The sequence below is a fragment of the Mobula birostris genome, chromosome 27 (assembly GCF_030028105.1).
Source record: "Mobula birostris isolate sMobBir1 chromosome 27, sMobBir1.hap1, whole genome shotgun sequence".
NCBI classification, from domain to species: Eukaryota; Metazoa; Chordata; class Chondrichthyes; order Myliobatiformes; family Myliobatidae; genus Mobula; species Mobula birostris.
In genome coordinates, this window is record NC_092396.1 from 44,611,020 (window position 1) to 45,632,681 (window position 1,021,662).

Genomic DNA, 1,021,662 nt, shown 5'->3' on the forward strand with positions numbered 1-1,021,662 from the left:
GATTAGGTCTGGAATCCAAAAAGAAGCATAGAGCTTTGAGACCTTCCTGATGGGGGGGGTGGAAGTATATATTTACTCTTAATAATTTCTCCTTTGGCTCCTCCCACTTCCTCCAAACTAAAGGTGTAGCTATGGGCACCCGTGTGGGTCCTAGCTATGCCTGCCTTTTTGTTGGCTTTGTGGAACAATCTATGTTCCGTGCCTATTCTGGTATCTGTCCCCCACTTTTCCTTCGCTACATCGACGACTGCATTGGCACTGCTTCCTGCACGCATGCTGAGCTCGTTGACTTTATTAACTTTGCCTCCAACTTTCATCCTGCCCTCAAGTTTACCTGGTCCATTTCCGACACCTCCCTCCCCTTTCTAGATCTTTCTGTCTCTGTCTCTGGAGACAGCTTATCCACTGATGTCTACTATAAGCCTACTGACTCTCACAGCTATCTGGACTATTCCTCTTGTCACCCTGTCTCTTGCAAAAACGCCATCCCCTTCTCGCAATTCCTCCACCTCTGCCGCATCTGCTCTCAGGATGAGGCTTTTCATTCTAGGACGAGGGAGATGTCCTCCTTTTTTTAAAGAAAGGGGCTTCCCTTCCTCCGCTATCAACTCTGCTCTTAAACGCATCTCCCCTATTTCACGTACCTCTGCTCTCACTCCATCCTCCCGCCACCCCACTAGGAATAGGGTTGCCCTAGTCCTCACCTACCACCCCACCAGCCTCCGGGTCCAACATATTATTCTCCGTAACTTCCGCCACCTCCAACGGGATCCCACCACTAAGCACATCTTTCCCTCCCCCAATCTCTCTGCTGTCCGCAGGGGTCACTCCCTACGCGATTCCCTTGTCTATTCGTCCCCCCCAATCCCTCCCCACTGATATCCCTCCTGGCACTTATCCTTGTAAGCGGAACAAGTGCTACACATGCCCTTACACTTCCTCCCTTACCACCATTCAGGGCCCCAAACAGTCCTTCCAGGTGAGGCGACACTTCACCTGTGAGTCAGCTGGGGTGATATACTGCATCCAGTGCTCCCACTGTGGCCTTTTATATATTGGTGAGACCCAACGCAGACTGGGAGACTGCTTTGCTGAACACCCACGCCCTGTCCGCCAGAGAAAGCAGGATCTCCCAGTGGCCAGACATTTTAATTCCACATCCCATTCCCATTCTGACATGTCTATCCATGGCCTCCTCTACTGTAAAGATGAAGCCACACTCAGGTTGGAGGAACAACATCTTATATTCCGTCTGGGTAGCCTCCAACCTGATGGCATGAACATCGAATTCTCTAACTTCCGCTAATGCCCCACCTCCCCCTCGTACCCCATCTGTTATTTATTTTTATACACACATTCTTTCTCTCAGTCTCCTTTTTCTCCCTCTGTCCCTCTGAATATACCCCTTGCCCATCCTCTGGGTTCCCCCCCCCCCCTTGTCTTTCTTCCCGGACCTCCTGTCCCATGATCCTCTCATATCCCTTTTGCCAATCACCTGTCCAGCTCTTGGCTCCATCCCTCCCCCTCCTGTCTTCTCTTATCATTTTGGATCTCCCCCTCCCCCTCCAACTTTCAAATCTCTTACTAACTCTTCCTTCAGTTAGTCCTGACGAAGGGTCTCGGCCTGAAACGTCAACTGTACCTCTTCCTAGAGATGCTGCCTGGCCTGCTGCATTCACCAGCAACTTTGATGTGTGTTGCATGCATTTCCCAACATTGTATTTCATTTGCCACTTTCTTGCCCATTCTCCTAATCTGTCTAAGTCCTTCTACAGCCTACCCGTTTCCTCAACACTACCTGCCCCTCATCCAATTTTCTTATCATCTGCAAACTTGGCAACAAAGCCATTTATTCCATCATCTAAATCATTGATATACAGCATAAAAAGAAGCAGTCCCAACACTGATCCCTGTGGAACACTGCTATGCACTGGCAGCCAACCAGACAAGGATCTTTTTATTCCCACTTGCTGCCTTCTACCAATCAGCCAATTTTGTAACCATGCCAATAACTTTCCTGTAATGCCATGGTAAGGAGCCTCATGTGTGGTACCTTGTCAAAGGTCTTCTGAAAGTCCAAATATACATTTCCACTGCATCCCATCTATCTATCCTAAGTGTAATCTCCTCTAAGAATTCCAACAGATTTGGCAGACAAGATTTTCCCTTAAGGAAACCATGCTGACTTTGTCCTATCTTGTCCTGTGTCACCAAGTATTCCATCACCTCATCCTTAAAAATTGACTCCAACATCTTCCCAACCACTGAGGTCAGGCTAACTTGTCTATAATTTCCTTTCTTCAGCCTTCTTCCTTTCTTAAAGAGTAGAGTGACATTTGCAATTTTTCAGTCCTCTGGCACAATGCCAGAGTCCACTGAATTTTGAAAGATCATTATTAATACCTCCACAATCTCTACTGCTACATCTTTCAGAACCCTAGTATGCAGATCATCTGGTCCAGGTGACTTCTGTACCCTTAGGTCTTTCAATTTTTTGAGCACCTTCTCCCTTGTAATAGTAACTGCACTCACTTCTCTTCCCTCACACCCATCAACATCTGGCATGCCGTTGGGGTCTTCCACAGTGAAGCTTGATTTTAAATACTCATTTAATTAATCTGCCATCTCCTTGGCCCCCATTATTATTCTGCCTCATTTTCTAGTGGTCCTATATCTACTCTCATCTCTCTTGTATTTTACATACTTGAAAAAGCTTTTACTATCCACTTTATTATTGTTTGTTAGCTTGCTTTCATATTTCATCTTTTCCCTCCTAATGATTCTTTTAGTTGCTCTCTGTAGAGTTTTAAAAGCTTCCCAACTCTCTGTCTTCCCACTAATTTTTGCTTTGTTGTATGCCTTCTTTTTTGCTTTTACATTAGCTTTGACTTCCCTTGTCAGCCATAGTTGTACTATTTTGCCATTTGACTACTTCTTCATTTTTGGAATACATCCATCCTGCACCTTCCTCATTTTACCAAGAAACTCATGCCATTGCTGCTCTGCTGTCATCCCTGCCAGCTTCTTCCAATTTACTTTGGCCAACTCCTCTCTCATACCACTTTAATTTCCTTTACATCACTGAAATACTGCTACATCGGACTTTACTTTCTCTCTATCAAATTTCAAGTTGAACTCAATCATATTGTGATCACTGGTTCCTAAGGGTTCTTTTACCTTAAGCTCCCTAATCACCTCCGGTTCATTACGTAACACCCAGTCCAGTGTAGCTGATCCCCTAGTAGGCTCAATGATAAACTGCTCTAAAAAGCCATTTCAGAGGCATTCAACAAACTCACTCATTATCAACCTGATTTTCCCAATCGATCAGCATGTTGAAATCTCCCATTACTATCATAACATTGCCCTGTTGACATGCCTTTTCTATTTCCCATTGTAATCTGTGGTCCACATCCCAGCTACTGTTGGGAGGCCTGTATATAACTGCCATCCTATATGAATTCTCCCTGCCTTTGTCCATCCTATTTTGTTTATATTGTGTTTTACTGTGGCAGCAGTAAAGCTGGTCAAATATGCAGACTGCAGATAACTGCTCTGGGCCCAGTGATAGTTTTGGATTTCGGTGGAACAACATAAAAAGGGACTGGAGGAACTTAATGGATCGGACAGCATTTAAGGAGGGAAATGGAGAGTAGACATTTTGAGTTGAAACCCTTCACCTGGACTAATAAAGGGTATTGGTAAGATGGCAGCATGCTCGGACACAGCAGCCTCTATAGTTCCAAACAAAGTGCAAGTGTTGATCCAACAAATGGTGGAAATAATTGGCTTGGACATTTCTCTAGTGATCACATGACTCTGTTGGACATTGGTAATGTAGAATACTGCGAGTCCGGTTCGTTGGAAAGACTGATGGCAGGGGAGCTGCATTGCCTCGGTTGTTGTGCAAACAAGGCCTTCATGCCTTGGAGTCACCTATTGTTGTAACAGGCGAAAAAGATGCTGGAGCTGGCTGTGTGCTGCTGGATTCTGCACTGGGTTGGGAGTTGGCTGCTCCTGTTGGTGCTGCCATCCAGTGTTCATTCCGGGAAGGACAAGTTAGATTGCATTCATCTGTGGCTGAACTTAAGCAAAATGAGGAACTGCTACGGTTTGTTCTTGCAGAAACGTGGCTACAGGACAACATACAGCAGCAATTTACAGGCCATGATATTATTTTTAACTAGTTTTTTGCTGCTATCATAATTATATGTGCTATTTGTGCTGTGTGTGACCATTGGTATAGTGTATAGTGATATCGGGAACCCTCATCTCCTGAGGTAATATCAATGTAGCAGCTGTTCTATGAAATAGAGCTGTTCTTCAGTACAATATTCCAATAATACCTGTCATTGTTTAAATCCTACATTATCACCGCACAACATTTAATGTATCTGCACAATGTGTTAGAAGTACGTGCATTTGTTGCATTAGATATAAAAATAATAAATAAAGATGTTCTTATATTTTTGGGTTTTCAAACCCTCTAACAAATAAGATATTTAAATTCATTTTTCAGTATTTGTTGAGAATGTTGAAATCTTGGGCAAATCCCCATAAGCTTCTAGTACAAAAGGTTCATCCCTAACATGAGTTAAAATATTACAGAATGATAATATTTGTCGAAGACCCTCGAATATTCCTTCAGCAAAGATTTTTGAATGTAATATAGTTCTGTAATTAGCAAAACTTAAATTGTCACCTGGATAGCTGGCACTTGGTTGTTGTGTTTCACTAGATTTCAGTAAAAGGTAGATTGAAATGTTCAGGCTAACAAAATTCATTCTGCGGAAAAAAGGTGACAAACTTATATTTATATCAGTTCAACAAACTATGAAGGGATATAGACACCATCAGCACAAAGTCTCATGTTGTGTAATATATTGGACTCTCAAGTAGTGGAATGGTTAGTTCTGTATTTTACAGCACAGTGCACTGTCAAGCAGTTAACATTGAGAGAAAGATGTGTCATTGTTTGAGCTGCACTGTGGTTGTCTTTTTGCTCAATTAAACTCATATTGTCTCCATGGTTTCCCCCAAAACACACATTACTGAATGAAATGGACAAAGAAAGACAGTCGGCTCTTTGTGTGCCAAGTATCCTTGTCTTTTGGGATCTCCCACCGCATCTTCCCTCCAACAAAAATCTCGATCTGCTTGGAATAATGATAGGACCAACTCTTTCAAAAATTTCTCAAAGAACTGATGAGTTTATTGGTTGGTTGGGACAACAGATCAATCACATAAGAAGGTGGAGCTTAAACAACCTCCCAGTGAAACATATCGTACATCTTTCAGTGTTCAGGAAAATCAAAAACCATTAGTGCAGGAATATGGAAAAGGACCTGAGAAGATTTCTGCAGCCCAGTCTCTTCCTTATGCTGTACTTGTCGCATGTGAAGTCCATCCAAACAGGTACTCAACTGACCAGTCCTTTTGAACTAACTTGGTTCAGTAAATTGCACAGCAAGTTCAGAACTCTCCTATTAAATTAATTTAATAAAAATCTGCTTTCTTGACTTCCAGAGTTTACTCTGGCCAATTTGTTTTCTGGACATGGCTGCACCCGTTCTTAATTCCCATTTTAGTGGACTTACTTTATTTTCTATTTGCTTTTTTGACCGTTCATTCATTCAGAAATGTACCATTCTCTTTACTTCATAAAGGACTGCTGTTCAGTTTTTTAACAATTCCTCTTCATTGATTGAGAAGCATGCTGTGCAATTGTTCTGATGTAAAAAAAAGTTATTAGAATTAGAAACTACTTCACATTTCCACCAGGCTTCTGCACAGGCTTCAAATGTTTCCCTTCCTTCTCCCTCATAACTGGATATTGGTGGAAAATTAATACTTTCCACTTCTTTCATTTTTGTGGATCTTCAGGCAATGTTGATGGGACCATGAGAATATTGACTTTTTCATGGGTCCTATCCCACTGCTGACGATTCACTACTGAACTTGGTTTAGATTAGCTATAGATTAGAAAAGAAACAAAAATATGCATTTTCACAGTGCTGCAATCACTGCCAATCCCAAGGAATTCTACGGCCTATTAAATAATTTTTGAAACATAATCATTTTACATATCTCAAAAAACATACTGTGATAAAGATAAATTAATTTATTTTGTTGATGTTGATTAATCAATAATGAAAAGGTAGTTGGGACTCTAGGAATAACTATTTGGATTGTCCTCAAAGTAGTGCCATAAGCTCTTAATTTTTCCCATGGAGAGCTGACAGAGCCTTGATTTAATGCTTTAACTGAAGTAGAACAGTACAGTACTTCCTCATTACTGTAATTAAATCCTAATCTAGATATTTGAGTTTGAGTTTCTAGAATGAAATTTGTACCCATAACATTCTAAATGAGACATTAGGGCTCTGATATTGTAGGAAAGGCAGATGAGCACAGGGCATGGATCAACACATGGAATTATGACATTGTAGCCATTAGTGAGACTTGGTTACAGGAGGGACAGGACAGGCAGCTCAATATTCCAGGCTTCCATTGTTTTAGACATGATGGGGGTGGTGGCATTACTAGTCAGGGAAAGTGTTATGGCAGTGCTCAGTGAGGACACACTGGGGAGCTCATCTAGTGAGGCTTTATGGATGGAACAGAGGAATAAGAAAAGTATGACCATGTTAATGGGGCTATATTATAGACCACCCAACAGTCCATGTGATTTAGAGGAATAAATTTGCAGAGAGATCTCAGACTGTTGCAAGAAACATAAGGTTGATTTTAACTTTCCACATATTGACTGGGACTCCCATACTGTAAAAGACCTAGAATCATAGAAAAGTACAGCACAGAAACAGGTCCTTTGGCCCATCTAGTCCTTGCTGAGCCATTTAAACTGCCAACAACCATTGACCTGCACCAGTACCTTAGCCCTACATACCTCCACCATCCATGTACCTATCCAGACTTCCCTTGAACACTGAAATCAAGCTCGCGTGCACCACTTATGCTGGCAGCTCATTCCACACTCTCACACCTTCTGAGTGAAGAAGTTTCCCCTCATGTTCCACTTAAACCTTTCACTTTTCTCCCTTAACCCATGACCTCTGTTTTTAGTCCACCCAACCTCAGTGGAAAAAGCCTGCTTGCATTTACCCTGTCTGTACTAGATGGGATAGAGTTTGTCAAATGTGTTCCAGAAAGTTTCCTTTATCGGTACATAGAAATCCCAATGGAAGAGTGTGCAACACTTGATCTAATATTAGGGAATGAGATAGGGCAGGTGACAGAAGTTTGTGTGGGGGAATGCTTTGCATCCTTTAATCATAATGCCATTAGCTTCATGATTAATTATGGAGAAGGATAGGTCTGGTCCACAGGTTGAGATGCTAAATTGGAGAAAGGCAAATTTCAATGGTATCAGAAAGAATCTGGCAAGTGTGGTTTTCTGGCAAAGGTGTACTTGCTAAATGGGAGGCCTTAAAAAGTGAAATTTTGAAAGTACAAATCTTGGATGTGCCTGTCAGTAAAGATAACAGGTTTAGGGAACCTTGGTTTTCAAGAGATATTGAAGTCCTAGTTAAGATATTAAAAAAGAGAAGGTACATTGTGGGTATAGGCAGGCAGGGACTGATGAGGTGCTTATGGAGTATAAGAAATGCAAGAGAACACTTAAGAAAGAAATCAGGAGGCTAAAAGAAGGCATGAGGTTGCCTTAGCAGACAAAGTAAAGGAGAATCCTAAGGGATCCTGCAGATAAGTTAAGATCAAAAGGATTGCACGAGACAAAATTGTTCGCCTGGAATACAAGAACGGTAATATATGCATAGTCAGGAGATGGACACAGAGTGTATAAAAGTGAGGCAAAGCAGCAATGAAGTCATGGACCCTATACAGATTACAGAAGAGGAAGTGTTTGCTGTGTTGAGACAAGTTAGGGTGGATGAATCTCCAGGGCCTGTCAAGGTGTTCCCTCGGACCCTGTGGGAGGCAAGTGCAGAAATTGCAGGGGCTCCAGCAGCGATATTTAAATCATCTTTAGCAATAGGTGAGGTATCAGAGGATTGGAGGATAGCTAATGTTATTCCACTGTTTAAGGTAGACCCTAAAGAAAAACCAGGAAAATATAGGCCAATGAGCCTGACATTAATAGTGGGATAGTTTATTGGAAGGTATTTGAAGGGACCGGATATATGAGTATTTGGATAGACATGGACTGATTAGGAACATGAGGGGAAACTTCTTCAATCAGTGGATGGTGAGAGTATGGAACAAATTGCCAGCGGAAGTTTGTGCACGCAAACTCAATTTCAATTTTTAAGAGAAGTTTGGATAGATACATAGATTGCATGGATATGGAGAGATATTTTTGGGGAGCAGGTTGATGGGACAAGGCAGCTTAAATGATTCAGCATGGACTAGATGGGCCGAAGGGTCTGTTTCTCTGCTGTACCTTTCTATGACTCTATGACTTTATATCTGAATCATCCGTATCAATGACTCTATGACTTTATATCTGAATCATCCGTATCACTGGCAAAGACTGAAGCCATTGTCTTTTGTTTCCATAGCGAACTGTATTCTATAGCCATAAACCTGTTTTGGAAATTGTTTGAGAATCTGTGACATTGGCATGATATTTCACCCGAGCACAGACCTCAGACCACGTCACCACACTATCAGTAAGACCATCTCTGCAATGTGGCCTGACTCCACCCCTTCCTTTCATTTACTGAACTTTTTCGGTGTTCTTGTAGATGACTATTCCAAGGCATCTTGGCCAGTTTTCCACCCTCCATAAAGTAAAGCTTATCCAGAACTTCATTGCTTATATCCTAACTCTCAACAGGTTCTGGCAATTAACTGAACTCCATCAACAGTAGCTGACCAGCTCTGTAAATAGTGTGGTAAAATTATAACTCCTGTTTTGCCATGTGTAAGCAGCTGCTGCAACCGTGTGTTCCAAACTGATGGATCTGTTTTGTTAGATTACCTCTAACTGTAGAATGACTGTTGTAAAATGGAGAAAGCTCTGTTTGCCAGCTTTAAAGATTTTTTTTAAAACGCTACACTTACTGTAGTGAAATTTGCTTATTTCCCAAGGATGTGGCATGATTTGGGAAACAAGGGCATGCATTATGAAAGAGATTGTCCTGAAGATAATGCTTTTCAATGCATTGATCAAACTGAATAGACTCCGAGAAGCTATTAACAATGGATCTAAGGGGTGACAAATTAAATCAGTTTTAAACATTTTTCTGAATGTCCCAATTGAACTTCCCTCAGCCCCTGGAAACCTCACTAATAAATACTGAGGACACAATAAATGTCAAAGCCCTCCTTGTCATTCATGGGCTGTGTGGTCTGAGGAAAAGGATAATGCTTGATTTAAGCTCTGGCAGGTTTTTCATTAGGATTCCCACATAGCCCTAATAAAGGGACCACTTTATGCTTTACAACTCTATGCCCCATAGAATACCAGTAACAATAGGTTGCTTCTATTGTCAAAGAAAACCATTTCTACTTCTAGCAATTGCAATAAATTGAGGAATTTTATGGCAATTCCACTGGATATTTACATCCACTTCTTACAAACAGGTCACTTCCTTTATTTTCATTTTTACATCTGCTCTCACATTAATGTTAATCCATCATGTCTGATCATCTTATGATGGTCAGTCAGCAATGTAACATTCACAAAGGTAGAATATCACTGTAGGATATAAATACTCAGTTTTATGCCTTAGAATTGACTGTATTTCTATTCTATTCTAAAAATGGACCAGAGAAAATGCTTGTATGACAATAAAATGCAGCATTTTATTTTAGAAGAAATAACACCCTGCTTAGAATCAATAAATAATATATAAGCCACATAGACAGCCACATAAATAATACCTTTTTCACTTTTTGTTAATGATGATAGGTGAATGAAGCAGATTGAATGTACGTGAATAATGTTAATTATTTTATACCAATAATTCAATTGTGTTTTCTGTTGCTCCAAGTTAATCTGGTGGATTTCTGTGGACAGACCATCAGGGCTGATGGGATCATTGTCAACTCACACCAAGAAGCTCAGAAGTACTATTTTGTCACAGTCGGGACTGATTGTAGATTTACGATGCAAGCCGTTTCGCCAAAGGACAAAGTTCATTTCCAGTTTAGATACTTTTTGGTATATAGCCTGCTGAGAGAGTCTTCTATCCTTCAGCCCCTGACCTTGCCTCCTCACCTGCAGCGCAATGCAACAGGACCTCTATCCCTTCTAAACACCAGTAGGTCTGGGAGAAGAGTTACCTTGCCACTCAGAGGAGAGATCACTGACACATGCAATGCTGGATCATACGTGCAATTTTATGATGGTAAGGATAGAACTTCTTCACCAATTGGCTCTCTTTTATGTGGAAAGAACATCCCCAAGCCAATTTTATCAACTGGCAACTACCTAACTCTGAGACTGGTCACCAGAGGTCAACAGCCCAGGGTGGACTTTATTGGACATTTCACATCTTACAGGCCTGGTGAGAACTTCTCAGCTAACTTTTTTGTTAATATTGTCACCAGTATATTTTTTTTCTCTTTGGGTACTGTCACTATTCAATGAGGTTTACAGGAATAATTATTTCCTGCTTATCATTGCTGCCTGCCGCACCTCCAACAGTGCTCTTCGGTCAGCTGCGGAGTCATCAGTCAGGGACCACTGCTCACTGATGTTTCAAAATTTAAGAAATTATCTTGGTGTTTGTTCGTGATATATAGGCATTGCTGATAAGTCCAGATTTACTGCCCGGTCTACTTGGATGTAATAATAGAAGGAGGAATGATTTGGTTCTTGAGGTTACAGATTGTGGTCAAATACATGTCTTCTCTGATGATGGCCAACACAATTGCATGAATGCTCCTCCAGCCTGCGCTGTAAAATCAGCACTTCACTCCCTTTAATATTGCCAGGAACAGGGAGTTCTGCATAAGAACTGCATAAGGTTGTGAGGTCATGATCTTGCCTAGTTTTCCTGTGTTGGGAGGGTGACAGGTTTGTAAATTATAATGTGCACAGATAAGGTGAATAGTCACAGTTTTTTCCCCAGCTTAGGAGAATCTGAAACTAAAGAGCATAGATTTAGGACAAGAGCAGAAAGATTTAAAAGGAACCTGAGCTTTTTCACTCAGAGGGTGGTGAGTAAATGGAACAAGCTGCCTGAGGAAAAAGTAGAGGCTACTTAAATTGTAACATTTAAATAGGATAAGAAATGCTTAGTCCCTGAGGAAAAGTGAGATGCATCAAACGTATAGTGCAGAAGGTGAAATTATCAGAACAGATTTGCTGGAGACAAAGAAGTTTGGAGAATGGTTCAGATTTCTTCAGGTTGTGGTAGTCTGTGTCTTGTGGTGGATATTGATTGGAAACCTACGTCCGGAAATGAGATGGAGAAATTGAGGATGAAGGAGGCTATTTGGCCTGCAGAATCTGTACCAACTCTATGGCATAGCAATCCAGCTAGTCCACCAGAGAGAGAGAGAGAGAGAGAGAGAGAGAGAGAAAGAGAGAGAGAAAGAAAGAAATCATACAAACAGTAAAAGCATACAGCATTCAGAACAGAAGTGAGTGGATAGACACGAAGCCTGGAGCAGCTGGAGCAGACCGATTGACCTCAGGCTCAGTGCAGCGAAGAGCAGAGCAGTGAGCAGAACTGGCCCAGCCCTCACCTCCAGTCCCAACACCCTGCTTTTTCAATCCATCCGGCCTGGCCTTTAAATCATCCAAAAGCTCAATAAGGCTGAACTATTAACCTGTGGAGTGCTCTGCAGACGCTAACTATATATAAAGCAAAATTTCAAAGAAAACTATTGTCTTCTCTGTAACATTCTCTGATGTCTCTTTGGTACATTATTTAGTGTTTTGAGCACAATTACACAGAAACAGAGAAAAGTACAGCAAAGGAACAAGCTCTTCTACCCACTGAGTTTGTTTAAAATAATTAAACTAATTCCATCTCCATTCAAGTAGAAGGAAGGATAGGATTTAATTATTCCCATAAGTGTTTACTGGATGGATGTGCATGGGATGGTTCAAACTGGATAATTCAAGTGTATTCAAAATAAGCAAACAAATTGTAGAAATACTCAACAGGCCAGGCTGCATCTGTAGGAAGAAAAACGGTTCAGATCAAAGACTCTTCATTGGAAGGTCTTTGACCTGAAATGTTAGTTCCGTTTCTCTTCCCACAGATTTGGTCTGACCTGCTAAGTAATTCTGGAATTTTCTGTTTTTATCTGTTTTCTGTTTTGATTTTAACTTCTTTATTCACTTGCTTATAAGACTTGCCTGATCAGTACTGACTTCAGCTCCCAGCATTTCTAATGCATGATATTAGCTGCTTGTTAAGTATCCTCTTTGATGATGAATGATTGTGCAAAACAATTTAACAGAATAATTGAAGATTTTTTTGTTATACAAAATAAGGAGAGATAAGAATCAGAATGAGAATCAGTTTTATTATCACTGGCGTGTCGTTAAATTTGTTAACTTAGTAGTAGCAGTTCAATGCAATACATAATATAGAAGGAAAAAATAATAAATAAATAAGTAAATCAATTATAGTGTATGTATATTGAATAGATTAAAAATTGTGTAAAAACAGAAATAGTATATATTGAAAAAGGAGGTAGTGTTCACAGGTTCAATGTCCATTTAGGAATCAGATGGCAGAGGGGAAGAAGCTGTACCTGAATCGCTGAGTATGTGCCTTCAGGCTTCTGTACCTCCTATCTGATGGTAACAGTGAGAAAAGAGCATGCCCTGGGTGTTGGAGGTCCTTAATAATGGATACTGCCTTTCTGAGGCATCGCTTCTTGAAGATATCCTGGGTACTTTGTAGGCTAGTAGCCAAGATGAAGCCGACTAAATTTTCAACCCTCTGCGGCTTCTTTTGGTCCTGTGCAGTAGTTCTGCGCACCCCCCGCCCCCCCCCCCCATACCAGACAGTGATGCAGCCTGTCAGAATGCTCTTCATGGACCATCTATAGAAGTTTTGAGTGTTTTTGTTGATATATGAAATCTCTTCAAACTCCTAATGAAGTATAGCCGCTGTCTTGCCTCCTTTATAGCTGCATCAGAATGATGGGACCAGGTTAGATCCTCAGAGATCTTGACACCCAGGAACTTGAAACTGCTCACTCTCTCCACTTCCGATCCCGCTATGAGGATTGGTATGTGTTCCTTCGTCTTACCCTTCCTGAAGTCCACAATCAGCTCTTTCGCCTTACTAACATTGAGTGCAATGCTGTTGCTCTGACACTACTCCACTAGTTGCATATCTCACTCCTGTACACCCTCTCGTCACCACCTGAGATTCTACCAACAATGGTTGTATCATCAGCAAATTTGTAGATGTTATTTGAGCTATGCCTAGCCACACAGTCATGGGTGATGTATCAAGTAGAGCTGCAACTTCCAGGTTCAACTCACATTCAGTACTGACCTCTGTGTGGAGTTTGCACATTCTCATTGTGTTCACATTGGTTTCCCACTCATGTTCAGTCCCATTCCACATCCCATGGACAGGCAAAATAGGAAGGCAGTCGACTGACCACCGTAATTTGCACCCTGTGTAAGTTAACGATAAAATTGATGGAAATTAGTTAGAGAATGGGATTACACTGTAAATCAGCCAAATGTCCTCTTTCTGTGTTGTAATTAAGTTCAGAAATATTCCTACTTAACCCCGTTGTTGGAAATCTTCAGTTATTGGAATGATTTGATATTATTAAACTGGGACAGCAAGTTTGGTCCTCTGTGCATTTCACAACCAATTCATTATTTGGTCAAACTTCCATTTGAATACTTGAAATTGAAACTGTTTTTGTAAAGGTGCTGCTGAAGCTGACAGTTCCATGGGAAGATAGCTTGGAAGAGGCCTTTGAAAGGAAGCTCTCCAAGTACGCAGGACTGGTCAGCAACTGTCAGCAGGCTGGATGGAAAGCAAGCTGTCTCCCAGTGGAGGTTGGTTGTAGGGGATTCATAGCCCGATCTTTAGTTAGAGCCTTCAGCATTTTGGGCATCGAGGGAGTGAGGAAGAGGAGAGCCATCTGCAGTACCACCGATGCGGCAGAGAGGGCCTCAAGATGGTTGTGGCTCAAAAGAGGGGCGCCATGGAGTCAGAAGTAGCTAGCCATCTAGACACAAGCTAGGGCCTGATCAGCCCCGGCTGGGTCACCTGGAGGAGGTTGTATGATGTTGAAAGACCCGAAACACCCAATGATTCCAGGAACATCACTGAAGATGTGTCCAGAAGCATCAATACATGTATGTACACAGCAGTAAAGAGATTAAAGTAATTTGTGTATACAAGTTTGAATAACATGGACACAAGCTCTGGCCAATATGTAGACCCATAGATTGAGTTTTGAAGTATCTTTCCTAATTACAATCACCACCTCATAAAAAAAACTATCACTTTATCTTATGCATTATGTAAAACCACACATTTTCCCAGAAATCAGTCCAATGAAGTTTTGTTTTAGTCCATCCAAGGCATATTTTTCCTAACCATTCTATTTTTACTCAATAATTCTTTACTTGGAAGTGTAATAGGGGAAGGAAAAGATGGTGGCGCGACGCAGCTTGCATGGTCACTCCAGTGGTGATCTCTGTAATCTGTCAAATAGGGTGCCGTGCACAATTCTGATTTGATGGAGACAGATGTGAGAGAACGGAGGAACGTCTGGAGAAACTTATGAGATGCCTTTTTCGCTGCCGCTGTTACTGTGTGATCCTGAATCTCCGAAGGGGAAGGCCCTGAATTCTTGGCTTTGCTTGTTGCTCGGCGGCCGAGACGGGGTCAAAGCGCTCGGCTGAGATGGTGCTCGATGTCGAAGGGCTGATTGGAGGCTCAAAGTTTTCAGACGGACTCAGAGTCGGTTGGGGTCGGGGGCCTCCAATGCATCGACGGTTGTCGGTGCCTGGAGGTTTATGGCAGAGAGAGTTTCTACTTTCTGCTGCCTGCTATCGGGGACTATAGGGAGTCAATCGGAACTTTGAGACTTTTCTTTACCATCCCATCGTCTGTTCTTTATCAAATTATGGTACTGCTTTTCACTGGTGTAACTATATGTTATAATTATGTGGTCTTGTCAGTGTTAGTCTTTGGTTTGTCCTGTTTTTTTGTGATATCACTCTGGAGGAACATTGTATCATTTCTTAATGCATGTATGCATTTCTAAGTGACAATAAACGAGGACTGAGAGTCCTCAAAATCTAATATCTGAAACTTTCAAATACTTAATCACAGGTTTGAAATCTTCAGAGTGCAGTGGAGAGGCATATTTTCAATGCCAAAATGGAAACTGTATTCCGATGAGTCTGGTCTGTGATTCAGAAAGTATTGACAACTGTGGTGATGGCTGTGATGAGTCAGCATTTCTTCCAGACAAATGTAGAGGTAAGACCAACATATTTGGTTTGGCATAAGTTAATATTAGAACATCTGTCTGTCTACGTTTCAAATCCGATGCGGATGTTGTTGACCACGGTTTTCCATATAGATCTATCCTTCGTTTTTTGGATGACTTCCATTTCCTCGATGTGTAGCCACCTGGCTATGCTTTTGATGTACATAAGCCGAGGTCTTCCTCTAGGTTTACTCCGCTCAATCTTTCCAGAGAGTATGAGTTTTTCTAGTTCATCTTTCTGCATGATATGTCCTAGAAATCTGAGTTGTCTTTCTCTTATTGTTGGTATGAGTGATCGAACTGCTCGGGCTCTTCTGAGAACTTCTTCATTTGATGTATGTGTGGTCCATGATATTTTCAACATTCTCCTGTAGAACCATAATTCAGCTGCTTCTAGTCTCTTTTCCATTGCTGGAGAAATGGTCCAGCATTCACTTCCATAAGTCAGGATGGAATAAATGTAGCACTGCTGTATTCTGTTTTTAGTGTGCGTGCTCACCTTTCTGTCTGTTAATATGGGCTTCATTTTTTGGAAAGCTTCTTTCGCCATTGCTATTCTGTATTTGATATCTGTGTCGCACCTGCCATTACTTGTTATTAGGCTGCCAAGATATCTGAATTTGTTGACTTGTTTGATGTTTGTATTTCTGATCTTGATCACACATTGTGGGATGTTTGTCTTTCTGGAGATGACCATGCTTTCTGTCTTCTTGGTGTTGGTTGAGAGGCCTCTGTGATTACTTTCTGCTGCCACTATAGTGAGTAGTTCTTGAAGTTTTGTTTCTGAGTCAGCTATTAGTATGATGTCATCAGTATATCTGATGTTATTTATATTATGACCTCCAATTGTGAACCCTTTGATGTATTTGATACTTCTCAAGATATTTCACTATACAGGTTGAATAAGTCTGGCGAAAAGACACAACCTTGCCTGACTCCTCTCATGATATTCACACACTCACTCACTTCTCTTTCTATTCTGATAGTTGCTCTCTGGTCCCAGTATAAGTTTCTTAAGAAACGCATATCTTTCCCATCTATGTCAAGATCTTGAAGCATTTCCAGAAGATCTTGCTGTCTGACAGTGTCGAAAGCTTTTGTATAGTCAATGAAACATAGGTAGATGTTTTTTTGTACCTGGATGGCTCGTTCGCCGATCATCCGTAGCATGAAAATTGCATTTCTGGTTCCAGAGTTTTCCACAAAGCTGCATTGTTATTTACTGATTTCTGGTTTTATACAAGAAAATAATGCATATCTCTGTGCCAATACTGGATTAAACCTATAATATGGTTAGAAGCAGAAATAATTCTGAATGATCTTAATTTAACATGAAACAATTTATCTTTATTACCATTTTCAAAATAATTATTGCACCAGCTGAGGCAGTAGGTTAATCTCGATCTAGATTGCAATGATAAAGTTGTCTTCAGACTATTGGCTGTAAAGTCATCAATTAGTATAATCAACATCCAGCTTAGCACAAATCATCCTATATTATTTTTCTGTCCCTTAGTACCACTGGTATTCAAAGCTGTATCTAATTCAGTCCTGGTGTATTCAACTAAAGTGTTAATATCCCTCTGATGTAGAGACGGAACGGATTTGTAACTCTGAATGAAATATGTCTTCCTCATTCCAATTCTAAATGGTTAACTGCTGATATCGAGTTTGACCTTTCTCCCTGGCCAGACAAAGCATGCGTTCTAGCATTCACTATTTTAATCATTTCAATGGAATTCTTCAAGTCTCTAAAAAAACATAGGGCTTGGTGACTCAACTTTGTCTCACAGAACCACATATCTTTTCAGAAATCAGAAAGGTGAACCTTTGTCGTAGTCCATCCAATGCATGTAATTGCTTGCTGAGTAGCTATAAATTTTTTTTAGAGATGATTTGCTTAATAATTTGTCCAGTAACATATTTATAGAAAATACTTCATTTTGATTGTTAAATTATATTTTTTGTCTGGAAAGGCTTATTAATTTTTAATTGCATTTGCTTTCATTACAATTTTTAAAAAATAATTTCAACCTAATCTGCTTTATGCATAATGGATTGAGCAGATGGCAGCCATGTTGAAAAAGCTAGTGGCAGCACATTTGTCTCTGGGGCAGAAAGTTGTGAATTTAAGCCCGACTCCACAGACTTAAGAACCTGGTCTGGATTGTTTCAATTATATACTGAAGGACGGCTCCAATAATGAAGGTATTGCTGCGAACACGAGGAAATCTGCAGATGCTGGAGATTCAAGCAATGCACACAAAATGCTGGTGGAACGCAGCAGGCCAGGCAGCATCCATAGGAAGAAGCACAGTTGATGTCTCAGGCCCGAAACCCTTCGTCAAGACTAACTAAAAGAAGAGATAGTAAGAGACTTGAAAGTGGGAGGGGGAGGGGGAGATCCAAAATAATAAGAGAAGACAGGAGGGGGAGGGATAGAGCCAAGAGCTGGAAAGTTGATCAACAAAAGGGATACAACGCTGGAGAAGGGAGAGGACCATGGGACGGGAGGCCTAGGGAGAAAGAAAGGGGGAGGGGAGCACCAGAGGAAGATGGAGAGCAAGCAGGGGGTTATTGTGAGAGGGACAGAAAGAGAAAGAAGAGAGAGAGAGAGAGAGGAAAAAAAAGCGGAAATAAATAAATAAACAAACAAACAAGGGATGGGGTGAGAACAGGAGGTGGGGCATTAACAGAAATTAGAGAAGTCAATGTTCATGCCATCTGGTTGGAGGCTACCCAGACGGAATATAAGGTGTTGTTCCTCCAACCTGAGTGTGGCTTCATCTTGACAGTAGAGGAGGCCATGGATAGAAATATCAGAATGGGAATGGGACATGGAATTAAAATGTGTGGCCATTGGGAGATTTTGCTTTCTCAGGCGTCCTGGAATGAGAAGACTATAACTATAAGCCTACTGACTCTCACAGCTACCTGGTCTATTCCTCTTCCCATCCTGTCTCCTGCAAAAATGCCATCCCCTTCTCGCAATTCCTCCGTCTCTGCTGCATCTGCTCTCAGGATGAGACCTTTCCTTCCAGGACAAAGGAGATGTCTTCCTTTTTTTAAAGAAAGGGGCTTCCCTTCCTCCACCATCAACTCTGCTCTCAAACACACCTCTCCCATTTCTCGCACATCTGCTCTCACCCCATCCCCCCACCACCCCACTAGGGATAGGGTTCCCCTTGTCCTCACCTACCATCCCACCAGCCTCCGGGTCCAACATATTATTCTCCGTAACTTCCGCCACCTCCAACAGGATCCCACCACTAAGCACATCTTTCCCTCCCCCTCCCTTTCTGCTTTCCGCAGGGATCGCTCCCTGCGTGACTCCCTTGTCCATTCGTCCCACCCATCCCTTCCCACCGATCTCCCTCCTGGCACTTATCCTTGTAAGCGGAACAAGTGCTACACATGCCCTTACACTTTCTCCCTTACCACCATTCAGGGCCCCAGACAGTCCTTCCAGGTGAGGCGACACTTCACCTGTGAGTCGGCTGGGGTGATATACTGCGTCCAGTGCTCCTGGTGTGGCCTTCTATATATTGGCAAGACCCGACGCAGACTGGGAAACCAGTTTGCTGAACAACTACACTCTGTCCGCCAGAGAAAGCAGGATCTCCCAGTGGCCACACATTTTAATTCCACATCCCATTCCCATTCTGACATGTCTATCCACGGCCTCCTCTACTGTCAAGATGAAGCCACACTCAGGTTGGAGGAACAACACCTTATATTCCGTCTGGGTAGCCTCCAACTTGATGGCATGAACATTGACTTCTCTAAATTCTGTTAATGCCCCACCTTCCGTTCTCACCCCATCCCTTATTTATTTATTTTCCCCTTTATTTTCTCTCTCTCTCTGTCACAATTACTCCTTGCCTGCTCTCCAATCTTCCTCTGGGCTCCCCTCCCCCTTTCTTTCTCCCTAGGCCTCCCGTCCCATGATCCTCTCCCTTCTCCAGCCTTGTATCCCTTTTGCCAATCAACTTTCCAGCTCTCGGCTCCATCCCTCCCCCTCCTGTCTTCTCCTATCATTTCAGAACTCCCCCTCCACCTTCCACTCCCACTTTCAAATCTCTTACTATCTCTTCTTTCAGTTAGTCCTGACGAAGGGTCTCGGGCCTGAAACTTCGACTGTGCTTCTTCCTATGGATGCTGACTGGCCTGCTGCGTTCCACCAGCATTTTGTGTGTGTGTTGCCTGAAGGTATTGCCTTTTGATTGAGATGTTAAGCTGAGGTCCTTTCTGGTCTATTAAGGTCAAGATAAAAACATGAGTTGTCTTTAGTTTCCTGGTCACATTTATCCCATAAACAATCCCAGGTAAAAAGAGCGGCTTGCAAAATTTAAGTTGCAAACAAGGAGGGCACGTTCACATTGCTGTATGCAGATGAATAGTTGCTACTTTTTCACAAGGATTACATTTGAATAGTATTTCAAGGCTATAAACAACTTGGGATGACTCTGAAGTCAGGAAAATAATTAATGAAGTACCAAGTTCTTACTTCCTTCTATGGCGTTCTGTTTATGATATCTGAGAAGAGCCATGGATAGAGATTAACAAGGAATTTCACATAAAGTCATAAAAATCCCATCTGATCCTCATTTTCTAGCAAAAGGTTAATCTCTCCCCAGTAACTGATTTTTTTTCAGTAACTATGTATTCACTTGGTAATATTATCAAATGAAATGAGAAATACCTATACAGTATTATCTATAAGCCTCAGATCAAGAGTACGATGGAGCACTCATTTGCTGAATAATTTTTTATTCTTTAACTACTATAACAACATCTCTCAGGAATTTTGGACCTTTCATAATAGAGCAGTTTATCTGATATGAACTTCTGCTTTGAAAACAATATCAATTTCCTTCACCATGGCCAGATCTGTCTGGATTTCTGCTTTGGAGATCTTATGTCCAGTAAGATGTTGGAGCATTTGGATTCAGCGGCCTCATGGGGGCTAACCAAAGGCTTTTTATTTCTTTGTTAAATGTCTTTTTTATGATAGCAAGACAATGCTAGACTCTAAGAACTTCGCGTACTGCAGGTCTACCCCATCAGTGAGCTGTTCGTTGGTGGAAGTGCTGGACTGGGAACAAACCATGTTGTTGCCTGCGACAGGAAAACATCAAAAGCATTGGAGTTGTTGCGCAAAGGCAGTGTGCGGTGTAACCATGGGGGATTGTCTTGGATGTTTCTCTTGCAATCATGAGACCCTGTCAGACATTGATAATGTAAGATGCTGCAGGACTGTTTCCCTTGTTTAGTTGCCTCAGTTGCAGCAAAGACTAGGCCTCAAGCCACGAGCTTGCCTGCTGCTGCAGTCTAGGAGAAGAGATGTTGGAGGCGGTGTAGCATGGCATTGATGCTCTGTTAGGGAACTGGCCATGCCTCTTAGTGCTGCCCTCTGGTGTTTGATAGGTGATATGACATGCTGATTTGTGTGCATTTGCACACTGCCGAGAACTGTACCATCAATTTTTGGGACATGTCACTCAGGGACTTGGGCTACATGTATGTTTTGCTGCGTGACTATGATTTTTGCTATTTTGAATGTACTCTGTATGTTTTGCACCTTGGCTTCAGAGGAGTGCTATCTTTTTTGCTGTATTCATGCATTGTTGAATGAAAGTTAAACTTGAATTTAAATTTGATTTGATTTGACTATCCCAAGATCCATTGGAATAAAAACAGAAAGGACTAAAAATACTCAGTAGTTCAGGTAACGTCCTTAGGACATGAAACAGTGGGCGTTTTCCTCAGAATATCAAGACCTGCTGCGCTCATCCCCTCTGATAATGCTGTGCACTGTGCCAGGATCATCTGAAGGAGAGCTTCCAGGTGAGGCAACAATTCACTTGCAGCTCCTACAACCTTATCTACTGCATTCCACTTCTGCAAATTAGATGACCGCTTTTACTTTCCTTTCCCATAACTCCCCTCCAAACCCCATCACCCATTTTCATCCACTTCCATTTCCCATCCACACAACTTACCTTCCAGATCCTATTTGACACCTGGTTTCACCTGCCCTTCTTCGCTCCCTTAATGGTTCCATTATCAACTTCCTTACTGATCAGATTCCAGCAATGGTAACCATTATGTTCCAACTTATCTCCCTCCATCAGATATCTCTACCTTCACTCTCACCTCTCCTCACCTGGCTTCATCTACTCTTAAGTTTTTTTGTCTGGATCCACTTATCACTCACCTGCCTCTGCCTGGTTCCTTCTGACCAGGTTCCTCCTCAGTCGGTTTATCAAACCTCCACTTCTCCTCTTTGTTAGGGCATATTCTGGATTTAGGGTATATAGCAAATACTAAGTTCAACAGCAGCCATGCAGTTTGAATTTAAAATGCAGCTCAGAACAATGGGTTTCCTGGAGCTGCAAGTTGGGGTCAATTGCAAACAAGGAAAAACTCCTCTTAGATCTTAGATGCCTGCACAGAGTCGGTGGGGATTAACATTCATTTTTGGGTGTCTGAAATGTAGGTGCGAAGAGGATGGTGCTTGAAAACTATATGTAATTCAAAGGAAGCATTGTAGATACATTGTAAATATAGAATTGTTCTGCTGTTACGTTTGATCCTTAGCATAAAAAAAGTCATGTAGTATTGAGTCAAACAGGCCTCTTCTTCTAAGAGGGTCTCGAATATGATGCCTGTATACTCGATTTGCTAGAATAAAGGCTTCTATATCCACTAGCTTCAGTGTCTCTCTGGTGACATTGTTTACAGTTACATCATCTGGGGGCTCAACCAGGATATGTTTGTATCCCATCGTGTGGCCAGTGATCTCAGCAGTCTGAGTGAGTGAGTATTTTCTTACTGAGTGGGTGTGGGTGAGCACCCACACACGTTTCTGTTCAGGTCGGTGACCATGGGATCACAAAGTATCACACACATAGTGGACAGCTGAACTGGTGGATATAAAAGTCGTGTGGTATGTGTGCTTATGTCAAAGGCTAGACATTTTTGTGCTAATTTGGCGAGACAGGGCCACCTGTTGCGAAGGGTGGTTACTGACCATTTGGGACACAAGCGGGACGTGTGTATGCTCGTTCGGGGAACCGTGTAATAGCAGACGCATTTGTGAGTGTGATTGTGTGTTTTACAAATAAATCTGTAATCTTGATGTAACAGTATTAAATGCAAAGGATACAACAGCATTCTGAGTTCAGACACAAATAAGTGGCAGATTGCAGAGTATGTACTCTGTGGTTTTAAGTAAGTACTGTTCAATTTTTATCCATCATTTATATTTTGCACAGTGTGGGAATTACTGTGCAGATACTTGAGGGGAATTACTGTGAAGATATTTGAGGGAGAGGCTGTACCCTGATGTATCTGTCAGAATGGCACCGACTGAAGTCAGATAATGTTAGATCAAGAATCCTGATGACCCAAGCCAGTCTTTGACTTTGATTACAACCATCCATAAGCCCTTCACTCCTGGGGAGAAGCAGAGCATTTTATCAGAGTTGCCCTCACTTAAGGTCACCAGTGGGAATACAGAATTCTGTTGCAAGCTCAAGGAAATGATTGAAATTGACCAGATGCACCCTAAAGATATACATGTGTTGGTAAAAACAAAGTACCTGAGGAATATGTGGGACAGTATGACCCAGAGGGTGCAAGATGGTACACGGACAACTACTGGGAACACCCCAGGTCCTTGAGTTTGAGGGAGTGCAGATTCCTGTAGATTTTTGGGTATGCCCTAACAATAGTCATAGTCATACTTTACTGATCCCGGGGGAAATTGGTTTTCGTTACAGTTGCACCATAAGTAATTAAATAGTATTAAAACCATAAATAGTTAAATAGTAATATGTAAATTATGCCAGGAAATAAGTCCAGGACCAGCCTATTGGCTCAGGGTGTCTGACCCTCCAAGGGAGGAGTTGTAAAGTTTGATGGCCACAGGCAGGAATGACCTCCCATGACGCTCAGTGTTGCATCTCGGTGGAATGAGCCTCTGGCTGAATGTACTTCTGTGCCCAACCAGTCCATTATGTAGTGGATGGGAGACATTGTCCAAGATGGCATGCAACTTGGACAGCATCCTCTTTTCAGACACCACCGTCAGAGTGTCCAGTTCCATCCCCACAACATCACTGGCCTTACGAATGAGTTTGTTGATTCTGTTGGTGTCTGCTACCCTCAGCCTGCTGCCCCAGCACACAACAGCAAACATGATAGCACTGGCCACCACAGACTCATAGAACATCCTCAGCATCATCCAGCAGATGTTAAAGGACCTCAGTCTCCTCAGGAAATAGAGACAAATAGAGACAATGAAGGTACTATCCTAGATATATATGCACTGAATAAGGCAGGTACTATTATAGGCTCAGGAAAAGGAGAAATAATATGGACAAGACAGGAAAAGCAAACGTGTGTGGTCCACAGTGAGACAACAGCGCCAAGCAGGGAAGGGAGACAGGGCAATGTGTGGGATGTTAACAATATATTCCTTTCCCACACTACATATGAAATCTCTCTTTGCTCTCCAAAATCTTTGAATAGATGTTTCTCCAGTATGTCCATCTTTCATATGGGCATCCATCCCTGTCAACATTACCAAGCAGCTCTAACCTTTGGATCTTCCTCCATGGTGAAACATCCTTCTTCATATCCTGTACCTTGCACCATCCTCTTCCAGCTACCACTCTGTTGTCCTGCTCAGTCAAAAGATGTACCTTGATATACCACCTTCAGAGACTAAAGCATTTTGCAGTCAGATGAATTACTTTCCAAGTAGTCACTTGCAATGTAGAAACTACTGTAAGAACTTAAGGAAATGTGAACTGGGCATTCAGACCCTCTGATCAGCTCTGCTATTCAACAGGATCATGGCCCATCTTTTTTTAAACACAGACAAAATACTGAGGAACTCAGTAGGTCAGGCAGCATCTATGGGAAAAAAAGTATAGTTGACGCTTCGGACCAAAACCTCGACTATACATTTTCCATAGATGCTGCTTTACCTGCTGAGTTCCTCCAGCATTTTGTGTGTGTTGCTCGGATTTCCAGCATCTGCAGAATTTTCTCTTGTTTGTGAATGTATCTCAAACACTGTTTTCCTATCCATCACCATAACCCTGATTGCTTTAATATCCAGAAATCTATTGGTTTCTATTGTAAATGCAATCAATAGCTGAGCTTTAGTGATCTACTGGAATGACAAAGATGCATCAATCTTCAAGTGAAGGAATTTCTCCTCATCCATACTCTAAGTCTTAGAATTCTACACAAGCACAAATGCCTACTCACATCTACCTTGTCAAGCCCTCTAGACATGTTACATATTTAACTCTAAACTCTAGAGGATAGAGCTCTAGCCTTTTCAGTCTCTATGACCATCATGGGAAACAATCTTGCAAATGTTTGCTGCTCTTTTTTAGATAAGGATACCAACACCATACTCATTACTTAAGGTGTCGCCCTGTGTATACAATCAGAATCAGGTTTATTATTACTGATATATGTCATGAAATTCGTTGTTGGCTGCAGGGGATTGTAGACTCAGTCAGTTTCATCACAGACATACCCACCTGCCATCTGGGATGTCTTTTAGTGGTGATGCCTCAAAAAGGTGTCATTCATCATTAAAGGCACTCACCATTAGAGACTTTGTGTTACTTCAGTTGGAGAGGAGGTAAAAGAGCAACACTCATATTTTAAGAACATCAAGAAGAAGGCAAGACAGCAGCTATATTTCACTAGGAGATTGTAGAGACTTGGTTTGTCAACTAAAACACTTCTATAAATGTACCATGGAGAACATTCTGACATGGGGGGGGGGGCGGGGGAGGCGGGAGTGCTACTGCACAGGACCAAAAAAAGCTACAGAAAGTTGTAAAATCAGTCAGCTTCATCTTGGGTACTAGCCTCCATAGTATCCAAACCATCTTCAAGGAGCAGTGCCTCAGAAAGGTGACGCCCTTTATTAAGGATCCCCATCATCCAGGATATGCCCTCTTCTCATTGTTACCATCAGGAAGGAGGTGCAGAAGCCTGAAGTCACACACTCCGTGATTCAGGAACAGCTTCTTCCCTTCTGTCATATGATTCCCAATGGACATTGAACCATAAAACTACCTCACTTTTTTCCCTTTTTTAAATATATTTATTTCTATTTTTGCACTATTTTAATCTATTTAATATACATGTGTATACTTACTGTGATTGATTTACTTTTTTTCTTTCTATATTATCATGTATTGTATTGAACTGCTGCTGCTGCTAAGTGAAACTTTATGACACATGTTGATGATAATAAACCTGATTTTGATTCTGAACAACTTCTTCTCCACCATCAGATTTATGAACAGTTCATGAATCCATGAACAGTTCCTTGCTATTTGTCTATTGCGCTATTTATTGAATTTTTAACTTACAGTAAATTTTGTCTTGCATTGTACTGCCCCAACCCTTTTATACAAGCTGTCCTGCAATAAGATTTGTGCAACTATGTTTGCACAAACAATGATATGATAACTAGACATCTTTTTTTTTTGCTTTCCTGGTGTTGCCAGACAAATAAATCTTAGCAAATATACAGGGATATTATCTCCCCTCTTTAAAATTCTGCCATGGGTTCCTTGACATTCCATGAGAAAGTAAACATTGGTTTATTGTCTATGTAAGCAGCAATAATTTGTGTGGTACTTTTCTATGGAAATATAACACATCTGTAACTAACTGCATCTTGCACTTCTAAAAGACTTCTGATTGCATAAGTTAACTTGCCCTTATTTCATCACCCATTATTATCTTCTTTTGTAGATGGTACCTCCATCTTGTCAGCTTTCAATGAAACCAGCACTAGCACCATGGAGCGCAGTTCTCCGTCACCTTCTATCAATCTCAGTACTTTATGCCAGACACCAAGAAGACATCATCATCTTCTGTCAAACAATATTCCTTATCTGGACTCTGCTGCAGGTGATTTTAACTTGATCATTTTCCCCTTAAAGAAGTTTCTTGTCTCTCATTGGTCTTAAGTTGCATGAACTCTAATCCTGTGAGCTGGGCTCCCAACTTCTACTCAACATTAACTGCTGAGCTGATGTCATAGATTTGAGAGGAAGATATTACATTAAAGGTGTTACTATTATGCTGACTGGCGCAATCCCTAGCCTTGCCGCTGTTGGATTGAAATTCTACTCCTTACAAGTTAAATAAATGGGCAGATGGAATATAATGTGGAGAACTGATCGGCCATCAACTTTGTGAGAAAATGGCAATGGGTGACATTCTGAAAGACGTCAGTGTTCAGATGAATTGGATGCACTAAGGTGCATGTTATACTTCGTTACAGGAGCATAGAGTAGTAATGCCTAACTCCATCACTACGAGGCCCTGACAAGATCGCATCTGGAATATTATGTACAGATCTGGTCTATGAAACTACTAACGGATCTACATAGATAGAGTGAATGCAGCAAAAGTTCTCCAAAGAGATTTGCCAGAAGGATGTTGTACGTCTTGTATGAGGTGATATTAAACTCTCCTGAGTTTAGAGGATTGAGATGTTGGGACATTATGTTTGCATTTGTGTTAGTTGTTGGTATACCCGTACTTGGGGTACTGTATAGATCTGGTCATCCTGTGATACAGAAGATGTGGTTAAATTGGAAAGAGTGTAGCAAAGTTTTATGAGGATGTTGCCAGAACTAGAGGGAGAGGTTAGCCAGACTAGGTCTTTATTCCTTGCAATGTCAAGAACGAGGAGTGAACTTATAGAAATATTTAGAATTTTGAGAGAAATAGATAAGGTCAATAAGCTGGTTGTGGTGTAGTGGCATCAGCACTGTACTCAGAGTCGAGTGGTCCTGGGTTCGAATCCGGCTGGCTCCTTGCATGCATTGAGCTAGCAACTTGGCCTCGTAAAATGACAAAATGTTAAGGTTGCCATCCAATGCACCACAAGGGGTGGAGAGGAATAATAACAAAATGAGGTGGATACTGACTGCCTTTTCCCCAGGGTATGAGAGTCCAAAACTAGGGGGCATAGGTTTAGCATCAGAGGCGAAACATTTAAAACAGACCAGAGGTAACTACATTACACAGAGGGTGGTAACTATATGGAATGAGCTGCCAGAGAAAATGGTTGAACAGTTGAATGGGTATATGGACGTGCAGGGCTGAGAACAAATATGGACTGAACACAAGGAATTAGGACTATGCGGGTGAGCAGCGTGGCCAGCATGGACTTGTTGGGCCAAAGGGATCGTATCTGACCTGTACTGCTCTATGACTCTATAAGTTGACTCAAGAATGAATTTCTTCCAGGTGTGTTGGTTGAATATTTCTTGAATATTGACTTGAATATTTGAATATTTCTCTCTTTTTTTCCAGACAACAAATCATACGTTTCGCTCCTCACTCTCTACATCATCCTGGGAGTCATTGCAGGGGTTGCGCTGCTGTTGTGGTGTTGCTGGTCACCAGGCTGGTTAGTTTGGAGGCTCAGTATCTGCAGATTTCTACCATGCTGTATCTGCGCTGCTTGCCAACTCTGCACGCGCAGCTGCTGTCGGATGGACAGGAGCCGACTGGCCAAGGTCACTCCACAGACTGCAGTCCCCATACCTGTGTGATATCTGTTGCCAAAATTCCTCCCCCTTCCCCCTAAATGTATGTCATTAATAGCCTGACCAGAATTTGGTACTGCTGCAGCCTGATATTGCTAAGTTCCCGGGGGTACAGTTTGATTGTAATAATTTAGCCTAATTTATCACTTAGAGTACAATTCACTATATTTGTTATATTAACTGATGGGATTCCCTGTTTTTCAGGAGAGAACTGCGTAGATAGTCTGATTACTGTCATGTGATCTAAGCTGTAAGAGACTGCAAACACGAAGTTAGACTCACATTTTGGACTCCAGTTTCTTGCTTTGAATTGAATTGAATTGACTTTATTTCTTACATCCTCCACATACATGAGGAGTAAAAATCTTCATGTTATGTCTCTGTCTCAATGAGCAATGTGCAGTTTATAGCAATTAGTAATAATTAGTATGTACACAGGACAGTCAATATAGCATAGAAATACAATTGTATCAGTGTGAATTAATCAGTATGACGGCCTGGTGGAAGAAGCTGTCCTGGAGCCTGTTGGTCCTGGCTTTAATGCTGTGGTACCATTTCCCAGATGGTAGCAGCTAGAACAGTTTGTGGTTGGGTTGACGCCGGTTCCCAATGATCCGTGAGCCCTTTTGACACTCCTTTCTCTGTAAACGTCCTAGATGGTGGGAAGTTCACACCCACAGATGCGTTGGGCTGTCTGCACCACTCTCTGCAGAGTCCTGCAATTGAGGGAAGTACAGTTCCCATACCAGGCAGTGATGCAGCCAGTCAGGATGCTCTCAATTGTACCCCTGCAGAAAGTTCTTAGAATTTGATGACCCATGCCAAACTTCTTCAACTGTCTACACAGACCACGTGAGATCCTCGGTGATGTGGATGCCGAGAAACTTAAAGCGGTTCATCCTCTCAACCCCAGATCCATTGATGTCAATAGGGGTAGCTTGTCTCCATTCCTCCTGTAATCCACAACCAGCTCCTTTGTTTTTGTGACGTTGAGGGAGAGGTTTTTTTGACACTACTGTGTCAGTCAGAGTGATGACTTCTTCTCCATAGGCTACATCATTATTATTTGAGATAATAATGATGGTGTTTTTATTATTATTATTATTTGAGATAATAATTATTTGAGAATATTATTATTTGAGATAATAGGCCAATCAATGTAGTTTAGCAGATTGGAGCTGTGGGTGGAGACACAGTAATGGGTGTAGAGAGAGTAAAGATACAAAACAGAACTGAATCCTCTAGAAAATAGTGGATTGTGTAGAATTATGTTTAGATAGGATCATAAGGAAAGCTTTTGTAAATAAAAGTATTGAGTACCTAAAGTTGGGATGTTATGTTGAAGTGTGTATGACATTGGTGAGGCTTAATTTCGAGGATTGTATGCATTTCTGGTCACATACCTATGGATAAGCTATCAATAAGATTGGAAGAGTGCAGAGAAATTTTACAAGGATATTTCCAGCACTTGAGGACCTGAGTGGCAAGGAAAGGTTGAATAGGTTACGACTTTATTCTCCGGAGTCTTGGAGATTGAGGTGCAATTTGATAGAGCAAGACAGAATTATGAGGGATATAGATAGGGTAAATGCAAGAAGGCATATTCCACTGAGATTGGGTGAGATGAGAACTAGAGGTCATCAGTTAAGGGTGAAAGGTTGATTTCAATATTGAAGAGAAATTTGGACATGTACATGGATCGGATGGGTATGGAGAGCTATGGTCCAGGGGCAAGCCAGTGGGACTAGGCAGCATAATAATTTGGCAAGGTCTAGTTGGGCCAAAAGGCCTGTGTCTGTGCTGTAGTGCTCTATGACTCTTATCTTGTAGCTATATCTCCTTGTTCATGACTCTCTCACTAGCGAAAACATCCTGACATCTATCCTATCAAGTCCCTTTCGGAACTCACATGCACCAGTAAGGTCATCTCTTATTCCTCAAAACTCCAAGAAACATTGGCCCAAGCTATTTAGCCTTTCTTGGTAAGATAATGCTCTCATCCCAGGAATTAACCTGGTGAATCTTTTTGGAGCTGCCTTACCTTTTCTTAGATAAGGGGACAAAGGCTTTTACGCAGATGAGGGCTTTCCAACACCGTGTACAACTGTAACAAAACCTCCCCATTTTTAAATTCCAATTTCTTTACAATGAAATATTGTTTTCCTTCTTAACAACTTATTCGACCTTTCCCATTCTGACATGTCAGTCCATGGCTTTCTCTTTTGCCAAATGACACCACTCCTGGTTTAAGATGGCGCTACTGAAGCTGGGTGACAGCTGACTGGTAGTTCAAAAAGCAAGAAATACAACTAAAATCATCATTAATAACACCTTTTCTGAGGTAAACTGTGGTAGGCTATCAATGAATAGGTGAGTGAAGGATGAGCCGTGCTGGTACATTGCAAACGTGTTTGAAACAGTTTGAAAGGAGTTGGGATGGGGGAATTTCGATGTCTGTCCACCTAAACTGGGAGTGAGGTTGGATTGATCTAAGCGTTCAGCTGATTTGTAAAGGTCGAGAATGGCTTTGGGTGGGTGGTGAGGTCTAGGCCCAGAGCATATCGCTACGGTGGGGCCCGGGTCCTAATGCGAGGCATAACCCGCTGTTTGGACAACTGAAACGCTGGCCCAGAAAGACTGGAAAAGGAGGCTGTTGAATCTGGAGGTGAGAGTCGGGCCGATTCTGTTTGCTCTCCCGCGATAATTCACTCCTCTCTCCATGGCGTTGAGGCCATGAGATTGCTCCATCTCCTTCATGCTTCGTGCCTGCGAGCTTTGCGGGCGACTTGCCTGCTATATGATGAACTGAGACTGAGGCTTGGGCCTACTCTGTCTGCTGTAGGATACAGGTTTATGGACTCACATCGGTTTGGAATGCTGTGGCTTCCTTCTATTGTTTGCATGATTCATCTTTTTTTCTCTTTCTCTGTGAATTGGGTGTTGGTCTTTCTTTTACTTTAATTGAGTTCTTTTGGGTTTCTTGCTTTTTGGTTGCCTGTAAGCAGATGAATCTCATGGTTGTATAGAACCATAGAAACTACAGCACAGAAACAGGCCCTTTGGCCCTTCTTGGCTGTGCCGAACCATTTTCTGCCTAGTGCCACTGACCTGCACACGGACCATATCCCTCCATACACCTCCCATCCATGTATCTGTCCAATTTATTCTTAAATGTTAAAAAAGAACCCGCATTTACCACCTCGTCTGGCAGCTCATTCCATACTCCCACCACTCTCTGTGTGAAGAAGCCCCGCTTAATGTTCCCTTTAAACTTTTCCCCCCTCACCCTTAACCCATGTCCTCTGGTTTTTTTTCTCCCCTATTTCCTTGTATAATTTATAAAAATATAATTTACTTGTATAAATGTACTTTGAACTTTGAACTCTCAGCGTGAAGGAGCAAAACTCATGTTCCGTCTGAGTAGTCTCCAACCTGAAGGCATGAACATCTATTTCTCTTTCCAGTAGGAAATACTTTCCCACCCCTTCCCTCTTCATCTACTGCCCACTCTGGCCTCTTACCTTGTCTCATCACCTGCCTACCACCACCCCTGGGGTTTCACCGTCTTCCTCTTCTCCCATGTTCCACTCTCCCCTCTTATCAGGTTCCTTCTTCTCCAACCCTTTAACTTCCCCACCCCCTGGCTTCACCTATCACTCCTCCTTATTTGGCATCTTCCTCTTTCCTTTCCAACCCTGATGAAGGGTCTTGGCTCAAAATGTTGACTGTTTATTTATTTCCATAGATGCTTCCTGACCTGCTGAGTTCCTCCAGCATTTTGTGTGTTGCTCTGGACTTTCAGCATCTACAGTATCACTTGTGTTTATTACTTGTTGGACCTGCCTGCTAGTTTGATCTTATTCATACATTAGAACAACTAAATCTCTCTGCACTTCATTCACTTGCAGTCTCTCTCTATTTAGATAATATCCTGCCTTTTGATTTCTCTTATCTAAGTGCACGACCTCATTCTTCCCCACATTAAAATGCATTTGCCAGTCTTTTGCCCTCTCTGTCTATCTACATCCCACAATGCCGAATTACAGTGTTTTTGTTACAACTGCGCCTGTCACTATATTCCTATCATCAGCGGTTGGGAGAAGGAGCCGTCCTGCTGCTTACTCAGCTCACCCGGAGCACATTGAGCTCAGCCAGCTGTTCCTCAAGATGATGGCTGATACTTCATTTTAGTTCCAGTTTTTGCATTCATTATGCAATTAGTTAGAGCATTTGTAATAAAGCACGTGAAGTGTTTACCTACACTTTTCACCTTTTTCTCCCACTGAAAATGAAGACATGTTTATCACAGAGCATAAGGAGAGTGTGTTGAAGATATGCCAGGTGACATCAGGCAGTAGATGGGATGCTAAACTTCATCGCCTGGCAGTCAAGCCTGGATACCTGGTATTCATTGAGTAGAGTAGGCCTTCTTCTGGAGGGAATAGAGATGATCTTATTGAAATGAGAAAACTCACAGGGCTTGATCAGGTGAACATCGAGAAGAAAATGTACTTCACTCTGAGATTGGCCTTTCCGAAAACCATGGCCCCATTTAGCTATTTGTGTGTATGGAAATCGTCCCTTGGCAATATTCAAATTACAAGAATATTCTCATAAAATCCTGGCCAAAGTACATTGGCTAAAACATCAAAACACGAGTAACATAAAATTGTTATATCTATTTCTTCACAAACATTGCATGAATAGTGCTGTAATTGTGTAATTCCAACAATTTCTGCGTTTTTTTGGTTCAAACCCTTGCTGCATAGCAATTTGTTGTACTTGTCAAAACAGTTAACTTTGGTATTAGATTGCCACTACCACGGACTCTACTGCAGGGTCTACGCGCCCTCGCAGGCGGCTGAGCTATAGGTTCAGCAATTGCACTCGGGTGTGTGCATATTCCAGCTAATTACTGTTTCATTATGGTGGAATTTACGTTCTAGTCTTGTGAGACTTGACCAAAAGCACAGCAGCATTTACGTTCCCTGCTTACCCTCATCCTTGTCTGGGAAAGAGGACCCCATTTCAAAGACGCTGTTAGGGATTGGTATTCATTTGGCATTTAGTTATTGCTTCCATCCGTAGAGAAGGAGAGAGGGAGAGGGAGAGAACTGGCATGTCAGCTGCTATGATAAGTTCTCATTCAATGCTCACCTGACTCTTGGTCTTAACAACTGCATCATTACATCTGATCATGAAAGGCCATGGTCTAGTCAAGTATTGCCCCTGATGGTTAGAAAGGGTATTACTCAGTTGGCTCTGAGGGAGAGAGGGAGCGAGAAGGAGAGAGGGAGAAAGGGAGAGGGAGAGAGGGAGAATGAGAGGGGGGAGGGAGAGGGCAGAGGTAGAGGGGAAGGGGAGAGGGATGGGAAAGAAAGGGAAAAGGAGAGGGGAGGGAGAGAGGGACGGAGCATGAAGGTGACAGCGAAAGGGTGGGAGGGTAACGGGGAGGGGGAACGGAGGAGGGAAGGGGAGGGGAAGGGGAGGGGTGAAGGAGGGGAGAGGAGAAGGGGTGGGGGAGTGGGGGGAGACTGGGAGGGGAAAGGGGGAGGGGGAGAGAGGAGGGGGAGCTTTCAGTCTGTGGAAAAGCTGGAATGCTGGGCTTCTTTTGGAACAGTCTGCAGTCTCCACTTGTGGAACCCATTTAAACTCAGCGTAAGTCACAATGAATGAGCATTGGCCATCTTTTTCTGATCATTAACCTTCCTTACTGAATGACATGGATATGTAACAGGATAGAGTGGCAGAGCAGCACATTCTCACCGAGGTGACTGCTTCTCCATGAATAGCGGTATCATGAACACAGTTGTGGTAGGGAGAGGCACAGGCTGTTTCTGAGGCGAGAAACGCGACATAACAGTGCTATGTGATAGTGATGGTAAGAATCGGAGCAGATGGCAGTTGAATGCGTGGCTGAGGAGTTGGTGCAGGGAGCAGGGTTTTAGATTTTTAGATCATTGGGATCTCTTCTGGGGAAGGTGGGTCCTGTACAGATTGGATGGGTTGCACCTGAACTCGAGGGGGAGCAATATCCTTGCAGGTAGGTTTGCTAGCATGGTTCGAGAGGGTTTAACCTAATTTGCGAGGGGGATGGGACCTGGAGCGATAGAGCAGTGAAAGAAGTGCATGCAGTAAAGCCAGATCTAACATATAGAGAGGCTTTGAGGAAAGAGAAGCAGAATAAACGGTGTAAAGACAGTAAGGTAGAAGGGCTGAAGTGTGTGTACTTCAATGCAAGAAGCATCAGGAACAAAGGTGATACACTGAGAGCTTGGATACATACATGGAATTATGATGTAGTGGCCATTACAGAGACTTGGCTGGCACCAGGCAGGAATGGATTCTCAATATTCCTGGATTTCAGTGCTTTAAAAAGGATAGAGAGGGGGTAAAAAGGGGAGGAGGGGTGGCATTACTGGTCAGGGATACTATTACAGCTACAGAAAGGATGGGTAATGTAGCAGGATCCTCTTTTGAGTCAGTATGGGTGGAAGTCAGGAACAGGAAGGGAGCAGTTACTCTATTGGGAGTATTCTATAGGCCCCCTGGTAGCAGCAGAGATACAGAGGAGCAGAGTGGGAGGCAGATTTTGGAAAGGTGCAAAAATAACAGGGTTGTTATCATGGGTGACTTTAACTTCCCTAATATTGATTGGCACCTGATTAGTTCCAAGAGTTTAGATGGGGCAGAGTTTGTTAAGTGTGTCCAGGATGGATTCCTGTCACAATATGTGAACAGGCCGACCAGGGAGAATGCCATACTAGATCTAGTATTAGGTAACGAACTGGGTCAAGTCACAGATCTCTCAGTGTGTGAGCATCTGGGGGACAGTGACCACCACTCCCTGGCCTTCAACATTATCATGGAGAAGGATAGAATCAGAGAGAGCAGGAAAATTTTTAACTGGGGAAGGGCAAATTATGAGGCTATAAGGCTAGAACTTGCGGGTGTGAATTGGGATGATGTTTTTGCAGGGAAGTGTACTATGGACACGTGGTTGATGTTTAGAGATCTCTTGCAGGATGTTAGGGATAAATTTGTCCCGGTGAGGAAGATAAGGAATGAAGGAACCATGGGTGACAAGTGAGGTGGAAAATCTAGTCAGGTGGAAGAAGGCAGCATACATGAGGTTTAGGAAGCAAGGATCAGATGGGTCTATTGAGGAGTATAGGGTAGCAAGAAAGGAGCTAAAGAAGGGGCTGAGAAGGGCAAGAAGGGGGCATGAGAAGGCCTTGGCAAGTAGGGTAAAGGAAAACCCAAGGCATTCTTCAATTATATGAAGAACAAAAGGATGACAGGAGTGAAGGTAGGACCGATTAGAGATAAAGGTGGGAAGATGTGCCTGGAGACTATGGAAGTGAGCGAGTCCCTCAATGAATACTTCTCTTCAGTACTCACCAATGAGAGGGAACTTGATGACGGTGAGGACAATATGAGAGAGGTTGATGTTCTGGAGCATGCAAGGGAGAGGAGGTGTTGGAGTTGTTAAAATACATTAGGATGAATAAGTCCCCAGGGTCTGACGAAATATTCCCCAGGCTGCTCCACGAGGCGAGGGAAGAGATTGCTGAGCCTCTGGCTAGGATCTTTATGTCCTCATTGTCCACTGGAATGGTACCGGAGGATTGGAGGGAGGCGAATGTTATCCCCTTGTTCAGAAAAGGTACTAGGGACAGTCTGGGTAGTTATAGACCAGTGAGCCTTCCGTCTGTGGTGGGAAAGCTGTTGGAAAAGATTCTTAGAGATAGGATCTATGTGCATTTAGAGAATCATGGTCTGATCAGGGACAGTCAGCATGGCTTTGTGAAGGGCAGATCGTGTCTAACAAGCCTGATAGAGTTCTTTGAGGAGGTGGCTAGGCATATAGGTGAGGGTAGTGCAGTGGATGTGACCTACATGGATTTTAGTAAGGCATTTGACAAGGTTCCACACGGTAGGCTTATTCAGAAAGTCAGAAGGCATGGGATCCAGGGAAGTTTGGCCAGGTGGATTCAGAATTGGCTTGCCTGCAAAAAGCAGCGGGTCATGGTGGAGGGAGTACATTTGGATTGGAGGGTTGTGACTAGTGGTGTCCCACAAGGATCTGTTCTGGGACCTCTACTTTTTGTGATTTTTATTAACAACCTGGATGTGGGGGTAGAAGGGTGGGTTGGCAAGTTTGCAGACGACACAAAGGTTGGTGGTGTTGTAGATAGTGTAGAGGATTGTCGAAGATTGCAGAGAGACATTGATAGGATACAGAAGTGGGCTGAGAAGTGGCAGATGGAGTTCAACCTGGTGAAGTGTGAGGTGGTACACTTTGGAAGGACAAACTCCAAAGGAGAGTACAAAGTACGGATCTGGGCCACACCCTCCAAGTATCCGGACCTGTCTCTCGGTTTTTTTTTGTACTACCTTACTTTCCCTTTTCTATTTTCTGTTTATGATTTATAATTTAAATTGTTAATATTTACTATCGATTTGTACTCCAGGGAACGCGAAGTGCAGAATCAAATATCGCTGTGATGATTGTACGTTGTAGTATCAATTGTTTGGTGACAATAAAATAAAAGTAAAGTAAATGGCAGGATACTTGGTAGTGTGGAGGAGCAGGGGGATCTGGGGAAACATGTCCATAGATCCCTGAAAGTTGCCTCACAGGTAGATAGGGTAGTTAAGAAAGCTTATGGGGTGTTACCTTTCATAAGTTGAGGGATAGAGTTTAAGAGTCACGAGGTAATGATGCAGCTCTATAAAACTCTGGTTAGGCCACACTTGGAGTACTGTGTCCATTTCTGGTCGCCTCACTATAGGAAGGATGTGGAAGCATTGGAAAGGGTACAGTGGAGATTTACCAGGATGCTGCCTGGTTTAGAGAGTATGGATTATGATCAGAGATTTACTCTTTGGAGAGAAGGAGGATGAGAGGACACATGATAGAGGTGTACAAGATATTAAGAGGAATAGATAGCCAGCGCTTCTTCCCCAGGGCACCACTGCTCAATACAAGAGGACGTGGCTTTAATGTAAGGGGTGGGAAGTTCGAGGAGGATATTAGAGGAAGGTTTTTTACTCTAGTGCTTGGTGCCTGAGTCAGTGGTGGAGGCAGATACACTCGTGAAGTTTAATAGACTGCTGGACAGGTATATGGAGGAATTTAAGATGGCGGGTTTTATGGGAGGCAGGGTTTGAAGGTCGGCACAACATTATGGGCCGAAGGGCTTGTACTGTGCTGTACTATTCTATGTTCTATAACACTTGTTTTCCCCATGAGTACAGCTTCTGTCTCAGGTCAGGCATGTAACAATTCTCAATGCAGTGATGATAGGCCACAGAAACAGAAATATAAAGGGAGAAATAGCTAATTACTTTAAGGACTGCTTGAGATTGGGATGGATTTTGCGCAGGATTTGCTAGGTAGGGAGAACGATCTATTCTAGAGAGAAGAACTGGCAGGTGCTGAAATCTGAAGCAAATAAAACTGCAGGGGGATCTCGGTAGGTAAGGCAGCTTCTGTGGAGGGAAGTGGAGAGTTCATGTTTTGGGTTAAGAGCCTTCATCTTGCCTGAAAGGGTAGATGAGATCAAGCCAGTAAAAAGAGGTGAGGGGAAGGGATGGGGCAAGAACTGACAAGCATTAGATGAATGTTCTATACCTTTTGATAATCAGGAAAGGAGTTTTATTTAGAAAGGGGACACAGGAGATGTAGTGAATTCAGGAATACAGGCTGCAAACTGTTCTTCTGAGCTTCTGAACCCTTGTTACCTAGAAAATAAAACTGATGTCTTAACAATGTTCCAGGTTCAATCCATTATATGAGTTATTCCATGGTGATATAATGTGTTTTTCTCAGATTTAGCAAAAGCAGGGCATATCTTTACAAATTTGCCCATTTGCCTTCACCAGCCAATAGTACAGGAGTTCCTGCAGTTCAGAAACTAACTACCTGATCCTGTGCTTTGAAAGCCAGTCAGCATTCAAATGGTATTCTCCACAAATGAGAAGCAGGCACTCCCTGACGATTAGGGAAAGAAGATGAAGAATGTGGACACACACACAAAAACAAAGCTCCGTGGACAGAGACCTGGATCATGACACTGAAATTTTGGTGCTGACTTCAATGTACGTGGTGAGTGTTCAGATTCCAGTCACCCTCATTAAACCTTTAGAGACCACTTTGTGGCTTTATGAAGGTGCATTTTTTTTTCTAAATCCTTGAGTACAGCAAGGAAAGAGGTCAAATTACTGATGCAATAACCTAAAGAATGTGTGATCAGTCTTGTTAATTTTGGAATTACTAAACAGGACAGAACTATCTTTTTAAAAATTAAACCTGAAGCTGCAAAATTGTTGCAAAATAATAATTACTCCACAAATATCCTCTTCTCATTTTTACCCAGTGTAAGGTAATCCAGGAACATGAACTTCAGTCATCTCTCTGCAGAATACACTTAAAAGCACCCAGAAATGGCTTAGAACACTACATCATTATGAATTCAAGGAGGTCAGTATCCACAGCTCAGCAGAGTGTAGACAGGGAGGGAATGGATGATGTTCAGATGGACAAAACTTTAATGTAGGAGACCCCAGAGAGCATCGTATATATTTTTGGATACAGGAGAGGGGGTGAAGTCAGCAACAAGACAATATGAGTGGTTCATCCCTACACACATGCCAGGGATATCACCAAACAACTCTGGAACATCCTGAGGGAGAAGGTGAACAGTCAAAGGTTATGCTCCATATTCACAGTAAAATAAAGTTAGTAGAAAATGAGATGATGTCCTGCAGGCAGTGGTAAAGAAGGGAAAGAGTTTGAGAAACAAGACTTCAGAAATGGCACTTGTGGGAATATTCAGAGCCATTGAGTTTTCCAACATGGAAACAGGCCCTACAGCCCAAGCCAGTGTTTGGCCCATAATCCTCTCAACCTTTCCTATACATGTACCTCTCCAATTGTCTTTGAATGTTGATGTTGTACCTGGCCCAGCCTCCTCTTCTGGCATATACTGACCAGCCTCTATGTAGAATGGTTGCAGTTGAAATTCCTATTAAATCTCTCGTCTCTCACCTTAAATCTACACCATCTGGTTCTTCAATTCCCAAGCTTGGGGAAAATGAGTGCATTTACCTTCTTTATGCTCATCATGAGGGACCTCTCTATAGGGTGAACTCCTAGTCTCTTACACTCCAGACAGAGCAGTGGGAATGGTAGTCAGGGGAGTGGGGTGCTCCTCTTGCAGGATATGGGCATTCAGAGCAACCTCCAGAAGCCCTTATGACTACACCAACAAGAAGCGCATCCGGCTTCAGCTCCTTACAGGTCGTGTTAGGGAACTGGAACTGGATGAACTCTGGGTCATTTGGAAGGCTCAGGGGATGATAGGCTGGGGTAACAGGGACGCAGTTACACCCAATTTCAGGATACAGGTAGCTGGGTCATGGTCAGAGAGGGAAGGGGAATAGGCAGTCGGTGCTTGGTAGCCCTTTGGATGTTCTCTTCAGTAACAAGTATACCATTTTTGATACTATTGGGGAGGGGATAGGGGAATGACCTACCAGGGGAAAGTCACAATAATCAGCTCTCTGGCACTGAGTCTGGCTCTGTGGCTCACAAGGGAAGTGAGCAGGAGGAAATCCCATGGTAATAAAGGATAAAATTACAGGAAAGATTCTAGCATGGATAAAGCAGAGGCTGATTGGCAGCAGGCAAAGATTTGGCATTAAGGGAGCCTTTTCTGCTTGGCTGCCAGTCACTAGTGGTGTTCCACAGGGGTCAGTGTTGGGACTGCTTCTTTTTACGTTATATGTTAATGACTTGCATAATGGATTTTATGCAAAGTTTGCTGAAAAATATGAAGGGATGGAGGGACAAGTAGTTTTGAGGAAGTGGAGAGGCTACAGAAGGACTTAGGCAGATTAGGAGAATGGACAAAGAATTGGCAGATGGAGTACAGTGTCAGGAAGTGTATTGTCATGCACTTTGGTTGAAGAAATATTTTCTATATGGAGAGAAAATTAAAAATCTGAGGTGCAAAGGAACTTGGGAGTCCTTGTGCTGGATTTCCTAAAGGTTCATTTGCAGTTTGAGTCAGTGGTGAAGGTAGTAAATGCGATGTTAGTATTTATTTCAAGAGGACTAGAAAAGTATTTCCCAACCTTTTTTAGCCCAAAGTCCCCCTAAAGCATCTTCATACTTGCCAATGCCCCTCTTAGGCACAGTATACTTTCTGGCACCCTTATAGTGTAAAAACATGTCTACCATGAGAAAAATGATTCTGCTTTAAATTTTTATTTGTCTTTATATCTAGCTTACACGGTACCTAGGAGCTTGTACAGCCACTTCAATATTAATGTGATCCTTGAGCTTGATGTTTTTAGCAAGAGTTGAAATTCTGGTTCAAGTTGTGACAGCAGAAGCCTTAAGTCCCCACGTGTAACAATGTCCAGGCAGCTTCTGTTTTCTGTGAGTATGTGGTTCACTGCACGAAAGCCTCTTTCAACAGGATAGGAGGACAGAAATGCCATGAAGAGCAGTTTGGCTCTTCTCCAAAGACCAGGAAACTTGGTAAGACAATATAGCCACATACCACAAAAGCCAAAAATTTTGAAAAGCATTTTTGCTTCTTCATCATTCTGAATTTAGATAATGTCTTCTTGCAAGTTCTCTCTGTGTTCTTCCACCTTTCAAAGAAATGGGTTAATTACCCAGTCCAGAATTTCCAGATCGTTCAAATCTTTGAATCGATTCTGAAAATCCTTCTTCAGTGACTGCAGGTGTAAGCAGTGCTCTTGCAAATCAGCATCTATGAAAGAGAGTGCCATACTTTCTATGCATGGAAACTGTGAGAACAAGCTTCTCTCAACATTTTTCTTATATACTGTTGTCACAACCAGGGACTTGGCAGCACATCAGATTCGGCAACTGTGCTCGTGAATATGCACGTGTCAGCTAATTATTATTTCATTGTGATAGATTTAACTTCATTCTTTCCATCGTAGTGATTGTCGAGACTTGAATTCAGCACAGCCACATTTCACTGTTTGTATTCGGCCTTGCCTGAGAAATTGGACTGTCGAGTCAATTGACTCTGAAGACTAGCGGTATTCGTTTTTTATGAAGTTATTCCTTTCAGCTGCAGTGTAGGCTTCCTTTTCTGTTTGAGCGTTTTAGTTAAAGGCCCTGTTTGGTCTAGCTTTTATTGTTTTCTTTTCCCTTTTAACTCTGTTCGTATTAAAGTCTATGAACTATCGATCCGCTTCAGTGTCTCTCGTTCCGCACTTGGGCCATATCCAAACTTGGTGACACATATGCCATTAGCAATGCCTCGTTGTTCTGCACAGTTGCCTCATCCAGTTGTATTCTAAATTCTGTTTTTTTTTTGTAGCTCTGTGTATAGTTCATACTCAATGTCTTCACTCATTTTGTCAATAACAAAGCTATTAGTCAGAGAAATTGATTTTAAAATACTGGTATCCATTTTGAGAACAGCAGTAAGCACTTCTGATACAGCAAGCGTTATTAATCTTTCACCAATTGTATGAGACTTTCCACACTTTGCTGTCATTTTGGAACTATTTTAAGAAGCAATGAAACCACTATGAAGGTAATACTTAGCTTTCTTGGCAAATGACTCGTGTGTGCTACACTTTACATATGCTTCTTTCATCTTCTGGAACTGAGTAATACCATAAGTAGCCTTTTCAGGGTGTCTTTTATGGAAGTGTTCATGCAATCTTGATGGTTTCATGGCTTCATTAGACAGTCCAGTATTACAAATAAACACATAGGGCATTGCTGATCTGAGAGGAACAGAATAAAACCATACTCTAGATGTGTAACATTGTATTGACACTCTTTCTGTAGTTTCTATTTCTTAGCAGGATTAGAATTCATGGCTTCACCTGCCTTCAGACTCATAGAGATTGCATCGTATATATTTATCCACCGTTAACAGGGCTAAATTAAAACAAAAAAAAACACAAACTGGGAATGCCTATCGGATGCTGACCACAGCAGTGAGTTGACATGGAGGGAACGATGGCAACGGCACACAAAAGAATGGCGAGGCGAAGATGAAGACGATCACAACAGCAGAAATTATATTGACAAGGATTCACCAATCGGCATGTTAGTCAGGTTAGAGCTGGTGCTTCTCAAGATACCTTCATACTATTCCAGTTAGCTCAATTGACCAATCACATCAGGTTTCATAATTATAGTGCCATAGTTAGTGTGCCATTTCCGCACTTCCCCCCCCCCCCCAAATCTTAGGGGTGACCTCATTGAAATCTACCAAATGCTGGTTGATAGAGTGGATGTTTCATATGGTGGGAGAATCTAGGACTACGGCCTTAGAATAGAGAGGTGCCTTTTAGAATGGAGATGAGGAGGAATTTCTTTAGCCAGAGGGTGGTGTATATGTAAAATTCGTTAACACCGACAGCTGTGGAGGCCAAATGTTTACGTATATTTAAGGCAGACGTTGATAGATTCTTGATTGGTCAGGGCATGAAGGGATATGGGGATAAGGTTGAGAGGAAAAATGGATCGGCCAAGATAAAATGGTGGAGCAGACTCAATGGCCAAATAGCTTAATTGTTTCCATAATCCTTTGGTCTTATGGAAAACGGTAGTGATAGGGGATTCACTAGTTAGGGGAACAGAACAAAATAAATGGGATTTTACCTCCCAAGTTCAAAGGTCAGAGATGTCTCACGTCAAGTTCAAAGCATGTTTAAGGCAACTGGACAGGCAACTGGAAGTTGTGGTACACTTCAGTATCAACCACAGCTAGGAAAATGGATGCGGTCCTTAAGGGTGGATATGGGGGGTTAGGAAGGAAGCTGGAAAACAAGACTTCAAGGGTAGTAATCTCTGGATTACTGCCTGTGCCACACACCATTGAGGGTAGAATAGGATGACTTGCCTGTTGAATGTGTGGCTGAGGAGTTGGGGTAGGAGGCAGAGTTTTGGATTTGTCTATTAATTGTGATCTCTTAACCATAACCATATAATCATATAACAATTACAGCACGGAAACAGGCCATCTCGGCCCTTCTAGTCTGTGCCGAACTCTTACCCTCACCTAGTCCCACCGACCTGCACTCAGCCCATAACCCTCCATTCCTTTCCTGTCCATATAGTTGTCCAATTTAACTTTAAATGACAACATCGAACCTGCCTCAACCACTTCTGCTGGAAGCTCGTTCCACACAGCTACCACTCTCTGAATAAAGCAGTTCCCCCTCATGTTACCCCTAAACTTTTGCCCTTTAACTCTCAACTCATGTCCTCTTGTTTGAATCTCCCCCACTCTCAATGGAAAAAGCCTATCCACATCAACTCTATCTATCCCCCTCATAATTTTAAATACCTCTATCAAGTCCCCCCCTCAACCTTCTACTTTCCAAAGAGTAAAGACCCAACTTGTTCAACCTTTCTCTGTAACTTAGGTGATGAAACCCAGGTAACATTCTAGTAAATCTTCTCTGTACTCTCTCTATTTTGTTGACATCTTTCCTATAATTTGGTGACCAGAACTGTACACATTACTCCAAATCTGGCCTTACCAATGCCTTATACAATTTCAACATTACATCCCAACTCCTATACTCAATGCTCTGATTAATAAAGGCCGGCATACCAAAAGCTTTCTTTATCACCCTATCCACATGAGATTCCACCTTCAGGGAACTATGCACCATTATTCCTAGATCACTCTGTTCTACTGCATTCTTCAATGCCCTACCATTTACCATGTATGTCCTATTTTGATTAGTCCTACCAAAATGTAACACCTCACATTTATCAGCTTTAAACTCCATCTGCCATCTTTCAGCCCACTCTTCTAACCGGCCTAAATCTCTCTGCAAGCTTTGAAAACCTACTTCATTATCCACAACTCCATGTATCTTAGTATCATCTGCATACTTACTCATCCAATTTACCACCCCATCATCCAGATCATTAATGTATATGACAAATAGCATTGGACCCAGTACAGATCCCTGAGACACACCACTAGTCACCAGCCTCCAAACTGACAAACAGTTATCCACCACCACTCTCTGGCATCTCCCATCCAGCCACTGCTGAATCCATTTTACTACTTCAATATTATTACCTAACGATTGAACCTTCCTAACCAACCTTCCGTGTGGGACCTTGTCAAAGGCCTTACTGAAGTCTATATAGACAACATCCACCGCCTTGTCAACTTTCCTAGTAACCTCTTCAAAAAATTCATAGAATTTGTCAAATATGAACTTCCACGCACAAATCCATGTTGACTGTTCCAAATCAGACCCTGTCTATCCAGATAATTATATATACCATCCCTAAGAATACTTTCCATCAATTTACCCACCACTGACATCGAACTCACAGGCCAATAATTGCTAGGTTTACTCTTAGAACCCTTTTTAAACAATGGGACATGAGCGATACACCAATCCTCCGGCACCATCCCCGTTTCTAATGACATTTGAAATATTTCTGTCAGAGCCCCTGCTATTTCCACACTAACTTCCCTCAAGGTCCTAGGGAATATCCTGTCAGGACTTGGAGACTTATCTACTTTTATATTCCTTAAAAGCTCCAGTACTTCCTCTTCTTTAATTGTCATAGTTTCCATAACTTCCCTAACTGTTTCTCTTATCTTACCCAATTCAATATCCTTCTCCTTAGTGAATACTGAAAAAAGGAAATTGTTCAGAATCTTCCCCCAACTCTTTTGGCTCCACACATAGCTGTCCACTCTGATTCTCTAAGGGACCAATTTTATCCCTCACTATCCTTTTGCTATTAATATAACAATGTTAGGTCATGTTTGACAAATCTTCTCTTCTGGGGAAGGTATCACCTGTACAAAAGGGATGGGTTACAACTGAAGTTGAGTGGGACCATTGTCCTTGTGGATAGGTTTGTAGAGCTTTTGGGGAGGGAGGGGAATGAGAACCAGAGTGTTAGGTCAGATACTCTGCAGATGCTGGCGTCAAAGCAACACGCACAACACGCTGGAGGAACTCAGCAGGTCGGGCAGCATCCGTGGAAATGAGCAGTCAATGTTTTGGGCCGAGATCCTTCATCAGGACTGAAGAGGGAAGGAGCAGAGGCCCTATAAAGAAGGCGGGGGAGGGTGGGAAGGAGAAGGCTGGTAGGTTCCAGGTGAAAAACCAGTAAGGGGAAAGATAAAGGGGTGGGGGAAGGGGAAGCAAGGAGGTGATAGGCAGGAAAGGTGAAGAAGGAATAGGGGAAAGCACAATGGGTAGTAGAAGGAGGTGGAACCATGAGGGATGTGATAGGCAGCTGGGGGAGGGGGCAGAGTGAAACTGGGATGGGGAAAGGGAGGGGGAGGGAATTACCGGAAGTTGGAGAATTTAATGTTCATGCCAAGGGACTAGAGACTACCCAGATGGTATATGAGGTATTGCTCCTCCAACCTGAGTTTAGCCTCATCATGGCAGTATAGGAGGCCATGTATGGACATATCCAAATGGGAATGTGAAGCAGAGTTGAAGTGGGTGGCAACCGAGAGATCCTGTCTGTTGTGGCAGACGGAGCGGAGGTGCTTGACGAAGTGGTCCCCCAATCTGCGTCGGGTCTCACCGATGTAGAGGAGGCCGCACCAGGAGCACCGGATGCAATAGATGACCCCAACAGACTCACAAGTGAACACTCACAACAAGCTGGAGGAACTCAGCAGGTCGGACAGCATCCGTGGAAAAGATCGGTCGACGTTTCCATGGATGCTGCCCGACCTGCTGAGTTCCTCCAGCTTGTTGTGAGTGTTGCTTTGGCCCCAGCATCTGCAGATTATTTTGTGTCTAAGACTCATAAGTGAAGTATTGCCTCACCTGGAAGGACTGTTTGGGGCCCTGAATGGTGGTGAGAGAGGAGGTGTTGGGACAGGTGTAGCACTTACGCTTGCAGGGATAAGTGTCAGGTGGGAGATCCGTGGGGAGGGTCATGTGGACCAGGGAGTCATGGAGGGAATGATCCCTAATTCCTCCATTTCCCGCACTTCAGCCCTCACCCCATCCTTCCGTCACTACAACAGGGACAGAGTTCCTCTTGTCCTCACCTACCACCCTATCAACCTCCGGATCCAGCACATTATCCTCTGCAACTTCCGCCACCTTCAACAGGACCCCACCACTAAGCACATCTTTCCCTCTCTACCCCTCTCTGCTTTCCACAGACTCCCTGGTCCACACGTCCCTCCCCACGGATTTCCCACCGGCACTTATCCCCGCAAGTGTGAGTGCTACACCTGTCCCTACACCTCCTCTCTCACCACCATCTGGGTAGTCTCCAGCCCTTTGGCATGAATATTGAATTCTCCAACTTCCAGTAATTCCCTCCCCCTCCCTTCCCCCATCCCAGTTTTCCTCTGCCCCCTCCCCCAGCTGCCTATCACATCCCTCATGGTTCCACCTCCTTCTACTACCCATTGTGTTTTCCCCTATTCCTTCTTCACCTTTCCTGCCTATCACCTCCCTGCTTCCTCTCCCCCACCCCTTGATCTTTCCCCTTACTGGTTTTTCACCTGGAACCTACCAGCCTTCTCCTTCCCACCCTCCCTCCACCTTCTTTATAGGGCCTCTGCCCCTTCCCTCTTCAGTCCTGACGAAGGGTCTCAGCCTGAAACATTGATTGTTTGTTTCCACCGATGCTGCCCGACCTGCTGAGTTCCTCCAGCGTGTTGTGCGTGTTAGGTCAGATGATGGAGTAGCTGGTGTAAGGGAAGGTGCAATGTGCAGTGAATCTGTGAGGAAGGAAAGGACATACTGTAACTACAGCCAGCTGGATGTGTTTACTGTAATGCAAGAGGGTTTAGAAAAAGGGTGATGGACTTAGAGCATGGATCAATAGATGGAATTACAACGATGAGGCCATTACGGAGACTCGGCTGTTGCAAAGGCAGGATTCACTTCCAGATGTTCTGGGGTTTAGATGTTTCAAAAAGGATAGGGAGGGAGGTAAAAAAAAGGTGGGGGGGGGTGTGGCATTGCTAATCAGGGATCGTCTCACAGGGAACAGGGATTTTGTGGGTGGAAGTTAGAAACAGGAAGGGAGCAACCACTCTATTGGGAGTATTCTATAGGCCCCCAAAGGCAATCGGCATACTGAAGAGCAGATAAGTAGACAGGTTTTGGAAAGATACAAAAATAAGGGGGTTGTTGGCATTTAACTCTCCTTGCTTGGCACCTCCTTGGTGCAAAAGGTTTAGAAAGGGCAGAATTTGTTAGGGGTGTCCAGAAAGATTTCAATAAAGTTCAAAGGTCAAAGTAAAAATTATTATCAGAGTACATTCATGACAACACACATAACTCTGAGATTCTTCTTCTGCAGGCATACTTGGCAAATTTATGGAACAATAACTGTAAACAGGATCAATGGACAACAAACTACAAATGAAGATCTAAATAAACAGGAATAAATAATGAGCATGAAATAAGATTTTAAAAAAGTCCTTAAACAAGTGTAGTTATCCTCTTTTGTTCACGAGCCTGATGGTTGAGGGGTAGAACTGTTCTTGAACCTGGTAGTGTGAGTCCTAAGGTGATAGCAGCAGCAAGCAAAGAGCATGGCCTGGGTGGTGAGAATCTTTGAAGATGGATGCTGCTTTTCTACAGCAACATTTCATGTAGATGTGCTCAGTGGTTGGGAGGGCTTTACCTGTGATGTACTTGGCCAAATCCATTATTTTTTGCAGGATTTTCTGCTCAAAGGCATTGGTGTTCCCATACCAGGCCATAATGCAGCCAGTTAGTATACTTACCTCTACAGATCCATATAAGTTTGCCAAGGTTTTTGATGACATGCCAAATCTCCGCAGAATCTTGAGTAAGTAGAAGTGCTGCCGTGCCTTCTTTGCAATTATATGATGCGTCCAGGACAGATCCTCCTAGATAGTGACACCCAGGAATTTAAAGTTACTGACCCTCTCCACTTCTGATCCTCTATTGATTACTGGCTCATGGACCTCTGGTTTCCCTCTCCTGAAGTCTACAATCAGTTCCTTGGTTTTATTGACATTGAGTAAGAGGTTGTTGTTGCTACACCACTCAGCCAAATTTTCAATCTCCCTATATGCTGATTCATCACTACCTTTGATACAGCCCACAACAGCAGTGTCATCAGCAAACTTGTATATAGGTTTGGAGCTGTACTTAGCCACACAGTCACAGGTGTAAAGCAGGTAGAGCAGGGGGCTAAATATACATCCCTGTGGTGCTCATGTACTGATGGAGATTGTGGAGGAGATGTTTTGTCAATCCGAACTGACTGGGTTTACAAATGAGGAAATCCAGGATCCAATTGCACAAAGGATATTGAGGCTCAGGTCTTGGAGTTAATTGATTAGTTCTGAGGGGATGATACTGTGAAAAGCCGAGTCTAATTGATAAAGAGCATCCTGCATATTTGCTGTCTAGATACAGTATATGGGCAGGCCGATTAGAAGAGTGGCCTTACTATATCTAGTACTAATGAACAATGAACTAGGAAATTATAGACCGATGAATCTAATGTCAGTGGTGGGCAAACTAATACAAAGGTTTCATAGGCACAGGATCTACCAGCATTAGGAGAAGCATTGTGTGAGGCTGGTCATGCCTTTATCATTCTGATTGAGTCTTTTGAGGAGATAACAAAACACATTAAGGTAGGGTGGTGCGTGTGGTGTAAATGGATTTTTGTAAGGTTCACCTTTTTTTTTGTGATCTTCATAGGAGGCTCATTCAGAAAGTCATAAGGCATGAGATCCAGGGAAACAGCTTCGCAAATTTAAAAGTGGCTTGCTCACAGAAGGCAGAGTGGTAATGGTGAGTTTCTGTTTGGAGGTTAGTGACTGGCGGTGTTCTGCAGGGATCTGTTTTGGTACCTGTACTCTTTGTGATAATTATAAATGACTTGGATGAGGAAGTGGAAAGATGGTTTAGTAAGCTTGCAGATGACACATAGGTTGCCGGTGTTGTGGATAACATGGAAAGCTGTAGTAGGTTACAACAGGATTCAGAGGTGGTCTGAGATGTGGCAGATGGAGTTCAACCCAGAAATGTGTGAAGTGATGCGCTTTGGAAGCTAGTACGAGGTTCATGGCAGGATTCTTTGCAGTGTCAAGGAACAGGGCGATTTTGGCATCAGTCTGTTGGTCCCTCAGGTTGCCACACAAAGTTGATAAGGTGGTTAAGACCATACTGTAAGAGCAGAATTAGGCCATTTGGCCCATCCAGTCAATGCTGCCTTTCCATCATGGCTGATTTATTATCAACCCCATTCTCATGCTGTCCCCCCGTAACCTTTGATGCCCTGACTATCACCCTCTGCTTTAAATATACCCAATGACTTGGCCTCCACAGCTGTCTGTGACAATGAATTCCACTTATTCACTACCGATGGGCTAAAGACAGTCCTCTTCCTCTTGGTTCCAAATGGATGTCCCTTTATTCTGGGGCTGTGCTCTCTAGTCCTAGACTCCCCCACTATAGGAAACATCCTCTCCACATCCACTCAGTCTAGATATTTTAATATTGAATAGGTTTCAATAAGATCTCCCTTCATTCTTCTAAACTCCAGTGAGTAGAGGCCCAGAGCTATCAAACATTCTTCATACATGAACCCCTTCATTCCTGGAATCATTCTTGTGAATCTCCTTGTTTCATGTAGATGTGCTCAAAAGTTGGGAGGGTTTTTACACCTGATGGGCTGAATCCACTACCTACTAAAGGATTTTCTGCTCAATGGCGTTAGTGTTCTCATACCTCTCCAATGCCAGCAGATTTTTCTTAGCTAAAGGACCCAAAACTGCTCATAATACTCCTAGTGTGGTCTGATCAATGCATTATAAAGCCTTAGCATTACATCCTTGCTTTTATATTCCAGTCCTCTTAAAGTGAATGCCAACTTTGGACTTGGTTTTCTCACCACCAACTCAACATGCAAGTTACCCTTTAGAGAATCCTGCACGAGGACTCCCAATCCCCTTGTACTTCTGATTTTTGATTTTTCTACCCATTTAGAAAATACTCTCTGCTTGTATTCCTTTTACTAAGGTGCATGACTATATACTTTCCTGCACTATATTCCATCTGACACTTCTTTGCCCATTCTCCTAATCTATCAAAGTCCCTCTGCAGACTTGCTGCTTCCTCAGAACTACTTTTTTCCTCCACGTCTCTTCAAATCGTCTGCAAAATTGACAACAAAGCCATTAATTCTGTCATCCAAATTATTGACATATGATGTGAAAAGAAGCGGTCCTAACACCGACCCCTGCAGAACACCACTGGTCACCGGCAGCCGACCGGCAAAGACTCATTCTGCCAGTCAGCCAGTCCTCTATCCATGCTAATATCTTCCCTGTAACACTATGTGCTCTTTATTTGTTAAGCAGCCTCATGTTCAACAGCTTGTGAAAGGCCTTCTGAAAATCCACGTAAACAAGGTCCAGTGACATGAAGATGGCATATTGTGTGTCGGCCTTCATTGGTCAGGAAATTGAGTTCAAGAGCCACCAGGTAATGTTGCAGCTCTATAAAGCCCTGGTTAGATCACACTTGGAGTACCTGTTCAGTTCTAATCTCATTATAGGAAGGACATGGAAACATTAGGGAGAGTGCAGAGGAGATTTATGAGGATGCTGCCTGGATTAGAGAACATGTCTTATAAGGAAAGCTTGAGCAAGCAAGGGCTTTTTTCTTTGGAGTGAAGGAGGATGACAGTAGACTTTAGAGAGATCTATAAGATTATGAGAGGCATAGATAGAGTGGTAAGCTAGATTGTTTTCTCAGGGTGACAATGGGTAATAGCAGAGGACACCCACTTATGGTAGGAGGAGGGATTTTTGAATGTTAGGACAGTGGGAATTTTGTTGCAGGTCTAATCTGCAGCACCAGCCTTTACCCCTACTCTGCTTAGATTTTTCCACCTTGTAGTTGATGAAACAACTGACATATCTTCATGCCATTTATTGGAATGTTACAATTTTCCACTCCAAGCAAATGCGAGGTGCTGTGTGTTTAATAGATTGAATTCTCACAAAAATGAAACAGCAAACGCACACTCCACACAGTACATAGGTTAAGGAAGGGCAAAAGTTTCAAGTTCTGGCCATTGAATACAAACCCATTTACTGACAATCTGATCAGTTCCCAAGTTGTAAGTCTCCACAATTTTTGAGGGCTTCAGATGAAAATAACTTTGTAACTTTTACATCTCCTTTTGACAGCATTAGAAGATTTGCTAATTTACTTAATATTTCTGAATCCGTTTCTACCGATAGCTTTGTTATCTTCCCTTAAGTCACTGTTTTCTGCAGGTGCCTTCTCACCATTACACCTCCATGATATTATTTGCTCTGACAAACATTTACACACATTCTAATCATGAGCTAAAAATCATAGTATTGTGCAATGTTCTGTATCACTTTTCAATTCCAGTTATTTGAATGGCCACACCTAATGTATTAAACTAACCACAATGCCCTAATGTGATTCCCGAGTTCCCGGACCAATTGGGAGCCCATGTCCATGTACCTTTATCTTAATGCTGCTGTACCTGTCCTCGCCCAATGCTCACTTAGACAGTTTACTGTTTCTTCCTGCTCAGATAGACGTTTAGCCCATATTTGCTGACACCTGTTGGTAGTCAGTTAGTGTTATTACCTTACACCACTACTGTGGTCACAGTGTCATTGGCCCACTGTTATCTGACTTGTTTTGAGGTCCTCCACTGTTTCACGGCACCCACCTTATACACTGTGGCCACTGATTTCCTCACGTGTTCTCATTCTTACTACATATGAGGGATGAAATAAATCACCAACTGATCAGCATCTTCGTATGCTCTTTCTCCTTTGAATGCTACTTTAAAGCCTTCATTGTATTTCGCTTCATCATCTATGTTCTATCCTGCGACCCATCAACCTGCAAGAGGACGGCAGGTTTGGTAAAACCATGCACAGAAACCACCATCTACCAGAGACAAGAATCGTGACCAGAAATGACTTTGCTCAGAAACAATATCAAAGGTTTGTAGGTGGGCATAGTCGTGGAAGTATTCGGTATTTCCACTGAGATAGTGATGGCGAGTCATTTTCAAACTTTGGCTGTGGTGATGCTGACGGTGCACAGACTTCAGTTTATTCGTGAAAGTTACAGGTGATAATTGAGGTGACAATGTGTGACTTGGAGAGTCCCAGAACAAAAGAACCAGTTGAGTTTCTTTCTGCCGACAATGATTACTTATGCAAATAGGTTTGTTGATCCAATCTGGATGTTATCCCAGGTTCTTCTGCAAACTGGAATAAATCAATCATAGCATTCCATGTATGTAAAGGAACAGCAGCTCCAGTGAATTAAAAAGCTTTTATTGTTTAAATAAAATGCATTGAACACAGACAGCAATGATAGGTTCAAATGGAAATCCCAAGGAACCTGCTTAAGCACCAAACAATTGGCATTTTTGATATATAGTTACCAGGACTATTTTAAAAACATCTTAAAACAGTTCTGAACTCTTTATCAGTTACTTTTCTCACCAGGCCATGCCACCCAGACTGTTACAACCCCTCTGTGACAGCTTTGTACAGATGTGCTACACTTTGCCTGTTCTGCTTTCCCTGATGTAATAAACAAATATATTGCTGTGTGTAAAAAAAAAAGATAGCTTATGCCTACTCTCTGTTTCTGCCACAATTTCCGCAATCCTATTTATCATTGCACTCCAAAGTGAATCTTTTCTAATCACGAGGAGCACTCTTTCCAGGGCATTTCTCTTTATAAATGCCCAAGGATGCAATGATTTCTGAACACTTTTAAACTGACAAGTAACTGATTCTTGGTAAAATAGGACACCTCAGATAAAAACCTGAAAGATGACTGTTAGCACCTTGTGCACATCCCGTGCTCGCTTGTCACAGTGACTGAGGTAGGAGTTTTGTACTTGATGGTCCAAAATTAAGAAGTGGTGATTTGGGAAGTAACTGGATAAATCTGAAGCTGGCTCATTACCTTGGAATGAGCCATGAAAATTGCAGTTTGGGAGGTCCAACATTAGAATCATGTGTTGCAAAAAAAAATCAAGGGCCACCGTTGCTAAACTCAGTAACAGTTCTCACAACGTTCTGCTTGTTTTCCATAGTACTTCAGCTAGTCAGCTGCTTGCTCTATTATTAGCTAGAACTGAGCCAGAGATTAACCTGATCCAAAATAGAGAAACTTAAAAACTCTTTAAAAATCTATTCCTTCCCTATTCACATATTTAACCAGGCTAGCCTACATCTCCCTTGGCTTTAGTTGCTTCGTGGTGATATCTGTAAGGAATTTGTGTTTCTTCCTTTAACAGGGTGGGTTTTCCTTGGGGCTCTAGTTTCCTCCCACATTCCAAAGATATGCAGGTCATTGAGTTACGTGACTCTAAATTGCCCCTAGTGTGTAGGTGGATTGTAGAGTTGAAGGCACTGTAGAGAGGACACAGGTAGATTGAGTAATAAATCGAGCTTTTGGCACATTGACCATAAATCAGAACACTGAATTCAGGAGTTGGGATGTTATGTTGAAGTTGTACAAGATGCTGGTGAGGCCAAATTTGGAGTTTTGTGTCACCTTCCTATGGGTAAGGTATCAATAAGCTTGAAAGAATGCAGAGAAAATTTACAAATTTGCAACGATGTTGCTGGGTCTTGAGGGACTGAGTTATAGGGGACGGTTTAATGGGTTGGGACTTCATTCCTTGGAGAGTAGAAGAATGAGCGGAGAACTTATTTGTATATAACATTATATGCAGTGTAGAAAGGGTTAACGCATGCAGGCGTTTCCCCCAAGGTTGAACAAGACGAGAATTAGAAAGCGAAGTGGAACCTGAGGGAGGAATTTAATTGCTGTTTTAATTGCCACATTTAAGAGAAGTTTGGATAAGTGGGTACATGGATGAGGAGATTTGGACTGCTACGGTCTGGGTGCAAGTTGATAATTCTAGGCAGAAAAGCAGGCTGGAATAGTCTGTTTCTGTGTCTATGACTTTCTAACAGGTTACAGGAACAATCAGTGCTGGAACGAGATTTCTCTCCTGCTGTAGGAGCTGGGTGTAACTGATGGAACCGGACTATGTAAAACAACAGTGTGGCGTGAATGACTGTCATCAGATTTAAGTCTGATGGCTTCTCCTTGCTTGTAAACTGTTGAGTTGATGATAGTAAATGGTGCAGTACACTGATGGGCTGTAGAGACAGAGGTGGACACCTGGATCAAAGCACGATACCATGGAAATCATGCTGTTGCCAGATTTGGCTTGGGGAAAACAATGGAGCAAGATGAGTTAGATGCATAATAACTTTAGAGATATAAATTGTTTTTATGGCCAAGCTGCAGTAGAGTGGAAGACAGACTATTTCAAATCTGCCAAATTTTAATAAGTCTATTTTCTTTTTATTTTGAATAGTTCATATAGTTTTCCATCTTGAGGCTGACAGTGTTGAGTCCAGAAATTTCTCATGTTGGAGTTCTGTTTTATGGGATACCTTAAGCTACTAAACAGCGAATACTTTGTCTATTGGAAGTAAAAACTTCAATGGCCATTCAGTGTGCTTTACAGCACTCTCTCTCAACACTAAAGGGATGGTCATAGAATCATAATGATTCAGAAATAAAGTCAACTGTATCTGCACTTACCACATTATCTACACTAAATACATTTCCTCAACCTTTAGCCTTCCCCTAAGTAAAAGAATGTTTCTCGAGACAGGGGTTCTGGACCACAGGTTGGGAGAGAACAGACTTGAATCCAAGTCTCTCAGTCTGTGTTGTTTAACAACTTTGCAGCAGTTCCTGCCTTTGATAGAGGAAGTTTTAAATATATTGTGCATCTGGACCACCAACTGGGTTTTCACTGTCTCTATTAAATTACTGTTTAATAACATTCACACTGACTCCAAATTAAAGAAGCCTGGAAGTATGGAGATTACTTTGTTCAACTTTGAAAAGATCATCAATTAATACTTCAGTTTTATCCTTACTTCCCATTTGCCTAGGTCACTAAAACACCTCCAAAATGGACTATAATTTGATGTAACAATCTACATTGCAAGGCCTTTATTATATAAAAATACTGTATATCCTTCAAAGTTCTTTAGTGGGTTAATACAACAAACAGAATGTGGATATGGCTAGTCGGGCTGTTAGAATTATCATTAGTTCTGCCAGTGAATGCTTTGGAGGATGACGAATGCTCCCATTTCCATATTTAAAAAAGACAAGGAATCAATCTGCTTAAGAGTCACAGGCTTCTATCTGCTTGATTCACATTTTCTCTTCATTGTTTGGTTATAGGGACTGACCTGCAAGCACCACACACAATATACAAGCTCACTGGCTGCAGCCAGTCCGCCAACAAACTTATGGTAAATCACAGTGAGAAAGTATAGAATTATTGCATCAGTTTAACTGGGACCAAGTGTTGAAAGTAAATGATGCCTTTCAACACACGTAGAGCACCGGATTGTATCAAATACCACACACTACCCATCCATGTAGCGGCTTCACTGTATACTTTAACCACAGTGGAACTAAGAAATCAAATTAACAAAATATGGCTAAACAAAATGCTTAAAATCATTAGAAGTTGCATTTTACATATCTGTGTAACAATGTCTGGGGAGACACGAATTACTTCCCCAGTGAGAGAATATAGGAAAGCATTTTAAACTATTGTTTGTTTGTTGAAAGATTGTATTATGTTGCTGCTTTTACTCTGGAACCAGCCAGTATCACCTGCCAACAAAAAATAGGCTTCCAATGATTTGTGAAGAGTGACTTTGACCCAGGTACATCTTACTTTTATCTTTAGGAACCCTCCTTTTCCAACCCTGTCCCACCTGTCAGCTCATCAGATTGACTTAAAATAAAACATAACATCTGTCTAAGAAGGTTTACTGGATCAGAAGTGAAATTAGTTTCCAGGAAGCATTTCAAAGTGACCATGGAAGTGAGTCTTGTTTTCTAGCCTGCAGCATTAGTGCTCAAGTGAAAGTGATGTAATATAGGAGTGGAATTCTTCATATATATCTTTCTAAATCAGAATGAAAATTAATTACTGAAACTTTCTACTGTGAAGCCATAGGCATCTCACTAACAAGCAACAATGCGAAGAAAAATGAAGCCTTTATAAATTATTCTATTTTAACAAGAGTAAGATTATTAATTCTTTATGGCTTTCCACGCACACACAAAATCAAAGTGTTGCTGCAAATCTGCTGAATTTTATAGTAACATACTATTAAATTGGTAGCTGAAATACTGATTCTCTAATTGAGGAATCAGCTCTCATTAATACTGCAATTAATGGAAGAGAATGCCTTTGATTAAAAGAAACAGAAAATGATCAAATATTACAATAACATTCAAAGGATGCTGTACATATAATTAAATGAACAGATAAATATTAAGTACTAACATATGTTGCGTGTGTCTTTGTCTTAGGGAGGGAGGAAGATGGGGTGGGGGAGAGAGAGAGCAAGAGAAAGTGGAGGGAGGAAAAGAGAGCGAGACAGGATGGAGGGAGGAGAAGACAGCAAGAGAGCGAGAGATATCAGTAGTTCTAATAAAGCATTAACTATAAAAATGTGCTGTTTATGTCTCCAGCAAACAATTTTCACAAAAGGTTCACAAGATGGCTAGTTAATTAATGAATGAATTCAGAACAGGAACACTTTTAAAAATAAAATTTCAATCTTTCATTTAGTCTGAACATATTCTTGCACTTGAATTGGGGATGGTATTTTGGTAGCTGAGGTTCATTGTTTCCTTGCTACATATATGGCAATGCCTTACCAACAGTTCAAAAACAGCTCTCCTGTCTGGAAGATTGGATCTGAATACTGAATTTAATGCTGCCCTTTGCATTTACTGTACCTCGCTTAAAAAACAGAAACACTTTTCCCTTTAAAGCCTATTCAGATCAGGATTTCCACTTATACTAAATAAAACAACTCCCAAAGAGAACAAGATTCAGAAGATTCCATTTTGCTGGATTATTTTCCCCCTTTTGCTTTCTAAAGGAAGTGATTAACATCAAAACAATCAGAAGATTGGCAAGTGTCTGAGGTGTGAGTTGAAGTGACATTGCTATAGCTTGGTATCAAAGCTTTCATCACATTGTCTTGCAGGTTAATGCAGCTCATCCCATATATATAAACTATTGAAAAGCTAGTTAAGTATTTTGAAGGCAATGTCCTTTAATGGTTTGTTGTTATAAACTCTGCTATTTGCCAAATTCCTTTATTTAAAACTATAACTGCCTTGAACTGAGTGCCTTTGTGAAGGGCTTTAGAGATAGAGCAGTCAGGACCTTTGGATGAAGAAGCCTCTGACAAGGTCCAAAGCCACAACTGAACCTGTTTACAGCACATCAATTAACAAATACAGTTAATTCTATTTCTCATCTGGAATTTGGACTCACAACTTCTCGATCTCTATTGGGAAACCAACTTACAGAACAATCTTTAGTAATATTTTCTCCTTTTCTTTAAGATGTTCTCTTTCCAGCCCCCACCGGATTCCTAATCCTTCACTGACATTGCTTCTTTGCAATTCAAATCATCTTCTTCTGACTATTAAACCCTTCTGCACTTAATACCTGTCATTCCAACATATACACCAGAGGATCCAGAGCCAAGCTTCAGCACAATCTTGGATTTTAGCATTGCTGAACAATTGGTAAGTCAGTGATACACAAGGAAGAGTTGATAACCATGTTACTTCTGTCAGTCGGAATGGCTGCCCTTGGTACCAATTAAGATTATTAAAATTTCATGTACAATGATAAAGCTCCTATGAGGACCAGCCATTCAACACTTTCACACAAAACTTTCAGGTATCCAACTTGTGAACCTTTTCCTTAAATGAACTGGGACTAAATAAGTAGAGACAAAAGGGGCCAGTGTGCCTTAAAACCCAGAGACCTCAGTAGCAGAGAGATTCCTAGTTGTTCTTGTTGACCTATGTTCCAAATTTCAGTGCTAGAGCAACCTAAATCCATAGGATCATCAGCCTTGAAGGATAATGCCTGTGTTCTTGTATGGCTGTTGTAATACAAAATAAATCAATCTAAGTCGTCGAAACCTTCATTCATCAGAATAGAATTAGATGACATTGCGATGATTTTTTGGTTAAAATGGACTGCATTAAAGAACAGAAAACAATCCAATTTAATAGCAGCAAAGCACCTCTCCCCAGAAGTCTCTACTTTGCCTTCAGTGAATGTGAATGTCTACGATTGACACTCTTCAGCATTTACACCTCCCTCAGCGTGAACCCGCAGGTCAACCGGCTGAACCCGATGTTGTCCAGGTCGTTTATTTACAAGGACCACTTTCCTGATGCAGCCAGTAATTCCAGATGTGAACTTTCCCCCTGTGAAGTATTTGGCATCTGGAGCTCCACCTGCAGACAAAAAGCAAGTCTTAAACCTGGGAGAAACACTAGCTTTAAGTTCTGCTGAGCTGAACTGTGTGAGGAGCCAGCACAGAATTTAAATGAGAGATGTGGGATTCTTCTCTGAAACTGAAAATAAATTACATTAGTGAATAAAAACAATGTGCATTTTTTAATGCAGTGTAACCTCCCTAGGGAGCGTTAGGAATTATAATTTGGCACTAAGATATCGATGGACAGATAATGAAAGCTTCAGCCCGTAAGGGCCATTCAGGAGCAGGAAGTAGGGAGGTTTGGGCGAGTGATTCCAGAACCGAGGGCTTTGATAACTGAAGCACAGCTACCAATGATGAAATACACAGTGGCCGCTGCTGTAAGTTCATCAGCTTAGTGAAAGATCTACTCTGGATCGGCCAAACCCCTTTGGGCTTCCAGTGCATGGAGCTGTCCCCAACTGGATGACACGGACAGATATATTCCAAAGTGCAGGAGTACTTGCTGAGGGATGCATGGACCCATTACAAAGGGAATATGGGAAACTGCCACAGTGCTGTGTCTTGCTACAGAAAACAGAAGACCTGGTGCCTGTCCTTAACCTTTGAAAGAACACTGAGATTGAACTCTGTTCACATTGTGATGTGCTCGGTAGAATGACTGAAAGTGTTGCAATGTCTGCATTGTTTAATCGTATATTTTAAGAATGGAGGCCCTGACAGGTCTATCAGACAGATTTAAAATATCCATTAGCTCCATCTAAAGTGTAGCAGAAGATTTTCCTGTGTCCTGAATCACATTCACCTCGCCATGGCTAGTAAAATGAATTAACTGGCCAATTATCTCATAGCTGTCAGCGGGATCTTGCTGTGAATAGGATGGCAACAAGCTTGTCTTTGAACCCCACGATAATAACACCCTGAAAGTGATTAAGTGATGGCACAAAGCTTTAGATCAGGGGTTGAAACAGCTCTTGGAACCAAGTAGTGTGCTTTCCCAATCCATTAGGAAGGTGAAATGGGAGCACTCTCCGAGAATTTACAGCCACTTCTGTGATACCACAGACATGAGGCACAGATGACAGAGGATTACAAGTCTCCCCTGTGCACTGGTGGCCAGGATGCTTCACTCTCTGAGAGGAAGAATGAAGATTGAAGCAAGCAAGTCCCCCATCCTTCCCCCACCCACCATCTAACCGCGTTTTACATTGAGAGTATCCTGAGAAGTCGAGAGCAGTTGAGCATCGAACGAGAAGCCCCAACAAAGGACTGTGAGAACAGCTGAGAGATCGTAAGGGTATCCATGCCAGCCATCGGGGCATTGCATTCACAGAGTCCTTATATTATTAAGGATCCCACTCATCCATCCAGTATCCTCTTCGACTTCCTACCATCAGGCAGGAGACAACAATGCATAAAAACAAGAATGGTCAGGATGAGAAACAGTTTCCCCAGGCCGTTAGGCTTCCGAAGTCACTGCTGCATCATATTCAAAGCATCACTGGTTAATCTGTTCCGTACTTACAATACTTAATATTAATGCACTTTAGTTTGATATTTGTGTGTGATTGCTCTGTAGATTTTATCTGTGCCTTCATAAATTATCATGCGTGTTACTATGCTTTACACCCTGGTTTCTATATACATTATCTGGTTATATTTGTTATATACATGTATGTAGTTAAATGACAATAAACTTGACTCATTTGTAATGCCCAGGGTCTAAGAAAGGCCAGATTGATCTCTTTCCGAGCACAACACGGGAAAAGTTTTCTGTGACAGTTGGTCCAGTCACGGGGCTTTATGGTACAATTGGATGAATTGAATTGATGAAATCCATTCAATAAAACTTCAGGCTTACCCAGATAGATGCTCCCACTGGTGTTCACCATGACCTTGTCGCCTTTAGACTCTCCTCGCACAACCTTGCCACCATCCACTTGGACATACCCTGACTTGCCCTCGCTGTGGGAAACACAAACAATTACAGACAAAAAAATTTCTCCTGTGAAACATTCACAAAGTTCTTCTCTCCACAGATGCTGCCTGATTTGCTGGGCATTTCAGTGTTTTCTACTTTCCTTTTTTAAGATTTCGTATATCCATTTTTAAAATTTCCAGTAACCTTGATTCCAATCACTTTCTCAACCAACAGGGGAGATGCAAGTACAATTGAAAAAGTGCAGAGAAATTTTACAAGGATGTTGCCAGGACTTGAGGACCAAGAGTTATAGGGAAAGATTAAATATGTTAGGGACTTTATTCCCAGAACGTAGAAGATTGAGAGGAGATTTGATAGCGTTATACAAAATTATGAGCGGTATAGATAGGGTAAATGTAAGCAGGTATTTTCCACCAAGTTTAGGAGAGACTACAACTAGAGGTCATGGGTTAAGGGTGAAAGGTGAAATGTTTAGAGGGGATCATGAGGGGAAACTTCTTCACACAAAGGTAGTGAGAGTTGCCAACACAAACGGTGGATGTGGGTCTTTTTCAACATTTAAGAGAAATTTGGATAGTTACATGCATGGGAGGTATAAAGAGGTGTAAAGAGGCCTAGGCAGATTAATTGCCCGAAGGGGCTGTTACTGTGCTGCAGTGTTTTATGACTATGACGTCCAATATCAAGCTGTAGGGACCATGATGATCTCCAGCATCATTCTCATTAAGGCTGGGAATGATTGCTGTCATATTCAAAAACTGACTTACTGAGATTGCAATTAGGATCATTCAGAATGAAGATTGATATGAAAGATCCTTTCAAAATGCAAACTAGCTTTTTGAGGGATCCTACTTCTCCCGATTTTGTGATTTATAGTTTTGCTACATTTAAGGACCAGGGCTAATTTTGATGCTCAGCAAATTCCAACACAAAAGTTGAATGCACTCACAGCTTTAAATGGAAGGTGGTCTGTGGACAACATTGTAAGCTGAGCTCCTTCTGCTGTTAAACATGAAGCACATTGCTGCACCATTCAAACGAGGAAAAGCTGCACCCTAATCAAATCCCCTAAATCTAATTAATTGTTAAATTTGTAGATTATAAATCTTCAGTGTTGCAAACTGTGTCGTTACCTCAGAGCAGCTGTAATGGATTTGAATCAAATCTGATTTTCAAATATGTGAAAAGTTTTGTATAATTACATCATCTGCTTCCTTTCATATCCTCAGATGCTCCAAATTACTCCTGCACTTCTTAACGTGCAGCAGGCATTATTGTTGATTGGACGTATTAAACTTATTAAAAAGCAGTTTCTATTCTCTTACCGCACAGCAATTAATGTATGCCATTCCCCGTCATTGATTGGATCTTCTGAGAGAATATTAGCTTCACCACTTCCCAACTGGTAACTGTATGCACACAATAAAACACATAGAGAAGGTGATTACTCATCTGCACCGCAGCTCCAGCCAGTGACATTACTCCGTCTTCCGAGATAAAAACCTTTACACAGTGAGTGTCGGGGCCTTTACACAGAGAGTGTGAGTGTCTTTACACAGTGAGTGTCACACAGTGAGTGACGGAGTCTTTACACAGTGAGTGTCGGGGCCTTTACACAGTGAGTGTCACACAGTGAGTGTCGGGGCCTTTACACAGTGAGTGTCACACAGTGAGTGACGGAGTCTTTACACAGTGAGTGTCGGGGCCTTGACGCAGTGAGTGTCGGGGCCTTGACGCAGTGAGTGTCGGGGCCTTGACGCAGTGAGTGTCGGTGTCTTTACACAGAGAGTGTCGGTGTCTTTTCACAGAGAGTGTCGGGGTCTTTACACAGTGAGTGTCGGGGCCTTGACACAGTGAGTGTCGGTGTCTTTACACAGAGAGTGTCGGTGTCTTTACACAGTGAGTGTGGGAGCCTTTACACAGTGAGTGTGCAACACACATCAAAGTTGCTGGTGAACGCAGCAGGCCAGGCAACATGTCTAGGAAGAGGTACAGTCGACGTTTCAGGCCGAGACCCTTCGTCAGGACTAACTGAAGGAAGAGATAGTAAGAGATTTGAAAGTGGGAGGGGGAGGGGGAGATCCAAAATGATAGGAGAAGACAGGAGGGGGAGGGATGGAGCCAAGAGCTGGACAGTTGATTGGCAAAAGGGATATGAGACGATCATGGGACAGGAGGCCCGGGGAGAAAGACGGGGGGCGGGAGGAACCCAGAGGATGGGCAAGGGGTATAGTCAGAGGGACAGAGGGAGAAAAAGGAGAGTGAGAGAAAGAATGTGTGTATAAAAATAAATAACAGATGGCGTACGAGGGGGAGGTGGGGCATTAGCGGAAGTTAGAGAAGTCGATGTTCATGCCATTAGGTTGGAGGCTACCCAGACGGAATATAAGGTGTTGTTCCTCCAACCTGAGTGTGGCTTCATCTTTACAGTAGAGGAGGCCGTGGATAGACATGTCAGAATGGGAATGGGATGTGGAATTAAAATGTGTGGCCACTGGGAGATCCTGCTTTCTCTGGCGGACAGAGCATAGGTGTTCAGTAAAGCAGTCTCCCAGTCTGCGTCGGGTCTCGCCAATATATAGAAGGCTACATTGGGAGCACCGGACGCAGTATATCATAGTGAGTGTGGCAGACTTTGCACGGTGAGTGTGGGAGACTTTACACAGTGAGTGTCGGTGTCTTTACACAGTGAGCGTGGGTGTCTTTACACAGTGAGCGTGGGTGTCTTTACACAGTGAGTGTCGGTGTCTTTACACAGTGAGTGTCGGTGTCTTTACACAGTGAGTATCGGGGCCTTTACAGAGTGATTATACAAGCTGCCTCAATGGCTATCCCTGAGTGGCACTCATATCTATTGAGACAAAGTGCTTTGAGAGATTGGTCCTGCTTAAGCAGGGGATTAGACCCACTGCAATGTGCTTATTGAAGACACTAGGTCTTCAGCGGCTGCATCCTCACTGGCTCTCCACTTGGCCTTGGATCACCTAGACAATAGCAATACCTACATTGAGCTGCTGTTTGTTGACTACAGCTCAGCATTCAACATAACTCAGTTCTAATCAACAAACTTTAAACCCTGGGCCTCTAAACCTCCCTCTGCAACTGGATCTTTGACCTCTTCAACGGAGACCACAACTTGTTTGGATTGGAAAGAACTCCTCCTTCTCACCGAGAATCAACATTGATGCATCCATTGCTCTAATCTCTCTACACCCATGATTGTGTGTGCAGGCACAGCACAAATGACATCTATAAATTTGCCAATGACACAACTATTGCAAACGGGACTTCAGATGGTGACGAGGTGTTCAGAAGTGAGACAGATCAGCTGGTTGAGTGGTGTTGTAGCAGTAAGACCAAGGAATTGATTGTGGACTTCAGGGAGGGGAAGTCAAGGGAATACACGCCAGTCCTCATAGAGGGATCAGAAATGGAAAGGGTGAGCAGTTTCCAGTTCCTGTGTATCAACATCTCTGAGGATCTATCCTGGGCCCAATATATTGATGCGATTACAAAGAAGGCACGGCAGCAGCTGTATCTCATTAGGAGCTTGAAGAGAATTGACAAGGTACCAAAGATACACACAAATTTCCACAATGTACAGTGGAGAGCATTCTAACTGGTTGGATCACAGTCTGGTACGGAGGGGACACTACACAGGATCGGAAAAGGCTGCAGAAAGTTGTAAACTCATGGGCACTATCCTCCCCAGCATCGAGGACACTTTCATAAGGTGATGCCTCAAAAAGGTGGTGTCCATCATTAAGGACCCCAACACCCAGGACGTGCCCTCTCCTCATTGTTATCATCAAGGAGGTGGTACACAAACAAGCCTGAAGCCACATACTCAACATTTCAGAAACAGCACCTTCCCCTCCATCATCCGATTTCTGAATGGACAACAAAAACCTATGAACCTCACTATATCTTCCTTCTCTTTTTGCATAGTATGTTCAACTTGATTCTGAAGTCCGATGAAGCAGTGGAAGTGAGATATATAACACACGTCAGATTGTTAATACACGTGAGGACCAGATTGATTATCACTGTCTGTTGCTCACTATAATGATTGTCTCTGAAGAAGGGTTGCATCTTCTGCAATACAGAATGCAGTTACAAAATGAAATGTCATGCACAGACGAGCCATTTATTACTGAGACAATACCACCTGAGCAGAGATGTCCTCTTTTGGTGGGATATTAAATCAAAAGACACAGTTGATCCTAAAATATTCTATTCATCCTTTCAGGGAGTGTGCAAAGGCATCATTTATGCCCAAATCAACATCACCAGAACAGATCAGATGCCCCGATCCCAGGATTGTGAGCAGTGTGTGGTGTTTAATTTGGTGAACCTACATTTTTCCAACTTCATAGCCCTTCCCTGCATTGCATCAAACACTTCATTCATGGTGAGTTATCCTACAACTACAGCAGATTCCCTTGAAATGCCGATGATTTATGCCACCATGAGCATGCTGATGGGAAATGAGACCCATAATTGTTTTAGATCTATTGGCTTCACATGATGAGCTGGCCAATCAGATAAAACAGCTGATTGTTCATTGTCCACAGACAGGTGACCGATTGGCAACCTATGATCGATACTGTATCTAAGGTGAGTGGACCAAGGCTCTAGTTCTTTCCACTGGTCCCTGCCATTAGTTTGACTGATGTACAGGCAAACTAATGGTCTATTAGAGCTACATTGAGACTGATTGAATGACATTTCCTTCCAGAACTTGTGTTCAAGACTAGCGTGGTAGGACTCTTAAACCGCAATGGGGAACTGGGGAGTAGGAACTGGGGAGTAAGAACTGGGTGGCAGTGACTGAGATTATGTCCATGGTGCTTGGATGAAGGTCCCTGATCAACAGGAATGAAAACTGATCTTTGCAGGCTCATAGGGATTTCTATTCGGTGAGATTGCTCAGGGACTTGCTACTCTCCTATTGGTCGGGGTCCCCCCACCCTCCCATTGGTTGGGGTCCCGCTACCCGCCTATTGGTCGGGGTCCCGCTACCCTCCCATTGGTCGGAGGCCCTGTAGCCTCTGGCCAATTCCAGCCAAAAATAATAGCCCAGATGATTTGCAATCTATATACAGACCAAGCCCTGAAACAATCGGGCAGTTTGAACTCCAGGAAAAAGGAGGTGAGAAAGCAAATAACATGTTTACCCAATTACTTCAGGATATCTCAGAGCAAATAAAGTGCAGTTGAAATATAATGTAATGTAGTTGTCCACAAGGAATGATAATAACCATGACAACTGTTTAGTCAGCATTCTGGGACAAACTTAGCTGTTCTTTGGTTTGTACCATGGGATTTCTTGCATCAATCAAAGAAAGACAACAGGGGTCGCTTTGACATGTCTTTCCTAAACAGCAGCACCAATGAAGGACTTTCCCTCAGCAAGTCCCCAAGTGGTAGCCTATGCTCAGGTGTGTGGAGTGGGATGTGAAAATTCAGTCATCACATTCTGGGCTGATACCTTTGTTCAGTAGGCTGTGATCATGCACAAATGTGGATCTGACACACCTGGCCAGGCTTACCTGAAGAGCACGTGCCCATTCTGGAGTCCCAGAGTGACGTAGTCTTTTCCTTTTCCACTTTCCCCGTGTTTCTGCAGACAAAAGAAACCATGTTATTGACAACAGGTCCTTCATTCTCATTAAGCTGATGACACTATTGGTTGGGTGGCAGCGAAAAAAAAAGGATGGAGCGCAAGTGGTTCTACCCCTACAGTTTCCTGTACGTCACTGTAAGTTCCTCCCTTCCACTAATTACTGCCAACTTGGACGAGAACTTATCGCCAAGAAATAGTCTGAGCACAGGCTTGTTCTTTTAATTCTCCAACTCCAACCTGTTTAGTGATCGGAAATGTTGAACTGATCTCTAAATAATGGTGAAAATCAGGTGCATTTGGGATGAAGCAAATGGCAGTGTGAAAGAACCACTTGTCCTGACCCATCTGTAGTTCTGAAGAAGAGCCATATAGAGTAAAACTCTGATTTTCTGGCTCTCTCGAATGGTGCCAGGCTGGCAGATAGAGTCATAGAAAAGTTCAGCACAGAAACAGGTCCTTTGGCCCTTCCAGTGAGTGCCGAGCCATTATCTTCGGAACTATTGGATACTGCTCCTAGTTAATTCTCAAGCAGTGTTATTTCACTCTTCAGCACTGTGCATGACCAGAGTGTGGCCAGCTCAAGGTGACTACCATGATTTTAAGCAATGACTTTGGTCATTCAGTGTTATGGTGAGGTTACTTTACTTGTGGTGTTATCTAATTTGTGGAAACCCAGCCAATATTAAGTGTGTGTGTCTGTCTGTCTAACGGCAAACCTAATTAATATTTCATATTCATAAACATGCATATAAAGTGCAATATGAAAACTCTTAAGTACTGTGTCACTTCTCTCACGACATGGAGTTCAACCCAGGTAAGTGTGAGGTGGTTCATTTTGGCAGGTCAAATATGATGGCAGAATATAGTATTAATGGTAAGACTCTTGGCAGTATGGAGGATCAGAGGGATCTTGGGGTCCGAGTCCATGGGACACTCAAAGCTGCTGCGCAGGTTGACTCTGTGGTTAAGAAGGCATACGGTGTATTGGCCTTCATCAATCGTGGAATTGAATTTAGGAGCTGAGAGGTAATGTTGCAGCTATATAGGACGCTGGTCAGACCGCACTTGGAGTACTGTGCTCAGTTTTGATTGCCTCACTACAGGAAGGATGTGGAAACCATTGAAAGGGTGCAGAGGATGTTGTCTGAACTGGGGAGCATGCCTTATGAAAACAGGTTGAGTGAACTCAGCCTTTTCTCCTTGGAGCGACAGAGGATGAGGTGACCTGATAGAGGTGTATAAGATGATGAGAGGCATTGATCGTGTGGATAGTCAGAGGCTTTTTCCCAGGGCTGAAATGGCTGCCACAAGAAGACACAGGTTTAAGGTGCTGGGGAGTAGGTACAGAGGAGATGGCAGGGTAAGTTTTTTACGCAGAGTTGTGAGTGCGTGGAATGGGCTGCCAGCAACAGTGGTGGAGGCGGATACGATAGGGTCTTTTAAGAGACTTTTGGATAGGTACATGGAGCTTAGAAAAATAGAGGGCTATGGGTAACCCTAGGACTTTCTAAGGTAGGGACATGTTTGGCACAGCTTTGTGGGCTGAAGGGCCTGTATTGTGCTGTAGGTTTTCTATGTTTCTAAAATGAGTAATGCTTTTTCTTTAACCCCAGATAAATTTAGATTATGATTTCCCTGACATAACATTTGCTGATGTACTAAAGAAAATTGCAAATTAATTTGGTTTAGAAAATTAGGCATAATTATTTCCTTAATGAGCATGTTGTATCCCTTGACCTATACTCACATCACGCTGGAGGAACTCAGCAGGTCAGGCAGCATCCGTGGAAAAGATCGGTCGACGTTTCAGGCCGGAACCCTTCGTCAGGACTGTAGAGGGAAGGGGCAGGGGCCCTATAAAGGATGTGGGGGGAGGGTGGGAAGGAGAAGGCTGGTAGGTTCCAGGTGAAAAACCAGTAAGGGGAAAGGTAAAGGGGTGCCGCCAAAACAGACAGGATCTCCTGGTAGCCACCCACTTCAACTCTGCTTCCCACTCCCATTCAGCTATGTCCATACATGGCCTCCTCTACTGCCATGATGAGGCTAAACTCAGGTTGGAGGAGCAACACCTCATATACCGTCTAGGTAGTCTCCAGCCCCTTGGTATGAACATAGAATTCTCCAACTTCTGGTAATTCCCTCCCCCTCCCTTCCCCTATCCCTATTTCACTCTGCCCCCTCCCCCAACTGCCTATTACCTCCTTCATGGTTCCGCCTCCTTCTACTACCCATTGTGTTTTCCCCTATTCCTTCTTCACCTTTCCTGCCTTTCCCCTCCCTGCTTCCCCTCCCCCACCCCTTTATCTTTCCCCTTACTGGTTTTTCACCTGGAACCTACCAGCCTTTTCCTTCCCACCCTCCCCCCACCTTCTTTATAGGGCCTCTGCCCCTTCCCTCTACAGTCCTGACGAAGGGTTCCGGCCCGAAACGTTGACAGATCATTTCCACGGATGCTGCCTGACCTGCTGAGTTCCTCCAGCGTGTTGTGAGTGTTGCTTTGACCCCAGCATCTGCAGATTATTTTGTGTTTACGATCCCTTGACCTATGCTACCTATGACCCTGAGACGTCAGACTCCAATATTGTGTTGGACATCTTGCCTGCAGTGCCTTGGTGTTTGCTTCACAGTCACAGTCATGTGCATTAATTACTGGAAGTCACACTGGACAATTTCTGGGTCTTCTATTCAAGACTAAAACCACACAAAAGCTACCAACCTCGATATAAACTTCCCCTGTTCTCAGTTTGTGAATGCTCCTGTTGGGGAAATCTGAAATGACTCCATCTTTTCAATTGCTTTAACAGCACAGATGATCATACCCTCTGGAAAGTGGATGGGCTGTAGGCTGACCTGAGACTGGATGAGGAGCAGTGGCAGAGCGTGGCCACATAACATAGAAACATAGAAAACCTACAGCACAATACAGGCCCCTCGGCCCACAAAGCTGTGCCGAACATGTCCTTACCTTAGAAATTACCTAGGCTTACCCATAGCCCTCTATTTTTCTGAGCTCCATGTATCCATCCAGGAGTCTCTTAAAAGACCCTATCGTTTCCACCTCCACCACCATCGCCGGCAGCCCATTCCACTCACTCACCACTCTCAGTGTAGAATACTTACCCCTGACATCTCCTCTGTACCTACGTCCAAGCACCTTAGATCTATGCCCTGTTGTGCTAGCTATTTCAGCCCTGGGAAAAAGCCTCTGACTATCCACACGATCAATGCCTCTCATTATCTTGTACACCTCTAACAGGCCACCTCTCATCCTCCGTCGCTCCAAGACCGGGTATTACTCCACTCCGTACGACACAACTCCTTATCCCACTGGGTAAGATAAGGAGGCTGCAGCTCTTTCAGCAGGGATCGAAGTGACATAGTGTGCCACCTGCTGGCAGAACAGCCCATTACAGCTCTGAAAACAACCGACAAAAGATCTCTTGGCGTGGCTGTGTTTCAGGAGCATCTCAGGAGCAAAGGATATACTGAAATAATTTACAAAGCTGGACACCTCGACATCAGTACCTTCAAGCGTGTGTGACTGTAGTTTGGGTCAGTGTCTGGCATGAAAGTGTTGATGCTGGTGCTCTGAGTATATGGTTGAATAATCTTAGTGAAGGCTGTTGGTGTGAGCCCAGACTGCTACTGAAGGAGGATGGTTAAACCAAAGCTCTGAAGCATAATTCACTTACTTCCAGAAGGAAGCCATTTGGCCTGTTGAGTCAATGCTGGCTCTCAGAGCAATCCCATCAGTCCCATTCCTGTATTTATCTCTCTGTAATCTGTTTTCTCTCACATGATTTCCCTAGAACTCACCTACCCAACGGACAGGCTAGAGCAGCCACTTACCTCTCAGCGTGTTTTTGAAATGGAGGAAACCAGAGCACCCAGACAGAACTCAGACTTATTACAGAGAATGTGCAAACTCCAGGGACACAGCAGCCAAGGTCAGGGTCAAGCTGGAGCTGCTGGAGCTCTGAGGCTGTAGTTCTATCATTGTGCATAGTTGTCTGAACTTTGTGGAAGGACAGAGCTATGGGAGATTCCAGCTAGGGGCATCTCCTCATTTAAACAGGATTTCATGACCTGTGGATCACTGAACCAAACCCAGCCAGAGCAATCAGGAAGGGCTACCACAAGTGGCTCACATCAGGGTTGCAGGGTAATCTAAATTCTTGTAAAAGCCTGCTTGAAGGGGAGAGAACCTTAGCCCTCAGTGAGATCAGTCACCTCCTGTACAGCCCCACACCTGTGCTGCACTATCTTGACATTGGAGGTCAAGATCAAGATCACACTCAGCTTCCTACCCGCAGGACCTTTCCAGACCAATTCTTTTGATCTCTGCAGCATCAGGAAGGTTGCTGAAACACCTTCCTCAGGGAGAGGGGAACTCATGTAATGTCCATCGGCCTACAGGGGCAGTCAGAATGAGGTGACTATGTTGTGGGTATCCCCACGGTGCAGATGTTCAGAGACCCTACTCATGTAGTCCCTGGTACCTTCTATTTGCAGCACATGACTGACATCTGAGGAGAACTCTCCCACCTTCCTGCTGTCAATAGAGTAGCCATTCTTCATGTAGCATCTCCCTCCAGGAGCTGGAAGAGTGCTGCAGTCCTATAGAGCCCACCTGTGGGAGAACTTGCGATGGATCCATATTAATTAAATTACCGAAACTTAGGCAATGTTACACAAGGTAAATCAGGGACGGGAACCACGTAATCGGGCACCACTGTATCGTAGTGATTAGCGCGATGCTATTACAGCACAGGTGTTCTGGAGTTCAGTGTTCAATTCCAGCACTGAACGTAAGGAGTTTGTGCGTTCTCCCCGTGACTGTGTGGGTTTCCTCAGGGTGCTCCGGTTTCCTCCACAGTCCAAAGATATACCAGTGAGTAGGTTAATTGTATTGCCTTGTGATTAGGCTAGTGTTAAACAGGTGGGTGGCTGGGCTGCAAGGCTCAATGGGCCAGAAAGGCCTGTTCTGTATGGTATCTCTCAATAAAAAATAAAATTAATTGAAAATAGTAAAATTATTGAAACACAAGAAGGCAGCAGATGCTTGAATCAAAAACCAAACTGCTGGACAATTTGAGTTAAGTTCCTCGCCATACATATCAATGAGGATCTCTCGTGGTCTGTACATACCAACTATGTGGTGAAAAAAGCACAACAGCACCTCCTTCACCTCAGATGGTTGAAGGAGTTTGGCATGAGTCCCCAAATCCTAAGAACTGTCCACAGGGTCACAATTGAGAGCATCCTGACTGGCTGCATCATTGCCTCGTATGGGAACTGTACTTCCCTCAATCGCAGGACTCTGAAGAGAGTGGTGTGGACAGCCCAGCGCATCTGTAAATGTGAACTTCCAACTATTCAGGGTGTTTACAGAGACAGATGCTTAAAAAGGACCTGAAGGATCATTGGGGACCCGAGTCACCCCAACCACAAAAGGTTCCAGCTGCTACCATCCGGGAAATGGTACCGCAGCATAAAAGCCAGGGCCAACAGGCTCCGGGACAGCTTCTTCCACCAGGCCGTCATACTGATTAATTCACACTGATACAATTGTATTTCTATGCTATATCAACTGTCCTGCTGTACATATCATTACAAATGACTATAAGTTGCACATTGCACATTTAGACGGAGATGTAATGTAAAGATTTTTACTCATGTATGTGAAGGATGTAAGAAATAAGGTCAATTCAACTCATTTGTGGGTTGAGTAGCATCTGTGCAGACAAAGATGTGGTCAGATCACGACCCAGCATCAGGGCTGAGTGTCGAGAAGAGAAAGCCAGTACGGAGAGGCAAGAGGGAGAGATGAGACAGGGACTAGTAGAAGATAGGTGCAACCAGGTCAGGTGGGGGGGGGGCAATGGAAAAGGAGGGGGAAGGAGGAAGAGGCTGGTGGGTGCCAGGTGGAAACAGAAAAGGTAACCATATTTTTTTGTGGACGGAGCTTGGTGCGTGAGTGGAGGGGAAGGTAGGAACAGAGGCCGGAAGAGGATAATTTGAAGCAGATAAGGAAAGGATGTTAGATGGATCCAGATGGGGAAAGGGATGGTAATGGTAGACCGGGGAGAAGGCCAGTGGATAGGTGTGTGGCCAATGGAGAATTGGTGGGGAAAGGTGTCAAATCTAAGTAGTCATAGTGCTGGCAGGTGGGGGTGACTGAGATGTAAAGAAAAAGGTGAACAAAGTGAGACAGACCCTAAGTGGGCTAAAAGGAGTGGGAAAAGAGGAGTGGGTCACCTGAATTTGGAAAACTCAGTGTTGTAGGCATTGCCTAAGCTTAACTGATTACATTGGTGCGTGAGAATATAATCAAAGTACTTACCACACCCTGCCAGAGCAAGAGGCCATTGAGTGCTGTTGTGCGAACCTCCATTTCAATGGTTTCAGGGGCAGATGGGGAGCTGTGGACATTCATTAAATGGAAAGATATTAGAATTCTCAAGAAGCCTCTGCATCTTCCCCTGGTAAGCCCTGGACAGGAGAAAACCCCTTAGGTTTAAAGATTCATAATATTGACGGTTCAGCTCAAAGGCTGTCCTGGTCCCTCTTGAAGTTTCCCTTCACAGTCCCAGTCTTCTCCACAGGAGGCCACGTGGCTTTATTCATGGTTCACCCAGTCAAGTTTAGAGCATGGCTGGCAGGGGAGAATTTGTTCATCTCAGTCTGAATGTGTATCAGTTACCCATATGGCCTCTGTAGGAAGATGAAGGATCAAACCCATCTAGAGAATGGAACTTTCTAAAAATGCCTTCGCCAGGTTGTCCATCATATCCGATGATGACAGGAAACCTGTGGGAAAGCCTTTAAAGTGCGAAATCCGTTGCACTAGGCAGTTCCACTCTTAAACTTGGGTGCAGGTCCAGTGGGACGAGCAGTTGTCACAGCTGTGGTCTTTGCCAGGATAATATGAGGAAGAGGATGGGTTTCATTGGAATGATCACAGTAATTGGAACAAACCCTGGTCATAGAAGAAAGTATGATGATGTCTGCCAGAGAGATCAGGATCATCAAAGGGCAGAACTTTCCACAGTTTCTACATAGTCCGACAAAGTCAGTTCCTGCTGGGGCAAGGGTCAGATAACCAACACAGAGTCTTAGGGAGTCCTGAAAGTTTAATTTGCAGGTAGCAAGAAAGACAAATTTAAAGTTAACATTCATTCCGAGTGGACTACAATATAAAAGCAAGGATGTAATGCTGAGAATTGATTAAACCACATTTGGAGTATCGTGATCAGTTTTGGGCCCTCTATCTAAGAAAGTATGCATGACACTGGAGAGGGTCCAGTGGAGGGTCATACAAATGATCCCAAGAATGAAAGGATTAATGTATGAGGAGTATTTGATGGCTCTGGGTCTGTACTCACAGGAATTTAGAAGAACTGGGGGAGAATCTCATTGAAACCTACTGAATATTAATAAGCCTAGAGTGGATGTGGATAGAATGTTCAAGAGTTGAGGACCAGAGCCTCTGAATAGAAGGAGGTCCCGTTAGAACACAGGGTGGTGCCACAGACAGCTGTGAGGGCCACGTCATTTGCTATATTTAAAGAGGAGGTCGATAGCTTCTTGATTAGTAAAGGTGTCAATGGTTATGGGAAGGAGGCAGGACAATGGAATTGAGGGGGAAAATAAATCAGCCATGTTCAAATGGTGGCGTGGACTCGATGGGCCAATTGGCCTAATTCTGCTCCCATGTTTTCTGGTGTTATATTGACACCCTGTATGTCCAAATTCAGTTGAAGCCCAACCCTCCACACCCTCTTTATCTGAGAGATAGATAACTGTTCACACAGAGACCACAATGGCTCGATTCGCTATCTGGTTTCCAGATTCTCATCACGGGAGACCAGCCTCATGTCGTGCAGCCTGTTCAAATGCCACACTCCCCCACCCCATCCCACCCCCACACAGCCACGCACACAACCCCGTGCCCACCATCTCTGTGTGACCTTACCTGCGTGAGAACATTTGTTTTGGTAGAACGATGTATCCCCCACTGTGGAAGAGAGCTCCATACTGCACAGGTGAATCTGCATAGAAAAAATATTTAAAGATTACATTACGGTCCATCCTGATTGTAAAATCAATCATGCTTAGTGATTTTGCAGTAAATCACATACACACTCTGCCATCACATCCTCTGCATCCCATCTGCTTCATAATAGACTGCTGATAGAACCACCACACAGAAGGGCTATCCCGACCTAAAATATCTCCATTTGGTTTGAATTTTAGAATGTAAACCAACACACTGCACTTGAACCTGATCAAGTGAAACACCCACTACAGCCACTGTAATAACTCAGTAGGGCCAACAGGGTGGCTAACCTCTTTGAGACAGTATAACCAAATCTTCCAAAAAACAAAACTTCCCTCACATATCATGATAATTTTGAGCAGAGATTATCATTGAATAAAAAATTAGTACGAATAATTATGACTTTTTTGTAAGGAGAATGGATTAATCCTTTATTTACACATATACGTTGTTTTACTATTAATGAAAATTTATTAGAGACAGATTGAAATAAATGAAGAATTTTAGAAAATTTGTTCAAAATTATTAATATTAATCTTTTAAAAAGACAATTAAAAATAAATACATATGGAGGTGCTAAACTACATACAAAATTGATAAATGTTATTAACACTGAATATCCAGTTTTTAATCACAAAGAAGAGAAAATCTGCAGATGCTGGAAATTCAAGCAACACACACAAAAGGCTGGAGGAAATCAATGACTGCATTGGTGCTGCTTCCTGTACCCGTGCTGAACTCGTCAACTTCATCCACTTTGCCTCCAACTTCCACCCTATCCTCAAATTCACCTGGTCCATTTCTGACACCTTTCTCGATCTCACTGTCTCTGTCTCCAAAGACAACTTATCCACCATTGTCTATTACAAACCCATGGATTCTCACAGCTACCTGGACCACCGTCACCACACACTTTCCCTTTCCGCAGGAATCACTCCCTAAGCAACTCCCTTGTCCATTTGTCCCTCCCCACTCACGCAAGTGGAACAGGTGCTACACCTGCCCCTACACCATCTCCCTCACTACCATTCAGGGCCCCAAACTGTCCTTCCAGGTGAGGTGACACTTCATCTGTGAGTCTGTTGGGGTCATCTACTACATTCGGTGCTCCTGCATGGCCTCCTGTATATTGGTGAGGTCCGACGTAGATTGGGAGACCACTTCACCAAGCATCTGTGCTCCATCCGCCAGAATAAGCGGGATCTCCAAATGGCCACCCATTTTAATTCCACTTCCCATTCCTATTCCGATATGCCCATCCACGGCCTCCTCCACTGTCGTGATGAGGCCACACTTGGGTTGGAGGAACAACACCTTATATTCCGTTTGGGTAACCTCCAACCTGTTGGCATGAACATGGATTTCTCAAACTCAGAATCAGAATCAGGTTTATTATCACCGGCATGTGACGTGCAATTTCTTAACTTAGCAGCAGCAATTCAATGTAATACATAATATGGGAGAGGGAGAGGGAGAGGGAGAGGGAGAGGGAGAGGGAGAGGGAGAGGGAGAGGGAGAGAATAAATCAATTACAGTATACGTATACAGGTGTCCCCCACTTTTCGAACGTTCACTTTATGAAACCTCACTGTTACGAAAGACCTACATTAGTTCCCTGTTTTTGCCAACAAAAGGTGTTTTCACTGTTACGAAGAACGGCAGCGCAAGATAAAAAAAGCAGCGCGCGCCCTGAGCAGCTGCTCTGCCCCGGATTCAGAACAGCATTCTCGCTGGCATTGCTTAAACACGTGCCTGTGAGCAGCCATTTGCAAGATGAATTCTAAGGTATCGGAAAAGCCTGAAGGAGCTCGTAAGGGTGTTACACTTAGTGTAAAACTAGACGTAATTAAGCATTTCGATCGTAGTGAACGGAGTAAGAACAAAGTGAGTTTGGCTTGTGGAAGTTGATGAAGATGATGTTGAACAGGTTTTGACATCCCATGACCAAGAACTGATTGATGAAGAGCTGATGCAATTAGGAAGGGAAAGGATAACAATTGAAACCGAATTCAGCAGCGAAAGTGAAGTCGTCCAGGAACTGAATGTGAAGCAACTGCGTGAGATTTTCACTGCAATGATAAAGTACGACTTTAATTTTGAAAGGGTACGTCGGTTTAGGGCATATTTGCAAGATGGTTTGAGTGCTTACAAAGAACTGTATGATAGAAAAATGCGTGAGGCTCAGCAGTCAAGCAAGCCTTCCACATCAGCCACAGCAGACAACGAACCTCGACCTTCGACATCGAGGCAGGCAGTCATAGGAGAAAATGAGCTGCCTGCTCTAATGGAAACAGACGACGATGAGATGACACCCCAGTGTCCCACCACCCCAACCCCCAGGCCACAGACAGATACCGATTCGCGGAGAATGCAGCGGTAGCTGGGAGGCACACAGCACACCTTTAAGAAAAAAGCCGAAATAAACAAGCCGAAATAATTAGGTGCCACCTGGCACATAGATGTCGGCCCAGATCAGAGGTGATTGCTGATTGTGTCGCCTCTGATTTGGGCCGACAATTACGTGCCGGGCGGCACCTAATTAATTAGCATGTTTATTTCGGCTTTTTTCTTAAAGATGTGCTGTGTGCCTCCCGGCTACCGCTGAACCCCTACATGCTTCACGGATCGGTATCGGTCGGTGGCCCGGAGGGTGGGGGCCACTGCACCACCCAAACTCCGACGACGCAGCCTAACACACCATCATCAGTGTGCTTGGCCCTGTCTTCCTGATTCCCGTAAGTGATACTACACCGTACACACGTTATCTCTGCTTTATATAGGCTGTGTATTTTTATGTGTTATTTGGTATGATTTGGCAGCTTCATAGTTTAAAGGTTACTGGAGAGAGTGTTTTTGCCAACAGCGCTTGCATGAGATTTTCTGCTGAGAGCACTTGCGTGAGATTTTCACTATGGAGAACAGTGCCAGCAATGATTGTGGAAAAGTATTTCTACTTTATATAGGCTGTGTATTTATCATATCATTCCTGCTTTTATTATATGTTACTGTTATTTTAGGTTTTATGTGTTATTTGGTAGGTTATTTTTGGGTCTGCGAACGCTCACAAAATTTTCACATATAAGTAAATGGTAATTGCTTCTTCGCTTTACCACCTTCCGGCTTACAAACCGTTTTATAGGAACGCTCTACCTTCGGATGGCGGGGGAAACCTACATTGAATAGATTAAAAAACATGCAAATATTAGAAATACTGTATATTAAAAGAAAAGTGAGGTAGGGTCCAAGGGTTCAATGTCCATTTAGGAATCGGATGGCAGAGGGGAAGAAGCTGTTCCTGAATTGCTGAGTGTGTGCCTTCAGGCTTCTGTACCTCCTATCTGATAGTAACAGTGAGAAAAGGAAAGGGCATGCCTTGGGTGTGGAGGTCCTTAATAATGGACACTGCCTTTCTGAGACACCACTCCCTGAAGATGTCCTGGGTACTTTGTAGGCTAGTGCCCAAGATGGAGCTGACTAGATTTACAACCTTCTGCAGCTTCTTTTGGTCCTGTGCAGTAGCCCCCCCAACCCAGACAGTGATGCAGCCTGTCAGAATGCTCTCCATGGTACATCTATAGAAGTTTTTGAGTGTATTTGTTTACATACCAAATCTCTTCAATCTCCTAATGAAGTATAGCTGCTGTCTTGCTTTCTTTATAACTACATTGATATGTTGGGACCAGGTTAGATCCTCAAAGATCTTGACACCCAGGAACTTAAAACTGCTCACTCTCTCCACTTCTGGTCCCTCTATGAGGATTGGTATGTGTTCCTTCGTCTTACTCTTCCTGAAGTCCACAATCAGCTCTTTCGTATTACTGACGTTGAGTGCCAGGTTGTTGCTGTGGCACCACTCCACTAGTTGGCATATCTCACTCTTGTATGCCCTCCCGTCACCACCTGAGATTCTACTGACAATGGTTGTATCGTCAGCAAATTTATAGATGGTATTTGAGCTATGCCTAGCTACACAGTCATATGTATACAGAGAGTAGAGCAGTGGGCTAAGCACACACCCCTGAGATGCGCCAGTGCTGATCGTCAGTGAAGAGGATATGTTATCACCAATCCGCATAGACTGTGGTCTTCCGGTTAGGAAGTTGAGGATCCAATTGCAGAGGGAGGTACAGAGGCCCAGGTTCTGTAACTTCTCAATCAGGATTGTGGGAATGATTACTTTCAGTAATGTCCCCCAACCCCCCTCACCATTTCCCATCCCCTTTTCCCTCTCTCATCTTAACTCCTTGCCCACCCGCCGTCTCCCTCTGCTGCTCCTCCCTCTCCCCTTTTCTTTCTTCTATGGCCTTCTGTCTCTTTCACCAATCAACTTTCCAGCTCCTTACTTCATCCCCCCCAGGGGATGTTTTACCTATCTCTTGGCGTTTCTCTCTCTCCTCCCCCCACCTTTTAAATCTACTCCTCACTTTTTTTCCTCCAGTCCTGCCAAAGGGTTTCAGCCCGAAATGTCGATTGTACTTTTTTTCCATAGATGCTACCTGGCCTGTTGAGTTCCTTCAGCATTCTGTGTGTGTTGCTCAGATTTCCTCTTATTTTTCTTTTAAATGTTGTTATTGTACCTGCATCAACGATTTTTTCTGGCAGTTTGTTCCATATTCACATCACTCTCAGTATGATGAAATTGTGCCTCAAGACCAGTTTTAAATATTTTCCTTCTCACTTAACCTACAGGACGCCTTCTCACTTTTAATTTCATTTTCCTGGGGAAACTACTGCGCATTCTAAGCCCTCATGATTTTATACGTCACTCAGTCAAAATTATTAAGGGAACAGTATAGCCTTCATTATCATTTTACATATGTGGAATCTTGCTCTGTAAATTTCCACTCCTTTTGGGGCATCAGGTAAGGGTGCAAAATCTCACAAAATGGAAGTTTGTGACGAAAGATTTCCTCCATAACACTGTAAGAACTTTACAAATCAAACATTAAATATACCCTCAGTGACCACTTGATCTGGTACACCTGCTCGTTAATGCAAATGTATAATCAGGCAATCATGTGGCAGCAACTCAATGCATAAAATCAAGCAGACATGGTCAAGAGGCTCAGTTGTTGCTCAGAACAAATATCACAATGGGGAAGAAATGTGATCTAAGTAACTTTGACCTTGGACTGATTGTCGGTGCCAGTTTGGGGGGGGGGCAGAGTTTGAGTATCTCAGAAACTGCGGATCTCCTGGATTTTCACATACAACAGTCTCTAGAGTTTACAGAGAATCAGAATCAGGTTTATTATCACCAGCGTGTGACATGAAATTTGAATGGTGCAAAAAACAAAATAAAATCCAGTGAGTGGCATTTCTGTGGTGAAAAACACCTTGTTAATGAGAGAGGTCAGAGGAGAATGAACGTACTGGATCAAGCTGACAGGAAGGTGACAGTAACTCGAATAACATGTTACAACAGTGGAGTGCAGAAGGGCATCTGTGAACGTACAACTTGCCAAACCTTCTACTGCAGCAGAAGACCATGAGCAAACACTCAGTGGCCACCTTATTGTGTATATAAGGTATCTAATAAAGTGGTCACTCAGTATACAAAGAAAATTTGTGTTAGCCCCGCAATCCTGAAAAAGACGGCACTTTAACTACTCTGAACCCTAACATTACTGAGGTAAACTCTGCCTCCTCAAGAGCAACAGAGTAGTTAATTAACCGCAATCTAATTAATTGAAAGAAGGATGATGTCATTACATACTTCTCACAGTCTCAGGATTCTCTTGCAGCCATCCAATACTAAAGTGAATTCCTGTGGCAAATACAGCAACAAATTGCAATACAGCAAGATTTTGGTTAATTGGAGGAAAAAAAAACATAAATAGTTGGAATTATACAACATGTCAGGCAACATTTGTGAAGTAACACACATAAAAGTTGCTGGTGAACGCAGCACGCCAGGCAGCATCTCTAGGAAGAGGTACAGTCGATGTTTCGGGTGAAGTATCAAATTTAACAAATTCACATTATTCTTGTTTTGATGTTTGTGATTAATCAATGTAGTTTGACCAGGATTTTATGACATTTGAAATTAAATACTTTGAATATTCCTTGTATTTTGAATATTGCCAAGGGGCAATTTCCATTCACCAGAATAGCTAAACAGGTCTACGATTTTCAGAAGGGCTTGTCTCTGATTGAATCTGATACTATGTTGAGCTGAACTTTCAAATAACACTCTGTGTGCTACAGTTGCCGAGGAGATGTTGAACTGTGCATAATTAGGTACTTGGCAAGGGCCAATAAAAAGAATTTAGGTTTAAGCAGAGCAGCCATTGTGGGAGTGGGCCAGTGTTAGAGTGGGGAGTTCAGGCTTTGGCTCAGAGAGGCTTCGGTGAGGCAAGGGAGCCGGGATCAGCCATGATGAAATGGCAGAGCAGACTTGATGGGCTGAATGGCCTAATTCTGTCTTATGGAGGCGAGGCGAAGGCTGCAGGTAGATTTCTTTCTTTCTTCACAGGTAGAACAGTGGAGATGCCAGGCAGGAGAGTGGAATGCTTCTCTTGCGGGATGTGGGAAGGCAGGGTTCCAGTATTCTTGACGACTACACCTGCAACAAGTGAAAGCAGTTGCAGCTTCTTTCAGACTGCATTGAGGAAATGGACATCAGATCATCTGGAAGGCTCAGGGTTGACTGACAGAATATACAGGGAGATAGTTACATCCAATGTACATGGCAAAGGTAACTGTCGAGAGGGGGAGTGGGAATAAGCAGCCAGTGCAGAGTACTCCCATGGTCGTTCCCCTCCGCAACAGTTACATCACAATGGATACTGTTGGGGGGCGATGGACTAGCAGTGGGAAGCCACAGTGGTCAGGTCTCTGGCACTGAATCTGGCTTTGTGGCGAAGGGGAAGAAGAGGCAAACTGTACTAATAGAAAATTTATTGGTGAGGAGAACATACAGGAGGTGCTGTGGAAAAGAACGAGATTCCGGGTAGTACATTGCCTCCCAAGTGCCAGGGTCAGGGACATCTCAGATCGAGTCTAAAGCATTCTTAGGTGGGAGGGTGAGCAGCCAGAGATCGTGGTCAGCCTTGGTGCCAATAACATGGGTAGGAAGGGCGACAAAGCCCTGCAAAGTGAATTCAGCTAGTTAGGTGCTAAGAACAGGACCTCCAGGATTGCTAACTGTGCCGAGTGCTCGTGAAGCCAGAAATCGACAGATCATACAGTTTAACACATGGCTAAGGAGATGGTGCAGGAGGGAGGGCTTCAGATTTTTGGATCTTTGGGCTCTCTACCAGGGTAGGTGGGACCTGTACAGAAGGGACGGTTTGCACCTGAACCTTGTTGGAAGGTTTGCTAGTGCTGTGTGTGTGTGTGGGGGGGAGGGGGGGGAGAACCGGAACAGATAATACCATGATTGTTGAAAAGCTGTTGTTAAGCCTACATACAAAGACAGGAATCGAAAGGTTGAACATGGTGGAACTAAAGTTCTGAGTTGTATATATTTCAATGCAGAGTATTGTAGAAAAGGCGGATGAGCATTGGATCAGCACGTGGAATTATGACACTGTAGCCATTAGTAAGACTTGGTTGCATCAGGGGCAGGATTGGCAGCTTTCTGTTGCTTTAGGCATGACAGAGTGGGAAGGATAAAAGGGGCAGGGGTGGCATTACTGGTCGAGGAAAAATGTCACGGCAGTGCTCAGGACAGACTGGAGAGCTTTGTTTACTGAGACCACGTGGGTGGAACTGAGGAATAAGAAAGGTACAACCACATTAATGGGATTACATAATAGACTAGCCAACAGTCCATGGGATTTAAAGGAGCAAATTTGTAGATTGATCGCAACACAAGGTTGTGATAATAGGTGGCTTTAACCGTTCACATATTGACTGGGATTTCCTTACTGTATAACTGCTGGATGGGATAGTGTTTGTCAAGTATCTTCAAGATGGTTTCCTTCATCAGTACATAGAGGTCCCAACTAGAAAGAGTATGATACTAGATCTGGGGGATATGACAGGGTGGGTGACAGAAGTCTGTGTAGGGGAACACCGCATCAAGTAATCATAATGCCATTAGTTTCAAGATAATTATGGAGAAGGATAGGTCTGGTCCTTGGATTGAGATTCTAAATTGGAGGAAGGCCAATTTTGATGGTATCAGAAAGGATCTGGCAAGTGTGTGATGGGGCAGGTTGTTTTCTGGCAAGGTGTACTTAGTACGTTAAATTTTGTGAGGAGAGTTTGAATGTTCTTGTCAGATTAAAAGGCAAGGATAACAGGTTCAGGGAACCTTGTTTTTTGAAGGATATTGAGGCCCTGGTTAAGGAAAAGGAGGTACATAGCAGGTATAGGCAGGAAGTAGCAAATCAGGTACTTGAGGAGTATAAGAAATGCAGGAGAACACTTAAGAAGGAAATCAGGAGGGCTAGAAGGAGGCATGGGGTTGCTCTAGCAGATAAAGTGAAGCAGCATCCCAAGGGCTTCTACAGATACATTAAGAGCAATAAGATTGCAAGGTGTCTGGAAGATCAGAATGGAGCCGAAAGAGATGGGGGAAATCTGAAATGAATTTTTTTGCATTTGTATTTACTTGGGAGATGACACAATATAGCAGGGACACAAAGTAACACTGAGGTCACAGACCACATACAGATTACAGAAAAGAAGGTGTTTGCTGTTGAGTCAAATTAGGGTGATTAAATCCCCAGGGCCTGACAGGGTGTTCCCTTGGACTCTGTGGAGGCAGAAATTCCAGGGGCCCTAGCAGAGGTATTTAAAACGTCTTTAGCCACGGGTGGGGTGCTGGAGGATTGGAGAATAGCTGATGTTGTTCCATTGTTTAAGAAAGGTTAAGAGTAAGTCAGGATATTATAGGTTGGTGAGCCTGACATAAGTAATGGGCAAGTTATTAGAGGGTATTCTGAGGGATAGGATATGTAAGTGTTTGGATAAGACAGGAACCGAATAGGCATAGTCAACATGGCTTTGTGCATGGTAGATCATGTCTAACCAATCTTTTAGAGTTTTTTTTAGAAAGCTAGTAGGAAAGTTGATGAAAGAAAGGCAGAGGATGTTGTCCACATGGACTTTTCCGCAAGCCTGGTCCACAAGGCTTTTGACAAGGTCCTGGATGGAAGGTTGGTTAAAAATGTTCTATCACTTGGCATTTGAGATGAGGTAGTAAAGTGGATTAGCCATTGGCTTTGTGGGTGAAGCAGAGAGTGGTAGTAGATGGTTGTCTCTCTGACTGGAGGCCTGTGGCTAGTGGTGCATTGTAGGGATCAGTGTTGGATTTGTTGTTTGTCATCAACATCAAGGATCAGCAAATTTGAGGATAACATTAAGTTTGAAGGTGTAGGGGACAGTGAGCAAGACATTAAAGCTTACAGTGAGATCTGGACCAGCTGTAAAGATGGGCTGAAAAATGGCAGATGGAATTTATGCAAATATTAGGTGTTGCACTTTAGGAAGACAAATTGCCGTAGGTATTTCAAGGTAAGCAGTAAGGCACTCGAGGAGTGTGGTGGAACAGGCCCATAATTCACTGAAAGCAAATGGGGTCATAAAGAAAGCTTTTGGCAAATTGGCCTTTATAAATCAAAATATTGTGTATGGGAGTTGGGATGATATGTTGGAGTTGCATAGGACATTGGTGCAGCCTAATCTGGAGTATTGTGATCAGTTTTGGTCATCAGCCTACAGGACAAATGTCACAAGATTGAAGCAGTGCAGAGAAATTTTACAGGCATGTTTCCAGGACTTGAGAACTTCAGTTATAGGGAAAGGTTGAATTGGTTGGCACTTTATTACCTAGAGCACAGAAGAATGACGGGGAGATTTGATAGATGTATACAAAATTATGAAGGGTATAGATAGGGAAAATGTAAGCCGGCTTTTTCCATTGAGCTTGGGTGGGACTACAACTAGAGGTTATGGGTTAAAGGGGAAAATGAGGGGGGACTTCTTTACTCAGAGGGCAGTGAGAGTGTGTAATGAGCTGCCAGTGGAACAGGTGGATGTGGGTTCAATTTCAATATTTGAAAGAAATTTGGATTGGTGCATGGATAGGCTATGATCTGGGTGTTGGTCAATGGGACTAGGCAGATTAATAATTTGGCATGGACTAGATAGGTCAAAGGGCCTGCTTCTCTGCTGTAGTGTTCTATGACTCTACGACTCTATGAAGGTATTGTGGAGGATATAGCTAAGGCAACATAGCAGAGGTCAACCTTCACCCTCAATAGTTGACAAAGAAAATACGACAAAGGACTAGGTTTAATTCTAACAGATGCTTTGAAGACACTACTTAAAAGTGTTAATAATGCCCATTTGTGGATGAAGCTAAATGATTGTTTTCCCTGAAGCGAACTGCAAATATTGCCCACTATTTTTACTTTGTTACTAGTTCTATACTCATTCCATTTTCCTCAAATATTGAGCTGCGACAATATGAAGCATTTCTCCCAGCCATAACTTCTCAATCATAATGGAATCATTTTTGAAATGATCACTTAAGGAGATCCAGTTGCTCATGTAATGGAGATGGATTCCTGGGCGAGTGTAATGAGTCAGCTGGCCAACCAGCATTTGTGGTCTGTTGACAGCAGGTCAGTCAGAGATGGCACTGAGGGAAAGAAGAAAATCCACACGTAAATTGAATAAGGAATGCTCAGCATTACTGAAGGGAATTTTTTTTTAAATGGGAAAATCCAGGGAAAATAAGCAAAGAATTGAACTGGAAGTCCAAGCAGATAAGAAACCTCCTGGACTTCATTGCTGTGAATAAGTTGAGGAAAGAACCCTCATGAATTCAGCAAACATGCTGTTTCACATTTCCAGTCATTAGTTACACAAATATTGGAGATGGGGAGAGAAGGTTTTCCAGCCAGTTGAAAGTGGGAGATGATGAGGTAAATCCTCTTATTATGTGCAACCAATCTTGGCAACCCCAGATAAGACTAACCTACGTAAACATCAAGGGCATACTATGCATCAAAAAAGACAAACGTAATCAAATTTTGTTCCTGCTGTTGGGCAACATCTGGGCCTGAGGTATTTGCTAGAAATCCACTGTGTTTCAGGAAATTCCTCTCAGGCTTCATGCGTCATTTAACAAACAAATGCAATAATTATTTGTAACTAGGATTATGGAATCATGCTAAATTAATAACCATCCTGTTATATTAAAGTTCAACACATTGGTAAAGTTCATTGTCCACACTATCCTCCATGTGCCACAGAGGTGGTGGGTAACAGCAGGCATTCCTGTGTAAGTGCAAATAAATCTACTAACAAACCATTGTATCTGGTCACAAACCATAATATAACATAGACCATACACAAGAGAAACATAATGCCCAAGCTGAGCTCAGAACAAAGTGTGTGCTTTTGAGGGCCAGGGTTGGGCAAGCACATTTCACAAACAAGCAGCATTGTGCAAATAGTGACCCCGACACTAACAATCCTTCAGTCCAATGTTTTCTTTTGATTCAAAGCCAAAGTACCTGGTAAACACGAACTTCTAGATGCTTGCCGCCACCACTATCTTACATATATGAGTGAATGAGAGTGTGAGGTTGAGGTTGAGGTTGAGGTTGAGGGTGATAGAGATATAATGAAGATGGAAGAGTTTGTCATCGAAACTTTGGTTAACATCGATACCTGTACCCGACTGGAAGCCCAAGAAGAGTTTATCCGTCATAAACGCTGGGAAAGCACTAGATCCTTTTTTAAGCAACACACACAAGATGCTGGTGGAACGCAGCAGGCCAGGCAGCATCTGTAGGAAGAGGTACAGTCGACATTTCGGGCCGAGACCTTTCGTCAGGACTGACTGAAAGAAGAGATAGTAAGAGATTTGAAAGTGGGAGGGGGAGGGGGAAGATCCGAAATGATAGGAGAAGACAGGAGGGGGAGGGATAGAGCCAAGAGCTGGAAAGTTGATTGGCAAAAAGGATTCAAGGCTGGAAAAGGGGGAGGATCATGGGACGGGAGGCCTAGGGAGAAAGAAAGGGGGAGGGGAGCACCAGAGGAAGATGGAGAGTAGGCAAGGAGTTATTGTTAAAGGGATAGGGAGAGAGGAAAGAAGGGGGAGGGATAATAAATAAATAAGGGATAGGGTAAGAAGGGGAGGAGGGGCATTAACGAAAGTTAGAGAAGTCAACATTCATACCATCAGGTTGGAGGCTACCCAGACGGAATATAAGGTGTTGTTCCTCCAACCTGAGTGTTGCTTCATCTTGACAGTAGAGGAGGCCATGAATAGACATGTCAGAATGGGAATGGGATGTGGAATTAAAATGGGTGGCCACTGGGAGATCCTGCTTTCTCTGGCGGACAGAGCGTAGGTGTTCAGAAAAGCGGTCTCCCAGTCTCCGTCGGGTGTTGCCAATTTATAGAAGGCCATATCGGGAGCACCGGACGCAGTATATCACCCCAGCCGACTCACAGATGAAGTGTTGCCTCACCTGGAAGGACTGTCTGGGGCCCTGAATGGCGGTGAGGGAGGAAGTGTAAGGACAGGTGTACAATTTGTTCTGCTTACAAGGATAAGTGCCGGGGGGGAGATCGGTGGGAAGATCCTTTTTTATATTTATATACTTTGATGCTTAGAAGAATGAGGAGTGTTATTGAAGTATTTAAATCTTAAAGGGCTTCAACAGTGTAGATTTTGACATATTTCCACCAGTGGAAGAGTCTCAAATGAAGGGACATACTGTAATTAAAAGATAAAATCCTTTGACATGGACGGTACCAAGAATAGCTGCGAAAGGTGGAGGGTTGAGTATTGAGCATGGGGCGAGCAACCTCACCCTATTAAAAGCAAAAGCTACCGAAACGCCAACAGAAGCTCCAGAGACTTCATGTCTGGCGGGAGGAAGGAGACACCAAGAAGATGGGCTACATCTGGGGACAACCTGAAGACTGGCCCAGGACAGAGGACTCTGGTGAGCTACTGTCAGCTGCCAATGCTCCCGCAGATAAGAGAGGTCATTTTGAAGGGTGTGGCAGCAGGATCATTGGGGGATTTAAAATGAAAGTAGGCAACTTTTTTGGAAGATTGGGGAACTAAAGGTAATGTGGAAAGGAGGGGTAAATTAGCCATGATTATGCTGAATAATGAGGGAGGCTTGAGTGGATGAGTGGCCTTCAGCTGCTATTTCTTCGTGTCCTGTTACGTATCAATCTTCAGTAACCATCTCCTTAATGAAGCAGATACTGTACATCAATCACATAACTCAGCGAGATCAGCATTGCCTTAACAAAAACCTTTTACTGCTAATACCAATGTATTCTCTTGGACCGAGAATACATTATAAAATAACCTCGCAGATGCTGGGAAAGTTGGACTGTGATTGTAACCAATCTGTACCTTGCTGGCAGTATAATCCAGTGTATCCCATGGGACATAGGCACCGGTTCTTCTCACATGTCCCTCCGTTCATACATGGGTTCCCCTCCAGACAGCTGTCCTGGAAAATTTCACAGTGTACACCTGCAAACAGAAGAGACAAAATAATACTTCAGTTCACATATTAACCAGGGTTAAAGAAGTGCAGTTCGCCAACAGAAAGTGACTACTTTCTTCAAAGTGAAAAGTAAAAATGGCAGATGAACAGCAGTTCTTTCACTCCACTGGTGGATGCAGGGTAGGAAGAGAGCAGCAGATGTGTGCTGAGATCCCAGAAAGACTAAGCCTGCCAGCTCGATCTAAATCACAGTGGGATCTGCAGTTTGTCCAGTGTGACGAGAAGAGGGATGTACGTTCTGGGGGGGAGGAGGAGGGAATAGTTGAGACGAATGGTGGAGAAGTAGGAGAATGGTGATGATGAACGATTAGCCAATCAGAGACTGTGATGTGCAGGAAAGTGGACAGCTCAGCCAATCTGAAGGAAATGGAGAAGGTAGAGTGATTACAAGCCAATCAAAAGGGATGGGTGTTGGCCAATTACAGACTGGAAATGTCGGGGATTCGTAAGATGGCAGCTATTTGGCCAGGGGACAGGTTTGGGCAGTAATTCTGCTCATCCCTCTGGTCCACAAGTGGTATTGAAAGGAACACATCTACAACCTCCTGCCCTTTGACACCTCCCGTCTCCTGTTGGGTTTCCCAACCACTCGGGAAACCTGGTTTTGGCATTAACAGTTAAACCATCCCGGGAATTTGATGACTGCTGCTAATTGCATCTGTATGACTGATATCATTTTGTGCCAGTGATCTTCAGATACTCCAGTCTCCATTTATATGTGCATAGATTTGTGAAGAGGTGTGCACGCTTATCAGTGCAAGCTCCCCACCATGGGAAACATCCTTTCCACATCTACTCCGTCCAGGCCTTTCAACATTCGAAAGGTTTCAATGGGATCCCCCTCATCCTTCTGAATTCCAGCGAGTACAGACCCAGAGCCATCAAACGTTCTTTGTATGATAACCCTTTCACTCCTGGAATTCTCCTAGTGAACCTCCTCTGAACCCTCTCCAATGCGAGCACATCTTAGATGAGGAGCTGAAAACTGCTCACAATACTCAAGGTGAGGTCTCACCAGTGCCTTATAAAGCCTCAGCATCACATCCCTGCTCTTGTTTTCTAGACCTCTTAAAATAAATGCTAACATTGCATTTGCCTTCCTCACCACTGACTCAACCTGCAGGTTACCCTTTAGTGTGTTCTACACAAGGACCCCCAAGTCCCACTGCAGTCAGAATTAGACTCTGTTTTGTAATTATGTTTTCCATTCTTACCAATGGATTAAAGCTCTTAAAAAGTTATATGACAACATATCTTGTGATAGGGATGTTAAGAAGGCATATGGTATGTTAGCCTTCATTAGTTGGGGGGGTGGGGTGGGGGTGATTGAGGTAATGTGGCAGCTCTAAAAAACTCCGGGTTGACCACATTCGAAGCATTGTGTTCAGTTCTGGTCATTTTATTATAAGAAGGATGCGGACGCTTTACAGAGGGTGCAGAGGAGATTTATAAGGATGCTGTCTTATGAGGATAGATTTTCCGAGCTAGGGGTTTTCTCTTTGGAGTGAAGGAGAATTAGAGGTTACTTGATAGATTATAAGAGACATTGATCGAGTCAACCACAAGCGCCTTTTTACAAGGATAGAAATAAGAAATATGAAACAACATAATTTTAAGGTGACTAGAGTAAAATATGAGGGGAATGCCAGAGATTGTTTTATGCACAGAGTGGTGGGTGTGTGGAACACACTGCCAGGGACGGCAATAATAGAAGATAAATTCGGGGCATTTAAGATGACAAGAGAATGGAGAACAACGTGGGAGGGAAGGGTTAGATTGATCTTGGAGTAGGTTAAAAGGTCAGTGTAGCACTTTGTGCCGAAGGGTCCTTCACAAATTCCCACAATCCCTGACGTCCCTGTGATTTCAGTCCCTGAGGCCGATGTGAGAGCATCCTTTGGGGGGTGAACCTACAGAAAGCATCCAGCCCAGACAATAGATCTGGCCAGTACTGATTAACTGGCTGGGTATTTACTGATGTCTTTTACTTCTTGCTACGGGAGTCTGAGGCTTCAACTATACAGATGCTTAAGCAGAACGTGGTAACCTGCCTCAATGAGAATCGTCTAGTAGCACTTACATCCACTGTGATGAAGTGCTTTGAGAAGCTGGTGATGGAACATATCAACTCCTGCCTGAGAAGCATCTTGGATCCACTCCTATTTGCGTACTGTCACAACAGGTCAACAGTAGATGCCATTTCTTTCACTCTTCACTCAACATCGAAACATCCAGACAGTGAAGATGTGCAAATCAGGATGCTCTTCATCAATTCCAGCTCAGCATTCAATACTACCATCTCCTCAAAACAATAAGCTTCAAGACATTGACCTCAATACCTTCTTGTGTAATTGAATTCTTGATTTCTTCACTTGCAGAACCGTCAGTTCGGATTGGCAAAAATACCTCCTCCACAATGTCCATCAACACAGGTGCATCAAAAAGCAGTGTGCCTAGCCCCTTGCTCGACTCATTTTATACTCATGAATGTGAGGTTTAGCCCAGCTCTAATGGCATATTTAAGTTTGCCCATTGATACCACTGTCACTGGCTGAATCAAAGGTGTTAACGAATCAGTATATCTGGTTGGGTGGTGTCACATCAGCAACCCCTCACTCAATGTCAGCACGACCAAGGAGCTGATTGACTTCAGGAGGAGGATCAGTAACCTTAAATCCCACAATGTTATCATTTTCAGATGATCTGTCCAGGATACAGCACAAAGATGCGATTATAAGGAAAGCATGGCAGCGCCTCTACTTTCTGAGAAGTTTGTGAAGATGCGGCATGTCACCTGAAGCTTTGACAAACCTCTGTAGATGTGCGGTGAAGAGTATAGTGACTGGCTGCATCATGGCCTGGTATGAAAACAGCAATGCCCTTGAATGGAAAATCCTACAAATAGTAGTGGATATGGTCCAGTCCAATACAGGTAAAGCCCTCCCTACCATTAAGCACATCTACGTGGAGTGGTGTCACAGGAAAGCAGCATCCATCATCAGGGACCCCAACCATAAAGGCCATGCTCCCTTCTCACTGCTGCCATCAGGATGATGGTGCAGAAGTCTCAGAACTCACACCACCAGGTTAAGAAACAGTTATTACCTTTCAACCATCAGGCTCCTGAACCAGAGAGGACAACTTCACTCAACTTCACTTGTCCTAACCTGTGAATTCACTTTCAAGGACTCTTCGTCATCTCACATTTATTGGTTATTTATTACTGTTATTTCTTTTTGTATTTGCCTAATTTGTTGTCTTTGTAGATTGATTGCTTATCTGTCCTGATGGGAGCGGCCTTTCACTGATCCTATTGGTTTTCCTGTATTTACTCTGAATGCCACCAAGAAAATGAATCTCAGGGTTGTATATGGTGACAAAAACAGTATGTTGTTTGATAAATCATGGTGACACCCATCAAAATTTCTTATGTGAGATCTGTCTGTAGATTTATTAGAGCCCTATTATTCACCCGGATTGTCCAAACTAAGGGAAGTGGGAGCTCACCCTGATATTCACTTGTGCAGATGCACTGATACTCGTACTCTCCAGTCATCAGACACCTTCCACCATTCTGGCAAGGCTCACGGTCACATGGTGAGTTGTCATAACACTGATCCACGTTTTGGTTTTCAGTAAATGTGTAGGAGATGTCCACTTTCTTCCCATTGATCGACACCTGGTTAATAGCAGATAGGTTTTACACATTGTATGCAAGCACACCGTGACAACAATCAGCGTGCAACAATCCAGGTAGCAGCTGCTAGTTCTGAGACTTAAACCAGAAACGGTGACAAAGTATTTCGCTTTTAGTCCAATCATGACTTTAATCACTTTACTTTTCAACAAATGGGCAAGGAAAGATGGAGGAATAATGTTTGACCTGGAGTCGGAGGAACTTAGCGTCTGTAAAGGTAAATAGACAGTTGATGTTTCAGGGTGAGACTCTTCGCCTGGACTTTGATTTGTAATTGGGAAGATGAGTAACATTCTTGCCTCAGAGATGATGGGATATAATTATATCTTTGAACATCTACCATAAGGCTTATTCCAACAGATTATCCCTTTGACATCTGGTGTCACTTGAAGACTATTTTAAATATATCAGTACTTTTAAAAAACAGTGAAGAACTGAACAGAAGCATAACATCATACGAAGTGCCAGAGGAACGTCTTACAAGAGGAGTTCATCTGGGCTATGGTGTTGGTGAGGCAAAGTTGAATGGTGTGAGGAGGGGTATTTCACTAGGGCTGGATGAAGGTATTTTACTACGGGGGAAGAGAGGAGAGAGTCGGCTGAGACTCTACCAATGTGTCATTTACACTATGGGAGAGAGGGAAGAGGAGGGTTTGATCGAGATAAGTTTCTCTCACTCATCTGCACACAGTGTGTATTGAGCTGAAAGTAACTTCTCTAATCTTTGGCCCATGGAGTGGTGCTGCAGGCCAGGGGCAAAGGGAGAACATGTGTACAAGTAGGCTTTAACAAACGACAGCAAATGTTGCCATGTCCTTGCTTTAGAGACTCACCTTGGCAATACACCCATCAATTCCTTCTGTTACATTGATTGCTTTCGGAAGAATCTCTGACCTTGACACACCACCAAGATACATAGGGCTTCGAAGATTAAGGCCTTGGCTTTTCCCCGGAGAGACATTTCGGATCTCTTCTTCTTTGTCGACAGTCAATGAGCCATTCCTGTCATGTCGGTATGCTCTTAGCCGGTGCCATTTGTGGAGAGACACTGGGTTGACACTCTTCAGAATAGCTAGTCCTGTAAAAACCCAAACAGGGGCAGGCTTTCAGTAAGTGAAGGAAAGAACACCTGCACCCAAATTAAAGAGAGGAATCTGCCTGAGATTCAGGACCAGAAACCCTTTCCTAATGGGGGCATTGGGGTGGATGCACAAAGACTCTGCTTTCCTAAATACGGGAGCTCTCAACCGTGGGGCTTGAGCTCACAGCTAAGAGACTACAGCATCGTAGAGGCTGAACACAAGGATGTCCACCTCTGGTGTTTTAAGGATACCTGACCTTCTTTCCCTTCATGCTCTTTGAGGCAAGGGAGAGCGTGTTGTCCAATGGAACCCTCCTTGCACCAATTAACAGGTCTGTAGCATTAGCAATCAGACCCACACTTGGCAGGCTAGCAAAGCGGGGCTATAGCGCCACAACAGCAAAGTGGCAGTGATGCTGTTTGTCCATTAGATAGGCAAGTAGAGTAAGTTGCTGTAGACGTACTGAAGGCGGTTTGTGTGATGTTGGCGGGATCCAGAGAAACACCAGCATTGGATGATCTCTAGAAATGGGAGGGGCATATACCTTCTGAGCACTTCAAAGGGAGCAAAGTTCCAATGCTTTGTAAGTAAATGATTTCTGACCTTCCTTCAGACACACTGGGCTGTCCCAGGAGAACTGATACTAAACCAGTTGAATAGGTCCCAGTGGCCCATGCACAATCCTCACCAAACCAGAGATGATTCCCCAAGCTCTCTATTGTTTACAAACATCCTGGTCTTCTCATTCCCCTTCTCTTCCTTATCTCACTGCCAATAATGGAGTGGAAACAAGCAAATCCTGGATCAATAACCAGCATCTCTCCAAGGGATTGTCCATCTCATTGTCTTCCCCCAAAACCCCAAACTTCAGCCTCAAAGGTGGCATGTTTCCTTTGTACCATCAGTGTGACAATTTCCCAAGTGTATTGCCCTCTCCCTTAGAGGAGAATCTGACACCCCCTCCACTCCATCAATAATATAAAGTGGCTTCTACAATAGGAACTCAGCGCTCCTTGTACTGAACATCTTGCTGATGAATTGCGTTCCTTGTTACTACCCCTTGCTGTAGAAGTCCCACAAATTTCCACTGCCCCCCCAACCAGGTTCCATTCATTGCCACAACATTACTTCTTTAAGAAAATGGGACTTGCAAGGAAATCAACCGAAGGAGTTAAATGGCATTGCTCAATATTAAATAAACAATTTTATGCTGAAACGCTTGAACCAGATTAAGCTCCACCAACCTGATCCCAAGTCATAGCGGAATTCCACATGCCCATTGAGCATGGCAATAGAGATGAAATCGTTCATTTTCATCCTCTTCCCGCTGCTGTAGAACATGAGGCCCGTAGGTGAGCGAGGTTTGAACTCCAGCTCAATTGTCAACTCATTGTGAACATTTGTCAGTGGTGGATATGTCACAAAGGAATCACCCCCTCTGAAGGAAGGAGCTGTAATCAAGACACCTATGAAGAGACAGGAGGTGAATTTACTTTGTGAATCTGCATCTTACAAAGTATTAGATAAGGAAAGTAGATATTTAGTGGGTCTATAGATCTATTTGGGTTACCTGTTGTCCTAGCATTGGTGAAGCTAAAGCAGCTCACACGAGCCTCTGTTCCCCTTAGGAATCTTCATAAAGTTTGTTATTTTTAAGGCATTGCCTCCAGAGAAGGAATAAAATGGCAAAAAAAAACATTGTTCACTGAAGCCTTTAATTAGTTGGTTCTTCTTGAGTAGGCTGTTAAAACCTCAAGCATCCTAAAGTAAATGATGGAATCCTCAAATCTTCACATGTGCTTCTTTCAGTTTAGTACACTTTAACTTATGCTCCGATGTTACATTCTCTGAATTAGTCAAAGAGCTGTAGTCATGCAGAGCAGCATGGAAACAGACCCTTCATTAGTGAGAACTTGCCAACCACGCACTGGGGAAACTACATTACTTGGGCGATGACCCTGGTCTTACAGCTTCCAGCCTCTTCAATTTTCCATCTCACTCCCACTGTAGCCTCTGTGTCTTTGGCCTCCTACACTGAAGTTCAAGGAACAGAATCTTTAAGCATGTAAGGCTCTCAAGACTCAACAATCTCAAATGACCAACCTTCCCAATTTTAGCCAGCTCTCTTGAAGGTCACCAACCTATGATATCAGCACAGATGCTGAGTGCCACCAGCAAGCTCTGCTTTTACTTTCAATTTACCAGTCTAATGGAGAATCACTGCTCTGCAGCTTCGCTTCAGCTTCATGATTCTTCCCGACAACTTTTTACATGTTTATTTAGTAAAAATCCTCTCATTTCAGTCTTGACTCTACTTTCTTCTCAGAACAGAACATTCTAGATCTCTGTAATCTTCATGAAAAGATTTTTCCTGATTCCCCACTTAGCTTTATTTTAAGTAATGTTCACTCCTTCCTGATTCCTTTACCAGAGGAAATGATTTCTCTATGGCTACGTGGCTGACTATTTTCATTATTTTAAACAGCTTGACATTGAGGAAATTACAGTTCATGGTTGGGTAGATTTGAAAAGTAAAAATCTGTGGGTTCAGGAAAACTGAAAATAAAATAGCATGCTCTGGAAACTGTCAGTTGGTTGGCGAGATACTGAAGAGAAGTTTTGGTCTGACGATCTTCAATCAGAGCAGTTGTGAAATGTGAACTTCAGGATCCAGTGAGTCATCCTTTTATATCATGTTTATGGAACCTGCCCTCAGACTCCTGATTACTCAGAAGTTCAGAATGGATGACATCAAGAAATCTGAAGGGTTTTAGTTTCAATCGTGCTGTTTTATTTTTGGTTCTTAAACCTGTACAAAAAGTGCTAGCTTTGCTCGGGGCTTTGTTTTCTGAGCTGACCATAGGTGAAGTTTTCCATTGCCAATGCTCTACTTCAAACTAGCAAACTATACATGACAAATTAAAGTGAAGTAAGTGTAATTGAAATAATCTTATTTTCTTCCTGTCTAACATCTCAATACATTAACAATAAGAGAGAGACGACTGTAACCAAAGAGCGAGACTCACCATTCATACATTTTGACCCACTTTTACCAAGGTGGCAGCGGCAGGTGTAACCAAGGCCATCCGGTCTGTTCACACAAGTTGCATCTGGACCACAGGCCTCTGTAGACCCAAACCAGAAACAGGTATCATCAACTGCATCCATCAGTTCCATTCCCCCTCCTTTCTGGCCTGCTTTAGCCCACTTTATACATCAGTGCAACTCTTCAAGGTGAGCTTGAGCTTCAGAGACTGTTATTAGGTGTTTAATGTGACGTTTGGTTCTGCAAATGGATACCACCAACCCAACTAAGAACAATCGAAACATATCCAGGTTCTTCAAAACAGTGAAGCTCTTTCCCTGTTATCCTGCAAACCAATTCCCCACTGCAGGTTCCACTGGAAACTAATTAGCTATATGACTAGGCACATGAATTACTTTCAGTTCTCAGTCAAAACCTTGTCTGACCGTTATCAATAGAACTTGTGCAGCATTACCGCTTCCTTCATGGATGGAACTCTGTCTCCAACTTCCAACAGAGTCTCCAGGATCAGTTATTCTTGCATGCCTAACCTGTTGATCACACCGAAGGAGGAACATTCGCTTTTTAAGGTCTAATTTGAAATCCCCTAATCTTATCTATTTCATTTTACTGATTGCCTTCATGGAAAATTGACTTATCTCAGAGAATTTCTGTAATAAGGAAGAGACATTAAAGACAACTTCTATTCTAAACATGTATCTATCCAACATTTCTCAATTCTTATGGTGTTTTAAAGCAAATCCAATCAAGTTGTTTGATTATCATTCAGACCGTACAGTCACATGAGACAGTATTCCTCTGGGGTCAAGCTGCATAACATACATTCAAAACAGAAAGACAGAAAAAAAATCATACACATCGTTATGCAAGAAAACACATATATAGTCCCGGAGCGACAAGCAAATTGATGGTACGGCTCCCAGCAATCCAGCCCGTCATGACAGGAGTGCAGCACAGATGGGAGCTGCCAGCTCCCAACCAAGCACAGACTGCACGCTACACCGCCTCCAGCGTCGTCTCACCTGGACCGCAGCAGCAGGCAAGAATGCTTCAGACCTAGTCCTTACTACAATCGAGGCCACACTGCTGCCTCATCGCCTGTCTCTCCACCAAACAAGGGGAATAGGCCTGCGGCATCTCACATTATCAATGCCCGACAGGTTTTTGCGGTCACAAGAGAAACGTCCAAGACAGTCACGGTTACGCTGCACGCTGCTTTCGCACCACCAGCTCCAGTGTCTTCGAGTAGCAGGTGGCAGGACATCCTGCACCCAGGTCAGCTCTTCTGAACATGATCTGTCCCGTCCAGTGGCTTCCCCCTTCTCCGACCCAAGCGCCAGCTTCCCCTCCTGCCAGCTGAGCATCAGCTTCCCTTCTCTGACTTGCCTGCCGGCTGGCGGCTCTAAACAATGAACAGATCACTGATGCAGTCCACCTGTTGTGCCCATTGTTCTTGGAGTACAGTATAGTCTTACAATCTTAAAAAACATATTCAAAAAAGAGAAGTGCACCTTTGCTTGGCCCCCAAGAGGCTGCTGTCTTCAAATGTGCCGCCATCTTACCGCAAGCTCACAATTATTCCTGAAGTGTTGTTACTGCTCTGACAACAGTTGAGTTGTACATAATGAAAATCTATAAACCCCAAGGAAGCAAATGAATTGTTAATCAGGAGAATTTCCCTACTAATCTACGCAGGTCATGATTTACTATAAAACAGCATTTTTGAAGGTGCTATATACCCTTGGACTCTTCACTGTAATATGTGCTGCTGTGATTTCCAAAACAACAAAAAAAGTTTAATTTAGCGACGAGTCTCTGTGCCAAACTGGCATCACATCTTGGTGGTGGGTCAACTTTCTCCAGTCCTTGTCTTGGAACAGATGAAATGAAAAGGGTCAGTAAAACAATTCCCCTTCTGATATCACAGACCCAACGAAACTGAGGATTAATTTACCTATCTTGCCGTCAATGTTTCAGAAGTCACATTTACCTGGGTGACAGTGTAGAGCCTGTGAATATTCACAATTGCTCCCAGTAAACCCTTCCCTGCAGTGGCACACATAGCTGCTGGTCTCAGAGTCGACACATCGACCTCCATTCTGAAAGGAAAGTATTAATGTCCTTAATTTTGGCATAATTACCAAATATATTAACATTATTTATTCATACTCCTTATTTCAATAAAGCTTCATGTAACAAGGAGGACTAAATAATGACAGAATTAGTATAAATATGTTTCTAAAACCCATTTCAGAGATATGTTCATGGTGATTAACACCGGGAATTAAATGTTCTACACAGCACAAACTTCAGAAGGAATGGATTAAAGGGAAGAGGCCTTGGTGAGGTGGGGCATTCTTAAAAATAAAGAGAAGTAACAAGAATTGAAGTAGCTGAGGAAATATCAGGTGGTCGGATCATTAAATCAGTCCATTGGTTTATTACAGTCACATGTACTGAAGAACAGTGGGATCCATCCATACAGACAATATCAGTGCATTGAAGTAGTACAAGGGAAGACAATAACTGTTACAGAAAAAGTACAGTGCAGGCAGTCAATTAGATGAAAGGTAATTGTACAATACCAGTGGAAATGGGAGAAGACAAGGGATTAAAAAAAAAAGAACATTTTACAATTTCCCTCCACATACAGTAACTGTACGCTTTGGAGAAATGATCTGTTGAAAAATAATTACAAAGATAATGTAACAATCATGGGAAGAGAATCAAAACAAAATTTCCAAAGCAATGTAAGAGTAATTTTAAAACTGACAAGTGAACAGTAATCTAAAAACCAGATGAAGCCTGTACCTTGCAAGGATTGTCTTTGCAGACAGGGCAGTTGGATATTCCCTTGGCTTTCAAGTCTGAAGCTGAGAAGATCACCTCATCACCTTGAATGATCAGCTGGCGGATGCAACCTGTTTAGACCATAGAGTTAAATCAATGTATTCAATGTCAATCATCTGTGTTACTTAAATATTTGGCAAGCACCACAAGGTTTGTTTGTTGACAATTTCCATCACAATGAACGACCACCCAAAGCATAGTTCCCTCTAAGCTGTGCGCGTGTGCGCACGCACACGTTTTTCAACCAGTGCACAAAGGAAATTAATGTGGGCACAAAAGGTTAGTTACCTAAAATAATGTAGTAGTTAATAATTATACTTATTGAAAATGATCTTTTAGCTAACTGTTTCTGTTAACTAGTTAGTTGGTTTTTCAAATACCACAATGCACGTCACTAATTTACGTCACCTCACCTATTCTGTTCCGGTTTGTACAGCCAAGTGGCAGCCATGTTTTGGCGGACAGTGTTCATATCGCAAAGTTTACAAAGATCTGTTTCAAATCCTGTAGAGAGCTTACTAAGTTTTTATTGGAAAAAATATTGATTCACTATGTTGAATTCAAAAGAAGTGAAGGGCGTGAAGCGCAAAAGAACTGCATATTTGTTTAAAGTTGAATGGCTTAACAAAATAGTAGAAACTGCTACACCGAAAGCTCATGAGGTCATTAACGTTCAGCTATGAGAAATATTTATGTATGCTTTGGAAACTGGAGTTATCTGTTTGTATTGTCGTGATGCGAAAGTTGCTGGAGAACTTGCTAGCGGAAAGAAGTGGGATGATATTTGGAAACTTGACTTTTTGAAGTGTCATTTCGCAAGTAAATCGCATTTGGACAGTGTACAAAAGCTCAGGCAACAGAACCCGTCATTATCCGTTACAGGAGTGCTATGTATGTTACGGTTGAGTGCAGATGAGTGAGAGCGAAAACGACCAAACCCAGAGGAGATCAAAGTTGAGGTACAAGAATGGTCAGCTTTTGATTTCTCCGCAATTGCAAATTGTGTCTTCACATTTGGCAATGAACAAATTAATGCCTTATGTCTAAAATATCTTGATTTTCTAGCTGAAAATATTGTAATAGTTAGACAGTTTAATGATTTCAAATTTTCCGTGCAAGAAAAAATTAAATCCAAACCGATTTCAAATTTGCTCAAATGGTGGCATTTGTACTTCAAAATGAACAATTTTGCGACCTTGCACAGTTGATGGACATTGGGGGGACCTTTCTTGCGTCTAGTGCGGACTGTGAGCGAGGTTTTAGCCTAATGAATCAACTCAAAGACAAGCTGAGAAACCGCTTAGGTGAATGTCATCTGTACATGTTAATGAGAATCAAAAGCTATCAACAGGATGGAAGTTCTATTAGTCGAGATAGAATTTACAAAGAATGGGTAAATGCCAAAGACAGGAGAGAGAAAAAATAACTGAGTGACTTAAATATGATAAAAATTAAATATTTCCAACCTGATGGCATGAACATTGACTTCTCTAACTTCCGTTAATGCCCCTCCTCCCCTTCGCATCCCATTCCTTATTTATTTATCTATTTATTATTATGATTTTTTTTCTTTCCCCCTTTTTTCTCTCTTTTTTTCTCCCTCTGTCCCTCTCACTATAACTCCTTGCTATCCTCTGGGCTTCCCCCCCACTTTCTTTCTCCCTAGGCCTCCCATCCAATTATCCTCTGCCTTCTCCAGCCTCGTATCCCTTTCGCCAATCAACTTTCCAGCTCGTAGCTCCATCCCTCCCCCTCCCACTTTCAAATCTCTTACTATCTCCTCTTTCAGTTAGTCCTGACAAAGAGTCTTGGCCTGAAACATCAACTGTACCTCTTCCTATAGATGCTGCCTGGCCTGCTGTGTTCACCAGCATTTTTTGTGTGTGTGACTTAAATATGTATGTTATTTTGTTGTTATTCTGTGCAGTTTTATGTCAAATATTTTGTAAACCTACATAAACTGTCCCATGCGTGCATTCAGTATGCACATACTTTTGTCACAGGAAAAACAATTGCACAACCTAAGATTTTTGTGCACACTGACTACTAAAAATTAGAGGGAACATTGCCTAAAAGATGCACAATGCCAGGATTTATTGTCTGTTCTCAAGTGATTCTGAATTGAGGAAACAGTTGCAAGACAACCACTCTGCTGGTTCAGGGGCAACATGTCCGCAAGGCTGGGTGCAGCAGACTTCCTTCTCTGAGTAAAGTTCTCTTAAAACAGAGGAACTTTTACATATTTACTCAACTACTTAAGTCTAGATTCCCTAGCCTAGTTGAGATTTGACCTTGTGTCCCTGCAGTAATGGCCCAGGATGCTGGCTGCTAGTCCTGTAATTTATCCACCACACTATTTTGCCCAAAGAATCCATGTTTTCCATCTGAATGTTGCCAGTGGAATGAAGCCAGCCTTTACTGTTAGCTCTCAGCCTCATCCTGTGCATCTAATTCCCTGTACATGAATGGATAAGGGTGGGTAAGGACCACCGCCTGAGAGTTGGGAGATGATGCTCCATCATGGGCACAACCCTCCCCACCATTGAGGACATCTTCTAAACGCAGTACCTCAGGAAGGTGGCATCCATCATTAAAGGCCCTCACTATCCCCCCTTTCGTGACTTCTAGTAGAGATGAAGTGCAAGAACTTGAAGATCTACACTCTGCATATTAGGAACAGCTTCTCCCTTCTGCCATCGGATTTCTGGATAGTCCGTGAACCCCTGAATGTGACCTCACTATTCCTATTTGGCGTTATTTATTTACTTTTGTAACTTATAGTAATTATTATATCTTACACTGTACCGCTGCTACAACACATCAAATTACTTCACGTGTTTGTGAAACTGAACCTGATCTTGATTCACAATTAAACCTTGATCTTTAGGCATGAACCTTGCAGTTTCAACCTCACTCACTGGAGGAGAATCACTTCAGGTTTAGACATATGGGGCTTCTCAGCAGATTTTAATCGGATTTTCTTCAGACAACTTCTGAACATCCTTCTTACCCACAAATCCACTGTTACTTCCAGTTACTTTCGAAATGTTATCGAAGTTGGGGTATCCACCAACATACAGCTCTTCATTCAAATCCAGACCTCGGAAATTCCCCTACAATCAAAGATCAATGTATCATTTCAATGAAACTAGAGTGAAGCAAGACAGATGGGTCAATTTTATATCCAGTTAGTGCAGATTACTATCCAATCTGCTATCCCATCATATTTAACGTTCTGCGAGTATGGATTAGGAAAGGTTAAAGTGAAAAATTTACAGTGACTGTATGTTTCAAAACATGGAATTACAAATAGAATATGGAAAGAGGAGACAGGTCAGGAAACATCACAGGGAGTTGTGAAACTCCATGGGCAAGGAACAAACTCTGTCTACACAAACATCATGTGTGGTTCCAGTACCCAAGAAAGTCTTGAATGACAACCGTCCAGTGGTCCTGACCTCAAGCATCATGAAGACCCTAGAGAGGCTGGCTCTGGCTCACCTCTGACCTCAGGTCAGATCAGCCCCCGATCCCCTGCAGTTTGCCTACCAAGAGCACATTGGAGTTGACAATGCTGTCATCTACTGGCTGAACAGAGCCTATTTGAATAAGCAGGGCAGCACTGTGAGGATCATTTTTTTTGATTTTTCAAGTGCCTTCAATACCAGACAGCCCTCATTACTAGGGGAAAAGCTCCATTCAATGCAGGTTGGCACTTCCATTGTATCCTGGATAATGACTATCTGACTAGCAGATCATTGTATTGCTTCAGAGTTGTGTGTCAGACATGGCTATGAGCAGCACACTGGGGCCCCATGGGGGAGAGTATTGGCTCCCTTCCTGTTTACCCTGTATCCCTCAAACTTTAGATACAACACTGAGTCATGTCATCTGCAGAATTTTTTGATGACTCAGTAATAGTTGGATGTATAAAGGGAGGACAGGAGGATGAATACGGGACTCTGGTGGAGGACTTTGTCAAATGGTGTAAGCTGAATCATCTGCAGCTCAACATCAGTAACACAAAGGAGATGGTGATGGACTTTAGGGAGACTAAGCCTGCACTGCTCCCTGTTACTATTAATGGTGGCGATGTGGATGTGGTGAGGACCTACAAGTACCTGGGGGATGCACCCGGATGACAGACTTGAGTGGAGCACCAACACAGAAGCTGAGTACAAGAAGGGCCAGAGTTGCCTCTACTTCCTGAGGAGACTGAGGTCTTTTGGAGTATCTCTTTCACATGTTCTACCAGTCTGTTGTTGCCAGTACAATCTTCTATTTGGTGGTGTGCTGGGGCAATGGCATCAATATGGATGATACCAAGAGGCTCAATAAACTGATTAGAAAGGCTGGCTCTGTTATAGGAGTCAAACTGGACACAGTGGAGACTGTGGTAGAACAAAGGACCCTATGGAAAATGCTGGCAATTCTGGACAATGTTTCTCACCCTCTGCAGGCCACCTTGGCTGAACAGAGGAGCGCTTTCATTAAAGACTAAGACAACTGTGCTTATTGAAAGAGCACTATATGAGATCATTCTTACCTTCGGCCATTAGGCTCTATAATGACTCAACCTATAGCCAGGGAAGTGATGACTCCCTCCTGCTAGACTGTTGTTAACTCCTGTTTACCAGAGCCCTGTTTAAGCTCTGTTTACCACACCCTGCAACCGTGGACGCCCCGTGCAATACTACATCACTTCATATCTGGACAGTGTGAATGTGCACCCATTACTGTATAATATTACAGTAATTCTTGCACAATCACCTTATCAGTGTGAACTTGTAAATCTTGTAATCTTTGACTTGTAAATTTTGTACATCTTATTTTTTAAGGTGACTTTTTAAAAAAATCTTACCTCTCTTCTAATATTTGTATATCTGTGCACCTGTAATGCTACTGTGATGCTGTAATTTCCCTGGGATCAATAAAGTATCGATCTATTTATCATTCATTTTGAAAGGGGGCAGAGGAGGTATAAAAAGGATTGAATCCTTAGCTTATTAAATGGCCAACCTCCAGATAATAACTTCCCTATGTCTGCGGATCATCGTAGTTCCTCAAAGCACATTTTCAACTGCTCTTGTCCATGGACTTCTAGTCACAGAGTCTTCATATTTTGTGAAAATTTCAGGTCATGACTTGACTTCCAAACAGCTCCCTCTCCTACACCAGGAGGGCATTTCCCATTTCTGGGATGACTCCCTGCAGGGCCTCAAAGACTACAACAAATCTGACTGTGAATTGGAAGCATCTGTGTCCACCAATGCGTAGCAAAGCACTAGTAGATTTGGATGCAATACTTAACATGGCCAGTGTGCAACCTACCAGTCATGCAATCCTACAGCTTTATTATGGACTACACTATATAATGTAGCTCTCGAGTTTCACAATGGTGTCATTGTAGCCACAGTCTAAAAGCTATCTCCATCTTAAATAATGTCGTGTCAGGTTTCCACTCTCATTTTATAATTACTTTTTGTAATTTGCTATTAAAACATTAACACTGTAGAAAACATTGAGGTGGCTACCTAACAACATTTGTGGGACTCAGACACAAAGGTATTAGAATGGGGCAGTACTGTGGCCAGCTGATGGAGCTGCTGACTCTGCAGTGAAGAGGGCTTGCACGGCTCAGAAGGTTGCAGAGATTCGATCTGGGAATGTTTACAAAGTCATCATTAGGGGAAAGCATAATTGGTATTGGCATTGTCTTATTACTGTCACATGCACCGCGATAAGTGAAAAGCTTGTCAAACAGATCAATTCTGCTCAGTACAATGAAGCAGAACAAATCAAAACAATAACAATGCAGAATAAAGTAGAGACAGTGCAGGTAAACAATAAAGTGCAATATTGAGGTAGCTTGTCAGGTCAAGAGTCCACATTTTGTACAAGAGTGAAAATATCTTTGAGCTTGGTGGCACTGCTTTCAGGCTTGCCCAGTGGGAGATGGGCTTTTACAGGGTGGGAGGGTGAAGGCTGATGAGACAGTGGAAACAAGTATGACAATTGAAAAGAAGGCGTGTCTCCAAGGTGCTGAATATGTCCTTGAGCAGTACAGTGATGGGGGAACAGGACTCGAATCCTGCAACAGGTTACGTAGAGTGGGAGGTGAGAGGGCAGACAGTAGTGCTCTGGAATAGCCAAGTCTAGAGGTGGCACCAGCATGGTTGAGGAGGACGAGACCGCGCCTGTCTGCAAATGGAGTAGCAGCAATCTTGTGCTGCTCTTAGTTTTGTTCCTCTCCCCCTAGTTTAAACTTTGAATTTAAAATTTTTATTTGCTGATTTTTGAGGGGGAACAATACGTCAATGTCTATGAGGAACGGAAAGAACTTGTCTGAACCTAGTGACAAAGGTAATTGGAAAGGAAAGATGCAAAAGAAAAGATCTGATGAAATGCCACCATGGGCTGAAGATATCATTCAGACACTGAATGCAATTAAAGATCAGAATGGATCAATTAAAGACCAACTGGAAAAGAATAGTAATGAAATGAAGTCATTTCTGGGAAAACTTAAAGATTTGGAAACTCAAGTTATTACACATGAAGAGGAATTGAAGATAACTAAGCAAAAATTGTTTGAAGCTACAACCCGTTTCGAAAGATATCAAAATAAGATTATAGACCTGGAAACTAGCTCTCGCCAAAGGAATATACGAATTGTTGGGCTGTAAGAAGGAGCTGAAGATGGAGAGTTAATTGCTTACTTTGGTAAGCTTTTTCATACTTTATTTCCTACCATAGTATCACAGCCGTCTGCTATAGAAAGACCACACAGAGCTCTTACTTCGAAATTTAAAGATCCAAATAAGCCAAGATCTGTTTTGGTTTGTTTTCATCACTTTAAAATTAAAGATCAAATAATGCGACAGGCAAGAAAACAGAGAGTTTTTAGATTTAAGGAATCCGAGCTCCGTTTTTATGAAGATTATCCGAAGGAAGTAACGGAACAAAGATCAAGATTTGCTCTGGTAATGAAACAGGCTTATGATAAGAAATTGCTTCCTTCGTAAGTTTTTCTTCCTAATTCTCCTCCTCGTACATCTTTTGATCCAAAAGCCGCACTGGACTTCATTCAAACTATACCTGCCGCCACTACCGAATGAACGATCTGAAAGGTTGTTTGGTTATCTATATATTATTCGCATGGATGAGGAGCATTGACTGGCAGGCGATCAATGGGAGGGGCAATCACATCATTGATGGGGATGAATGTTGTCCCAGTTCATCTTTAGTTCAGGTTATGAGATTCTGAATTAGTGTCAGACTAAGAGAAAACTTGAAGTTTGGGGTGTACATTAGGGAAAAGAGAGGCAGCATGAAGTGGAGGGAATTACTGCTTGTCCATGACAGTCTCTGTAACCAGAAATCTGACATGTTAGAAATAAAGACAGGTGTTGAAGGAGTAGGTAGAACATCTTTTATTTTTCAGTGCTGATGATGAGGAACAGTGAGTAGGAAGGATAAATCCTCATGTTGTACCAAAGGCAAGCACCAGGGAAGGTGCTGAGTCCAAGCCCATATGAAACTCAAAGCCTCGACACAAAGCAAGTTCTGAAGTAGAAGGTGGGACGATGTTGCACAAACAGAGGTGTTACTACTAGAGGAAGCATTGAACTGAGGCCCCATCCATCCCCTGAGATGAAGGAAAAGATCAAATGGCAGAACGTTTCTGCAGTGACCTGGCTAACATTTACCTTCCAGCCAACCAGCTCTCAGAAATAATCAATGGTTTACGTTTGTGGGAGCTGGAAACTGCAGCTGCATTTCCCACAATAAAACACAAACGCCTGAGCACTTTGGCAGTTCTTTGGTAGCTTGTGAATTGCATTTGATAAGCTCCTTGATAAGCCCTCAAAATATCACAAGATGACTCTCTGTCCATTACTTACCCACTCTTGATTATAGAGCTTGGAACATGGGACTCTACAGCATAGTACAGGCATTCCAGCAAACAATGTTGTGCCAACCTCATTTCCCACTTCTCCGGATTGAGCTCTGTCTGCCACCTCTGAGCTCAGCTCTGCATCCTGTCAATATCCTGTTGACTTTCCACATTATCCAGAACTCCACCAACTTTCATGTCATCTGCAAACTTGCTAACCCACCCTTCCACTTCCTCATCCAAATTATTTATAAAAATCATAAACAGCAGTGTTCGCAGAACAGCACCGGTCACTGACCTCCAGGCAAAATACACTCCACTTACATGGACAGACCAATTCTGAATCCACAGAGCTGGGTTTCCCTGGATCGTATGCTTTCTGAATGAGCCCATCATGGGGAACCTTATCAAGTGCTATGGTTTACTAAAATTGATTAACACCACATCAACCACTCTACCTTCATCAATGTGCTTTGTCATATTCTCAAATAATTCAATCAGGCTCATGAGGCCTGACTTGTCCCTCACAAAGCCATGTTGACAATCCTAAATTAGACTATGCTCCTCCAAATGCCTACAAATCTTATCGCTAAGAATCTTCTCCAATAATTTGCCATTCACTGAAGTAAAACTCTGTGGTCTATAATTCTCCATGTTATCTCTACTCCCTTCTTAAACAAAGGAATAATACTTGCCACTCTGTCATCCTCTGGTGCTACACACAAGGATGCAAAGATCATCGCCCATCTCTTCCCTTACTTTCCTTAATAAATTGGGGTATATCCTGTCTGGCCCTAACGATTTATCTATCCGAATGTTTTTCAAAAGTTCCTGCACTTCCTGTTCTTAATGTTAACATGTTCTAGCATATCATTCTGTTTAATGCTGAACTCACAACTGTCAGATTCCCTCTCACTGGTGAATACTGAAGTAAAGCATTCATTAAAGACCTCTCTTAGCTCCTCTGACTCCAGGCATGGTTCCTCTTCCAACCTTGATTAGCCCTACCCTCACACTCATCATCATACTGTTCTTCACACATACACATAGAACGCCTGGAGGTATCTTAATTCTATGCACCAAGGCCTTTTCATGCCACATTGAAGCTCTCCTAAGTCCATCCTTTAACTCCTTCCTGGCTACCTTGTAAATTCTAGAGTCCTGTCTGAATCTTGCATCCTATATCTTCCTTTTCCCTCTTGACAGGATGTTCCACACCTCGTCACCCAACCATCCTTTCCATGCCTTAATGGGACAGAACCTATCGAGAATGCCATGTGAGTACTCCCCAAACAATGTGCACATTTTCATTGTGCATTTCTGTGAGTACCCCCATTCCCTATCTATGCTCACAAGTTCCTGCCTGATAGCATCATAATTCTCCATCCTCTAATTAAACACTTTCTCATACCATTAGCTCCTAGCCCTGTCTTAGGCTATGGTGAATGTCAGCGAGTTGTGGTTACCATCTCTGAAATGCTCTCCTGCCAAGAGATCTGACATCTTTGTCATTCATTGCCAAGCACCAGATCCAGTATGGCCTCTCCTCTAGTTGGCATGTTTACATATTGTGTCAGGAATCCTTCCTGAACACATGAAACAAATTCCAGCCCATCTAAACTTTCTGCACTAGGAAGGTGCCAATCAATATTAGGGAAGTTGAAGACCCCATGCCAACAACCCTTTTATTTTTGCACATTTCCAAAATCAGTCTCATGATCTATTCTTCAGTGTCTCCACTGCTGTTGGGGGTTCTATATGTAACCTCCCTTTACTGGGTATCTGTGGAAATGCAGCCCTTTAACCCTCGCTAACAACCACTGGACTCCACCGTGAGAAACCCATCTTTCTCAGGCTCTGTATGTTTAGGATGTATATGACTTTGGTGAGCTTGGAATGTCTTACCCACCCAAACCCTGGTTTGTATGACTGCTGTGTGATTTACTGACCCTGGCAATCACCCATCGGCAAGAAATAGCAGATTGTACACGCATACAGCTTTAAAGAAAGAATAAAGTATATTTATGAATGTTAACTTAACCAAAGAGTTATAAAAGAAAAGAAAGAAGAAAACAAACAAGGGTCAATTATAATTAAACAGAAAAATGTGCATGTAAGTTGAAGCTCATCTTGAAGTTGTCTGTAACTCGTCTGCTGGACCCACGGTCTGGCTGTAAGCACACAGCACCTTCCGAATGTTGCTCGACATCCATCTAGAACAAATGGCTCTCCCACGGAAGTGTTGGTCCTTCCTCCTTGAAACCATGCATCTGCACCAAACACCTTGTGCCACAGTGATGGCATCCTTGGCTAATATCCCTCCTGTCTTCTCCCTGCTCCCGCCAAAAGACCTCGACCCACACCAGTGTCCCCCACAAAAACTTCTCTGCCCAGCGTTGTCTAGGACCTTCTCCCAATTCTACCATCCTGATTGGCTGACACCACATTCCTAAGTTGAACAACAAAGCTCCCTTATCTCAGCTCAAACCCAAACAGGCTGAAAGCAGAACAGACTGTTCTTACAGAACTGTTAAAATGAAATACCTACAGCATAATAGTAAAAGTCTTAACCAAGACATTATATACTCTCAACAGGGTGATTGCTACCTTTCTGATATTGACTTTCAGCCACATTGACTCAGTGGACAATCCCTCCACAATGTTCTCCCTTTCTGCAGCTTTGATACTATCCTCAGTCAGCAATGCCACTCCCCCACCTCTGTTACCTCCTTTCCTGTTCATTTTGAAACATCTAAAGCAACCTCCCCCCCCCCGAACATTCAGCAGCCATACCTGCCTTTGTGGCAGCTAAGTCTTTGTAATCACCTCAACGTCGTAGTTCTCATGCTCAAGTTTCATCACTCCTGTTCCTGATACATCTTGCATTAAAAGAGATGCACTTGGGTCCACCTGACTGATAGTGATTTTCCCCTATAAACTGCCTGCTATTTCTCAGTCTCACTACACACTGCATCTCCTTGCATACCAACTGCCCCACCCTCTGCCCTATCACTGCAGTTTCCATCCCCCTGCCAAACTTGCCCACAAGAATATTGGTGCCCCTCAAGTTCAGGTGTAACTCATCCTTTATGTGCAGTTCATACCTTCCCCAGAAGAGATCCCAATTAACCACAAGTCTGAAACACTGTCTCTTGCAGCAATTCTTCAGCCCCATGTTCATTTGTCCAATCATCTTATTGTTATTGTCATCCTCACTGGCGCATGGCACAGGCAGCAACCCAGAGATTGCTACCCATGACATCCCACTTTACAGCTTCCTCCCTAGCTCCAAAACCTCATCCCTTTTTCCAGCTATGTCACTGATACCAATACACACCAGGACTTCTGGCTGCTCACCCTTCCCCTTTAGAATGCTGCGGTCCCGATCTGAGATGTTTCTGACCCCGACACCTGGGAGGCAACCTACCATCCAGTATCTTTTATCATGTCCATGGAATACCCTGCCTGCTCCTCAAACTATTGAATCTCCTTTCACCACTGCACTCTTCTCCCAACTTAGCCCTGAGTCACAGAACCAGAGATCTAGCTGCTGTGGCTTTCCCTTGGTAGGTCCTATACCACCCCCATCAGTATCCAAAGTGTTATTGAGGGGAACAGTCACAGAGGTGCCCTGCACTGTCCGTTATCTTTCCCTCTCCTGACAGTCACCCAGCTATCTGCCTCCTGCAGGTTAGGAGTGACTGCCTCCCTGTAGCTCCTATCTATCACCTCTGCATTCTCCAAAGGTTATCCAGCTGCAGCTCCAGTTCCCCGACATGGTTTACAAAGAGCTGCAGTTAGATGCATTTCACACAGATGTAGTTGTCAGGGAGACTGGAGGTCTCCCGGAAATCCCACGCCTGTCATGAAGGACACACCACTGATCCTGGACCCATACTGGACTAGGCAGTAGTAGATAAAAGTAGACAAAAATAAGGGAGAACTTACCAGAAACCTCCAACAGGATCCCACCACGAAACACATCTTTCTCTCCCCCCCCCCCACACACTTTCTGCTTTCCACAGAGATCGCTCCCTATGCAACTCCCATGTCCACTCGTCCTTTCCCACTGATCTCCCTCGCTACCATTCAGGGCCCTAAACAGTCTTTCCAGGTGAGGCAACACTTCACCTGTGAGTCTACTAGGGTCATATACTGTGTTTGGTACACTTGGTGGGGCCTCCTGTATATCGGTGAGACCTGACACAGACTGGGAGACTGCTTCGCTGAGCATCTAAGCTCCATCCACCAGAACAAGCCACCCATTTTAATTCCACTTCCCATTCCCATTCCGATATGTCCATCCATGGCCTCCTCTACTGTCGTGATAAAACCACACTTAGGTCGGAGGAACAACAACTTGTATTCCATTTGGGTAACCTCCAACCTGTCGATTTCTCAAACTTCCAGTAATGCCTCTACTCTACCCCACCCCCGTTTCCCTCTCTCACCTTATCTCCTCGCCCACCCATTGCCTCCCTTTGGTGCTCATCCCCCCGCATTTATTTCTTTCTTCCATGGCCTTCTGTCTGTTTCTCCAATCAACTTCCTAGCTCTTCCCCCCGCCTCCAAGTTTCACCCATCGCCTGGTGTTTTTTCCCCACCCCCACCTTTCAAATCTACTCCTCAGCTTTTTTTTCTCTAGTCCTGCTGAAGGGTTTCGGCCCGAAACGTTGACTGTACTTTTTTCTATGGATGCTGCCTGGCCTGCTGAGTTTTTTGTGTGTGTGGCTCAGAAACCCACCTTTTCCTCTCTCCTCACTGATGGTTCTTGGACAAAGCCACTCTAACACCGTACCACTCCAACAATAGCTGCTCCGTTTAAACATAACCTCTTTTTATTGGCCTTTGCCAAGTGCCTAATTACCCAAAGACCTCAAGAGTGTCAAGAGTGTCGAGTGACCCAAACTGGACTGTTTATTTTAAAAACATAACTCATGCTTAAAGTCCACAGGCCAAACATCTGCCGATTACAAGAGTGCTAAATGACCCGAAAATTACCAGTTAATCTGTTTTGTGTAATATTGGTTGGGGAAGGAATGTTGACCTGGACAACAGAACTTCAAATTGTTCATTGAATCATGCCTGAGTAGAGAACAAGGACCTAAGGATAAAGTCTTATCAGAAGGAAAGAGCTTCCAGTAATGCAGCTTTCATCCACACTCTGTGCTTTCGTGGTTGTCTCTGAACAGACAAGCACCAGATTCAACATTGCTCCAGTCTGCCTGCTTACACTGCAGGTGAACGAATCACTCAACACCCAGAATACAAATTCAGGTGGATCTAAATACCTGAGGGCCAAAGACCAAAACTAATCCTCTGAAAGAGTTCACACAATTTTCCATTTCTCTTACCTGAGAGCTGCCATTGGTAGGAGGATTGTTGTCCACGAGCAGGGAGCCCTGAGTTAAGTTCCGATACAACACCACGGTGTGATATTCTCCCAGACTGATGGGATTTGGATGGCGGATGGTAGCCATGCCAGATCCCACGTCAAACCTAAGGAGGGAGCATGTGCATTAGAAAACTGAACCCATAATTATCAGTGACTGAATGCCAGAAAGAGTACATAGAATGATTGACAAGGTTCACCAAAAGACCAAAAGACTCAATAAAGCAAAATCTGAAATGAACATGCATAGTTGCTATAACCAGAGATACACAAGTACTCTGTGAGTTTATTTCAAAATGGAAGAACGTTACTAACCCTTACGGGGAGCATCACACTCAGGAACAGGGTATGAGACAGTGGGGCCACGAAGTCCCACAGACTTGTCCTGCCAAAGTGCATGGTCAGAGCCGATCTGTGCTGGCCTCATCTTCTCTCCTGTGCCTTCAGTTCTGATTTTTCAAATAGTTATCTACCTCCACCTTAAATATATCCATTAATCTGGTCTGCATCACACCCTGGCAGGGCCAGAAAATTCCAGAGACTCACTACCCTGTGAGAGAAAAAATGATTCTATACACCACAGCTTTAAGTCTCTGGCTCCTTATTTTCTGGTTATTTCCCTTTGTTGGTGACTCCGAATAGTGAGAGCTTCTCTCAATATCTAGCCTGTCGAGCCCCTTATACGATGATAGGAACATCCCCCTTGTCTCGGGAACTAGCATGGTGAATGTCCTTCTGATTGCTTCCAATGCTAGTATATCCTTTTTTCCTGTAAGGAGACTAAAATTGAGCACGATATTCCACACCAACCTGACTGGGAACCCTGCGTTACTTTCTGATACAACAACTCACTGCAGTATTTTCTCTGAAAACCTCCCTATTCTTAAACTCCTACTCCTTTCCAATAAAGGCCACAATTTCCTTTACCTTCTTCTCAACTACTCATTGGACCTGTCCATGGACCTTTTGTGATTCATGCACTGGAACACGTTGAAATTCACTCACTTGCGATCTCCCTCCACATAAACAATGAACTGACCTTTGATTCCTGAAGTGCATGACCTCACATTAAACTCCATTTGCCCAGTCTTTGCCCACTCACTCAATTTATCTCATCACAGAAACACAATGTCCTCATTACAACATGCCCTCAATTACACAGTATATACTATGCTTTGTTCCCTCCTCCAGGTTATTAATGCAATGGTAGATACTCAAGGGGCGAGAGCCTATCCCTGGGATAATCCACTACTTACTTCGGTTCAACCTGAAATCATCCATGTATTCCACCTTTCTAACCGGGATAAATTCCTGCTGATCATTAGGGGCCATTTGATCTGTCTCTCAGCTATTTTCCATAGATAACTCCACCTTTGTACCATTACAACTGGTGTTAGTTAAGCTGCAGACAATGCCTTGGTCCTGAGGTGTTCACCCTCAATCTGCACACGAGCCTTTATCACTCTCATAGCACCTATCAACAGCTGAAACAACTAACTCTTACCTTCTCCAGATGTATTCAAAGTTCATTGACCTCCTTCATTGTTCCACAGCCCCTCACTTTCCTACTCCCCCCACCTTGCCTCTGAATTTACAGCACACCTCTCATGAAAAACAAATCCTGATAGCACCATCAAAGCTGCCAACTAAGGTTGCACACTTGTGGTCTAACAAAACGAGTTTTCTCTTGCAGAGGCCAATCATCAGCCTTCAGACACCACTCTTATAACTCCAGCTGAAACACAGCTCCATCATTACAGATTATGGCCAGGACCCAAACAATCCTTTCAAGTGAAGCAGAGGCTTACAAGACTTCTTCCAATCTCTACTGCATTGCATTCAATGCTCACAATGAAATCTTCTCTTCAGCAAATTGAGTGGCCACTTTAAAAAACACAAGGGTTCAGTCCACAGGCGTGAACCTGAGCTTCTGGTTGTTTGCCGTGCATTGTTACAGCTATGCCCATGGAAACCTGAGGATCAACACCAGTCTTCTGCCTTTTGGACTCAAGATCCAATTCTCTAACATTAGGTAACTTGCTCTTTCTTTGGTAACTCACTTTGTATGAAAACTGGCTGCTTCTACCTGTCATTTGTCTGCGATATTGGCTCCATCTGTGATATTCTGCTATTCCCCATAAGTCTGCCCTGCTGGGAATGTCCCACAATCCTGTGATTAGTAACACAAACACAGACAAAGCATAACCTGTTTCTTATCCAGTTGGTCTTGTCCTATCATAGATGTTTCCTTTGTCCTACCGTTCATCCACCACTTTCTCTGCAGCTGAAAACTGTTTTCCCTTTTCTCCAACACAGGTGAAGAGGCCTGACCTGAACCATTAATTCTATTTCTCTTTTCACATGATGCTGCCCGACTTTGAGTGTTTCAAACACTTTCCGTTTTTACTTCAGGAATGCATTATTGCAGCTTTTTAAAAATTTTGTTCTAAACATTTTTTCTCCCTACCACCAGCACACATCAGCTACACTGTAATTTGCACTGATTCTTTGATCAGACTGTTCCGACCGCACCTCTCAAACCTGCAGCCTCTGCACACAAGGGCAGCAAATGCATGGGAGAGAACAGCTTCTACAGACTCCCCTCCTATTCACTCAGCACCATGACTTTGAAACATGGTAATCTAACATTTCAAATCGTTTATGGTCACTGGGTTGAAAATACCTGCATTTCCTCCCCACAGCACTTTAAATGTATCATCGCCACCAGGACTGCAGTGATTCAAAGGCAGCAGATCCCCACACCTTCTCAAGGTCAATCACAAACGGGAAATAAATGATCACTTAGCTAGTGACTTAGCTTAGCTTGTGCCTTGTAAGGCATGAAAATACCCGATGCAGGCCTCTCATGGTCTGAGTCGATGTTCCCTCCCTCCCTAGCTAGTGACATAGAAACCCTCAAAACTTATTTAAATAGTAATGGAGCTAACTTCGAACTCTCTGAAGGAACGGGGAGAAAACTTTGGGGTCTTCAAATCAAATCAGAAAAAACATCAGCTGAGTACTAAGAAGGGTCCTAATGAAGGGTCTCAGCCCCAAAACGTTGACTGTTTACTCTATGCCTGACCCCCAAAATGTTGACTGTTTACTCTTTGCCTGACCCCAAAACGTCGACTGTTTACTCTTTGCCTGACCCCAAAACGTCGACTGTTTACTCTTTGCCTGACCCCAAAACGTCGACTGTGTACTCTTTGCCTGACCTGCTGAAGTTTTGTATGTAAGCTGAATCTGTAGCTCCGCTTCCCCTCACACTGATGAACTGGCACCTTCACTGTATTCATGAACATTAAGAGGATTTCTGAACCATTGGCTGGCTTCAGCATTGATGGATATCAGTGTGTGGCAGAAGGCAGCAACCTTACAAATCTGTTCATCACTCTACCCAAGGTTTTGAACATTCAAAATGTTTTACGGACATCACAATGTAACAAAGCTCCTTCCTCACCTGAATTCAGGTCTGCCTCCCACTAATGCAAAAGAGATGAAATCTGCTCCAGTTGTCTTCTTTTGCCCATTGTATATGATCATACCTGCAATGCAAAGAATGTGAGGAATCAATGGAAAAGTGACTTCCAGTTTTATTACAAATCCAAGAACATTCAAAAAGCATGGGTTGCATGTTTACAGCCTCCCTCAAGCCAATGACAATTTTCTGTTAATTTGAGATCATAGAATCCAACTGAGCAGAGCTGACCAAAGCTGAGCTAGTTCTGGAAAGAACTGTTCAATTAGCCCACTTTCCTGGTTTAAGGGAAGCTTAGCCTTTATCATCTGGATATTATAAGGAATGTCAGATTAGGAGATCAATTGGCTCTTAAGCCCATCCCACCAATCCATGAGACCACTTTATTGCTTATCCACTGCAATTTAGTTGAGTACTTGACAAGTTAGTCTGCTTTAATGGTAGCATCTCACCCCAGGCATGGATCCATAATTTAAAGTAGATGCTGCACTGGTGAATATTTTTAGTAATTTTAAACAATAATTACATGCACTTCTAACATAAAGCTCATGTTAACAAAAGCAATGAGCAGGCCTTGCAGAGATGCAGCACAAACTCACCAGAGTACAATAGGAGAGCTTGGAAGTAGAGGTGGGAAAAGAAGACAGAGAAATACAAAGGGACAGTAAGAAAAAGTGAATAGACGAGTTACAGATTTACACCTCCATCAAAGATTGCAATTATATACAGTGCCTTTTATATACAGTATTTAGCCAACTCTTTGTTCATGTCAATGAGTATTACAACCAGGGATTTTGATCAATTTAACTGAGAATTTTTATTTGTGAGTCACATACTCCTTTTTTCACAGCAGAGCCCAAAAAGGAATAATTGTAAAGCATGAAAAACTAAGATATCAAAAACTCAAATGTCAGCAGATCCAAAGGATTCATCTCCCCGGCACAGTAGTAGTCGGTTGGATAAGTCTCTATTAGCTTTGCACAACATGATGGAGCAGGATTTGCTCATTCCTCCTTGCAAAGTTGCTCAAGCTGTGCCAGGGGAGGGGCAGTGGACAGCAATCTTGAGGTCTGCCAGAGATGTTCGACCTGGTTAAGGTCAGGACTCTGACTGGATCACTCAAGGACGTCAATTCTCTTCATCTGCAGTTGCTCTGTGGTTGCTCTGGGTCGTTGTCCTGCTGAAAGACCAACTTCCTCCCCAGTTTAAACTTCCTGACAGAGACTAGCAGGTTTTCATCCAGGATTTCTCTGTATTTAGCAGCGTTCATCTTCTCATTACTTTTGATCAGATTTCATGTCCCTGAAAAGCATCCCCATAGCATGACGCTACCACACCATACTTTACAGTAGAGATGGTGTTACCTGGCTGATGTGCAGTATTAGATTTATGCCACATATATACCACCTGATGTTGAGGCCAAAAATTTCAACTTTAGTCTCATCCAACCACAAAACCTTCTTCCACATCTTACAGTATCTTCTAAGTGACATTCTGCAAAGTCTTGATGGGCAAGGATATGTTATTTTAAGCCAGGGCTTTTTACTTGACGCTCTTCCATAACCACCCTTTTTGTGCAAGGGCTTAGAGATTGTTGAGCCATGAACTTCATCTCCAGTTGCAGCCTCTGACTTCTGCAGCTCAGAGTGATCGCTAGCCTCTCTTACAGGTGACATTCTTCTCCAGTGACTAAGTTAAGAGGTCAGCCTGACCTAGGCAGTGAGGCTGTGGTTTCATATTTTTCCCACTTTTACATGATGGACTGCATTGAGCACCAAGGTATGTTCAGTGCCTTTGAGATGGTCTTGCCCCCTTCCCAAGACTTGTGCATCTCAATCATCATTCCCCTGACTTGTCTTGAATGCTGTTTTGTCTTCATTTTGGTTTGGTCTGTTGAAAATCTACTGCACTGTTGGACCTTACAGAGAGAGGGAGTGTTTATTCTTAAAAATTCACTGAAAACAGGTGATCCTCCACTTTTTTACATCAACAATTTGGGTAAGTTGATAAGGTACTATGCAATATTGCAGCTGAGGAAAGTTAGCGTAGTAATTACAAAGAGGATGAATGCTTTTTCAGCCTCACAATTTTGGTTTTAATTTTTAGTAAGTTGATGACATGTTTCAGAATTACTTCCTTTTGATTTGACATGATGCACAATGTTTTGTAGATTAACTCGAAAAATCCTACTTCAATATATTTTGAATTCAGGAGATGTGGCAGTACAATGGGAAGATAGTTGTGAGGACTGAATACTTTTTCAAGGCACTATACATCCAGATGATGACTAGGTGGTGATAAATCAGCAATGGTTGGTTGCAAGTGAAGGCACTCTGCCTGACCTGTTTTACGCTCTCACAGGACATAAGTATGTCCAACAAAGCCACGTCTACCTCCATTAAAATAAAGTGACTGGCAATGTAGTTCTGTCTCATGTGGAGGGGAGCTCCTGGTTCCATTCTCCTTCTATGTGGTACAGATAATGGGTTTGGAAGTTGCTGATGGAAAGCATGGCAAGCTGCCTCAGTGCTTATTCTGCTTACATGCTTCTCAAAAAGTACGAGGTGAATGTTCATAGTGGTGGAAGGGGTGACAATCAAATTTGGCCTGGATAACGTTTAACACCTTGAGTGCTTTCTAACTGCACTCGGACTGGAAAATGGAGAGGATTACATCACACTCCTAATTTGACACTCTCAAGTGTGGAAAAGATTTTGGGACTCAGGAGGTGACTCACTCAATAGAGAATACCCAAGCTGTGAGCTTCTACTGTGGTAGTCACAGTGCACAGGTGATTGCTCCTTTAAATTACCAGTTGACAGTGACCATCGACTCTCCCCCAGGATGTCTTGGGCAGGGATCTCAAAACAATGACAAGGAGAAGTGGTTAAATTCTTTTGACAAAGTTTGTGCGACTTCCAATGTTTGTAAATTGGATGTTGCTCATATTTAACAGTCCAGAACATTGTCCAGGTCCGACTGCACAGCAAATTGACATGGTTTATTATCTGAGGAGTTGTACAAGGAATTGCATGTTATGGAATCATCAGCAAACATCCTGTTTCTGTGGTGCGAAGAGTTTATCATTGAAACAGTTTAAATAATATGGAATGCTGCTTTGAAGAACTCCTGAAAGATGGGGACAGAGGTGATTGGTATCCAAAGGCCACAATCATTTGCTTTGGCTCTCAGTACAATTCCAGGAACTGGAGAACCTATCCCATCCCCCAACCCATTGAATTCAAATTTACAAGAGTTTGCAATGCCACACTTGGTCAAAAATTATCTTGATATCAGAGTCACCTCTTCTGTCCACAGTTAATCCAATACTGAGGTCTGTGAACAGGCGACTGTAGTGAAGATTAAATACAGCATCGGTTGCAAGCTGGTGAGAAAGTGCCGTTGCTGTCATCTCCATCATGCTGGGGTTATGGGATGTGTTGTTTTCATTATCATCTGTAAGTAATTCATAGCTGGGCAAGGTTGCATGTCAGTGTGTAGATGGCAGTATTGTAACTGGAACAGATTGAGGAAAGTCAGACTGAGATCCAGGATAATTAATCTCCACTGTCACAAAGGGGCCTTAGCTTTTGCTGTATACACTCTCTAGTTGATTATTGACCTTGTGTGTACCAGATTTATGGAAGTCTACATTTTATTATGGCGGTGACCACAGGAAGACACCAAGTTGGATCACCAGATTGGCATCTCTGAAGGCTGCAAAGTAGTCAGCCTCATTTTTTGTATTCATCAGCTGTGTTCTGCCATCACTGAAGATGCAGAGACATTCACCCTTCTTCTCTGATTTGTCATTTAAAGGTTCACTACCTTACGGCATGTTCTGAGTCAGAATCAGATTCATTATCACTGGCTCATATGGCGAGAAATTTGTTGTTTTGCAGCAGTAGTACAAAGTCAAAATTACTAAAAATTACAAAACTAATAAATAGTGCAAAACAAAAAGGAATAATCAGGACCATTCAGAATTCTGACGGTGGAGGAGAAGGAGCTGTTCCTGAACCACTGAGTGTGGGTCTTCAGGTTCCTGCATCTCCACTCTGATGGTAGGAATGAGAAGAGGGCACTTCGGACGGTGATGAATATTAGTACCTCGGGGTGAGGCATTTGGTATTGCAGTGGTCACTGACTTTGGCAATTAGCTTGCAGGCATTTCATCACCAGCCCAGGTGACATCCTCAGTGCGCAGTTGGTGGAGGGGGCATTTCCCGAATGGCAAGGGAAATGATGGATGCCACCTTTCTGAGGCATCGCTTCTTGAGATTCCTTGATGGTGGGAGGGCTGTGCTCATGATGGGGGGGCCCTTTTGCAGCCCCCTGCTGTCCTGTACATAGAAGCCCCCACACCAAGCTGTGATACAACCAGTCAGAATGCTCTACCATGTTGATCGCATGTGGCAAGACTGTAAAACATCAACCTGACCCATTGTGGATAGGCAAACAACAGGAATTCTGCAGATGCTGGAAATTCAAGCAACACACATAAAAGTTGCTGGTGAACGCAGCAGGCCAGGCAGCATCTCTAGGAAGAGGTGCAGTCGACGTTTCAGGCCGAGACCCTTCGTCAGGACTACCTGAAGGAAGAGTGAGTAAGGGATTTGAAAGTTGGAGGGGGAGGGGGAGATCCAAAATGATAGGAGAAGACAGGAGGGGGAGGGTTGGAGCCAAGAGCTGGACAGGTGATAGGCAAAAGGGATACGAGAGGATCATGGGACAGGAGGTCCGGGAAGAAAGACAAGGGCGGGGGGACCCAGAGGATGGGCAAGGGATATATACAGAGGGACAGAGGGAGAAAAAGGAGAGTGAGAGAAAGAATGTGTGTATACAAATAAATAACAGATGGGGTACGAGGGGGAGGTGGGGCATTAGCGGAAGTTAGAGAAGTCGATGTTCATGCCATCAGGTTGGAGGCTACCCAGATGTAATGTAAGGTGTTGTTCCTCCAACCTGAGTGTGGCTTCATCTTTAGAGAAGGCCGTGGATAGACATGTCAGAATGGGAATGGGATGTGGAATTAAAATGTTAAATAGGTGTTCTCTTTACAACATAGTCCTGCAAAGTGGCTTCTCCTGCTGGTCTTCTCACAAGCTGGAGGGGATCTGATTTATCAGCTGGAGGAGAATGGCAAGTGACAATCAGAAAAGGCTTCACAGCCTCTCTTTGGCCTGATAGGTGACCATGGGTCTCAGGTCACTCTCACCTGGTAATGTATCTTTTAGTTGCCATCTCTGGTGGTCTTGGTATGAGATAGGACGCATGCAGGGATCATTACAGAGGAGCCTAGAAATTGGTTTGAACAAGTGTTTTTTTGAATCTTGCAAATAAGTTACTCAAGTGTATCTCAACTGAAGCTTGTTAACAATGCGTAACGACTGCCATTCTCAAGGATGAAGCTCCAGAAGAGGTCATCAAAGAAGCAGCTGCACGTCGCCATGAAGATGTCGGGGGACTGTGATGACTTGTTTTATAGACAATTTTTCTTCTTGGGAGCCGGATCTGTGGTAGCCCAATTCGCAATGTGACAGTTCAATTATTCTATATTGTTATTGTTTTACCTTGTTTATCCCAACACACTGTGTAATGAGTTGATTTGCATGAACAATGTCCATGACAAGCTTTTCACTGTACATGATAATAATAAACTATTTCCAATTCCATCCATAGGACTGAGCAGACTACATTCATTAAAGGGAAAAAGTAGCTTTGGGCCAATTCACCGACTATATACCCCCATGTGTGAAGTGGAGGGGTACTGTCAAAGGGCAGATCTCATAGTCTCTTCTTCCTTCTCCTACAGAATGTGGGCCCCCTTAGGGACTGGAGAATTCCTCCACTAACTCTTGGTGATTTTCCTGATACAGGTGTTGAGAAAAGTAAATTCTCTGTAAATGGATCAAACATCACAAAGACTACAACTAAGAAAGCAACATCGTGTCATGGGCCACAACTTGGCAATTACTGGTGACGCGTTTACAACTGCTTGGAACCACAACTCACTACAATACAACTTCACTTCACTCTGATGACTTGAAACCGGGGAATTAGTCCATCTTATGTACTAACTTTAACAAAATTTCAGGCAATTTCTATCAATCAACAAAATTCTGATGATGTGCAGCAAAGTATTTTTGACGGTGGTAACACAAAGACTGTCTGAGGGGTAAATGGGGTAAGGTACCTGGCAAGGTGGGCAGTCTGCCTGGCAGCGACCATTACAAAACAGAATCACAAGACTTAGGATCGTCACTGACACCTACAAGTATTCTCCCAATGCACAAAATGCTGGAGGAACTTACAGGCCAGGCAGCATCCATGAAAAAAAGTACAGTCGACGTTTTGTGCTGAGACCCATCTGCAGGACTGCATAGATGCTGCCTGGCCTGCTGAGTTCCTCCAGCGTTTTGTGTATGTTGCTTGGATTTCCAGCATCTGTAGATCCCTTAGTCTCCTCCATTTTGCTTGATACTGAAAGAATAATCACTGGTTATATCAGTGAGTGAGCTCGATGGTCTGGTGGATGAGAAAGGAGTTATCCTCAATATCCAGGTCCATACCTATCCCTCAATCACTGCCTATAAAGAACAATGATCTGTTCACCAATTTCACTGAAATTGTAGCAACAGAGCATCAACTCACCGTGATACAAGACCAGCAACTGATGAGAAGTACTATCCACTCCACAGTCTCCAGCACTTACTTTTCAAAAGGTCTGGTGCTGGTAGATTCTACAGTGAGTGATGTTTTCTCACCAAAGTACAAGCATATTCAGTGGGCTGGAAATGAGCCATTGCACAGGAAACATTCACATGGTTGACTGTGGTATCAGTGGGGTTACAGTCTTCCATTCCTTCACTGACCAGATCGCACAAGAACGTGTCAGCTAGCTGAGGTGAAATGAATTTTGTTATCTAGACTTCATTCAGAGCTCTCAAAATACTTTTGGAGAAAACGGTGGTGGGGTAGAAAACTCTTACCATCAGCTGCATCCGGACGGAATGTTATTTTGATTTCAAACTCATGGTAGGCATCTTTTATGGTAGGCACAGCAATGTAGGAATGTCGCGTGAAGTATGGGATCTTGCGTTCTGTAATAACAGGAAGAAGGTACTGAAGTTTGGTGAAAAAAAAAACATCCTTAATATCCAACACTTAAACCTCTGTAACACCTCCAGGTCAGATCATCTCCAATCAATTCTTAACCTAGATACTGCAGGCTGACATTTCAGGGCAGTACTGGATAGAACTAGACTGCCAGAGTCTTTAGAAGATCCACCACACTATCCTCCCCAGCAGATGAGAAGATAGGAGAGTTCTAGGTGACACTCACCTCTCAACTCATACTGATATAACAGGAATCTGATTTTTAATGCTAATGGTGCCTGTTGGACCTCGCTATATGCAGGCTGCGGTGGATTCTTTCGACACAGCATTGAAAGCTCTCCACAGGTACTTCACTGTTGGACCTCACTTGTGAGCATGTGGAGGATGAGGAAGTTGCCAAAACACCATGTCATACAGGCCTGTTAAACCGTGACACAGGGAAACTCATCCTCACATAGAGTAAATCCCATTGTTTATTTATTCCATATCAGGTTGTGGACATCCCCAACAAGACCAGCTACCATCGCCCATCCTTCACAGCCCTGGTTCATTAGCTAGCTCAGCCATTTCAGGGCACAGTTGAGGTGGACCAGCAGTCGCAGATGGTGAAGACGGCAGATCTCCTTCCCTGCAGAACCCCAGCTGCACTTTCAGACATATTCCTACTCACTAGATTTTTATTCCAGGTTTAATTATTTGATTTAAATCTCCAGCTGCCAAGGTGTGATTTCAACGTATGCCCCCAAATCAATTGTCCAATCATCTGATTGACAGCGCAGTCAAACAAACAGATAAAGTGCAGCAGGTGTTCTGTTGTACCTCGCACTTTCAGCATTGCGTAGGCTGTCTCAGTTCCTTGTTCATTAGTGGCTGTGCAGACATACGTTCCAGTATGTTCAGGGCCAGCAGAAGGTATGGTCAACACGTTATTCTCAACGTAAGCCCCAGGGGGGAGGTCTCCCTCCAGCTGAAAGTAATCACAAACATATTAGAACAGGGTGAAGGCCTCCAAACAGGACAAACCTACCAAACCATCTCATTTCAAGCTGGATCAGACGCACATTTTAAGGTAGTGTTGCTTATCCTGAGTGGCAATATATCCAAGAACCAGATATAGAATGTGGTTTTTAAACCACATTCTGTTATGGAAAGATTAAATATATTCAGGTGACATTATCAATATCAACAAAGATCTTCAGTGGAAAATACCAAAATAATTTAGCCACAATCCTAATTGAAAACATCCTGGTAATGTAGTGATGCCCTGCTGAGATAGCTTCATTTGTCTGTATATTATCATCCATAAACTTAAGACCATAAGATATAGGAGCAGAAGTAGGCCATTCCGCCCATCAAGTCTGCTCTGCCATTCAATCATGGGCTGACCCAATTCTTCCAGTCATCCCAACCCCCTGCCTTCTCCCCATACCCTTTGATGCCTGGCTAATCAAGAACCTATCTAACTCTCTCTTAAATGCACCCAATGACTTGGCCTCCACACTGCTCATGGCAACAAATTCCACAGATTTACCACCCTCTGACTAAAGTAATTTCTCTACATCTCTGTTCTAAATAGACATCCTTCAATCCTGAAGTCGTGCCCTCTTGCCCTAGGCTCCCCTACCATGGGAAATAAGTTTGCCATATCTAATCTGTTCAGGCCTTATAATATTCGAATGTTTCTATGAGATCCCCCCTCATTCTCCTGAACTCCAGGGAATACAGCCCAAGAACTGCCAGACGTTCCTCATATTGTAACCCTTTCATTCCTGGAATCATTCTCGTGAATCTTCTCTGAACCCTCTCCAGTGTCAGTATATCCTTTCTAAGGAGTCCAAAACTGCACACAATACCCCAAGTGTGGTCTCACAAGTGCCTTATAAAGCTTCAACATCTCACCCGTGCTCTGATATCCTATACCTCTTGAAATTAATGCCAACATTGCATTCGCCTTCTTCACAACCGACTCAACCTGGAGATTAACCTTTGGGTATCCTGCACAAGCACTCCCAAGTCCCTTTGCATCTCTGTATTTTGAATTCTCTCCCTATCTAGATAGTAGTCTGCCCATTTATTTCTTCCACCAAAGTGCATGACCATACACTTTCCAACATTGTGTTTCATTTGCCACTTCTTTGCCCATTCTCCTAAACTACCTAAGTCTCTTTGCAGGTTCACTGTATCAGTTGTCGGAGCACTGGGAGAAAGTGCTTGGCCTATCATTAATAATATCAATGAATAATCATGGCAAAGACTTGGGCCTCTAGTAAAGATTCAGATTAATTTATTTATCACATTGTCAGTAAAAACATAGAGAGAAATATGTCATTTGTGTTAATAACCACCACAAATTAAGAATGCACTGTGGGCAGCCCACAAGTGTTGGCACACAGTTGACCATGGGGCAGCACGGTAGTGTAGTGGTTAACACAATGCTTTACAGTACAGGTGAACTGGACCGAGGGGCGAGGGGAGCAAGGGGAGGGGGGCAAGGGGAAGGGGCAAGGAGGGGAGAGAGGAGTGGCAAGGGGGGTGGCGAGGGACAGGGGCAAGTACAGAGGCCTGTAGACTGGTTGGCAAGACAGTAGTAGTAAGAATGGATAGGGTCAACACAGATCTAGGAAAAGGAAAATAGAGTTTAATAAGCTTGTTAATTTCTTGAAGCTGTAACTAGCAGAATAGAAAGGGAGAACCATTTGGTTTGATGTGCTTAGAACAAAGTCAGACGGCATGGTATTTGTGGGACTGGACTGAGGAATGAAGACACAGAGACAGAATGAAAGGGCCATCTTCTGGGGGGGGGTGGGGAGGCTGTGAACTGTGCTGGGTTGGGGGGGGGGGGTGCAGGAGCAATGCTGGAGCCCCAGGTGTTTAGGATCTATCTCAAAAATTTGGATGAGGGAATCGAACTTCACCTGACTTGGTGTTCGCCTTAATTACAACGGGATTTGAGTAGAAGAGTGGAAATCTCTGTCTAGAATAATATCCATAGGGAATGATATGAAACAATAAGTACCTTACTCCAGGTCACCTCTGGTACTGGGAAGCCCGAGGCTAGACAAGGGAAAACAGCCGTGGATCCGATGGCAACTTCTTTCAGTTCTGGGTGAGGGGCAATCATGGGAACGGCTATAAAAGCAGGGAAGTTGTTAATAACTTTATAACCCATAAACCAAATCTTTATACACATTCCTTGAAACATTGTACACATGTACTTTAAAAATACATACTAAATTGAATAATAATTTAGAGGAACATAGAAATGAAATCTTAGTCAGGCTGTTGCAGTAATCAGGAATAAATGGAAGTTTGAGACTGGCTTAGTTTAAGATTTATTCATATTTGTTCTTGGGATACAGCCAACGTTAGTAAATTCACATTTCATGCCCATTTCCTGATCTCCCAAAGGGCATTAACAATCAAACAAATGACAGAGAACTGGAAACAAGTCACATCTGGAAATAATAGTATTGCTGAATCACATCTGGGAATTTTCTTGGAACCATGCCTTTTCTCAGAATTCCAGGATGCAGTGCCCCAGTGGACTGGACAAAAAACCTAGAGAGTTCAAATCCCACCAAGTCAAGATTTGAAAGTGAATTCAGGAAATCTGCCAAGTTAGTGCAAAAACAGCACAGATCAGGGTGTACTTGAGTTAATAAAAGATGAAGGTGGGATGGCATCAATGAAAGTAAAGACTAGATGCTAAAAACCCAACTCTTCATATTTACGAAGCAGTTTGAAAAAAAATTGAAGTTCAGGATTAGAATTAGGTTTAATATCACTGGTATATGTTAGACCATAAGACATAGGAGCAGAATTAGGCCATGCTCCACTATTCCATCATGGCTGATCCCGGATCCCACACAACCCTATACACCTGCCTTCTCGCATATCCTTTGATGCCCTGACTGATCAGGAAACAATCAACTTCTGACTTAAAGATACCCACAGGTTTGGCCTTAACCACAGTCTCTGACAGAACATTCCACAGATTCACCACTCTCTGGCTAAAAAAATTCCTCCTTACTTATGTTCCAAAAAGTCATCCCTCAATTCTGACGCTGTGCCCTCTAGTTCTGAATATCTCCCACCATAGGAAATGACCTCTCCAATCCCACCCTATCTAGCCTTTTCAACATTTGGTAGGTTTCAATGAGATCCCCCTGCATTCGTCTAAATTCCAGTGGGTACAGGCCCAAAGCAGTGAAATGCTCCTCATATGTTAACCCCATTCATTTCCAGAATCATCCTTGTGATCCTCCTCTGAACTTTTACCAACGACAATACAGCCTTTCTGAGATAAAGGTCCAAAACTGTTGACAATATTCCAAGAGCGGCCTGACTAGTGTCTTATAAAGCCTCAGCATTATCTTCTTGCTTTTATATTCTATTCTCCTTGAAATAAATGCCAACATTGCACTTGCCTTCTTTACCACAGACCCAACCTGTCAATTAACATTCAGTGAGACTTGCACGAGGACTTAAGTCCCAATGTACCTCTGATGTTTGAAACTTCTCCCCATTTAGATAATAGTCTTCACGATTGTTCCTTATATCAAAATGCATTATCATTCATCTATCTGCCACTTTTTTGCCCATTCTTCCAATCTGAATAAGTCTTGCTGCAATCACATTACTTCCTCAGCACTACCTAACCCTCCACCTATCTTCGTATCATCCACAAACTTTGCAACAAATCCATCAATTCCATTATCTAAATCACTGACAAATATGTGAAAAGTAGTGGTCCCAATATTGACCCCTGAGGAACACCACTAGTCACTGGCAGCTAACCAGGAAAGGCCCCTTTTATTCCCACTTGCTGCCTCCTGCCTATCAGCCATTCCGCTATCCATGCCAGTGTATTTCCTATAACACCATAGGACTTTATCTTGTTAAGCAGCCTCATGTGAGGCACCTTATCAAATGTCTCCTGAAAATCAAAGTAAATGACATCCACTGCCTCTCCTTTGTCCACCCTACTTGTTACTTCCTCGAAGAACTCTAACAGATTTGTCAGACAAGATTTCCCTTTACAGAAACCATGCTGACCTTGACTTATTTTATCATTAGTCTCCAAGTAGCCTGAAACCTCATCATTTATAACAGACTCCAACACTTTCCCAACCACTGAGGTTAGGCTAACTTGGTGTTTCATTTCCTTTCTTTTGCCTTCCTCCCTTCTTAAAGAGTGAAGTGACATTTGCAATCTTCCAGTCCTCTGGAACCATGCCAGAGTCAAGTGATCATGACTAATGCATCCGTTATTTCTTCAGCAACCTCTCTCAGAGCTCTGGGATGTAGTCCATTTGGCCCAGGTGACTTATCCACCTTAAGGCCTTTGAGTTTGCCTCACACTTTTTCCTTTGTAATAGTAATTACTCACTTATGCTCTCTAACACTCACGGATCTCTGGCACACTGCTAGTGTTTATCACAGTGAAGACTGATGCAAAGTACCCATTAAATTCGTCTGCCATTTCTTTGTCCCCCGTTATTATCTCACCAGCATCATTTTCCAGTGGTCCAATATCAACTCTTACCTTCCTTTTACTCCTTATATAACTGAAAAACCTTTTAGTATGCTGCTTTATATTATTGACTAGATTGCCTTCATATTTCATCTTTTCCCTTCTTACAGCTTTTTTAGTTGCTTTTTGTTTTGCATTTTAAAAGCTTCTCAGTCATCCAACTTCCCACTCACTTTTTCTACCTTAAGCAGCCTCATGTGAGGCTCTTTCTTTGGCTTTTATGCAGTCCTTAACTTCCCTTGTCAGCCATGGTTGCCCACACCTGCCATTTGAGAACTTCTTCCTCTGTGGGACATATCTATCCCAGCAGCTTCAGTCACCTTTGCTCTGCTGTCATCCCTGCCAGTATCCTCCTCTAATCTACCTGGGCAAGCTCCTCTCTCTTGCGTCTGTAATTCTCTTTATTCATTTGTGATACTGATACATCTGACTTATCTTTCTCCCTCTCAAATTTAAGTATGAATTCAATCATATTATGATCACAGTCTCCTAAGAGTTCCTTTACATTAAGCTCCCTGATAAGATCTAGGTTATCAACACAACACCCAAACTAAAACAGTCTTTCTCCAAGTAGGCTCAAACACAAGCTGCTCTAAAAAGCCATCTTGTAGGCAGTCAACAACACACACAAAATGCTGGAGGAACTCAGCAGGCCAGGCAGCATCTATGGAAAAGAGACAACAGACGATGTCTCAGCGTGAAACATCAGCTCTTTACTCTTTTCCTGGCCTGCTGTGATCCTCCAGCATTTTGTGTGTATGTTTCCTGCGATGAGGGTGTTGTCCATTGAGGAAAGATTGAGTAAGATAGAGCTACACACTCTGGAGTTTCAAGGACCAAGTGACAGTCTTGTTGAAACATATGCCAGGAGATTACTTCCTCTGGTTGGAATGCTGAGACCCAGGTACACAGACCCACAAGAACATAGAGGTTAGATGCTTACTGATGAGATGAAGGGGAATTCAAAAGGTGACAAGTCTTTGTAATTCTCTGCCTCAAAGAACTATGAATTGATTATATTCAATCAGTATTCAATAACCTCACGGGCATCCAGTAAGTGAAATTTTAATTAGAAAGGAAGATAGCTTGGAAAGTCAAAGATTAACCACAATTTTATTGAATGGCGAATAGCTTCACAGGACCATATGGGCCTTGTTCGCTCCTGTTTGTTACTTTGTTATGAGGCCAAATGGCCTGCTTCAGTAGTGTTCATTCCATTTAATGCAACACACTCTAGAACAATACAGGCTTCACTTACTCTGTACATACAGAACCACCTCGGACTGGACAGATCCCACATCATTGGTGGCTGTACACCTGTAACGTCCAGCATCAGATTCCTTCACGTACTCAATTTTCAGCATTCCATTCCGAATAAGGACTTCAGGCGACATTGTTCCCTCCACCTTACTCCACCGGACGAAAGGCTGGGGATCTCCGATTGCTTGGCATTCGAATTCCACTGAGCCACCAACCATTACCATCTGCATGGATGTTCTTACGTTTATCATGACAATGGGTAGAGCTGAAAATGATCAGGGGAAAGGTTATTTTTATTCCAAAAACCTGTAAGGCCTGTATATAACTCTCAACAGGGTCCTTTTACCCTTGCAGTTCCTTACCTCTATCCACAATGATTCAACATCTTCGAATCCTATGTCACCTCTTTCTAACGATTTGATTTCATTTTTTTTCCCAACAAAGCCACACCACTCCCTCTGCCTACCTGCCCATCCTTGGACATTCGGCTCCCAACTATGATCTTCTTTCAGCCATGAATTAGTGATGCCCATGATGTTATACCTGCCAATCTGTAACTGTGCTACAAGATCATCTACCTTATTCCGTATGCTGCATGCATTGGAATAAAAAACCTTCAGTCCTGTATTCATCACCCGTCTGACAGTACGGAGGCACTAGCCTCACCACCAAGGATATCTTCAAAAGGTGATGCCTCAAGACGGCGACATCCATCATAAAGGACCCTCAACATACAGCCTCTCCTCATTACTACCATCAGGGAGGAGGTACAGGAGCCTAAAGATGTACACTCAACATTTTAGGAACTGCTTCTTCCCTCTGCCGTCAGATTTCTGAATTCCCCATAAAATCTTTTAACTCCATCTCACTGTTTTGCTTTCCGTTTGTACTGGTTTTTTTATATATATTATTGTAACCCAAAGTATTTTTATGCATTGTACTGCACTGTTGCCGCAAAATAGCAAACTCATGACAGATTTCAGTAATAATACATCTGAAGGCAGTGGTGCAGTGAGGGTGCCCAAGAAAGCAGAGTAGGAGGAAAACATGTACTAGGAGGAGTTAGCACAGGTCCTTCGGCCAGGAATTGGATCTGTAAGAAATGTTTGCATGTTCTCAAAGTTTGCTGTTTCCTCCCACATCTCACTGATGTGCTGGTTTGCCTGTTAACTGGCCACTATAAATTACTCTGAGTGGCAGGGTGAATGGCTAAATCAGGTGAGAGCTGATGGGAATAAGGGGAGAACAGGTTACAGGAAGAATCAGTTGTGGTGTAGAATGAGGGATGATAGCTGGATAGATTAGATGGCTTCCTTCTACATTGCAAGGAATTAAATTTTGCCACCCAGGTGCCAGGAGCAGGGACATCTTGGATCAGGTCTACAACACTTTAAAGAGGGAAGGATGAGCAGCTGCAGTCATGGTACATATTCGTACCAAAGACCTCGGTCAGGAAAGGATGGAGGTCCTCAAGAAAGAGTTAAGTAGAAAGCCAAAAAGCAGAACCTACAGGTAGTAACCTCCGGATTGCAACTTGTGCCACACGCCAGTGAGGTAAGAATAGGATGATTTTGCAGATGAATTCGTGGCTCAGATATTGGTGCAGGTTGGGTGATGGTTTCAGATTTCTGGATCACTGGGATCTCTTCTGGGGAAGGTATAACCTGTACAAAAAGGACAGGTTACACCTTAACTCAAGGGGGAGCAATATCCTTGTGGGCAAGTTTTCTAGAGCTGTTGGGGAGGGTATTAACTAACTTGGCAGGAGGATAGGAACCGGGGTAATAGGGTTAAGGATGGTATAGAACTAGATGCAATGTGTAGTGAGAGTGTGAGAAAGGACAGACAGATAATAGGGCAAACCTAAAGTCAGGGGATGAGTTAAAGTGTGACAGGGTGCCAAAATCAAAAAGGGTGATGAATACATGATTGAAGTTGTTATATTTGAATGTACACACTGTACGGAATACAGGAGACGATCTTGCAGCACAGTTCGAGATTGGCAGGTATGATGTTGTGGGCATCACTGAGTCATGGCTGAGAAAAGATCATTGTTGGGAGCTCAACATGCATATTGCATCGAAAGGACAGACAGGTGAACAGAGGGGATGGCATGGCTCTGTTGGTAAATAATTAAATCAAATTCTTAGAAAGAGTTGAACATAGGATTGGTAGAATAATTGTGGGTAGAGTTAAGAAACTGCAAGGTTTAAAAGGCCCTGATGGAAGTTATACACCAGCCCCCAAAGAGTAGCCAGAATGTAGGATACAAATTACAAAGGGAGATAGAAAAGGCATGTGAAAAAAAGGGCAATGTTATGATGGTCAGGGGGATTTCAATATGCAGGTCGACTGGGAAAATCAGGTTGGTGCTGAATACCACGAGAAGGAATATGTAGAATGCTTACAAAATGGCTTTTTAGAGCAGCTTGTGGTTGAGCCCACTAAAAGAAATGCAATTCTTGATTGTGTGTTGTGTAATCAACCAGATTTGATTAGGGAGCTGAAGGTAAAGGAACCCTCAGGGTCCAGTGATCATAATATACTGTAGCATTCAGCTCGCAGATTGAGAAGGAAAAGTAAAGGCAGATGTATGAGTATTAGAGTAGATTAAATGGCATTACAGAGGCATGAGAGAGGAGCTGAAAAAAGCTGATTGGAAGGGGAATCGAGCTGGGATGACAGCAGAACAGCAATGGCTGGAGTTTGAGGGAACAATTCGGAAGGCATAGTATAAATACAGTTGCATGAAAAAGTTTGTGAACCCATTGCAACTACCTGTTTCTCTGCTTTAGTTAATCATAAAATGTGGTCTGATCTTCATCTGAGTCATGATAATAGACAAACACAATCTGCCTAAACTAATAACACACAAAATAATTGTACTTTTCATGTCTTTATTGAGTACATTCACAGGAAAAAGTATGTTAATCCTTGTATTAAAAACTAGTCAAACTTCTTTAGCAGCAGTAACCTCTAGCTGTTGATCAGATTTGCAAATGGCGAGGAGGAATTTTAGACCATTCTTCCATACAAAACTGCTTCAGTTCATCAATATTTCTGGGTTACCTTGCATGAACAGCCCTCTTCATGTCCTGCCACAGCATCTCAATTAGGTTAAAGTCTGGAGTCTGACTGGGCTATTCCAAAGCACAAATTTTCTTTCTTTTAAACCATTCTGTTATTGATTTAGTTCTTATGTTTCAGATCCCTGTCTTGTTGCATCATCCAACTTCTATTAAGCTTCAGGTGATGAACCGCTACCCTGACATTCTCCTGTAAAATGGTTTGATACAATTTTGAATTTATTGTTCCCTCAACAATTGCAAGCTGTCCAGGCCCTGAGGCAGCAAAGCATTCCCAAACCAGGATGCTCCTTCCACCATGCTTCACAGTTGGAATGAGGTTTTGTTGTTGGTGTGCAGTGCCCTTTTTCCTCCAAACATAGCAATATGAATTTCTGCCAAAAAGTTCAACTTTTGTCTCATCTGTCCATAGGACGTTGTCCCAGAAGCATTGTGGAACATCCAGATGGTCTTTTGCAAACTTGAGATGTGCAGCGGTGCTTTTTTTGGAGAGCAGTGACTTCCTCTGTGGTGTCCTTCCATGAACACCATTCTTGTTCAGTGTTTTTCTTTTAGCAGACACATGAACAGAGACTTTAGCAAGTTCTAGAGATTTCTGCAAGTCTTTTGCTGTTTCCTGTGGGTTATTTTTCACCTCCTTCAGCACTGCACGTTGCGCACTTGGTGTGATCTTTGCATGACGTCCACTCCTAGGGAGAATAGCAACAGTACTGAATTTTCTCCATTTGTAGACGATTTCTCTTACTGTGGACTGATGAACTCAGGTCTTTAGAAATGCTTTTGTAGCCTTTTCTAGCTTCATGCATCTCTACAATTCTTCTTCTTCTAAGGTCCTCTGAAAGTTGTTTTGATCAAGGCATGGTGCACATAAACAGATCCTTTTTGAGAAGAGCTGGCTCTGTCAGTAACCTGACTTTGTGTCTTTTTTTAATATATATAGGGGAGAGCACCTCTACAATCCACACCTCCAATCTCGTCCCATTGACTGGAACGTCTGACTCCAAATAGCTTTTGTAGAAGGCATTACCCCAGAGGTTCACATACTTCCTTGAACCTAGACTGTGACTATTTAAATGGTGTATTCAGTATTGACAAGAAGTAGTACCTATTGGTTTAGGCAGATTGTGTTTGTCTATTATTGTGACTTTGATGAAGATCAGACCACACTTTGTAAGTAATTAATGCAGAAAACCAGGTAACTGCAAATGGTTCTCTTAACTTTTTCTTGTAACTGTACACTCCAAAGAAGAGGATATATCTTAAAACAGTGGTCCCCAACCACTGGGCTGCGCGGAAACGATATGATTTGACGATACGAGTCAGCTGCACCTTTCCTCATTCCGTCACGCACTGTTGAACTTGAACACCTCCCCCGCCCCCGTCAGCCAGTCCACAAGAATATCGTCAATATTAAACCGGTCCACAGTGCGCAAAAGGTTGGGGACCCCGTCTTAAAGGGATGATAATGTATCCAAAAGGGATTATAATGCATCCATGGCTGACAAGTCAAAAGCAGCGTAAGAGCAAAAGAGAGGGCATATAATACAGCAAAGATTAGTGAGAAGTTAGAGGATTGGGAAGCTTTTCAAAACAGAAGGAAACTAAAAAAGCCCGAACGAGAAAAAAAAGAAATATGAAGGTAAGCTAGCCACTAATATGAAAGAAAATACCAAAAGATTTTTCAGACATATAAAGAGTAAAAGAAAGGTGAGAGGGGCTATTGGACTGCTGGAAAATATTGCTGGACGAGTAGCAATGGGGGACAAGGGAACGACAGATGAACTTGATAAGTATTTTGCAACAGTCTTCACTATAAAAGACACCAGCAATATGCCAGAAATTCAAGAGTTATCAGTGGACAAAAGTGGATGTAGTTGTTTTTACTAAGGAAAATGTACTTGGGAAGTTGAAAGGCCTAAAGGTAAATAAGTCACCTGGACCAGGTGAACTGCACCCCAGGGTTCTGAAAGAGGTGGCGAAGAAACTGTGGAGACAGGAGTGATCTTTCAAGAATCACTAGATTCTTTAATGGTTCTGGAGGACTGGAAAACTCCAAATGCCTCTTTAGGAAGGGAGGAAGGCAGAAGAAAGAAATTATAGACCAGTTAGTCTGACTTCAGTGGTTGATTAAGTTGTTGGAGTTCAGTATTAAGAATGAGGTATTTGGAGGCACATGATAAAATAGGTGAAATTCAGCATGGTTTTCTCAAGGGGAAATCCTGTCCGACAAATTTGTTGGAAATTTTCAAGGAAATAACAGGCAGTATAGACAAAGGAGAGTCAGCCGATGTTGTTTACTTGGATTTTCAGAGGCCTTTGACATGGCGTTGCACATGAAGCTGCTTAACAAGATGAGCCCAAGGTTTTATAGGAAAGATACTAGCATGGATTGGCTGACTGGCAGGAGGCAAAGAAAGGGAATAAAGAAGGCCTTTTCAGGTTGGCTGCCGGTAACCCGTGATGCTTTACAGGGGTTGGCACTGGGTCTGCTTCTTTTTATGTTGTATGCCAGTGATTTGGATGATGGAATTGATGGTTTTGTGGCCATGTTTGCAGATGATACAAAGATAGGTGGAAGGGCAGGTAGTGTCGAGGAAGCAGAGAGTTTTCAGAAGGACTTAGACAAATTCAGAGAATGAGCAAAGAAGTGACAGATGGAATATAGTGCAGGGAAATGTATGGTCTTGCACTTTGGGAGGAGGAATAAAGACAAAGATCATTTTCTAAACAGGTAGGAAATTTAAAAATTAGAGTTTTAAAGGGACCTGGGAGGCCTCACGCAGGATTCCCTAAAGGCTAACTTGCAGGTTGAGTTGGTGGTGAGGAAAACAAATGCAATTTTATCATTCATTTTGAGAGGACTAGAACATAAAAGCAAGGATACAATGCTGGGGCTTTATAAGGCATAAGCCAGACCGCACATGGAGCTGTTTTGGGCCCCTTATGTTAAAAAAGATGTGCTAGCATTGGGCAGGGTCCAGAGAAGGTTCACAAGAATTATTCTGGGTTAACGTATGAGGAGTGTTTGATGACTCTGGTCTTGTACTTGCTGGAGTTCAATAGAATGAAGGGTGACCTCAATGAAACCCATTGAATATTGAAGGGCCTACCTAGACAGAGTGGATCTGGAGGGAATGTTTCTCGTGGAGTAGTCTTGGACCACAGGACACAGTCTCAGAATAGAAGGTTGCCCATTTATAACAGAGATGAGGATAACTTCATTAACCAGAGGGTAGTATACCTGTGGAATTCACTGCCATAGAAGGAAGTGAAGGCCAAGTCACTGGGTATATTTAAAGTGGAGGTTGAAAGGTTCTTCAATTATGGGAAGCAGGCAAAGGAACAGGGGTGAGAGGAAGAATAAATTGGCCATGGTAGAATGACACAGCAGACTCGATGGGCCAAAATGCCTAATTCTGTTCCTATGTTTTATGATTTTAGAGAGATAGACAGGTAATATCAGGCCAAGTTTGAAATTAAGGACAACAATTTTACTTTGAAGCAATGTATGTGAGCGTGAGTAGAGAGTGAATGGGAAGTGTAAGTTGCAACAACACCTGCAGCTTAGGCAGTGTGATACATGGCAGATTGTCCATTCAGATTGGCAGGACCAAAGGTAATGAGGCCAGGGAGGTGGGCTCAAGCAGAAGGTGAGCTAAGGGGAAGGTGGTCGGTTAATACTATAAAGTTGAAAGAGGTAGTAATGCTCCAGGAGCCCATTGCTGGAAGCTCATCTCGGTGTTGGACACAACTCTAAGTCTGTATGAGCTTTGATCTCGTACAAGACAATGGATGGAGGAGAGGAAAGCAACACACATCAAAGTTGCTGGTGAATGCAGCAGGCCAGGCAGCATCTCTAGGAAGAGGTACAGTCGACGTTTCGGGCTGAGACCCTTCGTCAGGACTAACTGAAGGAAGAGCTAGTAGATGGAGGAGAGGTCCTGACTGGTGACTAAAAATTATATCAGAAAGCACGAGGTATCAATGTAGCAGTGAAACATCCCCAGAACATGCACCATTATCAGTGCAGAATGAATGAAGTCTATCGACAGATTATGCCTCTCCAATCCTCATTCTGCTCATACAACAGATGGAGTATTGTCGATACACGTACCACTTCAAGACATTGAGGATTACAGCAAAAACCCATAAGGTAAGCTGTAGATGCCTAATGCACCAGTTCTCTAACAAGCACAATTAGTTGACCATCTTCCTGCTCTGTCACCACCTTCAGCTGGTTCCCACTTCTCCATTATTCTCTATACACCTTGAAACTGCCTTGTTTTCTTCATTCTCCAGCTCCATCGTACAGCATCCTCTCAAACTCCCATATCCCATTTCTCAGAAATCCTGATGATTTGATATCTGACTCATTGGGCAATGTATCACATAGACTCTTTAAAGTCACTGATCACAGGTTCTTGTGTACTTTTAAACCTTGTTTTTCACACTCAGCAGGTACACTTGATGACTTGTTATCCCAGTGTGTAACATCACTTAAAAAATTATAATGGCATATTTGGGCATTAAAAATCTGAGAAATCAGCCAGTCCTGCATTACTAAAATCCCAAGGGTGCTGGATTAGTGGATTTTCACACACATTTGTTGGTCCCTATGTTATTGCTTATCTTGGGGTGAATGTAATACATTTTACTTTGATAAAGAAAGAATCTATGGTTATTCTCTTTGGAGCAGAGGATGATGAGAGGTGATATGATAGAGGTGGAAAAGTTATAAGGAGCCTACATAGAGTGGACAGCCAGCACCTTTTCCCCAGGGCACCAATGGCTAATACCTGATGATATCCTTGCAAGAAGAGTGGAGGAAAGTTTAGGGGAGATAGCAGAGGTAGGGATTTTTCCACAGAGTGTGGTAGTTGCTTGGAACACACAGGGTTGGTGGTGGTACTATTGCATGTTCTGTGTTCTAAATTGATGAATGCCAAGCGTGGCCTGACATCAAGTTGTTATCAGTGGAATCTCATGTGTGTTCGTCAACAGGAATTTCTCTTCTAATTTTCCTCATATTAAACAGTGCTTTTCTGGCAGAGGCATTGTGAAACTGTTCAGTAGGCAATCTGTCACATCCAAATGCCTAACATAGCTTTCAGGCACATTCAGGCTAGAGAGAATTGAGATAAATATAATGTATAAAAGACTAAAGAAAAAACAAATGCTGCAAGTCTCAAAGAAAAATGAGAAACTGCAGGAAACACTCAGTAGGTCAGGCAGCATCTGTGGAAATGAACATCTTAGGTTGATGACAGCTCATCAAGACAAAATACAGCACCTCTTTTAGTGAATAAATTTTCTCAGACATACCTTGGATGACCAGTTTGGCACTGTCCTGTGCCCGTCCAAACTGGTTAGATGCTCTGCAGATGTAAACTCCTTCATTTCCTTCTTGTATGTTGTGAATTCTGAAAGAAGACCAACAATGGAATTTGATGTCAGAAACTTGCTATTTCCAAGTGAAATGTGTATGTGCAAAGCATAAGGCAATGACAACCTTTCATTACTCTGTTTTGATCATGAGTTGACTGGTACCCAACAGAAAAATTAACATGGTTGAAGAATGGTGTGGCCCTCCATACTATTATTTCCTGGTTAACTCACACTCAAATGTTAGTGCCAGTAACTCAGATGGAAAGAAGGAAAAAGCATATTCATATTATGCCTTTCTTTGCTTCAGTGTGTCCCAATGATTTCACAAGCAAGAAAGTATTTTAAAGTTATAGCACATCTGTTTATTTCCTCATAGCAAGACTGAAGTTAGCAATGACAAATGACCAGAGAACCTATTGTTTACTTGTGTCTGAGGGATGAATATTGGCTTTCACTGAGGATCACATTTGGAGCAACGCCATCTCTTAGAGTTGTCTTGGATACCACTGAGAATTCACTTTTATTGTTATATATGTTAAAGGAAAGGAAATCATAGTAAATCTTCATTGGCCACTGACTCGACATATCCAGTTCTGGACACCGCAATTCAGAATGTAAGGAACGGAAGCCTGACTATTCCAGATGGCCCCCTTGAGCCTGATCCACCATTCAATGAGGTCATTAATGATCCATTCTTGAACTCAGCACCCTTTCCTCTTCTCTCCCCACCTTGTTGAGAGCCTTTCAGTTTAGATTCATAATTAGATAAACTGATACTTTATTGATCCCAAAGGAAATCACCGTGTCACAGTAGCAATGCTCATTAGTTTTAGAAAAATAAACATGCAAACAGGCCCTTTAGCACAACTTCTCATGCTGACACTAAGATGCTTACCTTAGCTAGTCACATTTGCCTGTGATCCCTCAAAATCAGGGGTTCCAAACCTGGTGACCACGAACCCTTGCTTAATGGTATTGGCCATTGGCATAAAAAAACGTTAGAACCCCTGCTCTAAACCTTTGCGATCTATGCACCTGGTCAAATAGCTTTTAAATGTTGTAAATGCTCCCACCTCTACTACTTCCTTTGGCAGCTTGTTCCAAATATTCGCCACCCCATCTGAAAAGCTTGCCCTTCAGATAGATCCCCATTAAACATTTCTCCCCTGATATTAAACCTATGCCATTCTAGTTTCAGACTCCCCCAGCCTGAGCCTCATGACTATCCTATCTGTGCCCCTCATAATCTTATAAACCGCTATCAGGTCACTCCTCAGCCTCCTGCACTCCAAAGTCTTGGCTTGTCCAGTCTCTCATTATAACTCAAGCCCTTCAGTCCAGACAACATCCCTGCAAACCTTTTTAGCACTCTTTCTGGCTTAATTACATCGTTCCTACGGAGCGGAGACCAAACCACACACACCACTCCAAGTTTTGTCAGGCTGCATCCAGAGTATATTCAGTAACTCTGCCCCCACAACTCTTTGTTGTAGGGAAAGCCAAAGAGTTAAGAGTCTCAGAGAAGAAAAGCCTCCTCACCTCCTTCTTAAATGCACAAATTCTGGCTCTGAAAGTCTGTCTCAAGTTGTAGATAGCCCTGCTGGGGAATATCCTCTCAGCAGACTCTGCCAATTCCTCTTAGAATTCTTCTGTTTCAGCAACAAAACCTTTTACTGTTCTAAACTCAATGGCGACAACTCAGACCTAGAGAGAATGTCAAAGGCTTGTAGGAGTAAAGAGGAAGTTAAAGGTCGGGATCAGGGAATTAAGTGGAGAAATAGGGTAAGATTGAATTGTCTTTAAAGAAAAAGGATTAAATTGAGATTACAGATAGGTACTAAGCAACGAGATGTTATGAATGCATAGAGAGACAGAGATGGCTCCCAGTGGCAGGAAGATAATAGTGACTTTAATAGATTAAGCTAAAATGATCTGAAATGTCTTGCTTGAAAAGGAGTGGAAGCAGATTCAACAAGGACCTTCAAGAGGTATTTGAACACATTCCCATTAGAGTCAGAGTCAGAGTCATAAAAAAAACTACAGCACAGAAATAAGCCCTTTGGCCCATCTAGTTAGTGCTGAACAATTTAAACTGCCTGCACCCACCAACCTGCACTAGGACCATACCCCTACCATCCATGTACCTATCCAAACATCTCTTAAACATTGAAATCGAGCTCGCACTTGTCCTGGTAGCTTGTTCCACACTCTCACGACCCTTTGAATGAAGAAATTTCCCCTCATGTGTCCCTTAAACATTTCACCTTTCACCCTTAAACCATGACATCTGGTTGTAGTCCCACCCAACCTCCGTGGAAGAAGCATGCTTGCTATGCACCCTATCTATACCCCTCATCGTTTGTTATACCTCGATCAAATCTCCTCTCAATCTTCTATGTTCCAAGGACAAAGTCCTAACCTTATTCAATCTTTCCATATAACTTAGGTCCTCCAGACCTAGCAACATCCTTGTGAATTTTCTCAGTACTCTTTCACTTTTATTTACATCTTTTCTGTAGGTAGGTGACCAAAGCTAAACACAATGCTCCGAAGTAGGCCTCACCAACATCTATTCCTCTCTCCTGAATGCTGTGTTGCTCGGGCACCTCAAAACATTGCAATCTCTGTCGAGAGGAAACAAATGGGGAAGAGTTCCAGGGATTTAGATAGGAGGGGGACCCAGTGAAGGGAAATAGCAACGCATTTGCCAGTCAAGACCAGCTGTGACTTTAAAGCAGATTGACTGCTACAGATGCCTGCATCTGCTGCCTCTGAACTTTGAGGAGACGGGGACTGTAGGTTTCAGAACTGTTGCCAGAGGAGACTTGGCAATCTGCTGCAGTGCATTCTGCAGATGGTTCACATTGTTGTGATAGTAAACAAGGGAATAAACATTTAAGATGAAGGATTGGATATCAATGCTCTACTATTGCTCTTGATGGAGATGAATCGTGGTTGTTATTCAAACAACACTCATTCAGACTTCAGCCCTCCAAGTGGTTAAGTCACTCAGTGAAGGGGTTTCCTGCCTCACCGCCTCTTGAAGTCACATATTAATCAAATTTCTGAGAATTTAGTGATGCATAATACATAAGAATGTACAAATTGCACAGATGTGTCTTATAGATACCATATGGTGAATACTGATGTTTTACAAGCTGAGAAACTTTGTAACACAAGCTGCTCAGATAATTGAGCAAAGAATGAAACCTTTAGGCACATGATCTGCAGCTCAGTATGTGTAGGAGCTTGTCTAATAATAATTCCATGCAGCACCGAGGAATTTTTTCTGATATTACCTGCTTATGAAACATGAGGTGTTTTTGATGGGGCCATTTGTTAATTTGCCTTGCCAGCACTGAACAAAAGACACAGACTAATATTCACTGTTTTATATAAAACAGTGGAATATGGTCAAATACTTCAGTGCACTTTGTTGTAACCATGGCAAAAATTGCACTTTAATTCAAGCACTTACCTGTTTAGAAACAACAAAATTCTTATTTTTTTACAGTATAGCTGCAGCTCAATAAAAAGCAACTGTGTATTCACATTGTATTAAATAGATGATTGCTTCTGAAGGTGTGACGAAGGACATTTAGCTTACTTACATGAACACATCCTCCCTTAACACACCCACGCACAGTCTCTTCACACACTCACATGCACACATTACCCTCTTCTCCCACACACCCACGCACAGTCTCTTCACACACTCACATGCACACATCACCCTCTTCTCCCACACACACTTGCAGAATCCCTTTCACACACCCATCACCCTTCACACACTCACATGCACACATACCCCTTCACACATCCACACGCCCCCTTGTACAGAAACATTGTGGTCTCTAATTGGTTCAATGATTCCAAAGTTTTTGATCCACAATTTTATTCCAAGTATTAGTCACACAACTAAATATTTCTTTGTTGGACCTTTAGTTACTGTTCAACTGTTTTAATAACTCACTTGGTATTAAGCTGCTGTTTGATGTATGAAGCTCTCTTTAAAAGATAACCCCTGTCCCTGTGCCAACCTGAGTACCTGATTGTTGAAAATAACAGTCATCCTACCTCAAAACTCCTTTTGTGATTTTGTGATTTGGTGGCAGGCGACCTCCCTCCTTCAACCACTCGACCTTAGGTGCTGGGTGACCAATAACGGAGCAGGTGAATTCCACAGTACCACCGACGTTTTTCACCTCAATCTGTGGGGATACTCGTGCAGCCGGGGGAGCTGGTGTCGTAAACAGCACAGGAAAGAAGAGAAAATCAGTCTCTGGCCACTGTGACGTAGTGGTGTCTGAATGTAGAATGATGAATAGAGTGGCTGCTGAGATCCCCTCTCTCTAGAAGATCACCAGCAAGCCTGTGAGGACAGTTTCCTTAAGGTAGATACCGGCAGAGCATCCACACGTCAGAAATGTAACCTCTTACTACAGTCTATTAGACAGCACAGTGGTGCAGCTGGTAGAGCCAGTGGCTCAGTGCCAGCTCTGACTCGCAGAGTGTACTCTCACACCTGTGACTAGGCTGATTTCCCTGGAAAACTCTAATTTTCTTCTTCTTCCCAAAAACATGCAGGTCGTTAGTTAATTTAAACACTATAAGTTGCCTTTGAAGGTGCGTGGCAGAATCTGAAGGGGTGTGTGGTAAGAATAAAGAAGGATTAGTGTGAAGTTGGTGTAAATGGTTGTGAGATGGCTTGAATGCACACAATGGGCTGAAGCACCTATTGGTGCTGTTTGCTCTTGGGACCATGGGAACACCTAGTCTCTGGGCTAGCCTGACCTCATCCCATGTCTGTTCCGTGTATGTCAGCTTGGAGAATCCTTAGCAACAATCAACATGCACAAAATGCTGGAGAAACTCAGCAGGTCGGGCAACATCTATGGGGGAAGTGAACAGTCAATCTTTTTGGGATGAGACTCTTCATTGGGAAGCACAAAATGCGTTTTGATCCAGGTAGCCAACATCTGAAGTCTCATAGAACATAGAACAGTACAGCACAGCACAGGCATAGGCTCTTTGGCTCAATGTCTACATCCTTCCATTTTCCTCAAATTCTTGTGTCTATCTAAACATCTCTTAGAAGTCTCTAATGTTTCTGCCTCTACCACCATCCCAGCCAGTGCTTCCAGGCAGCGACCACTCTGTAAAAAATTTACCCCTCACATCTCCTTTGAAATTACCTGCCTTAAATGCATACCCTCTGATTTTAGGCATGTCAACCCTTGGAACAAACACCTTCTGTCTATTCTATTTATTCCTCTCATAATCTTATAAACCTCTATCAGAACTCCCCTCAGCTTCTGCCACTCCAGAGAAAAAAAACCCAAGTTTGCCCAACCTCTCATTATAGCACATGCCCTCTCATCCAGGCAACATTCTGGTAAACCTCTTCTGCACCCTTCCGCAGCCTCAACATACTTCCGATAATGGGGTGACCACAAACGTATGCAATTCTCCATGTGGTCCAAATGGAGTTTTATAACTGCAACATATTTGTAATTTGTAATCCAGGGAGCGGGAAGCGCAGAATGAAATATCATTATGATGATTGTAAGTTCTAGTATCAATTGTTTGGCGACAATAAAGTACAAAGTATAACTTCCTGACATTTGATCTCTAATTGGTTCAATGATTCTAAAGCTTTTGATCCACAATTTTAGGGAGCTATGAACTTGGACCCCAAAATCACTCTGCTCATCCACACTGTTAAGGGTCTTGCCCTAAACAATGTATTGTTGCTTTGCATTTGCCCTACCAAGGTGCAACACTTCACATTTGTCTGGATTAAACTCCATCTGTCATTTCTCAGCCCATATCTGCAACTGATCTATATTGCGCTAAATTCTTTGCCAGTCTTCTACGCTATCCACAACTCCACCAATCTTGGTATCATTTGCAAACCTGCTAACCCATCCATCTACATTTACATCCAACACACATCAAAGTTGCTGGTGAACGCAGCAGGCCAGGCAGCATCTGTAGGAAGAGGTGCAGTCGACGTTTCAGGCCGAGACCCTTCGTCAGGACTAACTGAAGGAAGAGTGAGTAAGGGATACATTTACATCCACCTCATTTATACACGTCACAAACAGCAGAGGTCCAAGCACAGATCCTGCTAATCAGACATCCGGCTAGAATAAGTCCACTTGAACACTACCCTCTGTCTTCAATGGACAAGCCAGTTCCGAATCTAAATGGCTAAATCACCATGGATCTTAAGGACCTTACATCTTCAAGATCAGCATCTCCTGAGGGACTTTGTCAAACACATTAATAAAATCCATGTAAACAACATGCACATCTCTACTTTCACCAATCACCCTCATCAAAAAACTCAATCAAGTTAGTCAGACATGACTTGTCCTGCACAAAGCCAAGCTGACTCTCCCTAATTAAGCCAGGGTTTTCCAAATGCTCATAAATTCTATCCCTAAGAATTCTGTCCAGTAACTTCCCTACTACTGACATGAGACTCACTGTTCTAAAGTTTCCAGGATCATCCCTGGTTCTCTTTTTGAACACTGGAACAACATTAGCTACTCGCCAGTCCTCCGAGACCTTGCCTGTGGCTAGAGAGGACACAGAGATATTTGTCAAGGCCCCAACAATCTCTTCACTAGCCACTCTCAATAACCTGAGGCATATCCCATCAGGTCCTGGGGACTAATGCCCTTTGAGGGACCCAACACCACCACCTCCTTTACCTCAAAATTCCCGAGCATATCAATAAGCTCAGAACTGACCTCCCTATCCTTCACGTCCTTCTTAGTAAATATTGATGTAAAGTACTCATTAAAGATCTCACCCACATCCTCTGCACCCAAGCAAATACTCCTCCTCTATCCTTGAGTGGTCTTACCCTCTCCCTATGCTCTTGATGTACAGTACCCTCTTGGGATTCTCTTTAACTCTACTTGCCAAGGACTTTTCATGGCGTCTGCTAGCTTTCCTTATTCCCTTCCTGAGTTCTTTGCTGGCTTCTTTACAATCCTTGGGGGCTCTGTTTGATCTTAGCTTTACATAATTTTCCTTTTTCTTCTTGACTAAATTCATCACCACTCTTGACATCAGAGGTTTTCTTACCCTGCCATCCTTGTCCTTCCTTCTTATTGGAACATACCTGCTCTGAACTCTGTGCAGTTGGTCTTAGATGTGGACTTAACCAAAAACAGCTGTTCTCAACTAATTCTATCTAGTTCCTGCCAAATGCTCTGGTAACCTGCCCTGGTCCATTTAATACTTACCCTGATCTATAGCTATTTTAAAACTTGAGTTGTGGTTACTGTTCACCCACTGAAAGATTGGTCATCTGTCCAAGCTCATTCCCCAACATCAGATCCAGTAGAAGCTCCTCTTCTTGTTGGACTATTATTCGAGGCCGGAGCTTCGGACGATGGCCCCTAACGGTGACTCCTCTGCTTGCATCTTCATAAACAGCTCTATTTCTATCTTTAGTACTTCTTTTTTCCTTTTCAGGGTTCTTTTGAAGACCCTGACCTGGAGTTGCATGCTGACTTTGGTTCTTTGCGGGAATGGGACCTGCTCTCAGGGCCTCACAACTGGCCACTTTTTGATATGCCAAGGATGCAGCCTAGAAGACTAGCGCGCCTTCAGCGTGCCAGATTTTCATGGCTCTGGAGGCGGGCGGATTTGAGGTCAGTGCCGCCACAGAAAACTGGTGTATCATAGGATATGGCAGATCATAAGCAGCGATTTTTGGGCACAGAGCTCGGAAAAGGCGACGCAACAGACTTTTAACATCATAAATCGGTGAGTTGTTTTGTTACATCTCCCCTCTCACTGTGAAACGGTGACACCTCTTTTTCCCTTATTCAGGAGAGCGAGAGCCTGTGGTATGTCGAATTACCAGGTGAACGAGTAGTCTTTGGGGTACTGTAAGTCTGTGTCTTTACTGATGCTTTGCAGCAGGCTCGAGTGCTTGGTGGGGGATGCCGATACTTTTTTTGCTGGTGGGGGGGGGGGGATGGTTGTTTGCTGCTGCTTATGCATGGTAGAGGGGTGCTGGGGTTCTAACATTTAACTGTCATTCATTCTTGGGGCACTCCTCTGTTTTCGTGGATGTTCATGAAGAAAAAGAATTTCAGGATGTATGTTGTATACATTTCTCTAACATTAAATTGAACCTACCTATTACATATTGATTTAAGAACCCATCCTGAAAATACCTAACACATTCTGCTCCATCAAAACTCTTTGCTCTCAGAAGGTCCCAGTTTATATTGGAGAAGTTAAAGTCCCATCAGTGCTTGCATCTGTTCCACGTTTGAGTTCTACCCATATAGTCTCAGTGACGGAGTCCTCCATTATGTCTCCTCTGAATGCAGCTGTAACACTGTCCTTGATCAGTACTGCAACTCCATTACTTTTACTTCCCTCTCTATCATTTCTAAAACATCGAAACCCTGAGACATTCAGCACCCATTCCTGTCCCTCTCTCAATTAAGTCTCTGTAATGGTCACAACATGATAGTTCCATGTACCGAGTCCATCGCCTTTACCCATAATACCCCTAGCATTAAATTACACACACTTCAAACTACCCATCGTATCATACCTATTACTTTGCTCCTGCCTGTTTTTTCATTACTGGCCCTGACATCTATCTTCCTCTTCATCCCTCCATTTTTCACCTGGTGCTCTGGTTCCCATCCCTGTCAAACTAGTATAAACCCTCTGACACCTTATCAACGATGTCTGTACATTAATGAGAATGTAGGTAAAAGGTCTGTAACTCACTTGTACAGCTGGCAGGCCTTTCAAATGCTTCCACTGGCCGTGCCTATGACTGGGTCCCAGTACAGAGCAGGTGAGGGAAGCAATCCTTTACACCTCCTTTAATATGTTGAGTAATGTGGCCCCATACATAAACTCTGAGCGTAACCAAAACACTTCACGTCTCACAGAACCACCGAGTGTCTGAGCAAACGCATTGGTTTTCCCAGCCTTTCCCGTTGCATGAGCACTCAAACTTGAATGACAATGTAGTAATCTTCAGCGTTCTGCAAATGCTGGGCATTTCAGTATGTGGACACGCTCATTTTCTGTTCCTTTCTGTGCTTTCCACTACATCTCATTAACAACCAAATTGCTAACAGGAACGATCTCTTGTTGGCTAAGTTGCACGTGGAAGTTCTCATGTCCAGTTGATATGTTTACCCATTAGCTATCTTTGATTACTTTGACACAAGTCCAAAAACCAAATGAAGATAACACTTGAGAATGTTGAATCCAAGAATCCAAGCAGTGATGGAATACATCATGCTGCACACAGTACATTCAGCCAGTTCCACTGGTGATAGCTCCTGAGCAGACCCACTTCCCCTCTTCATTTCCCACAGTATGTTTCCCCCTCTGTCATTTACCTACTTCCCATTTGAAAGTGACGGCAATGGGAAAGAAGATAAGATTGTGTAGAAAAGTGAAAGGATTAAGAGGTTGTACTCACATCTCACATTCACTGTTGCAACCGCATCACTTTCACCAACTCTGTTCTTCACCAGACACCGGTACTTGCCCGAGTCAGACACCACGGCGAGGTTAATCTGCAGGATTCCATTGCGTTTGATAGCCCGGTTAGGTAAGGTTCCATTTACTTTAGACCATTCATATGTGATTGGTGGGGTTCCTTGGGAAAGGCAGTGCAACCGGATGATCTCACCCACACGAACGGTGACAGTCTCGACATCAAAGGTGGCATACGGTGTTGCTAAGGAACAGGATAAATTAGTGAGGATACAATTAACACCTATTGTTATTTTGACCCTATGTATCTCAAAGCAGTGGTTAATTTAGGATTGAGATGAGCATGATCAATTTCACCAAATACAATCAAGTTGCCTTTACAACACACACAAAATGCTGCAGGAATGCAGCCAGGTAGGTTTTGGGCCAAAACCCTTCCCCCTGTTTATTTCCTTCCATAGATGCTGCCTGACCTACTAAGTACCTCAAGTGTGTGTGTGTGTGTGTGTGTGTGTGTGTGTGTGTGTGTGTGTGTGTGCGCGTGTGTTGCTCAAGATTTTCAGCATCAGCAGAATCTCGTGTCTCCAAGTTGCTCCTTCTATAGTTTGAAATCATTAAAGAACTTGAGCCAAATTGTTGACAGTTCCTTTCTCCCACAGGAGCCACCCAACTTGTTCACTTCCTCTAGCACATTGTTTGTTGCTTAAAACCAACAAAGATTACTGACAATCTCCTGCGGCATGTCCTGTTACCTCATTTCCCACAGTCACTGAGAATGCCTTTCCAGAGCAAACAGCCTCATGCTGTAACTAAGATGGACAAAGAGGGTTAAATAAGTGGGTCACTGGGTGGTGTGGCTCGATGGGACAGAAAGGTCTGTTATGCAATGTATCTCCAAATTAAAAGGAACTTTGACTTTGCATTACCAAGGCCACCTGGGGAGGTCTACCTGTCTTCAAAATCTTCTGCAGAGCGTCAGTGTTCACTTTAAGATTGCAGCATAAGGAAAATGTGCAAACTCCACAAAGTCTGCACCAGAGAACGGGATTGAACCTGGGTCACTGGAGTGGTGAGGTAGCAGCTCTATGACAGGTCCTCTCCAGGTTGTGAAATGCAGAGTTCCCAGGTTGCAGAAAACGTCTGCAGTCCCAGCAAATCCACCCCACTGATGATCCAAGCATTTGCTCATAAGCACCGATTGTACAAAGATTGTTAGTCTGTAGTTGGACAGGATCTTCAAAATTACTTTCTGAACTAGAATTGCAGCAACACATCAAATGCACTATATTATCTGTAAAATGGCTTTTCTCCATTCCCTGCTCACCCAGTTACTTCCAGAACTTCTCACCTTCATGCAATTCTAGCTGTTTACACAGTGCAGTTGACAGATTTAATATTTGCACACCTACCAAAAAATCTGGAACTTCTCATTTTCAAAGAGTGCTTAAAACATTCTAGCAAGGCTGTAAATGCTGGGAAAACTGCTGGAAATACTCACGTAGCTAGGCAGCAACTATTGAGAGAAAAAGAAAATTAACAATCCAGTCTGATGACCTTTCACCAGCTCTGGTGAAAGATTATCAACCCAACACATTAACCTTGTTTTTCTTCCACAGATGGTGCCTAATCTGCTGCGTGTTTGCAGTATTTGTTGGTTGTGTTCCGGTTGGGGGTGGACTTACTTTCGACATCCAGCATTATGAAGAGCTCATTGAATCCAGCAGAGTTGGAGGCATTGCAGATGTACTGGCCAGAGTCCTGCAGTCCTACGTGAGGAATAACCAATGCTCCATCAACAATCTTGTGTTGCCATGGCAATGGGGCCCGCAGTTTAGACCACTGAATAATTGGAGTGGGATAACCTAGAGACCAGAGGGAAAATCAAGGGTTAATTCAAACAAAGTGTCACATTTGAATTTTTTTCCCTTTTGTTCTGACCAGGCCTAGGCATTTAATACTAGATAGCTATACCCTTATCAATTCTGAGAGCTGTTTCTTTTTACAGAGGTTTTAAGTTAAAAACTAGTGTGAATCTCACTGGAAACATCAGGTAGCTAGAAAGTACAATTCCCAGGGTTGCCTCATTTACAAAATTCACTCAGACTAAAAGAATTTAAGGATATTAATCTGAGAGGGGAATGTCACAAGTCAGATTAAAGAATAAGTCAGAGAAGGGCCAAGAAGCGGCTACAAACTCACTCCTCTGATAAAGAGGAAGAAACAGTAAAGGAAAAATTTTATACATGTCCTGTTAAATTAATGTAGGAATGTAATCACTAAATGGTGGTGAAAGGAAGGGATACAGGGATTCTCGTCATTCCCACCCTGGAGTATAAATTCCCAATATATTTTAGCACTCCTGCAGTGGCGTAAACAAGTTTTATACCCTGCTCAACCCTTCCGGTGGCTTTTGAGAGTAACTATTGACCCATTCTGTATTCTACCAACTAATATCCCAGGTAGTTGAAATACCATCATGTCAATTCTGGAATGTGTTCTTCTGTTGATCATCACCTCAAATTAGTTACATCGTAACTAATTGTCGGCTGTCTGCCGATTTTGACGATGACAACTGTGTTTGTGCAGCTCATCTGATGTGTGTTTGGAGGTGACTATAGAGGCCAACTCGTAAACGGCATAGGTGTTCACAGTGGGGACAAGGGAGTTGTCCTGATTCCATTGGCAAGGCCATTGCTGCTGCTTTTCTCTTCTGTCGGGTGGTGTCCAGCTCTGCGTGACGCCCATCTTCTAAGTTGCTGTAAGCAAACTTAACCAAGGTGTGCCAGTCAGTTCTGTTGTGTACCTTATGGTCCAGATACCAGGGAGCAAGCCCACTATAAGCAATGCTGGCTTTCACAGTCTTTTTACCTCTTACGAGGTCCATTATGGTTTCTGCTCCCCTGTGATCACTGGCCATAGAGCAGCTGCTTAGGAAGTCAGGAGTCCTCCATGTGTTAAACATGTCCGTTCCAACCAAGCTGCGCTTTCAGGAGCACGGCTTCAATATTGGTAGCCTTTGCCCTGTTAAGGACTTCCAGCTTTGTGATACGGTCATTCCAGCAGATACCTATAACGGATCTCAGGCTGAGCACGTGAATCGCTCCAGCAATTTGAGTTGCCTTTTGTATATGGTCCACATTACACAACCGTACGGGAGGCTAGTGAGGACAACAGCCTTGTACAGGTTGATCTTAGTGGACATCTGGGCATTGTGCTGGCTTAGCACATTGCAGGCAGCCCAGGTGCTGACTAGACTTGCAAATCCTGTTCATTTCCTTATCCAGGGAATCATCACTGAAGCTGACACTGCCGAGGTGTTTAATTTCCTTTACTACCCTCAGCGTGTGCCTTCGATGGTGATGGAAGGTGGCACAGCAGCAGATCCAGAAGCACGCTGAAATAAGGCCTCTGTTTTGTGTAGACTGATGGTGAGGACAAATTGACACGTGTGGGCCATTAGAGTGCAGCAGTCCACATAGAGTGCTTCCAGGATGACTCTCTTAACTGTCCTGGATTTGGATGCAGATCAAATGATGATCCATCAAGTCTGTGCTCTCAGGACACCCCATGTTTAACACCCCTGACTGCATGGTTGAGTGTGCATGTGAAAAAGAGGTTGAACAGCACGAGGGCAGCACAGACCCTTGCCTCGTGCCATATGATACAGCATAGAAGTGGGATCAATAGTGATGAAATCAGCAAAGTCAGGCCTCCAACCAAAAAAGAAAGCTGATCAGGATTGGTTTGACGAAAATGAAGAGAACATCACCAGGATTCTGGAAGAGAAGGAAAAGGCATTTCTTGTATGGCAGAAGGACTTTTCTTCAATCCTGAAACATAATCACTTCAATCATCTTCAGAAGCAAGCACAGGCTGCAGTATGCAGAATGTGAACTGAATGGTGAGAGAGAAAGGCAGAGGAAATCCAGTACTACACTGATCAAAAAAAACTTTAAAGATTAAAACAATCTATGGGCCACACAAGTTGCACCACACCCCTTCTGTAAGCAGATGGCAGAGTCCATTCTCAGAGAGAAGAAGAATGCTTGTGGACAGGTAAAGAGTGCATTTCAGCAACTTGTTCAACAGGTTCTCTACCACAGACCAGGCTGCACTCGATCCAACCCCCCAGAAACTCTCTGCCAACAACCTCAATCTCCCTTCTACTGTGGCTGAGGTCAAATAAACCAATGCCCACTTAAATTCTGGAAAAGCCTCTGGAAGGGATCTTTAAATCAATGGGTCAGTTGCACTACAGACCCTACATGACATTCTGAAAAACATCTGGGAAGTAGAGAAACAACATAACCAATGAACTCAGAGACACTTTGATCATACCTCTTTTCAAGAACAAAAGCAGCAAAGCTGACTGTGATAACTATCGTGGTATCTTGCTGCTGTCGATCACCGGGAAGGTCCTAGCCCACATCATTCTCAACCGTCAAATCACCATCATATCAGAGAAGAAAATGCCTGAGACACAATATGAGTTCCACCCTGGAAAAAGCACCATTGATATGATACTCGTCAGGTTCAGGAAAAATGTATCCAGCAGAACCTGGATCAGTGTCTTCAATGGGATGCCCATGAAAATTCATCACTCTTGCTCGCCTCTTCGACGATGATATGACTGACCTTGTTCTCTCAAATGGGGAGGCCTCAGAGCTGTTCAATAACTAATTACTGTTTCCTTAATTACCATTTTATTAAAGTAGACATTTTTAAAAGTACTAGAAGTTTGCAAGATTACGATTTTTTCAAAGGATCCAAGCAAAGTGTTCAAAATATCAGAGACAGACTCAAATTAGGAAAATGGAAATACATAGGCAAAATAAACGGAGATTTCCCTGTCCAAAGGAGACGAGGAATTGGAACAATGGTTTAATGAAGCAAAGACATTCGTTGCATTTCTGACATGACTGCAAAAGATGTGTTTAAGGTAAGTGAACTAGGCTGACCCTTGAAATAGCAGCTAACATCTTGGAACCAATATCCTTTGCTTATTCCAATAATATCCTAATTTAATGTTGTAGTAAGAAGCAGAGAAACCCAGTCTGGATACACAGTGAAATTAAACATTGCTCTTACAACAGGAGTGTTTTATGTTTTCCTTTAAGTTTTGCATTGTTGTAGCAGTTTATTCTTGCAAATCATTTTAATCTTTTCTATTGAGATACACAAGACTTGCCTTGAGTGAAGTTCAACCCTTCAACGTAACTGAATGAAATATTCATCTCATGAAGGGTGAGCCTGCTGACATTCCAGACTCATTCTTGGACAGATTCACAATAACCTACGAGATCTAAGTAGGCTAGATAAGGAAGAAGCATTCAATAATATCCTAAGCTTTATGATCAACACCAGACATTGTCAATGTCATACACACCAGTAGCTGAACAACGCAGGGTAGCGGTCTGGCCTGCTGTGGTGGTTATTGAAGGTTCCTCTGCGGTAACCTGAGGAGCTTGAGGTGTGGAGGCTGAACGCTCGACTATGACCTCCACCTGTGCTTCTGCTTTTCCAAACATATTCGTGGACCTGCAGGAGTAGATTCCAGAATCCTGCAGCCGGGCAGAAGAAATCTGAAATGGGAAATTCAGTAACTGGGATTAAATAGGCACGAATGTTGTAGTTCCACGAGTCGTAAATCATTGAAAAATTAAGTAGCACACATTGAGTGTCTACTGTTGATCACTCATGGCAGTGGCCTGAGTGATCCTAGGGTAATGGACAATAATTAAGGCAAAGTAGCGGTGAAGTTTATTGGATCAGTGAGAGGTGGTTGAAGTTAGTTCCCTTTTTATAAGGTTCACATTGTCCTTATTTTTACATACATTGTCCTTATTTTTACATAATAGAGATTCTGGCTGTTGGAGGGAACAAGCTTTCCCTGTGGTGTAGGATGAGAAGCTGGGCTGACGTACTGCATTTCTGGGCTACTCTGCTGCCCCCAGTGCTAGGATAGTGAAACTCCAGTAATTTCCACTGTCAACATGATCTTTCATATTTAGTGGAAGAAATCGATATATAAATATGATTACAATTTAACAGTAAGAAAAAAAAGCAATTATAAGGTCAAAATTGTATAAATGTATATAATCAAAAGATATTTTAAACTAGGATTTAAAATGACATTTATTTCTTTGTGTTCTTTGCAAGGGATAACGGCTTTTCTTGCTGAAGTTATGCACATACCTTTGGAAATATCAGAGACCACAGATGGTGGAATCTGAAGAAAATAAACATGTCACAACAAACATTTCTGGTCGAGACTCTGCATCAGGACTGAGACTGTAGAGGGAACACTCTCAGTAGCAGTGTCACTACCCTAAATATCAAACAAACCTTTCCCTTCACAGATGCTGCCGAAGCCAACGAACTCCAGAGGTATGTTTTCATGCACATATTTCTGCCTGAGCATCCTCTCTGTTTATGCTGTGTAATTGTGCAACAAGTGTGATGCAAACACAGCCTGGATCTGTTGTAGATCATTAGGCAGCAAAAGGAAGATCCTTCAGAGGATTCTAAGGTAATACTGCCCAGAGTTCATAGATTCCCAACATCACAGAAATGGTTACAAATCAGAGAAATTAACCTGCTAAAACAGGGAATTGTGGTGTTTATTTCATCAGCCTGGTGTGATTCTGTACCTCAGGGTGCAACTGGACTTGCTGATTTATAAGAAAACACTGTGCAAGATTAATAACATTGTGCCAGTAATTGAGGCTCTGCAAAACCAGGAGTGATCTGCAGAGAGTATATGATGTTTGTGCAAAAGGTAATGGACATCTGTCTTGCATCAGCAGAATCTTGCTCATTTCATCCAACTCCAACTCCAATTTCATTACAAAATAAAGTAGCTCTTTGAACCTGTACATAATTATATGCTCTATGTGCACAATGACTTTAATTAACCCAGTGAGAGTACACTAAGCTAAATCATTATTCACAAGCATCTTGCTCATACTGATCATAGTTTTGCTCTGTGAGGACAAGATACAGCTGTAAATGGCCTGCATCTGTTTATGGTGCTTACGTCAGGGGGAACCAAATGCGATATTTGTACATTTATTGACAAAATGAAACAGGGTGGGAAAATGAGTTGTAAGGGGGATGCAAAGAGGTTTCAGGGTGATTGGGACAAGCTGAGACAGCGGACAACTTTACGACTGATGCAGAACTAATGTTGACTACTGTGAAGTTGTTCACTTTGATCGGAAGAAAACAAACAGTCTGAGTTACTTAAATGATATACGAAGTCTCCGGGCACCTCTGTACACCAGTCACTGACAGCAAACATATGCAGATACAGCAGACAGTAAACAAGGCAGGATGTATGTTGGATTTCCTTGCAAGGGATTCTGAGCACAGAAGCAAGGAAGTCATAAACAGTTATACAGGACCTTGGTGAGACCACACTGGGAACATTGTAAAATGACCTGGAATCCTCACTAAAGAAAGGGTGTGCGACAATGGTTCACCAGACTCACTGCTGGAATTCAGATTAGGACTCAGTACTCAAAGACAAAAGTGTGCTTTACTTGTCACATGTACATCAAAACATACAGTGAAATGTATCATTTGCACCAAAACAAATTAGCGAGAATTGTGCCAGGCATCCCGCGAGTGTCGCCATGCCAACAGAGCACGCTCACAACTTACTAACACTAACCATACTTCCTTTGGGAAGGTGGGAGGATATCAGAGCACCAGAGGAAACCATCATGGTCACGGGAAGAAGGTACAAAGTCCTTGCAGACAGCAGCAGGAATCAAACTCCAATCTTATAGCTGTCGCGATAAAGCGATGAAACATACAAAACTCTATTTGACAGTGGTTTATTACTTTGATATTGGTTTATTGTTTTCACATGTACCAAGGTACAGTGAAAAGCTTGTCTTGCGTACTGTTCATACAGATCAGATCATCACACAGTGCACCGAGTGAGGATAAGGTAAAACACTAACAATGCAGAATAAAGTGCAAGTGGATGCAGGGAAAATGTTTCCCCCAAGCTCAAATTTGTCAGAGACGATGTTGGAAGAAGTGGAAATGAGAATTAAGAATCGTAACCAAAATTAGAAAATAGCAGAAACACTCAGTAAGTCAGGCAGCATCTGTGGAGAGAGAACAGAGATAATGCTGCAGGTTAAAGATCACTGTCAGTATTAAGGGTCAATGTTTACTCACTGTCAGGATGGGATCGCCTTCCTTTAGCACCTGTCTCCCCAAGTTGTTCCTTGTCCTGCCATTAACCCGATGCCAGCTTATTGTAGGACGAGGCTCTCCCATACCTACACATTCCAGTGTAATGGAATTACCCACACCTAGCCGGACTGGACCTTGGGGAGAGATGGACACAGTGGGAAGCCCTGGAAGGAAGGAAAATTCCACTGATGAAACAGACACCAATAAGCATAGACAACTTTGTATAGTGCAGGAGGACTGTGCCACATCCCACTCAGACTTCAGATGAATCAATACATGAGAGTCAATTCATCCTACTGGCAGCTTATAGAAAATATCTATAACTTCAAGGCAAAATTACACCAGTACTCATTGCAAAATAAATGTCCCATTGCTCTAAACAGAAGCTTCAGCACTGACAAGGCAGCAGATGGCTGAACAAGCCAGGGAGAGGACAGATTTTCATACTACACAGACAAAAGAGATTCTGCAGAAATCTTGAGCAACACACAGAAAACAGGCACTGTGGTGGTGTAGTGGTTAGTGTGACGCTACTACAGCTTGGGGTGTTCCGGTCCGGAATTGAGAGTTCAAATCCGGTGTCACTCCGCACATCCTGCCCGTGGAATGTGTGGGTTTTTCCCCCCGGTCACCCAGATACCACCCGCCTCTCCACAGTGCAAAGTCGTACCAGGTAGGTTCACTGATCGTTGTAAATTGTCCTGTGATTAGGCAATGGTTAATCGGGTTTGTCAGGGGTGTCATGGTGGCATCGTTTGAAGGTCAGGAAGGACCGACTCCAAGTGTACTGCTAAATAAATACACAATGCTGGGGGAATTCAGTAGGTCAGGCTATCGGGGTGGGGGGGGGGGTGGCAAAATCAAACAGTCAATGTTTTGGGACAAGACCCTTCTCTCAGGATTGGAAAGGAAGGGGGCAGAAGCCAGAATAAGGTGGGAGAAATGGGGGGGGGGGGGCAGAGTGTACAAGCTGGCAGGTGGGTGTGTGGGGGGAGATGTTCTGAGAAGCTGGCAGGTGACGGGGTAGGTGGGTGGGAGAGGGGGGAAGTTGTGAGAAGCTGGCAGGTGACGGGGTAGGTGGGTGGGAGAGCGGGGAGGTTGTGAGAAGCTGGCAGGTGACGGGGTAGATGGGTGGGAGAGGGGGGAAGTTGTGAGAAGCTGGCAGGTGAGGGGGCAGGTGGGTGGGAGAGGGGAGATGTTGTGAGAAGCTGGCAGGTGAGGGGGCAGGTGGGTGGGAGAGGGGAGATGTTGTGAGAAGCTGACAGGTGAGGGGGCAGGTGGGTGGGAGAGGGGGGATGTTGTGAGAAGCTGACAGGTGAGGGGGCAGGTGGGCAGGTGGGTGTGTGGGGGAGGGGGAGCTGACAGGTGAGGGGGGCAGGTGGATGGGAGAGGGGGGGATGTTGTGAGAAGCTGGCAAGTGAGGGGGTGGGAGAGAGGGGATGTTGTGAGAAGCTGGCAGGTGGGTGGGTGGGGGAGAGGGAGCTGGCAGGTGACAGGCAGTAGAGGTAGGGGTATATTATACATATTTCAAATTTGCAGGATGCCCCAAATACCACAGGACTAATACACTACTCTCTGCAGCCGGGTATGGAAAAGACCCCTGATAGTATGTACAATGTGGTTGCAAACACCAGAATGAGATAAATAACTAATGTAGTTAAACTTTACTTGGGTTTCAAGCTGGGTACAGGTATCAATTATTATCGACGTTTCAATGACAAACTCTGCCATCTTCTTCATATATCATCATATATGCTGGGAAAGCACATGATCCTCTTTTTCAACTAATGTCGTTATTTTAGTGGGAATGAGTGGGGATAAGTGTGGTTGGACCCAGGTGGGAGGGCAAACCCTTACCCTCTCAAGGAGCCTGGGGTCCTTTATTTTGAACTGAGACAGTAGACAGCTCCTTGGCTTTGCATCTTACTGAAAAAGAGGCCCCAGAGAGCAGCAGCCTGTCAGTACAGCAACACAATGACTTCCACAACTACTGACAAGAGCTAGAGAAAACTACACATCAGCCTAAGCTCACACTAAAACTAGAAAGCAGGCACTTGGTGAGAGAACATACAAATGAGAGGAACATCAAAAACAGGCATCATTGTTGTGCCAAGAAAACTGTTGACAAATTGCAGAGATAAATAGATAAATGAAGCTTACAGCTTTACAATGGTTTTACAGCTTTGTACCTTGTACAACCAGGGTCGTTATTCTGAATGCTGATCCAAACCGATTGCGAGCCACACATTTGTACTGGCCTTGGTCTTGTTGGCGAATCCTACTGATGGTTATGACAGAGCCATCACCACTGATCTTTATATTGTCTGAAACACCAGGCAAACAGGAGAAGTGTTCGTTTCATATAGTATTATATTGCTTCAAACTTTCCTTGTGCTGTGTGCATTAATACTCTTAATTTTTCCAAGTAGTTAAGCAAAATAGCAAGGTGATGGCTAACAATTTATCAAAGTCCCCCCTCAGCTGCCAGAAATCTGAGATCAATGTAGTTGGTTTGTTTGAAGCCAGAGCAGAACAACAGGGTCTCTCACAATAAGCTATAGCAGTTCCTACTCTTTATAAAAATAATTATACCTAAACCATTTTACATTACTAATATTAAAAGCTCGTCCTTCAACTCCAACACGATACGTCCAGTTAGTTTTCATTTTTTGGACCCCACAGTACCAAAACTCACATAATAAACCCTTGCAACACACACAAAAAATGCTGGTGAATGCAGCAGGCCAGGCAGCATCTATAGGAAGAGGTACTGTCGTCGTTTCGGGCCGAGACCCTTCGTCAGGACATATAATAAATCCTTTCTCAAATTTCAGTAGGCAAGGAAAACATACGTAAACAGCAAACATCTCAATATCACTGATCAAAATTCATACCATAACTGCATTTCAAACCTGAAGGAACACTTATAAAGTTTGCTGGAGTGGAAATCACAGTTGTGGATAACTTTCTCTACATTAAAATAGGTTATTGTGAGTGGAACACAGTCCTGACATTAGAACATAGAGCGTATAGCATTGGAAAGGCCATTCGGCTCATGATGTGCCACACTTGATGCCAATTTATATTGAATGTCCTTCTCCTGCGTATCATTATGTCCCTCCATCCCCTTCATATTCAGTGTCTATCTGAAAGGCTCAAACTCGACCAACCTGCCTGCTTACACTATTACCCCTAGTAACCCTTCCAGGCTCCCACCACTCTCTGTGTAAAAAACTTGCCCCTCACGTAGTCTTTAAACTTCCTCCATCTAGCCATAAAAGCACATCCCCGGCATTTGACATTTGACATTTCTACCCTGCGGAAAAGATTCAGACTGTACCCCATCTATACCTCCCATAATTTATAAAACCTCTGTCCAGTCTCCCACCAACCTCTGACGCTCCAGGGAGAAAAACCCAAATTTGTCCAACCGTTCCTTGTAGCTCATATCATCCAATCCAAGCAGCAGCAAGCTGCACCTTATCTACAACCTTCTTATAATGTGGTGAGCACAGCTGCACACAGTACTCCAAACGCAGTCTAGCTATTTTATATAGACGCAATATGACTCTCCTTACTCTTATACTCAACACCCCTCCCAATGAGGATAAGTATGCGAAACACCGTCACCACCTTACCCACTCACATCACTACTTCCAGTGAACTATGCACCTAGATCCCCAGACCTCTCTGTATCTCAATGCTACTAATTGGTCTACCATCAAGTGTATACTTTCTCTTTTCCTTTGACCTCTCAAGGTGCAACACTTCACACGTGCCTGGATTAAACTCCATCTAACGCTTCTCTGCCCATATCTGTAACAGTATTCTTTGATAGTGCTTTACACTGTCCAATCTTGGTGTCATCCATAAAACCTACTAATCCACCTATCTGCAATTTCATCCAAGTATTTGATATATATCACAAAAAAAGTCCCAGCACCTTTCTTTACTGAGAAAGGCCTACAGGGAAGAAGTCATCACCCTGACACACTGGTGTCAAGTATAAAACCTCTCCCTCACAAAAACAAAGGAGCTGGTTGTGGATTACAGGAGGAATGGAGACGGGCTAACCCCTATTGACATCAATGGATCTGGGGTTGAGAGGGTGAACAGCTTCAAGTTCCTCGGCATACACATCACTGAGGACCTCACGTGATCTGTACCCACCAGCTGTGTGGTGAGAAAGGCACAACAGCACCTCTTTCACCTCAAACAGTTGAGGAAGTTTGGTATGGGCCCCCAAATCCTAAGAACTTTCTACAGGGGCACAATTGAGAGCATCCTGACTGGCTGCATCACTAACTAGTATGGGAACTGTACCTCCTTTAATCGCAGGACTCTGCAGAGAGTGGTGCGGACAGCCCAGTGCATCTGTAATTGTGAACTTCCCACGATTCAGGACATTTACAAGGACAGCTGTGTAAAAAGAGTCTGTTGGATCACTGGGGACCCAAGCCATCCCAACCACAATTTATTCCAGCTGTTACCATCCGGGAAGCAGTACCGCAGCATGCAAACCAGGACCAACAGGCTCCGGGACAGCTTCTTCCACCAGGCCATCAGACTGATGAACTCACGGCGACTTGAATGTATTCTATATTACACTGACTGTTTTATTTATTATAAATTATTATAAATTACTATGATTGTGCATTGCACATTTAGATGGAGATGTAACGCAAAGATTTTTACTCCTCGTGCATGTGAAGGACGTAAGAAATAAAGTCAATTCAATTCAATAACACCATTGGTCAGGAACACCCAGCCAGAATAACAATCTTCCACCCCCTACTCTCTTTCTTTTATGGGTAATCTAGTTCTGACTTCAAACTTGCTTTTCACCTTGGATTCCATGCATCTTCATCTTAGAGTCAACTTACCATGAGGAACCTTAGTGGATGCCTTACTAAAATGCATGTAGATAATATCTGCTGCCTTACCCTCATCAAGATCCTCAACCATTTACCAGTGGGCCACGCTTTTCCAAATGTGCAGATATCTTATCACTCAGCGTCCTTTCCAATAGCTTCCCTACCACTGACTCAACACTCATTGGCTATAGTTACCTGGTTTACCCCTATTTCCTTTCTTGAACAACACTGGCTACTCTTAAGTCCCGTGGGATCCAACCTGTTGCTAGTCTGAACACAAAGATCTATATCACAGTTTTGTCGAAAAATACTTTCCAAAGAAGGAGAATACCAAAAATATTGACCAGTTCTGGTTTGCTGGCTAGCCCATCGGGATTCAGTCACACGGGAATGATCCTTCAGAATGACAAAATTCCATTATAGCCAACACAATCACCTGCACGGTTGCCCCTCTTTCTGTAGGTGATGGTGAATCTCTGGAATTCTGTGGGGTTGTAGAGCTGTGTAACTGGAGGGATTTAAGGATGAGCTAGATTTCCTTTCTATCTTATGAGTTGGTTATAAGGTGCTGGCATAATAAAGGAGAGGAAGCTTGGGCCAGATCTGCCACAGTCAGCTAGAGGGACCAGTTGGCCTTGCTCCTGCACCAACTTCCTCACCTTCTGTTTTCTTGTTTGCTTTCCAGAATGTAATGCGTGGTTAAAGGAATAGCAGAGGATATGAGGGAAATGACAGTGCCCACTGCTTATAGACAAGCATTATTTCCAATGAGGTTTGGTCATTGATTCCACTTAAGTTTTATTAATTTCTTTTGCTGCTGACTAATGCACAGAAGGCACCTGGTGCTTTAGGATTTGGCACCTTGTGGAATTCTCACACTCAGCAAAAAGGGAAGAAAGCATACAACACTCTCTGAACTCCCCACCTGTGTCTCCATAATCATAAATACAATCAGTAATTTTAAACTAGGTTTGATTTACTCACTGGACCTCAGTGCGTAGTGAAATAAACTGAGACTGAATATGGTGTAATTGATGCAATAGGAATGGAATATTGTTATAATTTATTTGCATGTGTTAATTATGGAATTATACACTCACTGGCTACTTTATTAGGTATACCTGCTCATTATTGCACGTTAATCAACTGCTTGTTAATGCATGCAGACATAGTCAAGAGGTTCAGTTGTTGTTCAGACCAAACATCAGAATGGGGAAGAAATGTGATCTAAGTGACTTTGACCATGAAGTGACTGTTGGTATCAGACAGGGTGGTTAAAGTATCTCAGAAACTACTGATCCCCTGGGACTTTCATGCACAACAGTCTCTAGAGTTTACAGAGGATGGTGCGAGAAACAAAATACATTTAGTGAGTGGCAATTCTGTGGGAGAACACACTTTGTTAATGAGAGCAGTCAGAGGAGAATGCCCAGACTGGTTCAAGCTGACAGGAAGGTGACAGTAACTCAAATAACCACATGTTACAACAGTGATGTGCAGAAGAGCATCTCTGAACCAAACAACACATCAAACTTGGAAGTAGATGATCTACCTCAGCAGAAGACATAGAAACATAGAAAAGAGGTGCAGGAGTAGGCCATTCGGCCCTTCAAGCCCGCACCGCCATTCAGTTTGATCATAGCTGATCATCCAACTCAGAACCCTGTACCAGCCTTCCCCCCATACCCCCGATCCCTTAGCCACAAGGGCCATATCTAACTCCCTCTTAAATATGGCCAACGAACTGGCCTCAACTGTTTCCTGTGGCAGAGAATTCCACAAACATACACTCACTGGCCACTTTACTAGATACAGGAGGTACTCAATAAAGTGGCTACTGAGTTTATGTCAAATGAAGAGCAAAATACCAGAAGCTATCAATTTGAAATAAAACCAAACTTGTTGGAAGTATCCAGCAGTTTAGGCAGCATCTGTGAACTGAGAGCACAGTTAACATTTCAAATCAACCTCCAAAGTATTTCCAGTATTTCACACTTTTACTGTTGAAAACTGCAATCAAATGGCCTTCGGTAAATGATCCCCACATAAACATATTCCAAGCAATGCCCACCTCCTTTTCTAATAGCAAATTGAACATCAATGGTTCAGGGTGGTCATTTCAGTCTCTGAGCCATGTTAGTGCAGGAACAAGGTGGTGATTTTCAAGTGATGCTTGTAGAATTTCAGGGCCAGCAACGGCAATGCCCTAACAACTACTGCTATCAACACCTCCAACCCCTCAAAAATGAAACATTCTGCATTTAATTCCAGTACTGATCTGCTTCTAACAGAACTCTGCAGGGAAAGAAGCCATCTACCTGGTCGGTGTTGATGAGGCGTTTTCCACTCTATCGTGAACGGCCGAGCTCCCTCTGAAACGTGACACTGAAGGGTCACATCATTGCCTTCGATTTCTGTAACATCCTGTGGCCCGGGCATTATAACAGGTAATTGGTCCCCTGCAGCACAATACATAAAAATATAAAGTTAGTTATGAGGGGTATAGGTAGGGTGAATGCATGCAGGCTTTTCCTCCTGAGGTCGGATGAGGCCAGAACTAGAAGCCATAGGTTTAGAGTAAAAGGTGAAATGCTTAAAAGGAATCTGAGGGGGAGCTTCTTTACTCAGAGAATGGTGCAGGTGTGGAATGAGCTACCAGCAGAAATGGTAGATACAGGATGAATTGTAACACTTAAGAGGTATAGAAGATAGGTACATGGATGGGAAGGGTAAAGAGGGGTTTGGTCCTGGTGCAGATAGATAGGTCTATGCAGAAGCAAAGTCAGTATGAATAAAATGAGCTAAAGGGTGTGCTTCTGTGTTGATGTAGCCTGAGACTCTATCTGCTAACTGCTGGAGTTTAATGAAAATTTACAAACTCTTTGTACTGGAAAGAAGATGAATTTCCATCTCCGCGTCATGACAAATGCATCTGGGCTACTGAGTAATGAATTGAAATATCTGTGGCCAAGCAACAGCTGGCAAAATCTACAAGTAGCAACAAGAAATGCAACCAAATCACTTTTTCCTGTCTGATGAAGTTCAGGTCCATTACTTTCAGACAGAAGTCATATCACTACTGTCTCTTTAACTCTCTAGCTGAGTCACCTAATAAACCACAACTACCCCTTCTCCCATCCCCGTTCTTACCCAAATGCCCTGCCCAGTTTTCTGTTCATATACTTATCATATTCCCTTCTGGACTTTACGACTGAACCTGCTTCCCCTAGCTTCTGAAGCACCAGGTTAAAGATCATGATAATTCCCTCCAGGTAAAAACGTGTGCACATATTGTCTATTCCTTTTGTCACGGTTGCCTCCCTGGCAAACACAATCATGGTGCTATACAGAGCAGAAACCCTGCATTCTACCACATTCATATCAGCTGCTGCAGAATTACACTGGTCCCACTGACGTGCATTATCAGAGCCATAGTCTCCTATGCCTTGGTAATTCAAATGTCGTCAATATGTGTGTTAATGCCTTTGTATTTTTTTCTTTACATCACGGAAGAAGGTATGTCATGTCTTCTTATGCATTTCCCCCTTGACTTTTTTCTCCCACATGCTTACCATCCCCATCTACTGCCCAACAACCTATCACGGAGCAATTTACAATGGTTAGTTAACCTAGCAACTATCAAGTCTTTGAGATATGAGATGAAACTCATGGTTGAACCCAGGTTTCCAAGGCCGTGACCCAGCAATTCTACCAGCCGCATCACTGTGCCACCCGTATTTGCTATTTCAATATCGTAATAAGACCAAAAGTCATAGGAGCCCATCCAGTCTGCTCCACATTTTTCAAAACGGCTAGATTATTATCCCTCTCAATCCCATACTCCATAATCTTTGACACCATGTCTAAACAATAATCTATCTCCAATCTCCATTTTAAATATATTCAATGACTTAGCCTCCATAGCTGAAGTGGGAATGAACTCCACAGATTTATCATCCTCTGGCTCAAGAAATGCCCCCTCATCACTGTTCTAAATGGATGTCCCTCTATGATGAGGCTGTGCTCTTTGGTCCTAGACTTAGCCACTATAGAAACACCCTCTCCACATCTATTCTGTCCAGGTATTTCAATGTTCGCTAAGTTTCAATCAGATCCACCTCTTTTCTTCTGAACGCCAGTGGGTACAGGATCAGAGCCATCAAATGCTCCTCATACGTGGGTAACCCTTGGTAATTTCTCAGGTAAGGCCATGTTCGGCACAGCTTTGTGGGCCAAAGGGCCTGTATTGTGCTGTAGGTTTTCTCTGTTCTGCGTTCTACATTAAACTTTTCATTCCCAAAACCATTCTCATTCTCCACCTATCTTTGTATCATCTGCCAACTTGGCCACAGAGACATCAATTCGATCATTCAAATCACTGACATATAATGTGAAAAGAGGCGGTTTTAATAATGACCCCAGTGGAACACCACTAGTCACCGGCAGCCAACCAGAAAAGGCCCCCTTTATCCCAGTTTTTGCCTCCTGCCATATAGTCCATGAACCTCCGCCAATGCAGGTACACGTTTTCTCAGATAAAGGGCCCAAAACCGCTCACAATACTTCAAGTGCAGTCTAACCAATGCATCAGCATTACACTCTTGGTCCTATATTCTAGTCCACTTGAAATAAATGCTAACATTGCAAATGCCTTCCTTACCACTCACTCAACCTGCAAGTTAAACTTTAGGGAAAATCTTGCCTGATATATCTGTTGGAATGTTCTGAAGAAATAACAAGCAGGATAGATTGAGAATCAGTTGATGTTGTGCACTTGGATTTTCAGAAGGCCTTTGACAAGGTGCCACAATATTATGAGCCCATGGTATTACAGGAAAGATTCTCACAGGAACATAGCAGTGGCTGATTGGCTGGAGACAAAGAGTGGGAATAAAGGGAGCCTTTTCTGGTTGGCTGCCTGTGACAAGTGACCTTCCACAAGGGTCTGTGTTAGGAATGAATCATTTTACGTTATATGTCAATGACTTGGTTGACAGAATTGATGGCTTTGTTGCAACGTTTGCAGACAATAAAAAGATATGTGGAGGGGCAGGTAGGTCTGAGGATATAGAGAGGCTTCAGAAGGACTTAGACAGATTAGGAGAATAGACAAAGAAATAACATATGGAATACAGTGTGGGGAAGTGTATGGTCATGCACTTTGGTAGAATAAATAAAATGGTCGACTGTTTTCTGAATGGAGAGAATATATACAAAACTGAAACGCGAAGGAACTTGGGAGTCCTTGTGCAGGCTTCCCTAAAGGTTAATTTGCAACTTGAGTCTGCGGTGAGGGAGGCAAATGGGATGTTAGCATTCATTTCAAGAGAACCAGAAAATAAAAGCAAGAAGGTACTGTTGAAACATTATAAAGCATTGGTGAGGCCTCAATTGGAGTATTGTGAGCAGGTTTGGACTCCTTATCTCAGAAAGGATGTGCTGAAACTGGAGAGGTTCAAAGGAGGTTCACAAAAATTATTTCAAGATTGAATGGCTTATTATATGAAGAGCATGTGATAGTTCTCAGTTCTTGGCCTGTATTCACTAGAATTCAGAAAAATGATGGGTGACCTCATTGAAACCTATTGAATAGTGAAAGGCCTTGACAGAGTGGACGTGGAGAGGATGCTTCCTATGGTGAGAGAGTCTAAAACCAGAGGACACAGCCTCCAGATAGAGGAGAGTCCGTTTAGAACAGAGATGAGGAGGAATGTTTTCAGCTACAGAGCGGTGAATCTGTGTAACTTGTTGTCACAGGCAGTCGTGGAGGCCAAGTCTTCATGTATATTTAAGGGAGAGGTTGCTAGATTCTTGATTGGTCAGGGCTTGAAGGGATACGGGGAGAAGGCAGGAGATTAGGGCTGAGAGGGAAAGGGATCAGCCAATGATGACATGGTGGCCTATTTCTGTTCCTACATCTTATGGTCCTATGGAAATAGACAATTGAAGTTTTGGGTTGTGGCCCTTCAACTGGACACCACCAGGTAGATGGTGGTGCGTTCTCTAGCCATCACTGGTGTCACTTATCTTTTCATATCTGTTAATTACTTAAGGCTTGGGTGTACAGGGTAAAATTTCAAAATTTGCAAATGACATGGCAGATGGGAAAGTGTAGCAAATAGCAAGGAGGATGGCATTAGACTGCAGGAACGTTGGCGGAGTGAGCAGTGAAATGAACAATGAGTATAAGAATAGACATGGGTAATGCAGATTAAATGGACCAGTTTTAGAAGGCGTGCAAGAAAAATAAAGAATCCAGATACATATGGGCATAACCCTTTGTAAGCGAAAGGGCCTATAGTAATAGGTGGTAAAGCATATGCAGTCTTGGCCAACACAAACTTCTTGGAATGAATGGCCTCCATATTACACCCCTATGATTCTACAGATCTGTGAGTAACTGGTTTTCAATTCATTTTGAATCTTTAATTAAACCCCTTCCAGTCTCCAATTACACCTCTAACCTTTACAGATCATCAAATATTAATCATTTAATGCTATGCATCCCATGATAAAAGTAATTGTAGTTTGCTCCTGTGTCAGCTGTTATAAACCTCTCCATATTATGAAGTTACTGGACTTTGATTAGAACAGTTTATAACCCATTTTGTGCTCTTCAAAGTAATTACAATCCAACACTACTTATTGGCTTTGATGTGCTTTGGGGGGTGTTTGTGAAAAGTCTATTCGCAACAACAACTCACTGTCTGTGATGAAACACTGCTTAACAACCATAAACCCTGCTTCCCATCTAGCCCAAAACAGGGCCAAACAATAAAACAAATGGTGAAATCAAGAAGTGACAAATCAAACAAAAGTGAAAGAGAATTGATTAGGTTACGTACTGGATGTTGTGGAGATGAACGAGACCGGAAACGTCAGTTGCTCTGTTCCAAAGATGTTTTCGGCGCGGCAGATGTAATCCCCAACATCCTCAGGAGTCACCTGCAGAATCCGCAGTACTGAACCCTCCACCTGTTCACCAGGAAGAAAAGCACAAGGGTTTGCCACACTGAGCTGCCTTTATCAACAAACACAGTCCCACCGAATGGAGACAAGTTTCTGAGCAATGGGTTGTTACGCAGATAAATTTGATACTTGCATTGTGATTATCATATCTAGCCCATCCACACAGTGACATGAGCCAGATTCAAGATCCATCCGTCCTAAATAAAAGTTTTTCTTTTGAATGTGTTCACTCTTTCTGGGTCCTGGGTATTGTTGGGAAGGTATTAGTTGTTGTCTGCCCTTAACTGACCCTGGAACTGTAAGAACTGCTGAGCCTCTGGTGAAGGTACTTTCAGGTGGTTATTGGATATGTAACCAACATCTGTATGCAGCAAGACCAGGATAACATTTAGGTAAGGGCTGAGAATTAGTAAATAACATTCATTCCAGGCAATGGTCATCTCTGGTAAGAGAGAATCTAATCAACTGTCCTTGAGACATTTGATGCCATGACCATTGCTGAGTCCCTTGCCACCTACATCTAGAGATCACCAATGATCAGCCACATAAAGACAGCGTCTACAACAACAGGTAAGAGGCTGGGTATCCTGCGTAGTGAGCGATATCCCCAAAGCTTCTGCACTATCTAAGTAGCTCAAATTGTGGAGCAGACTCAATGGGCAAATAGACTAATTCTGCTCCTATATCTCATGGTCAATCAGCAGCCTGACGAACACTCACCACTTGCATGGACAAGTCCAGCTCCACAGCCCTCAAGAAGATCAACGCCATTCGGAATAGGCCGTCCACTTCATTGGTGCCTAATCCACAACCCTAAGTGCTCATTCTCTTGTTTGCTGTCAGACAATATCTCAGAATGTGCTGCAGTTATGCTACTCATAACCCATGACCCTTAGAGCCAAAGTGAAGCAGGTACATTGGAACACCACCATCTATAGGTTTCCCTCAAAGATACCCACAACCTATTTTAGAATTACAGCACTGGATCTTCGCCACTGGGTCCAAATCCTGGAAACCCCGCCCAAATAGTACTGTGGGAGAAGCTTCAGCAGAAAGATATACAGCAGTTCAAGAAGATGACTCACCACCATCTTCACAAGGATAATTAGTCCTTGACTATAAACATGGGCCAGTGATGCAAACTGAAGGCAAACAGTGGTTGTAGACAGGTCATAATCTGCATGGAGGTCAGTGACCAGTGGTGTGACCATGGGACACTCAAAGCTGCTGCGCAGGTTGATTCTGTGGTTAAGAAGGCATACAGTGCATTGGCCTTCATCAATAGTGGGATTGAGTTTAAGAGCCGAGAGGTAATGTTGCAGCTAAATAGGACCCTGGTCAGACCCCACTTGGAGTATGGTGCTCAGTTCTGGTCACCTCACTACAGGAAGGACATGGAAACCATAGAAAGGGTGCAGAGGAGATTTACAAGGATGTTGCATGGATTGGGGAGTATGCCTTATGAGAATAGGTTGAGTGAACTCGGCCTTTTCTCCTTGCAATGGCGGAGGATGAGAGGTTACCTGACAGAGGTGTATAAGATGATGAGAGGCGTTGATCATGTGGATAATCAAAGGCTTTCTCCCAGGGCTGAAATGGCTAGCACAAGAGGGCACAGTTTTAAGGTGCTTGGAAGTAGGTACAGAGAAGGTGTCGAGGTAAGTTTTTTTTACGCAGAGACTGGTGAGTACGTGGAATGGGCTGCCAGTGATGGTGGTGGAATTGGATACGATAGGGTCTTTTTAGAGACTCCTGGGTAGGTACATGGAGCTTAGAAAAATAGAGGGCTATGGGTAACCCTAGCAATTTCTAAGGTAAGGACATGTTCAGCACAGCTTTGTGGGCCAAAGGGCCTGTATTGTACTGTAGGTTTTCTATGTTTCTATGTTTCAATATTAAAGAAAGAAATAATTGTTCAGTGCTATTCACCATCAGTTCAGAGGGGTATGTTCATCTCTACACTGCATTGTACCTCAATTTCATAACATTTGGCACTTGGGAATTTCGGAGTGAAACAAGGCAAGTTCCTGTGCTGGTTGGAGAGCAACAACAGTACAAGTATTGCTCACTGTTTAATTTGCCTTAAAGTGCTGATGAGCGGAATCACACTAACACAGCTTTCCCACTTAATTCTGTCACAGTCACAGGCGGTACAAAAATCCACGGAATATTAAACAACAAAATGAATCCGCAGAACTTAACATAAGAACAACAGGTTTCAAAAGTTTTTGTTATTTATAAAATATAATTGTACTGATTTACATTTCACTATTAACTCTTTATTTGTTGCTATATTGTCTTATTTCACTTGTTTTAATTTTCAATTTGCAGAACTCCAACCAATTAAAATAAAATCTCATCTTCCTTGACAATGAAATGCTGTTATTCGCACATTCTTTCAGAATAAAGGGAACTCAGAGCTCATTCCTACCACTTGAAGTTGAGGCCAGATGTTGGGGTGTGTGAATGCACGGTTGGTCACCAGGGGCACAACGTGGGATTGACCAGAGGGAGGGACTCCGAACACTGCAAACAGTTCAGTAGCTGCTTTTGGTTGGTAAGTAGCCGGGAAATTGTGGGTTGGATGTTCTGGTTTATGTCTCTGATAATAACCCAAAGGTATAATGCAGGTTGTCACAATTACATACCAGGTGTCTATCGGTGAGAGAACCTGCCAACTTGTACCAAGTGATCATGGGCTCTGGCTGCCCTGTGATCTGGCAATGTAGCTCCAGCATGCCTCCTTCTCTTACTGAGGTGGGTGTGGGCTGCTCCCTCACTATCGGTGCACCTTCATAGTCTGCAGAGAAGAGATTCAGAAGAGTTATCAAAATCTGGAAAAATCAGACACTCCCATTGGCTGAACTGAATTGAATGAGGTCAACATAACCAACAGCGTTTGGTGCCAAAGTGAGGGCTGGCTCGTAGCATCCATGTTTCAAATTGTATTTGTTAAATATATCACCTCTAGACCATCTCATACTTCAATGCTCTGTTGACATCTGCAAACACTGAACTAGGTAGAATGTAAATTCAGCAAAAGGTTTGCATATCAGGACCATGGGTCAAAGAGGAACCTTCCATTTTCAGGTCAACTCTCTGGTGCACTGAATGACTGGCAGAAACACAGCGCCAAGAAATTGCTCTCCTTCTTGTAACCATGGTAAACTGAAACTAACCATTTTCTTGCTAAGTGGAAAGTTCTTAGGTGATACTAAACAAAAGTTTTTTTAAAAAATCTTTGCTTTTTAAATTCCCTTTTAAATCACAAATATTTAATTATAACTCCCCAAAATTGGTTTTAAGTAAACATTTTGCATCCGTTGGTGTCTACTACCCAGCTGACATGTCAGATCTAAAAATGCTGCTCTCCTTTGAGCAAAAGCATTTTCATTTAATCCTGCTTAAATTCCAGGAATGCAACTGTGATCCAGTGTCTATAAGCAAACACTGAGACCTAAAAATTTGATGGCATTATACATATTTACCATTTATGGTGGTTGTTACATCCAATATGGCAGCAGAGTGTGGAGAATTTATCCCTTATTAGGGAGAGTCAACATGGCTTTGTGCGTGGTAGGTCATGTTTGACCAATCTATTAGAGTCTTTCGAGGAGGTTACCAGGAAAGTGGATGAAGGGAAGGCAGTGGATATTGTCTACATGGACTTCAGTAAGGTCTTTGACAAGGTCCCGCATGAGAGGATAGTTAGGAAAATTCAGTCACTAGGTATACATGGAGAAGTGGTAAATTGGATCAGACATTGGCACAATGGAAGAAGCCAAAGATTGGTAGTAGAGAATTGCTTCTCCGAGTGGAGGTCTGTGACTAGTGGTGTGCCACAGGGATCAGTGCTGGGTCCATTGTTATTTGTCATCTATATCAATGATCTGGATGATAATGTGGTAAATTGGATCAGCAAATATGCTGATGATACAAAGATTGGAGGTGTAGTAGACAGTGAGGAAGGTTTTCAGAGCCTGCAGAGGGACTTGGACCAGCTGGAAAAATGGGCTGAAAAATGGCAGATGGAATTTAATACAGACAAGTGTGAGGTATTGCATGTTGGAAGGACAAACCAAGGTAGAACATACAAGGTTAATGGTAAGGCACTGAGGAGTGCAGTGGAACAGAGGGATCTGGGAATACAGATACAAAATTCCCTAAAAGTGGCGTCACAGGTAGATAGAGCGTAAAGAGAGTTTTTGGTACATTGGCCTTTATTAATCAAAGTATTGAGTATAAGAGCTGGAATGTTATGATGAGGTTGTATAAGGCATTGGTGAGGCTGAATCTGGAGTATTGTGTTCAGTTTTGGTCACTAAATTACAGGAAGGATATGCATAAGGTTGAAAGAGTGCAGAGAAGGTTTACAAGGATGTTGCCGGGACTTGAGAAACTCAGTTACAGAGAAAGGTTGAATAGGTTAGGACTTTATTCCCTGGAGCGTAGAAGAATGAGGGGAGATTTGATAGAGGTATATAAAATTATGATGGGTATAGATAGAGTGAATGCAAGCAGGCTTTTTCCACTGAGGCAAGGGGAGAAAAAACCAGAGGACATGGGTTAAAGGTGAGGGGGGAAAAGTTTAAAGGGAACATTAGGGGGGGCTTCTTCACAGAGAGTGGTGGGAGTATGGAATGAGCTGCCAGACGAGGTGGTAAATGTGGGTTCTTTTTTAACATTTAAGACAGATACATGGATGGGAGGTGTATGGAGGGATATGGTTCGTATGCAGGTCAGTGGGACTAAGCAGAAAATAGTTCGGCACAGCCAAGAAGGGCCAAAAGGCCTGTCTCTGTGCTGTAGTTTCTATGGTTCTAATTAATGTAACCTTAACAGCACTGCCCAATATGTCGGTAAAGGCAGGAAAATGAACACAAGCGCCAGAAGCTGAAACAGCCATTCATTTCCTTTGTTACATTAAACTGAATGCAACCATGGAATTACCAGTTGCAGGCCAGGTGAGCTTACCGTCTCCCTGGGTTTATTACTTGATCATCAAATTTGTCCTACACACTACACAAACATATGTTGAAAGTGAATGCTAGGAGCACAAAAAGTGGTGAGATCAGAGGACATTGCCAAGCACACATGACTAGAATGACAGATTACGTACAGGATGATGTGGAGCTGACCGAGAGAGAGAATTTGACCTCTTGCATTCCAAGGGTGTTTTCGGCGCGGCAGATGTAATCCCCAGTGTCAGCGGGAGTCACGCGAAGGATGCGTAGCACAGGACCCTGCACCTGAAGCAGCAAGAAGAAAATCACTCACACTGGGTCCAGTGCCCCTGCATGCACTGGGCACCTCAATACAAAGGCTGATTTGTTTTGTCGTTTACATTGGTCCCAAATGGTGACTTGTAGCAGTACACTGTTGCACTGTGGTTTAAAAGACCTAGTCCTCTTCCTCTGTATTCAGCACTCAAATATTAATAATTAAATACTACTCCAGAAGCAAACAAATGCGTCCAGAGATAATCCAAAGGTCAACAGGTGGCTAAAGTTAGGGGTTGCAAAAAGATCATGAAAAAGATTCTTCTAAACTAAGAAGGGTTTCCCTCTGTGTTGTTAAGGCTATCAGCCAAGGCTCAGCACTGTTGTGTGCTCACAGCAAAGAACAGACTCCAAGTTGAAGGTTACTATTATTGCCCGCACAAATGCTCCACCACAGGTTGCTACAAGCACCTTTGCAGGAAATAATGTGGTTCTGCCTTGACCCTGTCACTTGATCTTCATGATTGGTCTTCCCATCCCCTCCCCCAACACACACTCGCTGCCATTGTAGCTGTTGCCTCCAGTTACAATGGACGCCTTCTTCCTGCATTAGTTCCATGAAGCACATAGAACACAGAAGAGCAGAGTACAGTAACATGCTCTTTGGTCCATGACATTGTGCTAACTAATTAAATAGTTTAACTAATCCCTTCTGCCTACATAGTGCTGATATCCCTCCATTTCCTGTGCATTCATGTGCCTAAGAGCCTCCTAAATGCCTGCATCTTATTTGCCTTTGTCACCACCCCTGGCAGCACATTCAAGGCACCCACCACTCTGTAAAAAAAAACTTGCCCTGCATATCTCTGTTGACTTTACCCCCTCTCACTGCAAGTGCAAGTCTATAACACATAACAGCATCCCTCCCTTCTCCACCACTTCAATACATTATAACAACCACCTCATCATTTGAAGATCGTACACAATCCCACCTGGATCTTTCTTCAACAAGTTCCTTCATTCTACCAAGAAATAACAAACTATAAAGCCCACATTTTCTGATTTTGGATTAAATAACATCGGAAGAGGAAGTCCGCTGTCACTCACAACCTTGATTTACCTGGTGATTGGTTGATAGAAGACCAGCTGTCCTGTACCATGTGACCCTGGGTTCTGGTTGTCCCGTGGCCTGGCAGTGTAACTCCAGCATTTCTCCGGCTGTTACTTTGTCAGGAGAGGAGTAAACCCTCACTTTGGGAGCTGTTCCATGTGCTGTGGCGAGAGTGGACAGCAGAAGCAGATTTTAATGGAAAAATATACCAAAAAAAGACATCAGTGAAGCTGGATCTAATTGAACTGCAGACACACTCCTTGGCTTCATCATGGACAATTTTTCTCCCTCCTGGCTTGAACATCTTCTATCTAAATACAACAGCATCCATCCGTGTACTTTTCACCTTCAGTTACTGCTTTGAGCTTTGCACCTGCAAACAAGCCAGTTATTCTATACGAGGCAAGAGTTAACATGCTCACATGAAAAACCTCAAATCCTAAAAAAGCAAGGGCTAAACCTACTGAGAGTTGAAAGGTCATACATTACTCTTGCAGATTCAATTAGGGATTGTAGTGGATATGCATCGAAACAGGGAACTTAAACTTGCTGTAGGTGCAGTCTGTGAATCTATTTGTGTTCTCATCTGGGGGAGACTGAACTTGCTGAGAATCCCCCAGCACTTATTATATTGGCATTAATGTTTCTGATAACTTACATATTTCAGGCAACTTTTTTCTAAGATATTCAATTAACTTTTTTATTTTTGGAATATTTATTTCAATTCCACAGTTCTGAATGTTTCTAAGGGTTGGGGAGGGATAAGACAGCCTCCTCAAAGAGCAAAACTGCAGGAAAAAAGAAAGCATGAAGTTCTAACTTATTTCCTCACTTATCAACAGTCACTTTTCCAAAGTATTCCATATTTCTTTACAATGCAGGAAGTTGTTTAGTCCATGGAATCTGTGCAGCCTCAAGAGCAGTCTTCTTCTCCAACTAATTCTACTCTCACTGCATTCAAAGTACAAAGTAAATTTACTAACAATGTTATAAACACAAGAGCTTCTGCAGCTGCTGGAAACTCAGAATAACACACTCACACACAACTCAGCAGGTAGGCAGCATCTATGAAAGTGAATAAACAGTTGACATTTCAGGCCAAGACTGGAAAGGAAGATGGAAAGATGCCAGAATAAAAAGGTGGGGGAGGGGAAGGGGCAACAACTTAGAAGGTGATAGGTGGGTGTGAAAAGTCAAGGGCTGGAGAAGGAGGAAATGACAGGAGAGGAGAGGAGAAAGGGAAGAAAGGAGGGCACCAGGGGGAGGTGATAGACAAGTGAGGAGAAGAGGTAAGAGGCCAGAGTGGATAATAGAAAAAGAGTGAAAGGGGAAGGGAAAAGAAAAAAAAATGATCAGAAGAAGCAATCGATGCTCATGTCACCAGGTAGGAAGCACCAACCTCCTCCTCTCCTATTATATCGCAGCCACCCACAAAAAAAAAGGAAATACAATAGTTTTATAAAAAAGTGTACATAAACAAATACTGACAAACAGCCAATGTGCAAATGAAAATAATATTGAAAATATGAGTTTTAAAGAGTCTTTGAAAGTGATTCCGTTCGTCGTAGAATCCATACAGAGTAGTGGTGAATGAAGCTATCCACGTGGATTCAGGAGCCTGGTGGTTGTAGTGCACATTGGTCAAATAATGGGCACGGATTTGAAATACTTCTCTCCTTAAATATTACTTCAATTGATCCATGGGATGGGTTCCTTCCTTATATAACACTCTATTAAATCCTCTCTTCAAAGACCTCTGAAACTCGGTTCCCAACATTTAAAGCTGAGCACAGATGCAGTCAGAACTTGGTTATAAGGGCAAGGAGAACAGATGGTGAAAACCAAAGATTTTGGAAAATGACAGGTAACGTACTTGTCAAAGTGATGGAGACGGAGAATCTGACCTCCTGCATTCCAAGGATGTTTTCAGCGCGGCAGATGTAATCCCCAACATCAGCGGGAGTCATGTGAAGGATGCGCAGCACAGGACCCTGCACCTGAAGCAATAAGAGGAAAATCGCAACCTCTGTCACTCACACTTGGTTAGATTGGGTCGAGTGTTCAGAAATATAAAGTAGAGTTTGTTCCTTACCTGGTGATTGCTGGTTAGAGAGCTGCCTGCCCTGTACCATGTGATTCTGGGCTGTGGTTGTCCTGTGATCTGGCAGTGTAACTCCACTGTTTCTCCCTCAGTTACAGAGGTAGGAGAAGGGTAATCCATCACAGTCGGGGGCCGACTTTCTGCTGTGGGGGGTGGAGATGAGAGTGAGTCAAGCAGATCCAAAATTGTATGATATAGCTTTTGTTAGTTACACAGGAGGTGTCTGTAAATCAGCCCCTCAAACTTGCTCAGCCAATCAATAATATCATGGCTGATCCAATCTAGGCCACAATACTGTTGGTCATGGAGAAGTTATAATGCAGAAGAAACTGACAAATTCATATGGGTCAAGGACAGTAGAAGCAGACAAACCTATTGTCTTGGTTTTTGTTATGAGGTCAAAGGAATGGAGGCTGCCATTTTGTGAACTCAAGTTGCCTGGGTTGATCAATGTTTTAAAGCAGACTAAATGATGCTCTAGGTAATTTGCTGGACTAAATCATTTCCAAATAAGAAGCTATTTGTGAGATGTTCTTTGGTTAGGCATAATACGGAGTTTTGTGAATGGCGGGGTCTGTGTCTGCTCTGAGTGATTTGAGCTGGTTGTTGATTTACAACAAAGGGTCATAAAGAGCCATAAATTACCAGTTGTGACTTGCAGAAGAAGGCAATAAATGGATGCTGGCTTGGACCAGAGCCAATAAGGTGTTGTAAGTCAGTCAGATGACCCAAAGCCAATAAATTGAAATGCAACATTTGAACTAGTAAGGAATTAATGTAAAAGCAGAGGCTTGAAATACAAAGTAGAGATAAATTTGAAGGTTCATCATTGAAAGGAAAAACCCTCATGCCAGGTGCTAGGATAAGAAGGACCAATCATCTGGTAAACAGGAGATCCCTAGTTTGGTGTTATAAATTGGAAAAATATTCTAAGTGAGGATTGATATGAAGGGGAGAGTAGAGCTCGTGGTTTAAGTTGTTGGCCTCGGGTCAACATGGTTACAATGTTGTTTGTACAGAGACAATAACTGTGTGCGCTTTGATTCAGAGTTGCCTTATGAGCTTCCTAACCTAGTTTCGTTGGTGTGAATAGTCAACATATTTTGGTGTCTCTGGATGGGTGAAAAAGAGGTTCGGGACCCTAGTTTTGATTTGAACCACCACGAGGTCAGGATATTAAAATGGGAAAAGGGAAGTCCCAGGGGGTTTGGAGGATTGGAAAATGACCCGATTACGAGGAGTGGGTAGGAATGATTGAGATTGGAGGGTCAGGGACACTGGGGGGATGCATTGTAGAAAGCAGATAGTGAAAAGGAACCAAATAAATTACAAGATACATCTTATGGAACGTCTTGTTTAATGAACTTCAATAAAAAATAAATTACAACAAATAAACAAATAAATAAATAAATAAGCTATTATCGTGGAATATACGTGGGAAAATCTAAATGAAGTGAAAAGAGGGAAACATATTGGCAGAGCAATTGTGTAAATGTAGGGAAGCGTTAGAGAGAGACAGAGAAAGAGAAAAGAGCTGAAGAGAGAGGGGAAAGAAAATGAAACGCTGAGGGAGCAGGGTCAGGCGAATTTGATACGTGACTCAGTTTCAGGCTCAGTGTGAATGTGTAATGAGAGAAAATGAGAAAAGTGAAGAGGAATGGAAAGTGTCAAGTACAGAATTAGAGGAATGGAAAAGTCAGTGTCAGGATCTATGGACTGCTATGAATGTTCTGTAAAAATTGGCAGCTGAGAAGAAAGGCAGCATCGATCACACAAGTATTTAAAACAGCACAAAAAGCTGCAAAGTTAACTCTCAGCTCAAAGAGGAATGATAAGTGCATTTTAAATCTGGTTGTTGGAGGACAAATGTTGTCTCAGCTAGCAGTAAGTGTGGTAACAAAGGAAAATGTCACAATCCGATGCAGTGATTTACAGATCAATAACTGAGGGCTTATTTAGATACATAACTACCACTCTTCCACCTATCTGTTACCTTACTGCATAGCTGAACAGAATTATTAACCATAATGCAATTATTATTAGACATTGGGATGAGTTATCCAAGTTATTAAAGATCATGCGGATTTAGCTAATGATGTTTTGGAGTAAAGTTTGGAACTGGGGTCTGAACGTTAATGTACATCCTTGATTCGTATTATTTCACATATTGTTATTGTTCTGCTCTTTGTTCTGACAGTAATTCAATGTATTTTCCCAAGTGTTTATTGATGCAACTTAACCAACTTTAAGTGTTTGTGTGCTAAATACCATTCCCAATCCCTTTTTGGTGATTTTGCCTGATTTCATGCCATGATGTTGCCTGTAAGTATTATTAATTGTTGTTACATCAGAATCAGGTTTATTATCACCAGTATGTGACGTGAAATTTGTTAACTTAGCAACAGCAGTTCAATGCAATACATAATATAGAAGAAAAAATAATAATAAATAAGTAAATCAATTATAGTATATGAATATTGAATAGATTAAAAATTGTGCAAAAACAGAAATATTATATATTAAAATAGTGAGGTAGTGTTCATGGGTTCAATGTCCATTTAGAAATCGGATGGCAGAGGGGAAGAAGCTGTTCCTGAATCGTGTGTGCCTTCAGGCTGCTGTACCTCCTGCATGCTTGATACCATAATGAGGGACATTTTTTTTTATCACATTTCTTTTATATGCTTTTGCACTGACAATATTTTTTAAATATGCCAGCTATTTGATATAGTTTTATCTATGCTTACAGTCTATGGTATTTTGTTAGTATCTTTATCAGTATTATTTGATGCAGTCATGAATGTTGGTGTTCCTTTTGTACTGTATTCACTCAGACATATAAACAGTAATGTGATCCCCAGAACTTTCTGTGGATCCAAAGGTTAATGAATACTCAACAATATTATTTCTCCAATTGTCTATCCACAGACATTATGGAAGGACACACCAAGACACCTCGGAAAACTGTGATTCAGGATTAACCAGGGAAGATAACATAGGCATTCCAAGATTATTCACCCCACTCTCTTTTAAAGCACCAGACACAATTATATATACTTCAATTGGAACCCGCACAAAAAATTGTGAAATTGGCAACAATTTATTAGATATAACCTTATTAGGGGTTGTGCACAGGCCACATCATAAATGATTTTATGTTGCTCCTGCTAAGAGCTACAGGAAGATCCATCACCCGTTTTGTTATTGTACAGACTATTGGGGAAAATGTCAGACCTAATCTGACTCCCCCATGGCAGCTACCAGCTACACAATATCTGTCAAATGTGGGAGAAGAGTGCATGGTGAGCATAAGCAATCCCCTGTGTGGATACTTCCCATAGTATCAAAGATTCAGACAGTACAACCCCATGCCAATCATTAGGTACCAGTCCATTCCATGGTATCACAGATCCAGACAGTACAACCCCATGCCAATCATTAGGTACCAGTCCATTCCATGGTATCACAGATCCAGACAGTACAACCCCATGCCAATCATTAGGTACCAGTCCATTCCATGGTATCACAGATCCAGACAGTACAACCCCATGCCAATCATTAGGTACCAGTCCATTCCATGGTATCACAGATATGATATTCTAACCTCATTAACCACAACCCTGTCTTAGCCTTCGATGTCTTGGCAATTCAGATGCCCGCCGAGATGCTCATCAAAATTGTGAGTCTCTCTGCCTCCACCACCCTCTCCAGCATTGTGTTTCCAATGTCAACCACCCTCAGAGGAAAAAGTTTCAGATCACTTCTCAGCCTATTAACCCTTTCCCTAAACCTGTGCCTCCTAGTTTCAGCCACAAATTGACTTCCAAATCATCCTAGAACACTAAGGTTATTGAACAGTAGAGCATTTTGTTGTGCCGATCAATACTCCATGCTCCATCGAAACCTTTCCTCCTACTCAGTCAATAACATACCATCATTTAAAACAATGTGCCTGGCATCATCTGCCTCCTTTTTACTCTCACTCCTTCTCTTTTTCTCTATCCTTCACCCACATGTCCCCACATTGGCATTCCTCCCCCTCTACTCGATTCCAACCGCTCGTCATCTCCCTTCTCAACTGGACCCACCCACTGGCTGGCAATCATCAACACTCTTATTTCTGATATAGGCTCATGACCTGAAATATTGACTATTCCACTGTCTTCGCATATGCTGCCCAATGCGCTAAGAAAACATATGTGTCCAGAGACGAATTATTTGATAAGCAAAACTCCTGTTGTGCACAATTTCACCCGTACGGATAAAACCACATTAATATGTGATATACTAATGACAAAGAGGTAGCAATAGATCCAATTCCTGGGTATTGGTCTGATTGGATAATTTGCCATTAGCTCTGTGATATCCTTTAAAAGCCCAAACAGAATCACATCAGAGATTTCTTGGAACCCCAAGTCAGCAACATCCTTTGGACAGTTCTCACCTTTTCAATTCCCTCCTCCAAGATTAGGGCATGCTAACGTATTATTTGCTGCAGCCAATTTCCTGATAATGATTTCACTTGTAAGTGATCAGTAATGTGATCTAACCCAGTAAAACTGCTCTACCAGAAAACTTATAAATGAAACAAAAAAGAACACTAGTGGATCCAATATCTTGGCTACAGATTTGAAATGCTTTCACTCCTTATGTAATCCCTGAGATGGGCTCCTTCCTTTACAATAGTCATTAATTTTTGAATTGTCTCTGGGAAGACCTCCAAACCTTGTTTCCCAACATTTCAAGCTGAGCTGTTTTAACCCCAGATGTGGTCACAACTTGGTTATAATGTTCAGGGGTACAGTTTGTGCAAACGAAGGTTTTGGAGAATGATGGGTAACGTACATGTCGAAGTGATGGAGACAGAGAATTTGACCTCCTGCATTCCAAGAGCATTTTCGGCACGGCAGATGTAATCCCCAGTGTCAGCAGTAGTCACGTGAAGGATGCGCAGCACAGGACCCTGAACCTGAAGGAGCAAGAGAAAAACCACATCTTCCATTACTTACACACGCCATGACTCGATTCAATGCTCAGAAATACAGAGCAGAGGTCGTTCCCTACCTGGTGATTGCTGGTTAAAGAACTGCTTGTCCTGTACCATGTGATCCTGGGCTGTGGTTGTCCTGTGACCTGGCAGTGTAACTCCACTGTTTCTCCCTCAGTTACGGAGGTAGGAGAGGGGTAAACCATCACAGTCGGGGGTCGACTTTGTGCTGTGGGAGGGTGGAGATGAGACTGAGACAGATGGATCAAAATGGACAACACAGATTCTTTTTGTTACATTAGAGTATAAGGGTGAGGTGAAGGTGAAATGGCAGTTCAAGCCTGCTCTCCATTTCAGTAAGATTGTGCTCAACCTTGGCCTCAGTTCCAATTTCTTGTGCTCTCTTCATAATCATCAATTCTCCTGTAAGTTCAGATATCAGTGAATGTCCATCAATATATTCCAGGAATCTACCTCCACTGTCCCCTGAATGGAGAACACCAAGTCACTTACATTGCATGGAGATATTCTACTTCACTTCAGTCTGAACTAGTTTGACTCCTTATTCTGAAACTATTCTCTCTGTTTTAGAAACTTTTACTAGAGGAAACACCCTTGTACATATTCACACTGCTAATGTGCAGAATTTACATTCTGTATGAAACCTTTATCCTTCTCTCATAGTTCTCATCAACCTTCATGCACGAGATGGGACATCACTGACAATGCCAGTGTTTATTGTCTATCCTTAATTGTCCTTAAATCAGAGAGACAATCAAAAGTTAACTACGTCAATCACATTGGAATTGAATTTTTTTTCTGTTGTTGATATTTACAACAATTTGCTGCTTTACTGTTACTGTTGTTAATTCTAGCTTTTTAAACTTCAGTTTTGCTGAATTAGTTGAACTTATGTCCCACAGGTGCCATGGTGGAATCCAAACACGTCTCTGGATCAAAGCTCTGGGCTTCTGGATACTAGGCACAAGCCATGATACACCAGCAGTCATGTCTCATAGCCACAATCCCAGTGCTGGGGTTTCAACCTCTTGCTAAATGTTGCAGCATGAGCTCGGTTTTTTTAAGTGCCACTGATGCATTGCTAAATGTGTGGAGATGATGCATCAAAGTGTATTGCCATTTTTATCTCCCTCTGCCGTTAAGGTCTGACATTCATCCCAGTAATCACTACAGAAATAACACTGCATTTAAGAGATAGGCTCACAGAGAAAGTACAACATAGAAATAGTACCTTCAGAAGAAGACCGACCTGACCATACACATAGCCTAATCCTATATCAATCCTATCTCCACGCATTCTCCCAGCAGCTCACAGATCCCACGTTGTTTTCATTATTTAGAGATACAGTATAATAACAGACCTTCTGGTCCAATGAGCCTGAGCTGCCCAGCTATACCACATGACAAATTAACTGACTAACCCATACATCTTTGGAATATGGGAGGAAACCAGAGCACCTCGGGCAAGGTCAAGCGGTCATGGGGAGAATGTACGATTTCATTACAGACAGCAGTGGAACTGAACTAAGTGGAACTCTCTAATGGTGACACGTTAACTGCTACGCTACTGCGCTGTCCCTTCTGTACCATTTTTACACATGACTCTGTGCACAAACTCCTGGTGGGGCCACTTCCAATTTATTTTTGCCAGGTTTGTGAACTCCACAGAGGCTTGAATATATCTGCATGGCGTCTACATTTTATGCTTTCAAGCACAGTTTTCATAAACATCCGCTATGAAAGCTATCTCTCTATCCTGTTTATGCAATGCAACAATTCTGAGGTAGCTGCACAAATTTCATGTTCAGCAGCAATGACCTTCATTTGCAGCTAATTGTCTAGTCTAAACTCTGCAGACTAGTAAAACTTCCCCCTGCCAAGCTGGTATCGGTCTGACTGGATAATTTGCCATTAGCTCTGTAGTGTGAAACCATCCTTTAATGGCTCACATTGAATTCCATTAAAGGCTTCCTGAAACACCAAATCAGCAACATCCTTTGGTCAGTTCCCACACTTTCAATTTGTTCCAGCAAGATCAGGGGACGTTAGGAAAGTAGGGCATGCTGAGATATTATTTTCTGGGACCAATTTCCCAATAGGCATGATTTCACTGGTAAATGGTCACCAGTGTGATCTAACCCAGTAAAATGCATTTAATAGACAATTTATAAATGAAAAGAGAGGTAGCAATGGATCCAATTTCTTGGCTGCAGATTGGAAATGTTTTCCCTCCTTAAATATTTATTTAACTAGCTATTTGTGAGATGCACCCATTCGTTCTATAATAGTCTTTAATTTTTCAGTTGTCTCTTGAAAACACTCCAAACTAATTTCCCTAACATTTAATGCTGAACACACTTTTCATCCCCAAATACAGTCACAACGTGGTTATAAGGGTGAAGGAAACAGTTCCTACAGGCCAAAGATTTTGGAGAATGACAGATAACATACACGTCGAAGTGATGGAGACAGAAAATTTGATTTCCTGCATTCCAAGAACATTTTCGGCACGGCAGATATAATCCCCAGTGTCAGCAGGAGTCATGTGAAGGATGCGCAGCACAGGTCCTTGTACCTGAAGGAGCAAGAGGAAATTCACAGCCTCTGTCACTCACATTCATAAAAACTGGATCCAGTGCTCAGAAATATAGAGCAGAGGTCGTTCCCTACCTGGTGATTGCTGGTTAGAGAATTGCCTGTCCTGTACCATGTGATCCTGGGCTGTGGTTGTCCTGTGACCTGGCAGTGTAAGTCCACTGTTTCTCCCTCAGTTACGGAGGTAGGAGAGGGGTAAACCATCACAGTCGGGGGTCGACTTTGTGCTGTGGGAGGGTGGAGATGAGACTGAGACAGATGGATGAAAATGGACAACACAGATTCTTTTTGTTACATTAGAGTATAAGGAACAGGATGAGGAGAAGGAAAAAGGGTAGCTCAAGCCTGCTCCCCATTTCAATATATCCATGCTGATCCAACCTTGGCCTCAGTCCAATTTTTTTGTGTGCTTCATGATCTCCTGTAGTTCAAATATCAGTGAAATATCAATATAATCTATGATTCCATCTTCACTGCCCCCTGGACAGAAAATTCCAATTCACTTACATCAAGAGAAGAATTTCTACCTCACTTCAGTCTGAACTAGTTTGACTCCTTATTCTGAAACTATTCTCCCTGTTCTAGAAACTTTTACTAGAGGAAACACCCTTGTACATATTCATGCTGCTAATGTGCAGAATTTACATTCTGTATGTAACCTTTATCCTTCTCTCATAGTTCTCATCAACCTTCATGCACAAGATGGGACATCACTGACAATGCCAGTGTTTATTGTCTATCCTTAATTGTCCTTAAATCAGAGAGACAATAAAAAGTTAACCACATCAATCACATTGGAATTGCATTTTTATTTCTGTTATTGATATCTACAACAATCTGCTGCTTTTCAGTCACTGTTGTCAATTCTAGATTTTTAAGCTCCAGTTTTGCTGAATTAATTTAATTTATACCGCACAGGTGCCATGCAGAAATCTACGGGCTTCGGGATATCAGGCTTAAGCACAATACATACTTCATAGATGTTGTGGAGGTTTGACCTCTTGAGAAATGTTTCAGCACGAGTTTGATTACTTTAAGTGGAACTGAGGCATAACTAAACGCATGGAGCCAATGAATCAAAGTGCATTGTCGTTTGTTTCCCTTTGCTATTAAGGTCTGAAAGTCTTCAGAATAATGAGTGCAGCAGTAAAACTGTACCAAAGAAATAGAGTCATGGAAACAAGACCCTTAGCCCAGTTCCACCCCATCCATCCACATACACGAATACTGGACCAATCTAATTTTTTATTGCCACTCAGACCCCAGTTTGGCACATTTCTGTATTCGTACTTCTCCTAGTTCTCTAATTTATTTTTGCCAGTTTCACAACTTGAGCCTTCAAAAGAGCTCTATTTCATCATGTTTAGTTCTCCAATAAAAGGGCATCATTCTAACTGGCAACATACATAAAATTTGCTGGTGAACACAGCAGGCCAAGCAGCATCTCTAGGAAGAGGTACAGTCGACGTTTCGGGCCGAGACCCTTCGTCAGGTCCTGACAAAGGGTCTTGGCCCGAAATGTTGACTGTACCTCTTCCTAGAGATGCTGCCTGGCCTGCTGAGTTCACCAGCAACTTTTATGTGTGTTGCTTGAAATTCCAGCCTCTGCAGGTTTCCTCGTGTTTGCATCATTCTGACTGGCTCTGGGATCTGTAAACATCCTTTAAAAGCTCATATAGAATCACGTCAAAGGTTTCCTAGGATCCCAAGTCAGCAACATCCTGGGGTGGGCTGCATCCTTCCATAATACTCTTTGATAATTAAACTGTCCCTTGAAGGACCTCCGAAATGTGTTTCGGTTAAAGTGGGGCCCACCTCTGACCCCAAGTGCAGTCTCAACTTGGTTGTAACGGTGAGGGGAACAGTATGCACAAACCAAAGATTCTGGAGAATGATGGGTAACGTACATGTTGAAGTGATGGAGACAGAGAATTTGACCTCCTGCATTCCAAGGACGTTTTCAGCACGGCAGATGTAATCCCCGGTGTCAGCGGGAGTCATGTGAAGGATGCGCAGCATAGGACCCTGCACCTGAGGCAACAAGAGGAAATTTACAGCCTCCTTCCCTCACCCAGACTGGATCCAGTGCTCAGAAATATAGAGCAGGGTCATTCCCTACCTGGTGATTGCTGGTTAGAGAACTGCCTGTCCTGTACCATGTGATCCTGGGCTGTGGTTGTCCTGTGACCTGGCAGTGTAAGTCCACTGTTTCTCCCTCAGTTACGGAGGTAGGAGAGGGGTAAACCATCACAGTCGGGGGTCGACTTTGTGCTGTGGGAAGGTGGAGATGAGAATGGAGGTGATTGAAACTAGACAACAGAAGTATTCCTAGCTCTTGAAAAGCAATATGTTTCTGGTATTATTATCTAGAAGAACTGTACTATCTTTTCAAATAGTTAAACTGTCTCTCTGGTATAATGTTTTGTCCAGAGATATTTATTTAAGGAATATGTATTTCTAGTTGGTTCTGTTTATACTACTCTTGACATTGAGCCAGGACTAGGAACATAAACCTGGCTACGGAGTTGAATACATAATCTATGTTTATATTCCAATGCCATATAAGGGAGTGATTCACTGACACATGTGCTTTCAGTTCCATTCCAATCCACTGGGACAATTCCAGATCTATGATCATTGTCAGAATACAATTAATCATTCCAGCACTAATGGGAAAGAACAGAATGTGGTACAGGTTTGATCTTACAACCTGATGAAGATGTTCCACCTGACAATAATATTCTGACTGATCAAATACACTCAATCTTCTTTCTCAAGGATTTCTGTGTTCACACATCTGTTGATCTCAGTCATGAAGTGTGCACTGGCTGGTGTGATGCAGAATTTCAAAGATTAACAAGTGCAAGTGAAGAAACTCAGTTCAAAGTGATATCCTGATATGTTATCCACTGGTTCGAGAGACCCACGGGGTGAATTCAAGTCAAAATCTTAAATTGGATAGTTGGTGGAGAATGGAGGTGGTGCCATTAGGAGGCATAGTGGGGTAGGTAAAGGGTAGTGTGAGGCAAAATGGTGGCCAGATTATGGGCAGAGACTGGGTCACTGGCTGAGGGACCAGGAAGGGCACATGACAAAGAGTTAAAGAATGGGATGGCATAGCAAATGAGCTGGGGATGGGGGGGTGGAGGAAATGTGCGATTCAGGTACAGCTTCTTCCCCTCTGCCATCCGATTCCTGAATGGATTTGGACACTACTTCACTTGTTTAATATACAGTATTTCTGTTTTTGCACATTTTTACTTGTTTACTTTGTACATTGATTTATGTGTTTATTTATTATTATGTTTTACTTCATTTATTATTATTTTTTCTCTCTCTTTGCTAGATTATGTATTGCATTGAACTGCTACTGCTAAGTTAACAAATTTCACGTCACATGCTGATGATAATAAACCTGATTCTGGTTCTGAATTTGGTCTTTAATGGTACAATAATTAAATACTGGCGGGGGCTCCAGCACTACCCCCTCTGACTGTCTGGAAGAAGAGTAAATCTGGTGGGTTTGCAGCTGTATTAAAGCTGAGAGCTTCATTGGCGTTGAGAGGATAAAATGCCCTCTTCTCATTGTTATCATCGGGAAGGAGGTACAGAAGCCTGAAGGCACATGCTTAACAATTCAGGAACAGCTTCTTCCCCTCTGCCATCCAATTTCTGAATGGACATTGAACCCATGAACACTACCTCAATATTTTTTTTAATTTCTGGTTTTGCACTACTTGTGTAATTTAACTGTATCAAATATATACACACATACATTTACAGTAATTTAGTTTTTTTTATATTATCACGTATTGCATTGTACTGCTGCTGTAAAGTTAACACATTTCACAACACATGCCAGTGATATTAAACCTGATTCTGATTCTGATGTTACTGAGGCAGCAGGATGAACAAAAGCCACTGGGAAAAGCAACTGTCGCAATTTGTTTGGAGAGGTCCTCGAGGAACAAGAAGACTGTCATTTCTTAGCCAAAGAGCCGTATCATATCACAGCACAGACCTTTACACGAGGTTGGGTGCTGTGTGCATTGTGTAGTGTTATTTAAATTACCGGGCAGAGACCGATTAGAGACAAGGCCAATCCCTCCATAGATGGAAAAGCTTTACTGTCTCTGAAGTGAGGTTTTATTATTGACATGTTTTGTCTGTCTATTATTGCCACCCAGATCCCAATCCAACTAGATAATTTGCTGCTGGCTCCATGATCTTTAATCAGCTCATTTTGGAGTCATACCAAATGAGAACTACATCCCAAAGTCAGCAGCATTCTTTGGTAAAAGTTCACTTATCCAAAGAAATGCTCATTATTTTCACAGATATAATTGATTTTGGGAGAGAACAGTAACTTGGAGGGACATACAGCACAAACATGCCCTTCTTTATAAACCTTACTGGTTTGTGAATCATCCCTTTCACAATGTGTGAGGAACCAGAATGAGATTAATCTTTCAGTCCTGTTCCTACGCTCGTTAGTGAGTTGCATTTAGTTGCTGTAGCTCCAGATCACTCCAATTAGGTAGGTCCATCTACTACTCTAAATATCCTCCATAATATCCTGAGATGTTAAGGTTCAAATTTCTATCTCCCTTTGTACGGAAAAATTGCTTCTGAACTTCCCCCGAAGGACTCATTGTAGTTTTAGGATTGTTCTTATTCGTGATCCTTGCACTAGAGAAAAAAATAAACCATTTGATAAACATTTCACACACATTCACTGTCCTGAAGAAGGGTCTCAGCCCAAAAAGTCCACTGTTTTATTCATTTCCATCGATGCTGCCTAACCTGCTGAGTTCCTTCAGCATTTTGTGTGTGTTGCTTTAGATTTCAATCATCTGCAAACATTCTTGCGTTTATGATTTCACATACCATACTCAGATCAGCCCTCAAACTCCTGCATTGAAGGGGAAGCTAACTAACTTGTCCTCATAAGTTGATGCTTATAAGCTCCTGTGCCATTCTCCTTGATAACCACAGAAAATATAGGAAACACTCAGCAGGTCAGGCAGCACCCATACAGAGAGAAACAGAATTACTGTTTCAGGTCATTGACCTTACATCAGAGCCATTCCTCTGACCTTGTGCTAAACGCACACCCAATGTGGACTGATAAAGTGATAGGCAGAATTGACTGCAGCGTTCCAGTTGTGACCTGGTGAAAGATCCTCACAACTGAAGCACATCTTCTTCATTCCGTAATCCAGGTCCAGTACTTCCTGGATCACTGCTTGTAGCTTTTAATGTTTTTGCCTGGATTCCCAATTCTCTGCCATTACATTTCCCAATTTCTCACCAGATACTGACTGACATTTTTTTTGATCAAGGATGGTGCTATATTCCCTTTGAAGCTTGCCAGTAAATTGACAAACACTTTATCAATTTCTTTCTGTAGATTCTTGCATCTATCTGCACAAAAACTGGCCATCATTCCCAACAACTAAAGCTAGAATATCTCAAAGAGATGCTGAGGAACAATTGGCTACATACAGGGTGAGGTGGTGACAGAGAGAGCGAATTTGACCTCCCGTGATCCATGGATATTTTCAGCACGGCAGATGTAATCCCCGATGTCAGAAGGCATCATGTGCAGGATGCGCAGCACAGAACCCTGAACCTAGAGGGTTGAGAAGAAAATCAAGGGCTGATTTAAGTAGGCACAAACATATTGACAGCTATAACAGACAACAGTTATGCCATTCTAAAGAGGTTAGGGTAAATGACTGTTTATCTTCTGACTGAGGAATCACAAACGTGGTAAGAGCAGAGAACCCAGGTGTGGGTCTGCAACTTCAGTGTCACCCAGTGACCTCAGCTCAGTGTCACCCAGTGACCTCGGCAACTCTGTGTCACCCAGTGACCTCGGCAGCTCTGTGTCACCCAGTGACCTCGGCAGCTCTGTGGAGCGGAGTGGCTGGTTCAGTCCTGATTCAATATACATGGCATTTGTGTGTTCTCAGAGCCACATTGGTTTCTCCTGGGAATGAACGGGTTAACGCATGAAGTGTTTGATGGCTCTGAGCTTGTACTCACTGGAGGAAGAATCACATTGAAATCTACTGACGAGCCTAGATAGAGTGGGCGTGGAGAGTATGCTTTCTACAGTGGGTGAGTCTACGACAAGAGGGCACAGCCTCATAATAAAGTGATGTTCATTTAGAACAGAGATGAGGAAGCAGCAGGTGATGAATCTGTGAAATTCATTGCTACAGAGGCCAAGTCACAGAGTATATTTAAAGCTGAGGTTGATAGGTTCTCGGGTGTCAAAAGTTATAGGAAGAAGGCAGGAGAATGGTGTTGAGAGGATAACAAATCCACGATGGAATGGCAGTGCAAACTCGATGGGCCAAATGGCCTAATTCTGCCCCTATGTCTAATGGCCTTATGGGTGCCCTGGTTTCCTCCTGCATCACAAAGATATGCTGCTTGGTTCAATGCCTCATCGGAGTAGTTAAGAGGCAGCTCATGGGTGAGTGGGAATAATTCTCAGGCCTATCGAGATTAAGAGAGGCTGAGTGAGAATGATGGATTGCTTTGTTTGGGGTTAGACCGGAATCAATGGGTTAAATGACCTCCTTCTGTGTCAGAATAACCAGGTAAGTGAGACAGAGAATGAATGGAGAGTTGCACGGGGTAAGGATTTGTTTTTGGTACAGATTAGTAACAGACAGTGAACAAAACTGTATAGACACAGGACAACTACATTTTCAAAGTGCTGCTGTTGGTGTGACCTGGAATTGTTTCTTTCTCTGAATCAGCTTCAACGACAGGACATATGTTTGATTGTACACTTATTTTTAATGGCATAAGAGACTCCTCATAACAGGAATTGAAAGTTATCTCTGCCACCATCACTCACCTGGTGATTGGCTGTCAGAGAGCCGCCTGCCCTGTGCCACGTGATCCTGGGCTGTGGATAACCTGTGACCTGGCAGTGCAACTCCAGCATTTCTCCCTCGGTCACAGTGCTCGGAGAGGAGTAAACCCTCACTGTCGGCACAGTTCTTCCTGCTGTGAAGGACCAGAGGTTTCAATTGAAATGGGTCACAAGGCTGACATCAACTGAATCCTGGGATAATTCAAGTGTAGGGCAGAACCACATAGTTGAGTCACCTGGCAACTGGCTTCAAACATTGGCCTCATGACTGGTCTGTGCCAAGGCAAGGCCTGCACTCATTTATAGACAAATTACCCTTGGAAACGATCAACATGCAAAAATGCCAGAGGAAATCCACAGGTCAGGCAGCATCCACGAAGGGAAATGAACAGGTGACGTTTCCGACTGAGACATCAGAATTGTTTATTTCCCTCCACAGAGGTGCTTGATTTGTTGAGTTCCTCCAGCAGTTTGTGTGCATTGCTCAAGATTTTCAGCATCTGCTGATTCTTGTGTCTTGGATATAAGTTTTTGTTAGTTTGCAACCACACAGATAGTTCTCTTGTTCCACAATAATCCATGTTTCCACTTGGAGAAAAGTTATGTCCAGTAGGTTTGTGCAGTACATAATGTTATTGTCTAATTTTCCTCATAATAAACTTAGATTTTATTAACTTGTTACTTCCTACCTCGGGGATGACATTAAATTTATTCAGCTTGCTTATTGATTGACTAAATGACCCAACAGTATTTCCCATTTATTTCTCATAAACTTCACACTATTACAAGTTTTTTAAAATTAAACATGCCCTAATATTTCAAACATCCTCTTATGCCTACATTTGATCTCAGTTAATCTCGTTCACTCCCTCCAAGAACTGAATAAATTTCCCCTGCTTTGGTTGCAATGTCTTGACAGACCTTGAGTGATTCTGATTTAACTCCCTAAACCACTGTTAAGCTAAAAATTCACAATATCAGAAGAACAACCCAGCCTTCTCCTGCAACAGTCTCAAGGTTGACATGATGTCACGCAGATGCAATAATATGCAACACACTGGCTTCTCTCCCGTCACTAACCGTCCAAGGTGAGAAGGTGGGAAAGGGTTCACGTATCTGAAAGCAGACGATCCAGATTCAGGGAATGTAGGAGGTGGTTTAGAAGAGGTGTGAGGCGGTGGTTGGTATTCAGAACACATTGCCTGAGGGGGTGCTGCGGGCAAAGACTCTCACACCATTTAAGAAGTATTGTATATAAATAAGCACTTGAATCACCGAAGCAGAGAAGGCTGATCAAGTGCTGCTGATAAATGTGATTATGATAGATTGGTGTTTAAAAGTCAGCTTGGACATTTAGGGACAAGGGGCCTGTTCTGTGCTACGTAATTCTCTAACACTACAAGGAAGATTTTCTGGGATACATACGTGAAGCACTAGGTGTGACTGAAACAGACACTGCCACATCCTGCATCCCAAGGCTGTTCTCAGCGTGACAGATGTAATCCCCGGCGTCAGCGCGGCTTGCCTGTCGGATGCGCAGCATGGGGCCGTGAGCCTGCGGGTTCAGTCAGAGAATCAGAACACATTCACACTCCTTCTCCAAAACAACACCACCTCAACCGTCAGCCGCCACTGAGAGTAGAGGTACATATTAGATCTTGAATAAAGATATGAAGGGGAGAATCTCATAGCTGTTTTTTCCCATTGCTGCCCAGTGACACGTTATAGCACTTTGCAGTCTCACAGCATTCAAGAGTGTTGCACAATAAAGCGTAGCTAGTGCTGAAGTGTAGTAAACATGAAACTGACATGAGCACTGGGACGCATCACATTAATCACTTTTGCAGTTGGTGGTCCACAGATAAACTTTAGTTAGGGTACTAGGAATGCTCTCCTGTACTCATTCACAAGAGAAAGCTAGGAATCCTCCCCCCTCCTTTACTGCCCATTCAGAAATAATGATCACACTTCTCTACCTGGTGATTGGAGGTCAGATAGCCATGTGACCTGCGCCAGGCGATCTTAGGCTGAGGGTCTCCGGTCGCTTGACAGAGTAACTCCAGCTTCCCTCCCTCAGCTACTGTGGCAGGGGAAGGATGAATGCGAACCAAGGGCACAGATCCTTGAGCTGAGAGGAGAGGTGAAACAAACCATCAGAAGGTGGAACAAAGGAAAATATATTTCAAGATCTTCCGATAGGATGGAACCAAGGATAAAAGAAATCACACATCTTTGCACATAGGTGTTGAGTCAGAAATATTTCTGAATAAAACACGCTGAATAAATTCAAAGACCAGCAATGTAATAGGGAGTGGACTACGCTGCATTGATATTTAATTTCATAAATTACATTGTGTTTTTTCTAAATGACCACATTAATCATGGCACCAATTTGCTTCTACTGGTAGAGGCTTTGGTATGTAGAGAGGCACATTGATGGTTTTTAATCAAATCTTTATATGATTTCTAACAACATGAGAACATTGAATTTCGCCAGTCACTGTTTTACATCACAAATACAATATCATGGAATTACATGCAAGCTGTTGCGAGAATCTCAGCAGGTCAGACAGCATCTCTGTGTGGTAAGCAACTGCTGAGCTTTTGGCTTGAAACCAGGACAAAGCAGACTGCTTGTTGCACCAGAATCCAGTATCTGTAGTCTCTTGTGTCTCCGTGGTATCCTAGATCTGGGTATACATGTTCCACATTCATGGCTTTAGGATGACTGAAGAGGACAACTAGAAGGGAAGTGTACTGACTTAACATTGTAAGTGCAAACGCAGCTAGTTTGCATCAGGTGGAAACAGCTGCACCATTGGCTCTTCACTCAACCCTGGAACTTCTGGACAGCAAAGATATCAACAGAGCTCTACCAACTAAATAAAAGTACAGAGGGATAAGCAGAGCAGCCATTGTCAGCAGTGGGCCAGTGGCAAGAATAGAAGCAACAGGCTTTAGCTCAAAGGAGTCTTTGGCTCGGAAGAGGTGTTGGCTCTGTGTAGTGTTTGTTAAGGTTTCCATTTTATCTTTTTTCCCTCTCTTACTGCACTATTTAAACGACTGCGGTGTGTTCTTTGTGCCGGATGTTGGAGAACTGGGAGACCCAGAGTATCCCGGGAACTACAACTGAGTGAAGTGCATCCGGCTGCAGCTCCTTGAAGACCGTGTTAGGGATCTGGAGCAGCAACTGGATGTCCTTCGGCTTGTAGGGGCAAGTGAGGAGATTAGAGTTACAGAGTGAGGTGATCAGAGTTGCAGGGAAGTAGTCACCCCAAAGTTGCAGGAGGCGAGTAGCTGGGTGACCGTCAGGAGAAATGGAAATAGACAGTTAGAGCAGAGCACCCCTGTGGCCATTCCCCTCAAAAACAAGTATACCACTTTAGATACTTTTGTAGGGGATGACCTCCCGGGAGAATGCTACGGCGACTGGATTACAGGTACTGAGCATGGGTCCGTGGTGCAGAAGGGAAAGAGAGAGAAGAAGGGAGTGATAGTGATAGGGGACTTGATAGTGAGGGGAACAGACAGGAGATTCTGTGGACGTGAACGGGATACCCGGATGGTATGGTGCGTCCCAGGTGCCAGGGATAGGGATGCCTCAGATCGTGTCCACAACATCTTGGAGAGGGAGGTGGAGCAGCCAGATGTCTTGGTACATATTGGTACCAATGACATGGGAAGGAAAAGCAATGAGGTCCTGAAAGGAGAATTTAGAGAGCTACGTAGAGAGCTGAGAAGCAGGACCTCCCGGGTAGTAATTTCTGGATTGCTGCCTATGCCACAAGCCAGTGAGGGTAGAAACAGGATGATTTAGCAGATAAATGCGTGGCTGAGAAGCTGGTGCAGGGGGCAGGGCTTCAGGTTCTTGGATCGTTGGGATCTCTTCTGGGGGAGGTATAACCTGTTCAAAAGTGATGGGTTGCACCTGAACCTGAGGGGACTAATATTCTCGTGGGCAGGTTTGTTAGAGCCGCTGGGGAGGATTTAAACTAACTTGTAGTGGGGGTGGGAACCGGAGTGAAGAGACTCAGGAAAGGACGGATGGTAAAAAAGCAAAGATAGCCTGTAGTCAGATTGTCAGGAAGGGCAGGCAGGTGATGGGACTTGGTTGCAGCCAACAGGCTGAGTATCGAATCATTAGGGATGCAGAGTCAGAAAGGACAGCAAATACGGTACTCAAGGTGTTGTATCTAAGTGCGCATAGTATAAGAAATAAGGTAGATGATCTTGCTGCAATATTACAAATTGCCACATATTATGTTGTGACCATCACTGAATTGCGGCTGAAGGATGGTTATGGTGGGAGCTGAATGTCCAGGGTTTCACGTTATATCGGAGGGATAGGAAGGTAGGCAGAGGGGGTGGTGTGGCTCTACTGGTAAAGAATGGTAAAGAATCCCAACAGTGACTGAGGGGTGGACCACAGATTGCAACAGGCAAAAGAAAAGGGGAGTCAAAAGGACAATGTTATGGTCATGGGAGATTTTAACACCCAGGTCGATTGGGAAAATCAGGTTGGTAATGGATCTCAGGAGAGTGAGTTTGTTGAATGCCTAAGAGATAGATTTTTAGAGCAGTTTGTTGTTGAGCCCACTGGGATCAGCTATACTGGATTGGGTGTTATGTAATGAACCGGAGACGATTAGGGAAGTGAAGGTAAAAGAACCCTTAGGAACCAGTGATCACAATATGATTGTGTTCAACTTGAAATTTGATAGGGAGAAAGTAAAGTCTGATGTAGCAGTATTTCTGTGGAGTAAGGAAAATGTGGTGTGAGAGAGGATTTGGCCAAAGTAAATTGGAAGGAGCTGCTGGCAGGGATGTCAGCAGAGTAGCAATGGCGTGCACTTCTGGGAAAAAAGAGGAAGATGCAGGACTTGTGCATTCCAAAAATGAATACTCAAATAATAAAATAGTACAACTGTGGCTGACAAGTGAAGTCAAAGCTATTGTAAAAGCAAAAGAAAGAGCATACAACAAAGCAAAAATCAGTGGGAAGATAACGAATTCAGAAGTTTTTAAAAAACCTGCAGAGAGCAACTAAAAAATCATTAGAAGGGAAATGATGAAAATGAAAGCAAGCTAGCAAATAATATCAAAGTAGATAGTAAAAGTTTTTTCAAGAATGTTAAATATAAAAGAGAAATGAGAATGGATACAGGACCGCTAGAAAGTGAGTCAGGAGAAATATTAACAGGGGACAAGGAGATGCAGATGAACTAAATGAGTATTTTGCATCAGTCTTCACTGTGGAGGACACTAGCAGTATGCCTGATGTAATGTGTGAAGGAAGAGAAGTGGGTGCAGTTACTGTTATAAGAGAGAAGGTGCTCAAAAAGCTGAAAGACCTAAAGGTAGATAAGTCACCCAGACCAGAGGAACTGCACCCTAGGGTTCTGAGAGAGGTAGCGTTAGAGATTTCTAATGCTGGCATTAGAAATGATCTTTCAAAAATCATTGGACTCTGGCCAGAGGACTGGAAAATTGCAAATGTTACTCCACTCAAGAAAGGAGGAAAGCAGCAGAAAGGAAATTATAGACTAGTTAGCCTGACCTCAGTGGTTGGGAAGATGTTGAAGACAAATGTTAAGGAGGAGGTGATGGAGTACTTGGTGACACAGGACAAGATAGTACAAAGACAGCATGGTTTCCTTCAGGGAAAATCCTGCCTGACGAACCTGTTGGAATTCTTTGAAGAAATTACAAGTAGGATAGATAAAGGGGATGCAGTGGATGTTATATATTTGGACTTTCAGGAGGCCTTTGACAAGGTGCCACACATGAGGCTGCTTACCAAGTTAAGAGCCCATGGTATTACAGGAAAGTTACTAACATGGTTAGAGCATTGACAGGTTGGTAGGAGGCAGCAAGCGGGAATAAGAGGACCCTTTACTGGTTGGCTGCCAGTGACTAGTGGTGTTCCGCAGGGATCGGTGTTGAGACCACTTCTTTTTATGCTGTATATAAATGATTTAGGTGATGGAATAGATGGCTTTGTTGCCAAGCTTGCAGATGATATGAAGATTGGTGGAGGGGAAGGTAGTGTTGAGGAAACAGGTAAGCTGCAGAAGGACTTAGACATTTTAGGAGAATGGGCAAGAAAATGTCAAATGAAGTACAACATTGGAAATGCATGGTCATACACCTTGGTAGTAGAAATAAATGTGTGGACTGTTTTCTAAACAAGGAGAAAATACAGGAATCAGAGATGCAGAGGGACATCAGAGTTCTTGTGCAGAGCACCCTGTAGGTTAACTTGCAAGTTGAGTTGATGGTGAGGAAGGCAAATGCCATGTTAGCATTCATTTCAAGAGGTCTAGAATACAAGAGCAAGGATGTGATGCTGAGGCTTTATAAGGCACTGATGAGGTCTCACCTTAAGTATAGTGAAGAGTTTTGAGCCCCTCATCTTAGAAAAGATGTGCTCGCATTGGAGAGGGTCCAGAGGAGGTTCACAAGGATGATTCCAGGAATGAAAGGGTTATCATACGAGCAACATTTGATGGCTCTGGGTCTGTACTCGCTAGAATTCAGAAGGATGAGGGGGGATCTCATTGAAACCTTTCGAATGTTGAAAGGCCTAGACAGAGTAGATGTGGAAAGGATGTTTCCCATGGTGGGAGAGACTAGGACAAGAGGGCACAGCTTCAGGATAGAGGACGCCCTTTTAAAACAGAGATGCAGAGAAATTTCTTTACCCAGAGGGTGGTGAATTTGTGGAATTTGTTATCACATGCAGCTGTGGAGGCCAGGTCGTTGGGTGTATTTAAGGCAGAGATTGATAGGTTCTTGATTGGACATGGCATCAAAGGTTATGGGGAGAAGGCTGGGAACTGAAGAGGAGATAGAAAAAAAGATCAGCCATGATTGAATGGCAGAGCAAATTCGATGGGCCAGATGGCCTAATTCTGCTCCTATGTCTTATGGTCTTATGATGCATACATCAGGATGCTCTTTATCGACTACAGCTCAACATTCAATACCATCATCCCCTCAAAACTAACCAATAAGCTTCAAGACCTTGGCCTCAATACTTCCTTGTGCAATTGGATCCTCGATTTCCTCAATTGGCGACCCAGTCAGTTTGGATTGGCAACAACATCTCCTCCACGATCTCCATCAGCACAGGTGCACAACAAGGCTGTGTGCTTAGCCCCCTGCTCTACTTACTTAATACCTATGACTGTGTGGCTAAGCACAGCTCCAATGCCATATTCAAGTTTGCTGACGACACCTCCGTCTCAGGCTGAATCAAGTGTGGTGATGAACCAGCATTTAGGAGGGAGACTGAAAATCTGGCTGAGTGGTGCCACATCAACTACCTCTTACTCAATTGTCAGCAAGACTAAGAAGCTAATTATTGACTTCAGGAAGAGGGAACCAGAGTCCTCATTGGAGGATCAGAGGTGGAGAGGGTCAGCAACTTTAAATTCCTTGGTGTTATCATTTCAGGGGACATGTCCTGGGCCCAGCAAGTAAGTGCAGTTGTGAAGAAAGCACGGCGGTGCCTCTACTTGCTGAGGAGTTTGCGAAGATTCGGCGTGACATCTAAAACTCTGACAAACCTCCAAAGATGTGTTCTAAGAGTATATTGACTGGCTGCATCAGGGCCTGCTGTGAAAATGCCCTTGAATGGAAAATGCTACAAATAGAAGTGGATATGGCCCAGTCTAACATGGGTAAAGTCCTCCCCATCACTGAGCAGATCTACAGAGAGTATTGTCACAGGAAAGCAGCATCCATCATCAGGGACCTCAGCCATAAAGGTCATGCTCTCTTCTTGCTGCTGCCATCAGGAAGAAGGTACAGGCACCTCAGGACTCACACCACCAGGTTCAAGAACAGTCATACCCCTCAACCATCAGACTCTTGAAACAAAGGGAGTAACTTCGCTCAACATCACTGAAATGTTCCACAATCTATGGACTCACTTTCAAGAACTCTTCATCTCATCTTCTTGATATTTATTGCTTACCTATGATTTTTTTTTGTATTTGCAGAGTTTGTCATCTTGTGCACACTGGCTGAACATCTAAACTAGTGCAGTCTTTCATTGATTCTACTTCAGTTATTATTATTACTATTATGGATTTATTGACTACGCCCACAAGAAAATGAATCTCAGGGTTGTATATGGTGACATACATATACTTAGATAATAAACTTAATTTGAACTTATCGCACTAGAGAACTATTTATAACAGCGGAGTAGAAGCTGTCCTTGACCTGGTGGTACCAGGCTTTTGTATTGTCTGCCTGATTGGAGAGAATGTACAATGTGGATTGGGTCTTTGATTATGCTGGCTGCTTTGCTGAGGCAGTGAGAAATAGGGACAGAATCTACACTGGGGAGATTGGTTTCCGTGATGAACCGAGCTGTGTCCACAACTCTCTCCAGTTTGTTGCGGTCACTTGCAGAGCATCAATAAAATCTGGTAAGGATCAATGGGGACACCAAATTATTTTGACATCCTGAGGAAGTAGTTGCACTGGTGAGCTTTCCTGGCTGTGACATCAAAGTCATTGGACCATTATTAGGCTATTAGTGATGTTCACTCCGAGGAAGTTGAAACTTTTAACCACAACACCATTAAGAATATCTTTTCTCCAACAGAAATTATCTGAAATGTGTTTCTTGCTTGAAGCGTAGTCATTGAATTAGCATTCTAAAGTAATTGACATGATTAAGGAGTATTACTGTGGCAACAATAGGCTGGACTCTTGTCCCTCAAGCACCAGTACAAATAAGCTGGATAACTTTGGAGAGCAGACACTTACAGGCAAAGACTGTGACTTCGATGCGACCTTCCGAGGAGCCCACCACATTGGTTCCCACACACAGGTAGACACCGGCTTGGGCAGCCGTGATCGAGGGGATAATGAGACTCCCAATGTTAGCATGTTCAATCTTGGCCTGGAAAAATTAAAAGAACTTTGCAGTGGATGATCATACATTGCTGCATTTCTGCATAAGTACATGATGGAGTTGTTGTTGAGAATCCAGCATTTGTGTGTATTACCTGCCACCACCTTTCATTATAAAATTCTACATTCCAAGGTACAGACACAACTTCTCATCAATCTCCAATGGAGAGAGGAGTAACTACACCTTAGTCATAGAAATCTACAGCACAGAAACAAGCCATTCAGACCAGCTAGTCTGTCTCGAACCATTTAAACTGCCTAGTTCCATTGACCTGTACCTGGAACATAGCCTTCCATACTCCATCACCCATGCACCTATCCAAAATTCTTTTAAACATTGAAATCCAGCTCGCATACACCAGTTGTGCTGGCAGCTTGTTCCTCTGTCTCATGACTCTGAGTGAAGTAGTTTCCCTTCATGTTCCTAATAAACATTTCACTTTTCACCCGTAACCCATGACCTGTAGTTCCAGTCTCACTCAACCTCAATGGAAAAAGGCTGCTTGCATTTATTTTATATACCTCATAATTTTATATAACTATCAAATCTCCCCTCAATCTTCTATGTGCTAGAGAATAAAGATCTAATCTATTCAATCCTTCTTTATAACTCAGGTCCTTCAATCCCAGTAACATCCCTCTAAATTTTCTCTGTACTCTTTCACCCTGATTTAAAATTCCTGCGGGTAGGTGACCAAAACTGCACACAATTCTCCAAATTAGGCCTCACCACTGTCTTATACAACTTCAACATAACATCCCAACTTCTGCACAATACCTTGATCAATGAAGGCCAACGTGCCAAAGGCTTTCTTTATGACCCTGTCTACCTGTGACGCCACTTTCAATGAACTACGGACGCGAATTCCCAGATCCTGTTTTTCTACCACACCTGTAGGTGCCTTACTGTTCACTGTGTAAGACCTAACTTAGTTGGTCTGCCCAAGGTGCAACACCTAACACTTGTCTGCATTAAGTTCCAGCTGCCATTTTTCAGCTGGTCCTGATGCATGCTTTGACTGTCTTCCTCACTGACTGCTACACAGCCAGTCTTGGTGTCATCTGCAAATCTGCCAGTTAAATCTACCTCCAGCCAGAGAGGTAACCACTCTGTGGTTTATCTCACAAGGACAATGTCCCAGTATGCTCAATAGTTTGATTCCTGATTTTGTCTGAGGTCTTAACAACATCTGTCTCCACGATCCACTCCACTCTCTGCTCTGGCACTCTGGTTCCCATTTCCCTGCAACTCTAGTTTAAACATCTCCACCATGAGTACTAGCAGGTCTTTCTGCTAGGACATTAATCGTCCTCCAGTTTAGGTGCACATCATCTCTTCTGCACAGATCTTGCCTTCCCTGGAAGAGAGCCCAATGATCCAAAAAATCAGACACCTTCTCTCCTACACCAACTCCTTATCCATGCGTTGAACTGTTTGACCTTCCTACTTCTGGCCCGACTGGCATGAATCACATGCAGCAATTCTGAACGCTAGAGGACCTGTCCTTTAACTTAGCACTTAACTCCCTGAACTCTCTTAGCAGAACCTCATCCCTCTTCCTACCTATATGGCCTTCGACATCTGGCTGCTCACCCCCTCACTAAAAATGCTAATAACTCAATCTGAGATGTCCCAGACCCTGGCACCCTGGAGGTAACATACCATCTGGAAATCTTGTTCTCATCCATTGAACGTCCTTTATGTTCCCCTAACTAATGAATCCCCAAACACCACAGCTCGCCTCTTTTACCCCCACTACCCTTCTGAGCCACACAGTCAGACTCAGTGCCAGAGACCTGACTGCTGTGATTTGTCTCTGCTAGGTCATCCCACCCACCCCTCCCCCAACAATATCCAAAGTGGTATACTTGGGTGTAACTACCTCTCTATACGTCCTGTCTATCATCCCCTCAGCCTCTTGAATGATCCGGTGTTCATCCAGCTCCAGCTCCAACACTTTTAACGCTGTGTTAGAAGCTGCAGCTGAAAGCAGCTCCTGCAGATGAAGCTGTCAGGGACATTGGAGGACTCCCTGCCTTCCCACATCCCACAAGAGGTGCATCCCACTATCCTGCCTGGCATCCCTGCTGGTCTAACTGTGCACTTGTAAAGAACAAAACAATGAATAAACTGAAAACAAAATCTATCTACCTCTGCTGTGCAACTGTAATAACTTGATGAGACATCCTTCGCCACAACTCTCACATAGTACATCTGATACCTGCACGTGTTACCACCTCAGCTTGCTGCCCTTTCCAGCATGACGACACACCTAGCGCCAGAGTCCTAGAGTGGTCAGCCGAGAAACAGAGCCTTTGCTCTGGCTGTTCTGTGCTATCCTCATCTTCTGCCTTGCTTCATCTACTGCCCCTGGACCTCTCTTATCCATGCACCTATCCAAACTGCTCTGAAATGTTACAACTGAACTCATACCTACCACTTGTGCTAGCAGAAGATAGTCCCACATTCACACCATTCTCTGAGTGAAGCAGTTGTGAAATCTCTTGCACTACAGACTATATATCAATGCAGGCAGTTGTTGTACTTCTATTTTCCAACTTATTATGACCTCAAGTTGCATCAGATGAACTACTTTATTGGAGACTGCCTCGAATTTGACATAATCTGCTCTGGTGCCATGACCAGTACCTGCCCCATTTCACCATTGTTCAATCAACTCCCAACAAGTTTTGTCACACACACTAGAAAAGCTTCATTTCATCCACGTGTTCAGAATTCAGTCAACTAAAAGCAAAACAAATCATTTCAAAGCTACAAACATCCGCTAGCACTCAAATATTGTTGAGATATTTGACATTATAGTCGTCCTTGGCTGCAACTTCACCAGCCACCAGGGGGCATATTTGCTCAGGGTTGAAAGCCCATGTCACATTTTGGAGATCAGCTGTTCAGGATCAAATCTGCCTCAGACATGATACTAGCAGCCAAGAGAATAAAATATTCTAACATTATTTTCATAATTTATTTTCATTGCAACTTTATTCCATGGTTTTAAACAGAAACAAAGGTGATTTGCAGAAAAAAAAAATATTATGTGGCAGAATGCACGATCAATGCATGGACTGATCAGCCATTGAGACAGGGGGCTCAATGAATCAAGAAGAGACTAGCGGGGTTCTATGAAGTTGAAAATTAAATGAGAGCAGTGGTGGGCTGTGTGTTTGTGAAGCTGCTGCCTCATGATACCAGAGACCCAGGTTCAATCCTAGCTTTGGGTGCTGTCTGCCAGGAGTTTGCACGTTCTCCCAGTGTAGGTGTTCTTCAGGTGCTCTGTTTTCTATCTATATCCCCAAATATATGTGTTTGCAGGTGAATTGGCCAGTGTTAAATTCCCCCATTGTATGCTGATGGAATCTGGGGGAAGTTGATGTCAATGTGGGGAGAATAACAGAAATGGATTGAAGGTAGGATTGGTGTGACGGAACTCATGGGCTGAAAAGCATCATCTGAGCTGTAACCTTCTGTGACGACATGAATTGCATAGGAATTAGCCATTCAATTCAATAGGACCAAGCTGATTTTTATGTTCCATTTGACCTTCCTCTCATTCTTCCTCATGTAACTCAATTAGCACAAGCTGTCATTCACTTCTCTTCCTATCCTTTCAGTTGGGACCAGTGCAAAGCCTCATAGGACCTAGAACTGCCAAAGGTGCAAATGAAATTCCTGGCCAAGGGCTAGTCATGTTTTACCATTGTGATGGACTGGTCTTCATTTAGTTACCATCTAACCAATCAGGAAGAAGAACTTACCTACTATAAAACTCAAAGCTTTTGTGTTGAGAAAACGTTTTTTTTTCGAATGAACTCTGAAGCCTTTAAGAGTCATCAAATTCCAATGGAAATGTTCTGAGATTAAAGAGTTAATGGTAGGATGAACACTTACCTGTTTAACAATGAAGCTGTGATTTAATCATAAAACCACAATCGACTGTAAATTCTACTGAGGATCATTTTACACAAATACACACACATGCATGCTATTTATTATCTGAGCACTCAGGTGTAAAACACAGTACTCTGTTGACAACTTTACAGTGTAATCATCATTCACAGACATGGTTTCTAAACGCGATGGGGTGGGCATCGTTATCACACAGATTTCAGTGAATCTATTAACCCTGAGCATGAGATAGGTAACAAAGTATTAAACCAAATTAACAACGGTAACAAATCATTAAACCAAATGACAAAAGCCACTAAGTATTAAACCATGTAGGGAAGGCACAAAGTATTAAACATGACGTCTGTTAATCCAGGACTCACCACACTTCTGAAGTTTATTTTTAAGCACACAATCTGTGAGAAGCTCTCCAAGTGTTAGGGTAATTACAATGAGAAAGAACTGCACTGCTTGAAAAGTGAAGCTTTCAGGCCATTTCACTCGTTACCTCAGATGGATCAACTAATATCAGGCTGTCAAGTCTTGGTTCTACACTTGGAAAATAATCCCTCCGTCAAATGTAGATGTGGAGTTTGCATTTCAACATGGCTTCTCTGTTCATTAACTTTACCTCTACCAAATCACTAATCTAAATTCCTTCAGCAAAACTTTACCAACCATCTCACCAAACAGATTTCAAAGAACTAATAGTATGGAGACCTTAACCGGAGGTGGGAAGAGATGATTAGTAATTATATACTCTTGAATAAATCTGTCCTGTGTCCTTGGGTTGCAAATTGCAAGATTAGTTAATGTATGGACTTACTGATAAGCATTCCAATTATCCGACAAGAGATAAATGCAAACAAGAAGTTGTTGGAGCAACTCAACAGATCAGGCAATATCTACTGATGTAAGTGAACAGTTGACTTTTGGGAGATGGCCAGCTTAAAAGGTGAGGGGAAAGACCAGGGGAAAAGCTGGCAAGCGATAGGTGGATCCAGGTGAGGTGGGCAGATGGAGCAGGGAGGGTACGAAAATTTTTTAAAACGTGAAATAATTCTAGCTGATGAAAAGTACTGTGGTAAATCTGGTAAGCAGATCAAAGGAAATTGACACTAGTTGATCAATTATTATTTGTTAACTTATGTGAGTTATAAGTACTGTGCTGTGCACCTTGTTCTGGAGGCGGTATGCATGTGTACAGTTGGATGATAACAAAGTGAACAACGGTGACCGTGGACTGGTTGGGTCAAAGGGCCAACAATACCACAAGGGGGTTAAAATCAATCTGTAAACAGTACATTTTACAATGAAAGTAATGAATGCATTAAAGGAACAATTAAAGATTGTGTCAAGAGATTAAATGCTCCCTGGGTGTAACAATGTTGATAGAAGATTCTAGAGACAGTCTGTGAGAAGTCACTGAATAAACCAGAATCCCTTTACAAGACCTTTAGAGGCACACATGTTCTAGTTAGTGCTGTCCACCCAGTCAAAGGTTATAAACTCAAGGAGAACAACTATATATGAAGAGTAGCTGCTTTGATAAAGGGTTTTGGTAACAACCTGATTTTTTTCCCCTCTTCTGAGCCTCGGTAGCAAACTTTGACCCATAATACTTGAGTAAAGCTGTCACCATAAAGGTGCTACAGGAATGCAGATTGTTATTCCAGTTATCAGGGACTTGGCTGGGTTCCACATTTTGTCCCCCCAACACAATTCCACACAAGTTGGAAACAAGGGTAGTGTGCCTGTGAGAGTCTGAAATCTTCCACCCAGCAGATGCCCAGTTAAGAATGAGAATTATTTTAAATTTGTTAAAAATTAGAAGGGAATGAAAGTGTGAGCTAGCAGGGATACATGTCAGAAAATAGGATAATGCTTAATCTATTGTAGTATTTACACGGTCAAACAATTAATTCTACCCTATCAGACTACCAAGACAATTAATTCTATCCTATCAGACTACCAAGACTTCCTGCATACAAACTGAAGCTGAAATGGGAGAATTCAGTACAGAAAGTCCTACTGTGCTGTCTGAGGAGGCAGAAGAGTGTCTATGCGACTGCTTTAAGTCGACAGACCAGTACATGTTTAAGGAGTCAGCTGCCACCTATGACACTGCAACTGCAGATTTTATCAAACTTTTGAATAGACCTCTTGTACAATAGAATGGACCATTGGCCTCATAGCTACCTTCCTTTGGTTATCTGTACTGCATTTCCTCCGTAACTTTCACTTTATGGTGCATCGTTATTGTTTCACCTTGTTCTACTTCAATGTACTGTGTAATGAATCACTGTATCTGTATGAACAGTATACAAGACAAGCTTTCACTGTATCCTGGTAGAATCACAAACCAAATGCAATACCTGGGCCCACTGTGCATGGGCTAGGTTTTCCAGTACATGGGCCTGGTAACCTGCATCTGCCATCACCCCAGACCCTTGCTGCCTTCAATGCTGCTCTGGATATGGCAACTCACATCTGCACTGCTCTAGAAAAGCTCACATCAGGCTGGAGTGGAATGCTCTGAAAGCAGTGGGTTAATAATTGCTGAGCAAATTCTGGTGCCCAGAGCCGGGCAGCTACCTGCAGCTCTTGGATGTGCCTCTCCAAGTTCTCAGCACTGTAACCACTTTCCAGTGGAAGGAAACCAAATAAGGAGACAGCCTGGACAGAGAGGAGAGGAGAGGAAAACACAAGTGCAAACAGCAAACTCAGATCAGATGCAACAGGTCACCGAAGATAATAGATTATGGAACTATCCAGGCCATGTTGCTGAGGGACCTTAACACTGGCAACTCAGACATCTGATCCACAGTACCCATGCTAGGTCCTCGCACACCCTTGTACAGATTTGTAAAAGCCACATTCCAGTCTTCTTTTCCAAATGATCCATTATCTTCGCATCATGGCAGGAATCACAGTTCAGACCCACAATTACCTCCTTAAACTCTGACTTGATCAGCAGCAGAAGACAGGGAACAGCAGTTGCTGAGTGAGTGTACAAGGTGGTCAGGCTTGCAAGGTCACATCATATGTGCAAAGCCTACCCTTACCTCTGAAAGAAATCATTCATCAGCCTGCATGTTACGAGCCCGGTTCTCAGACAGACAAAATACCATGTAGTTTAATACTGAAAAGAAAAGACTCCAGGTCCAGTCCCTGGCTGCAGTGAACTGTCTGAGCTGGAACACTCAGCAGTGGACAGGACACTGGGGAGAATACGGCCTTCGATTGAGACCGGGCTGGACTCCCTTGTCTGCTTGCAAGCTGGTCAAGGGTCCTGTGACTATTTGCTGATGGTGGAGGTAGTTCAGATTACGGTCATCTGCCATCTGGCTATGTTCCTGTAGGATTGCAGTATCCACAGTAACAGGACAGGGCAATAATGAGGGCAGAAAAACTGGAAAAGTGAATGATACGGGATGGGAGATACGACTCTACCAAAAGAGGTTTAAGGCGCTCCTTCCCTCTGCGAGTCTGCAGGACATCCTTGGGCAAGGTGTAGCACCTGCTTTGATCCTCTAATCGGTATCTCGTGAAGCCATAGGAGCAGGTGGTTGTGGTCGTACGATAAGGAAAGCAAGTGCAATGTTAGCATTCATTTCGAGAGGACTAGAATATTAGAGCAAGGATGTAATGCCCAGGCTTTATAAGACACTGTGAGCATCTCTGGGCCCTTTATCTAAGAAGGGCTTAACATATAAGGAATATTTGATGGCTCTAGGCCTGTACTCACTGGTGTTTAGAATGGGGTGGGGGTGAGACCTCATTGAAACCCATCAAAAATTGAAAGGACTAGATAGAGTGGATGTGGAGAGGGTGTTTCCTATAGTGGGGGAATCCAGGCCACCCAGAGGGCACAACCTTGAAACTGACTGACATCCTTTCAGAACAGAAATGAGGAAATACTTCCTTAGCCAGAGGGTCATGAATCTGTGGAATTCATTACCTCAGATGGCTGTGCAGGCCAAGTTATTTGGTTAATTTAAGATGGAGGTTGATAGGTTCTTGATTGATCAGAGCATCAAAGGTTAAGGGACAAGGCAGGAGAATGGGGTTGGGAAGGATATTAAATCAGCCATGATGGAATGCAGAGCAGACTCGATGGGCTGAATGGCCTAATTCTGCTCCTATGTCTTATGGTCTTCTAGAGAGCTGGCTAGGTCCTGTGTGCCTTCCTGTTGCTATCAAGACATGGAGGTGCCTAACAAGGATTCATTCTGTGATACAAAACAAAGGGAGCTGAGCAAAACGAAACTTGCTTTAAGAACGTATGAAATGGGAACTGGAGCAGACAGAGTTTGCTCCACAGTTCAGGGACCACCAAAGCTGATCTAACCTTGGCCTCAGCATCACTTTCCTGCTCACTCCTCAACTCCCCTGCCATTTAAAGTCTGTTACCTTGCATCTTGAACATAAACAATAAATTCACCCTCACACTTCTCTGGAACAAGGAGCTCAAAGATTCATACTCTGAGAGAAAGAACTCCTCCTCAGTCTGAAATGGAGAACCTCTCATCTGAAACTAAGCCCCTCAATTCCAGACTCATCCAGCAGGTAAAATATTCACTCACTATCCACCCTGGCAGCTCCTCTGAGAATCACATGAATGATTCTTCAGGACTACATTATCTTTTTAATGGGCAGAAAGTCATTGACAATGCACCTCCATTTCCAGAGCTGGCCTCGCTGGATAGAATGCCTGATCTGAGAACCTGCTCATTGATTCATACCCATTTATAATGTCTTTTAAGTATATTGAAACCATCAAGGACTACTTTTTTATTAGCTGTAACAAATGAAACATTCATGGACACTTTGCTGTGTGACAAACTGAATATAATTCTTTAGGAATCTCTTCCTAAATTAAGGATTAGCACACTGCATTTAAATATAAAAGAAACATTATGCAACTGTAAAATACAAGATACGCATGTCATCTTCAAACTTTATTCAGTTGCCAAAGGAGGAATACTTACAGCCGCCCCACAAGAAGTTCTCCCCTTTAAATTGCAAAGAGTGCATTGTAAACATAATTACTTCCATGATATTGCTTATTATGAAACTGCTCAGCTTGGAAATTGACTGTGGATCACTTTCTTGTGTGCAGAACCAAAACAAAGTGCCCTTTATACTGCTCTGGATCAACACTCAAATGAATTCTCAGGATGCAAGAAATGGGACAACCAAAAGAATCCCAGCCAGAGACAGTCACACATGGTAGTGAATCAGAAGTATAAACTAAACAGCAAGTTGTTGATTAACTAGTGCCACATTTGGAAGTTTCAATGGCATGTTTCAAAACTGAAAATATCAAAGATCTATTAACTATAACTATCGACCAAAGCAAAAGTAAGTAAAAATTAAATTGTATTGCAAAAACAATATTAAAAAGGTTATCTTTTTACAAACTTGTTTCTGAATTTATGGAAATGTAAACACTGATATATCACACTCCACAACCTTTGGTACAAGAAATCATTTTTCACTTCATTGACTGTGATATTGTTCACACACCAATCGACAAATTACTAGAGCAATGTGTAAGCTGTCTTGGTTGAACTTCGTCAATGATTAAATATTGGAGGTGGTGGATCAGAAGGTTCAATGGAATGAGTGGGAAGGCATCAAACTTGTGCATTAGAGGAAAATCTTTCTTTCTCATGATAAATTAACTGTGCTCTTAATAAAAGATAATTAAAATTGCTTTAAACTAAACAAAGATATTGAATCATTTGTTTTCACGTGATTAAACAAGATTTTTGAGTTAATGTCATTGGTACCTGGGGTGGTAGTTCTCCTCCATGTTTCTTCCATGTGAGTGTTGGTGAAGGATGTCCTCCTGCTCGACAGTACAACCTTACTGTATCACCCTCTGGGACCTCTACCCGTTGGGGACTGACTTGCACCTGAGGCATGTTACCAACACCTATAAATAGGACACAGCTCTCTTAAACTAGATCAAAAAGCATAGATAAGGGTGAGCAAAATATTCCTCAAGAGGTTAGCCACATTAGAATGGCAGCAGATGCAGCACCTAATTTACTTTATCTAACTTTTCAACACCCTTACAGCATAGAATTACACTGAACATGCAGAACAGAAGCAGGTATGTCCAGACTGGCATTTATGTTCCACAAGTCTCCCTCTAACCTTCCTCATCCTATACTCATAACACTCTGTCCCTTCTCTCGCTCATGATTTTTCTTTGGCTACCTTAAGTATCTCCCAACTTCTCACATTAACCCTCCCTGTGGTACAAAATACCATAAATCCCAAGTTTTTGGGTAAAAATATTTCTCCCAAAGTCCTTATCTTTTTTTAGCTTCACGTACTGCAAGACTCCTGTTTTCCTCACCCTCATAAGCGAAAACACTGTCTCCCCATGACAAGCATCTCATGCCTTTAATAAGGCCACAAATATCCTTCAAGGATGAGCCTAACCTTCACTCTTTCAGAATAGATAAAACCTCTTGATACATTGCTGCAAGTCTTCATTGCGCCCTCCCCAGTGTACTTTTTACAATGTGCCGACCAGAAATGTATGCACAATAGTCGAGATCTAACCAAGGTCTGACACAAGTTAAGCAAAACCCCTCTACTTTTCAATTCTCCCGTCAACATAAATCTCACTGTTTTTATACCTCAGTGAACTGATGCTCTTATTAAGCAGCTGTCACCACTTTTCATGATTTGCATCTTTGCTGCCTAAAATTTTTGCTCTTCTATCTCATGAGATTATTCGATTCCTAGTTCCGAGTAATTTGTAGCGTTATATTTCTCACTGAAATCTTACACTTCACAGTGCACAGCGAAATTAATTTGCCAATTATTTTTTATTTAGAGATACAGTATGCTAACAGGCCATTCTGGCCAAATGAGCTCCCGCTACCCTGTTACACCCACGTGTTCAGTCACTGTAACTCACTAACATGTACATCTCTGGAATGTGGGAGGATTCTGGAGCATCTGGAGGAAACCCATGTGGTCATGGGGAGAACATTCAAACTCCTAGAGAGGCTGGTGGAATGGAGCCTAGTCACTGGTGCTGGAACAGCGTTACGCGAACACCTACGCTTTCATGCCTCCCACAATTATGTCCAATTTTCCTACACTTCAGTGTTCCTCAATAATAATCATCCTTGCTAATTCAGTGTCATCTACAATCAATATCTTAAAGGATACTACTGCAGGGTCACTATTGCTTTGATAGTCCAACACTGGTTTTGATTGCTTTAGTTTATTCCTCTTTCCTGCATCAAGTAACCCACCAAATGGTCCTTCCACACATGGTTACACTGAGGCCCAATGCACACTTGAAATACAACACCTCATCTTCTCTCTGGGCACACTGCAACCTCAGTATTAAATTCTCCTTTGTTAGAAAACTCGGTTCATTATGTCCATTTCAGAATTAGACATCTTTGATTGACAGAATGTTGATCTCAGGAGAAAGTTTGGAAAAAGAATTGCTGCATGTGGACAATGAAAAGATAAGGCATAGCTGGGGTCCATGTTTGATTTGAAGGAAATGAGTGGAGCCAGAAGAGAAGCTATTTAGGGTAAGAACAAGCCTGTCAGGGGATGAAAGTGACGGTGAAGGTGAACTAAATGGAGCTCTGGTGGAGAAAGAAGCAGAGGATTTTAAGTCCTTTCTGCTGGGGAGTGGAAGTGTATACATTCTGGCTTTTATTCTGATGGTGAGGAAGTGGGGGGGGTGGGGGGGAAATCAGAAGTTGTCAAAACGATGGACAGCAGGCAGTTAGTTGTCCATGATGTAGGCGGGAAGGGAATGGACAAAGGGAGACAGGAAGGAGTCAAGACATGAGAATACGAGTTCAGTGGAACAAGAGTAAGACAAGAATAAGTAGAAATGGGTCTACCAGGACACTCTTGTTGGTAGATGCTGATTACAAATAGAAGCAGGAAGTACAGGGTCGAGGCAATGTCAGGTTGGAGGCTGTGGAGGGGAGACCTCTTGAGACCATGAAATCTGTGACAATGTGGGGGATGATGGTCTGCCAGTTGTCAGTGGAGTCATAGTCCAGGGTTTGGTAAAAGGAAGTATCTGAGAACTGTTTTCTGGCCACTGCAAGGTAGAAGTCAGTCTACCAGAATATAACAGCACTGCAATGTGAGCTGCCTTAATGACTACAGCCCAATGGCACTCACATCTACAGTGATGAAATGCTTTAATAGGTTGGTCATAACTAGACTGAACTCCTGCCTCAGCAAGGACCTGAACCCATTGCAATTTGCCTATTGCCACAATAGGTCAATGGCAGATGCAATCTCAATAGCTCTTCACACAGCCAGGATGCCGTTCATCGACTATAGCTCAGCATTTGACATCATTTCTCCCACAATCCTGACTGAGAAGTTGCAAAACCTGGCCGTCTGTACCTCCTTCTGCAATTGGTCCTCAACTTCCCAACTGGAAGACCACAATCTGTGCGGATTAGTGATAATATCTCCTCCTCGCTGACAATCAACACTGGTGCACATCAAGCATGTGTGCTTAGCCCACTGCTCTACTCTCTATATACACATGACGGTGTGGCTGGGCATAGCTCAAATACCATCTATAAATTTGCTGACGATACAACCATTGTTGGTAGAATCTCAGGTGGTAATGAGAGGGAATACAGGAGTGAGATATGCCAACTAGTGGAGTGGTGCCACAGCAACAACCTGCTACTCAACGTCAGTAAGATAAACGAGCTGATTGTGGACCTCAGGAAGGGTAAGACGAAGGAACATATACCAATCCTCATAGAGGGATCAGAAGTGGAGAGTGAGCAGTTTCAAGTTCCTGGGTGCCAAGATCTCTAAGGGTCTAACCTGGTCCCAACACATCAAAGCAGTTATAAAGAAGGCAAGACAGTTGGCTATACTTCATTAGGAGTTTGAAGGGATTTGGCATGTCAACAAATACACTCAACATCTTCTACAGTTGCACTGTGGAGAGCATTTTGACAGGCTGCATCACTGTCTAGTATTGAGTGGAGGGATAACTACTGCACAGGACTGAAAGAAGCTGCAGAGGGTTGTAAATTTAGTCAGCTCCATCTTGGGTACTAGCCTACAAAGTACCCAGGACATCTTCAAGAAGCGGTGTCTCAGAAAGGACCCCCAGCACCCAGGGCATGCCCTTTTCTCAGTGTTACCGTCAGGTAGGAGATACAGAAGCTGAAGGCACACACTCAGCGACTCAGGAACAGCTTCTTCCTCTCTGCCATCCAATTCCTAAATGAACATCGCACCCTTGGACACTACCTCACTTATTTAATATACATTATTTCTGGGTTTTTTGCACGATTTTTAATCTATTCAATATACATATACTGTAATTAGTCCTGACGAAGGGTCTCGGCCTGAAACGTCGACTGTACCTCTTCCTAGAGATGCTGCCTGGCCTGCTGCGTTCACCAGCAACTTTGGTGTGTGTTGCTTGAATTTCCAGCATCTGCAGAATTCCTGTTGTATATTGTAATTTATTTATTTATTTATTGTTTTGATTTTATTTTGTTTTTTTCTATATTATGTATTGCATTGAATTGCTGCTGCTAAGTTAACAAATTTCATGTCACTTGCCGGTGATAATAAACCTGATTCTGATTCTGATTCTGCAGTGCATTTTATAGATGCAGAGACACACTACAACACTGGCAGAGGGAATGAAAATTTAGGCTGGGAGACAAGGTTGAAGAAAGGTGGAAGTTATTTGCAAAGTAAACAGTTGCCACTAGATTTGTAAATTTTAACCAATGTTGAATAGCAGACTGACTCTGGCATGTTCTGGATCCGAGTGGGGGATCAAGTTCCTTTATTAGATGTTTTATTAAAAGGCAGATGTCATACGCAGCCCACGACATCAGCTTGACAGCACATTACAGAGAATTAATGTCCGGCTTAGACTGACTGAGAAAATATTACAAATGCTGAGTGAAATACTACTGAGTATTACAGTGACAGCAAGAGGCATTCCCGATGTTGCATTAACATTTCAACTGACTGGCAGCTTGTGATTTTTTAAAGAATAGGTTGTTGCAATCTCCTAACCACTGAATACTGCCAAAGCTGGGCCTGTGCCAACTGTCAAGGAGGAGGAAGGCAGACCACTTTGGTTACTTAATTTGATCACATTATGGCAATCAGTCTACAAGATCAACACTACATAGTCCTTTAACAATGGGCCCGACAGACCTCATCAATCGAAGGGAGACATTTAATCCCCATTCCTGTAGTGTGGCTCTGCCTGATTACACAAGAATGTTTCTGCAAATGTGATGAGACCTTCTAAACAGTGGAGATATGATGCCCATGCACATGTTATCTACAGATCCAGTGAACACTGCTCATCACCCCATAGAATGGCACTGATAATGATCATATTTTAAAATATTGTACTCATTCAATAATTATTGTCTTTATTCAATGCTTTACATGTTAAATTTACGCTAGAATTTGAATTTACTGATTTGAAGTGTTTTGAACTCTCCCTGTAAACCACTTTTCCATATCTGACCGAGGTTTGGTTTGTTGAAACAAATTTCTACATGTTGCCTGCTGCAGCCCAATTTGCACCATAGATTCAGACAGCTTGGAGGCAGACCATTCATCCCAACACATCTATCAGTGGGCACCCATCCATTTTAATCCCATTAGCCTACTATCCTGAGGAAATTTAAGTGCTCAGCCTCCTAACTGCTGTCAGTGTCACCATTCTCTCAGGCAGAACATTCCAGATACTCAATAGCCTCTAAAAGATCCTCTTCAGATCTCGTGTCACTCACTTAACCTGAGCCCTCTGGTTTTATCTATTTCTAAAATGGGTCAAAGTTATCTGCAGTCTGCCCTTTCTCCACTTCTTGTAATTTGATACACCTCAGTGATGTTGCCTCCTAACCTTCCTCACTTCAAGGAAAACACACTCAGCCTCCCTAATTTCTCCTACTCATCAAACCTAACTGGAACTATGACCCAAATCCTGTTTGCCTTTCACCTCCTTGCTTGCACATCTACACAAGCAATCTGACAGCAGCACCCCACAATTCTTATCTCCATGCAACACACATCAAAGTTACTGGTGAACGCAGCAGGCCAGGCAGCATCTCTAGGAAGAGGTACAGTCGACGTTTCAGGCCGAGACCCTTCGTCAGGACGAACTGAAGGAAGAGTTAGTAAGATATTTGAAAGTGGGAGGGGGAGGGAGAGATCCAAAATGATAGGAGAAGACAGGAGGGGAGGGATAGAGCCAAGAGCTGGACAGTTGATTGGCAAAAGGGATATAAGAGGATCATGGGACAGGAAGCCCAGGGAGAAGGAAAAGGGGGGGGGAACCCAGAGGATGGGCAAGGAGTATAGTCAGAGGGACATAGGGAGAAAAAGGAGAGTGAGAGAAAGAATGTGTGTATATAATTAACGGATGGGGTACGAGGGGGAGGTGGGGCATTAGCGGAAGTTAGAGAAGTCAATGTTCATGCCATCAGGTTGGAGGCTACCTAGAGGGAATATAAGGTGTTGTTCCTCCAACCTGAGTGTGGCTTCATCTTTACAGTAGAGGAGGCCGTGGATAGACATATCAGAATGGGAATGCGATGTGGAATTAAAATATGTGGCCACTGGGAGATCCTGCTTTCTCTGGTGGACAGAGCGTAGGTGTTCAGCAAAACGATCTCCCAGTCTGCGTCGGGTCTCGCCAATATATAGAAGGCCAGATCGGGAGCAGCGGACGCAGTATATCACCCCAGCCGACTCACAGGTGAAGTATCGCCTCACCTGGAAGGACTGCCTGGGGCCCTGAATGGTGGTAAGGGAGGAAGTGTAAGGGCATGTGTAGCACTTGTTCCACTTACAAGGATAAGTGCCAGGAGTGAGATCAGTGGGGAGGGATGGGGGGGACGAATGGACAAGGGAGTTGCGTAGGGAGGGATCCCTGCGGAAAGCAGAGAGAGGGGGAGAGGGAAAGATGTGCTTAGTGGTGGGATCCCGCCGGAGGTGGCGGGAGTTAAGGAGAATAATATGTTGGACCTGGAGGCTGGTGGGGTGGTAGGTGAGGACCAGGGGAGCCCTATTGCTAGTGGGGTGGCGGGAGGATGGAGTGAGAGCAGATGTGTGTGAAATGGGGGAGATGCATTTGAGAGCAGAGTTGATGGTGGAGGAAGAGAAACCCCTTTCTTTGAAAAAGGAGGACATCTCCCTCGTCCTGGAATGAAAAGCCTCATCCTGAGAGCAGATGCGGCGGAGACGGAGGAATTGCGAGAAGGGGATGGCATTTTTGCAAGAGACAGGGTGGGAAGAGGAATAGTTCAGGTAGCTGTGAGAGTCAGTACGCTTATAGTAGACACCAGTAGATAAGCTGTCTCCAGAGATAGAGACAGAAAGATCTAGAAAGGGGAGGGAGGTGTCGGAAATGGACCAGGTAAACTTGAGGGCAGGGTGAAAGTTGGAGGCAAAGTTAATAAAGTCAACGAGTTCTGCATGCGTGCAGGAAGCAGTGCCAATGCAGTCATCGATGTAGCGAAGGAAAAGTGGGGGACAGATACCAGAATAGGTTCGGAACATAGATTGTTCCACAAAGCCAACAAAAAGGCAGACATAGCTCGGACCCATGCGGGTGCCCATAGCTACATCTTTAGTTTGGAGGAAGTGGGAGGAGCCAAAGGAGAAATTATTAAGAGTAAGGACTAATTCCGCTGGACAGAGCAGAGTGGTGGTGGAGGGGAACTGATTAGGTCTGGATTCCAAAAAGAAGCGGAGAGCTTTGAGACCTTCCTGATGGGGCATGGAAGTATATAGGGACTGGACATCCATGGTGAAAATAAAGCAGTGGGGGCCAGGGAAGTTAGAATAAAATAAAGTGGTGGGGGCAGGGAACTTAAAATCTTATCTCCATGCTTGACTTCTATTCTGGACTTGAACCTCATTTTTGTAACCTCCATCAGCCCTTCGAATCTGTGTCCCCTTCTGTTTGGGCCTTTACTACAAATGTATCTTCATTCACCCCCTTTCAGTTGCATTTGTTTGATGCTCTAGACCTTGCCCCTGATGGACTTCAAAACCATTTCTTTTGTTGCAGCTGTGGTAGAGAAAATAAACATTCAGGAGTGTGGGTAGGGAGCCAATGATACAGGCAGAATAGTCTCGGAGACCAACAAGCATTTGAATTTTTTTGGAAGTGAATTCATCCAGGTTAAGTGGAGAATATTTTATTATCTCCCTAACTTCTGCTTTGTAAAAGGTTACAACATGGGGAATAATCTTTGGGAACTCAAGGGACTGAGTCACACAGAGAGGGAGGATGGGGGTGTTGACATCCAGTTTCCAATTTGCTCCTGTTGCCATGGTATTCACATGACTGGTCAGTTAAGTTCCTGGCCAGTTGATGTTAGAGATCTGATGATATCAATAAAACTGAGAACCAAGGACACTTTCACTTGTTGGAGACGAACATTGCTTGGCAGTAGTAGGTAAGGATAAGTTAATAATAGAAGGTGTTAGTATCATGTGTCAACAATATTTCTTACTGTCCCCCAGCACAAGAATGAAGCCTGTTTAGAATTTTCGACATGCATCAAGGACTGCTTTGCTGTTTGGGATCTGGAAACACAGACCTCATTGAGGGGTCAGCAGTGGAAAGGGCAAGAAACTTCGTGTCAAGATCTTGGAGGATCCTTCCTGTGCGTGATAGACTGGTGCAATCACAAAGGCAGCTCTACTGCATCAGAAGATTCAGGAGATCTGGTATGTAACCAAAGACTCTAGCCAATTTCTACAGATGTACGGTAGGGAGCATTCTGACTGGTTGCATCACTGCCTGGTATGGAGTCTTCAATGCAGAGGACTGAAAGAAGCTGCAGGGGCAGTATATCAGCCCGCCCCATCATGGGAACAGCATTGCCACCATCAAGGGCATCTGCAAAGACGCTGCCTCAGTAAGTTGGCCTTATTGGCCCTGAAGACCCTCACACAATGCCTTTGCAGCAGCAGCTTTCCCTTCTGACATCAGATTTCTGAACAGTCTATGAATCCATTAACACTACCCCATTATTCCTCTTTTGCACTGTTCTGCTGCCAAATCAACCAACTTTGTGATAGAATGTCAGTGTTAATAAACCTTATCTGACTTTGAAGGTTATTGATAGAGCAGGTGAAGTTGGGTCTACGATACTGCCCTGTGGAAACTTAACTTGATTCTTACTTTGCACATAGAGAATTGCTGTGGCGATGTGGTGTCCAACACTGTTTGATGCTTTGCAAGAATACTCTGCTTCATCAGAATGCTCTGTAGCGACGATACGGAGGAGTCCACCCTGAATTACTGCATTTGGTGAAATAATATTACCTTGACCTCCTGGAAGATAGAAACACCCAATTATCATAATATCCACATTCCAGAGTTTCTTCCAACCTAGAAGGGAGCCGTGCTGGCTCTTAGACAAATCCGATTCCCCCACATTTTCCCTGTAACCTACTCTCTTATACGTCTTCCCAATTCACCTAACAGCCACCACTTACAGTGGCCAATGCACCCAACAATCAGCAACATTGTTGGGAGCACCCAGAGAAAAAAAAACATTTCACAGGAGGAACATGCAGAGGTCAGAATTGAACCTGGGTCCCTAGAGCTGGAACGCGGAGTTCCACGAGCTGTCCTGCTGATATCATCATGTTATGAACTAATTTATTTTACTGGTCACTCCGGGAGATTATTTAGACTTCTATACAGAAGCAGATTAAGATGACTGTATATTTCTGCCATTACTACCTATCACAGAATGACTACACCTTCATTCCCTCATGCAGTGAAGGTATAATTATGCAATTCTGAATGTGGAAATAGGGCTTAACAACAAAGATTATTTCCCATTTCTGAGACAAAAAGTAACCCTTGCCCTCACTGGGATTGAACACCAGCTTGCACAAATCAGCAGCTCTTGCAAAACTAATGCCAGCATGTAATTCAGGATTTTAAAAAGCATACTTCAAAAGCTTGAATGCTGGATAATTTGCAATTTATTTTCTGCCTTGACAGAACTAGTGTTAAAGAGGATCCTACATTTGACTTTTGCAGCATTTAAAACCAAAGGTGTATGTTCTGTAACAACATTCTACTTCCAAAATTTGGTTTTCAAATAAGTCAAATACTCCGCCAGCTGGGAGTGGTCCAAGTGTCTAAGACTAGAGTTTGGATTCGCATGAATTCCTTGGACATAGTTGTACAGGTTCCTGTATGTGTTAATTTAGGAATCCTTGAACTCTTCACTCTAAATTCCGAAACATGTAAGGACTTGTGCATTACCCAAGTCAATAGCATGTGGGACATTTGAATGTGAGCTGTGTGGTTGATTTGCTAACATTTAGCATGCATTGTAAATTGTACTTAGTCTGCGAACATGAAACCGTCTGAAATCTTTTAGTTTTAACGAGACGAGTGAACTTACTGTTTGATTTTTTTTCTTTCAATAAGGGACTGTTTTAGTGAATGGTCTCTGGTATGGAGGGACAAATGTATTTTAAAATACTTTATGAATGGCCCAATTTTAGCTAAATAAAGATAAGCAATCTACGTGACAATGCGCTGCATATTCTTACCATGAACTGGGCAGCCCAGGTTGAGAGTAAGATTAGGAGATTCTCTTGTACACTAGCTTCCTGCTCAAACGTACCATTACAGAAAAAGTTTGTAAACTGTTTGCAATTATCTGATTTTCTGTATTAATTGCTCAGATGAAGATCAGACCACATTTTGTAAGTCACAATAATAAACATAATCTGCCTAAAGTATTCACACATAAACAATTATACTTTTTGTATCTTTATTGAACACAATGTTTAACTATTTATAGTCCTGGCTGGAGAAAGTATTTGAACCCTTGTATTTAATAACTGGTAGAACCTCCTTTAGCAGCGATAACCTCCACTGAACGTTCCCTGTAGCTGCTGATCAGACTTGTACAGTAGCAAGGATGAACGTTAGACCATTCCTCCATACAAAACCGTTTCAGTTCATCAATATTTATGGGATACCTTGCATGAACAGCCTTCTTCAGCAACTCAATTGGGTTAAGGTCTGGACCCTGACTTGGCCATTCCAAAACATGAACTTTCTTCTTTTTAAACCATTCTGTTGTTGACTTACTGTTTCGGATCATTGTTTTGTTACATCATCCAAGTTTCAGGTGATGGACTGCTACCCTGATATTCTCCTGTAAAAAGCCTCGAAACAATTTTGAATTTGTTCCCTCAATGATTGCAAGCTGTCCAGCCCCTGAGACAGCAAAGCAGCCCCAAACCATGATGCTCCTCCTACAATGCCTCACAGTTAGGATGTGCAGTGCCCTTTTCCTCCAAACATAGCGGTGCGTAGTTCTGCCAAAAAGTTCAACTTTTGTCTTATCTACAACAGAACATCGTACCAGAAGCATTGTGGAACATCCAGGTGGCCTTTTTGCAAACTTGAGATGTGCAACAATGTTTTTTTTTGAAGGGCAGTGGTTTCTTCTATGGTGTCCTTCCATGAACACCATTCAGTGTTTCTCTGATAGCGGACACATGTACAGATAACTTAAGCAAGTTCTTTTGTTGTTAGCTTTGGGTTCTTTTTCACCCCGTTCAGCACTGCACATTGTGCTCTTGGTGTAATCTTTGCAGGACACCAACTCCTAGGAAGAGTAGCAACAGTACTGAATTTCTTGCATTTGTAGACAATTTCTCTTACTGTGGACTGATAATCACTCAGGTTTTTAGAAATGCTTTTGTAGCCTTTTCCAGCTTCATGCATCTCTACAATTCTTCTTCTAAGGTCCTCTGAAAGTTTTTTTGATCGAGGCCTGGTGCACATAAACAGGTCTTTCTTGAGAATAGCAGGCTCTGTCAGTAACCTGATTTTTTGTGTCTTTTTATAGGGCAGGGCACCTCTACAACCAACACACCTCCAATCTCATCTCATTGATTGGAACATCTGACTCCAAATAGATTTTGTAGAAGGCATTACTGCAGAGGTTCACATAACTTTTTGAACTGAGACAGATAGTTTAAATGGTGTACTCATTATTGACGAGAAGTAGTACAATTGTTTGTGTGTTATTAGTTTAGGCAGATTGTGTTTATTATTGTGAAGATCACAATCTGATGACGATCAGACCACATTTTATGAGTAAATAATTCAGAAAACCAGGTTCACAAAACTTGGTTATATGGCTTTTTTTTTCAGATAGCTGGGTCACCAGAAAAATAAAGAAGCCTAACAATTCCTGGTGCAGTGGCAGAAGTTCAGAGTCCAATCTAATTTGATACATAGAAAAGATAACTACTACAAAACTACTCTGACTGGTACGATATGTGATTATAAGAAAGGCTTAATTAAAGATGTGAAATGCTTTCATCGCTAACTTCACTGTTTGGAAAGATCAAAATAATGACGTAATAACATACCGAACCATTCCAAGGTGGGAGGAGGATTCCCAGTTGCAGTGCATCGGAACTCAGCAGTTTGTCCCTGTTTAACTCTAAGGATGGTAGGTTCGATGGTGGCTACAGGTGCTGTTGCTAAGGCAAGGTAAAACACAATTTTATTCTACATTAGTATTTTAATAGCAATATTTTTTCCAAGGACATTTGATTGTTTTGTTTTTCTGTCACTTGAATGTCTACAGCAGACAATGGCTGAGGAATTAGGAAGATCTGTTAATTGAGCAAGTAACATGATTCTATATCTCTATGACTCTAACATTCTTCTAACAATAAAAATAAAGAGTTTGAGGGGAGACTGGTCAAAAACATGGCACAAACACAGGAGATTCTGTAGATGCTGGAAATGTTAAGCAAAACACACAAAGTGCTAGAGGAAACCAGCAGTTGCTGGATTCCTCCCTTTAGCAGAATCAATCAGCACAGTACAACTGCAAACACTGGACTTTCTCACACTGGGGCCACAACATACCAACATTTGTACCAATTGTACCAAAAGATAGACAGAGGTGAAGGCCAGTGAGGTCCTCGACCTGAACCTCTTATCTTCATTTTTACACAAAGAAACTTAGGAGGCATATCCATAGATTAACATTTTAAAACTGCGCAATTATTGCTCTGCTAATAATTTTGTATTAACAGATATGTTCATAACTTCATAAAAGCTGAGACTCCTGTGACTCCATTCTTTCTCACTTGTTCAGAACTTTGTCTGAGGCCTTTCTGTCCATTCGATTTCCCAAGACCTCACCAGCGAACGCTTACCATGGACGTACAATCCCCTACATCTTTAACCCATATCAGGACATTCTGAGGGCACTGTTTCTTCCATAAGTACAGGCACAGTCAGTTCCTCTTCACCAGTATCCCCCTCACATGAAACATTTTCTTAACCTCCAGATGAGAGGTGTAGTTCTGGGAGCTCATGTGAGCTCAAGCTTTGCTTTATTGGATATATATAAAAAAAATTTATTTCACAAGACACTAAACAATGCAGTTGTTGGAATTTGGCGCAGAAAAAAAAATGCTGGCGGAAGTCATCGTGTCGGACAGCGTCTGTGGAGGCAAAGGGATAATTTACATTTCAAGTCCTTCCGGGGTCTTCTTTCTCTCTGGTACTATGTTGGTTCTACAACCTGCTCTCAGAACCTAATTTCATTAATGGTCTTGCCAATTTCCACCATTTTGTCACAAGGTCCGTTTCTGTCTTTTCCCTTTCCGGACGTGTCCATCACCAGGGTAGGCTGGTGACACACATCTGTGTAGGTTTACAGACATCCGTTGGCGCCTCAACTCTCAATCACTGTCACATTTGCTCCAGTGATAACAATTTCCACAAAGTGGTCTCTGATACATCTTCCTTCCACCTGCTCCACCTATACCATGGCTTCTCTTCACCCATAGTTGATAGGTCACTTGACTATTTTTATTCCATTTTCTGCTCTTCTGCTCTTACACCCCTCTCCTCCTGGATAGTGTAAAGACTTCAGTCTTCAGCTTCTATGGCGCCAGCCTCCAAATACAATTGATCATCCTTAGTAACTTTTCTTACTCACCAATAGTTAGATCTTCTCTTCCCCTTTCAGCATTCACACGATTCATTCTGTTTTATGGCATCTTTCCATGCAACCACAGAAAATGTAATACCAATTGTTCTACCTCCAACCTTCCCAACATCCAGAGATCCAAACTGAACTTCCTGCCACCCAGGTATCCACAGAACTTCCCATCATCCAGGGGTCCAACCAGAATGTCCCGTTTCTCTAAATTACTTGTAGCAGTTAGCAGTGAATCTGGCTAAATTACTCCTCTCATTATTGGTTTAAAATTCTCCTTCTGAGGATGGAGTCATGGTGATACCCAATTAAGTGCATTTTCATGGTTGTTCAACTAACTTGAAATCATTTGAACTGGGTTGAATAATTCACTCAGTTTACTGAATTTGGTTCACTCAACAACTTACACACAGTTGCAGAAAGAATTTCAACCTAGACTGTTTTCTGAGGGCCAAAATAACAAAGGAAAAGAGCTGAAGTCCTTCAAAACTGGCCCACGAATCCACATGATCATGACTGATCTCCACAGGCCTCATCTTCTCTGTGCTACTTTGTTATGTCTCTGACCTGTCAAAAATTGACCTATCCCCTTGTTAAAACGATCCAGTATCTGCAACCCTCTTAGACAGAGAAACCCAGCGATTCACCATCTTCTGTAAGACGCTGTCCCTATGCAACTCAATGATTGATCCCTAATCAAATATTCGCACACCCTTGTCTGATCATAACCAGTCAGGTAGAAGATGCAAAAGCATGAGAGCACCTACCACCAGGCTCAAAGACAGCTTCCACTGTGCCGTTAGCTACCACTGAAAGGTCCCCAGTACAATAATCCAGACTCTTTATGTTACAATCTATGCCATCATGACTTTGTACCTTATTGCCTGCCTGCACTGTACTTTCTCTTCAACTGTAACACTCTATTCTGCATTCTGCCATTGCTTTTCCCTTGTACTACTTCCGCAACGCACTAATGTGATGAAATGATCTGTATGGATGGCACGCAAAACAAAGTTTCTCACTGCACCTCGGTACATGTGACAAGAATAAATTAATTTGCCAATATTTTTATAACTTGGGTTCCTAGCTGCACATGCAGATCATATCAGTTACTTAGTCAACGTAATGGCTACAGACTTCCAAGAGTTGATCTTCTCTCAATTCCAACAAGTATCTTTGGAATTGGGATTTCCATCTTTGTCAATCCAGTTTGTTCCAGAGTACGAGGACATGCTGAATACATCCAGACCCTTGACTTAGGAGAAGATGGGGCCAGAGTACACTGGCGATTCTCTGTCGTCTGCAGGAAATTTTACCAGTTTTCCTCTTAAATATATTCCTTTTGAACTACTTTCAATGCAGTCTGCAGCATCTAAATTTTCTCATAACAGCAGACTATGAAAATTACCTCAATGATTTTCAGGTCATTCTGACGCATTTCAAATTATAGTTGGCGACTTTAACCAGGCCTGTTTGAAGAAAACCCTGCCCAATATTCACCAGCATGTAGCCTGTTGCACCAGAGATTCCAGCACACTATACCACTGGTACACTGTGATAGGAATGCCTATCATTGCTTTCCGAGTCTGCATTTTGGCAAGTTGGATCATTTGGCTGTACTCTTACTCCCTGCATACAAAGCCTGAAGAGCAAGGCTCCAGAGATCAAGACAACCAAGAGATGGCTGCAGGAGGCTGATGAATGGTTACAGGATTGCTTTGAGAGAGCGGACTGGGCCATGTTCAAGAACTCATCTGTGCTAAATATTGCGAAATAGGGGGCAGCAGAGCTTCACTTCCAGAAGAGCTCAATGCTTTCTATGCTCGCTTTGATCACCAGATCAGGGAGGAACCATCGCACAGCCCCATACCTCCTGATGATCCTTTGGTCTCAGTATCTTACGTTGGCGTGTGGGCTGCCTTCAAGAGAGTGAATCCAAGGTAAGCATCCTGTCCAGATGAAGTAGCCGGCTGAGTACTGAAGACTGGTGCCCACCAACTGGCTGGTGTATTCAGGGATATCTTCAACCTCTCGCTCCGGCAGTGTGTGATACCTACCCGCTTCAAGCAGGCTTCAATCGTACCAGTGCCCAAGAAGAGCATGGTAAGTTGTCTAAATGACTATCGCCCAGTGGCACTTACATCCACAGTGATGAATTGTTTTGAGAGGCTGGTGTTGAAGCCTATCAGCAACAGTCTGAATGGTGACTTGGATTCGCTCCAATTTGCCAACCCAAGCAAAAGGTCTGCAGCAGGTGCTATCTTGATGGTTCTTTGCACAACTCTGGAACACCTGAACAGCAAAGGTGCATACACCAGGATGCTCTTTATAAATTACAGCCTGGCATTTAACACCATCATCCCCTAAAAGCTAACAGTAAACTCTAAGACCTGGACCTCAACACCCCCTTGTGCAACTGCATTCTGGATTTCCTCACTTGCAGACCCAAGTCAGTTCGGATTGGCAAAAACGTCTCCTCCACAATCTCCATCAGCATAGGCACACTGCCCCCGATCTACTCGCTTTACACCTATGACTGTGTGGCTAAGTACAGCTCCAACACCATATACAAATTTGCTGACGTTACCACCGTTGTGGGCTGTATCAAAGGGGGTGATGAATCAGCATACAGGGAGATTGAAAATTTGGCTGAGTGGTGTAGCAACAACAACCTCTCATTCAATGTCAATAAGACCAAGGAACTGATTGTAGACTTCAGGAGAGGGAAACAGAGGTTCATGAGCTTATAATCATCCGAGGATCAGGGGTGGAGATGGTCAGTTACTTAAATTCCTGGGTGTCACTATCTCAAGAGGACCTGTCCCAGACAATAAATAAATAGATAGATAGATATTTTTGCGAAGAAAGCATGACAGCACCTCTGCTTCCTCAGGAGTGTGTGAAGATTCAGCATGTTATCAAAAACCTTGGCAAACTTCTATAGATGTGTGGTGTAAAGCGTGCTGACTGGCTGCATTATGGCCTGGTATGGGAACACCAATGTCTTTGAGCAGAAAATCCGACAAAAGATAGTGGATTTGGCCCAGTAGATCATGCGTAAAACCTTTCCAACCATTGGGCACATCTACATGAAACGTTGCTGTAGGAAAGCAGCATCCATTGTCTAAAATCAGCACCATCCAGACCATGCTCTTTTCTCACTGCTGCCATCAGGTAGAAGGTACAGGTGCCTCAGGACTCACACCACCAGGTTCAAGAACAGTTATTACCCCTCAACCATCAGGCTCTTGAATAAAAGGGGATAACTACATTCATTTAAGGACCCTGTTACAGGTGTCCCCCACTTTCCAAACATTCTCTTTACGACATTTCGCTTTTACGAAAGTACCTGCTTTCGCTAACCAAAAGAGGATTTTCACTTTTACAAAAAAAGATGCCCACTTTAAACTTGTGCTTACCCCGAGAAAGACTACCATGACCATAAAGCCTTGCGCAGTCAGGTGTGTGCGCATGCATGTACGTGCGCATGTGATTTCTTTCTACAACTCGCTTTTGGCTCAACCTTCCCAATTCTGTAAAGTGAAACTACACCGTACATACATTATTTCTACTTTATCTAGGCTGTGTATTTATCATATCATTCCTGCTTTTACTATATGTTAGTGTTATTTTAGGTTTTATGTGCAATTTGGTATGATTTAGTAGGTTATTTTTTGGGTCTGGGAATGCTCAAAAATTTTTCCAATATAAATTAATGGTAATTGCTTCTTCGCTTTACGCCATTTTGGCTTACGAACGGTTTCATAGGAACGCTCTACCTTCGGATAGCAGGGGAAACCTGTATATTGCTATTTCATGCTTGTTATTTATTGCTATTTATTTACTGTATATCTGCATTTGCAGTTTGTTTACAGTTCACAGTTACTAATGTTTACAGTTTCTGCTCTGTAGATTTGCTAAGAATGCCACAGAAAAAGAATCTCAGGGTATGTGGTGACACTCTGACAACAAAGTTTACTTTCAACTTAAAACTTCTCTACAGCTCATAAGACCATAAGACAAAGGAGCAGAAGTCGGCCATTCAGCCCATCAAGTCTGCTCCGCCATTTTATCATGAGCTGATCCATTCTCCCATTTAGTCCCACTCCCCCACCTTCTCACCACAACCTTTGAGGCCCTGGCTACTCAGATACCTATCAATCTCTGACTTAAATACACCCAATGACTTGGCCTCCACTGCCACCCGTGGCAACAAATTCCATAGATTCACCACGCTCTGGCTAAAATAATTTCTATTCATCTCTGTTCTGAATGGGTGCCCTTCAATCCTTAAGTCACGCCCTCTCGTACTAGACTCCCCCATCATGGGAAACAACTTTGCCACATCCACTGCCCATGCCTTTCAACATTTGAAATGTTTCTATGAGGTCCCCCCTCATTCTTCTAAACTCCAAGGAATACAGTCCAAGAGCGGACAAACGTTCCTCATATGTTAACCCTCTCATTCCCGGAATCCTCCTAGTGAATCTTCTCTGTACCCTCTCCAACGTCAGCACATCCTGTCTTAAATAAGGAGACCAAAACTGCCCACAGTACTCCAAGTGAGGTCTCACCAGCGCCTTATAGAGCCTAATCCTCCTTAATAATCTTACCATAGAACCATATAACATTACTGCACAGAAACAGACCTTTTGGCCCTTCTTGGCTGTGCTGAACCATTTTTCTGCCTAGTCCCACTGACCTGCACTTGGACCATATCCTGTCCAAGTTTTTCTTAAATGTTAGAAGTGAGCCCGCATTTACCACTTCATCTGGCAGGTCATTCCACACTCCCAACACTCTCTGTGTGAAGCACCCCTTAATGTTCCCATTAAACATTTCCACCCTCACCCTTAACTCATGTCCTCTGGTTTTTTTTCTCCCCTAGCCTCAGTGAAAAAAGCCTGCTTGCATTCACTCTATCTATACCCATCATAATTTTATATACCTCTATCAAATCTCCCCTTATTCTTCTATGCTCCAGGGAATAAAGTCCTAACCTATTCAACCTTTCTCACTTTCTCAAGTCCCATCAACATCCTTGTAAACTTTCTCTGCACTCTTTCAACCTTTTTAATATCCTTCCTGTAATTTAGTGACCAAAACTGTACACAATACTCCAAATTTGGCCTTATCAAAGCCTTATACAACCTCACCATAACATTCCAACTCTCCCTTTCTCTTCACCATTTACACCTCGGACTTCAACTACTGCACAGAGTCCTGTCATCTTCAGAAGTTTTCTGATGACTCTGCCATAGTTGGATGCATCAGCAAGGGAGATGAGGCTGAGTACAGGGCTACGGTAGGAAACTTTGTTACATGGTGTGAGCAGAATTATCTGCAGCTTAATGTGAAAAAGACTAAGGAGCTGGTGGTAGGCCTGAGGAGAGCTAAGGTACCGGTGACCCCTGTTTCCATCCAGGGAGTCAGTGTGGACATGGTGGAGGATTACAAATACCTGGGGATACGAATTGACAATAAACTGGACTGGTCAAAGAACACTGAGGCTGTCTACAAGAAGGGTCAGAGCTGTCTCTATTTCCTGAGGAGACTGAGGTCCTTTAACAGCTGCTGGATGATGCTGAGGATGCTCTACGAGTCTGTGGTGGCCAGTGCTATCATGTTTGTTGTTGTGTGCTGGGGCAGCAGGCTAGGGTAGTAGACACCAACAGAATCAACAAACTCATTTGTAAGGCCAGTGATGTTGTGGGGATGGAACTGGACTGTCTCACGGTGGTGTTTGAAAAGAGGATGCTGTCTAAGTTGCATGTCATTTTGGCCAACGTCTCCCATCCACTACATAATGTACTGGGTGGGCACAGGAGCACATTCAGCCAGAGACTCATTCCACCGAGATGCAACACACAGTGTTATAGGAAGTCATTCCTGCCTGTGGCCATCAAACTTTACAACTCCTCCCTTGGAGGGTCAGACACCCTGAGCCAATAGGCTGGTCTTGGACTTATTTCATAATTTACTGGCATAATTCACATATTATATTTAACTATTTATGGTTTTATTACTATTTATTATTTATGGTGCAAGTGTAACGAAAACCAACTTCCTCCGGGATCAATGAAGTCTGACTATGACTATACTCAATATGACTATACTAAAAAGGCCAATGTACCAAAAGCTCTCTTTACAACCCTATCTACCTGTGACGCCACTTTTAGGGAATTTTGTATCTGTATTCCCAGATCCCTCTGTTCCACTGCACTCCTCAGTGCCTTACCATGAACCCTGTATGTTCTACCTTGGTTTGTCCTTCCAAAGTGCAATACCTCACACTTGTCTACAGTATTGAACTCCATCTGCCATTTTTCAGCCCATTTTTCCAGCTGCTCTAAATCTCTCTGCAAGCCTTGAAAACCTTCCTCACTGTCCACTACATCTCCAATCTTTGTACCATCAGCAAATTTGCTGATCCAATTTACCACATTATCATTCAGATCATTGATATACAAACTTTTGTAGATGACAAATAGCAATGGACCCAGCATTGATCCCTGTGGCACACCACTAGTCACAGGCCTCCACTAAGAGAAGCAATCCTCCACTACCATTCTCTGGCTTCTTCCATTGAGCCAATGTCTAATCCAATTTACTACCTCTCCATGTATACCTAGCGACCGAATCTTCCTAACTAACCTCCCATGTGGGACCTTGTCAAAGGCTTTACTGAAATCCATGTAGACAACATCCACTGCCTTCCCTTCATCCACTTTCTTGGTAACCTCCTCGAAAAATTCTAATAGATTGGTTGAACATGACCTACCATGCACAAAGCCATGTTGACTCTCCCTAATAAGTCCCTGTCTATCCAAGTGCTATCTCTTAGATTCTATCTCTTAGTACTCCTTCCAATAACTTACCTACTACCGACGTCAAACTTACTGGCCTATAATTTCCAGGATTACTTTTCGATCCTTTTTTAAACAACGGAACAGCCTAAGCTCCAATCCTCCGGCACCTCACCTGTAGATACCAACATTTGAAATATATCTGCCAGGGTCCTTGCAATTTCAACACTAGTCTCCTTCAAGGTCCGAGGGAATACCCTGTCAGGTCCTGGGGATTTATCTACTCTGATTTGCCTCAAGACAGTAAGCACCTCCTCCTCCTCAACCTGTATAGGTTCCATGACCCCACTACTTGTTTGCCTTATTTCTATTGACTCCAAGCCAGTTTCCTTAGTAAATATAGATGCAAAAAACCCATTTAAGGTCTCCCCCATTTCTTTTGGCTCCATACATAGCCAACCACTCTGATCTTCAAGAGGTCCAATTTCATCCCTTACTATCCTTTTGCTCTTAATATACCTGTAGAAGCTCTATGGATTATCCTTCACCTTGACTGCCAAAGCAACCTCATGTCTTCTTTTAGCCCTCGTGATTTCTTTCTTAAGTATTTTCTTGCACTTTTTATACTCCTCAAGCACCTTATTTGCTCCCTGTTTCCTATACATGTCACACACCTCTCTTCTTTATCGGAGTTCCAATATCCCTTGAGAACCAAGGTTCCTTATTCTTATACTGCGTCCAGTACACTTCACCTGTGAGTCGGCTGAGGTGATATACTGCTTCCGGTACCCTTCACCTGTGAGTTGGCTGGGGTGATGTACTGTGTCCGGTGCTCCCAATGTGGCCTTCTATATATTGGCGAGACCCAACGCAGACTGGGAGATCGTTTTGCTGAACACCTATGCTCTGTCCGCCAGAGAAAGCAGGATCTCCCAGTGGCCACACATTTTAATTTACATCCCATTCCCATTCTGACATGTCTATCCACAGCCTCCTCTACTGTAAAGATGAAGCCACACTCAAGTTGGAGGAACAACACCTTATATTCGTCTGGGTAGCCTCCAACCTGATGGCATGAACATTGACTTCTCAAACTTCCGCTAATGCCCCACCTCCCCCTCGTACCCTATCCGTTATTTATTTATATACACACATTCTTTTTCTCTCTCTCCTTTTTCTCCCTCTGTCCCTCTCACTATACCCCTTGCCCATCTTCTGGGTTTTCCCCCCCTCCCCCTTTTCTTTCTCCTTGGGCCTCCTGTCCCATGATCCTCTCATATTCCTTTTGCCAATCACCTGTCCAGCTCTTGGCTCTATCCCTCCCCCTCCTGTCTTCTCCTATCATTTCGGATCTCCCCCTCCCCCTCCAACTTTCAAATCTCTTACTAGCTCTTTTTCAGTTAGTCCTGACGAAGCGTCTCGGCCCAAAACGTGGACTGTACCTCTTCCTAGAGATGCTGCCTGGCCTGCTGTGTTAACCAGCAACTTTTATGTGTATTGAACAAAATAAAAACACTTCTTCACCTTTGCTCCACAATAAACTGAGGTAATAATTGATCACAGACTGGTTTTGGATGAAGATGTGACTTGAGAATGTTAGCCGTGCAATCACGATGGGCTAGTCCGGCAACACGCAGGACAACTGCGATGGGCTAGTCCGGCAACACGCAGGGCAACCGCGATGGGCTGGTCCGGCAACCGCGATGGGCCGGTTCGGCAACACGCAGGGCAACCGCGATGGGCCGGTCAGACAACACGCAGGACAATCGCAATGGGCTGGTCCGGCAACCGCGATGGGCCGGTTCGGCAACACGCAGGGCAACCGCGATGGGCCGGTTCGGCAACACGCAGGGCAACCGCGATGGGCCGGTCCGACAACACGCAGGACAATCGCAATGGGCTAGTCCTACAACACATAGGATAATTGTGATGGGCTTGCCCTATAACACTGATGCAAGCTGGCAGCCTAAAAAAGCCATCAAGTTAATTTTGCACTCCCTGTGCCAGTTTGGCAATGGATGAGCTCACATAATTACAATGTAAAGAGAAGAGAGCACAGAATTACGACAAAAACAGCTGGGATTACAGCCAGTTTTTGGTTGGATTACAGCAACAGTGTAAAGAGTCAGTTTTTGTTATTTATGCTGATGGATGCAGTGAATGGTGGGGACAGTGACACATTAACTCTTCGTTCAACATCATTCAAACTCTTGTTTAATTTTTTCATAGGCAAATTGTTACTAGAAGTCACAGATTCTGTTTCTCCAACTATTTAAATGTTATCTGTACATTAATAATCTGCTGAAAATTTCAGAAACACTTTGCCAAAGTTTAGTAGGCAGTAACAGCAATGAGTCAATGTATCGAGCTCTGGGTGAATAAATGGACAAAAGCCATTTAGTGACACCGTAGTTACATGTTTAAAATTAATTGTGACATCTAATCTAACAATCAATCCATCATGATTTTCATACTTTAGCTGCTGTACCAATTAAAACATTTAAATTTAAAACTTCAAAGGCATTTGCCTGTATTTTCTAGAAACCGGAAGGGGCCATTTTCTCTCAAATTTATTGCACATCTACTCAGTTTGATCACTGTCCTAACTCCATTTAATTTAGTAAAGTTCGGACAACCTCAGTTTGGAAATCTTCAGTTCAGCTTCTGCCTCAGCAGTTCTGGCTGATTGCCACCAATGCTCGTACCTTCCACCATCAGCCCTGAGTGGCTCCTTCTGCTAAGAGTTCTCAACCACCATCCCCGGCCCCCGTCAACACTGTTTGTGGTGGATGGTCCACATGAGGAAATCATTTCCCTTCATCTAGCCATTCATATAACCACAAACATCCCACTTGGGTTACTCTTAAAAAAAACCCTAAACTCAAAAGAACAGGCCCCTAATCAAACCAGGCTGACTTTATTTGAACCCTTTAATTCCCATAACATTGATGTCAACACACGTCCTGATGCCTTAAGACAATATACAAATTCAGGAGGTGCCTATGGCAAAATGGGTTTAATGCGATAACTGTGAAGTGTTTAAAGACCCATTCAACTGGTGTCTTGCTGCTCCCTGACATAAACTAATCTACTTTTGTATTGTTCATGATGTTTAATTTGCAATTTGTCTTTCAACCCCACCCCACCTATTACCTCACAGCATTATAAACCACACTCTGGTTCAATAGCATTTATACAAAATGACCTTCTCCATGACCTTACCAACTTCACTCACACCACAAAAACAATCACAAAAAGTAAAAAAGGAATAAGTTAGGAATAAAATCAGGTGTGTACAAGAAAGGCATGCTGACCTATTGTCTGGTCTGAAATGAAAGCAAAGTGATGTTTTGTGGCCATGCACTGAGAAATCATGCCAGAAGTAAATCACGTTAAGGCTGTCTGCATTCTGCTTGCATGCACTGCTACAATAGCACAATGTGTGAGAATTAACTGGAGCCAAATCAAGCATCCTAGTTATATCTGTTATCAAAATGAAGATTGGTGTACGCTCTCCATTTGGAAATACTTCAAGAGCTGGCTGGAAGGAGCTGCCAGGTGTTGACTGGTCCTTTTCTAAATGCTTTTACCACAGGCCTGATGGAATCGAAGAGAAGATAATCTTTCCCAAAGCTCACATGGAGGTGGGATTTTGTGATGCAGCAGGATCGCCCCACAGTAATGGGTAAGGCGTCTGCTTGGGGGCAATATGACGTGGTTGAAGGAGGAAACTGCACCTTTGTTGATGGACGTAGGGCAAGTATGACAAGAAAGGCCTGAGTGGCCTTTTGTTTAGAGATGCACTGGAGATGTGAATTTGGTGGGGTAGTGAGTTGGATTCAAACTTGCTGGGCTCATCCTTTAAATGTTCCCCTGTCTTTTCATTTTATATATTTATATTGACATAAAGGTGGCTATTCAGCCCATCAGATCTATACTGGCTCCTGGAGAGCAACTGTATTCATGCCACTCCCCCTCTGCTCATTCTTTTATACCCTGCAACTCAAAGAACGCACACCAATTTCTCGAAGGGATACTGGAGAGAGATCTGTAAATAAGAAGGATTGAAGAAAAAAAATCATAATCACATGATGCTGACTTACGTTGACTGTATCCTACTGTTTCAAATGCCTGAAACTGGATCTGTGATGTAGCTGTGGAGTTAACAGGTCAGATTAAGTATCAAGTCACTTTGCAATGCATGTGAGAACATATCCCGTTCTTCCATAAATAATAGAAGACTTCAAACCGAACAACATGAAACCCACCACAATAAACTTGGTTCACACTCTGAAGTGTATGATGTAATTTCACTGAAATTTTTTAAGTGCTTTACTTGCAGCATTAACCTAGCAACCCAGACATTACAAAACTATATCAATACAGAATGCTGCAAGTATTTACAACTGGTTAATTTACCCCAGGTATTGGCCACACTGAAATATTTTGGAATTTGCTTCTCCTGCTCTTGTCTCACTGGACCAGGTTATATAAACTAACAGATGAGTCATGCTTCTTTTGAAGAGACATGGATTGGACATCACAGAATGTAATTGCACAGGGTCAAAGTTTGCCACAAAATAACACCAAACTTAGTTCCAAATAACAATAATTACAAAAAGGTCTAAACACATCAGCTTTGTATTCAGATCAAAATTACACACTGGTTTGAATAAAGAAACCAAGAGGTTAGAGATTTTGATCCACAACCGCAGTCAGGGTGTAGTGTATAGCACAAACCCATGGTGACATCAGTAAATAATGTCAACAACCATCAGCTAATTGTCAGTGCATTATCCCAGCTGACGTGACTCCATCATACTTGGGGAAAATCAGCACAAGTTCATGAAACAAAACTTGTGATTGATAATCATACCTGGCAGTTTTGACGCTGTAACTGGTACAATAAATTAGAGGCAGGGTATGTGATGTATTTGGGTTTCCAGAAGGCCTTTGATGACGTTTCATACAAGATGGCAGCGTGAAAAATGAATGCTGATGGAACTAAGGGCCATATAGAGGCAGAGATTGAAAAATGGTTGAAGAAAGGGATGGGAATAAATGAACCTTCCTTGGGAAGGCAGACAGTTATGCAGAGATCAGAGATGGGCCCCAGCTATTCTTAATAGGTATATTTGTATGATTTGAATAACAGAACTGATGTATATAAGTATGCTATTACACAGAACAAGGTGAGATTGTGAAAAGAACGCAAAGAGGCCAAATACCTGCCAAGTACAGTAATGACGAGGACATGTGAAAGCCTGTGCTTGTGTTGCTGTAGTAGCTAAACGTCTCACTGCACCAGTGGATACGCGCATTGGTGTGCATGACAATAAACTTGACTTTCACATTGAAATGTGAAGTTCTCCACTTCGATAAGGAAAAGAAAAAGGCGCAACAGAAAGGCTGACGTGCAAAGGAATCTGGCAGTCCTTGTACACCGGCCGCCAAAAGCACACATGAAGGTGTGCAAGTAGTTAAAATGATAAATCGTACATTAGACTTCATTGTAAGAGGCCCTGAATACAGGAGCAAAGATGTCACTCTCCCACAGCTGGAGAACCAGGCATAGCTTTGGGCTCCTTACCTACAAAAGGAAATACCTGGCACTAAGAGAGTGCAACAGAGCACTTGAGATTTACTATTCACTGGAATTTTGTCAGATGAGAGCAGATCAATTGAAATGTCTGGATTTCTGCCAGTACTCAACAAGCTGAATGCAGGGAGGATGTCTGTCCTGGCTGAGGGTTTTAAAACCAGAGGTTACAGTCTAAAGGTGTGGGGTAACTGATTTCAGTCTGTTGAGGAGAAATCTCCTGAGACAAGGATGGCGAAACTGTGGAATTTTCCATCACAGAGAGCAGTGGAGGTCAAGTTACTGAAAGAAAGAGATGGAGAGATTTCCAGGCTCAAAGACAAGAACAAGGAGGGAAGAAAGAGCATGTAGTAATAAGGCAGAGCATCACCTAGATCGTTTTGAATGGTAGAACTATTCAAGAGGCTGAATAGTTTATTCTGCTGTTATTTTTCTATGCATCTAGTTTCACAGATGCACTTAACTAGAAAGAGATAAAGTTAAACAGAGCATTAAAACTATGAAGCATTAATTCTTATCACAAATAAAGTACATTTCATACATATTCTTGCAGTAACTGATGAGTCTAAGGGAAGTACCTCTTACAGTGTTGCAATAACTAACTTTATTTTTCAAGTTAAACACCACAAAACAGAAAAGGGGTAAAATATATTTCTGCATGAAAAATGAAGCAACCCACCTCTCCAATAATAAGCACTGAAATTCACTTGCCATCACAGAATGGCAACAACAGGCTTTGAATGTAGTGTAGCAGAAGATAATTACATGGAAAAATTAAAAGCAGAAAATACTGGAAGCGTTCAGCAGCCTAAGCAGCATTTGTGAAAACATTCTTTGCAACTCCCACCACATTCAATGGGACCTCACCACCAAAAACATCTTTATCTGTGCCCCCACTCTCCATTTTCCACAGAGATTGCTCCCTCCCTGCTTCCTTTCCCCACTTGTCCCTCCCCACTCATTAACCTCTGATGTGATATACCTGCCCATTCACCTCTTCCTTCACCTACGTTCAGGTCCTGAAACAGTCCTTTCAGGTGAGGCAGCACTTCACCTGTGAATCTGCTGGGGTCATCTATTGCAGCGGTCTCCAACCACTGGGCCGCAAAGCTTATGCTACTGGGCCGCGAGGAAACGATATGAGTCAGCTGCACCTTTCCTCATTCCTTGTCACGCACTGTTGAACTTGAACGTAGGGTTGCCAACTGTCCCATATTCGCCAGGACATCCCGTATATTGGGCTAAATTGGTTTGTCCCATACAGGACCACCTTTGTCCCATATTTCCCCCGCTAAGGTAGAGCACTCCTATGAAACCTTTCATGCTGAAATGGCGTACAGCAAAGAAGCAATCACCATTAATTTATATGGGAAAAATTTTTGAGTGTTCTCAGACCCAAAAAATAGCCTACCAAATCATACCAAATAACACATAAAACCTAAAATAGTTCTAACATATAGTAAAAACATTAATGATATGATAAATACACAGCTTATATAAAGTAGGAATAATGTATGTACAGTGTAGTCGGGAAGATTAAGGCAAAACCGATTTGTGGGGAAAAAAAAATTGGTATGTACACACATGCGCACATCACATATGCAAACGTCATGCATGTGCACACAGGAGCCCGCGCAAGGCTTCATGGTTATGGTAGTCTTTCTTGGGGTAAACACAGGTGTCTCGTCAACACACACAAAACAGTGCTGGTGAACGCAGCAGGCCAGGCAGCATCTATAGGAAGAGGTATAGTCGATGTTTCGGGCAGAGACCCTTTGGCAGGATTTGTCTGCTAATTTTGTCCCTTATTTGGGAGTGAGGAAGTTGGCAACCCTAACTGTAAAAGACATGCTGAGGTGAGTTTAATCCTACTTGAACACCACCCCCCCCCCGCCCCGTCAGCCGGTCCGCAAGAATATTGTCAATATTAAACTGGTCCGTGGTGCAAAAAACGGTTGGGGACCCCTGATCTATTGTATCCAGTGCTCCTGGTGTGGTCTCTTCTACACGGGTCAGACATGATGTAGACTGGAGGGCCACTTTGTCAACTATGTCCGCTCCATCCACAAAAAGCAGAATTTCCTAGTGGCTATCCATTTTAATTCCTATCCCCATTCCCATTCCGACATGACTTAGACTCAATGGAGGCATGGCAATATATTGCCAAGTCAGAATGGTGTGCATCCTTCAGAAGGTAGGGCTCCCATGTACCTGCTGTACTGTCCTTGGTGGTACAGGTTGTGGGCTTGGGAGATGCTATAGAGTATCCTGTAACTGCATTACATTTTGTTGACAGGGTTGTCTACAGCCACCACCGGTGGTAGAGGGGATGTTGTTTAACAAGGCAGGTGGATTTTATAGAATAATTGGTTTGAGACAAAGCTCTTTGCCAAATTAATCAGGGGCTTACTACAGTACCAGCTGCAGTGGAATGAATAGCATGGATGGTTTGTGAAGCTAGACCAGCTTGTTGTATCAGTGCTGACATGCTGAGGAGACCATGAGATGGGTTCACCTCCCAGCTTGAGACACTTGATTCAAACCCTTCCACCGTTGTGACAAAAGAACTGGCATATGCCATCATTTGTAGACCTGTTTTCTGGAAAGACTGGCTTCAATCAATGAAAGCCTTTTCTAAAATCCTTTCTACAAATCTCCAAAGCAGGCAGGAAAGGCTGAATGAAAACAGCAAGTTTATTAAAATTAACACATAAGGCAGGATTGGAATGAATTGATTGGATAGATTCCAATTGAATGCATTGGGTCAGAATTGATTTCGTGAATGTAAATTTTTGTATGTAATTTCTTTTTCTTACCTCATTTTAGAGGAAAGGGTTTAACTTCAATATAGCTACCCAACTTTGTTCTGAACACCATTCAGCAACAGTAATAAAATGTTATTAAAATGTAAATTTCAGAGTATAACTAAACAGCTCTGTCAGAAACTAGTGATATTCAAAATAAGCTTCCACAGCTCTGGGAAAAGCAAAGTTGTTTTTAATTGGAATTCCCACCTCTTATCTCGTTGAATGTGGCTCTTCGCCTGTTATCAAAAGCTTGTAACCATCTTGATGTTGTGAAAAGTGGTGATCTTCGACTCCCTTTAACCAAGTTGCAACAAGGTATTCAAAAACTTGCTAGTTTGCAACAGTTGCAAGGACCTCACTAAATACTCAAAGTAACAATATTAAGCACTTTTTTGCTGTAGATTGAAAGAATATTATATTATAAATAAAATATCCTATTCAGAGCAATGAAATAGTTTTATTTTTCATATACACCTGTAACATTATATTTAGACCCAATGGAGGCTTCTTCTTCTTCATGTGCCTTGCGCATTACACGCTTGGGCGATCATGGCTCTCTACATCGAATGATCCCTTGCAGTGTCAATGTTATCTTGCACACTTAGATCTGTTAGTTCTTTCACAGCGTCCATATATTTTCTTCTTTGCCTTTCTCTTCCGCGTTTCCCAGGCATATGGTCTTGTAATATAAGGCATTCTACTTCTGCCTTTATGATGCCATGGCCCAGGAATTTAAGTTTCAACTCATTTAATGTTCTCATTAAAGATCTTTTTGCTTGGGCACATTGGGGTACTGTCTCATTAGTTACCCTATCTCTATGATATTTTCAGCATTCTTCTAAGAAACCACATTTCTGTTGCTTCTAAGTTTCTTTGGAGTTCTGGTGTTATAGTCCATGTTTCAGAAGCATTCAGCAAGATTGACCAGATGTAACATTTTAGTAGCCTAAGCCTTGTTGTCATAGAAATGTGTCTGTTGGTAAAATTGGGTTTCACTTTTTGGAAGTTGGTTTTGGCAATGGCAATTCTTCTTTTTATGAAGGCATTGGGTCTAAATATAATATATATGAATACTTACCATCTGTTAAAACATAAATATTTGCTGTATATTAGAATATTTAGAACAGTTGTCCAAAAATAACTTCAGCAACTAATGCAGACTGTGGAGGGCGGGGGTCCACAAGCATAAGAAGGTCGTGAACCACTCAGCTAGTCCACGTACTGGGATTGAAAGCTGCTGAAATTTACAGCTTTGTCCAACAAAATCTGGATTGTAAGAATGACATCAGAGTCAATTAATAACGTTTTATTCCAAATTAATCTCTATTATATTGCTAAAAATCAAAAGTCATCATTATTTATATGATTTTAGCTTGATGTACCAAGGCCAGATGGCACGAAAGGGATTAATGACAATCTAGGTTACATCCTAAGGCAGCAACTGAAAAGTTCAGAGAGGTGAAGCAAAGGTTTAGCTGTAACATTCAGAAAGCAAAGGATGAAGAGACAGACAGAGAGATGTTGTACTTCAAAGTGCAGTGCTGTTGCAGTTCAAAGTGCAAGGGAGAGAAGTTGTGAATGCCATGCACCATTGAAGAAGAGGATAATGAGTATTTGACAGTGTAGATCACAAACCTGACACGTGTAGGACAGCAGTGCCTTCGTCCATTGCAAGCATGTTGGAGCCCGTGCAGACATATACGCCAGCATCCTCTGGACGAACGTTACGTATGGTCAAGATTCCATTGAAGTCCACTGCAGTGCTTGGCAGTTTACCTCCAAGCTGACGGGTCCACACTAGTGTGTATGCTGGGGACTAGAGGTCACATCAATCATCACAGTTTGCTTCAGAAATGAGCAGCTGATAGGTGGTACATCTGACTGCTGAATATATGTTGCATACCTGACTCTTTGCTGTGCAGATGAAACTGACAGTGACGCCAGTTATCACAGTCTGTGTCTTTGGTTCTTCCACTGTCACAGTTATGGCTTTGAAAGAAGGGGCTGTGGAGAGAATTGGTCAAAGCATATCACAGACTTTTATCTACATGCAATCTCTATCTGGATTTTTTTAAAATCAAGGGTATCACAGTGAAAAGCCCAGTTCTGGACACACATAAATAGAAAATCTAGGAGTAGCTGTTCTGAGACAATGTAAACCAAGTTAAGCCTTTATTATGAAACTAGTGTAAATCAAAAAGAAACAATACACTGTTTCAGATAATAAATGTGAGAGGGAAAATATTAACTCAGAGCTGGTGTGTTTTGCTGGACAGCTGCTTCAGGCACTAAATTATATCACATTTAAATTGTACAGTTTTTAGCATGTACTTTATATACAACATCCATCAAGAACATTTAACATAGAACATAGAGTATTACAGCTCAGTACTGGCCTTTTGTCCCAAGATGCTGTGCAAATATTTAACTTACTCCAAGATCAAGCTCACCCTACATTTTTCTTTCATCTTGTGTCTTTTAAATGTCCCAAATGTCTCTGTCTCTAACACCATCCACAGCAGCATGTTCCACACACTTGCCATCTCTGTATGAAAAAACTACTTCTGGCATCCCTCTTTCACTTTTCTCCAATCATCTTGCATAACTATGTCCTTTTGCATTAGCCATTTTTGCTCTGGGAAAAAATTGCGCACTCTATCTATGCCTCTTACCACCTTACACACCTCTGTCAAGTCATCTCTCATTCTCCTTCACTCCAAAGAGAAAAGCCCTAGCTTGCCCACCCTTTCCCCATAAAACATATTCGCTAATCCTGGTAAATCTAATCTACACCCTCTCTAGCCTCAGGAGTAGTAGCCGAAGATTGGAAGTTGGCAAATGTTATTCCTTAGTTCCAGAAAGGTACTAGGGATAATCCTGGCAATAACAGAACATTAAACCAGAATAGGCACATTGCTTCTCCTCTGCCAGTCTATCATGTCTAATTTATTATCCCTCTCAATCCCATTCTGCTGCCTTCTGCTCATAACCTTCGACACCCTTACTAATCAAGAACATATCAACTTCACTTTAAATATACCCATTGACTTGGCCTCCACAGCAATCTGTGACAATGAATTCACAGATCCACCACCCTCTGGCGAAAGAAATTCCTCATCTCTGTTCTAAAGGGACATCCTTCTATTCCGAGGCTGTGCCCTCTGGTTCTAGACCCCCCCACTATAGAAAAACATCCACTCCATATACATCTATCTAGATCTTTACATATTCAAATAGTTTTCAATGAGATCTCATCTCATTCTTCTAAACTCCAGCAAGAACAGGGCCAGAGACATCAAACATTCCTCATGCATTAACCCTTTAATTTCTGGAATTATTCTCGTGAACCTCCTCTGCACCCGCTCCAATGCCAGCACATCTTTCTTTCATAAGGGGCCTAAAACTGCTCACAATACTCCAAGTGTAGTCGGACCAATGCCTTATAACGCCTCAGCATTACATTCTTGCTTTTATGTTCCAGTCCTCTCGATGTGAGTGCTATCATTGCATTTGCCTTCCTTACCATCAAATCAATGGGGAAGCTGAACTTCCGAGAATCCTGCACAAGTCCTCCAAGTCCATTTGCACCTCTGATTTCTGAATTGTCTATCATGTAGAAGATATCCTACATCTTTATTCCTTCTAGCAAAATGCCTGATCATACACATTCCCTGCACTACATTCCAGCGAGTTTTATGTCAGTGGTGAGTAAACTATTGGAGAAGATTCTTAGAGACACGATTTATGGGCATTTGAAGGAGTAATGTCTGATTAGGGATGGTCAGCACAGCTTAGTGAGAGGCAGGCTGTGCTTCATGAGGCTGATCAATTTCTTTGAGAAAGTTCCCCACACAGGTCACACTACACCCTGGAGCCATGAGGTTCTATCTAAGATTTAAATTGAGAAGGGGGTTTCAACACTCACATCAAACCGGAAGTAACTGAAATAAATGAATTGTATCTGGTTTAAAGGGACAGACCAGTCGTTAGCTTTCACTCAAAGTGCTCGGAGCAGAGCCCCTTAATGCACTGCGAGCTCTTCAGAAATATAATTGAGCCTTGGCTCTGACCACAACTGAAGAATGTATAGAACTATTTTAGCTAACAAATTCCCTCCCTTGGGGCTCATTAAGCTAATGTTAATAGCTGTCCACATACTGCCCAAAGTTTGTTTGGAGCATATTGACTACAATTTAGAAAGAAATATCACACTCTAGAGTATCTGTAACACACACTGCGACTTGAAGGCAATAATAAATTTGTTACTGTAGGTTTATGGCTACACGGTGAAAAGTACTCCCGCAGTTAAATAAATTTACAATATATATGTCATTTTTGTCAATGTTAACATCTGAAAAAAATTATCAGGAAGACGTGCAGTAACTAAAAGGACTATAGTTTTGTATATAATATAATTTGTAAAGTATAAAAGATTTGGCTCTTTTGTCTGCAGGGTAGAAACTGGGACACAGAAAAACATGTCTACATAAACCCATGGAGCAGTCAATCATTTTCAAACTCAATTGATTCTAACTTTAAAATGACATAGGAACAGATTATCATAATGCCAAAACGACAATAAGACATCAAATACCTGCAAGGAACAGATATGGAAAAAGACACAAGCTTGCATTCTCCCAGAAAAATGACCGAGATTGGTGAGGTTTGTTCCAATATTGCAGAGAGTTATTCAATGTGCAGTGTAAAGTTCAATTAATTTTACATCATTTTCTCAAACTCACCAGAAACAATGACTTCAACCTGACTTGAATTGGTGCGCTCTAAATTTCGGCATGTACATATATAAATCCCAGCATCAGATGGGTTGATTTCATGGATCAAAAGTTCTTCTCCTGAAAGTGAAGGAAGCAGTGGAAACTGATGAGGCATGTTGATACAGCATCAACTATACCAGCTCTTCCAAAATTCTATCAAGCTTTCAGTGGCCAGCTGCCTACAGCAGCAAAGGAAATTGTCTATACATCCAGTCAGCCAACTTCAATATCCAATTAGATCAATATTGTTACAAAAAATCTTATCCTTCTACATTTAAAAACAAACATTGCATTAGACAAGCAGATTCCTTTTCAAGACTTTTCTAAAGTTAATGGTTACTTGTGAGCACATTGACTGGAAAAATTCTGTCACAAGAATGCGCGCCTTAAGAGCATAATCTCTTGTTTTCCTATTTAGAGATACAATTTTCCTCAGGCTAGCACTATACTGAATAGTGGAATCCAAAGTAAAACATTCCTGGACCTTTCAGCAAATCAAGAGCAATATTTATGCTCAATAGCCAATTCGCCCTCTCATAGTCAAGGCAGGGCAGGAATAGTTCAACTAAAGACCAAAGGGGGGAAAGAAATGTAAGTGGGTAAGAAGGTTTGTCTCCTCTCATATCTCTGATTTAGGAATCCCCTCAATTATGGAAAATAACCATCACAAAAAAATGTTGCCTTCCTTATCAATTTCAAGAATTATCCTGGGCTTAATGAGCATTATCAAGAAGGAACAGTGATATTCTGAAGCCCAGATAAATCAGAACAATAAGAAAGGGAAAACTTTAATCAACAATTAAATTAGAAGATCAGAGTTTAACCAACAGTCCCAATACCAGTTTCAGCTAACTACAATAATTTATAATGTGCTCATAGATGCAGTATTGCAGTTTCAACTGATGTTTCTTTATTTGCTTCTTGGATAGAAATATCAGCATCTTTCACTTTGCTGAATACTATAGCATAAAGTACAGCAAACAACAGATATATGATAGTTGAACTACCCTCAGTCTGTAATAATGTGGGACTAGTGTAAGATTTGGGTAACTGGATGGTCAGCACAGACATGATGGGCCAAAGAGCCTGTTTCCGTGCTGAATGACTCTATAAAATGGATTTCCTTTCACCATTCCATTAGCAAGCTTCATATCAGATGGGAATGGCAGATGAGCTCATACCAGGGCACTGCTGAATTGCCTCTGTTCAGGCTGTATGTCTTTTTCTCACTGTTGGCCTTGTTGTCATTGCAAAAACCGGTACCACCATGCCTGCTAATGAAAGGATCCACCGCAAACAACCAACGCCTTTCTGAGTGCAGACTGCTGTCCTCATTGCACGTACTGCAGAGCACTGAATAAAGCCTTTGGATACACCTCAATGCATTACCTTGGCCTCTTTGCTGAACGCGGCTGGACAGGGCCCGACCGTCAGCTCTGCTCCAGTAGTAGTAGAAAGGAGCTTGGCCAATGACCTGGCACCTCAGACTCACTGTGCCACCCTGTTCCACTTCCACTCTCGGAGGGATGACACTAACCACGAAAGGATTGTGATCTAAAGGAAAAAGCAATGAGGTTCATTATCACTGACATGACATGACATGTGTTGGTTTTATGGCAAAAGTACAGTGAAAGGCACGAAAATGACTGTAAGTTACAATATAAAAAAATAAATAATTGGTGCAAAAGAGGAATGGTGAGGTCGTGTTCATGGGTTTGTGGAACATCCCAAAATCTGCAAATCACATTCAACCATTGAGTTTTTTTAAAATTACAGGATATTTATTTCTGCAAGTTGAGCAAAGACTAAATTATATCTGGCCATTGGAAATCCATAATATTTCCATCGGCTATATTTAACCTATTCACGAGCAGCAGCCACAGGAAATTCCAACCTACTCTTGAACTACTTTTAGCCTCTTTCTTACCATTTAGGTAATTACTATTGTTCAAGTGATCTAAACATTTCAATATTTCTATTGTACAATTTTCCAAATGTCCGACTCCCCTGATTAAAGGAACGGTGTTGGAGGATTGGAGAATTACTGGCATTGCTCAGTTGTTTGGATAGGAAAGGATAAGCTCAGTAATTATGGGTTAGTTAGGTCCCACGTGGCCATCTAGTTAAGAAAGAAAAAGCCCTCGGGATCCATGGGAGGGGATCTGCTAGCTCAATTCAAGCTGGCAGGAAGGAAAAGGTAATGGTTGATGGGTGTGACTGTGGCTGGAAGTTTGTGAAATGTGGCATTCCAAAGGACTGGGTATATTGTCCCTTGCTTATTGTGATATACATGAAATATCTGGACTGAAAAAGAAGGGAAGCCGAAAGAAAAATTTGTAAATGGTAATAAATTAACTGGTTGACAGAAAGGACATAAACTGTAAATTGCAGGAAGATATAGCTGGTCTTGTCAGTTAGGTAGCAAGGAGCAAATTTTAATTTAATTTAATCCAGGGAAATGCAAAATAAAGCATTTGGGTGGTGCAAAAAAGGCTAAGGAAGGGGAAAAGAACAGTAAATGGGATGGTGTGGAGCAATCATCCAAGGTCCTTAAACATTAGAGGACAGGACAGGTGGTGTGAAAAAAAGGCATGTGGGATGTATTATTAGCCATAAAATTTAACAAGCAGCTTAGACTCAAAATACAAACAATAGCAGTTAGACCAGAGCTTGACTATTACAGACAATTCTCCTCACGGTATTATCAGAAAATCTGATTGTATTGGCAAGGACACAGAGGAGATGTTGCCAGCATTGGAAAATGGTACTTAAAAAGCATTCAAAGCTGGATTTTTTTCTTCCAAAAGAGGGGACTGAGGAAAGATTCCGATAAGGTGCATAGAATTAAAAAAGACCTAGTGAAAATAAGTATTTCCCTAAAAAATATTGGAAATAATTGAAACATAGAAAAAATAATTTCGCCAAAGCCTGATAGGAGTCTGGAGCTCACTGTCTGAGAGGGAGGTAGGGGCAGAAATTCTCTTCACATTTAGAAATACTGGTCTGTATTTTTAAAGAATCATGACTAAATTAGGCCACTTCTAGTGCCAGAATGGGGGAATTTCAACATGTGCAAATACAATGGATTGCTTCATTGCCGACGTTTTCTGTGATCCTGTGCTCATGATACTGCAGACGCTAAAGATCTGCTTCAATTCTATCTATATGAGTGACTCTGAGTTTCCAGTCACCTCTCACAGCCTCACTTCCACTCTGGCTCAGGCCTCCTCTATAGTTCTAAGCCTAGCATGGACTAGAGCAGTGGTCCCCAACCACCGGGCCGCAAAGCATGTGCTACCAGGCCGCAAGGAAACGATATCATTTGGCGATATGAAATGATATGAGTCAGTTGCGCATTTCCTCATTCCCTGTCACGCCCACTGTTGAACTTGAATGCACGCGAGGTCATCTGTCGGTCATTAACCTACAACTACTCGATGAGTAAAAAACAAACATCACTTGAGTTTCTTTGGAAGAGGTGGTAGGGGATGTAAAAGGCTTAATGACGATGATATCACAGAACCAGCTGAGGCCGAGACTGCAAAAAAAAAAGAAAGCTTCTTTCAACAGAAAATACGACGAGTTGTACATAAAATATGGCTTTATTGCGACCGGTGACTCGCATGCTCCAAGACCCCTGTGTGAAATGTGGAGACAAGCTGTCTAATGAGACAATGAAACCCTGAAAACTGCTTTGGCACCTTGAGTCCAAGCACCCTGCACTCAAAGACAAACCCGTTGAGTTTTTTGAGTGGAAAAAACGTGAGCAAGCGGAACAGAAGCAAGTGCTGAGAGCCACCACCTCCACAAATGCTGCTGCTCTGAGAGCATTGTACTTAGTGGCTAGCCGTATTGCTAAGGCTAAGAAGCCTTTCACTGTTGGTGAAGAATTGACTCTGCCTGCTGCCAAGGACATGTGCCGTGAACTGTTGAGAGAAGCTGCAGCTAACAAGGTGGCACAGGTTTCTCTTTCAGCTACCACAGTTTCAAGGAGAATCGATGACATAGCGGAGGACATCGAAGCACAGCTGTTGGAACGGCTTAACAAGTCACCATGGTATGCTATCCAGGTCCATGAGTCTACCGATGTCGACAACAAGGCAATACTGCTGGTTTATGTGCGATATATATTTCAAGACGATGTGTAGGAGGATATGTTGTGTGCACTGCCGCTGCCAACTAACACAACTGGGGCAGAACTATTCAACTCTTTGAATGACTACATGTCAGGCAAACTGGACTGGTCATTCTGTGTTGGAATATGCACAGACGGGGCTGCACCTATGACTGGACGGCTGTCTGGTTTCACTACCCGAGTCAAAGAGGTTGCTCCTGAATTCCAGTCTACACACTGTGTCACACACAGGGAAATGCTGACTAGCCAAAAAATGTCACCTGATCTTATCAGCATATTTAGTGACATAGAAACATAGAAAATAGGTGCAGGAGTAGGCCATTCGGCCCTTCGAGCCTGCACCGCCATTTATTATGATCATGGCTGATCATCCAACTCAGAACCCCGCCCCAGCCTTCCCTCCATACCCCCGATCCCCGTAGCCACAAGGGCCATATCTAACTCCCTCTTAAGTATAGCCAATGAACTGGCCTCAACTGTTTCCTGTGGCAGAGAATTCCACAGATTCACCACTCTCTGTATGAAGAAGTTTTTCCTAATCTCGGTCCTAAAAGGCTTCCCCTTTATCCTCAAACTGTGACCCCTTGTTCTGGACTTCCCCAACATCGGGAACAATCTTCCTGCAACTAGCCTGTCCAATCCCTTTAGGATTTTATACGTTTCAATCAGATCCCCCCTCAATCTTCTAAATTCCAACGAGTACAAGCCCAGTTCATCCAGTCTTTCTTCATATGAAAGTCCTGCCATCCCAGGAATCAATCTGGTGAACCTTCTTTGTACTCCCTCTATGGCAAGGATGTCTTTCCTCAGATTAGGGGACCAAAACTGCACACAATACTCCAGGTGTGGTCTCACCAAGGCCTTGTACAACTGCAGTAGTACCTCCCTGCTCCTGTACTCGAATCCTCTCGCTATAAATGCCAGCATACCATTCGCCTTTTTCACCGCCTGCTGTACCTGCATGCCCACTTTCAATGACTGGTGTATAATGACACCCAGGTCTCGTTGCACCTCCATGCCAGCATACCATTCGCCTTTTTCATCGCCTGCTGTACCTGCATGCCCACTTTCAATGACTGGTGTATAATGACACCCAGGTCTCGTTGCACCTCCCCTTTTCCTAATCGGCCACCATTCAGATAATAATCTGTTTTCCTATTTTTGCCACCAAAGTGGATAACTTCACATTTATCCACATTAAATTGCATCTGCCATGAATTTGCCCACTCACCCAACCTATCCAAGTCACTCTGCATCCTCTCAGCATCCTCCTCACAGCTAACACTGCCACCCAGCTTCGTGTCATCCGCAAACTTGAAGATGCTGCATTTAATTCCCTCATCCAAGTCATTAATATATATTGTAAACAACTGGGGTCCCAGCACTGAGCCTTGCGGTACCCCACTAGTCACCGCCTGCCATTCTAATTCTTCCACATTGACGTTGAAGTTATCAATCACATCAAAACAAAAGCCCTTAACTCACGTCTGTTTGAGCAGCTTTGCCAGGAAATGGATGCAGAGCACAAATGCCTTCTCTTACACACTGAAGTCAGGTGGGTTTCAAGGGGGAGAGCCCTGGCCAGCGTTTTTGAGTTAAGAGAGCCGCTACAGAGATTTCTTTCAGGAAGAAAGTCACCACTGGCAGCACACTTTAGTGACGAGGAGTGGATAGCAAAACTCGCTTATCTGTGTGACATCTTCAACCTGCTCAGTAAACTCAATTTGTCACTTCAGGGGAGAATAACAACTGTCTTCAAGTTGGCAGAGAAGATGTCTGCTTTCACAGCCAAACTGGAAATGTGGGGACGGTGAGTGGACAGGGGCATATTTGACATGTTCCCAACATTAGCTGGGATTTTGGGAGAGACTGAGGCTACACCGTCTTTCTCACAGCTGGTGTGTGATCACCCATCTTTGCTGTCGACAGAATTCGAGCGTTACTTCCCAACCACAAATGACCCAAGATGTGCAAAGGAATGGATCCATGACCCATTTGTGAATGTCCCCGGTGAATCATCTATGTCAGCGTGGGAAGAAGATCAACTCCTCGAGCTAACAAATGATCGTGGGCTGAAAAGTATGTTTGACATAACATCTCTGCCGGCATTCTGGATCAAAGTCAAGGCTGAATATCCTGAGACAGCCGCGAAAGCACTGAAAACGTTCCTTCATTTCCAACATCCTATCTCTGCGAAGAGGGGTTTTCTACAATGAATGCAATGAAAACTAAATTGTGGAATAGACCGGACATAAGGAACCCCCTTCGAGTATCGCTGTCTCCCATCACCCCTCGATGGGAGGGCAATAAGCCCAGGACTCCCACTGATTCAGTGATATTGGTGTGTTGCAATGATTTTATATGTTCATATGAGGAAAATATGCGCTGTGTGTTTAATATTCAAACGTTACTTAAAATGTTATGATGCTATTGACTTATAAGTGACTTATAATTGAATTATTACTATATTCATGCGAGGAAAATATGTGCTGTGTGTTTAATATTAAATTCGTTAGATAAACCCTTTTAGAAGCAAAATTGAATGTATTAGCCACTTATAAGTGACTTACAGTTGACTTATCACTTATATTCCAGTTGTGATTAACACCGCCCCCACCACCCCATCAGCCGGACCACAAGAATATTGTCAATATTAAACCGGTTCGCGGTGCAAAAAAGGTTGGGGACCCCTGGACAGGAGGAGCAGGACACAATCCACTGTTCCTGCTCAGAACAGCCTTCCAGGCTCAACATTGAACTTAACAACCTCCATTTCCCACATCCTTATTCCAAATTTCTGGCCACTGAGCCAAGTTCTTTGGGTAATTTCAGATTATCATCCTTTATCTCCTCAGTACCCATACTCCCTTGCTCCTTTTAAAACCTCCAGATCCTCTAACTGGTTCAACAGGACCACTGTTTCACTTACCATGACGCAGCCAAGTATTTCTAGCATTTTGCTTTTGCTACTAGCACAAACTTCCACTCCTATCCAATAACTGACGATTCAGCGATGGAAAACTAGAGTCTTCCAAGTTGAGGAGCTGATCAGCATAGTTAACGTCCTGCTGTGGACAAGGCATTTTGCCACATTGTGCACTTCTATACAGCTCAGTAATGATAAAAGAATTGGTGAATTTAGAGACGTATGATCCAAAATCTCAATTGAATTAGTAGATTCCATGCTCTGATGTTTGTAAAAAGACATCGTTCTTGAAATGGCTTTTGGATACAAAGAATTACACGACAAATTCTTTGCAACAATGATGTGCACACAGATCAATAGAAAGCTTCAAATCTTCCCCTCTCAGACCTATTCATATACATACCAATCGGAAGGCACCTCTGTCCTGGAATTCCAGGATTTCCAGTATACCCAGGAGCACAGCTGAAACAAAACCCACAACGTTATTGGATGGAAAATCAGAAATCAGTAGCAGGTTGCTTATACCCCTCGAGGGTCAATTAAAACTGTCATTGACATGTCCTAGCACAATTTTTAGTGCATTTATATTAAGACTTGTATCTGTCTAATATATAAATGTAAATGACAAAGTGTGAGCTCAAATGATTTAAATGCTTAATTCCAGCATTGGTGTAGCACTAGAGAAAGCTTTACCCAAGACGAATATGCTAATATGCACACCACGGGATTAAGTGCAAACCCAAAGTATTCACTCAGGTTCATGATACATCCTGATCTTCTGTCAAAGCCCTTGATGGAGGACCACGGGCAAGGTTCAGAAGAAGGGGTGGGGAACAGGAGAGTAGCTATAGGTCTGAAAATCCACTGGGAGTGTGTTATCTCATTGGGTATTCTTCTTTATTAGGGAGAGGGGGGTTTAAACAAAGCTGGCAGGGGATGGGATCCAGAGTGATAGGGCTGAAGATGGGGCAGTTGGTATACATTGATGAGTCTGTGGGGATGGACAGGCAATGATGCGGTAAAATTGAAAAGGGTGAAGAATACAGGACTGAAAGTGTTATATTTTAATGCATGCAGTATATGAAATAAGGTAGATGATTTGTAGCACAGTTAGAGATTGACAGGTATGATGTTGCTGGCATCACTGAGGTGTGACTGAAAGAAGATCATAACTGGGAGATTAACAACGAAGGATACAACTTGTATCAAAAGGACAGGCAGATAGGCAGAGAGGGTGGGGTGGTTCTGTTGATAAAACATGAAATCAAATCCTTAGAAAGTGACATAGGATCAGAAGATGTGGAATCCTTGTGGATACAGTTAAGAAATTGCAAGGGTAAAGAGATCCTGGTGGAAGTTATACTGTATATGACAGTCATGGGGGATTTCAATATGTAAGTAGATTAGGAAAATCAGGTTGGTGCTGGATCCCCAAAGAAAGAGTTTGCAGAATGCCTATGAGGTGGCTTTTTAGAGCAGCTTATGGTTGAGCCCACTAGGGGATAGGCATTTCTGGACCAGATTTGACTAGGGAGTATAAGGTAAAGGAACTCTTGGGAGGCAGGGATCATATGATAGAATTCACCCTGCAGTTTGAGAGGGAGAAGTTAAAGTCAGACATTAACAGCATTACCGTGGAATACAGGGAATTACAGAGGTATGAGACAGGAGTTAGCCAAAGTTGATTGGAAGGGGACACTAGCAGGGATGATGATAGAACAGCAATGGCTGGAATTCCTGGGGGCAACTCAGAAGACACAGGATAGATGTATCACAAAGATGAAAAAGTATTCTAGAGGGAGGATGAGACAACTGTGGCTGACAAAGGAAGTCAAAGACAGCATAAAAGCAAAATAGAGGGCATATAATAGAGCAAAAATTATTTTGAAGTTAGAGGATTGGGGAGTATTTAAAAAAACAACAGAAGGCAACAAAAAAAGAGACAAGATGAAGTATAAAGGTAAGCTAGCCAATAGTATAAAAGAACATGTCAAACGTTTTTTAAGCTGTAAAAGGAGTAAAAGAGAGGCGAGAGTGCATATTGGAGATAGTAATGGTGTACAAAGTTACTGAGTATTTTGCATCAGTCTTCACTATGGAAGACGTTAGCAGTATGCCAGAAATGCGAGAGTGTCAGAGGGCAGAAGTGAGTGTAGTTGCTATCACTAATGAGCAGGTCTGGAGGGAGCTATGTTACCTGGACCAGATGGACTACACGCCAGGGTTCTGAAAGAGGTCCTGAAGAGATTGTGGAAGCATTAGTAATGATCCTCCGCAAATCACTAGATTCTGGAATGTTTCATGGAGGACTGGACAATTGCAAATGCCACTCCACTCTTTAAAGAGTGAGGGAGGCAGAAGAAAGGAAATTGTAGGCCAGTTAGCCTGACTTCGCTGGTTGGAAAGATGTTGGCGTATATTATTAACGATGAGGTTTGAACTTGGAGTCACGTGATAAAATAAGCCAAAGCCAGCATGGTTTCTTGAGGGAAAATCTTGCCTGACAAATGTGTTGGAATTCTTTGAGGAAATTACAGGCTGGATAGACAAAGGAGCATATGTGGATGTTGTTTACTTAAACTTTCAGAAGGTGCTGCACATGAGGCTGCTTAACAAGATAAGAGCCCATGGTTTTACGTGAAAGATATTAGCATGGATAGAAGATTGGCTGACCGGCAGGAGGCAAAGAGTGGGAATAAAGGGGGCCTATTCTCGTTGGCTAACAGTGACAATTGGTGTTCCACTTGGGTTGATATCGGGGCCACTTCTTTTTGCATCATACTGTATGTTAATGATTTGGATGATGGAATTCATGGCTTTGTAGAGGGGCAGGTAGTGATTAGGAAGCAGGGGGCGTACGGAAGGTTTTGAACAGATTAGAGAATGGGCAAAGAAGTGGCAGATGGAAGACAGTGTAAGGAAGTGTATGGTCATGCACTTTAGTAGAAGGAATAAAGGTGTATACTACTTTCTAAATGAGGAGATAATTTAAAAATCAGAGATGCTAAGGGACTTAGGAGACTTTGTGTAAGATTCACTAAAGGTTAACTTGCAGTTTGAGTTGGAGGTAAGGACAGGAAATGCAATGTTAGCATTTATTTTGAGAAGACTGAGATATAAAAGCAAGGGTGTAATGCTGAGGGTTTATAAGGTATTGGTCAGATCCCACTTCAAGCAGTTTTAGGCCCCTTATATAAGTAAGGATGTGCTGGAAATGAGGGGGTCCAGATGAGGCTCATGAGAATGGTCCCAGGAATGAAAGGATTAACATATGAGGAGTGTTTAATGGCTCTAGGCCTGTACTCACTTAAGTTAAGAAGAATGAGGAGGATCTCATTGAAACCTATCGAATATTGAAGGGCCTAGACAAAGTGGATGTACAGAGGATGAGTCGAGGACCAGAGGGCACAGCCTCAGAATAGAAGGATGTTCAGTTGGAACAGAGATGAGAAGGAATTTCCTTAGCAAGAGGGTGGTGAATTTGTGGAATTCATTGCCACAGGAGGCAGTGAAAGCCAAATCATAGAGTATATTTACAGTAGAGGTTGATGGGTTAGTCAGGGTGTCAAAGGTTATGATGAGAAGTCAGGAGAATGGGTCAAGAAAGATAATAACTCAGCCTTAATGGAATGGTGGAGCAGAGTCAATGGGCAAAGTGGCCTAATTCTGCTCCTCTGCCCTTTTGTCTTATGTTCTTTAGCTTGCTGACATGACTACTTGGACCTTTTTAATCAAAGACAGCTCCAGCCTCTAATTCCTCCATCTGGACTTCAGGAAGGTGAGAGAAGTAGCAGAGCCCTTGTCCACGGACTGATCGACTAGACCCCAGGCGGGGAGCAATTGAGAAAGTGATCTTGTTACCCAGGACTGAGCCCGGGGGGAGAGTAGGCTGCAGGGGAGTGGATGGACAATCAGGCCAACTTACCTTTCACAGTGCTGCCCAGTGTAGCCTGGTAGACAGGCTGAACACGTGTAACCACCCACACCATTGCTCTCACAGATGGGTGAGAACCTAGGAGAGAAAAACTTGTGAGACACACACCACAGAAACATCATTTCCACACAGTCAGATGCATTCAAATCTATAATGACCCACAAGCTGAGATTCGCTTTGCGCTGCTTTAACAATGACCATGTTAGGATCAATGACTGACAGTGGCAAAGGTTGTGAAGAGGGAGATGGAAGACATGGAGAGCATGGTCTGTCAGGATTTGGCAATGACTTTCTCACACCACTTGACTGCTGAACTACAGGGAGATAATTACATCATTCAGTCTCCTGCTGTAGCATCAGTGGTGAAAACAGAAACAGAAAGGAGTCAGTAGGTCAGGCAACATCCACAGAGAAACAGAGACTCTTACACAAGCCCCGTGGCTTCTGCGAGGGTGACACGGCCAAAGTCCGATCTGGGGGTAGAAGGGTGGGTTGGCAAGTTTGCAGATGACACAAAGGTTGGTGGTGTTGTAGATAGTGTAGAGGATTGTTGAAGATTGCAGAGAGACATTGATAGGATGCAGAAGTGGGCTGAGAAGTGGCAGATGGAGTTCAACCCAGAGAAGTGTGAGGTGGTACACTTTGGAAGGACAAACTCCAAGGCAGAGTACAAAGTAAATGGCAGGATACTTGGTAGTGTGGAGGAGCAGAGGGATCTCGGGGTATATGTCCACAGATCCCTGAAAGTTGCCTCACAGGTGGATAGGGTAGTTAAGAAAGCTTATGGGGTGTTAGCTTTCATAAGTCGAGGGATAAAGTTTAAGAGTCGCGATGTAATGATGCAGCTCTATAAAACTCTGGTTAGGCCACACTTGGAGTACTGTGTCCAGTTCTGGTCACCTCGCTATAGGAAGGATGTGGAAGCATTGGAAAGGGTACAGAGGAGATTTACCAGGATGCTGCCTGGTCTAGAAAGTATGCATTATGATCAGAGATTAAGGGAGCTAGGGCTTTACTCTTTGGAGAGAAGGAGGATGAGAGGAGACATGATAGAGGTGTACAAGATAATAAGAGGAATGGATAGAGTGGATAGCCAGCGCCTCTTCCCCAGGGCACCACTGCTCAATACAAGAGGACATGGCTTTAAGGTAAGGGGTGGGAAGTTCAAGGGGGATATTAGAGGAAGGTTTTTTACTCAGAGAGTGGTTGGTGTGTGGAATGCACTGCCTGAGTCAGTGGTGGAGGCAGATACGCTAGTGAAGTTTAAGAGACTACTAGACAGGTATATGGAGGAATCTAAGGTGGGGGCTTATATGGGAGGCAGGGTTTGAGGGTCGGCACAACACTGTGGGCCGAAGGGCCTGTACTGTGCTGTACTATTCTATGTTAAGTCAGGACCTTGAGACCTCTGATAGAGAAGCTTATGCTTCAAAATGATACAAATTGACAGCGCAGGACTGCATAAAATTCTTAATTGCATGTAAAGCACACTGAATGAGCTGTTAAATGTTAAGTGTTTGTTTAACTAGGTAACTTACTGGTTTTCTGGGATCGTCAGAGGACAAGCACAGGGTTGGCAATCCCCTGGAGTTCCGGTTGTGGCATCACCATAATACCCAGGGGCGCAGTGAGCACAGAGCTCCCCAGCAGTGTTATGTAAACAGTTCTATTTAAAGGAGTTAAAAAGAAAATTGCTTTAGTTAAGCCAATTTCATACTAGAGGCTGTAGCAGCGTATTAGTTATCAACACGTGTAGAGAACAAAGTACTCAGCCTATATCGATTTTGTATTGCGGTAAATCCATCTATTCAAGCTTCTTGTACCACGGGAAGCAAACAACTCATCCTCTGCCAATAGTCAACTAACATATCCCATCAGTGAGTTGCTCGATAGCCATGGAGCTGGACTTACTGCATACTGATGTTGTGTTGTCATCTGGACTTGTGTACCGTCGGACAGTGCATGGTCAAAAAAAAGTTCAAGTGATTGTCTTGGTTGTTTTTATTGTTATTGCAAAACCCTCTTGAACATTGGTACGTGCTACATGCAGTGTGCTGTGTACAGCTGGTACCATGTTTCATACCTTGCTGCCAGAGGAACACTGTTTCATTATTCATGTGTAACTGAATGATAATTGAACTTGAACACAGTTAAATTTCTCTTTGATGATACAGTGATGTTCCCTACAACTGGAAAAAATGAAGTGTAAATATTGCTGTCTTTAACAACATGTCCCAGCCAAGTGTCACTTCTTCCCCATGTCTCACTTCACTCACATCCTCAGTAAACACTCACTAAAGTTGCCTTTATACTAATGCCAAGGTCCAGTACCTGCACGTGGCATGACAGCCACACTCACAGAGAATAGGAACAGGCCTTTCACACCACCAACTCCGCACCAACCATTGAGCACACAACCATACTGCACCCGTCACATTATGTTCTTCACTGGAATCAATGTATTATTGTTGCACATACTGAAAAACTTGCCTCGCATACTGTTCATACTGATCAGATCATTATACAGCGCAGTGAGGTAGAACAAAGTAAAACTATAACAGTGCAGAGTAGTGTAAAAACTACAGAGAAAGTTCAATGCAGGTAAACAATAAGGCGCAAGGTCATAACGGGGCAGATTGTGAGATCAAGTACCCATTTTAACATACTAGGGAACCACCTGATTATCTAAGCAGAGCAGGGAAAAAGCTGGTCTTGGGCTTGGTGGAACATGCACTCAGGGTTTTGAAGCTTCTGAAGGAAGAAGAGGTGACTCTCATCAGCACTCCACTGCCTGCACACTTGACCACTTTACAACGACCAATTAAATGACTAACTCTCATGCCTTTGAAATACCGGAAGACTGTGGAGCCTCCACATGGATAGCAACACCGGATCGCAGCACAGAACATGGTTCATTAGAGCTGCAGCTTTGCAATATATTGATCAGCGCTCATTGCCAAAGCAGGGACTGGAACCATTATCAACAATTAAAGCAGCACTGCTTTGGTCCAATAAAGTTCACAATGCTTCATGAAGAAGCAAGCGTGATCTGAATCAGTCTCTCTGGGTCCTTAACCAGAGTTGTCACATCCCTGTTAAAAGCTTCCAGCTTCCTGTGTTGTTGTTGCACTCACTGCCCAGCCTTCCATCAGTGTGATCTTTGGTGAACCAGCACCATCACTCTCAATCAGCCTTCCCATCTACACATATGGAAATGTATTTTCACAAGATGCCCACGTGGAAAAAGTAGTCTCTCGAAATGAAGCTGGTCAGAGCTTGAGTTCTTTTTTGAGAAGAACATCGCTGTTTATTGAACATTCAGAGTACCCCTCAAGGAACTCCAGAACATATTTTATATTCATATTGGTCTTGAACAGTTTGGCATTTTTCAATGTAAAATTAATTTGAATACCAGTTTCCCAAAACTTTGCAACCTGGTATCCTGCAACACTGTGAAAATAACAGGCAAAACCTAGCTGGATTTAATTTTTACAGCAGTTTGTTTGACTTGCAGTGTTTTAGGCCTGCAATGGAAAGGTTGTGCTCTAAATCACAACCACGATACAGTGATACCGTGGAACCCACAAACAAACATCAAACCTCCCAGCTCAGAGCCTGCTTTATTCTGCAGCATTCCTACTGCTTCAAGCTCTTGGTCCCTGTGAACGACATTGAGTGAGGTATGACCGGGTTAATCAACACCTGTGGTAAGATTGAGTTAGACTAGATACACACCAAGAACTGTTCACAACTGGCTGGGTTAATGCTTCTTTTCTCATTACCCTGAAAATTCTCTCTTTGAAGATGCATGAGCTGTTAATCTTTGAAGGTTTTTGCTGCACCTGCTTTCTCTGCCTTGTCAAGTAGAGTTCTCAAGACCCTAAAAATAACTCAGGGCAACTAAAAAGCTCCTGTCTGGTTCTTTTTCATTATATTTATTACCTTTTGAAACACATCAATCAAAATACACCTCCTTCATTTACTTGACAAGCAATCTTCAGAAATTTAAACATTATTGAAATAATAATAAACGTCTGGTACCTTTTAACAGCTTGATGAAATTCTAATTCACTTTAGAGCCAGAGAGGATCCCAAGGTCTGCAACGAAATACTACCACTTCCAATAGGATTCCAAACTGCTTGGTAACAATACAGACTGGTCATCAAATCCAAAGCATCCTCCCTCACACATGTTTAGGGACTCATTGCTTTAACTAGCTAGACTACAGATTGCTTTTATGGGCCTCCCACTTAGCAGTCCTTTGCCTAATGGCTACACAGTGAAATGTAGGCCTGGAGTAAATAGGTTTCAATTATTTGTGCAACTATAAGGTTTACAGTACTCTGTAAAGAGGTTCCTTGTACCCAGAAGCTTTTAAAATCTCTACCATTCAGAAGATGGTAATTGTGTGACATCTTCAATCTGCTTCATAGCTAATACTTATTGGTACAAGAGGTCCATTGGAAACATGAGACAAGCATACTTGGACAAAGGGAAAATTTGTTATTGAGCACCTTGTACTAAATTACTGACACACTGAAGTGGACTGGAATTCATGGCTTTGTGGCAAAGTTTGCAGATGATACAAAGATAGGTGGAGGAGTAGGTAGTGCTGAGGAAGCAATGCGATTGCAACAGGACTTAGACAAATTGGAAATATGGGCAAAAAATTGGCAGATGAAACACAGTGTTGGGAAATGCATTTTGGTAATAGGAACAATTGCGCAGACTATTATCTAATTGGAGAGAAGATTAAAAAACATCAGAGGTGCAGAGGGACTTAGAAGTTCTCGTGCTAGACTCCCAAAAGTTTAATTTACAGGTTGAGTCTGTGGTAAAGATGGCAAATGCAATGTTGGCATTTATTTCAAGGGGTATAGAATATAAAAACAAGGAGATAATGCTGAGGCTTTATAAGACATTAGTCAGGCTGCACTGGAGTATTTAAATTTCTTGATTGGTCAGGGCATCAACGGATATGGTGAGAAGGCAGGTGTATGGGGTTGAGTGGGATCTGGGATCAGCCATGATGGAATGGCAGAGCAGATTCAATGGGCTGAATGGCCTTAGTCTGCTCTTATGTCTTATGGACTGTGAGACTACGTACCATGCAAGCACCAGTCTCCGGATGGCAAGTGTCTGAGTGTCCATTACAGTCGCACCGTTCACAGTGTCCCAGGTACAGACCTCCTCCAGTCCTTGTGTAACCAGGTGCACAGTCCTAGGAAAGAAAAATAAGAGATTCACATGCACTGCTTTTCTCAAGCATCCTTCTGGTTGCACTTTGTTCTGTCTAAGCAAGAAAAAGTAATCATAATGAGAAATCTGAAGAATACTTGCTAACTCACTGGGCATGGAGAATCCACCTGGAGATCAGGGTCTGGGCTGCAGTTTCAATGGTCTCATAGTTCAAAGTAAATTTATTATCAAGGCACTTATATGTCACCATACACAACCTGGAGATTTGTTTTCTTGCTGATACATCTTTCAGTAAAAGATGAATTAATGAAAAACGGCAAAACAACAAGACAGGTAGACAAGCAGTGTGCAACAGACAACATATTGTGCAAATCAAAAGAAAAATAAATAAATAAATAAGCAATAAATATCAAGAACGAGAGATGAGGAGTCCTTGAAAGTGAGTCCATAGCTTATGGGAACAGTTCAGTGATGGGGTGAGTGAAATTAACCCCCCTGATTCAAGTCTGATGGTTGTGGGGTAATAACCTGATGGTGTGAGTCGTGAGGCTCCTGTACCTCCTTCCTGAGGGCAGGAATGAGAAAGGAGCATCAACTGGCTGGTAGATCGCTGATGATGGATGCTGCTTTCCTGCAACACTTCATGTAGATGTGCTGAATGGTGGGCAGGGGATTTACCCGTGATGGACTGGGCCATATTCACTGCTTATTGTAGGAGTTTTCATTCAGGGGCAATGGTGTTTCCCGACCAGGCTGTGACGTAACAGGTCAATAGACTCTACACCATACATCTACAAAAGTTTGTTCAAGTTTTAGATACCATGCTGAACCTTTGCAAACTGTGAAGGAAGTAGCGGTACTGTTCTGCTTTCTTCAAAATTGCACTTACATGCTGCACCCAGGATAGGTCTTCTGAAATTATAACATGGAGGAATTTAAAGTTTCTGACCTTCTCCTGTTGAAGTCTGGCCCATGGACCTCATGAGGTCAATAATCATTGCCTTGGTCTTGCTGACATTGAGTGAGAAGTTGCTGTTATGGTACCACTCAGCCAGATTTTTATTCTCCCTCCTATGTGCTGATTCGTCACCAGCTTTGATTCAGCCTGCTGTCAATCAGCAAACTGAAATATGGCATTGGAGCTGTGCTTAGCCTCACAGCCATAAACATAAAGTGAGCAGAGCAGGGGCCAAACACATAGCCCAAAGGTCTTAAGGAATCTTATGTACAGGCATTTTTTCACTTCCTGAATCAGCTGTCACCCTTTCTATCATCTCTTTGAGAGTTGCATTTTAGTCAAAACGCAAAAAAAACTGCAGGCGCTGGAGGCCTTAAATAAAACTAGAGAATGAGAAAAATCCTCAGATCAGGTCATTTCTGTCTTTGAAGGAGTCTGTACTTAAGTACACCTGAACCGCAACATTAACTCTGCTTCTTTCTTCACAATTAGTCTAACCTGATTGAAGATTTTGTAAAGGTAAAGTGAGGAAACAAAGAAGCAAGTTAGTGGGGAATGCTGATGTCTCCAGGAAGATCATCTCTGCAGGTGGATAGTAACACAGTAATTCTCCAGTTTGACAGAGACTTCTCTCCCCTCTCGTCCTTTTCTCTCTCCACATCTACCCACTTCTTCCAACGACACACTGCCTTTACCCTGTGTCTGCACCCTTTTCCACCCACTCCATTCTGCCGTCACCTACATACTCCTCCCACTGAGTCCCCTCCCTCACGGTTTGCACCTGCTCTCCACGTTTATCTTACTTGACTCCATGATCCACCTTCCTTTCCCATCAGATTCCATCATCTACAGCCAGCATGATAGGTCGTCCACCATCACCTCCCAGCTTCTGTCACTATTCCCAATCATCCTTTCCCCATATGCCTTCCTCAAACAGATCCATCCACTGCTTGCCATCTCTTGCTCCACCTCTTCAGTCAGCTGTCCATTTTTCCCCATGGATACTGCCCAACTTGCTGAGTTGTTAGCTCCATACCTAGACCCATCTGCTGTCCATGATGGATATGCACCACACACACAAGTCACCAACACAGACTGTAAATTTATAGAACCATCCCAGAAACAAATAAAGAGGGTTACAGACAGCCAGCTCCCCACCTTTGAGGGCATTTTCAAAAGGTGGTGCCTTAAGGAGGTATTCTTCATGAAGAACTCTCATTATTGAGGACATGCCCTCTTCATATTACCACCATCAGGGAGGTACAGAAGCCTGGAGACCCACACCCAACAGTTTCTTCCCCTCTGCCATCAGATTTCTGCACAATCTATGAACCCGCAAACACTATCTGACTGTCCTCTTTTGCACTTCATTTATTTTTACTGTAACTTCCTGTTGTTTATTATGCTTGCACTGTCCTGCCACAACAACACATTTCATGACTTAGATCAGTGACAACAAACCTGATTCTGATAACCCTCAGTCCATTAATAAAACATTGATGACTGCAGGTCTACCAGAATCCAAAGTACCATGACTGTGGAGCTGGTTGTCAGTTACAGGTACAAAATCATGGCCTGGGGTGGCACTACAGTTACCTGACAAGACAAGCCGTGGTAGCCTGGTGGACAGTGACATTCCTCCACCTCTCGGGCCAGTGCTAGGCCGGTGTGGAAGGGCACCGCAATCTCCATGCTCACATCAGACAGGCTGGCTGAGATCATCTCTGTCGAATAGGTGGCTCGGATGAGAACTTCATCCAGATCGGCCAGGACCATCAGCAGGTGCTCCCTGGTGGCAGGCTGCTTATCCGGACGTTTCCAGAATTGCTGAGGGGATGGAAGAGAATCACGACTGGCACTGGGTTCCTGAGAAAGATGACCAACCCACCCCCAACACTCCCCTGAGCCCACACCACATCTGACCGTGCCCCCACACTCTCCCGAAGTCCAACCCACCCTCAACACTCCCCTGAGCTCCCACCACATCTGACCGTGCCCCTCACACTCTCCCGAAGCCACACTCCATCTGACCACTCCCCAAAGCCCACACCCCATCTGACCACCCCAGTGACCACTAACCTGATTTGACCATCCCCTCCTTAATTCTCTGTAACCTCACCCCTTTCACATGCCCTTTCATAGCCCTTCAATGCTTTACCTCCTCAGAGAAGTAATGTACAGCAGCCTATGAGAGACCACGTCACCTGGAGAAAACCCACACGGTCACAGGTAGAACATGCAAACTCCACACAGCCAGCACCGAGGGCCAGAACGAACTTTGGTGCCAGAGTTGTGAGATAGTCAAGCTACTGCCCAGATTGTTTTCACGTTTCCCATTTTTGACGTTTCCGGCAGTGGAACGTTGAAACAAAAAGCTTAAAATGAAAGTCTTTACATAGAAAATAGGAAACATAGAAACATAGAAAATTACCTCTTTGAACATGACTTCAAAGGTCCTGGTCTCTCCTGGCTGCAGCTGGTGAGTGTGGTGGGTGACTAATGTGATGTCATTACCCTGAAAGAGTAAAGGGAAAACACGTCCACATCGACATTCCATAGATTTCAACGGATGAGCATGGAAAAGGTACAATTCTTTAAGGATCCAACGTACGAAGGATTAACAGTGGTTCCTTTCATACTCCAAATATAGCAACCAACAATCTCTCTTTAGCAGGGAATGTTCTGCTGCGTCAATCCTCTTCGACAAGCTCAAATTTAGCGAGGGCCTTTTTGAAGGATTGCACCTACTTTAAGCACACAGAAGGAACAATGATGGCAAATATACCAATTGCTCGGCTTCATTTAGTGCCTGGAATGTCAGGATTGATTAAAAATGCTGCCACCTGGTAGGGAGAGAGGCTAACATTACAGATTAGCCCAACTGTGGAATGCCTCACATGGTTGACCAACTGCCCTGTATGTGCTCGAGCAAAGCAGGAAGGTAAAGGCTGGAGAGTAAGAGGCTGCAGAACCATCCACTGGCACTGAGCAAACTGCATCACAGTTTATATACAGCTATGGTGTAAACGAAAGCAATTCCTCAGTGTTTTGCATAGAATACTTTCTGTATGGAACAGACACAAAATGCTGGAGGAACTCAGCAGGTCTGGCAGCACCTATGGAAAAGGGGATAGTCAATGTTTCAGGCCGAGACCCTTTATCAGGACCTACTGTATGCCACTGGTGGAATGAGATTTGCCTTCCTACAGAGTAATGCACTGGTGTAAGGGGTGGATTATCCTTCCTCTGATGTGATTGCATCCTTTGCAGCACTAGGAGAGCTGGAATTACTTCTCACAGAGGGTGGTGTATCAGAGAAATTCTCCATGTTGCTGGGTTGTGGAGGTTGGATCATTTGTGGATATGTTAGGAAGAGATGGATACATTTTTTCAAAGATCAGGGAATGAAGGGCTATGTGTGACTGCACAAGAGGAACTTTGCAGCCCTGTAGCAGATCAAACATGGATATCTTGCATAGTAGATCAGGCCTGAGAGGCCAAGTAGCCTACTCCTGCTAATATTTTCTAGTGCTGTGCTTTTGTACTGGGATTAGGGAAGGATGGAATCATAGACTACTGCAGCACAGAAACAGGCCCTTTGACCCATGTAGTCCATGCTAACTTGTTTCTCTGCCTAGTGCCATCTAATCACACTTGGACCCCTCCACACCCGTCTCATTCATCCAAGCTTCTCTTAAATGTGGCAAATGACCTCACCTGCACTATCTCCCGTTGGCACTCATTCCACGCTCATACCACCCTCTGAGTGAAGTAATTCTCCCTCAGGTTCCGCTGAAGTATTTTACTTTTCACCTTTAAACTATGACCTTTAATTCTAGTCTTACCCAACCTCAGGGGTAAAGCCTGCTTACCCTATACTTACCATAACTATGCCCCTCATAATTGTTTATACTTCTATAAGATCTCCCCTCATTCCATTCTTTAGAAAATAAAATCCTAATTTGTTCAACCTTTCCCTCTAACTCAGGTCCTCACTCCTGGCAATATCCTTTCAAGCTTATTAATATCTTTCCCCTGGTTTGGTGACCAGAACTGTGCACACAATACTCCAAGTTTGCCCTCACCAATATCTTGTACAACTTCAACATAACATCCCAACTCTTATTCTCAATGCTCTAATTTATGCAGGCCAATGTGCTAAAAGCTCTCTTTATCACCCTATCTACCTGTGATGCCACTTCCAAGAAATAATGGATCTGTATTCCCAGATCTCTACACTCTGGGCAGGTCCCGGCGGATTGGAAGACAGCAAATGTCACGCCACTTTTTAAAAAAGGGTGTAGGCAAAAGACGGGCAACTATAGGCCAGTTAGCTTAACACCTGTAGTCGGGAAAATGCTTTGAAGCTGTCATTAAGGAAGAAATAATGAAACATTTAGAAAGGAGTGGTTCCATTAAACAGATGCAGCATGGATTCAGAAAGGGCAGGTACTGTTTGACAAACTTACTAGAGTTCTTTGAGGACATAATGACTGCGGTGGATGTCGTATACTTGGATTTCCAGAAGGTGTTCGATAAGGTGCCGCACAAGAGATTTATAAATAAGATACGGATGCATGGAGTCGGAGAAAGTGCATTGCCATGGACAGTGGATTGGTTAACCAACAGAAGGCAGAGAGTTGGTATAAATGGGTGTTCCTCTGGTTGGCAGTCAGTGGTGAGTGGGGTGCCAGAGGGGTTGGTGCTGGGCCCGCAGCTGTTTACCATTTACATTGATGATTTGGAAGAGGGGACTGAGTGTAGCGTAGCAAAATTTGCTGATGACACTAAACTGAGTGGAAAAGCAAATTGTACAGAGGATGTGGAGAGTCTGCAGAGGGATATACATAGGTTAAATGAATGGGCCAGGGTCTGACAGATGGAATACAAAGTTGGTAAATGCGAGATCATCCACTTTGGAGGAATAATAGAAGAGCAGGTTATTATTTAAATGGTGAAAGATTGCAGCATGCTGTTGTGCAGAGGGACTTGGGAGTGCTTGTGCATAAATCACAAAAAGTTGGCTTGCAGGTACAACAGGTTATTAAGAAGTCAAATGGAATGTTGGCCTTCATTGCTAGAGGGATTGAATTCAAGAGCAGGGAGGTCATGCTGCAACTATACAGGGCACTGGTGAGGCCGCACCTGGAGTACTGTGTGCAGTTCTGGTCTCCATACTTGAGGAAGGATATACTGGCTTTGGAGGTAGTGCAGAGGAGGTTCACCAGGTTGATTCCAGAGATGAAGGGGTTAACCTATGAGGAGAGATTGAGTTGCCTGAGACTATACTCTCTGGAATTCAGAAGAATGAGAGGGGATCTTCTAGAAACATACATGATTTTGAAAGGGATAGATAAGATAGAAGTAGGAAAGTTGTTTCCATTGGTAGGTGAGACTATAACTTGGGGACATTGCCTCAAGATTCAGGGGAGAAGATTTAGGACAGAGATGAGGAGAAACTGTTTTTCCCAGAGAGTGATGAATCTGTGAAATTCTCTGCCTGGGGAAGCAGTTGAGGCTTCTTCATTGTTTAAGATACAGTTAGATAGATTTTTACATAGTAGGAGAATTAAGGGTTATAGGGAAAAGGAAAGTAGATGGAACTGAGTTTCCGGACAGATCAGCCATGATCTTATTGAGTGGCGGGACAGGCTCGATGGGCTGGATGGCCGACTCCTGCTCCTATTTCTTATGTTCATTCTACCATGCACCTCAGAGCCCTACTACTACTGTGTTAGTCTGATCCTGGTTTGTCCTGCCAAAGTACAAAACCTCACTCTTGTCTGCACTAAACTTCATCTGCCATTTTTCACTCCATTTTTCCAGCTGGTCCAGATCACAGAGCAAGCTTTCAAATCCTTCCTTCCACTACCCCTCCAATCTTGACGTCACCTGGCAGATGCACCACAATAAACCATCACATACCATTTCTTGTCTCCCTTATTCCCTTACTTCTACTCTCTGTTTTGTTGTGCTGCCTTTCGCAGTCCCATAGTTCTTTAAGCCATTCCTTAAGAGCAATGGGAAGCTTTGAATATGATGTGGAGCCTCACTAATACCCCGGTTGTCCTGCATGTTGACCATGCATGCTCTTATCTTACTGTTCTAATGTGGACCAAAGCAGCAAATTAAATAATTATACACAAAATAACAAATAAATGCAACAGCTATAAAAAAGGGACTCAGAAACTAAATAATTTTCCAGTTACTCCTGAAGCAGCATTAAACAAGGCCTTATTTTCTCAGATGTCCAGCTGTTTGCCAAAACAAACCTGCAGAAACTGTCAGAGAAAACAATTTAAATAAGAAACCCTTAATCAATTAGAGGTTTATTGCATCTCAGCTGAGTGGTCTGTTGTTTGATGTCTGTGCCTCTCTCTGGGGTTGGTAGCTGATATGTACCAAATGTGAATAGTCACCTTTCCCCAACCCCCCAGATAAGGTCGGAACCCACTTCCCTGCTAATGTCAGAACCCCACCTTGCCATTCATGAGGAAGTTAACACACAGTAGAAATCTAAAATTAATTTTTCTGATCAATTCTTTCATGTCAACGAACTTGAATGAAGCATGGCAGTTGGAGTACTGCAGTGACGTACAATGATCTGGACATCTGCATCCTCGGCTGAGGCACCCCGGAACCCCGAGTCGTAGGAGAGGGTATATCGAAGCAGTCCACCATAGGATGTCACCTGATGAAAGAAAGGAAAAATTACAAGGTAGATTGGCACTCTTATTACACCACAGTGTTTGGCATTGCAAGAAAACACATTCTCCCTAGTATAGCTCTCAGTCAACAGTCAAGTTAGATACCCACGAAAAGATAGTGAGCAATTTTATAACTTGCTGAAACTTATACCAGGTAAACTCTGAGCTGTTGACTAGAAATTTATTACTTGCAGATTCTATTTATATCTTTCAGAAATTTGAAATTAACTAGTATTACAGAGCACTGCTCAGAACTGGATTAGCACCGTGGCTGGGAAGCAATTGTGGAACAGAGCACTGAAGGAGAATGGACTGGAATAGTGTCGGAGCACCCGAAGAGATTAACAACTTGCTGCCACTGGTTGAAGCCGCTCCTTGATCCAGTGTTTGGAGATGGTTTTGGAAGGAGGGCAGATAAACATGAGCTGTGGGATGTTTAAACAAACTTCCCATCATTACAATTCAATGACCAAAGAATATTTATAGAGAGGAAGATATTAATAGCAGTAATCGTAAGTTGCCATCGAAGTATACCACTGCTAATACAGTGACTAGCAGTAAATATAGAGAATCACAATCAGCAATGCACAGCACGAGCTCAGCAGAGAGAGTAGTTTCATCTCCATGAAGCCTCTGTTGAATACTGAATATTACTGTACATGAGTAGTCTGCAGGTTAAAGCCATCTTCTCTTTGGAAGTCTGAGAGCACGTGCAAGGCTGCCCCATTAACAAAATCATCTGATTTTTCTCATACACGACGAAATCTGCAGATGCTGGAATTTCAAGCAACACACATAAAAGTTGTTAGTGATATTTCTAGGAAGAGGTACAGTTGACTGTACCTCTTCCTAGAGATGCTGCCTGGCCTGCTGCATTCACCAGCAACTTTGATGTGTGTTGATTTTTCTCATGATGAGACAGAACCTCCTGATCAAAGTCCTTCACTGATTTTGGTTGAGAACTCCATCTAAATAAGTAAACGTTGAGTTAAACCACTGCATCTGCTCAACTCTGTTAAGAAATACCTCCATCTGCCACCGATCAGTGTTAATATGCATAATTTCAATGTGCTTTTATCTCTATGATACCAGCTCCAAATAGACAAAAGCGATTCCCAGCAACACATACAAAATGCCAGAGGAACTCAGCAGGTGAGACAGCATCTATGGAAAAGAGTAAACAGTCAACATTTTGGGCCCAGGCTATTCATCACGATGAAGGGTTTCACCCCGAAACATCAACTGATTACTCTTTTCCATAGAGGACGCCTGGCCTGCCAAGTTCCTCCAGCATTCTTTGTGTGTTGCATTGGGTTTCCAGCATCTGCAGATTTTCTCGTTTGTGAAGAAGCCATTCAGCCCAGCCGGCCTGCAGCAGTGGTCATTGTTCCATGAGGTCCGCTCCTGCTCTATCTACATCCACCGCCCAACCAGCAGTAGCACCCCACTAACTCCAGCTTTTCACCATTTCACAGGATTCTTTAGCAAAACCACATACATGCCTACACTGAAAACACTGCTATTTTTGTTATTTGTTTAGTCTTCTATAAAAATAAAAGTAACAAGCATCCTGTGTTTCAGCAAGTTACCATGAGTGGGGACAATAAACAGCAACCAGACTGGTTTACCCTCAGTAAGTGGTCTAATGTCAAAAAACACAGGAGGAAGGAATGAATTGGAAAAGACATCTTGAGTTATTTTAGCATAAAAGTTCTGGTAGGGCACTGACGAGATTGGAAGAGTAGGCTAATGTTCTCTCCACAATCTCAATGAGAATGAAACATGTTCTTAATTAACTTCCCAAATCGTACGTGTGAATGCGCAGTCCAGGGAGGGGTAGCACCTCTGGTGAAAGGGCTCGTCACGTCCATTCTGAGACAGTTCACTCACCTTTAGTCCCCATCGGACACTCAGATCTCACCTGTGGCTCCAAGTACCTGTTTGCATGCAACAGTGGCCACACCCCAGTACACCACTTTGATAGGAGGGCTAAACAAGGTGAGGGTGGCCAGCGGCCTCATACCCTGGTGAGATAGGGACATGCCTATCCTAGCATGTGAAGTCAGCTTCGGCAGACTGGGCAGATGAGAACAACAGTGAGATCCAACAACTCAAAAAGGTGTTCTGTAATGCTTCATGGAGAGTGATGGACATGGCAAGGCACAGAGGTAGGCATGGTCATCCACTGCAACCAAGGAAGACCCCAGCCAGACTTCCAAGGTGAAAAGAGTGGAACTGCCTCAGTACAAGAGCTTTCTGCTTTACAGACTCTCCTGAACAGGTCTCCTGTCATCATTGGAAAAGACGGACAACCAACAAACCATAGCTTCATATCAACATTCTGGCACTGATGTTCACCAACAAACCATAGCTTCAGATCAACGTTCTGGTACTGATGTTCACCAACAACTATCTTTTCAGTGATCTCCAAACGTGGAAGTCTGAAGGCCAAAGTTGCACGAGCAAAACTTGATATATGCTCTGATGTTTTGACCATCGATGTGCATTAGTTGTGAAAGCTGGAGGGCTCTGACATATTTTTTACCCCCAACCACAGAGGTTAATCCAACCAGTGCATCTCCCCTTAAAGAATATCATCCTAAATGAATTTCTCTTTAAAATGTTACTATTAAGATGAACTAGAAGCAGATGTATCACTCATAATTTAAACTCTTAACTGTGCAAAAAAAGAGGCTTTCAAATTATACCTCTGAAGATTACTGGTTACCTTGTTGCCCAGGTACTGGTGAGGTAGTCGCCAATAGAAAATGTTTTCAGGCAGGAGGCTGAAGCCCTTGTAAATCAGAGCATACTGGGATAGGGAAAGAGCGGAGACAAGATGACGAGAGAACATTTACACAAAGCAGCAGTCAAAGCTGTGGTCAGCAAAAGGCTCTGGAATTCTGTCCTTAGGATTTTTTGAAGCAAAGTCTTCTGTCCCCTTACCACCACCCACCGCCGCCCCCCACCCCCACACACACACATAACTGCAAAAACCTCCCCCTCACTTCCTGCTGACAAATTGAGCACAGGCATTTTTAATAGGAAATTATTAAAGCCAAGTTTCAAAAATTAAACTGTCATTGGGTATCAGAAGTAATGCATTTTGATATATGTGGTTAAGCAAAAAAATGCAAACAAGCAAGAGAATTACTTAATGGTGAACTCATAACTTTGAGAAAGGCTATCAGCCTCATATTCTGGCTTTTTTTTCCTCTTCATGGCCTCATGAACATTTCCCCCTCCTCCTCTCCTATTAGCAAGATGATTTTCCATTTCATCGTCTTTGCGTGATCAGCTGAGAAACCAATCTGCAACCCTGACTGAGTGTTTACCTAGAGTTACAATCCGCCAGGGTTTCCGTATGCCTGAGATGGAATGCACATCTAGCCAAGAGGAGATCGAAGAGTTGGGAAGACCTGTCTCCAGTCAAGGTACAACCTGTTTCTACAAATAATGCCTCCAAGGATCTAGGTGCAATCAAATAACTGGTTCAAAAATGAGATGCAAACACTGTTTTAAATGGGAAGAGAAAAGATTAAAGAGAAAATTTCTTTCAAATGGAGATCAGCCCTGGGTTTAAACAAAGCTATATCCTCAGTTCATCTTCCATTTCTACTCACTATGAACTCTGAAGTGCAGGCCACAGCTTGTTCTGTTGCCAAACTAACCAGGGGAAGACACATCCTTACTAGTCTGTGTGACGATTAGAAACCCAAAGCACCATAATTTCATCGGGTCACATAGCACGAAACAGGCCCTTAGGCCCAACCCAACTAAAATGAGCGGGTCTCTTTATCGCCCAAATCTCTCTAACCTTTTTCTAATAGACTGGTGCACCATGGTTAATTCCAATACAAGCTCAGCTTTTTTTGGGCATCAGGATTAGGAACTTGAAGAGATCCTTATCTGGTTATTCTGATAATCTGGTAGAAAAGGTGGCAGATGCTGCAGGCCTTTGAAGTCTGACAGGATCCCTCCCTGTGGAGGGTGGTTCAAATGGAAGGAGAGTAAGTTGATGAAAATAGTTTGTGTAGGCCGCAGGGTTAGTGAAACTCTGAACAAGGGGCTAAGTTGCCCAATTGTGTATTTTCAACCAGTGCAAGGGAAATCCAATTCAGTTTCTTTCTCGTGACTTTTCTCACTTTCTTGCGGAAAATCTTTGTGACCAGCATCCAATTAATTACACTCCAATAAATTCTAAATATCCTCAACAGACCAATGCCAGCTTTCAATAAACCCAAATGGGCCTAGCTTACACCTAGTGTTGCTGTGACAACCAGCACAATTAGTGATCAACAGCATTAACCCACCAATACAACACATTTTCAAGACATCCACCAGGTTAGGGTGGACACACCCAACAACCAACATTATTTCCAGTAGAAAATCAGGAAGTAGGGACAGGCTGACCTTCTATGTTCAGATCTGTTGAGAGCTGAGGAGGAGAGCTCTCCAGGTCTTCTCCCCAGCTCAACACCCGATAGGAACTGTCCACGATAGTTTGCACATGACATGGACACACTTCAGAGTCAACAGCAAACCCACATCCAATATTAGTGTAGCAAAAAAATCCAACAAAAACATGCTGATCAGCAGGGGATGGTTTCATGCTGAAACCACATGCGAAATGGATCACATCACACAAACACATTGCTCGGCTGATTGTTCTAACACCTTAGGCCAATGGAACTGGCATGGTTTCGTGGGCATTTGAGCAACAGCTGCAACTAAACTATTGGGGCGGTGTTCTGAGTTGGATGATCAGCCATGATCATAATAAATGGCGGTGCGGGCTCGAAGGGCCGAATGGCCTACTCCTGCACCTGTTTTCTATGTTTCTATGTTTCTAAACAGGTATCTCACCCAGAAATCTGTGGTCTGCAGTTCAAAAGGCTGACTGATTCACAGGGAAATGCTGGAAATCTGAACACCTGGGAATATTTGCAGGGACATACGAACATCAATGAAAATCAGTCAAGCTAAAACAGTCATGTTCTTTCTCTCTCCGCAGATGCTATCCACCCTGCTGTCTATTTCCAGCATATTCCCTCATGAAAAACTTTCTGAATACAGTCACATCATTGTCATGCAGAAGGTCACAAAGGTTCTGGAACATTTCATGCCGCTAACCACAGCTACCTTCTCCGTCCTTGGGCCCCAAAAAGAGGAAGAAATGAGATTTGATGATTCTTGATCTTGCAAAGAGGGAATCTTAGATGCACTTTTTATCTGTATGAAAAAATCAACAGCAATTGAAAGCGAACGCACATTTTTGCATCCAAACTTAATTTTCCTCAATTCATGGTTCAGGTGAGACAATGTTTCATCCAGTCTTACTGTTTACTCAAACGGGCAAGGCATGTGTGGGCCAGAACTGTGAAGGGGCTCTCTGTATGTCGAGGGAGCACTCACATGGCATGGGGATACTCAACAGTGGTGCCCCATCCACCTCAGTTATACGCTGTAGACTGACCACTGCAAAACTCAGAGCCTTCTGTCAATCCATGTCCAAATAACCTTTAAAAGTGGGATATGGATCCAAAACCTCGTCTGGCAGCTTGGTCCAGATAACTATACCATCTGTGCTCTCTGGATCTAGACTCCACTGCCCTGTGAAAAAGATCCTGGCTAGCCATCTTAATTATGCCCCTTGTAATTTTATTAACCCCTCTAAGGTCACCCCCTTCATCTTGCTACATTGCAGAAAGAATTACCTCAAACTATTGAATCCAATGATCCCTTCATTCCAGGCAATACACTAGTCAATCTCATCTGCACTGTCTTGACAGCTATCATATTCCTCCTGAAGCGGGGCAACCAGAACCATTTACAATTCTTTTAGTGCAGTCTAACCAAGCTTTGGTACAATACTAACGTGACATACCATGGGACGATGGAATCTGAGGCCACTTAGCCCACTGTCCTATACTATCCCTGCTCTCCCCCACAGGTTTTCCCTTTTAGTATTTATCCAAGAACCTGTTGGATAGCTAACATGGAATCTGTTTCAGACAGAGTGTTCATGAGCGAAGTGACCTGCTGCCTACTAAATTCTCAGCCAGATCTGCTTCTTACCCCTTGGTATTGCAGTTTGGTAGAGCTTCTTCACTATCAAAACCCTTCACCATGTTAAACAGCCTTCACATGATCCCAGACCCCTTCCATTTCAGCCCAAGGCGTGGACACTGAACATATCTACTGGCAGACCAGTAAATCATACGTCCCTCCTCAAAGGTGTGCACCTCTGCGGTTAAAGGAAGCTGTCTGCCCCATCATCTTCACCCACCGATAGTAACCTGGTAAACAGCTTAAGCAACAAACAATATGCTAGAGAAACTCAGCAGGTCAAGCAGCATCTGTGGGGGGAGGGGCAGTGCAAGTGGAAGGAATTTCCGTTGTTTTGATGCAAAACATTTCCTCCCCCTACCCCAACAGATGCTGCCTGGCCCACTGGGATGGAGACTAAAGGATACCGGCTCTTCAGCCTGATGAGGCAACCAAGACTGTGCTGCCTACACAGCTAGTTTCAATTTCCTGCGTTTGGCCGCACCTCTCCATGTACCTATCTGAAGAGCTTCTTAAATAACACCATTGTACCTGCCTCAAACACTTCCTTTGGCAGCTGGTTCCATAGAGTCACCACTCTATTTGAGAAGAAGTTGCCCCTCAGGTCTCTTTTAAATCTCACCCCCCCCCCCCAATCCCTCTCACTCAAAACCCATGTCCTCTTGTTTTGGACTCCCCCAGCCTGGGGAAAAGAATGCTATCATCCATCTTATGTGCCCCTCACATTTTTAAGCAATTCCTCCAACAGACTGCTGCTCCATATTCCAGCATCTGCACCCTCCTATGTGCCTTGTTAAAGAACTCTCTTCACCCTGCCATTTGGCAATGCAAGCCTAAAGAGCCCGACAGGACTCTCAGTCTATGGATGTGGAAACGCTACATATGAGCAACGCAGCATGTTGAATAAGACAAAAATGGAAAATGTTGAAACGTTCAGTAATTGGCTAACATTTTGCCTGGGGAAGGGAATTACTGTTATATTTAATTCACGTTAATTTGAACGTGAATCAAAACTATGAAATGTGTCTGAAATGTGCAAGGCTACCATCAGAAAACATTAAATTCTCTCTGCACCTTTCTTTTAATACAAGACAGAGTCAAATGGCATAGAAACAGGACCTTCGGCCCATCATATCCATGCTGATCATCAGGTACCTAACAATACTGATCCCAATTGCCAACACTTGGCTCTTGCACTATCGGTTTTCACGTGCTCATCTAAAAACAATTTAGATATTGTGAGAGTATCCACTTTCACCACCCACTGTGGCAGCGGATTCCAGGGTCCAAGGATCTTGTGGGTGCAATTTGCTGGTCCTCAGTTCCCTCATAAGGCTCTTGTACCTTACCCTGTAAGCTATGCCCTCTGCTCAAAGGTGCCGCTGCTGAAGAGAAAGGTTTCTGGCTATCCACACCAACTTTCCCCCAAATAATTTTGAAATCCTCAATCTTTACTGCTCCGAGGAAAACAAATGCAGCCCAAAACCTGAAACACTCCTATTGGTGGTTAATGTTGAACAAAGGGTGGAGGAACAATTGAATAATTTTCCTACCCATGGGATCCAAAACTAGGTTTGTCCAACACTGCCACAATGTCAGAGTATTCTTGCACAGAAACAGGCTCTTCAGACTAGCTGGTTCATGTTGATCAAGATGCCTATCTATGCGAGGCCCATATCCCTCTAAACTTCTCCTATCCATGTACCTGCCTCAACCACATCTTCTGGCAGCTCGTTCCATATACAGAGCACCCTGTAGGTGAAAAGGTTGCCCATCAGGTCTCTATTATCCTTCCCTCTCAATTTAAATCTACGCCTTCTAGTTCTTGTTTCCCCAACCCAAAAGACCGTGCACATTAACCTTTTCTATGCCCTTCATGATTCCATACATCTCTATAAAATAAACCCTCACTACACTCCAGTCACAAGTCCCAACCTGCTCAACCTCTTTCCAGTGCTATAATGGATTTCTCTGAAACTGCCACAGTGCTACACAGGACTGGATGTGAAACAAGGCCCCTTCCCAGCCTAAGAACCCCAGGTCAGGATACACAACTGCTCCTCCCTTTCTGTCATCATCAACAGAGGTGCTGCCAGGGCTGCACCTGCTGTAGGCTCTGCTCACACATGACTGCATGGCCAAACACTTTGTTGGTGACACGACACTGGTGGGGCTCATCACCAACAATGATGAGACAGCCTACAGAGAGGAGGTGGAAGAGTCTGAGGCCCAGTGCCAGGCAAATAACCTCTTTCTCAGTGTCAGCAAAGCAAAGGTAACAGTTACTGACTTCAGAAGAATTCGCACCATTAACCTATCCAGTTAAAAACAGCTATTTTCACCAAGCAGTAAGGTTGAGCAACACCTCTACTCACCACCACCACTACTTCATTATCTCCTCTGAGTCATCTTATGTAAAGATACTCTGCTGCCCAGCATCACTTTAGGGACGTACAATCAACCTGTGTATATTAACTATCTCTGTATTTGCAGTGCCTATAAAAAGTATTCACCCCCTTGGAAGTTTTCATGTTTTATTGTTTTACAATACTGAATCACAGTGAATTCAATTTGGCTTTTTTTTGACACTGATTGAAGTAAACAACTATCGTGTCAAAGTCAAAACCGATCTCTACAAAGTGATCTGAATTAATGACAAATATAAACTGCAAAATAATTGATTGCATAATATGATACAACAAATCATCACTAGCGCAGCCAATTGGTTTTAGAAGTCACATGATTAGTTAAATGGCGATCACCTGCGTACAGTCAAGGAGTTTCAATTGATTGTAGTAAAAATACACCTGTATCTGGAAGGTCCAGCTGTTGATGAGTCAGTACCCGAGCAAAAACTGCACCATGAAGACAAAGGAACCACTCCAAGCAACTCCGCGAAAAGGTTATTGAAAAGCACAAGTCAGGAGATGGATACAAGAAAATATCCAAGTCACTGAATATCCCTTGAAATACAGTTAAATCAATCATCAAAAAAGTTGAAAGAATATGGCACAGCTATAAACCTGCCTAGAGCTGGCTGTCCTCAAAAACTGAGTGACCATGTAAGAAGGGGGAATGGTGAGGGACGCCACTAAGAAATGACAACTCTGGAAGAATTACAAGCTTCAATGGTTGAGATGAGAGAGATTGTGCATACAATAACTGTTGCCTGGGTGCTTCACCATTTGCAGCTTTATGAGAGAGTGCCAAATAGAAACATAGAAAACCTACAGCACAATACAGGCCCTTCGACCCACGAAGTTTTGCCAAACATGTCCCTACCTTAGAAATTACTAGGCTTACCTATAGCCCTCTATTTTTCTACGCTCCATGTACCTATCCAAAAGTCTCTTAAAAGACCCTATCGTATCCGCCTCCACCACCGTTGCCGGCAGCCCATTCCACGCACTCACCACTCTCTGAGTAAAAGACTTACCCCTGATATCTCCTCTGTACCTACTCCCCAGCACCCTAAACCTGAATCCTCTTGTGGTAACCATTTCAACCCTGGGAAAAAGCCTCTGACTATCCACATGATCAATGCCTCTCATCATCTTATACACCTCTACCAGGTCACCTCTCATCCTCCGTCGCTCCAAGGAGAAAAGGCTGAGTTCACTCAACCTATTCTCATAAGGCATACTCCCCAATCCAGGCAACATCCTTGTAAATCTCCTCTGCACCCTTTCTATGGCTTCCACATCTTTCCTGTAGTGAGCCAACCAGAACTGAGCACAGTGCTCCAAGCGGAGAAAGTCACTGTTGAAAAAAACTCACATGAAATCTCAACTAGAGATTGCCAAAAGGCATGTGAGAGACTCTGAAGTCAGCTGAAACCAAATTTGAGCTTTTTGGCCAACAGACTAAACTTGTCATCAAAAACACACCATCCCTACCATGAGGCATGGTGGTGGCTGCATCATGCTGTGGGGATGCTTCACTGCAGCAGGCCCTGGAAGGCTTGTGAAGGTAGAGTGTAAAATGAATGCAGCAAAACACAGGGAAATCCTGGAGGAAAACCTGATGCAATCTGCAAGAGAACTGCAACTTGGGAGAAGATTGTTTTCCAGCAAGACAATGACCCCAAGCATAAAGCTGAAGCTACACAGGATTGGCTTAAAAACAACAAAGTCAATGTCCTGGGGTGACCAAGTCAGAGGCCAGACCTCAATCCAGTTGAGAATCTGTGGCTGGACTTGAAAAGAGCTGCTCATTTACGATCCCCATGCAATCTGACAGAACTTGAGCAGTTTTGTAAAGAAGAATAGGGAAAAATTGCAGTGTCCAGATGTACAAAGCTGATAGATACCTATCCACACAGAGTCAAGGCCATAATTGCTGTCAAAGATACATCTACAAATACTGACTTGAAAAGGGTGAGTAATTGCGCAATCAATTATTTTGTGTTTAATAATTGTAATAAATTTAGACCAATTCGCAGAAGTTTGTTTTCACTTTGACACAAAAGAGTCTTTTCTGTTAATCAGTGCCAAAAAAGCCAAATTAAATTTGAGGTTGTAAAACTATAAAACATGAAAAACTCCCAAGCCGGGTGAATACTTTTTATAGGCACTGTACATGTACTGAGTTTTTTTTAATTACTGCTTTCTTTATCTTATTATGTGTTTTTTTTTGTGCTGCATCATATCTGGAGTAACAATTATTTCATTTCCCTTTACACTTGTGTACATGAAATTACGCGAATAATCTTGAACCTGAGATGCAGAATCAGGTTTGTTATCACCAGCGTGTGTCATGAAATTTGTTAACTTAGCAGCATCCGTACAATGCAACACGTGAAAAATAGAAAAAATAAATAAGGAAATCAATTACAGTAAGTATAAATATGTATATTAAACAGATTGAAAATAGTGCAAAAACAGAAATAACATATATTTTTAAAGTGTTCACCTGATGGCTCTTCCCGAGGTTCGGGCCTGGCATGATGTGCCAATTACTTTGAGGCACCATATGGTCTGTTTGCCATTTTACAATGCCAGATATACTGACATTGAATACTTTAACCACTTGCCTCCTGATCCTCATGAACAGCATTGTCTTTGGAAAACAGCTCACCGCATAGCATGCAACCTAATGCATAATTTTGTTACTCCTTCAACCAAATGCAAAGATTTTCCTTAAAGAAGATTGTTCGCGATAATACAAAATTTCCATACCTTTTTGTGGAGGGTAGGATAACCAAGCAGAGATGGAGGAAGAGAAGAATATGAAAAAGCAGTTCTTGAATCGGATATGGAGGACATGGAAAGAGATGATTTTTTGTGAGAGACAGAGGGAGCAGTAAGTCCAGCTATCGACAGTCGAGATAAGGAGTGTGAAGACTGGGACAGATTCCTGTCACTGGAAGGGACAGGACTGTGTGGCTTGTGTGACTTCTCAGTGTTAAAGCTACTTATAATTGCCCATATTTCATCGTCTATACGCTTCTGTTCTTCCATATCAGGCATAGACTATAAAGGAATGAGTGGACAAGTCATCCATAACAGCTTCTTAATAACAAAGCAATTTTCCTACAGTTTACCATGACAATCTTAACAACCATCACGTGAAATCATCACACAGGCGATAGCGGAAAAAGTACGAGAGATTCCACAGCTGCTGGAGGAAGACCACAGGTCAGACAGCATCCACGGGGGGAAATAAAGTCAGTGTTTCAGGCTAAGAGCCTTCATCAGGTCTTGGCCTGAAACGCTAATTGTTTACTTTGCTCCCTAGATGCTGCCTGGCCTGCCGAATTCCTTCAGTATTTTGTGTTGCTCAAAGTGAACAAGTATGCAGTTTGTACACAAATGTTCACATGCTCTTATTCCTCTGAGTTTTGTGAATGTACAGTAAAACTCTGACAACCTAGCACCTACAGACTTCGCTTGTTTTCCTTTGGATGTTAGGTTCAGTTGTTCTATGACTCTATAATACATTTTGCAGCAAACTTGGTGCATGGGAACAAGGCCCTGGTGAATTTAAAGGGTGCACAGAAATCAGAGCCCTGGGGTATTTTTTTTTAAACAAAGCATGAGAAGCAGAATCAGCTGAACATGAACCTGAACAACGGAGTTTCAAATAGCTGGATCCCGGAGTTTTACTGTATTTATTCACAACTCTGCATCCAGAATCATACCCTCTCTCACTCTTGCCCAAAGAATTTCCAGTGCATGCAACAAAACTGTTTATTTTAGGTATTAAAGCAAAGCATTCAGAACAATAATGATGCCCAAACAAGACCATGCTAAGACAGCTTTCCCATGTAAAACAGGGAGTTCAAGTAACGTGTGCAACAGAATGGGAATGCTTGTCCACAACCCATGATTAGTGTGCAGGATACATGGTTCACTACATCCTGGAGAAATTAAAACCAGATCCTCAAGCAGGCCAGCTGATGTAATACATGCTCCATTTACAGCTCACGCTGAATGTTAGCTCACACCACCCTACACAGTGAAATGAAGACTTTGCCCTTCCCACACTTTTGAAGGTTGTTAAAAAAGACAATGAAAATTCAGTTACGGACAAGTAGTCTGATTAGACTGATGGGACTGATGTTACTAGGCTTCCCTTGCACTGCTTGCTCTACGGGCTGCAGAAAGACAAGTTTCATGCATTTTGGCTGCTACCTTCGAAGACCTTTCAGCCCTAGATCGTGAGGAAGAAGAGCCCAAGAGTCCCCAGATGGCTGCATCCTTTCTCAGCTGCTCCTCCGTTAGGGATGAGTCCTTCTATTAAATGTAATTCTCCATATTACTCAGCATCTATAAATCATGTTCAGCAAGATTCTCCACAGGCAAAATTCAACATTGTCACAAATGAATGAATTAAAGAACCGCAACGTTAGCAAGCTGAATTTCAGAATATGCAGCCTGACAATTGGTTTGTGGTTAGCCAGGATGAGGAGCTCTAATCATAGATCAATAACACATCAAGTTTAAAATGATCCATCACATGTGCACGTTTAAAGCATGCTGAATATTAATACACAACAGACTGGAAGTTCGAGAAATCGATATTCATGCCATCAGGTTGGAGGCTACCCAGACAGAATATAAGGTGTTGTTCCTCCAACTTAAGTGTAGCCTCATCACGACAGTGGAGGAGGCCATGGATGGACATATGGGAATGGGAATGGGAATGGGAAGTGGAATTAAAATGGGTGGCCACAGGGAGATCCTGCTTTTTCTGGAGCGTAGGTGTTTGGCGAAGTGGTCTCCCAATCTATGTTGGGTCTATCAATATACAGGAGGCCATACTGGGAGCACCGGATAAAGCATATGACACCAGCGGACTCACAGGTGAAGTGTCACCTCACCTGGAAGGACTAGAGATGCTAAAGGGTACTTTATTTTCCTCACTCAGCTGGTTCTCCTCATTTTTCTCCTTTGATCACTGTTCCCAATAGCTTTTGTGCTTGTCACTAGAAATTATGCTACTGTTCTTTGAAGAATTAGGACACTTTGCAACATGAAATTATTTATAAGTGCCAGATATTGCAGTTTAACTACATAGTTAAGAGGTACCAGCGTCCTATTCTCAAACATCAAAAAAGCCAAGGAGTACTGAAGAAAAGTCAGGTTTTGGAGCTGTTTACAAAGCAATCTCCTCAGAACAATAGGTGATTTCACTGGGGTATCCGGCAATACTTTTGTGCTTGGAAGCTTGCTACAACCATATTCACATGTTGATCTATTTTAAATCCAAACTTCCGTCTGGTCAAGGAGGTTTATTGAGACCCTCAAGTTACTCCAGCTGGCGAGGTGATCAGAGGACAATAACAAGCTGGGAGTGAAGGGGAAGGAAGGCAAGCACTAACATTTTAAGTTTACATTAAATAAGGAATACAACTAGGAGGAGAAAACAGCTAAAGCATAAAAATAAAAAGCGGAGAATAAAGTGAAAATGTAAAAGAGGAAAAAGTGGTTGAAGGGTGTCACTACAGGAATCAAGTGAGCTTGGGAGATAAGAGTTAAACATTGGGGAGACAGATCATTAAATTGTCAAATGGTCCTCATAAAATAAATGTTAAATTGTACAGTACTGCCTTGAACTATCTCTTGGCTTGCTAACTATCTCTGTGTGTTTACTGTTTAATACTAGATTTTGCCCAGAACTTGGCCACAGGAGAGTGTCATGCACCCAAGACCATTCTATTGAGAGTTCAATAATTTTCCAAAAACTACATACTTGTACCACTGTAATCAACCATGCACAGGCAAACTCAAGCAAACACAGCCATCACATCAGAGAGAAGGCATCACTCTACCTTATGCCCACGTCTAATGCGGGCAAAAAATTCCTCCTGCTGAAAAAAAGGGAGTAAGACACCGATTGTACATATTGAGCAGAGGGTTCACAGTAACAGACTCAAGTACAGCGAGAACAACTGGCCCACCTTTATCATTTCACATTCCTTTCACATTCTCTGGATGCACTAGATCCTTTTACAGCCAACAGGGCACTCTAGGTCTGGTCACTGTTGAAACATAGGGATTGCTACAACTTATTTGCACCTATCAAAGGCTCAGTAACAGCAACTTTACAATAACCAAATAATGTACAGGTAAAAAACTAGAGATGGCTGATAACACTCAGCAGATCAGCCAGTACCACAGCAGTGACACTTTAGGTTTACCTCTCAAATACTGCTTGACCTACTAAGCTTCACCAGTAACTTGTGTTTTGATTATAGAGCAGTTTAAATGATTCAGTCTGCTATTTAAAGATACACCAGAGTAGAGGGGATTATGGTTGGGGGCCTTGATTGGATGGTACCTTTGCATCCATATAGATTTTTTGTTCCTGGAATGGTGCTTGAACTCACAACTTCCTGTTTCCAATGTCTACCTTGGTACATTAGCAGGCCTTTCAACTTGAACCACTGAAATTTAGTATCACACTGGTGTGGCTGAAGTAGCTGTGGGCGTAGAATGTAAGATTAACCTGCTGAGGGGCAGACCATATTTTATGTTATTTATTTTGCTGTGAGAATTCTATTGTGGACAATTATAATTTTAACAAATTACCCGAGGCCTTATGTCAAAATACCGATACAGTTCCTGAAATTGATATCCTAGACTCATTCAAAGCAGTAGATTATTGGTGTTGCATTGTGAAGACAGGCACTGGCTTGTTTTGAAAGAACACTGCTTTGCTTCCCGTCTATCCATGCAAGACTTTTTCAATGTTCAGTCTAGTGATATTCACAGAATTTATCCCAGATAAAATCTAACCTTTGAACTAGAATCTAACCATTAAACTTTGGAATTTGGTAACTTGACCTGAATAAGGATCAAAGTTTTCAGTGAGTTCAAGAAGTCAAGCTTTAGGTTTCAAGGTATCAGCTTCCAGAAGAAGAGCAGAATTAAATGTATACACAAATTAACACTGAGACTTGAGATTAACCCTCGACTGAACTCAGTGATTCACACAGACAGATAATCTATGTTATACACTGTACTCTATTTTATTCAGCTGCAAGAACCTTTGCAGTGAGGCAGTGCTGTTCTCCTTTGAAGTGCACTACTATCATGTAATAAAGACCGTATGCTCAGTCAGATATACCAGTCGAAATACTATTCACAAGCATGCATGAAATTTTGAAAGTGCATATTACACCAGTAGCCTTGGCGGAGATTCAATCAGGCTGGGTGGAAAAGCACAACAGTAACTTTCTCTAGCTTCACAGAAGTGGGAAGGAGCTGAAGGTGGGAAGGAGCTGAAGGAAGAAAGGAAACTGTGGGAAGACGTTCAAGAACATAGGACACATGGACAGAATTTAGGCCTTTGGGCCCATTGACTCCGCTCTGCCATTCAATCATGGCTGATTTACTTTCCCTCCCAGCCCCATTCCCCTGCCTTCTCCCTGGAACCTTTGATGTCCTTACTAATCAAGGACCTATCAACTTCAACTTTAGATATATCCAGTAATTTAGCTCCACAGTCGTCTGTGGCAATGAATTCTGTACGTTCAACACCTTCTGGATAAAGAATTTTCTCCACATCTCAATCATGATCTTCAAGCACATACTAACCCTATTAAGTGGAATTTCCACAATACAATCCTTATAATGCCTCATAAAGCCTCATCATTACATCCTTGCTGTTGTATTCTAGCCCTTTCGAAATGAAGACTTCCCCTTTAGAAAACCGTGTTGATTTTGCCCTATTTTATCACATGCCTCCAAGTACTCCAAAAGCTCAAACTAAATAATAGACTCCAACTTCATTCCAACCACTGAAGTCAGGCTAACTGGCCTATAATTTCCTTTCTTCTGCCTCCCTCCCTTTGCAAAGAGTGGAGTGAGATTTGCAATTTTCCAGTGATTCCTGAAAGATCATGACTAATGCCTCCACAATCTTGTCAGCTACCTCCTTCAGAACACTGGAATGTAGTCCATCTGGACCAGGCGACTTATCTACCATTAGATTTATCAACTTCCCAGGTACTTTCTCCTTGGAGCAATGAAACTCACTTCTGCCCCAACACTTTCATATTTCTGATATTCTGCTAGTGTCTTCCACAGTGAAGACTGATGCAAAATACTTATTCAGTCCGTCCGACTGACATTTCCTTGCCCTCCAGTTACTACCTCTCCAGTGGTCTGTTATCCACTCCCATCTCTCTTTTACTCTTTATGTACCTGAAAACAAAAACTTTTTGTATCCTCTTTTATATTATTTGATAGCTTACCTTCATATTTCATCTTTTCTCTTTATGGCTTTTTAGTTGCCTTCTGTTGGTTTTTAAAAGCTTCTTAATCCTCTACCTTCCCACAATTTTTTTCTAAATTGTATGCTCTCTTTTTAGTTTTCAAAGTTCAAAGATCAAGATACATTTATTATCAAAATATGTATACATTATACAACCTTGAGATTCATCGCCTTGCAGTCAGCCGCAGAACAAAGAACCCATTGAATAAAAGACCATCAGACTCCCAATGTGCAAAGAAATAAAAAACAGATTGTGTAAACAAAAGTAAGCAAATAGCATTCAGAACAAAAGTCCATGAAAGCAAGTCTGTACATAGGCACAAAACCAAAGACCCTCAGTTCAACACAGAGCTAGCCCATCCCTCGCCTTGGGCCCCGACACCCTGACCTTTTCAATCTGGCCTGGCGCTTAACTCAACATCCAAACATGAGGTTCTATTGCTTTGACGTGCTCTGGGGCCTGGACTCCGCCACCTTGATTCGACCTGTACCCAACCTTTCCAATTCAGCCTGGTGCTTCCATCAGTTAAACCTTGGGGGTCTTCCCCACTGTCTCGCCTCAATTCTGCCGCATCAAATCACCTCCATACAAAGGGAAGTTAGATTGTTTAACAGAAGGAAGTGTAATTAACAAATTATTTTGTTGCCATTGGCCACCACAAGTAGGCACTGAACTTCAGCAGCACCATCTTAAACTGGAAGTCATGGGAGACGTGCTGTCTTTGACTTCCCTTGTCAACCTCATCCTCCCTTTAGAGTACATCTTCATCTTCGGGATGTATCTCCCCTATGCCTTCTGAACTTCCCCCAGAAACACCAGCCATTGCTGTTGTGCTGTCATCCCAGCTAGTGTTCCCTTCCATTCAACTTTGGCCAGCTCCTCTCTCGTGCTGCTTTCCTCTACTGAAACATTGATACATCCAGTTTTAACTTCTTCTGAACTGTAGGGTGAACTCTATCACATTATAATCACAGTCCCTTGAGGGTTCTTTTAGCATAAGCTTCCTAATTAAATCTGGCTCATTACATAACACCCAATCCAGAAATGCTGTTCCTTAGTGGACTCAAATGCTCTAAAGAGCCATCTTGTAGGTATTCTACAAATTCCCTCTCTTGGGATCCAGCACCAACTTGATTTTCCCAATCTACCTGCATTTTAAAATCCCCCATGAATAGTACAACATCACTCTTTTTAAATGCCTTTTCTATCTCCTGTTGTAATTTGTATCCCACATTCTGGCTATTGTTTGGAGGCCTGTATATAATTCCCATCAGGGTCTTTTTAGCCTTGCATTTTCTTAACTCTAACCACAAGGATTCTATATCTTCCAATCCTATGTCACCTCTTTTGAAGGATATGATTTCAATTTTTACCTACAGAGCCACCCCACCTCTTCTGCCTCCCTGCCTGTCCTTTCAATACAATCTGTGTCCTTGGATATTGAGTTCTGAACTATGATCTCCTTTCAGCCACAATTCAGAGATGCTCACAACATTATTCCTACCAATCTCTAACTCCGCTACAAGATCACCTACATTATTCCATCTACTGTGTACGTTCAAATATAACAACTTTATCATTCTTTTTGATTTTGGTCTTCTGTTACGCTTTAACAAATCCCATTGATAGCAATTCTACCTTATCATCTGCCTGGCCTTTCTCACGGTCTCACTACACAATGCATCTAGTTGTATCCCAACTGTCCCATCCTCAGCCCTATCACTCCCGTTCCCATCCCCCTGCCAAACTTGTTTAAATCCTCCCCACCACAAACTTACCTACAAGGATATTGGTCCCCCTTGGGTTCAGATGTAAATAGTCCTTTTTGTACAGGTCATACCTTCCCTAGAAGAGATCCCATTGATCCAGAAATCTGAAACCCTGCCCCTGCACCAATTCCTCGGCCATGCATTCATCTGCCAAGTCGTCCTACGCTTACCTTCGCTGGCATGTGGCACAGGCAGCAATCCAGAGATTACTATCCTGGAGGTCCTGCTTTTCGGCTTTCAACCTAACTCCCTATATTTCTTCTGCAGGATCCACCCCCTTTAGAATGCCATGAACGTGACCCAAGACATACCTGTCCCTGGCACCTGGGAGGCAACATACAATTCGGATGTCTCTTTCATATCCACAGAACCTGCTTTCTGCTCCTCTAATTATGGAAATCCCTGTCATTACTGCACTCCTCGACTTCTCCCCTTCCCTCCTGAGCCACTCAGAGCCAGAGACCCAGTGTCCCAGTAGGTTGCCCTCCCCAGTAGTGGTTTACTTATTATCAGGGGAATGGCGTAGCAGTACTCTGTACTCACTGACTATTCTTTTCCCTCTCTCGACAGTCACCCAGGTACGAGCCTGCTGCAACACAGGGGTGACTACTGCACAAGGTGCAGTTCCAGTTCCTTAACACGGTCTCTAAGGAGCAACTTGATGCCCTTCATGCATATGTAGTTATCAGGGAGACTGCTGGTCTCTCAGAGTTCCCACCGCCTCATAAGCAATTCCTCACCAGAGGATCAGAGGTTGAGAAGGTCAGCAACTTTAGGTATCTCGGTGTTATCATTCAGAGTATCTGTCCTGGGCCCAGCATGCAAAGGCAGCAATGAGGGAAGCACAGCAGCACCTGTACTTCTTTAAAATTTTGTGAAGATTTGGCATGGTATCTGAAACTTTGGCAAATCTCCATAGATATAGTGGAGAGAAAACTGACTGTCTGCCTGGTAAGGAACCACCAAAGTTCTTGAATGGAAAAGTGGATATGATCCAGTCCATCATGGATAAAGCCCTCCCCACCATTCAGTACATCTACATGAAGCATTGTTGCAAGAAAGCAGCAACAATCATCATTGACTCCCATCACCAAGGTCAAGCTCTCTTCTCTCTACTACCATCAGGAAGGGGGTACAAGAGCCGCAGCAGCCACCCCGCCAGGTTCAGGAACAGTTATAACCCCTCAACCCTCAGGCTCTTGAACCAAAGGGGATAATTTCACTTGCTGCATCACTGAAATATTCCCACAACCTATGGACTCACTTTCAAGGACTCTTCATCTCATGTTCTTGGTGTTTATTGCTTATTATTTATTTTTGCATTTGCACAGTTTGCAGTCTATTGTACACTGGTTGTATGCCCTAGTTGGTGTGGTTTTTCATTGATGTGTTATGGTTATTATTCTATTATGGATTTATTAAGTATGCCTGCAAGAAAATGAATCTCAGCGTTGTATATGGTGACATTATACGAACTTTGATAATAAATTTACTTTGAACTTTGATCTCACACAAAGAACATCCCACTATCTCTGGATCCGTTCTCAGTACACTATCTATAGGTACTTACAAACAGTAGGAACTACTAGAAACTTACTTAGAATCTCTACCTGTGCCTGCCCAAGCCTATTCTTACCTGGGCCTGTTGAACCATAGCTAGACTACTGTAACACTGTCCACTCGTGCGATGGTCACCCTGCTGCTTACACCTCCCTTCTTTTTGTTGGCCCTGCGCTGATTGCAGCCTGCCGAAAAACAGCCAAAAAGCACCTGAGTTCTTTTTAAACCTTACGCTGTGTCACCAATAAATGACCTCTCCCGTTGACTGCTGCCTGCACAAAAAAAGCCCTGGTAAATACCAGGCCAGGTATTTCAAGCTGGACCCTTGTTTCAGTCTGGAATCACTGACAAAATATTCATGGACCAGAAACCTGGCAAATCAATGCTGCAGTGGGATACTCCTCATTCACCATAACATACATGGTTTATTCACCATCTCCTTTATAAGATGTGAGCAGCACCTCACAGGTGGCCTGTTTTAATCTTTAAACTTTCCTGTCCAATGGACAAGGTTGTGTAGTTCTGTGGCCATACCTTGTCCCCTTGAAATGCTTCTGGAAGCTGCCAATAGTAGGACTCCTGGGTGTACTGCCCAAAACGTCCAAAAGAGAGCTGTGGCTGGCCCTCCCTCACAGTCACCGTGAATCCAGAGTTGATGTGTGTAGTGCGCTGGCGGCTCACCAAGGAGAAGTTCTGGAAGTTATTTGGTGGAATAAATGGGCTGGTGACCTGCAGAAGTTAACAGAAAGGCATCAGCAACAGTGACATGTGAGAATAGGAGACTAGATCCAGTAAGACATTCGCTCTGCACAATAACCATGAAGTTGAAATGGCTCAATGATGAATGAGACTTTAAGGAGAGGAACACACAACTCTTACCCCTTCATCTCTTTTCCTTTCTAGTCTTTCAATTTATCTCACCTTTGACAGGTAAAAGAGCTATTGGCAATAATGCATTGAGACAGATGACTTGGGGCTAAGGGAGTGGTAAAATGATAGTTCAGAATATCCACAGTGAACATTTTGATATTCCACTGGGAATATTTAATGCATGGGATCAGTGAGGTTAGATCTTCACAGAGACATAACCACACCTATCAAGACCATCGGCATCTGTAAAAATCCATCAGGGAGCTGGAAGGTACCTTTGTGCCTGAAACACTCTTTCTGAATGTGGCAATAACGTTCTTGGGCCTGTCAATACTGAGGTCTCTGCTTCCAGCCTTAGCCTCAATATTTTGAAAGGGGGCGCCACTTTGGAATGTGACTGAAGACAATCTCAGCTCATTGTGGCATCAAGTCAAGCGCTGGACTCCAGATTCTTACAGTTCCAAGCACTCAACTCCCATTATATACTGTATATCTTCAGCCTTCCAGAATCTTTCCTTCTTCACTTGTCCAGAACCATTTATACATGAAGCATACGTGTGGTCTTTTAATGGACCAGTTTCTACTCCACAGGTGAAGGCACTGTTGGAGGCAAGCGTGGCTAATTACAGAGGGGAAGTGATACTGGAAGAGCGAAGTCTCCAGCTGTAGTAAGTATTAACTCAGTCAACATTACACTTGCCTAGGACCCAAACCTAACACCAGTTACATGTTGACAGGAATTGAAAGGTTATCATTGCCCCAGGACTCTTGAGTACAGTGAGACTAATACGCTTCACCCGTGGCTGATGTTAAAGCCTCAGGATCCTCAGTTAACCTGCCATTGTGGATTGAATGTAAACATACCAGTTTCCTGTAGTACGAGGAGCTGCTGCATTTCTGGATCACCCCCATACAGAAACAAGGCAGGCATCCTTCTCTGTTGTCTGCACTCAGGAAGAAATAACCGTGTTTGCAGCTGTCACAGGTCTTCCCTTCCACGTTAGGCTGCAATGAGAAACAAATGATACGTCAACAAGCTGAACGTGAGCTCGTCAGATTTAATGTTACTGGGTCATACATACCAAACTTGAGTGGCATGAATGGGTGTGCATTTTGAGGTTCCTATCTCGTGGAGACAGTACCCAAACCAGACTGTCAGCACAATATCTAGTCAAGGAAGAATAATCTGTGCTGATTTTGTTCATTTACAGTCAAAAGAATATGGCAGCATACACTGGATGAATTCCTCTGCAGATAACTATTGGGATCTAATATACAGCTTTGCCCTGCTGCAGTAGTTCTAATTTGTTCTGTATTTCACTTAAGTACATAACTTGTTACTCAGAGTTCCTTTTTGTTTTATAAGTTTTTAACTATTTCCATTAAACTTTGGCGGATTGAGGCAGCCTTTTAATTGGGCCAAAATGTACTGGACCCAATGTGCCCTAATTAACCAGAATCCACAGTACTATTTATATTTATTTATAGATGTTGTGTGTGGTTGCCTGGCTAATATTATTTTTCATGTACATTAGACTCTTAAGTGACATTGACAAGATGTGGCTCTGCCACCTTCCTGAGCTGTTGCAGTCCTTCACGTGCACATGTCCTTATGACAAAGGAGCCTATCGAGTTTACAGACTAATCCAGTTCTCTCACCAATTTCCACTGAAGTGTATTCTACCCACATTCCCATCAAGAACCTCTCCCAAATTCTTTCAAGATTCTACTATTAATCTACACACTAGTGGCAATTTACTGTGTTCTATTAACCTACCAACCTGAACATCATTAGGATGTGGAAGGAAACCGGGAAACTCATAAGGTCACTGGCTGAATGCAATCAGGAAAACCCACCAATGCCTCTACCTTCTGAGGAGGCTGAGGAGACCTAAACTATGCACATCAATACTCACGACATTCTATAGGTGTGCACCAGAGAGCAACCTAACAAGCTCCATCATTGCAGGATATGGAAAGGCTACCTACCATCAAGGGCACAAATTCAGAAAGGTTTTGGAAAAGACCATAAAGCCATTTGACCATTGAGCCTGCAGTACCATTTCAGCATGGCTGATCCATTTCCTTCTCAACCCCATTCTCCCAGTGCCCTTTCACGTACTGACTCATCAAGACCTATCAACCTCCGCTTTAAATACACCCAATGACCTGGCCTCCACACTCACTGGCTAAAGAAATTCCTCCTCATCTCTGTTCTAAAGGGAAGTTCCTCTCTTCTGAAGCTGTCCCCTCTGGTCCTAGACTCTTTCACCATAGGAAACATCCTCTCCATGTGCACTCTATGGAGGCCTTTCAACATTTGAATACTTCAATGAGATCCCCCTCATTCTTCTAAATATGAGCGAGTATAGGCCCAGAGCCATCAACTGCTCCTCAAACGATAAGCTTTTCATTCTTGGAATCATTCTCATGAACTTCCCTGATCCATCTCCAATGTCAACATGCATAGACATTGCCTTATAAAGCCTCAGCATTACATCCTTGCTCTTGTATTTTAGTTCTCTTGAAATAAATGTTAATGTTTCATCTGCCTTCCTCACGAACCTTCAAATTAAACTTTAGGGAATACTGCACAAGGACTCCTTTGCACCTCGGATTTTTAATTTATTCCACATTTAGAAAATAAACAATGCTTTTATTCCTCTCACCAAAATGCACGACCATACACTTCCCAACACTATATTCCATTTGACACTTCTTTGCCCATTCTCCCAATCTGTTCAAGTCTTCCTGCAGCCTCCTTGTTTCCTCAAAACTCCCTGCACACTCACCTATCTTCATATCGTCCCAAACCTGACCACAAAGCCATCAATTCCGTCATCCAAATCATTGACATATAACATAAAAAGAAGCTGTCCCAAGACTGACCCCTGCAGAACCCCTCTAGCCACTGGCAGCCAATCAGGTAAGACTCTTTTCATTCCTATTCTTTGTCTCTTGTCAATCAGACAATACTCTACCTATGCTAGAATCTTTTTAGTAATACTATGAGCTCTTATCTTGTTAAGCAACCTCATATGTGGCACCTTGTCAAAGGATTTCTGAAAATCCAAGTACACAACATCTGATTCTCCTTTGTCTATTCTGTTTGTTATTTCCTCAAAGAATTCCAACCGAATGTCAGGCAGGATTTTCCCTTAAGTAAACCATGCTTTGTCCTACTTTATCCTGTGCCAAGTACTCTGAAACTACATCCTTAACAATCAACTCCGACATCTTTCCAACCACGGAGGTCAGTCTAACTGACCTAGAATTTCCTTTCTTCTGCCTTCTTGAAGAGCGGATGACATTTCCTATTTTCAAGTGCTCCGGAACAATACCAGAATCTATTGATTCTCCAATGATCATCACTAATGCCTCCACAATCTCTCCAGCTATCTCTTTCAGAACCCTGGGGTGTAGTCCATCTGGTCCATTTGACTTATTTACTTACAGATGTTTTAGTTTCCCAAGCACCTTCTTCCTAGTAACAGCAACAGCACTTGCTTCCACTTCTTAACACTCTCAAACTTCCAACATACTGCTAGTGTCTTCCACAGTGGAAACTGATGTAAAATACTTATTCAGTTTGTCCATTTCCTTGTCCCCTCATTACTACTTCGCCAGTGTCATTTTCTAGTGGTTCAATATCTATTCTTGGCTCTCTTACCCTTCATACATCGGAAAAATCTTCCGGTATCCTCTTTGATATTACTGGCTAGATTGCCTTCATATTTCATCTTTTTCCCACTTTTGGCTTTTTTTAATTGCCTTCTGTTGAATGGTTTTTAAAAGTTTCCCAATCCAGTAATCATTTTCCAATGTTCTATAGATTCAGGATCAGTTCCTGCGGATTGGAGGGCAGTCACTTTTTAAGAAAGGAGGGAGAGAGAAAAGAGGCAATTATAGACCAGTTAGTCTGACATCAGTGGTGGAGAAGATGCCGGAATCAATTATAAAAGATGTAATAGTGGCATATTTGCTTAGCAGTGGCAGGATAGGTCCAAGTCAGCTTGATTTACGAAGGGGAAATCATGCTTGACTAATCTTCTGGAATTTTTTGAGATTGTAACTATGAAAATGGACATGGGAAAGCCAGTGGCTGTAGTGTACCTGGACTTTCAAAAAGCCTTTGATAAGGTCCCACATAGGAGGTTAGTGTTCAAAATTAGAGCAAATGGTATTGGGGGTAGGGTACTGACATGGATAGAAAATTGGTTGGCAGACAGGAAACAAAGAGTAGGGATTAATGGGTCCTTTTCAGAATGGCAGGCAGTGACTAGTGGGTTACCACAAGGCTCGGTGCTGGGACCACAGCTATTTACAATATGCATTAATGATTTAGATGAAGGGATTAAAAGTAACATTAACAAATTTGCAGATGACACAAAGCTGGGTGGCAGTGTGAAATGTGAGGAGGATGTTATGAGAATGCAGGGTGACTTGGACAGGTTGGGTGAGTGGGCAGATGCATGGCAGGTGCAGTTTAATGTGAATAAATGTGAGGTTATCCACTTTGGTGGCAAGAACAGGAAGGCAGATTACTATCTGAATGGTGTCAAGTTAGGAAAAGGGGAAGTACAACAAGATCTCGGTGTCCTTATTCATCAGTCACTGAAAGTAAGCATGCAGGTACAGCAGGCAGTGAAGAAAGCTAATGGCATGCTGGCCTTCATAACAAGGGGAATTGAGTATAGGAGCAAAGAGATCCTTCTGCAGTTGTACAGGGCCCTGGTAAGACCACACCTGGAATATTGTGTACAGCTTTGGTCTCCAAATTTGAGGAAGGACATTCTAGCTATTGAGGGAGTGCAGCATAGGTTCACAAGGTTAATTCCCAGGATGGCGGGACTGTCATATATTGAAAGATTGGAGCAACTGGGGTTGTATACACTGGAATTTAGAAGGATGAGAGGGGATCTGATTGAAACATATAAGATTATTAAGGGATTGGACATGCTAGAGGCAGGAAACATGTTCCCGATGTTGGAGGAGTCCAGAACCAGAGGCCACAGTTTAAGAATAAGGGGTAGACAATTTAGAACGGAGTTGAGGAAAAACTTTTTCACACAGAGGGTTGTGGTTCTGTGGAATGCCTCAGAAGGCAGTGGAGGCCAATTCTCTGGATTCTTTCAAAAAAGAGCTAGATGGAGCTCTTAAAGATAGCGGAGTGAAGGGATATGGGGAGAAGGCAGGAAAAGGGTACTGATTGTGGATGATCAGCCATGATCACAGTGAATGGTGGCGCTGGCTCTAAGGGCTGAATGGCCTACTGCACCTATTGTCTATTGTCTCCAACTTCCCACTAATTTTTGCTCTTACATATGCCTTTTCTTTTGATTTTATGTTGGCTTTGACTTCCCTTGTTAGCCATATACTGCCTTTAGAATACTTCCTCTTCTTTGCGATATATCTATGCTGCACCTTCCAAATTTCTTCCAGAAACTCCAGCCATTGCTGCTCTGCCATCATCCCTGCTAGTATCCCTTTCCAATCAATTTTGGCCAGCTCCTCTCTCATGCCTCGGTAATTCCCTTTACTCCACTGTAATACTAATACATACATATCTTCACAAACTTCAGGATGAATTCTATCATATTATGATTGCTGCCTCCATATTATGATAGCTGATCCCTCACGGGCTCAACCTCAAGCTGCTTCAAAAAGCCATCTGGAAGGCATTCTACAAATTCTTCCCCTTGGGATTTCAACTAGAGCTGCAAGGAGATGAGAACTAAAGTGGCAGAACAGAAAGTGGGGACAGATGTTGAATGCGCAACTCTTGAGTCGCATAAATTTCAATGCAAAAAGTATTGTAGGAAAGGCAGATGGAAAGGCATGGATCAACACATGGAATTACGATATTTTAGCCATTAGTGAGACTTAGTTGCAAGAGGGGCACGACTGGTATCTCAATATTCTGGGGTTCTATTGTTTTAGACGTGATAGAGTGAGAGAGGTGAAAAGAGGAGGGGTTGCATTACTAGTCACGGCAGTGCTCAGTCAGGACAGACTGGAGAACTCGTCTTGTGAGGCTTTATGGGTGAAATTGAGCAATAAGAAAAGTATCACCTTCTCCGTGGATTGTCATTTTGTCGCAGTGGAGAAGCTTGTGTGGTCCTGTGATCCCGAGAGCGATGTCATCTGGAGCTATGCTCCTGGTAGGGTCACCCATGACGGTAAGGTCGAGGGTGAGGTCCCTGACAAAGAACAATCCAACCAAGACCTCAACGGTGGAACAGGCGGACGAAGTTACTTCAAACTCAACGGCTGTGAAGGCGGATGAAGGCTGCAACAAATCCATCAGCTCCAATCATCGTGGTTTCCATGCCATTGGAATCAGTTGGTTGATTTGTGAAGTATTGTGTGCTTCTTGGAGTGCAACATCAAGTACACATTAAACAAATACACGCACAGGCGTCTTCACTCTGTGGGCCACTTCTTCAGAATGAAGACCATCATCCTCGACCTCGAGGGATAGCCACGACGACGACGACGACATTATGAACCACCCAACAGTCCATGGGATTCAGAGGAACAAGTTTGTAAAGAGATCAGTGTGTTGCAAGAAACATAAGGTTGTGGTAGTAGGTGATTTTAATATTCCACATATTGACTGGGTCCCCCATACTATAAAAGGACTAGATGGGACAGAGTTGGTCAAATGCGTTCAGGAAAGTTTTCTTAATCAGTACATAGAAGTCCCAATGAGAGTGTGTGCGATACTCTGCTCTTTGGGAATGTGACAGGGCAGGTGACAGAAGTTTGTGTCCGGAAACATTTGGTACCTAATGATCACAATGCCATTCATTTGAAAGTAAAAATGCAAAAAGATAGGTCTGGTCTTCAAATTAAGACCAATTTTGATGATATCAGAAAGGATCTGGCAAGTGTGAATTGGGACAGGCTGTTTTCTGGCAAAGAAATCCTTGGTAAGTAGGAGGCACTCAAAACTGAAAGCTTGTACATGCCTGTCAGAATAAAGGGCAACAATTACAGATTTAGGGACCCTTGGATTTTGAGTGATATTAAGGCCTTGGTTAAGAAAATAAAAAGGAGGTGCATAGCAGGCACAGGCAGGCAGGAACAAATGAGGCACTTGAAGAGTATAAAAAATGCAAGAGAACGCTTAATAAGGAAATCAGGAGGGATAAAAGAAAGCATGAGGTTGCTCTAGCAGATAAGTTGAAGGAGAATCCCAAGGGATTCTATAGATATATTAAGAGCAAAAGGATTGTAAGGGACAAAATTGGTCCTCTGTAGAACAGAACTGTAATCCACGTGTGGAGCCAAAACAGATGGGGGAAGATCTTAAGTAGATTTTTTTGCATTTGTATTTACTCGGGATATGGACACAGTCTATACAAATGAGTCAAAGCAGTAGTGAGGTCATGGACATTATACAGATTACAGAGGAGGAGATGTTTGCTGCCTTGCGGCACATCAGGGCAAACAAATCCCCAAGGCTTGACAAGGTGTAAGGCAAGTGCAGAAATTGCAGGGGCCCTAGCAAAGATATCTAAATCATCCTTAGCGACACATAGAAACATAGAAAATAGGTGCAGGAGTAGGCCATTCGGCCCTTCCAGCCTGCACTGCCATTCAGTACAATCATGGCAGATTATCCAACTCAGAACCCTGACCCAGCCATCCCTCCATACCCCCTGATCCCTTTAGCCACAAGGGCCATATCTAACTCCTTCTTAAATATAGCCAATGAACTGGCCTCAACTGTTTCCTGTGGCAGAGAATTCCACAGATTCACCACTCTCTGTGTGAAGAAGTTTTTCCTAATCCCGGTCCTAAAAGGCTTCCCCTTTATCCTCAAACTGTGACCCTTCATTCTGGACTTCCCCCAACATCGGGAACAATCTTCCTGCATCTAGCCTGTCCAATCCCTTTAGAATTTTATACGTTTCAATCAGATCTCCCCTCAATCTTCTAAATTCTAACGAGTATAAGCCTAGTCGATCCATTCTTTCCTCATATGAAAGTCCTGCCATCCCAGGAATCATGAGGTACATGAGGTACTGGAGAATTTCAGGATAGCTAATGTTATTCTGCTGTTTAAGAAAGGTTCAAAGAATTAACCAGGAAATTATCGGCCAGTGAGCCTGACCATCAGTACTGGGAAAGTTATTGGAAGGTCTTCTATGAGACTGGATAAATGGACAGGGGTTGATTAGGGATAGTCAGCATGGCTTCGTGCATGGCGGGTCGTGGCTAACCAATCATAGAGCTTTTTGTGGAAGTTACCAGGAAAGTTAACAAAGGCAAGGCAGGGGATGTTGTCTACATGGACTTTAGCAAGCCACCTGACAAGGTCCCGCATAGGAGATTGGTCAAGAAGATTCAGTCACTTGGCATTCAAGATGAGGTGGTAGACTCGATTAACCTTCCACATGGAAGGTTGGTTAGGAAGGTTCAATTGTTAAGCACTAATATCCAAGTAGTAAAATGGATTCAGCAATGGCTAGATGGGAGACGCCAGAGAGTAGTGGTGGATAACTGTGTATCAGATTGGAGGAGAGTGTGTAGCGGTGTGCCTCAGGGATCTGTACTGGGTCCAATGTTGTTTGTCATATAATGATCTAGATGATGGGGTGGTAAATTGGATTAGTAAGTATGCAGATGATACCAAAATAGGTGGCGTTGTGGATAATGAAGTAGGTTTTCGAAGCTTTCAGAGAGATTTAGGCCAGTTAGAAGAGTGGGCTGAAAGATGGCAGATGGCATTTAATGCTGAAAAATGTAAGGTGCTACATTTTGGTAGGACTAATCAAAATAGGACATACATAGTAAATGGTAGGGCATTGAAGAATGCTGTAGAACAGAGGGATCTAGGAATAACGGTGCATCGTTCCCTGAAGGTGGAATCTCATGTGGATAGGGTGGAGAAGAAAGTTTTTGGTATGCTGGCCTTTATTAATCAGAGCATTGAGTATAGGAGTTGGGATGTAATGTTGAAATTGTATAAGGCCAAATCCAAATTATAGGAAAAATGTCAATAAAATTGAGAGAGTACAGAGGAGGTTTAGTAAAATGTTGCCTGGGTTTCAACTCCTAAGTTACAGAGAAAAGTTGAACAAGTTAGGTCTTTATCCTTTGGAGCGTAGAAGGTTGAGGGGGGACTTGATAGAGGTGTTTAAAATTATGAGGGGGATTGATAGAGTTGATGTGGATAGGCTTTTTCCATTGAAAATGGAGGAGATTCAAATAAGAGGACATGAGTTGAGAGTTAAAGGGCAAAACTTTAGGGGTAACATGAGGGGGAACTTCTTTACTCAGAGAGTGGTAGCTGTGTGGAACGAGCTTCCAGCAGAAGTGGTTGAGGCAGGTTCGATGTTGTCGTTTAAAGTTAAATTGAATAGATATATGGACAGGAAAGGAATGGAGGGTTATGGGCTGAGTGCAAGTCGATGGAACTAGGTGAGAGTAAGAGTTCGGCACGGACTAGAAGGGCCGAGATGGCCTTGTTTCCGTGCTGTAATTGTTATATGGTTATTAGACAATGGTTTTGCAGAATAAGCCAGAGGGTGGTATTAGATGGTTACCTCTCTGACTGGAGGCCTGTGACTAGTGGAGTGCCACAGGGATTGGTACTGGGTCCGTTGTTGTCTGTTACCTATAGTAACAATCTGGATGATAACGTGGTCAACTAGATTTGCAAATGACACCAAAATTGGGGGTGTAGTGGACAGTGAGGAAGACTACGAAAACTTGCAGTGGGATGTGGACCAGCTAAAAATGGCAGATGGAATTTAATGCAGATAAGTGTGAGGTGTTGCACTTTGGGAGGACCAACCAGTATAGGTCTTACACAGTGAGCAATAAGCCACTGAGGAGTGTGGTAGAATAAAGGGATCTAGCAGTACAGGTCCATAATTTATTGAAAGTGAAATCACAGGTTGATAGGGTTGTTAAGAAAGCACATTGGTCTTCATAGATCAAAGCACTGAATAGAGGAGTTGGGACGTTATGTTTAATTTATATAAGATCTTGGTGGGTCTAATTTGGGATACTGTGTGCAGTTTTGGTCACCTACCTACAGGAAAGATGAAAAAAAGAAAATTTATAAAGGATGTTGTCAGGACTGGAGGACCTGAGTTATAAGGAAAGACTGAATAGGTTCAGACTTTATTCCTTGGTAGGAATAAGGTTAGAAGACTAAGAGTAGATTTGATATACAAAATTATGAGGGGTATAGATAGGGTAAATGCAAGCAGGCTTTTTCCACTGAGGTTAGGTGGAACTATGACCAGAGGTCATAGGTTAAGGGTGAAAGGTGTAAAGTTTAAGGGGAACATGAGGGGAAACTTCTTCACTCAAAGGTCCTTGAGAGTGTGGAACGAGCCGCCAGCGACAGTGGTGCATGCCAGCTCAATGTCGACGTTCGTTTGAGAGAAGTTTGGAAAGGTACATAGATGGGAGGGGTATGGAAGACTTTGGTCCAGGTTCAGGTCAATGGGACAAGCAAGCTTAAATGGTTTGGTACAGACTGATGGGCTGAAGGGCCTGTTTCAGTGCTGTGGTTTTCTGTGACTCTATGACTCCAGTCTGATTTTCCCAATCTATTTACATATTGAAATCCCCCATGACTATTGTAACATTGCCCTTCTGACATGCCTTTTCTACCTCCCATTGTAATTTGTACCCCACATCCTGGCTACAGTTCGGAGGCCTGTATATAACTCCCACCAGGGTCTTTTTATCCATTCGGTTTCTTAACCCTACCAACAAGGATTTTATATCTTCCGATCATGTGTCACCTCTTTCTAAGGAATCGATTTCACTTTCTACCAACACAGCCGCACCAACCGCTCTGCCTACAAGCCTGTCCTTTCAATACAATGTGCATCCTTCCACGCGAAGCTCATAACTATAATTTTCTTCCAGACCTGACTCAGTGATTCCCACAAAGTCAATCCTACCAATCTTTAAATGTTATATAAGGTCATCTACTTTGTGTATTCAAGACAGTCAGTAACATCATGAAGGATCCCACCCACCCAACCTGCCCATAGACTACTTGACCCACTTCCATCAGGGAGAGGCTACATAGGTTTCACACAAGGACTCAGTCAGTCAGTCAGTGGGTGCCGTCCCGAATCTGTGGTCAGCGGCTATGCACCTCCACCTTCTTTGATCTTGTGACAGCACTGAGTACAGCCTCTCCTCCAGTTTGTTCTCGCTGGCCGCCTACCGCCCACAGCCGCCCCTGCTGAACTCGAGCCAGAGGCCGTGTCGGCCTCCAGCCACGGCCGCTTCTTTGAGCTCGGCCTTTCCTTAGGCGGAGGCCCTGGGCAGGTCCAGGCACACGGTGCAGCGCCCAAGTTCATCATGTCTGTCCTAACTGGGTGCATAGCTTACGATTCGTAGATATGTGGTGAGGCTTTAATCTCTTCCACGGAAGATGGCCGTTGGCTCACAAGGAGCTCATCCACCCTTTGTCAGGTGTTGTTTTTTTTAGTCCTGCTGGGTGTCCTCACACCCTCCTCACCAGACTAAGTCCGGTGGGGGGGCCGGCCCAAGTCGCCGACCACTTGACCACGGCCCCCAGCCGAGCACTGGGCACCCGCCCCCCACCGAATCTCTCCGAGCGCCCGACCGAAAAACACAAGGACTACCAGACTCAAAAAGAGTTACTTTCCCCAGGCAGTAAGGCTAATCAACATTTCCACCCACGAACCCACCCTCGACACCCCCAACCACCACAACTTTATAATTTCCTGTCAGTTATCTTGTCTTACGTCACTTTATGGTCATACAATCAATGTTTATAAGCCATCTTGTGTATTTATATTTATTGTGGACTTATTATTATTATTGTGTTCTTTATCCTATTGTTTTTTTATGCAGCATCGGATCTGGAGTAACAATTATTTTGTTCTCCTTTACACTTGGGTACTGGAAATGACATGAAACAAACTTGATAACTTGAACATACAAATTACACTCAGTCAGCACCAGAAGACAGGTTTCAACCTGGCGACAAAGGTACTACTAAGCAGCAGTACTCATGGGGTGTTGGTTGACCAGGCTGCTTTCTCCTGAATGTGCTCAATCACTCAATTATTCTTGCAGACAAAGATACCTTGCAAGTATTAAATAAGCCTTAGGGAGTCAGAAGATTATGTGACCTACTTCAGCTCTGATCAGCTCGCAGTCACAGTATTTATATGGCTGGCTCAGTAAAGTGGTAACATCTACAATGGGAGACTGTGCTCATGCTGAAGTCTTGGCAAGAGACCAATGAGAACTCTCCTAACCTCAACACTAAAACCACATGCAGAGCCACTGGCCTACAAGTGACACATACTCTGCCTGGGTACCTAAAACTCAAAGGTATCCAAAGTTATCCAAATCCCTTCTGTTACTTTTTCTTTCCTTGTGTTACACCTAGGTTCTCTCACACATCCCCTTCTTTTCTCTCCCTAACCTGGTTCTATCTACTATTCACCCACATACTCAACGCATTCTCATAACCCCTCCCACTACAGTTCCCATCTGCCAGACATCCCTCCCTTATCTAGTTCCACTCAATACCTTCCTTTCTTATCAGACACCACCATCTGCCGCCCTCTGTAGTCTCCACCTACCACCCGTGCCCCCCCCCTGGCTTTTACCGCGATCTTCACCCTGCTCCATCTGCCCATCAACCCTACTCACCTGGATCTACCTATCACCCCCCCCCCGGCCTGTATCGTGATCTTCACCCTGCTCACCTGCAGCTACCTATCACCCCCGGCCTGTATCGTGATCTTCACCCTGCTCACCTGGATCTACCTAGCACCCCTGGTCTGTATCGTGATCTTCACCCTGCTCCATCTGCCCATCATCCCCGCTCACCTGGATCCATCTATAACCTGGCAGCCCCTGTCTCAACTCTCCCCATCACTTGCTTACAGTGACTACCTCCCTCCCTTACTTTCAGTCTGGGTGCAGGGTCTCAATCCAAACCACTGACTTTAGGTTCCACAGGTACTGCTGACCAGCTGAGCTCCTTGAGCAGCTTTTTTGCTTACACCAGACCAAACAGCAGCTCCTGATGCTGAAATGGCACAAACTGCTTCACCGATCTGTGATGACAGATTACAGCAATTCCTTTCCTTATACCCCAGGAAAATATTGCTTCAAAATATATTCCTTTTACCAGTCCTAATATTTGAAAGTACATTGTGGAATGTATTGATATCAAATTGGAACATCTGAATCAGTCAGGTACGTGAGTTAAGGAGACACATTTTACCTTGCATGGGCAGCTTCCATCAGCATCACATTGAGTTTCAGTGCTGCCTCTCCAGTCACAAGTACAACGGTCTGCAAATGAGCAAACAATCAAATCAAACACTGTATGTTCATTTATAAGTTTATGAAGATTACAAAGGTTAACATAAGGTCCTAATTATCAACAGGCGGCATCAGTGCACATCTCTCTGGAGTGGAGAACAGCAAAAAAATTGCTCTTACTTTAAAATGAAAGTACAGATCGGAAAAGTTAACCTTAGCAGTTTAGGGGGAAAAAAGGATTAGAAATCAGTAAGTTGGGGTAGTAAGAAAAATTACTGAAAAATGTTGATGTTGGGAATGTGATAAATATTGGGTGTCGCCATTTGTCAAGGTGTGGGACGCCAGTAAAGTGAAAATAGGAAGAAGCAATGCTCACTTCTGTGTCAGACGTCACCCAGTCAAATCCTTCACCAGAAATTAACTGTGATATGTTGGGACAGCAAAGAAGAAATTCAAGACCATCAGAGATACTGCCTTTCAGATAGAAGTAGAAAGCTCGTTAACTGAAACCAGTTTGAAATGAAGGACCTCAAGATACCCTTGACCCAGAGGAGGGAAGTTACCTTGCATGCCCAGCCCATTATCTCTCTTAACCTACTTTAATTATGGGTCACTTATCTCACTCCCTTTTGGTGGGAATTTGCTGTGAACAAACTTGCTGCCACAACAGATATCCAAAGGTTGACAAATATGATACGAGTCTGATGGTTGTAAGTTTACAATCCTCATGAGCTTTCCAATGCAATAAATACCTTCTCACCCTTTTTCCAAAAAGACTTTGCACTTCCTGCTAATCTGAGAATTCTCCTTAATGTTTTCCTTTTGTTCTGTTCTGTGGGCTTTTTCCAATCCATTCTGCTATTTGACCTGATTTCCACAGTTCATGAGTTTATTCACAGCACAAATCAATAGATCTCTTGATACCAAGGGATTCCAGACACATAGGGGCAGCGCAGAAAAAAAAAACGAGTTTAGAAGATCAGTCATAATGCGGAATGCTGAAGCAGGCTCGTAGAGCCACAGGGCCTAATCCTGCTCCTATTTCTTAAATACTGGGTTAGTGGATGTTTTGTTATTTGATCTGCTGGTAAGCTACTTCAGACCTCTTGAGTTCCTTAGATCAGTGACAGTTTCCTCCCCAATGTCCTCTGTGACCATCAATCACTCGGCTGAATTTATACAGACATCCTAGGACTCTCCCATCTCCTTCCTTTGAGCTTCATTGGCAGAACTCCACACACTTGTGTAATGTCAGCTACAAAATACAAGCCATGGGAAGAATTGCCGGGCTTTGACACTTACTGATGCAATGTTCCCCAAATACGGGATTCCCAGTGTATCCTGGAGCACATCTGTAACAGGTATTGTAAACAAGTTAGAAACAGTTCTTCAGACAGAATGCAAAGCTATCTAGATGTCAACTTTACTGAGCCCACAGAAAAGTGTTAATGAAGGTGAGATTTTATTCTGGAAATGATAAACAGATCACAGCATGATTTATTCTATTTAAAGATCTGTATCAATGAAAAGGCCTCAGTAGCCAAGACAGGACGATCTCTGACAAAGGAATCCTGGGCAGTGACACAAGTTTCCACAGTTAAATACAGTGACTGTGGAGAATGCTGAGTCCTTGGACAGAAAGGTAAAGGAGTGACATTATTATCGAAAGCTCATCTGACCAAAATGACCTATGAAAGGTTTTCCAGTGCTATTGGTGTGCATAAGTTGTGTTCCAACTATTCCTAGTACACCAAATGCACTGTGGGAAACGAGGAATTTTGTCCAGTTCCAGAAGGTCTAAATAGAGTTGGAGTGAAGAGGATGTTTTCCATAGTGGGGGAGTCTAGGACCAGAGGGCACAGCCTCAGAATACAGGGATGTCTATTTATGACAGGGATGAGAAGGAATATCTTTAACCAGAGGCTGATGATCTCATTGCTACCGGAGGCCAGGTAATTGAATATACCTAAAGCAGAGGCTAATAAGTTCTTGGTAGGTCAGGGCATCAAAGGTTATGGGGAGAAGACAGGAGAATGGGGTTGAGAAGGATAATAAATCAGCACGATGGAAATGGTGGAGCAGACACTATTGGGGCCTACTCTGTTCCTATGTCTTATTGTCTGAACAACTATTGCAGGATGTAGGTCTGATGGCAAAGCTTTAGTTACAACTGGATTCTACAGGAGCTGGGAATGTCCTCTCCCGGATATTAGAATGCAATTTCATGGAGGGATCAGGTAAAACCTGAAAGGTAGAAAGGGAAAAGAAGCACTAACCATGCGAGATGTATTCATCCGGGCATGAGGATGAAGTGGGAGATAAAAACAGAATCATCAGGAAGGTTCAGAAGAAAACCAGATACAACAGATGGGATTAAATGGAACATCCTTCAAGGAACTGGCACCAACACCATGAACCATGCTGACCCTTCAGGGCTCACTGAACCACAATATATCAGCTTTAGCGGGAAGAATGTTCCCTCAATACCATTATTGTAGGCTTGGGTTGATGCTCCAATGTTTAGCTGCTCTCTTGCAGTTTATGGCCCTTAGACACGAATCTCTTATCTGTTTATGGTCATTATTTAATCATTACCAACAGCATAACTAGCAATTAGCCCTAAAGTACCATTAACTTGCAATTTAGTTGGAATGATTTTGGAAAATAACAAGCAAGGAACAAAGAACAATACTTCCTCAAAACTCAATGATAATTAATCAGCTCCAGTTTCACCATAATAACACACGAGGGTTTTTAAAGATTACCAGTTATTGATTTCACACAGCGGTAAAGGAGAAAGCAGTCATTTTATTCAGTCACCAACATAACACGTAGAGAACACAAGGTAGGAAATATGACAAGCAGAAGAGGTGAGCACAGCAATACCAGCACCAGCACCCACCAGCACTGGCACTGGCACTGGCACCAGCTACTGGCACCAGCACCCACCAGCACTGGCACTGGCACCAGTTACCAGCACCAGCTATAAGCATCAGCAGCAAAAGGGCAGGGGAATCAAGGCAGCAAATCAGAAAGGTGCAATAAATTGGATTGATCAGGGAACGAGATTGGCAAACAAATTTACTGTTCTGATGATGAATACTCGTCACACAATAAAACTTGTGGGAAATCGTTAACATTTGACAAAGAACCACCTAGACATAAAGCAATCTGCAAATTAAACCATTGCTCAGTCAACACAAAGCAAATCAGTGCAATGTCAATGAAGATTCCCGACAGGTGTATCACAGTGGGCACTGAGACCAGGTGCCTTGCACATTAACACCTGCCACAGTAAACCTTCCCCTGCAGATCCCTCCTCGAGACTGACTTTGCCCCTCAAGCACGAACAGCTGATCACTATTACACAATTATGCAAAGTAGAACTAAAGCACAAATTTCAACCACCATGTTTTACCATGAGACAATTTAGTCTTTTTCTCTCATTTCTATTGAACTCCACAATACTAAGCAACTGCTCACCAGTGTATCACAAATATCTAACCTCTGCTAGAAATCCAAATCCAAATCAAGATTCAAATGCAGAGAGATCCAAATCGGGGACATGCAAATTACAGCTCAGCTATTGAAGAAGTCCCTGTCCTCTACCCTATCCGAGGAATGCCAGCCTACAGCACAAGGTGCTGCTACTCCCTATTAATCCCTTTCATTTTGAGTTTCTCCTCTACAGAGTTTTTGGTGGGACTTCCTTTAAACTATTTAACATCTGTAGGGCTCCCCCACTTTGACTTGTTAAATTTAACTTGTTATGAGTATCTTTACTTAAACATATCTGTACTGATTGTTTTGTTGCCATCTCATTTATGCGCTGGTAATAATGGATTAAAATATTGTATTAAAAATTAGCTTTAATTCAATATAAAAAAGTTGTGTAGGGTCATAGTGGGTTAAGTGGTTATCAATTGTGGGTCTCGTAATAATCCACTCAACCATTAAGTTTGGCTCAGTGGTGCCACGATGAGTTACTACAGGGAGGCACTATGGTAGCATTGTGGCTAGCACAACATTATTACAGCTTGGGGTGTTTCAGTTTGGAGTTCAATGTCAGCATCCTCTGTAAGGCGTCTCTGTACCTCTTCCCTGGGTTTTTCCCGGGTCCTCCAGTTTCCTCTTTGCAAAGATGTGCTGGGAGGTTAATTGGTCATTGTAAATTGTCCCATGATTAGTTGAGGGTTGAATTGGGGATTTCGGAGGTCGCTGGAGGGTGCAGCTCAAAGGGCCAGAAGGGCCTATTCCGCGAAGTATCTGTAAATCAATGAATGATTGGCTAACTGACTCACTGACTGACTATGGTTTCAAGTAACCAAAGCCAGAAATTAAATGTCGTACGGAGGCAGTGATGCACTGCTGGAATTGATGTATCAGCACTTTTTACACAGCACAGCAACTCTTGCAGAGTCCAGAGCAAGATTTAATCTTCTCGTTGCTACCTGTGCCTAGGTCCTGATGAGCATTGTGTCAATCATCTGAGCAACAGCACCAGCCCACATAACAGCGGCCTTACTTCAGAATTCATTCGTTCCTGTCATGCGCTTTGCTTGGTTTTAAAAGGTCAGCTTTGCTATTCAATTGCATTTTTTTAAGTGATTCAACTCCCAGGGAACTATTCAGATATCCTAAATTGTGGGATCTGTCTCATAACTGTAATAAATGTATAAAGTCATGATCAGGAGCAACTTATGCTGGGCACATTATCAAATAATAACTATATGAAGAAAACAAGAGTACAGGGCTAGATGAAAACAGCTTTGTATCACACTACATTCAATCTCAGTTCACTAGGACCAGAGAGAAACATTTCTAGTACCAGACAGATCCTAATGATACAAGGATGCCCCAAAACTGTGGCATTAGCCCTAAATGCAGGAACAATATTAATGCTTTTTTCAGTGCCAGAGTTCCCAGCTAACCTGAATGCCACGAGTAATTTCCAAGTAAAGCACATTTAGAGAAAATCAGTTGAACGTATGCACAGCTGCAGATCCAGGACTGTGACGACCAAAACAATGGAGACAAAAGATAAGCATGCTACATAAGTCAATATAAAGGAATATATGCAACCTCTCAGTCTTTAGCAACGATTCTATTCAAATATGAGCACTCAAGACACATAAAATTCATACACACATGAACACACACTCACAAAAATACACACATGTATGCACATGCTCATACCTATAATATTTCATTCACTTATAAAGCCACCTGCACCCAGAGGTAATGAGGATAGCTTGAAGTCCAACTAGCCCAGGAAAGCAACTCTTCCGAGGAGTGTGGAAAGGATGGTAGAAACAAAACTACCAGTGCAGCAGCCACCCTAAATATCATAGACTCTTACCTTGAAGTCAGTGGCTTACCCTCTGCACCTGTATAGCCAACCAGAACAATTCTTGCACCGAAGGACAAGGAATAGGACTGAAGCCACAAACACCTTATTACATTAACTGTGGTAAACATCCTTGCTTTTTAATGAAGTACAGTGTTAGAAGCACACATGCTACAATTATGAAGATAATAATATACTTTATCAACCTTTTTCTGCATTTCATGCAAAATAATGATATGGTATTTTCTTTAACAAGGCAGATTAACAAATTATTGATCACGACTAGACTTTCCTGCTGATGTTCACTTTCCATCACTTGGTGATCAATCGCATCAATAAGAGCTTTAAACTTACCATTTATAAGGCACAACCAGGAACTCTCTCCGAATCACCTTTTCCCTGTGCTTAGACAATCAGTAGCCAAAAAGACTTCTTTGATTTTGAGGCAATGTCTCTGGATGTGTGCTGCAGAGTTGAAGCCTGGATCTGGAACCTCCCACACAGATCCAGGATTTCACAGTCCAATAGACTAGAGAAAATCAACAAGGTGCAGGCAGCAGCTGACCGGTCTACTTTCCAACTGCTCTAAGTGCCTTGATCATATAACCCGTCCGCAGCTCACAGGTATGACAGGAGCCCTAGGGTGAGGCAATGGCTGAGTAGGGGAGGGGTATCAGTTCTGGACTACTTCAGTCACAAGCTGAACAACTTTTTTCACAGCCACCTGCACTGAGTAGAACTGCAAAATAACAGCAATCATTTAAAACTTTGTACAGAGAAAAATTGCTCTTCAACACAATCTATTGCTGTTATTCTCCTTAACACACAGGCACAGAATGTAAGAATTATTGATAGTGCCCTATTTAAATGGCTTCAAAAGAAAAAAAAAGTTATTTAACTTCTTTAAGAGTAGTAATCATTCTTGTAAGGTTAACGTTACAGTCTATACTGAAGGACTAAGTGTAGATGAAGACTACACCACTCTCAAATTGATAACCATTGGACTGTCTGACCCTCCAGTCTGTGTCTCACTGATCCACTGGGATTATTTAATATCCTATAATCTCACAAATAAAAGACTGATAGTCTGATGAATAGCCCTTTGACACCGACAGCATTGCCTGCACAGCTTAACAGAGTGATTACCTACCAGCCCAGTGTAGGGGCTGCACAGTGACACAACTGGTCGACAGCTGTTCACTGTTGATTTGCACATTCTCTGTCAGTTTCCTGTCACATTGCAAAGATGATGGGGGTAGTAGAATAATGGGCCATTGGTGAGTAGTTGAGTAGTAGAATGTGTGGGGGAAGTGGAGGAGTTCATGGGAATGTGGAGACAACAAAAATAAGGGATTGCTGTAACTGGGTGCCTTTTTGGCCAAAGAACTTGCTTCAAGTTTTTTGTTTATTTCATACACATTTCAAAGCAATAAAATCAAATTGGACCCTGTTCAGAAAAATATATTTTGCAATAGTATGTCTCAATCATGTGGGCTGTATAGAAGGTTTGGGAGGATCAGATGACCTTTGACTCATGGTTACCAATCAGATTTCACTTGACTTGGTAACTTTGTCTTTATAAACAGGGTTCACTGGAAAGCACTGATGAGCCACTGTGCAAATGAGACTCTGATTTTCCTCAGCCTGTAAATCCTGGGCTATGGTATGCTCTCATAGCGAGAAGGTACAAAACACTGGACAGAAGCATTCAGGCTGGAACAAGCACACCCAAACTCTGTCGATTGAAATCATGAAGGCAGGTGGCTGAGGCCCCATTTGACTGGCAGCCTGGAGTCTGTACAGTCATTCACAACCCAGTGGGCATTATGTCACTAAGACTGGTTAACACGAGCGATAAGATATGTGCTCATTGGAAGGATATGGCCAGGAACCTCGTGACATCCTACAAGTCTCTGTGGAAGCAGCAGCCCAGAGGGGAAATTTGGACACATGCGGAGAGAGCTGGTCATTTCACTGAGCTCCATTCTCAGCTTGGAGCCCACCTACAATGGAACACAGCTTTAAGGCATTGCTCCAACAGAAAAGGACCACTAAGCTATATGATGACTCAGTGAAGCTGAGTCTGAGCAACTCTCATAGTAGTCCAGCTGGCAATATATAGTAACTGCCAAGTTAAAACCATGTAAATGTCCCAACAATCACAAATTTAAAAAGATGCTGAATAAATCAGGTTGTGGAAATGGCAATTTATTTCATTAGGAATTTTATTGACAAGGAAATGTTATGGAAAAGCACATGTCAATGTAAACACAATGTAGAAACATTCCTTCAATAGTAGTCCCAAATTCAATGTGCTCTAAACTTACAATTACTCCTTTAAGTTTTGAAATAATTATCTAGAGTACACAATACCTGAAAAGAAACAAAAACATTAAGCACCAAAAACAGAGAAACTCAGCAAATCAAGCTGCATCTATGGAGGAGAACAAACTGAGGCCATTCATCCAGATATAAAAGGGGACAAAGCTAGAAAAAGAAGGTAAGGGGAGGAATGCAAGCTGGCCGCTGATAGGTGAGACCAGGTGAGGGGGGATGGGTGAAATAAGAGACTGGGAAGAGATAGGTAGAAGAGGTAAGGAGGTGAAGAAGGAGGAATCCAATAGGTCAGTGGATCATGGAATAAAGGGAAGGAAAAGGGGAAACAGAGGAAAGTGACACCCATTTGGGATGGGATGAGAGGGTATCTGGAAATGAGAAACAGAAAAAGAGAGGAAGGAGGGAGAGAGAGGGGAGAAATTAGCAGGTTAAAGAAATTGATGTTCATGTCATCAGATTGGAGGCTACCCAGTTGGAATATGAGGTGTTGCTCCCGAGTTTGGCCCCATCATGGCAGTAGGGGAGGCCATGGGCAGACATGTTGGAATGAGAATGGGTAATCAAACTGAAAATGGGTAGCCACTGGGGGGTCCTGACTTTAGTGGAGAAAGTGATTGGTATGAACCCCCCCCCCAGCAGCTTATACTTCTTCCCTCCTCCCCCCCTTCTTATTCTGGTTTCTGCCCCCTTCCTTTCTATCTTTGATTTAGGGTCTTTGCCCAAAACATTGCCTGTATCATCCTTCCACGGATACTGCCTGACTTGCTGAGTTCCTCCAACATTCTGTGTGTTGCTCAAGTTTACCAGCATCTGCAGAATCTCTTGTGCTTACAAAAAACAGAATAGAAGTTAAGCTGGTTTCTGTCTGTCAAAGTGATTGCTGTTTGCTGCTTGCTGCTTGTCCGACTGTGTGAGTTTGGAACTGGCCAGATCATTAACGTACTCATACAACCCCTGCCCTTTGCAGCCTATGCCATTAGTTACTTCTATTGTTAAGGACATGAAAGGGCCCAAAAACAGACAGGAATTCATCTTTTACTTCTATTGGAATTTTCTATTAAATTTCAAATTTGATCTCTGTTTGCAACTTATTTTGTCTGCATCCTTCATCTATTGGCTCTGCCTGGTACCTATTGAAATATCACATCACATTGACAGCTTTGGTTCAATTAGCCAACATTTCATCTTGTTCATCTGCTTCACCAGTGTGTGCCTGCACTGAGTCCACCTACTGGGACACCTGAGATAGGATTCTATCCACTTTCTAAAATACAGGCCATCAACTTCCCTTTGCTGGGTTTAACAGGCTTTTGCCATCACTTGTTAATACCCTATTCAACACTTTCCCTTCCTTAACAAGGGGAGAAAAGCTTGTGATTAAAACTTGGCATAGCTATTTACATAGCTAAGTGGTAAGATTGTGGGCAGATGCTCTTTTCCATGTGTGCACATGGAGTTCCTTACTCTGAATAATTCTTTGAGCAAACATAATGCAGGAATGGAAAAAAATCAAAAATGGTGCTCAAAAAAGTACAAGATCAAGGAATTGAAGAGACACGAAAGAGAACTGCAAGACTGAGCAATGTTCAACCAACAAGGAACACAGCTACAATAGCACATCGAAGCCACAGAACCGATGTTTGGACGATGATTTAGGTGCCAAGCCAGCCAGATTGCAAAGCGCAGTATGTTGGGGCCCTAGGCGGCGACAGGCCATTCAGCTCGCTGATCAGCAGGGCATACTCAGTTCTACACTGAACTAAGGGTCTGTGGTCGGACTCTCTTTGTGTGAGTTGTTTTTGATATCTCTTTGCACACTGGGTGTTAGGCAGTCTTTTTTTAAAATGCATTCTTTTGAGTGGCTTTGTTCTGTGGCTGCCTGTAAGGTGACGAATCTCAAGGTTATATGATGTTAAAGGCATCTGTTAGTCTTCACTCTCCAGGGTGCAGGCCTGGGCAAGGTTGTATGGAAGACCAGCAGTTGCCCATGCTGCAAGTCTCCCCTCTCCACGACACCAATGTTGTCCAAAGGAAGGGCATTAGGACCCATAAAGCTTGGCACCAGTGTCGTCACAGAGCAATGTGTGACTAAGTGCCTTGCTCAAGGACACAACATGTTGCCTCAGCTGGGGCTCAAACTCACGACCTTCAGGTCGCTAGTCCAATGCCTTAACCACTTGGCCACGTGCCCACATGATGTATACATTGATAATAAATGTATCTTGATCTTTGAACTTCAAAAACTAAAGAGAGGGCATCTACTTTAGAAAAAAAAGTGCGAAGGTAGAAGATTGGGAAGCTTTTAAAAACCAACAGAAGGCAACTAAAAAGCCATAAAGAGAAGATGACGAATCTCAAGTTTGTATAATGCATACACACTTAGATAATAAATGTACTTTGTACTTTTGAACTCTGAAAAAGATGGCTTGGCTATGTCCCATCAGCTAAATGTAGAACATATCAATTGGTTTTCAGTTAATTAGTTGATAGGAGGACTAAGCCATGAAATAACACCCTTCATATCCTGTTCATTCAACATGTAGCTCCAGTTTCACTGGAGTCACCTGATCAAGATTTTATCACATTCTTGATCCAGTCATGACCTGCAGGGCTGAAGGCCATAATATAGGCTGAAGGTCCTACCTGCACCTGAGAGAATATTTGATTGCATCGTGGTACACAACAGTCCAAGAAAAAGTCATCCATGAGGCTTATCAGGAATCCCTTTCTGTGGCTACAGTTGTACATGATACATAGGAAGATGCTGATGTTTGTTGAAATCATTGCAGGCAATTATGTTTGGCTTCCTAAGCAATGAGTATCTCTTCATTGTCACTAATATTATGGTGCTCGCTTGCACTCCTAGCTCTTCCAATATAGATGCTGCCCTTCTGAACCTGTGGTTGTTGAGAACTTTATTTGATGCTGACCAGTAAAAACATGTTACAGTGTGAAATAGTGTCTTTGCAGTAGAAGGGAAAGTGAGGATATCGCTATAATCCGACCTTCAATTCCACTATCATCACTACGTACCCAAGAAATAACATGGGGTCACCAGAAACAAGAGTTGAATTGGATTAACCGCATCAATGCTGATAGAACAATGATAAGGCAGAGACTGATTTGTCTGAACAAGTGGCTCTTGAAACCCTTTTCACATTCGACAAGATTCAAATCAGTATTGAGTTGGACTATCCATCATTCACCTTAATAGAGAAACTCAGGAAGCTCACTCAGTACTACTCAAGATGTACAGCCACCTGCTGCTTCACAGGGATCACCCTCTCTCACTGGTACATGGTGGCCAGTGTACTCAATCAGGCCCTTTGACAGTCACAGCAATGACAAAACTTTTCAGAGAGGCAAGTAGAAGAGGGCTGGTAGGGGAAGGATAACTTCCTGCATTTCCTAAGACAAATAAGACTCCCATAGTGAGAATCCAAGTAGGCAATAAGCATTATGAACTGCAGATGAATGGAAGGTGAGGTTCTGTGCACACCCCTTTAAACTGCCCCTGAAGTCCAAGGGCAACAGTTTGGAATGGAATGAAATGAGGATTATGAAAAACCATTTAATTAAATGAGATAGAAGATGATTTTGTTTGCTGCCAAATGGCAAACAGCCTTAATTTCCTGAATGCACGTATCACTCAGGGATCATTGACTGAGCTCTTCTTCCAAGTTACAGTAGGTACAGAGCTTCTCACAGCCTTGTTGCAAAATCAAACAAAGGAGCAGACTACCAGAGGTCAGGTGCAATAACAAGGCAGTATTTGACCATCATGGAAGAAGCATACCTGTAGATTTGTAGTAATCAAAGGGAATGGGGGTGGGAGTGGGAAACCTCCAAAGGCTGGAATTAGGCCAAGCACAAAGGGAATTTGATATAGTTCTTGGAGTTCAGTTATCTCAGTTGCAGGAAAGTGCTGCCTGTGTCCAATCTTCAACAGTCTTCAACGTCCCTTCCTCTAATAGGAAATGTAAACTGGGGTGCACACTCACCATATATCATCCAATTCCATTCTCAAGTCCTCATATCAAGTCATCACTGAGGATTCAATGATGACTTCATGATGACTACATTCAATGGACTGTAATCAGACAAAGCGTTGCTTCACCACACTTTCTCAATGGCAACTGGAACAGGTGTTAGCAAGTGGTCTGTTCAAAAATGGACTGGTAAAGGATATAAGCCAACAACGTGATACCAAGGCATGGTCATCACTCACTGTCAATGAAGTTCACTTTCTCAACAGCCAGACAAGTTGACAACGGTTAGGAAAGTTGCACTTATCAGCTGTCCTTTCTCAATACGAATATATGATTGGGAAAATCAGAAAATCTTTGAAGAATTGAGACAAGTAATTAAAACTTCATGAAACTTCTTTGTATCACTGGAGCTAAGTAATAGTTACATTTGTCTGCTAGTTTCAGCAAGAAGTTCTTGAACAAGTGGATATAGTTTCAAGATAAGAAGACAGGTTTAGTCAGGTGAAGGCAAAATAATGATCCAAAATTACCAGAGAATAAAAAGCAACGAATGCTAGGATAAAAATGGAACTTGCTGATTATCTGATGATGTTAGACTCAATACCAAGCCTGGAATGTTGTGTCTGGTTGGGAGGTGACACATTGTTCTTTGAGATTATACTGAGTTTTATTGGAACAAGAAGCCTGAAGCTGACCTGTGATGCTGAGAACCTCAGAAGTATATTTTACTTTGTTAACGAAGATGTCATTGGTGTTTCTCAGACATCTCCCATTTTCCATGGATTTCCACCAAGGCTAATAGTCCTCTTAGCTGTGTTTCCACTATTTCTGCATCTCTGTTATCGTCTCCTCAACTCAAAGCCAGAGGATGTATAGGGTTCCTCACCTTCCTCATTACCAATCTCCACATCCAGTGGATCATGCTTTATTGTTTCTACCACCTGTAATGAGATTTTACCATAGGTCATATCCCCCACTCCATTTTCCTGTCAGCTCAAAGGGACCCACCAACCACTTCCTTTCTTGCGGCACATTCCCACACTTCCATAAGACCATAAGATATAGGAGCAGAAGTAGGCTATTTGGCCCATCGAGTCTGCTCTGCCATTCAATCATGGGCTGATCCAATTCTTCCAGTCATCCCTACTCTCCTGCCTTCTCCCCATACCCTTTGATGCCTTGGCTAATCAAGAACCTATCTATTCTGCCTTAAATGCACCCAATGACTTGGCCTCCACAGCCACTCGTGGCAACAAATTCCACAGATTTACACCCTCTGACTAAAGCAATTTCTCCGCATCCCTTTTCTAAATGGATGTCCTTCAATCCTGAAGTCGTGCCCACTTGTCCTAGCCTCCCCTACCATGGGAAATAACTTTGCCATATCTAATCTGTTCAGGCCTTTTAACATTCAGAATGTTTCAATGAGATCTCCCCTCATTCTCCTGAACTCCAGGGAATACAGCCCAATAGCCGCCAGACATCTCTCATACGGTAACCGGAGATGCAGCATCTGCCTTTTAACCTTGTCCCTTCCCATTACCAAGGATGCAACCAATCTTACCAGGTGAAGCTTGCACTTGTACAAGCATTTCACTTGTACTTCCAATTCAGTGTGTCACTTTCAGTGTTGACAATGTGGTTTACAGTTCAATGGAGAAATCAGATGCACATAGGGTAGCTGTCTTACATAACAGCTTTGTAAGAATGAATGTGGGCTTTCAGCTGCTTGTAGCTTTATTTCTAAATCTAAATCCCACTCTGTCTTTGGCCTCCTGCACAGTTGCCTGAGGGTAAACTCAAGGACCTCTCTAAGCCAGGGGTTCCCAAACATTTTTATGCCACAGACCCCCACCATTAATTCAGGGGGTCCATGGAACCCAGGTTGGGAATCCCTGCTTGAGGCACATCTCAGCCCTGAGACCTCAATTCATCAACTTCAGATAACCAACCTTTCCTGTTTATTTCCAAAATGGCCAGCTTTTGACTCTCCTGATCAATGGATATCTCCAGCATTCTCTTCTCTTTCAGTAACAGCTGTTCTGCATTTGTCAAGTCCAGAAAGTCATTTTTGTTTTGGTTTCTCTAAATACCTTAATTCATTTGTCTCGATTTCAGCCGTGAATAACTAGGTGGCGTCTATCAAAGACACTGCCTTTATTTATTTATCTTTCCCAATCTGCAATTAAAACAAATTTATTTTCACGCTTTTCCAGTTCTGATGAAATTCCATTTCTCTCTTCATAGATGTTATTTGACTTGCTGAGTATCACCAATATTTTCTATTTTTTAAAAAAATGAGTTTTCAAATATCTGCAACATTTTGCTCGAGGTCAAAATTAAGCCTTGGTGCGTTCAGACCAATGTGGCCTGAGAGTCTCTGTATTTGCACACATTGTATCCATGAGCACAGAGATGTGCCTAATTGACCACTATAATTTCAGATTGTTAACTCTACTAATAATCAAAGGAACAAATCTACAAATGATGAAATAAGATTTCACATTTAGTTTATAACCCTCCAACAGGAAAACTGAAACACTCAAGTAAAATGGGATGTAATGTTCATTCCCTTGGATGCACTGATCATTTCTTTGAATTGAAAACAGACATTTGTTGAAGTCAATAAATTATTACTCCAGACAAGTTTCTGTAGATATTCCAACAGGTCAAATAGAAAGGAACCAAGTGCATTGCTTGTATTTGAGGTAGATACCTGCACTGACTGACTGAGAAGAGCTACATTTTAGTTACATAAACTACATCACAAAGCATCTTCAAAACTTTTGACAATTACTTTGCATGATGTTTCACACAGACAAGCAAAAATGGACTCAGCTTATTCCCAGTAACTGTACCATACAGTGAGGAAAAATGATGTTCTTAATCACACAAGTTGGAAGATTCACTTCAAGCATTTTTCATAAAGGCGGTTACACAAAAAGCCAGCACAGAGGCACCTCAGTCCGGGATAATTTTTATCGGTATGGCAAGGCGACCAAGAGAAATATAGAGGGGCACATTCTTAACCTTTCTGTTCGTGTTGGAATAGCGTCCATATCCACCTTTCAGCAGCTGCAGGATGTCCAGCGCAGCTGCTTTTTTAGTCTTTTTTTTTCTGGTTCCTGTGGTTTTGTTTCTTGTGGGGCTATCATTGACACATATTTTTTCCTGTGGCCCAACTACTGGTTGGCTCTCGGACCTCTTCAGTGACCACACAGTTGCCGGGATCTCAGTGACATCCTTCGGCTGGGATCTCCCTTTGGCTGAGATTTTCTTGGCAGGCACTGCTGTTGGGGGGTGTCTCTTGCTTGCCAATGTAGGCTGTTCTATAACAGGGGACAATGTGGATACATCAGATCTAAGGAATGCCTTTCTCTTCCTGTGCATTGACGCACCTGTTGATGGGTCCTTGATCTTATGCTTTTCAGGTGCCTCAATATTACCTGTTGATGCACTAGAATGACGATGTTGTTTAGCTGTTGTGTTGCCACGTTTTGTTTCATCTTTGGGGTGTGCTGTTATTTTTTTGCCTGGTTTTACTTTAACATGGGACTGCCCGGGTAAACGTCCGCGAGGTTTTGTTTTACCTGTCTTAGAGCCGGGCTTTGTTACCCCTCTACCCTTAGCTGGGACCTCTGTGCGATTTACAGTTTCGAAATCTCCAGCTTTCGCTTTCTCCTTTGATCCCCGTGGATACGTTTTCATTGGTTTTTTCAGCACAGCTGTTGGGGCTAGTTGAGTACTCAATGTACTTGGTGCAATGGTGAAACCAGTCATATTTGCATGCAATGTTGATGAGACTCGGTCAAGTGTGAGTGCAGGGTTCTCTGTTCGGGGAACTTCCTTACCAACAGTTCTACCTTTACCAGACAGAGGTTTATTTTTAGCCCCAAGCTTCCTGCTCACTTGGGTTTTGCTCGTGGACTGCATAGGGGAAGCTGTTGTTATGACCTCTGCTTGTACACTTGGCATGAGATCAACACGATTAGTTTGTTTCTTGTGAAAGCGAAACTGTTTGCCTTTTCTGCGTTCAGTTGCACTTACAGAGGGAGCTTTAACAGAAGGCGTTGTGGAAACAACGCTTAACGTTTTGTTGTAGCTCCCATGAGATGCTGGCTTTAATTTCAAAATTGTTTTGGAAAGTGGCTTCTGGTGCTGTGGAGATATATTTATAGGAGAGCTGGTGGCAATCTTAGAGAAATCAGGTTGATCACTGTTGGTGCGAAATGCCCTCTTTTTCTTCAGCTCAGAAACTTCCTCTGCCAAAGCTGCAAATCCATCAATCAGAATTTCCAGTCGTACTTGCAATGCAGTCAACTTGTCGTCCACTTCTGTGTACTTCCACGTGAGGTCAGATATCAGCTTGTCTTTGGAAGGTGCTGCCAACATCTGGGTGAGGTTTCTCAGCTGATGGCTCAGATCATCTTGTCTTTTTTGTAAGTGTTTGAAGCTGTCTTTCAGATCCAAGCCAGTGTTTTCTAACATTACCAATCTTCTATTGAAGCCAATGACAGAAGTTTTCATTAAATGCCTGAAGTTAGAGGCTCGCTGTGACAAAGTAGTCCTTTGAGTTGCTTTTTTTCGCTTGGTGTCACTGACATTGGAAGTGTTTCCCACATTTGTAACATTCCCAGTTGTGTTTCTGACTGTTGAAGATACATCTGGCTTACCGTTAACTTGGAGACCAGCTGGTTCTGTCGTATTGCCAGTTACTCCGGACCCACCTCTGGTAATCTTCTGGCAGTCATCTGGAATCACCTTCTTGGACTCCAGTATCACTGGCTGAATCCAGACTTTGCAGAACTCTGTCAGATTTCTTTTTAAAGGATCAAAGGTCTTGGTCAGCAAACAAAGACATCTTTTCTTGCTTTAAAGAAATATCTAACATGGAATTTGACAACTTGGCCACTGTCTGGCAGCCAACTGGTTAGACAAAAAGGGTTTCATTTTAAGCAGATCTCTGTGTTGCTTTGATGGAGCACAAAGACTGGGTGGTGAAAACTCTATGGCTTACAACAAGACATATTTCAGCCAGGTAGTTTTCTGGATACAAACTTGTGCATAAAAGCTTTATGCAACATCTAGCATTGTCTGCAAGCTCTGACAGAGTAACCAACATGGAAGCCCCATGTTAGTGCACAGGTTTGTTAGCAACAGAAGCAGAGGCAGGAAGAGGTTGATTAGGCAGTGATTAAAGCAAAGATCCAGAACCAGTCTGTACATAAAGGCCAATGATCTTAATACATTAGACCTTCATACCAATTGCCACCAAGGTTAAAGCAAACGCCTAACCCAAATTAAGCAATAATTTGCTACTGCCTTCAGTTGAAAAGCAAACGTGGATCACGGTCACAGAAGGAAGCACTTTTAAGAATGTAGACAGAGATAATTGAAAATATAATTCACTGATGAAACAAATAGAATCTCAATAATACATGGCACCTGGAATCATATTTCCTTTCCATTACAACTGCAAAACTGTGTTCAACAGTACTTATTGCTCAGCACAGTTACAAGGGTGTGACTTTTTAACTAAAAAGCTAGACTTACAATGAAATGATTCTCAACAGAACACCAGATTTTGCAAAGGATTCTACACAGTACCCTCACAACACTGGACGTTTATAACCAATGGCTTCAAAACAGAATCCATTTTCTTAGATGTACTAAATGATGCTCAAAGCAGTAAACTTCAGCCATGGAGTGACTGCAATCTATGATGAGGGCTACTAACACAAACAAGTCAGTCTCCAACTGTAACCATGGCTCCCTTGACGGAGCACAAATGGAAAAGCAATTTCAATTGTGTAATGAAAATCTGGTCGAGGTTAAAACAAATATCTTCAGCACTTCAGGGCATTACTAAGATGATAGAACAGTATATTACAAAGAGTAGATTTTTTTATGTCTTAGTAAATTTCATTGAAGACTTTTACATTAATTTCTGTCAGTGTCACTGTCACTGCTTATCAGAAGAAAAAACTGAGCAGTTTAAAGAGTAATTCATTGTTCTTCAAAAGGTATTAAATGTTGTAGTGACAGAAAAGTCTAATGTTGGATTAGGGTGTAGAATTCTTATTTTCCTTGTAATTTAACTTTCCCATGTTTGCTTCTTTTTGGCAGGCTGCAATCATCGCGAGAAGTCATACATTGGTGAGGTAGCGCCAGGTTTACAAAGAGCTTGAGGCCTTTTGGAAATTTTTACCGGGCTGCAATCATAATGATCTCTTAGGCACTCTGGCAGGGGCCAATAAAAAGAAGTGAGGTGTAAATAATGTAGACAGTGTTAGAGTGGCCAGGCTTTGGGTCATCAGGCTTGGGTAAGAACAGACACAGGCTTCACAAGTTAGAGGCATAAAAAGTGTAGGGAGGATGGTAGTAAGGGAAGTGGAATGCTACTCCTATGAGATGTGGGGTACCTGACAGTCTTCCAGATGACTACGTTTGCATCCAACTGCAGTTCCTGACTAACAAGGTCAAGGGTCTGGAGCTGGAGCTGGATGTATTCAGGATCATCGAGGAGGTTGAAAACCTCAAATGAGACTTTTACTGAGATGGTCACATCTAGAGGGCAGACTTCAGATAGTAGCTGAGTGGTCACCAGGAGTAGCAAGGCCAGTAAGCAGTCAGTGCAGGGTTCCCCTCAGCAACAAGTATACCCCTTTGGATACTGCTGGGGGAGGGAGGATGGCCTATCAAGGCACTGAAGCAGTAACTGGGACAATGACACTGTGGCTGGCTCCGAGGCTCAGCAGGGAAGGGGAAAAATCAGGCAGAGCAATTGTGATAGGAGACTTGATAGTTTGGGGCAGGTGGGGGGGGGGGGAGGAGATTCTGTGGCCACAAAAGAGACACCAGGATAATGTGTTGCATCTCAGGTGTTAGGGTCCAGGATGTCTCAGAGCAGTTGGAAAAGATTTTCAAGAGGGAGGGGGAGCAGCCAGAGGTCATGGTGCATATTGGCACCAATGACATAGATAGAAATGGGGAAGAGGTCCTGTATAGTGAGTTAGGGAAGAGGCTGAAGAGCAGACCTCCAAGGCAGTAATCACTGGATTTCTTCCAGTACAATGTGCTCATTAAGGCAGGAATAGGTTAAAAATACAGATGAATGAGTGGCTGCAGAAGTGGGTGCAGGAGCACAGTTTCAGATTTCTGGATCTGAAACCCTGGATTGGGTTTCTGGATCTTAACCTCTTCTGGAGATGGTACCACCTGTACAAAAAGGACATGTTACACCTGAACCCGAGGGGGACCACCAGTATCCTTGCAAATAGGTTTGCTAAAGCTGTTGGGGAGGATTTAAACCAATTCGGCAGGGGGATGAGCATCGGAATGATAGTGCTGAGGATGGGGCAGTTAGGATACAAGTTGATGCAGTGTGTAGTGAGACTGTGAAGAAGGACAGGCAGACGATACAACAATATTGTGGTCAATGTGATGAACTGAAGTGTAACAGCAGGGCAGAATCAAAAAAAAAAGGTGATGAATACAGGACTAATGGTGTTATATTTGAATGCACGCAGTAGACAGAATAAGGTAGGCGATGTAGCACATTTCGATGTTGTAACGCAGGTATACTGTTGTGAGCTTTACTGAGTCATGGCTGAAAGAAGGTCAGAGCTGGGAGCTTAATATACATGGATGCACATTGTATTGAAAGGACTGGCAGGTAGCCAGAGAGGGCAAGGTAGCTTTGTGGGTTAAAAATGAAATCAAATCCTTAAAAAGAGGTGACATAGGATCAGAAGATGTAGAATCATCTCATAGGATCAGAGTCATTGTGGATAGAGTTAAGAAACTACAAGCATAAAGAGTCTTTGATAATAGTTATATACAGGCCTCTGAAGAGAAGTCCGGAAGTGAGATATAAATTACAGTGGGAGACAGAACAGACATGTAATAAGGGCAACATTACAATAGTCATGGGGGATTTCAATATGCAGGTATATTGGGAAGATGAGGTTGGTGCTGGATCCCGAGACAGAAAATTTGTTGTATGCCTACGAGATGGCTTTTTAGAGCAGCTTGTGGTAGAACCCACCAGGGGAAAAGCAATTCTGGATTGGGTGTCGTGTAATGAACCAAATTTGATCAGGGAGCATAAGGTAAAGGAACCCTGAGGAGACAGTAATATGATCCATCTTGGAGATGCAGCATGGATTCAGCGAAGGCAGGTCCTGTTTGATAACCTTACAGGAGTTCTTTGAGGATGTAATGAGGGGAACAGATGGGCATTATTTGATTGGATTTCAGAAGGCATTTGATAAGGTGCCACATAAAAGACTTATCCATACGATAAGGATGCATAGAGTTGGGGGTGATGTATTAGCATCGATAGAGGATTGGTTAACTAATAGAAAGCAGAGAGTTGGGATACATGGGTGTTTCTCTGGTTGGCAATCAGTGGTGAACGAGCGGGTCGGCGCTGGGCCCAGAACTGTTCAAGAAGTACATCAACGATCTGGAAGTGGGAACCGAGTGTAGTGTATCTAAGTTTGCTGATGATACTAAATTGAGTTGAAAAGCAAATTGTGCAGAAGATATGGAGAGTCTGCAGCGAGTTATAGATAGGTTAAGTGAATGGGCAAGGTTCTAGCAGATGGAGTGCAATATTGGTAAAATGCGAGGTCATCCACTTTGGAAGGAAAAATGAAAAAGTAGATTATTATTTAAATGGTAAAAAAAAATTGCAGCATGCACCTCTACAGAGGGACATGGGAGTGCTTGTTGGTTTGCAGGTGCAGCAGGTTATCAAGAAGGCAAATGGGACGTTGGCCTTCATTGCCAGAGGGACTGAATTTAAGAGCAGGAAGGTTATGCTGCAACTGTACAGGGTACTGGTGAGATCGTGCCTGGAGTACTGTGTGCAGTTCTGGTCTCCTTACTTGAGGAAGGATATACTGGCTTTGGAGATGGTGCAGAGGAGGTTGACCAGGTTGATTCCATAGATAAAAGGGTTAGACTATGAAGACAGATTGAGATGACTGGGACTGCAATTCAGAAGAATGAGTGGAGATCTTATAGAAACATATAACATTATGAAAGGGATAGATAAGATAGAGGCAGGAAAGTTATTTCCACTGGTAGGTGAGACTAAAACTAGGGGACATAGCCTCAAGATTCATGGGTGTAGATTTAGGACAGAGATGACGAGGAACTGCTTTTCCCAGAGAGTGGTGAATCTGTGGAATTCTCTGCCCAATGAAGCAGTAGAGGCCAGCTCAGGAAATATATTTAAGACAAGGTTGGATAGATTTTTGCATAGTAGGGGAATTAAGGGTTAAACGGAAAAGGCAGGTGGGTGGAGATGAGCCCATGGCCAGATCAGCCATGATCTTATTGAATGGCAGAAATGGCCTATTCCTGCTCCTATTCCTTATGTTCTTATGACAGAATTCACCCAGCAGTTTGCGAGGGAGAAGATAAAGTCAGATGTTTCAGTAATTACAGTGAAGTAAAGGAAATTACAGAGGCACGAGAGAGTTTCTGAAAGTGCACACTATCAGTGCTGATGGCACAGCAGCAATGGCTGGAGTTTCTGGGGGCAGTTAGAATGTGCATCTAGAATACAGATACATCCCAAAGATGAGGAAGTATCCTAAAGGAAATATGTGGCATAAAAGCAAAAGAGAGGGTATATAATATAGAGAAAACTAGTGGGATGTTGGAGGATTGAGAAGCTTTTAAAAGCCAAAAGAAGGCAACTCAAAAAGCCAAAGAGAGAAAAGATGAAATATGAATGTACGCTAGCCATTAGTGTAAAAGGGGACACCAAACTTTTTTTTCAGATATCTAAAGAGTAAAAGAGAGACGAGAATGAATATTAGACTGCTGGAATATAATGCTGGAGAGGTAGTAATGGGGGAGAAAAAAAAATGGCAGACGGACTTAATAAGTATTTTGCATCAGTCTTCACTGTGGAAGACACTAATAGTATGCCAGAAATTTGATAGTGCCTGGGGTAGGAGTGAGCATAGTTGATACTACTAAGAAAGGTACACAAGCCACCTGGACCAGATGCACTGCAACCCAGAGTTCTGAAAGAGGTGGCTGAAGGGATTGTGGAGGCAGTAGTAATGATCTTTCAAGAATCACTAGATTGTGGAATGGATCCAGGGGACTAGAAAATTGCAGATGTCACTCTATTCATTAAGAAGGGACAGAGGCAAAAGAAAGGAAATTATAGGCCAGTTAGCCTGACAGTGGTTGGGAAGATGTTGGAGTCAATTGTTAAGGATGAGGTTTTGGGGTACTTGGAGGTATGTGATAAGTAGGCCAAAGTTAGCATGGTTTTATAAAGGGGAACTCTTGCCTAACAAATCTGTTGGAACTCTTTGAGGAACTAAAAGGCAGGATAGACAAAGGAGAGTTAGTGGATGTTCTGGTACAGTGTTTTCCAGTCCTGATAAATGGTCTCCGCCCAAAATATCAACTGTTTGCTCTTTTCCATAAATGCTGCCTGACTTGCTGAGTTCCTCCAGCATTTTGTGTGTGTTGTGTCAGTGGAGGTTGTTTCTTTGGATTTTCTATCATGGATAGAAGATTGGCTGACTAGTAGTAGGCAAAGAGTGGGAATAAATGGGCCAATTCTGGGTGGCTGCCAATTACTAGTGATATTGTATACAGTTGGGTTTTGGGACCACGATTTGGATGAGAGAATTGACGGCTTTGTGGCTACGTTTGCAGATGATACAAAGGTAGGTGGAGGAGCCGGTAATGTTGAGGAATCAGGGAGTCTGCAGAAGGACTCAGACAGATCACTTGAACCTGGCTGTCTCATGGGTTACATCTTATCATTGGAACGTGTTTTCCAGCCTTATCTGCAGTGAGGGTATGAGAGGACCACAACTTTGTTTTTCTTTGTCCTTCTATCTTTGGTTATTCTTTGTTCTTGCAACACTTAATAAAATAGCTGTAACCACAAAGTCTTATGCATCATTCTTGACTTTGGAGGGAACCTTGAGATTAATATCACCAGATCCAACACCAACCTTGACAAAAAACCCATGAATATGTTGACACTGGGTGCACTAAAGCCCCGCAGCATCTACAGCTGGGCAACGATGCACCAGTAAATGAGATACAACTGCAGTGGACTACTGGGCAGAGGCACCCCTGACGCAATGCTGAGCTATTAACTTCAACGCGAGTACTCCCTTAAAACTTGCCCTGTGTATTTTGAAAAAAAGACATGCTACATTGAATGTCTAGCCTCCGCCCTGTACTTCATGGTGTGGCACCCCTCCCTCTGCTAATATTTACACATCCTTTACTTCTTGGCAGGGTGTGGGGCGTCCCAGGCTTTGAGCACTGAGGGCACATGGCAGATGTGACTGACAGCCTAAGGGGACAAGTGGATCAGATTCAAGCTCAGTAAACCTGTCAAATTCAGTGAGATTGTATCGAGAGGGATCCACACTGTTTTGTTCTTCTTTACCGATTTGTGCATGATGGGAACCTGAGTGGGCTGGGACTGCATCTTCTGTAGTTTCGGAGAACGAGAGGATATCTCAGGCTCAACAGGGAGTATGTTTACCTTGCTTTAGAGTCTGGTACCAACCAGTAGTTACACTCTCAGAGTATGGGTTGGGTTACTCAGAATGGAGCCCAGGAGAAATTTCTTCACACAGGGTTGGTGAGCGGGGAGGGCTGTGAAGGCTTTGTTATTTAGTTCATGCAAAACATATGTTGTTAGACAGTTAGAAATTAACAGTCACGGGATTAGAAACAGAGGCGAAGTTAAATATCAGGCACAAATGTAATGAACAGCAGGGCAGGTTTTAAGGGTCAAGTGGCCCTTTTGTCATGATTGGTGATGAACTGGAGAAAGAGGTTCCATGAAGATCTGTGTTCTTGGTGAGGAAGAAGAGCTGCATGTCACTGCCGAAGATGTGATCCACAATAAGCCAGTGCTGTAGTCAGGCTGTTCTATGGCAGATTCAGAATTGACCATGAAGTGGCAGACTGTGTTGTCTATCCTGTCTACAAGATGCAGATGAGTGAACAAGATCAGTCTATATCTCATTGGCGATGTGCTGGCTGAGAGCTTTGACAACTGAACATCAATAACCAGCTCTGCAATGTTCAAATTGGGTTTTGCCAGGACTGCATTGCCCCAGGTCTCACTGAGGCATAGTCACAAGTTCAAGAGGTGAGTGACTGCCCATGGCATCAAATAATATCAAAGTAGTTGATGTATGTTAAGAAGAAATCATCCTAGCCCAACTATCACTTAACCACTTCCTCAGTGCAATCCTCTAGAGTCAAACATCCCTATCTGCTCCAATTAAAGGTGGGAGATGGGCTGATCACTTATCAGTATTCAGAATCAGATTTAAAAGTTAGTAATTTTACAGCAGCAGGATGATGAAATACATGATAAATAAATAGAGACAAAAAACAGAATTAGAATATATATATATAGTTATGTTAAAATAAGTCATTAAAATACAAATAAAGAAGTAGTGGGGTGGTGTTCATTGAGAAATCGGATGGGAGAGGGGAAGAAGTTGTTCCTGAATCGCTGAGTGTGTAACTTCAGGCTTCTGTACCGCCTTCCTGATGGTAACCATGAGAAGAGGGCATGTCCTGGGTGGTGGGGGTCCTTAGTGATGGACTCAGTTCCATTTGCAACTTCCCTGATAATCAGTGTGGTCTGTGCTCCTTTAACCATAGACAGCTGCTGGATTTGGGACCTGAACAAGCCAGAAATAACTCAACAAGCAAGTTGATCCATAGCATCATGCTCAACCAGCCATCAAAAGGTTTGAGTGTGTTAATGAATGTAAACATTCAAAGCACAGTACTGGACAGAGATACTTGCTGGCCTTCCAGTAACAGCAACATCCCAAAAGCATGGAGAGAAAGACATAAATCTCTCAATTCCATATCAGCTGCCCCAGACAGCTAAATCCAGACAGTGCCCCGTCCACCTCTTCAGAAGTTTAAGGAGATGATCGAAGTTCTCAGAAATTTAAGATACGATAGAAAATTCTGACAAACTTCTATATATGTACAATGAAACGCATTCTGGCTGGTTGATATAGGACTCCAATGCACTGGAATGTAAGAGGCTACTGAAAGTGATTAACTGAGCCAAATCCATCACAGGTACAGCTCTCCCCACCACTGAGCAGATCTACAGGACATGATTACGCAGGAAGGCAATGTCATGCCCTTTTCACTAAACAAGAGAAAATCTGCAGATGCTGGAATTCCAAGCAGCATACACAAAATCCTAGAGAAACTGCTTGGTTCTGAAATGAAAAGCCTCATCTAGAGAACAGATGCGGCAGAGACAAGAAGGGGATGACGTTTTTACAAGTAACAGGTGTAAGAGGTACAGTCCAGGTAGCTGTGAGGGTCTGTGAATTTATAATAGACATCAGTGGATAAGCTGTCACCAGAGACAGAGACAGAGAGATCGAGAAAGGGGAGGGAGGTGTAAGAAATGGACTAGGTAAATTTGAGGGCAGGGTGGAAGCTGGAGGCAATGTTGATGAAATTGATGAGCTCAGCATGGGTGCAGGAAACAGCACCAATGTAGCGTAGGAAAAGTCGTGGGGGGGGGACCCTATTACTTGTAAAAACGCCATCTCCTTCTCTCAATTCCTCCGTCTCCACCACATCTGCTCTCAGGATGAGGCTTTTCATTCCAGAACGAAGGTGTCCTCCTTTTCCAAAGAAAAGGGCTTCTCTTCCTCCACCATCAATGCTGCCCTCAACTACATCTCTTCCATTTCACACACGTCTGCCCTCACCTCTTTCTCCTGCCACCACATCAGAGATAGGATTCCTCTTGACCTCACCTATCACCCCACCAGCCTCTGCGTCCAGCACACAATTCTCCCGAACTTCAGCCATCTCCAACGGATCCCACCACCGAGCACATCTCCCCCCCACCCACCCCCTTTCTGCTTTCTGCAGAGATCACTTCCTACACAACTCCCTTGTCCATTTGTCCCTCCCCAGTGATCTCCCTCCTGGCACTTATCCTTGTAAGCAGAACAAGTGCTACACCTGCCCCTACACGTCCTCCCTCACTACCATTCAGGACCCTAAAAAGTCCTTCCAGGTGACGCGACACTCTGAGTCTACTGGGGTCCTATATTGCATAAGGTGTTCCCGGTGCGGCCTCCTGTATATTGGTGAGAACCGATGCAGGTTAGGAGACCACTTTGCCGAGTACGCACGTTCTGTCTGCCAGAAGCTGGATATCCCAGTGGCCACTCATTTTAATTCCACTACCCAGTCCTACTCCAAAATGTCTATCCACGGCCTCCCCTGCTGTCGCGATGAGGCCAGACTTGGGTCAGAGGAACAACACCTTATGTTCCGTCTGGGTGGCCTCCAGCCTGATGGTATGAACACTGATTTCTTGAACTCCCCCTTTTCACCATTCCCCATCTCCTTTTCCCTCTCTCAGCTCATCGCTTTGCCTGCCCATTGCCTTCCTCTGGTGCTTCTTCTCATTTTTCTTCCTTCCATGGCCTTCTGTCCTCTCCCATTTCATTTGCCCCCTCTCCAGCCCTGTATCTCTTTCACCAATCAACTTCCCAGCTGTTTACTTCGCCCCTCCCCCTCCTGGTTTCACCTCTCACCCTGTGTTTCTCCCTCCCCTCCCCCCAACTTTTAACTCAACTCCTCATCTTTTTTTCCCCTGCAGTTCTGCTGAAGGGTTTTGGCCCGAAAGGTCGACTGCACTCTTTTCCAAAGATGCTGCCTGGCCTCCTGAGTTCCTCCAGCTTTTTGTGTGTGCTTGCATGCCCTTTTTCCATTGTTGCCATCAGGCAGGCAGTGTAGGAGCCTGAAGACCCACATCTTGAGATTCTTGAACTGATCCATAAAACACTAATTCTACCTCAGACTGTATTTCTGTGAACTTGAACTAATGCTCTTATGTTATTCCATTTAGTTTATTTTAGTTATCGTGTTGTTTAAGGGTTGTTATATTTTACCCTGAATATTATGCGTATTTTATGCATTTATACCCTGGGATCTGCATGCCCACGACAATAAACTTGAACCTGCATGATAAATTGAAACAATTAATAAGTAACGACAACTACTGAAAAATCATGCTTACAAAACTGTACAACTGCTTCCTCAGGGCAGAATGCTAGGATGGACACAGTGTGAACATAACTTTACAAAGGAAAGGCAGAGTGGTGAGTGTCTGGAACACACTGCCTGGGAGGGGATGGATGCAGAGTCCACTGACTGTATGTATGGTATGTCTAGATGAGTGTGTGAATCATCATGGCATGTACATCCTTTGGGATGAGTGCTGGAAAGGTGGGATCAATGTGGATGCATGCCTACTGGTGGGATGAATGGCCTCTTTCCAAGCTACAGGACTCAATGACTCTATGAAATATTCTTATATTACTAATTAATCCAACCTGAACATGTGTGTCCAATTCTGAGGACAGTACCTTATGAAAGGTGCTAAGGGGATTTACTGGAATGAATAAGAGATTTTAGTTAGGTGCTATGGTACTTTAAGCAAGGACCTTGAAAGGAATTTAAAATAGGAAATTATGAACGTAGCTAAGTGAGTGAGTGAGTGTCCATTGGTCAGAGGCCCAAGACAAGAGGCTAAATGTAAAGAACTTTATACTCAGCTTGCTGCTGCGATGCTTTAATGATTATTTTGGAAACATAACTGAATAATAACTTTATTGGATATTGATGTAGTAATTTGGGAATAGGCATTGCAAGGGGAAAAAAATAATTACTATTTCTGAAATGAGTTATGATGGGCTCTACGATTCTGTGATTTTCAACCTCCAGGTACTCCTTGAGATGCCAGGGTTGAGGAAGCTTTGACTAGAATGACCACTGAACAAACCTAACCAAGGCATGTGCTCCCTGTACAATCCAGTATCAAGCTCCAAACCATAGACCAAAATGGAAGCAATCAAGTTCCTCCTTCCTCCTTAAGCTGTCATTGTCGTCTACTGACCCAAGTTGGCACAACAATGTTTTACATGGAACTAGCCAGGTTTCAAGGCAAAGGAACAGCAATTTGCATACTGTTGCTCATGTGTTTATAGGTGAGATCAGGTAACATTAAAAGACAGTAAGGGAAAAGCAGTCACTATTTTACAGCACAAACTGGTTTGAGGAATGGAGGAGACCACTCAGAGTTGGCAAGAGTAGAGAGGAAAATTGGAATTCCCTGCCAAGGAATGGTTTATCAAGGACTAAACATTTATTTCAAACTCTCTGGGTGTGGAACTATATTTGGAATATAGCTAACCGCTGTGACTGAATTCTCAGCAGAAGTTTCAGGGAAAAGCACTGGAGCAGCTAAGTGAGATAATGGAAGGTCCTCAAAGCTTTCATAAAAAATCCACCTTCTTCACCACACCAAGGCAGCCTGTGACCATTCACATCATGTCACACATCAACTAAGACAGCAAACATCCTTGGCAACCCATCAAACATGATCTGCCACACCCATGACAAAGTCTTAAAGCCTTTTCAGCTGCTTGACTATGTACAGAACTGGAGTGAAAAGCCAATCACCCTCAACCCCATGAGGTCACCTTAGAAGGTGTGGCATTTCTAATATTCCTGCAGATCCAAATTCAGCTCTACAACTGAATAATTGCTTTTTGCAAACCTACTTCTCAGCTGCTGAGTAACATGAGTTACCCCTTTTTCATAACAGTGAGGCCATGTATGGATATTTAACTGGATTTCCACAAGTTAAAGTACAAGTTATGAAAGCTCCATGAGAGGCAGAAATGCACAGCGAACACACCACCACTAGAAGACTTCAGTCTGGCCACCTGAGAAAGCCCAGCCCACCAAGAAGCACCTGAAGAACAGCCCTCTGCAAGTACACAGGAGCTCCCACAAGCAGTTCCACTTACACCATGCAGAGCTCTGGCTTTTCCATATGTCTGGTTCTTATAAACGCCTTTTCACAGAAACTGAAAGGCTGTGCTGGTCAAATGAAAGCTCCATTTGGACTGAGACTTATGAGAAATCTGCTGTAATTTGATATGCAAGATTTCCCCTTTATTTTCAAGAGACCATTCAAATTCAGCAATGATCCAGAATTCTCAAAGCATTCCCATTAGTGGTGATTAATAAGAACAAATGAAAAAAATACTCTGAATTTTTTTTCAAAGCAGAAAAACAGAGCCAAACTGTTCTTCAGGCTCTGACTTTAGGGTGTGAGACCATCTGAGTGCCCCTTCTAGTAATCATCATATTTTGAATCAGAGCTTCTCCCAGGAATCTTCACAATTTAGCATGCTCAGTTCTGTTGTTTAAGGTTCAATAACAAATAATTTCCAATGAAAGTCACCTCAAACATAGCCAGTGGTAATTATATTTCAGATCAATAGCACTACTGATGTCATGAGCAATTCTACCCATCAACAGTCACAGAAGTATAAAGGTGTTTTAGTAATCATTGATTTATTCTCTCTGCAGGAAATTCCTTTCACTTTACCAGTTGATGAGATCTACGTTTTATTTTACCTCAATCTCCTGCATGCTCAACACACTGCAGAGCTGGGAGAAGCTATACATGAAGCTGGACATGCTTCTGAGAACTACTGGTGTCATATTCCTAAATGGACTTTTAGTGTTGAAGGGTTTTCAATTTCTTTAGAGGGAGTTAGCAGTGGAACTGGTGGCATAGACTCTTGACTATCGCTCAACTTTCTAACCAATAAGTGGGTTAAGATAAACTCAATTTTGATGGGGTTTTGTGTTATTAGGAAAAAGGGATGTTCATTCTGTTTCTGGTGATAGGGTTAGATTTAAATAAAGTAAAAGTGTGCTGAAACAATATCATTCCAAGCACTGGCAAAACTTACATTTAAAGTTGTTTTAACTTCCGACCAAATAAATTTCTACCCAAAAAACAGCCTGTAATTGAAAAGCTTAAGCATAATTTTAAACTTTTATACCGAATCTCCAAGTCAATGAGGAACAACGAGCTTCACTAACCCATAAGATTTCTGGTCAGGGAATAACAAAGTCAATTAACTCGGGGGCTCACTTTGTGGACAGTTAGATTGAACCCTTTCACCGGAGTCAAGACTAAACTCTAAGCTTGATGGGTGCTTTTTGTTCAGTTTTGGGCATTTTATGCCAAAGTCCTGAGGTGTACTATGCACAACATGACTAACAGTCGATGCCTAACTCAGGCTGAGCTTGCCCATATTGGAACTGGAGAAGGGGTCTTTATATCTGATTAGACGCTACTTTATGGAATTGACATATTTTGGAATTAGCTCCCAGTATTAGACGGAATAGTTGGGCCGTTAGGAATGGGAATTATTGTAATACACCATAAAAACTACCACATAAAAGCAAGGTGTGTCATGGTTTAGTGGATTATACCTTTCACAGTTCCTGCCTCCGAAGCCACTTGGGCAATTATTACACGTTGGCTTTCCATCTGAGTCCAAGAAACAAGTCGATGAAAACCTGAACAAAAATTAAAAGAGAGTTACCAAAGTAATAACTAACCCCTCTAGCTTTTGAGACAATGGGATATTTACACTGTGTTGTACGACAAGCAGCACAAGAATGAAGAGCATTTGAAAAATTTAAACATGTTTTTAGTGAAGTTCCTCCCCATTCAGCTGCCTGCAAACTGAAAAACTCTCCGCCTTGTGTTAGGATGCTGGCTCAATGAACTTTTCTCAGAATGTGTAACTGCTGACCCAAGTGGGTTGCTTCACTGCTCTGCAATCAACTGAGTACATAGAACAGTACCTTTAGCCCACAGTGTTGTGCAAAACTAAATAAATGAGTGATCAAATGGCCAACTAAACTAATCTCTTCTGTCTATACAATGCCCATATCCCTCCATTTTCCTCACATTCATGTACCTATCTAAACATGGGATGTTATGTTGAAGATGTACAAGATGTTGGTGAAGCCTAATTTGGAATATTGTGTGCAGTTTTGGTCACCTACCTACAGGAAAGATGTAACTAAGGTTGAGGGAGTTGAGAGAAAATTTATAAGGACTGGAGGACCTGAGTTATAAGGAAAGATTGAATAGGTTAGGACTTTATTCCTTGGAACGTAGAAGACCGAGAGAAGATTTGACAGAGGTATTCAAAACTATGAGTGGTATGGATAGGCTAAATGTCAGTAGGCTTTTTCCCCTGAGGTTGGGTGAGACTACAACTAGAAGTCATAGGTTAAGGGTAAAATGTGAAAGTTTAAAGGGAACATGAATGGAAACATCTTGATTTAGAGGGTTGTGAGTGTGTGGAACGAGCTGCCAGTACACATGGTGCTCGATTTCAACATTGAAGAAAAGATTGGATAGGTACAGAGACAGTAGGGGTATGGATGACTATGGACCCGATGGAGGTCAATGGGACTAGCAGTTTAAATGGTTCGGCACTGACTAGATGAGCCGAAGGGCCTGTTTGTGTGCTATATTTTTCTGTGACTCTATCTATTAAAGTCTCTACTGTTTTTGCCTCTACCACCGCCCCAGGCAGTGCATTCCAGAGTGCAGATGGACTGTCATTTTCAGCCCATGGTGGGGCAACATTGAAGACAACATCCAATGAAAATTAGTGAGGTAATTGGGCAAAACCCCGAGAAATTACTCCATACACAAGTACAGTTTCACAAATCCTTGCTCACCTCTCCAATCAGCTTAATCCCTACACCCAAACGCCATCAAATGTTGGGGTACAGATTCCCCTTGGCAGTAGCAGGTGCTGTGTTCTTTGCAATCTGCATATTTGTCTTTTCCACTTGTTACATTCTCTCTTCGGTTACAGTAAGAAGCAGTACCGACCAATTATCAGATAAAGGTTTGCTGACCACATTGACCATGATATCCACCTTACTAATCACACCAAAATGATCCACCTGCTGCTTTTAAATTTCCAGTAAAGCCAGCCCACAGGATTTCTCAAACACTATCATATCCTTGCTATAGCAAAGTTTCTGCTTTGTCCTTGATTACTGTGATGGTTCCAAGAGGCTCAACTATATCCCTGATTATGCTTGTATTTAACTTAATTCAATAGACGTTTTCCTCAAATCCTAGAGCAACACACAAAATGGTGGAGGAAGGAACTCAACAAATTGGACAGCATCTGTGGAGGGAGGCGGACTGTCAATGCTTCCATCCAGATCCTTCATCTGTTCTGAATGACTGAGGGGATATAACCAGATCAGGTAAGGGCCATGGGTGGGACAAGTGATAGGTGGATCTGGGAGAGGACAGTGGGACTCACAACACGCTGGAGGAACTCAGCAGGTCAGGCAGCATCCGTGGAAAAGATCGGTCAACGTTTCGGGCCGGAACGCTTCGTCAGGAGTGGTGGCAGAGAGAGGGACAGGGCCCTTAGGTCAGGGGTCCCCAACCTTGATCACACTGCGGACCGGCCAGCCGGGGGGGGGAGTAGCAGTCAATTACATCAAAGTTGCTGGTGAACCCAGCAGGCCAGGCAGCATCTCTAGGAAGAGGTGCAGTCGACGTTTCAGGCCGAGACCCTTCGTCAGGACTAACTGAAGGAAGAGTGAGTAAGGGATTTGAAAGTTGGAGGGGGAGGGGGAGATCCAAAATGATAGGAGAAGACAGGAGGGGGAGGGATGGAGCCAAGAGCTGGACAGGTGATTGGCAAAAGGGGTTACGAGAGAATTTCTTCCCGGACCTCCTGTCCCATGATTCTCTCGTATCCCCTTTTGCCTATCACCTGTCCAGCTCTTGGCTCCATTCCTCCTCCTCCTGTCTTCTCCTATCATTTTGGATCTCCCCCTCCCCCTCCAACTTTCAAATCCCTTACTCACTCTTCCTTCAGTTAGTCCTGACGAAGGGTCTCGGCCTGAAACGTCGACTGCACCTCTTCCTAGAGATGCTGCCTGGCCTGCTGAGTTCACCAGCACCTTTGATGTGTGTTGCTTGAATTTCCAGCATCTGCAGAATTCCTGTTGTTAGCAGTCAATTATGTTGGGTTTACCCCGAGAAAGACTACAATGACCATGAAGCCTTGTGCGGGCACAAGTGCACATGCGTGTACATGCCGATTTTTTTCTACAAATCGGTTTTGGCGATTCTGTCTGGGGGGGGTTAATCACGAATGCAATATAGATGATCAGTGGCTAATACACTCAATTTTGTTTCTAAAAGGGTTTATCTAATGAATTTAATATTAAACACACAGCGCATATTTTCCTCGCATGAATATAGCGATAAGTCGATTATCGGGGAGGACAGGGGAGCTTGAAGTAAGTGTTGAACGAACTTCCAGTAGAAGTGGTAGAGGCAGGTTCGATATTATCATTTAAAGAAAAATTGGATAGGTATATGGACAGGAAAGGAATGAAGGGTTATGTGCTGAGTGCAGGTCGGTGGGACTAGGTGAGAGTAGCATTTGGCACGGACTAGAAGGGCAGAGATGGCCTGTTTCCGTGCTGTAATTGTTACATGGTTATATAAGTCAATAGCATCATAACATTTTAAGTAACGTTTGGATATTAAACACACAGCACATATTCTCCCCGTATGAATATATAAAATCATTGCAACACACCAATATTGCTGAATCAGTGGGAGCCCTGGGCTTGTTTCCCTGCAACAACACAGTCCTATCGAAGAGTGACTGGAGACAGCGATACTCGAAGGGGGTTCCTTATGTCCAGTCTATTCCGCAATTTAGTTTTCGTTGCATTCATTGCAGAGATATGTTGGAAATGGAAGCAACGTTTTCAGTGCTTTTGTAGCTATTTCACGATATTTAGCCTTGACTTTGATCCAGAATGCCGGCAGAGATGTTATGTCAAACATACTTTTCAGCCTGCTGTCATTTGTAAGCTCGAGGAGTTGATCTTCTTCCCACGCTGACGTGGATGGCGCGCGGGTAATGACCTCGCATCCGTAATGGCTCAGCAGTGGGCATGACAAGGAATGAGGACATGTGCAGCTGACTCCTATCGCCAGATCATATCGTTTCCTCGCGGCCCGGTACCGGTCCACGGCCCGGTGGTTGGGGACCGCTGCCTTAGGTATCTTCGCATGGCCATTTCAACTCTGCTTCCCACTCCCATTCAGGTATGTCCATACATGGCCTCCTCTACTGCCAGGATGAGGCTAAACTCAGGTTGGAGGAGCAACACCTCATATACCATCTAGGTAGTCTCCAGCCCCTTGGTATGAACATAGAATTCTCCAACTTCCGGTAATTCCCTCCCCCTCCCTTCCTCTATCCCTATGTCACTCTGCCCCCTCCCCCAGCTGCCTATCACCTCCCTCATGGTTCCGCCTCCTTCTACTACCCATTGTGTTTTCCCCTATTCCTTCTTCACCTTTCCTGCCTTTCCCCTCTCTGTTTCCCTTCCCCCACCCCCTTATCTTTCCCCTTACTGGTTTTTCACCTGGAACCTGCCTGTCCTCTCCTTCCCACCCTCCCCTGCCTTCTTTATAGGGCCTCTGCCCCTTCCCTCTTCAGTCCTGATGAAGGGATCCGGCCCGAAACATCCACCGATCTTTTCCACGGATGTTGCCCGACCTGCTGAGTTCCTCCAGCGTGTTGTGAGTGTTGCTTTGACCCCAGCATCTGCAGATTATTTTCTGCTTAGAGGAGAGTGGGAATAGGCAGAGGCTGGGAGGGGAGAGTGAATAGGCAGAGGCTGGGAGGGAGAGTGAATAGGCAGAGGCTGGGAGGGGAGAGTGAATAGGCAGAGGCTGGGAGGGGAGAGTGAATAGGCAGAGGCTGGGAGGGGAGAGTGAATAGGCAGAGGCTGGGAGGGGAGAGTGGGAATAGGCAGAAGCTGGGAGGGGAGAGTGGGAATAGGCAGAAGCTGGGAGGGGAGAGTGGGAATAGGCTGGGAGGTGATAGCTACAGACAACAAAGGGATGCAGATGATAGAATCTGATAGGAAAGCAAAGTGGAAAATAGAATGAAATCAGGGAGGTGGTGTGGGCAAATGAGAACAGTGGAGGTACGGGAAGCCCTACTGGGAGGAGTGTGAGTGATGGGCAGATGGAGCAGGTGGATGATGGGAAAGAAACAGAGTAATGGTGGCTGGGTTGAGAGTAAAATAAACTGGATGGATCAAAAGGAGAGAGAAAAGGGACAGAGGAGTACCAGCTTGCCTAAAATTGGTGAACTTGGGTCTGAGATCATTGGGTTGTAGACCACCCAGGCAGAATATGAGGTGCTGGTCTTTTAGTTTATGTTTAGCCTCAACTCCTTATGGGCCAGTTTCAAATAGCTCTCAATTACGCTATCAAAGATTTACCTGCCTCCTCTTCAAACACCTCCAACAATCTAGTTTCCAAATGCTCCAGATTGGAGAATCCCAACTATGCTACATCCTCTGCAAAATGAAATTCCTATACACTGCTGTTTTAAATGACCAACCACTTTTTTGTAACTATAAAATAGAGTTGCTTATTTCATCACTATAAAAATCAAATCCTCTTTTGAAAATAAAACAAGTCAGAGTTCAGAACCCGTATCTGGTGGTGAACAACAAAGGTTAATCATACGGAAAGAGTAAGGACTGAGCGGCAAAAGTCAGCCATTATTTAGGTAGAGAACAAGGGAAATTCACAACCGATGCTCAATTCCAGTCTTCAACAAGAGACAGTATTCCGGCTCATTTCCTTCACTTGATTGATTAGTGACTGTGGAGATCGATTAAACTGATATTTGCATTTCTCTCCCCCTCCTCTCTTTTTCCATACCCCATTCTGGCTCTCCTCTCTCCCCTTTTCTTCTGCTAACCTGACTGTCACCTCCCTCTGGTGCCCTCCCTTTCCTTCACCCATGGTGCACTCTCCTCTCCTATCAGATTCCTTCTTCAAAAGACATTTACCTTTCCCACTTATCACCTCCCAGCTTCTCACTTCATCCCCTACCTTCTCCTTCACCTGCTTTCATCAATCACCTTGTATCTTGTACTTGTTCCCCTCCTCCGCCTTCTTAATCTGGCTTCTTTACCCTTCCTTTCCAGTCCTGTTGAAAGGTCTTGGCCCAAAATGTCGACTCTTTATACGTGCTGCCAGATTTGCAGAGTTCCTTCAGCATTTTGTATGTGTTACTCCAGATTTCTAGCATCTGCATAAACTCTTAATGATTTACATCAGTATAAATTGTAAACACGAGGAAATCTGTAGATGCTGGAATTTCAAGCAACGCACATAAAAGTTGCTGGTAAACACGGCAAGCCAGGCAGCATCTATAGGAAGAGATACAGTCGACGCACATTTTACAGTCCCATTCCCATTCTGATATGTCTATCCATGGCCTCCTCTACTGTAAAGATGAAGCCACACTCAGGTTGGAGGAACAACACCTTATATTCCGTCTGGGTAGCCTCCAACCTGATGGCATGAACATTGACTTCTCTAACTTCCGTTAATGCCCCACCTCCCCCTCATACACCATCCATTATTGCCCATCCTCTGGGCTTCCCCCCTCCCCCTTTCTTTCTCCCTAGGCCTCCTGTCCCATGATCCTCTCATATCCCTTTTGCCAATCAACTGTCCAGCTCTTGGCTCCATCCTTCCCTCCCTGTCTTCTCCTATCATTTTGGATCTCCCCCTCCCCCTCCCACTTTCAAATCTCTTACTAGCTCTTCTTTCAGTTAGTCCTGACGAAGGGTCTCGGCCCAATACGTCGACTGTACCTCTTCCTATAGAAGCTGCCTGGCCTGCTGCGTTCACCAGCAACTTTGATGTGTGTTGTATAAATTGTAGAAAGATTAGCTTTCTTTAAAAAAAAACTTACTGATCTGAGGTGGTTGTTCCTGGGCAGGGGCAAGGTTGACAGTCGTCTGGCCTTCCAATTGTGGCATCACCATAGAAACCCGGCATACACTGCTCACAGCTTTGGCCCTGGGTGTTGTGTTTGCATACCTGCAGTTAAATAACAAGAAAAACAAAACTCAGTCACTGATGAAAGCAGATCGTTAAGAACTATCAAAAACTATTCAGATGGAAGACTGTTTTATTGAAGCGTCTAAAATGTTAGTTCGGTTTCTCTATCTACAGATGCTGCCATATCGATCAAATGTTTTCAGTATTTTCTGCTTCATTTTAGATTTCCATCATCTGCAGTGTTTGGATTTTAATTACTATAATCTGACAGAATAATTGTTTTAAAAAATGAAACAAATTTTGAACATGCAACAGGAAATAACTATAGTACACCCCTTTAAACAGAAATCAATATCTTCATGTCCACTTTTTCAAATCAAAACTGAACACTCTACGAAGGGATACAGGGTTTGTTATAGAGTAGCAATTATTTGAGGCAATTTAAAAAAAATTGTACAATTGATCAGTGTCCAATCAATCCATGCCTGAAAGTTGTCTATGTGAAAGGACTGCTTCATTTGGGGCGGGGGGGGGGGGTTAACTTATTAACTCCCCAAGAGCTCAAAGGGAAGTTCACCGTCCAGTTGCAGTGATTCAGACATCGAAATCTCAAATGATATCACATAAACAACATATCATTATCCTGAACACAAGAGATTCTGCAGATGATGAAGAAACCCCTGAAACACTGACTTGTTTATTCCCTTTCCATAGATTTTTCCTGACTTGCTGAGTTCCTCCAGCATTTTGTGTGTGGAGATCTTTATCCAGGAGACTGTTTTGACAAAAGTAAACAGATTTCCCAGGATAATGATCTGAGGACAGATGAACAAGTGAAGCCAAAGTCACACGTCAAGCACAAAAAGAAATCAGCTGTAGAGATCAAGCCAGCAAAGAAACAACACTCCTCCAAGTTAGAGCACGCTGCACACGTAACACAAAAGAGCGTAATGTTTCAGAAACATATACCAGGCATTTTCCCGTCTCAACATCACAGTCGGAATGACCATTGCAACCACAACGCTCGCAGGTCCCCAGGTAAAGGCCACTTGCTTTCCGTACGTAGCCAACGTCACATTCCTGTGCATAAGAAAGATTGTTCAAACATTCTGCGGTTTTCTTTGAAAGTAAACAAAGCAACTCTTTTTTTAGAAAAGAAAGTATTTAACATTAATGCCATTACTTTTTCCTGTTTGATGAAGAATTCAAGCAACAAACTCCATCAACAACTTTTTTCCCCACAATTTCAGCGACTCCTGCTCTCATGAGTGTAGCTGCTGAAATTATGAAAAACAAAAAACAAGGATGTCTCGGAGTCACGAAAAACTTTAAGTAAATGCAAAAAGGTCTGTACCTGGCACGATGATCCTCTGTAGCCTTCTGGGCAGACACATTCCTCAACCTCTACAGCTTGTTTTTGCCCAGTTGGATGTGGGACTGCAACATCCAGAAGGATCTGGGAAATCCTGTAAGCAAACAACTGCAATTTATCCCCAAAAGCTGCTGGATTTTTGCAGGTGGAGCACTGTTTTCCCCGAAAGAGGAAACAGCACAGAAACCGAACAGAGCATAAAAAATTGGAGAATGAATTTCAGGACATGCAATTTTAATATCATTCATCAAGCTGCTTCACATCAGTCACCACACTTACAATTGATTTTAATCGTTTCTTTGAAATGCTTTAAAAATTGGACACTCATTAGAGCTTTGTGTTGGATTCGAAGGAGGCATTCAGCAGGTGTCAGCATGCACTAGTAACTGACATGAAGCCAGATGTTGCAGCAATAAACTGCGGCCTCTCAGCTCCTGCAATCCAGGTTAAATCCTCACCTCAGCTGCTGTGCATGCAGTGAGTTGGGCACCAAGCTGCAACACCTACTCAGGGATGTGTCCATACACTACCTCGCCTCAGTTGCTCCTTCAGAATAACTTGCTCGGATCATGAAAAGCTTAATATCAGCCAAAGCCATTAGGAGGTGTCCTCTGGTGGCAGGTTGTCCATCCACACGGCGCCATTCCGTCTAAAAAGGCAATCAGACTGAATTGTAAGTGACTGAAAACCGAGACAAGTGGCTAGTCTGTTCTTTCTTCACAAATCAAATGTTCAAGATAATGGAAAATGCAGCAAATTCCATCAATGAGCAATGTTGTTTGAAGTCCTTATCAACCTAAACATTTACTGTTTCCTTTGCTCTAGTTAATGCCCGACCTGCTGAATATTTACAGAGTTTCTGTCCTGATTACAGATTTCCAGCTTTCACTTTATCATGTGTCTGTTCTTGCTTGGGATCTGGTTCACTCTCCAGCCATTGTACATTGTACTTACATTGTACATTGTACATATAGTTCTAATGTGAGTCATTTAGTGACAGAGTACCCATCACTGATGTGCTGTAAACTTAAAGAAGTGATACCAAGTCAAATTGTATTACATTGTTACATGGTATTGGGGGTAAGGTATTGATGTGGATGGAGAATTGGTTAGCAGACAGGAAGCAAAGAATGGGAATAAACGGGACCTTTTCAGAATGGCAGGCGGTGACTAGTGGGGTAGCTCAGTGCTGGGACCCCAGTTGTTTACAATATATATTAATGACTTGGATGAGGGAATTAAATGCAGCATCTCCAAGTTTGCGGATGACACGAAGCTGGGTGGCAGTGTTAGCTGTGAGGAGGATGCTAAGAGGATGCAATGTGACTTGGATAGGTTGGGTGAGTGGGCAAATTCATGGCAGATGCAATTTAATGTGGATAAATGTGAAGTTATCCACTTTGGTAGCAAAAATAGGAAAACAGATTATTATCTGAATGGTGGCCGATTAGGAAAAGGGGAGGTGCAACGAGACCTGGGTGTCATTATACACCAGTCATTGAAAGTGGGCATGCAGGTACAGCAGGCGGTGAAAAAGGCGAATGGTATGCTGGCATTTATAGCGAGAGGATTCGAGCACAGGAGCAGGGAGGTACTACTGCAGTTGTACAAGGCCTTGGTGAGACCACACCTGGAGTATTGTGTGCAGTTTTGGTCCCCTAATCTGAGGAAAGACATCCTTGCCATAGAGGGAGTACAAAGAAGGTTCACCAGATTGATTCCTGGGATGGCAGGACTTTCATATGAAGAAAGACCGGATGAACTGGGCTTGTACTCGTTGGAATTTAGAAGATTGAGGGGGGATCTGATTGAAACGTATAAAATCCTAAAGGAATTGGACAGGCTAGATGCAGGAAGATTGTTCCCGATGTTGGGGAAGTCCAGAACAAGGGGTCACAGTTTGGGGATAAAGGGGAAGCCTTTTAGGACCGAGATTAGGAAAAACTTCTTCACTTAGAGAGTGGTGAATCTGTGGAATTCTCTGCCACAGGAAACAGTTGAGGCCAGTTCATTGGCTATATTTAAGAGCGAGTTAGATGTGGCCCTTGTGGCTACGGGGATCAACGGGTATGGAGGGAAGGCTGGGGCGGGGTTCTGAGTTGGATGATCAGCCATGATCATAATGAATGGCGGTGCAGGCTTGAAGGGCCCAATGGCCTACTCCTGCACCTATTTTCTATGTTTCTATGTTAACATGAAGGAATGGGCAGGTTTCCATGCTCTGCTCAACCTCCCAGCTACTGTGGGTGTTGTCTCTGTTGTCTAAGGACATGGATCCAATCCTGATCTCCCAGCTACTGTGAGTGTTGTCTCTGTTGTCTAAGGACTTGGATCCAATCCTGATCTCCACTGCACATTCTCTCGATGACATGCAGGTCTCCCTTGTTCACCTGCTTTCTTTGCTGGCAGTTTAATTTGCTGCCAGGGGTAATTTAAAGGAATCAAAAGGGAACATGCTGGGCATGCCATAGGCTCATGGAGCACTACAACACATAAATAAGCCCTTTGGCCCATCTAGTTGGAACCAAACTGTTACTGTGCCTGGTCCCGTCAACCCGCACTTGGACCATCACTCCCCCACACCCCTCCTATTCATATACTTACCCAAATTTGCCTTAATTATTGCAATCGAACCCGCATCCACTTTCGGTAGTAGCTCATTCCACATTCACACCACCCTGAGTGAAATTCCCTGTCAGATTTCCCTTCAACATTTCACCTTTCACCTTTAACATTTGGTCTAATTCTAGTCTCACCCAATCTCAACAAAAAAAGCCTGCTCGCAATTACTCTATCAATATCCTTCATAATTTTTTATACCACTATCAAATCTCCCCTCATTCTCTTACATTCCAGGGAATAAAGTCCTAACCTATTAAATCTTTTCCTACAATTCAGGTCCTCAGGTCTCGGCAACGAGGGAGGATGTGAGAGAGAGTAAGCTGCGTCACTATGAGGGCACGGGATGAGGGGAGTGCGATTGCTGTGGACGCTCAGCTGGGAGTCAGCATGGGAGCAAGGGCATCCCTTTGTATTGAAGTATGTTACATTATGTTATTTGTAATAAATGCACAAAAATCAGTCTTTCAACAAGCCATGTTGGCAGCTACACACTGGGTCTAGTCATCACTTACCCCGAACTTGAGGAATGGTGCTGATCAGTGTGGTATCATCCCAGAACTAACTGGAGAAGCAAATGTAGGAGATGCAGGTCGAGTGTCTCGCCACAAGCTTGAGGAAACGGAGCGGGAGCAGGATGTACTCTCTCCAGGCTCACTAACCCAATCCCAACTCACCTTCTCTTTAAACCATCTTTTGTTTGTCAGGATGTCTCCTGCAAAATTTAAAGCTACACCAAAACATTGTAGCAGTATATGAACGCAAACAAGAGGAATTCTGCAGATGCTGGAAATTCAAGCAACACACATCAAAGTTGCTGCTGAACGCAGCAGGCCAGGCAGCATCTCTAGGAAGAGGTACAGTCGACATTTCAGGCCGAGACCCGAGCAGTATATGAAGGCAGCTAACCCCGAACTTCTCACAGACATTATGTTTCTATGTTTACAGCAGATACATTTCACCAAGAATCCTTAGACCAAGGAAGCCTCTCTACAAAACACTGTCCTGCAACTCCAGAAGAGAATGTCACCACCCAGAACTATTTAATCTTTACGTATTACAATAAAAATAAATAGAACCATATTGAGATGCACACAGATAGCACTGGCTCATGTTCAATCCCCGCATTGATTTGAGTGTTAATCCAATTGTAAACCTGCTTGGGGGGGGCAGGTGAGGTCTCGGCCTGATGTCCCGCTCACCCAGGGAAAGTGTACCTGCAATACATTGCCTCTCCTTTCCCTGTGTAGTGATCGCCGTGTGGTCACCGTCTGGCCTGCTAGGCAGGAGGCCACTGCAAATGGCCTCTCCTACATTACTGCCTCCGTAGCAACACCTTCTCGTCGGTGCCCCCCGTTTCCACCGAGCTTGCTACGTCATGGCGTGACCGAATGTCCGGCGATATAACTGGATGGGTAGGCTGGGCTTATTAGCCTTGGTTGGCAGCCAGCCGAACAGAAGGACAACTCTGAATCCAAACCCAGGCAGGTGGGGCTCGTTAGCCTTGTCAGGCCATCCGCCCAGGAGAAGGACACTCCAACATAACTCCTACGACTTGAGGACCTCGCTGTCACCGTCCCAGCTTGCTAGGCTATAGCAGATGAGCCCCAGGTGTACAGGGTGGGGCCAGTACCGCGCACACTGCACTCCACCTAAAGTACCATTGTGCAGGCTGAAGGACACACCCACGTCTACGACCGTCCTCCCCGACCATTCATCAAGCCCTGCAGCGATGGGAAAGGGGCGAAAACGGCAGGAGGAAGATGACCCTGGAAGCCGCAGTTCCGATCCTGCATGACGGTGGTTCAGGTGTAGGGTTTGTCTGATGTTGATCCTGGGCACAATAATATCATTCGGCAGCACCCTGAATGACCAAGCAGCCTTCTCTAGGGACAGCACTGCCTGCTCCACACGGACAGGGGCTAGAAAAGGTGGCCTAACCAAAGCTCGTTTCCATTTCCCCCAGTTGGTTAGCCGCGGTCAACGGGCACCATCAAACGTGGTCGAACAACAAAAAAGAAAAGGTGCACCCCTGCCTCACAAGGGGTGCAAGGACTAAAGCTCACATGCTGGAACATCAGAACCATGCTCGATACAGCACACAGTGGTTGCCCAGAACGACGATCCGCTCCAGTTGCACATGAACTTTCAAGACTGAATGTTGACATCGCTGCTCTCAGTGAACTCCGCTTCCCAGAGGAAGACAACCTTCAAGAACGTGGCGCTGGCTACACCCTCTACTGGTCAGGCAAGCCAGAGACTGAGAGACGCCTTTCTGGTCAGGAACTCCATTGCCTCCAAACTTGAAAAATTGCCAACGGGTCACTGCGACCGCATCATCTCCATGCGCCTCCCACTTCGAACCAAGCAGCATGCCACACTCTTCAGCATATACGCCCCCACTCTTCAAGCGGATCCTGCAGAAAAGGACAAGTTTTACACTGATCTGTGCAACCTTGTATGGGGCGCCCCTGCAGACAACAAAGTCTTCATCCTTGGCAACTTCAATGCCAGAGTTTGCCAAGGTTCAGAAGCCTGGAAAGGAGTACTTGGCAAACATGGTGTTGGAAACTGCAATGACAGCGGGCGTATTGTTAGAGTTTTGCACGGAGCAGCAACTCACCATCACTAACACCATTTTCCAGCAGAAAGACAGTCTGAAGACAACCTGGATGCATCCTCGGTCCAAGCATTGGCACCTCATAGACTACATCTTGGTGCACCAGAGACCTTCAGAACATCTTACTCACCCAAGTGATGCCCAGCGCAGAGTGTCATACGGACCATCGTCTTGTCTGCTGCAAACTCAGACTCCATTTCAAACCCAAGCCAAAGAGAAGAGGCGCTCCAAGGAAGAAGTTTCAGGTTGGCAACCTCCAGTCAGCTGAAGTGAAAGCTGACTTTCAGACGAATCTTCAGTCAAGGCTTCAGGATCCCAGTTTCCCCACAGACTCCTCTCTAGAACTGCTTTGGGAACACCTAAAAACCACCATCCTGCAAACCTCTGAAGAAGTCCTAGGGTTTTCCACAAAGAAGAACAAGGACTGGTTCGATGAAAACAAGCAGGAGATCCAAGAATTGTTGGCGAAGAAGAGATCCACCCACCAGGCACACCTTGCTCAGCCATCTTGTCCTGATAAGAAAGCAGCCTCCCGCCTTGTATGCAGCAACCCCCAGCGCAAGTTTCGAGAGATTCAGAACGTGTGGTAGACCAACCTCGCAAAGAGAACTCAGCTTTGCACAGACACCGGTGACTACAGAGGGTTTTATGAAGCCCTGAGAGCGGTGTACGGCACTTCGCACCAGGTCCAGAGTCCATTGCGCAGTGCAGACAGTCAGGCGCTCTTCACAGACAAGGCGTCCATCCTGAACCAGTGGTCGGAACATTTCCAGACTCTCTTCAGCACCAACCGCATGGTCCAAGACTCATCAATTCATCACATCCCACAACAGCCAGAGAAAACAGAACTGGACAAGATTCCAACCCTAGAAGAGACAGACAAGGCCATACAGCAGCTGAAAAGTAGCAAGGCAGCGGGAGTTGATGGAATCCCACCTGAGATTTGGAAGCATGTGGGCCCAGCGTTACACACCAAACTCCACGAGTTCTTTGTCTGCTGCTGGGAACAAGGAAAACTACCACAGGACCTCCATGATGCAATCATCATCGCCCTGCATAAGAACATGGGGGAAAAAGTCCGACTGCTCCAACTACCGGGGGATAACTCTCTATCGCAGGAAAGATCCTCACAAGAGTGAGGATAACAGACTGGTGCCCATCATTGCAGAAGAACACCTCCCAGAGAGCCAATGTGGCTTCAGAGCCAACAGGAGCACCACCGACATGGTATTTGTTCTCAGGCAGCTCCAAGAGCAATGTAGGGAACAGAACAATGGATTGTACGGGACGTTTGTCGACCTTACCAAAGCATTTGACACCGTGAGCAGGGAAGGTCTGTGGCAAATCATGGAACGACCGGGATGCCCCCTAAAGTTCCTCAGCATGGTCATCCATGAAGATCAGAGCGGCCAAGTCAGACACAACAACGACCTCTCAGAACCCTTCCAAATAGGCAACGGAGTCGAGCAAGCTGCATCCTCGCGCCGACTCTCTTCAGCATGATCCTCGAAAGGGCCACAGAAGACCTTGATGACGAGGACAGTGTTTACATCTGATACCGCACTGATGGCAGCCTGTTCAAACTGAGGCGATCACTGTCCTACACCAAGACATTGGAGCAACTCATCCGAGAGCTACTCTTCGCCGATGATGCTGCCCTTGTTGCCCACACAGAGACAGCCCTGCAGCGAATAACATCCTGCTTTGCAGAGGCTGCCGAGCTCTTTGCACTGGAAGTCAGCTTGAAGAAGACAGAAGTTCTCCATCAGCCCGCACCTCAGGAAGATTACCACCTTCCCTGCATCACCATCGGTGAGGGAGAGCTGAAGACAGTCCACCAGTTCAGCTACCTGGGGTGCACAATCTCGTTAGATGCCAAGATCAACAAAGAGATTGACAATAGACTGGCAAAGGCAAACAGCGCATTCGGCAGGCTGTATGAAAGAGTCTGGAACAACAAGCGTTTGAAGAAAGGCACAAAGATCAGCGTGTACCGAGCCATTGTACTGACCACCCTTCTGTACGGCTCCGAGTCGTGGGTCACCAACCGTCACCACCTACGACTCCTTGAGCGTTTCCACCAGCGCTACCTCTGCACCATCCTCAACATCCACTGGAGTGACTTCGTCATGAACATCGAAGTCCTTGAACAGGCGGAGGTCACCAGCATTGAGGCCATGCTGTCGAAGAGGCAGCTACGCTGGGCAGTGCATGTCTCCAGGATGGAGGATCACTGCCTGCCCAAGATTGTGCTGTATGGCGAACTCTCCACTGGCCACAATGACAAAGGGGCACTGAAGAAGAGGTACAAGGACTCCCTGAGGAAATCTCTTGGTGCCTGTTACACTGACCATCGGCAGTGGTCTAATCTAGCCTCAGATCGCGAGGCCTGGCGACACACCATTCACCAGTCTGTCTCCTCCTTCGAGAATGCACACAGGACTGGCATTGAGGACAGAAGGAGAAAGAGGAAGAACCGTGACACAGCAACACCAAACCCAGAACAGAACTTCCCTTGCAGCCACTGTGGCTGGGCCTGCCTGTCCCGTATTGGCCTCGTCAGCCACCAGCGAGCCTGCAGCCTAAATCTTCATTTGCGAAGCCAAGCCTTAATGATGAAATCTGCTTCTCCTCCAAGCCTATGTTGGCGAAACCCCGCACAGTCACCAGCAGAGTATGCAAACTCCACCAGAGATCTGGATCGATCCCAACTTCTTAAGCTATTGACACAACACTCAAGTTGGTGGTGCTGATCTACCCACGTTGATTCATAGAAAGCTAGACAGTTGGAATCGGCCACTGGCTCTTTGGATCTGCTGTTCCCTTTTGATCATGACTGATTATCACATCTGTACACGGCTCTCATCTTCTGCCCATACCACTAACCAGTCTGCATTAAGAAATATAGTCACCTCCTCCTGGATATACTTAATGACTTTACCTCCACTGCCTTCTGTGGGAGAGTTTTCCGCAGGTTCACCTTGGGTGAAAAATTCTCTGATCTTGATTCTAAGATGCTGTGACCCTTGATTCTGGGCACTACAGCCATCAGGAAAAACCTCCCTGCATTTGATTTATTCAATTAAAATCTTTGATATCAACTTTCCTTTTCTGACATTCCTGTGATATTGATCTAATCATGTCAGACTTGCCAGCCAAAGAGTCACTCAGGTCCCTGAACAGAAAGCAGTAAACCTTCGGTGCACTCCAACCATGGTAAAGACAACCCTCCTCAGATTCGAAATGACAAACAGAACTCCAGATGGAACTACAGCCCATGTGTGTTCTATTGCCTGTTAACTAATCTAACGTCTCACATTCCAAGTTGGCCAAGCAAAAAGCCCAGGCACGTTTACATAGAAACATAGAAAATAGGTGCAGGAGTAGGCCATTCGGCCCTTCGAGCCTGCACCACCATTCAGTATGATCATGGCTGATCATCCAACTCAGAACCCTGCACCAGCCTTCCCTCCATACCTCCTGATCCCTTTAGCCACAAGGGCCATATCTAACTCCCTCTTAAATATAGCCAATGAACTGGCCTCAACTGTTTCCTGTGGCAGAGAATTCCACAGATTCACCACTCTCTGTGTGAAGAAGTTTTTCCTAATCTCGGTCCTAAAAGGCTTCCCCTTTATCCTCAAACTGTGACCCCTCGTTCTGGACTTCCCCAACATCAGGAACAATTTTCCTGCATCTAGCCTGTCCAATCCCTTTAGGATTTTATACGTTTCAATCAGATTCCTCCTCAATCTTCTAAATTCCAATGAGTATAAGCATAGTTCATCCAGTCTTTCATCATATGAAAGTCCTGCCATCCCAGGAATCAATCTGGTGAACCTTCTTTGTACTCCCTCTATGGCAAGGATGTCTTTCCTCAGATTAGGGGACCAAAACTGCACACAATACTCCAGGTGTGGTCTCATCAAGGCCTTGTACAACTGCAGTAGTATCTCCCTGCTCCTGTACTTGAATCCTCTTGCAATGAATGCCAGCATACCATTTGCCTTTTTCACCGCCTGCTGTACCTGCATGCCCACTTTCAATGACTGGTGTATAATGACACCCAGGTCTCGTTGCGCCTCTCCTTTTCCTAATCGGCCACCATTCAGATAATAATCTGTTTTCCTGTTCTTGCCACCAAAGTGGATAACCTCACATTTATCCACATTAAAATGCATCTGCCATGAATTTGCCCACTCACCTAACCTGTCCAAGTCACCCTGAATCCTCTTAGCATCCTCCTCACAGCTAACACTGCCGCCCAGCTTCGTGTCATCCGCAAACTTGGAGATGCTGCATTTAATTCCCTCATCCAAGTCATTAATATATATTGTAAACAACTGAGGTCCCAGCACTGAGCCTTGCGGTACCCCACTAGTCACTGCCTGCCATTCTGAAAAGGTCCCGTTTATTCCCACTCTTTGCTTTCTGTCTGCCAACCAATTCTCTATCCACATCAATACCTTACCCCCAATACCGTGTGCTTTAAGCTTGCACACTAATCTCCTGTGTGGGACCTTGTCAAAAGCCTTTTGAAAATCCAAATATACCACATCCACTGGTTCTCCCCTATCCAGTCTACTAGTTACATCCTCAAAAAATTCTATGAGATTCGTCAGACATGATTTTCCTTTCACAAATCCATGCTGACTTTGTCCGATGATTTCACCGCTTTCCAAATGTGCTGTTATCACATCTTTGATAACTGACTCCAGCAGTTTCCCCACCACTGACATTAGGCTATCCGGTCTATAATTCCCCGGTTTCTCTCTCCCTCCTTTTTTAAAAAGTGGGGTTACATTAGCCACCTCAGGAACTAGTCCAGAATCTAAAGAGTTTTGAAAAATTATCACTAATGCATCCACTATTTCTTGGGCTACTTCCTTAAGCACTCTGGGATGCAGACCATCTGGCCCTGGGGATTTATCTGCCTTTAAACCCTTCAATTTACCTAACACCAATTCCCTACTAACATGTATTTCCCTCAGTTCCTCCACCTCACTGGACCCTCTGTCCCCTACTATTTCCGGAAGATTATTTATGTCCTCCTTAGTGAAGACAGAACCAAAGTAATTATTCAATTGGTCTGCCATGTCCTTGCTCCCCATAATCAATTCACCTGTTTCTGTCTGTAGGGGACCTACATTTGTCTTAACCAATCTTTTTCTTTTCACATATCTATAAAAGCTTTTACAGTCAGTTTTTATGTTCCCTGCCAGTTTTCTCTCATAATCTTTTTTCCCCCTTCCTAATTAAGCCCTTTGTCCTCCTCTGCTGAACTCTGAATTTCTTCCAGTCCTCAGGTGAGCCACTTTTTCTGGCTAATTTGTATGCTTCTTCTATGGAATTGATACTATCCCTAATTTCCCTTGTCAGCCACGGGTGCACTACTTTCCTTGATTTATTCTTTTGCCAAACTGGGATGAACAATTGTTGTAGATCATCCATGCGATCTTTAAATGCTTGCCATTGCATATCCACCGTCTTAGACTGGTCACTAACTAGGCAAGGCGTAGAACGATGGGATCCTAATGCAGGCAAATAGGGTTAGTGGAGATAAATAAAAAGGTAATGTGCTGGGTCGATGGGCCCACCATGGTGGTGTCCAGCTCTGGGAAAAACATCATCGCCAATTTTAACTAACAACGCGGCTCCTCTCCATTCTAGTGTACATCGGGATAAAGTGACAACCTACTTCTTTAAAGGGGACTGTAATGGTGGTGTGTACACCCTGTTCCGGTCTCCTAGTGTAGTGCTCCAGGAATACGTTGTTGCCTCGTAGGATTACATCCGGGAGTCCGGTGACAAGTGAGGCACCAGGCGAGATTCTGTGTAGGACGGTGTATTGTAATTTCCCTCCATAGGAAGTAACCTACAGAAATTGATAAAAGAGAGAAAGTAATCAACAATATTTAAAAACAGAAGGCAGGAACTACCGAATGTAACTTGCTCATTTTTGTCTGATTTTTATTCATTACAAGGAGGTGGGATTTAGGGAATGATGGCTGTGCTGCTTTTCTTTTCTTTCTTGGTTTCGTGGCTAACTGGAGAATTGAAGAATTTCAGAGTTACATACTTTGATAATAAAATGAACCTTTGAGCCTTTGCTGGAAATCTCCAAATCCAAGCAGATGCCGAGCAGAAGTTGCCAAGGTAGCACCTCTGGGTACAAGGCATCTCAACAGAACAGGAAATAAACAAACATTATTCCTTCTCTATAAATGAGACATTAAGTGCAGAAACACTTGCACTGTTAGCTGGCATAGAAACAATTAAATGATATCCTGCACAGGCACTGTTTGTCATTCTTTCTCATAAGGTCTTTATTCAATTGTTGAAATCACTCGACTTTTGCCCTGGACAGGACCCAGAATGGGTGTACCAGTTCTCGATTCATCAGTTTTCTGATGTACAAATTTTCACTTAATCCTTCAGAAAAGCAGTGAAGTGATAGTGAGCAACAAAATATACAGGGCATGATAAATGCAAATAAGATACCTCAGTTACAGGAAACGAAGACCACCACGCAAGGCAATCAATTAACAGACTCTGTTATTTCTTTCACCATTTTCATATTTTGGCAATTGGTTTATTACTGACACATGTACCGAGATCTGAGACACAAAGACCAAAAGAAGGTGCAGAAGGTTGTGAATCTAGTCAGCTCCATCTTGGGCACTAGCCTACAAAATCCCCAGGACATCTTTAGGGAGCGGTGTCTCAGAAAGGCGGCGTCCATTATTAAGGACCTCCAGCACCCAGGGCATGCCCTTTTCTCACTGTTACCATCAGGTAGGAGGTACAGAAGCCTGAAGGCACACACTCAGTGATTCAGGAACAGCTACTTCCCCTCTGCCATCCAATTCCTCAATGGACATTGAATCTTTGGACACTACCTCACTTTTTTTTTAATATACAGTATTTCTGTTTTTGCACTTTTTAAAAATCTATTCAATATACGTAATTGATTTACTTGTTTATTTATTATTACTATTATTTTTATTTAATTTATTATTTTTTTTTTCTCTTTGCTAGATTATGTATTGCATTGAACCGCTGTTGCTAAGTTAACAAATTTCACTCCACATGCCAGTGATAATAAACCTGGTTCTGACTCTGAGAAGATCTTTTGTTTGCATGCCATCCAGACAGATCATTCCTTACATACACGAGGAAAAGTTATAACAGAATATAGAATATTCTGTTCTATATCTCTATTAGTTATTCTGTAACTAATCTCCAACAGTTACAGAGAAAGTGCCGTGCCATTGTCAAACAAGGTATGAGGGCCATGAGGAGGGAGATTGAGGAGTTACTTCACGTACAATTGGTCCGTTCAGGAGTCGTATAGAGCAGGATAGAATCTGTCCTTGAGTCTGGTGGTACATGTTCTCAAGCTTTGTTCCGTCTGTCCAATGGAAGAGGGGAGAAGAGACAATGACAAGGGAAGGGTATTTGATTATGTTGACTGCTTTCCCAAGGCAGTGGGAAGCGTAGACAAAGTCCATGGAGGGGAGAGTGATTTTTGTGATAGACTGGGCTATGTGCACAACACTGTAATTTCTTGAGACTGTGGGTACAGTAGTTGCCATATCAAGATGTGGTGCATCTAACAGAGAAGGCCATTCAGTCTGCCTACTCTGTGTTAGCTCTCACAGCAAAGTGGGGCTGGAACTAGACTGGGCCACATAGCCAGAAGCCATCAGCATTTTTGTGACTCTATTGTGCTGTAACTCGACTTGCAATGGCAACCCAAATTAGGAATTTTATTTACCTTATCACCTTTAAAACGCTCAGGCAGAACTAAGTAGTAGATGTCTCGAGGGATCGTGGCAAAAGCTGTAAAAGTCAGCTCATTTGAAGCACTGAACTGAATTCCTTCAGACGTCCTATGAGTGTCTGCCATATTGCTCAACGCATAAAGACTCTGCTCTTGGGCATCAAAACCTCCCCGCACCTTGTGAGGAACAAACAACACAATTCAGTAAAAGCAGAGAAAGAAAAGTGCTGAAAAGTTCATCTGCTCTAGGTATTTACAACTACTTTATGAAGTACTGGGCTGAAAAGTTCTATTACTGGGACACATCTATACAACAAAATCCTGCTTTGTGAGAGCTGTGTGCAGTGAGTGCAGCTGCTGGAAATCTGAAACAAAATACTGATAACACTCAGCAATCAGGCCATCAATGGAAAAGAAAAAAGTTTAGCTTTCAGATGGAAGACCAAATATCTCACTGTGAGCTGTCAAGTTCACTTGCAGTGTTCTGAAACAAGGCATGTTCGGTAACGTCCACTAGACTCAGAAACATGAAGGATTAGTCCAAAAAATTCCAGATTTTCCTGCATTGTGTATATCATTGCAAATGGCAATGTAGCTAGTTAAAGAATTTAGATAAAAATTTACTGCAAAACCTGAGTTTTTTGAATAATGACAATAAATCATTAAAAAAGAACATGGCAAAAGCTAACACTCAGTTTAATCCCCTGTAAGAAACACACAGCATCCGCCACACTGATATCACAAGCACCTCAGTACAAATTACTCACTGGGAAAAAGATGATGAAACACTTCTCGACTGGAGAGCAAATAACAATAACAGGACAAGCAGTTTTCCCCTGCTAACATCCTCCATACCTATCCTATGCCTCATTGAAAAATGCAATCAGCAACATACTGTAGTTGTAAACCAGATCAGATTCTGTTAAAATAAATCCAAAAATTTCCTGGAGAAACAGGAATCACTTCGCAACAGTTTTACTTGTGGACTAACCTGGTCTCTGTGCCAAGATGAACTGGCACAGTCTTTGCTGTTCCCCATGCAGAAACATTTCAGGCAGCCATCCACATTAGAGTCATCTAAATTGAAGGATCCCGTTTTGCATTCATTACATAATCTTCCAACAACATTGGGCTGTAAGAGAGCCAACACAGCAACAGCTTGATAATGGTGCACGAGACCTGGGCCTCTGGTACTTAGAGTCAAAAGGATGAGACACAACAGAAAGGTGCACTTGAAGGCAATCCATTTGTCATAACAAAATTGCAATGGCAAGACTTGATCGTCAAGTCAAGTGTAGTATCTCTGCATTTCACAATCAGAATATAACATGTAATATCAATGAGACAAAACAAATTGAAGGAACTTGTTCTGAAGGGTACAAATAATAGTCACAAGGATGTTACTGGGACTGCAGGGCTTGAGTTATAAGAAGGATGAATAGGTTGGAACAAAGGCAATCAAGGGTCGCCCTTACAGAGGTACATAAAGTCATGAGGAGAGTGGGTAAGGGATAGTCAGTTTTTTTTCTCCCAGGATGGAATTTTCCCAAGCAGGAGGAGGTAGGTTTGGAGCAAGGTGGATTATCGGAGGCTAGAGAACCACAGCCTCTGAAATACATATACAGCAGCAAGCATGCATGCAGAATCAGAAAACAATTTGGCCAAAGATGCAGAGGATTTTCAAATCTTTACTGGCATATAATCAATTTCGAAATTCAGAAAGCATCAATATAAAATACAGAGTGGGCTTTGTTTGAACACAGAGCCAGAATTCAAACAAAGATATGTAGATAAATAAACATGTTGAATTCATAGGTCAAATACTCTGGTCACAGAGTCCTACAGTGCAAAACAGGCCCTTCAGCCCATCACGTCACTGCAAACTATGAAGTACCCATCTATACTAACCCACTTATCAGCACATGGTGTATAGTTTTCCTTGCTTTGGTAATTAAATTGCTTATCCAGATGTTGAGAAACTATCTCCACTATTCTCTCTGAGAGAGCCTTTCAAACTCTAACCAAAATCATTCTCAAACCCCCTCTATCCCTTTGTCCTCATCTTAAAACTCAGACCTTTGGTTTTAGGTATCTCCATTGTAGGGAAAACTTTCTCACCATCTATCCCATCTTTGACTGTCATAATTTTATTCAACTCTATCAGATCCCTGGCCTCAGCCTCCTCCACGTTAAGAAAATCAAATCTAGCCTTTCCAGTCTCTCTTCACAATGGCAATGTTCTGTCCCATTGATGTAGTCACTGATTCAATGGCGATAACTGATTCAAACACATTTCTCAAAACTACTTCCGACAGGAACCTCCCACTGCTGCCAAAGCTCTGTATTGCCACCGTCTTCTCCCGTGGATGTCCAATACCACATTCCCCATTGTTCAAGAGCCGTGAGGTAATGTTAAAGCGATAAAAGACCTTAGTTGGACCCCACTTGGAGTACGGCGTTCAGTTTTGGTCACCTCACTACAAGAAGGATGTTGGTACTATAGACAGAAAGTGCAGAGGAGATTTACAAGGATGTTGCCTGGATTGGAGAGTGTGCCTTATGAGAATGGGTTGAGTGAACTTGGCCTTTTCTCCTTGAAACGACAGAGGATGAGAAGTGACCTAATAGAGGTGTATAAGGTGACGAGAGGCATTGACCGTGTGGATAACCAGATGCTTTTTCCCAGGGCTGAAATAGCTAACACTAGGGGACATAGTTTTAAGGTGCTTGAAAGTAGGTACAAAGGGGATGTCAATGAGAGAGCTTTTCAGAGAGAGCGGTGGGTGTGTGGAAAGCACTGCCAACGATGGTGGTAGAGGTGGATACAATAGGGTCTTTTAAGGAGTTTAGATAGGTACATGGAGCTTAGAAAAATAGAGGGCTATGCAGTAGGGAAATTCTAGGCAGCGTCTAGAGCAGGGTACATGGTTGGCACAACATTGTGAGCCAAGGGGCCTGTAATTAGCTGTAAATGTCTATGTTCATTCCCCCCAATGCCCAAGCATTATAACATACCTTGCACACACAATATCCTTCCAATTGATTTGTGAAGTCAGTTCCCTTGGGGTCACACTTTGCAATTTCACCTGCTTTATTACAGAACAAGGAACTTTACTTAGGATTATAACATATATGTCAGGGCAACAAGAACTGTAATTAGTTATGTTTTCAACGTGTTACCACCATTTCCTAAATATTAGTGAAGAAATTGACAGCTTTTCACTTACACTAGAATTCCAAAATGAAAGCATGCTGAGTTAATTTAAACTCCGATAACAGTGCTTACACTGAGCTTCTGACTGAAGGAATACAGTCCCTAGATCACTTACTCGCTGTGTGTGAGGTGTGTATGGCTCCCTGGAACTTACCACTTGGCGTGCATTTTCCACCTGGAGCCATTGGGTTTCCAGTGTAACCAGCAGCACAACTACAAAAAAACACAAACACAGGTTAAAGCAAAACCACTTGCTTGTCGCCAGCCCGGAGAAACAGACTGTGGTCGCAATGCACCTACGTTTCACATCGTCGCCCAGCGTAGCCAGTCCGACAGGCATCACAGGTGGGACGCCCGTCTGTGTCCAGGAAACAGCTGTCTGAAAACCTGCAGGCAAACACAGACATCAGTTAGGGCTCAGGAACACAAAACCCTCCGCAGATCTCAGCTGGATGTCATTTCTGAAGGAACAGCCTGCATCCTGAACCCTTAACGCAGTAGGTTAGAAAGCACAACTGTAGTGTCCTGCAGGGGGTAGGAGGAGAGGCATGCAAGGGCAGGGGGGCATAGAGGCTAGCAGGGGAGGTGGGAGAGGCGTGTGGAAGGGGTTGTGCAAGGGAACCGGGGGAGGAAGACACAGGAAAAGGGGAGGGGGGAGAGTGCCAGACGCTGATGGCAAGGGGAGAGGTGTGGGGTAAGGGAAGAATGGGAAAGAAGTAATGAGGCAGAATGGATAAGTGGGACTATGAGAGAGCTAGGGGGCAAGTGATGAGTGGGTACTCAATGAAACGAGATGGGAAGCATGGAAATATCCAGTTTTTGGTAAACTAACTTCCGGGGAAAGATGCAGATATTTAAGTTTTTGAAGCTCAGACTGATTAAGGCATCTGTCATTAATGAACATATTGCAGAACAACAAATGTAGAAAAGGCTAAAATGAGGAAACGTAAGGCGACTGAACAAAAACTATGTGATTAATGTGGCAACTATTTAATCTTCTCCTAATTCAGTGCTAAGCCATAAACCTGACACAGTCGAATGGACTGCATCCAATACACCAATTTGTTCCAGCTCTGCTGTTCTGCCAGGCTGCCTGCTGTGGAACACATACCTGCTGTTGGATTCAATGAATGGGCAGGGGCAGGGCATGCAGTCATTGGGAGTTCCTCGGGTGGGATTGCCAAAAAACCCTGGTTTGCACTTGTCACACTGTGGGCCCTCTGTGTTATGCTGGCAGTTCTGTGAGATACAAAAGCGGGAAGACATTCAGCCTTAGTACACAGAAACAGAATAACCTCCAAATCCTCCGTTCTTGTTAATATTCCTGGATCACACCCACATGAATCAGGAGTCATATATCCAACTGCAGACGTGCAGCAAGCAACGATGCTCGATCAAAGTGGTTAATGTCATGTTTCCATGCTGTACTCCATCTGTTAAGTAGCTGCCTGATCATTCAGTTTGTCTACAACCTCTCACAGCCTCCTTGTATCTGCAGTGCAGCTCGCATTCCCATTTCATTTTATGCCATCAGCAAACTTGGAAATATTACATGTGGTCCCCTCAAGCCAAGGAATTGATGTAGACTGTGAATGTCTGGCAGCCGAGCATTAACCCTGCACGTGCCACATTAGTCAAGCCCTGCCATCTTATGCTTTCTGTTAACCAACCTTAATTGTCACCCAATTGCAGCTACTCTAACTTTGTTAACCAACCTTTTGTGTGGGACCCTACCAAAAGCCTTTTGAAAGATCCAAGTGCACCACATTCACTGGTTCCCCTTAATCCACCACACCAAACTCATTTTATTCTCCCCACAAACCAATCAATTCTTCCTAGATCCTATCACTCACTCAGAGGTCAATTCACGGCAGCTAATTAACCTGCTAGCCCAGGCATCTTTAGGAAGTGGAAAACCACAGTAACTCTGGGAAACCCACGTGGCCACGGGGGGAAGCGTGCAAACTCCACACAGACATTCCCGCAGGTCAATACTGAAAGCTGGGTCTCTGGAGTTGTGAGGCAGTGCCACTACCAGTTGTACCATTGCTTTGCCACCCCTAAAAGAAAACAAAATTTCCTGACACATTTGAAGCTCTTACCAGACAGTACCCAGTAACCTTGTCACAGGTGCTAGCATGACCATTGCAGCTGCAGCCATCACATACACCAAGGTACGAGCCTGTGGCAATACGATTAAATCCAGAGGCACAGCTCTCACAGGAAAGACCCATGTAACTCTGAGGGCATCTGAAAGCAAAGATAGCATTGTTTGTGTTCATTTGGTCAACATTTAGTCAAAACAGTATACATGGTGTTTCCCCGCAAACACATTCGTCACTCAATAATTAATCACTAGTCCAGATTTTCCAAAAATATCTTGACAGACATAATAAAAGTGCAAATAAAATACAAACGTATTAAAGTAAGGTGAAGATAGGATCACACATTACCGTCAGAAAAGTTCACGACAAAACACTGCAACCTACAAAATCCAATTCTCCTTTTTTGCCTAAAATTCTCCAGTGTCAATAGCACAGAGGTCCCCAACCTTTCTTGCACCGCGGACCGGTTTAATATTGGCAATATTCTTGCGGACCGGCCGATGGGGGTGGGGGGTGGGGGGTGGTGGTGGGTGTTAATCACGACCGGAATACAGGTGATAAGTCAACTATAAGTCACTTATCAGTGGCTAATACACTCAATTTCGTTTCTAAAAGGGTTTATCAAATGAATTTAATATTAAACACACAGCGCATATTTTCCTAGCATGAATATAGTGATAAGTCAATTATAAGGGGGTTCCTTATGTCCAGTCTATTCCGCAATTTAGTTTTCATTGAATTCATTGCAGAAAACTCCACTTCGCAGAGATATGATGTTGGAAATGAAGGAACGTTTTCAGTGCTTTCGTGGCTATCTCAGGATATTCAGCCTTGACTTTGATCCAGAATGCTGGCAGAAATGTTATGTCAGACATACTTTTCAGCCCACCGTCACTTGCAAGCTCGAGGAGTTGATCTTCTTCCCGCGCTGACATGGATGATTCACCGGGGACATTCACAAATGGGTCACGGACCCATTCCTTTGCACATCTTGGGTCACTTGTGATTGGGAAGTAACACTCGAATTCTGTCGACAGCGAAGATGGGTGATCACGCACCAGCTGTGAGAAGGACGGTGTAGCCTCAATCTCTCCCAAATTCCCAGCTAATGTTGGGAACATGTCAAATATGCCCCTGTCTACTCACCATCCCCACATTTCCAGTTTGGCTGTGAAAGCAGACATCTTCTCTGCCAACTTGAAGACAGTTGTTATTCTCCCCTGAAGTGACAAATTGAGTTTACTGACCAGGTTGAAGATGTCACACAGATAAGCGAGTTTTGCTATCCACTCCTCGTCACTAAAGTGTGCTGCCAGTGGTGACTTTTTTCTTGAAAGAAATCCCTTCAGCTGCTCTCTTAACTCAAAAACCCTGGCCAGGGCTCTCTCCCTTGATAGCCACCTGACTTCAGTGTGTAAGAGAAGCGTTTGTGCTCTGCATCCATTTCCTCGCAAAGCTGCTCAAACAGGCATGAGTCAGGGCTTTTGCTTTGATGTGATTGATAACTTCAACAACGTCACTCAATACGCTGTTAAGATCAGGTGACATTTTTCAGCTAGCCAGCATTTCCCTCTGTGTGACACAGTGTGTAGACTGGCATTCAGGAGCAACCTCTTTGACTCGGGTAGCGAAACCAGACAGCCGTCCAGTCATAGGTGCAGCCCCGTCTGTGCATATTCCAACACAGAATGACCAGTCCAGTTTGCCTGACATGTAGTCATTCAAAGAGTTGAATAGTTCTGCCCCAGTTGTGTTAGTTGGCAGCGGCAGTGCACACAACATATCCTCCTACACATCGTCTTGAAATATATATCGCACATAAACCAGCAGTATTGCCTTGTTGTCGACATCGGTAGTCTCATCAACCTGGATAGCATACCATGGCGACTCGTTAAGCCGTTCCAACAGCTGTGCTTCGATGTCCTCCGCTATGTCATCGATTCTCCTTGAAACTGCGGTAGCTGAAAGAGAAACCTGTGCCACCTTGTTAGCTGCAGCTTCTCCTAACAGTTCACGGCACATGTCCTTGGCAGCAGGCAGAGTCAATTCTTCACCAACAGTGAAAGGCTTCTTAGCCTTAGCAATACGGCTAACCACTAAGAACGATGCTCTCAGAGCAGCAGCATTTGTGGAGGTGGTGGCTCTCAACACTCGCTTCTGTCCCGCTTGCTCACGTTTTTTCTGCTCAAAAAACTCAACGGGTTTGTCTTTGAGTGCAGGGTGCTTGGACTCAAGGTGCCGGAGCAGTTTTCAGGGTTTCATTGTCTCATTAGACAGCTTGTCTCCACATTTCACACAGGGGTCTTGGAGCGTGCGAGTCACCGGTCGCAATAAAGCTATATTTTATGTACAACTCGTCATATTTTCTGTTGAAGGAAGCTTTCTTTTTTTTTGCAGTCTCGGCCTCGGCTGTCTTTGCGTTATCATCATCGTTAGGCCTTTTATGTCCCCTACCACCTCTTCCAAAGAAACGCTCAAGTGACGTTTGTTTGTTACTCATCAAGTAGTTGCAGGTTAATGACCGACTGATGACTTCGCGTGAGTAATGTTCTCGCGTGCATTCAAGTTCAACAGTGGCCGTGACAGGGAACGAGGAAAGGTGCAGCTGACTCATATCGTTTCCTCGCAGCCTGGTAGCACATGCTTTGTGGCCCGGTACCGGTCTGATCACCTCGCATGGGTAATGACCTCGCATGCGTTCAAGTTCAACAGTGGGCGTGACAGGGAATGAGGAAAGGTGCTACTGACTCATATCATTTTATACCGCAAATCATACTGTTTCCTCGTGGCCTGGTAGCACATGCTTTGCGGCCCAGTGGTTGGGGACCGCTGCCTTACAGAACAACCCTCCAATCCTAAGTGTCATTCTAATGAATTATGTATGGTCCTTCAGGCTTCTGTACCTCCTCCCTGTTGATAGTACTGAGACAGCATGTATCAAATGGTGAAGGTCCTTAATGATTGAAGTTTAATCATGCAAGCTGGGACAAGGGAATTCTGACTGCAATGTAATTTCTAAAGTAACAATGAACTATGAAGAAAACCTTTCGTTACCTGCATTCCTCAACAAGTAGTGGTTTTCCCAGGGTTGTGAACTCCACACTGGTGGTATCCATGACAATGTCACTCAGGCCGACACTGGCCATCCTGTTGTCGTACTTTGTTCGAATAAGAATGCTGTCCAGATTAGCCAAAGTCATCATGAGGTCTTCCCGGGTAACTGCAGTGCCTGACTCATGCTGCCAGTGATCCTAAGCCAAACCATGAAATATTCATTGGCTTTAATTTAAAACATGAAATTGTTTTGAAGCAGAATAGTAATTGTCAGATTCTACATTTTGCTCCCTCATCCCGTTCAATAAAAACCATAGTTGATACCCCTCCCTCCACAATTCCTTTCCCATTCAATCTCCGTGCATCTTGCATCCAAAAAATTGTCAATTTCAGCCTTGACTGAGCCTTCCGTTCCCTCTGGGGAAGAAAATTATATAAATTCTGGCTTAAACGAATTTCTCTTCATTGCAAGATTGTCTGACCCATTTTCTTGACACTATCCCTCCTGCTTCTGCCCGTACACAACTATCATCAAATTCTAGGGATCATGCTAACGAAGCAGGTGCTCTAGGCATCTGTATCCTTCACTAAATATCGAAACCAAAAGTGCGCATACTACTTCTAGTACATATCGGTACAGCTGAGCACAGCTGGAGCAAGATTTCCTTGCTCCTGACCCGCCAATAGGGTTCAATCTCTAAACACCGTTCACTTCAGAGCGAATTAGATCCCAAGCACTAATCCTAAACCAAATACTAAAGATCAGCTGGCAGGTTTCAGTGATTACTGTGAACATATTATAGTAAATTATCCCTTTCTGTTGATGAATGGCTGAAAGAATTCAGCAAAATTGATGGGCAGTTGAGAGAGGGGATATATAGCAAAGGCACAGAGAAATTGGAGAATGACAGCCAGTGCTGCCTGATGGGTAAACGTGGACTCTTTCTCTGCTTATTAAGTCAGAGCCATATAGTGCAAACACAAATCTGGCTGCCTGTGCAGATCATCAATGAACCATCTATGCTAATTCACAACTTGATCTGTAGGTTTCCACGGCTCACTAATGCAATGTTTCTAGACCCTACAAAGTTGTGAGCATTCTGCCCCCACCACTCACCCAAGGACAAGATTTGATTAACAGCGATGGGTTCTCTTGGCCACTTCCCTTCCAGATGTCAGACTGGGATACTGGATATCTTAATTAGCTGAATGATCAGACACCCCCTGACAGCAGCAGAAAAGCTGACCACCATTTCTCAGGGTAATTCAAAAAGTTGCCTGGCCTGAACATCCTGGTGGCATTGAAAAGGACATCTTCTTTTGAGTGTTCCAGTGAATCCCCCGCCTGAGGAGCTGTAACATTGCCTGCATCATATCTGGATTTCCTTCCAGAGTAACACAATAAAACCACTGTGAAAGCTTCCAAACTGATATCTACAACCAAGCAGGCAGAAGACTGGGACTGGAAATTCTCCACTTACCTCAGTGAAGAGAATTTCTTTCTGATTGATGATATTGGGCTGAGTAGGTTTCTTGTCTTTGTAGATTAATTTTCTTCCATTTCCTGTTATAATGACATCGGGTTTTCCTTCAGGCTCCACCTGTCCTCTCGGCACACTGTAGCGAACCTTGTAGCGCAGGTAACCACCATAAGAATCGATCTGTGGAAAACAACCATGAAAACTGCTAGCATTTTGGGGTTTTAGGATCCTTCACTATGCGCAACACTGTTGCCTTTCAATGGGTGATTGAATAGACTTTGAAAAGTCCAATTCTGGTAGGATACAAAGTAAATCAGAGGGACCTCAGGAGTGATGATCTACAGAGAAATCTTAGCATGCAAATCCATAGCACAATGTGCAAACATAGGTGGATAAGGTACTGAAGAAAACATTCAGTATGCTTGCCTTCGTGGGCCAAGACATTGAGCTGGGATGTCTTGTTACAGTTGCACAAAATATTGGTTAGACTGTGTACAGTTTGGTCACCAGACCACGGGAAGGATATGATGGAAAAGAAGAGTGCTGAAGAGATTCATGAGGATGTTGCCCACAATGGAGGGCCGTATTAACAAGAAGAGATTGGGTCGGCTGGGTTTATTCGCACTGGAGGATGATCTTATAATGGTTTATAAAAGTGAAGAGTATAGACAGAATCCTTCTGTTAGGGCAGAGAAGTCTGAAGCTAGAGGGCACAGATTTAAGGTTGGGGGGGAGGGCAGTTAAATTTCAAGGAGATCTGAGAGGCAAGTTTTCCAAGGGTGGCGAATATTTGGAATGATCTGCCATAGGAGATGGTGGAGGCAGACACAAGTGTAATATTTAAAAGGCATTTAGATAGGTATTTGGTTAGGAAGTGAGTACAGGGACATAAGCCTAATGAAGGCAAATGGGATTAGCGTAGTTGAGTATGTTGGCTGGTGTGGATGAGGTACACTGAAAGGCCTGATTCTATTGTTTCCATGGTCAAAAGGTTACATATTTTCCACATTCATTCCCACTTCTCCCTTACGATTATGCAGCTCCCACTGTCAAACAATTCTTGCTCTCAGTTCTCATTATGTAAAATGCCTCCCAATAATATCATTTAAACTTGTAGATTGCTAAACAAATATCACACTGCAGAAGCTAACAACAGTGCCCACTAAGTGAGCTAGGCCTGTTAGTAGGAGAACGGAGACACATCCATGATATTTGTATCAGAATCAAGTTTATTATCATTCACATATGCTGTGTTTGTAGTTTTGTGGCAGCATTACAGCGTAAGAAATAAAAATGACTACAAGTTACAATAAAAAGTGAAATAAATGAAGAGTGCAAAAGAGGAATAACAAGTGAGTGTTCATGGACCATTCAGAAATGTGATGGCAGAAGGGGAAAAAAGCTGTTCCTAAAATGTTGATAGTGCACCTTCAGGCTCCTGTACCTCCTCCATGGTGGTAGTAATTTCCAAATTCAAGCAACTACTGGGCTGCCAAATAATATGTAAGAAGCGCCAGCAGTGTTACATTGTTTACTTTTAACCTGTGTCATAAATACATATTATTTGTTAATACATTCGTGGTAATATTACTTTGTGTGAGTTATACGTACTGTGTTGTGCACCCTGGTCCAGAAGAATGTAGTTTCATTTAGGTGGTATACACATGTATGGTTGAATGAAAATAAACTGAACTTGAAATTGAAAATTAGAGGTTTAGAACCCAGGCCCTGGTGTTAGATCTGATCACAATGTCAGTAAAGCAATGAGCAACCAGAACTGACAGATTAAGATAATGAAAGCACATCGTTTTAGAGTAATGACTGCCGCTGTCCGATGAATGACCAGAGAAGTGGAGAAGCCTGGTCACTGCTCAGTGAGTTAATAATGACTAGCAGGTCTGTTAGACAAACCTGCAAAGGACAACAGGTCTGTATCTCCTTCTCAAGGAGGTAAATTGGTTTGTGAGTAAAATCTGTCAGTTACTTGGGGATAAATTAGACACACAATTTCATGGGAAAGACATTCCATGCAAACTTTAGACTGAAGTACTGATATCAGTATGAACTTGCCTTCATTATGGATCATGCTGTTGACAAAACTACACTGAGAACCATCAGTACAAAAACTTCCAAAGAAGAAACTTTAGAATCTACAGACCAGAACTCATCCTGCATGAGATCCATGAGCTGGGAATACAAATCCCTACCTTCAACTGTTAACTTTAAAGATGCTTTTATTTTTGTTTGTGCTCAGGAATAATTGTTAAAAGAACCCCTGGAACAGCCATGTGAACCTTCGTCAGCAGGTTTTTTAACACAGCATCACGACTGAAATATCACACCACAGCACATCACCATCAATCAAATGGAACTCCGGGTTTGAGATGTCCTGCCCGTTATTGCCCAACAAAGCAGAAAGTTTAATCAAATTAGACTTCCCTTTAAGGCTCCAGTCTAGTGAAACTATTAGAACAAAATCTATTTTGACGTCAAGTTAAACTGGTGGGGTGTAAGAACAACACAATTACAGAAGGTCTCCAGGATCCAGCTGCCATATTTGTTTTCAATGTGCTTCACTTTTGATTGTTTTCTTTCCAAGAATTAACATCAGACTCCTTTCAAACAGGAGGTGTATGTGTAAACAAGAGCAGAGGCCACTGATCCCTCGAACCTGTTCTGCCACGTAACCTGACTATGGCTGACTTGACTGTATTCTCAACTCCACACACAGTATCCTCGCAGCCCCTCATTTATCAAGAATCTACCTTAGCAAGTCTCAGATTCTTTGCACTGCCCATTAAGGAAGGGAATTCCAAAGTCTCATCTCAGTCTTAAATGGATGGCTTCATATTTCTCAACAGTGATCCCTGGTCTATATTCTCCACAAGAGCAAACAGCCCCTTTCATTTCTCCCCTCTCAAGAGCCTGTATGTGTCCAAAATGCTTCAGGCAAGTCCCTTATCAATTTTCCAATCTCCAGCAGATACAAGACTAAACTTACCTCATAAGACAGCTTGTCCATTCCAGGTATAAGTATCTCACAAGCCCTGTTCTTTGCCTGCTTGCAGATGAGTAATTGTACTTTGTATTTTCTCTCTTCCACAGGAGCCCAACAACTGATTCTCTCTCCACTCTCACTACCTTCTCGTGAGAGCTGCTAAGATAGCTCCATTATGCCTCAAAATGCGTAAAAAGATAGCATTCTATTCAACTACCACCAATATCACAAATAAAACCACATAGATAAAAATGCATCAAGACAATTTGCAATATCTACCAAAAAGCCCATGATACACAATTTAAATAAAATAAGTATAATAGGAGCAAGAAATCAGCATTTCATCAATTGCCACAGATAATGACAAACTTCCAAACATTTCTACAAGAGTTTTAAACTGAATTTCCAGTAGGTAAACATGTGACGTGAACTCATTAGCAAAATGAGAGGAAATCATGAATACTTCAAAATTCTATCAAGCCAAATGTACCTTATTTCCCAAAAACTGCTTTGGCAGAATCCAGAAAGTCTCCTGGTTGAGGAAGCGTCTTGAAAGATCGACGAGCTGAAACTCTCCATAGTTGGGGTCCACCACCATTTGGGGGCTGGAGAGCGGAAGTGTTGCTGGCTGGGTCGGCACCGTCACATTCACGCCTGGAAAGAGAACACAATTGTACTTCAGTGACATCCTGAAAGCCCATTTTGTCAAAGGCAATCCTAATCCAGAATGAAGATATCAGCTGAATGGCTTTTACTGTCAGAAAGAAGGCACTGGGAGCTTGATGGCTGGCTTGGACCCAGTGAGCCAAAGGGAACGTTTTCATACTTCTCTCTCCACAATTCTAATCACTTACCCATAAAATTATCTTCTTCTGTAAAACGAAGATGTATCTGGTCTCTGTAGCGACTTGTAGGAACACAGTTTTTCGTAAGACCAAAGCAGAAACAGGGAATACACTGCAGTGTACCTTCCACATTGAAGTGACCTTCTGAACAGAATCCTGAAAAAGAAAATAATGCCTGAAATCAACTGCAACAGCTGGGGCACTGCACGCCTTTCGTGGTGAGGGGTTAATCAAATTAAAGCCTACACTTACCTAATTTGTGCTATTCTCAGAGTTACAGACAATCCCTAAGCAAACATACGAGGTCATCATTCAAACTTGCCCATCTTGACTGTATGAACACTGCTTGTTTTGCACTACTAATTTAACACACACACACAGACACACTAATTTAGTTTTTATTATGTATTGCAATGTACTGCTGCCACAAAAAACAACAAATTTCATGACATACACTGGTGATATTAAACCTGATTCTATTTCCTCATGGGTTATCAGGTAGTCTCTCTTTTTCTGTTTTACTAACCTCAACATTATTTCAACCACCATAATTTTTTGAAGGATTGGGTTGGGATAAGCCACAATATATTATTCACTGCAAAAGCTCCAACACTTTAAGGTAGCATAGTGGTTAGCGCAATGCTTTACATTACCAGCAGGGAGTTGTCTATGTTCTCCCTCTGATGCAGGGGTGCAGTGGTAGCCAGAGCAGTTTGAAACGCATCCGGCACCTCTTTAAGAAAAAAGCCGAAATAAACAAGCTAATTAGGTGCTGCCCAGGGTGATTTGAGTCTCTCAGGCTACGTCCACACTAGACCAGATAAATCCGTAACCGAAGCTTTTTCTCTTCGTTTTGACCCTCCGTCCACACTGAAACGGCGTTTTCCTCCCCCCAAAATGGAGCTTTTCTAAAATGCTCTCCGGAGTGTGTAAATCTGAAAACGCTGGTTGGGTGGTGTAGTGTGTACAGGGTAACCGGAGCTTTTTAAAAACGCTGTCATGACCTGCCGGCAATGCGGCATTTCATTGTTTTCGTGAACGCAACCTCCAACACCACAACAACAATATCTGACAGTAGATGTGTAACAGCCTAACGTAACATTGTATGGAAATACAAGATAACACTAATGCAGACATGTTTTATACATTTAACAAGGTGCTTTATTAATGTATTGCTTGTGCAAACATTCAATAGATGCAATTGTCACTACTTTTGTGCGCATGCGCCGGTCGTGTATGCAGTCTGGTACAGCCGTTCCGATCTATTCTTTTACTTTCTTCTTCTTACTTTTAATTTACATTATTTTTTTGTATTTTTTTTCACGGTAACATGTCGGAGCTGCACTCTCTCTAATATGCTGGTAGAGAGAGTTTTATTTGGGTTTTCTTTAGTGATGGAAATGGTTACATCCCGACACGCGGGACAGAAGCAAGGTCGCATTGTGTATTCCACGGACCAGCAAATTCCGGCCGGCTTAACGAACAGAGCGGCAGACACCCCCGCTGAAATCCGGAGGAAAACACACAGAGGATGCAGAAGGGGATCACAAAGCTGAGGAAAGAGGACCGGGTCAAGACAACAGAGACTTTTGGAGAAGAGGAGTTCGGTGGGTAATACCGTTCCGCCTGACCGGAAGTGCACTGACAGCGGTAAGCGGCGTGAAGGATTGGGGTGCTTACTGTTCTGGCTAACAACAGATGGTGCAATCCGGGGTATATTACGATCGAGGAACGTGTTTGCAGACTGGATATTGAACTTTTTACTGTTGGACTTCGGCCACATTCCACCGTGATACAACACTGGGCGGCACGGGAGGTCGTTCCTGCCTGTGGCCATCAAACGTGCAGCTCCTCCCGTGGAGGGTCAGACACCCTGAGCCAATAGACTGGTCCTGGACTTATTTTCCATCTGGCATAGTTTGCATTTTGCTGTTTCACTGTTGGGGTTTTTTGTATTGCTATACTTACGCTCTATTCTTGGTTGGTGCGGCTGTAACGAAACCAAATTTCCCTCGGGATCAATAAAGTATATCTATCTATCTATCTACTTCCAAAATGTCATTTTTAAGTAGTAGCTATGTTTGGCATAGACGTGAAAATGTTAAGGTCAAAAAAGGAAAATTGTAAGTTTCACTTTTACTCAGGTAAAAATAAAATCACTTTTGCCCCGTAACTCATTTTGTTGTACATGTTAAATACAGCAAAATAATACCGAAGGACATGGCAAAAGGCAAACAAATGAGGTAACAGCAAATTCCACTTTTGCCCAGAAACAAGCCTTATTGCATTTAGTTGTACCTGTCGTCCCTTTCATCGGCGAAGAGACTATGGCTGTAGAAAATGTTTCCAGGGTGACTCCTCTGTGGGAGTGGGGAGGATGTTGGTGGGGCCACCCGGGGGTCTGTGTGTCTGTATGTGTAGCTATTGCAGTGGCTGTGAAGCCAGTATTGTCGCGGTGAAAAGTACTGGGGGGGAGCCATCATATTCCTCATCATTGCAAATCCCTCTGCAACAGAGTTAGTCAATGTTCGTCGTCAGCCAGGTCATACTGTCCGTGAACTTCCTGTCAGTTGCCTCCATACGCTCCAATATGGAGGCAGTTTTTTTTTTAGTTTTAAGTCCTCCTGCGCGAGAGCCAATAACTGTCCATCATTTGGCAATTTCCTTTTAAGTTTTTCTAGTGTGTAACAGGACAAACGCGCACCAAGTATACCATTTCCTCTTCGCTTGTTTCCTGTAGATGTGTCCTGCGCATGCCCAGTAGGAGGAGATTCGCCCAAATACCCGTTTTAATGTGGATGGAGGTATTTTCAAAAACGCTTGATGTGGACGCCTATCGTTTTTACGCAAAACCGGCGTTTTCAAAATTATCCGGTCTAGTGTGGTTGTAGCCTCAGAAACTGCTGACCTCCTGGGATTTTTACGCACAATATACTCTGGAGTTTACAAAGAATGGTGCCAAAAACAAAAAAAAAATCTAGCAAGTGGTTGTTCCGTGAGTGAAAGCATCATGTTAAATCCACTCGCTGGATTTCTTTTTGTTTTTGGCACCATTCTTTGTAAACGCCAGAGTATGTTGAGCATAAAAATCCCAGGAGATCAGCACTTTCTGAGAGACTCAAATCACCCTGGGCGGCACCTAATTAATTAGCTTGTTTATTTCAGCTTTTTTCTTAAAGAGGTGCCGAACGCGTTTCAGAGCGCTCCGGCTACCACCGCACCCCTGCTCTGATGTCATGGGTGTTCTTCAAAGTTCAAAGACGTGCTAGTTGGTAGATTAACTGGCAATTGCAAATTGCCCTGTGATTAGGCTATGGTTAAATAGGGGGTTGCTTGGTGGCCTGGTTCATAGGGCCAGATGGACCTATTCTCTGCTGTACCTCAATAAATACAATTTAAAAATTACTGGGCAAGTTAGAATCATAGAGTCATAGAACTCTACAACACAGAAACAGGACCTTCAGTCCACCTAGTCCATGCTGAACTACAATCCTGCACCTGGACCATGGTTTTCCATACTTCACCCATCCACGTACCTATCCCAATTTCTCTCAAATATTGAAATCAAATCTGCATCTGCATTCTAACACTAACTTTAACCCTAATGTTGAAGTCAAACCCTAATGCAGTTCATTCCACACTTTCATTACCCTCTGAGTGATGATGTTCCAACTCATGTTCCCTGTAAACCTTTCATCCTTAACCCATGAACTCTACTGCTAGTTTCACCCAACCCCAGTGGGAAAAGCCTGCTTGCCTTTACCCTACCTATATCCCTCATAACTCTGTATACCTCTATCAAATCTCCTCTCATCCTCCTAAACTCCAGAGAAAACAGCCCAACTGATTCAATCTTTCCATATAACTCAGGTCCTCAAGTCCCGGCAACATCCTTGTAAATTTTCTTTGTACTCTTTCAAGTTTATTGACACCTTTCCTTAGGTAGGTGACCACAGCTGCACACAATACTCCAAATTCAGCCTCACCAATGTCTTACATAATATCCCAACTCCTGTACCCAATACTTTGATTTATGAAGGCCAATGTGCCAGCAGCTCTCTGTACAAACCGGCCTACCTGTGATGCCACTTTCAAGGAATTCTGGATTTGTATTTACAGATCCTTCTGTTTTACTTCAGTGCCTTATCATTTCTCCTTGCAAGTCCTAGCCTGGTTTGTTCTCCCAAAAGTGCAACACTTCACACTTGTCTGCATTAAATTCCAAATTACACTTTTTAGCCCATTTTTGCAGCTGGTTCAGATCCACTACAAGCTTTGACACCAGTCTTGGTGTCATCTGCAAATTTGCTGATCCAGTTTACCACGTTAGCATCCATAAGACCATAAGATATAGGAGCAGAATTAGGCCATTTGGCCCATTGAGTCTGCTCCACCATTTCATCACAGCCGATCCAATTTTTCTCTCAGCCCCAGTCTCCTGCCTTGTCCCTGTATCCCTTCATGCCTGACCAATCAAGAATCTATTAACCTCTGCCTTAAATATACATACAGACTTGACCTCCACAGCTGCCTGTGGCAAAGAATTCCATAGGTTCTCTGGCTAAAGAAATTTCTCCCCATCCTTGTTCTAAAAGGATGCCTTTCTATTCTGAGACTGTCCTCTGGTCTTAGACTCTCCCATCATAGGAAACATACTTTCCACATCCACTCTATCAAGATTTTCCATCATTCGCTAAGTTTCAATGAGGTCACGCCTCATTCTTCCGAATTCTAGTGAATACAGGTCCAGAGCCACTAAACGCTCTTTATATGATTAGCCATTCAATCCTGGAATCATTTTCATGAACCTCCTTTGAATCCTCTCCAGTTTCAGCACATCCTTTCTGAGAAGGGGCCCAAAACTGCTCCCAATACTCCAAGTGAGGCCTCAACAGTACTTTATAAAGTCTCAACATCACAGTCTTGCTTTTATATTTTCGTTCTCTTGAAATGAAAGCTAACATCACATTTTCCTTCCTCCCACAGACTCAGCCTGCAAGGTAATCCTTAGGGAATCCCGCACAAGGACTCTCAAGTCTGTTTGCACTTCAGTTTTTAGATGTTCTCTCCAGTTAGAAAATAGTCAACCCTTTCAATTCTTCTAGCAAAGTGCATAACCATACACTTCCCAACACTGTATTCCATCTCCCATTTCTTTGCCCATTCTCCTAATTTATCTAAGCCCTTCTGCAGCCTCTCTACTTCCTCAAAACTACCTTCCCCTCCACACATCTTTGCAAACTTTCCAACAAAGGCATCAAGTCCATCATCCAAATCATTGACATATTACGTAAAAAGAATCATCCCAACACAGAACCCCGTGGTCACCAGCAGCCAACCAGAAAAGGCTCCCTTTATTCCCACTCTTTGCCTCCTGCCAATCAGTCTCTGCTTTCTCCACACCAGGATCTTTCCTGTAATACCAGGTGCTCGTAGCTTGTTAAGCAGCTTCATGTGTGGCAGCTTGTCAGAAGCCTTCTGAGAATCCAAGTACACAACAGCAATCCATTCTCATTTGACAATCCTGTTTGTTGTTTCTTCAAAGAATTCCAACAGATTTGTCAGGCAAGATTTTCCTTTGAAGAAACCATGCTGACTACAGACTATTTCATCACGTGCCTCATACTACCCCGAGACTTCATCCTTTATAATCGACCCCAACATCTTCCCAACCACGGAGGTCAAACTAACTGGCCTATAGTTTCCTTTCTTCTGCCCCTCTCCCTTTTTGAAGAGTGGAGGAAAATTTGCAGTTTTCCAGTCTTCTGGAACCATTTCAGAATCTAGTGATTCTAGAAAGATCATTACTAATGCCTCCACAATCTCTTCAGGCACCTCTTTCAGAACCTTGAGGTGTCCACCATTTGGTCCAGGTGACTTATCTCCTTCAGACCTTTCAGTCTTCCAGAACCTTTGCTCTAGTAATGGCAACTTCACTCACTGACACAATACTGCTCACGTCTTCCACAATGGCCACTGCCCTACACACCGTCCTTACACATCTGGAGAAGGATGCTTATGTGAGAATGCTGTTCTTGGACAGTTGAGCATTCAACACCATAATTCCATCCAGGCCCAACGAGAAGCTCAGAGACATCAGCCTTGTCTCTGCCTTGTGCAGCTGGATCCTGGACTTCCTGTCAGATCGCCAGCAGGTGGTTAGAGTGGGCTCCCTCACCTCCAACCCTCTGACTCTCAACATAGGAGCCCCTCAGGGCTGTGTACTGAGTCCCTTTCTTTACTTCCTGTACACTGTGACTGTGTCACCACTCACAGCTCTAATCAGCTAATTAAATTTGCCGATGACACTACATTGATTGGCCTCATCTCAAACAATAACGAGGTGGCCTACAGGGAAGAAGTCATCTCTCTGACATAGTGGTGTCAAGAAAACAACCTCTCCCTGAATGTCGCAAAGACAAAAGAGCTGGTTGTGGATTACTGGAGGAATGGAGACGGGCTAACCCCTATTGACATCAATGGATCTGGGGGTGAGAGTTATGACAGGAATTCAGAGTTTCTATGTCCAGTGATTGATGGTCATCTTTAACAATTAACACATTGCAGTGGCATTGAACATTAGCAGCTTGTGAAGGGGTTTTACCTGAGTTGGATTTCAGAACAAGTAGTGCATCAGGGATTGCAAAAATCATCCCTCTGGCATTGATAGCCTCGCAGGTGTACGCCCCTTGGTCAGATTCTTTGACATCCCGAATGATCAGCGTGCCCTGTCCGTTTTGACTTGTCATTGTAACTCTGCAACAGGAAACCCCAGTGAGAAAAGGTTGCTGAGATAATGCAGTAATAATCACACGTGGTCACTGGGAGGTTCAATGCAAGTTCAAAGAGCTTAGCACAACAATTCCAAAGAGGATGGGAGTGTTCACAGAGAAGTCCATACTAACACAGGTGTTGTTTAACCACGTGTAAAATAAAGTGTAATCCACACAGGGAATTAGTTGCTTCCCATTTAACTGAGTTCTATGTGAATACTACAAATAGTTTCATTCAGTGGATTTGAGAGTGAGGCGAGAAGAGTGGGGTATGCAGAGAGAAGGGAGTACCATAGTAAGAGTTTGGGGTGAAAGGAACACAGGAGCTGAAGGGGCTTCAGGCCAAGAGCAAGAGGAGTGGGCAGTGGGGTAGGGGTACCAACGAAGGAGATGCAGACTTGGGTAATAGTGGATAGAAGAGTGGGGGGAAACAGAGTGGTCAACAGGGAGGGAGTGGAAGGGATGGGGAGAGAACAAAAGTGAACATGAGAAAAGACCCAGAGGGCAATTTAGAGTGAGGCAAGCTCATGCAGGCAGGCACAATCAGAGAAGAGAGGGAGAAAATTAAAGAGAAAACTTCGAATGAGGCTGGTAAATACTTCACGAGTGAGAAGGCTGTTAACTTCCAGCTACGAACCAAGCATTGGCTGGCATATGTAACAGTTTTGCCAAGCTGTAGTAATGCATTATATACCCAACTAATACTGTGGGTGTGTAACGTGCAGGACCCAAGACCCCGAGTGTGCTGTGTCTATATGCAGCATCAAGCTAACAATCAAAGTTTCAAAAATATATCAGCAGTGACTCGGAAAGCTAGACATACTGATAGAAAGAGGACTAGAAGCATGTAGCCCACAGATTTCGATAGTCTTAGCTCTGCTTCCAGGACACAGGTCAGACCCAAGGCGTGGAACAACAAGGCCTTATCACTGTCTAACATTTACCCGGTCAGACTGATCTCCTGCTGAATTCTGATTGCCCAAGACAATGAAAGAGAAATGAGTCAGAATATTTCTCTGAACTTTTTCTAACCATCTGATTCATCCTTTCACCCACCCAAGAAATTATGAACTGAAAAGTCTACTTATTGTAAAGTTTTTGTGTGGGATGAGACCATACTGCCCTTTTCTCTCTCCTGTAGAGAATGAGATAGAGTCATGGAGAACGACAGCACAGAAACAGGCCTTCAGCTCAGATAGTTCACACAGGCCTAGTTCTCCACGTAGTCCCTTCCACCTGCATCTGAACCATAACCCTCCACACCCCTCTCTCCACGACCTATTCAAACTTTCTTAAATGTTACAATTGAACAAATCTGCATGTCCGACCATCTTCCCCCACTCCGAGTGCTGAACTTACTCCGGTCGTCACTTACCAGCATTCTCACTGATACCAGATTTACATTTCTAACTGTGCTGCCTTGCGGCTGTAGAGTATTTACCTGCTGCTGGCAGGGATGTGACCCCAGTTTAGCCTCCAGGTGATGATGGGGGTGGGGACTCCAGCCGCCACGCAGGTGAGGGTAACGGTGGCACCACGCTTCACCATCACTGTTTCTTCTGGTGGTGTGATCACCTGAGGAGGGGCTGCGTGGAACAACATCCGTCATCAGTGAATTTCTTTTAATTTCAAGAATAGACTTTGTTCATAATAATTAAATAGATGGATAAATAAATAAACAGGAATAAACTGCAAGAAATGTGTACATTCATCGCCATTTCATCCAGTAGTGTAAATCAGCGAATAAATGGCATCCAGTAGTGCAAATCAGTGAATAAATGGCATCCAGTAGTGTAAATCAGTGAATACATGGCATCTAGTAGTGTAAATCAGTGAATAAATAGCATCCAGTAGTGTAAATCGGTGGCTAAATGACATCCAGTAGTGTAAATAGGTGAATAAATAGCATCCAGTAGTGTAAATCGGTGAATTTCTTTAATTTAAAAAATAGACTTTATTAATGACAAAGAATGTACAAGATGAAGGAACACTGCTAAAACCTTTACACTCACGGTGACTACATTGGGTAGAGTAAACTTCACAGAGAGAGAAAAAGACAAAACCAGATACAAACATAACCCATCATGTGACTCCGAGGTGATACCCCGTTCATTGTTTGAGGGATCTGCCCACCCAGTTACAGTATCAGGAGCCTAGACTGTAGTCCTTCCCCACAAAGCTTCAGTTCCCATTGGAAGCATTCCTTTACAGACACCTTGTTGTGCTGGAAGACCAATTTCAGGCAGACAAAAGGGAGTCTTTCACCGAGTTGATCACCTTCCAGCAGCACTTGATGTCTGTTTTGGTGTGAATCCCCAGGAACAGTCCTAATTTATGCAGCTTTGGGGATGAACCTGGATACAGACCCTTGCATCAGGTTCCACACCCTCTTAGCATGTCCAATCTGCAAAGAGGTTCGTGATTGATTTTTCCCAACACAACCATCCCAAGGCCAGCGGACATTGGGGGGTGACATGTAAATCAGTGAATACCCAGCAGATGCCTGTGAGAATGTAATACTCTGAATTACAACTGGCTTCACATGAGAACTCAGGGATCTACACAACTGTGGGGAATCAGCAGGAGAAGGAAAGGGAAAATATTGCTAACAACAGCATGACTGCTGTGTTGCAGAAAGCTGGCAGGGAAAGTCACTGGCTCCCACAGTAACTGCCATACATATCACAGTGTTTCTTCTCAGTTCTTCTGGCATTTGCAAGTGCTTCTTTGCCAGCTTGTATTTCCTATAAAATGAAGGCCAAACATTGAGGCAGAGTGCACAAAGATGGATATTCTCAGCAGTTAAATGGCAATCTCTTTATGAACTCCCTCTTTCAATTAGTGCTCAACACTGTTCCATGTATTGGATATCATGCTGAGTGGAGAAAATTCCACAACAGGAACCTGGGTCCTGCCTCCCCATCTATTCCCTGACGTTCTGCTTGCATTCCAGTGATGAAGCCTCTCTACTTTCCTTTGACTTACTTTTTAAAGCAATTCCCTGGCTCCCCCAACTAAACACAAACTCTCAACACTATAATCTAGGCTGCACTGTTTGTACCACAGTGCTGAAATAAGATCTTGAAAACTGGATCTTTTGATTATCAGAAACATCATGGAAACATAGCTTTCTCCACCTAATCAGTCACTAATTGCTTATGTTTTCCTGGAGACCAGTCTGTGGCTTTGGGCAGCGTCCCTTCAAAGACTTGGGAACTGTGGCTGATTCATACCATGAAGGGTCAATGGAGCAAGCCATGTGCTGGAATGTATGACTTCAGTGACATTCTGCATTGGTGGAGACATCTCTGACACACCTTGGAATGCTATTCCCAATCTTTTTTTCACACACCTCCATCACCTTGTTTTGATCCAGGTGCCTCAATTCCCCTTGCTTTGCTTCCTGATTAGGCTTTTCTCCAGCTTCTCTTTGGATACAGGGTAATTCGTCTATTTGGTGCACCCTTGACTGATCTGCACCAATAATTGTTCCCCATTTGTTTGTGCGAGCAGTAATTCTGACTGCCCTTTTCATCCTTGAGACTGGAGTTGAGAGTTCTTGAACTGCTGTGTCCTTTCACATCACCCTCCTTGCATCCCCACAAAGGCTCAGCACTGGTGCTTCAAGCTTCCCACCTCAGAGACCTGCTCTCTGCATCTCTTTCCCCTGCTCTGGGCAGTCTCTTACCTTGCTCCTTCTTATGACCTTGTCCCTTCTTGTGATTTAGATGCCTAAGAACTTCCCAAGCAAGACAGTCACCCATTTCTAGCTTGGGATCCACTCAGTCCTCCAAGTCAGACCAACCAAGTCCTCACCTCTCTCCTCACTGCCACATTCTGGAGGACATGACACATGTCTGGACTCTGTGCCTGGGTTTCTGATTTCAGTGTGTGGCTTACACTTTATGTGCAGCTTCTAGTGGCATCACGAGCTGTACCCTCCTCTCACCAAGCCGACAGTCTGAGCCTTTATCTGGGGATTGAATACCCCTCAGTAGAGCAGGTGGGCACCCCTCCAACAGCACACACTTCAGCCACAGGAAAAAAATGTTTCCGGAATTGGGCACCCACTGACTTGTACCTGCAGACTATCACCCAGGGTTCAATATTTTAGTTGTATTTTATGCACACTGTTTTAAGACCCCTGTTTATAAATCCAGATGTGCCCAGAAGACCTGGACAATTTGTAAGACCTGGTTGCACATGCAGCTGAAGAGGTCTTTAGCGAGGTGTCCATGGTTACAACAAACCTCTGGCTCCAGTTCTGGAGCTCTTCTCTCTCCATACAAAGAGGTTTTAAGGTGCTGCCCCTGGATTATAGGAATATTCCCTGGGATGACTTCGATTTCATCCCCTTGTTATCACTGAGTACAGGGATAGTCCCTGGGACAACCTCGATTTCATCCCCTTGTAGTCACTCAGAGAACAGGAATATTCCTAGGATCTACCTCCATGTCATCCCATTGTTATCACTCGGACTACAGGGTTATTCTTGGGATCGATCTCCAAGTCATCCCATTGTTATCACTTAGAGATTAGCTGCAAAACATTGGGTGTTTGGAAGGCTGGTGGTCTCTAGTTACAAACCTGAGGGTGAGGACAGGGAGAGGGTCAGCTCAATGAGACTCTTTAATTGCTGATTGATTCCTCTGTTGTGTGTCCTTGCACTCTCGCTGATCAGCTAGACGTTGTGAATCCACAGAAAGCTCATTCATATTTATTACCAGGAGAGGATGAAGGAAGGAGCCAAAGTCGGGAAGAGGAAGGGGGGAAGAGGAAGGGGGGCAGAGGTTGGGGGGCAAAGGGAGCAGGCATGGGGGAAGGAAGTGGGGGGAAGGAAGGGGACAGCTGGTCCTGAAGACAAGTACACAGTTGTGTAGGAAGTGAGTCCCTATGTGTACCTCAGTTCATAGATGTGACCTCCTGAAAAAGATCTCCAGTTCCACCACAAATTCTACCGCACCCACTCTTTTCCCTGCAAATTTCCTCAGTGAAAACTACCAACAGAATTGTCAACATGAGCAACCCTCTCAGTGCCAATCCTCCAACTCACTGCTAGAGGTTAAACGAGACCCCAATGCACGATAGCTGAGGAGACTCCACTCCGTAAACATAACGCCATTGCATGTTACTTACTGCATCCAAATTCATCTGAGCGATCTGGGCAGTCGGCCTCCTCATCACATTGGTAGCTGGCAGGAATACACAACCGGTCGGACACACAGACAAACTGCTCAGGGGCACACATGTCCCCAGGCCCTTTGGTAGCTGCAAGTTGGCAAAGACACATTTACAAGAATTTATTTACCAGAAAGGTGTCTGATTAAACTCTTAGCATTCAGTCTGGTCAGCTGACACAGGTTTTATGACAAGACCTGGGAGGAAAGCCCTGGGCAAATTTTGAGTGGAGAGATCCATTGCACGGTTCTCCATCACCTTAACCTTCAAGTAATGACATTAATGAACTCTGCAGATTCTGGAAAATTTCAGCAACACACACAAACTGCTGGAGGAACTCAGCAGGTCAGGGAGCATCTTGAGAAGTCTTGGGCCCAAATGTTAACTGCTTATTTCCCCGTAGACGCTGCCTGTCTTGTTGAATTCCTCCAGCAGTTCGTGTGTGCTGTTCATTATCAAGAATGTTGGCCCTGCCTGAAACTGCTTCAGATATCTGAGCTGAAACTTTAACTCAGAGCCTACAGAGCTGATGGGGACATTCAGCATTCATTTTAAAATGTCCACATCTGCAGTACGTTGCTACTTGCTTAATTGCCAAGTGCAGAAGTAGCAGCTGCTATCTCGTTGCCACCGCATTTTCTTCACCTGTACTCCATGAAATCGTACGAAAACATAAATAATTACAGTTCACTTTTAGTTGCTTGTAGAGGAAACACCCCATGTCTACCTACTTCCTTCTCCTATTGGACAGAAGATACAAAAGCCTGAAAGCACATACTATCAGGCTTCTATCTCGGTTATCAGACTCTTGTATGACGAGATGGAGTCTTTGCCTCACATTCTACCTCATTACGATCTCACTGCACTTTCTCTGTAGTTTTTACATTTTATTCTGCATTTATTGGTTTACCTCTATGTACTGTGTGCTCATTTCATCTGTACGAACAGTATGCAAGATAAGCTTTTCTATCTTGGTAAATGTGACAACAATGAGTACCAATAACGCAGGTCAAATAAATCTCCATTAAAATGGATCAAACTTAAGGTGATGGAGAAGGTCTGATGCTTCTGCTGGGTGCAAATCATTGAATCCCATCCAACACCCCAGCCCTCCAATATGACACTGGGCCACTGGGCCACCCCTGACCTGTATACATCAATATTCAGATCCCGAATAAACAAGGATGTCCAGGTTTGAGAAAGTTAACAACATACATCTCCGGGAGCAGGGGTAGGCGCTGCTCATTCTCCACTCACTCAGAATCATTAAAAGAAAACCTGCAATGCAGGAAAAGGCCCTATCTCAGTTGAAAAAAAATCTTTCCCAGCATTACCACATTTAGTCTGCCAATCAGTTCCCAAAGAATACGTTGAGAATGATGAGACATGACCAGGGCTTCAAAACTCCCACAGCTCCAGGAAGTGACTCTGACTTCTCCCACCGTCTGGGTGAAAGCATTTTGCTGTCACCCCTACTCTACTGCTTCCACCATTTGCTTCAACTTGAAATTGATCCCTACCCTCTGGAGCTTGATCAGAACAGGACCTTCCTATTTCATACGCCTCACCTTCTCTGTTCCAAATACTTACGACAGTATTCCTCATCAGAGTTGTCCCCACAATCATTGTCACCATCACAGCGCCACAACTTGACAGCACAGCGACCATTCTTGCACTTGAACTCATTAGGCTCACATGGTGATGGTGTTCCTGGGGATTAAAAATGAGAATATGAAAAACTCACCCCTTCGATTCTTATGCAGAGTTGTTCTTGTCAAGAAACTGCCTGGTACAATGCAATAAGATGAACTGGTGGCCACCCTGATTGTGTCCAGAGAAAGTACGGCTGTGCCCTTCCCTACGGGTGTAGTTCTTGGGTTCATTTGTTTCTGGGGCTTAGGGTGCAACAACTGGTTTTGGACTCCTGACCTGATAGGTCCTTTTTAATCCACATGCACTGGAACTGGTGAAGCCTGTTGTAACAGCTGGTTGGGAGCCAATGGCTACAACAAGTAGGCAACTCCAGTCAGAGTTATTGAGTCACTGAGAGATATATCAGGTTGTTCACCTTATCCAGTCATTGTGGACCAGCACCCACCCATTTACACCGATCCTACAACAATCCACCTTATCCAGTCTGTGTGGACCAGCACCCACCCATTTACACCGATCCTACACCAATCCACCTTATCCAGTCTGTGTGGACCAGCACCCACCCATTTACACCGATCCTACACCAATCTACCTTATCCAGTCTGTGTGGACCAGCACCCACCCATTTGCACTGATCCTACACCCATCCCACTTTATTCACCCTATATTTCCAACAGCACCCCAGGACTCTGTCACACCTGAGGCTATTTACAGTGGCCAATTAATCCATGAAACTGTATGTCTCCGGGATTTTGGAGGTAAACGACGAAACTTGCAGAGGGAGAATATGCGAACTCCACATAAGTAACAGGGAAGCTCAAGTTCGAACCCTCGTCCCTGAGGCAGCAGCTCTACCAGTTGTCTCACTCCCACGTTTCTTCTCTGTACATAACAGGATTTTAAGGTTGCTGGGACAGACCCTGTGACTACAGTAGTAACTATAGGTTTGACTGTGCACCACAGAATGATGATAAGCAACATACAGACCAACTAAACCTATTGCTTTGATCAGGAGTAAATGAGTGAGCAGTTTGGACACCAGTTTATCGCTGGATATATATTGGTTTGTGGAGAGGTTACAAACAGTAATACATATATGCAGCAAACTTGATACAGGGCCTTGAACCGAGACTTTGACTATCCCTCTGCATCCAGAGATGCCATCTGACACACCAAGTTCCTCAGGCGATTCGTTCTGTTGCTCCACTATGAGGTTACAGGAAAATGGGCATGTTTTGAAAACCCTCTGAACCTAACTGGGCCAAATGGCCTCCTCCTTTGTAATGTAGAAAACTGAGATACATGAGGAATATAGTGTGACTTCCAGCTGAGTTCAGGATTGTGGACTATTAATGGGCTCTCGATTCCTGGACTAGAAGGAAACAACTTAAGAGTTCCCTTTTTGCCCCTTGCCCCTCCAGCGAGACCCACTAGAGGTTTGTGCATCCGATGCCTAATGTCTAAAGATTCAATTTAGCTGTGAAGGTTCGCTCTGTCGGCCAATTCGGCAGCACTCAGGGCCCAGGCTTTGGAACAACTCCAGTGAAAATCAGCAGCTTCATGTCATTCACTGAAGCCCCTAGTGTCTCAATTTTAGTAAGTGCCATCCACCACCTCTGGAACTTGACCAGCACAAACAAACTCAGATCAACACAACTCATTACTTACGCAGTCAAGAGATAAAAGGAATATGTTACTCTGCTGTCTCTCAAAGGTGAATGGACTTGACCAGTCACACACACCCAAAACCAGGGGTGTCAAACTCATTTTAGGTCACGGGCCGGATTGGGAAAAATGCGACTTCATGCGAGCCGGATCAGTTGTGCACGTGCGCGTGCTCCCACAGCTTTCGTTGCCTTTGGGTTTTCAACCTGCTCCCATCTGTCTCAGTCTCTGCTTCAAGCACAAAGTGCTTCACTTCATGAATTTTGTTTCTTATGAAGAAGATCGCCTAGCAAGCATTATTTTTATGATTGATATTAACTTACAGTCGTAGGCTGCAAAAAAGTTGTGATGAGACAGTAAAAACGATGCTATTTTGGCTAAGATTGTTCTGGGAGCCACACCCTTTCCATTAATAAACCATTTGAAATCGAGCATTAGCAGACACAAATGTAGACCTAATGAAACAAATTGTAAATGTAGGCTACACAACTGCACCTAACTTTTATTAGCCTGCTTCCAGCAATCGAACTCAATGAACACAGTTAGTCTCTAATTTTTATTGAAGTGATCATATTTACAATAATAGAATAGTCAGAAAATGAATGACACTCAATATTTCATAATGCATTTTGCTTACATGTCGCAGTGCATTGAACAGTGTCACTTATTTTTCACTTGTTGCTTCCAGACACCTGACATCTCTTGGTTTTAACCAGCCTGTCAACATCAGGGACCAGTTTCTGGGCAGTTGTGATTTTCATACTGTCACTTAGATGTCCATGTGTCAGCTGCGAGTGCAGTTTGGATTCATTAATGTTCATTATGGAGAACGACCGCTCACAGAGATTTGTTGTCCCGAACATGCAAAGGATCTTTGAGGCAAAGTCTGTCATCTTGGGGCACATTGGTCCCAGGTATTGATAGAATGAGTCCAGACCCACAGTCTCAAATTTATATTTCAAAGCTGAGTTACACTGAACTTCAATTAGTTCCATTTGGGATTCCTCCGGCATGTCTGATGCTGTGTTGACAGCAACCAGTGAGCAAAATACTGAGAACTCCTTCTCAGGCTGAGTGAAGACTTGGAAATGATTCTGAAACTCACTTTTCAGCTGTGATATTTTGACCTTGTACCTGTCCAAGTTGTCATTATTCCCATGAGCGACACACACAGACCGCAAAGAGGGGAAATGAGTTGGGTTGCTCCAGGACAGTTGCATCTCCCTCAGGCCTAATTTAATTTGAAAGGCACGAATGCTGTCGTAGTATTCCGTAACAAGTTTGTTGCTGCCTTGCATGTTAACATTAATCACATTTAAGTGCTCTGTTATATCCACCAAAAGTGCAAGATCATGAAGCCAGTCTGGGTCATCCAACTTTGTCACTGGCTTCCCTTTCTCATTCATGAATAGTCCAATTTCCACACGTAATTGAAAAAAACGTTTGAGCACAACCCCTCTGCCCAACCAGCAGACTTCAGTGTGGTAGGGCAGGCCGTGTCCAATATTACATTCAGACAAAAGAGTGTCAAATTGCCAATGGTTGAGTCCCTTGGCTCTAATAAATTAACCATTTTGATTACTACATCCATGACATTGTCCATTTTCGGGCTCCTGCTACGGAACACCTCTTGGTGTATAATACAATGAAAATTCCAGAATTCATCGGTCTGAACGTTCTCTCTGAGTTTCCCAACAACACCATCCTTTTTCCCGACTATGGTCGGTGCGCCATCTGTTGCCACGCTGACAGCGTGACTCCAGTCAACCCCAAGGACTCGACGAGGCTGGAGAAAAAGTTGTTCGCTGTTGTGGTGTTTGTCATGGGCACCATCTCCACAAACTCCTGGGTGACAGTCAAAGATGCATCAACACCATGAATAAATATTCCCAATTGAGCTACATCAGTCACGTCGGTGCTCTCATCAATTGCAATAGAGAAGGCAATGAATGGCTTCACTGTCTTTTAGTTGACTGTTCAAATCTCCTGCAAGGTCCCCGATTCTCTCTGCCACAGTATTTCTTGACAAGCCGATATTACCAAAAGCCTGTCTCTTCCCAGGGCACACCAGCTCAGCCGCCGTCAGCATGCGTGCTTTGATGAATTCCCCCTCTGATTATGGCTTCGATGCAGCAGCTATTTTAATGGGAATAATATAGCTGGCCCTGACAGCTCCATCATGAGTCTCCCGACTTTTGGTGAACACTGATTGCTGTTTTTTCAGAGCTGCTTCAAGCTCGTTTACCTTTTGCGTTCTGAGTCATCCTGCGTACTTGTCATATTTTTCTCCGTGTGACGTCTCATAGTGTCGTTTGATATTGTACTCTTTTGCCACAGCCACTTATTGTGAGCATATCAGACACACAGGTTTGCCGTTGACCCCACAGAAGGAAAAACAATCTTTCCAAATATCGTTGAATATCCGACCTTCGATGTCAACTTTTCTTTTCTAGGAAAGCATTTTGAACCACAGCAGCAAACAGTCTCAGCCTTGCTACAGGTGTTACTTACCTGAGTACTCCGTGTGTTTATACTGTGTCTGACAACGTAAGTGGGGCCCTAGTGGTCTTCAGTGCAGGGTGGTAGGTGCTTACGCACAGCGGGTGGTTAACTGCCGCCTGTTGTTTTCTAAGCAGACACAACAAGCTGCCGGTACAGCAGGCGGCACAGACAGCGGTGGGACAGTGAGTGGCTGCCGTACAGATACATAATAAATGGTCGTGAATATACTTTTCTCCCCCCAAATCATCCCGTGGGCCGGATTGGACCCCTTCGCGGACCGGATACAGCCCGCGGGCCGGTAGTTTGACACCCTTGCCCAAAAGGAACGTGTCACTCTTTTTGCTGCTTTGTGACAATGACTGCACTTGACCAGTCACACACACCCTAACGAAGAAAATAGTTCAGTAAGACAGTCATTCTTGAAGAAACAGTAAGAAATTGCTGCATGTCAAATAATGAAATAGAGTAAATCACTCAAATGCTACAGAGGGAACATTTGCTATCTCGCTTTTTAAGTACCAGGTTTTTAACCCTTTAGTTAACCCAAAAGGTTATCCCTATTTTCAGATTTCAAGTCACAAATCAGATCAAGTCATAAAGCAAGAATAGATGTTTAGAAAGTAAATTCAAGAGTCTTGTGCCTAGAAGGCCGAAGATATAACAGCCTGTTAAGATTGCTGTCTTCAAGGCAGCAATTACTTTAAAGACAGCAATCTACACTGAAGTGGTCAGAGAGACAGTCAACAGTTGCATTATAAATGAGTCAACTTAGCTTCATTTCATGGGTGCAGAGCATCCAATAACAATTTTTTTGTGGCAGTTCTCCCTGCAGACTTCCCAGCAGGGGTGGCGTCAAATGCTACAAATTTGGAGCATGGCTAATTTCTGCTCTTTGGCCTTGGATTTTTCTCCTCTACTGCTCACTTGCCAGTGTGTTGCAATATTTATTATTCCCACCATCCAGAATTGACCTGTTTGTAATATCTTAGTCTAAAATGCAGCTACAAAACTCGTTGGAGAAGGTAACCTGTCCTCAGGCTGTTGCACTCCCATAAGGACACAGAGTGAATGAAAAAGTGCTGAAGAATTTCTGCTTCAGGTACTTACCACAATCTAGTTCATCACTGCCATCGCTGCAGTCTCTTTCACCATCACACAGATAGTCCCTGGGGATACACTGACCATTCTGGCACACAGCCTTGTCTATTGAACAGGGTCTCATAAAAGTGGCTGCAGTAATTGGTGCAGAAACTGTAGGAATCTGTACTGGCCTGTCAGGTCTGGTGATGACAAGCGCAGACGTGGTGTCTTCTGGTCCGACTGGCTGGACAATCGGAGGAGTGGGAATGGCATCAGTTGTTTCTGCTGCGGGATTTGCAAAAGAATGATTTAGACACTGGCAACAAAACTGCACCACTCCTAGTCGCAAAGCCACAAAGGCTAGAACTTTCACTACAAGTCACTTAAGGGTTACTCTCTGATGAATTATTCTTGATACTTTCACCTTGAACATGATCAATATTAAAAGTATTAATTCAACTCATGCAGTAATAACACATAACAGCAAACTGGCAGCTGCTTGCTTGTTTTGGCATTTATTGTACCCAGGCTGGGAGAGAGAAGGACCCCTACTCCGCTGCCTCTCCCTTCTCTGTTGTTTACTGAGGATTGAAGAAGAGCACAACACCAAAATCTCAGGACGCTTGCTGTGTCTTGAGCGGAAATGGGGGAAATTGTGATTAATCACTCCCAATCATACCGAGAAGATATGCTTTAAAAAGAAATTCCAAACATGAAAATCACCATAGCCTCTGTATTTTGTAAATAAATGGCTCTTTACAGAAGCCGATTTAAAAGTGTTACTGAAGACAGAAGGCTTCCTTTTGTCACGAACTGCATACAAAAATCCACCTGTTACTATAGTTACGCACTGTGGCTATCTGGAGACACAAGGAGACAAGGCCTAAGGCATTTAAAACAAAGTGGTACCATCTTGTGGCTCACCATCTTCTCTCTCAGTTGAAGTGCTTAATGCAACCCACTTGAAACAGTAAGATATATTCAAAGATTGGACTTATCAAGGAAACATTACTCCACAGAAGAGCACTGAGCATTGAAACTCTTCTGTTTGCGTGAAAATGTCATTAAGTTTTCTCCCTCAGAAGTTACGTGGAATTGGCACCATGTATTGCCCACTCCCACCTGCCCTCCAGAGGTGGAAGTGGGCTGCCGACATCAGATGAGGAGTGATCTTTGTGAGGGAGTCACAGGCTCTCTCTGGATCTGGTCACGATCAGTCAGATTGGCACTGATCTGCAATGCCAACAAATGGGAACCTCGAGGAAAATTTATACCCTATGGATGGAGGGAAATTCTATTTTTCTGAAAGGATGAGTAAGTCAAAAGATTATTTACAGTTCTGGTCGCCACAGCATAGGAAAGACTTAATTGACTTGTGAAGGTGGACAGTAGATTCAGCAGGATGCTATGTGGGACGGAGCTTGGTTAAGTGAAGATATTGAATAAGCCGGGGTTGTTTCCCTTGGAGAGAAGGAAGCTGGCGGGAAGGGGGAGCTGACAGAGATGTACAAAATTACCAAGTACGTAGATGAGGTGGATCTAAGGAATGTTTTCCACCGGAGTCGGGGGTCTGTTGGACTCAGGAACACACTGCCTGAATGCGATACTGGGGGTAGATAGTCTCACAATAGTTCAGTATCTAAGCCAGCACTGCAATCAACAAGGGAGGAATGCTGGGAAATTGCATTAACATTGGTAGATTGTGTATCGAGTTCTTTGGCAGCTGGACAAAACACAGTGGAGTAGCTTGGGTGCCACACTACAGGAGAATGTGGTACTTGTTCTGTATACTATGTTCCATTTCTGCTATAAGTTATCTGTTTGCATTAACCAGCTCAGTTTCTCTCTGTTAGTTCTGCCGTGCCTGGTTAACATGTTCCACAGTCCTATAACAATCAATGCCTAACACAAACAGATTTACAGACCACCCCCCCCCCCCCCACCGAACTGGTTTAATTCAATCATGGAAATCTCCTTCGTTCACTCCATTGCTCTCCCTAACCTTACCTGCAACTTAAAACAGCCATTTTCTGTATCACACCTACCCAGTTCTGATGAAAGACCTTTCCCTGAAATATTAAGTCTGAATTTCTTTCAAACTTATTGCCTGATCAACTGAGTGTTGCCACCAGTTTAACATAGATAGAACATAGAATAGTACAGCACAGTACAGGCCCTTCGGCCCACAATGTTGTGCCGACCCTCAAACCTTGCCTCCCATATAAGCCCCCACCTTAAATTCCTCCATATACCTATCTAGTAGTCTCTTAAACTTCACTAGTGTATCTGCCTCCACTGACTCAGGCAGTGCATTCCACGCACCAACCACTCTCTGAGTGAAAAACCTTCCTCTAATATCCCCCTTGAACTTCCCACCCCTTACCTTAAAGCCATGTCCTTTTGTATTGAGCAGTGGTGCCCTGGGGAAGAGGCGCTGGCTATCCACTCTATCTATTCCTCTTATTATCTTGTACACCTCTATCATATCTCCTCTCATCCTCCTTCTCTCCAAAGAGCAAAGCCCTAGCTCTCTTAATCTCCGATCACAATGCATATTTTCTAAACCAGGCAGCATCCTGGTAAATCTCCTCTGTACCCTTTCCAATGCTTCCACATCCTTCCTATAGTGAGGTGACCAGAACTGGACACAGTACTCCAAGTGTGGCCTAACCAGAGTTTTATAGAGCTGCATCATTACGTATCGACTCTTAAACTCTATCCCTCGACTTATGAAAGCTAACACCCCATAAGCTTTCTTAACTACCCTATCCATCTGTGAGGCAACTTTCAGGGATCTGTGGACATGTACCCCCAGATCCCTCTGCTCCTCCACACTACCAAGTATCCTGCCATTTACTTTGTACTCCACCTTGGAGTTTGTCCTTCCGAAGTGTACCACCTCACACTTCTCCGGGTTTTCTGCTTGATTTGCTGCTTAACTGAACGAGACTGAAAACAAAAGGTCAGCATTCTCCTAATTCCTAATTCCTACTCTCAACAGGAAAGCAGTTTTATGCCATTTCATTTATTAAAAAGTTTTGTATGTTTTATAAATTATGTTTACATATTAGATGTTATATATGTATTCATTCTATTTTATGCATTTTTTCTGTTTTATATATTTTATGAATTTTATCATAAATAAATATGCACTTAAATATATACAAAAGTAACAAATAATAAGGAAATACAGTTTATCATTTATCACCAGATAATGGCTTGTCATATAATGTAGAACTTCCAGAGGGAGGGTGTGCCACAACAAACAGATCTGTTACCATTCTCTGGGATACAATCCCTCAGTAGTAACTATGTACAGTGGATTGGGACACATTGGAACCAGTACAGTTTGGCCCAATTAGCCAAAGTTTCACAGAGATAGTTAAAAGGCATTAAGAAATGCAACAAACTACCATTTAACTGAGTAACAATTACTGTATTTCAGTTAAATACTGAACAAACTAGAACACTACCAATAGCTCTATAGCACTATAAATCTGTGTATTTGTTCCTAAAGCTTGAAACCACAGTGAGCAAAACAGTTCTGAATTGTCTTGCTGCTTATTTCTTGCCAACTCTCAGTAACAAAAATCACTGCTTTTGAACACAAACTCATGTAACTGATGCTATTTAAAAACTGTTTGCTATAAGCATGGTATAGTGTTTAATGGCCATGTGACTGACACTAATTAAAAACTATTCGGTAATAATCTCCTGCCTCAATTAAGCAGCATTGTGTCCCAAATAACCAAGGAATCCCTGCTATTTTCTCAATTTAGTTTTTGTTCTTTAAGAGTTCGCCCAAATAAACTGCTGCCCCAATTACCACTGGCCCAGGTATTAAATTCCAGATTCCTTCACCTTAAAAACTCATTGAACACTTACCACAGTTGTCTTCATCAGACATATCACTGCAGTCTGCTCTCATGTCACAGCGATAATCAAGAGGGACGCACTCACCAGACCCACAGGAAAATTCATTGGACTTGCATGGGCGAGGAGATGATATGATCTCTGAAATCGAATGGGGGGGGGGGTGGAAATGAAACTGATTAGACAAGAACAACAATAGTTATTACACCTTAATCTTGCTACATCCGAGTGTGTTCAGATAATCAAAAAGCTATTTTTAAAAGACGCTGGACTCTGGCCAAAATATTAAAACAAGATCACTGGATTGATGAAAGAAGCCATGAAGTAAAGCTGGAAGAACTCAGCAGGTCAAGCAGCATCTGAATGTAAGTGGATGTTTCAGCTCGAGGCTGAGTACAGCTGGATGTGGAGAGAGGTGGGGCAGAGGCCGGTGGGTGATTGCTGGAGCCAGATGAGATGATGGTAAAAAGAGAACCAGGTGGATAAGGGGCTGGGAGAAGTGAACAGAGGGAGAAGAAAACTAGGTGGATGGTTAAGTGTGTGTGGTGAGAGAACACTGAGGGTGTGGGTTACCTAAAATTTGGAAACTCTTAAATTGTAAGGTGCTCGAGTTGAACATAAGATGATGAAATTCACATTTGGCCTCTCTGTAGCAATGGAAAAGGCCGAGCACAAACAGGTCAGTGTGGAAATGGGAAAGGCAGTTAAAAAGTCTTTCAACTGGAAGCTTGAGGTACCTCCTGGATACAGGTGCCCAGAAACACAGTCCCTAATCTATACTTTGTTTCTGCCGAATATAGGAGGCCACATAACAACCACCAAAGGCACTAGATGAGGCGAGGAGAGGTGCAAGTGAACCTTTGCCTCACTTGGAAGGAACGTTTAGTTTTCTGAATGGCGGTGAGGGAAGTGATGATGGAATAGATGCTGTGCCTCCAACAGTTCCTGGTGGGCAAGGAAGAATGAGTGCTCACTGTGGAAAGAGGCTGGGGGGAGAGTGGAAGTTGCTACTGTTGGTGAGATCACCTTGGAACTAGGGGAAATGACAAGGGATCATACATTGTATGTGGAGGTTGGTAAGGACCATGGGAACTCTATTGCTGAGCAGATCTGCAGTAAACTGAGGAAATGTGTGTGAGGCCTCCATTAACAATAGTAGAGGAGAAGCCATGTTTCAGGAAAGAGGAAATTTCTGAAGAACAAGAGCAAGGAGACATCATCTTGAGAGTAGATACAGCAGTAACGTGAAAGGTTGGCTTCTTAGCCAGTTGAAAACCGCTTCAGCATTGCTGGTCATTGATTGGCCCGTTCGAAGGATAAAGCAGCTGTCTTCCTCTGGTTGCCTTCATGCCAAAGCAGCGGTTTCTGGTTCCAGGCACCTCAGGGGTATAAGAATAGCATGTGAGAAACCCACTCTCTTTCTCCTTTATCTCCAGGGCTCATCTTCACACTGAAGCCACAACCAGTGCTAAAGAACCATTGGGAAAGTACTGCAGATATAGGAGAGCCCATGCTCCCACTTAGAAAAGTACCTGTTGTTGAATGTTTAGTTTTGTAGTTGTATAACTTGAATTTGTTGAGTCTGAAGTGTTACTGAATGTTTATTGTCATAGTTTTTGTAACTTAGGTTAGTTTTGATGACTTACTAGACTTGAATGTTTGAGTCTTTCACTGTATCTTTGTAAATAAATGGTTAATGTGCTTACTCATAATCAGCATCTTCTGTCTCACCCACTGGGTACTTGAAATTGTTTCAACATTAGACCAGTGGAGAGGGAGAAAGTGAGTAAAAGGGATGGCACCCTTACAGGACACAGAGTGGGAGGAGATACAGTTGAGGTAGCTGTGGGAGATGACCCTGGTCTTCACCATCACCAAAGATTGGAAGAATAACCCTTCATTTTCTCCGCTTGGCCGGTAGATTTTGATCAGTATTACCTGCATCGGAATGAGGATAAATTCTGGCAATACTGGAAATATAACAACTAGACTTGCACCAATTTATTCCTTTTTCAACAAACCACGATAATTATCCAGAACCCATCTGTGTCCCCTTTGTCTCCTCTTTCATCTCCATCATTTGCCCTCATCTTGTTTTATGAAGAACATCGACACTGTTGCACACTGTCATAACAACACGAGCCTTTAGCAGAGCAAAACAATGCAAAATGCCTTACAGGGTGTAATCAGGATGTAACATCTCATTAGCGGGAGTTATCACAAAAAAATTGTTAAAGAATCGAACATAGAAGAGTGCAGCACAGGGACTGGCCATTCAGCCCACAATGTTGTGCTGAACCAGCTAAAAAGTAAACCAAAACTCCCCCAAAAACTGATCCCTCCTCCCTACACAATGCCCACCTTACTCACATTATGTGCCTATCTACGTCTCTCTTAAAAACCTCTAATGTATTTGCCTCCACCACCATATCATGGAGGGCATTGCAGGCATCCACGACTCTGTGGAAAAAATCTATGCATTACACCCCCTTTGAATCTACCTCCTCTCATCTTCAATGCATGCCCTCTGGTATTAGACATTTCTACCCTGGGATGAAGATATTCTCTGTCCACTCTATGCCTCTCATAAAACTCTATCAGATCCCCCCTCAGCCTCCTCCACTCCAAAGAAAACAACCCAAGTTTGTCCAACCTCTCACGTTAGCACAATCCCTCTAAACCAGGCAGCATCCTGGTAAACGTCTTCTGCACCCTCTCCAAAACCTCAACATCCTTCCCATAATGGAGGAACCAGAACTGTATGCAATACTCCAGATTTGGCCCAAAAGTCATAACCTCTTGACTTTTGAACTCAATGCCTCGATTAATAAAAGTAAGCATTCCATGAGCTTTCTGAACCACCTCTTTGACCTGTATAGCCACTTACAAGGAACTATGAACTTGGATCCTACGATCTCTCTGATCAGCAACACTGTTAAGGGTCTTGCCCTTAACAGTGTACTGTTTCTTTGCTATTACCCCATCAAAGTGCAACACCTCACATTTATCTGGGTTAAACTCCATCTGCCATTTCTCTGCCCATATCTGCAACTGATCGATATCACACTGTATTCTTTTCTGGTCTTCTACACAATTGACAATTTCAGCATCTTGGTACCATCCACAAATTTACTAATCCACCCATCTACATTTTCATCAAGGTCATTTATAAACATCACAAACAGCAGAAGTCCCAGTACAGATCCCTGTGGAACACCACTAAGTACAGACCTCCAGCTTGTGTAAGTCCCTTCAACCACTACCCTCTGTCTCCTATGTGCAATCCAGTTCTGAATCCAAGCAGCCAATTCCCCACGGGCCCCATGCATTTTAATCTTCCACATTAGCCTCCGATGAGGGACTTTGGCATGCGCCATGTGGACAACATCCACTGCCCTACCCTCATCAGTCTCTTTTGTCACCTTGTCAAAAAACCAAGTTGGTAAGACATGACCTGCTCCACACAAAAATTCTTAAAGATGCAAGTTTTAAAGAGACTCAGATTAAGCAAAAAGACAAGGCAAAGAAATCCAGAGATTAGATCCCTGGTATATTTGGGAATGATCAAAAGGCCAAAACTGGAGGAACACTGGATCCTTGGAGTTATGTAGGTTGGAAGAGATTAAATTTTAAAAGCCGTAATACCAAAATCTGTGACATTTAAAATATCATATAACCGCAGTACACACCCAAGCAACCCTTCTGCACAGATTGAAAATAATTTAGCCAAAATAGGAAAGAAATAATTTGCCCATTTCCTAATGTTATGCATTGCAGTTGGTCATCAGGAAAGTATTCAATCCCAGAACAGCAATTAGCAATCATAAGAAATGTTATACAAAAGATACAGTCACACCATTTATTTCCAAGGGCTCATACATGCTGTTCTTATTCTTCCAGGCTGGCAGAAGTGACAATGACTGACGTAAAGGTCAACACTCAAGTTGAGTTCAAGGGGTTGACTGCTGTTCCCACCAGCAATAGAAAATCAAAATAAATAAAGTAGCAGAAAGACAGGCATCGGGCCTATCAGGCTCACAAATAACACACAGCGTTTGTGGAGAAGTGCTGATGTTTTCCGGGCTTCATCCACTATTTATCTGCAAAATCATTTGAGATTTGATTTCAGCTTTACAAACGATCCATCATGAAATGATCTATTCCGGGCCCAGCATACAGGTGCAATCGTGAAGAAGGCAGTCCTAGAAATGTTACTGTCATAGAAGATATCGGACTCAACATGCCACCAAAGACGCTGATAAACTTCTGCAGATGTACAGTTGAAAGCTGTCTGGCTATTGTGTCAAGCCTGGTATAGGATTGAAATGAAATGTCTATTGATTGAATGTGAGAAGCTACAGAGAGTGGTGGCCTCAGCCACTTCAATCATGGACACAGCTCTCCACACCATCAAGGGCATCTGTAAGAGCCAATATGACAGCACGGTAAAATTAAGGAACACCAACATCTGGGCCATGCCCTGCTTTCACTGCTGTCATCAGACAGGAGGCGCAGGAGCCTGAATAATACACGGCACAAGGTTCAACAACTGCTTCCTCCTCACGGTCATCTTGAACCAAGCTGAAAAACCATGATTCTACCTCAGACTGTATTTCCTTCAACTTGTGCTAATATCACTATGTTTAATTTTGTTTACGATGGTGTGTAAATCTAGAATTTATGGTCATTTAAGTTTATGTAATTTATGTTTGTTGTATCATGCTGCTGTTGCAAATAGCTAATATTTTACAGTATTTATGACCCTGAGCATGTATGCCCATGATAATAAACTACTCAAGTTGAAGAGAAGCGTGGCTACCGCCTCTGTGGTGATCGCAGCGGAGACCAGTCGCCGATAATGGGTCAGTGTAGCAAGAGATTAACTCAAGGATTAGCAGTTGAGATGTTTTTAATAATTACTTGGGGTTATTTGAATATTCAAGGTTTTTATTTAATCTTTTCCTAACATTTTTAAAACTAATTTTTCAAACTTTTTATAGATTTGGAATATTTGAAAGATAGTATTTAACAAATTGGCACCATCATGTTTGACAAAATATACATTGGCTTTACAGGCAGTACAGAGGATATTCACCAAGTTGATTCTGAAGATGAGAGGGTTATTCTATGAGGAGAGACTGAGTCATCTGGGACTACTCTCACTGGAATTCAGAAGAATGGGAGTGGATTTTATAGAAACATGGAAAAATATTAAATGGATAGACAAGATAGAGACAGGAAAGTTGTTTCCACCGGTAGGTGAGAGTAGAACTAAGTGAATAGCCTCAAGATTCAGGAGAGTAGGTTTAAGACAGAGATGAGGGGGAATTGCATTTCCCAGAAACTTCGATCCACTCCAGTTTGTCTAACAGAGCAGCAGGCTGACAGCAGATGCCATCTCATCGGCTCTTCACTCAACCCTGGAACATCTGGACAGCAAAGATGCATATAACAAAGTGCTTTTCATCAACTACAGCTCAGCATTCAATACCATCATTACCTCAAAATGTATCAATAAGCTCCAGGAGCTTAGCCTTGATAACTCCTTGTGCAATTGGATCCTGAATTTCCTGACTTGCAGACCCCAGTCAGTTCAGATTGGCAACAAAATCTTCTCCACGACCACCATCAGCACTAAGCTGTGTGCTTAGTCCTCTGCTCTATTCGCTTTAAACTTATGACTGTGTGGCTAAGCACAGCTCCGATGCCATCTTCAAGTTTGCTGACAACACCACTGTCATAGGCCAAATCAAAGCTGGTGACAAATCAGCAGAAAGGAGGGAATTTGGAAGTGGTGCCATAACAACAGCCTCTGATTCAATGTCAGCGAGACCAAGGAGCTGATTATTGACTTCAGGAGGAAATCAGAGGCCCATAAGCTGGTCCTCATCGGAGGTGGAGAGGGTCAGCAGCTTTAAGTTCCAATGTTATTATTTCTGAGGACCTGTCCTGGGCCCAGCACACAAGTGCAATTACAAAGAAAGCACGGCGATGTCCTACTTCCTTAGGAGTTTGCAAAGATTTGGCATGACATCACAAACTCTGACAAACTTTCTATAGATATGTAGTGGAGAGTTTATTGACTGGCTGCGTCACAGCCTGATATGGAAATACCAATGATCTTGAACAGAAAATCCTATGAAAAGTAGTGGATCCGGCCCAGTCCACCACAGGTAGTGCACCCCCAACACTGAGCACATCTACATGAAATACTATTGCAGGAAAGCAACTCCATCATCAGGGACCCGCATCACCCAGGCCATGCTCTCTTCTAGCAGCTGCCATCAGAAAGGTGGTATAGGAGACTCAGGACTCCCGCCATCTAGTTCAGGAACAGTTATTACCCCTCAACTATCAGACTCTTGAACCAAAAGGTATAACCTCACTCATTTCACTTACCCATCACTGAAATGTTTCCAAAACCTGTGGACTCACTTTCAGGACTCTTCATCTCATGTCCTTGATATTTATTGCTATTAGTTCTATCTTCTTATATTTGTAGTTTGTTGTCTTTTGCACGCCGGTTGAATGCCCAAGTTAGTGCAATCTTTCATTGATTCTGTTATGATTATTATTCTGTAGATTTATTGACTGCGCCCACAAGAAAATGAATCTCAGGGTTATCTATGGTGACATACAAGTACTTTGATAATAAATTTACTTTGAACTTTGGTGAATCTAATTGAATATGTATATTTAAGACACTGTTAGATAGATTTATGGATAGTAGAGGAGCTGAGGGTTATTGGGAAAATGCAGGTGGTGGATCTAGAACAGCCATGGTGTCAGATCCACCACCAGGATCTGAGTCTTGGTGGTGAATCCAAGTCCACGGGTGTTCTAGCAAACCAGGCTTGACAGGCCAGATGGCCGACTCCTGCTCCTGTTCTGTCCTTAGAAACATGATGGCCAATGAGTTGAACACGGCTCAGCTATCTCTTAGTGCTTGTTTCGGAGGCCAAATTCCACAAAATCTCTCATCAATCCACACCACGAAATGTTTCTGCTTCTGCTAATAATCTGGTTGAACTAGTTCAACACAGATTTCCTCTGTGGCATGTGAAATAGAAAATTTAGATTCTGTGTGAAAGTCACCTGTAACCATTCATTAAAATGTTTTAAAAGTCATCTTTGATAGAAAAGGCCTAGAGGTGTTCAGGCTTGAGAAGAGCTAACGGGACTGACATCAATAGGCATCATGAGTAGCATGAACAGCAGGGCCCATTTCTGCGTTATTTTATTTGATTGTTCCCTGCTGACACAAATCAAGGCAGATAATTCTCTTGCTTTTTTATACCTGCCACCTCTCAGTTTAATTTCACTACTTCTGTCACTGGTGCAGAAATTTGCATTAAGAGACTTTAACTGTCGAAATTAATTTGACAATAAAAATCATTGAAGCTTATAGTGAAATACTTGGTTGACATCCAGTTCAATGGTAATCTTTGCAGATGGAGGAATCATATAGGCTTTACAATGAGCTGACTCAGGCTAACACTGAAAGAGGCCTGCGGTTCAGAGAAGGTAGTAAACCAAAGCTCTACTGGCCTATTTCTGTGGACACAAAGGATTCTCTGGCGCTTTCAAAGAGGATCAGATGCCATGGGTAATAAAAACAATAGAACACTTATCTGGAGTATATCCCCTTGCTACCTGTGAGAAAGATGATGGCCATGTGCTTGATTGCAAAAGAACTTCAGTTACTGTAAAACACATTGACTTCTCAGAGTATAAATTGATGCTCAATATAGTTATGTTTGATTCTCACTATTGGGTTGCTTAGGCACAGAACTACCTTGTAGGAGTGTTGTGAATGAATGATTCACTCGTCCGTGCTGGAAGACCCTGTGATGCATCTGTTATGGAATGGAATAAGGAATTGTATCTGTACAGCCACAACTGCTTTAATACACAACACTGGCACTGCATGAGAGAGGCACATTGATTTCACACGAAAAATATAAACAGGGAATGTCAGCATCTCTGGAGAGAGAATCAGAGTAAACGTTGCTGGTTGATATCCGTTCATGTTGGAGGTACAACTGGATTTAAAAGGAAGATAAAGGATAGGGGAGGCATGGTAGGTGGAAGTGACAAACAGAAGGTCATTGCCACTGAAAGTGTCTCCTGTGCTGGAATTTTAACAGTGGTTATATTTACTCTACAGCGCCTGCTGATTCCCTACTCATAGTCATCCTACTTTTGTAAATATAAAAAAGCATCAGTAGTTTTAAAGCTCAGAAATAACCTCCTCTGCAATATATGTGAAGCGGCAGCTATAGCCACGAACACACTTCCCCTGTTTGTGAAAGACTCTCAGCTACAGAAAGAGTGAAGAAACTCAGATCTCTAGACACAAGTGTGCTACCTTCAGTGCCAAATTTTCAACGCTACTGCTACTCTCTAGTTATATCACCAGAACCCTTCTCCTCTGCAGTTGATCTAGATCCTGGATCCCTTGGTAGAGCTGTAAAAGCTTAATCATTTGCTATTGCTTTAGAACACACCCAGGTGAGATCAGCACCAGTTGCATTATTTGAATTGACAATGCTTCATCCTAACAAAGTAACATCCTAGTGTTCCGTTTAATAGTTTCTTGACTATTCAGAGTGTGTCAGTCATTCTATAAAACACTGTAGATACCTTCACCAAGGTGCCGGAATGAGAAGCCTTGAAGTGACGTTTCATAAGGGCCGATGGATCCACTTTTAACAGCCGAGAAAACCACATCTTTTATCTCCACATCGTTACTGTTGCCATCAGATCCCACATCCAACTCCACGATCACACTTTTGCCCACTTCTCTGTAAGATTAAACAGAAACAAGTCTGGGATGATATGCCATGTACAATACTGCAGAAGAAAGCCATTCATTCCACGAGGTCCATGCTGGCAATCACGCTCCCCTTCCCTTATTTCTCTGCAATCGATTCTTTCTCACTTACACTAAGGGGGTAATTTACAGCATCCAACTGACCCAGCACAACTTTGGGAAATGGGAGGGTGCTGGAGCACCTGGAAAAGCCACACAGTCACAGTAAAAGTGTTCAAACCCGACCGACAGAGACAGGACCAGAAGTCAGGATTGCACCTGGAGCTGTGTAGCAACAACACTCACTGCTGCACCACTGTGCGTTCTCAATCGTGCAGCATGCAGCAAAACTGTATTAAGAATGCAATGATAATGAACTACTGCACCAAGACATTAAGGAGGACTGCAGGATTGCTGTTAACCGTTGCTATTTTATAGGACAATTTTGGATTAAGAATCTCTCAACCATCAGGATGCACCTGCCTACCACAGTTATCCAGAATTATGCAGCCTGATTGACAGTAGACTGCTTTTAATTCCCAACATGTTGCCAATAGGAAGACGTTTGACTAATTCAGCAATATGCAACTTCAGTCAGTTTATAAAGACTTAGGCATTGATATGCCTTTCAACTATTTCATGAGATTACAGTGGCTTTTCATTGTAACATTAACCATGTGAATTGCCTTTTATAGCACTGACAAATGAAAATCCACTGGTACCTGATTTTATACTTCTGACCAAATTACCATTTTCAAACCAATTAGCAAGACACAAATGTCTTTTTGCGAGATAGTGCACTGTGCTTTTATCACTCTTAGTATTAAGTAGCTGCTAAAATTGCTCCCAACTGGCCTAGTTCAGCATTAGTATACTGTCTGGACTAGCCCATCAGAGAGAAATGCCTCACTCTTTTCAGAACCCAAAAAAAACTGCAGAGACTGAAAATTTGAAATAAAGACATTAAATACTAGAAATACTTAGCAGGTCAGACAGTAAATGTGGAGAGAGAAAAAGAGTTAATATTTTCAATTGCTGACTTCCTGTTCCACTATCCTATAGAGTTCTGCCAATATTCTAAAACAGTCTTTCAAATTCCAATCCTCCTCAAGATTAAACCTTTGAAATTCTGAAACCATTATACATGTGTTAATCTGCAACTACACGACCAATAATAATTTTTTCCAAAATGAATACACAGAACTGTACACAGTGTTCCAGATGTGAGCTCTCCAGAGCTTGGCTTAGCTGTATCAAAATCTATTCCACTTTCTATTCTAAGAGTGCATACAAAAAATAATTTCATGACCCGTTCACTGTTTTGTGTTCCTGCACAAAAATCCTTAAACGTTCAAGGTCTTGAAAAAATTAACAGAAATAATAAATATTATAGTACTCATATTCATTATCAAGTTGGAGTATGGATGGGGCACATTCAGAGCATGTACTGTATGTTGTGTTCTGGTTATTGGGTTTTAATTCAGTTGAACACTGGGGTCACATAGAAGGATAATGTACTGGAGAACCAGATTCTGACTCATAGGACAAGGATTTTGATTCAAACCTGATCTAACCAGCTTCAAAAATCTTAATAATGCAATGAAGGGGGTGGTAAAACATGCAAGAAACTTCCTCAGAAAAATGAGGTAAGTTGGGAGTATTCTCCCTCGAGAAGGAAATTAAAAGATTTCATGGAGCTCTTCAAACTATTCACATTCCAAATTTCATTCAAGTTTGGTCATTTGATCCATCAAGACTCTGGTAGCTCTCAGAGTACTCCCACAAATCCATTTCCCTTTGAAGACTTCAGACAGAATAAGCAAGGAGAAATTATTATTCCACCGGGAGGGTCAGGACACAGTCAGAGGTGACGAGGAGAACATCTGTTATGCCATGATCTGGAATCCGCTGTTTGAAATAGTGCTGCAGGCAAATTAAATCATAATTTTCAAAGGGAAAATTGGATAACTGCTTAAAGAAGCAGCCAAGGAGTGGAATTCATTAGATTGTATTTTCAAAGAGCCGGTACCAGGTCAGTGGGGAAGTGAGCTAAATCCTCTCTAATTCCAAGATTTCCGAAAAACAAGAGAGGGAAAAATCAGCCCCACATGGTGGCAGAATGGTTACCAGATATCAACTGGCTAAACTGCAACATGGAGGAAATCAAAGAACTTGTTAACCTCGCAAACGGAACAAATATTAAACACAAGTCCTTCATAAAGTGGAAGCACATAATAAAATGTCAAGGCAGCCTGGACAACTTATTCGTTTCCCCCAGAAAGGAAGAAGTAACGTAAAGATTTTTACTCTTCGTGTGTGAGGGATGTAAGAAATAAAGTCAGTTCAATAGTGCCACACCAAAGGCCATTAGTTACACAACAGAGAGTGATCTAATAATAAATAACCCCAAAGCAGGATGCAATTTTTTCCACAGTTCAGCAAGGAGACAGGATATCAAAACAAAGAATTAAGAAAAAAGATCAAGTTTGCTGTTGCACAGTCAGGAAGCAGAAGGAGCCTGTTGCAATGTTGAGATAAGAGTTGCTGTGATTCAACTGAAAGATGGGAGGACCAGGGCTGGCACTGGCCAGCAATGAGGTTAGCGAGAATGGAAAACAAAACAGGATAAGTAAACTTGGTCAGTACAACTGGCGATAAGGCCGTGTAGAACGTTGGAACTTTTTAGGACTATTTTCGGGTGGAAAGGATCTAATAGACTATAAGCATACAGTACAACTAGAGTTAGGGGCAATGACCAGCAGAGCTCTCTGGGCAGTGAGTATTCAGGACTGGTTTCATCAGTTTAGTTGGTGTCCATCCATGGAAAACTGCCAAACTGTTCTGTCCTTGGACATGGCTCCATTATAACATCAGCCTTTATCTTTTCGGCCAAATGTTGAGAAAACATCATTCAGATGGAGTCAAGGGATTTGAGGTTTGGGAAGCGATTCACTGGTCCTAATCCTGAAGGGACTCACAACATTTAAAAAATCTGAGAGCAGAGGCTGAAATCTAAGCAACACATACAAAATGCTGGAAGTCCTGATGAAGGATCTCGGCCCAAAATATTGAATATACTCTTTTCCATAGACGCTGCCTGGCCTGCTGAGTTCCTGCAGCAATTTGTGTGCGTCATAAGGTAGCCATAAGAACTGGGGTCCAAAACAACATTTCCTTAGCCCCTTCCTTCCAGAGAGAGATAACAAATGAATAAAGGAATCCAGATGTTCTTCTGCACGAAACAACAAAAGAAATAAAAGGAGTATTGGGGCCATCTGGACCATTGAGACCGCTCTGCCATTCATTAAGATCATGGATGACCTGGCCATGGACCCAGTGCCACCTACCTGCCTTTTCACAACCCTTCATTGCCATACTATGTAAAAATCTATATGAATGTGTTTCAAATATACTTAATGAGGCAGCCTCAGCTTCACTGGGCAGAGAATTCGACAGATTCACCACTCTCTGTGAAATGCAAATCCTTCTCATCTCTGTCCTAATTTTACTCCCCGAAACCTTGAGACTATGTCCCCTAGTTTTTGTCAAACCTATCAGTGGAAACAACTTCCCTGCCTATGACCTACCCCCTTTTGTAATTTTACATGTTTCTATAAGATCCTCTCTCATCTTTCTGAATTCCAGTAAGTATAGTCTGAGGAGACTCGATCGCTCCTCGTAGGCTAACCCCCTCATCTCCGTAATCAAGCTGGTGAACCACATCAGCAACAACTCTAAAACTAGTATATCTTTTTCTTAAGTAAGGAGACCAGATCTGTATGCAGTACTCCAGCTGCAGCCTCAAGTACCCTGCATAGTTGCAGCATAACTCAAATTCAGGTTCTCTAGCAACGAATTCCAATTTCCACATGACAGTTTCATACCTGTTGCACCAGCAAACCAACCTCTTGCGATTCATGTACAATCCCAAGTCACTCTGCACAAAAGTACGCTTCAATCTTTCACCATTTAATAATAATCTAATCTTCCATTTCTCCTTCCAAAGTGGATGACCTTGCATTTACTAATAATATACTTCATTTGCTAAACATTTGCCCATTCACTTAACCTATCTATATCTCTCTGCAGGCTTTCAGCATCCTCTGCACAATTTGCTTTTCCACACAGTTTAGCGTTATTAGCAAACCTAGATTTTCAAATTGTTAATGCGTCTTGCAAACAGTTGTGGGTCCAGCATCTATTAATGTGGCACTCCATTTATCACTGATTGCCAACCAAAAATACCCTTTCTTCAGTCAGGGCACCAAAGGATATGGTGAGAAGGCAGGTGTATGGGGTTGAATGGGATCTGGGATCAGCCATGATGGAATGGAAGATCAGACTTGATGGGCTGAATGTCCTAATTCTGCTCCTATGTCTTATGGTCTAAAGACTCATTTATCCCAACTCTTTGCCTTCTATTGGTTAACCAATCACTCTATCCATGCTAATGCATGCCAACTCCATACACAGTGACTGGTACACCACAAGAATTAATGCTTATCCCTCTGCTCCAATCTCTCTACACCCTTGACTGTATGGCTAGGCACAATGCAAACACCAACTATAAATTCACCAGTGACACGATTGGTGTCAGAATCTCACATGGTGACAAGGAGGCATGCAAGAGCGAGATGGATTGGCTGGTTCAGTCCATAAGACTATAAGACACAGGAGCAGAATTAGGCCATTTGGCCCATCGAGTCTGCCCTGCCATTCAATTGCGTCTGATCCTTCTCCCCGTAACCTTTGATGCCATGTCCAATCAAGAACCTGTCAAGCTCTGCCTTAAGTACACCCAATGACCCAGCCTCCACAGCTGCCTAGGTTAATAAATTCCACAAATTCACCACCCTCCGGCTAAAGAAATTTCTCCACATCTCTGTTTTAAATGGAAGCCCCTCTATCCTGAGGCTCTGCTCTCTTGTCCTAGACTCTCCCACCATGGGAAACATCCTTTCCACATCTACTCTGTCTAGGCCTTTCAACATTCGAAAGGTTTCAATAATATCCCCCCCATCCTTCTGAATTCCAGTGAGTACAGACCCAGAGCCATCAAACGTCCCTCTTATGATAACCCTTTCGTTCCCAGAATCATCCTTTTGAATCTCCTCTGAACCCTCTCCAATTCCAGCATATCTTTTCTTAGATAAGGAGCCCAAAACTGTTCACAATACTCAAGGTGAGGCCTCACCAGTGCCTTATAAAGCCTCAGCATCACATCCTTGCTCTTGTATTCTAGACCTCTTGAAATAAATGCTAAACATTGCCTTTGCTTTCCTCACCACTGACTCTACCTGCAAGTTAACCTTTGGGGTGTTCTGCGCAAGGACTCCCAAGTCCCTTTGCATCTCAGATTTTTGGATTTTCTCCCCATTTAGAAAATAGTCTGCACATTTATTTCTACAAGCAAAGTGCATGACCATGTATTTTCCAACATTGTATATAATTTGCCACTTTCTTGCCCATTCTCCTAATCGGTCTAACCCTTTCTGCAGCCTATCTGTTTCCTCAACACTACCTGCCCCTCCACCAATCTTCATATCATCTGCAAACATGGCAACAAAGTCATCTGTTCCATCATCTAAATCATTGATATACAGCAAAAAAAGACAGACCTCTGTGAAACACCACTAGTCACTGGCAGCCAACCAGAAAAGGATCTATTAATTCTCAGTCACTACCTCCTACCAATCAGCCAATACTCTAAGTATGCCAGTAACTTCCCTGTTATGCCAAGGGCTCTTAACTTGGTAAGCAGCCTCATGTTTGGCAACTTGTCAAAGGTCTTCTGAAAGTCCAAGTCAAGTCGTCACTTTTTATTGTCATTTTGACCATAACTGCTGGTACACAGTAAAAACCAGACAACGTTTTTCAGGACCATGGTGCTACATGAAACAATACAAAAACTATATTTTTTGTTTTGGGGTGGTTGGGACTGGTGAACTCCAACAGGGGGCAGTGTAGCGTCGCATCCAGGCAGGTAACTGTACAGGCCCCCTCCCCGGGGTTCGATTGCACAAGTTTTGGACTCTTTTATTGTATGATTTTGATACCAGTTGTGCTTACAATCTTGTATGGGCTTTGAGCTGTGTGTGGCTGTGTTACTCTGTTTTGCACCTTGACCTCAGAGTAAAGCTGTTTTGTTTGGCTGTATTCATGAGTATTTATCTATGGTTGAGTGACAATTAAATTTGAATTGAATTGAATTGATGCCACAACAACAACCTCTCACTCAATGCCAGCAAGACCAATTATTATTGAGCAGGAGGAGGAAACCAGCGGGGGATCAGAGATGGAGAGGGTCAGCAACTTTAAAAGGTAGTGGATAAATTCTAATCCATCGTGGATAAAGCCCTCCCCACCAAAGAGCACATCTACATGGTGTGCTACTGCAGGAGAGCAGCATCCATTATCAAGGACCCACACCACCAGGTTCACGAACAGTTATTACCATGCAGCCATGAGGCTCTTGATCCAGACCAGATAACTTCACTCAACTTCAGTCGCCCCATCACTGAACCATTTCCATAACCTATGGATGCACTTTCAAGACTATTTATCTCATGTTCTTGATATTGTTTATTTATTTATTATTATTTTCCTTTTGTATTTGCATAGTTTTGTTGTCTTTTGCACTTTGGTTATTTGTGCGTCCTGTGTTTGCCCACAAGAAAACAAATCTCAGGATGATATATGTGATAATAAATTTACTCTGAACGTTGAACTTTGGTAAAGAAACTGCACTGTGGCAGACATACAGGATATACCAGAAAGGTGACAGAGAAAAGAATGGCAGTATTGTGAAGGATCCCACCCACCATGCTTATGGACTTATTATTCCACTCCCATCAAGGAGGAGGCTACGTAGCATCCATGTCAGGACCACCAGACTCAAAAACAGTTACTTTCCCCAAGCAATAAGGCTGATCAACACCTCCACCCACTAACCCACCGTATCAGCGAGAACTGCAGCGTAGGTTCACAAGGTTAATTCCTGGGATGGCGGGACTCTCATATGTCGAAAGATTGGAGCGACTGGGCTTGTATACTCTGGAATTTAGAAGGCTGAGAGGGGATCTTATTGAAACATATAAGATTATTAAGGGATTGGACATGCTGGAGGCAGGAAGCATGTTCCCACTGATGGGTGAGTCCAGAACCAGAGACCACAGTTTAAGAATAAGGGGTAGGCCATTTAGAACGGAGTTGAGGGAAAACTTTTTTACCCAAAGAGTGGTGGATGTATGGAATGCTCTGCTCCAGAAGGCTGTGGAGGCCAAGTCTCTGGATGCTTTCAAGAAAGAGATGGATAGAGTTCTTAAAGATAGCGGAATCAAAGGTTATGGGGATAAGGCAGGAACTGGATACTGATTGTAGAAACATACATAGAAACATACATAGAAAATAGGTGCAGGAGTAGGCCATTTGGCCCTTCGAGCCTGCACCGCCATTTATTATGATCATGGCTGATCATCCAACTCAGAACCCCGCCCCAGCCTTCCCTCCATACCCCCTGACCCCCGTAGCCACAAGGGCCATATCTAACTCCCTCTTAAATATAGCCAATGAACTGGCCTCAACTGTTTCCTATGGCAGAGAATTCCACAGATTCACCACTCTCTGTGTGAAGAAGTTTTTCCTAATCTCGGTCTTAAAAGGCTTCCCCTCTATCCTCAAACTGTGGCCCCTCGTTCTGGACTTCCCCAACATCGGGAACAATCTTCCTGCATCTAGCCTGTCCAATCCCTTTAGGATCTTATACGTTTCAATCAGATCCCCCCTCAATCTTCTAAATTCCAACGAGTACAAGCCCAGTTCATCCAGTCTTTCTTCATTGAAAGTCCTGCCATCCCAGGAATCAATCTGGTGAACCTTCTTTGTACTCCCTCTATGGCAAGGATGTCTTTCCTCAGATTAGGGGACCAAAACTGCACACAATACTCCAGGTGTGGTCTCACCAAGGCCTTGTACAACTGCAGTAGTACCTCCCTGCTCCTGTATTCGAATCCTCTCGCTATAAATGCCAGCATACCATTCGCCTTTTTCACCGCCTGCTGTACCTGCATGCCCACTTTCAATGACTGGTGTATAATGACACCCAGGTCTCGTTGCGCCTCCCCTTTTCCTAATCGGCCACCATTCAGATAATAATCTGTTTTCCTATTTTTGCCACCAAAGTGGATGATCTGTGGATGATCAGCTATGATCACAGTGAATGGCGGTGATGGCTCAAAGGGCCGAATGGCCTACTCCTGCACCTATTGTCTATTGTCTACACTGAACTACGTAAAACAACACAAAAACTACACTAGACTACAGACCTACCCAGGACTGCATAAAGTGCACATAACAGTGCAGGAATTACAATAAATAATAAACAAGACAATAGGGACAGTAGAGGGCAGTAGGTTGTTGTCACCCCAGGCTCTGAGTATTGAGGAGTCTGATAGCTTGGGGAAAGAAACTGTTACATAGTCTAGTCGTGAGAGCTTGAATGCTTCGGTGCCTTTTGCCAGATGGCAGGAGGGAGAAGAGTTTGTATGAGGGGTGCTTGGGGTCCTTCATAATGCAGTTTGCTGTGGATGCAGCGTAAGGTGTAAGAGTCTGTGATGGCGGGAAGAGAGACCTGATGATCTTCTCAGCTGACCTCACTATCTGCTGCAGGGTCTTGCGATCCGAGATGGTACAATTTCCAAACCAGGCAGTGATGCAGCTGCTCAGGATGCTCTCAATACAACCTCTGTAGAATGTGGTGAGGATGGGGGGTGGGAGGTGGACTTTTCTCAGCCTTCGCAGAAAGTAGAGATGCTGCTGGGCTTTCTTTGCTATGGAGCTGGTGTTGAGGGTTCAGGTGAGATTCTCCGCCAGGTGAACACCAAGAAATTTCGTGCTCTTAACGATCTCTACGGAGGAGTCATCAATGTTCAGCGGAGAGTGGTCACTCCGTGCTCTCCTGAAGTCAACAACTATCTCTTTTGTTTTGTTCACATTCAGAGACAGGTTGTTGGCTCTGCACCAGTCCGTTAGCCGCTGCATCTCCTCTCTGTATGCTGACTCATCACTCTTGTCGACAAAAAAGCCTTGCAGAGGGTGGTTAGCGGAGCAGGGAAGGTTATTGGGGTCTCCCTACCTTCTGTCCAAGACCTCTTTCAGAGTCGATGACTCCAGAAGACACGGTACATCATTAAAGACCCCTCACACCCTCTCCATGAACTCTTTGTTCTTCTGCCATCAGGCAAATGTTACAGGAGCATCAAAACTAAAACCACAAGGCTACTAAACAGCTTCCTCCCACAGGCAGTCAGACTGCTAAATAGCTGCTCCACCTGACTCTGCTTTGGACACTTTTAACTTGCACTGGACACTTACAACTTGATTTTAACTGACATGTGGCTGTTGTGTTTTACTATTTATTGTTATGTTTATTATTTAGTGTTGCGTTTGTTATGTTATGATTGCACTGCTCCTGAGAAACGCTGTCTCATTCTGCTCTGCAGAGCTGATATACGGTTAGAATGACAATAAAGTTTTTTGAATTGAATTGTTGATGAGACCCATCGTCCTGTCATCGGCGAACTTGATGATGTGGTTCGAGCTGTGTGTTGCAGCACAGTTGTGGATCAGCAGAGTGAACAGCAGTGGACTGAGCAGACAGCCCTGGGGGGCCCCCGTGCTCAGTGTGATGGTGTTGGAGATGCTGCTTCCAATCCGGACTGACTGAGGTCTCCCAGTCAGGAAGTCTAGGATCCAGTTGCAGAGGGAGGTGTTCAGGCCCAGCAGGCTCAGCTTTCCAATCAGTTTCTGAGGAATGATTGTGTTGATTGCTGCACTGAAGTCTATGAACAGCATTCGAACGTACGTGTCTTTTTTGTCCAGGTGGGTTAGGACCAGGTGGAGGGTGATGCCAAACATACAATATCCACTACATCCCATCCTACTTGTCATCTCCTCAAAGAATTCCAACAAATTTGTCAGGCAAGATTTTCCCTCAAGGAAACCATGCTGACTTTGTACTATCTGGTCCTCTGTCACCAAGTACTCCGTAACCTCATCCTTAACAATTGACTCCAACATCTTCCCAACCACTGAGGTCAAGCTAACTGGTCTATAATTTCCTTTCTGCTGCCTTCCTCCTTTCTTAAAGAGGGGAGTGACAGTTCCAATTTTCCAGTCCTCTGGCACCATGCCAGAGTCCAGTGATTTGAAAGATCATTACTAATGCCTCCACAATCTCTACCACTGCCTCTTTCAGTACCCTGGGGTGTAGTTCATCTGGTCTGGGTGACCTACATGTACTCTTAGGTCTTCCAGCTTTTTGAGCATCTTTACTTTTACTTTATTGTCGCCGATCAATTGATACTAGAGTGTACATCACCACAGTGATATTTGATTCTGCGCTTCGCGCTCCCTGGAGTACAAATTGATAGTAAATATTAAAAATTTAAATTATTTATCATAAATAGAAAATAGAAAAGGGAAAGTAAGGTAGTGCAAAAAAACTGAGAGGCAGGTCCGATTATTTGGAGGGTACAGCCCAGATCCGGGTCAGGATCCGTTCAGCAGTCTTATCACAATTGGAAAGAAGCTGTTCCCAAATCTGGCCGTACGAGTCTTCAAGCTCCTGAGCCTTCTCCTGGAGGGAAGAGGGATGAAAAGTGTGTTGGCTGGGTGGGTCGTGCCCTTGGTTATCCTGGCAGCACTGCTCCGACAGTAACAGTAACTGCACTCCCTTCTCTTCCCTCATACTCTTCAACATCTGGCACACTGCTAGGGTGTTCCAAAGTGAAGAGTAATGCAATAACTCATTTAGTTCATCGGCCATCTTCTTGGCCCGTTATTATTTCTCCAGCCTCATTTTCTAGTAGTCCTATATCCACACTCATCTCTTTTATTTTTTTTTACATAATTGAAAAAGCCTTTACTATCCCCTTTTATACTGTTTGCTAACTTGCTTTCATATTTCATCTTTTCTATCCTAATGATTCCTTTAGTTGCTCTCTGTAGAGTTTTAAAAGCTTCCTAATCATCTATCTTCCCACTAATTTTTGCTTTGTTGTATGTCCTCTCTTTTGCTTTTACATTCGCTTGGCTTCCTTTGTCAGCCACATTTGTATAATTTTGAAATTTGAGCATTTTTTCATTTTTTGAATACATCAATCCTGCACCTTCCTCATTTTTCCTATAAACTCACACCATTGCTGCTCTGCTGTCATCCTTGCCAGCATCTCCTTCCAATTTACTTTGGCCAATACCTCTCTCATACCACTGTAATTTCCTTTACTCCACTGAAATACTGCCACGTCAGACTTTAATCTCAAATCTCAAGTTGAACTCAAGTTGGGCTCAGAGTTTAAAGTAAATTTATTATCAAAGTACATATACTATACTGCCTTGAGATTCATTTTAGTAGTCATTCACTAGATCAAAGAAATACAACAGAATCAAGAAAACTACACAGAGTGATAAACATCAAAGTGCAAAAACGAATAAAGTAAATAAATATTATTTGAAATAGATTTGTCAAGTCCCTAGAGTGAGAGATGAGATTGTGGAATCAGCCCAGTGTTGAGGTGAGTGAAGTTAGCCTGAAGGGTAGTGACTGTCCAGGAACTCAGTACTATGGAACCTAAGGCTCCTGTACTTTGTGATGGAAGCAGGGAGAACAGAGCATGGCCTATACGGTGGGGGCTTTTGATGAAGGATGCAGCCTTCTTGTGGAAGCTGTCCTTCTAGATGTACTCAATGGTGGAAGGGTTTCCCTGTGATAGACTGGGCTGTGGGCTTTTCCATTATTGGGCATCAGTGCTTCCACACCAGGCCATGATAGAACCAGTCAGGACACTGTGCACCTACAGAAGTTTGTCAGGGGTTCTAAGAAAGTACAGGCACTGCAGTGCCTTCTTTGTAATGGCACTTATATGATGGTCCCAGGACAGATCCTCTGAAATGGTAATGCCAAGGAATTTAAAATTACTTATCCTTCTCCACCTCTGTTCCCCTCATGAGGACTAGTTCATGGACCTCCGGTTTCCTTCTCTTGTAGTCAATAATCAGTCTTCTGAATTGGCATGGGTTTTCAATCTTCCTCCTTCTGCCAATTTGTCACTGCCTTTGATTTGGCCAACAAAAGTGATAAGTTTTCAGAAAATTTAAATATGGTACTGGAGCTGAAATTAACCTCACAATTATAAGTATAAAGCGAGTAGAGCAGGGGACTAAGCACGTAGCCTTGTGGTGCTCCTGTACCCATGGTGATTGTGGAGGAGATGTTGCCAGTCCAAGCAGGGATAACCGCAGGGTAGCAATGGCAAGAGAAAATTGAGTATGCAGTTGCACAAGGTATTGAGATCTAGATCTTGGAGCTTATTAATTAGTTTTGAGGGGTGATAACATTGAATGCTGAGCTGTAGTCAATGAAGGGCATCCTAATTCAATGAAGAGCATTCAGATATTCCTGGGCTGAGTGAAAGACCAACGAAATGGCATCTGCCGTTGACCATTTGTGATGGTCAAGTCACTCCTTGGGCAGATGTTGACATATTTCATGATCAACCTCTCAAAGCACTTCATCACAGTGGATGTAAGTGCTGCTGGACGGTAGTCACTGAGGCAAGTTACCAAGTTCTTCTGCTGACTAGGGTTGTCAACTTTCTCACTCCCAAATAGGGACAAAAGTAGCAGTCAAATACGGGACACTTTTGTTTACCCCGAGAAAGACTATCATGACCATGAAGCCTTGCGCGGGCACCTGTGTGTGCATGCGTGTATGTGCTAATTTTTTTCTACAAATCAGTTTTGGCTTAATCTTCCCGAATCTGTTAAGTGAAACAACACTGTACATACATTATTTCTACTTTATATAGGCTGTGTATTTATCATATCATTCCTGCTTTTACTATATGTTAGTGTTATTTTAGGTTTTATGTGTTATTTGGTAGGTTATTTTTTGGGTCTGGGAACTCTCAAAAATTTTTCCCATATAAATTAGTGGTAATTGCTTCTTCGCTTTACGCCATTTCAGCTTACGAATGGTTTCATAGGAACGCTAAGGAACACTCTACCTTAGCGGGGGAAATACGGGACAAGGGCGGTCCTGTATGGGACAAACCAATTTAGTCCAATATACGGGATGTCCCGGCTAATACGGGGCAGTAGGCAACCCTAAGTATGACTGAAGCAATTGGGTACCTCAGACTGCCGAAGCTGGAGGTTAAAGATGTCAGTGAACACTCCAGCCTGATGATCATCACAGGTCTTCAGTACATGACCACGCATGGCCAGATGCTTTCCATTGGTTCACCCCCTTTACGTCATCACCATCAACCATGCATTTGTACTAATCCTGTATTTTACTCTCCTCACACTCTCGTTGACTCCCACCGCAACATTACCACATACCTACACACTTTGGCCAGTTAACCTACCAAGCCGTCCATCTTTGGGACTTGAAAGGAAACCAGAGCACCCAGGGGTGACTGTGCTGTCAACGGAAGAACATGCAAACAGCACCGGAGTTGGGTCGGAACCTATGGCCACTACTGTGCAAGGTAGCAGCTCCATCAGCTGCACCCTCTGCTCCACCCTCCGCTCTGTAGATTGCAAGAGAGTGAGGAGTGAGGAGTTTCACTCGGTGCTAGATTACCAGCTGAGGAGTATCAGTGGCAGTCAATTAGAACTGAGAAAAACAGAATTTTTTTCTTTCAGAGGGCGGCAATTTACTGGAATGTTCTACCCCACTGAGCTACAGGGGTTAGATGAGTAGGGGCCTTTCAGGGAGATAACATCCTGAAGGAGCAGGGAATTGAGTGCTTTGTGGAGCAAACACATTCAAGGAGCAGAGGTCAGGGTGAGATCAGCCATGAGGTTACAGAATGATGAGGCAGGCTCGAGGGCCTGAGTGGCCTACTCCTGATCCTTTGCTCTTGAAAAAAATTCAGAGGAATATCTCTGTGTGACTTCTGTTAGTCAGAGGAATATCTCTGTGTGACATCTAACTTAGTACAAACTGGAGATCAAATCAGGAGCCTCCATCCTGTCAGTCAGCTGGGTTAACTGTCAGGGGACCTGCTGTATGAAGAGAGTGGGTTGCTGTGATCAGGAAATCAGTGTTGAAACACGCTCTGCAGCATGTTAAAAATTAATGCTCTATCTCAAATGTAGCAAGAATCCAAAAGAGACTCTGAATTTGCCAAGCTGACTAAATAATACATGGATTGTCACCAGACAAGAGAGTGGGAGTGGGCCATCATTGGAAGTAAAGCGTGATCTATTCCTAAAGAGGTTTGTGTGACATAGCTTCAGCACGATGAGTGATGAATTTGGAATGCTGTGGTCAGTGGGATACTTTTCAGCTTTCCTCTTCTACATGATTAGAGAAAAATATTTGTTACGATCGGCTGGGTTCCAGCTGCAGAAAGCTGGCATTCTCCACATCTCATTTCCAAGATCCTCAAGGGAATTTCAAAACTTGTTCACAGTTTTTATAATTCACATACATTGCCAGTCTTCACCTTTCCCATCACCCCTTCAGTGGACATCTGTGGCACCTGCAGTCAGAGCTGCTGTCTCACAGCTCCCGTAACCAGGCTCAGTCCTGATCCGTCATTGTTGGTGTACAAACAGGCCCTTCAGCCCACCACATCTCTGTTGACCACCATGCCTATCTATAGTTGTGTGCCTGTATTAATTCCATATCCTTCTTTTCCCTGCTTATTCAAGTACCTGCCACCTGCCTCTTGAAATGTTGTTGCTATTCCATCTCCACCACCTGTTCTGAAAGCTCAATGTGAAAAATTACCACTCAAGTCACATATAAACCTCCTAGCTCTTAGCTTAAACCTAGTTTTATACATGTATAATCATGCCAGCCTAGTTTTATACATGCCAATCATGGAAAACAGACTCTGGACACCTACCCTGTCTCTGCCTCTCAGAACTTTAGACAGCTCAATCGATCCCCCCTTATACCTCCTATCATCCAATCTGCTCTGATAATGCAAGACTTCCAATCCAGACAACACCGCTGGGAATATTTTGTTTGCCCTCTTAGTCACATCCTTCCTACAGTGTAGTCACCAGAAATGCACACATAGCTCGATGTTCAGTTTAGATTAGATTAGAGTAGATTCAACTTTATTGTCATTGTGCCGAGTACAGATACAAAGCCAATGAAATGCATTTAGCATCTGACCAGAAATGCAAAGAATAGTGTTATTTACAAAATAACTACGAATAAAAAAAGTGCTACAGCACACAAATATAAAAGTACTGAGACAGTACAATACGGATACAATACTGCTTAGCGCTGTGATGAGAGGTTCAGCAGGATCACAGCCTCAGGGAAGAAGCTCTTCCTGTGCCTGCTGGTGCGGGAGCGGAGGCTCCTGTAACGCCTACTGGATGGGAGGAGAGTAAAAAGTCCATGGTTAGGGCGAGATGCATCCCTGATAATGCTTTTCCCCCTGCCCAGGCAGCACTTATGGTAGATGTTCTCAATGGTGGGCAATTGGGTGCCGATAATCCACTGGGAAGTTTTCACCACACGCTGGCGTGCTTTGCGGTCCGATATGGGACAATTGCCATACCATACTGAGTATGCTCTCAATGGTACAGCGGTAAAAGTCTGTCAGTATCCTGGGAGAGAGGTGAACTTTCTTCATGCTCCGCAGGAAATAAAGGCATTGTTGTGCCTTTTTGATCAGGATGGAGGAGTTCAGGGACCAGGTGAGATCCTCGGAATTGTGGACACCAACACTTTGCACAGCTGTATCATGATGTGCAACGACCCAGCCAATGAAGTCAAGCACCACATGCCTTTCTCACCAGCCTGTCTACCTGTATTCCACTTTCAGGGAACTATGTACTCCGAGTTCAACACCACTCCACAGGGCTGTGGCAATTATTGTGTATGCCCTGGCCAGGTTTAACTTCACAAAATGTATCACTTTGAGTGGCAAATTTGATTTGCCATCATTGACAACCCTTCTCAATGTCCACTCTACCTTCAATGTTGGTGCTATCTGCAAACTTGCGAATCATGTCGCCTAAATTCTGTTCCAAATCTTTAATACATATGACACGGGGCCAGCACTCCAATGCCCAGAGGCCTCCAATGTCATCCTCTGCCTCCTATCACCAAGCCAATTTAATTTCCAATTAGCTAGCTACCCTGAGTCCTGTATAATCTAACCTTCTGGACCAGCCGTCCATGTAGGACATTATCAAAGACCTTGCAAGAGTCTATGTAGATAATGTCTACTACCCTGCTCTCATCAATCCTCTTGATAATCTCTTTAAAAACAGCCAGTCAAATTCATGAGATGCAATTTACCCACACACAAAGCCAGGATGACTGGCCCTAATCGGTACTTTTCAAATGTAAATAAATTCTGTCTCATAATCTTTCACAATAACATTCCCACCACTGATGAAAAGCTCATCAGCCTGTGGTTGCCTGGCTGAGTTTGTATGTTCTCTATGTGACTGTGTGGGTTTCCCGCAATGCAGTCGCTTACTCCCACATCGTCGTAAATTTCTCCCAGAATTAATCAAACAAGAGGAATTGATGAGTAGGTGTGAGTAAGAGAAGGTTGCGGGATACTGGGAAATAGGAGAGGGAAAAGGAACTGATGTGTTGCTTGGATGCCCGGCATCTGCAGATTCTCTCGTTTGTGCATGTTGATGAGACAGCTCTTCAGCTGTGGATATGAGTGGAATAGTCTTCCTCTGAGTTGCTGTAGGTGTAAGACTTCACCTCAGTATCAGGTATCAGATATCAGGTAGATACGGTAATGTGACCAGAATCATGATCAATAGTTCTGCACATCTTCCTTCCTCTATATACCCAGGTGAACAGATGGGTACAACAGACTGTCAAACAGTGTATTCCACTATAATTTACATCTCGTTGCACATAGTAACCAGTGATGTCCTTACAACAATATAACCTACATCGCTTAGAACTGACCACTTTTAAATTCAGATCCTGAAGCTTAGTCACTGAGAGCCTAAGGGAAAACGTGGCGAGATGGGTGAATTGATCTGATCTTGGAAAGGGCTGGCTGTGATATAGAGGGCCAAATGGCCTCTTTCAATGTGGAATGATTCTGCGATTGAATCAGCCTCTACCACCACCTCCACTGAAATGCCAAATCACAGGGCCAGTGAAATGTTATGTACTGAAATAGTTCTGCATGGAAGGAAGGGTATTGGCAGCCCGTCAGGTAGATACGGATATGAAGGAAGGGTGTTGGTAGCCCGTCAGGGTAGATACGGATATGAAGGTGCAGGATGCCGGTAGCCCGTCAGGGTAGATACAGATATGAAGGTGCAGGATGCTGGTAGCCCGTCAGGGTAGATACAGATATGAAGGAAGGGTGTTGGTAGCCAGTCAGGGTAGATACAGATATGAAAGTGCAGGATGCCAGTAGCCAGTCAGGGTAGATACAGATATGAAGGTGCAGGATGCTGGTAACCAGTCAGGTAGATACAGATATGAAGGTGCAGGATGCCGGTAGCCAGTCAGGGTAGATACGGATATGAAAGTGCAGGATGCCGGTAGCCAGTCAGGGTAGATACGGATATGAAGGTGCAGGATGCTGGTAGCCAGTCAGGGTAGATACGGATATGAAAGTGCAGGATGCTGGTAACCAGTCAGGTAGATACAGATATGAAGGTGCAGGATGCCGGTAGCCAGTCAGGGTAGATACGGATATGAAAGTGCAGGATGCCGGTAGCCAGTCAGGGTAGATACGGATATGAAGGTGCAGGATGCTGGTAGCCAGTCAGGGTAGATACGGATATGAAAGTGCAGGGTGCTGGTAGCCAGTCAGGGTAGATACGGATATGAAAGTGCAGGATGCCGGTAGCCCGTCAGGGTAGATACGGATATGAAGGTGCAGGATGCTGGTAGCCAGTCAGGGTAGATACAGATATGAAAGTGCAGGATGCCGGTAGCCAGTCAGGGTAGATACGGATATGAAGGTGCAGGATGCTGGTAGCCAGTCAGGGTAGATACGGATATGAAAGTGCAGGGTGCTGGTAGCCAGTCAGGGTAGATACGGATATGAAAGTGCAGGATGCCGGTAGCCCGTCAGGGTAGATACGGATATGAAGGTGCAGGATGCTGGTAGCCAGTCAGGGTAGATACAGATATGAAGGTGCAGGATGCCGGTAACCAGTCAGGGTAGATACGGATATGAAGGTGCAGGATGCTGGTAGCCAGTCAGGTAGATACGGATATGAAAGTGCAGGGGCACTCCTGAGTGCAGCTCAGCAAGTGTTGTGTGTTAGTGTACTCTTTCAGCTGAGAAGTTAAAATACCCGGGATGGAAGCCAAGCCCAGCCAGACAGAAACATGAATTATAGTTTTATCTTTTCATGTTACAGGTTTTCAATGCACCTAAGTCTAGGTAACCCCTGGGTCATTATCTAAATCATAATAAATTCTTCCTGTTTGGCAGGTTCACTCACTCAGCAGGAGGGTATGTCGACAGAGAGATGTGAAAAGTGCAAACAGAACAACGTATGTTAAACACCTCCAAGGCCAATTCACATTGTGGCCTCTGATGAAATAAACTTCATCTCAGCACATTGTCAAAAACTCTCCAGGGCAGGGGAGCTCACGGTAATCCATTAGCTAATGTCATTGTTCAGAAAATTAACAACCCATAACAAGAAAATGTGTTTTAAAATATAAACCATCAGGGTAATTTGTGCTGTGTGAATTGTGAATGTCAGTAGAAATAATTGTGCAACTATTCAAGACCAGAAGAGAGACTTGGCTTAACTACAGCATCTGTGTGAAATTTGCACCTTTCTCTGTGACTGCCTGGGTTTCACCCAAGTGCTTTGGTTTCACAGAAGCATAGAAAACCGACAGCACAATACAGGCCCTTTGGTCCACAATGCTGTACTGAACACATAGTTACTTTAGAAATAACCTAACCTAGGGTTACCCATAGCCCTCTATTTTTCTGAGCTCCATGTACCTATCCAGGAGTCTCTTAAAAGACCCTATTGTATCCACCTCCACCACCATCGCTATTCCACGCACTCACCACTCTCTGTGTAAAAAAACTTACCCCTGACATCTCCTCTGTACCTGCTTCCAAGCACGTTAAGACTATGCCCTCTCGTGCTAGCCATTTCAGCCCTGGGAAAAAGCCTCTGACCATCCACACGATCAATGTTTCCTCCCACATTCCAGAAAAGTGGATCAAGTGGTTAATCAGCCAGTGTAAATTGCTCCTACATATGTGAATGGCAAAATGGGGGGGGGGAATTGATCCAAGTGCGAGGGAGTCGTGTGACAGGGAAATAATTGAGTATTGGTACTAATGGGATTACTATTAGAGCTTACATGAAATTGATGGACTAAATGGCCTCCTTCTGTAATACGTTAAGAAAATATAATTTGAAAATAAATTGTGACAGGTGCTGAGATTAATGTCTACCGTTTTAGTTTCATGCTTGGTATGCCTTCCTGTGGTTCTCATACAGTGAGACTGTGTCGAAATGACACTTACCTAATCCACACCACAGTGACTGACTGGTCTCCTGAGATCCTGAAGAATTCAGATTCAAGCTGTAAAGAGATGGTATTATTAGTGGTGAAGACGATATTACCAAGTCTGATGCTACCTTTACTTAAAACATTGAATTCAGTGAGCCTGTCATGTGTGATACCATCACAAGCTTTTACAACTGGCATGCTGACTACAGCAAGTTGCTCAGGAATTGCACTCAGTGCAAAGTCCAGATCAGAACTTTGCACTGGTTATCACAAACTGGGTTCTACCGCACTAGTTATCCTGGGCAACAGGCTGCCACTAGGCTACATCAGCCGATCTACCAACCAATGTAATAAAGAAAAGCACAACATATTTTAGAAAACAAATGCCACTGAAATTCATAGCCTTTGCATCAACTGCCTATCCTCCAATATACCAGGTAAGGTAGCAGCAAACTGGCTGGGAGCGAATGCTGTGCTGTTATCGTCAAAGATAAACCTAGGACTATTGACAGTAAGTCTAACACCTGTGGCAGGGAAGTTACAGGAGTCATTTGAGTGATAAGGTGTACGTGCATTTAGAAACACGGTTTAATTAGGGGTAGCCAGCATGGATTTGTACATGGGTGATCATGTCTTATGAACTTTTTTGAGCTTGTTGATAATATGGCAAAACAAAAGGTGATGAGGCAGGTTTGCAGCCATGGTTTATATGGAATTCAGTAAGGTCTTTTCCACATCGTGAGTTGCTCTGGATGGTGAAAGCACATGGGACCCAGAAGAGCTGGCTAACTGGATACACAACCAGCTTGATAGTAGAAAGACCATATGACCTGAAGACATTGGAGCAGGATTAGCCCATTTGGCCATTCCATCATGGCTGAGTTATTATCCTTCTCAATCCCATTCTCCTGCCCTTTCCCCATAACTTTTGACGTCCTGGCTGATCAAGAACCTATTAAATTCTGCTTTAAATATACTCATTGACTTGGTCTCCACAGATGTCTGTGGCACTTAATTCCACAGATTCACCATCCACCGGCTGAAGAATACCTCCTCATCTCTGTTCTAAGTGGGCAGGCTTCTACTCTGAGGCTGTACCCTCTGGTCCTAGACTTCGGCACTATAGGAAACATCCTCTCCACTTCCACTCTATCTAAGGCTTTCAATATTCAACAGGTTTCAGTGAGATCCCCTCTCATTCTTCTGAACTCCAGTGAGTACAAACACAGAGCCATCAAACATCCCTCATATATTAACCCTTTCATTCCTGGAATTATTCTCGTGAACCTCCTCTGGACCCTCGATGGCAGTACGTCTTTTCTTAGATAAGAGGCCCAAAACTGCTCACAATACTCCAAGTGCAGTCTGACCAATGCCTTATAAAACCTTAACATCACATCCTTGCTCTTATAATCTAGTCCTCTGGAAATGAATGCTAACATTGCATTTGCCTTTCTTACCACCAACTCAACCCGCAAGTTAACCTTTAGGGAAATGTTCACATGGACTCCCAAAGTCCCTTTACACCTCTGAGTTTTGAATTTTCTCCCCAAGTAGAAAATAGTCTATCCCCTTATTCCTTCCACCAAAGTGCATGACCATACACTTCCCAACACTATGTATATCCAAAGTGCATGATCATACACTTCCCAACACTGTGTATGACCAAAGTGCATGACCATACAGTTCCCAACACTATGTTCCACTATCCATGTTGGTGTCTTTCCTGGACTCTTATCTTGTTAAAACAGTCTCATGTGCAGCACCTTGTCAAAGGTCTTCCGAAAATCCAAGTCAACAATGTTAACTGACTCTCCTTTCTCTATCTTGCCCATAATTTCCTCAAAGAAATCCAACAGATTTGTCAGGCAAGATTTCCTCTTAAGGAAACCATACTGACTTTTACAAACAAGAGCAAATCTGCAGATGCTGGAAATCCAAGCAACACACACAAAATGCTGGGGGTATTCAGCAGGCCAGACAGCACCTATTGAAAAGAGTAAACAGCTGATGTTTCAGACTGAGACCCCTCATCAGGACTGGAGTAAAAAAGATGAGAAGTCAGAGTAAGAAGGTGCAGGAGGAGAGAGAGAAACACAAAGTAGTAGGTGATAGGCGAAACTGGGGGAGGGGGAGGGGGAAGGGAAGGGATGAAGTGGAGAGCTGGGAAGTCGACTGGTGAAAGAGATAGAGGGCTGGAAAGGCCTCTATCGATGTTCATGCCATCAGGTTGGAGGCTACCCAGACAGAATACAAGTTGTTACTCCTCCAACCTGAGTGTGGCCTCATGGCAGCAGTAGACAAGGCTGACGTCAGAATGGGAATGGGAAGTGCCCACTGGGAGTTCCCGCTTTTTCTGGCAGAAGGAGCAGTCTCCCAATCTATGCTAGGTCTCACTGATATACAGGAAATATAATGACTTTCGCCTACTTTATCACGCACCTCCAAGTAGCCTGAAACCTCATCCTCAATAATGGACTCCAGCATCTTCCCAACCACTGAAGTTAGGCCAACTGGCCTATAATTTTCTTTCTTCTGCCTCCCTCCCTTCTTAAGGAGTGGAGTGACATTTTCAATTTTCCAATCCTCCGGATCCATTCCAGAATATACTGATTTTTTAAAAGATTAATACTAGTGCCTTCACAAACCCTTCAGCTACCTCTTTCAGAAGCCTGGAATGTAGTCCATCTGATCCAATGACTTATCTACCATTTTTCATATTATTGGCTAGCTTACCTTCATATTTCATCTTTTCTTTCCTTATGGTTCTTTTTTAGTTGCCTTCTATTGGTTTTTAAAAGCTTCCCAAATCATCTAACTTCCCACTAATTTTTGCTTATTATACGCCCTTTCTTTCCCTTTTATGCTGACATCCCTTGTCAGCCACAGTTGCCTTAGCCTCCCTTTAGAATGCTTCTTCATCTTTGGGATGCACTATGCTGCGCCTTGCAAATTTCCCTCAGAAACTCCAGCCATCGCTGTTCTGCCGTCATCCCTGCTAGTGGCCCCTTCCAATCAACTGGCCAGCTGGTTGTACAGGACAGTGGAGACGCTGCAATTAAGAGTATTGTGTATAGTTTTGGTCATTCTGTGATAGGAACGATGTTATTAAACCAGAAGGAATGTAGAAAAGATTTACAAGCCAGAGCTTGAGCAATTGAGTTGTTGGGGGACTTTTCACTGGCTAGAACTTTACTCTCTGGAGCAAAGGAATAGAAGCAATGTCATATACATTTATAACAACATCATGAGGAGCATGGATCAGGAAAATGCAGTCATCTTTCCCCCAGGATTAGGAATCAAGAACTAAAGAGAACAGTTTTCAGGTGGGGGGGGGGGAGAGGAGATCTAATTGGAGCTTGGGAGGCTACTTTTTTATGACACAAACAATGTTATCTATGTGGAATGAATTGCCAGAGGAAGTAGTTCAGGCAGGTACAATAAAAGCTTTTAAGAGACAGTTGGACAGGTCCATGGATAGGAAAGGCTTAGAGGGCTGTCGGACAAACACTAGCAAATGGGACTATCTTGGTCAGCATGGGCCATTTGGGCAGAAGGGCCTGTGTCCATGATCTCTGATTCCAAATATTTTTAAACCAACAAATTAACATCTCATTCTCTGTAATATGGAGAATGATGCTATTAATCACAGCAGGTTACTAAACAGGGTAAAGTGTGCATCCCTAAAGTATCAGCAAGATTTACAGTGGCCAGAAAAAACAATGACCTTGTGATTAACGAACTAACAGAGAATTTACAGCACAGACTGGCCATTTCAACCAACTATTCCTCTGCATAGTTAGTGTTTATTTATCCAATGTTACCTTCCAGTTCCTTTCCAATCACATTTCTCCTCAAATGCATTGTTCCCAATCACTTCAGATCCTCCCACATTGTAAGGAAGTTCCACATTCTCATTACCGATAAACAAACAAGTTTCTCCTCATTCCTAACAGAACACTTGCTTCAAAGAACATAGAGCAGTACAGGACTGTTAAGTTTTCAATGTGGTACCAACCTATTGCCTACTCCAAGATCAATCTAACCCTTCCCTCCTACATAGCTCATAACCTTCCACTTTTCTTTGATCCATGTGTCTATCAAAATGTCCCTGATGTATTAGCTTCTGCCACCAGCCCTGGCCGTGCATTCCAGGTCCCATCACTGTGTGTAAAAATCCTACCTCTGACATCTCCCCTAAACATTCCTCCAATCAACATAAAAGGATAACCCCTGGTATTAGCCATTGTCACCCTGGGGAAAAAGGCACTTGCTTGTCCACTCTAAGTCTCTTATCATTTTATACAATTTTATCAAGCTCTGTCTTATCCTCTTTCGCTGCGGAGAGAAAAGCCCTAGTTTTATGATCCCATCATATTTTTGAGGAACAGAGTTCTGGAAATTCTGCTGCTAGGGTCACCTCTAGATCTCTCTTAATAATTCTAATGCCCTAATATCACTTGGAGTAATGTGAGCAGGTTTGGGCCCATTATCCAAGAACAGATGTGCTGAAACTGGAGACAGTTCAAAGGGAGTTCACGAAAATGATTCCAGAATTGAATGACTTGTCATATGAAGAGAGTCTGATGGCATTGGGCCTGTATTCACTAGAATTCAGAAGAATAAGCTGTGACCTCATTGAAACCTATCGAATGATGAAAGGCCTTGATAGAGTGGATGTGGAGAGGATGTTTCCTATGTTGGGAGAGTCTTAAATCAGAGGATACAGCCTCAGAATAGAGGGACATCCTTTTAGGAAGCAGATGAGGACGAATTTCTTTAGCCAGGGAGTGGTGAACCTGTGGAATTCTTTGCCATATGCAACCGTGGAGGCCAAGTCTTTATGCATATTTAAGGCAAAGGCTGAGAGGTGCTTGATCGGTCAGGGCATGAAGGAATACGGGGAGAAGGCAGGAGTTGGGGCTGAGGAAAATTGGATCAACCATGATGAAATGGTAGAGCAGACTCGATGGGCCAAATGGCTTAATTCTGATCTTATGTTTCTTCCAACATAATAGGCCATTCAGCCTATCAAGCTTATGCTGGATCTCAGTGCTATCCCACCTTGCAACCTATTCTCTTCCTATTTGGTTTTCCTGTCACTCTAGCTTACAGCAAACAACTGACCACTTGTGCATCTCTGGGATGCAGGAGGAAATCAAAGCACACTACATGCAAACACAGGAAGAAGAAGCAGTCTCCACACCGACAGGATCTATGGTCGGGAATGAACATCGATCGCTGGAGCTGTGAAACTCAGCAGTCCTCAGCCTGCCCTTTTCTGGGGAAGGCCCCAGTATGTCTGTTTTTTCCTTAATATTCACAGAATTAGCACAGCCTGGATTGATAATCCATGATCCTGCTCAACTCACCGTGTCTATGATTCCTTCAGATATTTCTCTGAAAGATGCAGACTCAAAATCTTCTAGTTCTGGAGTGTACTCGATTGAATTTGTGAAGTTCACCAACACCCGGTAGTAAACTGGAAAGAGAAAAACAAGAACCTTTATTGATCAATAAACAGAGACGTTGGCCATACCACAAACTGCTTGTGATCCGGACCACCCTCAGACACACCAATTATCAAAGTCCTGGTACAGACACAGTATTTACAGGGTTTAAGGGGATTATGCAACTCTACACTGACAAACCAGAGGACAGGGTGAAACTGAGGTTGCCAGTGCTGACCACCAACTAAGCCAAATCTTTCTCAATGGTTATGGAGAGAGAAACAGCATGAAAGTGAATAGCAAGATCCAAAATTGTACAATGAAAGAATTGATGATGTCATGGGTCACTTCAGTATTGGGGAAGTGGGTGGTGGAACAGCTCTGCTCCTCTTTCAAAGGAACCAGTTGCAAAGCCCTGGCTGAAAGAGGAATTTGTTTCAACCCTATAAGAGGAAAATTATTTCATTATGGGTCCAAACTCATATATCAACTTTTCCCAGCCCATTCTTACCATTTCCCCACCCTTCCAATCAGATCCATTTTAAGTCTCTTAAAGTACTTTTTGTGATTACCTTAAAATTGTATCTATTCTTCTCTTAAGTAGAAATCACTTAGCGCAGAAAGTATCAACAACAACCTCCATCAACCCAGTAACTCCCCTCTGAAACATCACTACATGAACTTCACCCCGATGGGCTTCTGTAAGCTTTCTGTTCAATTGTGGAATGTTCTTTGTCGACCAATTGCTCAGTTGTGAAGAAAGTCAAGAAATATGTTTCTAATGTCTAATCCCAGAGGACATGCATGTAAAGGTAGAGGGAGGAAGCTGAAAGGAGATGCGTGAGGCAAGTTCTTTTTGACAGCATGGTGAGTGCCTCGAAGGTGGTGCCAGAGACTGCAGCGGAGACAAGTACAATAGGGGCTCATGGGTAGGCACATGAATGCACTAAGTGTCGGCAGAAAGCTTTAGTTTAATTAATCATTTAATGACTGATTTAAAATTAGTTGGATACAACATCTAGGTCAAACAGCCTGTTCCTATGCTGTGCTGTTCTAGGTTAAAAGACCCTCTGTGTTATAGGCTGGGTCCCATGAGGATTCAGTAGATTAACAATGTCCTTAGATTACAAATGCTTCAAGGAGCCTCTTGACTGGAATTGGTTTATTATTGTCACATGTACCGAGATACACTGGAAACTGTCTTGGACACTGTTCATAGAAATCAAACTGCTACAGAGTGCACTGAGGTAGAACCGAGTAAAGCAAGAACGATGCAGAATAAAGTGAAACAGTGCAGAGCAGGTGCAAAATCATAATGAGGTGCATTGTGAGTGCAAGAACCTGTGACTCTCAGTAAGCAGGGTAAAGCTGTCCGTGAGCCTGGTGGTAGACATTTTCAGGCTTTTGCATCTCCTGCCCAATGGACCCGGGGGGGGGGGAATATCCAGGGTCGTGGGGGGTCTTTGATTATGCTGCCTGCTTTACTGCTGCAGCAAGAAATATGGCCAGTGTCTGTAGAGGGGAATTGGTTTCCGTGACATTCTGAGCTGCATCAAAACTCTCTGGAATTGCTTGTGGTCAGGAGCAGAGCAGATGCCATATGAAGCCGTTGCAGAGTCCATTTTAATTGTATCAGTGACAGTAAAAAGAGCCGATGCCAGTCACATAGACTGGTACCACCCACTGGAGCCCAGTACTGTGGCGAGGCTGCCTAACCAACAGCTGCTGGTCTGTGCTGACACTTAACAGCAGCTGTGGTTCAGGGGCTTGTTCAGCCTCTAAAAACAACAACTGTACCTTGCAGGAATGTACATTTATAGATTTATTCTATTTTGTATTTTACTCTCATACTTTTCAAGACACAGAAGTAAACAATCCTGGAGCATTCATATCTACCTCATTCCCCGCTTATTCATTCTCCTTCCTACCATGTTGAATCACCACAATTTGCCACTACATTCGGGATCATTTACAGAATCTAGTCACACTACGCACCCAGACATCTTTGGTGCATGAGAAGCAAGCAAAGTACCTGGGGGAAACCCATGAGTTCACACAAACAACTTTCAAACTCCACACAGACAGCACTGTGGATTGATATGAACCTGGGTGCCTGGGATTGTAAAGCAGCAACTCTCTCAGTCACATCACTCTGTTACCCCGAGACCAATGAGCAGAACAAATGGATTAGCTGGATTTGTGTGCTGGTCTTCCTGCCTCCAACTGTGACAGAGAAGAACTTTTCTGTCAGCAGAAATTCAATCTCGCACTCCTGGCAGCAGTAAGACATTCCCTCTTCTCCTCTCTCCCATCAGGTAGGCAATACAAAAACCTGAACGCACATAACACCAGGCTCAGGAACAACTTCCACCCACTATTATCAGACCCCTAGGTGGACCGCTTGTATGATGATATGGACTCCTGGCCCAACAACTGAGCCCGTTATGATACTGCACTTCATCATTTACCTGCACCGGACTTTTTCAGTAGCTTTTACACCTCATTCTGTTATTACTGGAACTTATTCCAGCTCAAGCACTGTGCAATGATTTGATCTGCATAAAGAGTATGCAAAACAATCCATTCATTGTATCTTGGTGCACGTGACAATAATAAACCAACACCTGTACCAACTTACACAAATGGCTTCATTGGCAACAGTTATTTCTAGGACATTTTGTACATATCCTCTCCACTCCACATTCACCAATTACGGTTGTTCAACACCTCCCTGGAGAGGTGTAAATGTTACTTGAGATTACTACCATGTGCTCCCAAAACTGGGCACTGATCACAACCAGATACGAGCCACAAGCTCGAAAACACTACACAATGCATCAATTCAAAATCTTCTGCTTTTGACATGTGCGGAACACTAGCGTACAATGTAATCTCTCAAAATAAATATCAGCATCAGTATGTTCTATTGAAGGAGATAAAATTATGAAGTGATTTTGTAAACAGAGATCCTTCCACAACTTGGGAGTCCAACGGCAGACTGGGTGTACACAAGCCAGCCGCTAACAAACCGGACCAAACATCAGTCCAGAGTAGTACTGCTGCTGCTGATTATTTTTTCGTCCACTGCCCCGGGATCGCAACAACACTGGCCTCTGGCCAACCACGTATATCCCATTCTGAAAACTGTCACCCAATTGGTTTACTCTCGCTCATCAGCAAAGTGATGGAGGTGCTGCAGCAGTACTATTAGGTGGCACTTACTCACCGGAAACCTATCCAGCGACGCTCATGGGATCGGAATTGGAATACTATCGTCAAACAGTGCAAAACCTAAGCTTTACAAGATATTCATACTGATCATTTCGAAACCCAAATACACCAAGGTAGTACAAGGACAAGCAGCAACATAATGTGGAATATAGTCCCAAGAAATTCTGTGGTTGCTGGAAATCCAGAACAACATACACAAAATGCTGGAGGAACTCAGCAGCTGAGGTAAAATCTAAGAAATTAATAATCAGTCGATGCTTCAGGCCATGGCCTTTCTTCAGGGCCGAAAAGGAAAGGGGTAAATGCCAGAATAAAAAGGTGGGGTGAGGGAAAGGAGGTCAACCAGAAGGTGATAGGTGAAGCCAGGTCAGTAGCACAAAGTGCTGGAAAGGAAGGAATCAGATAGGAGACGAGAATGGACCATAGGAGAAAGGGAAAGAAGAGGGACATCACAGGGAGGTGTTAGGCAGGTGAGAAGAGGTAAAAGGCCAGAGTGAGGAATAAAATAAGAGGGGAGGGAGCAAGGAAAATAATTTTTTTATTACCGGAAGGAGAAATTGATATTCATGCCATCAGGTTGATAGCTACCCAGGTAGAATATAAGGTGTTGCTCTTCAACCCTGAGGGTGGCCTCGTTTTGGCACTAGAGGGCCAACATGGCAGAATGAGAATGTGAATCAGAATTAAAATGTTTGGCCACTACCTAAATCATAGAAAAACAATGTGTAAAGTAGCGGTCCCAATACTGACCACTGAGGAACACCACTAGTCACTGGCAGCCAACCAGAAAAGGCCCCCTTTATTCCCACTCACTGCCTCCTGCCTGTCAGTCATTCCACTATCCATGCCAGTATATTTCCTGAATGCCATAGGATTTTATTTTGTTAAGCAGCCTCATGTGTAGCACCTTATCAAATGCCTTCTGAAAATCCAAGTAAATGACATTCACTGCCTCTCCTTTGTCTGCCCCGCTTGTTACTTCCTCAAAGAATTTTAGCATATTTGTCAGGCAAGATTTACTTTTACAGAAACCATGTCGAATTTGACTTATTTTATCATTAGTCTCCAAGTACCCCGAAACCTGATCCTTAATAGTGGACTTCAACACTTTCCCAACTACTGAGGTTCGGTTAAATGGCCTTTCACTTCCCTTCTTTTGCCTTCCTCCCTTCTTAAAGAGGGGAGTGACATTTGCAATTTTCCAATCCTCTGGAACCATTCCAGAACCAAATGATTCTTGAAAGATCATAACCAAAGCATATGTTATCACTTCAGCAACCTCTCTCAGGACTCTGGGATGCAGTCCATCTGGCCCAGGTGACTTATCCACCTTAAGACCTTTCAGCTTGCTTTGCACTTTTTCCTTTGTAATAGCAATGCTACTCACTCCTGCTCCCTGACACTCACCGACCTCTGGCACACTTGTGGGCATCACTAAGTCGTGCGTGAAAGGCAGTCATAGTCACTAGCTTAACATCAAAAAACACTGTGCCTTCCACAGTTACGAAAGATGCAAAGTATCCATTAAGTTCATCTGCCATTTCTTTGTCCCCCATTGCTACCTCACCAGCATCAATTTCCAGTGGTCCAGTATCAATTATCACCTCCCTTTTACTCTTTATATATCTGAAAAGTCTTTTGGTATCCTGTTTTATATTATTGGCTAGTCTGCCCTCATATTCCAACTTTTCTCTTCTTATAGATCTTCAGTTGCCTTATGTTGTATTTTAAAAGCTTCCCAATCATCCTACTTCTCACTCACTTTTGCTACCTTATTTGCCCTTTCCTTGGTTTTTACGTAGCCCTTAATTTCCCTTGTCAGCCGCAGTTGCCTAACCCTGCCGTTTGAGAACAACTTCCTCTCTGGGACTTATCTATCCTGCACCTTGTAAACTATTCCCAGAGACTGCCACCATCTCTGCTCTGCCGTCATCCTTGCCAGTGTCCTCCAATCCATCTGGCCAGGCTACTCTCTCATACCTCTGTAATTCCTTTCATTCCTTTGCAATACTAATACATGTAGCTTATGATAGCAGTACAATGCAATACATATTAATATAAAAATTATAAATTACAGTAAGAAATATATATAAAAATTCAATTCAGTATGTTGTGCAAAAAGAGCAAAAAAATAAGAAAGAAAAACTATATATATGTTAAACTCCCCAATAAGATCTGGGTTATTACACAACACTCAATCTAAGATAGGCTTTCCCTCAGTAGGCTCAAGCACAAACTGCTCTAAAAAGACATCTTGTAGGCATTCAACAAATTCCCTCTCTTGTGGTCTGACACCACCCAATCCCCTTGCATATTGAAGTCCCCCATTACAATTGTGTCATTACCCTTATTACATGCCTTTTCCAGCTCAGTTTGCAATCTCAACCCCACATCTAGGCTGCTATTTGGAGGCCTGATTCTCACAGTGATTTTTTTCACTCTTGCAGTTTCTTAACTTCACCCACAAGGATTTGACATTCTCTGACCCTATGTCACCTCTTTCTAAAGATGTAATTCTATCTCGTACCAACACAGCCACACCATCACCTCTGCCTTCCTGCCTGTCCTTCCGATACAAAGTATATCCTTTGATGTTAAACTCCCAACTATGGCTTTCTTTCAGCCACGACTGAGTGATGCCCACAACATCATACCAACCAATCCCTAATTGCGCCACAAGTTTGTGCACCTTATTCCAAACGCTATCTACATTTAAATACAGCACCTTCAGTCCTGCACTTAAATACAGCACCTTCAATCCTGCATTCTTTGCCCTTCTGAACATTGCCTCTGTGGTACAATTCAACTCTTTGCATTTGTACCCAATCATTGTCCTTCCTTATTTGTAAACCTGCCGACTCATTGTCAGCCCTATTGTACTGGTTCCCATCCCCCTGCTATATTAGTTTAAACCATTCCCAACAGCTTTGCTAAATCCGCCAACAAGAATATTGGTCCCCCTCAGATTCTTGCCCTTGAAATGAGGCAAAAGCTGTCCTTTAGCCCGGGGGTGCATGTTTTCAAGCATTTCTATCTTCTGCCCAAAGAAGAGAGGAGGAGGGAAGAGCTGGAGATTGAGAGGTTACTGATTATACAAGTTGCTTTTCCCAAGCAGTGAGAAGTGTAGACAGAGTCCATTTTCAAGTTGGACTTGAGCTACTCTCCACAGTGTTCTGTGGTGTTGAGCAGAACAGCTCTGTACCATACTGTCGTACATTCATATAGCATGAGTTCTGTGGTGTAAGTAAATGTCAGAAGGGCTGCTTCCATGTGCATAACTCTGAACTCGATGACAGATGTTTTCACAAGTTTCATCAATGACCTCTCTTCCTACAAGGTTAAACGTGGGGTCTCTGATGTTCAATTTCATTTAAAGCTCTTCATAAGATGAATATCTCATGCAGTAAGATCTGAACAATCAGACATGGTTGTTACTATCACATATCAACCCTTGCCAAAAAATCCCAAACACTGATCTTCTCTGACAAGGGAAAATCTAACCACAGTCATTGACATTACCAGACATCCCACCCTGCAAAAACTCATTTCAGGGAGGTATCACCACCATTTCAGGGAGGCAGCACCCGCAACCCCATATCCCCCCCCCCCACCCCGTCAACCTCCAAGGGTGTATGTAATACTTTGTTTAGTGATTTTGTCTAATCTGTAAACCAAGTTGGGTATATGCAGAAAATGTGACATTAAAATATGTATTTATATTATATTATATTATCATGTTTATTCTATTACAACTTTAAGCAAGTCTACAGGGAGTTTGGCCTCACCACATAGGACATCAATAACGTAGCTCCTTAGCAGCCAGCCAGCTAGTTTAAATAACAACAGGAATTCTGCAGATGCTGGAAATTCAAGCAACACACATCAAAGTTGCTGGTGAACGCAGCAGGCCAGGCAGCATCTGTAGGAAGAGGTGCAGTCGACGTTTCAGGCCGAGACCCTTTGTCAGGACTAACTGAAGCAAGAGTGAGTAAGGGATTTGAAAGTTGGAGAGGGAGGGGGAGATCCAAAATGATAGGAGAAGACAGGAGGGGGAGGGATGGAGCTAAGAGCTGGACAGGTGATTGGCAAAAGGGGATACGAGAGGATCATGGGACAGGAGGTCCGGGAAGAAAGACAGGGGGGGGGGGGGAACCAGAGGATGGGCAAGAGGTATATTCAGAGGGACAGAGGGAGAAAAAGGAGAGTGAGAGAAAGAATGTGTGCATAAAAATGAGTAACAGATGGGATACGAGCGGGAGGTGGGGCCTTAGCGGAAGTTAGAGAAGTCGATGTTCATGCCATCAGGTTGGAGGCTACCCAGACGGAATATAAGGTGTTGTTCCTCCAACCTGAGTGTGGCTTCATCTTTACAGTAGAGGCGGCCGTGGATAGACATGTCAGAATGGGAATGGGATGTGGAATTAAAATGTGTGGCCACTGGGAGATCCTGCTTTCTCTGGCGGACAGAGCGTAGATGTTCAGCAAAGCGGTCTCCCAGTTTAAATAACATTAGCTATGCTAATGAACGAATGACACCTGTTAAACTCACCTCAACATGTCTTTTACAGTCTTAACCCACCATGGGCAATAGAAAAGTCACTGTTGCAAACAGTGCAGCGAGAAACACTGTCATTATTTTGAGGTCAACTGTAAAGCCCGCCCACAGAGAAAACTGATAGGTCTACTTAGCAGGGGTCCCCAACATATTTTGCATCACAGACCGGTTTATTATTGACAACATTCTTGCGGACCGGCCGACTGGGGGGGGGGGGGGGGGGAGGGGTGGGAGTTGTTAATCACGACTGGAATATAGGTGATAAGTCAATTATAAGTCAATAGCATCATAACATTTTAAGTACTGTTTGGATATTAAACACACAGCGCATATTTTCCCCGTATGAATATATAAAATCATTGCAACACACCAATATCGTTGAATCAATGGGAGCCCTGGGCTTGTTTTCCTGCAACAAGACGGTTCTATCGAGGGGTGATGGGAGACAGCGATACCTCGAAGGGGGTTCCTTATGTCCTGTCTATTCTGCAATTTAGTTTTTGTTGCATTCATTGCAGAAAACTCCGCTTCGCAGCGATATGATGTTGGAAATAGAAGCAGCGTTTTCAGTGCTTTCATGGCCATCTCAGGATATTTAGCTTTGACTTTGATCCAGAATGCTGGCAGAGATGTTATGTCAAACATACTTTTCAGCCCACCGTCATTTGCAAGCTCGAGGAGTTGATCTTCCCGCACTGACATGGATGACGTGCGGGTAATGAGTTCACATGCGTTCAAGCTCAACAGTGCGTGACAGGGAATGAGGAAAGGTGCAGCTGACTCATATCGCCAAATCATATCGTTTCCTCATGGCCCGGTAGCACAAGCTTTGCAGCCCAGCACCAGTCCGCAGCCCGGTGGTTGGGGACCACTGTGTTATCTCATTTGTTGTATAATATCAAATCTGTTGGAATCCTTGAGGAAATAACAGACAGAAAAGGCAAAGGAAAGTTAGTGGATATTGTGTACTTGAATTTTCAGAAGGCCATTGACAAGATGCCGCACATGAGGCTGCTGAAAAAGATGGTTATGAAGGAAAGCTATAGTTAATTGGGGACCAATCTTAGCACGAAGAGAGACCAATCAGGATGCTCGCTCTCCCTCTCAAAAAAATCTATTTCCGAGATATTGTATATAACTTCCGGGTGTCAGGGACCCATTATCGATATCCGGGAGACTCTCGGATCTTCCAGGAGAGGTGGGATGTCTGCGTTACTGTCAATTGCATCAGGGCTACGGATAAAAGCAGATTCAGCTGGACCAGTAACATGCAGGGACTTTAAGAATCAGAGGCAAGGTATTCTTCATTGAGTTACTCACCATCTGACACCTCCAACTGTACCCCCAAACCCAGGATCTTATTCCCACGTTGTGAGCTCTGCCCTTGCCAGATGTGGGTCAATGGATTAAAAACCTAATGCAAAGATCACTTATCAATAACTGTGTTGAATCACATGCTGATTACAAACCAGACCGCCTCTCAGAGCCAGGAATAGGACAGGACAGTGGCATAGTGGTTAGCACAGCACTTTACAGTACAGGTGACCCAGGTTCAATCGCCACCGCTCCCTGCAAGGAGTCTGTGCGTTCTGTCTGTGACCAGACTGGCTTCCTCCCACAGATCAAAGACATACCGGTTGGTAGGTTAATTGGTCATTGTAAATTGTCCTGTGATTAGGTTTGGATTAAACCGGAGGTTGCTGGATGGCATGGCTCCAAGGAGTGGAAGGTTCTAATAATGCAAAGGCAATACTGGAGAAAACATGTACACTGTCCTTAGGTTCTCTTAAATTAGGGAATTATGTCGACTAAAAAAGTTTTTATAGAAAGCGATAAAGCTCTTTAACAGAGATAAGCACCAACAGCAGAAGCAGAGAGTAAAAGAACAATGGAAAAATTTAATGATTTCATGCAGATCATTCACGGAAAACATGCTCTTGAGATATAAAATTTATTTGGTGTTTGGAACACGGTCTTCTCTATATTGGACAGACTAAGCACACACTGGGTTTGGGGAATCACTTTGTGGGGCACAGTGCTCAGTCCATAGAAGTGATTCTGAGCATGCAGGTCTATGCCACATAATTCACCATCACCCTCCCTTCTCTGACCTCTCGTACAAAATAGGCGATGACTCTGTGCATACCTCCAATGGGAATTATCAAATATTCACGTTTAGGACCTACTACAGCTGAAATCCTCAGACACAACCACAGTAACTTCAGTAAGCAACAGTATTTTAAGATGTTTTAAAAATCTATTGATCCTCAAAATTGGCTGTCCCTGGACAGCAGACTCATGACCTGACAACAGCTTCCCTTTAAGAAAATGGAAGTGCGGAAGGCCTGTTGGGCTACAGTACGAGTGAAACTCGGAGACCTTAGACACCCATTGCTGGCGAATATGGTCATAGTCATACTTTACTGATCCCAAGGGAAATTGGTTTTCATTACAGTTCCACCATAAATAATAAGTAGTAATAGAACCGTAAATAGTTAAATAGTAATATGTAAATTATGAAGTAAGTCCAGGACCAGCCTATTGGCTCAGGGTGTCTGACCATCTAAGGGAGGAGTTGTAAAGTTTGATGGCCACAGGCAGGAATGACTTCCTATGATGCTCTGTGTTGCATCTCAGTGGAATGAGTCTCTGGCTGAATGTACTCCTGTGCCCACCCAGAACATTATGTAGTGGATGGGAGACATTGACCAAGATGGCATGCAACTTGGATAGCATCCTCTTTTCAGACACCACCGTCAGAGAGTCCAGTTCCATCCCCACAACATCACTGGCCTTACAAATGAGTTTGTTGATGCTGTTGGTGTCTGCTACCCTCAGCCTGCTGCCCTAGCACACAACAGCAAACATGATAGCACTGGCCACCACAGGCTCATAGAACATCCTCAGCATCACCCGGCAGATGTTAAAGGACCTCAGTCTCCTCAGAAAATAGAGACGGCTCTGACCCTTCTTGTAGACAGCCTCAGTGTTCTTTGACCAGTCCAGTTTATTGTCAATTCATATCCCCAGGTATTTGTAATCCTCCACCATGTCCACACTGACCCCCTGGATGGAAACAGGGGTCACCGGTACCTTAGCTCTCCTCAGGTCTACCACTAGCTCCTTAGTCTTTTTCACATTAAGCTGTAGATAATTCTGCTCACACCATGTGACAAAGTTTCCTACAGTAGCTCTGTACTCAGCCGCATCTCCCTTGCTGATGCATCCAACTATGGCAGAGTCATCCGAAAACTTCCGAAGATGACAAGACTCTGTGCAGTAGTTGAAGTCCGAGGTGTAAATGGTGAGGAGAAAGGGAGACAAGACAGTCCCCTGTGGAGCCCCAGTGCTGCTGATCACTCTGTCGGACACACAGTGTTGCAAGCACACATACTGTGGTCTGCCAGTCAGGTAGTCAAGTATCCATGACACCAGGAAAGCATCCACCTGCATCGCTGTCAGCTTCTCCCCGAGCAGAGCAGGGCGGATGGTGTTGACCGCACTGGAGAAGTCAAAAAACATGACCCTCACAGTGCTCACTGACTTGTCCAGGTGGGCGTAGACACGGTTGAGCAGGTAGATGATGGCATTCTCAACTCCTAGTCGGGGCTGGTAGGCGAACTGGAGAGGATCTAAGTGTGGCCTGACCATAGGCCGGAGCAGCTCCAGAACAAGTCTCTCCAGGGTCTTCATGATGTGGGAGGTCAATGCCACCGGTCTGTAGTCATTGAGGCCGCTGGGGCGCGGCGTCTTCGGCACAGGGACGAGGCAGGACGTCTTCCACAGTACAGGAACCCTCCAGAGCCTCAGGCTCAGGTTGAATACATGGCAAAGTACTCCACATAGCTGAGGGGTACAGGCTTTGAGCACCCTGGTACTGACACCATCCGGTCCTGCAGCCTTGCTACAGTCCCATATACAGTCTCTGGAAAATAAAAATGAAGATCTCAGAGCACAATTGCAGTACCAGATGGACATCAGGGACTGCTGTGTACTTTGCTTCATGGAAACATGTCTCACCACTGCCATTTCGGACACAGCACTGCAGCTCCGGAATTTTACCATTCACCACAAAGACAGAAGAGCTGTGTCCTTCATAGGTAGAGGAGGTGGAGTACACTTTATGATCAACTCATACGGTGCACAGACGTGGCGGTCCTGCCTCAATCCCGCTCAACTGACCTGGAACATCTAGAGGTCAAATGTCATCCATCTTATCTGCCAAAAGATTTTTCCACCATTATCCTGGTGGTATATGTTTCGCCCCTGGCCAACGTTATGCAGGCACTGGAGAAGCTGTGCACTGTGTTTAGCAGTCGCAAAACAGTGCACCTGGATACTTTCCCAACCATTGCGGGGGATTTCAATGAGGCCAGCTTTGAAGTCTCTGAACAACTACCACCAACATATCACCTGTGGAACCAGAGGAGCCAATTCAGTTGACCACTATTATACCACCATCAAGAACGCTTACTGTGCCTTTCCACGCCAACAGTTTAAGAAGTCCAATCACCTGGCTGTACTTCTGTTCCAGGAGTACAGGCAGAGACTGCAACGCCAGTGGTGAGGACCAATAAGCTCTGATCAAGGGAAGTGGGGGAGCACTTACAGACTGCTTTGAGTTGGTGGACTGGACAATATTCAGGGATTCATCTTCAAATCTAAATGAATACGCCACAGCTGTCACTGACTTCACCATAACCTGTGTGGATGAGTGCATACCATCGAGAACATACCAGACATCCACAAACCAAAATCAGTGAGTGAACCAGGAGGTCCATTGTCTGCTGAGGGCTAGATCTGTAGCATTCAAGACCGGTGAATCAGAATTATAAAAAAGTTCATTTACAACCTACAGAAAGCTATTTTATGAGTGAGAAAATTGTGATTGAAGTTAAAGACAGAATCGGGTGCACGTCGATTCTGGCGTGGTTTGCAGGCATTACTTCCTAAAGGCAAAACCTAACATGAATGGTTGTGATGCTTCACTCCAGGTGAGCTCAATGCCTTTTAAACATGCTTTGCAAAGGGAGAATAAAACTGCACCATGTGAATCTCTGCAGCATCTGATGACACTGTGACCTGTGCCTGGCAGGTCAATGGAAGAATACCTTTCAAGAGGGGGATCCCTCACAAGGTGCCAGGCCCTGATGGTGTACCTGGTAGAGCAATGAAATCCTGTGCCAACCAACTGGGCATCTTCAATTTCTCACTGCTTCAAAAGGGTAACAGCCATACCAGTGCCCAGTGTAGGGCTAGTTGCCCCAATGACCATCGCCTGATACACTTACATCTACTCTGATGAAGTACTTTGAGAGGTTGGTCATGGACAAAATCAACTCCTGCCTAACGACCTAACTAAGGATGGACAATGGATCCATGTACACTATGTCACTATATACAGATCTTCATTCTTTTCTTGTCTTTTGCTCTTTTTGCACGACACACTCAGATCAGATCGCCTCGGATCACAAGACCCTGCAGCGGATAGTGAGGTCAGCTGAGAAGATCATCGGGTCTCTCTTCCCGCCACTACAGACATCTACACCATACGCTGCACCCATAAAGCCAACAGCATTGTGAAGGACCCCACACACCCCTTTTACAAACTCTTCTCCCTCCTGCCATCTGGCAAAAGGTACCAAAGCATTCAGGCTCTCACGACCAGACTGTGCAACAGTTTCTTCCCCCAAGCCATCAGACTCCTTAATACCCAGAGACTAGACTGACATCTACATCATTTATTATTATATTGTAATTTGTCCTCTACTGTGCCTATTGTCTTGTTTATTATTTATTGTACTGCCCTGCATGGTTTTGTGCACTTTATGTAGTCCTGTGTAGGTCTGTAGTCTAGTGTAGTTTTTGTGTTGTCTTACGTAGTCTAGTGTAGCCTTGTGTTGTCTCACTTAGTCTAGTGTAGTTTTGTGTTATTTCATGTAGCACCATGGTCCTGGAGGAACGTTGTTTCGTTTTTACTGTGTACTGTCCCAGCAGTTTATGGTCGAAACAATAATAAAAAGCGACTTGACTTGACTTGAATAGAGAGCGAATGTTTCAGGCCAAGACCCTTCATTAGGACACCACTGTTGGTTCACACCTTGGGACCCAGAAAGCCCTGGTCTCCAGTACACTAAGTACATGTTGGAAGTAGGAAGACTTGCAGACCTCCATCATTCCCTGGGCAGATGGCTTGTCATTATCCTTGGAACTACAGATAAAAGGTGATTAAAACCAGGTTTCAACAGATGTATGCTCCATCATCATCCAAGGTTAATTGTGTATATTGTTTAAGGCAATACCCATCTATCTACAACATTAATTCCACTTCACATTCCAAAGTTACACAGAGGAATGGAAATTCCTTCAATGTATTGCCATGAATAGAAGGTACTTCTTTGAGCTTCCTCTTCATTTATTTTTCATTGGGAATGATTAGATTGACAATAATCGAAGCACATTTTACACTAAGCAATCATCAGTTACATTGACTGGCTAAGCTAAGCTTTGCAGTGCCAATCAAAAGCTCCACCAATATGAAATGGTTACTGCTAATATACTTCCCTCACTCCTGCAACACCCAGCAGCGAGGAGGCCAAGTCAGGAATACCACTTTCCCCAGAGAACTCAGTAATTCACTCTGAGCAGAGATCTACATTCTTTCAATGCTGCTGCATCAACAGCCTGGAATGTGCAAATGTGAGATGTCAAAGACTGCAATTGTTGCTTCAATGGACAACTACTGAGGAACAAGAAATACAGTGTTCAGTGTTACTCATGTACAAAAAAATCAAATAAAATTTTAATAGATGTACTAATTATACGAAAAACAACCTTTGCCTAGAATGTGGAGGAAGGGAATGGACAACAGTTTTGTGTCACCGAAATGGACAGAGAAATAGTCACATCTCTGATCACAAAGCATTGACTTTTGTCGAAAGGCCACCACCAGTTGCTGTGATCATGGGGCAGAGCCACTGCTGGCCATTGAAAGGTGGTGTCAAATCCGCGTATAGGAGGGAGATTGAACATCAGATAGAGTGGTGACACAACAACAATTTCTCACAGTGTTAGCAAGAACCAAGAACTGATCATCAACTACAGAGGGAAGGGGCCAGTGGTCCATGGTCCAGTCTTTATCAGGGTGATGGAGATACAGAGGGTCGGTAGCTTTCAATTTCTTTTGTGCAAATTTGGCATGTCACCAAAAACTCTGACAAACTTCTATAGATGCACAGTGGAGAGTACCCTGACTGATTGCATCACAGCCTGATAAGGGAACTCCAATGCCCAGGAATGGAAAAGGCTGCAGAAAGTGGTGAATACAGCCCAGTCCACCACAAGCAAAGCTCCACCACTATCTACCACATCTACATGGACCACTGCTACAAGAAAGGAGCAACCATCATCAATGGCCCCCACCATCCAATCCTTGCCCTCTTCTCACTACCAGTGGGCAGAAAGTACACAAGCATTAGGTCTCACACCATCAGGTTCAGGAACAGTTACTACACTACAACCATCAGGCTCCTGGTACTGACATGGATAACTTTAATCACCACCAATCTCAACCGATCCTACAACCTACAGACTCACTGTCAATGATTCTTTACAACTCATGTTCTTAGTCGTCTTGCTTATTTGCAGTTTGTCTTCTTTTGCACATCAGTTGTTTGTCAGTCTTTAGATGTTTACAGTATTTTTTGGAAATTCTATTGTATTTCTTTTTCCTTGTAAATGCCAGCAAGTAAATGAATCTCAAGACAGTACATGATAACGTACTGTCTTGGTAATAAATCTTTGATAATACTTTGATAATAAATTTACTTTGAGCAGCCAGCTGATAGCCAAGTCGCCTGCTCAAATGTCTGAAGGAACAGAGGGGGAAAGTGGATCTGCAGAGTATAACCAGTCACATGGAAGGACTGCAAGGGTGGAAGAAATAAATCAAATGTATGAACCCCTTTCCCCTTTAAGGAACAAGGCTAGATTAGATTCATGGAGCAAATGTGAATTCTAGGCTTATTTCAACTTCAGGGAAGCCCCAGCTCTTTGTAAAATCAATAACGGCAGTTAAGTCAGGTCAAGGTAAACCTATTGCCATATGCACAAGCTCATGTCTTGTACGCAGAGGTACAATGAAAAACTTACTTGCAGAAACATCACAGGCCCTGGAGTCATAGCGCACAGAAACAGGCCCTTCAGCACAAACAGTCTTAAGCTGACTATGACTCATGTCTAAGCTAGACTCATTTGCCCACATTTGTCTATCCATGTGCTTTTCCAAATAACTTTTAAGTGTTAATGTGTCAACCTCAGCCACTTCCTTAGACAGCTCATTTCAGATTCCTATGAAATCCCTCCCCTCTCACCCTAAATCTATACCCTCTAGCTATTGATTCCTAACCCTGGGAAAAAGGCAGCTTGTCCATGCACTCTATACTCATAACTTTATACATCTCTATAATATTATCCCTCATTCATCTATGCTCCAACTGAATAAAGTCCCAACCTCTCTCCACAACTCTGTCTTGAGTTCTGCAACATTCTCGTAAATATCTGGGGCACTCTTTCCAGTAGAGTGGCACCTCTCCTATAGCAGGGTGATGGAAACGGATCACAATATTCCAGATGTGGAGATGTGGCCTCACCAACCTCTTGTACAACTGTCAGCATGCCAAACATCTTCTTCACCACGTTCACAGAACCACATACTCGTTGTCCTAGTCCCCCCTGTTCTAAGCAGTTAGCATTAGAGACAGAACATTCACAAGAAAAACAGAAGTTATACAAGAAAAAGTACAATTAGAACAAAAAAAAAGTTCCATTGTCATGTGAAGTTGTCAGAGTGGTCACGATGTTGTTCTGCCAAGCCAAAGAGTTTCGGCCTGAAACGTCGACTGTACTTTTTTCCATGGATGCTGCCTGGCCTGCTGAGTTCCTTCAGCATTTTGTGAGTGTTGCACAGGTTTCCAGCATCTGCGGATTTTCTCTTGTTTGTGGAGTGATTAGGCTTATGCAGTTCCTGATCCTGTTGACTTCTGATCCTTTCAGACCTCTGTGCATTGTGCCCAGTGGTGCTTGCGGGAAGATAGCGCAGCCCAGACAGTGGGGATTTTTGAGCTTAAATTGCACTTTGATTACATACATTAATGACAGGTTGATGCTCATGTTCTGACCTGCATTAAGTGCTACAGCCCAACAAATATTTCCAAGTGATTCAGAATCGTTCTCTACATTCAGTACTTTACAACCAGTCATTTCAAAATTTGCGTAAATCACTGCAATGAGACATGGAGAAAATGAATACATCAAGGCAAGTCCACACAGCAAGAGTAACGTGTTTGAGCTATTCAAAGTTATTCCTGTTGCACCAGTAACATGGATCTCTTTCTGACATACCCAGAATTCCAGGTGTCAGCTACAGACTGCTGGAGATCATGTGCACAGAAATAACTGTAATCAACTCTATTACATATGACAACACCCCTCTTCACAATCGTGTTCCCTGTACACTCATGACTAGACTCTGATCGAACTCCAACCACAAGCTTGCAGATGGTACCACCATAGTGGGCCACATCTCAAATAATGATGACTCGGAATACAGAAAGGAGACAGAGAGCTCAGTGACATGATGTCAAGACAACAACTGTTCCCTCAACGTCAACAAAACAAAGTGGTCATTGACTTCAGCAATGGAGGAGTTGGGGTTGAGGTTGAGAGCTTCAGGTTTCTTAGGAGTGAACTAAGCCTGCCCTAGTACAATGACCTGTGATCAGTGAGCAAGAAAGCCTCCAGTTCCTCAGGAATCTAAAAAAATTAACAGGTTCCCATTGACTCTTACCAGTGTTTACAGATGCACCAGATACATTCAGCCTGGATCTATGGCAACTGCTTGGCACGTGACCACCAGAAACTGTACAGAGCGGTGGACACAGCTCAGCACATCACAGAAACCAGCCTCCCCTCTATGGACTCTGCCCATCCTTCTCACTGCCTCAGTAAAGTAGCCAACATAATCAAAGACCCCACTCACTCAAACATTCTTACCTCTCCCATCAGGCAGAAGGGAAAAAGCCTGAAAACATGTACCACTAGACTCAAAGATAACTTCTATCCCACTGTTATCATAGAGTCACTCACAGACCTCTTACACAATAAGATGGACTCTTTACCTCATAATGATATGGCTATGATCTTGCACTTTATCATTTACCTGCACAGCACTTTGTTGGTAGATTTTACACTTCAGTCTGCATTGTTCAACGCACTGTGTAATGATTTAATGTGCAAGAAAAGCTTTTCACTTGATCTTCATACATCACTCAAACTGACAGTCACAAACAATGTATAACTGCTTCTACTTGTAAGTACATGTTCGGCACAGCACTGTGGGCTGAAGGGCCTGAATTGTGCTGTAGGTTTTCTATGCTTCTACTTGTTTCAAGACAGGTCAAATCATTTCCAAAATCAAACTCTTGTCTTGTGAGGGGAATGCACAGAACAAAGGACAGTGTAGCACAGGAAATGGCCCTTTGACCCCGACCCCTTATGTCTGTACTAACCGTGATGCTAATCCAAACTAGTGACATCTGCCTGCACATGGTCTGTATCCCTCAATCTTCTGCCGGTTCATGTGTCTGTCTCAATTCCTCATAAACATCACAATCATATTTGTTCCACCACTTCCCTGGCAGCCTGTTATATACAGTGCCTACCACTCACTGTGTAAAACAAAACTTCCCTCAGAAATCTCCTTTAAATCTCTTCTTTCTCAATTTTTTTTCAATCTACATCCTTGAGTATTTCACATTTCTACACTGGGGAAAAACTACTATCTGCCCTCTCATAATTCTATACATCTCTATCAGGTCTCCCCTCAGCCTCTGATGCCCCAGATAAAGCAGTCCAAGTTTCCCCAGATCTCACAATCCACAAGCACAGTTGTTAGTCATACGCCCTATAGTTTTAAACAAGACAAAGGTATTTATAAATTACATATGTGGCCTGGCAGTGACTCAGTGCTAATAAGTGAAATTCAAACAGTTAAAGTAAGCAAATTGCAGCCAACTTACTCAAGACTATGCGAAGATGTCTAGTAACCCGATTTCAACACTAAACCGAGAAATAAATAATGATCAGGAACTCTCCAACCTTTGTTTGAGTGAGAAGACAATCCACTAGCACCTCACTTGACTAAACCTTTATTGTTCAAAGTTCAAGAGTCCTTCAAAGTGAGTCCATAAATTGTGGGAACATTTCAATGATGGGGCAATTGAATTTGAGTGAAGTTATCAGCCTGATAGCCGAGGGGTAGTAGCTGGTGGTGTGAACCCTGAGGTTTCTGTAACTTCTTCCTGATGGCATCATCAAGAGAGCACGGCCTGGGTAGTAGGGGTCCCTGATGATGGATCCGACTCCTCATCTCATGTTCTGGATATTTATTGTTTATTTATTATTATGACTACTTTCTTTCTGTATTTGCATAGTCTGTCTTTTTTTGCATACAGGTAGTATGTCCAGTTGTTGCAGTCTTTCATTGATACTATTATTAGATCTATTGAGTATGCTGGCAAGAAAAGGATTGTGTATGGTGACAAAGTAATTTCATTATCAATAAAGCTTTACTCAAATGAGGTCTTAGCAGATTATCCTAGTAACTGTCATAAATAGGAGGGAGGGAGATCCTGGAGATCTTCTCGGCATTTTTTCCTATCCTCTATATGGTCTTGCGGCCTGATGCTTTGCAGCTTCTGTACCAGACAATGATACAGCCAGACACGACACTCTCCTGTGCTCCTGAAGAGAGTTGTTAGGATGAGGGTGGGGAACATTGCATGCCCCAATCTCCTCAGAAAATGTAGATGCCGTTGTGACTCCTTGACTAAATGAGGTGGTGGTGGTGTTGGTCCAGATTCGATCATCTTTTATGTGCACACCAAGGAACTTTCTGCTCTTCACCCTCTCCACGGCACAGCCACTAAGGCGCAATGGAGATGGTCACCTGGCACCTTCTTGAAGTCCACAATCTTTTTTTTTGTCTTGTCCATGTTGAGACTCAGGATGTTGTTCTCACACCATTCGACAAGCCTCTCTACTTGTTCTCTGTATGCCGGCTCATCATTGCTGCTGTATCAGCAACAGCAGTGGGCTCAGCACACAACCCTGGGGACACCAGTGCATAGCATGATGGAGCTTGGCATGTTGCTGCCAACTTGGACTGGCTGGCTTCTTTCCATCAAGAAGTCCAAGATCCAGTGAAGGAGAGGGGTGCCGAGTCCCAACGAGGAGAGTTTACCCACCCCACAGCCTCTGAGGGATGAACATGTTTAAATGCCGAACTAAAGTCAATGATCAACATCCTGGCGTACGAGGCAAATATTTTCCAGATGGGAAACAGAGTGGAGGGCTAAGGCTACGACATCATCAGTGGACCGGTTTGAGCAGCAAGTGAACTGCAAAGGGTCCAATGTAGCTGGAAGGTGGGATTTTATACAATCATTTACCAACCACAAAAAGTACTTCATGATGGTTGTAGTCAGTGCCGTTAGGTGGCATTTGTTTAGGCCAGTTACCATCGCTCTGTTGGGCACCGGAATGATGGTGACCATCTTGAAGCCTGCAGGGACAGTGGAATGCTGCAAGTAGATGTTAAAAATGCCCGTGAAGAGCTCTGTCAGCTGGGCCGCACAATCCCTCAGCACCTGACCAGGTATGTTGTTTGGCTCCAGAGCTTTGCATAGGTTTGCCTTGGCCAGCATCCTCCTCACCTTAGCTGCAGCCAGATGGAGTACCTGTTCCTCAGGAGGAGGAGGGGGCTTTCCTCGATGTCACACAATTCATTCCTCAAATCTTGTATTGAAGGCATTCAGCATAAAAGGAAGGGAAGCGTTGGTGTTGTGGACATGTAATCCGTTATGATTTATATACCATGACACATGCACCCGATGTCTCCAGTGTCACAAAGGCTTCTGTGAATTTTGCTTTGCCTTCCTTGCGGCATGGGAGAGCACAGGATCTTGTTTCCCAATCTGAAGACAGTGTCCCAATCCCTAAACAGTGTATGAAGCTCTGCAGTCAACCATGGTTTCTGATTTCCCTGGCAGTGTGGTGTTTAATCACGGTTACACCCTCATTGCATTTTCCTATGTGGCCAGTCACCAAGCCCGCGTTTATCAATGTTAACCTGATGACTGTCATAGCTGCCTCCCTGAGTATGCTCCAATCCGTACTTTCGAAATAGCCCTGCAGCGCTGAGGTGGTATCTTCTGGCCAGCTCCTGATCTCCATGTAAACTGGTTTGACTCGTTTAAGCTATGGTCTGTATCCAGGGATTAACAAAATGCATATATATGGTCTGAGTATCAGAGGTGAAGGGAGAGACGGCCTTGTAGGCTCCACAAACGTAAACCAGGTCTAATATATTCTCTCCATTGGTCGCAAAGTTGACATGCTGGTGGAACTTTGGTAGGAGTATTTTTAAGTTGGCATGATTGAAGTCACCAGCAACATTGGTGTGAGTGGTTTTAAAGTTGTAGGTGGGTGTGAGTGATTTTGAAGGTGTAGATGGTGCTGTAGAACTCCTATAACACTTCCCAGCACTAGCATGGGGGGCAGAGGGAATGTAAACGGCAATAATCACAATGACAGTGAACTCCCTCAATAAGTAGAAGGGCCTGTACTTCATTAGAAACATTATCTGCGGTGAGCAGTGGGCTGCTACTACCGACCAATCGCACACCAATTCTTAGTGACGTAGACACACAGACCTCCTCCGCTGGTCTTACCAGAGGCCACAGCAGTTCTGTCCACCTTGAAGGAGATCAGGCCTTCCAGCTGCATGGCTGCATCTGGAGTGATGTCTTCGCGCTACGTCTCTGTCAGAACAAGTGTGAAGCATTCCCTCATCTCCTGCCTGGTTCAGACGGAGATGTAGGCAATCCGGCTGATTTTCCAACAATCAGATGCTAGTGAGTAGAATCATCAGGATCACGGGCCTGCAGGGATCAGCTTTAAGTCTCACTCAAATATTGGCGTGCATGCTGCGCAACTGCGTCTTCCCACACTGCTTCCAGCATCCACTTCCCCACAGCACGGCAAGGGCCTGCTCTAAGCATTACACCGTAACTGCTCAGCGCCTTCATTATCCCGCTCAATAGTGAGGCAGGTTTGCAGATTTTAGTGTTCTTTATGATTAGCAGTGTTTCTCAGTCATAGAAAAGATGAACAGGACAAGAAATTTCACCACAGATTAGAACCAAAGAGGCCACTGCAACCATGTGTACCGCCATCTTGTGATTTGTTCAAGAGGAGGTTCACAAGAATGAGCTCAGGAATGAAAAGGGGGAAGTATGAGGAATGTTTGATTGCTCCGGCCTGTACTCATCCAGAAGAATGAGGCAGGGGAACCTCAATAAAACTTACTGAATATTGAAAGATCTAGATGGCGAGCATGTTTCCAATTGCGGGAGAGTCTAGGACCACAGGGCACAGACACAGAATAGAAGGACGTCCATTTAGAATAGAGATGTTTTTAGCCAGGGGTGGTTGAATGTGTAGAATCCATTGCCACAGACAGCTGTGGAGGCTGTCACTGGGTATATTTCAAGTGATGGCTGATAGATCTTTAATAAGCAAGAGCATCATGAGTGATGGGAAAAAGCAGCAGAATGCAGTGAGAGGAAAAGTAAATCAGCCATGATCGAATGGCGGAGCGAGTGATGGGCTAAATCGCCTCATTCTGCTCCAACGTCTTCTGGTCTGCTTCCACAGTTTATTATTGTAAGTCCTATTTTCAAATTTTCAAAGCAAGACAATCTATTCCAGCCATCAGTCACTTGTGGATTTACAGGAAATGTAAGCCTTAAAATAACACAGACTGTGAATGATATCCACAATGTGCTGCTGGGGGCGGTGGTGAGATCAGATTATGAGATATCTAGATAGATATTAAAATAAGCAAGGTATAGAAGGATATGACCGTAATGTGGGCAAATGGATTAGTGTAAATGGGCAAGCAGGACATGCAGGGATATGCTGGGCTGAATGGCCTGCCTTTGTGCTGTACCACTTTATGACCTCAGAGGATTTGGCTAAACTGTTAACAGTTTGGTCAGTCCAGCCTCGCGTATCAGTCAGTCCGGCCTCGAGAACCGGTCAGTCCGGCCTCGAGAACCGGTCAGTCCGGCCTCGCGTATCGGTCAGTCCACACATCACCCACCAACTGATTCTCCCAAACCACTTCATGCCCTTCTGTGTGTGGCTCAGTCTGCACATCATACCCCCTGCAGCTGGTTCTGCTCGTCTGCCAGGCTGTCTTAGCCCTCCTTCTCACTGCTTTACACTGGCCGTCTCCCCGCTAAACTCTCAGTCCTGATGCAAGCCTAAAGTGTAGATCATCCCTCTGCCTCCAGTGGTGCTGCTTAACCCTCTGAACTCTCCCAGCCGTCTGATTCTGTTCCTGGTACCGGAGTCTCAGACATCTGGTGTGTGCGGCCAACAGTTTTCTCACCTTGGTAGCTTCTTAGCTCTGATTCCAAAGACAACGGCATCTCTATGACCACCAATATTCACCCATCTATCGCTACTGAGACTTCTGCTTCACAAGCAAAGTATGGTTGGTATCTGCCTTGTTATTGTCCACATACTCAGCTTGTCCTTACCCACCCTCTCAAAGTCTCCTTGTATCTTCACCACAACTCAAAGATTCAACAAAGTACATTGATCATCGAAGTGTGTACACAGAATACAACTCTGAGATTCGCCCTCTCGCAAGCAGCCATGAAACGAAGAAACACCATGGAACCCGTTCAACAAAACATCAAAAACCTAAGGCGTTAAAAAAGTAAGAACAAATTGCTTAAATGGCAAAAAGTGGACAACACAGAACATCAAACATCAAACCAGGAGTCCAGCTGTACTCATTTTAGTTCAGTTCAGTGTCTCACGGCTAGCCCACTGCAGGACACAGGGCAAAGCATCACACAGAACCACACTTGAAAGAAGAAATAGAAGTAGTTTTGTAAACTGTCTGACCCCCACCACCAGGACATGCTCTTTTCTCATTGCTACCATCAAGGAGGTGGTTCAGGAGCCTGAAAACACACAAATAATGTTTCAGGAACAGCTTCCTCCCTCCATCATCAGATTTCTGAATGTACACCACCTCAGTATTTTTGGCTCTCTTTTTGCACTATTTATTTAATTTTATAGTAATTTATCTGTTGCAATGTACTGCTGGGACAAAACAAGACATTTCCTGACATATGCCAGTGATATTAAACCTGATTCTGATTCTGAACTAGAAGGAAAGGTTAAATAGGTTGGGACTATTCCCTGGAGTATAGGAGTATGAGAGGACTACTTATAGATGTGTACCACATTATGAAGGAGATAGCTTTTCCCCTTGGGGTTGGGTGGCACTAGATAGAGAGGTCATATGTTTAGGGTGAAAGGTGAAATACTTCACTCAGAGGGTGTTGCGAATGTGGAATGAGTTGCCTGTGGAAATGGTGGACATGGGTTTAATTGCAACATTTCAGAGAAGTTTGGATTTCTATATGACAGAGAGGAATGGAGGGCTAATGTCCAGGTGTGGATAGATATCATGAGACAGGGAAACAAGTCAGCACGGACCAGGTGGGCCACAGGACCTGTTTCTGTGCTGTAGAGCTCTACGACTCCAAGTGAATTGATACCACACTCACTATTAGAACATTACAGCAATTCACTAAGATATGGTCAGTGGCCTCTATTTTCTCATGCTGTCCTTTCTGGAGTCAAGTTTGCCACCATCCAATATGCAGAAACAGTTCCTGGAGCTCAAGGATTCAGGAAGAAGATTCACCAACTGTCTCTTTCACAACTCTGGGAGAGACTTGGATGGTGTTGTAGCTGCAGACAGGGGTGTTGAAGAGTAATTAATTGCAGTCAAGGGCATGGGCACGGGGTAGTGGAGGTATAATTTGTCCATCTGTGCTGATCACCCCATTCTTGACTAAGCTGTTCCACCGTGAACACGATCTGTTATGAGTTAACATGATGCTTTCAGATCAGGTCATGCATAGCACATACCTCCGCCATACTGTTCAAGTATGTTTCTGGGGTACAGGGGCTAGCGACTCTTGTGCCTGTTCTATATACTTGGCATATGATTTCTTTTTGTGTTCTATCGCTGAGCAGCAGTGAACCATCTGATTGTCCTGTTGGAGTTCTCTTTGGGAACTAGTTGATCAGCATTTCTGATCTGGCTATTGTTCACGATTGTACTTCATAAATAAAAATAAGTGGAGATGAAAAGGAAGAGAGGAGTGAGATAATAATATGAATGTGACATACAGAACAGGCCATGGTGGAAATCAGAAAGAAAGGAGAACGTTGGAAATGTCCAAGAACATTTGGTCCACTACATTTATTCTGGCTCCTTGAGTAATCTCATCAATCCTCTGCGCCAGTTCTCTGTAATCTATTCCCACTCACATACTCACCAACTCTCCCATCATCCAAACACACAGGGACAACTGACAAGAGCCAACTCACCAACCAAACAGCACATCTTTCAGAAGTGGAGGGAACCAGAATTGTAAGTGGAAAACAAAATATAATCATCATATGATTAACGTAAGTAGTTTTTTGATGGTTGGGGCTGGCTGGATGGTTTAACAGTCTGTTATCATGCTGAGTAATGTGGCTTTATGACAAGATGGTGACCACACTCTACAAGTATGGGCTGTAAAGAGTAACGTACCTTCTTAGGATATGAACAACACATTGTGGACTCAATTTCCTCCTTTCCAAAGTTAGCTAAAGATTGTGACTTTTAACTTGATATGGAAGATAATGTTGACTTAAATCAGGGGAAAGAATTGCATCTGGTTTTTAATAAAATTTATTTCATTTTCATTTTTCTTTTAAGTCAAGTCAAGCAAGTCATAAAGATTAAAAGTTTTAAATGCAAAACAAGTAAGGAGGAAGGGAAGTATTTTGTGCGAGCTAGTCATGTGGAAGCAACGTTGGTTTAAAGTTTGGAAATGATATTGGAAAGTACTCAAGAACTCAAATTACTCAGCATAATGTCAGGAAATAAATTAAGCAACTTAACTGAGAAAGCAGATTCCTTTAGGACTTATTTCTCTGAAATATTATTCATCAGATTTTTTTTTCCCCACAGCAGCAGGATGACAGTAAAATTGTGAGTTTGTGTGTGTGTGTGTGTGTGTGTGTGTGTGTGTGTGTGTGTGTGTATATATATATACTTGCGTGCGTGTGCATAAACATGCATGCGTGCATCTCTGTCTCTGTATCACCTTATCCTGTTTCTCATTTCACCAGCCTATATCTTGTGCCTCCATCTTTGATTTCTAATGCCTCCTGGGCATCCCCTCTTTCAATCTGTTATACCCTTTGGCTAACAATCATTCTCAATACCAGCCTCTTGCCAATTTCGACTTCTTGAATATCTACAATTTTTAATTATTCCAGCTTTGGCCTTTATTTTTAGCTGCAAAGTCTTGAGCTCAGGAATTCCCTTTGCAAACCTCCCTGCTTACTTTTTCTCTCTTGTGGGGGAATTCTTCAGTCACTTTTGCCTGAATTGTTCTTTGGCTTTCTGTGGGATTTTATTTACTGATATAAAGATATCACTGGGATTTGAGGGACTTTTTTTTTACAATAATGGTGATGGGACTCAGGGACCTGAATTTAGAAAAATGTCGACGGATTCAAATTATGTAGAGGGATTCAGCCAGTTGTGACTGTTTTCATTGAAGCACAGAAGGATGAGAGGTGATCATATGGGGGTGAACATAATCATGACGGACATAGATAGGGTAAATGCACACAGTATTCAGGGAATCAAGAACGAGAGGGCATAGGTTTATGCTGAGGAGAGATTTAGTCAGAACCTGAGGTTGATCAGTATATGGATTGAGCTGCCAGAGGAAGTGGCTGAGGCAGGTATACAACCTCAGGTGCTAAGATAGGTACATAGATAAGAAAAGTTTAGAGGGATATTGGCAAAATGGGATTAACCGAAATTGGAATGAATTTTGGGCGGCACAGTATTCTGTTTCTGCAGTGTGTGATTCTATGACTCTATAACACTGTGAAACAACGCAAGATGTTCTACTGTTCCAAAGATGCTATAGTTTCCGATAACAGGTCAACAACCTGAGTTACTTTTCTCTGTAGGGGCTGCCTGACCTGCTGAGCATTCCCAGCTCCGTCTTCCACCCACAGCAATTTTCTCACATACAAGTTACTGCTGCTGTTTCTCAGCTCTCCTGTGTTACCAAATCTTTGTGTTCTACCAAGAAGCAGCCCAGAGCATCTCAGGACTGTATAAGCTGGAGTATGAGGCTTTCCTTAACTCATCTCATAAACCCTTAGTCTTATTCTGTGACCAACCTGGGCATAATAGAAAATCCTAAGCCTCAGGAACCCCAAGGTTTTAGGAAGCACCCATTCAGTGACCACGTTATTAAGTACTTTATCAATCCAAAAATCTAACCAGTCGATTATGTAGCAGCAACTCAATACATAAAAGTATGCAGACGTGGTCAAGAGGTTCAGTTGCTGGTCAGATCAAACAAGGGAATGGGGAAGAAATGTGATCCAAGTGACTTTGACCATGGAGTGATAGGTGGTGCCAGATGGGGTGATTTGTTCATCTCAGAAACTGCTGATTTCCTGGGATTTTCATGCACAACGGTCTCTAGAGTTTACAGAGAATAGTGAAAAGAATGAAACAACATCCAGTGGTTGGCCTTGTTAATGAGTGAGGACAGAGGAAATGGCCAAACTGGTTCAAGCTGACAGGAAAGCGACAGTAACTTGAATAACCACGCAGTATAACAGTAGTGAGCAGAAGAATATCTCTGAATGTGTAACATGTCAAACCTTGTGTGGATGAATGACAGCAATAGACACCACATACTTTATTACCTATATCTAATAAAGTGGCCACTGAGTATATAAAGGGGGCCTTCTTGTTATTTTATACGGAGCGTAGTTGATATCTGGAATACTATTCTATAGTAGGTGGTGGCATTGGGCAGAAATGCTACATTTAAGAAGCATTTTGAGAAATAGGCAAGGTTTTAAAACATACAGACCTAAAGTGGGCAGGGAAGACAAACTGGATGTGCTGGGCTGGAAGACTATACCATATGGCTGTGTGCTAGACGACTGTACCGCCTGTAACTGGACAACTGTGAAGGTATGACTCACTGTTTGAAGAATAGTTAAGGGCTCTGCTTCCACTATCATGAGGAAGTGTTCCAAATATTTTCACGACAAAAATCACCACCTTTACCCAGTTTGTTTAAACAGTGATCCCTGGTAATAGGTTCTCCTAGAGAAGGAAACATCTCCTCCACTCCCATCTTTCATGACAACTCAGGATTCCGGCTGTTTTAATTCAACTTCTTTCGCATTCTTCCTGTCTCCAGTGGAAACACAACACACCCTTAGTTGGGGAAACCTTTCCTGATCTTCTTCCAGTGCATTAACATTCTTTCTCAAACAAGCAGACCAACACCGCAAGCAATCCTCCCGCAGTGATCTCACCAATACCTGGAAAGATTAAACTTTCACTCCCTTCTATTTCTACTCCAATCGAGTGAGGCTTGACCTCATGTTGGATTGAAAGATAAATGGATCCATAAATTGCACATGGCAGTCATTAAAATCAAAGAGCCAGCACTAAAGGAAATAGTGCTTCTTTTGTTAGACTTCCCTGTGTTAAGAAAAATTGTTTTGAAAACTGTCAAACCACTTTTATCCATTTAGGCTTCAAGTACTAACAAAAAGCACTTCTCCCGAGCTTTAAAGAGAAATCACTAAGGAAGGAATCAATCAGGATGTTTGCTGCCAGATCTGTCTGCTGATGAGTTAACCTCACAGGTTGGACTTATCACCAATGGCCTCTACGTTTTCAAAGGAGACTGATGTCCTACTTTCTGAATTTGCATCAACTGTGCATTGGAATCTTGGTGTATTTAGGAGTCATTGATCTGAAAGGACTGTTTTGAAATGTAAGATACAAAACAATCATCTTGTGTGGGGTGGTGGGGGAGGCTGCAATCAGAGTGGGATTAGGCAAGACTTTCTCAGGGGGAGCGTAGGGAAAGTGAATGCGACTGCAGTTTGTTCTTCAACATTTAACCGCTGACATCAGGCCCTGTTGCTCATGTACACAAAAGAAACAGGATCCAACAACCCTATCCTTTGATATCTGCTTGTGGCAGATTAACACAGCCTGGTGGTCTATCACAGTTTAATTGCTCTTTTTTGGTCAGTTTGGACAGAGAAAGGTGCTGCTGAAGTTTTTAGTTAGCAATAAACTGTTTTTTTCCCTTTCCATCTGACATAAGACAATGGCAGACTGGAGCCATTTATCACCCTGCAGTGTTGATCATATGGCTTAATCCATTCCAGTGTGCATCAGATCCAGTGTTCTGTTTGTTCAGCAAAAGCTCACACAATCATGGCATTGTTATGGGGAACTCACTCCCCTTTCACCATGATTTTCATTTACCTGCTCTAAAGGAGTTCTTATGATCAACATTAACCACCTTGAAGAGTCAACGGCCAAAGCCCCACTAGGACCATAAGACAAAGGAGCAAAATTAGACCTTTTGGTCTCTCAAGTCTGCTGTGCTGTCCATCGTGCTGATTATTATCCATTTCAATCCCATTTACCTGCCTTTACCAGTCAACTTTTCTGGTCAAGAGGCAGCCAGTAAACCATGATTCCTCAGGTGACATCTCTCCAGATAGCCAATCTCTTCAATTATTCCACTTTTTCTACATCTTCACCTTGTTCGTTTTGTCGGGATTGTGTTTTGGAAATGGGTGGAGGCTGTGACGTGCAGTTTCGAATTCGGTTGTAGATTCTAGCACTCTGCTGTCCTCAGAGAGGACTGAGAGCATGAGCTACCCCCTGGAGAGGACCAGAAACGGCGTGGGGCCATGATCGCCTCCATTTCGAAGCGTCGAGGAAGACTGCAGCATTGAGGTGAATGCAGAGGAGGTCAGTGGACAGCAGTCGGCAGTCAGTAGCCAGGTTGGCGTCATTCAGTTCTGGCGTGCTGGTTGCTCTTCATGGAAGGACTGAGTGCAAGAAGCCACTCTCCTCAATGCTGTTGGGTGCTTTTGAAATTCGGAGATTTATGTGATTATTGGACTGTAGTTTATATTGGTCTCCAGTTTTCTTTCTTGTTGCTGACCGGTGGGAGGGCGATGTTACTTTTTGTGAGAGGGAAGAGTTGGGGATTTGAGGTCTGATGTTCCTGTGTGGGCGATCTGTTAGTTTTTGTGCGTGAGGGAGAAGTCTAGAGGTTTGATACCACTGTCACTGTTCTTTTTTGCGAGTGAAGGGGTTGGGGATTTGATGTTATTGTTAATGTTTTCTATGAGGGAGGGGTTGGAGGGTTGGGGTTTTTGACGCTCCAGCTGTCATTGTCTGGATGGGCAATCTGTTAGCTTTTGTGCGAGGGAGGGGATGGGGGGTTGGGATTTGTGAGTTTTATTTCATTTTCTTTTACATGCGAGCGGAGCGTGGGGGCAGTTGGGGGGGGTGAGGGGAAGTTGATGTCTTTTCTTTCAACAACCCCTATGGTTTTTCTGTATTTCATGGCTATCTGGAGAAGACAAATATCAGAGTTATATTGTACATGCATACTTTGACAAAAATAAAAATGAACCTTTTCTCCCCATAACCTTTGATGCCCCGACTAAGTATCAACAATGATGAGAACAGGTTACCTGACCCGAGATCAAGGTAAACCTTCCATGTTAAGAGCATTTTCCTGCTCTGCCTACATATACATGCAAACATCTGTCTGTATCTCACTTTGATATAGTGAATAACAGCTAAGTGGAGATTTCTAATGATTAATGACTTACAGAACTGCTTACTCAAGTTGCTGTTATTTTAGTCTTTAATAGCACCTTCACACTACCCGCCCCCCAAATCTGTAACTTGCTCAACCCCTTCTTCTATTCAAGAACTAGTCCCATGAATCTTCACTACATTCCATCTATAGATAGTATAACCTGTCGCAGCAAGAATGAACAAAGTAAAACATAATATTGCAGCTGTGGTCTCACCAAGGCTCGATTAATTGCAATAAGAAATTATTACATGAGTCATCAAATCCTTCAACAATGAAGACCGGCATATTGTTTGTTGTCCGAATTGCCTGTTGCACCTGTCATAATTTTACAGATTGTTCTCAGTCCTTAACGAACTGCTGCCACTACTGCAGTCAAAGATTGACCATAAGAGACAGGAGCAGAATTAGGCCATTTGGCCCACTGAGAGTTTCTCCCATTTGATCCTGGCTGATTTACTACCCCTCTCAAGCCCATTCTCCAGCCTTTACCCTGTAACCTTTGACACCCTGACTAATCAAGAACCTATTCACCTTCACTTCAAATACATCCAATTACTTGACCTTCACAGCACTCTGTGGTAATGAATTCCACAGATTCACCACCCCTGGCCAAAGAAATTACTCCTCATCTCTGCAACACACACAAAACACTGGAGGAACTCAGCAGGCCAGGCGGCATCTATGGAAAAGAGAACAGTCGATATTTTGGGCTGAGACCCTTCAGCAGAACGGGAGAACCAAAGATGAGGAGATCTCTATTCTGATGCCAAAAACATAGAAATATAGAAAACATACAGCACAATACAGGCCCTTCGGCCCACAAAGCTGTGCCGAACATGTCCTTACCTTAGAACTACTGAGGTTTACCCATAGCCCTCTATTTTTCTCAGCTCCATGTATCCATCCAGGAGTCTCTTAAAAGACCCTATTGTTTCTGCCTCCACCACTGCCGCCGGCAGCTTATTCCACACACTCACCACTCTCTCCATAAAAAACTTACCCCTGCCATCTCCTCTGTACCTACTTACAAGCACCTTAAAACTATGCCCTCTCGTGCTAGCCATTTCAGCCCTGGGAAAAAACCTCTGACTATCCACACGATCAATGCTTCTCATTATCTTGTACACCTCTGTCAGGTCACCTCTCATCCTCCGTCGCTCCAAGGAGAAAAGGCTGAGTTCACTCAACCTATTCTCATAAGGCATGCTCCCCAATCCAGGCAACATCCTTGTAAATCTCCTCTGCACCCTTTCTATGGCTTCCACGTTCTTCCTATAGTGAGGCAACCAGAATTGAGCACAGTACTCCAAGTGGGGTCTGACCAGGGTCCTATATAGCTACAACATTACCTCTCGGCTCTTAAACTCAATCCCACGATTGATGAAGGCCAATGCACCGTATGCCTTCTTAACCACAGAGTCAACCTGCGTATCAGCTTTGAGTGTCCAATGGACTCGGACCCCAAGATCCCTCTGATCCTCCACACTGCCAAGCGTCTTGCCATTAATGCTATATTCTCCCATCATATTTGACCTACCAAAATGAACCACTTCACAGTCATCTGGTTGAACTCCATCTGCCACTTCTCAGCCCAGTTTTGCATCCTATCAATGTCCTGTTGTAACCTCTGACAGCCCTCTACACTATCCACAATCTCCCCCAACCTTTGTGTCATCAGCAAATTTACTAACCTATCCCTTCTCTTCCTCATCCAGGTCATTTATAAAAATCACAAAGAGCAGGGGTCCCAGAACAGATCCCTGAGGCACACCACTGGTCACCGACCTCCACGCAGAATATGACCCGTCTCCAACCACACTTTGCCTTCTGTGGGCAAGCCATTTCTGGATCCACAAAGCAATGTCCCCTTGGATCCCACGCCTCCTTACTTTCTCAATAAGCCTTGTATGGGGTACCTTATCAAATGCCTTGCTAAAATCCATACACACTACATCTCTGGCTCTACCTTCATCAATGTGGTTCGTCACGTTCTCAAAAAATTCAATCATGCTCGTAATGCACGACCTGCCTTTGACAAAGCCATGCTGACTATTCCTAACCATATTATGCTTCTCCAAATGTTCATAAATCCTGCCTCTCAGGATCTTCTCCATCAGTTTACCAACCACTGAAATAAGACTCACTGGTCTGTAATTCCCTGGGCTAACTCTACTCCCTTTCTTGAATAACGGAACAACTTCCACTACGCTCCAATCCTCTGGAATCTCTCCCGTCCCCATTGATGATGCAAAGATCATTGCCAGAGGCATTTTGGTCCCAGACTCTTCTCAGATGTGGTACTTTGAAATACAGCAGTTGCTGAGTTGGAAGCCACGCACTGGAACAAGTGATAACCCATCTTTTTCCCTGAAGTTTCAAGAGTGACACAAACCTAATGTAACTTGGAGGAGAAAGCCCTGCCAAAGCTTATTTCTCAATCTTCCATTCACTTTTCAGATTGTGGTAAAGATCAGTCCGAGTCAAAGTGCTCTGAGCTGGTGGAGCTCGGCCTTTTCTCCAACCACTGCAACTTGATACCAATGGTTGCATTACTGAGCTTTTCAGAGGGCAATTAAAGGACTATGGTTGGAAAACCACATTCCTGAGTCCTGAGTCACCAGCACAGGCACAGACATTAAATGGAGGCCCCATCGACAGTCTAAAGTAGCATAAGTAATCCCCAGTGTCACTTATAACAGAAAGTTGTGTGGAGTCCTTGGTGCATTAAGCAGTCAATTCCTCAACCCTTGTGAGCAGTTATAATTACTTCAATGGTGTCTCTGTGCAAATCAGCTTCCTTACATCACCACAATCACTACAATCCCAGATTATTTTTATTTAATTATTAATGAATTATTTGAACATATTTGGATGCACTGAGGCTACAAACGATGCTGTGCAAAGTGCCTTCTGGGTTCATTGCCAACTCAAGGTGTGGGTTACCTTTAACTGGTATGACTTTTCATCAAATACATGTGTAAATTTTATTGAAAATGAGAAGTTATAAAACAGAAAGCAACTCCCTTGATATGGTTAAGTGTGTTCCATTTTATTTGAAATCTTTCCCAAGGACAGCTCAATTCAGCTACAGTCTGTTTTAAATTACTGTAAACATAAATCGTGGCTTATTGGCAACTCCTGAGTTTCTGGCCAGCCCATTTATAGAAGCAGCCAGCATCAGATAACAAATTGCCAACCACAGAATTTGTCATTTTGCTTGCAAAGACATTTTAACCTGCTCCAGCTCAGTATCCACTCCACCATTTGGGGAAGGAACCAGGATGAACGACTGGTCCCAACAGTAAGTGACTGAAGAAAGGGATGTTGGCCCAATGAGACAGGCAGCAAACCATGAGAGATTTTGCAGGATCCAATGACATTCACACAGAAGAACAAAGCTGTGATTTAACTGTCAATGTCTAACCAGCTGTAACACAAAATTAATTCCATGAGATTTGCTATGTTACCAACAACTCTAGCGAGTTTCTACAGCTGTACATAGAGCATTCTGACTGGTTGCAGCATTGCTGGGTATGGGGGGGGGGGGGAGAGGGGACACAGGACTGAAAGAGGCTGCAGACGGTTGTGAACTCAGTCAGCACCATTGAGGACATCTTCAAAAAGTCGGCCTCAAGCACCCTCACCATCTGGGGCTTGCCCTCTTTTCATTCCTACCATAAGAGAGGAGGCACAGGAGCCTGAAGATACACACTCAACACTCAGCATGACCTTCCTTCTCTCTGCCATCAGATTTCTGAACTGTCCATAAACCCATGGACACTATTCCTCTTTTGCATTATTATTCCATTTTTTAACTGCATTTTATTGCCACAGAAACAACAAACTTCTTGAGATATATATACCATGTGTGGGCACGTGGCTAAGTGGTTAAGGCATTGGACTAGTGATCTGAAGGTCGTGAGTTCGAGCCCCAGCCAAGGCAGCGTCTTGTGTCACTTAACCACACATTGCTCGCGACGACACGGATGCCAGGCTGTATCGGCCCTTGCCCTTCCCTTGGACAACATCGGTGTCGTGGAGAGGGGAGACTTGCAGCATGGGCAACTGCCGGTCTTCCATACAACCTTGCCCAGGCCTGCGCCCTGGAGACTGCCCCTTTCCAGGCGCAGATCCATGGTCTCGCAAGACTAACGGATGCTTTTATATACCAAAATAATAAATAAGTCACGTGAGAATGCAGTGGGGTGAGGTGTAAACACATAAATTAGTTGTCTGTTAGCCTTCAATAAAATCTACACACTATTTTGAAGTTCCTAGTATCTTCGAGAGATTATCAGGGTCAGGGTGACAACCCACCTGTGCTTACCCTGAAGGTACACAATTGCCCTGCAATGGCACTGTGCACAAGACTGAACTTGATCAGGAGTCCTGTTCAGAAGGACTCTGCCTCACCACAGGACTGGTTCAGTACGACAATGGCCTGCAAGCCACTAAGTAAACTGCCCCGCACTGGCTGCCTGCCAAAGCTTTACTGCAACGCTTCTGGTTGCCTGCAACACTCACAGATAATCTCACCAAGTTATGGCCAGGGGTGTAAAAGAGAGTTAGCATGTTAAACAGAGTCAACGAGCAGCCCAATGAACAAAATCTCCAGCGTGGCGCTCCATCGCTCACCACCTCTGAACTAAAGCAGTGATGAGAGTAGAATTACCATGTGCAGCAACTCTGTTTTAGGTTGCACAGCACATGTTCCAAGCCAGCAACAATGTCTACTCAGGTGGTGGTGGTCCTGTCCTAGTAATTCCAGAGAGGTTGGACCGATGCTGTCACAGACCCCTGAGAGAAACACTGTGGTTGATCCTCCAGCTGATACCCAGTGGGCGGTGGATATGGCTTTCTCATGTCCTGGAACTGGGTGGTTCTAAGTATCAAGGAAGCCGAAACATGTTGGAAGTTGAAGGAAATAAAAGGACTTGTAAAAGGTTTTCAAAATCATGCAGGATTTCATAGTGTGGATGAAGTGAATGATTCTTCCTGTCAGGGAATTCAACTTTGGGTCAACAGAATACAGACACAATGAAGACCAAGGGAAACTGCAGGGAAGGAGCTCTAGTCAGAGCGTGATGAGAATGTGGAACATTCTGCCACAGAAGACAAATAAAATCTATAGTAAAGGGGAACAGGATATACACATGAAGGTAAAAGCAATCGAAGGTCTCAGATGACATTGAGTCAAAGGAGGATTATGAGGACCATAGCGATTGGCAAAAACCTACTAGACTGAAACAGCCCATTTCTCCACTCTATATATTGTTCATTTGAGGTACTCACAACACCTTTAGTTTGTGAAAGAAGTGTCAGTGAAGTTAATATGCACAACATGCTCCCTCGTTGCATGCAGCATGCCACACTGCACACTGACCCAAGATGCACCTGCGTCAGAGGTAACAGAACAGGATGTTCTGGGAATAACAGGCAGCAGGTCCAGGAAAACTCACCGTATTCAGGGGGCTCCGGGCTGCTGTTCAGTTCTGCGACAACCGGGATCACTGCAGGATGAAATCGGCCATCCAGAAGGCAGACACAGACAAACAGGGGTGAAGAGCGTAAAGGAAACAGGCAAAGGGGAGGGGGAAAAGAAGGACAAAATGATTGAGGAAAGACAGATGATGGAAACAAAATAGGTGACAGAAACAGATTTAAAGAATGGGAGAGGGGAAAAGAAAAAGAAAAAGTAAAGGTGAGATAAAACATAAAATTTATCACAAATTAAAATTCAATCTCATTTGGAAAATGGATTCATTTTAGCTCATAGTAAGCAAAGTTTTGAACTGTTTACATGGAACTAATAAGGAGCATGAAAACTGAAACCTCACTGCTAGCACTGTTTCAGATGGGGGGGCAGCATGTTAACAGGACACGTGTTGATTCCTGGGCATCCCTCAAATCACTGAGCAAAAGCTGTTGTCCACAACAGAATCTAGCAAATTAATCTCCAAGCTGGGAAACTACAGAAGCACAGAAAGGACAACTCCCGTACATTCAAAGATCAAACGGCACCCACAAGTAAAGGAGGATCAATACAATGGAATACAGAAAATACAAGATTGAAACTAAAAAGGAAATTAGAAAATCAAACAGAGCATATACAAAAGTGTGACAAATCAATGGATGTCAATAATATTTTATCAACATGGAAAAATCTAAGGGATAACTACAGATAAATTGGGTGCAAATTGAACACCTTACGATAGTGTTCTTTGGGGATGGCATAGTAGCTTAGCAGTTCGCATCATGTTACAACTCCCATGACCTGGGTTCAATTGTGGCTGCTGTCTGAGGATTTTGTATGTTCTCCCCATGACTGCACGGCTTCCTCCGGATGCTCCGGTTTCCTCCCACATTCCATTGACATGCAAGGTAGGTTAATTGGTCAATTAGGTTTAACTTGGCAGTACGGATTTCATGGGCCAGAAGGCCCTGTTGTTGTGCTCTGACTGGAAATATATAAATAAACAGAATGATCTTCATTTAGAAAGGCACGGATCGATTTGGGACACTCAACAGGGACCTGTCAAGCACAACGACAGAATTTGCTGTGGCAGGAACAAGCAGAGGTGACAAGGACAATGTGTAAGTTGTCACCATACGGGACAGAGGCAGATCCTTCGGCCCTCATATCCCTCCATAAAAATCCCATTTGGCCACATTAGTGTCACTTCCAAAGACTCTTCAACTCGTTCTCAGTATTTACTTTTTTATTTTTTGCACAAATGTCCTCTTTCACACAATGGTTGTTTATCACTTTATTTATTTGTAGTTTCTCATAGATCTTATTGTATGTCTTTATTTTCCTGTAAATGCCTGTAAGAAAAAAGAAACTCAAGGTGGTATACAGTGGAATATATGTACTACGATAATAAATTTAGTTTGATACCCTTCTATGCCTTGCCTATGTAAGCGTCGGTACTCCATTTTCTGTGAATCTCCTTGTAGTCCTATGTCTCATATGTCACAACTGTGTGTTACGAGCTGTCTTCCTGCACTTACAGCAAACACACCAGCTGCCCACATTCCTCTGATCCCACAGCACACTATGTTTGGGTCAGGTCAACTCTATACACTACTGCAGACTGGAAGACTAAGCCTATTATCCCACACTCTGACACCATCAGGCAATCCACCCATGGTGACTGATAACCCATCCACATCACCCGGCAACCAGAGTTAAGAAATGGCATTGAGATTGCACTGACAGTGTTTGGTCCACTGATGAGAACAAGGAGGCGAATCCGTAATCAATGAGGGATCATGGTCAATGGAAACAGGCAGGGAAGTGTCCAGATAAGATTTATGAGAATGACCGCAGGAAGGAAGGAAGGAATGTTTGATGGCTCTGGGCCTATACTAACTGGAGTTTAGAAGAATGAGGGGGAAATCTCTTTGAAACCTATTGAATATTGAAAGGCCTCTAAAGAGTGGATGTGAAGAGGATATTTCCAACAGTGGGGGAGTCTAGAACCAGAAGGTCATCTTTTTAGAAAAGAGATCAGCAGGAATGTCTTTAGCCAGAGGGTAGTGGTACTGTGAAGTTCAGTGCCACATACGGCTGCAGACACCATGGTACCGAGTATGATTAGAAAGAGTGTCAAAGGTTACAGGGAAAAGACAGGAGAATGGGGTTGCAAGGGACATAAAATAGCCATGATTAAATGATGTTACAGACTCAATGGGCCAATTGGCCTAATTCTGCTCCTATGTTTTATGGTTTTATGTGGACATATGTAACATTGAATCAGCCACAATCCTACTGGATGGTATAGTATGTTTGAGGGGCTGAATGGCCTGCTGCTGCTCCAGTTTCTCACAGTCCAAAGCAGCAGGAGCTTCTTCGTCAGTCAGGGTTGTCCATCTGGAAAATTTCAGGCATGAAATCTCTTTTGTAGTTTCAAACCAGGTAATCGTGCAACTTTCTGCTCAAAATGTAAAACACTAAATTTTCATTTGGATCCATCGAATTAGAAAAACAGATACTCAAGCTTGGTAATTATTGGATCCAAACATGGAAAACAAAATGTAAGCCCTACTTTACATACAACATTGTGTCCTTAGTTAGGCATGATCATGAAAGCTGCTAATCTGAATGAAAACCACTTACGTAAACACATCATACTGTAGTTATACAGGCAGTCCCCAGGTTACGAATGAGATCTGTTCCTAAGTCTACCTTTAAGTCGGATTTGTACATAAGTAGGAACAGGTACATACAGTTCTTATTTAGTGTCAGTCAGTCAAATGTTGGTGTTAGTATATAGTATATATTTCACCTTTCTATGCATTAGACTCCAGTGACGATTCCCCACCACCTCCACCTCCCAGTAATGTCTCCGCGATGTGAATCCCTTCGATCCCAGTACACAAGCCTAGCTTGTGAATCTCTTCCCAGTGTCAGCGACGTCCCTTTGTGTTCTGGTACATCTCACACTCTTCCGACCCCCAGACACCTCCATTTCCCGATGCACCGTTTCAACATCCAGGGTGACAGATCGGGAGGAGTCTCGGGCAGCGCGGTCACGGAACCGGGAGGAGACTCGGGCAGCACGGTCACGGGACCGGGAGGGGAGACTTGGGCAGTGGGACCAGGGGAAGAGACTCGGGCAGCGTGGTCACGGGATCAAGAGGGGAGACTCGGGCAGTGGGACCAGGGGAAGAGACTCGAGCAGTGCGACTGGGGGACCGGGGGAAGAGAGTCGGGCAGCGCGGTCGCAGGACCAGGGGAAGAGACTCGAGCAGCGCGACCAGGGGACCGGGAGAAAAGACTTGAGTAGCGCAGCCGCGGGACCGGGGAGAAGGCCGCTGAGCCTCAGGCATAGTCAGATAGCCGACAGGAACTGTTTCTGGGGTTTTATCTAACTACAGTGGAAGGACAACCAGTATCTCCCCGAGATTTATCCTCCGGGACGGAGAGCGGATTTCCCGATCAACACACACAAAATGCTAGAGGCAGCATGTGTTCCGAGGGACGGACAGGCTTTATGGTAGTCCATTCATAAGTACGAGTTGTCCGTAAGTCGGACGTTCGTAACCCTTGGACTGTCTGTACTCTAATGAGAGTGATGCTGAAGTACTTGGGAAGGATGGTTTATCATTAAATCCTAAACAGCTTCACAAACTGCGCTTTCATTGCAAAACAGGTTTCAATCAGCCATTGCGTCACCCAGCACAGAAGTAGGTTGACCATTAGCCCCATTGATAATAATCCCGTTTTTATTCTCTCCCCTGTGCGCCCCCCCCCGCCCCCAGATCTACCAGTCGTCTGCACAGCAGTGGTAATTTACATTGGTGGATTAACCTACCAGCCTCTTGGGGAGTAAACAAGAGGCCCGAGAGAAACCAGTGTATCTCAGGGAGAATGTTCAAACTTCCCAAAAGGAGCATCGGGTGTCGTATCAAACCCTGATCACGTTGGCAGTGAAGTAGCTCTAGCAGCCATACCAACCATGTCTATGTGATGTGGCCATCACAAATACAAAATCATGTTTAAGTTATTAAACTGCAACTTGAAACGTTGATGCCTTTGACCCTGCTCAATCTCTAAACAATCTAACTCCAATGCCAGGTTTACTAAATTATGCACTATAGCTTTCTTTCAGCTTCACAGGAAAGTTATATATTTTCTGGAACACAGGAGATAATTATTGACCCTGTAACCAACACACCAGTCAACTAACCACAAGTACAAAAAAATTACAGAAGATTCACTTTATGAATAAGATAACTGGAAAGTTTAAGATTGCATGATTCCCATGACAGCTGGTTTTGTTTTGAGTAGATAAAATCAGATCAGTATTGTCAAATAGGAATCACCACACAAACTCTGAAATGTTATCACATCCGGCTGTTTTACAGAATAGTCTCATAATTTTTTTTTGCATCTAAATTGCTTAAAGGAAAAGTCTAGTAAGAACAATTGAGTGTTTTCAAGCCAGGAAGTGACACCTACTACATTCGTTTGGTAGAGGTGGTGTGGGCTGAGTGGTGTCTGCTGGGACAGTGCTTTTATAATTATAGCTTTTCACAACGAACGTTACCATGCTCTTCGTGCTGTCCAGTTGAAAGGCACTCTACAAATTCAAGCCTTGGAGTACCAGTCCCAACACTGATAATTAGCAGGATTGATTGATTTTCAGATTTAACTGTTCATACAGCATCTATTTATAACAAAACAATTCTGGAGTCCTGAAAACCCAGATTGTTATCAGTTCTAAGTGAAATAAAAACCGAGATTGCTGGAAGCCTCAGTCGGTCAGGGAGCACCCGTGAAAGAGAAAGAGTTAATGTCTCAAATGAGAATCTTTTGTCAGAACTCTACAGATCTGTGGTTCTGTCTTCGGTTTCCACTTCACCCCTCGCCCTGTAACCGTCTGAAAGCAAACCCAGAGATGAGCCTCAAACCACCCATTTCTGTCCCTGTAAATGATCAGGCTTTACCTCAGCTGCTAACACTGACACAACTTAGTTAAATGTAGACTTCATCACTCCTATTTTGTCTTAATGATTTGATCCTTGAAACTCAAGATCATCGCTGTGGCTAACCACATCTCCCTCCCCTCCCCCACTCCCACAACACCCCCCCCCCCACAAAACCTCCCTCACATCCCTCTCTCATTCATTCATTGTGAAATTCTATTCTGTAGTTCTGTGGTGGGGCAGCTTCAAATATTTCACCGCGAAACTGTACGAAATTGATCAAGCAGAGAGGATTTCCCCTTTTTTTTTACCTGGAATCAACCGAAACTCCAAAGGGTGAAATGGCAATGTATCGGCCAGGTGATTAATTGTTTCCCAGAAAGGTTCACCTTTGGTCTCCTTCCTGAAAAGGTTTCATACTACATGGTTACACTCCACGGGGAAGCCTGCTTTACTTGTGCGCTCAAAACACTTCAGTGGCAATTACAAGACAGCTGTTAAATTGAGATTAATGACAGCACAAATAAACCCCATTTCAATGGAGTTCATTTATATCTCACTGCTATTGAGACCCAGACAAAGACTTGATTGAAACCAACTAACTCTGCACAATACTCCTCTGGAACTTGAGGCATTCTGCAAATGTATAGGACATTTCACAGATCGTGTGTTCAAAACAAACCTAGGAAACGGTACAATAATCCCTCTTAAAAGTAATTAGCTCCTGTGCATTTCCTAGGTGATTGCTTCAACATACATATCTAATAGGCCGATCGGTGATGTAGTGGCATCCTCACAGGACTTAGAAGCCAATGGTCTTGGATTCGAATCCGGCCAGCTCCTTGCAACTACCAACTTGGCCTTGTAAAAGAACAGATGAATGCCAAAGAAATGGCATGGTTGGGCCACAAGGCAAGGAGAGGAACAACAATAGATCTAATTCTATGAAACAGTATGATTTCTTTAATAAAATCACATTAATCTTCTCCTCTGTTCCTACTCTGTCATTATTTCTTGCCACTGTTACACTCTGCAACGTCTCAAACCAGCCTTTGTAAAAGCTGGCTGCCATGAGTTGTCCTCCCTTCTGCAGAGATCCCAAGTTCAAACCCAAAATATCAATACTTTATGCAGCACATGCCTGTGCTCTTTATAAACCAGAGCATAAACCCAGTGCCTTCTGTGCCTAATACAGGTGAAATTAAATGGAAAATGAATAGGACACCATGTGTTTATACAAAAACAGTACGACTTTAAAAAGAATATCAGAATCCTTTGGTAGATTTTGGGTTATACATTACAGAGGAGAGATCAGAATCAAAGGAGATTTACTTGTGGCATCAGAGCACTACACATCAGCCAGTCTGCCAGCTCCCTGCTGGGCGGCCAGCCCATAAGCTCCCCGTAGAGCGGTCAGTTCATAAACTGCCCACTGACGAGTCAGGTCGTGAACTCCAGTCTCCGTGTGAATCAGTGAAAGTATACAGTGAACATCAGGTGAATAACGGACTTTATGAAGTAATTAAGCTGAAGCACCTCAGATCACAGACGTGCAGAAGTCTCCCATATCCAGCCCTGACAGGCTACCTTAACCCAGATAACTAAGCCTCTGTTTTGAAAACTTCAAATTGCTGTAATCCCAAAACAGAGCAATTCCTAATCAAGATAAACTGCAAGTCTGTAAATAAACTAAATTAACTCAGATTCAAAGTAAGACTGTTTGTGTTTTTTAGCCTGAAAAACCTTGCAGAAAGCGGTTTAACGGGGTTAATTTAGGTTGGTCATTGAGCTGCAGTCCGTCATTGGGTGATGTTCATTTGTTCTCCTCAGAGTTTTCATCACAGCTCCAAGAACCTCTGCTGCATGTATTGCAGTTCCAGGGTCAAACAACAGTTTGAAGGGTAAAGTGTTGAATTGCCAATAAAATGAAACCGAATTAGTCTGCAGGCACTTAGCATGATTTTTATTGATTTTTCCTCCACGGTTTGCTGAGTTCATTTGCTTTATAAACTCAACATCAAACCCTCACACGACCACCCCCTCATGACCTTCTCCCTCTGAGTCCCCAAGAGGCTAGGACACCACATATTGCGACTCCTCATTGCCCTCCTGTAGCCACGCTTGGTCTCTGAACTAGTATGATTGGTCTCAAAGTCTGACTACTTCTAAAGGGCCAATTTCAAAAGTTTCATGACCAGTCTCAGGCAGTCCTGTTATCGTCACACAGCTCTTATGCATTTTTACCATCTCACTTTGATTTACCGATAATTGATGACTACAGCCTACTGCTTTCACGGCCATTATTGTGAGGCTATGGAATGAATCTGAATTTGAACTGATCTCTTCCTCAATGCTGGGAAATGTAGTCCAGCTCTTGCTATTTTTAGGGACAGGAATTACAAGCATATGGAGAAGCACAGACATATTAGGGGTAGTCAGAATGGCTTTGTGAGGGGCAGTTCAAAGCCAGCACGGTAGCATAGCGGTTGGCACAACACTATCACAGCCTGCGGCGGAGTTCGGAGATCAATCCTGGTGCCCTCTATAAGGAGACTCTCTCGTACACCTACACCCTCCCTGTGGAATGTGTGGGTTTTCTCCAGGTGCTCTGGTTTCCTCCCACAGTCCATGCCTCAGGAGCCTGAGTTTTTCAAGGTGGTAACAAAATTAATTGATGAAGGTAGAGTAGTAGATGTTGTGCATATGGGTTTTAGGAAGCTGTTTTACAAAGGTCCCCATGGTAGAGCAGTCAATGCAGGGTGTATAGATTTTAGTAAGGTGATTAACGAGGTTTCTTATGGTAGCATGCTGGATGTGGTGCATGTAGATTTGAGTAAGGCTTTTGACGAGGTTCTTCATGGTAGAGCAGTCAATGCGGGGTGTATGATTAACACCTTACTAAAATCCATATGCACTGCTTCAACTGCTCTACCATGCAGAACCTTGTCAAAGATGTTACTAAAATCCATACACCCCGCATTGACTGCTCTACCATGAAGAACCAAAGGTCATCCAGCTGCGGTTCCAGATCCCTAATACGGTCTTCAAGGAGCTGCAGCTGGATGCACTTCACACAGATGTGGTTCCCTGGGAGATGCTGGTATGAAGAACACACCAGCTATTTACTACACTAGGTACCACAAGAGAAAAATGGAGGTGGAATCAGGACAAGTAAAGCACCAAATTATATTAATAGACTCCAGCAACTAGCTTCTTCTCCCTGTGTCACCAGGATTTGGGTAGAGGTAGTCTTCTCTTCTGCTCTGAACACTTAGTCAGCTGCAATACAGTTAAAGTATTCCTGAAGCTAACTCAAGTCTCTGTACAATTGCACTCATTACTTTAAAATGAAGCTACTTAATGTGAGGAATATTACTTTATATATGGGAGGAGGCAGAGACGCCTGCTAATGACCACAGAGAGGACAATAACCACTGCCCCAAAATTATGAAATATGAAAGCCCCTGGGGTACAGAAATAGACTTCAAGCTCTTCTGCGATATGAATTCGAGAGATGCATTCCTTCAAGCCCATCTCAACCATCGATAACACCTAACTCCTCATCACTCAGCTCTCATGCATTAGATACTAATATGCTACAGAACATCGCAACCATTGCCTTCTTTGTCTTTAAACCTTAAATCCTTTTCTATTTGGAAGCTCTCAGGTAAGTTTTCCACATCGCTCACACACACCGTCAATAAGCCTCATCATCAGCTGCACACTTCAATGTGCTAACCCCACCGCTCACACTCACCTCTGGGACAGCAACATTGAATGTACTGCATTTGGTCTGTGCTGAGGAGCCTGGATAAAGTGAGTACTTTAAGATGTTGAAAGGAAGGCATGCCGAAGGATAGGTATCAGAGCGATGGGTATAATTCACTGATGATGCAGTACATTAAAATCAACAAGGCCTTGAAAGCGTACATCTGGTGAGGACTATATGCTGACTTGCAAACCCTTATCAAAACCCTGAGAAAAGACAGCACGCAAGTTTGATGTATTCAAGATTTTATTTGAAAGAGAACACGGATGTGGAGAAAGCTAACAAGGAGCACGAGGCGGGAACAGTGGTGAGATCAAAGCATACATCAACGTTTTCCATCTTCAGCACAATATAAACATTCATTTGGATGTATGCTTCCAGAAAACAATCATTTCCCAACAAGATTATAGTCTGGGATAATGTTTCAACTATAAAATTGAATTGTGAAACAACATGAATAAAATTAAATGGTGATTGCAACATATTAACAATTAACCCACATAATTATCAGCAACACAGCTGGCAGAGTTTAGTTCAAAGGCATGGGGTGTAAAGCAACTCAAGCTGCTCCAGACTGAAAGGACAACTGATAATATCCGGTTTCACTCAGAACACACCACTCACATCAAAGGATGAGGATGCTGCCTGCAGAATGATTACTTTGATAAGTAGCCGAAACATCCCAAAGTATACCCGTTGTATTCTTCCCTGTAATTACTCTGCATGACAGTGCACCGGAGCATCATCAACCTTGCCAGCATCAGGGCTCAAGCTACTGGGGCTGGAGAGTGTACGGGTTGGTTTGCAGAGGCCAGATGATAAGCTCTCCCAAACTATCTGTCTGTTAGACTGTGCCTCAAGATTGAGGATGACTTATGCCCACTCCAGATTCTGTAGATTCTGAGGTGACTGATGTGCAACAGGTGAGACAGGAGGCAGACAGGGTGAGTCCAGTTGGGGAATTGCATTGTTATCATGATAGGACATAACCCAGCCAATGTTTGCAAAGAGTACATCGGGGTTAGAGGATATTGAAACTTTGGGCATGTTCCTTTGTAAATAATCTTTTAGACTGACGGGCAGAGAGATGTGCAGCATGTAATCTCATTTGTTGTATAATATCAAATCTGTTGGAATTCTTGAGGAAATAACAGACAGAAAAGGCGAAGAAAAGTCAGTGGATATTGTGTACTTGAATTTTTAGAAGGCTGTTGACAAGATGCCACACATGAGGCTGCTAAAAAAAGATGGTTATGAAGGGCTGCTGGTCAGATTGAAGCTGAGGGGCTTCAGGGTCCCTATGCCCACCATCCTACTAGCTAATGTGCAAGCCATAGAGAACAAGGTGGATGATCTTAAAGAGAGACTCACCTACTGCAGGGAGATGCAGAACTGCTGTGTATTCTGTTTCACTGAGACCTGGCTCTCCCCTGCCACCCCCGAATGTGCCATCCGACCAGAGGGATTTTCGATCCATCAGATGGACCGCACGGCGTCTTCGGGCAAGATGAGGGGAGGTGGTGTCTGCCTACTGATCAACACTGGGTGGTGCTCGGACACAGTGGCACTGACAAGCTCCTGCAGCCCGGACCTGGAACACCTGTCGGTGAAGTGTCGTCTCTACCATCTGCGACGGGAATTCACCTTGGTCATACTGACAGCGGTCTACATTCCCTTCCAGGCGGACGAGGAGTGTGCTCTGAACATACTGTATGCCAACATCAGTGAACTTGAGACCAGGTATCCGGAGGCTTTGCTCATTACAGCCGGGGACTTTAACCAGGCCAACCTCAGAAAGGTGCTGCCAAAGTTATACCAACATGTCTCCTGCCCCACTAGAGGCCCGAATATACTTGACCACTGCTACACAGCAGTCAAGGATGCCTACCGTTCCGTCCCACGACCTCACTTCGGAAAATCAGACCATCAGGCCATATTCCTCCTCCCGGCTTACAAACAGAAACTGAAGTTGGAGGTCACGGTGTCAAAAGTAGTGTCGTGTTGGACGGAGGAAATAGATGAGGTCCTCCGTGACTGCTTTGAATCGGTGGACTGGTTAGTATTCAAGGACCCGGCAGCTAACCTCGATGAGTATGCCTCAGTTATCACAGACTTTATTTGGAAATGCACGGAGGACTGTGTGTCTCGCAAGACGATCCGGGTATTCCCTAACCGGAAACCTTGGATGAATTATGAGGTCAAGTCTCTTTTAAAGGCTAGAGCTGCAGCTTTTAGGTCCGGGGATACCAGTCGCTGCACAGAATCCAGGCGTGAACTCCGGAAAGCCATTAAGGGCGCCAAGAGTGAATATCGAGCCAAGTTGGAAGCTCAGGCTAGCCAAAGGGATGCCAGTAGACTATGGCAGGGTCTAAATGAGATCACGGGGTGCAAAGAAAAGGCTGGGAATATCAATAACTGTGGCGCTTCTCTTCCTGACAAACTTAACGTATTCTATGCAAGATTCGAACAGAAGAGGAGCGTCCCACTCCCTCTGGATGAACCGAACCTGGTGGCATCGAGATTCATCGTCACTGAGGAGGACGTTAGAAGGGCCTTCCTGAAGATAAATCCAAGGAAGGCGTCGGGCCCAGATGGCGTCCCAGGACGGGTTCTTCGGGCCTGTGCAAGCGAGCTAGCTGGAGTGTTTTAAGAAGGCAACGATAATCCCAGTGTCGAAAAAGAGCAAGGTGGCATGCCTGAATGACTATTGACCTGTGGCTCTGACATCAATTGCTATGAAGTGCTTCGAGAGATTGGTTATGGCACACATCAACCACAGCCTACCGGTCAACCTCGACGCTTTGTAATTCGCCTACCGGAGCAACAGGTCAATGGCAGATGCCGTCTCTCTGGCCCTACATTCCTCCTTAGAACACCTGGAGAATAAAGATGCATACGTAAGTCTCCTTTTCATTGACTACAGCTCTGTCTTTAATACTATCATTCCAAATAGACTGATTCCTAAGCTCCGGAACCTGGGCCTTAGCACTCAGATCTGCAGCTGGATCTTCAACTTCCTCACAGACAGGACCCAGGCTGTAAAAATAGGGGACAAGCTCTCCTCTACAATCACTCTGGGCATCGGTGCCCCACAAGGCTGTGTGCTCAGCCCCCTGCTGTACTCACTGTACACCCATGATTGTGTAGCCAAGTTTCCATCAAACTCAATATATAAGTTTGCTAATGACACAACAATTGAAGGCCGTATCTCGGGTAACGATGAGTTTGAGTACAAAGAGGAAATTAAGAACCTGGTGGCATGGTGCGAAGACAATAACCTATCCCTCAACGTCAGCAAGATGAAGGGATTGGTTGTTGACTTCAGAAGGAGTAGCGGACCGCACGACCCAATTTACATCGGTGGTGCGCAAGTGGAACAGGTCAAAAGCTTTAAGTTCCTCGGGGTCAATATCACAAATGACCTGACTTGGTCCAACCAAGCAGAGTTCACTACCAAGAAGGCCCACCAGCGCCTTTACTTCCTGAGAAGACCAAAAAAATTAGGCCTGTCCCCTAAAACCCTCATTAATTTTTATAGATGCACTACAGAAAGCATTCTTCTAGGGTGCATCACAACCTGATATGGAAGTTGTCCTGTCCAGGACCGAAAGAAGCTGCAGAAGATCGTGAACACGGCGCAGCCCATCACACAAACCAATCTTCCGTCCGTGGACTCACTTTACACCGCACGCTGTCAGAGCAGAGCTGCCAGGAATATCAAGGACACGACCCATCCATCTTTTCATCCCTCTTCCCTCCAGGAGAAGGTTCAGGAGCTTGAAGACTCATACTGCCAGATTTGGGAACAGGTTCTTTCCAACTGTGATAAGATTGCTGAACGGATCTGGGCCGCACCCTCCAAATATCTGGACCTGCCTCTCGGTTTTTTTGCACTACCTTACTTCCCATTTTTCTATTTTTTATGATTTATAATTTAAATTTTTAATATTTACTAATTTTAACTATTTTTAATATTTAGTATTTGTAATCCAGGGAGTGTGAAGTGCAGAATCCAATATCGCTGTGATGATTTACGTTCTAGTACCAATTGTTTGGTGACAATAAAGCATAAAGTATAAGATATAGTACGGACAGAAACACTGGCAGAGGCAAAAAGTGGGAATAAAGGGGGCCTTTTCCAGTTTGCTGCTGGTGACTAGTAGCACTCCGCAGGGATTGGTGTTTTCACATTGAAAAGGAAAATAGATCAGCCATAATTGAATGGCATATCCGAATTGTTGGGCCAATTGGGAAGATACATACCAGGAAAGGTGGGTCGATACACAATGATTCATTATACTGATGAAGTGTAAGTGTAAACGGAGGCAGTGCGAGATGTGTGAGAAACACCAAGTAGGAAGGAGGAAGACAAATGGGAGACCAAAAGCATATTTAAGTTAAGAACGAAAACCTAGTTTTTGTTAATAGAACAGATTAGCTTTACTTGTCACTTGTACATGGAAACATCGAAACACACAATGAAATGCGTCATTTGCATCAACAATCAACCAACAGTTGGAGGATGTGCAGGGGGCAGCCCGCACGTGTTGCTAAGCTTCCAACACCAACACAGAACGCCCACAACTTACTAACCATGTGTCTTTGGGCTGTGGGAGGAAACCAAAGCAGGTGGAGGAAACCCACAGGGCACAGGGAGAACACAAAAATTCCTTACAGAATTGAGCACCAGTCACTGGCGCTGTAAAGTATTATTGCGTAGCTCTGTTAACAATATTGGAGTTATTCTTCATCTACACTGCAAAAGCATTTATTTAAGGTAAGTAGTTTATACCTCAGAAACTTAAATCTTCAATAAAATTTCTTTTTGAATAACTTTGATGTTCACTTCAGTTTCATTTGCAAGGTAACATCAGGCCGATCACAGACACAAAAATATTCATTCAATAAAGATTACAATCAAAATGCTATCACAAATTCAGATATTCATTGTCAAGCACTGTGCAACTCCGAGCACCAAGACAATGAAATCCCCATCAGGTGCAGATTACTTAAACCTAGACCAAGCTAAACAAAGATACAAGGTCTTCAGGGAGTGAAGATGGCAAGGAAATGAAAAAGATTAAACCCAAGATCCAAGGTCACGAGAACTGGATCTGTTATTTATAGAAACATAGAAAACGTACAGCACAATGCAGGCCCTTTGGCCACAATGCTGTGCCAAGCATGTATTTACTTTAGAAATTACCTAGGGTTATCTATAGCCCTCTATTTTTCTAAGTTCCATGTACCAGGAGTCTTTTAAAAGACCCTCTCATTTCCACCTCCACAACCGTCATCGGCAACCCATTCCAAGCACTCACCACTCTCTGTGTAAAAAACTTATATAACCATATAACAATCACAGCACGGAAACAGGCCATCTCGGCCCTTCTAGTCCGTGCCGAACTCTTACCCTACCCTAGTCCCACCGACCTGCACTCAGCTCATAACCCTCCATTCCTTTCCTGTCCATATATCTATTCAATTTAACTTTAAACGACAACATAGAACCTGCCTCAACCACTTCTGCTGGAAGCTCATTCCACACAGCTACCACTCTCTGCGTGAAGAAGTTCCCCCTCATGTTACTCCTAAACTTTTCTCCTCTAATTCTCAACCCATGTCCTCTTGTTTGAATCTTCCCCACTCTCAATGGATAAAGTCTAACCACGTCAACTCTATCAATCCCCCTCATAATTTTAAACACCTCTATCAAGTCCCCCCTTAACCTTCTACGCTCCAAAGAATAAAGACCTAACTTGTTCAATCTTTCTCTGTAACTTAGGAGATGAAACCCAGGAAACATCTTAGTAAACCTCCTCTGTACTCTCTCAATTTTATTGACATCTTTCCTATAATTCGGTGACCAAAACTGTACACAATACTCCAGATTTGGCCTTACCAATGCCTTATACAAATTCAACATTACATCCCAACTCCTATACTCAATGCTCTGATTAATAAAGGCCAGCAAACCAAAAGCTTTCTTCACCACCCTACCCACATGAGATTCCATCTTCAGGGAACTATGCACCATTATTCCTAGATCCCTCTGTTCTAAAGCATTCTTTAATGCCCTACCATTTACCATGTATGTCCTATTTTGATTAGTCCTATCAAAATATAGCACCTCACATTTTTCAGCATTAAACCCCATCTGCCATCTTTCAGCCCACTCTTCTGTCCTATATCTCTCCGCAAGTTTTGAAAACTTACCTCATCATCCACAACACCACCTTCTTAGTATCATCTGCATACTTACTAATCCAAATTACTACCCCATCATCCAGATCATTAATATATATTACAAACAATATTGGACCCAGTACAGATCCCTGAGGCACACCGTTACACACCGTCCTCCAATCTGACACAGTTATCCACACTACTCTCTGGCGTCTCCCATCCAGCCACTGCTGAGTCCATTTTACTACTTCCATATTAATGCCTAACGATTGAACCTTTACCAACTAACCTTGTCAAAGGCCTTACTGAAGTCCATATAGACAACATCCACCGTTTTACCCTCGTCAACTTTCTTAGTAACCTCATTCAAAAAATTCAATAAAATTTGTCAAACATGACCTTCCACACACAAATCCATGTTGACTGTTCCTAATCAGACCCTGTCTATCCAGAAAATTATATATACCATCTCTAAGAATACTTTCCATCAATTTACCCACCACTGACGTCAAACTCACAGGCCAATAATTGCCAGGCTTACTCTTAGAACCCTTTTTAAACAATGGAACCACATGAGCAATACGCCAATCCTCTGGCACCATCTCTGTTTCTAATGACATCTGAAATATTTCTGTCAGAGTCCCTGCTATTTCTACACTAACTTCCCTGAAACTCCTAGGGAATATCTTGTCTGGACCCGGAGACTTATCCACTTTTATATTCCTTAAAAGTGCCAGTACTGCCTCTTCTTTAATTGTCATGCTTTCCATAACTACCCTACTTGTTTCCCTGACATCTCCTCTGTACCTACTTCCAATCAGTTTAAAACTGTGCCATTGCAGCCCTGGGAAAAGCCTCTGACTATTCACACGATCAATGCCTCTCATCATCTTATACACCCCTATCAAGTCATCTTTCATCCTCTGCCACTCCAAGGAGGAAAGGCCGAGTATACTCAACCTATTCTCATAAGGCATGCTCCCCAGTGCAGGTAACATCCCTGTAAATCTCCTCTGCACCCTTTCTATAGTTTCCACATCTTTCCTGTAGTGAGGCAACCAGAACTGAGCACAGTACTCCAAGTGGGGTCTGCCCAGGGTCCTATATAGCTGTAACATTACCTTTCGGCTCTTAAACTTAATCCCACAACTGATGAACGCCAATGCACTGTACGCCTTCTTAACCACAGAGTCAACCTGTACAGCAGCTTTGAGTGTCCTATGGACTCGGACCCCAAGATTCCTCTGATCCTCCACACTGCCAAGAGTCTTACCATTAATACTATATTCTGCCATCATATTTGACCTACCAAAATGAACCACTTCACACAGATCTGGGTTGAACTCCATCTGCCGCTTCTCAGCCCAGTTTTGCATGCTGTCGATGTTCTGCTGTACCCTCTGACAGCCCTCCACACTATCCACAACACCCCAACCTTTGTGTCGTCAGCAGATTTATTAACCCATCCCTCCACTTCCTCATCCAGGTCATTTATAAAAATTTCAAAGAGAAGGGGTCCCAGAACAGATCCCTGAGGCATACGACAGGTCACCGATCTCCATGCAGAATATGACCTGTCTACAACCACTCCTTGCCTTCTGTGGGCAAGCCAGTTCTGGATCCACAAAGCAAGGTCCCCATGGATCCCATGCCTCCTTACCTTTCTCAATAAGCCTTGCATGGGGTACTTTATGGAATACCTTGCCAAAATCTGTATACACTACATCTACTGCTCTACCGTCATCAATGTGTTTAGTCACATCCTCAAAAAATTCAATCAGGCTCGTAAGGCACAACTTGCCTTTGGTAAAGCCATGCTGACTATTCTTAATCATATCAGCCTCTCCAAATGTTTATAAATCCTGCCTCTTAAGATCTTTTCATCAACTTACCAACCTCTGAAGTAAGACTCACTGGGCTATCTCTACTCCCTTTCTTGAATCTGTCCAACCCTCCAATCCTCTGGAACCTCTCTCATCCCCAATGATCATTGCCAGAGGCTCAGCAATCTCCTCCCTCGCCTCCCTTGCCAGAGGCTCAGCAATCTCCTCCCTAGCCTAGGGTGCATCTCCTGGAGACTTAGCCAACTTGATTCTTTCTAAAACCTCCAGCACATCCTCTTTCTTAATACCTACATGCTCAAGCTATTCAATCCACTGCAAGTCATCCCTACAATCGCCAAGATCCTTTTCTGTAGTGAATACTGAAGCAAAGTATTCATTAAGTACCTTTGCTATCTTCTCTGCTTCCATACACACTTTTCCACTGTCACATTTGATTGGTCCTATTCTTTCACGTCTTATCCTCTTGCTCTTCACATACCTGTAGAATGCCTTGGGGTTTTCCTGAATCCAAGGCCATGTCATGGCCCCTTCTGGCTCTCCTAATTTCTTTCTTAAGCTCCTTCCTGCTAGCCTTAATCTTCTAGATCTCTATCATTACCTAGTTTTTCAAACCCTTTGTAAGTTTTCTTTTCTTCTTGACTAGATTTTCAACAGCCTTTGTACACCACGGTTCCTGTACCATACCATCCTTTCCCTGTCTCATTGGAACGTACCTATGCAGAACACCACGCAGATATCCCCTGAACATTTGCCACATTTCTGCTGTAAATTTCCCTGAGAACATCTGTTCCCAATTTATGCTTCCAAGTTCCTGCCTGATAGCTTCATATTTCCCTTTACTCCATTTAAACATTTCCCTAACTTGTCTGTTCCTATCCCTCTCCAATGCTATGGTAAAGGAGATAGAATTGTGATCACCATCCCACCACAATTGCAGGCCGAATCTCGGGTAATGATGAGTTTGAGTACAGAGAGGAAATTAAGAACCTGATGGCATGGTGCGAAGACAATAACCTATCCCTCAACATCAGCAAGACGAAGGAATTGGTTGTTGACTTCAGAAGGAGTAGCGGACCGCACAACCCATCTTACATCGGTGGTGCGCAAGTGGAACAGGTCAAAAACTTAAGTTCCTCGGGGTCAATTTCACAAATAACCTGACTTGGTCCAACCAAGCAGAGTTCACTGCCAAGAAGGCCCACCAGCGCCTTTACTTCCTGAGAAAGCTAAAGAAATTTGGCCTGTCCCATAAAACCCTCATTAATTTTTATAGATGCACCATAGAAAGCATTCTTCTAGGGTGCATCACAACCTGGTATGGAAGTTGTCCTGTCCAAGACCGGAAGATGATGCAGAAGATCGTGAACACAGCCCAGCACATCACACAAACCAATCTTCCGTCCTTGGACTCACTTTACACCGCACACTGTCAGCGAAGTGCTGCCAGGATAATCAAGGACACAACCCACCCAGCTAACGTACTTTTCGTCCCTCTTCCCTCCGGGAAAAGGCTCAGAAGCTTGAAGACTCGTACAGCCAGATTTGGGAACAGCTTCTTTCCAACTGTGATAAGACCGCTGAACGGATCCTGACACGGATCTGGGCTGTATCCTCCAAATAACCGGACCTGCCTCTCGGTTTTTTTGCACTACCTCACTTTCGATTTTTCTATTTTCTATTTATGATTTATAATTTAAATTTTTAATATTTACTATCGATTTGTACTCCAGGGAGCGCGAAGCGCAGAATCAAATATCGCTGTGATGATTGTACTTTCTAGTATCAATTGTTTGGCGACAATAAAGTATAAAGTACCTTCAAAATGCTCTCCCACTGAGAGACCTGACACCTGACCAGGTTCATTTTCCATTAGCAGATTAAGTACTGCCTCTCCTCTTGTAGGCTTATCTACATATTGTGTCAGGGAACCTTCCTGAGTGCACCTAACAAACTCCACCCCATCTAAATCCCATGTTCTAGGGAGATGCCAATCAATATTTGGGAAATTAAAATCTCCCACCACCCCAACCCTGTTATTATTACACCTTTCCAGAATCTGTCTCCCTATCTGCTCCTCGATGTCCCTGGTACAATTGGGTGGTCTATATAAAAAAAAACACCCAGTAGAGTTATTGATCCCTTCTTGTTTCTAACACTCACAGAGACTCCGTAGACAACCCCTCCATGACTTTCTGCTTTTCTGCAGCTGTGACACTATCTCTGATCCCTGTCCTTTCTGAAAGATCTAAAGCCTGGCACTCTAAGTAACCATTCTTACCCCTGAGCCATCCAAGTCTCTGTAATGGCCACAACATCATAGCTCCAAGTACTGATCCATGCTCTAAGCTCATCTGCTTGTTTCATGATGCTTCTTGCATTAAAACAGACACATCCCTAACCATCAATCTGAGCGCATCCCTTCTCTATCACCTGCCTATCGCACTGTCTCCAAGCTTTCTCGATTCGTGAGCTAACTGCCCCTTCCTCCATCTCTTCAGTTCAGTTCCCACCCCCCAGCAATTCTAGTTTAAACTCTCCCCAATAGCCTTAGCAAACCTCCCTGCTAAGATATTGGTCCCCCTCGGATTTAGGTCCATTCTGTACAGGTCGTGCCTGCCCCAAAAGAGGTCCCAATGATCCAGAAATCAGAATCCCTGCCCCCTGCTCAAATCCCTCAACCACGCATTTACCCTCCACCTCATTCTATTCCTACACTCACTGTCGCGTGACATAGGCAGTAATCGCAAAGCTATTACCTTTGTCATCATGCTTCTCAGCTTCTTTCATGGTACAGATTGGTACCAACGATATAGGTAGGAAAAGGGAGGAGATCCTGAAAACAGACTACAGAGAGTTAGGAAAGAAGCAGTTCTCCTTCCCACTTCAGGATATCGTGGACACAATCAAAAACTTCCCAGACCCTGGTACCTGGGAGGCAAACTACAATCCGTGTTTCTTTTTGCATCCACAGAATTGTCTGTCTGACCCTCTAACTATAGAGTCCCCTATCATTACTGCCATCCTCTTCCTTTCCCTACCCTTCTGAGCCACAGGGTCAGACTCTGTGCCAGAGGCGCGGCCACTGTTACTTTCCCCAGGTAGGCCGTCTCCCCCAAAAGTACTCAAACAGGAATTCTTATTGTTAAGGGGGACAGCCACAAGGGTATTCTCTAGTATCTGACTCCTGCTCTTCCGTCTCCTGACTGTTACCCACTTAACTGTGTCCCAAGACCCTAGTTTAACTACTTGCCTATAGCTCCTCTCTATCACCTCCTCATTTTCCCTGACCAGACGAAGGTCATAGAGCTGTATCTCTAGTTCCCCAACCCGGTCCCTAAGGAGCAGCAGCTCGACACACCTGGTGCAGATTTAGCCATCCTGGAGGCTGGGAGTCTCCCGGACATCCCACATCTGACACCCAGTACAAAACATCGGCCTCAAAGACATAATTCCTGTTTCTATTCCTCACAGGTAACTTACCTCATCTCAAACTGTTATCGCCGAAGCCTAAATGAGCCAAGGCCCTACGACTCTGCCTCAGATCACTCCATTTAAGTACTGTATTTAGGTAAATACTTCTGCTTAGTGTGTAATATGATTGGCCATTACTTTGATTTTAGTATGAGTCATGACAACATAAGAAACAGCACTATCTACTCCTGAATTAGCAGATGGATGTAATTGGCTATTACCCTTCCTCAGTAACACATTTAATAAAGACAGATCTCACCACAGAATCACGTCAACTGGTACTACCTCCAGAACCCCCACTTTCATCAAATGCTTCTGCCATTCAGCTCAATAGTCAGTTCTGCCAGTGGTTCAGACTTCCAGTCACCATGGACACACTGGACAGGTGTTTGGTGACTGTAGCCAACACCAAAGGCAGGGGCATCATTTTTCTTAACTAATGGAGTGAGCTGCCAGAATCTATAGGGGCTTTAACACGTTTTCCATTAACTCTGATCATTATAAACAGCCTCTTTCTCTTCTCATTCTGCTTGTTTTCCATTACCATACTCACAGTCATAACAATCATTATCATCACATTGTCCCTTGCTTGGTACATAGCATATATCTGACAATCTGGCCTTCTTGAGAGGACACACAGAGGGTTTATGACCTGGCTACTGACAATGGTAGAAGAAACTAACTAAGATTCTTTGCCATCGTTTCTCCCTCTCAGCAATTCTACAAAATTACTCTGAGCAGGTTAAAGTCTCTGTTGCTTTGGAATGACAGTTGTGATGACGTCCCTTGAGGGGACGGGACTGAGGTACTGCAGGGCAGGTCAGGCTGCCATGAGTCCATCTGCTGGCTCATGCTTTCGGACCCATGTTCTGGTGTCTGGAGGACAAACCTGCAGCAGTTGCTCCAGAACAATGGCCTCATCAATCTTTTCCTTGGACTTCTGCTCTGGTTGAGACCCCTCAGGTGAAGATATGTCACAGTGGGTGACTCCCCTGGTGGTAGAGTAGTGGAATGGAAACGTTGAGATAGATTTCCGCCAAGATGTCAAATTTAGCCGGTAGCGCCTCCTTCAGGTCAGGATAGTTGTTGAATCTCTCTTCATCCATTGCAGTGTAGGCTTCAGGAGCGTTACCCATCAGTAGTGGCACGAGCTGGTAGGACCAATCCTCCTCTGGCCATTGCCATATCTGGACCATCCTCTCCAACCTGAGGAGATAGTTCCCAGTATCGTCACCTTGTTGACAAAATGTCATCTTGAGACCCTTCCACAGACTTTGGAGTCTCTTTCTAAGAGCATCACCTCTCCTCTGCTGGGTAGACAGAAAGTCTCCGAACAGATTTTGCAGGGTAGTTTGGAGGTGGTGTCACTTGAAGGCCCTTCAGATTCTGGCCTGAGTTTGGCCCTGGGCTGAAGTTCTTCCTCTGAGGTCTCCGCTATTTCCCCGGGCATCTGCTTTATTTTTAGCCTCGTGGGTTTCCTGACTTGGGACCGTAAACCTATTTTGCCTCAGGTTGAATACACCTCTTTCCAACCAGCCATCCCAATGCTGCCAACATATGTTGGATACGTGGGTGATGACCAAAGGAAAAATGACTGGAGTCGCTTAGCACTCTCAAAATTCAGTGAAAATAGTGGAAAGAAAACTGCCAATATTTATCAAAAGATATCTATCAGAAACACAATAATGGCTCCATATTTATTCTTGTCCAGTGTGAACTCCTGGCAATCCCTATCTCTCTCTCTCATATTCACAGCAAAGAGTTTCTACTAGGACATACCATATTTAATTACCCACAAAGTTAACTTAGTAGAGCTACTAGGACTTGATGTTTCAATCCCTATGGTAAGTTGGCACTCTCGATGTTGGCAGTGGGTTTGGAGTGGTGACAAGGAGGGAGGGTAGGTGCGTCATCGGGGTCATCAGGTGGGCACCCTCCTTCTTTGGCGTTTCGTTGATAAGCCCACGACGTCTCCAGAGGGCTCAACGGTGCTACCTGGCATCCCAGATACACCCCCCTCAGTTCCATACCCTCCTATCTTCATCTTGCAGCCCAGTTGTTGTCTTTGCTTTTAATCCAAATCCAGTTGCTGCTCTCTTCTGCTGCATTTGACAAGGACTTGATTGCTTGTTGGAGGGAGTGACCCCTCACCCCCATCTTTTTCAATAGACTGGTTGTAGACGTAGTAACGAATCCCCTGCATCCCACTTCTACAGGGAAAATCTTGGTCTTCCAGCCATTCTGGGCAGCTTCAGTTGCCAGTTCAGAGTACTTGGTCTTTTTCCTCTCATAAGCTTCTTCGACACCATCTTCCCATGGTACTGTCAATTCCACAACATATGCTAGCTTGGCTGTTGTGGACCACAGGACCATGTCTGGCCAGAGTGTTGTAGCCGCAATGTCTGGGGGAAACACAAGCTTTTTTCCCCAAAGTCCACGTCCATTTTCCAATCCCGAGCAACCTGAAAAATGCTTACATCTTTTGATGTGGACTACACATGAATTAGAATATGAAGCACCCCACAACGTAGTTACAATCATATTACAAAAGAAACAGAAGTATCGACCTTAAATACAGTATACAATTACACATTTACACTTTATTTCCTGTCAATCAATTAAAACTGAATTTGGCTGGCTCTACCTACCCATCACCCATCCCATGATCCCCTATCAGTTAAGACAGAGACAAAGTTGCATTTATATGGTACCTTTCAGAGTCTCAGGATGGCACAGGATGTTATTGATTCACAGACAATACCTCCTTCTTGTCAAAGGAAAGACCGTCCACTGTACTGTGGTACACACAACACATAGTTGTACCACACGGAACCACCACATAAAACTGTACCATACAGAATCTCCATACACAGCAGAACCACACTGAATCACTATACACAGTTGTACCATGGGTAGAAGATTGGCTGACTTGCAGAAGACAAAGAGGGGGAATAAGATGTAATTTTTTTTCAGTTGGCTGCTGGTGACCAATAATGTTCTGCAGGGATCAGTGTTAGATCCACTACTTTCACGTTATATGCTAATGATCTAGATGACAAAATTGTTGGCTTTGTGGCCAGATTTGTGGATGATACAAAGATAGGTGGAGGGGGCATGTAATGTTGAGGAAGCAGGGACTCTGCAAAAGGACTTGGACATTAGGAGAATAGGAAAAGAAGTGGCAGATGAAATACAGTGTCGGGAACTGTATGGTCATGCACTTTGCTAGAAAGAACAAAGTTGTAGACTATTTTCTAAACAGCAAGCAAATTCAAAAATCAGAAGTGCGAAGAGACTTGGTAGTCCTAGTGCAGGATTTCCTAAAGTTTAGCTTGAAGGTTGAGTCAGTAGTAAGGAAGGCAAATGCAATGTTAGCATTTATTTCGAAAGGACCAAAATATAAAAGTGAGGATGTAATCCTGATGTTTCATAAAGCACTGCTCAGACCACTTTTGGGGAATTGTGCACAGTTTTGAGCCTCATATACAAGGAAGGATGTGCCAACATTGGTGAGGGTCCAGAGAAGGCATATGAAAATAATCCAGGAATTAAATGGTGAATGCATGAAGAGCATTTGATGGCACTGCATCTGCACTTGCTGGAGTTTAGAGGGGGTATCACTGCCTCAAAACAGAAGGACATCCCTTTAGAACAGAGATGAGGAGGAATTTCTTTAGCCAGGGTAGTGAATCTGTGAATTCATTGCCACAGACAGTTGTAGAGGCCAAGTCAATGGGAATATTCAAAATGGAGGTTGATAAATTCTTAATTTGCAAGGGTGTCAAAGGTTATGGGGTGAAGGCAGGAGAATGAAGTTGAGAGCCGAGTCGATGAGCCAAATGGCCAATTCTGTACTTATGTCTTATGATAATAACTTAATCTCACTGTTGTCAATATCTGAGTTTCTGTGCTTTTTCCTCTCCCCTTCATAGTCCCTTTCAATAACGCTGTGCTCAACTTGAGACTATTTTGAACATGTGAAATTATGAAGAGTAAAACAAGGCAAGAGAGTTTTGCAAAGAAACGTGTTGAAACAAAATTCTTGTGAAAGTTTTCACCAATTTCCAACTTGGAGTGAAAATAAGGTAATTAATTAGTGTCTTCATTTGCATAAAGGTACTGACCTATGGTGTATTTCTCTCCTGGGTGGCCTGTTGTAATTGTCACAAGAAGGGACCAACATAACTTCAATAAAAATTTAACAAAATCAGGCATGACAAGTTACACAGGGCTGATCTTCTTTGTCACCCTATCTCCAGAAAGGCCAAAAGTTACTTTGCTTACTGAATTTATTTGTTGTCTTTAAAATATCTCAGGCGACTACTAAAGTAAAGACGTGTCCTGGTGCCTTTACAGAGGTATATTCAGATAAAAATTGTCAGTGAACCAAAGCAAATATTAGTCTGGGTGTATATTAGTTTGATATAAAAAGAGAAATTGTGTTTATTGGTGGATGCTTCGAGAATCAGAATGGAAATGAATAGCAAAAGAACAAAAAAAATGACACATACTTATTTTGTAGGGAATGGCTCAAGCCTAGAGTACACTGTTAGAGGTAACGGTGCAGGGAAATCCAACTGCTGTGTTCAATAGGGAGCAAAATAAACATTGGAGAGGAAAATACGAGCAGGGCTCTGCCGGGCAGGGTGGGGTGGACAGATCTGCTGGGTGGGCGAGCATGTGGGTGGCTCTGTTGCATGGGTGAGTTCATTATACCTTTACCTCTTTGGCCTTCAGGTACCCTGAGGATATTAAACTACAAGTAAAATAAGTTAGTCTGCTTATCACAGTCTGTCATCATTTGATTAAATTGTTCTCTCTCCTTGAGAGGATTGTAAAAATATTGTATAGCAGAGTTTCCATTTGAACAACTGCTAACTTGTGAACATTATGAAATAATCAATAATATTAGCCACAAAAGGCTGAAAGTAAAGCCTAGCCATTATAGCTAGTGTCTTTAAACAGTACAGCCATGTTTGTGGGCAAAGTTTGCATGTCACTAAGCAATCCACCATTTTCAGACCAGCACTGATCAGCTGTTCAAATGCATCAGCTGAGTTAGAAATAATACTGTAACATTTTGCCAGGTCTAAACTTTTAGACAACAGTCACAAGCATGCAATGTTTATCATGGAGAAACTTAAAACTATACTGAGATGCATCACTCCAGCTGTGCAGGCTTAACAACCACTTCAAAACAGTCACTTGGCTTTGCTGCTTGTGTCAGGGTGAGTGATGCACTTAGGAATAGCAGAGTCATCGAAGATGTATCGCACAGAATGCTTCTTTGGCCCATTTAGTCTACGCTGAAAACTTTTAAACTGCCTCCTCCCATCAAGCTGCACTGGGACCATAGCCCTCCTTACCATCCATGCACCTATCCAAACTTCTCTTAAAAGCTGAAATCGAGCTCACATGCACCACTTGCGCTGGCAGCTCATTCCACACTCTCACAAACTTCTAGGTGAAGAATTTTCCCCTCGATTTCCCCTTAAACTTTTCACCTTTCACTCTTAACCCATGATCTACAGTTGTAATCTCACCCAACTTAAGTGGAAAAAGCTGCTTGCATTTCTCCTATCTATACCCCTCAATTGTGTATAAGTCTATCAAATCTCCCCTTATCCTTCTACATTCCAAGGAATACGTACCTAACCTATTCAACCTCTCCTTATAACTCAGGTCCTCCAGACTCAGCAACATCCTTATTTACATCGTTCCTGTGGTAGGTGACCAAAACAGCACCAAATACTCCAAATTAGCCTACCAACGTCTTATACAACTTCAACATAACGTACCATCTCCGGTACGCAATACCTCGATTTATGAAGACAATGTGCCAAAACCTTTCTTTACGACCCTATCAACCTGTGATACCACTTTCAATGAATTATGCACCTGTATTCTCAGATCCCTTCGTTCATCTCCACTGTGTTGAACCTACCCTTGCTGACCTTATCTGAAGGCTGACTCACATTCAGTACCTGGGCCCCTTGCACAATATATTGTCAACCCCCTATTGTGAGCTACTCAGTGTTTTTTTTATTACACTGTCATTTTCTAATGGTGTTTATACGTCACTGACACTTCCTAGCAATGCACAGTTGGTGACACTCCAAGTAAGACGCAATTAAGAAAAATGTCCAGAAGAATGGTATCCAAAAAGGTGGATTGGAGGAGGAATTTAGAGAACAGAATTAAGTTCAATCAAGGCTTAGCCAGCAAGGTAGCAGTGAGATAAGACAGGAATCAGGTTGAATATTCAAATGTCATGAGCAGAGATGGACAGCTCTTGCTGTCAGCAGAAAGAAAGCAAGTAATAAGAAAGGCTGTTCTCATATGATCCCACTCTTTACCTCAGCTCCAGCACAAGAGAAGGTCTTCGCTCACTGAGTCCATCCAGACACTGAGGAAGCTTTGCAATGAGATAACTAAATTAATTCAACACACATAAAAGTTGCTGGTGAACGCAGCAGGCCAGGCAGTATCTCTAGGAAGAGGTGCAGTCGACGTTTCAGGCCGAGACCGTCAGGACGAAGGGTCTCGGCCTGAAACGTCAACTGCACCTCTTCCTAGAGATACTGCCTGGCCTGCTGCGTTCACCAGCAACTTTTATGTGTGTTGCTTGAATTTCCAGCATCTGCAGAATTCCCGTTGTTTGTAACTAAATTACTTACAAGCTTCCCCACAGCCAGGTGACCAAACAGTATGCTAATCTGTTTTAGTGACATGGATTGGGGGATGAAAGAGCTAATCCACATTAAATCACGCCATGTACAGATTGACAAGCTTGGCCAATACAACACGGTGCCACAGTGGAGACTCGCATCCAAATCCTGCAGTGCGACACTGAGTATTTCTAAAGTTAGAACTGAATTGGAAATATAAAGCAATGAGAAGAGGGAAAAGATTGTAGGGTGCCCAACTGAATCAAAAATCTTGGACATCAACAGCTCTCAAGAATCTACAGTGTCACTTGGCTGCCTTGAATTCACAAGCTGGTCTGGAAATGTAATTCAATCCTTGTCTCCTCATAAGATTTTTTCTCTGCATTAAATTGATGAACACCAAATCTGAAGACTTTCCCACAGACACCAAGCAACAAACGTATGTCATACATGTTCAATATATACACACAGAAATGGGTGTACCCAGAGAATTTAATATGTAGCAGCAACCATCATCATCAAATGACACGATACCCAAAATTCAAATGCAATTTATAACCGTCACCTGAAACCTTGGTGTCAGTGAAATAAAAAGATGTTCTGCATTTTTACTCTACAAAATAAGAAGGATGATGATGGATGCAGATTTTGATCTTGAAATACAGCTGGGACTGGGGATCTTGCCAAAACAGATTCTAATCACACGACTCCACAAAGCAGACATCCACTGACCCACTTGCTGAGGTGGAACTGTGCATCACAACCAGCACGAGATGACTCACTAGGAAGTCATTCTTAGTTCATTATGAACAGGACTAGATTTTTCTCTCATCACAAATACAACTTAGGGCTTCAAGAAACAATTCCATTTTTTTTTACCTGTTTTCTTTCCCTGTGGAATTGTTGGAAACTGTTCTGTGGTGTAATTGAACACATCTGGTGTGCTGCCCTCTTCAAAATCAGCACTGCCTTCTGTGGAAAATAAGAGGAAAACAACAAGATTAATTCCAGTCTTTGAAGGCCTCTGTTCTAAGTCCTGGATGGACAATGGCTCTCAGAATAAAATATCTGGGTTTTTGCACCAATAATCATGTAATTGTCATGATTCAAATGTATTTCTGATTTGCACAAAAGCCATCCACACAGTTTATACACTGTTGCACTGTACACTGCATGGAATGCAACCCATTTTACAGAATGCAAAAAAAGTAACTTTCATGAGTGGCCGTGACTAGATTCAAGTTACTGGTTTATTATTGTCACAAGTATATCAAGATATAGTGAAAAAACTTGTCTTGCATACAGTACACACAAATCAAATCTTCACACAATGCACTGAGGTAGAACAAGATAAAATAACAAGTCCAGAATAAAGTGTAACAGCTACAGAGAAAGTGCAATGCAGGTAAACAAGTGTGAGAATATAACGAGGTAGATTGTGAGGTCAAGAGTCCATCTTGTCAGACAAGGGAATCACTTCGTAGTCTTACAAGCTGTTCTTGAGCCTGTTAGTATGTGCTTTCAGATTTTTGTACCTTCTGCTCAGTGGAAGGGGGGAGCAGAAGAAAAGAGAATGACCAGGATGGGTGGGGTCTTTTGATTAAGCTGGCTGCTTTGCCAGGGCAGTGACAGTCTGATTGCCATGATGTCCCGAGCCACGTCCACAATTCTCTGCAGTTTCTTGCGATTGTGCATAGCCCAACGTAGAAGGGCAGCCTTTAACTCACTTGCCTCAGCATCGCTGCCCTGATCCCAAGTGTCAACAGAGAGACCCGCACTTATCACAGGCAGCTACACTTTATTCAAGTAATCAGCTGTGTTAGGGATAGCTAAAAAGGATACTATTCATCCTGAACTAAAATTACTCCAAATGATGCCTCCACCACAGACTTATTCCACACACTCCTCACTGCAAGTCTCTACAGCCACACAGCCTTAGATAGGGTAAATGCAAGCAGACTACAACCAGAGGTCATGGGTTAAGGGTGGAAGGTGAACATGAGGGGAAATTTCTTCGCTCAGAGGGCGGTGAGAGTTGGAACAAGTTGCCAGCGCAAGTGCTGGATGCGATTTTGATTTCAAAGTTTAAGAGCAGTTTGGATAGATACGTGGATGGTAAAGGTATCGAGAGCTGTGACTGAGGTGCAGGTTGATGGGAGTAGACAGTTAAATGGCTTGGATTGGTCAAAGGGCCTGTTACTGTGACTATGAACTGTGGAAAAGCTGATGGCTATGGCTTCAATACAGGCAGACAGGGAACAGGAAAGACTCCAAGCTGATGCTGAAGGCTGTTTCAATCCATCTTTCCATTTGCTACCTACCAGCAGACACAGTAAGGTCCTCATCGTCTGATGTTAGTGAGTACAACCTCTTCTCTCTATGGTGACTCTGATGCAACTCCGAATCCAATGGGATTGGGACTTCATCCAAAACCTTCGATGCATTTACAACCTGCAGGAAAACGGAGAAAAATGCAATTTATACTCAGACATCACCACAGTTAATCTTATATTGCCTCCACAGAAATAAACTGAGTAACAGACCTAACAGAGGGTCTCTCCAACAGGATGTCGTGTTCGAAGGCTCTAAGTGTTCACCAAAATGTCAGGCATTTTACCTTCTGGTTGTTTGTTGACTCACTGAATACACCTCACAAATCACAGCTAATTTTACAACTGAATAACCTGATTTGAGTGGCTGGACTATAGCATCCCAGTCGTATTTACGACAGAACAAATCGGAGCAGACACAAAACTACCAGGTGACTTTAGGTTCTCCGTGGAGAGCAATCAATAAACAGAAGTCGTGGAGGGTTGGGAAAGAAAGAGACACCTTTCCCTTACACAGTAAAGGAGAGTTGCAAAGTCCTCTCTGAAAAGCTGGGAGCTGATTCCATGTTATATCTTAAACGTGACCTGGGTGGATCATTGAGAAAAGGCGCTTACGGGATTGCAGACAAGGTCCAAGGAAAAGTACCAGCACTAGATCAGTGTCTAAAATGTCATTTTTTTCTTTTTGCTTGCTTATATGTTTGCATAAATACCTGTTTGTAATTTTTCAAAGGATTTCCAGTCATTTGTAGTATAACTAGTTCTGTTTTTTTTGCTTTTATGGGTAAGCCTACACCATGCCAGCATAAATCAAACTGTTTCATGGACTGTTCTTATCAAAAGAATTTTCTTATTTGTCCATTTTAAGCTAGTTTGAAGTATAAAGACAATTACAAGGCAAGGTTCTTTGAATTTCTCCAACTGTTTTTTTGTTCTTTCTTGTCGTGCTCTCTCTCTCCCCTCCTCTTTACGGTACAACGCGTTGCTTACTGTTATTTCTTATAAAGATCTAATAAAATAGATGCAATCTCAGGATTTATACCTCATTCTTGACTTCCAAAGAGGTGGTTCTTCACAACATCATCTCCAGATCCAACAGTTTGATGGGCCGAAGGGATATGGGATTCTATGATTCTCACAGATGGTTAGATGCCAGTAACTTCACTGACTTTATCTGTGGCATTTTGGTTTCCTGCACCAGTCCCCGTTTCCCTCCCCAGCTTCCCCCCCCCCCCAATACACGTCAGTAAATATTAATCACAGGAGTGCATTCTATGAGAAATACCTATCAAACCATCAACCAGAGCACACACTAACATCACCATGGTAACAGGGCTTCAAAGCAAAAGCAGTGATTTCCTCAATGACTCAATCATGCTGTTTGTGCACTCGTTGGACATGTACACACAGCGTCAAGTATTAATCTAAACAGGAGGCCTTGAATTCCATACCTCAATTAAGGCTATCTGCTGCATTTCGAGCCACATTCTTCCGGAAGTCTGCTCAGGGTGGGCCCATCCTAATACATTAGTTTTAATAGTGTTTAAAAAATGTACTCTTCTTAAAACTCCATCAAGGTGAACTGTTGAAGCTCAGTTAATGAGGTCAGGCTTTAAATTGTCTTGGCTTTTTTTTTGTATTTATTCATAAGATATGAGGTTGTTGTCAATATCAGCATTTACTGTCTATCCCTAAATGCCCTCCAAACTGAGGAGACATTTTAAAAATTCATGGTGGGTCAGGAGTCACATAGACCAGACAGTAATACCCTCATACAACTGATTATACACCGAGGTTAGAAGCCGGGTGGCTCAGATTGTGCAGAATCAAATCCACCATCTTTCAACAGGAAGCCTCAGAATTATTCCTCCAGTGTTTTCCATTCCAAATAAAGTTTAAAGTTTCAGCATGCCTTTGAAGTATACTGCAAGAGCACTAGGTGAAGCAAGCTGTCAAATCCATCTGCTGGCTGCTGTTACCCTCAGAACCACAACAGAGCTAAGCATTGGAGCTCATTTTTAATCAGACTCCTTTCTGCAGATTACAATGGAAGGAATTTTTTAATTCTGACAGTTTCCAACTTTGATGACATTTTGATTGCAGCTCTGAATTCATGAGAGAGCAGGATTTAGAAGGCAAAGAATTGTGAATGCTGAAAGTCTAAAGCAGGAACAAAATACACTTGAAACATTCAGCAGGTTAGGTAGTATCTGCAGAACATGGAATGTGTAAATTAGCCTTATTAAATAAAACAGAAAATGCTGAAAATATTCAGCGGATTGTGCATCATTATAGCTGAGATGAGGTGATTGTGGTCATCTTCAGTAAAGAGTAAGCACATTTTTGAAGCTCACAGTAACTTAACAATCATCAGCTCTATAATCATGTTCAAAGACCGCGCCCCAATCTTCTTCTTGGGCAGCTTCCAGGATGAGGGCAACTTGCTTCCGCTTTAGTTCTGAGGCCAATGTGGGGACTGCATACCCTTCCATCGATGAGACAAAAGGTGAAAAGTCGACATTATTGCATATGTTCACCACTCAACAGTGGTGATGAGCCAATTCAGGAGGTAGGTCATTGACCCAAAACATCAACTCAGTTTGCCCCTCTACAAATGATGCCTGACCTGCTGAATACCTTAGGCATTTTCCGTATTTATTTCATTACAACTGGCATTGTATGGATAAGAAAGTAACAATCTCATAAGGATCAGAGAACAAAAAAGTCTCATGTTTTGAAGGAGATCTTCAAAGAACCTGTGAGGATCAGTGACCAGCAGCAACAAACAACTTTAGCGACTACAAAGCCACCAATAGTTCCTATCTCTGTGAGAGTCGGATAAGCAGACAGTCAAACACAGGACAACTGGATGTCGTGTCGAGGAATACAGCAATACTTGGGAAACTGGACAGACAGCCAGTTGAAATACGAACAGGATACACCAGCAGCTTTGAAGTATGAACTCAGCATGAGTCTTCCACATCATTTATGTCATATTTTGAAAGCAGAGAATTACACTAGAGAGACAGACACTGAAAGTTGGCACAATCATTCCTACAGTTCTAATCAAAGAGTTCCAACAAACCCTGTGCAGATGAGAAATAATGCCTCTACCACCTTACTGATAACCACTAGCGGTGCACCTGAAGGATGCGTACTTAGCCCACCATTCTATTCTCGCTGCACTCATAACTGTGTGGCTTGTGATCTATATTTGGGCCGATTCAGTGATCTGGTGCTTTGCCGTCTCCAAGAGGTTTCTCTGAGGCTTTGGGTAGCCTCAAGGCCAAGAAGCCTGGAGACCATGATCAACTCCATTTCTCGCCAACCTATGCGCTGAGGACGATTGAAATCAGGGGCGAGTGCGAAAGGCGAAGGGGTGTTCTGCTCATTCTACTAGCCTCTCGCTTGCTGCTGCCGGAAGAAGGTCTCTGTGAGTGACGGTCTTTCACTCCCTCTCGCTTGCTGCTCCAGAATGAAGGTCCCTGTGTTCAAATGGCCTCTCTCTCCCGCAATGCTGTCAGAGGATGTGCCAGTCCTAGGTTTTGGGCAAGGTTTTTGGATTGGCCTCCATGGTTCACATTGTGACAAGTTTCTAGTCACTCCCTTTTTGCTGTCATTTTGGGCAATTTTGATTGGGGTGGTCTGTGGATAATGAACTGAGCTAAACCGAATGTGGACTCTTTCGATTTTGTGTTTGTCACTCGTTTCTTTTGTTCCCCCGTTGCCAGATTTGGTTTTTTTGTGCACGCGGTGGGGGGAAGGGGGTTGGGATGTAATGTTTTTCTTTGAGTGGGTTCCATAGTTTTCTTTGTTTCATGGCTGTCTGTGGGGAAGATGAATATACTGCATACATACTTTGATAATAAATAGTTTGAATCTTTGAAGGTGTACAGGAGCAAGATAGATCAGCTGGTTGAGGGGTATCACAGCAACAACCTTGCATTCAACATCAGTAAAACGAAAGATTGTGGGCTTCAGAAGGGATAAGATGAGGGAACACACACCAGTCCTCATAGAGGGATCAGAACGAAAAGAGTGAGCAATTTCAGGTTCCTGGGTGCCAACATCTCTGAGGATCTAACCTGGACCCAACATACTGATACAATTACAAAGAATATTTCATTAGGAGTTTCAGGAAATTTGGTATGTCACCAAACTCTCGCAAATTTCTACAGATGTACTTCTCCGCGGATTGTCACCTTGTCGCGGTGGAGAAGCTTGTGTGGTCCTGAGATCCCGAGAGCGATGGAGGCTTAAATCTTGCAGATGCTCCTTTAATTGTCCTGATAAAGCAACATGTGCTCATTCATGTAAAAACTATTTAAGTGCCCTGTGTTTGCAACCTGGAATGTACTGCCTAATGGTAGGGGTGGAGGAAGGTTCCTGCATGACAGAGATGGAGAGATGTGTGGTAAAGAAAAAGCTACAAGGGTATGGAATGGAGAAAGGAGCCCTAGGCAGAACTAGTCATTTGTTCTATCAGAGAGCCAGCATGATGCGATGGGATGGATGGCCTCTTGCTGTGCTGTGACCAGCCGACAAGTGTTGACACAAACTGGGAATATCAGTGACCCATGAGGGAACTGAAGACACACATTATGTGCCTGAGCCCACTCAGTTGTTTAAGACAGAGGCTGAATGCAGAGGAGGGGGCATGTGGCCAAGGTGGAGGTACAGTACTAGAGCCGAGCTTCAGGGTGACAGAAGTAAGGCTGGGGTTAGGGTAGAAGGACAAGTTTTTGTTTTTTTAAACAAAGTGGTCTGTCGCAATTTGTTCCTACCACAGTGAAGGAGATACAGGAGCCTGCAAACTCAGACAAAGTTTTAAAAGCAGCTTCTTCCCCTCCACCATCACCATCAGGTCTCTGAATGTCCACGAACACTACCTCGTTAATTGCCTTGTACACTTTTTCATTTATTTTTGCAACTTAGAATTAATTTTATGTCATGTACTGTACTCCAGCCACAAAATAGCAAATTTCACAACATATAATAAACCTGATTCTGACTTTGTGTCACTCCAGTACTGTTAGGTTTTTGGTGCCAGAGGAGGTTTGCCCTGTCTGGCCCTGGGCACTCTGTTGTTTCTGCCACTCCCAGGAGATTACAGAGCTATTCAGTTAGGCTTGGGAGTGCATTGGGTGTTTGGCTGAGGGAGTGAGTGTTTATTAGGGAGGAAAATGGGGCAGATCTGGTCTACCTTTATTGATTTTTCCTGGCTGTCAATTTTATGCACTGCTAGCCAACTCTAAACCCTGTTCTCCTCCAAAAGTGCCCTAATTCCTCCAAAAATACCCCAATTCCTGCCAATTAGCTACAATACAAAATGAGTAAATTGAAAATAAGAACAGGCATCCATATTCCTTCAATATGCAACTATTCCTTTGGCCTTTAACCCCTTCACTTGAGGCCTGCATTTGGTGGAACGTCAACTTGTGCAGTAGACATGGTCTGATCCACGTTGAACTGTGTGCAAGGCTGCTAGTCAGAAGAAAAAACAACCACAGCTGGATAACTTCAGTCTCAGAGCACAAACAATTCGTCCTGGCATTGTCAACCTAACTGAATCCCACATTTAATCTCCACTGGCTGCTCTTTAATAATAAAGTCTGTATCTGTCTTTGTTGGCAAATGTGCCTGCACAAAACATGGCAGAAATCCAACATGTGTATTGGAGCGAGAGCTAGTATATATCCACCGAGAAATCGCCCTGAGGTTAAAAGTTTGAATGTTCACAAAGCTGTAGAATGCCTTTCCCTGAACTTCCAGGAAAATTAAATGATCGATAATATTGGGTATCCCACATTCTCCACATACCCTGCTCCACCAGTCAGTTCACAGAACAATATCCTCAGGGCAAGGTTTTCAGCACTGTTAATAAATCTCCCTACAGTGGCGGTAACCCTCAGCATAAAGCACGCCTGCTGCAGTACTGTTCAGAGTAACTGCCACGAAGGCTGCACGCCCAAAATCAGTCAGAAAATACAATCAGATTCAGACTCAAACCGAGAAAGAGGAGATATATCTGCCTGCTTCGGAGAAACTCACAAATCAAGCACCCTGTCTCCATATTCCCTCATGGGTCATTGGTTGAGATTTGAAGAGGATCACACACACAAGGCTGGTTCTCAGGTTTCCGAGGGTGAGGCATGCCTCAGTCTAGCCAGGATTCAGTGATTACAGCGAGGGCCATGGAGGAGTCTGACAGCTGAGGACTGTTAGAGTGAGTTTTTTTGGGTAGATGATTTGTTTACACTTAAATGACTTTGGCCACCAGACTTCTATTTGACAAAGTACTGTGGATTGGATCCACAACAATACGCTCCCTAAAAATGTGTGACTACCAGATGCTTCTGGCGCTGTAGTTTGACCTGATGCTGTAGTTTCGAAGACAGTCTTATCTATACATTATAAATATTAATTGTCTTCTATGTTAGCACGTAAAATGCCAAATAAATGTATTGTGGATTTAATTGCATTCCTAAAGGCTGTGGATACCAATCCAGACATGTTGGCGTCGGAAGGAAAGGATGAAGCTTAGGTGGTGTGATATTTTGTATGTAGCTTCAATAGGAAGCATTGTCTATGCATTGTCTGTAACTTTTTAAGTAGCGATTGCCCTTTGTGTTTAGCATATAAATATCGAGCCCACATTGGGCTAGCAGACCTTTCTACCGAAAGCGTCTCCGTCCGTATGATGTCTGTTGTACCTTGTTGTGTTGAATAAAGAAGCTGCTTTGTATCTACCAGTAACTGTCCCTCCGGTGATTTCATCCACCCCACAACAAGAACCATGGAGGAGTCTGACAGCTGCAGTCTTCTGACTTCCCACAACTGTCCAAGAACAGGTTACATCAGAACAGGCAACCACTTGTCCAATGGGAGAGGCCAAAACAAAGCAGCTCCCCCAAGCTATTCTGATGATAATCAGGAAAAAATGCTCAAAACTCACAGCTCAGAGGCATGTTCCTTAAACCAATAGGACCATACAGTAGGTGAGTCACCTTACATTAACATGGTCCTCAATCCCTTCCAACCTACAGACTTCCTTTAGCAGTACCAGTGCCTCCAGGCCAACTATAATCCTGTAGCAATCAGCCCCACAGACTTCAGTCAGAGTGGCGATCTTTCACATCGGGACATTTAGCCTATAAATGTAAACACTTACCTAAACAGACACTCGACTTTTGTATTCTCTAGGGGGAGTAAAAAAAATCTCTACTTCAACATATATGCATCACATCCATTTTAAAGGGACTTCAGTGAATAATACTGGGCTGCAGGCTACTCCACACAGATCCACTCAGTGTCATTGTCACATGGGTTTACAGCTATCCAGAAATGTCTAGGGTCGGTCATTTTCACAACTTCAGCTTCAGTTACACCGGGAATGTGTTGCATGAAGGGAAGCTGTAAATTCAATCCCCACCTTCCACAGGTCACTATGAGAGACACACACTCTCTGTCTAATCCCTATCCAACCCTCCACAGGTCACTATGAGAGACACACATACTCTGTTCAATCCCTATCCAATCCTCCACAGGTCACAATGAGAGACACACACTCTCTGTTCAATCCCTATCCAATCCTCCCTATCCAATCCTCCACAGGTCACAATGAGAGACACACATACTCTGTTCAATCCCCACCCTCCACAGGTCACTATGAGAGAGACACACTCCCTGTTCAGGTCCAACCCTCCACAGGTCACTATGAGAGACACACACTCTCTCTGTTATAAATCACCTTGATCAGAAGGTTTGATGATGATGTTATTCATCTCAGGCTCTGCAGTAGTGACTTGCAAAGCATTAACAGCACGCAGAATGTCAAATGGGCTAACCCAAGCAGTGGGTGCTACTTATTGTATCAGCACACTCCCCACACCGAAAAGCCATCATTTAGAACGATCAGATGGAACAGGGAAATGGAATTTAGTAACATTGCATAATGCTTACTGTGCCTCTCTACATTTCATAAAAGCTAGTGACTTCTTGGCTGTAAATATTCCACTCCACAAGGAACGTTAACACCTTGGAGCCAACACTTGAATTCACTGAGATCATTGAGGTATTTTCAGCACGATTAAATTTAGGGTTACAACTCAGAAGTTCAATCATGTTGACTGCTCCATATTAAATTTTTGAAGCAAATTCTCATCCACCAAACTTGTCCCCCAGCCTGCAATTTAATGCTCAATTTATTTATAACCTTGCTTTATTACATTCTATTTTCAATTCAACGCGTATGAGTGGTGTCAAGATGACATCATTTACACAGATGAGAACATTAATTCATCAGTCAACACCACTGAAATTAGCTTTAAACAAAACATATCCATGGATGTGTAGATAATTAGAGGGCGATTTGCAACTACGAGAGGCTGTCAATGCTCATCCCATTCTCCAGATGACATTGTAGTGGGCTCTCATATCAAAGCATTGGTTAGATAAGTTATTTCAAGAGTCTGCTGTCATTGTTATAGACCCTTTCTACTTGCTGGGATGAGAAGATTGGTCAATAATAAATGGATAAAGAAGTTGGATCTGTTTCTTTGGAGGTTAGACCAATGAGGGATGATCTTACTGCAATACAGAAGATCCTAAGCATGGTGACAGGGCAGGGGTGAGGTACTTCCACCAGTGGGATGGTCTCAAACAAGCCAACGTGGCTACAATATTAAAAAAATGCCATCATTTTAAATAGAGGTGTGTAGGAATTACAGTTCATGGAGAATAGTGAATATCTGAAAATCTCTGCCACAGCGGGTCATGAAGGCTGGAGCACTGGGGGCACTTAAAGAGGAGGTAGAAACATTTCCAAAAGATTGAGGAAATGAAGGCGACGGGAATCTAGCACAGAAGAGAAGGAAATAAAGTTAAAAATAAACTAAAGTAAGATTTATTATCAGAGTACATACATGTCACCACATACAATCCTGAAATTCTTTATCCTGTGGGCATACTTAGCTAATCTATAGAACACTAACTGTAAACAGGATCAATGAATAACAAACTGTGCAAATGCAAATATAAATAAATAGCAATAACTAACGAGAGCATGAAATAGTCATGGTCATACTTTATTAATCCTGGGGGAAATTGGTTTTCGTTACAGTTGCTCCATAAATAATAAATAGTAATAGAACCATAAATAGTTAAATAGTAATATGTAAATTAAGCCAGTACATTATGAAATAAGTCCAGGACCAGCCTATTGGCTCAGGGTTTCTGACCCTCCAAGGGAGGAGTTGTAAAGTTTGATGGCCACAGGCAGGAATGACTTCCTATGATGCTCAGTGTTGCATCTCGGTGGAATGAGTCTCTGGCTGAATGTACTCCTGTGCCCACCCAGTACATTATGTAGTGGATGGGAGATATTGACCAAGATTGCATGCAACTTAGACAGCATCCTCTTTTCAGACACCGCCGTGAGAGAGTCCAGTTCCATCCCCACAACATCACTGGCCTTACGAATGAGTTTGTTGATTCTGTTGGTGTCTGCTACCCTCAGCCTGCTGCCCCAGCACACAACAGCAAACATGATAGCACTGGCCACCACAGACTCGTAGAACATCCTCAGCATCGTCCGGCAGATGTTAAAGGACCTCAGTCTCCTCAGGAAATAGAGATGGCTTTGACTCTTCTTGTAGACAGCCTCAGTGTTCTTTGACCAGTCCAGTTTATTGTCAATTCGTATCCCCAGGTATTTGTAATCCTCCACCATGTCCACACTGACCCCCTGGATGGAAACAGGGGTTTCCTTAGCTCTCCTCAGGTCTACCACCAGCTCCTTAGTCTTTTTCACATTAAGCTGCAGATAATTCTGCTCACACCATGTGACAAAGTTTCCTACCGTAGCCCTGTACTCAGCCTCATCTCCCCTGCTGATGCATCCAACTATGGCAGAGTCATCCGAAAACTTCTGAAGATGACAAGACTCCGTGCAGTAGTTGAAGTAGTAGAATAACAAGATAAAGAGTTTTTAAAGTGAGACCATCGGTTGTGCGAACAGCAGAAACAGAACAAGTGTAGTGTCCCACTTTGTTCAAGAGCCTAACAGTTGAGCCTGAAAGCTTGGCCTTCCCACACCAGGCCATAATGCAGCCACTTTCCACCACACACTTCTATAAGTTTGGCAAGGTTTTTGATGACATCCCAAACCTCTACTGACTCTTGAGGAGGTAGAAGTGCAGTCATGCTTTCTTTGCAATTATATTTATATGATGGGTCCAGTTCATGTCCTCTGACATAGTGATGGCCAGAAATTTAAAGCTTTTGATCCTCTGCACTTCTGATCCTCCAATGATTACTGGCTCACAGACCTCTGGCTTCCCTCTCCTGAAGCTCCTTGGTCTTATTTACAGTGAGCGATAGGTTGTTGTTATTACACCACTCAGCCAAGTTTTCAATCTCTCTCCTGTATGCTGATTCATCAACTCCTTTGATATAGCCCACACAGCAAACTTAAATATGACACCTGAAGCAGATCAGCCATGGTCATACTGAATAGGAGAGTGACGTTGAGGGGCCAAGTGGCCTTTTCCTGCTCCTATTGTGTTCATATGATCGCCAGACCAAAAGGGTTGTATAGCAATCTCGAAACTTTCATGGTTAAAGTCACATTTTACTCCAATGAGGACAGGGACTATCAATCCATTATTTGTCCATTGATATAATCCTACACTGTTGACTATGAGATTCTATCATGCATAAAATAGCATCTATTATAGGCATTAGACACAATATCATCTCTTTTTTGCAAATGAGGTAATCTGGGACAGTTTGAAGGAACAAGAAAAGGAATGTAGCCAATGCAACAAAAGCACTTGAAAGACAGGTAAAGGTTTTACAGGAGCCATGGGGTATGTGAGCAGCCCTGACAAATGGACAGCACAATCTCTATCATCCTCTAACCTGAGGTATACAGGAAAAAGAAAGAAAGCCAAAGGAAAAGTGCAGTTCCGCAGGCTTGGTGCAGCAGGGAGTTAAAGAGTTTGAGGATGCAAGACACTAATCCATCTTTAATACACGACCTAAGCACACAGCGATTCCTGGTCTCCACAAGAGTACATTTAATGACAATGCCAACACAGGATATACCTGATCTGACGAGGTGTCTTTTGGGAGTCTGGACCAGCACACACAGTGAGAAGCTACAAATTACTGGAACCACCCCCCCCCCCAAAATTAAATAATACAAGCAGCATTGCAAAGGATACACATTGCCAATGCAAGAATGCAGACTCAAGGCAACCAAGTCTTTCTTATCTGTAGATCAACAGACAAAGGAGGATGAATGCTGAAAAGAATTGGTTTGCCTGTCAGAACAAGCTTCTCTACTCAAGAATAGTATCCATCAATTACAGCACAGGCTCACTTGAAACACAAGTACTTCTATTCATCGCATCTCAGAACTAACAAAAAAGGTTTGCAGGCAAGCACAAAGCAGCCAACAAGACATGTATTACTCCCCCTTTCACACAGCTCATCATGCTGCAGTATATTATTACCTCCATAAACCCTCGTTAAAATTATTAGTAGACAGTGCTTTCACCAGACAGAATCAAACAAATGTAAACTGCTCACCATGTCTTACTCTATCGGTAAATCCCAGTCCTAGTTAGTTGCAATATTTCAACTTGTCACAAGTATTACATTGGCATTGTCACTCAATCACAACAACATCCAATTGTTGAACATTTTCAGTAAAACACATCATCTCATGGTGCTTCAAAGCAACTTTGCCAAAGGATGTTGACACCAAATCAAACAGGATGCCAGCAGACATTTTATTCAAAAGCTTTATTGAAAGAAGCAATTGTATAAGGGCCAGCATTTATTGCCCATCCCTTCTGATGAAGATGTTGTTTGGGCAGTAGCTCTGTGATTTAGACTATGGTGAAGGCTGGTGATGCATTTCCAGGTGTGAGTACTGTGTGATTTGGAAGGGAACTGCAGATGGCCGTGTCTCCATACACCTGGTGCCAATGTTGTTCTTGGTGACAAATGTCCAGGGTTCGTGAGGTGCTGTTAGAGTAGCCTGGTAGGTCACTGCAGTGAATTTTGTCAATTGTCTACACTTCAGCAACTTTGGAAAGAATAAATATTTAGCATGGTGGATTGGATAGCAATTAAATAGGTTGTTTTGCTCTGTTTGGTGTAGTTTCGTACGTGCTGGGGGAGCTATACTAATGCAGGAAGGTGAAGAACATTGCAAAATACTTCTAACTTTATAGATGGTGAAAAGTCTTCGAAGTGTCAAGAGGTAAACGGGTCTTTGATCTGCCTTTATCGCCACAGTACTGAGGGTGACCCGGAGGATCTACTGCTCAAGGCCAAAGACAAGGAGACTGATCGTGGTTCGACTCTCCTCGTCTGAGACAGTCAAGATCTGCACATTACTTGCCTGTTATCAACTTGCAGAGAAACTAAAGACAGAGGCTAAAATATTTACGGAGAAAAATCCATCAGGATCACAATTGCTGAATGTGTGGCAATAAACTCATTGACACAAAAAATAATGGGACTTACCCCGACCGTGTGTATCACAGGGTTGTCTGACCCAATGTACCTGGGTCCCACCAGAGTATATAGTCACTGTGACCCGATGACCCTGGGCCACACTACAACACAGGATCACCCTGACTCAACAATCTGATATCACATTGGCAAGTTCACCCTGGGTATTATTTAGCACAGGATAAACTCCGGCATATCAAAGAACAGGGCAAATTCAAGGCATCTCCCTTCTGGCACTTATCCTTGTAAGTGGAACAAGTGCCACATCTGCCCCTACACCTCTTCCCTCACTACCATTCAGGGCCCCAAAAAGTCCTTCTACATGAGGCGATACTTCACCTGTGAGTCTGTTGGGGTCACATACTGTATTTGGTGCTCCCGGTGTGGCCTCCTGTATATGGGTGAGACCCGACATAGATTGGGAGACCACTTTGCTGAGCACCTACACTCTGCCCCCCAGAAGAAGCAGGATCTCCCAGTGGCCACCCATTTTAATTCCACTTCCCATTCTCATATGTCAATCCATGGCTTCCTCTACTGTCACGATGAGGCCACACTCAGGTTGCAGGAGCACAGGTATTCCATCTGGGTAGCCTCCAACCTGATGGTATGAACATTGACTTATTGAACTTCCGGTATTGCGTCCCCCTTCACTACTCCTCATCCTCTTTTCCCTCTCTCATCTCCTTGCCCACGCATCACCTCCCTCTGGAGCTCCTTGCCCCATTTCTTTCTCCCATGGCCTTCTGTCCTCTCCTATCAGACTCCCCCTTCTCCGGCCCTGTATCTCTTTCACCAATCAACTTCCCAGCTCTTTACTTCATCCCTCCCCCTCCCAGTTTCACCTATCACCTTGTGTTTCTCTCTCCCTTCCCCCACCTTATAAATCTTGTCTTTTTTTCCTCCAGTCCTGCTGAAGGGCCTACTGTCGTGATGAGGCCACACTCAAGTTGGAGGAGTAGCAGTTTATATTCCGGCTGGGTAGCCTCCAACCTGATGGCATGAATATGATTTCTCAAACTTCTGGTAATTTCCCCCATCCCCACTTCACCATTCCCCAGTTACATTTCCCCTCTCTCACTTTATCTCCTTGTCTACCCATCACCTCCCTCCACCTTTTATTTCTTCTATGGCCTTCTGTCCTCCCCCATCAGAGTCCCCCTTCTCCAGTCCTGTATCTCTTTCACTTATCAACTTGCCAGCTTCTTACTTTGCCCACCCACCACCCCTGGTTTCACCTACCACCTTGTGTTTCTTCTTCCCCTCCCTCCATCTTCTTACTCAGACTCATCTTTTGTTCCCCAGTCCTGATGAAGGGTCTCTGCCTGAAACGTCGACTGTTCTCTCTTCCATAGATGCTGCCTGGCCTGCTGACTTCCTCCAGCATTTTGTGTGTGTTGCTTCAAGGACAGTGTCCCATTGAACCTGATGGACAGAGGCACACAAATCACAGCTGTGCAGTGTGCGTTGCATCCTGAGTAGTTCTGACTAAGGGAGGAACTGGCTCATTACAAAGACCCGCAGTAGGATTATCAACCCACAGAACTTGTGGGTGAATTGAATGCTTCTTTGAACGAAGGTGAAGGTTTGCAGTGTCAAGTTATATCAGGAACTCAAATCCTGGTGTAAGTGTTGAATCTCCGTCTCTGGCTGGGAACCAATACATTTGACAAGAAAAGGCAATTCTTGGATACTAAATAAAATCTCATCTTTGTTACAAGAGGCTGGGCAGCAAAACCTTGTTCCATATTCAGGTATAAATTTGCTAATAACACCCGACATTTTCCTTTAACTGAACTTCAACCAAGCTGTGATCCCTTAACCTATGAATGAACTAATAATTGAGCAATTGATTTGATCTTCCAAAATATTGTGAAGCAAGTCAAAAGTGAGATTTACTTAGTGAATCGACTTTAGAACTGGAATTTTGAGAAGTTCTAAGCATATGACAATAACTTTCTCTTCAAAGCAAATGGACCATTTCACTTATATCTGTCAACACATTAAACAATTGCAGCATTTGCACTTCCAGCCAAATTTTCTAGACACAGTGTGCAACTTTCCTACCTATTCTCAGGCAGTCCACCTCCTCTCACAGGCACAGTCCCACTGTCTAATGGATAATACCGTGGGAAAATTATTAGATCTTTGTGCAAACATCGCTAATTTCCAGCTGCTCCAGAATATGTGATAAAGCAGCCAACTCCAACTAATAATCAACTACGTTTTTGTAAGTGGACCCCAAGCAGAGGAACACACTATCACAGAGGAACAATAGGCAGCAGTCACTGACTCTTCTGTACAAAAGCAGACCTTGAAAAAAATTCTCCAGGTTCAGCCAGCCTAAATTGGACATAGCCCGACAACTTCCCTTGACCTCAGCCTTGTTCCAATTCATCAAATTTTTTTTAAGTTCTGGCAAGGAGAAGCAGCCTTGCCTATCACCAGAGAGTGGGTAGAGGGAGAGGGGAAGATAAAAAAAAGTCAACACACAATTGCTGAACTGTAGTTCTTAATGACGTGCAGGTCAACAAGAAAATTCTGAAGTACTCAGTTCTCAGGCTGCCTTTGAAGGTAGGTCAAAGTATAACTTGAATATTCTTCACTGAGAACAATTCTTGGCTTTGATAGTTCAGTGACGTGCATACAGCAATCCAGCCCATGAAGACCTGTGCAGCCACAGTATGACTACACTTCAAATAAAAAAATCTAATTGATCATAGAGATCTCTGGGAGAGATTGCAGGGTGAAAGGTTCTTTATAATAGCAAGCTTCTCTTTTAGTTGAAAAGCCTGAACATGTGTCCAGGCTTGCCTTGGGGAGAATAGCTCGAGCCAATACATGGGTTATAAGCCAACATGTACTTAGGGAAGGTGAGGATAGTGCAAAGGAAGACCTATGAAGAAAGTAACGGCTGACAGAATAGAGAGAGTTAACCAGTATGTTCCTTTGTTTCAGTTTCCTCTTCATAGACAGGAAGTTTCTATGATGTTGACTCAACAATAATAACTAAAGGATGGTTCCATGCAAGTTAAAACAAACCACACTCACTCAAACAGAGCAGCAAAAACACCATAGTGTCGATTTCTGAAATGCACATGGTCATGAGAGTTTGAGAAGCTGGGGACTACATTGCTTGATGCAGAAAACAAAGCCACCAATAGCAAAGATACCTAGTCTGAGTCCAGTTAAATTTCTTCTCAATTTTTCAGAGGTTATAATTGGGGGACAGAGACCGGGGTGATCTGATACAAATAATGGAGAGGGATGAACACACAATTCATTCAATGAGTAGAGGTGTCTGTAATGCAATACCTTTACATGGAAAATCCTACATGAGGCAGTAGATACGGCCCTGTACGTCATGGGTAAAGCCCTCCCGACCATTGATCACATCTACATGAGACACTGTCATAGGAAAGCAGCATCCCTTAATCCATGTCAGAAAGGTGCATCGGCTATTATTTATAATATTATTATGAAACTTAGGAAAGCTCCATTTGATAAGATTAGGTCAGATTGGGAACAAGAATTGGGATCTATTATTTCCGTGGATGACTGGGGGCAGATTTTACAATTAGTCAATACTTCCTCTATCTGTGCTAAACATTCCCTAATTCAATTTAAAGTTGTTCATAGAGCACATATGTCCAAAGATAAATTAGCTCGCTTTTATTCTCATATTAATCCTTTTTGTGATAGATGTCCGGGGCAAATAGCCTCTTTAACTCATATGTTTTGGTCTTGTCCTACTCTGGAAACTTTTTGGAGAGACATTTTTAATATTATTTCCAAGGTATTGAATATAGATATCTCTCCTCACCCTATTACTGCTATCTTTGGACTACATAAAATTTCCAGTAATCTTTCTCCTTCAGCCCGTAGAATGATTGCATTTCTTACTTTAATGGCGAAAAGATGTATCTTACAACATTGGAAAGAGCTTAATGTTCCAACTACCTTTTTTTGGTTTTCTCAGACGATATTATGCTTGAATTTGGAGAAAATTAGAAGCAATCTTTATGACTCTTCATTTAAATTTGAACAGACCTGGAGATCTTTTATTCAATATTTTCATTTAATGTAATATATACCCTTCTTGTTTTTTTTTTACTGTTTTTTATGGAGGTCGGGATTGAGGACGTGATTTTAAGTTTTTTAACTCTGTTTGGTTTCAAGTTAGCCCATTGCTTTGCTTTGCTTTTAGTTAGTTGCATGGTGGGGTTTTTTTGGGGCTTTTTTTTTCCTTTTCTCTATTGATATATATATAAAAATTAGTATACTATTATGTTACCTTGGTACGTTATGTTTAAATTACATTGTTTGTATTTTTTTTGTATTAATATCTCCCGTAATTTTATTATATTCTAACAGTGTATTAGTGCCTATATGGCTTACCTTTTTGTATACTTATTCAATAAAAAGATTTAAAAAGAAAGAAAGAAAGCAGCATCCATCACCAGAGATCCCCATCACCCAGGTCATGTTCGCTTCTCGTTGCTGCCATCATGACTCGCTCCACCAGGTTCAAATACAGTTACTACCCGTCAACCATCAGGCTCTTGAATAAAAAGGTTAACTGTACTCACTTGCCCCATCAGTGAAATGTTTCTGCAACTAACGACCTCACTTTAAGGACTCTATCTCATGTTCTCATTATTTATTGCTATTTAATTATATTTGCATTTGCACAGTTCTTGTCTTCTGCACTGTAGTTGCTCATTTATTGATCCTGTTACAGTTACTGTTCTATAGATTTACTGAGCATGCCCTCAAGAAAATGCAACTCAGGGTTATATATGGTGACATATATGTGCCTTGGTAATTTACTTTGAACTTTGACGAGCGGGTGGAGGCAGTAACCCTCCTTCCATTTTAAACACAAGTGAAGGGGTAGCTAAAGATACATAACCTACAGGCTGAGGACCAGTCTGTGTACTGGAACTAAAGCAGCTGTCAAGTTTTGGCTAGCATGAATGTGATGGGCTGAATGAGCTCCTTCTGTAGACAGCAACAGTTCTGTGAATGTTGTTGCAAAATTACTAGTTCATCATTATCCCTCAACTGTCAGGCTCCTGAACCAAAGGAGTTAACTTCACTCACACCATCTCTTAACTGTTTCCACAATCTATGGACTCACTTTCAAGGGCTCTTCATCTCATGTTCTTGAAAATTTCTATTTATTTATTATTATTATTACTACTACTACTTCTTTCTGTCAGATAACTTTGTAGCTCAAACCTAAATGTTACTTGACACCCATCTGCCAAAGCCTTTATTATGCTCATACCGTAAGAATAGTTTAAAATCTGACAAAAAAGAAAGGAGGCACAAGTGTCTTCCACCACTCAGCTCCAGTGACTTGGTTCAGTGAGCTCCTGATGTCTGGTGTATGTGGGATTTCCCCAACTATTCCAGCACCTTTCAAAACGTATACTGGTTTGTAAGTTAACTGGACACTTCAAATAGTTTCTGGTGCAGCAAGTACTGCTATCTGTGGGAAACTGATGGGAATGTGGGAAGAATCAAATGGGATTACTGATGAATTTGGATGCTTAATAGCCAGCAATGACAAAATAGGCCAAAGGGCCTGTTTCTAAGCTCCATAAAATTGCAAATGTCACTCCACTCTTTAAGGAGGAAGGGAAATAGAAGAAAAGACTGATTTGAGTGGTTGGGAAGATGTTGGAGTCCGTTATTAGGATAACATTCTGGAGGCACATGATAAAGTAGGCACAAATCAGCATGGTTTCCTTCAGAGGAAATCTTGTCTGACATATCTGTTGGGATCCTTCAAGGAAATAACAGGCAGGATAGATAAAGGGAAGTCAGTGGATGTTGCTTACTTGGATTTTCAGAAGGCCTTTGGCAAGGTGTCGCACATGAGGCTGCTTAAAAAGATAAGAGCTCATGGTATTACAGAAAAGAGAAGAGCATGGATAGAAGATTGAGTGGCAGGAAGATAAAGAATGGGAATAAGGGGGACCTATTCTGTCCGGCTGCTGGTGACTAGTGGTGTTCCGCAGGGGATCAGTATTGGGACCACCTCTTTCCACATTATATATCAACGATTTGGATGACAAAATTAATGGCTTTGTGGCCAAGTTTGCACACAATATGAAGATAGGTGGAGAGAAATGTAGTGTTGAGGAAGCAGAGGGTCTGCAGAAGAACTAACAAAAGATTAGGAGAATGGGCAAAGAAGTGACAGATAGAATATGGCATAGGGAAGTGTATGGTCATGCACATTGGTAGAGAAAATTTAGGCATACACTATTTTCTAACTGGGAAGAAAATTCAAAATTCAGAGGTGCAAAGGGTCTTGGGAGTCCTTGTGCAGGTTTCCCTAAAGGTTAATTTGTAGATTGAGTTGGCAGCAAGGAAGGCAAATGCAGTGTTACCATTCATTTCAAGAGGACTAGAATTTAAGAGCAACAAAATAATGCTGAGGTTTTATAAAGCATTGATCTGACCTCACTTGGAACGTTATGAGAAGTTTTCGGCTCGTTATCTAAGAAAAGATGGAGAGGATTCATGAGAATTATTCCGAGAATGTAAGGGTTAACATATGAGGAGCGTTTGATTGCTCTGAACTTGTAATTGCTAGAGTTCAGAAGAATGAGGGGGATCTCACTGAAGCCTATCAAATATTGAAAGGCCTAGGGATGAATCTAGGACCAAAGGGCACAACCTCAGAATAGAGAGACATCCATTCAGAACAGAGATGAGTAGCAAGAGGGTGGTGAATTTGTCGAATTCATTGCTACGGACAGCTGTGTAGGCCAAGTCACTGAGTATATTTAAAATGATGGTTGATGGGTTCTTGATTAAGGGAGAAGGCAGGAGAATGGGGTTGAGAGGGATAATAAATCAGCCAGGGCTCCATGCCACAAGGAATGCATTACCTCCAGGGACCTGGGTCATCCATGTTTGCAACCAACCAATGCCACTGAGATCCCAGCATGAATGAGGTCATCACTGCTGACCATTATGCTGATACGACTAAAAGTAGAGTCTGTATCAGTCATTGCCTAGAGTGGATCTACCTTTTTAGTTTACAAAGCTTTACACTGACATCGACTTTAGCTAAAATCCAGATTAAAATACGAACTCCTAGTTTAAAAAAGCCCTGGTGTAAAAACCAGGAGTTTTTAACATTCTACCTCAAGGAACAGGAACCAGAGAAGTTGAAGGTATATTTAACACGACCTACTTGGGGTGAGTGCACGATGGGAGTTACTTTAACGGAGCATGAAGCCCATTTCACACCTCAACAGACTCCCAACTGGCTGATTAATCACAATTTATGAATGTTTGCACATACAAATACAGCTTTATGCAGCAAAATACAATCTGAACATAGAACATAGGAAAAGGCCTCTTTCACCCATGATACTGTGCCAAACTAATCAAGCTTGTGACACGTAATTATATTAACCCTTTTTGCCTGCACATGGAGCATTCCTTCCATTCTTTTATACTTTATTGTCACCAAACAATTGATACTGGAACGTACAATCATCACAGCGATATTTGATTCTGCGCTTTCCGCTCCCTGGATTACAAATATTAAATAATAAAAATATTAAAAATAGTAAAAATGAATAAATATTAAAAATTTAAATTATAAATCATAAACAGAAAATAGAAAAATGGGAAGTAAGGTAGTACAAAAAAACCGAGAGGCAGGTCCGGATATTTGGAGGCTACGGCTCAGATCCGGGTCAGGATCCGTTCAGCAGTCTTATCACGGTTGGAAAGAAGCTGTTCCCAAATCTGGCCGTACGAGTCTTAAAGCTCCTGAGCCTTCTCCCAGAGGGAAGAGGGACGAAAACTGTGTTGGCTGGGTGGGTCATGTCCTTGATTATTCTGGCAGCACTGCTCCGACAGCGTGCGGTGTAAAGTGAGTCCAAGGACGGAAGATTGGTTTATGTGATGTGCTGCGCCGTGTTCACGATCTTCTGCAGCTTCTTTCGGTCTTGGACAGGACAACTTCCATACCAGGTTGTGATGCACCCGAGAAGAATGCTTTCTACGGTGCATCTATAAAAATTAGTGCGGGTTTTAGGAGACAGGCCAAATTTCTTTAGTTTTCTCAGGAAGTAAAGGCGCTGGTGGGCCTTCTGGGCAGTGAACTCTGCTTGGTTGGACCAAGTCAGGTCATTTGTGATATTGACCCCCGAGAAACTTAAAGCTTTTGACCTGTTCAACTTGCACACCACCAATGTAAATTGGGTCGTGTGGTCCGCTACTCATTCTGAAGTCAACAACAATCCCTTCGTCCTGCTGACGTTGAGGGATAGGTTACTGTCTTCGCACCATGCCACCAGGTTCTTAATTTCCGCTCTGTACTCAAACTCATCATTACCCAAGATACGGCCTACAATTGTTGTGTCATCAGCAAACTTATATATTGAGTTTGATGGAAACTTGGCTACACAATCATGGGTGTACAGTGAGTACAGCAGGGGGCTGAGTACGCAGCCTTGTGGGGCATCGGTGCTCAGAGTGATTGTAGAGGAGAGCTTGTCCCCTATTTTTACAGCCTGGGTCCTGTCTGTGAGGAAGTTGAAGATCCAGCTGCAGATCTGAGTGCTAAGGCCCAGGTTCCGGAGCTTAGGAATCAGTTTATTTGGAATGATGGTATTAAAGGCAGAGCTGTAGTCAATGAAAAGGAGCCTTACGTATGTGTCTTTATTCTCCAGGTGGTCTAAGGAGGAACGTAGGGCCGGAGAGATGACATCTGCCGTTGACCTGCTGCTCCGGTAGGCGAATTGCAAAGCATCAAGGTTGACCGGTAGGCTGTGGTTGATGTGTGCCATAACCAATCTCTCGAATTCTTGGCAATTGATGTCCTCTCGAGTTTCTTAAACATCTCCATCCTAACTGTCTCTACCACCACACCTTACAGCACATTCCAGAAACTCTCCACTGTGTAAAAAAATTTGCCTCTCGTCTTAAATACATGCCCTCTAGCATTAGGCATTCAGCCCTGGGAAAAAAGTGTTGGCTATCTACTCTGTCTTTGCCTCCCTTGTTATGAACATCCATCAGGTCTCCCCTCAGCCTTGGCCGCTCCAGAGAAAACAATCCATTTTTGTCTGAAGTCCCCTTATAGCACGTGCCCTCTAATCCAGTCAGATCCTGGAAAACATTTCTGCCCCATCTCCAAAGCCTTGGCATCCTTTTTGTAATGGGTTGGCCAGTACTGAATGCAATAATACAGACGCACCCTAACCACATTTATATAAATCTGTAATATCACTTTCTGACTCTTTGAACTCAGTTCCTTAACTAATAAAGTCAAGCATGCCATTTGCCTTCTTTACCACACTACTGATTTGTGTGACCCCTTTCTCCAAGCACCCTCAGTATATCAACACTACTAATGGCCCTGCCATTAACTGTATAATTTTCCCTTTACATTTGATTTCACAACCTACCTTAGAGCAAATTTTTGATAATTTACTTAGCTGTTTGGCAGAGTTTCTTAATTATTACTCCCATTTGAAAAAACACAGCTGACAGTTTATTACATTAAGGATGTTCTGCTAACATAAATGTTTAGGCTGTTATGGAAAACAGAGGGCAATTCGGTTAATAATGAATGTTAGCTTCAAGGAGAAAAATTTTGTCAGCATTCTTTGAAAGAGAATGTTAGAGCAGGGTCACTCTCCCAATCAGACATACCAAAGATGAGTATCAAGAGAACAGATCACCTACACCATTGAAAGTTTAATAGCCCAGTCTCTGGGTTTGTATGAAAATATTAAACACATCATTAACATTCATTATTTACAAATCCCAGTCAGAGGGTAACTGGTTTCTGAATCTGAGTATAGAGAAGTTACATGCAAGGACACATTCACATCAACTAGCTCAGAAAGATTAGCTGAAAATCTTGTTGCATTTATTTTGGAGACGGGGTAGAGAAATGGGCCATTTTACACAGCTGGAGATTTTAGCTGTTGTACTTCACTGTCTCAGCAATGTGGCTGAAAATGTGTTCTGTTTTATTCTTGCAATTTTTGGAGTATGCTCAGTCCTCCTCCACGACCACCACTCGGTCTCACTCTGCCCGCCTGTTTAATGCTCTGTTTGCAATGGGGCTGAGTAGAGAGCCAGCCAAAGTACTGGAAGCACATCCTTGAAAGATGTATTTTACAATAGAGCACAAGTACATCTTTTTAAACAAATAAATGTTCATCCAGTGACTACCCCTAATCTAAGAATGCTTCCCCAGAGTTCCAGTGACAAATTTCTTTTTTTAATATAATTTTTATTGAGTTTTCAAAGTAATTACAAGAGAAAACAATATCTACCCTCCCCCCTCCCCTTAACCCTCCCCCACCAATATATACTCCTACCTAAAGAGAAAAGAAAAAAGAAAAAAAAGAGAACCACCTGAATATTGGAAGGTTTGCACATGCTCCATGGGATTAAAAATAAATTTTATATATATTTGTTACTTTCCCCAAGGAACCAAGATCTTTATTATCGGAGCTGTAAATAAGGGCTCCAAGTATTCAAAAATGTTTCATATTTGTCTCTTAAAATCTAAAACATTACTTAGCTTCTCAACTCTCATAGTTCCCTGGGGAATCTCTTTGAACTTCACCATGTTGCTATGTGTTTCCCTCCCAATCATCCAGGCAAAAAGAAAAAAAGATAAGATACAAAAAAAGAAAAAACAAAAAACCCCCCCACTAACGTTGTGAATGAAAAAGGTACACAACACTACCCCCCTCCATTTTGCGGGTCGTGGCTATTGCCACACTTGCGCACATGAATAACATAGCGATTGGTCAGTATTTCTTCCAGCTCCCCCGTAACAAAAAATTGTATATATATATTTTAAAAATTGTCATTATTCCCAGCTAATATTCCTCAAATTTTAACCTTTCTTCCCCTCCCTCATATAATTAATAATATATTTATATATTCATCCACCTTAAAATCCAACAGGCCTAATCCTTGATCCAGTCTTCATCTTCAATCCATCTCGCTCCCTTAGGTTTGTTCTTGTACCTGGTGAATATTCAAAGAATCTCGCACTAACTCCTCCGCTTTCCGGTAATCGTCAAAAAATCTTTTTTGTCCACCAGCCAAAAAAATCTTCAAGGTTGCAGGATAACGTAATATAAATTGATAACCGTGATCCCATGGGGCTTTTTTCACTGGATTAAATTTCTTCCTTCTCTTCAAAAGTTCATAACTTATATCAGGGTAGAAAAAAATTTTCTTCCCTTCTACCATCAGTGGCGCTTTTCTCTTCTTGGCAGCTTGGGCAGCCGCCTGCAGAACCCTTTCTTTGTCTTGAAATCTGAGAATTTTATTAAAATTGATCATGGATATTGGTCATCTTGTGGTTTTGGTCTTAGAGCTCTATGCACCCACTCAATTTCAATTGATCGGTCTTCCTCTTTCATTTGCAAGGTTTTCGGGATCCATTTTTGAAAAAATTCTATTGGATTATCCCCCTCTATACCTTCTTTAAGACCAACAATTTTAAGATTATTACGTCTACTAAAATTTACCAACACGTCCACTTTCTCCAAGAGCCGATTTCTTTCCGTGTTCCAGACAATCACATCATTTTGTTTTTTCCACTCAATCGTTAATATGCTCCATTGTTTTTTCCATCTTCTGAAGTTTCTTATCCATCTTATCCTGTCTTTTCATAGCTTTATCATAGCACATCTTCACGTCTCTAAGCTCTGTTCTTAATTTTCTTAGTTCAGCCGTTAATTGCAATAAAGCCTCTCTTATGTCTCCGTCGTCTCCTTTACTTCCAGTCTCTTCCAGTTCTTCCTCCTCTTCTTCATCTGTATTCTCTGCGGTATCCAATTCTGAGTCTGAGTCACTTTCAGTTGCAGTGGCCGTCGGTTCTTGTAGTTTAAGTTGTGTCGATTTGCGCATGCGTACTTCTTTGCGCATGCGCATTTCCGGCATCTTCTTCCGAGAGATCGCTACCGCCGCCATTGCTCCCTGTTCTTCTACGCCAGAGATAAAATGCGTCTCCTCCGAAGGAGATCCAACCTGAATCCGAGGTTCCATTGCTGCAGTAGGCCCTTTTTTCTTCCCATCTCGTGGCGACTTTACAACAACAGACTTCTTCTGTTGCAGTTTACGAGGCATATCGTAGAGTAGTCTTACAAAGTTTATAAGTAGTTTTCCGAAAGTTTTTATTAACTTTTCTTTGTTTAAACGGTACTTTGCTGATTTTTTACGGGCGAGCTGGAATTATACGTCTCAATCCCACGTCATCACATGACACCCCCCCTCAGTGACAAATTTCTTGAAGTAAGACCTTCAAATCACAGGGTAAAGTGCAATGTGCCCCTAGCACACTATGCGGAAATAATAAAACTAGGAAGTTGCTCCTAAGAATTAAGTGCAGATATTGGATTCAGTTAATTGATTGGTTCTTTGCCAGTACCTGCAGAGTAATGCAGTACCAGCAGAGTAATCACAGATCATGGGCTGCTCTTGATATTTGGTATTAGCCAATCCCTGTTGGTAAAACAGCCTGATAAAGGTTAAACTGCATTCAATCACCTCTGAGCAGAGCAAGATGAAATGAGCACCTCGCAGGGTGTGAAAAGAAATTCCTCCCAAACATGCCAACTGTTATGGGCAATCCCCAATATACTTTAATCAATGAAAACTACTGCTATCACCCAACGTTTACGATGATGCTGGTCACTGAAGACCAGCAACTTTATCCACATTCAAGACTGCCCACAGAAGCTGGAAATGGAACAGTGGGTGTGACTGCAAGCAAGTGTAGATGCAGGGCTCTTGAGAGGTTCCGAGAAGATTAACTATGATCTTGCTTGGGATAGAGCATCTCGGTTACTAGAATGTGGATGCAATGAATTTGCTTTCCTTAGACACGAGGAGGCTGAGGGGAGAATGAAATTATGAGGGGCTTTAGATAGGGCAGATAGTGAGAAACCTTTTGCAAATGCTCTAAAACTGGAGGGTACTGGTTTAAGGTAAGGAATAGGAGGTTTAGAGGGCACTCTCCACTCAGAGGACAGTTCGAATCTGGGATGCACGACTTGAAGAAATGGTGGAAGCAGAGACGCTCCCAACCTTTAAGAAATAACTAGATAAGGCATTGTGGGCAAGTGGCAGTAAAAAGGAATGATGTAAGTGAGACATAGTGGGTTGAAGGGCCTGAACGTCGGCTGTGAGACTCGGGCCACAGCCTCACGCTTCAGTAAGAACAGCAAATGATGCCCTTTTCTAATTTTACATCTATCTCAAGCTATTCATATAGAAGCCCAAGTAATTCCCTCTCGATATAACAACTGGTCACCAACACACCGATAGTCTTTGTTATTTCAGCAGGAGCTTGTTAACTAAAACCATAGTCTGAGTTCTGAGTCACATTATTCTCCAGGATGATGAAATACAACAGGCATGCCAAAGCTCTTTTTAAACAAAAAGCTTATTTACCGAAGTTATCAAAAAGTTTCCAAATTACTATCCCCAGCAGGAATATGAGTGCATGACTAAGGAATTCAGCCTCCATACTTTGAACTTGATGATACAAGCAAGCAATTCAGCATTTTAAAGCTATACGAAATATCCAAGGCAGTAGATGACAGAACAGTGCGAATGTTCACAATTACTCCATAAAACAAGACGCTCTTCAGTTTTATTTCTGAGCCCGAGTTCAAGTAGAGTGTTAATTGAGGAGATACGAAGAAATACTTGTCATCTCTTCATCAGTAGAAATGCAAATGTAGAAAAATCAAAAAGCTGCAGGTGCTGGAAACCTGGAATAAGGTTCTGATGAAGGGTGCTTGGCTTACAATACTAGTTCAACTTCTCTTTGACATACAATTACTGACCTGCTGAGTGCTTCAAGTATTTTATGTTGATAGCTTTATTGCCAGTACAATTACCTTAATAAAAATTCCTGCAGGGACTGAACTGAACTGAACCTTGCTTAATTCTGCTTTATACCATTGATAAAAGACACTAGAGTGTGATCAACAAACAGCAGGCAGCAACAATGGAGCGGCAACAGAAGAGGGACACCAAGTCTGCAAACACAAAAAGCAAAGATCATTGATAAAAATAAACTGGAAACTACTTGCTACTGACGACAGAATTATTCGCTCCAACCTTTTCATCCTGGAAGGGTTAATTAGAGGTCCTCACCTCAAATGAAGAATCATGTTTCCTAGATATCTTAAATCATCACTAGGGATGAGCCAAACACTTTATATATCAGGGTTTCTCCACACTACCTTGTATTTTTACTACCCAGTTCTGTGGGAATTAACTCTAAGCGTTATTATACCTTTTAAAGCAAAGAACAGGACTGCTAATCTAAACATCAGAACGAAAACTAATCAATGCCATCAGGAGGAAAAATAAAACCCAACATAAGGCAGAACTAAGCAGGCCTCATTTCATATAGGTCTTGCACCTAAGAAGTCTCAGCCAATCCCACCAGACGCTCAGCAGTTGTTACAGGGAGAATGTTGGAGGCTTTGGAGACAATGCAGAAGAGGTCCGCCGGTAGTTGCTGCAGCGAGAGTGTATTACACATAGAGTGGTGGAGACTCCCAGAATTCGTGTGGGGGCGGGGGGGAGTGTAAGCAGATACAATAGCAACATTTAAGAGGCATGTAGACAGGTACATGAACAGGCAGAGAATGGAAGGATATAGACCCTAGGCAGGTAGATGGAATTGATTTAAATCAGCATCACAGTCAGCCCTGGCTGAAGCACAAGTAAAGCAGAATCTCACAAAACAGTAAATTCATTAAGGAAGCAGCTGATCTCTTTTCTCCCACCACCCACACCCGCCCCAAAGTTTAGTAAAACAGACACCATGGCAGAATTGTCAAGAGTGATAGCCCTTAGTTGCAGGTAACAGATTAAAACCAAGCCTCTTGCAATGACTAGTATAAAACAAAACAAATAGCAGAAAGCAATATAACTGCAGATGCTAGAAATCTGGAAACAAAGCAAAGATGATACCGGAAATACGCAGGTCCGAAACATTTGTGAACAGAGAAACAGAGGCAATCATTTGGGTTTCCAGACCGGGAAAAAAATAATTCAAAACTGGTTCAAAAGTAGTAAGGATTAGAAGAAGGAACAAAGGTGCCTTGCTGGCGTCTTTAAACCAGTTGCTTCGTGTAGTTGGGGCTCATCGGCCATTGTTGGCTGTTTATCTCGGAGAAGGAAAACTGATCTGAAACCTCCGCTGTTTTACAGCTATACCCGTATTGAGTTTGCAGTCCTACACTGAGCTTAACGCTGACCGGCAACTCCTGCCGGTGCTAAGCTGCGTCGTTCTCTGGTGTTCCTGGTGTTCTGGTGATCAGCTGTGTGGGGAGGGGGAGCCTGCTGTGTTGGCAACAGTTTGCTCTCCATCGTAATGCCCTGGCCCGCTTATCAACTCAACATAGCTACGACGCAACAAGCATCGTCAACCCCAGCCAACGGAAGGCCTTAGGGATCATGAGGCAGAAATATTACTTATGTATCACAAACTGGTTCCTTACCACATCTGGAATGTTCCAGATAACAATTACATTTTCTTTGAAAAAAATTACCTCTCACATCCCCTGTAAAACCTCCAACCTCTCACCTGAAATCTATGCTCTCTGGTTTAGATAGCTTGAACCACCATTCCACTTGGTGCTACTCTCATTCGAGACAGACATGTGGAGAACTTGAGATTCCCAGGTAAAGCCATTCTGCGAAGTACAGCAGCTACTGAGAGGATGGGTGTCCAGCTTCCTGACTCAGTCTTGTGGGCAATTTTTGTCTTTCTCTGAGGAAGATGAGCACAGCTCTCATTAATGAAAGACACATAGCTTTCATGGATTGTAGGTGAGTGCTGGAATCTAGCCGGGAGTTGATTGGAATGTGTGGAAAATAGGCCACTGGGAATTTTAGTGGGGAATAGGAACAACATAAGCTTGATGGGCTGAATGGCATCCTTCCATGAGGAAATATGGAAGTAAATACCATGCTGCACTCTCGGGATTAAATACTCGTTTCATTGTGAAGCAGCAATGTAACTCCACTTCCAGGTCAGCATCTTACATTGAGAGCATCCTCTGCACCGATGCTCAAGTTACTGTGCTGCAAAACACATGCATTCAATCCGTGAAGGTGACCAGGGCTTCTACTTTAATTGAACATCGGGATCCACCTTCCAATAAAACCCAAGGCAAACCCTGGCTACAGCACCTCATCTTCCACCTTGGCATGAGACAGCCGTCTACGCTCAAAACTGAACTTAATCATTCTAGAAAGCCAGATTTTTTGGTTTGTGTCCGAACAGTCAGTCCACTGCTAAGGCCATCAAACCATTAACTGTTTGTTCCCTCCTTACAGACACTGCCTGAGCTGCTGAATATGACCATAAGCCATAGGAGCAGAATTAGGCCATGTGGCCCATCGAGACAGCTCCACCCTTCAATCATGGCAGATCCATTTTCCCCTCCCTTCCTCAGCCCACTCACCAGCCTTCTCCCCATGACCTGTGATACAGTGTCCCATCAAGAACTTATCAAACTCTTCCTTAAATACACCCAATGATCTGGACTCCACAGCTGCCTGCGGTAATAAATTCCACAAATTCAAAATGCTCTGGCTAAGGAAATTTCTCTGCATCTCTGTTTTAAATGGATGTCCCACTATTCTGAATCTGTGTGCTCTTGTCCTAGACTCCCCAACCATGGGAAACATCCTTTACAGGTCTACTCTGTCTGAGCCTTTCAAAATTTGAAAGGTTTCTATGAGATCCCCCCTCATCCTTCTAAATTCCAGTGAGTACAGACCCAGAGCCATCAAATGTTGCTCATATGATAACCCTTTCATTCCTGGAATCATCCTTATGAATCTCCTCTGAACGCTCTCCAATACCAGCACATCTTTTCTTAGATGAGGAGCCCAAAACTGTTCACAATACTCAAGGTGAGGCCTCACCAGTGCCTTATAAAGCATCATCATCACATCCCTGCTCTTGTATTCTAGACCTCTTGAAATGAATGCTAACATTGCATTTGCCTTCCTCACCATGACTCTGCCTGCAAGTTAACCTTTAGGGTGTTCTGCGCTAGGACTCCCAAGTCCCTTTGCATCTCAGATTTCTGGATTTTCTCCCTATTTAGAAAATAGTCTGCACATTTATTTCATGACCATGCATTTTCCAACATTAAATTTCATTTGCCACTATTTTGCCCATTCTTCTAATCTAACTCTTTCTGCAGCCTACCTGTTTCTTCAACTCTACCTTCCCCTCCACCAATCTTCGTATCATCTTCAAACTTGGCAACAAAGCCACCTATTCGATTATCTAATTCATTGATATACAGCATAAAAAGAAGTGGTCCCAACACTGACCCCGGGGAACACCACTAGTCACTGGCAGCCAACCAGACAAGGATCCTTTTATTCCCACTTGCTGCCTCCTACCAATCAGCCAATGCTCTATCCTTGTTAGTAACTTTCCTGTAATACCATGGGCTCTTAATTTGGTAAGCAGCCTCATGTGTGGCATCTCATCAAAGGCCTTTGAAAGTCCAAATATACAACATCCACTTCATCTCTCCTACATGTAATCTCCTCAAAGAATTCCAACAGGTTCATCAATCAAGATTTTCCCTGAAGGAAACCATGCTGACTTTGTCCTATTTTGTCCCGTGTCACCAAGTACTCCATCACCTCATCATCAATTGACTCCAACATCTTCCCAACCACTGAGGTCAGGCTAACTGGTTCATAATTTCCATTCTGCTGTCATCCTCCTTTCTTAAAGAGTGGGGTGACATTTGCAGCATCTCTTTTATCTCAGTTTTCCTGCAGCTGTGGTGTTTTGTACCTTGATGGTACACCATCCCAATGACAGACACTGCTCAGTTCCTTGAAGTGAACATTTGAAGAGTGAGAACGGGACACCCCTGTATCCGTCTCTTACAAGAAATCCTGGGACAGCTGTGGGATGTCTCCACACAGACAGAGTGGTGCAGCCAGCAGAGCTGCCGCCTCACAGATCAGCCGACCCAGGCTCAATCCTCAGCTCCAATACCGTCTATAAGCAGCTTGTATATTCTCCATGGTTCCAAAGATGGACAGTACATGCTGGAAGGTTGTCTGCCATTTTAAATTATTGCTGGTGTGTGAATGAATGTTAATGGGAATTAAAAGGAATGTGGGGAAATACATTGGAATCAGTGTAAAGGGGTGTTTGATGGTCTTGGTGGGCTGAAGACTCTGCTTCTGAACTGTGAGACTGAATGTTAATAAGAATTGTGATCAGGTGAAGTGCTCATCATGAAAACATTCAGAAAGGATGGAAACACATTGTGGGATTGGTCACACTGATGATCACCTGAAATTACTGAAAGCAGAGAGAGCAACGAAATATGAAGTCATTCACATTGTGTGGCAGTGACTACCAGCCAGGGCTGTGGCAAACACCGACGATCACTTCTGACTGGCAGAAGCTTTGCTGCAGCCCCACACACCCTACAACGTAACTTTGACCCAGCACAACCTATCACCCATCACCTTGTACTCCCCCACCTCCCTCCGTCCTGCAACACCAGGGCAGCAACATGCGGTAATAAAATGCAACTGACGCTTTGTGGAACAATCAAAAATAATTCATTAACGGTCTTAAGGTCAGCCCAATACATATTGTCATGTGAGAAATTAGCAGGTCCGTTAGCTGTTAAAGCAATACCAGTATTTATCCACTATTGCTTTCCCACTGGCTTTGATTGAAATCATATCGCCATGCTTCTGATCACTATCAATGTGGTCAGGAAGCCTCAGCACTGGACAGTACTTGGTGCACAAGTGACAGGTTCACCACTCTCTGTATCGTGTCCACTCCTATCTGCACAGTCACTGTCATCAGAGGGCAGGAAAGGTCAGGGAAATGGTCGGGTCTAGGAACAGAAAGCCCTGACAAGCAGCCAGCTTGTGACCTGGACAAGAGCGAGAGGATGAGGCAGTGATCAGCAGATGGAAGGCGGCATGCTTCCCCGGGAACCATGGGTGAGAACTCCTCCATCTTCAGCTCCAAGGAGTGCAAGAGACAGCATTCACCATCCAGACAGCTCTCAAAAAGAGGGTATGCTCGCGCTCCACAACCCCAGTGCTGCATAACACATGACACACGTGTTCCACAAGCCCAGTCCTATGTAATACAGAACATATTCCATGAAACCAGCCCTGTGTACCTGCACAATACTTCATGTTCTACAAAACCCATCCCACATAATTACAGGGCTTCCACGCTCCCAAGTGCGCAGGCGCCGGTCGTGCCTGCAGCCTGTTACAGCCGTTCCCACCAGTATTCTTACTTTTTTCTTCTTGCTTTTTAACTTACGTTATTTTTTGTATTTTTTTCCCCTCGGTAACACGTTGAAGCTGCACCCTCTCTAACATGCTGGTAGAGAGAGTTTTATTTGGGTTTTTAGTGCTGGAAATAGTTACATTCCGACACGTCTCATTAGCGGGACAGAAGCATGGTCGCATTGTTTATTCCAGGGACCAGCTGCTTGCGCTAATGCCGACCGGTTTAGCGAGCAGAGCGGCAGACACCCCTGCTGAAATCTAGAGAAAAACACACAGAGGATGCAGAGGGGGATCACAAAGTCGAGGAAAGAGGATCGAGACCGGGTCGAGACAAAAGAGACTTATGGAGAAGAGGAGTTCGGTGGGTAATAAAATGGACGAGTTCACGGCGCTAGCCAGGCATCAAAGAACATTTCGGGAGTGCAGTGTTATGGGTTTTACTGGAACGGGGCTGCACGAGGACATACCCGATCAAATCTTTTCCATGGACGGCTCCCAGACCGTTCGGGCTGACTGAAGTGCACTGAGAGCGGTAAGCGTAAAGGAGTTGGGTGCTTACTATTCTGGTTAACAACAGATGGTGCAATCCGGGTCATATTACGATCGAGGAACGTGTTTGTAGACCGGATATTGAACTTTTTCTGTTGAACTTCCACCATATTCCACTGAGATACAACACCGGGTGGCATGGGAGGTCGTTCCTGCCTGTGGCCATCAAACTTGCAGCTCCTTCCGTGGAGGGTCAGACAGCCTGAGCCAATAGGCTGGTCCTGGACTTATTTTCCATCTGGCATAGTTTGCATTTTGTTGTTTGATTGTTTGTGGTTTTTGTATTGCTATATTTATGCTCTATTCTTGTTTGGTGCGGCTGTAACGAAACCCAGTTTCCCTCGGGATCAATAAAGTATATCTATCCAACCACAAAATCAGTCTCTTCTGCAATGCAGGACACACATGCTCCACAAACCCACTGCTGTGTAATGCAGGACACACATATTCCACAAACCCACTGCTGTGTAATGCGGGACACACATATTCCACAAACCCACTGCTGTGTATCGCAGGGCACACACATTCCACAAAACCAGTCCTGTGTAATGCAGGTTACATACATTCTACAAAACCAGTCCTGTGTAACGCAGGGCACACACATTCCACAAACCCCTGCTATGTAACGCAGGACACACACATTTCACAAAACCAGTCCTGTATAACACAGGACACATGCTCTATAAGCCCAGTCCTGTGTAGCACAGAGTTCTTGCAATGCTGACACTGGTTTCCCCTATTTCAGTTCTGAACTCCTGTAAGTACTGCGTAGGAATTCCACACAAATTCTGTACAAGCACGAGGACTGAAGACAGAAATTCATCTTGCGACAATGGCACAGAAATCTAAGAATACAATATGACCCCTTTTTTGGGTCTTAGTCAGCATGAGTCAGAGAAGTAATTTATAATTTACAACTTGGCACATTGTCTTGTGTTACTGCCAAGTTAACTGCTGCCTAATTCACCTAATGTCCTTCTAGGGTGGTTAATTCATAACCACTCCATCACGACAAGTTCTGTCCATGAATAAAACTAAATATGGGCCACAACTCGAAGATCAGTTCACCAATTTAAAAAAAGCACAAAAACAAAATGGTGCACGCCTGGTTTTTACTAGCTGGAGTTTAACCAGAGAGGATCTACAACTGAGGAATCCCTACGCCTGTCTTCCTTACCTCAGACCTGCCACTCAATCCCCATCACAAGGGCAGGACACTTTCTCAGCTGGTTACCCTCATACCCCTGAATTAGAAGATTCTGGGCCCAGGTGACAGAACCAGGCCCTTGTAAGTCCATCGTGCCCACTGCACACTAATCCCACCTACCTACCTCTGACCTGTTACGCCTTGGCAATTCAAGAGCTTCTCTAGATGTTGCGAGAGGATCTGCCTCCACCATCTTCTCACAACAGTAAGGTCCAGATTTCAACCACTGTCGGAGTGAAAACAGATCCACCCCAGTGAACCTCTGACCTCTCACTGTAAATCCATGCCCCTTTGTCTCAGACACCACCACCATGGCAAGAGTCTTATCACCTCATTCCCCAGGTCCTACCCCAGGGATGTCTGTTCTCTTCCACACTGAGGGACTGGTCTACCACTAGAGGTGCCCGCATTCACTGTTTACCACCTGCAGTGAATACAGAATATCCATTGGGATCAGCTGTAAGAAGAACATGAACCTTCTCCTGCTCCCCCTCCCCCCATGGTGCCCTGATTGATACTTATCTTCAATTAACTCCTCTGCAGGACCTGCAGTGCAGTACAATCTGTGCGATCTTCATGTATGGAAAAAAAGATGGCCCTGCGTCACAAGGGAAAACCTTGTGAATTGACTGGGAAGTGTTTAGAGATATGTTAAGTCAGCGGTCCCCAACCACCGGGCCGCGAGGAAACGATACAAGTCAGCTGCACCTTTCCTCTTTCCCTGTCTCCTACTGTTGAACTTGAACATAGGATTGCTAACTGTCCCATATTTGCCAGGACATCCCATATAGAAACCATAGAAACAACAGAAAAACTACAGCACAGAAACAGGCCTTTTGGCCCTTCTTGGCTGTGCTGAACCGTTTTCTGCCTAGTCCCACTGACCTGCACACGGACCATATCCCTCCATACACCTCCCATCCATGTATCTGTCCAATTTATTCTTAAATGTTAAAAAAGAACCCACATTTACCACACCGTCTGGCAGCTCATTCCATATTCCCACCACTCTCTGTGTGAAGAAGCCCCCCCCTAATGTTCACTTTAAACTTTTCCCCCCTCACCCTTAACCCATGTCTTCTGGTTTTTTTTCTCCCCTTGCCCCAGTGGAAAAAGCCCACTTGCATTCACTCTATCTATACCCATCATAATTTTATAAACCTTTATCAAAGCTCCTCTCATTCTTCTACGCTCCAGGGAATAAAGTCCTAACCTATTCAACCTTTCTCTGTAACTGAGTTTCTCAAGTCCTGGCAACATCCTTGTAAACCTTCTCTGCACTCTTTCAACCTTATTAATATCCTTCCTACCACCACTAGTCACAGGCCTCCATTCTGAGAAGCAATTCTCTACCACCACTCTTTGGCTTCTTCCATTGAACCAATGTCTAATCCAATTTACTACCTCTCCATGTATACCTAGCGACTGAATTTTCCTAACTAACCTCCCATGCGGGACCTTGTCAAAGGCCTTACTGAAGTCTATGTAGACAACATCCACTGCCTTCCCTTCATCCACTTTCCTGGTAACCTCCTCGAAAAACTCCAATAGATTGGTCAAAGATGACCTACCACGCACAAAGTCATGTTGACTCTTTCTAATAAATCCCTATCTAAATGCTTGTAGATTCTGTCTCTTAGTACTCCCTCCAATAACTTACCTACTACCGACGTCAAACTTACTGGCCTATAATTTCCCGGATTACTTTTTGATCCTTTTTTTAAACAACGGAACAACATGAGCCACTCTCCAATTCTCCAGCACCTCACTCTTAGACACCGACATTTTAAATATATCTGCCAGGGTCCCTGCAATTTCAACACTAGTCTCCTTCAAGGTCCGAGGGAACACCCTGTCAGGTCCCGGGGATTTATCCACTTTAATTTGCCTCAAGATAGCAAGCACCTCCTCCTCCTCAATCTGTACAGTTTCCATGATCTCACTACTTGTTTCCCTTCATTCCATAGACTTCATGCCAGTTTCCTTAGTAAATACAGATGCAAAAAAACCATTTAAGATCTCCCCCATTTCTTTTGGTTCCGCACGTAGCCGACCACTCTGATCTTCAAGAGGACAAATTTTATCCCTTACAATCCTTTTACTCTTAATATACCTGTGAAACTCTTTGGATTATCCTTCACTTTCAAGGCAACCTCATGTCCTCTTTTACCCCTCCTAATTTCCTTCTTAAGTATTTTCTTGCACTTTTTATACTCCTCAAGCACCTTACTTACTCCCTGTTTCCTATAGATGTCACACAACTCTCTCTTCTTCTTTATCAGAGTTGCAATATCCCTTGAGAACCAAGGTTCCTTATTCCTATTCACTTTGCCTTTAATCCTGACAGGAACATACAAACTCTGCACTCTCGAAAATTGGGCTATATTGGGCTAAATTGGTCTGTCCCATACGGGACCGCCCTTGTCCTGTATTTCCCCCGCTGAGGTACAGCATTCCTATGAAACTGTTCGTGCCGAAATGGCGTAAAGCAAAGAAGCAATTACCATTAATTTATATGGGAAAATTTTTTGAGCATTCCCAGGCCCAAAAAAAACCTTACCACCATTCAGGGCCCCAAACAGTCCTTCCAGGTGAGGCAACACTTCACCTGTGAGTCGACTGGGGTGATATACTGCATCCGGTGCTCCCGATGTGGCCTTTTATATATTGGCAAGACCCGACGCAGACTGGGAGACCGCTTTGCTGAACATCTACGCTCTGTCCGCCAGAGAAAGCAGGATCTCCCAGTGGCCACACATTTTAATTCCACATCCCATTCCCATTCTGACATGTCTATCCACGGCCTCCTCTACTGTAAAGATGAAGCCACACTCAGGTTGGAGGAACAACACCTTATATTCCGTCTGGGTAGCCTCCAACCTGCTGGCATGAACATCGACTTCTCTAACTTCCGCTAGGCCCCACCTCCCCCTCGTATCCCATCTGTTACTTATTTTTATGCACACATTCTTTCTCTCACTCTCCTTTTTCTCCCTCTGTCCCTCTGAATATACCTCTTGCCCATCCTCTGGGTCCCCCCCCCCCCCGTCTTTCTTCCAGGACCTCCTGTCCCATGATCCTCTCATATCCCCTTTGCCAATCACCTGTCCAGCTCTTGGCTCCATCCCTCCCCCTCCTGTCTTCTCCTATCATTTTGGATCTCCCCCTCCCCCTCTCAAATCCCTTACTCACTCTTCCTTCAGTTAGTCCTGACGAAGGGTCTCGGCCTGAAACGTCGACTGCACCTCTTCCTAGAGATGCTGCCTGGCCTGCTGCATTCACCAGCAACTTTGATGTGTGCTGCCCAAAAAAAAACCTACCAAATCATACCAAATAGCACATAAAACCTAAAATAACTCTAACATACAGTAAAAGCAGGAATGATACAATAAATGCACAGCCTATATAAAGTAGAAATGATGTATGAACAGTGTAGTCAGGAAGATTAAGGCAAAACCAATTTGTGGAAAAAAACCGGTACGTACTCACATGCGCACACAGGTGCCCGCGCAAGGCTTCATGGTTATGGTAGTCTTTCCTAGGGTAAACACAAGTGTCCCGGGATTTGACTGCTACCTTTGTCCCTTATTTGGGAGTGAGAAAGTTGGCAACCCTAACTGCAAAAGGCATGTTGAGGTGAGTTTAACCCTACTTGAACAACACCACCCGCCGCCCCCCCCCCCCGCAGGTGGCTGGTCCGCAAGAATATTGTCAATATTAAAATGGTCCGCAGTGCAATAAAGGTCGGGGACCCCTGTGTTAAAGACACCACACAATACAAGACACCTTTTCTCCATTCTCGACTGGGTAACCTGTTCCAGATCTCTTCAGTGCTGTTCGAAAGCTGACTGCCATATCTCATATAGGCAGACTTCAGTAGTCCCTGCTACATGAGGCAAAGCCTTCTGTATAATCTGACCCACCTGACAATATCATTGCTGTACCTGCAAATCCAGCACAGAGAGCTGGAAATACACGCTCTAGTTTTCTGTGAGATGATGCAAGTACATCTTTAATCCAAAGTCAAAGGCCCGGTGTATGATAATCAACCAGAGGTAATCACATTACATAATTCATTACCCAAGTGTGGAAGATAATCTCAGTGTAGAAGTCTAGAAGGTACCCAAAAGCTTCCTTAGAAATGAAATATTCTACTCAAAGGCTAATTTTTTCTCACAGCTCAGGCTAGAATTTCCATCATTTTAACAGGAATTCACAGCTGGCTTAGTTAGTTAGAGCTTTCCAAATTAATTCCACATCTGGCATCCAGCAGCTGGACACCACATTCCAAAATGCGTGTCAGAAACTGTCCAAAGAATGCCGATATTAGGCTGTGGTAACGCAAACCAGGCAGAAACCCCACACCATCATCCTTATTCGCTAAACTTCAGGGGGAGGAAGAAAGATACAAAAGCAGATGAGACCAAACATCTTTGCCTGAAAGATAAAGAAAGGCAATAATACTTGACAATCAGTACAGAAAAGTGCCTGTTTTCCTACACAAAACTGCATCATGGCATGAAATTGTCACACGGATTGTTCAGGCTACATTAGTAAACATGTTACATGGTCTACATAATCAGAATAATAAATTAGTAACCACGACGACTGAAAAATAGATCTTGGAATATTAGCAGTGTCCCTGTAACAAAGAAAATGCACATTTGTACAGAATGAAATTGCTTAACTTGAGCTAGAAGTAGATGCTGATGAACTGTAATCAGTCAGAGAAAAGGTAAGAGCAAAATCAGTGTCAGGAAAACATTCCAGAACCTAGTTTGATCTCAGACACGATACGGTATTACAATGTATTCTTACATGTTTTGCAGCAGTGTTGATGCCATTACATCAGTATTGAAGACTAAAAAAAGAGTAGAGACAGTGAGGTTGTAATTTGAGAGGTTGGTTCACTGGGATCCATTGCGTCAACTGAAATTTGTGTCTAGTACCGTGAGTTACAGATTGTAAATTCTAATCAGTGGTGATGATGAAATCCAATTGTGTTGACATCCTGGATGTTATCACAGTGAATTAAAACTCATGTTAAGAAAAAGGCATTAGGATCTGTCCTTGGGGAACAAAACGATCCATTCCTATCAGGCAGACTTCTCTAAAACAGGAAAGCAAGGTGCATACATAGCACATTATGGTCTTCAGATGGTGAATGAGCCAACTGCATGTTCCTCATAGTTATTTCTAATACATCCTTCCAACGTGGGAAACCCATAGGTTCACAGAGAGAATGGGTGAACTCCACACAGACAGCCCGAGAGATCAGGAATGAACCCGGATCACTGGAGCTGTGGGGTAGCAACTCTACCAGCTGTGCAACTGTGTTCCAGCAGCCCTCTGCACCTCCTTGTGCTTCTCTGTGTATCGTGGGTTTGAAATGGGGAATATTCATACATGGACATACATCGTGTGTGTGCACATGCACTATGGAACAGGTATTTTTGCTAGGCTCTTTGGATAAAGGTAGGGTGCAAATTTTGTAAAGTAGGCAGCATGATTTGTTCATCAAACAGCGTCTTAATTCATCTTCACCGCATCGTCCAAAAGCCTTGTCAGCCCTGGGTTCCCTTACAGTTGCTGAAGCCCAGGAGCTCTGCTTCATAGTAGTTCAGATACACAATTCCCTGAAAGTGGCGTCACTTAGCTAAAGAGAGCCTTTGGCAAATTGACCTTCATAAATCAAAGTATCGATACAGGAGTTGGGTTATACAAGATGATGTTCACTTATCTACAGGAAAGATATTAATATTATTATTAATAACAATAATAATAAAATGGACAATGATGATAGACCGGAGTTAAAGGGAAAGGTTGAAAATGTTAGGATTTTATCCCCTGTAATCTCCCTAAATGAGGGGAGATTTGAAAGGATATACCAAATTATAAGGGGTATAAATAAGGTAAATGCCAGCTGGCATATTCCACTGAGGTTGTGTGAGACGAGAACTAAAGGTCATAGGTTAAGAGTGAAAGTTGAAATATTTAAGAGTAAGCTGAGGGGGAACTTCTTCACTCTGAGGGTGGCACAAGCGTGTAAGTGGTGGCTGCGGGTTTGATTTCAACACTTAACAGAAATTTGGGTATGTACGTAGATGGGAGGGTTATGAAGGACTATGGTCCAGGTGTGGGTTAATTGGATTAGGCAGAATAATAATTCAACATGGACCAGATGGACTGGAGGGCCTGTGCGTGTTGTAGTACTCCATGTCCATAGATATCCCCAAAGTTGAATGAGCAATTAAGAAGACATATGGTGTGTTCACCTTATTGAGGGATTGAATTCAAGAACCGAACTCGGATTACTCTGTTCAGTTCTGGTCGCCTGACAGAAAGGATGTTGAAGCTTTAGCAATTCAGATTGATTTATTTATCATATATACATCAAAACATAGTGAAATTTGTCATTTGCGTTAACAACCCAACACCCAATGATGTGCTGGGGGGCAGCTGGCAAGCGTCCCTACAGAAAATGCCTACAGTGCTCAGCAGAACACAGAATACCACAAAACAGAACACACAAAGCAAAGCTTCTCACACACCCACATACATAAAGTTCCAGGTACAAATATATTATCAAAGTGCGTATACCATGTGCAACCTTGAAACTCATCTTTTTGCAGGCAGCCACAAAACAAAGAAACACAATAGAACTTACAAGAAAGCACCACAAGTATCCGATGTGGAAAGGAGGACAAATGGTGCAAGTGGGAAAAAACAAGTAATACATTGAACATGAACTGCAGGCTCCCTGAAAGACAGCCAACAGACTGTGGGGTCAGTTCAGCACTGAGGCAAGTTCAGCTGTCCTGCTCCCATCGGCTGCAGGACAACCACTGCTCCCAAAACTGGGCAGTGTGGGACCTGTGCACTTCTTGCCCAATGGGGGAGGGGAGAAACAGTGGGGGTGGGTGGACTGGTCAAATGCAGGCAGACAGCACCGAAAACCAATTCATTTTCCGCTCTAGGTCCTCGGTGCTCTTATCTCTTATTAGCACAGAGTAATGCAAAGCTGAGCTGAGAAGTGGCAGATGGAGTTCAACCCAGATAAGTGTGAGGTGGTTCATTCTGGTAGGTCAAATATGATGACAGAATATAGTATTAATGGTAAGACTCTTGGCAGTGTGGAAGACCAGAGGGATCTTGGGGTCTGAGTCCATAGGATGCTCAAAGCTGCTGCGCAGGTTGACTCAGTGGTTAAGAAGGCATACGGTGCATTTTTCCTTCATCAATCGTGGGATTCAGTTCAAGAGCAGAAAGGTAATGTTAAAGCTTTATAGGACCCTGGTCAGACCCCACTTGGAGTACTGTGTTCAGTTCTGGTCGCCTCACTACAGGAATGATGTGGAAACTATAGAAAAGGTGCAGAGGAGATTTACAAGGATGTTGCCTGGATTGGGGAGCATGCCTTATGAGAATAGGTTGAGTGAACTCTGCCTTTTCTCCTGGGAGCAGAGGAGGATGAGAGGTGACCTGATAGAGGTGTATAAGATGATGAGAGGCATTGATCATGTGGATAATCAGAGGCTTTTTCCCAGGGTTGAAATGGCTAGCACGACAGGGTACAGTTTTAAGGTGCTTGGAAGCAGGTACAGAGGAGATGTCAGGGCTAAGTTTTTTTTTTTACGCAGAGAGTGGTGAGTGCGTGGAATGGGCTGCCGGCAACGGTGGTGGAGACGGATACGATAGGGTCTTTTAAGAGACTCCTGGACAGGTACATGGAGCTTAGAAAAATAGAGGGCTATGGGTAACCCTTGGTAATTTCTAAAGTAAGTACATGTTTGGTACAGCATTGTGGGCCGAAGGGCTTGTATTGTGCTGCAGGGTTTCTATGAAACTGAGCAAGGGTACACTTTCTGTTCTCGGGCTTCGAAGCCGCATCTGCCGCCAGCAACAGCCGCACCTGCCGTACCTGCATTCTCACAAGTTAAATTTACTGAATCCTTCAGGAGATTACACAAGCACTGTTCCATTTAGATGGTTCAACAGTACATTTCTTAAAGGGAAATTACAGACTGCAGATTACAATGATGGTAATTCGTAAGAAGTACATCTAGCAGAGTACATAGTTTTGCCTACAAAACACTGCCATACGTCATCAGCACCATCCAGGCTCCAGAGTCATGGATTCACAGGCAATGAGCCTTCAGTTCATCCAGCAAACTTGCAGAGATTCACAAACTCGGGGCTCTGGCCATCAGACCTTGACTTTGGGACTTCTGATTGACCTTTGGCATCGACGCAGGATTTGCCAAGGATGAGGAATGAGGCCCCTGGATGTGGACCTGGAATCCAGGCCTCAAACCCCAGACTCACCGATAAAAGAACCGCGGACACTCGATCGTGAACTCTAGTCTGACAACTCATATACCTAGAGGGATCACTGGCCCTCATTCCTCTAGCCCATATGGAAATCTGATTCTGGAACACGCCAACGATTCCAGCCCTCACCTTTGCCGGTCTGTCGGCCCAATCTCTGACCACGTCCACATCACTAACCTTCAAATGCTGAGCAGTAGCTGAGACTCTGGCTTGTCCTCTAATTCTCCCCACATCCCTGTCTCTAAACTCCAACCTGATCCCTAACCGTCTGTGCCCAAAACAATCCCTATGAACCGAAACTCAATAAAACAGCTAGGCCTGAGTCTGAAGAGGATGCAGAGATTTACTGGAACACTGCCTGGATGGGAGAGTGTGACTTGTGGAGGAAAAGTTGTAGGTGGAGTTTCTCTCTTTAGAAAGGAGGGGGATGAAAGATGACTTGGTAATTAATAAGATGATAGAGTGATTAGCTAGTTCCTTTTTCCCAGGGTGGAATTGACTAATACAAGGGCATAGTTTGTCATCAGGTGACTGGAGGAATGTATGGGGGCGGGGGGGAGTTGTCAGAAGTAAGTTCCCAAGTTCCCCCCCCCCAACACAGAGAGTAGTGGGCATGTGGAATGCTTTGTCAGGGGTGGAGGAGGCGGCAGATACATGAGGGATATTTAAGAGACTCTTAGATATGCATAGGAATGAAAGAAAAATGGAGAGCTCTGTGGAAGGTGTTAGATTGATCTTGGGTTACATTAAATGGTCAAGACAAAATCATGGGCTGAAGGGTCTGTACTGTTCCATGTCCTATTTAAATCAGAAAGCTGTTAGCACTGATGTTAATAGGTTCAGCAAAAAAAGCCCTCCTGGTACCCTACACAAAGGAAGGAAGTTCTACTGAGGACATCCTGCCAAACGTTAACTTCCACATTCTTTGGGACTGAGACTGATGATTCATACACAGCCTGAAAGACTGTTTAAAATCATGTTCCAACAGGAAAATTCCATCACAAGTACAAATTTAACTTGGAATGGGAAAAGAAAACCGTGTGGCGTGTAATACAGGCAGCTGCTTCATTACTAAAAGAAAATGGTTTGACGAAGCAGAGAAAGGGCTGAGAAAAGGAACCAGTCAGTATTTTCACAAGGTTTTATGATATATCATACATCCAAAGTCCTGGATTCTTCAGCAGACTCCTTACTTTCCGACTCCTGTACACAGCTGACAGCTTTTCCTCATGCCATAAACCTCTCCATTTCATTAACTTCCTTTAGCATCTTCTTCAAAACTCTTCATGACTTCGACCATTCATTTTCAGTGAACACACTGCTGCGAGGAGTTCTTGCATCAAAACCACTGCATAAACTTCAGATGGTTGCAGATTATGTCATTTACGTCTTGGAGTTAAGTGGCAAAAAAATCAAAGAGACATTTTGCAAGAGTGCAGGGAATGAAAGGAGTGGGACTGCTGTGACTGTTCCTTGGGACCCCAGAGAGTTGGTGGGCAAAATGGCCTTCTGTGTTATCATAACCAACTCATTTTAGAAATGATGTTAAAATATAGTGCAGTATATTCATTTTCAAATGAGTGCCAGACTAGCACACACATTGTGGAAGTCCACCCTCTCAACCGCTACTTGAAAGAACAGCCAGAAACCACAGCAGTCCATCACTGTGGGTATAGATAGATAGACATATTTTATTGATCCCGAGAGAAATTGGGTTTCGTTACAGTTGCACCAAGAATAGAGTATAAATATAGCAATATAAAACCATAAATAATTAAATAATAATATGTAAATTATGCCAAATGGAAAATAAGTCCAGGACCAGCCTATTGGCTCAGGGTGTCTGACCCTCCAAGGGAGGAGTTGTAAAGTTTGATGGCCACAGGCAGGAATTACTTCCTACGACGCTCTGTGTTGCATCTCAGTGGAATGAGTCTCTGGCTTAATGTACTCTAGTGCCCACCCAGTACATTATGTAGTGGATGGGAGACATTGTCCAAGATGGCATTCAACTTGGACAGCATCCTCTTTTCAGACACCGCCATCAGAGAGTCTAGTTCCATCCCCACAACATCACTGGCCTTACGAATGAGTTTGTTGATTCTGTTGGTATCTGCTACCCTCAGCTTGCTGCCCCAGCACACAACAGCAAACATGATAGCACTGGCCACCACAGACTCGTAGAACATCCTCAGCATCGTCCGACAGATGCTAAAAGACCTCAGTCTCCTCAGGAAATAGAGACAGCTCTGACCCTTCTTGTAGACAGCTTCAGTGTTCTTTGACCAGTCCAGTTTATTGTCAATTCGTATCCCCAGGTATTTGTAATCCTCCACCATGTCCACACTGACCCCCTGGATGGAAACAGGGGTCACCGGTGCCTTAGCCCTCCTCAGGTCCACCACCAGTTCTGAATGTCAGAGAGTCAAAGCATAGCAACTGCCCTCTTTCCTGCATTTTCTAAGGAATAACTTTCTCTGTGACTGATGATGCAGAGGGAATGGCAGAAAACTTTTCCAGAACTCCACTGGACTGAAAAAAGCTGCTGTTGTATGGAGAATGTTGTTTTCCACAGGATAACATCTGTGTAGAACAGCTGGAGGTGACTGTGAATTATGCTGAAACAAAATGTGGAACTTATGTACAAACAGAATTGTGGAGGCAGTTGTGTGCATCTGGGGAGCCCAACGTTTGGGAATTCAACAGGAACAGCTTGTATTCCATTCTGAACTTTTAGTTCTCCCACTGACCATTTTGATATGCTGTGTGGGAGACGCTTACTCATTTAAACTAGGTCAAGTATAGGGGCCCCGTTGAATGCTGAACGCCAAGGAACAAGGTTGCAAGCTAGCTCTATCGCCTAGTGAGTGGCTGAGGTGGCACATAGTCAACCAGAGAAGCAGACTGCTAGCCTGGGTTATGACTGGACACAAGGCAGACTCAGTCTTCAGAGTCCTCCTCACATTCACTGCACGTTTTGCCAACTTTGACCATGCTCCTTCTGGAGACAGAGTTATACCAATCCAAAATGGAAACCAAGGACACCAATCAAACAAATTTCAGGGCATTTTTCTGTGAACTCTTCAATTTCATGCACAATTAAAAAACTTATATTTCACAAAGATACCATCACATTGTCATGGCATTGCAGTCCCATTGTAGGAGTCCGATGTGCATGATTTACAACCTTGTGGAACATGTCCAGACTGCACAGATGTGAGGGTCACCAAATTATCGGGAGGAATTGGCTCGCTCACATTTGTCTGGCTTTGACTCAAACTCATATCCCAGGAGATAAACTTTTGTAAGGACAGTTGTAAACTGGGAACAACACAGCTCACAATACATTCCCATCACCAGCTTCAGGCTAGTCCATATACAATCCCCTCACCTATCATTGCCAGCACTGGTGACAACCTTCACCCTCACCTTAGTACTGCTTATCACCCCTCTATCTTTCAGTCTAGTTGAAGGGTCTCCACACGAAACATCGACAGTCTGTTTCCCTCTATAGCTGCTGAGATCCCCCAGCAGTTTGTTTCTTTAAACTACAGGTATGCTGAAGATTCCCTCCCAGTGTGACAGCAGCATTTTGTTGGGTGGAAGAGCATGAAGCTACTCACAGAGTTACCCATTGAAGCTCCGAAACTCCACGAGGGCATACTTTAAAAAAAATTCTTTTCTAATACTTGGTCAAGAAAGGTGGCAGCTGAAGGGAACTGGGCATATTTTCTTTGGACTGAAGCACAAATCCACACCACTGCTGTGGCACAAAATTTGACTGCAGAACAGCAGAAAGATGAGAATTACCACCAGATGAAGCAAATTCAATCAAATATGTCAGGAGCTAAGGAAATACTTGATAGGCTTAAACTAGAGTGTACAGTATGCTCCTCCAACCTTCCAAGTAAACTTAGACCTCCTTGACCAGTGAATTACTATCCTCTGATGCATGAACTTGCGAAGTCAAAACAGACTCCAACAACATTTTTTAAACAAACGTATGTCTACACATGGAGAAATAATCACTTTAGAAATAGTAATCAGTTTCCAAATCGCTTACAGTCTGTCAAGTGGCTCCCTGCTCTATGCTATTCTAATAGAAAGCTGTCTTTGTTTATGCACCACAGAACATGTGACTTCAAAATTGATTGCTGATTGGAAGGATCAATGTAATTTGTTAGCTAATATCTTCTTTCAGGTATTCAAATACTTCAATATGCTAGTAAATACATGTTAATGCTTTTTGACCATGATACATATTTATATCTATTTGGGAGGCTGCACTTGATATACTGTAATGGAGAGGGTTACTGTGGGAAGTGCCTACACCAAGCCTATGTAGGTGATGAGGATTCAGGGTGTACATCGAAATAGAGGAGTACCAGAAGGCTGTAGGAAGATTCTCCTCATTCCTCTGGATGTTCCAGGTTCCTGGCAAATTCCGAAGACAAACTGTTCGGCAGGTTAATTGGCGATTGTAGAGGTGAGTGGTGGAATTCAGTGCAGTTGATGGGACTGCTGTTAATGGTTGTGGGCATGGTTGGCCAAAGGGCTGTATCTCTGTATAACTCACAGCAATCCCATCACCCTCTTTTCCTGTGTGCTTCCTTGTAATGCATACTCACTCACATGCCCTTTATAGACCCTCACTCTCTGGAACATGTCCTCTTCTTACTATCATCAAGCAGGGCTTAAGGGAACGTGTCGATCCACACTCAAGTGTTTTAGAAACAGCTTCTTGCCTCTGCCATCAGATTTCTGAACAGTCCATGAACATGAGTTTGCTTCTGTCTCCTTATATTCCACCTGAGTAGCCTTCAACCTAATGCCATAAATATCGATTTCTCCTTCCATTTAAAAAAATACCACCCCCCTCCCCTCTTCTCATCTGCCTTTCATCTCTCCCAGGTCCCCTCTTCCTTCCCTTTCTCCTGTGGTCCATTCTCCTCTCCTAACAGATTCCTTCCTCTCCAGCCCTTTACCTTTCCTACCAACCTATCACCTTCCAGCTATCCTCCTCTGCCTATCCCCACGCTGGCATCTTCTCCCTGCCTTTCCCGTCCTGAACAAAGGTCAGCCTGAAATGTTGGCTGTTTATTCATTTCCACTGATGCGCCTGACCTGCTGAGTTCCTCTGGCATTTTATCTGCGCTACCCTGCACCGCTTATGTTTGTCACTTTTATTTATGTCTTATACTGTACTGCTACAGCAAAACAAATTTCACAACATATGTCACTGATAATAAATCTGATTCAATATTCATCCCGCAAGCAACTTCACAAATACAAACAAAAATCAGGTTATCTGATTATTATTGCATTGTTGTTTGTTTGCAGAAACTCAATTGTGCTAAACTGCCACACTTTTTATTTATAGATACTTCTCAGTTACAGGCCCTTCTCAGCCCAATGAACCTGTGCTGCTCACGTGATCTATTGACCTGTACGTATCCGGGATGTTCAGAACCCACAGAGGAATTCAACACAGTCACGTGGAGACTATACAAAATCCTCATTCCAAACAAAAGTTGTGTGCTTGATGAGGCTAAAATGCAGTAAGTGGGAACTAATTCAAGTGCAAAGTAGCTGACTGTGTCTATACCTGCCATGATGCCAGGCAAGTCTGCTTTCTCATCTGGGTCCAGCGTGGTTCTCTGTATGCGCACATCACAATCAGTGTCCAGAGTGATACCTGTGTGTGTGCACGTTACAATCTGCGTCAAGATAATTCCCTGTGTGTGCACTTGTCACACGGTCTCTTAACTGCAAGGTACAACCAAAGTGAAATGAACTAATCCAGACAGCTGGTGGAGCGGGTGGGGGTGGAGGTGGGGAGTAACGGCGACTGATGAGGGAGGGAGGGAGGAAGGGAACCAGAGTGCATACATAAACAGAGCCCAATCCTTCGAGATCGCCACGATGAACCACAGCTCACTTTTATTCAGTAACTATCTGCATGCTGAGAGTCATGATTGTGCTCTGACACCAAGTATTTTTTTACCCCCACCAAGATCAACGTTCACTGGGCTGAGGCTTGGATGTGTGGTTCCCAAGGGCCAAGATTGTTAGGGCTAAGTTACTTCTAAGCTATAGATTTCCATTTTACCAAAAGGAAACCCATTGCAGGCTCACTGCATATCATGGATTTCTAATACACACAATACTTCTGGTTGAAAAGTCAATGATTCTGCATGATTATCATTATGTTTGCTTTTCCAAAGCCAAACAGATGCATGCTCTACAAGTGAGGTATTTGTTCATTACACTCTTTCAAAGGTTTTTGTCTGATCTGGCATGCCTAACAGAAGAAAAATCTTGTTCCACGAGCAAAGCTGCCCACCATTGCTGGGAAGAAAAATTGCCTCTTGTCAATCAGGCTTACTGATGATAGCTGGCTGTGGCTGTCATTGTAAGCAAGGTCCGAGTGATGGAAGTCCCCAGGTCAGAACAGCAGTGCATGGAATAAAGGGGAATGTTATCCAGTCAACATGGCATTTGGCAAAGCACAGACACAAGTTATACCAAAATATTAGGTCATACTTCTTTAGTTCTTGCAAGTGGCTGCCACAAACATGTATTGGCTGTAACAGAGAAGCTCTGGGCACTCTCTCTGATGGAGGCAAGAGGCCTCTCAGCAGTAATGCATTTTTTTCAGGCCCAGCAGCTTGAAACTTCAACTCTGTTTCAGAATCAAAATTGGCTTATTATCACTGACATATTTTGTGAAATTTGTTGTGCTGTGGCAGCAGTGCAAGACAAAATATTACTGTAAGTTACAATAAAAATAGTGCAAAAGAGGATTAGTGAGCTAGTGTTCATGGACAATTCAAAATCTGACAGCTGTTGCTAAAATGCTGAGCGTTGGTTCTGGAGGTCCTCTCCGATGATAGTAATGAGAAGAGGGCATGTGCAGGGTAATGGTAAAGTTTCTAACGATGGATGCTTCTGCTTTTTGAAGATGTCCTCAACGGGAAGGAGAGCTGTGCCCTGACAGAGCTGAGTCTACAATCCTCTGATTAGGCTAGGGTTAACTCAGTGGTTACTGGGTGGCATAGCTCAAAAGACCGGAAGGGCCGATTCCGTGCTGTATCTCAATAAATTAAATAAATAAATTCTATCGTCATCAGCAAACAAAAGCTATCTGATTATCAAACTGCTGCACAAATTACCTCGTGTGGAAATTTCTCTTAGCGGTTGCTGAATCTCCGGAATTCTCTGTCCCCGAGGCTATGGAGGCTGGATCATTGAACATGTAATGTAGTGGAAGATAAACCTTACAAACCATGGAATTGATTGTTAAGAGAAGGGGGACTGAGCCAAGTAAAGACTAGCTATGATTATATTGAATGGCAGAATAGCCTAAAGGACAGTGGCTTACTTCTACCAGTGCAGCAGGAGCTTGAGACAAACAATATGCCGCATCTAGTCCTAGCTCAGATTTCTGTCACACTGTCCATCTAGGCCCAAAAAACAAAGGCAGCCCTAATTCACATTTTGGGACAATGAACTCTGCAACAGAAGGAAATCCTGACAAAGGGTCTTGGCCCGAAATGTTGACTGTACCTCTTCCTATAGATGCTGCCTGGCCTGCTGCGTTCACCAGCAATTTTTGTGTGTGTTGCTTGAACTTTGCAATAACTTTCCACTAAAATATTTTAAAAATATTTCAAACTATATCTAGAAACAGAAAATAAATTGATCTTGAATGAACTTTCATCCAATAATGAGCTTGATTGAATGAAGTTTGAACACATGGTACAATTCAAGACTCAGAAGCTCAGTCGTTACAGATGCGGGCTATCAGGAGGATGTTTTACTATACCACTGTTAAAACATTTGAAATGCCAAACCAACAGGCTGTAATTAAAGACAGACTTTAAAACACTGCACAATAGGTCAGCTGTGCAATAAAATTAACTTCATGTTAAATGTATTTCCCTTTATAATTGTTGCAGTTCCATACGGTGGTCAGGAGACTGGGAATCCAGCATATTTTGCTTTTCACTGAACATTAGACAATTCCATTTCAGGAACAGCAAGGAGTCAATTGTTAAGGATGTGGTTTCAGCATACTTGGAGGCACATGACATATAGGCTGAAGTCAGCATGGGTTCTGTAAGGGAAACTCTTGCTTGACAAATCTGTTGGAATGCTTTGAAGAAATAACAAGCAGGATAGACAAAGGAGAATCAGTGGATGTTGTGTACTTGGATTTTCAGAAGGCCTTTGACAAGGTGTTGCACATGAGGTTGCAAAAAAAAAGTTAAGAGCACTTGGTATTACATGGATAGAGTACTGGCTGATTGGCATGAGACAAAGAGTAGGATTAAAGGGATCCTTTCTGTATTAGTTGCCGGTGAGTACTGGTGTCCCAGAGGTTTGTATTAGGATGTTGTATGTCAATGATTTGGATGATGAAATTGATGGCTTTGTGGCCAAGGTTGCAGATGATACAAATATAGATGGAAGGGTAGGTAGTGTTGAAGAAGCAGAAAGGTTGCAGAAGGACTTAAGACAGGTTAGAAGAATGGGCAAAGAAGTGACAGGTGGACTATGATGGAAAAAGTGCATGGTCATGTACTTTGGTAGAAAAAATAAAAGCACAGACTATTTGAGAAAATTCAAAAACTTCAAAGTGCAAAGGGATTTGGGAGTCCTCGTGAAGGATTCCCTAAAGGTTAATTTGCAGGTTGAATCAGTGGTGAGGAAGGCATGTACGATGTAAGTATTCATTTCTAGAGGACTAGCATAAAGAGTTAAAAAGCAAGGATGTTAAAGGCACTTGTGAGTCCTCACCGGGAGTATTATGAGCAGTTCATTTAAGAAAGGATGCACTGGCATTGAAGAGGGTTCAGAGGAGATTCACAGGAAAGATTCCAGGAATGAAAGGGTTATCATATAAGCAGCGATTGAAAGCTCTAGGTCTGTACTCGCTAGAGTTTGGAAGAATGAGGGGAAATCTCATTGAAACCTATCGAACGTTGAAAGGCCTAGATAGACTGGATGTGAAGAGGATGTTTCCTTTGTTGGGGGAGTCTAGGACCAGAAAGCCCAGCCTCAAAATAGAGGGCCATCCATTTAGAACAGAGATGAGGAGGAATTTCTTTAGCCAGCCGGTGTTGAATCTATGGAATTTGTTGCCATAGGCGGCTGTGAAGGCCAGGTCACTAGATGCATTGAGGCAGAGGTTGATAGGTTCTTGATTAATTAGGGCATGAAAGGTTATGAGGAAAAGGCAGGAGAATGGGATTGAGAGGGAAATGGATCAGTCAAGATGAAATGGTGGAGTAGACTCGAAAGTAACCTAATTGCGCTCCTATGTCCTATGCTTTTGTATGACCAGACATATTCTCCCTCTCTGTTGCACTATTTCACTTGCAGTCCAAGTCCACAAGGACTCCAGAGTTCAATAGCAAATTGCACCGGCAACCGAATGAGAAACACATGTGAATATGCTCTGTTTGGGATTACCACTCCAGGCTACTTGGTATCATTCCCCTTTGTGGCATTCAGCATGTACCGTACAATCTTCACACTTGTGTTCAGATACATCATGCACCTGGTAGCTCAAGAGTTGGTCATTCAGATTATAGACATTTATGTCTTCAAAACAAAATCAGTCTTCACATTATAGGACATAGAAATCTACAGCACATTACAGGCCCCTCAGCCCACAATGTTGTACCGACTACGTAACCTACTCTAGAAACTGCTACAATATCCCTACCGCATAGCCCTCCATTTTCAAAACTCCATGTACCTATCTAAGAGGCTCTTAAAGGACCCTGTTGCATCCACCTCTACCATCATCTCTGGCAGTGCATTCCACACACCCACCACCCCTGACATCACCTCTGTATCTACGTCCAAGCACCTTAAAGCTATGCCCCCTGTGTTAGCCATTTCAGCCCTGGGAAAGAGCCTCTGACTATCCACACGATCAATGCCTCTCATCATCTCATATGCTTCTATCAGGTCACATCTCAACCTCCATCACTCCAAAGAGAAAAGGCCAAGTTCACTCAACCTATTCTGTTAAGGCACGCTCCCCAATCTGGGCAACATCCTTCTAAATCCCTTCTGCACTCTCTCCATAGTATCCACATTCTTCCTGTAGTGAGGTAACCACAACTGAACACAGTATTCCAAGTAGGGTCTGACTTGCATAGCTGTAATATTACCTCACGGCTCTTGAACTCAATCCCATGGTTGATGAAGGCCAACACACAATACGTTTTCTTAACAACATTATCAAACCTGCGCAGCAGGTCCTATAGATTATAGACCCCAGGATCTCTCTGATCCCCCACACTGTCAAGAGTCTTACCATTATTATATTCTGCCTTTAAATTTGACCTACCAAAATGAACCACTTCACACTTATCTAGGTAGAACTCCATCTTCCAGTTCTCAGCCCAGTTCTGCATCCTACTTTCGTGTCATTCTAACTTCAAAGTAAATGAGACAAGGCAGCAAGTTTGCAAGCTCAGATATGAAAAGCATAACAGCATTAAGGCTTGCCAAAAGATACCCTGCTGAATAGAGTGAGCACTTGGGAGTGGAAGGAACTGCTGACAGGTTGTACTCATAGCCAACTTATTTAGTCTAGGAAAATATGCAATTCTACACAAAACAATCTGTGCTTCAAAGTAAAAGGAAATTGCATCAGGTCTCTGCAAAGGGAAATTCTTTATTTGCTCTCCACAGTTCGAGTCGCAAAGATAAAAAAAATCTCCAAACAAAAAGTCTCTTTAAGAAGTCAGCTCCATGCCAGTCCGGTGGCTCCCATCCATCTAACACGAAATAGATTTGGTCTTGTATTTTCACACCAAATGAATGCAGTGCTGAGGCAATGCCTCCTAGTCATGAAAGGGAGGAAGGAAAAAAGTTAGTACAAGGTCCAGACTAATACATGAAGAATGAAATCACATCAGGTCACAGAGCTGCACAGACGAATAGGTGTGAACAGAGTTTCAGCAATGTACAACAGAATCACAAAAGTTTATGACAGAGCAGTCCACGAAGCCGATTGGCCCATCCCACAGGTAGATTCCCCACAATCTGCCACTAATGAAGTTTACATCAGAGGTTAATGATGATCCTACAGCAAACAGACAAAAGGAGTGCTGTACAACAGAGAACATTGCAATTGTTATTATGAACTCGTTTGCATGTGAAATACTCTATGTTCATTATACCGAATAAATTAAAGGCAAATGCAATGTTAGCATTCATTTCAAGAGGTCCAGAATACAAGAGCAGGGATGTAATACTGAGGCTTTATAAGGCACTGGTGAGGCCTCACCTTGAGGTATTCTGTACAGTTTTGGGCTCCTCATCTTAGAAGAGATATGCTGGAATTGGAGAGGGTCCAGAGGAGGTTCACAAGGATGAATCCAGGAATGAATGGGTTATCATACAAGGAATGTTTGACGGCGCTGGGTCTGTACTCATTGGAATTTCGAAGGATAAGAGGGGATCTCATTGAAACCTTTCGAATGCCGAAAGGACTAGAGAGAGTAGATGTGGAAAGGATGTTCCCCTGGCTGAGAGAGTCTAGGACAATAGGGCAAAGCCTCAGGATAGAGGGGCATCCATTCAAAACAAAGATGCAGAGAAATTTCTTTAGCCAGAGGGTGGGTGAATTTGTTGCCACATGCAGCAGTGGAGGCCAGGTCATTGGGTCCACTGAAAGCAAAGATTGATAGGTTCTTGATTGGACACGGCATCAAAGGTTACTGGGAGGAGGTCGGGAAAGGGGGTTGAGGAGGAGGGAAAAAAAAGGATCAGCCATGATTGAATGATGGAGCAAGCTTGATGGGCCAAATGGCCGTATTCTGCTCCTGTGTCTTATGGTCTATAGTCTAAGTACCTAAACTTTGTTCACTGGATTTTGTAAATGTACCCAAATATAATTGGCAGTGATGCTTAATTCCCCAAAGAGCTGAACCCCTTTCGTGCAGGCTTTGAAAGTAGCTTCACAGGTTGATAGGTGACCAGGCTTGCCTTTATTAGTGGAAGCTTTGAGTTCAAAACTCAGGAAGTCGTGTTGCAGTTTTATAAAACTCCAGTTAGGCTGCAGCTGGAATAATGCATCCAGTTCTGGTCATACCATTATAGGAAGAATACCGTGACTTTGGAGAAGGTGCAAAAGAGGCTTACCAGATGTTTCCTGGATTAGAGGACATGTGCTAAAACAAGAGTTTGGACAAACTTGGGTTGTTTTCTCTGGAGTTGCGGAGGCTGAGGGGGTGGGATCTGACAGAGGTTTATAAGATTATGAGAGGAATTATTAGAGTAGACAGGCAATATCTTTATCCAAGGGTTGAACTGTCTAATGCCAGAGGCATGCATTTAAAGTGAAAGAGGGTAGTATCAAAGGAGATGTGTGGGTACCTGGAATACGCCTGGGGTGCTGGCAGAGACATTTAAGAGGCATTTAGATAGGTGCATGAATATGAGGAAAATGGAACGATATGGATACTGCGTAAGCAGGAGAGTTCTGAGTTCTATGCACGACTCAGCATCCTGGAATGTCACAGTCTGATGGATTCATCACTTTACAGTAACACTTTGGAGCACCTTGAGCTAGACCTAACCTATTCATCAAGTATTTACAAACTAACTTCTGTCTCAATGAACTTTGAGCACAGTCTCAATGCACACAACACTAGGGAAATCAAATGAAGCAGCCTCTCTCAGTAATCACCATTGTGTCTGCAGCTGAGTGGCCAGGTATAACAGATTTCTGGGTCAATACCACGACATTCAACAAAAGGCAGAAATGTTGATTTGCCTGACCTATCGAAGCAGAAAATGAGAGCTCCGGTTCGGACCATTTGTTAACACAGCATGCCCTACCTTGATTCCTGCTGTACTAGATATGATCTTTGAAACTTTCTTTCCTCATGAGCTGATGGAAACAGAGCATTTTTAAGGCACAAATACAGAGATGTCTGATAAGAAAGTGGGTGAAAGGTTATTGTGGGTAAAGAGGAACAAGAGGACAGATTACCCATTTAGTAAATGGTGGCAAAGCACTGTTATTTCATGCTTATATGTAATTCAACATACCACAAGCAAATGACATGTTGTAAGCCTTGTGTTCAATTACTAAAGTTGCAGCTTTTGAGCTAACTGTATCAAAAAGGAAAATTGGAAAACATTTAGGTCAGTAAGAGTTGGAAAGCTGTGGGAGAGTGTAACAGCAGGCTGGACAAAAACACAGGCCTTTACACTTCTTGAACAAATTCCTATTTGGAAAACACAATCGAGTAAATGGTTTCAGTAAGTTACCAGGTAGTGGGAGAGGATGCCATGGAGAATAAAAAATTCCCCTCTCCTCCCTCAACGCCAATCTTAAAAAGAAAGGTTGAGGGCCAGACACCGCTGAGAAAGCCCTGCAGTGAGGTCCTGGGATTAGAATAATGGCTATTCAACAACCACAACCATCTGTCTAAATGTGAGGTCCAAGTCTAGGCAATGGAGAGGTTCCCGTGACACAAATCTGCTGGAGAAGCCCTGCAGGTCAAGTAGCATCTGCGCAAGGAATGAAACCGAATCAGGAACAGGAAAGTGCAAAAGAGGAATAACTAGGATCCATTCAGAAATCTGATGGCAGAGGGGACAAGGCTGCTTCTTAATTATTGAGTGTAGGTCTTCAGGGTCCTATACCTTCTCCCCGTTGGTAGCAATGAAAAGAGAACATGTCCCAGATGGTGACAGTCCTTGGTAATTGATGCTAATGTTTCGGGCTGCGACCCGGTATCAGGACCCTTCACCAGGGAAAGGGAAACTTTGCCTAAAGAACAGAAGAGTCTCTAAAAAAAAACTGCAAAATCTCAACCAGCACCAGAATGGGGAGAAGGGTAATAACCGTTTAAAAATCCTGAACAGAAATGGCAGTGAACTCAAGACAGTATGAATCATCATCGAAAACAATGAGGGAGTTATAATCAGGAAACGAGACATTCGAAACTAGCAACAACCTTATAACTTAAAGAAGTGACATGCTTAGTTACCAACATTTATTCCAATCTGCTAGTTCTCATCTTTAACCCATTCTTAGTATCCACTGTTGTCTGAAGCCTCCACCACAAACATCCTGTAGTCTCCACAATTCATCGCTAGCCCATTATTTCATCAGAAACAGATGCCATCACTGATAGTGATGGTGATTGTTTAAATAATCTCTACACCACAGCTCAGCTCTCTAACATGCTCATCACTCTTGAATTCCTCAGGCCAGTCAGGGTTCAGGGTTCAAATTTTCCTCTCATGTCTTGAGAACAAATTTCAGGATGATTCACCAATGCAGAGCCTCAGTTACTGCCTTTTGGACAAAACCATGCTTGAGGCTGTGAGGCTGCTCCAGCTACTATGCTTCATGTCTGCGAGCTTTGCAGTGAATTGTCCGGCTAATATGATGAACTGACACCGAGGCTTTGGGTCTACTCTGGGCTGCTCCAGGGATTCGGATCGAAGGACTCAGTTTGGTTTGGAATGCCGTTGTTTGCATCATTTCTGTTTTTTTCCTCTTTCTTTGTGCACTGGTGTTGGTCTTTATTTTTTTTAATTGGGTTCTTTCAGGTTTCGTGCTTTGTGACTGCCTATAAGCAAACAAATCTCAAGGTTGTATAATGTACACCTCCTTTGATAATAAATGTACTTTGAATCTTGAATCTTTTGAAAATAGATTGATCATGTCACCATTTCAATACCTGGAGCCTAGACCAATATTCATCTCTCAACCACCGCTAAAACAATCAAGCCATCACAAGTACAAAACCGTAATGTCCTTGCTCAAGAGATGGAGGTTCAGACCTGATCTCTGCTGCTGTGAAGGGTCTGCACATTCTCTTTATGACCACCTTGATTTCCTCTGTCTGCTCCTTTTCCCTCCTGCACCCCAAAAACATGAGGGTTTGTAGGTTAATAGCCACTAAGCTGGGGTGAGTGGTAGAATCTAGGGGGAAACTGATGGCAACATGGAGGTATAAATGTGATTATGTAGGATTGATGCAAATGAGGAGAGTACGGACTGTGGGTTGAGCCCTCTGTCTTGTAGAACTCAGTGAGCACGCTCCTGTCCGTAGGAACTTGTTGCAAGCAAGACTTGCTGACACATTTTCCACATTGTACCTTCAGCTGCAGTGCCCTGGATCAGTGCGAGGAACTTCGCAAATACAATTCACACAAGAGATAGGAATTACCCAGATAAATGGAAATGAAACATTTAGAATTATTACAGTGAATTATGAAACACTGTTAACCCTCATTTGTGAATTTGCTTCAAGCTCTATATCTGGAGAGTGTTTACATGAGAACAAATGAGCCAAGTAATCTTGTGCCCACAGGCTTGTGTGTACCCATGAACCTCCAAACTTCCCGTAAAATCTGATGTCAATTAGCGCTGACTTAAGAAGGAAAACTTTTTTCCTGAGACAAGAGAATGCAGGTGCAGGCAGCCAGGTTCAGTTTTATTGTCATGTGCACAAGTACATTCATGCACAGCTACAATGGAAAATCTTACTTGCAGCAGCACCACAGCCACGTAGCATTAGAGGCACATTTACAAAAAAACATAAATTATACAAGAAAGAACACAATAAATGAAAACAATACACCCAAGAGTGTCTGCAGATGCAGGATACCTGGAGCAACATACACAAAATGCTGGAGGAATGCAGCAGGGCAGGCAACATCAATGGAGAGGAGGCCTCATCTTTTTGCCAAGCTTGGCTTTCTAAACACAGCAGCTGCCACTTGTAAAGATCAAACCGTGTTGTTAAATTTCCAACTTATATCCTTTGTTTAGCTCCTGGTCATAAATGGAAGCCAGTCTTCAGTTCTTAAACTGTAAGTGGAAAGCAATAATCAGTTCGAAGTTTGGAAACACATTTCATGAGCTAACCAGAGAGAGTGATTCAAACTTGCTTCATGGAAATGGCAAAAAGTGTTTGTGAACAAGATCTTAAAGATGGACTAATAAGGATATTGCATAATATGGTTATTGATGCATTGTTATCGTATGTGTATGGAAAGTTCTAATGGTGACAATACTTCGAGGTTTGGGAAATGTGTCTAGCCTGAGAATGAAGACGTAACTACTCTAATGAGAAAATCACACAGAAACACCTACAATGGGAAGCCCTGAATCAGTCCTTTGGGCATTGGATCAAAGAAAGTTTTTGTAGCACTGGTACTAGAATGGTTGGTGGAGTGATTGTCTGTTCCCAAGAGGATTCTTGGTCACTGTCTTCTACTCAAAGCAGATATCTGTAGGAAGAAGTTGGGTTAGAAATCTTTACTTAGCAAATGAGATATGTGATGGTATTGACTTCTTGGACCAGCAGGCCTCTTCTTTTCTAAATGTAACAGCTGCCTCTTGTAAAGATCTAACAGTGTTTTTAAACTTCCAACTAACATCCTTTTATTTAGCTTCTGGTCGTAAATGGGAATCAGTCCTCAGTTGTTAAAATGTAAGTGGCAAGCAGTAATCAGTTTAAGTTTGAAACACAGTTTTGCAAATAAGCTCTATATATAGCAGACACATTGTCTGTAGAAAGCAGGATATTGGATCACTGCATCTGGCTGCTAACTGCTAAAGAGGTGCAGTGTAGAACAATGGCTTATTTAATTTGGCTTGCTTCAAAACAGACAACACTGGCTAGATTGCTTAGCTCAAGGAAGCTTACAGACCAGATGGAGACAATCACTTAGTATATCGATAACTGATGTACAAATAAATTGGGAGTTTTATGTACTCAGGAAGTTAGTTCACAGCATTAATTGAGAGCAGCTAGGAACTGTGTCATCAAGAAGCATTTAGACCATTTGATCATTTGTGTAAAAAGGATATCTGAAAGAATATCAGGTGTGTGAAGATACCTAAGTGGTGATAAATGTAAAGAGCAGTTAAGATTTAGTCGGAATAGGGTAAGGAACCATCAAGAAACACAGGGCAAACAGAGTCCATTTCTCTGTCTTCAATTTCTACAACAGACAATTCAGTTGCTTACATCAACGTTTCCCAACACCTCCGCTAAAGTACCTTCATACTTGCCAACAACCCCCTTAGACACAATATACTTTCTGGTGCCCCAATAGTGTAAACACGTCTACCATATGCTAACATGAGAAAAATGATTCTGCTTTAAATTTTTATTTGTCTTTAAATCTAGCTTACACAGTACCTGTGCACTGTACAGCAGCTTCAATGTGATCCTTAAGCTTGATGGTTTTTTGCAAGAGTTGAAATATTTGGTTCAACTTGTGACAGCAAAAGTCTTAAGTCCCCACACGTAACAATGTCCAAGTGGTTTCTGTTTTTTGTGAGTATGTGGTTCACTGCACTGAAGTTTGCTTCAACAAGGTAGGAGGATGGAAATGCAATGAAGAGCAGTTTGGCTCTTCTACAAAGACCAGGAAGCTTAAAATGACAGTGTAGCCACATACCATAAAAGCCAACATTTTGAAAAGCATTTTTACTGCTTTGTCATTCCAAATTTTGCTATTTTCTTCTTGCAAGCTCTCTTCCTGTTCTTCTACCTTTCAAAGAAATGCATTAATTACCCAGTCCAGAATTTCCAAAACGTTCAAATCCTTGAATTGATTCTGAAAATCCTTCTTCAGTGACTGCAGATGTAAGCAAATCACTGTCTGTGAAAGACAGTGTCATACTTTCCATGCAGGGAAATTGAGAACATTCTTCTCCCAATGGTTTGCTTACATACATTGCCAATTTTCTGAGAAAAGTGGAGACTGCACTTTTGCCTGGACTAAATTGAAATTCTCACCCTGCAGTTTCATATTTATAATGTTCATTTTGTCATACAGATCGTCTAGCTATGCCACATCTCCACGTAGATGTTCAATCTTGATTCCTAAGCTCTTGTCAAATTTGAGCAACAATTCAACCAGTGTCAAAAAGATCAAAAAAACGTTTCAAGCGGTAGCCTTTTGACAGCCAACACAGTTCAGTGAGAAGAAGCAAGCATTCAAACTCTTCATCATTATTTTAGCATAACTGGCAGATATTCTGTTACTTATGGATGAACTTCTAATTTTGTTGACAGCAGATACTACAACAGTCAATGCTTGAAAAAAGTCACTGGCTGGGGTTTTTGGCTGTGATTTGTTGACGATGAATATACAATAGATTGCAAACAGACTTAGAATTTATTTTTTCATAAATGCCACTAAACCAGCAATGCTCAATCTGTTGCTCAAGAAATCATGTTCCTAATTGCAATACTTTAATGCCCAGTATACATTTTGAGCTTGTTGCATATTGATTCTCGGTTGATATTTGTTTTTAACTTTTTACAAAAGAGAATCTCTTCATAAACGTTTCCACTTTTGATAAACCGTACATATGCTATTAGCAATGCCTCATTGCCTTACACAGTTGCCTCATTTGGTCGCACCCCAAGTTCTGTTTTTTGTAGCTCTGTGCATAGTTGATACTCAATGTCTTCACTCATTTTGTCAGCACAATGAGCTATAGAATTATTACTCAGAGGAATTGATTTTAAAATACTGGTATCCATTTTGAGAACAGTGGTGAGCACCTCTGATACAGCAGGCATTATTAATCTTTCACCAACTGTATGAGACTTTCCACACTTTGCAATCATTTTGGAAGCAGTGAGACCACTATCAAGGTCATTTTTAGCTTTCTGGGCAAATGACTTGATTGTACAACGCTTTTCATATGTTTCTTTCTTCTTCTAGAACTGAGTAATACCATAGTAGTCTTTTCAAGGTGTCACTTACAAAAGTGTTCCTGCAACTTTGGTGGTTTCATGGCTTCATTAGACATTTCAGTATTATAAATAAGACATGGAGCGTCACTGATCTGGTGAGAAGGGAATAAAACCATACTCCAGGTGCGTAACATTGTATTGACACATTTTCTGTAGTTTTTGTTTCTCAGCAGGACTAGAACTCAAGGCATCACGACTCAGAGATCACGCCGTACATAGTTATCCATCATTAACGAGGCTAAATTAAAAATTTTAAAACGCACACTGGGAATGCCTATTGCATGCTGACAATGGCAGTGAGTTGACAGTCGGTCAGGTCTCATGCTTCAAGTTAGGGTGCCGCTTACGGCCACCCACCCCACCCCTCCAAGAACCTTGAAGATGCCCCGAACTGAATTCTACCTCTCTAACCTCCCTTAGGACATGCAACCGCTCCCGTGGGGAATCACTGGCCTCCATTGTTGCTATGTCTTTTTAGCTTATAGGAACTATACCTTTGTTTTGGAAACCCTTTGCGTTAGAAATTATTTGTAATTTTAAAATGTCTAATAAAACAGAAATCCTCAGTTTTAAATGTTTTTTTAAGAATGTTGTTTGGATTTAAGCGAGTATCACCGAAAATAAATGAACTGTGTTTTAAACAATAAACAGCAGATTCTGCAGATGCTGGAAATCTAGAGCAACACAAAAAATACTGGAGGAACTCAGTCCTGATGAACGGTTTCAAACAGAAACATCAAATATTTATTCATTTCCATAGATGCTGGCTGATCTGTTGAGTTCCTCCAGCATTGAGTGTGTATTCTCTGTATGTTGAACTATTTTTAGAAGTGTTCTTTTATCTTTAAAAAAGACGTGGACTACGGCGCCCCACCAAGTAATATAAAATGGCCCACATCCTGGTTCTGGTAGTTGTGCAGGCAAATGCTGGTCGAGATTATGAAAATGTTAATAATATATCAGAATAATGGGATATATGCTGAATGCTCCTCAAATTGAACATGATGGATATTTTGTTCTTCAAATGATGAAGTGATAGAACAGAAAAGGATGCAGATAAGACAGACCAAGCCCCCCAACCCCACCTCGGCTCTACGTCCTGCTGGACTCGGACCAGCACAATTTGTACAAGATCCTAACAATGTAGCAATAATTCATACCCGGAGACAACAAACTTGCCCCGTTTCAGACAGAAACCGAGCACCCCTGTGGGGACCATATGCTTGTGTGACAGAAGTTGGTGATCCACTTCTTAATCCCGATTCCCTCCAGGCACACGAGGTTGTACCATAGTGGTACGAATAAAACTCATACAACAGATACTAGGGATTGACGAAATGAAAGCATACAAAGACAGGTTCCTATACAAGAAGCCACTGCAGCTTCCCAGTACAAACTTCCCATCTGGTTTTTTCACCTTTGACTATTCAGAGTATGCAGGCAGTGTGCGCCATGCCACCAGCTGAAGGTGAAGGAATTCTGAAGTAGTTACTTTAGACATCCTTTCGAGCAGTATTCTCAAATGTGCACTGTGATAGATCCGCAATGAAAATCCAGAAAGATGGATCCCATCAATTATAACCACTGCTCCAGATTATAAAAGATTTTCTTCTAAAAATCAGAAATCGAAATTGAACCACATGAGTTGCAAGCGCATCCTTTAGGGAATCATACAATTCAATTTGCCCTAGGGTTATGCATAAAACAAGCAAATACACAGAACCAGTCTCAATATGTACTGACTCTTAGCTAAGTTAGGAATGCAGTAGAAAGAGTTCTTCTCATCTGATCAGCTACTGGATGGAGAACACACAGAGGTAAACTGCTTCCACATTTGTCCATGAGGAAGAATATTTATGAATTATTATTGACTAGACTATGATTTAGATGATGGAATAGATGGCCTTGTCGCCAAGTTTGCAGATGATACAAAGATTGGTGGAGGGTGAGGTAGTGTTGAGAAAACAGGTAGAATGCAGAAGGACTCAGGCAGATTAGGAGAATGGGCAAGGAAAAGGTAAATGAAATATAATGTTGGAAAATACACAGACATGCACTTTGTTAGTAAAAATAAATGTGCGAATTATTTTCTAAACAGGGAGAAAATCCGAAAATCCAAGATGCAAAGGGACTTGTGTGTCCTTGTGCAGAACACCCTAAAGGTTAACTTGCAGGTTGAGTCGGTGGTGAGGAAGGCAAATGCAATGTTAGCATTCATTTCATGAAGTCTAGAATACAAGAGCAGGGATGTGATGTGAAGGCTTTATAGGGCACTGGTGAGGCCTCACCTTGAGTATTGTGAACAGTTTTGGGCCCCTCATCTTAGAAGAGATGTGCTGGCATTGGAGAGGGTTCAGAGGAGGTTCACAAGGATGCTTCCAGGAGTGAACAGGTTATCTTACGAGGAATGTTTGATGGCTCTGGGTCTGTACTCGCTGGAATTTAGAAGGATGAGGGGGGATCTCATTGAAACTTTTCGAATGTTGAAAGACCTAGTCAGAGAAGATGTGGAAAGGATGTTTCCTATGGTGGGAGAGTCTAGGCCAAGCGGGCACAGCCTCAGGATAGAGGGGCATCCATTCAAAATAGAGATGCAGAGAAATTTCTTTAGCCAGAGGGTGGTGAATTTGTGGAATTTGTTGCTACATGCAGCTGTGGAGGCCAGGTCGTTGCGTGTACTTAAGACAGAGATTGATAGGTTCCTGATTGTAACACAGCATCAAATGTGATGGGGATAAGGCTGGGAAATGAGGTTGAGGAGAGAAAAAAAGGATCAGCCATGATTGAATGATGAAGACTCGATGGGTCAAATGGCCTAATTCTGCTCCTATGCGTTACTGTCTTATGGTCTAAATTGATGATACAAGCCTATTTCTGGCATCCCAAGGCAACCCACCTTATCGGAAACCTAATAAGTATACATTTATGATCACTGACCATTGTATGGATTAGTCTCCATGACTTCTTGTAGTGGGGCCACAACCATATCACTCAAAAACTCCATATTCCACTACGCTGGCACCCCCGCCTGCATACTTTTTGACTGAGGCTCTTCCTCCAGTGGTAAAGGTTTTCAAGCCATGTGTGAACAAACAGGCATACAAGTGGACTACAGCACTCCATTCCATCCTCAATCGTGGCAAAGTGGCATGGTGGACAGAGGAATCAAGAGATTAAGGAGACCTGGTAACCGGTTGACCTTTGAGGCACAGGAGGCTATATTTGTGCCTGAAGTACAATTGTCCATAAACAAAGTGCCAATTGGGAAAAATCTAATCTAATCTAAATGTAATCTAATCTAAAATTGGAGCACACAAGAATGTTTTACATTATTCCTTGATGTACAATGTCCACCTGATTACACCTCTGATCACTAACCATCGTTCACTCAATACAACTTACCTTAAGGGTCTGAGAGAGCTCACAGGAATTCAAGAGAAAGCAAAAGAACCTGACAAGACAGTTTGGAGACAACAAAAGCTGACTGGGTCCAAGGAAGGAAATTCCATAAGAATAATTCTGCCTCAAATGGGAACCTCCTTCTCTTGTGACCTAGGTTATCAACAATAGTCTGTGGTAATTGAGACCTAAGAGGGGAAACAAGAGTGTAAGTAAAAAAAAAACGTCTTCACAGATAACACCAATCCTGCCCAAGTAGCATTTAACCCCCAGAATGAGTGCAACCCTTAGAATGACTGGTACACAGGTCCACCATGGGACTCCAACAGGAAGCGGAGGGGGGGGGGGGATCGAGATGTACTGAAAAGGTAAAACAAATGTTTAGATCTGAAAAGCAACAAAAACATTCCTGTTCACTTGAGGAAGGTCTCATAGATACAGTGCCCAGGGATAATACATCCAGAATGTGTTGTTTTCCCAAGTAAGGCAGATTTAAACACCAGGAAGAAATGTTGGTTTTGCTGGATTTTACTTTTAATATTTGTGTTAATAATATTGTTCAGTGCTGCCTTTCCCAGACATCCTGCTGAGTCCATCTTCCCACCGCTCAACAGGGATAGAGTTCCTCGTCCTCATCTACCACCTGCATTATTCTCCACATCTACAAAGGGATTCTAACACCAAACACAGCATTACCTCCCTCCCACTCTCTGCAGTTATCTCCCCCTCCATGATTTCCTTGTCTATTCGTCCCTCCCCGCGAATCTCCCTCAGGGCACTTATCCCTGCAAATAGAACCATAGAACATTACAGCACAGAATCAAGCCTTTTGGCCCTTCTTGGCTGTGCCAAACCATTTTTCAGCCTAGTCCCACTGACCTACACCTACACCATATCCCTCCATACACCTCTCATCAATGTACCTGTCCAAGCTTTCCTGAAAAGTTAAAAGTGAGCCCGCATTTACCACTTCATCTGGCAGCTCATTCCACACTCCCACCACTCTCTGTGTGAAGAAGCCCCCCCCAACATGTTCCCTTTAAACTTTTCTCCCTTCAACCTTAACCCATGTCCTCTGTTTTTTTTTCTCCCCTAGCCTCAGTGGAAAAAGCCTGCTTGCATTCACTCTATCTATACCCATCATAATTTTATACACCTCTATCAAATCTCCCCTCATTCTTCTACACTCCAGGGAATAAAGTCCTAACCTATTCAACCTTTCTCTGTAACTGAGTTTCTCAAGTCCCAGCAACATCCTTGTAAACATTCTCTGCACTCTTTCAACCTTATTAATAGCCTTCCTGTAATTTGGTGACCAAAACTGTATACAATACTCCAAATTCGGCCTCACCAGTGCCTTATACAATCTCACCATAACATTCCAACTCTTATACTCAATACTTTGATTTATAAAGGCCAATGTACCAAAAGCTCTCTTTACAACCGTATCTACCTGTGACGCCACTTTTAGGGAATTTTGTATCTGTATTCCTAGATCCCTCTGTTCTACTGCACTCCTCAGTGCCCTACCATTTATCTTGTATGTTCTACCTTGGTTTGTCCTTCCAAAGTGCAATACCTCACACTTGTCTGTATTAAACTCCATCTGCCATTCTTCAGCCCATTTTTCCAGCTGCTCCAAATCCCTCTGCAAGCTTTGAAAACCTTCCTCACTGTCCACTACACCTCTAATTTTTGTATCATCAGCAAATTTGCTGATTCAATTTACCACATTATCATCCAGATCATTGATATAGATGACAAATAACAATGGACCCAGCACTGATCCCTGTGACACCACTAGTCACAGGCCTCCACTCAGAGAAGCAATCCTCCAGTACCACTCTCTGGCTTCTTCCATTGAGCCAATGTCTAATCCAATTTACTACCTCTCCATGTATACCTGGCGACTGAATATTCCGAACTAACCTCCCATGTGGGACCTTGTCAAAGGCCTTACTGAAGTCCATGTAGACAACATCCACTGCCTTCCCTTCATCCACTTTCCTAGTAACCTCCTCGAAAAACTCTAATAGATTTGTTAAACATGATCTACCACGCACAAAGCAATGTTGACTCTCCCTAATAAGTTCCTGTCTATCCAAATACTTGAAGATCCTATCTCTCCGTACTCCTTCCAATAATTTACCTACTACTGACGTCAAACTTACGGGCCTATAATTTCCCAGATTACTTTTAGAACCTTTTTTAAATAACGGAACAACATGAGCTATCCTTCAATCCTCCGGCACCTCACCCGTAGATCCCGACATTTTAAATTTATCTGCCAGGGTCCCTGCAATCTCAACACTAGTCTTCTTCAAGGTCTGAGGGAATACCCTGTCAGCTCCTGGAGATTTATCTACTCTGATTTGCCTCAAGATAGCAAGCACCTCCTCCTCTTCAATCTGTATAGGTTCCATGACCTCACTATTTGTTTACCTTAGTTCCATTGACTCCAAGCCAGTTTCCTTAGTAAATACAGATGCAAAAAAAAACATTTGCGATCTCCCCCATTTCTTTTGGTTTCATACATAGGCGACCACTCTGATCTTCAAGAGGACCAATTTTATCACTTACTATCCTTTTGCTCTTAATATACCTGTAGAAGCTCTCTGGATTATCCTTCACCTTGACTGCCAAAGCACCCTCATGTCTTTTTTCAGCCCTCCTGATTTCTTTCTTAAGTATTTTTCTGCACTTTTAATACTCCTCAAGCACCTTATTTGCTCCCTGTTTCCTATACATGTCATACATCTCTCTCTTCTTCTTCATCATCAGAGTTCCAATATCCCTTGAGAACCAAGGTTCCTTATTCTTATTCACTTTGCCTTTAATCCTGACAGGAACATACAAACTCTGCACTCTCGAAATTTCTCCCTTGAAGGCTTCTCACTTACCAATCACATCCTTGCCAGAGGACAACCTGTGCCAATCCACGCTTTTTGGATGCTTTCTCATTTCTTGAAATTTGGCCTTTTTCCAGTTTAGAACCTCAACCCAAGGACCAGATCTCTCTTTATCCTTGATCAAGTTGAAACTAATGGTGTTATGATCACTGGAACCAAAGTGCTCCCCTACACACAGTTCCGTCACCTGTTCTAACTCGTTTCCTAATAGGAGATCTAATATTGCATCCTCTCTAGTTGGTACCTCTATATATTAATTTAGAAAACTTTCCTGAGCACATTTTACAAACTCTAGCCCGTCTAGACCTTTAACAGTATGGGAGTCCCAATCAATATGTGGAAAATTAAAATCCCCTATATCACAACTTTATGTTTCCTGCAGTTGCCTGCTATCTCTCTGCAGATTTGCTCCTCCAATTCTCGCTAACTATTGGGTGGTCTATAATACAACCCCATTAATGTGGTCATACCTTTCCTGTTTCTCAGCTCTACCCATATGGCCTCGGTAGACAAGCCCTCTAATCTGTCCTGGCCTGAGCACTGCTGTAACATTTTCCCTGACTAGCAATGCCAACCCCGCCCCCCCCCCCCCCACCACCCTTCATTCCTCTGCCTCTATCACGTCTGAAACATCGGAACCCTGGAACATTAAACTGCCAGTCCTGCCCTTTCTGCAGCCAAGTTTCACTAATGGCTATAGTGTCGTAATTCCGTGTGTCAATCCACGCCCTCAGCTCGTCTGCCTTCTCCACAATACTCCTTGCATTGAAATAGACACACTTCAGAAGATTATTACCACAACACACAACCCTTCTATTTGTGACTTTTATTTTCAGCCCCGCTCCACTATCTGCTCTGGCACTTTGGTTCCCATCCCCCTGCAAATCTAATTTAAACCCTCCCCAAAAGCACTAACAAACCTCCCTGCAAGGATATTTGTCCCCTTGTAGTTCAGGTGTAACCCACCTCTCTTGTACAGGTCCCACCTGCCCCAGAAGAGGTCCCAACGGTCCTGAAATCTGAAACCCTGCCCCCTGCACTAGTTCCTCAGCCACGTGTTCATCTGCCAGAGCATCGTATTCTTACCCTCACTGGCACGTGGCACAGGTAGCAATCCTGAGATTACCACCCTCGAGGTCCTGCTTTTTAACTTCCTACCAAGGTCTCTTCAGGACCTCCTCACTCTTTCTTCCTACGTCATTGGTACCGATGTGCACCATGACATCTGGCTGATCACCCTCCCACTTCAGAATGTTGCGTACGCGGTCAGAGACATCCCTGACCCTGGCACCCAGGAGGCAACAAACCATCCGGGAGTCTCCGTCACGACCATAGAACCTCCTTTCTGTACCTCTAACTATCGAGTCCCCTATCACTACTGCCAAAGTGCTACACCTGCCCATTCATCTCCTCCCTCACCTCCATTCAGGGCCCCAAATAGTCCTTCCAGGTGAAGCAATACCTCACCTGTGAATCTGCTGGGGTTATCCATTGTGTCCGGTGCTCCCAATGTGGCCTCCTCCACATTGCTACGACCTGTCATAAATTGGAGGACCACTTTGTCAAGTACTTTTGTGCCATCCACCAAAAGTGAAATTTCCCAGAGGCCAACCAGTTTAATTCCTTGTCCCATTCCTGCTCTAATCTGTTGGACCATGGCCTCCTCTTTAGCTATAAGTCCACTCTCAAGGTATAGGAGCTATACCTCACATGCTATCTGGGTAGCCTCCACCCTGATGGCATGAACATCAATTTCTCCTTCCGGTAAAACTTACTTCCTTCCCCATTCCTTCTTCTTCTATTCCCCACTCTGGCCTCCTACCTCTTCTCACCTGCCTACTACCTCCCTCTGGTGACCCTCTTTCTTCCCTTTCTCCCACGGACCACTCTCCTCTCTCATCATATTCTTTCCTCTCCAGCCCTTTATCTTTCCAACCAACCTGGCTTCACCTATCAACTTCTAGCTTGTCCTCCTGCCCCTCCCCCGACCATTTTATTCTGGCATCTTTCCCCTTCCTTTCCAGTCCTGATGAAGGGTCTTGGCCCAAAATGACAACTGTTTAAGCATTTCCATAGATGCTACCTGGCCTGCTGAGTTCCTCCAGCATCTTGCATGTCTTGCTTTGGATTTCCAGCATCTGCAGGCTTTCTCCTGTTTAACATTTTAGCTCTATTTGTCACAAGTACATCGAAACATCACAACATAGTGCACTGCGTCAGTTCACAACAGTCTGAGGATGAGTTGGGGACAGGCTACGGGTGTCACCAAGTATCCAGCGCCAGCATTACACGCCCATAAATTACTAACTCTTACGAACCCGTAAGACTTTGGAATGTGGTGTACTGTAGCGAGCACCAGGTTTCAACTGATCTCCTCATGTACACATGCCTCCAAGTGTGGCCTCGACCTCTACCAAAATAAGTCAGGGGCTCTGTTCCTTGTTAACTAAATGCTATGTGTGTCTTACAGTGCAATGAATGTTGCTTTTGAGGAGAAATTAATTGAACTAGTTCTGTACTCGCTTGTTTACTATAAGAGATGACGTCATTGAAACTTACAAACTTCTTACAGCACTCAACAGTCTGGATCCTGAGAGTGAAAAATTCAGAATCAGGTTTAACATCACCGGCATATGCTGTGAAATCTGTTGTCTTTACAGCAGCTGTACAATGCAATACATCACAAATAGAAAAAAAACTGAATATACATACACACATATACACACATATACACACATATACACACATATACACACATATACACACATATACACACATATACACACATACACATACACATATACACACATACACATATACATACACATATACACACATACACATATACACACACATATATATACATACACATATACACACACATATATATACATACACATATACACACACATATATATACATACACATATACACACATATATATACATACACATATACACACATATATATACATACACATATACACACATATATATACATACACATATACACACATATATATACATACACATATACACACATATATATACATACACATATACACACATATATATACATACACATATACACACATATATATACATACACATATACACACATATATATACATACACATATACACACATATATATACATACACATATACACACATATATATACATACACATATACACACATATATATACATACACATATACACACATATATATACATACACATATACACACATATATATACATACACATATACACACATATATATACATACACATATACACACATATATATACATACACATATACACACATATATATACATACACATATACACACATATATATACATACACATATACACACATATATATACATACACATATACACACATATATATACATACACATATACACACATATATATACATACACATATACACACATATATATACATACACATATACACACATATATATACATACACATATACACACATATATATACATACACATATACACACATATATATACATACACATATACACACATATATATACATACACATATACACACATATATATACATACACATATACACACATATATATACATACACATATACACACATATATATACATACACATATACACACATATATATACATACACATATACACACATATATATACATACACATATACACACATATATATACATACACATATACACACATATATATACATACACATATACACACATATATATACATACACATATACACACATATATATACATACACATATACACACATATATATACATACACATATACACACATATATATACATACACATATACACACATATATATACATACACATATACACACATATATATACATACACATATACACACATATATATACATACACATATACACACATATATATACATACACATATACACACATATATATACATACACATATACACACATATATATACATACACATATACACACATATATATACATACACATATACACACATATATATACATACACATATACACACATATATATACATACACATATACACACATATATATACATACACATATACACACATATATATACATACACATATACACACATATATATACATACACATATACACATATATATATATACATACACATATACACATATATATATACATACACATATACACATATATATATACATACACATATACACATATATATATACATACACATATACACATATATATATACATACACATATACACATATATATATACATACACATATACACATATATATATACATACACATATACACATATATATACATACACATATACACATAGGCACACACACACATGCACATATCACTAAAAAGTTAAGTTAAATAACTAGTGCAAAAAAAAATCAGCGAGGTAGTGTTAATGGGTTCAAAGTCCAGTCAGAGGGGAAGAAGCTGTTCCTGAATCATTGAGTGTGTGCCTTCAGGCTTCTGTACCTCCTTCCTGATGGCAGCAATGAGAACAGGGCATGACCTGTGTGATGGGGGTGCTTAATGATGGACGTCAACTTTTTGAGGAACTGTTCCTTGAGGATGTCCTGGATACTACGGAGGCTCGTGTCCACGATGGAGCTGACCAAGTTGACAACTCTTCACAGCTTACTTCGATCCTGTGCAGTAGCCCCTGCCCCCACCATACCACATGCCGATGCAGCCAGTAAGAATGCTCTCCATGGTACATGTGTAGAAATTTGCATGTTTTGAGTGACATACCAAATCTCCTCAAACTGCTAGTGATATATAGCCGCTGTTGTGCTTTCTTTGTAGCTGCATCAATATGCAAAATAAACACTGGAAATCTAAAACTGGGTGGGGTTTGGATTGAGCTACAGGCCAATTTTAGTCCCTTCTCCCAGGGGGTTTCACGACAACATGGCAGTATCATGGTAATCACAACTGAGTGTCGACATTCTGGGTTATTTCATTAACGCAGCTTAAATTTCACCGTTAATTTTGTGGGATTTGAACTCCTATTTAAGTGTTTTTAAGTTCAGGCCTCTGGATAACTACTCCTTATCCACAGTTCAGCAATTCACACATTCACCAGACCCCTAATAGAGCACAGCACTCTTAGAAAAACCGGGAATGTATACCAGAGCATAGAAATAATGGGGGCCTTACGCTGGATATTGACATTTTTCACAAACTTTGGATACAAAGTGCATAGCGTTGATAGAGGTAAGGCACCATGTTGAGAACTGTGGTGCTGACAGAGGCAAAGCAACTTTCTAATGACACAGAGACTGCCAGCTCTTTCCGAGTTACATTCATATTCACTTACCCAAGCTGGAGTCAGACATCCCAGTGGCTGCACAGACTCACACAATCAGCAGGCAGACTGACTGGGACTGAGCAGTAAAAGAAAACTACTCACAATGTCACTTTTCAGCAATCTGTGTACATTGCCAACACTTAGGCCACAATTAAAATGCATTAAAACAGAGAAAAAATCCATAACTAAAACAAGGAATGGATTCCAAGTTTCATTTGGTCTTGACTTTGCCCTCTTTTCAGAGTATGGTGACAAACAGTTAACCAAAGCAAAGTCACTGTGCACAAATGGAACAGTCACTTGTGCTTTATGACACCCACTGCACCCTGTCACTTTACTTGTCGTTCCAAGATGCCACAAAGGCACCAGCACCACCCCGCCCCGCCCCCAGTTCATCGACAAACTGGGCACAAAATTACAACAACTAAGCCACAAATTGTGCTGGAGATCTTAGGAGAAAGCAATGGCACATGATCTTTCACCTGATGCCTATATTTTACCATGAGGAAAAAATAATCAGCAGAACAGGGGTGTGTTCAACTCACAAGGAAACCATGCCCTCAAGCCCAGGACATCCTCAGAGTAGTCAGATCTCAACACTCAACTCCGATTTAGAAGAGCAGCCACTGGATGAATATTATTGAATGAGGGCCATTTCAGTGCAACTGTTTCACTTTCTGCCTATAGACTACTTTGATCGTAATTGCTCCAAACAGTTAGCTGAGAGTAAAGCTATACCACTGAAATACAAGTAAACAAGCAAATAATCCGAGTATTTCTGACTGAATACTCCTGGTAAATTGATTTGTTTGCTGGCTGCTTAAAATGCACTCTGTATTTACTTCAGTCTGTTCCCATAATCCAAACAAAAACTACATTCAAGGGAAGCAATCTGCAGGATATGACAGCAGTATTCCAAGATGGGAATAACACATTTCCAAAGTGCTATCTTTGGGTTATTGATCAGCTGCTTCTGGGTCAACATATCCAAAGTCTGATAGGAAGTAGCAGAGTTGTCAAAGTCCAGCATACAAACACAAACTTTCACAGTAAACATCTGCTTTTCACAGCAGCTGAGAATAAGCAGTCCTTGATTTCCAAAGATTTCCAACACTGCATCCAATCTCAGAAACACAAACTCACTTGGGGTCTGGAGACTGGAAGATGGGCCAGCAACATGTGCTCTACGGGATATGATGGGAGCTGTTCCCCATAGTCTCAAAGAACAGCAAGACCGGAAGCCAAGTTAAGGTCACAGCTTACAACAATAGACTGCCTCAAGTTTTAAGCTCTTCTACTCAAAATGGCTCAAATTCTTTGACTTAATGCAGTTGATTTAATGGGTGGAGTTAAAATGGTACCAATAGGCTGCCTCTTTGAGCTCATCTGTGGAAACAGCTTAAATTCCTCTCTTTAATGTTTTTTTTTCCTTTTCAAGATGGTTGGGGTCCTACTGAGGTCCTGATCTGGAAGTGGCACTCAAAACTGCATTTTTTGGGTTTTGTTTTTAAATGGCAGATGAGTTCCTGTTCTTGCCAGCCAACCATTTTCTGGCATTCTTCCAGCGTGGCTTGGAAGATGGTGCCGCCAGGGTGCGGCCCTATGAATGACCAACTCCCGGCTGGTTTTGCCGACTGAGGTGTCGCAGGAAATGAAACGTCAGGAACTCACTGTGGCGGATAGACAGTCAGAGGCCTCTGTAGTCGAGCGGTCACTCTCTCGCTCTCTCTCGATGGTAAGGAGAGTTTGCTGTTGATTCTCGAGTTGGAGAATCTCAAAATAAAAAGGGACGCAACAGACTGTAATATCATGACAGCGACTGTCAGTCTCCCTCTTTGCAGTGAAAATGAGTGATATCACTCTGTCCCTCGATAGTGAGAGAAAGCCTGCACTATGTTGAACTGTCAGGTAAACAATAGTTTTTGTTGACTGCAGATCATGGTCTCTCTTTGGGTGTTTTACTTTTGCTTGGTGGGCGGTGGGCACTGAAGCTTTTTGCTGAAATGGACGGGGAGGGGGAGGTTGATGCTGCTTGCGCGGGGGAGGGAGAAGAGGGGGCTTTGGGGTTCTGATGGTTTTCTGTTGTTCATTCTTTTGGGGTTCTTCTGTTCTTCATGGACGTCTACAAAGACTAAGTATTTCAGGTTGTATACTGTATACGTTCTCTGATAAAACAGAACCATTTGAATTCCAACTTCACCCAAAAAATTCTTCTCTACACCTCACTTCCACATCAATGGAGACAGCAAACCTAGCTGGAGCACAGAAGGTGCCTGCACTGTAATAGCCGGACCCCAGAGACGTTCCCACTTCCTCTTCCAATATCCGCAAACCTATGATTGTTGCCTGAATGAATTAACTACCTCTGGGAAGATGAAATCTGGAAATGAGCTGGTGAGACAGCAGAACAATTCAGTGTATGAATTCAACCACTGTTCAACACCATAAAGTCTACCACTTGAATAATCTACCCAACAACATATTTAAACGTTGCAGTACTGTTTGACTGATCCATTGTGACAGAGTCCAAAAGCAGCCTGCAGGTTGTGTGTTTAAGCCACTGAGATGCTGAAACTTTTGATCTGATCTTGTCTGGTCTGGCCTAGCCTGCTAAGCCCACCATACAGAGCCAACCAGACTCAAATAGAAATACTGGCTTTAAACCAAGCACTACCAGGAATCAACTCTCACCTCTCCTCAATGATTCTATTGAGGCTGGGATTCTACCAACATTTGAAGAAACAGAACAGTTAAAAGGAAAAACAAATGTTAAGTGAAAATTGAGAACTGACAGGAAAGGAAGAATCAAGTAGACACAAGGTGGCCTGCTTCACCTTGAAACTGATTGACAGAATGCAAAGAAGAACAAGTACTCTTTTTTCCCAGTTGGTGCATTGGCAGTGCAGCAGAAATCAGTGTGGAATCCCAGACTTTCACAATTTATATCAATAGTTTAGATGATTACACCAAGGTGTGAATGATAATTTACTCCTGCCTGTTAATGAAAGGGAACGAATGCCAGTGAGGGGACAAGTAGTTCAATGCCTGTACGAGAGGTAGCATTGCCAACCGTACCACACTCCATCTGTGTAGCAGCTGAGATCTTAATGTTTTGAAATGCACACGATGAACAGGTATTGAATAGACAAGCCGAAATGTTATGTTGCATTTGAACAGGAGATCGGTGAGTGTGCATTTAGAACGCGATGTATGTTGAGTTCGGATCACCCTGCGATGGGGAAGTGGTTGTTGTCAAAAGCACAGATAAAGAAGTGGTGAAGGGGTCTATCAGCCTTACTGCTTGTAACTATTTTTGAGTCCGATTGTCCTGGCTATGATGATACATAGCTTCCTCCTTGATGGGAGTGGGAGAAACAGGGTGGGGGGGGGGGGGTCCTTCATGGTGATACTGCCATTTTGCCAGCACCTTTCTGTATTTGTGTCCTTGATGGCAGATATGCTGGTGCCAGTGAAGCGTTGGGCAGTTTTGACTACCCGCTGTAGAGCCTTCCTGTCCGCCACAGTACAGTTTCTGTATCCTGCGTGTCAGTGATGTAGCTTGTTAGGATGGTCTCTACTGTGCATCCTTGCAACCTGTGGGTGATATCGGGAACGCGTTGCCAGAGCAGATGTACAATTACTACATTTGAGAGGCATTCAGACACACACGCAAATAGCAAGTCATAGGCAGGTACACGCACAATGCAGACAAACAGGATCCTTGTAGTTGGCTAAAGCGTCAGCATGGACATAGTGAGATGAAGCACCCAGTTCTAGGCTCTATAATTCTAAGTCTAAAAAGTTGGCTGGGCTTCAGGAAAGTTGTCCATTCCAACTTTGTTCATGTCTGTTAGAAACAGGGACAAGGCAACACCATACAATTTCCAGAGTTTATAGGAATCAATTCTAGCTCTCCTTACTCAATCATTCTTTTTCCCTCTTTTGCAGAAAACTACAAAAAAAACACAGCAATTGGATTTTTGGTAAAATAAAACTCAAAATGAAAGCTTTACATTTCTCACTTTACAAGTGAGCATGAAGAAGCAGGGCTTTGATAACTCCTGGCAAAGTGTAAAGTTTTACGTGCAGGGCTGCACAGTTCCCTACAACACAAGAACAGTAAATCAAGCAGTGAAAAGAAATGTATCAACATGTTGGTACCAGTGACATAGATAGGACAAAGGAGGAGGTCCTGAAGAGAGATTTTCAGGGGTTAGGAAGGAAGCTGAGAAGCAGGACCTCCAGGGTAGTAATCTCGGGATTGCTACCTGTGCCACGTGCTAGCGAGGGCAAGAGTAGTCGGATCAGGCAGATGAATGCCTGGCTGAGAGACTGGTGTAGGGGGCAGGGCTTCAGATTCTTGGATAATTGGGATCTCTTCTGGGGAAAGTATGACCTGTTCAAAAAGGACAGGTTACCCCTGAACCCGAAGGAGACCAATATCCTGGCGGGAAAGTTTAATACAGCTGTTAGGGAGGGTTTAAACTAATTTGGCAGGGGGATGGGAACCAGAATGATACAGCGGAGGAAGGGGAAAACAGAAATAAATCTAAGATAGTGAGCAGTAAAGATGTCAGGAAAGACAGGCAGGTGATGGGGCAAATTTGTAGCCATTGGGATGAGTTGCACTGCAAGAAAGTTGCAGTGAAATCAAAGCAAAAAGTTATCAAATACTGGTCTTAAGGTGTTGTACTTAAATGCATGCAGCATAAGGAATAAGGTGGATGATCTTGTTGTACAGTTACAGATTGGCAGGTATGATATTGTGGCCATCACTGAGACCTGGCTAAAGGATGCATGTCTCTGGGAGCTGAACGTCCAAGGATACACGGTGTATCGGAAGGAAAGGTAGGCAAGGGGGAGGCATGGCTTTATTGGTAAGAAATGATATTAAATCATTAGAAGGAGGTGATATAGGATCGGAAGGTGCAGAATATTTATGGGTTGAGCTAAGAAATAGCAGGGGTAAAAGGACCCTGATGGCAGTTATTTATAGGCCTCCAAACAGCTGCAGGGATGTGGACTACAAATTACAACTGGAAATAGAAAAGGCTTGTCAGAAGGGCAGTGTTATGATAATTGTGGGGGATTTTAACATGCGAGTAGATTGGGAAAATCAGGTCAGCACTGGATCTCAAGAGAGAGAATTTGTAGATCATAACATAACATGATTGAGTTCACTGTGAAATTAGAAAAAGAGAAGCCGAAATCTGATGTGTCGGTATTTCAGTGGAGTAAATAAAATTACAGTGGCATGAGAGAGGAACTGACCAAAGTTGACTGGAAAGGGACACTGGCGGGAAAGACAGCAGAGCAGCAGCGGCTGGAGTTTATGCAAGAAATGAGGAATGTGCAAGACAGGTATATTCCAAAAAAGAAGAAATTTTCGAGTGGAAAAAGGATGCAACCGTGGTTGACAACAGAAGTCAAAGCCAAAGTTAAAGCAGAGTTAAAGGAGAGGTCATACAAGGAAGCAAAAATTAGTGGGAAGAGAGAGGATTGGGAAGTTTTTAAAACCTTACAAAAGGAAACCAAGAAGGTCATTAAGAGAGAAAAGATTAACTATGAAAGGAAGCTAGCAAATAATATCGAAGAGGATACTAAAAGCTTTTTCAAGTATATAAAGAGTAAAAGACAGGTGAGAGTGGATATAGGACCGATAGAAAATGATGCTGGAGAAATTGTAATGGGAGATGAGGAGATGGCAGAGGAACTTAACAAGTATTTTGCATCAGTCTTCATTGAGGAAGACAGCAGTATACTGGACACTCAAGGGTGGCAGGGAAGAGAAGTGTGCGCAGTCACAATTACGACAAAGAAAGTACTCAGGAAGCTGAATAGGCTAAAGGTAGATATATCTCCTGGACCAGATGGAATGCACCCTCGTGTTCTGAAGGAAGTAGCTGTGGAGATTGCGGAGGCATTAGCGATGACCTTTCAAAAGTCGATAGATTCTGGCATGGTTCCGGAGTACTGGAAGATTGCAAATGTCACTCCGCTATTTAAGAAGGGGGCAAGAAAGCAAAAAGGAAATTATAGACCTGTTAGCTTGACATCGGTGGTTGGGAAGTTGTTGGAGTTGATTGTCAAGGACGAGGTTACAGAGTACCTGGAGGCATATGACAAGATAGGCAGAACTCAGCATGGATTCCTTAAAGGAAAATCCTGCCTGACAAACCTATTACAATTTTTTGAGGAAATTACAAGTAGGCTAGACAAGGGAGATGCCGTGGATGTTCTATATCTGGAGTTTCAGAAGGCCTTTGACAAGGTGCCACACATGAGGCTACTTAACAAGATAAGAGCCCACGGAATTACGGGAAAGTTACATACGTGGATAGAGCGTTGGCTGATTGGCAGGAAACAGAGAGTGGGAATAAAGGGATCCTATTCTGGTTGGCTGCCGGTTACCAGTGGTGTTCCACAGGGGTCCGTGTTGGGGCCGCTTCTTTTTACATTGTACATCAACGATTTAGATTATGGAATAGATGGCTTTGTGGCTAAGTTTGCTGATGATATGAAGATAGGTGGAGGGGCCGGTAATGCTGAGGAAACGGAGAATCTGCAGAGAGACTTGGATAGATTGGAAGAATGGGCAGAGAAGTGGCAAATGAAGTACAATGTTGGAAAGTGTATGGTTATGCACTTTGGCAGAAAAAATAAACGGGCAGACTATTATTTAAATGGGGAAAGAATTCAAAGTTCTGAGATGCAATGGGACTTGGGAGTCCTCGTACAGGATACTCTTAAAGTTAACCTCCAGGTTGAGTCAGTAGTGAAGAAGGCGAATGCAATGTTGGCATTCATTTCTAGAGGAATAGAATATAGGAGCAGAGATGTGACGTTGAGGCTCTATAAGGCGCTGGTGAGACCTCACTTGGAGTACTGTGGGCAGTTTTGATCTCTTTATTTAAGAAAGGATGTGCTGATGTTGGAGAGGGTACAGAGAAGATTCACTAGAATGATTCCGGGAATGAGAGGGTTAACATATGAGGAACGTTTGTCTGCTCTTGGACTGTATTCCTTGGCGATTAGAAGAATGAGGGGAGACCTCATAGAAACATTTCGAATGTTAAAAGGCATGGACAAGGTGGATGTGGCAAAGTTGTTTCCCATGATGGGGGCGTCTAGTACGAGAGGGCATGACTTAAGGATTGAAGGGCGCCCTTTCAGGACAGAAATGCGAAGAAATTTTTTTAGTCAGAGGGTGGTGAATCTATGGAATTTGTTGCCACGGGCAGCAGTGGAAGCCAAGTCATTGGGTGTATTAAAGGCAGAGATTGATAGGTATCTGAGTAGCCAGGGCATCAAAGGTTATGATGAGAAGGCAGGGGAGTGGGACTAAATAGGAGAAAATGGATCAGCTCATGATAAAATGGCAGAGCAGACTCGATGGGCTGAATGGCCTACTTCTGCTCCTTTGTCATATGGGTAGCAACCTCAGGAACACCACTCTCTCAATTGAGACAGCCAACCTCAGCAGACATGTACTCGGTCAGACCTCGTACAGCAACATTTTGCTAGATTAAAATCCATAATTGCATTCCTAACTGCATAGAGGTCCTGCCACATCATTACATTTCCATCAGGAAAGGATGACTAAAGCACTCAATTTTTCCACAGAGACACAAGAGATTCTGCAGATGCTGTAAATCTTAAGCAACACAGACTAAATCCCAGAGGAACTCAGCAGATCGGGCACATCTACGGAGGGAAATAAACGGTCGATTTTTTTGGTCAAGATACTCCATCAGGACTGTTTCCTCCTATTCTCGGACAGTCAGGCCAATGGACACTCAAGTACTGGCTGCACTTCTATTTAAGACGAGTTGGAATTCCCAAAAGTGAGAAGGGACAGGAGTTTGGGGTTGAGAAGGATAACAAATCAAGTGACAGACTGGGCCGAGTAGCCTAATTGTGCTCTGATGTTTTATAGTATACAAGTTTTCCACTGTGATATAATAAATCAATACCAAAGCTGCTTGCCCTAAGACTCTTTTAAATACTCTAAAGAAAGGAAGAAGTAAGAAATATGAATGTGTAATTTACACCATTAAGCTGCCCTGTGCACACCATAAGATGTAGTAAGAGAATCTCAAGGCCATTGTCTGGTGATCACACTCCCTGCACAGTGAAGTTCATGTTGCTGAACAATATAAAGTGGAGCCTTGAGATTGGCTTTACAGTGCACACCCTCACTCGTACTGCAGTGCCTTGCACTATCTCGCAGCACAGACCAGGCTCAGTCTCAATGCCTGGTAATTCTGGGATATCTGAGCGTGTACTTTGAACAGTTACTTGTGTGACGAGAGCACACATAGATTAAGATGTTAGCTGTCCTGTGCTGGCACCAGTGGAATCAGCAGTTGATCTGCCACCTGTCTTCAGGTGAAAGAGAGATAAGGAAAACAATGGAGCAGCACTTGGAGATGTTAATGAAGAGACGGGAGAGCTGTCAAGACTGGCTCCTCTTTGAACCCTGAACTGTTTGAAGTGATGGACAGGCGATACCCCAGCAGGGGGATAAAAAGGGACGGGTTCGCTAAGGCAGGACACACACGACACCACGAGGTAACGAGACCCTGGAAGCGGTGTGCCTCCCACAAGTCGGTGGGAGTCTTTGGAGGGCTGGTCGCGGGACCAAGCCAGAGACGCACAGGGTGGAAAGATACGATTGGCGGGAACCTGGTGTGCGTCCGCCCTTGCCTGGGTGCCGGGTTCACTGCTGAGGAAAGATCGTATCTGGAAACGGAGGGGTCACAGTCGGTGACCTCAGAAGACATTACAAAGGGCTCGCCCGAAAGCTGACTGCGAAGAATATCGAAGGTCTGTGTGGAAGCCGTTTGAATATTCATTCGTTTTTTGCTCTCTCTCTCTCCTTCCCCCCACTGTCCATTGCCACGGCAGTGATTACTGTGAACTGAACTGAACTCAGTTGAACTGAACTTTGCGTCACTTTGAAACTGGTCGTTTACCCCTAGACGACAATAGAGCTTGATTGATCCTGTTATCCTAATTCTGTGTACATGTGTGTTTATCATTGCTGAACTGTTGCATTTATTATTCTTTTGATTAGAGTACTGTGTTGCTTGTTTCTTTAATAAAACTTTCTTAGTTCCAGTAATCCAGATTCCAACTGAGTGATCCATTTCTGCTGGTTTGGCAACCCAGTTACGGGGTACGTAACACTTGCAGATGCGATGCTCACTGCCTCCCCGGCCCACACTTTTCACTTAGGAACCTGCAAACCTTGCCACCCATGTTTATTTACTGCGTAAGGTAAAGGGAGGAAATAGCTGTCTACAGACCACCTTTTCTGTAAATTTCCAAGTCTCCTCAATTAGCTCTGCTGCCTTACCATTTTTTGTGGCAAGTTTTTTGCTATCTATCTGAAATTACATGTTACATGTTTGGATATAGTCTCTTCCTCCTCGTTGTAGTCATTCCATATTTATCCTCTTCATTCCACTAACCATTTTACAGAGTTACAAACAATCTGCTCTCACTTCTCATCTTCAGGTTGAATCATTGAAGGATATGACATGGAAGAAGACCATTTGACCGATCATGTTTGTGGTGGTTCTTCGAAAGAACATTCCAATTCCCTTACCTTTCCCCATCTGCATGCTGCTTCCTCCTTCTCCACTCCCCTTATCAAAATTACTGTTAAATGTGCTTCAAGACAAAATTTGTATGATCATATTGTACAGTGGACATGGATCTTCCCTATTTTTTCTGCAAATTATCTGCTGGTTATCTTCAATAATCAGGGACCTCTGTTCACTAAACAGAGCTTCACCTTATTTACTGAAAAACACAGGCATGCTTGATAACATTTCTCTTGAAATGAACAATCACCAACCATCTCCATCCCTGGTATTGTCCCACTTGCCCCCCTGACCAGAATCAAACACTTGAGTGAACCTTTCTTCATTCCATTATTTTGGCCACATTCCTAAATGTCAGACCAGAACCATAAGACATAGGAGAAGAATTAGGCCAGTCAACTCAACAAGTCTGCTCCTCCATTCCATCATGGCTGATTTATTATTCCTTTCAACCCCATTCTCCTACCTTCTCTCCATAACCATTGACTAATCAAGAACATATGAACCTCAGCTTCAAATATACCCAATGACTGGGCCCACCGTCACCTGTGGCAATGAATTTCAGATTCACCACCCTCTGGCTAAAGAAATGTTTCCCCATCTCCCTTCTAAGTAGAGGTCCCTCTATTCTGAGACTATGCCACCTGGTCCCAACTCCCCCACTATAGGAATCATCCTCTCCACATCCACTCCATCCAGGTCTTTCAGTAATCGATAGGTTTCAATGAGATTCTCCCCATCCCCATTCTTCTAAACTCCAGTGAGCACAACAGCAGAGCCATTAAATGCTGCCTTCATTCCCGGGGTCATTCTTGTGAACCTCATCTGGACCGTCTCCAATACCAGCATATCCTTCCTTAGATAAGGAGCCCAAACCCACTCACAGTACTCCAAGTGCGGTCTGACCAATGACTAATAAATTCTCAGTATTACATCCTTGCCTTTGTATTCTAGTCCTCTTAAAACAAATGCTAATATTGCATTTGCCTTCCTTACCACTGACTCATCCTGCAAGTTAACCTTCAGGGAGTCCAGCAGGAGGTCTCCCAAGACCCTTTGCACCTCCGAATTTTGAATTTTCTCTCCATTTAGTAGAGCAGTAGAAAATAGTCAATGCCTTTATTCCTTCTGCCGAAGTGCATGACCATGCACGTCCCCACACTGTACCTATCTGCCATTTCTTTGCCCATTCTGCTAATCTGTCCAAGTCCTTCTCCAGACACCCTGCTTCCTCAGCACACCTATCCCTCCACCTACCTATGTATCATCTGAAAACTTGACCACAAAGCTATCAATTCCTTCACTGACATATAATGCGAAAACATGTGGCCCCAACACCAACCCCTGCTGAACACCACTAGTCACTAGAAGCCAAATTGAAAAGGCTCTTATTCCCACACTTTGCCTCCTGCCAGTCAACCTTCAATCCATGCTAGTATCTTTCCTGCAATACCATCGGTTCATATTTTGTTAAGCAGTCTCATGTGTGGCACCTTGTCAAAGGCCTTCAGAAAATCCAAGTACACAACATCAACCGATTCTCCTTTGTCTATCCTGCTTGTTATTTCTTCAAAGAATTCCAATAGATTTGTCAAGCAAGATTCCCATGAAGAAAACCATGCTGACTTTGGCCTATTTTGTCATGTGCTTCCAAGTACCCTGAAATCTCATCCTTAATAAGTCTCCAACAACTTTTCAACCACTGAAGTCAGACTAATTGGCCTACAATTTCCTTTCTTCAGCCTCCCGCCCTTCTTAAAGAGTGGAATGGCATTTGCAATTTTCCATTCCCCCAGAACCATGCCAGAATCAATTGATTCTTGAAAATTCATTAGTAATGCCTCCATAATTACTTCAGTTCCCTCCTTCAGAATTCTGGGGTGTAGTCCATTTGGCCCAAGTGACGTTACCTTCAGACATTTCAGCTTCTCAAGCACCTTTTCCGAAACAAAAGCACTGACACTCACTTCTGTCGCCTGACACTCTTGCATTTCTAGCATTCTGCCAGGGTCTTCCACAGTGAAAATACTGAAGTTTGTCACAAAATACTTACTAAGTTAGCCTGCTATTTCTTTGTCCCCTGTTACCATCTTGTCAGCATCACTTTTCAGCTGGAGAAGTAGCAACGGGGGACAAAGAAATTTTGCAAAGAAAAGCCTACATGTTTTATAGACTTTTCTGTCTGCAGCATGCTCCCTCATGCTGCAGGGTATATTATGTCTGCTTGGATACTCTTGAAAACTCTACACTGCATGTTCAAACCCGTACACCCACTACACATGCCTAATCTACACTCGGGGTTGGGAAAAGGGAGCTATGGGGCAAACTGCTTGGCAAGGAGTCAAATTCCCACAACAAAGCAAACTTTATCTGATGAATCTTGCCTCGTTAAAGTGAAAAGATTAGACAGGTTTCGAAAGTGATAACATGATAATGTTCCTTGCGATTGATGGCAGACAGTACAAAAAAATTCTAGTATTTTCAGCAAATAATTTTATATCAGATGTCCCTTGCATTCCCACCCAATTCCTATCCCTGCCCAAGGGACCAGATGTGTAGCACTGCTGTACGTCCCTGAAGGCAATGGCACTTAGTCAATTGCAGAGAAAAAAATACTGCTTGAGGAACTCAGCAGGGTGGGGGGGGGGGGGGGGGGAGGGTGTGTGTGTGTGTGTGTGCTGTCAAAGTTTTGGGTCAAGATCTTACATTAATGTCCTAATATAGGATTTTGACCCCAATGTCAACAAATCCTTTCCAATCTTCCCCCACCTCCACAGATGCTGCTTGATCCCGAGTATCTCCAGCAGTTTTTCCTCCATAATCTGCATTCGCTTCTGTCTCTATCCTTAGCAGAATACCATCACCGGACCTTAAAAAAAATGTACTTCTCAAATAAAAAGCATCCCTTTCCCATCCCAGAATTACCTATTGAGGTATAACCACTGACAAGACCGCAGAAACATACGTGTGCACCACTGCACTGTGAACCGTCAGCAGAGTCAGGCGCAGGAATCAGAGACGTGGCCCTTCATCCGTTCATCAGGATTGTGGCTCAACTCACCTCATGCACTTTCTGCTTCATGTCCAATTCCCGAAATTCCAGAAACTGGCACAGGGTTAAGAAGATTAGGGAGTTAAATGGATGGATCGAGGATTGGGGTGGGAGAAGTGGGTGTAAGTTCACGGGAAAGTGGCACCAGTACTGGGGAAGGAGGGAGCTGTACCATTGGGAGAGGGCCTGGACCTGGACCTGCCGAATCACAGAACCAGGGATGTGGATAGGGCTTTAAACTAAATAGCAGGGAGTAGGTTCAACAGATTGGAGAAGTATGAAGAAAGTAAAAGAGAAAAGTAAATAAAAGTAGAAGTGTAAAAAAAGAGAAAAGTAAGGGTGCAGTGCAGAGAAGTCAGGTGCAAAAGAGACAAAGATCACTAGATTTTAAAGGCACAAGTGTAAGGGGACTTTATCTGAATGCCCATTGTATTCAAAAAAAGGTCAGTGAATTTGCACAAGTCAGTACAAAGGGGAATGATTTACTGGCCATTACAGATATGTGGTTGCAGGGTGGAGAGGATTGGGAATTAACTATCAAAGGATATCAGGTACTACGGAAGGATAAGCAGGAAGGTAAGGGAGGTGGGGTAGCACTCTTAATTAAGGATGAGATCAGGGCGATAGTGAGAGACAATACAAGGTCTAAGGAGTAGACTGTTGAATCCATCTGAGTAGAGATTAGGAACATAAAGGGAAAAAAAAATCACTAGTGGGAGTTGTCTACCAGCCACAGAATAACAACGTTACAATGGCACAGGCAATAAACTGCGCCATTGAGGCATATAAGAATAGAACAGCAGTTATCATGGGCGACTTTAACTTGCACGTAGATTGAGTGAAACAAGTTGGTCGAAGAAGTGTTGAGCAGGACTTCATAGAATGCATACGATAGCTTTCATGAACAGCATGTTACTGAACCTACAAGGGAACGTGCTATCTTAGATCTGGTCCTGTGCAATGAGACAGTATGATTGAGTTTCTCATACAAATGGAGGGTGCAATAATTCAACCGAAAACCAGTGTATTATGCCTAAACAAGGGAGACTACAACAGGATGAGGGAGAAGTTGGACAGGGTAGACTGCGAACACAGGCTATATGGTGGGACGGTTGAGGAACAGTGGAAGAATTTCAGAGAGATTTTTCACGGTGCTCAACAAAAGCATATTCCAGTTCAAAGCAAGAACTGCAAGGGTAGGGAGAGCCAGCCATAGATAACTAAGGGGTTAAAGGAAAGGCATCAAACTAAAAGCTCTTATATACAAAGTTGTCAGGAGTAGTGGGAAAATGGAAGATTGGGAAAATGAAAAGCAACAAAGAACCACTAAGCAAGCAATAAAGAAAGGGAAAATAGATTATGAAAATAACCAGCACAAACTATAAAAACAGACAGCAAAAATTTTCATAATTATATAAAGCAGAAAAGGATGACCAATGTGAACGTAGGTCCCCTGGAGGACGAGAAGGGAGAATTAATATTGGGTAATAGGAAATGGCCAAGGCTTTGAATGACTATTTTGTGTCAGTTTTCACGGTGGAGGACACATCTAACGTGCTGAAGAGAGAGGATGTGGATGCGGTGGGAGATGGGGACCTCAATACAATAGCTGTCACTGAAGAGGCAGTGCTGAGCAAATCTGTGGGCCTGAAGATAGCAAACACAAGGAATTCTGCAGATGCTGGAAATTCAAGCAACACACATCAAAGTTGCTGGTGAACACAGCAGACAGCATCTCTAGGAAGAGGTACAGTCAACGTTTCGGGCCGAGACCCTTCATCAGGGTCTCGGCCTGAAACGTCAACTGTACCTCTTCCTAGAGATGCTGCCTGGCCTGCTGCGTTCACCAGCAACTTTGATGTGTGTGGCCTGAAGATAGACAAGCTCCCTGATCCTGATGGAATACATCCCAGGGTACTGAAAGAAATGGCAGAGGTTATAGCTGAGGCTTTGGTGATAATTTACCAAGATTCTCTGGACTCTGGGCAGGTCCCAGTGGATTGTAGAAGGTGAATGCCACAGCACTGTTCAAAAAAGGATGTAGGCACAAGGCAGGTACCTATAGGCCAGTTAGTTTAACATCCATAGTTGGGAATATGTTTGAAGCTTGTAGTGCTGCCCAGGAGCAAGCCAGTCATTGATTTGGAGCATTGTCTGGTGTCTGACAATACAGAACACACTTCTGCCTGTATAGTAGTGCAATCGCTCAAGTCAAGTAAGCTGTTCTCCCAAGGATTGTCTATTGGTGAGTCCACAGGTGGCTGTAGAGGCCATTCTGGGATCCACATATTCTGGTGCAGTGCAGGCAAGAGTAAGTGGTGACTGTGGTCAGTGGCTGAGTCTTTTGGTTGCCTGTGTATATAGTTACAACTGTGCTCTGTGTCTTTGAGCTATCAGAATTGATTCTCCTGCCTATTCCTGCCACTCATTTCGCGTGTGAATTTAAACATCTGGAAGGTTAACTTGCAACACTGGACCTACTAAACAATGATGTCTTGTCTCCAGCAAAGCTTGAGTATTATTATAAAGCTTGCATTACAATGGTAACAATTTGCCTTGGTTTATTATTGTCACATCTACCAAGATACAGTGAAAAATTCATCTTGCATATGTTTGTACATATCAAATCGTTACACAGTGCATTGAGGTAGAACAAGGCGAAACAATAACAGTGCAGAACAAAGTGTAATAGCTACAGGTAAAGCGCAGGTAAATAATAAAGATCATAATGAGGTAGATTGTGAGGTCAAGAGTCCATCTTACCGCATGAAGGAACGATTTAACGGTCATTTATAAAACCAAAGTAGTATTCCTTGAGATTGGTGATATGTACATCTGGAAGGTTAATTTGAAAAAATAATCCTACTATATTCAGAGAAATGTTGTGTGCAGCAAAGCTGAGTTATGTAATAAAGCTTCAAATGCAATGGTTAACAAGTTGCCTTGATTTGCTCTGGTGAAAATTGTAGATTGCTTCATTCACAATGCTTGATTGACTTTTAAAGACTTAAAGTCACATTAGGATTTGTGCAGTGGGAATATTTGCCAATAGCTTATAGTATTGAAGAATCTTGGTACATCAGGTCATCTGCCTTTCAATTGTGCAGTGTTTACTAAAGCAGAAGACTTGCTAGTCACTCTTTGTTGCAGTGTGGAAAGCCTACTTAGTCAGAGTTATAGAGATACAGGAAGGATACATGCCTTTAGCCTGTTGGTAATACACCAGCATTGAGCTCCCTTTTTTTTTAAACACTAATTCTACTTTATTCTCCATATGTTCCCATTGAATTCGTGCCTACCTACCCGGGCAGTTTATTGGCCAATTAACCTTCTGACCTATATGGCCCTGGGATGAAAGAAGAAGCTGGCCCACCTGGGAGAAAACCTTGTGGCAACAGGAGAACATGCAAACTCCACACGGACAGTGCCCGAGGTCTAGATGGAACCCAGGTCTCTAGCACTGAGGCAGTGGTAATTAATTCAGATCACTTTGTAGAGATCTGTCTTCACTTTGACACAAAACAGTAATTTTCTGTTCATCGGTGTCAAAAAAGACAAATTAAATCCACTGTGATTTAATGTTATAAAACATGAAAACTTCCAAGGAGGGGAGGGGTTTATAGGCACTGTATAATTGCATTGTTTGACTACAATGAAGGCACCATGTAAATGCACAATTGTTACTGCATGTAGAATTTAAAAGTATTCTCATGTTATCTGAGCCATTCTGAAGGTGAGCATCAGTCACCTGGCCTCCTGCCTTCAATGTTGTTTCTATAGGTGGTGTTGATGTATATAGCGCCCCCTCTGGCCACTAACAGCTATCTATGTGTAACAAGAAGCTGAAGGAAATTGAGGATTTCTTTTAAAATCAAAGGCTTGTCTTTGGATTTCATCTCAAATAGACTGTCCAGGTCTCTAAGCAATAACACCTTGTGAAACTTAAAAGACATTGTTTGGATCAAAACCTGACCTCTCTTATCGAATCCATAAGAAATAGTTCATGGCCTGTAAATTCCACGCATTCTCCAAGCATTGATCCCCTCTTGAAGGCGAATAGAGCTCGGGGGATGGGAGGCTGTGGAATCTTGATAATGATGCATATATAGAGCATTGCAATCAGAGATAAAGCATGGCCTTGCCTCTACAATGACACCCTGCTTGCCACTCAGTGAATAACTTTGATCTTTCCTGGTTGCTAAGAGGGTGGACGAGCAAACTAGTGTGATTTATAAGCAGACTCTTAGTGTGGGGCTGTATGACCCTGTTAACTTTCATCAGTGGACTGTGTCAGGGTTTGGGTAACACAGTTGGTGGGGGAGGGGAATAGACTTGGTTAACTATTGAAACTGACTGTTTAATGTTCTGATTCCCTTGTAAAGTTTCACATTAAATCTCATGGTCTCTTAAAAAGTAACCTGTTGCCTGGGGCTCCATTCAGTGTTTTCAACAGTTAACAGTTTACATACCAAGCTGACTGAAGCATGTACTGGGAATGCCCAGACCCAGCATTTGACAAGTCCTCATGAAGGGTCTCAGCCCAAAACGCGACTGTACTCTTTTCTATAGATGCGGCCTGGCCTGCTGAGTTCCTCCATCATTTTGTGTGAGTTGCTTGGATTTCCAGCATCTGCAGATTTTCACATTTGTGATTTGAAGGGTGTGAGGGTTTGGTGGAGCACGGCTTATTTCTACTAACTCTTTCCCCTTGGTTCCATATAAGGGGCACACAGATTGATTGGTGAGTGCTATCCCAGCACTTGGGCAAGTGCTTGAGCCAGGCACCTCCTTGGAAGAATGGCTCACTTACCCATGCAGTTGGAATCGAAGTCCATCTCCAATGACGACTGGTCACCAAATGACTTGCTGAGATTTTTACTCATCGTTGTGATTTTAACTTAAATATTTCAGACCATAATGTGTATCCAAACATGACCCATTTACAACAATGCCTCTATTTTCTTGAGGGTAAGGTGGTCTGAGATGTCACCAAACACTTTAGCAAACATCTCCTGATGTTGGAAGTATCTTACCGTTTGCATTATTGTCTGATATCGCAACTGGAATGAGCAGGAATGAATGTAGGAAGCTGTAAGGGACACAACTCTCCCAGCCAACAGTGGCATATACATGAGGTGCTATCTCACAAAGGCAACATCTGCAATCAAAAAGATCACAACAGTCTGGATCCTGCCACCTTCTTGTAAATACCATTGGGCTAGAGGTACAGAAGCCTGAAATCTCTCACAACCAGGTTCAAGAACAGCTGATTCAACCATTCAGTTCTTGAACCAACTGGCAGAGCCCTAATTGCTACCTCAGTCTACCAACTATTACTTTGCACTACAGTCGACAATTGTGTTTTTTCTTGTGTGATTTTGCATAATTTATGTATAATTTGCTTTTCTTGAGAATGTTGTATCCGTAATGCTATGTGCCTATGATGCTGCTACATTTAAGTTTTCCTTGTATTTGTGTAAAGGATTGCATTTGACAATATACTCAACTTGACAGCGGGGAAACCAGCTGTGTCAAATCACTGTTCGCAGTGCAGTCAATGACCTGGCCCAGCAGTGAACAGAAGTTGCAATTCGCCAACTCCTTTTTTTTTTCCTGACACTTCCATTTTTTGTTTACTTACAAAGCATGTGTTATGTTTTGTAGCTCCAAAACTTAAAACTAATCAAATGAAAAACAAGGGAGACTGAGACATGCATGTAAATTGTGAGGTGGCATGATGACGTATACCATTCACATACTTTTACATACAACCCGGAATGCATTCTGTAAACAACAAAGAATGCTTAATCAAACACTATATGTACAATATTACTCAAATATTACTGAAATATTAAATACAAAACACTCCTCCTTGCTTAGCTATAAACTCCATCTCAATAGAGAACGCAACTCAATTCAGATATACATAACATATTGTTCTCTAGTCATCCATATATACCTACACACAGTATACTATACAATACCATGACTATATATACATCCACAGCATAGTAAATTGCCCCATTCAAGCCTAAAGATTTCATCACTGTGGAATGTTTCATCATTACAGACTCTTGCGGGATAACATCATTCCTGACAAGGGGTGGGGGGGGGGGGGGGGTCACAGTGTTTGGGAGCTGAGACCTGTGGCTGTGAAACAATCTCAGGTTCTGCAGTGATTGTAGGAGCTGACTGACACTGAAGCAAGTGGTATGGCAGCTGTCACACCTTTCTTCTGGGCATGCTGGCATCACAAGCTGCTCGATCTGCTGATCTATCCCGTACCATCAGACAAAGCTTCCAGCCAACACATTCATGTTGAGCACGTCTAGATGACCAGCATGTCGCTCCTCCGACACTTTAGCTCTCAGCTTGGATGGTGCAACAATTCTCAATCCTTGAATAAAGCAACCACCATTGATGGCAGGTTCATCCTGGCATGGGTAAAATTGAGGGGACTGGAATTTCTGCTGCACATTCCAGCCATCTTGGGTGGCCATGTAGACCCGAGTCAGTGTGGGGTCTTTTCTGGTTTCCCTTTGGATCATCTCTGCCGTAACAGAGAGAATTCCCATTTGCGTTAGGGAGAATATGTCAAGAGGAGTGTCATCTTTTGTAAATTTTTCTGTTATTTCCAAGGGCAAACGGGACAGTCATACAGCATTTCCATAACTAAGTACACTCTTCAATTCCATCTTATAATTGTGTCCTCCAAGAAACATTTTATTCTCTGTATTTATGTTGCTGCTATTAATGGAACACCATTCTGTGGGTTGAAAATGGACACTCGCAGTTGATGATTAATAATGAGAGTAAACTCTGTCCCATACAAGAATTGGTTGAAACATCTTATACCTGAAATCAGACACATGGCCTCTGTCAATCTGTGCATAATTTTTTTCTGCAGCAGTAAGGGAATGCGATGCAAAGACTATGGGGTGTTCACTTCCATCACTCATAACAAGAGACATGAATGCACCTATTCCAGAAGGTGAGCCCTGCTGGCTGATGTGGATCATGACATGTCAGTACAGTGTCTGATGTCACCATTTCCTTTACCTTTTGGAAAGCAACCTCACTGAGCTTTGCCCATTACTTTTAGCAAGGTGCATAAGAAACAGGAGCAGGAGTCGGCCACCTGGCCCATCGAGCCTGCTCTGCCATTCAATAACATCATGGCTGATCTGAATATGGACTCATCTCCACCTACCCACCTTTTCCCCATAAACCCTTCATTCCTCTACTATGCAAAAGTCTATCCAACCTTGTCTTAAGTATATTTACTGAGATGGCCTCTACTGCTTCTTTGGGCAGAGAATTCCACAGACTTACCACTCTTTGGGAAAAGCAGTTCCTCCTCATTTCCATCCCACATTTACGCCCCTGAATTTTGAGGCTATGCCCCCTAGTTCTAGTCTCACCTACCAATGGAAACAACTTTCCTGCTTCTATCTTACCTATCCCTTTCATAATTTTGTCCGTCTCTGTAAGATCTCCACTCATTCTTCTGAATTCCAGTGAGTAAACTGTGGTGTTTAATGCTCAAGGTGATGGTATGCCTAAGATAACTGCCATACTTTCATATCTATTGCTGAAGAATTGAGGTTTTCTATTTGGGCGGCCAAAAGAGCACAGCACGTGGAATATAGAATGTGGAAACTGAGAGAATACACACCAGTCCTCAGAGGGATCAGAAGTGGAAAGAGTAAGCAATTTCAGGTTCCTGGGTGTTAACATCTCTAGGACCTAACACACTGATGCAGCTATAAAGAAGGTAAGACAGCGGCTATATTTCATTAGGAGTTTGAGGAGATTTGGTATATCACTAAAAACGTTCATAAATTTCTACAGCTGCACTGTGGAGAGCATTATAATTGGCTGCATCACCAACTGGTATGGGAGGCCTACTGCACAGGATCAAAGTAAGCTGCAGCAGTTGTAAAATGAGTCAGCACTTGCCTCCTTAGTATCCAGGACATCTTCAGGGAGCGGTGCCTCGGAAAGGCCCTCTTAGGAAGGAGGTACAGATGCCTGAAGACACAATCTCAATGGTTCTGGAATAGCTTCTTCCCCTCCGATTTCAGAATGGATGTTGAACGCCACCTCACTACTTATCTAGCTATTGTATTTACCGTAAAGCAGTTTTTTTTCTCTGTTATCATGTATTGCATTGTACTGCTGCCGCAAAGTTAACACATTTCACAACATACCAGTGATATTAAACCTCATTCTGCAAAAAAAAAAAGGAAGGATATCCATTTTGGTGTTTAGAACAGAGGAACAGAGTATTTGGTAAGTGCTGAGAGATTGGATAACGTTGATGTTACAATGGATCTGGGTGTGCTTGTACAGATCACTGAAGGCAAACGTATGAGCACTGCAGGTGATGCAGGGGAAGGGAATAGTATCTTGGCTTCTGGTGAAAAAATCTAATTGCATAAGATCTCGAAACAATTGCACCCCCAGTACTGGGTACAGTTTAGGCCTCATTACCAAAGGAGTGGTATACTTGCCACAGAAATTGCGGGCTTCATTACCAAAGGAGGGGTATACTTGCCACAGAAAGTGCAGCAAGATTCACTGGAATAGTTTCTAAGGAAAAGAGCCTCACAGCATAGAGAGAGGCTGGGACCATAGTCTTCAGAGTTTAGAAGTCAAAGAAAAGCGCTCATCCATCCATACAAAATTTGTAAAGATCTAGACTGATGTGCTGCAATGAGATCTTCTCTGACCGAGATATGTGTACATACACATGTACATATATACGTACGTAAACACACACACACACACACACAATACTTTGTAATTCTCCACCATAGAAGGCTGTGGAAGCTCAGCCATTTGACACAGATCCACAACTTTCTGTATATTTGGGAATGAAAGAATGTGAGATAGTGCAGGAATACAACATTGAGGACCAGCCATGATTTTGATGACTGTATGAGGTGGTGGGAAGGCTAATTCCTGAAGTGTGTGACAGGGATTTTACCTCCTCTGCAATGTTCCCACAAAATCCAAGCTGCCTTTTCAGCGGGACTAACATTTCATGGCATGGGTTAAGAACAGAAGGTACACTGGCTCACACTTATCACTCAGTAACCATCACTAATCCTTTGGCTGGCTGGTGACGCAATGGCATCAGCGCCAGACTCTGGAGCGAAGGCTCCTGAGTTTGAATCCAAGTCGGGCTACCCCTGAGCATGCTTTTCATCCGTGCTGGGTTGAGCATCGAGCTAGCCATTTGGCCTCATAAAAAAACAGGGGTTGAGTCAGGAACGTTCATATCGTGACCCGGTTAATCTGAAAGGAGATCAATCCTGACACCACGCGCCAGGTAAGAATGGCTGGCTGGCTGTCTGGTGCGACACGCTTAAAAAAACCTAACCATTTAGCAGTGCTTAACATGCACTCAACAGCTATCTGCAGTTTGACTGACATCTCCTCCAATGGCAAACAGACTTCATAGAAGTCAGGAAGGAAGTAACGGACAGGCATTACATGCTTGGAACCCTGGCTGCAATAAAAGGATTCAGGTGTTCTCTCCAGTTCTGTCCCCACTTGGTCAGAGAGCCACAAACACCAGTTCAAATGGCTCACGCTGGAAAATGACCCTCTTCCATTATTTGCATGAGGGGTATTTGTGCACTGCTGCCCATTCACAGAGGCACCAGACATCCATCAACACAAGGGATATAACTTAACCACAGTATGCTCAGTAAAAGAAACACTAATCAATTGAGCTTCATTCGAGAAGTGCACAGCTATTGTGTATAGAGGATGTTCTGTACACCCTGACACTTTGGCATGCTCTCTTCTCAGTGACCCTGAAAACAAGCTTTTACTTATTTACTGAACCCCAACAATGATCAGGGTCACCTCTTGCTTTCACCAGCTTATATGATATTCACAATGGACTCTGATAAATTGATTTTTTCTGAATGTTCTTGGACCAAATTCCTTGGAACATAGTCTCCTTTTCAACAAAACAAAAGCCTTTGAATGGATACCAATCAGATCTTGTTGATCTTTATGTACTGCAGACAACAGCTGGGATAAACTCTAACCATCCGAGAGTTGATAGACTGTCCATTAAATCGGCATTCAAATCCATGACTTTACTACAACTTTCAAACCACTGCCTTCCCGATGTTCATGTGTTATGAACAACTGTTAGTAATCCGTATGCAGCTGTTCCAGCTCCCCCATTATAAAAAAACAGACTGGATAAAATGGAGAATTTCGAATTGCAACAAGATACTTTTCAAATGCTTTATAAACCACAAACAGAGCAGATTAAAATTTCAACACAGGTTAATCTATAGCAAGAGAGCCATATAAACACATCCCAAACCATAAAAGGATGGAACATTGGTTAGCGCAGAACAAAAATCCCACGATGATTTACATGGGGGGGGGGGTAAGGTGCTACAGGGAGATTCCAATTGGCCTGATGAGTGACAAAGGGATCAGTCATGTGAGGCAGGCTGCCTCATCCTCACTGCCAGACAATTTCTAGACAAAAATCACCAGTCGATCCGTGGGTGGCAATGACATCTTCCTCTTCATTTAAGAAGCATATTTACACAGGCTGCCTGTTGCCTTGAGCAGAAATGAGCATGTTTGAGGAGAGCATACAATTTGTAAGCGGAAAAGGTTTTGCACACCAGTGAATAACCTGAAAAGCAAGTGCTGCTGGCCCATCACAGATAAGTGGTACGGATAGATCAGTGATTTGAAAATGGTAATGTGTATAAGGCCACTCTCTCTGGCTGCTCAAATGCAGTGGCTAGGTTAAGGAAACAACCAAGTATTTGGAAGCACAAAAATACAACCCTCCCCCCCCCCAACCCCACCTTGCAATATTTAGAAAATGGCACGCGCTTACTCCACTGCTGTCAATTATGCAAAGACCAAATGAACGGATGTTTTAGAGCAGAAAGTTTGCATTCTAATATGCAGCTATCTTGCACAAGAAGGTCATGGTATATAAAGAAGTGAATGTATCAACTTCCTTCCATCTACAGGTGAGATTTCAAATAGGAAAGTACGTGCCTGGATTGAGAGAAAAAAAAATCACTGGTGTGAGTTGTCTATAGGCCACCGAATAATAACATTACAATGGCACAGGCAATTAGCTGAGAAATAATCTGAGACACGTAAGAATGGAACAGCAGTTATCGTGGGGAGTGTTGAGGAAGTCATACTTCCCCAATACTGGTGCCAATTTCTCATGAATGAAAACCACTTCTCCCACATAGATCCTTAAACCACGCACTTAACTCTCTAAACCAGGTATCTATTGTCTTCATTGTTAAAAATCCTTCCTGGATCCCTAACTGAATGTCATCTCCAACAGGAAGCAAGATGAACATCAAGAAAACCAGAACATATTGCTGTGGTGTCGCGCACGAGTGCAGAGATGTGCAGCAGCTGAGAAACAGGGCAGTAGTTCACCAGGAACCAATCCTGACTTGGGACTAATGTCACATTACCAATTTTGAGGGAACAATTTAATGAAAACTCACTCAGGAGTAATCCAATCTCATCTCGAACATGAGCACAGTCCCAACTGGGGTCATGACAGTGCCAAAGGCACTGAATCATAAACTGATCACCATTGTTGTGCTTGCATTTTGCCTGCATCCAAACTTCCTTGCAGCTACACCTGTATATCCAAAGGATCCAAAGTTCTGAGACAAGGTCAACGTAGCTGTCTGAACAGAATGGTAGGGAGTGTGGTTTCAAGGAGTCCTAGTATGGACTCAACACCAGGAACAAAAAGACACTGGGCATCAAAAGGGAAACAAGCCAATGGCTGGAGCCCTACCTTTCAAAAAGAAGGTGGCATGGTTGTTGGACAACAAGTTAGTGTCTGAGGTTCAGCCATCTCCAACTGCTTCCTCAACGGCCTTTCTTCGCAGCAGAAATGGAAATTTGCCTTCATGATTCCACAGTCTTCAATCCATTCACAACTCCTCAGCAAATAATCAGCCCATATCTGCATCAGCTTGGGAAAGCAGCCAACATAATCAAGGTCCTCTTTCACCCTGGTAATTCTCCCCTCTCCCATCGGAAAAAAAGACACAGAAGTCTGATAGCATGTACCAGGCTCTAGGACAGCTGTCATCAGGCTCTTCCACATGAAGATGAACTCAATCTCTTAATCTAATTCATTGTGGCCTTTTGCACTTCTGTCTACCTAGACTTCGCTTTCTCCAGCTGTAACATTATATTCTGCACTCCGTTATTTTCCTTCTTTAATGTTCGGATAGAAAGATCTGAAATAATATGGTTAGATACTGGACAGATATCCTGGGATGAGTGGCTCACCTCCTGATTCCACAAATCCTTTCAATCCGTGAACTTCCCACTATTCAGGACATTTACAGAGACAGGTGCATAAAAAGAAGGATCACTGGGGACCCGATTCACCCCAACCACAAACTGTTGCAGCTGCCACCAAACAGGAAACTGTACAGCAGCACAAAAGCCAGGACCAACAGACTGATACAATCCTATTTCTATGCAATACTGACTGTCCTGTTGTACATACTATTTATTACAAATGACTATAAATTGCACATTTAGAAGGAGACATAAAGATTTTTACTCATGTAGGTGAAGGATGTAAGAAATAAAGTCAATTTAATTCCAGCATTACCAGGGTATAAGTGTCACAGAATGCATTTTCCTTGCCTGTCACTTATTCTTGCACCAACAACTCAATAAACTTGACACTTTTCAGGAAAAATTAGCCTATCGAAAACTCTTGAGTTTTGTTTCCCTCCACCAGACACAGAATAGTTGTCAAATGAAACTTCTACAGAATGTCTGAACTATACCAGCAGCATTTACCAAACCCACATAAAGGAAGAAGGTGTGATGCATATGGGAATACCACCTACTCCAAACCACATGCCATCCTGACTTGGAAATACATCACCTGCCCTTCATTGCTGCTGGTTTCAAATCCTGCAACTCCCTCACCAGCAGCTCTGTGGGAGGGAGCACCTTCACCAAAAGCTCCCTCACCAGCAGATCTGTAGGAGCTCCTCCACCAGCAACTCCCTCACCAGCAGCTCTGTGGGAGTTCCTTCACCAGAAACTCCCTCACCATCAGCTCTGTGGGAGCACCTTCACCAGAAACTCCCTCACCAGCAGCTCTGTGGGAGCACCTTCACCAGAAACTCCCTCACCAGCAGCTCTGTGGGAACTCCTTCACCAGAAACTCCCTCACCAGCAGCTCTGTGGGAGGGAGCTCCTTCACCAGAACTCCCTCACCAGCAGCTCTGTGGGAGCACCTTCACCAGAAACTCCCTCACCAGCAGCTCTGTGGGAGGGAGCTCCTTCACCAGAAACTCCCTCACCAGCAGCTCTGTGGGAGGGAGCTCCTTCACCAGAAACTCCCTCACCAGCAGCTCTGTGGGAACTCCTTCACCAGAAACTCCCTCACCAGCAGCTCTGTGGGAGCACCTTCACCAGAAACTCCCTCACCAGCAGCTCTGTGGGAGGGAGGTCCTTCGCCAGAAAGACTGCATTTCCTCACAGTTTCAGCTTCCCACAAACACAGCAATTAAGGATGGCCAATAAATGTTGGACTTGTGAGAAAAACCTGCATCCTGAAAAATAAAGTGAGAGACTATGAATTTGTCAGGAACGAATTGGACTTTGCTTCCTAAGAATTTCATAGCTTGGGAAATAAATTTTCAGTCCCTCATCTACACCACCTTTTTAAACAAATGACAAATGATCCTTTCATTTTGTAACATCTACTCCAGGAGTTCAGGACTGACAGAATACAAAAACTACATATAAAATCATTGGTCGACGTTTCCACGGATGTTGCCCGACCTGCTGAGTTACTCCAGCGTGTTGTGAGTGTTGCTTTGACCCCAGCATCTGCAGATTATTTTGTGCTATAAAATCATCACCATCTCTCCAGTGACCAGACTTTTTTTTTGAAGATAGCCTCTTCCCAGCCTCCTGGAGGACTCGGCCCACATCAGCAACCACACCCTGCAAAACACAACTACCCCAACCTTTCGGAAAGTGCAGGTCATGGCTCTGTATCCACTGGCAACCAATATTGTGTCAGTTACTGAGAGGAATAGAGAAATGGTTCAGGCTCTTTGGCCTTGGGCTTGCACACAATAAGATCACTAGCTGTCCACACCTCAACTCCATCAGCCTAATTTAGTTTTGCAGTTCTGGAGACCTTATCCACACACTCTTATTTCATTATGATTGTGAAGGTAGGAACAGATGTGCAACAAAGATTACTAAACAAGTCAAGGTCTAATGGTGATTCTGGCTCATGGGACAAACTAGTCTCATACTTTTCAACAATACAGAGGTAGGTCATTCAGTCCATGAAATCAATTCCACTTCTCAGGGCAATCCCATCAGCGCCATTTCCACATTCATATCCCTAGAAACTATTCACTCAGCTCCACTCCATTACCCTGATGTAGTTGGGGCAGGAGAACTTATCAAAGCCAACTGCTCCACTGTGTCCATGTTTAATATTTAACAAAACTAGGCAAATGCAGCACAGCAAATCTACAAGGGATGATTTTGCAGACTTCATGTCGTTACATTTCATAAAATAGAAATAACCAAATTAAGTACCAACTAAACCTCAGGGATGACATAGTCCTCCTTTTAGCCATAATTCAGAAGTATAGTCCATGCTCCAGGCTGAGACCCAGCATCAGGACCTGCTGAAGGGTCTCGGCCCAAAACATCGACGATATGCTTTTCCATAGATGCTGCCTGGCCTGCTGAGTTCCTCCAGCATTCTGCGTGTGTTGCTCAGATCTCCAGCATCTGCAAATTGTTCTTGTTTGCAATTCTCTACAGTAAATGTAGCACTTCCCGTCACCACAAGAAATTCGGCAATGTAGTGAATGGCCCAATATCCACTGTTGACACAAAACCATGGGCCAGGACTCTGGAAATGGAATCTTTCATACTTGCTTGTGAGGGAAAATGTTAATTAGACAATGGAATGGTGAGCCCAGACATTACAGCATGCCCACAGCTCTGGACAAAAGCGTTATCAGATCAAATCTCTGGAATTACTTCCCCACCCCACCCACAACCACTCTGCGACTCAGAAGCAAGGAAGGTTGTCTGAGTCAGAGTCTGGGGGCCAGGCAGTGAGAAACAGCAGTGAACTGTCATCATGTCTGCGCTGGAAATAAACCCAGGAACTGAAATACTCCAAAGGTTTATATTCTCACTAGGTCTATAAGTTTCCAGTGAGCAAGATAATAGCATAGATTTGGGCTACAATTACAGTTGTTTAAAAAAAAAATCACTATTTCCATTACAAGTTTGGATTTTCAGGAGATGTTCTATTTGACTTCTGAAGTGACTGCAGGCAGTAAGTTTAATACAACAGAGTAGAAAGAGCCCGTTGCAATTTGTTGTAACCTCAATAAACCAGATCATGGAGGACACAGATAGCTGCACATGCTGAGGTGGGAGGGGCAACAGGCTCCTGGATTGCTGAAGGGCAGGAGGCCTCCAGCTGGGTGAGCCCTGCAAGGAATAGGTCGCTGGTTCAGGCTGGGATACAGATCAGGCCAGGTCTGTGATAGTGAGTGTAGGACAAATGCAAAACATACTTCGGCCTCTTAACCAAGGCCAGGCACTGGGGTATTTTCACAACTGCTGCAATACATACTTCCTAATGAACAATGCAGAATTCTGCTGTCCTGTTAGCATACATCACTACGTTGTGAGCTTGGTAAGTCAAAAACACCACTTACTTTAGCTGGGCCCAAGGCCACACAACAAAGAAAGCAACACCAGTAATTTTACAACTTTAAATTTTTTCTCAGCAGTCACCGTGGTAGTACAACAAACACAGGCAGCTCACGGATGCACAGCTCCAAATGATCTGTCTTGGACACTACAGCACATTACAGTGCTGTGCCAAACTTTTAACCTACTCTACAATCAACCTAGCACTTCTCTCCGACATAACCCATAAATCCATGTGCCCACGTAAGAGTCTTTTAAATGCCCCTAACATTATCAGCTTGGCCAAGGGCCAGTGTCCAATCCAAAAAGCTAACACTCCCACAGCACCCAGCTGAACACTCAGCTTTGGTTACAGCTCAAACCTTCGAAAGGGGACTTACACCCAAAGATCAATTGTCAAACGCACATCACTACACTATAGGTGGCAGGCCAATCGGAGAAGTGGATGGGTATGAGAGATGAAATAGATTATATGAAAATCAGTAAAAGCCAGCACAGACTTAATGTAAGAAAATACAAGATATGTACAAACGTTTGTAATATCAGAAAATCGGTCCCTTTAACCCAACATATTATCTCTATATAGTTACACTATTTCTTTAAAATCTTGTCCTGTTTCCTAATCCAAGGCTTCCCTCCTTCACTGATTACCACAATATTTTCCCAAACCTTTGAAAAGATTCCTTGTCCTACAGAAGACATAGGTGCAGAAATAGGCCATTTGGCCCATCGAATCTGCTCCATCATTTCACCATGGCTGATCCATTTTCCATCTCAACTAATCAAGAGCCTACCAACCTCTGACTTAAATACACCCAATGACCTAGCCTCAAAGTCCACACATCTGTCTGGCTAAAGAAATTCCTCCTCATCCCCATGCTAAGTGGTCATCCCTTTATTCTGAGGCTGTGCCTTCTGGTCCTAGACACCCCAACTATAGGAAACATCTTGTTCACATTCATTCTATCTAGGCTTTTCAATATTCAACAGGTTTTCATGAGCTCCCCCCTCATTCTCCTAAATTCAAGTACAGGCCCAGAGCCATCAAACACTCCTCATATGCTCCTCTTTCATTCCCAGAATCATTCTTGTGAACCTCCTCTGAACTCCTTCCAATGTCAGCATATCCTTGCTTTTATATTCTAAGTCCTCTTGAAATGAATGTTAACATTGCATTTGCCTTCCTCACCACTGACTCGACCTGCAAGTTAACCTTTAGGGAATCCAGCATGAAAATTCCCAAGTCCCTTTGTTCCCTGTTTAGAAAATAACATACACTTTTATTCCTTCTAATAAAGTGCATGACCATACACTTCCTGATACTGTATTCCATCTGCTACTTCTTGGACCATACTCCTAATCTGACTCTTCATCTCATGCTCTCGGTGTTTATTGTTTACATATTATTATTATTCATTTTGTATCTGCACAGTTTGTCTTCTGCACTTCGGTTGAACACTCCAGTTGGGTGATCTTTCATTGATTCTGTTGATGGTTATGATTTTATAATTTACAGAGTATGCCTAAAAAATTGAATCTCAGGGTTGTATATGGCAACACATGTGTGCTTTGATAATAAATTTACTTTGATCTTTGAATTAAAAGATTCAGCTTTAACTCCTGAAGCAAGACAGGTTACTAAAAGAAACCATGAGGAAGAGTGCAACAACAACATTGCATTTGTTTGGATAATGGTAGAACTATGTCTGAAAACAAATAAACTAGATGAACCCACCGGTGAAATGTTTTGCAATGAGCCCTTGCAGCAAAACTTTGCCATATACCTGCCACAGTTGCAGATACATTTAAGAGCATTTTGAAAACAATATGCAAGTTCCTTGCATGCATGACAACAAATAAACACTTAATGGAAGCCCTAAAATAATCTAAAGATTAGTTTGAAGTACAGGTGTCCCCCACTTTTCGAACGTTCGCTTTACGAAACCTCGCTGTTACGAAAAAAGCAGCACGCGCCCCGAGCAGCCAAACTCCTCCCCCGGAACTGCATTCTAGCCGGCATTGCTGAAACATGCGCCTGTCAGCAGCCGTTTGCAAGATGAGTTCTAAGGTATCGGAAAAGCCTAAAAGAGCTCGTAAGGGTGTTACACTTAGCGTAAAACTAGACATAATAAAGCGTTTTGATCGTGGTGAACGAAGCAAGGACAAACAACAGGAATTCTGTAGATGCTGGAAATTCAAGCAACTTTGAAGTAAGGACAAAGTGAGTTTGGCTTGTGAAAGTTGACGAAGATGATGTTGAAGAGGTTTTGGCATCCCATGACCAAGAACTGATAGATGAAGAGTTGATTCAGTTGGAAGAGGAAAGGATAACAATTGAAACTGAATGCAGTAGCAAATGGACTGAGAGTGAAGCCGTCCAGGAACTGAACGTGAAGCAACTGCGTGAGATTTTCACTGTAATGGTAAAGTACGACTTTAATTTTGAAAGGGTACGGAGGTTTAGGGTATATTTGCAGGATGATTTGAGTGCTTACAAAGAACTGTATGATAGAAAAATGCACGAGGCTAAGCAGTCAAGCATACTGTCATTTTTCAAGCCTTCCACATCAGCCACAGCAGACGACAAACCTCGACCTTCGACATCAAGGCAGGCAGACAGAGAAGATGACCTGCCCGCCCTGATGGAAACAGACGACGATGACATGACACCCCAGTGTCCCACCACCCAACACCCGAGCTGCAGACCGTTACTTTGCCGCAGAGAATGCAGCGGTAGCCGGGACGCACCCAACACACCTTTAAGAAAAAAAGTCGAAATAAACAAGCTAATTAATTACATGCCGGGTGGCACCTAATTAATTAGCTTGTTTATTTCAGCTTTTTTCTTAAAGATGTGCTGGGTGCATTCCGGCTACCGCTGCAATGCTGCATTCTTCGCGGATCAGTATCGGTCCACAGCCTGGAGGTTGGGGACCACTACACCACCCCAACCTCCGACGATTCAGCCTAACACACCATCATCAGTGTGCTCGGCGCTGTCTTCCCAATTCTGGTAAGTGATACTACACTGTACATACATTATTTCTACTTTATATCGGCTGTGTATTTTTATGCGTTATTTGGTATGATTTGGCAGCTTCCTAGCTTAAAGGTTACCGGCGTGTTTCTGCCGAGAGTGCTTGCGTGAGGTTTTTGCTATGGTGGACAGTGCGGCAATGATTGTAGAAAAGTATTTCTACTTTATATAGGCTGTGTATTTATCATATCATTCCTGATTTTACTATATGTTACTGTTATTTTAGGTTTTATGTGTTTTTTGACATGATTTGGTCATTTTTTTTGGGTCTGCGAACGCTGACAAATTTTTCTCATATAAATAAATTGTAATTGCTTCTTCGATTTACGACATTCCAGCTTACGAACCATTTCATAGGAACACTCTACCTTCGGATGGCGGGGGAAACCTGTATCCTGTTTACATTACATGATTGGAACAAGAATGGATTACTGTAACAATTGTCAAGAAAAGCAACTGAAATTAATCATTTTTTTCTAAACAGTAATAAAAACCATAAAAACAAAAGAACAAAAAAAAAATCAAAAAATGAGCCCCAGTGACATCCAATTTTTTTTCTCTGACGAGAGCACACATACACACTTAAGAAAAAAGTTGTTGAAGTCTTAGGAAATCTCGTTTAAAAATACTCTACGGACCTTGAAAGATTCATCTTCCATTTGAAGTAGAAGACTACAGGTTATAAACTTGCACAATCTAAAAGCAGTCGTAACCAATAAGGGATTAATTAGCTTGAGGAAACTGAAACTCAGTTCCTGGATAATTCTGCATTAAATATAATTATTTGGAGCTCTTAATCAAGTTTGTTCGTATTATTTTAAGATCTTATCTGTACAAGCACGAAATGCCGAACATGATCTATGTAAATGCAAATACCCACTGAAATGAGACTCATCACAACAGGCAGATATAAATTCAAACGCGTTACCACATGGAACTGAATTAGTAACTGCAAACGAGTTACACTTTCTAGACATACCACTGATCTATTTAAAATCAATAACACAATATACCATTTCTAAAATATTACTCTATTTCAAAATGTGAAATTCATGGCCATAACAAAATTCTTTATTTAACTTTAAAAAGAGTTTAAAGAATTCAAAGAGATAGACAAAGATTCATTTCAACTGAACACGTCTGATTTTCCATTCCACATTAATTTCTGATGTAAAGTTAAACTTATCATCTTACTTTTCAATCCTCAGGTTATTTTAACCTCCCTTTCGCATATATTCCAACCAAATCTCTCACACCAGGCATTGACATGGTGGCTCCTGCACCAGGGTCTCACTGTGCTGCTTCCAGGTTTCAACCAGGACCACCGAGGAAATGAAGTGCTACTTTGAGTCCAAGGTGTTCCAAAGCATACAAACTCACTGTCAGCCCGAATTAAAAGAACATGGGTCGAGGCACACTCCACACTTGAGCACATAATCCAAGTGTACACAGAGTAGTTCTGATTAGATGCCACATGAATAAAAATCTGAGGGTTTGAAGAAAGCCTTAAATCAGGGTACTTTTTAACTCTAGTCTACGCGCAGTCACTAGGTGCTCTCTGGGTGTAAGGCTGCCTTCAGTAAGAGTGCCTTTGAAACCATAAACAGTCTGAAAAACTGATCTGGTTCATGAACATCATCCGAAAGAGGAAATCTACTGGCCACACTCAGCCTCGTCTGCATGTGACTCCAGACTGACCCCGGTCGACTCCTTGATGCCACTCCAGTCCATGGCAATTACAGTTGGACAAGTTCCAGAATTGCCACTGACACCCACATCCTGGGAATCGGGGTTCCCAACTTTTTTATGCCATGGACCCCTACCATTAACCAAGGGGTCCAAGGACCACCAGGTTGGGAACTCCTGCTGGGAATGAATATAACATAACTGGCTTTGATATTTCCTCCACATCATCAATCCTTCATTGACTACGAGGAACTCAAATGTCCTGACATCATGAAAACCACTTGAATCTTTTTCCTTGTGGTTAAAAATATAGTGGTAATAATCATGCAATCACTCAGGTCAAGTATGATGGCCCCTGAGGGGGTGGTCAATTGGTGGGTCCTCTGCTGGCTGTAGAGGCTGATCTGGGATCCACATATTCTGGTGCAGTGGTGCCTGTGGCTAGTGGCTGGGTCTTTTGGCTGTTGTCTCTCCTTCCTTAACTGTTGCTTGCTCTCTGAGGCACAGTGGAGGTCATTCTCACGTAGTACAGCTCCCTCCTGAACAGATTTCCTCCAGGTGTATCTACTGAGTGCAATGTCTTCCCAGTTTCTAGATATAAAGTTGAATTACTTCAGGCTGAATTTGATGCTATTCTTGAAGAGTTTTCTGTGCTCACTGGCCTTCATTCAACTGGGAGTAAAGGACCTGTTCGAGGAGACACGAGTCTGGCACCCAGAAGACGTGACCTATCCATTGGAGTTAGTATTGTTTTATTGTGGCGGAGATAAATTGATTTATCATTTATGTGTCAGCTGGTTAAAAATATAAAAGGTGCTCCATGATAGAAGCCATATCCCTGTTTTAAACAGACCATTTAAATCATGGTTCTGCCTTATTCTGATATCTAAATTTAAATCAAAAATATAACAGTAAAATAGATTTGAAACATAAGCAAATTTTACTTGGGAAATAAGTATTTTTTTCTCTGTATTCTATCCAATTCCATATCAGAAGCCCTGATGCACATTTAAGCAGGAATGGCTTGTCCCATCCCTTCAGGAGTTTGCTTTTCCTGCTGGCTCCCACTCCACAAAGCCAAAACTGGAGTTCTGACTCACACTGCACCAGTTCTGAAAGCAAGTCCAGTAAACCACCCTCAGCTATCATCCCATTCGTGTTCCGTGGTCAAGAGAATCTTAATTCATCAGCAATATACCCCCAAATACAATAATGTTCCCAAACAGCTAGAGATTAGAAATATAACTGGGTTTTGGCCAAAGAAGCTGATCCAGTTTATCCCCTCCTTCGACAGGCAAGAACAAATGATTGGAAAATGAACCACAGAACAACAACCCACCAGCAGTCCACTCTGGCACAGCTGGTATAACAACCCAGGACTGCCTGTGCAAGTGAGGGAGAACAGATCACCAACAGTTCAAAGGAAAATGCTTTACACAAAGTGATAAAATTGCAGCACAACTACAACTTAAACTGGTTGTTGGTACCATGCATTTATAGCAGGAGCCAATACCTGTGCAAGGGGAATGGGATCGAAGAAAGTTGGAGGGGAATCTGAGCTTCAGTGTTTTATTAGAAGCAAACATCAGGTGTGTCCTTCCTAAGACCTGGGCACAAGTGCCAAATTGAGAGGCAGTACTGAGAGACTACCACACTGTTGGAAGTTATGTTTGAGATGTCACACCAAAGTTCCTTCAAGGACAGAGGTGCACTGGGGTCCCAATAATCACAATTACCAATGTAGAACACCTGGTTATCACACTGTCCGTGGGATGTTGCCACAGAGACATTGGCTCCACACAAGAGTACAAACACTTCAGAGCTTATCATAAACTTTGGGTCCTTTTGGGAAGGATTCAGAGCGTTCTCTTGAAATACTTTGTCAAAAACCCCTACCAAATGGTGAAACCAATTGATATCCTGCCTCTGGCTTTGCCTATCAAAGTACATATATTCTGAGTAATCACCGAAATCTTTGAGCAAGCCCACCATATAGAGAACTTCCTCATGGTAGGTGTCAGCTTGTGTATTAAATTAAAACCCAGCCCAAACGCAAGCTGACCATAACCAGACCCCAGCTAACCTGAAAATGGGACTAACTCCATTTCCTACACAGGAGCCAGGAAGCAGAAAGACATGTCCCTCAGCACATCTGTATCACCATTGATCAAGATCAAACATCATGTGTAGCAACAGAAGACATGTTCCCTGCTCCAGCTGTAGATTGGCAAGGCTTGACTTGACCCATAGTTGACACACTGTGCTGGAATCCATGCATTTGGGTCAATTACTTTCCAATACATGCCTTTCCATCTTCCTGAGTCTATTTTATTGCTACAATCCTTCCTTCCCTTGAATTATAGCTACAGTTAAGACATGTAGGCATCAAAGACATAGGTAGGAAGAGTGATGAGGTTCAGTAAAGCAAGTTCAGGAAGTTAGGTGCTAAGTTCAAGGTCAGGACCTCCAGGGTTGTGATCTCAGGATTGCTACCCATGCCACATGCTGAGGCCAGAAATAGGGAGATCATACATTTTAACATGTGACTAAGGAGTTGGTGTGTGTGTGTGTGTGTGTGTGTGTGGCGGGGGGGGAGGCCATCAGATTTTTGGATCATTGTGCTCTCTTCCAGGGAAGGTGGGACCTGTACCCAAACTGAAGGGGGGGGGGCAACATCCTGGTGGGAGGTTTTGCTAATGCTGCATGGTCATGGTCGGGGGCGGGGGGGAACTAGAGTTGCTGGGGGATGGGAAAACAGATAGTGGAGAGGCTGTAGACACACATGTAAAAACCTCAGATAAAGTCAAGAATCAAAAGGTTGAGCATGGTGCAACTAGTGTCCCTGAGCTGCATGTATTTCAATTCAAGAAATTCTGTAGGAAGGGCAGACAAGCTCAGGGCATGGATCAACACATGGAATTATGATACTGTAGTCATTAGTGAGACTTGGTTGCAGGAAGGTCAGGACGGAGAACTCAGTATTCTAGGCTTCTGCTGTTTTAGACATGATAGAGTGGGAGGGATTAAAGGGGTAGGGCAAGCGTTACTAATCAGAGAAAATGTCATGGCAGTGCTCAGTTAGTTCAGACTGGAGAATTCATCTAGTGAGGAGTAAGAAAGGTATCACCATGTGAATGGGGCTATATTATAGATTATACAGCCTGTGGAATTTAGAGGAACAAATCTGTAGAGATTCCAAACTGTTGCAGGAAAGACTAGTTTGTAATACATAGATAGATACTTTATTGATCCCAAAGGAAATTACAATGTCACAGTAGCATTACAAGTGTACAGATATATAAATATTAGAGAAGAAAGAATTTTGAAAAAGTTACCTTAAAAATAAGATGTGCAAGATTTCCAAGTTCACACTAATAAGATGGTAGTGCAAGAATTACCATAATATCATACAATATTGGCTGCACGTTCACACCATCCAGATAAGAAGTGATGGTAGTATTACACAGGATGTCCCTAATTGTGAGGTGTGGTAAACAGAGCTAAATAGAACTCTGGTAAACAGAGGTTAATAACAGTCTACAGGAGGGGGTCATCTCTTTCCTGGCAATAGGTTGACTCATTATAGAGCCTAAAGGCCAGAGTAAGAATGACCTCACAGCATTCTTTGGAGCAGTGCAGTTGTCTTAGTCTATAACTAAAAGTGCTCCTCTGTTCAGCCAAGGTGAAATGTGGAGGGTGAGAAACATTGTCCAGAATTGCCAAGACTTTCTGGAGGGTCCTTTGTTCTACCACAGGTTCCAGTATGTTAGGTGATTTTAACTTTCCACATACTGACTAGGACTCCCATACTGTTAAAGGGCTAGATAGGATAGCATTCATCTAATGTGTTCAGGAAAATTTCCTTAATCAGTACATACAAGTTCCAATAAGAAAGAGTGCAAAATTTGATCTACTAGGGAATGAGACAGGGTAGGTGACAGAAATTTGTGTCGGGGAACACTCTGCATGTGGTGATCATAATGCTATTAGTTTTAAAGAAATATGGAAAGATTAGGTGTAGTCCATGGGTTGAGATTCTAAATTGAAGAAAGGCCAATTTTGATGGCATCCCAGAAAGGATCTGGCAAATATGGATTGGGACAGGCTTTTTTCTGGCATTGGATTACTTGGTATTTGGGAGGCCATCAGAAGTGAAATTTTGAGAGTACAAGGCTTGCATTTGCCTGTCAGAATAAAAGGAAAAGATTACAGGTCCAGGGTACCTTGGATTTCAAAAGATATTAAGGTCTTGGTTAGGAAAAAAAAGAGAATCTTGCGGGATTCTACAGTTATGTTAAGAGCAAAAGAACAAAACTGGTCCTCTGGAAGATCAGGATGGTAATGTATGCGTGGAGCCAAAAGAAATGGGGGAGATCTAAAATAGACTTTTTGCATCTATATTTACTCAGGAGATGGACAGAGTCAACAGAAGTGAAGCAAAGCAACGGTGAAGTCCTGAACCCTATACAGATTACAGAGCAGGAGGTGTTTGCTGTCTGATAAATCCACAAGTGTTCCCTTGAACCCTACGGGAGGCAAGTGCAGAGGCAATAGCAGTGATATTTAAATCATCCTTCGTGACAGATGAGGTATCTGAGGACTGGAGGGTAGCTACTGTTGCTCTGCTCTTTTAGAAAGGCTTTGAAAATAAAGCAGGAAATTACTGCCTGGTGAGCCTGACATCAGTAGTGGTAGTTATTCTAAGGGACCAGATTTGGGTACTTGGATAGACTGGGATACCATGCTCCATGCATGGTAGGTCATGTCTAACCAATCTTAAGAGTTTTTTGTGGAAGTTACCAGGAAAGTTGACAAAGGCAGGTGGTGGATGTTGTCTTCATGCACCTTAGCAAGCCATTTGACAAGGTCCTGCATGGGATGTTGGTCAAGAAGGTTCAGTTGCTTTGCATTCAAGATAAGATAGTAGATTGGATTAGACATTGGCTTTGTGGGAGAAGCTAGACAGTGGTAGTAGATGGTTGCATCTCTGACTGGAGGCCTGTGGCTAGTGAGTGTCACAGGGACTGCTGTTGAGTCCTTTGTTGTTCAAAATCTATATCGATGATTTGGATGATAATGTGGATAAATGGATCAGCGAATTTGCAGGTGACATCAAGATTGGGGTTGTAGTGGACAGAGGAAGATTATCATGGCTTGCAGCAGCTTCTGAACCAGCTGAAAAATGGCCAATGTAATTTAATGCAGACAAGTGTGAGGTATTGCACTTTGGTAGGACCAAACAGGGTAGGTCTTAGACAGTGAACAGTAGGACACTGAGGAGTGTGGTAGAACAAAGAAATCAGGGAGTACAGGTCCATAATTCATTGAAAATGGCAACATAGATAGATAGAGTCATAAAGAAAGCTTTTGGCACAATAGCCTTCACAAATCAAAGTAATGAGTACAGGAGAAGGAATGTTATGTTGAAGTTATATAAGACACGGTGATGTCTAATTTGAGGTATTGTGTGCAGTTTTGATCACCTACCTACAAGAAAGATGCAAATAAGGTTGAAAGAGTGCAAAAAAATTACAAGGATGCTGCTGGAACTGGAGGACTCTAGTTATAAAAGATTGAGTAGGTTCAGACTTTATTCCTTGAAACACAGAAGAGTAAGTAGAGATTTGATAGAGGAATACAAAATTATGAGGGGTATAATTAGGGTTAGCCGGCTGGTGGCTTAGTGGCATCAGCGCCGGACTTTGGAGCAAAGGCTCCTGAGTTCGAATCGAGCTGGCTCCCTTGCACACTTTCCCTCTGGGTTGAGCGTCAAGCTAGCAACTCGGCCTCGTAAAAATAAGAAAGCCTGCTAAAACAAAATGCCGTCATGACCGTGTCCCGATGACTCCACTCAGAGTTGAGGGCTTTCTTCTATAGATAGGGTAAGTACAAGCAGGCTATTTCCACAAAGGTAGGGTGCGACTACAACCGCAGGTCATGAGTTAAGGGTGAGAGGTGAAAAGTTTAGGGAAGCTTCTTTACTCACAGGGTGGTGAGAGTGTGGAATGAGCTGCTAGCACAAGTGGTGGATGTGAGCTCAACATTAAGACACGTTTGGATAGGTACATGGATGGGAGGGCTATGGTCTGTGTACAGGTCAATGGGACTAGGTTAAATGGTTTGGCATGTACTAGATGGGCTAAAGGGCCTGTTTCTGTGCTGTACTTTACTACAGCTCTAAATATCACTGTTGAACACTAAACCCAATTCAAATCTATTCTCATGCAAAACACAACATAGTTTACTACAAAGTACATAAATTACCCACATCTTTGGCTTTCTTTAAAGGCTAGTATGTCCACAGCTTCATAGCATTATATATAGCTTCCATACATTCCTCTATTTAACTATATTCTTACAATAGCTTTGTATACCACAAGTATTGAAGTATGAAGCAGATGTGCTTGTTGAATTCTGGAAGGTTTAACTCCAGAAACTTGGAAAGCTGCTATCAGCATTGTTTTAGCAATTGTTCTCCTTCCTGTTCAGATACCTGAACACTTCACCTTTTTTTTAAAAGAAACAAGCCACCTCAATACAAGTAGTTGCTTAATTTAGCTTGTAGCACCCATCTCCCAGTCAAACGTTTTTGAGCGAATGCAAATGTACATACAGTTCTTTAAAAGTGGCATGCCAGGTTGAGAAAGCAGTTATAAAAAGCCAAGGGCTTTATAAATAGTGTCTGAGAACATGAGAAATCTTAACAACCTGGGATATAGTGTCCAATTATGGGCGCCACAGTTAGGAAAGATATAAAGACTTAAAAGTGCAGAAGAGATTTGCTAAAATGATTTCAGGGGTAAAGAACTTTAGTTATGCGGAATATATGTTGGTGGTGGTGGGTGGATTTGATTGACCTATTTAAAATCATGATGGGTCTGGCAGAACAGACAGAGGGAAACTGTTCCCATTGGCAGACAGCAAAACACACAAAGTGCTAGAGTAAAATAGCAGGTCAGGCAGCATAATGGAGGGAAACAAACAGTCAGCATTTCAGACTGAGATCACAAAACTTGTTCAATGCTCTCCATGGATGCTACTTAACCTGTTAAATTCCTTCAACATTTTGTCTGTGTTGCTCAAGATTTCCAACATCTGCAGAATCTTGTCTCTCCATTGGCAGAGTGGTCAAGAACAAGAGGGCATGGGATGAAGGTGAAGACTAATTTGGATCTGAAAATCAACACCAGTGGTCACAGTGGGGGCAGGTTCAATTCTACTGCTCAATAGATGTGGGTAAGTATCTGAAAGGAATGACTTTGCAGGGCAATGGAGGGTGGTGAAGTGGGATCAGCTGAATTACCAGTAACTGGTATAGACTTGTTAGGCCAAATGCTTGTGTGATTCAAGCCAATAATGAAAACTGACAGTTCACTGCTGTGCTGGGGAGAACCTTGTGGACAAGTGATCAAAACACATCCTGAGCACATCTTCAGCTACATACCCAGGGCAGCCGAATAATGCTTACAATACATCCTTCTCCATAATTGTTATGTCTGGTACTTGGGCCGAGATTCTACATTGGCGAAAGGCCAATTTTTATTGGCATCAGAATGATCTGGCAAGTGTGGATTGGGTCAGGATGTTGTCAGGCAAAGTTGTATGTGGTAAGTTGGAGGCCTTTAAAAGTGAAATTTTGAGAGTAGAGTTAGTATGTTCCTGTCAGAATAAAAGTTAAAGTTTACAGGTTTAGGGAAACTGGATTTCAAGAGATACTGAGGCACTGGTTAAGAATAAACAAAGGTGTATAGCAGGTACAGGCAGGTAGGAACAAATTCAAAGATTCAAATGAGGTGCTTATGAAGTACAAGGATTCAAGAGAACACCTAAGAAAGAAATCAGGTTTCCCTAGCAGACAAGGTGAAGGAGAATGGGATACTAGATAGGTTAAGAGCAAAAAGATTGCAAGGGAAAAAATTGGCCCTCTGGAAGATCAGAATGGAGCCAAAACAGATGGGGGAGATCTAAATCGGATTTTTTGTGCCTGTATTTACCCAGGAGACGGACACATAATCTGAAGACTTCATGGACCCTATACAGGCTACCGAGGTGTTTGCTGTGTTGAGGCAAATTAGGGTGGATAAATCCCCAGGGCCTGATAAGGCATTCCCTCAGACCTAGTGGGAGGCTGATGAAGAAATTGCAGGGGCTGTAGCAGAGATATTTAACATTTCCTTTAGCAGTGAGTAAGGAGCCAGCGGATCGGAGGATAGCCAATGATGTTACCATGCTTAGGCTCTAAAAGCAAGCAGGGAAATCATAGGCCAGTGAGCCTGACATCAATAGTGGGCAACTTATTGGAAGGCCTTTTAAGGTACCAGATACAGTACATAAGAACTTAGGTACACAGGGTCCGTGCTGGTCCATTGATGTTTGTCATCTACATCACTGATCTGGATAATAATGTGGTTAACTGGATCAGTAGATATGCGGATGACATCAAGACGGGGGTGTGCAGTGGACAGCACAGAAGACTATCAGAGGCTGCAATGGGATCTGGATCAGTTGGAAAAATGGGCTGAAATATGGTTGATGGAGTTTAACACAAACAAGTGTGTTACACTTCGGGAGGACAAAGTAGCAAAAGAATACAATTGTTCTCTAAATGGTCCTGATCAAACCACAAATCATAGCTGGTCAATCTTCAGTCTGAATTTTGCAAGCTACTTTCCTCTTGTTTTCGGGAAATACTGAATTTGATGCTGCTTTCATACTTTCACAACACACAGCTCACTGGCAAATACATTGTCCCCGCCCTGGTACCTGCAAACTCAATCCCATTCCAGTTCACTCGGGAGGGACTAGCACCAACCTACTGCAGGTACATTCTTTATGCTGGGCAATGTAAGTCTATTTGGAGAATACCCAAATCTTCACTGTCACTGCTCTTATTTCTTGCCAATCAGCTCTCTGCATGTGAGAATGCAAATGTCAACCGTTATTTATTTAACTGCATAGCAGAAGGTGCTCAAACAGCTAAGTTGCCAACTCTTTCAAAATTTCCAAAGGAACGGAATGATGACCTACCCCTGTTCCTAACACTGCCAAGAACTCTGACTTTCTAAGGCACAATACAGCCCAAAGTGTTGTACAGTAAAATTAGATTTTCTAAAAATACAGCATCTATGGAAAGAGATTCAATTACAGTAACTCTGAAAATGGCTTGTTCCAGCTCTTGGTCATAGGCCTCTGTTCAAAGAGTAGGTGTAAATGGTTTAATAAGCACCCCACTTTTTTTTCCCTTTCATTCCTAATGGTGGAACAGCTGAAATCCGTCTTCAGTCAATATCTTTTAGATTCCTCAATAAAATAACTGTTGATGTGCACAAAAGGAGGAGCTCATCAATATAATGGGAATTTTCAATTGTTTTCTCACACAACCTCACTATCAGCTCCGTCAACACATTTTGCCTCTCATCCATTCTCTCCCCAGCAATGCCTCAGCAGACACCAGTCCTGGAGCAGGAGTCTACATCAGATCATGTCTATTCGATGAAGCTCAAAACCAGAAATAATCTCACATTTCTAGTAGGGAGCATCAGCCACTCAGGTCTGAAAGGAATTCTGTATTTCTCAGCAGCTGAAGGGTCTCAGCCCAAAACGTCAACTGAATTCTTTTCCATAGATGCTGCCTGGCCTGCTGAATTCCTCCAGCATTTTGTGTGTGTTGCTTGGATTTCCAGCATCTGCAGATTTTCTCGTCTGCATTTCTCAGAGTGTAGGGCAACGATAATGCTCTGCCCTAATCTGTGGGTTGAATGTGTGAGTCACAGTTATCTAACTTCCAGCTTTTTGATTTGCCTTTCACCATCACAATCAAAATTAAAACAAGACAGACGATTGAAAATTAAAGGACTACCAAGATTAGTCTCAGTGCATCTTTACCTATGCCATTCCTTTCCCCACTTTGGCGAGAGGGTTTTAATTAGTCTAGAAAACATTAATACTATTTATTACTTCTCCAGTTCCTGACCCACAGTCATTCCCCATGCAGCAATCCAGATGCTATGAACTTCTCACCATTCTTATCAAACCCCTCAATGGCTCCACATCTCCCCATTTACAAAAACTCCAACCTTACAATCCTCCAAGGTTTCTGTACTCCTCCATTTTACTAAGGCAGGGGAAAGTGCAGAATTAAATGCAGGTGTGATACACATGAAGGCCTTAGTGTGCAGCAGAAGAAATGTGGAGTGTGCAACGGTATTGGAGGACAGGCGGCCAGCTGTGAGAATATTGGTGCAGTCAAATTTATTGTGGTTATAGGCAGCATAGAGAGACAGGCAGAGACAGAGTGTAATGTTTCTAAGAAATTGTTCTAAGAGTCAGAAATGAATCCAAGCCTGTGGCTCAGTGGTAAACGAAACAGCCTGACTGCACTCTGTTAAGTACAAATTAGGTTAAGGAAGGGAAAAGAATGACTTTTCCATATTTCTGACAATGGCCTGATTCATTCAGTACAAGATGTCAGGTGATGATTATTGACCACAGGGGCAGTCAAAAAATGACACGACGCAGTGGTGTGGGAATCTTCACTGAGCGTATCCAATCTAGCCCCATCTACATGGGCAATTTCTCACACAACGGCAGATGAGACAGGGAGCAAACCAAGGGATTGGTGATTCCAGCTGGGGAAATTGGCAAATCAAATACGAAGAGGGAAAGATAGAGAGAGCATAATGGCCATCCATTGCACCAATTCCATCAGCCTGCTGAAACAAAACTGGGAAGAGGGAATGAAATTGTTCCACAGTCTAGCACTGTGATTCACTTGAAAGAGTTAAACCAAAGAAATATACTCTGAAACAGGTTCACAGAATCTGTAAAGCAGACAGTACTTCCCGCTACAAGTCACCTTGTAGGGTCCCCGCTCCCATCATAGCTGGGTGATGGAAGCAACTGAGTGCAAAGATATTTCGACTCTAACCCAGTAAGGAGCAGCAAGTCCCGTGTTTGAGTGAGTGTTTCGAGTCCTATGAGTATGAAGCTGTACGACGCTAAAGAATATATATATATAACACCTCAGTTTAAAGTTTCTTCATTTGTTATTAAACCTTTATGCGAGTTATTCTTTTGAGGTGCAATCGAAGACATCAATAACAAAAAATCTTTCTGCAGAAATAACGGAGATCGACTCATTTAGACGAAACTATGAATAGGTTTAAGACATAGCAATGGTTCCAACTTGGATAAAATTAGCCATTGCTGCTATCTGGTAGCAGTTTTACACAAATACACTCTGGAAACTGATGCGAAATCGGGCATACAGCTGATCCAACCTCTGCTAAAGTATCCGCATCGCTCGGCTCCCTGGGACAGGCTGAGCTCAGAGTTTCTCCAACTTCTGGAGAAGTTTGCAAACTTTGTGGATTGTTACTGGAGGGGAGCCCGCTGTCCCTCGGGCGCCACGTTAACTGCCCTCACATGCTCGGGGAAGAATGGAAAGCGACCCCCTTGTACTCACAGCGAAGGAGAGCAGAAGTACGTGAATGAGGAGCCGCCAGCCAACCGGCCACGCTTCGCTGCCTCGCATTTTTCTGTGCCCGGCGCCCTCCCGCTCTCGCTGCCACCGTCAACTTGTTCAGAGTCCCTGGATCGGAGCAGCACCGTCCCTGAGCTGCTCTATTCACCACGGTGCAACCACAAGTCCGCACCGCCCCTCCAGCCTCTACTCTAGGCAGTGGCAACGCCCGCCCGTCCGTCCGCTCCAACCCCTGCCTCAGTAGGGTCAGTACAAAGCCCATCATGGATTCACCGGAATGGACCCGCTTCGAGTCCTACTCTCCGGACTGGATTTTCAGGAACGGGATCACAATCCCAAGCACGCTGACTTCCCATTGGTGTTTGTTGAGATGAAGTCTGGCGGTAGCTCTCGGGGAGTGTGGCAAATGCCGCCTGGAAAGTTCAACCAAGGTCCTCTGCATACTCATGACACCTGTGGCAGACTATACGGGAGAGATCACCTCCTGCACCTCCTTCAGCTTTTAGACAATGTCACAGCTTCCACACCACCCGCGGTCGCCTTTCAGATCAAGGTTGTCTCTCGTTGTGCTCAGAAGCATCTAAAGAAGTGTTTCCACTGCTTTTTGAGAAAGAGGGTTGCACAGATCCAATTCTGTATGAGAAATAAACGTTGCTTTATCTATGGCAACAATAAAGATCTGGGTGTTCACAGTACTCTTCTGGTTGATATCTGTCCAATACCAGTGTAGCAGAATCGGAGGGAGAGGGTTCAGTCCTGACATCCAGTACTATGTATGTGGAGTTTGCATGTCCGCTTTATGACTGCACAGGTTTCCGCCCCTGGCTCATTTCTACCCACTTGCAAAGACTTGCTACAGTAGTTGCTGAGGTAATTGGCTGTTGTAGCACTGGAAAAACTCAGCAGGTCAGGCAGCAACTCTGGAGAGGAATAAAGAGTAGATGTTTCAACCCAAGACTCTTCATCAGGATTGGAAAGGAAGAGGAAAGGAAGTTGAAGGAGTCAAGCAGGAAGGTGATAGGTGAAGCCAGGTGAAGTGGGAGGGGGAATGAGGTAAGAAGCTGGCAGGTGATAGATGGAAAAGGTAAAGGATTGAAGAAGAAGAAGAAGAACAGAGTGAACCATGGGAGAAAGGGAAAGAGAAGGGGCACCAGAGGGATTTGTTAGGCAGGTGAGGAGAAGATAAGGCATAAAAAGGGAGCCAGAACAAGGACTGGAAAAGGAAAAAAGGGCAGAAGTTGATTACTGCGTTGATGCTGCTTCCTGCACCCTTACTGGGCTCATCAATTTCATCAACTTTGCCTCCAACTTCCACCCTGCACTGAAAGGGGAGGGATGGTCTATTTCTCACACCCCTCTCCCCTTTCTCAATCTCTCTGTCTCCATCTCTGGAGACCTGACCTAGATTCGGGGACTGCTTTGTCTAGCACCTTCACTTCGTTTGCAACAGGAAGGACTTCTGGGGGCCAACCTTATTAATTCCCCTCCCCAATCTAATTCCAACATCTCAGTCCATGGCCTCCTCTACTGCCACGATCAGCCCACTCTCAGGTTGGAGGAGATACAGCTCATGATCAATCTGGGTAGCTTCTAAGCTGATGGCACTGACTTCAATTTCTCCATCTTCTGGTACTTTCTCCCTCCTTTCTCGTCTCTCCTTTAAAAAATCCACATTCTAGCTCCCCTCTTACCCCTTCTCATCTCCACACCTGCCTACCATGTCCCCCTGGTGCCTTTCCTCCTTCCATTTCTCCAATGCTCCACTTCCTCTGCTATTAGGTTCCTTCTTCTTCAGTATTTTACCTTTTCTATCCATCACCTTCCAATTTCTCACTTCAACCTCTTTCCCCCAACCACCTACCTTCCCCATCACCTGTCTTCACCTATCCCCTTCCTGCTTGTACTCCTTCCCCTCCCCCAACCTTCTTATTCTGGCTTCTTTTCTCTTCTTTTCCAGTCCTGATGAAGAGTCTTGGGCCAAATATTTACCCTCCAATCATCTCCAGAGATGCTGCCTGGCCTGCTGAGTTCCTCCAGCATCCTGTGTGTTGTAAATTACCCTCACTGTGGGTGTCTGGTGAGAGAGGCGAGTGGCATTGATGAGTATGTGAAACAGAACAGATTGTAGAAAATTAAGTGGGCTACTGGGACGATGGACATGTTCTGCCAGACAGCATAGACTCGATAGGCTGAATGGTCTGCTACACTGCACGGAAATGCGAAACAAAGTGTCAACTAGGCATAGGCATAGGTGCAGAAGTAGGCCATTTGGTCCATCAATTCTGCTCCATGATTTTATCTGACTGATTTAGAACATCGGACATAGAAAACCACTGCACAGTATAGGCCCTTCAGCCCACAATATTGTGCCAACCTTTTGATCTACTTTCAGATCAATCTCATCCTTCCTTCATACATCCCTTTCATTTTTATTTCTTGTTTTATTTTCCCTCTCGACCCCATTCTCCTGCTTTCTCCCCATAACCTTTGACACATTTTGTTATTATACAGCTACCCACCTCTGTTTTAAAAATACCCAATGCTTTAAATATACCCAATGACTTGGCCTCCTCAGCTATCTGTGGCAAGGAATTCCACAGATTCACCACTAAAGATTCCTCCTCATTTCTGTTGTAAAGGGACACTCCCCCAACCCATACCAGATGACGATGTAGCCTGTTAGAATGCTCTCCACAGTTCTTCTATAGCAATTTGCAAATTTATTTGGTGACATACCAAATCTCCTCAAACTCCTAACGAAATATATCTGCTGTCATGCCTTCTTAATAACTGCATCAACATGTTGGGCCCAGGATAGATACTCAGAGATGTTGACATGTAGGAAGTTGAAATTGTCTATTCTTGCCATTTCTAAGCCTTGCTGAGGACAGGTGTGTGTTTCTTGCCTTACCCTTTCTGAAGTCCACAATCAATTCTTTGGTCTTATTGGCACTGAGGGTGAGGCTATTGGTGTGAAACCACTCAACCAGCTGATCCAACTCACTCCTAGACACTTTCTCTTCACCATCTGAAATTCTGCCAACAATGGTTGCTAGCAGACTGAGACAGGCAGAATTTTGGTCTGTAAACTTCAAGGGTTAAGAAGAAGAGGCAAAAAAGAATGGAATTACCAGTCAGCGTGCACTTCTAAACATGCATATACTTCGTTAAGAGGTTGAGGAGATTTGGTATGTCACCAAAGACTCTAGCAAATTTCTATAGATGTACTGTCAAGAGCATTCTGATTCATTACATCACTGGAGAGTTCTATGCACAGGATCACAGGATGTTAGACAGGGTTGTAGATTCGGTCAGCTCTGACATGAGGACATCTTCAAAAGACAGTGTCTCAGGAAGGTGACAGCCACCATTAAGGTCCCTCACCATGCAGCATGTACCCGCTTCTCATTACTGCCATCAAGGAACCTGAAATTCAAAGTTCAAAGTAAATTTATTATCAAAGTGCATATATGTCACCAAATACCTACAACCCTGAGGTTCCTTTTCTTGCAGACATTCACAGCAGATACAAAGAAACAGCACAGAATCAATGAAAAAGCACAAGAAAATGGACTAACAACCAATGTGGAATAGGCAACAAGCTGTGCAAATACAAAAAAAATAATAATGCTAAATAAATAAGCAATAACTATCGAGAGCATGTGGTTCTAGAAAGTCCTTGAAAGTGAATCCACAGGTTGTGGGAACAGTTCCGTGTTGCGTTGAGTGAAGTTATCTCCTTTGGTCCAAGAGCCTAATGGTTGAGGGGTAATAACTGTTCCTGAACCTTGTGATGTGGGTCCTGAGGCTCCTGTACTGTCTTCCTGACGGCTGCAGCGAGAAGGGAGCATAGCCTGAACGGTGAGGATTCTCGATGATGGATGCTGCTTTCCTACAACCCTGCTCCTTGTAGATGTGCTCAGTGGTGGGTAGGGCTTTACCTGTGATCGAGTAGGCTGTATCCATTACTGTACTTTCTGTAGGCTTTTCTTGTATAAGAACATCGGTGTTTCCACATGAGGCCATGATGCAACCAATCAGTATACTCTCCACTATTTTGCTCCACTGACCACTATATTTATATACTGTATTTTTTATTGTAACTCACTGTATAGCAACTTTTTTTTATGTATAGCCACCAAACAATATATCATGACCCTTGTCAGTGATAATAAGCCTGATTCTGATGTACCTGACCTGACCTGACCTGTTAGTGGAACTCTGCAAATTATGTAAGGCTACAGATTCATCTGTTAACATGAAGGAGAAGAACCTAGTCCTTCCAGTGTTCACTAGGCAACACACAACATGTTACTGGCATTACTGTTTGATAGTTTTAGTGCAGTAGGTGTGAACTTTGCTCCCACCCAGGCTGATTTACAGCCCATAGGTTGATGGGGCTCCGCGGTGGTGAAAACCATACAAGGCGGAGGTGGATTGAAGACTTGGCTTTGTGAGCTGTCGAAGATGGTTAAAGAGGGAGGAAGCCTGAGCACTCATGTAAAGGGAAGCAATGTGACTCCAGACCCCAACCTCGACTGCTGGGGTGGGGGTGGGAGGGAAAACAGAAGTGCTTTCCTGATCAGATCAGCATCAAAATGGCATCTGGTTTCTGCTCATGATCCATCGAGCATATTTCAAGAAATTCCCCATTCCCTGTGGTGGCTTCTCGGATGATTAGGTTAAATCCATGACTCTTGAAATGAAGTCATGTCTGACCATAATTAACTTGAGTGTTGATTTATCACTCCATTCCTATGGATACCAAATTATAGAAGCTGGACCCCACCCAATGCTAAGGACACTCCAAGTGATCTCATTTAGTTAGAGCTGGTTAAGGAAACCAAGATTCCCATTCCTGCTTCATGTGTAGATCTTAGACGAGAAGGGGAGTTTGGGTGTGAACATTGGCTGGCACATGGACCTCTACCCCAGCAACTTAACCCCAGAAACAGAGCAGAGGACATTGCAGATCACCTATCATCGGAATAAGAGTCTCCGTTCCTTCCTCCGGTACTTAAAATTTTTTAAAATAATTCAGGAAATGTTAGTGGTGGAATCTTTCTACCCTCCATTTAACTTCTTACTTTAAGTTATTCTTTACAACTGCTTTCCTGACACTGCACAAACATAGCTACAATATCAGCAGCAGGAAGCCAGAAAAGTTATATTTTAAGTTGGTACCATCTATTTTAAGCCCTGACTGGATTTCCTTTACACCTATTTATTTTTCTCTCCTTTTTGAACTTCAGGTCCCATTAGAATATCTGTCTGACATATTGTTTCCTAGCCTAAGCACGAGAAACCCACTGGCTCTTAATTGATGGTTTAAACTCGGCAATACTCAGTGACACCCCAGGGTGAAACCCAGTCCGATTTCCCCATTGAAGTACAGAAGGCGTGCCTCACAGTAGGGGTGTTAGTTTTCAGCTGAAAAGCTCAAATAAAACTTTGCCCAAAAGTTACTTTTCAACAATACCTTAAATCATATTATTAAGATAATATCACATTGGCAGCTTTTGGAGTCTACAGAATCTCTCCTACTCTCTACCTAAAACACTTACAAAGCTTTTAGTTGCTGGTTCCAGTTTAAACCTCGGTTGAAGATCAAATTATGATCCCACCCAGCAGCCTGGGATGTTTTACAGTATGGAGTTGAGTATTTTTACCATGCACAAGTACAGTGAGGTACAGGTACAATGTTGCAGCTTGTTTGCTGCAGCACCATGGGCGTGTAGGTAAAGAGAAAGCACAAAATATAATTTGCGTTAATCAGGCATAAATTATACAAGACAGAGGAAAAAAAAGTATGCAAAAGCAAGAACTTAATTTTTTAAAATCTTTTTCAGAGACAAGCCCATGGTAGTGCAAGAGGTGGCCTGTAGTGTTCCGATACGTTTAGAGTTAACATAGAACATAGAATAGTACAGCACAGTACAGGCCCTTCAGCCCACAATGTTGTGCCGACCCTCAAACCCTGCCTCCCATATAAGCCCCCACCTTAAATTCCTCCATATACCTGTCTAGTAGTCTCTTAAACTTCACTAGTGTATCTGCCTCCACCACTGACTCAGGCAGTGCATTCCACGCACCAACCACTCTCTGAGTAAAAAACCTTCCTCTAATATCCCCCTTGAACTTCCCACCCCTTACCTTAAAGCCATGTCCTTTTGTATTGAGCAGTGGTGCCCCGGGGAAGAGGCGCTGGCTATCCACTCTATCTATTCCCTGAATTATCTTGTACACCTCTATCATGTCTCCTCTCATCCTCCTTCTCTCCAAAGAGTAAAGCCCTAGCTCCCTTAATCTCTGATCATAATGCATACTTTCTAAACCAGGCAGCATCCTGGTAAATCTCCTCTGTACCCTTTCCAATGCTTCCACATCCTTCCTATAGTGAGGTGACCAGAACTGGACACAGTACTCCAAGTGTGGCCTAACCAGAGTTTTACAGAGCTGCATCATTACATCGCGACTCCTAAACTCTATCCCTCAACTTATGAAAGCTAACACCCCATAAGCTTTCTTAACTACCCTATCCACCTGTGAGGCAACTTTCAGGGATCTGTGGACATGTACCCCGAGATCCCTCTGCTCCTCCACACTACCAAGTATCCTGCCATTTACTTTGTACTCTGCCTTGGAGTTTGTCCTTCCAAAGTGTACCACCTCACACTTCTCCGGTTTGAACTCCATCTGCCACTTCTCAGCCCACTTCTGCATCCTATCAATGTCTCTCTGCAATCTTTGACAATCCTCTACCCTATCTACAACACCACCAACCCTTGTGTCGTCTGCAAACTTGCCAACCCACCCTTCTACCCCCACATCCAGGTCGTTAATAAAAATCACGAAAAGTAGAGGTCCCAGAACAGATCCTTGTGGGACACCACTAGTCACAATCCTCTAATCTGAATGTACTCCCTCCACCACCACCCTCTGCCTTCTGCAGACAAACCAATTCTGAATCCACCTGGCCAAACTTCCCTGGATCCCATGCCTTCTAACTTTCTGAATAAGCCTACCGTGTGGAACCTTGTCAAATGCCTTACTCAAATCCATATAGATCACATCCACTGCACTACCCTCATCTATATGCCTGGTCACCTCCTCAAAGAAGGCTTGTTAGACAAGATCTGCCCTTCACAAAGCCATGCTGACTGTCCCTGATCAGACCATGATTCTCTAAATGCCTATAGATCCTATCTCTAAGAATCTTTTCCAACAGCTTTCCCACGACAGACGTAAGTCTCACTGGTCTATAATTACCCAGACTATCCCTACTACCTTTTTTGAACAAGGGAACAACATTCACCTCCCTCCAATCCTCCGGTACCATTCCCGTGGACAACGAGGACATAAATATCCTAGCCAGAGGCTCAGCAATCTCTTCTCTCGCCTCGTGGAGCAGCCTGGGGAATATTCCCTCAGGCCCCGGAGACTTATCTGTCCTAATGTATTTTAACAACTCCAACACCTCCTCTCCCTTAATATCATCATGCTCCAGAACATCAACCTCACTCATATTGTCCTCACCATCATCAAGTTCCCTCTCGTTGGTCAATACCGAAGAGAAGTATTCATTGAGGACCTTGCTCACTTCCACAGCCCCCAGGCACATCTTCCCACCTTTATCTCTAATCGGTCCTACCTTCACTCCTGTCATCCTTTTTTTCTTCACATAATTGAAGAATGCCTTGGGGTTTTCCTTTACCCTACTCGCCAAGGCCTTCTCATGCCCCCTTCTTGCTCTTCTCAGCCCCTTCTTAAGCTCCTTTCTTGCTACCCTAAATTCCTCAATAGACTCATCTGATCCTTGCTTCCTAAACCTCATGTATGCTGCCTTCTTCCACCTGACTAGATTTTCCACCTCACTTGTCACCCATGGTTCCCTCACCCTACCATTCTTTATCTTCCTCACCGGGACAAATTTATCCCTAACATCCCGCAAGAGATCCCTAAACATCGACCACATGTCCATAGTACAATTCCCTGCAAAAACATCATTCCAATTCACACCCGCAAGTTCTAGCCTTATTGCCTCATAATTTGCCCTTCCCCAATTAAAAATGTTCCTGTCCTCTTTTATTCTTCCTTTTCCATGATAATTATAAAGGCCAGGGAGCAGTGGTCACTGTCCCCCAGATGCTCACCCACTGAGAGATCTGTGACCTGACCCGGTTCATTACCTAGTACTAGATCTAGTATGGCATTCCCCCTGGTCGACCTGGCCACATATTGTGACAGGAATCCATCCTGGACACACTTAACAAATTCTGCCCCATCTAAACCCTTGGAACTAATCAGGTGCCAATCAATATTAGGGAAATTAAAGTCACCCATGATGACAACCCTGTTATTTTTGCACCTTTCCAAAATCTGCCTCCCAATCTGCTCCTCTGTATCTCTGCTGCTACCAGGGGGCCTATAGAATACCCCCAGTAGAGTAACTGCTCCCTTCCTGTTCCTGACTTCCACCCATATTGACTCAAAAGAGGATCCTGCTGCATTTCCCACCCTTTCTGTAGCTGTAATAGTATCCCTGACCAGTAATGCCACCCCTCCTCCCCTTTTTCCGCCCTCTCTATCCCTTTTAAAGCACTGAAATCCAGGAATGTTGAGAATCCATTCCTGCCCTGGTGCCAGCCAAGCCTCTGTAATGGCCACTACATCATAATTCCATGTATGTATCCAAGCTCTCAGTTCATCACCTTTGTTCCTGATGCTTCTTGCATTGAGGTACACACATTTCAGCCCTTCTACCTTACTGTCTTTACACCGTTTATTCTGCTTCTCTTTCCTCAAAGCCTATCTGTATGTTAGATCTGGCTTTACTCCATGCACTTCTTTCACTGCTCTATCGCTCTGGGTCCCATCCCCCTTGCAAATTAGTTTAAACCCTCCCGAACCATGCTAGCAAACCTACCTGCAAGGATATTGCTCCCCCTCAAGTTCAGGTGCAACCCATCCAATCTGTACAGGACCCACCTTCCCCAGAAGAGATCCCAATGTTGTGCAAGTTACTTCAAGATCCTGATGTTTGTAGGAGAGTAACACACACAAACAACTGGAGGAACTCAGCTGGCCTGGCAGCATCTATGGAAAAGAGTACAGTTGACGTTTCAGGCCGAGACCCTTCAGCAGGACTGGAGAATTAAAGATGAGGAGTAGAGTTAAAGGTTGCGGTGAAGGGAGAGAGAAACACAAGGTGAGAGGTGAAACCAGGAGGGGGAGGGGTGAAGTAAAGATCTGGGAAGTTGATCGGAGAAAGAGATACTGGAGAAGGGGGAGTCTGATAGAAGAGGACAGAGGGCCTTGGAAGAAAGAAAAAGCTGGGAGTGAGGTATACCAGAGGGAGGTGATGGAGATAAGGTGAGAGAGGGAAAAGGGGATGGAGAATGGTGAGGGAGGGAGGACATTACTGGAAGTCTGAGAAATCGATATTCATACCATCAGATTGGAGGCTACCCAGACGGAATATAATGTGTTGTTTCTCCAACCTGAGTGTGACCTCATCATGACAGGAGAAGAGGCCATGGTTGTGGGAGAGTAGCTATTCCTGAACTTGGTGGTGTGGGACATCAAGCTCTGTACCTCCTGCCTAATGGTATCAATGAGAAGGGGTCATGGTAGGATTATCGATAATGAAACTTTTCCTATTCTCTGAAATAGCACCTTTGACTGGAATCATAAGAATTGAGGAGTGTTTTTTTTTACCTTACTAAATAACTAATGTTTGGTATTTGTGCAGGTCTGGGAAATTGGTTTAAAGGTTACTTACATGTGCATAATTATTTTAAACAGTCAGAAGTGGAAATTGGCATTCACAGCCAAGCAATGCTTGCTGTGTTTTGTACTTTCTGACTCGCTCCAAACTCCATCAAGTACAGAACTAACTCTGTTGTCTGAAGCACTATCATTGTGGAACTGCTGATTGTAGAGTGTGTGCAAGACGGATCATTGCACTATGTGGTTTGACAGGTAGGACACTAAGCTGGGCATTTATTGAATGGAGGTAACCTTAAATCGTGGAAGTTTCTCTTATTAGTTCAGCCAGATGTGATTAAAACTCAATTACAGTTGTGGCAGGCACAAAAGTTCACTCAGTCAACAATCAATCCTCAAATCAATTTAAGTTACCAATTACAGTATTCGGGACTTGCTCGCTTGGCACCATTTAAAGCAATGGTGAGATGTGAGTTCATGACTACAGTCCCTCTGAATCAAATTCCCAGTTTAGTTGTGACATTAGGGAATGCCTTTTTGATTCAGCATGTTATTTTTAAGTTAGGGAGTTAAATCTATCAGGAATCTACATCACTATTAACAGTGTAATGTGCGTGGGGCAGGTCATGTCTGATGAAACCGACTGAGTTTTTCCAGGAGGTGAGCAAGGTGCTTGATGAAGGTCAAGCAGTGGATGTTGTATACATGCATTTTAGTAAGTCATTCAAAAAGGTCCTGTATGCACAGTGACTTAGCTGAATGGATCCAAAATTGGCTCACCCATAGAAGACAGAGAATAGTTGTAGGTGGATCTTATTCTGTATGAAAGTCTGTAACTAATGATGTTCTACAGGGATGTGCATTGGGACTTCAGTTGTTTGTCACATATATCAGTTATTTGAATGACTATCTGGTAGGATGGGTGAACAAGTTTGCAGATGGGAAGGGAGGAAGGCGAAAGAAAGGAAGTTATAGGCCATTAGCCTAACCTCAGTGGCTGGGAAAGTGTTGGAGTCTATTATTAAGGATGAGATTTCAGGGTACTTGGAGACTAATGAAAAAATAAGTCAAAATCAGCATGTTTCTGTAAAGGGAAATCTTGCCTGACAAATCTGTTGGAGTTCTTCAAGGAAGTAACAAGCAGAGTGGGCAAAGGAGAGGCAGTGGATGTCATGTACTTGGATTTTTAGAAGACATTTGATAAGGTGCCACACATGAGGCTGCTTAAAAAGATAAAATCCCTTAGCATTGCAGGAAAGATACTGGCATGGATAGAGGAATGGCTGTTAGACAGAAGGCAGTGAGTGGGAATAAAAGGAGCCTTTTCTGGTGGGATGCCAGAGACTAGTGATGTTCCTCAGGGGTCAGTACTGGGACCACTACTTTTCACATTGTTTGTTAATGATTTGGATAATGGAATTGATGGCTTTGTGGCAAAGTTTGCCGATGATACGAAGATAGGTGGAGGGGTAGGTAGTGCTGAGGAAGCAATGCGATTGCAGAAGGACTTTGACAAATTAGAAGAATGGGCAAAAAAGTGGCAGATGGAATACAGGGTTGGGAAATGTATACTAATGCATTTTGGTGAAAGGAACAATAGTGCGAACTATTATCTAAATGGGGAGAAGGCTCAAACATCAGAGGTGCAGAGGGATTTAGGTGTCCTCATGTAAGACTCCCAAAAGGTTAATTTATAGGTTGAGTCTGTGGTAAAGAAGGCAAATGCAACGTTGGCATTTATTTCAAGGGGAACAAAATATAAAAGCAAGGAGATAATGCTGAGGCTTTTTAAGACACTAGTCGGGCCACACTTGGAGTATTGTCAGCAGTTTTGGGCCCCATATCTCAGAAAGGATGTGTTATCATTGGAAAGAGTCCAGAGGAGGTTCACGAGGATGACTTTGGGGAATGAAGGGGTTAACATATGAGGAATGTTCGACAGCTTTTGGGCTGTACTCACTGGAATTTAGAAGAATGCATCAGGATCTCATTGAATGTAGAAAGGACTAGGTAATGTGGATGTGGAGAGGATTTTTCCTATGGTGTGGGTATCCAGAACTGAAGGGCGCAGCATCAAAACTGAGGGGCCACATTTTAAAACAGAGGTAAGTAGGAATTTATTTAGCTACGGCTTTATTAGTAGTGAATCTGTGGAATGCTCTGCCACAGACTGCGGTGGAGGCCAAGCCCATGGGTATATTTAAGGCAGAAGTTGATAGTTTCCTGATTAGTGGCATTGCAGTCTGCATAGAAGATTGTCAAAAGATGCAACAGGATGTAGTTCAGTTGCAGTTATGGGCAGAGAAGTGGCAGATGGAGTTTAATTTGGTCAAGAGTGAGGTGTTGCACGTTGAGAGGTTAAATATAAGGGTAAAGTACATCATTAATGGCAGTGTTATTGATAGCACTGATGAACTGAGGGATCTTGAGGTTCAAGTATGTGGTTGGACAGGTTGATAGGGTGGTAAAGAAGTTATATGACATACTTGCCTTTATTAGTGCAGGCACTGAATTCAAGAAGGATGTGGAGGCTTTGGAAAGGGAGGAGAATCCATGTTTCCTGGACTAGATGGCCTGTTCCATAAGGAGATACTAAACAAACCTGATGACATGATGTAATGGGTCACCTAAATGTCTTCTCATGTTATTCAACTGCCTTGGTATGTGTGTGTTATTCATATATTGCCAATAAGGCCAATCCAATCCTTTCTTCTGGATTTATTAGACAGATTGTTGGCATTGAAGGCTGGGGTTGATAAGAGGCCCAACGTCTTCGCCCTCACACTTCATAAAAATGGCAAAAAAAGGCAATTGATCAAGGTAAAGAAGGTCTGGAAATTTCCTAGACAAGTAGGTTTAAAGGATATCCCAAGGCATTTTACATACATTAAAAACAAGTGGTAACTAGAAAGTGGACATAGGGGCCAGAGGAAGTGTGCAAGGTAGAATATGAGTAAATGACATCTGAATTCACCAAGGAGGAAAAATAACATCAAACATAGAAAATTACAGCACAGTAACAGGCCTTCTCCCACTCTGCTGTTGGTATGGAGCTCCAGGATCTGAATATCTATCACAAAGAAACAGTGATATATTATCAAATCAAGGTGGTATGTAATGTTAAGGGAAGTCTACAGATTGTGGTGCTCCCTATCGCTACTTTCCTGGTTTCAGGCTGCCAGGGGTTATTGTGTAGGTTAAGAAAATGGTGGCATTGAAGCTTTGGTAGAAGGAAAGAATGTTGAAGGAGATAGAAGGGTTGTCAATCATATGATATAGATAAAGACCTGGATTAGTGGCAGATCAATCGACTCGCACAGAGAGAGAGCTTGGCACAGGTCAGGGAGAAGAATTTTAAAAAGGAGTATTTTGCGGGTCTCGGCACATTAGCGGCGGACCAATCGATTCACAATTCATTAGCAGGTGCAAATAAAAGAAGGGTCAAAGTGGAGCAGCCACTGTGTGAGTGGACCAGTGTAGGAGTCGGACCTTGAGGCTTTGGCGAGGAGGCACAGGTAGGCAGCATGTAAGGCTGTTGTAGTGGCTGAATAAAAAGTCACTAAATACAGCTAATTAAGTAAAGTCGGGATGATGCAGGATCAGGTGATGTGAGGTAGCAGCATTATGTGGGTGCTGATGGACCCCATTGTGGTTCCTGGTGACCACATCTGCAGCACATGTTGGCTGCTCGAGGAAGTCAGGCTCAAAGCTGATGACCTGGAATCTGAGCTTCAGACACTGCAACACATCAGGGAGGGGGAGAGTTACACAATGTAGTCACACCCATTAGATTAGCTGCCTCACATTCGGTCTGTGGTTAGGGACAAGAGGGTGTGACTGCGAGTGAGGCAGGTTGTACAATCCAAGAGACAGTGCTGGAGGAGCCTTAGCCCTTGAGCTTGTCCAACAGCTTTGAGATCCTTGCTCCCTGTGTGGATGAGAGTGGGGGCTGCAGGAAGGATGAGCAACCAAACTGTAGTTCAGGGAGCCATTCAAGAGAGGGGAGAGAAGAGAAGTGTAGTGGTAATTGGGGATAATATAGTTAAGGGATTAGAGGTGACCTGATAGAGGTGTAAAAGATGATGAGAGGCATTGATCGTGTGGATAGTCAGAGGTGTTTTCCCAGGGTTGAAATGGCTAGCATGAGAGGGCACAATTTTAAGGTGCTGGGAAGTAGGTACAGAGGAGATGTCAGGGTTAAGTTTTTTACTGAGAGAGTGGTGAGTGCGTGGAATGGGCTGCCAGCAACGGTGGTGGAGGCAGATACGATAGGGTCTCTTAAGAGACTCCTGGACGGGTACATGGAGCTCAGAAAAATAGAGGGCTATGGGTAACCCCAGGTAATTTCTAAGGTAAGGACATGTTCGGCACAGCTTCGTGGGCTGAAGGGCCTGTATTGTGTTGTAGGTTTTCTAAGTTTCTCTGTTTCTATGTTTCTAGGGGAATAGACAGAGTTCTCTGTTGCGAGGATAGAGCATCCCGAAGGCTGTGTTACCTGCCTGGTGCCTGGGTTCAGGACATCTTATCTGACCTGCAGAGGAATTTGCAGTGGGAGGGGAAAGATCTGGTTGTCGTGGTCCATGTGGGTGCCAACGACATAGGTAGAATGAGGAAAGAGGTTCGCTGAGGGAATTTGAGCAGCTGGGGACTAAATCAAAAAGCAGAACCAAAAAGCTGGTTATCTCTGGATTACTACCTGAGCCACATGCAAATTGGCATAGGGACAAGAAGATTAGAGAGTTAAATACATGGCTCAAGGATTGGTGTGGGAGAAGTGGGTTTCAATTCATGGGAAATTGGCACCAGTACTGGGGAAGGAGGGAGCTGTACTAATGGGATGGGCTCCACCTGAACTGTGATGGGACCTGGATCCTAACGAATCGCACAACTAGGGCTGTGGATAGGGATTCAAACTAAATAGTGGGGGGTAGATTCAACAGATTGGGGAAGTATGGATAAAGTAAAAAAGAAAAGTGTGGATAAAGATAAAGAAAAAGCAAAAGATAAAAAAGAGAGAAGTAAGAGTGGAGTAAAGAAAAGTCAAGTGCAAAAGAGAAAAAGATCACTGGATTTTAAAAGCGTAATAAGTATAAGGGCACTTTATCTGAATACCCATAGTATTCGAAATAAAGTCAGTGAACTTGCACAAATCAGTACAAAGGGGAATGATTTAGTGGCCATTACAGAAACGTGGTTGCAGGGTGGAGAGGATTGGGAATTAAATATTAAAGGATATTAGGTAAGACGGAAGGATAGGCAGGAAGGTAAGGGAGGCGGGATAGCACTCTTAATTAAGGATGAGGTCAGGGCGACAGTGAGAAACAATATAATGTCTAAGGAGCAGACTGTTGAATCCATCTGGGTGGAGATTAGGAATAGTAAAGGGAAAAAAATCACTGATAGGAGTTGTCTATCAGCCAACGAATAATAATATTAAGTGGCACAGGCAATAAACTAAGAAATATCTAAGGCACAGAAGAATGGAACAGCAGTTATCATGGGGGACACTAACTTGCATATAGATTGGGTGAAACGAGATGGTCGAGGCAGTCTTGAGGAGTACTTCATTTGTGACAGCTTTCTTGAACAACATGTTACTGAACCTACAAGGGAACGTGCTATCTTAGATCTGGTCCTGTGCAATAAGACAGGTAAAATTACTGATCTTGTAGTCAGGGATCCTCTTGGAGCAGTGATCACAGTCAAATTCAGTTTCTCACACAATTGGAGGGTGCAATAGTTCGATCAAAACCAGTGTATTATACCTGAACAAGGGAGACTACAATGGGATGAGGAAGGATTTGGCTAGTGTAGACTGGGAACACAGGCTATATGGTGAGACAGTTGAGGAACAATGGAAGACTTTTAAAGAGATTTTTCACGGTGCTCAACAAAAATATATTCCAGTAATAAGCAAGGACAGTAAGGGTGGGGAGAGCCAGCCTTGGATAATTAAGGAAAGAAAAGAAGGCATCAAGCTAAAAGCTCGTACGTACAAAGTTGCGAAGAGTAGTGGGAAGCTGGAAGACTGTGAAAATTTTAAAAAACAACTAAGTACCACTAAGCAAGCAATAAAGAAAGGGAAGATATATGATGAAAATAAACTAGCATAAAATATAAAAACAGGTACTAAAAGTTTTTATAATTATATAATGCGGAAAAGGATGGTTAAAGTGAACGTGGGTCCCTTGGAGGACGAGAAGTGGGAATTGATATTGGGTAACGAGGAAATGGCAGAGGCTTTGAATGACCATTTTGTGTTGGTCTTCACAGTGGAAGACACGTCTAGTATGCCAAAGGGAGATGTTATGGATGCGATGGGAGGTGAAGACCTTGAAACAATAGCAATCACTAAAGAGGTAGTGCTGAGCAAACTTGTGGCCTTGAAGGTTGATAAATCCCCTGGTCTTGATGGAATTAGATCAGATTATGAGGACACTCAGTCCTCGTTTATTGTCATTTAGAAATGCATGCATTAAAAAATGATACAACGTTCCAGAATGATATCACAAGAAAAACACAGGACAAACCAAGACTAAAACTTACAAAACCACATAATTATAACATATAGTTACAACAGTGCAAAGCAATACCATAATTTGATAAAGAGCAGACCATGGGCATGGCAAAAGAAAGTCTCAAAATCCCGATAGCCTCATCATCTCATGCAGGTGGCAGAAGGGAGAAACTCTCCCTGCCATGAATCTCCAAGCGCCGCAAACTTGCCAATGCAGCATCATTGGAAGCACCCGACTGCAGCGGACTCTGAGTCCGTCCGAAAACTTCGAGCCTCCAATCAGCCCCTCTGATACAGCCTCTCTGAGCACCATCCTCTGCCGATAGCTTCAACCCCACCCCGGCCACCGAGCAACAAGCAAAGCCGAGGACTCGGGGCCTTCCACTCCAGAGATTCTGGACCACACAGTAGCAGCAGCATGAATTCAGCAAAGGCAGGTCCTGTTTGGTAAACTTACTGGAGTTCTTTACGGATATAATGAGCACAGTGGATAGAGGGGAACAGATGGGTGTAATTTACTTGGATTTCCAGAAGGCATTCGATGAGGTACCACATAAAAGACTTATCCATAAGATAAGGATACATAGAGTTGGGGGTGATGTATTAGCATGGATAGTGGATTAGTTAACTAAGAGAAGGCAGAGAATTAGGATACATGTATGTTAAGCTGGTTGGAATCAGTGGTGAGCGGTGTGCTGCAGGGGTCGGTGCTGGGCACGCAACTGTTCACAAAATACATTAGTGATCTGGAAGTTTGCTGATGATACTAAATTGAGAGGAAAAAGCAAATTGTGCAGAAGATATGGAGGGTTTGCAGAGAGATATAGATAGGTTAAGTGAGTGGGCAAGGGTCTGACAGATGGAATACAATGTTGGTAAATGCGAGGTCATGCACCTTTGAAGGAAAATGGAATATCAGATTACTTAAACTGTGAAAGATTGCAGTATGCTGCTCTGTAGAGGCACTTGGGAGTGCTTGTGCATGAATCATGAAAAGGTTGGTTTGCAAGTGCAGCTGGGTATCAAGAAGGCAAATGGAAAGTTGGCCTTCATTGCGAGAGGGATTGGATTTTAGACAGGTAGGTTATGCTGCAACTGTACAGGGGAATGGTGAGACCGTGTCTGGAGCACTGTGTGCAGTTCTGGTCTCCTTACTTGAAGAAGGATATACTGGCTTTGGAGGCGGTGCAGAGGAAGTTCACCAGGTTAATTCCAGAGGTGAGGGGGTTAGACTATGAGGAGAAATTGAGTCGCCTGGGACCCTACTTGCAGGAATTCAGAAGAATGAGAGGAGATCTTATAGGAACATGTAAAATTATGAAAGGGATAGAGGCGGGAAAATTGCTTCCACTGGTAGGTTTGACTAGAACTAGGGGACATAGCCTCAAGATTCTGGGGAGGAAATTTAGGACGGCAGTGACGAGAATCTGCTTTTCCCAGAGGATGGCAAATCCGTGGAATTCTCTGCCCAATGAAATGGTGAAGGCTACCTCAGTAAATATATTTTAGATAAGGTTAGATAGATTTTTGCATAGTAGGGGAATTAAGGATTATGGTGAGGTAGGTGGAGATGAGTCCGTGGCCAAATCAGCAGGCAGAACAGGCCAGATGGCTGACTCTGCTCCTATTTCTTATGTTCTTAAGACATAGACGTAGATAAGTTCATAGATGATAGTAATATTGTTGGGGTGTTGTGGATAGTGAAGAACATTACCAAAGGGATCGATATGTTGCCGTTTGGAAAACTAAATGAAAGGGGACAGTACACTGCTAATGGAAGGTCCATTCACAATGTTGAAGTACAGAGGGATATCAGAGTCCAAGTTCATAACTCCCAGAAAGTGGCTGCATGGATTGACAAGGTGGTAAAGAAGGCATATGCATTCTGGTCTTTATTAGTTGAGGATTTGCAGTCAAAAGTTGAGAGTTAAGTTGTAGCTTTTCACAACTCTGTCAGGACACATTTGGAGTATTGCATTCAATCCTGGTCGTCCCATTATAGCAAGATTGTGGATGCATTGGAGAAGGTGCAGAAAAGGTTTGCCAAAACGTTGACTGAATTTGAGTGCATACATAACCATATAACAATTACAGCACGGAAACAGGCCATCTCGGCCCTTCTAGTCCATGCCGAACTCTTACTCTCACCTAGTCCCACTGACCTGCACTCAGCCCATAACCCTCCATAATAATAAAGGGAGTCTGGACAAACGTGAGCTGTTTTCACTTGAGCAGCAGACGCTGGGGGAGACATGATAGAAGTCAATAAGTTTATGAAATTCAGATATAATGAAGAGGGCAGGTAATATTTTCCCAGGGTCGTAATGTCTAATACTAGAGGACATGCATTTGAGGTTAGACTGGAAACGTTCAAAGATGTGTGAGGGACATTATCTTTACAGAGTGAGGTGGGTGTCTGGACCCAGCTGGCAGGGGTGGTGGTGGAGCTAAATATGAGAGAGAAATTTACGAGTTTCTTAAAGAGCATGCAAGAAGGGAGAAAGATGAGGTTCATAAGACAGAATGTGCAGAGAATTGGAGGGAGAAAAACACTGTGTAGGCAGAAAGGATTGGTTTAGTTCGGCATTTAATTACCAGTTTCAATAGTTCAGCACAAAATGCTGGGCTGAAGGTTGAACTTGACAGAGACCACTCTCCTCGCGGGAATATTTGGTAGAGCTGTTGGGGAGTGTTTAAGCTAGTTTGACAGGGGGATGGGAACCAGAGTGGTAGGTCCGAGATGGCACAGTTGGTGTACAGGAAGATGTAATGGGTAGAGATTGAGAGGAAAGATAGGCAGTTGACTGGGCACAATTGCAGTCAGTGGGATGGTTTGAAGTGTGTCTATTTTAATGCAAGAAGTATCAGGAATAAGGGTGATAAATTTAGAGCAGGGTCAGTACATGGAACTTTGAAGTTGTGGCCATTACAGAGGCTTGTCTCTCACAAGGGCAAGAATGGCTACTAGATGTTCTGGGGCTGCTAGATGTTTCAAAAGGGACGGGGAAAGGAGGTAAAAGAGGTCGGGTTGTGGCATTGCTAATCAGGGATACTATCATAGCTGCAGAAAGGGAGAATATCAACTGAGCCAGGGTCAGACACAGGTCAGGAGCAATCACTTTGTTGGAAGTATTCTATAGACACTCCCTCCCCCTTACTACCACCAACAGCAACAGAAACACCAAGGAACAAATCAGGAGGAAGATTTTGGAGAGGTGCAAAATTAACAAGGTTGTTGTCACGGATGACTTCAACTTCCCTAACATTGATTGTCACCTCCATTGTGAAAAGGGCTTAGATGGGACAGAATATGTTAGATGTGTCCAGGAAGGATTACTGACACAGTATGTAGACAGGCTGACTAGAGGAGAGGCTATACTGGATCTGGGGCTAGGCAATCAACCAGATCAAGTGTCAGTTCTCTCAGTGGCTGAGCATTTCAAAAAGAGTGAACACTTTCCCTGACATTTACTGTAGCCGTGGAGAAAGACAGGAACAGACGGTGTGCGAAAGTACTTAATTAGGGGAGGTGGAATTATGATGCTATTAGACCGGAACTTGGGAGCATAAATTGGATGTACTCGGGGGAATGCACAACAGAAATGTTATGTTTAGGGAGCAATTCCACGGGGTTCTAGATAGGTTTGACCCATTGAGGCAGGGAAAGGATGGAGAGGTGAAGGAACCATGGCTGACAATAGATGTGAAATATGTAGTGAAGAGGAAGAAAGAAGCTTACTTAAGGTTTAGAAAGTAACTATCAAACAGGGGCCAAGAGAGTTCCAAGGCAGCCAGGAAGGAGCTAAAGAATCTTAGGAGCTTAGGAGTTGGTGGTGCCTAATGGCAACTCCTCTGCTTGCATCTTTGAAACAGCTCTATTGCCAACTTTAATAGATCAATTTTTCCCTTTCAGGGTTCTTTTGAAGACCTTGACCTGGAGTTAAATACTGACTTCGGTTCTTTGCGGGAATGGGACCCGCTCTCGGGGTCTCACAACTGGCCTCTATCGGACATACCAAGGACGTGGCCAAGAAGATTAGTGTGCCTTCAGAGTATCAGGATTTTGTGGCTCTGCAGGTGGGTGGACTCGAGGTCGGTGCCACCGTCTGGTGTGTCATGGGAGACAGAAGATTGTAAGCAGCGTGCTGGCTGTGTGCCCAGAGACCTGAGAACTTTGAGCACAGAGCTCAGAAAAAGCAACTCAACAGACTCCTAACATCGTAAATCAGTGAGTTGTTTGTTATGCCTCCCCTCTCGCTGTGAAGTGGGGACACCTCTTTTTCCTTTATTAGGGAGAGAGAGAGCCTGTGGTATGTCAAATTACTGGGTGGATGAGTAGACTTTGGGATACTGCAAGTCTGTGTCTTTATTGATGCTTTGCTGCATACTTGTGTGCTCGGTGGAGAAGGGGGATTTATTGCTTTGCTGCTGCTTATGTGTGGTGGGGAGCAGGGGAGTGCTTTGGGATTCTAACATTTAACTGTCATACATTCTGATGGTTGCGAAGAAAAAGAATTTCATGATGTATATTGTATACATTTCTCTGACATTACATGTACATTTGAAACCTTTGAATAATGGACTTATGAGAGCTAGAAGGGGGCATGAGAAGGCCTTGGTGAGTAGGATTAAGGAAATCCTAAAGGTGTTCCACATTTATGTGAAGGAGGGTGACTAGAGTGAGGGTAAGACCGATCAGGGATCGTCGAGGAAATATGACTGGAGTTGCAGGTGGTAGTGGATGCCATTAATGAATACTTTGCTTCGGTATTCAGCAGTGAGAGGGACCTTGACGTTTGTGAGGATAGTGTGAAACAGGGTGGTATGCTAGAATATGTCAATATTAGGAAAGCCAATGTTCTGGAACATTTGAAAAACATTAGAATAGACATGTCACTGGGGCCGGACAGGTTATTCACGGGTTGCTAAGGGAAGAGAGGGAAGAGGTTGCTGCACCTTTGGCGATGATCACTGGCCACAGGAGTAGTACCAGCTAATTGGAGGGTGACAAATTTTATTCCTTTGTACAAGAAAGGGAATAAGGATAACCCTGGGAATTATAGATCAATAGGTATTAATTCAGTGGTGGGCAAATTGGAGAAGATTCTTAGGGAGAAGATTTATGAGCATTTGGAGAAGCATAGTCTGATAATGATATTCAGTATGGCTTTGTGAGGGTCAAGTCATGCCTCACAAGCCTGATTCAATTCTTTGAGGATGTGACAAAGCACATTGATGAAGATAAAGCAGTGGACATGGTGTATATGGATTTTAGTAAGGCTTTTGATAAAAAATCCCCATGTTAGGTTCATTCAATAAGTCAGGAGACAGGGAATCCAGGGAAACATGGCTGTGTTGATACAGAATTGGTTTTCCCTCAGAAGGCATTGGGTGGTTTTAGATGAAGCATATTCTGCCTGGAGGTCTGTAACCAGTGATGTTCTGCAGGCTCCTGTTCTGGGACCACCGCTTTTTATGATCATTATAAATGATTTGGATGAGGAACTAGAGGGGTGTGTAAGTAAGTTTGTAGATGACACTAAGGTTGGTCCAGTTGTGTATAGTGTGAAGGGTTCTCATAGATTGCAATGGGGCATTGATAGAATGCAGAGCTGGACTGAGAAGCGGCAGATGAAGTTTAGCCCAGAAAAGTGTGAAGTGATTCATTTTGGAAGGTCAAATTTGAAGGCAGGATACAGGGTTAATGGCAGGGTTCTTAGCAATGCTGAGGAACATAGGGACCTTGGGGTCCCTGTTCATCAAACCCTTAAATTTATGTTGCAAGTTGATAGGGTTGTTAAGAAAGTGTATGGTGTGTTGGCCTTCATTAGTCAGGGAATTGAGTTTGAGAGCCGCGAGTTTATGTTGCAGCTCTATAAAATCATGAATAGATCACACTTGGAATATTGTGTTCAGTTCTAGTTGCCTCATTATAGGAAGGTTTCGGAAACTTTAGAGAGGGTGCAGGGGAGATTCACCAGGATGTTGCCTGGAATAGAGAGCATACAGTATCTAATCCGGGTAGGTTGAGCAAGCTAGGGATTTCCTCTTTGCAAAGGAAGATGAGAGGTGAGTTGATAGACATGTACAAGATGATAAGAAGCAGAGACTGAGTGGATACCCAGAGACTTTTTCCCAGGACTGAAGTAGCTAAAATGAGAAGGCATCATTTTAATGTAATTGGATGAAAGTATAGGGGGGAATGTCAGAGTTCAATTTCTTTACACAGAGAGGGGTACATGCATGCAACACCCTGCCAGGGGCGGTGGTAGAGGAAGATACATTAGGAACATTTAAGAAGCTCTTAGGTAGGTACATTGATGATAGGAAATGGAGGGCTATGTAGGAGGAAAGGGTTAGATTGATCTTTGAGTGGGTTAAGAGGTCAACATAGCACTATGGGCCAAGGGGCCTGAACTGTGTCATAATCTGCCTTGTTCTAGAACTCCAGCAGAGGGGATGTTCCTGAATTGCTGAATGTGTTTTTCTGACTCCTGTACCTTTTCCCTGATGGTTATAATGAAAAGAGGTAATGTGGTGACTCCTTAGTTTCCTTAGGCAGAATTCACCCAGATTGTTAAGGGTTAAGTTCGTTGTGTATGTTATGTTGTATGTTATTATGTTTTTGGGCAGGTTTTTTCTTTTAGATTAGATTAGATTAGATTCAACTTTATTGTCATTGTGCCGAGTACAGATACAAAGCCAATGAAATGCAGTTAGCATCTGACCAGAAATGCAAAGGATATTATTTACAAAATAACCATGAATAAAAAAAGTGCTACAGCACACAAATATAAAAGTACTGAGACAGTACAATACGGATGCAATACTGCTTAGCGCTGTGATGTGTGGTTCAGCAAGGTCACAGCCTCAGGGAAGGAGCTCTTCCTGCGCCTGCTGGTGCGGGAGCGGAGGCTCCTGTAGCGCCTACCGGATGGGAGGAGAGTAAAAAGTTTGGGTGAGATGCATCCCTGATAATGCTTTCCGCCTTGCCCAGGCAGCGTTTATGGTAGATGTTCTCAATGGTGGGCAACTGGGTGCCGATAATCTGCTGGGCAGTTTTCACCACACGCTGGAGTGCTTTGTGGTCCGATACGGGACAATTGCCATACCACACTGAGATGCAATTGGTGAGTATGCTCTCAATGGTACAGCGGTAAAAGTCTGTCAGTATCCTGGGACATAGCTAAGCTTTCTTGATGCTCAGCAGGAAATAAAGGCGCTGTTGCGCCTTTTTGATCAGGATAGAGGAGTTCAGGGACCAGGTGAGATCCTTGGAAATGTGGACACCAAGGAATTTGAAGCTTGATACATGCTCCACTACAGCTCCGTTGATGTAGATGGGGACGTGAGTGTGGCTCCCAGCATGCCTGAAGTCCACAGATGATCTCCTTGGTCTCCTGGGTGTTAAGGGCCAGGTTGTTGTTGGCACACCATGCGGCCAGGTACTGGACCTCGTCCCTATAAGCCGTCTCGTCGTCTCCTCTGATCAGGCCAACCACCATGGTGTCGTCTGTGAACTTGATTATGGAGTTAGAACCATGTACAGGAATGCAGTCATAGGTGAAAAGGGAGTACAGAAGAGGGCTCAGCACACAGCCTTGAGGCACGCTGGTGTTCAGGTGAGAGTGGAGGAGGAGAGGCTGTGTGTGTGTATACACACACACACACACACACACACACACACACACACACACAGTTGCCATTTGTTGGCGGGTTCAATAAAGTGTACATTAAAAGCAATTACACGTGTCTATTTTTGTCAACACTCCTACATTGGTGACCCTGACATTCCTCCGGATGATTCTGGAGTGATTTCACTTGTTTTACAGTCATGACTGCAAATGCTGTTGCTCTCAAGCTCCCTGAATTCTGGCAGGAATGTGCCGCTGTTTGGTTCACTCAGGCGTAGGCTCAGTTCGCAGTGTGGGAAATCTCACCAAATGACACAGAGTATCACTACGTCATCACAGCATTAGACAGCTCTACAGCGACCAGGGTGACGAGTGTCCCACAGCAACCCTGGGGAGTCAGAAAGTACACGACTCTTCAGCAACTCCTTCTAGAGACTTTTGAACTTTCTGAGTCTCAGTACGCCCGTTAGCCCCTCTGACTTCCCAGCTTAGGCGACTCCAAGCCATTGGAGTTGATGGCCCACATGTTGTCCCTCCTTGGCAGGTATCAGCTATGTTTCATCTTCAGAGAGCTTTTCTTGTAACAACTATCAGGTGAGGTGCCGTCAGCTCTGGCTGGCTTTCCCCTCAAAGACCTCTGGGCTCCAGCGAGAGAGGCTGCCAAGGTGTTTTCCGTCACCAAGAAGACCTGTGTGACCAAGTGGCTTGATGACTTCGCCTGAACATGAGACAATTGCTGTGGCTCAATGACGGTCTCTTACCTTGTGTTTCTACCACTTGAGGCTTGGGCCAAGAGCTAAGAAGTACTGCCCAGCCTGTGAGATCAAGGAGTCAGGAAACGGAAAGGCTGGTGCCTGTTAGCTGCTAAAGGCGCCGGCAGGTCAGGCAGTTTGTTGTTCGTTACAGATCTCGTTTCTGGGCACCATTTCCTCTGTGACACCGGTACTCAGGTGGGTGTCCTGCTCACGGCTAAATTGGACATATGAATTGGGGAATATGGACCGTCTCTTGATGCTGCGAACGGCAGTGCCATCCGAACTTCTGGTAAACGTACAATGGCGTTGTGCTTTGGTGGGCAGAAATCCTGCTGGAATTTTGTGTAGGCAGCTCCATCTACACCCCTGCTAGGGCTGACTTCCTCTGTGTCAGCAGCCTTCATGTTGATGTCTCGATTTCCTCCGTCTCCTTGCTGAGTTCCCGGACCTGACCGAGCCCAACTTCTCCTCCTCCGCCGCTAAACACGGGGTGGAGCACCTTATCCTCACCACTTGCCTGCCTGTTCATGTCCGCACCAGGCGCCTCGACCCAGAGCAGCTAGCTGTCACCAAGGCTGAGTTTATGCCATGGAGTGCTTAGACATCAGGCAGTCCAGCAGTCCATGGGCTTCCCCTCTCCATATCGTGAAAGCTGGGGGACGGGGCAAGTAGTGTCCACGTGACGATTACCACCGCCTCAGCGATGCCATGACCCCTCACCAATACCCGATCCCGCACTCTAGATTGCTTTTCCCGCCTGGCAAGGAAAATCATTTTCTCGAAGATGGATCTCGTTCACGGTTATCACCAGGTCCCTGTCCACACGAGTGACATTCCTAAATCCGCCGTTTGGTTTGGTTCAGTTCCTTCGAATGCCATTGGGTTTGAAGAACGTGGCCCAGACCTTTCAGCGCCTCATGGACAATGTTCTCAGGGGTTTGCCATTCCTGTTTGTTCACCTAGATGACATTTTTTTAGCAAACTCTTCCAGGGATGAACATCTCTTACACTTGAGAACCCTTTTTGAACACCTTTGTCAGCACGGTCCTATCGTCAACCCGGGGAAGTTCCAGTTTGGACTGTCCGTGCTCGATTTCCTTGGACACCACGTCAATGCAGCAGAGGCAGTTCCCCTGCTGGCTAAAGTTGAGGCCGTTAAGTGCTTCCCTCGGCCAGTCACCATTAAGGCCCTGCAGGAGTTTTTGAGTATGGTGAACTTTTATCACCATTTTGTCCAGAGAGTGGCTCAGCTCAGCTCTACGAGACACTTAAGGACAAAGCAGCCAAGCGTGTCGTGGACCGGACAGAGGAAAGGTCCAAGATGTTCTTGGACACTCAGCAGGCATTGTCTAATGCAATGCTGCTGCACACCCCTCCCAAACATGCTGATCGCTCTTACCACGGATCTGTCAGATTGTGCAGTCAGCGTGGTGCGCGAACCGTCGGTCAATGGCGTTTGGCAGCCTCTCGCCTTTTTTAGCCGTCAGCTTCACCCCCGTGAGTGCAAGTTCGGCACGTTCAACTGTGAGCTTCTCAGCCTGTACTTGGCTGCGTGGCGTTTTTGTTTTCAGCGAGAGGGCTGTCCACATGGCTTTTGTGGATCATAAACCTCTAACATTCACCATGGCCCAGGTCTCTGAACCTTGGTCTGCTCGACAGCAGCGCCACCTTTCTTTTATTTCAGAGTTCACCACAGACATCCAGCATGTCGCGAGGAAGCGTAACCTCGTGGCTGACAGCCTTTCCTGGTCCTTCACTGGTGCTGTCCATTTGGGTGTGGACTACATTCAGAAGGCGGCAGACCCGGTTTCGGTCCCGAGCGTGCGGGAGCTGTGTTCAGCAGGTACAGGGTAAAAATCGGTGGACGTTGCTTTTGGTGACAGTGGCGTTTCACAACTGTGTGATGTGTCGACAGGGCGACGCAGGCTGGTTGTGCCAGTGAGCTGGCGGCGGTGAGTTTTCGATGTGGTCCACAGGCTCTTTCACCCGGGTCAGAGGGCATCGCAGAAACTGGTGACAGAAATGTTTGTGTGGCACAGGCTTAAGAAGAATGTCAGGGACTGGGCTAGTGCTTGTTTGGCATGTCAACACACAAGGGTGCATCGACGTGCCACGGCTCCTTTAACTCCCTTCGTGGTCCTTGAGCGGTGTTTCGACCACATGAATGTGGACTTGGTTGCCCCTGACCTGCGGGTTTACTCACCGCCTCACCATCGCTGTCATCCATTTCAGTTGTGAAGATGGCATGAACATTCGTTGGCTCATCAATCACTTGGTTCAGTGTCCCGTTCGACTTCTCTTCAGACCGAGGAACGCAGTTTACGTCCGAACTTTGGTGAGCGGTTGCCCGTGATCTGGGGGTCAAACTGCACCAGACCACAGCTTATCACCCTCAGGCCAACCGTCTGTGTGAGCTGTTCCACCATTCAGTGAAAGCCGCTCTGCGTGCTCCTTCCTTTCATTAGGCAGAATTCACCCACACTGTTAAGGGTTAAGTTAGTTCGCTGTGTATGTTACGTGTTACGTTATACATTATAACGTTTTGGGGGTGCGGGTTTTTTCTTATATATGTACAGACTGCCGTGAGTCATGTTGGGCCTGACGACAGCCCCTAAGACAGACCTACAGCCCTTCTCTGCCTCATTTTCAGGCAACTGCTGCGGGTGCCGGGAGAGTTTCTCCCGACATCCATGGTCCCATGGCCCACCTCACAGCAGTGGTCGACTTTTATCGACAGCACAAAACTTTCGCTCCAGTGCCCACGATGCAGCATGTCCTGCCATGGTCACACCTGCTGCCGGGTCTGTGGGAGGCAACGTATGTGTTTGTTCATCATGACGGACATCGGGGTCCCCTGTGACTGCCTTATGACGGCCCGTTCTGCATGTTGGAAGTGGGGGATAGTTTTTTACGATGGACTTTGGAGGTATCCCGGACAGTGTTTCTATGGGTCATCCCAAGCCTGCCCATTTGGACCTGGTCTCTCCAGTGGAAATGGCACGGCCCCCATGGAGGGGACAGCCTCCCACCTCCAGAGCTTCTGACATTGACTATTCTTCCTACCCGGCTCCTGCCCGTGAAGGCAGGAGTAGGTTCGCACAAGTTTTGTGGGGCTCTGCTTGTTTAACTTTGTCTTCTTGGGTGAATTCTGAGTGGGGTGTGTATAGGACTCCTTCATTAGGCAGAATTCACCCACACTGTTAAAGGTTAAGTTAGTTCTCTGTGTATGTTACGTGTTACATTGTACGTTATAACGTTTTGGGGGTGCGTTTTTTTTCATATATATATATATGACATGGCCATTTGTTGGTGGGTTCAATAAGGTGTACGTGAGAAGTAATTACACTCGTGTCGATTTTGGTGGACACTCCTACAGTATGTCTCAATGGTGAGGCTCCTTAAAGATGGATGCCGCCTTTCTGAGGCACTGTCTTTTGAAGATGTCCTCAATGGTGGGGAGGGTTGTACCTGTGATAGAACTGGCTGATTGAAGATGTCCTCAATGGTGGGGAGGGTTGTACCTGTGATAGAACTGGCTGAATCTACAACCTCTTGCAATCCTGTGCATTGGAGCCTCCATACCAAGTCGTGATCCAATCAGTCAGAATGTCTTCCACCGTACTCGGCAGAAACGTTTTTTGGTGACACAACCAACCTCCTGAAACTCCTAATGACGGAGAGCCTTTGTTGCAGCTTCTCTGTGGTTGGGGCTGAGATGTTGATGTCAGTCAGCCAGCTGGTCTACTATATGCCTCCTCATCCTGAGCTCAGATTCTGACCCTGCAGTCTCCAACCTGTATAACGAATATAAACTAGGGGGCACAATTGCAAAAGGAGTACATAAACGTATACTGTAGATCAAGCTATATATGCATAGTTCATTCTATGTGGCAGGACATTGTGAAAATGATTTTAAAATGTATGAATTCCTGTGCCAGAGGCAGAGTTACATGTGCAAAGATGTCCCAATAACTCTTTCTGAATGGCTTGGGGATAACAGGAGTATTCTGTGCAGATCTGTGTGCTACCAGTTAGGAGAGAAGCAAAGGATTTATAGAAGATGCAAAAACAATGTATGGAAGTGGATTCAGGAATGAGGAACATTAGATATGTGGAATGACAGGAGAATGACTGAGCTGGAATGGTCCCTCTCACAATAGAGGGGAACAGTTGGAGTTATTTAAGATTACAAATAGGATAGGTAAAGAGGATGGAGTGGATGTTGTATATTTGGACTTTCAGAAGGCCTTTGACAAGGTGCCACACGAGGCTGCTTACCAAATTAAGAGTCCATGGTATTACAGGAAAGTTAGAGCATTGGCTGATTGGTAGGAGGCAGTGAGTGGGAATAAAAGGGTCCTTGTCTGGTTGGCTGCCAGTGACTTACTGGTGTTCCGCAGGGATCGGTGTTGGGAATGCTTCTTCTTATACTGTATATCAATGATTTAGATGATGGGATAGATGTCTTTGTTGCCAAGTTTGCAGATGATACAAAGATTGGTGGAGGGGCAGGTAGTGTTGAGGAGACAGGTGGGATGCAGAAGGACAGATTAGGAGAATGGGCAAAAAAGTGGCAATGAAATACAATGTTGGAAAGTGCACTTTGGTAGTAGAAATAATTGTGCAGACTATTTTCTAAACAGGGAGAAAATCCAGGAATCTGAGATGCAGAGGGACTTGGGAGTCCTTGTGCAGACCACCCTGAATGTTAGCTTGCAGGTTGAGTCAGTGGTGAGGAAGGCAAATGCCTTCTTAGCATTCATTTCAAGAGGTCTAGAATACAAGAATAAGGATGCGATGCTAAGACTTTATAAGGCACTGGTGAGGCCTCACCTTGAGTATTGTGAGCAGTTTTGGGCCCATCATCTTAGAAAAGGTATGCTGGCATTGGAGAGGGTCCAGAGGAGGTTCACAAGGATGACTCCAGGAATGAAAGGGTTATCATACAAGCAACATTTGATGACTCTGGGTCTGTACTCGTTAGAATTCAGAAGGATGAGGGGGGATCTCATTGAAACCTTTTGAATGTTGAAAGGCCTAGACAGAGTAGATGAGGAATGGATGTTTCCCATGGTGGGAGAGTCTGGGACAAGAGGGCACAGCCTCAGTATAGAGGGGTGCCCTTTGAAAACAGAGATGCAGAGAAATTTCTTTAGCGAAGGGGTGGTGAATTTGTGGAATTTGTTGCCACATGTAACTGTGGAGGTCAGGTCGTTGGGTGTATTTAAGGAAGAGGTTGATAGGTTCCTGACTGGACATGGCATCAAAGGTTACAGAGAGAAGGCTGAGAACTGGGGTTGAGGAGGAGATAGAAAAAAAGGATCAGCCATGACTGAATGGTGGAGCAGACTCGATGGGCCAGATGTCCTAATTCTGCCTCTATGTGTTACAGTCTTATGGTCTAAAATCAGGGTGTATGTGAAGTAAATCAAAGGAAACAATTCCCACTGAGGTTCAGAAATTAGAGGCAAAGGACAAACACACTTCGCAAAATATTCAACAGTGCCTAGAGGAAACCTTTTCTTGCACAGCAATTGGCAGGTGTCTGGAACATTCTGCTAGGGAGAGTAGTGAGATGAATTCATCTGGATATTGCAAAGAAACACCAGAGAGGAAAGGATTTGTAGGGCTGTGGGATAAGCTACAGTGTAGAACCAGTATAGATCCAGCTGACTGTAGGGCCTCCTCCCAACCTGTAATCATCCTTTAATCAGTGATTTTATCATAGAGAGTCCACAGGGCACATGCTCTCTGCCTTCCCACCTCCCAGCAACCGAAAACATGTTGACCTCAAACTTCCTTCAGTTCTGCTGAGGGGTCATTGTCCTGAAACATTGGCTATTCCCTTTCCACAGATGCTGGCTGACCTGCTGACCGTTTCCATCATTTTCTATTTTTGTTTTGCAGTCCCAGTGCTTGTGTAAGAAGACCTGGAGCTGAAAGGGCAATATAACAAGGCATTGAGTCTTACACTTGTATATCATGTCACAGGGCTTGGACGACAGGGTCAAGGTTTACCAGACTTGGTTAACCGATGTTGTGTGTTTCAATGTATCAGCCAAGGAATCCTGGAGTTATATTTGGGGGGCTGGGGTTTACAAAGCTCGTGAAACTGTGATGGAGCTTTGGATCTGCAACCAGGCCAGTGATATTTTTTGCACAGAGCTCAGAGATACCATCCTGGCCTCTAACCCAGGAAGGTCTGGGTTCATCGTCAGGTTCTGCAAACTGGACAGCGGAGCATTGCTGACATTTCAGAGGGAGTGAGACTGCTGGGCTTTCCTTCCTTTAGATGAAACTTCATCTGAGTTGTTCCCCCTCCAACCCCGCTGCTCTTGGGTGAGGCAATATTTGAAGAAGGGGGACAGTTTTTGTCTCTCACAAGCAACACTGCCAATAAGGTAACTGTGCAGGTTGTATCAATGCTGGGTTCAAAAGGCTGTGAGTTTTCCACATCATTTACCACGAACATCATTCCAAAGATTCTTTTGCCATCAGTACTTGAAGTGTCTTGAGGTTGAGGTATATAAACTCGCAATCTTTCTCATTTCCCATTTTTGACCCAAGTCACAGAGGATTGTGAATTACTCCCACTCAGGGTTCACCTCATATTTCAACTGAAGTTTGAAGACAAACTCTCACCTTTCTATGAAATTCTGCAGTCTGTTGCAAAAGAAAACTTTTCAGAGGAATTTTCTCAACCTGGCTGTGTTCCTATAGATTAAAAGACCAGCATTCAGTGATAACAGTCATTGGCAAACAGAGATACCTCAGTCCAGTTTACAAGCAAACTTCAAATGGAAGATATCAGATGAAAATTTCTCATGGAACTGATAGCTGTACACAATAGTCATTATATTACATGTTTGCATTTGTTGGGGTTTCATTGCTCTGTCTAGTAAAGTTTCCAAAACAATGCTAGCATTGTGCTTGGGTAACTCCAGTGGTGGGATTTGGCCACACACGTAGACACACCGTTGGCCCATCCCTGCAGATTGGCTTGTCTAGGTCCTATCAGACTGATCCCACTTTATACGAGAGCTGCCCCACTCCAGCCTTCAATGCTTGTTTCAATACAGGCCCTGGTCAGCCAGCTCAAAGCTGGCATTGTGTTGTAGGGCACAATCCTGATTAGCTGAAGGCTGCCTGGATCCTGGAACTGTGAACTGGGAGTGACAATGACATCCATTCTGAGGTTGTGCCCTTTCGGTCTAGGCTCATCCACGATCGGAAACATCCTCTCTACATCCATTCTAACTAGGCATTTCAGTATTTGATTGGTTTCAATAAGATTCCCTCCCGCTTACTATTCCAGACATCCCACCCTGTAAAAACTCATTTCAGGGAGGTAGCACCATCAATTTGCGGGAGACGCCCGGAACTTCCGGGAGAGGTGGGACGTCTGCAATAGAGTAGCTCCTTAGCAGCTAGCCAGCTACTTTAAATAACGTTAGCTATGCTAATGAACAAATGACACCTGTTAATCTCACCTCGACATGTCGTCTTAACCCACCATGGGCAATAGAAAAGTCACTGTTGCAAACAGTGCAGCGAGCAACACTGTTATTATTTTTGACCCCTATTAGGCAGGGGTACACTTTAGGGTAGCCTGGGGTGACGTACGTTTTATATTTTCTTTTTTTGAAACACTCTCTCATGGCGCACATGTTCTCTCTCTCTCTCTCTCTCTCTCTCTCTCTCTCGCGCGCGCTCACTCTCTCTGGCTCTCTCAAAACTGAAAGCCAAGTGCTGACGGAAAGGATCCTCCAATATGAAACGTAACAGAACATAAGCATTGTTAGGAAAAAAAAGTTCTGATGAAACATTTGGATGCTTTGATTATTTTGAATGTCCCCAAATAACAGCAGTGATTCATAGCCCATGTAATTATGACACAATTTGAAAAGAAAGCTTGAAGAGCAGGCATCTCACCCTGCAAAAACTCATTTCAGAGAGGTAGTACCATCAATTTGACGGAGACTTCCGGGAAAGGTGGGATGTCTGCAACAGAGTAACTCCTTAGCAGCTAGCCGGCTAGTTTAAATAACGTTAGCTATGCTAATGAATGAATGACACCTGTTAAACTCACCTCAACATGTCTTTTACAGTCTTAACCCACCATGGGCAATAGAAAAGTCACTGTTGCAAACAGTGCAGCGAGAAACACTGTCATTATTTTTAACCCCTATTAGGCAGGGGTACACTTTAGGGTAGTCTGGGGTGACGTACGTCTTATATTTTTTTTTGGAACACTCTCCCACGGCGCACGCTCTCTCTCTCTCGTGGTCGCTCTCATGCTCATTCTCTCGCTCACTCTCTCTAGTGCGTTCTCTCACTCTCTCTCTCGCACTTACTCTCTCTCTCTCTCACTCGCTCTCTCTAGCGCGCTCTCTCGCTCTCTCTTGCTCTCTCTCTCTCTCACTCTCGTGCTTGCTCGCTCTCAAAAAGGTTGATTTCCGGGATATTGTATATAATTTGCAGGCATCAGGGAGCCACTATTAATATATAGGAGACTCCCGGAACTTCCGGGAGAGGTGGGATGTCTGATAGTCTTCTAAACTGCAGTGAGTACAGGCCCAAAGCCACCTCAAGCTCCTCATGCATTAACCCTTTCATTCCTGGAATCATTTTTGTAAACCTCCTCTGAACCTTCTCCAATGCCAGCTCATCTGTTCTTCGATAGGACCTAAAACTGATCACAACACTCTAAGTCAGGGGTCTCCAACCTTTTTTGCACTGCGGACTGGTTTAATATTGACAATATTCTTGCGGACCGGCCGACCCATGGAGGGATGGGGGTAGGGGTGCCAACGGACAAGAACAGCAGTCAAATATGTTGTGTTTACCCCGAGAAAGACTACAATGACCATGAAGCCTTGCGCGGACACCAGTGTGCATGCATGTACATGCCGATTTTCCCTTACCTACAAATCCATTTTGCCGATTCTGTTCAGGGGGGGCGGGGTATTAATCATGACCGGAATATAAGTGATAAGTGGCTAATACACTCAATTTCATTTCTAAAAGGGATTATATAATGAATTTAATATTAAACACACAGCGCATATTTTCCTCACATGAATATAGTGATAAGTTAATTATCAGGGGAGCTTGAAGTAAGTCTTGAATGAACTTCCAGTAGAAGTGGTAGAGGCAGGTTCGATATTATCATTTAAAGAAAAATTGAATAGGTATACGGACAGGAGAGGAATGGAGGGTTATGGACTGAGTGCAGGTCAGTGGGACTAGGTGAGAGTAGTGTTCAGCACGGACTAGAAGGGCCGAGTTGGCCTGTTTCCGTGCTGTAATTGTTATATGGTTATATAAATAAGTCAATAGCATCATAACATTTTAAGTAACGTTTGGATATTAAACACACAGTGCATATTTCCCCCGTATGAACATATAAAATCATTGCAACACACCAATATCGCTTAATCAGCAGGAGCCCTGGGCTGAATACTTGTTTTCCTGCAACAAGACGGTCCTATTGAGGGGTGACTGGAGACAGCGATACTCGAAGGGGATTCCTTATGTCCAGTCTATTCCGCAATTTAGTTTTTGTTGCATTCATTGCAGAGATATGTTGGAAATGGAAGCAATGTTTTCAGTGCTTCTGTGGCTATCTCAGTATACTTAGCCTTGGCTTTGATCCAGAATGCCGGCAGAGATGTTATGTCAAACATACTTTTCAGCCCGCCGTCATTTGCAAGCTCGAGGAGTTGATCTCCTTCCCGCGCTGACATGGATGACGTGTGGATAATGACCTCCCGTGCGTTCAAGCTCAACAGTGGACGTGACAGGGAATGAGGAAAGGTGCAGCTGACTCATATCACCAAATCATATCATTTCCTCGCGGCCTGGTAGCACATGCTTTGCGGCCTGGTGGTTGGGGACCGCTGCTCTAAGTGCTGCCTGACCAATGCCTTATATAAGCCTCAGCATTACATCCTTGTTTTTATATTCTAGTCCTTGAAATGAATGCTAACATTGCATTTGCCTTCCTTACCACTGACTCAACCAAGAAGCTGACCTTTAGGGAATCCTGCACTAGGACTCCAAAGTCCCCTTGCACCACTGATTGCTGAATTTTAATCTGTGTAGAGAATAGTTAACACTTTTATTCCTTCTACCAATGTGGATGGCTATATACTTACCAACACTATATTCCATCTGCCACTTCTTTGCCCTTTCTCCTAATCTGTCTCAGTTCTTCGACCTTTCCTCATATCATCTGCAAACTTGACCACAAAGCCATCAATCCTATCATCCAAGTAATTGACATATGATGTGAAAAGAGGCAGACCCAATACCGACCCCTGCAGAACACCACTAGTCACCACCAGCCAGCTGGCAGAGGCCCACTTTATTCCATAAGACCATAAGATATAGGAGCAAGATTAGGCCATCTGCCCGTCACGTCTGCTCAGCCATGTCATCATGGTTGATCCCTTTCCCTCTCAGCCCCATTTTCCGGCCTTCTCCCTGTATCCCTTCATGCCCTGACTAATCAAGAACCTATCAACCTCTGCCTTAAATATACCCAATGACTTGGCCTCCACAACTGCCTGTGACAACGAATTCCACAGATTCACCACTCTCTGGCTAAAGAAATACCTCCTCATTTCCATTCTAAATGGATGTCCCACTATTCTGAGGCTGTGACCTCTGGTCTTAGATTCCCCCATGATGGGAAGCCTCCTCTCCACATCCTCTCTATCGAGGCCTTTCAACATCTCAACATGAGATCCCCACTCATTCTTCTGAATTCCAGTGAGTGCAGACCCAGCGTCATCAAACGCTCCTCATCTGATAAGCCTTTCAATCCTGGAATTGTTATTGTAAACCTCCTTTGAACCCTCTCCAATGTCTGTACATCCATTAAGGGGCCCCAAACTGCTCACGATATTCCAAGTGAGGCCTCACCAGAGAAATAAGGGGATTTGTTCTTTTGCAGATTTATTTAGTGATGGTCGATTGATGTCTTTTGAAGAGTTAATTAGCAAATATTCTCTCTCTCATACACATTTCTTGCTATATTTACAGCTTAGACATTTTTTACAAAAATATGTTTCTACGTTTTCATATATGCAAGAATCTGATTTGTTGAAAACTATTTTGAATATGAATTCCTTAGTGAGAGGCTCCAGTGGTAGAATTTATAATTTATTTTTACTACAAAAAGATAACCTCTCGCTAAAGATTAAACAAGATTGGGAGAGGGAACTTAATATGACTATTGTTAATGAAGATTGGTTGCAAGTTCTAAAAATGGTTAATTCTTCTTCGATATGTGCCAATCATTGTTTAATTCAATTTAAAATTGTTCACTGTTATTATTTAACAAAGGAGAGGCTATCCAAAATATTTCCTAATACAGATATTTATTGTGATAGGTGCAAAAATGAAGTAGCTACTTTATCACATATGTTCTGGTCATGCCCGTCATTGAAATCTTTTTGGAAATCTTTATTTTCTACAATTTCTAAAGCTTTGAAATTTAGTTTACAACCTGACTGCACCTGACTACAACATTGACTGTTCTATTTGGAATAGTTCCGCATCATATTCAGGGTATTTCATTTTCAAACCAACATGTAATTGCATTTGTTACATTGTTGGCAAGAAGAGCTATTTTATTGAAGTGGAAAGATACCTCTGCTCCTACACTAACTCAATGGTTTTCCCAAGTAATGTTATGTCTTAGTTTGGAAAAAATTAGTAGAACTTTCGATCCCCGATTTGATTTTGAGAGAAGGTGGGGCTCTTTTGCTAAATATTATCATTTAATTTGAATTAATTTACATGGTTTCCTTCCAATTTTATGTTATATAAATGTGATTTGGTGGTTGTTGTTTTCTTTTTCTTCTTTTATATATATAAATGATAGTAAGACGTATTGCTCCGGGAGTTGGTTCCTAATATTTTTTTTTCTCTTTTTTTTGTCTTATAGTTAGTGGGGTTTTTTTTAGTTAGTTGGGGTTCTCTTTTTTCCTTCTTTTTCTTTTATACGTTTTTTTTCATTAGCATATATAAAGGTTTTTTTCGGCTTTATTAATTATATATACTAATTTGTTGAATTTCTGTATTTTATAGCTGTAGAAGATTATATATCAATAAAAAGATTTAAAAATGAAATGAAATGAATCAAAATGAATACTAGCATTGCGTTTGCCGTCCTCATCAGTGACTCAACCTGCAAATTAAACTTTAAGGAATCCTGCACGAGGTCTTCCAAGTTCCTTTGCACCTCAGATTTTGAATTTTCTCTCCATTTAGAAAATAGTCTGCACTTTTATTTCTTCTACCAAAATGCATGACCATACACTTCCCAACATCATATTCCATCTTCCACTTTTTTGCCCTTTCTCCTAATCTGTCTAAGTCCTTCTGTGGCCTCTCTGCTTCCTCAAAACTACCTGTCCCCTCCACCTATCTTCGTTAATCATCAGCAAATTTGGCCACAAAGCCATCAATTCCATCATCCAAATAATTAACATGTAACGTAAAACAAAGTGGTCCCAGCATAGACCCCTGTGGAACACCAGCATTCACCAACAGCCAAACAGAAAAGGCCCCCTTTATTCCCAATCTTTGCCTCCTGTCAGTCAGCCAATGCTCTATCCATGCTAGTATCTTTTCTGTAATGCCACAGGCTCTTAACTTGATAGACAACTTGTGTGGCACCTTGTCAAAGGCCTTCTGAAAATCCAAGTACACAACATCAACCGATTCTCCTTTGTTTATCCTGCTTGTTATTTCTTCAAAGAATTCCAACAGATTTGACAGGCAAGATTTCCCCTTTAGGAAACCATGCTGACTATGGCGTGTGCATCCAACTACCCTGAAACCACATTCTTAACAACCAACTCCAACATCTTCCCAACCACTGAGGTTAGACTAACTGGCCTATAGTTTCCTTTCTTCTGCTTTTCTCTCTTCTTGAAGAGAGGAGTGACATTTGTAATTTTCCTCTGGAACCATGCCAGAATCTATTGATTCTTGAATGATCATTACTAATGCCTCCACAATTTCTTCAGCTGCCCCTTTCAGAACCCTGGGGTGTAGACCATCCGATTCACCTTCAGACCTTTCAGTTTCCCAAGCACCTTCTCCAACTATACTTCCAGTTTCAGATGATTCTGGTGATTCTCAGGGACTTCTGGTTAGTGGCTAATGAAACAAGGAAACCGACTAAATAGTTTCTTAATCTCTCTTTTTCTGGTAAATGATCATCACAAACAATAGCCTGTAACCTCCCTTTGAACTTGAAGGCAATTCAATGTGGCAGAACCAAGGCAAGGTGAGGCAATGGGCCCATCGCCCAGAGCGAGGAAGACCGGAGGTTCGATCAATTTAAATGCCAGTCTGAATTGGAAAAGTCAGGTATGGGCTGAATCAAGGCAGCAGGCTCCAGGCCCCAGAGCATACTAGATTATGAAGACACGCAGTCCTCTTAGATTAGAAGTGACTGAACTCGATGCTTGGACATCTAGGTCCGGAGTGAATGGAAAGGTCAGGTACAGGTCCCAGAGTGAATCTGCTTGGATGGCGATCTAAATGCAGGGCCGAATCGGAGAGCTAGGGTGCAGGATGAATCCCATTTGCGGGCTCCAGGCCTCAGAGTGCATTGAAGTGACTGAACCAATGTTTGGACTATGATTTAAGCATGAGCCAGTTTGAAAAGGTCAGGGTGTTGGTGCCCAAGGCAAGGGATGGGCTGGTTCAGTTCGCTGCTCCGATCTGTGCTTAGGGATTGGGATTGGACTTCAGTTCAGAATGCTATTTGCTTGTGTTTATTGCTTGCATGATTTGTCGTCTTTTCCCTCTCTGCATGTTGAGTGTTTAATGGTGTTATTCTTTTTAAGGGGCTCTTCTGGGTTTGTTTCCTGGCTGCCTGTTAGGAGACGAATCTCAAGGTTGTATAATATGTACAATCTTTGATAATAAACATACTTTAAAACAAAATTTAAACACTTCTGGATCCTGACACTCTTGAATTTCTGGCACACTGCTGGTGCCTTCCACAGTGAAGATGGATACAAAATACTTACTAAGTTCTTTGTCCCCCGTTACTATCCCTCTAGTGCTATTTTTCTGCAGTCCGATATCCACTCTTGCCTCTCTTTGACTCTTCATATATCTGAATAAATCTTCTGCCATCCTCTGTTATATTATTGGCTTCATTCTGGAGGCCCAGTCACCAGCGGAAGCAGGGCACAGCGGATTATTGGGAGTAGGCTAGTGTTGAGAGGGTCAGGCCTTGGCTCAAAAGAGACTTTGGCTCGGAAGAGGTGTTGGCTCTGGGTAAGTTTCTGTTAAGGTTCCCTTTTTCTCTCTCTCTTGCTGTACGAGTGTAGTAAATGGTTGTGATGTATTCTTCATGCCGGATGTTGGAGTGCCAGGGAACTATGTCTGCATGAAGGACATCCGGCTGCAGCTCCTTGAAGACCGTGTTAGGGATCTGGAGCAGCAAATGGATGACCTACAGCTTGTATGGGAGAGTGAGGAAATCATTGATCAGAGTTACAGGGAAGTCGCAGGAGGTGAGAAGCTGGGCGACTGTCAGGAAGAAATGGAAATGTATATAGGCAGTTAGCGCAGAGCACCCCTGTGTCCATTCCCAGCAAAAATAAGTATACTGTTTTGGATACTGTTGTGGGGGACGACGTCCCAGGGGAATGTCATGGAGACCAGGTTACTGGTGCTGAGCATGGGTCCGTGGTGCAGAAGGTAAAGAGGGAGAAGAGGGGAGTGGTAGTGGTAGTGATAGGGGACTCAATAGTCAGGGGAATAGACAGGAGATCCTGTGGACATGAAAGTGACACCCGAGTGGTATCTTTTCTCCCAGGTGCCAGGGTCAGGGACATCTCAGATTGCGTCCACAGCATTTTGGAGAGGGAGGAAGAGCAGCCAGATGTCCTGGTACATACTGGTACCAGGGACATGGGAAGGAAAAGCAGTGAGATGCTGAAGAGAGCATTCAGAGAGCTAGACAGAAAGCTGAGAAGCAGGACCTCCAGGATAGTAATTTCAGGATTGCTACCTGTGCCAAGTGCTAGTGAGGGTAGAAACAGGTGACTTGACAGATAAATGTGTGGCTGAGAAGCTGGTGCAGGGGGTAGGGGTTCAGGTTCTTGGATCACTAGGATCTCTTCTGGGGGAGGTATGACCTATACAAGAGGGACGGGTTGCACCTGAACCCAAGGGGGGCCAATATTCTCGTGGGCAGGTTTGTTAGCGCTATACGGGAGCGTTTAAACTAATTTGGTGGGGTAAGGGGGTGAGAACTAGAATGAAGGGACTCAGGATAGGACAATCGGTAAAAAAGCAAAGATAGACAGCAGTCAAACAGTCAGAAAGGGCAAACAGATGATAGGACAAAATTGCAGCCAGCAGGATGAGTATCAGTGCATTAGGAATGCAAAATCAAAAAAGGTAGCCAATGCAGCACTCAGAAGTGTTATATCCCAATGCACGGAGTATAAGAAATAATGGATGATCTATTACAAGATTGTCAGGTATGATGTTATGGCCATCACTGAATCGTGGCTGAAGGATGGTTGTAGTTGGGAGCTGAATGTCCAAGGTTACACGTTATATCAGAGGGATAGGAAGGTAGGCGGAGGGGGTGGTGTGGCTCTGCTGGTAAAGAATGGCAACAAATCAGGAGAAAGATGTGACATAGGATTGGAAGATGTTGAATCCTTGTGGATTGAGTTTAGAAACTGCAAAGGTTAAAGGACCCTGATGGCAGTTATACACAGGCCTCACAACAATGGCTGGGAGGTGAACCACAGATTACAACAGGAAATAGGAAAATCATGTCAAACGGACAATGTTGCGACAGTCATGGGAGATTTTAACATGCAGGTCAATTGAAAAAATCTGGTTGGTAGTGAATCTCAAGAGAGTGAGTTTGTTAAATGCCTTCAAGATGGCTTTTTAGAGCAGTTTGTCATTGAGCCTACTTGGGGATGAGCTATACTGCATTGGGTATTATGTAATGAACCAGAAGTGATTCAAGAGTTTAAGGTAAAAGAGCCCTTAGGAGCTAGTAATCAAAATATGATTGAGTTCATCTTGAAATTTGATAGGGAGAAAGTAAAGTCTGATGTAGCAGTATTTCAGTGGAGTAGGGGAAATTACAGTGGTGTGAGAGAGGAATTGGCCAAAATAAATAGGAAGGAGCTGCTGGCAGGTATGACAGCAGAGCAGCAATGGCATGAGTTTCTGGGAGAAATGAGAAAGATGCAGGATAGATGTATTCCAAAAACGAAGAAATATTCAAATGGCAAAATAATAGAACTGTGGATGACAAGGGAAGTCAAAGATAATGTAAAAATAAAAGAGAGGGCGTGCTACAAAGCAAAAATTACCAGGAAGATAGAGGATTTGGAAGCTCTTAAAAACCCACAGAGAGCAACCAAAAAAATCGTTAGAAGGGAAAAGATGAAATATGAAAGCAAGCTAGCAAACAATATCGAAGTGGATAGTAATGCAAACACGAGGAAATCTGCAGATGCTGGAATTTCAAGCAACACACATAAAAGTTGCTGGTGAACGCAGCAGGCCAGGAAGCATCTCTAGGAAGAGGTATAGTCAACGTTTCGGGCCGAGACCCTTCATCAGGACTAACTGAAGGAAGAGCTAGTAAGAGATTTGAAAGTGGGAGGAGGAGGGGAAGATCCAAAATGATAGGAGAAGACAAGAGGGGGAGGGATGGAGCCAAGAGCTGGACAGGTGATTGGCAAAAGGGAAATGAGAGGATCATGGGACAGGAGGCCTAGGGAGAAAGAAAAGGGGGAGGGGGGAAAATCAGAGAATGGGCAAGGGGTATAGTGAGGGGGACAGAGGGAGAAAAAGGAGAGGGAGAAAAAGGAGAGAGAGAAAAAGAATGTGTGTATATAAATAAATAACGGATGGGGTACGAAGGGCAGGTGGGGCATTAGACCATAAGACAAGGGAGCAGAAGTCGGCCATTTGGCCCATCGAGTCTGCTCCACTACTCTATCATGAGCTGATCCATTCTCCCATTTAGTCCCACTCCCCCGCCTTCTCACCATAACCTTTGATTCCCTGGATACACAGATACCCATCAATCTCTGCCTTAAATACACCCAATGACTTGGCCTCCACTGCCGCCCGTGGCAACAAATTCCATAGATTCGCCACCCTCTGACTAAAAAAATTTCTTCGCATTTCTGTTCTGAATGGGCGCCCTTCAATCCATAAGTTATGCCATCTCGTACTAGACTCCCCCATCATGGGAAACAACTTTGCACGTCCACTCTGTCCATGCCTTTCAACATTCGAAGTGTTTCTATGAGGTCTTCCCTCATTCTTCTAAACTCCAAGGAATACAGTCCAAGAGCGGACAAACGTTCCTCATATGTTAACCCTCTCATTCCCGGAATCATTCTAGTGAATCTTCTGTGTACCCCCTCCAACGTCAGCACATCCTTTCTTAAAAAAGGAGACCAAAACTGCCCACAGTACTCCAAGTGAGGTCTCACCAGCGCCTTATAGAGCCTCAACATTGTATCCCTGCTTCTATACTCTATTCCTCTAGAAATGAATGCCAACATTGCATTCGCCTTCTTCACCACCGACTCAACCTGGAGGTTAACCTTAAGGGTATCCTGTATAAGGACTCCCAAGTCCCGTTGCATCTCAGAACTTTGAATTCTCTCTCCATTTAAATAATAGTCTGCCCGTTTATTTCTTCTGCCAAAGTGCATAACTATACACTTTCCAACGTTGTATTTCATTTGCCACTTCTTTGCCCATTCTTCCAATCTATCCAAGTTTCTCTGCAGACTCTCCATTTCCTCAGCACTACCGGCCCCTCCACCTATCTTCATATCATCAGCAAACTTAGCCACAAAGCCATCTATTCCATAATCCAAATTGTTGATGTACAATGTAAAAAGAAGCGGCCCCAACACGGACCCCTGTGGAACACCACTGGTAACCGGCAGCCAACCAGAATAGGATCCCTTTATTCCCACTCTCTGTTTCCTGCCAATCAGCCAACACTCTATCCACGTATGTAACTTTCCCGTAATTCCATGGGCTCTTATCTTGTTAAGTAGCCTCATGTGTGGCACCTTGTCAAAGGCCTTCTGAAACTCCAAATATAGAACATCCACTGCATCTCCCTTGTCTAGCCTACTTGTAATTTCCTCAAAAAATTTCCTTTAAGGAATCCATGCTGAGTTCTGCCTATCTTGTCATATGCCTCCAGGTACTCTGTAACCTCATCCTTGACAACCGACTCCAACAACTTCCCAACCACCGATGTCAAGCTAAAAGGTCTATAATTTCCTTTTTGCTTTCTTGCCCCCTTCTTAAATAGTGGAGTGACATTTGCAATCTTCCAGTCCTCCGGAACCATCCCAGAATCTATCGACTTTTGAAAGATCATCGCTAGTGCCTCCGCAATCTCCACAGCTACTTCCTTCAGAACACGAGGGTGCATTCCATCTGGTCCAGGAGACTTATCTACCCTTAGACTATTCAGCTTCCTGAGTACTTTCTCTGTTGTAATTGTGACTGCGCACACTTCTCATCCCTGCCACCCTTGAGTGTCCGGTATACTGCTGATGTCTTCCTCAGTGAAGACTGATGCAAAATACTCGTTCAGTTCCTCTGCCATCTCCTTATCTCCCATTACAATTTCTCCAACATCATTTTCTATCGGTCTTATATCTACTCTCACCTGTCTTTTACTCTTTATATACTTGAAAAAGCTTTTAGTATCCTCTTTGATATTATTTGCTAGCTTCCGTTCATAGTTAATCTTTTCCCTCTTAATGACCTTCTTAGTTTCCTTTTGTAAGGTTTTAAAAACTTCCCAATCCTCTGTCTTCCCACTAATTTTTGCTTCCTTGTATGCCCTCTCCTTTAACTCTGCTTTAACTTTGGCTTTGACTTCTCTTGTCAACCACGGTTGCATCCTTTTTCCATTCGAAAATTTCTTCTTTTTTGGAATATACCTGTCTTGCACCTTCCTCACTTCTCTCATAAACTCCAGCCACTGCTGCTCTGCCGTCTTTCCCGCCAGTGTCTCTTTCCAGTTAACTTTGGTCAGTTCCTCTCTCATGCCACTGTAGTTTCCTTTACTCCACTGAAACACCGACACATCAGATTTCGGCTTCTCTTTTTCTAATTTCACAGTGAACTCAATCATGTTATGATCACTGCCTCCTAAGGGTTCCTTCACCTCAATCTCTCTAATCACCTCCGGTTCATTACACAATACCCAATCCAGTACAGCTGATCCCCTAGTGGGCTCAACAACAAGCTGTTCTAAAAAGCCATCTCGCAGACATTCTACAAATTCTCTCTCTTGAGATCCAGTGCCGACCTAATTTTCCCAATCCACTCGCATGTTAAAATCCCCCACACTCATCATAACACTGCCCTTCTGACAAGCCTTTTCTATTTCCTGTTGTAATTTGTAGTCCACATCACTGCAGCTGTTTGGAGGCCTATAAATAACTGCCATCAGGGTCCTTTTACCCCTGCGATTTCTTAGCTCAACCTATAAAGATTCTGCACTGTCCGATCCTATATCACCTCTTTCTAATTATTTAATATTATTTCTTACCAATAAAGCCACACCTCCCCCTCTGCCTACCTTCCTATCCTTCCGATACACCTTGTATCCTTGGACGTTCAGCTTCCAGAGACGTGCATCCTTTAACCACGTCTCAGTGATGGCCACAATATCATACCTGATAGCTACAATATCATACCTGCCAGGAGGGAGGTACTATAAGCCTACTGACTCTCACAACTATCTGGACTATTCCTCTTCTCACCCTGTCTCTTGCAAAAATGCCATCCCCTTCTCACAATTCCTCCGTCTTCGCTGCATCTGCTCTCAGGATGAGGCTTTTCATTCCAGGACGAAGGAGATGTCCTCCTTTTTTAAAGAAAGGGGCTTCCCTTCCTCCACCATCAACTCTGCTCTCAAACGCATCTCCCCCATTTCAAGCACATCTGCTCTCACTCCATCCTCGCGCCATCCCACTAGGAATAGGGATCTCCTTGTCCTCACCTACCACCCCACCTGCCTCCGGGTCCAACATATAATTCTCCGTAACTTCTGCCACCTCCAACGGGATCCCACCACTAAGCACATCTTCCCCTCCCCCCCGCTTCCCGCAGGGATTTCTCCCTACACGACTCCCTTGTCCATTCGTCCCCCCCATCCCTCCCTACCGATCTCCCTCCTGGCACTTATCCTTGTAAGCGGAACAAGTGCTACACATGCCCTTACACTTCCTCCCTCACTAACATTCAGGGCCCCAGACAGTCCTTCCAGGTGAGGCAACACTTCACCTGTGAGTCGGTTGGGGTGATATACTGCGTCCGGCGCTCCCAATGTGGCCTTCTATATATTGGCGAGACCTGACGCAGACTGGGAGATCGTTTTGCTGAACACCTACACTCTGTCTGCCAGAGAAAGTAGGATCTCCCAGTGGCCACATATTTTAATTCCACATCGCATTCCCATTCTGATATGCCTATCCACGGTCTCCTCTACTGTAAAGATGAAGCCACACTCAGGTTGGAGGAACAGCAGCTTATATTCCGTATATTGACTTCTCAAACTTCCGCTAATGCCCCACATCCCCCTCGTACCCCATCTGTTATTTATTTATATACACACATTCTTTCTCTCTCTCTCCTTTTTCTCCCTCCGTCCCCCTCACTATACCCCTTGCCCATCCTCTGGGCTTTTCCCTCCCTCCCCCTTTTCTTTCTCCCTAGGCCTCCTGACCCATGATCCTCTCATACCCCTTTTGCCAATCAGCTGTCCAGCTCTTGGCTCCATCCCTCCCCGCCTGTCTTCTCCTAACATTTTGGATCTCCCCCTCCCCCTTTCAAATCTCTTACTATCTCTTCTTTCAGTTAGTCCTGACAAAGGGTCTCGGCCCGAAACGTCGACTGTACCTCTTCCTATAGATGCTGCCTGGCCTGCTGCATTCACCAGCAACCTTTATGTGTGTTGCTTCAAAGTGGATAGTAAAAGTTTTTTCCAAGTATGTAAAGAAATAAAAGAGTGACAAGAGTTGGTATAGGAGCATGAGAAAATGAGGCTGGAGAAATAATAATGGGGGAGAAGGAGATGGCAGATTAACTAAGTGATTATTTTACATCAGTCTTTACTGTGCAAGACACCAGCATTGTGCTAGATATTGAAGGGTATGAGGGAAGAGAAGTGAGTGCAGTTACTATTACAAGGGAGAAGGTGCCCAAAAAGCTGAAAGGCCTAAGGGTATATAAGTCACCTGGATCAGATGAACTGCACCCTAGGTTTCTGAACGAAGTAGCAGTAGAGATTGTAGCGGCATTAATAATGATCTTTCAAAAAAGTCATTGGACTCTAGCATGGTGCCAGAGGACTGGAAAATTGCAAATGTCACTCCACTCTTTAAGAAAGGAGGAAGGCAGCAGAAAGAAAATTATAGACCAGTTAGCCTGACCTCGGTGGTTGGGAAGATGTTGGAGTCAATTACTAAGGACAAGGTGATGGGAAACTTGGTGACATGGGACAAGATAGGACAGAATCAGCATTGTTTCCTTAATGGAAAATCTTGCCTGATGAGCCTGTTGGAATTCTTTGAGGAGATTACAAGTAGGATAGATAAAGGGGATGTCAGCAGGCCTTTGGCAATGTGCCGCACATGAGGCTGCTTCCCAAGTTAAGACCCCATGGTATTACAGGAAATTTATTGGCATGGTTAGAGCATTGGCTGATTGGTAGGAGGCAGTGAATGGGAAAAAAAAGGATCCTTTTCTGGTTGGCTGCCAGTGACTAGTGATGTCCGGCAGGGGACAGTGTTGGGACCACTTCTGCTTATGCTGTATATCAATGATTTATATTGTTACGTAACCGGCAACAATGAATATTAATCAAAACAGGTTATATAAAAACAACCAAACATTTATTAAGCACGGATAAACAATAAAAAAAACAAACGAAAACCTTAACCGGAAGTTAACCGCTATGCAGCTGTTCAATAAATCTTCACTCACTACTGGTTCTTAAAGTGTTAAATGCGAAAACAGTTCTTAAAGCGGTAAAGTCAGATACAGTTCTTAAAATGGTAAATTCGAAAGTCCAACAGATTTATACTTTCAATTGGGAGAGACTTCTCTGGAGAAGGATTTCTTCATAGATGCGACTTTCTTGTTGGTTCTGTCCAAAGGATTCACGATGCAGGAAATAAACGGCTTAAAACAACTGACCTTAGTTTCTAGAGAGCAAATCCCGCATGAACTTCCTTGCTCTTTTGGCAAGAGTTATCATAGATGCAGGTCGCTACTTCTTCAATGAAGACCCAATAAGGTCAATCCTTTATTAAACTGCCGAACATTCCCGACTTATTTTAATCCTTCATATCCTGTATTTCGATGAAGTCTTCACTCTCGAATATTGCTGGAAAAAGGTACATCAACACATCTAGCAAAAATTGTCAGTCCAGCACTCTTGTACCTTGCAACAGAACGTAACACTCCATTTTAAAAATGAAACTGTGTCATAAAAACAAATATGCAACAGAAACGGAGACACAGACGCACGTTCTAGCTGGAAAACTAAAAACTAAAAGCTAACTGCATCATCTGAAGTCTTCCCTTATATACCCGTGGTGAACATGTCATCACGTGACCTCACATCGGCGGGAAAATTACATCAGGTGACCTCCAAAAGACAATTACATCATTCTCACAAGATCTCCTTGAGGTATGTAACACCTCCCTCCAAAAAAAAATTTCGGTCTCTTAAAGAACAAAATTTTAACAATTAACAATTTACAAAAAAAAATACAAAGGTATAAAATTTACAACATACACAATATATACAGTCTTATCTTTCAGCACTTTACAAACTAATATACAGTAGGAGTGTTACAAATGTTAAAATACCACTCCATTAAAAACTTTTTCATTGTACATTTAACATCTAGATAGACAATTAGCGATCACATTATCTTTACCCTTAATATGAGTGATCAAAATATTGTACTCCTGTAACATTAAACTGTATTATTAAATTGGAGTTTAATTTCCTTAACCCTTTTCCCTGACAGTCACAGTGGCATGACCAAATTCACTTTTAGCTAAGTTATTAGTTAAGTTAGCTTTTGAAAGTCTCTCAAACAGTTTCCCCACCGCAGTAATATGTGCTTTCCACTTAGTATTTCCTGTAACTAAATCATCAATATCAGCATCTGTATCTTTTAATCCCTGAATCACACTATTAATCATCCTCTGGAAAAATACCTGGTGCATTCTTCAGCCCAAATGGCAGAACATTATATTCATATAACCCAGATGGGGTTACAAATGCTGAAATCTCTCTACCTCTATCTGTCAATGGAACACACCAATAACCTTTTAACAAATCAATTTTTGTAAGGAATTTGGCCTGTCCAACTTTATCCACACAATCATCTACTCTAGGGATTGGATGTGCATCAGTTTTTGTCACAGCATTCACCTTTCTGTAATTCGTACAAAACCTAATACTATTGTCTGGTTTAGGCACTATAACACATGGTGAACTCCAATTCGAATTAGAATGTCTAATAATATCATTCTCTAACATATACTTAATTTCTTGTTCAGCAAGTTCACATTTTTCCCTGTTCATTCGATATGGATGTTGTTTTATGGGTTTTGCATCTCCAACATCTGCATCATGTGTAGCTACGGTGGTTCTTCTAGGGATGTCTGGAAATAAATCTCTATATTTAAAAATTAACTGTTTCATCTGCTCTCTCTGCTCTGGCTGTAAATGAGCTAATTTTTATCAATACTTTCTAGAATTTTCGAATTTGGTAACCTGGCTGAAATAATGTTGGGTTTAAAGTGAGTTTCAGATGAATCCTCCATTAAGTTTTTATCAAGATCAGACTCATCATTGATCACAACATTCATAGTAGCAACCTCTCTCTCATAATACGGTTGTATCATATTTACATGACACAGCTGTGTTATCTTTCTTTGATCTGGGGTTTTTACCACGTAATCCACATCATTTACCTTAGATTTAATCTCATAAGGACCATCCAATTTAGCTTGTAATGGGTTCGTTTGCAGTGGTAAAAGAACTAACACCTTATCCCCAGGCTTAAATGACCTCATCCTAGCTTCCTTATCATACCAAGTCTTCATCTTCTCTTGAGCTAATTTTAAATTTTCCTTGGCCAAGCTACAAGTTTTATATAATCTTTCTTTAAATTTTAAAACATAATCTAGCAAATTAGTGCATACCTCTTTATTAATCCACTGTTCCTGCAACAAGGCCAAACGTCCTCGAACTCTATGCCCAAACACAAGTTCAAAAGGACTAAAACCTAATGATTCCTGTACTGCCTCTCGTACTGCAAAAAGTAGTAAATGTATACCTTCATCCCAGTCCTTTTCATTTTCCACACAATATGTTCTAATCATAGTTTTTAATGTAGAATGAAATCTCTCCAAGGCTACTTGTGATTCTGGATGATAGGCTGATGAAATAATCTGTTTTGCTCCCAGTTTATAAACTATCTGCTGAAACAATCCGGACATAAAATTACTACCCGGATCCGATTGTATTTCCTTAGGCAACCCAAAATAAGTAAAGAGTTTTATAAGAGCCTTTGTCACAGTTTTGGCTCTTATATTTCTAAGAGGTACTGCCTCTGGAAACCTAAACACTGTGCACATAATAGTTAACAAATATTGATGTCCAGTTTTAGTTTTTGGCAAAGGACCTACACAGTCTACAATGAATTTTGAGAACGGCTCACCAAATACTGGAATTGGTTGCTGTGGGGCCACTGGAGTAACCTGATTAGGTTTACCCACAATTTGACACATATGACACGTTCTACAAAATGTTGCCACATCTTTTCTTCAACTAGGCCAATAAAAATGTTTAGAAACTTTGTTCATAGTTTTCTTTACACCTAAATGACCACCCAAAGGAATACTATGAGCCATAGTTAAAATCTGACTTGGATAAACTTTAGGAACTACTACCTGATGATTAACCTCCCATTCCTCACTAGCAGGAATTGTAGGCGATCTCCACTTTCTCATTAATACCCCCTTTTCAAAATAATATCCAACTGGTACTTTTTCAATTTCACTATCTGGAAGAGCTTGCTCCTTTAATTTAATTATCTCAGGATCTCTACCCTGCTCTGCTATCATCTTCTTCCGAGATAAAGACAAATCTTCCTGGTCAGACTTACCACCAAAACCCTGATCAAATAATGTAGGTAAGAAAGTTTCTGATACATCCTCAAAATTCAAATCTTGATTTGAACTGTCATAGGTAATAACCTCATCCTGTACATCAGTCTTTTTAGCCATAGCTCTTGTTACAACACAGGAAGAATCTGTGTTAGAATCCCTCTGTGGTTCCTCAGAATTTGGATTTATTGTTAAATGCACTTCAGGAAAAACTTGTCCATCTGCTAAGTCATTCCCTAAAAAAAGAGGAACATCATTCACAGGTAAACAGGTGGATTGTAGTCCTACTTTAACAACCCCTGTAACCAATCCTGACCTTAAATTTACTCTATGTAAATGTACTGGCATAAGGGCAATCCCAACTCCTTTTATATAATTTACCTCACCAATGTCAGACTCATCACTAAACTTTAGCACACTGTCTAATACTAGTTATTGAGAAGCTCCCGTATCTCTAAGTATTCTTATTGGTACTAAATTGGATCCTTCTTTCAAGGATACAAATCCTTCTGTTATAAAATTTTCATATCCCCTCTTAACTTGGTCAGACTCTGACACATCTTCATTAGTATTTTCTGAACCCTGTGAATTTACAGGTGTTTCAATATGCTACACACAAGCATCTGGGACGGTATCTTTCCCTTTCTTTTTCAACCGAAAGCAGTTAGCTACTACATGTCCAGGTTTCTTACAATAATTACAAATAATACCAAAATGTCTTTCCTTCACATGTCTCCCTTCATCCTTACTTTTCTCACTAACTTCAGATTTAATTTCTGGTTTACCTTGACTCTCTGTGCTATTTTTTCTTTTAAAAATTCTACCTGGAGAAAAATTATTCTTATGAATTAAAGCATATTCATCAGCTAATTTAGCAGTCTCCTGCAATGTAGCAGTGTGCCTTTCATTTAAGTATGTTCTCACTTCAACAGGAATGCTTCTTTTAAATTCCTCCAGTAAAATCAACTTTTTTAATTTATTATACTCCCCATTCACATTTTTAGAGGAAACCCATCTCTCAAAACACACAGATTTCTCACAGGCAAATTCCACATAAGTTTTTTCCATCGATTTCTTCAAATTTCTGAATCTTTCTCTATACGCTTCCGGAACCAACTCATATACCTTTAATATACGCCGTTTAACAATATCATAATCCAGTGCTTGATCAGCATTTAAAGCTGTATAAACTTGTTGTGCTTTGCCTTTAATTACACTTTGTAACATCACTGGCCATTGCTCTTTTGGCCACTTTAAACTCAAAGTAATAGTTTCGAAATGCTGGAAATATTTGTCCACATCAGCTTCATTAAACGGAGGAGCCAAAATAACCTCGCAACTAGCAATAAACTGTTTCTTAGAACCAGAAGACTGATTCCTGGATTTTAATTTCTCCATCTCTACCTCAAATTTCCTTTGGTTTTCAGCTTCTCTTTCTTTAAATTCCCTTATTTTATGGGCCTCTCTAGCCTTGAATTCCTTCTGTTTATTTTCAGCTTCTAACCGACTTCTTTCCAAATCAGCTTCTAATTGTTTTAACTTTATTTGTTCAAGATGTAACTGCATTTCCAGATTACTCATTGGAAACCTATCTAACACCTCATCATCAAACGTTTTCAAAGTAATATAATGCTCAGCGATTTTTCTTTGTATTAAAGCCTTTGTGGTATTCTTCGTAATTTCTTTAATATCCAGTCTCCTAGCAATCTCCAATACCTCAGGTTTTCTTGCATTCACTAAAGACCCCGGGTCAGGCGTGTACATAAACTCATCGATATTCATTGTTGCCGAATACCACTCACACACCAATCAAACTAAAAAAATCGGATATTTCTCTTTTCCAAATCAGAATGGCAATTACCAGCACTTAAACTCAAAATCGGAACATATCCCGGACGAGCCCCCACAAATGATGTTACGTAACCAGCAACAATGAATATCAATCGAGACAGGTTATATAAAAACAACCAAACATTTATTAAACACGGATAAACAATGAAAAAAACAAACGAAAACCTTAACCGGTAGTTAACCGCTATGCAGCCGTTCAACAAATCGTCACTCACTACTGGTTCTTAAAGCGTTAAATGTGAAAACAGTTCTTAAAGCGGTAAAGTCAGATACAGTTTTTAAAATGGTAAATTCAGAAGTTCAACAGATTTATACTTTCAATTGGGAGAGACTTCTCTGGAGAAGGATTTCTTCATAGACGCGACTTTCCTATTGGTTCTGTCCAAAGGATTCGTGATGCAGGAAATAAACGGCTTAAAACAACTGACCTTAATTTCTACAGAGCAAATCCCGCATGAACTTCCTTGCTCTTTCGGCAGGAGTTATCCTCGATGCAGGTCACTACTTCTTCAACGAAGACCCAATAAGACCGATCCTTTATTAAACTGCCGAACATTCCCGACTTATTTTAATCCTTCATATCCTGTATTTCGATGAAGTCTTCACTCTCCAGTACTGCTGGAAAAAGGTACATCAACACATCTAGCAAAAATTGCCAGTCCAACACTCTTGTACCTTGCAACAGAATGTAACACTCAGTTTTAAAAATGAAACTGTGTCATAAAAACAAATACGCAACAGAAACAGAGACATAGACGCACGTTCTAGCTGGAAAACTAAAAACTAAAAGCTAACTGTGTCATCTGAAGTCTTCCCTTATATACCCGTGGTGAACATGTCATCATGTGACCTCACATCGGCAGGAAAATTACATCAGGTGACTTCCAAAAGACCATTACATCATTCTCACAAGATCTCCTTGAGGTAGGTAACTATATGATGAAGTAGATGGCTTTGTTGCCAAATTTGTAGATGATACAAAGATGGTGGAGGGGCAGGTAGTGTTGAGGAAACAGTTAGGATGCAGAAGGACTTAGACAGATTAGGAGAGTGGGCAAAAAAGTGGCAAATGAAATACAATGTTGGAAAATGCATGGTCATGCACTTTGGTAGTAGAAATAAATGTGTAGACTATTTTCAGAATTGAGAGAAAATCCAAAAATCTGAGATGCAAAGGGACTTGGGAGTCCTTGTGCAGAACACCCCAAAGGTTAACCTGCAGGTTGAGTCGATGGTGAGGAAGGCAAATGCAATGTTTGTATTCATTTCAAGAGCTATTGGATACAAGAGTGGGGATGTGTTGCTGAGGCTTTATAAGGCACTGGGGAGGCCTCACCTTGAGTATTGCGAATAGTTTTGGGCTTCTCATCTTAGAAGAGATGTGCTGGCATTGGAGAGGGTCCAGAGCTGGTTAACAAGGATGATTCCGGGAATAAAAGAGTTATCATAAGAGGAACGTTTGATGGCTCTGGGTCAGTACTCGCTGGAATTCAGAAGGATGACAGGGGGACATTATTGAAGCCTTTCGAATGTTGCAAGGTCTAGACAGAGTAGATGTGGAAAGGATGTTTCTTATGGTGGGGGAGTCTAGGACAAGAGGGCACGGCCTCAGGATAGAGGGGCTTCCATTTAAAACGGAGATGCAGAGAAATTTCCTTAGCCAGATGGAGGTGAATTGTGGAATTTGTTACCTCAGGCAGCTGTGGGGGCCAGGTCATTGGGTGTATTTAAGCCGGAGATTGATAGGTTCTTGATTGGACACGGCATCAAAAGTTACGGGGAGAAGGCTGGAGAATGAGTTTGAGGAGGGAGAGAAAAGGATCAGCCATGATTGCGTAGCAGAGCAGCCTTGATGGGTCAAATTACCTAATTCTACTCCTACGTCTTATGGTTATATTTCATCTTTAAATTTGTTGCTATTTCTGACACCTTTCTTTACATCTGGTAATTTCCTGGATGCTACCCAAAGTTCAGGTTTCCTAAACCTCTGATCTCCAGGCACCTGGAATTAACTCTGTCTCATAGGTCACTCTTACCCTCTCACAATTCTGTCTGATCCTTCTGCTGTGGCAGGTGCAGGGACACCAAGCTGCAGCCTCAGTTTTAGATAGGCAGTGCACTTGTCACTTATCATCGAGGACACCAGAAGGATAGGGAGCATGAGAGGAAGGATTACTACATTGCACTCCCTTACAGCAAAGAATGAAACCATTCAGCCTATCAATAAATGAAAACCAATTAAAAACTGCAGATGCTGGAAATCTTAAATAAAACAGAAAATGCTGGAAACTCTCAGCAAGTCAGGCAACATCTGTGAAGAGAGAAACAATTTTCATTTTAGATCCAGGATCATTCATCAGAACAATGAAGAGACAATGTCGTTCATTGACTGAGGAGATCAGCTGAGGTCAGCTGAGAAGATCATCGGTGTCTCTCTTCCCGCCATTACACCACACGCTGCATCCACAAAGCAAACAGCATTATGTAGGACCCCATGCACCCCTCATACAAACACTTCTCCCTCCTGCCATCTGGCAAAAGGCACCGAAGCATTCGGGCTTCCATGACCAGACTATGTAACAGTTTCTTCCCCCAAGCCATCAGAGTCAATACCCAGAGCCTGGACTGACACCCACCTACGGTGCCTATTGTCTTGTTTATTACTTATTGTAATGCCTGCACTGTTTTGTACACTTTATGCAGTCCTGGATAGTCTAGTGTAGTTTTTGTGTTGTTTTATGTAGTTCAGTGTAGTTTTTGTACTGTTTCATGTAGCACCATGGTCCTGAGAAACGTTGTCTCGTTTTTACTGTGTACCAGCAGGTATGGTCGAAATGAGAATAAAAAGTGACTTGACTTGAGGTGGGGCAAAGTTAAGGTGGTGATAAATGACAACTCCTTTGCTTGCATCATCGGAAACAGCTCTATTTCCATCTACGATATCTTTATTTTTCCCTTTCAGGGTTCTTTTGAAGACCCTGACCTGGAGTTACACGCTGACTTTGGTTCTTTGCGGGAATGGGACCCATTCTCAAGGTTTCAGCACTGGCTGTTGTTCAGCACGTCAAGGGTTCGACCTGAGAGTCCGGCTTGAATTCGAAAGCCTAAGATCTTGGGGCTCTGGACACAGACGGATCGAGGGTCGGTGTCATGACAGGAAACCCATGTGTCATCGGGGGAGTCAGGTTATCTGCTGTGGGCCCAAAGACCGAAGATCTTTGCGATCTTTGGGCACAGAGCTCGAAAAAAGCGATGTAACAGACTTTTAACATCATAAACCAGCGAGCTGTTTGTTATGTCTCCCCACTTGCTGGGAAAATGGAGACATCTCTTTCTCCCTTATCAGGGAGAGAGAGAACCTATGAGATGTCGAATGCTGGATGAAAGGTAACTGAAAGTCTGTGTCTTTGTTGTTGCTTTGCTCATGCTCGAGTGCTTGGTGAGGGTGCCATGGTTTGCTTTTTTTGTCACTTGGGGGAAGGGGGTTGCTGCTCGCTGCCGCTTACGTGTGGGAGGGAGGGAAGCTGGGGGGGGGTACTTTGAGGTTCTTACGTTTATCTGTCGTTCATTCTTTGTTTTCGTGGATGTTTGCAAAGAAAAAGCATTTCAGGATGTATATTGTATATATTTCTCTGATATTAAATTGGACTCTTGAATTCTTGAAATATTCACTGTTTCTCTTTCTACGTTCAACCTAACCTGCAGGGTGTTTCTGGCAATTTCTGATTCTATTCAGCCCATTGAGTTAATTGCAATTGTCAGAGTAAACCTTTCACCCCGCTTCCTAACATGTTTCCCTGCAGCCTCTTTTCTGTCACATCCCATCAGCACCCTAACGATTCCCCTACCATCCACCAATGTATGAAATAATTCAACAAGTCACAGCTCTGGCAGGAGGGAGGAAACCAGAGCACCTTCAGTAATGGAGAATATTCAAATTCAACACAGAGAGCAGCCGAGTTCAGGATTGATCCTGACCTCTGGAAGTGTGAGACAGGAGTTTTACCTGCAATGTCATGGTGCCGCCATCAAGGGTAAGGCATTTATCATTAATCATCAGCGCAGGATTACTGATATCTGGTTGATTAAAGCTGATGGAACTGTAGAGCTGGACACAATACTCACTCAAGGGCAGACAAAGACCAAGTCCTCTCCCTGTGTCTGACAGCAGGGTTTACTGCGAAAGAACAGAGTGTCAGCAATATTTTGGGAGAAGGTGAAATCTTTGCCTTTCCAGTATGTGCGAGTTCTTTCTTGCCCTTTTGGAAAGGTCTTGGCTTTGGTGCTCTAATGTTTGGAGGAGGATTTTTGCCAGTGATTTGGTAGATAATATATTGAATTGTGTAAGGGAAACAGGTAGGGAACTTATGGAAACTATGATGATTAAAGAAGAGGAAATATTGGCACTTTTAAGGAATATAAAAGGGGATAAGTCTCCGGGTCCTGACAGGATATGAAATAGCAGGGGCTCTGACAGAAATATTTCAAATGTCATTAGAAATGGGGATGGTGCTGGAGGATTGGCATATTGCTCATGTTGTTCCATTGTTTAAAAAGGGTTCTAAAAGTAAACCTAGCAATTATCGGCCTGTAAGTTTGACATCAGTGGTGGGTAAATTAATGGAAAGTATTCTTAGAGATGGTATATATAATTATCTGGATAGACAGGGTCTGCTTAGGAACAGTCAACATGGATTTGTGTGTGGAAGGTCACGTTTGACAAATCTTATTGAATTTTTTGAAGAGGTTACTCAGAAAGTTGATGAGGGTAAAGAGGTGGATGTTGTCTATATGGACTTCAGTAAGGCCTTTGACAAGGTTCCACATGGAAGGTTAGTTAGGAAGGTTCAATCGTTAGCTATTAATATTGAAGTAGTAAAATGGATTCAACAGTGGCTGGATGGAAGACGCCAGAGAGTAGTGGTGGATAACTCTTCGTCAGGTTGGAGGCCGGTGACTAGTGGTGTGCCTCAGGGATCTGTACTCGGTCCAGTGTTGTTTGTCATATACATTAATGATCTGGATCTGGTGGTAAATTGGATTAGTAAGTATGCAGATGATACTAAGATAGGTGGCGTTGTGGATAATGAAGTAGGCTTTCAAAGCTTGCAGAGAGGTTTAGGCCAGTTAGAAGAGTAGGCTGAAAGATGGTAAATGGAGTTTAATACTGATAAATGTGAGGTGCTACATTTTGGTAGGACGAATCAAGATAGGACATACATGGTAAATGGTAGGGCGTTGAAGAATGCTGTGGAACAGAGGGATCTAGCAAAAATGGTGCATAGTTCCCTGAAGGTGGGATCTCATGTGGATAGGGTGGTGAAGAAAGTTTTTGGTATGCTGGCCTTTATAAATTGGAGCATTGAGTATAGGAGTTGGGATGTAATGTTAAAATTGTACAAAGCATTGGTAAGGCCAAATTTGGAGTATTGTGTACAGTTCTGGTCACCAAATTATAGGAAAGATGTCAACAAAATAGAGAGAGTACAGAGAAGATTTACTAGAATGGTACACACATCAAAGTTGCTGGTGAACGCAGCAGGCCAGGCAGCATCTCTAGGAAGAGGCACAGTCGATGTTTCAGGCCGAGACCCTTCGTCAGGACTAACTGAAGGAAGAGTGAGTAAGGGATTTGAAAGTTGGAGGGGGAGGGGGAGATCCAAAATGATTGGAGAAGACAGGAGGGGGAGGGATGGAGCCAAGAGCTGGACAGGTGATTGGCAAAGGGGATATGAGAGGATCATGGGACAGGAGGCCTAGGGAGAAAGAAAAGGGGGAGGGGGGGAAACCAGAGGATGGGCAAGGGGTATAGTCAGAGGGACAGAGGGAGAAAAAGGAGAGTGAGAGAAAGAATGTGTGTATAAAAATAAATAACGAATGGGGTACGATGGGGAGGTGGGGCATTAGCGGAAGTTAGAGAAGTCGATCGATGGAAGAGCTCTTGTACTGCTAAAGGCACCTAGTGTAGGCATCTAGTACCTAAGAACTGTGTTAGAACTAATTTCTATATCCTAACAACACACATCAAAGTTGCTGGTGAGCGCAGCAGGCCAGACAGCACCTCTAGGAAGGGGTACAGTCGATGTTTCGGGCCAAGACCCTTTGTCAGGACTAACTGAAAGAACAGCTAGTAAGAGATTTGAAGGTGGGAGGGGGAGTGGGACTAAGTGTGTAAATGTAGGAGGGGACTATGTTGAAAAATAAATGCGCTACCTTAGGCCATGAACTTATCAATCACCCCTCGTACATGTATTGTGGAGAGCATTCTAACTGGTTGCATCACTGTCGGGGATGCGGTGGGGTGCGGGGCTACTGCACAGGATTGAAATAAGCTGCAGAGAGTTCTAAATACAGTATAGTCAGCTCCATCATGGGCTCTAGCCTCCATGGTATCCAGGACATCTTCATACTTAATGTGATTCATGTTTCCTTACTATTATTATGTATCACGTTGTACTGCTGTTGCAAAGACAACAAATTTCACGACATATGCCAGTAACATTAAATCTGATTCTGATGAGAATGACCCTGAGTTAACATATGAGGAGTGTTTATGACTCTGTGCTTGTACTCTCTGGAGTTGAAGAGAATGAGGGGGGCATCTCATTGGAACTGATTGAAAGGCCCAGATAGGGTAACGTGGAACGAATGGCTAGCATGACAGGGCACAGTTTTAAGGTGCTTGGAAGTAGGTATAGAGGGTAAGTTTTTTACGCAGAGAGTGGTGAGAGCGTGGAATGGGCTGCTGGTGACGGTGGTGGTGGCGGAAATGATAGGGTCTTTTAAGATTCCTGGATAAGTAGATGGAGCTATGGGTAACCCTAGGTAATTTCTAAGTTAAGTACATGTTCGGCACAGCATTGTGGGCTGAAGGGCCTGTATTGTGCTGTAGGTTTTCTATATTTCTTATAGTGGGGAAGTCTAGGACCAGAGGACTCAGCCTTGAAATAGACTGAAGGACATCCCTTTAGAACAGATGAAGAGAATTATCTTTTTAACTAGAGGGTGCTGAATCTGTGCCAGTTATTTGGTATATCTAAAACAGGGTTTGATACGTTTTTGCTCAGTAAGGGTTTTAAATGTTACAGGGAAACGGCAGGAGTATGGGGTTTAGAAGGATAATAAATTAACCATGATGAAATGACGGTGCAGACTTGATGGGCCAAATGGCCTAATTCCACTCCCTATGTCTTATGGTGGATTGTACGTCCTCTCTCCATGCTGTACCTCTCTGTCACTCACCCAGAGAGTGGTTGCTGTCTGATGGGCACTGTCTGAGAGCTGGTGAAAGCAGGCTCGGCCATCTTTTACAAAACATCCGTAACTGTACTTGGGAGCACGAAGGTGGAATGCAACACCCCAAAGGTGGGAAATGGGATTACTATAGACGGTCAGCACAAGACAGATGGGCTGTAGGACTTATTTCTTCACTGTCTGGACCTCTGCTCGGAGTCCTTTCCCCACAATGCTTTGCAGTGTTATTAGCTTCACTCTTGTGCCATCTGCAGGTGAGCTGTGTGAATTCATGCTCAGATGCCCAGATTCCTCTCCACAACTATCTCACAGGTGGCTCGAGCTTCTCTTTGATTCACACTGGTGTTAGTGGAGGTGAAAATAATGAATGCTATCAGTGAATTAAATCAACTCATGCTCTGAGAATGAAGGGTTGTGCCGGAACAGGTTTCTGAGGGTAAAAGCAAATCTAAAACAAAAACATAATTTGCTTGGAATGCCTAGCAGTCAGACAGCATGGGCCAAGAGAAAATAAAATAAATATTTCAGGTTGATGACCTGACATCAGAAAGGATCAGAACTCTTTCATTGCAATACAGTGATTTGCATTGTTTTTTACTGTCACACTTAAAAAGATATAGAGAAAATCAGATCATTACACAGTGCATTGAGGTAGAACAAGGTTAAGCAATAGCAATGCATGACTGGAAATTACAACCCCTCTCTCTCTGTTAAGAGGGATAAGGATAGGACTGGCTACTGTTGCAGTGGCTTCACAGGGATCTGGTGTCAATGGCTGGACTCATACAAGCAGGACGGTGAACCATTCTGTGACAATGGCCCAGATCCTTGAGGAAAAGGTGGAAGTATAAGTATCAGGAGAGTGTCCCAGTTGTGTGGCTCGGTGTGGAAATGCAAGCATGTGTGCATGGGACCTGGTCTGAGGGGAATGTGGTGACAGAACCAATCTGCAGATGCTGGAAATGATAAGTAACATACACAAAATGTGGAGGGGACACAGCTGGTCAGGAGGCATCTATGAAGAGAAATGAACAGTCGACATTTCAGGACTGGAGAAGAAACTAGAAGAAAACGGTTGGGAGAGCGGGAGGAGCACAAGCTGACATGAGTCCAGGTCCCAGCTTTTCCCTTTCATCCCCTCTCTCTCACCGACACACCTGGTCTCATCTATCACCTGCCTATTACACCCCTCTCCTTCCCTCACCTTCTTATTTTAGCTTCCACTCCTTTCCTTTCCAGTTCAGATGAAGGGTCTCAGCCTGAAACGTAGACCCTCCATAGAACCTGCCTGACTTGCCGAGCTTCCCCAGCATTTTATGTGTGTTGAGGGGGAATGTATCCCATTCCTATTCATCAGAGTTAATTTATGTCAGTGGAATTCGGGAATTGCATAGTTGCTATTGCTATGGAGCTGTTCTGTGATGTCACCAATCAGCTTGCTTCTTACTGAAAACACAGGATATTGTGACATCACCAATGAACTTAAATTTCAACTGTAATCTCACTGCCTAAGTGACCATGGAAGCTTCAGCCTTTTAATGTTCAACCACATTGTTGTTGACTGTCCTTTCTTTCAGCTGGAGGGGTTGGTGTTTGCAGGTGAGGCTTCAGCTCTGCTTTTGCTTATTTTGGTTGTTAGTTCCTGCAATTGGGACTAAATTCTGTTCAGATGATGCAGGTTTTAATAACCAGTCTTCCATAAGATCTCCACTCGAGATAAATTGCTGAGGAGCCTTACACCTGGTGCTGAGAAATACTTCTGGCTCTCAGGTTTTACTCTGGGAGGCACAAGAGACTGCAGATGCTGAAAACTGGAGCGTCTGGTCCCTGACACAGCCCTGGAGCTGGCTGTCAATCTAAAACCCCAGCTCCCCCTCTGTCTCCACAGGTACTGCCTAACCCACTGAGGTCCACTTTTTACTCTGAGAGAGGTACCTGAGTGCAGAGTGGACAAAGCCTTTGCCAATCATATTCATTAAGGTCCAGTACAAGTTCAGATAGGATCCAATGCCCTTATTTACCTCCCCAAAACTGGACAGTATCACAGGAGAATGGGGTGCCACGATAGCATAGCAGTTAGTGTGACGCTATTATAGCTCAGTGCATTGGAGTTTGGAGTTCAGTTCTGATGCTGTTTGTAAGGAGTTTGTATGATCCATGCCATGAATGCATGAGTTTACTCCGGGTGCGTGGATTTCCTCCCAGACTCCCAAGAGGTACCAATTAGTAGGTTAATTATTCATGGTAAATTGCCCTGTGATGAGTTGGGCTGCTGGGCAGCGTGGCTCTGTGGGCCGGAAGGGCTTGTTTTGAGCTGATCTCTAAATAAACAAACAGACAGATTGATAAATAGACAGGTAAATAAATAAATAAACAAATAAAGACAGCACATGCTTGGGGTAGCACATTAAGGAGTGCAGTTTTGGAGGGGCGCTCTTTAACCCCAGCTAAGTGCAGGACTTTTGGCTCCTAACAATGACCCTGCCACTGTCACACATCTCACTTGTGCCTGTGGGATCATGCTGTACACAGACCACTGTCTCAGAAACAGAATAAAACACGTAAAATGCTGGAGACTGTTTATCACAATTCTTTATTAGAATCAGAATCTGGCTTATTATTACTGACAAAGGTGACGAAATGTGGGGTTTTGTGACAGTAGCACAGTGTAAGGATTAAAGATTACAGTAAGTTACAATAAAATAAGTAAATAATGCAAAAGTGAACCAGTGAGGTAGTGTCCATAGGTTCATGAACCATTCAGAAATCTGATGGTCTAGGGAACAGGCTGTTCCTAAAACGCTGAGCACGGGTCTTGTCCGTAACAGGTGTGACTGCCCAACTTTCACTTGTAGTAATGTGCTTCAAACTTTCCCGAGGACAATAAACACAACATGAATCTCGTTTACAACTGTTTCATGGACAGGACTTGCGAGCATTTGGAGAAGCATTGTCTGATTAGGGATGACTGACATGACTTTGTAACAGGCTGGTCGAGCCTAATTGAGGAAGTAACAAAGCATACTGATAAAGGTAGAGCTGTAGATATGGTGAACATTTATTTTAGTAAGGCATTTGACAATGTTCCAAATAGTAGACTTACTCAGAAAGTCAGGAGCATGGGATCAAGAGATACTTGGCTGTGTGCATTCAGAGTGAGACTGACCATGGAAGGCAGAGGGAAGTAGTAGATGGAGCATATTCCTCCTGGACATTGGTGACCAGTGGTGTTCCACAGGGATCTAAACTGGGCCCCCTGCTCTTTTTGACTTGGATGAGGAAATGGAAGTGTTTGTTAGTAAGTTTGCAGATAACGTGAAAGTTGATGGTATTGTGGACTGTTTAGAAGGTTGTCATAGGTACAATGCAACATTTACAGGATGCAGAGTTGGGCTGATAAGCGGCAGATGGAGTTCAACCCGGAAAAGTGCAAATTCATTCACTTTGGAAGGTCAAATTTGAAAGTAGAGAACATGGTAATGATAGGATTCTTAGCAATGTGGAGGAAAAGAGGGATCTTGGCGTCCACATGCATCGATCCTTCAAAGTTGCAGTGTAAATTGATGGGGTGATTAGATTAGATTAGATTATGGGGACACTCAGTCCTCGTTTATTGTCATTTAGTAATGCATGCATTAAAAATGATACAATGTTCCTCCAGTATGATATCACAGAAATACAAGACAGACCAAGACTAAAACTGACAAAAACCACATAATTATAACATATAGTTACAACAGGTCAAAGCAATACCGTGATTTGATAAGAGCAGACCATGGGCATGGTAAAAAAAATTCTCGAAGTCCCGATAGCCCCAACATCTCACGCAGAAGGTAGAAGGGAGAAATTCTCCCTGCCATGAACTTCTAGCGCCGCAAACTTGCCGATGCAGCATCCTGGAAGCACCCGACCATAGTCCAACTCTGAGTCCGTCTGAAAACTTCGAGCCTCCGACCAGCCCTCCGACACCGAGCACCGAGCACCATCTCTGCCGAGTGCTTCGACCCCGGCCCTGGCTGCCAAGCAACAGGCAAAGCCAAGGATTTGGGGCCTTCCGCTTCAGAGATTTCAGATCACACAGTAGCGGCGGCAGCGAAACAGGCATTTCAGAAGTTTCACCAGATGTTCTTCCGTGCTCTCACGTCTGCCTCCATCAAACCAGAATTGTGCACAGCATCCTACTTGACAGATAACAGATATTCATCACCGGAGAGGCCGCGCGTGCTGCGTCGTGCCGCCATCTTCTCCTCCCGCCATCAGGGCTTAAGAAAGTATTTCATGTGTTGGCTTTTGGAGGACTGAGTCAGGGGGTTGAGTTCAAGAGCTATGAGATAATGTTACAACTCTCAAACTGTTACACCACACTGGAATGTTGTGTTTAGTTCTGTTTGCCTCATTATAGGAAGGATGTGGAAGCTTTGGAGAGGGAGATTTACCAGGACGCTGCCTCTATTGAAGAGCACGTCTTATGAGGATAAGCTAAGTGAGCTAGGGGTTTTTTCTTTGGAGTGAAGGAGGGTAAGAGGTAACTTGATAGAGGTGTACAAGATTGTAAAAGGCATAGGTTGAGTGAACAGCCAGTGGCATTTTACCAGGCATAGACGAGGGGCATAACTAAGGTGTTTAGAGGAAAGTATAGGGGGAATGTCAGAGGTAGGCTTTTTACATAGCGAGTGGTAGGTCCATGGAATGCCAGTGGTGGTGGTAGTGGTAGATTCATTCGGGACATTTAAAAAATTCATGGATAAAAGAAAAATAAAAGGAAGGGTTGGATTGATCTTGGTGTGGGCTAAAATGTCAGCACTACATCATGGGCTAAAGAGCTTGTGCTGTGCGGTACTGTTCTATGTTCTACACTTGGTGGCTGTTTTATTAGGTATATACTGTCAACTTATTAGTGGTGACTGAGTGTACGTTTGTGGTCTTCTGCTACAGTAGTCTATCTAATCCAAGGCTTGCCATGTTGTGCATTCAGAGATGCTCCTCTGTACAGTACTGTTCTTTGAGTTACTGTCCCCTTCCTGTCAGCTTGAACCAGTCTGGCCATTCTCCTCTGATCTCTCTCAATTTTGCCCACAGGACTGCTGGCCATTGTATGTTTTTTGTTTATCGCACTATTCTCTGTAAATTCCAGAGACTGTAGTACATAAAAATCCCAGAAGATCAGCACTGTGATACTCAATCCACTCCAGCATTCCATCATGGCTGACATGTTACAAAGGGAGATTGGTCCTGAGGGGGACAACAGACTGGGTGGCTGGAAGGAAAGACAGCATGGTGATGAACAATTATTCTGTGGTCAAAGTCACTTAGATGACATTTCTTCGCTCTTCTCATCTCTGGTCTGAACAATAACTGAACCTCTTGATCATGTCAGCATGCTTTAATGCATTGAGTTGCTGTCACATGATTGGCTGATTAATTATTTGCATTGTTCTACATTCAGTGACCACTTTATTAGGTACACCTTCCTGTTAATGCAAATATCAGAATCAGAATGAACAGAGCATGCAATACCCACAGGTTGGGTGCTGAGTTCATAGCTCAGCTTATTGTTTACTCAGTGCTGGGGGAACCCCGAAGAGCTCATCAGATTTGAAAGTTCAGTCTGTGCTTTCGAGCACAGACAGGTTCCTCTGCTGCTGAGCAGGTATAGTGACCATAAAAACATAAAACATCGGAGTAGAATATGGCCATTCAGACCATCAGCCCACTCCAGCATTCCATCGTGGCTGACATGTTACAAAGGGAGATTGGTCCTGATGGGGTCAGTATACAGGGTGGCTGAAAGAAAAGGCAGCACGGTGACGGATTTCTTACACTCAGGTTGCAATTTCCTTCCAGTCCGTAATTTGCGAAAATACCTTTTCAATATGATGTGATGTTCAAGAAATCATGCCAGAATTACAGAGCATGGAAATGGGTCGTTTGGCCCATCAAGTCTGTGCTGACCTTCATTTATACTAACCCTCACAATTCTAATTCTATTCTCAAAACACTTTCACCAACTTCCCTCAGATTCAACCACTCCACACCAGGAAAACTTTAATGTATATGTTTGCTTCATGAAGAACTTCTTTGGTCTCTCACAAGATCATTGCCAGAGGCACAGCAATCTCCTATCTCACTTCCCACAGAAGCCTGGAGTATATCTCGTCCGGTCCCACCGACTTATCTAACTTAATGATTTTCAAAATCTCCAGCACATCCTCTTCCTTAATGTCTCTATGCTCAAGCATTTCAGTCCACTATAAGTCATCCCCACAATTGCCAAGTTCCTTTTCCCTCGGAGAGCATTCTGACAGGCTGCATCACTGTCTGGTACAGGAGGGGCTACTGCACTGGACTGAAAGAAGCTGCAGAGGGTTGTAAATTTAGTCAGCTCCATCTTGGGTACTAGCCTACAAAATACCCAGGACATCTTCAAGGAGCAGTGTCTCAGAAAGGCAGCATCCATTACTAAGGACCTCCAGCACCCAGTGCATGCCCTCTTCTCATTGTTACCATCAGGTTGGAGGTACAGAAGCCTGAAGGAACGCATTGTGCGTTTCAGGAACAGCTTCTTCCCCTCTGCCATCCAATTCCTAAATGGACATTGAACCCGTGAACACTATCTCAAATTTTTAAATATATATTATTTCTGTTTCTGCACGATTTTTAACCTATTCAATAATTGATTTACTTATTTTCTTTATTATTATTATTATTATTTTATTTTCTCTTTTTCTTCTATATTATGTATTGTATTGAACTACTGCTGCTAAGTTAACAAATTTCACGACACATGCCGAGCCAATGATAATAAACCTGATTTTGAATACTGAAGTAAAGTATTCATTAAGTACCTCTGCTACCTCCTCTGACTCCATGCACACATCTTCACTATCGCACCTCATTGACCCTATTCTCATACTGCTCATCCTCTTGCTCTTCATACTTGTGGAATGCCTTGGGGTTTTCCTTAATCCTGCTCAATCAGGCCTTTTCATGGCCCCTTCTAGCTCTCCTAATCTCATTCCTAAATTCCTTTCTGACAACCTTGTAATTTTCTAGAACTCTATCAGTATTTAGTTCCTCGAACTTTCATAAGCTTTCCTTTTCTTATTAACTAGATTTTCCACATCCTTTGTACACTATGGTTCCTTTACCCTACCATCCCTTCCCTGCCTCAATGCAACATACCTATGCACAACGCCATGCAAATGTTCCCTGAACATTTGCCACATTTCTGCCGTGCATTTCCTAAGAACATCTGCTCCCAATTTATACTCTCAAGTTTCTGCCTAATAACATCACATTTCCCCCACCCCAATTAAATATTTTCCCAAATTGTCTGTTCCAATCCCTCTCCAATGCTATGGTAAAAGAGATAAGAGTTGTGATTACCACCTCCAAAATGCTGTCCCACTGAGAGACTGACACCTGAACAGGTTCATTTTCCAATACCAGATCAAATACAGCCTCCCCTCTAGTTGGCTTATCTATATATTGTGTTATACTGCATTCTTATCTACATACTGCTCCTCGATGTCCCTGGTACTACTGGGGGGTCTATAAAAAATATCAGTAGAGTTATTGCCCCTTCCTGTTTCCGATTTGTACCCACACTGAATCTGTAGACAATCCCTCCATGATTTTCTCCTTTTCTGCAGCCATGACACTATCCCTGATTAGCAATGCCACGCCCCCACCTCTTTTGCCTTCCTTCCTGTCCTTTTTGAAACATTTAGAAACCTGGCACGCTCAATAGTCATTCCTGCCCCTGAGAAATCTAAGTCTCTGTTATGGCCACAACATCATAGTTCCATGTATTGATCCATGCTCTAAGTTCATCTGCCTTGTTTATGATACTCATTGCATTAAAACAGACACATCTCAAACCACCAGGTTGAGTGCATCTTTATCATCTGCCTATCCTTCCTCACAAACTCCCTACGAGCTGTCGCTACTTGTGCGCCAACTACCCCTGCCTCTTCACTTCGGTTCCCAGCCTGCCAGCAATTCTAGTTTAAACCCTCCCTAATAGCCTTAGCAACCCTCCCTGCCAGGATATTGGTCCGTCTGGGGTTCACATGCAGCCTGTCCTTTTTGTACAGGTCACACCTGCCCCAGAAGAGGTCCTAATGATCCAGAAATCTGAATCTCTGCCCCCTGCTCCAATCCTTCAGCCACACATTTATCTGCCACCTCATTCTATTCCTATTCTCACTGTCGTGTGGCACAGTCAACAATCCTGAGATCACTGCCCTTGTGATCCTGCCTCTCAGCTTCCTTCCTAACTCCTTGTATTACGCTCTTTAGGACCTCCTCCCTTTTTCTACCTACATTGTTGGTACCAATATGTACCACGACCTCTGGCTGCTCACCCTCCCATTTCAAGATATTATAGACATATTTAGAAACATCACGACCCTGGCATCTGGGAGGCAAACTACCACCTGTGTTTCTTTTTCACGCCACAGAATCGCCTATCTGTCCCCCTGACTAAAGAATTCCCTATTACTGCTGCCATCCTCTTCTGTTCCCTACCCTTCTGAGCCACAGAGCCAGAGACATGGCTGCTGTTGCTTCCCCAGGTAGGTCCCCGCACTCCCCGCCCCCCTCACTTTCCCTAACAAGCCAAAGGTCATCGAGCTGCAGCTCCAGTTCCCTAACTTGGACTCTAAGGAACGGCAACTATTGAATATCTCAGAACACCCAACTATTGAATATCTCAGAACACCCAAACAGACAACACGTGAAGCAGCAGCACCCTACACTCTTTTCCAATCTAGTGTATTGCATTTGTTGTTCACACTAGTCTGCTCAGCACCAGGAAAGCACTGATTATGCAATCACTTTCTGGAGTACCCGGGTTTAGACTACAGGGACATTGCCCGGATTTGAAGGCTTGATCTAGAAGGAGAGTATGGCTGGATCTGTTTTCTCTAGTGTAAAGAGGAAGAGGTAGGGTGGTTAGCCACAGTCTGTTTCCATTAAGAATATCTTCAAAAGGTACTGCTTCAAGAAGATAGCATCATCACTTGTGACCCTCAGCATCCCAGAGATGCCTACTTCTCATTATTGCCATCAGGAAGGAGGTTCAGAGCCTGAAGGTGCAAACTCAACATTTTAGAGGAGCTTCTTTGCCTCCACCATCCAATTTCTGAATAGTCCATGAACCCCAAAACACTACCTCACTATTTCGCTCTCTATTTGCATGATGTATTGTAACTTATTCATTATATTGTAACTTATTGTAACTTTTATGCATGTCATTGTACTGCTGCAACAAAACAACAAACTTCATGACAATGAAGGGCCTGTTTCTATTCTCTGCAGCTCTTTGACTTTAAGGAGTTGATTTTGCTTCCCACGTTAATTCTACGCCAACTCCTCTCTGCTCTCTTTATCTGCATCTCCCTGCACTGTGACAACAAGATTCAATAAAAGCTGGAGGAACAACATTTCTTCCTTCGGTCTGGATGAGTTGCAGCCTTCTAGATTTAATATCAAATTCTCCAACTTTGGATAACTTACCTGCTCTGTCTCCATCAGATTCAGACAATTCTGCCTGTAATCATTTTGACTCAATTTCTTTTTCTATCTGTGTACAAAAAATATCCAGACATAAAAAATGCAAAATTCAGTCACCCATTCTTACCGCACCCAGGAAATCCCCTTTGTTCCAACCTCTTCCCACATACTTTCCCTCCCAAATCTAGCCTGTTTCCTCTTTCCCTTTCTGATGATGGCCTATGGACCTGAAACTTTGACACTTTCTCTGCACAGATGCTGCCTGATCCTCTGAGCATTTCCAACATTCTTTATTCTTTATTCAAATATCCCCTTTGTGGCTTGGAATACTTTTTTTAATCAGGTCTTGTGATGCAACCTGTGTCAGCTTATTAGATTTAAGTATTATATGAATTTATGTACAGTTCTAGCTGTCAATTCTGAAGTTGTGATGCATCAGTCAGAGTTACTGTGAAGATAATACATATTTCACGTGAATAATGGAATTAATGTAAAAGTTGTAGCCAAACCATAATGATATGTCATGAGATACAATCGTAAATTCCATTCTGGAAACGCTAAGGTTATAACAGATACTGCTTCACCCACTGAGTTTATTTTAGTCACAAGTCTTATGCTTAGTGCTTATGCATTCCAACGCAAAACAATGTCAAGTGATTATTACTAACTTACACAAACTCTGCATATTTCTACTTACCATAATATCTGCTCAGGTACATTACGATGGGTGAGGGGGGTGTGGGGAGGTGGGTGCCTCGTACAAATGATCACATGGAACTGAGAATCATAATCACTGACATCTGTCATGAAATTTGTTATTTTGTGGCAAAAATGCAATGGAAGACTTAAAAATTACTACAGGTTATAGAGTATTTTTTATAGCAAAATGCAAATAGCGTTGTTCCGAAGTCTGATGGCAGAGGGGAAAAAGCTGTTCTTAAAACAAAAGAGTATGGGTCTTCAGGCTTCTGCATCTTCTGTCTGAATGGTTGTATGTAGAGAGAGCATGTCCCCAGATAGTGAGGGTCTTTAATGCTCAATGCCTGCGGTCATACCCCTCAACAACAGGTATACCACTTTGGATACTGTTGAGGGGGGGTGTGATCTAGCAGAGGAAAGTCACTATGGTCAGGTCAGGTATCTGGTGCTGAGTCTGTCTCTGTGACTCAGAAGGGAAATGGAGAAAAAGCGAGCTGTGGTGACAGAAAATTCGTTAGTTAGGAGAATAGAAAGGAGGTTCTGTGAAAGAGAACAGGATTTCCACATGATATGTTGCCTCCCAGGTGCCAGGTTCTGGGACATCTTGGACTGTGTCTTCAGCATTCTTAACTGGGAGGGTGATCAGCAAGAGGTGGTGGCCCATCTAGGTAGCAGTGACATAGGTAGGAAGAGTGATGAGGTTCTGCAAAGTGAGTTAAAGGAGTTAGGTGTGCAGTTAAAGGGCAGGACCTCCAGGGTTCTGATCTCAGGGTTGCTACCCATGCAATGGGCTAGCGTGGCAAAAAATAGGAAGATTATACAGTTTAACATATGGCTAAGGAATTGGTGTAGGAGGGAGGGCTTAAGATTTTTGGGTCATTAGGATCTCATCCAGGGAAGATGGGACCTGTAGAGTTGAGACAGGTTACACTCGAACTGGAAGGGGACTAATATCCTAGCTGGAAGACTTGCTGGGGGGGGGGGGGTTTAAACTGGAGTTGCAGGGGGATGGCAACCGGAGAGCCAGACTAGATAGTGCTGAAGTTATAAAGATAGATGCTTTTAAGAGCTCAAAGTCAGGAATCAAAAGGTTGAAAACGGTGCGACTAATGTTCTGAGCTGCGTGTATTTCAATGCAAGAAGTACAAAAGAAATAGGTTGCACTTGAATCTGAGAGGGACCAATATCCTTGTAGGCAGGTTTGCTAGAGCTGTTGGGAGTGGTTTAAACTAATATGGCAAGGGGATGGGAATCAGTATGATAGAGCTGAGGATGAGCCAACAGGTTTACAAGTAGGAGATGTAATACGTAATATAAATGTAAGGAAGGATAAGCTAATGATTGGGGTTAACTGCAGACAGAGCAAAGAGTTAAGTTGTACCACCAAGGCAAAATTCACAAGGGCGAAGAGTTCAGGACTGAAGGCGCAGTATTTAAATACATGTAGCATTTGGAATAAGGTGGACCAACTTGTGGCACAGTTAGAGACTGGTCGGTATGATATTGTCGGCATCACAAAGTCATGGCTGAAAGAAGGTCATAGTTGGAAGTTTGACATCATAGGATATACTTTGTATCGAAAGGACAGACAGGAAGGCACAGGTAAGAGATGGAATTACATCTTTAGAAAGAGGTGACATAGGGTCAGAGAATGTCGAATCTTTATTGATGGAGTTAAGAAACTGCCAGGGTAAAACAAAACATTATGGGAATCATATATAGGCCTCCAAATAGTAGTCAAGATGTGGTGTTGCAAAGAGAGCTGGAAAAGGCATGTAATAAGGGTAATGACACAATTGTAATGGGGGTCTTCAATATGCAAGGGGATTGGGAATATCAGGTTGGTGTTGGATCGCAAGAGAGGGAATTTGTTGAATACTTATGAGATAGCTTTTTAGAGCAACGTGCTCGAGCCTATTTGGGGAAAGGCTATCTTAGATTAGGTGTGTGTACTAAAATAGATGGCACTGGTCAGCTTAGCATAAAGGAACCCTTAAGAGACAGTGATTGTAACATGATTGAATTCATACCGCAGTTTGAGAGGGAGAAGCATGCCATGTGTATCAGTATCGCAATGGAATACTGTAAAGGGAATTAGAAGATGCATGAGAGAAGAGCTTGCTCAGGTGGATTGGAGGGGGATACTGGCAGAACAGATGTGGCAGAAACTTCTGGGAATAGTTCAAAAGACACAGGATAGATATGTCCCACAGAAGAAAAAGTTCTCAAACAGCAGGGCTAGGCAACCATGGTTGACAAGGGAAGTTATGAACTGCACAAAAGCCAAGGACAGGGTATTTAAGGTAGCAAACATGAGAGAGAAGTTGGATGATTGTTAAGTTTTTAAAATCCAACAAAAGGCAACTAGAAAGCTATAAAAAGGGAAAAGATGAAATATGAGGGCAAATTAGCCAAAAATATAAAGCAGGAAACTGAAAGGGAGGTGAGAGTTGATATTGGACCACTGGAAAATGATGCTGGTGAGGTAATAATGGGGGACAATGAAATGGCAGATGAACTTAAGTACTTCCCTTCAGTCTTTAGGATGGAAGACACCATCTGTCTGCCAGAGGTCCGTGAGTGTCAGGGAGCAGGAGTGAGTGCCATTGCTATTACAAAAAAATTATGCTAGGCAAACTCAAAGGTCTTAAGGTGGATAAGTCACATGGACCAGATAGACTACATCCTAGAGTCCTGAAAGAGGTTGCTGAAGAGATAATGAATGCATTGTTCATGATCTTTCAAGAATCACTTGATTTTGGCATGGTCCCGGGGCAGAGAAGATTGTAAATGTCACTTTAAGAAGGGAGGAAGGCAAAAGAGAGGAAATTATAGGTCAGTTAGCCTAACCTCAGTGGTTGGAGAAGTGTTGGATTCCATTATTAAGTACAAAGTTTTGGAGTATTTGAAGTCTAATGATAAAATAAGTCAAAGTCAGCATAGTTTCTGTTAAGAGAAATCTTGCCTAACAAATCAGTTAGAGTTCTTCAAGGAAGTAACAAGCAGGGTGGACACCTCTTGGCAGTGGATGTCATTTACTTGGATTTTCAGAAGGCATTTGATAAGGTGCCACACATGAGGCTGCTTAAAAAAAATAAAATCCCATAGCATTACAGAAAAGATACTGGCATGGATAGAGGAATGGCTGACAGGCAGAAGGCAGTGGGTGGGAATAAAGGGGGTCTTTTCTGTTTGGCTGCCAGTGACTAGTGGTGTTCCTCAGGGGTCAGTATTGGGACCGCTACTTTTCACATTGTTTGTCAATGATTTAGGTAGTGGAATTGAAGGCTTTATGGCAAAGTTTGCAGATGATATGAAGATAGGTAGAGGGGTAGGTAATGCTGAGGAGGCAATGCGATTGCAGCAGGACTTAAGAAAATTGGAAGAATGGGCAAAAGAGTGGCAAATGGAATACAGCGTTGGGAAACGTATGATAATGCATTTTGGTAAAAGGAACAACAGTACGGACTATTTTTGAATGGGAAGAAAATTCAAACATCAGAGGTGCAAAGGAAATTACGAGTTCTTGTGCAAGACTCCCAGATTGACAGGTTGAGTCTGTGATAAAGACGGCAAATGCAATGTTGGCATTTATTTCAAGGGGAATACAATATAAAAACAAGAAGATAATGCTAAGGCTTTATAAGATACTAGTCAGGCCACACTTGGAGTATTGTTAACAGTTTTGGGCCCCATATCTCAGAAAGGATGTGTTATCATTGGAGAGAGTCCAGAAGAGGTTTATGAGGATAATTCCAGGAATGAAGTGGTTAACATGTTAGCAGCATTTGGAAGCTTTGGGCCTGGACTCACTGAAATTTAGAAGAAAGCATGGGGATCTCATTGAAACCTACTAAATTGTGAAAGGACTAGATAAGGTGGATGTGGAGAGGATGTTTCCTCTGGTGGGGGTATTCAGAACTAGAGGGCACAGTCTCAAAATTGAGAGGCAGCCTTTTAGATCAGAAGTAATGAGGAACATTTTTAGCCAAACGATGGTGAATCTGTGGAATGCTGTGCCACAGACTGGGGTGGAGGCCAAATCCATGGGTATATTCAAAGCAGAAGTTGATAGATTCCTGATTGGTCAGGACCTCAAGGGATATGGCGAGGAAACGGATGTATGGGGTTGAATAGGATCAGGGGTCAGCCATAATGAAATAGTGGAGTGGACTCGATGGGCTATGATCTATTTCTGCTCTTTTGATTATGGTCTAAGTACCATAGGAACGACAGATGAGCTGAGGGCATGGATCAACATCTGCAATTATGACATTGGAGCCATTAGTGAGACCTGGTTGCAGGAGGGGTAGGAACAGCAGCTCAATATTTTAGGGTCCTGTTGTTTTAGATTTAACAGAGCGAGAGGGATTAAAGGAGGAGGGATAGCATTACCAGTCGAGGAAATGTCATGGTAGTGCTCAGTCCAGACAGTCTGGAGAACCTGTCTATTAAGGCTGGGGAGTGGGGCTGAGAAGGGGAGAAAAAGATCAGTCATGATTGAATGGTAAAGCAGACTCAATGGGCCAAATGGCCTAATTTCTGCTGCTACGTCTTATGGTCTTAGTATGGGTGGAACTGAGTAAAAAGAAAAGTATGACCACATTGGGTTATATTACAGACCGCCCAACAGTCTGAAGGATTTAGAAGAACTAATTTGTAGAGAGTTTGCAGACTGTGCAAGAAACATAAGGTTGTTATAGTAGGTGATTGTAACTTTCCACATACTGACTGGGATTCCCATACTGTAAAAGGACCAGATGGAATAGAGTATGTCAAACTCTTAAGGACAGTTTTCTTAATCACTACATAGAGGTCCCAACGAGAGAATGTGTGATACTTGATCTCCTGATTGAATTGACTTTATTATCTACATCCTTCATATACATGAGGACTAAAAATCTTTCAAATGTGCAATATGTAATTTTAGTAATTTATAATAAATATTATGTACAACAGGATAGTCAATATAACATAGAAATACAGTTGTGTCAGCATGATTTAATCAGTCTGATGGCCTGGTGGAAGAAGCTGTCCCGGAGCCTGTTGGTCCTGGTTTTAATGCTGCGGTACCGTTTCCTGGATGGTAGCAGCTAGAGCAGTTTATGGTTGAGGTAACTCAGGTAACCAATGATCCATCGGGACCTTTTTACACATCTGTCTCTGTAAATGTCTTGAATAGTTGGAAGTTCACATCAGATGCGCTGGGCTGTCCGCACCACTCTATGCAGAGTCCTGTGATTAAGGGAGGTACAGTTCCCATACCAGGCAGTGATGCAGCCAGTTAGGATGCTCTCAATTGTGCCCCTGTAGAAAGTTCTTAGGATTTTTTTTTAGATTATGAGGACACTCAGCCTCGTATATTGTCATTTAGAAACGTATGCATGCATTAAGAAATGATACAATGTTCCTCCAGAGTGATATCACAAAAAAAAGGACAAACCAAAGACTAACACTGACAAGACCACATAATTATAACATATAGTTACAGCAGTGCAAAGCAATACCATAATTTGATAAAGAACAGACCATGGAAATGGTAAAAAAAAGTCTCAAAATTCTGATCAACTCCCGATAGACCCCGATAGCAGGCGGCAGAAGGGAGAAACTCTCTCTGCCATAAACCTCCAGGCACCGACAACTGTTGATGCATTGGAAGCACCCAACCCCAGCCGACTCTGAGTCCATCTGAAAACTTCGAGCCTCCGACCAGCCCTTCGACACCGAGCACCGAGCACCATCTCAGCCGAGCGCTTTGACCCCGTCCCGGCCGCTGAGCAACAAGCAAAGCTGAGGAGTTGGGGCCTTCCCCTCCGGAGATTCAGGATCACACAGTAACAGCGGCAGCAAAAAAGGCATCTCAGAAGTTTCTCCAGATGTTCCTCTGTTCTCTCATGTCTGTCTCCATCAAATCAGAATTGTGCACGGCACCCTACTTGACAGATTACAGACATCACCACTGGAATGGCCGCGCAAGCTGCCTCGTGCCGCCATCTTCTCCTGAGGGGGCCCATACTAAACTTCTTCAACCGTCTGAGGTGAAAGAGGTGCTGTTGTCACACAGCACCTGTTGTCGTACAGACCACGTGAGATCCTCGGTGATGTTTATGCCGAGGAACTTAAAGCTGTTTACCCTCTCAACCCCAGATCCATTGACGTCTATAGGGGTTAGCCTGTCTCCATTCCTCCTGTAGTCCACAACCAGCTCATTCGTTTTTGTGAAGTTGAGGGAGAGGTTGTGTCAGGGTGATGACTTCCTCTCTGTAGGCTGCCTCATTACTATTTGAGATTAGGCCAGTGAGTGTAGTGTTATCAGCAAATTTAATTCGCAGGTTGGAGCTGTGGGTGGCAACACAGTAATGGGTATACAGAAAATAAATTTGGGGACTTAGTACACAGCCCTGAGGGGCACCTGTGCTGAGGGTCAGAGGGTAGAGGTGAGGGAGCCCACTCTTACCACCTATTAGGGAACATGACAGAGCAGATGACAGAAGTTTGTGTAGGGGAATACTTTGTATCTAATAATCATAATCCCAGTAGTTTCAAAGTAAATGTGCAAAAATATAGGTCTGGTAAATGGATTGAGATTCTAAATTGGAGCAAGGCCAATTCTGATGATATTAGAGAGGTTCTGGCAAGTGTGGATTGGGACGGGCGGTTTTCTGGAAAAAGTATACTTGAAATTTGAGGTACAAAGCTTGTATGTGCCTATCAGAACAAAAAGATAAAAATTACAGGATTAGGGATCCTTGGTTTTCAAGATATATTGAGTCCCTGGATAAGACAAAAAGGAAATGCATTGACAGGTAGGAACAAATGAGGTGCTTATGGAGCATAAGTTAAAAAAGAGAACACTTAAGAAAGAAACCAGGAAGGCTAAAAGAAGGCTAAAAGTTTGACTTTCCAGACAAGGTGACGGAGAATCGAGTCTACAGATATGTGAAGAGGAAAGGGATTGCAAGCAACATCATTGGTCCAAATGGTAATCCATACATGGAGCTACAAGAGATGGGGGAGAACTTAAATGCATTTTTTTGCATCTGTATTTACTTGGGAGAAGTGAGGCAAAGTAGCATCAACTTCATGGATCATACGCAGATTACAGAGGAGGAGGTGTTCACTGTCTTGAGGCAAATTAGGGTGGATAGATCCCCAGGGCCTGACAAGGTGTTCCCCCTGAACCCTGCAAGAGGCAAAGGCAGCAATTGCCAGGGCCCTACAGAGATATTTAAACCATCCTTAGCAAGAAGTGAGATACCAGATGATTGGAACACGCTGTTCATGGCTCTAAGAATAAATCAGGAAATTATAGGCTGGTGAGCCTGACATCAGTAGAGAGAGAAAGTTATTGGAAGGTATTCTAAGGGACAAGATATATGAGTATCTGATAGACATGGACTGATTAAAAGTAGTCAACATAGCTTCATGCAGGGTAGGTTATGTCTAACAAATCTTACAGAAATTTTTCAAGGAAGATACCAAGAGAGTTGATGAAGGTAAGGCAGCATCCCGATTGGCCGTATTGCTACCTGGTATGGGAACTGTACTTCCCTCAGTCGCAGGACTCTGCAGAGAGTGGTGCGCATCTGTAAATGTGAACTTCCCACTATTCAGGACATTTACAAAGACAGGTGTGTAAAAAGTTTCACTGAGGACCTGAGTTGCCCCAATCAGAAACTGTTCCGGCTGCTACTGTCTGGGAAATGGTACTGCAGCATTAAAGCAACGCCCAACAGGCTCCAGGACAGCTTCTTCCACCAGGCCATCAGACTGCTTAATTCATGCTGACACAACTGTATTTCTATGATATATTGACTGTTCATATTTAACCACCTTGTTACTGTCCTGTTGTACATACTATTTATTATAAAATACTATAACTTGCACATTGCATATTTAGACGGAGACGTAATGTAAAGATTTTTACTCCTCATGTATATGAAGGACGTAAATAATAAAGTCAATTCAATTCAATTCTGTAGATGTTGTCTACATGAACTTTAGCAAGGTATTTGACAAGGCCCTGTATGAGATTGGTCAAGAAGGTTCAGTCGCTCAGCATTCAAGATGAAGTAGTAAATTCGATTAGACATTGACTTCGTGGAAGAACCCATAGAGTGGTAGTAGATAGTTGCCCCTCTGACTGGAGGCTGTGACTGGTAGTGTGCTGCAGGGGTCGGTGCTGGGTTCATTGTTGTCTGTCACCTATATCAATGATTTGGATGATAATGTGGTTAACTGGATTAGCCAATTTTTGGATGACACCAGGTTTGGCGGTGTGGTGAACAACAAGGAAGACTATCATGGCTTGCAGCAGGATGTGGATCCGCTGGAAAAATAGACTGAAAATGCCAGATGGAATTTAACGCAGACAAGTGCGAAGTGTTGCACTTTGGTCAGACCAACCAGAGTTGAAGCGTGTGGTAGAACAAAGTTATCTGGAAATACAGGTTACTGTACAGGTCTATAATTGTTTCAAAGTACTGTCACAGGTTAATACTGTCATAAAGAAAGATGAGATGGATGTTATGTTGAAGTTTTATAAGACACTGGTGAGGACTAATTTGGAAAAGTGTGTGCAGGTTTAGTGACCTACCTAGAGGAAAGATGTGAATTGCTTTGAAAGTGTAGAGAAAATTTACAAGGATGTCAGTGTATTGAGGGATAGTGCCATAAATATACAATACACTGTATAACTAGGCAGAATGTTAATTAGCAAACTAGATCTGTCCTGAACTGCACATTGAACAATATGTTATAGCTGAAGGTGGCCCCTAATCTCATTCTGTGGTTTTCAATGATCACTGATTACCTTAAACACTCATCTGTTGTGTTCCCCTGCAGAGGTTCAACAGGATAAAATCTGAACGTCTCAGACCCAATGATTGGTTTCACAAGTATCATTAGAGGCTAAATTATGAAAAGGTTTATTTCCTGAAGACTAGTTCCTCATTTGATTTAAAATCTGATGTATTCACACAATACAATAACTCCCTGGTAATCCCTAACAAGCTGCAGTCTGAACGTCCATCATCGAGTAACAATTCTAGCTTTTTCATGGGTTTGCTGAATTAGAATGTGCTACCTGATGTCGTGAAGCTCATTTACTTCACAGCATCTAATTCTCTTGCTCTTTCAACAAACTTTCCCATTGACTATTGTTTCCCTGATGTTGCAGAGAAGTTATAGCTATGACTTGGTAAATGGTGCTCCCAGACACACGAGCAGGTATATAAGGTTTCAAGTAATCCCTTGAAAGGTGTACTTTACCTCAGCACAATGGCTTATTTAGAATGTAACTAAGAGAATGCTCAATGGTAAAAATGAGCACAGACAATAAACCCGCAGGTTGTATTTGTTTGCATATTGCAAAGAACATAGAAACTTGAACATTACAGCACAGTACAGGCCCTTCAGCCCATGATAAGGTGCCGACTCTTTAACCTATGCTAAGATCAATCTAACCCCACCCTCCTGCATAGCCTTCCATTTTTCTGTCATCCATGTGGCTTAAACGTCCCTCATGTATCTGCCTCTACTGCCAATCCTGGCAGGGTGTTCCATGCATCCACTACTCTGTGTAAAAACCTTACTTCTGACATCTACTCTATACCTACCTCCAATCACCTTAAATTTATGCACCCTCACATTAGCCATTTCTGTCATGGGAAAAAGTCTCTGGCTAATCACTCAAGCTATGCCTCTGATAACCTTGTACCCATATATCAAGTCACCTCTCATCCTCCTTCTCTCCAATGAGGGAAGCCTTAGCTCACTCAACCTGTCCTTATAAAACATGCTCTCTAATTGTCAGCATCCTAGCAAATTTCCTCTCTAAAGCTTCCAGATCCTTTCTATAATGAGGCAACCAGAACTGACAAAATATTGACTTAACCAGAGTTCCATTGAGCCGCAACATTATCTTGTCACTCTTGAACTCAATTGCCCGACTAATGAAGACCAACACACAATATGCTTCTTAAAAACCCTGTAAACTTGCGCAGCAAATTGGGGAGATCTATGGACATAGACCTCAGATCACTTTGTTCCTCCACACTGCTTAGAATCCTGCCATTAACTCTGCATTCTGCTTTCAAATTCAACCTTCCAAAGTGAATCATTTCACACTTTTCCAGGTAGAACTGTATCTGCCACTTCTCAGCCCAGCTTTGCATTCTGTCAATGTCCCTTGTGACCTACAACAACCTTCTAATGTTCCACTAACCTTTATCATAGAGTCATTGAGAAGTACAGCACAGACACAGGCCCTTTTAGTCCATGCTGAAACCATTTAAATTGCCTTCTCCTATTGACCTGCACTGGGCCTATAGCCCTCCAAATCCCTTCTCTTAAATGTACCAATCCAAACTTCTCTTAAATTTTAAAATTGAGTTCACATGCTCCACTTGTGCTGGCAGCTCATTCCACATTCTCATGACCCTCTGAGTGAAGGAGTTTCCCCTCATGTTCTTCTTAAACTTCTCACCTTTCACCCTTAACCCATGACCTCCAGTTGAAGTCCCACCCAACCTTAGGGGAAAAAGCTTACTTGCATTTACCCTATCTGTACCCTTCATGATGTTGTATACTTCTATGAACTCTCCTGTCAATCTTAATTGTCCTAAAGAATATATTCCTAACTTACACGATCTTTCTTATAACTCAGGTCCTCCAGATCCAGCAATATTGTTATAGATTTTCTCTGTACTCTTTCAACCTGGTAGGTGACCAAAACTGCACACAACACTCCAAATTAGGCTTCACCAAAATCTTATACAACTTCAACATAACAACCCATCTCCTGTACTCAGTCATTGATTTATGAAGGCCAATGTGCCAAAAGTTTTCTTTACGACCCTTTCTACCTATGATGCCGCTTTCAATGATCCTTTTGTTCTACCACACTCCTCAGTGTCATACCATTTACTGTGTAAGACTTACCTTGGTTTGACCTACTGAAGTGCAACACCTTGCAATTCTTTGCATTAATTTCCATCTGCTATTTTTCAGCCCATTTTTCCAGCTGAGGCAGATCCCTCTGCAAACCATGATAGCCTTCCGCACAGTCCATCACACCCCCAGTCTTGGTGTCATTGGCAAAGTGCTTGATCCAGTTAGCTACATTATTGACCAGATCATTGCTGTAGATGACAAATAACAAAGGACCCAGCACCCTGCAGCACACTACCAGTCACTTGTCTCCATTTAGATGGGCAACCTACTCTATGGGTTCTTCCACAAATTCAATGTCTAATCCAATTTACTACTTCATCTTGAGTGCCAAGCGACTGAAGCTTCTTGACCAATCTCCCATGTGAGACCTTGTCATATGCCTTACTAAAGTCTATGTAGACAACATCCACTGCCTTGCCTTCATCCACGTTCTTGGTAACTTCCTTGAAAAACTCTATGTATAAGATTGGTTAGAAATGACCTACCATGCACGGAGCCACACTGACTATCCTTAATCAATCCATGTCTATCCAAATACTCATATTTATAACACCTTCCAATAAATTTCCCACAACTGATGTCAGACTCACCAGCCTGGTTTCTGTTTAGAACTTTTTTTAAAACAGCTAACGTTGGCTATCTCTTTAGAGTCATCTTCAACCTTACTAACCCACTGTTCCACTTTCCTACTCAAGTCATTTATAATAATCACAAAGATTAGGGGTCCCAGAACAGATCCCTGCAGAACACTACTGGTCGCTGATCTCTAGGCAAATACACCCTGCCCATAACTGCCCTCTATCTCCAATTCTGTATCCACACAACCAGATTTTCCTGCATTCCATGCCTTCTAAACGTTTGTAACTTTTTGACTGAGCCTACCATGGAGAAACTTATCAGACACCTTACAAAAGTCCATGTACACCATATCTATTGCTTCATGACAACATCAAAGAACTTAATTAGGCTTTGAGGCATAACCTGCCCCTTCACAGAGCCATGTTGACTATCCCAAATCAGATGATGCTTCTCCTAATCCTTGTGAATCCTGTCTTTAAGGATCTTCTTCAATAATTTGCAAACCACTGAAGTAAGACTCACTGGTTTATAATGCCCAGGTTTATTCATACTCCATTTCTTGTACAAAGTAATAATACTTGCTTCCCTTCAATCCTGTGGCCAGTGAAGACCCAAAGATCATCACCAAAGGCACACTTTCCATAGTAACTTGGGGTATATCCCATCCAATCCCAGAGAGTTATCTATCCTAATGTTTTTCAAACGTTCCAGCACATCTTTTCATTTAACATTGACATTTTCTGGCATATCTGTGTGTTTTACACTGTCCTCATAAACGTCAAGGTGCTTCTTACTGTTGAAGACCGAAGCAAAGTACTCATTCAGGACCTCCTCATCTCCTTGACACATTTACTCTTCCACCCCGATCAGTCCTACCCTCACTCTAGTTATCCTCCTGTTTTTCTTACATTGAGAAGTCTTCAGAGATTGGAGATTGGAGACGTCTCTGAGCCTGGCACCAGGAAGGCAGCATATCATCCAAGAGTCTCTTTCACGTCTGAAGAATCTCCTGTCTGCTTCCCTGACTGTTGAATCTCCAATCAACACTGTACTTCTCTTCTCCCTCCTTCCCTTCTGAGCCACAGAGCCAGGCTCAGTGCCAGAGACCTGGTCGCTGAGGATTTCCCCTGGTAATTCTTCCCCCACCGACAGTGTCCAAAGTGGAATATCTATTATTCAGGGGAATAACCACAGGGGTACCTTACACCTTTGGCTTATTCCCTTTCCTTCTCCCAAAAGGCACCCAGCTTAATGCCTCATGCAACTTCTGTGTGACTACCTCTTTGTAGCTCCTATCTATCGCATCTTCATTCTCCCATGTAAGCTGAGGTCATCCAGTTGTAGCTCCAGTTCCTTAACTTGGTCCATGGGGAATTGCAGTTGGATGTATTCACATAAATGTCATTATGAGGGAGACTGGATGTCTCCCATATCTGACTTGAACAACACACTATTCACCCTGGAAAACATTTTTCCCACTCTAGCTAGTCCTGATTGACAAAGAAAGAATGAAATTTACCAGAAACATATTTGTGAGATGGTTTATGCTCTCTGAAGGCCATGGACCTGTGGCAGTGGAGAGGATTATGGGTAATTTCAGCTCCTAAGCTCCACTTCACTTCCTGCTGGAACAATGCCATCAGTTTCCTGTTCACTGATCTTTCACAACAGCCTGAATATATGTTTCCCCTCTGTCTATCCAGCTCCTCTTCCAAGGCACTTGGTAACTGTCCTCCCACTGCTCCTAAAGGAAGTGAATTCCTGATCAGAACAGAGGATGGACGAAATGAATCCCTGTGAGATTAGGACCATTGTTTCTATTCTTGAACAACACTTGCCTCTCGCTAGTCCTCTGGGACCTTGCTGCTGGCAATAAAGACACAAAAATATTCATCATCACCATAGCAATTTCCAATCTTTCTCCTTTCAATAATCTGGGATTGATCCTATCTGGTCCTGGGGACATATCCGCCTTGATGTTCTTCACTAGATCTAGCATGACCTCGTTCCCGATCTCAAAATATGAAGGCATTTCCTTCTCCTTAGTAAATACCGTTGCAGGGTCCTTGTTCATCCCTTGCTGATATCCTCTGATACCAAGCATAAATTCCTTCCTTTATGCCTGAGTGGTCCAAGCTATCCTGTTGTTTTGTAAGTACTTGGGATTCTCTTTAATCCTACTTGGATCCTACACAGCTTCTGTGTTTCCTGATGTCTGGGAAAAGTTGCAAAGCAGAGCAGGTCAGAGCGTATAACTCTCAGTAATTTGGACTTCACTGGTTGTGCAGTGATCCTACCACCTGGTGCAGTGCCTGGAAGCAGGAAGGAGAGGAGATGGGAGACCAACACCCCTGTCCTGCCCTCAGTTGTTGGATCCACACTTTGCATTTGTGTCCTCACTCTTACGCAGTGGATGGCTGGTATATAAAGCACAGCTCTATTTACTTGAAGAGGATCACTATCCTATGTTCACAGGTATATGTGGGGAAGGTTATTTTCTTTGATTTTAATCACTGTTTTTCATCAATGTCCAGTACATTAGGTGTTTTATATTTAATGAAACCTATAACACATTTTATTGAACTCCAAAACCTAAACACAAAAGCACACTAAAAATCCTTACATCATCACATCAGACCAGCCTCTTAAAATGACACACCAACTCAATACCAGTGATTGTGAATTATGTACATTTCTCCCAGCTACATTACCCTATACCCCCTCCCCCACAAGAATTTAATAATACCAGCATTGTGAGTCTGCCTGGAGCTTGGACGAGCTGTCCAGCTTGAATCCTATGTTCGGTGGGTGGAGGAACTACAGAGGCTTATCCAGAGGGGCGTTGTCACGCTCATGGTCATGCTGTGATGCCAGGGGCATGGCAGCAGAATACCCCAAATCTTGGTGGGCCGGTTTAACGTGATCTACCAAAATATGTTCAGGTTTACATCTCTTATCAATGATAAAACTCTCTTCTCCCTTTTCCATCATAAGGGGGCCTAAAGGGATGTTGGTATGTGTCATAGTGGACGAAATCAAATGAGGGGGAAATAAGGTCCACAGGGACCCAAGAGTGCTGTAGGCCACGATGGGTGTCTTTCCATGTTGGTAAACTCAGCCTTTGTAGTTGCCAGGATTTCTGGGTCCATGGAGTCGCGGACCAGTTATGGGAATTTGATGCTTGACCCCATGTTTTGTGTCTGCCCTGGAGAATGTGGGCTTCGTGAGGTTTTGGCATTCGCCAGCAGTTGAGTAAACTCACACACGGTGGTGCATGCGCTTGATAGAGTCGTTGTGGGGAACTTACTGTGGGAGCAGGTTAACAACCCAAAGTCCTTGACCTCCACATCTGGCAGTTCTTAAGATCGACCAGCAACCCTTGGTCACACAGGAAATCTTCGCTGAGCAGAGGTCTAGCCACTTTAGCCAGGATGAAGTCCCATGTGTGACGTTGCCCTCAAAAGCGGAGTATCATCCATTGTGTCCCGTAAATCTGGATCCTGGCTTCCAATGAGATTTCGTCGCTCTTTGCCTTCTCATCAACAGGTGATGCCGGCAGCACACGCAGTTGAGCACCCGTGTCACATAAGAAGCATTGCCCTGAAAAGGTGCCCGTAATGTATGGTGGACGACCCTCGCAGGTGGAACCAACGGGGTTCACAGACCTCTGGTGTCCCAGTGCGCAGGCCTTGTCGAAGCGGCAAGGCAATCAGCACTTTCTAGTGTTTGTATTAAAATGAGCGTAGTAAAAACACAGGCCGGGCACCATCTGCTTCGCAGCCGCAGGCGCCCTTCTGATGGGGGTCTTGCTGATCGGGCTTATTGAGGTACAGAAAGGAGGAGGAATGATGCACCAGCTGAGTGAAGACTACAACCATTTTAGCAAGCTCCATAATCACAGTCGCATTGCCGAGGCCTATGCGAACTGGACCAGGCATTTGCTGCATGAAGAGTTCTTTAAAAATAAAACAAGGATGGTGATTTCCCAGGAGAGATAGCATGAGCTCCAAAGGCCTAACATCACCAAGACTGGGTAAAGAGAGCAACTGTTTGGCACGCCCAGACTCCGATAGACCAAAAATCTGTAAAAGGCAAGTTTTCAGCGATCGGTATTTATCATGTACAGGCAGTTGTTTAGACAGACTCATCACTTGCAACTGCTGGGCAACACTATCAGGTAGTAGAATTTGGTGTTGTTGGCGATGATTTCTCGCAGAGCAAACTGGGCATCGGCTTGTACAAACTAAGCAGAGTAATTTTGCTACCAAATCTCCGGCAGTTTCAAAGCGACTGCATTAGCCGACATATTCAATAACTATGGATCATCCTAGAGCAATGGGGTCATCAATGTAGGTCTTCACAAATAAAACAAAGTCAGGTGTTTTTTGTTTAATGAAGCCCGTAACACATTTTATTGAACTGCAAAACCTACACACAAAAGTGCGCATAAAATCCTTACGTAACCATGTCATCACAAGGATGATTCTGGGAATGAAGGGGTTAACATATGAGGAGTGTTTGACAGCTTTAGGCCTGTACTCACTGAAATTTAGAAGAATGTTGGGGGGCGGGGGGGAATCTCATCGAAACCTCCTGAATGTTGAAAGGACTACGTAAGATGGATGCGGAGAGGATGTTTCCTATGGTGGGGGTATCTGGAGCTAGAGGGCACATCCTCAAAATTGAGGGGTGACTTTTTAGAACAGAAGTAAGGAGTCATTTTTTTAGCCATACAGTAGTGAATCTGTGGAATGCTCTACCACAGACTGCGGTAGAGGCCAAGTCTGTGGGTGTATTTAAGGCAGAAATTGATAGTTTCCTGATAGGTCAGGACTTCAAAGGATATGGCAAGATGGCAGTTGTGTGGGGTTGAGTGGGATTCGGGATCAGCCATAATGGAATGGTGGAGCAGACACGATGGGCTGAATGGCCTAATTCTGTTCCTATGTCTTATGGTCTTATGCTCCTATCACTTCAGACCAGCCTCTTAAAGTGATACCCCCAACTCAGTGTTGGTGGTTGTGGATTTTTACATTTTTCCCAATTATGTTACCCTACAAGTAACCTTAAGTAACAATTTCATTTTATGCTTTATATCCTTTTGAGCTGTTATTAATTTCCTGGGACCCCCGGGCAGTGAGAGGACAGGTGGTTTATGACTCGCCTCCACCGCAGGCCTCATGGCCAATAGGACCTGCAGGGCCACAGGAAGTACTATAAGTGTTGCCATGGAAACAGGGCCGAGCTGAATTGATCTGGGACAACCCATTAACTGGGACCAGACTGGTTTCGTTGTCTTCTTGATATGGAATAGGAGGCTGAGGATTCCTTCATGTTTAAATATCTGAACTATTTCGGAATCAGAATCAGGTTTATTATCACCGCATGTCATGAAATTTGTTAACTTAGCAGCAGAAGTACAATGCAATCATTATCATCATCATCATCAGGTGCCATGCCCAGTTTGAGCTTTGACTGCCATGGCCCACACACTCCTGTTTCGGGTCAAGTGGATCAATTCATTGGTGTTCATTTCCAGTCATCATTTGACTTTGTCTCCATCATCATCATTTGTCTTTGTCTTCCTCTTGCTTTCTTCCCTCCAATCTTTCCCATTATTACCGTGCATTCTAACTCCTTTCCTAATCACATGTCCAATGAAGTTACATTGCCTTTTCATGATCTCATACATTATTTCTCTTTTTGTGTTTGCTCTGTTCATGACATCCTCATTAGATATTCATTTTGTCCATGATATTCTTTGCATCCTCCTCAAAAACCACATCTCTGCTGCTTCAATTCGTTTCCTCATGTTACTAGATATTGTCCAACATTCTGAGCCACATAACATAACTGGATAAACGTAACATTTCAGTACTCTGAGGTGGTTGTCACACCTAGTTTCGTTTTGGTCAGTATACTCTTCATTCTCGTAAAGGTGTTTTTTGCCATCCCTTTATACTATATATTGTCGCCAAACAATTGGTACTAGAACGTACGATCAGCACAGCGATATTTGATTCTGCGCTTCATACTCCCTGGATTACAAATATTAAATATTAAAGATATTAAAAATTGTTAAAATTAGTAAATATTAAAAATTTAAATTATAAATCAGAGGGATTTGGACCAGCTGGAAAAATGGGCTGAAAAATGGCAGATGGAGTATAATACAGACAAGTGTGAGGTATTGCACTTTGGAAGGACAAACCAAGGTAGAATATACAGGGTAAATGGTAAGGCACTGAGGAGTGCAGTAGAACAGAGGGATCTGGGAATACAGATACAAAATTCCCTAAAAGTGGCGTCACAGGTAGATAGGATCGTAAAGAGAGCTTTTGGTACATTGGCCTTTATTAATCAAAGTATTGAGTATAAGAGCTGGAATATTATGATGAGGTTGTATAAAGCATTGGTGAGGCCGAATCTGGAGTATTGTGTTCAGTTTTGGTCACCAAATTATAGGAAGGATATTAATAAGGTTGAAAGAGTGCAGAGAAGGTTTACAAGGATGTTGCCGGGACTTGAGAAACTCAGTTACAGAGAAAGGTTGAATAGGTTAGGACTTCATTCCCTGGAGCGTAGAAGAATGAGGGGAGATTTGATAGAGGTATATAAAATTATGATGGGTATAGATCGAGTGAATGCAAGCAGGCTTTTTCCACTGAGGCAAGGGGAGAAAAAAACCAGAGGACATGGGTTAAGGGTGAGGAGGGAAAAGTTTAAAGGGAACATTAGGGGGGCTTCTTCACACAGAGAGTGGTGGGAGTATGGAATGAGCTGCCAGACGAGGTGGTAAATGTGGGTTCTTTTGTAACATTTAAGAATAAATTGGACAGATACATGGATGGGAGGTGTATGGAGGGATATGGTCCGTGTGCAGGTCAGTGGGACTAGGCAGAAAATGGTTTGGCACAGCCAAGAAGGGCCAAAAGGCCTGTTTCTGTGCTGTAGTTTTTCTATGGTTCTATGGTTTCTATCATAAATAGAAAATAGAAAAAATGGGAAGTAACGTAGTGCAAAAAAACCCAGAGGCAGGTCTGGATATTTGGAGGGTACGGCCCAGATCCGGGTCAGGATCCGTTCAGCAGTCTTATCACAGTTGGAAAGAAGCTGTTCCCAAATCTGGCTGTACGAGTCTTCAAGCTCCTGAACCTTCTCCCGGAGGGAAGAGGGATGAAAAGTGTGTTGGCTGGGTGGGTCGTGTCCTTGATTATCCTGGCAGCACTGCTCAGACAGCGTGCGGTGTAAAGTGAGTCCACGGACGGAAGATTGGTTTGTGTGATGTGCTGTGCTGTGTTCACGATCTTCTGCAGCTTCTTTCGGTGTTGGGCAGGACAACTTCCATACCAGGTTGTGATGCACCCTAGAAGAATGCTTTCTACGGTGCATCTATAAAAATTAATGAGGATTTTAGGGGATAGGCCAAATTTCTTTAGTTTTCTCAGGAGGTAAAGGCACTGGTGGGCCTCCTTGGCAGTGAACCCTGCTTGTGTTGGACCAAGTCAGGTCGTTTGTATTATTGACCCTGAGGAACTTAAAGCTTTTGACCTGTTCCACTTGCGCACCACCGATGTAAATTGGGTTGTGCGGTCCGCTACTCCTTCTGAAGTCAACAACCAATTCCTTCGTCTTGCTGACGTTGAGGGATAGGTTATTGTCTTCGTACCATGCCATCAGGTTCTTAATTTCCTCTCTGTACTCAAACTCATCGTTACCCGAGATACGGCCTACAATTGTTGTTTGATGGAAACTTGGCTACACAATCATGGGTGTACAGTGAGTACAGCAGGGGGCTGAGCACACAGCCTTGTGGGGCACCAGTGCTCAGAGTGATTGTAGCGGAGAGCTTGTCCCCTATTTTTACAGCCTGGGTCCTGTCTGTGAGGAAGTTGAAGATCCAGCTGCAGATCTGAGTGCTAAGGCCCAGGTTCCGGAGCTTAGGAATCAATTTATTTGGAACGATGGTATTAAAGGCAGAGCTGTAGTCAATGAAACGGAGCTTTACGTATGCGTCTTTATTCTCCAGTTGTTCTAAGGAGGAACGTAGGGCCAGAGAGATGGCATCTACTGTTGACCTGTTGCTTCGGTAGGCGAATTGCAAAGCGTCGAGGTTGACTGGTAGGCTATGGTTGATGTGTGCCAAAACCAATCTCTCAAAGTCATTCAGGCATGCCACCTTGTTCTTCTTTGGCACTGGGATTATCGTTACCTTCTTAAAACACAAGGGGATCTTAGACTGAAGCAAGGAGCAGTCGAAGATGTCAGCGAACACTCCAGCTAGCTCACTTGCACAGGCCCGGAGAGCCCGTCCTGGGACGCCATCTGGGCCCGTCGCCTTCCTTGGAATTATCTTCAGGAAGGCCCTTCTAATGTCCTCCACGGTGATGATGAATCTCGATGCCACCAGGTCCAATTCATCCGGAGGGAGCGGGACGCTCTTCTGCTTTTCGAATCTTGCGTAGAATACGTTAAGTTCGTCAGGAAGAGAAGCACCACAGTTATTGATAGTCCCAGCCTTTTCTTTGCACCCCTATTCATCCCTATTCTTCTTTTGATGTCCATGTTGTAATTGCCATTTGATGTCACCCAGCTTCCTAAGTAGCAAAAGTTCTGTACTTGTTTTATGTCTTCCCTGTTTATTCTCAGCCTGCAGATAGGATTCTCCTTCTTTTTGGATATCACCATACATTCTGACTTTTTGCAATTGATAGACCCATTTTTGCACTTTCTTCAACAACTATATCAATTAAGTTTTGTAGTTCTTCCTCCGTACTTGCAATTAACACAGTGTCATCCGCATATCTGAAATTATCGATGTTTTCTTTTTTTTTAATACTTTATTTACAATTTTCAGTTTTACAAAGACAAAATAAATTGAAGACGTACAAAACAATACAAAGGAAATACAGCTCAGGTGGAGCACAGACAAAACAAATCAAAAACAAAAAAAAACAAAAAGGCTGCCAAACAATTTACAAGATTACATAAATGAACTTTCAGATAAAGAGTTGACACAATAGTGACATCAGGGAAGCAATGTAAAGCAAAATGAATAAAGAATCTGGTTAGGCACCACACCCGCTCATGAGACTAGACGGGTCAAGGTCACGATGTATGTGAGGTAATATGACATGAGCCAATAAGGGTCCCCATATTCTCTCAAATGTATTCTGTGTACTGGGTTTGTGCAGACGCAATCTTTCCATTTGTATAATAGACAACATCTCCTTGAGCCAGTGTGCTAAGGTGGGTGGAGTAGTAGACTTCCAGGTCAAAAGAATAAGTTTCTCAGCCACCACCATTCTGAGATGCAGAGCAATCTGCATGTCGTGCGGCAACTCAAGAGTCTCTGCAGAGCATCCAAAGATGTCGAGGTCGTGATTGGGTTGCATGTCTCCAGAATAGACTTTTGAGAGCCACTCAAAAATTGCTGTCCAGAAGTTGTATAATGTAGGGCAAAACCAGAAAAGATGAGCTAGTGAGCCCTCAGCAGAGCGGCACTTATCGCATTCAGGAGACACAGACGGGAAGATGCCATTCAGTTTTGTTTTTGAATAATGCAATCTATGCATCACCTTGTACTGGATTAACCTGTAGCGTGAATTAATAGAACAACAGTGAACCCGGGACATTGCCTCCTCCCAAAGTTCCGCTGTTATCTCTGAGTTCAAGTCCCTGGCCCAGGCTTCCCTAATAAAATCTGTAGAAACCAAAGGAATAAAGCAATTCACAAATTTTGATATTAACTGTTTGGAGTCTGGAGGGAGCAAGAGGTTTTCAAGAAAGGGATGGGTGGTGGAAGTAGGCTCGAAGTGTGGGTACTTTTCCTTAACGTAGTGTCTGACTTGGAGATAGCAAAAAAAATGTGAATTTGGAAGGTTGAACTTAGTTTTTAATTGTGTGAGTGATGCAAATTGGCCGTCAATGTACAGATCGAAGAAAGTTTTGATACCCCTCTCTCCAGACTGCAAACACCCCGTCTAATTGTCCAGGCTTGAATGAATGATTTTGACAAATGGGAGCGTGTACGGAAACTCTGGGAGCTTGGTGAGCCACCTTTATCTGGTTTAATATTCATAAAGAATTCTTTAAGGTAAAGTTTTGTTGGATTAGCTTGTCTGTTGAGGCATAAGTGGAAAGCAGAAGAGCAGGAGTGAAGAATATTTAACAACAGAGGCTTCCAGCTGTAGCCATGAAGGTTTTTCTTGGGTCTCAGCACCTCCACATTTCCAGTATGTAAGAGCCCTGGAGGTAACTGCTCAGTAGTAATGTTTGAAATTTGGCAGATCAAGACCGCCCTTCTTAAGAGGTTTGTGTAGGTGAGCCTTAGATATCCTGTGTGATTTGTAGCCCGACACAAAGGGCAATATGATAGAGTTAAGTTTCGTGAAGAAGGATGCATTTAAATATATAGGCGGGTTTTGAAAAAGATATAGAAACCTGGGTAGGCTCACCGTTTTAATCACATTTACCCGTCCAATCATGGATAAGGGCAGTGTCCTCCAGGACTCGATATTTGTTTTGAGTTTTTCTAATGATTCTATAAAGTTAAATTTGAAAAGATGCTTTGGGTTCTTAGTCAGTTTAATCCCCAAGTAGGTGAAACAGTCCTTCTCTACTCTAAAAGGCAACTTTTTCAGGAAGTCTTCAGTAAATTGATCCACTAAGGGCATGAATTCGTTCTTTCCCCCATTTATGGTATAGCCAGAAATACTCCCGAAGGAATTTACGTATTCTAGTAGGATGGGAATAGAGACCGCGGGGTCGGCTAGACAGACAAGGAGGTCCTCCGCATACAGAGTCACGCGGGTCTCAATATTGCCCAACTTAATACCTTTAATGTGTGTGTGGCCCCTGATGTCAATTGCCAGGGGCTCCAGCGCTATGTTAAACGGCAGGGGGGAACAATGGGTCCCCTTGGGGAACACCACATTGCAGAGAGAACGGATTGGATTTATCCCCATTTGTGAGAATGAAGGATTTTGGATTAGTATATAATATTTTGACCCATTTTATAAAAGTGTCGCCGAATCCAAACTTCTTGAGTATTGCAATTAGGTAGAGCCACTCTATCATATTGAATGCCTTGTGGGCATCTAGAGACAGTATAGCAGCTCTATCATCTTTCCCATAATCGGCATACAAGATATTGAGAATTTTGTGGACATTACAGAAGGAGTACCTGCCCGGGATAAATTCCCGTTTGGACCGGGTGAATGCTATTTACTATATGCTTACGAGCCGATTTGCTAACACTTTTGTAATTATTTTCAGACCATAATTTAGCAGTGCAATGGGCCTATAGCTTCCAGGGTCCGTTTCGTCTTTATCTTTTTTTTAATAAAACACAGATATTTGCTTCACTGAGAGAGGGTGGGAGCCTCTTGTTTTTAAAGGTATCCCGAACCATTCTCAGCAAAGTCGGTGTAAGGACATCTTGGAAGGCTTTGTAGAACCCTGGCGGGAACCCGTCCAGTCCAGCTGCCTTGGAAATGCTGTGATGGCATCCTGTAACTCAGATAGCCAAAAATCCAAATCCAAATTCTCCATGAAAGCTGCATCTAATTGTGGGAAGTGAAGCGGATCAAAAAATATATCAAAATTTTCCTGTGTAGCTGTTGATTTGGAGGTGTAAATTTCTGAATAGAACTCATTTGTTAATATCCTTTAAGTCTGTAAGCATCAGGCCAGATTTGGATTTTATTTTGTAAATGGCTAGTTTTGCTTGTTCTCCTTTTAACTGCCTTGCCAATAACTTCTGTGGTTTGTCACCAAACTCAAAATGTCGTTTAAGTAGTATGTTGCCAACTTGTTCCCCTAGAATGGAGATGTATTCGTATTTTAATTTGAGAATGTTATTATAATCTGATTGGAGCAAAGAGTTTTTGTAAGCTTGTTCAGCTGCTAGTAATTCTTTCTCAATCACTTCCAATCGACCTTGCTTTGCCCTTTTCAGTGTTGCTTCATAAGAAATAATTTGTCCTCTGATACACACTTTAAGTGTTTCCCATAGTGTTGAGTCATTCACCTCGCTGGTGTCGTTGGTCTCAAGGAAATGTGAGATGTGCGTCGTAATGTATTCTTTAAATGCCCAATCCTTGAGCAAAAAGGGATTAAAGTGCCAGTTATAGGCTTGCTTAGGGAGGGACAGTTGAAGATTAAGATTGACAGGACTGTGGTCAAATATTATTATGCTGTGATATTTGGTGTTGTCAATATTAGAGATTAATCTGTAGTCAACTAAAAATAATCGATCCGTGTATATGATCTGTGTACATGGGAATAAAAAGAATAATCACAGTCAGATGGGTGTTGTAGTCTCCAAATATCCACCACCTTCTTCGACTTCATCGAGTTAAGAGTTTGCACAGCAAGAATATTGGGTGGGAGGGGGCAGAGGAGAGCCTATCTAAATACTGGTCCAGGTAGCAATTAAAGTCACCCCCCACCCCCGATCAATATGTGGCTTGAATCGTTATCTGGGATCAAGTCAAACACCTTACGGAAGAAACCTGGATCATCTGAGTTTGGCCCGTAAACATTTACCAGTGTAAGGGGAAGTAAATTGATATGCCCAGTTAAAATTATAAACCTGCCATTTGAACCAATTGTGGATGAATGAAAGTGAAAAGGCACAGTATTATGGAAGAGAATGGCAATGCCTTTGGCTTTGGATGTGAAAGGTGCCTGATAGACCTGTGAAATCCAATTAGTTTCCTATGCTGAGTGGCTTTAATGTGAGTTTCTTGTAAGAATATAATGTCAGATTTCAATGATTTCATATGTGCGAAAACTTTACCTCGCTTTATTGGGTGACCTAAACCACACACATTCCAAGAGACCAAGGACATTTAGTCAAGAGTATTATTCATTTGTGGTACCTTTTGCATTGTAATGAAACACAATCTTAACATTCAGTCTGGCAGCCAACAAAAACCAACAAAAAATAACATGAACAGTTAACAAATATGTGAACAAAACCCCCACCCATTGCTTCCCCAAACGAAGCAGAGTTGCCCTCATCCAAATCTGGGACCGCCGGACAAAAGCGGAGAAAAACACCTCCAACTAACAGCCCCTCATTAGCACACATAATAAAGAACAAATTAAGGATAGAAAAAAGAACTGCCATGGTTGAAGTCTGCTCAGAGCACATTTAGACTCTCTTCATTTATGTTGTGAAAAATAGCCTTTCAAAGTTTTTGGTCTACAAAAGTCTTGGCTTCAACCGGGTTGCTGAATACTTTTACTTGCCCTTGGCGATGAACACGGCGCCTGGCCCGGAAACGTAGCGAATGCCAGACCTCCTTCTCTCTCAGCAGTTGCAGCACCTCACGGAAACTCCGCCGTTGCTCCATAATCTCCACAGTGTAATCGGGGAAGATTAAGATTCGATGACCTCTGTAATCCATCAAGAGTTGCCTCCCGAGCCACAGAATCTTTTCCTTCTCCTGTGCGAAATGCACCTGTGCAATTATCGTGTGGGGCCTTGAGCCTTTCGGTGGTTTAGGCTGTTGTGCGCGGTGCGCTCTATCGATAACGACCGGCTTGGTGAAGTTGTCATCCTCCAGCAGCTTGGGGATCAGGTTAGCGACAAATTCAGTCAGCCTCCCTTTCTCCTTGCCTTCTGGGATGCCAACAATCTTTATGCTATTGCGTCTGGATCTCCCTTCCAGATCTGAAAGCTTGGCCCGCAGCCTTTTATTTCCTTGCTGCAGCTCAGCGACTGAAATTTCCATGGCATAGATTGCTGCTCGTGGTCGGCAATCTGATTTTCGGTGCTCGACAGTCTCTCAGTGAGCACTTGCTGGACGGACAACAGACTCTGGAAACTGTGCTCAAACTTGTCAAACGGCTCATTGAAGGACTGCAAAAGCTTGTTTGCCGTTTTCTGCCAAATAAGAGGAAGCTTGTCTTCCTCTTCGGCTGACGACATGTCTGGAGGGTTCTTACTCACTTGGTCCCGGCTAACATTAGCTACAGCATTGGCTAGCGGGCGAGTGGCTCCCTTTCCACCTCGTGCTGTTTTACTGGACATGTTCATGTTACACTTTTTGGTGGCGTAAAAGTGAAACAAACAACGGAGTTCTTGCAACAAAAATTGAGAGTCAAGCGTTGAAAAAGGCAGTTTTAACTCGTAAAGTTTGGTGTGTCATGTGGAGCTTGAAAAAACACGTCTATACTGCACTCATCTCACTAGCGCCCCCTATAGATGTCTTCACCGCCAAATTTGATTCCCAAGATGTCTCTTATTTTTTGTAATATTGTTTCACTGTACACATTAAATAAATCAGGGGAGAAAACACACCCTTGTCTAACACCTCTCTTGATTCTCCTAAACTTACTCACTTCTCCATCTATTCTTACAGCGGCAGTTTGTTCCTAGTACAGATTTCTGATTAGGCGGTGGTCTTTTGAATCTAGATCTAGAGTTTCCTGTAATATTTCAAATAACTTATTGTGCTTCACTTTATCAAATGCTTTTGTGTAGTCGATGAAACAAACAATTTTTTTTGCACTTGAATATCTCATACTGATAGTATCCTTAACATCAATATTGTGTTTCTTGTATCTTTGTCTTTCACAAAACAACATTGTTCTTTACCTATCTCAGCTTATATCTTACTTTTAGCTCTAGTCATCAAAATTCTTAGAAGTATCTTGGTGATGTGACTCATTAAACTTATGGTCCTATGTAATTCACATTCTTTTGCTCCAGGTTTCTTAGGAAGAGTGATAAATCTTCTGGTATTATTCCAGTCTCATAAATGTCATTGATTAAATCAGTAAGATTTTCAATTCCATAATCTTCAAGGGTGATAATTTGTTCTATTACTAACTTATCAGGAACTGCTGCCTTTCCTTTCTTCATCTTATTTATTGCATTACGAACTTCAGATTTTAAAATACTTAGACCTTCAATGTTTTTCTTAATTTCTGGTTTTTCGCCTCGATCATCTTCAAACAATTCCTGAATATACTCAGTCCATCTGTTCATAATCTCATCTTTTTCCATGATAATGGTACCGTCTTTTGCTTTCAAACATCCACCTGAAGAACAGAGGAACTTTTTACCAGTGATATCCTTGATCTGTTGATGTACGCTTTTTGGATCAGTAATAGGGATTCTTTCTACTTGCTCACATTCCTGGTTTAACCACTCTTCTTTGGCTTTTTGACATAAGATTTTAAGTTTTTTATCTAAGGACTTACATTCTATAGGATTTGCTTTCTTCCATTAGATTTTTGATTTCATCTGTCATCCATTTATTCTTGGCGCTTTTTTCTTTTTTAGGAATCACTGACTTTGCTGATTCTACCAAGGCATCCTTTAGAGAGTTAAACTTCATTTCTACATGATTGCTATCACCTTCAACAGATTCTATTTCTAGACTTTGAAATCTATTCCTTACTTCAATTGTAAATTTTTGTCTTAAGTTTTCCTCTTTAATTAATTGTGAGTAGTCAAGGGATTGTTCAGGTTTTTGCTTATTTAGTTTTTTAAGTTTTACTTTTACACGACATACTACTGGGTTATGGTCACTATTACAGTCTGCACCTGGACATGTTTTGTATTGAGTCACTGAGTTTCTAAATCTTTGGTTTATAGTAATAAAGTCAATTTGATTTCTAGTGTTATCACCTGGACTTTCCCAGGTCCACAAGTGTCTTGCATGGTTTTTAAAGTTGGTATTCATAATATAACCATATAACAATTACAGCACAGAAACAGGCCATCCCGGCCCTTCTAGTCCGTGCCGAACTCTTACTCTCACCTAGTCCCACCGACCATAATGACCTGATTATTCATTTTGCACCATTCTACCCATTTCTCACCCCTTTCATTTCTTTCCCCAGTCCAAATTTTCCTATGGTATTTCCATCAGCACCTTGTCCTACTTTAGCAATTCAATACATGATAATATAAAAAGGAAAAAAGGTAAATCAATTACAGTAAGTATATATATAGTGAGTAGATTAAAATAGTGCGAAAACAGGAATAACATATATTAAAAAGTGAGGTAGTGCGTTCATGGGTTCAATGTTCATTTAGGAATCATATGACAGAGGGGAAGAAGCTGTTCCTGAATTACCGAGAGTGTGCATTCAGGCACACCCAAGGCAAAAACAACAAATGCTGCAAGAATTGAGCCATTCAGACAGCATCAAAAGCGAAACCAGTTGATGTTTGGGTCAGAAGTAACATTCAGTCTGTTAACCATGTTGTCTTTGTGAATTCAAAGTACTCCCTCAAGATCCTAACACTTGGCCAGTCGTACCTTTTCTTTTGCAACAGCCACAAAGTAGTCGAGGAACCCAGCACATCAGGAAGCTGTATGGTGAGGAATAAATTGTGATGTTTCAGGTAAAGACTCTTCATCAGGATTTGAAGGGGAGGGGGAAGAAATCAGAATAAGAAGGTCATGGGAGTGGAGGGAGCACAGTACCACTGGCAGGTGATAGGTGAAGCTAGGTGAGGGGGAGGGGGATGAAGTGAGAATCTGTTAGGAGAGGACAGTGGATTATGAGAAAGGGTGAAAGAGAAGGTGCACCAGAGGGAGGTGATGGGCAGCTGACAAGAAAAAAAGGGGGAAGAGGAAAGCTAGAATAGGGAATTGAAAAAGAGAAGGAGGGAGGGGGCAAAATTACCAGAAATTAGGCAAATGAATATTCATGCCATTAGGTTGAGCTCACCCAGATGGGATATGAGCTGTTGCTCCTCCAACCTGAGAATGGACTCATTTTGACAATAGAGGAGGCCATGGGCTGACGTGTCGGAATGGGAATGGGAATTCAATTGGAATTTTGGGCTATTATTTAAGAAGGGATGTGCTGGCAATGGTGAGGGTCTTGAGGAGGTTTATAAGAATGATCCTGGGACAGGAAGGGTTAATGTATTAGGAGTGTTTAATGGCTTTGGGCCCATACTTGCTGGAGTTTAGAAGAATGGGTAGATATCATTGAAACCTGTTAAATACTGAAAGAATAGACATGGAGAGGATGTCCTTGACTTCCTAGGGAAGTCTAGGACCAGAGGTCACAGCCTCAGAATAGGAGGACGTCCCTTTAGAGCAGAAATAAGGAGGAATTTCCTTAGCCAGAGGGTGGTGAATTTGTGGAATTCATTGCTACAGACAGCTGTGGAGGCCAAGTCATTGTGTATAGTTGTTATGGTGAGCCAAAACAACCATCACCTAATAGTCAGCTGACAACCAATCCCAGGCTGACTTTCACTGATTTGTCGCTGTTCCTAACAACGTCTCAAATGTTCTTCGATAAGCTGTTCAAATAGTCATGCTCTGGATGCACTTTTGAGTTTTTAGCTGTGTGGTTTTATTGAGAGAAGGTTTATTTTGTGTTCCAGCTTTGGGTCTTATCAGTAGTTGTAGGCGAGGGAACACAACATATTGGTGACGAGGATGGGAGGATGGGAGAGGATGAGTGATGATATCTGGGCTACTAGAAACTGTTGACACTGTTTTGTTTGACCAGAAGTATGGAACAAATTCCACCATGGTCACTTTGGCATCAATCAAATGAAAGCCCTGGTGAGAAGCTTTGTGTACTGGCTGGGCATAGACAAAGATATTACGTCGTACACAAGCAAGTACTCAGTGCTCTAAGGCAGCAAAGAATCCAAGTAGAGTTGATCCACAACCATGGCCTCAGGCAAACAGACCTTGGAGTTGAGTACATATTGACTTTGCTGGCCCAGTCAATGGGTATACTTACCTTTTCCTGGTTGTCGCCTATTCTAAATGGCCAGAGGTATTACCTATGAAGTCAAAACTACAAAGGTTACCATCCAACAGCTGCTGCAAATCTTTAGCCACTGTGGTGTGCCAGAAATGCTTGTTTCTGACAACAGTACTCAAATCAGTTCACAGCAGTTGCTGCATTTTCTGCTAGAACAGTGGAATTATCCACATCTGCTTACCCTCATATCATCCATAGTCCAATAGCCAAAGAGAGGTTTGTGAACACATTCAAATGGTCGTTTCTGAAATCAAGAGAGGAAGGAGCATCGGCCAAGTATCTCAACACATTTCTGCTGACTTATAGAATTAAATCACATCCAGGCCTCGAGGGAAAGTATCCAGCTGCAGGGTGGGCCAGAACCCTGAGTATCAGGTCAGGTGGGGAAAGTGTATAGTTATCGTAGATGGGCATCCTTGGCATCGGCATATCAACAAGTTGCAGCCACGTGTTCCTGAAGGTACATCAGGCATTTCATCAAACGCAGAACTAGAGCTTCATCTCCTCCTGGAAGTGTTCAACTTACCCCGACCGAACCAACCGCCAGCACCAGCACAGCCGCAAGCAACATTGTGATGAGAACAGGACAGCCTGCAACCACAAGTAAGGACTGACCGCCAGTACCAGTTGGTTGTTCCAATCCAAATCAACCCTTGGCTCAATTCCTACAGGTAATCACCTTCAACAGTGAGGTGTTGCTGCAAAGCTCAAACAGCTAACTCCTATTGGTCAGCTGACAACCAATCTGAGGATGACTGTCACTGATTGATCATTCCTCCTAACAACATCTTGAATGTTTATTTTGGTAATCAGTTTAAAAAGTCATGCTCTGGATGCATTGTTGAGTGTTTTGGCTGTGTCGTTTTACTGAATAAAGTATTATTTTGTGTTCTGGCTTTGTTCTATCTCCTGGCTTCAGGTCTTATCAGTAGTTACAGGTGAGAGAACGTAACAGTATTTAAAGCGGAGGTTGAAGGTTCTTCATTAGAAAGGGCATCAAAGGTTATAGAGAGAAGGCAAGGGAAAAGAGTTGAGAGGGATAATAAATCGCACCAACAGAGTGGACATCCAGTGTTGAAAAGACAACAGACTGTAAATACAAAAAGAAAGAAAAACAAATGATGATAATAAATAAATCAGCAATAAATGTCGAGAACATGAAATGAAGAGTCCTCGACAGTGAGTCCATTGGTTGTTGGAACATTTCAGTGATGGGGCAAGTGAAGTATAGTTCGAGTCTGATGGTTGAAGTCCAATAACTGCTCCTGAACCTGATGGTGTGAATCCTGAGGCTCCTGTATGTCTTCCTGATGGCAACAGTGAGAAGGGAGCATGATGGTGGTGGGATGGGGGAGGCCCTGATAATGGATGCTGCTTTCCTGTGACAAGGCTCTGTGCAGATATGCTCAGTGGTGGAGAGGGCTTTACCTGTGATGGACTGGGCCATATGCATTATTTTTTGTAGGATTTTCTCTTCAACGGTATTGGTGTTTCCATATCAGGCTGTGGTGCAGCCAGTCAATATGCTCTCCACCACACTTCCATAGAAGTTTGTCAAAGTTTTAGTTATCATGCAGGATCTCTGTAAACTTCTAAGGAAGTAGAGGCATAGCAGTGTTTTGTTCATAATTGTGCAAGTGCTTGGCCCAGGACAAATCTTCTGAAGTGACAGCACTGAGGAATTTAAAGTTGCTCACCCATTTTACCTCTGATCCCCCAATGTGGACTGGCTCAGGGACCTCTGGATTCCTGTTCCTGAAGTTAATAATCAGCTCCTTGGTTTTGCTGAATTGAGTAACAGGTTGTTGTTATTGCACCACTAAGCCATATTTTCAATCTCCTTCCTATATGCTGATTCATCACCAATTTTGATTCAGCCTGTGACAGTGTTGTTGTCAGCAAACTTGAATATGTGCCAACAGAGCTGTGCTTAGCTATACGGTCAAGTGTAAAGTGAGTAGATCGGGGTTAAACATGGAGTCTTGTGGTGCATCTGTGCTGATGGAGATTGTGGAAGAAATGTTGTTGCCAATTCAAACTGACTGGGGGGACTGCAAGAGAGGGAATCGAGGATCCAATTGCACAGGGAGGTATTGAGAGAAGGTCTTGAAGCTAATTGGTTAGTTTTGAAGGGATGATAGTATTGAATGTCAGGCTGTAGTTTATAAAGGGTATCACACATCATCTGCCAGCTTGTACTCCTTCTCCTCCCTTCACCTTTTTAGTCTGGCTTCTTCCTTCTTCCTTTCCAGGACTAAGGAAAAGCCTTAGTCAGAAATATCGATTGTTTATTCCTCTCCATCGATCCTGTCTGACCTGCTGAGTTCCTCCAGCATTTTGTGTGCGTTGCTCTGGATTTCCAGCATCTGCAGACTTTCTTGAGTTCCTTCTGCAAGTTTTGCATTTCCTTTTACTTTGACCTCTCACTTGTTTTCCCAGGTTATCCCGGCACCTGTGGTTTCTCCCCTTCTCCCTTCCCATGGTATTGTGTCTGGGTTTCCTGCTGTGTGATATTCCGTATCTGATCTGGCATTAGCCATAAACCTTTCTCTAGTTGATGTTAACCTGCCTCTTGCACATCCAGTTACATTACTTCTTCTTGCCATGTTCCTTCTGATTGGACTATGTGCCAAGTGTACCTGACTGATCTTGTTTTTAAGGCCCGCTGGCTGCCTTCTTGCACAGGCTTTAGTCCCAGTTTATCCCAGTCAACTCCTTCTTCAGATTCTTGGAAATGGATATCTCCTAGTTTTCCATTAATCCTTGCCATAAGACTTAGGGCATTGGACTCTCCCATTCCATCATGGCTGATTTATTATCCCTGTCAACCTCATTCTCCTGCACCTTCATTGTTGCTGTCTGCTTAGAAACTATGCTGAGAGTAAATGCCATGATCAGTCTGTGCAATTCTTTTGTTTTCACAGTTGTCCTGTAAGAAGATGAAGGAGCTTCTTCTCACCCTCCTGCTTGCAGTCACCAGTAAGTCTCAGACTAACTTTCCATGATTTGTGTCTGGGGCATTAAAATTTAGTCTGGTTTAAGCCCCCCATTGTCATTTTCAAAGTAGTTCTCCTGCCATTTCACACAGGGAGAATATTGACTTTAGCCTGAGAAAGATTTCTCAAAAAAAAGTAAGACCATATGACGTTATAAATGGTATTTAATATACTGTATGTTTTATGCTGTAAATGTTGTCATCTTTTATTTTAAGGGTAACTGGTGAAAATCATAAGTGGGTGGACTTGTGCCTGTGGATAATGGAGAACCTTTGGGATGACAGGAGGTGAAATGCTCAAGTCAAGTAAAGACTATGTCATTTATTATATATATGTATATAATGTACAGTATATAGCCATATAATGTATATAGAAATGAGATAACGTTTCTCTGAACCAGAGAGTAAAACACAGTAGCGCACATAACACATGATAACTTAGAAGTTAAGGATAAAATCTACAGAGGAACCACACATAATTAAAAAACTAAAGTGCATTAATATTAAATATTGTAAGGCACGAAACAGATTAACCAGTGACACTTCAAATATGATGTGGCAGGGAGTTCAGAAGTCTAATGGCCTGGAGGAAGAAACTGTTTCTCATCCTGACTCTTCTTGTTTCTATGCATCGTAGTCTCCTGCTTGATGGTAGAAAGTCGAAGAGGACGCAATACGCAATACTCCTGATAAATGCCCCTCATGGAGGATAGGGAGACCCCTATGATCCTCTGAGCTGTTCTCACAGTCCTTTGTAGGGACCTGCGGTCCGATGCTCCCAAACAGATGGAGATGCAACTAGCCAGGATGCTCTCAATGTGCTCCTGTAGAACGCAGTAAAGATGGTGGGGGCGGGGTGGAGCCTTGCTTGCCTCAATCTTCTTAGGAAATGGAGATTATACTGTGTCTTCTTGTTCAGGGAGGTGATATTAAGGGATCAGGTGAGGTCATCTGTGATGTGAACTCCCAGGAACTTGGTGCACTTCACTCTCTTCACAGAGGAGCCATGTATTCGCAGAGGGGGATCGTTTGTTTGCACCTTCCTGAAGTCCACAGTGATTTCCTTTGTCTTCTCCATCTTCAGGCTTAGGTTGTTCTTCTCACGACAATCCACTAGTTGCTCCATGACCTCTCAATTCTCCGTTTTGTCATCATTCTTCATAAGACGAACCTCCGTTCTGTCATCCGCAAACTTGCTGACACGGTTTTGAGCTGGATCCTGCGACACAGACATGCATCAGCAGCGGGCTGAGCACACAGACCTGGGCGGGGGGCACCAGTGCTCAGCAGAATCGGACTGGAGCCATTGCTACCCATACGGACTGACTGTGGCCTTATTGTTAAGAAGTCCAGTATCCAATTGCAGGGGGAAGTGTTGAGACCCAGCAAGACAAATTCCCCACTAGTTTTTGGGGTATGATGGTGCTGAACGCTGAAATGAAGTCTAAACAGCAGTCTGGCATATTCCAGGAAGGACAGGACAGAGTGGAGGGCAGAGGTTATTGTATCATCATTGGATCGATTTGAGCAATAAGTGTACAGGAAAGGGTCCAATGTAGCCGGGAGAAAGGCTTTAATGTGCACCATGACCAGCCACTCAAAGCATTTCATAATGGTTGATGTTAATGCCTCTGGATGATAGTCATTTAGGCAGGTTACCGTCACTTTCTTTGGCACTGGGGCAATGGTTACTGCTTTGAAAACCCAGGAGACAATGGATGTCGAATATATACGTAAGCACCTCCGTCAGTTGTGCTGCACTGTCTTTCAGAACCTGACCTGGTTTCTTATCAGACCCCACAACTTTGCGTGGGCTGATTCTGACCAGGATCTTCCTCACCTCAGCTTCAGCCAGACGGAGTGTCTGCTCCCCTGGGGGAGGGGTGCCTCCCTCATCAACACTTTGTTCTGTGCATCAAACCGAGTGCAGAAGACATTCAGCCTCTCAGGGAGTGAAGCATCCGGGTCACTGATGCGCAGGATGGACTTGTAGTCTGTAATCCTCTGAATTCCCTGCCATATGTGCCTCATGTCTCCGGTATTGGAGAAATGGCTGTAAATTCTCTGAGAATGCTCCCGTTTTGCCTTCCTGATGGAGGAGGAAAGCACAGTTCTTGCTTCCCTGAGACCTATCACATCCCCGATCTAAAGACAGCATCACAATTCCTCAGCCATACACGGAGCTCTGCAGTAAGGCATGGCTTCTGATTTGCCCTCACCCTGATGCTTTTTCACCTGTCCAAGCCATCACCATCCCCAGGTGAACCAAACTGTTGGCAGGCATTATGGTTTCAGTGTTACTTCCCCATCAGAAAGACCAACAGCAATGACACACAGCAGGTACAATATAGCTTCTAAAACTGGCAAAGTTCAGCTGCTGTTGGTGGGCACTTTGGAAGTGTAGTGGTTAGCGTGGCCCTATTACGGCTCGGGGGTATTCCAGAGATCGGAGTTCCATTTTGGCGCCATTCTGTAAGGAGTTTATATACGGCCTCCCTGTGGAATGCATGGGCTTTCTCTGGGTCCTCAGGTTTCCTCTGCAGTCCAAAGGAAAGTTAATTTTCAACCTCTCACTGCTATGAGTGGAAGTTCCCACTTGCTTCAAAAAGGCAACAATTATACCAGTGCCTACGAAGAATAATGTGTGCAGCCTTAATGACTATTGCCCAGTAGCACTCACATTGACAGTGATGAAATACTTTGAGAGGATGGTCATGACTACACTGAACAACTGCCTCAGCAAGGACCTGGACCCCTTGCAATTTGCCTATCACCACAATAGGTCAACGGCAGATGCAATCTCAATGGCTCTCCACACTGCTTTAGACCACCTGGACAATACAAGCACCTACGTCAGGATGCTGTTCATTGACTATAGCTCAGCATTTAATACCATCTTTCCCACAATCCTGATTGAGAAGGTGCAGAACCTGGGCCTCTGTACCTCCCTCTGCAATTGGATCCCCAACTTCCTAACCAGAAGACAACAATCTGTGTGGATTGGTGATAACATATCCTCCTCGCTGACGATCAACTTTGACACACCTCAGGGGTGTGTGCTTAGTCCACTGTTCTACACTACGTACACATGTCTGTGTGGCTAGGCATAGCTTAAATACCATCTATAAATTTGCTGACGATACAACCATTGTTGGTAGAATCTCAGGTGGTGACAAGAGGGCGTACAGGAGTGAGATATGCCAACTAGTGGAGTGGTGCCGCAGCAACAACCTGGCACTCAATGTCAGTAAGATGAAAGAGCTGATTGTGGACTTCAGGAAGGGTAAGACGAAGGAACACATACCAATCCTCATAGAGGGATCAGAAGTGGGGAGAGTGAGCAGCTTCACGTTCTGGGGTGTTAAGATCTGAGGATCTAACCTGGTCCCAACATATCGATGTAGTCATAAAGAAGTCAAGACAGCAGCTATAGGAGTTTGAAGAGATTTGGCATGTCAACAAATACACTCAAAACCCATAGGGAGAGAAGCAGAAGAAAGGAGACTATAGGCCAATTAGTCTGACCTTAGTGGTTGGGAAGATGTTGGAGTTGATTATAGGATGAGGTCTCAGAGTATTTGGAGGCACATGATAAAATAGTCAGCATGGTTTCCTGCCGAACAAATCTGTTGGAATTCTCTGAAGAAATAACAAGCAGGATAGCCAAAGGAGAATCGGTTAATGTTGTGTACTTGGATTTTCAGAAGGCTTTTGATAAGGTGTCATACATGAGTCTGCTTAACAAGCTATGAGCCCATGGTATTGCAGGGAAGATTCTAGCATGGATAAAGCATTGGCTGATTGGCAGGAGGCAAAGCGTGGGAATAAAGGGAGCCTTTTTTGGTTGGTTGCTGCTGTTGGGACCGATTCTTCTTACATTATGTGTCAATGATGTGGATGATGAAGCTGATGACTTTGTTGCAAAGTTTGCAGATGATACAAAGATAGTTTGGAGGAACATTGAACCTCCTTGTTTGAAGAGCCTTCAATTTGTCTCAGCTGTTTGTCCTGCATACTCCTTTTGAGATTAAGTTTGAATTCCAAGCATGAGTACAACAGACGACGCAGGAACAGCATAGCTGGTGAGTTGATGGTTGTGGAGCGTGCTGCATTGTAATCTGCAAGGAGGAAAGTGGTGAGCGTTTCAGCCGTTGGAGTCTGTTCTGCTGACATTGCTTGCAGTGTGTTCTTCAAACTCTGGACAAAACTTCTTGCCAAGCCACTTGTGGCTTGATGGTACCATTCAGTTGTAATATAAGACCATAAAATATAGGAGCAGAATCAGGCCTTTCAGCCCATCGAGTCTTCTTAGTCATTTGATAATGGCTGATCCACTCCCTCTCAACCCTATCCTCCTGCCTTCTCCTCATAATCTTCCATGTCCTGACTAATCAACAACCTACAACTTCTACCTTAAACACACCTATTGACCTGGCTTCCACAGCTGCCTTGGGCAAAGAATTCCACAGATTCACCACCCTCTTGCTAAAGAAATTCCTCCTCATTTCCATTCTGTGCCCTCTGTTCCTAGATTCCTTACTATAGGAAACATCCTCTCCACATCCACTCTATCTAGGCCTTTCAACATGCAATAGGTTTCAAAAAGATCAGCCCTCATTCTTCTAAATTTCAGTGAGTACAGGCCCAGAGCCATTAAACACCACTCATACGATAAGCCTTTCATTCCTGGAATCATTTTCATGAACCTCCTTTGAACCCTTTCCAACGTCTGCACATCCTCTCTCAGCAACGAGGTTTCTCGCAGGTCGTGTTTAGAAGGAGACCTTCGTGGGCATTCAGGCTCATTCCAGTCCAAACAGCTGCAGCAGCAGGCCCCGGTGACAAGTTTCTTGCAGATTGACACTGCTTGCTTAAAAGTGCAGAAGGAACAAAGTACAATTTCTGGATTGCTGCCAGTGCCATGTGCCTGTGAGGGTAGAAGCAGGATGATTTGGCAAATTAATGCATAGTTGAGAAGCTGGTGCAGGGAGCAGGGCTTCAGGTTCTTGGATCATTGCGATCTCTTCTGGGGGAGGTATGACCTGCTCAAAAGTGACGGGTTGCACCTGAACCTGAGGGGGACCAATATTCTCGTGGACAGGTTTGTTAGAGCTGTTGGGGAGGGTTTAAACTAATTTGGCAGTGGGGTGTGAGCCAGAGTGAAGGGACTCAGGATAGGATGGATGGTAAAAAAACAAAGATAGTGCGCTGTCAGACTGTCAGGAAGAGCAGACAGATGATAGGACATAATTGCAGCCAGCATGGTGAGTTCAGTGCACTAGAGGTGCAGCATCAAAAAGGATAGCAAATACAGTACTCAAAGTGTTATATCTCAAAGCACAGAGCATAAGAAATAAGATGGAGGATCTTGTTGCATTCTTACAGATTGTCAGGTGTGATGTTGTGGCTAGTATTGAATGAAGGCTGAAGGATGGTTGTAGTCAGGAGGGATAGGAAGGTAGGCAGAGTGGATGGCATGGCTCTGCTAGTAAAGAATGGCATGAAATCAGTACAAGGATGTAATATAGGATCGGAAGATGTTGAATCGTTGTGGGTTGAGTAAAGAAACTGCAAGGGTAAAAGGATGTTGATGGCAGCAATATACAGGCCTCCCAACAGTAGCTGGAATGTAGACTACAAATTACAACAGGAAATAGAAAAGGCATGTCAAAGGGATAGTCATGAGAGATTTCAACATGAAGGTCGATTCGGAAAATCAGGTTGGCAATGGATCTCAAGAGAGTGAGTTTGTTGAAAGCCTAAGAGGTGGCTTTTTAGAGCAGTTTGTTGTTGAGCCTAGGGGATGAGCTATACTGGATTGGGTGTTATGTAATGAACCAGAGGTGATTAGAGAGCTTAAGGTAAAAGAACCCTTAGGAGGCAGTAATCGCAATATGACTTAGTTCAACTTGAAATTTGGTAGGGAGAAAGTAAAGTCTGATGTAGCAGTATTTCAGTGGAGGATAGGAAATTACAGTGGTATGAGAGACAAGTCGGGCAAAGTAAATTGGAAGGAGATGCAAAATACTCATCAGTCTTTACTGTGGAAGTCACTAGAAGTGTGTCAGATGTTAAAGGGTGTGAGGGAAGAGAAGTGAGTGCAGTTACTATTACAAGGGAGAAGGTGCTCGAAAAGCTGAAAGACATAAGGGTACAGAAGTCACTCAGAGCAGATGAACTGCACCCTAGGGTTCTGTAAGAAGTAGTGTTAGAGATTGTGGAGGCATTCGCAAAGGTCTTTCAAAAATCATTGGACTCTGGCATGGTGCCAGAGGACTGGAAATTGTAAATGTCACCCCAGTCTTTAAGAAAGGAGAAAGCTGCAGAAAGGAAATTATAGACCAGTTAGCCTGACCTCAGTGGCTGAGAAGATGTTGGAATCAATTGTTAAGGATGAGGTTATGGAGTACTTGGTGACACAGGACAAGATAGGACGAAGACAGCATGATTTCCTTAAGGGAAAATCTTGCCTGACAAACCTGTTGCAATTAAGCCTCAGCATTATATACATGTTTTAGCTTCTAGTCCTTTCAAGGTGAATGCTAATGTTGTATTTGCCTTCCTCACCACCGACTCAACCTGCAAGTTAACCTTTAGGGAATCTTGCACGAGGATTCCCAAGTCACTTTTCACCCTGGATTTTTGAATTTCCTCCAGTATTTAGAAAATAGCCTATGCTTTTATTCTTTCTAGAAAGTGTATTCCATCTGCCACCTCTTTTGCCATTCTCCTAAGATATGTAAGTCCTTTTGCAGCCTCCTGCTTCCTCAGCACTACCTGCCCCTCCGCCTACCAATGTATTGTCTGTAAACCTGGATACAAAGCCATCCATTGACATAAAATATCAAAAGTGGTCCCAAATGTAGTGGTAGCTCATAGTGGCATTCCCATACCACTCAGTTAGCCACTCCCACACGGGAGGTGTTCACATACTGTACAAGCTGGGTTATCAATAAAATTCAGTTGAGTTACCTGCATGCTGGCATCCTGGTGAGTTCTGCACTACCCCTTTATAACTAACAAAACATTGTGTCAGAAGTGGTTGAGCGTTGATGAAGTGTTTCTACAGATCATGTGAGATCCCCAACAAGAAAAAAATTACTGTAACTCTGTTCTTGTTCATACAGTATATATCTGTGAAAAATATCCAGAAATTTATCAACCTAATCTGCCTATTCTAGCTGTTAATTGCATGTAGCATGAGGCATGAACTGGGAAAGCTCCGGGTTGCTAAGCAACACCTTCAGGCTACTCCCAAAAGTGGATACATTGAAATAACCGCAGGTCATTAGCCCAGGGATGTGCACAGAAACACAGCCACAGCAGAGAACTCAGGGAAAGTCAGTCAAACTCTGAGGGAGAGAAAAGAAGACTTCCGTTGTACAAATAAATACGTAAACAAACAGGAATATAGAGTAAATACTTACCCAATACATTTGACTACACTAAACCAGGGGACTTTGAGAGATGGCTTAGACGTTTTGAGAGATTTAGGGTCACTCAGGCTTCAGAAGAGCCTCAAGTAAGCATACATGGGTGACGAAGCAGCTGGCATCGTGGTTGGATTAGGAATGACAGGCTCAGAAACAGGAGTACAAAACAGTGCAGGGCAAAGTCAAAGAATATTTCATAGGAAAGCAAAATGTGATACATGAGAAGGCAAAGTTCAACTCCAGAAAACAGTAGCCAGATGAAAGTGTAAATGACTTCATCACAGTACTGTACGCTCTGTCAGACAAGTGTGCATATGGAAATCTGGGAAATGAGCTCATTAGAAACAGGATTGTTACCGGGCTATTAGACATCAAACTGTCAGAGAGGCTTCTGTTGCAGGTAATTCTCACACTAGAAAGAGCTATTACTATCGTCAGGCAGAGTGAGAATATTTGTCAGCAACAGGCAGAAGTCAGGCAAGAAAACAATGCTGAGGAAAGGCTAGAAGCTGTACAAAAAGAAGGGTCAAACAAGATGCAGTCAGAAAGATTACAGGAAGAGGTGAGAGTAGAGCTCAGCTCAAATAAACAGATGTGAGGTAAAATGTCCAACTGCAGGAGATGTGACAAGTCTCCATTCCACGTCAAAGAGCTTTATCCAGCAAAGGAAGTGAGTGCCAGCAATGCAATAGAGTTGGCCACTATAAAAATCCGGGTCACTCAAAAGCAGTTCTTCAGGAGATCAAAGGCGGCCATGAAAGAGCTTTCCTTGGGGATTTAGATTCAAATAGACAAAGCTGGTGTGCTATGGTTCAGATGCAAAATGAGGCAGTGACATTCAAAATGGACGCTGAGGCAGATGTCGCAGTCATCCCTGAATGTATGTACACAAAACTGGTAAGAAAACAGGCATTAAGCAATACTGTACCCAACAAGGAAAGTGCTCATGGGGCCAGGGAACCATAAGCCCAGTGTGAAAGGAATCTTTACTCCTTCCATCCGTAAAAAATGAGGAAGAGTTAAAAGAGGATGTCTACGCTGTTCAGAATCTCTTCTTAACACTACTAAGATGACATGCCATTGAGAAGCTGAACCTCATTACAAGGTTGGATTTGCTAAACGATGTTCAGTGGCAGGAGAAATACCCAGAACTGAGCCACTAGTATACGGTTCTTTAAAGTAATTCTTGAATGTCTCGTTTATTTCCTCTGTTGAAGATACTACTCCACGTTTAGCACATCTAATCGCTGGTATAGACCTTTTAGCTTCCTGTTGTTTGAGTGTTAGTGCTAAAAGATGGCTCCGTCTGCTGCCTTCTGCGTAATACTTATGTTTGGTTATATGGATCATATATTCTGCCCTGCTTCTTAATAAATCATTTAATTCTGCTTGTTTTGTTTTGAGCTCATTTTCTTTTGTTATGGTGTATCTCCTTTTGAGATCATTCTCCAAAACCTTACATTGTTTTTCTAGGGTGGTAATCTTTTGAAGCCGGCTTTTATGTAGGTAAGAACTGAACCATGTAGCGTTATTTCGTAAGAAACCCTTGATGGAGGCCCAAATCACTGTCACATCTGAGACACTATTTTTATTTAAATTTATGTCAGCTTTGTTCTCAGTTGTGATAGAAATTAGTCATTTTTTAGAAGGGTGGAGTTAAGCCTTATTTTTAATTTTGCCATAATTAAAAGTAGATATGACTGGGTTGTGATCAGATAGATGTCTGGGCAAAAATTCTATTGAGTGTACTAAAGGCAGCAGACCGGAGAATATAAGAATGTAATCTATCCGAGAGAAAGTCTTATGTCTTGTGCAGAAGAAGGTATAGTCTTTAGCAGATGGATTATGCACCCTCTATACATCCGTTAAATTTAAATCTGTTAGAAAAAGGTTAAGTGCTTTGGAAGCAGATTCTTGAGAGTTTGATATAGTTGAGAAAGATTTATCGAGGTTAATGTTTACCAAAGCATTCATGTCCGAACCAACATATAGTTGGTAGTCACTTAACTTCAGTGATTGTGAGGTAATTGAGGGAAAAAATTCAACCTTGAATATAGTTGGGGAATATAGGCTAATGAATGCAACTTTTTTTACCCTGAATGGATGTGCAGCAAAAAGCTAGATGTCCTTTCTTGTCGGCGCCCGTCCTTTCAATTGATACATTAATACTACGTCTCATTAGTACTGTGCTGTACTGTTCTATGTTCTATGTTCTATGTTCTACAACAGTGTATAGCAAGCTGCTTGATCTGCTGATCTATCCCAGGCCACCAGACAAAGCTGAGAACCAAACCTCTCATTTTCACTTCACCAAAATGACTGGCATGTAGCTACTCCAACATGTTAGCTCTCAGTTCAGATGGTACAACTCCCAATCCCCACATAAGGCAACATCCATCAAAGATGTTCATCCCTGCACTGGTAAAAATAGGGGAAGTAGAATTTCTGCTGCACATTCCAACCATTCTGAGTTGCCATGTCAACCTGAGACAGTGTGGGGTCTTTTCTGGGTTCCCCTTGGGTAATCTCTGCCATAATAGGGAGACTTGATTTGCGTCAGGGGAATGCATCAAGAGGTGTCATGAATGTAATTCCCACAGGAGTTGTCTTTTCTCCAGTTCTTAGTTAGATATCTGCAGGTTTCGCTTCAGTATCTTTGAAATATCTTTGAAACTCATTTTGTGGAGTAACTGGAGTAGTCAAGCCATAGTCCAATTCCATTTTAATTAATTTGCCATTCACTTCTAGTTTAAGCCATGTTGCTTGTCTCTTGTTAGTTTTCACAACATAAATCTCAAAGCTTCTCAGTCTTGTGTCACTCTCATCATTATCAGATTTTTCATCAACAGCATGCAGATTAGTGTACTTTTGAAACTGCAACTTGATTTTTTATCTTTCTCTTCCATTTATTTTTGTCTGCCTGACATGCTCTTTGTATGTGTCCTACTCTGTTGCATTTGCTGCAAGTTTGGCCTTTAAACCTGTATTGGACTAGTGTATGTGAGCCCACAATTTGTTCAGCCAGGCAGGTTTTTGTTTAGACATTGCAATTTTGTTCATGTTCATTTTCATTCCTATCTGCAACTCAATTGTGTCTGTCTGCTGTTTCCATTGATACAGCTAAAGGTTTCCCCCGCTATCCAAAAGTAGAGTTTTCCTATGAAACCTTTCGTGCTGAAATGGTGTAAAGCGAAGAAGCAATTACCATTAATTTATATAGGAAAAATTTTTGAGCGTTCCCAGACCCAAAAAATAACCTACCAAATCACACCAAATAACACATAAAACCTAAAATAACACTAATATATAGTAAAAGCAGGAATGATATGATAAATACACAGCCTACAGTGTGTATAGTAAGCCTTAATTGTGGCTATTAGGCCTTGGTCACATGGTTGCAGCAACAATGTCGTATTCGGCGGTAAGAACGCAACACGAATGTTACCGCCATACTCGGTAATGCCAGGTGGATGTGCAGCACAATTATCGACAATCACAAAACACCTATTATTGAAGTTATTTTCTCTACAGTATTTATCAACAAAAGGACTAACGTATCCACTCATGTACTCAGAAAAAAGCACCTGGGTATTCCAACCACTTGGATGTGAACGGAACACAACAGGAAGTGTTTTCTTCTCAACGCCTTTAAATGCCCTCAGATTTTCTGAATGGTACACTAGTAGAGGCTTAAGGACAGCATCACCAGTGGCGTTAATAATAGGTATTAGGGTAAACCTGTCCTTCGATGCCTTGTGTCCCTTAGCCTGCTTTTCTTCTATAGAAATAAATGTCTTGCTCGGCAATTTTTTCCAATAAATTGCAGTTTCGTCACAGATAAACACTTGCTTATACGAATAACCACCTTCTGTAATTATTTTCTTCAGTTCTTCTGGGAAATTTTCGGCACCTTCAGTATCAGTTGTAACCTTTAGCTATGAAGCTGCCCTCGCCTTAAAAACCAATCAAACCACCCATGACTACCTTTAAATTCCACTTAATGGAATAACTTAACGGAACACTATGCTTTGTACATCCTTCAATCCACTCAAGCAATAGACTTTCCATTTTATCCATTACTGGATGCTGACTAAAAGAGACCACTTTGCTACTAGCGGAACCAATAATAACCAGCAGCTTTCAAGATTCTTTCTCTCTGTGTGTAAATAGTACGAATGGTGGATGCGGGCAAGTTCAACGCACGCACAATGTCTTTATTTCGTTCACCACGATCAAAACACTTAATTACGTTTAGTTTTACGCTAAGCATAACACCCTTATGAGCCCTCTTAGGCTTTTCTGATACCTTAGGGCACATCTTGCTAACGGATGCACAAAATAAATTGAGATAAAGCACAGATGCTCACAGACACAGTTCAAGGCTATGGCGGCTTGATGCTGAGTGTAGTTCCCGGGGAAGGCGCGTGGTGGCGCCACTCTCACTGCTCGGGGTGCGCGCTGCCTCTATAACGGATCGCCGCAAAACAAACGCTGAACGCTATTTTCACTTTTCGTCTTTTTTCATAAAAGCGAAAATCCTCTTTGGATTTCTTCCAGTTAGCGAAAACGGGTACTAATGTAGGTCTTTTGTAAAAGCTAGGTGGCATACAGCGAACTTTTGAAAAGCGGGGGATACCTGTATTTCAAATCTCTTCTAAATGTGAGTTTTGTTTCAGTTTAGGGACGATTTTTGAATGATTTATTGTAAGATTCCACAAAGTAAACAATCTCATTAAGTCCATCCCTGAAGTAACAATGCTTAAACAATCTCTTCAATTCAGCCATGTCAACTGAAGTGGGCTTCGCTTCCTTTTGATTCCACTGATGAAGCCCGAAGTATTCTGCAATTGGCTGCGGTTTCAGTTCTGAATGTTCCTGCATTACCTGCACAATAACAGCAAAGCTCATTTGGGTTGGTTTGGTTGGAGTATCCAAACTTCTAAGCAAACTGTATGCTTTTCCGCCAATTGCACTCAGCAACATTGGCACTTGTTTTTCATCAGCTGTATCATTTGTTTCAAAATGCTGTACAATTCACTCAGTATACATCATCCAGTTATTTGTTGTGCAATTGAATATGTCTATGTTTCCAATGTGGATAGCCATTTCTGCTTTTTATTTACTTATTACCCATGACTTTATCATTGCTTGTTAGTTTCGTCCATTTTCTGCCTTTGTTTTAGCTCGAACTTCTCTCTCCACTTCCAAAGAAAAACATGCTGCACTTCAGTTAGGTAGTTATCTTGGGTTAACTTTAAAACTTCCTCATCACCACTGTTTTGTAACCCAAAAATTAACTGAAAGAAAAACACAGCAGCTGGGATTCTTACCTACTTGGATTTTCTCCTCCTTCCATCTTTTTCAGTGAGGCGCCCAGAAATGACTTGGTAGCGTTATGACATATGCCATTCGCGCACTTCTTACATAATGAATTACATAATCCGTAATGAATTATGTAAACAAAGACTGCTTGATCAAAGAATATATTTACCATATTACTCAAATACTACTGAAATACTGAATATACTACACTGCTCTGTTTTCCTGTGATGAGATATGGAACCAAAACTCTGGCTGGACATTTAGGTGGACATATTAGATCTTGTGGAAGTGATCATTGAGAAGAGGGGAGTCTTCTTTGGACTTTATTTATCCCCCAGTCAAAGAGAATATCTATTGGACCCACACACACTAGAAATCCTGAAGCAAAAGCTGAGAATGCTAGACATGCTCAGCAGGTCAGGCAGCATCCCTGGAGAGAGAACAATCATGTTTCAGGACCTCCCATCTCCCTCCCTCAAGTGTTGGCTGACCTGATATTGATATTGGTATTGGTTTGATATTGTCATGTGTTCAGTGAAAAGCTTGATTTGTGGACTGTTCATACAGATCAAACCTTTGATTGAGGCAAAACAAGTTAAAACAGTAACAAAGAAGAATAAAGTGTAAAGGTTACAGTTAAATTACAGTGCAGCTAATCAGTAAAATACAAGATTATAATAAATTAGATTGTGAGGCATTTTATCATGTAAGAGGTCCTTTCAAGAGTCTGATAACAGTGGGACTGGTGGTTCATGCTTTCTCTCTGTTTTAGTTCTGAAATCTATCCATTATCTCATTGTTGCTTATTGGGTCTTGCTGTGCTGAAATTGATGGTGACTGTACTTCTGCCAGCTTTAGTGATACTGTAAATGTGTTACATAAAAACTTACCTTCCCATAGCCATTATCCATTTCTGTGTTTTTCATTACATTATTACTTCTCCAAGTTCCAAAACAGCAGTGATGATGTTAGTGGACAGGATAGCACTCAGCGATGATTTCTTTTGCTTGCAGCCTATGCTTTTGAGTTCAGTTGTGGAGACCCCGTCTACAGACCAGACATGGATGAAAAGAGTAACAATGTAGTTCCATTCAGCTGGCCCTGGCAGGTAAATCAAGTCATAGACTTCACCTATGCAGCAAAGTAACTTTCTGATAGTGCCAACAACCCTGTGTGTTTGTTGTGCATAGGTTTCATTACAAGCAAAAAAAGGAATTTCCTACTTTCATATGTGTGGAGGAGCCCTCATTGACCCTATCTGGATCCTGACTGCTGGCAAATGTATTAAGTGAGTATTGTCTGAGGAGACTGTGGCTTTCCACCTTTGGTATGTCCCACTTCCCGCACCTGGCCACAAATAAGTTGTTTGTACATTCTTCTAATTGTACTTGACACTAATGTTACATTCTTGTCTTTAAAGTGAAGGTACTAAATATCGCGTTGTACTGGGGAAGTACGATTTGACACTGACTGAAGGTTCAGAACAATACATCGAACCGATCAAAATGATAGCTCACCCGATGTTTAATCCTAAATGTATCACTTGTGGGTAAGTCCAGACCTCATTATTTGCACCAATTTTCCATGAGCTTTTTAAAAGTTCGACTGTACAAATGTGCAAACTAGGAGCAACTTTAGGCCTGTACTGCTAATTAACTCTCATCAGACCCAATTTATCAAATACCTTGTTACCTTTGCCCTATGAGAGAAAACAAATCAACCAATCAACCCCCCCCCCCCACCACCACCCACTGCCTTCAACTCCAGTAGATACATACCTGACCAGGTCAATGTTCCTCGTGAAGATAGCCTTCCCTTTCCAAGTATTCATCCATTACATCTTCCATTGCAGTCACATCCTTCCATAAATAAGCAGAGTGCCATACACTGTAGCCCAGATAATGCCTCACCATTGTTCAATATATTTCCCTCCTTTTTATTCAACTCCCATAGCAATAAGACTGATGTTCTGTTAGCCCAGTACCTGTGCGGGAGCTTTCTGACAGTCATACTGCACTGGGACAGCCAGAGCACTGAGCATTTCAGAGAGTGGCAGGCATCATTTGCCAAGAAAAAAGCTTCATTATTTTTCTCTGCTGATGGAACCAGCTGATGGTTGGTTCTGGAATCACAGATGCATTTCGATCAGTTTTGAGAATGAAAAGTTGTAGCAATGACAGGATTTGAAGTTTGCAGTGAGAGACACTGGAGATTGTGAGTATAGGCAGGACTGTGAACATGTATCCTCAACCATCCTGGGTTGTGATTGCTAAATCACATTACTGTGCTGTATTGGACACTAAGGGCGGTCAATATTCATGGAGAAATGTATTGCCCATTAAGTATTAAATTTAACACTTTTAAGTGTGATTAAAAATTTCTTTTCTTGTCTTGCTGATATTCTTCTGCCCGCTCCCAAAATTAGATTTTAAAAGTGGTCTTAGAATGCAGCACAGGATGAGTGAAAATGGATCAATACCTGAATTCACTAGACACTCACTTACTTCTCTTATATGATTAATGAAAATAAAAGTTTTGTGGGGGTATAAAACCAACTGTTGAATCACTTGTTGTCTAACCAAAGGAGTGTTTCTCCCACTACCTTTGGAATAGATAATACTTCTGGTCTCTGAATCACGCAATAAAAGCCTGGTCATTAGCAGTAAGAAAACTATTGGATTAGGGTCAAGACTGACACCACCAATAGTGGATCCTTCATTTCACAGACACACACATGCACAGCTACTTTACTTTGTTAACACACGGATACAGTGTATACAGAGTCATACAAGAACAGACGGATAGTTTCAGATGTATACTTGCATCCGTTCACACAATCATACACACAAATCCACATAAATATGTCCACTTCAAGAATAGAAATTAAACAGTCTCTCCTCCAACACACCACTTCCCCCTCTATAGGATACGTTGATGTTGCGATTATCTGCCAATTTATCTTAAGCTGATTGAACCTAAGGTTAGGGTGTGTGTAGCTGAGCAATAAGAAACATATGAACATGATGGGAGGTGTATGGAGGGATATGGGCCGTGTGCAGGTCAGTGGGACTAGGCAGAAAATGGTTCGGCACAGCCAAGAAGGGCCAAAAGGCCTGTTTCTGTGCTGTAGTTTCTATGGTTTCTATGATAACAGGTTTATATTACAGACCACCCAACAGTCTGAAGGATTTAGAGGAATTAGTTTGTAGAGAGATCACACAAAAGAGACTGTGGCAAGAAACATAAGGTTGTTAAAGTAGGTGATTGACTGGGACTCCCATACTGTAAAATGATTAGATGGGGTAGAGATTGTCAGTTGTGTTCAGGAAAATTTCCTTAATCAGCACATAGAAGCCCAACAGGAGAGTGTGCAATACTTGACCGGCTATTAGGGAATGAGACAGGACAGTTGCCAGAAGTTTGTGTAGAGGAACACTTTGCATCTAGTGATTGTAATGCCATTAGTTTTAAAGTAAATATGGACAAAGATAGTCTGAGTATTTTGGTTAGACATGGACTAATTAGGGATAGTGAGCATGGCTTTGTGCGTGGTAGGTCATGTCCAACCAATCTTATAGAGTTTTTCGAGGATGTTACCAGGAAAGTTGATGAAGGCTAGGCTGTGGATGTTTTCTACATGAACTTCAAAAGGTATTTAACAAGATCCCGCATGGGATGTTGGTCAAGAAGGTTCATTTGTTTGGCATTCAAGACAAGTTTGTAAATTGTATTAGACATTGGCTTTGCAGGAGAAGTCAGAGAGTGGTAGTAGATGGTTGCCTCTCTGACTGAAGGCCTATAACTAGAGAAATGTCGCAGGGACTGGTGTTGAGTCCATTGTTCTTTTTCATCTCTATCAACAATCTGGATGATAACGTGATTAACTGGATCAGCCAATTTGCAGATGACACCAAGTCAGGGGTGTAGTGAAGGCCAGAACAGATTAGATATAGCAAAGTTACTTTCCATGGTAGGGGAGTCTAGGACAAGAGGGCATGACTTCAGGGATGAAGGACGTTCATTTAGAAAAGAGATGCGGAGAAATTACTTTAGTCAGAGTGTGGTAAATCTGTGGAATTTGTTGCCATGAGCGGCTGTGGAGGCCAAGTCATTAGGGGCATTTAAGGCAGAGATAGACAGGTTCTTGATTAGCCAGGACATAAAAGGGTATGAGGAGAAGGCAGAGGAGTGGGGATGACTGGAAGAATTGGATCAGCCCGTGATCGAATGGCAGAGGAGACTTGATGGGCTGAATAGAAACATAGAAAATAGGTGCAGGAGTAGACCATTCGGCCCTTCAAGCCTGCACCGACATTCAGTATGATCATGGCTGATCATCCAACTCAGAACCCTGTACCTGCCTTCTCTCCATACCCCCTGATCCCTTTAGCCACAAGGGCCATATCTAACTCCTTCTTAAATACAGCCAATGAACTGGTCTCAACTGTTTCCTGTGGCAGAGAATTCCACAGATTCACCACTCTCTGTGTGAAGAAGTTTTTCCTCATCTCAGTCCTAAAAGGCTTCCCCTTTATCCTCAAACTGTGACCCCTCATTCTGGACTTCCCCAACATTGGGAACAATCTTCCTACATCTAGCCTGTCCAATCCCTTTAGAATTTTATATGTTTCAATAAGAGCCCCCCTCAATCTTCTAAATTCCAGAGAGTATAAGCCTAGTCGATCCAGTCTTTCATCATATGAAAGTCCTGCCATCCCAGGAATCAATCTGGTGAATCTTCTTTGTACTCTCTCTATGGCAAGGATGTCTTTCCTCAGATTAGGGGACCAAAACTGCACACAATATTTCAGGTGTGGTTTCACCAAGGCCTTGTACAACTGCAGTAGTACCTCCCTGCTCCTGTACTCGAATCCTCTTGCAATGAATGCCAGCATACCATTCGCCTTTTTCACTGCCTGCTGTACCTGCATGCCCACTTTCAATGACTGGTGTACAATGACATCCAGGTCTCGTTGCGCCTCCCCTTTTCCTTATCGGCTACCATTCAGATAATAATCTGTTTTCCTGTTCTTGCCACCAAAGTGGATAACCTCACATTTATCCACATTAAATTGCATCTGCCATGAATTTGCCCACTCACCTAACCTATCCAAGTCACCTTGCATCCTCTTAGCATCCTCCTCACAGCTAACACTGCCGCCCAGCTTCGTGTCATCCGCAAACTTGGAGATGCTGCATTTAATTCCCTCGTCTAAGTCATTAATATATATTGTAAACAACTGGGGTCCCAGCACTGAGCCTTGCGGTACCCCACTAGTCACTGCCTGCTATTCTGAAAAGGTCCTGTGTATTCCCACTCTTTGCTTCCTGTCTGCCAACCAATTCTCTATCCATATCAATACCATATCCCAATACCGTGTGCTTTAAGTTTGCACACTAATCTCCTGTGTGGGACCTTGTCAAAAGCCTTTTGAAAATCCAAATATACCACATCCACTGGTTCTCCCCTATCCACTCTACTAGTTACATCCTCAAAAAATTCTATGAGGTTCGTCAGACATGCTTTTCCTTTAACAAATCCATGCTGACCTTGTCCGATGATTTCACCGCTTTCCAAATATGCTGTTATCACATCTTTGTTAACTGACTCTTGCACTTTCCCCACGACCGATGTCAGGCTTACCGGTCTATAATTACCCAGTTTCTCTCTCCCTCCTTTTTTAAAAAAGGGGTTACATTAGCCACCCTCCAATCCTCAGGAACTAGTCCAGAATCTAAAGAGTTTTGAAAAATTATCACTAATGCATCCACTATTTCTTGGGCTACTTCCTTAAGCACTCTGGGATGCAGACCATCTGGCCCTGGGGATTTATCTGCCTTTAATGCCTTCAATTTACCAAACACCACTTCCCTACTAACATGTATTTCCCTCAGTTCCTCCATCTTATGAGACCCTCTGTCCCCTACTATTTCCGGGAGATTATTTATGTCCTCCTTAATGAAGACAGAACCAAAGTAGTTATTCAATTGGTCTGCCATTTCCTTGTGCCCCATGATCAATTCACCTGCTTCTGACTGTAAGGGACCTACATTTGTCTTAACCAATCTTTTTCTTTTCACATATCTATAAAAGCTTTTACAGTCAGTTTTTATGTTCCCTGCCAGCTTTCTCTCATAATCTTTTTTCCCTTTCCTGATTAAGCCCTACTTCTGCTCTTATGTTTTATGGTCTTATAGTGGACAGCGAAGAAGACTGTCAGAGCTTGCAGTGGGATTTGGATCGGGTGAAAAGTGGCAGATGGAATTTAATGCAGACAAATGCAAGTTGTTACTCTTTGGGATACTCAATGTGTAGGTCTTACACATTGAGTGGATGGTCACTGAAAAGTGTGGTAGAACAAAGGAATCTGGGAATACAAGCCTATGCTTCATTGAAAATGGCATCACAGCTAGATAGTGTCATAAAGAAAGCTTTTGACAAGTTGGCCTTCATAAATCAAAGTCTTGAGTACAGGAGTTGAGGTGTTACATTGGTGGGGCCTAATTTGGAATATTGTTTGGTTTTGGTCAGTTACCGACTGAAATGATGTAAATAAGATTGAAAGAGTACAGAGCTGGGACTGGAGGACCTGAGTTATAAGGAAAGATTAAATAAGGTAGAACTTTATTCCCTAGAATGTTGAATATTCTGGGGAGATTAGATAGAAGTATACAAAATTATGAGTTGTATCGATAGGGTAATTACAAGCAGGCTTTTTCCACTGATGTTGGGTGGGACTACAACTAGACGTCAAGTTAAGGTGAAAGGTGAAATGTTTAAGGGGAACATGAGGGGAGAATTCTTCACTCAGAGGGTAGTGAGAGTGTGGACTGAGCTGTCAGCACAAATGGTGGGGGGTGTGATTTTGATTTCAATGTTTAAGAGAAGTTTGGATAGGTACGTGGATGGGAGGGGTGCAGGTCAATGGGAGTAGGTAGTTTAAATAGTTTGGCTCTGACTAGATGGGCCAAAGGGCCTTTTTCTGTGCTGTAGTTTTCTATGACTCTGAAAGAAAGGACGTATGACAGGGTGGTTGGATTTACCATTTTTACTTGCTAGAAGCCTCACAGTTAAGATGGATGATCCGAGTGTGGATCAACATATGGAACTGATATTGGAATCACAGTAAGGTGGTTGAGGGAACAACAGGTCTGAGGTATATAGGCATGTCAGACCAGTGTGTAAGACGGGGTCTGTGTTGCACTGCTGATGAAAGAGAGTAACTACAGGAGTAATTAGAGAGAATGTTCTGGAGTGTTCAGCCAGGGAGGCTGTATGGATAGAACTAAGGAATACAAGTGGGGAGATCACATTGATAGGGTTATAAATACAGACTTCCAAATAGTTAGCAAGAATTAGAAGATATATAGGCAGATCATGGAAAGGTGTAAAAACACCAGACTGTAGTAATGGACAGTTTTAACTTTCCCAATATTAACCAGGATTGCTATAGAGCAAGGGGCTTGGATGGAGATGAAGTTGAAAAATACATTCAGAAGGCTTTTCTGACACAGTATGTGGAAATACTGCTGAGCAGGGGGGTGTATCTCAGGGAACAAGGGTGGGAAAGAGAGTGAAATTTCTGTGGATGAATCCTTGGAAACAGTGACCATACATATCAAAGTAGTCATGAACAAAGATAATCTTGATCCTTGAGCTCAGGCCCTAGACTGAGGGAAGGTGGATTTTGACTGGACCTGACAGATGTAGACTGGGAGCATCTGCTGGGGGTCGGAGGACAACAAGTGGAATAGTTTGAAAGTGAGATAGTAAGTGTTCAGGGCCAGATTGTCATGCTGAGAGGCAAAGATAATGGTAAATTTAAGGAAATTTGGCAACAAAAGATATTGAAGGTTTGATCAGAAAAGAAGTAGGAAGCATGTGTCTTATAGGAAATGGTATCAACTGAAGTATAGAGGACAGAATTTGAGGAAGACCAAAGGAGTGAAAAAGGGGCTATGAAATGAACTTGGTGGGAATCTGAACCAGGTTTATGTTGTGAAAATAAACCTGATTCTGATTCTACCTTTGGTGAATAAGAATACGGAGAATCCAAACAAATGTTCTAAATGTACTAGAGCAGTACTCTACTACTCTTAAATGTACTCTTTCCTTGGTAGCCAGTGACTAGGGGGGTAATCTACGTGTGGAGCCAAGGGTCCAAAATGAATACTCGTCATGCGTATTCACCAGAGAGAGGGGCATAGAGGATGGAGAGTTAAAGGGGAAGGTGTCAAGCGGTCAGTGATGTTCTGGATAATGTCTGTAGCAGGAAGGAAGAAATGTTAGAAGTAGGAGATCACATTAGGGTGGGTAAATCCCTGGGACCTGGTGGAATCTAAAGGAAAAAAAGAAGGGAACAGAAGGAGCCTTTTCTGGTTGTCTGCTGGTGACTAGTGGAGTAACACAGGAATCAATGTTGTGACAGCTTGTTTTCATGTTAAATATCAATGATTGAGATGACATAATTGATGGCCTTGTGGCCAAGATTGAGGACAATAAGAAGATAGGCGGATGGGCAGGGAGTGTTGAGGGAACAGAGACACTGCAGGAGTACAAACACGGATTAAGAGCAATATAACGGAATACAGTGTCTGTGAGTATATGGTCATGCACTTTTGGTAGAGGGTATAAAAGTGTAAACCACTTTCTAAACAGAAAGAAAATTGAAAAATCTGAGTTGCAAAGTAGCTTGGGTGTTCTCGCAAAGATTTCCTAAAGGGTAACTTGCAGGTTGAGTCAGTGGCGTAGAAGGCAAATGCAATCTTAGCATTCATTTCGAAAGGACTAGAATATAAAAGTAAGGATGTAATGCTAAGGGCCTATAAGGTACTGGTGAGGCCTCTTGGACAATTGTGAGCAATTTTGGGCCACGTATTTAACAAAGCATGTGCTGATATTGGAGAAGGTACAGAAGCGGTTCACAAAAATGATACTGAGAAAGAAAGGCTTATCATTTGAGGAGCATTTGATGGCTCTGAGCCTGTACTCACTGGAATTTAGAAGAATGATGAGAGAATCTTATTGAAACCTATCGAATGTTAAAAGCAGGATAGACAAAGGAGATGCAGTAGACGTGGTGTACTTGGATTTTCAGAAGGCCTTTGGCAAGGTGCCGCACATGAAGCTGCTTAGCAAGATAAGAGCCCATGAAATTACAGGGAAGTTACTAGCGTGGGTGGAGCATTGGCTGGTTGGCAGAAAACAGAGAGGGGGAATAAAGGGATCCTATACTGGCTGGCTGCCAGTTACCAGTGGAATTCCACAGCGGTCGGTGTTGGGACCGCTGCTTTTTACAATTATGTCAATGATTTGGACTACAGTATTAATGGATTTGTGGCTAAATTTGTTGATGATACAAAGGTAAGTGGAGGAGCAGGTAGTGTTGAGGAAACAGAGAGCCCGCAGAGAGACTTAGATAGTTTAGGGGAATGAGCAAAGAAGTAGCAATGAAATACAATGTTGGAAAGTGTATGGTCATGCACTTTGGTGGAAGAAATAAATGGGCAGACTATTATTTAGATAGGGAGAGAATTCAAAATGCAGAGATGCAAAGGGACTTGGGAGTGTTTGTGCAAGATACCCTAAAGGTTAACCTCCAGGTTAAGTCAGTTGTGAAGAAGGTGAATGCCATGTTGGCATTCACTTTTAGAGGTATAGAATATAAGAGCAGGGATGTGATGTTGAAGCTTTATAAGACACCTGTGAGACCACACTTGGAGTATTGTGTGCAGTTTTGAGCTCCTTACTTTAGAAAGGATATACTGACATTGGAGAGGGTTCAGAGAAGATTCATGAGAATGATTCCAGGAATGAAAGGGTTACTGTAAGAGGAATGTCTGGCAGCTCTAGGGCTGTATTCCCTGGAGTTCAGGAGAAGGAGGGGGGATCTCATTGAAACATTTTGAATGTTAAAAGGCCTGAACAAATTATATATGGCAAAGTTATTTCGCATGGTAGGGGATTATAGGACAAGAGGGCACTACTTCAGGATTGAAGGATGTCCTTTTAGAACTGAGATGTGGAGAAATTACTTTAGTCAGAGGGTGGTAAATCTGTGGAATTTATTGCCACGAGCAGCAGTGGAGGCCAAGTCATTGGGCGTATTTAAGGCAGAGATAGATAGGTTCTTGATTAGCTAGGGCATCAAAGGGTATGGGGTGAAAGCAGGGGAGTGGGGATGACTGGAAGAATAGGATCAGCCCATGATTGAATGGCAGAGCAGACTCCATGGGCTGAATGGCCTACTTTCCTATAGCTTATAGTCTTATGAATGTTGAAAGCAATGTTCCCTCTACGGTGTGCACGTATGCACAAAGCAATTTAAACTGCACACGAAAGGATGTCATCCTCTATCTTATTGGCATGTTAAATATATTTCATGATTGTACACAATCACATTTCCTTTTCCGGTTTCTGAAGTGGAAGCTGTTGACAATGTGGAATTTGTGATTATTTGTCTGCAGATTTTTCTGCAGAACTGGCTTATTTTTACTGTTTTTATTGAAGAAATTATTGATTCACTATGTCAAATTCCAAAGAAGCAAATGGTGTGAAGTGAAAAGGAATTGCTCATTCATTTAAAGTGGATTGGTTTAATGAAACAGTAGAAACTGCTACACCAAAAGCTCATGAGGTCAGGAATGTGCAGCTACGAGAAATATTTACATACAATAATGAAACTGGTGTTACCCGTGTGTGTTGTTATATAGTATATGAGAAATAAGACTAATTGATGTGTATTATTTTACTTCTTTTAAACAATGAACAACAAACTGGACTGCTAGTTTATTATCCTTAGAATAGCTTCAGTTTTACTTCCACTTAAAAATTCAGTGTGTGCATGTCACTGCGCAAAAATTGCACAGTATAAGACTTTTGCGCACACTGGTCATTACAAATTAGAGGGAACATTGGTTGAAAGGCCAAGATAGAGTGGATGTGGAGGAGATATTTCCTATAGGGGAGCCTAGGACCAGAGGGCACAGATAAAGTGGATGTGGAGAAGATATTTCCTATAGTGGGGAGTCTAGGACTAGAGGGCACAGCCACTTAGAACGGAGATGAAGAATTACTTTAGCCAGAGGGTGGTGAATGTGTTGAATTGATTGCCACAGGTGGCTGTGGAGGCCACGTCGTTGGGCTTATTTAAGGCAAAATTTGATAGATTTTTGATTAGTTCGGGCATGAAAGGTTATGGGGAGGAGGCAGGAGAATGTGGTTGAGAGGGTAAATGGATCAGCCATGATGAAATGGCGGAGCAGAGTTGATGGCTCTAATTCTGCTCCCATGTCTTATGGCCTTGTGGTTTTTTGGAGATTGCTGGGTCTCTGATGAACATTTTCACATCTTTGTTAGCCATGAATGAGGTACAAGAAAACTAGAGAATAGCTTATTATCACAAACAACAGGAATTCTGCAGATGCTGGAAATTCAAGCAACACACATCAAAGTTGCTGGTGAACGCAGCAGGCCAAGCAGCATCTGTAGGAAGAGGTGCAGTCGACGTTTCAGATCGAGACCCTTTATGTTCCCTATTTAAAAATAAACAGGAATAAGTTTGGAAAACTGCTGGCCAGTGATTCTTTCATCAGTAGTAGGGAAGTTGGTGAAAAATCTGAGGAACAAGAATCAAAATCAGAATCGGGTTTATTTTGTGGATATACGTTGTGAAATTTATTGTTTTGCAGCAACAGTACAGAGCAAGATATAAAAAACTGGTGTAAATAATAGTAGAGCTACTAGGACTTGATGTTTCAATCCCTATGGTAAGTTGGCACTCTCGATGTTGGCAGTGGGTTTGGAGTGGTGACAAGGAGGGAGGGTAGGTACGTCATCGGAGTCATCAGGTGGGCAGCCTCCTTCTTTGACGTTTCGTTGATAAGCCCACGATGTCTCCAGAGGGCTCAACGGTGCTACCTGGCGTCCCAGATACACCCCCCTCAGTTCCATACCCTCCTGTCTTCATCTTGCAGCCCAGTTGTTGTCTTTCCTTTCAATCCAAATCCAATTGCTGCTTTCTTCTGCTGCATTTGACAAGGACTTGATTGCTTGTTGGAGGGAGTGACCCCTCACCCCCATCTTCTTCGATAGACTAGTCGTAGATGTAGCAATGAATCCCCTGCATCCCACTTCTACAGGGAAAATCTTGGTCTTCCAGCCATTCTGAGCAGCTTCTGTTGCCAGTTCAGACGACTTGGTCTTTTTCCTCTCATAAGCTTCTTCGACACCATCTTCCCATGGTACTGTCAATTCCACAACATATGCCAGCTTGGCTGTTGTAGACCACAGGACCATGTCTGGCTGGAGTGTTGTAGCTGCAATGTCTGGGGGAAACACAAGCTTTTTTCCCCCAAGTCCATGTCCATTTTCCAATCCCGAGCAACCTGCAGAATGCTTACATCTTTTGATGTTATATGGTGCTCTGGAGGTTGGCCTGCTGGTACAAATGGTGTAATGTGGACATTTCCTGCTGATGTTTGTGGGAGAGCATTTGTGATGATTCGCCTCTGTTCCAAGACTGATGCCAGCTGTCTGAGAACTTGGTTATGCCGCCAAATGTACGCTCGTGGATGAGGCTCATGGTGCATCCTGTTAAAATGTGCCTTAGTGATCCAGGTGCTTGACAAAGAGAGCAAGCGGGATCTTCTCCCCAACACTGGTTCAGGTTCTGGGGTGTGGGTAGGAGGTCATAAGTGGTTCTGATGACAAACTTAGCCGATATCCCTCCATCTCCCAGACGTCATGCAAGCTAAGTTTCCTCTTTTCCAGCGTCTCCCAATTAGACCATTGGCCCTGCTTGGTCATTGAGACGGCCCTGGCGTGTCGCTCTGCCTCCTCCTGTCTTCTCAACTCCTCCACCACGAGTCGTCTCTTCTGCACTGATGTTGCCTTGTGCCATTGAGGAGCTTTTGGGACAAGCCCGAGCCCAGCTCTCCCATGTTGGACTTGGCCAACCATATCCCTGAAGCGAAGAGCAGACTTAGCACTCTGATAAATATGTAGTGCAAAAGACAAATAATGAGGTCATGTTCATGTGTTCATTGACTGTTTAGATATCTGATTGTGGAGGGGAAAACTGTTGTTAAAATATTGATTGTGGGTCTTCAGGCTCCTGTATCTCCTCCTTCCTGGCAGTAATGTGAAGAGGATGTTGCCGCCAGTTAACTGAACTTTGAAAACACACACTCGATCTTCAATCACACTTTACTTGTGTACAAGGAGAACATCATGGTCCCTTTATCACATTGTTCTAAAGTATGAACAAAGGAATGCCATTTTTATACAGAAATTGTCTAGTGGATACATATATTAACCAATTGGTAACCTTGTGTAGATCCAAATTTCTTACTTGCATAATCAATCACCAATCACATTACGATAAAATCGGTGTTATTGGCTAATAGAATCTACATGTTAAAGACCATTAATACTTCAGAGTTAGTCAAGTAACTGACCAATATTTAAGTGTCACCCTAGAATTCTTCATTTCCATCCTTTCCTTGTCTTGGTATGCCAATTGTCTATAGTCCCCTTCCATGTAAAGGAAGCTATGCCCTGCTGACTGCATACTATCTGTAAACTATCCTTTCCTTTCCTCAAAGTACATTTATTATCAAAACATGTATACCATGTACAACCTTAAAGTTAATCTTGCAGGCTTCCACAAAAAAAGAAATACAATAGAATCCATGAAGAATCCCACACAACAAAGATCATCAAACATTCAATGTGTGAAAAAGAACGAATCGTGTAAACAAATAATACACAGAACATGATCCGCTGCCACAGAGCCCGTTCAGTGCTGAGGCGAGTGGAGCTGGTCAGGAACCAGGTGAGTGCAGACCACAACTGCAGAGCCCGCTCAGTGCTGAGGCGAGTGGAGCTGGTTCAGGAACCCAGTGACTGCAGACCGCAACTGCAGAGCCAGTTCAGTGCTGAGGCGAGTAAGACATGAAGCAGTAGGCTGAACACCGATTTGTCCTCCATTCGGCCTCGACACCTTAATCTTTCAATCTGGCTTTGTGCCAGATCATCAGTTCATTTTTCAACCTTGGGCCGATCTGGTCCAAAGTTTCAATTCAGCCTGAAGTCTGCTTCAGTCGTGGGTATGGCCGTACGCGCATTCTGAGAGTCCAGTTTGCCAAATCCTTCAGGATACCACAAAAACACAGGATCATTCAGATGTTTCAAAAACAGGACTCCCAAAGGTAAATTACAGGCTGCAGATTGCAGTGATCGTTGATAAAAATATATATTTAATTGAATAGTTAGTGCTTTTGTTAGGTATTGGCAAAATGTCACCATATGCCACCAGCACCATTTTGACCCTTGCCTTTCTGTAATTTCCACAAGGGCATGTTGCAGATGGTGAGGGTCTTTAAATGATAGATGTGCCAGATCCTGTAGATGTGCCCATGATAGAAATGGCAGAGTTTACAACTCTCTGCATCCTTTTGCAATCCTGTTCATTGAGCCTTTAAACCAAATTGTGATACAACTAGTCAGAATACTTTCCAAAAAACATCAATAAAAATTTGCAAGAGTCTATGTTGGTATACCAAACTCCTCAAACTGAAGCAGAGCCACTGGTGATTGTGGGTCAGAAAGGGTAAGATGGGGGAGCACAAACCAATCCTCATAGAGGGATCAGAAGTGGAGAGGGTGAGCAATTTCAAGTTTGTGGGTGTCAAGATCTCTGAGAATCTAACTTGGTTCCAACATATCGATGCAGCTATAAAGAAGGCAAGACTTTATAGCTTATATAGCTTATATAGCTTATAGCTATAATATTTCATTGGGAGTTTGAAGGGATCTGGTTGGTCACCTAAAATACTTGAAAACTTCTATAGGTGTACCATGGACAGCATTCAGACAGGCTGCATCACTGTCTGGTATGGGGGGGTGTTACTTGTGTTCATGATGGAACTGACTGAGTTTACAACTTTCTGCAGCTAATTTTGATCATGAGCAGTGGATCCCCGTCCTCCATACTAGAGGGTGATGAAGCAGTTAGAATGATCCCCACTTGCATGTCTTGAAATTTGTGTGTGTTTCTGGCGACATACCAATTCTCCTCGAACTCTTAATGAAACACAGCTTCTGGTATGCCTTTTTGTAACTGCATTGATATGTTGAGCCCAGGATACATCTTCAAGAACTTGAGATTGCTCACCTTTCCACTTTTGAAACCTCGATGAGTACTGGTGTGTGTTCTCTTTATGAAGACAACAATCATTTCTTTGGTCTTACTGACAATGAGTGCAAGGTTGTTGCTGTGGCACCACTCAACTAGCTGATCTACCTTGACGCTGCATGGCTTCTCATTACCATCTGTAATTCTGCCAACAATAGTTGCGCCGTCAGCATGTTTATAGATGCTGTTTGAGCTGCGCCTAGCTACACAGTCATGGATGTAGAAAGAATAGAGCAGTGGATTATGGAATGATTGTGTTAACCGCTGAGCTATAGTCAATGAACAGCGGTAAGTCTGACTATTGTCCAGGTGATCCAAGGCTGTGTGAAGAGCCAATGAGATCGCATCTGCTGTAGACCTGTTGTGGCGATAGGTATACTGCAGCAGGTCCAGGTCCTCGCTGAGAAAGGAGTTAATTTTAGCCATAAACAACCTCTCAAAGCACGTCATCACTGTAAATGTGAGTGCTACTGGACGAAAGTTGTTGAGGCAGCTCTCCTTGCCCTTCTTGGGCACTGGTATGATTGTTGCACTTTTTAAGCACATGAGAGCTTCTGACTGTAGCAATATGAGATTGAAAATGTCTTTGAACACCCGCTGGTTTGTTGGCACAGGTTTTCAGGGCTTTACCACGTGCGTCATTGAGCCCTATCGCCTTGCGAGAGTTCATCCTCTTGAAAGACATTCTGATGTTGGCCTCCAAGACAGAGATCACAGGGTCACTGGATGTTGCAGAGGTCCTCATAGCTGTTGTTTTATTCTCCCTTTCGAAGGCGTTGAGCTCATCTGGAGTGAAGCATTACTGCCATTCATGATGTTAGGTTTTGCTTTGTAGGAAGTAATGGACTGCAAACCCTGCCAGAGTTGATGTGCATCCAATTCCACCTCCAACCTCACGCGGAATTATTCCTTAGCTCTTGAAATACCCTCTACAAGTTGTACCTGGTTTTCTTGTTTCGTCCTGGGTCATCAGACTTGAAAACCACAGATGTAGCCCTCAGCAGATAGTGAATCTCTGGGTTCATCCACAGTTTTTGATTTGTATATGTATGGTCTGTTCTCGAAGGCACACACTCATCCACACAAGTTTTAATGAAGTCAGTGACAACTGTGGCTTATTCAATCAGACTTGAAGATGAATCCCTGAATGCAGTCCAGTCCACCAACTCAAAGCAGTTCTGTAAGCACTGCCATGCCTCCCTTGTCCATACCTTCTTGGTTCTCACTACTGGTGCTACGATCTTCAGTCTCTGTCTACACTCAGGGAGTAGCTGTACAGCCAAATGATCTGACTTTCCAAAGTGTGGGCGTGGGATGGAACAGTAAGCAGCCTTGATAGTAAGATAACAGTGGTCCAGTATGTTAGTTCCTCTGGTTCCACATGCAATATGCTGGTGATAATTATTGACAGACTTTTTCAAGTCTCTGGTTAAAATCCCCCAAAATGATGGGAAAGGTATCAGGGTGCACTGCTTCATGCCTATTGATAATGTCGCTCAGTTCATCTAGATCTTGTTCTCTCAATTTTATTTACATCTTTCCTATAGGCACATGATCAGAACTGCACATAATACTCCAAATTAGGCCTCACCAATGTCTTATACAACTTCAACATAACATCCCAACTCCCTGTATTTAATACTTTGATTTGTGTAGGTCAATGAGGCAAAGACTCTCTTCATATCCCTATCTACCTGTGTATCCCTTTACATCCCTATCTACCTGTGTTGCCACTTTCAATGAATTATGGATCTGTATTCCCAGATCCCTCTGTTCTACCACACTCCTCAGTGCCCTGTTCACCATTCAAGTCCTACTCTGGTTTGTCCTTTCATAGTGCAACATCTCTCACTTAAATTCCATCTGCAATTTGTTAGTTAATTTTTTCAGCTGGTCTAGATCCTGCTGCAATATTTGATTACCTGCAAGGTGTGATCCGCTGATTTGCTGATCCAGTTTACTACACTATCATCCAGATCCTTGATTAACTCACAAACAACAATAGACCTGGCACCGAAACATGTGACACACCAGGAGGCACAGGCCTCCTGTCAGAGAGGCAACCACTCTCTGGCTTCACCCTCAAAGACAACGCCTAACCCAATTTACCATGCCTCATCCTCAACATCAAGTGACTGAACCTTCTTGACCAACCATGTGGGAACTTGTCAAAAGCCTTTCTAACGTTCATCTAGGTGAAATCCACTGCCTTGCCTTCATCCACTTTCCTGGTAACTTCCTTGAAAATCTCTATAAGATTGGTTAGACATGACCTACCATGCAACAGCCATATTGACTATCACTAATCAGCCCTTGCCCATCCAAATACTCGTATATCGAATACCTTAGAACTTACACACTACTGATGTTAGGTACACTGGCATATAATTTCCTGGCTTTTTCTTAGAGTCTTTCTTAAACAACGGAGCAACATTACCCATCCTCCAATTCTCTGACAAGTCTGTTCTAAAGACATTTAAAATATCTCTGCTAGTGCCCCTGCAATTTCTTCACTAGCTTCCTACAATGTCTGAGGGAACACCTTGTCAGGCCCTGAAGGTTTACCCAGCCTAATTTGCCTCAAGACAACAAACACCTCTTCCTTTGTAATTTGTATACTGTCCATAACCTTACTGCTGTTTTGCCTGTCTTATAGAGACCCTATGTACATCTCCTAAGTAAATACAAATGCAAAAAATTCATTTAAGATACTGTAACTCCTGTCTCCATCGGCTCCATGCATGGATGACCACTCTGATCTTCAGGAGGACCAATTTTGTCCCAGACTATCTTTTTGTTCTTAATGTATCTGTAGAATCTTTGGGATTCTCCTTCACTTTGCTACAGCAACGTCATGCCTTCTTTTAGTCCTTCTGATTTCCATCTTAAGTGTTTTCTTGCATTTTTTATGTTCAAGTACCTCATTTGCTCATTCCTCCCTATATCTGATATGCACCTTCTTCTTAACCAAGGTCTCAATATCTCTGGAAAAACCAAGGTTCTCTAAGCAACACTCACAACACACTGGAGGAACTCAACAGGTCGGGCAGCATCCATGGAAACGATCAGTCAACGTTTCGGGCCGGAACCCTTCATCAGGACTCCCTAAACCTGTTATCCTTGACTTTTATTCTGACAGGAACATACAAACTCCGTACTCTCAGAATTTCACCTCAGAAGGCCTCCCACTTACCAAGCACACCTTTGCCAGAAAACACCTGTCAGAATCCATACTTTGCAGATCGTTTCTGATACCATCAAAATTGGCCTTTCTCCAATTTAGAATCTCAACCCTTCTGTATAATTATCTTGAAACTAATGGCATTATGATCATTAGATTTACAGCGTTCCCCTACACAGACTTCTGTCACCTGTTCTGTCTCAGTTCCTAATAGGAGATCTAGTATCACACTCTCTCTTTTTGGGAGCTCTGTGTATTGGTTAAGGAAACTTTCCTGAACACATTTGACAAAATATCCCATCTAATCCTTTTACAGTATGTAGAATATATATAATATATATAATATGTCAATCAATATGTAGAACGCTAAAGTCAACTACCATCACAACTTTATGTTTCTTGCAACAGTCTGCAGTCTTTCTACAAATTTGCTCCTCTAAATCGCACTAAATATGGGATGGTGTATAACATAATCCCATTAACATGGTCATCCCTTTCTTATTCGTCAGTTCCACCCATATAGCCTCAGTAGATGAGCCCTTCTGCCTGTCCTGTCTGAGCACTGCCATGACATTTTCCCTGACTAGGAATGCTACCGCTCCCCCTTTAATCCTTTCCACTCTATCATGTGTAAAACAAAGAAACCCCGGAACACTGAGCTGCCAACCATGCACTACCTGCAACCAAAACTCACTAATGGCTGCAAGGTCAATTCCTTGTGCTAATCCATGTCTTGAACTCCTTCATCTTTCATATAAAATAAACACAACTCAGAATATTAGCCCCACCATGCTCAACCTTTTCATTCCTGACTTCGTATGTTAGTGTTCAACAGAACCACAGCTATTGCATGCCATACTTGGATTCACCAGCCGAAGCACTGAGAGTACAGATGTTCCATGATTGTTTAGAGGTGATTACAGAAAGTCTGAGAGAGCAGCTCTTGGCAAGCTGAGCCAGCAGATGATGTCTCTCCCTGTGTTCCGCAGCAGCTAGTGATCTTTTGAAGGTGACTCTACAGAGAAACGGACCATTCAGCACAGCAGGCCTGTGCCAAGCTGCAAGCATTTGTGTGGTCTTGCATTTCTTTCTCTCACATTCATGGCTACTTTCCCTTTAGCTGCATGCCACCTTTAGAATAACTTAAATAACTCTCATGCATCCAATTTCTCTTCCTCCTTGTATCCCAGTGCATGGAGGAGCAGTGCTATAGCAGAGGAGGAACGACACTGTTCCTCCCTATGTGGGGTGGAAAGTGAGATGGACTTGATTCCACCAGACATGTAACCTGGATATTTACTCTCCTGACCTTGGAAGTTGGATCTGGCATAGGAGAGGAGAGATCCCTGTCTCTACTGGGGAGCCCCATCATGGACGTTATTATTTCTTGTTCATCGTGCAGTTATGGAGAGGGAAAGCTGGCAAAGTTTGTGTTTGTTCTCCCATTACCCTTGTGTGGCAGACTCTTATTCCCAAGAAGATACTTGGTGTCATTGGCTGGAGAGGTCCAGTGATTCTCTGCAACCACAAAGGAACAGTGATGTATTAAATGAATTGGTTTATTATTGTCACATGTACTAAGATACAGGAAAAATCTGTCTTGCTACAATTTGTACAGATCAAATTATTACACAGTACATTGAGGCACAGTAACAGTAGAGTCTAACAACTGCATACAAAGTGCAGTGCAGCTAAACAATAAGGTGCAAGATCATAACAAGGTAGATTACAAGGATTTGGGACGTGGAAATTTGGAGGTGAAAATTCCCTTCTGGTGCTGCAAGTTGTTGGGGGTGTAACTGATTATCTGTGCTGTGATAGTGGAACCCACTGTCTCACTGCTCTCAGGCCTGAACCTGAACCTGAACTCAGATACTGTCTGTGCAGGGTGTACACATTCTCTCGGTCACTGTGTGAGTTTTCCCACACCCTGACAATGAGCTGGTAGGTTAATTGTTGGTGAAAATTACCTGCCAGCTAAATAGGTGACTAAAGTGGCAAACAAGGGTGAGAGACCATAAACTGCAAGGTTGGCGGGGGGATGGTAACACTAGGGTTGACCTCCTGGGATCTGCCATGGACCTGATAAGCCGAATGGCCTCCTGTGCACTTTGGTGAATAGCTGTAGGCACTGGCCCTTTTCAACTTTGTTTATTGCCACACAAAACACCTGTGTGTGCTTTTTAATGATCTGTAAGTTATATCCCCACATTGTCTGAATAGAAATAGAGCTGAAAGCATATATAACAGAATGTAAGCTGCACATTTTTGCTTGTAGGTTTGATTTAGCTTTATTAAAGCTCTCCTGGCCTGTGGTCTTCACTGACAAGATCAGACTATCATGCCTTCCTTTAGCGGGTGAAGAGCTACCAAATAACTACACATGTGTCGTGAGCGGATGGGGAAAGCTCAATGGTACAGTATGTAATTCTTAATTGCCTTTGAAAGACAAACATTAAAGACTGTTAACATAAGGAATCAGAATCAGGCTTATTATCACTGACAAATGCTATAAAATTTGTTGTTTTGCATCAGGAATACTTTGCAATACATAAAAAATTCTATAAGTTACAATAAGGAATATACACACACACACACACACACACACATTTTTATATATATATATATATATATATATATATAAGTAAGTAATGAAAAATGGGAGCAAAATATTGAGTTTGTGTTCACGGGTACATGGACTGTTCAGCGATCTGATGACGGAGGGGAAGAAGCTCTTCCGAGAATGTTGAACGTGTGTCTTAAGGCTCCTGTACTCCCTCCCTGATAGTACTAATGAGAAGTGACATGTCCTGGATAGAGAGAGTCGCCAAAGATTGATACTGCCTTCTGAGGCATCACCTTGTGAAGATGTCCTCGATGGTGGAGAGGCCAGTGGCCATGATGGAGCTGGTTGAGTTTACAACCTTCTGCAGATGTCCTGGGTGGTGGGGTTCCTGATGAGGGCTGCCGCTTTGCTGTGACAATGCTTCATGTAGATGTTCTCGATGGTGCACAATAGAGCCTTTGGTGATATAGCATATCTCTTCAAACTCCTATTGAAATATAACTGTTAGTGTACGCTCTTCTTAATTGCATCAAAATTTTGGACCCAGGAAAGATCTTCAGAAGTGCTGACACCCAGGAACTTGAAGCTGCTTACCCGCTTCACTGTTGACCCCTCAGTGAGGAGTGGTATGTGTTTTCCTGACTTCTTCCTGAAGGCCACAATCAATTTCTTTGTTTTGCTGATGTTGAGTTGTTGTTGTTGTGACTGAGAATATTACCAGTTCCAGTTGTGGCAACTACAGAAGGCAGCTGGGGTTCCCTCTCTTACAATCACCATCAAAACAAAAGGATTAGCGGACACTCAGCCGTGACCTTTTGCTTTACCATTCAAAAGGAACATAGACCATCCGCCATGTCGTTATCATTTTTCCCAACAAAATATTTCATCCAAAAATCTCTGACTATTTTTTAATATATTTAGCACTTGATACGCTTCAGCACTCTTGTAGAAAATTCCAGAGGTTCACTTCTTGAAGGGTGGAGAAGTTTCTTTCATCTCACTGATGAATGGGTGACATTCTGGTCTTGTGTCCAGGAGAAATATTATTGATGCACATTTGGATGATCTGAGTTGGATGATCAGCCATGATCATATTGAATGGCGGTGCAGGCTGGAAGGGCCGAATGACCTACTCCTGCACCTATTTTCTATGTTTCTATGTTTCAGTGTGCACCTCTCACTCTTCTCAACTCTCGAGGGTATAACTTAGCCTGCGTAATTTCTCCACATACAGGACAAACCTGCTAACACAGCAATCAACCTGGCGAATGTCTTCTGCATTCCCCTATCACAAACAAGCCTTTCTGTTGGCAGGGAGACCAGACCAGTACACTTTGCTCTAGCTGCAGCCTCAATAGCACAAAGATAATTGCATTTACTCACTTATTGCAATGCTCACTTACTGAAATCCTCTAGCAATGAAGTCCAACAAAAAACATGTCTTGCCTACTATAGTTGCAAGACAATGTTCAGTGATTTGTGGACAACACCAGTTTTCTTCACACCATCATCTTTCAATCTCTCACCATTGAATATATTCTCAGCTTTTCAATATTTTGTGCCAACAATGATGCATTCAGATTTTCCATGTTATACTATATCTGCCATATCCTTCACTTAATCTGTCCACATATACTGTACCTGAAACTTGCTCTGCATCTTTCTCACAACCCATGCTGACACCCAGCTTTGTGTCATTAGCAAACTTGAGACAGGCATTGTTGAGACTGTGATCGAAATTACCAGCGAGACACTGAAAGCTGATGATATAGAAGTATTTATTCAGCACAACAAGCTGGCATCATTCTGGAGGTGCTCTCATTAGAGGCTCACAAACCCACAGGTACATCACATTTTATACCCGTAAGATCAAAGGTAACAGTAGCTGATACAATACAATTTCAATAGTTACAATGATATTGTTTGCTTCAATACTTTAAGTTAGCAAATGGTTCCTTTGAGATACAGAGTGGAAGCACATTGTAATTGATTAGGCGCCTCTGAAGATCCAAGCACCTTTAGGAGAAACTAATTAACACAAATATTCTAAACATTTTAGATGACAGAGAGCCAGTCACCCAAAATTAATGTTGTTAGGGCTTTTTCTGAGTACACAAATATGGTAAGTAAACAAAAGGTAATGATTACCTGTACCTGTAACCACCTTTTATTTGCTAAGTGATAACATCCTTCTGGTCTGTCAGTTTGTGCTCAAGTCATAACGGTGCAACGCCTGGTTTGATGTGATCCAATTAATATAGCACCATTGTCTTAACCTTTGGCTCTTGCATAAACAATCGCTTAGTTTGTGGAGTAGCCTGTGCTTTTAACTTCAATTTACCACTTGCAATTTACAAAAAGAACTGAAGGCTAATTGTAAGCTTCCTGAACTTACTTATATTTACAACAAGAACTGAAGCCTGGTTCTTGTTTGAATTAATATCTGCTATATTCATATAACTCCAGAATACTAACAGGCTCTTGGTCACATCATCCTTGTTACTGATACAGATGGGGAGCAGCTGGGACCCCATCACCAGTCCCTCCACGCATAAACCCCTAGCATCAGTCCTTCACACCCACAGGGCATGACACCACAACGTAAAAATGACATGTGTGTTCAGTCTCTGCTTCCACTCATTAACTAATTGTCAGTCAACAGCAGTATTTGCTCCAAATCTTCCTGCTTAAATTTTGTTTAATAATCTTTTGTGCACCACCATGAGTTCTCCCTACCTAGTTCCAAACATGAACAATTTAATTGATCTGTCAAGCCTGATTTTTCTTTCAGTAGCACATGGCAACTCAGACCAAAAGTTTTACTTTTCATGTACTCTGTTGCCACTTGTTTAATAAAAGGTTCTAGCATTTCCTCTGTGACTGATGACTGATGCCTCACTGGGCTTCTGCCACTGTTTTTTTCCTCTGTCATTTTTCAAGTACTCCTGTTACATTTGTTACCTTCTGATCAATGGGAATCATTCTAGAATTCTCAGAAGTCTCTGACAACTAGTGCATCTCCACAGCAACCTTCTTGAGACAGGATATCTGGTCTTGGAGATTCATTGGCCTCCTGTCCCCTTTGATTTCTGCAGCACCATATTTTTACTGACCCTAATGCTTGTCAACTCCTCTTTCACTCACACCTTCTGTGAACACAGACACCAAGTACATATTTAAAGTCTCTGCAATCTCTAATGTGCCCACCTTCTCATTCTGCAAGAATGCCATGTTACCTTTGCTAATCTTTACTTTGCTATTCATCCGCAGTAGGTTTTCCAGTCTGTTTCTTATATCAGTCACTCTGACGTTTTACTTTCTCATACCTTATTGATATCCTGGCCCTGCTTTGGTGATTTCTGATATGTTCACACTCCTTGGATTTACTGTTCATTTTGACAAAGTGCCAAGCCTTTTCCTTTGATCTAATGCTGTTTATAAGTTCCCTCCTGACTTGGGGTTCCGTGCCTATAATGGATATATATTTATTTTAAACCATGTATTTTTTAATGATTACTGTTGCTTGTACAGTACTATACAAAAGTGTTGGGCACACATATATATAGCTAGGGTGCCGTAAACTTTTGCACTGTACTGCAGTAATTTTATGTATTGCACTGTACCACTTTCTCACATTTCATGATATATGAGAATGATGATAAACCTGATTCTGTTATGGGTCTCTATTGTGGACTGAGAGTGGGAAAGGGGCAGGGAGAGGGGAATCGTGGTTGGGAAAAGGGGAAAGGAGAGAGGAGGGAGCAGGAAGCATCAGAGGGACATTCTGTAATCATCAATAAACCAGTTATTTGAAATCAGATAATACCTTTTGGGCTGGGTGTGTCTTCACTCACGCCACCCACTGTCTCTGGCACGCTTTCTCTGCCACCCGTCCCGCACCCCTCCTGAGGTGCTCCACCCTCACCATTCTCAACACCCTTTGCTCCTGCCAGATTTACGAACTCACTGTCCGCTCCATGTTTACAAATACAGGACTGTGCAAAAGTACTAGCTATATATATGTGCCTAAGACTTTTGCACAGTACTGTAAATCAATGTGTCATAATGTTATACATTTTACAGCACAGATGGAGGCCTTTTGACCCAACTGACACATGCTGTCAGGTTGCCTACATGAGCTAGTCCCATTAGCATGCATAGCCCATATCCCTCTGAACCTTTCCTAGCCATGTACGTCTATGGAATTAAACAGGCCCTCTAGGCCACAATGTTGCACCAACCTAATTAAATGAATAAGAAATGGCCAACCAACACTAATCCCTTCTGCCTACACAATGTCCATATCTTTCCATTTCCTGCACATTCATGTGTCTAAGAACCTCTTTAATGCCTCTATTGTATTTACCCCCACCACCACCCCAGGCAGTGTATTCCAGGCATTTACCACCCTTTGCTTAAAAAAACCCCTGCTCCACACATTTTTAAACTGTCCCTCTCTCATCTTAAATGCACACCCTCTGGCAATAGACATTTCACCCTTGGGAAAGAGATGCCATCTGACTACTCCATCAATGCTTTGTATAATTTTATAAACTTCTATCAGGTCTGCCCTGAGCCTTCCCTGCTCCCGAGAAAACACTCTAAATTTGTCCAACCTCTCCTTAGAACATATTCCCTCTAATCCAGGCAGCATCCTTGTAAAACTCTTCAGCATCCTCTCCAAAGCCTCTGCATCCTTTCTATAATGGGGAGACGAGAACTCCAAAGTTGTAACTGTACCCACCTCCACCATTTCCATATTCCCCCCACCTTCTGTGTGAAAACCTGGGCACTCAGATTCCACTTTCTATCTGGTTTTAGACTCCTCTGTTCTAAGAAAAAATGCTACGTCCATCATGATTTAAAAGATTTCAATAAAATTGCCTCTCAAGTTTTTTTGCTGCAGGCAGTACAGTCCCAGACTCTTGTTATAACTTAATCTCTCTAGTCCAGGCAACAGCCCTGTGTACCTTTTCTATATCTTCCCTAGCTTATCACATCCTTCCTATGGTGTTTTGACCAGTGCTGTACATAATGAATTAAATCATTTTTAATCATTATCCATGTGATTCACTCTACCAGGAGCAAGTTATGTTGACTAAGTGTGATAGTGACGAAGATTGCAGATGACACTAAAATAGCTGGTGTCATATACGATGAAGATGGTTATCAGAATTAACAGATTGATCTTGATCAGCTATGTAAGTGGACCAAGGAATGGCAAGTGGAGTTTAATTTGGATAATTTTTAAGACATTTAAGGGAACTTAGATAGACACATGGATGTATCTATCTGGAGAAGGTTCAAAGAAGGCTCACAAAAATGATTCCATGACTGAACAGCTTATCATATGAAGATCATTTGATGGCTCTGGGTCTGTACTTATTGGAATTCAGAAGATTGAGGAGTAACATAATTGATACTTATTGAATGGTGAAAGGCCTTGATAGAGTGGATGTAGAGATGATGTTTCCTATGGTGGGAGAGTCTTAAGACCAGAGGACCAGAGGGACATCCATTTAGAATGGAGGTGAGGAGGAATTTCTTAAGCTAGAGAGTGGTGAATCTGTTCAATTCATTGCCACAAGCAGCTGTGGAGGCCAATATTTATGTAAGGCAGAGATTAATAGATTCTTGATTGGTCAAGGAATGAAAAGATATGGGGAGAAGGCAGGAGATTGGGCCTGTGAGAAAAAATGGATCAGGCATGATGACTTGATGGCTTAATTCTGCTCCTATATCTTATGATCTTATGGTAGGGAAAACCGAGGCATCTGAGCTGTATAAAGTGAGGGTCAGGTTGATCATGGAGTAGGTTTATATAGACTGGCACATCATTGGCCAAAGGGTCCATACTGTGCTGTACTGCTCCATGTTTTATGTTGTAAGTGTGCTAAGTGTTGTTGTTTGGACAACATGGATGGATGATGGAGAACTTTCACAGAGAATTTTGGCCCCCTGTGGAGTGTTGCAGAAAAGAGGGATATAGGAGTACAAGTACATCACTCCCTGAAAGTGACAACACATAGAAAGGGTAGTGAAGAAGGCTTTAGGCATGCTGGATTTCATCACTCTGGGCACTGAGTAAGAAGTTGGGATGTTATGTGGCAGTCATACAAGAAACTAGTGAAGCCATATTTGGAATATTGTGTTCAATTTTGGTCATTTCAATATTGGTCACCCTGCTATAGCAAAGATGCTAGGAAGCTGGAAAGAGTGCAGAGGATGTTGCTGGGATGAGGGACAAAGTTATAGAGAAAGGTGAGCAAGTTGGAACTTTTCGCAGGAGAATGAGGGGTGATCTAATAGAAGTGTACAAAATTATGAGGGGCATAGATAGGGAGAGTGCTCACAGTTTTTTCTCCCAGGATTGAGGAATCAAGAACTTGGTGGCAGAGATTTCAGGAGAGAGAGGACAGATTGAGTATGAACCTGAGAGACAACTTCTTCACCCAGACAGATCAGTATATGAAATAAGCTGCCAGAGGAAGTGGTTGAGACAGGTACAGTACATTAAAAACATTTAAAAGTTACCTGGACATTGACGGGAAGTGGGTCAAACCCACACAGATGGGACTATAATGGACTATTTGGTCACTATGGACTGTTTGGGCTGAAGAACCTATATCCAAGCTTTATGACCGTTAGTGCTCTGCATACGTTCTACCTGAAAGGGTGCCGAACACAGAAACTCTCACAGCTTTTAGGAAGTATCTAGATGAGCATGTGAAACAATCATGCTATGGACCAAGTATTGATAAATAGGACTAGTGTCGATGGGCACTTGGTAGTCAACATGGAGATGGTGGACTGAAGGGGTTGCTTCTTTGTGGATGATCATGTGCTTCCATGTATTATCCTGGGATATCACAGAGGAAAGAACTGGAGGAACTCTGGAGAGTGACACCAGGCCCAGCTCTTTCCCATCATCGGGCACTCGATGGGTCAGAGTACCCATCAGTGTCTCCACATCCTGCTCAGTTGCATTATTTGCTGCCCCTTCAAATCAGGTCTCCTATTTACCGCCACTAAAACACTGATTTCTACAGATAGATCTATGGGTTTAGGATTGCTGTCATCTCAGGATTATTTAGTGAATAATGATCAATTCACAAAAAGAAGGGGCTGGTGAAGCACGTAACTAGATGAGTTGAGGTCGTTCAGTGAGTTTGCAGTTTAATCCTAACTTCTTGTGCTGTTGTGTTGAGTTCTCACATTCTCCCTGTGACCATGTAGATTTCCTCTGGATGTGCTAATTTCTTCCCACATTTAATTATTTTACTTACTTAACTCCCTCACCCCTTCAGGAGAATAGGTTGCTGTCAGCAGCTCACCTGTATCTTCTGTTCTGGGCCAGTCTTTCAAGCTGGCAAAGCCAGGTTGGTAATGGATCTAAAGAAAGTGAATGTTAAATGCTTAGGTGATAGCAGTTTGTTGTTGAGCCTACGAGGGGATCAGCTGTACTGGATTGGGTATTATGTAATGAACTGGAGGTGATTAGGGAGCTTAAGGTTAAAGAATCCTTAGGAACCAGTGATCACAATAGGATTCCTGAAAGTGGTGTGCCCCCCCACTAGTTGGTGGGAGTTCTTGGAGGTCTGTTCGCGGGACCAGCCATAGATGCACAGGGTAGAAAGGTACGGATCGGCGAGAACCTGGTGTGTGTGTCCACCCTTGCCTGGGTGCCGGGTTCACCGCAGAAGAATGATTGTATCTGGAACGGAGGGGTCATAGTCGGTGACCTCAGAAGACATTACAAAGGGCTCGCCCGAAAGCTGACTGCGAGGAATATCGAAGGTCTTGAGTTCAACTTGAGAGATTTGATAGGGAGCAAGTAAAGTCTAATGTAGCAGCATTTCAGTGGAGTAAAGGAAATTACAGTGGTCTGAGGGAGGGGTTGACCAAAGTAAATTGGAGAGTTGCTGGCAGGAATGACAGCAGAGCAACAATGGCATGTGTTTCTAGGAAAAAAAGAGGAAGGTGCAGGGTAGATGTATTCCAAAAAGGAAGAAATACTCAAATGGCAAAATAGTAAAACTGTGGCTGACAAGGAAAGTCAAAACTAATGTAAAAGCACAAGAGAGGGCATACAACAAAGCAAAAGTTAGTGGGAAGACAGAGGATTGGGAAGCTTTTTAAATCCTACAGAAAGCAACTAAACTTTTTACACGCTTCCCATCCGGTAGGCGCTACAGGAGCCTCTGCTCCCGCACCAGCAGGCTCAGGAAGAGCTTCTTCCCTGAGGCTGTGACCTTGCTGAACCTCACATCACAGCGCTAAGCAGTATTGCATCCATATTGTACTGTCTCAGTACTTCCATATTTGCGTGCTATGGCACTTATTCGCAGTTATTTTGTAAATAATACTATTCTTTTGCACTTCTGGTTAGATGCTAATTGCATTTCATTGGCCTTGTATCTGTACTCAGCACAATGACAATAAAGTTGAATCTAGTCTAATCTAATCTAAAAGGATCATTAGCAGGGAAAAGATGAAATATGAAAGCAAACCAGCAAACAATATCAAAGCGGTTAGTAAAAGCTTTTTCCAAGTATGTAAAAAATAAAAGACAGATGAAAGTGGATATAGGAACACTAGAAAGTGAGGCCAGAGAAATAATAATGGGGGACAAGGAGTTGGCAGATGAACTAAATGAGTACTTTGCATCAGTCTTCACTGTGGAAGATGCTAGCAGTGTGCCAGATGTTGAAGGGTGTGAGGGAAGAGAAGTGAGTGCAGTTACTATCACAAAGGAGAATGTGCTCAAAAAGCTGAAAGATCTAAGGTTACATCAGGTCACCTGGACCAGATGAACTGCACCCTAGGGTTCTGAATGAGGTAGTGGCAGAGATTGTGGAGGTATTAGTAATGATCTTTCAAAAATCATTGGACTTGGGCATGGCACGAGAGTACTGGAAAATAGCAAATGTCATTTCACTCTTTAAGAAAGGTGGAAGGCAGCAGAAAGGAAATTATAGATCAGTTAGCCTGAACTCAGTAGTTGGGAAGATGTTAGAGTCAATTGTTTATGATGAGGTTATGGAGTACTTGGTGACACAGGACAAGACAATACAAAGTCAGCATGTTTTCCTTAAGGGAACTGGTTGGAATTCTTTGAGGAGACTACAAGTAGGACAGATTAGTCATAGTCATACTTTATTAATCCTGGGGGAAATTAGTTTTCGTTACAGTTGCTCCATAAATAATAACTAGTAATAGAACCATAAATAGTTAAATAGTAATATGTAAATTATGCCAGTAAGTTATGAAATAAGTCCAGGACCAGCCTATTGGCTCAGGGTGTCTGACTCTCCAAGGGAGGAGTTGTGAAGTTTGATGGCCACAGGCAGGAATGGCTTCCTATGACGCTCAGTGTTGCATTTCCATGGGATGAGTCTCTGGCTGAATGTACTCCCGTGCCCACACAGTACATTATGTAGTGGATGGGAGACATTGACCAAGATGGCATGCAACTTAGACAGCATCCTCTTTTCAGACACCACCGTCAGAGAGTCCAGTTCCATCCCCACAACATCACTGGCCTTACGAATGAGTTTGTTGATTCTGTTGGTGTCTGCCACCCTCAGCCTGCTGCCCCAGCACACAACAGCAAACATGATAGCACTGGCCACCACAGACTCGTAGAACATCCTCAGCATTGTCCGGCAGATGTTAAAGGACCTCAGTCCCCTCAGGAAATAGAGACGGCTCTGTCCCTTCTTGTAGACAGCCTCAGTGTTCTTTGACCAGTCCAGTTTATTGTCAATTCATATCCCCAGGTATTTGTAATCCTCCACCATGTCCACACTGACCCCCTGGATGGAAACAGGGGTCATCGGTACCTTAGCTCTCCTCAGGTCAACCACCAGCTCCTTAGTCTTTTTCACATTAAGCTGCAGATAATTCTGCTCACTCCATGTGACAAAGTTTCCTACCGTAGCCCTGTACTCAGCCTCATCTCCCTTGCTGATGCATCCAACTATGGCAGAGTCATCCGAAAACCTCTGAAGATGACAAGACTCTGTGTAGTAGTTGAAGTCCGAGGTGTAAATGGTGAAGAGAAAGGGAGACAAGACAGTCCCCTGTGGAACCCCAGTACTGCTGATCACTCTGTCTGACACACAGTGTTGCAAGCACACGTACTGTGGTCTGCCAGTCAGGTAATCAAGAATCCATGATACCAGGGAAGCATCCACCTGCATCGCTGTCAGCTTCTCCCCCAGCAGAGCAGGACGGATGGTGTTGAAGGGTATGTAGTGGATGTTGTATCCAGTATTTGAACTTTCAGAAGACTTTGACAAGGTGCCACATGTGAAGCTGCTTAGCAAGTTAAGAGCCCAAGGTATTACAAGTTACTGGCATGGTTAGAGCATTGGCTGATTGGTAGGAGGCAGCAAATTGGAATAAAAGGATCCTTTTCTGATTGGCTGCCAGTGACTAGTGGTGTTCCTTGGGAGTTGGTGTTGGGACCATTTCTTTTTATGCTGTATATCAGAGATATAGATGGCTTTGTTGTCAAGTTTTCAAATGATACAAAGATTGGAGGAGAGACAGATAGTATTGAGGAAACAGGTAGGATGCAGAAGGACTTAGACAGATTAGGAGACTGAGCAAGAAAGTGGCAAATGAAATACAATGTTGAAAATGCTTGGTCATGTACTTTGGTAGTAAAAATAAATGTGCAGACTATTTTCTAAACAGGGAGAATCCAAAAATCTGAGAAGCAAAGGGACTTGGGAGTCCTTGTGCAAACACCCTAAGGGTTAACTTGGAGGTAGAGTCGGTGGTGAGGAAGGCAAATGCAATGTTAGTATTCACTTCCTGAGGTCTAGGATACAAGAGCAGGGGCTTTATAAGGCACTGGTGAGGCCTCACCTTGAATATTGTGAACAGTTTTGAACTCATCTAAGAAAAGATGTGTTGGCATTGGAGAGGTTTCAGAGGAGCTTCACAAGGATGATTCTGGGAATGAAAGGGTTATCATGCGAGGAATGTTTGATAGCTCTGGGTTGGTACTCACTGGAATTTAGACGGATGAAGGGGGAGCTCATTGAAACCTTTCAAATTTTGAAAGGCCTGAATACAGTACATGTGGAAAGGATGTTTCCCGTGGTGGGGGAGTCTAGCACAAGAGGTCACAACTTCAGGATAGAGGGGCATTCATTTAAAACAGAGAAGTGGAGAAATTTCTTTAGCCAGAGGGTGGTGAATTGTGGAATTTGTTACCACAGGCAGCTGCGGAGGGCTGGACGTTGGGTGTATTAAAGGCAGAGATTGGTAGGTTCTTGATTTGACATGGCATCAAAGGTTATGGGCAGAAGGCCGGGGAGTGGGTCTAAGGAGAGGAAAGAAGGATCAGCTATGATTGAATGGCAGAGCAGATTCATGGAACCATAGAACATTACAGCACAGAAACAGGCCTTTTGGCCCTTCTTGGCTGTGCCAAACCATTTTTCTACCTAGTCCTACTGACCTGCACCTGGACCATATCCCTCCATATACCTCTCATCCATGTACCTGTCCAAGTTTTTCTTAAATGTTAAAAGTGAGCCCGCATTTACCACTTCATCTGGCAGCTCATTCCACACTCCCACCACCCTCTGTGTGAAGAAACCCTCCCTAAAGTTCCCTTTAAACTTTTCCCCTTCACCCTTAACCCATCTCCTCTGGTTTTTTTCTCCCCCAGCCTCAGTGGAAAAAGCCTGCTTGCATTCACTCTATCTATACCCATCATAATTTTATATACCTCTATCAAATCTCCCCTCATTCTTCTACGCTCTAGGGAATACGGTCCTAACCTATTCAACCTTTCTCTGTAACTGAGTTTCTCAAGTCCCGGCAGCATCCTTGTAGACCTTCCCTGCACTCTTTCAACCTTATTAATATCCTTCCTGTAATTTGGTGACCAAAACTGCACACAATACTCCAAATATGGCCCCACCAATGCCTTATACAACCTCACCATAACATTCCAAATCTTATACTCAATACTTTGACTTATAAAGGCCAATGACCCAAAAGCTCTCTTTATGACCCTATCTACTTGTGACGCCACTTTTAGGGAACTTTGTATCTGTGTTCCCAGATCCCTCTGTTCTACTGCACTCTTCAGTGCCCTACCATTTACCTTATATGTTCTACCTTGGTTTGTCCTTCTAAAGTGCAATACCTCACACTTGTCTGTATTAAACTCCATCTGCCATTTTTCAGCCCATTTTTCCAGCTGGTCCAAATCCCTCTGCAAACTTTGAAAACCTTCCTCACTGTCCACTACACCTCCAATCTTTGTATCATTGGCAAATTTGCTGATTCAATTTACCACATTATCATCCAGATCATTGATATAGATGACAAATAACAATGGACCCAGCACTGATCCCTATGGCACACCACTTGTCACAGGCCTCCACTCTGAGAAGCAATCCTCTACTACCACTCCCTGGCTTCTTCCATTGAGCCAATGTCTAATCCAATTTACACCTCTCCATGTATACCTAGCGACTGAATCTTCCTAACTAACCTCCCATGCAGGACCTTGTCAAAGGCCTTACTGAAGTCTATGTGGACAACACCTACTGCCTTCCCTTCATCCACTTTCCTGGTAACCTCCTCGAAAAATTCAAATAGATTGGTCAAACATGACCTACCACGCACAAAGCCATGTTGACTCTTCCCTGATACGTCCCTGTCTATCAAAATACTTGTAGATCCTATCTCTCAGTACTCCTTCCAATAATTTACCTACTTCTGACGTCAAAATTACTGGCCTATAATTTCCCGGAGTATGTTTAGAGCCTTTTTTAAACAACGGAACCACATGAGCTATCCTCCAATCCTCCGGCACCTCACCCGTAGATACCGGCATTTTAAATTTATCTGCAGGGCCCCTGCAATTTCAACACTAGTCTCCTTCAAAGTGAGAGGGAATACCCTGTCAGGTCCTGGGGATTTATCTACTCTTATTTGCCTCAAGATAGCAAACACCTCCTCCTCTTCAATCTGTATAGATTCCATGACCTCACTACTTGTTTGCCTTATTTCCACTGACTCCATGCCTGTTTCCTTAGTAAATACAGGCGCAAAAAAACCATTTAAGATCTCCCCCATTTCTTTTGATTCCATACATAGCTGACCACTCTGATCTTCAAGAGGACCAATTTTATCCCTTACTATCCCTTTGCTCTTAATATACTTGTAGAAGCTCTTTGGATTATCCTTCACCTTGACTGCCAAAGCAACCTCATGTCTCCTTTTAGCCCTCCTGATTTCTTTCTTAAGTATATTTTGCACTTATTATACTCCTCAAGCACCTTATTTGCTCCCTGTTTCCTATACATGTCATACAAATTAAAGAGGCTAGGCGTGAGGAGGTTAGTTCACTACAGGGGGATGGGAACCAGTGCAGAGAGACGGAGGGGTGTAAAGTAAGGGTAGAAGCAAAAAGTGCTATGGAGAAAAGTAAAAGTGGCAGGCTGACAAATCCAGGGCAAGCATTAAAAAGGGCCACTTTTCAGCATAATTGTATAAGGGCTAAGAGAGTTGTAAAAGAGCGCCTGAAGGCTTTGTGTGTCAATGCAAGGAGCATTCATAATAAGGTGGATGAATTGAAAGTGCAGATTGTTATTAATGATTATGATATAGTTGAGATCACAGAGACATGGCTCCAGGGTGACCAGGGATGGGAGCTCAACGTTCAGGGATATTCAATATTCAGGAGGGATAGACATGAAGGAAGGGGAGGTGGGGTGGCGTTGCTGGTTAAAGAAGAGATTAACGCAATAGAAAGGAAGGACATAAGCCGGGAAGATGTGGAATCGATATGGGTAGAGCTGCGTAACACTAAGGGGCAGAAGACGCTGGTGGGAGTTGTGTACAGGCTACCTAACAGTAGTAGTGAGGTCGGAGATGGTATTAAACAGGAAATTAGAAATGTGTGCAATAAAGGAACAGCAGTTATAATGGGTGACTTCAATCTACATGTAGATTGGGTGAACCAAATTGGTAAAGGTGCTGAGGAAGAGGATTTCTTGGAATGTATGCGGGATGGTTTTTTGAACCAACATGTCGAGGAACCAACTAGAGAGCAGGCTATTCTGGACTGGGTTTTGAGCAATGAGGAAGGGTTAATTAGCAATCTTGTCGTGAGAGGCCCCTTGGGTAAGAGTGACCATAATATGGTGGAATTCTTTATTAAGATGGAGAGTGACATAGTTAATTCAGAAACAAAGGTTCTGAACTTAAAGAGGGGTAACTTTGAAGGTATGAGACGTGAATTAGCTAAGATAGACTGGCAAATGACACTTAAAGGATTGACAGTGGATATGCAATGGCAAGCATTTAAAGGTTGCATGGATGAACTACAACAATTGTTCATCCCAGTTCGGCAAAAGAATAAATCAAGGAAGGTAGTGCACCCATGGCTGACAAGAGAAATTAGGGATAGTATCAATTCCAAAGAAGAAGCATACAAATTAGCCAGAGAAAGTGGCTCACCTGAGGACTGGGAGAAATTCAGAGTTCAGCAGAGGAGGACAAAGGGCTTAATTAGGAAGGGGAAAAAAGATTATGAGAGAAAACTGGCAGGAAACATAAAAACGGACTGTAAAAGCTTTTATAGATATGTAAAAAGGAAAAGACTGGTAAAGACAAATGTAGGTCCCCTGCAGACAGAAACAGGTGAATTGATTATGGGGAGCAAGGACATGGCAGACCAATTGAATAATTACTTTGGTTCTGTCTTCACTAAGGAGGACATAAATAATCTTCCAGAAATAGTAGGGGACAGAGGGTCCAGTGAGATGGAGGAACTGAGCGAAATACATGTTAGTAGGGAAGTGGTGTTAGGTAAATTGAAGGGATTGAAGGCAGATAAATCCCCAGGGCCAGATGGTCTGCATCCCAGGGTGCTTAAGGAAGTAGCCCAAGAAATAGTGGATGCATTAGTGATAATTTTTCAAAACTTGTTAGATTCTGGACTAGTTCCTGAGGATTGGAGGGTGGCTAATGTAACTCCACTTTTTAAAAAAGGAGGGAGAGAGAAACCGGGGAATTATAGACCGGTTAGCCTAACGTCGGTGGTGGGGAAACTGCTGGAGTCAGTTATCAAGGACATTTGGAAAGCGGTGAAATGATCGGACAAAGTCAGCATGGATTTGTGAAAGGAAAATCATGTCTGACGAATCTCATAGAATTTTTTGAGGATGTAACTAGTAGAGTGGATAGGGGAGAACCAGTGGATGTGGTATATTTGGATTTTCAGAAGGCTTTTGACAAGGTCCCACACAGGAGATTAGTGTGCAAACTTAAAGCACACGGTATTGGGGGTAAGGTATTGGTGTGGGTGGAGAGTTGGTTAGCAGACAGGAAGCAAAGAGTGGGAATAAACGGGACCTTTTCAGAATGGCAGGCCGTGACTAGTGGGGTACCGCAAGGCTCAGTGCTGGGACCCCAGTTGTTTACAATATATATTAATGACTTGGATGAGGGAATTAAATGCAGCATCTCCAAGTTTGCGGATGACACGAAGCTGGGTGGCAGTGTTAGCTGTGAGGAGGATGCTAAGAGGATGCAGGGTGACTTGGATAGGTTGGGTGAGTGGGCAAATTCATGGCAGGTGCAATTTAATGTGGATAAATGTGAAGTTATCCACCTTGGTGGCAAAAATAGGAAAACAGATTATTATCTGAATGGTGGCCCATTAGGAAAAGGGGAGGTGCAACGAGACCTGGGTGTCATTATACACCAGTCATTGAAAGTGGGCATGCAGGCACAGCAGGCGGTGAAAAAGGCGAATGGTATTCTGGCATTTATAGCGAGAGGATTCGAGTACAGGAGCAGGGAGGTACTACTGCAGTTGTACAAGGCCTTGGTGAGACCACACCTGGAGTATTGTGTGCAGTTTTGGTCCCCTAATCTGAGGAAAGACATCCTTGCCATAGAGGGAGTACAAAGAAGGTTCACCAGATTGATTCCTGGGATGGCAGGACTTTCATATGAAGAAAGACTGGATGAACTGGGCTTGTACTCGTTGGAATTTAGAAGATTGAGGGGGGATCTGATTGAAACGTATAAGATCCTAAAGGGATTGGACAGGCTAGATGCAGGAAGATTGTTCCCGATGTTGGGGAAGTCCAGAACGAGGGGCCACAGTTTGAGGATAGAGGGGAAGCCTTTTAGGACCGAGATTAGGAAAAACTTCTTCACACAGAGAGTGGTGAATCTGTGGAATTCTCTGCCACAGGAAACAGTTGAGGCCAGTTCATTGGCTATATTTAAGAGGGAGTTAGATATGGCCCTTGTGGCTACGGGGGTCAGGGGGTATGGAGGGAAGGCTGGGGCGGGGTTCTGAGTTGGATGATCAGCTATGATCATAATAAATGGCGGTGCAGGCTCGAAGGGCCGAATGGCCTACTCCTGCACCTATTTTCTATGTTTCTATGTTTCTACATCTCTCTCTTCTTCTTTATCAGAGTTCCAATATCCCTTGAGAACCAAGTTTCCTTCTTCTTATTTCACTTTGCCTTTAATCCTGACAGGAACATACAAACTCTGCACTCTCAGAATTACTCCTTTGAAGGCCTTCCACTTACCAATCACATCCTTGCCAGAGAACAACCTGTCCCAATCCTCGCTTTTTAGATCCTTTCTCATTTCTTCAAATTTGGCCTTTTTCCAGTTTAGAACCTCAACCCGAAGACCAGATCTATCTTTATCCATAATCAAGTTGAAACTAATGGTGTTATGATCACTTGAACCAAAGTGTTCCCCTACACACACTTCCGTCACCTGTCCCAACTCGTTTCCTAATAGGAGATCTAATATTGCATCCTCTCCAGTTGGTACCTCTATATATTGAGTTAGAAAACTTTCCTGAACACATTTTACAAACTCTAACCCATCTAGACCTTTAACAGTATGGGAGTTCCAATCAATATGTGGAAAATTAAAATCCCCTACTATCACAACTTTATGTTTCCAGCAATTGTCTGCTATCTCTCTGCAGATTTGCTCCTCCAATTCTCGCTGACTATTGGGTAGTCTATAATACAACCCCATTAATGTGGTCATACCTTTCTTGTTTCTCAGCTCCACCCATATGGCCTCGGTAGACAGCTCTCTAATCTGTCCTGCCTGAGCACTGCTGTAACATTTTCCCTGACTAGCAATGCCACCCCTCCACCCTTCATTCCTCTGCCTCTATCACGTCTGGAACATCGGAACCCTGGAACATTAAACTGCCAGTCCTGCCCCTCCTGTAGCCAAGTTTCACTAATGGCTATAATGACGTAATTCCATGTGTCAATGCACGCCCTCAGCTCGTCAGCCTTCCCCACAATACTCTTTGCATTGAAATAGACACACCTCAGAAGATTATTACCACCACACACAACCTTTCTATTTGCAGCTTTGCTTGAACTTTTAACATCATTTATTTTCACCCCAAGCACACTGTCAGCTCTGGCACTCTGGTTCCCATCCCCCTGCAAATCTAATTTAAACGCTCCCCAAAAGCACTAACAAACCTCCCTGCAAGGATATTGGTCCCCGTGTAGTTCAGGTGTAACCTGTCTCTCTTGTACAGGTCCCAACTGCCCCGGAAGAGGTCCCAATGATCCTGAAATCTGAAACCCTGCCCCCTATACCAGTTCCTCAGCCACGTGTTCATCTGCCAGAGCATCCTATTCTTACTCTCACTGGCATGTGGCACAGGTAGCAATCCTGAGATTACCACCCTCGAGGTCCTGCTTTTCAACTTCCTACCAAACTCTCTATACTCACCCTTCAGGGCCTCCTCACTCTTTCTTCCTACGCCATTGGTACCGATGTGTACCATGACATCTGGCTGATCACCCTCCCACTTCAGAATGTTGTGCACACGATCAGAGACATCCCTGACCCTGGCACCCGGGAGGCAACAAACCATCCGGGAGTCTCTGTCACGACCACACAATGTCCTTTCTGTACCTCTAACTATCGAGTCCCCTATCTCTACCACTCTCCTCTTCTTCCACCCTCCCTTCTGCACTGCAGAACCAGACTCAGTGCCAGAGATCCAGCTGCCGCAGCTCGATGGGCCAAATGGCCTAATTCTGCTCCTATCTTGTCCTTAGGTGTAGCCCATCTTCAAAGATCTTCCTTCTCCCAGGGGTGGGGTCTTTGGAGCTTCAGTTGGTGTTTCTGTAGCTCTGGGCTTTTACGGGATGGGGTTGCTAGCCCCACACCTATGTCTGCTTCTTTTGCAGATGGGTTTGGGATCATCCATGGCAGAATTCACATTTCGTTATTTACTGTGACTTGCTCCTGATGTGCAGACAAATCATGGAACCTGGAGAGGAATCGAGATCAAGATTAGGGAATAAATTAGTATTTATGTAATGGATGCTACATGGACAGCACAAGTCAATGGGCCAAAGAGTCTATATTTGTGCCATATCATTCTCTGACTCTTTGTCACTGCTGCATAGAGGCTGCTACAGCTGAAAGATGAATGCTCAACCTCAATGGAAGTTGGTTCAACATCCTCCTGGATGACAGAGAGAAATGATGTTGATGTAGAGTACAGCTCTGAGTGTTCTCCTTCCGTTTGTTCAGTGTGAAGGCTTCTGAGTCTGGCTCTTGAGCTAGAGGGGAAAACTTCACTTCGCTTCATTCTCCACAGCACTGAACTGTTCCCACAACTTATGGACTCACTTACAAGGACTCTTCATCTCATGTTCTTAATGTTTATAGTTTATTTATTTATTGTTATTATTTTCCTTGTTTTTCTTTGTACTTACTGTGAAAACCCATAAGAAAATGAATCTCAGGGTTGTATGTGTTGACATATATGTACTTTGATAGTAAATTTACCATGATCTTTGAACTTTGAAATGGGAGAGTAGTACTCAGCTGCTCCAGACCTTTTGATCATATTTGAATCTGTGCTCAGTTATACCTATCCCATTTGCACTCAACCCATTTGGATAAACTTGCTAAAATGTTAAAGTAGATAACCACTTCTAGGCTTAGGGAGGTCTGCGATTGTGTCTTTGCACAAGTTCAAATTCCACTTCGAAAGTATGTGTTTTCGATCATAGGACCATTAAGACATAAGAGCAGAATTAAGCCATTCAGCCCATTGTCTGCTACGTCATTTCATCATGGCTGATCCAGGATCCTACTCAACCCCATTCACCTGCCTTCTCACCATATCCTTTGATGCCCTGACCGATCAGGAATCTATCAACATCCGTCTTAAATATTAGATTAGATTAGATTAGATTCAACTTTATTGTCATTGTGCCGAGTACAGATACAAAGCCAATGAAATGCATTTAGTGTCTGACCAGAAATGCAAAGAATAGTGTTGTTTACAAAATAACTGCGAATAAAAAAAGTGCTACAGCACACAAATATAAAAGTACTGAGACAGTACAATACGGATACAACACTGCTTAGCACTGTGATGTGAGGTTCAGCAGGATCACAGCCTCAGGGAAGAAGCTCTTCCTGTGCCTGCTGGTGCGGGAGTGGAGGCTCCTGTAGCGCCTACTGGATGGGAGGAAAGTAAAAAGTCCATGGTTAGGGCGAGTTGCATCCTTGATTATGCTTCTCGCCCTGCCCAGGCAGTGTTTATGGTAGATGTTCTCAATAGTGGGCAATTGGGTGCCGATAATCCGCTGAGCAATTTTCACCACACAGTGGAGTGCTTTGCAGTCCAATACAGGGACAATTGCCATACCACACTGAGATGCAGTTAGTGAGTATGCTCTCAATGGTACAGCAGTAAAAATCCGTCAGTATCCTCAGACAGTGATGAGCTTTCTTCATGCTCCGCAGGAAATAAAGGCGCTGTTGCGCTTTTTTGATCAGGATGGAGGAGTTCAGGGACCAGGTGAGATCCTCATAAATGTGGACACCAAGTAACTTGAAGCTTGATACACGCTCCACTACAGTTCCGTTGATGTGGATCAGGTCGTGATACACACGGACTTGGCCTCTACCTCAGTCTGTGGCAGAATATTCCACAGATTTACTACTCTGGCTAAAAAAATCCTCCTTATTTCAGTTTTGGGGTGGTGCCCTCTTGTTCTTGATACCTCCAGCAGAGGAAACATCCTCTCCACATTCACCCTATCTAGTCCTTTCAACATTCAGTGGGTTTCAGTGTGATCTCCCTACATTCTTCTAAATTCCAGTGAGTACAGGCTCAAAGCTGCCAAGCACTGCTGAAATGTTAACCCCTTCATTCCCAGAATCATTCTCATGAACCCCCTCTGGACTCTCTCCATCGACAGCACATCATTTCTGAGTTATAGGGCCCAAAACCGTTTATAATATTCCAAGTGGGGCCTGACTAGTGTCTTATAAAGCCTCAGCATTATCTCCTTGCTTTTATATTCTATTCCCCTTGAAATAAATGCCAACATTGCATTTTCCCTTTACCACAGACTCAACCAGTTATTTAACATAGTTCACGATTATTTGCACTATTGTTTTGTTTGCTTTTTGATTCTGTACAGCGAGAGCTCAGGGAAACCGGCATCAAATTCCCTGTATGTGTCCACATACTTGGCGATAATAAAGGATTCTGATTCTGATTGCACAAGGACTCCTCAGTCCCTCTGCACATGTGATGTTTGAACCTTCTCTCCATTTAGATAATAGCCTACACTATTGTTCCTTTTACCAAAATTCATTATCATACGTTTCCCAGCACTGTATTCCATCTGCCGCTATCTTGCCCATTCTTCCAATTTGTCAAAGTCCTGCTGCAGTCACATTGCTACCCCACCACCTATCTTTGTACCTTCCGCAAACTTTGCCACAAAGCCATCAATTCCATTATTTAAATCATCGACAAACAATGTGAAAAGTAACAGTCCCAATACTGACCCTTGAGGAAAACCACTAATCACTGGCAACCAACCAGAAAAGTCTCCTTATATTCCCACTCCCGGCCTCCTGCCTGTCAGCTTTCCATGCCAGTTTGCCTTTCCCCGCTTTGTATTACATTTAACAGACATAATTTTTTGATTATTGCACATGGTCCTGTCACATTCCTCTCTACAGACAGATCTACTTCAATCTAAGGAATTGCCTATAGCTGTCAAAACTAACTTGAGTAATCAGAAATTTCATTTGAGCGAAAGTATTGTCCTGATCACTTATCACAGTCAATTTTGTTAAGCTTTCAGCTGCTTGGTGAGGTCATGACACCTCTGAACTTGTAAAGGTAAACATCTGCCTGCAGCTCAGCACTGAATGCAGAAACTTCTTCGTTTTAGTTGGACAAATTGCAATTGTGACAATGTCCTCTGTGTCTGCAGCCTTTAGGTGATCTGTAAAGCTTTTTGCACAATTTTACAGTTTCCATTTGTTGAAAAAAGATACATCTTAGTAATGTATAGGCATCCTATTAGTTGCTGGGACACTGTGAATAATCTGTGCCAACGTAAGAGTTGATGGAACGTAATACTTGGTGAAGAGTAAATCAGGTGAGATTTAAATTGAGTGAGCACAGCAGTCATAACTGACCTCCCAGTTGTCCATGGTGAACATAGCTGAGTGAAATCAGGGATTGACTCACCTCAGACAGCCCATCACAAGTTGCTGATTTGTAATGCAGAATTTATTTATTACTTGAGATATAGCATGGAAAAAGCCTTCTGGCCCTTTGAGCCACGCTGCCCAGCAATCCCCCGATTTAATCATAGGCCAATGTACAATAATCAATTAACCTAGCAAACCGGTACATCTTTGGACTGTGGGACGAAACCGGAGCACCTGGAGGAAACCCATGTGGTCATGGGGAGAATGTACGAATTCTTACAGGCAGCCGTGGGAATTTAATGTGATTTTATTAGTTTTGCGTTGGCCATATTGGTCACATTGTCCACTCTGTTTGAATAGTCACATTGACTGCATATTTGGGGAAACTGGGAAATGTATCTGTCATTCAAAGGAATGGAGAAATTATCAGAAAGTTCCAGTCAAAGCAAATTATTTAGGACAAGGTGATTGGATACAATGAAAGTAACTTATTTTTATGGAAGGATGGATTTTTTATGGAAGATTTTGACATGGAATCAAGCCTTTTATGTGTGAACTGGTTGAAAGAAGTCTTCCCAGTGTAGTCCCTCAGTTCCTGCACGGAATTTGAGGCCCTGCTGGTCCTTCCTAAGGGGAAACTGGAGTTCTGAGGGGAAACTCACATATTCACATGGAGAATTCTCATGAAAATTGTTCACAGACAGTGCCCATGTCTCTGGAGTTGTGAGGCAACAGCACTACCTGCTGTGTAACTGTGCCGTCAATTTGTGTTTCATATGACAAATAGGAAACACAAATATTTCATATTTCATATGTTAAAATAATTGCTTTAAGTGAATTGACTTTCTCAGTTACTAAACCTCTCGTTCTTCCCCAATATACTTATCTTCCGTATAGACCTTACCACTGGAGCAGTGTTGTGGTGTTTCTCCTGTGGCTGCCTCTGAGCTGCTACAGTGTTGTTTCCTTTCTGTGGTGGGACCAGTCGTAGTCCCTGGTGGACCTCTATGCTGAGCTCCGTCCCTGGCAGAGCAGATTGCACCTTGGGTGGGTGTTAAAATCAGAATCGGGTTTATTATTTCTGTCATATGCAATGGGATTTGTTGTTTTGTGGCTACAGTGCAAGACATAAAATCATTGCTATACGTTATAATAGAAAAAGATAAACAAACAAATAAATAGCATCAAAGACAGTTAGTGTTCATAAACATTTCAGAAATCTGATGGCAGGGGAAGAAGCTGTTTCTAAAATGCTAAGGTGTGCATTTTCAAACTCCTGTACCTCCTCCCTGATGGTAATAGTGAGAAGAAGGCATGTCCTGATTGCTGAGGGTCCTTAATGACTGATGCGGCCTTCTTGGGGCACTGCTTTTGAAGGTGTTCTCGATGCTGGGGAGGTTAGTGCCCATCATGGAGCTGCCTGAGTCTTTAGCCTCTTTATATCCTGTGCATTGGAGGCTTCAGATCAGGTGGTGGTGCAGCCAGCTAGAATGCTCTTCATTGTACGTCAGTAGAATTTTACAAGATCTTTTGGTGACATACAAATTCTCCTTAAACTCTTGATGAAGTATAACCAGTAGTGTGCCTCCTTTGTGAATTCATCAATGTGTTGGCTCAGGAAGCTGCTCATCCTTTCCACCACTGGCCTTTCAATATGAACAGATGCATGCTCTCCTCACTTCCCCTTCATGAAGTCTGCAATCAATAATTCTTTGATGTTGCTTACGTTAAGTGCAAGGCTGTGGTTGTGAAAACAACCATCCCGTTTATCTACACTCAGAGGCCATAAGACAAAGGAGCAGAATTAGGCCATTCAGCCCATTGAGTCTGCTCTGCCATTTCATCATGGCTGATCCTGGATCCCATTCAACCCCATATGTATCAACTTCCACTTTAAATATACCCACAGACTTTGCCTCCACCACAGTCCGTGGCAGAGTATTCCACAGATTCACCACTCTTTGGCTAAAATAATTCCTCCTTACGTTTGCTCTAAAAGATCTCCCCCCAATTTTGATGCTGTGCCCTTTAGTTCTGGATATCCCCACCATAGGAAACATCCTCTCCACATCCACCTTATCTAGTCCTTTCAATATTCTGTAGGTTTCAGCAAGATCCCCCTGTATTCTTCTAAATTCCAGTGAATACTGGCCCAAAGTTGCCTAACACTCCTCGTATGCTAACCTCTTCATTCCTGGAATCATCCTCGTGAACCTCCTCTGAACTTTTACCAACGACAACACATCTTATCTGAGATAAGGAGCCCAAAACTGTTGACGATACTCCAAGTGCGGCCTAACTACCATCTTGTATAGCTTTAGCGTTATGTCCTTGTATTTTTTTATTCTATTCCCCTTGAAATAAATGCCAACATTGTCCATTAAGGAATGGGATGGCAGAGGGGAAGAAGCTGTTCCTGAATTGCTGAGTGTGTGCCTTCAGGCTTCTGTACCTCCTACCTGATGATAAAACGGTTGACAATATTCCAAGTGCAGCCTGACTAGTGTCTTATAAAGCTTCAGCATTAAGTAGTAGTCCCAATACTGACCCCTGAGGAACAACACTGGTCACTGGCAGCCAACCAGAAAAGGCTCTTTATATTCCCACAAGCTGTTTCCTGCCTGTCAGCCGTTCCTCTATCCATGCCAGTATATTTCCTGTAACACCATAGGATTTCATCTTGTTAAAAGACACTTTTTTAAATGCCTTCTGAAAATCTATGTAAATGACATCCACTGTTTCTCCTTTGTCCACCCTTCTCCTTTTTCCACCCTGCTTGTTACTTCCTCAAAGAATTCTAGCATACTTGTCAGGCAAGATTTCCCTTTACAGAAACCATGCCTAGTTTGACTTATTTTATCATTAGTCTCCAAGTACCCCAAAACCTCTTCCTTAGTAATGGACTCCAACACTTTCCCAACCACTGAGATTAGGCTAACTGGCCTATAATTTCATTTCTTTTGCCTTCTTTCCTTCTTAAAGAGTGGAGTAACATTTGCAATCTTCTAGTCCTCCAGGAGCATGCCAGAATCAAGTGATTCTTGAAAGATCATAACCAATGCATCTGTTATCTCTTCAGCAACCTCTCTCAAGACTCTGGGATGTAGTCCAAGTGACTTGTCCAACTTAAGACCTTTCGGTTTGCTGAGCACTTTTTCCTTTGTAATAGCAATGGCACGCACTCCTGCTCCCTGACACTCACGGACCTCTGGCATACAGCTAGTGTCTTCCACAGTAAAGACTGATGCAACGTACTTATTAACTTCATCTGCCATTTCTTTGTCCCCCATTACAACCTAACCAGCATCATTTTCCACTGGTCCAATATCATCTCTCACGTCCCTTTTATTTTTATATAACTGAAAAAACTTTCAGTGTCTTGCTTTATATTATCGACTGGTTTGCTCGCATATTTCATCTTTTCCCTTCTTGTATCTTCTTTAGTTGCCTTTTGTTGAATTGCAAAAGCTTCCCAATTATCCAACTTCCCACTTTATTTTGCTACCTTATATGCCCCTTTTTTGGCTTTTAAGAAAGCTAGGGCTTTACTCTTTGGAGAGAAGGAGGATGAGAGGAGACATGATAGAGGTGTACAAGATAATAAGAGGAATAGATAGAGTGGATAGCTAGCGCCTCTTCCCCAGGGCGCCGCTGCTCAATACAAGAGAACATGGCTTTAAGGTAAGGGGTGGGAAGTTCAAGGGGCATATTAGAGGAAGGTTTTTTACTCAGAGGGGTTGGTGTGTGGAATGCACTGTCTGAGTCAGTGGTGGAGGCAGATACACTAGCGAAGTTTAAGAGACTACTAGACAGGTATATGGAGGAATCTAAGGTGGAGGCTTATATGGGAGGCAGGGTTTGAGGGTCAGCACAACATTGTGGGCTGAAGGGCCTGTACTGTGCTGTACTATTCTATGTTCTATGTTTTATGTTTATGCAGTTCTTAACTCCTTTGTCAGTCACGGTTGCCTAGCCCTGCTGTTTGAGAACTTCTTCTGAGAGACATATCTATCTTGTGTCTTGTGAGCTATTTCCAGAAACTTCAGCCACCTCTGTTCTACCATCATCCTTGCCAGTATCCTCTTCCAATCCACCTGGGCAAGCTCCTCTCTCATACCCCTGTAATTTCCTTTATTCCCTTGCCATACTGATACATGTGATTTATACTTCTCCCTCTCAAACTGCAATATGAATTCAATCATATTATGATCACTGCCTCCTAAGAGTTCCTTTACATGAAACTGACTAATATTTTCCGGGTTATTACACAACACCTTTAGTAGGCCTTTTCCCTGGTAGGCCTGAGCACAAACTGCTCTAAAAAGCCATCTTGTAGGCATTCAACAAATACCCTCTCTTGCAATCTCAACCCCATATCATGGCTACTATTTGGAGGCCTATATATGATTCCCATCATGGTTTTTTACTCTTGCAATTTCTGAACCACCCATAAAGATTCAACATTCTCTGACCCTATATCACCTCTTTCTAAAGATGTAATTCCATCTCATACCAACAGAGCCACACCACCACCTCTGTCTTTATTAGGTGCACCTGTACATCAGTTCATTAATGCAAATATTTGATCAGCCAATCATGTGACAGGATCTCAATGCATAAACGTGGACATGGTCAAGAGGTTCAGTTGTTCACAACAGTCCATCAAAGTGCCTTTTGCAGGGGCAGTCGGAGAGCCAAAGTAAAATTAAAAGATACCCATTTTTGGATTTGGTTAATAACTGGGCTGTGAAATTGAAACTGACTGAGGAAGACATAGTTGGCCAAATTTGCTTGCTTCCAGAACCAGAAGTAGACCTATTCCTCCTTTTCAGCTTAAAGGAAGCATTGCAATTTCATCAGTGTTGATCACAAATGAATATTTAAATAATAAATGGGGTCTTATCTGAAGATTTTTACTGATGGCTCAGTGGACCCAGAGAGCAGTAGGGCAGGGTTTGGGATGTATGTGTCTCAACTTGGAGTTAAGATTGGTCACTGGGTTTCAGATAGTGTTTCTGTCTTTGCAACAGAATTATTAGCAATCCTCTGGGCCTTATGGTGGATAGAAGACTCTCGACCATGTAGGGTTATCATCTGTTTGGGTTCTGCTGCTGCCTTAGAGTCTATAAAAGGGAGTAAATCAAAAGCTTGTCCTGACATAGTTATTGAGATTCTCTTAGTGTTGTTTAGAGTAGGCAAGATGGGTTGTGCAGTTAGATTTTCATGGATATCTGGGCATGCTGGGGTGGAGGGAAATGAAATTGTGGATGGCATTGCAAAGTCTTCCTCACAGAGCAGGCTAGTAGAAATTAGAGTTCGCCTTGGCAGAGCAGAATTGAGAAGTAGGATTCAAAAAGGTATGGAGAAGAAGTGGCAGGAGGATGAGAAAAATGAATTAAGGGGCAGGCATTATTTTTCTAGTCACCCACTAGTTTAAAAGGTCTCAGACTGTTACCTTTAAAATCGTAGAGATAAGGTGAAATTTACAAGACTCAGGTTGGGGCATTGTGGGCTAAGCTATTATTTAAAGATAATAGGAAAACATCCTACTGGATTATGTGACTGTGAGAGTCTAGAGACAGTCCAGCATGTTTTGCTGAGCTGTAATCGATACAGAATTGAAAGAAGCATGTTGTTCAAGAGGCTATCTGGCTTAAATGTATTTTGGTTTTCTATTAAATCTTTGTTTGGCCATCAAGAGAATCAACATCTGATTGAAGAGTCGATCATTCAGTTTATACGTGAGACTAGGTTGTATTCGAGAATTTGAGTTCCTTGAAGTTCTATAATTAATTATACATCCTGCGGAGGGCTGTAATACACCTAGATGCATCTAAACAGCCGGAAATAGTAGAAGAAGAAGAAGAAGAAGGTTCAGTTGTTGTTCATTAGAATGGGGAAGAAATATGATCTGAGTGGAATGCTTGCTGGTGCCTGACTGGGTGGTTTGAGTATTTCAGAATCTGCTGATCTCCTGGGATTTTTAAGTACAACAGTCTCTAGAGTTTACAAAGAATGGTGCAAAAACAAAGAGACATTCAGTGAGCAGCATTTCTGTGGGCAAAAACACCTTGTTAGAGGTTAGAGATATTGATATATATAGATATTGATATATATTGAGATATTGATAGAGATAGAGATATTGTTAGAGTTATTGATAGTGAGGTCAGAGGAGAATGGCCAGACTGGTTCAAGCTGACGGGACAGTGACAGTAACTCAATTAACCATGTGTTACAACAGTTGTGTGCAGAAGAGCATCTCTGAAGTGGATGGGTTACAGCATGTGAAGGCCACTGAGTGTATCTTGCTCCTGTAAGCCGCCTCTTTGCCATCCATGATTCTCCCAACAACAGTGGAGTTATTGGCAAATTTATAGATAGCATTTGAGCTCTGCCTAACCACAGAGTCAGGAGTGCAGAGAGAGTAGAGCAGTGGGCTAAGCACCTGTGTTGATTGTCAGTGAGGAGGATTTGTTATCACCGATCTGCACTGATTGTCGTCTCCTGAAGCTAGGCACTTTCCTTGTGAATTTGTGGTGGGAGGAAAAATCATTTCAATCCCAAGGAAGGATATCTCGTGGGGTTGAAGAAGACAGTGAGTGTGATATCTAGATCACAAATCTACAGGTCCAGTTGTGTTGACTAGTTCACATAGTCTGTTCTTTGAGGGCTGCAAATTCAGAGGCAACTCTCTGTTTAATGCAGGAATAGTGTCTCCTTCTGGTGGAGAGTAATCAGATCCCAGATGGGATCTCCTGTTCCTGCAGATCAGTAATCTGCTCATGGGTGGTAGTTACCACTTCCCAGTGAATAGCAGATACCACTCTATTCTTATTATAACTTGGCTATCTTCCCTCTAGCTCTCAGTCCTATTTTCCATCTCCCAGTGAATAGCAGATAACACTCTATTCTTATTATAACTTGGATATCTTCCCTCTAGCTCTCAGTCCTATTGCAGGGTCTTGACCTGAAACATTGACAGATTCTCTCCCCCACATATGCTGCCCAGTCTGCTAATTTCCTCCAGCAGTTTGCTTTTTTCTGCATCTGTAGTCTCCCGTGTGGACCTGCCTCTTGATCTGTGTGTTGAATTGTCTGCCTTCCTCTGGGCCTGATGGGTATAAACCTGCCTGTTTCCGAATCCATTGTATGCATTTATAGAGGAATTTGCCCTTCTTTGGGCATGTTTCTTCTGCTTCTCCTTCTTCTTCTGCTTAAGTCCATCACCCCTACTAAGGCACAGGCCATTGATAGCAACTTGCCAGAGTCTTGGGCTAGTCTTTCAAATTGTTCCCAGATGTAGCCTATTTTCTTTGTATCCTTCCTCTTCCAGGGATGAGATCTTTGGAGCTTCTGTTGGCATCTCTGTAGCTGTAGATTTGTTTGGAATGGGGTTGCTAGCCCCATGCCCAACACTCCTCCTTTCACAACTGGGCTTGGGATTGTCAATGGTGGAGTTCTGTATCTGGTTACCAAGTGTGAATGCGCTGCAGATTGTGGAACTTCTTGGGTTGTTGAAGGTCTCCTTGTTCTTCCCTTTTTTTCACCAAGGAATCTTTTGTTCACTGTATTAACTCCCAAAATTTGATACAGTCATTGAATCAAACCTGATTTTGACAGTGTGTGGCAGCAGTGTGTGGAAACACCACTCAGTTTACATCTCTCCTTTTTAATTACACCACTTTCAAAGCTGGGCTCATCCAGTCCCCATGATAGAAATATTCCTTTCCATTTGGATTGATGCCCAGTGACGCCAAAGGAAGCTGATGACACCATCGTTTGGCTTCTGTTGTGCCTTGTGCTGTTCTTGGCCCTGTGCTTATCTTTGGTGCTGACTACATCGCAGCATCGTGAAGGTCACGGTGATGTCACAGGAAAATCGCTGCACCTCACAGTGAGATGAGAATGGAGAACATGTGGAGGTGCCACAAGCTTCTGCTTGTTGATGTTCTGTCTCTTTAAACTCAGAAAAGGAGCTTGGCTGACAGTTAAGGTGTGGTGGGTGAGGAAATAGGTTGTGAGGGTAGTGGACGTAGATAGTGGAAGTGCGGTGGGTAGTTTATAGTGGATGTGATCTTGTGTGATACTGTGTAACCTACTGTTTAATGGAGGGAAAATCATACCTTTCAAGAAGATGGCCCATGGGATGCAGCTGACCATCCCACTGCATTCATAACTTTGGGACCCAGATTACTGAAAGCCTGGACACTAACTTATGGTTAAAACTTGCACAGGTTTCACATTAGGGTGTCCCGAGGCTCTCACAGTAACATTATCTGACAATGTTTCATATTGAGCCATGCAAGAAGACATTTCTCCCAGTCACTTAGAGTGTCAACAAAGGAAGCCCATTTTAGAGCTGCTTAAAGGAAGGGAGAGTGTTGGAGATACAGAAAGAGTGAAGGGGGATAGCAGAAGTTGCTGATGGCTGCCAGCATTGAGGGAAAAGAAATGGTGATGCAGAAGGGGGAGAACTGGAGACAACAGACCTGGAGTCCTGAACTGGCAGCTGAGACGGGTGGTGTGGTTCTGGCTACACATGGCAGGAATGGTCAGCAGCTGAGAGGAGTGATTTAGTTCTGACGACATATGAAGATCTTGAGAGGCAGGATTTAAGAACATTTGGAGAGGCATAATATGATTAGGAATAGTCAGTATGGCTTTGTCAAAGGCAGGTCGTGCCTTATGAGACTGATTGAATTTTTTGAGGATATGACTAAACACATTGATGAAGGTGTATATGGATTTCAGCAAGGCATTTGACAAGGTAACCCCTGCAAGGCTTATTGAGAAAGTAAGGAGGCATGGGATCCAAGTGGACATTGCTTTGTGGATCCAGAACTGGCTTGCCCACAAAAGGCAAAGATGGGTCATATTCTGCATGGAGGTCGGTGACCAGTAGTGTGCCTCAGGGATCTGTTCTGGGACCCCTAATCTTCGTGATCTTTATAAATGACCTGGATGAGGAAGTGGAGGAATGGGTTAGTAAATTTGCTGATGACACAAAGGTTGGAGGTGGTGTCGATAGTGTGGAGGGCTGTCGGAAATTACAGAAGGATATTGATAGGATGCAAAACTGGGCTGAGAAGTAGCAGATGGAGTTCAACACAGATAAGTGTGAGGTGATTCATTTTGGTAGGTCAAATATGATGGCAGAATATAGCATTAATGGCAAGATTCTTGGCAGTGTGGAGGATCAGAGGGATCTTGGGGTCCGAGTCCAGAGGACACTCAAAGCTGCTGCGCAGGTTGACTCTGTGGTTAAGGAAGCATACGGTGCATTGGCCTTCATCAATCGTGGGGTTGACTTTCGGAGCCGAGAGGTAATATTACAGCTGTATAGGACCACACTTGGAGTACTGTGCTCAGTTCTAGTCACCTCACTACAAGAAGGACGTGGAAACCATAGAAAGGGTGCAGAGGAGATCTACAAGGATGTTGCCTGAATTAGGGAGCCTTGTGAGAATAGGTTGAGTGAACTCGGCCTTTTCTCCTTGGAGCGACGAAGGATGAGAGGTGACCTGATAGAGGTGTATAAGATAATGAGAGACATTGATCGTGTGGATAGTCAGAGGCTTTTTCCCAAGGCTGAAATGGCTAGCATGAGAAGGCACAGTTTTAAGGTGCTTGGAAGCAGGTACAGAGGAGATGTCAGGGGTAAGTTTTTCACGCAGAGAGTGGTGAGTGCGTGGAATGGGCTGCTGGTGATGGTGGTGGAGGTGGAAACGATAACGTCTTTTAAGAGACTCCTGGACAGGTACATGGAGCTCAGAAAAATAGAGGACTATGGGTAATCCTAGGTAATTTCTAAGGTAAGGACATGTTCGGCACAGCTTTGTGGGCCGAAGGGCCTGTATTGTGCTGTAGGTTTTTTGTGTTTCTATGTTTCTATATGACGGGAAAGGCCAGCAGCTGAGACAAGCAAGGCATGGCAGGAAAGAAGAAGATGCCCCTCAGGAACGTCTCAATCCAGTGGCTCCAAGCTTTAAAGTTTGTGGAGTCATAGAGTATTACATCAGCACCACAATGGCTCTTGGCCCAAACATGTCCATGACAACTATCAAGCACCTATCTTCACACCCCATTTACTAGCACTTGGCCCATAATCTTCCAAACTCGGTGATTCAGGTGCTCATCCAAATGCTTCTTAAATAATGTGAGAGTCACTTCTGTCACTTTCACCAATGGTGTATTCCAGATTCCAATCACCCTCCAGGTGAGTAAATTCTTCCTCAGATCCCCTCTTCCTCTTAAACCTATCCCATCAGTCTTACATATGTTTGTAGTGGGATCAAGTTTATCTACCTCAAATAATTCTGTATACCTCTATTAGTTCCCCTCCTCTGCTCCAATGAAAATAAATACAGCATTTCCATTCTCTCTGCTGACTGATACATTCCATTCCAGGCAACATCTGGGTGAATCTCCTCAGTATCCTCTCCAGTACAACGACATCTTTCCAACAGTGTGGTGACTAGAACTGCACACAATTGCCTAGCCAGTTTTTATGAAGTTGTGCCAAGACCTCCCCTCTCACATTCTATACCTGGTTAATGAAGAAAAGCATTCAATATGTCTTCTTCACCATCCTTTCTACCCCTGCTGCCACCTTTAGATCACATGGTCCTGAATCAGAAACACCGAGCAGTTGGTCAAAGTGGTGATGGAAGGTAATGAGTCATTTTGTAAATGAGCACAGGTAGGTGCACAGTACTGACCTCCCCTGAAGCACTGATGGAGCAATGGGGGAACCTTCTATCAGATTGGCTGCATTTACCAATACAGAGCGTACAGGGAGCAAAAAAGGAATAGGACACCATGAATATGCCAGGGAAAGAAGCAGTACAGTACATGGGACTCATTCGAAGGATGAGATATCAGTGTAGCTTCATTCCTTCTACCTGCTCTTTGAGAAGCTTCTCTGAAGGTAATGTAACAATAATTCAACCTTAAGGAAAAGCAATGGTGAGATTGTTCACACATCTGGTGTTGCCTAAACCTTGTGACTAGATATCACTGGTATTCCTCAGAGTCTGAGTCTCAGGGCAGAAAATTTCAGGCAAACTCCCAAGGTCATTTAGAGTAAAAAGAAATCTGGAGATGGTATCTGTAAGAGGGCTGGATCTGAGGAGGTCAGACTGGTCAGCTTTCCATAATTGGCATTTCACTTGTCTCGTATAAACTATAATCTCTAGATTTCAAAGTGTGCAGGGAATTTGGAAGTAGCCTGTTCTAACACCAGAATTGTTCACCAAAGGACACCAGAGGTGATATGCCTCTGACTACATTGACATATGTCAGTAGTGTCAGTAGATTTGGGAACAGCTTCTTTCCAACTGTGATAAGACTGCTGAATGGATCCTGACCCGGATCTGGGACGTACCCTCCAAATACCCGGACCTGCCTCTCGGTTTTTTTTGCACTACCTTACTTTCCATTTTCTATTTTCTATTTATGATTTATAATTTAAATTTTTAATATTTACTATCGATTTGTACTCCAGGGAGCGGGAAGTGCAGAATCAAATATCGCTGTGATGATTGTACGTTCTAGTATCAATTGTTTGGCGACAATAAAGTATGAAGTATAGGGTATAAAGTATAGTGACTGTGTGCCAATTGGATATAGTCAACTCATATTCATTCAACAGCTGACTTCATAAACAGTGTCCTTTAGAGTCTGCTACCAAAACCATGAACATCACTACACACACCTCTGCTACCCTGAGACCATCACCAACAAAATTCTTCTCATTCAGTACATAGGACATAAAACAGTAGAGCACAAGAACAGGTCCTTTGACCCATAATATCTTGTGAATCATGATGCCAAATAAAATTAATCCTATCTGCTTGCACATGATCCACCCCCCCTCCATTCCCTTTACGCTCGTGTGTCTGCATAAATGCTTCTGAAGCACCACTGTCATATCGTATGTAGGACACAGCTCCCATCTCTGCTTCCAGCCCCAGATGCTGCACCTCTTGTAATCCCTGTCATGAAAATCTGTCTAATGATCTGATGGCTCCTTTATCAATTAGTCATGCAACCCATTCTGAAATTCAGAATAAGTTAAACATGCCAAAGGAACATCAGTGAGTGTTGAGAGGGATTAAAAAAACATATTCCTAGTCTTCATGCGTTTAGTTTCTTTTCCTTATCCCAAGTAGAATCGGTCCTATTAGATGATGTGAAACGTGCATTTCATGCTACGTACGATAGTTATAATTGCATTATCATTGAATTTATATTTTTAATGAAATTTCACTCTCATTGCTTCAGGTTGATTGTTTCATTGATTCAGATCGGCACTAACCCTGATTCTAGTTCTCTCCCCCCTCCCTCTGAGGTTGCACTTTGTACAAACATTTCCTGACAGGCTCCTGGAAATAGAAGGCCCCCCCCCCCACACCATAAAAGATAAAGTTGCTGGTTAAGCCACTTGGTCCTTTTTGAAATATGCATCCAGTTAAATTTATGGAAATTGACTTAAATCTCAAGTTTTAAACAAAGCTCATTTCCAAATTCTGAATATTAAAAACAAATCATCAAAAACCTTTACACATGAAAAAAGTAGGAAGGAAGCTACTTTAATTGTCACCAGGTAAGTATACCTGGGCCTAGGGTTTCTGAGTGCTGAGATAGATAGATAGATATAGTTTATTGATCCCGAGAGAAATTGGGTTAATTGGCTCTCATCATTCCACATTAATTTCACTTTGTACTAATGTCAGACTACCACAGGAGCCCTCAGAAAAGTCCCCATTTAAAAAATTTGTTGATTGACTATGCATAAAATTCTCTTACCATAAGACCATTAAGATGTAGGAGCAGAAATAGGCCATTCAGCCCATTGAGTCTACTGTGCCATTTCATCATGGCTGATCCTGGATCCCATTCAACTCCATATATCTGCCCTCTCACCATATCCCTTGATGCCCTGACCAAGCAGGAATCTAACAACTTCCACTTTGAATATACACTTGGACTTGACCTCCAGCGCAGTCTGTGGCAGAGCATTCCACAGATTCACTACTCTCTGGCTAAAAAAAATCCTCCTTACTTCACTTCAAAAAGGTCTCCCCTAAATTTTGAGGTGATTTCCTCTGATTCTGGATACCACCACCAGAGGAAACATCCTCTCCACATCCACCTTATCTAGTCCTTTCAACATTCGGTAGGTTTCAATGAGATCCTCCCGCATTCTTCTAAATTCCAGTGAGTACAGGCCAAAAGCTGCCCAATGCTCCTCATATGTTAATCCTTTCATTCCTGGAATCATCCTCGTGAGCCTCCTCTGGACTTTCTCCAATGACAATACATCCTTTCTAAGATAGGGCCCAAAACTCAGAATCAGAATCAGAATCAGGTTTATTATCACTGACATGTGATGTGAAATTTGTTAACTTAGCAGCAGCAGTTGAATGCAATACATAATCTAGCAGAGAGAAAAAACAATAATAATAAAAAATCATAATAATAAATAACCAAGTAAATCAATTACATATATTGAATAGATTTTAAAAAGTGCAAAAACAGAAATAGTGTATATTAAAAAAGAAGTGAGGTAGTGTCCAAAGCTTCAATGTCCATTTAGTAATCGGATGGCAGAGGGGAAGAAGCTGTTCCTGAATTGCTAAGTGTGTGCCTTCAGGCTTCTGTACCTCCTACCTGATGGCAAAATTGTTGACAATATTCCAAGTGCGGCCTGACTAGTGCCTTATAAAGCTTCAGCATTATCCCCTTGTTTTTATATTCTATTCCGTTGAAATAAACGGCAACATACAATCACATTGCTTTCTCAGCAAACTTTGCCACAAAGCCATCAATTCCACTACCTAAATCATTGACAAACGATGTGAAAAGTAGTAGTCCCAATACTGACCCCTGAGGAACAACACTGGTCACCAGCAGCCAACCAGAAAAGGCCTTTTATATTCCCACGCTGCCTCCTGCCTGTCAGCCGTTCCTCTATCCATGCCAGTATATTTCCTGTAACACCATAGGATTTCATCTTGTTAAGAGACACTTTATTAAATGCCTTCTAAAAATCCAAGTAAATGACATCTACTGCCTCTCCTTTGTCCACCCTGCTTGCTACTTCCTCAAAGGACTCTAACAGACTTGTCAGGCAAGATTTCCCTTACAGAAACCATGCTGACTTTGATTTATTTTATCATTAGTCTTCAAGTACCCTGAAGCCTATAATTTTCTCTCTTTTGTCTTCCTCCCTTCTTAAAGTGTGGAGTGACAATTGCAATTTTCCAGTCCTCCAGGACCATGCCAGAATTAATGGCAATAGAAAAACACACACCAGCAGCAAGAAAGGCAATGTATGAAATGATAATCAAGAGTACAAACACTAATTATAAAATGTTCATACAGTAATTTGCTTTGTAGGAACATTGGATGGAGACTTGATCTACTCAGCATTTTGATGTTGTTTCACTTGATCTGACTGGTTTATCTGTACATAAAATCCATCTGCTTGGCTTGCATTTGTAATACTCCATCTTAAAAACAATCTGAGCGCTGAACCCTCTCCAGTCCAAAAACAGCATTTTGCTTGAGAAAATTCCGCTGGCCGTCTCCCCTTTGTGTGATGGTTGACATTGCTCCCTGAGCTGCCGTGATCAATTTTCAAGGGCTCTGAATTCCATCTGCTCTCTGTCCAACATATCAAACCTATTAACCATCATAAACTATTCAGTTATATCATCCCTGAACCCCTCTACTCATGGGTAAAAGTCATTCAGCATGGGAAGTGTCCCTCAAACCATGGCGTCCCCACTGATCATGGAATACTCATTTATGCTTATCCTATACTCATTACATTATTTTCTCCCCACATTCCCATCAGTTCCTATACACTAGAGACAACTTTCAATGACCAATTCACCTAACAATTCATATTGGGATGTGGGAGGAAACTGGAGCACCTGGAGGAACCCACCTTGACCCAGGAAGAGCGTGTAAACTCCATACAGATAGTACTGGAAGTCAGGATAGTACCTGCTGAAACAGCAGCTGTTGTGCCAATGTGCCACCCTCTTTCTGTTTACACTTCTAGCACAGGTAATCTTGCATTATGTGGATACCTTGCAGCCAATTAAAAATTTCAAACCAATGCATTTGAATTCATTTCTTGGGCCACAACTAGTTTTCTGTTTTAACCTGAACTGACGACATATGTTTGTCGTTATGTAGGGAAAGGGCCTAAACCACGCAAGTTACTACAAGCTGTTCTACCCGCAGTCGACTATGACACCTGCAGCCGGAGTGACTGGTGGGGCACTAAAGTGATGGACACCATGATTTGTGTTGGAGGTTACTCCAAGAATGCATGTGAAGTATGTCATTAAGTCTATACCTTTCAGTCAAATTGTATTTGTATATGCATTCATCAGACCTTTTTTTCTCAGAACTCCATGATTAAGCTTTTACTAGCAGGTCATAGAAACAGAGCAGTCAAAATCTAGTCCCTTAGATTGTTGTTGAATCTTACTTCATTTTAACACTAAATTCAAATCCAAAGATTAAAAGGGAATATCATTTGGTTGTACTTCTGTGAAATTGAACGCTGCAGTGATTCAGAGTATTGCAAACTTTGGCAGTAGTGATGTACAAAAGTTTTACTGGGATCTTGCCCATATTCTTGTTCCTGGAATATGGAAGGAGTTAATCTGGCAAGAAGTCTTATTTTCCCAGCAACATCCTCCAGGAGGAAGTTAATTTCCTGGCACAACATCACACTCATGGAAATTGGAATAATTTTGTTGTCAATAGTTGGATATCTTAAATACACCACTGAAGGGGAAAGACATGACTTAGACAATAGATCTGTTTTGTTATCAGTATGTTTTAAGTACACAGGGGAGAGTGCAGAAGAACTGAATGATGGAATGTTGTAAAAATAGATGAGCAAAGGTATAATAATCTATGAAGACGAAGCAGGAGTAGCTTATTTGGCCATTCATGTACGATACCCCATTCACTGCTCTTCTACCACAGTAACAGGCATTTTAGACCATGATGTTGTGCAGAACTAATTCAGCTAATGCCACCTAATCCATTTCTCCTGCACATAATCCATCTCCTTACATTCTCTACGTCCAAGAACCTCTTAACACCACTATTCTATCTGACTCCACCACCACACCTGGCAGTGCGTTCCGGGTACCCACAACTCCAAAGGATATTGCCTTGCACACCTCTTTGAGCCTCCATCATCTCAACTGAAATGCATGCTCTCTCATACATTATCAGAAATACAACAGCTAAAAAATAGCAGCTGTCTACTCTCTCATAATCTTATGACCTTATGTCAGGCCTCTCCTCCATGTCTACTGCTCCAGAAAATAAAACAAGTTTGTCCAAACTCTCCTTATAGCATCTGGTAAACCATTTCTGCACCGTCTCCAAAGCCTCCATATCCTTTCTATTGTGACCCAATAGAAAACGATACTCCAGATGTGGCCTACCCAGAGTTTTATAACTCTGCCATATATCTTCCTGACTCTTGAACTCAATGCCCAACAAATAAAGGCAAGCATGTCGTACACCTTCTTTACCACCTTATTGACTTGTGTGGCCACTGTCAGGGAGCAATGGACTTAGACTCCAAGCTCCCATAAATATCAAATGCTGTTAAGGATCCTGGCATTAACTGTGTACCTTCACTTTAAATTTGATCTCCCAAAGTGTGATACATCACACTAGGCTGGATTAAACTCTATCTGCCATTCTCTGCCCATATTTGCAGCAGGTCTATATCCCGCTATAACCTTTGCCGAACTTCTACGCTCCCCACAATGTGGCAACTTCTGTGTCCTCTGCAAACTTACCAACCCCACCATCCAAAACATCCATATGGGCTCAGCGGCCACTTTATTAGGTATACTGTGACACCTGCTCATTAATGCGGCAGCAATTTAGTGCCTAGGAGCAGGCAACCATGGTCAAGAGTTTCAGACCAAACATCAAAATGGGGAAGAAATGTGATCTAAGTGACTTTGGTGATTGTTGGGGCTAGATGGGGTCATTTGAGTATCAAAGAAACTGCTGATCTTCTGGGATTTTCATGCACAACAGTCTCTAGAGTCTACAGAGACAGAGTTAGAAACAAAAAAAAAATCCAGTACGTGACCGTTCTGTGGGAAAAATACACCATATTAATGAGAGAGGTCAGAGGCCAGAAATCAGACTGCTGCAAGCTGATAGGAAGATGACTGTAACTCAAGTAAGTACACATTACGACATTGGTGTGCAGAAGAGCATCCCTGAACACTCAGCGCAAAGAAAGTTGATGTGGCTGGTCTGCAGTAGCAGAAGACCATGTAAGCTTGAGATGAAATGCAAGGGGTAGTAAATTCAACACTAAAGCTTTTGCAATGATTTGTGAGCAGTGAACTGGTGTACCAAGTGGAGCTGCTGATTCACAGCTCCATTTCCGTCCTGACACTGAGAGCTGTTTGCGTGCAGTTTGCAAGTTCACCATGTAACTCCATGGGCTTCTCTAGAGTGCTTCAGTTCCCCCCTAACCTCAAAGATATGCTGGTACGTTAACTGGCTACTATAGATTACTCTTGGTGTGGCCAGTGCAGGGAAATCAAGGGTCCTTGAAATCATAAATCCTGGCTGTCATCCGCCCTGCAACTGGTCCAATATAGAGGACCAGCCCTTCACGTTATCATAATGTGTTGCCTTCATCAGTCGTCATTCCTGGATCTAGTATAAAATTCAGTTAGGTTGCAATTGTGCAACCAACTAGCTAACAACAAAACCGACTCATTCTTAATCCTTTCCAGCCCACAAATGCCCACAAGGTTTTACATTTCCTGTATTAGTGCAGCAGAGCAGTTCTGGAATCTGCAGCTGACAAGGAGATGGAAATGTAGTGGATGTGATTGTGTCAGAGAGATTGCAGATTAAGGTTTGCCAGAATGTTGTCTAAATTGAAGGACTTCAGTTATTGGGAAAGACTGGATAAGTTGGGCTTGTTTTCCTGGAGTGAAGGAGGCTGAGCAGTGACTGGATAGTCAGGTTTTTCCCAGAGAGTGGTGATCTGTGGAATTCTCTGCCCAGGGAAGCAGCTGAGGCTTCTTCACTAAGTATATTTAAAATACAGTTAGATAGATTTTTACATATCAGGGGAATTAAGTGTTACGGGGAAAAGGCAGGTAGATGGAGCTGAGTTTACAGACAGATCAGCCATGATCTTATTGAATGGCGGGGCAGGCTCGATGGGCTGGACGGCCTACTCCTGCTCCTATTTCTTATGTTCTTATGTAAAATTATAAGAAACTTACATAGTCTAGATAGTGAGAATCTTTTTCCAGTGGTAGGGGTATCAAAAACAAGAGGGTATAGGTTTATGTGGAGAGGGAGGAGACTGAAAAGGGGCTGTGAATGGTAGGACTTTTACGCAAAGAAGTTCTATAAGCTGCTGTATTTCAGCAGAAAGAATTGTTGCTTCTTCTGCTGACCAGAAATTGTTGACACCTGGAATGTGCTTTGTGTGAGGAAGCGGTGGTGTCAGATACAATCACTGCATATAAGAGACAGTTAGACAGGCAGTTAAAGAGGCAAGTCATAGAAGGATATGGTCCTAATGTAAGCAATGGGATAAGTGCAGATGCAAAAATATCAAGGGTATAGTGTGCTGATGGGCCCCTTTCTCTGTGATATGATTGTATGCCTCCATGACTTGGAAGAGCTTATGGTACATTTGAAGCCATTTAGACTGATAGGAGTGCTGTGAGTGAAAGGGAAAATGTTGCCTGCAGGCCGGGAGGGATTTCAACAGGTACAAGTGGAATCATGCAGGAGATTGTCTTCATGATTTGCTGTCCCTGAGAGTGGGAGAGAAAACCTGCCCAATTTGATGACAACTGCCAAGCCTGCTATCATGAACAAGGCACACAAGAAACTCAGCAGGTCAGGCATTGTCTAAGGGGGAAATAAATCGTCAAGATATCAGACTGAGACCCTTCATCAGGCCATCTGGCTGTTATCATGAATTCTGGCCAGTCGGTGACTCTTACTCATGTTCTGCACTGGGTCTGGCAGGCGTAATTAGAAATGGGCAGTCAGTGCTGCCCTGGCTACCAATACCCTTGACCCACGAATGAACAACAAACATTGCGCAATTGAGGCTTCTGTTCAGCAGAGGAAGTAAGAAGGTGCCAGAAATATTATAACATTCAGATTTTCTGGAACTTATTACAAATTAAGTGGGAGTGTGAACATCCGGAGATTGTGGTTCATATAGGTACCAATGACATAGGTTGGAAGAGGAATAAAGTTCTGCTCAGTGAGTTCAGGGAGTTAACTGTTAAGTTAAAGGACAGGACCTCCAGGGTTGTGATCTCAGGATTGCCATGTGCTAGTGAGGCCAGAAGTAAGAAGATCGTAAGTTCAACACATTGCTAAGGAGTTAGCGCAGGAGGGGGGGCTTCAGATTTTTGGATCATTTGGTGTCCTTTCAGGGAAGTTGGGACCTGCGCAGAATAGGTGGTTTGCACCTAAAATGGAAGGGGACTAATATCCTAGTGAGAACATTTGCTAGTTCTGCATAGGGGTGGGTGGGTGGGTGGGGGTGGGGAGGTTTCAACTAGAGTTGCATGGGACAGGAACCAGAATGCCAGAACAGATAGTGCCGAAGTTGCAGAGGCAGATGTTGTTAAGACATAGAAACATAGAAATATAAGACCTCATACAAAGTCAGGAATCAGAAGGTTGAGTGTGGTGGGACTAATGTTCTGAGTTGTGTATATTTCAATGCAATAAGAATTGTAGGAAAAGCCTGGATCAACACTTGGAATTGAGATATGGTAAATATTAGTGAGACTTGGTTGCAGGGGGGGAAGGACTAGCTGTTCAATATTCCAGGGTTCTGTTGTTTTACACAAGATAGAGTAGGAAGGATTAAAGGGGAAGGGGTGGCGTTTCTAGTCAGGGAAAATGTTATAGCAGTGCTCAGTCAGGACAGACTGGAGAATTTGTCCGGTGAGGTTTTATTTGTGCAACTACATTAATTTGGCTATATTATAAACCACCCAACAGTCAGCAGGACTTAGAGGAAAAAACCTGTACGGAGGTCGCAGACTGCTGCAAGAAACAACATTGTGACAGTAGGTGATTTTAACTTTCTACATATTAACTGGGACTCCCATATTGTAAAAGGACTAGGTGAGATAGAGTTTGTCAAATATGTTCAGGAATGTTTCCTTAATCAATGCATAGAAGTCCCAAGGAGAGGGTGTTCAATACTTATCTCCTATTAGGGAATGAGACAGGCAGGTGACAGATGTTTGTGTAGGGGAGCACTTTGCATTTAGTGATCATAATGCTATTAGTTTCAGGGTAAAAGCAAAAGGATAAGCCTGGCCATCTAAGTTGGGGAAAAAAAGGCCAATTTTGATGGTATTAGAAATAATCGGGCAAATGTGGATTTGGACAGGCTGTTGTCGAGTGAGGTTTTGAAATTACAAGGGCTTTCTATAGATACATTAAGTATCAAAGAATTGCAAGGGACGAAACTGGTCCTCTGGAAGATCAGAATGGTAATCCATGGGTGGAGCCAGAAAAGATGTGGGAGATCATAAATGGATTTTTTGCATCTCTATTTGCTCAGGAGATGAACACAGAATCTATAGAAGTGAGACAAAGGAGCAGTAAGGTCATGGAACCTATACAGATTACGGGCGAGGAGGGTTTGATGTCTTGAGGAAAATCAGGGTGTTCCCTCGGACTCCATGGGAGGCAAGTGCAGAAATTGCAGGGGCCCTAGTAGAGATATATTAATCATCCTTAGCGACAGGTAGGGTCCAGAGGATTGGGGAGAGCGAATGTTGTTCTGTTGTTTAAGAAAGGTTTTAAGAATAAACCAGAAAATTAAAAGCAGCTGAGCCTGATGTCAGTAATGGGAAAGTTACTGGAAGATATTCTAAGGCACCTGATATATGAGTAATTGGATAGACAGACTGACCAGGGATAGTTAGTATGACCTTGTGCATGGTAGGTCATATCTAACCAATCTTATAGAGTTTTTCAAGGATGTTACCTGGAAAGTTGATGAAGACAAGGCAATAAATGTTGTCTACATTGATGTTAGCAAGGTATTTGACAAGGTCTGTGCTGAACCATTTAAACTGTCTCCTCCCATCAACCCGGCCATAGCCCTCCATACCTCTTCCATCCATGTATCTATCCAAACTTCTCTCAAATGTTGAAATCAAGTTCGTGTGCATCATTTGCACTAGCAGCTTGTTCCATACTCTTTTGACCCTTTAAGTGAAGAAATTTCTCCTCATGTTCTCCTTAAACTGTTCACATTTTACCCTTAACCCATGACCTCTGATTGTAGTCTCACCCAACCTCAGTGGAAAAAGCCTGGTTGCATTTACCCTATCTTTACTGGTCATAATTTTGTATACCTCTATCAAATCTCTCATCAATCTTCTACGTTCCAAGGAATAAAGCCCTTACATATTCAATTTTTACTTACAACTCAGGTCTCCAGTCCTGGCAACATCCATGTAAATTATCTCTGTACTCTTTCAACTTTATTTATATCTTTCCTGTAGGTCTGTGACCAAAAACTGCACACAATACTCCAAATTATGCCTCATCAGCATCTTATACAACTCCAACATAACATCCCATCTCCTGTACTCAGTACTTTGATATACGAAGGCCAATGTGCCAAAAGATTTCTTTACGGCCCAATCTACCTGTGCTTGTACTTCCAATCAATTATGGACCTGTACTCCCAGATCCCTTCGTTCTACCACATTCCTCAGTCCTACTGTGTAAGATCTACCCTGATTGGTGCCAAAGTGCAACACCTCTGCATGAAACTCTCTTCCATTTTCAGCCCACTTTTCAAGCTGGTTCACATCCCACTGCAAGTTCTGATAGTCTTCCTCGCAGTCCACTACACTCCCAATCTTGGTGTTGTCATCCAGAAATTTACTGATTCCGTTAACCACATTTTCATCCAGATCATTGATATCAATGGCAAACAGCAATGGACGCAGCACTGATCCCTGTGACACTCACTAGTCGTAGGCCTCCAGTCAGAGAGGCAACCATCTTCTACCACTCTCTGGCTTCTCCCATAATGCCAATGTCTAATCCAATTTACTACCTCACCTTTAATGCTTAGCGACTGAACCTTCTTGACCAACATCCCATGCAGGACCAATAACTTTCCCACTACTGATGTCAGGCTCACTGGCCTATAATTTCCTGGCTTATTTTTAGAACCTTCCTTAATAGCAGAACAACATTAGTTATCCTCCAGTCCTCTGGTACCTCATCTGTTACTAAGAATAATTTAAATATCTCTTCTAAGACCCCTGCAACTTCTGAACTTGCCTCTCACAAGGTCTGAAGGAACACCTCGTCAGACCCTGAGGATTTATCCACCCTAATTTGCTTCAAGTCAGCAAACACCACCTCTATATTCTGTATAGTCTCTGGGGATTATCCACCCTAATTTGCCTCAACACAGTAAACACCTCCTGCTCTGTAATCTGTATAGGGTTCATGACCTTGCTGTTACTTTGCCTCACTTCTGTTGACTCTGTGTCCGTCTCCTGAGTGAAGTCAGATGGAAAAAATATCCGTTTGTGATCTGCCCTATCTCTTTTGGCTCCATGCATAGATTACCATTCTGATCTTCCAGACGACCAATTTTTCCCTTGCAATCCTTCTGCTGTGAACGTATCTGTAGAATCCCTTAGAGTTCTCCTTCACCTTGTCTTCTCGAGCAACCGAGTATAGAGAGCTTGGTAGGAAGTTGAAAAGCAGGACCTCAAGGGTGGTAATCTCAGGATTGCTACCTGTGCTAGGTGCCAGTGAGGGTAGGAATAGGATGCTCTGGAGGAGGAACAAGTGGCTGAGGAACTGGTGTAGGGGGCAGGGTTTCAGATTTCAGGATCATTGGGACCTCTTCTGGGGCAGGTGGGACCTGTACAAGAGAGACGGGTTACACTTGAACTACAGGGGGACAAATATCCTTTCAGGGAGGTTTGTTAGTGCTATTGGGGAGGCTTTAAACTAGATTTGCAGGGGGATGGGAACCAGAGTGCCAGAGCTGACAGTGTGGCGGGGGTGAAAATAAATGATGTTGAAGGTTTAAGCAAATCCGCTGATAGAAAGGTTGTGACTGGTGGTAAAAATCTTCTGAGGTGTATATATTTCAATGCTAGGAGTATTGCGGGGAAGCCGGATAAGTTGAGGGCGTGGATTGATACGTGGAATTATGATGTTGTAGCAATTAGTGAAACTTGGCTACAGGAGGGGCAGGGTTCCGATGTTTCAGATGTGATCGAGGCAGAGGAATGAAAGGTGGGGGAGTAGCATTGCTTGTTAGGGAAAATATTACAGCAGTGCTCAGGCAGGACAGATTAGAGGGCTTGTCTACTGAGTCCTTATGGGTGGAGCTGAGAAACAGGAAAGGTATGGCCACATTAGTGGGATTGTATTATAGACCACCCAATAGTCAACGAGACTTGGAAGAGCAAATCTGCAGAGAGATAGCAGGCAACTGCAGGAAACATAAAGTTGTGGTGGTAGGAGATTTTAATTTTCCATACATTGATTGGGACTCCCATACTGTTAGGGGTCTAGATGGTTTAGAGTTTGTAAAATGTGTTCAGGAAAGTTTTCTAAATCAATATATAGAGGGACCAACTAGAGGGGATGCAATATTGGATCTCCTGTTAGGTAACGAATTAGGGCAAGTGACGGAAGTCTGTGTAGGGAAGCACTTTGGTTCCAGTGATCATAACACCATTAGTTTCAATTCAATCATGGACAAGGATAGATCTGGTCCTAGGGTTGAGGTTCTGAACTGGAAGAAGGCCAAATTTGAAGAAATGAGAAAGGATCTAAAAAGCGTGGATTGGGACAGGTTGTTCTCTGGCAAAGATGTGATTGGTAGGTGGGAAGCCTTCAAAGGGGAAATTTTGAGAGCGCAGAGTTTGTATGTTCCTGTCAGGATTAAAGGCAAATTGAATAGGAATAAGGAACCTTGGTTCTCAAGGGATATTGCAACTCTGATAAAGAAGAAGAGGGAGTTGTATGAAATGTATAGGAAACAGGGGGTAAATCAGGTGCTTGAGGAGTATAAGAAGTGCAAGAAAATACTTAAGAAAGAAATCAGGAGGGCTAAAAGAAGACATGAGGTTGCCTTGGCAGTCAAAGTGAAGGATAATCCAAAGAGCTTTTACAAGTATATTAAGAGCAAAAAGATTGTAAGGGATAAAATTGGTCCTCTTGAAGATCAGAGTGGTCGGCTTTGTGCGGAACCAAAGGAAATGGGGGAGATCTTAAATAGGTTTTTTGCGTCTGTATTTACTAAGGAAGCTGGCATGAAATCTATGGAATTGAGGGAATCAAGTAGTGAGACTGTGGAAACTGTACAGATTAAAAAGGAGGAGGTGCTTGCTGTCTTGAGGAAAATTAAAGTGGATAAATCCCCGGGACCTGACAGAGTGTTCCCTTGGACCTTGAAGGAGACTAGTGTTGAAATTGCGGGGGCCCTGGCAGAAATATTTAAAATGTCGCTGTCTACGGGTGAAGTGCCGGAGGATTGGAGAGTGGCACATGTTGTTCCGTTGTTTAAAAAAGGATCGAAAGGTAATCCGGGAAATTATAGGCCAGTGGGTTTAATGTCAGTAGTAGGTAAGTTATTGGAGGGAGTACTAACAGACAGAATCTACAAGCATTTGGATAGACAGGGGCTTATTAGGGAGAGTCAACATGGCTTTGTGCGTGGTAGGTCATGTTTGACCAATCTGTTGGAGTTTTTCGAGGAGGTTACCAGGAAAGTGGATGAAGGGAAGGCAGTGGATATTGTCTACATGGACTTCAGTAAGGCCTTTGACAAGGTCCCGCATGGGAGGTTAGTTAGGAAAATTCAGTCGCTAGGTATACATGGAGAGGTGGTAAATTGGATTAGACATTGGCTCGATGGAAGAAGCCAGAGAGTGGTGGTAGAGAATTGCTTCTCTGACTGGAGGCCTGTGACTAGTGGTGTGCCACAGGGATCAGTGCTGGGTCCATTGTTATTTGTCATCTATATCAATGATCTGGATGATAATGTAGTAAATTGGATCAGCAAGTTTGCTGATGATACAAAGATTGGAGGTGTAGTAGACAGTGAGGAAGGTTTTCAGAGCCTGCAGAGGGACTTGGACCATCTGGAAAAATGGGCTGAAAAATGGCAGATGGAGTTTAATACTGACAAGTGTGAGGTATTGCACGTTGGAAGGACAAACCGAGTTAGAACATACAGGGTTAATGGTAAGGCACTGAGGAGTGCAGTGGAACAGAGGGATCTGGGAATACAGATACAAAATTCCCTAAAAGTGTCGTCGCAGGTAGATAGGGTCGTAAAGAGAGCTTTTGGTACATTGGCCTTTATTAATCGAAGTATTGAGTATAAGAGCTGGAATGTTATGATGAGGTTGTATAAGGCATTGGTGAGGCCGAATCTGGAGTATTGTGCTCAGTTTTGGTCACCAAATTACAGGAAGGATATAAATAAGGTTGAAAGAGTGCAGAGAAGGTTTACAAGGATGTTGCCGGGACTTGAGAAACTCAGTCACAGAGAAAGGTTGAATAGGTTAGGACTTTATTCCCTGGAGCGTAGAAGAATGAGGGGAGATTTGATAGAGGTATATAAAATTATGATGGGTATAGATAGAGTGAATGCAAGCAGGCTTTTTCCACTGAGGCAAGGGGAGAAAAAACCAGAGGACATGGGTTAAGGGTGAGGGGGGAGAAGTTTAAAGGGAACATTATGGGGGGCTTCTTCACACAGAGAGTGGTGGGAGTATGGAATGAGCTGCCAGACGAGGTGGTAAATGCGGGTTCTTTTGTAACATTTAAGAATAAATTGGACAGATACATGGATGGGAGGTGTATGGAGGGATATGGTCCGTGTGCAGGTCAGTGGGACTAGGCAGAAAATGGTTCGGCACAGCCAAGAAGGGCCAAAAGGCCTGTTTCTGTGCTGTAGTTTCTATGGTTTCTATGGTAACCTCTTGCCTTCTTTTAGCCCTCCTAATTTCATTCTTAAGTGTTCTCTTGCATTTCTTGTACTCCTTAAGTTCCTCACTTGTTTCTTCCTGCCTCTACCTGCTATGCACCTCCTTTTTTTTAACCAGGGCCTCAATATCTCTTGAAAATCAAGCTTATCTAAACCTTTTCATCTGACAAGCACGTACAAGCTTTGTACTCTCAAAATTTCACATCTGAGGGCCTCCCACTTACCAAATATGCCTTTGCCAGAAAACTGCCTGTCCCAGTCCACACTTGCCATATCATTTTTGATACGATCTCAGCCTGAGGAACAAATCTATCTTCCATTTTTAATTTGAAACTAATGACATTATGATCACTAGATGCAAAGTGTTCCCCTACACAAACTTCTGTCACCTGCCCTGTCTCATTTCCTAATAGAAGATCAAGTATCGAAAACTCTCTTGTTGGGACTTCTATGTACTGATTAAATAAACTTTTCTGCACGTCTTCACTCAGAAGGTAGTGAGAGTGTAGAACGTACAGCCAGTACAAGTGGCGGATGTGACTTTGATTTGAACGTTAAAGAAAACTTTGGATACATACAGTACATGGAATTTACTATGGAGGGCTATGGGCTGGGTGCAGCTCAATGGAACAAGACAGTTTAATGGTTTGGCGTGGACTAGATGGGCTGAAGAGCATGTTTCTGTGCTGTAGTCTTCTATGACTCTATGAATTTATGAATGACCCTCAATCATCTGTGGAGCCACATTTCTCCATCCAAGTGTTGCTCTAACCTCTGCCAGTTGTTCATAGACCAGTACAGCACAATTCAGCACAGTATAGGCAGTTTGGTCTACAATTATGATTGAAAGCTGGAGCACAAACCCCAAGAGGTGACCAGAGTTGAACATCCTGCCTTTCCTGAAATGTACCAGGAACCTCATTGCTCTGGGAGTTCCTCCAGTCATGAAATGTGTTACAGAAATGCAGATTGTAACAAAGTTTCCCTATTCTTAGTTCCAATTCTTTTACAACAAAGGACAAGGCCACTCCACCCTTCATCTTTGTTGCATTTCAGTGTAATCTTAGATAACCATTTACTTCCTACAACCTTTTCTCCCACTGGTTTCATGAACGAGCTACTAGAGGAAGCGGTAAATCAGACACAATTGTGACATTTGAAAACACTTGGGTAGGTACATAGATAGGAAAGGTTGAGGTGGATATGGGCCAAATTCAGTTGGATAGAACTAACTCATGTAGGCAACTTGGTTGGTGTGAATGAATTGGATCAAAAGCCCTGTTCCAATTGTATCTCCATTAGCACTGTCCCTCATCTGCCAATCAATCGCCTGCCCCTGTAGCTTCACACTATTACACTGGAGGTAATTTACAGCAGCCAGTTCGTCCATCTGTTCGCATATTTTTGGCATTTGCAAGGAAACCAGAACCCCTGCGGTCACATGGAGAAAATACAAACACCATACCTGAGGACATGAAACATGACAGTCAGCTTGCTGGGCCTTACCAGTGGTGATAAGTCACTTATTGTGGCATCAGCTGTTCCTCCTGAGAAATGAGAGGAAAGGAAGAACTTTGAGATTAGATTAGATTAGATTATGAGGACACTCAGTCCTCATTTATTGTCATTTAGAAATGCATGCATTAAAAAATGATACAACATTCCTCAGAAAGATATCACAGAAACACAGGACAAACCAAGATGAAAACTGACAAAACTACATAATTATAACATATAGAAGGGAGATACTCTCCCTGCCATGAACCTCCAAGTGCCGCAAATTTGCCAATGTATTGGAAGTACCTGACCGCAGCCGACTCTGAGTCTGTCCGAAAACTTCGATCCTTCGACCAGCCCTCCAGCACCGAGCACCACATCTGCTGAGCGCTTCGACGCTGCCCCAGCTGCCGAGCAACAAGCAAAGCCGAGGACTCGGGGTCTTCCCCTCTGGAGATTCTGGATCACACAGTAGCAGCAGCAGCGAAGCAGGCATTTCAGAAGTTTCACCAGATATTCCTCTGTGCTCTCACATCCATCTCCATCAAATCAGGATTGTGCACGGCATCCTACTTGACAGATAACAGATATCATCACCAGAGTGGCTGCTGAGAGCTGCGTCGTGCTGCCATCTTCTCCTCCCTTCCCGACACTGAGGAAATATGTGCTCATATTTCTGGATTCCTACATGTTCAATTCTTTGTAGACAGTTTATGTGAGTCTTGTATGCTGCCCAGATTGACACAGCCTGGCAAAGTGCCGGGCTGCCACTTGCTGAATGCTTAATCTGCTCATCATCAGAAGGTATAAGGTAACCAGATCTGCACTCAGAAGGCCAACGGTTCCCTGCTGCTTCAGTTCTCCCTTGCTGGCTAGTGGAACATCTGCTGGGGAACACTTGATTTGATGACTTGCCTCAGAAACCCGGACACAGACATGATGAAAGCCAAGTTCCCAAGCTCAACTGAACAAATCGATCAAATACTGAAAGACACATTCCAAAGTACGATGGCTCTGGGAGCTTCATAGTGCCTAGAGCTCATGATTGGGTTATTCATTCTTCTCTGTATATGCTGCACTCTGAACATAGAAGAGACTGGCCTCAGAGTTTCCTGAGGAGGCGGGAAGGGAGCAGGGCGATGAAGAAATTTGACCGTCTGACTGTTTTCTTCCTACCTGTGTATAGTGAGACGAGGACAAAAAAGAGGTAGTCACAGGAAGGAATTCCTTTGAGTCAGTGGACTGGGCCACATTCAAGGACTCATCAGAAGATCTGAAAGAAAAAGCCACAGTTGACATTGACTTTATAAAGACAGTCATGGATGAGTATGTTCCCGTAAAATCATTCCCTGTCTTCTCTAACCAGAAGCCCTGGATGAATCAAGAGATTTGAAATATGCTAAGGAATGGATTGGTTGTCTACTTGGACAACATTTGACAAGATTCTGCATGAAAAGCTGGTCAAGAATGTTCAGTCACTCAGCATTCAGGATGAGATAGTAAATTGGATTGGACATTGGCTTTGTGGGAGAAGCCAGGGGGTGGTACTAGAGGGCTGCCTCTCTTACTGGAGGCCTGTGACTAGTGGTGTGCTGCAGGGATCAATGCTGGGTCTGTTTTTGTTTGTCATCTATATCAATGATCAGGAATATAATGTGGATCAACAATTTGCAGATGACACCAAGACTGGAGGCGTAATGTTCAGTGAGGAAGGCTATCAAGGCTTGCAGAGGGATCCGCATCAGCTGGAAAAATGGCAGATGGAATTTAATGCAGACAAGTGCGAGGTTTTGCACTTTGGTAGGACCAACCATGGTAGGTCTTACACTGTGAATGGTAAGGCACTGAGGAGTGTGATAGAACAAAGGGATCTGGGAATACATGTACATAATTCATTGAAAGTGGTGTCACAGGTAGACAGGGTCGGAAAGAAAGCTTTTGGAACATTGGCATCCATAAATCAATGCATTGAGTACAGGAGATGGGATGTTATATTGAAGTTGCACAGGGCATCGGTGAGGCCTAATTTGGAGTACTGTGTGCAGTTATGGTCACCTACTTACAGGAAAGATGTAAACAAGGTTGAAAGAGTACAGAGAAAGTTTACAAGGACGTTGCTGGGTCTGGATAGATAGGGTAAATGCAAGCAGGCTTTTTCCACTGAGGTTGGATGGAACTACAACTGGAGGTCATAGGTTAAAGGTGAAAGGTGAAAAATTTAACAGGAACACAAGGGGAAACAGCTTCATTCAGAGGTTCGTGAGAGTGTGGAATGAGTTGCCAGCACAAGTGGTGCATGTGAGCTCGATTTCAATGTTTAAGAGAAATTTGGGTAACTACATGCATAGTAGGGGTATAGAGGACTATGGTCCTGGTGCAGGTCAATGGGAGTAAGCAGTTTAAATAGTTTTGGCATAGACTAGATGGGCTGATGAGCCTGTTTCTGTGCTGTACTTCTCTATGACTGTATGACTGGTGATCCAGGAAAGTATACCTCTTACAAAGCAGAACCAAGCAATGTATCTGAGAACAAGGTTTTGGTCCCTGATACGTTCAATGCCTCTTATGCTTCCTTTGAATGAGAGGACATGGAGGCAACTTCATGAACTCCCGCAGCACCTCATGACCTTGTGATCTCAATTTCTGAGATTGAATGAGAGTATTCTTTAGGAGAGTGAATCCATTGAAAATATTTGATCCTGACAGCATACCTGACCTATCCTAGGCTGGAGCACCTACAGACATCTGCAACCTCTCACTTTAGCAGTTTGAAGTACCCATCTGCTTCAATCATACCAGTGCCCAAGAAGAAAGTGCTAACATGCCTCAGTAACACTCCAATAGTCCAGTAGCACTCCATCAACTGTAAAGTTCTTTGAGAGGTTGGTCATGAAGCACATCATGGCTGAGAAGTGACCTGGATCCACTCCAAATTGCTGACTCTTTCAACAAGTTTACAGCAGAAGTTGTTCAATTAGGTATTCACTCAGCTCAGGAATACCTGGACGATGAAGATGAATATACCCAGATGTGTTTCATTGACAACAGCTTAGCATTTGACACTATCACCCCTCGAAACTCATCCCTAAGCTTCAAGACCTGGTCCTTGATGCTTCCCTGTGCAAATACTTGATTCTCAATTTCTGTACCGATAGACCCCAGTCAGTATGAATTGGCAACAACATCTCTTCCACACTCACCATCAGCACGGTTGCACCAGCAGGCTGTGTGCTGAACCACAACTTTACTCACTTTTTACCTATGATTGTGTAATGAAGTACAGCTCCAATGCTGTATTTAAGTTTGTTGATGACTTCACTGGTGTTGGCTGAATCAAAGGTGGTGATGAATCAGTGAGACCATAAGACACAGGAACAGAATTAGGCCATTTGGCCCATCGAGTCTGCTTGGCCATTTCATCATGACTGATCCATTTCTCCTCTCAACCCCGTTCACCTTCCTTCTCTCCCATAACCTCTGACACACTGACTTATCAAGAACCTATCAACCTCCACCTTAAATGCACCCAGTGATCTGGCCTCCACAACCAGCTGTGCCAAAGAATTCTGCAGATTCACTACTCTCGATCAAAAGAAGCTCCTCCTTATCTCTGTTCTAAAGGGACATCCCTCTATTCTGTGTCTGTGTTGTCTGATCCTGGACTTACCCCACCAAAGGAAACATTCTCTTCACGGCCACTCTATCTAGGACTTTCAACATTCAATAGGTTTCAGTGAGATCCCCCTCATTCTTCTATATTACAGCGAGTACAGGCTAGAGCTATCGATCTCTGTTCATATAATAACCTTTTCATTCATGGAATAATTCTCATGAAACTCCTCTGAAACCCTCTCCAATGTCAGTGCATCCTTTCTTAAATAAGGGGCCCAAAACTGCTCAAAATACTCCGTGAGACCTCAGCAGTGCCTTATACAGCCTCAGCATTACATCTTTGATTTAATCTTCTAGTCCAACGTGAAAAGAATGCTAACGTTTATCTTCCTCACCAACGACTCAACCTGCAAATTAACCTGCTTGAGCACTTCCCAAATTATTTTGCACCTCGGATGTTTGAATATTTTTCCTGTTTACAAAATAGTCTATGCTTTCATTCCTTCTTTCAAAATGCATGACCATACCCTTCTGACACTGTATTCCATCGGCCAACTCCTTGCATGTTCTCCTTACCTGTAAGACCTTCTACAGCCTCCCTGCTTCCTCAACTCTACCTGCCCTTCCACCTTTCTTCGTATTGTCTGAAAACTTGGCCACAAAGCCATCAATTTCATCGTCCAAGTGGTTGACATACAATGCAAGAAGAAGTGGGCCCAACACAGACCCCTGTGGAATACCACATCACTGGCAGGCAATCCAGAAAGGATCCTTTTATCCCCACTCTTTGCCTCCAGCCAATCAGCCAATGCCCTATCCATGCTAGAATCTTTCCTGTAATACCCTGGACTCTTACCTTGTTTGTGTACGTGTGTGGTGTGTGTGTGTGTGTGTGTGTGTGTGTGTGTGTGTGTGTGTGTGTGTGTGTGTGTGTGCGCGCGCGCGCGCGTGCACGCGCGACCTTAACTCCTGGTGGAATCGTCGGGCGCTGTCATGACAAGCCCATCTCTCTCCAGGTTTTTTTTTCGGGGTCAAGTTGTTAGCTTGACTCTCAACCCAGGCACGGATGGAGAGCGTGTAAGGGAGCCAGCCAGATTCGAACTTGGGTCATCTCGCCCCGAAGTCCAGTGCTGATGCCACTATGTCACCAGCTGGCATTTATGTTGTTTAGCAGCCTCAAATACAGCACCTTGTCAAAGGCCTTCTGAAAATCCAAGTACACAATGTCTACCGATTCTCCTTTGCCTATCCTGCTTATTGTATCTTCAAAGAATTCAAATAGATTTGTCAGGCATGATTTTTCCTGGGGAAGTCATGCTGACTTTGGCCTATTTTGTTATTGACCTCCAAGTACCGGGAAATCACATCCTTAACAATTGACTCCAACACCTTCCCAACCACTGAGGTCAGGCTAATAGGCCTATAATTTCCTTTCTTCTGCCTCCCTCCTTTCTTGAAGTGGAGTGACATCTGCAATCTTACAGTCCTCTGGTACCATGCCTGAATTTAGTGATTGTTGAAAGGTCATTAGCAATGCCTCCAAAATCTCTTCAGCCACCTCCCTCAGAACCCTGGGTGTAGTCCATTAGGTCCAGATAACTTATCTACCTTCAGACCTTTCAGCTTCCCAGACACCACCTCTCTAGTAATAGCAACTGCACCTTGGCACTTTCAAACTTCTGCCATACTACTAACCTCTTCCACTGTGAAGACTGATGCAAAATACTCATTCAGTTTATCTGCCGTTTCCTTGTTTCCCCCATTGCTATCTCCCCAGCGTCATTTTCCAATGTCCAATATCTACTCTCGCCCCTCTTTACTCTTTATATATCTGAAGAAACTTTTGGTATCGTTTTAGTTATGATTGGCTAGCTTACCTGCATATTTCATCTTTTACTCCTTATGGTTTTTATTAATTACCTTCTGTTAGTTTTTAAAGATTTCCCAGTACTCTAACTTCTTACAAATTTTTGCACTATTATATGCCCTCTCTTTTGCTTTTATGTTGGCATTGATTTCCCTTGTCAGCCATGGTGGCATCATCCTGCCTTTACCATATTTCCTCCTCTTTGGGTTTTATCTATCCTGCACCTTCCAAATTGCTCCCAGAAACTCCAGCCATTGCTGATTTGTTGTCATCCCTGCCAGTGTTCCCTTCCAAGAAACACACAAAATGCTGGAAGAAGTCAGCAGGCCAGACAGCATCTACGGAAAAGAGCAAATAGTCCACATTTTGGGCCAAGAATCTTCATCAGGACTGGAAAAAGAGATGAGAAGTCAGAGTAAGAAGGTGAGGGAGGGGAAGAAGAAGTACAAGGTGGTAGGTGATAGGTGAAACTGATGGGGAAAGGTGAAGTAAAGAACTGGAAAGTTGATTGGTGAAAGAGATAAAGGGCTGACGAAGGGAGAATCTGAGAGGAGAGAGTGGAAGACAATGGAAAAAAGGGAAGGGGGAGAAGAACCAAAAGATGGGCAGGCATGGAGATAAGGTGAGAGACCGAATTACTCCCTACATGACTCCATTCTCTATTCGTCCCTCCCCACTGATCTCCCTCCTGGTACTTACCCTTGCTAGTGGAACAAGTGCCACACCTGGCCCTACAGCTCCTCCCTCACTATCATTCAGGGCCCCAAAAAGTCCTTCTAGGTGAGGTGACACTTCACCTGTGAGCATGTTGGGATCATCTACTGTATTCAGTGCTCCTGGTGTGGCTTCCTGTATATTGATGTGAACCGATGTCAATCGGGAGACCGCTTCGCCGAGCACCTATACTCTGTCCGCCAGGAAAAGTGGGATCTCCTGGTGACCACCCATTTCAATTCTACTTCCCATTTCCATTCTGAAATGTCAGTCCATGGCTTCCTCTACCACTGTGATGAGGCCACACTCAGGTTGGAAGAGCAACACCTTATATTCTGTCTGGGTAGCCTCCAACCTGATGGCATGAACGTAAATTTCTCTAACTTCTAGTATATGCCCCCCCCAACTTCACCATTCCCCATTCCCATTTCTCTCTCTAATGTAATCTCCTTACCTGCCTATCACCTCCCTCTGGTGCTCCTCTCCTTTTTCTCTCTTCCATTGTTTTCTTCCCTCTCCTATCTGATTCCCCTTTCTCCAGCACTTTATCTCTTTCACCAATCAACTTCCAAACTCTTTACTTCGGCCCTCCACCCCCAGTTTCACCTATCACCTACCACCTTGTAGTCCTTCCTCCCCTCCCCCACCTTCTTAATCTGACTTCTCATCTTTTTCTCCAGTCCTGATGAAGAGTCTCATTGACTGTTTGCTCTTTAACATCGATGCTGCCTGGCCTGATGAGTTCCTCCAGCATTTTGTGTGTGTTGTTTGGATTTCCAGCATCTGCAGATTTTCTCATGCATGCCCCTTCCAATCAACTTGGCTGGCTCCTCTCTCATGCCACTGTAATTCCCTTTACTCCACTGTAATACTACACATCTGACTTTAGCTTCTCCCTCTCAAATTGCAGGTGAATTCTATCATATTATGATCACTGTTTCCTCAGGATTCCTTTACCTTAAACTCCCTAATGCTATCTGATGCATTACACAGCACCCAGTCCAGATCTGCTGGTCCCCTAGTGGGATTCACCACAAGCTGGGAGGTGGGAACTGAACTGAAGAGACGGAGGAAAGGGAGGTTGTCTCACAAATAGAGAAAGCTTGGAGACACTGCGAAAGGGAGGATAGGCAGGTTATAGAGAAGGGATGTGCTCAGACCGATAGTTTGAGATGTGTCTATTTTAATGCGAGGTGTATTATGAACAAAGCAGATGAGCTTAGAGCATGGATTAGTACTTGGAGCTATGATGTCATGGCCATTACAGAGACTTGGATGGTGCAGGGGCAGGAATGGCTACTTCAAGTGCCAGACTTTGGATGTTTCAGAAAGGACAGGGAGGGAGGCAAAAGAGGTGGAGGCGTGGCACTGTTGATTAGAGATAGTGTCACGGCTGCAGAAAAGGAAGAAGTCATGGAGGAGTTGTCTATGGAGTCTCTGTGGGTGGAAGTCAGGAATAGGAAGGGGTCAATAATGCTACTGGGTGTTTTTTATAGACTACCCAATAGTAACAGGGACATCGAGGAGCAGATAGGGAGACAGATTCTGCAGAGGTATAATAATAACAGGGTTGTTGTGGTGGGAGATTTTAATTTCCCAAATATTGATTGGCATCTCCTTAGAGTGAGGGGTTTAGATGTGGTGGAGTTAGTTAGATGTGTTCAGGAAGGTTTCTATGTAGATAAGCCTACAAGAGGAGAGTTTGTACTTGATCTGGTATTGGGAAATGAACCTGGTCAGATGTCAGGTCTCTCAGTGGGAGAACATTTTGGAGATAGTGATCACAATTCTATCTCCTTTACCATAGCATTGGAGAGGGATAGGAACAAACAAGTTAGGGAAATGTTTAATTGGAGTAAGGGGGAACATGAGGCTATCAGGCAGGAACTTGGAAGCATAAATTGGAAACAGATATTCTCAGGGAAATGTATGGAAGAAATGTGGCAAACGTTCAGGGGATATTTGCGTTGGGTTCTGCATTGGTACATTCCAATGAGACAGGGAAAGGATGGTAGGGTACAGGAACTGTGTTGTACAAAGGCTATTGTAAATCTAGTCAAGAAGAAAAGAAATGCTTACGAAAGGTTCAAAAAACTGGGTAATGATAGAGATCTAGAAGATTATAAGGTTAGCAGGAAGGAGCTTAAGAAGGAAATTAGGAGAGCCAGAAGGGACCATGAGAAGGCTTTGGCAGACAGAATTAAGGAAATCCCCGAGGCATTCTACAAGTATGTGGAGAGCAAGAGGATAAGACGTGAGAGAATAGCACCAATCAAGTGTGACAGTGGTAAAGTGTGTATGGAACCAGAGGAGATAGCAGAGGTACTTAATGAATACTTTGCTTCAGTATTCACTCTGGAAAAGGATCTTGGTGATTGTCGGGATGGCTTACAGCGGATTGAAAGCTTGAGCATATAGGCATTAATGAAGAGGATGTGCTGGAGCTTTTGGAAAGCATCAAATTGCATAAGTCACCAGGACTGGATGAGATGTACCCCAGGCTACTGTGGGAGGTGAGGGAGGAGATTGCTGAGCCTCTGGCGATGCTCTTTGCATCATCAGTGAGGACGGGAGAGGTTCCAGAGGATTGGAGGGTTGTGGATGTTATTCCTTTATTTAAGAAAGGGAGTAGAGATAGACCAGGAAATTATAGGCCAGTGGGTCTTACTTCGGTGGTTGGTAAATTGATGGAGAAGATCCTGAGAGGCAGGATTTATGAACATTTGGAGAGGCATAATATGATTAGGAATAGTCAGCATGGCTTTGTCAAAGGCAGGTCGTGCCTTATGAGCCTGAATGAATTTCTTGAGGATGTGACTAAACACATTGATGAAGATAGAGCCATAGATGTAGTGTATATGGATTTCAGCAAGGCATTTGATAAGGTACCCCATGAAAGGCTTATTGAGAAAGTAAGGAGGCATGGGATCCAAGGGGACCTTGCTTTCTGGATCCAGAACTGGCTTGCCCACAGAAGGCAAAGAGTGGTTGTAGATGGGTCATATTCTGCATGGAGGTCGGTGACCAGTGGTGTGCCTCAGGGGTCTGTTCTGGGACCCCTACTCTTTGTGATTTTTATAAATGACCTGGATGAGGAAGTGGAAGGATGGGTTAGTAAGTTTGCTGATGACACAAATGTTAGGGGTGTTGTAGATAGTGCGGAGGGCTGAAAGAGATTACAGCGGGACATTGATAGGACGCAAAACTGGGCTGAGAAGTGGCAGATGGAGTTCAATGCAGATAAGTGTGAGGTGGTTCATTCTGGTAGGTCAAATATGTTGGCAGAATATAGTATTAATGGTAAGACTCTTGGCAGTGTGGAGGATCAGAGGGATCTTGGGGTCCAAGTCCATAGGACACTCAAAGCTGCTACACAGGTTGACTCTGTGGTTAAGAAGGCGTACAGTGCATTGGCCTTCATCAACTGTGGGATTGAGTTTAAGAGCAAGAGGTAATGTTGCAACTACATAGGACCCTGGTCAGACCCCACTTGGGGTACTGTGCTTAATTCTGGTCGCCTCACTACAGGATGGACATGGAAACCATAGAAAGCATGCAGAGGAGATTTACAAGGATGTTGCCTGAATTGGGGAGCATGCCTTATGAGAATAGGTTGAGTGAACTTGGCCTTTTCTCCTTGGAGCGACAGAGGATGAGAGGTGACCTGATAGAGGTGTACAAGATAATGAGAGACATCGATCATGTGGATAGTCAGAGTCTTTTTCCCAGGGTTGAAATGGCCAGCACGAGAGGGCATAGTTTTAAGATGCTTGTAAGTAGGTACAGAGGAGATGTCAGGGATAAGTTTTTTGCGCAGAGAGTGGTGAGTGTCTGGAATGGGCTGCCGGCGCAGGTGGTGGAGGTGGAAACGATAGGGTCTTTTAAGAGGCTCCTGGATAGAATCTTGGAGCTTAGAAAAATAGTGGGCTATGGGTAAGCCTGGGTAGTTCTAAGGTAAGGACATGTTCGGCATAGCTTTGTGGGCCGAAAGGCCTGTATTGTGCTGTAGGTTTTCTATGTTCTATGTTCTAAGCTGCTCCAAAAAGCCATTTTGGAGGCATTCCGCAAATTCTGTCTTGGGATCCAGCATCAGCTTGATTTTCCCAGACTATCTGCATATTGAAATCCCCCATGACTCAATTTTCATTTGCCTTTTTTACATGTTTTTTCTATCTCCCATTGTAATTTGTAGACCACATTCTATTCAGAGGCCTGTAAATAACTCCCATCAGGGTCTTTTTACCCTTGCAGTTTCTTAACTTTACCTACAAGGATTCTACATCTTCCGATCCTATTTAATTGATGGAGGATTGGAAATCTGAATGAACTCACTGAAGTCAGCAAGACCAGAGTTTATTATGGACTACAGGAGGAAAAAACTGGAGGTGCATAAGCATGTCTTCAGCAGGGGATTGGAGGTGGCGAAGGGCCTTACTGTTAACCTATCAGAAGATCTTACCTGGAACCCACACAGAATGCCATCATGAAGAAGGCACCGCTGCACCTTTACTTGCTCAGAGGTTTGCACACAGAAAGTGGAGCATACAGCCCAGTCCATCACAGCAAATCCCTCCCCACCATTGACTACATTTACATGGAGCAGTGCTACAAGAAAGCAGTATTCCTCATCAAACTCCCCCAAAGCCTGAATAAAAGCTCACAAAATATAGAATTTCAGAGTTTTTACAAGCATTATGTCACCACCACTTTTCTAAAACAAACAATCTTGGTTCTTTTGTCCAGTAGACTCCGTTCCTGATTGGGTAATTTTTTATTCAGCTAATGCTTGTCTCACTTCACTCGGATTTGAAGCCTTAGTCTCAACCTATGTGCTTGGTTACGCTTCCTAGAGCTCTTCTGAGGTACCTTGCTCTGTGTATCAGCTTACGGATGGAACCTCATCGAACCTCCACTGGAGGTCCTTGGTTAAGTATCTGAACTGGTGGATTTCTTCCTTGCCACCTGCACAGGCAGTGAATATAAAAACCCATCTCTATTTAAAATTTCTCAAGGAATGAACATTTTTGTTAAAATACATGAAGGAATAAACCAACACACGTTCGTGTTTAGTGTTGCATTTATCTGTCCTGTATTAAATGAGTGATTGAATCGTACAGCACAGCACCAGGCCCTTTTCCCCACCATTTACTAGCTCTTGGCCTGTAATTAGCTATGTGTTGGTGACCTAAGTTCTCATTTTGATATTTTTTGACTGTGGTGAGGGTCTCTGCCTCCACCACCCCTTCAGGCAGTTTGTTCCAGACTTCAATGATTTCTCCTTCAAATTTCCCCTCTTAGATTTCCCCCTCTAACCTCACTTATTATCTTAAACCTATGGCCTTCTGGTTTGGGACATGTCTGCTTATGGGAAAAGTTTTATACTGCATGCCCTATCTATCATCTTCACAACTTTATATAAATCTACAAGATCACTTCAGAGCTTCCACCCACTCCAGGGAAGGTGAACTCAATCTCTACTGTCCTCATCCCAAGCAGCACCCTCTCCATTCTAATTACAAACTTCCTATTGTGTAGTAAACCAGACTGTCAACAATACTCCAGGCAATGGCCTTATTAATGCTTTATAAAGCTGCACCTTAAACTCCCAGCTCTTATATAAGGGATATAAGGTATATTACAATAGGTGGCCAGTGAATGCAATCTCACTGGCTCTCTACGGCCTTGGATTACCTGGACATAGTAATACCAGTGTCAGGGTGCTATTTATTGACTACAGCTCAGCATTTAACACAGTCATACCCTCAGTCCTAATCAACAAGCTCCAAAACTTGGGCCTCTGCACATCCCTCTGCAAATGAATCGTTGACTTCTTCGCAGGAGACCATACTCTATGCAAATCAGAAATAACATTTCCACCTCGTTGACTATCTGCACTGGCGGACCTCAAGTTTGCATGCTTAGCTCACTGCCCTACACTACACACCTGATCGGGTGGCTAGGCACAGCTCAAATCTCATCTATAAATTTGCTGATGACACAACTGTTGTTGGCAGAATTTCAGATGGTGACAGGAAAGCGCACAGGAGTGAGACAGATCAGCTGGTTGAGTGATGTCGCAGCAACACTTCAGGAATGAGAAGTCGAGATAACACCGGTCCTCTTCAAGGGATCTGAATTGGTAAGTGTGAGCAGTTTCAAGTTTCTGGATCAACATCTCTGAGGATCTATCCTGGGCCCAACAGTTACAAAGAAGACAAGACAGTAGTTATATTTCATTAGGAGTTTATTGGTATGTCACCAAAGACTCGCTAACTTCTACGGATGTGGTGTGGAGAGCATTCTAACTGATTGCATCATTGTCTGGTATAGTGGAGCTACTGCACAGCATCGAAAGAGGCTACAAGAAAGTTGTAAACTCAGCCAGCTCCATCATGGGCTCTAGCCTCCTCAGCATCCAGGACTCTCTCAAAAAGACAGCATCCATCATTAAGGATCCCCATCACCTAGCATATATCTTTCTCTTTGTTACCATCAACGAGGATTCTGATTTCTGAATTAACAATGAACCCATGAACACTAGCTCAATACTTTTTCCTCTCTTTTTGCACGACTTATTTAATTTATTATTCATATACAGTATATGCTTATTGTAATGTATAGTTTTTATTATTGTAATCTACTATTGCCACAAAACAACACATTTCACAATGTATGCCAGTAATATTAAACCTGATTCTAATTCGGATTCTTTATGATCTTACATACTTGTACTGCCACCTTCAGGGATCTATGGATTTTTACATCAGGTTCCCTCAGTATCCCAGAGACCTTTTTATGTTCTGGCTTTACTAATCCTCCCAAACTACATCACCTTATCAACCGATCAATATTATCTTATGACCTCAGTCATAAGTCAGAGCACTAAGGATAGAAGTTAGAACGTTATGTTGCAGTTCTACAAGATCTTGGTTGTGCTGGATCTGGCATATTGTAAACAGGAGATTCTGCAGGTGCTGGAAATCTTGAGCAACAAACACAAAGTGCTGGGGGAATTCAGCAAGTCAGGCAGCATCTTTAACTAACCTATTGCTACACCTCTCAATATCAACAATTCCAGCAATTTTTCAGTCAACTATCAACTTACTAATCATACTTCTTGCATTCCCAATGTTAATGTATGCAGAAATTGTAAGGGACCCTGAATTCGCTTCTCTGGTACACTACTAGTTAAAGGCTTCCAATCATGAAAATAATCTTCTCACCATCACACTCTGTCTCCTATTACTGAGGCAATTCTGTATCAATTTGCCAACTTGCCCAGGACCCAAGTGTTCTAACTATACGGACTGTCTCCCTTGTGAGAACATGTGAAAGGTCTTACTGAAATCCTTGCAGACTATATCACCGCCTTATCAATACAGTTCGTTACCTTTTTGAAACACTCAGTCAAATTCATCTGTCATCTACCTTTGCTTACTTTGCTGTAAATACCTATTGCTGCTGTTATTGAACACAGGTTCTTTGTTGTCTTTCAGTTCTTTTGGACATCATCTGTGGCTAATAAATATTTCAAGATTTAAAACTCTTCTCTTGCTAGAAGTTATGGGTAGATCTCATGGCTGAGTTGGTGGTGAGGGAGGCAAATGCAATGTTCAAATTCATTTCGAGAGGATTAGAATATAAAAGCATGGATGTAATGTTGGGGCTTTATAAGGCATGGGGCCTCATTTGGAGTATTGTGAGCAGTTATAGGTCCTTATCTAAGAAACGATGTACTGACATTGGAGGGGGTTCAAAGGAGGTTCACAGAAATGATATCATATGAGGAGGCTCATCATATGAGCTCTGGGCCTGTACTTACTGGAATTCAGAAGAATGAGGTGGGGTCTCATTGAAACCTATCAAATGTTGAAAGGCCTCAGAAGAGTAGATTTAGATCGGATTTTTCCTATGGTGGAGGAGTCTAATACCAGAAGACACAGCCTCGGAATAGAAGGATGTCCACTTAGAATGGAGATGAGGAGGATTTTCTTTAGCCAGAGTGTGGTGAATCTGTGGAATTCATTGCCACAGACAGCTGTGGAAGCGAAGCCATTAGGTATATTTAAGGCAGTGGCTGATAGATTCTTCATTAGTCGAGGCATGAAAGAGTACAGGGAGAAAGCAAGAGATTGGTGCTGAGAGGGAAATGGATCAGCCATGATGTAATGGCAGAGCAGATTCGATGAACCATATGGGCCATAATTCTGCTCCTATATCTTATGGTCTCATATGGTCTCATCAATTTCTGAAGCCCTGAGGATTTATTCTTTTTAAGACCACCAAGACTTCCAATAAGTCCTCTATTTTAAGGTTTTAACCACATCTTCATCAGTTGCCTCAGGTCTGGTGTAAGAGGATTGGGAAAAGGCTAATCAACCCCAAGTATATTGTCCACAGCGGATGCCTGAGCTGTAACTTCCTTCCTTCTCCTGGCCTTTGTTCTATAGTTCCAACCTCAAAATCCATCCATTTCAAATTTCAGGTTTTAACTAACATGATATGAATAACTGTTTCTTAATTTCGTGCCGATTGACTCGCTTAGGCTCGCTTGTTGTGGAATCTCTCCTCAGGAGAATTAGTTTCTTTATTCAATACTAACAGTATGGGTGGATATATAGTGAATCTACGCTCTGAAAGTAATCAGGAAGCATCACTTATTATTTATATGCTTAATGAATTGGTGATAGTTTATACTATGTGGCTCTCAGTTGTGATTCTGGTATTGAATGAAGACTCTGGGTTAATTAAAGGTTTTTAAGTTTACAGTAGTAACTTCTAGGTTAGACTCATTGTGAAATGTGCAGGGAAATTTTACAACTCCAGGTGATGCTTCTGCAGACATCCCACCTCTCCCAGAAGTTCCGGGAGTCTCCCGCATATTGATAGTGCTTCCCTGTCACCCGCAAATTATATACAATGTCCCAGAAATCGATTTTTTTGAGAGTGAGAGAGTGAGAGGGAGAGAGAGAGAGAGAGAGAGAGAGAGAGAGAGAGAGAGACAGAGAGAGAGAGAGAGACAGAGAGAGAGAAAGGAGACGGACAGACAGACAGCAGACAGAGCGAGTGACAGACATAGCGAGATAGTGACCGAGACAACATCCTGATTGGTCTCTCTTTGTGTGCTAAGTAGACCTATCAGTTTTCTCTGTGGGCGGGCTTTATAGTCGACCCCTCGCTCTCTCTTTCATTGTCCGGTTTAGTGTCCTGCACCACCATTGCAGAGTGTTCCAACAAAAGAAAATATAAAACGTACGTCACCCCAGACTACACTAAAGTGTACCCCTACCTAATAGGGGTCAAAAATAATGACAGTGTTGCTCGCTGCACTGTTTGTAACAGTGACTTTTCTATTGCCCATGGTGGGTTAAATGACTGTAAAAGACATGTTGATGTGAGTTTAACAGGTGTCATTCATTCATTAGCATAGATAATATTATTTAAAGTAGCTGACTAGCTGCTAAGGAGCTACTCTATTGATGTCCCACGTGATGAGACCAAGCTCCCTGTAGACTTACTTAAAATTGTAATAGAATAAAAAAAATGACTCCATGATAATATAATATAATATAATTGTGAATCTTATGAATCTGATGTCTTGCAAAATTAACAAATTAATTGATACAGACCACTATGAGGTTGAAACTTCTGGCAAAATGTTCAAATCTGCCAAGCAAGCCACATCACAGTACAAGGAAGTTTGCAAAAGAAATAGAAAAGCTATTTGCATTAGCATTTAGCTATTAGCATTGAGACTGCCAACAAAATACACAACAAGGAATGTGTGTGTAAATAGTTTCAATATGTGATGAAATAGATTGTTGTGCTCTTTCATAATCAAATGTCCTGTATACATACACCCTTGGAGGTCGACGGGGGCGGTGGGGATATGGGGTTGGGGGTGCAGGGGTAGTGGTGCTACCTCCCTGAAATGAGTTTTTGCAGGGTGGGATGTCTGCTTCTGTTAGCTTCAACTGCGGGCAGGTCAGATCAGACAAATGTCAACTAATTCTCCATAATTTTCAATCCATCCTGATTTTCTGTTTAGGATCTAAAACCATAGGGAAGTTATTTACAATGCTCTGAAATATCCTCTTGGCATGAAATTTGCCACTGGCTGTCTAAGTATATGATAAAAGAGCACAAGTTCCCAAAAGTGTGGCATGTCAATTATTCTAGGTAACAAGTGTACTGCAATCGAATGTCAGGGTGGGCAACATTTCTCAAAAAAAACATAATGACAAGATTTTTTTTACTTCAGGGTGACCCAGGCAGTCCTTTGAATTGTTTTGGTAGTGATGGCAGGTGGTATGTCAATGGTATAGGAAGCTACTTGGGACCTGTTCAATGCAACACAGCAAAGAAGCCAAGTATCTATACCCGAGTGTCTGCCTTCAATGGCTGGATCAATGATGTAAGTCCACCCTTGAAATTCTTTGTATGATAGTGACTGTTGTGCTTCAAATCAAATGTGAATGCAAAACATACCAGTCTGAAATTCTGATATGGTGCCTCACTCTGGGGTAGACTAGCCCTCGCAACTGGACACCCTCATAATTTGTGCAGAAGAGCCTTCTATATGAATGAACTTACCTGTGGTACACAGATACGACACGATAGAGAAGACTTCACTCACAACACGCTGTAGGAACTCGGCAGGTCGGGCAGCATCCGTAGAAAAGATCGGTCAACGTTTCGGCCAGAACCCTTCGCCAGGACTGTGACTTCGACAGTCCTGATGAAGGGTTCCGGCCCGAAACTTCGACCGATCTTTTCCATGGATGCTACCCGACCTGCTGAGTTCCTCCAGCATGTTGTGAGTGTTGCTTTGACCCCAGCATCTGCAGATTATTTTGTGTAATAGAGAAGACTTCACAGTGAGTGGAAAGGTACTCACTCCTGATGTAGAAATGGTGTCTACTATAGAGAAGACATTATTATTATTGATAAGTTCTATGACACAGTGATCCTACACTGCAGATAACTTGTTACCAAAGGCAATGTCTTATCTCATAGGTGGTGTAGGTGGTAATTAGTAGTTAGCATTTGGTTTATTGTTGTCACATGTACGCATTCAGATCATTTCACCAAATTTCTACCTCATCCAGGTAGTACAAAGAAAAACAATACTAAAGTACAGAATATAATGTTACACTTACAGAAAAAGCATAGTGCAGGCAAACAACAAGATGCAAGGTCTATGGTGAGGTAGATTGTAAGATCATGAGTTCATCTTATCATACAAGATGTCTGTTCAATAATCTTAGAACAATGAGAGAGAAGCTGTCCTTGAGACTGGTAGTTCAATGTTTTGTATCTTCTGCCCAGTGGTGGTATTCTCTCAAATATCTTACCAAAGAGAAACATCACTTTTAGTAATGAGCTCCCTCAATAGTGCTACATAGAGATCTCCATAGAATTGTAGAGATATCTTTTTAGTAAAGCAGGTTTCCCAAGTCCTATATAAATAGCTGTCCCAAAATATAGAGAACAGTATGAAATAATATATTTACATGCTGGGACGATGCATGAACTGGAGGGGAGTTTTCAGTTGCTGGAGTCATAGAACTATTGGCAATTTCCTTCAGTATATTCTGTAGATATTATGCACTGTGATAAAGGGAGTGAATATTTAGGGAGATTAAGCTGGTTGGTTGAACTAATATAGTTTTGCTGGAGTTTCCTTATCCACACAAGTGCTTGTGCCTTGTGAATGGTAGAAAGTTTGGGAAGAATTGGGATGTGAGCTAGCTTAATATCTGACCTGTTCTTACAATATCATTGCAGGTGGATTCAGTGATGGTGGAATCATTAAGTGTTAGGGTGGCGGGGAGGGCGGGGGAGAAGGGGAAGGACAGATAGACACACTCTCTTGGAAATAGAGCATTTTTTGCACCTGCGTGGTATAAAAGTCTATTGCCACTATTCAAACCAAGCCTGTATGTTGGTCATATCATTTCCAATTTTCATCATCTGTTGGACTTTGTTTTTGGACTTTGGCAATAGCTGTGTTCTTCTCCTTCATTCCAAATTTTTTAAGATTGTGGATGTTCCTGGAGATCCTTCCGCCACTTTTTCAGGAATCTGGGCATATGGGTAAGATTCTAACTGGATAGTTGTCACCGAGGAGAATGACATGGAAGATAAGGAGTTTTAGGGGGAAGTATGTGTGTAATCCAGAAGAGGCCAATATAAGGAAAGAAGAAGTGTTAGATGCCATGGGATGCATAAGGGTTGCATCAGCCATACTAGTCACATCTGGACATTCAGTTCAGTGGAGCTTTCATCTGATTGATTAGCTGTGGGGTCTACTGTGTGTAATTCTGCTGTTTAATATTATATTTTTTATTGTGTATTTCAATATCAGAACTTTGCCAGGGTGCCGTGTCATTTAAAGCACTATAATGTTCCTATTGGTTAAATTTCTCCCTGGCTTGGAGCAAATATGCAGCTCACATCTTGCAGTGAAATGTATGTTGGCTGCTGCAGCTGGCCTGGTGTGTGTGGCTGCTCAGCTTTGAGCTGCTGGAGTTCCCTTAGCAAGATTGTAACACCACGCAATACAATGGAGGGAGATCCATAAGGTGCACATGTGCACCTGGATTAGATAGACAGCCTGCCTCGGATGCTTTTGTGCTTTGGATCAACCTACCATACAGGACCTTGTTAAATGTCTTACTAAGGTCTATATGGACAATGTCCACCATTCTGCATTCATCAGCCTTCTTGGTTACCTTAACATATATAACATATAACAATTACAGCACGGAAACAGGCCATCTTGGCCCTTCTAGTCTGTGCCGAACACTACTCTCACCTAGTCCCACCGACCTGCACTCAGCCCATAACCCTCCATTCCTTTCCTGTCCATATATCTATCCAATTTAACTTTAAATGACAACATTGAACTTGCCTCAACCACTTCTGCTGGAAGCTCATTCCACACAGCTACCATTCTCTGAGTAAAGAAGTTCCCCCTCATGTTACCTCTAAACTTTTGCCCTTTAACTCTCAACTCATGTCCTCTTGTTTGAATCTCCCCCACTCTCAATGGAAAAAGCCTATCCATGTCAGCTCTATCTATCCCCCTCATAATTTTAAATACCTCTATCAAGTCCCCCTTCAACCTTCTACGCTCCAAGGAATAAAGACCTAACTTGATCAACCTTTCTCTGTAACTTAGGAGATGAAACCCAGGCAACATTTTAGTAAATCTCCTCTGTACTCCCTCAATTTTATTGACATCTTTCCTATAATTCGGAGACCAGAACTGTACACAATACTCCAAATTCAGCCTCACCAACGCCTTATACAATTTCAACATTACAACTCTTATACTCAATGCTCTGATGAATGAAGGCCAGCATACCAAAAGCTTTCTTCGCCACCCTATACACATGAGATTCCACCTTCAGGGAACTATGCACCATTATTCCTAGATCCCTCTGTTCTACTGCATTCCTCAATGCCCTACCATTTACCATGTTTGTCCTATTTTGATTAGTCCTACCAAAATGTAGCACCTCACATTTTTCAGCATTGAACTCCATCTGCCATCTTTCAGCCCTCTCTCCAACTGGCCTAAATCTCTCTGCAAGCTTTGAAAACCTACTTCATTATCCACAATGTCATCTATCTTAGTATCATCTGCATACTTACTAATCCAGTTTACCTTCTCAAAAAAAAATTTAAATACACAAATTCTATCCTTTATAATTTCCAATAATTTCCCTACCACTGACATAGGGCTCACCAGCCTGTAGTTACTTGTTTTCCCTCTGCTGCTCTTTTTAAATAATGGAAAAATATAAAGCTATACTTGGCCTTCTGGTAACTCAACTCTGGCGACTGAAGGTATAAGAGATTACCATCAGAGATCCAACAATCTCTCCCTGATTCCCATAGTAAACTGGGATGGATCCCATTCAGGTCTGGGATTTATCAACACCTATACATCTCGTGATATCTCATACTTCCTCTTTTGTTGTATTGATCTCTTCTGAATTAACTGTGTACCTCTCCCTGAAGTTATTTTCCATGTCCTTCTCCTTGGCAAGAACTATTCATTTAGAATCTTACTCATGTGGTTTGAATTGATTTTTATATCAGTCAAGATAACACTTGAGAAAGCTTCCTGATTGTGGGATCTTCCACATTCTATTATTCCATGTTTTCATGAACAATCCTAGCTGAGCTGAGGCTCTTACGTTCACAAAATTGAGAAAGAATTATAGCTGTGAGTGCTGATGCTGTGGATAATCACAGCCCGATCTGACTTCAGCAAAGTGGGTGCAACAATGACCAAGTCTATGGGTTGTCTGCATGGATAGAGTTCTAGACTGATAAGTTGTACAATTCAGTCCAAGTAGCTTGATAACTGCACCAGTCATCAGGAGAATGTGCCTTTTGGATCCAACAACAGACAGAAATAAAAATCACACCTACTTCCTTTTTTTTTCTCCTAGACAATGACAAGTAACTAAAGCATGGAAACAAAATGTTTCAAGCAGTCACATGCCTTTGATCAACAATTAAATTGGCCTGGAGATTTCTTGGTGATTTCCACAGCAGACTCGCCTGCTCCGCGTTATTAAGAAGAATGTAAAGAAATACTTTCGACAGCTTAAACATGATTTTCTGGTTCAAATGAACTGCACCTTTATTATGTTTGATTGTAATTTACTCTTAGAGCAGTTCTTGTATAGTTTTCAAGTGCCAGGATTTATTTTATACTAACCTCACATCAACATTTTACTTCTTTAGAAAGAAATGGGAATAGCAAATAGCAGTATCCAGATTTTGGATGGGAAAATGAATGGGTTGCTGCTGTATTTGCTAGCTGTTTATTTAAAAAGCAACGTTAGTACTACCTGTGCCCTTACTGAATCACCACGGATTGTAGCTGCCAGGCAACAACAAAATGGCCAAGTAATGATTGAGCTGGTAGTTACCACCCGAGGTGATGGTTATCAACTCATAGAGTGGGTTTAAACTGTGCCCCCAATGTCACAGACGGATCGTGCTGAAATTTGATCATAAATGAATAAATGTGGTTTATTCTTCTTTGTATTCTCACAAATTCTTTGAATGAATTACTGTTCAATCTGGTTTGGGTGTAATAATACCTGAAAGATATTCAAGCTTTTCCTCATGAAGTGGGGGTGTCTGGGACTGGATGCACAGTATGTGACTTCTTAAAAAATGAACGTACTCAGAAGGAGATACTGTAGGTAGTGTCTGTTAATGTGAATCCAAAGCCAAGAGGCAAAAAATAGAAGAATAAGACAACAAATAGAAAATCAAAGTTCACAGTAAATGTTATTATCAAGGTACCTACATGTCACCATATACAACCCTGAGATCTAGTGGGCATAGTCAGCAAATCTGTCGATAGCATCTATAAAAGGATCAGTGAAAGATCTGCCAGAGTGCAAAAGACAACAAACTGTGTAAATGCAAATATAAATAACAGAACATGAGATAAAGAGTCCTTAAAAGTGAGATAATGTTCGAACTAGCGACCTTCAGATCACTAGATGAATGCCACGCGCCAACAATAATGTTCTACAAAGTGAATTCAGAGAGTTACGAGGTTAAGGAGCTGGGTGTCCAAAGGGTTACCGTGGATACTGTTTAGAAACAGGATGATGGGTCGGATGAAGGTGAGGGCTGGAGCAATGTTGCAGGATGATGCAGATACTTGGATCACCAGGACCACTCCTAGGGAAGTAGGGCTTGTACAAGGAGGACAACATGCACTAGAACTGGAAGGGGACCAATATTATAGATAGAACATAGAATAGTACAGCACAGTACAGGCCCTTCGGCACACAATGTTGTGCCGACCCTCAAACTCTGCCTCCCATATAAGCCCCCACCTTAAATTCCTCCATATACCTGTCTAGTAGTCTCTTAAACTTCACTTGTGTATCTGCCTCCACCACTGACTCAGGCAGTGCATTCCACGCACCAACCACTCTCTGAGTAAAAAGCCTTCCTCTAAAAGTCTTCCCCTTGAACTTCCCACCCCTTTCCTTAAAGCCATGTCCTCTTGTATTGAGCAGTGCTGCCCTGGGGAAGAGGCGCTGGCTATCCACTCTATCTATTCCTCTTATTATCTTGTACAACTCTATCATGTCTCCTCTCAACCTCCTTCTCTCCAAAGAGTAAAGCCCTAGTTCCCTTAATCTCTGATCATAATGCATACTCTCTAAACAAGGCAGCTTCCTGGTAAATCTCCTCTGTACCCTTTCCAATGCTTCCACATCCTTCCTATAGTGAGGCGACCAGAACTGGACACAGTACTCTTGCAGTATTCTTACAATATTCTTGCAGGAGGGTTTGCTGTTGGGGAGATTTTGATGTAATTTCACAAGAGTGAGTTGCAGAATAGGTGGGGAGTTGGATTGAATATAGAGAGTAAACCAAGTAGGTCCAATGGGAAGATTAGATTGAAAAATGATAAGCCATAAATTAATGCAGAAGCATGACCAGTAAGACAAGTGAACTGAGAGCATTATTCATCACATGGAAATATGATATTATTGCAATTACTAAATCACTTTTGTTAACACTTTTGGTCAGCTGGTAGCGCAGTGAGATCAACGCCGGGCTCGAGAACGGAGGTTCCTGAGTTCGATCCAGTGACAGACCGTGCCCATGCGCGTTCTCCATCCGCGCCTGGTTGATGTCGAGCTTGCAGCTCAGCCTCGTAAAATAATACTACGAAATATCTGTGCGAGGAGTGGTGCCCTCCACAGCCTTTCGAACTGCTCCTTGTAAGGCATGAAAATGCCCGACGCTGGCCTCTCAGGTCTGAGTCGACGTCATCATCATCATCATCATCATTTGAAAGAAGAACAGCGCTGGCAGATCAATGCTTCGGGATGTAAGCAGTTTCACGTTTGAGAGGCAGGGAGGCACTACCATATTGTTTAGAAAGAATATTGCTACAGTACTTGAGGAGGATTGAACCCAGGTCTCGGCATGGTGAAGCAGTCGTACCTGTACCTGTACTATGGTGAATCAGTGGTACCTGTGCCAATGTTGTCAGTTAAGTTCATGGTTACAAGTGTAGAGATATCAAAGGCTGAGCACTAGGTCTTCATGAATTCAACATTCCCAGTGAGCTACATCTTGAAAGGTTCTTCTAGTCAGACCAGATGACTTGAAGTCCAAAATAAGAAAGGGATTATCAATTTACTGGGGTTATATTAGAGACTCTCTCAGCAGTGGCTGGGAAATAGAGGAGCAGATCTGTTCACAAACCACAGAGAGGTAAGATATGGTAATTTTTATTTTTCACACAGTGCCGCCTCCACAAAGCAACAAATTTCAGGACATACCTCAGTGATAATAAATTCAATTTAAATTCTGCTTTGGGAGGTGACCTTGCCAGGATGTACCTCAGGCTGAGGTCAATGGATGGTCTCATTCTTTTCATTCCAGTAATGTTCAAAAGTGACATTTTGACAGAACAACTTGGATTACCAGATCATTTCAGGAGATTCTTACAAACCAGTGTTCCTGTGTCCAGAGTTAAATATAAGCCTAGGTGACCAAAGATGGCAAAATCCCCCCTAAAGGATTCAATAAAATAAATGGATCTTTACAAAATACCTTCAGCATTTCAAGGTAGAATAAATTCTACATTATCTAATATTAAATTTAGAAACTTTCTCAACACTGAGAGACCATTTGGCCCATTCAATCCATGTAATCACATTAATTTCATCATTCTCTGTCTCATTATTAACCTGTTTCTACTTGCTTTCTCTTGCATTGTTGGCCAGGAAAAATTTACAAGTCAGTGAACAGGAATGAGGCAAGGGCAGTGGAAGCAGACAAAGCAAAAGTCTTTGTTCTTGGCATGTGGTGGCAGGAATAGAGGTGGACATTTTGTGAGACTGTCCTTGCAGTCGCCATTTTGTGAACTGTTTGGTGAATTGATTCTTGCTTTGGGATAACAATCAGAGCAGCAGAACATGGGCACAAAAGTTTCTGCTAATGATCTGCTAAACCAGAGACCATTTTCAGATAAGAAGTTGTAAAATGGCAGGTTTGCAGAAAGAACAGCCTGTGATAAAATGGCAGGTTTGCAGAAAGAACAGCCTGTGATCTGGTCAGCTGGACCCAGTGTTTGGCTTGAACCTGTCTGAGTTCGATAGAACAAAAGCAATCACCTAAGGAACAATGCTGAAGGAAACTGCTGTAAAGCAATAGTACTTGTAGTCCTTGGCTACACCGATGTATCCAGTCAGATGACTTCGAGCCAACAGAACTAAAATATCATCGATTGATCTGATAAGTAAAACAGTAAAAATGGAGGATTTTAGAGACCAACCATGGCGGATGTGGAGGACCCCACAAAAGACATGTGGAGATCACATCAGGACCACGAGAAATACCTGACCAGCACAGACTCTTTCTCCTGGGTATTACCTTTTCTCTTCTTTGTTCATGGAAGGTCAGGAAAATCTAGTAAGTGTGCACATAAGTACTTAGTTGTGTAGATTCACGTGCTTGTGAACTGAGCCAATAAAGATATTTGTCCAATATAGATTCTCCTATGCCACACTGATTATTATTATTGAGGATAATCCTTGCATCAGCCATCAGCATACCCATCACTCCACCTAAGCTCTGTTGCCAGCCTCCTGTACTAATAGTTTACAGTTGTCATTTAACCCACCAATGTGACTTTACAACATGGGAGGAACTGAGATCTTCATGGTCACTGAGATGGTGTGCATACTCTTCACAGACAACACCTGAAGACAGGATTGAACCTAAGCTGTTGGAGTTATGGGCCAATGGTACTACCCACATTAACTGCTCCACTACACCATCATATAGGGACCCTGTAACAGTGAGACTGGCCAGTGGCACTACCCACATCAACTGGTAAAATATGAGTGTCTCTGCTGAGTACAGCAGTGTCTGCTAAGAGAATCACATCTCGAGAAGCCCAGATTGTAACAGTTGGAGCATGATTCTGTCACACAGTGACTGAATAGCCACTTCAGAAGCCTGCTCCATTTCCCATTAATCACTTGGTATTAAGAAAGATAACAACTTCCACCTTGAATACTCCTTGTACATCCATCCCACCATCTTAGTAATTGTGGTTACACTCTTTGTGGCAATGACATCCTTCTTCAGTTGGGAGGAGACCTTCATGCAAGATAAGGTGGAAACCTGATATGCTGGATTTGGTTTTCCTGGAATGAAGGAGGATTGGCTGGGGACTTGAACACAAATAGACTGGAGAGTCAGAATCATTTTTTTCATTGTGGGGGTGTCAAAACAAAGGTATTGGAGGAGTTTTAAGGAGATTTGAGGGATAAGTTTCATACAGGGAGTTGTTCATTACTTGGAATGCACTGTCAGAAGAGAAGGTGGAATCAAATACAACCATTATAGTTAAGAGGCATTTAGATGCATACTAAAATCGGCAAAGTACAGAAGGATAGAGTTGTAATGTAGACAAATAGGCTTAGTGCAGATGGGCTGTTGAGTCAGTTTCCGTGCTGTATGACTTTGTGACCATAAAAATTCAGTACTGAGTCTCACTAAGGCTTTGTAAAGCTGCAACAAGGCAACAGTCTTGCTGCACTCAGATGGTTAAGACAAAGGAGAAGGTTATGGACTTCAGGAGCATTTGCACCACTAACACCCCTCACCCACTTCCCCTCCCCTTACATCGGCAGCAGAACAGAGGAAACTGCAAGTGGTTTCAAACTTCACATCACTCACAAACTCTCATGGTCCCTGAACACATCCTACATAGTCAAGAAAGCTCACCAACACTTCTACTTTCTGAGGAGGCTGAAGAAAGCTAGATTTTGCTCATCCACACATCTCTGACGGTGGTGTCTGAAAAGAGGATGCTGTCCAAGTTGCATGCCATCTTGGACAATGTCTCCTATCCACTACATAATGTACTGGTTGGGCACAGGAGTACATTCAGCTAGAGACTCATTCCACCGAGATGCAACACAGAGTGTCATAGGAAGTCATTCCTGCCTGTAGCCATCAAACTTTACAACTCCTCCCTTGGAGGGTCAGACACCCTGAGCCAATAGGCTGGTCATGGGCTTATTTCCTGGCATAATTTACATATTATTATTTAATTTTTTATGGTTTTCTATTGCTATATTTATACTCTATTCTTGGTTGGTGCAACTGTAACGAAACCCAGTTTCCCTCGGATCAATAAAGTATGACTATGACTATTCACAGTCAATCACCCTGACAAGCTGCATCACTGCCTGATATGGAAACTGTACTGTGGCAGACAGGAAAGCTCTACATCGAGTAGTCAAAACTACCAGCACCATCCTACCAGCCATCAAGGACATATATACAGAAAGGTGCTGGAAATGGGCCAACAACATCATGAAGGATCCCAGTGACCCTGCTCATAGACTGTTTGTCCCACTTCCATCAGGGAGGAAGCTATGTAGCATCCACACCAAGACTATCAAACTTAAAAACAGTTACTTTCCCCAAGCAGAAAGGTTGATCAAAACCTCCACCCACTAACTCCACCAGTACTTTATTATTTCCTGTCAGTAACCTAGTGTTACTCTACAATCAATGTACTGTATATATAAAAGCTATCTTATGTATTTCTATTTATTGTTTTTTATATTATTGTTGTGTTCTTTATCTTTTATGTAATATTTTGTGATGCATTGGATCTGGAGTAACAATTATTTTGTTTTCCTTTACACTTGTGTACTGGAAATTACATTAAACGATCTTGAATTTGGAATCCTCTTGCACCGAAGTTAAAGATACCATTTGCTTTCCCAACTACTAGCTACACTTTTTATTTGTGACTTGTACACAAAATTGCCTAGGACTGTTTGCATTTCTCCCTTTTCCAATCTAACACGATGGCCCCACGAGCCCCACTCATGCCTGCCTCTTCCATGGCTATGAAGAACAGTTCATGCTCGAAGCTTTGCCCAATAATACTCCCCAACTCTTCCCTCCACTACTTTGACAACTGCATTGGTGCTGCTTCATGCACGCATGCTGAGCTCGTCAATTTTATCAACTTTGCTTCTAAGGTTCAAGGTTCAAGGTACACTTATTATCAGAGTATGTATGCAGTACACATCTCTGAGAATATCTTCTCCGGACAGCCACGAAACAAAGAAAATCATGGAAGCCATACGAAGAAAAAAATCGATCCCGCCCATGGGCAAAAATAAAATCGTGCAGACGGCAACAAAAACATCAAACCCCCCAAGCCCCAAACTGCATCCTGTGCAAAAGAAAAACAAGCGGATTGCGCAAACAGCAACAAGAAAGAAAGAGTGAAACTGAAAGAGTCCAAATGAGCTACAGTTGAATCCATAAATCATAGAACCCAGAACTTCAGTATCATCCTCAAAGCGTGGGAGAGAGAGACCACCTAAATGCAGGAGCCTTCCCTTAGGAACAGTGAGCCTGTCACCACAGACACCGTTCCCTGGCAGCAGCGAATGAGAGACTGTCACACATAGACACCCTCTGGCAGCAGCGACTGAGAGACTGTCACACATAGACACCGTCCCCTGGCCACAACGAATGAGAGACTGTCACACATAGACACCGTTCCCTGGCAGCAGCGAATGAGAGACTGTCACACATAGACACCCTCTGGCAGCAGCGACTGAGAGGCTGTCACACATAGACACCGTCCCCTGGCAGCAGCGAATGAGAGACTGTCACACATAGACACCGTCCCCTGGCAGCAGCAAATGAGAGACTGTCACACATAGACATCGTCCCCTGGCCACAACGAATGAGAGACTGTCACACACAGACACTGTCCCCTGGCAGCAGCGAATGAGGGACTGTCACACACAGACACCCTCTGGCAGCAGCGACTGAAAGACTGTCACACATAGACACCCTCCTTTGGCAACAGTGATCGAGATGCTGACAGATGGTATTGAATACTCACTCACCTTCCGCATTCATCTCAATATCTCAATCTTCCTTAATAATTTAATTGGCGAAATTGGTGAGAAATGGAGTTGATCATGGGCTCATGCCCCATCTCTAAGCCTCTAGGCCTTGTGGTTGCTTGTCTTTTGGAAACTTCATGGGGACGACAAAGCGCCAGATCGCTCAATCTTCAAGCTCCAACAGTACCAGAACCACATTTAAAATAAAAAGAAGACGTAGAAGAAGTGAAGGAGACAGTTTTGTGGACTACCTGGAAGATGTAACCAGAGGTCATGTTGTTCACTAGCACCATCTTGGCCGGCTTCAAGGGTGGAAGAAAACTTAACTTTCACCCTGCCCCTAAATTCATCTGATCTCTCTCTCCTTTTTTAATCACTTTGTCTCCACCTCTGGAGACAAATGATCAAACAACATTTTTTGGTAAACCTATAGATTTTCATGCTTGACTATACTTCCTCTCACCCTATCTTCTGTAAAAATGTGATTCCCTTTTGTCTGTTCCTTCACCTTCACCTCATCTGCTCCCAGGACTTGGTTTTCCTTTCCAGGACAGCAGAGATGTCCTCCTTCTTCAAAGAATGAGGTTTCCCTCCCTCCACTATTGATGCTGCCTTTACCTGTATCTCTGCACTCACCCCTTCTTCCCACCACCTTAACAGTGACAGAGTACCTCTTTGTCTACCTACCACCCCATCAGCCTTCGCATCCAACACATCAGCCTCTGCAACTTCCACCATCTCCAAAGGGATCCTGCCACCAAACATATCTCTACCTCCCCTCCCCCTCGACTTTCCTGCAAGCGGCTAAGTGCCACACCTGCCCATTCATCTCCTCCATCATCTCCATTTAGAGCTCCAGGCAATCCTTCCAGGTGTGGCAACACTTCACCTGCAAATCTTCTGGGGTTGTCTATTTCGTCCAGTTCTCCCGATGCATTGGTGAGACCCATTGTAAATTGAGGAACTGCTTTGTTGAGCACCTCTGTTCCCTCCACCACAACAGGATCTTCCTGGTGGCCAAACTTTTAATTCCAATTCCCATTCTCACTCTGACATGTCAGTCCATGGCCTCCTTTTGTGCCAAGGTGTGGCCGCCCTCAGGGCAATACCTTATATTTTGTCTGGGTAGCTTCCAACCTGATGGCATGAATATCGATGTCCCCTTGCGGTAAAAAAAATCCCTCCCCCTATCTTCCCCCCACCAATTTCCTCTATTTCCCACTCTTACCTCTTCTCACCTCTCCCTGGATCCCTTCCTCCTTCCCTTTCTCCCATCAGATTCATTCTCTAGCCCCTGACCTCTCCCACCACCTGGCTTCACCTGTCACCTTTTATCCTCCTTCCCCTCCCCCCACCTTTTTATTCTGGCATCTCCCCCTTTCATTTCCAGTGCTGATGAATGGTTTTGGACTGAAACATCAACTGTTTATTTATTTCCACAAAAATATCTGACCTGCTGAGTTCCTCCAGCACTTTTATGTGCTGTTTTGACTATTTGTCTTTGATTTTAAAATAAATGGCCTTTTGTATTCCACTCTTCATGGCCCATTCGCAGTGCTTGGCACGAAGAGGAGATACGTTTTGTACACTAAGCAGTCCTTCTGACACATGGGTGAAATGTGTTCGGCACCAACAACCATCTCAACATTTGAGACAACATGAGGGGCATGAATACAGTCATTGTGGGTCTGTACTCAGTCTGTTGTTTTTCACACATCGCTCTGAACCAGAGTGGAGCACCCCGATTATAGTCTCTCCCTAGTACAGAACAAAGTACCACTGATAATGTTATTATCTCTGATAAGGAGCAGAACACTCTGGGAACACTATGATGTTACTTTACAGTCAGATATTGAATCGTAACTTCAGTTGTTTTTCAATTGAAATTGCATGAGAAATTAAAAAAAGCCTCATGTAGATTGAAATCAAACATTTGCAGTAATGTGAGACTGGATGATCAGAAGGTGAAGCTGGCATCTATTTCTTCCTAATTGAAGACAGCAACATGTTGATCTTGATGACTTTTATTATATCAAAATTCAACAAATATAAACTACGAAAAAGCATGGCTTTTACCTTGGCAGAGCTGAAGACAGATATGAAAAATATAAAGCAGCAATCGAGTTACTGGAAATGATGATTGCCATGATGGAAGACCCAAAGATACTAACAGGGCGACTGCTTATATATATATATACTCCCAGGTTAGCAGTCGGTGCAGGCAGGATGCACACAGATTTCACATTCATCAGATCGCACTGCTATCTTCACTGTAGAAGGAAAGAAAAGAAATATTCATTCTATCATAATCCAAATGTATGTAACCCTTAGTGGATAAAGAGTATTAGTGGATCACACACATCAAATGCAGGCGGAATACAGCAAGTCTGGCTGCATCTATGGAGGAGAATAAACAAACCATGTTTCTGGCTGAGATTCTTCATCAGGCCTCATCATGTTACTCTGGTTTGCTGAGTTCCTCCAGCATTTTGTATGTTTCTCAAGATTTCCAGCATCTGCAGAATCTCTTGTGTTAGTGGGTCAACAGCCTGAGTTACAGTTCTTCTCAGTTTTAGTCATTTTTGAAGTACAAAACTGAGCAAGCTCAAGTCAGTCTCCTTTATGTTTCTCAAATTCTGTAGTCACTGCTCTCCACATTTGCATCCTAGAACTATCCCTCTCTTGCGCTTCCTCCTGGCTCATCCTCTGGCCTCTGAGCTCCGCAGAACTCCTCTCTAGATCTTCACTATATACTATCCCTGACTTTACCCACTCCTCACAAAGTGCAAGGGCTCTCAATCTTTCATCCCTTGCACAGATGGTGAGACCCAGTCTGTGTCACCTCATCTCCAATCTCTCAATCGGGGTGGCATGGTAGCGTAGTTATTAGCACAACGCTTTACAGTACCAGTGATCTGGGTTCAATTCCTGCCACTGTCTGTAAGGAGTTTGTATGTTCTCCCTACATGTAGGATTTCCTCCAGGTGCTCCAGTTTCACCCCACAGTCCAAAAGTGACCAGTTGGTGGGTTAATTGGTCATTGTAAATTGTCTCACGATTAGGCTAGGATTAAATCAAGGGATTGCTGGGAGGGCCAGAAGGGCCTATTCTGCACTGTATCTCAATAAATAAACACTACCTTTGAAAATCAAAGATCTGCAGATTTTCAGAACAAGAAAATGCACTGCAAATTGATATCCGTTCTTTTCTCTCTTTCTCAATTCTAAAGGAGGGTCTTTAATCTGAACTGTTATCTCTCTCTCTCTCTCTCTCTCAGCTGAAGTTGTCTGATCCACCGAGTGTTTCAGCGCTCTCCCTTTTTACTGTAGTATCCCTATTCCGCAGAACCTCTGGCCTCTTCTGTCTTGAGGTAATCTTTATGTCAGAATCTTGGAAAAATCCTTCTGATATCTGATTGGGGAAAAGTATAAATTCCCCTGAAATATTTCACTGCAACAAAATTTCACTCACCCAGTCTGAAGAAAACCTGATCAGCATCTTTCGAGGTGCAAATTGGTTGCAACACCTTTGGTAGCTCAGAGGAAGCGCAGAGCCCAGTTGAGGTGGAGCTGGCAACAGCTGGGTTATATTTATCCAGAGTGCCCATCACTGCCCACAGCTGCTTCACATCTTCCAAAGGGAACGTATAGTTTCCTTCCTATGGAAATGGAGAAATGGCAAGTCTTAGTTGTACCCAACAGCCAGACATGGAACTGAAGCTAAAAAAGACATATACAACCTCAGCTTTTGGTAAAGTATGATACAGCCAATGAGGCAATCTGCAGTTTGGTCAATATACAGAGTAGCAAATACTACAATTAATTTGTGTACAGCAAGATTCAACTATTCAATTGTTGGCCAGATAGTGGGTTTTAAGCATTTGTGAGGGCACTGGAGAGTTTTGTTGGAAGTTTGTCCTCAGTCACTCTTAACAGACTTGTAAGAGAGGTTGATGCGCCCTCAGTTTAACATTACATCTAAAGAATGGTTCTGCAGCAGTGCCACAGTCTCACTGGAATGCTTCAAGGAAGCTTCAATTATACTGGTGCTGGAGAATAATGAGGTAACCTGCCTCGATGGCTATCACCCAGTAGCACTTACATCCACTGTTATGAAGTACTTGGTAATGAAACATGTTAATTCCTGCCTTAGAAGCAGCTTGGATCTACTCCAATTTGCTCACCTCACAGCAGATGCCATTTCACTCAGACGGGGAACATCTGGACAGCAAAGATGCATATGAAAGGATGCTCTTTATCAAGTACAGCTCAGCATTCAATACCACGAATCCTCAAAACTAATCAACAAGCTTCAAGACCTTGCCTCAATATTTCCTTGTGCAATCGGATGCTCAATTTCCTCACTTGCAGACCCCGGTCAGTTTGGATTGGCAACACCATCCGCTTCACAAACTCCCTCAGCACAGTTGAACCACAAGTTTTACACTCCAGTCCCTCCCCCACCCCGCTGCTGCATTCACTTTACACTTATGACTGTGTGGCTAAACACAGCTCTAACGCCAGATTTAAGTTTGCTGACACCACCACTGTTGGCTGAATCAAGGTGGTGACGAATCAGCAAATAGAGAGTGAATGAAAATCTGGCTGAGTGGCGTCATAACAACAAACTCTTACTCAATGTCAGCAAAACCAAGGAGCTGATTATTGACTTCAGGAGGAGGAAACCAGAGATCCAGAAACCAGTTCTCATCGGGGGATCAGTGGTGGAGAGGGTCAGCAGCTTTAAATCCCTCACTGTTACCATTTCAGAGGATCTGTCCTGGGCCCAGAGTGTAAATGCCTTTATGAATAGAGCATGTCAGTGCATCTACTTCCTTAGAAGTTGGCGAAGATTCGGCATGACATCTAAAACTTTGACAAACTTCTATAGATGTGTGGTGGAGAATATATTGACTGGTTGCATCACGGCATGGTACGGAAACACCAATGCCCTTGAATGGAAAATCCTACAAAAAGTAGTGGATATGGCCCAGTCCATCATGGCTAAAGCCCTCCTTATCTTTGAGCACATCTACAGGGAGCAGGAAAGCAGCATCCATCATCAATGACCCCTATCACCCATGCCATGCTCTCTCCTCACTGCTGCCATCAGAAAGAACGTACTGGAGCCTCAGGACTCACACCACCAGGTTCAGGAACTGTTATTACCCTCAACCAACAGGCTCTCGAACCAGAGGGGATAACTTCACTCAACTTCACTCGCCCCCATTACTGAACTGTTCCCATAACTCATGGACTCACTTTCATGGACTTTTCATCTCATGTTCTCAATATTTATTGCTTATTTCTATCTTTTTTTTGTATTTGCACAGTCTGTTGTCTTTTGCACATTGGTTGTTTGTTCTGTTGGGCATGGTCTTTCATTAGGTCTGTTGGGTTTCTTCAATTTTCTGTGTATGCCCACAAGAAAACTCATCTCAGTTTGTATGTGGTGACATAGATATACTATAATAATAACTTTATTTTGAACTTTGAACCTTGAACTTTGCTAAACAGGGCTCTGTGGTGAAATGTAGGCCCACAGCCTTTTGCTACAACTGTCACTGATACAAGCTTTTCATTCACTGACTCAGGCAACAACAGGAGGAAATTCTGTTAAAGGTCACATCACGTTGTCACAAACTGCAGCCCAACATTCGGAGGTTATAGAAACGTTAAAAGCTTTGGTTTAAGTGTGTCCATAATTGCGATCCAATAACTGTAATGAGTGTGTAGCACTGCATCAGGAATATCAGAGCTGAGGAGACCTGACAGAAGATTATAAAATTATGAGGCAGAGATAGGATAGATAGTCAGAATCTTTTTCGAAGAGTAAAAATGACAAAAACTAGAGGGCATACCGCAGGTTTAAACGGAAGTTTAAAGGGAATGTGTGGGGCGAGTATTTTATTCAAAGAGCAGGCTGCCAGGAGTGGTGGCATTCAAGAGACTTTGAATAGACTCATGAATATGCAGAGAATAGAGGGATATGGATCGAAGAGATTGGTTTAATTTGGTATCATAGTCAGCAAAAGGCCTGATGCTATTCCTGTTTTATATAACCTTATTCATGATCTAATCACTGAAGAGTACTGTGCTGTGCCATTCCATATTCTATGTTCTAAGTCAAAGGTGCAGGGGTCTCTTCCCAAAAATCAAACTGTCAGTATTGTAATATTTAGTCTAACAAGAAACATTCATCCTCTGAAGGGGAGCAGAGTTTTGTGTCAAATAGGGTTGCCTTGGTTGTGTCAGGAACCCTCTAAAAGTGAGTCAAATGAAGTAATAGAGCTCCTCACCCAAGCCAGACTGAGGTTTCATTTGGCATGTGTAGATCAGATCTCATTTAGACTGTACCCACAATCTATCTCTGAATCTGCAAAATCCTGGCACTCACTGCCTGTAGTTTGCAGAAACGCTGCAATCCCTAATGCAAATATATAAAGGAATTAACAGCTGCAGCTCCAGCTCCATGCAGAATTCAGTCAACAGTTTTCACAGAGCCCAAGGCTTGACCTTAAAGCAGTGGAAATCACCCTGAGTGTGTTGCATAACAAGCACGCAGGGCTGGGCCGACCATTTTACTCCCAACTTCATTAAAAACAGAAAATGCTCAGCAGTTCAGGCAGCATCTGTGGAGAGAGAAAAGTCATGGATTTGAAAGGTTAACACTGTTTTACCTCGGAAGATGCTACCTACATCATTTTCTGTTTTTATTATTTTAGTTTCCAGCATCTGCAGTAATTAGATCACTTGTTGTTTATTGTTCCTTTCCACGCTTTATGACGCATTGGGTGGCAGTCTTGCCATTTCTTTAGCATTTTTGTCTGTTTTGTTTTATGAGGCTGAGTTGCTAGCTCGATGCTCAACTGAGCACAGATAGAAAGCATGCAAGGAGTCGGCCAGATTCGAGCCCAGGACCACTTGTCTCGAAGTCTGGTGCAGATGACACTACACCACTAGCCGGCTATTCAAATCACCTGCTCTAATACAATACTAGTACTGCAATTACTTTCAAAGTCATCAATTTATCATGTGTCATCGTGAGTAAGTAAAGGCATCCGTTAGTCTTGCGAGACCATGGATCTGCACCTGGAAAGTCTTCACTCTCCAAGGCGCAGGCCTGGACAAGATTGTATGGAAGACCAGCAGTTGCCCATACTGCAAGTCTCCCCTCTCCACGACACCAATGTTGTCCAAGGGAAAGGCATTAGGACCCATACAGCTTGGCACCAGTGTCGTCACAGAGCAATGTGTGATTAAGTGCCTTGCTCAAGGACACAACACGTTGCCTTGACCACTTGGCCACGTGCCCACATGTGTCACCTTTTCACTGTTATTATGGGCCAGGATCCACAGCAGGCTGAAGTCCCACAACAACATGTTCAAGGAAAGCTACCATTCAGTTCTTGAACTAACTACTACAGTCTGACACTATGGACACTTATATCACTCTGCACTAAAATGAACATTTTTTGTTGCTCTAAATGTGTTCTTTCTTGTAAAAACTATGTGCAATTTATGCCTAAAATATGCTTTTCTTGGGAATGCTGCTTATATCTACCTGTGATGCTGGTGCAAGTAAGATTTTATTCATTAATCTATACAGCACTAAAGGTCCTTCCGGCCCTTCGAGCCACACTGTCCCAGCAACTGTCTGATCACAGGACAATTTACAATAACCAATTAATCTACACCGCATGTCTTTGAGCTGTAGAAGATAATCCAGAGCCCCCAAGGGGAAACACACATGGGGAGGATATGCAAAGTCCTTACAGATGGTGTCAGAATTGAGCTCCAAACTTCGACTCCCAAGCTGTAATAGTATTGAGCTAACTGCTCTGCTACCCTGGAGCCTCATTGTACGTTCATACATGTACTCGTGCAAATGCCTATGAACTCAACTTTCACTTTGAGCTTGCTGAAGAAATGCAGATTTTGAGATGATTTCATGTGGAGACAGAAAATTGAAAGAATTATTTTCCTCTACCGAAACATCTCAGCTATGAACTTCTGAGGCAACTTTGATGGGTGAGTTAATGTGAATCCTAAGATCCCTCTGTTCCTCCACACTGCTCAGAATCCTGCCATTAACTCTGTATTATGCCTTCAAGTTCGACCTTCCAAAGTGAATCACTTCTCAGCCCAGCTCTGCATCCTATCAATGTCCTATTGTAAACCATGATGACCTTCTACATTATACACAATACCACCAATATTTGTGTCATCTGTAAAGCTACAAACCCACCCTTCCACTTCTTCATCCAGGTCACATATAAAAATCACAAAGAACAATTGAAACAGAGTATTCATTAAGGACTTCCCCTACCTCCTCTGATTCCAGGCACATGATTCCTCTTTTATCCCTAACCCTAGTTAGCCTCCTGATCTTCATGTACCTTTAGAATGTCTTAGGGTTTTCCTTAATCTTGCTTGCCAAAGCCTTCTAGTCCCCCTGACTCTATTCTTAAGCTCCTTCATGGCTAGCATGGTTCCTTCACCATGACTCAATGGGACAAACCCATCCAGAACCCGATGCATGTGCTCCCTAAACAGCCTCCACATTTCTGTTGTGCATTTGCCCGAGTACATCATTAAGCTCGTAAGTTCCTGCCTACCAGCACCATAATTCCCCCAGTTAAATACTTCCCCCTTTCCTATCCCTTTCCATGGTTATGATAAAGGTCAGGGAGTTGTGGTTGCTGACTCTGAAATGCTCACCCACCATCACCTGGGCAGGCTCACTGATGAAGGGCAGTTGACGAGTAACCTGGGAAAACATAGTTTTCTTAACTTCCGCTAATGCCCCACCTCCCCCTCGTACCCCATCCGTTATTTATTTATATACACACATTCTTTCTCTCTCTCTCCTTTTTCTTCCTCTGTCCCTCTGACTGTACCCCTTGCCATCCTCTGTTTTTTTTCCTTCCCTCCCCCTTTTCTTTCTCCCTGGGCCTCCTGTCCCATGATCCTCTCATATCCCTTTTGCCAGTCACCTGTCCAGTTCTTGGCTCCATCCCTCCTCCTCCTGTCTTCTCCTATCATTTTGGATCTCCCCCTCCCCCTCCCACTTTCAAATCTCTTACTAACTCTTCCTTCAGTTAGTCCTGACGAAGAGTCTCAGCCCGAAATGTCAACTGTACCTCTTCCTAGAGATGCTGCCTGGCCTGCTGCGTTCACCAGCAACTTTGATGTGTGTTGCTTGAATTTCCAGTATCTGCAGAATTCCTCGTGAAAACATAGTTTTATTGTTCATAGGTTCCATGTTGTCTCTGCATTTACCTGGGGTAGGTGGAGAAGTCAGTCAGGACAGTACTCCCTGAGAACTGCCTCGAAGCAGTGAGATCCCACGTAATTGTCAAAAATACTCCTGGCACATACTCTCATTGATCTCTAACTGTGTTGTAGCTGCATCACAATCATTTTGAAAGTGATGATGGGCTGCCAAGTGAACACCATTAATGCACACTACTAACACCATTTCCCTCCTTCCCCATGTACTGTTTCCTTCCATCCCCACCATTAAAAGTTTGCCTTTGAATTACATGAGTAATTATTTAAAAATATTTCTTTAGCAATGCCTTTTAACATCCCGGTGTCACAGCAGAACAAAAATATAATTTGTAATATATTTTTAATTGTATAAGTAATTACATTTGCTACAGTTGAATTAAAAACATCTGTACACTTACTTGAACCATAACATTTGCCAAAATATTTGGCAAGCAACTGAGAGCTAAAGCAAGAGAGAAAATAAGTTTCATGGTCAGCCACAATCCAAAGTTTAGCTGGAGATCTCTGTGAAAAGTTTATTCATGAAAGATGCAATCTGGCAGCTTTTAAGGCTCTGGTTCATGGTGAAAAGTCACCTGATGTAAGACAATTAGTGTAAACATAATATATGACATTGCACTCCTTACACTGTGACACCCACACATAAAATTTAATTGCCACCGGATAAGCTGCGTTCTCCCAATGCCATTAATCAATAACGAGATTTGTCACCGTTCCAACATGAGAGCAAACCCCTGTGATGAAGAATTTGGTGCAGGAGGACTGCAGGGAGAATGGCAATGTCCTTGGAATAGATGCAAAATGGGGATCTGATGACACACACCACTCAAGGTTCTCGCGGTGGGTTTTTGCTTTTATCACTGAGGGTGTTTGCCAGAAGATCTTTTGCATTTTCCATCAGCCCCACATGGCCCCAGCGCCTATTCTAAACATCAGAGGTTCATGTGAAATGAGTATTGAGAGTTTCAGCATCACCTTGACTGCCACAGGAGTAATACCAGAATACTTTCCCAATAATGCTAAACTTTCATTTGATGTGGGATGTCAGCAAAGACAGCTGTCACTGCTTCCTCTGCAGCTGTGATATTTTTCCATCTCTCCCCTCCTTGATCCTCAGTCAGAATCAGAATCAGGTTTAATATCACTGGCATATAGAAACAAACATAGTAACATAGAAACCCTGCAGCACAATACAGGCCCTTTAGCCCACAATGCTATGCCAAACATGTCCTTATCTTAGAAATTACCTAGGGTTACCCATAGCCCTCTATTTTTCTGAGCTCCATATACCTGTTCAGGAGTCTCCTAAAAGACCCTATCGTATCTGCCTCCACCACCGTTGCCAGCAGCCCATTCCACACACTCACCACTCTCTGTGTAAAAACTTACCCCTGACATCTCCTCTGTACCTACTCCCCAGCACCTTAACCCTGTGCCCTGTCGCGTCAGCCATTTCAGAATTTGTTGTGATGCAGCAGCAGTACATCATAATAAAAACTGTGAATACAGTTGGGGTCATATACTGTATCCAGTGCTCCCAGCATGGCCTTCTGTATATGGGTGAGACCCGACGTAGATTGGGAGACCACTTTGCCAAGCACTTATGCTCCATCTGCCAGAAAAAGCAGATCTCCCAGTGGCCACCCATTTTAATTCCAGTTCTCATTCCCATTCTGATATACCTATCCACGGACCCCTCCACTGTCGTGATGAAGCAACACTCCGGTTGGAGGAGGAACACTTTATATTCTGTCTGGGCAGCCTCCAACCTAATGACATGAACATCGATTTCTCGAACTCCCAGTAATGCCACCGCACCTTCACCATTTCCCAATCCCTTTTCCCTCTCGCACCTTATCTCCTTGCCCACCCATCACCTCCCTCTGGTGCTCCCACCCCGTTTTCTTTCTTCCATGGACCTCTGTCCTCTTCGGTCAGACTCAACCTTCTCTAGCCCTGTATCTCCACCAATCAAATTCCCAGCTATTTATTTCAACTCTCCCCCTTCAGGTTTCACCTGTCACCTTGTGTTCCTCTTTACCCCTCCCCCACCTTTTAAATCTACTCCTCAGTTCTTTATCCCCAGTCCTGCCGAATGGTCTCAGCCCAAAACGTACTCTGTTCCATAGATGATGCCTGGCCTGTTGAGTTCCCCCAACATTTTTTTGTATGTTGCTTGGATTTCCAGCATTTGCAGATTTTCTCTTGTTTGTGAAAGGCAGTGAGGTAGTGCTTATGGGATGTCAGTTTCAATCTGCACAGACTGCGGTCTTCCATTGAGGAAGTCGAGGATCCATTGCAGAGGGACATACGGAGGTCTAGATTTTGAAGCATTTTGATTGTAATTGTAGGAATGATTGTGTGAAACACTGAGCTGTAGTCAATAAACTGCAGCCTGACGAAGTATTAGCATTGTCCAAGGCTGCATGAAAAGCCAGTGAGATCGCCTTTGCTGTTGATCTGTTGCGGCGATAGGCAAATTGCAGTGGAGTCAGGTCCTTGCTGAGACAGGAGTTGATTCTAGTGATAACCAATCTTCTCAAAGTATTTCATCACAGTAAATGTGAGTGCAACTGGACGATAATCGTTAAAGCAGCTCACCCTGCTCTCCTTGATTGTTGTTTTTTTGAAGCAGGTGGGAGCTTCCAACTGTAGTAGAGAGATTGAAAATGTCTTTGAACACACTCGCCAGCTGGTTGGCACAGCGTTTCAGAGCCCAACCAGGTACACCATTGGAGCGTGTCGCTAGCAAGAGTTCACCCTCTTTGAAAGACGTTCTGTCATTGGCCTCTGAGACAAAGATCATAGGAGCACCACCTGTTGCAGGGATCCTCATTGCTGTAGTTTTATTCTGCCTCACAAAGTGAAGCACCACTGCCATGATATTAAGTTTCTCTTTGTAGGAAGTAATGGCCTGCAAACCATTCCGGAGTTGACGTGCATCTGATTCCGCCACTAACCTCAATAGGAATTGGTTTTTTTCGCTCTTGAGATAACTTTTTGTAAATCATTCTGGGCCTTTTCATATAGTCATGAATCACCAGCCTTGAATGCCACAAATCTAGCCCTCAGCAGATTGTGACTGTCCTGGTTCATCCACAGCTTTTGATTCTAGTAAGTACAGTATGTTCTCGTAGGCACACGCTTATCCACACAGGCTTAAAGAAGTCAGTGACAACTGTGATGTATTCATTCAGACTTGAAGATGAATCCCTGATTACAGTCCAGTAAACTGACTCAAATCAGTCCTCTAAATGCTCCTCTGCTTCCCTTGTCCATACCTCCTTGGCCCTCACTGCTGGGGCTGCCATCATCAGTCCAGACCTCCTTGGCCCTCACTGCTGGGGCTGCCATCATCAGTCCAGACCTCCTTGGCCCTCACTGCTGGGGCTGCCATCATCAGTCCAGACCTCCTTGGCCCTCACTGCTGGGGCTGCCATCATCAGTCCAGACCTCCTTGGCCCTCACTGCTGGGGCTGCCATCATCAGTCCAGACCTCCTTGGTCCTCACTGCTGGGGCTGCCATCATCAGCCTCTGCCTATACTCAGGGAGTAGAAGTACAGCCAGGTGATCAGACTTTCCAATGTGAGGGTGTGGGATAGCTTGGTAAATGTTCTTGATGATGGTATAACAGTTGTCCAGTGTGTTGGCTCCTCTGGTTCCACGAGTGATAAGTTGGTAGTAATTATTTAAACTTTTTCAAGCTGGCGTGATTTAAGATTCCCCAGAATGATGGGGAAGGCATTAAGGTGCACTGTTTTATGGCTGTTGGTTACAACACTCAGCTTGTCTGAACTCTAGGGCCTGAAGTGGGATGTACACCATTGCCAAGATGATAGCTGAAAACTCCTGTGGCAAATAATCTGGGTGACACTTGATTGTGAGATGTTCCAGGTCAGGTGAACAGGACTGGGACAGAACCATGAGGAGTTAATCATAAAGTAGACTCCACCTCCTCTACCTTTGAAAGACTCAGCAGTAAACCATAAGGCCATAAGATACAGGAGCAGAAGTAGGCCATTTGGCCCACTGAGTCTGCTCTGCCATTCAATCATGGGCTGATCCAATTCTTCCAGTCATCCCCACTCCCCTGCCTTATTCCCATGGTCTTATGGTTGTAAGATTAAGCATTATTAGCAGTTTGTCACCACTGGAAAAAATTTATTGCAGCATTTACTACTTCCCACAACGCCTTATCAGCTGGGGTTCAACATCATCACCTGGCTAATTGCTTTACCATCTGTAGTTTATTAGTTGGTTGGATTTATCTTTTTTGAATACGTGGTTATGTATTTTAAATGAATCTAAGATGTCCGTCGTTAGTTCGGTGTTAACTATTGTTAGACATAATAAGAAAATATTTGGAGTTTGTTATTTATATATCTTTTGTTATGTCTTCTGGTGGTGGCAATGCATTACTTTGTAAGCAAAGGCTGCTAACTGGAGACGGGGGTCAAGGGTCATTAGAACAGCATGCTGTCTGTCTATTGGAGAGTTTCCGGGCTTTTGGAAGAGGAGAGTGGGTCTATTAGATTAGTTTTTTTTCAACTGGGCAGTCCTGTGAGTTTTTTTTGTCAATTATCTTGTTTTTCTTTCTGATCAAGTCATGCTTTGTTTTTTCTTCGAATTTAGTTTGTGCCTGCGCATTAGCTTACTTTATAAAAATTTTAAATTAAATTTTAAATATAGATTTTAATAAAATTAATATAATATCTTGGAATCTGAATGGTATGAACCAACCTATTAAGTGCAGAAAGATTTTTAAGAAATTAAAAACACTTCATGCAGATATTATTTTTGCTCAGGAGACTCATATCCGTAGGCAGGATGAAAATCGTTTTTATTAAATTTTGGAAGGGACCCTTATTTCATTCTTTATCAGTAAATAAAATAAGAGGGGTATCTATTTTTATTAATTCTAAAATCCCTTTTGTACATTTCAACATGGTTACTGATTTAATTGGAAGATATTTAATTGTTACTGGTCTGTTATGTGGTCAAAAGTTGGCTTTGGTGTGTGTTTATGCACCAAATATAGATAGCCCTGAATTTTTTTAAGAAGCTATTTTCTGTGCTGCTGAACTTAAATGAATATATGTTGATTATGGGCAGTGACTTTAACTGCTGTCTCAATCGGTCAATTGATAGATCATTCACCAATCCATCGCTTACTAATAAAGCTGTGACTTGTATTAATTATTTTTTATTAGAATACTGTCTGGTCGACATTTGGAGATTTGTGTACTCTAAAGATAAGGATTTTTCTTTTTTTTCCACATGCATACCATAAATACTCAAGAATTGATTATTTTTTGTTGGACACGTATTTGGTGCCCTCTGTTACTGATTGTGCGTATGATGTCATTGCGTTGTCAGATCATGCACCTATGAAATTAACTTTGAAGCTTTCTGATAAATACTGAAGGTACCTCAGTGGAGATTTAATGCTACATTGCTACAAGATTCAACCTTTGTAAGTTTTACAAAACAGCAAATTTCTCTATTTTTTGAATTAAATACAACTGAGGAAATGTCAAATTTAGTTATTTGGGACACGATGAAATCTTTTATTAGGGGACGGATAATTTCATACACAGTAGGTTTAAGAAGGAAAACCAAGGCGGAACTTTTAGTGATTACTAATAGGATTAAAGAAATAGACAAAGTTTATTCAGTAATGCCTAGGGAAGATCTCTATAAAGAAAAGGTGGAACTCCAAACACAGCATGATTTGCTTTTGACATTTCCCATTGGGCAGCAACTTCTTAGATCTAAAAGTCAATTTTATATACATGGGGACAGGTCAGGCAAATTATCAGCTGGTCAATTAAAAGCAAATTTGGCTAGAAGACAGATCCTGAAAATTCGAAGATCTGATAGAACCGAAACGGTAGATCCTTATGAAATTAATAAGGTATTTATGGATTTCTACTCTAACCTTTATAAATCTGAATTTTCAGACAACATTACTTTTATGACAAGCAACACACATCAAAGTTGCTGGTGAACGCAACAGGTCAGGCAGCATGTCTAGGAAGAGGTACAGTCGATGTTTCAGGCCGAGACCCTTCGTCAGGACTAACTGAAAGAAGAGCTAGTAAGAGATTTGAAAGTGGGAGGGGGAGGGGGAGATCCAAAATGATAGGAGAAGACAGAAGGAGGAGGGATGGAGCCAAGAGCTGGACAGTTGATTGGCAAAAGGGATATGAGACGATCATGGGACAGGAGTCCCAGGGAAAGAAAAGGGGGAGAAGGGGAAAACCCTGAGGATGGGCAAGGGGTATAGTGAGAGGGACAGAAGGAGAAAAAGGAGAGTGAGAGAAAGAATATGTGTATATAAATAAATAACAGATGGGGTACGAGGGGGAGGTGGGGCATTAGCGGAAGTTTGAGAAGTCAATGTTCATGCCATCAGGTTGGAGGCTACCCAGACGAAATATAAGGTGTTGTTCCTCCAACCTGAATGTGGCTTCATCTTGACAGTACAGGAGGATTCATTACTTTTCATTACTTTTATGAATATATTTTTGCAAAAATTGAATATTCCTAAAATTTCTATCCAAGATATGAATACATTAGATGCACCTACTCAACAAGAGGAAATAGCAAGGGCTATATCCTCTTCCCAACCAGGTAAGGCTCCGGGACCAGATGGATATACAGTGGAATTTTATAAGGCTTTCACTGAAATATTTACACCTTATTTATATCAATTTTTCACTGATTCTATATCATCTGGGAATCTCCCGAAAACTTTTTATGAAGCATCAATCTCACTAATTCCTAATCAAGAAAAAGATTTATCTGAATGCACTTCCTATTGTCACGTGACCAGCAACAATGAATATAGAATTGAGTCAGGTTTTAAAAAACAAACATAAACATTTATTAAACTCTGCTCAAACAACAGCGAAAAGAATTCAAGTGACTAACTTAACTGCTATACGGCAACTCTGGAATGGTTCTTAAAGTGGTAAATTTGAACACAGTTCTTAAAGTGGTAAATTCAAACACAGTCTTAAAATGGTAAATTCGAAAGTCCAAGTGATTTACACAGTTAATAAGGAGAGATTTCTCTGGAAGCGGATTTCTTCGAAGACTGACGTTACTGCTGATTCTGTCCAAAGGATTCACGACAAAGGAAATAAAATGGCTTAAAGGATCTGACCTTTTCCTGGCGAATGAACACTGCAAAAAAACCTTCCTGTTCTTACAGGGGTTATCTCAGATGCAGGTCACTATTTCTGAACGAAGATTCAATAAGGTCGATCCTGTATTAAACCACTGAACGACACCTTTACTCGATCCTTCAGGCTCCCGTACTTTAGTCTTCACTCTCCAATACTAGACTTACAATAGAAAGTAAAACTCCACTTTAAAACAAAACTGCGTCATGAGACGAATACACAACATAACGGAGTAACTGATGAATTAAACAACGAACTAAACTGCGCAACAATGGGGTTTTCCAGTTTATATACCTGTTGAGAACATGTCATCATGTGACCTCACACTGGCGGGAAAATCACATCACAAGACCATTACATCATGCTCACAAGATACTCAATTACATCATGGTCATAAGACAGTCACAAGATACCCACAGGGTATGTAACACTATAGATAGACCAATCTCTTACTGAATGTGGATTTTTAAACTCTTTCTAAGATTTTGGCTAATAGACTTGAGAGTATCTTAGCTAGTGTTATTTCCAATGATCAAACTGGATTTATTAAAAATAGATATTCACATTCTAACATTCGAAGATTATTAAACATTATTCACTCCTCTCCATCTAAAGAATCTGAATGTGTTGTTTCTCTTAATGCAGAGAAAGCTTTTGATAGGGTGGTAAACACGAGGAATTCTGCAGATGCTGGAAATTCAAGCAACACACATCAAATTTGCTGGTGAACGCAGCAGGCCAGACAGCATCTCTAGGAAGAGGTACAGTCGACATTTCAGGCCGAGACCCTCCAGTTTGAAGGGTCTCGGCCCGAAACGTCAACTGTACCTCTTCCTAGAGATGCTGCCTGGCCTGCTGCATTCACCAGCAAATTTGATGTGTGTTTTAATAGGGTGGAGTGGTTTTACTTATTTGAGATTTTGGAAAGATTTAGTTTTGGTCTGGGATTTATTTCCTGGGTCAAATTGATCTATCAAACTCCTATGGCTGCAGCTATAACTAATAATCAAAAAGCTCCTTAGTTTAGATTATACAGAGGTGTCCTCTTAGCCCTTTATTATTTAACTTGGCTTTAGAACCCCTTGCTATTGCTCTTAGAGATTCCAATATTATTCAGGGTATTAAAAGAGGGGACAAAGTACACAAGGTTTCATTGTATGCAGATGACCTGTTAGCTTATATTTCAGATCCTAGGAAATTTATTCCTTCTATGCTATCTATATTTTCTGAATTCAGTAGTTTTTCTGGATATAAATTAAATTTATATGAAGGTGAGTTATTTCCCATTAATAATTACTCAGATCAATATCATCAAGTACCTTTTAGTATTGCTAAAAATTACTTTACTTATCTTGGTATTAAAATTACTAAAAATTTTAAGGACCTGTATAAATATAATTTTCTCTCATTAATTGATTACACCCAACAAATGCTTTTTAAATGGTCACCTGTGACGTTATCATTAATAGGTTGAATCAATGCTATTAAAATGATAGTTCTACCGAAATTCTCATATACATCTCAGGTAGCTCCTACCTTTGTTCCTAAAACGTTTTTTGATAGAATAGATTCTATAATCTTACCTTATATTTGGAATAATAAAAATCCTAGATTGAGTAAACCTTTATTATGGAAATTAAAAAAGGTTGGTGGTTTGGCTTTGCCAAATTTTAGAATGTATCATTGAGCAATTAATATTCGATATATTACTTTTTGGATTCATTACTCAGACACACATGAATGTCCTTCATGGTTGGATTTGGAGGAAAACTTGGTGAAGGGGTTCTCTTTGGCCTCTTTACTGGGAGCTCCTCTTCCCTTTTTGTTTTCTAAGATTAGTAGACAAGACTTTAATCCTATTATTAAACATACTTTAAGAATTTGGTTTCAGTTTCGTAGATTTTTTGAGTTAAATAATTTTGTTCTCTCTAGTAATATCCATTTTAATTATTTTTTTTAAACCATCAATTTTGGATAAGACCTTTTTAATTTGGAAAACCAAGGGAATAACAACTTTTTCATATTTGTTTTTACGGGACTGTTTAATGTCTTTTTCTCAGTTAATAGATAAATATGGTTTACCTAATGTACATTTCTTTAGATATTTACAAATTAGGAATTTTTTACATGGTTTGCTGCCAAGTTACCCTTCTGCTTATCCACCTAATATGACAGATGCTCTTTTTCAGCTTAAACCACTTCAGAAAGGGTTGATAGTTATAATTTATAAATGGATATTGAGTTTACGAATGATATCTAACGATAAAATTAAATGTACTTGGGAATTGGAAGTTCAAGAGTCATTGTCAGATAATCAATGGAGTAAAATTCTTCATTTGGTTAATAACTCATCTATTTGTGCCCGTCATTCCTTGATACAGTTCAAGGCAGTGCATTGGGCCCATATAACCATATAACCATATAACAATTACAGCACAGAAACAGGCCATCTTGACCCTTCTAGTCCATGCCGAACTCTTACTCTCACCTAGTCCCACTGACCTGCACTCACCCCATAACACTCCATTCCTTTCCTGTCCATATATCTATCCAATTTAACTTTAAACGACAACATCGAACCTGCCTCAACCACTTCTGCTGGAAGCTCGTTCCACCCAGCTACCACTCTCTGAGTAAAGAAGTTCCCCCTCATGTTACCCCTAAACTTTTGCCCTTTAACTCTCAACTCATGTCCTTTTGTTTGAACCTTCCCCACTCTCAATGGAAAAAAGCCTATCCACGTCAACTCTATCAATCCCCTTCATAATTTTAAACACCTCTATCAAGTCCCCCCTCAACCTTCTACGCTCCAAGGAATAAAGACCTAACTTGTTCAACCTTTCTCTGTAACTTAGGAGATGAAACCCAGGCAACATTTTAGTAAACCTCCTCTGTACTCCCTCAATTTTATTGACATCTTTCCTATAATTCGGTGACCAGAACTGTACACAATACTCCAGATTTGACCTTACCAATGCCTTATACAATTTCAACATTACATCCCAACTCCGATACTCAATGCTCTGATTAATAAAGGCCAGCATACCAAAAGCTTTCTTCACCACCCTATCCACATGAGATTCCACCTTCAGGGAACTATGCACCATTATTCCTAGATCCCTCTGTTCTACTGCATTCTTCAATAAATAATCAGAGGACATGAGTTGAGAGTTAAAAGGCAAAAGTTTAGGGGTAACATGAGGGGGAACTTCTTTACTCAGAGAGTGGTAGCTGTGTGGAACGAGCTTCCAGCAGAAGTTGTTGAGGCACATACGATGTTGTCATTTAAAGTTAAATTGGATAGGAATATGGACAGGAAGGGACTGCTTATGACTGGGTGAACCATACAGTCCCTCGTTTCTGCTCATCATTTTTCCCTGTGTGGCCATGCACTTCTTCGAAAGCAGCTCGGAATGGACAATGTTTTCAGGAAGCTCTCTCCAACTTTCTCCTTGCAGGCTCCCACTAGCCTCCTCACAATAGAAGTATCTGTCCCCACGAGAATTGATGCTTCGTCCCTCCTACTGGGTCCAGACAAACTGTCGTATGGATGGTCATTCGTACTAAGACCCCAGATCTCTAGCTCACTGAGTGGCGTCAATGGCAAATGTGTCAGATACCGGTGGTAAAACGAACAGTACAGCAGAGTAACCTGAAAGCCGGTGTCAAGTATGGCTCTAGCATAAATACCCTTAATCTCTAGCGATACACTGGAGCTTGGCCCCACTAAGCCTTCAGGAATAGTTTTTTTTTGCTTTAGGGTGTTCCTTGACATATTGCTGGGAACATGTTTCTCCTGAGACGCCAGGCCGTTCCTTCATTGGGTCTCTCCTGGGCTCACTCTCTGAGGATTTTCCTGTCCTTCATACTCCCGCCTGAAGTGTCCCTCTTCACCACAGCTATAACAGGCAATACCAGCCACTCCCCTTCTTGTGGGACCCTGGCCACTAGCAGCCCTCTGTGTAGTCCATCCCCTCAGGGGGTTTGCCTCCCTATCAGCTCTATTGTACTAGGGAGGGTGCACCTGCTGATAACAACTGGGACATCTCAGTCCTAAACTCTGCCACAAGCTCCTTCACCATTCCCTGAGCTGGGTTATCAGTGGTCACCTCAGCCAAGGGGACCACTACCGAGGACTGTACCCAGTGGATGGAGGCCTCCCGTGCCTCCATTGCATTCTCCTACTCTCTTACTTCTCTGATCAGCTCAACAAACGAAGGAGGGGGGCGCGTCTTACAAGACATTCGGAGAAACCAAACGATCAGGTCTGGTGAATGGGCACCTTGTGCCTCTTGATCCATTCTTAACTGATTCATCTCGGCCATCTGAATGACCCCTCTACACTGCAAGCAATTTAGCTGCCTCTCTGGCCAAAAAGTGTAGGCAGAAACTTCTCCCCCTTCCCCTGAAAGCTGTTCTGAAACCCCGTCATAATCTCCAATGGGATCCCCATTGCGCCGAACACCTTTTTGAGTGCTTGCGTGTAGGCTACAGCGGTAGCAAAGGGGTTTTCTGTCTTTACAGATCTCACTACGTCAACTGCTAGCCCCTTCAAACTTTCAACCAATCGCTGTCTTTTTTCATCATCAAAGCACTGCCACTCATCCAGCAACTGAGAGGTCTGCTCTGCCCAAGTTTCATGCTCCTCCTCCCCTTTAGGGGTGAGCTTCATTCCTGAGAACAGGCTGAGCCTATGATAGCTGGGATTTTGAACCTGGGGATTTTGCCATTTATTTGCCAGAGAGGCAGGGGCCGCTACCAACTGAGAATGCTCAGCCCTCTCTGGAGGACTCATTAGACATTCCACATAAGACCACTCCTTCCCCTCGCTCTGTAGAAACGAGAGCAACTTGTCTTTAAAGTTTCTGTCCCCAGCTATGGGAAGCTCAATTTTTGATTTGGCACCCTTACTGACACTCCCCTCCTCTCAGGAGGTATGGACAGCTCATCTACACTCCCCTCCTCTCGGAAAGTATGAACAGCCAACGCCCGCCTCTCCCAGTTCCGATTCGGCACCCTCACGTACACTCCCCTCTTCTCGGAAGGTATGGACAGCCCACAGCCCCTCTTTCCCAGGGCCCCAATAGTACCAGGCAGTACACTCCCATCCTTCCGGAAAGTATGGACAGCCCACGGCCCACCCTCACCCAGTTCCGATTCGGCACCCTCTTCTCGGAAGGTATGGACAGCTCGCCTACACTCGCCTACACTCCCCTCCTCCCGGAAAGTATGGACAGCCCACAGCCCGCCTCTCCCAGTTCCACTGCTGTTATGTCACCGCTAGTCTGAACTAGAACAAAGTCTTTGCCTGTCATTTTATTAAACCTCCGTTCCACCCCTGAAGCATCCATAACCACGTATCGTAATCACTTTACCAAACAATAGTTTAACACAGACTTAAACACACGACCCACTGGATCAATGCTCAGGGCAACCACATAGCATCCAGCTAAATCGATCCCGGATGAGCCCCCACAATGAAACATCCCGGTTTCCTTGGCTGCGTAAATCTAGGGAAGACATCCAAACTCATGAGATTGAGGAGTGCTCGACTCCACCCCAAACCCCACTTTGTGTGGGTGCTGTGTCATTCGTTGCCCTGGTACAAATTAATGCCATGAGAAAACAGACAGCACACTGAATACAATTAAAGGAATTATATTTATGAATCTTAACTAAAGGGTTAGTAAGGAATAACAAAAAGAAATGGGCCCATTCTAATTAAACAGTGAAATGTGCACAGGTTGGTGCTCATCTTGAACTTCTCTATCACTCACGCACTGGGCCCTCGGTCAACATGAAAGCACACGCCACCTTCCAAATGTTGCTCGCAATCCATCTCGAATAAATTGGTCTCCCACCGGATCGTATGCTACCGGTTCTCCCCAGCATTTTCTCTCTTCATCTCCTTTCAAAAAAAAACCCAAGCCCCACCTTAATGTCCCTCACCAGAGAAACCTCCCCTTAATCCAACCATCCTAATTGGATGGCACACAATTCTCCTCTCTCTCATCTTCAACAGTAACGCAAACAAGCTGAAAACAGAACAGACTGCTCTTACAGAACTGCCACAATGAAATACATACAGCATAACAGTAAAAATATAATGTTTGGTTGAATGTTTTACTATTTGTCTGTAAATAATTGGTTAATATATTTATTCAAAACCAATGTCTTCTGTCTCAAATGTCTTAAACATTTGGTACAATAAACACTGTCTCAGTGTTTTCAGCACCAAACTCGGGAACCTGCTTCCTCTTAACATTTGGTGCTATGAACAGGGTTTGGGGATTGAAAGGAAAATGAATATCATCAGAAGGTTAATTATGAGAGGGAATACCCTTGTGAGCAATGTGGGGTCCCAGGGTGGACTGACATCAGCACGGGATATCAGAGTCTCACCAACTTACTGGTGGGCTACAGGATTCCCGTAGACTGGTCAGACAAGTTGGACTTCCACGGGGTGAAAATTGGACACTACTATACTAAAGCAGGTAGGGTTCCCCAAGAGGAAGGGGTGCCAGTGGGGTGCCTTCTGCCTGCTTGCAGCCATCGTAAGGCACCAGTGTGAGGTGTTCACACAGAGAGAGCAGGAGATAGCAGGTCTTAAGAATGAGGTGTAGGTGCAACGTAATGCTGTGTCATCATGGGGTAAAATGATGGCACATTTCCCCTGAGCCGCAGAGTTAGAAGACAGGAGTCTGGAGGCAGCCTGTTGGTGAATGAAGGTTCAGCAATTAGAGGTACCCTGGTAGGCAACTTGGCAAACCGGATCCTGTTAAGGTCTGAGCCTTGATGTGTCAGGGTAATGTGCCCATGTGTGAGTGGGGTATGGAGATTTCTGGCTGGATGGTGAGGATGGGGAAGAGAGGGTAGAGTGGAGTCCTAGGAATGATCACTCGCTTCCTAATGCAGCAGAAACAGTACAGACCAAGCCAGCGATGATGCAGTCCCATACCCGCCATGTGTTGAGGTGGTGGAGGGGTGGGGGGGGGAAGGAATATCAGCCTGCAGTCTCTTCCTCAGAGAAGGGGGGGGGTCAAGAATGTGTGGGGAGTGGTAGAATGGGTGCCTTAATGACAATAGAGATTAGGGAATTCTCCGCTAAAGGACTGGCAAGATTAAGGGTACAGACAGAAGCCTGGGGATATGGGATGAGTGGGGTACTGAAGTGAGCCTATCTAATAGAGAGATGGGTGTTTTAGGGGCCTATTGTCCCAAAACATCATCAATTATGCCCTGAGAATGGTACTCACTTCCCCCAAGGATAATGCATCCGTATGGAATCAGGTGGCAGCAGCAGTTAGGTACCCTTCTCCCCTTGCATGGGATTTAAAGCCCTGGGTGGAGTGGAGCACAGTCGAGGAAGGGACCAAAACCCTTCACCAGTGGGCTCTAATTACTGGCTTTTCCAGCATAGTGATCGCTCGCCAGGGGATTCTGAACTAGCACTTGTCATGATGGGGCATTTAGTTATGACAGCGGCTCTCCACTTGAAAGGAGTAGTGCTATCTTTAATGGACCCAGGGATCAAACATCCTGTAAATGCAGCCATTCAGTTGTTGTGGGGCTTGGATTATATAGTAGGGACATGCAGCCAGGTATGGAAGTTGGATAGGCTGACGGGGAGTGGGGGGTGGGGAGGGATCCTGCATGACTCGTAAGGAAATGCTTTTGGCATTGCTTAGAGCTGAAGTCTTGAAGGAGCAGGTTCCCACTCCCACCCTCTATGCAATGCGGAGGGAGAACCAGCAGGAGAAGAGAGGTTAAGGGGGTGTTAAGGGGGAAGGGTAAATCTTCAAGCCCGATAAAGGGTCCTTTTATCTGCTGGATTCTTTGCATTCTGTTCAGGATTCCCCATATCTCTTGCTAGAGAGTATTCAAAATGTGGGCCTTCAGTGTCAGTAGTTGGGCGTCACCTTCCTACTCCACGCCTGTTGGGAGAGTGTAATTTGGCTTGCACCCCTTCTCCTTACAATTACGTGTGAACGTTTTGAGTTTGGGAGAAATTTGGGTGAGGTGTTTGCCACATATGAGTTTATGAGTATATGAGTACAAAGTCAGTCTTGTGTTGTTAAATCTGTATTGGAAGGGTTTTTGAATGAATCCTAATTACAGAGGAAGAGGTGACCATTGAAATACTTTGCTACTTGAAGTGCATTTACAGGAGATCTTATCTTTTAAGAGAGCTGTGCCTTTGGCTGTGTAAATGTGTTCATGTGTTGGGGGCCCCCACCCTTCTGCCTTTTCTTTTTCTTTGTTCTTTGGAAAAAAAGTGTTAGTTTTTCACTGTGGGAATTAACTGTCTGTTCTAAGTCTTGCAGTTACTTGCTAAATTTCTGAAAGAAGAAAAGTACAAACCTGGATTTTTGTTTGTCCTGTTTTTAGTTTGTTACTTTATCTGTTTCCCTTGGAATTGGTTTTAAGGAAAATCCATATTCCATACTGACCATGTGGAATCCTATTTAAGGTGATGAAAATCTTTATTCCGGATATAAGATGCCCTCATTTCAGAGGGAAATGAGCATTTGGGGAAATTGCTTATTGGTGGACAGTTAAATTAGGAATTTGGAATTCATATTTTGGAAGATTGGGAGCAATCCTAAAAGTCGTTGTTTTTGCTAACACAGATGGTTTTATTTCTAAATACCCAGTGACTAATCAGGAGTTTGTGTCTCCCTGCATTACAGAATGGCAAAGTGGTGGATGCTAATGGCAGTGCTGATGATGCTGACGTGATGGAGATCCTATAATAAGTTCCTCTGGATAATATTTGAATTTTCAAACAGATCCAACGTGTTGGATTGCTGGATTTGTATAAGGACCCCGAACCACACAGCAGAAGGGATGCCATTAATATTGATCCATTTCAATGACAAGGATAAAACTGCCGGAGGTAATTGTCCAGCTTCCCGGATTTTGGTATTCTACTCCGGGAGGGAGTAGTCTATTCCACCCAACCTTGCCCATAGTATGGTAGCAGCCTAAAGTAACTTGAGCCTTAATAATACCCTGTGGAGTAAATGCTTCAAAGGCTGGTATTTCCCTATGTACGATTTGTTTATTTCAAAGATCCCGAATCTGAAAATGATTCCCCACCCAACAGGGAAGGGATAGGAATGTTGGTTTAGGTGATATGATAATCACAGTTCATAGTCATAGTCACAGTTATAGTCATACTTTACTGATCCTGGGGGAAATTGGTTTTTGTTATAGTTGAACCATAAATAATTAAATAATAACAAAACCGTAGATAGTTAAATAGTAATATGTAAATTATGTCAGGAAATAAGTCCAGGACCAGCCTATTGGCTCAGGGTGTCTGACCCTCCAAGGGAGGAGTTGTAAAGTTTGATGGCCACAGGCAGGAATGACCTCCTATGACGCTCAGTGTTGCATCTCAATGGAATGAGTCTCTGGCTGAATGTACTCCTGTGCCCAACCAGTACATTATGTAGTGGATGGGAGACATTGTCCAAGATGGCATGCAACTTGGACAGTATCCTCTTTTCAGACACCGCCGTCAGAGAGTCCAGTTCCATCCCCACAACATCACTAGCCTTACGAATGAGTTTGTTGATTCTGTTGGTGTCTGCTACCCTCAGCCTGCTGCCCCAGCACACAACAGCAAACATGATAGCACTTGCCACCACAGACTCATAGAACATCCTCAGTATCGTCCAGCAGATGTTAAAGGACCTCAGCCTCCTCAGGAAATAGAGACGGCTCTGTCCGTTCTTGTAGACAGCCTCAGTGTTCTTAGACCAGTCCAGTTTATTGTCAATTCGTATCCCCAGGTATTTGTATTCCTCCACCATGTCCACACTGACCCCCTGGATGGAAACAGGGGTCACCGGTACCTTAGCTCTCCTCAGGTCTACCACCAGCTCCTTAGTCTTTTTCACATTAAGCTGCAGATAATTCTGCTCACACCATGTGACAAAGTTTCCTACCATAGCTCTGTACTCACCCTCATCTCCCTTGCTGATGCATCCAACTATGGCAGAGTCATCCGAAAACTTCTGAAGATGACAAGACTCTGTGCAGTAGTTGAAGTCCGAGGTGTAAATGGTGAAGAGAAAGGGAGACAAGACAGTCCCCTGTGGAGCCCCAGTGCTGCTGATCACTCTGTCGGACACACAGTGTTGCAAGAACACGTACTGTGGTCTGCCAGTCAGGTAATCAAGAATCCATGACACCAGGAAAGCATCCACCTGCATCGCTGTCAGCTTCTCCTCCAGCAGAGCAGAGTGGATGGTGTTGAACGCACTGGAGAAGTCAAAAAACATGACCCTCACAGTGCTCGCTGGCTTGTCCAGGTGGGCGTAGACACGGTTCAGCAGGAAGACGATGGCATCCTCAACTCCTAGTCGGGGCTGGTAGGCGAACTGGAGGGGATCTAAGTGCGGCCTGACCATAGGCCAGAGCAGCTCCAAAGCAAGTCTCTCCAGGGTCTTCATGATGTGGATGTCAATTGAGGCCGCTGGGGCGTGGCGTCTTCAGCACAGGGACGAGGCAGGATGTCTTCCACAGCACAGGAACCCTCCGAAGCCTCAGGTTCAGGTTGAAGACATGGTGAAGTACTCCAAATAGCTGAGAGGCACAGGCTTTGAGCACCCTGGTACTGACACCATCCAGTCCTGCAGCCTTGCTCAGGTTGAGACGTTTCAGCTGAACAGGTTCCAACAGTTCCAACGTTTAATCACTGTTCCAACCAGTCATTAGGATACAGCAAGTGTGAATGGGAACAGTGCCCTGGGATGACTGCTATGCCGAATGTTGCTGTGAAGGTGGGCTCTCCTGAGACACCAACTGGCACTTACTGGATATGCGGCTCCCTGGTCCTGTGGCTCCTCACGGGGTGGTATGTCTACTGTTGTCTGGAATATGTACATATTCACCTCAGTGACCTGGATGATCACCTTATCAGAGGGAGGCAGAAGTTTTTGGATGATGGCCTTTCCCAGTATGGTAGGGTCAGACTGTCCCGGGAACTGATATGGATTTTCTTAGGTTACCTGCTTGCAAAGAAAGGTGGCATTTGTGCTGTTATTGGTCAAGAACGCTGCACTTACATTTGTGTCGAGTTGGGAAACATCACTCACATTTGACAAACCGGTGTATAAGATTAAGTGGGGGACCAACTCCATATCGATTACACTCTGAAGGAAGGCTAGTAGCCTTTTGGGGTGCTAGGAGGCTGATGGACTACCATAGTACACTGAGGGGTGACTATTTGGTTTATCATACCAGGTGTTGTACTTTTGTGCTTTATATGTAGTTTAGTGGGGTGTTTGTAGGGGTCTGATGGCTGGATTGTCACCATTTTGCATCTTTTGAGGAGTGGAATATAATGTGAAGGGTTAGTTTACATGCCGTTTGAAAGCCGCTTTCACTGTGCCGGCTGTTGATTGGCCCTTTTAAGAGCAGTAGCTCTTTCCCATTGGTTGTCTTGCACCTGTGTCTGGTTCCAGGTGACTCAATGGTACAAGAATAGCAATTGTAAGAGACAGGCTGGCTTTCCTTTTCTCCAGGGGCTGAACTTCACACTGAGTTGGCGACCAGTGCTGAAGAATCACTGGGAAAGTATGCTGCAGATATCGGCGGGCCCACATACACACTTAACTAAGAACCTGCTGGATGTTTAATTTTGCAGTTGTGTAGCTTGGGGAGACTTAATAGAGGATCCAGTTAGAGTTCTTAACTGGAAGAAGGCCAAATTTGAAGAAATGAGAAAGGATCTAAAAAGCGTGGATTGGGACAGGTTGTTCTCTGGCATGGATGTGATCGGTAGGTGGGAAGCCTTCAAAGCAGAAATTTTGAGAGTGCAGAATTTGTATGTTCCTGTCAGGATTAAAGGCAAGGTGAATAGGAATAAGGAACCTTGGTTCTCAAGGGTATTGCAACTCTGATAAAGAAGAAGAGGAAGTTGTATGACGTGTATAGGAAGCAGGGAGTAAATAAGGTGCTTGAGGAGTATAAGAAGTGCAAGAAAATACTTAAGAAAGAAATCAGGAGGGCTAAAAGAGGACATGAGGTTGCCTTGGCAGTCAAAGTGAAGGATAATCCAAAGAGCTTTACAGGTATATTAAGAGCAAAAGGATTGTAAGGGATAAAATTGATCTCTTGAAGATCAGAGTGGTCGGCTATGTGCAGAACCAAAGGAAATGGAGGAGATCTTAAATCGGTTATTTACGTCTGTGTTTACTAAGGAAACTGGCATGAAGTCTATGGAATTAAACAAGTAGTGAGATCATGGAAACTGTACAGATCGAAAAGGAGGAGGTCCTTGCTGTCTTGAGGAAAAATAAAGTGGATAAGTCCCCGGGACCTGACAGGGTGTTCCCTCGGACCTTGAAGGAGACTAGTGTTGAAATTGCAGGGGCCCTGGCTGAAATATTTAAAATGTCGCTGTCTACAGGTGAGGTGCCAGAGGATTAGAGAGTGGCTCATGTTGTTTAAAAAAGGATCGAAAAGTAATCCGGGAAATTATAGGCCAGTAAGTTTAACGTTGGTAGTAGGTAAGTTATTGGAGGGAGTACTAAGAGACAGAATCTACAAGCATTTGGATAGACAGGGACTTATTAGGGAGAGTCAACATGGCTTTGTGCGTGGTAGGTCATGTTTGACCAACATATTGGAGTTTTTCGATGAGGTTACCAGGAAAGTGGATGAAGGGAAGGCAGTGGATATTGTCTACATGGACTTCAGTAAGGCCTTTGACAAGGTCCCGCATGGGAGGTTAGTTAGGAAAATTCAGTCGCTAGGTATACATGGAGAGGTGGTAAATTGGATTAGACATTGGCTCGATGGAAGAAGCCAGAGAGTCGTGGTAGAGAATTGCTTCTCTGAGTGGAGGCCTGTGACTAGTGGTGTGCCACAGGGATCAGTGCTGGGTCCATTGTTATTTGTCATCTATATCAATGATCTGGATGATAATGTGGTAAATTGGATCAGCAAGTTTGCTGATGATACAAAGATTGGAGGTGTAGTAGACAGTAAGGAAGGTTTTCAGAGCCTGCAGAGGGACTTGGACCAGCTGGAAAAATGGGCTAAAAAATGGCAGATGGAGTTTAATACTGACAAGTGTGAGGTATTGCACGTTGGAAGGACAAACCAACGTAGAACATACAGGGTTAATGGTAAGGCACTGAGGAGTGCAGGGATCTGGGAATACAGATACAAATTTCCCTAAAAGTGGCGTCACAGGTAAATAGGGTCGTAAAGAGAACTTTTGGTACGTTGGCCTTTATTAATCAAAGTATTGAGTATAAGAGCTGGAATGTTATGATGAGGTTGTATAAGGCATTGGTGAGGCTGAATCTGGAGTATTGTGTTCAGTTTTGGTCACCAAATTACAGTAAGGATATAAGTAAGGTTGAAAGAGTGCAGAGAAGGTTTACAAGGATGTTGCCTGGACTTGAGAAACTCAGTTACAGAGAAAGGTTGAATAGGTTGGGACTTTATTCCCTGGAGTGTAGAAGAATGAGGGGAGATTTGATAGAGGTATATAAAATTATGATGGGTATAGCTAGAGTGAAAGCAAGCAGGCTTTTTCCACTGAGGCTAGGGGAGAAAAAAACCAGAGGACATGGGTTTAGGGTGAGGGGAGAAAAGTTTAAAGGGAACATTAGTGGGGGCTTCTTCACACAGAGAATGGTGGGAGTATGGAATGAGCTGCCAGACGAGGTGGTAAATGCAGGTTCTTTTTTAACATTCAAGAATAAATTGGACAGATACTCGGATGAGAGGTGTATGGAGGGATATGGTCCGTGTGCAGGTCAGTGGGACTAGGCAGAAAATGGTTCGGCACAGCAAAGAAGGGCCAAAAGGCCTGTTTCTGTGCTGTAGTTTCTATGGTTTCTATGGTTACCTGTTGAAGTGTTACTGAACGTTAAGTATCATAGCTTTTCTAATTCAGGGTGATTGAGATGTTTGGTCAAGTGTTTTACTGTTTGTAAATTAATAGTTAATATGATTATTTGCAATCAGTGTATTCTGTCTCATTTGCAAAACCCGTGAACCTGCTTCCTTGTAACATCAGTTTTATAAAAACCCTGTTGGAACATATTTGGAGTATTGTATTCATTCCTGGTCACCTCATTATAGGAAAGATGTGGAAGCTTTAGAGATGGTGCAGAGGAGAATGTTGACCAAGATTTTGACTGGACTAGTAAGCATGTCTTATAAGGATAGTTGATCGAGCTACATTTTTGTTATTTGGAGCAATGGACGATGATAGAGTTGTACAAGATGATTAGAGGCATAGACAAAGTGGAAGGCTGGAGACTTTTTCAGAGGTATCATTTTAAGCTGAATGGAAGAAAGTATCGTGGGATATCAGAGGTAAGTTTTTTTTACACAGAGAGTCACGCGTGCATGGAACGTGCTATCAGGGGTGGTAATAAAGGCAGATACATTAGGGGAATTGAAAAAACTCTTGGATAGGGACATGGATGATCAGCACATGGAGACGGCCCATATAGGCTGATAGAAAAATAGAGCCTGTGTACGAGGGAAGGGTTGGATTGATATGTTAACTGATTGGTGCAACATTGTGGACCGAAGGGCCCATACTGTGCTGCAGTGTTTATGTTCTATATTCTATGTTGTATCAGTTAGTACAGGAGGTATTATTTCAAGATCATGAGAATATTAAAGCATGGATGTAATGCTGAGGCTTTATAAGCAATTGATTAGATCACATTTGGAGCATTGTGAGCAGTTTTGAGCCCTATTTCTAAAAAAGGATGTGCTGGCATGACGAGAGTGCAGAGAAGCTTTACAGGAATGATCCGGGGGATGAAAGTGTTAACATATAAGGATCATTTGATCTGGGCTGTATTCACTAGAGTTTGGAAGAATGATGGGGGATCTCATTGAAACCTACCGAGTATTGAAAGTCCATGATAGAATGGACATACAATGGATTTCTCCAGTAGCAGGAACAGGAGACCAGTGAGCACAGCCTCAGAATAGAAGGACGTCCCTTTAGAAAAGAAATGAGGAAAAATTGCATTTGCAGAGTGTACTGAACCTATGGAATTCATTGCCACTGATAGCTGTGGGGGTTGATTTAAAACAGTGATTCATAGAGTCTTGATCAGTAATGGTGCCAATGATTACAAGGAGAAGGCAGGAGAATGTGCTTGAGAGGAAAAATAAATCAGCCATGATGAGGTGGTTGGCGGAATTCTGCTTCCATGTCTTATCGTCCTCTGGTCTTCTGGGAACATGAAATGACTGTCAGTCCTGCTCGGTCAGCGATCACAGAAGAAACTGCAGCCATACCTTGGACTCTGTTGATGTTGGACATGGCTTCTTCCTTTCCTCCATGAACAGAATCCATCCTCCACCCCCAGCCCGTTCCCCAACCACAGCACCAAGGACTTTCTTCCTAACAGGGGTCTGCACTGAACATTTGTTGCAGCTTGTTCGGTTTACCTCCCAGTGAGAGTGAATATTCATTTTTGGCGCCATTACTCCATCACTTCTGCTCAATGCAGCATACTGTAGTGTACTGTGGTGTACTATAGTCTACTGTAGTGTACTGCAGTGTACTGTAATGTACTATAGTATACTGAAGTGTACTGTAGTGTACTATAGTGTATTGTAGTGTACTGTGGTGTACTATAGTATACTGTAGTGTACTAGAGTATACTGTAGTGTATTGTAATGTACTATAGTATACTGTAGTGTACTGTAGTGTACTAGAGTATACTGTAGTGTATTGTAGTGTACTATAGTCTACTGTAGTGTACTGTAGTGTACGGCAGTGTACTGTAATGTACTATAGTATACTGAAGTGCACTGTAGTGTACTATAGTGTATTGTAGTGTACTGTGGTGTACTGTAATGTACTATAGTATACTGTAGTGTACTGCAGTGTACTGTAGTGTACTGTAATGGTGGCCCCTGGAGAAGGAATAGGAAAAGGATAGCCAGCAGGTATCCTGGTGACACCAGAATTTGCCAAGGAATCAGATTTCAAATGGTGCTGATTTGAAATGAATTGAGAATTGTGAACTGGGTTGTGTGAACGGAAGGACATCTACTGCAGCAACACACACAAATTCCTGAAGGAGCTCAGCAGATCAGGCAACATCTGTGGAGGAACTGGACTGGTTCAATCATGTTGATTTCTCCCTGTTAGGCAATTATAAACTGGTGTGTTTGATGAGCTTTATTACATTGAACTGATTGGTAAGTATAATAAGAAAAAATACTGGTTTATAAACAGAGAGAAAAGAGAATTTTTATTATAGCCGCACCTGGGGTACTGACTCTGAAGTGAGGATCGTGGTGTCTTTCTAATCCAGCTTCCATCACACAGTGCAGACTAGGAGCAGGAATTGGCCAGTCGGCTCTCAAGCCTATTCTATCGTTTGGTAGGATCAGAGCCAAATCCGTGCCTGCATATTCTCCCTGATCCCTTCATTGGAGAAAGGTTCTCAGCCTCAGTATCTGAGCTCCCACAGCTCTTGAGATTAGAGAATTCCAGAGGTTTATCAACTGCCATTTTACCACATCGTCCTTTCTCCTTGCCCATTTACTTTATTTGCCAATGTCGCTGTGCTGCCCCCTGACACTTCTATCAAAGGTAAAATGGGCACCTCATGATTATTCTCTTTATTGAAGGCATCTGTATATATTGTGCAGAGCTGGAGATGCCCAGGGTAGCAGTCAGTCAGTCTGAGGAGGACATGTTTTCTGTTTATTGATCAATTATTTCTTCATCCAGAAATATAAAACTCAACCCCAGAGACTTTTATTATAACCTTTCATTTTAATAATTCCATACAACATAGAAAGAAGACATTCTGCTCATCATGTCTATGCTAGTTTACTGAGGGATCCCATTTCCCCTGAAATTTTCCCCAAAACACATTCCCATCAATTCCTAGCAGCTAATGGGAAATTTACAGCAGCCAATTAACCCAATCAAATCACTTTAAACAGATGGGGATGAAGCCAGAGGACCCACAGAAAACCCACGTGGTCACAAGGAGCAGTTGTAAACTCCACACAGGTCAGGATTCGACCTGGGACTCTGGGGTCACCTGCCAGATGTACTACGCACTACATCACCGCACTGCTTTGTGGAGCTTTATCCAATTCCAAAAAAGTCATTAGAAATTTCCCTATTAAGGCAGATATAAACTGGCAGGACAAATCATAGAGGTGAGTGTGGTAGTGAAGGCCATCACTTGGTGGTTGTCTGATCAAGGGGATGGTCACAGGATTAGCATTGTCACAGCTCTACCTCTCTGGCTGCAGGGTCCCATGTGATATTGCAAGTCATATTGCAGCGATCACTCTGCATACTAACAGACTCTAGTACTATAAACAGAAGACTATACTGTACGTGATGTAACTATTCATCAAATGATCCTGTCAGCTACATTCATTCAATTATGCAGCTTTACGGTACTTTTGAAATATTCACCGAGTCACAGCCGGTGCAGGCAGCATAGGCGCAGATTTCACACATGTCAGCACTCTTTTCTAATAGCTCTGTAAAAAGGAGAGAGGGAAATAAGCTTCATCACAATCCAGCAATAAATGACTTCCATGAGTTTACTACAGGAAAGTCACGGTAGGAAATATCATAGCTCCATTAATTTGAGACATGAAACCCAGTGTCAGTGAACAGCAAGTTGAAACCGTAAAGACAATCACACAGTTTCATAAAGCTGAGTTTCCCCATGCCAAGCTGCTTATCAGGAATTCTGGATGGATACTTAAACTGGGTTTAAATCGAAAAATAATGAAGTCTGCCAGTTGTTCTTGCTGAACTGAGTTAGAAAGGACTATCAAAGTAAATAGTCCAGCAATTTTGACCATTACATTGATTTTTCTTTGTGTGTTTTTATATTTTCAGAATCCTTTGATCACTTCTCTTCCCTTGCTAATTGAAAAACTCCCCCCTTGCGCATTTTCCTGGTACATTTACTACCTCTGAGTTCCTCTCTAGGTCTCCGTTGTTTACAATTCTCCCTCTCTCATGTACAAGATCTCAGGACGCTCACTGGTGGGTGCTGTCTGTGGGTCACAATCTACTCCCTTGATGCACTGTCAATTACTCCAAAAGACTGGAAGTAGAGTAAATACTGAAAGGCTTTTATTAGCAGTAAAATGTGACCTCCAGCATGCTGAGTACCTGCCCTGGACTGAGAGGAGGAGCAATGGCACAATCGCCTTTATTCAGAGGTCTGTGGGAGGAGCCATAGGAGCAGTCAGCAGAGGGGTGTGTCCAGACAAGTAACCCGGATACAACATATATATATGATTTACCACATCCCTTGCGCTGTCTGTGGTTCACAATCTACTCCCTTGTGCTGTCTGTGGGTCACAAACTATTCATTTCATTGCTAACAATATAGTAATGGTGGTGTTCATCCTGTTCCCTTAAATGCTCTAGTCTTTGGTGTCTTGTAGAAGGGGAGCTTTTGTGTCAAAGAAACAGACTTGGTGATACTGTCTGACTGAATACACTTTCATATGAGTTGCAAAATGCAGATACTAACTGGTGAGGATTTTCTTTCTCCAGCTAACTTACCAGTTAATCACAAAATACTTTATAAGTTATAACTCAATTCATAAATCAAATCCAGAAAATACTCAGCAGGTTATGTAGCATCCATGGAAAGAGAAAGAGAGTTAAAGTTTTGGCTCAATCATTTTGCACTTCAGTCATACACTGAACAATGTCTAGAGCCTGTCCAGGGCCAACCACATAGATGTCATGGCCAGGAATGCTGAGCAGTGTCTCTATATCCTCAGGAAGCAAAATTAATCTGGCAAGTCCCCTTTGATCCATACCAATTTTTATCAATATACTATGGAAAGACTCCTAGTTTGATACAGCAACTAATATGACCATGACTGATATGCACATAACTAATATGCACATGACTGCAAGAAACTGAGGAATCAGCTCGGCACATCATGGACACCAGACTCCCTTCCAAGGACTCTGTCTATATATCCCACTACCTCAGTAAAGCAGCTAGCATAATCAAAGATCCCATCTGTTCTCTTTCCTCTCTGCCATTGGGCAGAAGATATAGAAACCTGGGGCTCAAGGATAGCCTTTCGAGTCATAGAGAAGTACAGCACAAAAACAGGCCCGTTGGCCCCTCTAGTCCATGTCAAAACCATTTAAACTGCCTACTTCCATTGATCTGCACTGGACCATAGTTCTCCATACCCCTACTCTCCATGTACCTATAGAAAATTTCTCTTAAATGTTGAAATCAAGCTCGCATGGACCAATTGTGCTGGCAGCTCATTCTACACTCTCATGATCCTCTGAGTGAAGAAGTTTCCCCTCATGTTCCCCCAAAACATTTCATCTTTCACTCTTAACAAATGATGTCTAGTTGTAGTCCCACTCAACCCCAGTGGAAACAGCTTACTTGCATTTACACTATCTATATCACTCACAATTTTGTATACCTCTATTAGATCTCCTCTCAATCTTCTATATTCTGAGGAATAGTCCTAATCTATTCAATCTTTCCTTATAATTAAGGTTCTCCAGACCTGACAAGATCCCCGTAAATTTTCTCTGTACTCCTTCAATCTTATTTATATCTGTTCTGTAGGTAGGTGATCAAAGCTGCTCATGATATTCCAAATTAGGCCTTAGCAAGGTCTTATACAACTTCAACATAACATCCCATCATCTGTACTCAATACATTGATTTATGAAGGACAATGTGCCAAAAGCTTATCTACCTGTGATATAACTTTCAATAAATGATGCTCCTGTAATCCTAGATCCCATTGTTCTACCACATTCCTCAATGCCCTACCATTCACTGTGTAAGACCTACCCTGATTGGTCCTAGTGAAGTACAATACCCACACTTGTCTGCATTAAATTCCATCTGTCATTTTTCAGCCCATTTTTCAAGCTGATCTAGATCCCTCTGCAAGCCATGATAGCCTTCCTTGCTGTCCACTACATCCCCACTTTTGGTGTCATCCACAAATTTGCTGATCCAGTTAACCACATTATCATCCAGATCGTTGATATAGATGGTAAACAGCAATGGACCTAGCACTGATCCTTATGGCACATCACTAGTCACTGGCCTCCAGCCAGAGAGGCAACCATCTAATACCACTCTCTGGCTTTTCACACAAAGCCAACATCTAATCCATTTTACTACCTCATCTTGAATGCTGAGCGACTGAATCTTCCTAACCAACTTTCCATGCAGGACCTTGTCAAATGCCTTTGCTGAAGTCCATGTAGACAATATCCACTACCTTTTCTTCATCCGCTTTCCTGGTAACTTCCTGGAAAAACTATGTAAGATTGGTTAGACATGACCTACCCCACATGAAGCCATGCTGATTATCCTTGCCCACCCAAATACTCATAAATCCAGTCCCTTAGAATGCCTTCTAATAACTTTCCCACAACTGATGTCAGACTCACCTGCCTATAATTTCCTGGTTTATATTTAGAGCCTTTCTTAAACAGCAGAACAACATTGGCTATCCTCCAATCCACTGGTATGTCTCCTGTCACTAAGGATGATTTAAATATCTCCGCTAGTGCCCTGCAGTTTCTGCAATTGCTTCCCGTAGGGTCCGAGGTAACACCTTGTCAAGCCCTAGGGTTTTATCCACCCTGATTTGCCTCAGGATAGCAAGCACCTCCTCCTCTGGAAACTGTACAGGGTCCGTGAAGTTGATGCTGCTTTTACTAATTTCTATAGACTCTGTGTCCATCTCCTGAGTAAATACAGATGCAAAAAAAAAAATCTGTTTTGGGGTCTATACATGGATGACCATTCTGATCTTCCAGAGGACCAATTTTGTCCCTTGCAATCCCTTTTCTCTTAACATATCTGTAGAATCACTTAGGATTCTCCTTCACCTTGTCTGCTAAGGCAACCTCATGCCTTCTTTGGGCTCTCCTGATTTCTTTATTAAGTGTTCTCTTGCATTTCTTATACTCCATAAGAACCTCATTTGTTCCTACCTGCAATATGCCTCCTTCTTTTTCTTAACCAGGGCCTCAATATCTCTTGAAAACCAAGGTTCCCTACACCTCTTTACCTTTTATCCTGACAGGCTCTGTACTCTCAAAATTTCACTTTTGAAGGCCTCTCACTTACCAAGTACATCTTTGCCAGAAAACAGTCTGTCCCAATCTACACTTGCCAAATCCTTTCTGATACTATCAAGATTGACCTTTCTCAAATTTAGAAACTCAACCTATGGACCAGACCTATCTTTGTTGCATATTACTTTGAAACAAATTGCATTGTGGTCACTAGATGCAAAATGATCCCCCAGACAAACTTCTGTCATCTGCACCATCGCATTCCCTAATAGCAGATCCAGTATCACACACTCTCTCATTCTGGGACTTTTACGTACTGATTAAAGAAACTTTCCTGAACACATTTGATAAACTCTATGCCATATTGTCCTTTATTCAGTATGGGAGTCCCAGTCAAAATGTGGAAGTTAAAATCATCTACTATAATAACCTTATGTTTCTTGCAATAGTCTGTGATCTTTCTACAAACTTGTTCCTCTAAATCCCTAGAATTGTTAGGTGGTATGTAATATAGCCCCATTAATGTGGTCATACCATTCTTATTTTTCAGTTCCACCCACTGTAACAAGTAGTTCCCTAGTATGATAAGTTGGACTCTTGACCTCACAATCTGCCTCACTATGGTCTTGCAACTTATTGTTTAGCTGCTCTGCATTTTCTCCTAGAAGATTGAATAGAATAGAAGACTTGCTGACAGGCAGGAGGCAAGGAGGGGGAATGAAGGTTATTGTTTCCTGATTGGCTGCCAGTGACTAGTAGTGTTCCACAGTCGACAGTATTGGGACCGCTTCTTTTCACATTATATGTCAAAGATCCGATGATCTCGATGGCTTTGTGGCCAGGACTGGCAGATGATATAAACATAGGTAGAGGATAGTATTGAGGAAGCATGGAGTCTGAAAAAGGACTTGGACGGATTAGGAGAATGGACAAGGAAGTGGCAGATTGAATACAATGTATGTTCATGCACTTTTGTAGAAGGAATAAAGGGGGAGAAAATTCAGAAATGAGAACTGCAAAGGAACTTGGGATTCGGTGTGCAGGAGTCCCTAAAGTTAACTTGCAGGTTGAGTTGGTGGCAAGGAGGGCAAGTGCAATGTTAGCATTAATTTCGAGAGGACTAGAATATAAGAGCAAGGGTGTGATGCTGAGGCTTTATAAGGCATTGGTCAGACTGCACTTGGAGTATTTGGATCTTTTATCACAGAAAAGATATGCTGGTATTGGACAGGTTCCAGAGGAGGTTCACAAGAGTGATTCTGGGAATGAAAGGATTAATGCATAAGGAGCAACACACATAAAAGTTGCTGGTGAACGCAGCAGGCCAGGCAGCATCTCTAGGAAGAGGTGCAGTCGATGTTTCAGGCCGAGACCCTTCGTCAGGACTAACTGAAGGAAGACTCTTCAAAATGGAGAGGATGCTTCCTAGAGTCTGGGATCAGCCTCAGAACACAAGGATGTCATTTTAGAACAGAGGTGAATAGGAATTTCTTCAGCCAGAGGGTGGTGAAGCTGAGGAATTTGTTGCCACATATGGCTGTGGAGGCCAGTTCACTGTGTATATTTAAAACAAAGTATGATATGTTTCTTGATTATGGGAGAAGGCAGGAGAAAAGGGTTGAGAGGGATAATAAATCAGCCGTAATGAAATTGTGGAGCAGACTCGATAGGTGGACTGGTCTAATTCTGCTCCCACGTCTTCAGGTCTTATCACTTCTGTTCTGCATTGTCATTGTTCTACCTCAATGCTCTGTATAATGATTAGATCTGTATCAGAGTGCAAGGCAAGCTTTTCACTGTATCTCAGTACACGTGACTGTAGTAAGACCAACCCATTCCAAATTCCACTCACCCAGCCTGAGAAAAACTTTATCAGCATCTTCCAAGGTGCAAACTGATTGAAACACCTTTGGTAGCGTAGGGCAAGGGCAGAGCTCGGTTGAGATAGAGCTGCCAGTAGCTAGGTTACTTTTATTCTGAGTGTCCATCAACATCCACAGCTTCTTCACATCCTCCAGAGGGAACATGTACTTTCCTTCCTTGCAGAGACAGAGAAACATGGCAAGTATTAATTGTACTCAGCAGTCTGACATGGAACTGTAGCTGAAAAGATGCAAGATGCCAGCATTTTCATAATACTACACAGCCAATGAGGCAACTGGGGGTGTAGTTAATGTCACAGAGTGGGAAATACTGCAGTTAATTTGCTTACGCAAAGATCCAGTAATTAATTGAAACCTAATAAAACTACAGATGCTGGTGCCTGAAACAAAAACAGAAGAATTCAGCTGGTCATTTAGCATCTGTGGAGAGACGAAACCAGTTAATGCCAGGTCAGGAACACTACCTTAATATTAACAGAAGAGTACTGGAGACCCAGGACTACAGAAGGATTGCACGCAGCAGCTTCATGTTCAGCCTTTTTCCGGGTGTACAGATATTCTTAGAGATGCAGAATTTAGGATTAAGTGTGGAATGATCATAACAGAAGTAATGAGTGGATCTGCAAAGAGAAGCTTGCCATGGGTGCCCACACTTGGGAGCTACTTTGCCAATTCGATTAAAAGAAGTTGCATTCATGACCCACCGATCACATCCTCAGGCACTCAGGGGATGTGTGAAGAATTGAGACAAATATGTTGTCCACCATCAACCTGCTTCTGGGCTGTGAGTTGATTTGGAAAGCCGATGAGTATGCTAGGAAAACATGGTTTCATTGTTCTTGAGGTCAATGTACCTCTACATCTGGCAGATGGGAAGTCAATGCCTTTGCCAGGGCAGTGGTCCTTCAGAACTGCCCCGAAGCAGTGAAATCCCACATCATCATCAGAAATACTCCTGTTTGTGTTGTAGCTGCATCACAATCAGTTAAAAAGTGTTGGAAATGGGCTGCCAAATGAATGGAATTAATACACACACTCTCTCTCTCCCACCTTCCTTCCCACATTCTCTCTCTTCCCATCTCCATCATTAAAGGTAATATATATTTTCCTTTGGATTACACAGAAGGTGATTTAAAAATTGTTCCATAGCAATGCAATTAAAGTCCCAAATAATTTGTAATTATACTTATTTGTTGTATGATTGTAATCACATTTGCTGACTGTATGAAGCTGAATTAAGAAATAATGTGTACTTACTTGAACCATAACATTTGTCAAAATACTTGTCAAGCAACTGAGAGCCAAAACAAGAGCGAAAGTAGTTTTCATGGTGAGCTGCAACCCGAGGTTTTGCTGCAAGGTTTATTCATGTAAAGTGCAATCTGGCAGCTTTTAAAGCTCTGGTTCATGGTGAAAAGTCACCTGATGTAAGACTATTAGTGTAAACATAATATATGACATTACATTCATTACACTGTGACACCCACATATAAAATTTAATTGCCACCAGATAACCTGTGTCATCCTGGTGCCATTAATCAATAACAAGATTTGTCTCAGTTTCAAAATGAGAATAGGTGTCGGCGAAGAACTTGGCTCATGAGGACTGCAGGGGGAACGACAATGTCCTTGGAAAAGGTACAGTACTGTAACACCGCAAACACGAGGAATTCTGCAGATGCTGGAATTTCAAGCAACACACACAAAAGTTGCTGGTGAACGCAGCAGGCCAGGCAGCATCTATAGGAAGAGGTACAGTCGACGTTTCGGGCCAAGACCCTTTGTCAGGACTAACAGAAAGAAGAGATAGTAAGAGATTTGAAAGTGGGAGGGGGAGGGGGAGATCTGAAATGTTAGGAGAAGACAGGAGGGGGAGAGATGAAGCTAAGAGCTGGGAAGTTGATTGGCAAAAGGGATACAGAGCTAGAGAAGGGAGAGGATCATGGGACAGGAGGCCTGGGGAGAAAGAAAGGGGGAGGACAGCAACAGAGGAAGATGGAGATCAGGCAAGGAGTTATTGTGAGAGGGACAGACAGAGAAAAAAAAAGGAAAAAGAGAAAGCAGGATCTCCCAGTGGCCACACATCTCAATTCCATGTCCTATTCACATTCCAATACGTCAATCCATGGTCTCCTTCACTATCAAGATGAAGCCACACTTAGGTTGGAGGAACAACACCTTATATTCTGTCTGAGTTGCCTCCATCCTGATGGCATGAATATTGATCTCTCCAACTTCCGTTAATGCCCCTCTTACCCCATCCCTTATTGTCTGTAACACCACCAGGATCTACTGATGCATGCTGTTCTGTTTTTTTGTTTGTTTCCCCTTTTTGTTCTAAATGAGGACTTGAATTTTTCAGCAGGCCCACATGGTCATAGAATCTGTTTTCCCACAAGAACCCATGTTAGCCCTCCTTCCCAGCACACTGAACAGATACATCATTATAGAATTAATGGTAAGACTCTTGGCAGTGTGAAGGATCAGAGGGATCTTGGTGTCCGAGTCTATAGGACACTCAAAGCTGCTATGCAGGTTGACTCTGTAGTTAAGAAGGTATACGGTGCATTGGCCTTCATCAATCGTGGGATTGAGTTTAAGAGCTGAGGGGTAACATTGCAGCTATATAGGACCCTGGTCAGATCCCACTTGGAGTACTGTGCTCAGTTCTGGTCACCTCACTATAGGAAGGATGTGGAAACCATAGAAAGGATGCAGAGGAAATTTACAAGGATGTTGCTTGGATTGGGGAGCATGCCTTATGAGAATAGGTTGAGTGAACTTGGCCTTTTCTCCTTGGAGTGACGGAGGATGAGAAGTGACTTGATAGAGGTGTACAAGATAATGAGAGGCATTGATCATGTGGATAGTCAGAGGCTTTTCCCCAGGGCTGAAATGGTTAGCATGAGAGGGCATAGTTTTAAGGTGCTTGGAAGTAGGTACAGAGGATATGTCAGGGGTAAATTTTTTACACAGAAAGTGGCAAGTGCGTGGAATGGGCTGCATGCGGTGATGGTGGAGGCGGAAACGATAGGGTCTTTTAAGAGACTCCTGGTTGGCTACATGGAACTTAGAAGAATAGAGGGCTATGGGTAAAGCCTAGGTCATTTTAAGGTAAGGACATGTTCGGCACATCTTTGTGGGCTGAAGGGCCTGTATTGTGCTGTATGATTTTTATGTTTCTATGATTGAGCGCCAACTTGAACTTCAAATCTGCTTTAATCTTTCCCCTTGCACATCAAAGCTGTGCCCTCTATTTTTTGACATTTCCATCCTGACTATCTTCCCTACCTACATCATTCCATAAGGTTTCTCCTCATCCTCCAGTGCTTCAGCGAAAACAATCCAAGTTTTCTCAACCTCTCCTTTTATCTAATATTCCATGCAACATCCTGATGAACGTCTTCTGCAGCCTCCACATCCTTCCTGTAATGCAGCAACCAGAACTGCATACGATGACAAACAATGGCTGAATTAAAGTGTTACAGAGTACAGTTCGAGTTCATGTTCAAGTTTAATTGTCATTCAACTATTCACACAGATACAGCCAAACAGCGTTCCTCTGAGGCCAAGGTGTAAAACAATATGAACAATTACACACAGCACACAGCACACAGCACACATAATTATGACAGGAGAAAAATATGCAGTTGCAAAAAAAAAATAATAATATAGCCCAAGTCCCTGAGTGTCATGGCCTGTAGATTGATGGTACAGGGATGTTTTACTGGAGCCATGTTTCTGTAAGAACAAGCATGCAGCAGTTCCTTATCTCACACAAGTATAGCCACAGCCAAACTTAATCCAGCTTGTCTTCCACTGAGCAAACATTGGAGGATAGTACTGACAGGAGGAGCCAACCCTCAGCCAAGTATGAAATCCAGCAGTACCCAACTAGCTCCAGCATTTTCTTCCCTGGAGGCCGCAATAGTTGGCTCAAGGCAAGAGTGCCCAGTCTGCACAACAACCGAGGCCATGCAGCTCCCCCAACGTCAGTCTCACCACTGAATCAGTGAATCAGACTCACGGTATTCTACATTACCAATGTCCAACAGGGTCTTGCGATCACAACAAAAATGTCCAAGACAATCAGCTGCACTATTCGTTTGACCACGCAACACCTATGTGCACCGCCTCTGATGCCTTCTTCCCTGGTAGCTGAACCAGGCAGCGACACGCTGTGCAACCAGACCTGCTCCAGCGCCATTGAGCAACTTGCTCGTTGGGTAGACCTGCAGTACTTGTTCTTCTTAATATCCAGCAGATTCTTGCACAAAAGACATAAAAGATGAACAATTACACCTTTGTTTGGACCCAGAGAGGCCACAGTGTCTGGGTGTGCTGCCATCTTCCTGCAAACTGCCATCTTCCAGCTGCAATAGGACATCCGGATTTTTCTACTCAATACACCAACCAATGAAGACAAGCACATACCTTCTTTGCAAAGTAGCACAGTGCGATCACCCGAATCAAGCATGATGATCTCCTAAGGGGGTTGTCTATTGGTGGGTCCTCAGGTGGCAGCTGAAGCCAATCTGGTGCAGTGGGACATGAGTCAGTGGTGGGTCCTCAGGTGGCAGTTGAAGCCGTTCTGGTGCAGTGGGACATGAGTCAGTGGTGGGTCCTCAGGTGACAGCTGAAGCCAATCTGGTGCAGTGGGACATGAGTCAGTGGTGGGTCCTCAGGTGGGATCCACACGTTCTGGTGCAGTGGGACATGAGTCAGTGGTGGGTCCTCAGGTGGGATCCACACGTTCTGGTGCAGTGGGACATGAGTCAGTGGTGGGTCCTCAGGTGGGATCCACACGTTCTGGTGCAGTGGGACATGAGTCAGTGGTGGGTCCTCAGGTGGGATCCACACGTTCTGGTACAGTGGGACATGAGTCAGTGGTGGGTCCTCAGGTGGCAGTGGAAGCCGTTCTGGTGCAGTGGGACATGAGTCAGTGGTGGTTGTGACTATGGGTTACATCTTTCAGTTTTTCAGTCTCTCCGTTTGAGCTGCTGCTTCTTCTCTGTGGTCAATCTCATGTAGCACAAGCTCCCTTTGCAAAAGATTTCCTCTAAGTGTATCTATTGAATGAAAAAAATATCTTCCCTGTATCTCAAGTCCTGAAGTCCTGGCAACATCCTTGTAATTTTTCTCTGCAGTTTTTAGTTGTAAAGTTGAATTTCTTCAGGCATCGTGATGTTATCTTTGAATCATTTCCTTTGCCCACCAGGGCTTACTGAACCCCCTTCATCTGTTTGGGGACATGTAAGTTAAACACCCTCTGGCTAAAGAAATTTCTCTGCATCTCTGTTTTAAAACGATGCCCCTCTATCCTGAGGCTGTGCCCTCTTGTCCTAGACTCCCCCACCATGGGAAACATCCTCTTCACATCTACTCTGTCTAGGCCTTTCAACATACAAAAAGTTTCAATGAGAAACCCGCTCATCCTTCTAAATTCCAGTGAGTATAGACCCAGAGCTATCAGACATTCCTCATATGGTAACCCTTTCATCCAGTAATCATCCTTGTGGACCTCCTCAGAACCCTCTCCAATGCCAGCATATTTTCTTAGATGAAGAGCCCAAAACTGTTCACAATACTCAAGGTGAGGCCTCACCAGTGCCTTATAAATCCTCAGCATCAGATCCCTGCTCTTGTATTCTAGACTTCTTGAAATGAGTGCTAACATTGCATTTGCCTTCCTCACCACTGACTCTACCTGCAAATTAACTGTTAGGCTGTTCTGTACAAGGACTCCCAAGTCCCTTTGCATTTCAGATTTTTGGATTTTCTCCCCATTTAGTCTGCTCATTTATTTCTACCAAAGTGCATGATCGTGCGTTTTCCAACATTGTATTTCATTTGCCATTTTCTTGCCCATTCTCTTAATCTGTCTAAGTACTTCTGTAGCCTGTTTCCTCAGTACTACCTGTCCCTCTACCAATCTTTGTACCATCTGTAAACTTGCCAACGAAGCCATGTATTACATCATCCAAATCATTGACATACGGCATAAAAGGAAGTGGTCCCACTGAATCCCTTTATTTATCCTACTTGTAATCTCCTCAAAGAATCCCAACAGGTTCACCAGGCAAGATTTTCCCTGAAGGAAACCATGTTGACTTGTCCTATCTTGTCCTGTGTCACCAAGTACTCCATCACCTCATCCTTAACAATTGACTCCAACATCTTCCCAACCACTGAGGTCAGGCTAACTGGTCTATTATTTCCTTTCTGCTGCTTCCCTCCTTTCTTAAAGAGTGGAGTGACATTTGCAATTTTCCACTCCTCCACACCCATGCCAGAGTTCAATGGTTTTTGAAAGATCATTACTAATGCCTGCACAATCTCACCCACTATCTCTTTCAGAACTCTAGGGTACAGTTCATCTGGTCCAGGTGACTTAAGTACCTTTAGCTTCAGCTTTTGATCACTTTCTCCTTTGTAATAGTAAATGCACAAATTTCCCTTCCCTCACATCCTTCAACATCTGGTACACTTCTAGTGTCTTCCACAGTGAAAAATATTCACTTAGTTCATCTGCAATCTCCTTGTTCCCTGTTATTATTTCTCTGGCCTCATTTTCTAGCATCCTTTCTCTGGCCTCATTTTCTAGCATCCTATATCCACTCTCATCTCTCTTTTACTATCCACTTTGCTAGCTTGTTTTCATATTTCATCTCTTCCCTCCTAACGATTCTCTTGGTTGCTCTCTGTATGTCCTATGAAGCTTGACTGTAGCTTGTGGCAGTAATAGACTGTTTTGTAGTTCTAGAAATAAAACTAATTGAAAGAAAACATAGGAGAGCTGGGGATAAATTGTGTTTAGTTCTGTTTCTTCGTGAGGAGTGCACTTTTGACATGGTGGCATGACAATATATTATATGCCAGTCACATAATTATACATCTAACCTGTAATTAATTATTTAAACAAAGAATGCTTAATCAAACACTCTATCTACAACATTACATGGAGACTGCCCGCAGGAATGTCTTCACTGGGAGAAAGATTTCAGCTCTTTGCATGTATAAATATTGACTAGCCAACGTGCTCCACGCCCTCTGGAGTGCCACAAGAAAGAGAATGTGCTGACCATAATATCTGAATCCCATTCACCCACGTTGGGCCCTTATGTCTCTTCACCTTTCCTACCTATGTATCTGTGCAAACTACTTTCAACCTTGTAAATATATCTGATGTAATATTTCTTCTAGCACCAGATCTCCACCCTCTGTGTGAAAATCTCACCCTTCATATTTCCTTTAAGTTTCTCTCCTCTCATCTTAAACCTGTGTTTTAAAAGCCCGAGCCATGGGATAAAGACTGTCTACAATCGATGCCCCTCATGATTTTATGAAGCTCCATAAGGTCACTTCTCAGCCTCCTACAATCCAGGGAGAACAAACCCAGCCTATCCTCAGAGGTACTGCCCTCCATTCCAGGGAATATACACTTCTGCACTCTGTACTACCACATCCCTCTGGTGTGATAACCAGAACTGTACACAAAGCTCCAAGTGTGTTCCAACCAATATTCAGTACACTACAACTTGATGTCCTAACTCAATGCCCCAGGTTCTAAATGTTTTTTCACTACCCTATTGACCTGTCTTACAACCTGCAGTGAGCTATGGACTTGCGCCCCACTGTACTTCAACATTCCTTAGGACCCGCCATTTACTGTCTGTGATCTATCAAAATGTACTTCCCAAACCACATTACCTCACTTATGTCTGCATTAAAGTCCATTGCCACTGCTTCCTCCAACTTTTAGTTGATCTGTACCCCACTGGACAAGTCTCAGAGGGTACTGCCTATTTGACAATGACAAGCTGGTGTGTTTCAGAACCTTTATTAAAATGATTAACAAATTTAACAGATGAAAACTTGCTTACAATTTCAATTACAAAAGCTTGCTTAGGATTGCCTCCAAGTGTCTCCCCAAGTCAGCCTGAATATTTTCCTCAGTCCCTGGATTGGAGAGATGATCTCAGTTTCAGTGTTGATCATCCTCCGTATCTGAGCTCCTTTGGTTGAAGAATCCCAAGGTTTCTGTCTTCTCCCCTACCACGTTAGGCAGAAGATACAAAATAATAATAAAAGCAATAACTTTATTTATCAAGTACTTTTCATACAGATGATGTAGTTAAAGGTGCTTTACGATGAAGTGTTAACCGATTAAAAAATTTCATTCCAAGTTTCCTCAGAAATTGAAGTCTGTAAGTCTTGTTCCCAAAGATTTTTAATTTTATCTTAAGGAACACTTCTCATTCCCAGCAACATATTGTAAATATTAAATATAGATCCATTATAAAAAGGTTTCAAATTAAAAATTACATCTAGTAGTTTCTTATCAGAACTTTTAGGAAATGTACATTATTGAGACCACAAAGAGTCTCTTATTTGTACGTATCGAAAAAAGTGAATTTTTAAACTGGTTAACACTTCCTCGTTATGCGCTTGCCACTCTCTCCCACAATTTAAAGTGGTCCATAGGGCCCACATGACCAAGGATAAGTTGTCTTGCTTTTATTTGGATATATCTCCGTATTGTGATAAATGTAATAATGGAGAAGCTTCACTCATTCATATGTTTTGGACATGTCCAAGTCTTGAAAAATATTGGAAAGAAGTATTTCAAACCTTCTCGGTACGTTTAAATTTAGAGAAGATTTGGTGTTCAATCTCTGAATCTAATCAAGACTTTCAAACATCGTGGGGACCTTTTTTGAACTATTAATTTGCCGTTAAAGCACAGATGATGGCTAATAATATACTTTTTTTCTTTTTTCTTCTTTACTAATCAGCTTCGGTCTTGGTAGTGGGTTAGATTTTTTTTCCATATAATAAATTTACTGTATTTCAATATTATGAATTAATCAATCTGTATGAATAAAGAGTAAGGAGTTTGTATGTGCGATACAGTATAATGTATTTGATATATTTCTTTTTTCTTGAACTCTATTCTCCTATGTAGAAAATTAATAAAAATATTGAAAAAGAAAAGTGCTTTACAATGGGATAAAGTACAAATATGAAAATAAAATAAAAAATAAAAATAACCATGGAAATAAAAAACAAAAAGATGTTAGTTAAAAGGAAGGTTAAGTAATGAGTATGGAGTTGGTGTTTAAAAGTATCAACACAGTCAACATCCCTTATAGTTTTAGGTACTGAATTCCACAGTTTAGGAGCATAGTTCAAAAAAGATGACCTGCAATTACCTTTTGAAGGAGATTGTTTAAACTTAAGAAGATCTGAGAGCTTGAGCTGGATTATAAAACAAAAATAATTCTGTGATGTGTCTGATCCCAGACCATTAGTAGCTTTAAAAACAAGTAAGAAAATTTTAACATCAGTTCTAAAAAATATAGGAAGTCAATGCGGTATAGCTAATATGGGAGTGATATGTTCCTTCATCCTGTTTTATTTAAAGGTAAGGCAATGGTGTTCTGAATGAGTTGAAGTTTGTCAATAGATTGCTTTGGAAGGCCAATAAAAAAGTGCATTGCAGTAATCTAGTCTATTTGATACAAAGGAGTGAATTAGTTTTTCAGCATCATTACGTGACAGGAATAGACGTACGTTTACAATATTTCTTAAATGTAGAAACGCTGCTCTGGTCACTGTCTTTATGTGGTGTTAAAATTCAAATCTGAATCAAGGATAACACCAGGCTTGGTACTTCTGATTTTACAAGGGGAGCCAAGTTCCCAAGTTTATCAAGAAGTTTATCTCTTTTCACTTTGGGACTAACCAAAACTGTTTAAATATTATTTCATTTATTTCTTGCTCATCGATTGGTTTATTGCAGCCGGACCAGAAGTCAGAGAAGACAGGGTGTTATCATTATCATCAGGTTTATGCTCTCTAAGGATTTCCACTAATGGCAGCATGTATTAGGAAAAGAGCAGGGGACCAAGACACCTGAGCAATGGCGAGACATTTGAGCAAAACTAGTTTAAGGCACTACCAGAGAGGCCAGTCCAGTTCCGAAGGTGATTGAGGGGCCACAGTATTTAATACATATTGCTGAAAGAGCCAACCATTTCATTTACTGAGCAGGCTAGGTCACATGGGTCAGATAAACAAACAGGCTCAGAGAATTTAAGTCGTGTTACAACATCAAGAAATCATTCTTAACTGTAATTTCTTCCTGGTCTTGGTTACAGGCAGGGAGGCATCAAAAAGTGACAAGCATTTTCAGAGATAGTGGTATTAATTAGAGACATTAATAATATTTAACCCTTCTGTCATTACTAAATCGAGTGCCTTTCTAAGTCAATGGGTGGGCTCAGTGACATGTTCGGTAAGATCTAGGCTGTCTAGTAAGCTCATGAATTCACCTTCCACAGAGCTTGCATTTGAGAGGTCATTAATATATGAATACTGAAATCATAAGTGATGACAATCCTGTCATAGTTCAATATAATAGAGTATAAGAATTCTGAGAATTCCTGGAGAAAGCAGGCATTGGATTTAGGAGGGTGATAGATGATAATGCAGAGGACAGGATCTGAACCATGAATTTTAACTATATACATTGACACTTGGTATGCTAGCACTGTCATAGCTGGGGGACTCAGTTCAGATAACTGAGAATTCATTTGCCTGATCTTCTAAATGTGAGATCCCTAACAAACATGGCTTTTATCTTAAATGATTTTATAACCTCTACAAAACTTGATTGTTTTACTTTATTCTAGCTCAATGCACTGTGTAATGAGCTGATCTGTTTAAACAGAATGCAAGACAAGCTTTTCACTGTATCTTGGTACATGTAAAAATCAAAAACCGATACCAATACCTGTCCATGTCACTGTGTTGTCCCCTGGCTCTTGTACCATCACCTCTCTGCCTACCCTTTTATTGAGACCCTCTGTGTGTGCTGTGCAGAGATGAAGGCCCCCGTTCATGCTGGTGGTGCCAAGGCAGCCTGAGGGTAACATTGTCCAATCATTTCTCCATCCTAGAAAGTCAGTGAAAGTTCAGATGCTAAGACCTGAAACAAAAGCAAATGCTGGAACAACTCAGTCAGTCAGGCAGTACCTGCAGAGGGAGGAGCCAATGTCTGGATTCGGGGAGCCTTCCTCACAACTGATTGGAGAGTGGAAGGGTGACAGATGCACCCGCCCCCCCATCCCCACTAGTTCTGTTTGAAAACTGTAACCTTTCCACACTCGCCCAGTTCTGAGGGAGCATCCCTGACCTGATACAAGGACTAGTTTCTCTTTCGACAATGTTGCTGCCAGTATGAGCTCTTTCATCACTTCCGTCGTCACTTCTCCATCTTAGTACATAACCCCCAAATCACAGAGACCTTTGTTTTAAAATACAGTCTCTTGGGAGGTATTTTACTGAATACTTTATTAATGAACATGATAATTCATTTTGTAATTCTGAGCTTTCCCTGAAGTTTAGTAAGTTTGGATTTTCAACATTGTTGGGTGAGACTAAAATTAGAGGCTAAAAGTTGAGGGTAAAAGGTGAAATATTTAAGGGGAACCTGAGGGGAAAACTTTCTCACTCAGGGGGTGGTGCGAGTGTGGAATGAACTGCCTGCGGAAGTGGTAAATGCAGTTTCAATTGTAATATTTAAGAGAACCTTGGATAGGTACATGGATGGGACTAGGCAGAATATCAGGTCGCCATGAACTAGATGGGCTGAAGGGCCCTTCACTGTACCTCCTGACTTTATTGGCATAAAGCAGCAAGCTACCAAATAGAATTCAAAGGTATGTAAACAGAAGGACAGGAAGTTAGTAGATTTTAAATTGTATTGCTGATGTGAAACAGAAATGTGGCCACACTGTCAGTGGCAGAAATAGGTCCAAGTGGATCTGAATGTCAGACTCCAGAAATATTAGCAGAAGACTATCTGGGTGAGATTATTAATCAAGTGGTCCTCAAAATCAAGTGCTGGATTCCTTCCTTTCTGCAGCTTTACCATCACAGCTGCTTGACTCCCCCAGTTTCACAGCCACTGCACGCAGGTTGTGAACAGATGTCACAACTGTCAGCTTCTTGTGCTAGGCTCCCTGTAAGAGAAAAAGAAGGAAATAAACTCAGTCGCATTCAGAAAAGTAGCACCTTCCAGGGTAAAGAATGTCACTGGACTGCTATCGTTACACAGATGTATGGAACAATCAAACTATGGTCGATGATAACATGACTTTCATGAGTTTCAAGTTCCCTCATGGAAAAACAAATCAGTACAACAACTGAGTAATTCAATCTGGATATTTTAAATGAGGTTAAATTATTTCCTTTATAAACCTCATTTCCTTGGATCGCCCTAGCATTCTCCCTCTCTTGCACATTTTCATGGTTCAGTCACCAGTCTCTTGATTCCTCAGTACTCCTTTCTTGTCCACAATCTTCCCTTTCTAATCATACTCACTCTTCCACAACATTAGATTCAACTTTATTGTCATTATGCCGAGTACAGATACAAAGCCAATGAAATGCATTTAGCATCTGACCAGAAATGCAAAGAATAGTATTATTTAAAAAATAACTGCGAATTAAAAAAAAGTGCTACAGCACACAAATATAAAAGTACTGAGACAGTACAATACGGATGCAATACTGCTTAGCACTGTGTGAGAGTGATCTCATCACTCTCAGCCTCCCCTTTCTTATACAGCCATTGGGACTTGGCTCAATAGCCCTCGTACCAACATCCTTAGTTATCTTTGAAAATCAAAACTGCCCCTTTGAATTAAAAACAGAAATACCCTTTCTACAATTTAAAAAACAACTTACTTCCTGTCCTTCAATCCTCCAATGAGGATTCATCAGCTTGAAATGTTAACTTTTCTCCAACCACTTTTGCCGCCTGACTTGCTGAGCATTTAAAGCATTTTCTGCTTTTGCAGAATCAAAATCAGAAGCAGTTATATTATCTCTGACATATTTCATGAAATTTGTTGTTTTGTAGCAGCAGTGCAGTGCAAAGCATAAAAAAATTCGCTATAATAAACAAACAAATAAATAGTGCGAAAGAGGAATCGCAAGGTGGTGTTCATGGGTTCCTGGACTGTTCAGAAATCTGTCAGCAGAGGAGAAGAAGCTGCTCATCCAAGTTTAATGTAGCATGGGTGTAATTGGGCAGTAAGGTCTCATTGGGCTGCAAGGGCCAGTTGCAGGTCAGGTGGGATCTGTGGAGAGAGAAACTCTAAAGTTTCAAGTCAATGACCATGCTCCTGAAAACTCACCCAGTCTGAGGAAAACCTGATCAGCATCTCTCGAGTTGCAAACTGATTGAAATGTCTTTGGTAACTCAGAGGAATGGCAGAGGCCGGTTGAGGCAGAGCTGGAAACAGCTCGGTCATCTTCAGCCAGAGTGTCCATCAATACCCACAGCTGCTTCACATCCTCCAGAGGGAACATGTAGTTTCCATCCTTGCAGAAGCAGAAAAATAGGTTAGTTTATCCAAAAGTCAGATGTGAAGCTGTAGCTGAAAAGACAGAAGAAGTGACTTGTATTTTGACAGCCCCACACACACAACCTCCACTTTCACAGAATTCTTTCTAACCAGTGAACCAGTTTATGGTTGAGTCAGGAGGAAGGTGGCTTGCACATGGATGAAAGAGAAGTAGAAAACTACTTAGGAAGGAAGGGTTAGATAGATCTTAGAGTGAGTCAAAGGCTCTGCACTGTGCTGTGTTGCTTAGTGTTGGAAATGCTGCAGTTAATTTTTGCACAGTGAGTTTGAACTATTCAATTAGTGTGCAGATAATCACTAATAAATTGTATTGGACACATCAGCAAAAGTGCAGTACTCTTGTTGCAGAAAGCTGGAAATATTAGTTGGGATTATTTTCTTGAGTTCGTTTGCATAAACACTTGCTGCAATCAAAAAGTACACTTTCACTGCCTGTAAAGGGATTAAATGCTGCCACACCGTGCAGAGCCAATATTTGCACTCCGTGACTGTGACTGTGCCAAATCTCCAATGAAACCACACCCTGACTGTATTGTGCAACAGTCACACAAAGCTGGGCTGTTCAGTTCACTCTCAACTTAACTGAAAACAGAAAGTACTGGAAATTCTCAGGGCATGCAGCATCAGTGCAGAATAAAAAGAATCATCAATCTGAAATAAGACCATAAGACATAGGAGCAGAATCAGGCCATTCAGCCCATCAAGCCCACTCCGTCATTTTATCATGGCTGGTCCCGGATCCCATTCAACCCCATACACTTGCCCCCTTGCCATATCCCTTGATGCCCTGCCCAATGAGGAATTTATCAACTTCCACTTTGAATATACTCACGGACTTGGCCTCCATCGCGGTCTGTGGCAGAGCTTTCCACAGATTCACTGCTCTTTGGCTAAAAAAATTCCTCCTTACCTCTGTTCTAAAAGGTCACCCCTCAATTTTGAGACTGTGCCCTCTAGTTCTGGATACCCCCACCATAGGAAACATCCTCTCCACATCCACCCTATCTAGTCCTTTCAACATTCGGTAGGTTAAACCTCCTTCACTTTCCACAGATGCAAATTGCTTCAGTCTTTTGTGGCATTATTTAATTATTTCTGGCATCTGCTGGAAATTGCACTTGCATTGCTCTTCCTCTCGTCACGGAGCGCAGCATAAAACAGGCTCTTCACTGCTGACCGCCGTTTCACATGCCTGTGTTCATTCCATATCCCTCTACACTTGTTCATTCAACTACCTGTCCAAATGCATCTTCAAAGCTGTTACTCTTCCTGCCTCCACCACCTCCTCTGGCAGCTCATTCTAGGTAATAACTACAGTTGTGTGAAATATTTTCCACTAAGATCCACCTTACTCTTTCTTTCTCTCATCTTAAACCTTTTCCATTTTGCTTTAGACACTCCTACCACCTGGCTAAATACATTATCAATGCTCCTCATTATTTTATATCACTCATCACCCTCCTTCACTCCAGCAAAACAGTCCTAACCTATCCAATCTCTCCTTATAACTCAACATCTCCAATCCCATCAATATACCCATGAATCCATTCTACACCCCTTTAGTTTAATTATATTCTCCTGGTTTTGGTGTGGCCAGAACTGCAAGTGCAGACTAACCTATGATTTCTGCAACTGTCGCATGGCATCTTCACTGAGGTCAAGTACAGACAATTTCTCTTCTTATTTGGTCTTGTACATCTTCAAGAGGAAGTTCATCTATGGTCAATAGCATGGACTTGATAGGCCAAAGAGCCTGTTTCTGTTTTGTATCTCTCCATGATCTTTTAATGCTGCAGTATCCACTCCCGTTCTTCCCTCACACAACCTGCCAGCGTTTCCATTCCTTCGAGTCGCTGACCTTCCCACCTCTTTCCTACCACCTGGCTAAATACCTGGTTATTCTTTAGAATGTTTCCCTTTGACCAAACTTTACTCGTCCACGAATCTCCTCAAATGATTGGCTGTCAAACTTTGTTCCAAACTCTTACAAAACAAGGACATGTTATAAATATAAATGGTTGATGCAAGTTCGTTCATGCCTCTGGCTTTATATACAACCCATGCACATGAAGAACTGTTCAGGAGATGGACAACTCCAGGGTTCTTGGCAACTTCTTCCATGTGGGATGGCTGTATTTCTGATTTGTGAAGTGTTTGGATTAGTAGGGGGAGCCCTATTTTAAACTGGGAGAGATGCTGTAAATGTAGAAGAATGAGAGAACATTCATCTCTGGTGCATTGCTGCCGGTGGATGTCAGCAACTCTGCTGTTCATTCACTTAACGGTGTGACGGGATCCTGAAGTACCCCTATGAACTGTGCTTTTGAAAAGAGAGAGAAAGAGAGAGTCACTTAACACCAACAGCTTGTTTGTAAAAGAGAGAGAGAGAGAGAGAGAGAGAGAGAGAGACGAAGACTAACGGTTGGACTGTCACTTTAAGACACTGGAAGTAACTTTGGATTTCTACTGAGTTGGAGTTGGAGACAGCACCGAGCAGCTCGTAAGTTGCTATGGTGACCGAAGGCGGTGTTATTTAATGGACACTCGATGTTGTGATTTTCGGCAGGTTGTTGATACTTCTTCAAGGACTTTTTGCCTGCTTGTGCATTTCTTCACAGAGAGAGGAAGGAGGGATTATTTGAATGACAGTTGATGCTCAGCACAGGAAGATAAAATAGGAGGTCAGGTGGTAGACATCAGGCACATGTTCTGGACACTGAATGAGCATTGTTGTGTCCGCAGGAAAGGTGGGTTTTGGAGGATTGATCAGGTGGATCGATCCATCGCTCTTGCAGTGGAAAGAAGGGAAAAGGGGTTGACTGGTGGGGAGTTGTCCATGTGTCCACCCTCGCCTGGGTGATAGCTCCACCACAGAAAACTGGTCCCCTTTGCTAAAGTCACAGTTGGTGACTTTTAAAGGATTTCAAAGGACAACAAGAAGATCGACGGCATCAGCTCACCTGAAGACTCAAATCTCTCCCTCTCTCTCTCTCCATCACTACGCAACTCAATACCACAAATTGAATTGAACTGAACTTTACTCATCATTGTAAGACTGTATCTTTTTACCCCTAGACTTAAAGAAGCTTGGTTTTTCATACATATATTTCCATACTTACTGATATGCTTACTTATATATATAATCATTGCTAACCTATTTGATTTATGTACATTTATATTGCCATATGGCGTAGTTACTAATAAATATTATTAGTTTATAGCAATACTGGACTCCAAAGTGTTTTCCATCTCTGATGGTTGTTTATTCCCATCCTGGGTCCCTCACAAAATTGGGGCCTGCGTCCACGATATCAACAAATTGGTTGGGAGGCTGGTTTGAATTGATTGGGGAAAATCCCTTTTGATCTGGTTGTGTGGAAATACAGCAGAAATGGACGTTAGTGTTGAGGAGTTTCTGTTGGAACCAACCTGGGAAGCATTGGATGATGCTATGAGGGTTGTGCTGTTGGGAATTGCTCAAAAGTTAAAACTAAAGGTGACCACAAAAATGAGGAAAGCTCAGATGCAGACGATAATAGCCCAGCATTATGTAGCTAAGGGAAAGTTTGATGAGGAGGCGTTAGAGTTGTTCGTGGAAAGTGAATCTGCTGAGGATGAGCTTCAGCTCATGTTGGGAAAATTAAGAATGGAGCATGAATTGAAAGTATAACAGTTCAAGAGAGAGGGTAGAGAGGCAGCAAAATGGAGGGGAGAGGCAGAAGGACAGAGACAGTTTGAAAGGGAGAAATGGCAACGTGAAGATCACGTGGCAGACAAGCAGAGGCTGTTCAAGCTGGAAAAGATAGCAGCAAAGAGGTTTAGCGTTGGACCCTGATGATTTTTACAGCTCGGAAGGGCTTGTTTTGTGTGATAAATTTAAAAGTTGTGATCTTGATGATGTGAGGGCATACCCAGATGCAGAGGAGGCTGCTAAGGGTTTCATAAGAAAGCAGACGAAGAGGTTTTAACCTACAAGGTTGAGCTTACTCCAGAAAAGAGTTTGCCAGAGAGTAGCTGGGAGGTTCGGGGTGACCTTGAATTTGAAACTGGGACAAGTGATGACAGCCCAGAAGAGGCAGCTGTTCCAATTGAATGTGTTCAGGTTGTGGAAGTACCTGTGAGTTCACAGGATTCTGAACCTTGTGTTAAAGCTCAGTTAAAGTCGGAGGTGTCTCACTTGGTTGAAAAGGAATGCAGTTTTTTTGTGTCAGATGATCTTGGTTCAGTGAATAAGGGGTTAACCTTGGGACCAGTGGAATGTGAGGATTCTCAGCCAGTTGTATTAAATAGTGTTTTAAAAGTTGATGAAGAGGTGGAAATTGGTGAGGTCAGTGTTGCTGAAAATAATGGGAAAAGTGCTGTTCCTGGACTTTTGGATAAAGTGCTGGAAAAGGTTGGATTGGTTGCGCGACCTTTGACCCTGATTGCAGGACAAAGGCCTGATGAAAAAGGATGCGCTACTCTGTTGAATTTTGTTTGGACATGTGGACACCTGCAAGCTTATGGTGTTGAGGAAAAGAAGAATTGTTATGGTTTTGGAGTGGAAGATAAAGAGATTGTTTGGCCTCTTCCATAATGTATACATGATTCTCATAAGCCTGGTGATGGTGCAGAGTTTAGTAAACAATGGAGGAATGTTGATACCTCTCCAAGGTAAGGTTGATAAAGTTGTTCAGCTGATGAGCAAAGCTGCAGTTGAGGCCTATGATAGCAAAACCAGAGGTTTAAATTATGATGTTGTGACACAGACTTTTCTACCTTCCAGATTTCAGCAGGACTTAGAGGGTAGTACAGCTGATAAGAGTAAGGTGTATGAGAAAGGCTTGTCTTTATTGAGGAAGGAATTTATAGAGGAACAGAAGCGAGATTCTCAAATGGGGGCTTTAAAGGAGATAGCTCTCACAGGAGAGGAGATTCAGGGAGAGTCAGTGGGACATTACCTTAAAGATGGGGTGTTGGTGAGGAAGTGGAGACCAGCCACTGTGCCTGCAAGTCACGTGGTGGTTTTGAACGTTTACAGAGCTGAAATTTTAAACATGGTTTACAGTATGTCTTTAGGTGGACATCATGGAGTGACAGAGACAGTGAATAGGATTATGAAGGAATTTTACTGGCCTAGTTTAAGAAAAGATGTGAATTGTAACAGGAATTGCCATACCTGTCAAGTTGAGGGCAAATCTAATCAGGTTATTCAGGTAACACTACTTAAACCGATATCTGCTTTTAGTGATCTTTTTCCTTGGGTCATAGTGGATTGTCTAGGCCCATTGCAAAAGACTGCAGCTGGTTGTCAGTATGTGTTAACAATTGTGTGTGCTGTGTCTAGGTCCCCTGAAGCTGTGTCTTTTGAATACACCGAGGCCAAGACTGTGGCGACAGCATTCAGTAAATTTTACACACTGGTAGGTCTGCCCAAAGAAATTCAATTTTCCCAGGGCTGTAACTTTACTTCAAGAACATTCCAGGGGATAGTTAGAGAATTGGAAGCTAAGCACATTGTGTCATCTATATATCACACAGAGTCCAAGGGAGCCTTGGAACGGCTCAACTCAACTCTTAAGACTATGATTAAAGCATATTGTGTGAGAAATGGGAAAAATTGGGATGAGGGGGTTCCCCTCCTCTTATTTATTGCTGGAGATCCGATTCAGAAAGCATTGGAGGGTAGTTTGTTGAAACCTGTGTTCAGTTACAGGCCAAAAGATCCTTTGACCCTACTCAGAGAACTCTGGAAGGGACTTAGTAAGCTTTGTGTCCTTGCATAGGGAAGTTTACAAGGTGATTGAATCAAAATAAGACACCTGTTTGCTAGAATTGCAGTTGGGAGAATTGTTATGGAACAAAATGGAGTCATGGAATCTGATAATGGAGTGAAAAACCCCACTAAATCTAGTCTCACCCAGATGTCAGAATTCCATTGTTTTGGAAAATATTACTGACAAGGTCCATCAGATGGACCTTAGACTGGAAAAACAAGTGAAAGGACTAACTGGCATTTTGAAATGGTGCCCAGGTGCAGTGCATCAGGTCACTATAAATTCAGCCCTGCCTATCAAACAGCATCTACACAGAGAGAACTTTGGAAAAAGTAAACTGGTTGAAGAAGAAATTAAGAACAAGAAAGAACAAAGAAAGAGAATGGATGTCTGTATTGATAGAGTGGGGAAGGCTAAATACCTTATTAAGATTGACTTGTTAACAGGATACCGGTGTGTTCCTTTAACAGAGAGGGCTAAAGAGATATCAGCATTTGTGACGCAGTCTAGACTGTATGAATACAATGTTTTACACTTCGGGATGAAAAGTGCTCCAGAGACATTTCAAAGAATGATCAATTCTGTGATTGGAGGGTTAGAAAGCACAGGGGTTTATATCAAGTGGTCTATATTTTGGGGTATATGGGGTGTCAGGGAGGGGTAGCACCTCTGGTGGGGGAACATGTCGCGTCCTTTTTAGGGCGGTTAGTCCACCTTTGGTCTCCACCTGGCACTCAGCTCTCACCTGTGGCTCCCCGTAGCTGTTTGCATGCGACAGCGGCCACACCCCGGGCAACGGCTTCGACAAGCCGGCTAAACCAGGTGAGGGTAGCCGACGGGTCTCAAACCCTCGGTGAGATAGGGAGTTGTCTATCCCAGCATGTGAAGACAGACTCCGGCAGATTGAGCGGACCAGACCAATGGAAGGTCCAATGGTCAAGAAAGCGGTCTCTGCAAGCGTCGTGGAACGTGTAGAGCAGGACAAGACACAGAAGACGTCCTGGTCATCCACTGCGCCTAGTCCCATCTCCAGCTGTCTAGACTCTGTCTTGCCACTGGACCCAGATGGGAATTGGGAAGAGAGAGTGAGGCTGACGCTGCACAACTCTCCCTCAATTAAATCCAAATCATGCGCTAGTCTCGACACCATCATAATGGTATCGAGGTCCTCATCAACGTCAACGATGGACGAACAACAACAACAACAGTGGTCTGGAATGACACGTGGGAAGAGCATATTACAGCTGTAGAAAAACGGTTTGACACACTTTCCAAGGCCAATCTTACTGTGAACCTCGCTAAAAGTGAGTTTGGCCATGCCACAGTTATATATCTGGGTTATGTGGTGGGACAAGGCCAGGGTTCAAGCTTTTGCTGAAGTTCCTGTTCTGACCGGCAAGAAAGCTTTGAGAAGGTTTTTAGGAATGGTTGGGTATAATTGTAGGTCAGGTAAGAACTTTGCTGACATCGCTCTCCCCCTAACAAAACTCCTCAGGAAGAGTGAAAGATTTGTACGGAATGACCTTTGCCAGGAGGCACTTGAACGTCTGAAAACCATCCTGCGTTATCATCCTGTGCTCAAAGTACCTGATTTTTTCAAAGCTATTTTCTATAGCAACAGACGCTAGTGACGAAGCTGCTGGGGCAGTGTGGGGGAGTGTGACGGGATTCTGAAGTACCCCTATGAACTGTGCTTTTGAAAAGAGAGAGAGAGAGTTATTTAACACCAACAGCTTGTTTGTAAAAGAGAGAGAGAGAGAGAGAGAGACGAAGACTAACGGTTGGACTGTCACTTTAAGGCACTGGAAGTAACTTTGGATTTCTACTGAGTTGGAGTTGGAGAGAGCACCGAGCAGCTCGTGAGTTGCTATGGTGACTGAAGGCGGTGTTATTTAATGGACACTGATGTTGTGATTTTCGACAGGTTGTTGGTACTTCTTCAAGGACTTTTTGCCTGCTTGTGCATTTCTTCACAGAGAGAGGAAGGAGGGATTATTTGAATGACAGTTGATGCTCAACACGGGAAGATAAAATGGAGGTCAGGTGGTAGACATCAGGCACGTGTTTGGACACTGAATGAGCATTGTTGTGCCCGCAGGAAAAATGGGTTTTGGAGGATCGATCAGGCGGATCAATCCATCGCTCTCGCAGTGGAAAGAAGGGAAAAGGAGTTGATTGGTGGAGAGTTGTCCATGTGTCCACCCTCACCTGGGGGATAACTCCACCACAGAAAACCGGTCACCTTTGTTAAAGTCACAGTCGGTGACTCTTAAAGGATTTCAAAGGACAACAAGAAGATCGACGGCGTCAGCTCACCTGAAGACTCAAATCTCTCCCTCTCTCTCTCTCTCCATCACTACGTAACTCAATACCATGAACTGAACTGAACTTTACTCACCATCGTAAGACTGGATCTTTTTACCCCTAGACTTAAAGAAGCTTGGTTTTTCATACATATATTTCCACACTTACTGATATACTTAATAACATATATAATCATTGCTAACCTGTTGGATTTATCTACATTTATATTACTATACTGTGTAGTTACTAATAAATATTATTAGTTTATAGCAATACTGGACTCCAAAGTGTTTTCCATCTCTGCTGGTTCTTTATTCCCGTCACGGGGTACGTGACAACGGGTTTTAAGCCAATGCCTTTCACTGGGACTGCTCCTCTCAATCTCAAGGCTTGCTTGGATTCCAGCTCAGTATGAAAAGAAAGTTGGTAAATTTCAAACAAGTAATTAATCATATTTCTACCTTATATTTAAGAAGTAAAGACGCACTTACCCTCAGATAATTAATTCCATATTAATCTGCTTTGCAGTGTCCCTAAACTGGAAATGTACCCCTGTGATTGTATCTCATCTCTCAAAATGTGCTCACTCTCTTATAACTCGAGTGCATGTGCTTTCCCCACCATTCAATATGATCATGCTGTGTTGCCTACTCTGCCCCATTCTCCACAACTGATTTCACCTCTTGATTCCCTTAATATCCAAAAAATTATTGGCTTCCATCTTAAGTATTTTCAGTGACTTTGGACTTTCAGAAGCTTCCAACTTTGGTATTGTGTGGCAAGTATTGAATATCCTCTGCGTGACAATATTTCTGCTTCTCCTGGCTTTTATTTTGAGAATTTTCTCTTGATTTTAGACAACCTAGTGAGGAAAAACATCAGTCTGCATCTCCCCTGTCAAGTAACTGAATGATGTTGTACCTTTCATTCAAATCACCTAGCCTTCTTCTAATCTCAAGAAAGTATATCCCAACGAGCAAACTTTCTTCATAATGAATAAATCTGCTATCTCAGGAAATAATCTCGTGAAGCTTCACTCCACAACCTCATTGCAAGTATATTCTTTCTTAGCCAGGTAGACCTGACCTGTGCACAGTATTGCAGATGTGTTCTCACTGGGGTATTGGTACGGGCATTGATTTTGTTATTGGTTTAATATTATACCAAGATACAGTGAAAATCTTGTTTTGTGTTGTTTGTACAGATGAAACCATTATACAGTGCATTAAGCTAGAATAAGGTAAAACAATAACAATGCAGAATAAAGTGTAAAAATTACTGAAAAATGCAGTGCAGGTAAACAATAAAGTGCGAGATAATGAGGCATATTGTGCAAGCGGTTTATTCAAGAGTCTAAACACAGAGGGATAGAAGCTGTCCTTCAGCATGGTGGTATCAGGCTTTTGTATCTTCTGCCCAGTGGGAGAGGGAAGAAGAGAGAATGTCTGAGGTAGGGGGATCTGATTCTGCTGGAAGCAAGAAATATACGCAGAGTTCATAGAGTGGGGTTTAACACGATTGGTGCAATATCTCATTTTCAATGTCCCAGTAAAATCAGCGGAGTGCACTGGAAGAATTTCTTACTTTGCTGACCCACCTAGCACATCCTCAGGTAGTCAAAGGGCTCACCAACAAGCATGTGAACAACTGAAGCAAGCAGCTTCCTATCAGCCTGTTTCTGGGCTGTGCGTTGATGAAGGAAAGCTGACATGTAAACTGAGAAAATGTGGCTTTGTTGTTCATTGGAGCTGCAGCAGGCGGGGAAGTTGACAGGATCCATTAGGAAAAGAAACAGTGTTGCATGCCTGCTCCACCCTCCATGAAAATGGCCAGTTTTGTAGCTCTGGCCCATTTTACATCAGTAATCCTACATACCAAGTTTAAAATTCCCCCCTCAGCACTGTGCCATCACAAGTCACTTTCTGGCATAAACCTGTCACATACACAAATGCATCAGTAACTTTGATTCAGCAACATCACAAAAAACATCAGAAACTGTTGAGAACAGGTGTGTCATATGAATACCATTAATACACATTATCAGCATCATTCTGCTCCCCTCTCTCTGCCCCACACACTCACTGTCCTCCATCCTCATCAGGCTTTACTTCCCAATGCTCAAAAATAATGTTTTATTCATTGCTCTAAGTAATGCAATCAACTTGGTTTATTTTAATTGTGAATAATTGTAATTAGATATGTTAATAGATTGATAATCCTGTTACGAACTTCGTGAACTTACCTGAACTATAACTTTTGTCAAAATAGATGGCAAGGAACTGGTAACTAAAACAAGAGCAAAAAGAATTTTCATGTTGAGTTTTGATCTGAGCTCTGGCTGGCGTTCTTTGCAGAAGTCTGGTCATGAAAAGGCAGATCTTTAAAGCCTAATTTTATGGTGGTTAATCACCTAGTAGAAGATAGTTGGAGTAATCACAATACATCCCAGTACAACCCTTACACAATAACACCCACACATAAAATGTTATTGCTCTCAGACAAACTGTTTTCTCTCCCTACAGTTAATGGATAACAAAACAGATTTTCCTAAAGGGGAGTGAACTTCCATGAATAACATCATACTTGGAGACTGTAGAGTGAACAAGTAACACTGCTACTAGTATCCAGTAACAAAACCGTCTAAGGATCCTTCAGTGAAGTTTCCTTCATTTATAACTTGAGATTCTTTTTAGATACTTTGATTGCAGGAAGCCTTGAAGGTGGTTGGAAGATTGTTGATAGTGCTGTGGATGTTGTCTACATAGATTTTAGTTAGTCATTTGACAAGCTCCCTCATGGTAAACTCATCCAGAAGATTAAAATTCATGGAATCCACGGTAACCTGCTAGTTTGGAATCAGAACTGCCTTGCCCATAGAAGAGATGGTGGTGTTCATTGGGACATATTCTACCTGGAGGTCTGAGACTACAGATGTTCTGCACTGGGACTTCTGCAGTTTGTGATATGCCATATATAAATGACCTGGATGAAAATGTAGATCGGTGGGTTAGTAAGTTTGGTACAAAGATCAGTAAAATGGTAGATGGTATTGAGGGCTGTCAAAGGATACAGAAAAATATAGATCAATTACAGATATGGGCAAGAAATAGCAGTTGAAGGTTAATTTGAGTAAGTGTAAGGTACTTGGCTTTGGGAGGTCAAATGCAAGTGAAAAATATACAGTTAATTACAGGACTCTTAACAGCTTCGATGCACAGAGATATGTAGGGGTGCAAGCCTATAAGTGAAGGTGAAAATGACCACACTAGTAGATAGGGTGATAAAGAAGGCATACAGAATGCTTGCCTTCAATGGTAGGGTACTGAATGCAAGAGTCATGTCACAGCTGGTTCGGCTGCACCAGGAGTATTGCTTACCGTTCTGGTCACCCCATTACAGAAAGGATGTGGAGGCCTGGAGAGGATACCAAGATGTTGCCTGAATTAGAGAGTATTACCTGTAAGGAGAAGTTGGACAAACTTGGAGTCTCAGAAGTTGAGGGGAGACTTGATAGAAGTATATATGATTTTGAGAGGCATAGATAGGGTAGATAGGCTAGGTAGTTTTCCTAGAGTAGAAATGGCAAGCATAAAAGGGCATGCATTTTAAGTTGAGGGGGATAAGTTTAAAGGTTAAACTCAGGCCATGTTTTTACACAGAAAGTGGGTTCCTGGAATGTGGTGCTTTCTCCCTGTAACCTTTGACACCCTGATTAATCAAGATCCTATCAAACTCAGTCTAAAATATACACGTTGACTTGGCCTTCTCAGGCATCTATGGCAAAGAATTCCACAGATTCACCACCCTCTGGGTAACGAACATCTCAGTTCTAAATGAATGCCCCTCTGTTCTGAGGTTGTGTCTTCTGGTCCTAGAGTCCCCACCACAGGAAACATCCTATTCACAACTACTCCATCAAGGTTGTGATCTTTCAACCTTATTTACATCTTTCCTGTAGGTAGGTGAACAAAACTGCACACAGTACTTCAAGTTAGGCCTCACCAATGTCATGTACAACTTCAACATCACATCCCATCTCTTGTAAATCAATACTTCGATTTATGATCTCTCTACAAAATCTTTCAGTCGAAAGCCAAAATACTGCTGGTGCAGGGAAATTGAAATAAAATCAGAAAACGCTGGGTATGTTCAACAGAGCACGTTCAGCATCTGAGGGGAGAGAAATGGAGTTATCATTTCAGTTCAGTGACCATTTAATCAAAACAATGGTTTTTGTAGGAAATCTATAATACTGGTGAGGATACACTCAGTGGCCACTGTGGTGATATCATGTGCAATGATGTGCCAGTTCCTGATTGGACAGCACTGAGCATGCACAGGGTTTGCCAGAATGTATCAGCACTACTACTACTATGTTGACTCAGGCCTAGCGGGCCGGCGTCGGACAAAGGCATGTATAGGCATAGGCATAGATCAGCATGTGGCGGGGTTAAGATGTGTTTGTTTATTTCTGTAAATAAAAGTTCTCTAATTCTTCCAGAATATGATTCTTAATTGTTAACCCATGGAATGTTTAAACAGAAGTAACATAACATGGTGTCAGAAGTGCTTTTGGAAGAATAATACGCAAGAGTCGAGAATCAAAGATAATCGAAAAAAAGAAGAAAAAAGTTTGAACGGTAATCGGTGAAATGGAAGGTTTACAACCCCCACAGAAATTGCAGGTGACTGGGAATGTAGCTGAGAATTGGAGAATATTCAAGCAAAATTTGAACTGTACTTATCGGTGATCGATTATGAAGAAAAATCGGACAAAGTCAAAGCTGCGCTTTTGGTCCACATAATCGGGACTGACGCAATAGAGCTATATAATAATTTTGTCTTTGAAGATTGAGATAATTTCAATTTAAAGTCGATAATGGACAGATTTGAAGTATTTTGTATACCAAAGCGTAATTTAACATATGAGCGATACAAATCCTTCACATGTGCGCAGAAGGCCGCTGAAACAATCGATCAGTATGTTACGGAGTTAAGAAAGCGTAGTAGAACGTGTGAGTTCAGGTTGCTCACAAACTCTCTTATTAAAGATAGACTGGTTTGTGGCATTCGGGATAATGCTCTGAGAGAAACGCTGTTGAGAGAGCAAGATTTAAATTTTGAAAAAGCTTTCGCGCTCTGCAAAGATTCTGAGACCGTAAAGTTGCAGGCTGAAGAGCTTTTTGTTGAAAACTGCAATGTCAATGCCGTATAAAAGCACAAATATATCAAGAAATAAAATAGTACATCGACAAAACCAATGAAGAGCAAGACAGCATTTGAAAAAAAATTCATGTGATCGCTCTGCGCGGGAACACTGTCCAAATCAGTGTTTCGCATATGGCAAATTTTATTACAGCTGTGGTAAGATTAATCATTTTTCACACTGTTGTAGAGAATATAAAAGCAGTAGCTGCAGTGTCTGAGACGACCAAACAGGAGGCAATTGATGATGTGAAAAAGCAATGGCAGGAAGAGGTTGCTTCAAAGCAAGCGATAATGAAAGAGACACTGAGAGAATATGAGATCCGGTCTAATCACCGTCTGGAGCAAGAACACTCACAGTGGGCACAGTATAAGCAAGAAGTGAAAGCTCAAGTAATGGGATTGAGAAGTCGTATTGAAATGATGAAGTCTCAGCATAAAAAAGAGATTACACAGTTAATGAATGAATCAGATGAAGAAAAGAAGATTCATATTTCATTACAAATGGAAGTGGAAGGAACTGGGAAAGATACAATCCAAACAGAAGCAGGGAAGCAGATTGCTGAGGAGGATATCGTGAACTGCCCACCTGAAATTCCAGATTCTAACCAGGAGGCATGTGAGAGTATACCAAAAAGTTTAGTTGAGATACATGAGGAAAAGCTTAAAGCAGCAAAGAAGGGGAAAAAGAAGAAGCACAAGAAGAGTCATGGCCCAGATAGCGAAGAGCCAACTTCAGAGTTTCAGTTTTGTACAGATTTGTTTATTGGTTAATGTTTTTTTTAAGGAAAAGAAGATGCGATTCTTCAGAGATTCAGTTAAAGGATGCAGACGAGACAAAACATGTAAATAATAACAAGTAAACCCACAGAGAGACTGAGAGAGACTTGTTGAATCACGTATTTGTTTTGATTAACGTTGTTCTTTATTTTTTCCTTTTAAGCAAGGGAGGATGTGGTGATATCACCTGCAATGATGTGCCAGTTCCTGATTGAACAGCACTGAGCATGCACAGGGTTTGCCAGAATGTATCAGCATGTGTCGGGGTTAAGATGTGTTTGTTTATTTCTGTAAATAAAAGTTCTCTAATTCTTCCAGAATATGATTCTTAATTGTTAACCCACTGAATGTTTAAATAGAAGTAACATAACAGTCACTTTATTAGGTATCCCTGTACACCTGCTTATTAAGCCAATCATGCAGCAGTAAAACATGCAGACATGGTCAAGACTAAACATCAGAATGGAGAAGAAATGTGATCTAAGTGACTTTGACAGTGAAGTGGTTGCTGCTGCCAAATAGTGTGGTTTGAGTATCTTAGAAACTGCTGATCTCCTAGGACACACGTGAAATGCTGGATCAGCTCAGCTGGTCAGGCAGCATCTATGGAATTTATTCTGGTCACCCCTTTAAAGGAAGGATATGGAAGGTGCAGAAGGTCCAGAATGACGCTTGGATTAGAAAGGAGGTCTTGTGCAGATAGGTTGAGTGAGCTGGAGCTTTTCTTTATGCAGTGAAGGGGGATGAGGTACAACTTGGTGGAGGTGTACAAGGTGATAAGAGACAGAGACAGAGTTGGTAGGCAGAGACTCCTTTGATAATAAATCTTAAATTTATTTTGAGCTTTGAACTTTTCCGCTGGCAGGAAATGGATAATGCAAGGGGGCATAATTTTAAGGTGATTGGAGGAAAGTGGAGAGTTGGTGTCAGAGGTAAATTCTCTACACAGGAAGTGCTGGGTGCATGAAACACCCTACCAGCAGTGGTGGTAGAGGCAGATGCATTCAGCGTATTTACGAAACATTTAGATAGGCACATTGATAAAAGAAAAATCAAGGGTTATGTCAGAAGGAAGGGTTGGATTGATCTCAGAGTAGGTTAAAAGGTTGGCACAACATCGTGGGCCAAAGGGCCTGTACTGTGTTGTAATGCTGTATGTTCTATAAATAGAAAAAAATACTCTTCTGTTCATCTCAACAGGGGCCCTTTCCAGAAGAAGGGATATGATAACACTGATTTTCTTAAGAACTGTTTTTTGGATTAGTTGAGCAGACTTCCCTCACAAACCTTGGTAAAGAGTGTGTCAGGGGCTAATGACAAATCTTACTGTGGTCAGGGATCTCCACCAACAGAAGGGATGTAAGGGCAACGTTTACTTTAATAGGACAAACTGAGAGTCTTCTGACAGTAGTTGTAAAATAACTGAGCAAATTTGTAATGAACAAGCATTTGGGAGTAGCTGCTACCTTATAGCTCCAACCTCATAGCACCAGTGAACAGGGTTCAGTCCTAAGCTCTGCTGTTACCTGTATGGGGTTTAGAAATTCTGCCCTTAACTATTCAGGTTTCCTTCAAGCATTATTGTTTCTTTTTGTATCTCAAACATATGCATGTTAGTAAGTTAATTGGCAATTGTGAATTGCCTGGAGCATTCAGGAGTGTGTCAGAATCTGGGAGAAACTGATCGGAAATTAAGAATAGTTTACAAGGTAAGTTAGCAGATTCAAGATTGCTTAATGTAAGTGTAAAGAAAAACAAAATAATTTTTTTTCTGTCTCCAATGCAACACCAGGAAAACACAGCAAGATAAAGAACACAATAACAATACAAACCACAATAAATATAAATACATAAATTAGCTTATATACGCAGGTTGATTGTAGTAGGGGGAATGGATTAGATTTGTGAGCCAGCGCAAAGCCTAAGCCAAATTGTCTCCTTCTATGTCATAAAGAAATATTAAATGCCAAGAAGAAAGTAAGTGACAGCAGAGAGACACAACAGAACAATCAGTTAATTGTCTTTGGTTAGAATACAAGCATTCGAATGAAGATTCAAACTGAGGATCAAAGTGAAGGATGGAGGGTATGCCTTCAGCTGGATAAGTCCCACCATACATGACGCACACTTCCCACAGTTTCTGTCTCTCAGCAGGCCTTGCAGGGCTGTTGAACTCTGGATGGTACAGTGATATGTTAGGTTAGGGTCTAAATGTTATGTTATTGGAGTTTAATTTTCTTTATGCTTGCTTATGTATTTGTATAATCACCTGTTAGTAAATATTTTGTGGACGTTTAACACTTTGTAGAGGTCATAGTCATAGTCATACTTTATTGATCCCGAGGGAAATTGGTTTTCATTACAGTTGCACCATAAATAATTAAATAGTAATAAAACCATAAATAGTTAAATAGTAATATGTGAATTATGCCAGTAAATTATGAAATAAGTCCAGAACCAGCCTATTGGCTCAGGGTATCTGACCCTCCAAGGGAGGAGTTGTAAAGTTTGATGGCCACAGGCAGGAATGACTTCCTATGAGACTCTGTGTTGCATCACGATGGAATGAGTCTCTGGTTGAATGTACTCCTGTGCCCAACCAGTACATTATGTAGTGGATGGGAGACATTGTCCAAGATGACATGCAACTTGGACAGCATCCTCTTTTCAGACACCACCGTCAGAGAGTCCAGTTCCATCCCCACAACATCACTGGCCTTACAAATGAGTTTGTTGATCCTGTTGGTGTCTGCTACCCTCAGCCTGTTGCCCCAGCACACAACAGCAAACATGATAGCACTGGCCACCACAGACTCGTAGGACATCCTCAGTATCGTCCGGCAGATGTTAAAGGACCTCAGCCTCCTCAGGAAATAGAGACGGCTCTGACCCTTCTTGTAGACAGCCTCAGTGTTCTTTGACCAGTCCAGCTGGTCTGTATTTGTTTGCAGTTTGTAGTTTCTTTGTAAGCCTGTGTTATGCCATCATAAATCAGAATATTTCATAGGCTGTCCTAATCAAAACAATTTTCTTATCTGTGGTTTAAACTACTTTTAAACCATGAGACAAATTTATCTGTCTCTCTACGGTTCTTTCTTACTTATGGTAGAGTGAGTTGGTTCCTGTTATTCCTTTGTAATGAACATTAATGAAGCAGCTGTAACCTCAAGATTTATGCCTCATCCTTGTCTTCCAAAGAACCTTCGAAATAATATCATAAACACGAGGAAATCTGCAGATGCTGGAATTTCAAGCAACACACGTTGAAGTTGCTGGTGAATGCAGCAGGCCAGGCAACATCTCTAGGACGAGGTACAGTCGATGTTTCGGGCCGAGACCCTTCGTCAGGACTAACTGAAAGAAGAGCTAGTAAGAGATTTGAAAGTGGGAGGGGGAGGGGGAGATCCAAAATGATAGGAGAAGACAGGAGGGGGAGGGATGGAGCCAAGATCTGGAAAGTTGATTGGCAAAAGAGATATCATCATGGGACAGGAGGCCCAGGGAGAAGGAAAAGGGGGAGGGGTGGAAAAAACCCAGAGGACGGGCAAGGGGTATAGTCAGAGGGACAGAGGGAGAAAAAGGAGAGAGAGAGAAAGAATGTGTGTATATAAATAAATAATGGATGGGGTACGAGGGGGAGGTGGGGCATTAGCGGAAGTTAGAGAAGTCAATGTTCATGCCATCAGGTTGGAGGCTACCCAGACGGAATATAAGGTGTTGTTCCTCCAACCTGAGTGTGGCTTCATCTTTACAGTAGAGGAAGCCGTGGATAGACATATCAGAATGGGAATGGGATGTGGAATTAAAATGTGTGGCCACTGGGAGATCCTGCTTTCTCTGGCGGACAGAGCGTAGGTGTTCAGTGAAATGGTCTTCCAGTCTGCGTCGGGTCTCGCCAATATATTGGGCGGGAGGAGAGAGAGCAGCGCATCATGCGCGTGCGCAGCCCTCCAGTGGAAAATGATATCGTATCTTTTAAATAGGGGCCGTGGACAATTCTGATTTGATGGAGAAGGACGTGAAAGCACAGAGGAACATCTGGAGAAATTTCTGAAACGCTCGTTCGCTGCTGTCATTACTGCGTGGTCAGGAATCTTCTGGAGGGTAGGCCTCAAAATCCCCAGCCTTGCCTGCTGTTGGCGACCAAGATTGAGGTCGAATTGTTCGGACAGAGATGGCGCTCAGTACTCGGTGTCGGAGAGCTGATTCGGAGGCTCAAAGTTTTCGGATGACTCAGAGACGGATTGTGGTCGGGCATGGCAGGGAGAGTATTTCTTCCTTCTCCCGCCTGCGTGAGATGTGGGACATTTGAGAGACTTTGAACTTTTACTGTGCTCATGGACTTCTTCATCAAGCTATAGTATTGTTGCACTGTTGTAACTATATGTTATAATTATGTGGTTTTGTCAGTTTTTTCAGTCTTGGTCTGTCCTGTGTTTTGTGATATCACACTGGAGGAAATAATGTATCATTTCTTAATGCATGCCTTACTAAATGACAATAAAAGAGGACTGCGTGTCTTCATAATCTAAAAATAATCTAAAAAATATATAGAAGGCTGCATCGGGAGCACCGGACGCAGTATATCACCCCAGCCGACTCACAGGTGAAGTGTTGCCTCACCTGGAAGGACTGTCTGGGGCCCTGAATGGTGGTGAGGGAGGAAGTGTATGGGCATGTGTAGCACTTGTTCCGCTTACAAGGGTAAGTGCCGGGAGGGAGATCGGTGGGGAGGGATGGGGGGGACGAATGGACAAGGGAGTCACGTAGGGAGGAATCCCTGCAGATAGCAGAGAGAGGGGGGAGGGGAAGATGTGCTTAGTGGTGGGATCCCGTTGGAGGTGGCGGAAGTTACGGAGAATTATATGTTGGACTCGGAGGCTGTTTGGGTGGTAGGTGAGGACAAGGGGAACCCTATTCCTAGTAGGGTGGCGGGAGGATGGGGTGAGAGCAGATGTGCGTGAAATGGGGGAGATGCGTTTGAGAGCAGAGTTGACGGTGGAGGAAGGGAAGCCACTTTCTTTAAAAAAGGAGGACATTTCCTTCAACCTGGAATGAAAAGCCTCATCCTGAGAGCAGATGCGGCGGAGACGGAGGAATTGCAAGAAGGGGATGGCATTTTTGGAAGAGACAGAGTGAGAAGAGGAATAGTCCAGATAGCTGTGAGAGTCTGTAGGCTTATAGTAGACATCAGTAGATAAGCTGTCTCCAGAGACAGAGACAGAAAGATCTAGAAAGGGGAGGGAGGTGTCAGAAATGGACCAGGTCAACTTGAGGGCAGGGTGAAAGTTGGAGGTAAAGTTAATGAAGTCAATGAGCTCAGCATGCGTGCAGGAAGCAACACCAATGTAGCGAAGGAAAAGTGGGGGACAGATGCCAGTATAGGTTTGGAACATGGATTGTTCCACAAAGCCAACAAAAAGGCAGACATACCTGCGACCCATACGGGTGCCCATAGCTACACCTTTAGTTTGAAGGAAGTGGGAGGAGCCAAAGGAGAAATTATTAAGAGTAAGGACTAATTCTGCTAGACGGAGCAGAGTGGTGGTAGAGGGGAACTGGTTAGGTCTAGAATCCAATAAGAAGTGGTAAGCTTTGAGACGTTCCTGGTGGGGGATGGAAGTATATAGGGACTGGACATCCATGGTGAAAATAAAGCGGTGGGGGCCAGGGAACTTAAAATCATTGAAAAATTTCAAAGCGCGAGAAGTGTCACGGACATAGGTCGGAAGGGATTGAACAAGGGGGAGATAAAACCGTGCCAAGGTATGCAGAAACGAGTTCGGTGGGGCAGGAGCAAGCTGAGACAATAGGCCTACCTGGACAGGCAGGTGTGTGGATCTTGGGTAGGAGGTAGAAACGGGAAGTGCGGGGTGTGGGAACTATAACGTTGGTAGCAGTGGATGGGAGATCCTCTGAGCGAATAAAGCTGGTGATAGTGTGGGAGACAATGGGCTGGTGCTCCTTAGTGGAGTCATAATCGAGGGGTAAATAAGAGGAGGTATCTGCGAGTTGTCGCTGTGCCTCGGCAAGGTAGAGGTCAGTACGCCAGACTACAACAGCACATCCCTTATCGGCGGGTTCTATAGCGAGGTTAGGATTAGCGTGGAGGGAGTGGAGAGCACAGCGTTCGGAAGAAGTGAGGTTGGAATGGGAACAAGGTGCGGTGAAGTCGAGACAGTTGATGTCCCGTCGGCAGTTAGCAACAAAGAGATCCCGAGCGGGCAGAAGACCAGAGCAGGGTGTCCATGAAGAGGAGGAGGGTTGGAGTCGAGGGAAGGGGTCATCGGTGGGGGTGGGAGAGTCCTCTCCGAAGAAGTAGGCTCGGAGACAGAGCCGGCGGAAGAAGAGTTCCGCGTCATGGCGAACGTGGAACTCGCTGAGGTGTGGGCGAAGGGAGACAAAGGTGAGGCCCTTACTGAGGACAGAGCGCTCTGCCTCAGAGAGTTGAAGGTCAGAGGTGATGGTAAAGACCTGGCACAGATGAGAGCTGGGATCAGAGGGGGGAGGGAGGGGGAGGCTCGTGGTATCAGTGGAGAGGAGAGGGTTGGGGTGAGAGGAAGATGGAGCCTCTGAGGGCACAGAAGTAGCTGATGGAATGTGAGGGAGACGGGGTTGCAGAGTGGTGGCGGGGGAAAGGGAGATGGGAGTCACAATAGCAGCACGTAAAGACCCGGCCTGGAGTTCAAAGCTGGAGTCTTGAGAGCTGGGGTCAGAGGGTGGAGGGGGGAGGCTGGTGGTGCATCTTGAGATCCAACAGATAAAACCAGAACTCAAGTTATAAGGCATCATGGGACAGGTATTAAATCCCTTCCAATGACAATAATATACTTACTGTTCATTATACAGCCAAGCAGCCAAATCTACAGACTAAGGCAGGTCCTTTTGACAATCACTATCAGTTGACAGAATCTGTTGGTTCTTTTATAAGGCTCATGTAAAGAGTTTAGAGATTGAAGGACTGTAGAAATCATCAATATGTAACACCTATTGAAAATGAATCCTTGACTATTGTAAACAACGGGAACTCTGCAGATGCTGGAAATTCAAGCAACATACATACAAGTTGCTGGTGAACGCAGCAGGCCAGGCAGCATCTTGACTATTGTACCTCACATTGGGCTCCCACCACCCCCGTCTGGCCTCTTGGTTTGAAGGAGGGTGTTACCAGCTTGTGTCTGTTTTTGTGGTGAGCTGGGAAGTCCTGAACACACTTATGACCCAGTGGTACAACAGGAGCCGACACTGAGAGACACTGTAACTTGTACTGGAGATACCTACCTACAGAGCGCTCTGTCCTCCAGAGAAAGCAGGATCTCCCAGTGGCCATACATTTTAATTCCACATCCCATTCCCATTCTGATATGTCTATCCATGGCCTCCCCCACAGATGAAGCCACACTCAGGTTGGAGGAACAACACCTTATATTCCGTCTGGGTAGCCTCCAACCTGATGGCATGAACATTGACTTCTCTAACTTCTGTTAATGCCCCACCTCCCCCTCGTACCCCATCCATTATTGCCCATCCTCTGGGCTTCCTCCCTCCCCCTTTCTTTCTCCCTAGGCCTCCTGTCCCATGATCGTCTCATATCCCTTTTGCCAATCAACTGTCCAGCTCTTGGCTCCATCCCTCCCCCTCCTGTCTTCTCCTATCATTTTGGATCTCCCCCTTCCTCTCCCACTTTCAAATCTCTTACTAGCTCTTCTTTCAGTTAGTCCTGACGAAGGGTCTTGGCCTGAAACGTCGGCTGTACCTCTTCCTAGAATTGCTGCCTGGCCTGCTGCCTTCACCAGCACCTTTTATGTGTGTTGCTTGAAATTCCAGCATCTGCAGATTTCCTTGTGTTTGCGAAGCTTTACTCTACTGAGGGGCCACTGTAGCAATTGGTTTATGAATGTCATATGTAACAAGATACAGTGAAAAACTCAGTTCTGCACGCCATCCAGTCTGATCATTTCAAAACCATGTACATTGAGGTTGCACTGTGGAAAATCAGTAACAGATACATGGTGTTACAATTACAGTTAGAATGAAAGTGTAGTGCAGGAAGGCCATAAGATGCAAGGAATATGATGAGGTTGATTGTGAGGACAAGAGTATTCATCTTTATCCCACAAGGGGTCTGTTCATGAATCTTATTACTGTGGGATAGAAATGTCCTTGAGCCTGTTGGTATGTGCTTTCAAGCTTTTGTATCTTTTGTCTGATGGAAGAAGGGAGAAGGAAGAATGCCCAGGCCAGGTGTGGTCTTTAATTAGGTTGGCTGCTTTCCCTAGCCAGTGAGATCTATATACAGAATCCGTGGCAGAGAGGCTGTTTTCTATGATGTGCTGAGCTGTGTCTACAAGTCTCCAAGTCTCGCACAGGGTATTGTGAATGGTTCTGGGCCCCACATCAAATAAAAGATGTGCCGGCATTGGAGAGGATCCAGAGGAGGTTCATGAGAATGACCCTGGGAATGAAAGGGTTAACTTATGAGGACCATTTGATATCTCTGGGCCTATATTCATGGAGTTTAGAAGAACGAGGGGACATCTCTTTGAAACTTATCGAGTATTAGAAGGCCCAGAGAGAGTGGATGTAAAGAAGATGTTTCTATCAGTGGAAGAGTCTAGGATAAGGCAGCACAGCTCAGAACACAAAAATGTCCATTCAGAACAAAGGTAAGGACAGAACTCTTTAGCCAGAGAGTAGTGAATCTATGGAATTTTTTGTCATAGATGGCTGTGGAAGCCAAGTCATTGGGTATATTTAAAGCAGAGGTTGATAGTTTCTTGATTAGTAAGGGTAGCAAAGATTATGGGGAGAAGGCAGGAGAATGGTGTTGAAAGCAAAAATAAATCAGCCGTGATCAAAGAGCAGAATAGAATTGACGGGCCGGATGGCCTAATTCTGCTCCTATTTCTTATGGTCTTATGTATCAGACAGGATGCTTTCTATGTGCATCAATGAAATTAAGTGAGTGTTAATGGGGACATGTCAAATTTATTAGCTCCTGAGCATTTAGGCATTGGTAATCTTTCTTGGCCATAGCATCTTGGTGTTTGAACCAAGACAAGCTATTGCTGATATTTAAATCTATGCACTTGAAGTTCTCAGCCATCTTCACCTCAGCATCATTAGTGTGAGTTCTCTGCCCTGCTTCTGAAATCAATGATCAGATATTTCTTTTTGTTGGCATGGAGGGAGAGGCTTTTGCCTTGACACCATGGCATAAGTTTCTCTATCTCCTTCTTGTACTCCATCTCCTTGTTACTTGAGACCCAACCCACTACGGTGGAATCTTGTAGATTCGGTTAGAGCAAAATCTGGCCACATAGCCATGAATGTAGAGGAGTAAGGTAATGGGCTGACAAGTCTTATAGGCTGCAGTGTTGAGAATAATTATGGCAGCGATGTTGCTGCCTAGTCTTACTCATTGCAGTCAGTTGGTCAGGAAGTCGAGTTGCAAATTGTGGTACTGAATTCCAGGTTTTTGAGCTTGGAGATGTTGCAGACAAATAGATTAAAGGCTGAAATTACCTGATCTTTGAAATATAAAGGAATCCAAAAGTTGGGTTAGGAGATTGGGGAACTGGTGTTGAGGCTAAGGTGGATAACTGAATGATGGATTAGGTTCAAGGTGCTAGCCTACTAAATCCTTTTCCTTCTGCTTATGTCCCATGCAAATAAATATCTACATGTATAATCCTTTATAATACTAATTGATTTTGGGTATCTACTCTTCGTAAAGAAGGTCAGTCTTGAGTGTTTCCCTTGGCAGTTGCCAATATATACCCTAATCCTTTCCTACTGGAAAAAATCTCACCCATAGCATTTTGACCGAAGCAATTTTTCCATGATCTGCATCTCAAATTGGAGGGTGGTAAATGTTATTCCTTTGTTTGAGAAAGGTAATAAGTATAAACCTGCGATTATAGACCAGTGAGTCTTATGTCAGTGGTGGGTAAACTATTGGAGGGGATCCTTATAAACAGGATTTACATGTTGCAGGGTACGGGGCAAACCCAAGCACTGGACACTAGCACAGAGACTGAGTTAAGATGCAGACGAGGGTGTGAGAGTGGCTGGAGCTGAACAGAAAACAGAAGGGTGAACAGGAAAGCCAGAGACAGGCAGAACTTATCTTGACACGGAGCATAGGAAGGCAAGTGGTAGACAATACTTTTCTTGACACGGAGAGACAGAGTTACACAGGTAATCCTTGGTACTGAAGTAAAACTTAAAATACACAGTCCTAAGCGGCCAGGAACATTAATTACGACACTGGCTAAACAACGATCTGGCAACGAGTAGATGCAAAGCTGGGGTTTTTATGCTGCAGGTCTTGATGCGAACCAGGTGTGCTGCCATCAAAGGGAATTAGGAGAAAATGGGGAATTAACGGTCGGGACCATGATAGTACACTTCCCTCAATGGGAGCCTCCAGGCGAACCACCAGGCTTGTCCAGATTGTCGCGATGGAAATCTCAGATGAGGGAAGGGCCCAAGATGAAGGAGCAGGGAATCTAGGTGTATTCCTCAGGACCGTATCCCTCCCAATCGACCAGGTACCACCCTTGCCTCGGCAGCGCACATCCAGAATTTGCCGGACGGTGTAAGCTGGGTAATTGTTGATGACCTGGGTGGGTGAAGGAGGTTCAGCAGTGGGGCACAAAGGGCTGACAGATACGGGTTTCAGTTGGGAGACTTGGAATGTGGAATAAATGTGCATAGATCTGGGCAGTTTGAGTTTGACCACCGAGGAGTTGATGAGGCTCTTGATTTCGAATGATCCGATATAACGATGGGTGAGTTTCTTGGATTCAGTTTTGAGGGGGATGTCTCTTGAAGAGGGCCAAACCTTCTGACTGGGCCGATAGTTGGGCACTGGAACTCGGTGGCAATCGGCGATCCTTCGGACGCAGACAGGGGAGCGGAGCAGAGCCGAGCGTGCATCCTTCCAGATCTTGCGGCACCGGCAGAGATGGGCCTGAACTGAAGGCACAGCGATGTCGTCTTCATGGGCAGGAAACAGAGGGGTTGGTAACCGACGGAGCATTCAAAGGGAGACATTCTGGTGGCGGTGCTGACCAGGGAGTTGTGGGCGTACTCCACCCAAGTGAGATGTGTGCTCCAGGATGACGGGTTACTGGCGGAAATGTAGCGTAGTGCTGCTTCCAAATCCTGATTTGCTCGCTCCGTCTGACCGTTAGTCTGTGGATGAAAACCGGAAGACAGACTTACTGAAGCTCTGAGGGCTTGACAGAAGGTTCTCCAGATTTGAGAGATGAATTGGGGGCCCCGGTCAGAAACAAGGTCAGAGGGAATTCCATGAAGGCAGAAGACATGTTGGACAAGGAGGTCAGCATTTTCACGAGCTGTAGGGAGTTTGGGAAGGGCTATGAAGTGCACGGCTTTGGAAAAATGGTCCACCACGGTGAGTACAGCTGTATTACCATGTGAAGGGGCTAGTCCAGTGATGAAATCCAGAGCAATATGTGACTAAGGGCGGCCAGGGCCAGGTAAGGGACAAAGCAGCCCAGCACGTGGCCGATGGGAGGGCACACACGGTACAGGCAGAGACGAAGGAGCAACTGTCAGCATCGATGGTGGGCTACCAGAAATGTTGCTTCAGAGGGGACAGAGTTCGATCGATTCCAGGATGGCAGGCAAAACAGAAAGTATGCCCCCCCCCCCCCCCCCCGGAGAACCTGAGACCGGACAGAGTCAGGCACGAAGAGATGATTGGGGGTCCAATGCCTGGGTCAGGTTGAGTCCGTTGGGCCTCTTTGGCTATGGATTCGATCTCCCAGATGAGGGTAGCCACAACACAGGATGGTGGAAAGATGGTGTCAGGGTTGGAAAGGCCCTCCTCGGAGATGTATTGACAAGAAAGAGCATCTGGCTTCCCGTTCTTGGAACCAGGACGATAGGTGAGGGTGAATTTGAAATGGCCAAAAAATAGTGCCCAACAGGCTTGGTGGGAGTTAAGGCGTTCAGCTGTTTGGATGTATGCCAGGTTCCTGTGATCCATCCAGACGATGGATGGATGTTCTGCTCCCTCCAGCCAGTGCCTCCACTCCTCCAAAGCGAGTTTGACATCCAGCAACTCCTGGTTTCCAACGTCGTAGCTCCATTTGGCGGGGGATAGATTGTGAGAGAAGAAGCGCAGGGATGGAGCATTGGGAGAGGACCACACCCATCCCAGAGTCAGAGGTGTCGACTTCCACAATGAATTGGCGAGAGAGGTCAGGTTGGACAAGGATGGGAGCGGAGGTGAAACAACTCTTCAGTTCTGAGAAGGCTAAGTCCGCTTCAGGGGTCCAGTGGAAGGGGGTCGCAGGAGAGGTGAGCTGAGTAAGGGGCGCTGCCACTCGGCTGTAGTCCCTGATGAAGTGACGTTAGAAGTTTATCAACCCCAGAAATCCCTGAAGTTGTTTGAGTGTTGTGTGTTTTGGCCATTTCGCCACCACCCAGATCTCTTCGGGATCTGCCCTCACCTGCCCGCTCTCAATGATGTACCCCAGGGAACTGACAGAACGGGCATGGAACTCGCACTTCTCTGTCTTAACAGGTAGCTTGTTCCCCAAAAGTCTCTGAAGGACCTGATGGACATGGTGGGTGTGCTCCTGAAGATTGTGGGAGAAGATTAGGATGTCATCCAAATAAACAAAAACAAAACAGTTAATGAAGTCCCTAAGGATGTTGTTTACCAGGACTTGGAAGATGGTAGGGGCATTGGTGAGACCGAATGGCATGACCAGATATTCGAAATGACCAAGGGGGGTGTTAAAAGCTGTCTTCCATTCATCTCCCTCCCTTATCTGGACCAGGTGATAGGCATTCTGCAAGTCCAACTTAGAGAAAGTTGTGGCTCCGTGAAGGGGCTCGAATGCAGAGTTGATAAGGGTCAGGGGATACTTATTGTTTATGATGATATTGTTCAGGCCATGGTAGTCAATGCAGAGGTGCAGTGAGCTGAGTTTCTTCTCCACAAAGAAGAAACCTGCGCCTACAGGGACGATGAGGGTCGGATAATGCCAGCCGGGAGGGAGTCATTTACATACATCTCCAGAGCTTCTCTTTCTGGTCTGGACATGTTGTACAGCTGAATGGTGGATAGTGAGGCTCCAGGGAGAAGGTCAATTGTGCAATCGTAAGGGCGATGTGGAGGCAGGCAAAGGTCCCGTTGCTTGATGAACGCTTCTCCCAGATCGGGATACTCTACGGGAACCTTGGATAAGTCGGGGTGGGGGGGTGGGGTTCAGAGGCGAACAAGGTTGCGGTGACCTCCACTGGGGAAAGAGCTGTTTGCAGACAAGTAGAATGGCAGTATAAGCTCCAGCTGACCATCTTCCCGGTGGGCCACTTGATGTGGGGGTTATGACGGCATAACCAGGGGTGGCCAAGAACTATAGGACCTTGAGGAGAGGAGATTAGATTGAAACGTACCTGTTTCCGATGGTTTCTGGAGAGAAGGAGAAGCAGAGGTTCTGTGCAGTGTGTGAGTCGGGTCAGGAGTCTACCGTCCTGTGCCCGGGCTTCCAGAGGGGTACACAATGGCTCACGAGGAACTCCAGCTTGGAAGGCTAAGTTTTCATCCAAAACGTTTCCCTTTGTGCCGGAGTCCACTATTGGACTGTTGGTTGTAACACAGAGTGGCTTGAAGCTGCATCCGGAGTTGGGGTATGGAAGGGAATGTTGTCTGGCTCACCAGGGTCCCCCCTGCTACTGGTGAGCCCTCCCTTTGTGGCCGAAGGGAGCAGGTGGCAAGGAAGTGAATGGCTGGCTGCAATAAAGACACTCACCCGCTCTCATTCTCTGAAGTCATTCAGTGGGAGAAAAGCGGTTCCGTCCCATCTGCATGGGTTCCTCTCCTGGGACGGTGGGAGCTACTCGGGGAGCAGGAGGAGGAGAGAGGCTTGTTCTGGCGGGAGGTGGTAATGAGTGCCAAGAAGTGGCCAAAGGTGGTGGACGATCAGTTCTCGTTCTCGTTCTCGGAGGCGATTGTCCAAACTGGTGGCTAGGAAGATCAGGGAATCCAGGCTGTTGGAGTCGTCTCTCGCCGCCAGCTTGTCCCTCACCAGGTCGCTGAGTCCATTACAAAATACCCCCTGGAGTTACTCATTGTTCCACCTCGAGTCGGCCGCTAACGTCCGGAACTCCACGGAATATTCGGCAACACTACGGGAGCCCTGGCGGAGAATGAGTAGACGCTTGGTGGTGTCTTTACCTCGGATGGAGTGGTCAAAGATCTTTCTCATTTCCGCGATAAAAGTGGTGAAAGAAGAGCAGATATCCGGTTGGTCGTCCCAAATTGCCGTGGTCCACGCTAATGCACTTCCCCGCAGCAACCCCACGATATAAGCAATCTTTGGCATAAGTTGACGACCGCTGTTCAAACACCAGGGAGCACTGAAGGAGGAAGCCCTGGCATTTCCCCAATTCTCCCACGTGGTGCTCCGGCTCAGGGACATGAGGCTCTCTGGGCGGGGGCATTGGTGACACGTGGGGTTGTCTGGGCTGGCTAGGCTAGGTTCCAGGAGTGGGTTGAGTGAAGTCAGTGGAGACACGGTCTACCTGGTTACTGATCTGCATGACGTGAGCAGACAGGGAATGGAGGTTCTCCATGACCTCTCGGAGGAGTTGGTTGTGCTGTCCCAGTAGGGACCCTTGGCTGGCGAGGGCTTGTTGAAGGGTGTTTGTGTCCGCTGGGTCCATGATGGCCAGATCGTTCTGTTGCGGGGAATGGGGCGAACCCAAACGCAGGACACTGGCACGGAGATAGGGTTAGGATGCAGACAAGGTTGTGAGAGTGGCTGGAGTTGAATGACAAACAGGAGGGTGAACAGGAAAGCTGGAGGCAGGCAAAATTTATCTTGACACGGAGCGTAGAAAGGCAAGCAGTAGACAGTACTTTTCTTGACCTGGAGAGACGGAGTTACACAAATAAACCTCGGTACTGAAGTAAAACATAGAATACACAGTCCGAAGTGGCCAGGAACGTTAATTACCACACTGGCTAAACAACGGTCTGGCAACGAGTGGATGCAAAGCCGGGGTTTTTATGCTGCAGGTCTTGATGAGAACCAGGTGTGCCGCCATCAAAGGGAGTTAGGAGAAAATGGGGAATTAACGGTTGGGACCGTGACATTACAAACATTTGGTGAAGTATAGTTTGGATGTGGTGTATATGGATTTTAGTAAGGAGTTTGATGAGGTTTCCCCAATCAGAATGTTAGGAAGCATGGGATACAGGGTGTGGGGAGTCATACTAGTTTGTTCACAGAAGGGCATAGAGATAGTAAATGGAGCTTATTCTGCCTGGATGTCAGTGACCAGTGGTGTTCCGTGGGGATCTTTTGAATGAGAAAGTAGAAGGGTGGATTAGTAAAAGGATGGTGGAGTTGAGGATCGTGTCGATGTTTGTCATAGGTTACAATAGGACATTGATAGGATGCTGGGCTGGGTTGAGAACTGGGAGATGGAGATCATTCTAGAAGATTGTGAAGTGAATCACTTTGGAAGATTGAACTTGAAGGCACAATGCAGGGTTAATGGCAGAATTCTTAACAGTGTGGAGGAACAGAAGGATCTTGGAGTTCATGTTCACAGATCACTCAATATGGTAGTGGAATTGATAGGGTTGTAAGAAGATATATGGTGTGTTGGCCTTCATTAGTCAAGGAATTGATTTCATGGGCCGAGAAATGTGTAAAATTTACAGCTGGGGTGGTGGTCAAGGCAGACACATTAGAGACATTTAAGAAACTCTTAGATAGACACGTAAATGAAAGGAAATTGGAGGTCTATGGGGGAGAGAAGGGTTAGATTTATCATGGAGAAAGTTATAGGGTCGGCACAACTTCATGGGCTGAAGTGCCTGTACTGTTTTATGCTCTATGCTCTTTGCACAACCTTCAAACCTATGAAATTGTTCCTTCCACCCATGTGTCAGTGAAGTTGCCCACCATTCTTTCAAGGGAAAGTCATCTAATTTGATATCCGAGCATGGTATTTTGATGGAACCAGTTCTGTATCCATCAGTAACCCAGATGTTTGATTAATGGATTTTATTGTAGGACTTCACATTAACACTTCCCATGGTTTTGTAGATGAATTCAGATGTGGTGTAACCATACTTATTTCTCTGAGGATTTAAGTATTTGGGCAGCCAGACTGTAGAAGTTCAGTGAAGATATAGAGACAGTTAAAGGTACTGTGCATCAGTTAATTGGTTGATTCAGATTTCTGGCATCTTGCGTGTCTTGTGCCCAGCCACTTTAACTCTCCTTGAGCTCCTGTGAAATTCCGTCCCTGTGTATCTCTGTATAGATCTTCCAATGTTGCCTTCAGGTTACTTACACCACCCACCACCGCCACACTTTATCTCATGGCATACTGAAGTATAAAGTTTGGACAATTTTTATGGGTGAGGCTGATAAAGCAGCTTTTGCACCACAGCCCCTGAGGGGTTCTGTTGGAGTGTGTGCATGCCTGGCAATGTAAGTTGGTGCTGCAGAGGTGATCCTCTCCATAACAACTGACAGGACATTTTGGTCAGAAACTGTGCCGGATCCACCATACAAATCTGGGATAAACAGGGGGATGTCAGATGTCATCCACCTCTCCAAAGCTTTTCCTCCACCTCAAAGGCTCAAGGACTAATTGCACCTTCAACAATATTCAGGGATGTTGATCCCATTCTTGGTTGAACCACCTTGTTTTTTTAAAAATCATCTTTTTCACAATGTCACCTACCTGAGAGTGGTTTCTTGCAAAGTTAGAACGATGCCTAATGTACATTAGGGGAACAGAGCTTCCTCCTCCGCTTGGGCTCACTGCAGCCTGGATCAAATTCTACAACTTACGCCCACTTTCTTTCTCTTTGTGTTGATCCTTCCAGAACGGGATCAAATTCTACAACTTCCACCCACTTTCTTTCTCTTTGTGTTGATCCTTCGAGAACGGGATCAAATTCTACAACTTCCACCCACTTTCTTTCTCTTTGTGTTGATCCTTCCAGAACGGGATCAAATTCTACAACTTCCACCCACTTTCTTTCTCTTTGTGTTGATCCTTCCAGAACGGGATCAAATTCTACAACTTCTGCTCACTTTCTTTCTCTTTCTGTGTTGGACCTGGCCATTTCTGCTTCAGAACATCCACCTGGTAATATTGCCTCTTTCTCCATATCACAGCCTTGTCTGCTGGCCATGTCCCACAGCCCTGCACTTTCCTGGAATTTATTGCTATTCTTTAACTCACTGTTCCCAGCACTTTCTGTTTATATCTCAATTAATTAAAGCATCTGCTCCCTCTGATTCTGTTGCACTGTGGCTGCAGGCCACCCCAGAAACTTACCACACTTTCTCTGCCTGTTCTTTATTTCTTATCCTGACTTTTTACCACTTTCTTTGCTTCACATGGTTATCCTTCTGTCCCCATGCAGTCCTGCCTTTTATCCCTCACCTCAGACATTTATAGGACCTGAAATTAGCCCAGTATTGGACTGTCACTACTATATATATTTTACACACCCCTTGTAAATGTTCATGTGCCAAAGGCTCTCCATGATATTTGGGCTGCTTGTCACTTTGCACATTTCCCTGCCCTAGATATTCCCTTTTGTTTTCTCCCTCCCCCCACTTTCCCAGCTTCTCCACTTGTTGGAAACCTGTGAAATTACGTTAATATGAAATATTAACCCCGGTTCCCCTTCCACATCCACTGGCTGACCAGGCATTCCCAGTATTTTCCATTTGTGTCACAAACAGGAGAAAATCTGCGGATGCTGGAAATCCGAGCAACACACACAAAATGCTGGAGGAGCTCAGCAGGCCAGGCAGCATCAATGGAAAAGAGTAGAGATTTGACGTTTTGGGCCAAGACCCTTCTCTTGTCAGTGCATCCTGATTGAAGGGTCTCGGCCCAAAACGTTAACTGTTTACTCTTTGATGCTGCCTGGCCCACCGAATTCCTCAAGCACTGTGTGCGTGTTGCATTTGTATGTCAGGATTTTGCAGTGTTTCACTTTCATTGTATTTCCTGCTCTATCTCATTATCTCAAACTTTGATCTCTGCTCTGTCTGGCTAGTAATCCAGATTTACCATATGCTCTTCCCTACCCAACCCAACTTGTGAATTGACAAAGTAAACAACAGTTTGCTCATCAAGTACAAACAAAACAGAACCTACAGCACAGTACGAGTCTTTCGGCTCACAATGTTATGCTGACCTTTTAATCTACCCTATGCTCATTTTAACCCTTCCCTCCTACAATGCATAACCCTTCATTTTTCTTTCATCCATGTGCCATCTAAGAGTCTTCAATGTTCCTGATGAATCTGTCTCCACCACTGCCCCTGGCTGTGCTTTCCAAGCACTTACTATTCTGTGTAAACAATCTACCACTGACGTTCCCCTAAATTTTCCTCTAATCACCTTAAAAGGATGTCCTCTGGTATCTGTCGTTGCCACCCTGAAAATAAACTCTGTCTGTCCACTCGATCTATGCCTTCCATAATCTTATTCACCTCCATCAAGTTGTTTTCCATTATCCTTCACTTCAAAGGGAAAAGCCCCAGCTTTCTCAACCTTTTCTCATAAAATATACTCTCTAATCCAGACAGCTTCCCAGTTCCTCTGCACATTCACATCCTTCCCCATAAATGAAGCAACCAGACCTATCGCAATACTGCAAGTGTGTCTAACCAGGGTTTTATAGCGCTGCAACATTCCTTCACAGCTCTTGAACTCAATCCCCTGAATAAAGAATGCCAATACACCATAAGCCTTCTAAACCACCCTATCAACTTGTGCTGCAACTTTAAGGGATCAATAGACTTGGACCCTAAGATCCCTCTGTTCCTCCACACTGCTAAGAATTCTGCCATTAACCTTGTATTTTGCCTTTGTTCGGCCTTCCAAAGTGTATCATTTCACACTTTTCTGGATCGAACTCCATCTGTCATTTCTCAGCCCAGCTCTGCATTCTATCTTTGTCCCATTGCAACCTAACATGAAAATAATAATGAGAATTACTTGCCTGTATGCTGAACCTAGGGAAATTGTCCAGGATGCTTCACAGAATCATTATCATTAAGTACAATTTGAAAACACATAAACAAATATTCAAAAGCCTGCCTATCACATTCTCATTTTCCCTTATGAGCCAAAGGTCATCCAATCTTTTCAAGTTGACTAAATGACTGAAGGCAGCCAAAAAGGGCTTTATGTCAGTTGTACGTAACTTATGGGAAGGGTTCCTAAGGTACAGGATATATGGGTATTTAGATAGGCAGGGCTATCTTTAGAGTTTTTCAAGGAAGTTAACAAGGAGGTTGATGAAGGGAAGGTGATGGATGTTGACTACATGGTCCTTAGTAGGGGTTTTGACAAAACCCATGCAACAGACTGGTCCAGAAGGTTAAGCACTTGGTTTTCAGGATGTAATAGTCAAATGGATTCAGCATTGGCTCAACAGGACAAGACAGAGTGATAGTAGATAAGCACAAGAAATTCTGCAGATGCTGGAACTGTTCCATCCAGCAGCCTCCAATCTATGAACATTGATTTCACTTTCTGGTAATTATTTTATTTTCCTCCTCCCTATCCCTCTTCTTCTATCACCCACTCTGGCCTCTTACCTCTTCTCACCTGCCTATTACCTCCCCTGATGCCTCCCATTCTTCCCTTTCTCCCATGATCCACTCTCCTCTCCTATCAGATTCCTTTTTCTCCAGTCCTTTACCTTTCCCACCCACTTGACTTCACCTATCACCTTTCAGCTAAACCTCCTTCCCTTACCCCCACCTTTTTATTCTGGTGTCTTCCCTCTTCTTTTCCTGAAGAACATTTTCAGCCCAAAATGTCAACTGTTTATTCATTTCCATAGATGTTGCCTGGCCCACTGTTTTCCTCCAGCATTGTGTGTTGTGGTAGTACGCAGTTGTCTCTCTAATTGGAGGCATGCCACAGGGTTTGGGACCGGGTCCATTGTTGTTTATCACCTTCATTAATGACTTTGGTGATAATGTGATAAACTGGATCATCAACTTTGTGGATCACATTAAGATTAGTGACATAGTGCACACCGAGGAAGGGTATTAAAGTTTGCAGTGGGATATGGACCAGCTGGACAAATGGTCTGAAACATGGCAGGTGGAATTAAATACAGTTAAGTGTGAAGGTTTACTCTTTGAGAGGATAAACCAGGGTAAGACTTTCATAGTGAATAGTAGGGGATTGTGCTTGGATTTTCAGAAGCCCTTTGACAAGTTGCCGCATATGAGGCTGCTTAACAAGCTATGAGGCCATGGTATTCCAGGAAAGATTCTAACATCAATAAAGCAGGAGTCAAAGAGTGGGAATAAAGGGAACCTTTTCTTGCCAGTTGCTGCTGACTAGTTGTGTTGCACAGAGACCTGTGTTGGGGCCGATTCTTTTTATGTTATATGTCAATGATTTGGATGATGGAATTGATGGCTTTGTTGCAAAGTTTGCAGACAATATGAAGATTGATGGACAGGCAGGTAGTTTTGAGAAAGTAGAGAAGCTACAAAAAGACTTAGACAGATTAGAAGAATGGACAAAGAAATGGTAGATGTAATACAGTGTCAGGAAGTGCACTTTGGTAGAGATTTAAAAGGGTAGACTATTTTCAAAATGGAGAGAAAATACTAAAAACTGAGGTGCAAAGGACTTGAAACTCCTTGTGCAGGATTCCCTGGAAGTTCATTTGCAGGTTGAGTCTGTGGTGAGGAAGGCAAGTGCAAGGTTAGCATGCATTTCAAGATGACTAGAATATAAAAGCAAGGATGTAATGTTGAGACTTTATAAAGTACTGATGAGGCATCACTTGGAGTATTGTGAGCAGTTTGGGCCCCTTATCTCAGAAAGGGTGTGCTGACGTTGGAGGAGTTCAGAGGTAATTCACGTAAGTGATTCCAGGATTGATTGGCATCATATGCAGAGCGTTTGATGGCTCTGGGCCTGTATTCATTATAATTCAGAAGAATGAGGGGTGACCTCATTGAAACCTATCGGATAGTGCAAGGACGTGATAGACTGGATGTGGTGGGAAAGTCTAAAAACAGAGGACATGGCCTCAGAATAGAGGGGCATCCTTCTAGAAAGGAGATGAGGAGGAATTTCTTTAGCCAAAGAGTGGTGAATCTGTGGAATTCTGTGGAGGCCAAGTCTCTATGTAAGTTGATAGATTCTTGATTGAGCAGGGCATGACGGGATACGGGGAATAGGCAGGAGACTGGGGCTGAGAGGAAAATTAGATCTGCCATGATGAAATGGCAAAGCAGACTCTATGAGCCAAATGGCCTAATTCGGGTCCTATATCATATGGTCTTACAGAGCACCCCAGCTGCAGTAGAATAAAGGGACCTGGGAATATAGATCCATAATTCCTTGGAAGTAGCATTACAGGTAGATAGAGTTATAAAGGGGGTGTTTGGGACATTGACCTTCATAAATCAGAGTATTGGGTACAGGAGTTGGGATGTTATAGTGAAGTTGTATTAGTTATTGTTGGGGCAAAATTTAGAGTATTATGCACAATTCTGATCACCTGCTTATAGGAAAGATGTCAATCAGGTTGAAGAGGGGCCCACATTGCACCAAAATATGTGGATTCCAGATTGGCATCACCAGTACCTGACAACTCACCAATAGATAGCTCCTCAGGAGAAAATCATACTCGAGTTGAATGATCACACTATTACTACTGCTCTATAACTCCATATCTCTATATGAACTAACCAAACATTTATAAAGCCGCAACATATCTTCTGACTCTTGAACTCAGTGACTCAACTAATAAAAGCAAAAATACCGTATGCTTTCTTTACCACCCTTTCAACTGTGCAGAGATTTCCAGGGAGCCATGGACTTGGACTCCAAATATTTCAAACCTTTGCAAATGTTCAGCAAAGAATGGACACACTTTTACCTGCTAATCTAAAAGTGAAACCAGTAATGGTAAAACTGTCTTTGTAAAATCTATATGGCAGAATTCCTTGATAAGGTTTGGATTTATGATTTCTGTCAAAGTAGAAAATCATCACTTCCTCACTGTATTCCCTTTTTCTTCCCTCGGTAACAGTCACAGTGAGACCAAAGGAAATTCAGTTCAACAAACACTGAATCAATAATGTAAAGATACTGCAGGAAAATAATAATGGATCTTTCTGCAAGGCGTAAGTGAAGACATATACTGCCAATGAAGATTGAGTATTTCTTTCTTTGTGACCTTGTTGCTTCTTCTGAATTGATATTTTAGTAATGATAACAAGCATTTATGATCAACATTAATCTTAAAATGTATTCATTATTTGTGTATACTGAGAGTGAAGTGTCCTACTCCTTCCTTAAACAACTCTACAACTGCACTGAGGTCTCTCCTCTCTATTTTTTACAACTTCCCAATAGTTTGTAATCAATTCTGTCGTGTCTTGTGAATAATGATAGGTTATGGTAATGTTACTGGTTTAGCAAACTGCAAGTCTGGATTAACAACTTAGAAGCCATTACTAGGGGATTTAAATTCACTTAATTAAATCTTTTCTGGAATTTTACTTACTTTGGGAAAGAAATCCAATATGCTCAAAATACAACTGGATGGGCAGCATCTGTGCAGAGAGAAAATGGTGTAAAAAGTTCAGTCAATGGTCTTTCATTTCATTTCAGATTTTCAAAATCTGCAGTTTAATAATGTATTTAGGGAAGGAAGGAACCCCACTGGTTCTACAAGGTCTGCCTCATAAGTGTTTCTAGACGTAAACTTCTCTGTGTTCTCTGTAGAGGCTTCAGTTAAGAGTCAGGCAATACATTCTACATCAAGGCACATATGGCATGAATAAGTATATATGGAAACTTTTGGTGATATTAATTATTAGCATAGTTAAAATTGACTACTGCTATTTAACGCAGCAGAAGGTTTAATCAGCAGCATATGAGTGAATACATTGCACTCAGCAGCCTTGAACCAGAAGCCAAATCTGATTAAGGGATGTGAATGGCCCTTTTCTATGCCAGTCATGACTACAGCAGCTCATAAAGCTGACACAACATACAGGTTAATATTCACTGGAGAGTGACAGGCCTAAATCACTAATGTTTTGTACCTTTGAAGCATGATTTGCTGACACTTACATATACTCAGCATCTCAGTCCATGAAGAAAAGCACACCAGATGCCTTCTGCACTATCATATCCATTTGCATCACTATTTTCATGGAATTATGAACTTGCACCCAATGACCACCTGTATTTCAACACTGCAGAGGTCCCTGCCATTTGCTTTATATGTTGTATCAATACTTCATATACCTAGGTGCAATACCTCAGACTTGCCTGGAATAAATTCTACCTGCCAAAATTTTCAGAGGATCTAAGCCCCTCTGTATTCTTAGGCAAACTTTATTGCTAACTACCATGCCATCATTGTTGTGTCTTCTGTAAACATACTAATAAGGCCTCTGACATTCATATGTAATTCATTTGTATACATTATACAAAATGCCCGGCACTGACCTCTGCAGCATATCACTGGTTACAGATTTCTGGTCAGGAAAGGAACCCTCCAGCAGCTCCCTCTGCCTTCTATCATCCAGCCAATTTTGGATCCAGTTTACCAAATCACTGTGGACCTCATGTGGACCTCCTGGACTAGACTATGGTGAAGGAGCTTGTCAAATGCCTTTCTAAAGTCTAGTGCCTAGTACCTGGATTAATAATTGTATTAGTTATCTCAAAAAGCTTAGTCAGATTGGTAAGACATGATGTTCCCTGCACAAAACCACACAGACTCCTTATCATCAGTGCCTTTCCAAGTGAACATTAATTCTGTCCCTTTGAACCATCACCAACATCTTCCCGACCATTGTAGTAAGGCTCACCAGTCCATAGTTTCCAGACTTAACCCTACTGCTCTTTCTGAGCAAAGGGAAAACTTTAGCTATCCTCTGGCCTTTTTGTACCCCATCCATGAAGACTGAAAAATCTCTATCAGAGTTCCAGCAAATTTCTCCTTTGTATCCGATAGCATCCTGGGATAGAACCTGTCAGGATTTAGGGATTTATCCACCTTGTTGTGTGCAAGTATCTTTAACACTACCTCCTTCCTGACACAGTGCTCCAGAATATCAGAGTACTCCTCCCTTATCTTTCCAGTCTCAACAGCCGTCTCTCTGGGAAATGAAATGAAGGTCTTTCATTAAGCACCACACACCCTTTTTTTAAATACCATATCTCCTTTTTCCCTTTTTCAGGTTTCTTTTGAAGACCCCGACCTGGAGTTACACGCTGACTTCGGTTCTTTGTGGAAATGGGACCCACTCTCGGGGCCTCACAACCAGCTGCTTTTCGATATGCCAAGGATGCAGCCTGGAAGACTGGCGCGCCTTCAGGGTGTCGGATTTTCGTGGCTCTGGAGGCGGATGGATTCAAGGTGCGTGCCGCCACTACCTGGTGCGTTCTGGGAGACGGAAGATCGAAAGCAGTGATCTGGCTGCTGGGTGTGTGCCCAGAGGCCCGAATCCTTTTGGCACAGAGCTCGGAAAAGGCAACGCAACCATAAATCAGCAAGTTGTTTTGTTATGTCTCTCCTCTCGCTGTGAAATGGGGACATGTTTTTTCCCCTTATTAGGGAGACCTGTGGTATGTTGAATTACCAGGTGAACAAGTAGTCTTTGGAGCACTGCAAGTCTGTGTCTTTATTGATACTTTGCTGCACCCATGAGTGCTCGGTGGAGGGTGCAGATGTTTTTTGCTGGTGGGGGAGGGGGATTGTTGCTTTGCTGCTGCTTATGTATGGGAGGGGGAGCTGGGGGGTTGGCTTTGGGGTTCTAACATTTAACTGTCATTCATTCTCTGGGGCACTCCTCTGTTTTCATGGATGTTTGCTAAGAAAAAGAATTTCAGATGTATATTGTATATATTTCTCTGACATTAAGTGTACCTGTTGAAACCTCTTGAACTCACGTTCCCTGGATCCACAGATAGATTATTTATCTGGGTCCTGAGGGCATCTACTCCTTCCTCAGCTACCCCTTTGCTTCTGTTACACTTATGTAAACGTTATGAGATTCTTCATAATCCTGCTGGCCAGGGCTATTTCCAGACCCTTTTATCACCTTCTAACTTTCTTAGGTTCTGTCATAAATTTTTATAAGCTTCAGAGGATTCATATGATATCATTTTCCTATACCTGACATACATTCTCTTCTTTTCCTTGATTAAACTTCAAAATGCTTTAACAAGGGATCAATGATCTCCCCTCCCCTTCCTCTCTCTCTCCCTCCCCCCTTCCACACTCTTCTCTTCCTTTCTCTCACCTCCCTCTCTCTCTCCCTCTCTCCCTCTCTCTCTTCCCTGTTAGTAAGGACTTTGTACAGTTGCTTATGATACAGAATAGTTACCTTGGTCAAATGGCCTCTGACAACCAAGTCCAACTCCTGGCCTCCTCGTGTGGCTTAGCCTCTATGCCTGGCGGAACTGTTTCTACTAACAGGAGAAGGGGCGAAGGCGGGTCCTGGCACCGTAAAACCAGTGCTTCGGGTAGATGGAGCTCGTCAGCCTGGGAAGGCAGCCCATCTAAGAGAGGGAAAACTCTGATTTCAAACCTCCGCTGCCTTGCGACCATACCCACTCAGGGGAAAGGCTTCGGGAGTAAACTCTGAGGACAAATCCGGAGCTGGAGTCCCTAAGGCAGTTGGACGTTGCCTTCAACCTCATTCCGGCAACTCCTGCGACGACACTGGTGCCAAGCTGCATCGGCCCATGCCCTTCCCTCGGACAACATCGGTGTCATGGAGAGGGGAGACTTGCTCATGGGCAACTGCCGGTCTTCCATATAACCTTGCCCAGGCCTGTGCCCTGGAAACTTCCAGGCGCAGATCCATGGTCTCGTGAGACAAATGGATGCCACTACACATAGAACATAGAACATAGAATAGTACAGCACAGTACAGGCCCTTCGGCCCACAATGTTGTGCCGACCCTCAAACCCTGCCTCCCATATAAGCCCCCACCTTAAATTCCTCCATACACCTGTCTAGTAGTCTCTTAAACTTCACTAGTGTATCTGCCTCCACCACTGACTCAGGCAGTGCATTCCACACACCAACCACTCTCTGAGTAAAAAACCTTCCTCTAATATCCCCCTTGAACTTCCCACCCTTACCTTAAAGCCATGTCCTCTTGTATTGAGCAGTGGTGCCCTGGGGAAGAGGTGCTGGCTATCCACTCTATCTATTCCTCTTAATATCTTGTACACCTCTATCATGTCTCCTCTCATCCTCCTTCTCCCCAAAGAGTAAAGCCCTAGCTCCCTTAATCTCCGATCATGATGCATACTCTCTAAACCAGGCAGCATCCTGGTAAATCTCCTTTGTACCCTTTCCAATGCTTCCACATCCTTCCTATAGTGAGGCGACCAGAACTGGACGCAGTACTCCAAGTGTGGCCTAACCAGAGTTTTATAGAGCTGCATCATTACATCGCGACTCTTAAACTCTATCCCTCGACTTACGAAAGCTAACACCCCATAAGCTTTCTTAACTACCCTATCCACCTGTGAGGCAACTTTCAGGGATCTGTAGACATATACCCCCAGATCCCCTTGCTCCTCCACACTACCAAGTATCCTGCCATTTACTTTGTACTCTGCCTTGGAGTTTGTCCTTCCAAAGTGTACAACCTCACACTTCTCCGGGTTGAACTCCATCTGCCACTTCTCAACCCACCTCTGCATCCTATCAATGTCTCTCTGCAATCTTTGACAATCTTCTACACTATCTACAACATCACCAACCTTTGTGTCGTCTGCATACTTGCCAACCCACCCTTCTACCCCCACATCCAGGTCGTTAATAAAAATCACGAAAAGTAAAGGTCCCAGAACAGATCCTTGTGGGACACCAGTAGTCACAATCCTCCAGTCTGAATGTACTCCCTCCACCACGACCCTCTGCCTTCTGCAGGCAAGCCAATTCTGAATCCACCTGGCCAAACTTCCCTGGATCCCATGCCATCAGACTTTCTGAATAAGCCTACTGTGTGGAACCTTGTCAAATGCCTTACTAAAATCCATATAGATCACATCCACTGCACTAACTTCATCTATATGCCTGGTCACCTCCTCAAAGAACTCTATCAGGCTTGTTAGACGCGATCTGCCCTTCACAAAGCCACGCTGACTGTTCCTGATCAGACCATGATTCTCTAAATGCCCCAAGATCCTATCTCTAAGAATCTTTTCCAACAGCTTTCCCACCACAGACGTAAGGCTCACCGGTCTATAATTAACCGGACTACACCTACTACCTTTTTTGAACAAGGGGACAACATTCGCCTCCCTCCAATCCTCCGGTACCATTCCCGTGGACAACAAGGACATAAAGATCCTAGCCAGAGGCTCAACAATCTCTTCCTTCGCCTCGTGGAGCAGCCTGGGGAATATTCCGTCAGGCCCCGGGGACTTATCCGTCCTAATGTATTTTAACAAATCCAACACCTCCTCTCCCTTAATATCAACATGCTCCAGAACATCAACTTCACTCATATTGTCCTCACCATCATCAAGTTCCCTCTCATTGGTGAATATCGAAGAGAAGTATTCATTGAGGACCTCGCTCACTTCCACGGCCTCCAGGCACATCTTTCCACCTTTATCTCTAATCGGTCCTATCTTCACTCCTGTCATCCTTTTTTTCTTCACATAATTGAAGAATGCCTTGGGGTTTTCCTTTACCCTACTCGCCAAGGCCTTCTCATGCCCTGTTCTTGTTCTTCTCAGCCCCTTCTTAAGCTCCTTTCTTTCTTCCTTATATTCCTCAATAGACCCATCTGATCCTTGCTTCCTAAACCTCATGTATGCTGCCTTCTTCCACCTGACTAGATTTTCCACCTCACTTGTCACCCATGGTTCCTTCACCCTACCATTCTTTATCTTCCTCACCTTGGTTTCCATTTTCTATATTCGCTGGCATGCCTGTAGATGACATAAGATGGTGGTCAATAGACCTTACTCTGGCTGGAGGTCTATGACTAGTATGATTCCTTCGGGATCTGCACTGGCACCTTTGCTGTTTGTGATATAATGACCAGATGAAAACATAGATGTTTGCAGATGGAGTGGTGGCAGAGGCTGCTACATTAGGGACTTTTAAGGACCATTTAGGTAGGGACATGAATGTGAGGGAAATGGTAAGATATGGACACTTTGTTGGCAGAAGTGATTAGTTTAGTTGGCCATTTGATTACTAATTTAATTGGCTGCCACAACGTTGCGGGCCGAAGGCCTGCTCCTCTGCTGTACTGTTCTATACTCTGTGGTATGTTCTATCTAAAGACTGGTGTCATTGTGGATAGTGTAAAAGGTTGCTAAAGGATACAGCAGGAGATAGATCAACTACAGATATGGGTGGAGAAATAGCAGAACCCTTAAAGGTGTTGATGGACAAAGGGATCCTGGGGTCCAAGTCCACAGTTCCTTGAAAGTGGCTGCACAGGTTGATATTGTGGTAAAGGTGTATGGCATGGCCACTTTGTAAGTGGGAGCATTGAGTTTGTGCCAGGAATTGAAAAATCTAGTTAAGCTGCATCTGGAGTATTGCATTCAGTTCAGCTTGTCCATTATAGGGAAGGTCTGTAGTCTTTGGAGAGGTTGAACAAGAGGTTTATCAGGATGTTGTACTGAAAAATGTCCGGTTTGGTCACCGGCCGCTCAACCATGGTTTTTGGTCGGGCGCCGGGCACTCGGAGAGATTCGGTGGGGGTGGGCGCCCTGCGCTCGGCCAGGAGCCGTGTTCGAGTGGGCGGCGACTTGGGCCGGCTCCCCCACCGGACTTAGTCTGGTGAGGAGAGTGTGAGGACACCCAGCAGGACTTTAAAAAACAAGACCTGACAAAGGGTGGATGAGCTCCTTGTGAGCCAACGGCCATCTTCCGTGGAAGAGATTAAAGCCTCACCACGTATCTACAAATTGTATGCTATGCACCTAGTTGGAAGAGACATGATGAACTTGGACGCTGCACCGTGTACCTGGATCTGCCCAAGGCCTCCGGCTAAGGAAGGGCCGAGCTCAAAGAAGCGGCCGCGGCTGAAGGCCGACACGGCCTCGGGCTCAAGTTCGGCAGGGGCGGCTGCGGGCGGTGCCAAGGCGGCCAGCGAGGACAAACTGGAGGAGGGGCTGTACTTGGTGCTGTTGCAAGATCAAAGAAGATGGAGGTGCATAGCCGCCAACCCTGGATTCGGTATGGCACCCACTGAACTGAATTGAACTGAACTGTACTGAAAGAAGAGGTTGGACAAATAGAGGAGTGAGTGGGCCCAATAGACATTTACAACAGGAGTGGCATTGATAGAGCAGACAGCCAGTGTCTTTGTCCCAAGGTTGAAATGTCCAGTAACAGAGGGGGCATGCATTTAAGGTTGGAGGGGGAAATTTCAAAGGAGATATCCAGTGCAAGGGTTTTACAAGGAGATTTGGGACGGTGGGTCTACGTAGAATATACAGCCTGATGCGGTGATGAAGGTAAACATGATAGAGGCTTTTATGGCACTCCTCTACCCCAATGTCATGTGATCTTATGACTGCGGAAGAAGTAGCTGGGAATACTAAGTAGTGTTGAGAATCTTATATTATGACCATATAACCATATAACAATTACAGCATGGAAACAGGACATCTCAGCCCTTCTAGTCCATGCCGAATGCTTACTCTCACCTAGTCCCACCGATCTGCGCTCAGCCCATAACCCTCCATTCTTTTCCTGTCCATATAGCTATCCAATTTAACTTTAAATGACAATATCGAACCTGCCTCAACCACTTCTATTGGAAGCTTGTTCCACACAGTTACCACTCTCTGAGTAAAGAAGTTCTCCTCATGTTACCCCTAAACTTTTGCCCTTTAACTCTCAACTCATGTCCTCTTCTTTGAATCTCCCCTACTCTCAATGGAAAAAGCCTATCCACGTCAATTCTCTCTATCCTCCTCATAATTTTAAATACCTCTATCAAGTCCCCCCTCAACCTTCTGAGCTCCAAAGAATAAAGACCCAACTTGTTCAACCTTTCTCTGTAACTTAGGTGATGAAACCCAGGTAATATTCTAATAAATCTTCTCTGTACTCTCTCAATTTTGTTGACATCCTTCTTATAATTCGGTGACCAAAACTGTACACAATACTCCAAATTTGGCCTCACCAATGCCTTGTATAATTTCAACATTACATCCCAACTCCTATACTCAATGCTCTGTTTTATAAAGGCCAGCATACCAAAAGCTTTCTTCACCACCCTATCCACGTGAGATTCCACCTTCAGGGAACTATGCACCATTATTCCTAGATCCCCCTGTTCTACTGCATTCTTCAATGCCCTACCATTTACCATGTATGTCCTATTTTGATTAGCCCTACCAAAATGTAGCACCTCACATTTATCAGCATTAAACTCCACCTGCCATCTTTCAGCCCACTCTTCTAACTGGCCTAAATCTCTCTGCAAGCTTTGAAAACCTACTTCATTATCCACAACTCCACCTACCTTAGTATCATCTGCATACTTGCTATTCCAATTTACCACCCCATCATCGAGATCATTAATGTATATGACAAACTACATTGGACCCAGTACAGATCCCTGAGACACCACTAGTCACCAGCCTCCAATCTGACAGACAGTTATCCACCACCACTCTCTGGCATCTCCCATCCAGCCACTGCTGAATCCATTTTACTATTTCGATATTAATACCTAACGATTGAACCTTCCTAACTAACCGTCCATGTGGAATCTTGTCAAAGGCCTTACTGAAGTCCATATAGACAACATCCACCACTTTACCTTTGTCAACTTTCCTAGTAACCTCTTCAAAAAATTCAATAAGGTTTGTCAAACATGACCTTCCGCGCACAAATCCATGTTGACTGTTCCTAATCAGATCCTGTCTATCCAGATAATTATATATACCATCTCTAAGAATACTTTCCATCAGTTTACCCACCACTGATGTCAAACTCACAGGCTGATAATTGCTAGGTTTACTCTTAGAACCCTTTTAAAACAATGGAACAACATGAGCAATACACTAATCCTCCGGCACCATCCCTGTTTCTAATGACATTTGAAATATTGTCATTAGAATATTGACAATATTTCCACACTAACTTCCCTCAACGTCCTAAGGATTATCCTGTCAGGCAGGATATATGTTGCATTGAACTGCTGCTGCTACATTAACAATGAAGGCCATGCACCAGGAGGGCACTGTGGTTCTACGTAGCAATGCACCACCCACTTGCCCTGTCAAATACCATCTGCTTCATCCGTAGCAGACTTGGCAGGTCCCATATGGCCTCATGTGGCAAAAATACTAGACAAGGGAGAGGAAGAGGACTAAGGGGAGGAGAAGCAGGAGGAATAAGAAGAAAAAGAAGTAGTACTATATGGTCTGCCCCATGCTTAAACACAGTAACCAAGGTTAAACAAGCACTTCTGTAGTCCAGTCTGCCCAGGCATTTCTAGCTTTGTGTAACACGGTCAATACTTTACATTGAACCTTGATTTTGTAGAGCTTGGTGTTCTTCAATGTGATAACCTGGATGTCCTGATGTGACTAATTCATTTCTGATTCCTGATACTGGTAGAGATAGCTTGTCATCAGATATACAGTGGCAGATCCACACAGGAAATGTAATTGCTTTACATGTGCATTGATAAAAATGGTACAACAAAAGTGTGAGTATGAAACTATTTTGAATTGTTTCTTGGTGACAAGGTGATGGGAAATATTTGTTTAGTAAATACACACAAGATTTTATTGACTCTTTCTGAGACTAAGGTGTACTCCACTAATTTTAATGATCCTGGTTAAGGCAGTGTCAACATAATCAAATCAATTTTGTAGGCCAGAACTACTCTAATCCACTCCCTTATCATCACTACTGTGTGCTGAGCTCATCCTGAAATGGACTGACCTTGTGAAAAGATATAGCAACAGGTGAGGTATGTGTGCTCTGGTGCTTCTTATCTTGTAACAGAATCCATTCCAAAATTTCCAGACTCACACCCAGTTAACATGAAGAGATCAAACAAACTGTGTGTGTGAGCTTTTCAAGGGTTCTTTATGGAATGTCTCCGGAATTTATCGATAATTTGCAAACTTCCCTGGGATTTGTTGCATCTTTTGTTGCAAAGACAGAATAGACATAAATACCCCTAGGGCTGAAATGTCTAGTACCAAAGGGCATGCATTGAAGGCGAGAGGGGGCAAGTTCAAAGGAGATGTGAGGGGCAAGATTTGTACACACAGAGTGGGGGGTGCCTGGGGTGGGGTGGTAGAGGCAAATATATCCAGGACTTTAAAGACATATTTACATAGGCACATCAATGTGAAGAAAATAGATGGAAAAGGACATTGTGTAGGTAGAGGGGATTAGTTTAGTTGGCCATTGGATCTTTGACTTCCTAACCGGAAGACCACAATCTGTGTGGATTGGAGATAATTTCTCCTCCTCATTGACAATCGTCATTGGTGCACCTCAGGGGTGTGTGCTTAGTCCACTGCTGTACTCTCTCTATACCCATGACGGTGTGGCTAGGCATAGCTCAAATACCATCCATAAATTTGCTGATGATTCAACCATTGTTGGTAGAATCTCAGATGGAGATGAGAGGGCATACAGAGTGAGATATGCCAACTAGCGGAGTGATGTTGCAGCAACAACCCTGCACTCAATGTCAGTAAGATGAAAAAGGTGATTGTGACCTTTAGGTAGGGTAAGATGAGGGAATATAAATGAATCCTCACAGAGGAGTCAGAAGTAGAGAGAGTGAGAAATTTCAAGTTCCTGGGTGTCAAGATCTCTGAAGATCTAACCTGGTCCCAACATGTCAATGCAGCTACAAAGATGGCAAGGCAGTGGCTGTATTTCATAAGGAGTTTGAAGAGATTTGATTTGACAACTAAAACACTCAAAAAACTTCTATAGATGTACCGTGGAGAGCATTCTGACAATCTGCATCACTGTCTGGTATGGAGGGGGGAGGGTACCAATAGAAATCACAGAAAGTTGTAACATTAGTCAGCTCCATCTTGGGTACTAGCCACCGTAGCATCCAAGACAGCTTCAAGGAGTGGTGCCTCAAAAAGGCGATGTCCATTATTAAGGACCTCCATCACCCACAGCATGCCCTCTTCTCATTGTTACCATCAGGAAGGAGGTACAGAAGCCTGAAGGCACACACACAGTGATTCAGGAACAGCTTCTTCCCCTCTGTCATATGATTCCCAATGGACATTGAACCATGAACACTACTTCACTTTTTAAAATTATATATTATTTCTGTTTTTGCTCTACTTTTAGTCTACTTAATAAACATATATATACTTACTTGTTCTTTTTCTTTCTATTTTATCACGTATTGCATTGAACTGCTGCTGACAAGTTAACAAATTTTGCGACACATGCCGGTGATAATAAACCTGATTCTGATTCATTTGATTACCCATTTAATTGGTCTGGAACAACATTACGGGATGAAGGGCCTTATCCTGTGCTGTACTGTTCTCGTCATTACCATAGACTCTACATGCCTGTGCAAGTAGACTACGGAACAGGTTCGGCAAACTTGCTCGTTCCAGCTAATTGCTGTTTCATTATGGTAGTATTTACTCTTTTTGAGATTTGACCAAAAGCACGGCAACATTTGTGCTCCCTGTTTACCCTCATCCTTGTCCGGGTAGAGGACTACTGTTTCAACATATGCTATAAAGGACCAGTATTCAGATAGCTGCTGTGGAGGAGCTACATGCCAGCAAGATTGCTGTCGTGGAGCAATGAGGCACGTAGACAAGGTGGGACCAGGTAAGGGTGCGTAACATTTCGTGGGGAGGGGGGAAATTAGGCAAAATGAACCCCACCACATCAAGTTCCTGATCCAGTCAGTCTATGATGTCTTTCCAAGCCCAGCAAACCTCTGCTGTTGGGGCAAGGCTGAAACACCAGCCAAAGAAAGGGGACATCAGGGCGCAACTTCAGCTTCTGCCCAAAAGCCCTGGGGAAGGGATGTTATTGTCGGCCCAACAACCAGGTGCTGAAGATAGTGGTTGATACCTTGTGCACAGCTATCGCCCAGGTCAAACACCGTTGCCCAGTAAAGCAAGCAATTGCTTTTATCAAGGCAGGGTGGAAGGCTTAAACCCAATCCAAGCAGTACGCCAGCCTCCTGGAACAGCAAAGGATTGGCATTTGAGAGTCGACCTAGGGAAACAGCTCAGATTCCATGAGCATATCTCCTCGACCATGCTGAGATCAGACTTAGAGCTGCTGTCAGAGTCATCCAGACAGGTGGTCATGTTGGAGTTGACTGTTCCCTGGGAAGACCGAATGGAGGAAAAAGACAAAGTGCCAAAACTTGGTGGAGGAGTGCTCCAGGAAGGGGTTGCAGGCACTTTGTATGCCCATAGAGGTGGGCTGCAGAGTGTTTGTGGTTTAATCCCTCTGCTGAGCCTACAGTCAGATGGGCATCTTAGGAGCCTGGAAAAGGAAAGCTATCAGGAACACCACAGAGGCAGCAGAGCAAGCCTTGAGATGGCTATGGATCTGGAGGAGTGATCAATGGCAGAATGCTACTCAGACACAAATCAGGGGCCTGATCAACCCTGGCTGGGTCGCCCAGGCGAGGGCGTCTGATGTTGAAAGACCTGAAACTCCCTGTGACCCTGGGTTACATCACTGATGACGTGTCTGAGTGCATCGCAAGATGTATCATTCTATCAGTTATTGTTTCCAGCCACAGTGTCGGCATTTAACTTTTATTTTGAGATATTTAATTAACAACCCTGTTGGCCAAGCAATTATTGTTTTTCTTTTCCTTTAAATTCTGCAACAGTTGTAACTAAAGTCAGTGAACAGTCAACTCACTTCAGTGTCTCTCTCACTCTCTGCATATCTGAACTTCATCAGTTCTATGTTCTATGTTTAGCAAATCCATTGTAAACACTAGAACACCCAGATCCCTTTGCAGCTCCTAAGTCTGCAACCACTCTGCGTTTCAATTATGAGCTGCTCTTTATTTTCCTTTCCTGCTACGATGGACAATTTCATATTTTTGCAAATTATATATACTTTGCTGAAACTATGCTCACTCATGTAGTCAATCTATCTCCCTTTATAATCCCTTTATGTTAGAACCATAGAGTCAGAGCACTACAGCACAGAAATGGGCACCTCGGTCCACCTCGTGTACTCGGCATTCCTCCCTCAGTCCGAAGAGATACTGGTTAGTAAGTTAATCAGGAAGTCCTTTAGTTAAGCTACAGTTATATCAGAACTTGTTGGTGGTGCAGCTTGAAGGGCCAGAAAGGCCTATTCCATGCTTTATCTCTAAATAAACAGACAGGCAAATAAATAAATAAAATTGTTTATCTCTATCAAATTTATTTTATTTATCTAGAGATTTAGGTCCTTTCAATCCTTTTAGCTATGCTGCCCAGCAACCCCGATTTAATCCTAGCCTAATCATGCCTTGTCTAAGACCTGCCATGACATTTTCGCAGACTAGTAATACCATCCCTGCCACTTTGATCACTCCTGCTCTATCATGTCTAAAACAACAGAATCCCGGAACATTGAACTGCCAATCCTGGCACTCCTGCGGTTAAGTCTCACTAACGGCTCTAAACTCATAATTCCGTGTGCTCTACCACCTTACTTACAGTACTGCTTTCATTAAAATAGATGCAACTCAAGAGCATAATTCCCACCTAGCTCAATGTTCTGATCCCTGTCTCTGTACATAGGCTTAACAACATTTCAAGGTTCAAAGTAAATTTATGAACAAGGTATCTACTGTGTATGTCACCTTGAAATCTAATTTTTACAGGAAAATAAAGAAATGCCATAGAATTTATGAGAAATTATAAAAAAAACAAATACTGACAAACAACTGATGAGCAAGTAAAAATAATAAATAAATAACTAATAAGACCATCAGACGAATGTGCAGATTTAGGCCACTTGGCCCATTGAGTCTGTTCTACAATCTTGTCAAGGCTGATTATCTCTCTCAGCCTCATTCTCCTGTCTTCTCCCCATAACCTTTGATGCCCTGACTAACTAAGAACCTACCAACCTCTCAGTAAATTGACCTCCGCAGTCATTTGTGCCAATGAATTCCTCAAATTCACCAGCCTCTGGCTAAAGAAATTCTTTCTCATCCTTTTTCTGAAGGGACATCCTTGTATCATGAGGCTGTGCCCTCTTGTCCTCGATTTTCAATATTCAATAAATTTCAAAGAAGATCCCTTTCATTCTTCTAAACTCCAGTGAATACAGTTTCTGAGCCATCAAATTCTCATCATACCTTAATCCTTTCATTCACAGCATCATTCTCATGAACGTCCTTTGGACCTTCTTGAATATCAGCACATCCTTTTTTCCATAAAGGGCCCAAAACTGCTCAAAATATTCCGTGCAGATTGACCAACACTTTGTAAAGCTTCAGTATTACATCCTTGATTTTATATTCTAGTCCTCTCGAAATGAACGGTAACATTACATTTGCCTTATATAACATGAAAAGAAGTGGTCCCAGTACTAATCCCTGTGGAACACCACTAACCAACCAGAAAAGGCCCCCTTTTGTTCCCCTTCTTTACCTCCTGCCAGTCAGCCAATCTTCCATCCATGCTATTATATTTCCTGCAGTACAATGGGCTCTCATTGGTGGCACCTTGTTAAAGACCTTCTGAAAATTCAAGTAAAGAACATCCATTGACCCTCCTTTGACTATCTTGCCCATGATTTCCTTAATGAATTCCTGAAGGAAACCACGCCGACTTTGGCCTATTTTGTTGTGTGCCTCCAAGTTTCCCGAAGCTTCATCCTAAATCATGGACTCCAACATCTTACCAACCACTGAAGTCAGAATAACCAGCCTACAGTTTCCTGTCTTTCTAGCGTTTGTCATTTTTGGGTCCTCTGGAACAATTCCAGAACCTAGTGATTCTTGAAAGATCACTACCAATGCCTAAACAATGTCTTCCGCTACCTCTATCAGAAGCCTAGGGTGTAGTCCATCTAGTCCAGGTGACATATCTACCTCCAGACCTTTCAGTTTCCCAATGCAACTTCCCCAACTACACTCATTCAGCCCCCAATATTATGATCACTGTCTCTTAAGGTTTCCTTGTTATTAATCTCCTTAATCAAATCTGGTTCATTGGACAATATTCAATCCAGAATTCCTTTTTCCCTTAGTGGGCTCAACCACTACCTGCTCTAAAAAGCCATCTCATAGGCTGTCTACAAATTCTTTCTCTTGGGATCCAGCACCAACTTGATTTTCCCAATTTACATGCATATTGAAATCTCCCATGACTATCATAACATTGCCCTTTTTCCATGCTGTTTTTTCTAACTCCTGCTGTAATTTGTATCCCACATCCTGGCTACTGTTCAGTGGCCTGTATATAACTCCCATCAGGGTCTCATTATCCTTGAAAATTCTTAACTCCAGCCACAAGGATCCTACATCTTTCAATCCAAGCATGTTCTATTTCTTTGATGTAACTTTTACCAACAAAGCCACCCCACCCTCTCTGCCTACCTGAAATTGTACAGAGAACATGGGATTTAAACTGGAAATTGAGTTTATAGGTTGTGGAGCCTGATCAGCATTGAGATGAGTGAGGTTATCCACTTTGGTTCAGAAGCATGATATTTGTCCGGTAATAACTGTTCCTGGACCTGGTGGTGGGGGTACCTCCTACCCAATAGCGGTAGTGAGAACTGTGCATGGCCTGGGTGGAGGGGTTCCTTAATGATGGATGCTGCTTTCTTGTGGGAGCTCTCCTTGTAAACGTGCTCAGCAATGGGGAAAGCTTTGCCCAAGATGGGCTGGTGTCGCTGATTTTGAATAGGGCCCAAATGTGGAGCAAGAGACACTGAAGCAGGTCGATAGTTCACAGACTTCAATGCGAACAAGGTTAGAGGGGAAAGGAAACAATAAACACTAGGCCAAACAGGGCCGTTAACTAAAACTCTCAAATGGAAAATGAAGCTAACACTGCGGCTGAAAGGAACAACTAAATATAAAATGAATACCGCTAGTCTTCAGTCAGTTGACTTGACAGTCCAATTTCTCAGGCAAGGCCAAATGCAAACAAGTAGTGAGGTGTTGCTGTGCTGTGATCAAGTCGTGACAAGCGCTATGACGAAAAGAATGGAGTTGAATACTATCACAATGAAATAATAATTACCTGACACGAGCATATTCACAAGCGCAATTGCCGTAACTACTGTGCTGCCAGATCTGTGGTTGTGACAACTGGGCTACATCCACAATTTTAGTTTTGGTCAGACACGTTTCCATACCAGATCTCGATGCAACCAAGGGACCATAAAACCATAGGCTATGAGAGCAGGATTAGGCCATTTGGCCCATCGAGTCTGCTCTGCCATTTTGTCATGGCTGATCCAATTTTCCTCTCTGGTCCAATCTCGTCTTCTGCCTGTATACATTCATGCCCTGATCAATCAAGAATCTATCAACCTCTGCCTTAAGTGTACATAAAGACGTGGCCTCCATAGCTACCGGTGGCAAAGAATTCCACAGATTCACCACTCTTTGGCTAAAGAAATTCCTCTTTATTTCCGTTCTAAGAGGATGCCCCTCTATTTTAAGGCTGAGTCTTCTGGTCTTAGACCTTTACACCATAGGAAACATCTTTTCCACATCCACTCTATCATGGCCTTTCACCATTCAATGGGTTTCAATTAGGCCACCCTTCATTCTTCTAAATTCTAGTGAATACAGGCCCAGAGCCATCAAGTGCTCTTCATATGGTAAGCCATTCAATCTCTGAATCATTTCATGAACCTCCTTTGAAGTGGTCAGGGTACTCACCACTGTGCATTTATAGAAGTTTGTTAAAGTTTTAGATGATATTGAGAATCGATGCCAAATTATAAAAAAGTAGAGGCGCTACTGTGTCTTCTTTGTAATAGCACTTACGTGCTGGTCCCAGGACAAACCCTCTAATAGCGCAACACTGAGGAATTTAAATTACGGACCCTTTCCACCTCTGATCCCCCGAAGAGGATTGGCTCATAGATCTCCAGCTTCCTCCTGTACTCAACAACCAGCTCTTTGGCTTTGCTGATGTTGAGCGAGAGATTGTTCTTGTGCCACCATTCAACCAGATTTTCAATCTCCCTCCTATATGCCAATTTGTCATCACTTTTGATTCGTCCATCAACCATGGTGTCATCAACAAACTTAAATATGGCATTAGATTTGTACTTAACCTTATAATCAAAGGTATAAAGTGAGTAGTAAGTACTGCACGCAGCCTTGTGGTGATTGCGAAGGAGATATTGTTGCCAATTCATACAAACTGGGGTCTGTAAGTGAGGAAATCGAGAATCCGGGTGCACAGGGAGGTATCGACGTCTAGGTGTAGGAACTAAGTATTAGTTTTGAAGAGGTGACAATGGTTCCCCACAACCACTTCACTATCTCCCTTGGTGCTCTGGTTCCCATCCTCTGCAGCTCCAGTTTAAACCAGCTGAAGCAGCACCAGCAAACTTTCCTGCAAGGATACTCATCCCTCCTCAATCCAGATACAAACCGTCCCACCTGTACAGGTCCCAACTTCTCCTGAAAAGAACCCAATGATCCAAAAATTGGAAAATTGAAGCCCTCACTCCTGCATGTTAAACTTAGCTACATGTTAAACTATTATTTTCCTATTCTGACTTCACTTGTGCATAGTATGGGTAGCAATCCTGAGATCACAACCCTGGAGGTCTTGTCCTTTAACTTAACACCAAACTCCCTGAACTCACTTTGCAAGACCTCATCACCCTTCATACCTGCATCATTGGGTACCAACATGACCATGAACTCTGGCTGCTCAAGCTCCCACCTAAGAATGCTATGGACTACATCTGAGATATCCCTGCACCTGAGAGGCAATATACCATCCAGTGATCTTGTTTTCATCCGTAGAACCTCCTGACTGTTCCCTTAGCCAATGAATCCCCTATACCTACCATTCCCCTATTATCCTCCTTTCCTTCTGAGCCACAGAGCCAGACTCAGTGCCAGAGACCTGATTGTTACGGGGTTTCCCTGCTAGGTCATTACCCCACTCTCAACAATATCCTGCCAGTTCATCTATCTGTGTAAAATCTCTCTCTCTCTCTCTCTCTCCCTCTCTCCCTCTCTCTCTGGCTATCCATCCCATAGGATGATGATGGTTCCTTTCAAGGAACAGCATGTGCGTGAGTGGATTTTAGGTGAGTAGGGGGTTGCACAGGTCCAGACCCACCCTCTCGACATCCCCTCCTGGATCCAGCGGCATGATGGGGTCCAAGACAGCTGGGAGAAGTTCTGTTGCAGTGAATGGCCAGACCATGCTTCGATGCAAGGGATGCCCTTTCTGCGCTTCACAGCACGTGTTTGCTAGATGGCCATTGACCCTACGAGAGTGTTCATCCGCCCTTTGACAGGTCTTGTTTTTCGTCCTGCAGGGTGTCTAGTCACCCTCCTCACCAGGCAAGCCTGGTGGGGGAACCAGTTTAGTCGCCGACCACCCGACCATGCGACAGGTAGTACTGGGTTACATGGTGCCTATAGCACTCAGACGAGTGACCTGACAAAAATCTGTGTAAAATACCTTTTACATAACACTATTGTAGCTGCCTCTACCATGCGGGCATGTTCCAGGCACTTACCATTTTCTGTGTGAAAAAGACTTGCTTCAGAAATATCCTTTGATCTTTCGCCTTAAAGTTATGTCCTCCTGCATTTGTCATTTCTGCCCTAGGAGGGTAACTGTGACTTTCTATCCTATTTATGTCACTCATAATTTTATAAACCTCTATCAGCTCAGCTTCCAGAGGAAACAATCCAAGTTTTGTCCATCTTTCCTTTCTAATTAATGTTTGGATTCATGAAACTCTTCTGCACCCTATCCGAAACCTCCACATTCTTCCTATCAAACAGGGGGCAGGACAGCACACAACCTCACTAAGTGCAGCCTAACCAAGTTGTTATACAGATGGAACATCACTCCCTGACCTTTATACAGCTCTTCAACTGATGAAGGCAAGCATGCCAGAAGGTTTCTCTAACTACATATATTGCCATGTTCACGGGTCTATGAGCTTGCGTCCAATGATCCCCCGGTATATCAATTCTCCCATTTATACTTTCCTTGGCTTTGATCTTCCAAAAATTATTTACCTCATACTTGTCCAGATTTAGCTCCATCTTCCATAACTCTGCTTAAATTTCCAACTGGTCAATATCCCTCAGTGTCCTTTGAAACCTTTTCGTTAGTGGAATTAACAATTCCATTACCTTTTGTGACATCTGCACTATTCAGACCAGCTACATTTATTCAACTCATTAATAGAAACATAGAAACATAGAAAACCTACAGCATAATACAGGCCCTTTGGCCCACAAAGCTGTGCCAAACATGTCCTTCCCTGAGATATTATCTAGGGTTACCCATAGCCCTCTATTTTTCTCAGCTCCATATACCTGTCCAGGAGTCTCTTAAAAGACCCTATCATGTCCGCCTCCACCACCGTCACAGGCAGCCCATTCCATACACTCACCGCTCTCTGCGTAAAAAACTTACTCCTGATAACATAACAGAGATCCCAGCACAATTCATGTGGAACACCACTGGTCATAGACCTACGGTCAGAGTAGTAATCTACACCCTCTGCCTTCCATGACCAAGCCAATTGTGGCTGCGATTTACCATCTCACCGAGGATCCAATGTAAGTTAATCTTCTGGACGAGCCTATCATGAGGGACCTTGAGCTTTTCTTTATCCACATGTTACTTCTTCAGAAATCTTCAATGAGTTGATTTCCTCAACACTTCCTGGTATGTTTAATTTTTTTTGGAATACCTTCCTGCAGCCAGGTGGCTACACATCGAGGAAATGGAAGCCATCCAAAAAACAACGGATAGATCTATATGGAAAACCATGGTCACCAAAGTCCGCATCGGATATGGTACCTGGACAGACAGACAGACAGACCTTCCTGCAATTTATTTTGTAATAGTTCCGTACATTTTCCCTATGGACAGTGTTAGGCTAATAGGCTCATAGTCTCCTGTTTTTTTCTTTCCCTTCTCCTTTGAATAAAGGAGATAGATTTACTATTTTTCAATTTAATGGAATCTTTCCCAAAACTGCAGACTTTTGAAAATTTGAAACCAATTGATCACCACTCTCATGACCTACAGGATTTTTGGTAGGAGTAAATATTTTGTGCGTTACATAAGGAACATTACTTACATCATTGAGTCTTGCTGACGAGATTCTGAGGCAATCTTTACCTAAATGTTTAAACTTTTACAGAGGAATTACCCTTTTACAGTACACTAACTCTATTGTGTTTCGGAGACATTACACAATTACTTTCTGTTATTGAATGTTAAGGGTTTATTGATAATGAGATAAATCTAATTTGCATTGACGGCTTGACTGAAGGTTAACTTCTCTTGGTTGGGTTCTTTTATGACACATGGTTCAAAGATTTTCTTCAATATGATCCAAGGTCTTATCTCCCTCTTTGAACTGAGTGCATCTCATGGCCCTTTTTATCTGAGTGCATTATCAGAGATTAGAGTGAACAATTTAAGATTAATTTGTACCAGTCTCATTACTATGACATCATCGTTGCTCAGCTTCTGCAGTCATACTTCTAAGTTGGAATGTCAAGATAATGTTGAAGCTATGGTATTATCTGAAAATTTCCTACCTGCTCTGCACTTTCTCTGTAAATGTAAAACTTTATTCTGCATTCTGTTATTTCCTTTTCCCTTGCACTACCTCGATATGCTAATATGATCTATATAGATGGCATGAAAAAACACATATAAATAGGGATGGGGCTTCAATTAACACCTTGGACCTGCTGTAACATTCAGTAAAATCACCAGTGAAGTAATTTTGACCTCCATTCCATTTTTCTGCCCTTGTAATCCTTGAATGTAGAAAATTCTGAGAGACCGTCTGTCTCAGCCCTGACTATTTGCCTCACAGTTAATTAGGTGAGCCATTATTCTAATTGTATGCCCTGAGGTTGAGATTTCCCCCATAAAAGTTCTTTCTATATCTGACCTGTCCAACTCTCTCAGAATATTTCATGCTTCAATATGATCACTTCTAATTTCAGTGATATAATGATATTAATGTACTACATAATGTACTGGTTGGGCACAGGAGTACATTCAGCCGAAGACTCATTCCACCGAGATGCAACATAAGAAGTCATTCCTGCCCGTGGCCATCAAACTTTACAACTCCTCCCTTGGAGGGTCAGACACCCTGAGCCAATAGGCTGGTCCTGGACTTATTTCTGGCATAATTTATATATTACTATTTAACTATTTATGGTTTTATTACTATTTAATTATTTATGGTGCAACTGTAACGAAAACCAGTTTCCCCCGGGATCAATAAAGTATGACGATGACAATTAAACCTAATCCTGGTTTAGACCTTCTCCGAACTACCTGCAGTGCAAACATGTTCCACTTTAAATAAACTGGCCAACACTAGACACAGTACTGCTTGGATAGTTCCATCAACCCCTTTTATGACTGCTCCACGCGCTTTAGATCATAAGACCATAAGACAAAGGAGCAGAAGTCAGCCTTTCGGCCTATTGAGTCTGCTCAGCCACTTTATCATGAGCTGATCCATTCTCCCATTTAGTCCCACTCCCCCACCTTCTCACCATAACCTTTGATGCCCTGGCTACTCAGATACCTATCAATCTCTGCCTTAAATACACCCAATGACTTGGCCTCCACTGCTGCCCGTGGCAACAAATTCCATAGATTCACCACCCTCTGACTAAAAAAATTTCTTCGCATTTCTGTTCTGAATGGGCGCCCTTCAATCCTTAAGTCATGCCCTCTTGTACTAGACTCCCCTATCATGGGAAACAACTTTGCCACATCCACTCTGTCCATGCCTTTCAACATTCAAAATGTTTCTATGAGGTCTCCCCTCATGCTTCTAAACTCCAAGGAATACAGTCCAAGAGCGGACAAAAGTTCCTCATATGTTAACCCTCTCATTCCGGAATCATTCTAGTGAATCTACTCTGTACCCTCTCCAACATCAGCACAACCTTTCTTAAATAAGGAGACCAAAACTGCCCACAGTACTCCAAGTGAGGTCTCACCAGCACCTTATAGAGCCTCAACATCACATCCCTGCTCCTATACTCTATTCCTCTAGAAATGAATGCCAACATTGCATTCGCCTTCTTCACTACCGACTCAACCTGGAGGTTAACGTTAAGGGTATCCTGTACGAGGACTCCCAAGTCCCATTGCATCTCAGAACTTTGAATTCTTTCCCCATTTAAATAATAGTCTGCCTGTTTATTTCTTCTGCCAAAGTGCATAACCATATACTTTCCAACATTGTATTTCATTTGCCAGCTCTTTGCCCATTCTTCCAATCTATCCAAGTCTCTCTGCAGACTCTCCGTTTCCTCAGCACTACCGGCCCCTCCACCTATCTTCGTATCGTCAGCAAACTCAGCCGCAAAGCCATCTATTTCTTAATCCAAATGGTTTGTGTACAATGTGAAAAGAAGCAGTCCCAACACGAACCCCTGTGAACACCACTGGTAACCGGCAGTCAACCAGAATAGGATCCCTTTATTCCCACTCTCTGTTTCCTGCCAATCAGCTAACACTCTATCCACGTATGTAACTCTTTGATATTATTTGCTAGCTTTCTTTCATAGTTAATCTTTTCCCTCTTAATGACCTTCTTAGTTTCCTTCTGTAAGCTTTTAAAAACTTCCCAATCCTCTATCTTCCCACTAATTTTTGCTTCCTTGTATGCCCTCTCCTTTAACTCTGCTTTAACTTTGGCTTTGACTTCTCTTGTCAACCACGGTTGCATCCTTTTTCCATTCGAAATTTTTTTCTTTTTTGGAATATACCTGTCTTGCACCTTCCTCACTTCTCGCATAAACTCCAGCCACCAGTGCTCTGCCATCTTTCCTGCCAGTGCCCCTTTCCAGTCAACTTTGGCCAGTTCCTCTCTCATGTCACTGTAATTTCCGACGCATCAGATTTCAGCTTCTCTTTTTCAAATTTCACAGTGAACTCAATCATGTTATGATCACTGCCTCCTAAGGGTACCTTCACCTCAATCTCTCTAATCACCTCTGGTTCATTACACAATACCCAATCCAGTACAGCCGATCCCCTAGTGGGCTCAACAACAAGTTGTTCTAAAAAGCCATCTCGCAGACATTCTACAAATTCTCTCTCTTGAGATCCAGTGCCGACCTGATTTTCCCAATCCACTCACATGTTAAAATCCCCCACAATTATCTTAACACTGCCCTTCTGACAATTCTTTTCTATTTCCTTTTGTAATTTGTAGTCCACATCACTGCAGTTGTTTGGAGGCCTATAAATAACTGCCATCAGGGTCCTTTTATCCCTGCAATTTCTTAGCTCAACCCATAAACATTCTGCACCTTCCGATCCTATATCACCTCTTTCTAATGATTTAATATCATTTCTTACCAATAAAGCCACGCCTCCCCCTCTGCCTACCTTCCTTTCCTTCCGATACACTGTGTATCCTTGGATGTTCAGCTCCCAGAGAAATGCATCCTTTAGCCACATCTCAGTGATGGCCACAATATCATACCTGCCAATCTGTAGCTGTACGACAAGATCATCCACCTTATTCCTTATGCTGTGTGCATTTAAGTATAACACCTTAAGACCAGTATTTGATACTTTTCATTTTGATTTCACTGCAACTTTATTGCACTGCAATTCATCTCAATGGCTACAAATTTGCTCCATCACCTGCCTATGATTTACCTTAATGCTTTTGCAATGAAGGCCAGCACTCTATTTGTCCTCCTGACCACTTGGTGGACTGTAATTTAAGTTTATGTTGACATCTAATCCCAGGATTCTGTAATCACAACACAAGCAACACAAGCAGCAGTTTAGTAGCTGTGAAGTACCTTGAGACGACCTGATGCTGTGAATAGTGTTAGATACATTGAATTTTTCCCTTTATGAGACTCAGCAAGATAACAATGTCTGAAATTGTGACTTTTATTGGGCTCTTGTAAGTGTGGAAGCCCCTTAATTTATCTGTTGTTTGATGTGGCTGCTCAAGGCATGTCCAGGTTTCATTGTCCATCCATAATATTATCTCAAATTGCTTTATTTGGTCCTTTCAGAGGAGAGCAGAGAGTGTGAATAAGGGTGGTAAATGTGCCTTCATGAGAGGCATTTATGACCAATCCAGTAGCTTCATCATTGTTATCACCAGTCTTCAATGTCCAAATGAAATCCTAATTCATGGCTGGCACAGCAGCACAGTTACACTACGTCCACACTACGCCGGATAATTTTGAAAACAAAGCTTTTTCTCTTCGTTTTGACCTTCCGTCCACACTGAAACGGCGTTTTCAGCCCCCGAAAATGGAGATTTTCAGAAACGGTCTTCAGAGTGAATAAATCTGAAAACACCTAATATTCATTGCAGTGTGTACAGGTAACCGGAGCTTTTTAAAACCGCTGTCATGACATGCTGGAACAGATGGAGACAGGGCGGCATTTCATTGTTTTCTTCTTATTATTCTTCTTATTATTACTACTTTATTGTCGCCAACGAATTGATACTGGAGCGTACAATCATCACAGCGATATTTGATTCTGCGCTTCGCAGAACTTAACAATTTCAGAACAGACAGCAACGAGACTGAAGCCAGAAGAGTTAGAAATGTACTCACCAAATACTTTGACCCATAGCTTACTGAATAAATAAGTATACACACTTTGCCCTGTTTTCTGTCCTTACTTGTATGAAGATGGCTTACCTATTTATGCAAGTACTTCTCTGACAATAGGTGTGTAACATTGTCTGGAAATACAAGATAACACTGATACAGACATGTTTTATACATTTAACAAGGTACTTTATTAATGGAACAGTGTTAGTCAGTTTTTCAATGTTCGTCGTCAGCCGGGTCATACTGTCCATGAACTCCCTGTCGGTTGCCTACATATGCTCCAGTATTTGTTTTTTTTAGTTTTAAGTCCCCCTGTGTGAGAGCCAAGAGCAATTCCTAGAGCAATTTAAGTTTTTCTACTCTGTAACTGGACAAACGCGCACTAAGTATATCGTTTCCTCTTCGCTTGTTTTCTGTGTGTCCTGCGCATGCCCAGTAGGAGGAGATTCGCCCAAATATCCGTCTAATGTGGACAGCGATATTTTGAAAAACGCTTAGTGTGGATGTCTGTCGTTTTTACTCGAAACCAACATTTTCGAAATTATCAGGCATAGTGTAGACGTAGCCTTAGACGAGCCACTGCCTCACAGCCCCCAGAACCTCTGAAGGGATTCTCCTTGCTCCTCTGGGACATGCAGGTTATTCTTTTCCCCTTTCAGCCTTTGTGGCACATTAAGCGCCTTGCTGTTCCTTTAGGTCCCTGGGGAATGCTACAGAATGGAAGCACCTAGGAGTGGAAATACGTGGTTTCCTGGAAGTGGCTTTATGGGTTGATGGAGTGGTGAGGAAGACTTTTGTCAGGCTGACTTTCCCTAATCAGGACGCTGAGTATAGAAATGGGATGTTAAGTTGAGTTTTACAAGACTCCAGTGAGGCCACATTTGGAATATTGCATTGAGCATTGGACACGCTGAAAGATGCTGTGAAGCAGGAAGGAGTGCAGAGGATGTTCCAGGACTGGAGACACTGAGCTATGGAGAGTGGCTGAGCAGTCTGAGAGAGTAGGAGAATGAGGGGTGATCATACAGAGATGTGTAAAATAACGAGGGACAAAGATAGAGTGAATACACACAAACATTTTCTCAAGATTTGGGCATCAAGATTTACAGGGCATAAGCTTAATTTGAGAGGGGAAAGATTCAGTAGGAATCATTAGGGCAACCTTTTCACCCTCTGGGAGTGGTTCACATATGGAATGAGATGCCAAAGGAAGTGGTTGAGGCAGGTTCATTGAGTAACACACTCAAGATACTGTAGGAACTCAGCAAGAAGGCAATGTCTATGGAAGGGAAAAAACAGTTGACATTTTGGGCCAAGATTCTTCTTCAACATTAGACCATAGCAGACCAAGTCAAGTCAAGTCACTTTTATTGTCATTTCAACCATAACTGCTGGTACAGTATGCAGTAAAAATGAAACAACGTTCCTCCAGGACCACAGAGACATGGGAACAGAAATAGGCCATTCAGCCCATCGAGTTTCCTCCTCTATTCCATCATGGCTGATCCTGGATCCCACTTAACCCCATACTATATCTCACTATACCTTTTGATGCCCTGACTGATCAGGAAATTATCAGATTCACTAGTCTCTGGCTGAAAAATTCCTCCTTACCTCAATTTTGAGGCTGTGCCCTGCAGTTCTGGAGATCCCCAGCACAGGAAACATCCTTCAACATCCTTTCAACATTTGGTAGGTTTCAATGAGATCCCCTCGCATTTCTCTAAATTCCAGTGAGAACAGGCCCAAAGCTGGAAAACGCTCCTAATATGTTAACCGCTTCATTCCCAGAATCATCTTTGTGAACCTCCTCTGGACCCTCTCCAATGATAACAAATCCTTTCTGAGTTATGGGGCTTTAAAACTGTTGACAATACTTCAAGTGCGGCCTGACTAGTATCTTATAAAGATCCAGCATTATCTCCTTGTGTTATATTCTATTCCCCTTCAAATAAATGACAACATTGTATTTGCCTTCTTTATCACAGACTCAACCTGTATATTTTTCTGGGAAAAATTGGGAAGGTGTAGGATAGATGTATTCCAAAAACAAACAAATACCCAATGGCAAAATAGTATAACCGTGGCTGACAAGGGAAGTCAAAGCTAATTTAAAAGCAAAAGACAGGGCATACAACAAAGCAAAAAATAGTGGAAAGTCAGAGGATTGGGAAGCTTTTAAAACCCTGTGGAGAACAACTAAAAGAATCATTCAGAGGGAAAAGATGAAATATGAAAGCAAACTAGCAAACAGTATCAAAGTGGATAGTAAAAGTTTTTCCAATTACATACAAAGGAAAGATAAGAGTGGATATAAGACTGCTAGAAAGTGAGGACAGAGAAATAATAACAGGAGACAAGGAGTTGGCAGATGAACTAAGTGAGTATTTTTCACTGTGAAAGACACTAGTAGTGTGCCAGATGTTGAAGGGTGCAAGGGAAGAGAAGTGAGTGCAGTTAGTATTACAAGGAAGAAGATGCTCAAAAAGCTGTAAGACCTAAGTACCATAAGTCACCTGGACCAGATGAACTGCACCCCAGGGTTCTGAAAGAGGTGGTGGTAGAGATTGTGGAGGCATTAGTAATGATCTTCCAAAAATCATTGAACACTGGCATGGTGCCAGAGGACTGGAAAATTGCAAATACCACTCCACTGTTTAAGAAAGGAGGAAGGCAGCAGAAAGGACATTATAGACCAGTTAGCCTGACCTCAGTGGTTGGGAAGATGTTGGAGTCAATTGTAAAGGATGAGTTTGTAGAGTACTTGGTGACACAGGACAAGATAGGACAAAGTCAGCATGGTTTCCTTAAGGGAAAATCTTGCCAAACGAACCTGTTGGAATTCATTGAGGAGATACACATAGGATAGATAAAGCGGATGCAGTGGATGTTGTATATTTGGACTTCCATAAGGCCTTTGACAAGGTGCCACACATAAGGCTGCTAAGAGCCCATGGTATTACAGGAAATTTACTGGCATGGTTGGAGCATTGGTTGATTGGTAGGATGCAGCAGATGGGAAAAAAGGATCCTTTTCGGATTGGCTGCCAGTGACTAGTGGTGTTCCGTAGGGGTCGGTGTTGGGACCACTTCTTTTTATTCTGTAAATCAATGATTTATATGATGGAATAGATGGCTTTGATGCCAAGTTAACAGATGATATGAAGATTGGTGGAGGGGCAGGTAGTATTGAGGAAACAGATAGGTTATAGTACTTAGACAGATTAGGAGAATGGGCAAGAAAATGGCAAATGAAATACAAGGTTGGAAAATGCATGGTCATTCACTTTGGTGGTAGAAATGAATGTGCGGACTATTTTCTAAATGGGGAGAAATCCAAAAATCTGAGATGCAAAGGGACTTCACAGCCCTTGTGTAGAACACCCTAAAGGTTAACTTGCAGGTTGAGTTGGTGGTGAGGAAAGCAAATGCAATGTTAGCATTTATTTCAAGAGGTCCAGAATACAAGAGCAGGGATGTGATGCTGAGACTTTATAAGGCACTGGTGAAGCTTCACCTTGAGTATTGTGAACAGTTTTGGGCCCCTCATCCAAGAAAAGTTGAGCTGGCATTGGAGAGGGTCCAGAGAGGTTCAGAAAGATGATTCCAGGAATGAAAGGTTTATCATACAAGGAACATTTGATAGCTCTGGGTCTGTATTCAGAAGGATGGGGGGGGGATCTGTGTTGAAAGACATCGGCAGAGTAGATGTGGAAAGGATGTTTCACATCGTGGAGGAGTTTGGGAAAGGAGGGCCCAGCTTCAGGATAGAGGGGCATCCATTTAAAACATAGATGTGGAGAAACCCTTTTAGCCAGAGGGTGGAGAATTTGTGGAAATTATTACTACAGGCAGCTGTGGAGGCCAGGTCAATGGGTGTATTTAAGACAGAGTATGATAGGTTCTTGATTAGACTGGGGAGTGGGGCTGAGGAGGGAAAAATAATCAGCCGTGATTGAATGGCAGTGCAGACTCGATGGGCCAAATGGCCTAATTCTGCTCCTATGTCTTATGGTCTTAGCATGCTGGGAGTCTTGCATGAGGATTCCTAAGTCGCTCTGCACCTCTGATGTTTGAAATTTCTCCCCATTTAGATAATAGTTTGCGCTATTGTTCCTTTTACCAAAATTCATTTTCACAACACTGTATTCCATCTGTCATTTTTTTTGCCCATTCTTCCAATTTGTCTAAGTCCTGCTGCAATCGCATTGCTTCCTCAGCATTACCTACCCCTCCACCTATCTTTGTATCATCAGCAAACTCCTCCAGGACTATGCCAGAACCAATTGGCTTTTATGAAGATTAGGACCAATGCATCTGTTATCTCTTCAGCAACCTCTCTCGGGACTCTAGAATGTAGTTCATCTGGTCCAGGTGACTTGTCCACCTTAAGACCTTTGATTTTGCCAGCACTTTTTCCTTTGTAATCACAATGGCACTCACTCCTGCTCCCTGACACTCACGGACCTCTGGCACATTGCTAGTGTCTTCCACAGTGAAGACTAGTGTAAATTACCCATTACTTTCATCTGCCATTTCTTTGACTCCCATTGCTACCTCACTAGCATCATTTTCTAGTGCTCCAATATCAACTCTCACCTCCCTTTTATTCTTTATGTAACTGAAAAAAAACTTTTAGAATCCTACTTTATATTATTGGCTACTCTGCCCTCATATTTCATCTTTTTCCTTCTTATAGCCATTTTAGTTGTCTTCTGTTGGATTTTAAAAGCTTCCTAATCATCCAGCTTCCCACTCATTTTTGCTACCTTATATGCCCTTTCCTTGGCTTTTATACAGTCCTTAACTTCTCTTGTCAGCCACGGTTGTCTACGCCTGCCATTTGGGAACTTCTTCCTCTGTGGGACATATCTATCCTGCGCCTTGTGAACTATTCCCAGAAACTTCAGCCATCTCTGCTCTGCCATCATCCCCGCCAGTATCCTTCTCCAATCTACCTTGGCAAGCTCCTCTCTCATGCCTTTGTAATTCCCTTTACTCCACTGCGATACTGATACTTCTGAGCCATGCTTCTCCCTCTCAAACTGCAGCATGAATTCAATCATATTATGCTCATTTTCTCCTAAGTGTTCCTTTACGTTAAGCTCCCTAGTAAGATCTGTGTTATTACACAACACCCAGTCTAAGCTAGCCTTTCCTCGAGCAGGCTCAAGCACAAGCAGCTCGAAAAAGCCAATTCATAGGCACCCAACCAATTCCCTCTCTTACAATCTGACACCAGACTGTTCTCCCTTTACCCTTGTGTATTGAAGTATCCCATTACAATTGTGTCATTACCCTTATTACATGCCTTTTCCAGCTCCCTTTGAAATCTCAACCCCACATCTTGGCTACTATTTGGAGGCCTATATATGATTCCCATAATGGATTTTTCACCCTCGCAGTTTCTTATCTCCACCCACAAAGATTCAACAATGTCATCTCTTTCTAAAACAGAGCCACACCACCACCTATGCCTTCCTGCCTGTCCTTTCAACATAAAGCATATCCTTTGATGTTAAACTCCCAACTATGGCCTTCTCTCAGCCATGACTAAGTGATACCCACAACATCATACCGACGAATCTCTAATTGCGCCATGAGTTCATCCACCTTATTCCAAATGCTACACGCATTAAAATGCAACACTTTCTGTCCTACATTCTTCCCCCTTTTGAATTTTGCCTCTGTGGTACAATTTAACTTTTTACTCTGTCTGCATTTGTACCCAGTCATTGGCTTGTCCTTCCTTACATGTATGTTATACATCTGCTTGTAAACCTGCTGACTCACCCTCAGCTCGATCATACTAGTTCCCACCCCTGCACTCTTTATCAGCATCTTGATGAATCCACATTGAACTTGTCAATTTCATCATCTTTGCTTTCAACTTCTACCCTACCCTTAAATTCACTTGGTCCATTTCTGGCACCTCTCTCCCCTTTCTTGAATTTTCTTTCTCCATTCCTGGAGACATACTGTCTACCATCATTTTTTATAAATATACCGATTCATATGGTTACTTGAGTATACCTCTTTCTACCAGGGACCCAGGTGTCTGCTAGGAAGCAGCAATCAATTTGCATGCCGTCTCAACCTCACCAGGATGCCGACCCTTCTCCCTCTTCTCCGGCGCTTCTTCCGAGGTGGTGGTGGTGTAAGAGATGAATCTCCCGTTGATCGCACAAGCAGGGGATCTCAGTGTAGGAAAGGTGGCACATAGTGGGTAAATGACATTTGTCCGATGTTCAGAAGGGTCAGTCTATCGTATCTGATGTGACTATCAGCCACCTGAACAGAAAATGCTAAGAAAATTGTAGAAATTAGTATACTGTAGATTTGGAACGGAACTTGCAACATGGCCGCTGTATGCGGCACCATCTTAATCGGGCTGGCGAAGTTGTGAATCATAGTGTGTGAGTTAAGTCTGATGGTAACCCATTGGTGGGCTCTGAAAAGTTCAAACAGGAGCTGATGCCAGAAATTGAAGAGCCGTTCCACAGACCAGTCATGTTCAGAAAGTCAGACTGACACCTTCACCATCTCAATCCCCAAGTATGTCCTGTGCCATGGCAGGACAGACCCACCAGTGACATAGACATACACTCCAGATCCAAAGAAATTATAGAGTTTCAAAAATCATGAGCGGCAAAGATAAGACAAATGACCACAAACTTTTCCACATGGCAGGGGAGCCCAAAGTTAGGGGGCACAGTTTTGAAGTGAGAGGGGGAAAGTTTGAAAGGGACCTGAAGGGCAACATATTTAGTCAGACAGTGGTCGGTGTATGGAATGAACTGCCAGATGAAGTAGTAGAGACAAGTAGAATTACAATGTTTAGAAGATATTTGGATGAGTTGATGGATAGGAAAGGTTTAGAGGCATCTTTGCCAAGTGCAGGCAATGGGGTTTCACTCAGGTGGGCAATTTGGTGAGCATGGGTGAGCTGGCCCAAAGAGTCTGTTTCTGTGTGGTTTGGCTACATGACTCCACGTTTCAGGCTTTGAAACTGTGCCAGGAAATTTCCACAACTAACGTTCTTTGGAAGTTGTAACATTTTACTGTCTTATTTGCTTTTATGTGAAACTGTTGTGAAGTTGAATAAAACTCCAGGCCAAGTAAGTGTCAATGGAATGGTTATGCTTCCAGGAACACTTGGTTGCATCGCTAGTAGATGGCACAATTGGCTTTTCTTATCTGTTCTTATTTTGCACTTACACTTTTATGGAATGGATATTTACAGTGTGTCTTCCAACATTTAATCCTCCAGAGTTTATCATTGTATATCAATGATATGAGCATCAAGGGCACTGGCATGTCACTGCATTAACTATCTGATCATGGTATCTAAACTTTCCTGATAAAATGTTTTACTTTCAGCCAAGGGTTTAGACTCTGGCATGGGGAGTTTCTCAACAGTGACTGTCTGCATCAGAATTTCTCTAACAATAAGCAAATTCCAATGGGTACTCTGACCTGGGTGGATTCTGCCTAAGCCCTGTCAGTAGCCTGAAACTTCACAGAAGTTCGATATTAAGTCACGAGGAGTAACATACCCCAACCATTTCCTTCAATTTTACCCCACATGATTCAATGAAATTAGGCATAGGGAAGGAGTTACTGTACGTGGGAGTGGGCCAGCACTTCACAAATTGTGAGGGAATTTCTGACCTTTGTTTATGTAACACCCTGGGAAAGGTTTCAGTACTAATGTAATGGTTTCTCTGTAGCAGCAGAGTGTTTGGGTTATGACTAGAGATAACAGGGGCTTTGGAATGTGCGGCATCCAATGAGGGGAGGTTCTTCTTTCTTATGTGTCTGAGAGCAAGAGATTCGCGGTCTTTTGTTCAGCAGAAGATGGGGGAGAAGATGCCAGAATGGAGTGGTCATAGACTGCAGGACTGAGTGCACGATGCCTGGGGGAACCGATGGAGAATGAATGGATGGGAAAGTCGTGAGCTCCAGTGTACACATTAGACTGTTTCATTAAAATGGGCCCTTTTCTTTTTCTTTTCTTTACTAACCCTCTAGTCAAATTAAGAATTATAAAGCTAAATTGTTTAATTGCATATGGTGTACCGTTTGTTATTTCGTGGTACTGATTTGTAACAGGGAAAAATCACGCCGCACCCAGACAAACAAGATTTCACGAGTTTGGCAGGCCGGAGGGTGTCTTTCCCTTGACTAATGCAGCCCACTGAACTTGGGGGTTACACTTATACATCCTACTACCAGGGCAGTCATTGATCTGAGGGAGTCATGGATAATTATCTTCTGCAGGGCAGTAGATGGCTGGCTAGGTCTGTTCTTATCACTGAGTAATAGAAAGAGACACAACATAGAAATGGGCACTGTTTCCACACATAGCTGCTACTCCAGGTTTTGGGGAAGGGGTACGTCCAATTGGGTGAATACTTAATGTACTTTGATATGCAGGGAGCAACACTAAGCATGATCTTTTTTGACTTCCAAAATCCATTGATTCCATCAATCAGGACCATTTGTGAACACACTCCTCAGGTCTGGCTGTGGATTAATATCCTATCTTCCATCTCACATTTGCTTTACCTTAGGATGATTGTAACTGGTCTCCATTAGAGGTGAAGTTGGGGAAATTTGGTGTCAAACAAGGCTCCTCCATCACCCAAGACTTTGACTGATGTTTTTGATGTCACGCCGCACTTTATCTCCAACAAATTTCCAAAGCAAAGGGAAGCTGTTCTATGGTAACTATCCTCCAGAACCAAGATCTCTCCAGCTTCACTAGAGCTGGAGAGAGCTGATGATACTTGTGCTCTTGAATGCAGGGATGCCAAGGTCCAAACTATCCTTTACTTGTTCACTGAAGCATTCAAGAGGATTGGTCTTTCACTCAACAACCACAAAACCAAGGTCCTCACTTGGTCCAATCCCACCACACTGCACCACACTGATCCTTGAAAATAATGTTTTACAGCAAGATCTTGGCAATGGTGGATTACAATTCTTCCTATGGAAACCATAGAACAACTCAAGGAGGAACCTTGTTGCAGGTGGACATCGGTGGTAAAACTCACCAGCTTGTTCAATGTCCCTGCAGTCCCTGGTGACTGGAGATCAAGTTCTCAGACCCAGCAGCAGTATTCCTTGCAGTCTGTATGATTTGAAGACCTGGACTACCTACTGCAGATCCCTCAAGGCATTGGAAGCTTTCACAAATACTACCTCAGCAAAGCCAGCCAAATTCAATGGAAGGAGCAGTGACCCAAGGCCAATGACCTCCTGCACACCAACCTCCCAGTGCTGAGGCCCTAGTCACTCATGCTTGGCTACACTGGGCTGACAAATATTATTCATCTACCTGATTCCAGTTTCCGAAAATGGAAACCTATCTGATTTCGAGCATGGGAAAACATTACAGATGGACAGAGGAAAAGATTCACACAAGACTGCAGATGCTGGGATCTGGAGCAACAGAATGATCCAAGAGAAGTGTACGGTTTCCCCCACAGATGCTGCAGTTCTGATGAGTTTTGCTGGCAGATCTTTTGTTATAAAAGATTCAAGGAAGTACTGAGAACCTGTTTGAAAAAATGCATTGTCATATTGACCCTGGGAATCCCTGGTCCATGACTGCTCAAAATGGAGACGGATTGACTCCACTTGACTCTGGGTGCCTCTGAATGAGGCTTTTAAAAGCGAGAGTTCACAATCTGCATGTTCCTGTAAGGATGAAGGGCAAGGCTACCAGGAGTAGGGAACCCATGATGACACGGGATTTTGAGTCCCTGGCCAGGACAAAGAAGGAGGTATGAATCAGGTACAGAAAGCTGGGATGGACTCAAAGACTCATACAGCATAAACAGGCCTGCTGGCCCAACTCGCCTGTGCTATGTTGCCCAGTGAACTAATCTCATCTGCCCGCACTTGGTCCAGAGCCCTCGAAATCTGTCCTCTCCACGTACTTATTGTTACACCTGTCGAAGTGTAAAGTTACACATGTAACTTTATTAGATACACCTATACACCTGTTCAATAATGGAAATATTTAATCAGCCAATCATGAGGCAGCAACTCAATGTATAAAAGCATGCAAGTATGGTCAAGAGGTTCCGTTGTTGTTCAGACCACCTTCTCCAACTGGAAAAAAAAGCTAGAATTGGTACCATCACCGAGCACTCAGTGTGAGCAAAGCGGTAGCAAAGACACAAACTTGCAGTTACCCCAAAGACTTTGCGTTACACCCAGTATTCAATATACTGCAAATTTTGTCTCTTCCTAATAAGGGAGAAGGAGGTGTCTTCGTTTTTTCTCCAGCGAGCGGGGAGACATAACAAACAACTCACTGGTTTACGATGTTAGAAGTCTGTAATGTTGCTTTTTTCAAGCCCTGTGCTTGAAGATGGCAAAGATTCCGGGTTTTTGGGCCCATAGCAGTTATTCTGACTCCCCCGATGACACACAGGTCTCCTGCCGTGACACCCACACTCGATCCGCCCATCTCCAGAGCCCTGAGATCTTAGGGTTCTGAATTCGAGCCGGACTCTCAGGTCGAACCCTTGACGTGCCGAACAACAGCCAGTGCTGAAACCTTGAGAATGGGTCCCATTCCCGCAAAGAACCGAAGTCAGCGTGTAACTCCAGGTCAAGGTCTTCAAAAGAACCCTGAAAGGGAAAAACAGAGATGTTAAAGATGGAAATAGAGCTGTTTCTGAAGATGCAACAAAGGAGTTGCCGTTTAGTGCCATCCTTTCGTTCAGCCTCCTGAAAGCTACTTCAAAACGTTCCTAGCTACTTCAAAAGAGCAACAATCATACCAGTCTGGTATGGGGTGGGGGCACTGCACAGGATCAAAATAGGCTGCAGAGAGTTGTGAACTCAATCAGCTCCATCATGGACACCAGCCTCCCTAGCATCAAGGACATCTTCAATGAGCGATAGGTGAAATCATCGGACAAAGTCAGCATGGATTTGTGAAAGGAAAATCATGTCTGACGAATCTCATAGAATTTTTTGAGGATGTAACTGGTAGAGTGGATAGGGAAGAACCAGTGGATGTGGTATATTTGGATTTTCAAAAGGCTTTTGACAAGGTCCCACACAGGAGATTAGTGTGCAAACTTAAAGCACACGGTATTCGGGGTAAGGTATTGATGTGGATAGAGAATTGGTTGGCAGACAGGAAGCAAAGAGTGGGAATAAACGGGACCTTTTCAGAATGGCAGGCGGTGACTAGTGGGGTACCGCAAGGCTCAGTGCTGGGACCCCAGTTGTTTACAATATATATTAATGACTTGGATGAGGGAATTAAATGCAGCATCTCCAAGTTTGCGGATGACACGAAGCTGGGCAGCAGTGTTAGCTGTGAGGAGGATGCTAAGAGGATGCAGAGTGACTTGGATAGGTTAGGTGAGTGGGCAAATTCATGGCAGATGCAATTTAATTTGGATAAATGTGAAGTTATCCACTTTGGTGGCAAAAATAGGAAAACAGATTATTATCTGAATGGTGGCCAATGAGGAAAAGGGGAGGTGCAACGAGACCTCGGTGTCATTATACACCAGTCATTGAAAGTTTGAAAGTGGGCATGCAGGTACAGCAGGCGGTGAAAAAGGCGAATGGTATGCTGGCATTTATAACAAGAGGATTCGAGTACGGGAGCAGGGAGGTACTACTGCAGTTGTACAAGGCCTTGGTGAGACCACACCTGGAGTATTGTGTGCAGTTTTGGTCCCCTAATCTGAGGAAAGACATCCTTGCCATAGAGGGAGTACAAAGAAGGTTCACCAGATTGATTCCTGGGATGGCAGGACTTTCATATGATGGAAGACTAGATGAACTAGGCTTATACTCTCTGGAATTTAGAAGATTGAGGGGGGATCTGATTGAAACGTATAAAATCCTAAAGGGATTGGACAGGCTAGATGCAGGAAGATTGTTCCCGATGTTGGGGAAGTTCAGAACGAGGGGTCACAGTTTGAGGATAAAGGGGAAGCCTTTTAGGACTGAGATTAGGAAAAACTTCTTCACACAGAGAGTGGTGAATCTGTGGAATTCTCTGCCACAGGAAACAGTTGAGGCCAGTTCATTGGCTATATTTAAGAAGGAGTTAGATATGGCCCTTGTGGCTAAAGGGATCAGGGGGTATGGAGGGAAGGCTGGTACAGGGTTCTGAGTTGGATGATCAGCCATGATCATACTGAATGGCGGTGCAGGCTCGAAGGGCTGAATGGCCTACTCCTGCACCTATTTTCTATGTGTCTATGTTTCTATGTCAAAAAGATGGCATCCATCATTCAGGACCCCCATCACCCAGGACGTGCCCTGTTCCAATTGCTACCATCCAGGAGGAGCTTCAAGATCCTGAAGGCACACACTCAGTGATTCAGGAACAGTTTCTTCCTTCTGCTGTCAGATTTCTGAATGGATATTGAACCCATGAATACTACCTCACTACTTTCTGCACTTTTTCTCTTATTGCACTACTTAGCTGATTTAACGTTAAAAATATATATATATATTCTTACTGAAATTTACCATTTTTATTGTCACGTATTGCAACATCATGCTGCTGTATAACAACAAATTTCACGACATATGTCGGGGTTATTAAACCCGATTCTGAATCCAGCCTTGTTAATGAGAGAGGTCATAGGAGAGAGGCCAGACTGGTTCAACCTGACAGGAAGGTGACAGTAACTCAAATAACCACATATAACAACAGTTGTGTACAGAGGAGCAACTCTGAGCACACAACATGTCCAACTTTGAAGTGGATGGGCTACAGGAGGTACCTAATAAAGTGGCGACTTGAGTGTATCTAAATGTATTTTAAAAGTCGCCGGAGTACCCACCTCAGCCACTATTCTAGCAGCTCATTCCAAAAATGTACCACTCGCTGCATGAAGAAGCTGCCTTTGATGCCCCTTTTAAACTTCTCTTCTCTGATACCTTCTTGCTTTTAGCACCCCCTCCCTAGAAAAAAAGACTATGTGCTTTCAGAGCAAGATGCACAGAGTGCTGGAAGAAATGCAGTACAGCCAGCATTTATAAAGAGGAATAAACAGTCGACTTTTCTGGCCGAGACCCTTTACCAGGACTGGACGGAAGGGGGAAGAAACCAGAATAAGAAGGTGGTGGGGAGGGAAGGGAAGGAGTACAAGCTGACAGGTAATAGGTGTAAAACAAACAAAATGCTCCTGGAGAATGGTCTCAGCCCAAAACGTCAATTGTACTCTTTCCCATAGGTGCTGCCTGGCCTGCTGGGTTCCTTCAGCATTCTGTGTGTGTTGCTTGGATTTCCAGCACCTGCAGATTTTCTCTTGTAGGTAACAGGTGTAACCAACGCTTTTTACCCTGACTATGCCTCTCATAAACTTACATATATACCTACATCAGGTCGCCGCTCAATCTCTTTCCTTCCGGGGAATAAAATCCAAGACAACACAATTTATAACCCTGGGCCCCAAATCCAGGCAACGCCCTGATTATGTTTTTTTTTGTACTCATTCAAGTTTAACAATATGTTTCCTGTGACAGTACACATATTCCAAATATGGCCTCAACTATGTTGTGCAATGAACGGAATTGATTCGAGAGCTTAAGGTGAAGCTGGTGGCGCAGTGAGATCAGCGCCAGGGTCGAGAACGGAGGTTCCTGAGTTCGATCCAGTGACAGACCGTCCCCGTGCGCACTCTCCATCCGTGCCGGGTTGATGTCGAGCTTGCAACTCGGCCTTGTAAAATAATACTGCGAAATGTCTGGAACAATATCTTGCTCTGGAGCTGCTCCGGCTTATGGTCAGGCCACACTTAGATCCCCTCCAGTTCGCCTACCAGCCCCGACTAGGAGTTGAGGATGCCATTGTCTACCTGCTGAACTGTGTCTATGCCCACCTGGACAAGCCAGCGAGCACTGTGAGGGTCATGTTTTTTGACTTCTCCAGTGCGTTCAACACCATCCGCCCTGCGCTGCTCGGGGAGAAGCTGACAGCGATGCAGGTGGATGCTTCCCTGGTGTCATGGACTCTTGATTACCTGACTGGCAGACCACAGTACGTGTGCTTGCAACACTGTGTGTCCGACAGAGTGATCAGCAGCACTGGGCCTCCACAGGGGACTGTCTTGTCTCCCTTTCTCTTCACCATTTACACCTCGGACTTCAACTACTGCACAGAGTCTTGTCATCTTCAGAAGTTTTCTGATGACTCTGCCATAGTTGGATGCATCAGCAAGGGAGATGAGGTTGAGTACAGGGCTACTGTAGGAAACTTTGTCACATGGTGTGAGCAGAATTATCTGCAGCTTAATGTGAAAAAGACTAAGGAGCTGGTGGTAGACCTGAGGAGAGCTAAGGTACCGGTGACCCCTGTTTCCATCCAGGGGGTCAGTGTGGACATAGTGGAGGATTACAAATACCTGGGGATACGAATTGACAATAAACTGGACTGGTCAAAGAGCACTAAGGCTGTCTACAAGAAGGGTCAGAGCCGTCTCTATTTCCTGAGGGGACTGAGGTCCTTTAACATCTGCTGGACGATGCTGAGGATGTTCTACGAGTCTGTGGTGGCCAGTGCAATCATGTTTGCTGTTGTGTGCTGGGGCAGCAGGCTGTGGGTAGCAGACACCAACAGAATTAACAAACTTATTCGTAAGGCCAGTGATGTTGTGGGGATGGAACTGGACTCTCTCATGGTGGTGTCTGAAAAGAGGATGCTGTCTAAGTTGCATGCCATCTTGGTCAATGTCTCCCATCCACTACATAATGTACTGGGTGGGCACAGGAGTACATTCAGCCAGAGACTCATTCCTCCAAGATGCAGCACAGAGTGTCATAGGAAGTCATTCCTGCCTGTGTCCATCAAACTTCACAACTCCTCCCTTGGAAGGTCAGACACCCTGTGCCGATAGGGTCTTATTTCATGGACTTATTTCATAATTTACATATTACTATTTAACTATTTATGGTTCTATTACTATTTATTATTTATGGTGCAACTGTAACGAAAACCAATTTCCCCCTGGGATCAATAAAGTATGACTATGACTATGACTATCTGTGCAATGAGTGGTGCCCCACACAGCCTTTCATACTGTGTCTTGTAAGGCATGAAAATGCCCGACGCTGGCCTCTCAGGTCTGAGTCGATGTCATCATCATCATCATCATCATCAACCCTTAAGGCCAAGTGATCATAATATGATCGAATTCACCCTCAAGTTTGAGAAGGAGAAACTAAATTCAGATGTATCAGTATTACAGTGGAGTAAAAGGGATTACAGAGGTATGAGAGAGGAGTTGGCCAAGATTGATTGGAAAAGAACACTGGCAGGGAAGACAGCAGAGCAGCAATGGCTGGAATTCCTGGAAGCAATTCGAAGACACAGGATATATACATCCCAAATGGGAAGAAGTAATTTAAAGGCAAAATGACACAACCGTGGTTAGAAGAGAAGTTAAAGGCAACATAAAACCCAAAAAGAGGACCTATAATAGAGCAAAAATTAGTGGGAAGTTAGACGATAGGGAATCTTTTAAAAACCAGAAAAAGTCATTAAGAAGGTCAAGATGGAATACGAAGATAAGCTAGCCAATAATATTAAAGAGAATACCAAAAGTTTCTTCAGATACATAAAGTTAAAAGAGAGGCGAGAGTGGATATTGGACAGCTGGAAAACAATGCTGGAGAGGTAGTAATGGGAGACAAGGAAATGGTAGATAAACTGAATAAGTATTTTGCATCACTCTTCACTGTGGAATATACTAGCAGTAAGGTGGAAATCCCAGGTATCAGGGGTCATGAAGTGTGTGAAGTTATCATTATTAGAGAGAATGTTCTTGGGAGACTGAAAAGTCTGAAGGTAGATGAGTTACCTAGACCAGATGGTTACACCCCAAGATTCTGAAAGTGGTGGCTGAAGAGATTGTGGAGGTATAAGTAATGATTTTTCAAGTGTCACTAGATTTTGGATGGTTCTGGAAAACTGGAAGATTGCAAACGTCACTCCACTCTTTAAGATGGGAGAGAGGCAGAAGAAGGGAAACTCTACAACAGTTAGTCTGACCTTAGTGGCTAGGAAGATGTTGGAGTTGATTATTAAGGATGAGGTGTCGTAAAATAGGCCATAGTCAGCTTGGTTTCCTCAAGGGAAAATCCTGCCTGACAAATCTGTTGGAATTTTTAAAGAAATAACAAGCAGGATAGACAAAATCACTTGATGTTGTGTACTTGAATTTTCAGAAGGCCTTTGACAAGGTGCCACATATGAGGGTGCTTAACAAGTTATGAGCCTATAGTATTACAGGAAAGATACTAGCATGGATAAAACAGTGGCTGATGGGCAGGAGGCAAAGAGTGGGAGTAAAGAAAGCTTTTTCTGGTTGACTGCCAGTGACTGGTGTTGTTCCTAAGAGGTCCGTGTTGGGACCAATTCTTTTTACATTATATATCAATGATTTGGATGATGGTGTTGATAGCTTTGTTGCAAAGTTTGGAGATGATACAAAGATAGGTGGAGGGGCAGGTAGTTTTGAGGAAGTAGAGAGGCTACAGAAGGACTTAGACAGATTAGGAGAATGGGCAAAGAAACGGCAGATGGAATACAGTATCTGGAAGGGTATGGCCATGCACTTCACTAGAAGAAATGGAAAGGTTGATTATTTTCTAAATGGAGAGCAAATGCAAACAACTGAGATGCAAATAAACTTGGGAGTCCTTGCGCAGGATTCCCTAAAGGTTAATTTGCATGTTGAGTCTGTAGTGAGGAAGGCAAATGCGATGTTAGTATTCATATCAAGAGGATTAGAATATAAAAGTGAGGATGTAATATCCAATCACAATCAATGGAAAATCTGCAGATGCTGGAAATCCAGGCAACACACACAAAATGTTGAAAGAACTCAGCAGGCCAGGTAGCATCTATGGAAAAGAGACAATCGACTTTTCAGGCCAAGAACCTTCAGCAGGTTTGAAAAAAAAAAGGATGAGGGAGTCAGAGTAAGAAGTTGGGGGGAGGGGGAGAACCACAAGGTGATAAGTAAAACCGGTGGGGGGGGGATGGGGGGGAGAACCACAAGGGGATAGGTAAAACCGGTGTGGAGGAGGGGAGGATGAACCACAAGGTGATAGGTAAAACCGGTGTGGGGGAGGGCAGAACCACAAGGTGATAGGTAAAACCGGTGGGGGGGGGGGGAGAACCACAAGGTGATAGGTAAAACCAGTGTGGGGGGAGGGGGAGAACCACAAGGTGATAGGTAAAACTGGTGGCGGGGGAGGGGGAGGAAGAACCACAAGGTGATAGGTAAAACCGGTGGGGGGGGGAGGGAGAGAACCACAAGGTGATAGGTAAAACCGGTGGGGGGGAGGGGGAGGAAGAACCACAAGGTGATAGGTAAAACCAGTGGGGGGGGGGGAGGAGGAAGAACCACAAGGTGATAGGTAAAACCGGTGTGGGGGAGGGCAGAACCACAAGGTGATAGGTAAAACCGGTGGGGGGGGGAGAACCACAAGGTGATAGGTAAAACTGGTGTGGGGGAGGGCAGAACCACAAGGTGATAGGTAAAACCGGTGGGGGGGGGAGAACCACAAGGTGATAGGTAAAACCAGTGTGGGGGGAGGGGGAGAACCACAAGGTGATAGGTAAAACTGGTGGCGGGGGAGGGGGAGGAAGAACCACAAGGTGATAGGTAAAACCGGTGGGGGGGGGGAGGGAGAGAACCACAAGGTGATAGGTAAAACCGGTGGGGGGGAGGGGGAGGAAGAACCACAAGGTGATAGGTAAAACCAGTGGGGGGGGGGGGAGGAGGAAGAACCACAAGGTGATAGGTAAAACCGGTGGGGGGGGAGGGAGAGAACCACAAGGTGATAGGTAAAACCGGTGGGGGGGAGGGGGAGGAAGAACCACAAGGTGATAGGTAAAACCAGTGGGGGGGGAGGAGGAAGAACCACAAGGTGATAGGTAAAACCGGTGGGGGGGGGAGGAAGAACCATAAGGTGATAGGTAAAACCGGTGGGGGGGAGGGGTAGAACCACAAGGTGATAGGTAAAACCAGTGTGGGGGAGGGGGAGAACCACAAGGTGATAGGTAAAACCAGTGGGGGGGGGGAGAACCACAAGGTGATAGGTAAAACCGGTGTGGGGGGATGGGGAGAGGGATGATGTAAAGAGATGGGAAGTTGATTGGTGAAAGAGATACAGGGTTGGAGAAGGGGGAATCTGATAGGAGAGGACAAAAGGCCATGGAAGAAAGAAATGGGGCAAGGAGCTCCAGAGGGAGGTGATTAGCAGGTAAGGAGATAAGATGAGAGAGGGAAATGAGAATGGTGAATGGTGAAGGGTGGGGAGGGCATTGCCGGAAGTTCAAGAAATCAATGTTCATGCCATCAGGTTGGAGGCTATCTGGATGGAATATAAGGCGTTGTTCCTCCAACCTGAGTGTGGCTCATCACAAAAGTAGAGAAGGCCATAGACTGACATATCGGAATGGGAATGGGAAGTGTAATTAAAATGGGTGGCCACTGGGAGATCCCAATTTACCTGGCGGCGAAGCGATCTCCCAATCTGCGTCAGACTTTACCAATATGCAGGTGCTCCCGGTGTGACCTCCTGTACATTCTTTCTGGGTAGCCTCCGCCTTGATGGCATGAAAATCAATTTCTCGAACTTCCAGTAACTTCCTCCACCCCCACTTCACCATTCTCCATTCCCATTTCCCTCTCTTACCTTATCTCCTTACCTGCCTATCACTTCCCTCTGGTTCTCCTCCCCTCTTTTCCTTCTTCCCTGGCCTTCTGTCCTCTCCCCCTCTCCCAGTTTCACTTATCATCTTGTGGTTCTTCCTTCCCTCCCACCACTTTCTTACACTGACTCTTTATCTTTTTTTCCAGTTCTGATGAAAGGTCTGAGCCCGAAACGTTGACTGTACTCTTTTCTGTAGATGCTGCCTGGCCTGCTGAGTTCCTCCAACATTTTGAGTGTGTTACAAGGATGTAACGCCGTGACTTCATAAAGCACTGGTGAGGCATGACTTGGAGTATTGTGAGCAGTTTTGGGCCCCGTATCTTTGAAAGGATGTTCTGAAGTTGTAGAGGGTTCAAAGGAAGTTCACGAGAATGATTCCAGGATTGAATGGATTGAAGAGCATTTGACGGCTCTGTGTCTGCATTCATTAGAATTCAGAAGAATCAGGGGTGACCTCGTTGAAACCTATCGAATGGTGAAAGCATTGATAGAGTGGATATGGAGAGGATGTTTCCTATGATGGGAAAGTCAAAGACCAGAAGACATAGTCTCATAATAGGGGAGCATCCTTTTAGAAAGGAGACGAATTTCTTTAGGCAGGGAGTGGTGAATCTGTGGAATTCTTTGCTATAGGCAACTGTGGAGGCTAAGTCTTTATGTATACTTAAGGCAGAGGTTGATAGATCTGTGATTGGTCAGGGCATGAAGGGATATGGGGAGAAAGCAGGAGATTGGGGCTGAGAGGAAAAGTGGAACAGCCATGATGAAATGGTGGAGCAGACTCAAAGGGCCAAATGGCCTAATTTTGCTCCTATGATTTAATGTCTTGTATATCTGCAATATCACTTCCCAACTCCTATATTCAATGCCTACATTCAATGGAGGCCAGTGTGCCATACGTCTTCTTCAAAACCCTATTTACCTGTGACACCACTTTCAGTGAATGATGCACTCATCCTTCTAGATCTCTGTGTTCCAAAACACTCCTACCATTCACTGTAAGTCCTAGCCTGGTTTGATATTCCAAAATTTAACCCCACACATTTATAGGGATTGAAAACCATTTTCCAAATCTCAGCACATAGTCCTAACTGATCAAGATCACTCTGTGACATTTTACAACCTTCGACACTATCTGCAAAATCACCCGTTTTAGTACCACCCTCAAACTTACTCACCTTGTACATTCATATTCCATGAGAAGGAAATTAGGACAAAAAGGGGATATGATAATCCAATGAGATTTTGTAAGTATATTAAGAGGAAAAGAGGAACTAGAGAGAAAATAGCCCCTCAGTGATCAAAGTGGAAATCTATGTGTGGATCCTCAGGAGGTGGACGAAGCCCTCAATGACTATTCATCATCCTTTTTTACTGTGGAGAAGGACGTGAGGACTTTGGACCTTCAATTAGTTAATGCGTAAGGGTTAGGGATAGTCTGCATTGCAGCAGAGGACATATCGGATGTATTGAAATGTACAAAGGCAGATAAATTTTCAGGGCTTGATCAGGTGGGAAGCTAGAGAAGAAATTATGGAAGCACTGGCTGAGACATGTACATGCACCATTGTCAGAGACAGATGAAGTGCTGGAAGATTGGAGTATGGCTAATGTTGTGCCTTTGTTTAAGAAGGAATGTGGATAATTACCTAAGAAATATAGACCAGTAAGCCTGACATCTCTGGTAGGTAAGTTATTGGAGGGGATTCTGAATGATAAAATAATATATGCAAGCATTTGGAAAGACAGGGATTGATTAGCTAGAGACTATCTGTTATGTTACTTCTGTTTAAACGTATGGTGGGTTAACAGTAAAGAATCATATTCTGGAAGAATTAGAGAACTTTTATTTACAGTAATAAACAAACACGTCTTAACCCAGCCACGTGCTGGAACATTCTGGTAATCCTGCACATGCTCAGTGCTCTGTCCAATCATGTACTGACACATCATTGCACGTGGTATCACCACACTATCGATTGGCTTTGTCCATGGGAGATTATGTTTCATGAGTTACACTGAATGTTTGAAGAGTGATCAAGAAGATTAAAAGAGCACAGTGCATGTGTTCGATGAAATTCTGCCAGGCCTTTAATGAAGTCCTGCATGTCCTATTTAAACATATTTCACCATCAGCAAGTTGCTCACTGTCGGAGAAAATGAAGAAGCTGTGCAAGATCCTTTTGGATATTGTTATTCTTGTATGCCACAAGTTTGATTCACTGATTTATTGGCTGAGAGCAAGGATGGATTGGGGTTGGGGGGGGGGGCAGAGCTGCATGACCTTCGTCATAGTGAGAACTAGGCCTCAAGCCTGTTTACAGCTGCCAGGAGAGAGGCATCGAAGCCGCTGTGATCCAGTATGGCATGGCGTCCAGGACAAAGTAGATGCTGCACTCCCAGTGTCTGCTTGGCGGAAGACAAGCTCTGTTGTGGTGGACTGTAGATTGATAGCATGAGTTTTGGACTCCTTTATTGCAATGATTGTGATACCATTTGTGTTTGTGATCTTGTGTGTGCTCTGTGCTGTATGTGACTGTCGGTACTGTGTTTTGCACCTTGGAGTAATGCTCTCTTATTTGACTGTATTCATGAGTTTTCATGTATGGTTGAATGACAATTAAAATTGAATTGAATGGTAGGCTGCTATGGAAAGTTAGATTGCATGTGATCCAGGGAGGGCTGGCTAATTGGGTATAGAATTAGTTTGATGGTAGGAAGCGGAGGTAATCATGGAAGGTGTTTTTTAAACTGAAGGCCTGTGACTAGTGGTGTGCTCCAAGACTTGGTGTTGGACCCATTGTTATTATCTGTATCAATAACTTGGATGAGAATGTAGGGGGCATGGTTGAATTATTACTTCGCAATTTTATAAAACATTGATGACACATTTGGATATAGTGCTCAGTTTTGGTCACCTGCTGAAGTGACAGGAAAGATGCCATAAAGGTGGAAGGAGTTCAAAGGAAATTTATGAGGATGTTGCAGAACCTGAGGGATTGAGTTACGGAAAGAAGTTGAGCAGAATGAGAATTTTTCGTTGCAGTGTAGGAGAATGAAGGTTGCAGGAAATTATGAGGAGTATAGATAAGGTGAGTGCCCTCAGCCCTTTCCCCAGATTTGGGGAATCAGAACTAGATTTAGGGGAGAGAACAGAGATTTACTAGGAACAAAAGGTGCAATTTTTCTACCCAGAGGGTGGTCTCTATATGGAGTGAGCTGCTAAAGAAAGTATTGAAGGCAGGTACATTAACAACATTTAAAAGGGACATGGACAAGAAAGATTTAGAGGGATATGAACCAAATGCAGACAAATGGGACTGATTGGGAAACTTGGTTGGCATCAACCAGTTGGGCTGAAGTGATTCTTTTCTGTGCTATCTGACTCCATGGCTCTGAGCTGACCAAGGTGGAAAACTGAAATGGCAGCTGAACCCCAAGTTTCCACTGTTTCAAAACAATGGAACCACAGGGCAGGAACAGATACCTGGAGGCTTATTAGCTGGGCATTAAATTCCATGTTAGTCCTTCTCAGGAAGGTGGTCTCCCAATGGTAGATATGCCCCATTGTGGATTTTTTTCTCAGTGTCAGCAACGGTCTTATCCCTCTCCCTCTCTACTCTTTCTAACGTAGCAGCACCGTCTATTGTGTGACTTGCCTGTGTGGGTCCTCCTAGGGGATAGTCCAGTGGAAAATCCCTCAGGGTTGGAGCAAGGCGTAGCTGACGCAGGATGCTATACCCAGTGAGACTCATGGAACATGAGAGTGAGGAGCTCAGAAGTAATATGTCACGTCTTCATAAGGAAGCTGGAGTGGCCACATTCCTGTAGCGTAGGTCATGGAAAAGGTTGGGGAATGCAATAGCCTAAGCTACAGTATGTTGAAATTGGAATTGATTTATTATTTGTTACATGTATTGTAATACAGTGAAAAGCTTGTGGTGCATGCTGTTCACACAGATCAGATCATTACACACTGCATTGTAGTGGAACAAGTGAAAACAATGATTATGCAGAATAGAGATTAGCATCTACAGGGGAAGAACAGTGCAGCTAAACAATACGATGCAAGATCATAACGAGGTAGACTGTAAGGTCAAGAGTCCATTTTCTTGTACTAGGGAAACATTCAATGGTCTTATTGAATGGTTCGCTAGAAGTTGTCCTTGAGCCTGGTGGTATCTTCTGCCCAGTGGTAGTTTGGAGAAGCCTGGGTTGGGTGGTGATATTCATTATGCTGGCTGTTTTACTGAGACAGTGAGAACTGTAGATAGACTCCACGGAGTGCTGATGTGTCAATGTGATTCTGTAGTTTGCAACTCCATTGTGTACTGTTATTGAGAAATTGGATGTCTTGGACACACATTTAGTACAAATCTGTCATCTCAAAGTAAATTCTCCCCAGGTGAAACCTGAGCCACAGCTTGCCTTCTCTTTGAGTTGAAGGGACATCATTGCTCCCTTTATCTCCTCTACTGTGGCCTCTAATAATATATCTTTACACTCTTCTGCCTGCTCTTCACCCTCCCCTCCAGGACAATCAGATGTGATTAGTAAATCAGAGTCTAAACCATAATAACTATCTAATTGTGTGCTAATGCTGAATTTGGTATTACTCGATGATTCTATGTGTTCTCTGGAGTTTAGAAGAGTGAGGTATACACAACCACAAGTGGACATGACAATATAGACATTGAAGCTCTTTCACCAGTGGGAGATGTGAAAATGGGGACATACAGTAGTTACAAGATCAGGGGACAGAAGGATGTGAATTTCTCATATCTAGCCAGAGGGTTGTGCAGGCTGGGTCACTGGGGGTGCTTGGAGAGGAGACAGAGTAGGGCATTTTAGTAGGGTAAACTTTTATAAGAAAGGTCTGTGAAGCTCTGGCACACAGAGGAGGATGTGAAGCCTGATGCGATTATATTGCATTTGGGACAGGCTTAAAGGGCTGAGTGGCCTACTTCTATTCCTGTTTCCTTGTCCACATGTTTCTGTTTCTTTAGGCATTTTTCAGGCCTAGAAAAGGAGATTACTGACCTTGCAGTGTCCTTAAAGAAAACTTCTGGAAAGATTTATCTAGAATTTGAATGGTGTACACACAATGCTTGTGCTTTGTAATATATTTTTCTGCTTTTATCATTTTCCTGTCCAAGTGATGTGTCAGTCACACTATTGCCATCTGGTGGTGAGACATAGTCTCTTCATCTGCCTGACTTCAAGGCTGGAGCTGAGTTCACATACACAAGTACCTGTATGCACAGGTGCAATGAAAACTGACTTGCATCACCACAGGTACATAGCATCATATAAGCAGCATTCACAAGAAAAATGAGGTAATAGGAGAAAAGTATGAGGGTAAGTATCAGAGTAATGGGTGCGTGCAATAATCAGAGTTTTTACATAGAGTAATGGGTGCGTGCAATAAATTTACAAATCACTATTAAAATTCACTCTCCCTGTAATATATGTTAGTTTTTAACCTTACTTTCAATTCGCATGTGTAGATAATTTGGCTACGGACATTTTCCTGGGAGCACATCCCTCCTGTAATGCAGGGGTCATTTGGATTCACATTTAAGATGAATGTTGAGTAAGTTTGTGATGAGGATGCCTAGTAAACTATTTCTGGGGCAAAATTAATTTTATTTCCTGACAAAAGTGAGAACAATTAGTTATGCAGCAAAGAAAGAGCTGAGCTCCTCCATGCTGACCACGACATCTATCCATGCTTGTCCCATTTGTTTGCATTTGGCCCATAACCCAAACCTTTATTATCCATGAACCCAGCTTTTGAAACTGCAATTGTATTCGCTTCTATCAGTTTCTCTGGCAGATTGTTCCATATGCTCACGGCCCGCTGCATTAAAAAGTTGCTCCTCTCACTCTAATCGTACTCATTCTACATTTAGACTTTTCTACTCTTGGAAAAGGTGGTTACCATCCACTTTATCTACACCCATCACGATTTTATAAACCTCTATAAGGTCAAATAGCTGGTGGGGTGGAGATACATCTTTTCCAAAGGAGGTGTAAGGCACTCTTCTCCTCCCCTAGCCTGCAAGTCACCCTTGGGTGCAGCACCTGCTTAGAGCTCTGATCAGGGTGATGTGAAGCCATGGAAGCAGTTGGTGGATGGTCGTACGAGCAGCTGATACATATCACGTCCTGGTTATGTGACCACCGACTCCAGGTGGACAGTCCCTGAAGAGTATTGATTGGGGTCACCCATCTTGTAAAGACACTGCCCAGGAGAAGGCAATGGTAAATTCTTTCTGTAGAAAAATTTGCCAAGAACAATCATGGTCATGAGACCATGATTGCCCATATGACACAGCACACAAGGAATGAATGATAAGGTGAATTCTCAGTCTCCTGGCTCCGAGAGAAAAAAGTTCCAGCCTATCCAGTTTCTCCTTAAATTTCAAGTGGGTCATCAGCTTGATTGGACAATTAACCAATTACCTCCATCCTGCCCACCTCAGTCATTGTTTTCTCATCCAGTCACTAACAAAGGGCATAAATGGAAACGCTAAATGCAAGAGTGAGTCAACAATGCAAGGAGTCTCTCGCAGTGATCGGACGAGATGAATTACCCCTCGTAGATTTAAGTCAGATTACACCTGGACATATTGTGTACAATTATCGTTGCCACACTATTGGAAGATGTGATCAAGCTAGAGAGGAAGATTCACGAGGAAGTGACTGGGACTGGAGGGCCTGAGTTATAAGGTTGATACTAGGTAGACTGGGTCTGCTTACTCTGGAGCAAAAGAGATTTAGGGGTAACTTTAAAGTTTATAAAATCATGAAGGGTGTAGATAAGGAGAATATCACAGTCTTTTCATGGGGTAGGGGAGTGTAAAACTAGATGGCACAGGTGTAAGATTTGAGTGGATGTAAAAAGGCAGGTTTTTCACAAAGTGCGTGGTGGATGCATAGAACCAACCAACTGATGAAGTGGTATGGGCAGGTACAATTGCAATATTTTAAAAGGTATTTGGACGGCTCGATGGATAGTAAAGTTTCAAAAAGATATGGGCCAAATGTGAGACTGGCTGAAGGTGGTACCTTGGTCAGCATAAAGAGATGGGCAGAAAGATCTGGTTTTGTGTTGTATGACCACTGACTCGTCTGAAGAAGGCTGTCTTGAGATCTAAGTGCTGCTGTTGAGATTTGAGGGAGGAGGATGAGCAGCAGGCTAAGGTTGAAATTTTTTTGATTCCACTGGGTGGCAGTAACAACAGTAAAGGAACGGCCTACTCCTCGTGAAGAAGTCAAGTATCCCTGGTTGTCACATTTGCAGGAAGTGTATCCAGCGACATCTCCACACAGATGGGTTGGATGGGTTGGATAGCTTGGAGCTGCAATGGTACCCACTGAGGAGCATTAGGAGACAGAAAGTGTTACAGTTGGGAGCTTCAAGGATGAGGTCACACAAAGGGTTAGCTAGTTAGATGGGTAACTGCAGGGACGTGGAGGCTATTTCCCTCTCTAAATAATGTGACTTTGATACCATAGGATGGGAATGGCCTCTCAGTAGCCAGATCAGTGGTACTATGACTGCCTTTGTTGAACAGGTGGATGGGAAAAGTTCAGGTGAGCTGGAATGATAGGACTCTCTATCATCAGGTGTTTCTGTGGTCATGAACAAGACATTGCCTCCTTGATGCACCATTAAGAATGCCTCTGTGCAGGCACAACACAATTTGAAAAGGGACGAGGAGCAGCCAAGTGCTGTGTCAGTAGGAACACCATAGGCAGAAGTAGCAGTGGTCCTGCAAACGGTATTTAGGGAGTTAGGGAGCAGAAAGTTAAAATAAATAGGATTAGGGTTGTAGTCTTGGGATTACTCCTTGTACCATGCAGTAATCACAAAAGTACAGCACAGCAAGAGGACTTTTGGCCCAACTATTCCATGCCGAACTATTTAAACTGCCTACTCCCATCAATCTGCACCAGGACCATAGCCCTCCATACCCCAACCATCCATGTTTCTATCCAAACTTCTCTTAAGTATTGAAATCGAGCTTGCATGAACTACTTGCACTAGCAGCTCGTTGCACACTCTCATGACCCTCTGAGTGAAGAAGTTTCCCTTTATGTTCCCCTTACACTTTTCATCTTTCACCCTTAACTCATGATCTCTAGTTGTGATCACACCCAACCGCAGTGGAAAAAGCCTAATAACATTTACCCTTTCTATACCCTTCACAGTTTTGTATACTTCTATCAAATCTCCCATCTATCTTCTTCTTTCCGAGGAATGAAGTCCTGAACTATTCAATGTTGTCTCATAACTCAGCTCCTTTAGATGCAGCAACGTCCTTATAAACTTCCTCTACAACCTTATTTACATCTTTCCTGTAGGTAGGTGACCAAAACTGCACATACTACTCCAAATTAGGCCTCACCAATGACTTGTACAACTTCAATATAACATCGCGTCTCCTGTACTCATATGTTGACTTATGAGGGCCAATGTGCCAAAAGTTTTTGTAATGGCCCTATCTACCCGTGATGCCACTTTCAATGAATTATGGACCTGTATTCCCAGATCCCTTTGTTTTACCACACTCCTCAGAACCCTACCGTTTACTGTGTAAGACCTATTCTGGTTGGTCATACCAAAGTGCAACGCCTCACACTTGTCTGCATTGTGACAAGAATACACATAGATTAAGATGTAGCTGTCCTGTGCCAGCACCAGTGGGATCAGCAGTTGGTCTGCCACTTGTCTTCAGGAGAGAGAGAGATAAGGAAAACAATGGATCAGCATTTGGAGATGTTAATGAAGGAAGGAGAGCTGTCAAGATTGGCTCCCTCTTTGAACCCTGAACTGTTTGAAGTGATGGACAGGCGATACCCCAGCAGGGGGATAAAAAGGGACAGGTTCGCTAAGGCAGGACACATGACACCCGAGGTAACAAGACCCTGGAAGCGGTGCGTCTCTCACAAGTCGGTGGGAAGTACCGGGCCATAGACGCACAGGGTGGAAAGGCACAATCGGCGGGAACCTGGTGTGTGTCCACCCTTGCCTGGGTGCCAGGTTCAGTGCAGGGAAACGATCGTATCTGGAAACGGAGGGGTCACGGTCGGTGACCTCAGATGACATCACAAAGGACTCGCCCGAAAGCTGACTGCGTAGGTCTGTGTGGAAGCCGTTTGAATATTCATTCGTTTTGCTCTCTCTCTCCTTCCCCCCACTGTCCATCACCACGGCAGCGATTACTGCGAACTGAACTGAACTAAATTGAACTGAACTTTACGTCACTTTGAAACTGGTCATTTACCCCGAGACAACGATAGAGCTTGATTGATCCTGTTATCTTAATTCTGTGTACACGTGTGTTTATCATTGCTGAACTGTTGCATTCATTATCCTTTTGATTAGAGTAGTGTGTTGCTTGTTTCTTTAATAAAACTTTCTTAGTTCTAGTAATCCAGACTCCAACTGAGTGATCCATTTCTGCTGGTTTGGCAACCCAGTTACGGGGTACGTAACAGCATTAATTTCCATCTGCCATTTTTTTGTCCATTTTTCCAGCTGGTCCAGATTCTGCTGCAAGCCGTAATAGTCTTCCTCGCCGTCCACTACATCCCCAATTGTTGTCATTCATAAATTTGCTGATCCAGTTATCCACATTATCCTCCAGATTGTTAATAAAGGTGACAAAAAACAATGGACCCAGCACTGGTACCTATGGCACTGCACTTCACAGTTTCAGTCAGAGAGTTAACCATCTACTACCACTCTCTGGCTTCTCCCACAAAGCCAATGTCTAATCCAATTTACTACCTGATCTTGAATGCTGAGCAACTGAACCTTTCTGATTAACCTTCATGTGGGACCTTGTCAGATACCTTTTAAAGTCCCTGTGAACAACATTCTCTACCTTGCCTTCATCAACCTTCCTGGTAACTTACTCAATAAACTCTCTACCATTGGTTAGACACAGCTTACCACACACAGAGCCAGTCCTTGTCTATTCAAATACTCATATATCTGGTCCATTAGAATACCTTCCAATAATTTTCCAACTACTGATGTCAGGCTCACTGGCCTATAATTTCCTGGTTTATTTTTAAAGCCTTCCTTAAACAGCGGAACAACATTGGCAATCCTCCAATCCTCCATTACCTCTCCTGTCGCTAAGGATGATTTAAATACCTCAGCCAGGGCCCCAACAATTTCTGCGCATGTCATTCATAGGGTCTAAGTGAACACCCCGGGGATTTATCCACCCAAATTTGCCTCACGACGGCAAACACCTTCTCCTCTGTCGTCTGTAAAGGTGCATGATGTTACCATAGAAACCATAGAAACCATAGAAACTACAGCACAGAAACAGGCCTTTTGGCCCTTCTTGGCTGTGCCGAACCATTTTCTGCCTAGTCCCACTGACCTGCACACGGACCATACCCCTCCATACACCTCCCATCCATGTATCTGTCCAATTTATTCTTGAATGTTAAAAAAGAACCCGCATTTACCACCTCGTCTGGCAGCTCATTCCATACTCCCACCACCCTCTGTGTGAAGAAGCCCCCCCTAATGTTCCCTTTAAACTTTTCCCCCTCACCCTAAACCCATGTCCTCTGGTTTTTTTCTCCCCTTGCCTCAGTGGAAAAAGCCTGCTTGCATTCACTCTATCTATACCCATCATAATTTTATATACCTCTATCAAATCTCCCCTCATTCTTCTACGCTCCAGGGAATAAAGTCCCAACCTATTCAACCTTTCTCTGTAACTGAGTTTCTCAAGTCCCGGCAACATCCTTGTAAACCTTCTCTGCACTCTTTCAACCTTATTTATATCCTTCCTGTAATTTGGTGACCAAAACTGAACACAATACTCCAGATTCGGCCTCACCAATGCCTTATACAACCTCATCATAACATTCCAGCTCTTATACTCAATACTTTGATTAATAAAGGCCAACGTACCAAAAGCTCTCTTTACGACCCTATCTACCTGTGACGCCACTTTTAGGGAATTTTGTATCTGTATTCCCAGATCCCTCTGTTCCATTGCACTCCTCAGTGCCTTACCATTAACCCTGTATGTTCTACGTTGGTTTGTCCTTCCAACGTGCAATACCTCACACTTGTCAGTATTAAACTCCATCTACCATTTTTTAGCCCATTTTTCCAGCTGGTCCAAGTCCCTCTGCAGGCTCTGAAAACCTTCCTCACTGTCTACTACACCTCCAATCTTTGTATCATCAGCAAACTTGCTGATTCAATTTACCACATTATCATCCAGATCATTGAAATAGATGACAAATAACAATGGACCCAGCACTGATCCCTGTGGCACACCACTAGTCACAGCCCTCCACTCAGAGAAGCAATTCTCTACCACCACTCTCTGGCTTCTTCCATCGAGCCAATGTCTAATCCAACTTACCACCTCTCCACGTATACCTAGCGACTGAATTTTCCTAACTAACCTCCCACGCGGGACCTTGTCAAAGGCCTTACTGAAGTCCATGTAGACAATATCCACTGCCTTCCCTTCATCCACTTTCCTGGTAACCTCCTTGAAAAACTCCAATAGATTGGTCAAACATGACCTACCACGCACAAAGCCATGTTGACTCTCCTTAATAAGTCCCTGTCTATCCAAATGCTTGTAGATTCTGTCTCTTAGTACTCCCTCCAATAACTTACCTACTACCGATGTTAAACTCACCGGCCTATAATTTCCCAGATTACTTTTCGAACCTTTTTTAAACAACGGAACAACATGAGCCACTCTCCAATCCTCCGGCACCTCACCTGTAAGCAGCGACATTTTAATTATTTCATCCATGTTGATGCTGCTTTGCATCAGTCATGTTCATCTTCTGAGTAAATACAGATGCCAAAGATTCATTTAAGATGATTACCACAGATTACTATTCTGATCTACAAGAGGAACAATTTTGTTCTTTGCAATCCTTTTGTTCTTAACATATCTGTAGAATCTCTTGGGGTTCTCCTTCACCGCTACTAGAGCAACATCATGGCTTCTTTTAGCCTTCCTGATTTCTTTCTTAGGTGGTCTCTTGCATTTCTTATTTATTTGTTTATTGAGATAAATCGTGCAATAGGCCTTTCTGGCTCTTTGAGCCAAGCCGTATAGCAATCCCCCAATTTAATCTCCGCCTAATCATGGGACAAGCTCCGATGACTAAATAACCCACCGACTGCACGTCTTTGAACTGTGGGAGGAAACTGGAGCTGAGCACCCAGGGAGGAAATGCATGAGGTCACGAAATGAATGTACAAACTCCTTACAGGCAGTGGCAGAATACTCCATAAGCACCTCATTTGTTCCTATCTGCTACGCAACTTCTTTTGTTTTCCTAACCAGCGCCTTGATATCTCTTGAAGACCAAGACTTTGTACTCTCAAAATTTCACTTTTGAAGGCCTCCCACTTACCAAGTACACCTTTGCCAGAAAACAGCCTGTCCCAATCCATACTTGCAGAAACTTTCTGATAACATCACAACTGGCCTTTCTCCAATTTAGAATCTCAACTCATGGACCAGACCTATCTTTCTGCATATATACTTTGAAATTAATGGCTTTGTGATCATTGGTTGCAAAGTGTTCCCCTACGCAAACTCCTGTCACCTGCCCTGTCTTCCCTAGTAGCAGATCAAGTATCACACACTGAATCACTGGACTCGCTTTCTTGGTAGGTGGGACCTATACAAGAGGGACAGATTGTACTTATACTGGAGAAACCCCTGTATCATTATGAATAAAACAGTTGAATTTAGGGTGTAGATTAGCAGATGGAATGATGACCGAGACTTGGCTGAGAGAAGGGCAGTATTGTAGGACCCTAAGGCTATAAGACATAAGAAATCCTCCACAGTGATTAAATCTTTAGGCCTAATTGTGACAATATAAAATTTACTATGCTGTGGATATCTTTCTAGTAGTTGTATTATATAGTACAGCGGTCCCCAACCAAAGCATGTGCTACCGGGCCACGAGGAAACGATATGATTTGGCGATATGAGTCAGCTGCACCTTTCCTCATTCCCTGTCACGCACTGTTGAGCTTGAACGCACATAGAAACATAGAAAATAGGTGCAGGAGTAGGCCATTCCACCCTTCGAGCCTGCACCGCCATTCAGTATGATCATGGCTGATCATCCAACTCAGAACCCCGTACCAGCCTTCCCTCCATACCCCCTGATCCCCGTAGCCACAAAGGCCACATCTAACTCGCTCTTAAATATAGCCAATGAACTGGCCTCAACTGTTTCCTGTGGCAGAAAATTCCACAGATTCACCACTCTCTGTGTGAAGAAGTTTTTCCTCATCTCGGTCTTAAAAGGCTTCCCCTTTATCCTCAAACTGTGACCCCTCGTTCTGGACTTCCCCAACATGGGGAACAATCTTCCTGCATCTTGCCTGTCCAATCCCTTTAGGATTTTATACGTTTCAATAAGATCTCCCCTCAGTCTCCTAAATTCCAATGAACATAAGCCTAGTCGATCCAGTCTTTCATCATATGAAAGTCCTGCCATTCCAGGAATCAATCTGGTGAACCTTCTTTGTACTCCCTCTATGGCAAGGATGTCTTTCCTCAGATTAGGGGACCAAAACTGCACACAACACTCCAGGTCTGGTCTCACCAAGGTCTTGTACAACTGCAGTAGTACCTCCCTGCTCCTATACTCGAATCCTCTTGCTGTGAATGCCAGCATACCATTCGCCTTTTTCACCGCTTGCTATACCTGCATGCCCACTTTCAATGACTGGTGTATAATGACACCCAGGTCTTGTTGCACTTCCCCTTTTCTTAATCGGCCACCATTCAAATAATAATCTGTTTTCCTGTTTTTGCCACCAAAGTGGATAACCTCACACTTATCCACATTAAATTGCATCTGCCATGAATTTGCCCACTCACCTAACCTATCCAAGTCACCCTGCATCCTCTTAGCATCCTCCTCACAGCTAACACTGCCACCCAGCTTCGTGTCATCTGCAAACTTGGAGATGCTGCATTTAACTTCCTCATCTAAGTTATTAATATATATTGTAAACAACTGGGGTCCCAGCACTGAGCCTTGCGGTACCGCTGCCTGCCATTCTGAAGAGGTCCCATTTATTCCCACTCTTTGCTTCCTGTCTGCCAACCAATGCCTTATCCAATGCCCTACATCAATGCCTTACCCCCAATACCGTGTGCTTTAAGTCTGCACACTAATCTCCCGTGTGGGACCTTGTCAAAAGCCTTTTGAAAATCCAAATATACCATACCCACTGGTTCTCCCCTATCCACTCTACTAGTTACATCCTCAAAAAATTCTATGAGATTCGTCAGACATGATTTTCCCTTCACAAATCCATGCTGACTTTGTCCGATGATTTCACCGCTTTCCAAATGTGCTGTTATCACATCTTTGATAACTGACTCTAGCATTTTCCCCACCACCGATGTTAGGCTAACCGGTCTATAATTCCCTGGTTTCTCTCTCCCTCTTTTTTAAAAAAGTGGGGTTACATTAGTCACCCTCCAATCCTCAGGAACTAGTCCAGAATCTAAAGAGTTTTGAAAAATTATCACTAATGCATCCACTATTTCTTGGGCTATTTCCTTAGGCACTCTGGGATGCAGACCATCTGGCCCTGGGGATTTATCTGCCTTTAATCCCTTCAATTTACCTAACACCACTTCCCTACTAACATGTATTTCCCTCAGTTCCTCCATCTCACTGGACCCTCTGTCCTCTACTATTTCCGGAAGATTATTTATGTCCTCCTTAGTGAAGACAGAACCAAAGTAGTTATTCAAGCAACACACATAAAAGTTGCTGGTGAATGCAGCAGGCCAGGCAGCATCTCTAGGAAGAGGTGCAGTCGACGTTTCAGGTCGAGACCCTTCGTCAGTACTAACTGAAGGAAGAGTGAGTAAGGGATTTGAAAGTTGGAGGGGGAGGGGGAGATCCAAAATGAGTCAAAGTGTGGTCGAGAAGTTGAAGAGCCGAAGAAATTACAGGTGGGGAGCAGTGAGAGATGGTTTCACTGAACTCCTGTCAAAGAGGGGATCTAAACTTCTTCGGTGTAGGCATCACCGGAAGAGGCTTCGCAGTAGTGAATTTAAATGCAAACAACAGGAATTCTGCAGATGCTGGAAATTCAAGCAACACACATAAAGTAGTTATTCAATTGGTCTGCCATGTCCTTGCTTCCCATAATCAATTCACCTGTTTCTGTCTGTAGGGGACCTACATTTGTCTTAACTAAGCTTCTTCTTTTCATATATCTATAAAAGCTTTTACAGTCAGTTTTTATGTTCCCTGCCAGTTTTCTCTCATAATCTTTTTTCTCTTTCCTAATTAAGCCCTTTGTCCTCCTCTGCTGGACTCTGAATTTCTTCCAGTCCTCAGGTGAGCCACCTTTTCTGGCTAATTTGTATGCTTCTTCTTTGGAATTGATACTATCCCTAATTTCCCTTGTCAGCCACGGGCGCACTACCTTCCTTGATTTATTCTTTTGCCAAACTGGGATGAACAATTGTTGTAGTTCATCCATGCGATCTTTAAATGCTTGCCATTGCATACCCACCATCAACCCTTTAAGTGTCATTTGCCAGTCTATCTTAGCTAATTCACGTTTCATACCTTCAAAGCTACCCTTCTTTAAGTTCAGAACCTTTGTTTCTGAATTAACTATGTCACTCTCCATCTTAATGAAGAATTCCACCATATTATGGTCACTCTTACCCAAGGGGCCTCTCACGACAAGATTGCTAATTAACCCTTCTTCATTGCTCAATACCCAGGTCATTACGCACGCGTCATCCATGTCAGCGCGGGAAGGAGATCAACTCTTCGAGCTTGCAAATTACGGCGGGCTGAAAAGTATGTTTGACATAACATCTCTGCCAGCAAAACGAAAGCACTGAAAACGTTGCTTCCATTTCCAACATATCTCTGCAATGAATGCAACGAAAACTAAATTGCGGAATAGACTGGACATAAGGAACCCCCTCCGAGTATCGCTGTCTCCCATCACCCCTCGATGGCACCGTCTTGTTGCAGGGAAGCAAGCCCAGGGCTCCCACTGATTCAGTGATATTAGTGTGCTACAATGATTTTATATGTTCATATGGGGAAAATGTGTGCTGTGTGTTTAATATCTAAACGTTACTTAAAATGTTATGATGCTAATGACTTATAAGTGACTTACATAACCATATAACAATTACAGCATGGAAACAGGCCATCTCTGCCCTTCTAGTCTGTGCCGAACACTACTCTCACCTAGTCCCACCAACCTGCACTCAGCCCATAACCCTCCATTCCTTTTCCAACTTTTCTTTAAAAGATAATATTGAACCTGCCTCTACCACTTCTACTGGAAGTTTGTTCAACACTTACTTCAAGATCCCCTGTCATCTCCTGATAATTGACTTATCACTATATTCATGCGAGGAAAATATGCGCTGTGTGTTTAATATTAAATTCGTTAGATAAACCCTTTTAGAAATGAAATTGAGTGTATTAGCTACTCATCACCTATATTCCGGTCGTGATTAACACCCCCCCCCCCAAACAGAATCGCCAAAAACTATTTGTAGAAAAAAATCGGCACGTACACGCATGTGCACACAGGTGCCCGTGCAAGGCTTCATGGTCATGGTAGTCTTTCTCAGGGTAAACACAACGTATTTGGCTGCTACTCTTGTCCGTTGGCAACCCTACCGCCGCCCCCCCGACCCCTGGTTCGGCCGGTCCGCAAGAATATTGTCAATAATAAACCAGTCCGTGGTGCAGAAAAGGTTGGGGACCCCTGATATAGTACACTGCATGTATATAATGGCAAGGGAGCAATACATTACACATTTGAGTTGGGTTGCATTCTATACAGAATTGGAGTTTATATCTAAGCAGTGAGGGGTGTAGTGTATTTAATATTTCAGTAAAAGTTGAGTAATATTGTATATATACTGTTTAATAAAACATTCTTTGTTTACATAATTTGTTAGGTGTTATACATCAGAAGAATGCAAATGGCATACTTCATTAGGCTGCCATGTCATAGGTGAGATTTCCCAGCTTCTGTACTTTACTTTCAATTAGTTTCTGGAGTTAGAAAACATAAGATGATAAATCCATAGGACGATAAGACAGAGGAGCAGAATGAGGTATTTTGGTCGTCGAGACCGCTCCACAATTTCATCATGGCTTTTCCTTCTCAACGTCATTCTCCTGCTTGCTCCTCATAACCTTTCACGCCCTGACTAATCAAGAACTGGAAAAGCCTCTGCCTTAAATAAACCCAATGACCTGGCCTCCACAGCCATCTGCAGCAAAGAATTCCACAGATTCACCACCCACTGCTTAAAGAAATTCCTCCTCATCTCCGTTCTAAATGGACATTCCTCAATTCTGAGGTTGTGCCTTCTGGTCCTAGGCTTCTCCACGATGGAAACATCCTCTCTACACCCACTCCATCTGGGCCTTGCAACATTTGGTATGTTTAAATGAGATCTCCCCCACCCCCATTCATCTAAATTCCAGCGAATACAGGCCCAGTGCTGGAAAAATGCTCCTCACATGATCACCCTTTCAGTCACAGAATCATCTTTATCAAGCTTTTTTGAACCCTGTTCAATGTCAGCACACCCTTTCTTAGATAAGGGGCCCAAAACTCCTCGTAATATCAAGTGAGGCCTCACCAGTGACTTATAAAGTCTCAGCATTACATCCTTGCTTTTATATTCTAGTGCTCTCAAAATGAATGTAACATTGTATTTGCTTTTGTTACCAGCGACTCAAACTGCAAATTAACCTTTAGCGAATCCTGCACAAGGACACCTTGGATTTTTGAATTTTCTCCCCATTTATAAAGTAGTCTACACTTTTATTCCTTCTACTAAAGTGCAAGACCATAGACTTCCCGACACCCTATTTCATCTGACTCTTTTCCGAGCTGCTGCCTGGCCTGCTGAGTTCCTCCAGCATTTTGTGTGTGTTGCTCAGATTTCCAGCATCTGTTGTTTGTGACTGTATTTCATCTGCCACAGTACAGGAATAGAGGGAGGTGGAGGATAAATGCATGGTTGAGGGATTGGAGCGGGGGGAGGGAGGGATTCAGATTTTGGGATCATTGGGATCTCTTTTGGGGCAGGTGTGATCTGTGCAAAAAGGATGGGTTGCACTTGAATCGAGGGGGACCAATATCCTGGCAGGGAGGTTTGCTAAGGCTACTGGGGAGAGCTTAAACTAGAATTGCTGGGGGGTGGGAACCAAACTGAAGAAACGGAGGAAGGGGCAGTTAGCTCACATATAGAGAAAGCTTGGAGACAGTGCGAGAGGGAGGATAGGCAGGTGATGGAGAAGGGATACGCTCAGACTGATAGTTTGAGATATGTCTACTTTAATGCAAGAAGCATCATGAACAAAGCAGATGAGCTTAAAGCGTGGATCAGTACTTGGAGCTATGATGTTGTAGCCATTACAGAGACTTAGATGGCTCAGGGGCAGGAATAGTTACTTCGAGTGCCAGGCTTTAGTTGTTTCAGAAAGGATAGGAAGGGAGGCAGAAGAGGTGGCGGCAGGGCACTGTTGATCAGAGATAGTGTCACAGCTGCAGAAAAGGAGGAAGTCATGGGGGGATTTTCTACTGAGTCTCTGTGGGTGGAAGTTAGAAAAAGGAAGGGGTCAATAACTCTACTGGGTGTTTATTATAGATCACCCAATAGTAACAGGGACATCGAGGAGCAGCTAGGGAGACAGATTCTGGAAAGTTGTAATAATAACAGGGCTGTCGTGGTGGGAGATTTTAATTTCCCAAGTATCAATTGGCATCTCCCTAGAACATGGGGTTTAGATGGGGTGGAATTCGTTAGGTGTGTTCAGGAAGGCTTCCTGACACAATATGTAGATAAGTCTACAAAAGGAGAGGCAGTACTTGATCTGATATTGAGAAATGAACCTGGTCAGGTGTCAGGTCTCTCAGTGGGAGAGCATTTTGGCGATAGTAATCACAATTCTATTTCCTTTACCATAGTATTGGAGAAGGATAGGAATAGGTATCTTAGGAAACCATTTAATTGGAGTAAGGGGAAATATGAAGCTATCAGACAGGAACTTGGAAGCATAAATTGGGAACAGATGTTCTCAGGTAAATGTATGGCAGAAATGTGGCAAATGTTCAGGAGATATTTGCATGGGATTCTGCATAGGTATGCTCCAATGAGACAGGGTACAGGAACCATGGTGTACAAAGGCTGTTGAAAATCGAGTCAAGAAGAAAAGAAAAGCTTACAAAAGATTCAAAAAACTAGGTAATGATAGAGATCTAGAAGATAATAAGGCTAGCAGGAAGGAGAGTAAGAATGAAATTAGTAGAGCCAGAAGGGGTCATGAGAAGGCCTTGGCGAGCAGGATTAAAGAAAACCCTAAGGCATTCTACAAGTATGTGAAGAGCAAGAGGATAAGATGTGAAAGAATAGGACCAATCAAGTGTGACAGTGGAAAAGTGTGTTTGGAATGGAGGAGACAGCTGAGGTACTTAATGAATACTTTGTGTTATGTACCCCATAACTGGGTTGCCAAACCAGCAGAAATGGATCACTCAGTTGGAGTCTGGATTACTAGAACTAAGAAAGTTTTATTAAAGAAACAAGCAACACAGTAATCGAAAGGATAATAAATGCAACAGTTCAGCAATGATAAACACACATGTGCACAGAATTAAGATAACAGCATTAATCAAGCTCTATCATTGTCTAGGGGTAAATGACCAATTTCAAAGTGACACAAAGTTCAGTCCAATTTAGTTCAGTTCGCAGTAATCGTTGCCATGGCGATGGACAACGTGGGGAGAGAGAGAGAGAACGGGAATGACTGATCATTCAGAACGGCTTCCACTCACAGACCGGCGATATTGCTCACAAGCAGCAGCTCCCGGGCGGGTCCTTTGTGATGTCACCTGAGGTCACCGACTGTGACCCCTCCTCCAGATGCGGTCGATCCTCTGCAGTGAACCCGGCACCCAAGCGAGGGTGGACACACACCGGGTTCCCGCTGATCGTACCTTTCCACCCTGTGCGTTTAAGGTCCGGTACTTCCCACTGACTCGCGAGAGGCGCACCGCTTCCAGGGTCTCGTTACCTCGGGTGTCGTGTGTGTATGCTGCCTTAGCGAACCTGTCCCTTTTTATCCCCCTGCTGGGGTATCGCCTGTCCATCACTTCAAACAGTTCAGGGTTCAAAGGGGGAGCCACTCTGGACAGCTCTCTCTCCTGTCCCTTCAGTACACATCTCCAGATGCTGCTTCATTGTTCCTTATCTCTCCTTCCCCTGAGGACAGGTGGCAGACCAACTGCTGATCTCACAGGACAGCTAACATCTATGTGTATTCTCGTCACATTTGCTTCAGAATTCACTACAAAAAAGGAGCTTGGCGATTGTAGGGATGACTTACAGTGGATTGAAAAGTTTGAGCATACAGACATTAAGAAGGAGGATGTGCTGAAGCTCTTGGAAAGTATCAAGTTGGATAAATCTCTGGGACTGGAAGAGATGTACCCCAGGCTACTGTGGGAGGCAAGGGAGGAGATTGCTAAGCTTCTGGCAATGATCTTTGCATCATCAATGAGGACAAGGGAGGCTCTGGAGGATTAGAGGGTTGCAGATGTTGTTCCCTTATTCAAGAAAGGGAGTAGAGATAGCCCAGGAAATTATAGACCAGTGAGTCTTACTTCCGTAGTTGGTAATTTCATGGAAAAGATCCTGACAGGCAGGATTTATGAACATTTGGAGAGACATAATATGATTAGGAATGTTCATCATGGCTTTGGGAAAGGCAGGTTGTCCCTTACGAGCCTGAATGAATTTTTGAGGATGTAACTAAACACGTTGATGAAGGTAGAGTAGTAGATGTAGTGTATATGGATTTCAGCAAGGCATTTGATATGGTACCCTATTCAAGATTTATTGAGAAAGTAAGGAGGCATGGGATCCAAGGGGACATTGCTTTGTGGATCCATAACTGGCTTGCTCACAGAAGGCAAAAAGTGGTTGTAGATGGGTCATATTCTGCATGGAGGTCGGTAACCAGTGGTGTGCCTCAGGGATCTGCTCTAGGACCCCTGCTCTTTGTGATTTTTAACAATGACCTGGATGAGGAAGTGGAGGGATGGGTTAGTAAATTTGCTGATGACACAAAGGTTGGGGTGCTGTGGATAGTGTGGAAGGCTGTCAGAGGTTACAGCGGGATATTGATAAGATGCAAAACTGGGCTGAGAAGTGGCAGATGGAGTTCAAGCCAGATAAGTGTGAGATGGTTCATTCTGGTAGGTCAAATATGATGGCAGAATATAGTATTAATAGTAAGACTCTTGGCAGTGTGGAGGATCAGAGGGATCTTGGGGTCCGATTCCATAGGACACTCAAAGCTGCTACGCAGGTTGACTGTGTGGTTAAGAAGGCATACGGTGCATTGGCCTTCATCAACCGTGGGATTAAGTTTAAGAGCTGAGAGGTAATGTTGCAACTATATAGGACTCTGGTCAGACCCCACTCGGAGTACTGTGCTCAATTCTGGTCGCCTCACTACAGGAAGGACGTGGAAACCATAGGAAAGATGCAGAGGAGATTTACAAGTATGTTGCCTGGATTGGGGAGCATGCCTTATGAGAATAGGTTGAGTATACTTGGACTTTTCTCCTTGGAGCAATGGAGAATGAGAGGTGACCTGATAGATATGTATAAGATAATGAGAGCCATTGATCGTGTGGATAGTCAGAGGCTTTTTCCCAGGGCTGAAATAGCTAACATGAGAGGGCACAGTTTTAAGGTGATCGGAAGTAGGTACAGAGGAGATGTCAGGGATAAGTTTTTTACGCAGAAGGTGCATGGAATGGGCTGCTTGTGAGGTGGATACAATAGAGTCTTTTAAGGGACTCCTGGAGAGGTACATGGAACTTAGAAAAATAGATGGCTATGGGTAACCCCAGGTAATTTCTAAAGTAAGTACATGTTCAGCAGAGCATGTATTGTGCTGTAGTTTTTCTATGTTTCCATATTTCTTTGTCCATTCTCCTAATCTGTCTCTTCTTCAGCATCTCCCTGCTTCCTCAACACTACCTGCCTCTCCACCTATCTTTGGATCATCTGAAAACTTGGCTACAAAGTCATCTATTCTGTCATCCAATTGATCGACACATAACATGAAAAGAAATGGTTCCATTACTGGTCCCTGTGGAATACCACTAGTAAACAGCACCCAACTGGAATAGGCCCCCTTTATTCCAACTGATCTTGTGAAAAATCATTACTAATGCCTCCACAACCTCCTCAGATACCTTTTTTGAACCATGGGGTGTTGTCCATCAACTCTCTAAGAACATTCTCCTTAATAATAGCAACGACACTCTCTTCTGCCCCCTGACACTCTCAAGTTTCTGGCATACTGCTGATGTCCTCCATAGTGAAGACTGACACATAATACTTTTAAAGTTCAGTCACTATTTCTTTGTCCCCAATTACTGCCTCTCCAACATCATTTTCTCGTGGTCTGCTATCCACTCTTTTACTTGTTTTATATTTGAAAAATCTTTTGGTATCTTCTTTTATATTATGAGCTAGCTTACATTCATATTTCATCCTTGCTTTCCTTATCGCATTTTTATACCATGAGACCATAAGATATAGGAGCAGAATTAGGCCAATTGGCCCTTTGAGTCTGCTTTGCCATTTCATCGTGGTTGATTCAATTTTTCTCTCAGCCCCAATCTCCTGCCTTCTCCCTGTATCCCTTCATGCCCTGACCAATCAAGAATCTACCAACCTCTGCCTTAAACAAATATAAAGACTTGGCCTCCACAGCTACCCGTGTCAAAGAATTCCACAGATTCACCACTCTCTGGCTAAAGAAATTCCTCCTCATTTCCATTCTAAAATGACACCTTTCGATTCTGAGACTATGTCCTCTGTCCTTAGATTCTTCCATCATAGGAAATATCTTCTGCACATCCACTCTGTTGAGGCCTTTCTCCATTTGATAGCTTTCAATTAGGTCACCCCTCATTCTTCTGAATTCTAGTGAGTACAGGACCAGAGCCATATGACATATGACAAGCCATTCAATCCTAGAATCATTTTCACGAACCTCCTTTGAATCGTCTCCAATTTCAGCATGTCACGTTTTAGATAAGGGGCCCAAAACTGCTCCCAATACTCCAAGTGAGGCCTCACCAGTGATTTATGAGGTCTCAACATTACATCCCTGCTTTCATATTCTAGTCGTCTGGAAATTAATGCTACCTCCGCATTTGCTTTCCTCACTATAGACTCAACCTACAAATTAACATTTAAGGAATCCTGCACAAGCACTCCCAAGTCCCTTTGTGCCTCAGTTTTTTGTATTTTTCTCCATTTAGAAAATAGTCAACTCTTTAATCTCTTCTACCAATGTGCATGACCATACACTTCCCGACACTATTCCATCTGCCATTTATTGTCTATTTTCCCAATCTGTCTTGGTTCTTCTGTAGCCTCTCTACTTCCTCAAAACTACCTGCCCTTCCATCTATCTTCATATTATCTGCAAACTTTGCAATACAGAAATCAATTCCATTATCCAAATCATTGACATAGAACGTAAAAAATAATCAGTCCCAATACGGACTTCTGTGGAACACCAATAATCACTGGCAGCCAACCAGAAAAGGATCCCTTTATTCCCACTCCATGCCCCCACTAATCAGCCACTGCTACATCTACACTAGAATCTTTCCTATAATGCCATGGGCTCATGTGAGGCACCTTGTCAAAGGCCTTCTGAAAATCCAAGTGCACAACATCAACTAATTCTCCTTTGTCTGTCCTGCTTGTTATTTCTTCAAAGAATTCCAAAGATTTGTCAGGCAAGAATTTCCCTTGAGGAAACCATGCTGACTATGGCTGATTTTATCATGTACCTCAAGCACCTCATCTTTAATAATTGACTCCAACATCTTCCCAACCACCGAGGTGAGACTAAATGGCCTATTGTTTCCTTTCTTCTGCCTCTCTCCCTTCTTGAAGAGTGGATGACATTTGCAATTTTCAAGTTTTCCAGAACTGTTCCAGAATCTAGTGATTCCTGAAAGATCATTACTAATGCCTCCACAATTTCTTCAGCCACCACTTTCAGAACTCCAGGGTGTACACCATCTGGTCCAGGTGACTTATCTACCTTCAGATCTTTCAGCTTCCAAGAATGTTCTCTCAAGTAATGGTAACTGCACACACTTCATGACCCTTGACACCTGGAACTGCCACCAAACTGCTGGTGTCTTCCATAGTAAAGACTGATGCAAAATACTTACTCAGCTCATCCACTATTTTCTTGTCCCCCATTACTACCTCACCAGCATTGTTTTCCAGCAGTCTGATATCCACTCTCACCTCTCTTTTACACTTCATGTATCTGAAGAAACTTTTTGTATCTTCTTTAATTTTACTGGCTAGCGTACCTTCGTATTCCATCTTTCATCATCATCATCAGGTGCCATGCCCAGTTTGAGCTTTGACTGCCATGGCCCACACACTCCTGTTCCGGGTCAAGTGGATCAATTCATTGGTATTCATTTTCAGTTCTCTGGCTGCTGTCTCCATCATCATTTGTCTTTATCTTCCTCTTGCTTTCTTCCCTTTAATCTTTCCCATAATTACCATGCATTCTAACTCCTCTTTCCTAATCACATGTCCAATGAAGTCACCTTGCCTTTTCATGATCTCATGCATTATTTCTCTTTTTGTGTTTGCTCTGTTCATGACATCCTCATTAGATATTCATTTCATCCATGATATTCTTTGCATCCTCCTCAAAAACCACATCTCTGCTGCTTTAGTTCATTTCCTCATGTTACTAGATATTGTCCAACATTCTGAGCCATATAACTTAACTGGATAAACGTAACATTTCAGTACTCTGAGGCGGGTTGTCATGCCTAGTTTGGTGTTGGTCAGTATACTCTTCATTCTTGTAAAGATGCCTTTTACCATCCCTATTCTTCTTCTGATGAAAATTCTTCTTTTTTCTGTACGTTTTATGTCTTCTTTGTTTATTCCATCTTTACCTTCTTAATAACCATCTAAAAATTTGCTGATAATACAACCATTGTTGGTGGAATCTCAGATGGAGATGAGAAGGTGTACAGGAGTGAGATATGCAACCAGTGGAGTGGTGTCAGAGCAACAACCTTGTACTCAATGTCAGTAAGATAAAAGAGCTGATTGTGGACTTCAGGAAGGCTAAGATGAAAGAACACCCTCATAGAGGGATTAGACATGGAGAGAGTGAGCAGTTTCAAGTTCCTGAGTGCCAAGATCTCTGATTATCTAACCCAGTCCCAACATATTGATGCAGCTATAAAGAAAGCAAGACAATGACTATACTTCATTCGGAGTTTGAAGAGATTTAGTATGAGAACAAAAACACTCAAAAACTTCTATAGCTGTACCGTGGAGAATGTTCTGACAGGCTGCATCACTGTCTGGTATGGGGGTGGGGGGGGGGGGGCCTACTGCACAGGACCGAAAGAAGCTGCAAAGGGTCGCAAAATTAGTCGGCTCCACCTTGGGTAGTAGCCTACAACGTACCAGGACACCTTCAAGGAGCAGGGTCTCAGAAATGCAGCATTCATAATTAAGGAGCCCCAGCACCAAGGGCATGCCCTTTTCTCACTGTTTCCATCAAGTCACAGATACAGAAGCCTGAATCAGCAATTCAGGAACAGCGACACACATCAAAGTTGCTGGTGAACACAGCAGGCCAGGCAGCATCTTTAGGAAGAGGTGCAGTCGATGTTTCAGGCCGAGACCTTTCGTCAGGACTAACTGAAGGAAGAGCCAGTAAGAGATTTGAAAGTGGGAGGGGGAGGAGGAGATCCAAAATGATAGGAGAAGACAGGAGGGGGAGGGATGGAGCCAAGAGCTGGACAGGTGATTGGCAAAAGGGATATGAGAGGATCATGGGACAGGAGGCCCAGGGAGAAGGAAAAGGGGAGGGGGGGAAAAACCCAGAGGATGGGCAAGGGGTTTAGTCAGAGGGACAGAAGGAGAAAAAAGAGAGAGAGAGAGAAAGAATGTGTGTATATAAATAAATAACGGATGGGGTTACGAGGGGGAGGTGGGGCATTAGCGGAAGTTAGAGAAGTCAATGTTCATGCCATCAGGTTGGAGGCTACCCAGACGGAATATAAGGTGTTGTTCCTCCAACTTGAGTGTGGCTTCATCTTTACAGTAGAGGAGGCCGTGGATAGACATGTCAGAATGGGAATGGGATGTGAAATTAAAATGTGTGGCCACTGGGAGATCCTGCTTTCTCTGGCAGACAGAGCGTAGGTGTTCAGCAAAACATCTCCCAGTCTGCGTCGGGCTCGCCAATATATAGAAGGCCACATCGGGAGCACCGGACGCAGTATATCACCCCAGCCGACTCACAGGTGAAGTGTTGCCTCACCTGGAAGGACTGTCTGGGGCCCTGAATGGTGGTAAGGGAGGAAGTGTAAGGGCATGTGTAGCACTTGTTCCACTTACAAGGATAAGTGCCAGGAGGGAGATCAGTGGGGAGGGATGGGGGGGACGAATGGACAAGGGAGACGCGTAGGGAGCGATCCCTGCAGAAAGCAGAGAGGGGGGGAGGGAAAGATGTGCTTAGTGGTGGGATCCCGCTGAAGGTAGCGGAAGTTAAGGAGAATGATATGTTGGATCCGGAGGCTGGTGGGGTGGTAGGAGAGGACCAGGGGAACCCTATTCCTAGTGGGGTGATGGGAGGATGGAGTGAGAGCAGATGTGCGTGAAATAGGGGAGATGTATCCTTGTAAGCAGAACAAGTGCTACACATGCCCTTACACTTCCTCCTTTACCATCATTCAAGGCCCGAGACAGTCCTTTCAGGTGAGGTGACACTTCACCTGTGAGTCGGCTGGGGTGATATACTGCGTCTGGTGCTCCCGATGTGGCCTTCTATATATTGGCGAGACCCGACGCAGACTGGGAGATCGTTTCGCTGAACACCTACGCTCTGTCCGCCAGAGAAAGCAGGATCTCCCAGTGGCCACACATTTTAATTCCACATCCCATTCCTATTCTGATATGTCTATCTGCGGCCTCCTCTGCTGTAAAGATGAAGCCACGCTCAGGTTGGAGAAACAACACCTTATATTCCATCTGGGTAGCCTCCAACCTGATGGCATGAACATTGACTTCTTTAACTTCCGCTATTGCCCACCTCCCCCTCGTACCCCATCCGTTAGTTATTTATATACACACATTCTTTCTCTCTCTCTCTTTTTTCTCCCTCTGTCCCTCTGACTATACCCCTTGCCCATCCTCTTGGTTTTTTCCCCCCCTTCCCCTTTTCCTTCTCCCTGGGCCTCCTGTCCCATGATCATCTCATATCCCTTTTGCCAATCACCTGTCCAGCTCTTGGCTCCATCCCTCCCCCTCCTGTCTTCTCCTATCATTTTGGATCTCCCCCTCCCCCTCCCACTTTCAAATCTCTTACTCGCTCTTCCTTCAGTTAGTCCTGATGAAGGGTCTCGGCCCGAAATGTCACCTGTACCCCTTCCTAGAGATGCTGCCTGGCCTGTTGCGTTCACCAGCAACTCTGATGTGTGTTGCTTGAATTTCCAGCATCTATAGGATTCCTCGTGTTTATGTTTTTAAATTCAGGAACAGCTTCTTCCACTCTGCCATCCAATTCCTAAATGGTCATTGAACCCATGAACACCACCTCACTTTTTAAATATATATTATATCTGCTTTTGCACGATTTTTAATGTATTCAATATACGTATCCTGTAATCGATTTGTTTATTTATCTATTTACTTTTTCTTCTATATTATGTATTGCATTGAACTGCTGCTAAGTTAACAAATTTCACGACACATGCCAGTGATATTAATCCTGATTCTGATTCTGATTTTTTTAGTTGCCTCCTGCTGGTTTTCAAAAGATTCCCTTTACTCTAACTTCCTACTAATTTTTGCTCTACTCTATGCCCTCCTTTTGCCTTTTATGTTAACCTTGACTTCTCTTGTTATCCATGGTTGTGTCCACTTGCCTTAGGTTACTTCTTCCTCTTTGGGATGTATACATGCTGTGCCGTCCAAATTGCTTCCAGAAATTCCAGTCAATGCTGCTCTGCCAACATCCCTGCTGGTGTTCTTTTCCAATCAATTCTGACCAACTCCTCTCTCATGCCTCTGTAATTCCCTTTACTCCATTGTAATACTGATACATCTGACATTAGCTTCTTCTTCTCAAACTTCAGGGTGAATTTGATTATATGATGATCACTTGTCTCTAAGGGTTCTTCTACCTTAAGCTCTCTTATCAATTCTGGTTCGTTGCACAACATCCATTCCAGAATAGCTGTCCCCCTAGTGGGCACAACTATGAGCTCTGTCTACAGTGGTTCAACACTTTCCAACCCTATTCCACCTCTTTTCATTTTTTACCAATACAGCAATGCCACCCTCTCTGCCTTCCTGCCTGTTTATTTGGTACAATGTGTATCCTTGGACGTGAAGCTCCCAGCTATAATCTTCTTTTAGTCATGTTTCAGTGATGCCCACAACACCATACATGCCACTCTGCAACCGTGCTACAAGTTCACCTATCTTTTTCTGTATACTGCGTTCTTTTAAATATAACACATCAGTCCTATACTCACCCTTTTCAATTTTGTCCACCTTTTACGCTGCAACTCATCTTGCTAACTGCAATTTTAGACCATAAGCCATAGGGACAGAATTAGGCCATTTGGCCCATCAACTCTGCTCTGCCAGTCAATCATGGCTGATCCTTTCTTCCCTTCCTCAGCCCCACACCCGGTCTTCTCCTTGTAACATTTGATGCCGTGTCCAATCAACAACCTATCATGCTGGCCTCCACTGCTGCCTGTGGTAATAAATTCCACAAATTCACCACCCTCTGGCAAAAGAAATTTCTGCACATCTTTGTTTTAAATGGACGCCCCTCTACCTGAGGCCGTGCACCCTTGTCCTAGACTCCCCCACCATGGGAAACATCCATTCCACATCTACCGTATCTAGGACTTACAAAATTTGAAAGATTTCAATGAGATCCCCCCATCATCCTTCAAAATTTCAGTGAGTAAAGACCCAGAGCTATCAAACATTCACCAGAATCATCTTTGTGAACCTTCTCTGAGCCCTCTCCAATGGCAGCACATCTTTTCTTAGATGTCCAAAACTGTTCACAGTACTCAAGGTGACGCCTCACCAGTGCCTTATAAAGCCTCAGCATCACATCCCTGCTCTCATATTCTACACCTCTTGAATGAATGCTAACATTGCATTTGCCTTCCTCACCACTGACTCTACCTGTAAGTTAATCTTTACGGTGTTCTGCACAAGAAGTCTCAAGTCCACTTGCATTCAGATTTTTGGATTTTCTCCAGAATTTCATGTGTTTAAAGACAATGTTGGCAAGCTTCAGGATCCTTGGATGACAGCAGATGTTGTAAATTTTGTCAATACACAAAGAGAAGCATGTTTAAGATTTAGGAAGCTGAAGTCAGATAGGGCATCTTATTGATATAAAGGAAGAAGGAAAGAGCTTAAACAGGAAATCAAGACTATGAGTTGTCCTTGAAGATTAAAATTATTGAGAATCCCAAGACATTTTATACATATATTAAAAACAAATAGGTATCTTTGGGAGAGAGTAGGACTACTACAAAAAAAGAGAATTTATGCATTTACTCAGAGGAAGTGGGCAAGATACTAAATGTATAAATACTTCCCACTGGTATTCATCAAGGAGGAGGATGTGGAAGATATTGAGATCAATGTGGGCGTAAGCTGAATTTCTAGCAATCATCATGTTGATGTCTGGAAGGAGCATGTGTTGAGTCTATTGAAGAAAGTTAGGGAAGGTAAGTCCCCAGGGACTGACAGAATATATCCTAAGATATTTATAGAGGCAGGAGAGGAGACTGCTTGGAATTTGACAGAGTCCTTTAATGTTTAATGTTTAATCTTTAATCTCAGGAGACTGGAGAGTAGCCTGTTTTTCCCTTTATTTAAAAAGGCCAGTGAAAATGATCCATTGTATTATAAACCATAAGACCATAAAATATAGGTGCAGAATTAGGTCATTTGGCCCATCAAGAGTCTACTCTGCCATTTTATCATGGCTGATCCATTTCCCTCTCAGCATCAATCTTTTACCTTCTCCCCGTAAACATGCCCTGGCTAATCAAGAACGTATCAACCTCTGCTTTAAATACACACAATGACTTGACCTCCACAGCTGCCTGTGGCAATGAATTCCACAGTTTCACCACACTCTGGCAAAAGAAATTCCTCCTCATCTCTGTTCTAAATGGACACCCATTATTCTGAGGCTGCGTCCTCTGATCTTAGACTCCCCCACCATTGGAAACATCCTTTCCATATCCACTCTGTCAAGACCTTTACATTCGATAGGTTTCAATGAGGTCACCTCTCATCCTTCACTTCTCATGTGATAAGTCTTTGATTCCCGGAATAATTTTCCCGAACCTCCTTTGAACCCTCTGCAATATAAGCCACAGAACCTGAAAGCAAATTATTGCAGAAGATCTTTAGGGATAGGGTTCACGTACATCTACATTAGTATGGACTTCCTACAACCAGCTACAGGGGTGCGATAGCTAGGAATAGGGGAACATTGTTGTGATGAGGCTGGGGTAGGGGTGATGGAGTATTCTCACAGACAGAATAAGCTTTTCAAAAACAATATGCATAGCTGGCAGTTTCCTGGAGCCAAGGGCACTCACACCAGAAAGTGCAATGGAGGTACCTACCAGGGGTTCTCTTACCCACCATCTGTACTGTGGCATCTATTATCAGGGACAACCTGCACCAAACCAGGGAGCTTTCTAAGTGAGGGTGACATGGGCTGTGAGAGTGATGCAGGCAAGCATGTTCACTGGACCTTGAAGTTTTCAAAGGTCACACAGAAAGCATCACTAGTGCTTGCACTAATGGTGATGAAATGTGCATTGTACAAATCACTCATGCAAGCTGGGCAGCTAATAAACCGTATATGGAAATCTTCTACCAAAAATGCCATAGGCTTTTTATGCCTGCATTTTCTACCTTTGCATCGAATGACCTGTTGTGATAACACACCAAAAGCTTTTCTCTCTTTCTTGGTACAGGTGGCAATAATAATTCCAGTTCCAATTATTTACAGTTTTCTTCTATTCAGCACTAACTGTCCAGTTATTGTGAGCTCAGATTTCTGGACTTGTCCATTGTACAAGCTGAGGGTATGGAAAGTATAAAACCCAAGCCATTTGCACAATCAGTTGGAGGAAGTTTAAATCCCTTTGGGACAAGTTTACAAAGGCACTGTGTTGCCTGACAATTTGATTAATTATGGACACAGGTACGCTGTTTACTAAAATAGTCAGACATAATTGGTCAGCACCATGACACTGTTTCACGATAGTGGAGACAGGGGTTGATCCTGATCTCGGATGTGTCTGTGCGGAAGTTGCATCTTTTCCCCGGGTTTTCTCTGAACTCCAATTTCCAGATTTCAAAGGCATGCAGCTTGCTACATTATTTACCCATTGTAACTTGTCCTTAGTGTGTTTGTGAGTGATAGAACCTGTAGGGAGTTGATGAGATTGTGAGAGAATAAAGAAGACGGGATTCGTGTAGTGTTGATACAAATGGATCTGCAAGGGCTGGGGGGGAGTGTGGTTTGTGTTATATCTCTCTGTCACTCTTAGTAATAATTTGCTTCAAATGTCAGAAGCTTATTTAACATAATATATTTGCCAATTACTTCTTATAATCTATATTATTCTCCTGAGGGCTCAGTTACTTCTGTCATTTTGTGTCTGACACTTAATTTGGTTCAGCCAGACAACTGGTCTAAACTAGCATTTGTTTTATACAGGTCAGTTAATGTCACATTTGTGCAAAGAATAACTGCTCATAGATTCCCTGGAGTTGCTTACTCAATGTGTAGAAGACCTGGGAAGCATCTCCCTTGCTGCAGATCGGCTTAAACACTTCAGGCAGTTTCGTGCTGTTGCAGAAGGAGCAGGTAGCCAAGTAGGTAAAATGTGGCCTCTCAAAGATCTCATTATCACCTCCTTCAGACGAATCACATCATCCAATTGAAAATCATGGTCCCCCAGCTTAGAAAGAGGAGAAACATAGAGGAAGTCCATTACCTCATTCATACACGCAGGGTGGTTTGAAGCATAGGGTCCAATTTAGACACGACTGCTGATACGAGTGGATCAGGGTGTTCCAGAGTTTAGGGGTCTGTACCTCCTCCTCGTGGAATGCATGGGGTTTCTTTGGGTTCTCTGATTTCGTCCAACAGTCCAAAGATGTACTGGCTAGGTTAATTGGTCATTGTAAATTGTCCTATGATTAGGTTAGAGTTAAACAGGTTTGACTGGGGCAGCGTGGCTCTGTGCTGTATTGCTAAGTATCGGGTGAGGGATGATCTGAGTGAAACTTCAGTCACCAGTAGACTGGCCTGGTTTAAACCATCATGTTGTGTTGTTCTGTGGTCATTAAGATCACATGGTTTCTTGTGATGAGGAAGGTCACAAGAAATAATGTGGCCTCACTGTGATGCACCAACTTTTTGTGTATGCCGGGCTGGATAAACCATTGTAATTTTTCTTGTTCATCACTGTTTGCAAGTTTTTTTATGGCAGGTAAAGGAGTGATATATTGAAGAGTAAAGAACAAACTCTCAATGGGAAATTGCACTTCCATCTCATTGGAAGGATTAGGTTAGTATTAACTCGGGGGTTACTGGGACTGCACTTGAAGGGCTGGAAGGGCCTACTCCACGCTAATTCTCTGAATAAAAAAATAAAATAAAATAAAGCTACTGTTATCCCTTTCTCTGTTACTTTCCCATAAATTCACAAAGTTTCCCCTTATAAGTGTAACATGCTGTAAGGTTTCACTGGCAACGTAATGGTTACTCTGTAGCAGCAATGTTTGGGTTATGACTAGAGATAACGGGGTTTGGAATGCTGTTGTTCTTTCTTGTGAGTCTGGAAGAGAGATTTTCACGATCTTTTGCTGGGGAGAGATGAGGAGAGAAGACGCGAATAGAGAGAGTTGGTAGACCGCCAGACAGAGTGAACTTGGAGCGAGGGTCCGAAGGGCAGCGACGATTGGAGGAGGTCGATGGTGGACGATCGGCTTATCAGTGAGCTCCAACATTGAGCGATAGACTGTTTAATAAGATTGGGCCCTTTTGCTTCTTTTCTTTTGTTTCTTTACTAACCATATAGTCAAAGTAAAAATTATAAAGCTTAATTGTTTAATCGCATATTGTGTACTGTTTGTTATTTTGGGGTACTGATTTGTTACAGGGGACACATCGCGCAGCATCCACCCAAACAAGATTTCTTAAGTTTGGCTGGCCCGGGGGCTATCACCCCCTATATTAAGCTGCTAGCCAAAGCGGAAGATACATAAGTGGACTTTAAAAACACAAACACGAGGAAATCTGCAGATGCTGGAAATTCAAGCAACACACACAAAAAATGCTGGTGAACACAGCAGGCCAGGCAGCATCTATAGGAAGAGGTACAGTCGACGTTTCGGGCCGAGACCCTTCATCAGGAAAGAAGAGATCCCTTCTTTCAGTTAGTCCTGACGAAGGGTCTCGGCCCGAAACGTCGACTGTACCTCTTCCTATAGATGCTGCCTGGCAGGCTGCGTTCACCAGCACTTTTTGTGTGTGTTGCTTAAGTGGACTTTAAGTCTTTTTTCAAACTATTTCTCCACTTTCACGTCATGATTTCCAATAAGAATTCCCTGTCCTGTCTACCTTAGGTGTGTCTCCATGGGTTATTGATCCACCTGCACCCCCCCCACCTCCTTTCCCCAATCCCTTCTGTCAACACACCTCACAACTGAGACCTCTCTAATCTCATCCACGGTATGGGCAACAACCCCATTAGCCTGGTGTCCCCGCATAGTTGAGCCTTCCAGTTGAAGACAGCAGAAAATGATGGAAACACTCATCTGTGGAAAGATACACAGAGTTAGATTCAGGTCAATGCCGACTGACCTGAGCAGTTCTGTCATTTTCTTAAAGTGACTTAATTATTTATTATTTAATAATGTTATCTATTGCAACAGAGAAGGATACAAAGCCCTGTAAGAGACATTTAAATCTTCTCGTGGTGATGTGCCACGAGACTGGAAGGCAGGATGTGTGGGTACCTTACTAAAGAAGAGAAGCAGAACTGGTCAGGAAATTATCAGCCAATGAAATTATTGGAAAAAATTCCTCAGGGATAGTATAAACTTACATTCAAAAGATTGATTAAGAATAGTCAGTGTAGATTTGCTGGTAGGAGATCTGGTATTGTTTTTTTGAAGAGGAAACCAGTAATGAGGGCAGTGCAATTTATATGCTTTATGTGGACTTCTGTAAGGCCTCTGACATAGACCCACTCGTATGAAGGGCTAGATCCAAATTTGAAAAGCTAATCATATGAGGAGTGTTGATGGTTCTGGGCCTCGTGGGAATTCAGAAGAATGGGGGGGGGGGGAGGTCTCATTTAAAATTGTCAAATGGTGAAAGGCCTCAGTAGCCTGAACGTGGAGAGGATGTTTCCTATAGTGGGGGAGTCTAACACCAGTGGACACAGCCTCAGAACAGAGGGACATCCTTTTAGAACAGAGATGAGGAGGAATTTCTTTAGCTAGGGAGTGGTGAATCTGTGAAATTCATTGCTACAGGCAGCTGTGGAGACCAAATTATTGGGTATATTTAAGGCAGAGGTTGATAGATTCTTGATTAGTCAGGGCATGAAGAGATACGAGGAGAAGACAGGAGATTGGGGCTGAGAGGGAAATGGATCAGCCATGATGAAATGGTGGAGCTGGCTCGATAATTCTGCTCCTATGTTTTATGGTCTTATGGTCTATTTGTTAGATAGTTGTCCTTATTATTTGGAATGTACTAGTTGATAAATCCCCAGGTCTAGGTCAGATCTATCCCAGCTTGTTATGGGAAAAAAGGGAGGAGGTTGCTGGGAACTTGAAAGAGATTTTTGGTTCTTCAATATCTTAGGGGCAGGTAGCTGAAAACCAGAGGATAGTTAACGCTGTTTGTTTATTTCAGAAGAACAGCAGGGATAAGCCAGCTACATATAGAACAGTAAGCCTTACCTCAGTTGTATGCTAATAGAGAGGATGTATGTGCTTTTGGACAGATAGGTGTTGATTACAAATAGTCAGCATGGGAAATCCTGCCTCACTCATTTGATTGAGTTCTTTGAGGAGACAACTAAGAAAATTGATGAATTTAGGACAGGTGATGTTATGTGTAAGGCATTTGACAAGTTCTCATATACTAGGCTGGTTCAGAAGGTTAAGACGCATGGGATCTAAGATGAGCTGACTAAACTGAAAGGAGGAAGAGGGTAATGGGGAAGGATACTTTTCTGATTGGAAGTTTCTGACTAGTGGTACACTGTAGGGGTCAGAGCTGGAACCCCGGTTGCTTGTGATATGCATTAAACACTTGGATGTAAATGGAGGAGGTATGACTGGTAAGCTTGTAGATGACATGAAAACCGGAAATGTAGTGGACAGTGAAGGTAACAGCACGATATACTGTAGGTCAGATGGAGAATTGGACGAAGTGTTGACAGATCGAATTTAACCCTTTTTGGAAAGACAAATAAAAGTAGGATGCTAATGAATACTTACGAACAGAGAGACTTTGGAGCTCCCTAAAAATAGTAACACAGGTAGATAGAGCAGTGAAGAAGGTATATGGCATGTTTGCCTTCTTAAGTTGGAGCACAGAATATAAAAGTTGTTACTTTATGTTGCAACTTTACAAAATTGGCTAGATGCACTTGGAACATTGTGCGCAGTTTTGATCATCACCATATAAGAATATTGTGGTGGTGAGAGTGCAGAGGAGATTCAACAAAATATTGTCTGGATAGGAGGACTTTATTTAAGGATTGAGGCTGGATAATCTAGCTTTATTTACCCTGGATTGAAGGAGGCTGAGAGGTCATCTGACTGAAGCATATGAAATTAAAAGAGGCAGAGGAAGGCTGGATGATAAAAGGTATTTTTCCTGTCATAGGAAATCTTAATTTTCCCAATGATGCCCAGGAATGCTTCAGTTCAAGGAGCTTAAATTGGGAGGAAGTCATGAAATACATTCAGGAATGTTTTTCTGAAGCAGTATGTGGAGAGTCCTACAGGACAGCGGGCTTATCTGACCTAATCACAGGAACAAGGGTGTTGGAGTCTGTGGGTGAGCCTGTGGAAATGATTACCATAGTTCACTAAACCGAGAAGCCATGGAGAAAAGTCCTCAAGGTAGGGCCATAGACTGAGGGACTTTATATTCCAGATCTTGACAGGACCTGATGGAAGTGGACTGGGGGAAAGAAACAGCTGATAAGTAGGAGAGTCTAAAAGTAAGACAGTGAGAGCTCAGAGTCAGCATGTTCCTGTAAGGGTGAAAGGCAATGATTTCAAATTTAGGGAACCAAAGTGAAGGGAGGATATTGAAGGTTGCATCAGGAAAAAGAAAGAAATATACATCAGATGAAAGAAACTGGTATTGAATGAGTCATTTGAAATTTATAGGGGATACAAGAAAATACTTGTAATTAAAAAAGGGTGAAAAAGGTGCGTTGAACTTACCTTGGCAAATAGAATGAAAGAGAATGCTAAAACCTTTTATGTTTTAGAAGCGAGAAGGTTGTGAATGAATTAACAGCTACTTTCAGTGACCAGAAAGGTAATCTAATAATGCAGCCAGGGTGCTAAGGAAAGCACGAGTGGGAGTATGCTGAAGGGTGAAGTACAAGAAAAGTGGAGGATGGTTAATGTTCTTCTCTTTTCAGGAAGGGCTGGAGTGATGAGTCAGTGATAGGGAGATTATTGGAGCAGATTCTGAGGACAGTATTTATGTTCCCTTGGAAAGGTACGGACTGATTAGGAGGAGTCCGTAAAGTTTTGTACAGCAAAGATATGTTATGTTTCACAATTCTGGTTGGGCTTGTGGATGAGGTAACTAAGAAAGCTGATGAAAGTGGAGTGGCAGATTTAGTTTCACTAAAGCTCTTGACAAGGTCTCGAATGGTAGACTGGTCTAGAAGATTAAGGTACAAGGGATCCAAAGCATGTTTGCAAGGGATCCAAAATTGGCTTTTTTTGAGGTAGACAGTAGAGATAGATTAGTCCTTTTCTGTTGAGAGGTTTATAACAAGTGATGCACTCCAGGGGCCCGTGCTGGAACACATATAAATAACTGATGAGAAAGTAAGTGGATTGATTAGTAAATATAACATAGAACATAGAAATCTGCATCACGTTACTGACCCTTCAGCCCACAATGTTGTGCCAACAATGTAACTTACTCAAGAAACTTCCTAGAATTACCCTACCACATAGCCCTCTATTTTTCTAAGCTCCATGTACCCGTCCAAGGGTCTCTTAAATGGCCCTATTGTATCCGCCTCTACCCCGTCACCAGCAGTGCATTCCATGCACTCACACTCTCTCTCTCTGACATCCCCCTTTAACCCACTTCCAAGCACCTTAAAACGACGCCCCCTCATGTTAGCTATTTCAGCCCTGGGAAAAAACATGATCAATGCCTCTCATCATCTTATACACCTCTATCATGTCACCTCACATGAGGGCTGTGATGGTGATTTTAACTTTCCTCATATTGACAGGGGCTCACATACTGTAAAAGGGCTGGATGAAATAGATATGCCAAAAGCGCACAGGAAAGATTCCGTAATCAGTCCATACTCTAACAAAGGCTCAAGGAATAAGCAAGGAATTTAATGCAGACAAACCAGGGTAGTGAGGAGTGGGGTAGAACAGAGGGAATACAAATTCATACTTCCTTCATAGTGGCATCATAGTTAGATAGGGCCATAAAGTAAGCTTTTAGCACATTGGCCTTTATAAATCAAAGTACTGTGTACAAAAGTTAGGATGTTATATTTAAGTTCTATTAACACTTTGGTGAGGCCTAATTTGAAGTATTGTGTGCGGTTTTGATCCTCGAACTACAGGGATGATGTCAATAAGATTGAAAGAGTGCAGAGAAAATTTACTTGAGATCCTGAGTTACAGGGAAAGGTTGAATAGGTTCGGATTTTATTCCCTGGAACGTAGAAGAATGAGGAGAGATTTGATTGAGGAACACAAAATTATGAGGGGTATAGATAGGATAAATGCAAGCAGGTTGGGTGAGACTAGAACTAGGGGTCGTGGATTAAGGGTGAAAAGTGAAATGTTTTAGGGAAACATAAGGGGGAATTTCTTCACTGAGAGGCTGGTGAGAGTGTAGAACTAGCTACTAGTAGGAGTGGTGGTTGTGGGTTCCATTTCAACATTTAAGGCAAATTTGGATAGATACATGGATGGGAGAGGTATGGAGGCCTATAGTCCGGGTGCATGTCAATGGGACTAAGCAGATTAATAGTTCAGTATGGACTAGAAGGGTCAAAGGGCCTGTTTTTGTGTTGTATTGTTCTATGTCTCCATAGCAATTGGGATGTTATTTTGTAGTTGTACAAAACATTAGGTGGTTCACATTTGGAATATTCTGTACAGTTCTAGTGACCAAGCTACAGAAAATATCTGATAGCAACAGAAAGAGTTCAGAAGGGATTCACCTGGAATGGAGGACCATAGTTGTAAGGAGAGATTGGATAGGCTGGGGTTGTTTCACTGGAGCATAGGAGACTGGGGCGAGACTTTATAGAACAGGGGTTCCCAACCTGGGGTCCACAGAACCCTTGGTTAATGGAAGGGGTTTACAATATAAAAAACATTAGGAACCTGGGTTATAAATGCTCTCTCATTGGCTTTTATGTTGGTTTTGATTTCTCTTGTTAGCCACAGCCAAGAAATAGCTTGCCTTTAAAATACATATTCTTCTTTGGGATGCATATATCCTGCGCCTCCTGAATGACTCCCAGAAACTCCAGCCATTGTTGCTCTGCCATCATCCCTGCTAGTGTTCCCTTCCAATTAATCTTGGCCTGCTCCTCTCTCATGCCTCGGTAATTCCTTTCACTCCACTGTATTACTAATATATCTGACTTTAGCTTCTCCTTCTCAAATTGCGGATGATATTATGATCACTGTTCCTTTACCTTAAGCTCTCTAACCAATTCTGGTTTATCGCACAACACCCAAACCAGAATAGCTTATCCCCCAGTGGGTTTCACCATGAAAAAGCAATCTTGTAGGCATTCCTCAAATCTCCCCTCTTGCAATTGATTTTCCTAATCTACCCTGCCTATTGAAATTCATTTATGGCTATTTGCCCTTTTGACATGCATTTTCTATCTCCCATTGTAATTGGTAGATGCATCTTTGCCTCATGTTTGGAGGCCTGTAGCTCTACCCACAATGATTCTACACCTTTCACTCCTACAGTATATCACCTTTTTCTAATGATTTGATTTCATTTTTTACCAACAGAACCACCCACCTCCTCTGCCTACCCACCTATCCTTTCAATAAAATGCGTATCTTTGGACATTAAGCTCCCGGCTATAATTTTCTTTCAGCCATGATTTAGTGATGCCCACAATGTCATACATGTCAATCTCTAACTGTGCTACAAGTTCATCTACCTTATTCAATATACTTGTTGCATGCAAATATAACACCTTCAGTCCAGTATTCATCGTGTTGTGTTGAAGGCCAATTTCAGTAGTGCTGCACTCTGCAATTCAATGCAAACAGATGTAGGCAGTGTGGAAGATGTTCTCCATATGGATTTTCAGAAGAATTTTGTAATGGAAAGTTGATTAGAAAAACTGGCAGCATTAACTTAATACTCTGTTTCTTCACATTTTTGAAGAAGTCTTGAATGTTCTGAATATTTGGGACATCCAAAAACATTAAAATGACTTGGCAATTTTGTCAGCCAGCAAAGGTGAATGTGTAGCTTAGCCAGCTCTGTGCTTCTCTGTCATTTGGAAGGCAGGAATCTTCCCGACTTGTCCCTGTGACATCACCTATCAGTGAAAGGTCTTGCTGTTTTGAATTCAAGCTTACCTAGAAGAAAGTTTCATTGTTGGGATACTGATCAGGTAAGTGTGTGTTACTGCTGGGATACTGATCAGGTAAGTGTGTTTCACTGCTGGGATACTGATCAGGTAAGTGTGTGTTACTGCTGGGATATTGATCAGGTAAGTGTGTGTTACTGCTGGGATACTGAGCAGGTAAGTGTGTTTCACTGCTGGGATACTGATCAGGCAAGTGTGTGTTACTGCTGGGATATTGATCAGGTAAGTGTGTTTCACTGCTGGGATACTGATCAGGTAAGTGTGTTTCACTGCTGGGATACTGATCAGGTAAGTGTGTGTTACTGCTGGGATACTGAGCAGGTAAGTGTGTGTTACTGCTAGGATACTGATCAGGTAAGTGTGTTTCACTGCTGGGATACTGATCAGGTAAGTGTGTGTTACTGCTGGGATATTGATCAGGTAAGTGTGTTTCACTGCTGGGATACTGATCAGGTAAGTGTGTTTCACTGCTGGGATACTGATCAGGTAAGTGTGTGTTACTGCTGGGATATTGATCAGGTAAGTGTGTTTCACTGCTGGGATACTGATCAGGTAAGTGTATGATCTATAAAAGATCGGATGATAAGCCTCTCTGGATGAAACCTGGCTGTGAAGGTAATCGATTGACTTAAGCTTCTTTATGTTTGCCTGTGTAATAGAGCGAGATCATCACTCCAAAAATATTCCCAAATATGGGAACATGTCCACTTAGATGTCTACAAGATAAAGTAAAAGGCATAAAGTAAGTCATAAAATCCTTGAAAGCCACTATAATACCTTTATTGAATGTTGGATAGTGGGAACCAAATTTCACACAGTGAACTCTCATAAATAGTGAAGTGCACTGGAGAGAACTGCCTTACTTCCTTTGTGTCTGAAAGGGTAGATGTATCTCCAGTTTACCTCCCATATAAAAGATCATCTGTCAGTGTAGCTACCATTCATTACTGGACCTGGGGTTGGACCCTAATCTCTGTGGAGAGTCTTAAATTCATTGCATCATTATTCCTATGCAAGAGGACTGCTAACAAACAGTGGCCAACAAAAGCCAGAGTCCAACACCTTTAGTAAGTATAGACTGGTGCCTTTGATCAACCAATGATCAGGTCTGCTTCTGTAAAACATACTAATCCAATTGAATTTTCTATTCTGCTCGACCAATTCATTATCTTGAGGAAATGTTTAGATGTTTTCTCTGAAGATGCAGGCTATGTTCTATAGAAACTTTGCTCTGCTTTAAACCCCAGTAGATCAGTACCATTATTTTCTGTGAGCTGTTTGGTCACTCTTATCTTTCATGGCCCTCTGTGACTCCATCTGGTCCTGAGCTACTTATGTTCTGGATTAATTAATCATTGCATCTATAGAAGAACATTGAGAGAAATTATGAAAACATTCACTTCAATCCACTCTGTTCAGTGCTTAAAAGCCTTGACACTGAACTATCTTCTAACAAACTTCTATTTATGCAGCTTTCATGGCAGAGTTCCTCCTCATCCACATTCAGCAATGACCTTCATTCCAGGCTTTAGCACTATGTTCTTCCAATGCATTAGTGGATCCTTTGATTGGTTGTTTGTAATGTTGATTGATTTTGCAGAGGCTTAATGGCTTTCAGTTACCTGAATGGACACATTTTGAGATATCGTTACATGTGCACAACTAACATTGCCTAAGAGAGTGGACCTCAAAGAATGCCACAGCTTGTGTAGGAAGGAGCCTTGTTGTCAGTCAAAACAATTCAGGGAGTATCCAAGCATTCAGTGTATAGAAGGCAACAATGAAGGATTCCATAGTCTATGAAATGTTCATTATAACCGTCTTAAGCAGAGCTTGTGTTTGCCATAGAATTATAGAATCATGAGGAAATACAGCATTGATACAGGTCCTTTGGCCCAACACATCCATGCCAACCAGTTTCCCACCCTCTACTCACAATTGCTTGTGTTTGGCCCATATCCCTCTATGCTTACCCCTCCATGTACCTATCCAAGTGCTTCTTAAATATTATTGTACCTGTCTTGGTCACTTCCTCTGGCAGTTTGCTTCACATATTCACCACCCTCTGTGTGTTAACCTTCCAGGTCCCTTTTGAATCTTTTCCCTCTCACCTTAATTCTACGCCCCACAGATTTGGAATCCTCTACATCCGGAAAGGACTGCTAACATCTACCTTATCTATGCCCCCCATGATTTTATAAAGTTCTGTAAGATCACCCCTCATTTTTCTAAAATCCAAGGAATGAAAATCTAGTTGGCCAATCTCTCCCTATAACTCAGGCCCTCTAGCACTGGCAACATTCTTGTAAATCTTTTTGGCACTCTTTTCAGTTTAGCCACTCCTCTCTTTTAACAAAGTCACCACAATGGTACACAATGCTCAACTGTGGCCTCACCAAAGATGTATATAACTGCAGCATAATGCCCAACTCAGTGCCTTGACTGGTGAAGGTCAGTGTGCTAATGGCCTTTTCACCATCTGAAGACATTCATGTCGATTTGGAGTCAGACAATCTGCAAAGTTGTCTCGGTCAGAACTTCATCATTCTCCAAGTAAATTCTCAACCATTCCAAACCTTCCACAGGATTCTCTAATGGCAAGGCAAACAGCTGGGTGTTAAAGAACCACTGGCAGATACTTACAGCTTGCATGTAGAATGATAGCCTGTGGATCCAGTAGCGAGCACTCCCTCATGTCTAGGACCAAAAGTTATCCCTATGTCAACTCAGTTGAACAAGTTCTCTGGAAACACTCACAATTCTCTCTGTGAGAACTTCCTGTCAAAATGCTGGCTACCATACAACCTACACAGGAACATTAGTTTACTGGCTGGAAGATAATTCGAACTGCCTGGGATTGTGTAGAATGTTTTATAAATGGAGAATTGTTCTTGTATTTTCTTTTGAAGTTTACTTTCATGAGAAGAAAGAACCTTACTGAAAGCACAATACCATTTCACAACTCATTGATTGCTGGCTTCTTCCTTTGGTGACGTCTCACTTGGGTGAGTTTTGTGATTGGAAAATTAAATGGATCACTGTGTTTGTGAGCAAGGTGTTCCCACCAGTAACAGCACTTGGCCTAAACTGTACGTTGTGTACCAGGTTCATCATGAAGAGGAACTGATGTCACCTGAGAACACTGGGCACTGCCTGACCTGGCTTTGTTTCCACGAAGGAAGAAGCAAATGTGTGTCCTGAATAAATTAATGCCACAATTGATTGTTGGACAAGTTACAAAAGTTCAATGTAATATTGAGGTTGTAGATTCGGACAAGGATGTTACTGGGACTGGAGGGCTTGAGGTGTAAGGAGAGACTGGGACTGTTTTTCCTGGAGCAAAGCAGGCTGATGGATGACCTTACAGAGGGATATAACATTTTGAGAGACATAGACAGGTTGGAGGATTAGTCTTTATCCAAAGAGTTCGACACCCTCTAGTTTTAGGGGAATCTAAAACTAGAGGGTGTCGGTTTAAGGCGAGAGAGGAAAGATTTAAAAGAGAACCAAAGGAAAACTTTCCCATTAGAGTGTGATCTGTATATGAAACAACCTGCCAGTGGAGGTGGTAAAGGCAGGTACAATTACAACACTTACAAGACATTTGGACAGATACATATGTAGAAGTGCATATTTCCAAATGCAGGCAATGGGACCAGTAGGGATCTTGGTTAGCTGGGATGAGTTGGGCTCAAGGTCCTGTTTCCATGATAACTCAGTGATTCAAGATTGAAGAATATGCGTATAGGCATTACATGTAACCCTCAGGTTCTGTTGGCTGTGTACGTCTAGGGAAGACAATCTCCGGCCCCACCAAATATATAAGATTGAGGTGCAAAACCTCCTGTTTGTGTGGATGCTGCGTGATGTGTTACCAATTCATCAGGAGTACAAATATCTACCCCACTGAACACGCATGCATTTGTTGCCAGTAACTCTGTGGATTCACACCACCGCTCAACGCTGGCAGCCTCCACGTATCGTAATTGTTTTACCGAACAATAGCTTAGCTCAGACATAAACACACAACCCACTGGTTCAATGCTCAAGGCAATCACACGGCATCCAACGAAATCAATCTGAAACGATACTCCACAATTGTAACCCTCAGGTCCTGTCAGCTGTGTAAGTCTGGGGAAAACAGTCTCCAGCCCCGCCAAATGTATGAGATTGAAGTGCAAAACTTCCTGTTTGTATGGATGCTGTGTGATGTGTCCCCTCTTACAAATCAGTACCACAAAATAACAGACAGTATATCATATGTAATTAAACGATTTACCTTTATAATTCTTAATTTCACTAAGGGGTGAGTAAAGTAAAACAAAAAGAACAGGGCCCATTTCAATGAAACAGTCTAATGTGCACAAGTTGGAGATCACGGTTTCCCTTCCATTGGTCCTCCATCGATTTCCCCGGGCTTCGTCGACTCCCGGCCCCATTCCTTTCTGGTGTCTAGACATCTCCTGTCTGGCATCTTTTCTCTCCATCTTCTGCCGAACCACAGACCCAGATCACCTCGGTCTTCAGGCACACAACAAGAAAAAATACTCCCTTCATTGGACGGCACACATTCTAAAGCCCCCGTTATCTCTAGCCATAACCCAAACACTGCTGCTACAGAAAAACCATTACATTTGCGGTGAAACCCTTCCCAGGGTGTTATACATGCTTGGATGATCAGGCTGTGATGTAAGCTCCCAGACAAGTCACAAGACAAGTCACAAGAGATTCTTCAGATGCTGAGAACCTTGAGCAACACACACAAAATGCTGGAGGAGCTCATCAGGTCAGGAAGAATCTACAGAGGGAAATAAACAGTGAATGTTTAGGGCTGAGACTGTTCACCAGGGATCCATCAGAACTTGAGCAGGGCACCAGCCTTACATCAGCATGGAGGCTGTGGAGTACAACTCACTGAACACATTTAACCAAAGAAGTTTGAATCTGTTAGCCTGTAAATTGTAGGGAAATAGATGGCTGTGAGAGTAATGTCCCAATTCCCACGAGGAGACATTCTGAGTATATGCAATGATCAAAATTATCATTTGCCCTGTCTTCAGGTATCATTACATTCCCCAAAATAAGTTATTGCTTGCACAATGTGATGTCCATTGGTGTTGTGCTATTGAATGTAGTGTCTGGTACAATGAAGCATCAGAAATTGTTCCACATGATACACACAATTCATAAAGCTACCTTTACACGACACATTACTTTTTCAGAAAGTTGCATCTTTCTGTGTTGTACATTCAGATAAATATGCAATGTGAAATTTATCATGCAGATTTGGTTTCTTAACAAGAAAACGCATGAACTTATTGCAGACATAGCTGGTTTGCACTCTCCCTGTCATGGTCCAGATCAGGGTTCCTTTAAATTTAGCTTGTTTATGTTACGATCCGGACCATTGATTCCCTGTTTTCCCGTGTCCCTCAACTTTGGTGATTAGAGGCAATTAACACTCGGCTGAACCGGTAGTTTATAGTCTCCGGCTTTCAGCCGTTCGGTGCGGAAGTGTCTGCAAAGTCATCAAAGGTACGGTGTGCCGATGTCATCTGGCCAGAGCAAGCCTAGTCTCCGCCCGAAGCGAGTGCCGGTAATTCGCTCTTCCTCACCGGAGCAACCCAGTCCAGTTACCTTGCCGAAGCAAGCCTGCAAAGTTTCCTCATCAAGGTGGGTCTGTCAGTTAACCCACTGGAGGGAATCAAGAACTGCTGTCTACTGTTCCCGGGCTGAGTCGAGAGCTCGCCACTACCCAGAGGTTCCAAGCCAAGTCCTGGCTCCGGTAGCATTCAAGCACCAAGTCAAGTCTTGTTCCTGGCGGCATTCAAGCACCAAGTCAAGTCCTGTCCCTGGCGGCATTCAAGCATCAAGTCAAGTCCTGTTCCTGGCGGCATTCAAGCATCAAGTCAAGTCCTGTCCCTGGCGGCATTCAAGCACCAAGTCAAGTCCTGGCCCTGGCGGTCTGTGATTCCGAATCCCTTCTCTGCCCCTCTCACCTCTAGCCCTCGTCTGCAGCCCCCGCCTGCACTTCGGTCTAGTTCCATCACCGAAGCTAGATAGGTACTGTCTGGTGTTCATTCGTGTTGGTCTTGTCTTGTCTTGTCCTCACCTCCGTGGGGTAAGTCAGGCTGTCTTGCCATTGCCCCGCAGGGGGTCATGTCTTGTCGTGTCTTGTCCTTGCCTCTGTGGGGTAGGTCAGGCCATCTTGCCATTGCCCCGCAGAGGGTCTTGAGTCCCGGCCCTATGTCCTGTACCCAAGGAGGGGTCCTGGCTCTCTGTTCTGTGTGCGAGTCCCGGCTCTATGTCCTGTACCCAAGGAGGGATCCCGGCTCTCTGTTCTGTGTGTGAGTCCTGGCCCTATGTCCTGTACCCAAGGAGGGGTCCCGGCTCTCTGTTCTGTGTGTGAGTCCCGGCCCTATGTCCTGTACCCACGGAGGGGTCCCGACTCTGTGTTCTGTGTATGTGTCCATGGTTCCATGTACCTGCTGTCCCGAGACCGAGGCTGTGTTTTCTATGTTCCTCCTCTCCCTAGCCCATATCATGTCCATGCCTGGTTCTGGGGTCCGGGCCCAAGGCAAGACCCAGGTACTGGGTCCTTGCCCAGTCTCGGGCTCTGAGTCCATACCCTAGCCTCTCCATGTCTCCTCTAGCTCTGGGAGCCGATTCCGAGTCCAAGCCCAGACCCTTGGTCCCAGCCTAGTCGTAGTCCTGAGTCCTTGTCCAGTTTGCTATTTCCTGCTCCTGCCTAGCTCTCCTGGTATCAAACAATAAACTAAATCTAAGTAACCTCACAAGATATGTCTTGCATTTGGGTCCACCCTTGCTCCCAATGCCCCGCCATTGTGACACTCCCTTGCATTGTGTAGTGCGAAAGACTGTAATGCCATTTGCTGATCTGAGTTATTATTCAAAAAGAAGATAACTTAGAGATAATAGAAGATTGAGCTGATAATACAATGAAGAATAAGTAGAATCCATTATCTCCCAGTCCTTATTCTTTGCACAATAAATAAATTAAGCGTATTTGACAGTATCGCATCTTTGAAACGACAGCTACCGGAAATATATTTAAACTTCAATTTCATTATTGCTAAGAATACTTCTTCTGAAGTTTGAAATAACTTGCAACTATTTAAAATTAAGATGAATTACTTATCCCATGGAGTTTCCTGGATGCTATGCAGAGAAGGCCAACATCAACAGTTGTGGGAGGAGGAGTAGAGAGGAAGGTGCAGTAACAGAACCTTTAGCTCACTGAACAGAAATTTCGTGATACAGAAGCTGCAGGTATTGAGTTTAATGCACACAGTAACAACCTGCTGAAGGAACTCAACAGTCAAGCAGCATCCACAAGGGGAGAGGAACTGTCGATGTCTGGGAAATCACCTCCTATTAAAACTGGTGCAAGGTCTGAGATCCATTGTGTTGAATAACGATTGAGAGGCTGGATTTGGAATGATCATGGTTCCATTTAATGTTATTAATTAGATTTAGTTTTAGGTAGGTTTATTGTTATTTATTTTAAAGACAATACAAATGATTTACATTAATCTAATAGTTCCGAAGATTGAGAACACACCGAATGATAAGAAAATTCATATAATTTGCCTGCTAAACTATGCAGTGGTCACTTTTTCATGGTGGGTGATAGAGAAACTTTCATTATTTGGACTTCCTAATTTCATTCCTCGAGTACGTAGAACCAAAGTGGAATCATGTCCTTGTGCAATTGTTAAAGACTCTTCAGATTTTGTGATAGTTTGAAAATAAGGTGGAATTCTCAGAGTTAAATATCATAAACTTATGCCAGTTTTTTTCTGGCATACACCCTATTTAGGACATGTCACCAGACTATCCACCAGGAAGTGTAATACAGCAAAGTTAACTGAAGGAAAATTCTTTATCCATTTCATTAGCAATTCCATTTCTCCCTTTTTCTGAATTTATATGTGACTATCAAGATCAACGTTTTTCTATGATCAGAACTATCATCCTAGATAACTACATCCAAGTGCTAAAGATGGCAGGGACCAAAGGCAAAATCTCCATCTTCCATCTTTCACTAAGATTCAAGTTTTACAGCTTTGAAGGTGAAAATATTTCACTGACAGCCGACAGCTTTCATAGCCTAGGTAGAAGCAGAAGGAGCAGAGAGCCTGGTACTCAGTCACGTGTCCTGGAGAGAAACATTGAAGAGTCAATTATAGATTAGAAACCACAGTCCCACATCACAAGGATTTATGAAACTGGCATGGATTCTTTAGGCGCTCAAACCAGCTTCACTGTTCAATGAGTCCATGGCTGATCCTCTCCCTCAGTGGAACTTTCAGCGCTAACCCCCAAACCCTAATTCCTTTAATATCCAAACTTTTATCTCTCTGTCTTGAGCACATCAGTGACTGACCTCCTTTGCCCATTTAGGTAGATAATTACAAGAATATCTTCACATTCGGATGAAGAAATTTCCTGCTGTCTGAACTGGCTAATTCTTGGAGTTTGTGACCATGTGTTCTCGTCATCCCAGCCATGGAGACATGGACTGGTAGAACCCAGAAACAGACTTTTCAACTCACTACGTCCTTGCTGTTCCATTTGTTCATCTACGCTAGTCCTATTAGCCCACATTAGAAATGTATGCTTCTATTCCTAGCCAGTGGTGGGACTCATCACCAACAATGATGAGGTGGCTTACAGAGAGGAGCTGGAAGAACTCAAGGCCTGGTTCCCAGCAATTAGCTATCAGCAAGAAGTAACAGATTGTACATGCATACAATTATAAAGAAAGTACACTTACAAATTTCAGTTTTATCGAATAGTTAGTAGGAAAAAGAAAAGAAAAAATAAAAGGGGCCCGTTACAGGTAACCCAGTCCATATGTGCACACAAGTTGGAGATCATCTTGAAGTTGTCTTTAACTCATGCGCTGGACCCACAGTCTGCTTGAAAGCACACACCACCTTCTGAATGTCACTCGAAATCCATCTCAAACAAATGAGCTCTCCCATGGGAGTTTTGGTCCTTTCTCCTTGAAGCCATTCATCTGCTCAAAGCACCTTGTGCAGCAGGGACGGCATCCTCAGGCATTTTCCCTCCTGTATTCTCCCAGCTCCTGCCAAAAAGACCTCAACCCACACCAGTGTCCATCACAAAAAACCCCTCCGCCCAGCATCCTCTAGAACCTTGTCCCAATTTCACCATCCTGATTGGCTTACAACATTCCTAAAATGAACAACATCATCTTTCGCTGAAACCAAAACAGGCTAAAAGCAGAACTGACTACTCTTACAGAACTGCTAATATGAAATACTTACAGCACAGCAGTAAAAATCTTAACCAGGGCATTACACTCTCCTTTCCCCACCCACCCTCCCCAACAAAAATAGTCATGTCCTCATGACTTTGAAATTTATCAACCTGTCATTGGTAAAGGGAAATTCATGACATCAGGACCTCCAATCCATCTGTAAATGGTAGTAGCAAATCTCTCTAAAGGGATAGACACAACACTCTGTTCCTTTGATGCGCCATAGGCCAGCCTATCTGTGAGTTTCCTGATCCTTTGAGAACTCCTTATCCCATCTTCGGCTCTTCCAGCTTCAACTACACCTTACGACCCTTCCTGTCCACTAGAGGGTGCCTCCCCCATCTATCACTCATGTCTTCCAGCAGCTCAGGTCCCCTTGCTCAGGTTGAACATCTTCAACCTCCGCTGGTACGAACCGGCGAGACCCCTCTCGGAAAGGGTTGTCCTCGGTCATTCTAATAATGTGGCAAGTACTCCTGGAGTAATCATCAGACTCGTCAATAGAAAAGGCATCTTCGTATCACAGCATTTTCTCAGTTAATCTTTTTTTTCCATTCCTCAGACATTCCGGCAAATTTGGGGGTTCCTGTCACCCTAGCTACTCCTCCAGGACCTAACATGACAGATTTAGACTGGGTGTACCACACCGTTCCCCGTTTCTGCTCATCATCCTGCTGAGGAGGAACTGGCACCTTTTCAAAAGCAGCTTTGAACACAGGGTGAATGGACAAGGTTTTCAAAAAGTTCTCTCCACTCTTCTCCTTGCATGCTCCCATGAACCTTCTCACAACGGCAGTGTTCATTCCCACAAGAAAGAGGCTCCACCCTTTGTAACCGGATCCAGGTAAACCAACACTGCTGTGTCAATAGTCTCAGTTACTCCAGCATCTGCTTCTGAAAACTCCAGCTTCAATGACAGGTCACCATCGTAGGGGTACACATCAGCACTGAGCCTCTGAATCTCAAGGTACTGAGTGGCATCAATGGTAAATACATTAAATACCGGTTGTAAGAGGATCTATAAAGCAAAGTAGCTTGTGTCAAGTGTGGCTCTAGCATAAACACCTTTAATCTGTGTGGATTGATCAGAGCATGATCCCACTAACCTTCTGGAATAGTGTTTTGTACCTTAGTATTTCCCTTGGTACACTGATAGGAACGTATCCTCTCCGAACCGCCAGCTCGTTCCTTTACTGGGTCCCTCCGTAGTTTTATCTCTTTTCTTCACTGTTTGATTAACTGCTGATCTACTGTGTGAAGATTTTCCTGTCCTTCACACTCCCGTTTGAAATGCCCATCTTCTCCACAGTTGTAACAGAAAATACTGATTATTTCCCTGGTCAAGGGACCCCACTCAGTAGCAGGCTTCACGTTGGTACATCCCACCAGTGGCTCCGGCTTCCTATCAGCTTTGTGGCAGTATCAACCATTATCATCCAAAATACCTCAGTCCTCAGATCTTTCACGACATTCTGCAAAACCCCCACTTGTGTGGCATCAGGAGCCGCTTTAGCAACAGAGGCTACTACCGAGGACTTTGCCCTGCTGACGGAGGCCTTTCGCTCCTCCATTGCATTTTCCTCCTCTAACTTCTGAGTAACTCAATAAAAGATGCAGGAGGGTGCACCTTGCGGGTCTTTTCAAATATGTAGAGCAATCATGTCATGTGACAGTGCACCCTTCACAACTTGCTCCATCCTCAAGTAATTTCTCTCAGACAGCTGAATGCCCCTTTGTGGCTCAAACAGTGCAGCAGCTTCTTCAACCTGAAAATGAAGGCAGACAACTTCTCTTCTTCCTCCTGAACTGTGTGCTCTAAACTTCAACCTAAGATTGGCTGCACTCCTAGCAGTGCCAAAAGCATCTTCCAGAGCTTGCAGGCAATTAGCTGATGTTAAACATAGAAAAATAGAAAACCTACAGCACAATACAGCCCCCTCGGCCCACAATGCTGTGCCGAACATGACATTGCTGATGGATTTTCTGCCTTGAGGAACCTCACTATATCAGCTGCCGGATCCTTTAAGCTCTCTACCAGTCTCATTTTTTCCATGTTATCTGAGCATGGCCATTCATCCAGTAACTGAGATATCTGCTCAGCCCAGGCTTCATATTCTTCTTCCTCATCGGGTGTAGGCTTGACCCCAGAGAACACTCGCAGCCTACAATAACTGGCTCTTTGCAGATATACTTCTGCATTCATCAGCCAGTGATGTAATAGCCAAAACGAGCTCAGAAGTTAAATCAACCGCTAAAGGACACTCATGGGACTTTTCACATCAGGCAACTCCTTCTCCTCACTTGGCCTTTTCTCCTTGGAGTGGCAGAGGATGAGAGGTGACCTGATAGAGATTTATAAGATGATGAGAGGCATCGATCGTGTGGATAGTCAAAGGCTTTTTCCCAGGGTTGAAGTGGCTAGCATGAGAGGGGATAGTTTTAAGGTGCTTGGAAGAAGGTACAGAGGAGATGTCAGGGGTAAGTATTTTTACACAGGGAGTGGTGAGTGTGTGGAATGGGCTGCCAGCGACAGTAGTAGAGGTGGATACGATAGGGTTTTTTTCCCTTTTTTTCAGTTATTAGGGGCTTTTTTCTGTTTTAGTTAGTAGGGGTTCTTTTTTTCTTTCTTTCTTTTTTCCACAAAAAAAACCTTTAACACTTTGTTGTTTGATTATTATTGACATACTGTTCAGCCTGGTTGATAGTTTAACTCTTATTCTACATATGGATATGTTGTCTTGATTATTTTGATGTATTTTTCTCTGTTGTTGATTTTCAATAATAATTAATAAAAAGATTTAAAAAGAAAGAAAAGACCCTATTGAAACTGGCTCCACCACCGTTGCCAGCAGTGCATTCCACACACCAACCACTCTGTGTGAAAAAACTTAACCCTGACATCCCCTCTGTACCTACTTCCAAGCACCTTAAAACTATGCTCCCTTGTTAGCCATTTCAGCCCTGGGAAAAAGCCTCAGGCTATCCACAAAATCAATGCTTCTCCTAATCTTATACAGCTCTATCAGGTCACCTCCCATCCTCTACAAGGAGAAAAGGCCAAGTTCACTCAACCTATTCTCATAAGGCATGCTCCCCAATCCTGGCAACACCTTTGTAATACTCGTCTGCACTCTTTCCATAGTATCCATCTTCTTCCTGTGGTGAGGTGACCAGAACTATGCATAGTACTCCAAGTGGGGTCTAACTAAGGTCTTATATAGCTGTAACATTACCCCACAGCCCTTGAACTCAATCCCATGGTCGATGAAGGCCAATGCATCATATACCTTCTCAACAACACTGTCAACCTTCACAGCAGCTTTGAGTGTCCGATGGACACGGATGCCAAGATCCCTCTGATCTCCCACACTGCCAAGAGTCTTACCATTAATACCAGATTCTGTCTTCAAATTTGACCTACCAAAATGAAACACTTCACACTTATCTGGGTTGAACTCCGTCTGCCGCTTCTCAGCCCAATTCTGCATCCCATTGATGTCCTGCTGTAACCTTTGCCAACCCTCCAGACTATCCACAACAGCCCCCCCACAACCTTTGTGCCATCAGCAAACTTATTAACCCATCCCTCAACTTCTTCATCCAGGTCATTTATAAGAATCGCTAAGAAGAGGGGTCCCAGAACAGATCCCTGCAGAACACCACTGGTCACTGTACTCCATGCAGAATACGAACCATCTACAACCACCCTTTGCCTTCTGTGGGCAAGTCAATTCTGGGTCCACAAAGCAAGGTCTCCTTGGATCCCATGTCTTCTTACTTTCTGAATGAGCCTTGCAATTATCAAAGGCAAAACTGAAATCCACATACACTACATCCATTGCTCTACCTTCAATGTGTTTTATTACATCCTCAAAGAATTCAGTCAGGCTTGTAAGGCATAACCTGCCCTTGCAAAGCCATGCTGACTATCCCTAATCAGATTATGTCTCTCCAAATCTCATAAATCCTGTCTCTCTGCATCTTCTCCCCAATAACTTGCCCACCACTGAAGTAATATCCACTGGTCTATAATTTCCTAGGTTACCTCTTCACCATTTCTTGGAAAAGGGAACAACATTTGCAATCTTCCAATACTCTGGTACTTCTCCCATCCCCATTGATCATTGCATCATCATTGGCAGAGGCTCAGCAATCTCTTCCCTTGCTTCTCACAGTAGTCTAGGGTATATCTCGTCTGGTCCGGGTGACTTATCTAACTTAATACTTAAAAGCTCCAGCACATCCACTTGCCAAATGTTTATATGCTCAAGTGTTTCAGTCCGCTGTAAGTCATATCCACAATTACCAAGATCCTTTTCCCTGGTGAACACTGAAGCAAAGTATTCGTTAAGTACCTCTGCGATTGGTCCTATTCTCACACGGCTCATCCTTTTGCTCTCACACACTTTTAGGATGCCTTGGGGTTTTCCTGAATTCTGCTCACCAAGGTCTTCTCATGACCCCTTCTAGCTCTCCTAATTTCATTCTTAAACTCTTTCCAAGGCAACCTTGTAATTTTCTAGAGCTCTATCAACATCTAGTTTATGAACCTTTGTAAGCTTTTCTACATCCCTTGTACACCATGGTTCATTTACCCTACCATCCTTTCCCTGCCTCAGTGGAACGTACCCATGCAGAACACCATGCAAACGTTCTTTGTACATTTGCCACATTTCTGCCATGCATTTTTTTCTGAGAATATTTCCTCTCAATTTTTGCTCCCAAGTTCTTGCCTACCCCAATTACATCACATTTCCCCCTACCCGAATTAAATGTTTTCCCAAATTGTCTGATCCTATCCTTCTCTAGCTCTATGGTAAATGAGATAGGGTTCTAATCACTACCTCCAAAGTGCTCTCCCACTGAGACATCTGATCCCTGACTAGGTTCATTTCCCAATACCAGATCAAGTACAGCCTCTCCTCTAGTTGGCTTATCTATATATTGCATTAGGAAACCTTCCTGAACACACCTAACAAACTCCACCCCATTTAAACCCCTTGTTCTAAGGAGATACCAGTCAATACTAGAAAAGTTAAAATCACCCATCACAACAACCCTATTAGTATTGCACTGTCCCAGAATCTGCCTCCCTATCTGCTTCTCAATATCTGTTACTATTGAGGGGTCTATAAAATCACCCAGTAGAGTTACTGCTCCCTTTCTGTTTCTGACTTCCGTCTACAATGACTCAGTGGATAATCCATCCATGACCTCCACCTTTTATACAGCTGTGATACTATCCCTAATTAGCAATACCATGCCCCCGTCCCTTTTACCTCCCTCCCTCTCCTTTTTGAAACATCTAAAGCCCAACACACTCAGCAGCCATTCCTGCCCCTGAGACATCCAAGTCTCTGTAATGGCCACAACTTCATAGTTCCATGTATTGATCCATGCTCTAAGTTCATCTGCCTTGTTTATGATATTCCTTGCATTAAAACAGACACATCTCAAACCATCTGGCTGAGTGCATCTTTGCTGTAACATCTGCCCATCCTTCCTCACAAACTCCCTACAAGGTGTCTCTACTTCTGTGCCAACTACCAACAAAAACACATTGAATCTGGAGTATTGTGTTCAGTTTTGGTCACCAAATTACAGGAAGGATATAAATAAGGTTGAAAGAGTGCATTTTTTTTTTTGTTCGGCACAGCCAAGAAGGGCCAAAAGGCCTGTTTCTGTGCTGTAGTTTTCTATGGTTTTCTACCCCATCGTCTGACTCTTCACTTCGGTTCCTACACCCCTGCAAATCTAGTTTAAACCCCACCAATAGCATTAACAAACCTCCCCACCAGGATATTGGTTCCCCTCAGATTCAAGTGCAAACTATCCTTTTTGTACAGCTTCTCAGCTTCCTTCCTAACTCCCTGTATTCTGCTTTCAGGAACTCGGAACTCCTCCCTTTTTCTACCCATGTCATTGATACTTTGAGTACTGTGCTCATTTCTGGTCACCTCACTACAGGCAGGATGTGGAAACCATAGAAAGAGTGCAGAGGAGATTTACAAAGATGTTGCCAGGATTGGGGAACATGCTTTATGAGAATAGATTGAGTGAACTTGGCCTTTTCTCCTTGGAGCGTCAGATGATGAGAGGTGACCTGATAGAGGTGTATAAGATGGTGAGAGGCATTGGCATTGATCTTGTGGATAGTCAGATGCTTTATCTAAGGGCTGAAATGGCTAGCACGAGAGGGCATAGTTTTAAGGTGCTGAAGGAGGTGCAGAGGAGATGTTGGGGCAAGTTCTTTTTTAAACATAGGGAGCGGTGAGTGCATGGAATGGGCAGCCAGCGATGGTGGTGGAGGCGGATACGATAGGGTCTTATAAGATACTCCTGGATAGGTACATGAAGCTTAGAAAAATAAAGGGCTATGGGTTTTCCAAGGTAATTTCTAAAGTAGATGTTCAGCACAGCATTGTGGGCCGAAGGGCCTGTATTGTGATGTAGGTTTTCTATATTTCTAATATGAACCAGAACCTCTGGCTGATAACCCTCCCAATTCAGGGTATTGTGGACGTGTTCAGAAATATCACAACACACTCAGCAGCCATGCAACGACATAATGAATGGAGTTAAATACTATCACAATAAAATTAGCTGACACGTACATATTCATGAGCACAGTTGCCGTATCTGCTGTACTGCCAAATCCGTGTTGTGACAACCTGTCCTTGCTGAGTGAAAGCCCTACCACTCTGACTCACACCACGCTCTGCTAGGCAGTATCTCCCTTTTATTCCAGAATCTTCTCAGCAGCCTTGCACGATGACGAGCTACTGCGTCTGCGCACTTCTCCCTAACAAACCTCTCGTTGAAAGAAATTTCAGTTGAGACTTGCTTCATGACTTAGAAGGAGAATAAGGGTTGACAGTGGTGATAATGGAACCAGGAGGCAGGGGATGGGAGATATGTACAAAGGGAGATGAAGATATGGTATATGGGAGGGTAGCATTGGTGGTTCAGCTTATCTGAAATTGGGAAATTCAATGTTTATATCATTGAGTTGTCAGTTACCCAAGTGGCACATGAGGTGTAATTCATCCATCCTGTATTTCTCCTCTCCGTAGCAATAAAGAAAGTCTGAGGAAAGGCAGGTCGGTGTCAGAATTGGAAGAATTAATGTAACAAGTAGCTGGAAGATCAAGATGCTACTGCAGACAGCATGCAGATGTCCCACAAAACGGCTAACCAGTCCATACTTGGTTTTACCATTGTAGAGGAGACCACACGGTGTACACCAAAGGTTCTTGTGAATCTGTGTTGCACTGGGAAAGGCTGTCTTGGCCCTTGGATAGACAATGTACGGGCACAGGAGTGGCACCTCCTATGGTTGCAGGGGAAAGTGACAAGGGAGGAGGAGGGTGGGTAAAATGGATGAGTAGACTAGAAAGTCAGAAAGAGAGAGGTCCCTGTGGACTACCTGAAATCTCACAACACTATCTGTCTGCTGTTGCCTATCCTCAGGGTAGGTGGGCTCTCTGGAGCAACAGAGAAGGGTAGCAGTAATATGCTTGGCCACTGGGGTGGAACTGGCCGACTCGAGGTTGGGACTGTTCTCCCAACAATGTCCTATTGCCTGTGGGCACTGTCCGAAGTCCTGGAACTAGATACTTTCCTGTCCCTTAGCATCCTCCTCCCACCAGAGCAGAGCACATTAGTCAAAGCAGAAACAACTCTCCAGAGGACCCAGCAGGAGTACAGGGGGTTACGACTGAGTACACTTCTCCAGCAGATGCAGGTGAGGGGGGAAAAGTTCACTAAAATGTAAGGTGGAACATTGGAGGGGGTGACAGTCGTCTCCAGGGTCCCACAATCAGGAATACCCATTCATGGTGAGAGCAGTCTTAAGAAATACAGCTTTCCTGTACAGTTTAGAGGTTAGGCCAATGGTTGAGGGCCTAGCAACCTGGGTTGTTGTCCTTACAGATTCTGATGGTTGTATTTAGCTGCATACCCAAACATGACCACCAAATTCTGTGTAAATGCCTCTTCCTTTGATGATAATAATCCGACTGGGGAGTCTTTAGCTGCCACAACAAAGTAATTGCTTGCCACTGGCGATGATGGAGTGGTCATGGGGACTCTGCTACACTCCGTGGGGAGGTCTCTCCTCCCAGGTCAGCTGAAGCCAGGTCTTATCATATTCCAAGCTGCTGTAGTAAATCTTCACCCAGCCATTGCAGCTGAACTGAGCTGAGCTGATGAGTGGTCTGGCAGTTTACAAAATCTGTCTCCATAACCTCTGCACTATCCGTTCTGGGACTCTGGTTCCAATCCCCCTGCAATTCTAGTTTAGATCTCTCCCACTGCCCCCCAGCCCCCAACCTCCCATGTGCAAAACCTTCCCACTAAAGTATTTGTCCCCCTCTAGTTTTGCTGCAAATTACCTCTTCTGTATAGGTCCCACCTTGCCAGGAAGAGACCAATGTTCCAAAAACTGGATGCCTTCCCTTCTACAATAACTCCTTAGTCATGTGTTAAATTGTATGACCTTCCTGTTTCGGGCCTCAGGAGCAGGTGGCAGAGTGTCACCACGGTTCCGATATGGCCCAAGTGTGGAGCGAGAGACACAGAAGCAGGTGGATAGTTCACAGACTTTAATGTGAACAGTGTTAAAGAGGAAATAAAACAATAAACGCGAGGCCAAACAGGGCCGTTAACTAAAACTCTCAAAGGAAAACGAAGCCTACGCTGCAGCTGAAAAGAACAGCAAAACATTGAACCAATATCACTATACTAGTCTTCAGAGCCAGTTGACATGGAAGTCCAATAACTCAGGTAAGGCTGAATACGAAACAGCAGCGAAGCATTGCTATGCTCTGTCCAAGCTTCGATAAGCACTACAACGACAAGAATTGAGTTAAATACTATCATGATTAAATAATACCTGACACGTGCAAACTCACAAGCGCAATTGCCGTTCCTACTGCGCTGCCGAATCCGTGGTTGTGACAGGGCTCCACTCTCCAGGCGCCACAGACTTCTGTCCGCTGCAAGTCCCAGATCAGTGACTTGTCCAAGATGTCCTTCGCTGGGATCCCAGTATGTTCTTCTGGGCCAAACCCTTCCCAGTCCACAAGGTACTGGACCTTACCACGTACCTGGCGAGATGCCAGGAGGCGCCCCACAGTATAGAGAAGGGAACCATCTACCAGGAGGGGAGGTGGGGGCAGTAGGGTGACTGGGGCCGGGGAAGAGGTAGTAACCAGCTTGAGCTGAGAAACATGGAATACTGGGTGGATCTTCAGTGATGCTGGCAGATGCAATCTATAGGACACTTTGTTGACAGCCTTTTCCACTACAAACAGCCCTGCGTAGCGCGGTGCCAATTTCCGGCTCTTGACTTTCAGGGCAAGATCCCTTGGTGCCAACCAGACCTCCTCCCCTGGCTTGAATGGCCTTACCTGTCGTTGGAGCCGATCAGCCTGCCGGGAATGCTGTTTCTAGGCCCGCAGCAGAGAAGCCCTGGCTCGTCTCCAGGTGCGTTTGTAGCGCTGGATCAGCTGTTCAGCAGCAGGAACTCCTGCGTCGATCTCCTGATCAGGGAAGATTGGGGGCTGGAATCCCTCCTGCATTCAAAGGGAGACGGGTGGAGGACGACTGGTGGTTATTGTGGGTGATCTCTGCCCAAACCATTTGGGAGCTTCAGGACGTGGGGTTGGAAGAGGCAAGACAGCACAGGGTTGTCTCCAACTCCCGGTTCACTCTCTCAGTCTGGCCATTAGACTAGGGGTGGAAGGCAGATGAGTTTCTGGCCGTGGCTCCTACAAGAGAGCAGAAGGCCTTCCAAAAGCGGGATGTGAACCGTGGTCCACGATCAGACACCATGTCTTGAGGAAAGCCATGGATCCTGAACACATGTTGGGCCATGAGTGTGGCAGTCTCACGGGCCGATGGGAGCTTGGGGAGGGCAATGAAGTGGGCAGCCTTGGAAAATTGATCCACAATGATCAAAATGGTGGCGTTTCCATTAGACGGGGGCAGACCAGTGATGAAATCTACTGAGAGGTGGGACCGGGGCGGTGGGGCACAGGCAGTGGACATAACAGACCCGCAGGACGCTGGTGTGATGTTTTGTTCTGAGCGCAGGTGGGACAGGCAGATACAAAGTCCTGGACATCCTGGAACATAGATGGCCATCTTTATAAACTCCTGAGACGGTTGAATTCTCGAATGTCCAGCCGGACGGGAGGAGTGACCCCATACCAACACTTTGGAACGCACCGCAGCAGGGACAAACAGCCGGTATGGAGGCCCCCCCCCCCCCCATCCAGGCCCTCACCTCTGCCTCTATTCCCCAGATCACCGGAGCAGTGATACACGAGCGAGGAAGAATGGGCTCTGGATTGGCATTGTCCTCAGATCCGTCGAACTGCCGGGAGAGAGCGTCAGCCTTTGTATTCTCGCTGCCGGGACGATAAGTGAGGACGAAACTGAACCGTGTGAAGAAGAGAGCCCACCGGGCTTGACGAGAGACGAGTCTGTTAGCATCCTGAATATAGGAGAGGTTCTTGTGATCTGTCCAGACCAAGAATGGATGCTCTGCCCCCTCCAGCCAGTGTCGCCATTCCTCCACGGCTTCTTTGATAGCCAGAAGCTCCCGGTTCCCGACGTCGTAATTCGACGGGAAAGAAAGGCGCAGCCGGCTGTCCGCAGACGAGCGCTGAGAGAGGACAGCTCCAATGCCTACAGCGGATGCATCCACCTCGACAATGAATGGCTGAGATGGGTCTGGGTGTTTTGCAGCGGGGCAGTGGTGAAACGTCGCTTTAGCTCGGAAAATGCTTGGTCGGCATCGTCCGAGGAATCCTGCGGAGGTCTTCTTGGTGAATGCATCAATTGGAGCCGCGATGGAGCCGAAATTTCGGCTGAAGCGGCGATAAAAGTTCGCAAACCCCATGAAGCGCCGTATCTGTTTGACTGTAGACGGTTTAGGGCCAGTATGCAACTGGGGTCCATTTGAATACTGGACGGGGTAAGCATATAGCCCCAAAACGACAGCTGGACTTTATGGAATTCACATTTTTCAGGCGTGGCGTACAGGTTATTTTCAAGAAGCTGTCTGAGTACTCTCCGGACATGCTGGACGTGCTCCTGATGAGAGCGGCAATAGATAATGATGTCATCTAAATACACAAACACAAACTGGTTCGACCTGTCCCTGAGCACATCGTTAATGAGCCTGGAATACAGCGGAGGCGTTGGCCAGACCAAAAGGCGTCACCGGGTATTCACAGCGGCCATTAGACGTGTTGAAAGCCGTTTTCCACTCATCCCCTTCTCTTATGCGAATCAGATTGTAAGCATTGCGCAGATAAATTTTGGAAGATAAGGTTGCTCCCTAGAGATGTTCAAAAGCAGACGCCAGCAAGGGAAGAGGGTAGCGGTTCTTCATAGTGATGTTGTTCAGGGGCCGGTAATGGATGCAGGGACAGAGCTTGCCGTCTTTCTTGCTCACAAGGCGGTTGACGGACGGATAAACCCCATGCACAAGGCCTCTCCTTAATATATTCCTCCATGGCCACCGTTCCAGGACAAGAGAGGGAAAAGAGCCAGCCCCAGGGAGGACTAGTGCCAGATAGGAGATCTATGGCGCAGTCATATGGCTAGTGTGGTGGCCTTTCTTTTACTGAAAACCTCAAGGAGATCCACATATTCACTCGGAATCCCAGGCAGGTCCACATCCTTAGCCGATACAGGAGGGGATTCATGGAATAGAGGTTGAGCTGGACCCAGACAGGTAGACAGGCATGCCAGTCCCCACTCTTGGAGTACCTTCAGAGACCAATCGATCCATGAGTTATGTCGGGATAACCAGAGGAGACCAAGTACCAGTGGCAGTTTAGTTGAATCAACCAGACAGAAAGACATTTTTTCATCATGCAACATACATCAAAGTTGCTGGTGAACGCAGTAGGCCAGGCAGCATCTGTAGGAAGAGGTGCAGTCGACATTTCAGGCCGAGACCCTTCGTCAGGAATGTCACCTGTACCTCTTCCTAGAGATGCTGCCTGGCCTGTTGTGTTCACCAGCAACTTGGATGTGTGTTGCTTGAATTTCCAGCATCTGCAGAATTCCTGTTGTTTGCATTTTATTTTTTCATCATGGTTGCCTTCGAGCACCAGTTGGAGGGTTTGGGTGGAAAGGTGGATCTAGCCGGTTCCCAAGTCTAGCGCCTTGACGTTGATCTTTTCTCTTAATTCCTGAGTTGGAACTCCCCATCTCTGAGCGAGAGAGATGTCCATAAGGTTCACGGTTGCACCGGAGTCAATAAACGCCTTAAGTTCGTGGGTCTGATGCCTCCATGACAAGCAAGCTGCGAGCATTACAGAATTAGGGGAAGTATGACTGAAGAGAGAACCGACCCGTCAGGATTCCCCTCCCTGCTGACGGGTTTTCTCTTTTACTGGACGCTTGGAACATGCCGCCCGGAAGTATCCTGGATCACCAGAATAGAGGCAGGAACCTGTTCTCCAGCGCCGCACTCATTCCTCCTGAGACAGGCGCATACGCCCCACTTGCATAGGCTCCTCTGTGGACTAGGTGCTGGGTGATGAGGGGGGGGAGAGGGCGAAGAAAGACGGTGATCAGGTGAGGGAGGGGAGAAGGCAAGGAAAGACGGCGATCTGGCGGTGCGTAGGACGTTTGAAAAAATTATTTCCCTGCGCCACTCAGTTACCCGGTCGTCAACTCGAATAGCCAATTAATTAGGTCATCCAGACTATCCTGCTCATGCCGGACCATTGCGTTCAGTCCACGCTGGAAGGCAGTGATGAGAGATCTCTCATTCCATCCCATTTCTAATGCAAGAGTACGGAACTTGACTGCATTGGCTCTCACTGTTCATCTGTCCTGGCGCAGGTCCAAGAGTCGGTGGGCAGCCTCCTGACCCAGTACTGGAAGATCAAAAACCCTCCTTAACTGCACCACGAAATGTTGGAACGACTGGGCTGCGGAGTATTCTGCTTGGAATGTCAGATCGCATTGAGTACAGTAATAAAATTCCTGCAACCATCGGGATCACCAGAATATCTGCCTGGTGGTGGAATACTCAGTTCCTGAACGGTCGTGGGAGTCGGCTCTGGTCCGGGCGCGGGAGCGGGTGCATTAGTAGCAGAGATAGAAACGTAGAAACATAGAAAATAGGTGCAGGAGTAGGCCATTCGGCCCTTCGAGCCTGCACCGCCATTTATTATGATCATGGCTGATCATCCAACTCAGAACCCTGCACCAGCCTTCCCTCCATACCCCTTGATCCCCGTAGCCACAAGAGCCATATCTAACTACCTCTTAAATATAGCCAATGAACTGGCCTCAACTGTTTCCTGCGGCAGAGAACTCCACAGATTCACCACTCTGTGTGAAGAAGTTTTTCCTAATCTCAGTCCTAAAAGGCTTCCCCCTTATCCTCAAACTGTGACCCCTCATTCTGGACTTCCCCAACATCGGGAACAATCTTCCTGCATCTAGCCTGTCCAATCCCTTTAGGATTTTATACGTTTCAATCAGAATCTTCTAAATTCCAATGAGTACAAGCCTAGTTCATCCAGTCTTTCTTCATATGAAAGTCCTGCCATCCCAGGAGTCAATCTGGTGAACCTTCTTTGTACTCCCTCTGTGGCAAGGATGTCTTTCCTCAGATTAGGGGACCAAAACTGCACACAATACTCCAGGTGTGGTTTCACCAAGGCCTTGTACAACTGCAGTAGTACCTCCCTGCTCCAGTACTCGAATCCTCTTGCTATAAATGCCAGCATACCATTCGCCTTTTTCACTGCCTGCTGTACCTGCATGCCCACTTTCAATGACTGGTGTATAATGACACTCAGGTCTCGTTGCACTTCCCCTTTTCCTAATCGGCCACCATTCAGATAATAATCTATTTTCCTATTTTTGCCTCCAAAGTGGATAACTTCACATTTATCCACATTAAATTGCATCTGCCATGAATTTGCCCATTCACCCAACCTATCCAAGTCACCCTGCATCCTCTTAGCATCCTCCTCACAGCTAACACTGCCGCCCAGCTTCGTGTCATCCGCAAACTTGGAGATGCTGCATTTAATTCCCTCATCCAAGTCATTAATATATATTGTAAACAACTGGGGTCCCAGCACTGAGCCTTGCGGTACCCCACTAGTCACTGCCTGCCATTCTGAAAAGGTCCCGTTTATTCCCACTCTTTGCTTCCTGTCTGCTAACCAATTCTCTATCCACATCAATACCTTACCCCCAATACCGTGTGCTTTAAGTTTGCACACTAATCTCCTGTGTGGGACCTTGTCAAAAGGCTTTTGAAAATCCAACTATATCACATCCACTGGTTCTCCCCTATCCACTCTACCAGTTACATCCTCAAAAAATTCTGTGAGATCCGTCAGACATGATTTTCCTTTCACAAATCCATGCTGACTTTGTCCGATGATTTCACCGCTTTCCAAATGTTCTGTTATCACATCTTTGATAACCGACTCCTGCAGTTTCCCCACCACCGACTTTAGGCTAACCGGTCTATAATTCCCCGGTTTCTCTCTCCCTCCTTTTTTAAAAAGTGGGGTTACATTAGCCACCCTCCAATCCTCAGGAACTAGTCCAGAATCTAATGAGTTTTGAAAAATTATCACTAATGCATCCACTATTTCTTGGGCTACTTCCTTAAGCACTCTGGGATGCAGACCATCTGGCCCTGGGGATTTATCTGCCTTTAATCCCTTCAATTTACCTAACACCACTTCCCTACTAACATGTATTTCGCTCAGTTCCTCCATCTCACTGGACCCTCTGTCCCCTACTATTTCCGGAAGATTATTTATGTTCTCCTTAGTGAAGACAGAACCAAAGTAATTATTCAATTGGTCTGCCATGTCCTTGCTGCCCATAATCAATTCACCTGTTTCTGTCTGTAGGGGACCTACATTTGTCTTTACCAGTGTTTTCCTTTTTACATACCTATAAAAGCTTTTACAGTCAGTTTTTATGTTCCCTGCCAGTTTTCTCTCATGATCTTTTTCCCCTTCCTAATTAAGCCCTTTGTCCTCCTCTGCTGAACTCTGAATTTCTCCCAGTCCTCAGCTGAGCTACTTTTTCTTGCTAATTTGTACGCTTCTTCTTTGGAATTGATACTATCCCTAATTTCTCTTGTCAGCCACGGGTGCACTACCTTCCTTGATTTATTCTTTTGCCAAACTGGGATGAACAATTGTTGTAGTTCATCCATGCGATCTTTAAATGCTTGCCATTGCATATCCACCGTCAATCCTTTAAGTGTCATTTGCCAGTCTATCTTAGCTAATTCACGTCTCATACCTTCAAAGTTACCCCTCTTTAAGTTCAGAGCCTTTGTTTCTGAATTAACTATGTCAATCTCCATCTTAATGAAGAATTCCACCATATTATGGTCACTCTTACCCAAGGGGCCTCTCACGACAAGATCGCTAATTAACCCTTCCTCATTGCTCAAAACCCAGTCCAGAATAGCCTGCTCTCTAGTCGGTTCCTCGACATGTTGGTTCAAAAAACCATCCCGCATACATTCCAAGAAATCCTCTTCCTCAGCACCTTTACCAATTTGGTTCACCCAATCTACATGTAGATTGAAGTCACCCATTATAACTGTTGTTCCTTTATTGCACACATTTCTAATTTCCTGTTTAATACCATCTCCGACCTCACTACTACTGTTAGGTGGCCTGTACACAACTCCCACCAGCGTTTTCTGCCCCTTAGTGTTATGCAGCTCTACTCATATCGATTCCACATCTTCCAGGCTTATGTCCTTCCTTTCTATTGCGTTAATCTCATCTTTAACCAGTAACGCCACCCCACCTCCTTTTCTTTCATGTCTATCCCTTGTCGGGGCAGCATGAAAGGAGGACTTGCGAGATGCTGGGAGTGGGACTGTGGCGGTCTGAAGCAGCTGAATTGAGCTGGCGACAACGTTAATGGCTGTCAGCTGATTCTGGCTGTTCACAGTAAGTTCGTGGACGGCGGCCGTGAGTGCAGAAATCGCAGACACCCGAGTCCAATTGTTGAATGGTTGCGGCTAGGGACGATACCTATTTCTCCAAGTGAGACTAGGCTTGACGGCATAAGGTTATCTGCCTCATTGCCTCCGTAACTTCACTAAGAACAGATTCCTTTGCCTGTAGCTTGTCTCCTACCTGACCAATGACTCTCATGGCCAAGGTCAGCTGCTCTCTCTCTGGACGAGACTTGCTGTCACCATGGTTCGGATATGGCCCAATTCAGAGTGACAGACACTGAAGCAGGTCGATAGTTCACAGACTTTAATACGCACAGTGTTAAAGGGAAAATAAAACAATAAACGCTAGGCCAAACAGGGCCGTTAACTAAAACTCTCAAAGGAAAACGAAGCCTATGCTGCGGCTGAAAGGAACATCAAAACATTAAACCAATACTGCTAGTTTTCAGAGTCAGTTGACATGGAAGTCCAATAACTCAGGTAAGGCCGAATACGAAACAGCAGCGAAGCATTGCTCTGCTCTGTCCAAGCTTCGATAAGCACTACAACGACAAGAATGGAGTTAATTACTATCATGATTAAATAATAATTACCTGACACTTGCAAATTCACAAGCACAATTGCCGTTCCTACAGTGCTGCCGAACCGGTGGTTGTGACAGCATAGGTGCAATCCTGAGATTACAACCCTGGAGTTCCTGTCCTTCATCTTTGTACCTAACTCCGTGAACTGGCTTTGCAGAACCTCGTCCCTCTTTTTATCTATGTTATTGGTACCTATATGGACCACAAACACTGGCTGCTCACCTTCCCACTTGAGAATGCTAAGGACTCGATCCGAGATGTCCCGGACCCTGACACCCGGGAGGCACAACTTGCCACTTCAACCTCTTCCCTTCTGAGCCACAGAGTCAGGCTCGGTGCCATAGACCTGACCGCGCTTATTTTCCTCTGTTAGGTCATCCCCACCAGCAGTATCCAAAGTGATATATCTGTTATTGGGAGGGGCGGGGGTGTGTGGCCACAGGGGTACTCTGCACTGGCTGTTTAACCCTTTTCTCTTTCTTGACTGTCAGCCAGTCTCCTGCGTCCCGCACCTTAGGTGGAAATACCTCTCTATACATCTTGTCCATCACCCCCTCAGCCTCCGAATGATCTGGAGTTCCCTCGGTTCCAGCTCCATCTCCTTAACGCAGTGTTAGAAGCTGCAAGCTGATGTATTTCTTGCAGGTGAAGTCATCAGTGTCACAACCACGGATTCGGCAACGCAGCAGACAAGGCAATTACACTCATGAATATGCACATTATTATTTCATTGTGATAGTATTTAACTCCATTCTTTCTGCCACAGTGCTTGTCGAGACTTGAACCCAGCATAGCAACACTTTGCTGCCTGCTTGCATTCGGCCTTGCCTGAGAAATTGGACTGTTGGGTCAACTGACTCTGAAGACTAGCAGTATTCGGTTTTCTGTTCAGTTATTCCTTTCAGCCGCACTGTAGGCTTCATTTTCCATCTGAGATTTTAGTTAATGGCTCTGTTTGGCCTCGCGTTATTGTTTCTTTTCCCTCTAACTCTGTTTGCATTAAAGTCTGTGAACTGTCGACCTGCTTCAGTGTCTCTCACTCTGTACTTGGGCTATATCCGAACTGGATGACAATCAGGGACATTGGAGGTTCTACCTTCCCACATCTCCTCACAAGAGGAGCATTCAACTATCCTGCAAGTCATTCCTACTGCTCTAACTTCAATTTATAATGAAGGAAACAAAATAAAATGAACGAAAATCTATCTCCAGCTTTTCACATTCTCTCTCTCCAGTCTCACCTTGCTGAAGCCTGTAAAAGCTAAAACCTGAAAATCTCCACTCTAGCAATGGCCACTGGGCCTCATTTTAATTTGCTGAGTAGGTTATCCAGCTGGACCTCCTCCAGAAGTCCCCAGAATCCCAGACATCAGTATGCAGCCAATCTGATTCACTCCATGTGATATCAAGAAATGTCTCAAAGCATTGGATACGGCAAAAGTTATGGGCCCAGACAAAATTCCAGCAATACTCCTGAAGACTTGTGCTCCAGAACGTGCTGCATCACTAGATCAAGCTGTTCCAGTACAGCTACAACACCAACATCTAACCAGCAATGTGAAAAATTGTCCAGGTGTGTCCTGTACACGAGAAACAGGACAAGTCCAACCCAGCCAATTACCAGCTTATCAGCCTACTCTCAATCATCAGCAAAGGAATGGAAGGGGTCATCGACAGTGCTAACATGCAGCACCTACTTGGCAATAACCTGCTTACGAATGCCCAGTTTGGGTTCCGTCAAGGCCACTCAGCTCCTGACCTCATCACCTCCTTGGTCCAAACATGGACCAAAGAGCTAAATACCAGAGGTGAAGTGATTATTATAGTTCTTAACATCAAGGTATCATTTGACCAAATATGGCATAAAGGTGCCCTAGTTAAAATTGAGTCAATGGGAATTAGGGGGAAAACCTTCTGCTGGTTGGAATCATATATGACACAAAGGAAGGTGGTTGTGGTGGTTGGAAGTCAATCATCTCATCCTCAGGACACCTTTGCAGGAGTTCCTCAGGGAAGTGTCCTAGGACTAACCATTTCCAGCTGCTTCATCAATGATCTTTCTTCCGTCATAAGGTCAGAAGTGGGGATGTTTGCAGATGAATGCACAATGTTCTGCACCATTAGTGACTTCTCAGATAGTGAAGCAGTTCATACCCAAATGCAGCAGGACTTGGACAATATTCAGGCTTGGGCTGACAAATGGCAAGTAACATTCAAGCCAGGCCATGACTATCTCCAACAGAAGAGGGTCTAAACATCATCCCTTGACATTCAATGGCATCACCGTCACTGAATCTCCTAATATCAACATTTTGGGGGTTACCATTAGCATGAAACTGAGCTGGTCTAGCCATATAAACACCATGGCTACCAGAGCAGGTCAAGGTTAGGAATCCTGCAGCATTTAGCTCACCTCCTGACTTCCCAAAGCCTGACCACCATCTACAAAGCTCAGGTCAGGAGTGTAATGGAATACTCGTCACTCCCCTGGCTCCATCAACACTCAAGAAGCTTGACACCATCCAGTACAAGATAACCACTTGATTGGTACCCTTTCCACAAGCATCCAGTCCCTCCACCATTGACGCACAGTTGCAGCAGTGTGTACAATCTACAAGATGCACTGCAACAACACATCCAAGTTCCTAAGGCAGTACCTTCCAGACCCACGGCCGCTAACACCTAGAAGGACGAGAACAGCAGATACCTGGGAACACCACCACTTGGAAGTCCCTCTCCAAGTCACTCACCATCCTGATTTGGAACCATATCGCTGTTTGTTCGTTGTCGCTAGGTCAAAATCATACAGTAGAATTCCCTCCCTAACAGCGCTGTGGCTGTACCTACACCTCAGGAACTGCAGCGGCTCAAGAAGGCAGCTCATCATCACCTTCTCATGGGTAACTAGGGATGGGCAATAAATGCTGGCTTAGCTGGCGACGTCCACATCCGGAAATGAATAAATTTTTTTTAAAAACTTGCTCATGAATCTTGATCTCTGATTGGCTGCTGTTCATGTCAACTGCAAACTTACCAATCACACCTCATGCATTTATGATTCAAACCATAAGACCAAGGAGCAGAATTAGGCCATGCGGCCCATCAAGTCTGCTCTGCCATTTCATCATGGTGTGATCCATTTCCCTCTCAACTCCATTCTCATTAATGTACAAATCATTAATGTATGTCACAACTAGTAAAGTTCCCAGCACCAGTCCCTGTGGTACACCACTGGTCACTTGTTTCTAATTACAAACTCAGCTCTCCATCATCACCATGTGTCTCTCAATGCTAACTTTGGACCCTTGTCTCGATCCCATGGGTTTAACTAGTCTCCTGTATGGGACCTTAACAAAGACCTCAATGAAGTCACTGTTGACTACATCAACCTCTTAGAAACCATAGAAAAACTACAGCACAGAAACAAGCCTTTTGGCCCTTCTTGGCTGTGCCGAACCATTTTCTGCCTAGTTCCACTGACCTGCACACGGACCATATCCCTCCATACACTTCCCATCCATGTATCTGTCCAATTTATTCTTAAATGTTAAAAAAGAACCCGCATTTACCACCTCGTCTGGCAGCTCATTCCACACTCCCACCATTGTCTGTGTGAAGAAGCTCCCCCCCCAATGTTCCCTTTAAACTCCCCCCCTCACCCTTAACCCATGTCCTCTGGTTTTTTTCTCTCCCTGCCTCAGTGGAAAAAGCCTGCTTGCATTCACTCTATCTATACCCATCATAATTTTGTATACCTCTATCAAATCTCCCCTCATTCTCTTGTTAAAACATGATGTACTTTGAAAATGTAATTAAATCAGTCTGACAGGAATCCTGACAATTCCATCTTTTATTATCTATTCATCTTGTTTTTACAGTAACATTCCTTTCAAAGATGTTAGACTCATTGTATATTTCCCTGAAAGTACCAACAACAGGTGGATTGGCTGAAAAAGGCATATGACATGCTTGCCTTCATCAGATGGTGCATAGAATATAAAAGTTGAGAGATGTTATATTGCAACTTTACAAAACACAGGTTAGACTGCACTTGTGTACAGATCTGGTCACCATGCTATGGGAAGGATGTGGTTGCTCTGGAGAGAGTGCAGAGGGGATTCTCCAGGATGTTGCTTGTACTGGTGTTTTAGGGTCATGCAATGAGTGACAGATGACACATACTTTTCATTATAGAAACTGCTCTACATAATTCACAAACACTGTCATTGAGTTGTTGTGTTAACTTTTAAGAGATGGTGTCTGACATAATGACATCAGCATAAGGCAACTGCTTTTGGTTTGTTTCTAATAGAAGTAGAGGGCTATGGCTTTTGTTAAGCACATTAAATGACTCCTGCATGTTTTATTCGCAAAATCCTACATTGGTGACCCTGACGCTCGCGGCTAATTCCAGGCTTACTCAGCAAAGTATCGACAAATGCAGTCGCTTTGAAGCTGCTGGAATTTTGGGAGCAGTATGCTAACACATGGTTTACAAAGGCAGAAGCAAGTTTGCACTGTGAGAAATCAATGCAGACAATGCCTGTTCTTACTACATCATAGCATTGCTCTGATGCAGCCAGAGTAGTGAGTCTACTAGAAGATCCACCATAAATATGTCACTTTGAAAACTCAACTATTGCAGACTTTTGGACTGTCTGAGTCCTAGCGCATCAAACAGTTTCTCTCTTCGCCCAGCCTGGGTGATGCTAGGCTTCAGAACTAATGAACCACATGCTGTTTCTCCTGGTCAATCACTATCCTTGCTTTATTTTTAAAGAATTCTTTATGCAACAAATGCCTGATCAAGTTCACACTGCCCTTGCTAATAGACCCGTCAAGGACTCTAGGGAGCTTGATAAGATGACCAAAAGTCTACACTCAGCCAGACAGAGGTGCATCGTTCCTCCTCCTTCCCCTGTCTTAATAAGCCCTGTCCAGCAGACTCATGCCCATGGCTCCAGACCAGACAACACTGGGTCTGTTTTTACCATGTACACCTTGGCACAAAAGCCAAGAATTGCTGACCGCCATGCAGCTTCGACAGTGCATGGGGTCGAGCATCCCTCCTTCACAAATAGCTCACTGGTCCACACCCGTGCATATAGACTAGACACAGAAAAGCCGGCCAGCACAAAGGCTGAGTTTGCTAACATGTAAATGCTTGACATTATATGCAGGTTCAATAGCCCTTGGGTTGCGACCCTCCACCTGGTCCCTAAGCTGCCTTAACGAGGCGAGGCCACCACCCACAATTGTTACCTGGTCCACATATCCAAGATGTTTAGCCAGGAAGGTAACTTTTTCTAAAGCGCCTACCATCAAGTGCCTGCTTGTGCTGAGGATAGTCCCAACACTGCTGTTATAATCCCAATGGGCCAATTTGAGTTCCAGTGACTAATGGACTCTGTTAAAAACCTTAGGTTTTCTTTTTGTTTACCTGGGTGACATACTTGTCACCAGCGCATCAAAAACCAAACACTTACCATATCTCCACACACTTTACAAGTGCTTAAGTCAACATGGGCTGATTATTAACCCTGTTAGATCCCAGAATGGGTTGTTTACTATTGACTTTCTGGGTCACTGCATGCAGGTGCAACACCTCTGTCATCAAAAGTCACTGCTATTATGGACTTTCCACTGTCCTACACTACCAAAGCACTACAAGAGTTTTTAGGTATAATGAACTTTTATCACCCTTTCATTCTGCGAGCTGCTGAACTAATGCTCCACCTGTATAGTGCCCTGAAAGGCAGTGCTCCTAAATACATGCTTGAGAGATCAGTGCATATCAGCAGACTATCTGATAACCATCAAGCTCATTCCAAAGTGACCCTCCTGGTACACTCATTTCCCAATGCACCTATAGGCACCACCACTGATGCCTCAGACTATGCTGTGGGTGCTGTGCATGAATAGTTGGTTGGAGGCGTGTGGCAGCAGCTCCCCCCCAACCCCCCTTGTGAGGAAGTATAGCACATTTAAGCGCAAGCTTCTCAGTCTCTATCTGACCATCAGCCATTATCGTCTTCCACTAGAGGGTCAGCATTTCACAGTGTTTGTTGGCCGCAAACTTCTGGTGCACATGACAGTCAAAGTGTCATCACCAGCAATGCCACCGGTCCCACATTTTGGAACTCACGACTGATATACAGCACATCAAAGGGAAAAATAATGCTGTGGCTGATTACCTCTCACAACCCACCATTGATTCCATACCCATTGGGGTTGACTTGCCAGCATGGTAGCCAGCCAAGCTACTGACCCAAGGTCTAGGCTTACAGGACAGCATTTGGCTGATGTCAAATTCAGGGATGCAGGAATTCCTCTCCTGTGAGATGTCTCAAACAATTGCTCTTGCCCCGAGGTGCCCGCAAACTATTTTTTTAACTTCATTCATGGCTTCTTGCATCCAGGCGGGACGGCTTAGCAGAAACTGGTTGCATTGAAGTTTGTGTGGCACAGTCTTACAAAACACGTGTGAGACTGGATTGCAACCTGTGTTGTGTGTCAACATGTTTGGTCACCTTCAGCACCTTTTGAGGTTCCTGAACAACTGTTTAACCACGTTAATGTGGTCCTCTCTCCTGTCCCATAGTATCATGCATCTCCTTACCGTGGTGGACCATACCACCAGATGGCTAAAGATTGTCCCTCTAGCGTTAATTATGGCTGCAGATGTGGCTTGGGTGTTCATCAACACCTGGGTCATTCAATTCGGCACCCTATCTGATACTTCTTCCAACAGCAGTTCCCAATTCACATCAGACCACTGGATCACAATCTAACATTGATTGCATCACACCACGTCGTATCACCCACTGTCCAATGGCCAGTGTGAGCATTTTCACTGTTCCTTAAAGGCTGTACTCAGGGCCTTCCTGACGGATGAGAGTTGGCATGATCATCTCCTGTGAATCTTGCAGGGGCTCAGAACGACTTCAAAAGAGGACCCACAACCCTTCGCCGCTGAGTTGGTGTACAGGCAACTGCTATGGGTGCTGGGTGATTTTATTTCTGACACCACAACCTCCTGTTTGGCTTCTTAGCAGCATTATGGCCTTCTCAGTAAATAATTCTTTTACACCTATTCCTACATTCCTACTGATAAGAGCATACAGCACTCTTGGGTTCCTGCTAACCTATGTTCTACCTTGTAAGCTCCCTTACGATGACCTGTTCTGCAGTTTGGAACATTGTGAAATACAAAGTACTTTTATTGTAGATAGGAAGGGTAAATCTGAAATTATTTCTGTAGATTGCTTTAAACCAGCCCAGCAAGTCCTGGATTGTTCCACTATCATGTGTCTGCTGTTCCTCCAAGCAAAGCACAAAGGACCGGAGCTGGGCAGC

At 43.2% G+C, this 1,021,662-nt stretch overlaps 2 protein-coding genes across 8 annotated transcripts in view; one reads left to right on the forward strand and one right to left on the reverse strand.

The window, feature by feature from the left end:
* ldlrad2 (low density lipoprotein receptor class A domain containing 2) overlaps positions 1-28,270 on the forward strand; it is a 50,543-nt gene extending 22,273 nt beyond the window's left edge. The window contains exons 4-8 of the mRNA XM_072245163.1: positions 9,975-10,227; positions 10,291-10,490; positions 15,276-15,410; positions 26,218-26,376; positions 28,233-28,270. Of these exons, the coding sequence (XP_072101264.1) occupies positions 9,975-10,227; positions 10,291-10,490; positions 15,276-15,410; positions 26,218-26,376; positions 28,233-28,270 (785 nt within the window). The remainder of the gene's footprint in view (positions 1-9,974; positions 10,228-10,290; positions 10,491-15,275; positions 15,411-26,217; positions 26,377-28,232) is intronic.
* Positions 28,271-52,371: 24,101 nt separating this feature from the next.
* Positions 52,372-603,600, reverse strand: hspg2 (heparan sulfate proteoglycan 2). Of its 7 annotated transcripts, none has more exons than XM_072245063.1 (95): positions 603,382-603,600; positions 486,340-486,469; positions 484,898-484,990; positions 457,109-457,159; positions 420,888-420,997; positions 415,529-415,587; positions 395,831-395,991; positions 387,200-387,328; positions 383,342-383,596; positions 378,005-378,124; positions 376,373-376,504; positions 372,678-372,822; positions 371,068-371,219; positions 364,473-364,619; positions 364,109-364,272; positions 360,621-360,800; positions 359,140-359,336; positions 356,083-356,230; positions 355,092-355,219; positions 354,281-354,367; positions 354,135-354,193; positions 353,782-353,855; positions 351,758-351,898; positions 350,761-350,943; positions 348,682-348,858; positions 338,275-338,393; positions 337,727-337,838; positions 337,342-337,452; positions 336,284-336,411; positions 329,913-329,999; positions 301,170-301,219; positions 299,827-299,897; positions 287,442-287,582; positions 286,242-286,436; positions 265,481-265,573; positions 261,314-261,397; positions 260,479-260,709; positions 257,833-257,946; positions 254,263-254,390; positions 252,716-252,802; positions 249,194-249,252; positions 243,119-243,283; positions 241,697-241,807; positions 238,858-238,958; positions 238,590-238,770; positions 220,151-220,264; positions 216,915-217,067; positions 208,495-208,640; positions 205,295-205,375; positions 198,649-198,784; positions 191,844-191,995; positions 191,293-191,422; positions 189,850-190,001; positions 188,481-188,607; positions 185,095-185,246; positions 184,883-185,006; positions 183,051-183,202; positions 182,832-182,955; positions 180,437-180,588; positions 180,218-180,341; positions 175,364-175,515; positions 175,145-175,268; positions 173,281-173,432; positions 172,061-172,190; positions 169,590-169,741; positions 166,818-166,947; positions 162,291-162,431; positions 157,288-157,422; positions 155,081-155,262; positions 152,277-152,472; positions 148,573-148,752; positions 146,874-147,134; positions 141,470-141,632; positions 137,330-137,427; positions 128,920-129,186; positions 125,145-125,257; positions 122,948-123,095; positions 122,002-122,112; positions 114,992-115,076; positions 111,491-111,635; positions 101,253-101,355; positions 98,204-98,313; positions 97,383-97,491; positions 95,373-95,471; positions 93,591-93,812; positions 92,098-92,342; positions 91,075-91,246; positions 87,411-87,533; positions 79,785-79,835; positions 73,985-74,060; positions 72,353-72,431; positions 65,936-66,006; positions 61,709-61,792; positions 60,303-60,406; positions 52,372-58,457 (listed from the first exon to the last, which is right to left on the reverse strand). In XM_072245063.1, the coding sequence occupies exons 1-95, from the start codon at positions 603,448-603,450 to the stop codon at positions 58,285-58,287; spliced, it is 12,564 nt and encodes a 4,187-aa protein (XP_072101164.1). In that variant the 5' UTR covers positions 603,451-603,600; the 3' UTR covers positions 52,372-58,284. The 7 variants fall into 7 exon arrangements, with proteins under 7 accessions (XP_072101164.1, XP_072101165.1, XP_072101162.1 ...); XM_072245064.1 differs by having other exon boundaries at positions 189,850-189,998; positions 383,342-383,599; XM_072245061.1 differs by having other exon boundaries at positions 383,342-383,599.
* Positions 603,601-1,021,662: the final 418,062 nt, after the last annotated feature.

Excerpts from the sequence above, each read along its gene's own strand:
- hspg2 (XM_072245061.1), bottom strand. The coding sequence starts at position 603,450 with ATGCGAGGCAGCGAAGCGTGGCCGGTTGGCTGGCGGCTCCTCATTCAC. Across the intron at positions 387,329-395,830 it reads ATTCCGGCACCTTGGTGAAG|AGATCATATCATCTCCTCGC; the intron begins GTATCTACAGTG and ends ATTCGATTTCAG. Across the intron at positions 188,608-189,849 it reads CTCTGACAGCCAATCACCAG|GTTCAGGGTTCTGTGCTGCG; the intron begins GTGAGTGATGGT and ends TCAACCCTCTAG.